This window comes from Botryllus schlosseri, chromosome 4 (assembly GCF_051294905.1).
Source record: "Botryllus schlosseri isolate E-star chromosome 4, Bs_hap1, whole genome shotgun sequence".
Lineage (NCBI taxonomy): Eukaryota > Metazoa > Chordata > Ascidiacea > Stolidobranchia > Styelidae > Botryllus > Botryllus schlosseri.
The window spans coordinates 12,498,074-13,649,196 of NC_137239.1; the positions used below are offsets into that span (position 1 = coordinate 12,498,074).

At 40.1% G+C, this 1,151,123-nt stretch overlaps 21 protein-coding genes, 25 long non-coding RNA genes and 8 other non-coding genes across 77 annotated transcripts; 32 read left to right on the forward strand and 22 right to left on the reverse strand.

The window, feature by feature from the left end:
* Window positions 1-1,404: 1,404 nt before the first annotated feature.
* On the reverse strand, window positions 1,405-11,468 carry LOC145437057 (cystatin-A2-like). Its single transcript, XM_080314232.1, has 3 exons — window positions 11,279-11,468; window positions 1,859-1,960; window positions 1,405-1,798 (listed from the first exon to the last, which is right to left on the reverse strand). Exons 1-3 carry the CDS (start codon window positions 11,411-11,413, stop codon window positions 1,670-1,672), a joined length of 366 nt encoding a protein of 121 aa, XP_080170358.1. The 5' UTR covers window positions 11,414-11,468; the 3' UTR covers window positions 1,405-1,669.
* Window positions 11,469-21,526: 10,058 nt separating this feature from the next.
* LOC145438146 (protein-tyrosine sulfotransferase-like) lies at window positions 21,527-37,946 on the forward strand. Of its 2 annotated transcripts, XM_080315526.1 has the most exons (7): window positions 21,527-21,680; window positions 23,104-23,270; window positions 25,100-25,255; window positions 25,313-25,435; window positions 28,135-28,341; window positions 31,834-31,942; window positions 32,008-32,541. In XM_080315526.1, exons 1-7 carry the CDS (start codon window positions 21,555-21,557, stop codon window positions 32,176-32,178), a joined length of 1,059 nt encoding a protein of 352 aa, XP_080171652.1. In that variant the 5' UTR covers window positions 21,527-21,554; the 3' UTR covers window positions 32,179-32,541. The 2 variants fall into 2 exon arrangements, with proteins under 2 accessions (XP_080171652.1, XP_080171653.1); XM_080315527.1 differs by lacking the exons at window positions 31,834-31,942; window positions 32,008-32,541 and adding an exon at window positions 36,660-37,946.
* Window positions 37,947-54,834: 16,888 nt separating this feature from the next.
* Window positions 54,835-66,914, forward strand: LOC145438149 (protein-tyrosine sulfotransferase 1-like). 2 transcript variants are annotated; one of them, XM_080315531.1, is made up of 6 exons: window positions 54,835-55,498; window positions 55,710-55,876; window positions 57,164-57,319; window positions 57,379-57,501; window positions 60,951-61,157; window positions 64,966-66,911. In XM_080315531.1, exons 1-6 carry the CDS (start codon window positions 55,367-55,369, stop codon window positions 65,165-65,167), a joined length of 987 nt encoding a protein of 328 aa, XP_080171657.1. In that variant the 5' UTR covers window positions 54,835-55,366; the 3' UTR covers window positions 65,168-66,911. The 2 variants fall into 2 exon arrangements, with proteins under 2 accessions (XP_080171657.1, XP_080171658.1); XM_080315532.1 differs by lacking the exon at window positions 57,379-57,501 and having other exon boundaries at window positions 64,966-66,914.
* Window positions 66,915-67,412: 498 nt separating this feature from the next.
* Window positions 67,413-79,638, forward strand: LOC145438148 (protein-tyrosine sulfotransferase 2-like). Of its 2 annotated transcripts, XR_013914850.1 has the most exons (7): window positions 67,413-69,449; window positions 72,070-72,236; window positions 73,907-74,062; window positions 74,123-74,245; window positions 75,576-75,782; window positions 77,285-77,912; window positions 79,352-79,638. XR_013914850.1 is itself a non-coding variant. In XM_080315530.1 (6 exons), the coding sequence occupies exons 1-6, from the start codon at window positions 69,312-69,314 to the stop codon at window positions 77,484-77,486; spliced, it is 993 nt and encodes a 330-aa protein (XP_080171656.1). In that variant the 5' UTR covers window positions 67,413-69,311; the 3' UTR covers window positions 77,487-78,894. The 2 variants fall into 2 exon arrangements, 1 of the variants encoding a protein (XP_080171656.1); XM_080315530.1 differs by lacking the exon at window positions 79,352-79,638 and having other exon boundaries at window positions 77,285-78,894.
* Window positions 79,639-84,776: 5,138 nt separating this feature from the next.
* Window positions 84,777-94,866, forward strand: LOC145437945 (neurotrypsin-like). Its single transcript, XM_080315316.1, is given in 6 exon segments — window positions 84,777-84,829; window positions 86,612-86,853; window positions 92,552-92,594; window positions 92,596-92,721; window positions 93,830-93,899; window positions 94,306-94,866. Coding segments are annotated over 6 exon segments (1,095 nt in total).
* A 23,719-nt stretch (window positions 94,867-118,585) lies between these two features.
* On the forward strand, window positions 118,586-119,852 carry LOC145438165 (uncharacterized). Its single transcript, XR_013914867.1, has 2 exons — window positions 118,586-119,165; window positions 119,636-119,852. It is a non-coding gene; the product is annotated as an uncharacterized LOC145438165 (long non-coding RNA).
* Window positions 119,853-129,943: 10,091 nt separating this feature from the next.
* Window positions 129,944-276,038, reverse strand: LOC145438136 (uncharacterized). The gene is made up of 51 exons (XM_080315509.1): window positions 275,727-276,038; window positions 274,751-274,816; window positions 274,207-274,347; window positions 271,246-271,299; window positions 270,451-270,483; window positions 250,387-250,440; window positions 249,375-249,428; window positions 248,408-248,440; window positions 248,007-248,060; window positions 247,672-247,704; window positions 243,973-244,026; window positions 239,666-239,698; window positions 238,567-238,620; window positions 226,181-226,234; window positions 225,120-225,173; window positions 224,364-224,417; window positions 224,049-224,081; window positions 222,343-222,396; window positions 221,170-221,202; window positions 218,936-218,989; window positions 218,600-218,653; window positions 213,401-213,454; window positions 212,874-212,927; window positions 211,190-211,222; window positions 209,627-209,680; window positions 208,114-208,146; window positions 206,440-206,493; window positions 205,278-205,310; window positions 201,293-201,346; window positions 200,957-201,010; window positions 197,512-197,565; window positions 196,985-197,038; window positions 195,371-195,403; window positions 193,807-193,860; window positions 192,371-192,424; window positions 192,056-192,088; window positions 189,405-189,458; window positions 186,201-186,233; window positions 183,953-184,006; window positions 183,610-183,663; window positions 179,978-180,031; window positions 176,563-176,616; window positions 174,733-174,786; window positions 174,382-174,414; window positions 154,330-154,368; window positions 153,900-153,962; window positions 152,365-152,418; window positions 145,332-145,498; window positions 133,168-133,291; window positions 132,929-133,108; window positions 129,944-130,653 (listed from the first exon to the last, which is right to left on the reverse strand). The coding sequence occupies exons 1-51, from the start codon at window positions 275,770-275,772 to the stop codon at window positions 130,031-130,033; spliced, it is 3,444 nt and encodes a 1,147-aa protein (XP_080171635.1). The 5' UTR covers window positions 275,773-276,038; the 3' UTR covers window positions 129,944-130,030.
* LOC145438174 (uncharacterized) lies at window positions 217,928-221,570 on the forward strand. The gene is made up of 2 exons (XR_013914876.1): window positions 217,928-218,583; window positions 221,387-221,570. It is a non-coding gene; the product is annotated as an uncharacterized LOC145438174 (long non-coding RNA).
* LOC145438167 (uncharacterized) lies at window positions 234,739-237,412 on the reverse strand. Its single transcript, XR_013914869.1, has 4 exons — window positions 236,704-237,412; window positions 236,228-236,381; window positions 236,040-236,165; window positions 234,739-235,623 (listed from the first exon to the last, which is right to left on the reverse strand). It is a non-coding gene; the product is annotated as an uncharacterized LOC145438167 (long non-coding RNA).
* Window positions 276,039-285,045: 9,007 nt separating the features above from the next.
* Window positions 285,046-293,774, reverse strand: LOC145438157 (uncharacterized). Of its 2 annotated transcripts, XR_013914858.1 has the most exons (4): window positions 292,724-293,774; window positions 292,032-292,194; window positions 291,245-291,409; window positions 285,046-290,520 (listed from the first exon to the last, which is right to left on the reverse strand). It is a non-coding gene; the product is annotated as an uncharacterized LOC145438157 (long non-coding RNA). The 2 variants fall into 2 exon arrangements; XR_013914859.1 differs by lacking the exons at window positions 292,032-292,194; window positions 292,724-293,774 and adding an exon at window positions 291,806-291,889.
* A 4,346-nt stretch (window positions 293,775-298,120) lies between these two features.
* Window positions 298,121-473,750, forward strand: LOC145438137 (uncharacterized). 5 transcript variants are annotated; one of them, XM_080315510.1, is made up of 22 exons: window positions 298,121-298,268; window positions 298,431-298,505; window positions 339,429-339,503; window positions 349,744-349,896; window positions 350,587-350,619; window positions 363,669-363,713; window positions 363,773-363,826; window positions 369,346-369,399; window positions 371,432-371,485; window positions 375,129-375,182; window positions 376,638-376,691; window positions 377,022-377,075; window positions 379,917-379,970; window positions 380,555-380,608; window positions 386,123-386,176; window positions 389,050-389,103; window positions 392,688-392,741; window positions 413,896-413,961; window positions 430,667-430,812; window positions 433,908-434,028; window positions 444,240-444,428; window positions 472,566-473,750. In XM_080315510.1, exons 1-22 carry the CDS (start codon window positions 298,223-298,225, stop codon window positions 473,477-473,479), a joined length of 2,457 nt encoding a protein of 818 aa, XP_080171636.1. In that variant the 5' UTR covers window positions 298,121-298,222; the 3' UTR covers window positions 473,480-473,750. The 5 variants fall into 5 exon arrangements, with proteins under 5 accessions (XP_080171636.1, XP_080171637.1, XP_080171640.1 ...); XM_080315511.1 differs by lacking the exon at window positions 376,638-376,691; XM_080315513.1 differs by lacking the exons at window positions 298,121-298,268; window positions 298,431-298,505 and adding an exon at window positions 307,741-308,082.
* Window positions 306,267-663,552, reverse strand: LOC145438166 (uncharacterized). The gene is made up of 4 exons (XR_013914868.1): window positions 663,536-663,552; window positions 309,769-309,894; window positions 307,556-307,741; window positions 306,267-306,441 (listed from the first exon to the last, which is right to left on the reverse strand). It is a non-coding gene; the product is annotated as an uncharacterized LOC145438166 (long non-coding RNA).
* Window positions 358,638-360,739, reverse strand: LOC145438171 (uncharacterized). The gene is made up of 2 exons (XR_013914873.1): window positions 358,882-360,739; window positions 358,638-358,838 (listed from the first exon to the last, which is right to left on the reverse strand). It is a non-coding gene; the product is annotated as an uncharacterized LOC145438171 (long non-coding RNA).
* Window positions 451,089-453,364, reverse strand: LOC145438173 (uncharacterized). The gene is made up of 2 exons (XR_013914875.1): window positions 452,919-453,364; window positions 451,089-452,532 (listed from the first exon to the last, which is right to left on the reverse strand). It is a non-coding gene; the product is annotated as an uncharacterized LOC145438173 (long non-coding RNA).
* Window positions 483,212-487,513, forward strand: LOC145438170 (uncharacterized). The gene is made up of 4 exons (XR_013914872.1): window positions 483,212-483,739; window positions 485,048-485,166; window positions 485,377-485,483; window positions 487,266-487,513. It is a non-coding gene; the product is annotated as an uncharacterized LOC145438170 (long non-coding RNA).
* Window positions 496,306-869,917, forward strand: LOC145438169 (uncharacterized). Its single transcript, XR_013914871.1, has 3 exons — window positions 496,306-496,416; window positions 496,476-496,581; window positions 869,907-869,917. It is a non-coding gene; the product is annotated as an uncharacterized LOC145438169 (long non-coding RNA).
* On the reverse strand, window positions 499,268-514,383 carry LOC145438150 (uncharacterized). The gene is made up of 5 exons (XM_080315533.1): window positions 514,216-514,383; window positions 513,603-513,743; window positions 504,499-504,552; window positions 502,277-502,518; window positions 499,268-499,579 (listed from the first exon to the last, which is right to left on the reverse strand). The coding sequence occupies exons 1-5, from the start codon at window positions 514,322-514,324 to the stop codon at window positions 499,376-499,378; spliced, it is 750 nt and encodes a 249-aa protein (XP_080171659.1). The 5' UTR covers window positions 514,325-514,383; the 3' UTR covers window positions 499,268-499,375.
* On the forward strand, window positions 550,146-670,006 carry LOC145438144 (uncharacterized). Of its 4 annotated transcripts, XM_080315522.1 has the most exons (13): window positions 550,146-550,350; window positions 551,254-551,331; window positions 551,654-551,731; window positions 551,865-551,996; window positions 552,626-552,679; window positions 567,440-567,493; window positions 567,980-568,033; window positions 568,784-568,846; window positions 570,022-570,075; window positions 570,539-570,592; window positions 581,785-581,838; window positions 597,569-597,792; window positions 669,510-670,006. In XM_080315522.1, exons 1-13 carry the CDS (start codon window positions 550,317-550,319, stop codon window positions 669,696-669,698), a joined length of 1,122 nt encoding a protein of 373 aa, XP_080171648.1. In that variant the 5' UTR covers window positions 550,146-550,316; the 3' UTR covers window positions 669,699-670,006. The 4 variants fall into 4 exon arrangements, with proteins under 4 accessions (XP_080171648.1, XP_080171650.1, XP_080171649.1 ...); XM_080315524.1 differs by lacking the exon at window positions 567,440-567,493; XM_080315523.1 differs by lacking the exon at window positions 570,022-570,075 and having other exon boundaries at window positions 550,147-550,350; window positions 669,510-670,005.
* LOC145437060 (induced myeloid leukemia cell differentiation protein Mcl-1 homolog) lies at window positions 621,499-623,240 on the forward strand. The gene is made up of 2 exons (XM_080314233.1): window positions 621,499-622,869; window positions 623,067-623,240. The coding sequence occupies exons 1-2, from the start codon at window positions 622,399-622,401 to the stop codon at window positions 623,178-623,180; spliced, it is 585 nt and encodes a 194-aa protein (XP_080170359.1). The 5' UTR covers window positions 621,499-622,398; the 3' UTR covers window positions 623,181-623,240.
* Window positions 627,403-627,986, reverse strand: LOC145437061 (induced myeloid leukemia cell differentiation protein Mcl-1 homolog). Its single transcript, XM_080314234.1, has 2 exons — window positions 627,774-627,986; window positions 627,403-627,576 (listed from the first exon to the last, which is right to left on the reverse strand). The coding sequence occupies exons 1-2, from the start codon at window positions 627,975-627,977 to the stop codon at window positions 627,463-627,465; spliced, it is 318 nt and encodes a 105-aa protein (XP_080170360.1). The 5' UTR covers window positions 627,978-627,986; the 3' UTR covers window positions 627,403-627,462.
* LOC145437062 (uncharacterized) lies at window positions 643,069-644,049 on the forward strand. The gene is made up of 2 exons (XR_013914560.1): window positions 643,069-643,397; window positions 643,616-644,049. It is a non-coding gene; the product is annotated as an uncharacterized LOC145437062 (long non-coding RNA).
* LOC145437063 (uncharacterized) lies at window positions 672,692-676,461 on the reverse strand. The gene is made up of 3 exons (XR_013914561.1): window positions 675,801-676,461; window positions 675,176-675,346; window positions 672,692-673,100 (listed from the first exon to the last, which is right to left on the reverse strand). It is a non-coding gene; the product is annotated as an uncharacterized LOC145437063 (long non-coding RNA).
* Window positions 697,096-700,989, forward strand: LOC145438151 (general transcription factor II-I repeat domain-containing protein 2-like). Its single transcript, XM_080315534.1, has 2 exons — window positions 697,096-698,281; window positions 699,126-700,989. Exons 1-2 carry the CDS (start codon window positions 697,803-697,805, stop codon window positions 699,433-699,435), a joined length of 789 nt encoding a protein of 262 aa, XP_080171660.1. The 5' UTR covers window positions 697,096-697,802; the 3' UTR covers window positions 699,436-700,989.
* Window positions 713,099-718,288, forward strand: LOC145438172 (uncharacterized). The gene is made up of 3 exons (XR_013914874.1): window positions 713,099-714,673; window positions 715,472-715,560; window positions 716,895-718,288. It is a non-coding gene; the product is annotated as an uncharacterized LOC145438172 (long non-coding RNA).
* LOC145437834 (uncharacterized) lies at window positions 742,859-743,587 on the forward strand. The gene is made up of 2 exons (XM_080315136.1): window positions 742,859-743,161; window positions 743,460-743,587. The coding sequence occupies exons 1-2, from the start codon at window positions 742,880-742,882 to the stop codon at window positions 743,508-743,510; spliced, it is 333 nt and encodes a 110-aa protein (XP_080171262.1). The 5' UTR covers window positions 742,859-742,879; the 3' UTR covers window positions 743,511-743,587.
* Window positions 779,968-803,086, forward strand: LOC145438138 (uncharacterized). Its single transcript, XM_080315515.1, has 15 exons — window positions 779,968-781,433; window positions 782,906-783,031; window positions 783,102-783,179; window positions 784,510-784,566; window positions 786,950-787,088; window positions 788,066-788,160; window positions 790,163-790,308; window positions 790,376-790,496; window positions 793,566-793,700; window positions 794,964-795,139; window positions 798,079-798,183; window positions 799,781-799,949; window positions 800,019-800,169; window positions 800,228-800,341; window positions 801,267-803,086. The coding sequence occupies exons 1-15, from the start codon at window positions 781,401-781,403 to the stop codon at window positions 801,350-801,352; spliced, it is 1,731 nt and encodes a 576-aa protein (XP_080171641.1). The 5' UTR covers window positions 779,968-781,400; the 3' UTR covers window positions 801,353-803,086.
* Window positions 811,015-834,644, forward strand: LOC145437947 (carbohydrate sulfotransferase 14-like; the record flags this gene model as incomplete). Its single annotated transcript, XM_080315317.1, has 6 exons — window positions 811,015-811,225; window positions 813,140-813,229; window positions 814,418-814,521; window positions 814,581-814,690; window positions 829,811-830,005; window positions 833,545-834,644. Coding segments are annotated over 6 exons (1,191 nt in total), but the record flags the coding sequence as incomplete, so codon positions are not given.
* On the reverse strand, window positions 842,567-849,262 carry LOC145438154 (uncharacterized). 2 transcript variants are annotated; one of them, XR_013914853.1, is made up of 4 exons: window positions 849,242-849,262; window positions 846,074-846,155; window positions 843,553-843,693; window positions 842,567-843,495 (listed from the first exon to the last, which is right to left on the reverse strand). It is a non-coding gene; the product is annotated as an uncharacterized LOC145438154 (long non-coding RNA). The 2 variants fall into 2 exon arrangements; XR_013914854.1 differs by lacking the exon at window positions 849,242-849,262 and adding an exon at window positions 847,881-848,397.
* LOC145438147 (protein-tyrosine sulfotransferase 2-like) lies at window positions 861,480-905,009 on the reverse strand. The gene is made up of 6 exons (XM_080315529.1): window positions 904,030-905,009; window positions 902,323-902,489; window positions 868,010-868,156; window positions 867,820-867,942; window positions 863,200-863,409; window positions 861,480-861,895 (listed from the first exon to the last, which is right to left on the reverse strand). Exons 1-6 carry the CDS (start codon window positions 904,159-904,161, stop codon window positions 861,664-861,666), a joined length of 1,011 nt encoding a protein of 336 aa, XP_080171655.1. The 5' UTR covers window positions 904,162-905,009; the 3' UTR covers window positions 861,480-861,663.
* Window positions 905,010-913,542: 8,533 nt separating this feature from the next.
* On the forward strand, window positions 913,543-918,749 carry LOC145438156 (uncharacterized). The gene is made up of 3 exons (XR_013914857.1): window positions 913,543-913,836; window positions 915,094-915,130; window positions 918,600-918,749. It is a non-coding gene; the product is annotated as an uncharacterized LOC145438156 (long non-coding RNA).
* Window positions 918,750-928,325: 9,576 nt separating this feature from the next.
* Window positions 928,326-931,156, reverse strand: LOC145438152 (uncharacterized). Of its 2 annotated transcripts, none has more exons than XR_013914851.1 (4): window positions 931,039-931,156; window positions 930,046-930,245; window positions 929,939-929,975; window positions 928,326-928,469 (listed from the first exon to the last, which is right to left on the reverse strand). It is a non-coding gene; the product is annotated as an uncharacterized LOC145438152 (long non-coding RNA). The 2 variants fall into 2 exon arrangements; XR_013914852.1 differs by lacking the exon at window positions 931,039-931,156 and adding an exon at window positions 930,402-930,483.
* Window positions 931,157-945,813: 14,657 nt separating this feature from the next.
* On the reverse strand, window positions 945,814-948,275 carry LOC145437064 (uncharacterized). Its single transcript, XR_013914562.1, has 3 exons — window positions 947,951-948,275; window positions 947,176-947,212; window positions 945,814-945,978 (listed from the first exon to the last, which is right to left on the reverse strand). It is a non-coding gene; the product is annotated as an uncharacterized LOC145437064 (long non-coding RNA).
* A 7,463-nt stretch (window positions 948,276-955,738) lies between these two features.
* LOC145437065 (uncharacterized) lies at window positions 955,739-958,797 on the forward strand. Its single transcript, XR_013914563.1, has 4 exons — window positions 955,739-955,879; window positions 956,388-956,578; window positions 956,647-956,686; window positions 958,646-958,797. It is a non-coding gene; the product is annotated as an uncharacterized LOC145437065 (long non-coding RNA).
* Window positions 958,798-964,170: 5,373 nt separating this feature from the next.
* Window positions 964,171-978,458, reverse strand: LOC145438143 (protein-tyrosine sulfotransferase 1-like). Its single transcript, XM_080315521.1, has 6 exons — window positions 978,061-978,458; window positions 974,502-974,668; window positions 971,703-971,858; window positions 967,263-967,385; window positions 966,994-967,203; window positions 964,171-966,251 (listed from the first exon to the last, which is right to left on the reverse strand). The coding sequence occupies exons 1-6, from the start codon at window positions 978,346-978,348 to the stop codon at window positions 966,050-966,052; spliced, it is 1,146 nt and encodes a 381-aa protein (XP_080171647.1). The 5' UTR covers window positions 978,349-978,458; the 3' UTR covers window positions 964,171-966,049.
* Window positions 978,459-986,326: 7,868 nt separating this feature from the next.
* Window positions 986,327-990,978, forward strand: LOC145437066 (uncharacterized). Its single transcript, XM_080314236.1, has 2 exons — window positions 986,327-986,550; window positions 986,662-990,978. Exon 2 carries the CDS (start codon window positions 988,888-988,890, stop codon window positions 989,878-989,880), a length of 993 nt encoding a protein of 330 aa, XP_080170362.1. The 5' UTR covers window positions 986,327-986,550; window positions 986,662-988,887; the 3' UTR covers window positions 989,881-990,978.
* Window positions 990,979-992,121: 1,143 nt separating this feature from the next.
* LOC145437067 (uncharacterized) lies at window positions 992,122-1,002,044 on the forward strand. The gene is made up of 4 exons (XM_080314237.1): window positions 992,122-993,665; window positions 993,727-993,828; window positions 994,594-994,692; window positions 1,001,857-1,002,044. The coding sequence occupies exons 1-4, from the start codon at window positions 993,584-993,586 to the stop codon at window positions 1,001,979-1,001,981; spliced, it is 408 nt and encodes a 135-aa protein (XP_080170363.1). The 5' UTR covers window positions 992,122-993,583; the 3' UTR covers window positions 1,001,982-1,002,044.
* A 3,060-nt stretch (window positions 1,002,045-1,005,104) lies between these two features.
* LOC145438155 (uncharacterized) lies at window positions 1,005,105-1,007,565 on the reverse strand. 2 transcript variants are annotated; one of them, XR_013914856.1, is made up of 5 exons: window positions 1,007,468-1,007,565; window positions 1,006,485-1,006,696; window positions 1,006,374-1,006,401; window positions 1,005,283-1,005,376; window positions 1,005,105-1,005,243 (listed from the first exon to the last, which is right to left on the reverse strand). It is a non-coding gene; the product is annotated as an uncharacterized LOC145438155 (long non-coding RNA). The 2 variants fall into 2 exon arrangements; XR_013914855.1 differs by having other exon boundaries at window positions 1,005,105-1,005,376.
* A 12,266-nt stretch (window positions 1,007,566-1,019,831) lies between these two features.
* On the reverse strand, window positions 1,019,832-1,036,188 carry LOC145438158 (uncharacterized). 3 transcript variants are annotated; one of them, XR_013914861.1, is made up of 4 exons: window positions 1,036,140-1,036,188; window positions 1,020,960-1,021,120; window positions 1,020,849-1,020,876; window positions 1,019,832-1,019,916 (listed from the first exon to the last, which is right to left on the reverse strand). It is a non-coding gene; the product is annotated as an uncharacterized LOC145438158 (long non-coding RNA). The 3 variants fall into 3 exon arrangements; XR_013914862.1 differs by having other exon boundaries at window positions 1,020,960-1,021,080; window positions 1,036,143-1,036,168; XR_013914860.1 differs by lacking the exon at window positions 1,036,140-1,036,188 and adding an exon at window positions 1,021,193-1,021,348.
* Window positions 1,024,302-1,024,383, reverse strand: Trnal-uag (transfer RNA leucine (anticodon UAG)). The gene has a single exon. It is a non-coding gene; the product is annotated as a tRNA-Leu (tRNA).
* Trnal-aag (transfer RNA leucine (anticodon AAG)) lies at window positions 1,026,228-1,026,309 on the forward strand. Its single transcript has one exon. It is a non-coding gene; the product is annotated as a tRNA-Leu (tRNA).
* Window positions 1,036,143-1,037,555, forward strand: LOC145438160 (uncharacterized). Its single transcript, XR_013914864.1, has 4 exons — window positions 1,036,143-1,036,183; window positions 1,036,256-1,036,416; window positions 1,036,501-1,036,528; window positions 1,037,474-1,037,555. It is a non-coding gene; the product is annotated as an uncharacterized LOC145438160 (long non-coding RNA).
* Window positions 1,037,556-1,040,413: 2,858 nt separating this feature from the next.
* Window positions 1,040,414-1,040,495, reverse strand: Trnal-uag (transfer RNA leucine (anticodon UAG)). Its single transcript has one exon. It is a non-coding gene; the product is annotated as a tRNA-Leu (tRNA).
* A 1,382-nt stretch (window positions 1,040,496-1,041,877) lies between these two features.
* Trnal-aag (transfer RNA leucine (anticodon AAG)) lies at window positions 1,041,878-1,041,959 on the forward strand. The gene has a single exon. It is a non-coding gene; the product is annotated as a tRNA-Leu (tRNA).
* Window positions 1,041,960-1,052,060: 10,101 nt separating this feature from the next.
* LOC145438164 (uncharacterized) lies at window positions 1,052,061-1,053,595 on the forward strand. The gene is made up of 4 exons (XR_013914866.1): window positions 1,052,061-1,052,217; window positions 1,052,290-1,052,450; window positions 1,052,536-1,052,563; window positions 1,053,512-1,053,595. It is a non-coding gene; the product is annotated as an uncharacterized LOC145438164 (long non-coding RNA).
* A 3,380-nt stretch (window positions 1,053,596-1,056,975) lies between these two features.
* Window positions 1,056,976-1,057,057, forward strand: Trnal-aag (transfer RNA leucine (anticodon AAG)). Its single transcript has one exon. It is a non-coding gene; the product is annotated as a tRNA-Leu (tRNA).
* Window positions 1,057,058-1,058,022: 965 nt separating this feature from the next.
* Window positions 1,058,023-1,058,104, forward strand: Trnal-uag (transfer RNA leucine (anticodon UAG)). The gene has a single exon. It is a non-coding gene; the product is annotated as a tRNA-Leu (tRNA).
* Window positions 1,058,105-1,067,177: 9,073 nt separating this feature from the next.
* On the forward strand, window positions 1,067,178-1,068,718 carry LOC145438159 (uncharacterized). Its single transcript, XR_013914863.1, has 4 exons — window positions 1,067,178-1,067,340; window positions 1,067,413-1,067,573; window positions 1,067,660-1,067,687; window positions 1,068,645-1,068,718. It is a non-coding gene; the product is annotated as an uncharacterized LOC145438159 (long non-coding RNA).
* Window positions 1,068,719-1,081,312: 12,594 nt separating this feature from the next.
* LOC145438163 (uncharacterized) lies at window positions 1,081,313-1,082,832 on the forward strand. The gene is made up of 4 exons (XR_013914865.1): window positions 1,081,313-1,081,438; window positions 1,081,511-1,081,671; window positions 1,081,758-1,081,785; window positions 1,082,751-1,082,832. It is a non-coding gene; the product is annotated as an uncharacterized LOC145438163 (long non-coding RNA).
* A 1,754-nt stretch (window positions 1,082,833-1,084,586) lies between these two features.
* Trnal-aag (transfer RNA leucine (anticodon AAG)) lies at window positions 1,084,587-1,084,668 on the forward strand. Its single transcript has one exon. It is a non-coding gene; the product is annotated as a tRNA-Leu (tRNA).
* A 7,821-nt stretch (window positions 1,084,669-1,092,489) lies between these two features.
* On the reverse strand, window positions 1,092,490-1,092,571 carry Trnal-uag (transfer RNA leucine (anticodon UAG)). The gene has a single exon. It is a non-coding gene; the product is annotated as a tRNA-Leu (tRNA).
* An 11,723-nt stretch (window positions 1,092,572-1,104,294) lies between these two features.
* Window positions 1,104,295-1,128,558, forward strand: LOC145437068 (uncharacterized). Of its 8 annotated transcripts, XM_080314238.1 has the most exons (11): window positions 1,104,370-1,104,851; window positions 1,104,959-1,105,027; window positions 1,105,479-1,105,631; window positions 1,107,952-1,107,984; window positions 1,108,620-1,108,673; window positions 1,108,823-1,108,876; window positions 1,109,018-1,109,071; window positions 1,109,211-1,109,264; window positions 1,109,408-1,109,455; window positions 1,115,586-1,115,827; window positions 1,127,362-1,128,558. In XM_080314238.1, the coding sequence occupies exons 1-11, from the start codon at window positions 1,104,806-1,104,808 to the stop codon at window positions 1,127,557-1,127,559; spliced, it is 1,005 nt and encodes a 334-aa protein (XP_080170364.1). In that variant the 5' UTR covers window positions 1,104,370-1,104,805; the 3' UTR covers window positions 1,127,560-1,128,558. The 8 variants fall into 8 exon arrangements, with proteins under 8 accessions (XP_080170371.1, XP_080170364.1, XP_080170367.1 ...); XM_080314245.1 differs by lacking the exon at window positions 1,127,362-1,128,558 and having other exon boundaries at window positions 1,104,295-1,104,851; window positions 1,109,213-1,109,264; window positions 1,115,586-1,115,813; XM_080314241.1 differs by lacking the exon at window positions 1,108,620-1,108,673 and having other exon boundaries at window positions 1,104,372-1,104,851.
* A 6,183-nt stretch (window positions 1,128,559-1,134,741) lies between these two features.
* On the reverse strand, window positions 1,134,742-1,135,224 carry LOC145437070 (uncharacterized). Its single transcript, XM_080314247.1, has 2 exons — window positions 1,134,968-1,135,224; window positions 1,134,742-1,134,898 (listed from the first exon to the last, which is right to left on the reverse strand). Exons 1-2 carry the CDS (start codon window positions 1,135,199-1,135,201, stop codon window positions 1,134,773-1,134,775), a joined length of 360 nt encoding a protein of 119 aa, XP_080170373.1. The 5' UTR covers window positions 1,135,202-1,135,224; the 3' UTR covers window positions 1,134,742-1,134,772.
* A 1,515-nt stretch (window positions 1,135,225-1,136,739) lies between these two features.
* On the forward strand, window positions 1,136,740-1,138,953 carry LOC145437071 (uncharacterized). Its single transcript, XR_013914564.1, has 2 exons — window positions 1,136,740-1,138,267; window positions 1,138,733-1,138,953. It is a non-coding gene; the product is annotated as an uncharacterized LOC145437071 (long non-coding RNA).
* Window positions 1,138,954-1,142,800: 3,847 nt separating this feature from the next.
* On the reverse strand, window positions 1,142,801-1,144,535 carry LOC145437072 (uncharacterized). The gene is made up of 2 exons (XR_013914565.1): window positions 1,143,527-1,144,535; window positions 1,142,801-1,143,050 (listed from the first exon to the last, which is right to left on the reverse strand). It is a non-coding gene; the product is annotated as an uncharacterized LOC145437072 (long non-coding RNA).
* Window positions 1,144,536-1,151,123: the final 6,588 nt, after the last annotated feature.

Below are 1,151,123 nucleotides of genomic sequence, written 5' to 3' on the forward strand. Positions count from 1 at the left end.
GAATATCGGCTGAATATATCGGGGTTATCGGTGGAGGTACTGGATATCGGTCTTATCGGTATCGGCTCAGAAATCCAATATCGGTCGGGCTCTAGATATGACGATAAGAGAGGCACGAAATATTTAACTGTCATAAAGGGGGCGTGTCTAAAAAAGTTTGAGAACCAGTGGGCTAAACTAAATCTTAATATTTCAAAAATGGATAAACAGCAAATAAACTTTTCTAAAACCTGTGCTGAACCATTTCCTACACCACGGTCAGAGTTTTCTTTTAATATCTCTGACCTGTACTGAGGCTTGCTGCAACAATTGCAAAAAAGAAATTCAAGTTTTCAACCAAGGCTTTATCAAACTTGATCACGCATTTTTAGAGATGCTATCCCAATTTTAGCCAAATTTACCAGGGCCAGAAAGAAATTTGAATATGTGAGCAAAGATCGGCTTATAGATCGGCGTTTCATCAAGCTTCAGGACATACAATGCGGACACCAGCATGTTACCTTTAAATGCGTTTTAGCAAAGGGCTTACTGTATTAAAATTGCCTATAGGCGAAAACATAATTTACTAATGTCTCAAATATTTTAACAATTCGGTTGATTTATTTTGCACCTGGTAATCTGATAAATTGTGCCTATAATTACGATGTTTGTATTTAAATGATGATTTGAATTGCAGCAACAAATTCATTATAGTAATGTCATATTATGACAAGTAGGCCTACTAGCTACTACATATTGCCTTACCATCGACGCCGGAACAGAAGTAGGCCTACCTATCAATTGATTCTTTATTTATTGCAGCGTTGATAGCATTCATCTTAAACTTTCCGCTTTTGTATTACTTCGAACAACCCATTATGAATGAGTTAAGACCGAGGTTATGAATGAGTTGCTACTAACTTTGCATAGCGGACGAATCTACCTATAAATCGGTTTATCCAGGTACAACACTGAAAGTTCTGATCTAAAATCACAACTGTGATCCGAACTAACTCATTTCCGTTTCCATTGTCTTGGATATTTAGCAACCAAAGCGTAGGCCCAAAGTTCGGGCTATTGAGCTAACAATGAAATCAGAAAATGTAGTAATAAGCCTTATGACTTACTCAATATCATGATTAAATATATTAAGAAAAAGGTTAATCAATTCGCTCTAGTAATTTGATTCATGACTGCAAATTTTTATCAATATTTGTATCGCGTTTCTCAATGCCTTCACGGGCCGCACAAAATGTTGCCGCGGGCCGCATTCGGCCCGCTGGTCGTAGTTTGCCCACCCCTATGGGCTACAGTGTGCATCGCGCTGGATATCGCTCGACAATCGATCCGTTTATGCTTTGATTTGGTCAGGCATGATAATGGCCACTGGCACGAATGCAGCAATAGAAATTGCAACAAAAAGAATGACAATACAAATATTTTAATGCAAATTGATACATTGATTTCTTGCTTTCTAAAACATGTTCCTACCTGCTAATAGCGAATAGGTATATTATATCAAATAATTTTGCATATCTACGACATTGCCTACCTGCGTGTAAGAAAGGTATATCTTAGCATTACTAGAACTGGAATCAAAGGAAATCGCCCATTCTGAGAGCACGTATAGGTAGGCCTATATATCATCAATGATACCAAATAATTATTTTCATAAAATGTATGATCATTTTTATATAAAGTATTGTATTTCGTCATGTTTCTTCACTCCGCTTTTGATCGACTCCAGTTCGGGCTTCAGATTTGCATCTAGTGGTTTGTATATCTTCAAATGGATAAATTCCCATTTGCCCGTTTTCACCTAAAAAACGCGTAGTATAAAGCGAGAATATATTTAATCTCTACCAGTTGAAGGAAATACCTTGACGTAATACATCATTCCACCGACGACTTGCTGTTTGTAAGACTTCGCCTTGAACATCGGATATGTTTCCGAGGATTTAAGTTGGGCTTCTGCTTTTAGCTAAATCATCAACATTTAGATGGATTAACGATATGTAGTCAGAGTCAGCTATAGGAAAGGTACAGAAGGTTATTAGTAAGTTTTTAGGCATGCGATCGACAAACTACAATATCAATCACGCAGAATATCACATTATATTAGGACTATAAGAGCTGTAAGTCAGTGTTGGGATGACTCGAGTCACCTCTTTCGTATCACTTGACTTGACTCGAGTCACTTTGCTAAAATGACTTGACTTAACTTGACTCGGCGTATCAGAAATGTGGATTGACTCGTGACTCGGAGCAAAATTCACGAGTCAATTTCGAGACATCAAGCAATCGATGTCGATAAAAAACCTTGTGTCTTGCATATGTTCGGATTGTACGCGAAACAATGGTGTAACCCGTGAGAGCGACCAATCATTCAATGATCGTGCGTTTTACTGAGCCTCCATTGAACTCCAACAAATAAATTGATCGCAAACGGAGTGACCTAAGCTTACAGGTTACGCTGTCGTAAAGTAGTAGCAAAATGTCTATTTCTGTTCTCTGTTCTTAACTTAACCAAACGTCTTGTTTTATTGAAATTGAATTCTGATGTAGCTTATCTAGTCCTCAACCATTAGCGCAGGCTGGAATTGTATGATATCAATTTGTAACTGGATAATTCGTTCTCTCTATTCTCTATTTTGGCTGGTAACTATAATCCGAGGCTATATGCTATTTCTTACGTAGTTTAGCATTTCTTCGTATTCGTGAGCAATAAAGCGCCTTCTTGCGTTTATATTTAACTCTATATTCGTTCATGAGTCCAGAATCAATGACCACTCAATCTGTATTTCTGACAGCTAGCAAAATGCAATGACGTAGCCATGCCTCATACTTCGAAAAGGCAACTTGATTTGAATTGTGACTTGACTCGTGACTTGACTTGACTTGACTCGACTTGACTCGAGTCACCTCCAAAAATCGAGTGACTTGACTTGACTCGAGTCACCTTCAAAAATCGATTGACTTGACTTGACTCGAGTCAAAATGTGCAATGACTCGAAATGACTCGTGACTCGAAGGTAGTGACTTGATCTCAACACTGCCGTAAGTGTCGTAGCAAAAGCGGTTGGACGGCCGATTATTCCGAATTCCGAATAAATGAATTGGGACTATAACGACAACTCACAGAGGAGGGCAGATTAGCGAGAGAAAACTTTTAATTATCTACTCTTGGCTAATTTAGTTTCCCGTATCTGCGGCAAGATGATATAATGGCAACACAAGGTGCGATCGAACTGTTCCTCACGACCTCAACAACACCATGTTTATTTGCAACAGTCCTGTCGACTCCTGGGGCGGGCAACTTTTCCGGCCGTCGGGCCTGATATGGGCAAATGAAGTATTTGGCGGGCCGGATTGAAGAATTGGTACACTCATCGCGTATTTATTTACCTTTACAAGGAATAAATCGTATTTATTGTAAACTTAAGATTAAAGCAAAGAAACTAAATGTAGTATTTAATGAATATATATTTTTACTTCAATAGATGTTGAAGTCATTCAGACTTCTGTAGTGGATCAAAGTTGTCAACAAGTTATTTGAACTCTGGCTGCAGGTCTGGCGTATAGAAACCCTCATAGTATAGACTACAGGAGAACATCAGTTATATTGGAATGCAGCCTGTTCTTGTTAATGTCCATCGGCGAAAATATTTACGATGTTAGACCCGAACAAAACAAGTACTTTCATGACCATCTTTCTCAGGTTGGCAAACTTAGATTCATTCTGTGACGTATAAAATTGTCAATTAAGGATGGTGTTAACGTGAGATTCACGTTCGCGTTCTCTGTGTAAACCTCGAAAATTTAGAGGTTCACGTTCACAAACGAACCTTGATAGGCTCTGCACTGTGAATCTTTTTCAAGTATTACAACTTTCCTGGTCATTATAACATCGTTGGTTGAAATTATTTGCATTTCAACTTCGGGCCAGTCTATGTATGGCGCTGGTAGCATAAAAAGATCAACACTAAACTAGTACGCACTTTGCCAATCTAAAAAAAAATACTTGCTTTGTTACAAAAGTTTGCTCGAAATATCCAGCTTTCTGTTTGTGAATATGAGTGACTCTCTGCTGTGAGCTTTGAACCGCAATCACACAACATCAAGAGTGAAATACGCTACATGTATTGTAGGTAGACAGCGAATGGTGCTTCAACCAATCATGAAATTGATAATAAGAATACGTCCTCGTCTAATGTAAAATATCTAACAGGCGTACGGGATCCGTCTTGATTTGATATGTTTATTGTATCATAACAACCAAATGCGTGCGATTGGGGTGTTGGCTACTGTATAACTTGTTAATGGGGTGAGAAAATATAAAAAGTATGGAAACCCGTTTTACACTGTGCTCAATATCAATGTAGCAATAGTCAGACGCCGAATACGTTGTCCGGTCTGGCCTAGACTGTTAAGGATTGAGGTATAATGGGCTTGAGTAGTCGCTAGCGTGTAAAATGTAAGCTACATTACTATATCACTTTATTGAAATGTAAAGTTGGAATTAGCAATATGACGTCACGTGACGTCATAGGTTCACGTTCGCGTTCACACAGAACGTTCAAAAAGGTTCGCGTTCACACGAATCTGAACCTTTCAGAGGTTCACTCCATATCTATTGTCAATGCTTTCAGATTAGAAACTATCTGCGGGCAGCGAGCCGTATGTTTCCCGTACCTGCCTTACATCAATTCAAGGTCATTGCGGTTGACTTGGCAAAATCAAATAGGCCTACTTGAGTGATTTGAAAATATGGTTGGCGGTACTAAACTTGAGTATTGCTTTCAGAACTACATTCATTGCAGTAAAGAATTTATTAACTCGAAGACTTTTCGTGTGCCCCTTATCGAGAGTTAACGGCACAATAATAAGCATACAGAGAGAGATTCAAACGAAAACCAAATGGGCAAAGTATGACGTAATAATACAATAATAAAAAAATTAACGCTAGGCAAAGTCAGCTGTAACGGTAGTCATAACAAGAAACGAAAGAAAATCAAATTATACAATAATACACGGAAGACAACACACAGGCAAATAGCGGTATATATTAATGGGAAATTTTGAGATTATATAGAAACTCGACATAAATCCGGATAAATCCGGATTGGTCAATTTTATTATAGTTGACTCCAAGACAGACAGATGGAAGACAGATCTGCATTTAGCAATCACAGTGAACATACTGTCATTGTAATCAATGTTCCCTCTAAGCTGCGCACGTGCGCAAATCCGCAGTGCTGAAACGATATCTGCGCACAGAAAATCTAGGCTGCGCACAAAAAATCCGAAGTGATGATTTTTTTCAGTCGTTGCGCACTGTTGTCCAAGGACCGCGCAGGCGCGCAGACTCGTGAAAAATTAGAGGGAACATAGCCAGGGAAAAATAGTGCTATCATTGAAGTCTGAAGCCGAGGTACAAGTGTTGCCCGCAAAGGTAGATATTGCGCTCCGTCAAGAAATGAGAATCTGCAATCAGGTGTGCCTCACGGACGAGATTTTTCTTTTAGTATGGTCTCGTACGCGAGAGCGATACTGATTTCATTTCAATAGCGCAATCTTTTCTGGGAATGGCGAAATAACATGGTTTAACAAAGTTATAAATAACAATGGGCTAGCTCGAAGTTAATCTGCGAGAAACTAACGAATATAGTCTTTTCCGCGTGGCATGAACATTGCCGAAAGATTTACTGTACAAGTACATGCCGTGAATTTTCGAAGTCATCACCTCCATCAGGCGCATCTGATAACGTATGGTGAGATAGGATAATATACAAGCCAAATTAACAAGGAAGTGCGATTCGTTCAACGTGAAATGGTTGTAGGAGCATGTGAAAACGGAAGAAAAAACTCGAAAATTAGGTTACAATTTTTCTTTTTCGAGCGAGAAAGGTCTGCTCTGCAAAATATGTCGAGAAACAAAATATGGAAAAGAATGACATACATTATCTTCGAAAAGCCACCGCACACGAACTGAAGCCAAATCACCCTCAAAATATGCACCACAGCACACGTGCGATATTCATTTTGTCGAGGTTTATCGCCATTGCGCGTGAATGCGTCTTAACCCTTTGCGACACCACAGAGTCGCACGTGTGTTATGGTGCATATCACGAAAATATTTCAGCTGAAGCCGAAACGTGGTGGCTTTCTGAAGAAAAGTGCCCTCAATGGCTTAACTTCAAGTCGAGACCACATCATGTTTAGAGCGTATAGTTCCCCTTCTTCACTCATAATATGTGATTATCTGGTGTCATGCAATAAAACTAAATGTAAATGCTGTACTTTGATCCTATCAATGGATGATGTGGCTGGAATGGATACACGCACCTCTGGGTTACGCACAGGATCATAACTGCCGCACCCCAAAAACCCCAATTGGGGGACCCGATCTCAAAGGGGAACCAAAATATTTCGTGAATAAATATGAATCATGGAGTTTTTTTTTGGAAATTTATGCAGCTTTTTCAAAGAAGAAATGACAATTTGAAACCGTGTACGTCTTAGTTTAGTACGTTTGGGCGATTTCAATATCTTCTGACACAGCAGATAGGAGGACACGAAATAGCATCATGTACCGAAGTCATTATACCCAGGACCGTAACTGCAACACCCCAAAACCTCCAATTGCGGGGTGGGCCCGAGCTCGAAGGGGGCCCAAAATTATTTTGGGAAGTAGCATAAATTATAGAGTATTTATTGAAAATTCATGCAACTATTTCGAAAGTTTTTCGCGCTAGGCGCGATTTCAAGTTGCCAAATGTCTTGAATTTCGAGTACCCTTCCCCCAAGAAAAAATATGCAAGAATTATAGAAATGGGCATGTCGGCATTGGCTATTACCGCGCCACAATTTACCAAGACATATAAAGTTTTAGGCCATGTAACATGTGACTCCAAGAAGTGGGCCAGGACGATCGCCAGCGAGAAAGCCTTGGCCGAAAACGACCGCCCTTATGTTGACCGAAAACTTCGTTATATATACAAAATACAAATAGGTTTAAATTAGAGGTCGACCGATATTGATTTTTACAGGCCGATACCGATACCGATATATCGGCCACTCACAAGGCCGATACCGATATCATAGGCCGATATTAATATGGACTAAGCATAGAACAATTTCACCAAAAATATTATATATTTGGCAAGATGGCACTTGTTCATGCCACAGAAAGCTGAACAACAAACGAGAAAACTGAAATTGAAAAGAATTATTCCTTAATTGTGCACATTCGATGAAATTTGGGATAACCCAAAGAGCAAAATATCATACAGAATTGCAGATCAGTTCAGAAAAGATAGATTGTAATGCAGGAAGCATAGTTTCTCTGCATGCTCACCCAGTTAAACTCGTCCTGCAAGGGAAAATCTGTCATATATCGCCCTTTGTGTCGTCGATTTCTTGAGATTGAAAACACGGAGCATTGGATTTCCGAAATTTTTGACTGTTTTTTAAATATAAAATATCGGCCGCGATATCGGCCTGCATAGGCCGATACCGATAATCGGGAAAGCTCTAAATTTCGGCCTCGATAATCGGCCATGTCGATAATCGGTCGACCTCTAGTTTAAATGTCCATAGGCGCCTAAATGACTGGCGCCGAATATTCCTTTCTTGGCAATCTGAACCTCGCAAGACAAATACCATCCCGCATGGAAAAATGATATGCCGCTGAAGAAATACCAATTTGAAATCGTGTGCGTCATATACTTTAGTAGCCTACGTTTGGGCGATTCTATATATTTTGATATAGCAGACAGTAGGTCAGTAAATAACATACGGAGTCATACCAAAGGGCCCTACATTTTTCAAGACACCTCACTCAACTCTACCGGTAAATCTGATTACGTGAGCAGAGAGGACATGAAATTAATAGCAATAGATATGCAATTCCCTAACTTTTTGACCGATTTTATCATGATTTATCGAAAATTTTGGCGCTTCACGCTGCCTCACTGCACGGTATACGGCTTATTTCGTGGCAAAAGCGAACAACGTGATTGGGTGTAGGTTTATCACCCTATGGTAGCCCAAGACCCACGTTTTTTTGGGGAACCTGACGAAGAGCTGTTTTGTTCCTGTCAACGGGTATACGCCCGAAGGTGTCTAATTATTATTGAGGCGGTTCATCATCATGTGGGGGGCCCAAGAACAACGTTTTTTTGGGGGGAGGGGGCTGACGAAGTGCTGTTACGGCCCTGGTTATACCAACGGGTACGCCCGAATATCTTTGATTACTATTTAGGGGTCCTACCTTTTCGAACACACCTCACTCGATCAGCTCCACCGGTAAATCTGATTACGTGAGCAGAGAGAGGATAAATATTGATAGCAATATATGTGCAATTTCCAATTATATTGACCGACTCAATCATCAATTATATAAATTTTTCGCGCCTCGCGCGTCTAGGCTACACACCCACTAAAGGGGCACCCAATGTAGGTGATAAGTTGCGGCAAAAAACATACGAGCAGAGGGGGGTCAGGGGGCGATGCCCCCCAGAAGTTCTGCTTATCACCATATGAGGGGCCTGGTTACGCACTGTTGTTCATTGGCCTGCGCAGTGAGTTGACGTGTTTGCGCAGAATCGTGAAAAATTAGAGGGAACATTGATTGTAATGACTGGCACACACCGGGTAGTTCATTAAATGTTGACCAATTGCAGAGTTGAACGCTGAGACCTGGTTATAGGAAGTAGAGTCAACCGCTTCTTTACACCGACGAAGAAGTGCAGATCGATCGATAGGTTTGTTTACTGACCTAATCGATTTAGGCACATGTTGGTTCACTTGTTCAGCCAACCTCAAAGATGTGCGACCCACATACCGACTATCACAGTGGCATTGAAATTTATATACAATATTACTTGTTTGTAAAGCAGGAAGCACATCCTTGCGAGTTTGAGGCATGAGCGGTCTAGTCATGAACACCACTCGGGTATTTAGCATAAAATAGCATGATTGCACTGATGACCGGATTTGATTAGAAAAGCCGACTGACACTGACCCAAGCCAAGGGAGATGTATGTATACAGGGCATTTGTCTGGTCCATGAATTCGCGGCTGTTTTAATTGCGACATTTTCTTTGTGATGGCAGATTCAATTACGTAGTCTGGATATCCATTGTCAATCAACATGGATTTGATTTTATCAATTTCCGCCACGAGCCGAACATCTGAGCATATCATTAGCGCACGGTGAACTAATGACGAAATCAAATTTAATTTTCGTTGTTTGGGGCAAAATGAGTCCCAGCGAATATAGTGACCGGTAAACGTTGGTTTCCTATATACTGAAGTAATGAAACCGAGTTTGCTCTTTTCCACCAATACGTCGAGAAAGGCGAGTGAGCCGTCAGACTCTTTTTCGATGGTGAAGTTTAGCGACTCGTGCAAGTTGTTCAGAGAAGCTAAGAAAACATTGCAATCGTCGATGATAGTTCTTGGATTATCCACCGATCTAGGAGAATCCCCGAATTATCGAAGAAAAACTCAAATAGCTCCGCTTCTACTGGTTGGAATTGAGTCAAATTTGTTTTGCATCGTCTTTGAAGGCAGCGCAACAATTTCATGGGGTTAACAGAAAAATCTGACAAAAATTTTTTTTTTGCATCTTTGGGTTAATTCAAAATTTTCAAACTGCACGAAATCAGCGATTATTGGTTGGAATGAATTAAAATTTGGTGTGCGTCGTTTTTTAAGGCAACCTAACGATTTAATCACGTAACCAGCAAGATTCAGGAAAAAAAGTTTTTTTTGAACAGCCCTATTGCTCGGTGTATCGTCTGAATTTCTTATTGGAGAATTCTCTCATCAACATTCATAACCTTCCATACCATCAAACTATATGTAAGGATTGCTAACTTTCTGGTTTCACTGTGTGCTATGACGATAAGGGGGCCCCGAAATATTCACTGTCATAAAGGGGGGCGTGTCTAAAAAGTTAGAGAACCAGTGGGCTAAACTAAATCTTAATATTCCAAAAAATGGATGGACAGCAAATAAACTGTTCTGAAACCTGTGCTGAACCATTTTCTACACCACGGCCAAAGTTCTTTTTTAAATCTCTGACCAGTATCGAGGCTTGTTGCAACAATAGCAAAAAAAATTCAAGTTTCCAACTAAGGCTTAATCAAACTTGATCACGCATTTGTAGATATTATCCCAATCTTACCTCCAATCTTGGCCAAATTTACTGGGGCCACAAACTTCTTGCACCCTAATGTTCATCAAATGCAATCTAACAGTTTCCGAGCAAGTGAAAATGTAAATGCGAATCAAAATATTGTAATTCCTAATTATCAGGAGGTTCTTTTCTTTTGCATTTATTTTAATTTAACGCACCTTATCGGTATCACCCTTATCGCTAACGCCTTACAAATTACATTTCCTTATCTTGACTCAGCTCTGAGTAGCCCAATCGTTTGATTACATTTCACTGACTGTCATGTAGACTATTCGCTGTTAGTCGCTCAAACCTCAAACATTTTTCTGTGCTTGTAGTTTTCAGTACTCCTGATTAGGAATAGTTCGAATACGTTCGATTTTTTTAAATTAAAGGGTACATATCAGGAATGAAACATGAATAGCTAGAGATTGTTGCTAATCTCGTCGCTACGGTTGTCAAAGAACACCTCTTTACTGAATCAATTACCTGTTTAAAAGTAATTGTAATTGTAATTATAATTGTAAATAATTACATATTTCACAGTAATTGTAATTTTAATTGTAATTTGATATTTTTAGCATCGAGTAATTGTAATTGTAATGTAATTGAAACATGCAAGGAAGTAATTGTAATTGTAATTGCAATTGAATTAAAATATTTTTATTGATCCAACTCTGCACTGTACAAGTGTACAGTTGTACAATGTACACTGTATAGTCATCTCAGATTCGCGTGATATGAATCATTCCGGCCCTAATTGCGGTGGTTGAGATTATCTGAGAATTGCAAATGGATACACATTGTTCATTATGACTCTGACGGTTGCCATACACACGCCGCGATAACAAACCACAAATTGTCGACACGAGTATAACGATTATTTATAGTAACGGTCACCAATCTCAGTCAATGAAATGAAGCAACAGTATAGAATTTCGGAAGGAGGAAAAGATACCAGAATTATCCTTTGTAGATGAGATGTATGCATTTCAGTGACACGTACCGAAAAAAAGTCGCACCTGTGGTACCATTAATACGGTATATTTCCAGTGATTTATACCATAAAATATAATTACAAATAAAACTCAATGTTCGCATTCACATTTTACCTACCTTCCTGACCATTTTCTTGAAGCTCCTGTCAGGCTTGTGCGATTCGCCGAGCCCACCGACACTTCCAAAGCCCACAGCATCTACCACCAAAAAACAGAGCAGGGAAAACAAGGAAATTTGCACCAACAACTTCATCTCAATATTACAAAACTATATCTGCTGTCTTTAAGAGAGCATAATATGCCGTTTAAACACATTATAGACGGAGGCTGCTTCTGTGAGTCGGAAGCGGGGCTGTTTGAAACATATGGTTGTGAGTTTTAAATCTATCTTGACTTATGGAACCAATCTAATTAAAGACATATTTCTAAGCTCGTCTAACTTCCCTGCAGCGACGAACATCTTCTACCAATGCATAGCCAGCTAGTCAGTTACATCTCAAACTGATGCATGTACCTAATCGAGATTTCCGTCACCTGCAACTTATATTGGCCGGTCCGTCTCTTGTACCATGGTGACACATTTTATGTCGTGTGAATGCGTGAGCATAAATAGCTTGACCAAGTTGTTATTCAAGGAATCAAATATTGACGACTGGTCATATGTGAACGATGGTCACTGTGCAAATACAGAGGTTTTAATGACCAGGCCAAAGTACAGCGTATTGAAAAACTAGTATTCGGCAACATCAGAGGACATAAAAAGTATATACACACAAGGTACTCAAGGATGCATGAGTCATGTACAGTTATTTATGTAATGTGTATCCAAGGGAATAGTAGTGAGGTGTGCTGTCGATCCGTCACAGATTCACTGCATAATGTCAGATAGTTCAGTTTGATGTAACAATCTGAACGTATCGTTATGCGATGACAGCGATTGCTTGTAATACAATTATTTCTCGTTTCGGCAGCCGGTGGTTCTTAAACATTCTAGAGCGCGATCCAACTATGAGTTTTAAGTTCCTTTCATATTGAATGGAATTCATTTCTCATTTTACTATCCTAGTTTTATGGGCATGCGTGGAATAGAGAAGGTGCAGACAAACAATTGCACGCAACGCAGTTCTATGAAACAGTACATAACAAAAAGTCATTGATTCAGCGAGGTTGATGACACATGAATTTATTCTCTCATAGTATTATTTATGCACGGCTATTTTTTATTGGCCTTTATGCTTATATCAATGATTCTCACCGTTTTCTATTCACGAGTTTCACCCATTTTCAACTCTTTGCAGGGAATTAATTTGTAAGCTCAGGGACCCCTGCATCATTGTAATTGAAATCAAGCACTGAACCCCATTTCCATGTATGATTCAACTTCACACACATTCATACACACACACGAACACACAAACACCCCCCCCCCCCCACACACACACATACACATACATACGCACACACACAAACAAACACGATCTTTCCGTAGGGAACTAAATCCGGTATCACACTATTCAAGAACTAGCCTTCATATAGTTAGGACGAACTGCGAACGTGAAACATATTTAATTCTTGATATTGGGTAGACGCACGGAAATCGTTAAGAGTATTCTTACTAAATATCACTGGGCATTCTTGGTATCGGTTCGGTAGACACATAAAGAGCAAATTCTTGTTTAAATTTAATGAATGAACTTAGTCAATAACATATGGTTTTGGTTAAATTACTATTTATCAATTGTTTACTTATCTCTCACCCTACATGACCAGATATACCGCTGATGATGTTGGTGTCTTCGAGATCTAGGGCACGTAATTATATATCCTAATGAAATTCTGTTCATTTGTACCCACTTTGCAGTGCGTGTCCCTTATTTGTTGCTGTATAGGTATAGTACCCTACACCCGGACACGCATAATTCACTCACAGGAGATCGCTGAAATCTCAACAGACTTCATTATCATATCACTTTTAAAAGCTACCATGCGGTAGAAGATCAGCTATTACGTCACATTTATGATGATATAACATGACCGTTGATGATTCGTGACTGCAAATTGTGATTTGGTGCGACCTTCTCGTAAAATTTCTCTATTTCGGATTGACTGAGTGATTAAATAAAAATGACTCGAGTTGAGTCAGGCCAAGCGTTTAAATCAGAGAAGGACTTGCGACTCAGAACGGTGACTTGGTATTTCTACGGACACAACAATCTATGAAACTGTCATGGGGAATAGTAATATATCAAAAGGTCGTAGCTTGCGTTGCGTAGGATACATAGCTATCTAATCAGGTCAGTTTAGCAACCATTGGTATTCTGTGACCCCGTGACATATAGTTGGTTACACGCTGGGTGTTGTTTTTTCTCTTTATCCATGTTATTATCGGTAGCAAGTAAGGTAGTAGTACGCTCCACAGCTGTAACACCAATGAATACTTCGCCGATTGGAGCTCCAGGGGTTCTTAACCAGGATCCGTAGACCCCATCGGGGTACGAAGCACCACATCAGGGTGTACGAGATGCATTGTGGAATTAGGCCTATATGCTGTGGAATATTTTCTTAGCCAATTTATTCAACTGGAAAATAGTCTTCGCGCTACGCGCGATTTTATGTGTATGGGATTTCTGATTTTAATATAGGTACCATCAGAGATGGTGTTCAAAATGGACAGAAGCTGCGAGAAATCATATTAGAAGCACAAGGTGTATGATCGCTAAAAAGGTTAAGAAGCAATGCTATTAGTATTGCTCATAATGATTATATTTTAGTTGTTATAGATATGTTCCAATAACAATCGAAGGAAAAATCTAACGCTGATTTAATTTGACTTTGGCAATGACAGTAACAATAGCCGATACTTGTCACGACTATATCAAAACCAGGATTGGGCTACACCGCTCAAATGGTCTGATATCAGATCAATCTTCAGTAGATTTTAAAATATACTACATAAAATTGTGGCACGTCAAAGGTCCACTAGCTTCAATGTTATAACCCGACAGTTTTACGATGTCATGATGCATCCTCGAGCATGATGCCTATAACTCATTAATTGAAAAAATTATGCCCGGCACAAAAACAATTTTATCCAAATATTTAGAAGTATGATTTTTCCGTGTCAAGCGTGAATAGTACAATAGTAAACTACATTTCCAGGATGTTTGTGGAATGCCTGTCTGCAAGGTCTCGTCAAATAAGCCATACTTGGACATTATACATTGAATATCCCTATATATTATTGATGCTGTGGCCCGCGACGTCAGCAAAAACTAGGAAATTGGCCCGCGAGTACATTTGAGTTTGGGACCTTTGATCTAGATCAGAGGTCTCAAACACGCGGCCCGCGGCCCGCGTGCGGCCCGCGAGACCATTTTGTGCGGCCCGCAACGGCATTTTGGATTTCGAAGTATTCGACAATATCCTACTACCAATTTTTATTCTAATTTTATATCTTGAAATTCGCTCTAAAACTACTCCAGAAGCCTGAGACAACTCATCAAACTTCACTATTACTTTCATCACTTTCTAAAGTTACCACGCAGTGGAAGATCAACTATTATGTGACATTACTTGTTTATGATGGTAAAACATGATTCGTGACTGAAAATTGTGATTTGGACTTGGGGGCGCGACCTTCTATGGAATTACTCGTACTCGTCGCGTCAAACGTTACAATCAGGGAAGGACTTTTGTGACCCGGAGTCGGAATACCGTGACTTGGTACAACCACGGACGCAATAAACTATCAAACTGGTATGAGAAATAGTAAAATATCAAAAGGTCGTAGCCTGCGTTGCGTAGTTTATTTAGATATCTCAGCAGGTCGGTATGGCAACCGCCATTGGCATTATGTTGCCCCTTTAATATATAGTTGGCTACATCCTGTGTCATCTTGGGTATCTTCATATATGTTATTATGGCCAATTGAATGTGGCGAGTAATAAGTAGTCGTAGCCTAAGCTTCACAGCTGTAACACCAATGGATTCTTCGGCGATTGCACATTTCTATCGCAATGGCACAGGATTCATTATGTACAAGTTGTTATTGATCTGTTCTAATTTTCGAAAGTAAATCTAACGCTGATAGTATTTGACTTCGGTAATGATATGATCAATATAGCCTAGTTATCAGGAGTAGGCATATGCCCGAAACTCGGATTAGGCTGTACTGTACTGCTCCAATGCTCTGGTATCAGATCAATCTTTGTAAAATTCAAATTCTACCTATAATTGTGGCGCGTCAAATGTCTGCTCGCTGCGAAATTACAACGCAACAGCTTTTACGATGTCCTGATGCATTTGTACTCTCGCATGGTGTCTACAACTGATTATTTTGACAAACTATACCAAGTACAGCAACAATTTTACTCAAATATTTAAAAATGTGATTTTTTGCCGTGCCATCGTGAATTCACAATAGTTAATCACATTTTCACGATGCGCGTGAAACGTCAGTCTGCAAGGTCCCGTCAAATAAGGTCTACAATGAATTCCCTAATATTTTTGGTGCTGCGGCCCGCGTCGCCATCAAAAAGTAGGAAATTGGCCCGCGAGCACATTTGAGTTTGAGACCTCTGATCTAGATCATGTGATATATAGACCTATTCGTTTTGGCAAGTATAGAAACAAGTTTTTAAAAGAGAGATGTAAAAATATAAATTTGCCTTTTTGTATCGTCTTTCCATCCGTTAAAGCCAGTTCTTATCAGCGATCAGCGTGGCCTGGCGAAATAAAAGGCAAAATGTAATGGATGTCTAGTGCAGCCCAGCTCGGCGCACAGTGTAGTCGGAACGCAATGTTTGCTACATCAATATTCTGCCAATGAATTGATGGTATGGGATCCAGGACAGGCGTGGCTTATATATAGTCATGTTGACCATGGTTGTAACCAAGTCACAAGTCAATCTTACTTTTCTATCTTTGACTCGAGTCGAGTCGAGTCATTTTCAATTCACCACCGAGTCAAGTCCGAGTCCAAGTCAGCGAACAGAGGGTCGAGTCCGAGTCATGGTAATATGACTCGAGTCCGAGTCCAAGTCATTGTGTTGACTGCTCAGTTTACAGTTAAAGTCTTGTTAAACCCACCTTTTATACCTCTGTTTGGTGATATCAAATGGTTCGCTTTTATGATATACTAATTTTCCTCACTTTTTACAGTTTCTGGCCGCATTTTCAAGTACTAGTACCAATAGACGAAATTACAATAGTGTCGGTACTTTACTATTCTTCGAAATTACAATAAGATGCCGATCTAGGCCGTCTGAGTGTCGAGTCATATGACTTGGTTCGAGTCATGCGCATTCCGTATTTTACGAAAACGACTCGAGTCGAGTCATGACTCGATTCATTACAACCCTGGTGTTGACTTTGTCGTTTCGTCGCTGCTATGATTGTATCGTACTTCAAATCGACTCTCTACCAACGGAGTATTGATTTCAGCGTATGTATTGATATTAGCATCCTCTTTAGGAATATTATAGGATGGTTTTTATTCAGCTATTCATGTTTCACGAACTAACCTGAGATTGGACAAATGAACTTTCATCCGAGCCAACCCGTAAAAACGTACACATTCTCGGAACCAGTGAGAATACGTTGGCACGATTTAACAACAATGACGCCATAATTACATGCTTATAAAATCTGAAGTTCGCTATTGCGAGGATGGGATGCTTCAAATTACAAAAGATTTCACGACCTAGAGACGGGAAACTGCTGTATGTCCAGGAAGCACCTGACCTGTCCTATTTCTGTCAGCAACAGATACCGCTAGCTGATATAAAGAGAACTCTTTCGTGCACATCGACTCTTCGGTATCAGTAAAATTGACATTTGATTTTGCTTCCAATCAATCGCAGTTAGCCAGTTGTTGCTGGACAAGTAGAAGGGAAACCACGAAAATTAGAAATTAAAGATTGGAAAATATTACACTTATCAAATAAACATGACGAAATGCATATCAAGCTCGACGTAGCGGTTGCTGTCAGAAATCGCCCCGTTCATCGGCATCAATCCCCACTTTCACATATCGGCGGGATTGACACATCGCCAGTGACCAAGCGTATTGATATATGGCGATAAAACAGAAGAATACGGTCGCAACTCTATAAAATTTGTTCCCAGATGACACAGCTTCACTTTACTCGTTACAATGTCTTTCGATATGTCAACAATTTCGACGAGGAAATGCAAATGAATTGAAGCATACGCCCTAACGGTGTCGACAAGACCGGACAATATATTCTTAAGGCGTCTGACTATTGCTACGTTGATATTGAGCAGAGTGTAAATCGAGTTTCTATACTTGCTACCGATATTATCCCATAATCAAGTCAATCAGTAGCCATCACCCCAATCGCAAGGATTTGGTTTTTATGATACAATAAACTAGATTTTTTACATTACCCAACGATATATTTTTTGATTGGTTGAATAAACATCATTTGCTGACGACCTACATGTAGTGTATTTCGTTATTGATGTTATGTGATTGCGGGTCAAGCTCACAGCAGAAATTCAGTAAATATTCACAAACGGTAACCTGATTATTTCGAGCAAACTTTTGTAACAAAGCAAGTAAAGTTTTCGAGAATGGGAAGGTTCATGCTCGTTTAGCGTTGATTTTTATGCTGCCAGCGCCATGCATATAGACTGGTCCGAAGTTGAAATGCAAAAAAATCCAATCAAAGATGTTATATTGACGTGAAAAAATGTAATATATGAAAAAGGTTCACAGTGCAGAACCTACCAATGTTCGTTTGTGAAACTCCATATTTCTGAGGTTCACACACAGAACGCGAACGCGAACCTCACGTTCACACCATTCCTACATCATCATTAGCAATCGCCAATTATACTTATACGTGTTATGGTGGGGCAGGGACCGGAACCGGATTGAGTATCCGGTCGGATTTCTTTTTCATATTTGGCCGGAGCCGGATCGGAGCTGTATTCGTACGTTTTTAGACAGTCAGAATCGCTATTGAGGCTACACACGCCAGGGGTTGTCAATACAAACATGTGCTAAGCTATACCTGAATCCGCATCGTATGCTCTACCGCTGTGGTAGTTTACAAGAGAAAAGTACTCGTACTGTTATGTTGGCGCATTTTACGTTGGTATCGTTTGTCTCTTATTTCTCTAGGATTAGTAATTACCGCCAATCATTATTTCCTCGTGTGTCGTGCTTCGTATTTATACCCTGTGTTCTGTTGTCTTCTGGTCTTTCGTTTAAATGCACTGTGGGTCGGGTCGCCTGTACCAGACTTATTCTTCTGATAATATGATGATTTCATATTGCAACGTCGTCGCATGAGTTATTGTTCAAACAAGATATAGAACATGAGTTATTATTGGAGTTTTTAGGATCGGAATCAGGTCATTTCAGGAATCGGCGTAGCAGTCGGATCGGCGTCGACTCAAGAGAATTCGTCGTTCCGCCCCGTACTACTTTATATATATATTCAATCGCTACTTTAGTTCTTACTGAAAGGTTGTGATTGATTCCTTTTTTATAAATCCTACGTCAGTGTTCTTCAACCGGGTGTATCGTACACGCTATGGCGTACAATAATTTTGAAATGGTATACCACGCGGATGGTGTGTTCTGGGGTGTACCAGATCCACATTACAACGGACCGACGACTACAGCTATCACAATAAATAGGCAAGTTTATGCTTCAAACAGCCGGATGTGCGATATCATACTATGTTCATATCGATTGTACGCAGACTTACAATTACATTCTTTTTGTGCGGAAAACCGCTCTTCTGATTTGAGATCTCTTTTCCGTTTATCATTCCAAGTACGCTACTCTTCTTTAAAACCAACATTTCTTTTTTCTATGTTTCTCCTCATCATTTAGTTTACCCTTGGTAATGGACTTATTGGTTCCTTTTGGATTAGACCAGCATGGAGTCAACATGCGTTCGGCTTGCGATATTTGTCTATAATTATTCTGGAGAAAACCCCTCAGGCATTTTGAATTGGTACTTTCTGCGAGCTGCTGATAAATAGCACAGCGTACATAATTGTAGGGGCGTAACCATAGGGGGGTCTTGAGGGTAGAGATTGAGAGCCACTGTGTCAGAAGGTGGTCCGGTAACCTCAAGCCCTGATTAGTATTTAGCATATCCAATAAGTTGCAGTCGCAGCCTTGCTCATCCTCATTTCGATTACGCGAGGGGTGGCCTATCAGCGGATATTTGAGCGCATGAAGCCATAAAACAATACTTATGTGGCCATCTTCAATAATTAAATTAGCATGATAGTGTCCTGGCAACCAGAACTCCACCGTGCAAATACAACCCGCAGAGCAAAACGATAAAGAAATACCAAGTTGGAATCGTGTGCGTCTGACGTACGTTTGGGCCATTCCAATATATATTTTGACTATGCCTACAATCCTGATGCGAGGTCAAGAAATAACAACGCAACACAGTGGAAGATGCATCATCATTAATTTTGTGCCCAAAAGTTTCGAAGACACCCCGTTCATCAGCTCTACCGGTTAATTTGATCATGGGGGAATGAGAATAGCTAAATATTTTACAGTAATATATGAAATTACCATTATTATTAACGAAATTCATTCACCGGGTTGAAATATTAACGGATTCCTATAACTTTTCCCAACATTTATGCGTCTGATTTTGGTGCATATATAGTGAGCCTACGAGGGTAGGCTGCTGGTACAATCAGTAACGTTTGTGCTCAAGTTATATCTCAATAACTGCCAATAACCAATTTAGCAGGAGTATTTGTCGTCAAAATGGGCCATGACGACTATCCGCTGGAATGCAGCCGTATGCTACATCAGTAATCGAATTACGGCCGTGAATAGCAGTAAAGTTGAACACTCCTGGATTAGGCTTACTACGGAATCGGTGAATTATGTAGTCTGGGGTACACAGGCTTAAAGTAAAGTTAAACGTGTGTACGAGGAAGAAAAGGCTGAAGAGCACTGTTCTACGTACATGCCTGTCATTCCAACATGATGTGCCGACGTTTTCCAATTGTAGTTATTCCAGTTTTCCAAGCATCATTTGAATTAAAATGTTTCTGATGTAGCAATAATAAGGAACACAGGAATTCTCGAGATAAAATATCACGTTGAAGTGTGCATTCAAACCAACAAAATTAATAGTTCAATAGTAATTTAAACTTTGACCAATTGACACATAAAAATGTTGGACTAATGTGATGGTCATTTGCATTAGCAGCCTGCAGAAAAATCATGCAAATTATCCTTGAATAAAACTATCGAAATTAATATACTTACATTTGATATAATCACGATATCACATCTCTTATCACACAAGTACTAATTCCAAACGCAATCACTTACCCGGATTCGAGAGCTTGTTCGGTACCCTCTTATGTAATCATACGGACACTCGTTGATTTGATACCACTTTTAAGTCTGTGTTTGTATAATAGGCCACATACAACAACCACTTCGACAATATACATATTGTAATAGGAGTTGAGAATTCAGGAGAATTCAGGAGAATAAGTAAATAATATTGGTCAATCTACATCAATATAGACTTGGTGATTTGTGAAAAATATATATATTATTAGGACTATATGGAGCAGTTTTATATACACTCAGTTCAACGTAACAGCGGAATGACTCCATCCCGTCGCAAATGGAGGCCCGCACTTAAGCAGCACCCATTTCAATAGACAGCACCTGGTTTGTTGCTGACCCAGACACCTATGATAGTTTCGAGATCTTAGGCGACGCATGATCGTAAGTATAGGCTACTTTGTAAAATGTAGAGGGAGTTCTTAATGCCTTTGATCCATGAATACGCGTGTTTCGATATTGTCGATATCTGTTCCATATACCTGCGAATACTTCCAAACATCTAACGATATTTTCTTTTAGCATGGTCTTGGCTTTACAATATCTCTCTACTACACTGTTGTACAAATTTATGTCACACTGTATTGGCATGCGTAACCGGGAACAACCTAATCTCAGAATTTGATAATTTACCTTTTTTAATTTTTAAGATAATGTTTTGTCTCTAAATTGTATTTTCCCATTTCGCTTCCCCCTTGTCGTCATATCACAAAATGCAGCTAGAGTGCTAGAAATCTCAAGGGATAGTTTGACGGCATGGGAGGTTATGACTGGTAATGAGAGAATCCTCAAATATGAAGTTCGGACTATACACAGAGCAAGAACTATGAACTGGCGCGAAAAAATTTCCAGTTAACCGCAGCATCGTGCCCCTCTTTAGGTGTATTTCCGCCCCCGAGCGGGGTGGGGGGATTGGGGCGCTACCCACTTTGAGAACCCCCGCTTTAGATCGATAATGTAATAGTTTTTTTGTATCATTTATTCTCAAGGAGTATCTATATACTTAGTTGATATTCAATAATGCAATGCAAGATAATACACATCGTTGTCTTATCAATTTTCTGCATCATCGGATTACTAATCATTAACAAAATGATATTTCACGAAGATAAGGAACAAATACGAAGCAAGTATATTCATTCATGGGCAAGTAAACTTACGTATATTGACTTAGGTTTATAAATCAAAGACTAGCATTAGGCCACAGCAACTTTCCCGTTGAATTTTATCTGCAATATTTGTTATTACATTTGGAATTAAGCAATTGCTTCCTCGCTCTTAAGTTTCGACCGAACAATAAGATTGCACGGACGTATTGCACTGAAGCTGAAGCCGCGCAGTTCTCAAGTGGAAGGAAATAAAATAAGTCACTCTGATTTGCAATACATATTCTTTATAATGTTTTCGCTTTGTATGAAAATGATATTTTAATGTCTTTGTTCTTTTAACACTCTATTAATGCACTATTCATTTTGTGCACCGATAAAGTATAATAATGTGTTAGATGTGTATTTAGATGTGTAATGAGTCAAAATTTGTTATTGTGACTTATCGAAAATTTCGTGTTCGTCGCAGTCTTGCATATTACAGCAAGGGTTCCAAAGGTTACTAAAGGTTAAGAACCCCTACAATATTCACTGAAATATTACTTGCGTCACAATGGCGGTGATTCTAATTTGTTGGAATCTGTATAGTCGCCGGAACGTATTCACCTGATGTTGGACCGTGAAAAATAAATAGTTATGTCATCAGCAAGCTCGGCGCAATTACAAACAAATTCCATAGGCCTACTTCTATTTATGATTGTATCAGAAGCCTTGAAATAATTGTAACTGAATGAAATTGCATATTTTCAGATACACCCTGTTCCAATGATATTTCTGATGTATAAAGTCTTCTGATACTGTGTTACTGCAATAATAGAACCGAGTATCCCATTGCATTTGGTACTGTGGGACTCAAACATCAGAAATACTCAATGGAAACCAAAATGACACCGAACGACTTAAGATTCGCAAACTAAGAAATCTTGTCTACTTGTAGACTCCAAGGCTCATATCATCCTCGACTCTCGTTTCCATGAATGAACCATTTTGGCTTTTGTTATCCCTGTATTGCATGGATCCTTCGCCTTTATCACATTGGAGGTCCGTGAAGTAGTTCAAAGAGGTCAATGAATGGCCAATGTTTATACAGCAGCTATAATACTACGTTTTCCTCATTTGTAAGAGCTGTCCTTATTTCAAACTAATTTCCGTTATTTGTCTTATTTCAAGTGAGTTTCTGCGCATGCTTTTTCGTGTTTATTACTGGAGGATAGCATACGCGTCAGATCAGTAGCATCTATTAAAAAGTGCCCGAACTAGATATCAATCGGATAGGGAATAATTGAAGTGTTATTTATTTATAAAATGACTGCTAATGTATTCTATTTCAATTCCAATCAAATCGCTTATCACCACTCCTGATAATAGGAACTAAAAAGAATGAATAGGCTATGCGATATTAAGGAAGTATGAAATTACCTCCTTTATTATGATCCAGATATTTTATATCATTCTTTTTGCAGAGTAACCCAGAAAATGACACAGAATTGCCTTTGATATTCGTTGGCGGCGTACCACGAAGTGGAACTACTCTGATGCGATGCATGCTTGAAGCTCACCATGACATACGTTGCGGCCCCGAGACACACGTGCTTCCCTGGCTGTTGGATGGAATAAGTAAATGGAGAAGGTACACCTCTATTCTGTCACTCCCACGATTTACACCTATCAACAATATCCATGCGATCTCAATATATATAGTCCTCGCCATAACTGATAAAGTCTTTTTAATTCACGTTCTTCACAGTTCGTGGAAATATATGATATTACCAGAGGGGACCATTAGCAAATTAATATACTACTTTTGAGCAATATATTTTTATTTATTTATTATTTTGTATATCTAATCTGTTGTTTTTATTAAGGATGATTATTTTGAAGTTTTAAAAAGACTATGACAAACTGATTGTGAAACGTAACATTGCATCAACTTATTGATAGTAGAAATTTCACTGTCCATTATTATTACATCACAAGTTCTATCGATGTTCATCAATTAGGAACTAAAAACGAATCACTCATTCTTATCATTTATTAATAAAAGCATGTTATGGTGCTTATAACATCGTGGTCTTTTGCACCACGTGACAACAAATTCCATCACTAACACCAGCCAACTTACAGATTCAGTACATGATACTCTCACTCATTCGAAATTTGTCCCATCATGAATGTTGAATCTGATTAAATGCAAAATCGCACTTTAGGCATATAGCTGAGTAACCGAATAGATGGATATACTAACCTGCACATTTATATCACAAGTTGAAATATTTATGAAGAACTATATTCCAGGAAAATAATCTCCTAAAACAGCACATGTTGAACATTGCTCATCTGCGACATTATAACCGTCCTACCATTAGTAACAAATATGTGACGTCGACACCAAATTCCGTAAAGACAAAAGAGTTCACACTCAGTTCAGAGTTTTCTCGGGAAAAGGACTAAAACGTGGTTATTTTTAAATGCTGAAACACCGATTGTGAACTGCTGTGTGTAAGTTACATATAGTTCTCAATTATACAATATTGCAATTACATGTAGTGACACAGCTCTATCACTTACTCTAAAGGTCCCCGGCTTCTCACATCCCTTTGGTCAATTCTATTCGTCGAATGCTCACATTCAAAGTATGTTTATCGCGACAAAAATTTTCTCACTCACTTACTTTCTTTAGAGTGGTGCATTGGGTTATTCGGGCGATTCAATAATCATTTTAATGCCATGACCCATGCAAACGAGAATGGTGATATGAATAAGCCAAGTTCGACGATACCGCTTTCCTGCTTACTGCTGTTTGAATCCATCCCTACCAGAATTGAGTATGATCGCCGTGGTATATAGTAATGGATAGTGCGGTATTGCATGAATTTCCTTCATACCCGATCTCGAACATAAATAAGTAATATTTCAATTGACTATTGTCTCGCTGTGCATTTCTGTCAATAAATTATATTCTATTGTGGTAATGCGATTCTTGATTTTAGAAATACTTCTTGTTTTCCATTCGAGTCATGCGAGACATGCTTCGACTTTTCTTATCCCTAGTTGTAACAAATTATTCATACAAAGTTGCGTATAATCCTTAAATAGTCGATGTGAGCTAGTATGCCCGGAGACCTACAGATATGTCATATTTCTGGTCACCAATAGTAACAGATAGCTGATATATGGAGAACTACAAGGACCTCCTTATTGAATCGTGCACATCGACTCTCTCAGTATTAGTCAACTTTACGTTTGATTTTGCTTTCATATTAATCGCATACAGTTATACCGTTGTTGCTGGACAAGTAGAGTGCAAACCGCCAAAAAGTAAAATTAAAGATGAGAAAATCTTATATGCCCACCTATCAAATAAAACAAAGGGACTTGGACATCAAGCCCTACTATTTCTACTCGATTAGCTAACTACTTTGGTGATTATCTAAAATTACCAATTCATACCTTTCAAAGCTCCGAGGACAAGACTTGCCAACTATTAAATGACGGAGTGGAGCCATATCCTTTAGATGCCGCGGTCTCACAATTCGTACTTGAAATCATCAAGCATCATGCCCCTTCTAAGCGTTTCTATTGTAACAAAGACCCACTTTTACTTCTGAATATGATGTAAGAGACTTGGTTTTTTAGACGGTGAAAAATGAATGACGGGTGCATTTTTTGCAGCTATCTAAATAAATTATTTCCAAACGCAAAATTTATCTACATGGCGCGTGATGGAAGAGCATCCGCTCACTCAATCGTCTCGCGGACAGTGACGATTACTGGAGTAAACTCGAGCAGTTACAGGCAAGAAACTTTAGTTTATATCCCGCCAACCATGTTAGATTCAGACATTGATTCATATGATCTATGGTGATGTCAGTGGCGGCTCGTCCTATAGGGCAACTGGGGCATTGCCCCACCTAAAATTCTCTTCAACAACAATTCTTTACCATTTATAGACGCACACCAATCTATATATACCGAAACCACAGCGAAAATCGTATTCTTCTTGTCCTTTCGCTTGTAAATGCCCATATATAGCGAAGTCTCTACGAAAATCGAATTCTCTTCTGTGTTTTTGCTTTGCGAATGCCTAGCCTGGGCATGCCCCGGTAGCGCTCATAACAAGCTTTCACTGTCTATTCTCTCAAAGCCGCGCACAATAAAGAAACGGTAATTTACTCTCTCCTATTCATAAAATGACCGAGCAACCGGGGCAAATTAGCTCTGTGCCCTTAAGGTGTGATGTAACAATCGTATCTATAGCTGAACTCGGTTACCGTCATATGCGTTTAGTCGACCTTTGGTGGTATAGGTCGATTTTGATGGTGATTCACACCATGAAAACTCTTGAAACTTGGTATGTCATGTCGTGATGGTGGTATTTAACACTGCCCCAAGTTTCAGGGTTTTTACTTAAAGTTTAGGGTAGTAATTTCGTTTCCGAAGTTGAGTGTGTGCTGATCCTTCATGTATCGCAAACAGATTTTACTCAAAAGCTGGTATTGGTATCCATTGATTTTGACGATGTTCAATACTGAGATCGGTTATGACATTTGGCACGGTAAGTCTTAACGTTAGTATCGAACGCTGTACCAAGTGTAAAGTTTGTCACTGAACTGTGTTAGTGGTAATTTCGTTTCCTAATTCGAGTGAGAGCTGACTCTCATTTATCGCTAACAGATTATACACAAAGCCGGTATTGGTCTGTATTGATTTTAACGATGCTCCTTACCTAGATCCGTCATAAGCTGTTATACAGTATGTCTTGATTTTTATATCGAACGCTATGCCAAGTCTCAAGGTTGACACTCAATGATTAGGGCAGTAATTTCGTTATCAAGGTCGAGCATGGTAGAGATGCGCTCCGATCTGACACTTTAGCCTTCAACGCATTGCTGATGTCACGCAAAAGCCGTTGTATCTGCGGTAACGTTAACTGAGATGATGATATCATTCTCAGATTCCATTCAAATATTTACTTTGATATTATATCCTCCAATGTCAATTTCACCGTGAAATTGTGGCCGTCAAGCCATTTGCTTACAACCCTCTCAAGCGCGATAGCTATTTAGTTTTCGATGGCGGCTAACAGCTGATCACTTGATCAGCCTATTCCTCAGTAAATTTTACGCAAAATTCGGTGTTGGTCTGTTCGCATTAATTTTGACAGTGTGCCATACCGAAAAGGGCCATGAGGACACTTCTCGATGATATCATGTAACAGTGTACTAAGTTTAAGGCTTTCATCCACGTATTTATTCGGTAATATATATTCCAAAGGCGATTTCGCAGCAGACCTATAGACAGTAATAAAGCCGTATGTGTCGTGTTACAGTCTCCAGTTTCAAGGCCAAATCTTCTATGCTGTACCGAGACCGAATTTCCGAGGCTGCTATTCTTAGTTCTTCAGAATGATGTTTTTGATTCAATATGACAGGCCCAATCTATGAGATAACAATTGCGTGTGTGCGTATGAGTCCGAACTCGTTGACCTTTCCAGTTAGGCTCGAGTTATCGTTATGAGATAACAATTGCGTATCTGTCCGAACTCGTTGACCTTTCCAATTAGGCTTACGCTAACTCTCGAGTTATAGTCATTTCCATTTCTGCAGATAATTAGTCAGGCCTAGTGCGAACATGAACCGTGTTGAATCTTTTTTCCGTACGCCGTTTACGCAGTTACCATACTTCAAGTCACAGCTCACCGGCGGACCTCTGGAGTCTCGTGGCACATACGTTAAAATCACTGTTGCCGGGAAATTCATGTTACCGTACCATCATTAAGTTACTTGTTTACGTTGGAAAACGCGATTGTGACGTCATCTTGATAAAAAGTCGCTTGCAGCCCTTGCCCCACCACCCGATATTGTCACGAGCCGCCACTGGGTGATGTACTATAGGTAATGCATCAAGTTTCCTTTTGGCTTGCATGCTAGCGCCAGTGTTCTCCATGTTAGATAAGGAAAGGAACAACTGCGATATATATTAGGGTTACCATATTTTGGAAATCTGAATAGAGGACACTTTTTCAAAATTGTCAGACTTGCAATAGCGGAGGAAAATCATGTAAAATGGTTAATTTTTCCCACTTCGTGGTCGGTTGACTAAAATATGATGGCCAACTTTCCGGCTCAACTGCGAAATACAGTTTTCCTTTCAAGTTATCCGTTGGTTGACTAAAAAAAGATTAACTTTCCGACTCAGCTCCCGAAATAGCCGCTAGAGCGGTCATTCAGTGCTGATTTACTGTATCTCAGAGGAATTTTGCCCTATATTTAACCAAAATTCTCAAAAAAGAGGGCACTTGGGCGTCCTCCGAGGATACTTTCAAAAAAGTCAAAAAACGAGGACAAATGATCTTAAACGAGGACGCATGGTAGCCCTAATATATATGGAATGACAACTGTCACCTGGCCTCTCCATTCTCTTGTATAGTCTGCATCACAAGTTCAATATATATTGTATATCTATCGCAGTTATGAATATTCCTATTCGTTTAGATCCGTGTTGCAGTATTGGAACCACATAAGCGAGCAGATATACGGCAGTTGTAATATATTGGGAGACACTACTTGTTTGCTTGTGCATTATGAGATGCTCGTCTTACAGCCATTGAAAACGACGAAAAGAATATTTGAATTTCTCGACATTAATTGGTGTCCGGAAGTCCTACATCACGAGAAGCATGTTAAGAACAAACTTTCGAAGTAAGTTTACACGGTCATACCTGAATTTTAGAAGAAAACGTTAGCCCCATCTTTCTTTTCGACGACACATATCGATACAATATATCAGCGAGGAATAAATGTCATTAACTACCTTCTTTTGTTCACAACTGGACTACAAATTGGTTTATCTGTTCATGGCAAATTATTATCGAATGGCCGTACCACATTGAAAATTAAAACTTGATGGGAAAAGTTCTACCGTTTATACCTCACACTTCGTCAAAATAATAAGATAGACGAATCAACCAAACATAATATTCGCAAGTTTTCAAGGTCAGATGTGTATCCCGTCCCTGAGCAGTCGCTTTGGTGGCTGCCACTAGCCCTATAACGTTTTGTTGGCGGTCATGAACACGCACTTTCTCATGTAGGCAGATATATTAAACCAGGATATTATTGCATTCGCTCGGCAACTTAAAGGGGCACTGCGCTCTAAAAATGATGTGGTCTCAAATTGAAGGTTAAAACGAACAAAAATTTTTGGTCGCAGCCATTTCCTTGAGAACGCCACCGTAATGGAGCTGCAATTTATTGAAATTTCTACAAGACCAGCTGCCGCGGCTGCTTAACCCGTTACATGGCACGATGTCTTCATCGTCGCACTTGCTCGACGCGATAAGGCAGTCACGCAGAGAACGAAACTTAGACACATTTCCTTCATAACATCGGCTGACAACTATCTAAAATTCGTTCTCTGCGTGACTGGCTAGTCGCGTCGAGCAAGTGCGACGGTGAAGATATCGTGCCATGTAACGGGTTAAGCAGCCGCGGCAGCTGGTCTTGTAGAAATTTCAATAAATTGCAGCTCCATTACGGTGGCGTTCTGAAGGAAATGGCCGCAACCAAAAATTTTTGTTCGTTTTAACCTTCAATTTGAGACCACATCATTTTTAGAGCGCAATGCCCCTTTAACAATACGTAACATCACAATCAGCGAGGGCAATCGATCAAGTAATCATACGGATCTATACGGGATTCACGTGATGTGTACTGGGGATGGTGTGAACCTCTGAAAGGTTCAGGTTCGTGTGAACGCGAACCTTTTTGAAAGGTTCTGAGCGAACGCGAACGTGAACCTCATGACGTCACGTGACGTGATATTGCTAATTCCAACCCTACTTTTCAGAGAAGTTATAGCCTATATTATTGTACAGTTGTACACGAGACCTAGGGAAGTCTTGTTCATGACCATAATGATATCGATTTCATTCATTGGTTGAATAAGCATCATTCGCTGACATGTAGTGTATTTCGCTCTTGATCTTGTGTGATTGCGGGTCAAGCTCACGATCGGAAAGCTGGATATTTCGAGCAAACTTTTGTAACAAAGCAGGTAGAAATGTTGAGATTGTCGAGGTGCATGCTCGTTTAGTGTTGATTCTTTTATGCTGCCAGCGCCATGCATAGTGCGGCTCGCAGTTCAAATGCAAACAATTACAACCAAAGTTGTTATAATGAAGTGAAAATTGTGATATATGAAAAAGGTTCACAGTGCAGAACCTACCAAGGTTCGTTTGTAAACGTGAACCTCTAAATTTGCTAGGTTCACACACAGAACGCGAACGTGAACCTCACGTTCACACCATCCCTAAATGTACACTACAATAGGAATGAATGTATTCCGCACATTGCTTGACAAATCGATCGGAATGCACTACAACCACCATGCATTTTAACATCAGGTGCTGAGATTGAGGTAGCAATATATACAAATCAATGATGGAACAGCCCGTTAAACTAAGACAGGGGTCGGCAACCTTTTGCTAGTCGCGGGCCAAATTTCGGGTGTACAACATTTTGGCGGGCCGGAATTTTTCTTAGTACTATATTTTACGCTCACTTCGGTATATTATCCTACATTGCTGCAATCTCAATCAGAGTTGGATCAATTACATTATTTCAGTTCAATTACAATTACAATTACAATTACTTTCATGCATGTTTCAATTACATTACAATTACAATTACTCCATGCTAAAAATATCAAATTACAATTACAATTACAATTACTCCTTGCATGCTTCAATTACATTACAATTACAATTACAATTGCTGCTGTTGAACATGTAATTGAATAATCATAAATTCAACCGTGCTCCTTGACAACCGTAGCGTCGTATTTAATTTCAACAATTCAAGTATAGTTCAGATTGTGTAGTAATAAATGCGTTTATGTGCGTAAATAGTATGCTATGTAAGATGTCATTGTGACGTAATATAAGCGTGTTTTGTATGCTCGGTAATTATGGCTCACGTAATTGGAAATGTAAAATGTTATTTACCTAATTTCCTATGGGTTAGGATTAAGGATAGGGTGCAGTATGTCGTTGAAAAAGTATTATAATATATGCACGTGTTGGATTTGCGTATATAGCATATAATTAAAGAAATATTATTATATTTATCCAGGGACGTAGGAATTAGGATGAGGAGTAAAAACAAAACCGTGCTTTGTCAGATAAGACGTTATATAATATCCAGTGGTCTGGTTAGTTGGCCAGACGAAGTAACGATGCAGCATCGTGATCTAAAATCGTATTGTAGATTGCCAACCCACGGATAGATGCGCAAGATGTGAGTCACGGATGAATGCACCGACAAAAGAGCCGGCTAAAAGCAGCAAACTTTGTAGTCCTAGAGCTGGCGATCCATGCGTCCAAATTTGATGCATCTGGTCTTTATCGTAAGCTATTGATGTACTAATTCCGAAAATACAAAATAAAATCTCGTCAGGGCAATGTAACTGCTCCAAAATAGCCGTTTAAGGCCGACTGTTCTGAAAAGTGAGAGCGCTGCAGCAGAATGACCACAACAATTACCAATTACGCCCAGCGATTGTTCAGAACAATGCGGATTCTCAGACTTTAACGACTATTTTGGGATGGTACCATTGCCTGGAAATATACTTTTATTGCGGAATCAGTGCGACACTAGCTTTCGATTAGGACCATACATATCGAATTTCGACGCTTGGATCGCCAGCTATGGGACTATCAATTCTGCTGCTTTTAGCCGGCTCAGCAGTTCGCTTCTCGGCGTATTCAATCGTGAGTCACGTGTTGCGAATCCATCCGTTGGTTAGTATTCTAAAAATTGTATACAATGGCAGCCGAGGCCAGCATAGCAGTAAAAATAAAAAAAACTTCGCCCGCAAGGGCGCAGTCAAGGGCTTCCGCGAATGGATCCGCCAAATTCCTTGTCGACATTTAAAGAGAATGCATTATAAGTCAATTATTTTATGTTGTGCTTGTCAGGTCTCAATAGCAATTTAATGTAATTGAAATTGTAATTGAGCAAAATTTTTGTCAAATTACAATTACAATTACAATTACACAAAATAAAAACGCTTCAATTACAATTACATTACAATTACATTGAAAAATGTAATTAATTACATTCAATTACAATTACAAATTACAATTGACCCAACTCTGATCTCAATCATACTAATCAGAAGACACATGTATTTAGACTTCAACAACACAGAATAATTGTGACAATTGACGCAGCTTGCTTTGTGAAAGGTTTTCAACTTCTGGTAACAAGTCAGATGAAGCAAGAATCAGACGATGTTCTAAATGTGCGTTGGGATACGTGATCTTAGCTTGTTCTTCGCAAATTTCATTGTTGAAAACTATTGTTCAGATGCGTACGCGCTACCAAAAGTCGATGCCATTTCTTTTGCCTTGCTGGTCAAGCTGGGATAAAGACCAATTTCAAGAACGTACTCTTTGTCAAAGTCATGCAGCGATATGCTCTTTGTATGAAATTTGTCATTCAATTCAACTGCATCGCATTTCAGAAAGGCCCATTTGAAATTTTCAGACAATGGTATTGGCGTCCGCATTAAACAGAGTACTGAATAGTCAGAATTCATTTTGTAGAGAAGGAATGTCGGAAAAGCGGGTGAATATTCAGTAGTTAAATTTCGTATCACAGTTACAAATGTAGTGTTGGTACTAGGTTTTCTCTCCTCCAGTATAGGAAAGTGAGCATAATTTTCTTTGTACTGTTGACATTTCCAGAGTCACAGATTTGTTTTGAATGTGCCTCATCAACATCTCATGTATTTAGTTGTTTTCCCCCTGACGTTGCAAATTCAATTTGTTCAGATGTGACGTTAAATGTACCAGTTAAGCAAGATGAGATACCCATTTTCGATTACAAGATTATGAGTCGGCGATATTTGTGTTTTCGAGGAAAGCTGCTATTTCATTTCTCAGTTCATACACTCGTGTAAGCATAGCTGCTCGACTCAATGAGCGAACATGACATATATAGGTCTGCATGAGATCGCCATATTGATTCTCTGCTTCTAGTAATATCTGGCGTACCTGATTCAGTTATTGAGACAAAAATCATATTTACAGTTTTCACCATTGTGGCCAAAACACTATTCAGTTTTTTTTTTGTCTTGGCACACAATGCCTTCTGGAAAATTAAACTATAGATAGGCTAACTAACATACGGAGGCTAGTTATCTATAATTGAACAGTTTGAGATTCCATCATTGCGTCTGAGATGTTCCAAGCGTTTTTGAAGCAAAGGAAGAACACCTTTATTGTCACACCCCGTTAGAGTGGTAAACCCTTTAAAAAAGTATGGAACACCTTCGGTTGCGAGATACACCCGATTGATAAGCACTGATCCAGTCTAATCTATCTCATCTCCTACTTCAACCACCTTCGTTTTATGGCGTAACAATAGACTAATACGATGTAGGCTACTAATATATCGTAGCAATGCCGCATTTTTTCATGCAGTGCTGCACTGCAGATTGGAACTCATTATGAAACGGCGGGCCGTATTCTTGTGATAACTAATTATTATGTCGCGGGCCGGACGATTTCGCATGGCGGGCCGTAGGTTGCCGACCCTTGAACTAAGACATGAGTTCTACATGGTATTGCATCTGCTAGTCCCCAACCTCATAGATGCGTGGAGTAAAACTCATGATAAAGTTGCAGAAGATTTAATACGGCCTGTTCATTAATGTTGCGTAATTGAGATATGCTAGTATTCTCCACCACATTTCTATTGTTATCGAGAAATGCTGGCTGGTATTTACACTGTAAAAAGCAGAAAATACAGCACTTTATTTGTGAAAAAAGATCGCACATAAAATGTCCTAGATGCTGTCGACTGTGCTTTTTATTGAGATGCTTCTGATCACGGTGCTGCCTCACTGAGGCTTGATAACGACTACTAAATAATCTGGTGGACATGTCGACCTCCGTTATGTCCTTGAAATTATACTAAAACTACCTGGTGTATTCGACAACAGTAAACCTGTTTGAATAACGCATAGTATGGAACATTTTATTATGAACGGAAAATTGACGTGCATGCTAAGAAATCAACAAAATGCACTCGAAGACATGCAAGGAAAGAAATATGATTTGCAGCATAGATCGGAGCCGGACATGCGCCCAGATCTTTGAATTTTTCACTGAGAATATGGCAGCCTTATCCTCATGGAAATAAACCACACGCCAAATCCAACTTGGCCAAATTACTTCAACTATATAATTACAGGATTTGTACCATGCAACGTACTTTTACTTGTAAAGTACCACCCAATAAACGAATGTAGTCAGAAACGTATGCATAGACAGGATTTGTACCATGTAACGTACTTGTACTTGTGAAGTAGCCTAGTGTACTACTCAATAAACGAATGCAGTGAGAAACTTATGCTTGTAAAGTCTTCTGTCGGACCAGACTGTTTAAATCTGAGAAAGAAATAAGCCAATTGGTGAACTCATATTGAGCACTCTACTCAAACGAATGTAGTGAGAAACCCGTGCTTAGAAAGTCTTCTGCTCTGTTGAAATATGAGAATGAAATCGGCCAATTTTGTGGATACAAATTAGGCACTTTTGTGTGGCCATCAGCCAGAATCCAGCCCTGGATCTTGCCATTCTCGTGCTTTGCAACAACCAAATGTGGAGGTTGCGAGCTTTTGTTTTGGATTTGAATATCTTGAGGCTGACATAGAAGTAGTTTTTTTAAATTCAAACAGTGCTTATGACTGTCAACAACAGGGGTCCCCAACTGAAAACGGGTAGCGTTCGTGAGGTCGCAGGCCGCAAAATATGACCTCGCGGTAGCATGCGGCTTGCGTGTCGGTAACCCCTGGTCTAAACTGTGCACCAGTGGTTTACAAACTTATTTAGACACGCCCCACAATGTGTGAAAAATTTCACGCCCCCTTATCGTCATATCACAAGGGTTTGATTGTATGGAAGGTTATGATTGTTAATGAGAAAATTCTTAAATATGAAATTCGGACTACACGCAGTACAATAACTAAATTGTATGTAAATCACGAGAAGCGAGAAAACATGACCCCTACTTTCCACCCCCTTCAGATGCTTTCACGCCCCCAGTTTGAGAACCACTGCTACAGTCAGCCGCATGTGTCAGTTGATTCGAAAGTGATTGACATCATTATATGAAGTTAGTTATGAAGCTATCGCATGATTTTTAACATCATGTAATCGAATTAAACTGCAAGTCCGATTAATCAAGTACCTGTTCCACTAACAATGCAGATACTGTGGACTTTTTTTTAGAGTTTATTCTGCCATCTGCAAGTTGCGATTGTACTTCCAGCAGATTTCTCAGTTGATCATTCATACCAGACTGAAAAATCGAAAAATCGAGAAGTTATTATAAATCATTTCTAAATCATAATAGATTCATAAGTACCTATTTACCTTAAATATTTCATCCAATGTATGCATCATTCTTTTGTAATTAGTTCTGATCTCATCAATTGTTGTTGGTGCGATCAAGTTCCAGAAATCTTCCCTGACCTGTAAAAAAGCATTCAGAGAAAATAAATAGACTGCGATGACTTTATAATATAGGCAAGGCTGCATCAAATTGCAGTTTTACATGTAAGTCGATCAATGCATATATTCATTAACTGAAATCTATACAAGTATTTAGCAATTGAAAGTAGAGCAAAAGCCTACGTGGCGTCTCGTTGACATTAAAATCGTTCTCTTAGGACAGAGATTCTCAACTTTCTATACATGACGGATCGCATTTGGACAGCAAAATGTCGTCGTTGCCACAGGATATTATTACCATGCATTTGCATGTTACTAATAAATTCAATGTATTTACCAGTCGTATACAGACGTTTAATAGATGTTTATGCATTCTGAAGCATTAATTGACTGCGTTCGTGAGTTTGCAGTTGCTTTTATTTGTGAATATGCCATCTTCTAGTGGCGTAAGTCACGCCAAATTTTCTCTCAAAAATATGCTTAGTGTTGGTAGCAACCTCTTGTAGGGAACATTGCACCAAATTTTGAGAAGAGCGAAGAGCGAAAGGATGCACACTGCACAGTGCACACGGTCTACAGTGCAGAGATATCGTTACCAAATGGACCGACTGCTAGTTACTCACAGATACGAGTGGACCAATGTCAAACCGTTGTATGAAAGTTTCAGTACACAAACTATTGTAATGCATCTATGGTCACACTGGTATATATCGAGTTCTACGCGATGGGTCTCTGCGCAGCCCGAGCAATCCATTTGATCTGATTCTCACGATGTAAACAGTTTATTCAGATATCCCACTTTTTTAGTGCGGCGACTAGATTCAGTCTGGGGTTTCCAAAACTTCATCATTCATGACTTGAAAATTGTATCGAATTAAACCCGAATAATGACATAATATTATTCAACCAAGTTCGAAGTGTATGCGTCCTGGATTCTGCTTAACGTAAAAGGGCAGGAAACCCCATATCACCAAACATGGCAACCTATATTTTCGTGACCCGCGAACCGCCTTTTCAGTAGTTCATAGCCTTATTCAATCGGCCAGTCATTGCATTTTTACCTACCAATTCCATTATTTACGAATGAAGTCGCTGCTTTAAATTAGAGCAATACTTATTCGTGATATTACAAACTATGTAAAGGTGTGATAATAATGAAGCACCCCATTGCATAACGATGGCATCAACCCGAAACTAGCATTTGGTATCCTTTGCCATGTCCGTTACGCAAACGATCAAAAGTACAAGTCAGGAACCTGCTTAAGTTACCTTTAAAATTACTTGGCAGATTCGGCCTGATGTCTTTCCTGTCGCCAACCAATTCATTGAACAGGTTTGATAGCAGCATTCGGTTTGCTTACCACCGGTTCTTACAGAGCAGTCAATATACGAAGGAGCAGGGAGCTATTGGTGGTCACAGTGTTCTAACCGCAGAGATACGGTGACCTCGGTGCGGCTATAAGTACTGTATGCTAATTACCACCCGTCCGTGCATTACAGTTTCGAACGGTCGACGGATCAAGTACAAAAGCCCCTTTACTTGCAAGCGTTGAGCAGTTGGTTCGGTGAAATTCCACATGACGTCGAGAGGGATATGGAAAAAATTGCTCCCATGCTCAAGATACTCGGATACGATCCGAACGACCCTGCTCCAAAATATGGAGAGCCGGATGACTTCATATTAGGAAGAGTCAAATATTGACCTCCGAACTCCTGGCATATTTCAAGTGGGAAATCAGCCGCCTAATGCCACAGTTATATAGTCCTTCGTAGGCCTACCACAACATGGATTTTTTTTGTCTTTGTCGCTTTGAATATTTTTGCTTTAACTCATATGGATGCCCAACCTTTTTGCTATTCACAGCCGCATATCACTGTTTGCTTGTGAAATACATCGCGCGTGACAGTTTTTATGTCAAGAAGCAGAACGCCGTCTCTTACCAATCGAGCAGCGCCTTTTGCAAAAGCCTCATGCGACAAATTTTGGTGTCACTAAGTGTGAGCATCATCATCCGTCTTCCTAGTTACTAGTACAAAGATTTTCTGAGGTACCGTTTCAGATGATGCCGACTTCAATTGATTCTTTACATTGCCGTGAACGTAAATTTGTGATAGCATTATCGGACCACAAGTTGTTGCATAAAACCATAAGAACTATAAAATCAACAAAGCTCATTGTAGCTTTTCTTTCCACACTGACGACAATGGTAGTGACTTACACCAATCACAATGACAGTTACAGGCTCGAGCTTGATGATAGGTATCTTAGCCTATGGGATGGTAAGTCTGTGAAAACCTGACAGAATCTCGCTCATTCACGATTATGCACAGCTCAAGGAATTGCAGACTTCGTCTGTGATATTGCTATTTATTTCGAATGTCGGCATGTGGGCCAATTCGTAAATTTGAATTGCATGTTGAAGGCTGCTTGAAGACAAGTTTATTGAATTACTTGTTTATTGTCGCGTAATTGATCTCCTTCGGTCGCCGTTGGGCTACGACAAATATGAAAATGTATATCTATACTTTGTTGGTAGGTGAAAACATGTCTTAAAATAAGATAATTCAAATATATATATTTGTATTAACATAATTTAGCGTCATCCCATTCGCAGAAGCCATTTCTATGGCTAGATTAGTGCCTGTGGCTATAATTATGCCTGCAAAAAATCAAAGAAAAAATAGGATGATTGTCGACTACCATACAGCGCAGTCCAGTCAAAACACAATGTTTGCATATATCTATCTGCTACAATATTATTCTGCTAATAAATGGAGAGTACGCGATTCGTGGCTATATACAATCGTGTCCAACTGCGTCGTTTCCTCCCTCGTTAACTCATACCGTATTTACAATCGACTTGCTGGAATGTTGAATGAATCCATTGACGAGCTCAATCCAATTGCATGGTCTTGAAGAGCTTAGAACTGAAAATTGCCGTTGTTAGAAGTAGGCAGCAACAATACGACGGAGGAGCGCACGAATTGAACAGAAAGTGTCCACCGTAAAGAGAGAGAGAGACAGAGAGAGAGAGAGAGAGAGAGAGAGAAGGAAGGAAAAAGATGCATCTTCGTGACCAACGCAAAATTGCTGATGCATTCAGAAATTGGTGCAGTTTTGGGAATTACGCCATGATACTGCGAAAGAGTAAAAAAGTAAAAAAGTAAACAAAGAAGCTTGGGTCATGGGATGAAATTGTTCGACGGAAAGTGAGCCGACGCAGCATACTGACATTCCACGCGCATCGCGAAAATTTACCACCATAGCATTATACGCATGGCTCGACAAAAATCACATTTATAAGTGTTTGCAAAGAATTTGTTTGTCAAAACTATGAGATTTAGAAACCATTCGACAATGACAAATGTATCGTGTCACCATAAAAGCTGTCGCAGTATGATAATATGCAGCTAGCGTTAGCCTAAATTCGATAAACCACAACTATAGCTAGATTATTTTAGAATTTAACAATGATTGATCTGATATCATATCATTTGAGCAGTATAGTCTAATCCAGGGGCGGGCCGGATATAGCTAAGTACTTGGCGGGCCGGATTCCTGAATCGATACATTATTCGACCATTTGTCCACATATACAAGGAATAAATCGAAGTTAATGAAGGTATTTTAACGACAGCAATGTCAGTTCAAAGCCATTTCTTGCCGATAATGAGGAAGACAATATGGATTAGAGAATAGCATTGCCATATAGGCACCGCCATGTCTTCTTCTCTCTGATCAATCAACACGCGGTGCAATCCTTAATGAAGATTTCAAGGCGTTCGATAAGCCCGATACCCCAAATTTACCAAGATATCAATTCATTAGAGTTGAGTAGGTGACGAGATAGCGTCGTTGAGCAACTGTGTGGACTAATTAATATCGATATTGAATTCATGCGCCCCGCGTCCTCTACCGAAATTTGAAAAGTGGCCCGCGACTCGTTTTGAGTTGGCGACCCCTGGCATGAGCAGTGTCTTGCAAAAGTCTAGAAGTGTGCCGTGCTACAATTGTCGGCGGTTGCGAAATCAAAAATGAGAAATATCAGCTTCGTGTAAATGACCATTGTAGTCGACAAACACCTTGATTACCACAAACGACATTAGGGTTGAGTACATCGTAAATGCCGATAAAGCAAGTCTTCTTGCTTGGACGAAGTTACGCATAAGCTCCACTCTCTCACGCTGCGCATACACGTATATAATAACATACAATCATTCAAATTTGACCTAGTCAGCAAGTAGTGGGGAATCTCGGCAGATGGGGCCGCGGGCCACATTACCATGTAAGACGGAAAACTGTCCGCGGGCCGGACAAAATCCCTTCGCGGGCCTATGTTGCCCGCCCCTGGTCTAATCCATGTTCCTAAGTATACTCATGAGAAATATGCCATTGATCATGCCATTGGCTAAGTCGCGATGACGCAGAATTACCCTTCATATGCTATAACAGCTGAGTAACAATATAAATATAATAATCAATGTGTCATTGTAATAGAAATGTCCAATCGACGAACAATTCATTGGTGTTACAGCGGTGGAGCGTGCCACTATACGTTGCTTGCCAGCGATAATAACATGGATAAAGGAGTCCAAGATATAAATACCTATTTTCTGAACTATTACTATATTCGGGAATAGTTACGACCTTGTATTTGCGTTTGATACTCATAGGACTAGCGATTGCTTACGGTATAAATAAGCTACCCACTACAAAACCTACTGTTCATAACTAACTTAACTAACCGGTCCGTGGTTAGTTATCTACACAGAAACGCGCACCCTGGTGATGCCACTAGATCAGGGGTGGGCAAACTTTTGAGCTCGCGGGCCGCATTCAACATCTGAATCCATTCGCGGGCCGCACCAAAACGCAATATTGGTATTTGATCACATAGCGAGGACATGGAGATAATATTTAGGCTTAAAACCAAACATTGCTTTGATGATATCGTACACGCGTCAGAAACAGTGGCGAGATTTCATAGGCTGGTCGAACCCAATAACCAATGTGTCAAAACTGTAGAGATAAAAGTCGATTGTCCCTATTCTTAGAACAGGATTGAAATATGAATATGTGAGCAGCTAACTGCTCACAGATTTACTAATTCCACATGCCAGGACACACAATGCTGACAGCATCATAACCATGTTAGCATCAAACACGCTTCTACTATGTGTATAGATAAAATATAAATACCCTAATTCTACGCATACAGAGAACAAATCGGATAGTTTGATGGCATGAAAGATGACGACTGTGGATGAGAGATTTTTGAATCTGAAATTCATACTAAACACAGAGCCACAACTGGGATTGGAAGTAAATCGCGCCGAGCGCGAAAAAATTTTCATTTGAGATCAGCTTCGCGGCCCCTTTCGGATGCTTTCACGCCCCCAAGGGGGCGAGCTGCTCAGTTTGAGAACCACTGCCTTAAAATTATCATGTTGCAATATACTAAGAAAAAGTTGCATTAATTCGATTTTTAGTAAGCATTTTATCAAGATTTTTAATAAGTTTCTTCAGACTCTCGCGGGCCGCACAGAACGGTGTTGCGGGCCGCATGCGGCCCGCGGGCCGTAGTTTGCCCACCCATGCACTAGATATATCTACAATGCATAGGCTACATTGTCGTGAAAGCCGCGTAGGGTAGGGCAGCCTGATAGAATCGGTATGGGCCAGGAGATATCTCAAATGATATGAAACTTTGCCAATTTGGAATTAGACGTCAATATAATTCCATCATCATTAAGTATCAGCGCTAATATCAATATTTGAGATTCAAATCCATCCTTCGGGATTTTCGAATTTTAATACTGTGATTCATGATGATTGAACACTGAACAGCTTCTCGGAGGTACAGAACCTCAATATACAATAGAATAGTATATTCATACTGAAACGAACCCGAATATTTTCGGCTGACACTGGTCGGCAACTAGTAGAGAATTCAAAAGAACATCGTATATCAACAATCGCATCACAAAATATGACGTCACCAGCATGAAATGTCGAATGCGAGAGCGTTCAATGTACTATTTTTAGATGATACACGAACTCTTTTTGTTGACACAACCTTGGCTGGTGTACTTTGATAAAAGTCGACTCCAAGGCACACAAACAGGCTGGATTATCCCATAAGTGTTTGCCAATTGCAGAATCCATGGCCTTTGATTGTTCCGCATCAATCTTGAGCGGATGAGTTAAGGGTGAGCTCTTCACCGAGGGTGTTCTAATAAATCTAGGGCTATGCTGATTTATGAGTTCCTGCAAGCGCTTTGACGTTCTTCCAGCGCAGCCACAATCACAGTCACACTTAAATTCGTAAACTACATTTCTCTGTTGGAATGCAGGAAGTATGTCTTTGCGCGTTGTCGCGAGAATCACGTTGGTCTTCACTGTGTCGTAACACTTATTGACCGCTGAAATCAATTGGTTTTTAAAGCGGGGGAAATAGGGCCAATCCAAGGTAGATGGATGTAAATATCTTTGGTTATTCGTTAGGTAGGCTCCGTCGACTTTTTTGCGTTAAATCTCGGTACTTTTCCTCTCTATGCCGCGGTTGGTGACATGTTCAAGATAATTGTATGGTTTTACAAAATACAACGTTCAACCCTATCTTCCCATATGTCGACAATACGCCACAATGTATTGATATATATCATAGTTTTGATACCTGGTTCACTATGTTTGACTGAGATTGTTCAAGTACATCGGAATCGCGACATACAAGTTGGTATCAATAACACTGGTCCACAAATTAAAAATGACAGTGGTTCGGATCCCCGTTCTATGCGTCGCAGGCTTCTCTGGGATCCTCATTGCCGATCTCACTGCAGTTGCAGTGCATTGAAACGCTCAGACTGAAAATGAGCCGTGCTACAAGTCGGTGCCAAAGACCACGATGAGCGCGCATGGGTGCGAGAGATACTGACGTCGGAATGAGCGAAATATTTAAGAAGTCGTCCCCAAGATTACCAAAGACGAAGACTTATGAACATTTCAAAAATTTGTGTCGTGGAGCACAAAGCTTGAAAAAGGCGAGAAGCACCACTGAAAAATATCAATCAATAATAATAATAAAATATTGAAAAATAAATTTCGCAAAAATCTGATGATTGAATTAGGCTAATTTTCAGTTCTTGAATCCGATTCTGAGGTCAGAATTGCTCCATGACGACAGATTGTTTAGCTATGAACTTTGCTCAATTTCACGAATACTCTTACCAGTTACTAGGGTGTGACTACATACGAATTACAAGATGTGTGTACTGTACTCGTCAAAGCAAAATGATTATAATGAGATTGCCCATTGGTACAATTTTCGAACATATATTCAGTTACTGTTGTTCAGGGTCCATTGCACGCAGTTGGCATGACAATTTCAGTTGTGAGAGTGGTGCAATTTTATCCCTAAACGGCTTTCTACTTTTCAAAACCTATATCGCAAAAGTAAATAGTTTATACAAGATACTGTTCAGGTATATGAGGAAGTAGTCTGAAAACGTAATCACTTGAATCAGTACTGCAAGTTGGCTAAATATTGCACTCTGAAAAGTAGTAATAATCGATATATATTATCTTAAAAATGTGACGTGACGGAACAAAAATAACGCCCGATTCAGATTCAGCGCCCGCAAATTAGGTCAAAATTACTCTAAGAAATCAGGGCGCAGAAGTCGTGTAGACCAGTGTAATTTTCGCGTCCATCGTATCGATGCTCCAATGTTCAAGAGGCGTTTCGCTTTGACTATGAGAGTCGCATCACATATCTAATATCTTCACTGATGGTGGTAATTGTGCTGTAATTAATCGTGTCAGTATCTGCTACCTAACGACGTTGCGGATTTCTCGTACTAAAATATTCAGGTACCTCTCATTATTGAACTCGGACGAAGGAACTAACATTTGAGTTTCGTACCTATATAAAATAACAAAAAAACTTGTGCCAATAGACTGTTTGACCTGAATTCGGATGTATTGAACTTGAAAAAACGTTAATCGCAGCTGCCCAGTAACGTTGCAGACATCCCGCACTCGATTAGTCAAGTACCCCTCATTATGAACTCAGACGAATGATGAGATACTTGACCTACACTATATCCAGCCGACATAGCAACGGAACCCGTACTAAGGCTGACTAGGCAAAACTATTTGTATTACGAAATTTTGGAAGCCGAATAGCCGTGGTCAGTAATGCACAGAATGTATGGTTCCAGTATAGATCTGTCGGGTTGTACAAATCGAGTTCGCAGATTGCGATAACTGATCGACACTTCGTCGCACACCCTACTTTCAAAGTCATTAAAACAATTGTGATCCGCAATTCTCAATGGGTATCACTAGATACAGCATATCGAGAAGGCAGTTTTTACAAGAATTTTCAACCCATATCGCCCAAAAATCTTCGAAAGTCCGTCTACATGAACCAAATAGTTGGAGGATGACATATTTTCCAAATGTCGACCCCACCATGGTGTACAAGCAATGTCCATGGCCATTAAAACTCATACTAGCATCTGGATCTGGTACATTTATACATCTGCGGTGGTTAGAAATAAAATACCTATACTTTTTGGGAGTACTCAAGTAAGTAAGTTGCCTACATGCACTACTTACTCAAGGGTTTATGTTTTGTTTATGTTCTTAACCGGCGTTCCTGGAAACCTTGGGGGTTCTTTAGGCCAGCATCAGGGGATCAGATGCCGGTCAGGTCAGGACACACAATCAAGCATACATATGATTCGTGGTTAGAAACCGGTCTTTGCAATCATTGATAGCAAACAATCCGGCGCGACCAGTAGTCGAAATTTCACTGTTGTGGTGCTTGGTCGTGTGCAGTGGCCTAACCAGGCGATGTTCGAGTTCAAAATCGAAACCCCGTCCTTCTGAAATGCCGATTTGATCTCCAAAATTTATTTGTTCATTTTCAATTTGGCAATTGGTATCACATTGTTGTGCTTCGAATGAACAATACGATGGCACTGTCTAAATCGGTGGTTCTGAATCCGTGTGTCGCGGCACACTAGTGTGACAATTACGTCTCGCACGAATGCCGCGAGTCGTCCATTACCGCGCCACGACGCGCCAAGACAAAAGGTTTCAACCAAAAACGAGAATCCGTAATGTGCGTTGCCAAAACATCGGTGGCGACAAATGCTTGACAGAAAAGGACCGGCATGTTGGCCGAGACCTTGATAAATATGTATAAATTTGTCCGATAGCCAATTGTTCATAGAAGCACCAAAATGGTACGCTGGGAAAATGATGGTACGAGAAATGCAAACTTATGCGTCTCACGAAATAGGTTTTTCTTTTAGTCATTATTGGGCGTTTCCAATATTTTCTGACTATGTAGCAAGCGGGAGGTCACGAATTAACAACATTCAAAAACGTAATTATTTACAACGGGCCTCGGAGATGTAATGATCGTATATCATTAACGAGCCCTAAGTCTTCGAAGACACCTCCTCCTTAAGCTCTACAGGTTAATCTGATCACGTGGGCTGGCAAAGGAGAAGTCCCCCAAACCCCCATTTCACGGTTACTCGATTTCCACAACGTTTTGTTATCGTAAATGTTATTGGAATTGTTGACACCTCAAAGATGGTACACGGAATTCAGAAACCCCGTTGTTGGAGTATTGATCGATTCGTTTAACGGACTCATAAGCGTGAGAACAACATTTCCTATTTCATGTTTTGACTACTTCGAGAAAGATACGTTTAATTCATGGTTGAAAGCAGGGGTCATCAACACGCGGCCAGCTCTTTCATTTGAGACTTCAGAAGAACGTAAAGTACAAAAGTTTGAGATGCTTAAATTGATTTCAGTTTCAAAATATTGTTGTTGTTTCAAAATAAGGTATTCTCCTTTGCCCAATATCACTATTCCTCACTAGCTAAAACGGCTTCGTCGATGGCAACAGCATTCCATCGAGGGAGAATCAGCGGATATGAATGGGCATTATTATTATTATTACTAATATTATTGGCACATTTACAGTGGCGCTTATCGCCATTTTCAGGCTTTGTGCACCGCGACAAGAATTTTTGTGGTGTTCCTATGTCTTTGCCTTTCGGAATCTTGAGGAGAACTCTCACTCTCTCTCTCTCTCTCTCTCTCTCTCTCTCTCTCTCTCTCTCTCTCTCTCTCTCTCTCTCTCTCTCAGTCATGCAGTCAGTCAGTCAGTCAGTTAAGCTCGCTCGCTCGCCCGCGAATAAACGAAGCATGTTTACGCGAGTGTGTACTGGTTTTCATTTATCATTAGGGTAGTAGTTGTAAGAATAAATTTCGACTACATGAGTATGTAATCAATGCTATTGATATAATTGTCGGGCAATGGTGATTGCACTACATTTTGTATTTTTGTTTCCGGCACTTTATAAAATACAATGACTCGAGAAAGCAGTGGCTCGCGGTAATCATTCTGTTATGTTCGTGCATTTTACGTTGGTATCGTTTGTTTCTTATTTGTCTAGGATTAGTAATTACCGCCAATCATTATTTCCTCGTGTGTCGTTCTTCGTATTTATACCCTGTGTTCTGTTGTCTCGTGGTCTTTCATTTAACTGCACTCTGGATCGTGTCGCCTGTCTTAAGTTATACTGCTGTAAAATATACTGATTTCGTATTGCAACCTCGTCGTATTGAGTTATTGTTCGAACAAGATTAGAACATAACAATTGGTGTCAGAAGTCGGATTCATAGTTATTTCTGCGACGAGTATATATCATGGAAGCAAGTATATTGAAGCTTCTAGAGAAGCAGCAGGAAATGATGGCGGAACAACGCGCACAGCGTAAAGAAGAGATGGCACAGCACAAAGAAGATTTGAAACAACAAGCGAAGCAGCAAGAAATTATGGCGCAACAACAAGCGAAGCAGCAAGAGATGATGGTGCAACAACAAGCAAAGCATGACGAAGCAATGGCAAAAGTCATGACAGAAATGGCGCAATTAACGCAGAGGTTGAATCCCGGTGCGTCAAATCTGAAGCTACCGCTCCCAAGTTTGATTCGTTCATCAAATCAAAGGAGAAATGGGACCAATATCTGCAACGATTCAACCATCACCTAGCAATTTACGGCATTTCCAGCATGGAGAAAAAAAGAGCGCTTCTACTCTCATGGGTCGGACCTGAAACGTACTCGCTCCTACGTAATTTGTTTGGTGCTGCTGATGTCAGTGCACAATCCTTCGACGCGTTGACTGAGAAGTTGTCTACACACTTCAAGGACTCAATTCATGTGCAAGCTGCCAGGTACGAATTTTACAATTGCAAAATGCAGCCGGGACAATCATATGCTGATTGGATCGCTACTCTACGCGGAATCTCCAAAGATTGCAACTTCATATGCTCAAGAGATGGCTGTGATCAGAGCTACGTTGATGAGCTAATGCGCGATCTCATCATTAAAGAAACGCCGCACGCGGATGTGAGACGGCATTGTCTAACACAAACCAATCCATCCCTCGACGACTTTCTCAAAGTAGCTGCAACACACGTGAGAACGCTGGAAACCGATAGGGTTATCCAGGGCCAGAGTAGCGGTAAAGACACTTCCATCGTCAACAAAATGACGGGAAGTTATCAGAAGGGGAGAAAACCTTCCAAATCCATTCAAGGCAACTTCCCGGAAAGACTGAAATCCTGCAGCCGCTGTTTCATCGATCACCAGAGAAAAGACTGTCAATATCGACATTCAGTATGTCAGAAATGTGGTCGTAAAGGTCATATCAAGCCTGTGTGCATGTCTACCAAGCCTAGTATCACGCAGCGGGTCACATCCGTCAATTTCTGCTCAGTACCGCTCCTCTCCTTCGACATCGATCAACTATATCGACGCGTAGGAAACCAGCTCTGGATCAACTCCAGCATCAACGGTATTCCGTTGCCGGCACAGTGGGACACTGGTGCACCCTCCGCCATGGTGGGATTGACTGGGTACAAAACTTGGGCTCTCCGAAACTCTCAGCATACCATTGCTCTTTCGTAGCGTATGGCGACAAGCCACTGAAAGTGAAAGGTATTTGCACTGTAACCGTGCAGGTGGGTTCTGAAGTTCGAGTTGGCTTAAAATTGGTGGTTCTCGACGAACACCGTGGGCAAAACATTTTTGGTCTCGATTGGAGCGATGCTTTCTCCATGACCGCTAAGGGAACGTCTGCTTTGGATGCAATTTCCTCGCAGATGGTCAAATCGCAATCATGTAATACTATTGACATTTCTGATTCGAACGACAAATTGGTATCTTTTCAGTCCAAATTTCCCTCCGTTTTCTCTAATGTATTAGGACGATGCACCAAGACAAAGGTGACAATTCACTTGAAACCTAATGCCAAGCCCGTATTCAAAAAGCCACGCCCTTTGCCTTTCGCAAGGCAAATCGCTGTTCAAACCGAATTGGATAGATTAGTCAATCAAGGTATTCTCGAACCAATCAATTACAGTGATTGGGCAGCACCAATTGTTGCCGTCACTAAATCGAATGGATCAGTACGCATTTGTGGTGACTTCAAAGCATTGAATCAACAAATCCAGATAGATCAACATCCCCTGCCCTCCTTGGATGAAATCCTTAACAAGTTACAGGGTGGTTGTATTTTCACGAAAATTGATCTGGCCGATGCTTATTTTCAGCTAGAATTAGATGATGATGCGAAGAATTTGTGTGTCATCAACACGCAATTCGGTCTATTCCGTTATCGACGCATGTGTTTCGGAGTCGCATCTAGTCCCGCCAATTTTCAACGCTGTATTGATGCCATGATCGCCGGCTTACCCGGTGTTGCTAGTTTTATCGATGACATAATCGTTACTGGCATTGATGAACGCGACCATTTTCGCAACTTATCGCTACTCTTTAAGCGCCTCACCGAATACGGTTTCACCGTCAACTTCGCTAAATGTGAATTTTTCAAAAGTAGTATCGAGTACCTTGGTCACATAATCGACAAGGACGGCAAACGCCCGTCTAACAAATCCGTTGAAGCAATCAAACAGTTGCCTAAACCTCAGGATGTTCGCCAGCTACAGGCATTCCTGGGCAAAGTCAATTATTATCGCGCGTTTATTCCTAATTTTACGAATAAAGCTGCTTCGTTGTATCGCCTTCTTCAAAAAGACGCGAAATTCATTTGGAATACGGACTGTGACGCAGCTTTTCGCATTCTCAAAAACGACGTAATCGACGCTACGCAGTTAGCTCATTATGATGTAAACAAGCAGCTCATTTTGTCAACGGATGCTTCACAATTTGGAATCGGCGCTGTCCTCTCAATCGAGCACAATGGCGAAGAGAGACCGATCGCACACGCATCAAAAACGCTTTCGGATTCGCAAAAATCCTACTCTCAAATCGAGAAGGAAGCTCTGTCAATCATTTACGGAGTCACTAAATTTCGTCAATTCTTGTATGGTAGAAAATTTACGCTCGTGACGGACCACAAACCGCTTTTAGCTATTTTCTCGCCGGACAAGAAAATTCCCGTGATTACAGCGCAACGCTTACAGCGATGGGCACTAACGCTCATGGCTTACCAATACGATATTCGCTATAAACCGACTAATCAGCACGGAAACGCCGACGGTTTATCTCGCCTACCAAAGGGTCCAGACCCTGAGTTTGACGAACTGGAAATTCGTGAAAACGCGGAGATCGTTCACGCTATTAATATGGCATTCGATGGCTTACCGTTAACTCGCAATGAAATTCGCGACGCGACGCTGAAGGACAAAACCATGAAAATAGTAAAATTATCTGTCACTCATGGTAATTGGAATCCAAAGGTGCACATTGATGATTTTTCTTGGTTTTCGACTCGCAAACATTCGCTTTCTCTGCACGAAGACATAGTTATGCTCAATATTGATGGTTTTCAGCGCGTAGTAATTCCGCAGTCACTTCGCTCGCGAGTATTATCATTGTTGCACGAAGGACATTGGGGTATCGCGAAAATGAAGCAGATGGCTCGACGTTACATCGCATGGCCTTCCATTAATCGCGACATTGAAGATCTCGTTAAAAGTTGCGACGCATGCCGTAAGGTAATGAAAGCACCTGATCGTCAGTATCGCGAATGGCCTAAAACTTCTGAAAACTTTGAACGAATTCACTTGGATTTCGCAGGTCCAATAAACAATAAGATGTTTCTTGTCATCGTCGATGCGCATTCGAAATATTCTTTCGTTAAAGTAATGAATGTCGGTTCTACCACAACCTTGTGTGTGGTCAACGCTTTGCGGGAAGTCTTCTCTATTGAAGGCTTGCCCGTAACAATTGTCACGGATGGCGGGCCGCAATTCACATCGAATGAATTCGATACGTTTTGCTCTAATTTGGCAATCAGCCATATCGTATCACCGTCTTTTCACCCTGCCTCGAACGGGGAAGCGGAGCGTTTCGTCCAGACTTTAAAAGCTGGATTAATAAAAAATTGCGACGGGGGAAAAGATCTCAACTTCGCGCTCCGAACACTTCTCGCTACGTACCGATGTGCACCGCACCCGGGCATAGACTGGAAAACGCCTGCCGAGATTTTACATGGTCGACAGCCGCGCAATTTGTTAAGTTTGTGGTCGCCCTTCGACAAATCGAAACCCGTTACGCCTGGACAATCAGTCACTCATTTCGAGATTGGTTCCTCGGTTTACGCTCGCAGTTACCGAAGCGGACCAAAGTGGGTTACTGGCGTGGTGACGGAAATACTGGGACGTGTTGTGTACATCATAAAAACAGATCATGGGTATTGGAGAAGGCATAAAAACCAAATCCAACCACGCTTGATTTCCACAAGTAATGATACAGCCACACAGGAAGTTGCTCAGCCTCAACAGTCCCAAGCTGAGCAACCATGGGTCAGGAATAGGGCACAACGCCCTGCAGCTAGTCCTGCTCGAACGTCGGACAGACGTTATCCGCTTAGACTTAGAAAACAAACTGAGTTCTATCGGCCAACGTAAACTACCTTGTACCCTTAACTTACAGGGGAGGACTGATATGTTCGTGCATTTTACGTTGGTATCGTTTGTTTCTTATTTGTCTAGGATTAGTAATTACCGCCAATCATTATTTCCTCGTGTGTCGTTCTTCGTATTTATACCCTGTGTTCTGTTGTCTCGTGGTCTTTCATTTAACTGCACTCTGGATCGTGTCGCCTGTCTTAAGTTATACTGCTGTAAAATATACTGATTTCGTATTGCAACCTCGTCGTATTGAGTTATTGTTCGAACAAGATTAGAACATAACACATTCGTGGATATTTTTACAGACTAATCCTGAAAATGAAACGGACTTACCTATAATATTCGTTGGCGGAGTACCAAGTAGCGGGACTACCCTGATGCGTAGCATGTTGGACGCTCATCCTGACATCCGATGCAGTCCGGAAATACGCCTGCTGTCTTAGTTGATGTTAGAGTTGAAGGAATGGCACCGGTATACCGAACTGTAATGGTCTGATGCAGTGGTTCTCTAAACCTTCGCTAAACTGGTGAACCCTCAAGCCAGAAATGTGTATTTCATGGCCTTGATCTGTGGATAATCCGCGATTTATCAACGAAAAACTCACATAACTCCGGTTCTACTGGTCGGAATTGGCTCAAATTTGTTTTGCAACGTCTTTGAAGACAGCTCAACAATTTCACGGGGTTGGCAGAAAAATTTTGAATTTTTTTTTTTCAATTTTCCATAATAAATTAAAAATTTTAATTGGATCTGCGGAGTCCTATACTTGTTAGAATCGAACCAAATTTGGTGTGCAGCGTTTTTTAGGGTAACCTGACAATTCAATCAGTGAATGGCTGGAATCCGGGAAAAAAAGTTATTTTTGAACAGCCCTAATGAGCATATGGCCACGATGTGCAATGACCCGCACACTACCAAGACCGGGGCAATTAGAAAACGGCGTAGGACTTCGCAACACGATAGTCTTCCAAATATTACTGTGTACAGGGTGTCCTGCTATCCGCAACATCTCGATATCGATATTGCATTCTTGGTGCCCGCGGCCTCTACCAAATTTCAAAAGCGGCCCGCGACCTGTTTCGAGTTCGCGACCCCTGGTCTAAAGCATTGCTATAAATCCTACATGCATGGCTTCCGACGTCCCTATGTGCCTACGTTCACCATTTGTACTTATTCTAGTTTGTCTTTTCGCTAATAGCATTGGATGGGTGTGGAGTTGAGTGTAGACGCCATTGAATTGATTAACACCTCACACTATGGTGTAACTTTGGAAAAATTCACCTTGTTGTAGTCAATGCTTCCGCGTCTCAGAAAGTGACGTCCAGAAATCCAATAGTCAGCATCGATAAAAATGGTAAATCACGCATTGGTCATCATGCGAAGCGATATGAAATTGAGGCCATGCTAACACTTGGTGGTACCATGTTTAGCATCCGTAGGTCCTTCTAGATTTCAATATCATATTAGGAGCGATTAAATTATAACAGTCGCTTCAAGACGAGACGTCCAGTCACCAACCCGTTATCAAATGCAACCACTAATCCCGACAAGAGATCATTGAATTTCAATTATGTAACTGGTCTAAGGGTACTTGTCGATTTGATATTATTACGCAATCTCAGTTTGATGGCATACTTCTCCTATAATTAGTAACGTCAATCAACTATATAGAGATGGATAAAATACAATTTGATTCAACTTCATATATCCATGAATGAGAAGGACGATAGTTGAATTACAAATTCTATTCTAAGATCATATACGTACGAATATTGGTATGATAAAATATCGATCTCAGTTATGAGTCATCTTTTTACTCGACGGTGATACTATTTTGATGATTTAGATCAGGGGTGGGCTGTTCAGCTCGCGGGCCGCATTCAACATCTGAATCTATTCGCAGGCCCATCCTAGTATAATCGGAATTATAAGCCAAGACGCCAACTTTTATTTTATTATATAGTAAATATGGAAACATGGAAATAATATTTAGATATGGATTAAAACAATTCAAACATTGATTTGTTGATTTAGATTTTATAAGCTGACTATCTTCAATCAATTGGTCAAAATTAGGAATGAAGTAGGTTGTACCGATTCTTAGAGCAGGATGGAAACTTGAATGGGAGCAGCGATCGGCTCACAGATATGCTGATTCTGCGTTTGGTTAAGCTTCAGAACGCGCAATGCCGTCAGCATCATGCCAGCAAGTTACCTTTAGATACGTTTCAGCAAAAGGCTTACTGCGTTAAACTTGCCTTCTTCAGGTTAATTTTGAGGACGACATCAACATAACTTTCTGTTAATTCTTTTGATTTAGCTTGCATCTCATAATTTGATAGATATGGCCTATAATTAAAGTGTTCGGATTCAAGAGATGTCTCATTACTACAAATTCATATTATGACAAGTAATACAAATTGCTTTACCTTCGACGCCAAAACAAAGTAACTATCAGTTGATTCTTTATTGATTGCAAAGCATTCACATTCACAGTTTCGCTTTTTGTTTTGATTTGGACAACTCATTTTGAACAATTTACACCGAACTGCGCATATCGCCGCTGTGGAATCAAATTAACTTATGACCATTTTATACATTTTGAGAGAGTTTTCATACTTTTTCGACTATATCGTTGCCTGATTAACTGTGAAGTAATGTGAAAAACATAAACGGGGCCAAGATATGGCCGCAAAAAGATGAAAGTTTTTAAAATACTTGATTTTTTATAGGTTCGAAAAATGAATCTTAAAATTTGAAAAATGGACGTAAGCTATATTGTATCCACACGATGTAGAGGATACGGTTATACCTGACATATCGACGATATGGTTTATCTAAGTACAGCACTGAAAGTTAGGGTTCTAACCCAAAATAACAATTGTTAACCGAACTAATTCATTTCCGTTTTGATTATCTTCGGTGTTTACCAACCGATACGTTTCAAAATGCATGCGTCACTATCCGACAGTGGCGGCTCGTGACAATATCGGGTGGTGGGGCAAGGGCTGCAAGCGACTTTTCATCAAGATGACGTCACAATGGCGTTTTCCAACGTAAACAAGTAACTTAATGATGGTACGGTAACATGAATTTCCCGGCAACAGTGATTTTAACGTATGTGCCACGAGAGGTCCGCCGGTGAGCTGTGACTTGAAGTGTGGTAACTGCGTAAACGGCGTACGGAACAAAGATTCAACACGGTTCATGTTCGCACTAGACCTGACTAATTATCTGCAGAAATGGAAATGACTATAACTCGAGAGATAGCGTAATCCTAATTGGAAAGGTCAACGAGTTCGGACAGATACGCAATTGTTATCTCATAGATTGGGCCTGTCATATTGAATCCAAAACATCATTCTGAAAAACTAAGAATAGCAGCCTCGGAAATTCGGTCTCGGTACAGCATAGGAGATTTTGGCCTTGAAACTGGAGACTGTAATACGACACATACGGCTTTATTACTGTCTATAGATCTGCTGCGAAATCGCCTTTGGAAAATATATTACCGAATAAATACGTGGATGAAAGCCTTAAACTTAGTACACTGTCAAAATTGATGCGAACAGACCAACACCGAATTTTGCGTAAAATTTACTGAGGAATAGGCTGATCAAGTGATCAGCTGTTAGCCGCCATCGAAAACGAAATAGCTATCGCGCTTGACAGGGGGTTGTAAGCAAATGGCTTGAAGGCCACAATTTCACGGTGAAATTGACATTGGAGAATATAATATCAAAGTAAATATTTGAATGCAAACTGAGAATGATATCATCATCTCAGTTAACGTTACCGCAGATAAACCAGCTTTTGCGTGAAATCGGCAATGCGTTGTAGGCTAAAGTGTCACATCGGAGCACATCTCTACCATACTCGACCTTGATAACGAAATTTCTGCCCTAATCATTGAGTGTCAACCTTGAGACTTGGCACAGCGTTCGATACGAAAATCAAGACATACCGTGCAAAAGCTTATGACGGATCTAGGTAAGGAGCATCGTTAAAATCAATAGAGGCCAATACCGGCTTTGCGTATAATCTGTTAGCGATATGACGAGTCAGCTCTCACTCGAATTAGGAAACGAAATTACCACTAACACAGTTCAGTGACAAACTTAAAACTTGGTACAGCGTTCGATACTAACATTAAGACTTACCGTGCCAAATGTCATCCGATCTCAGTATTGAACATCGTCAAAATCAATGGACACCAATACCGGCTTTTGAGTAAAATCTGTTTGCGATACATGACGGATCAGCACACACTCAACTTCGGAAACGGAATTACTACCCTTAACTTTAAGTAGAAACCCTGAAACTTGAGGCAGTGTTAAATACCACCATCACGACATGACATACCAAGTTTCAAGAGTTTTCATGGTGTGAAACACCATCAAAATCGACCTAACCTATACCAGCAAAGGTCGACTAAACGCATATGACGGTAACCGAGCTCAGCTATAGATACGATTGTTACATCACACCTTAGGGGCACAGAGCTATTGTGCCCCGGTTGCTCGGTAATTTTATGAATAGGAGAGAGTAAATCACCGTTTCTTTATTGTGCGCGGCTTTGAGAGAATAGACAGTGAAAGCTTGTTATGAGCGCTACCGGGGCATGCCCCGGCTAGGCATTCGCAAAGCGAAAACACAGAAGATAATTCGATTTTCGCAGAGACTTCGTTATATATGGGATTGGGCATTTACATGCGAAAGGACAAGAAGAATACGATTTTCGCTGTGATTTCGGTATATATAGATTGGTGTACGTCTATAAATGGTAAAGAATTGTTATTGAACAGAATTTTAGGTGGGGCAATGCCCCAGTTGCCCTATAGGACGAGCCGCCACTGCTATCCGAGGTTGGACTACTGCGCCAACCATAAAATAAAATAGAAATATAATAAGAGGATTTTACCTACTCAATATCATGATGAAATATCTTAGGAAAAGTTTAACTAACTCCCTCTAGTAATTAGATTTGTACCGAGCATTTCGTCAATATTTCAGCATTTTTCGATGCCTTCGTGGACCGCAGAAATAGGTAGACTGCATATCTACGTTAGCCTACTTTGTTGTTATGACCCTATCGGTGGATGGGTGTAATATATTATACTGCGTGTCCCGTGTCGTCTGAAACAAATGAAGTTTACTCAATAAGATCGCAAATGATGATATAAATAGATATTGAAACTTTTTAAATTCAAACACTTTATATATCTAGTATTTGAAGTATGCAAGTGAAAAGAACAGGCATCGTTGCTCTGTCGAGCTTTTATATTATTGCATTGCTAGTTATTGGGGAATTGCTCCTTTATAAAGACAACCGAGAATCCAGCAGGAACAAACGAAGCATATTTACGCGGGTGTGTACTGGTTTTCATTGATCATTAAGGTAGTAGTTGTAAGACTAAATTCCGAGTACTAAGTAATCAATGCCATTGATATAATTGTCAGGCAATGGTGATTGCACTACATTTGGTATTTTTTGTTTCAGACACTTTATAAAATCTAATCCAATGTTTTATGATTCGAGAAAGCAGTGACTCGCGTAATCATTCGTGGATATTTTTACAGACTAATCCTGGAAATGAAACGGACTTACCTCTAATATTCGTTGGCGGAGTACCAAGTAGCGGGACTACCCTGATGCGTAGCATGTTGGACGCTCATCCTGACATCCGATGCAGTCCGGAAACACGCCTGCTGTCTTGGTTGATGTTGGAGTTGAAGGAATGGCACCGGTATACCGAACTGTAATGGTCTGATACAGTGGTTCTCTATACCTTCGCTAAACTGGTGAACCCTTAAGCCAGAAATGTGCATTTCACGGCCCGTGAACTGATTCTGACACACGCACGAAAATTTGCTTGGAATTTACGAAATGAAACTTAATTTTGAATTCTTGCGTGACTACCATATTCCGTATAAACTGAACTGAAAATGAGTTTTTCCTGAAGTCTGTTTAATTATGTAACCTATAGGCCTATGTACGCAGCCCCCATACGTCGTATGCTTAGTCCATGTTCAAAATAAAGCCATTGGGTATGCCGTAACAATTAAAGTAAGGTTACCATACGTCCTCTTTTAGGATGATTTGTCCTCGTTTTTGAGGTTTTCGAAAATGTCCTTCGAGGACGCCCAAATGTCCTCCTTTACAGCTAAGATAATCGGCGAGATGCGAGTAGTGAAAATGGGCATAAATGACGCTAACTAGGAAATTCGTGGTTTGATCGAAAGAGGCAACCTTTTTTTAGTCAACACCACTAATTTTGAATAGAAAGTGTGTAAATCCAAAGTCGAACGAAAGTGATGACCTTTTTTTAGTTTCCCTCTTTCCCGATTCCAAAATATGGTAACCCTAAGTTAAAGTCACAAGTCACCGTTTCCGAGTTGTACAGTTCAAGCCATCTGTATTATCATTGTTACAATACAAATTACAAGATCTTTGCTCCTTATTGTTATGACATACTTTTCTATATTCCAAATTGGCAAAACAAGTCAATTTGTGCAAGTGATTGGCGGTCACAGTCACCCATAAGCGATGTATCGGCATGCCGAAAATGACGCAGTTTCTGTGGAGATTTGAAGCTCCAGATATTTGTTTACTGAACTCAGAGTTAAATCCGTCTGTGGTGAGCAGATCGCAGTGTCCAAGGACTTGTGAAGTAGGCCTATAATTTGAGTCGGCATTGTCAGAAAAACACCCTGAGAACACTTGTCTGAGGCTGAGAGATTCTCGGATTCTCATTTGACCCGTTGAGAAATATAAATACCCATCCCAGATTTACTCCAATCTTTGAGCCTTCGGGGAGCCCTTAATTTTCGCCTGGACCTACATCGCTATAGAATTCTGGTACATAGACTAAACTGAGCGTCAATAAAAGTGTTACAAGAACAAAACCATCACAGTGATTGTTTTCTGCAAATCAGTGTTACTCTCACCGTATGTGGAATGTCTGTCCTGACGTCCAGAGAACCCCATTAAGACAACATTGGTCTAAGGATTTACTTATTTATGTTGATAAAAGCGGAGAGGACGAAACTCATCGGCTAGCAGAAGCAGGAGTGGTGCCATATGTACTGGACACTGCCGTCACGAAATTTATGCTGCAAATAATCAAACATCATTCCACGCCTAAGAGTTTCTTCTGCAATAAAGACCCACTTCTTCTATTGGATATGATGTAAGGATTTTTTGTTGTTCTTTCAAAGTGAATATATAACAAGTAATTTTCGTCTGCAGCTACCTGAAAAAATTATTCCGAAACGCCAAATTTATCTACATGGTACGAGATGGCAGAGCAAATGCCCACTCGCTTGTTTCGCGGAATGTTACCATACTCGGAGTTGAGCCGACCAGTTATAGGTAGGCGACGCTTGGTATGTTGAGCTTATGGTGTTGAGCAACGAGGGAATTGTTCACCGGTATGCCTACTTCGGTTTTAAAGTCCATTTAGTCATTCTATTTTATTAACGTGGACACTCTTCTCAGTGTTGGGATGACTCGAGTCATGACTTGACTTTGGAAAAATGACTTGACTTGACTTGACTCGGAGCTTCAAAAATGTGCATTGACTCGTGACTCGGACCAAAATTTACGAGTCAATTTCAAGTCATCAAGTAAACGGTGTCGAATATATCACTGTATCTTGTGTATGTTCGGACTGTTCGAGGTACGCAGGTGTTACTTGTGAGAGCAACCAGTCATTCATGATTCTACGTTACAGTGATCCTCCATTGTTGGATCACAAATAAATTGACCGCAAACTAAACAAGCACAGCCTACGTAGGTTATTGTACCATATCAATTTGTTTCAACTTCTCGAAGATTCGTATTAGGTCCTACATTTTGGCCGATAATAACTGACTGTAGCATGTAGCTGTACAGATACTCACGTATTTTATTAGCAGTTCTACGTGTGTGTGGGGGATACAAACTCTTTTTGCATGAATATTTAACTAGATATTCGTTATTTGATTCAAGATAAATGATCAATTAATCTGTCTTTCACACATCTAGCAAAATGTAATGACTTTGAATCATCATTCATACATCGAAAATTCAATTGGTCTTGAATTGTGACTTGACTCGTGACTTGACTTGACTTGACTTGACTCGACTTGACTCGAGTCACCTCCAAAAAACGAGTGACTTGACTTGACTCGAGTCACCTTTGCAAATCGACTGACTTGACTTGACTCGAGTCAAAATCTGCAATGACTCGAGATGACTCGTGACTCGAAGGTAGTGACTTGATCCCAACACTGACTCTTTTAAGCATACAAATTCAATCTCTGTTAAGGTGGTACCGTGGTTTTCGACTGGTGTGGCTGTGTCCATTCGCACATATCTGTTCCAGTTGGGTAAATGCAATCAACAGACAGATAGAACTGCTACGCAGTGGGTCTTTGTGGATGTGTACAATACCGGTACAGTTTGTACAAACGACCCTCGACAATTGGGGAGATTATACGTATATGTTGCAAATTCCAACGATATTATGTTCTGTTGCATCAAGTGTACGCGAAGTGGGTGAATCATCACCTTATTCCCGTGGTAATAACTATGGATATCGGCGGAAGACGGAGGTTGCGTTATCGTTGAAAGCGAAGACGCGTGGCCTCGAGTCGAGCCGAGTTTACAAGTAGGCCTACCACTCATTTTGACTTCATAACAATATGAATACTGTCGGGTATAGATAACTAACCTACGGTGACTTGAACGCAATAATAAAAAGTGCAAGGCATGACTTGAACTAGGACTTGGTGTAAAAATGACTCGACTTGACTCGAGTTAAAACTATAAAAGTAGAATTGAGTTGCGACTCGGAACCCTGTCACATGGTTACAACCCTGCCTGGACGGAACCGCATTTGTACTGATCCTATCACGGCATTGATTCACACGCAAAGACTGGATAATAATCTGTTTTCAAATCATCAAATATCTCAGACTCTTGACTATTTATCGCCCTAATTAAAACCGAGCAAGGCCAAGATGACAAAATTACGTGTCGACAAAGTTAGCAATTCCGACCGTAGGTTAGTTATCTATAGTCGAAATTTCCATTACGTAATTTCTGTGTCATCAAAAAGAAGAAAATGCTAGTTCTGTATCACGTAAAGATAACTTGGTATTCCCTCGGCCATAGCTATTTCATTGCACTTTTTCCAATGTGTGGATTGATCGCGACTACACCGATACGTCTTGTTGATCAATTACCTATTATAGTGACTGTAGCAGTAGCTTATACTAGCTTTTAATTTTACTGCCAGAAACATCATCTATAACTACGTTACTCGATGCCACATGAAAGGTACAGCGGTTGGGACCACTCGTTAAAATGTCTTAGTTGCAGATCGAATACGTTGGCGTTCTGAGGAAAATGGCTTCCCCCAATAATGTTTTCACACCTTCAACTTTAATATGAGATCATATCATATTTAAAGCGCAGTGCCCCCTCCAACTAAAGCTCGGAGAAGGTTTCTATTCACCCTCACTATATCATTAGGCCTGACAGGTTGGTTCAACGCCTTAGATACAAACAATTACATTTCATGTGCAATGCACAGTTTTTCACCAACATTTGGAATCGGTTTAAGGGGACTAGCAAGTCAAAAACCTAACTCTCAGATGGCTACCCCCATCACCATGAAATTTTCACAGTGGCTAGATGTCGCTATGATATATACAAAAAACAAAAAAATAGTTCTACCCTGCAGATTGTGGATTTGAAGGAGAAAAATGCCCCGACACGGGGAATGCAAAATCTCAATATTGTGAAGCCCTTTTTTCAGTCTAACGCCTTCTTGAGTAAGTACTAGGACAGGGCTGTGTTATGCTAAAATTTGAAGGAATATGTGCAACCTCTCTAGGGGAAATCCCATTTTGAAATTTTGAAATTTCAAATTTCAGGTAATTTTTTCAAAAAGTTTGCTGTGAAGCTCTGTAATTCAGAGCAAAGTAGACCAAAGTAGGCCAAACGTCTCTTAGCATAACAAAGGTATCTATGTCAGCTTTTCAAGAAAACCTCGGTGAATACTATGCGACATATATGTCATACAAATTTTTGGTTTACCATGAAGCTGTTCAACAAAATTTTACGAAATTTTACGATGGAGAAAAACGTTAATAAACATTTTACCAGTAGAGAGAGAGAGAGATATATATGGTATTCTTTTTCGCCTGCACCATCGAGATGCTTTGACGACGGAGTTGCGATACGGCCTTTATAGTAAGGTCATCTAGTCTGCACCCCCGGTTTTTTTTCTCCTCCATACTATCCGTGATTGCTGAGCGCCTAGCAGGATAGCCGCGGATACGAGTTTTCGAGTCTTTGGTCTGACCCGGCCGGGGATCGAACCCACGACCTACCGATCGAGAAGCCAGACGCGCAACCAATACACTATCTTACCAGTAATAAAAGATACTAATCCGTTGCCGATAAAAATCGAAATTATCAAGTTATTAGTTATGTTTTGGGTAAGATAAGGCCATGGGGTAAGAGTATAGGTACTATGTTGATATTTCAAGCCAAGAAAAAAAAATTGAAAATTTTGATATTTTTTCTACATTTTGGCTTGCTAGTCCCCTTAAGCTTATAAAACGGGTCAAGTCAACTAACGAATCCTGTGAGATGACTCGTTCCATCCCTTAGGAAGTATTATGGCGGTATCCCTCAATACTAGTTAGTATATTGTGTCACACTATAGTATTGTAGTATGATACCATTCCATAAGCTAAACTAATCTTCTCGTAGTAAATATCTGACCCTTTCGACGTACCCCAGTTAAGGATAAATCGTTCTTTTTCTAGGACCATGCTCCAGTTTTGGAATCGCGCGAGCTTACAAATGTACGCCAGTTGTAACGTATTGGGGGAAGCAGTTTGTCTACCCGTGCATTACGAGAAGCTTGTCCTACAGCCAGTGCAAACGACGAAAAAAATCTTCGAATTTCTAGACATCGACTGGAATCCTGAAGTTTTACATCATGAGAGGCATGTTAAAGAGACACTTTCGCAGTAAGTATATATGGGAACGAAACTTTTACCACACATCTCGTTGCTAGCCACATATTTATGCCACTAGTATTACCAATCGCCTTTGTAGCCGTGTCGTATGTGGTCACAATGGCTCGCACAAACTTAAGTCGGGAGTACTAGATTCGAGTACTCAAATTCGAAAAAAAAGAGTATTGATTTAATAGTCCGTGTATAGTAGTGAATATTGAATTGTACTGGTGTAAAAAGTATACATACACACCCCTTTCACTCTTGAACAGTGGTTCTTATTCTTCACTTACCCGCCGAACAGTAACACTAATCTACATTACATATGTAACTACACGTCCAATACATCAATATCGATTTCTGGTGCGTAAAATAAACTGTGCATCAACAGAGTGGTGAAAGAGCAAAACCAATAAAATATGATTTCGACAAAAAAAGAAAACAATATAACGAATATTCGTAGTAAATCTGCTGTCCCTTTCAGATACCCGTTCAGAAATGTGAGGCTTCACCTTGTAAAGTGTTATCGTATTCGTCCGTCGAAACGCAAGCGTGATACGAATTACTTAACTACAGATGAGTTTTTAGAGATTGAATTGGCATTTCAGAAAGACCGGGCTTCGTTTTCGAACCCTTATTTCCTCTGCGCACGTCATCGCTCGACTATACTGATCGGGCCTGAATGTCTGCACCCAATGGTGACTATATAGGGTTGTACTTGAAACCAAAATCAATTTAAAACAAACATGTTTCAAACAAGGCCCTTGTTTGAAACAAGTTTTCATTGTTTTTTATTGTTTTTTTTTCAAAGCCATGACGTCACGAATATTCAATCGTGACGTCATATTGAATGGACATGGACAATTGGAAATACAGGGTAAATGTAGCTCATTTAACGAAATATCTACGTACTATAGCGGTTGAACCGACTATTGTGTGGGCTCCAACCATCCCATGTCGTATGTGTCGGCTATATCGGGTCGTAATTATCCGTACGCTCATACAACAGGTTTTTTGGAAAGTATTTACGCAACTATGGCATAATTATACACCGTAAAAAATAAAAAATAAAATTTCAAAAGGCCTTTGTTTAAAACACTGTTGAAAACCTGTTTTGAACCTCCATTTGCTTTAAATACAACTCTAACTATATAGCCAGGGTTGCCATCGACATGGACCCAAAAATAAGGACGGTCAAAAAATTAGATTAGCATTAAGAAGCGTTTTTGTACATACTTTGTTTGTATTTATACGAGCTTCGGCATATCACATTTAATTCATCTTATTGCTTATAAATTTGTCATTTTAATTCAGTACAAGACTGCGATACAATGAAAGATAGGAAGGTGTCGAAACGACTTGAAGTAGTCTCCGAAATCAGACCCCCACCTAGCCTAGGCCATGTAAAAAGGAGGCATGCACACTGAATGAAAAGTAAAAGAAGATAGTATAAAAGGACAGGAGACAAAAAAGTGGCATGTGTCGGTAGGCGAGATCGATATGTCAGGTCGTGATCCGGTAAAATAGAGGGCTGACTAGGATTTATTCAATATAAATTGTTGGTATTTCGACTTGAATGTGGACTGAACATGCTCGATGACTGTCGGAGAGCCAGCGAGATATTGTTCTACAAATTGTGTCCGGCATATTTGACAGAGCGATCATCTTTTTTTGTGTCTACCATATGGTAGTTGGACGACGTGAACTCGCGTGTGTCGTGCATCTTTGATACCGAGGTAAAGAAGTTATTGAAGTTTTCGGGGCAGTGGCACTGATACATAATCTTCGGTATTTCTAGTTTCCGCATATCTTTTATATTTAGGACACCGAATCTTTTGAACAGTGATTTGCTGGATACACATCCCGGTCCCTTTGGGGCCCTGGCTATGATACGGAGAGCCTGATGCTGTGGTTTTTGCAGTGGCTTCAGTCCGCTAACACTGGCAGCCTCCCCCGACAGATGATGCCATATTGCTACTTTGATTGGAAATCTTTTTGCCAGAAACAATATGCTCCATCTACTACTTATGATTAGAAAGTGCTTCATGGATCTCAAGGCAGCTGAGGTCTAGGTTTACCTTTACTGGTAACTGGGATTTGACTGTCATTTCAATCGTACGTCCATTTTGACAGGCTTGCCGGGCGCTAAATTTAATAAACTGGTTATCAATGGAAAGCTGTACTGATTACGAAATGTAAATTTTATTCTGCTCATGGCCCTGGGACCCCCCACCCCCCAAAAAAAAATCAGCCTCGAATTTAGCATTGGGATAGAGTTTGGCTCTGTGACGTAACCATGCTGCCAGGCTGTTTCTCTTGAGCTGCACTCTCGTTTTGCCAGACATAATTGTTGTGTCACAATGGAAGATTTTAGGAAGATTTTTGGGTTTCCAGGGCTACGAACAGAGTAAAATTTATATTTTCGTAATCAGTAGAGTAGCAGCTTTCCATTATTACCCATTTTATAGAAGTTAGCGCTCGGCAAGCCGGCCAAAAATGGCCGTAAAATTGCCTTGGGCCAATGAAAGGTACGATGTAAACCCAAATGCAGTGAGCCGTTCAATCTCGCTTTGTCCACACCGTTTAGGACACTATGATCTCACCACTTAGAAGTCAAATCCTGTGGTGTGTACACGCCGGGAGTTCTTTTCATTTCCGATGTCATAAAATCTCGGCGCAAAATCATTATTTTAGAATATTATGCAACACCGATACCGGAGGAATACGATCAAAGCAGTGTAGTTGTTGAAAATAAGACAAAATAAGGACGCTAGTCGAAAATAAGGACATTTCTTAGAAATAAGGACAATTGAGTTTCCTAAGACCTGGCCTTTCAAAATAAGGACAAATCTTAGAAATAAGGACGGTATGGCAACCCTGTATATAGCACTGGCGTATCATCACATATCATACGTATGAGATAATTGTGTGTCGTGCTCTCCCGAGAACACCTAGTTTTCCACTACAATAAATATTGGACATACAGAATCAGCATTTCAAAAGGACGGGTCTTCGGTTTTAAACCGAAATCTCCTACGTATGACACTGCACACGACATGAAACCGCGGCATTCATAATTCGAATACTGATCTCGCCTCATTGCCGCGAACCAATAATGACGTGTCATCACAAATCATATGCATGAGTTTCGTGTGCATTGACCTCCTGCGGTACTCTTTAGGCTTTCCCTTTAGACCTCTGATATTACGTGGAATACCGGTTAAGTACCACTGCTGTGGAAGAAGCATTTATCAACTAAAACTACCATGTGGACACTCTCGAACCATTAAATATATAGATCGACACAGTAAAGATATAGTGTAAGGTTACGCAAGCTCAATGGAACCATATCATTTGCAGTATTGTCGCAAAGCGCCATGTAATGATTATGGCTATCAAATGAACGATCAGTTATGCTGGGAATAGTATATTTTTATTCGCACAAAAGGTACAAATCTGAACTTCTTTGAGCATTTCGCACAGTGCGTGACGTCCTCATGAGGGGTTACTGATTCGATTCGAAGCTCAATACTCGATTCACAATCTCATTCTTTTCAGTCGCATTAAAATACTTTTGTTCGTGAATGTGCCATGAGAACCTGGGGAGTAAGATCATATGGCCTGCCTCAATATATCGAACTGATCGACATGTACTGGGCCAAAACTTGTATGATTCTTTCCATTACTAGTCCAGAATTATGAATAGTCTTCCGACTGGATGAAGTATTTGAGTAGTCGTTCCATATGAAATTATTTTCGTTCCCGCTTTACTTTCACATTAGCTAAAATTAACATATGCTCAACTGTTTTATCAATGCAGATTTGAATTTTTGACGGACCAAGTAAAAAAGCCCATTTATCTGGACGCATTGACGAGTTGGTTTGGTAAGATTCCTCTCGACGTCGAGAGAGACATGGCAAAAATTGCTCCTATGCTGAAGATACTTGGGTACGATCCGAATAATCGAGAACCAAATTACGGTGAACCGGACGATTTCGTATCAGGAATAGTGAAATATTAAACTCTTGTTGTAGCTTTGCTATATTTACAGTGTACAATGTTTACGCTATAACGCAGCCTAATGCTGTTATTACACATTCATTTTATGCATGTATATTGCGTATAGATTAGCCACCTCATTTTCTACGATCTAATAATAATGCCGATAATGTTCGCTTTATTTGTATGTCGACTGTCGAAGTGTGAGAGCCCGTCGTACCGACTGCGTTGGTGTTACAACATCTGCACAAAACGCTGCGAAAAAGAGCCGATAAATAACGAATACAAGGAAGGCGAATGAAAATGAGTCTAAAGAAGTCGTTCTTAACCTTTGTTAACCCTCGGAACACTTACGCTAATCTGCAAGAGTCTGCGTTAACACAAATTCTCGTTGAGTCATAAAAAGAAAAATTGACCGTAATACAGAATACACATCTAACGATATATCTAATACGTTACTAATAGAGATGGCTGATGCTGGTGCACCAAGTTAACTGTAAATCGGAGTGGTAAAACAAAATCATGACATAAATATGATTACCACGCATTACCGTTCAGGCCAAATCTGCTGTCCCCTTTCAGATACCAGTTCAGAAATGCGAGTCTTCACCTTGGAAACTGCTGTCATCGTATTGTTCGATTAAAACTAAACAGCGTGACCAATTGCTTGATTTCAAATGGGGTTAAATTATTGGAGATAGAATTTGCATTTCAGAAAGAATAGGTTCGTTTTCAAATCCCAACCAATGATAACCAAGACGTGCATATCATCACAAGTCAGATGTGTGAGTTACTGAGTTATGTGTGTGTGTCGACCTCGGAGAACCCCCGGGACTGTCTCAGGGTACCCCGAGTGCTCCGTGGAACAGCAGCTCAGAACCACTGCAATAAATATTGGAGATAGAATCGGTATTTCAAGAATACGACGTTTCGATTTTAACATCCCCTGCGTACGACACTGCTCACTACCTGAAAACACCGCACACACTTTGGTTACTGATCGCGCCTTATCGCATGTGACCAATAATGGCGTGTCATCGCATATCATCTGTATAAATTTTGTGGGTCTTGATCTCTTGTGGAACCACCGAGACTGACCCACGAAACCCTAGTGTTCTACTGGGCCAAAGTCAGCAGAATAGGCCCAGATTGAACACTGTTACATCGTTCGCTACGGCGCATATGATGGTAAAGTAAGATACCATACTTGGACGTTACATCATCCTCCTGTTTGTTCATTACGTCGCTTAATGCATTTGTCTATCGCGTTGTACGTTGCGCGTCTTGAGCGGATAAAACATAGCAAAAACTAGGATTGATTATATGCATTGTTGGACGTGATCATAAATGATGCGTCATTTACGTGTATACAATATACAACATAGCCCACACTCTTCACTAGATTACGGTGCTTATATATGACTTGACTACACGCCTGCTTATTTCAAATATATATTAAAGCATGGCTGTTTGATACAAAAACCATTCTGCATTTCGCTGTAGACGTGTCTTCCAATATTTATTTAGACATAGATATACTTATTTGTGCTGCGCAGTCGTTCCCAAAATACAAAATTTTACATGGATGGATTTGCCTTGGCCCAACGGCAGTGAATATTTACGGTGATCGTGGAATAAAGAAGGGGTCGAAGAGTTATCAATAGTCTTTGATACTAGGCCTACCTGTAGATGTAGAGGTATAAGTTCTAAATGCCTACTCAGCTACGAGAACAGGCATTCATTTTAAAAATTACCTGTATAAGTTGCAGTGGGGATATGAACCGAAATCTCTGGACATTACTAAAATAATAATTGCTCGACGACCTATAGAATGGGTCGCGGCTTTGTAGACTTGAATTACTGACATCTTACAAAATTTTCAATTCCATATCCGTGACTGGAAACCTAGAATGAATAATTGCGACACGAAAACATCGTATATATAATATATAATTACTAGGGTGGTCCTTGAAAATCTAATTTCATAAAGTTGTTGGTCTGACTCTGACCTTCCTGTTGTTGTAAAAAATTGCGTGGATGTGCAGATGAAGATTTTTCTGGTTTTAATCGTTCGCACCATCCACAATAATTCTGAACTCTTGAGTTAGCAACGCTTGACAACAAAACGCGGATGTATATATTTCACTACCGGTCGAAATATAGAGTCCCCCTGCTATGTAAACACTCCACAGACACTTGGCGGCACCACTTTCCAATCTGTATCGATCGTTCACGCTGTAATTCGCAATATTTGTCGAATTTAATTTTCGAATAGGTAACGCGAATAAAGAGAAAATCTTCATGAGCCTAAGGTCCTAGAGAGAGCGGCTTATCGGTCAGGAATGTGAATCTATCCACCGTTTTTGTCAGTAGTTCCGAGTTTGAGCTCTATGGGAGAGGCAGGCTATAAACAGATAGTCACAATATATCCATATGTTGCACTATTGCATGGTTCTGGGACGATTACAGCCCACAAGTAATAAAAGTTTATGAATACGATTCCTCTTGAGTGCCTCCGCAAACTTTATATATTATATGTTTTGATTTCTGAAGGACCTGTCTAATGGCGGCTTTAGGGTTTACACATACACGTCCATATTGTAATAACTAGAAACAAAACTATGTCATGGGCGGCTCTATTTAACTTTGCAAAATGAACAGCACGAAAATATTTTTATCGTACGGTACTGCATGGATTCCTACTTTTTGCTGCGAATTTCGAAGTGTCGATCAGTATTATATTGCAGTTGTTTCGTCTTATACTGCGTTTAGATTTGCTATGCATATATTGGTACTCCTCCATAACGTATCGGGAATATATACACATCGATTTCGTCAATGTACGACCACTCTCGGCCACCAAGTATCTTCTCACGTGACTAAAGCGTTATGTTTACTGTTTACTTTAACTTTTATTGATTAATAGAGACAAAAGAATATATGTCACAATTTCTATTTGCGGTAGTGTGTAAAATTTATGCTACCATGACTATGCGATTCAAACTTACCAGTACGTCGGCATATGAAACTAAATGAGGTGCAGTCATTGCGGAAGTTCCTCTTTCATTCATTTGAAGAGCCAACTTCTTTTCACTAGATATTGCAATCTGCAGAGGATACGATAAAAAAGTATTGGGAGGAGAGAAATTTATTAAAAAATGACTTGACGAAACTAATATCCATTGCGACCTAGTGAACATGAATGATGTCACAATGCGCAAGTCGCGAATTTCGAGTACACAATGTACCTTTCGCCGCGTTTAAAACCACTGCCTATATATACAGGATACATCTGCAGCTTACTACTGATGGGGTTGCCATACGGCTTCCTTTAGGAGGATTGGTCTTCCCTTTTGAACAAATCTCCTCTCTTCGCCCAAATATCCCCCTTTTCGACAAGTTCCCTCCTTTCTAGCCTAAAATTCTCAAAAAGACGACGAAAGACGTTACATATTGGCCAAGAAGATAGACGACGAGCTACGTGGGAGCCAAATCTTAAAATTACCTGTTTTTTTAGTCAAACCAATGAGATTGGCTGTATAAATATGGTCTTATATTCCGCTTCGGTAACTTTTGGAGCCGGTGAAAAGTGGCCTCTTTGCCCAGTCTCAAAATATGGCAACCCTGATTACTACGCTCAAAAAAGTAATTAGGTATGATACGGTGAGTGAAAATTTCGTGGTACGAATTACCGTAATAATCCTCTGGTTGGGAATAGCAGTTGATACATTCCCTACGTAAAGTAGCTAATTCGATGTGTATGATACTGCAGCAGCAATGTGGTACACCTCTGACTAGTACTTCTATCGCCTCTCGTTGAGTTCGTCCTGGCCAGCGATGTGCTGATAAGCAATTTTTTTAGATAAACGATTTGCGACATGTAGTACGAAATTTTCTGTCGTGTCGCACCAAAACCGATAAGGTGATAAGCGCCACAATGTCCCATTTTCACAATAATTAATAATAATAATAACTGACCAGTATTTGCTCATTTGTTTTTATTCGTAGCAAACAAACAAACAACGGCAGAGCAATGAAAGTCACAGTAAGCAAAACTGGTTCTGTCGCACCTATACTGTCTCGAGTGTTGTTTCATGACGTTGACGTGATCCGTAACGACCGGTTTATTGCTATTGGACCCAACAGTCCTTCTCAGATCCGCTATAATGCAATGCAAAAAAACATGCAGCATTGCTTTATCTTGCTTGTATGTTGTCGGATTTTTAATTTCTTGCAAAGTTCTTTTGTATGAAGAAAAGGGGGAGACGAAAGAAGAGAAGCGAGCTGAAGAAATGTTTTTACGGGTAAGTAGACTTACATAATTTCAGTATTAGCAAGTTTGTAAAGTGGGGTTATAGGAGCTTACTTTGTAGTTTTTACTGCCATAGTTTTCGAGCAACTATAGAATATGGTCCGCGAACAATAACTCCTGTTATAAAATATTAGACTTCACAGTTTCAACACAAGATTATGGCGGTCATTAGAAAATTGTTCAATACAATATGAAATACGTTCTAAATCAGGGGTCGGCAATCCACGACTCGCGAACCGCATTCCGCTGTTTCATGCATCTGCTTCCCCTGTTCGCCGGTTTGTAAAAAAATTAATTGACATTGAAAATTATCCAAAGAGAAATACTATTTCACAACAAATCGCCAACAGAAACATTCGTATTGTTCCCGTAAGATATGGTTGCTACACGCTCTGCACATGTCATGTAATCTCAATTAAATTGGTTAGAGAGGATATACGGTAAGGACAATATAGGACAGACTAGGCGGTCTCAATCGATAGCTGTTGGTCGAACTTCGTTTAGAAAGTAAAAATCGTGCCTGTGAATTTGCAATGGCACGCCGAATAACGCCTCGCAATAATGGCCCTAAAACGGCAGCATCAGTGCTTTGATGTCTTTGTATTTGGAAGTCCTTATTAATTCGAATTGGAATCGCATGCATGGTGGAGGGATAAACGTAACAATCAACCTCACTGCTAGTAGGGTGGAGAAATCGCAGTAATATTTTGCGTGCGCACGTGGTGGTTATGTCTCTCCTAACAGGACCGAAGTTACGTTGAGCTACGGCGAGAAACCACGGAATAATTTTAAAAAATGGCATTTTACTGAATATTTTCAGGTCTGGAATAGTTCGTTCTGAAAAATATTACCTCGATGTGGTTGCAACGTAATATATGTAGCTGAAGCGATGTTACCACAGTCTACCGTAATGATAGGAAAACTAGGACATGCATCGCCGGGAAGGTACCAGACTGAGACACCATATTCATGGTCGAGCGTGTCAGGGGAAATTGTAACACTGTTATTTTTGCACCATTACAGTATCTTTTCAATGTTCATATGTTGGTATAAGCATTTATCTAGATAAATCTTGCAAAAGCCAAAAGTTCAATACCAGAACGGATACTACCTTGCCATACCAATTCTAACGTGATTATCTGTCGGAATGGCCATACAGAAGTGGTAATGTGAATCTTTGGCTACGGTTATTTCCCGTGATTCTACCGCCCTTTCTCACGTTGATCGACGTTTGGGGTGTCGACCTTCAATGGTCACTTAAGAACTTGCTCATGACTGAATCCTCATACTCTGACTTTGAGCCTCTTACATTTTGTCATTTGATGAGAACAACTTGTTTTAATTTTTGTACAGAACAGAAGAATGCCATTAGCTTTGACGCCACACAATGTTGTGTCTTCGTTTCGCTACACTATCATCGGCCCATTCAACCAACACATTTTTGCCAGGTCGGTTGCGCACCTTCGTAGGTGACCGAATCCCAGCCCTCTATGCACGCTGAACAACAGCACCTTGGCAGAATAGGCCAAATATCTGCAGGGAGATGATGAAATGAATGTGTTTCTTGTACACTTTGAGCTCATGAAGAGGGCATGAAGGCTGATACCGTATTCTCTGTCTTTAGTTTAATACAATTAGTTCAATGCAATTTGTGGTCCCGTGTTCGTTGTTGATTTCGTTTGCTTTTAGTTAACACTATTATAATTGCTCCGCTTGGGCGGTAAAATTGCCACTGGGTATAAGGGGCGACTGAAACATTTTTGCGACCCAAAGTTTTCTTGACTGAACGGTGATTGAGCTCCACTGTATTTTTATATCAACTTTCTAGTTGTTGGCTTCTTTATATAAACCTTTAGAAATGAAAATTTCATTGAGAAAATACAAAAAGTATTATAATTGTTCCCGGTCTCCCCTATAGTTGTGACCATTATTAGTTGTGAGTATTTTCTAATTAATAAGAAACCAATGGCAAGATATTGTTCATTATCTACCCCTAACTGTTACCGCCAGGCTACCACAATATACCAGTATGCCACGTTATCATGCGGTAACCCCCACCTCAAACAAAAATAAAACAGTAAATTATTTTAACTTCTTGCTTTATAAAATTATATTTCGAGACAGGTTTGCTGAGCATGAAACTTGTGCGGGATAATTTGGTTATCACCGGCAAGAGAATGAATCGCAATAGGGCTCGCTGGTAATCGCCGAGGAGATTTCAATAAATGTGCGAAACACCAACACGCAATCGTGGGATAAACTAATGTTAAGACTTGCATACCTTCCATTTTTGATTTACTCATACGTTGGGCGTCAAGCATTAGCGTCGACAACATCAGCTCCACTGTAACCTGTGACCAGCCAAGGAAAATATAGACCAAGTGGAATCTCAGCTCCACATCCCAATGGGTTTGCGACTTCGTGTGTATAATAGTTGAATTTCCTCGCTCCCACCTTAAAAGGGCATTGGCCTATTTTCCGTATTTAACGCGCGTCAAAAAGTTATGTCATCCCCGGTATAAAGTATTATAATGGTCTCAAGAAGTTCACGGCTAAAGAACAGTACGCATATGGTTCAACAAATAGAAATCTATTTCACATTACTGTTGCAGACTCACCCAGTAAACGAAACCGACTTGCCACTGATATTTGTTGGCGGAATGCCCCGCAGCGGAACAACCTTGATGCGCACTATGCTGGAAGCTCACCAGGACATTCGCTGCGGTCCAGAAACACACGTGCTGCCCTGGCTGTTGAACCAGGTGCATGAGTGGCGAAGGTAGCCTACTCTAAAACATGTTGTCAGTAGTACTGTGCAATTTCGAGAACCTGATTATACTAATGGAATATTAGCCATCAAGTCGAGTATACCGGTACCGCTAGTGAGCAGTTATGTCAGCATGGATGACTTGAAAAGATCAAATTATGTAGTCGATAGGTTATGCGATCACGAATATTAATGCGAGTAATGTAACCCAATAAAGATAATAATTTAGAATTGGTCAACCATAACTCTTCCGTTGCGCATTAAGAAATGTCAATTCTTCTAACACGGGTAGCTTTGAGCTCCCTGTTTATTAAGCTATGATACGACCAATGGAGGTTGCAAGGCTTCCATGGTAAGATAAAACTGTAGCAAGTATATTCGCAATACTGAGACGAATCATTACAATTAAATCTGGGTTCGGACTTGAGTACTCTTATCATCGTGCCCGGCCCTTATCGTCAGTCGTTTTATGCATAACTTTTATTTGGAGATGCCTAATAGCAGGGCGATTTTTTTGACATGTCAAAATAAGTCAAAATATTTGTCGAAATTGTAGCGTTAGGTCAAAAAATTGTCCAAATTGTTTAAAAAAACTATAAACAAAATTTTCAACCTGCATCTCGTTTGTATCGTAGATGTTTGCACTGTTGATGAACTTATCATTTCACATTTACATCTTGTAGCCTACTTTATAGGCCTACCGTTGTAGACGGCCCATTGTCTGCTCATTGTGAATCATAAACGGACAAATGAAACAAATAGGTTGATATGGTGTTATTCTCAACGTACCGGAATATCCTAACTGAAGCAAGACTTCGCGGGCATCGGTTCTTATATCGAGAAGCGCATGATGAAAACTTGTGATATAGACAGCATTGTCTGAATGAAGCAACACTGCGTGTCACCAGCAGTGTACTTTCGTTGTACTACAACAAATTTTAAATACTTCAGCCATAATGCGTGATGTTAGCTACTGGAATTCTTCATAGTTCCAGATTTCGTTAAAATAATGTTTTTTTTTTTCACGTAAAAATTTGTCAGTTGGTAAGTCCAAAAAGTTTTTTCAGGCCAAACCACTTCGTAAAGACAGACAGTTCTAACGAGAAATGAAGATAAGTAGTAAAATTCTAAAATTATGTGGGAAAACATCTAATTTACATATGTTTACATACATTTACATTTAACATACACATGGTCTCAAGCTACACATTTTTTCCAAATTATATCAGAGTTGAGTGAAGTGCTAAATCAAGTTTAGTTCATATAATGTCAAAGCTCATTCTCCTAAGCATGCGAATGTCAAATCTTGGAACAGCAAGCTTGGCTCGATTAGCAATATAGTGTACTCTAATATATACTCCTGTACTCCTGTAGCATTTTTATGAGGAGCAAAAATTAGATTAGAATCAAAATTAGAGCATACAAATATTTCACAAATGAGTATAGAATTCTATTACCATCATTTTTCTCTGACGATAATGTAGGCTATGTAGACAGGCAACATTATCCAGTCGTCCAAGTTTGAGTATCAACGCCAATTCGTTGGCATCTTGGCAATATCAATTCGACAGTTACTCATTTCAAAGGCTGTCACAAACTTCGCGACTACGTAATAGCTGCGATTATAACAGACACAATAAGAGCAGATAATGGATCTGATAATAGAATTTTATACTTCACAGACACGAAGACAAGACCCACCGACTAGCCGAAGCAGGAGTGGAACCGAATGCCTTAGATATAGCAGTCTCCAAATTTATGCTTGAAATCATCAAATTTCACGCCGCGCCAGCACTCTTTTACTGCAATAAAGACCCTCTTCTCTTATTGGACATGATGTGGGTAGAGGAGTCTATTTTCTGTTTTCAATTATGTAATGAGGCGATTGATTATTACAGATATTTGAAAAAGATATTTCCGAACTCCAAATTCATCTACATGGTACGGGATGGTCGCGCATCTGCTCACTCAATCGTTTCACGGACTGTTACCATAGTCGGTGTTAACGTAAAGAGTTATAGGTAAGAGATGGCTCAAAAATCCTATTCTTCTTAATTTAGTCTTTTCCTTGTAGAGGTTAGCATAGTTGACTTTTTCATATCGTTCACGATGATACTCTAAAATAGGGTTACCATATTTGTGCGACCGAAATTACGGACACTCTCCAGCACCCCCTAGTGGATTTCAAAGTGTTTTATGACGTCGCACTAGCAAAGCTTTGCTCATAGACAAGAGGTGGTCACGATCCGGTTCAGGAGTATGTGGGTGTGTGTTGTGTAACCGGGACCGAAAGCACATGTTTCCAGCCGCTTTCCGCCCAAATAAACAATGATTTTGAGCCCACGTTATACGGGGAAATCGATGCAACTTCTGGGGGGAGGGGTGCTTGCTATATGTACCTGGTCGGTAAATTTTTTAATGAATTCGGGCAAAAATATTGGTTGTTCCATATATTACTATATAGATACTACTCTCCGCCAACATGATCAGAGTTAGCGGTAGAGCTGGTGGAGGATGATGAGTTCGAAAATACAGGGAGCGTAATTGTACATCGTTAAGTTATGTTCATGTCCTACCGATAGGATTGTTTATCAGCCTTATGCCGGTGCGCACCACGGAGCTTTATAAACACCCCAGAACCAGTGGTTTCCAACCTTTTATGGTCACGACTCCATCTCCAATTTGAAAATGTTCCGTGACCCAGATCTAAATTTGACGAGCTGATTACTAAAAGAAGTCAGCATCTTTGCCCATACTTAATCACGGGCTATTTTGCAAGATGATTACGTTCAACATATTCGCAAACCCCAGAATATAGGCAAACGACCCCCACGTTTGGAACCACTTTATTTGAATAAAGCATTTAAACGGCCTTGGTCATCTCTAGGAATATACTGTTCTCCTATAATTGCGATTACAATTAGGCTTATTCCAGTAAACAAAGGTTGTTTTTATATATATTTTATTGCAGTTTTTACGAGGGTGGTATATATTAACATCAATAAACGTGATAGTAAATCGCACGCAGCGCGAAGAAGAATATCATGCATCAGCATAAATAGTCCCAAAATTAATGTTTTTATATTGATTTACGAAAAAAAGTATGAGCCTGGTCAAGCCTTGAAAATTCCGGACATTTGGCATATTTTAGAAATTCCTCCCGGACACTTGCTTGAACAGTGAAATTCCGGACATGTCCGGGAAATTCCGGACGTATGGCAACCCTACTCTAAAATGGTGTTTTCGTGTGGACTGGCCGAATAAAAATTCGCTTTCTGGTACTGCATAACTATGGTGAAGCCCACACGGGGACGAACATCACATCACTTCGGCAGGAATTATCATTTTCAGATCTGTATTGGAGTATTGGAATCGGATAAGCCAGCGAATGCATCGCTGTTGCCACGAATTGGGAGAAGATTCTTGTTTACCGGTGTATTACGAACAGTTGGTGTTACAACCTGTAAAAACTACAAAGAGAATATTCGAATTTCTCGATATTGACTGGTGTACAGATGTCTTGCATCATGAAAAGCATCTCAATAGTACACTTTCAAAGTAAGTCCACTTGAATGTACTGGTTATTTTTCACCACAAAAGCTATCGTAAGAACCGACGTAGCCAAATGAATTTGATGTCAGATTGGAGGCTGCTGAATGCATACTGTATATCAGTGATCGGGAACCTTTTTCGTCTGAAAACCATGTTGGCCCTATATTTTCCATTTTAATTCCTAAAGAGCCATAGATGACCATCTATTGTTATGTCACAATTGAAATTTAGTGACGTCATGATAGCACTAATTCAAACTCACTACACGGGATTCGTCGTGGGCGCCATATTTTCTCTGTAAAAACTGATAGGCTACTAATCATCCTGTGATAGCGCAATTCATCGTAAAGCTTAGAATTTATGATAACTGATATCAATCGACTATAACTATATCACTGATTCCGAAAATCTAAAGATTGATCGAATTTCCATTCTCAAAGTATTCAGCGGTAACATGAACGATGTACTACACGCCCAAGTTTTAACGGCAGTGCCAGAAATCTATAGGCTACTTACCAATCAACTGCGTGGATACCTATGCGTTGTTTGTATTTTAGATTGGTATTTATGAATGTCACTTCAAAGGCAGTTTATTTCTCGTTGTGGATTAGGAAGACAGTGTGTGCTTGAAAACTAGATTACAATTCTCTTCGATCGATCAACGTATGGTGCAATCATAGTGTTCTAAGAACACTATGGCGCAGTCCAAGATTACGCGGCGCGCGATGTCATTTACATCGAATTCGCGAGCGACATTTGTCGCTGGCGCTACAGCACCTTAAATTTAAGGATTTTATGAAGGGGTCCAACCCCGTAACCCTGAAGACGCCACTGTCTTGCCCTCTGAAAGACTTGTTTATGCTACAACGAGAACAACAATTATTCTGGTCGTTATGAAAATTTGCTAAGTTGCTGCAATATCGATGAAAATTAAATAAACGATTAAAAATATGTCAAAGAGCCATATCTTATACCCAATAGAGCCATATTTGGCTCGCGAGCCATAGGTTCCCGACCACTGCTGTATATACTATTAGAATATATAGGCCTACCTACCGGTGGAAAAATGTACTGAAATGGTTCATAACATATCTGACAAATCCGTGCGAAACTGATAGCCTTCGTCGAGCCCTACACTTTCGCTGAGACACAAAATATAATATATAATATAATATATATATAATATAATATAATAATATATAATATAGAATAGCCTAATGGTGCATAAAACGAACTATGTTTTCCAATAAATCATGTTTATCACTCAAAACATAATTAATATTTACTTCAAATCAGTGCGACTTCTGCTTTATGAGAAAGGTGTGTGTCTTGATCTCTATAAAAACCGTAGGACTGTCGTAGCGAACCCCTACGATTCACTTGTACCCTGGCTGGGACTGCTGATCTAATATATTTCATATGCCTTGGCTGGAGACAGTAGTAGACATTGAGGCGAACTATTTTCCAGCTATAGTCTTCTTTCAATAATCAACAGCGTTGTATTTCAGATTTGAACGCTCGACAGATCAAGTCCAAAAGCCTCTTTATTTGGATGCGTTGACTAGTTGGTTTGGAAAGATTCCCCGGGACGTCGAGAAGGATATGCCAAAAATCGCTCCTATGCTCAAGACATTTGGGTATGATCCCAGTAACCCAAGACCTACGTATGGCGAGCCGGACGATTTCGTATTGGGAAAAGTACACTATTGATTTCAAGCCGTTGGGATGATTTTGAGGAAATGTAATCTATTTCTGCGGAATGTCATACCAACCACACTTCACTGTTCTTTAAACTGTGATTTACGGCTGTAGAACCGTTGAAATTTTATATTCCGCGTATTGTTTGTGGCGACCATTCTATTAAGTGAGGTTACAATTTTGAAATTGTTATGTTGTATTGACAGCGCATGTGTCCGATTCGCAAATGCTTGACGTTTTCTGATATATGTATGTTGGACTGAATACACAATTAGAATTTCACAATATATACAAATGTTGCTATCATCAGTACACACCACCGATATCGACCTCTGTTATACTCACGAGATGCCATTTTAATAGAGCGGGTGTTTCCCAACCTATTTTTGCTCAGGGTTCACTTGTCCTTTGACAAACATATTAATTCTTTTCCCGCGGGTGAATCCTATATGATCCATGCACACTGCACAGTTTTTCACAAACACGCTTCAATCGATTAAATACATCTTGCGTTGTAGTGGTCATAAACGGTTACAGTTATCGTCTATAAATAGCTATTGTTAATGTGCATACGAAGAGCTATAAATAAATCATTGCCTTACCGCATAATCTGTTCAAAAAATGCAGGTTGAATACAGAAAAAACGTTTCCCACAAAATACATTGCGTAGCTCAGTTCGCCTGAATGAACGCTAATCTTGGTAATCCCTTATATCTTCCGTTCTACACGTCGTAAGCAGACACAGTTGTCGTTTAGAGTAGTTGTTGATCGCAAGAGTTCATTGAAACCATAATATTGGGAATAAGTTGGATAGAACACGCTTCAAATTGGTGTGAAATAAACAATATTCTGTTGCGAGAAAAGATGCTGCGCACGTGCCAGCATTGCCGCATAAGGCCATATACATTCACTTACGATTGCCTTATACAGTTGAATGTCACACACATAGTTAGATGCAGTCCATAACACTTCAACAAGATCAGCATCACGAAGGTTGGTCTTATATAAGTTACCCGACGCCAGTGATAAACACTACAGACATGGGTGTGTAAGTTACGCGAGTGCGGTACTCGCGCCAGTAATAACAACATCATACAGACAGTTGAATCATCCGTTTTATATGTCACACGAAGTTACTGTAGACTTCAATGAATATAGGTGTTGATCATATGCCCATATACTGACGAACCTGTATCGGACATTCGATGTGTAGAACACTTTTCAAATTGATAGAAAATGAAGCAACAAGAGAAATCGCGCGCCTCTGCGAAGTGTCAAACAAGTCAATATATTTACTTACGATGGCCTTGTGCAGTTGCCAATTGCACATTTTGTTAGTTATGTGCGATCAATAGTATCTATAAAATCAGCAACATGGATTTGGACTTATATAACTGGACCAGGCAAAGCCAAATAAACACGAATTACAAAGTGCGTTGCCTTCATCACGATGACATAATCAGCGGCGGCCGTGAGTAATGCTTATAACGAAGACTTTCCAGTCGCGGCGCGGTCGACTGCGTAAATGTATCAAGCTCAGTAATGTCTTGTTTGAATACCGAAATTGATATGTAAGACAACCACGTGGTCATTCACCATGGAAAGGATCATGTATCACGTCATGTGAAAACGAAAAACAAATTTCTCTTTCACTTTTGAGAAATCGCGTAGACTTGTTTCAATATCTTTGTCACCTATCGCGTTACGTCTGAGTCGTCCGAGTAGCTCAGTTGGCTAGGCTGCTATTTTCTGATCGCGGCGATATATTGGGCGTCGGCTCAAGTCCTGTTGTTCGCATTCTATGAACTTTTTGGTTAATGCATTAAAATTTGGCCTGGAGGCCGACCGCGGGAGTAGGTTTAACTAAATGAAAGGAGCAGTGCCCTCTAAATTTGATGTGGTCTCAAATCAAAGTTAATAGTGTAAAGAGGTTTCGACAACACCCATTTCCTCAGATCTCAACCGTATACGAACTGCAAATAAAATGCTTTCATGGCTGGTCATATTGTATATCATCAAGTTATGTTGTACCGACGCCAAGCGAGCATTCCCTTCGTAGCGCTTCACGAAACTGCTCGCATGCATTTCGTCAGTGAATCAGACGATAAATTTCAAGTAGTGTCAGTAGTTACGATCTAGAATTTTCGTAAATGAATGATGAATAGTAGTTAGTTTCTAAATCATATACAGTCCCCGTAACCACTGGCGTAGCAGCATGTGCTGCCGCCCCTAGCTCTCGCTTAAAATGCCCCCCCCCCCCCCCTAAGTAGACAGCAGCAAATTTCGACATATATTGATTTTCAAGCAATCTTGTCAATACAAATAATTACAAATAATATGCCGCATCTCAGCCTCACCGTCTCAACGTTAATAGGGCCAAAATAAGACAAACAAGAAATAGCGGACGAATGTATTGTGCAAATAGAAATCAATAGCCGCCTCAAAACTTGACTTTCCGGGCTTTCACTGAAGAAAAATCAGCGATAATAACCTCAAATTCAAGTTTTTGAACGTATACTGGTAGTCTCTTTCTATAGACAGAATAGATAGAGCTGATAACCGATCATCATTCATGGTAGCACGTAAATAAGACTTAATCAGTTTGAGCTTTGAGAAACTCCTCTCACAGCTTGTAATTGAAGCACCAATGGTCTGATAAAGTTTCAGACACGAGCATAAATATGGTGTCGAATCAAGTAGCATTGCATTAACTAACCACTGCTCCATACCAGCCTCTTAAATCTGTCAATTTCCACAGCTAACTCCAAAAAGTCTACCTCGTCGTCATAGGTGCTTTTAAAAGCGCTGGTGAATAAATTGTGACTTTCGCTTTGCAGCAGCGCGTGAGGATTAAAAAATCCAAACATTATTAAGTGATGTAGGCTATGCCGGTAAACCTAGTTTGAGCTTCAAGTTTAGTTGTCACACTTGAATACCCAGACAGGCCTACTGCTGAGCCAGCTAAACGCAGCATAATTGGTCATGGTCATCATATAGTTGGTCAGGCCCTCCGAGCGCTCAAATTTAACAATACTGATCCTAATCGAAAGCTATTGTTGACCTGATTCCGGAAATATAATTTAAATACTGGTATGGAAATCGGCATTGTTCCGAATATTCGCTCGATATAATTTCCATTATCATGGTCAATTGGTCAGTGTGTTGCGGCGCTCCGATTGTTCGGAACAATCGGCCTTGACGGCTATTTTGGAGTGGTTCTATTGCCATGTTAAGATATTAATTCGTGTTTTCGGAATCAGCGCGACACTAGCTTTTGATTGAGACCAGTTTGATAAAATTTTAGCTCACGGGATGCCAGCTATAGGACTACCAATTACGCTGCTTTTAGCCGGCTGTGTACACTGTGTAGCCTTATTTTGCCGCCCCCTTGGAGCCTGCCGCCCCTGGCGCAGAGCCAGAACCGCCAAGTGCCTGCTACGACACTGCCCGTAACATGGGAGTATCGTTTTATGATCATTTCATTCATGAAAGTGATGTGAATCTATCGAGATACAACTCCATCATTGACAAAACTTAAATATAAAGAAAAAATAGTTCGTTCTCATAAACTATTGCATGGTAGCAACTATTCAAGACGCACGCCCAATTAAGTAAGGAAGAAGTCCGGACAAACTTGGGTTAAAAACTGATATTTCGAGCTGAAATTCCCGCTATCCAATATTTTACTGGTTTGATTAGCTGGTGCTACGAGTATCCATGCGATGGCCATTCGATATCAGGGTAAGATACGACGTAGTGTCCCACAATGTTGTGGAGCAGTGATGGGACCAAGTCACTACCTTCTCTTCACAATTCATCTAGAGCAGTGGTTTTTAACCTTTTTTCTCCAGCGCCCCCTTTCAAAAATTGTCTGAGTCTGGCACTCCCCTATTTTAAGGACTGTAGTAAAAACAATGGGTACTCGATCGAAGTCCGGTTCTGGGTTGGGACTTCACTATTAGACCACTCGACTAATTCTATAATAATTGTATGTGTTATTTTCGGGATCTAATCCAGGTTGTTATGACAACCATCGGGAAAGGTCTATGGGCTCATAGCATTTTGTTCGAGATCGATGTAGACGTCCCGACTTCTATTAGGCGATTGGCAATACGAGGATTTTTGTTTGTTTTGAGGTATTCATGGTGTTTGTCGACTACTATGGTCATTTACACCTGGCCGATATTCTTGTTATTTTCCGTAACTGCCGACTTATAGCACGGCCCACCTCTAGGCTTTTGTAAGACACCGTTGACGCGGATGAGGTGGCGAGGAGGAACCTAGGTAAACCTGTAACACTTAGGTATCAGAATTCGAAAGTCGACCTCGGCAATACGAGGATGTTAATTGTATTGGATTTTGTTTTATTGCTTTGTGCGACTACTGAATCAACTAAGAATGTGATAGGAACTTCTGCTCACATTACAATAAGTACTGCACCGATCTCTAAACTTTTACATGAATGTGGGTGGTAACAACACTAAGCGGTATAATCCTTTATGATAGGATGAAGAAATATTTCGGCGATTTAATTATGTAGCTCTCAAATACAAATATATTCATTTCGCCAGAAAGCTTTAAAAAATCTTGCACAAAGAGGATCACTCTAACAAGTTGTACAGTACAGTGCCTTTTAGGTTCCGATACGCAGTGCGCTGCAGGATACAATACCTAGTTCAAAATATTTTGCGGAAAATAACGCGAGCTATCAGTATCAGATCGGTTTATTGAAATGTTCATCATTTCAAAACACCACAAAACGGCGATTCAATGAAAAATGGGAAGATGTCGAAACGAATTGGAGTAGCTAGCGTGACAGGAGTGTTTTAACAGGGAATTGTCAATCCAAAAGTCCGCCAAATTCATTTTACATTAATTAAAACAATCCACTGCATTCATGGAAACATCGCTAGTGGATATTTCGCGCTGAGCGCAACGAAAAACGTTGTGATTTGACAGATTTTGTCGAATGTTAGTTTGCTATGAGATCTCAGAGCTATATAAAACTTTTGTTCTACTATATAATTAGGATTACCATATTTTGGAATCGGGGAAGAACGACAATTTTTCAAAATTTCCAGACTTCAAATACTGGAGTAAAATCCGGAAAAATTGTAGATTTTTCCCGACATTGTGGTTGGTTGACTGAAACAAGATCGTCATATTTGCTTGAACCAATAATTTCCTATTTAGCGTCATTTTTGTCCAATTTCACTCGAACCTATCCATTATACTATCTGTAAAAACTGTAAACGAGTACGACTTGCCAAAAAGGAGGACATTTAGGCGTCCTGGGACGATGGAGGATGTATGGTAACCCTATATATTATCATATGTCCTTATTACACCATCTACTGCGAGGCCCATTTCTTCAGCGCCCAATACCGCCCCCTGATCCCAGCTACCCTATAATGCCTTCTGGCGTTTCCACCCCTTTCAAAATCCAAATCACCCTCTGGGGGGCGCTGAGGACAAAGTTAAAAATCACTGATCTGGAGCTATTGTACACTACACTATGTTGTCGTTTTGTGAGCAAATCAAGCTTCGGAATGAAGCTTAGAACGATGTGATCGTCGCAATGGAGAATATGCAATTTTCTCTGGCGTAGCAGACAATGATGAATCGTGCGCACTGATATCCACTTGTATTCTCAAGTATCTACAATTGCTATCATCACGAATTGAGAGCGAGAAACACTCTCTACGGTCTAAATTAAAGTATGCATTTCGACTACGGAAAAGGGGCCAATTGTCATTATTGGTCAACCATGATGCGCCACTATATTCCTTATCATCGAATATACGATTTTCGTTTATAGCAGGGGGGTCAAACGTACGGCAAATTACAGCTAATGCCGAACATACTCGTTGTTTAAATGTCACGTTAGTTAGTTGAAAGTCTGTAACATCAACACCAAATTCCTGAAAGGTAAAAAAACTCACACCAACTCCAGTATAGTTTCACCAAATGGACTAAAATGTAGTTATTCACAGGGATAAAAACGCCAATGCTGAATAATTGTACTTAGGTTAAATCCCACCGAAGAATAAATGCAAATATGCATTGTGATACGACCATAGCTTCCGATTCAAGGTCTCCAGCCTAACAAAGCAATTAAGTCAGTTCCAGGGGTCGGGAACGGTCAGCTTATAAAGAGCCATCTCCACCTTTTCCGGTGACATAAAATCAAACGAGAGCTGCACGGTCTGTTTCATCCCAAAATGAACATGATCATCACACAGTTGCGTTTTACTCATGCGAAAGTACACACATATTCACATACAAGAACAATACTCCTCAACATCCAGTAGCCATCCGAGTTCTGGTCTGTGGACACCGTGGAAAGCTGCATAATAACAAAATAACTTTCAACCGTTCATGATCGCAGCTTACAGTGGGCCTGATATTGTCAATATTTTACCCGCGCTCATTAATAAATATGCAAAGCCCACTCGTATATTAGCAATTGTGCAGTAACGACATCCTAATATCGTATTGCACCGCTGGGGTCAATGTTTCCTCTAATTTTTCACGATTATGCGCGCACTCGCCAACTCACTTCGCGGTACCTTGAACAACAGTGCGTAACGACTAAAAAACAGGTCATCACTTCGGCTTTCTTGTGCGCGGCACATATGTTTCTGTACGCGGCGGCTCTGTCAGCAGTGCGTGGACGCTCACACGAGCAGCTTAGAGGGAACATTGGGTTGAGGGTGCTTTCTAGTCGTTTGGACTGAGCATGATGTGGGTACGAGACGCATGTCACTTACTGGCTACGGTTCTGCACAGTGTAAAGTTGGAAACGATCAAAGAAGCCACATATGATCGACCATAGGCGGAATAAATCTTATTGCATATACTTGAGCAAATGTTATAGCTCTGGTGAAGGTGGGCGAATGGCACAGTGTGCTAAGCGTCACAACACCAATGGCTGCTGGTTCGACTCTTGGTTCTGTCAAATTTCCACGTGCCGGATGTTAATGTGAGCTCCTCATTACCGATCCCGCTGTTAACACAGAGTCTTGAAAAGGCCAAAGGAATAGTGATCCGAGCTCCGAAGTCAGCAGCAGAGAGTCGAAACTCGAAAGTGGACGCAAGAGAATCGAGAGTGAATGAAAGTGCGGGTGGCACCAGCATGAAAAGTCGCGAACGAGACCAAAAGCAAAGATAACGAATTTAATCAAATTAATTATTGTGACGCACCGGTTCTGAACAGGCGATAATCGGCACTTTGGTTGTGTAATAATAATGATAGCTCTCTTGCGGTACCTACCAACATTTATAGCCTTCGCTACTCATACTATGGCAGGGGCGGGCAACTTTTCCAGTCAGCGGCCGGATATAGGGAAAATCAGGTAGGCTACTTAGCGGGCCGGCTTGCTGTGTCGATACATTATTCGCCTATTCATTCACATAGACAAGGAATAAATCGTATTTAAGGCTCCAAGGTGCTGCTACGGAATGCAGAATTTAATATTGCGACATTCCATAAACTATAGTGAGCCTAGATTTTCTCAAAAATTGGTGTGTAAGCTATTCATACGCAACTTGATATACTGCATAATTTTTAGCATTTTCCAATAATTCCTTAGGCCCAAATTGGAGAGGAGGGAATGTGACAAATCGGACTGGGGACTGTTAACACCGGTTATATCCTGGCTCATCGAGGGATGCTGGGAAATTATAAGTGTTGGAGGTTTATCAAGGCTCCTACTCGTCATCTCATCCGCATCAGCGGTGTCTTACAAAAGCCACAAGTCCAAGGTTACGGAATCCAAAATCAGAAATATTGGCCTCGTGTAAATGACCATAGTAGTCGACAAATACCATGATTACCACAAACAACATTAGGGTCGAGTACATCGTAAATGCCGATAATGCAAGTCTTCTCGCTTCGACGAACTTATGCGCAAGCTCCACTCTCGCACGCTGTGCACATTATCATGTGAGACGGAGACTGTCCGCGGGACGGATCCAGTTTGCATAAAGTCAGCAAGCCACTGGAAATCTTTGTGGTTTGCTAATGCATCTTCTTCGCCATGATGATTGCCCCAGAACAGAAGTGGGCAGACTTTCAGCTCACGGGCCGCATTCAACATCTGAATTAATTCGCAGGCCGCACTATGGTAAAATCGTAATTATAAGCCAAAACGCAAGCTTTTATTCGATTATATAAAGCAGTGGTTCGTGAACTATTTTGACTGCGATCCAACTCCGAGTTTTAGTGGCATCTCGCGACCCAAGCCTCACATCAAATCATATGCATTTTTAATATAACTATGCTACATTTTCAGAGGTGGTCAGTAACGAAGTACTTCTACTTTTTTGAAGTACTCAAGTAGTTTCCCTCTACTTCTAGTACTTACTCAAGTACAACTAATTTTTGCTACTTCTACTTCATAATATTTTGTGATTTACTTACTTTTCGCTATTTTCAGTTTGTCAAGTAGAAGTAGTTTAATCCTTCAATCAGAAAGATAGCCTGGGAAATATCGGGGCTGTTTTCACGGAGTATCAACATTCAATATTCAGAAAAGTTGAGTAAAGCCCAGAAATCTCGTCGCGCTCCGCGCACAGTAGATATGGAGTGACCATAATGATTTCACGAAAGTATCGGTGAATATAATTTAGTTAGCAGGTTGCATGGTTCCGTTCACGCCACATTGTCGCCCATATGAAATATTTCATCACAGTATATATGTTCCATCATAACCTTTGAAACTGATGTTTCGCAATCTAGCATTTACTCATCATATCGTAGTTTAGCAGTCCATGGCGTGTCCTAATCTGAAACAGTGGGCTCTGACTTTTTTAGTTACAAGGCTGTTTTAGCATACCCCCTTTGAAACTTTCTGGACTAAAGACATGAAATACATGTTCCGCTTTTAAAAGTAGGCCTGGTATTTATATTTCACTTTCAATTCCCAGTATCATATACTTTGAGTTCTATTTAATATCAGTTCTTTTGTCTGGATAAAATACGTGTTGAAGTATAAAAGCAAGTGTATGCAGCATACCGAGACTCTGCCCCACGTACTGAACCACTGCCTGCCAGTGATGGATATCATCACGAACAGACACAATTCCGTACTTGAGGTGCGCCTGGATAGTATACCAAGCTCTTCTTCTTTTTCCAGATGCGATGTGGAACGCGTTTGCCAGGAGTACGCCAGATTGGCCAACGGGCGACTGAGGCCCGACCTCATCTTAGCGGATGCTCGCCGGGTCATCGATATGGTGTGCCCCTTCGAGAATGGAGTAGCCAGCATAGACGCCGCCGTTGAGTTGAAACACGCAAAGTACGATGACCTCTGTCACTCCTTGCGTCTTGCTACTGCCAAGACCGTGGAGATGCACACGTTCGCGGCCGGGTCCCTGGGTAGTTACTACCCCAGAAACCTGGCTGCCCTACAGGTGATGGGTGTTTCTCTTTTCGAGTCCAGACTGGTCTCCGAGCGAGCCGTAGTCGCTTCTCATTGCGGCTCACATCGCGTTTGGAAGGCTTGGTGTAGTTTTCGGGACAACGAGAGAACTTGACCCTCTTCTTTTACACTAAATGTATAATTTCGAGTCTTCTCCTTCACGTCATGTGTGTGTTTTTTTTCGCGCCGCGCTAGGCGCGCACATGTGCTTTTCGCTCTCCCGTCTTATCACTCACTCTGAGTGGCTCTTTGTTTTTAGCCTGGATTACCACTAGCCATCACGGGGTTCGGCTGCAGGCAGATGGACACCAGATTTGTCACGGGCTCCTCCCCAAATTAACATAACCGGGATTTTTTGTATGGTTTGATTTATTTGATTTAGATAACCATAGCGGTTCCCAAATGCTAGTGGGAGGAGTCCCCACCCGTCATGTGTTAGATTTAACACTACAATGGCTACTTTGTAATGCCTGCAGTCGGACCTCACCAGTTCGCCCCATGTTTTTGTTATTTGTCGGGCCCCACCACCATGTACCGTGTTGTTTTTGGTGGGGGTCTTTTGTCCAATTTTCATGTTCTTCCGGCGAACAGGTCCCGTCCTTCCTTGTCCTTGTTCTATAATCAATATCGCATTTCATGTGTGTGATTTTCGCCTATATATTTATCACTTGATTCAATCTTGCTCCCGCCACCGTAAATGACGGGTATTGATCCGTTTATATTCATTTATATTCGAGGTGACCTAAGTCGTGAATGTATTTATTTTCAATTTCATGTTTCTTTTCCCATGATACATGGATGAATAAAATACTCGAAACCCCATGCCTTTAATTCCCGGAAATAAAGATACACAATATGGCATTTTTACGATCCACCATATTTTTTATAAGCGTTTACTAATCGCGCAAAGTGTTAACACCGTATCCTATACAAGTTCTCCGTATTGCTCTATGACTAAACTACGGGCCTTATGAAACGGGGAAGGGGGGCGTACCATGATATTTTCTAAAACGTGCTGTTTGAGAAGACAGAGGATTAGTATCGCATTTCCATACCAATACTATCATTCATCCCATGATACGGACGAATACTTATGCTGTCGAAAATTAGATGCCTCCTGGTATGCATCAACTTGAATCAAACTCGGCACCTTTCGTATAGCTCAATTAGCACCTTTTGACAATCCATGTGACCGAATTACAATCGTTTTCTTAACTACTTACTTACTTGAGTAGATTTAAAGTCAGTCAATTCTACTTCTTCTTTAGGTAGTTCCAGGTTGCTTATGGTACTTCTACTCGTACTTGACTAGATTTTTTCGTCACTACTTCTACTTCTACTTCAGTAGCTTTCTTGACTACTTTGATCACCTCTGCCAGTTTCATTATATCATCTGTCGTCAGCAATGTATGTTGCCTAATCATCATAGATGGAACGTATAATATTTACACACTGGATTATTTGGAAATCCCAACAGAATCTCATGACCTGTAAATCTAGTGTGGTAACGCAAAGCTCGCAGTATTATCATCTACAAAATTACATGAATCAAAGGTATATTGTGAAATTATTTCCACCCTTTGAAATTGCTCCCGTGATTACAATAAGTTAAGACTTTGTTTTGTAGATACTTGCTATTGGTGAAAGTTAACACACTCAGAATTGAACAGCACGCAATAAAATAAGCGAGCAGTGAACTGGTAACCGTAAACGCAATGTTGCGCCTCCGTAAAATGTATATGTAAACTGACAGAAAAAAGAAATGTTTTGAAATATTTCTAAATGTAGCGAGATAGCATTACTTGACATGTGTAAATGCCAAATATTGCACGGGTCGAATAAACTTCCTGCTGTTGACGAACCTATGCGTCTAGTATATATAAGCCGCCAAAAGCTACTTTTTCGCACGCTTTACTATAATTCGGAAAGTGCAGCTAGGCCAGGGGCGAGCAACATACGACCCGTGACGGGATTTTGTCCGGCCCGCGGACAGTTTCCCGTCCTACATGATAATGTGGCCAGCGGCCACAGTCTGCCGAGATTCCCACTATTTCGTTAAACGTCAAATTTTATTGACTATATGTTGTTACGTGTGTGCGCAGCTTGCGAGAGGGGATCTTACGCACAAGTTCGTCGAAGCGAGAAGACTTGCATTATCGGCATTTACGATGTACACAACCCTAATGAATTGATATATTGCTAAATCTGGGGCACCGGGCTTATCGAACGCCTTGAAATCTTAATAAAGGATTGCACCGTGTTCTTTTTGTTTTTGTTTTTACGGTACTCATGGTGTTTGTCGACTACTATGGTCATTTACACCGGGCTGATTTTATTCTTATTTTCCGTAACTGCCGACTTATAGCACGGCTCACGTCCAGGCTTTTGGTAAGACACCGCTGACGCGGATGAGGTGGCGAGGAGGAGCCTAGGTAAACCTCCGACACTAAGGTATCGGAATTCGGATGTCGACCTCGGTCGGACTCGAACCCGCAGCCATTGGTATTGCAGCCGCGGATTATACCACTGCGCTATCTCGCCACCGGTCGCACCGTGTGTTAATTGATCAGAGATAAGCAGACATGGCGGCGCGCGCATGACAATTCTATTCTCAAATCCACATTGTCTTCGTAATTATCGGCGAGAAATGTCTTTGAAGTGAGATTGCTGCCGGTAAAATACGTTCAATAAATGCGATTTATTACATGTATCTGTGGATACATGGGCGAATAATGTATCGCTACAGCAATCCGGCCCGCCAAGTACGTAATTTTCCTCTATCCGGCCGTCGACTGGGGAAGTTGCCTGCCCCTGGGCTATGCTATCAATTAGCGAGCCCGCGATCTCCCGTGAATATATATATTTATATGACCTCTTATTATAAAGAATGAGGTGATTCCAATCACACCATTTCGCTTACGACTGAATAACAATCCATATGCGGGAGATCGCATGCCGATGTCCTGTCGATTCTCGCTAATTGGAGGCACTGATAATACGATTTGCTGAATTGCAAATGAGCTAACAGGCCTAAATATTAGAGCTACGATTGACATTTCATACGGACGTTTGATAAACGAGATTATTAATGCAAATATATTTATTTAATTTTTACAAGTGAGTTTACTCCAAACCAGAAACCTCTAAATTCGCCACCGGTTAGAAACCACTGCATTAGAATATATCTTAGATTATAAATTTACATCACTGCATCATTTCGGAACAGCAGATAAAATGTCCATTTTCCCCGCCAATGTGTGGGTCACACATTAGCTTCATTAGCTAGCATCAGGGCTTCCATTTCTTTATCAGAGATAACCAGATTTCATGAAGTTCAATGCGTATTGGAGGCTGGCATAGCATAACGTCGCTCTAAGACACTGAGGACAGGCTACCTATTTTGAATTACAATGATGAATATGTCAAATAGATATTGCGTGACGCTGACCCATCAAAACGTAACATTTTTTTCCAAGTTCAACAAATCGGTAAAAATATTCGTGTAACTTATACATTCTCGGAGTCTACGATTTTAAAACTCTCGTGGTAGTTAATAAAGTGGAAGTAACGATAAGCGAGATGCAAGCTGTAACGCGACAGCGGTCGCATGTCATTCATTTCGTGATATTTCGATTGGAGTAATAATTGTTATTAATAATATTTTACATCATATGCACGTTGTGCAACTTTTATGTTTACGAATAGTTGTCGACCGGGGTGGGTGAGTCATGAATGCCAATTCAAGATATGAACTTCGAACATAGATAGTGAGGGTTTTCTGAGGTATGCAATTAATTTGACAAATCGAAAGTAGAATCATTGGCATGATTCTGGCAAAACGGGCAAAGTATGGAAAAAGTATAGAAGTATGGAGACAACATTCCATACCATACTTGGTAAATTTCCATACCGTACCATACCATACTTGCATTTTTCCATATTCCATACCGAAATTTTGTTCCATACCATACCATGTCCTGGGTATTGCCGTCTGAGCCTAGAGTCATATGACTTGGTTCGAGTCATGCACAATAACTCGAGTCCATGTCGAGGCGATACACAGATTGACTCGAGTCGAGTCGAGTCATTTCTGTATTTTGAGAAAATGACTCGAGTCAAGTCAAGCCATCAGAAAATCATGACTCGAGTCGGACCCGAGTCGAGTCATGACTCGAGTCGTTACAACCCTGCACACCCCATCTGAGTTGTACACCCTTTCACAATTTTCGCACAGCGCCTGGTGTACGATACACCCGGTTAAAGAGCACTGTTCTATTCAATTTAACACAACTAAGCTATACAAATTGAACCATAACGTAGATTAAGGCTTTAGTTGAAATACGCTGATGCATAAGCGAGAGATTCGCAATAGTGCTTGCTCATCCGATGCTTCATTGCAGCCACAAGGAAAAGATACAGGCAAATGAAGAGACAATGGTCTGGACAGAATATAAATTTTATTGTGCTGATATTCCTGGAACTCCTCAAAATCAGCCTTTCATTTTGCATCGTAACGAAGTTTGTCATGGTGACGCAACAGTGCCGTCTGGAATAAGGAGCCGCAGCTCGGAGCAATTGCGCATTGAGAGTGAGAGTGTGAAAGCTCAATCCCGTGCGCAACAATGACCATGACGTTCGCGGTTTGCGCTGCTCCTAACTATCTTCCAGCTGCTGCATCACAATACCAACTCAGTTACAATCAAAATTTGAGGATTATTTTCGGCAGTTTTAGGACCGTGAGCCTAATGAAGTTTATATTTTCGTGATCAGTACATCGGTAGCTTTCGATTGATACCAATTTTTTCAAATTTCGTGCTCGGCAAGCCGGTAGAAATTACCGTAAAATTGCCTTCACCCACATAGAAACTGTGACGTAGCCCAATCGCAGTGAGCCGTGAAATTGTCATGGGTCCACACCATTTATGCCGATTTTCAGTTGACTACTACCATTATCATAGCTGTTAAATCTGTGAAGGAGGACGAATTGCCATAAAGGAATACAATTTCAATTTTCTGAAAAAGGAGGACAATTCCTCCTAGAGGAGGACGCATGATAACCGTAGCGTTGACTCAAGTCATTTTATATTCGAATTGAGTCTTAATTCCTACCAAGTCTATAATTTCTGAACTTCGTGTTCTTTTCTTTTGTCACTGTTCAGTGCTCACCGATGTATACTTGATACGAAAATGTTAATAACTGAACATCTTTGTTATTATGATACCAGTCAAATTGCAGGCTTAAGGCAACAGCATTTTCCTGCACATGAAAAAAGCTAATATCAAGGCATTTCAAACCTACTGTGAAGATTTTCAGGTTTCACTACCAATAAATGATTGCAAAATACACTCAACTAAGTAATATTTCCAATTCCGAACTTGATGTATTATCAGGTACACCTTGAAGTTTTATTTATAGCCGACATTGCATGATATTAATAATGTACTTCATATTCGCAGAATATAGAGTGAAAGTTCGCTTATCATCTGGAAATGACAGCAAAGGACGAGTAGAAATTCAACAAGACAATTTATGGGGAACAATATGTGACGACGGATGGGGATGGAATGAATCTAACGTCATTTGCAAAATTCTCGGTTTTCGTTATGCCTATTCTTTTTACACGCATGGTTCGGGAATCGGAAAGATTTGATTAGATGACGTTACCTGTACCGGAAGTGAATCTACCCTCGTTGCTTGTCAAAAAAGCATTTGGCGTACACAATTGCACCCACGGCAACGACATCGGCGTTGTATGCAAGAATGTGGTATCGACACGATTAGCACATGGAAATCATACGTCTGGATTAGTGGAGCTTTACCAGACGTGATCAGTAACGAAGTACTTCTACTTTTTGGAAGTAATCACGTAGTTTTCCTCTACTTCTGGTACTTACTTAAGTAGATCTGATTTTCTCTACTTTTACTTCTACTTCGTAATATTTTGTGATCTACTTACCTACTTTTCGCTATTTTCGGTTTGTCAAGTAGAAGTAGTTCAATCCCCCAATACGAAAGATAGCCTGAGGAATTTCGAGGTTGTCTTCACGGAGTACCAACATTTAATATTTGTAAAAGTCAAGTAAAGCCCAGAAATTTTGTTGCGCTTCGCGCACAGTAGCTATGGGGTGACAAATATGTTTTTCACGAAAGTATCAGGGAATACAACTGAGGTACTGGATTGCTTGGTTCCGCTCACACCGCATTGTCGCACATATCAAATATTTCATCATAGTAAATATGGCCCTCCATAACGTTTGAAAGTGGCGAGATAGCGCAGTGGTATAATCCGCGGCTGCAACACCAATGGGTACGGGTTCGAGTCCGACCGAGGTCGACTTCCGAATTCCGATGCCTAAGTGTTGGAGGTTTACCTAGGCTCCTCCTCGCCACATCATCCGCGTCAGCGGTGTCTTACAAAAGCCTAGAGGTGGGCCGTGCTATAAGTCGGCAGTTACGGAACATAAGAAGAATATCGGCCTCGTGTAAATGACCATAGTAGTCGACAAACACCATGAATACCCCAAAACAAACAAACAAACAAACGTTTGAAACTATACCGTTTCGCAATCTAGCAATTACCTATCATATCGTAATCTAGCAGCCAACGGCGTGTCCTGCTATCTCGAAAATCCGGCTTTTTTAACGTTACACCTGTTTTAGCATTTCCCTATTAAGCTTTATGGACAAAATAGACATGAAATATGTTTTCCGCTTTTTAGAAGTGATATTTGTATTTCACTTTCAATTCCGAGATTCATACTTTGAGTTCTAATTATTTTCAGTTCTTTTGTCAGCAGTACATGGAATGAATCTAACGTCATTTGCAAAATTCACCACAAAAGCAAATTCCTCTATTTTCCGAAAATAGAGCTGCGCTAAAAGAAATTTACGAACCACAATATTTTTTATTAATGGATACTAATCGCGCAAAGTGTTGAAAACGTATCCAATACACCTTCTCTGTATTGCTCTTCGCCTAAACACGGAGCTTTTAAATATGGGGTAGGGCGCCATGCCATGATATTCTCCAAAACGGGGTCTTCTAGTAAACAAAGGGTTAGTATTGAATTTTCGTATCAATGCTATAACTTGCATCCCATGATGCGAAAGAATGCTTATTCTGTAGATAATTGATACCTCCTGGGATGCATCAATACGCATCAAGCTCTCTGCACCTTCCGTATAGCTCAATTTGCAGTTTTTGACAGTTCATGGGAACGAATTAAGACTGTTCTTTAAACTACTTACTTACTCGAGTAGATTTAAATTCAGTCAATTATACTTATACTTCAAGTAGTTTTGAGTGGCTTATGGAAGAAGTACTTCTACTAGTACTTGGGTAAATTTTTACAACGCTACTTCTACTTCTACTTGAGTAACTTTCTTGACTACTTTGACCACCTCCGAGCTTTACCTAAATGGTGAATGGGGAACCGTTTGTAACGACGATTGGGATTTCGCCGAGGCAAATGTTGTGTGTCATATGGTCAGCATGGGCAACGCTCACTCAGCCTATTCAGTTGTGGACAGGTATGGCTCAATTTCGCTGGATGGCGTTAGTTGCGTTGGAGAAGAATTTTCCATATTGGAATGCAATCATAGAGGAATAGGCGGTCGCAATAAGTGCAGTGATGCAAGACGCGCGGGTGTGGTGTGCCTTCCAGTAGTACGACTATCCGCAGGAAACATCAGTTCGGGACGTGTTGAAATTTTCCACGACGGAGAGTGGGGAACAATATGTGACGATTCATGGGGTAGAGGAGACGGCCGCGTCATTTGTCGGGTGTTATGATTCAGTGATGCTCTAAAAGTTGACACATACGAATACCTTGGAACGGGGCGAATTTGGCTCGACGATGTACATTGTACCGACTATGAGATATCCATTTTTGACAGCGAAAAATCCCTATGGGGAGTTCACAATTGCTGGCACGGAGAGGATGCCGGTGTCTATTGCAGGGAGCGTTGATGTGATCCCATTGCGATCGCATTCGGTCCCCCAGAATCGTGATTAAGTTTCTTGAGTTTCATTATTTCGTAAATTGTCACACGGTGCATTTTTCGAAAAGGAACGTTGAAACTTTGTTTAAGTAGCGTTGGAATGACTCAAATAAACTTTTTCGTATGACTTGACCTGATTCGAGTGTCTTTGCAAAAATGATTTGACTTGACATGGCGTTTCAGAAATATGGATTGACTCGGGACGAGGTGCAAAATTTACGAGTAAATTTCAAGTGATCAAATGAAAACTATATTAAAAACTATATTATAACCAGTGTCGACTAAGGTTTAGTTCAGTGGTTCTCAACCGGGGGTCCGCGAAGCATCTTCAGGGGGTCCGCAAAGCCTCTAAATTTACAAAATAGGTGACAACCTCATTTGTATTTTCTGAATTAGGAAAATCAGGTGGCAGTTTCGATTCGTTACTAGTAGAACTCGCATAAACAGAATAGCCGTCTGGGATGAAATGGCTTGCTGTGCAGACTCATTTTAGTTGGTAAATTGCCAATAGCATACTTTTTAAAAGTTTATTGCATACAAATGAAAAGGATTCCACAATGGAATAAAAGGCAAGAGTTATGCAACTTTGATTATGTTATAATTTAAAGCAATATTCGGTTTTCACTGCCCAGGCCAAGTTAAAGTAGTTCCAGAACTTCATTTTTATATAAGTATTACGAGATATGAATCAAGTTATATAGTTCCATAAATTCCAGATCATAGTCCCTTTAGCGAGAACACACATGAGCACTAGTTATCTGTATCAGTATGTATACACAACATTTCAATGATCGCGCGCGCATTTTATATTATCGCGTATCGCCGTAGGTTCGCGTTCTTTTGGTTCTGGGCTTTTTCAGCCACGGCTGGTATGATGATCTCTGTTGATGGGTCTTCTCTTCTTCGGGGCCTTCTTTCCGGTCCCCATTCCAGTCTTCTTTGCTAAATTGGCAATGGCCTACTGAAACAAATATTTTGCTGTATAGAGCTGTTTTGTTGGGGATTTTGTCAAAAATAAACAGTTGGATTAATAAGGTCAATTACGGTGACCTCGAAATGTTTAAAAAAATCTATTTTATTCTGTGAAGGTCATAACCATTTTTCCATAATAGCTTCAAGATGAGCTGCTAGATAGAAATGAACAGGCGTGACGTTACATGCTCGATAAAAAAAAATTGTTTGTCAATTTTGGTGTCATATTTGTTGCGATCATACCCAAATGTGTCGTCGAAAGCGTTGCAAGTTGTTATTACATCCGCCACCACCTCTCTTTGTTCAAATGGATTTTCAACACTCGTTCATTTCATATGGAAGGCACGGATTTTCAAGACACGAACACGTATTTCAAGAAATACCGTTGCTGTGTTCGCTTTGAAATAATGAAAGTCACCCAATTTCTACATAAATAGTGGGATGTTTTTTTAAAAGAAAAGTCATTTTGTTGCTGTTTACTACTAACCGACAGTTAACATTTGCACAAGACAGATGACGATTGTACGATAATTGAGCTAAGCGGAGTCCGTGGCGGCCCGGAAGGGGTCCGTGAAGACAAAAAGGTTGAGAACCACTGATTTAGTTATTAAACTGCTGTATACCTTGTACAATGTACACATTCGAATTGTTTGCTGATTGGGCGGGCGGTCTACTGATCCTGATTATGTCACAAATAAATTCACCCCGGAGGAAGTGAACAGAGCTTACAGGATACGTTGTCGTAAACTAGTGGTAAAGCAGGGGAGGTGGACTTTTCCAGTCGGCAAGACGGATATGAGAAAATGAAGTACCTGGTGGAGGAGATTTCTGAATCCATGCATCAATCGTGTATTTATTCACATATACAATGAATAAACCATACATAATGTAAACCTATGGTGCCAAACATACGATAACGGGCCGTCTCCGGGCAACGAAGCAATTCTGTGTAGATTAAAAAATGTTCAGATTATCCAGCACATTTGTAACAAATGTGGAGATGTTTTAGAGAAAATAATTCCATGAAATAATCTCTAAATACAGCAAATGTCGAGCATATTCACCTGATCGCGGCGTTGTGGTTTTACACTAGCCACTGGAAAAAGGTCAGTGACATTGACACTAAATTTCGATAAGGCAAAAAGAGCACATTGAGTTCAGAGTTATGTGTAAAAATTCACCAAAAAGTAGTTATTCACTGCAGCGAAAACGCCAATGAGGAATTGTTATAAGTAGTTTACATGAAGAATATATTAGTCACCCAAATATATAATTCAAGTATCAATTGTCGCACTTGGGATTGCATTTAAAACAAATGGTTGTTTAAAACACTTTGTTAAAGACATGTCTTGAACAATGTTTTAAACAAATGCCCTTTAAAAAACAATTGTTCTTCAAGTTCTAAAATTATGCCCTAATCGCGTGTAAATACTTTCCAAAAAACATGTTGTATGAGCCTGCGGACAATTACCACCCGACTTAGCCAACGTATATCGATATGGGATTGTTGTAACCCTCAAAAGAGTCGGTTGAACAGGTATAGTCCGAATATTTCGTCTAAGGAGCTATATTTATCCTATTTTCAATTGTCAATGTAAATCCACCATGACGTCAAAATCCAATATTCTTGACATCATGGCTTGGAAAAAACATGTTTTAAACAAGGGCCTTCTTTTAAACATGTTTGTTTTGAATTGATTTTTATTTTAATCGCAACCCTTGTCGCATTGGTGTGTCACTCGACAGGTCCTCAGATTTAGAGAAACCAGACTCGCGATTTAATAATAATAACCCAAATTTCAACGTCCACGTTTACAGTTAAATACCTTGCATTCGTCACAACGCATACGCATGGTTAATCGCAGATTACGACTAAAGCAAGAGGAGCATGGAAATATGCCAACTTATGTCGTTATCAGCCCCACCGCTTTAGCGGTTCGTAACTGTGTTATTTTTGCCAATTGCATTTCTCGCGAATAATAATGCTAGAATAAAACCTGTATTATCCGTGTATTATCCTTATATGTTTTATATAAAAGAGTATCGAAGTGAGAAGCAATGACATAAGGTAATATTTTGGAATTGATCTTAAGGTAATATTTTGGAATTAGTCGACTGGTCCGGCCTGGGAGCGATTTCAAGGCTTGAATCCAGCCCGCCAGGCAATTTGAGTTTGACACCCCTGATGAAAACTATAAGCGTAAAACATAGATACCAAAAACAGTAGTCAATGAATTTATTGACGTAATGTTGGCATACTTCAGTAACTGTTGAAGTCAATGAGACATCTGTGGTTGATCAAAGTTGCTGACAAAATTTCTTTGAATTGTGGCTGCAAGTTGGACGTACGAACCGTATCTTAAAGGCTACGGTGAATATAAGTTAGATTAGAACGAGGCTTTGTCTTGTTAATGTTCATGGTCAAAAAGCGTTTGTTCGCAAATGTATGTAGACCCGGAACGCCGGACATATTGTCTTGTAAGACCGGATGCTGTTGCAGGCGGTTAAATTCCTGTCCCGGGCCGGGTCTGACCCACGGGCCGTATGTTGCCTGCCGCTGTGGTGAAGTAGTCTATAAGCATTGTATCTCCGTTCTATAGACGGCTCACTATGCTCAGTGCTCACTCAAACCAGCCCGCATGCATGATTTGAATCAAATGAATAGAATTTATACGTTGATATTACTCGGCAACAATTGGAAACGGATTGAATGATATCTCACGGTGGATTCGTAATATTGCTCGAGGTCGTTGTGATGCGTTGGTTTAAGTGCGTGCAGCCTGTGGGAACGTGATTATTCGGATCCGGAATCTTAGCGACGGCTAGTACTGCGTCACCAAGACATCTGAAGTTTCGGCCAACATGCGATTCTGCGAAGTGTCTTGTCAAAACAAAACGGCGGCAAGACAACCTTGACTGAAACTGAATGACTTCCGCATTTTGGCCGAAACCTTCGATACATAAGTATGTCGTTGTATATATATGTCGCCAGTAAGTATGCGACCACAGAAAAAGATGCAGCGCGCCAATTCGGAATTCGGATACGTTTGGGCGAGTCAAATATCTTTTGACTATAGCAACTACGTCAGGGATTTTCTGGGAAGGTTGACGAAGTGCTGATTCGGTTCTGCGTGTACTGATATGTGTAACGTATACGTTTCGGATACAGTGCCTCTGTGCATTTATATTCAACTCCGTAGTCGTTCCTGGATTCAGAATGAATGGCGACATCATCTGTATTTCAAACAGCTAGCAAAATGAACTGACTTTAAATCAGGGGCGGGCAACATACGGATCGCGGGCCGGATCCGGCCCGCGGTCAGTTCCCGTCTTACATGATAATGTGGCCCGCGGCCCCTGTCTGCCGGGATTCCCCACTTCTTGCTTAAACGTCAACCCCCGAATTGGGGGGAGCCAAAATTATTTCGCGAATTTAAATGAATTATGAAGTATTTCTTTGGAAATTTATGCAAACTTTAAAAAAATGTGCTGCGCAAGATTTAATGTTGACAATCACCTTCATTATTGGGTACCCTTCCCCCAACAGAAATACGCATGATTTATAGAAATATAGACTTTGGCGTTGGCCATTACCGCGCCACGACGCACGAAGACATATGAAGTTATAGGTTATGCTGCAACATGCGACTCCGAGAAGTGTGCCAGACCGATCAGCAGCCATAAGACCTTGGCCGAAAAGGACTGCCCCTGTGCTGACCGAAAACTTTGATATATATACAGCAATAAAATATATGATTAAATGTCCATAGGCGCCTAAATGGCTGGCGCTGAATGTTCCTGTCCTGGCGCTCTGAACCCCACAAGACAAATGCCATAAAGCAGGGAACAATTATATTAGCCAGTAAGTAAATAAATATAAATTAGAAATCGTGTGCGTCATTTAGTTTAGTAAGTTTGGGCGATTTCAATATCTTTTGAGGTCACGAAATAACATCATTTAACGAAGTCATTATACCAACAGGTCCGCCCGAAGGTGTTTAATTATTATTTAGGGGCCGTACATTTCCCATGACACCTCACTCAGCTCTATTGCCCGTAAATATGATTACGTGAACAGAGAGAGGATAAAAAATGATAGCAATATATGCGATTCCCGATCATATTCACCGATTCAATCACGAATTATAGAAAATTTTGCGCGCTTCGCTCGTTTAGCGTTTAGAGAGGGGGCAATATCAACGTTTTGGGGAGGGGCTGACGAAGTGCTGTTACGTTCCTGACTGTATATTATTATATACGTATGTGCGCAGCGTACGAGAGTTGAGCACACGCGTAAGTGCGTCGAAGCGAGAAGACTTGCATTACCGGCATTTGCGTTGTACTCAACACTCATGGTATCTTGGTAAATTTGGGGTACCGGGTTTATCGAACGCATTGAAATATGAATCAATGATTGCACCGTGTGGTAATTGATCAGAGAGAAGCAGACATGGAGGCGCCTGTGCGAGAATATGCTGTTCTCAAATCCACATTGCCTTCGTCATTATCGACGAGAAATGGCTTTGAAGTGACATTGCTTTCGTTTAAATACATTCATTAAATACGATTTATTCCTTGTATACGTGGATAATGTATCGATTCAGCAATCCGGCCCGCCAAGTACCTAATTTTCCTATATCCGGCCCGTCGACTGGAGAAGTTGCCCACCCCTGCTTTAAATCACGTCTCGTACTTCACAAATTTAATTTGACTTGAATTTATTCTAGTCAGTTCCAAAAATCGAGTGGACTCGTGTCGACTCCAAATAATTTGCAAACCGAAGCTAGAGACGTGTTCAAATCACTGGGTTGAAGCAGCGCTGATAAATGTGCCTATCGCTAAGGTAGAAGTACCAGTATCAGGTCATGGTCGATGACCTGAAATTAATTTGCTTGAACTTTTCGTAATTGCGGTGTATGACCTTTGACATGGGTCATTTTTGAGCTGATGACATTGATCTGACATTATGAGATCTCGAAGACCTTGGTTTGTGTTTTGTACTGTTGAGTTAGTGTCTTGTTTGTCTATTTAATAGTCATTGTGTTTCTATTATATTGGTCATTTTTAACCAGGCCGATTTCTTTTTTTATTGCGTATTTACCGACTTATACCTCGCCTCATTACTGGGCTTGTTATAAAACACCGCTTGCGCGGATGACGTGGCATGGAGGAGGCCTGGATAAACCTCCAACACTTAGGTAGGAAATATGGAGTCTACCTCGGTCGGTCTCGAACCCACAACTAGGGCTGGGCGCAACGATTCGAGTACTCGAATCTGAATCGAGCAATAATTTTAATGAGTCGAGTCGAGAAGTAAAAGTTGATTTTTTCGAGTACTATACTCATACGCTCTTTGCCATTGCAAGTTAGTTTATCAACGAGAATTTTGAATTCGATACCTATATTTCCCAGCGGAAGCCTTGAAACCTTGATTGGCCTAACGCGGCATACGAAACATAGTACAAAGCTACGAACGTTATTGGAAATAACATATTTCTGAAGTCATGATCATCCTACAACATTTTCAATGTAACGGAGAGGAATGAAATCGGTATGGTCGAATATATACCAAAGAAGCTTTAATGTGATGCATAACAGGTATTATATTCTTTGTGGTGGCACAAAAGATACATATGCGAACTAGGAAATATTTCATTCCGATATGACGTCATATTGAGTGATACTCGAATACTCGACTCGACTCGAAGCATGATACGTGATTCTGAATCGAATCCATCAGGTAGTCGATTTTGCCCAGCCCTACCCACAACCCATTAGTGATGCAGATGTGTAGGATACCACTACGCTATCTCGCCACGGTTTCGTGTCTTCTATGTATTTCGGTGCAACATCCAGATCACAATCCTTGGTTTTGACCTTGGACGTTGCAATCCATGACATTGAAAATTGTTGCGGTTGACTGTTGACTGGTTCACTGTTGAGAAATAAATTCGTGAAAATTCAGCAACTGCGAAAGACGTGGGTGGAATCCTCCATGGATACACAAAATTATACCTAACCAACTGACCCCCCAAAATGATCGTCTGCTTTGTTTTACTTGTCACAGATGTAAAACTGTTTTCTGAAGACAATTACACATATAGCGGATAAGCGAGAGATCAATATAGTTTCATATCAGCTAGAATTAATTACCTGTTGGTGTTTCCTTACCTGAAGGACAGATATGGGCCTAAAATTGGACCGAAATATTCATTATTCTGAATTTACAATCTATAACAGGGGCGTGATTTTGAGCGACCGACAAACAGTTTCAGTATTATATGATAATGGGGCCATCTAGAGAAAGATGACCATGAAACTTTTTGTTCGAGTCTCACATTTTTGAACAAACATTTTTTACCATGAACACAAGTCAAAGTGGCGTTCCAAACCGAATGATATCTTAAAAGGGCCTCTCTACGTCCGACTTGCAGCCAGAGTTCAAAAAACTTACATTGATCGACCAAAGATGTGTCATTGAATTCAACTGCTGTTTAAAGTGGGGGAGATGTGGTACCGATTGATCAAAAGTTGCAAAATGATCTCTGGCCCTCAAATCTTCAGCCGTGAATAGCAGATCTTTTGCTAGTTCAACACTTTTATCTAATCTCTACCTATGGCGGACATTCACATGAATATCCGCCTTTTTAAAAAATATTTATGAAACTTCAAAATTTGTTGCTTGGACATATCTCATAACTCAATTTTTCCATCTTGGTTTGTTGTGTACTATAAAATAAGCCAGGGCTTTTCAACCGGGTGTTTCATACACCCTAGAGCAGTGGTCGGGAACCTTTTTCGTGCGAAGAGCCATATTGGCCCTATTTTTTACCATCTCAACTCTCAAAGAGCCATCCATGCCAATCAACTGTTTCGTCACAATTGAAAATTCGTGACGTTATAGTGGCATTAATTCGTCCTCATATTTTCTCTGTAAAAACTGGTATTTATTGTTCGAAAATAATGCTGGAAACGAGAGGTAAGGCACAGACGGGCCAAGCCTCACATTGATAATGCAATTCATCGTAAGTAGCTTAGAATTTATTTAAAATGATATTAATCGAATGTGACTGTCACACTGATTCCGAAAATATAAATACTTATATCTACTTCACAATTCTCAAACTATTCGGTGGTAACATAACGTTGCGCAACACGCCTACGTTTCATCGTCGGTAGGCCTACTACACAGAGCTATACTTACCAATCAAGAACGTGGATAGCTATGACGTTGTTTGTAATTCGAGTTTGTAATTGTCACATCTACAGCAGTTCATTTCGCGCCGTAGATCGACAAGACTACGATTTGAAATGGGCGTCACCGTGTATGCTCTTTGATTAATCAACGTATCGCACAATTAAAGATTTTGAGTCGGGTGCATGGAAGTCGTGAGTGGTATTGGCCGCCGGCGTGACAGCAACTTAAATTTGATGATGTTGAAAAGAGGAGGTCCAAGCCCATAAACCTGATGACGGCATTGTCTTTACCTCTCAAAGACATGTTTATACTGCCACGAGAATACAATTATTGTGGCCGTGGTGACGATTTACCAACAAGTCGCTGCAATATTGATCAATTCAGTACAAAAATAAATATTTGGAAAAGAGGTATATATTATACCCAAAAGAGCCATATATGGCTCGCGAGCCGTAAGTTCCCGAACACTGCCCTGGGGTGTGCAATAATGTTGAAAGGGCGTACCACTCGGATGGGGTTTATTGGGGTGTACCAGATGGCATTACAATCAGGGCTTTGGAACAGTCGTAAATTTTAAACTGCTCCAGTTCCGGCTCCGGAGCTCTCCTCTATGAATAATTAGTTCCGGCTTCAACCTCCGGAGCTCATGGATACCACTGCTCCGACTTCAGCTCCGGCTCCGGAAACTATGGTTCGGTTGTAGCCGTCGCAATGAACCATCATTTGTGGTGGTATGCAAAGTCCTGCGACGTGATAATTACTATGTGTCGTCTGTTGATGATGGCATATCCGCACGAGAACGCAGTTTACTCCATGCCATTGCATGTACATTGTACACACAATACAGCATTAAAACAGTGATGGGATGTTTTAATACCAGTACTGCGCTCGTTAATATCAAGCCATACAGTCCAATATAATCTTGAAATGGTGCGATTTGTTCGGATGTAACTGCAGAAATGAGTGCATGTCGCGACCTTATCAGCAGAACTCCACTTTTTACGAAATACACCCAATGGCTTCAAATTCGATCAACTCGAAATTAGTGCCACTGACAATCTGGAGGTGCATCAATATTTGAGAACTGAATTCAACGTCGTGCACTGTACAAGTCAGTAACCAATTATACTGCAAGCTTGCAAGTGACATAGCGCGACAATTTTAGAATACGAGTGAATCAAGCAGACAAGAATGAATACAGAAAATTGATGATTAGAAATTGAAAAGCGCGCATCCAATCACTAATTGCCCTCATATATTCAACACCAGGGAAGGGTTCGCACACCGCATTGACTAGCTTGCATCGCGGCAATTGTAGGCTATGCGGACTATAATGGCGATCTAAGCTGCTTCGATGCATTTCCCTATTTGCGTTCGCAAATCGTTACTGAAGTAAACGATCGTGCGCTTGAATGAATTTCAAAGGCAGAAACAATAGCGATAACACAGTATCAAATTTGGCGCTACGATTAAAATCTATCAACGAAGAACGTGCATTTGCTCTTCAAATTCAGAAAGGAGACAATGTTTCTCGGCGTGCGGCATGCGCGCCTCTAAATCAACATGTGCAGCAAGTTCATGGTTATATTCTATGGCGTCGCTTATATAGTCGTCTCAGTACTAATTAATAGGTATATTGCTGATAAGCATCAATCCCGTTTTGTGACATTCATGGTTTTCGTAATTTTTCGAACCACACAAATGGCCACCGGTGTTGTGCTGATTAGGAATTTGAGGGTATACCTGTAATACAGTAATTACGGAGTAAGCGCTGCAAATCAATACTACCCAGGTTTGGCGCCTATGTATAAACATGGGTACTGGTTAGTTAGAAAAGGTGGTGCCAACGAGGCAACAATTCCTAATTTTTTGAAGGATTATCGTAAAATTATGTCAATTCAGCGATCAGTAAAAGCATAATATCTTTTGAAATACATTGGAGCCGGAGCTACTGTTCATAGAACCGCCTCCAGCTCCGTCTCGGGCTCCTCTTGAATTTTATGTAGAGCTCCGGCTCCGCTGAAAATGCACGGCTCCGGAGCTCCGGCTCCGGCTCCTAAGCCCTGATTGCAATGTACCTATAACTAGCTATCATAATAAATACGCAATTTCGTGCTTCAGGACTGGTTGACAGGATGTGTAATATCGGACAATGTTCATATCAACTCTACTCAGCTTGTAAATTACATTCCTTTTTTGATGTAATCAGCAAATGTTTCTCGTCTTTTAGCCTTCGGTAATGGACTTATTCGTTCCTTTTGGGGTAGAACAGGATGGACTTGTGTTCAGCTTTCGATATGTGTCTATAATGATTCTCGAGGAAACCGCATCGATAGCTCAGACATTTTGAATTTGAGAACTAGCAATGTGTTAGATGGTGGTCCGGGAACCTCGAGCCCTGATTAGCATTTAGCATTTCCTATACGTTGCAGGCCAGGGGTGGGGGGGGGGGGGTGGCCAACCCGCGGACATACGGCCTCATGCAACCGTGAAACCGTAATTATACGATCGTATATACATGCAGTTATATTAGCGTGTATTGGCGGTTATTAAAAGCAATTTTAAAGGTTTCCAAATCTCTTAGAGATTTGAATTTGACTTAAAATTTTTCTTCTCGCTTAGCGCGATTCAGGTTGACTTGGATTTTTCGTTTGTAATATAATAGTGTCCTTGTCTGAGCCCCATCGTACAAATCCGAAAACGGATATAGGAAAGTGATTCGCTCATTAAACAAATACCAAGTTCGAATCGTGGGTGTCTCACGATTCCAATATATTTTGGTTATACCGACGCAAGGTCATGAAATTGACGAGAGGTCAAGAAATAGCCACATTCTACAAAGTGATCAACCAAACCGGAAGATGCATCATCATTAATTTTGTGACAAAAAGTTTCGAAGACACCCACTCCATGACTCTACCGGTCATTCTGATCACATCGGCTGAGAATGGATAAATATTCGACGGTAATATGTGTTAAACTACCAATATTATCGACGAAATTCTTTCACGAGGTTGAAAAACTTTAGAAAACGGATTCCACTAACTTTTTCTAACAACAATACTCGCGATTTGGGTGCATAGTAATACAATAGGGGTGTTCTACTTCACAATTAGAAAATTTTATACGCATGGTATATCTCAAGAAAACAGTGGCGGTACGGAACACCACAAGGTCTGTCCGCGGTGCGAAGTTCCCGCTACCCAATTCAACACTATTATATTTGTTGTTCAGATGGGTCATGACGACTTCCCTCCGGAATGCGCCGTATGCTATATACCAGGGTTGGCCTACCTTTTTGTTATCCACGGCCGGATTTCGATTACTTATGTAGCCCACGGGCGTATCCCAGTAAATAGTCGCAATGAACTAACTGCGGACGCCGAATACCCATTATCAACTTTCCATGTACATTTCAGGTGAACTTCTAACAATCTATTTTTTCATATCGGCTTACTATGCGCACCGAAATCGCGAGTGGTTTGGTCATGTTATGAATAGTTACTGAGATTGGTTATGGTCACGCGAAGCACCAAAATTGTTTCAGATTTATGAATGAATTTCGTGTATGAATGGTGTATTATGTGGTCAGGGGTGTATCATATTTGTGTAAAGGTTAAAAGAGTGTACGACGACGGAAAAGGTTGAAGAGCACTGATCTAAGCTACAGCAAACCAATGAAGAATGGTTCGTCACCCCCTTCAAAGTATAAAATAGATTATATCAACTCAAATGTTGGCGTAAAATCACATTTCGATTTACGCCCAAACTTACAAAATTAGGCACTTCTTCGATGGCAGTCAGAGATCGAAAAGTGTTCACCATGCTCACCAATGAATGTTTTCCATGAACATTAATAAAAATTTATGAACGTCAAAATATATTGTTTTGCGTTTGGAGAGGGTTAGGGTCAAAGTTGGGTTTTGGGTATCCTAAGATTAGGGTTGGAGTATTAGGGTGGGAGGGGGGACATCAGAGTTGCGGGAGGGGGATATTAGGGTTGTGAGAGGGGGGAATTAGGGTTGGGTTAGGGGGGATATTAGGGTTGGCGGAAGGGAATATTAGGGTTCGGGTTTAGGGGGATATTAGGGTTGGGGTAGGGGATATTAGGGTTATGGAAGGGGGATATTAGGGTTGGGGAGGGGGTCTATTAGGGTTGCGGGGGGAGGATATTAGGGTTAGGGTAGGGGATATTAGGGTTAGAGAAGGGGGATAGTAGGGTTGGGGAGGGGGTATTAGGGTTGGGAGAGACGGAGATGGGGTAGGGTATCCCAAGATTAGGGTTGGAGGATAATAGGGTTAGGGAGGGGGGATATTAGTGTTGTAGGTGGGTTAGGTTCAAAGTTGGGGTTAGATCACCTCTAACCGGGGTTTAACCCACCTCCAATCTCTCTTTCCCCAACCCTAATATCCCCTTTCCCACAGCCCTTATATACCCCTTTCCCCAACCCTAATCTTGGGATACCCTACCCCAACTTTGACCCCAGCCCACCTCCAGTCCCCCTAGCCCAATCCTAATATCCTGCTAACTCCCAACCCTAATACTCTACCTCTCCCAACCCTAATCTTAGGATACCCTTACCCCAACTTTGACCCTAACCCAATTCCAATCTCCCTTTCCCCCACCCTAATATCCGTCTCTCCAAAGGCAGAAAAAAAACACAATTTATTTTGACGTTTATAAATTTTTATTCGAGTTCATGGAAAACATTCATTGGTGATCATGGTGAACACTTTTCGATCTCTGACTGCCATCGAAGAAGTGCCCAAAATTAATGGCACATACATATTAGCCGCAAATCGACATTTTGACTTTCAAGTCCCACGTCATAGCGATAAAACACCACAGGTAACTATGAATTGTAGCCGCGATATCTGTAGGCGTGTTTCTGTTCTTAAGTGATTAATTAGTCCAACTATTTTGCTTGATTTGGCCATGGTACCATAAGCCCCCACGCTATAAATATTGAAATTGAATTGAGAATAGTCCAGTCGAGGATGGTATTGAATTGAAAAATATGTGGCATAAGATACACTGATTTAAGCCCTACACTTCACACTAAAAAACTATGGCTGGTTTGTTAATGTGGAAGGTGATATAGAAAAATATATACGTCGATCCAAATTTATTTTACATCCCTGAAAAAGCATGAATCATCTGTCACAGACCTCATAACTCACGTCGAAGTTTTTTTGCATGTGAGGAAATATTCCGCCAGCACGCAATTGTAGACAAATTCGAATAGTGTAATCAATGGATTATCACAGATCATTTTTCAAGTATTTTTTGTCCCACTGCCTCATGAGTACCACATCTCCCCTACATTACGTTAATGAATTGATCACTGTTTTTGGTCACTATGCTTTAAACTTCAAGTTTACATTAAATACGTCTTGCTTCAGATGTATGTGGCTAGATATGCTATTAATGCATCGATTCAGAAGTCCGGCCATCCAAGTATTTCATTTTCCCATATCAGGCCCGCTGACGGGAGAAGCTGCCCGCCCCTGATTTATAAAGATTGCACTATAAGCATGAATAAAAAAGATTAGAGTTCCAAATACAGTTCACTCCTCTTGATTTCTTCACCGCATAACCCGGAAAACCAATTTAATCGGACAAAATGCTTGGGACTGGGCAAAAAGTAAACTTGCATGCATATTGGGTGGCTACAAATAGAGGAAGCACGCCCATACTATCGACTTATATTGTTTAGACATGATGCATAATGACGTTATTGGAGGCGCGTATACATTTATGAGCTCAATTGCAGTCTACATCAGATATTCTAAAACATAATCGTGAGCGTAACGAGACGAGAGATCGATATCAAACAAACCGTGGTGACATCAAATTCAAATATAACAATATCGGTACCATATTCAACCTATCCACCTTCTTATATTGGAAATTGCTATGGTGGAAACTATATGACGATCGATCTTGGAAAACGTTGTTGGGTTGCTGAATATACTTCTATATATATTCCAAAATGCTCTGGAACGGAACCTAAGTAAAAATTGCTGCACGTCAAAAACACCGGTTTATTTAGACCAGGGGTGTCAAACCCAACTTGCGTCGCGGGCCGGATTCAAGTCTTCAAATTGCCCGCGGGCCGGACGAGTCAAACTGATTGCAACCTCATGGTCGTGTTTTTTTACTTGAATGCCGTGAAACCATATATAAATAATAATACACGGATCATAGTTTCTCTTCAGTAGCTAGTCGCAACACCTTTATTCGTGACAATTGAATTGGCAAACATACGATGATTGTCCGGTTGAATACAGTTAAGAACCGCTCAAACAGTGGCGTTTTTTGGTCATTTTTCCATAAAACTTCTTGCCTTCTTGAACTTGGTTGTCAATTACACCAACTTATTACTAATAGTAACTAGAGTGAAACCACAGCGCCGTGATCGAGTGGTTACAATGGGGCCTATGGACATGGAATTATTTTGTGCAAAATATCCCACCATTTCTTACAAATATACTGAAAAATATACGATTTTTTCAATACACTCCGAGTTGCTTCGCAGGCCGGATGAAATCGTCTGGCGAGCCGGATGCGGATGCAGGCCATATGTTTGACACGCCTGATTTTGACAATCGCCCGCTTTCTTCGGATACAGTGTCGTAATTCTTATCGTTATGTAATGAATCATTCGTTCGCATTAACACAAGATGAGTGATTATTTCTATTAAACATAGTTGGCGCATGCATTAACAATCGACAATAAACTTCGGGCCAACCTTATAGTCGCTTTCACTTCGGTACAATTGCGTCCATTATGTACAACAGAATGATTGAAGAGCTTGTTGGAGGTACATAACTTCAATATACAATTGAATAGTATATTCATATTGAAATGAACCCGAATATTTTCGGCTGACACTATCGTCAGGGGTAATCGTCAGCAACTAGTGAAGAATTGGAAAGAACATTGTATATATATATATATATAGCTGAAAGCTTTTTGCCTTTAATGACCTACTGTTTTGAAGAGTACCTTTATCAGGGGAAAATAGTCTTCTGCTCTTGAAGAGTTACTCTACTATCTTTTAACTTCATATATGTTGTTTGTTTATTGAATAATTTATTGGCGTTTATCGCCCATGCAGGAAGTTTGCGCCAACGAATGTTGTAATGTTCCTTATCTTCACGCTTTTTGGTACGCTTTACGGACGACTTTCAATCATATGTGTGCGTTACACAGTAGCATAGTAATTATACTACATAGTAAATAATACTTCCTGAATCGTTTGGTATCGAAATAGCGAAACTAAGTATGTTAATCACATAATATTACGAAGTAGAAGTAGAAGTAGCGATTAGATATACTTAAGTAAGCACTAGAAGTAGATGAAATCGACTTGAGTACTTCAAAAAAGTATTTCCTTACTGACCACTTCGGACTGATGGTATTTAGTAGGGATGGCGTGAACCTATTAAAGGTTCAGGTTCGTGTGAACGCGAACCTTTTTGAAAGGTTCTGTGTGTGTGAACGCGAACGTGAACCTCATGACGCCACGGGACGTCATATCGCTAATTCCAATCCTATTTTTCAATGAAGTGATAGACTATATCAATGTACGCGATACCTAGCGACGACTCGGGCCACATAATGCCACAATGCTGAAGTACATATTGGCGTTTGAAACGTCAGTAAATGTATCAACTGAGCCAATCAAATTATATCCCATGAATTCGATATCTTCCGTCGCTTTGCCAACAATTTCGACGAGGACTTGCCAGGGAATATAAGCCGGCAATGTATTCGGCGTCTGACTATTGCTACATTGATATTGAGCAGAGTGTAAAACGAGTTTCTGTACTTGCTACCGCATTAACAAGCTACACAGCAGTATAGCCAACACTCCAAACGCACGGATTTAGTTTTAATGATACAGTAAACATATGAAGTCAACATTGACCCCGTACGCCTACTAGATTTTTTACATCAGAAAACGATATTAATCTTATTGATCGGTTAAATAAGCATCATTTGCTGCTACATAGTAGTGTATTTCGCTTGTGATGTTGTGTGATCGCGGGTCAAGCTGACAGCAGAGAGTCACTATATAGTCATAAACGGAAAGCTGGATATTTCGAGCAAACTTTTGTAACAAAGTAAGTAAAATTTTTGAGATTGATTTTTTATGCTGCCAGCGTCATGAATAGAGTGGCCCGCAGTTTAAATGCAATAAATTTGAACCAAATATGTTATAATGAAGTGAAAATTGTAATATATGAAAGAGGTTCACAGTCCAGAACCTACCAAGGTTCTGTTGTGAACGCGAACCTCTAATTTTCCGAGGTTCACACACAGAACGCGAACGTGAAATTCACGCTCACACCATCTCTAGTATTTAGCATCAGTGACGTGCGAAGTGGCGAGATAGAGTGGTATGATCCACAGCTGCAACACCAACAGGTTGCTGGTTCGGGTCAGACCGAAGTCGACTCCAGAATTCATTCCAAAGTGTTGGAGGTTTATTTAGGCTCTTTCTCGCCTTTTCAGCCACGTAAGTGGTGACTTGAGAAAGCCCCGTAGTATGGGTCGTGCTACATGTCGGCAGCTACGGAAAAGAAGTAAAGAATATCGGCCAGGTGTAAATGACCATCGCAGTCGAGAGACATCATGAATACGACAAACAATAAAAGTAAAATTAGGTTTCTGGTCGGTGAGGCGTCCCTTCAGAGTGAGATTTACAAATTTATAAACCCAACGGGGTAGTTATCGAATGCTAACTTGATATTGCATATCTCATCAGTATATCAGTCTTGCCGATTCACACTACACTAGAGACCCGTACCATCGGTTTGCGAAGTCGATGGCTGATAGATCATTGCTCCGCCAGGCTGCGGTATTCGGATTGTGAATCAACAATGTATGAGGAAAATTGATTTGCACCCAGTCTCATATTGTTTCACTGTGCTGTCGTTGCTCGTAAAATGCTGGATTTCACATTCCTTGGTGGTTTCAAGGATTATCTGGTGTTTTTGAATTATTAATATTCGGATTCTTGGAATCAGTGCGACAATACTTTTCAATGAATACAAGTCATTATAAATTTTGAACTATTTATAATGAATTGCGCTGTTACAGGTCAGGTTTGGCCCGTCTGTGCCTCGCCTACCCCTTTTACATTGATGTTAGAACTAGAAACATGTAAATTTTGTTATTTCGGGCATAAAAATGTTACATATTTGTCATTTACAAGCATCAGTTAAAAATACAAATAATATTGGTAACCAAAATGAGCTTTTTTGGCATAACATCTAAGAGCGTTTTCTGGGGGTTTTAGGGTTGAGGATTACGGAAATGACACTAGTTTTGCTACATTGACTATATCTATTTTGAATGTAGCTCAAAGTACTGCATTTAACTCCCTAAATATTTATTCTAGTATGAGTAAACCGTAGTTTTTTTTAACTTTAATACTGCGCATAAACAGATAAACAACTATGTAGAATCGTCATGTGGCCCTCAGTTACAAATCCCAGATCTTTGTTTGTCAAAAGAGTATTCTGTCAAGTCTAGAAATAATAGGCCACTTTTGAACAAAGGAAATGTATTTTCTCCTGTACCAATTGAGCATTCTACCAAGATGAAAGAGGAATATTAATCTATTAAATTTGTCCTTTACCAGCTTAAACTGCAATACTTATATGCGGATAATGGATATATTGTATATAAACTATGGATTAGAGCAGAGGTTCTCAACCTTTTTTGGTCGTGGCCCGTTTTCCGGTTTGAAAATGTTCTGTTGCCCACTTCTTATCCTAGAGCAGGGATGGCTAACCTATCCGGTCAAAGGTCCACATAAAATTTATAAACCATTGCGAGGGCCACTTTTATGGTGATGCAATTTGAGCCATCCGATAGGAGCGAGCCGGATTAGGAAACGGTGAAAACAAGTCTTATTATAGTACGCATTAAAATCGATAACATGTCATGATAACAGTTAATGTATGACCTAGCCGCGCGAAGAGCGAATATTTTTCGAAGTCAATAAGTGAATTCGTTCAACAATATTGCTACCCACCCGCTGTATACCGCTGGGCTCAGTTTGAAAGGACAGGAATATTCGTCGCCTGGACATATCAATGTCGAAAGTTGCGGCCAAGAGGCGCCTATCATTTTGTGCCAAGGTGTCATCGCCGACGATCCTCTTGTGAACTCAAACGGAAATTCACGTGTTGTAAAATTTCTCTAATAGTTGCGAATATAGCTCGACTCAATTCTGCAATTTCTCGTATTTTAAGTGTTTAAAATCTGCGGCAAAATGATTTACTTCACGGTAATATACGAATCTCAACGAAAATGTCGCTGGCCACTGGCTACTCCAATGCTTCGGAACTGATATTTTGGTCATTAACATCCAGAATTTACCGGTCATGCTAATCAAATCTTGTTTTGGCCTTGCAAGTTCACTATTGATTACCTGGGAAATTTATTTTTATATGAGAACTAATTTCGAAAAAAAATATTCTCGAGCCATTCAAAACCTTCTCCGATTGGTCACCGCTGTCCTAGAGTCATAGTACTGTTCAATGCGTGGTAATAGCTGGCGCCGATATGCTTATTTCTCAGAAACATCGGCATTGCTATCTTACTACTAATAATATCTAAGGCTAGACCGCTAGGGTCATGGAATCGCGCGAAGACGACGAGACCTTTCCGTTGAATAGATCTCCTCATAGAAATGACCATCGACCATGTGTGATTGGGGTTTTAGTACCACTATGGTGGGGAATAATATAACCATTCTGGGCCAGCTTTAAACATACTTTGGTGAATGCATTACTACAGAAAAGTGGATGTAGAATTTTTTAATATGTATGCTATATGTTGAAAAGTAAAATTTACATAGTATGTCTTGTACCTACTGAAGTTGCGATGTCAGAAGATTCGATCCAATGATACAGTCAACTCATATGACTGTAACATTATGTAAATGTGCAGTATGATTTCAAAGCTGGATGTTTTAACCCGACTCCATTGATGTGCTGCGCTAAATCCTCAAACCATTATGATTCGTTGCGATGGTGCCTATACTTTCACAGGAAGACGATAATGAACAATAAATTGCAATTAGAGGCATTTCCATATTACAATAATACGACCTGTCGAAGTACAGTAAATCTACATCAGAGGTCTCAAACTCAAATGTGCTCGCGGGCCAGTTTCAGTTTTGACGACGACGCTGGCCGCAGCATTTATAGGGGTATTCTACGTCTTTCCCAGTAGGCCTTATTTGGCGGGAATGAATTGTCCTGTTGAAAGTGAGCCGATCCATCAGACTGACAGTAAACACGTCGTCAAAATGTGATTTACTCTTGTATCAATTTAGGACTGGCACGAAAAGAATAATCACATTTATAACTATTTGAATAGAATTGTTGTTGTACTTGATACATATTACTTATAAGATATAGACACCATATGGACGGACAAATGTATGATGCCATCATAAAAGCTATCGGATTAAAATTTTTCAGCTACTATGATTAATATTTTGAATTTACCAGATTGATAATAGAGACTGATCTGATATCAAAACATATTAAGATGAGCATTGTAATTCCAATCCAGTATTCGAGTATACTTTGATAAGTTATAGCAATGATATATATACAATGATTGGAAACTGCCACGCCCCTTAACGCTACAAGATAGGTTACCGGCGAAATCAGTACGTCGCGGGATATGCTTGAGCAGAGGTACGGGATTGCGTATGTCGACTGTGGTGAATTGCTGCAATCGACCTTGCTGGAGTACTAATTCACTGATTTCCCCCAATCGGTTTAGATTTAGTTGGTTTCTTGAGCATAGTGAGGCAGTGCTGCATACTAGGATGTATATAACTTTTAACAATGCACATTTATTAAAGTACCGACTAGCTGCGAGGCATTTTAGCATCGGTTGCAACGATGCATGTACAACACAGCCTAAAAAATTAATAGATACTGTGGGTGAGCGTCAATAAAGATGTACAGAACCTAGAAGGATTGTTAAAAGAGGATTTGAAAATTTTCTGGCAGCATTTACGTCACCCGATTTTTTTAAAAGAGAAGGATTGATTACGATATTTGTGTGAACAACTAAGTTGTTTTAAATAGTATATATTGTAATCTTGTGGGGCCGAATTCACCAAGGGCCGAGTTCACTGGAAACCATATTATCAATATATATATCAATATATAACTTTTTACCGGGTCAGGCCGTTAAATCCACATCAATGATGAGAATGGGCATTGTACCAAACAATATTCAATCGGCAAAACAATGCACTAGAATGACATTGAGGATAATCACTCATAGTTGGTATTGTTCATATCGACCTGGCGTGATACGTCGTACTCCACTCAACAATTGAATCTTTCACACCGGGTGTGCGAAAACGTCTACCAATGCCCATTTATTCAAAATATGCATGGTAAACGTTTTGGCACTTCTTCGATATAAACTACACGTTGTGAAGTGTTTCCCATGAATTGCCTGTAAACCTTGAAAATTAACAAGGAGTACTCGTTGAGATTGATAACGGGAAGGATTGTACAAAATAGATGATTGACGCATTTGCGAGCAACATTCTATGGCGTATTATTCATTGAAAGGTTGGGAAATGATTTTGTAACCATCATTGTTGTTATGTTCTTGATCTTGTTTGAACAATAACTCATACGACGAGGTTGCAATATGAAATTAATATATTATACAGCAGAATAACGTTAAGACAGGCGACACGATCCAGAGTTCAGTTAAATGAAAGACCACCAGACAACAGAACACAGGGTATAAATACAAGCACGACACACAAGGAAATAATGATTGGAGTTAATTACTAGTCCTATAGAAATTAGAAGACACTTAGGAAACAACACTGACCGTAAATGCACGAACATAACAGTCCTCCCCTGTAAGTTAGAGGGTTGCCCACATTTACGTAGGTCTATAGAAATCGGTGGGTTTCCTATTCCTAAGAGGATAACGTCTACCCGACGTACAGGCAGGACTAGCTGCAGGACCTTGTGCCCTGTTCCTAACCAATGGTTGCTCAGCTTGCGACTGCGGAGACTGAGCAACTTCCTGTGTGGCTGTATTATTATGGTCAGCTGAAATCAAGCGTGGTTGGAGTTGGTTTTTGTGCCTTCTCCAATACCCATGATCTGTTTTTATAACGTACACAACACGCCCCAGTATTTCAGTCACCACGCCAGCAAACCACTTTGGTCCTCTACGGTAACTGCGAGCGTAAACCGAGGAACCAATCTCGAAATGAGTGACTGATTGTCTTGGCGTAACGGGTTTCGATTTATCGAAGGGCGAGCACAAACTTAACAAACTGCGCGGCTGTCGACCATGTAAAATCTCGGCAGGCGTTTTCCAGTCTATGCCCGGGTGCGGTGCACATCGGTACGTATCGAGAAGTGTTTGGAGCGCGAAGTTGAGATCTTTTCCCCCGTCGCAATTTTTAATCAATCCAGCTTTCAGAGTCTGGACGAAACGCTCCGCTTCCCCGATCGAGGCAGGGTGAAAAGACGGCGATACGATATGGCTGATTGCCAAATTAGAGCAAAACGTATCGAATTCATTCGATGTGTATTGCGGCCCGCCATCCGTGAATATTGTTATGGGCAAGCCTTCGATAGAGAAGACTTCCCTCAAAGCGTTAACCACACACAAGGTTGTGGTAGAACCGACATTCATTACTTTAACGAAAGGATATTTCGAATGCGCATCGACGATGACAAGAAACATTTTATTGTTTATTGGACCTGCGAAATCCAAGTGAATTCGTTCAAAGATTTCAGACGTTTTAGGCCATTCGCGATACTGACGATCAGGCGCTTTCATTACCTTACGGCAAGCGTCGCAACTCTTAACGAGATTTTCAATGTCGCGATTAATGGAAGGCCATGCGATGTAACGTCGAGCCATCTGCTTCATTTTCGCGATACCCCAATGTCCTTCGTGCAACAATGATAAGACTCGCGAGCGAAGTGACTGCGGAATGACTACGCGCTGAAAACCATTAATATTGAGCATGACTATGTGTTAGTGCAGAGAAAGCGAATGTTTGCGAGTCGAAAACCAAGAAAAATCATCAATGTGCGTCTTTGGATTCCAATTACCATGAGTGACAGATAATTTTACTAGTTTCAAGGTTTTGTCCTTCAGCGTCGCGTCGCGAATTTCATTGCGAGTTAACGGTAAGCCATCGAATGCCATATTAATAGCGTGAACGATCTCCGCGTTTTCACGAATTTCCAGTTCGTCAAACTCAGGGTCTGGACCCTTTGGTAAGTGAGATAAACCGTCGGCGTTTCCGTGCTGATTAGTCGGTTTATAGCGAATATCGTATTGATAAGCCATGAGCGTTAGTGCCCATCGCTGTATGCGTTGCGCTGCAATCACGGGAATTTTCCTGTCCGGCGAGAAAATAGCTAAAAGCGGTTTGTGGTCCGTCACGAGCGTAAATTTTCTACCATACAAGAATTGACGAAATTTGGTGACTCCGTAAATGATTGACAGAGCTTCCTTCTCGATTTGAGAGTAGGATTTTTGCGAATCGGAAAGCGTTTTCGATGCGTGCGCGATGGGTCTCTCTCGCCATTGTGCTCGATTGAGAGGACAGCGCCGATTCCGAATTGAGAAGCATCCGTTGACAAAATGAGCGGCTTGTTTACATCATAATGAGCTAACTGTGTAGCGTCCATTACGTCGTTTTTGAGAATGCGAAAAGCTGCGTCACAGTCCGTATTCCAAATGAATTCCGCGTGTTTTTGCAGAAGACGGTACAAGGCAGCGGCTTTATTCGTGAAATTAGGAATAAACGCGCGATAATAATTGACTTTGCCCAGGAATGCCTGTAGCTGGCGAACATCCTGAGGTTTAGGCAACTGTTTGATTGCTTCAACGGATTTGTTAGACGGGCGTTTGCCATTCTTGTCAATTATGTGACCAAGATACTCGATACTACTTTTGAAAAATTCACATTTAGCGAAGTTGACGATGAAACCATATTCGGTGAGGCGCTCAAAGAGTACACTGTAAAAAATCTGGTAGATTTACTGGGAAATCTCTGTAGATTTTACAACGAATTACCGGTCGCAGCCAATAACTGTGCGTAGCTTGTAATTTTACATTTTGATATGTGATATTACCTTAGTTTAGCTGTGAAGTCAAGTTGTCAGAATTTCCCCGCAAAATTACTGACAGTTACTCGTAACTGCAGTTTACAAGGCTATTGGGAAGATTGATTAGCTTCATAATCGCTGCAGCCAATATATACGTGGAAATGAATGTTACTGATATATCATTCTCGTGGTGATTTGACTTGATTCAACCTCGTTCGCGAAACTGGGGTCTGTCGTACGGAAATTGTTGGCCCTAGTACCAATTTCAGTATAGTACATAGTAAGTAGGGTACAAGAAACAACTGACAATCGTAGCTAATGTAGTTACACCATTGCCATTATAATATATTATAAGGCTAAATGGCTATACGGCCGTTCTCGCTGGTTACATTCGTTGTTACGGATACGGCTGATAAGTTAGAAAATCAGTTTAGGATGTATAATATTGATCGGGAAACTAGAAATATCAGCACCGCATGCTCAGTTGACCATTTGCTAATGACGGACAAGGCGACCTGTAATAGGTTACAATAGGTTACCGTTACGCGTTACTGGTTTTCTGAGATTTGTAGTAAACAGCCAACGCACAACTGTGACATCACAAGGAGCGTCTCGTTTAGTAAGTACAGAAAGTAGTGAACAACACTTGGGATAAATATCAATTTATACGAAATTAGACGGAAAAGAAAGGAACTATATGTACTGATAAATGTTTCTGTATGAAAGAGAAATAACCTAAGTCAAACATTATAACGTGGCCAGCAAATATTATTGGTGGCATGTCAGCGGATGAATAAGACTTATTTCGAAATCGTTCGAGTGTCGTATCGTTATCTGACCATTATTGAGATTTGAGCAAAGGGTGATGCGAAGCTTGTTGTGCTTGAAGAAAGTGGACACGATCGTGGAAGATTCCTAGGAACGCTGAATGGGATACGCATCGTAAAAGGTACAGTACTACATAGTACTTGTTACCGTGAATATCTGCGACTGTGCAATGTGCACACCACTTTGATTTCATGATTGAAATATTTCATTCTCCGCATTCTCTGTTCTATTTTGGGATACTAGTCGACTTATATAGTGACCTGTGACACCACATACTCCGCCGCGGAGGAGTTGAAACTGTTGGCTTGTTTATGTCATTTTCGGGCCATAGCATAGAGATGTTTTCATCCACTGCTGGATTTGTTTGGCACACATGCCACCTCATATCCAGAGTGGAATTGTTGAGGATGAGGAATCTCTGCTATATCATGTACAAGGCGGAGCCTTCATCACACAATGTACCAGTACCGGTACTTGAAAACATGTTACCGTATATTTTTGTTTGCCTATTTGTCTTGGTAGTCTTTATACTGTCATGTCTAGGTTAGGAACTTTGCTTTATATAGCGACTTACTCATGAATTCTTTTTAGTGGAACTGCAAGATACTAGTTACACAGAAGGAATGAGGAAGATAAAAAGAAACAATTGGAAGTTTCGCCGGTGGTGGAATTAATTCACCTTTTCTTGCGACCGCTCGTGTTACTGCATGTCTCCTAAAGAAGAATTAGACCTCCAGCAGCAATTCTTTTCCATCGATTACCACTTCATCGTGATATCAAGAATGAATATACAGTTTGTTCCAATGTCGTTTTGGGAGTGTGAAGAAAATTTTGCGATATTTTAGCATCGGGTTGCTTTGCGATAGGTATGGGTGTACGTGAATCTACAAGCTGGTATGTATCCTGATTTGCAAGGACAGCATGTAAGTAGGTAGGTAGGCGGTCTCGGTCTCAAATGTACAGGAGAAATGTGTAGATTGGATATACCCGGAGGGGACTGTAACATTACAGTCTGTCGTGTAAAGTGAGATTACCGGACGAGTGTAAGTTGGATTTGCATTGACCAACGGTAATGTTAGATTACCACGAAATGTCTGGCTACCGTGCTTCCAAACATTTCGCGGTAAATCGAGGTTTTTATTTTTTACAGTGTAGCGATAAGTTGCGAAAATGATCGCGTTCATCAGTGCCAGTAACGATTATGTCATCGATAAAACTAGCAACACCGGGTAAGCCAGCGATCATGGCATCAATACAACGTTGAAAATTTGCGGGACTAGATGCGACTCCCAAACACATGCGTCGATAACGGAATAGACCGAATTGCGCGTTGATGATACACAAATTCTTCGCATCATCATCTAATTCTAGCTGAAAATAAGCATCGCCAAGATCAATTTTCGTGAATATACAACCACCCTGTAACTTGAAGAATTTCATCCAAGGAGGGCAGGGGTTGTTGATCTATCTGAATTTGTTGATTCAATGCTTTGAAGTCACCACAAATGCGTACTGATCCATTTGATTTAGTGACGGCAACAATTGGTGCTGCCCAATCACTGTAATTGATTGGTTCGAGGATACCTTGATTGACTAATCTATTCAATTCGGTTTGAACAGCGATTTGCCTTGCGAAAGGCAAAGGGCGTGGCTTGTTGAATACGGGCTTGGCATTAGGTTTCAAGTGAATTGTCACCTTTGTCTTGGTGCATCGTCCTAATACATTAGAGAAAACGGAGGGAAATTTGGACTGAAAAGATACCAATTTGTCGTTCGAATCACAAATGTCAATAGTATTACAAGATGCGATTTGACCATCAGCGAGGAAATTGCATCCAAAGCAGACGTTCCCTTAGCGGTCATGGAGAAAGCATCGCTCCAATCGAGACCAAAAATGTTTTGCCCACGGTGTTCGTCGAGAACCACCAATTTTAAGCCAACTCGAACTTCACAACCCACCTGCACGGTTACAGTGCAAATACCTTTCACTTTCAGTGGCTTGTCGCCGTATGCTACGAAAGAGCAATGGTATGCTGAGAGTTTCGGAGAGCCCAAAGTTTTTTACCCAGTCAATCCCACCATGGCGGAGGGTGCACCAGTGTCCCACTGTGTCGGCAACGGAATGCCGATGATGCTGGAGTTGATCCAGAGCTGGTTTCCTACGCGTCGATATAGTTGATCGATGTCGAAGGAGAGGAGCGGCACTGAGCAGAAATTGACAGATGTGACCTGTTGCGTGATTCTAGGTTTGGTAGACATGCACACAGGTTTGATATGACCTTTACGACCACATTTCTGACATACTGAATGTCGATATTGACAGTCTTTTCTCTGGTGATCGATGAAACAGCGGCTGCAGGATTTCAGTCTTTCCGGGAAGTTGCCTAGGATGGATTTGGAAGGTTTTTTCACCTTCTGATAACTTCACGTCATTTTATTGACGATGGAAGTATCTTTACCGTTACTCTCGCCCTGGATAGCCCTATCAGTTTCCAGCGTTCTCACGTATGTTGCGGCTACTTTGAGAACGTCGTCGAGGGATGGATTGGTTTGTGTTAGACAATGCCGTCTCATATCCGCGTGCGGCGTTTCTTTAATGATGAGATCGCGCATTAGCTCATCAACGTAGCTTTGATCACAACCATCTCTTGAGCATATGAAGTTGCAATCCTTGGAGATTCCGCGTAGAGTAGGGATCCAATCGGCGTACGATTGTCCCGGTTGCATTTTACAGTTGTAAAATTCGTACCTGGCTGCTTGCACATGAATAGAGCCCTTGAAGTGTGTAGACAACTTCTCGGTCAACGCGTCTAAGGTTTGCGCACTGACATCAGCCGCACCAAACAAATTACCTAGGAGCGAGTACGTTTCAGGTCCAACCCATGAGAGTAGACACGGTCTTTTTTTCTCCATGTTGGAAATGCCGTAAATTGCTAGGTGATGGTTGAATCGTTGCAGATATTGGTCCCATTTCTCCTTTGATTTTACAAACGAATCAAACTTGGGAGCGGTAGCTTCCGATGTTGACGTACCGGGACTCAACCTCTGTGCTAATTGCGATATGGCTTCCTCATGCTGCAGCTTTAGCAGCGTCATATCTTCTTTATGCTGTGCGCGTTGTTGGTCTAGATCAGTGGTTCTTAACCTTGCCCCCAGCGCCCCCCAGGGGGCGCTGGCGATTGTGAAGGGGGGCGGAAGCGCTCAGGGGGCGATATGGGGGGCGCTGGGCTCAGGGGGGCGGTATGGGGGGCGCTGGAGAAAAATGGCTTCGCAGTAGATGATGTTGTGATAGGACATATCCTTAATGAGTATTCAGAGCAAATTAACACCGAAAACTTCGTTACATATAGCCTTCAAAATACATATAGGTTTAATTGTCCATGGGCGCCTAAATGACTGACACCGAATGTTCCTGTCTTGGCAATCTGAACCCCAGAAGACGAATTCCATCTGGCAGGGAAAAATTATATGTCAGTGAAGAAATACCAATCTGAAATCGTGTGCGTCTTTTAGCTTAGTACGATTGGGCGACAGGGATATTCCTGTTAGGCGATATCCCCGTTGAGCGATTCTATATTTTTTGATATTGCAGACACGGGTGTCACGAAATAACATCATGCAACGAAGTCATACCAGCGGGTTCGCCCGCCCGAATATGTTTAATTATTAGTAACGGCCCTACAGTTTTCAAGAAACCTCACAATGTTCGCTTTAAGTTTTGATGAGTCTGCACACACTCAACAACTCACTGCGCTGACCCTTGGACAACAGTGCGTAACGACTAAAAAAAGGTAATAACTTTGGATTTGTTGTGCGCAACGTAGATTTTCTGTGCGCAGAGACCGTGTCAGCACTGCGCACGTGCGCAGCTCAGAGGGAACATTGCACCTCACTCAGCTCTACCGGTAAATGTGTTTACGTGAGCAGAGAGAGGATAAAACTTGATCTCAATTTACATGCAATTCCCGATGATATTGACCAATTTAATCATTAATTAGTGAAATGCTTCGCGCGACTAGGCGAGAATAGCTGCCTCAGTAAATGGACACCCAATGTAGATACCTAATAGTCTATCAGCAAATAGCGGACAGCCTAATGGGGGTCTGGGAGTGAAGTCCCCCGGAAGTTTGGTTTATCACCCGATGGGGGCCCTGGACCAACGTTTCTTGTTTGGAGGGGGCTGACGAAGTGCTGTTACGGCCCTGGTAACGAATAATTGTACCTGCGGGCACGCCCGAATATGTTTAATTATTAATTACGTGTCCTTTATTTTCCTATACAACAGCTCACTCAGTGCTACTGGTAAATCTGATTACGTGGGCTGAGAGGATAAAAAGTTTATAGCGACTTATATATGTAGCCTAATTACCAGCTATTCATTCATGCATTGTAGAAAATTTTGGTACCTAGGGCGACCAGGCCACACAAACTTTGCTGACCATCAAAATCACGATATGGGGTTCGTGGTGGCGAAGCCCTCAGAGGTTCAGTTTATCACGCCATTGGTGCGCAAGGCAATCGTTTTAGGGGGGTTGACGAAGTGCTGTTACGGCCATCCATCTTACTCATTGTCTTTATTACATTCCTTACAATATGAAGTTGGGGGGGGGGGGGCGCTGGAGCACGATAATTTTTGAAAGGGGGCGCTGGAAGAAAAAAGGTTAAGAACCACTGGTCTAGATCTTCTCTGTGCCGAGCATTTTGCTGCTCCAGCTGAGCTTTTTGATTTGCCATTGTCTCATGTAGACTCGCCATCATTGCCTGCTGCTTCTCGAGCAGCTTCAATATACCTGAATCCATGCTTTACATTCGTCGCAGAAATAACTTTGAATCCGACTTCTGACACCAATTGTTATGTTCTTGATCTTGTTTGAACAATAACTCATACGACGAGGTTGCAATATGAAATCAATATATTATGCAGCAGAATAACGTTAAGACAGGCGACACGATCCAGAGTTCAGTTAAATGAAAGACCACGAGACAACAGAACACAGGGTATAAATACAAGCACGACACACAAGGAAATAATGATTGGAGTTAATTACTAGTCCTATAGAAATTAGGAGACACTTAGGAAACAACACTTAACGTAAATGCACGAACATAACAATTGTATAGTGTGTACTGTACGTCTATGGTATTTTATGTAAAACCTTCATAACTTTTCGCTATTTGCATCACGCTTTATGACCTGAGCATGAGCATCAACTTGCATTTGTATGTAGCCTACTGCTGCCTGAAATACCCAGGTTATTTTTTCAGCAATGTAACTCCACAATCCTCCAATGCAAAATCTCTCTCTTGAATATGCTCATATATATTGCATATGCGGTAATATGGCTTGAATATTTACCTTGAGTTCAATTGTAGTTGACTGGCAAAACTATGACATAACAAATTCCCATTCTGTAAATGTCTAATGCATAAATTTTTTACAGGGCCGTTATTAACATTTATTATAAATTATAGTCCATTCTAACTTTCAAGAAAAGATTGTTCGTGTATTGAAACAGCCGCAAAGTAACCCACAACCGCGACTAAATTGAAAAGAATTTATGGATCCTAATAAAAGTGCAAATCATTATCATATGGGATTCTGACACGCCGGGCAGTCCGTGAGAAGCAACCATGTCATGTTCCACTCTTCTCCAGACATTGAGATATTTCCAAAGATTGTAGTCAAAATGAATAATACTTTGACGATTGGTGCCGGTTTGGATTGATACTCATTGGATCGATTGATTCAGAGAAAAATAGTCTTGCTGAAAGACTATGCATATTATTTGAGTGCGAGAGGTGAGGAGATGGACACTACAATGCAATCTGTGGATAATTTCGTGTGCCTTGTGAATATGACAACCAAGTTCAACTACAGCTGCCATTTAAAGCCATATTGCATGACAGATAATATTGCTTCACTTGTAATAGCTGGAAAAAGATATGCCGCTACTGCAAAACTGGAGATATTCTTATGCCGCAGAAACAGCAACGAAATTCGTGAGCAGGGAAGCTTATCAAATAGACAAGAAAACAACAACAATGATAAATTTGATACGGACATTTTTGCCAATCCATCGAGCAGACTACCTCATTATCACCAAGAGATTGAGTCTTGATCCGTTATTGTAATCATTTTTTTGCCTGATCAGGAGGAAATCTGGCCGCACCAACGATATGGTAATTTTCAAAGAATAATTGATTTCCAAAGAGGCTTGAAACATCCTAGTGTTCAAATTCCATGGTACTTGATGCTTCAATGCCCTCCGATGCTCAACGGAATGTTAAATCGCTGCTCTACCACCCAACTGCAGTCCTGTTATTGTCATTGAGAGAGAATAAGAAAGCTCGAAAAAATAACATTTGAGAATATATATTTTTGTTACGTGACAAGAAACATTGACGTTATCAACTATTAGGCACAGTTATTCGATTGTTCAAAATAGCACAGCACAGTTTCATAAATTACAACAAAAATAGATGCACACAGTACATTTATCGAATGGCTTGAACATAGGTATATCTGATATTGTAATTTGCATAAACATGAAAATCCCTTTATGCTACATATTGACTTGACTTAAATGCTTTCCCTTGACTAGGATTTTGGTTCTTGTTATTCTGAATTTAGATGACAACAAGTCTGACATAATAACAAAAGTTGTTTATGCAGTTTTCAAGTGTTATAGTAAATGAAATATCTATACCCTGTATAAAATTCTCAATGATAATATGGTGTTGGTATCCTCATTGAAATTTAGTCACGACTAGTATCAGCGCATTTAGGAGTCCATGAAGAGGTGAGGTATTTAAGTTGTTCAAAATCCTGCTTCTGTAATACCCATCCGATGACACATTGTTATGACCCTCGGATTCGATCAACTTCTTCCATGATCACCTCGACTGTTGAGGGAATAGATGGTGATGTGTAAGTTCGGAAATTTGTTGAGTGAAGCGGATTGTTGGATAGTCTCTATTCTGTCCCATTCTTCGAAGTCACCATCTTGCAAGTCAACTATGATTGTAAGAGTTGACAAACTGGACATGGGCAATATTACAATAAATGACTATACAGAGTTTATGCTGTGAACAATCATTTATGTATCATTGGCTGTGCACAAGTCTATCAAACCTGAAATGGACAGTGGCAGGAACTTTCTACCTATTGTGGGTCGCTCTTGCGCACACATACACTTATAAGATATACCATCATATCATGGGAAATTGTACTGATGAAGTAGTTCGAAAAAGTAGGTTAAGACCAGATTTTGCAGACGTTTGTTAGTCAATTGGATATTGAGACCGACTTGTTGAAGCAGAAAATGAACGGTCTGAAAAGTACTCGAGTAGTATGAAGAAATGAGTTACATCCGTTAGTCAATTGTATACTGTATCTACAAGCTGCTGAAGATTACTTGCAAGCATATTTTCTGTACCACCATCACTGCCGTGTGTTATGTATTTTGATTGGATGAAAATAAAGACTATCTACTCCTGATAAGTATCAAACAAAAATATTTCTATTTATTCAATTGTATATAGGAGCATTCGAATCACAAGATGAATCTCCGTAACAAAGGAATAATGACTATTATTACTTCAAAAACGTGATGCTTTTTGCGATATCCTCAAGTAGGTTTTGCCTACTTTCACAACTTCAGAAGGCCTGACTTCAGAGTCAGTTTTAGAACCTGCCTGAATTGACTTGAAAAATTTAGAAATGACTTCGTGACTCGATTAAAAATTTGCAATGACTTGAAGATAGTGACCTGATCTCAACTCTACCTCGTACTATGAAGTATTCACCGTTATTTGATACTGCGAGACCACCTCCGATCACAATGTTCATCACGTAGGCACACTGGTACATCAGTTTCGTCTGAATATTAAGCCATGCTACTGGTATTGGCCAAAACCTGTACAGTATGAACACATTTCACCTGCAACAGAGGTCTCGATATAAAACTTTTCACTACGTTAACGCCAGTTCCCGAAGAAAGATTGCTGGCGAACCGTTTGTTTACATCGATTCCATACCGCTGGTGAAGCATGACTCGCGACGCGCTCAAACGCAGAGCTCACTGGAGTTTCCAATCATTGTATATATATCATTGGTTATAGGCTATTAATCTCATGGCCAAATATGTTCAAATGTAGGAGCAGAAAATAATATGAATATGATATATATACATTAATGAATGTGTCCTAGTGATTGAAATGTCGGAACGCCGAACGGCTCATTGCTGTTACATCGTTCGAGTGTACCACTACGGTACTCGGTACCTCTAAGTGACCTTGATAACAACATGGTTTAGCGACCGAAGATGTAACTAACAGATTGCCAATGGTTGCCATAACTACTTGCTTAGTTAGCGAGATACCAAGCTGCAACCTTCTGATCTATTACTATTCCCCTGACACGCGATTAGTTTTTTGCGTCCAAGGTTCTAACAAATTCACGATATTCCGAGTCACTCCAAGTCCACTCGAGTCATTTTCATTTGGCCATTGAGTTAGCCGAGTCTGAGTAATCCTAAGAAAGGTCGCGTCCAAGTCCAACTCACAAATTTCAGTCACGAATCGTCTAAAGGTCAGGTTTTGTCATCATGAATTGAAAATGTGGCAAAATAGTAAATCTTCCACTGCATGATAGCGTTTGCAATTGATGTGATAGTGAAGTTTAATGAACAGTTTAAGGCTTTCGGAGCAATTTAAGAGGGGATTTTCACTTTATAACCTGAAAAGATATATGTGACACTTTGGCCTATATATTGTCAAATTAATAAAAATCTAAAATGTCGTCGCGGGCCGCACAAAATGCTCTGGCGGGCCACATGCGGCCCGCGTGTTTGAGAACTCTGATCTACCTCAAATACACTTTAGTTCGAGTTTAATGCACACCCTTTTCATCGGCATGCGACATATGACCCGCCAAAATCCTTGGTTACTTCAGCATTAACTCTCAGGTATTCTATAATCGAAATTATTTTCGTTGCTGTTGGCCGTAGGTTGTAATAGCCGGGGCCACGAAAGCCGCCGTTTCCCGTCCCAATTTCTACTTGTTTATTGTGACTCCAAACATGCCACTAAATCTCATCCGAGTGGGATGTAAAGCTTCATATAGTCTACGCATAATTCGACAATATGAATACATTTTTGAGCGAATAACATAACAAATATAACTAACTTTCACTAATTATACAATTTTCTAAATCGCTTGGTTACCCACCTCAAAATGCTCCTGTGGTCCCCTAGTGGACCATGGCTCACAGTTTGAAAACCCCTGGATTAGAACAAGTGACTGCAAGACATCAAAACAGCAAAATAATGATATCAGTGCAGATGGCACTATCACATGATGACATACTGTTGTACAAAATTGTTAACAAGCGCAAATCGCCTCAGAAGCAATTTTAATTTCAATACATAATAATGGTATTCCATACTATTTTGACTTTAAGGTAGGCACTTTATATTACACATGACGGATGGAATATTGCAATGTTATTTTTGTATTTTATGTTGATACCTATCCGTAGAACATTTAAACTAGGATTACAACACCCAAAGAATTTCATGATGATTCTCATTATTTAAAGCAGACTTCATTGTTTACTAATCATGATCAAATTGGAATTGTCGATATTTATAGTACGACTGGGCTGTTTTTTATATAGCGTATAAGTCTCAGAAATCAGATCTCCAAAACTATAGCCAATGTTAAAGAAAATATAGAACTCTGTAGTCGACAGTGCGTTTTGGTATGGCTGACGACTCCAGACACTCACGCTATGAAGATATGTGATATTGCATTTATGGCATTTTCAAGTAGGCTATACTTGATTGTAATAGACTGACTGCTTATAAAGCCTACAGCAGTGGTTCTCAACCGGGGGTCCGCGAAGCCTCCAAATTTGCAAAATGGTTGATAAACTGAATTGATTTTTTTTTAATTAGAGAAATCACGAGACAGTTTTGCCTCATAACTGCTAAAATCTGATAAATCATACAATCAGAATTACCGTCTGAGATGAAATATTTTACTGCGCAAACTCATTTTCTTGTCTAATTGCCAATAGCCTGCTAATACTAACATATTGCTTTTTAGAGATGTTTTGTTGGGGGTTTGGATAAAATTTGTTTGCTAAAATCCATTTTTTCCTGTGGTATGCATAACCGCTATTCCAGAATAGCAACAGGAGGAGCTGCTAGATGGAAAGGACAATGGTAGACGTTAAATGTTCACTAAAAATATGTTTCTCAATTTTGATGCCATATATGTTGCGATCATACCCAAATGTGTCGTCAGAAGCGTTGCCTGTTATTATTACATTCGCCACCACCTATCGTTGTGGAAATGGCTCTCGTTCTTATCTAATAGACGGCGCATATTTCCCAGACACGATCGCGTATTTCGATAAATTTAGCTGTAGAATTTGCTTTGAAATATTAAAAGTCTTCACAATTTCTACATCATAGTAGGCTACGATGTTACTTTCGAAAATGGTAATTTTGTTGCTGTTTCTCTCTAGCCTGCAGCTGATATTTGCACAGGACAGATTATGGTTGCACGATAATAGACCTTACTTTGAACTAATTCTTTGGGGGTCCGTGGGAGTCCATGACGCTCCAAAAGGGGTCCGCGACGACAAAAAGGTTGAGAACCACTGGCCTACAGTATATATTTATCTTTGTATATTATCTTATGTTTAACGACTCCATTGTGGAATGTCGGTAAAATCGATTGAACCGAAAAACTAATCAGGAATTATCAATAACGGTCGGTAATGGGAATATACGGGAGCTTCGTTACAGGATACACTGATAAAGTTTATCTAGATGCTGGTCCTATTCTTCTTCACTTTATCACACCATCTGCTTCAACCGCATACGACGACGTGAATAAAATGTGGCTTATAATCGAAATTTGAGTTCCGTCAGTGAATTTCTCACGCATCATAATCATATTTGCTGATGATAGTGAGACTAACTATCGCAAGCCACGGCCACATCATCGTCGTGATCGCAATCATGTACACCAAAGCCGCTATGCACGCATTCAAGTATGGACGACTCGGTACCAAAGCAATCAACGTCATCGAACCAGATGGAACCAGCACCTCTTCCAAATGATCGAGTGTCAGAAGCGCGTCGAAATCCAAGCATACGACATACTACATGAGCATCGTTTAAATCCCAATCGTCGTCGCAGATGGTTCCCCACACGCCATTGTGAAAGATTTCAACTCGTCCAGAGTGGGAACTGCCACCTTGTAATCGTACAGCTGCGTCGTTAGAGCATCGCACACCAACGTCTTCGCTATGACCGCAGTTATGATGACCCCACGAATTTTTGTTGCAGAAAATAATGCTGGATTCACTCCCAGTGCAGGACACGTCATCTAGCCAGATCCGGCCGCTTCCGGCCCCCGACTCAATATCAAATGAGTTGGCGTGATAGAAACCAAGCATTTTGCAAATGACATTTGCTTCATTCCAACCCCATCCGTCATCGCATACCGTTCCCCATGTGCCACCATGTAGTATTTCAACTCGTCCGTAGTTGCTTCCTCCAGATGACAATCGGACCTTTATGGGGACTGATAGACCTGTCAATACGGAATGACGAAGTTATCTCGCAGTGAGCCACGGGATTTCATCTGTGAGAACACATACGAGAAGAGCAATTTTCGACTTGATGAGTATATGCCCAACTAAGGGGATATATATATATGGGGTCGTATTAACGGTCATTGTCCATTATCGAGCCGATGTTTTTTTTTTACTCCAGTATCCATTACAAAGCTGCAAGCCATTTAAATCTAATACCGTGCGAACCTTGAACGAACGTACACAGGAGGTCACATTGCTAAAATTGTGATGACAACAAAACGACATATTCAGAAATCTCTTATCAGAAGATCATATTACAACTACACGATAAAATTATAATAGATCTCACTTTTTGGTACCATATAAAGGATTTGAATTCGGGCCAAATTTTGAAGAGGTAATCAAAATAATTTTCGAACCCCATTAGAGCAATTTCGCACCACGGGAGCTTAATGCAAATAAAGGTTGGATATGCCAAAACTCTACCACAAGTAAAATATAGGTTCACGAATTCAGTTCAGTCCGCTTCTGGGCCAATTTCATAGCATGAACGCAAGCGAATCATTTGATACTTCGAGCAATATTAATGAAAAATATTATCAGTTTTGATTATTCAGAACGCGAATCTCTGAAACGAAAAGGATTGCACACCCGACACTAACGGGAAGTGAATACTTCGCACCAACTCTATCACGATTAAGGAGGGCATTATGGTCTGTCGCAGTATATTTTTTGAATTCAGTCACGCTGGGTTCCAACCACACAAGTCGCAAAGCAATTGATGCCTTCAATGTTCAGCAGCGGTCAAATGACTTATAAAGCAGTGGATCTTAACCGGTTTTCGTTGGAACATCGGGGGCTCCGTGAGCCACTCTCATGGTTTCCATAGACTCCCAGAGGTCTAGACACACATTCAACCCGTATATATGATTTGTGACGACACTTCAGTAATGGTCATCACTGATTGCAGGCTATTAAGTGCGGACAATAGTCAAATTGGGACTTTTGGGGTGGTACATGGCGTAAGTAGTGTCGGTTAGGGCTCGTTCTTCTGAAATGCCAACGTCATCTTCAATATTCGTGAGTTAATATGTATTTCAGCAGTTGGTATCACGTTTTTGCGTTTTGGCTGAACAATACGATGACACGTTTCGAGGTGATGCCGTTAGCCTTTTTAAACTAGTAGGCCTACATGAAAAGGGACAGTTGAAGTCATATTTATTTGCAATAAATATTCAATATAATGTTTTCGAATTGTGTGAATATCATACTTTACTGTTTTATTATTTTAACGCGATGTTGAAGCACGGTTCATTGGGTGCACCAGTAATCCACGATAATGTCTTAAATGTATAGGTAGATGTACCATGTGGTAGATTTATGTTTTGTGACTCGGCGAATATGTCGGGCTCTGAGGGTTCTCGGTGTCTTCCAGTTTAAAATAAGTTAAGACCCACTGATTTAGACAAAACCGACCTCTTCAAGTAAGCAGTCTATACTGAACTAGTTTGTTCTAAGCGCAATTGCATTTTCGCCAAATGGTTTTGAACAAATTCCTTTATGTAATCAGTGTCTAATTCTTGAACGGGTAGTTCAATAACATAAGTTAGTTACCCAGCTACTTAATAAGGTTTCGCACCATGAAATATTATAGTCGACATAAAATATAAACTATACTACAAGGAAATAATGGATATAAGTGTCATATGAGCATACCAGAAGTACCAACGCATTCTAGCTTGCCTATTGTGGCACCATAATTGACTAACAATTTTTTAATGAACATAAACCGTCAAGCCTAATCATTTTTATCTTGCAGCTCATCTTGAAGTTATTGTGGAAAAATCGGTATATACATCACCAGAAAATTGGAGTTTTGTAAACTTTTCGATGTCACCGTGATTTACCTTACTCATGCAACTTTTTCCCACACAATCCACAACAAAACATCTCCAAACAGGAAAATGTTTTTATCCGTAGAGGCTATTGACAATTTAGCAATTAAAATGAGTCTGCACAGTATGATATTTCATCTCAGACAGTGATTCTTTTGATGTGAGCTATGGAGTTTTACTAGTAAGGAAGCGAAAGTGCTTCTCGATTTTCCGAATTAAAAAAAACAAACATACAATTTAGCTTATCAACAATTTTAAGGCTTTACGGACCCCCTGAAAATGCTTCGCGGGCCCCCGGTTGAGAACCACTGGTTTAAAGGGTGTACCACGACGAGAAAAGTTGCAGAGAACTATCATATGAGATCGCTAAACGTACCAACGCATTCTAGCTTGCCAATAGTGAGCCACGCTCGCTCATCACTAGAACCCATGTCGCCGATTCGTATTTCTCGTAGCGGAAGTTTCGATTTGTCTGTCAGGTATCCTTCATCTGATGTAACCACGGATCCGCTGTTTTGGTCGCAATTGCACTTATAGCTATTGCTTATGCAGGTGTCTTGAAGTAATAACAATATAACGTGACTTGAAATCTTGAAGATCTGTCTTTATAGTCACCGTTAAGTCCGCATTGACAGTAATTGCTTTTAGCAGTGCCCCAGTTATACATTTTTTCTCCCGTTCTTGAGATCCAGTACGTAAAGTGCTCATCCCTATTAATCCTGACCCCTTGACATTTGATCTGAAAAAATACAAATAGAGCTTTAATGCAAATTGTACCAAAATAGTAAGGACAAATCTGATAAATGAGGAGGTCATGGTCATATAGGCCTACCGTTGTAAACGGCCCATTGTCTGCTCGTTGTAAATCCTTAACGGGCAAATGAAACAAATAGGTTGACATGGTGTTATGCTCAAAGTACCGCAATATTTTGACTGTAGAAAGACTAAGTGGTCATTAGTTCTTATAAAAAGAAGCGCATGATGGAAAATTGTGATGTAAGCAATATTGTCAGAATGAAGCGAAACGGTATGTCACCTGCAGTGTCCGTACAACTTCAGTGTTGCCAGCCAACAGCAGCTGCTGTTGAACGTTCTTTCTCCATTATTGAATAGTTATTTAGTAAGGAAAGACACATTCTACCCGCGAATGTCGGAATGTATCTTCCGTTATGCTACAACAAATTTTAATCATTTTTACCATAATGCGTGATGTAACTACTGCAATGCTTGATAGTTCCACGTTTCGTTAAAATAGAGTTTTTCATGTTAAAATCTGTCAGTTTTCCAGTCACAAAGTTTTTCAGGCCAAGCTACCTCTTAAGGACAGACAGTTACAACCGGAAATGAAGATAAGTAGTACACTACTAATACTACGTCCTTTCCTTTATGTTCGAAAACGCCCAATTTACATACATGAGGACAAAATTTAGTCATAATTTTAAGTCTAGGTAAAAATCCTCCATTTTATAGGTAACAAAATCGCCGCAGTTATTTCATGAGCTACGCTACAACGAGAATACAAATATTTACTTTTCGAATTTGTTTTGCAGCGTGCTCCACACCAGCGTCGGGCCGTCGGCTAGTTGCTTATTTGTTGCCCTAGCGCAGTGATTCTTAACCTTTTTTTCTGCGGCGCCCCCTTACGATAATTGCCAAGGTCTGGCGCCAACCACTCCCTATATTTCAAGGACGGCTGTAAAAACGAAGAGTTGTGATTTCGAAGTCCGTCGGGTTTCTCGGGGATTTCACTATTGGAAATAGCTTGAATCGCGACCGACGACCACTCGACTAATTAACGCTATAATAGTTGTATGTGCTATATTCGGGATCAAATCAAATTTGGTATAACAACCATCGTGTGTGGGATCATACCATCTGGTTCGAGCCTGCTGTCATTGGGGTTGTCCAAAATTTGAAAAATCTCCAAAAAGATGGGTATCAATGTCTCAAACTATAGATTATTTTATATTCTCCAATGTCAATTTCACCGTGAAACTGTGGCCTTCAGGCCATTTGCTCACAATTACAACCCCTGTCAAGCGCGATAGCTGTTTCGTTTTCGATGGCGGCTAACAGCAGCTGATCGCTTGATCAGCCTATTCCTCAGTAAATTCTAGGCAAAATTCGGTGTTGGTCTGTTCGTATTAATTTTGACAGTGTACCATACCGAAAACGGTCATGATGAGGCTGTTTCTCGATGATTTCATGTAACAGTGTACCTAGTTTTCGGCTTTCATCCACGCATTTATTCGGTAATATTCGGTAATATATTTTCCGAAGGCGATTTTGCAGCAGACATATAGACACTATAGACCAGGGGTCGCCAACTCAAAATAGGTCGCGGGCCACTTTTCCAAATTCCTGGAGGCCGCGGGCCGCATGACATCAATATCGATATAAAAGTAGGCAACGCAGTTCAACAACCACGTCTGATAACTCTACGTTATTACAACGCTGTGCTTTCTAACATAGGCGACGGTTATAGTCACCACAAAAGAACTAATATTTTATTGAACAAACACAAATACAACAAAAAGTATCATGATCATCAATGTCATTATATTTTGGACTATGAGCTGTACACGATACCTGACAATGACAACACTCTTTAGCCGCTAAAACAGGGGTGGCCAACATTTTTGTAATTCACGGCCGCATTTCGCGTACTCATGTAGCCTGCGGCCGCATACCGGTGGTTAGTCGTGATAAACTAGCTGGGGCCAAATACCCACGTTATCATGTCCATGTCCATTGCCGGTACACTCCGAACTAATCTATATGCACATATCGGCTTACTATGCGCACCAAATCGTTAGTAGTTATGATGTTGTAAAGAGCCACAGAGAACCAATTTGTAGTCGCGCGAAGCGCGAAAAATTTTTCATGTTCATGAGTGAATTTCGTCCATAAATATTAGTATAGTTTCACATATTACTATAAAATATTTATCCTTTCTCGGCCAATGTGATCAGATTCCCAGATACAGCTGATGCATGGGGTATCTGCGAAAACGTAGGGTTGTTATTATAAGTGTCGACAGCCGCATAATTTTCCTTCTACTGCTGCAGATTGGCCACCCATGGATTGAAGAATCAATATTGGGGTTAGCTATACACGGTATAAGCCTACTTGCTAGACAACTATCTCCTCGTAAAGCATGGTCTTTTGGAGCGCCCGAAGTCGTTTTGCAGGCGTCTCGGTCTTGGCAGTGGTGGGCCATTGCACGTCAAGGCAATATGCCCATTCGTACCAGCAAATTCTTCATCCATGGAATGATATTACCATGCCGAAGCCGTATCAACTAGTGAGTAATAGTGATAGTGGGCACATAGAATGGCTCACTTTGAAAAACAACAACATTATGTTTCAACTGAAATCAATTTTAGCGTTTCAACATGATTTACTAAGCGTTTTTCTGAATTTTTTTCAAATCAGGTCGCGGGCCGCAAAATAGGACCTCGCGAGCCGCATGCGGCCCGCGGGCCGCGTGTTGGAGACCCCTGCTATAGACCGTAAGCCGTATGTGTCGTGTGACAGTCTCCAGCTTCAAGGCCAAAATGTCCCAAGCTGTACCGGGACCGAATTTCCGAGGCTGCTATCCGTAGTTCTTCAGAATGATGTATTGGATTCAATATGACATGTCCAATCTATGAGATAACAATTGCGTCTGTGTCCGAACTCGATGACCTTTCCAGTTAGGCTTACGCAATCTCTCGAGTTATAGTCATTTCCATTTCTGCAGATAATTAGTCAGGTATAGTGCGAACATGAACCGTGTCGAATCTTTGTTCCGTACGCCGTTTACGCAGTTACCACACTTCAAGTCACAGCTCACCGGCGGACCTCTCGCGGCACATACGTTAAAATCACTGTTGTCGGGAAGTTCGTGTTACCGACCACCAAGTCACTTGTTCACGTTGGAAAACGCCATTGTGACGTCATGTTGATAAAAAGTCGCTTGCAACCCTTGCCCCACCACACGATATTGTCACGAGCCGCCACCGCCAACGGAGCTCATTTGTGTACGATTACAAGCATCGATCTGCACAAAAACGTCATTATTTGTCACCGCTGAGTCCTCGTCATCTCCCGATGCAATTTTACCTTTGAAAAACTTGAATAAATACGTATATATTGGTGTGAAGTCTGTGTTGTCGCAGTACATGTACTGCCTTTGTGGCTTCAGTAGATCGGTATATTTACTTAACGCGCAATGTGTCGCTAAAGATTGGTGATAATGATGTAAAATGTCTTTAGGTATTGGCATCTGTTGAAAATCGTTACTGTCGTGGAAATATATAACAAATAAAGTTACTATTCTGTACAGGTAATCGAGCGAAATTGCCTCTCGGTAGCAAGTCTTGAATTTTGAATTCATTACCGCACAATGCCCCGACTGGCATGAATGCAAAACGGCATGTCAGATTTTCGAGACAAAAATACGCTCTCTCGATTTAGAGAACACATGGGAATACGCGGCGTTTTGAAGACAATCGGCAGCGAACATATGGGGATACGCGGCGTCGAAAGAGTTAATGCGCGAACATGGCAGATATACATTACATCGCCATATTGATTCTATGCTTATGTTAATATCTGGAACGCAAAACAATGTTGATGATTCAGTTTGTGAGACAAAATCATATTTACAGTTTTAATCATTGTGGTCAAAACTCTTCAGGTTTGTTGTCTTGGCGCACAATGCCTTCTGGTGAATTGAACTATGAATAACTAACCTACGGATGCTATAGTTAGGCTATCTGTAATCAAACAGTGTAAGTTTGAGATTTTGTCATTGCGTCTGAGATATTCCAAGCGTTTTTGAAGCAGAGGAAGGGCACCTTTATTGTCACACCCCATCGGTAAACCCTTTTAAAAGAATGGTACACCTTCGGTTGCGAGATACACCCGATTGATAAGCACCAACAATGTGTTGTTCGTTGCAATCTCCATTTCCTACTCCATCCGTCTTCGTTTTATGGCGTCACAACAGACTAATACGATGTAGGCAACTTATATCGTATAGCGACTATGTATGCCACATTCTTTCCAAGCTGTGCTGCACTGCCAATTGAAACTCATTATGAAACGGCGGGCCGTATTCTTGTGTTAATTGAAACTCATTGTGAAACGGCGGGCCGTATTCTTGTGTTAACTAATTATTATGCCACGGGCCGGACGATTTCGCTTGGCGGGCCGGATGCGGCCCGCGGGCCGTAGGTTGCCGACCCTTGGTTTAAAAGTTTATATGAAGCAGCTGTGGTTTTTTCATCATCATGTATTTCGTAACTCAACAGGTCCTGAATCAATCTTATATCATTACCTGCCAACCAACCTATAAAGCGCTTACAGAATTAGCAAACTCCTTAAACAACTAATCAGCAGGCAACCACCGGAGTGATTATTGAAGCATAGCCGATTAGGCAATCGAGAGCCGTGATTTCGTGACTACAAGTCTTGTCGCCGTTCTATGGTCGCTGGCCCGCCCATTCGTCGGTAGCTACTTTCAAACTCTTTGCGACAAATCTTAACGACTTTCCTGTGAGCTTGCAGCAGGCTCATTGCTGTTTTTTCAATCAATAATCTATAGAATGAGACATCGATAGCCATCATTGTTTAGATTTTCCGAATTTTGGACAACCCTGCGACTAGCAATACAGGGACGTTAATTGTATAGGGTTTCGTTTTATTGTTTTCCGTCACTAGTAAAAGTAGATCAACTCATATAGTGATAGAGATCTTTGCTCACATTGAATTTAGCATTGCACGCAGTTAATAACTTTAACATGAATGTATTCCTAACAACGCAGTCCATCGTTGATGTGAGGTTGCGGGTCACAACAATAATATATATCATCCTCTATGATACGATGAAGATTCTGAAGATTTAATTTTGTAGCTATCGAATACAAATATATTTAAGTAATCAATTTGACCAAAAAGCTTCAAAGCATCTTTAATGTACAAAAGGCTCTCACTCTAATATTCGCCTAACCATGGAAAACTCAATGATTGCAGTTCCCTTCCTCGACACGCTCGTCAACATCGAAGAAGGCCGTGTTTTCACGTCACTCTACCGGAAACCAACTGACTCTGGTAAGAGTTTAAATGTACAGCAGTGGTTCCCAACCTTTTTCGACCCTTCCCCCCCTTTTCAAGGTCAACACCGATCATCGCCCCCCAAATTTTGTGTACCAAAAATTGGGCATACAAGCTGTAATCACCGGCGGGTTCACTAAAAAAAAAAGGTCAAATTTTCGGCTCGATGTCTAATTTGACACACTTTTGTAACTAAATTTCCGTGGGTTGACTAAAAAAAAAAGAAAAAAAGTCAGCCGTTTTGACGCGTCATCGCCCCCCTATCGCGCCCTTCGCTATTTTCGCCACCCGTCGCCCACTTTGTCCATTTTCGGCCCCCTGTCGCCCCCTTCGTCATTTTCGCCCCCTGGGGGGCGATATCGCCCACGTTGGGAACTACTGGTGTACAGCAAAGCCCTTCGAATACACAAAATCTGTTCAAAGGAAGAGGAATAAAACGATCACTTGGAAGTTTTGAGAAATGAACTAACCAAATCTGGTTACGACCCACAGCTAATAAACACTCAAATAAAGAAGGCTCTCAATGTGCCACTTGAAGAACTCCTTGCTTGCAGTCGGAATAACAATGAAGAAGCACGAGATCGCAGAGTGCCTCTGGTCATGACCTATTTTCCGGGAGCAGAAAGGATCCGCAAGATTTTGCGAAAACATCAGCGAATACTTAATAATGATCCAAAATGCAATGAAATATTCCCGAGGTAGCCTATTTTAGCCATACGACAACCACGCAGCTTGCGTAACATTTTAGTCAATAGCAGACTACCCCGGTCAAGACAAAAAAACGGCGTGGAAAATTGCGGAAAATCGTCATGCAAGATGTGTGCTATTCTCGATAACAATAACATGATTACAAGAGGACATGCCAAGCACAACACCAAAGGCCATTTCACTTGCAAATCAAGTCATTTGATATACTTGATTCGTTGCCGAAAAGGATGTACCGATGCATGGTAGGTTGGAGAGACCAGTCAACCTCTCCACAAGAGAGTAAATGGACATAGACATGATATATCAAAAGGCAACAAATCCAAGCCTGTCGGTGAACATTTTTATACGGCTGGACACTCGGAGAACGACATAATAATCAACATATTGGTCGGGAACATTAAAGACTCTACCCTACGCAAGGCTACTGAACAAAAATATATCGACAAATTTGCAGGGTTGTAACCAAGTCACAATGCTCCGAGTCGCAAGTCAATCTCACTTTTATAGTTTTGACTCGAGTCAAGTCGAGTCATTTTCAATTCACCACCGAGTCAAGTCCGAGTCCAAGTCAGCGAGCAGAGGGTGGAGTCCGAGTCATGGTATTATGACTCGAGTTGAGTCCAAGTCATTGTGTTAACGGACCAGTTTCCAGTTAAAATCTTGCTAAATTCACTTTTTATAACTCTGTTTGGTGATATCGTATGGTTCGAATTTATAATATACTAATTTACTCATTTTTAGCAGTTTCTGGTCGCATTTTCAAATACCAGTGCCAATAGACGAAATCCCAATAGTGTGGTTACTTTACAATTCTCCGAAATTACAATGAAATGTCGGTCTTGGCCGTCTGAGTCTCGAGTCATATGACTTGGTTCGAGTCATGCGCAATGACTCGAGTTCAAGTCGAGTCAATACACAGATTGACTCGAGTCGAGTCGAGTCATTTCCGTGTTTTGAGAAAATGACTCGAGTCAAGTCGAGTCATCATAAAATCGTGACTCGAGTCAGACTCGAGTCGAGTCATGACTCGAGTCATTACAACCCTGCAAATTTGATGCATTCCGACAAGGACTGAATATAGATAGAGGGTGCATGTCTCACTACACCATGTAATACTTAAATTGACACTTTTCTGTACGTGTATTATACTACAAACACCTCATATCGTATCCAATTTTTAGGAGCACAGCTTACTTCATGCGTTTCTAATGTATACTACTTCTGTGTTCCTATGACGTCATAAAGTACACAATTCTGGAATCTGGAAAGTTTTCACCCACTATGATGTCATAATATGTATATGTTCAAATTCAAAATCTTTTTTCGTTGCTCTATTTGCGTTACTTTCGCTTTATCACCTGATGAAGGAGCAGAGCTCCGAAAGCTCGTGTAACTATAATAAAGTTATATTCATACAAGTGGACGTTAAACAGGGTGTGGAAGCTATCACGGTCTTATGTTTATATATACCCTCTGGCGTCTGCTATCGGCACAACAACGTATTAAACTCTCAAAATCGAATCAGTACCCCACTGTCTTTGATTTCGACACGCTGAGTGCTGCGGGATAAATACTAGGGATGATGTGAACCTCTGAAAGGTTCAGGTTCGTGTGAACGCGAACGTTTTTGGAAGGTTCTCTATGGATGCGAACGTGAATCTCATGACGTCACATGGCGTCATATTGCTAATTACAACTCTTCATTTCAGTGAAGTGATAGCCTATATTAATGTACACGATACCTAGCGACGACTCGGGTCACATAATGTCACAAGGCTGAAGTGCATATTGACGTTTTGAACGTCGCCAAATTTATGAACTGTGGCAATCAAATTAAAATAATAATCCCATAAAATCAATATCTTCCGTCACTTTGCCCACAATTTCGACGACGACTTGGAATGGGATATAAGCTTACGCCTTAACGGTGTAGACCAGACCGCACAATGTGTTGGGCGCTACGTTGATATTGAGCAGAGTGTAAAACAGGTTTCTATATACTTGCTACCGATATCATCCCATTAACAAGTTATACAGCAGTAGCCAATGCCCCAATCGCACGGATTTGGTTTTTATGATACAATAAACATATGAAGTCAAGATTGACCCCGTACGCCTGCTAGATTATTTTTACATCAGACAACGATATCAAATTCATTGATTGGTTGAATAAGCATCATTCGCTGACTACTTGTAGTGTATTTAGCTCTTGATGTTATGTGATTGCTGGTCAAGCTCACAGCAGAGAGTTAGTAAATATTCTCAAACAGAAAGCTGGATATTTGGAGCAAACTTTTGTAACAAAGCAAGTAAAGTTTTTGAAATTGTCAAGGTGCATGCTCGTTTAGTGTTGATTTTTTTATGCTGCAAGTGCCATGCATAGAATGGCTCGCAGTTGATATGCTATAAATTTCAACCAAAGATGCTATAATGAAGTGAAAATTGTAATATATGAGAAAGATTCACAGTGCAGAACCTACCAAGGTTTCTTTGTGAACGTGAACCTGTAAATTTCAGCGGTTCACACACAGAACGCGAACGTGAACCTCACGTTCACACCATCCCTAATAAATACCTCGCGTGGCGGGTGTATTTCAACTGGGAATTGGCGATCTAAAAATACGCATTGTTATTTTTGCGTGAATTATGATTAACCACTTCATTCATGGAAAGATGTTGCAAACATCATTGGCCTATATTTCGCGACTAGCGCGACGAAATTTTTCGATATTTGCGCGATTTTGTCGAAAGCTAATTTGCAATGGGAACTAGAGATATATAGAACTGTTGTACTACTATATAATCTCGACTGCGACGCTTTTAATCTTCAGCACCCCCGTACCGCCCCTGAGCCAAGCGCCCCCACATCACCCCCTGTGCTTTTCCGCTGCCTGAAAAATCCAAATCGCTCAATGGTGGCGCAGGCGCCCAGATGAAGAAACACTGCCCTAGCAGATCGTGATATGTGACATCCCGTTGTTGTGGACCGTTCTCGGAAAGTCGACTTTGATGTACTGTACGACAAGCATTGTCGTGGTTTTTTGTTGTTTCAATAAAAAAGTACCTTGGGTCCGCGAACTAGTCCGCGGACCCAAAGGAACGCTGCAACGAGCCTCGCGACATATTGGCAGGGTTGTAATGACTCGAGTCACGATTTTTTGTGACTCGACTTGACTCGAGTCATTTTCTTGAAATGGGAAAATGACTCGACTCGACTCGAGTCAATGTTAGGATTGACTCGACTTGTACTCGAGTCATTACGCATGACTCGACTCAAGTCATTGACTCGGCTTATTTTATGTGACTTGAAGGTGAAGAAAGTTGCGAATCACAATGGTTAGATCAACGCATGTGACGAATTCTGTTGACATCGCTATTTGTCACCACTGCTTTCGTTGCACTCGTCTGATATCAGATATGCGCCGCCGTAAAAACAAAAGACAATGGTACATAGTAGCAAAGAGCAATGCATTGTACAAAATCATCCAGTGATGAAGAGGTAATAGATCCTCCGCCATCAAAGTACTCAAGACATTTCAATTATACAAGCAAACAATCGAAGCAAAGTCCAATTAGAGCCAAAGAATTGACTCAGATGGTCAAGTAGCCTACTTGGAAGAGACTGATAAGCTCATGTGTAGATATGAAGGCGATGATTCTTTGCATTTTTGGCCGACTAGAATGGATGAGTATCTAATCTTCAGTGCGGTTCAAAATTGCTTTTCAATTCCTGCATCTAATGCACCAGAGGAACGTGTATCCAGTGGATGTGGATTATTGTAAGGCCATGCTGCCTCAACATATATGAGAATCTCCTTTCCACTTTAGTATTTTTCAAGTGTAACTCATTGATTTGATCTGCTGTCTGTCACAATACCCTCCGACCGTTTGACGTTTTGTTAGGTATGTGCATTGTGCACGTGATAATAATGAATGGCTAATGTTGTGTGATATTTGTACAATAGGGCCAATCAAAAATACCTTCTTTTTTATTCTACTGGGTGGCTACTTGATAAAATTGCTACGTTGCATAAAAAGAACACTGAATCTGGCCTAATTTGAAAAGGTGGAATCAATGAAATGAGAGGAGAACATTTTGGATTTGAAAATACATGGAGTACTTTTAGTGAGAAATGATTTCATATAATATAATTACATACTAGCAGTAAGTCGACTATTTTTTCATATCCAAAATATTCCACTCTAATAACTCCGCTTCTTCTAGTTGGAATTGAGCCAAATTTTCTATGAATCATATTTTTACACAATCTAACAATATCATGAGGTAGCCGGTATATTTCGAAAGTCTCTATTTGTAATTAATCCAAAATATTTTCTCTTAGCATTGCTTTCTACTGGTTGGAATTAAGCCAAATTTAAGGTATTTTAGATAATCTAAGAATTTTAAGAAGTGTCCTCTTTTTTGAGATTCTGTCCTCATTTTTGAGAATTTTTTTGGTAAATGTAGGGCAAATTAGACTAAGACAACAGTAAATCAGCATCAAAGTAACGCTCCGGCGACTATTTCGGCAGCTGAGCAGGAAAGTTGACCTTTTTTTCTGGTCAACCACCTGATATGATGTGAAAGCAAAACTGTACCTCTACATAAGCGTTTATCTGTTGATTCTTTACCACCTTGTATCTAGCTAGACGTGAATTCGTAGGTCCTCTATCAGATAGTATGTAGATGTGAATTCGTTAATTCTCTATAAGCTATTTGTGAGTGGTCGTCGATGTGCTCGTAATAAAAACTGAATGCTTATATTTGTGATATATCAGACTGACAAGACAGATATTTGATTTAAAGTTCTAAGATTAGTAACGTTATCGTATTGGCGGCCTGTCTCGTCTATCTGTAGCATCGGTATATGAGGCCACGAACTGTCTGTTATCTGCCTAACTAAATAAACTTGTGCCAAGACTATGAGCAAGGAATTCGATATCACCCAAGCAGGATTGAAAACATAAGTTGAACATGACTTCAATACTGTGACTTGGACTCGACTCGAGTCATAACACTATGACTCGGACTTGACCCTTAAAACGGTGACTTGGACTCGGACTCGAGTCGTTGATGAATTGAAAATGACTCGACTCGACTCGAGTCAAAACCACAAAAGTCAGATTGACTCGTGACTCGGAACCATGTGACTTGGTTACAACCCTGCATATCGGTATTGATTTATGAATACTACAGTACTACATCTGAAACAATGCCGATGACCAGGTCTGCGAAGTCAAAAACTATTACATTGACAAATCCCCGTATACCGGCTCAAATCAAGTAACAACATGCACAGCATATTATGCAGTCATTGCCGACGCGGCCGCTGTATAGCTACAGGATTATTTAACTTATGTTTATACAGATACTTGACGAAATAATTGAATCAAGAGTCTTGTGCGAAGGACCAAATAAATTGGGACGTTTATAGCGTCAATGGCTCATTCAACATAGTCAGTCCAATCAACCGTAACTACTTCCGTACATAGTAATGTAAAAGAAAAACTGGAAATTTTGTCGTACTCGGTACCGTTCCTATAGTCGATTACTCCATTGTATGAGAACTCACTAGTGAAGGATATGCTTGATTGTTTGCAAATGAATATGAGGTTGGAATATGATCCTGTTACATCCTTTATTAAATTTATTATGATGAATCGATGATAAATAATTTCGCACAAAACTAAGGTCCACATTTGAAGTCAAGATTTGATTATTTTTTGCTGACCGATCATTCTACTGAAACAAGTGTGGCAGCTGGGCTCGGCACTGCACCTGTGACACTTGTAGTGATGTATCGTCTTGTATCTGTCACTTTTCTACCCAACCCAGCCGCTTCGGCGATTGGACGCATAATAAGGTATTTGCAGCAGTTGCTGTATTCTGTGTGATCAACTTCAGACGGAGGTCTTTTACACAATTGCTGGATCGCATAAACGAACTTCCCTTGTCATCAGGAGTGAATTACCTTGATAAACTGTTTGCACGAGGAAGATCTTGCGATAAGTTCATCTATATATCGGTCCGGCATCTCGTAAGTGGGAGTGACAGTATGGCAACCTGCCGACTCACAGCTAGATACAACCGCCCTCTCTGACATCATGTTGTGTCGAACTTCATCCACTTCGATTACCCCTGAACATGTAAGAATATTGTAGCTCCAATGAATAGTAATCAATCTCCCAACAAAAAGCGATGCATATCTTTGTGTTAATTTAGTTCGAAAATCGCAATATAATTCGCGAAAAACAACCGTTATTATTATAATAATAGTGTTCTACAATGGTGTGGAGACAACCAAATCGAACGGCTCAATGCGTTCATTCTTTCCATTCGACCAAAGACAATTTCGGCAATATTTGAACTGAATTGCCGAGCACCAAAACGGGTATTAATTCATTACTGATTACGAAAATATCAATTTTACCCTGCCTCTAGCCCTGGAACCCCTTAAAACCAGCCCCGAATTTTTCATTGTGACCAAATTTGGAATTGGAACGCAATAATGCCGTCTGAAATAACGATGTCGCAGCTTCGGAGCCAGTGAGCATCTATTCCAGTGGTTCCCAACCTTTTTTAACACGCCCCCCCCCCCTTTATGCTAGTGAAAATTTTAGCGCCCCCCTTATCGACATATCACGAAATCCAATGGGGATGCTAGCAACTTCAACAGATTTTATGATGGCATTGAAAGTTGTAACTGTTGATTAGAGAATTAAAAAATATGAAATTAGGTGTATATATAGAGCGTAGGTTGGAGGTAAATCACGCAAAGCACGATTTTTTTTCAATTGACCACTTCTTCGCGCCCTCTTCCGAGCTTTCACGCCCCCCCCCCCAGGTTGGGAACCACTGATCTATGCAAACCACAACTGTGTTTCCCATTGTATTCTCCCTCTTACTCCCGACGCGTCACTGTCACCACTGGGGTTTTCAAACTTTTTAATAATGCATGCCCTTTCGAGTTATCTACTTGTATAGCTGACCTGAGCTAAGTGCAACCCTTGACGCAATTCTGTGCGGCCCGCTAAAGGTTGCTTGGAATTCGTAACATAAAACCTGCTTTTTGAATGTTAACGCGTGGACTAAAACCATAGGCTGTATCAACTAAACAGGAAATTCGTCGACTTTAAAGCCTGTTCATTAATAGGCCAAGATTACGCTGCCAACGTACCTCGCATGCATAATCAAAATTCAGAATAAAGGCAATGTGGCAAAGTATGAGTAGCAATAAAGGACACACTTTCCATATAGTTTATGTCAAACCTTCTTTGTTGCCATTGTCGCATTACGCATTATAGGATATTGTTACGTGAGGCGTTTCCAAATCTCTAATTCGTAAAACAAGGCAATCGGTGCTCGATATTGTTATATGACTCATCATATATATCACTCATAATGACTGAACGGGCATGTTTAGGCTGAACGGGCATGTCAAAAAAGTAAGTCAAAAGCTGAAATTCAAGGAAGGTTAGAGCACTAAATATTTGTATACTGGAGTTAGTGGCAGACCTCTGTTTTCAGTTTTTGCGAAGCATGTCACCGAGATTAAGGATTTTAATTATGACAAAAATACGAAACACTCGGTCAAGGGAGGGCGAATTTCAGAAAAACCGCAAGCTTCGCTCAACATCAAGGCTATTACAGCTGCACACTGCTCGGAAGGCAGCGACCGAGACAATATACATTGTACTATGCCATATACATTTCAGTGCAGTGGTTCTCGAACTGCATCTGAAGAGGGACGCGAAGCCGAAGTTAAAAGAATTTAAAAGAAAGTTAAAAGAATTACCACGATATTATGATATTATACTTATGGCACTGTGTATTGCCCGACTTTGATAGTACAGAATTCTCTCATCATCAGCCATAACCTTCCATGCCAACAAACCATCCGTTGGGATTGCTAGCATTATCGTTGCTCTTTTAAGATTTTGTAATATCATGATAGGGTTGGTGGGTCGAAAGTTTTCACTATCATAAAGGGAAGCGTGCCTAAAATAGTTTGAGAACCACTGTCTTAGGGTATTCAATGAACGTGAAGAGGGGATTAAATAGAGGTAAAAATGTATCATGTTCAACATTGCTTCGACTCATGACGACAAATAGATAATATATTACCTAACCGCCACTTTCTCAGTTTCCAAGATGAACATATTCACTGAGCAGCATTAATAACAATGCAATTTATAAATAAAATTAACATACGCTGGAGAATACAACTAAAAATTTTCACTCAATAACAATATTGTTGCATAACGTGTACGTAATTGGAAGACAATACATTTTTTAAACTTTCAACCATAATTTGGGATGCTGGACAGGATGCTGGATAGGACTATAGTACTTTACCATACTTGACTATTCATAAAAATTGTTCTCTGCTTATCATTGTACAACATAGTCTACATTGCGTTAAGAAAACACTCAAGTTTGCAATAGCGCTAATCACTTACCCTTTATAATAATAAGATAATATAAGATCTACCGTAAGCTACTTGGTAATCTAGTCTTTTCAAGACAACGGTACGCGGATCACGTGGTGGGAAGGACTAGATCAGGGGTAGCCAACCTTATTGCTATTCACGGTCGAATTTCAATTACTTATGTACCCTACTACCGCATTTCTAAGACATAATCGCAATGAGCTGACTCGACACCAAATATCCATGTTAAACTGTCCATGTCCATTTCCGGTGGACTCCGGTTCAATCTACTTTTTCATATCGTCTTACTATACGTATCGAAATGGCTAATGATCATGTAATGAATAGTTACTGGGAGTGGTTATGGTAACGCTGAGAGCGAAAGTTATTTCAGATTGACGAATGAATTTCGTCATTAATATTAGAAGTTTCACATATTACTATCAAAGATTTATTGTTTCTCAGCCCTTGTGGCCAGATTCATCGGTAGAGTTGATGAAGGGAGTGTTTTCGAAAATTTAGGGCAAGTTAAAAATGATGATGTATATTCGGGTGGACCAATTTTTATTAGATTCTTTCATGCATACTGTTATTTCTTGACCTCCTATCAAGATTGTCAGGATAGTGGCAAGCTTTTGGAATCTCCCAAACGTACCAGAAACAAATTTCTTTCGTGAGTAGCACACTATTCCAGATAAGTATTTATATATAGGGTGCATCATTTTCCTGCGCTATTCACAGCTGTACTCTGGGGATCAAATTGCAAAGGGAGTTGATATATTGAAATCGAAAAATGAAGTCGCATTAAAGTGCGCCTTCCGCGAAGAAAATTTCAAGATCAAATAAGTTTAATTAACTTCTCAAAAATCCGGGAGTCAATTCAAAAAGTCAATTTTAATGTCGACGGCCGCCAACACACACTAATTGAATTATAAGTCCACAGCCGCACAAAATTCCTTCTACGGCTGCAGGTTGCCCACCCCTGGACTAGAAAACCTCCAACACTTGGGTAGGAGCTCCGGAGTCGACTTAGATCAGAGGTCTCAAACACGCGGCCCGCGAGACCATTTTGTGCGGCCCGTGACGGCATTTTGGAATTTCAAGTATTCACCAATATATTCAAGTGCCGCATATCTTTTTTAGATATAAGAACTTAAAGTTCACGCTAAAACTACTATAAAATAACCGAAATATCAACAAACTTCACTATCACATCTATTTTAAAAGCTACCATGCTATGAAAGATCGGCTTATCACGTCTCATTATAAGTTTATAATGAAAAGACATGACCCGTTGATGATTCGTGTCTGAAAATTGTGATTTGGTTTGATGCGACCTTTTCGTTACTCGATCTCGGATTGACTGGGTGATTAAATTAAAATGACTGGAGTTGAGTCGGGTCAAACGTCAAAATCAGAGAAGGACTTGCGACTCGGAACGGTGACTTGGTTGGTAATCTTACGGACGCAACAATCTATGATACTGTCATGGGGAATAGTAATATATCAATAGGTTGTAGCTTGCGTTGGGTGGGGTACATAGCTATCTAATCAGGTCAGTATAGCAGCCATTGGTATTCTGTGACCCCCGTGACGTATAGTTGAATATATGCTAGGTGTTGTTTGTGCTCGCTATCCATGTTATTATCGTGGGCGTGTAAGGTAGTAGTACGCTCTACAGCTGTAACACCAATGAATTCTTCGCCGATTGGACATTTCGATTCCAGTGGTTCTTAACCAGGGGCCGTTGACTCCATCGGGTGCACCACATCAGGGTGTACGAGATGCATTGTGGAATTAGACCTATATGCTGAGGAATATTTTCTTGGCCATTTGATACAACTGGAAAATAGTCCCCGCGCTACGCGCGATTTGAAGTGAATGGGATTTCTGATTTTAATATATGGTACCATCAGAAACTGTGATGTAAATGAACAAGGGCTACGAGAAATCTTATTGAAAGCACAAGGGGTACGATCGCTAAAAAGGTTAAGAAGCAATGCTGTTACTATGGCTCAATAATGATTATATTAATGTTGTTATTGGTTATTGATATATTCCAATATAAATCGAAGGCAAAGTCTAACGTTGATTTAGTTTGACTTTGGTAATGACAGTAACAACAGCCGATACTTATCACGACTGCATCAAAACCAGGATTAGGCTACACCGCTCAATGCTCTGATATCAGATCAATCTTCAGTAGATTTTAAAATATTTTACATAGAATTGTGGCACGTTAAATGTGCACTAGCTGCAATATTATAACCCGACAGTTTTACGATGTCATGAGGCATGCTCTCGTATGATGTCAATAACTCATTAATTGAAAAAATTATGCCCGGAACAAAATCAATTTTATTGAAATATTTGAAAATGTGTTTTTTTTTTCGTGTCAAGAGTGAATAATGCAATAGTAAATTACATTGCCACGATGTTTGTAGAATGCCTGTCTGCAAGGTCCCGTCAAATAAGGCCTACTTTGAAATTATACATTGAATATCCCTAAGATTGGTGCTGCGGCCCGCGGCGTCATCAAAAACTGGGAAATGGCCCGCGAGCACATTTGAGTTTGAGACCTCTGACATAGATCGACCTCTGGTGTTGGAGCTGTGAAACGTACCACTATACTCTCGCCACTAGTTTTGCATTTAAAACAAATGTTTGTTTGAAACATTTTGTTTAAAACATGTTTTAAACAGTGTTTCGAACAAATGCCTTTAAAAAATATGTGTTTTTTCAAGTTGCATAATTATGCCATAATTGTGTAAATACTTTCCCAAAACATGCTGTATGAGCCCACGGACAAGTACCAGCCGATATAGCCGACGATATGGAATGGTTGGAACCCTCGAAATAGTCAGTTACACAGCTACTGTACGTAATATTTCGTCAAATGAGCTATCCACTATGACGTCACAATTGACTATCCATGACTGGTCATGGCTTGAGAAAAAAACATGTTTTAAACAGATGTTCAGTTAGATATGTGTGGTGGTAGATTTTATTTTTACGAATCGGCGAAAATTTGGGTTTCCGCACATACTTTAGATTACGATAGGTGTTGCGCAAGCTAGAAAAGAATAACAACCATTGCACTTTTCAACACATTCACGAAACGCTCTATTGGCATCGTTTTAAATGACTCACGGTCCCTTTCAAAATCAACACAAAACAACATGTTTCATTTTACGGCTTTAACGAGACAGGTGTAGCCGATTTCTTTCGACCACTCGGCTATGTTCCGTTGCGTTTGTGAGGACGCAATTGCAATATTGTGAATCACATTCAACCGGTTCAAATTCACATTCAACCCAAGAAAACGGTGGTCTTAGCCCTCACTTGGCGAGTAACCAAATCTCTGGGTGACGGATCCTTCAGACCTCTCTAACGGGTAATTTCATCACTATTCTTCATACATCTGATTCACAAACGATATTGCGAGATTCACGATTCACGAATAAGCGGAAATAGCAGACGGCAAACGCACCACTTCTTTATTTGTATCTATCGTCGTAGTAAGCACAAACCAGTGGTATGAAAATCGGTTTGCAGTTGTTTTCTAGTAACGTGGAGTGCGGAGTTTATTTAGAGTCAAGGAATCAATTTCGTCAATATTAATAAATGCTCCAGTGAAGCATGCTGTTTTTCCGCTACTTCAAAGATATTGGAATCGTTCACGTGTACCAGACTAAGCTAAAGGAAAATCCTTTTCAATTCGCATTTCAACTCGTGGAGCATCATTTTCCTCCTCGGGACGCATTTACACCACGCGGGGCTTACATCAGGACGATTCGGTTACAGCTATTTCCCTGAGTGCATAGTGACACTAAAAAGCGAGAAGACCAGTTAAAATTTCAAATTGAATAATTCTGCTCCAAATTATTCTACGCTATGTGGATCAACGATATAATGTCGGCCACCATCAAGCTTTGTTTAAAAATGAGTTGTCTAATTTTTTTTTTCTGGACCGTTCAAATTTTTGGAAGGTGATTTTCTGTCCAAAATAATTGTCTCGCGAACCCCCAAAAGACCCCACTTTAAGAACCTTTGCATTAGAGATTACTGAAACAACAATTTTCAATGTGACCCTAAAAAAACTATTTTGTCACTCAAACTATGTCTCTCACCTAAACGAACTCTAATGGTGTCACTGATATTTCGATGAGCCGTAACTCAGATGATATACGCCCAAAATACACCATATATTAATACTTGAAACACAAACGTGAAACATTTTACTAAGAAAGGGTAAATCCTTAAACTTTCGTTCATTGTATTTGCCTTGGAGAATCTGATATGTCAGTCATTGACAGCGACGTAACCTTGACCCCTTCTCGACCAGGGCATTCTGACGTCTCATTTGCGCACTACGGGTCATAATAGATATGCAAAGTTACATAATTGCAAATTGTTTGTAATATACATCTCAAAAATCGCGATAGATTGCTTCTAATATTCTCCGAATATTCAGCAGTAACTAATCCAAGAGCGAACTTCAGTTATTTTTCCCATTCTTCAACCCCAATCAACAGAATCATTCACTAATTGAGGCGATGGAATATTATGACATACCTGACTGTGTCGTTGCCTCTATTTCATTCAAGCGCTGTTTGATGTCCCGAAGTTCTGAGAATGAAATAGTTTTGTTAATGCTGTTAATCCGACTTCCTTACGCATGTGCTGAAACATGCGAGATTAGCGTGGGCGGACAGACATTCAATTAACCAACTATCACATCGTGCGAGGGACCGGTATCTTCTGTATTCACTGAGCGCTTATAGTTGCGATGACTGGCTTCATACTTTATTGCATTCCAAATTTGATTTCCGTTTCAAAATATTGCTGTTGTTGTTTCATCATGAGCTATTCCTCCCAACATCACCATTCCTCACTGGCTGAAACGACTTCGGCGTTGCTAGCAGCATAGATTAATAAACAACTGATGTGAATGGGCATATTGCCTTCAGGGAAATGGACCAAACACTGCCAAGACCAAGACGATTAGAAAAAGGCTTGGGACTTCCCCACATGATCCACATTAACAAGGCGATAGCAATTGAGCTAACACCGTGTATCGCTAGCCCCAATATCGATTCATCAGTCGTTGAGAAGTGATGTCAGGTGTCCTGAATAGCTCATGATTCAAATTGAAAAGAAAATAATGATCGTGACATTTTTAGACGTATTTGTATTTCTTTTATAAAATATTACCTCTTTTGTGCCAACTATGCCCGTCGCCAATGATAGAGAGCAGAGCGTTGTACTAACGTAAAAGTATTTAAATAGGTTCCTTGTGGTACAGAATTTGAATATTGCAACGCGAATTCCTATTCGCGAAATTGCGAATATGAATGTGTTGTTCGTTGTAACGTAAATATATATATTCTATTTCGTCTCGATATTGTGATCATGCGACCCGCAGCCTCTACAAATTTGAAAAGTGACCTGCAACCAATTTTGAGTTGGCGACCCCTGACATAGACCAACATGGATTCAGATGTATATGATACATTATACATATATTAAACTTTGCTGAACCTCAGCTAGTCACGTGTGTATATTATATGCATAGTAAGTGTCTCCAGTGGAAGCAAATAATATAACCGCTAAATATGGTTATGAATATGGTCCCGCTGTTGATGGAATTACCCATTTCGAAAAGGTAAATGGAAAAGGAATTCCGTAAGTAAAAACGAATATTAGTGATGACGAGGTAAACTCTCAATGCGGCTGGACATTTTACGGTATGATGACCGGTCTCAAATCAAGTCATTTGAAAAACCTGACTCGAGTGAGCTCAGCATTGCCTAATAAAATATATTGCCTATATAAATTATATTAGTATTTACTATAGAGCCAATCTTGAACAATGTCACAAGAAACATGAAGATCTGTGACCAAACAAGTGCGTATTTCAAATTAAGGTTCAGAATTTCGTTGGATATAAAATCTGCAATCGCCTTGCACTCCGTGTCCATCTGTGGAACAGTCGTCACACCATACACCCATATTAAACGACGGTACCAATAACTGATCGCTATTTACTGAATTGTCTCATTTGAAAATTTGACATATCTTAAAATATGAATTCAGATACTTTGACTTACTTCTTGGCACAATGTTTGCAAATCTTTTCAGCCCCTCGATTTTTTCCGTATTGTTCGCGATATCTAAAATTAAACATAAATAAAATCATAGTTTTCGAGTATTTGTAGGCTTTTCAAATCTATTAATTACAATATTCATGAACGTCAGTTGGAATGCCATCGGTTATCAATATTTTTCCATTTCGATGCATCCATATAAACCAACTAGATCACTAGAACCACTAACGCAGCAATTACTACTCACGGAAGCACATTAGAATCACGGTCAGTCATCCAAATCCAAATATATAAGTCGTAGGGAACCATAAACAAGAATGAACAATTGACATATATTCTCCACACGAAATATCATCACAGAATATTTTTGCGAATTCATATGAAGCTATCTTGAAAATATTTCAGCAAATGATGCGTTAAATATCATACGTACCTTGCTCAATTTGGGAATAGCATAAACTTTTATTCAGGTCTGAAATATCAGAATGAAGAATACATAAACCAATAGGAGGGCTTGTAAGGATTGTTAAGAGATAGTTTAGACCAGAGCGAAAAGAGAACCGGAATAAAGGTATAACGGATGACTCACCACCAATATTTCTAACATTTGTTTGACGTGGCTTCAGGAGCATCATATATTTATTGGACAACATAGAATATAGCTAACGCAGACCATATGTTCACTTTATGCATGTAGCTTTGTGTGTACAGTACAACCACTTGAACCGAATCAGGCAGTGGTGGGTGTACATACAAGAGTACTTAATATGCTATACTTGTACTCCATTTCCTTACTCTGAACTTTAGTTTTTTTTCTACCTTCTACGAATTCGGTTTCGATGTCAAAGACTTGTAATTATTGGTTGGTCAGTTATAGTGTGACACATGCCTAATTAACACTAGAACGATCAAGTGGCTTTTTTGACGCATTTTCATTTTTGAAGAGCTGGCATTCAGTCAAATCTTACACTGTTCGGCTGAAACTTCTTGACTTTTATTTATTTTATCTAGGCCACCTTACCCATGATTTTCATCAATCATCTAGTACAAATAAAAAAAGTTATACACAGAACTACCTAGAACTACCGAGTGGCTTTTTTGACGCATTACACTTTTTCTGCCTTCAGGCATCGCAGTTTCATATTCTTGAAAGTGGTTATGTATCTGATAAACGCAGAAAAGCCGTTTGTAACAACAGAACTTTGTTAATATCGACTCGGTCTAACTGTGTTAGCAACAACATCCCTCGTAATAGAAGGCCCTGGATCTTCCTCGTTCCAAGTCACCAAAGCTCTGCAATATTATATTTCTGAAGCTCAGCGTGTTACAGGACATGAAATTTGAAATGTACCATTAGACCAAGCCGACATCTGTATTGTCCATACTAATATACTAGGGTTGTACAAGGGCAAAGGGTCTTTGCTCCGGTCTACGAGATGGATCTTCAGGGGGAGAGTGAGCTGAATCTAGTGAATTGAATGCATATGAGGACTGAGGGCATGGGTGCATTATTTTTAGTCAGGCCCTCTCGAAGAACAGATTTACGGAAGTCATGATCTTTCCATTGACATAAGGAGTAAAAAAAGGTGTGGATTCGATAAAGATAATATGGTTTTCGTTCATTACATGGTCGAAATGCCAGCAAATAATTGGGGTAAAATCTCAGATGGTGGACGCTGCTGCTACCAAGTATCTGTACAAGGGCGTCTCATATTTCGGCAAGGATAGGACAGGACACCTCTTCCATAACACTGGTCTACAAATTTCAACTTTTTTTCAGGTTTGGGTTTTGACAACTGATCTTGGCTAATTTTGGGGAGCTGATTCCAAAAATGGCCTCAGATTTTCTCCATCACATCACGTTTTTGAGATATGAAATATCCCTAATTTGAAGAAAGAATCAAATTTGACCCCCCCTGTTTTTAAAACATGGAAATCTGATGCAATAAACAATGTTTTATCTGCAATAATCCAGCTTTAGTTAGCAAACAAGCATTCTATATTATATTCAAACAAATTTGCGTTGTATTTATTAAAATTTCATGCCTTGGAATAAAAAATAAGCAGGCAAAAGAGCAACTAACAAAGCTGGTACGAGCGTGACATTTTATCGCAATTAACAATGAAAGAAGATTATCAGAACATCAAAACCGTTCTCGAAAAGTTGTAGTAGCATGACCATGGCTGGCTCATCTGTCTAGATTTGAAAATGGTGAACTTTTTTCTGGAGCTACACCGAATACCCATGTTTCCTATGCTACCGGGACAGCAGGGTCAAGGATCACCACTGGAACAAAGATGAGTGGCCTCCAAGGCTCACCTTGACGCCTGGAGACAACAATATCATACGTGATCAGTTTGTTGATATAAAAAAGATCCTCTTGCCTCCTCTTCACATAAAACTTGGTCTCATGAAAGAATAAGTAAAAGATTGAGATTGTGAAGGGGGGTGTTTTAAAGGATATATGTTATGATTTTTCTGGTCTCAGTGAAGAGACGAAAGAACTGGGATTTTCAATGGACCTCAAATTAGGCAATTGTTAGAGGATTAAAATCTTGTATATAATCAATGTTGCCATTCGAGGCCAGAGCTTGGAATGCTTTCAGTGCTGTTTTTGGGGAAACAAAAAAGCAGAAAATTATAAAGATCTCTCAAGGGAGCTACTGATTTGTTATGAAGATCTGGGATGCAGAATTAGCATCAAAGTTAACGATTTGAAGAGCCATGCGGATGAGTTTAGATAAAACCTTGGACAGCTTCTTTGAGGTACAGAACTTCAATATACAATTGAATAGTATATTCATATTAAAATGAACCCGAATATTTTCGGCTGACACTCGTCAGGGGTAATCGTCAGCAACTAGTAGAGAATTCGAAAGAACAGCGTATATGTGTTACGATTGTTGATATACGCTGTTCTTTCGAATTCTCTACTAGTTGCTGACGATTACCCCTGACGAGTGTCAGCCGAAAATATTCGGGTTCATTTTAATATGAATATACTATTCAATTGTATAAAACCTTGGGAAAGTTAGTGAAGAACACGGTGAACGTTTCAGCCAAGAAATTAAAATTATGGAGGCACGTTTTCAAGGTCGGTGGGATTTATGGATTCATTTATTTCCCACACCAGTAAAAATCCGGTACGAGCAAGGACAAGGACACAGTTGCCACCTGTACCAGGATTTTCGTATGATAGCCGACTATTGATGGAGTTGGAAAAGAAAAATTCCAGATGCTGTTCGTAAAAGAAAGTCCCTCAACAGAGAATTTTTAAGCTTATAAGTGAAGACTTCATATTTTATGAAAGCTCTTTTTTACTGTTTCTGAACTGGTCCTGCCCAAGTCCCTGCCTCCAGAATTTCTGCACTACATTGGAATGTCTATGTGCATATTGTGTGATCTCTAGGCTGTAATTCGGATAATACCTTGCTACTGTCCTATCCACATGTTCGTCAGCATAATGTTGCATTTATTTTTATTATGGTTGCTTTTTTGCACGCCTAGTTTTAATTCCGGGGCATAAAACTTTAATAAAGACAACTCAAATTTGTATGAATCTAACATAGAATGCTTGTTTGCTAATTAAAGCTAGATTATTGCAGGTAAAACAGTGTTTATTGCATCAGAATTCCTTGTTTTGACAACAGAGGGGGGTCAAAAATTGAATTTTTCAAAAAAATTAGGGATATTCATATCTCAAAAACGTGATGTGATGGAGAAAATCTGAGGCCATTTCCGGATTCAGCGCCCCAAAATTAGCCAAAATCAATTGTCAAAACCCAAACCTGAAATTTTGTGTAGACCAGGGTAATCTATACATTTGCCAAGCATATAGTAATGTGAAGAGTCTGATGTAATCCATCTCGAAACAATGTTACGTGAATGTGGCTGTATACGCTTGGAGAAGCAAACGAAGTCCTAGTTGACACTATTGTCAAAAGTTGCTTGAAGCTACCCAGGACCAGAAGGAACACAGGCAGCTTCATGTAGCCACACTTTTCAAAGCTATCATCTTGTTGATAAGCGTAACGGCGAGATGCCAGTGTAGAGATCGAATTTGTACACATATATATTGAGTTCACTGCAACCTGAGGTATAGCCTAACTGTTTCCTTCAGAAACAACACAAACAAGAAACCAGTGACGGTTAAATGTTATAACGAAACAAAACCAGGGGGATATTATTGGTCAGGTTGCAAGGCAGTATTCTATGAGGGTACCAACAAGTCGACGATGGTCCGTGCATGTTTTCTTAGAATGTGAATGATCGTCTACTTGCCAAAATGCCGATACTCTAAAAATATGCAAATCGAGGATTAGTTGCAAAATTGAATTATGCAAATCTTATCTGATAAGCTTTATGATATGTCAGCAATAACCAATAATGATGATGTGGCTAAAGCGGATCTGGAACCTACTCTAAATTTTTAAAGAACGTGCTCAAATACCAAATGCGCACCAGAGCAACACTTGTAGGTTACACCAAAAAACGGCGATTTGTTTTATAAGTGTTGACCTAAGGTGTATGTAAAACATTGCAAGTAGCTGTGAGCGCACTAAACAATGGTTCCTGATGCCGTTTGTTGAGATTTGTGCTGATTTTTAGCTCCGGTAAATGCATTTAATCGAAGAAGATTCAACATGCGTCAAAAAAGTCACATGGTAGTTCTAGGTAGTTCGAAGTTCCGGTAGTTCTAGTGTTAACAGATGTACAGAAATGTGCTGGATTACACAAGAACTTTTTCATTCTCTCTGAATTGTATCCCGGCTGGCTGGCCGTATGTGTAACATCTTTGGCGCAGACGGTGTTATACAAAAGCCGAAAACCATAATGGGCTCGGATAAAAGTCAGCAAATCAGGAATCATGATGGTTAGCAATCGCCTGGTGTAAAATGACCAAAGCAATAACAGCAATCTTAAGACATGCTCAATGTTCATAGTTTGTGTCACACGGTGAACACTATTCATAACATTCTCGTCGGTTAGCGTCTGGTGGAGCCATTGATATTGATTACTTTGTTCAGCCCGTTGTATTTCTCAACTCTCTGTACATATTGTAAATACTTAAATATTAATGGACGTGATCACTCATAACAGGCCAAACTTGAAGAAAACGCCATGGGCCAGACGCACACGACCCTATACTAGGGCTGGGCAAAATCGAGTACCTGACTGATTCGATTCTGAATCACGCATTATCCTTCGAGTGGAGTCGAGTATTCGAGTACCACTCATCATGACGTCATAAAAGAATGTAATATGTCAAAGTTCAAATATGTACCTTTCATGCCACCACAAAGAATATAATGCCTGTTATCCATTACATTAAAGTTACTTTGGTATATTTTTCGACCATACTGATTTCATTGCACTTTGTGACAATGTGGGATGATCAAGACTTCGTAAATATGCTATTTCTAGTAACGCTCTTAGCTTTATACTATGTTTGTATGCTACGATACGGATAATCAAGGTTTCAAGGCTACCACAGTGTAAAATAGTATTGTAAATTTAATTCTTGTTGATAAGTTAACTTTCAGTGGCGAAAAGCGCATAATTTCAATACTCGAAAAACTTATCTTTTACTACTCGACTCGAATCATTAAAATTAATACTCGATTCAGATTCTAGTACTCGAATCATTGCGTCCAGCCCTACTTTATACTGTCATTTATTCATCGGAGGCATTATTTTACTCGGCAGGTCGCATCTGTACGATAGGGCGCAGAATGCGACGTCAGGACAACTATTCGGTTCCGGTCATTTCGACGCCTTGTGTGACAGTCAAAAAGACGTATTAATACATCAGGAGTGCATTGGAAACAGGGAAGTATAATATTGTATACAGTGACCATTACTGAGGATAATGTGTAGACATAAAAACATGACATACGATTAGCAGTTACCAGGAGCAATGGCGTAGCAGCATGTGCTGCCGTCCATGGCTTTCGTTAAAAATGCCGATCCCTTAAGTAGATCGCACCAAATTTCGACAGTTTCATTTTCAATCAATCTTTTCGATAAAAATAACTACCAATAATATGCTGCGTCTCAGAAGTTCTATATTGCTTCAGGCCAAGACGCCACATCATAGGGAAATTGTTGACTACTGCAACTGCTTAGTCGTTATTTTTACGTTCGTCTTCATATGTAAGTGGCAATGCATAACTGATTTCATTGGTCGGTCTATTACTTTTGGTTGGTATAGACCCTGCTTCTCGAGTTTCTACTGATAATATGATCTTTTCTGTATCTTTCAGAGATCAGCGTAATTTTTTGGATTTTCATTTGAATCGTTCTCTGGTAATGTTAAAGAAGCATTTGAACATGAAGAGGCTACAAATTTTAGCATAGCTCCCTATTTCTGCTTGTCTTGCCCTCTTGTTCTTTCTAAAAAAAAGCTCCACTCTCTTTGACACGTTTCATTATCGAGTCTAAATTAACACTTGTATAAATTTCAGCCCAATCTATCTTTTTAACGTTGACAATTATTAACAACTTAAACGTGCGTAGGACTGGACACTTGAATACATATAGCTGAGCGGGCTAAAAGCAGCATAATTCGTAATCCTATGGTTGGCCATCAGTGCGCTCAAATTTAACAGTACTGATAATAATCAAAAGCTATTGTTTCCCTGATCCCGGAAATACAGTTTAAAACAGGGGTCGCCAACTCAAAACGGGTCTCGGGCCACTTTTCAAATTTCGTACAGGCCGCGGGCCGCATGAATTTGATATCGATGTGAAATAGGCAGCCACGGTCTAAAACTCTGCTTCAGTACAACGGTGCGCTACCTAACATAGGCGATGGGCATATTGACCACAAAAGAAATAATATTTTATTAAAGGAATACAAATACAACAAAAAAAACATTATCATCAATTTTATTTTATTTTGAACTGCGAGCTGTGCACGATACCTGGAAACGCTTTTCAGCGACTAAGGAATCGATATTGGGACCAGCGAGATACGTTACTAGCTGAAAGACCATCTCCACGTAAAGCTTGATCTTGTAGAGAAGCCCTAAGCCAGTCGTTCTCGAACTTTTTTAGACACGCCCCTCTTTATGATACTGAAAAATCGTCATATCATTCAATGCAACCAGAATGCTAGCAATCCCAACGGCTAGTTTGATGGCATGGAAGGTTATGACTGTTGATGAGAGAATTCTATAAGATGAATTCCGGACTATACACGGAGCAATGACTATGAATATGAGTTAAATCGCGCGGAGCGCGAACAAATTTGCAGTTGAGCGCATCTCCGCCTCCCCTTCAGATGCTTTCGCGCTTCCCAGTTTGATAACCACTGCCCTAAGCCATTTCTAAACGTCTCGGTTTTGGCAGTGTTTGGGCCATTGCAAGTCAAGGCAATATGCCCATTCATGTCAGCAGATTCTCACGCGATGGAATGCTGTTGCCATCACCACAACCGTTTTAGCTAGTGACGAATAGTGATGTTGGGCACAGGAGAATAGCTTGCTTTGAAACAACAAAAAACAACATGTTGAAACTGTAGTCAATTTCAGCATTTCAAATTGGATTTCTTAGCTTTCTTCCGAAATTTCAAATCAGGTCGCGGGCCGCAGAATATGACTAGGCGGGCCGCATGCGGCCCGCGGGCCGCGTGTTGGTGACCCCTGGTTTAAAAGCTGGTCAGGGCAACGGAACCACCCCGAAATAGCCGTCAAAGTCTGAAAGTCGGCATTGGTCCGAATAATCGCCCGATACAATTTCCAATATAATGGTCAATTGGTCATTGCGTTGCGGCGATACGATTGTTCGGAACAATCTGCATGGGCGGCTATTTCGGAGTGATTCCATTGCCATGCTCACATTTTAATGTGTGTTTTCGGAATCAGTGCGACACTAGCTTTCGATTGAAACCAGTTTGCTCGCCAGCTATAGGACTACCAATTAGACGCTGCTTTTAGCTTGCTGTGTACTGTACAGCCTCATTTCCCGCCCCCTTGGGCGCCTGCCGCCCCTGGCGCAAAGCCATGACAGCCAAGTGGCAGCTACGCCACTGACCAGGAGGTGACTACATGCAAAATCACAAGATGTATCTATACTATACGGTGACAATCATGTATTTGTCTTCACTCATCCTAGCAGAACGCGAATGATTTTTATTACATTTTGACAAGAACAGATTTGAGAAGATTTTAACACTAGAACGAACAAGTGGCTTTTTTGACGCATTTGCATAAGGTAAGGAGAGTAACGCTAACGAAAACATTTAACACCGTTATGGCTATGTAGTCCAGGGATCACCAACGCGATGCCCGTGGGCTCCAGTTCAATCCTTCTAGGACAGTGGTTCTCAACCTTTTTGGCTTCGCGGACCCCTTTTGGCCGTCAAGGACTCTCGCGGACCCCCTTAAGTTTTAGTTCAAATTTAGCTCAATTATGGTGCAACCTTTATATCTGTCTTGTGCAAATATGAACTGTAGGCTTGTGATAAACAGCAAAATACTGATTTTTCATGCAAATAACATCATACTATTTATCTATAAATTGGTAGACTTTTATTATTTCAAAGCTAATTTTGCTGCTGTATTTCTTGAAGTACGTGGCCGGGTCTTGAAAATCCGGGTCTTCGTTTTGATATGAACGAGAAGTGCCGAAAACCATTTCCGCAATAATAGATGGGGGCTAATGCAATATTAACGCATAACGCTTCCGACGATACTTTTGGTGTGATCGCAACATTTATGGCACCAAAATGAAGAAACATATATTTTATGAACATATCATTCCAGCATCTAGCGTAGGGACGGGCAACAGGCCGCGGGCCGGATTCGGACCGCGACGGGATTTTGACCGGCCCGCAGATAGTTTCTGCCGTCAAGGTAAAATCCTAATCTAAAAGTATATAGACAAATTTTATGCGCCAAAGAATGTATCCAAGTTTGCCAACCTGAGAAAGACTGTCATGAAACTACGTGTTCTGTTCGGGTTTACATATATATTTACGAGCAAACATTTTCGACCATGGACAATTGAACATTAACAAGACAAAGCTGCATACCAATATAGCTGGTGATATGAATTTCAGGGTTGGAGCGTAATACTTTGATAGCAACGAAACACTCTTTGTTCATCAAAAAACAGCCTTGTCGATAGGGCATCCGCAATAAGAATGCGCCAAATCTGATAGCCGAGCTTTAGGAGCAGGTATATCATTGTCCGATTTATGACGGGTGTGAGCCAAAAATATTCGGGTTCATTTCAATATGAATATACTATTCAATTGTATATTGAAGTTCTGTACCTCCAAGAAGCTGTTCAAATAGTGGTCATGTATATCACAGGATAAAATGGATTTCGTGGCGAGGTTTCAATCCCTGCATTGGGACAAATTAGGGAAATAATCTGGAAATTTTCATTTCAAACGACTGTTCACTAATTTGATGAGACTGACAACTTCAAATCGAGAAGGTTTCGCAGACATTACGAAGTCACCCTGATTGACGTTACTATCTCCATATTTTTATTTTTTCCACAAACCCCAACAAAACGTCTCTAAACAGCAATATGTTTGTATATCAACAGGTTAATGGAAAATTGGCAATGGAAATGAATTTCCACACTACGATAGTTCATTTCGGACGATTATTACAATGATATGAGTAATGAGGTTTTAGCAGTTGTTGTGCAAAACTGCCTCATGCTTTCCCAAATAAAAAAAAAACAAAAATTAGAATATCAACCATACTAAAAATTTAGAGGTCTCGCGGACCCCCTGAAATTGCTTCGCGGACCCCTAGGGGTCCGCGGACCCCCGGTTGAGAACCGCTGTTCTAGGACAAGATGAGTCGTCCTTGGTGGCAGTAGCAAATATTCAATCAGATTTTAGTTGAAATGAGAATATGAAAAAGAATTCATTTTGGTGCAAGTGGCTCGGTTTGCATGGAAATCGCTTGAATGGAACGTTTGCAATGCGTCAGGGTCAGTTTGACTAATCTCGATGGTGTGGACAGGCATGATTTAAATCGGTATAAATACAGACATAGAGGTCATTTTCCTTCTATGAAATGGTGGCCACTGTTGCTGTCCTGAACTCTTGTAAAGGGTTGATTTCCTCAATCAAATGCTGGTACATCGAGTAACTTACGGGGTATATACCCGAATATTACTATATACGCGTGAGAAATTCCATCTATATTCGGTAAATCTGTATATTCTGTGTATTGAATATTGGTATTGAGTAGTGCGCAATTTTCTTTTAACGTTAGTCCTGTTGTTGTCGTAGCAGCCATCTGCGTTCGTCAAGAACGGACAAGTTGCGAAGATTTGCTACAGATATCGCCAGCACGCTTAAGCGTAAACTCCCTTCGGCCTAATATCGGCCTAACGTTAAAAACTTACGAGCAGCTTTTTAGTCTATATAATAACATGATGATTTTTAATTTTACACGGTTAGTATTATGCTTGATGCACATGTAGATCCTGTCATTACATGAAAATGTGCAGCCTAACTTGTGTTGTCTCTTTGTGAGGCATGACGTCAGGTCAAACGCGTTTAACGCCTGAGAAATCTTATTGAAAGCACAAGGGGTACGATCGCTGAAAAGGTTAAGAAGCAATGCTGTTACTATGGCTCAATAATGATTATATTTAAGTTGTTATTGGTTATTGATATATTCCAATATAAATCGAAGGCAAAATCTAACGTTGATTTAGTTTGACTTTGGTAATGACAGTAACAACAGCCGATACTTATCACGACTGTATCAAAACCAGAATTAGGCTACACCGCTCAAATGCTCTGATATCAGATCAATCTTCAGTAGATTTTAAATAATTTTACATAGAATTGTGGCACGTTAAATGTGCACTAGCTGCAATATTATAACCCCACAGTTTTACGATGTCATGAGGCATGCTCTCGTATGATGTCTATAACTCATTAATTAAAAAAATTATGCCCGGAACAAAATCAATTTTATTGAAATATTTGAAAATGTGTTTTTTTTTTCGTGTCAAGAGTGAATAATGCAATAGTAAATTACATTGCCACGATGTTTGTAGAATGCCTGTCTGCAAGGTCCCGTCAAATAAGGCCTACTTTGACATTATGCACTGAATATCCCTAAGATTGGTGCTGCGGCCCGCGGCGTCATCAGAAACTGGGAAATGACCCGCGAGCACATTTGAGCTTGAGACCTCTGTGCTCTAGCATTCTTGATAAAAAGAGCCCAAGGATTTTCAGCCAAGGAATACTTGAATTATTTTGGTGATGATAAAAAAGGTAATGATACGATTGTGCGTGCTTTTGTGAAGAATTTGATTTCAGCGTAATAAATACAATGAATGTATAAATGTGTATACTTGTGATTCTTGTTGCGACTGTGAACAGCAGACTATTCTGTAGGTGCGAAACAGCGGTATGGAAGGTGTGAATAATCCGAACTGAAATTTGGAATTATTCAGATTACGTAGGAATCAACAGACAGCGCGAAAAGACTTGGAGTTAGAATAGAGAATGCGATCGGTGATTTGTCACGACTGAACTATGACGTCTTCATGTAGAACCGTGTGAGCGATCCCTATACCTGCAACGTTATCATGTCGCGTCTATATCTGATACGTTAACATGTCGCCGCATCCATAAGAATAACGATATATTGAAGTCGCACTCACCGTAAACATTAGGATTAACTCGAACCGGTCATATATAATAATTTGGAATATACGCATAAAGTAAGGATCAATCACGTGATCAATATACTTGATACATATTCAACACAAAGTACGACTAGGCCTGGGCAAAATCGAGTACCTAAGTCATTCGATTCTGAATCACGTAATTTGCTTCGAGTCGAGTAATCGAGTATCACTCATTATGACGTCACAACAAAATGTACTATGTTGAAGTCCAAACATGTACCTTTTATGCCACCACAAAGAACGTAATTCCTGTTATCTGTCGCATTAAAGATACTTTGGTATTTTCTCGACCATATCGATTTCATAGCACTGTTGTGGGATGATCATGACTTCGGAAATGTGTTATTTCCAGTTACGTTCGTAGCTTTGTACTGTGTCTGGTATGCAGAGACACGACCTATCAAGGTTTCAAGGCTTCCTCAGTGGAAAATAGTATCACAACTATAATTCTCGTCAGTAAATTAACTTTCAGTTGCGAGGACCGTATAATTTCAGTACTCGCAAAAATCGTCTTTTACTGCTCGACTCGAATCATTAAAGTTACTACTCGATTCAGATTCGAGTACTCGAATCATTGTGCCCTGCCCTAAGTACGACATGTCAACGCAACCTATACCTGAAAGTACGACTTGGCAACGCAGCCATGAGACACCACACGAGAGATGCCTATACCAGAAAGCACGACATGCCAACACGAGTTTCGAAGCCGCGTGCGAGCGGGTGCTATACCTGAAAGGGTTGCCATGTGACCACAAGACACAATAGCCGCATGCGAGCGAATGGGGTCAAAAAGGGTGGTCGTGCGAACACGGGTTTTCGAAGCCGCGTGCGAGCGATCCCTAAGATGAGAGAGAGGGTCCATAAGACACAATGGCGAATCATGACCGAGAGGGGGGTAAAGAGGGTTACCGTGCGAGCAGGACTTTCGAGGCACAGTGCCAGCGGGCCCATAAGAACCCCACCGGTTGACCGATCATATACACTATTAATATTTACCTTTGATGGCCGCACTTGCACCTCGGTTTCAGACTTCATTGATAACACTATTTGCCCCTGGCAATGTTCCATCAAATTTTTCGCGTGTCTGCGCGCCTGTGTGGTGCATTGGACAACAGTGCGCAACGACTAAAAAAACATCACTTTGGATTTTCTGTGACCGTTTCTGAGACCGTTTCAGCATTGCGCATTTGCGCACGTGCGCAGCTTAGAGGAAACATTGGTTACCATACGTCCAGAATTTCCCGGACACGTGCGGAATCTCACTGAAAAATCTGCGTCCTGGAGGAATTTCTAAATGTCTAAATGCCCAAATGTCCGGAATTTTGAAGGCTTGAAGCAGGCTCAAAAGTTTTTCGTAAATCAACATAAATAAAATTATTTTCCAGCATATTTATGCTATTCAAAATTGTTCTTCGAGCCACGCTCGGGGTAATGCAACGCACATTGATATTAGTATGGGCACCAGGCACCACCCTCGCCAAAAATGCAATCAAAATAAACATAAATAATCATCATTTACTGAGATAAGTCTGATTGTGATCGCAATTATAAGCTAAAGGTATATTCTTGAAGTAGGTCAAGGCCGATTGGATGCATTAGTGACAGACAGTGGTTCCAAATCATGGGGTCGTTCGCCTTTATCTGGGGATAGCGATGATGTTGGAAGTAATCAGCTTCCTAGGCCGTGAGTAAGTTTGGGCAGGCTGAATTTTTTAGTAATCAGCTTATCAAGTCTTGAGCATTGTCACGGAACATTTTCAAGTGGGAAATGAGGTCGCGACCATAAAAGGTTGGACATCACGGGATGTGCAATCTGCTGGTGCGTTTTATAGTAGCCTAATATATGGAAGTACTAATATCATTGACAGAATTCATACCTAAAATTTCACAGTCAAATGCATATAGTAAGTCCCCAACAGGTTACATCGACTACTCTATGGTGGGCCCAAGTTCAGTGCTTTTTTGGACTGAAGGGGGCAGAAAAAAATGTTGTTTCGGACCAGAGTTGGATCAATTGTAATTTGTAATTGAGCTGAATGTATTTAATTACATTTTTCAATGTAATTGTAATGTAATTGTAATTGAAGCATTTTTATTTTGTGTAATTGTAATTGTAATTTGCCAAAAATTTGCTCAATTACAATTTCAATTACATTAAATTGCTATTGAGACCTGACAAGCACGACATAAAATAATTGACTTATAATGCATTCTCTTTAAATGTCGACAAGGAATTTGGTGGATCCATTCGCGGAAGCCCTTGACTGCGCCCTTGCGGGCGAAGTTTTTTTTTAATAATTTTTACCGCTATGCTGGCCTCGGCTGCCATTGTATACAATTTTTAGATTACTAACCAACGGTTGGATTCGCAACACGCGACTCATGATTGAATACGCCGAGAAGCGAACTGGTGAGCCGGCTAAAAGCAGCAGAATTGATAGTCCCATAGCTGGCGATCCAAGCGTCGAAATTTGATATGTATGGTCCTAATCGAAAGCTAGTGTCGCACTGATTCCGCAATAAAAGTATATTTCCAGGCAATGGTACCATCCCAAAATAGTCGTGAAAGTCTGGGAATCGGCATTGTTCTGAACAATCGCTGGGCGTAATTGGTCATTGTTGTGGTCATGCCGCTGCGGCGCTCTCACTTTTCAGAACAGTCGGCCTGAAACGGCTATTTTGGAGCAGTTACATCGCCCTGACGAGATTTTAATTTTGTATTTTCGGATATAGTGCATCAATAGCTTACGATAAAGACCAGATGCATCAAATTTAGACGCTTGGATCGCCAGCCCTAGGACTACAAAGTTTGCTGCTTTTAGCTGGCTCTGCAGTACGTTTGTCGGTGCATTCATCCGTGACTCACATCTTGCGCATCTATCCGTGGGTTGGCAATCTACAATACGATTTCAGATCACGATGCTGCATCGTTACTTCGTCTGGTTAACTAACCAGACCACTGGATATTATATAACGTCTTATCTGACAAAGCACGGTTTTGTTTTTACTCCTCATCCTAATTCCTACGTCCCTCGATAAAAATAATATTATTTCTTCAATTATATACTATATACGCAAATCCAACACGTGCATATATTATAATACTTTTTTCAACGGCATACTGCACCCTATCCCTAATCCTAACCGATAGGAAATTAGGTAAATACCATTTTACATTTCCAATTACGTGAGCCATAATTACCGAACATACAAAACACGCTTATATTACGTCACAATGAAATCTTACATAGCATACTATGTACGCGCATAAACGCATTTATTACTACACAATCTGAACTAGACTTGAATTGTTGTTAAATACGACGCTACGGTTGTCAAGGAGCACGGTTGAATTTATTATTCAATTACATGTTCAATAGCAGCAATTGTAATTGTAATTGTAATGTAATTGAAGCATACAAGGAGGAATTGTAATTGTAATTTTAATTTGATATTTTTAGCATGGAGTAATTGTAATTGTAGCGTAATTGAAACATGCATGAAAGTAATTGTAATTGTAATTGTAATTGAACTGAAATAATGTAATTGATCCAACTCTGTTTCGGACCTGATTAAAACACATAAACAAATAGCCGCACCGACCTAACAGTAAAGCAGGGCTGTCAAACATAATCCTGACAGGCCAGACACGGCCCGCCAGATGATTTCATCCGGCCCGTGAAGGAATCTATTGCAGACCCTAGCAAGTAGCAATCACCAGAGCCCACATTACAGATGGCCCAAGTCATGACCTATGTTTCTTGTCCATTCCTGTATAGTGTATACCAGCGCGGCCAACCCGTGCCGCGAGAAGGATTTGAGTGGCCCGCGAAGTAATTCTTGAAATTAGTTGTAACACAAAAAATTAATAATCCAGGTAATTTATTGTGAAGTGGCAAGGCCGACTAAAATTTGATCAGCCTGACCACGGAATGTATGATGTAGATTACTAACATATCAGTTCCGACGCATTGGCGTAGCTAGGGGCCAGCCACATTTCCGTAGATCTTCGTATATGACCAAACAGGATGATATTTCGTGGCCGATTTATTAGACCTGGATATTTTTCTTAAACTCGCGATTTATTGTCTTTGTTTTAGTATTGGTACCCCCCTGAAGATTAAAATCCTAAAATACGTACAATTTACAGAATTGAGCCTGACTATATTCGAAATCATGAGAGAACGTGTCGTCGAACATGTTCTAGTCTGCAATGGCAGAAAGATGGTTGGCGATAAAACCTTTGCGCAAAATGTTAGACGCATATTTGCTGAAGCCCGAAATATTCGATATTAAATATGCGCAAGAACCAATTAGCCAAATGAACCTAGCGGTATATAGATTCGACCCACAATATTTGCAAGTGACATTATTATTGACCGAATACGTTCATAAACTTTTAGACATTTTTTGCAGCGGTTGGGACGTGAGTCCGTTGCCTAACAAATGGTTACTAACATCAAATGACCCGCGCATATGACAGTAGCCGAGTTCAGATACAGATACGATTGTTACATCACACCTTAAGGGCACAGACCTATTTTGCCCCACTTGCTCTGTAATATTATGAATAGGAGAGATTAAATCACCGTTTCTTTATAGTGCGCGGCTTTGAGAGAATAGACAGTGAAAGCTTGTTATGAGCGCTACCGGGGCATGCCCCGGTTAGGCATTCGCAAAGCGAAAACACAGAAGAGAATTCGATTTTCGCAGAGACTTCGCTATATAACGGCATTTATAAGCGAAAGGACAAGAAGAATACCATTTTCGCTGTGATTTCGCTATATATAGATTGCTGTGCGTCTATTAATGGTAAACAATTGTTATTGAACAGAATTTTAGGTGGGGCAATGCCCAAGTTGCCCTATAGGACGAGCCGCCACTGGTAATGTCTGAATGGTAGTTGAATGACAGATATGCAACTATAGAATAAATAAATATCGATTAGATATATCCTTGTAGTTGAAGAGGCTAGGAAACCAATAAAGCACAAACCCGTGGTACCATTGATGCGCATATTTAATAACGCAGGTCCTAATATACTCATGATGGGAATAATAGTCTGATTTTATGGATGCAATGAACACAGACACACCTATATCGAGGATTTCGTATGTTTTAGGCTTATTCTATAAGGGGCTAAGCTTCCACAGAAATGGAAAAAAATAATTTTTGTTGATATTCGTTTTATTAGATGTCATCTTTCATATAGTCAAGTCTTATAACGATTGTCACAAATTGGAATTTTAATGAGCCTATGTAGTCACCCCCCCCTCAAAAAAAAATACACACTTGTCACAAATCGGAATTTTAATGAGCCTATGTAGTCACCCCCCCCTCAAAAAAAAAAATAATAATTATTATTATTATGAACTCAGCTTCAACCAACGCCGACATCCGATTCGTTGGTCCCTACGCACGTCGCTGCCGATCGGCATGCCTTTGAGGATATGTATTGCGTGATCACTTATTCTTTCGTACCTTGAAAGTTATCAATCATTTTGAGGCGGGAAAAATTCGTATAATCAACATGAAAATTTGAAGGTTGAAATATTGTGGGATGCTCCATTGACTGAAAAGGTTTATTGTTGTTTATAAGTGGAGGGTTCCCCCATTATGTTCATCCAAGTCAAAAATTTGCAATTTCTTAGCAGTTTTTTTGAAGAAAAACTTTTTTACTTCAAATAACTCTTATTATAACAAAAAAACCTTTTAGGTTTGTATTTTGGAGTAATTGGAATCTAAAAAAGCACCCTTGAAAAATTTCACTGAAACATTTTGCCACAAGAATTTTTGCCAATATTTCTTTCAAAAATCACGGAAACGCGGTAAACGTCAAAACATATTCGGCCATTTCACACCAAATTTTAATCAAAGTTAGAATATCTACTGAATCACATTGTATGCAAATTTCAGAAAGATTGCTTTCCTAGTTTCAAAGTTATAGGTATGTGACTGATTTACCAATTCGAGGGGTAGCTTAGCCCTCAACGATGACTACTTTACCTATCTCCACTAAATAGTGTTCTGTAATTTCAAAGACAAAAATTCAGAAAACGTCAATCATGATTACCATACAAACAGACCAGTTTCGATGCCACTAAGTGATTTTATCACGCCAAAATATTTCAGGAATACATGTAGTGTACAAAAGAAATTGTGTCCATAATGCTCGTGATGTATTCACTACATTCTACCTGTATTTCGTGCACTCTACTGAACCAAACTGTTGTAATTTAAAGACGTTTATTTCATCTGCAGTTCGACTAAAATCGTGACATGAAAATTTTAGGCGGTACGGCCAGCTGAAAATTTTCGCATGTAAGTATGTTGATTTTTCGACTTTACTTACGGTATCTATGGTCGACGTATTTGACTTGTGGTTTTTAACTGCGGTGGTATCAAGTGAGTGCTACCATATTTGAAGACGTCGCTTACACAAGACATGCATATTAATAGCTACAACGTAGTGTCTATCATGAGCCATGGGGTAGGTATTACATTTAAATTGTTAAGCACCATTAGTAGAGGTCCTTGTGAAGTTGCTCAAGTTTTCTTTGGTCTGTAATCTCTGAATGGTAATTGCATCACAGGTCCGCGATTACAGAATACATGAAAATTAAAAAATAATGTATCTTTTTGATGGCGGTCTTGGAAACCAGCAGAGGCGGTTAGTCACGGAGTAATTCTATTTTTCGAAGCACTCAAGTAGTTTTTATATACTTGCAGTACTTACTATGGTAAATATAGTTTCCTACTACTTCTACTTTGTCATATTTTGTGACTTACTTACTTTTCGCTATTTACAGTTTGTCGAGTAAAAATAATATGAACTTCCAATAAGAGAGATGGAAAAATAGAAACCAAGACGGTGAAATTCAGGCTCACTGTTTGCGGAGAGTTCAGAATTCTCGTCATACTTCGCTCAAAATAAATATGGAGTAACGAATATCTTGCCACGGAAGCTTCGGTCAACATAATTTATTTAGCGGTTGTGTGGTTCATGTCCGCGACTTCAGGCCGTAACAGTTTCATCACAATAAAAAAGAGATCAGCCAAACATTCATAATAATACGATTTGCCATATTTCAGTTGAATTCTTTATCGTGCCAAGCGTTAATGTAGCATCCACTTAAACTTTTCCGTAACGGGCAGCAACTTATGAACGGGCGTTGTAATAAGGGAGGCCGCAATACCTGCCCGATTTCTGAAAGGGGTTCTTGTTGAAACAAAGGTAGAGAACTACTCTTCTATGGAAAAGGTCTCGTATGCATAACATGATGCAGTCAAATCCTTATTCAATTTAAAATATATATGATTGGGATGGGATGTATAGCAACACAAACCCCGATCTCTGCAGTCGCCGCAAAGATAAAGTTCCAGGTTTTGGCAGTTCCCGAGAGCATATTTATTGCTACTTTTCGAAACCTACTTACTGCATTAAGTAGCTTGCTAAAATAGCAAATTTCACTTCTACTTGACCTAGATTTGAGCTGATTAGAAAAGCACTACTTCCACGCGTACTTGAGCAGAATTCGGCATCGCTACTTTTCATTCTACTTGAGTGACCTTCTTCACTACTTTGGCCACCTCTTGAAATCAGTTACCCGTATGCACGTGATACCATCGATGTGGACATGCATTGATGCCATTTGTACTATCACGATCTGAGAAATGATTCGATTTTATTGATGTAACGAACTTTCACATAGCTATAAAAGAGAATTCGCCATGTTTGAGTTTGTTTGTTGTAGAAGGTAGGTCATGCATTTCGGCATGAAACGCCCAAGTTTGATCAATTTTACGCAAAAGTTCGGAAATCCAATCAAACATGATCACTGTGGTCCTGTTCAGGGAGCGCAAGATTTCGTTCAAATGTGGAACTCCTGAATCATATTCAAAACATTTTTACAGGGTAAAGAGAGCAACGTACAAGAACATATCGATGCGAGTAATAGGTATGCATACTTTCTGGTATAGAGTCATATGTACTGTCCTATGTGACTTAACGGCCCCATGAGAGCTTATTGAAATAATTAAACCGGTAAGTATCTGTCAATTACCGTACGTTGGTCACTATTTATATTGATGTATTCGTTAGCTTGGTACTTTCTAAGAAGAAACGTTCACACTTCGTTGAGCTGCTAGGCATACATAACCAAACATAAATTCGAATATTGATGTACTATTGATGAGCATGATTCAAAACAGTTTTAATACAAGCATACTGTTGAGACTCATTCTTTCTCTTCGCACTGGCTAAACTATTTCTGACCAGAAAAGCCGTAGAGCAGTGGTTTACTCAATCAGTCCAGTACATAACAAGGAAACAAAAAATTCCGAACTTTTGCCAGGTCTTTGTGTCCCTCATTGTCTCACAGATCACCCGTAGATGGGAACAATATCTGCAAAGACTTCACGTATAGCATGTAATTAACCATGCGCCTTATATTTCAGGACGGAAATAGTGATAAAAAAATCAAACTGAATCAATCCGTGGGCTTTGTTGATATATCATTAAACAAAATCATATTACACTCTAGAATATGCGCCTCATTTCGTTTTGACCGCTGTACAAGACATATTCTAAATATAGTGATGATGTCATGATCAATGACGTAATGTTCGGAATAAATATATGTCGTTGATTTAACTCTTTTGCATAAGATTGTTCATTAAGATAGTCGGAATAAACAGGCATAGCTTAAAGAATATTTTAGTTTAATTTAAATTTTATTTTACTACGCAATTCCAGTAATCCGTCGATGCTCTGAAATATATATTATTCCGAATTGAACATGCTCTTACCATTGGCAGCTGTCACGTTGATGACCTGGAGATCTGGAAGTTGATCAAAAAGTTCAAACATAGCCTCTGCCAAATTTTACGCCAAAAATGAAAGGTTAAAATAATATTTTTTTCTTCACTGCTCGAAGACATGACATCGCACTGATCGAGAAATCGCAAATTAATGATTATTCAGAAGTAAATTTGTGGCAAAATCGATCTTCGGGTTTCATTTTAAGTTGCCGCAAGAGAGAAGTTACATTCGTGGCAGTGACGGCGAAGATCATTCAATACGTAATAGACAGTCCGGATGAAATTTTGACGCAGCAGTAAGGATCATATGGCCCCCATGAAATAGAAATAAATACGTACCATTCGCTATAGTCCAAGAAATGTTGCTCAGGTTTGTCTTGAGAATTGAAATCTCTGAACATTGAAGTGTGGTCACATCATTCAAAGGAATGAATATTTGACATGCGATGGACGATGTGCCTATGCGATCACATTTAAACGATTATGTATTTACAGAGCAGTTCAAGTCATGATAAGGAAGATGAAAGAAGTTCTATTAATGTAATTACCTCGTACGTCGCACTGCATCGCAATTCGACAGCACGCCTTCTTTCTACTATATTCCAGTAGTTATCTGGCTTTGCCACAGACAAGTAGGTTTAAGAATATGTGGAGAATAAGTCAAAAATCTACGATTAATAGCTAAAGTACCATCTGCCGTGGTCTTCCTGTAAAATTGTAGGTTGTTTTCGATTTTTAATAACACAGTTTAAAATTTGGCTCTGTGATGATCGAAATCATCAAGTCCGATTTCGACTATACGTATGCTAGCCATGAAAAATATCTGACATATAACTCACAACTCATGGCTCAGTACAGCCACGTTATCGTAGCGGAGTTACAGTCGGAATATGGAGTGATTTAACCGTGTCAAAGTAAATAAAGCTCACAGCAACATATCGGTGATGAGTAGTGCGCAAATTATCTAACGTCACGATAAAATGAATTATTTGTCGTATTTGACGTACTTCAGGCTATGGGTTATAAAAACGTTTATCCTATTTCAAATCACTCGATCGAAATGCATTTTTCATTATATTCTCAGCTTCAGCAAACAGTCATTACTATCAGAGGGTTACCAGACGTCCTCCTTTAGGAGGACTCGTCCTCCTTTTTCAAGTTTTTCAAAATGTCCTCCAAGGAGGCATAAATGTCCTCCTTTTCTAGAGTTCGTCCTCCTTCACAGCTTTTAGAACTAAGATAATGGATAGATTCGAGTGAAAATGGGCATAAATGACGCTAAATAGAAAATTTGTGGTTCGGACGAAAGTGACGACCCTCTTTTTTAGTCAACCAACCACAAATTCGGGAAAAATTTATCAGTTTTTCCGGATTTGAATTTTGAAAAAAGTGTCCTCCTTTCCCGATTCGAAAACATGGTAACCCTATACTATCAACGATACATTTTCCGATTGGACAAGTTCCTACCGTTGGCAGCTGTCACGTCACGTCTGGAAATTGGATAAAAAATTCGAACTCAGCCTCCGATCAATTATGCGCTTACTTAAGAATATTCCGTTGTCAACTTTACTCCAAGACAGCTCATTACACAGATCGGGAGTTCTGACATTATTAAATATTTAGCAGTATTTCTCAACTCAATCAACTGGGGATTGCGGTGGTCTCTATTAAGAATTAAATATATTTACGCGTCATTCAATAAGTAATGAACAGTTTGGACGAAATGTCTATCCAGCAGTATGACTCATGAACTGTGAGAATATAAACTAGTACCCACCATTTGCTGTAGTCCGTTGAATATTGCTAGGGTTTTTCTTGAGACTCACTAATTCGGAACATTAATTTTAGTATGGTCACATGCCATTGAAATGAAGTGGGCCGATTTTAAAATTTGCACATGTGACTTGATATTCGATGAGTGGCACAAGCTTACGATCATATTCTTGCGATCACGGAATTGTCGGACTTTTGATTTAATGATAAAGTATATGAAAAGACATTTGTTAACTTAATGAACGTGCACGCGTCCCCACATCGTAATAAGATAGTCTAGTGCGTTATTTTCCGTCTTCCCTAGCAATTATCCGAAGTAGTCACTGACACATATACGTGTGAGAGATTCCGAACCGAGTAATTGAGAATTCTGATCTGCATTGATAGTTCTCTTACCATTTCCTGCGGCCCTTTTGTAGAAGTGAAGGTCTTTTTCGACTCTCAGGACCGCTGGATAAAAATTGGAACACCGTTGAATAGGGGTGTCAAACTCAAATGTGCTGGAGGGCCAATGCACTAGATTTTGATGGCGCTGAGAGCCACAGCATCAATAATATTGGTATTCAAAGTCATTCCAAGTAGACAAGATTACCTTATTTGACGGGCTTTGCAGACTGAGATTCAACACCCATCGCGTGTTTGAGGCAATCGAAGTGAAGCTTAGGAAGTCAATTAGAATCATTTCGGTTGCGTATCGTTTCCGGTGTAGTTTTATTTAAGACATTTAAGTCACCGGTGGAAAACGTCTGGCATAACTGGAATGACGTGACTTTACGCGGGCACAAGTTTGCGCGGCCACTAGTTCGCTAGTTTAAATTTCAATTCTAATTCGGAGCCCATTTCCAATAAAATATCATTGCTTCGACGATAAAATCCTGATGTTAACATGTTCTCACCGTTGGTGGTTGAAACATTGAGGATCTGGATAGCTGAACATTGATTAAATGTACAAGATTAGACTCTACTAAATTTGAAGTAGAAATTCAAAATAGAAATTATTACGATCTCAACAACGAGAAAACCACTTATCATACTGCTCTGAAAATCTGATATTAATGATGTTTTAACCAGAGGTGGTCAACGTAGTCAAGAAGCTACTCAAGTAGAAGTAGAAGTAGCGACGAAAATTTTTTACTCAAGTACGAGTAGAAGTATTTCCTACGCAAGCAACTTGAAACTACTTGAAGTAGAAGTAGAATTGACTGACTTCAAATCTACTCAAGTAAGTAAGTAGTTGTGCAAACGATCGTAATTCGCTCGCGGGGATTGTCAAAAGGTGCAAATTAGCTCTGCGAAAATTATAGCGAGCTTGATTCATATCGATGAATACCAGCAGGTATTCGATTTTCGAGAGCATAAGCATTCGTCCGCATCATGGGATGAAAATGATAGTATTGATATGGAAATGCGATACTTATATCCTCTGTTTAATCAAATAGCACGTTTTAGAAAATATCATGGTGTGGCGCACTCCCCCATAATATAGGGCCCCGTAGTTTAGTCGAAGAGCAATACGGAGAGGTTGTATAGGATACGGTGTAAACAGTCTAAACACTTTGCGTGATTAGTAAACGTGAATATATAAAAAAAAAATGGTAAGAAACGTGAAAAATATGGTGGATCGTAAAAATGCCATATTGTGTAGCTTTATTTCCGGAAATTAAAGGCATTACTACACTTGCTTTTATACTTCAACATGTATGTTATCAAGACAAAAGAAGTGATATTACTTACGACTCAAACTATATGATACCGGGAATTGAAAGTGAAATATAAATACTACTTCTAAAAGCGGAAAATGTATTTCATGTCTTTAGTTCAGAATGTTTCAATGGTGGCATGCTAAAACAGCTCTTATTACTCAATGCTAAAAATATCAAATTACAATTACAATTACAATTACTCCTTGCATGCTTCAATTACATTACAATTACAATTACAATTACTCCTTGCATGCTTCAATTACATTACAATTACAATTACAATTGCTGCTGTTGAACATGAAATTGAATAATCATAAATTCAACCGTGCTCCTTGACAACCGTATCGTCGTATTTAACAACAATTCAAGTCTAGTTCAGATTGTGTAGTAATAAATGCGTTTATGTGCGTACACCGTACATAGTATGCTACGTAAGATGTCATTGTGACGTAATATAAACGTGTTTTGTATGTTCGGTAATTATGGCTCACGTAATTGGAAATGTAAAATGTTATTTACGTAATTTCCTATGGGTTAGGATTAAGGATAGGGCGCAGTATGTCGTTGAAAAAGTATTATAATATATGCACGTGTTGGATTTGCGTATATAGTATATAATTGAAGAAAAATTATTATTTTTATCGAGGGACGTAGGAATTAGGATGAGGAGTAAAAACAAAAACGTGCTTTGTCAGATAAGACGTTATATAATATCCAGTGGTCTGGTTAGTTAGCCAGACGAAGTAACGATTCAGCATCGTGATCTGAAATCGTATTGTAGATTGCCAACCCACGGATAGATGCGCAAGATGTGAGTCACGGATGAATGCACCGACAAACGTACTGCCCTGCAGAGCCGGCTAAAAGCAGCAAACTTTGCAGTCCTAGAGCTGGCGATCCATGCGTCCAAATTTGATGCAACTGGTCTTTATCGTAAGCTATTGATGTACTAATTCCGAAAATACAAAATAAAATCTCGTCAGGGCAATGTAACTGGTCCAAAATAGCTGTTTAAGGCCGACTGTTCTGAAAAGTGAGAGCGCTGCAGCAGCATGACCACAACAATTAGCAATTACGCCCAGCGATTGTTCAGAACAATGCCGATTCCCAGACTTTCACGACTATTTTGGGATGGTACCATTGCCTGGAAATATACTTTTATTGCGGAATCAGTGCGACACTAGCTTTCGATTAGGACCATACATATCAAATTTCGGCGCTTGGATCGCCAGCTATAGGATTATCAATTCTGCTGCTTTTAGCCGGCTCAGCAGTTCGCTTCTCGGCGTATTCAATCGTGAGTCACGTGTTGCGAATCCATCCGTTGATTAGTAATCTAAAAATTGTATACAATGGCAGCCGAGGCCATCATAGCGGTAAAAATGAGAAAAAAAACTTCGCCCGCAAGGGCGCAGTCAAGGGCTTCCGCGAATGGATCCACCAAATTCCTTGTCGACATTTAAAGATAATGCATTATAAGTCAATTATTTTATGTTGTGCTTGTCAGGTCTCAATAGCAATTTAATGTAATTGAAATTGTAATTGAGCAAAATTTTTGTCAAATTACAATTACAATTACAATTACACAAAATAAAAATGCTTCAATTACAATTACATTACAATTACATTGAAAAATGTAATTAATTACATTCAATTACAATTACAAATTACAATTGATCCAACTCTGGTGGTAACACTATTCAAAATAATGAATACTACGACCATTATACATGATTCGTTCATGGGATATAATTATCGATGGATACCGCCTCACTGAGCTCTTACAGTCATGATACAGAAATAAAATTGAATTTTGTAGACGGTTAAGACCCGCACGCGACACTAGGCGTCGTAATTCATTGATACGTTATTTTCTTTCTTTTCTGTCCCTGCAACAATCTGCCTTTGCCACTGACACAAATGTTTGATGGATTTTGACCTAAATTTTAAATACATGATGGGAATTAATTGATCATAGGATTATGTCCGAGCTTGAGCTTAGACCAGTGGTTTTCACTGTGGGCGATATCGAGTGACTGTGATCATAATATCACACCAACATCCCTTGCGATATGTTGGATCGATGTTACATTCAAATTGATGCTCACCATCCGCTGACGTCCGTGTGAAGTTGCTCAGACTTTCCTTGAGGTGTGTATTATCTGAAGGGTAATTGCATCACAAATATCCAATATCAAAATTAATAGATATCGATGCAGAATACATTTTCATCGAAGAGCCTTAAAAATCAGTAAAGCTCAAGTTCTTGATACCACAGATAGAATCAATTAATTATGCTACTCTTCATGGGGAAAATAGTTTGATCGTATCGATCTGTTTAGGTCGCTATCGTGCAAGCTCTATCGAGTGTGTCAGTGTGCCAATTTTCCATAGGAGAAAACCACAATGCTCTATGAGCAAGGGTGGCAATCGAATTTGATTTACGTTTCGTCGGACAGAAGCGGTTTCACTTGACATAATGACTGGTGAACGTTGTTTTTGGTAAACCTACGTAACGAATAGATGGTTCACTTTCTCTACTAATGCGTCAGGAAATTGTAGAATATCCTTTTGTTCTTCTTCGTCGTTGATTTAAAAGAATGGTGTCAAGTATCATCTACCTATCGGTAATACAAGGAGGTTTATCAGCGCCGGTAAATACCTCATTTTTTTAAAACCGCGTGAAAAATGATGGCAAATTGACTTAAAGCTTTCTTCCTCTGAACAATCATCATATTTCCTAATAGACGTTCCATTCGCACGAGTCGCAAAGATAGTAGTATATACCATCATTATAGACTCACATTGGCAAGCTATACTATAACTTAAATTTTCCTCTATAAAGGTTCTTAAAATATGGGTCGCAATTGGTATAATGTTTGGTCGCTACGGTACCGGAGCGATCTGGAACTGGAACTGGAACTAATATTTGTGACATTAACTGGAAAAAAGCTTCATCGCGCTTCGCGCGATTTCCAGGTGATGCATTTGGCGTATCCGAATTGACAGTGTTGGTATAGCCAAAAAGCAGGACAAGCAGAAAATATGGCTTGATCAGGATGATGTTCCGATTTTGGTACTACACATATTAGTTTGAATTCATTATAAGATTTGTCCGAATGGTTTCTCTGAAAAAAAACCGTTCGGATGCATCAGTGTATGGGGTGTGCAGCGTGCGTTTCCGGGCCTATGAAAAATTCATTTTGATGCCAACACATAACGACGTGAAGGCATGGTCAACATGCCGCTGGCAAATTGCGGTGACAAAAAGATCGGCGGCGACAAAACTTTGGTAAAAATAACCGTCAGTAGTTGATCAAAACGTTCGATATTGATATGCTTGATCGTCGAAATGTTAGGCAGTCGGCACCTAATAGTCCCGTACTTGCAATCTGACTAGACAGAGCCCCAGTAGCCTACAAATGTTACGCGCAAAGGAAAATAATTCTTCCTATTTGAAATCGATTACGTCAGACATGTTTCGTAGACCTGTGTTGCGTAAGATTGTTGTCTGTCCGTACCCTTGAATATATACATGCCCGTAAAATCGTAGCATACTCATATTAAAAATGCGTTCTTTTTGATGTGTGAGACTTGGTCGCGGACTGCCAATAAAACTCGAATTTGGGTCGCTGTCTAAATATATTAGGAACTACTGCTTTGAGGTTATTGAACTGCTATGAACTTTCAAGTTAGATTGAGCCAAAAAGCCGTTCACACGGTATCGTGAGTACTTTTTTAGATCTTCTCATTTACTCACGAGACGTAAAATGGGAAATTGATAAAAACAAAACAATTGGAGCAGCGTATCATCAGGTTGGCGAGCTCTACTGTGCCCACTGTCGTTGATGGTTCTGGAGCTTATTTTCAACCATCAGGAATAGGCATGAACGCAAATATGTGAGTTTTTCACTCTTCGACGAACTGGAGCTTCCGGGACCTCTGTGTCATACTCTTAAAAACGATTTCTGCAAGCAAGCATTTTTCACTCGTGGAAAATACGCTATATCTTGGATAGCAGTGTTCGATGGTTCTCATAAATACCTGGCTATCCAAGCACTACAAGTTCTTGTAAAAATTCTAACAATTGATACGGCCGAAATGGATTTTCGAGCAAAATAGTTGAATTAAAACGTGGAAAAGGAATTGTATTTTTATTGAGACACTTTATGGCCTGAATCGGTAACCTATTTATCGAAAATATGAACAAAATATTGATAAGTATCTTCATTTCCTTTATGTATAACAATTTTCGGTTGATTTGTGCGGATGATATTTTTTTGCAAAAAAATGCGAATGATTCTCAAAGGTTCAAAAGCACAGTCTTAGATTGTAGGTGCTGAAGGTGGGCCCAATACAATTCCGTCAATTTTCCGGTATATTGTGTCGTTTAAACTGAATTTAACTGGTGTTGTTGCGATAGCAATTCCATAAACACTTCACATTGAAGTGGAGAAGGTTCAAGCTACCCGTAGCAAAGTGCGTCTGCGGGAATTTTGAAGGCTTCGGTGCCTTTCACCTCACAGGCCTCACAAGTTGTAACGACGAGCCTCGAGGAGTTGCCCCCGAGTCGGCTGAATAACATAGTTCTTACTAACGTAGTGCCTTTACTTTTTCGTAACACTCGAGTAGTTGTTATGCCTACTTCCTTCACTTATTCAAGGAGTTAGGATTTTAGGCTACTACCTCTACTTGACGGTTTTCAATTTCGTAGGTGAAACCAGGTTAAGAATAGGGTACCTATACACTTGTATCAGAGTACTAACGACGGAACCTCTAACTCTACTTCTACAACATCGACCATCTCTATTAAATATACCGCTCTATGATATTAAATATTAAATGAGTAACGGGTAGGCATTGTTACTATAGGCACAGCGCAGTATAGACGCGGTATGTGATTTTATCGAGTCAAAATATTTATGGAATAGAGGTAGTATAGAAAAAAATAGTTTCTTCAATGCACGTTACATATATTCACATCGTTCTATATATATTTCATGCACACTAATGAACCCAGGTATTTTAAATAGAAATGCTATTTTCATCTGTAGCCTAATTGATCATGTCTGAAACATTAAAAAACATGAAATCAATATTTGATGCAGCATGGAAAGCTGTCAGAGCACGCATGTAAGTAAGTTGAGATCTTGTAATATTTCTTCTTAATATAGCAAATGGTCAAATTATTTGACCATTGGTTCATAAAGCGGGCGATATCGAGTGACTGCAACCATGCTTCTTTACCTATCCCACACAACACATACATAATAGTTGGCCTACACTTCATCAGTATCCAGTAGGAACCATTGGATCGGTATTACAGTTAAATTGTTTGAAGAGCTTCTTGGAGGTACAGAAATTCAATATACAATTAAATAGTATATTCATATTGAAATGAACCCGAATATTTTCGGCTGACACTCGTCAGGGGTAATCGTCAGCAACTAGTAGAGAATTGGAAAGAACATTGTATATCAACAATCGTATCACAAAATATGACGTCACCAGCATGAAATTTCGAATGAGAGAGCGTTCAATGTATCACCTAAAAATAGTACATTGAACGCTCTCTCATTCGAAATTTCATGCTGGTGACGTCATATTTTGTGATACGATTGTTGAGATACAATGTTCTTTCCAATTCTCTACTAGTTGCTGACGATTACCCCTGACGAGTGTCAGCCGAAAATATTCGGGTTCATTTCAATATGAATATACTAGTTAAATTGTTACTCACCTTCCGCCGAGATCCTTGAGAAGTTGCTCAATGTTTGCTTGATGTCTGTAATCTCTGAATGATAGTTGTGATCACAGATGTGAAAGTAGGGAAAACATAAATATTAATGCATATTATATATTTTTGTCAAAAGACTATGGTAATCAGTGATGCTTATGTGAAAATGCAAAAGGATTTGATATCATCGATGTAATGAAATTTGAATAACCACATAAATGGTTCTCTCTGTTCATGTTTGTTTATTGCAGCAGGCAGCATATCGTATCGTCAGCATTTCGCCAAAGTTCGAATAGTTTTGCGCATGATAATGAACGATTCTGATCGTTCAAGGTACCATACGTACCATTCACTGTGGTCCTGTTGAGGTTACGTAAAATTTCGTTCAAATGTGCAATCCCTGAAAATAAGATTTGCAACATTGTTAAAGGATAAGGAAAGTGACGCTCAGGAAATCATTGATCCCAGTAATGCATATGTATACTTTTGGTTACAGAGTCATTTGTACCGACTTCTTACGTCAAAAGTCCCGTGACAATTTATTGACATAATTATAACCACACTTTAGTTGAATTCGATAGGTATACGTAATCAATCGTCACGGTAGTCACTATTTGTATTGGTTCATTCGCTAGCATGGTACTGTCTAGGAAGCAGCGTTCACACTGCGTTTAACTGCCAGGCATAGACAAACGTCAATTCGAATACCTGATATGGAAGCGTTGGGCATGGTTCAAATCAGTTTGATTACAAGCGTACTGTTGATGTGTTGATGTTCGTTCAAGTTCTACGAGTTAGTTCTACCTATTTATAACCAGAAATGGGGTAGACCGATGGTTTTCTCAATCTGCTAGTGCAGGAGCGGGCAGTTTTTCCAGTCGGCGGATATGGGAAAATGAGGTAGCCTACATGGCGGGCCGTATTCCTGAATCGATACATTAATCGCATATTTATCCACCTATACAAGGAGTAACTCGTATTGAATGTACATTTTAAGCGTAAAGAATTTATTAGCGTAATGTACTTCAATAGCTGTTGGCGATCAAAGTTGTCAACAAGTTCTTTGAACTCTGGCTACCTCGTGAAGGTACAAACCAGGGTTGTAACCAAGTCACAAGATTCCGAGTCACGAGTCAATCTAAATTTGATATTAATCACCGAGTCAAGTCCGATCCAAGTCACGGAGTAGAGTGTCGAGTCCGAGTCATAGAGTATTGACTCGAGTCCCAGTCCAACTCATTGTGTTGCATGTTCACTTGTTCAGTTCCGAGTTGAAAGTCATGGGAAACCCACTTTTTACAACTCTGGTAGATGATATCAAAAGCTTCGCATTCATAATATACTAAATTTATTCGCTTGTAACAGTTTCTGGTAGCATTTTCAAGTACCAGTACCGATAGACGAAATAATTACAGTGTGGTAACTTTACTATTCTTCAAAATTACAATGAAATGCCTGTCTTGGTAGACCCAGTCTCGAGTCATATGACTTTGTCTAAGTCATGAGCAATGGCTCGAGTACAAGTCGAGTCAATGCACAAATTGACTCGAGTGGAGTCGAGTCATTTTTCATTTTCCGGGAAATGACTCGAGTCAAATACAGTCACCAAAAAATCGCGACTCGAGTCTAACTCGAGTCATTACAACCCTGGTACAAACCCGTATGAAGGACTGCAAGTGAACATATGATACAGGGGAATGTCGGTTGGATTTGTGTATGTTTATGGTCGAAAAGGTTTGCCAGCAAGTGTATGTGGACCCGGGCCAAGGGCCACATTATTATGTAGGACGGGAAGCTGTCCGCGGGCCGCTCAAAATCCCGACGCGGGCCGAATCCGAATATTTCTATTCTAAGTCCCGAAGCTTATGTAATATCATTCAACTTGTGTTAGTGGACACTGGACAACTCTACGTCTAAATCTTCTTCGATTTCAAAATCTTCTTCATTAGGCCTGCTATACCTAAGATCTTGATCCAACTTATTGAGCGTAGAGGAGTTTCAAGTTACACTGGATAATGTAATTCGACTATTGGAACTATAGCTGATAGTAAATGTAATGTTTGATTTTCTTGCCATATCCTGCAGTTAGCATCAATATTGTGTCTGAAATATCCTCGGATGTTTGCATCCTCTAACCAAAAACTGATGAAACCATCGGTATTGATCGATACCAGTACCTTTTTTGCTAGTAATTCAATTCATCCCTTGGCCATATAACTTATTCTATGATAAAAGTGTGGATTTCTTATGCTATGGAAAATTAAAATGGCTAAATTCGTGAAAAAATGCATATTTTGGGCATATGTCATAGCGCAAAAACTTGTCCTGAATATGAAAACCAGCGTCATTTTAGGAATCAGAACGCATAAATTAGCCTAAATCAAGTGCAAAATCAAAGTAAACAAATTTTTCGTTCAAAATTGTTTCCCAGTGTTATCTGTTTTTGCAAAAACTCTTCAGTAATATTATGCATATACATTGTTTGAATAACAGACATAGCAATTAGTTGGAATTCATTTCTTTTCCAATACCAGTTTTATAGTAAACCGTCTATCATTCAACTATATATTATTCCGAATTTGACAAGCTCTTACCGTTAGCGGTTGTCTCGTTGATGGTCGTGAGACCTACAAATAGATCGAAAAGTTCAAGGTTAGGCTCTTCATAATTCTGCACTAGCAATGAAAGGTTATATTCATTTTTTCGTTACAGCTAGAAAACATGACATCGTATTGATCGTGAAATCAAAAATTATGATTTTTTTTCAAGTCAATTTTTGCAGAGGAAACAATATTTGGCGTTATATTTCAGTTGCTGCAAGAGAGGAGTTGCATTCGTGACAGTGACGGCGAAAATCATTCAATACGTGATAAACAGTTCGGATGAAATTTTGACACAGAAAAGAGGATCTTATCATCATCATCATTGGTTTATTAGCAATTTTATCAGTTCCATACACCACAAAAATGCGATACAATGAAAAGATAGGAAGGTGTTGAAGCAACTTGGAGTAGTCTATTGAATCAGACACCGACCTTGGGCTAGGCCAGTGATTCCCAACCGCGGCCCCGAGGGCCGCATGCGGCCCCCAGCTAGCCTTCTTGCGGCCCCCACAAAAATATTGAGAAATCGATTTATGAAAAAAATTATATTTATAAAATACTCTTGCTTGGCTTGGAGTCTGGAGTTTTCAATTAGGATTGCAGGGAAGTTGTGAGTAGACTGGTAAGATTGCATCACTGCTGTTTCAATACAATGTGCCCTAACTTTCCAGTGGAACGAGCAGTACCCATAGATATAGGTATAGATATAAGTATTGATAGGACCGTAACTGCCGTACCCCAAGCCCCCCAATTAGGGGGAGCGAGCTCGAAGGGGCCCAGAATTCTCTATCTAAATGATAGAGTATTTTATGAAATTTTATGCAACTTTTTCAAATTTTTCAAGATTTCAAGTTTCCAAGTACCTTAATTATTGGGTAGGCTACTCTCCCACCAAGATAAAATACGCAAGATTTATAGAAGTGGCCATATCGGCGTTGGCCATTACCGCGCCACGACGCACGAAGACATATAAAGTTTTAGGCCATGCAACATGCGACTCTAAGAAGTGTGCCAGAACGATCGGCAGCAAGACAACCTTGGCCGAAAAGGACTGCCCTTACGCTGACCGAAAACTACGTTATGTATATACAAAATACATATAGGTATAATTGACCATAGGCGCCTAAATGACTGGCGCCAAATGTTCCAGTCTTGGCAATCTGAACCTCACGAGACAAATAGGCTATTACCATCCCGCAGGGACTAATTATATGCCAGTGAAGAACTATCAATTTGAAATCGTGTGCATCTTTTAGTTTAGTACGTTTGGGCGATTCTATATATTTTGATATAGCAGACTGGAGGTCACGAAATAACATGATGTAACGAAGTAGTACCAACGGGTCCGCCCGTCCGAATATGTTTAATTATTATTTACGGGCCCTACAGTTTCCAAGACACCTCACTCAGATTTACCGGTAAATCTGATTACGTGAGCAGAGAGGACAAGTAATTGATAACAACAAATATGCAATTCGCGATCTTATTGACCTATTTTATTTTGAATAATCGAAAATTTTCGCGCTCCACGCGGGCTTACTATACGATGATCCTGATTTCGTGGCAGAAGCGAACAACGGGTCGGTGGATCGGTTTAGCAACCTATGGGAGCTCAAAACCTAAGTGTTTGGGGGTAGGGCCTGACGAAGTGCTGTTTCGTTCCTGCCAACGGGTATACGCCCGAAGATGTTTAATTATTATTGAGTGGTCCTTCCTTTTCAAACAACTCATTCGGCTCAACCGGTCTATCTGATTACGTGAGCAGAGAGAGGATAAAAATTGATACCAATATATATGCAGTTCCCGATTATATTGACCGATTCAATACTTAATGAGAGAAATTTTTCATGCCTCGTGCGACTAGTCGAGAGAAGCTACCTGAAACGGGCACCCGATTTAGATGATAAATAGCGGTAAACAGCCATCTAGCCCGAGGGGGGTCTGGGTGGCTTCGAAGTTCGGTTTATCACCCTATGGGGACCCAAGAACACCGTTCTTTTGGGGGGGCTGACGAAGTGCTGTTACGGCCCTGTGTATTAATAACTAATTTACGGATAGATGTGCAACAAGTGACTCACGATTGAATACACCGTGATGTGTACTGCTTAGCCTACAAGAAGCAGCATAATTGGTAGTCCTATAGCTCGCGGCCCAAGCATCGGAATGATTTGATATGTCGGTGTTTGTTTATAGAAAGCAAGTGTCGCACTGATTCCAAAAATACGAATTGAAATCTCGCCAGGGCAATTAAACTACTCCGAAATAGCCAGCAGAGGTTGATTCTTCTGAACAACGGAGAGCGCGGCAACACAATGACCAATGGCGTCAACCGAATTATCACACAATGCCAATTTTCATATTTTGGTGACTATTTTGGGTTCCTTTCATTGCCCTTGTATTTGTGCGGCCCCGACCGTACTCTAAAGTTCTAAATTTGGCCCTGCCAACGAAAAAGGTTGGGAACCACTGCGCTAGGCGATGTAAAGATGAGGCATGTACACGAAATGAAAAGTAAAAGAGGGTGGTATTGAAAAAAAGCAAGCGACAAAATTGCGGTGGCATGTCATGGAAGGCGAGATCGATAGGTCAGTACCGTAAGTAACCGGTAATCTAGATGTTGGACTGGTATTTATTTAGTATTTATAGCTTGTATTTCGACATGAATGTCGACATGCTCGTCGACCGTCGGATGGCCGGCGGGATAATGTTCCACACGTCCGGCCCGGCATATTTGATAGAGCGATTATCTTTTCGGTCGATTATATGATATTTGGACGACGTGGACCAGCCTGTGTTGAACTGGTGCGCTTTTGATTACGAGGTAAAGAAGTCATTGAAATATTCGGGGCAATGACCGCAGTGGAACTGATACATCAACTTGGCGACTTCTAGTTTCCGAATATCTTCTATATTTAGGACACCGAATCTCTTCAGCAGCGACTCGTTGGAAAGGCAACCACGTCCCTTTGGGGCCCTAGATATTATAATTATACGGAATATTTTATGTTGTAGTTTTTGCAGTGACTCGAGTGCAGTTTTACTAGCAGCCCCTAACAGAGGATGCCATATTGTAACTTAGACTGGATTATTGATTTAAAAAGTATCAGAAGAACTAAGGCTGGCATGAAGCGGCTAAGGCTGTAGATCAGGCCGCACTTCTGTGATAATTCCAATTAAACATAAATTAGTACATACCATTCGCTGTAGTCCAAGAAATGTTGCTCAGGCTTGTCTTGAGACTTGAAATCTCTGAACATTGGAGTGGGGTCACACCATTCAAAGGAATGAATATTTCAACCAATTACACGCTTTACATATGACATGCTATGGACGATGTGCCTATGCGATCCCATTTAACGACTGTGAATTTACAGAGCAGTTTAAGCCCATTAAAATGAAGATGAGAGAGGTTCTGTTGATGCAATGACCTCGTTAGTCGCACTGCATCGAATTGCGACATCACTCCTTTTTACAACTTTAATCCAGCAGTTAGCAGTTACCTGCAGACATTGCCACAGACAAGAAGATTTGAAAGATTATGTGCTGAAAAGTCAGACATCTGCGATTCATAGCTCAAGTACCATCTGCATTGTTCTTCTTGCAGAAGTGTAGGCTGTTTTCGATTTTTAATAACCCTATGTAAAATTTGGGTGACTATTGAAAATGATGAAGCGATGCTGCGATGATTGAAATCGACTAGTCCTATTTCGACCAGTGTTGAGATGACTCGAGTCATGACTTGACTCGAGTCAGACTCGAGTCAACTTTTTCGAATGACTTGACTTGACTCGAGTCACTTTACTAAAATGACTTGACTTGACTTGACTCGGCGTGTCAGAAATATGGATTGACTCGTGACTCGGAGCAAAATTCACGAGTCAATTTCAAGTCATCAAGTTAATCGGTGTCGATAAAAGTAAGTGAATCTTGCATATGTTCGGATTGTTCGCGAAACGCTGGTGTATAACCGTGAGAGCGACCAATCATTTAATGATCGTGCGTTTTACTGAGCCTTCATTGTTCCCTCACAAATATATTCACCGCAAACGAAGTGATCGAAGCTTACAGCTTACGTTGTCGTAAACTAGTATAGTAAAGTATTTAATATCTGTTTTTACCTTAACCAAACTTCCTGTTTTATTGAAATTGAATTCGGATATAGTTTATGTAGTCCTCAACCATTGGCGCAGGCTCGAATTGTATCATATCGATTTGCAAATGGGCAATGCATTGCATCCTATCAATTCGTATCTATTCTCTATTTTAGCTGGTAAATATAAGCTATGGTTTAGCAGTTCACGTATATGTGAGTGATACAGCGCCTTTTTACGTGAATATTTAACTCTCTATTCGTTCATCGGTTCAAAATCAATGACCATTGAATCTGTATTTCAGACAGCTAGCAAAATGCAATGACGTTATCATTCCCCATACTTCGAAAAGGCAACTTGACTTGAATTGTGACTTGACTCGTGACTTGACTTGACTAGACTTGACTTGACTCGAGTCACCTCCAAAAATCGAGTGACTTGACTTGACTCGAGTCACCTTTGAAAATCGATTGACTTGACTTGACTCGAGTCAAAATGTGTAATGACTCGAAATGACTCGTGACTCGAAGGTAGTGACTTGATCCCAACACTGATTTCGACTACGTAGGTTAACTAGCGTTGGGACCCCGGAGAATCCAGAACCCGGTATCCCGGGATGTGAAGTAATCCCGATCCCGGGATTAATCCCAATAAAATCCCGGGATTTGGTAACAGCATCTACCAAGGCTTACGTAGCGCCATATCTCTTATTTTGGCAATAAAGGAGTGTCACAAAACTTGGCTGATTGTCTAAAACAGTGGTCTCAAACACGCGGCTAGCGAGAACATTTATTGCAGCCCGTGTCGGCATTTTGAACTTTCATGTATTCGACAAAATTTCTAATTTCGGATTTGACAACTTAAAATTCACTTTAAAACCAATGCAAAAACCTGAATTGCTATGACATGTCAAATGTCCGCTAGCTGCGAAATTATAACGCGACTGCTTTTACGATGAAATGATGCCTTTGTCGTCTCGTATGGCGTCTAACTGTCTATAACTCATCATTTTGCCAAATTATGCAAAGCAAAACAATATTTTTAATAAATTATTTAAAAATATGGCTTTTTCGTGGCAAACGTGAATATTACAATAGTGAATCAAATTATCACAATATGTATGGAATGCCAGTCTGCAAGGTCCGTCAAATAAGGCCTACTTGAAAATACATATACACCTATTTGATTCTGCGGCCGGCCGCGTCATCAGAAACTACGAAATTGGCCAGCTAGCCCTGGTCAAAATTATGATACTCTTGCTGCTCTTATGTTTTTGCGTCAATATAACAAGGAAAAAAAATTGTTTGTGCAGCTTGTATGTGCATTTTACTACTTTTCTAATCCCGTGAAATGCCGGGATTGATAAGCAAAAATCCCGGGATTTCAAATTTGATCCAGGAGTCCCAACCCTAATGCTAACCGGCATCGTCTGGCCATGGATACCATCTATCATAGCTCACAACACATGGCTCAGTACAGCCTCGTTACCATAGACTTATAGTCAGAATATATGGAGTGATTGAACCATGTCAACGTAATTAAAGCTCACAGCAATATATCGGTGATCAGTAGTGAACAAATTTTCTAACGTCACGATAAAATGAATGATTTGTCGTACTTGAGGCGACAGGTTATGAAAACATATTGCATCCTATTTCAAATCAGTCGATCGACATACATTTGTCATTATATTCTCAGCTTCAGTAAACAGTCATTACTATCAGCGATACATTTTCTAATTGGACAAGTTCCTACCGTTGGCAGTTGTCACGTTGATGATCCGGAGGTCTGGAAATTCAACAAAAAGTTCGAAGTTATCCCCAGGTCAATTAGACGGTTACAATGAAATGTTAAAATTATCCCGTTGTCAACTAGGCTATACTCGAAAATATCTCATTACACAGATCGCTAGTTCTGATATTATTGAATAGTTACCAGTAAGTCTCCCTAAAAATAAACTTTGGATTGCTCTATTAAGAATTAAATATCTTTACGCGTTATTCATTAAGTAGTGAGTAGTTTGGACGACAGCATGAATCATGAGCTGTAAGAATATGAACTAGTACCCACCAATAGCTGTAGTCTGATGAATGTTGCTGAGGTTTTTCTTGAGACTCATGAATTCTGAACGATAATTTCAATATAGTCAGATACCCTTGTAATGAACTAGACCGATAAAAACAGGAGTGTCAAACTCAATGACGTGACGGGCCGGATTCATCCCTTCAGATCGCTCACGGGCCGGACCAGTCAAAAGATTGCCAAATTTTACCTCAATAGCACTGCTCTTGTTTTTTACTCGAATACTTCATAACGGATCACACGGGTCCTATTCTAGCAACACCTTTATTCGCAAGCAATAGAATTGGCGACTGACGATAATTGGCCGGTACAATACAGTTATAGACCGCTGTGAATCGTCTGACGACGATATAAGCTGGCGTATTTCTATGCTCTCTTTGTTTTAGTAGTAATCTGGCGTTAGTCCTGCTCCGTATTTGTTGTGAGGAATACACGAGAATTATCTGTACACGCGGACGATTTAATTTGGATCATTATTATTTAATCGTGATTCACGTTTCTCTGGCGTCCGGGAACCTTTTGAGTCGGAAGTGATACGACATTATTATTATATTCTCCTTGTGACCTACATATAACAGTTTCATATTGGCGTTTTCTCTTCATTTTTTAGTCCATTTTCCATAAAACTCCGAACTCATCGTGCACCATTAGCCTCCTCTAAATTGGGTGTCAATGTCCAATTCGTAAGTAAAGTGATGCCTGAACACTGCTACGTACACGTAGGTGAGCGTACTCGACATGTGCTTTCTTGAGGGATTATTTATTAGAAGAGCTTCTTGGAGGTACAGAACTTCAATATACAATTAAAAAGTATATTCATATCGAAATGAACCCGAATATTTTCGGCTGACACTCGTCAGGGGCAATCGTCATTGTTGATATACAATGTTCTTTCCAATTCTCTACTAGTTGCTGACGATTACCCCTGACGAGTGTCAGCCGAAAATATTCGGGTTCATTTCAATATGAATATACTATTTAATTGATTATTTATTAGAACTATGTCATAGTAAAAATCTCAACAATTGCTAGAAATGTGATCGGTAATACAGCCATTCATATATCTACTCATAATGGCTTCGCGGGCCTGATGAAATCGTCTGGTGGGCCGGATGCGGCGCGCGGGCCGTATGTTGGACACCCCCTGGATTAAAGAATTTGCTCATGTGACGTAATATTCGATAAGTGACACACGCTTTCGGTCGTATTCCCGCGATCATGGTATTGTCGGGCTTTTGCTATAATTACAAAGTATATGAAAGGACCTTTGAACGCGCACACGGATACACACCATAATATGTTAGTCTAAAGCGTTATTTGCCTTTTACACCAGCACTTTTCCGCAGTAGACACTGTCACATAAACGAGTGAGAGATTCCAAACCGAGTAATTGAGAAATCTGCCTGCACTGAAAGTTCACTTACCATTTTCTGTAGCCCTGTTGTTGAAGTGAAGGTCTTCTTTGACTTTCAGGAGCGCTGAAAAAATTGGAACACTGTTGCACAGGGGTCCTAAACTGAAATGTGCTGGCGGGTCAATTTACTAGATTTTGATAACGCCGCGAGTCGCAAAATCAATATTAGTGGTATTCAATGTCATTCCGAATAAATAAGATGACTTTTTTGACGGGCCTTGCAGACTGAGTTTCAAAATCCATCGCGTGAGTGAGGCAGTCGAAGTGGAGCATAGGAAGTCAATTACGCTCATTTAGGTTTATTATCATTTCCAGTGTAGTTTATTTAAGACATCAAAGACACCCGTGAAAAACGTCTGGCATAACTGGAATGACGTAAATCTGCGTGCCCAGATGGCACCAAGTCGGAAAAATTTAACACGGCCACTCGAACTATTCCAGATGAAACTATTGTTACTTGAAACTGATACGAAATTGCGATATTAGAGATTAGATTCGACTCGAGTCCATTTAAAAATTTGCGCAGCGCTGTTCCCGACATGAATTCAGGCTTTTTTTTATATACAATGGACATAACTCGAGTGAAACTTTGCAGTGACTAAAAAGGAATTGCGTCTTTTTTGTAGATATGTGATTCCGACACTGGTGATAGCAGTTGATTTTTAGGAGAAATAGCACTATATGGGAGCGTCTTCGCCGTAATTTATGAAAGTATCGCAGACTTCGTGACTAAGAGCGCTTGTTACATTTTCCCTTCCACATTAACCATTATCACGGCCTTCATCAATTTGTAAAAGAAAATCCGATTCACATTGATCATCGGCAGTCCCTCAAAAACTACAGACCCCTTATCATTATATGCAAGCGAAGCACTGAAGATTGCAGTGTTTGCCTGGTTAGTAAAGATAATAAAAAACACTGTCTGAACGCTGCATTTAGTCACTTTAAACTTCTATCTCGCTTCACACCTAAACGATTAAATGAATATGCGCCAGTATACCCTCTATTGTCTCTCGTCTACGGCAATTTTAGAATCCATGATTTAGTGCATGTCAGATTACGTTTCTTGCATTGTAAGAAGGGATACGCTTAATATGATGCGAGTTCCCTCCTACTGTACGAAAAAATAAAGGAGGAAAATCTAATCAATGTATTTTTGTTTTCCAAAAACCTATTTTTTCTTTCGTCTCGAAAATTATTTTGATGGAATTTTATGTTCTTCAAAAACTATTTCGGGACAGATTATAAAAATCGTACGCCTTGTTTGAAATCCCCAGTTTGAAGTTCATTTCTCCTTCGGATTCCATTTCCAATAAAATATCGTTACTTTCCACGCTTAGGAGGTCAATTAGAATCATTTCGGTTGCGTATCATTTCCGGTGCAGTTTTTATTTAAGACATTAAAGTCACCGGTGAAAAACGTCTGGCATAACTGGAATGACGTGACTTTACGCGGGCACAAGTTTGCTCGGCCACTAGTTCGCTGGTTTGAATTTCAATTCTAATTTGGATCCCAATTTCTAATAAAATATCGTTGCTTCAACGATAAAATCCTGATGTTGACATGTTCTTACCGTTGGTGGTTGAAACGTTGAGGATCTGGATATCTGAAAATTGATTAAATGTACAAGATTAGACTCTACTAAATTTGAAGTAGAAATTCAAAATATAAATTATTACGATCTCAACAACGAGAAAACCACTCATCATACTGCTCTGAAAATCTGATATTAATGATGTTTTAACCAGAGGTGGTCAAAGTAGTCAAGAAAGCTACTCAAGGAGAAGTAGAAGTAGCGCCGAAAAAATCTACTCAATTACGAGTAGAAGTATTTCCTACGCAAGCAACTAAAAACTACTTGAAGTAGAAGTAGAATTGTCTGACTTTAAATCTACTCAAGTAAGTAAGTAGTTGTGAAAACGATCGTAATTCGTTCGCAGGGATTGTCAAAAGGTGCAAATTAGCTATGCGAAAGGTATCGAGCAATTTTCGACAGCATGAGCATTCGTCCGCATCATGGGATGAAAATGATAGTATTGATATGGAAACGCGATACTTATATCCTCCGTTTAATCAAACCGCACGTTTTAGAAAATATCATGGTATGCGCCCCCCATATTATAGGGCCCCGTAGTTTAGTCGAAGAGCGAAACGGAGAAGTTGTATAGGATACGGTGTAAACAGTCTAAACAGTTTGCGTGATTAGTAAACGTGAATATATAATGAAAGAAATGGTGAAAAACGTGTAAAATATGGTGGATCCTATAAATGCCATATTGTGTAGCTTTATTTCCGGAAATTAAAGGCATTACTACACTTGCTTTTATACTTCAACATGTAAGTTATCAAGACATAAGAAGTGATATTAATTAGAACTCAAAGTATATGATACCCGGAATTGAAAGTGAAATATAAATACTACTTCTAAAAGCGGAAAATGTATTTCATGTCTTTAGTTCAGAAAGTTTCAATGGTGGCATGCTAAAACAGCTCTAAAACTAAAAAAGTCAGAGTCCACTTTTCTAGATTAGAACAGGTCATGGACTGCTGGATTACGATATGATAAGTAAATGCTAGATGCTAGAATGCTAGAAATATTTTATATGTGCGAAGGGAGACAATGCGGTATCATCGGAACAACACCGACCCGCTACCTAAATTATATTCAACGATACTTCCGTGAAATGATACTGGTTACTTTGTATCTACTGAGCGCGCGAAGCGCAAAGGAAATTCTGGGCTTTACTCAACTTTTATGAAAATTGAATGTTGATACTCCTTGAAAACGGCCACGAAATTTCTCAGGCTGTCTTCCTGATTGGAGGATTAAACTACTTCTACTTGACGAACTGAAAACAACGAAACGTAGGAAGACGAGCATAGAATATTACAAAGAAGTAGAAGTAACGAAAATCAGATCTACTTGAGAAGTACCAGAATTAGAGGAAAACTACTTGAGTACTTCGAAAAAGTGGAAGTACTTCGTTATTGACCACCTCTGGTTTTAACCGATCATTTTGAGATAAAAAAAATACTTTAAGTTTCTGTTCGTGCCTGTAAGAAATGAAATACACGAGAGTAACGAGACAATTATTCAATAAGTAATTTAGTAATGCACAGCTCGGACGCAATAGTGATAGAGCAGCACGAATCATATCATCGGTTTGAAATATAAATTAGTACACACCGTTCGCTGCAGTCCGTTGCATGTTGCGTAGGTTTTTCTTGACACTTTGTATCTCTGAAGAATAATTTGAATGGTCACACTATTCAAAATATTGAATAATACGACCATTATACATAATTCGTTTACTGGATATAATTATCGATGGATGGGATTGGGACATTATTACGATCATATTTTGCTTCCGATACTTCACTGATCTCTTACAGTCATGATGATGAAATAAAATAGAATTTTGTAGACGGTTAAGACCCGCACGCGACACTATGCGTCGCAATGCATTGATACGTTATTTTCTTTCTTTTCTGTCCCTGCAACAATCTGCCATTGTCGCTGACAAAAATGATTGAAGGATTCTGTCCTAAATTTTAAATACATGATGGGAATTAATTGATCGCAGCCTTATGTACGAGCTTGAGCTTAGACTAGTGGTTTCCACTGTGGGCGATATCGAGTGACTGTGATCATAATATCACACCAACATCCCTTACGAGATATTGGATCGATATTACATTGAAATTGATGCTCACCATCCGCTGACGTCCGTGTGAAGTTGCTCAGACTTTCCTTGAGGTGTGTATTATCTGAACGGTAATTGCATCAAAAATATGCAATCACAAAATTAATAGATATCGATGCAGAATTCATTTTCATCGAAGAGCCTTAAAAATCAGTAAAGTTCAAGTTCTTGATACCACAGATAGAATCAATGAATTATGCTACTCTTCATGGGGAAAATAGTTTGATCGTATCGATCTGTTTAGGTCGCTATCGTGCAAGCTGTATCGAGTGTGTCAGTGTGCCAATTTTCAATAGGAGAAAATCACCATGCTCTATGAGCAAGGGTGGCAATCGAATTTGATTTACGTTTCGTCGGTCAGAAGCGGTTTCACTTGACATAATGACGGTTGAACGCTGGTTTTTGGTAAACCGACGTAACGAATAGATGGTTCACTTTCTCTACTAATGCGTCACGATATTGCAGAATATTCTTTTGTTCTTCTTCGCCGTTAATTTAAAAGAATGGTACATGAATTGAGTTTGAGTAAAAAGACATCGCACCACCGCTCATTTTCAAAAACCACGCAAGTATCATCAACCTATCGGTAATACAACGAGGTTTATCAGCGCCGGTAAATACCTCCTTTTTCTAGAACCTGACAAGTACATTGTCGACACTGTAGTAGGGACACCATATTCTGACATCCGAAAAAGAAGACACTTTCTACAACCACAAAAGACCAAGTAGCATTCAGCAATACGGGCAATTTGCAAATTTTACTACTAATTTTGATGAGTTGTCATTTATTCGGTTATAGTCCCGAATGACCAGTCCCCACGTATAATAATAGGTTGGAGTTGACCTTTCACTTCAGTTAACCTTGCCGTCGAAATCCAGATAGCACTTTAAATTGTCTCGCTGGCTCTCAAATCTCCAAAGGGGGACGAATTGCGGAAAAGAAGGGCATTTGCGCGTCATCGGAGGACGCTTTTGATTTCTTGAAAAAGGACGGGAAATCCTCCTGAAGGAGGACATATGGTAACCCTGGACCAGTGCTTCTGAACCCGTGGAATGGTACGCACTTTGCGCGGATGAAAATAATGCAGTTCGGATGGCACACGTGGAGTGGATGAAAATCCTGATAAATGCGGATGAAAATCTTGAAGAATTGTTACGTTTTCTGACTTGGAATAATTCAAATAAACCTGGGGTGACCAACCTTTGGCCGTAGAGGGAAATTTGAGCATCCGTGAACACGCAATTCAATTAGTATGTGTTGGCGGCCACCGACATGCATTATGAATTTTCGAATTGACTCCCGATTTCCCAAGACATTCTAATTAATCTGCGAATTTTCTTAGCGCTCCGCGCGATTTGTGTGACTTCATGAAATAATATAGTAGCGCCCTCTGCAATCAGAGCCCCACAGTATACAGATGCGAACATCATAGGAAAATGATGTGACCCATATAAAAATACTAACTCGGAATCTTGTGCTCCTCACTATACCGGCTATACTGATAGACGGTCAAGAAAGAACAGCATGCAACAAATGACTAATAACAATTGGCTCACTCAAAGTTCAACAACACGCGGGTGTAATGTCACACATACAGTGCATCAGCGCGCCTGAGCCTGCGGCACGCGGGAAAAATGATGACAATTTGACTTTAAGCTTTCTTCCTCTGAACAATCATCATATTTCCTAATAAATGTTTCATTCGCACGAGACCCAAAGATAGCAGTAAATACCATCATTATAGACTCAAATTGGCAAGCTATACTGTCAAATTTTCCTCAATAATGGTTCTTATAATATGGGTCGCAATAGGTATAATGTTGGGTCGCTACGGTACCGGAGCGATCTGGAACTGGAACTGGAACTAATATTTGTGTATGGCAGTGGTCGGGAACCTTTTTCGTCTGAAGAGCCATGTTGGCCATTTATTTTCCATTTTAACTCCCAAAGAGCCATACATGTCAATAATTGTTACGTCACAATTGAAACATGGTGATGTCATGGTAGTACTAATTCGAACTCACTACATGGGATTCGTCGAGGTCGCCTTGTTTTCTCGGTAAAAATTCGTAGGCTACTAATCATCCTGTGATATCGCAATTCATCGTAAACAGCTCAGAATCTATAATAACTGATATTAATCTAATATAACTATAGCACTGATTCCGAAACTATAAATATTGATCGACTTCTCAATTCTCAAAGTATACGGCGGTGACATAGATGTTGCACTATACGCCTACATTTAACGGCGGTACCAGAAAGCTACTCAACAATCAACAACGTAGATAGCTAAGCGTTGTTTGTAATTTGAATTTGTAATAGGAATGTCACTTCCAAGACAGTTCATTTCTCGGCATAGACCAGGAAGACAATGTGTATTTGAAAACTTGATTGTCATTTGGCCGTCTGCTGTCTCTTTCATCAATCAACGTATGGTGCAATCCAAGATTACGCGGTGCGCGATGTCGGGTTCATCGAATTCGCGAGAGATATTGGTCGCTGGCGCTGCAGCAACTAAATTTGGGGATTTTGTAAAGGGGTCCGAACCCTTAACCCAGGATACGTCACTGCCTTGACTTCTCGAATACATGTTTATGCTGCCACCAGAATAATTATTCTCACCGTTATGAAAATTTACTAATAAGTTCTTGCAATATTGATATAATTAAGTAAAAACCTAAAAATATGTCAAAGAGCCATATGTTATACCCAAAAGAGCCATATATAGCTCGCGAGCCATAGGTTCCCGACCACTGGTGTATGGGGTGTGCAACGTGCGTTTCCGGGCCTATGAAAAATTCATTTCGATGCCAACACATAACGACGTAAAGACATACCGCTGGAAAATTGCGGTGACAAAAAGATCGGCGGCGACAAAACCTTGGCTAAAAATGACCGTCAGTGGTTGATCAAAACTTTCTATTAAATATACCGCTCTGATATTAAATATTAAATGGGTATAGGGGAGGCATTGTTACTATATGCACAGCGCAGTGTAGACACGGTATGTGATTTTATCGAGTCAAAATATTTATGGAATAGAGGTAGTACAGAAAAACATAGTTTCTATGATGCACGTTATATATATTCACATCGTTCTATATATATCTCATGCACTCTAATGAACCCAGATATTTTAATTAGAAATGCTATTTTCATCTGTAGCGTAATTGATCGTGTCTGAAACATTAGAATACATGAAATCAATATTTGATGCAGCGTGGAAAGCTGTCACTGCACGCATGTAAGTAAGTTGAGATCTTGTAATATTTCTTCTTAATACAGCAAATGGCCAAATTATTTGACCAGTGGTTCATAAAGCGGGCGATATCGAGTGACTGCAACCATGCTTCTTTACCTATCTCACACAACACATACAATAGTTGGCCTACACTTCATCAGTATCCAGTAGGAACCATTTGATCGGTATTACGGTTAAATTATTACTCACCTTCCGCCGAGATCCTTGAGAAGTTGCTCAATGTTTGCTTGATGTCTGTAATCTCTGAATGGTAGTTGTGATCACAGATGTGAAAGTAGGTAAAGCATAAATATTAATGCATATTATATATTTTTTTCAAAAGACTATGGTAATCAGTGATGCTTATGTGAAAATGCAAAAGGATTTGATATCATAGATGTAATGAATAACCATATAAATGGTTCTCTCTGTTCATGTTTGTTTATTGCAGCAGGCTGCATATCTATTCGTCAGCATATCGCCAAAGTTCGAATAGTTTTGCGCAGGATAATGAACGATTCTGATCGTTCAAGGTACCATACGTACCATTCACTGTGGTCCTGTTGAGGTTACGTAAAATTTCGTTCAAATGTGCAATCCCTAAAAATAAGATTTGCAACATTGTTAACACTAGAACGATCAAGTGGCTTTTTTGACGCATTTTCATTTTTGAAGAGCTGGCATTCAGTCAAATCCTACGCTGTTCGTCTGAAACTTCTTGACTTTTATTTATTTTATGTAGGCCACTTTACCTATGATTTTCATCACTCATCTAGTGCAAATAAAAAAGTTATACACAGAACTACCTAGAACTCCCGAGTGGCTTTTTTGACGCATCGCAGTTTTCTACCTTAAGGCATCGCAGTTTCATATTCTTGAAAGAGGTTATCTATCTGCTAAACGCAGAGAAGTAGTTTGTAACAACAGAACTGTGTTAATATCAAATTGGTCTAACTGTGTTAGCAACAACATCCCTTGTAATTGAAGGCCGTAGATCTTCCTCGCTCTGAGTCACCAAAGCTCTGTAATATTATATTTATGAAGCTCAGCGTGTTACAGGACATGAAATTTGAAATGTACCATTGTACCGTTTGAAATGTACCGACATCTGTATTGTCCATACTAATATACTAGGGTTGTACAAGGGCAAAGGGCCTTTGCTCTGGTCTACGAGATGGATCTTCGGGGGGAGAGAGAGATGGATCTAGTAAATTGAATGCAATTGAGGACTGAGGGCACGAGTGCATTATGTTTAGTCAAACCCTCCAGGGAACAGGTGCATGGAAGTCATGGGCTTTCTATTGACATAAGGAGTAAAAAAAGGTGTAGACTCGATAAAGATAATATTGTTTTCGTTTATTACATGATCGAAATGCCAGCAAATAATTGGGGTAAAATGTCAAATGGCGGACGCTGCTGCTACCAAGTATTTGTACAAGAGCGTTTCATATTTAGGCAAGGATAGGACAGGACACCTCTTCTGTAATCCATACATTTGCCAAGCATAGTAATGGGAAGAGTCTGATGTAATCCACCTTGAAATAATGTTACGTGAATGTGGCTGTATAAGCTTGGAGAAGCGAACGAAGTCCCAGTTGACACTATTGTCAAAATTTGCCTGAAGCTACCAAGGACCAGAAGGAACACAGGCAGCTTCATGTAGCCACACTTTTCAAAGCTATGATCTTGTTGATAAGCATAACGGCGAGATGCCAGTGTAGAGATCGAAGTTGTACACATATGTATTGAGTTCACTCCAACCGGAGGTAACTGTTTCCTTCAGAAACAACAGAAACAAGAAACCAGTGACGGTTAAATGTTATAACGAAACAAAACCAGGGGGATATTATTTGCCAGGTTGCAAGGCAGTATTCTATGTGGGTACCAACAAGTCGACGATGGTCCGTGAATGGTTTCTTAAAATGTGAATGATCTTCTACTTGCCAAAATGCCAATACTATAAAAATATGCAAATCGAGGATTGTAGTTGCGAGATTGCATAATGCAAATCTTATGTGATAAGCTTTGTGATATGTCAGCAATAACCAAGTATGGTGATGTGGCTAAAGCGGATCTGGAACCTACTCCAAATTTTTAAAGAACGTGCTCAAATACCAAATGCGCACCAGAACAACCCTTATATGTTTCAAAAGAAAACGGCGATTTGTTATATAAGTGTTGCACTAAGGTGTGTCTAAAATATTGCAAGTAGCTGTGAGCGCAATAAACAATAGTGTCTGATGGCGTTTGTTGAGATTTGTGCTGATTTTTAGCTCCGTTGAATGCATTTAATCGAATAAAATTCAACATGCGTCAAAAAAGCCACAAGGTAGTTCTAGGTAGTTCGAAGTTCCGGTAGTTCTAGTGTTAAAGGATAAGGAAAGTGACGGTCAGGAAATCTTTGATCCCAGTAATGCATATGTATACTTTAGATTACAGAGTCATTTGTACCGACATGTTACGTCAAAAGTCCCCGTGACAATTCATTGACATAATTAAAACCACACTTCAGTTGAATTCGATAGGTATACGTAATCAACCGTCTCTAGCCTGGTACTGTCTAGGAAGCAGCATTTAAACTGCGTTTAACTGCCAGGCATAGACAAACGTCAAGTCGATTAGCTGATATGGAAGCGATGGGCATGGTTCAAAACAGTTTGAATACAAGCGTACTGTTGAGGTGTTGATGTTCGTTCAAGTTCTACGAGTTAGTTCTACGTATTAATAACCAGAAATAGGGTAGACCGATTGTTTTCTCAATCTGCTAGTGCAGGAGCGGGCAGCTTCTGCAGTCGGCGGGCCGGATATGGGAAATGAGGTATTCTACTTGGCAGGCCGTATTCCTGAATCGATACATTAATCGCTTATTTATCCACCTATACAAGGAGTAAATCGTATTTGATTTAAATTTTAAGCGTAAAGAATTTATTAACGTAATGTACTTCAGTAGCTGGGGGCGATCAAACTTGTCAACAAGATCTTTGAAGGTACAAACCATGGTTGTAACCAAGTCACAAGGTTTTGATTCACAAGTCAATGTCAATTTTATGGTTTTGCCTCAAGTCATGTCGAGTTATTTGCAATTAATCCCCGAGTCAAGTCCGATCCAACTCACGGAGTAGAGTGTCGAGTTCGAGTCATAAAATTTTGACTCGAGTCCCAGTCCAAGTCATTGTGTTGACTGTTCACTTGCTCAGTTCCGAGTTAAAAGTCATGGGAAACCCAATTATTACAACTTTGGTCGGTGATATCAAAAGCTTCGCATTCATAATGTACTAATTTTCTTCACTTGTAACAGTTTCTGGTAGCATTTTTAAGTATCAGTACCGATGGGCGAAATAGTTATGGTGTGGTAACTTTACTATTCTTCGAAATTACAATGAAAGGCCTGACTTGGTAGACCCAGTCTCGAGTCATATGACTTTATCCGAGTCATGCGCAATGACTCGAGTGCAAGTCGAGTCAATGCACAAATTGAATCAAGTCGAGTCGAGTCGAGTCATTTTTTTCATTTTTAGGGAAATGACTCGAGTCAAGTCGAGTCACCAAAAATTCGCGACTCGAGTCCGACTGGAGTCATTACAACCCTGGTACAAACCCTTATGAAGGACTGCAAGTGAACATATGATACATTTGAATGTCGCTTTGATTTGTATATGTTTATGGTCGAAAAGGTTTGCTAGCAAATGTACTTAGACCCGGGTCAAGGGCCACATTATTATGTAGGACCGGAAGCTGTCCACGGGCCGCTCAAAATCCCGACGCGGGCCGAATCCGAATATTTCTATTCCAAGTCCAGAAGCTTATGTAATATCATTTAACTTGTGTTAATGTACAACTGTACGTTCTGAATCATCTTCGATTTCAAAATCTTCTTCATTAGGCCTGCTATCCCTAAGATCTTGATCCAAATTATCGAGCGCAGAGGAGTTTCAAGTTACATTGGATAAGCTAATTCGACTATTGGAGCTATGTCTGATAGTATATGTAATGTTTGATTTTCTTGTCATATCCTGCAGTTTGCATCAAATATGTGTCTGAAATATCCTCGGATGTTTGCATCCTCTAACCAAACACTGATGAAACCATCGGTATTGATCGATACCAGTACCTTTTTCCTAGTCATTAAATTCAGCCCTTGGCCATATAACTTATTCTATGATAAAAGTGTGGATTTCTTATGGTATGGAAAATTAATATGGCTAAATTCGTGAAAAGTTGCATATTTTGGGCATATGTCATAGCGCAAAAACTTGACGTGATAGAAGAAAACCAGCGTCATTTTTGGAATCAGAACGCAAAAATTAGCATAAATCATCTGCAAAATCAAAGTCAACAATTTTTTTGTTCAAAATTGTTTCCCATTGGTATTTGTTTTAGTAAAAACTTTTAAGTAATATTATGCATATACATTGTTTGAATAACAGACATAGCAATTGGTTGGAATTCATTTCTTTTCCAGTAGCCTACCAGTTTTAGTAAACCGTCTATCATTCAACTATATATTATTCCGAATTTGACAAGCTCTTACCGTTAGAGGTTGTCTCGTTGAAGGTCGAGAGACCTAGAAATAGATCGAAAAGTACAAGGTTAGGCTCTTTATAATTTTGTATTAGCAATGAAAGGTTATAATCATTTTTTCATTACAGCTAGAAGACATGACATCGTACTGATCGTGAAATCAAAAATTATGATTTTTATTAAGTCAATTTATGCAGAGGAAACGATATTTGGAGTTATGTTTTAGTTGCCGCAAGAGAGGAGTTTCGTTCGTGGCACTGACGGCGAAGATCATTCAATACGTGATAAACAGTTCGGATGAAATTTTGACACAGCAGAAAGGATCTTATCATCATCATCATCATCATCATCATCATCATCATTGGTTTATTAGCAATTTTATCAGTTCCATACACCACAAAAATGCGATACAATGAAAAGATAGGAAGGTGTTGTAGCCACTTGGAGTAGTCTATGGAATCAGACACCCACCTTGGCCTAGGTGATGTAAAGATGAGGCATGTACACGGATTGAAAAGTAAAAGAGGGTAGTATTGAAAAAAAGCAAGCGACAAAACTGCGGTGGCATGTCATGGAAGGCGACATCGATAGGTCAGGTTTATGTCCGGTAATCTTGAGGTTGGACTAGTATTTATTTAGTATTAATAGCTTGTATTTCGACATGAATGTGGTTATGCTCGTTGACGGTCGGATGGCCGGCGGGATACTGTTCCACACATCCGGTCCGGCATATTTGATAGAGCGATGATCCTTTCTGTCGATCATATGATATTTGGACGACGTGGACCCGCCTGTGTTGTATTTGTACGCTTTTGATTCCGAGGTAAAGAAGTCATTGAAATATTCGGGGCAATGAACGCAGTGAAACTGAGACATCAACTTGGCGACTTCTAGTTTCCGAATATCTTCTATATTTAGGACACCGAATCTCTTCAGCAGCGACTCGTTGGAAGGACAACCAGGCCCCTTTTGGGCCCTAACTTTTATACGGAGTATTTTATGTTGTAGTTTTTGCAGTGACTCGAGTGCAGTGTTACTGGCAACCCCCAATAGAGGATTCCATATTGTAACTTGGACTGGATTAATGATTTAAGGCTGGCATGAAGCGACAAAGGCTGTAGAACAAGCCGCACTTCTCTGATAATTCCCATTAAACATAAATTAGTACATACCATTCGCTGTAGTCCAAGAAATGTTGCTCAGGCTTGTCTTGAGACTTGAAATCTCTAAACATTGGAGTGGGTTCACACTATTCAAAGCAATGAATATTTCAACCAATTACACGCTTTGCGTATGACATGCGAAGGACGATGTGCCAATGCGATCCCATTTAACGACTGTGAATTTACAGAGCAGTTTAAGCCCATGATAAGGAAGATGAAAGAGGTTCTGTTGATGTAATGACCTTGTACGTCGCACTGCATCGAATTGCGACATCACTCCTTTTTGACAACTTCACTCCAGCAGTTAACTGTAGACTTTGCCACAGACAAGTAGGTTTGAAAGATTATGTGCTGAAAAGTCAGACATCTGCAATTCATAGCTCAAGTACAATCTGCCTTGGTCTTCTTGCAGAAGTGTAGGTTGTTTTCGATTTTTAATAACCCATATGTAAAATTTGGGTCACTATTGCAAATGATGAAGCGATGCTGCGATGATTGAAATCAACTAGTCCGATTTGTACTACGTATGCTAACTAGCGTTGGGACCCGGGAAATCCCGAACCCGGGATCCCGGGTTGTGAAGCAATCCGGATCCCGGATTTAATCTCAATAAAATCCCGGGACTAGGTAACAGCATCTACCAAGGCTTACGTAGCGCCATATCTCCTATTTTGGTAATAAAGGAGTGTCACAAATCTTGGCTGATTGTCTAAAACAGAGGTCTCAAACACTCGGCTAGCGAGAACAATTTTTGCAGCCCGTGTCGGTATTTTGAACTTTCAAGTATTCGACAAAATTTCTTATTTCGGATTTGACAACTTAAAATTCGCTCTAAAACCACTCCAAAAACTTGAATTGCTATCACATGTCAAATGTCCGCTAGCTGCAAAATTATAACGCGGCTGCTTTTACGATGATATGATGCCTTTGTCGTTTCGCTTGGCGTCTAACTTTCAATAACTCATTATTTTGCCAAATTATGCAAAGGACAACAATATTTTCAATAAACTATTCAGAAATATGACTTTTTCGTGGCAATCACAATGTGTATGGAATGCCAGTCGGCAAGGTCCGTCAAATAAGGCCTGCTTGAAAATACATATACCTCTATTTGATTCTAAGGCCGGCCGTGTCATCAGAAACTACGAAATTGGCCCGCTAGCCCTGGTCAAAATTATGATACTCTTGCTGCTCTTATGTTTTGCGTCAATATTACAAGGAAAAAATTTTGTTTGTGTAGCTTGTATGTGCATTTCACTACTTTTCTAATCCCGTGAAATGCCGGGATTGAGAAGCAAAAATCCCGGGATTTCAAATTTGATCCAGGAGTCCCAACCCTAATGCTAACCGGCATCTTCTGGCCATGAATATCATCTATCATAGCTCACAACACATGGCTCAGTACAGCCTCGTTACCATAGACTTATAGTCAGAATATATGGAGTGATTTAATCATGTCAACGTAATTTAAGCTCACAGCAATATATCGGTGATCAGTAGTGAACAAATTTTCTAACGTCACGATAAAATGAATGATTTGTCGTACTCGAGGCGACAGGTTATGAGACCATAATACATCCTATTTCAAATCAGTCGATCGAAATACATTTGTCATTATATTCTCAGCTTCAGTAAACAGTCATTACTATCAGCGATACATTTTCTAATTCGACAAGTTCCTACCGTTGGCAGTTGTCACGTTGATGATCTGGAGGTCTGAAAATTCAATAAAAAGTTCGAAGTTAGCCCCCGGTTAATTAGACGGTTACAATGAAATGTTAAAATTATCCCGTTGTCAACTAGGCTATACTCGAAAATATCTCATTACACAGATCGCTAGTTCTGATATTATTGAATAGTTACCAGTAAGTCTCCCTAAAAATCAACTTCGGATTGCTCTATTAAGAATTAAATATCTTTACGCGTTATTCATTAAGTAGTGAGTAGTTTGAACGACAGTTTGAACGACAGCTGTAAGAATATGAACTATCCTTCGCTGTAGTCTGTTGAATGTTGCTGAGGTTTTTCTTGAGACTCATGAATTCTGAACGATAATTTCAATATAGTCAGATACCCTTGTAATGAACTAGTCCGATAAAAGCAGGAGTGTCAAACTCAATGGCGTGACGGGCCGGATTCATCCCTTCAGATCGCTCACGGGCCGGACCAGTCAAAAGATTGCCAAATTTTACCTCAATAGCAATGCTGTTGTTTTTTACTCGAATACTTCATAACGGATCACACGGGTCCTATTCTAGCAACACCTTTATTCGCAAGCAATAGAATTGGCGACTGACGATAATTGGCCGGTACAATACAGTTATAGACCGCTGTGAATCGTCTAACGACGATATAAGCTGGCGTATTTTTATGCTCTCTTTGTTTTAGTAGTAATCTGACGTTAGTCCTGCTCCGTATTTGTTGTGAGGAATAAACGAGATTTATCTGTACACGCGGACGATTTAATTTGGATCATTATTATTTAATCGTGATTCTCGTTTCTCTGGCGGCCGGGAACCTTTTGAGTCGGAAGTGATACGACATTATTATTATATTCTCCTTGTGACCTACATATAACAGTTTCATATTGGCGTTTTCTCTTCATTTTTTGGTCCATTTTCCATTAAACTCCGAACTCATCGTGCACCTTTTGCCTTCTCTGAATTGGGTGTCAATGTCCAAATCTTAAGTAACGTGATGCCTGAACACTGCTACGTACACGTAGGTGAGCGTACTCGACATATCCATTCTTGGGGGATTATTTATTGGAACTATGTCATGGTAAAAATCTCAACAATTGTTAGAAATGTGATCGATAATACAACCATTCATATATCTACTCATAATGGCTTCGCGGGCCTGATGAAATCGTCTGGTGGGCCGGATGCGGCGCGCGTGCCGTATGTTTGACACCCCCTGGATTAAAGAATTTGCCCATATAACTTAATATTCGATAAGTGACACACGCTTTCGGTCGTATTCCCGCGATCATGGTATTGTCGGGCTTTTGCTATAATTACAAAGTATATGAAAGGACCTTTCAACGCGCACACGGATACACATCATAATATGTTAGTCTAATGCGTTATTTGCCTTTTACACTAGCACTTTTCCGCAGTCGACACTGTCACATAAACGAGTGAGAGATTCCGAACCGAGTAATTGAGAAATCTGCCTGCACTGAAAGTTCCCTTACCATTTTCTGTAGCCCTGTTGTAGAAGTGGAGGTCTTCTTTGACTTTCAGGAGCGCTGAAAAAATTGGAGCACTGTTGCACAGGGGTCCTAAACTGAAATGTGCTGGCGGGTCAATTTACTAGATTTTGATGACGCCACGAGTCGCAGAATCAATATTAGTGGTATTTAATGTAATTCCTAATAGACAAGTTGAGTTTTTTTGACGGGCCTTGCAGACTGATATTCCAAATCCATCTCGTGTGTGAGGCAGTCGAAGTGGAGCTTAGAAAGTCAATTACGCTCATTTCGGATTTGTATCATTTCCGGTGTAGTTTATTTAAGACATCAAAGACATCTGTGAAAAACTTCTGGCATAACTGGAATGACGTAAATTTGCGTGGCAAGATGGCACCAAGTCGGAAAAATTTAACACGGCCCCTCGAATTATTCCAGATGAAACTATTGTTACTTGAAACTGATTCGAAATCGCGATATTAGAGATCAGATTCGACTCGAGTCCGTTTAAAAATTTGCGCAACGCTGCTCCCGACATGAATTCAGACTTTTTTTTTTATATGCAATAGACATAACTCGAGTGAAACTTTGCAGTGACTAAAAACAAATTTCGTCTTGTTTGTTGATATGTGATTCCGACACTGGTGATAGCAGTTGATTTTTAGGAGAAATAGCACTATATGGGAAGGTCTTCGCCGTAATTTATGAAAGTGTCGCAGACTTCGTGACTAAGAGCGCTTGTTACATTTTCCCTTCCACATTAACCATTATCACGGCCTTCATTAATTTGTAAAAGAAAATCCGATTCACATTGATCATCGGCAGTCCCTCAAAAACTACAGACCCCTTATCATTATACGCAAGCGAAACACTGAAGATTGCAGTGTTTGCCTGGTTAGTAAAGATAATAAAAATCATTGCCTGAACGCTGCATTTAGTCACTTTAAACTTCTATCTCCCTTCAAACTTAAATGTTCAAATGAATATGCGCCAGTACCCACTATTGTCTCTCGTCTACGGCAATTTTAGAATCCATGATTTAGTGCATGTCAGATTTGGTTTCTTGCATTGTAAGAAGGCATACGCTTAATATGATGCGAGTTCCCTCCTATTGTACGAAAAAATAAAGGAGAAAAATCTAATCAATGTATTTTTGTTTTCTAAAAACCTATTTTTTTTTCGTCTAGAAAATAATTTTGATCTAATTGTATGTTCTTCAAAAACTATTTCGGGACAGATTATGAAAATCGTACGGCTTGTTTGAAATCCCTAGTTTGAAGTTCATTTCTCCTTCGGATTCCATTTCCAATAAAATATCGTTACTTTCCACGCGTAGGAGGTCAATTAGAATCATTTCGGTTGCGTATTATTTCCGATATAGTTTTTATTTAAGACATTTAAGTCACCGGTGGAAAACGTCTGGCATAACTGGAATGACGTGACTTTACGCGGGCACAAGCTTGGGCGGCCACTAGTTCGCTAGTTTGAATTTCAATTCTAATTCGGATCCCATTTCTAATAAAATATCGTTGCTTCAACGATAAAATCCTGATGTTGACATGTTCTTACCGTTGGTGGTTGAAACGGTGAAGATCTTGATATCTGAAAATTGATTAAATGTACAAGATTAGACTCTACTAAATTTGGAGTAGAAATTCAAAATAGAAATTATTACGATCTCAACAACTAGAAAACCACTCATCATACTGCTCTGAAAATCTGATATTAATGATGTTTTAACCAGAGGTGGTCAAAGTAGTCAAGAAAGCTACTCAAGTATAAGTAGAAGTAGCGACGAAAAAAATCCACTCTAGTACGAGTAGAAGTATTTTCTACGCAAGCAACTAAAAACTACTTGAAGTCGAAGTAGAATTGTCTGACTTTAAATCTACTCAAGTAAGTAAGTAAGTAGTTGTGAAAACGATCGTAATTCGTTCGCAGGGATTGTTAAAAGGTGCGAAAGGTATTGAGCTTGATTCATATTGATGAATGCCAGGAGGTATTCAATTTTCGACAGCATAAGCATTCGTCCGCATCATGGGATGAAAATGATAGTATTGATATGGAAAGGCGATACTTTTATCCTCTATTTAATCAAACAGCACGTTTTAGAAAATCTCATGGTATCACGCATTCCCCCATATTATAGGGCCCCGTAGTTTAGTCGAATAGCAATACGGAGAAGTTGTATAGGATACGGTGTAAACAGTCTAAACACTGTGCGTGATTAGTAAACGTGAATATATAATGTAAGAAATGGTGAAAAACGTGAAAAATATGGTGGACCGTAAAAATGGCATATTATGTAGCTTTATTTCCGGAAATTAAAGGCATTACTACACTTGCTTTTATACTTCAACATGTATGTTATCAAGACATAGGAATTGATATTAATTAGAACTCAAAGTATATGAGACCGGGAATTGAAAGTGAAATATAAATACTACTTCTAAAAGCGGAAAATGTATTTCATGTCTTTAGTTCAGAAATTTTCAGTGGTGGCATGCTAAAACAGCTCTAAAACTAAAAAAGTCAGAGTCCGCCATCCCTGATTAGGACACACGCTGTGGACTGCTGGATTTCGGTAAGATAAGTAAATACTAGATTGCGAAACATCAGTTTCAAACGTTATGATGAGCCACATATACTGTGATGAAATATTTCATATGTGCGAAGGAAGACAATGCGGTGTGATAGGAACCACAACGACCCGCTACCTAAATTATATTCAACGATGCTTTCGTGAAATGATACTGGTTACTTTGTATCCACAGAGCGCGCGAAGCGCAAATAAAATTCTGGGCTTTACACAACTTTTATGAAAATTGAATGTTGATACTCCTTGAAAACGGCCACGAAATTTCTCAGGCTGTCCTCCTGATTGGAGGATTAAACCACTTCTACTTGACAAACTGAAAACAGCGAAAAGTAGGAAGGAGAGCATAAAATATTACGAAGTAGAAGTAGAAGTAACGAAAATCAGATCGACATGAGAAGTACCAAAAATAGAGGAAAACTATTTGAATACTTCGAAAAAGTAGAAGTACTTCGTTATTGACCACCTCTGGTTCAAACCAATCATTTTCAGGTAACAAAATTACTTGATGTTTCTGTTCGCGCCCGTAAGAAATGAAATCCACGAGAGTAGCGAGACAATTATTCAATAAGTAATTCAGTAATGCACAGTTCGGACGCAATTGTGATACGGCAGTACGAGTCATACGATCGGTTTGAAATATAAATTAGTACACACCGTTTGCTGCAGTCCGTTGCATGTTTCGTAGGTTTTTCTTCACAGTTTGTATCTCTGAAGATTAATTTGAGTGGTCACACTATTCAAAATAATGAATACTACGACCGTTATAGATGCTTCGTTCACGGGATATAATTATCGATGGATGGGATTGGGACATTATTACGATCATATTTTGCTTCCAATACCTCACTGAGCTCTTACAGTCATGATGAAGAAATAAAATTGAATTTTGTAGACGGTTGAGACCCGCACGCGACACTATGCGCCGTAATTCATTGATACGTTATTTTATTTCTTTTCTGTCCCTGCAACAATCTGCCTTTGCCGCTGACACAAATGTTTGAAGGATTCTGTCCTAAATTTTAAATACATGATGGGAATTAATTGATCGCAGGCTTATGTACGAGCTTGAGCTTAGACCAGTGGTTTTCACTTTGGGCGATATCGAGTGACTGTGATCATAATATCACACCAACATCCCTTACGAGATATTGGATCGATATTACATTGAAATTGATGCTCACCATCCGCTGACGTCCGTGTGAAGTTGCTCAGACTTTCCTTGAGGTGTGTATTATCTGAACGGTAATTGCATCACAAATATGCAATCACAAAATTAATAGATATCGATGCAGAATTCATTTTCATCGAAGAGCCTTAAAAATCAGTAAAGCTCAAGTTCTTGATACCACAGATAGAATCAATTAATTATGCTACTCTTCATGGGGAAAATAGTTTGATCGTATCGATCTGTTTAGGTCGTTATCGTGCAAGCTCTATCGAGTGTGTCAGTGTGCCAATTTTCCATAGGAGAAAATCACAATGCTATATGAGGAAGGGTGGCAATCGAATTTGATTTACGTTTCGTCGGACAGAAGCGGTTTCACCTGACATAATGACGGGTGAACGTTGGTTTTTGGTAAACCGACGTAACGAATAGATGGTTCACTTTCTCTACTAATGCGTCAGGATATTGTAGAATATTCTTTTGTTCTTCTTCGCCGATAATTTAAAAGAATGGTGTCATGAATTAAGTTTGAGTAGAAAGGCTTCGCACTGCCGCTCATTTTGAAAAACCACGCAAGTATCATCTACCTATCGGTAATACAAGGAGGTTTATCAGCGCCGGTAAATAGTGGAGATGTGGTACCGATGCATCAAAAATTGCAAAACGATCTCTGGCCCTCAAATCTTCAGCCGAGAATGGCAGATCTTTTGCTGTCTCAACACTTCGATACAAGCTCTACCTATTGCTGACATTTACATAAATATCCGCTTTTTCCAAAAATATTTATAAACGTCTAGAATTTGTTTCTCGAACGTGTCACCGGTCCCCACCCGGTGGGTCCAACGGCACACGACCATGGGACCTATGAGACATACGATCAAAAACTCAAATTTGTTAACTTGTTTTGTTGTGTACTATAAGCTAAGCTACAGCAAGCCACTGAAAAATGTTTCGTCGCGACCTTCAAGAATAAAATAGAATATATCAACTGAAAAATTGGCATAAAATCATGTTTTGATATGCGCCCAAACTTACAAAATTAATGCCACATACATATTACCCGCATATCGACACTTTGACCTTCAAATAACTCGTAATAGCGATAAAACACCACAGGTACCTATGATTTACAGCCTATATATATGTAGGCGAGTTTCTGTTTTTAAGTGATTAGTTGGCCCATCTATTTTGCTTGATTTGGCTATTGTACCATAGGTCCCCCACCCCATGAGTATTGTAATTGACTTGAAAATAGTCCACTCGAGAATGGTATTGATTTAAAAAAATATGTGCCATTATATACTCTGATATAAGCCATATACTTCATATCAAAAATTATTCCGGGTTTGTTAGTCTTGAAGGTGATATAGAAAAATACAAGTGTCGATCCAAATTTACTTTATACCCCCTAAAACGTAAATCATTCGTCACAGACCCCATAACTAACGCAGGTCGAATTTTTTTGCATCTGAGGAAAGATTTTGTCAGCGTGTAACTGTAGGCAAATTCACGGAGTGTAATCATGGAATTATCATGGAGAATTTTTCAAGTATTTTCGGTCCCAGTGATCCATCGGTACCACATCTCCCCTACCTCATTTTTCTAGAACCTGACATGTATATTGCCGACACTGTAGTAGGGATACCATATTCTGAGATCCGAAAAAGAAGACACTTTATACATCCACAAAAGACCAAGCAGCATTCAGCAATACGGGCAATTTGCAACTTTTATTACTAATTTTGATGGGTTGTCATTTATTCGATTCGACTCCCGAAAGACCAGTCCCCACGTATAATAATAGGTTGAAGTTGACCTTTCTCTTGAGTCAATCTTGCCGTCGAAATCCAGATAGCACTTTAAATTGTCTCGCTGACTGTCAAATCTCTAAAGGAGGACGAATTGCGAAAAAGAAGGGCATTTGCGCGTCATTGGAGGACGCTTTTGATTTCTTGAAAAAGGGCGGGAAATCCTCCTGAAGGAGGACATATGGTAACCCTGGACCAGTGCTTCTGAACCCGTGGAATGGTACGCACTTGCGCGGATGAAAATAATGCAGTGCGGATGGCATACGTGGTGTGGATGAAAATCCTGATAAATGCGGATGAAAATCCTGAAGAATTGTTACGTTTTCTGACTTGGCATAATTCAAATAAACCTGGGGTGACCAACCTTTGGCCGTAGAAGGAAATTTGAGCCTCCGTGAACACGCAATTCAATTAGTATGTGTTGGCGGCCACCGACATGCATTATGAATTTTCGAATTGACTCCCGATTTCCCGAGAAATTCTAATTAATCTGCGAATTTTCTTAGCGCTCCTAGTGTGACTTCATGAAATAATATAGTAGCGCCCTTTGCAATCAGAGCCCCACAGTATACAGATGCGAACAGCATAGGAAAATGATGTGACCCATATAAAAATACTAACTCGGAATCTTGTGCTCCTCACTATCCCGACAATACCGATAGGCGGTCAAGAAAGAACAGCATGCAACAAATGACTAATAACAATTGGCTCACTCAAAGTTCAACAACACGCGGGTGTTCAATCTTGTTCCCGCCACCGTAAATGGCGGGTATTGATCCGTTTATATTCATTTATATTCGAGGTGACCTAAGTCGCGAATGTATTTATTTTCAATTTCATGTTTCCTTTCCCATGATACATGGATGAATAAAATACTTGAAACCCAAAGTCAGACAAACAGTGCATCAGCACGCCTGAGCCTGCGGCACGCGGGAAAAATGATGGCAATTTGACTTTAAGCTTTTTTTCTCTGAACAATGATAATATTTCCTAATAGATGTTCCATTCGCAAGAGACCCAAAGATAGCAGTAAATACCATCATTATAGACTCACATTGGCGAGCTATACTGTCAAATTTTCCTCAATAATGGTTCTTAAAATATGAGTCGCAAAGGGTATAATGTTGGGTCGCTACGGTACCGGAGCGATCTGGAACTGAAACTGGAACTAAAATTTGTGACATTAACTGGAAAAAAGCTTCATCGCGCCTAGCGCGATTTCCAGGGGATACATTTTGCGTATCCGAAGTCACAGTGTTGGTATAGCCAAAAAGCAAGATAAACAGAAAATATGGCTTGATCAGGATGATGTTCCGATTTTGGGACTACACATATTAGTTTGAATTCATTATAAGATCTGTCCGAATGGTTTCTCTGAAAAACACTGTTCGGATGCTTTAGTGCAGTGGTTCTTAACCTTGCCCACAGCGCCCCCTAAAGGGGCGCTGGCGATTTTGAAGGGGGCGGAAACACTCAGGGGGTGATATGGGGGGCGCTGGGCTTAGGGGGCGGTATGGGGGGCGCTGGAGAAAAATGGCTTCGCAGTAGAATGAGTAGATGATGTGCAACGTAGATTTTCTGTGCGCAGAGACCGTGTCAGCACTGCGCACGTGCGCAGCTTAGAGGGAACATTGCACCTCACTCAGCTCTACCGGTAAATCTGGTAACGTGAGCAGAGAGGACAAGAAATTGATAGCAATATATAGGCAATTCCTGATCTTACTGACCAATTTTATCATGAATTATCGAAAGTTTTCGCGCTTCGCACTGGCTCCCAAAAAGTACAGCTGATCCGTGCAAAAGCGAACAACGTGATGGGGGGCGGTCGGTTTATCACCCTATGGGAGTCCAAGACCCAAGTTTTTTACGGGGCCTGACGAGGTTCCGTTTCGTTCCTGCCAACGGGTATACGCCAAGATTAAAAATTATTATTGAGGGGTCCTACATTTTCAATCACACATCGCACAGCTTTACCGGTAAATCTGTTTACGTGAGCAGAGAGAGGATAAAAATTGATCTCAATATATATGCAATTCCCGATCATATTGACCAATTCAATGATTACTTACTGAAATTTTTCGCGCTTCGCGCGAATAGGCGAGAGTAGCTGCCTCAGTAAATGGACACCTAATGTAGATGACTAGTATCAGCAAATAGCGGATAGCCGAATGGGGTCTGGGGGCGAAGCCCCACGGAAGTTTGGTTTATCACAACGATGTGGGCCCAAGATCAACGTTTTTTTTGGGGGGGGGCTGACGAACTGCTGTTACGGCCCTGGTAACGAATTAATTGTACCTACGGGCACGCCCGAATATGTTTAAATAATAATTACGTGCTCTTTATTTTCGCATACAACAGCTCACTAAGCGCTACTGGTAAATCTGATTACGTGGGCTGAGAAGATAACGAGTTTATAGCGACTTATATATGTAAATACCACCTATTCATTCATGCATTACAGAAAATTTTGGTACCTAGGGCGACCAGGCCACACAAACTTTGCTGGCCTTCGAAATCACGCTATGGGGTTCTTGGGGGCGCAAGGCAATCGTTTTAGGGGGTTGACGAAGTGTTGTTACGGCCCTCGCTCTTACTCATTGTATTTATTACATTCCTTACAATATGAGGTTGGGGGGCGCTGGAGCGCGATAATTTTTGAAAGGGGGCGCTGGAGGAAAAAAGGTAAAGAACCACTGCTTTAGTGTTTGGGGTTTGCAACGTGCGTTTCCGGGCCTATGAAAAATTCATTTCGATGCCAACACATAACGACGTGAAGGTTTGGTCAACATACCGCTAGAAAATTGCGGTGACAGAAAGATCGGCGGCGACAAAACTTTGGCTAAAAATGACCGTCAGTGGTTAATCGAAACTTTCTATTAAATATACCGCTCTATGATATTAAATATTAAATGGGTATAGGGGAGGCATTATTACTATATGCACAGCGCAGTGTAGACGCGGTATGTGATTTTATCGAGTCAAAATATTTATGGAATAGAGGTAGTATAGAAAAAAATAGTTTCTACGATGCACGTGATATATATTCACATCGTTCTATATATATCTCATGCACTCTAATGAACCCAGAAATTTTAAATTAAAATGCTATTTTCATCTGTAGCCTAATTGATCATGTCTGAAACATTAGAAAACATGAAATCAATATTTGATGCAGCGTGGAAAGCTGTCAGTGCACGCATGTAAGTAAGTTGAGATCTTGTAATATTTCTTCTTAATACAGCAAATGGCCAAATTATTTGACCAGTGGTTCATAAAGAGGGCGAAATCGAGTGACTGCAACCATGCTTCTTTACCTATCTCACACAACACATACAACAGTTGGCCTACACTTCATCAGTATCCAGTAAGAAGCATTGGATCGGTATTACAGGTAAATTGTTACGCACCTTCCGCCGAGATCTTTGAGAAGTTGCTCAATGTTTGTTTGATGTCTGTAATCTCTGAATGGTAGTTGTGATCACAGATGTGAAAGTAGGTAAAACATAAATATTAATGCATATTATATTTTTTTGTCAAAAGACTATGGTAATCAGTGATGCTTATGTGAAAATGCAAAAGGATTTGATATCATAGATGTAATGAATAACCATATAAATGGTTCTCTCTGTTCATGTTTGTTTATTGCAGTAGGCTGCATATCTATTCGTCAGCATGTCGCCAAAGTTCGAATAGTTTTGCACAGGATAATGAACGATTCTGATCGTTCAAGCTACCATACGTACCATTCACTGTGGTCCTGTTGATGTTACGTAAAATTTCGTTCAAATGTGCAATCCCTAAAAATAAGATTTGCAACATTGTTAAAGGATAAGGAAAGTGACGCTCAGGAAATCATTGATCCCAGTAATGCATATGTCTACTTTTGGTTACAGAGTCATTTGTACCGACATGTTACGTCAAAAGCCCCCGTGACAATTTATTGACATAATTAAAACCACACTTTAGTTGAATTCGATAGGTATACGTAATCAACCGTCACTAGCATAGCACTGTCTAGGAAGCAGCGTTTAAACTGCGTTTAACTGCCAGGCATAGACAAACGTCAAGTCGATTAGCTGATATGGAAGCGATGGGCATGGTTCAAAACAGTTTGAATACAAGCGTACTGCTGAGGTGTTGATGTTCGTTCAAGTTCTACGAGTTAGTTCTACCTATTTATAACCAGAAATAAGGTAGACCGATGGTTTTCTCAATCTGCTAGTGCAGGAGCGGGCAGCTTCTCCAGTCAGCGGACCGGATATGGGAAAATGAGGTAGCCTACTTGGCGGGTCGTATTCCTGAATCGATACATTGATCACATATTTATCTACCTATACAAGGAGTAAATCGTATTTAATGAAAATTTTAAGCGTGAAGAATTTATTAGCGTAATGTACTTCAGTAGCTGTGGGCGATCAAAGTTGTCAACAAGTTCTTTGAAGGTACAAACCAGGGTTGTAACCAAGTCACGAGGTTCTGCGAGTCACAAGTCAATCGCAATTTTGTAGTTTTGACTCCAGTCAAGTCGAATTATTTGTAATTAATCCCCGAGTCAAGTCCGATCCGAGTCACGGAGTAGAGTGTCGAGTTCGAGTCATAGAATTTTAACTCGAGTCCCAGTCCGAATCATTGTGTTGACTGTTCACTTGTTCAGTTACGAGTTGAAAGTCATGGGAAACCCACTTTTCACAGCTCTGGTCAGTGATATCAAAAGCTTTGCATTCATAATATACTAATTTTCTTCACTTGTAACAGTTTCCGGCAGCATTTTCAAGTACCAGTACCGATAGACGAAATAGTTATAGTGTGGTAACTTTACTATTCTTCGAAATTACAATAAAAGGCCTGACTTGGTAGACCCAGTCTCGAGTCATATGACTTTATCCGAGTCATGCGCAATGACTCGAGTACAAGTCGACTCAATGCACAAATTGACTCGAGTCGAGTCGAGTCATTTTTCATTTTTAGGGAAATGACTCGAGTCAAGTCGAGTCACCAAAAAGTCGCGACTCGAGTCTGACTCGAGTCATTACAACCCTGGTACAAACCCTTATGAAAGACTGCAAGTGAACATATGCTACATTGGAATGTCGCTTTTATTTGTATATGTTTATGGTCAAAAAGGTTTGCTAGCAAATGTATTTAGACCCGGGTCAAGGGCCACATTATTATGTAGGACCGGAAGCTGTCCGCGGGCCGCTGAAAATCCCGATGCGGGCCGAATCCGAATATTTCTATTCCATGTACAGAAGCTTATGTAATATCATTTAACTTGTTTTAATGGACAACTGTACGTTCTGAATCATCTTCGATTTCAACATCTTCTTCATTAGGCCTGCTATCCCTAAGATCTTGATCCAAATTATCGAGCGCAGAGGAGTTTCAAGGTACACTGGATAAGCTAATTCGACTATTGGAACTATAGCTGATAGTATATGTAATGTTTGATTTTCTTGTCATATCCTGCAGTTTGCATCAAATTTGTGTCTGAAATATCCTCGGATGTTTGCATCCTCTAACCAAACACTGATGAAACCATCGGTATTGATCGATACCAGTACCTTTTTTCCAAGTCAATAAATTCAGCCCTTGGCCATATAACTTATTCTATGATAAAAGTGTGGATTTCTTATGGTATGGAAAATTAATATGGCTAAATTGGTGAAAAGTTGCATATTTTATGCATATGTCGTAGCGCAAAAACTTGACGTGATAGAAGAAAACCAGCGTCATTTTTGGAATCAGAACGTAAAATTTAGCACAAACCATGTGCAAAATCAAAGTCAACAAATTATTTGTTCAAAGTTGTTTCCCAGTGTCATTTGTATTTGCAAAAACTTTTGAGTAATATTATGCATATACATTGTTTGAATAACAGACATAGCAATTGGTTGGATTTCATTTCTTTTCCAATACCAGTTTTAGTAAACCGTCTATCATTCAACTATATATTATTCCGAATTTGACAAGCTCTTACCGTTAGCGGTTGTCTCGTTGAAGGTCGTGAGACCTAGAAATAGATCGAAAAGTACAAGGTTAGGCTCTTTATAATTTTTTAGTAGCAATGAAAGGTTATAATCATTTTTTCGTTACAGCTAGAAGACATGACATCGTACTGATCGTGAAATCAAAAATTATGATTTTTTTTTAAGTCAATTTATGCAGAGGAAACGATATTTTGAGTTATGTTTCAGTTGCCGCAAGAGAGGAGTTTCATTCGTGGCACTGACGGCGAAGATCATTCAATACGTGATAAACAGTTCGGATGAAATTTCGACACAGCAGAAAGGATCTTATCATCATCATCATCATCATCGTCATTGGTTTATTGGCAATTTTATCGGTTCAATACACCACAAAAATGCGATACAATGAAAAGATAGGAAGGTGTTGAAGCCACTTGTAGTAGTCGATTGAATCAGACACCCACCTTGGCCTAGGCGATGTAAAGATGAGGCATCTACACGGAATGAAAAGTAAAAGAGGGTAGTATTGAAAAAAAGCAAGCGACAAAATTGCGGTGGCATGTCATGGAGGGCGAGATCGATAGGTCAGGTTGTGGTCCGGTAATCTTGAGGTTGGACTAGTATTTATTCAGTATTAATAGCTTATATTTCGACATGAATGTGGTTATGTTCGTCGACTGTCGGATTGCCGGCGGGATACTGTTCCACACGTCCGGTCCGGCATATTTGATAGAGCGATGATCATTTCTGTCGATCATAAGATATTTGGACGACGTGGACCCGCCTGTGTTGTACTTGTGCGCTTTTGATTCCGAGGTAAAGAAGTCATTGAAATATTCGGGGCAATGAACGCAGTGAAACTGATACATCAACTTGGCGACTTCTAGTTTCCGAATATCTTCTATATTTGGGACACCGAATCTCTTCAGCAGCGACTCGTTAGAAGGACAACCAGGCCCCTTTGGTGCCCTAACTATTATACGGAGTATTTTATGTTGTAGTTTTTGCAGTGACTCGAGTGCAGATTTACTGGCAGCCCCCAACAGAGGATGCCATATTGTAACTTCGACTGGATTAATGACTTAAAAAGTGTCAGAAGAACTAAGGCTGGCATGGAGCGGCTGAGGCTGTAGAACAAGCCGCACATCTGTGATAATTCCCATTAAATATAAATTAGTACATACCATTCGCTGTAGTCCAAGAGATGTTGCTCAGGCTTGTCTTGAGACTTGAAATCTCTAAACATTGGAGTGGGGTCACACCATTAAAGGAATGAATATTTCAACCAATTACACGCTTTGCGTATGACATGCGAAGGACGATGTGCCTATGCAATCCCATTTAACGACTGTGAATTTACAGAGCAGTTTAAGCCCATGATAAGGAAGATGAAAGAGGTTCTCTTGATGTAATAACCTCGTACGTCGCACTGCATCGAATTGCGACATCACTCCTTTTTGACAACTTCATTCCAGTAGTTAACTGCAGACTTTGCCACAGACAAGTAGGTTTGGAAGATTATGTGCTGAAAAGTCAGACATCTGCAATACATAGCTCAAGTACAATCTGCCTTGGTATTCTTGCAGAAGTTTAGGTTGTTTTCGATTTTTAATAACCCTATGTAAAATTTGGGTGACTATTGCAAATGATGAAGCAATGCTGCGATGATTGAAATCAACTAGTCCTATTTCGACTACGTATGCTAACTAGCGTTGGGACCCCGGGAAATCCCGAACCCGGGATCCCGGGTTGTGAAGCAATCCGGATCCCGGGATTTATCCCAATAAAATCCCAGGATTTGGTAACAGCATCTACCAAGGCTTACGTAGCGCCATATCTCTTATTTTGGTAATAAAGGAGTGTCACAAATCTTGGCTGATTGTCTAAAACAGTGGTCTCAGACACGCGGCTAGCGAGAACATTTTCTGCAGCCCGTGTCGGCATTTTGAACTTTCAAGTATTCGACAAATTTTCTTATTTCGGATTTGACAACTTAAAATTCATACTAAAACCATTCCAAAAACCTGAATTGCTATCACATGTCAAATGTCCGCTAGCTGCGAAATTACAACGCGGCTGCTTTTACGATGAAATGATGCCTTTGTCGTCTCGCATGGCGTCCAACTTTCTATAACTCATTATTTTGCCAAATTATGCAAAGCACAACAATATTTTTAATAAACTATTCAGAAATATGACTTTTCCGTGGCAAACGTGAATATTACAATTGTGAATCACATTATCACATTGTGTATGGAATGCCAGTCGGCAAGGTCCGTCAAATAAGGCCTACATGAAAATACATATACCCCTATTTGATTCTGCGGCCGGCTGCGTCATCATAGAAACTACGAATTTGGCCCGCTAGCCCTGGTCAAAACTATGATACTCTTGCTGCTCTCGTGTTTTTGCGTCAATATTTCAAGGAATAAATTTTGTTTGTGTAGCTTGTATGTGCATTTTAGTACTTTTCTAATCCCGGGAAATCCCGGGATTGAGAAGCAAAAATCTCGGCATTTCAAATTTGATCCAGGAGTCCCAACCCTAATGCTAACCGGCATCGCCTGGCCATGAATATCATCTATAATAGCTCACAACACATGGTTCAGTAAAGCCTCGTTATCATAGACTTATAGTCAGAATATATGGAGTGATTTAACCGTGTAAACGTAATTAAAGCTCACAGCAATATATCGGTGATCAGTAGTGAACAAATTTTCTAACGTCACGATAAAATGAATGATTTGTCGTACTAGAGGCTACAGGTTATGAGACCATAATACATCCTATTTCAAATCAGTCGATCGAAATACATTTGTCATTATATTCTCAGCTTCAGTAAACAGTCATTACAATCAGCGATACATTTTCTTATTGGACAAGTTCCTACCGTTGGCAGTTGTCACGTTGATGATCTGGAGGTCTGAAAATTCAATAGAAAGTTTGAAGTTAGCCCCCGGTCAATTAGACGGTTACAATGAAATGTTAAAATTATTCCGTTGTCAACTAGGCTATACTCGAAAGCATCTCATTACACAGATCGCTAGTTCTAATATTATTGAATAGTCACCAGTAAATCTCCCTAAAAATCAATTTTGGATTGCTCTATTAAGAATTTACTATCTTTACGCGTTATTCATTAAGTAGTGAGTAGTTTGGACGACAGCATGAATCATGAGCTGTAAGAATATGAACTAGTACCCACCCTTCGCTGTAGTCTGTTGAATGTTGCTGAGGTTTTTCTTGAGACTCATGAATTCTAAACGATAATTTTCATATTGTCAGATACCCTTGTACTGATCGAACTAGACCGATAAAAGCAGGGGTGTCAAACAAAACTGGCGTGACTGACCGGATGCATCCCTTCAGATCGCTCACGGGCCGGACCAGTGAAAATATTGCCAAATTTTACCTCAATAGCAATGCTCTTGTTTTTTACTCGAATACTTCATAACGGATCACAGGGGTTCTATTCCAGCAACACCTTTATTCGCAAGCAATAGAATTGGCGACTGACGATAATTGGCCGGTACAATACAGTTATAGACCGCTGTGACTCGTCTAACGACGATATAAGCTGGCATATTTCCATGCTCTCTTTGTTTTAGTAGTAATCTGGCGTTAGTCCTGCTCCGTAGCCTATTTGTTGTGAGGAATACACGAGATTTATCTGTAAACGCGGACGATTTAATTTGGATCAATAATATTTAATCGTGATTCACGGTAATATTTTTTTCGGTAATATTCCCGCGATCATGGTATTGTCGGTCTTTTGCTATAATGACAAAGTATGTGAAAGGACCTTTGAACGCGCACACGGATACACATCATAATATGTTAGTCTAATGCGTTATTTGCCTTTTACACTAGCACTTTTCAGCAGTCGACACTGTCACATAAATGTGTGAGAGATTCCGAACCGTATAATTGAGAAATCTGCCCGCACTGAAAGTTCACTTACCATTTTCTGTAGCCCTGTTGTAGAAGTGAAGGTCTTCTTTGACTTTCAGGAGCGCTGAAAAAAATTGGAACTCTGTTGCACAGGGGTCCTAAACTGAAATGTGCTGGCGGGTCAATTTACTAGATTTTGATGACGCCGCGAGTCGCAGAATCAATATTAGTGGTATTCAATGTCATTCCGAATAGACAAGTGGACTTTTTTGACGGGCTTGCAGACTGAGATTCCAAATCCATCGCGTGTGTGAGGCAGTCGAAGTGGAGCTTAGGAAGTCAATTACGCTCATTTCGGTTTTGTATCATTTCCGGTGTAGTTTATTTAAGACATCAAAGACATCCGTGAAAAACGTCTGGTATAACTGGAATGACGTGAATTTGCGTGCCAAATTATTTTTGAGTGTTTGCCTGCACGATATCGAGCCTAAAGTACAAACGCATGCTGCAATATCTGGGTATATCGTACCGCGTAATTTATTTTAAAATGATTTCGTCAAATATAGCAGTTCTACCTGTACTAGTTCCAAGGATTGCGCACTCAGACATTATTACTGTTCCCTCACACCCGATTATCAGCATTTGAGTTATCAAACCGCACTTGCGTGGAGTCATCATTACGTTATGATGTATATAATTAACTTGAATATAGCTTTCAATACAATATCCATTGTAAAATAATATTTATTGAACTCGAAGACTTTTCGGGTGCCTCTTTTCAAGAGTTAACGGCACAATAACGGGATTTAAACAGATTTAAAAGCAAAACCAAAAAGGCAAAGTATAACGCAACAATCAAAACCACAGACCATGAAATTCGCATTGTACCAATGGCAACAATAACAAACTATGAAGTATACGGACATACGGTATGTCCGTTCGTTCGTTCGTTCGTCAAAATAGTCCTGAATTTTGAATATATATAATGTGAATTCATTGATCAAGGGGCTTTATTACGAGCCTGAGTGGTTTTCACTGTGGGCGATATCGAGTGACTGTGATCGTGGTATATATCATAGCAACATCCGGTACGAACCATTGGATCGGCAATACATTCAAATTGATGCTCACCATCCACTGAAGTCCTTGTGAAGTTGCTCAGACATTCCTTGAGATGTGTATTATCTGAACAGTAATTGCATCACAGCTTGGGTTGCATTTAAAACAAATGCTCATTTAAAACACTTTGTTTAAAAATGTTTTAAACTGTGTTTTAAACAAAGGCCTTTAAAAAATGTGTTTTTTTAGTTGTAAAATTATATACCATAGTTATGTAAGTACTTTACAAGACATATTTTGTAGGAACCAACGGACAATTACCACCTGATGTAGCCGACGTATACGATATGGAATGGTTGGAACCCTCAAAATAGTCGGTTCACCTATTGTTCATCTATTGTAGGTAGATGTTTCGTCAAAGGAAGGAGCTACATTCACCCTGTATTTTCAATCGTCAATGCCAATCCATTATGACGTCACGATTGAATATTCGTGACGTCATGGCCTAAAAAATATTAATAAAAATGTTTCAAAGAAGGGCCGTGTTTCAAACATGTTTCTTTTAAATTGATTTTTGTTCTAAATGCAATCCTAATCACAGATACGCAATCACAAAATAAATAAATATCGATGCAGATAATTGACTTTCGACGGAGATCATTAAAAATCAGTGAAGCTCAAGCTCTTGATTCCACTTACAAAATATTTTAATAATACAGCTCTTCATGGGGAAAATAGTTTGATCGTGGCAACCGTGGTGCGGATGGCAACCGTGGTGCGGATGAGAGCGGACGAAAATACGGATAAATACGGATGGAAATCTTGAAGAATTGTTACCTTTTCTATCTTGGAATAATTCAAATAAACCAATAGGAAATTCAAGTCCAGTGAGTGTCTAATGTTAGTCGTTGCGATGCAATTGTGAAAACGTGGTAATCTAACGACGGCTATAACTAATCGTATACATTTTACAGTAACTTTGTCTCGAACCAGCGCTAGTGAATTACTATTTGCGCACTTTTATTATATACGGGGTAAGCGAGTGGCGCATGGTGTGCTAAACGATACCGTCACGGCACCGATGGTTGCTGGTTCGAGTCTCGGCTCTGCCATGTTTCTATGTGTCGGAGGTTTATCTGGGCTCATCATCGCCAATCCTGCAGATAACTCCTGGCGTATTGAAAAAACGCCCAGAGAAAGAGTAAGCCGAGATTCAAAGTCAGCAGCTGAGACCCGAAATTTGACACGAGAAAATCGAGAGTAAGTGAAAGTGTGGCAGTGCGCGAGAATGAAAAGTCGTCCTCAAAAACCAACGAAACGGAACTGCACCAAATGCGCTGCCGTGACGCACAAGGCCTGAACAGGCGATAAGCGCCACTGTTGTTGAGTGTTTATTATTATTAACATCAACAGTGACGACTGATCTCGAGAAGGTTTACCTGAGTCTGCTACATAACATGTTGCTCAGTAACGTAGTGACTTTACTTTTTATGCGTACTTCCACTACTTACTCAAGTGGTTAGGATTTTAGGCTACTACCTCTACTGGACGGTTTTCAATTTCGTAGGCAAACCAAGTTAAGAATACCTACACTTGTATTGGAGTGCTTGCGACGTAGCCTGTAACTCAGTGGTACCCAACGTGAGCGATATTGCCCCCCATGCAGTGACCGATTTTCAGAAAAAAGGGGGCGAAAACACCAAAGGGGGCGCTGGGGGGCGCTGGGGGCGAAAATGTTAAAACGTCCTGTGAGATATAGGATAGGGTTACCATAATTCTGTGACCCCAATTCCGGACACTCTTTAGCGCCCACTAGTAGATTTCAAAATGAGTTATAAGCACATTGTCTGTCAATATGACGTCACACTAGCAAAGCTTTGCTCATAGAACAGAGGTGGTCACGATCCGGTTAAGGAGTATGTGGATATGTGTTGTGTAACCGGGACCGAAACCACATACTTCAAGCCCCATTCCGCCCAAATAAACAATGATTTTGAGCCAACCATAGGGTAATCGATGCAACTTCTGGGGGAGGGGCTTGCTATATCAATCTAGTTTCTATATGCATCTGATCGTTAAATTTTTTGAATGCATTCTGTCTATAATACTGGTTGTTCCATGTATTACTATATAGTTACTACTCTCCGCCTACATAATCGCCCCTTACTACTCTCCGCCCACATGATCAGAGTTAGCGGTAGAGCTAGTGGAGGATGATGAGTTCGAAAATACACAGAGCGTAGGCTACTTGTATATCGTCAAGTCAGCTTCATGTCCCACCGATAAGATTGTGTGCAACATGGAGCTTTATAAACACCCCACATCCAGTGGTTCCCAGCCTTTTATGGTCGCGACTCGATCTCCAATTTGAAAATGTTCCGTGGCCAAGATCAAAATTTGACGAGCTGATTACGAAAATAACTCAGCACCTTTGCGCAGACTTAATCACGAGCTATTTCGGAAGCTAATTACGTTCAGCATCTTCGCGAACCGCGGAATAAAGGGCAAAGGACCCCACGTTTGGAACCAGCATCTTCGAATAAAGCATTTAAACGACCTTTACGATCTCTAGGAATATACTGTTCTGCTATAATTGCGATTACAATTAGGCTTATTTCAGTAAATGAAAGGTGCTTTATATACATATTTTATAGCAGTTTTTGCGAGGGTGGCATAGTCCCCATATTAAAACCAAAAAATGTGATGGTAAATCGCGCGCAGCGCGAAGAAAATATCATGTATCATATTTATTCTCAAAAAAATTATGAGTCTACTTCAAGCCTCCCAAATTCCGGACATTTGGCATATTTTATAAATTCCTCCCAGACGCATGTTGGAACAGTGAAATTCCGGACATGTCCGGGAAAGGCCGGACGTATGGCAACCCTAATATAGGAGAGATGCGGAACCGATGGATCAATAATTGCAAAATGATATCTGGCCCCCTAATCTTCAGCCGATTCGAGCAGATCTTTTGCTGGCTTATGACTTTGATAGAAGCTCAACTTACGGATGTATATAAATGAAAATCCACCAATTAAAAATATATCTATGAACGTTCAAAATTTGTAGCTCCAACGTATCATCGGTCTCAACACGGTGGGTCGGAAGGAACACGACCTGGGAACCTATGAGGCATACACTAAAAAACGTGAATATTTCAAGTTTTCTTGCGGTGTAGAATAATCTAAGCTACAGCAAGCTGAAAAATAATGTTTCGTAGCAACTTTCGAGAAATTAGAAAAAATATTACCTCAAATGTTGCCATGAAATCACGTTTCGATTTAAGCACAAACTTACAAATTCGAGGGTATATACACATTGCCCGTAAATAGAGATTATAGCGATAAAACATTATAGGTAATTGTTAAATAATGTGTCTATGTGTGCAGGCGTGTTCCTCTTGTTGCATGACTAGTTAGTTCAACTATTGTGCTTAATTTAGCTATGGAATCATTCGCCTCGACTGAATAGATTATGCATTTGAATTAAAAGAAATTCCACCCAAGGATGGTATTGAATAAAAAATATGTGCCGTTATATAGCCTGGAAGAAGCCCTACACTTAACAATAAAAATTATTGTAGGTTCGTTCGTGTTGAATGTTACGAAGGAAAACGATTGCGTCTATCGAAATATATTTTATAACCCCAAAACAGAAAACATCTGTCGGAGACCCCATAACTCATGGATGTCTAAGTTTTTTGCATGTGAGGAAAGATTCTGCCAGCATCCAATTGTCGACAAATTTACGGAGTGTAATCATGGGGTTATCATATCGAATTATACAATTATTTTCGATCCCAGTGTCTCACTGGTACCACATCTTCCACTATTTAATTACTACGGGCAAAAATGCATGTGAAGACTGCTTATTTTGCAAATGACGCGAAAGTTGAGTAAAAAAGTTCAACTCAACGGTAAGCAGACGCGGAAACCGGTTTTCCGAGCACCTACTCCAATAAATGACCTTTTCCAGTCAATTTACCAGCGATCAGAGTTAATTGAATAAATTTCCCATATATATATATATATATATTAGGGTTGTCCAAAATTTGGAAAATCTCAAAAAGTCTCCGTGATTGTGTCTCATTCTATAGATTATTGATAAAAAACAACAATTAGCTTGAAAGAAGCTTACAGGAAAGCCGTTAAGATTTCGGTCAAAGCGTTTGAAAGTAGCTGCTTAAGAATGGGCGTGCCACTGACCATAGAACGGCGAGAAGACTAGTAATCAAATAACCACGGCTCTTGATTGGCTAATCGACTATGCTTCAATGACCACGGCAGCAGCAGCTTGCTGATCAGGTGTTCAAGAAGTCTGCTACCGGCGGGGATTCTGAGTGCGCATTGTTAGTAGTTTGGCAGGTGATGATTTAAGATTAATTCAGGACATGTTGAGGTACGAAATACATGATGAACAAACAACACCTGTTTCACAGAAGCTTTTACAGCATGACTGCTTCATTGTGAAGGAAACGGCTGAAGCCTGCATGTCGTGTTTTCATCGAGAGAAAACAAAGGCGCTTATGCAAGTGTTGAGCGAATTCACCGTTTCAGTACGGATCCACCATCAGTAAATACAAATATATAAAGCTTAACAATGACACTATACTTTGTGTGATCTTATTGGATCCAAGTCGTAGTATATAAAGAAGTATTGAAGGTTCTAGGGATCGACTGAATCGGCCGGTTATGCTTGGCAGTTATACTTACAGCAAATTGAATTCACTTATAAGACTTGTCAAAGTCCTTAATGATGCTGCAGAAAAGAGGTTTAAGGTAAGCAAGGCTATGCTGGATATGATATCCAAACTATGCTGGATACTATATGCAGCATATTCTGTGCTTTTCTTTACACCTCTTTTCTGCGGGATCAATAAGGACTTTGACATACCATATCCAGCCCAGCCTGTGCGAGTGTGCGTACATTACCACCTCTTTTCTGCGTTATCATTGAGGACTTTAACAACGCCTACAAGTGCATTCAATTTGTTGTAAGCATCTGATAAGGACCAACCATAACCGGCTGATTCCGCCGATCCCTAGAGCATTCAAAACGTCACCTATATACTACAGCTTCAGCCCAATCACACAAAGTATAGTGTCATTGTCAAGCTTTATATATTTGTATTCACTGATGGTCAGGCCTGTTTATTTTTGGATATTGGGTTTTATTTTTGGAGATTCTCCAAAAATAAGATTTGAAAACATCCAAAAATAAGATTTTTTTGAATGATGTTTTTTCAAGTTTTTCAGTGAAATAAACAAGTCAGAGCGATGTAAACGACCAGGAAACTCATAAAAACACACGAAAACTGCATCTATGTGAGGGAGGGGTCACCGAAACGCTAAAACTACTTCCACACAATCCACTCCACGTTTCTGCTGACCTTGCCCTCCCCCCTCCGTCTTTGTACTCCTATAAGTTTCACAGTGCGACACGCAGAGAAGACGGGAAGGCAGCTTGAGGGAGGCAAAGGGAATGGCGAAATCATATACCGCCACCTCTGTCACAATCACTTTGTCAACACGATCACGGGACAGATCTGCTGATGCTTCAGACGGCAACATCACTTGATCCAGTAGATGGAAAGTGCGCGCCCCAAGTTTGTTGACGCTCGTTTATTGTCAATGTAGAGGGTGGCCTCTTGGTTGACTGGAAATCGTACCAAACTCCTTGATGTTATGGACGAGAACAGTCCGGCGTGTGCACCTTCGCTGCAGTGGTGGATCCAGCTGATCGTTCTCGATCGCATAGTCACGGTCTCACAGAGCTGAGGACGACCTTTACGAAGCTTCATGGTCTTAACGTTCTGATCATGGAGCAGCAGGAGCTCATGCGCCTGGTCGAATGCCTTCGAGCTCTGTGTCCAGGCGAGGACTGGGACAACGAGGACCGCCACAAGGAAGGTTTTCTGGTCAGAGGGTGTTGGGCTGTCAAGTTCAATGACGCACGCAACTTCGTGGAGGATCAGAGGTTTCAAGCGCATTACTGACGAGCGCTTGTCAGGAGCAAAGGCTTGGAAGATTGGAGAGTTTTAACAGTTAGACATTCCTCCAGTTTTGGACCCTTAACCTCGATGTTTCCCACAATTGCGACGTTCGAGGCCGACATCTCGAAGATCCAGTGGGAGAAGCCGAGTAGGGTCTCGGCGGGGCGTCTCGCACTGATTAATATTCTTTAGAAGGCATTCTTCAGGCCAAAGACTAAATTTGTGAAGAATGTATTGGAAAGTTAGATCAAGATCACTGATTATATCTATGTGTTGGAGGACTTGAATAAATGATAATAACATACTTTTGGTGGAGTTTTTCAGTAGTAATAGGGCTCAAAACACCTTTATTTCTTATTTTTGGAGATTCTCCAAAAATTAAATTTGAAAACATCCAAAACTAAGCTATTTTTGTTATTTTTGGAGAACTCCAAAAATAAACAGGCCTGCTGATGGTGGATCCGTACTGAAACGGTGAATTCGCTCAACACTTGCATAAGCGCCTTTGCTTTCTCTCGACGAAAACACGACATGTAGGCTTCAGCCGTTTCCTTCACAATGAAGCAGTCATGCTGTAAAAGCTTCTGTGAAGCCAAAGTCACTCAACTATGACAAGTCGCCCGACTAATAAGCGCAATGTTATGAGAGTACTGGAGCGCAAAATGTTGCACAAAAGTCCGTCGGCGCTAACCTGCGGTAATGGAAATCCGTGCTTGGCGACCTTATATTTCGACTTTTAACGGTTATTTCTCGAGAATTATTTGGCTGTGTGGGATTTCAAGGATTGCAGTATGTATTTCAGCGATATTAAAACGAAATATTTATATATGGTTGACCTTCAAACGAAATATACGTTATATATGCCGCACTATCAATCTTGGCGTGGACAGAGGTGGTCAAAGTAGTCAAGAAAGCTACTCAAGTAGAAGTAGAAGTAGTGACGAAAAAATCTACTCAAGTACGACTAGAAGTACTTCTTTCATAAGCAACCTAAAACTACTTGAAGTAGAAGTAGAATTGGCTGACTTTAAATCTACTCAAGTAAGTAAGTAGTTGTGAAAACGATCGCAATTCGTTCGCATGGGCTGTCAAAAGTTGTAAATGGAGCTAAGCGGAAGGTGTAGAGAGCTTGATTCATATTGATGCATCTCAGGAGGTGTCAATTTGTGACAGAATAAGCAGTCGTCCACATCATGGGATGTAAATGATAGTATTGATATGGAAATGCGATACGAATCCTTTGTTTACTCGAACACCCCGTTTTCGAGAATATCATGGCATGGTGCCCTCCCCCATATTATAAGGCCCCTAGTTTAGTCGAAGAGCAATACGGAGAAGTTGTGTCGGATACGACTTTAGCAATCTGCGCAATTAGTATACGTTAATTAAAAATATGGCAGATCGTAAAAATGCCCTATAGTGTATAGCTTTATTTTCGGAAAATATATGGCATCACTACACTTTCTTCCATACTTCAACATGTATGTTCTCCAGACAAAAGAAATGAAACTATAATTAGAGCTCAACGTATAATAATCGTAATTGAAAGAAAAATACAAATGCCATTTTTAAAAAGGGGAAAATATATTTCATGTCTTTTGTCTAGAATGTTTCACTGGTGGTCTGCTAAAACAGGTCTAACGTCAAAAAAAGTCAAAGCCCACTTTTCCAGATTAGGACACGTCATGGGCTGCTAGGTATAATAGGTAATTGCTAGATTGCGAAACGGTAGTTTCAAACGTTATGTGGGGCCATACTTACTGTGATGAAATATTAGATATAGGCGACAATGCGGTGTGAACGGAACCGCGCAACCCGGTGTCTAAATTATATTCAGCGATTTTCGTTAAAACATATTTGTCACTCCATATCTACTGCGCGCGAAGCGCGACGAAAATTCCGGGTATTACAAGACTTTTATGAAAATTAAAAGTTGGTACTACGTGAAAACGGCCCGGAAATTCCTTAGGCTATCTTTTTTAATGTGGGATTAAACTACTTATACTTGACAAACTGAAAATAGCGAAAAGTAAGTAAGTAGTTCACAAAATATTACGAAGTAGAAGTAGAAGTAGCGAAAAAAGGATCTACTTGAGTAAGTACCAGAAGTAGAGGAAAACTACTTGAGTACTTCGAAAAAGTAGAAGTACTTCGTTACTGACCATCTCTGGGCGTGGACCGAAAATATTACTAGTCGGGGTGCAGGATTATTGCTGGTTATGACCGTCCAGTTTTACAGTCCACCATAGCCGCACGAATTCCATGACCTTGTATCATTGCCGAATGGAACTGGAGTTCTCACTGACTGGACAACCAACCTGCAAGCAGACTACTACCACCCTTCGCACTGGGTTTTCTGACTAGCCTCAGCGTCTAAACAAATGTCTGCAGCAATTTTTATGCAATAGATGAAAACTCAACATGTAGAAACCTTATCTTCAAATTCCTCTGATGTAAAAATAAGTATTTTATGATGTTTCGTCTTATACCTGACCTTGCAGCACATTTCCAAGGATACGGTACGGTATTGCTTTCTCTCGTACGATTCTTCGTTTCTCTGTACCAATTCTAAATCTGACAACAAATTTATGGGTGCTTTCTGTGATGGATCCATGTATTTGGATTACACGAAATATAGGTAGTCCAAGCCATTTTATTGAAATTTCCATCAGATCAAAACACCACAAGATTGCAATATAAGGAAAAGAATTGAACAGTGTCTAAATGATTTAGATCGGTCATTTTGATCAGTCCCCACCTTGACCAAGAGCATGTAAATAAGAGGCATATACACTCCAGGAAAAGATAACATAAAAAATATTAGCAATAAAAATGTCAACATATCATATCGCAGTCCTGCAGGCTGAATTGTATTCATTCAGTAGAAACAGGTTGCATGTAGACCTAGACATGCTTGACGACTGCCGGTAATGTCCATTCTCGGTATGTTCATTCTCGTAATGGTTTTCTCGGTATTGGTATAGGACCGGTTCGCAGTGGGCTGGCTTGTCAAGAGGTTTCTCTGGGCTCCTCATGGCCGACCTCACTGAAGTTGAAGTTGCAGTGCATTGAAAAGCCTAGACTGAAAAGTGAGCCGTGCTAGAAGTCGGCAGCAAAGACCTTGACGGGGACGCATGGGTGCGAGAGAGGCTGACGTATGGATGTGCGAAAGATTAATGCCGTCCCCAAGATTACCACAAAGACCAGGACTTATGAACATTACAAATATTAGTGTCGTGGTGCGCATAGCCTGAAAAAGGCGAGAAGTACCACTGTAAAATGTGAAATAATAATAATAGTGGGCTGGCTGCACGAACATCGACCAGTGCACCACAAAAAAGGAACGATTGATGAATTGTCCAACCCGCCAGGGCCAGATAGTATAAGACACTTCCATGCATTCATATTCCGAGTCATCAATTTAGGGTTCGCATGGAATATGGAATTGAGCTACAGTCATCAGTTTCACAAGAAGCGATGAATTCTGTTGATGTTGCAAGATAATTCCCCGCATGCAGACCTAAATAAAAATATAACATACTAAATGAATAAATACACTAAAATTAATCTCGTACCAAACTAAATAAATTTGTGAGTGCACCCTTTGTGGACTGCCCAAACAAGAGAAAATCAATGACACGTTTTGCAGACAACAGCAACTGCTTATGGCTAAAATACAAAGTATGCTAGATAGTCTAATGCCGGCTTAACTAGTTTCCATGTAGGCTATGATTGGAAATTTCATTTATTGACAGATGTAATCATTTGAAAAATGCTTAAGGTCACTGATAATGACAAAGCACAACAATACAATGAAAATGATATTGCCACTTCAGGCTTTGTGAGAACCCCCCGACACTGTACCATGAACGAGGAGAAAGGACTAATAAGGTTTCAAATGAGTAAAAGGTGGTGCAGCATCAAACAATGTCTTACCTGTTCAGTGTACAGCTGTCCTCGCAACATCATATGGTATCGTGATTAGTGACGGATGGTTGAATATGCTTGGCGGGTAACTCAAGGCTGATCTTAGATTATCAGCAGATGGTATTTCATTCCTATCTGCAAACGGAATTATACAATGCTAAGCAATGGTACTCTTCAGCAGTACAATTGAATCTTACCAGCCAGCCGCTTTCCACATCCGCATGAAGACTCATCCGAAACAACAGCAACCACCTTGACCGGTTTGTTAGCAAGCGAATATTAATTTCAAGAGTGATATTCCAAAGTCTTCTCTCCATTGGTGGAATTCTCCCAGGGAAATCATACGGTATGCTGCATAAAATATAACCTATGATTAGGATAATATAAAGACACAAAGGATTTACCATCATATCACTAGACAATGATGAAAGCTGATGGTCACTTGAGACACTTCATATTTGTATTTCAGTATTTGTAATACTCAATTGGTATACTCATAACAATATTGGACTGTATCAAGTTAACTTCACACCATATTATTTTCGAGAAATTAACAGTCCACATTTCATTGTGCACGGTACCGTACGTGAAAGCTTCAAGGTCTCTATAGTTGACGTTTTACGAACGCCACATGTACTGCAATAGACTCACTACTAATACTACGGTACTGTACCTTTGATCCCACTTCTTCTGAAGTGACGACGTTGAGGATTGGATTTCTTGGGAAGCGAAATAGAACAGGACAGTCTCTACCAGACACTATTTTGCTTCTTTCTTGAGCTATCCTTCATTCATGCTTCATTTTCTTGACCTTTCACAGCACATTCAGTCATATTTGCGCCGCCTACTCCAAATAATCCAACCTACAACGGCGTTCGTCGCAACGCGCCCTACTACATAACATCAAGTTGTGCAACATTTCTCTCTCCATGAAAATCTGTTCGGACTACTTGTCATAGTTGAGTGACTTTGTGTGAAGCAGGGGTTGTTTGTTCATCATGTATTTCGTACCTCAACATGTCCTGAATTAATCTTAAATCATCACCTGCCAAACTACTAACAATTCGCAGTTGCGCACTCAGAATCCCTGCCGGTAGCAGACTTCTTGAACACCTAATCAGCAAGGTGCTGATGCCTTGGTCATTGAAGCATAGCCGATTAGCCAATCAAAAGCCGTGGTTATTTGATTACTAGTCTTCTCGCCGTTCTATGGTCAGTGGCACGCCCACTCCTGAGCAGCTACTTTCAAACGCTTTGACCGAAATCTTAACGGCTTTCCTGTAAGCTTCTTTCAGGCTAATTGTTGTTTTTTATCAATAATCTATAGAATGAGACACAATCACGGAGACTTTTTGAGATTTTCCAAATTTTGGACAACCCTAATATATATACATCTTTGTCCTCTTTTTAGAATCCACAAATATTGGGGGGTGAAAATTATGACGAGCTTGATAAGGGGACGATGAATCGAAAATGGTTGGGAATCACAGCTTCAATTCTACTTCTATAACGATAACCACAACGAAGAGATCTACTAAGTATACCGCTCTATAATGTTAAATATAAAATTAGTAAAAGGGAGGAATGGTTAATTTATACGCAAGCCAGTGAAGACGCGGTATGTGATTATCAAGTCAAAATATTTATGGAATATAGCCTAAGTTGTGATCTTGAAATTTTTCTTACGGGGTTGTAATGACTCGAGTCATGACTCGACTCGAGTCCGACTCTAGTCACAATTTTCTGATGACTCGACTTGACTCGAGTCAATTTTTAAAAATACGGAAATGAGTCGACTCGACTCGAGTCAATCTGTGTATTGACTCGACTTGGACTCGAGTCATTGCGCATGACTCGAATCAAGTCATTTACTCGAGACTCAGACTGCCAAGACCGACATTTCATTGTAATTCCCACAGAAATTTAGTTACAAAAGTGTGTCAAATTAGACCTCGAGCTGAAAATTTGACCTTTTTTTAGTCAACCCGCCGGTGATTTACAGTTTGTATGCCCAATTTTCGGTACTAAAAATTTGGGGGGCGATGATCGATGTTGACCTTGAAAAGGGGGCGATGGGTCGAGAAAGGTTGGGAACCACTGGACTCTGATTGGTGCTGGTACTTGAAAATGCGACCAGAAACTGCTAAAAGTGAGGGAAATTAGTATATTATTTGCGAAACATTCGATAGCACCAAACATAGTTATATAAAGTGAGTTTACCAAGACTTTAACTGGAAACTGAGCAGTCAACATAATGACTTGGACTCGGACTCTCTGCTCGATGACTTGGACTCGGACTTGACTCAGTGGCGAATTGAAAATGACTCGAATTGACTTGTGACTCGGAGCCTTGTGACTTGGATACAACCCTGATTTATTATTAATTTATCCAATGGTTCTTAAAGTAGGTGATGCCTTGTGACTGCGGACATAATTTTTTACCTATAACTCACACAACACATACATAATAGTTACACTTCATCAATATCATTAGTAGGAACCATTGGATAAGTATTACAATGAAATTGTTACGTACCCTCCGTCGATGTCCTTGAGAAGTTGCTCAACATTTGCTTGATGTCTTTAATCTCTGAATGGTAATTGTGATCATAGATGTGCAAATAGGGAAAACATGAATATCAATGCATATTACACATTTTTGTCAAAAGACCCTGGAAATCAGTGACGCTTACACCAAAATGAAAAATGATTTGATTTTTTGATGTAATGAACATTTGAAAAACTATACAAATATATTCTCTCTGTTCATGTTTGTTCATGTTTGACATATTAAAACCACACTTCAGCTGAATTTTGTAAGTATACGCAAACAAACATCACGGTGGTCACTATTTATATTGGTGTATTCGCTGGCCCGGTACTTACTAGGACGCAACGTTCACACTGTGTTTAACGGCCAGGCATAGACATACGGCAATTCGATAAGTTGATATGGAAGAGATGGGCATGGATCAAAATAGTTTAAATACAAGCATACTGTTGAGGTATTGATATTCGTTCATGTTCTAGGAGTTATTTCTACCTATTTCTAACCAGAAATAGGGTAGACTGATGGTTTTCTCAATCATACTAGTGCATCACACGGAAAGACAAAATTTGAAACTTTTGCTGCTTACTGTTACTCATCATTGTCTCACAGATCATCCGGCAACAATATTTGTAATGATATCTCAATTAGCGTATGATTGACAAGCCGCCTTATATTTCGTGACGATTATATTGATATAAAATCAATCCATGTTCTTTGTTGATGTATCAATAAACAAAACGATCTCACACTCTGGAACCACGCATTATTCCATCATGCTGTGCAAAAGATATTCTAAGTGAGATGCAAGTACTTTCCTATTATAAGATGGGTAAAAATCATTTGAAAAAAAACATTTTGTAATTTTGAACAACTCCTTCATTCTTTCGCCCCCTAAATTATCATAATCGAATTATTTATTTGTTTTTGCAAAATTCTTCAGTAAGATTATCCCTATACATAGTTTCAATAATAGACATAGCATGAATTCGATTGGTTGACATTCATTTCTTTTTCTATACCAGTACCAGTAAACCGTCGGTGCTTTGAACTATATATAGTTATTCCGAATTCGATAAGATCTTACCGTCAGCAGTTGTCGCGTTGAGTATACGGAGATCTAGCAATAGATCGAAAAGTTCAATGTTATCCTCTTTCAAATTCCGAACAAAGAATGAAAGGTTGAAATCATTTTCGTTGCTGCTAGAATTCATGACATCGTACTAATTGTGAAATCCAGAATTTATGATTATGTCCAAGTTAGTTTTTGCAGAAGAAACAATTTTTTGGTTAATGTTTCAGTTGTCGCAAGAGAGGAGTTAAGTTCATAATAGTCACAGCGAATATCATTCAATACAAAATACAATGTCGGGGAGATTTTATAACACGGCATTAGATCCATGTGACATATATATTAAAAACACCGTTTGTAGTAGTCAAATAAAGGCTGCGCAGGTTTTTGTGCTTCTTTCAATCTCTGAACTATAATTGGAGTAGGGTCATCAGGGCTGCGGAGTCTGCAAATTCTATCACCGACTCCAACTCTTACACCAGACATTTTAAATGGACCGACTCTAACTCTGACTCCCACAGTACTGCGAATTTACCTCAGAAATTATAAGTTCAAGTGACGGCTAAATAAATTCCTTAAATCCATTAAATATATGCAAACAATTCACGATGGCATGCAAAATTGATTCATTGCAGCACGGCTCGAAATATTCACAGTGCAATATCATGGAAGTATTCATTTCAAAATATCCTTCCTTTCTCCATTTGTTATAGGTTTTATAACATGAATCAATCAATGATAGTGTAACATGCTATGTATGAATCATTCAAACAGAATGTATATCCCATCCTGTATAATCAAAATGTGAATAACAGCAATAGAAGTGTAGCTCTAGCGTATGAATCTACAACTATTACAGAGATGTACAAATTCTTTCACTACACACTATAACACTGTGTAACATGATTTTTTTCCCAGGTGCTAATTGATATTTCCAGATCACTCTCACCTAGAAACTTCCAAAAATCAATATAGTTCCTTCCAAACTTTGATTTTTTGGTTGGGAGAGTAATTTTTTGAATTTGCCAATATGTGCAATATTGTACATGGTTATACTGATTTACCCATAGGAAATTGATATTCATCAAACAGTCTTTGATTGCTGGTACATGGTCCATGGGAATTTGCACATAAATGTATTACCTGTATCCGAATCAATGTTAATTGCGAAACTAAATAAATATTTCGGGCTGAAACAGTTCGAGCATAAAATCAGTTAAAATGGGCTGGGGCGCCCACCTCGCCCACCCCAAAAGCCGCGGGCGACTCATTTGTTCCGCGTTGGTGACCCCTGTTCTAGAGATATTTGAATCGCAAAGCTCGAAAAACATTTACAAGAATTAATTAAATTCTCAAAAATGCTCTATAATATATGTTTGTTTACGAAATACTTTTGAGTCCCCTTCGAGCACGCTCCCCACTCTATTAAGGAATTTGGGGCGCGGCAGGTAAAGACCTGGCAATAATGCAAATCGTTGGATGCGATAAATCATCCACTGTAAAGTTGGTCAATCGATATATTATGACGTAATAAGCAAATGACGCATGATGAAGAAAGTTGATATCTCATTAAGCCTTTTCATCGCAATCCTTGTATTTTCTTCCCATATATCATTTAAGATTATAGTCCTGAGCAAAACAAATGTAATCGTGAGTAATCGTGATTACTTTTTAAATGTAATCGTAATCGTAATCGACTACTTCCTGATTTTGCTGTAATCGTAATCGTAATCGCGTGATTCCGAAGTAATCGTAATCGCAATCGATTACATTCATAAAGTAATCACCCCATGTCTGATACTGATTAACCCCATTGGAAATGGATATTTACCCAACTGTCTTTGATCGCTGTAAGTCCATTTTTAACCGCTTGGCATCAACTAAGATGTAATATTCTATAAATGTATTTACTAAATATTTTGACGCGTTAATCGATTGCTTTTTTCGCAAAGCAAATTACAGCCGACTTTTGACTATGTTAAGGTCTGGCATAGGGTTAATTCTGAGTTTGCATAATAATAGGTAACAAATTAGAATTTTTGTTATTAAAATCAAATCACACAGCACAGGCATTTGGTACAGAGAGATTTGCACATAAATTTCTTAACTCTATCCGAATCAATACCATCGTTAAATGTTCAATGCAAAACTAAATAAATATTTCAGTCTAAAACAGTTCGAGCATAAAATCATTAAAAATGGGATGGTATGCTGGATTTTCTTTTGTAATCTACGTCACTTTGCCGCGTTAGTGCCTAGACATAATCTCTCATCATGCTTTCATTAGATTGCCCTTTGGTATCTCATTTCAAAATATTTTATGTCTTGATGCAATCGCTCCCTTTGGTCTTCTGAATAAGCTCCCATATGATCTTTAAACACGTCCAAGTTACAGTCAAGCATACGTAGTTTCATGGACATTCTGCGCCCCATGTTTCCATACGACTTTAACAAATTGGCAACGATTTTGGCATAGTTATCTTCCTTGTTATTGCCCAAGAACCCATTCACCACATCTGCAAATCTATCCCAAGCCTTCTTTTCAACATCATTAAACATTTGGATAAAATCATTCGACTTGAGAATAGTTTTAATTTGTTGGCCAATAAATACACCAGTTTTACTTTAGCTTCTGATAGTTCAGGAAACAAGTTCTGAAGAAACTGGAAAGCGTCACCAACCTTTATCCAATGCTTTCAGAAATTGCTTTAAAGGCCATGTTTTATGCGACTAGTAGGCATAAGCACTTTGTTTGGGTTAAACAACCGAGTTTGCTTTACGTTATTCTCTCAAACAACAAATTAGTTTCGTTTTGGCCATACTTGCTTTTTGTAGTGTTCTGTGGTAGCCTGACTATCCCATAGGCAAAGGTGCCAAGGATACTTGGTGAACCCCACCTTGCATACCCATCAAAAACGCTACCATACCAATTACTTCCCAGTTCTATTAAAAAATATTAAAAAATTAATAGTTGCAAATCATAAAATATCAAAACCTCAAATATCAACCATGCAAACAGGACTATCTATAAGATGGCAAATATTGCACAGTATATTAACATTTAAAAGTGATTAACATCCATCTTGGATGCTCTTTAGCCATATTTCTTCTGATTTCCTTTCTCAAAAATATTGCGATTTTAGAAGAATTTCATTCTCTAAACCACAAAAGCAAAGTTTATATGGAATAAAGTTGACTTTTGACACTTACTGGTCCTAAGCAATTGGATAAAATTGATTAGAACCTGAAAACAAAAAAAATTTTGTTACATTGTGTAATGATTACAAGCAGACGCTCTCTCAATACCATAAACGGTGGCCAGAAATGAAATTTAGGGGTATAGTCGATTTGCATATGTAGCATACTTGCACTCTTTTTAAAACATTTGTTCGGCCCAAGCGGCTAAGCTACTTGCAAGAAATATTTTTGATTTTTGTCAAGTGAGAAACACCGTTCGGTTATATTTCCATCAACTTTATAAGTGATGCTGTCAGTTGTCAGTGATTGTTGGTACTTGTTTTACGATTAAAGGGGTAGGAGTCGAAGTAGGAGTCAGGGACATGTTCGCAAACTCCGACTCCGACTCTAGCCAGTATTTTTTCACGACTCCGACTCCAAAGCGTGCTACACCATTTTTTGACTCCGACATGGAAAATGGGCGAAACTCCGACTCTGGCTCCACAGCCTTGGTGGTCCCATAATTCGAATGAAAGAATATTTCAGTCAATTCACGAACGGGATATAATGTACGATGTGTAGCCTTGGATATCTATGAATGCTAACCTGTAAGTTTCCATCGAAAAATATATTTGGATTGCAGTGCTCGCTAGTAAAAAGTAAAGATCCTTACGCCTCATTCAATAATTATTGCGCTATTCCGACAAAATTTCTTTTCAGTTGTGTGAATCCTATGAGCTGCATAAAATATAAACCAGCTGTGATCCGTTGAATATGGCCAAGGTTTTTCTTGATATTCGTTATTTCTTTACATTAATTTGAGTAAGGTCACATACCGTTCAAAAGAATTAGACTAATTATTAGCTTTGCTCCTGAGACGTAATGTACGATGATTGGTACATGCGTACGATCACATTCTCGCGATTACGCAATTGTTGGGATCTTGTTACAATTAAAAAGTTTAATAAAGTACTTTATTAACGCAATTAATGCGCACGAGGCTCTGCATTATAATATGCTTGTACATTATTTTCCATCTACTCAAGAATTATGCACCGTCGCAACTGACACACACGTTGGCGAGATTCCGCTAGTATAGCAATAGGCTAATTCAGAAATCCTATCCAAATTTATAGTTCACTTACCATTTGCTGTAGCCCTGTTGTAGACGTGTATGTCTTCTTTGACTTTAAGGAGCCCTGAATAAAAATTGAAACACCGTTTCACTAGACAATGTGTAGCTTAGGAAATCAATTACGCCTATTTCGGTTTTCTATCATTTCCTGTATCGGTTATTAATGGTCACGTAATCCGTGACAAACGTCTGGCAAAACTGGAAACACATGTAAATTTGGGTGGTCATGTTATTTTGCAATTTGTTTGTTGCATGCTGTAGTGAGCAATTAACTGGGAAGTTAACTGAGATCGCCAGCAACGCACTGGGATTGGTAACAAATTGCTCTTGCGCGCTTAGAAAGTATTTTTCTTCTACACACGTCTGCGAACGACCCTGCCTTAAAAGCCTTTTATCTGCATTTGAGTTAATAACCGGCAACTGCAATGGCATTGAATCATAATTCTACTATCAAAAATTTATTTACCTACGCTTTGTATTTTGCATGATGTGTGGACCACGTGTGCAGGATCAGAAAACCATCGCCACAAAAATGTTATATGGGACTTGTACATGAAGGATCGTAGCAGCACTTCGTCAGCCCCCCCCCCCCCCAAAAAAAAAAAAAAACGTTGGTCTTGACCTCCGCAATAAGGTGTTAAACCGAATCCATAACCCCTTCAGACTATGCGCTTTTTGCCGTTTTTTGCCGCTACTTGTCATCGTGATTTGCTGTCCATTTAGTGAGTCAGCCTGTATCGCACGAAGCGCGAAAAACTGCGCTAATTCATGACTGAATCGAACAATATGATCGGAAATTGCGCATATATTGCTATCATATTGCTAGTGATTAGTGAGATGTGTTGAAAAAGGTAGGACCCCTAAATAATAATTAAAGACCTTCGAGCGGATCCATTGGTATATTGACTCCGTTACATGATGCTATTTCGTGATTTCCTATCTGCTATGTCAAAATATATTGAAATCGCCCAAACATACTAAACTAAAATACGCACAAGATTTCAGATCGGTGTTTCTTTACTGGCAAATAATGTTCGCTGCCGGATTGCATTTGTTTTGTGAGGCACAGATTGCCATGACAGGAGCTTCGGCGCCAGCCATTAGGCGCCTATGGACAAATAAAGATATATTGTATCTATATCGAAGTTTTCGGTCAACACAATGGCCCTTTTGGGCTAAGATCTTTTCGCTGCTGATCGTTCTGGCACAGTTCTCGGAGTCGCATGGTACTTTGCCTATAAATTTATATGTCTTGGTACATCTTGGCAGGAATTTTCAGAAAAAATACTCAATGATTTATGCTGATTTACGAAATGATTTTGGGCTCCCTTTAAGCTCGCCCCCTCCCCCTAAAAATGGGGGGTTGGGGTGCGACAGTTACGGTCTTGCGTACATGCCTACAGATAGCTGAGCAACAAACGACAAACTGAAATTAAAAATAATTATTAGTGAATTGTACACATTCATTCAATTTAGGCTAACCCAAAAAGCAAAACATTATACAGAATTGCAGATCAGTCCAGTAGAGGTAAATTGCAATTCCGGAAGCACAGTTTCTCTGCATGCTCACTAGTAAACCTTTGTCTTGGTAGTGTAAATTAATCACGTATCACTCTTTTCGTCCTCGATTTCTTGATATTGAGAACACGGAGCATTGAATTTCCAAATTTTTTATATATAAAATATCGGCCTTCATAGGCCACTATCGATAACAATGGTCAACACATATTTTTAGGCAGACAAAGTAAGAGTGATTTTGGGGGTTCTGAAGGGCACTGATTCCGAATATGACCTTAGGTTTTTCAATTGGCTCTTGTTGTGGAGATAACCCATGGGGCTGTTTTGACCAAAATCTCCCATTTTCGCGGTAATGACTAGATATAAAATCGGCTTAGTGGTACTATAAAGTTTAGAAATTCAATCTACCTGTTAGTTTTACACACAGAAGACTATTAAATCAAGATACAGCAACAGCACTATATTTTGGCGTATTAGATTTATCATAGTTACAGACTTTCACGGATATCATGTACATAAATAAACTCCAGTCACGTATAGAAGTATTTACCTAGATACTCAAATAACGTGGCTTTAATTCAATCAGGTTTACGTCAACCACCCATTGTAAATTTGAAATAATCAGTTGAAATACAATATTATTGATATATTTTTAATCGAAATTGTTTTTTTCTGTACGATTTTCGCCTGTAAGCTATTTAGTGCAGTTTCTCGAAAGGTTCCGGCAACGGTCTGACATAATATGATCAATGATTTATCTCATCTGCCCTGGTATCTTTCTATTGTTGTTCTGATGTTGTTCTATTGTTGTTCTGATGTCTTGTTAGAACCTCTCCCCTTGCTAATCAACATGATGATCAGGAAATATATCAAGATGACTGTTGACTGAACAGGAAGTGAACTTTTATGCTCATGTTTGTTCCTAGTTTTAGATATGCAGATACGAATTTTCGGACCAACTGTTTGTAGTTGGGTGCTTTGTGATCAGCTAAAAAGTTTTATTTACTACATCTTAGGAGACATTACATGCAGTGAACTCCTCCTAATGTGAAATTAGAATCTTTCATCGGTATTCGAATATACCAGATACCAGATTTAACCTTTTCGTTTGATGGGGTTACTAGGCTGGTATACCCACTTCGTTGACTCAGTGGAAAATTATCCATTTACCAGTCAAAAGAAATGAGACACATATAAGTATTGTAGTTAAGCCTTTCAAGGACAAATTTTATCGTTTAATACTCCTCTTTAATCTTGGTAGAATGACCAATTGATACACGAGAAGATGAATTTCCGTTTTGGAAAAGTACAATTTTTAGGCTTGACAAACTTCTTTTTTGGCAAAAAAATATTTCGCATTATGCCATGGTAATATTGATAGAATGACTGAGAATGACACGAGGGTTATTTATAGTCAATTAGCCATTTATTGCAGTATAAAATTAGAAAAAAATACGATTTTCTTCCCACCATGTGAAATATTTAAGGGTAAATACAGTAATTTTGGGCTTTTTTAGGGGTATGAATATCTTTTGACAGAAAGCCAATCAGACAAAACTAATCTGATATTCGTAATCAGCAACCTCAAAAACCCCAGAAACGACTCTCAGATGTTCTGCCCAAAAACATTTTTTTTCATTTTGTTGACCAGTGTAATCGGCCGGGTCGATAATCGGTCGACCTCGAGTAGAAATATTATGGCGCCCAATTAAACAAGTTCAAAGTGGCAGGTCAACATCCATATGGTTGGAACTCCTCACTTAAACGATTCTCGCTGAAACTACTTAGTTGCTTGAAATCGACTCGAAATAATTGAGACTAGAGTCATTTTAAAAATTGCCTGACACGAATTACGCGTTAAATAGAATAGAGTCAATTCGAGTCAAAGGTTGCAGTTACTGAAAAAGATTAGCGACTCGCCTGTAGATTTTTGGTACCGACACTGATGATAACGGCCGCTTTGTAGTGTTTTTTCGCAAAAAATAGTGCTATATGAAGGGCTTCAAGGTATGTTATTGAAATAACGAAGGTTCGTGATTAAACGCGATTGTGATATTTTCCCTATACAATAAACCAATGTCACTCCGACCTTCATCAATTTGTCAGAAAATCCGATTCAAAGCTGTTGTCAGCTGTCTATTCGATCCTAATTCCAGTACAATATTATTATTTTCAACAATAAAATTCTTACCGTTGGCAGTTGAAGCGTTGAGGATCTGGAGATCTGAAAATTGTTTGAAAAGTTCAAGATCAGACTTTGGAAATTCAAAATGGAAATTATTTCGCTCTCAAAAGTTGACAACAACTGATCACACTTATCTGGAAATCTGATTTTAATGATTATCCACCAATCAGATATTTCAGTAAAAAACTTACTTTCGGGTTTCATTTTTCACACACAAAAAAAGGAAAGTCTCGAAAGCAACTGAAACAATCATTCTATAAGTAATGCACATTTCATACAAAATTGGGACGCAGTATGGATAATAAGATCTTTTTGAATTATCAATTGGTAGGCCTGCATACCGTTCGCTGCGGTCCGTTGAATGTTGCGTAGGTTTTTCTCGAGACTTGCTATATCTGAACATTAATTTCGGTTTTGTCACACTGTCCAAATAATGAATATTAAGACATTTACATGCTTCGCACACGGGGTGTTGGCTACTGATCGACGGATGACGCATGAATACGATCATATATTACCGATTGTTGGCTCAACTATAGCACTAACGGCAAAAACATTATCATGATCGAATGAACTATATGTCTTTGAAAAAACGGATAAGCCCATGCATAAATTGTTTGAATAACCAGGCATACGTTAAAATCGATTGGTTGAAATTCATTTCTATTTCAATACCAGTTCTAGTAAACCGTCGCTGCTCTCAACCATGATGTATATTATTCGGAATTGGATGAGCTCTTACCGTTGGAAATTGTAATGTTGATAATCTGAAGACCTGTGAACATATGGAAAAGCTCAAGTTTAGCTCTGCTTCATGTTGCGCTCAGAATGACTGGTCCAAATCATTTTTTCCTACAGTTCGAAGCCATGACATCGCACTGATCGAGAAGTTCATAATTAAATATTGCAATTAGATATTAGTAAATTTGCGAAAGAAACAATCTTTGGTTCTCTTTTCCAGCTGCCGCGAGAGAGGAGTAAATTAAATTCATGTCAACGACAGCTGAGTTCATTCAATACTTTATCTATATATAGATAGGGTTACCATATTTTGGAAACGGGAAAGGAGGACAATTTTTCAAAATTTTTAAACTTAAAATACCGATGAAAAATACTGAAAAATGGTTAATTTTTTACACTTCGTGGTCGGTTGACCAAAAAATAAATAAAAAAAGGGTCAACTTTCTCGCTCGGTGCCCAAAACACAGTTTTTCTCTTCACCTTGTCGGGTGGCTGACTAAAAAAAAGGTCAACTTGTCACTCAGCTCCCGAAATACCCGCCAGAGCGTCACTTCGGTGCTGATTTACGGCATCTCAGTCGGATTTTGCTGTAAATTTGGCCAAAATTCCTAAAAACGAGGCAAAATCTCAAAAAGGTCCAGTAATGGTTGCTCAGGTTTTTCTTGAGACTTGCAATCTCTGAACATTATATGGAGTCGAGTCACACCATTGAGAGCAATGAATATTTGCATACATGCCTTTGTAGGCGAATATGTATATTGCATATTTACAGAGCGAATATGTATATTGCATATTTACAGAGCGGTAAGTCGTGATATAGAAAGTAAGTGTGGTTCCACCTCATCGCAATTCGGTATCATGTCTTTTTTGTTCTTATTGTAGAAGTTATCTGGTTACGCCAAAACACTCAAGTTTACGCGAATATGTGCATAAGTCAGAAACCTGAGATGCATTTATAGCTCACGTACCATCCTCCGTGGTCTTCTTGAGGAAGTGTAATTTTTTTTCGATTTGTAGGATCCCTGTTCAATATTTAGACCACAAATAAAAATAATGCTGCGATGCTGTTATGATTGAAATCACATAAGCCTATTTCGGATATGCATGCCTATCAGGGCTGTTCAAAAATAACTTTTTTCCCGGATTCCATCCATTCACAGATTAAATTGTCAGGTTGACCTAAAAAACGCTGCACACCAAATTTGGTTCAATTCAAACAAGTATAAGACCCCGCAGATCTAATTAAAAAAATTAATTTATTAGGAAACATTGAAAAAAATTAAAATTTTTTTTTGTCAACCTCATAAAATTGTTAAGCTGTCTCCAAAGACGATGCAAAACAAATTTGAGTGAATTCCAACTAGTAGAAATGGAGGTATTTGAGTTTTTCGTTGATAATTCTCGGATTATCCTCGATTAGTGAGATAATCCGAGGATTATCAACGTAAAACTCCAATAACTCCGCTTCTACTAGTTGCAATTGAGTCAAATTTGTTTTGAACGTCTCTGAAGACAGCTCAACAATTTTATGGGGTTGACAGGAAAATTTGAAATTTTTTCATTTTTTTATTTTCCTGTATAAATTAAAAATTTTAATTGGATCCGCGAAGCCCTATACTTGTTAGAATTGAACCAAATTTGGTGTGCAGCGTTTTTTAGGGTAATCTGACAATTTAATCACTGAATGGCTGGAATCCAGAAAAAAAGTTATTTTTGAACAGCCCTAATGCCTATTCTATCCGTATGTCGTGAAAAACGTCAGATAATAGTGGAGACTTATGACTCGGTACAGCGACGTTGTCATGGCGCAATTATGGTCAGTACATAGACAGCAAGATATCGGTGATCAGTAGTGCACAATTTTATTGATGTCATTCCAGCAGGTATAGCAATTATCGGTATTCGCGAAGCATTCGCTAGCTCTAAGAATGTTGGGATACACAGTACATAATAGTGATCTGTGCAAATTTCCATGCATACCATTCATTCCGGTCCCATCCAGGTACTGTAGATTTTCGTAGGCATCTAGGATCCCTAAAATAATATTTCAAACACCCCTTCATATAATCATATCATCATTTTATAGAGCTAATGGTCGTGATTGGTATGTATTTGTACGAGTCATCTTGCCCAATGGATGTCTTATTGATTATGCTATTTTAGAAGACACAAAGTTAGCAGTGTTGGGATGACTCGAGTCATGACTTGACTCGAGTCAGACTCGAGTCACCTTTTTCGTATGACTTGACTTGACTCGAGTCACTTAGCTAAAATGACTTGAGTTGACTTGACTCGGCGTATCAGAAATGTAAATTGACTCGTGACTCGGAGCAAAATGAACGAGTCAATTTCAAGCCATCAACTAATCGGTGTCGATAAAAATCTCTCTCTTTTGCATATGGTCAGATTGTTCGCAAAACGCTGGTGTAGCCCGTGAGAGCGACCAATCATTCAATGATCGTGCGTTTTACTGAGCCTCCATTGTTCTCTCACAAATAAATTTACCGCTAACGAAGTTATTTAAGCTTACAGCTTATGTTGTCGTAAACTAGTATGGTGAAGTAATTTAATAGCAAAATGTCTGTTTCTGTTCTCTGTGATTACCTTAGCCAAACCTCTTGTCTTATTGAAATTGAATTCGAATTTAGTTTATGTAGTCCTCAACCATTGGCGTAGGCTCGAATTGTATCATATCAATTCCTAAATGGGTAGTGTATTGCATTTTATCAATTCGTTCTCAACTCTCTATTTTGGCTGGTAACTATAAACTGAGGCTATGCAATTAGTTACGTAGTTTTACAGTTCTACGCATTTGTGAGCAATACAGCGCCTTCTTGTGTGCATATTTACCTCTATATCCGTTCATCGGTTCAGAATCAATGACCACTCAATCTGTATTTCAGACAGCTAGTAAAATGCAATGACGTAATCATGCCTCATACATTGAAAGGGCAACTTGACTTGAATTGTGACTTGACTCGTGACTTGACTTGACTTGACTCGACTTGACTCGAGTCACCTCCAAAAATCGAGTGACTTGACTTGACTCGAGTCACCTTCGAAAATCGATTGACTTGACTTGACTCGAGTCAAAATGTGCAATGACTCGAAATGACTCGTGACTCGAAGGTAGTGACTTGATCCCAACACTGAAAGTTAGTTACTTGATGGAGCGTTCCAGAAAATCAGGTGATCACACAAATTTGGGGCGCGAAGGACTGGGCTGAAGCCAGTAGCGTACCTGAGTTATTCTAAATCTAATGCAAATCGAGTATTAGGCTTCGCTTCGAGTCTAGTATTCGGGTACAGTCATTGTGTCGTCATCGGGATGGGTATCGATGACGCGGAAAGTCGATTTATGCAACCTCAAAGAACATAATGATAATAACACACTGTAAAAAAAAAACTCGATTTACCGCGAAATGTTTGGAACCACGGTAGCCAGACATTTCGCGGTAATGTAACATTACCGTTAGTCAATGTAAATTTAACTTACACTCGTCCGGCAATCTCCCGTTACACGCCAGACTGTAATGTTACAGTCACTGTCGGTATATCCAATCTACATTTTCTCCTGTATATTTGCCGCTGAGACTGTAATTTTACCGCCTACTTACATACATGCTGTCTGTGTAAATCAAGATTACATACCAGCTTGTAAATTCACGTACATCCCATACCTATCGCAAATCAACCCGATGCTAAAATATCACAATAGCTTCTTCACACCAGAGTTGGGTCAATTACAATATTTTAATTCAATTATAATTACAATTACAATTATTTCCTTGCATGTTTCAATTACATTACAATTACAATTACTCAATGCTAAAAATATCAAATTCCAATTCCAATTACAATTACTGTTAAACATGTAATAAATTACATTTATAATTACAATTACAATTACTTTTAAACAAGTGATTGATTCTGTAAAGAGGTGTTCTTTGACAACCGTAGCGACGAAATTAGCAGCAATCTCAAGCTATCCATGTTTCATTCCTGATATGTAGAATACCCTTTAATTTAAAAAAAACTCGTTCGCATTCGAACTATTCCTAATCCTAAGTACTGAAAACTACAAGCACAGAAAAATGTTTCAAGCGACTGTTAAGAACCAAAGGCTTGAGCGACTAACAGCGAATAGGCTACAGGATGATTAGGCTACTCAGAGCTGAGTCGGGATTATGAAATGTAATTAGTAAGGCGTCAGAGATAAGGATGATACCGATAAGGTGCGTAAAATTAAAATGAATGCAAAAGGAAAGAACCCCCTGATAACTAAGAATTAAAATATTTTGGTTCGCATTTACATTTTTACTTGCTGGGAAACTGTTAGATTGCATTTGATAAACATTAGGGTGCGGAAAGTTTCCGGCCCCAGTAAATTTGGCCAAGATTGGAGGTAAGATTGGGATGACATCTCTACAAATGCGTGATCAAGTTTGATGAAGCCTTGGTTGGAAACTTGATTTTTTTTTCTTATTGTTGCAATAAGCCTCGGTACTGGTTAGAGATTAAAAAAAAAACTTTGACAGTGGTGTAGGAAATGGTTCAGCACAGGTTTCAGAAGAGTTTATTTGCTGTTCATCCATTTTTGAAATATTAATATTTAATTTGGCCCGCTGGTTCTCTAACTTTTTTAGACACGCACTGTTGATGAGAGAATTTTCCAATACGAAATTCAGACTATACACCGAGCAACAACCATAAAACGGAGGTGAATCGGGCCAAGTGCAGAAAAGATTTCAGTTCACTGGAGCGCCGCGCCCCGTTCAGATGCTTTCAAGCCGTCCAAGGGGGCACGACCCCAGTTTGAGAACCACTGGTTTAGCCTATATTGTAATTCCCAAAGTTTTCTGTTGCTACTGAAATATGGAAAAAAGTTTAGCGTGACTGAATTATCTAGTTATAACGCAGCACGCATAGAACACCGATGTAAATAGGCTAATTAATACATGTTGGGACTGTTTACCAAGGCCTGAAGGCCCATCATCGTCATCCTGGTTCGTACCGGATTTTCACTGGTGCGACGAATAAATGATTGATTAAATGATTATTTTATGTTGTGATTGTCAGGTTTCCATGAAAATGTAATTGAGTTTGTATTTGACTAAAATTTTGCTGAAATTATAATTACAATTACAATTACACAAAATAGAATTGCTTAAATTACAATTACGATTACAATTACATGAAAAAATGTATTTAATTACAATCAGCTCAATTACAAATTACAATTGATCCAACTCTGAAGCGTATACGGGCACTTGGCAGTGTCGAATAAGGCAATATGTGTATACTTACGGATCCCTGATGCAGTTGCAAGTTACATAAGACAAGCAACTGGGGTTGATACCACTTCAATAGCATGGAGATATATACGATAGTTACTGTGTTATGTAGAACTGGAAGCGCGTTGCCTTCCGCGAGAATACGCGATTACGTAATCGATTTGTCATCGGCGGCGGCTGCGTGATTCGTGCTTATCATGTCTACCTTTCCAAGATCGTAGTGCTGGGCTATGAAGAGCTATAGTAGCGTGTAATGTCTCTTTGGAACGTAGAGATTCATGCGGAAGGCAATCAGGCGGTCATATACCAAGAGAGGGCTTAGGTATGACGTCAGGAGATATGAAAGAACAAAATTGTATTTTATTTTCAAGAAATCGATAACATTTCCTCGCACAACGCCATTCCCTCTGACGTCTGAGCCGTGAAAATAACTCAGACCGCTAGGCGGCTACTTCAGGTTTATGACGATATATTGGGTGTCGATTTAAGTCATATGGAAGACATTTTACTTTCTTTTTGTGGACGCAGTAAAATTTTGGTCAGTAGACCGGCCGATTACAAAGGGTTAAACCAACTTTTATAACTGTGTTTGGTGATACCAAGTGGATCGCATTGTAAGATACTAAATCTCCTCCCTTTTAGCAGTTTCAATTACTAGTACCAATAGACGAAATACCCATAGGGTGGTTACGTTACTATTCTTTGAAATTACAATGAAATGTCGGTCTTGGCCGTCTGAGTCTCGAGTCACATGACTAGGTTCGAGTCATGCTTAATGACTCGAGTCCAAGTCGAGTCAATGCACAGATTGACTCGAGTCGAGTCATTCCGTATTTTAAGAAAATGACTCGAGTCAAGTCGAGTCATCAGAAAATCGTGACTCTAGTCGAGTCATGACTCGAGTCGTTACAACCCCGCAAGCCACGTCCTTTGCCCTTCGTAAGGCAAATTGCTGTTCAAACCTAATGGAATAGATAAGTCAATCAAGGTATCCTCGAGCCAATCAATTACAGTGATTGGGCAGCACCAATTGTTGCCGTCACTAAGACTAATGAATCAGTACGCATTTGTGGTGACTTCAAAGCATTGAATCAACAAATTCAGATAGATCAACATCCCCTGCCCTACTTAGATGAAATTCTTCACAAGTTATAGGGCGGTTGTATTTTCACGAAAATTGATCTTGCCGTTGCTTATTTTCAGCTAGAATTAGATGATGATGCGAAGAATTTGTGTGTCATCAACATGCAATTCGGTCTATTCCGTTATCGACGCGACGCATGTGTTTCGGAGTCGCATATAGTCCCGCAAATTTTCAACGCTGTATGATTGCCGGCTTACCCGGTGTTGCTAGTTTTATCGATGACATAATCGCAACTGGCACTGATGAACGCAATCATTTTCGTAACCTATCGCCACTCTTTGAGCGCCTCACCGAATATGGTTTCACCGTCAACTTCGCTAAATGTGAATTTTTCAAAAGTAGTATCGAGTATCTTGGTCACATAATTGACAAGGACGGCAAACGACCGTCTAACAAATCCGTTTAAGCAATCAAACAGTTGCCTGAACGTCACGATGTTCGCCAGCTACAGGTATTCCTGGGCAAAGTCAAATATTATCGCGCGTTTATTTCTTATTTTACGAATAAAGCCGCTTCGTTATATCGCCTTCTTCAAAAAGACGTGAAATTCATTTGGATTACGGACTGTGACGCAACTTTTCGCATTCTCAAAAACGACGTAATCGACGCTACGCAGTTAGCTCATAATAATGTAACAAGCAGCTCATTTTGTCAACGGATGCTTCTCAATTCGGAATCGGCCCTGTCCTCTCAATCGAGCACAATGGCGAAGAGACACCGATCGTGCACGCATCGAAAAAGGTTTCCGATTCGCAAATATCCTGCTCTCAATTAGAGAAGGAAGCTCTGTCAATCATTTACGGAGTCACTAAATTTCGTCAATTCTTGTATGGTAGAAAATTTACGCTCGTAACGGACCACAAACCGCTTTTAGCTATTTTTTCGCCAGACACGAAAATTCTCGTGATTACGTCGCTACGCTTACAGCGATGGGCATTAACGCTCATGGCTTATCAATATGACATTCGCTATAAACCGACTAATCTGCACGGAAACGCCGATGGTTTATCTCGCCTACCAATGGATGCTGACCCGGAGTTTGACGAACTAGAAACTCGTGAAAACGCGGAGAGCTTTCACGCTATTAATATGGCATTCGATGGCTTACCGTTAACTCGCAATGAAATTCGCGACGCGACGCTGAAGGACAAAACCATGAAACTAGTAAAATTATCTGTCACTCATTGCAATAGGAATCCAAAGACGCACATCGACGATTTTTCTTGATTTTCGACTCGCAAAAATTCGTTCTCTCTGCACGAAGACATAGTCATGCTAAATATTGATGGTTTTCAGCGCGTAGTAATTCCGCAGTCACTTTGCTCGCGAGCTTTATCATTGTTGCACGAAGGACATTGGGGTATCGCGAAAATGAAACAGATGGCTCGACGTTACACCATGATACAAAGTAACTAATAACAATCAGGGCCGTAACAGCACTTCGTCAGCCCCCCCCAGAAACGTTGGTCTTGGGCCCCCCATAGGGTGGTAAACTGAACTTCTGTGGGGCTTCGCCCAGATCCCCCTCCGACTATACGCTGTTTATATTGGTTATACCTTGTTTCTTCATTGGGGGGGGGGGCGTTTTGTAAGCAGCTTTTATTGCCTAATCGCACGAAGCCCGAGTTTTTTCATGACTGAACCGGTCAATATGACGCTGTTTATACATTGGGAGTCCGTTTAGTGAGTCAGCTTTGCTTGCTTAATCGCGCGAAGCGCGAGAAAATTATCTAATTCATGACTGAATCGGTTAATATGATCGGTATTACTTGAATATTGCTATCAATGTTTATCCTCTCTCTGCTCCCGTAATCTGATTTACAGATAGAGCTGATTAAGGTTTACTTGAAAAGGTAGGACCCCTCAATAATAATTGAACATCTCCGGGTGTATACCCGTTGGCAGGAACGAAACAGCACTTCGTCAGGCTCGCCAAAAAACTTGAGTCTTGGGCTCCCATAGGGTGATAAACCGACTCCCCAACCCAATCACGTTGTTCGCTTTTGTCACGAAATTACAGTTGTACTGTTCAGTTGGCCAGCGCAAAGCGCGAAAATTTTTGATAATTCATGATAAAATCGGTTAATAATATCAGGAATTACATATATATTGCTATCAATTTCTTGTCCTCTCTACTCAGCGGTAGAGCTGAGTGAGGTGTCTCTGAAACTGTAGAGCCCATAAATAATAATTAAACATCTTCCGACGGACGGACTCGTTGGTATGACTTCGTTACATGATGTTATTTCGTGACCTCCTGTCTGTTATATCAAAAAATATAGAATCGCCCAAACGTACTAAACTAAAAGATCACACGATTTCAAATTGGTATTTCTTCACCGGCATCTAATTTCTCCCTGCGAGATGGTATTTGTCTTGTGAGGTTCAGATTACCAAGACAGGAACATTCGGCGCCAGTCATTTAGGCACCTACGGACAAATAAACCTATATGTATTTCGTATATAAGTTTTCGGTCACCATAAGGGCGGTCCTTTTCGGCAAAGGTTTCTCCCTGCCGATCGTTCTGGCACCCTTCTTGGAGTCGCGTGTTACATGGCCTAAAACTGTATTTGTCTTGGTGCGTCGTGGCGCGGTAATGGCCAACGCCGATATGCCCATTTCTATAAATCTTGCCTTTTTTTCCTTGGGGGAACAGTAGACTACGCAACAATCATAACATTTGGCAAGTTTAAATTTTTTTGAAAAAGTTGCATAAAGTTTCAAAAAATTCTCTATAATTTATGCTAATTCACCAAAAAATTTGGGGCCCCCTTCGAGCTCGCCCCCCCCCCCCCCGATTGGGGGGTTTGGGGTGCGGCAGTTACGGCCCTGATAACAATTGATCCACCCGAAGATGCATCACCATGTGTAACTTGACCTAAATTTCCGAAGACAATACCTCCATCAATTCCACCAGTGAATCTGATCACATGGACTGATAAAAGATAAACATTTGTTGGTAATATGTGAACCGACTAATAATAGTGACGAAATTCGTTTGTGCATCTGAAAAAAATTCCGCGCCTGGCCTCACAATAACGTATCCAAGTAATGATTCAAAATATGGCCACTCGTGATCTCGGTGCGTATAGTAAGCCGATTACCGAAAATTGACAAGGACAGTTTAACATGGATATTTGGTGCCCAATAAGTTTATTACGGCGTATGCACTGGAATGAGACCGTAGGCTACATAAGTAATCGAAATGCGGCTGTGAAGAGCAAAAAGGTTGCCCACCCATGGTCTGGAGGGACCACATCCAACCACTACCCTGTAAGTGGAAAAGTCAAAGACTGTGGCATTTCACACAGGTTCGCCAGGCCATTCGCATCAAGCCAGGATTTTCGGGAAACACCGGGAAGACCCGGCGAAACCCTGCTTGTAAAAAGGCCAGCTGACATAGGCATTCTTTGGAAAGGCGTCTGCGGCCGCTGTTTCCCCTCGCTACCTTCACTATGTTGGGATGAACCGATCCTTTTTGCGAAATCCCGGTGATTCGAGTAATGGTAGTACAATGTAGAAAGGCAGAAATCCCTTGTTCGGACAATCTTTCGAAAGTAAAGGAACAAGAGATACTCACCTTAATACAGCGATATACTCGAAATAGTTTTTAATTTTCCATGAATAGCATAATCAAGACATTGCAATGATGATTATTTCTAACTTCTAAATGTACTGCCGGCATACAAATCTTAACATTCAGTCAGCAAAAAAAATATTGACAAAACCTCCGTATGTTCATAGCTTGTTGTTACCGGCAAAAGCATCGCGTCACCATAACGCTTATAGTAGGCTATAAGCTATTGTCTGGTATACAGTTTACTGCAAGGCCATTGCTCTGCGTGCCTTCTGCTAAACTACTAAATAAATATTTCGGGCTGAAACAGTTCGAGTATAAAATTAGTTAAAATGGGATTTTTTTGCTGGATTTCACTGTGTAATACGATTTTTGTTACCAGGTTGTAATTGATATTTCCTTGATCTCTCTCACCTAGAAACTTCCAAAAATCGAAATAGTTCATTCTAAGCATTCATTTTGTGGTTGTGAGAGTAATTTTTTTCAATTTGCTAGTATGCGCAATATTGTGCATGGTTATACTGATTAAACCCAAAGGAATTGGATATTTACCAAACTGTCTTTGATCGCTGTAAGTCCATTTTTAATCGCTTGGCATCAACTAAGATGTTATTTTCTATAAATGCATTTACTAAATATTTTGACGCGTTAATCGATTGCTTTTTTCGCAAAGCAAATTACAGCCAACTTTTGACTATTTTAAGATCTGGCAAAGGGTTAATTCTGAGTTTGCATAATAATAGGCAACAAATTAGAATTTTTGTTATAAAAATCAAATCACAAAGCACAGGCATTTGATACATGGAAATTTGCACATAAATGTCTTAACTCTATCCCAGTGGTTCTTAACCTTGCCTCCAGCGCCCCCCAAGGGGCGCTGGCGATTTTGAAGGGGGCGGAAACGCTCAGGGGCAAAATGGGGGGCGCTGGGCTCAGGGGGCGGTATGGGGGCGCTGGAGAAAAATGGCTTCGCAGTAGATGATGTGGTGGTAGGACATATCGTTGATGAGTATTCAGAGCAAATTAACACCGAAAACTTCGTTATATATAGCCTACAAAAGACATATAGGTTTAATTGTCCATGGGCGCCTAAATGACTGGCATCGAATGTTCCTGTCTCGGCAATCTGAACTCCAGAAGCGGAATTCCATCTGGCGGGAAAAAATTATATGCCAGTGAAGAAATACCAATTAGAAATCGTGTGCGTCTTTTAGTTTAGTACGATTGGGCGGCAGGGATATCTAAAACGAGATATTCCTGTTGGGCGATATCCCTGTTGGGCGATTCTATATTTTTGATATAGCAGACAGGAGGTCACGAAATAACATCATGCAACGGAGTCATACCAACGGGTTCGCCCGCCGGAATATGTTTAATTATTAGTTACAGCTTCCAAGACACCTCACAATGTTCGCTCTGCGTTTTGATGAGTCTGTGCACACTCAACAACTCACTGCGCAGACCCTTGGACAACAGTGCGTAACAGTTAAAAAAGGTCATAACTTCGGATTTGTTGTGCGCAACGTAGATTTTCTGTGCGCAAAGACCATGTCAGCACTGCGCACGAGCGCAGCTTAGAGGAAACATTGCACCTCACTCAGCTCTACCGGTAAATCTGGTAACGTGAGCAGAGAGGACAAGGAATTGATAGCAATATATATGCAATTTCCGATCTTACTGACCGATTTTATCATGAATTATCGAAAGTTTTCGCGCTTCGCACTGGCTCGCTAACACGACAGCTGGTTTCGTGGCAAAAGCGAACAACGTGATTGGGGTGGTCGGTTTATCACCCTATGGGAGCCCAAGACCCAAGTTTTTTCGGCGGGCCTGACGAAGTGCCGTTCCGTTCCTGCCAACGCGTATACGCCCGAAGATGTATAATTATTATTGAGGGGTTCTACCTTTTCAATCACACCTCATTCAGCTCTACCGGTAAATCTGTTTACGTGAGAAGAGAGAGCATGAAAATTGATATATACATGCAATTCCCGATTACATTGACCAATTCAATCATTAATTATTGAAACTTTTCGCGCTTCGCGCGTCTAGATGAGAATAGCTGGCTCAGTAAATGGACAGTGGACACCCAATGTAGATGACTAGTATCAGCGAATAGCGGATAGCAGAAGGGGGGTCTGGGGGCGAAGACCCCGGAAGTTTGGTGTATCACCCGATGGGGCCCAAGACCAACGTTTTGGGGGGGGGCTGACGAAGTGCTGTTACGTCCCTGGTAACGAATTAATTGTACCTACGGCACGCCCAAAAATGTTCAATTATTAATTACGTGCCCTTTATATTCCCATACAACAGCTCACTCAGCGCTACTGGTAAATCTGATTTCGTGGGCTGAGAGGATAAAAGGTTTATAGCGGCTTATAAATGTAACTATCACCTATTCATTCATGCATTATGGAAAATTTTGGTACCTAGGGCGACCAGGCCACACAAACTTTGCTGACCATCGAAATCACGTTACGGGGTTCTTGGGGGCGAAGCCCTCAGAAGTTTGGTTTATCACGCTATGGGTGCGCAAGGCAATCGTTTTTTGGGGGTTGACGAAGTGCTGTTACGGCCCTCCCTCTTACTCATTTTCTTTATTACATTCCTTACAATATGAGGTTGGGGGGCGCTGGAGCACGATAATTTTTAAAAGGGGGCGCTGGAGGAAAAAAAATTAAGAACCACTGCTCTATCCGAATCAATACCATCGTTAAATGTTCAATGCAAAACTAAATGAATATTTCAGGTTAAAACAGTTCGAGCATAAAAACAGTAAAAATGGGACGTTACGCTGGATTTTTTTTGTAATCTACGTGACTTTGCCGCGTTAAGGCCTAGACATAATCTCTCATCATGCTTTCATTATATTGCCCTTGGTATCTCCTTTCAAAATATTTCAAGTCTTGATGCAATCGCTCCCTTTGGTCTTCTGAATAAGCTCCCATATGATCTTTAAACACGTCCAAGTTAGAGTCAAGCACATGTAGTTTCATGAACATTCTGCGCCCCATGTTTCCATACGACTTTAACAAATTGGCAACGAGTTCAGCATAGTTATCTTCCTTGTTATTGCCCACGAACCCATTCACCATCTGCAAATCTATCCCAGGCGTTCTTTTCAACATCAATAGACATTTGGATAAAATCAGTTGACTTGAGAATCGTTTTAATTTGTTGGCCAATAAATACACCAGTTTTACATTAGCTTCTGATAGTTCAGGAAACAAGTTCTGGAGAAACTGGAACGCGTCACCAACCTTTATCCAATGCTTTCACAAATTGCTTTATAAGGCCAAGTTTTATGCGAATGGGAGGTATAAGCACTTTGTTTGGGTTAAACAACCGAGTTTTCTTTCCGTTATCCTCTCCAAAATCAAATTCGTTTCGTTTTGGCCATATTTGCTTTTCATAGTGTTCTGTGGTAGCCTGACTATCCCAAAGGCAAAGATGCCAAGGATACTTGGTGAACCCCCCTTGCATACCCATCGAAACGCTACCATTTTCAAGTCCCCAATTACTTCCCAGTTCTACTAAAAAATATTAAAAAATTATCAATTGTAAATCATAAAATATCAAAACCTCAGAAATCAACCCTGCAAACAGGACTATCTATAAAATGGCAAATATTGCAGAGTATTTAACATTTAAAAGTGATTAACATCCATCTTGGATGCTCTTTAGTAGGGAAGGCGCGAACCTCTGAAAGGCTCAGGTTCGTGTGAACGCGAACCTTTTTGAAAGGTTTTGTGTGAGCGCGAACGCGAACTTCATGACGTCATATTGCTAATTCCAACCCTATCTGTCAATGAAGTAATTGCCTATGTAAATGTACATGAAACCTAGCCACGACTCAGGCCTCATAATGCCACAATGCTGAAGTACATATTGGCGTTTTGGACGTCGCCAAATGTATTAAATGAGGAAATCAAATTATATAATAACCCAGCAAACACCCGCAAACCCATGGAGTTACTGGTATGTCCACAATTGTTCCCACTCGTCCCACCTCCCACACTTAGTTACGGAGGACTTGCTCAGTATGCCCAACATTGGACGTCAATTTATGTAGCTCCAGGTGACTACCTGAGGAAATGAAATTTAGAATTCTCCGATGCTAGTCACCAATGACCATTCCAGTGGATGTCATAATGGTGAGATGCCTGGATGCCACCTACAAAGGAGTTCGTCAGGATGTCCCTACTTGAAATCGTTTCTATGAATTCAAGTGTGCATTGTGCATTTGTGCAATCAATGCAAAATAAGTTTTCTGAATACACTCATGATACATTTCACCATTTGTAATCCATCGGAGTGAATACGAGAATGTTGATTAATGATATGGCGATGACTTTCTATCGCGCGGAACTTTAGAAGCCCGGCTATCGATGATCGCGATATGTACGATATAGAGACATAACAGCTATTTTATTGTGACATTACTGGATCGAAATGTCCACATCAAGGCAAAATATGTTATTTCAAATATACCGTATACCCAATGCATGTGAAATCTTCCGACATGAAAACTTGACAACCGTAATAATGTAACGGCCCGGTCTCGGATTGGAAATGCTTTATTACGGAGCTTCACATGCAAACTGCAACGTATCGACACCACAACATAATACGGTCTTACGCCGTCGGTCACACGACCGGCCAGCCCGACGTCCAAACCAGAAAGAGATAGTATCATGATTACAAGAAACCACGTGCACAGTTCATGACCACAGATACAATAACAACAAGGTTAACAGCAGCACTTGGGCTGCTACATCACCTTCCCCTAATTCAGTGAGACGCTACCAAAAGCGCTCTCAAAACATGTCAAATTATAATGAATATGCAGCACATTAATCATAAACAAAAACAAAGCGCACGGATGAAAGCACGAGATGTCAATGATAAGATGTACTCATGGAACCTGGATTCTGCCAGAAACAACAAGACACATCACAATAATCGGCGAAAAGTTACATAACCCAATCTAGGACTTCTTCCACTACCAACAGCTAACTCAATACACACACTAGGCCGCCACCAATCCCATCCACAGGGACAACTAAAATCCAATACACGGCCCATCAATCCTATCCTTACAGGGATACCCCACCATAAGCACAATTCAGTCAATCCCATCCTTACAGGGATAACCGCAACACACTCAACACATGAAGCGTTGACGAAGGACAAAGCCATCCCAAACGTCAAGAGTCCAACGCTATGATTCTGATCGACCGAGATCGTCCTCACCCGGGAGCGCCCTTTTAATGTCTTCCTTCAACGAATGCCACACACACAAAACGCTGCTGATATCCGTCCCAAGTGTCATGTGTCTTTCACTGGTCACGTGTCCTATGTCTTTCACTGGTCACTGCAAGCATCACGTCCACCGACATAGCCCATATCATCTGCATCAGCGTCACCAACTTCATCACGTACGTTTGAAACTTGTGTCCGCACACTACCGGTATTCTTCAAACGATCGCCAAGTCTTCCTACCAACTGCAGCTCCATAACGTCGGCAGCATTCCAATCCAAGTCCTGGCGTGCTCGCCACTGTAACGGCCCGGTCTCGGATTGGAAATGCTTTATTACGGAGCTTCACATGCAAACTGCAACGTATCGACACCACAACATAATACGGTCTTACGCCGTCGGTCACACGACCGGCCAGCCCGACGTCCAAACCAGAAAGAGATAGTATCATGATTACAAGAAACCACGTGCACAGTTCATGACCACAGATACAATAACAACAAGGTTAACAGCAGCACTTGGGCTGCTACAATAATGGTATGGTGACGACTAATCCAATCACGGGACTATACTCAGTCTATTATCGATAATTAAGGCCGCACTGCGCAAGACGTCAGCGATAATGCATATGGTGCCTTCCTTCCGATACCTGTCGAGTCTCAAGTGCCGACTGTCGAGCCGAGCACGCCTGTTGCTTTGAATTCATTCAACCATAAAACCAAAAGACTGCGTTCTTCTGTCTGGCGAGTATGCGCGCGTGTTTCAATTTTAATTTGAAAGAACAGGTTTTGTAGTGATGACGGAGTGACGGATTTATCACAGGAACGGTTTAGTTTGGAATAGGATACTTAACGGCGTGGATTGATTGTGCGTGCTATTGATTATTATTGATATTGTCGCTGTCATGCCTACTGGAAAGGCAGAGAGCACGGAAGCTTGGTATTTGAGTGCTATTAAACAGCAACAGCCTTGATCATCATTAACTGCGATTTAACGTAATGAATTTCACTATGATTCTAGTGGCACGTCTGCGCCGCAGTTTATCATGTACGAACGAAACTAATCGACCCGCTGCTAATCGTAAACTTATGCAGTACTGTAATACTATAGTACAGCGATGCAATCATTGAAGTTCGATTTGCTGCACAGTTGGTTTCATGTTGTTGTAATATCCAACATACTGTTTGATGTGTAGCCTATATACTATGAAAAGTTTGACAAGAATTTCCAAAGACTGCAAGGTCCATGCAGCAAACCAGGTGCAGCATCTATGAATGTATTATAGCCTAGATATATTTATAGCTACATAATTTGAAAGTGTATTATAGGATGTTCCTTTACGGCAGCGGTTCCCAACCTGTGGTACGCGTACCACTGGTGGTACGCGAAGGTCTTCCAGGTGGTACGCGAGTAGATTCTGTTTTTTTTTCGACCGAAGGAAGTTATTAGTTCAGTTGGGTTGATTTTGAATTTTTAGAAGTTTTTTGACTAGTGGTGAATAAACAATTCCATGCATTTCATCAACCCAGGCTGATAATGCCTAGTTTAATGGAATTTGTTATTACTAGGGCGATTTTGCTTTACAAATTTGAGCGTTAAGTCAAAAAATTGTCAAAATTGTTTACAAAGTCAAAATATTTTGGACCCCTCCATTTCGTTTGTATCGAAGATTTTGATATTTTACAGCTTGTAGCCCACTTTATAGGCCCACCGTTGTAGGCGGCCCATTGTCTGCTCATCGTGGATCATAAACTGTTGAACGAAACAAATACGTTGACAATTGATATAGTATTATGCTCAACGTACCGCAATATCCTAACTGAAGCAAGACTGCTTGACATTGCATGGTTATTTTATCAAAAAGCGCATGATGAAAATTCTGATGCATGACAACATTGTCTGTGTGAAGCAAAATGTTGTGTCACCAGCAGTGTACGCACAGCTTCAGTGTTGTCAGCCAACAACTACTGCTGTTAAACGGCATTTCTCCATTCTTGGCCAGCTACTTAGTAAGGACAGACACTTTCTACCAGAGAATGTAAGAAAGTATATTTCGTTGTACTACAACAAATTCTAATTAACTCCACCATAATACGTTGTGTAACTACTGGGCCAGTTTTTTCATGTCAAAATTTGTCAGTTTGTAGGTCAAAAACGCTTTTTCGTAAGGACAGACAGTCCCCACCAGAAATGAATATAAGTAGTACAATTTTAACATTATGTGCGAAAACACCTAATTTGCGTACGTGAGGTCAAAATTTGGTCAAAACCAAGTTTTTTTAGGTCAAACTTCTCCGATTTTTAGGTAAAAATCGCCCTAGTTATTACACCTCACATACCTGAAAGACGTGAGTATGACGTCATAAATGGTGAACACATTTTAAAGGCCTACGGCAGGGGTGGGCAAACTCTTGAGCTCGCGGGCCGCATTCAACATCTGAATCCATTCGCGGACCGCACTATATAAAATTAGGATTATAAAGCAAAACGCAATATTTATATTTGATTATACAGTGAGAATATGGAGATAATATATGTGCTTATTTTAAAGAAGCAAATTGGTCAAAACTATAGAGATGAAAGTAAGTTCAAATTTAAATCTGTGAGCAGCGATCTCTTCATAGATTTACTAATTCCACTTTTGATTCAGTTCCAGGGCACACAATGCTGACAGCATCATAACCATGTTACCTTCAAACACGCTTCTACTATGTGCAGATAGAATATAAATACCCCAATTATACTGTACGCATACAGACAATGAAACTATCTAAGACACGCTCGAATCGTTTTTATAAGCACATCACAGGAATAATTAAAATTGGAGTGGCCACCAATTTGATATCATACTCGTGATCCCAATCATGTCGTTTAGGATTTCTGTGATGTTTAGCAATTGAAACCTTCCAAACTGCGTGGGCCTTGAGATCGGGCTGTCGCGCCAGAAAGTAAAACATAGAAAAAGTAAGATAGGAAGTATTTATCTCAGTGGTTCTCAAACTTTTAAGACACGCCCCGCCTCCTTATGATGGTGAAAGATTTAGCGCCCCCTTATCGTCATATCACAAAACGCAACCAGGATGTTAGCAAACCTATCGGATAGTTTTTTGGCATGGAAGGTTATGACTGTGGAGTGTAATTGAGATATTTTTGAATATGAAATTCACACTAAATACAGAGCAAAAATCATGGATTAGATGTAATTCGCGCGGAGCGCGAAAAAAATTCAATTGAGCTCAGCTTCACGCCCTCCTTCAGAGGGACGCGACCCCAGTTTGAGAGCCACTGCCTTAGAATTATGATGGTGACATATAGGGCCTACTAAGAAACAGTTTAATCAAGTCCCTGCAATAATTCGATTTTTTAATAACTGTCTTTAGACTCTCGCGGGCCGCACAGAATGGTGTTGCGGGCCGTAGTTTCCCCACCCCTGACCTAAGTATTCGTAAGCACTCATGATGTCATTAAGCACTCATTATGATGTCATTATAATTTTATTGATATCTGTACTCTTGGTGGCAAAGAGCGTATAATTTCAGAAAGCCTACTTGAAAAAGTCATCTACTTGGCTCGAATCAATAGAATTGATGGTGACCAGTGAACTCAGTCCATGACGAATTCAGCCCATTGAACTCGGCCTTCGGTGAACTTGGCCCATGGTGACTTTGTCAATAAAAATTATAAATGTCGTGAATTGTATTATTTATTGGAGACAATGGCGGATTGGTGGTGGTGGATATGTCTTGTGAATGTTACTCCCATTGGGGGCGGTATCGTATGTCGGATGTAGAAAATGTTATATTAGACATACGAAGCTGTATACTGTTGACGATGAGTGCAGAACGTCAAGGATCAGATCGCACATGGTGAATTTGGTGTTTCCCAAGATTAGGGTTGGAGGGGTTTGGGTTTAGGTTTAAGCCAAATTCACTGAAGGCCGAGTTCAATAGGTCGAATTCGCCATGGGCCGAGTTCACTGGTAACCGAATTGATATTCGATTTAGATTCGAGTACTCATGTTCCCAGCCCTACTAATTAGTGTAGAATGTGCGAAGAGACCACTTTGTACAGACCATTGTTTTTGTTCTTCAACAGAATGCTATAGACACCCGGCTTGAGTTCTTCTTGAATGCCTTCACTACACCTATTCTAATTATTTAAATTTTCCAGTTCGACAATGTCTTCAATTGATGGCAACAACATCAAGCAGACTGTACGAAGAATGCCTTCTAGAGTGGGGCCGACATCGTTTGGAAGTACTGCCACCTAGAACAAGCGTTGCTTTTACTCTACAAAATCGGTGCTGCGCCATGCTCGGGAAAAAGTCAGAAAGCAATGGAAGGTAAAAAACGTTGAACACACTCTATGGAAACCAGAGGTGGTCGAAGTAATCATCTTTTGTACTGAAGTTGAAGTAATGTCATGAATTTATACACACGCAGATGTAACAAGTTACAAGGTGTGTCAAATCTATTTGAAATGGAAGTCGAAAATGAAGTTCTGAAATATGCTCTAGAAATTACTTTTAAAAAGTAGATTTGGTCAATGTGTCGCATACGATTGCCCGACATATGAGCATGCAACACAATGGAAAACAACATTTGAGCATGGAACACTTTAGTATGCGACACCTCAGTATGTGACTTCATAACCTCAAAACTAACCCTAACCCCAAACATAACACTGAAATTAACTGCTATATATCCTGACGCCAAGCCCTACCCTAATCCAAGCTTAAATTCAAGCCTAACCCATAATTTAACTCGCATGCTCATGCGTCGCATGCCTGTATGTCCACAGACCGTTGCATACTCAATAGTTGGTGGGGTGATCAAAGTAATCATTGTTTGCACTTGACTATAAGTAGTAGCAACGCTGTTAACTTCTACTCCAGTATAATTAGCGATTCACAAGGCTTGTAAAAATCACTTCAAAAAGAAACGGGAAAGCTCTGAAAAGTAGGCCTACACAAGTATGTACGTAAATCGAGTACCCGGGTGATTCGATGCTGAATCGAGTATTTAGCTTGGAATCGATTATCTCATTATGACGTCACAACATTATGAATGATGACAAGTTGTACGCAACTTCAAAGACAAAATTACCAGTTCTACATCACATCGAAGATTGTTTGGTAAATTTTCGACCATACCTAGCTCATTGCACTTTGTGACAACACATGTGTCATTTACACGAATGTGCGTAGCTAGGTCCTACATGTTTCGTATTCTGAGATTCGACCAATCACTGTTTCAAGGCCTCACATTGGTATATCGAATCGAAATTCCAATTCTCGGTAAAGTATTATATAGTTTCGAATACTGAAAATATGAAATAATTTACTGAGAATTAGAAATTCGATTCTATATTCGTAGTCGAAACTTACTCTCACTTACTCGACTCGAATCATTGGAATTAACACTCAATTCAGATTCAAGTACTCAAATCCTTGTGGCCAGCCCTAGTTATTGTAGGTGGTCAGGTCACTTCCAAACAAAGATGGTCAGAGTAGTCGTAGTTAGTACTCAAGTATCAATAGCGATTTACAAGACATCAAACTTACTGCCTTTCAAGTGTAAGTAGAAAGTGAACTTCGAAAAAGTAGGCTACTGGGGTGAGTAATTTCTAAAAGTGGACACAGTCGAAATGTCGAGACTTATTGCATGTTGTAATTGCAGGGTTGTAATGACTCGAGTCATGACTCGACTCGTGTCACGATTTTCTGATGACTTGACTTGACTTGAGTCATTTCCGCAAAATTCGGAAATGACTCGACTCGAGTCAATCTGTGTATTGACTCGACTTGGACTCAAGTCATTGCGCACGACTCGAACCAAGTCATATGACTCGAGACTTAGACGGCCGAGACCAACATTTCATTGCAATTTCGAAGTATAGTAAAGTGACCGCACTATTGGGAATTCGTCTATTGGTACTTCTATTCGAAAATGCGACGAGAAACTGCTAAAAGTTAGGGAAATTAGTATATTATGAATGAGAACCATTCAATATCACCACACAGAGTTATAAAAAGTGGGTTAACAAGGCTTTAACTGGAAACTGAGCGGCCAACACAATGACTTTGACTCGGATACGAGTCGTAACACCATGTCTCGGACTCGACCCTCTGATCGCTAACTGACTTTTACATTTCAAAAAAAAATCGCCCTCATCATCACCAATCGGTTACAATTAGCTACGAACTTATAAATATTTTATATGTAGTCTAAATATTTTTTTGCCGACTGAATTTTTAGACATCAGTGTAATATTGCACTGATGAAAAAGTTCGGTGTTCATATTTACAAACCAGTGTTTTCATTTTAAAGTTCATAGAAACACCGTTTTCAGTTCGACGTTTCGATTACTTCTTCTCAAGCGGAGGCATGTCACTAGCGAAACGGATTAAATCGGTAAGTGTACATTATATCCGAAGGTCAATTGCAGCATCAATTTAGTGCGATTCAACCCCGAAGATTGGTACGGATTAAATATCGTTAATTGCCCTAGTGGTTGTGCGACCCGTTCTGAGTGCAGTATTGTTTAATTCGAATCCGAGTATCAAGCTACGACCTCCAACTACGATCTGTCGAGTTATTTTGAAAATAATCGCATGTGGCGGTATTTGCTTTCAATGAGAATGTTTCACGGCTTTATAGACTATGTTGCGTGATTTTAGGAAATCGCGTTGCGGGTTACTTGAAAAAAACAGGCGGTGACTTGACCCGCCAGGTCGACGGCTGTGGAACTATTCCTAATATCGTCTTACCAGCAGTTGTTGTCTTGTTGATCATCTGTAGATCTGGATAATGGTCGAAAAGATGCGGGTTACCATTCGATTGCTCAGGTGCGCGGAATAAAGATTGCGATCAGTGTCATAAAACTTTGACAACAACCAGCGAAGCAGACATAAGACAAACCGCAGAAACATTCAGTAGTGTTTTTGTAGTTGGAATTATTGATTGGTTTTGAATGACAGGGATTACACTTGTTGTCAGTTTAAAAATATCACAAAATGAAAACATGTCGTGTGAAGTTCACTAAGCTGTTTCTTTGGAATTGAAGAAAATAACATTTTATTCGAATGAATATGTATCAGAAAATTACTATTTATAGACTCATTATGCATAACGAATAAAGTCAATTCTATTTTCACTTTGAAAGAGATTCACCAAACCGACTGTATCAGGCAACCCAGGTTGTTTTGTTGTTGTTGTGTTGAAATTCATGGTGTTTCGACTGCAATGGTCATTTTACACCAGGCTGACAGCCTGTATTTTCGTATCTTGATTCCCTATTTTAGCGACGTGGAGCATGGCCCACTTCTAGGATCTCGTAAGACGGAGGAGCCTAGATAAGCCTCCAATACTTGGGTAGGCTGGAGCCGACCTCAATCGGACTCGAACTCGCAACCCACTGGTGTTGCAACTGTGGAGCTTAGCCCACTATCTCGCTATCTCGCTTCAAGGCAGTACATGCGTAACGCACTGGTTCAAGTACATTTTCAAACGTCGGTACGAATTAGGAGCTATTTGTTGCGAACAAAATACAAAATATTACGTACCATTCGATGTGATCCCTTTGAAGTCGCTCAAGTCTTTCCTGAGACTGTCAATCTCTGAATATGATTTTGGCAGTGTTACGCATTTCATAGAATACATTTTGTATCGGGGTTATCGAGATCAATGGTGCCTCTGGATGTGATACTATACATGCGATCATGTGTCACTGCAGAGCTCCAAATTTAGGAACTTGTTGATGAAACCATGTAGTAATTCAGTGTTGTGCTATCTGCGATATTGCATATTTAGGCAGTTATACTCCAAATTGAGGAATCCGTATGACTCAAATTACGCCATCGCCACTCTACCTCGGGTTCGACGGAATGCGTAGAAAATAATTCAGAAATCCGGGATCCAGAAATCTGTATTGTTTAATACAGTGGGCATTTGCTATCATTTGCTATATGAATGAATAGATTAGTCTGGAGCTCACCAGAAATGGACATGGACAGTTTAAAATGGGTATTTGACGTCCAGTTTTTTCATACGAACTAGGTCCTGTAATGCGGCCGTGAATAGCAAAAAGGTTGGCCACCCCTGCTCTATAGGCTAGGTAGTAATATCCTCAAACTCAAACATAACAATTCTACTTTCGTTTTATTTAGGATTACCATATTTTGGAAATCTGAAATAAGGGCACTTTTTCAAAATTTTCCGACATGCAAAACCGGAGGAAAATCCAGAAAAAAATTGTTATTATCACTGTTGTCTAAAAAAATGTCAACTTTCCGGCCCAACTCCCGAACTACCCGCTGGAGAGTTACGTCGGTGCTGATTTACTGTATGTAAGTCTATTTGGCCACATATTTAACCAAATTTCTCAAAAAATAGGACATTTGGTCGTCCTCCGAGGACATTTTCAGAAAAGTCAAAAAACAAATCCTCTTAAAAGAGGACTTATGGTAACCCTGGTTTTACTTCGCAAGCAATTAAAATATCCTGTTTTGGAGTGCCTAAACTATAGCAAGTTTACTATACACTCGACAGTGCCTTGTGGCTTTAATAATATTATGTATAAATATAGTTTTAGCGGCGGTTTCTCATCAAAGGCTTTTCACACCAGGGAAATTGACATGTTATGACCCATATGATTAAAGAAATTTTCGGCTCATGTGGTTTTGGAGCATGCGGATTTGTAGGCGAGTCTACTAGCAAAGTCGCATGGAGTGTTGCAATTTTAGAATACATTTTCATACAATGTTCCAAGGATTGTTACTTCCATCAATATTATTCTTCGTCAGATTTCTGTAACGCCTAAATTTCTTGGCAATAAATGATTACACTGTGTAACACGATGTTTGTTCTCAAGTGCTAATTGATATTTCCTGATCACTCTCCCCTAAAAACTTCCAAAAATCAATATAGTTCATTCCCAAAATTCATTTTGTGGTTAGCAGAGTAATTATTGTAATTTTTAGTATGCGCAATATTGTGCATGGTTATACTGATTAACCCCATAGGAAATGGATATTTACCTTTGATCGCTGTAAGTCCATTTTTAATCGCTTGGTATCAACTAAGATGTTATATTCTATAAATGTACTTACTAAATATTTTGACGCGTTAAAATCGATTGTTTTTTTCGCAAAGCAAATCACAGCCAACTTTTGACTATTTTAAGGTCTGGCATAGGGTTAATTCTGAGTTTGCATATTAATAGGCAACAAATTAGAATTTTGTTATTAAAAACAAATCACAAAGCACAGGCATTTGGTACATAGAGATTTGCACATAAATGTCTTAACTCCATCCGAATCAATACCATCGTTAAATGTTCAATGCAAAACTAAATAAATATTTCAGGCTAAAACAGTTCGAGCATAAAATCATTAAAAATGGAATGTTATGCTGGATTTTCTTTTGTAATCTACGTCACTTTGCCGCGTTAAGGCCTATACATAATCTCTCATCATGCTTTCATTATATTGCCCTTGGTATCTCCTTTCAAAATATTTTATATCTTGGTGCAATCTCTCCCTTTGGTCTTCTGAATAAGCTCCCATATGATGTTTAAACACGTCCAAGTTAGAGTCAAGCATATGTAGTTTCATGGAAATTCTGCACCCCATGTTTCCATACGACTTTAACCAATTTTCAACGAGTTCGGCATAGGTATTTTCCTTGTTATTGCCCAAGAACCCATTCACCACATCTGCAAATCTATCCCAAGCCTTCTTTTCAACATCATTAGACATTTGGATAAAGTCATTGGACTTGAGAATCCTTTCAATTTGTTGGCCAATAAATACACCAGTTTTACTTTAGCTTCTGATAATTCAGGAAATAAGTTCTGGAGAAACTGGAAAACGTCATCAACCTTTACCCAATGCTTTCACAAATTGCTTAATAAGGCCATGTTTTATGCGAATGGGAGGCATAAGCACTTTGTTTGGGTTAAACAACCGAGTTTGCTTTACGTTATTCCGTCCAACAACAAATTCGTTACGTTTTCGTCATATTTGCTTTTTGTAGTGTTCTGTGGTAGCCTGACTAGCCCAGAGGCAAAGGCTTCAAGGATACTTGGTGAACTCCCCCCCCCCCCCCTTGTATACCTATCAAAAACTTTTCCATTTTCTAGTCCACAATTACTTCCCAGTTTTATTTAAAAAATATTAAAAATTATCAATTGCAAATCATAAAATATCAATACCTCACAAATCAACCCTGCAAACAGGACTATCAATAAAATGGCAAATATTGCACTGTATAGTAACATTTAAAAGTGATTAACATCCATCTTGGATGCTCTTTAGCCATATTTTTGATTTCTTTTCTCAAAAATAGTGCGATTTTACAATTTCGTTTTTTAAACCACAAAAGCAAAGTTTATATGGAATAAAGTTGATTTTTGACACTTATTGGTCCTAAGCAATGGGGAAAAATTGATTAGCACCTGAGAACAAAAAAAAAAGTTTTTTTTTGTTACGTTGTATTATAGGCTGATTCGTACATTCTGCACTAACCTGATTGTAATTTCAGTTGTGATAAAACGCAAAGCACCAAAGTGCCAACTACGAGTAAGTACGAGCCAAAAATGAATAGTCCATGTTTCGATGGTGGGCGGTTGCGTCGAGGTTCTCGATTAATTCCCTCACGAGGCGATTCTGTGATTAAATCACAGTGACGTTTGTTAAGTTGTATATTAGCACAAGAAAATACATGCTTTTTGTTCAGTCAATGAGTGAATGGAGAGGTACATACAGGGGAAGTTGGCGTCATATGATTGTACTTAGACGTTACGTTATATCTCGAAGTTACATGATACCAAAAGCTTTGAAATAGAGCGATCTAGTTGTTGATACGAATTCCTGTTTGAACTCTCAGACTCTCTCTGAATTTGAATTGACTCGAAGTCGCGAGTCTTATTTCTCACAAATATGTTGCACGTCATTGTTGGTCGCGACTCGATTTGGTGAAAAGTGACTACTGCCAGAATTGGGATGAGTATTTGTGATCCAACCAAACAAATATAATTCGTGATGACAACGATATCGCATGACATCATACCTGTTTCCTCGGAAGATGAACACATATTCGCTGGGGGGATTTCTTGCATTTCACATCTCTCGCAAGCTGTTGTTCAGAATAAGAATTCTTAAAACATGGGTAGCGATCCAAACGTGGATCACGACGGGCATAAATTCGGGACATTTTCATCCGGCCTGTGACGAAATGTGTTGCAGAACAAATGCCAATTCAATACAGCAACAACCAGAGCTCACACTAACGATGTCCCAATTCATGATCCATGTTCCACTCTTGTATACACACAGTCGATTGGCAAAATTTGATGCTGTGACGTCATATTGTCAGACAATGTCTTCATATCTCATTTTAAAACCCGCTAGTAGGCACTAAAGAGTGTCCGGAATTTAAGCCGCAAAATATGTTAATCCTATCCCAGTATCGCTTAACGCTGTCAGATATCGGTATAATATTCTAGTGAAAGGATGTGCAACATGCGTGTACGGCCTAAAAGACACTTGTATTTCGAGGCCTACCCTCATATTAACCGGCACACATGAAGAGATGAAGTTTTGAAAAATATGTGGCTGGGCAAAGAATGGTGCAAAATATAGAGCCTCGGCCAGAACAGGACCGTCGCAGGTTGACCAAATCCTTCGATATTGATATCCCCGGTCGTCGAAATGGTCGGCACCGAATAATGCCGATTAGTCGCCAATTTGTAATCGCGCGAGTCATAAATGTTCCTTAAAACTGCATTGCGTACAACTGGTTGTCTTCGCATTTCCTATTATATGTATCACCGTAAAACGTAGAATAATGATATCATTATTACATTTTCGATGTGCGGGTCTTGGGTCGCGAGATGTCAGTAAAACTCAGATTTGAGTCGTGGTATATAAAAAGTTTATGAACCACTGGTATATACTGTCATGTTTAGGGACTTGGAAACTTTAACAAATTGAATTTCAAGGGTCGTGCAGTAAAATGGGAGCAATTTTCTTTCTGATCATCATACCTGGATCCTTGCTGGAAGAATTAGTAGTATTGTCGCGATCAGCCATATTGTCGCTTTCCGCGAGAGAAACAAGTCGTCTGCTATCAGTATAAACTATGAAAACGATAATAAAATATTACGCACACACTGACCAAAACTGTCAAGGTGTTTTAAAGCTGACACACAAAAGACAGATAATGATTCAGAATGCGAATAAAACCCTGTGTTTCGACGAGATATTTATTGTATATTATTTTACACGTTAGGAATCATCCTCTTCCTTCGAAGGAAAATGAAAGCTACGAATGAGAAATTGAATGAAGTGAGCGGAGAATAATTCTCAAAGCTTTGTCGCCAACTAAGTAACAAAAATGTCCATATTTTCATGACGTATCATCAGAATGATTGCTGAAACGCAGTTTGGGTAAACTATCGTCTTTGCAATCAATCTGGCTAGCAAAGTCCTATTTTCCAAGTAAGTTTCGATCACTATACACTGTACAGTGTATAGTATACACATATAACCTCTACCGCTACAAAAGATTGAGCATGACTATATCTGTCAACTCTCAAAATCTTATCCTAATTGATTGCGCATCCACAACGCGATGGTTGGAAGAAGATCGAATATAACAAATAACAAATAAATATATATGAAAACATGACAAACTTATTTCACCACCATCTGTAACTGTGGTATATGAGTTCAAACCACCTAAATGAACGGTTGAATACCCACGAATTTCGACCATATTTGCCAATTCGACGACAACCACATTATGCTCAATATGCAGTGGTCGCAGTGATAGCACTGGTACCACCACGATTCCGCACAGCAATGATAAAGTTGTCGATTTTTTTTATCGCGTGAAAGAGGTAAATGTGGCAATACATCAATCGAATTGCACTCTTCTCGCGCATACTACACACTGCAGCTGCTGGTATTCCCCATTCTCCGGTTTGTTCTTTAAGAATCTAATGCTTCCTGATTTCGCACAAAATTCACCGACCATTTTACGACAAGGGTTTTCCTTGCGAACTTGCGAACTAGTAGTCGGGCATGAATTGAAATTGAGGGGAAATTATACCTACCAAGTAGGCGATTGCTCTAAAGATAATATAGAAAAAATTTCCGGAAACTGACAGAAGATGTCGCTGATGACGCATGGCGTAAACAAATTCAATATCAATGCCATATTCAGCATACGATGCGTCTGTGCACCCAGCACGATTATATGAGTTCACACAAACGTCGCTCCAGCTCTTTGTAAATAACATCCAGTGCACAATCATGGTTCACTAGGAATAGCGCGTGTGGCATTACTGTTATCTTTATGTTACTCAAATTTTACCATGTTCCATAGGGTTGGCGATGTGTAGACTATTGTTCTGACCTAGAGATAGGCTTTATTAAACTTATTCTGCAACAGATGACAAATGAGATACACAGTATAGGAACAGTTCAAATATGATAACACAAGACCAACACCTAGAACAACTGACAACGGATTACCTACTCACAGCAGTAGGTAAAGAGAGTGAGCGTAATCAACGGGAATCGATCAACTAATGATGGAAAGTACAGATAAGGAATAGTAAAACTATTTTGCAGCTTATCCAGGAATAAATCGTGTCAATGCTGGTGGTGATCCTCCTTCACTATACCATTTCACTAGGGTTGAATTTAAAACAAACGATGTTTTAAAACACTTTGTTTAAAATATGTTTTAACCAGGGTTTTAAACAAAGGCCCTTTTAAAAAACAAAATTGTCTTTTTTAAGTTAAAATTATGCCATAATTGTGTAAATACTTTCCCAAAATCATGTTGTATGAGCCTATACGGATAATTACCAGCCGATATAGCGGTGGCATTTAGATATGGGATGGTTGGAACAATCAAAGTAGTCGGTTCAACCGCAATAGTACATATATTTCGTTAAAGGACGTATATTGACCTTAGATATTTTCAATTGTCAATGTCAATCCACTATGACGTCACAATTGTATAATGGTGACGTCATTTTTCAAACAAGGGCCTTGTTTTAAACATGTTGGTCTTAAATTGATTTTTGTTTTAAATGCAACCCCAATTTCACTCATACGATTGTACGTTTTGTTGTTGTAACGGTAATTCAATCCCTACATAGCATGCGTATACGACAGTGTCGTACCAGTCCAGTTGAAGACGCAAGGTTTACATGGAGATTGGAGATGTTAAAGTTACCGGATAGGTGCCGCTGTCTACGCATCGCTCCCGAGACAAAACATTTTACTCCACACCTCAAAATCATCTCCGCACACTCGTGAATATAAAATAGCTAATCGGTAACCCCAAATACCCCGGCACATACCCATCCCAACCATAATGCCACTTTAGCAATTCAGACAACAGACCCTATGCCGACATCCTGTATTCACCAATCACCCGTAAACTTCAGTCCTTTGACAACGATGTACTAAATTTTCGTATTTAATATCCCATTCACCAAAAATATTTTCATATAAAAAACTGGGTCAGACTATATTTTGCTGCGCCAACTCAACAAGAGGAGTACTGTGCTAAGATGAATTAAGCATTTGAGTATTGTCAAATCCAAAATCCAGATTCCAGAATATATTCCGTATCCGTGAAGCCCATAGTAAAAATATAGATCAGGTGTTGACAGATATTTATTAATTAGGAAGCTTAAGATGGATATGATTATGGAGCGATTTCGTGGAATAGATTTATACTATACGTATGGTGAATTAGAGATGGTGTAAACCTCTGAATGGTTCAGGACCGCGTGAACGCGAACCTTTATGAAAGGTTCTGTGTGAACGCGAACGTGAACCTCATGACTTCACGTGACATCATGATGCTAATTTCAACCCTACATTGCAATGAATAAAATATATTAATGTAAACGATACCTAGCGACGACTCGTGTCACATGATGCCACAATGCTGAAGAACACACTGACTTTTGAACGTCGCCAAATGTATCAACTGGAGCAATGAAATGGTATAGTAATCACATAAAATCAATATCTTCCGTCGCTTTGCCAACAATTTCGACGAGGACTTGCAAGGGAATACAAGCTTACGCCTTAACGGTCGAGGCCAGGGGTCGCCAACTCAAAACGGGTCGCGGGCCACTTTTCAAAATTCATAGAGGCCGCGGGCCGCATGAGCTCAGTATCGAGATAAAAACAGGCAACGTAGTTTAATAGACACGTTTTAATAATTCTAGTCAGTTCAATGCTATTCTCTCTAACATGGGCTACGGGCATAGTTACTACAAAAAAAAAAGTTTTATTGAAGAAATACAAATACAACAAAAAATATAATCGTCACTTTCATTCTATTTTGAGCCATGAGTTGCGCACGATACCTGACAACTCTCCTCAGCGACTAAAGCAGACGTGGCCAACATTTTTGCGATACTCGGCCGGTTAAGTTGTCTGTGGCCACATTCCAGTGCATAGTCGTGCCGAATACCCTAGTTAAACTGTCCATGTCCATTACCGGTGGACTACAGACTGATATATTTACTTGTATATCCGCTTACTGTGCGCATCAAAATCGTGAGTAGTCATGTTACGAACGACCACAGGAACAAGTATTCTAGTAGCGCGAAGCGCAAAAATATTTTCATATCGTTGAGTGAATCTCATCATTAATATTAGTGAAGTTTCACATATTATTATCAAATATTTATCCATTCTCGGTCCATTTGATCAAATTTGCCGGTAGAGTTGATGCAGGGGGTGCGTCTTCAAAAATTTAGGGAAGTTATATGCAACGTCTTTGGGTGGGCCAATTGTTATTAGTCCACTTCGTTGCATGCTGTTATATCTTGACATCCCATCAGGATTGTCGCTATAGTGGAAAGATATTGGATTCGCACGAACGTAGGCTTACACGAAACAAATTTCCTTCGTGATGAGGAGAACACGATTACAAATTTGTATTTCTTTATGGGGCGCATCATTTCATGTGTAGTTTGCATCTGTCCTGTGGCCCACAGGCTGTGGGGCTCAGATTACAAAAGACAATAGTATATTAAAATCGAAAATCAAACCACATTGAACCTCGCACAGCGCGAAGAAAATTTCAATAATAATTCAAACCTCTCATTAATTAGGGAGTCAATTCGTTAATTCAATTCGCATATTCACAGCCGCCAACACATCCTAATCGAAAGTATTATTTCGAGCAAACTTTTGTAACAAAGCAGTTAAAATTTCTGACATTGTCAAGGCGCATGATCGTTTAGTGTTTTTTTTATGCTGTCAGCGCCATGCATAGAGTGGCCCGCAGTTAAAATGCAATTAATGTCAACCAAAGATATTATAATGAAGTGAAAATTGTAATATATAAAAAGGTTCACAGTGTAGTTCAAGTTTCGTTTGTGAATGTGAACCTCTAAATATCCGAGGTTCACACACACAGAACGCGAACGTGAACCTCGCGTTCACACCATTCCTAGTAATCATTTCATTATGACTGAGATCCGCCATAGCGACAGATACCAGTGGCAAAACACCAGCTTCTCAGAGACACATATCGCGAATTTATGTAGTGATAATGATTACTTTCGATAACATTATTTACCTAATTGGTTATTATTATTATAAGTAAGGGTTTCAGAGGCAGTTATCACCTGTTAAGGTCTTGTGTGCCACGGACGCAAACAAGTTCAAGAAAATTCAAGAAGAGACTCTCAGCATGACAACGGCACTCAGATGTATCTACCACTTGATAGAACAAATTCAGCAACAGTGGGCGACAGGGCTGGGTTAGAAAAAACTTCAAACAGAGTAAAATGAAGATTGAGCCTAGTACACTCTTCGCGCAGAAATCTGCGATAAAATTGATATTCCGGACATACAATAACGAAATGGTACACCGTTTCGGGTACATCACAACGTTCGTAAAGGGGGGAGGGAACACAACCGATTTTGAACAGATGACTTCAGCTTGCAGTGTCCAGTGCGAAGCAGGAACATGATGGCGTCGAAAAGACGATTGGAGAGCATCGGCGCGGACGCGAGGATTGATTCTCGGAGTTGGCGGTAGTGCGACCCAGTGTCCGAAGAATGGTATTAGTCTTGCCAGAGGTCACGACACAGTGATCTGATTGCGGCCGTGGCTTCTGGTAGTAACACTGTCGCTGCATCGGTTGGAGAAGGGCATAACGATGCCGTCCTAGCTAGTTCATCGGCTCGGCTTTTTCCAGGGATCCCACTGTGTCCGGGGATCCAAGCCAGAGTTACATGGAAGCACTGATTTGTGACCTGAAGTAAGGATTCGAAAATATTTAGTAAAATAGCGTTGGTACTGCACGGTAGCTGTGTTCGCGATACAGTTGAAATGGATTTGAGAGCACCGAGACAATCTGACAGAATGATATACCAGGAGTACGATGAGCCATGTTCTGTAATCCACTTCAAGGCATGAAGATTGGCGCTCAATTCGGCGGAATAAGTGGAATATGCATTCGGTAACGCTTTGGATAATTGAACGGAGTGGGCGGGAATAAACAGGCCGTAGCCAACACCGTTCCCAGTCTTGGACCCCTCAATGTACATCGTTAGGAAACCTGCGTATTTTTCAAAAATGAAATCTAGGCTATTAGATAAGATAACTGATGGGGGCATGGTGCACTTCGATATAGTCTCGCAAAGTTCGAGATCGACGTTTGGACACGGCTCGGTCCACGGACCTGGAAAAATGGTTGGCTTGGTCTGCAGTTTCAATTTTCGCAGTGAAGGTATCTGTAATGTACTAAATTAAGACTTTATTCATGCGAACAGGACAGAAGGTCCTGACGTGCAGGGCAACAGAAAACGAATGACTATCGTTGTTTACTCGACGCAGTACAACACAATTCAGTAATTGTAATCAAGTAATAATAATGTCCAATCACGATACACATCAGTTACTGTGTGATTACATTAAATGTTCGAAAGTTGGGGTTTGTTAGATGATCAATCTCGTGCCAAGTTCCTTCTATGAGCTGTAATTGGTCAAAGTGCGAATTACTAACGAAATCACAGATATGAGAGCGAAAGACTGTGATTCAGGGGTGGGCAAACTTTTGAGCTTGCGGGCCGCATTCAACATCTGACTCCATTTGCAGGCCGCACTATATAAAATTGGGATTATAAACCAAAACACAATATCGGAATTTCATTATATAGTGAGGACATGGAGATAATATATATGCCTATTTAAAACGAGCCAGACATTGCTGTGATGATATGGTACACGCGTCAGAAACTGTGGCGAGATTTCATAGACTGGTCGACCTCCATAACCAATTTGTGAAAACTATAGAGATGAACGTCGGACTGTCGGTTGTCCCGATTTTTAGAACAGGATTGAAATTTATTTCTGTGAGCAGCGCTCTGTTCATAGATTACTAATTCCACTTTTAAATATAAATACCCTAATTTTACTCATATAGAGAACGAATCTACCTAAGACACGCACGAATCGTTTTTATAAGCACATCACTGAAATAATTAAAATTGGAGTGGCCAATCTGAAATCATACTCGTGATCCGAATTATGTCGTTTAGGATATCTGTGATGTTTAGCAATTGAAACCTTTCAAACTGCGTGGGCCTTGAGATCGGGATGTCGGGCCAGAAAGTAAAATATTTAAAAAAAGTAATATAGGAAGTATTTACCTCAGAACAGTGGTTCTCAAAATTTTTAAGACACGCCCCGCTTCCTTATGAGGGTGAAAGATTTCGCACCCCCTTATCGTCATATCACAAAACGCAACCAGGATGCTAGCAAACCTATCTGATAGTTTGTTGGCATGGAAGGTTACGAGTGTGGAGTGTGGATGAGAGATTTTTATATATGAAATTCGGACTAAATACAGAGCAATAGTTATGGATTGGATGTAAATCGCCCGAAGCGCGAAAACATTTTTAGTTGAGCTCAGCTTCTCGCCCCCCTTCAGATGCTTTCACAACCCCAAGGGGGCACGTCCCCAATTCGAGAGCCACGGCCTTAGAATTATCTTGGTGGCATATACTAAGAAAAAGTTTATTCAAGTCCCTGCAATAATTCGATTTTTAGAACGCATTTTATCAATATTTTTAAGAAGTGTCTTAGACTCTCGAGGGCCGCGCAGAACGGTGTTGCGGGCCGCATGCGGCCCGCGGGCCGTAGTTTGCCCACCCCTGCTCTAATTTCAAACTGTTGGAAGCTAAGGGGACAGCGGATTTTTACCAGTCTGGTTGCGGGATGGACTAATCGCACTGTGACTCGACGAATTCCGACTAACTGGTTCGCTGGCCTACTGAAAGTGTTATAGCATCGCACTGAAATGTAAAATGTCTTCCGAGGACGCTTTTTATGGTCTGCTGTTGTAACTTTTGTGACTTCTAAAAAGTGTCCACTTTTTCGGATCTCAAAATATGGTAACCCTACTACCGTTCTACAAAATATGCATTGCATCAATCAGCTGTTGGCTGACGCCTTAGGAATTCATTTTTCGGTCTAGCCTAGCCAGTCATTTTAGACGTAAGCTTATCTTTCCTTGCAGTCACCCATCGATATCTTCGTCAAAGCGACAGAAGATACTGATTGTACAGAATTATCATAGCATTTCATCGTTGCAGTTGATACATTTGGTGACGCTTAAAAAGTAAACATGTAGTTCAAAATTTGGCATAATGTGGCTTGAGTTGTCGCTAGGTCTCGTATACATTAAAAGGTGACTTTACCGAAATGCAGGGTCGGAATTAGCAATACGTAGTCACATGACGTCATAAGTTCTTGTTCACGTGTCTGTGTGAACCCGAACGTAAAAAGTAAAATAAGAGGACTTTCCTTGATGTATTGAACTACTTGGGTTCCCATACATTTGACCTCCTATTTCACGAAATCCTCCTTGTTAGCAATCCGCTTCCTGTATAGCTTTTAACAGTCTGGAGATTGCAACAAAAACTGCGGATTTCGCCGGCAGCGACGGCAAGTATGACAAAAAACAGACGTTAGAGTGCGTCTACCGAGAATCGATTTTGAAAAATAACCGTTTTCTATTTATTTATTTAATTTAAGCCAACAAAAGATATATCGCAACAAACAATACGAATAAAAATTTTCAGATTTTACTTTACCCTGTCCGATTTCATCAGTTTTTCGATTTGGTAAAAGTTTCCTCTTTCCGGTTCAAAATATGGTAACTCCGTTGAACGGGCACGGTGCACCACATCGTAATACTGTAGCACGGTAATTTCCGTCTATCCTCTACTTATCTGTCACCAGCACCAACACAAACGTTTGCGAGACTCCACGCGGAATAATTCAAAAATATGATTTTCATTGAAAGTTCATGTACCATTTCCTGTTGTAGAAGAGCAAGTTGTCTTCGGCTTCTAGGAGCCCTGAATAACAAATGAGACACCGTTGCACTCGACATCTTTCAGCATACAAACAGTCATTTGAAACTATTTCCAATCACATAAAACCAAGCGACAGGCACACACTTTGTTTCCTGCCGAAATGACGATCGACACACAGTTTTTCTTTATATGCTTAAGTATATTCGAAATCACAGACCAGAAAAGTGATCCTTAACATCTCGAAAATCCCAGTTCGGACTAACTTCTATGTGTCGGAGGTTATATGGGCTCCTCATCCCCGACCTCACTGCAGTTGCAGTGGCTTAAAAAGCCCAGATATCACAGTGAGCCGAGCTACAAGTCGGCAGCAAAAGACCCGATGAATCGCGAGCGACTGCCTGAGATAGTGGAAAGAATGTTAAAGACAATGAAGAATGCATTGATCTGTTGAAATAATGTCGTGGATCACAAAGCCTTAAAACGGGCTAAAAGCACCACTGTTGTTTACAATAATAATACCAATATTATTAAATAAAAAATCGCAAAAAAATGAAACAGGATACGTGATGAGAAAAGCAGCAAACTCTGAAGGTCAATAGATTCATCAACTTTTGTTCATGGATGATCTGAGACTGTATGCGAAATCCGATGCGGACCTGAATAACCAAATGAAAATTGGTATGACTATTCCGAAATAAGATTTGGCTTGGATAAATGTTCAAAATTACCATACGACGTGGAAGAGCCACAAGCACTGGAGACAGAGCCACAAGCACTGGAGACATTAACTTCAAAATGTATCAAACCATAACAGAAGTGAATGCTGAAGATCACTATAAATATCTAGGGATCTGTGAAAGCAACAACATTAAACATGCTGCAATGAAATCAAGTCTAAAAAAAAGAATACATTAGCAGACTCAAGTTTATACTCAAAACTGAACTCAATTCCAAAAACCAATCAATGCCATAAACAATCTTGCAGTACCTGTATTGAGATATAGCTTTGGTGTGGTGAACTGGCGCAAAGATGAAATCAAAAAATCGGACACAAAGACGAGAAAACTGATGACAATGCACCACATGCATCACCCAAAATCTGATACACAAAGACTGTACATCCCCAGATAAAGGTGGTCGAGGACTACAAAAAATTGAACAAACTTTCAAAACAGAAATCATCGGAATGTCACAGTACATCAACAACAGCAATAACATCTACTGCAAACTCATTGCACAGGAAGACAGACAGCGCAAAACAAAATCTCTGAGCTATCGACACGACAAATATGCCGGAGAAGTCAACATGGAAACAGCTAACCGGTACACTGCTGAAAACACTGTTGCCAGACCCACAACAATGGCAAAAGCAGCACGAGTTCAATACTAAAACGCAACACTCAAAATGAGAGAAAAGGTGTGGGAGTCGATGCCTTTTCATGGACTGCATGCAAAAAAAGTTAACTTCACTGCTCCATGTAGATGAGCTCTCATGAATCTGGCTATCAAGCTCTGGCCCGAAACCGGCAAGCGAAGGATTCATTTTCGCAGCACAAGACCAACGTTTCCTACAAAATACTACCTCCAAAGAATTCTGAAGCAAAACACGGACGGAAAATGCAGAATGTTGAACAACCAAAATGAAACTGTAGCACATCTCATGTCCGGCTGGGGTGCACTTGCAGCTAGCAAATACACATGCAGACACAATAGGATTGGTCACTACATTCATCTTGAATTATGCAAACATTTTAACATCACGATTACGATTATAGCTCAGCGCCAGTGACAGAAAACGACCAAGTAAAAATTCTGTGGGATGTAGGCTACCAGTTATAACTGACCGCGAAATCAGAAGCAACCGCCCGGAATTGATCATCAAACTAAAAAAGAAAAGAGAATGCTTATTCATTGAACTGACTGTCCCAGCTGATCTCAACATACAACAAAAAGAACCAGAAAAGCGCAATCCAAATACGCAGATCTCAAAATGGAGTGTGCGAAAATGTGGTGATGCAAAATAAACATTGTACCGATAGTCATTGGCGCTACGGGGGTCGTAAGCAAAAAACTCATGAGACATATCCAACAGATTCCGGGTAACGTTCGATTCGACACGATCCAAAAGATCACGTTATTGGGCACTGTGCATATTCTTCGGAAGGCCTTGAATGCATCACTGGACTAAAATTATACGAGTGAATCACAGCATAATTTCTGTAATTTCGATTCTTCATTTTCAATCATCTCTACCTCTGCTCTGTAGCCCTTTCTAATTCTTCATCTACTGCAATTCTGTAATCTGACTTCACCATGTATTGCATAGGCATAACAATTTGACTGCATTATGGAAATTTCAATAATTTACTCCAATCTCGCCATTTTCCTTTGGGTGCAGGTTGTGTGCGGTGAGGATTATGTGTGTATTGACCAGTTTCTTACTGTGAATAAAGAATATAATAATAACACTTGCAAAAAGGCGTTGTATCGCTCGCACATACGTAGCATTGCCAAACTACGTTAGTTTCTCTATAGCCCCAATCAATAGTTAGAAATAGAGAATCGAATACGAAACCTCAGAAAGTAGAAACTAATTGAAATGATGCAATGTAATAGCCGTTACACATCCACGAGATACAATTCAAGCCTATACGCCAATGGTTGACGAGTAATATAATCTTTTATAAGCGATATTCGATTTCTATTGAAATCAAACAAGAAGTTTAGCTTAGGTGGGAACAGAGCAAAATGAGCACTGAGCAGTCTATAGAACAGAGATAGCCTGGATATTGTTATACTAAACCCTTCACTACTAGTTTACGACAACGTAAGCTATAAGCTCCGATCACTTCGTTTATGGTCAATTTATTTGTGATAGAACGATGGATGTTTGGAAAAACGCACGATCATTGAATTATTATTATTATTATTATAGGTAAAAACATTGGCATGAGTGGAGCTTATCACAACTGAATGCTTTTTGCGCCACGGACAGAAACAAGTTAAACGCTACAGAAAGTTCATGATATATAACTGAGATAGGTACACATGTGCACATAAAAGGTTTTACAATATTCCTCGAGTCGATCTAACATATTCAACAACATATCGCAGTACTTGTGGATCAGTCAGTAGGGTTTGCATGTCGAAATTTACATTCTTCGACTCTGCATGGCGTCGTAAGCATTCTCTTTGATAGCGGTATTTTCTGCAATTCATGAGATAATGCTCTACGGTTTCCTCAATACCACATGCTTCGCACAGTTGCGAGTCGATGCATCCAATCTTGTTGAGATGGTGGTTTAGTCTGCAATGCGTCGTTCTTAACCGCAGCATAATCGAGTTTCCCAGCCTTGTATCCACTTCAGATAGTCTGTCATGTACCGAGGGTCGCAGATCTTTGTACGCTCTCCCAGTATCTGTGGATTGATAGATGCGGTCCCATTCATCTTTGCAGCTCTTTAGCAAGTACGACCGTACGTCGGCGAGTGGGATGGCATGATTCCGGCGTATGTGTGTATTAGCAGCTCCCGCTCTTGCTAATTGATCTGCAGATTCATTACCGCGTATTCCGGAGTGTCCAGGCACCCATACAAACGATATGGCACGATCATTGAATGATTGATTGGTCGTTCTCACAGGTAACACCAGCGTTTTGCGAACGATCCGAACATGTGCAAGATACTGCGATTTTTATCGACACCGATGACATTGATGACTTGAAAATGACTCGAAAAATTTTGCTCCGAGTCACGAGTCACTCCACATTTTTGATACGCCGAGCCGAGTCAAGTCAAGACATTTTTGCAAACTGACTCGAGTCAAGTCAAGTCATACGAGAAAGGTGGATAGGCGGACACTGGTGGATAGGCTTGGTTATACTGAAGATTCCGTCATAATCACAGCACTGATGGCCAATTGTGCGGCTAGAAAAATATTGATTACTATGTATTTCACAAAATGGGACTGATGCATTTATGTGCGGAGCAAATTGAATATAATGAGTAGGACAAGTTTTTCATGCAGTCAAATCCGAGGAAAGTTGCATTTATTTTTCACCAAAGTTGCACAAAATGGTTGCATTTATGGACAAGATCCATGAGATTATTAGGATATGAGATACTAGAATCGATCTCTATCCAAGGCACTGTAGCAAAACTGAGTATTAGCGACTTCAACAAAATCTATAGCCTGCAATAATTGACCCAGTGAAAATTTATTTTCGGCGGTCTAGTCTGAATGTACGTCCAATCAGAATGGACCTCAAATTTAAACGACAGTGAAATAATCAAGCGATCTATTTACATATAGTGCGAAATATTTCCAGTAAGCAGTTAGTTGCATGTAAAATCGTAAAAACTTGCAAAGATTTGCATGTAAAATCGTAAAAACTTGCAAAGATTTGCATGAAAAATCGGACAAAGTTGCAAAAAATACATAAAAGATCGAAATAGTTGGAGAAAAGTGGAGAAAAGTTGCAAAAACTGGCAATATAAGAATTTTCTTAACAGCCTAAAACACCATACTGCATAAGTTATGAGTATTTGGGAAGCTTCCGGAAGCTGTAAAAAAGAGTTGCAAAAGTTGCAAAAACTTGCCCTAATAATGAGTAATTAGACGAAGTGACGCCACGCCAGAGGATAGAATAGAACCTTGCTGCACTTGCACATGTCAATTTGTAGGCGCGCACACAGAGATACGCCATGCACTCTCTTAATCAGACGAGCAAATGACTGTTCTTCAGTGAAAGTTTTCTAATCTTACCGCGAAATTTAACCGTGTGTTATTGTGTATGCCTGTGACCTTGAATTCAATCCAGCGCATGATCGCGTAATGCTGTAAGGATATGCGAACGTAAATAGAGTAACCCATAAACCCCCTATATTGTCGTTTTAGTCCGCGAACAATTTTCGCGATGCGAGCTAGTCAATTGCTTCAGTGTTTTGATGCCGTAGACATCAATGTCGTGGAGTAAAGTGAGTTCTCATGCAAGTATGACGTTCTCGGCCGTCAACACGGAGTAATTGTGATGTAAAAGAGCTGTGCATACCCACACAAAATTACGTTCAATACCTGTGTATTCATCACTGAAACGATCGTAACTACTGACTGAACGATTCCATAGCTTACGGAGCCGAAGCTGGAGCCGGTGCTACGGTATCAATGTGCTCGAGCAAGAGACGGAGCTAATTCATGATAGAAGAGAGCGCCCGAGCTGGGGCAGTCTAAAATTGAAGCCATCTCCAAAGTCCTAGTTATAGAGACGTGAAAAATCGTAATGAAAAAGGTTCACAGTGGTGCAGAACCTTGTCAAGCTTCGTTTGTGAAAGCGAACCTCCTAATTTCTGAGGTTCACACACCCAATGCGGACGTGAACCTCACATTCACACTATTCCTTTAGTATGATATAATGTGTAGAGAGGTGTGGCCTATTATACGTTTCTCTAGCCCTTCACAAGCAAAAACATCATAGTATACTGTAGGTTTACCAAGAAGTGGTTCCCAAACTTCCTCGGCCTGTAGCACACTAGAAAAAATTTAAAACACTCGCGGCACACTTACAAGAAAGTCGTTTTAAATACGGACATATATTATGATACATACCGGTGACTCTCAACCTTTTTCCACTCTCTGACCGGTAAAATTTCAAAAAATATTTGGCGGACCGGTGAAACATCATAAATTGAAATCAACCCAAAATGTCAAGTTAAAACCGTTTTTGCGCGTTATGGTACTAGAAAGTGACGTTTTGAGAGTTTTGTTCGTAATTAAATATGTCCATGATGGTATCCAGGTGATTTTACGGTAGTTAGTCTGCTGAGTCGAGGTAATATACTTTTGCCCAGATGAACGTGCTACAGGGCCGAGAGTCGATTACAGTATTTCGCGCCACACGGCCGTAGGTTAACCGACTGCGGCACTGCGCCAACTCGAATAATTTTCTTCTTTTGAACGATATCTACAGAAGAAGCGTTTGGAGTCGGACCAAGCACCTTGTCGTGCTACCTCGCTTTTTCCCCACGCAGCCATGAATGCAATACGCTGTACGAACATTCCTGACAACAGCGATACGGGGTCATCCACAAAATGAATGAATCGAAAACGAATGAACGTGCAAACAGCGTGGTTTAGCGAGTCAGCTCGTTAGTAGTCCCTCGCATGTCGTCACCGGAGACGGCTTGAACTTTAGGTTGATCAGGGGTGGACAATTAATTATTTTCTAGGAGTGCGAAATGAGAAGCAAAATTATTGGTTTGCGGGCCGGACCAAAAGTTCAAACTATATTCCGTGGCGGATGCCAAATGCCAATCACAAATGGCTACTGCTCAATGCCAATCGCATATGAAGGTCATCATCATCATCCAGAAAACAGTCTCACTAGACCAAGCACCATTTGAATGGATTGCTGCTCTTTTTCGTGACACGCTTGATCTTGTTCCCTCCGGATTTATGTCAGAAAAGTACCTAGACAGAAAAAAAATCAATCAGTGAAATGCACGTACAAACAGATGACCCATTTCAGTGACAATGGTGTAATATCAGTCACGGATACAGGTTGGCTCGAGCAGGAACATGTCCTACCAAATTTATTCGGAGACATACCAGACAAAAATTAATGAAATAATATGATACATTAAAAGTCAGTCAATAACGACGGCGGGGACTTCAGTTTAAACTTTCAAATTCCGTTGTTGATTATCATTAGAACTAAACAGAATGCCATATTATATGATCAATTGATAAGCCGTATTAGGCTACTGAACTAGTGCAGGTATCTTCATTGTGTAACCAGACTCATGTCTCTGTAACAGATTTGGACAACTAGATAACTCTAGTTGCCTAATTAGACAAATTAGAGCGAAATGCCAGGAATCTAATTCTGATCTAATTTATGAAATGTTTCTATGGTCTAATTTTAATTCTAATATAGTTTCTGATCTTCCAGAAAAAAGCTACAGGTTAGCTGTATAGTGCGAAATGAGCCAACCTTTTGCCGTACATACATTTACCATTCTGCTGCTTACGGGAATAGACTCAGATTTGGTACGAACCGAACTTGAAAAGTTTTCACTAATTCTAATCTAATTTGAGGAAGCTGGAATTTTTCGAATTGTCAAACTTTTCTCTGCAAACACTCCTGACATATTAAGTCTCATGACAATGTTATTAATGGGTAGGAAAAACTCACCTTTGAATGAATTCATACGTGGCCATACATTTCAAGGATACATAATGCTCAGTATGTAGAATGAACAAAATTGATAAGTCAGTGCTTCAGCAAGAGTAGTTGTTGAGTAATGCAGTTAACTCTCAATGTAGACATTAAATTTCGAAGCATTGGAAATGGATGTACCTGAGAATAACAAAAGTCAAAAATTAATCGAGGTTAAGATTAGATGGGCTGCTCTACCATTGCGAGTCAAAAATCTTAGGAGGTGTGCAATGTGCATTTACTGACGCCAAAACAACGTCATCAATTAGTTCATCAGACATGGCTGATAGAATTTCTACCAATTGATAAATGTTTGTTGTGTAAGAGTCAAATAAACTTTGGAAGTAGCACAACGATGTAGTAAAAGTCAATCGTTTTAGAAAAATCTCTTTTGGAAGCAATAATTTCAATGGCCCATGAATAATGATTGTGCCGTAGTCACTGATTCTACCTAACATGGGCCTATATAATATTTTGTAGTGAAAGATAATTGATTCAGAGAGCGATCTTTCTAAAATAACACTTGGTGAAGATTACCGATGGCAACAATCAATGGCTGAGCATCTTTACATAGAGATCTGAGACGAGGCAGTCCTGAAATGAATACCTCCAGTTAGGCAACGACTGTTAAAATGAGGTAGCCTACTGGTAGGAATTCGATGACCAAATAAAATGTTGCGAGTAAAAATAATCCAGGAATATTTTATTAAATTGAAAAGTCTATTACAAAAACAGAACACAGCAATTGTATCGATGGCATTACCTGTGGCTGACAAAGGTTCTTTTAAGTAGCAAGATATCATATCCACGAGTGCATTAGCCTTGATATTTTCTCTGTCATTCACACATTTGACGTTAATTTGAAGCAGCTTATGAATGACAGCTATACTTTGAGGCTTCGCTGCTTGACGGGATCTTCTAGAGTTCTGAACAAAGATTAGGCAGTTAGCTTTTGGACTTTTAGGCCCGCCAATGTGATAAGATCTAGGACAACTTGGTAATTCAATTCTAATCTAATTTTTGATATGTTTCTTTGCTCAAATTCTAATATAATTTGAGAAATGTTTCTATGCTCAATCTTCATTCTAATTCCTGGTTTACCCGATAATGCTACGGGAGAACTGCATAATGAAAAACGAGCCAAGCTGTCTGTGCAGACATTTGCCATGCTCCTGCTTATGAATTCTGATTGGATAAGAGCTGAGCTTGATTAAATTTCCAAGTTTTCACGAACCCAGTAAATCTAATTCTAATCTAATTTGGAAACAATTAGGTAACTACAATTCGAACCTAATTTGGAAAATGCTCTTTAGCGATAATTCTAATCCGAGCTGTAATTCTAATCTAGTTTAGATAATCTGAAAATCTTCTAATTGTCTAACTCTGAGTGTGATATATTGCAATTAAAAGTTTTAGTCACATGATATGATATCCCAAGAGATCGTCTATAAATACCTTCATGCCGAACTTCCAAATTTTCTAGTAGATATCCGATTTAATACTGAGGCAAGATCATCTTCTGTGACTAACTTGAGATCCTCCTCTCTGTCAACGCCCATATCTTTCACCATGTTTTCCGCTTCAGTTACAGTTTCAGCTGATGGATGCAGCAAAACGTCATTAATATAAAGATCCATTATAGTTTCACTAAAAAATAAATTTGATGGTGGATTATTGTATCGCGTGCGGCATAGTGTACTTGGAAGCAAGATAATTCCGACTGTCCTGTCCTGTTCGTAGATGGGGTTTCCAATGCTTCAACAATGCCACATCATTATGAAATTTACGCCCCGTACAAACAGAAATATGACAGATCATATCTAACTACATGGACACCAAAGGAAACTAAAATTTATTGAGTATTTCGGACTGGTATGAAGCAATAGATTAACAACCGGTATTATCACCCAAAAACATAATACACGGTACATGCCCTTTGCAACAAGTCCGAAAAGGAATATACAAACAAGACTCAACATGAGAAGTCTGTACCTTACCTTCAGCAACCTAAGGGGATCGCAGCCTCGGAAAATGACAAGGTATTCCAGCCTTTCATCCGATTCTAGGCTGCATTACCTCTTCATTTTCCGAGGCTGCGATCCACTTTGGTCTCGCAGCAACTCCACCTGTGAATATTCTGCTATTAACACTTGCAATAATCTAAAGCTACGCCGTGGCTTCGATTCGAAACTCCCAAGACCTTACTGAAACGCATGCTGTTACTATCCAATACGACATCACCGCTTCGCCATAATATCCATCTCGCGATATTCGGTAATTCCACCGCACGTGCTCAGTAGGGTTGTTCAAAAAAAACTTTTTTTTCCAAATCTCACTCGCCTACTGATTAAATCGTCAGGTTGTCCAAGAAAACGATGCACACCAAATTTGACTCAATTCCAACCAGTCAAGGCCGTGCAATCTTGAATTGAAATTTTTAATTTATTAAAAAAAATTAAAAAAAAAAATTTCTCAAATTTTTCTGTCAACCCCATGAAATTGTTGAGCTGTCTTCAAAGACGATGCAAAACGAATTTGAGTCAATTCCGACTAGTAGAAGCGGAACTATTTGAGTTTTTTGTTGATAATCCCCGGATCAAGAATAATCCGACAAATATCAACGAAAAACGCGAATAACTCCGCTTCTGCAAGTCGGAATTGACTCAAATTTGTTTTGCATCGTCTTTGAAGACAGCTCAACAATTTCATGGGGTTGACAGAAAAATTTGAGAAATTTTTTTTTTAATTTTTTTTAATAAATTAAAAATTTCAATTCAAGATTGCACGGCCTTGACTGGTTGGAATTGAGTCAAATTTGGTGTGCATCGTTTTCTTGGACAACCTGACGATTTAGTCATTAGGCGAGTGAGATTTGGAAAAAAAAGTTTTTTTTGAACAACCCTAGAGCTCAGGCTCGGTCTGACGTCTGACGCCCGTATGACTGGAGCTCCTATGATGTCACAATGTAATGTCCGCTCGAGCAACTAGGAAATGATGATCAAGCAATTCAAAAGCCCTTTCGCGAGAAAAAGGAAAACTACGGAGAACGGTCGTCGTAATGGTCAAACAACATGGCTACGCCAGCACCGATGGTTCGATATATGGTTATTGGTTAGTGACACATCTGGCATGCGTTAAAATTGTATGCAATGGGGACAGAACTGGCGTAGCAGATCATTACATAAAGTTCATACCTGCGCTGCTGTAGAACTACGTATATACGAAATACGCTTGGCATGCTTCCTTGATGTCTCAAAGGCTACTATTTATAAAGTGATATAAACGATGATATCTGCAATGCCGAAATGTTCAGATATCAGCAGTGCTGTTCACTGATTAGCATTCATAGCATTAATAACATGCACAGATATGTCCATAATAAGACCGTAAGCGCATAAAATTGTCGAATTGTAAATGCTATAGCAATGCTGTAAAAACTGATGATAATATCTAATTATCCAGTAAATCACTTTTACGAATGCCGATGTAAATCTTAAATACTGATCATCCAGTATATTTCCTTTACGAATGCAAATGTGAATCTGAAATACTGGTTATCCCGTAAATTGGTTGTACGATTTGAATCTGTAATTTTTTTACCCTCCAAAAACAAGTAAAATTCATTTTGACCTGCCCGTATACTAATTCAACGGGCATTTACCGTTAATATAACTGACGGACGAAATTTACATGTATAATTTGGGTAAATCTACGAATATTTCTAAGAGTGTACACTGCACAGCTTTTACTTTCATCCCGGAACAAAAACCTGTTCGCATAGTCATAAAAATGCACATTGCAATAAAATTCTTATGGCTTTTGTACCTATCAAGGTGTAGGATTCGGAATGAGATAGTCATAACTGATCCGTTTGTGTGGAAACAGATTTTTTAAAGAATGGAGCGGGTAAAAAATCAAGATTGCTTGATTCCTTGTTTGCAAATGGAACAACTACCCATCTAAAGTTGTGAACAATAAATCCTGAAAATAAATACTGCAGTACAAGTTGATGTCCGTTCAGATAGTGTTCTCACGGCCAGCGGAGTAATTCTTTATGAGATAATTCATTTTTGCAGCGAACAATACGTTCATAATGTTAAATTTATTCCACTGGAAGCTGTTCGACTGGCTCTCTTCAGTGGTGAACGCCAGTAAATGAGGTTAACCAAGTTCGAAATATAGAAAACATTTCAAATTCAAGACTTTCTTCGACAGATATTACCCCCATTATGACGAGACAATCACCCGACTGATAGGAAATGCCAGGAATGGCTTCATTGTACTGGGCCGGGGGTGGCCAACCTTTTTGACTTTCACGGCCGCATTTCGACTACTTATGTAGCCTAAGGCCGCAGTCCAGGTCATAGTCGTAATGAACGAGCGGAAGCCAAATACCCATGTTAAAGTGACTATATATGTCAATTTCCGGTGAACTTCGGACTAATCCATTCAATGACATAGGCTTACTACGCACTTCAACCGCGAGTGGTCAGTGGTAATGTTAAGGGATTTCTTTCGCGAAGAGCGCATGATTCAAGCTCGTATTTCCATACGTGGCGAATTATTTTCTCTGCTGTTTGCAATCCGAACCCAAAAGTTCAGACGGGAAGAATGCAGCTACATTAAAATCGAACATGAGGTCATTTGAATCGGGCACCGCGCGAAGAAAATTTCAACATTATTCAAAATCGTTTAAGAAATCCAGAGTCAATTCGTAAATTCAAATTGCATGTCGACGGCCGCCAACACATGCTAATTGAATTACTTGTCAACGGCCGCGCAAATTTCCTTTTACGGCCGCAGGTTGGCCACTCCTGTGCTAGATACATTGCTTATACTCATCAGCTGTGATGCCGCTCGAGCGTATTCCAGTCTCATATGCCAGCACGTATGCAACATTCTGAAAATTTTAGAAAATACTTAAAAAAATTCCAAAAAGATTCGCTGCACACCTGATGTTCTGTTGTGGAACAGAGTTTGAGAATAACTTGTATAATCATTGAATATTACGACCGTAACAACTTGATTGGACTGTTTCACATACCATTGGCGCGGATTGCGGATTTCGAGATAAAAGGTTGTGGATGCCTACGGGAAACACTCTATCCCTGATAACGAAACTGGAGCCTATATGTATTGGATTCGAAATAATGACAAAAACCTTCACAATTTGAATAAACGGAAGGCTCATGTAGGCTATTAGGAGAATGGGAAATCAGGAATTAATAAACTTTTATGGAATCAGATGTTGAAAAATATTCCATTGATCATGAAGCAGGTAGTATGTGTAATATCACAGCATACAGATGGGCGATATAGCTTAGTCATACGATTCACAGCAGCAACATCGGTATGCGGGCGGCGGCTGCGAGTCTGCTTGATGCCAACTCGGGAATTCTTTCCAAGTTTTGGAGGTTTATCGAAGCTTCTAGCATCTGATCTCCGTCAGCGGTGTCTTAAAAAGCCTAGAAATTAACCGTCCTGCTATAGTCAGAAGATACGGAGTCATAATAATAAAGTATATCGGCCTGTCATAGTCGACCGTTGTAGCCGAAAAAACACCATTGAATACCACAAACAAACAGAACGTCGAAATTGGGGACTTTAAATTCAAGCTGTACAATGTTACCCGTTTGCTTCAAGAATTTCCTATACAAGGAAGTCAACATCTGAGTTGCCTGACTCAAACTACAAACTATTGTATGTTCCAAATTTGAATGTATCCGACTATGTATCAATTCAATGAAACCATTGGTAAAACTCAAACACAGGATGTACTCGGACTCGTGATGGTGTCAGTCAGCGAGCTTATCGCTACTGAGCTAACCAAGTAACAATGAAGCTGTAGTTCTTAACAAATATATAGTCCATAGAAGTGGTTCTAAACCACCTATTACTGACAAGTTTCGTGCCGGTGCGCCAAATAGTTTAGGATGACATCTCAATCACAAAATGCAAGAAGTCGGACGGTTGTCCACGAATTTGAGCATTAAACATCACATTTATTTGTCTGCATGGTGTACGAATGGAGGATTCGTGGTATTCTTCGCGCGTACGTCACTATTGATGCAAGTTGTGTACTTGACTGTTTTGAAAGTAGCGTACAACTCGTTTCGGACTAGTTATATATGAAAGCTATGGAGACTATTGAACGAACCTTGCTAAATTCAGACAATCCAATTAAGTGATACTTAGTAGTATAATTGAGGGTATATAGCAAACCATAAAATTGCGTTTCTTCCATAGGATACCAAACAATCACAATCAAGCTTATGCCCTGGATTTCACGAGCTTCGCCTTTCAGAAACTAACTTCAATAGAACCATATATATATATATATATATATAATTATAAAATATCGTAGTTTCCAATATTGCATTGAGATGTATACATATAATCTAATTATATTTAGGGTTGTTGTTTGTGGTATTCGTGTTTTTTCGACTGCAATAGTCTTTTACACCACTGCGATATATTTATCATAAAAAAATTATGAATCGGGAGCTGCCGATTTGACCCACTTCTGTGCTTTTTTAAGCCACTCGTATCCCGATCAGATGGCGATGAGGAGCCTAGATAAACCTCAAACACTTGGGAAGGGATTCTGGAATCGACCTCGGACCGATTTGAACCCGTAACCTATTGTTGATGCAGCTGTGGGTCATGCCACTACGCTACCTCGCCACAAATTTAGGGTTTAGTTGGATTTTTGAAGTCCGTTCCAGACCATTTGTTTCGAAGTATTACCGGTTTGTGAGGCCAATATGTTCGAGAACCACTTCTCTATAACATAAATTCAGATCAGTTGATTAACAGCAGCTCAGAAGCTTTGAGTGTAATAACACAGTGTCGATTTTATTCTGATGCTGAACGATTTTTAAGTTGCTGTTTTATATAATTCAGACGTAAAACGTGTTTCAATTATTTTAATTGTGCCGCGCCGTATAAGCAATCATGGCTGATAGCATGTCTGTTGATCCTTCACCCGCCAAAGCAGAAGGTATGATTATTAAAAAATAAAAATTGACATATCGTTCGAGAACCATAGAAATACTTGCAATCGCGTTTCTTAATTTATTATATTGCCATTTTGTGCTTAAGTACAAAAAAGCTGCTAGCATCGTACCTTAAAATGAAAGAATAAAATTCATACTTTTCTAAGGAGATGCGGTTCATGAAAGCTGGGAACTGCAAGAAATGCCATCGACATGTGTCGGACCGACCTCTGTGGATGCTGGTACCGTAAAATATTATAATCGGGGTGGGAATAAGATGATAAAATATGATTGTGATGGATCTAGCTAGACCAGAAATCTCGAACTCGAATGTGCTCGCGGGCCAATTTCCTACTTTTTGATGGTGCAGCCGGCCGCAGCACCAATAATAGTGGAATTCAATGTATTTCCAAGTAGGCCTTATTTGACGGGACCTTGCAGACTGACATACCACACGCATCGTGAAAAAGGGATTGACTATTGTGAATTCACGCCTTGCACGAAAAAAATTACATTTTCAAATATTTGAATAAAATTGTTACTGTATACTTGGCATTTGTGAAAATAATTACTTGTAGACACCATGTGAGAGTACAAATGCACCAGGACTTCGTAAAACCTGTCGTGTTATAGTTTTGCAGCTAGCGGACATTTGACGTGCCACAATTATACGTATAATTTAAAATTTCACAAAGATTGATCTGATATCAGAGCTTTAGAGCAGTACAGCATAATCCGGGTTTCGGGCATAGGCCTACTCATGATAACTAGGCTATATTGATCATGTTATTTCCAAAGTCAAATAGAATCAGCGTTAGATTTAGCATAGTGTCCTATATGGTGTGAAAACAAGCAAATCTCACGAGTCGGTGGAATTGGTAGGCCTATACGTCACACTTTCCATTTGATCAAAGGCAATTTGACGGTAAGTTTTGACCGGCTTCCGAGCATTAAATTTAATAAAACGGGTATCAATCGAAAACTACCGCGGTACTGATTGCGAAAACACAAATTTTATTCTGCTCGTCGTCATGGAGCTCCCGAAAATCAGCCTAGAATGTTGCATTGTAACGGAGTTTGGTATTGTCACGTAACCATGCCGCCTGGGAGCAGGTGAGCAGCACAGCAACCCGTAAGCGCATTGGCCTTTGTTGCGCAACCGATTGAGCATTCACACTCTCACTCTCGTGGGCGCTTGATCCTGAGCCACTCATGGTTGCGTCACAATACCAAACTCCGTTTTAATGCAACATTCGAGGCTGATTTTTGGGGTTCTAGGATTACGAGGTTAACAAAATCTCTATTTTCGCAATCAGTACCGCGGTGGCTTTCGATTGATACCAGTTTTATCAAATTTAATGCTCGGCAAGCCGGTCAAACATTACCGTCAAATTGCAGACTAGTAAGAGTACGAATAATTCTACAAAAGGTCGCGCTCAAGTCCGAATCACAATTTTCAGTCACGAATCATCAACGGGTCATGTTTTACCATAACAAACAAGTAATATCACGTAATAGTCGATCTTTCACTGCGTGGTAACTTTTGAAAGTGATGTCATAGCGAAGTTTTATGAGTAGTTTTAGGCTTCAGGAGCAGTTCTAGAGAGAATTTCAAGTTCTCAAATTGAAAAAATGGAAGTTAAATATTGTCGAATACCGCGTGTTTCAGACCTCTGAGCTAGACAGTTGTGCCAAATATTCATATTTATTCTGGTCACGATCAAAGGTTACATACCATTACAGTGAATATACATTACCGACAATGGACAATACCGATCGTGTATGTCACCAAGAATGGACATTTCCGAGAACAGACGTAATTTAGAACAGTGGTTGTTGAATTTTTTAGGCCTCGAAACAAATCTGAGTTTAGCGGCATCTAGCGACCCAAAACATCTATAACAGTGGTTCTCAACCGGGGGTCGGCGAATTATTTTCAGGGGGACCGCGAAGCCTCAAAATAGTTGATTTGTATTTTTTTTAAATATCACGAGGGAGTTTAGCTAAATTACCATCTCACATCAACAGAATGGCAGTCTGAGATGAAATATCCTACTGTGCAGACTTATTTTAATTGCTAAATTGCCAATAGCCTTGTGATAGAAAGATGTTGCTTTTTAGATATGTTTTGTTGGGGATTGTGGCCAAAATATGTTTGATGAGAAAAGTCAATCATGGTGATTTCGAAATGTTTAAAAAAATTCATTCTGTTCTACAATATAAACAACTATTTTTCCCTAATAACTTCAAGATAATCTGCTAGATGGAAATGGCCAGGCTTGACGTTAAAAAAATTGTTTGTCAATTTCGGCGCCATATGTATTGCGATCATACCCAAAATGTGTCGTCGGAAGCGTTGCGCGTTATTATTTCATAGTTTTGTGAATCCCCGAGATGCCGTTGAAAATTTACTTTCGGCACAATTCGTCAATTATGCAAATACTTCATCGTCGGGCTGCGCGTGAATTAGCCTATATCTATACGATGCATGTAATATATCGACAACTGTTGTGGTTTTATGAAGTCGTGTATTTGTACGCTACGTTTACTATGCGCGTAATTTTAAATTGCAAAATCTACCTTAACACTGTTCCCCTACATCGAGTGGGGGTGTGTTTCACTACATCGGATGGGGTTTCTGCTAAAAAACTGTCTCGACTTAAACTTGTACGATAGTACGTGTTGAAATCCGAGATCATGGTTCTATACCACTGTTGAGAGTGAGCGCCATTTGTACAATAGACATGCTTTGAAGGTTTTCGGCCAATGCTTTGTGAAGCTTTCTGGCCAAATATTCAACAAAACAGCCGCTTGTATTCGTCGAGAGCAACAAATTGAAATTGTCGGTGTTTTCCTCTCGTACCTAAATAGTGATTGTTCGCTGTTCTCAACCTCAACCTCACATGTAGGGGAGATGTGGTACCGATGGATCAAAAATTGCAAAATGATCTCTGGCCCTCAAATCTTCAGCCGAGAATGGCAGATCTTTTGCTCTCTCAACACTTCGATACAAGCTCTACCTATCGCGGACATTTACATGAATATCCGCCTTTTCAAAAAATATTTATAAACGATTAAAATTTGTTGCTCGAACGTGTCATCGGTCCCCACCCGGTGGGTCCAACGGCACACGACCATGGGACCTATGAGGCATACGCTAAAAAACTCAAATTTCGTAACTTGTTTTGTTGTGTACTATAAGCTAAGCTACAGCAAGCCAATGAAGAATGTTTCGTCGCGACCTTCAAGAATAAAATAGATTATATCAACTGAAATAATGGCATAAAATCATGTTTTGATATACGCCTAAATTTAGAAAATTAATGCGACATACATATTACCAGCAAATCGACATTTTGACTTTCAAATAACTCGTAATAGCGATAAAACACCACAGGTACCTATGATTTACAGCATATGTATATGTAGGTGAGTTTATGTTGTTAAGTGATTAGTTGGCCCATCTATTTTGCTTGATTTGGCTATGGTACCATAGGTCCCCCACCCCCTAAATATTGTAATTGACTTGAAAATAGTCCACTCGAGGATGGTATTGATCAAAAAAACATGTGCCATTATATACCCTGATATAAGCCCTATACTTCGCATCAAAAATTATGGCGGGTTTGTTAGTCTGGAAGGTGATATAGAAAAATGCAAATGTCGATCCAAATTTACTTTATACCCCCTAAAACTCACGCATAACTCACGCAGGTCGAATTTTTTTGCATGTGAGGAAAGATTCTGTCAGCATGTAACTGTAGACAAATTCACGGAATGTAATCATGGAATTATCATGGATAATTTTTCAAGTATTTTCGGTCCCAGTGATCCATCGGTACCACATCTCCCCTACGTTATATCATTCTCTCGGTGAACGTCGCAACGATATGACCTACCTTCACCGCGATCATTACGTTTGCGAATTACTCTGGAGAAAGTCTTTGTGATTAGTTCCATGGGCATTTGTCTCGCGTTTCAGCGATACTGTTAGTTGATTGCTATATAGTTGTGGCCAGACGTTCTGAGATGAATGGATCTGGCGGGCATAAACGCCCAGCTGATGAGGAAGCCGTAGGTCCTGCATCATACAGTAGGAGTAGCGGATGTGTTAGCCACTACCCGGAAGACACGTCGGTAGTCGGAAGACACGTCGGTAGTCCTTTCGGAAATCGATGAACCTCTGCGACGGTACAATCCGATTAATACCAATCAGAGTTTGGTGTTAGTCATTAGCGGTTCGTACTAAGAAGTTAAGGTCTTTCCTTCGGGAAACCTGTGTGTAGTTTGTTCCAACTCAAATCAGGTAACGAAACTCCAAGCGTGCACAGATCTTAGAGATGGGAAAATTAATATTGAAATCAAGGCAGAGCTGTATCGTAGCAAGCCTGTGGAAAGTCCAGATGTCATATGGAATGCGTCTATCGATCTATCCCAGTGGTTCCCAACCTGTGGGACGCGTACCACTAGTGGTACGCGAAGGTCTTCCAGGTGGTACACGAGTAGATTCTGTTTTTTTTTTCGACCGAAGGGAGTAATTAGTTCAGGTGAGGTTGGTTTTGAGTTTTTTGAAGCCGTCGTCTCACGCTATTCCCCTGCTGCTAATTTTCCCTTGTACGTGGGAATGCGAGCAAGGATTTTCATTCCTGATGACTATCAAGTCGAAGAAACGAAACCGACTTGTTGCGCCCATACATGACTTTCGATGCGCTTTAAGCAAACGTATGCCACGCATCGACCAGCTAGTGAAAAATAAACAAATGCAGCAATCGCATTTTAAATAAATTAACTTTTGTTGTGTGTTTTTATTTCAATATGTTGTTCTTCTTGTGACTTGATACAAAAACCAATTCAATACGTCCCATCAACCCTTGTTAATAATGCCTAGTTCAGGGGTGTCAAACTCAAATTGCATCGCGGGCCGTACCAGTCAACGGAATCTAAAATGTTGCCTCGTGCCATTGCTTCTGGGTGGAATACTTTATTATCATGCATATATAGATAATACACGGACCGTAGGGGTTTCATTCTAGCGAGTCGCATCACCATTATTTGCGAGCAATGAAATTGGCGAAAATACGATGTTTGTCCGGTTGAATACAGTTAAAAACCGCTAAAACAATTGCATTACCGGCGATACAAGTATTATCATATTTCAGTGTTCCCTTTGCTTTAGTCCAGGGGTGGCCAACCTGTGGCCGTAAGAGGGAGTTTGTGCGGCCGTAGACACGCAATTCAATTAGTATGTGTTGGCGGCCGTCGACATGCAATTCGAATTACGATTTCCGATTTCTTGAAACATTTTAATTAAACTTGAAATTTTCTTCGCGCTGCGCGCGATTCAATGCAACTACATTTTTCGATTTTAATATAGTAGCACCCTTTGCAATCAGAGCCCCACAATACAGATGCGAACATCAGTGAAAATGATGCGCCTCACATGGAAATATCAGCTCGGAATCGTGTGCTCCTCACTATACTAACAATCCTGATGGGAGGTCAAGAAATAAAAGCATGCTACAAAGTGACTAATACCAATTGGCCCACTGAAGATGCATCACAATTTATAACTTGCTGTAAATTTTCGAAAACGCCCCTACATCAACTCTATACCAGTGAATCTGATCACACGGGATGAGAAAGGATAAATGTTTGATGTTAATATGTAAAACTACTAATATCAATGACGAAATTCATTGGTGAATCTGAATTTTTTTCGCGTTTCGCGCGACTATGAGCACTTCCTTCCTTAACATGACTAGTGACCACTCGCGATTTTGGTGCGCATATTAAGCCTATCATTAAATATATTAGTCCGGAGTTCACCAGAAATGGACAATGGACATATAGACACTTTAATCTGGGTATTTGGCGTCCAGATCGTTCATTACGACTATGCCCTGGAATGCGGCCGTAGGCTACACGAGTGGCCGAAATGCGGCCGTGAATGGCTAAAAGGTTGGCCACCCCTGCGTTAGTCATAATCTGGCGTTAGCCCTGCGTATGCATTGTGATGAATACAAGATATTTAACTGTCAACGCGGACGTTGTAATTTGGTTTATTAATGTGGATGTGATGGATAAATAATCTTTTTTCAATGTACTCAGAATTGCTATGCGGGCCCGATAAAATCGTCTGGCGGGTCGGATCCTGCCCACGGGCCGTATGTTTGACATCCCTGGCCTAGTTTAATAGAATTTGTTAATACACCTCGCATAGGCCAAATACGTGAGTATGACGTCATAAATGGCGGAAACGCGCGTAACTTATATAGGTGGTACGCGAGCACTGCATAAAACCTCAAAATGGTACGTGGCTGGAAAAAGGTTGGGAACCACTGATCTATCCGATCAGGAAATCCTTGAAACTCTCGAATAATCTAGTGCCACGTTCGTACGTCACTCTTCGTATCGCGGTGTAAAAGGTCTATCGCAGTGGTTCTTAACCTTTTTTCCATACCAGCGCCCCCTTTCAAAAATTATCGTGCCCCAGCGGGCCCCACCTCATATTGTAAGGACTATAATAAAGACAATGGGTAAGAGGGAGGGCCGTAACAGCACTTCATCAGCCCCCTAAAAGCGATTGTCTTGCGCACCCATAGCGTGATAAACCAAACCTCGTGAGGGCTTCAACCTCAAGAACGCCATCGCGTGATTTCGATGGTCAACAAGGTTTGTATGGCTGAGTGAGCTGTTGCACAGGAAAATGAAAGTCACGTAATTAATAATTGAACATAGTCGGGCGTGGCTGTTGGCACACTTAATTCGTTACATGTTGTTGTTTTGTTACCCCTTGTCCGCTATATAGTCAAAAGATATTGAAACGCGTAAACGTATTAAACTTAAGTAAGCACACGATTCAAAATTGCTATTTCTTCACTGGGAAATAATTTCCTCTGATGGATGTTATTTGTCCTGTGGGGTGCAGATTGCGACGACGTGATAATACGGCATGAGCGATTTAAGCACCTGTGGACAATTAGACTTATATAAATCGTAGTTTACGGTCAACATGACGGCAATCCTCTTCTGCTGAGGTTTTCTCGCTGACGATCTTTTTGACACACTTCCCGGAGTCCCATGTCGACCGGAACTTCATATGTCTTCGTGCATCGTGGCGTGGTAATGGCCGACGCCGGAATGCTTATTTCTATGTTTTATAATTATGCGTGTTCGTCCGTGGGGGAGTCGTCAAAACATTTGTAATTTATGTTCATTCACCGAAATAATTTAGGGCACCCTTCGAGCTCACCGATTGTGGGTTTGGGTTGCAGAAGTTTCGGTCCTGGTATGAGGTCAAAGTCCTGTCGGTCTTCTCGGGACTTTGGTATTGGAAATATTTCGCGCTTTAATCGCGCTCCTAGGACCATTCGACTATAATAACCAATATAATAATTGTGTGTGGTATATTCAGGGTCAAATCAAGGGTTTTATAACTGCAATCGGGTACGGTCTCATACCCTGTGGTTCGAACCATCCTGAAGTCACATCTGATATTGGCAATACGGGGAAATTAATGGTATTGGATTTTGTCTTAGTGCTTTGTGTAACTATAAGTAAGTCAACTGAGAATGGGATTCATGTATCTGCTCACATTGAATTTAGTACCGTACCTAGTTATTAATTTTAACATGATTGTATTCCAAACAAAGCAACACATGTTATATAACGTTCATGTGAGGTTATTAACATGAATGTATTCCAAACAAACCCAGCAAACACAGTACAGACCAAAGATGTAGAAAAGCCGAGCCGATATAGTAGATATTAGATCTCGGCAGGTCGTAGAAAGGGGGATTTTGTGTCGACTCAATTCAACGTCTTTTCCATGTCCTTCAATAATGTAAATATTATGCAGATGCTACAGCCTTTAAACATGGTGAGTAGAATGTAGATCCTACGTTAGAAGAAGAAGATCCTGATATAATAACCTGTTTTCTACCACTATGGGCTTAACCTGATCACGGCTGCGTACACACACCACATTATTTACTACATATTAATCACATTTGTGATAATTTAATTTCAAACGAATTGGCAATAATGCCGTTATAAAAAATAAAACGAACAAACGAACGAATGTCTTTAGAAAGAAAGTGAAAACAGTCCTTATAATCAGGTTTCATCTTCTGATGAGCCAGTTAAATAACCAGCATGCGGCCTTTTCTTTTCAACACCCTGCAGAAATAAAATGAAAATGATGATTAATAGCTAAGACATTCCTATTGCGAAAATGGCAGAGGTAGCGACTAACGAATGACTCCTACATTTTTTTCGCCCATACCTACTAAAATGGATTCGATTCTGAACTATTTCCACTCAAGTTTTCAAGTTTTATTATTATATTTTTTAATATTATATGACTAGAGAACTGACTTCAATCGTCACTTCTACTTGATTATCAAGATCAACGATGACTACTTCAGCACTCTTTGAAAACAGCCACTAACACAAAAAGAATTCTTGACTAGAGAACTGACTTCAATCGCCACTTCTACTTGTGTATCAAGATCAACGATGACTACTTCAGGAATCTTTGAAAACAGCTACTAACACAAAAAGAATTCTTGACTAGAGAACTGACTTCAATCGCCACTTCTACTTGATTATCAAGATCAACGATGACTACTTCAGCAATCTTTGAAAACAGCCACTAACACAAAAAGAATTATTGACTAAAATTTCTTCACATTCTGTCCAAAATGATCAATTCAACAATCCAAATGAATCAGTTATTTGGCAGCTAGTTGGAGAGATATATACTCAAGTCTAGAAAGTGGAATGATACTCTGTCTGGAAAGCTGAAGACCTAACAATATTGTGTACAGAGAACAAAACATTTGAGTGGCTGGCTGGCTGCACTGGTATAGACATTAACAAATTATTAGAATTGACAGCAAGATAACCAGCAAGACATTAAAATGAGAATTAGTGCAGTTTCTTAGGCTGTAGTGATACACAGCCAGGAAAGTAATTGACCTAGCAGAGAGCAAAACGTTGTAAATAAAGCGAGCGAAACCTCCGACAAATGATACGATAAAACATTAGAATCGACAGTCTTACTAGAAGCAGAATAACAATCATGAGGGGTTAGAGAACAGAAGCCCGGGAAGTGACCATCAGAAATTACTGCATACTGGCCGAACAAATCCATGACCACTAACAAATGGTCTTTCAATAGTCAATATTGATACCAAATGACACCACCCCTATTTCACAGCAACATTTAGCAAATACAGCGCGGGAGTCAACCTTATATAAGCGCTAACCAAACGCCCATTAGTTTTCCCACCTACTACTTCGCGGATGGAAATACGCATTAAAGCGAACGGACGCGACTTGTCACACTCTTGCTATTTCTGCTCGTTTTTTCTCTTCGTTCCTCTTCTCTGTCGCTTCCGCTTGAGGAGAGAAACAGTCGGCCGCGTTTACGGATCGTGAATTCCCGGTGGGTGATTCTTCCTTGAATGGTCAGCACCTTGAAAATTGAGAACAATGTTGTTGCAAAATGCATGACAATTTGAAAGTTACATCATTCTAATTATTCCAGTTATGGCCGTGAATCGTTACAAGTGCGGTAACCATAAGAATTATTACTATACTTCAACTACAAATACAATATATTGTATAAAATGATTACCAATTCTTTTACGTTGATCGAGTCCCAAATAGATGAAATATGTCAAAGAGTTTGCTAAATTTTTGTATAATTTGACAGATTCCGAAATCTTCTCAAAGTGCACCTTTCAAAAATTTGATATCAAGACTCCAAACATTTTACAATTCGAAGTTGGATGGCTTCACCAATACAAGCAAACAGTTTGTATCGCAATTGACAATTATGTAGAGAACGCTGCAAGACATTTGAGTAGGCCTACCCTAAAACGTTTCTCTGACATGGACATTAGGACTCTTAAAATATGACTTTTTTTCTCAAATCGTTCTGGCTACTTGATAAAATTGTTAGGTTACCTAATTTAAGCCTAAACACAAAATTTGGTTCAATTCCAGCCAGTAACCGCTTTGCTACAGGAGAAGAAAGTTTCTATTTATTATATAAAAATAAATAGGTAATAAAAATTTGAAAATTTTCTGTTCACCCCATGAAAGTGTTAGGCTGTCTATAGAAACGATGCTCACCAAATTTGGTTCAATTCCAACCAGTGGAAGCGGAGATATTGCCGTCGAAAAATTTGGATTTGAATAAAATAGTATTTACGGCAGGGCTGGCCAACCTTTTCAGCCAACGGGCCACATTCGATTGACGAATTATTGCGCGGGCCACAAGCCGCGCAAGGCGCGAAAATTTCTTGAAATTCATAGGTCAATAATATTGTCACTTGACTATATTGCGGGCTTGTTGTATTTCGCTGGGCTAAGTTTGCGAGGACTGGGCTATTCGGCACATGGACATATCGATATCGAAAGATGCGAGCAGCATGCATCAATCATTTCGTGCCTAGGTTTCATAGTCGACGGTCTTACTGCGAGCGCAAACTCAATGTCGCATATGTTGAACGACAATTTGTCTCGTAATCGTGAATATAGTTTGACTTAATCTGATACAGTAGGAGTTCTTCCATTTTCACAAAAGGGCAACAATATTAAAAACAAGAAATCGAGTGACAACATGTTGCGCCAAGCTTGTAGAAAATTTTTACCTTTGATAAATCTATCGCTAATTATTCTGCTTTATTGTAGTGTACGAAGATATACCAATATGTGAATGGCTGATCGATCTGTCAATGTGCCGGAACTGATATTTTAGTCATCACATCTCAAATGTTGCGGCCAGACCAATCAAATTTTTGGTTGGCCTTGCATGTTCAATTGCAATCAATTTTTGATGATATTAGAAATTTCGGAAATTGCCTCGCGGGCCACTCAAAACCTTCTCCCGGGCCACATGTGGCCCGCGGGCCACGGGTTGGCCGGCCCTGATTTACGGTGACCGATTCTTTGTTTACTTATTAAAGTTGTGCTCACCGTAAGTACTATTTTATTAAAATCCAAATTTTTCGACAGCAATAACTCCGCTTCCACTGGTTGGAATTGAACCAAATTTGGTGAGCATCGTTTCTATAGACAGCTTAACACTTTCATGGGGTTAACAGAAAATCTTCAAATTTTTTATTATTCATTTTTATATAATAAATAGGAACTTTCTTCTCTTGTAGCAAAGCGGATACTGGCTGGAATTGAACCAAATTTTGTTTGTAGGCTTAAATTAGGTAACCTAACAATTTTATCAAGTAGCCAGTACGATTTGAGAAAAAAAGTCATTTTTGAAGAGCCCTACTGTTCATGACCGTCCACGTTTAGAGTTGCATCTCAAAGATGCTAAAATAAGCCTAAATATAATCCAAGAAATACGATCGTCCACTTTGACTGACTGAATTTCTAAAAACACCTTGATAGCTTCCACATCTTACGTTTATATATACCGTCTGCTATCGGCACAACAAAGTAGGCCTATTTAAAAATAACAAAACAGATTCAACATACCACATCTCTTGCAAAGGCTTTTGCTTTCATTCAATTTGCCATCAAATCTCTTTAAATGCTCCTTTGTGGTGAGTTGCTTTGGAATTCTTCTAGGATCAATTCCGATATCGTTTTATCATGTACAATCTATGGCGGAATAAAAGTTTCTGATAAGTTCTAAAACGAACACAATTTTCCACACAAAAGTCAATTGCCACACGAAATGCCAAATGCTACGGTCTCATTTTACAAGGTATGGCGAGGAAACGTAGTGGTACGTTCCATTATAGCTAAACACCAATGAATTGCGGGTTCGAGCGTGACACGTCGACTCCATAATTCCTACCGAAGTGTTGGCCGTTTATCTAGGCTCCTCCTCGCCATCTGATTCGCATAGCCATGTCTTAAAAAGCCTAGGAGTGGGCCGTCCTATAAGTGGGCAGATGGTTGCCGATGCACTCGGCACTTGGTGAATTCGGCCGCACAAACTCGCCACTTGGTGAATTCGGCCCTCGGGAAATTTTGAAATGAAGTGTATTAACAGCTATTAATATGAATTATCAAACTAATAATAGTATTATCAAGTGATTCGTCAATCTTGTAAGGAGGTCAGGGCATCCGTAGATCGCGCAGTCACGGCGTGATTAGACCACGGATTGCGTAGCCACGGGAAATAACACAGCGCTCATATACCGACCACGCGCGGTCTGCTTGGAATCGATGGCGTGAGTCACGGGCCTGTGTCGTGTAAGTTTTGAGAAGATGGATCTTGGCGTTGTATGTGAGATCAAAACTGTGGAACATCAAGCGGCGCTTCTTCGTTTATCGATCACGACAAGCCAGTGTTCCTCATCAACAAATGTTTCGCATGATCACGTCAAAATAAATTATTTTTGCCTTTGGAGAGACGATTCCACTCTGGGATTAGGGTGTCTCGATAACACGGTTGAAGGATCCCAAGATTACGAGATCTACCTTGAGCCACGTCATGTTTAAATTTCCTTTTTGATACTGTTCATTCATATTAAATGCATTTCTAATGCGAAGGTGTTCTAGTGCCAATTCCTCCAAGGGCCGAGTTCACCAAGTGAAGAGCGTCGCGTTATTTCCCGCAATTACGCAATCTGTGATCTAATCACGCCGTGACTGTGTGATCTACGCATGCCCTGACCACCGTACAACATTGACAACCACTCAAAGTGCCAAGTTCACCGGCAAACATTCCAGTAACCAATAATGGTGACCGGTACCGCTACGAGATCTACCACGGCCGAATTCACCAAGTGCCGAGTTTGTGCGGCCGAATTCACTAAGTGCCGAGTTCACTGGTAATCGGGCAGATACGGAATAATAATAATAAGAACCGGCCTGGTGTAAAATGACCAGTGTAGTCGAACCACCACCATGAACACCACAAACAAACAAATAAACATCTAACATGGAAAAGAAATTACCTTTGCAGCCTTTGACAAACATGCAGTTACCATTGAAACCAGCAATTTAGGTCTTATTCGAAAGCAGAATAACAACTGTTTTAGTGGACATATCAAATCAAATGTTGGAAAGTTCATGTAAAATAGCCCAAAATATTATCTTACTGTGACCATATTCCATCAATATGGTCTGGCTAGCCAAATTCTCTGGGCCAACATAAACAAGCTGCGTTTGGTTTCAACGATTAATAATCTTGTCACTGGATTCGAGGTATAATTGCACTCAAATATCAAATTTTGCTCCATTAATCAACATCAAGTTGAAAATGTCCATTCTTGCACCAACTTTTATAAAATCATGAATCAGTGTTCTACAGGAATGTATCTATATGACTTATATACCTAGAAAATTCAAGCATAAATATTATGATATACCGTAGGTATAGGTACCGGTAATTCAGATGCTTAAAGCGAATTATAGTGGTCTAATTTCACTAAATTAGAGCGAAATGCCAGCAATATAATTGTAATCTAATTCGGAAAAAACGGTTTAGCTCTAATTCTAACCTGGAAAAGCTGAAACTTTTCTATAGTTGTCTACACCTGTTTTGTAGAAAGTCAAACAGCTCTAGGCGTCATATACTACAGGCAATTCGAAATACCCCATAAGCTATATGCTACTGCATATATACCTTTAACCCGCTACCTCAGTCAGTCACAATTCCTATATATTTACGGCATTTACCATACAGAAAGAGCGAACTGTGCCTGGCTGCGACCTGTTGCGCGTCAAATCTTTGTATGGCGCGATGACGTAAAATTTGAATCGCCGAAATATTCTAGAAGTCACGCATCGATAATCATATTCCTAAACGTACAACATCTGACTTATTTAGTTATTCTCTGAATAAAACTATTAGCCATACTCGTTGAACATGCGAGATTACCGAAAGAGCGAATATATATATAATGAAGATCATATATATCAGAAGAAAACAGAACTATTCGACCTTAGAGCAACAACACGAATATACAACACCGGTGACATCCTCACGCAATAAAACGAAGGGAGAACATTGTTTTCTAATAGATAGAACGAAGCTACCGCATGAGATCGAACAAAACCGGATAGAATTCATCGTGATTGAATGTACCGACAAAGTCATCCTTTCTACGTATTTTAGTCGTACCCTCGAGAGATAGAAAATTTGCATTATTAGGTTAACTACCGGATATAACGAAGCCTAATGCATGAGATGGAACAACACCGAGTATGAATTTATTCTGATTGAATATAACCACAAGACCATCCTACTACGTATTTTAGACATTCCCTCGACACTTAGAAAATCAGAACCTAATCGAGATGATCCCGGATGATCCTTTTACGGTTTTGTGTTTGCTGGGAAGCAACACATATTATGTAACGTTCATGTGAGGTTATGAACCACAACACTAGATAGTATCATCCTTTATGACACGATGAAAAAGTATTCTGACGATTTAATTTTGTAGCTCTCAAATACAAGAATATTTAGTTACTCATTTCGTGCACAAAGCTTCAAAACTGATTTATGTACAAAGGGCTCTCACTCTCAAAAGTGATGTAAAGTGCCTCCTTCGATTTTCACACGCTGTGCGCTGCGGGATATAATATCTAATTCTAAACATTTTGTTTAGAATGACCCTAGCAATCGTGTCGGCATTGTTTTACGGGAAATCGGCGATTTAAAAGTATGCCCAATTAGTTTTACATGAATTATCATAACGCGCTACATTTCTGAAATCATATGTAGCAAGCATCGTCGCGTAGCGCGAACATAAAATTCGGGATTTGACATGTTTTGTGGAATGTTAATTTGCTTTGAATACTTATACAGGATATGTCCTACTACCACATCTACTGCAAAGCCATGTTTCTTCAGCGCCACCCACATCGCCCCATGAGTCCAGCGCCCCACAACGCCCCCTGAGCGTTATCGCCCCCTTCCAAATCGCCAGCGCCCTAGGGGGAGCTGGAGGCTAGGTTAAGAACCACTGGTCTATCGAGTAGTATCTCTGTTCTTTTATGTTTTGCGTCTCCCACTCAACCAACTGCAGACCAGGTCTATAATTCGCCACTCACTCGGTGTTTCAATTGTAACCGAATCGGGCTGGCTATGCAGGATGCTCCCGGTTCAAGAAAGAGGCGCGAATTCAATCTATTATGGCATGAGTTAAACTATTGGGACTCGCTTGAATTGGAAGAACAGGAAACCGCCCCGAAAGAGGCCGTGTTAGTTGAGACACGATCGGAAAGCTGTATAAAGCTGAACAGACGGGCTGACATTTATAGAACGAGCATCGAAACCCGTTTCGCAGTCGAACGCCGTCTCCATGTCGAGCAAATATTCGAGATGTACATGAATTACTCAAACGAATAGCAACATAACAATCGTAACCGAATCCTTTTTCACCTTTATTACTACAAGCCATCTGCCAACGGAGCAAGTACTCTAGAAGCCACCGATTCCAATGTTGAACCTGTCGGATCTGCCAACAGAGAGCAACGACTCCAAATATCATAGATTCCAACGAAGAACCGGTCATTTCTTTACCTGATGTGCAACGGCTTGAGCCACATGACATTGGCAACACCAATTAGTTCCGCTATTGCCAACTCAAGCGACGCGAACAACAGTTTATCTATTCCCGACTCTATTGTATCGAGTTACGAAACACAATGCCGATAAGGATCATTCAATGGATCTGTAAAGGGATTCATCGAAAAATTCACGAATTGAAATATTTTTTGGAAAAACTCGACGCAATGCCCGACATAGTCGCCCTTCAGGAGTCAACAAGTTAATCGATAAGTACACGCCCAAATTGGAAGCAGTGTATTACACGAATTGGTGCTCAGTGGATGTGTTGATACTGAGGAATGACAAAGTGACGGTTAATTACCCAAGAAAATATCTATTAGCCGTCATATTTTGAAAAATGTTAGACATGATGCATTTTGAACTCTCTTCAAAACTCTATCCGCGTTTTTTATATCAATACCATCCCCCGTCGAGATGCACGATGCACGAGATGTCTTGTATACACTAATTAGCCACCTCTACACCCTAATCACGCAAAGCGCGGAATTTTTTCATGATTCATGATTCAATCGGCCAATAATATAGGTAATCGCATATATATTGCTATACATTTTTACCTCTCTCAGCCCATGTAGTGGCCTACTCAGTTTTACCGCTAGAGCTGAGTGAGGTATTGTCTTGGAAATATTCGGGAGGGCCCGTTGGTATAATTACTTCGTTACATGTTGTTATTTCGTGACCTCCCGTCTGCTATGTGCAAAGATATTGAAATGGCCGCACTGTGCCAAACTGAGAAGACGACCCCGATTCCCGATTGGCATTTCTCTACTGGCATATATTGTCTATGGAGAATTGGACTTTGAGGTTTTCGGTCAACTTAAGGACAATCCTTTTCGGCCAAGGTTTTCTCGCTGTCGAGTTTTATTCCCTTCAATTAGTTAATTTGATCAGCAGTTGCAATTGCAGCGCCTTCTCGGAATCCCTTGTTGGCTAAAAGTTCATTTATCTTTGTGCGTCGTGGCGCGGTAATGGCTAACGCCGAATGCCCATTCTAAAAACCATTGAATGAAGTTGCATAAATTGAAAAAAACTTATAATTTATGTTCACTCATAAAAAAATTTTGGGTGCCCGTCGAGCTCGACACGCAATTTGGGGGTTTGAGGTGCGGGAGTTACGGTCGTGTAAGCTGGAATCTGAGAAGTGTGCAGCTTGCCGAAATGGCGTTGTTGATTAGCGAAGGTTGTAGGTATTACCCATCTTTGAATTTCAACTTTCGGCTTTCTTATTTTTTGACATCCTTTACGGGTGGTGATATATTCAAAGAAATCATGGGCAATGATTCACTTGTTTCGTGAATTATGGATTTGGAAACACATCACGTAACAATTTGAAACACAGACCGTGTAATGGATAATGTGACAATGGCACCAAAGAAGGTTTGATGACTTCTTGTGACTTTAATTCTAACGGCATAACTTGCCACATTGACTTTAGTTTAATCTGGATTAGGCTTGTGAGCTACGTATAGGCTGCGTAATCACGGTATGTTAATGAACAGGCTTGATTGTAAACGAATTTCCGGTCCAGTTTATACATCGTATGGTTTTAGTCCACGCAGCCATATTAAATAAAAAGTAGGTTTGATATTTCAAATTTCAAACAGCCTTTCGCGGGCCGCACAGAATCAATCGGCGAGCCCCATTTGGTCCGCGGGCCGCACTTTGCCCAGGCCTGCTACAAACGCCCAGATTATCATATTGCACGATTTGAAAATAGCAAACGTGTACGTTCACCGAATCGAGCAATTTCACGCACCGTCTTTGAGCGAATCTTTGCGCAGTGCAACACGAGAACGATCCTTTGGGTGATTTTAATTCTCACCATCCAATCTGGAGTAGTGGCGCAAGCAACAGGAATGCCATCACCACCTTCACCAAATAACACTGATCCGCAAATTTCAAGAAAAAAGAATGCGCCAAACATTTTAATGATTGACGCAGGCTAATTTTAGGTGGTTGCTGAATTGGAATCTGTGCCCAGAATCTTTCTATCACGTCAGATATTATCGGTATGAATTTTTCTCATTTCATCAAATTAATCAAATTTCGGCTTTCGTTAGTGACATTACGGTTAGCGTACAGCAGCAACAGTCCAAAACCGTCTTTGAAATTGTCTATCATGAAACCTGTAGTCCAGAATGGAAGAGTTTTCGACCCATAAACTTAGACATGTCAACAAATTTCAAAAATAATTTGCCCAAAAAACTTTGATGATTGATTAAGGCTAATTTTGGGTTGCTGAATCTGATTATGTGCTCAGAATTTTTCTATCACGTCAAATGTTGTCGGTGTTTATTTTTCTCATTTCCATAAATAATCAAATTTCAGCTTTCGTTAGTGACATTACGGTGAGCGTACAACAGCATTATATCTAATATTGTAATTGAAATCATCTATAATGATGAAACCTGTCTTGTTAAGGAACAGAATAAGTGAGTTTTCGGTGAACTTGAATCCAGTGGTCCTCTTCTTCTATCAATCAGGACCTCTTTTCGGCCCATAATATTATATGTGGACGCAACCATTCTCAGTAAGTAGCAGTTATCCCCTTTATAGACCACTTTTCGTACAGATTGTGATTATAGTTGCTCCACACTTAATTTAGTTCCCCACCTCATCTTTACTGTCCTGCTGACTTATCGATCAATGCATTTTGTGACAGTGCACTGCTCTTTCGTAAAACGTTAAAATTTGCAAACAATAAACATTTGTTAGTATATTTTGTAGAATATCATTGTTCACTCATGCACATGACTGAAATATGTGGCTTATTTTGAAACATTAGGACACTGGATGTCTGCTCATCCAGAGAAAAAAGTGCTTATCCTGATAACTTGAAATAATCTATCATCATTAATCTCCGCCTGTACTTATCATTCTAGTTTTTCACCAGTTTCCATATACTAAGACATTTTATCGGGATCGAGGAAAGCTGTTTACGAACTGCTTTTCTTTTGGTTTATTGCCATACTATAAAGAGCTTCTTTTGCATTTGCATTGTCAATTATAGACAACCAGATGAATGGAGACTGCTAGCTAACAGCTCAACATGGAACCGGAAGTGCGTGTGCATATTCACAATACAAATGTACATACATCGGTTCTAGGAAGGTCGATCCGTCTCGACATAGAACGTACTGTTGCGGTGGCCTACACCAAATAGAATGTTTTACATGCTGGAACAGAGCCGAGATGAGCATTGATTAATTTCTCGTGATGTTTTTGAATGCTTCCGGAGCTTTGTACTTCTGTTTCACATGAATAAACGCCAGTTCTCAATACAAAACAGCTTTCGCATTTTTGGCGGTTCCTGATTATCCGTAATACGTTTCTATGAACCAGAGTAGTTGATCACAGTTGTTACTAAAGTGGAACAAGTAACGCGTTACATTTCTACTCAATTACAAGTAGAAGTACTAATTTCTAATACCCGTCAAAACTACTTCAAGTGGAAGGACTAAACGAAAGGTCTCCTAAGTACTAAAAGTCAGTAAGTCTAACTATATTTGGTCAGGGAAGGTGGGTCGCATATTTTCCGTAGTTATTCGGAGGGGGCTAGATGTAGCCTATCTTCTCGGCTAACGCAGAGTGTCCATAATGACACTACACATTGGTGGAGTATTCGGAAATATATTCAGTTACCATGCTTGATACGGCTATTTCACGCAGCTCTAATGACAATGAAACTCATGAGAGTGGTGCATTCTTTTCCTTAAACTACTTTCTACTTTATCTAAAATACTGTTCAGGTGAGGGGATGTAGTCTCAAAACATTAACTTCAGTAAGTACTACTTGAGTATTCCGAAAAAGTAGTAAAAATAGACATATATAGTATCTTCAAAACGTGACGGGATAGAACTAAAATACGTCATATTCGGATTCAGCGCCCCAAAATTAAGTAAAAATGACCCAAAGGAATCCTGGCGCAAAAATCATGTAGACCAGTGTAATAGATGACAATGCCTTGGTAGTTATCAATACAAGTGCTTTTGTATTGATATTTCCGTATCGAGTACCACCAGGACTTCACTTGTACAGACCTATGCATTACATCCAGAGAAATTGAGCCGAATGTTGTTATGACTTCGGTTACAGGCGAACTATTAGGGAGCGACCATTTTGTTTTAATGAACGACCTGCAGTTACCAAGGCACGGGGACGATTTCCATTACCGGTCCTGGTCCTTTAACAGAGCTAACAGGAACCTATTCCAGAAGCTTAACAAAGCAAGCTGGAACGTATTCCAGAAGCTATCTTGCAATTCTAGATGAGATAACCATAGAGGCAGCCCGCATTTCCATAATTGAAGCCGCGACAGAAAGCATATCCCTCACGGAATATATCGCAGGAAGCAGTTCAGTCCCATGGTGGAACGAAAGTTTCTCCCGAGCTTTTCGCCGGAAAGTGGTGGCCCTCTGCAAATTGAATCGATCATTCACAATGGAAGACATCACAGTCTTCAAACAATGTAAGCAGATGCTAGAAGGATCGTACTTCCGGCCAGAAAATCCTATTATGGTGACTTCTGTAGTAGGCCTACTCTTGCTCACAATTCTAAGTTGAGCCGAGCGTGTCGTCGTGCGATTGATTAATGGTTGCGGCATATTCTGGAACCAGATCCATGTACTCAAAATCATTTTGACAATCATTTGACTGACAAGAACAATGTCAATATGCTCTCGCAAACAGTTTCGCTGATTTTAGCAGTAACAACAATAACTTGGACTGTTCTTTTCTCATAGACGGCATGCTTTGGTTGAAACCAATCTATCCTTGCCCCCTATTGAAAATAGCACCCAAACATTTGTAGTAAAAGCGTCATTCAATATCGTAGAAACGAAATGTGTAATATATAATCGTAAAAGCACTTCTCCGGGGGCGGACAGAATCTGCTACCAGATGCTACAGCACCAGGACGTGGAAAGTCAGTTTACCGTGGTGTAGGCCATGAATAACATTTGGGCAAGGGGTTCTTGTCATGAATCGTGGCAGCATTCAATTATCATGCCCATACTTAAGCAAGATAAAGATGAAAGCAATACACTCTCTTATCGTCCTATCTCATTCACCGTAGCAACATGTGTAAAACAATGGAGCGGATAATTGCATATCATTTGGAATGGGGGCTCACTGAAAATCATATATGTTAAACCACAATCAAAATGGGTTTCGTCGACATATGTCCACGTGGGACTGCATTGTCGCGTTACATGACCATGTACATAAAACCATCTGGAACAAGCGGTATGTCATAGCAGTTTTCTCAGATATAGAAAAAGCGTACGACATGGTATCGGGAAACGGAGTTATTCTAAAGAAGGGGTGTCAAACTCAACTTGTGTCGCGGGCCGGATTCGAACCTTCAGATCGCTCGTGGGCCGGACTTGTCAAATGATTCTAAAATATTACCCTAAAATCCACGTTCTTGTTTTTCACTTGAATACCTTATTACCAAGCCTATACATATGATATTACATTACATTATGTAATTATATCAAGAGGCTCCTTTCCAGCAACACCTTTATTCGCAAACAATGGAATTGACAAAAAGTAAGATGATTGACCGGTTGAATACAGTTATAAACTCCTGAAACAGAGACTCAAGCGACGATATATGTTTGCATACTTCTGTGATCCTTATTCGTAATCTGGCGTTAGCCCTGCGTATTCGCTGTGAGGAATACAAGAGGTTCAAATGTAAACGTGGGCGTTGGAATTTGGTTCATCTTCATCATCAAATCGCGATTCGGGTTTCTGTTGCGGCCTGAAGCCTTTTGAGCCAAAACGGATGTAGCAGGGTGACATCAAGTATTTGAATTATATTTTGTGACTATTTAATTTTCCATATAACCTGCCTATAACGGTTTCGCAATGACGTTTTCGCTTCTATGAAGAAATACTTATTGGACCATATTTTCTAAATCTTCTGACCTAAGTGGTTACATTTTTCCTTTCTGGAATTGGGTGTCAATGCCAGCGACTAGGTTCCTAATGACGATTAGAGTGAAACCATAACATCGCTGTTGGTGGTTATAACGTGTCCAATGAACATACTGAACATTCGTGCTCTATTGAGGGATTACTTGATGGAAATATTTATTCTTGAAAATCTAAGCATTTACTAGATATATGCTGGAAAATAGGTCTACAAGAATTTTTTCATTTCCTCGAAATTGCTTCGTAGGCCGGATGAAATCGTCTGGCAGGCCTATGTTTGACGCCCCTGTTCTAAAGCTTCAAAGTCTCGGTCTTGCAGGTAGTATTCTCCAATAGTTGCACTCCTTGCAACAAGGTACGTTTCTCAATTTTGATAAACATTTCTCGATAATGATGAACGACCTGTTCGAAGAAATAGCAACCAACATCAATTTGTTCGCCGAAGATGACCGCATATGAGACTCTGGTTCAGTGGTTCCCAACCTTTTTATCCCATTTTCCCACTTCCGATTTATGACGAGCCTTCATTCCCCACCTAAAACTCTATCCATATCTATCCTTTAAAGTGCTACCTTCAATAAAATTTTGCAAGACTTTGCTTAGTATATATTACGTGCTATTGGTGATTGTTAAGATCCCCGGAATTGATCAGCACACAATAAAATTACGGCAACGGTGAACTGGTAACCGTAAACGCACCTCCGTAAATATATGCTTCCACCCCGGCGCGCAGCTAACTGAAAAATAGGCGGGATTTGAAAATTTTCCAAATGTTGCGGGGTAGCATCAATTTACATACGTAAATACCGAATAATACATGGGTCAAATAACCTTCCTGATGTTGACGAACTCATGCGTGCGATATATATATATATATACACAAATATAACGAAACACTGCTTGCCACATGACGAAATCAAAAATATTTTCAGTACGTAGCTCAGCAACTTGGGTCGAGCAAAAGTTTAAGAAAGAGTATAATAGGCCTAGTCCAGGGGTGGTCAACCTTTTTGCCATTCACGGCCGCATATCGACTAACTCATGTAGCATACGTCCGCATTACAGGTCATAGTCGTAATGAACGAGCTAGACGTCAAATTCCAATGTTAAAGTGGCTATTTCTATTTCCGGACTAATCTATTTATTGATATAAGCTAGTAGGCACCCCAATAGCGAGTGATAAGTGGTAATGTCAAGAGACTGTTAATAGTCGCGCCAAGCGCGAAATTTTTTTCGGGATTCAAGAATGAATAAAGGCATTACTACACTTGCTTACTTCAACATGTATGTTATTAAGACAAATCAAGTAATATTTATTATAACTCAAAGTATATGATACTGGGAATTGCAAATGAAACATAAAGACTAGTTCTAAAAGTGGAACACGTTTTTCATGCCTTTAGTTCGGAAAGTTTCAAAGGTGGTATGCTGAAACAGCTCTAAAACTAACAAGAAATGTCAAAGTCCACTTTTCCAGGTTTGGACGCGCCATGGACATGCTAGATTACGATATGACAAGTAGATTGCTGGATTGCGAAACATCAGTCTTAGTCATTATGATGAGCCATATTTCTTTTCATATGGGCGAAGGGCGACAATGTGGTGTCAGCTCGAGGATATCTAGATATCTGGTTCTAGATATCCCTGTGTGAACGGAATCACGCCAACCCGCTACCTAAATTATATTCATCGATACTTTCCTGAAATCATACTGGTAACGCCGTATCCACTGCGCGCGAAGCGCTACGAAAATTCTGAGCTTTACTCAACTTTATGGAAATTACATGTTGATACTCCATGAAAACAGCCCCGAAATTCCTCTGGCTATCTTCCTGATTGGAAGATTGAACTACTTCTACTTGACAAACTGTAAATAGCGAAAAGTAAGTAAGTATATCACAAAATATTTATGAAGTAGAAGTAGAAGTAGCAAAAATCAGATCTACTTGAGTAAGTACCATAAGTAGAGGAAAACTACTTGAGCACTTCGAAAAAGTAGAAGTACTTCGTTACTGACCACCTCTGCTCGAAGCGGTGCAGGAACGTAAGGACGTTCCCTACCAGGTAACGACTTGTCGAAGACGAAATATCGTTCAACTCTTCGAAATGCACTTCCGCGAGACGCAACGAATGGTCACCGGCGCTAGCGAGGAGTTCTTTGAGCTCATCATCATCTTTCTGGGCTTCTAGTAATGCTTCCGCTGTGATGGGAACAGTGTTCGGGAAAATCGCGTTCACATTCAGTCTGGAGAGAGTATCCGCAGCCGTGTTCAGATTCCCTTTGATGTGTCTGACGTCGTCGGTATATTCCTTGATGAATTCCAATTGTCTTGCTTGACGCTCCAGTAGCCTGTCGGTTGGATTCCTTAACGATTTCACAAGCCCGTCATTATCGGTAATCAATTGAAACTTCCTACCCTTTAGCTGGACATGAAAATGCTTGATTGCTGAATAAGCCGCTAAAAGCTCGCGATCAAATGCGGAGCACTTGCGCTGTGTCGGATTCAAGGTTTTCGAGAAGAATGCTAAGGGGGACCACGAATCATCACATTTCTGATGCAAAACAGCTCCAATTTCGACTTGACTAGCGTCTACCACAAGTGACAGTTCAGCATCGTGAATCGGGGTGGGATAATATGACATTATCGGACAGTTCGGTCTTGATGCGTTCGAAAGCTGTGTTAGCACTATCTGTCCATTTCACATGATCACGCTTATTCAATGCTGCATTGGCCACGTCATACAGTGGCTTCAAAATCTCGGCATATTTTTTGACAAAGCGGTGGTAATAGTAGACTAGTCCAAGGAATGAACGTAGTTGTTTTACATTTTCGGGACGAGGATAGTTAGAGATTTTTTCAACCTTTGATGGCAAGGGACTAATTCCCCTTGCATTGACAAGGTGACCTAAAAATTAGATTCCTTCCTAACCGAAACTGCACTTATCGACATTTATGACCAGTCCGAACTTACGAAACCTTGAGAACAATTCCTTTAATGTTGCCATGTGCTCATCCTCAGTCCGAGTCGCAATTAAAATGTCGTCTAAAAACAAAAATATTGTCCAGTCCTTCGGTTACTTCGGATATCAAACGGCTAAAAGTACTACAAGCGTTGGTCAAGCCGAACATCGTCGTTGGTTGAAATAGTCCTCTGGGGCAAATAAAAGCAGCCTGTTCTTGATCGTCCGGTTGAAGAGGACTTTGATCATACGCCTTCGCTAAGTCAACTTTGGTAAAAAACATTATACTGTTCTACAGTTCATTCGTAAAATCACGCAGAAGTGGGACAGGCCATTGATCCTTGACCGTTTGATTATTCAATCTCCTATATAGTCGACACATATTCTAATATCATCCAACCCCTTCGGCACGACAGTGATGGGAGAGGCGAAAGGCGATTTTCAGCGGAAGATTACACCGGACTTCATCATCTCATGCAATCGATTCTTCACCTTCTGTTTCAAATAGGGTGGCAATGGGCGACAGCGAGAACGAGTGGGACATCCATTAGTAATAATACGATGTACAATACCGTGATTAGCTCGTATTTCTGCCTTCCGTGGAACAGTGTCGTTGAAGCTGGACAAAAGATCTACATATGGCCTATTGTGATCAGGCGCTATAAAGTTCAACCCGCGAACTACTGGATTACACTTCCAGCCAGGAATGAAACCTCCTGAAACAGTATCATCAGACCATTGTTCCTCAAATCAACGAGGGGAAATTGCTTAATAAAATCAGCCCCCAATATGGAAATGTGTGTATCGGCAATAAAGAATCGAAATCCATACTTGTGTCTGTCTGAGAACTCTATCCTCAAATATCTCGTTCCAAACGTCGCAATTTTTGATCCATTTGTAGCGTACAGATTTGGTCCTGGTTTACTCTTGAAAACGTTACTCGAAGTCGGCAAAACAGAAACGGATGCTCCTGTATCGACGAGGAAAATCTGCCCTGAAATCGAATCTCCCACATGCAACAAAGGGTTTTGGCAGTCAAGAGTTAGCATTCACTGTTGAAAATTGTTGCGATCCCTCACGAGGCCTCCGTCTAAAAAAGGGCGATCTGAAGGAGCATGAACAGGGTGGACGGCAATTTCGATCTGGTTCACCGAATTTATCATGATAAAAGCACAACTGATTCGTACCACGCAGATGAGCAAATCGAGTTACCTCACCACGTGTCTCAGAACGGTTTGACTGCGTTCGAAAAGCTGTTCGATCATCTCTGAATGGTTCAGGACGGGGAGCGGAACTACGATTGAAATCAGGTGATCGTTGTCCGTCAGATAGTTACTTGTCGTGCAGAAGGTATCGCTTTCAGTTCCCTGACCTCACGAGCTAGCGATTGAACAGTTCGTTGTAATTCATCTATAATTGATTAGTCTGAGAATAACTGTAATGATTGGAAACCCCACGAGGAGAAGCGCGAGTGTATATACTATCAGCTCGTAGAGCAAGCTGTTCCACGGTATAGTCTACATGTGTTTCTGCGCGGCAGTTTGAATCTTGCGATGCCGATTATAGGCGCAGAAGCCTGTCTATGGGGTTATGTACGGATGCTAATCGTTGTAATTCATACGCGTGTTCCATAATTTTAATAACATAATAGCACGCTCCAGTCGAAGCCGAATGAAGATAGCTGACGAATAGTGTAGCAACAGCAACATCCAATTGATGAAGATAGCATATACACGTAGTACAGCAACAGCAACATACGAATTCATGAAGATAGCAAGCAGGCACGTAGTACAGCAACAGCAACATACAACTTGATGAAGATAGCTGACACTTAGCACAGCAACAGCTACATACGACCGACGAACGTAACGGATTAAGATTAACGTAAGCAAGGAACTAAAGTAAGTTAAGTAAGATTTACAATTAATTTTGCGTCAACGTAAATATCCAAAAAATGGTGGTTCGCAGACGCTTTATATAGCGGTAAGAACAGCCTATCCGAGAAGGCTTGATTACAAATGATCACTAAAATCAAGATTAACAAATGAAATGCGTAAGCGCAAACACTCCCCCATTTGACTAATCCCATTCAACAGAATTATTAATGTAATACACATTCAAAATAAATCGACTACTCGAATCACCATTCACATAAGCAAAGTGAAACTGTACAAGACCAACATACAAGGAGCTACTGAACCTCCGATCCAAAAGACGTTCTATATCACCCTAACTAGTAGAAAGGCGTTCACCAGCTCTACAAGCGACGAGAATGAATCACTTTTAAAATGGTAGGGTGGCGTTCGGCAGCTCTGCAGGTGAGGAGAACTAATCATTTGGAATAAATAAGGAAGCGTTCAGCAACTCTACACAAGCGATGAGAATATATCACCTTGAATTGGTACAGAGGCGTTCAGCATCTCCGCAAGCGACGAGAATAAATCGCTATGAATGGGCGCAGATAATCGAACGCGACTCTTAACTTGGACAGTTTCACCCCAGCGCGTGATGATGACTCTCGATGTCGGATGAATCGTATCACAAACTCGAAAATTCGTCACTATCGGGGAAGTCAAAATAATCTTAGAGGCGTCCCCGCAATGTGCAACAGCGCGAAGTGAATATTTCGGAATCATAAATTTCAGGCTTTGTTCGGTAGAAATTCTTCAAATAGCCAAATTCCCCTTTCGATGAGAGGTGCCTGACACAAATCTAACAGACGATGAGCGTTAATACCTGGAGAGAACGGTAGCGAGGGCGAAACTGAAGGGACTGCGCAGAGGAATGAATGTCTGTGCAGATCAATTGTTCCATCTCGACCCTATGCTGCCTTGAATGCCAATCAGCTTCATCGTCAGGTGGAGTTCTCATTCATCTCCAAGAGGTCGTTCCTGTTGAAATGGAATCACTCAACACAGAACCTACGTCTTCGTCGGTTTCACGCAACGGACCAATCTGTGCATCTATGTCGGCAACTGTGACTCAAGCACCCGAGTGAATATGGTCCCGGGTGATATCATCTGGAGAGAAAAGAATATACTCCCCATGCAGTTGCGCTGCCATATTTGCAATGATCCTGAATGTGGCAGCCATGCAATCGATGCGACTTTCAGACAAACGGAGAATCAATTAACGCGTTGTCGGAATACGGACTGAACTGACGAAATGAAACCGAGCTTTTGATTCTCGAAACTGTGAACATAGACTGTAGAGACATCGCAATCGTCCGCTCCGTCCAAGAGAAAACGCCCTCTTCAATGTGGAGAACATTCGAAGGAAATCTTCCACCAGTGAATTGATTGCAAGTTGCAAATTAATTGTAAATTGTTTCTGCGCGGCAGTTTGAATCTTGCGATGCCGAGTATAGGCGCAGAAGCCTGTCTATGGGGTTATGTACGGATGCTAATCGTTGTAATTCATACGCGTGTTCCATAACTTTAATAACATAATAGCACGCTCCAGTCGAAGCCGAATGAAGATAGCTGACGAATAGTGTAGCAACAGCAACATCCAATTGATGAAGATAGCATATACACGTAGTGCAGCAACAGCAACATACGAATTCATGAAGATAGCAGGCACGTAGTACAGCAACAGCAACATACAACTTGATGAAGATAGCTGACACTTAGCACAGCAACAGCTACATACGACCGACGAACGTAGCACAGCAACAGCTACATACGACCGACGAACGTAACGGATTAAGATTAACGTAAGCAAGGAACTAAAGTAAGTTAAGTAAGATTTACAATTAATTTTGCGTCAACGTAAATAACCAACAAATGGTGGTTCGCAGACGCTTTATATAGCGGCAAGAACAGCCTATCCGAGAAGGCTTGATTACAAATGATCACTGAAATCAAGATTAACAAATGAAATGCGTAAGCGCAAACAACATGTGACGACAATATCCCAGCAATATGATCTGGCAAATGATGAAGGAACGTTTCCTTTAAATAACAGTCGGAACCAGGTGTGTTTGATAGAGCCCCCATTGCATTTCGCAATTTTTTCAAAACGTTCAGAGGGTTTTAAATCCCTACAGCGATCACTATAAAGCTCCTTAACACGGTCTCGTAAGGGAATAGCGTACTCACGCATCAGAAGATCACGCAATAATTCGTAGCAGTCGTCGTCTTCTGGGCCAGGTAACTTTAAACGGATCGATTCGAGCTTGTTGCCGTCCAATCATCTCAAAGCATGAAAATACTTCGACGCAGAGTCCGTAACTCCATAACTGGAAAATCCTGCTTCGACCGAAACAAACCACGACTCTGGCGAATGGGACCAGAAATGTACCACCGGTGGCGACATCCTCGGGGCACCAGTGAAATTCGTGAGCTGACAATATCGTCCAGCGATTGTTGTCGTCGCCTTCGTCTAGTAGACATTTCAAGTACAGATGATCAAGGGATGCGAGTCGGCTGGCACATGTCGGGTTTGAGTCGGCTGGCGATATCACGTCGGATTCACCAAAATATAGCGTGCTCTGTCGTGCGCGCGCGTTCTTCTAGGTCCGCGGCTCGGTGAGACAAAGTAAACACGTCAGCATTACCTTTTTATTAAAACAACTAAAACACGACGATGCTCGTCCGACGGAGACTAAAAGACGACTGCCACACATAGGTGTGCAAACGGCAACAAATAGCAGCATGATTGATGATTAGTGCGGGTATTCATGGTAATAAGGGAGTGGTTGCTACAGAGGCATCCAATCCTGTTGATATGCTACTTTAGTCTGCAATGCGTCAGTGTTAACCGCAGATTAATCGAGTTTCCGCACCATGTGTCCAATTCAGATAGTCTGTCATGTACTAAGGAGTGCAGATATTTGTACGATCTCCCTATATCTGTTGCTTGATAAATGCGGCACACTCACTCTGCAACGCTTAATTAGTAAGTACGACCGTACTTCGGCGAGTGGGATGGCATGATCTCGTGGGCTGTGGAGTCGGTAAATTTTACCACCGACTCCGGCTCCGACTCCGACTCCACACATTTTCAATATACCGACTCCGACTCCGACTCCTGAGTCTTTAAACGTACCGACTCCGACTCCGACTCCTGGGTCTTTAAACGTACCGACTCCGACTCCCGACTCCGACTACGACTCCAGCATTATTACCAATTTACCTCGAAAATTATATGCCACATTGTCGGTTGAATGACTATCATACAACCAGTAAACATATGCAAACATATGATTAACTGTGGCATGCTGAATTGTATCATTGTGGCACAGCTCGAATTATCCACTATGCAATTAACATGAAATAAAGATTTGCTAAATATCCTTCCTTATTCAAGTTTTTATAACATGGACTCTTTAATATCCTGAAATGTATGAATCATTCAAATATGGCAGATATCCAATCCTGTATAATAAAGATGTAGATAAAGAATCCAAGTGTAACTCTTTTGTATGACTCTGCAACTAATAAAGAAATTGAACTTACTAATTTTGTCATTACACACTATCCTGATTACAAGCACAAACACTCTTACTACTAGTAATAGACATTGGTCATAAATGGAATTTAGTTAAGTAGTCAAAGACCATAGCCTATGTCTAGTCTACATGTACTTAATCAAGTATTCAAGGATTGGGACTTGCAGTCTTTCTTAATCATTTGTTCGACCCAAACAGCTAAGCTACACTACAAATATTTTTAATTTTGTCAAATGGGAAGCATCGTTTGGTCATATTTACATATTGTTACAATTTTACAAAACCAGCCAATGCATTTTCTCTGTCACAGTATCATGGTATAATTCCAAAAATTGCATCAATTTTGACTGCATCGCGAAAACGCATCTTGCAATTTTCTTCCCCTCTGCAACTGAGTTGTAATTTGCAAGTAATGTCTTTTATCTATATCAGGGGTGGGCAACTTTTTCGGCGAAAGGGACACCTGAGATTTACGAACCATTGCGCGGGCAACGGGAATGTTGATAACCTTTTTTTAGTCGTCGATAGGAGCGAACCGAATTATGAAGCATTGCAAACAAGACTTATATTACTACGCTCTAAAATTGATAACATTATGTCATCCAACTGTGCAGTGCGCAATCAGGCCCTGGTCGCGCGAAGCGCGAAATTTTTTTGCAAGATAACGACTGAATTAGGCTATAGCTATATCAATAAATATGTCGCTAACATACATTGGGGGTCGCATCTGTATACCACAGGGCTCATTTGGCAAGGACAGGATTATTCGACGTTTAGACATAGCAAAATCGACGGTATCAGTGAACATGCCTCTATCATTTTGTGCAAATGTTTTGTCGACGATCTCGCTGCGAGTGCACAAGCGAAGCCGTATCTCCTAATTGCGAATATAGTTAGACTCAATTCTGTGAAGAATATGTATTTATAATTTTCAAAAGGGGGCTCAAATACTGAATGCAAGAAATCTAGTGACAATGAATCATGCGAAGTACCGAGAAAAATTTCAAGTTAAATAAATCTGCTGTGAAATATTCTACTTCATGGTCATATACGAAGATCTGGAATAAATGTGGCTGACCCCTGGATACGTCAATGCGTCAGAACTGTTGTTTTAGTCATCATCAAATTTCTCGGTCATGCTAATCAAATTTTGGTTGGCCTTGCAATTGTACCTGATGTCATAAATAATTTCGAGAATTACCTCGCAGGCCACACCTAACCTTCTCGTGTGCCAAATTTGGCCTGCGTGCCACGGGCTGGCCGCAGCTGATCTGTATGGTTAATAATAACAGTGATTGGTGGTAGGCCTACATAAAATTATATAGAAAATTCTTTGAAAGCAAATGTTTTCATGATAGAGAAGTTGGAGTCGGAGTTGGAGTCGAAATCATAGTCATTCTCACAAACTCCGACTCCGACTCCAATCAGTATTTTCCCACCGACTCCGACTCCGACTCCGACTCCAGCTATTACAGTTTTCACGACTCCGACTCCGACTCCGACTCCATCAAGCGAAAATTACCCCGACTCCGACTCCGACTCCACAACCCTGGTCTGTATGCATTAGAGGCTTCCGCCCTTGCTAATTGCTCCGCAGATTCATCACCGGGTAGTTGGAGTGTCCAGCAGGTACCTATACAAACGATATGGTGATTTGTTCTGTCCGATTATTCAGTTTAATAATTTAATTCACTAGTGCTGTGTGATATAGTCCAGAATGTTCGATCTCGTCCCATTCACTCGAGGAATCGGTGAATATTGCAACTTTTGTAACTTGACTCTGCCGTACCCATAGTAGGGCATGTTTGACTGCAATGAGCTCCACTGAGAAGATCGAGAAAATTCTTGGGAACGAGTTCGCAGTAATCATATTTTGTGCAGAAACGTGAACCGAATATTCGCGTCCCATTTCCGTTTTAGACACGTCTGTATAGCTCTCTGTGTGTTCCTCATAGTTGACAGATGACTGATCCTTGAAGAGTATTGCAACAGTTTCTGGAGATGTTTCTATACTGTACTGTTCTCAGCATGAGTGTGATCAGCAGCAATTTAAGTTGAATCAAGCTAAACTAAATAATTTTGTCATAAATTTGAATTTGCCAAATGAATCTGCTCTTATTGTAGGTCCCAAACATATATACGTGGCACTGACACCACTTTTGGTTGGTATATGCATCGTGATAGTGAATCCACACGCTTCGTTGCCTCCGAACCTTTTCCAGTCTATTGTGTCGATGATCAACGTCTCATAGAGACATTGCGAACTGAAAATTGGGCCTCTTCATTTCTGGATCAAGCCTAAAAGCTGTTTTGTCACACAATACAAATCAATGTGCTTCTATCCCTGTAGCTGATGCAACTGGCATCAATTTGTCTCGCGAGAATATGAAACTTTTCATTTCAAATTTGGAATATAGTACTCAAACTATTCAAATGGGGTGAAGTTACTATTGATGTTGAACTCATAAATATGCTACTGGGTCAACGGTCTACTCTAGAGAATCTAGAGACCCTAAATCTACAAGGTATCCTTGTTTTGTGTGTGAATCGGGCAGTAGAAATCATTGAATTAAACGTAAGTGGCCGATGAGGGAGTATCTTATACCAGGCCTTAAAATGCCTCGAGCCTGCTCTTATCGACTTTTCCATTGTCGTATTCCCACCATTATATATTAAATTGTATCTTCTAAATACATTCACGAAAAGTTTCCTTACTTGAGTGCCGTTAAAATTAAATATGGTGTATTTGTTGGACCTCAAATCAGAACACTCACCTACCCACCCCTATTTCTTATTAGTAAGGAGGAGTTGGAAAATATATATGACACTCCTTCATTGAAGTTGCATCTAAATTTCTGGGAAATACTAAGGGTCCTGATCAGAGTTGGATCAATTGTAATTTGTAATTGTAATTGAATGTAATGAATTACATTTTTCAATGTAATTGTAATGTAATTGTAATTGAAGCATTTTTATTTTGTGTAATTGTAATTGTAATTTGACAAAAATTTTGCTCAATTACAATTTCAATTACATTAAATTGCTATTGAGACCTGACAAGCACAACATAAAATAATTGACTTATAATGCATTCTCTTTAAATGTCGACAACGAATTTGATGGATCCATTCGCGGAAGCCCTTGACTGCGCCCTTGCAGGCGAAGTTTTTTTTTATTTTTACCGCTATGCTGGCCTCGGCTGCCATTGTGTACAATTATTAGATTACTAACCAACGGATGGATTCGCAACACGTGACTCACGATTGAATACGCCGAGAAGCGAACTGCTGAGCCGGCTAAAAGCAGCAGAATTGATAGTCCAATTGCTGGCGATCCAAGCGTCTAAATTTGATATGTATGGTCCTAATCGCACTGATTCCGCAATAAAAGTATAATTCCAGGCAATGGTACCATCCCAAAATAGTCGTGAAAGTCTGGGAATCGGCATTGTTCTGAACAATCGCTGGGCGTAATTGGTCATTATTGTGGTCATGCTGCTGCGGCGCTCTCACTTTTCAGAACGGCTAACGGTTAAACGGCTATTTTGGAGCAGTTACATTACCCTGACGAGATTTTAATTTGTATTTTCGGAATTAGTGCATCAATAGCTTACGATAAAGACCAGATGCATCAAATTTGGATGCTTGGATCGCCAGCTCTAGGACTACAAAGTTTGATGCTTTTAGCCGGCTCTGCAGTACGTTTGTCGGCGCATTCATCCCTGACTCACATCTTGCGCATCTATCCGTGGGCTGGCAATCTACAATACGATGTCAGATCACGATGCTGCATCGTTAGTTCGTCTGGCTAACTAACCAGACCACTGGATGTTATATAACGTCTTATCTGACAAAGCACGGTTTTGTTTTTACTCCTCATCCTAATTCCTACGTCCCTCGATAAAAATATTAATATTTCTTTAATTATATACTATATACGCAAATCCAACACGTGCATATATTATAATACTTTTTTCAACGATATACTGCATACTGGAATAGTTCGAAAACGTTTTTTCTTTTTAATAATCAACTGGTATTTGCGCATCATGAATGAAACATGAATACTTGAATTGTTGTTAATTACGACGCTACCAGACTTGTACAAACTAAACATTTAGTTAGTTGACGGTCAACTAACTAACAGTTTTTCGAGTAGTTCTAGTTCTAGTTGTAGTTGCGGATTTTGAAAATTGCGTAGTTCTAGTTCTAGTTGTAGTTGCGGATTTCGAAAATTGCGTAGTTCTAGTTCTAGTTGTAGTTGCAGATTTTGAAAATTCAGTAGTTCTAGTTCTAGTTCTAGTTCTAGTTGCGCATTTCAAAAAAATATTAGTTGCCGAACAACTAGAAAACACTCATGTGTCCTGCGTGATGAGAACTCTCCTCGCGTGACAAGTGAGGTTACTGATGTGATCATGACAAAGAATCAAATGCTCATTGTTGGATCATAGTTAATAGGGGAGATGTGGTACCGATGGATCACTGGGACCGAAAATACTTTGCAAATTCTCTATGATAATTCCATGATTACACTCCGTGAACTTGTCTACAATTGCATGCTGGCAAAATCTTTCCTCACATACAAAAAAATTGGACGTGCGCGAGCTATGGGGTCTCTCACAGATGTTTATTGTTTTGGGGGCTGTAAACTAAATTTAGATCGACATATACATTTTTCTTCGTAACCTTCAACACGAACAAACCAGCAATCATTTTTATTGTGAAGTGTAGGGCTTGTATCAGGCTATATAATGGCACCTATTATTTTTTTCAGTACTTTCATTGAGTGGAATTTTTTTCGATTTATGTATAAAATTCGTAGGGTGGGGACCGATGATGCAATAGCCAAATCAAGTAAAATAATCAAGCATGCTAATCATGAAACAAATGAAACATGCCTACGTACAGAAAACATTTATATAATAATTGCATATGATGTTTTATCGCCATAACGAGGTATTTGGAGGTCACACTGTCGAATTTCGGGCATTATGTATGTACCCTCAAATTTATAAGTCCGAGACTAAATCGAAACGTGATTTTATGACAACATTTGAGTTAATATTTATTCTATTTTTCGACGGTTGCGACCAAACATTCTTCTTTGGCTTGGTGTAGCTTAGATTATAATACTGAGCAAGAAAAGTTGTCACATCTGAGTTTTTTAGGTATATGTGTCATAGGTCCCCGGGTCGTGTGCCATTGGACCCACCGGGTGGGGACCGATGACACGTTCGAGCAACAAATTTCGAACATCCATAAATATTTTTTGAAATGACGGATATTCATGTATATGTGCGCGATAGGTAGAGCTTGTATCAAAGTGCTGAGCCAGCAAAAGATCTGCTGTTTTCGGTTGAACATTTCGGAACCACCGATCATTTTCCAATTTTTGATCCATCGGTACCACATCTCCCCTACATTGATTATGCCGAGTTCACTGAGAACTCGGCAAATTTACAACAATCGACAGTCCGCAGCGACACGCGATCTCCCGCTGAGGTTGTTTACTAATTGGAATGTGATCTACTGCTTTGCGCTGACGAGTATTATCTCGGAACTAAGCTGTCGCGTCTGTTAAACTAACGAGATTTGATTCGTGATGATGATGCCGACCACGCCTGCCCAGGCACAAAGAGAAGACGATCTGGATTCGCCGAAGGTATCTTTACAAAGGAAATTGCATAAATTGCCTGGGTCGTCTTCTACTGGCTCTCCAATGCACAAGAAACCGAGACTCTCACTCTTCAACTTTCTACCTCAAAGTCAGTGTCGTCCGCTTGAAGTTAAATCAGGCCCGTCTAAGGTGAAAAAGTATGCCAGGGAACAGCGACTACCCCTGGGTCAGAATGTGCTAAACTGTTAGCGGAATATGACCGACTTGCCAGAATTACGAAACTTGGCGAAAGATTTTCTTGGATGACTGCGACATCTGCGCCCAGTGAAAGGGCTTTATCGCATGCTGGGATTTTGTATTCCCCAAAGAGAGCAAAACTCAACGAAAAAACGTTTTCGCGACTCATGTTGATTCGCTGCAATCATGCAGCAACAGCTGCAGAAAATGGTTTAGTTTATCCTGCACTGAATACAGAATAGGTCTGTCTGTCTGATTTTTCAGTAATTTCGCTGTACCGACGCTCATGTGGAAGGCTGGAACGCCGAATTCGATTAAAATAAAAATGAATGAGTTGATTGAGAATTAAATTTAGTTAGTTGTGTTTTAGTTAGTTAGTTGCCGATATTTAGATTTCGTTAGTTCTAGTTATAGTTCTAGTTGCGAGTTTTGAAAATTGAGTAGTTCTAGTTCTAGTTCTAGTTGCAGGATTTGAAAATTGGGTAGTTCTAGTTCTAGTTATAGTTGCGAGTCTTAAAAATTGAGTAGTTTTAGTTCTAGTTCTAGTTGCGCTTTTTGAAAATTCAGTAGTTTGTACAAGTCTGGACGCTACAGTTGTCAAGGAGCACGGTTGAATTTATGATTATTCAATGACATGTTCAACAGCAGCAATTGTAATTGTAATTGTAATGTAATTGAAGCACGCAAGGAGTAATTGTAATTGTAATTGTAATTTGATATTTTTAGCATGGAGTAATTGTAATTGTAATGTAATTGAAACATGCATGAAAGTAATTGTAATTGTAATTGTAATTGAACTGAAATAATGTAATTGATCCAACTCTGGTCCTGATTCTTTGGAGAGTTTAGTTTAAGCTAGTAAAACCTCAAATCCAATGAAGTAAGTTGAGAGCTTTGTAGGATGTGTTTCGTATCGCATACGGACCTAAACAGGCATAAGCACCCTGGACACAGCCGTTTTTGAGTAAATATTTTATTCGATTTTTGCGAAAGATTGAGACGTGATGAGTGAATTCTGATGGAAAATTAGGAAGCAGCATAGTCAAATTAGGTAAACTCAATTATTCGTCTAAAAAACAATAAAATAGTTGAAAATGTCGCCTAGTGTATTCCATCACTCATCAAGCAGTTATCATGTGTAATAGGCTATCCCAGTATATAGATGGGCGAGATAGCGTATAGTGGTATACGATCCACAGCTGCAACATTGATATGTGGCGGATTCGAGTCTGCCCGATATCGTTTCGATGGTTTATCTAGGCTTCTCTTGCATCTGATCTGCGTCAACGGTGTCCTAAAATGCCTAGAAATGAATCATCCTACTGGTCAATAGATACGGAATCCTAATAAAGAATATCGGCCTGCTAAGACAACCGTTGTAGCCGAAAACACCATGAATATCAGAAATAGACAGAACGTCGAAATTGGAGACTTTAAATTCAAGCAGTACAATGTTACCAGTCTGCTTCCGGAATTTCTTATACAAGGAAGTCAGCAATTTTGTTGTATGACTCAAACTACAAACTTTTGTATGTCCTTAATTTCAATATATCCGAATATCCATCGATCCAATGAAGCGATTGGTAAAACTCAAACACAGGATGTACTCAACAAAATCTTTGCTGAATATATTCATTGATGGGCGACCATCGAACTTGTTATGGTGCCAGTCAGAGAGGAGATCGCTATACTGAGCCTTCTAAGTAGCAATACAGCAGTAAAATGCAGCAATACTACTTAACAAACATATAGTCTATGGCAGTGGTTCTCAATCGCCTGTTCGTGACATGCGTCCTGCAGGGGCGCCAAATAGTTTAGGATTTTACATATCAATTTCAAAATGCACGAAGTTGGACTCTTGTCCATGAATTAGAGAAATAAAACATCAAATTTAAAATTCATTTGTCTACACCAGATGTGTTAAACTCAAATTTCGTCACAGGCCGGATTCAAGCCTTTAGGTCGCTCGCGGCCTGCATATGCGTTTTGAGGAATACAAGATATTTAATTGGAAACGCGGACGTAGGAATTTTGTTTATTAATATTATACCGCGAGTCCGGTTTCTGTCATGTCTGGGGATCTATTGGGTCGAAGTGACACAGTAGCGCCACCATTGATATATCATTTATGTATTTGTGCAACAAGGATTTATTTTCCGTATAAACGGCCAATAACGGTTCCGCATTGGCCTCTTCACTTCTGTGAATAACTACTTTTTGGTCCATATTTGTATAAATTTTAGAAGTTAGGGTGCACTTTTTTCCGTATTGAAATTGGATGTCGATTTTGACTGCTTATTGGTAACTAGAGTGAAACCGCAGAGCCGTAGTCGGGTGGTTATAACGGGGCTCATGAAGATGGAAGTATTTCCAGCAAAATATTTCAACATTTGTGACAAATGTGCTAGAAAATATAGGGATTTTTCAATACACTCAGAATTGTTCGAGGGTCGGATGAAATCGTCTGGCGGGCCGGATGCGTCCCGTGGGCCGTAAGTTTGACACCCTTGGTCTACATCGTGTACGAATGGAGTGTTCATGATCTGCTTTTGGCGTGAGCCACAATTGGTGCCAGTGGTGTACGAAACTATTTAAAAGCAGCATACAACTCAATTCGGAGAAGTTATATGTGAAAGCTATGGAGACTGTTAAAAGAACCATGTCTAATTCCGACAGTGCAACTAAGCGATACTTGGCAGTATAATTGAGGCTATAGCAAACAACAAAATCGCATTTCTTTCAAACGATACCGAACAATCACACTCAAGTTAGTGCTGAGGACTTCGCGAGCTCGGCTTGCAGAAGCTTCAACGTAACCGCATAGAAATATATAATATCAAAATGGTAGCATTAAATGAAGTTTCCAGAATTGCATTGAGTTGCTTACATATACTGTAATTAAATTTAGAGTTGGTAATTGTTTGTGGTATTCATGGGTTTTTTCGACTGCAATTGTCATTTAAACCACGCCAATATCTTTATTATGAATCAGTAACTGCCACCTTGCAGCACGGTCCACTTCTGGGCTTCCTTTAGACACGGCTGAGGCCGATCAGATGACGAGAAGAAGCCAAGATATACCTCCAAAACTTGGGAAGGGATTCTGGAATCGATCTCGGACGGATATGTACTTGTACCTATTGGTGTTGCAGCTGTGGGTCATGCCACTACGCTACCACCGCACAAATTCAAGGACATTTTTGATTTAAGAAGTCCGGTCCGGACCAGTTGCTTTGACGTTTTAACGGTTTGCGAGATCGATGAGTCTGAGAACCACTGGTCTATAGCATAAGTTCAGATCAGTTTATTCATAACAGCTTAGAAGTTAAGGGTAAAATAACACAATCCCGATTTTATTCGGATGTTGAACCATTTTCAACATTGCTGTGTTATATAATTTAGACGTGAAGCGTTTTTATATTATATTAATTGTGCCGGGCCGTCCAAGCAATCATGGCTGATAACATCTATGTTAATTCTCAAACCCCCGAAGCAGAAGGTATGATTATTAAAATGAAAAGTTTGTGTTTTATGCGGGGATCATATAGATATATTTCTAATCGCTTGTCTCAATCTATTATATTGTCTTTCTGTGTTAAAGAACAAGTAAACTTCTACAACAGGGGTGGGAAAAATTCGGCTCATTCGGCCTTTGATTGCGGCTCTTTAATTACTGCACAAAGTGCACACTGCACAAGTGCACATGTGTTTCGCCATTTTGCTCGAGAGCTTGAACCTGATTATAAATTGATACATTCTATCTCGTATTAACAATATGTGTATTGTTTTCGTGCTGTTTCATTCCTTACGGTTCAGGCACAACTCGTAAAATTTAGGGGACGGTGGCACTACAAGGTTAGAAATTTGCATTTGAACTCTCGAATCGAGTTCAAACAAACGTTACACCGGCAACAATCGATGCCTGGTCATCAATCAATGGTAAATCATCGTGTTCAACAAAGAACTTGATAATTAATTACGCCAGCGCAGGTGACTATCATTTCCGGACTAGCAATGGTGCATACGGCTCTTCCATTTGAATTGTGAAGGCAAGCAATACCTGGAGAGTTTGTCAAATAATATGTCGTCGAGATTACCGAACGGATATCTTCCTTAAATTCTCATCGGCATTTGATTGAACTACTCCGCACTGCTTAGGCGTCATATCAGCCCGATTTTCAGACACCTTGCAACCCAGGTGGAGACGCGCAGTATCACCACACATCACAGTAATATACTTCATTCGATAGCCTTCATTTCATGGTGACTACATAAATTCGTATTTTTGAATTTCGTGTTGTGGCTCTTTTAAACCTGATATTTTTGATATGCGGTAAGTGCATGAAGTGAGTCTGTCCATCCCTGTTCTATAGCATCGTACTATAGGGATCGTGTGAACCTCTGAAAGGTTCAGGTTCGTGTCAACGCGAACCTTTTTGAAAGGTTCTGTGTGAACGCGAACTGAACCTCATGACGTCATATTCCGAATTCCAACCCTATATTTCGATTAAGTGATGGCCTATATTAATGTAAACGATACTTAGCGACGTCTCGGGCCACATAATGTCACATTGCTGAAATACATATTGACGTTTTAAACGTTGCTAAATGTATCAACTGAGGCAATCAAATGATATAATAATCCCATAAAATCAATATCTTCCGTCGTTTTGCCAACAATTTCGACGAGGACTTGCCAGGGAGTAAGCTTACTCCCTAGCGGTCTACGCCTGACCCGACAATATATTAGGAGTCTGAGTATTGCAGCATTGATATTGAGCAGAATGTAAAACGGTTTTCGATACGTGCTATCGATATTACCCCATTACTAAGCTATACAGCAGTAGCCAACACCCAAATCGAACGGATTTAGGTTTTATGATACAGTAAACATATGAAATCAAGATTGACCCCGCACGCCTGCTTGATTTTTTTTACATGAGAAAACGATATCAATCTCTTTGATTGATTGAATAAGCATCATTCGCTGATTAAATGTAGTGTATTTCGCTCTTGATGTTGTGCGATTGCGGGTCAATCTCACAGCAGAGAGTCACTAAATATTCATAAACGGAAAGCTGGATATTTCGAGCAAACTTTTGCAACAAAGCAAGTGAAATTTTTGTTTGTCAAGGTGCATACTGCCAGCGCCATGCATATAGTGGCCAGCAGTTGAAATCCAATAAATTCGGACCAATGATGTTATAGTGAAGTGAAAATTATAATATATAAAAAAGCTTCACAGTGCAGAACCTACGAAGGCTCGTTTGTGAACGTAAACCTCTAAGTTGTTTAGGTTCACACACAGATCGCGAGCGTGAACCTCACGTTCTCACCATCCCTACATCGAAGGCCTACCTTTAAAATAAAATAAAAATAACCTTTCTACTCTCTTCAGGAGATGCAGTTTACGAAAGCTGCGCACTGCCAGAAATGCCATCGACATCTGTTGGCCCGACCTCTGACAAAACTGGTATGGTAAAAAAATATTTATTTTTATTATTATTATATTTTTTTTGGGGGGGGGGGACAATTAGATGAAAACTCATGCTCGATTTGGTGAGGTATGCCAAATATACATATTTTTGTGATCCCGATCAGGTTACATAACATTACAGAGAATGTATGCATATTACCGAGAATGAAATTACCAATGGACATTACCCATCATGTATTTGACCGAGAATGGACATTATCTTAGAACAGTGGTTCCCAAACTTTTCTATGGTCGCGACCCTAACTTCAGATATAAAAGTGTTTCGCGACCCCACCTCTCAATTTTGCGTGCTAGTTGCTAAAAATATGGTCAGCACTATTGCCCTAACCTACTCAGGAAATATGCGTGAAGCTGACGACTATGTGAGCAATCATATCAATTAGCAACTCGTAAAACCCTTCGATCGACAAACTCGCCATTTATTGATGAGCCCTAGAAGCCGCGTATTTGCTCCAAGCATGGGTGGACACTGGACAGGACAGCCATCCTTTGCTACTTCAACCAACTTTGATGAATCCAAATGTGCTTCTTCAACGGCAGCATGAGATTTACGAAACATATCTGTTACTTTAGTTGAGCCATGGATAGAACGCAAAGTGAGACATTCTTCCCAAATCGTAAAATCCGGCATGTCTCCCCAAACAAACACGGCTGTCGGTCAATGGCTATGTGTCGGTGAGATCTTTTGAGCTGTCAAGCGCGACAGGGTAACGCACAAATGTTTTCGATTTCTCGGGAAGATGATCATGTTGGTCGTTTGCTAAATACATTCGATGCGTCGTGTTACTGTAGTATTGCTCAGCTGCACCTTTCTTGGATTTTGTTTTATATGGCACTTGAACAGCATTCTGTAGCAAACGTAACTATAGCATGTTTCATTATTTCCCCATCCGAGTATGGCTTCTAATTGCGAGCAATTAGATAGCTCACTTGTAGAATGTTTAGGTCAGGGGTGGGCAAGCTTTTGGGCTCGCGGGCCGCATTCAACATCGGAATCCATTCGCGGGCCGCACAATAAAAAATTAGGAAAACCAAAACGCAAAATTGGTATTTGATTATATAGTGAGGACATGGAAATAATATATATGCCTATTTAAAAGAAACCAAGCATTGCCTTGATGATATCGCACACGCGTCAGAAACAGTGACGGAATTTCTAGGCTTGTCGACCTCAATAGCTAATTTGTTAAAATTATAGAGATGAAAGTCGGTTTTCCCGATTCTTACAAAAGGATTAAAATTTAAATCCGTGAAAAACGATCTGTTCATAGATTTACCAATTCAACGTTTGGTTCAGTTCTAGGACACACAATGCTGACAGCATCATAACCATGCTAATTTCAAACACGCTTCTACTATGTGTAGATATGATATAGATACCTTCATTCCACGCATACACAAAACGAATCAACTTAAGACACGCGTGAATTGTTTTTAATAAGCACATCACGGAAATAATTAAAACTGGAGTGGCAAATCTGAAATCACACTCGTGATCCGAATTATGTCAATCTCGTTTAGGATTTCTGTGATGCATAGCAGTTGAAACCTTTCAAACTGCGTGGGCCTTGAGACCGGGTTGTCGCGCCAGAAATTAAACTTAAAAATAATATAGAAAGTATTTACCTTAGAACAGTGATTTTAAAACTTTTCAAGACACGCCCCTTTATGATGGTGAAAGACCCCCTCTTATCCTCACATCACAAAACACAACCAGGATGCTATCAAACCTAGGGTTACCATATTTTTGTGACACAAATTCCGGACGCTCTTTAGCGCCCACTAGCGGAATTCAAAGTGAGGTATGAGAGCATTGTCGATCAATATGACGTCACACCAGCAAATCTTCGTCTATCGACTAGAAGTGGTGACGATTTGGTTGTAAGTTGTAAACAGGGTCGAAGCCACGTTTTTCAGCCCCCTTCCGCCCAAATCTTCGTTAAATGATTTGAATGAATTATGTCAATCATATTGGTTCTTCCATATATTCCTACATAATTTTTGTTCCTCTCTCCGCCCACATGATCAGAGTTAGCGGTAGAGCTTGTGGAGAATGATGACTTCGAAAATGCAAGGAGCGTAATTGTACATCGTTCAGTCATGTTCATGTCACATAGAAAATAATATTTATCAGCCTAATGCCAGTGTGCACTGCACCACTGAGCTATACAAACACCGCACATCCGGTGGTTTTCAACCTTTTATGGTCGCGACTCCAATTCCAATTTGAACATGTTCCGTGACCCAGCTTAAAATTTGATGAGCTGATTACTAATTAAAGTTGGCACATTTGCTCGGACTTACTCACGACCTATTTTGGAAACTGATTACGTTCAACATCTTCGCGAACCCAAGAATAATGGCAAACTACCCCCAGGGTTTAGAACAGTTGTTCCCAACGTGGGTGATATCAATCCCCAGGGGGCGAAAACGGATGAAGGAGGCGAAAATAACGAAGGGGACAATAGGGGCGATGGCGCGTTAAAACGGGTATATTGGAGTCAAGTCGGAGAAATGACCTTTTTTTAGTCGACTCACGAAAATTTAGCTGTAAAAGTGTAATTTCGAGGTCGAGCCGAAAAGTTGACCTTTTTTTTCTTTAGTCAACTCGCCGGTGATTACAGTTTATATGCCCAATTTTAGGTTCCCAATACTTGAGGGCGATGATTGGTGTCGAGCTTGAAAAGGGCGCGATGAGTCAAAAAGGGTTGGAAACTACTGGTTTAGAGCCACTATATTTGAATAGAGCATCCAAACGGCCAAAACCGACTCTATGAATATACGGTGTCTTGTAATTGCGATTACAATTAGACTTATTTTTGTAAATGAATGTTATTTTCATTTATTCATGATCGCAGTTTTTGCGAGGGTAGTAGTCTCATAATAAAAACAATATATGTGATACTAAATCGCGGGCAGCTCGAAGAAAAATGTCATGTAGCAGATATCTGCCCAAATTTAATATTTTTTCTGTTGATTTACGAAAACATTATGAGCTTACTTCAGGCCTTCAAAATTCCGGACATTTAGGCATATTTTAGAAATTCCTCCCGGACACAATTTTAACAGTGAAATTCCGGACATGTCCGGGAAATTCCGGACGTATGGCAACCCCAATCAAACCTAACGGATAGTTAATGACATGAAAGGTTACGACTGTGGATGAGAGATTTTTAAATATGAAATTTAGACTAAGTGCAGGGCAATAATCAAGAATGGGGTGGAAATCGCCCGAAGCGCGAAATAAATTTCTGTTAAGTTCAGCTTCGCGTTCCCCTTCAGATGCTTTCACGCTCCCAAAGGGGCGCGCAGCCCAAGTTTAAGGACCACTGCCTCAGAATTATCATGGTGAAATGTACTAAGAAAATGTTTCACAAGTCCCTCCCTAAAATCGGCTTTTAGTACGCATTTTATCAATAATTTTACCATGTTTCTGTAGACTTTCACGGGCCGCACAGAACGGTGTTGTGGGCCGTAGTTTGCCCACCCCTGGTTTAGGTAATATCTTCAGATTCATTTCTAATCTTGAACATATTTTTTGCATATTCCGTGCCGACCTGAGGGATTCCAATTTCGTCTTCTTGATTCTCCTTGGTAGCAATCATGTTTTGAGGAATGAGTTCAGTAGTGCCTCTCAATGTTATAAGATTTTGCACTACTTATCGCCACAGGACAAAGAAGGCAATGGGCTTTGTTGTCTACCTCAATACGAAAATACTTTTCTTCCAAATCACTTTGAAAAACACGATTTTCTTGCTGTCCGGACATCTTTCAAACCTTTATTATACCCAAAACTTGACCAAATGACTGATCAACCTATTAAAGCTTTATAGAATTTGTGATTGCTTTTTAGATCAATAAAAAGTTCGTAAAATAGAGTAAAATCGAGGAGATCTGGACAGATGCTTCGGAGTTTTGCCTTAACCATAGATCTCTAAAATACGGATTAATGCGCAGCACATGACGCACGGTTTAAACGCCTACTGTTGAGCCCGGCAAAAGCAGCATAATTGATTGTCCTATAACTGGCGATCCAAGCGCCCAAATTTAATATGTCTCATATGTCTGGTCTTAATTGAAAGCAAGTCTCGCACTGATTCAGAAAATACAAATTTAAATATGGCCAACGCAATGATACGAACCCACAATAGACATCAAAATATGAAAATTGGCATTGTTCCGAAAAATCGATAGACGCCATTGACCATTGTTACGGTCATTGTGCTGCCGCGCCCCATTGTTCAGAACGATCGACCTTTGGCGGCTATTTCGAAGTAGTTGTATTGCCCTGGCGATATTTCAATTCGTATTTTTGGAATCAGTGAGGCGCTAGCTTTCCATACAGACCAGACATACCAAATTATTCGGACGCTTGAGTCGCAAGCTATAGGACTGCGAATTAAACTTCTTTTATCCAGCTCAGCGGTGCGCCTCTCAGCGTATTCTACCGTGAGTCACATGTTGTGGATATAACGCAGAGCGAATGTTTGTAGTTGTATAATTGTATAATTGACTCCAGAAGGCTGCGTTTACAATTCGCTGCGTGTTTCTTCCTTTGACGGACCGGCGTAACCGCGCCGTACGGCCTTGTTGGCTGACGTACCACGACCTGTCTATTACACACGTATTCGATGGATCACACTGACGAATATATTTTGTTTCTGTCTCCACGACTTGTAACTTTATTGAATTACGTACGACAATGCTACGGACTTCCGAATCAGCGAAATATCATGAATTGAATGACCGTCTCTCATAGCCACGAGAGAGTACATGCACCAATTGTTATCTACGTTCACACGACAAAATATATGACTCACAAAGGTCTTATCGGGTTTCAGTTCAGATAATTACGTAAGGTTTACCAACTCCTTATTGAATATTATTTAAAATGGCGTTATACCAATATACTCCGTTAAAGTGGATCTATCCGTAGATTAGTTATCGATACCTATATCCATAGCGACTGGTCGTTCAACTGGAAAGTTAGGGCACATTGCATTGAAACAGCAGTGACGTAACCTTAGCACTCTACTCACAACTTTCCTGCAATCCTTATTTAAAACTCCACACCCCAAGCCAAGCAAGAGTATTTTATACATATAAAGTTAATTTTATGTTATAAATCGATTTCTCAATATTCTTGTAGGGGCTGCAAAAAAGTTAGCTGGGGGCCGCGGTTGGGAATCACTGGTCAAGACTATAGAAACGTATAGGAATCTTTTCGAACGATTTATATCGATATCCAATCCAGACTTGGACAACTAGAAAATTTTCAGCTTTTCCAAATTAGATTAGAATTAGATTACCGGAAGTTTGCTCTAATTTAGTCAAATTAGACAACTAGAATTATCTAGTTGTCCAAGCATATACTTGGACAACCAGAAAATTTTCAGCTATTCCAAATTAGATTAGAATTAGATTACTGGCATTTTGCTCTAATTTAGTGAAAGTAGACTACTAGAACTATCTAGTTGTCCAAGTCTGATCCAATCGAAGTATAGTCAAATACTGCACCGTGAAATACTGCGTCACGCGAACTACAGATTATTATTATTATTATTATTAATGGCACATTTACAGTGGCGCTTATCGCCTTTTTCAGGCTTTGTGCGCCACGACACGAATATTTGTAAAGTTCATAATTCTTTGCCTTTTGTATTGTTGAGGACGACGACTTCCACTCTTTCTCTCACTCAGACGGTCTCTCTCGCTCCCACGCGTCCCCATCGTTGTCGTTGCTTTGAAATTTCAATAATAATCTGGGCTTTTTCAATAGACTGCAACTGCAGTGAGGTCGGCGATGAGGGGCCCAGAGAAACCTCCGACACATAGATCCACACATAGAACAACTGCCATTGGTGTCGTGACGCTGGTGCTTAACCAACTTCGCCACTCGGTTCCCCGAACTACAGATAACGACCCATAAGTAATATGCTCGCGCCAAACGTGTGTGCATGTATCATACTGTTTACACCAGTGGTTCTTAACCTTCCCTCCAGCGCCCCCCTCCCCCCCCAGGGGGCGCTGGCGATTTTGAAGGGGGCGGAAACGCTCAGGGGGCGATATGGGGGGCGCTGGGCTCAGGGGGGCGATATGGGGGGCGCTGGAGAGAAATGGCTTCGCAGTAGATGATGTGGTAGTAGGATATATCCTTAATCAGTATTCAGAGCGAATTAACAACGAAAACTTCGTTATATATAGCATACAAAAGACATATAGGTTTAATTGTCCAATGACTGTCACGGAATGTTTCTGTCTTGGCAATCTGAACCTCAGAAGACGAATTCCATCTGACTGGGAAAAATTATATGCCAGTAAAAAAATACCAATTTGAAATCGTGTGCGTCTTTTAGTTTAGTACGATTGGGCGAAAGGGATACACAGAACTAGATATCCCTGTTGGGCGATTCTATATTTTTTGATATAGCAGACAGGAGGTCACGAAATAACATCATGCAACGCAGTCATGCCAACGGGTCCGCCCGCCCGCATATCTTTAATTATTAGTTACGGGCCCTGCAATTTCCAAGACACCTCACAATCATCTGTGGCGAGATAGCGCGGTGGTATAAACCGCGGCTGCAACACCAATGGATGCGGGTTCGAGTCCGACCGAGGTCGACTTCCGAATTCCGATATCGAAGTGTTGAAGGTATACCTAGGCTCCTCCTCGCCGCCTCATCCGCGTCAGCGGTGTCTTGCAAAAGCCTAGACGTGGATCGTGCTATAGGTCGGCAGCTACAGAAAATAAGAAGAATATCGGCCTGGTGTAAATGACCATAGTAGTCGACAAACACCATGAATATCCCAAAACAAACAAACATACACCTCACAATGTTCCCTCTACGTTTTGACGAGTCTGCGCACACTCACCAACTCACTGCGCAGACCCTTGGGCAACAGTGCGTAACGACTAAAAAAAGGTCGTAACTTCGGATTTGTTGTGCGCAACGTAGACTTTCTGTGTCAGCACTGCGCACGCGCGCAGGTTGGATGGAACATTGCACCTCGCTCAGCTCTACCGGTAAATCTGGTAACGTGAGCAGAAAGGACAAGAAATGGATAGCAATATATATGCAATTGCAATCTTATTGACCGATTTTATCGGGAATTATCGAAATTTTCGCGTTTCGTACTGGCTCGCTAAACAGTACAGCTGATTTCGGGGCAAAAGCGAACAACGTGATGGGGGGGCGGTCGGTTTATCACCCTATGGGAGCCCAAGACCCAAGTTTTTTCGGGGGGCCTAACGAAGTGACGTTTCGTTCCTGCCAACGGGTATACGCCCGAAGATGCATAATCATTATTGAGGGGTCCTACCTTTTCAATCACACATCACTCAGCTCTACCGGTACATGTTTTTTACGTGAGCAGAGAGAGGATAGAAATTGATATCAATATATATTCAATTCCCGATCATATTGACCAATTCAATCAATAATTAGAGAAATTTTTCTAGGCGTGAATAGCTGGCTCAGTAAATGGACACCCAATGTAGAATACCAGTATCAGCAAATAGCGGATAGCCCCCATATTCAACAACTTTTCTAATATCCCTGCCTGACCATACGGACATTATTGATTCAGTGCTGTTATAAAGGGTATGATTCATATGCTTTTTTTGCCTACTCCCGAGTTTTACTGTGATAAGTGGGCGATTTCTTTTTAGGTAAAAAACGAAAGATTTTGACCTAAAAAATAAAAATGTTTACAATTTTTCACCTTCGAAATCCTAATTTTGACCAAGTGTGACCTAACGTATGCAAATTAGGTGTTTCGCACATAATGTTGGAATTGCACTGTACTTTCTTCATTTTTGGTTGGAACTGTCTGTTCTTACGAGGTAGTTTGGCCTGAAAAAAAAACTTTTTTGTCACAAAAACTGACAAATTTTCACATGAAAAAACTTTATTTCAACGAAATCTGGCCATATAAAGAATTCCAGTAATTACCTTACGTTAAAAATTACTAAAAAAATTGTAGTACGACGAAAGAGACTTTCCTACATTCTCGGGTAGAAAGTGTCTGTCCTTACTAAGTAGCTGGCCAAGAACGGAGAAGGAACGTTCAACAGCAGAAGTTCTGGCGATAGTGTCTACATCACAATTTTTCATCTTGCGCTTCTTCATATAAGAACCATGCAAAGCACAGTGCAAACGCAGTCTTGCTTCAGTTGAGATATTGCGGCACGTTGAGCATAACGCCATGTCATCCTATTTGTTTCATTTTAATGTTTATGATTGATAATGAGCAGACAATGGGTCGTCTACACGGCAGGCCTACAAAGTAGGCTACAAGCTGTCATATGTCAAATGATAAGTTCACCAACAGTGCAAAATCTATGATACAAACGAAATGCAGGTCACAAAAAAGTTATAACTTTGTAAAGAATTTTGACGTTTTTTGACCTAACGCTACAATTTTGACCTAATTCTGACTGTTTTTGACACGTTTTAAACATCGCCTTATTGATAACTAATAGGTAGGGTAATGGGCACAATGATTCGAGTACTCGAATCTGAATCGAGCAATTATTTTAATGATTCGAGTCGATTAGAAAAAAACGATTTTTTCGGGTACTTAAATTATACGCTCCTCGCCACTGAAAGGTATTTTATCGATGGGAATTATGGTTTTGCTACTATTTTCCACTGTGGAGGCCCTGAAGCCAGGATCGGCCGTATCGCAACATATGAACATAGTAAAAAGCTACGAACGATCTTTCCACAACATTGTCACAAAGTGAAATGTACTCGGTAGGGTAGAAATAATACCAAAGTATCTTTAATGTGATGGATAACAGGCCTTATATTCTTTGTGATGGCATAAAGGTACATATTTGAACCTTGACATCTTATATACTGTTATTACGTCATAATGAGAGATACTCGAATACTCGACTCGAAGAATAATACGTGATTCGGAATCGAATCACTCAGGCACTCGATTTTGCACAGCGCTAGTAATAGGCACTTCCTACAGAACAATGAAGAGTGAGCATTCCGCTGACGCCAGCGCTGTATATCATCATTTGAAGTTGTAATTCGAACAATATGTAAGCAACTCAGCAACTGTAGTGACTAAATCAACGTTTTCATATCTCGCAATGTCAAATATTCAATCGAATAAAAACAAAGCCAAATCAATATTTACACTCTATATCTAAATCAAAAATGGTTGCGATCCACATTTCAAATTTCGCAGAGGCTACAGGCCACATGAATTAAATATCGATATAAAATAAACCACACAGTTTAGCCACCACGTTTAAAAAAAAATTACATCAGAACAAGGTTGTGCTCTCTGACTCTATCATAGGCAATGGGCATAGTTACTACAAAAGCAGTATTATTTTAGTAAATAAATAGATATACGGCAAAAAATCATGAACGTTACTCTCATTTTTTTCTCGATATTAAAGTTGTGTACGATACCTTGCATTACTGGTAACGTCTTTCAGCAACTACGGAATCGATATTGGGGCTAGCAAGACACGGTCCTAGATGAACGACTATCACCTCGTAAAGAAAGCCCAATGTCGTTTACTAAGCGTATCCGTCTTGGCAGTCTTTGGACCATTACAAGGCAAGGCAGTAGGCCTATGCCCATTGCCCAATGACAATTCATGTCAGCTGATTCTTCCTCGATCAAATGCTGTTGCCATCCCCAAAGCCGCTTCAGCTATTGAAGAGTTGCCTATTGATGTTGGGCACAAGAGAACAGTTTATTTTGAAACAAAAATAACAACAAATTTCTAAAACTGAATTAAATTTCAGCATTCGAAAATGCTTTACTTAGCGTTCTTCCGAAATCTCAAATCAGGTCGCGGGCCGCAAAATATGACCTCGCGGGTCACATGTTGGTGGCCATAATATACAGCCAATGTCAGAGTCCTCTTGTCTGGAATAGCAAATATCCGAAATATGTCATCCGTTGCATGCAATATTATAGTTAAATGGATTACGAAATAGATTCAACAGAAATGTTACCGATAACAAACCAATTATAACTGGGACGAGATGCAAGAGTATACCGTCATACGGGCACAAATGCTTAACTTCTGCAATCTAAAATACCACTTTCTCAATTTTGATAGGGAACAAATTTGATATAATGACAGTATAGCCCACGTCCACCGTGTTGAGAAAACGATGACATTACCAAAGCTAAAATACAACTTCGTATACTTCATTTGATTACAATTTCTCGATAGACTCACCGCCCAAGAAAATTAGAGAAGACCCAGTGCCGACCGTTCTGTCATCGAAACACGTAGTGTTGATGTGTTGCGCAATCGTATTCACGATGCTGGGTGTTATCGCCACTTTGGTATTTTGCGTCGTTTCACAAGCACGGTTACAAGCAGGTCAGTGCATACTCGCTAATCAAACAATTACCTACAGTAGACTCATTCTGAAAATGAAAGGTATTGTTTATTTTCGACGCTATACTCGAAGTAGCTGTTGCTGAATATATCGTAGCTAGCATCCATTGTACATATTTTGAGAAAACCACAAAAATGTAAAGTTGTCATTGTTTTTCCGTCTTTATCTTGACCATGCTTAAATTTGAAAATACGTGATAAACAAAAACACGGCCAGGATATATACAAATGAAAAAACTACTAAAGTTTGATATTTTACAAATTTTCAAATTGGATCCCTAAATGTGAAAAAGGGGCATAAGCTACTTAGTTTCACCACCACGATACACAGACGTGTTACTAGAATCAATGGCAATCAGAACACTTTAATAAGTTAGTTCGTCTGAAAGTAGTTTCAACCATAGCCACTTCCAGTGTATGAAGATGGATGAGTTCAATATTGTCTATACGGTTTTATTTTATTTTGATGTAATGGTTCGTTTGAAATCGATCGCTCCTCCCATCACGGTCACGATTATCCGACCCGAAACACATCTGATTGGGCCCACCGATATAAATGCATGCTTCTGGAAAAACGGTATCGACCTGTGTCTTAAGAACTTAAGTCAATAGATAGGGGCATGTTTGCTCCAGTGACATAATAACATCAAATTTCGTTCAACTCTCATTCAGATCTACGAATGATCAATATAACAGTTTCTGAAGGTAAGTAATATACGTCACAGTCTTCGCGCGGTTATTAATGAACTATTGAAAATATTATTTTTCCATCGAGCGATTGATAATGACCTCAAGTCGATATGCCATCATTTTCGCTGTTATATGTGAGGTGCTGGAGAACTTATGTTCGATGAAAACATTGATTGTCTAACTCTTAGTTTAAAAACAACTTACCAATAAACTGTACCGGCTGGCGCTGCTGTCTTAAGCGGCGTAAAGCGATTGTCAAATGCTAGTGTTTCGTTGTCTACTAGACCAAGGTATAGATAGGATAGTTGTAACATTTCCTGTACTTCGCAAGCCCGTCTTGTACTAATATGCTGTATGGAGACATACTGTTCAAAATTTCACTCGAGACCTGGAATACTGCAATACAGTTGACCCCGCTCAATTCCGACAAGTCAGACAACATATTAATAATAATGGACTGTTGCGTGATAAATTATTGCAGCTGTACTATTGGCCCCGCTGCAGTAATTGGCACTGATCGCATAAAACGCATATTAATTGTAATTTCAGGTTTCTTTTATTTCGATACCAAAAGGATTGAACAAATACTGTCTACTGTATTACTGTGCAACACACCCATATGATCGAAATAGTGCAGTAATTCTTCGAATACAGTACTAAGTCGGGTAGCAAGATCTGAAATGGTGTGTTTTGTCTTCAGTGCCGCTTCGTTATAAGATGAACGCAATTATACCGAAGTAAAAGCGACTATACTAAGTTGGCTCGACCCTATGTGATTTCATTGTAGTTTGACGTTATTGCATAGATCGTCATTGTTTACCTATAATATCATTCATCTTTTGAATATTATATTCATATTGAAATGAACCCGAATATTTTCGGCTGATACTTGTCAGGGATAATCGTCAGCAACTAGTAGCGAATTCAAAAGAACAGCGTATATCAACAATCGTGACACAAAATATGACGTCAGCAGCACGAAATGTCGAATACGAGAGCGTTCAATGTACTATTTTTAGATGATACACGAACTCTTTTTGTTGACACATCCTTGGTGTATTTTGATAAAAGTTGACTCCAAGGCACACAAATGAAAGTGTGAGCGACCCTTTCCGAGCATGCGAGATCTGTCGTCTCGATAATTTTTCGCACAGGCGGGATTATCAAACAAGTGTTTGCCAATTGCAGAATTTATAGCCTTTGATTGTTCTGCATCAATATTGAGCGGATGAGTTAAGGGTGAGCTTTTCACCGAGCGAGTCCTAATTAATCTAGGTACATGCTGATTTATGCGTTCCTGAAAGCGCTTTGACGTTCTTCCCACATAGCCCCAATCACAGTGACACTTAAATTCGTGAACTAAATTACTTTCTTGAAGTGCGGGAAGCAATACTTTACCTGTTGCAGGGAGCAGATGCGTTGTCGTGAAAATCACGTTTGGTCTTCACTGTGTCGTAACACTTATTGACCGCTGAAATCAATAAGCCATTTGCAGGACTTCGATCACGTGACTAGATACGCATAGCAACCACAAATTGGTTAGCAAGCTACTTTCTCGCGCACCTGCTTCAGGGCTAAATATCGCATAGTGTACTGTTGATTTCTGGTTGTAAACGTTTCGGAAATTTGTTGTAGAAGTCATCAGAGATTTACCTATGCTAGATGTCAATCCTGTACAAAGCACATAGAATGATATCGTCAGAATTACGCAGAAATCCCTCGTTAACGTAGCCGTATTTCGGATACATCGTTTTCGGGCTGTAAACGTTTTATATAACACGCAAGTGTCATGGAAATGCGCAAGGATTCAAATATGTTGGATGTCTTTGATTCATGAACTATGTAAACTCCTTGCGTCAAAATGATCGACATTTTAGCCGTTATTTGGTAGTCAACTATGATTTTATGACACAAAATTCGACATTGCAGGACATTGACTGCGTGATATTTATTGCAGCATTAAGTTAGGTGTGGATAGTATACTATACTATAGTTGTATTGTAGTGGTAGTTGGTAATCATTGCAGCATTTTGATGATTGATATCGATTGCAATATATATAGGATATACTGCTATTTTTAAGCCTATAGACAATGACTACCAGTGCCAGTACGTTGATGTGTTATGAATTCATGCAATGTGCTGCATACCATATATATATTAAACACCATATGCTATTGTATGGCTTCTCAGTTAATAAACAATTCAAAATATTGAGAGCTCTACACCTATATTACAAGTTATTGATCATTCTGTCATGCTGCTAAGTGCCACCACCCAAAGAAAAATGATCATCAGCTCCAATTGAGGGTGCAACAAACTGTCCCGAGGCCTGGATTACTTGACTATGATTGCCTGGATTGGATTACTTCACTCTATGGCACAGTGCAAATATCTTGAGTTTCAAGACATGGCTATACCACATGTATACGAATTAATGATCTGATGGATTATCCCAAGAGAGCCGAACACAGGCAACTAAGAAATTGATGATGCCCTCGTCAAGAATTCAGCCTGGAGCCAATTATTATCACCACATAAAATTCGGTCATGCGGTAGGAGGCGGCGTCGTTTCATGCCAACAGAAAATGTCAGCAGATGATCTTACCACTGACTAACTGTCCTGAACTTCTTTCCCGATGTTGATGTCTGCTTTCAAAATGATATTTCATTTGTGTACAGCAAGACAAGCGCTCTTCCGTGGATGCTATGAGTATGTCTAGACAAGTGGCTATGGAGGTAGAGGAAAATACATAGGCATAAGAGTCTCGGCAGTTATTGAACTTGATAATGTTAACATGCATTTTTCTTCAACTATTTCTTATGCTCTGGGTATGGAATGCACAAAAATTAATAATAAAGTGCACTTCTTTGCAAGTTTATTTGTAAATTCAATGAATCAAACAATATCATAAGTTCAGAATATTACGGAGTCAATGCAAAAGAAACAATGTTCGTCGTCTTTAGAGGATGTTTCTGAGTTGGTTGAACCAATACACAGAGGGGGTCAGCAACGAAGTACTATTTTACCTGAGTGATAGCGTCATTATGAGTTTAGGCTACTTCCACTTCTACTTGACAATTTTTAGGTAGTATTTTTTTGTCAGGTTTGGGATTTTGGCAACTAGAAAGTATAGCTTTGGCGCATGATTGCATCCCCTTCAAGCGTGAGGTTGTCATAACAACTGGGCAAAATAGCCCCAGTACCACGGTAACTAAATTAATTTTTGAAAATTGCACCTATTTGTGGTGTCATCACCTTTTTGCGTGGATCAAGAAGATGCAACATGCAATGTTTACCGTTGTCACATGGCATCAATTTCTAAAACTAAGTGACCCTCAACCAAATCTACTTCATGTAACGAATTTCTTGACTACTTTTCAGAAATTCATTTCTACTTCCACTTGAAGTACTTTGGACATGTCCTGGAAGTAATTAGTGCTACTTGTACTTGAGTATAAATTAAGGCATTACTTCTACTCGGTTCCCAACAATGACCACGTTGACCACCTCTGGGTATAGGATGACCGATCTTGTCACTGCGTTTGAACTGCTCTAAGAGTTATTTGATAGTTACTTACCTTAGTTCGCTAAATAGCGCACATATGTGACATCAACTATTTATCAAAATCGCGCGTGATTTGCCAAATCCACTTCAATCGCAGTTGCGAAGTAGTGCTAATAAATTCGGCATTGTATAAGGCAACAATAAAGTGCACTGCTTTACTGAAATACAGTGCATCCTCAAGATTACCGGACCGCGATTGACCTATCGATCTCGCGTCCCATGACATGCCGCCCTATTCTGGTCGCTTACTTTTTCTATACTATATTCTTTACTTTCATTCAGTGTACATGCCTCCTCTTTACTACTCCTAGGCCAAGGTGGGTGTCTGATCCCATTGACAAATCCAAGTCGCTTCGACATCTTCCTGTCTATTCATTGTATCGCATTTTTTGTGGTGTATTGAACTGATAAAATTGCTAATAAACCAATGATGATGATGATGATGCTTAGGCCTGATGGCAGGTTCTCCCAAAAGATACTTCCGATGTGTTCAGCGACATTTGTTTTATAGCAGCACGCCAGCAGACAGTATATCCTGATCCTTGCGGGTCCCGGCTGCTGCAGTCATATCCCCCATCCAAAATCAGGCTCCACAACAGACAAATAGTACTGTTTGAACTAACAAATACTCTTACCAGAATATAAGCCAATCGCTTCACTTCAAATGCATAAATTTAAGTACATATGATCAGAGTTTAGTACCGTAATACGACTACGTTACCGACGGATTTCTGCGTAATTCTGACGATATCATTCTAAATGCTTTGTACAGGATTGACATCTAGCATAGGTGAATCTCTGATGACTTCTACAACAAATTTCCGAAACGTTTACAACCAGAAATCAACAGTACACTATGCGATATTTGGCACTGAAACAGGTGCGCGAGAAAGTAGCTTGCTAACCAATTTGTGGTTGCTATGCATATCTAGTCACGTGATCGAAGTCCTGAAAACGCCTATTGAATGAGAAATTGATCACAGTCCAACTCATTCCTAAATATGACAAAAATATCGTCTATCGTCGGTACAATAACGGTTTGAGGGACACACGCTGGGAGAGAAGCTCGCCCTCATAATATCCTACGAAACTGTTAGCCAAAATAGGCCCCAAGGGAGATCCCATCGATTACCCCTGACGAGTGTCAGCCGAAAATATTCGGGTTCATTTCAATATGAATATACTATTCAATTGTATATTAAAGTTCTGTACCTCTAAGAGGCTTTTCATTCATCTTTTGTTACAGTGAGCATCATAACTTGACCCCATGAATTTTGAACCGGTGTCCGGATTAAGCAGATAATTGCTAAAATCAACGGGATTATTTTTACATGCAAATTCAATTTATGTTCAGTTCCCGAGCCCTTTATCCGAAGAAAGCGGTTTTTCGGTTGTCCGGGTATGGTGTAAGAATTGAGCGGATACGACTGTATATAATATTTTATTGGTCGGCATGATTAACTGGTTATCAGAAATCAAACAACATACTTATTGAGATTGCATATTTTCGTTGCCTAAAGTCCAGACACTTCTCAGCGCCCACTTACGGGCCACAACAGACTAAAAATGCTTTGTCGATACATTGTAGACTACAAGTTCAGAACCAATACCTTGGATCAAAGGATCCAAACGGTCTTTACTGACACTAGTTCAAATCCCGTTTCATTATAATTGCGATATCAATTGGACTTATTTAAAAAAATCGCGGGTGTTTTTTAAATCAGAATAATTATCAATAATACTTTTGCGAAAGATGGTATATATAGTGATAGTAAATCGCACGTATCACAAACAAAAATTTCAATTAGCCTACATCTACCAAAAATTATGGTCTTTATGTTGATTTAGGACATCATTTTGCGCCACTTCAAGCTTTACCCTGTTGGGGCTTTGAGGCGGTAGCTACGTTCCTGGCTTTAAGGGCTTGTCTACTATTAGTTTTAGTCCTAAATCGACACTCCGGAGTTTAGTAACACCTGAATTTTCAAATAAACAAACTCTATTGCTTAGGTTTACCATATTTTGGAATGGGGAGATGAGGACACTTTTTCAAAATTTTCAAGGTTAGAATACTGAAAATGGTAATTTTTTTCCGACTTTGTGGTCGGTTGACCAAAAAAATGACTTCTCTCCAGAAAGAAAGTTATTCTTTCAGACTTTACGTTGGTTGACTAAAAAAATGTCACCACTTTTGTTCGAAAGACGAATTTCCCATTTACCGTCATTTATGGCCATTTTAACTCGAATCTATCCACTATCTTAGCTCTTGAAGCTGTAAAGGAGGACGAATTCCCCAAAAGAAGGATATTTAGGTGTCCTCGGAGGATGCAGATATAACACTAAAATTCCGGACACGTATGGCAACAACCCTATAGTAAATATGTCATACAGGTAGCATCCGTAGCAAACACGGAAGAACACGAATTTGAGCAATGAAAGAAGGCAGAGAATTCTGTTTGAGAATATACTGTGGAGTTCTTAGCATTAAATGGTATACCGTGGTTCCAAATCGCAATCCAAATCTGAGCGTCAACGAAGTATGAGTTCTAAAAGGTTCTCACAGCTTGAGCGCAATACATCGAAAAGAAATCCATGCGAAATGTTAGAGCATTGGCGTGGCGAGCGTGAAGGGACTCTGGCGAGGAAATGGGCGATTAGGGGGGCGCTGGCTACAAATTTGACGGTAAGGGGGTGCTGAGAGCAAATTGGGGCGTTGGAGGTTTAGAGGGCAACTGCGGCGTAGTGTTGAAACGATTGACGAGTAAAACAGCAAAATATGCAGTAAAAACGGTTATGCCATGGTGATTTATGGTCGATCCAGGAGTCGGTCTGTTCAAGCGGCAGTACCGGTATATTCGATTTTTACTTAGCAATATATATATCCTGCCCATCATGGACTGATTCAGCAGTCGGCAGAATCACGAGAAGCGTGGTATATAATGTGGCGAGAACTAAGACATATTTGAACACTTATATTGATACACCGTTAGGTGTAATGGCTTCAAAGAAAACTGCTTTCTGGGATTTGACTCTCTGTTTAAACCGATCGTGAAATATTCACACAGATGCGACGCTGTCCCCCTATAGTTACGGTTGCCAGAAAAGATATTGCTTATAACTGCCGGCATAAGCTATTCATCAATTTTTATAATTCAGATTTATCCTTTTTGATAATGATGAAATCTGATCATTGGGTGAAAATGGTGCTGTCTGGATTCAGTAACACGTCCGTGATAGATTGGAGGGATTTATTCAAACGGGAACTTTTCCAATTCTCAAGCTTGCGTGGGCTTGATAACGGTCCTCTCGCATAAGGCCAATCTAATTTTTACGTAGAAGCATACAGCAATCATCTCGTAAAACCGCACACGGATTTATGGTAATTTGATTGCAGGATATATTTCAATCGGTGTCCGGTAAATACCGAGAATGCTATTAACGAGAATGCTATTACCGAACAGGACAGTATCGAGAATGGACATTACCGAGAATGGACAATACCGAAAATGGTCATTACCGAGAATGGACACCACCGAGAATGGGCATTACCAAGAATGCAATAAATGCAATGCAGGCATGTTATGCATATGAACAGATCGTGTGTGTGCATCACGGCGTTGCCACATCGGCATCGATACTCAGGTGTAAATTTCTCGACAACGTCCGTTACATTAAGCTAGATTACTTGACATTGGCCAATCTCGGTAATGTCCATTCTCGGTAATGTCTGTTATCGGTAATGTCCATTCTCGGTAATGTCCATTCTCGGTAATGTCCATTCTCGGTAATAGCATTCTCGGTAATGTCCATCTCGGTAATAGCATTCTCGGTGATAGTATGGGACCATTTCAATCAGAAATTAGTGTCTAGTACATTCCATGAAATTTCCGAGCATCAATTGATTAAGAGGCGTCTACATTGTACATTTTTGGACTCGCATCAAAGTGCAATAACTCTTAGGGTGGAGACCAAAAGTTTTACCTTAAAACAGACGCTGAGCGCCGAAAACCCGCTCACGTAAATCAATCTGAAATTCTTAGCTAAACGGTGACCAATGTTGATGACTGTGACTGGTTTAGCGGAACCTGAAAATTGGACAAATGTGCTGACTCATGAATCCACGCGCTTGCGCACTGCTTGAAATACGTCATCTTGCAACGCCGTTGCCATGACGGCCGCCTTGATGTTAACCGGAGTGGCGGAGTGAACAGTAGAAACGGCGTTTTACCAGAACATCTCAACTATACCACTGTTTGTTTTTGTATGAAAAAATACGATCGATATCACCTGCATGAACATGGACTGGATGGAACATGTCCTTTAACTTGGATTGATTTGCTTCATCGCTGTTTGATAACCAAGTAGTTGCCACCAGCAGTGTTGCCACTCCATCTACCTTTACGTTATATCATATTCTTGCAGTGTTTTGAACCAATAATATATGAATAAGTGCAGCCTAGTCTCATCACCATTTCTTCAGGATAGAGGGGGTATTTGCCTCATATTCATGCTGATACAGAATTGAGCTAACAGGTCTATGGTATTTCCGACTGGCTGATGCGACGTGATATTTCCCTCTTACCTGATATTCGTGTTGACGACCAAAAAGAGAAAGCGATACTCTGTCATTGGTCAATAGATGTAATTTAATCAAATTCAAGAAAAACTCAAAATTAACAACAGTAAAATAATATGATCAACAGCTAGACAAACTATTTAGCTAGAGAATTCATTTCTCCAACTGCAACTTCATTAGATCAATTTTAAACCTATAATACTCCATCTGTATTCGATGGAGTTCAACTTGACGCAATCTTTCTTCTTCCCTCAGTTTATTTTCTTGCTGGAGGTTTGCAAACTGGCTCTGTAATATTTTTTGTTTTATCGTTGTTCCCCTCCGCGAGTGTGTGGGACGATCATCTGTCACATAAGTATTTCTTCAATAAGCTATTATTGATGATAAAGAAGCTTCCCACCAGTTATTGCAGCTTCTGAACCAATCCAATCTGCTGTCTGACACATATAGCCTGCGGCAGTGTGGCCTGAAGTACGAGGCTCACTGGTCTGGCTCACACCAAGAAAACTATCAGAAATTTGCCCACTTTGATTCAATGGGCCATCGGAAAGCAATTGAACTGTAAACGAATGGAATAATGAGTTAAGGACAAGGCCTTTACTTAACATTTCCAATATAGCTATGAAACTATACTCACATGAAACATCGACGAATGTATCATTATCGTCGTCATATTCATTCGTAGGACATGATATCTGTTGCGGTATTAATGCTGAAATAAAACCTTTTTATTTTAAACACGGAAGTTTCAGGATATCCCTGACATTGTTTGACATATATCTTCAACTTCACTGCTTAATGGATCTGGTTCAAAATCCATAAGACCTCCCCCTGTTTTTCTAAGCTCGCGTTTCCTTGATGCATTATCTTGTTTCGCTTTAGTTTTCATGTTTTTCCACAAGGATTGCAAGTTCTTTGTGGTACGAGGACACTCTCGGCCCATCGCATTAAAGTCTACAGTTAATTCTGCCCATGCTTTGCATTTTTTTTGTTGACTTTCTCTGTCAGTCTTCTTGCATTCCAGCTCCCTATATTTTTTCATTAACTCGATCAACAATTGTCTCTCGCTCCGGGTGTAATTAATAGATCTGTTCCTATTCATTTCTCCTGTTGTTTCTAAGATAACTGCTGAAAATGGCAAAATAAACATTGATACCTCCAGAATAAACCAGAACTGAACTGCTATTGAAAGCTATAGCCTAGTACAAATAAAGAATATGTACATGTAATTCAAACGTACTCTTGCAGAATTTGATTTCGAACAGTTCTGCCTAACGTTGTAGCGGTTGAAGGGGGCAGAGCTGTTGCTTCGACCAAATCCTCCAAGTACTCATCATCATCATCATCCAGACGTTGACGTGTTGCGATGGCAAAGTTGTGTAGGCAGAAGATTGCAACAATAGCTGCGTGTGAATTCTCTAGTGCCATGCGTGAAGGTGTACGGAGGGAGCGAAATCTCTGCTTCAAAATTCCAAAGCTTTGCTCGATCCTCGATCTGGTCTTTGCATGAGCATAATTGTAATGCCGCTCTTTTTCTGTGGCTGGTGCACACACTGGAGTCATCAGATACGGTCGCAATGCATACCCTCCATCTCCCAAAAGCAACCCATCATGTAACCCTTCTTCAAATTCGTCCCGAATTATTGAATTTTCAAATATCCGACTATCGTGACAACTTCCAGGCCACCGACAAACAACATTCGTAAATGACCTACTCGCATCACAGACTGCCTGAACATTAATCGAAAACCAACCTTTGCGATTACGATAAACCTCGGCTGATTCTCCTCCTGGGGAAACTATGGGTATATGAGTACAATCTATGCAACCAATTACCGATGGAAAGTGACTGATTTTATAGAAATCTGCCTTTGTTCTATCTAAATTGACAGGGAATTTGCTGAATTGATATTTCTGTCTCGCAATACACCTCGAAATCCTGTGTACTACCCGTCCTGCGGTTTGGCGGCTTACACCCATCAAGTCGCCATCTGTACGTTGGAAGTAACCTGTTGCATAGAATCGCAACGTCAGTAGTAGCTGCTGTAATTTTGGCACAGCATGCTTGTGCTGGTTCAGTTCTAAATCGCCTTCAATTACTGCTAAAATATCCAAGGTTGATTTCTTGCAAAATCTAAATCGATCTTGGAACTCCGAATCTGAATATCTTTTGAGTGGATTCTTCAAATCTACCAGGTAACAGCGTTGCGGTCTACTCTCCTCGCATAATTCATCCAAAAGCTCAAGTACGTCCATGTCTGCCAACTACCTATAATATACTTCCTGAGTTGAGAAATTATCAAATCCAACTGTTATACATGATAGGCTACTACTACGTAGGATGATGGTGCGATAACCTACGGTATCAGAATGATAACTAAATAATAACAAAGTCGACTTGAAGAAAATGAAAGTACTGCGGGACTCCTGAAGTCTGAAGTGTAGATCACCTGCGGCCCAGCGGCCGTACCAGAAACGGTTGCCAGTAAACTCGGCCCAAGGTAAATTCGGCCCGTCGAATTCGGCCGTCGGTGAATTCGGCCCTCGGTAAATTCGGCCAGGGCCAGAGTAACAACAACAGTTACAATACCATTATCTAACCTGAACCCTAATCCTAACCTAACCCTAATCTAACCTAACCCTAATCCTAACCTAACCCTAATCCTAACCTAACCCTAATCCTACTAAATAAATACAGTCCATCCTCAAGATTACCGGACCACGACTGACCTATCGATCTCGCTTCCCATGACATGCCGCCCTATTTCTTGTCGCATTCTTTTTCTATACTATCTTCTTTACTTTCATTCAGTGTGCATGCCTCCTCTTTACATCGCCTAGGCCAAGGTGGGTGTCAGATTCCATTGACTACTCCTTGTCGCTTCGACATCTTCCTGTCTTTTCATTGTATCGCATTTTTGTGGTGTATTGAACTGATAAAATTGCTAATAAACCAATGATGATGATGATGATCCTAACTTAACCCTAATCCTAACCTAACCTAACCCTAACCCTAACCCTAATCCTAACCCTAACGCTAATCCTAACCCTAAACCTGACCATTAAACCTCCAAATCACTTGATAATATTATAATTATGTAATATAGTACACATTATTAATTCGTAATACAATTTCACACAATGTTCTCCGAGGGCCGAATATACCGATTGAATTCGGCTGTCGGTAAATTCGGCCCCGTAAACATCGGCATATATATATATACATATATATATTTATACGCATACCCTGTTCTCCAAATCACTTGATAATAATATAATTATGAAATTAATTCACATTAATAGTTGGTAATACATTTTTATAAAAAATTCTCCGAAAGCAGAATTGACCGAGTAACCAGTGAATTGACCGGTGAATTCGGCCGTCGGTAAATTCGGTCCCCGTGAATATCCGCGCTATCTCCCGTGATTACGCGATCTACGCATACCCTGACATCCAAATCACTTAATAATAGTATAATTATGTAATTAATTCATGTTAACGGTTGGTAATACATTTTAATACAATATTCTCGGTGGGCCGAATTTACTGATGTAATGGCCGAATTTGCCTGGGCCGAATTTACTTTGGGGCGAGTTTACTGGCAACCCCAGAAACAACAACAATAACAACGTAATGAGATCTCGTCTCTGTCACGTCACACACGTTCAGTTAAAATTACAAAATGATCAGGTGAGCTTGTGCCGCATTCCGCGATACATGAGCGACTTAACAGTTAAACCAGCGAGGGTTGGTGGTTTAAGGATCTGAGGTTTAGCGGTCGCAGATTTAACAAAATCACACTTTTGGTCACCGGTAAGTCTAAAATACCGTGCTAAGCGCCCAACAGCCGCTTAACGGGACTTTTGGTCTCCACCCTTACTGTTCATCGTTTTGGATAAATAATTGAGTCATATAGAAATAATCTCGCTGGAATCGGAGCAAATTTTTCCTTATTGTCCCTCCCGGCTTATATATATATATTAGAACAGTGGTTCTCAACCTTTTTGGACATGCCCCCCATTTCATAGGTATGGCTCTGTGTATAGTGCGAATTAAAAATTTGAAAATTCTCTCATCAACATCCATAACCTTCCATGTTCCATGCCACTAATCTATCCGTTAGCAGTGCTAGTATTCTGGTTGCAGTACGTGATATGACGATAAGTGGGGCGCGAAAATTTTCACTATCATAAAGTGGGGCCTGTCTGAAAATGTTTTGAGAACCACTGACCTAGCCGGTCGTGGAGATTTCAGATTGGTATTGTAAAATATCGAATCAGTATTGAATATGTGAAGATACAAAAAAATAATATAAATTTTTGCGTGGCGAAGTCAAATCATTTGATTCAGTATGGTTGAAGTCGAAATTATTAATTCAGTGTGGTCCGAGTCACTGAAAATTCTACCTCGTGATATTATTACACTTATCAAAACGTATTTTTAGCCACGCAAAGTGCAAGTGGTTTTCGAGGTTTTGAAAGGCCGGATCGCCTTATTTCTTTCACACAGGATATAATTTGAAAGATAATCCATGACGCTATTTTGACTAAAATATAATATTCTCACCGTATGAAATAAATATAAAAAAATGCGCAGTCGCCACATAAAGTTCCGAAATTCAGTCTAATTTGGTATTTGTACACACGAAACACTGTTTTTAAACATAATATAGCAGCGTTGATAAATTTTTGAGGTGTTAGATTTATTTTAATTGATGACTACATTTCTACATTCGTGATTCATGATTGAGTCAAAACCACTACTTTTGCCGACACTGATGTAGTAGTTCAGTAACATGATTCCAATTCATTTCTCATTTTCTATTTTTCTAATACGGTTTGCGGACCAATACGAACTTCACGTTGTTAAAACATGTCGAAAAAATATCTTTTGAATACCATTGCTTTTCTCAAATCCAGCGCGACAAACCACTCATGAAGACATGCTTGAAAGGTCATCTAGATGTAAGTAGAAAGTCATTATCAGAAAACATACTTCACGTGTCGTATTTTGTTTGCAACAGACATAGCAGACTTGAAGAAAAATCAGCGGGATGTACGTGCTGGCATAATGCAAGGTGGGTAACGTCAAAAGCAAATTATTGAAAACAACAACAAAAAATATAAATTTACGACTATTATTTATTACCGTTGCATAATGTACCATACGTAAAACATTGCAAAAGCGCATGCGCAGGGCAGCGATCGGCAGCACGCAATATGTTCTACCTATGTATCATATATCAGAGTCATATATCAGTAAATTAGTGAAATAATGTTAGGTAAAAGTGTTTCATAAATCTTCAAGTTGATATTGAAGTGACACAAAATTCCCCTCTGATATGTCTCAGATGCATCCGCAAAGCAGATTGACGCCACATTAAGGACAATAGTTAATACAGATGAGACGGGGAGGGGGTCCCAGCAATGAGACGAAAATCCGATACGAACATTGAGGTGTAATGTCACAGAAGAAGGATCATTAGGTCATTCTCACTAACGATGGTAATTGGTAGGGTATGCATCAACACGGACTATATTGCAGGGGACTGATTTTAATATGCTGGACCATGCATTTATTACTTTCATGTTGTCGCTGTGGATGTGTCTGGTGACGATATTTTGAAATCTGGTCAGTTTTCGCGAAACTGACCGTCACTTTTCAAATTCATACCGTGACCTCAGCAAGACTTCAATCTGGGCTGGTTCAGTTTAGAAGTGGGCGGACTATATTCCTCTACCGTTTCCGTCTTCGATCGACACCCCAAGACATGTCTAGGTTTATTTATAAGACTAAATAAACCTTTTTCTCTAAAAAATCTCTTTCTTTCTCTCATTTTTCAAGACTGACCCCCGGGATAGCGTCAGAGAGTCAGAAATGATGCATCAGTGCGTAGCCACCGTTGCCTGGTTTCGAACAAACCGTCAACCATGACCGTAAACCGCGCGACTCGCCACAGAGATGAGCATGGATTAGGATTAAGTTTTGAAAAAACAGGAGTTGTGAAATTTTGTCGGATTTGGATTGAATTTGCATTAGACATTTTTTTCAGAATGGATTAGGATTTGGATTGGGTTTACCTATTTTCTGCGAGATTGAAATGTCGTGTGGCGAATGGCGACAAACTTTATTCAGATCAGTGATTAATGTACTTATGGTTACTAAGTTATCTTGAATCAAGTCAATCGTTGGTTGTGAAAGAAAATTTTCGAATCCCTCCATTGCATAACTTAGCTCTTTTTCTGAATTTCCAGTTGGAATCGGATTAGGACTGGACATGGACTTGAATATGAAAAAGTTATGGATTAGGATTAGGATTAGGATTTCAAGGTTCGGATTTGGATTGCATTAGAACATGAAAATTTCAAATCAGCTCATCTCTGGCTCGCAAGATATCGAAAAATCAAAAATACAATAAAATTTAGATATGGGCATGGTGAGTGAGTGGTCATAATGGTCAACTTCAATATCAATACCAAATCGGAACCCTACCTATCATGTAATGGCATGAAATAACGTGGTATACTTTCTCTTGTCGTATCCAACCATTTAAAGCAGTGATTCCCAAGTGCGGCCCCCAGATAGCCTTCTTGCGGCCCCAAAAATATATTAGGAAATCGATTTATGACAAAAAATAAAATTTATATTTATAATATACTCTTGCTTGGCTTGACCTCTGTAGTTTTTAATTATGGAATTGCAGGAAAGTTGTGAGTATAGACTGCTAACGTTACGTCACTGCTGTTTCAATGCAATGTGCCCTAACTTTCCAGTTGGATGAGCAGTAGCTATAGATATAAATAGGTATTGATAACTTTCAAAACCGGATGAAAATCCTGAAAAAATGGTAAATCTTTCCCACTTCGTGGTCGCTTGACTAAATAAGAAAACGAGGCTCAACTTCCGGAAAATACAGTTTTTCTTTCACATTAACAGGTGGTTGACTGAAAAAAAGGTCAACTTCCCGGTCCAGCTCCCAAAATAGCCGCCGGTAGCGTTCCTACAATGCTGACTTAATGTATATCATATTTTGTGATACGATTGTTGATATACAATGTTCTTTCCAATTCTCTACTAGTTGCTGACGATTACCCCTGACGAGTGTCAGCCGAAAATATTCGGGTTCATTTCAATATGAATATACTATTTAATTGTATATTGAAGTTCTGTACCTCCAAGAAGCTCTTCTAATGTATATCAGTCGAATTCGGCCCTATATGTAACCAAAATCCTCAAAATAGAAGACAAAATCACAAAAAAGAAGACATTTGGGCGTCCTCCGAGGACACTTAAAATAAAATCAAAAAATTGGACAAATCATCTTAAAAGAGGACGTATGGTAACCCTATGATAACTAGATGTACAACACGTGACTCACGGTTGAATACGCCGAGATGCACACTGCTTAGCCGGCTAAAAGCAACATAATTGGTAGTCCTATAGTTAGGGCCGTAACTGCCGCACCCCAAACGGCCTAATTGAGGGGGCCGAGCTCGAAGGGGGCCCAAAATTATTTCGTGAATTAGCATAAATTATAGAGTATTTTTAGAAAATTTATGCAACTTTTTCAAAAATTTTTAGCGCTCCGTGCGATTTCCATTCGCCACATATCTTGATTATTGGGTACTCTTCCCCAAGAAAATATACGCAAGATTTATAGAAATTGGCATATAAGCGTTGGCCTTGACCGCACCACAACTCCCCAAGACATATAAAGTTTTAGGCCATGTAACATGTGACTCCAAGAAGTGTGTCAGAACGATCGGCAGCGAGAAAGCCTTGGCCGTAAAGGACTGCTTTTATTCTGACCAAAAACTTCGAAATATCAAAAAATTAGTTATACATACAAAATAAAGATAGGTTTAATTGTCCATATAGGCGCCTAAATGACTTACGCCGAATGTTCTTGTCTTGGCAATCTAAACCTCACAAGACAAACACCATCCCGCAGGAAAGAAAATTATATGCCAGTGAAGAAATACAAATCTGGAATCGTGTGATCTTTCAGTTTAGTAGGTTTGGGCAATTGTACATTTTTTGATATAGCAGACAGGAGGTCACAAAATAACATCATGTAAGGAAGTCATACCTAAGGGTCCGTTTGCCCGAAGATGTTTAGTTTTACGAGGTCTGCAGTATCAAAGATACCTATCATTCAGCTCTACCGGTAAGTCTGATTACGTGGGCAAAGAAGACAACCATGCAACTCCCAATCTTATTCACCGATTTTATCATGAATTATCGCAATATTCGGGCGTCGCGCTGTCTCACTAAATAGTACAACTTCAATTTCGTGGCAAAAGCGAACAACGTGATGCGGGGTCAGTTTATCACCCTACGGGAGCCCGGGGTCCTGACGAAATGCTGTTACGTTCCTGCCAACGAGTATACCCCCGGAGATGTTTAATTACTATTGAGGGGGCCTATACCTTTTCAAACACACCTCACTCAGCTCTACCAGTAAATCAGATTCCGCTAACAGAGACAGGATGAAAATTGATAGCAATACATGCAATTACCGATCATATTGACCGATTAAGTCATGAAACTGAAGAAATTTCTCGCGCTTCGCGCGTTTAGGCGCGAAAAACTGATTCACTCAACGGACACCCAATGCAGCAGATAAGTAGCGGTAAACAGTGTACAGTTTTGAAATCACGCCAGGGCAATAAAACTACTCTGAAATAGCCATGATGACTGTTTGGGTCCGTTTCATAACCATAGTATTCGTGCGGCCCCGACCGTACTCTGAAATTCTAAATTTGGCCCTCACGCCGAAAAAGTTTGGGAACCACTGATTTAAAGGCATAGTAAACCACTTTATGACTCATCATATTCGGTCACAAACTTGAATTTTACCTTGACTATGTTCTTAAAATCACCGAAGCGTGAGCACAATTAACAAAGCCCCTCAGAATACATCGCTCAACAAGGTTTGATGTTTGAAACGGTGAAATTACACAAAATACCGTACAAGTATACGTCTGATGTTCTGGCAGAATTTCCGACTATATTTCCCATTCGGAAAATATCTGGAAATATGGGGTGATCACCACTTTTTTAGGTATGCGTATTTTCGGCCGAACTACTCATGTAAGATCGACGGTACTCGAAAATTATCATGTCTTATACCTTCAAATTAGGTATCGTATAAATCAGAGGTCACCAACACGCGGCCCGCGAGATCATTTTTTGCGGCCCGCGACTTGATTTGAGATTTCGTTAGAAAGCTAAGAAAACATTTCGAAATGCTGAAATTGACGTTCAATGGCCCAAACACTCCCAAGAGCAAGACACTTAGAAAACGGCTTAGGACAGTGGCTCTGAAACCCCCTTCTGGGGGCGCGAAAGTATCTCAAGGGGACGTGAAGCTGCGGTAAACTGAAAAAATTTTCGCGCTTCGCGCGATTTACCTCGGATTTGTGGTTACAGTGATTGCTCTGCTGTATATAATCCGGTATTCATATTATTGAATTCTCTCATTAACATTCATAACCTTTCATGCCACCAACCATCTGTTGGGATTGTTAGTATTATGGATGCATTTTTTGATATGATAAGGGGCGTGAAATTTTTCATTATCATATAGGGGGCATGTCTAAACAGGTTTAAGAACCACTGGCTCAGGGCTTCCCCACACGATCAAGCTTTACGTGGAGATGGTCTTTCAGCTAGCAACGAATCTAACTAGCCCCCAAAAGCCTTTCCAGGTATCTTGCACAGCTCAGAGTTTAAAATAAAATGAAATTGATGACAGTGATCCTTTGTTGTATTTTTATTCCTTTGATAACATATTACTTCTTCTGTGGTTACTATACCCTTCGCCTATGTTCGGTAGCACAGCGTTGTACTGACATAGAGTTTTAAAACGTGGTTGCCTTATTTATATCGATATTAAATTCATGCGGCCCGCGGCCGCTTGGAAATTTGAAAAGTGGCCCGCAACCCGTTTTGAGTTGGCGACCCCTGGTATAAATCAAAAGATTGCCAGCTTTTCGTACAGACCAATATGAGGCCTCTAAGACGTACACGAGCCAAGATATGACCAGATGAGGTTTGCCGAAGCCATCAGAGGCTTTAGATTTCAAAAGGGTTAAGTAGTTCTTCATTATTAAGTTAGTCTGTGGGTTAGCTATCGGACAACTAACGAGGCACTGTTAAGACAACGAAACCAGACCGTTATATTATCAAAAATTATAATCTACATATCAAAGCGTACAGTTGAGGCGAAATAATTTATGATAGATTGACATCAATATATATAGAGGTCGTGATCGGCTTCTTAACGCCTATATAATCCTGTTATAGCTGCGAACAATTAACACAAACGCTTGTGAATCATTGCAGTCAGCAGCGAAATGACTTGATGATGTCGCTCACACTGCTCTTTACGGAACTTTCCGTTACTCAGAATATTTCATAAATATCATGAGGAGGCTCGATCATTGATATTTATTTATCTTCTTAACGCAGTTTAACTGCATGCATGTAGCGGTCGTTTCATTACTAGGACCCCCACAAACCATGAATTATAAAAAGGTAGCGGGTGACACAACTTCTATTATAACTCACAAACGTGATCCAATTGATATTCAGAGATTGCAGATGTGAATGAAAATCTCCGTGACTTTGAAAGCATGACAGGAAATGGTAAGTTGTCGAAGATTGATATATTTTCAAACTAAATCTCAGACACAGCGAAACCAGAGGTTTTGCTATCTAAGTTTGAAATCTAATAATTGCGGCAGTCGTTTTACGCTACGTCGATAACACTGGTCGACAAAATGTAACAATCATTTTTGGAAGAACATATGAGAGCCGTTTCTGGGGTTTTCAAGTTTGCTGATTACGAATATCACATTAGTTTTTCCAGTTTGGCTCTTGTTCAGGAGATATTTATACCCCTAAAAAAGCCCAAAATTACTGTATTTACCCTTGAATATTTCACTTGATAGGAAGAAAATCGCATTTTTTTTTCTAATTTTATACGGCGCATCAATAGATAATTGACTACGAAGAACCCTCATATCGTTCTCAGTCATTATATCAATATTAACATGACCTTGTGCGAAATATTTTTTTTGTCAAAAAAGCAGTTTGTCAAGCCTAAAAAGTGTACTTTTGCACAACGGAAATACATATTATCCTGTATCAATTGGTCATTTCACAATGAATAAAGAGGAGTATAAAGCTATGCAATTTGTCCTTGAACAGCTTAACTACCATATTCATATGAGTCTCATTTCTTTTGACTCGTAAGTGTATAATTTTCCGCTGAATCGAAAAAGTGGTTACACCTATAGATCCCTATCAAACGAGAAGCTTAAGTCTGGTATCTTTGATCGATTTCAGATTCGAATACGGATAAAAAGATTCCAATTTCATATTAAGAACAAGTTCACCGCACGGCATTTATCCTAAGATGTCGTAAATATAACTTTTTAGAGGATCACTGATCACAAAGCACCCAACTACAAACAGTTGGTCCATAAATTCGTATCTGCATATGAAAAACTTGAAACGAACATAAAAGTCCACTTCTTGTTCAGTCATCTTGATGATAATCTTGTTGATTAGCAAGTGGAGAGGATCCAACAAGACATCGAAACAACAACAGAAAGATATTAGGACAGATGAGCTGAATATATAATGGCAGACCATTGCTGTAACCTTTCGAGAAACTGCACTAAATTGCTTATAGGCAAAAATAGGTGGTCGACATAAAACTGATTGAATTAATGCAACGTTATTTTAGTATCCATGTGAATATTCATATACAATATTATTATTTATGTACATGATATCCATGAAAGTGTATAACTATGATAATTATAATAATCCTAAATATAGTGCTGATGCTGTATTTTGATTTAAAAAGTCTTTTGTGTGTGAAAATAACAAGTAGATTGTATTTCTATCCGATTTTATATCCAGCCATTACAGCGACAATGGGAGATTTTGGTCAAAATAGCCCCATGGGTTATCTCCAAACAATAGCCAATTTGAAAAAACTAAGGTCATATTCGGAATAAGTCCCCTTCAGAACCACCAAAACCACTTTTATGTGTTGACCAGTGTAATGTATTATACTGGTCAACACATAAATCTATCGTGAGCGCCTATTATCATAACCACGTGCATCATGATGCCAGCAAAAATGAAAAACACAACAGAAGGCTTTGGTCGAATTTCTATTCACGTTAGTTCTATAATCACAAATAAATACCCACAAGACTGAAATGGCTTAACTTCTCTGTACCACTCAATCATATCAATATTTCATTTTGAATATTTGCCGAACCTTAGAGGCGCTCAAAATTTATTCCGAATCCTGTACTAGCGGATGACGATTACAGCTGACGAAAATTATTCAGAAATAATCGGGTGCATTTCAATATGAATACAGTATTCGATAATACCAATTTACATATATATAATTCGCTTTGCATTGTTAGTTTCGAATATTACCAATCACAGGTACGGTGTAATAATTATATATGCATCAGCATCACGATAAAGTCTTGCGTACGCTACTTTAATATGAGAATCTCTTACATATTCCATAATCACACACGATCGATCAGCTCTACTAGATGTGTACGCTTTACAATTATTGTCTTCCAATGAGGAAGCATAATCACAATGGGCGTTTTGGATTTCTTGAGTTCCTCTTATTGTTCAGGTTTCTTACGAATCAACGAAAGCCTAAACCACATCAACATGCGCACAGACAGTAGTAAGTAAACCATTCAAACTATTGCTTTATAAGTGCACTACACTGCACATGTTAGTACTACATAGAAGATGATATAAACTAATCTAAGCACTTATTCACCTCTTCAAGCGTGAGTAAACCAAAATTACCCAGAAACATACTACTTTTCATGGCATATATAGGAAGAATCGGTATCTCAAAAACAGAACCAATTTGGGGAAAGTAATGCCATTTACGGACTCATCGCCCCTGACATACCCCTAAATCGATCTCATATATCATGATTTTTGAAGAAAAAAAATTTTTGTTCCTTCGTGTTATAGCTCATAAACGTGATCCAATTGACATTCAGAGATTGCAAATGTGAATGAACATGTCCGTGACTTTAAAAGCATGACAGGAAATGATAAGTTGTTGAAGATGGATCTATTTTTCAAACTAAATCTATTGTACAACGAAACCCAACGTTCACTATCTAAGCTATGAAATCATTGCGCAAGATGTTTTTTTACCGTCGGCTCTCAGAGAAAAATCTGGCAATGGGCCAAGAAGGGCCATTTTTTAATCGAATAAGGCGCATGAATTGAGTGCCTAACTGGGCCAAAGCGCGTTTGAGCCAAATTCAAGTCGACTGAAAGAGAAGGGCCAAACGATACTTTAAACTTACCAAAACGCTGGCTTTGCACGTAAACATATTTGAGAAAATTCATCCATTAACCTTATTTGATGAATATCTTTTATGTCCAGTAACGGTTGATTATTCAATTTCATCAATAAGTCTCATCATCACCGGTATCGATGATTAATGAGATGGTGAAGCTTGCAACTATTTCTTTGGTCGGTATATTGAATAAATGAATAACGTTGTAAGTTGCAATAACAGTCTGTGCTGTTGCATCATGTGGAAGCCAATTTAGTGACGCATCACATATTCCCTTCCTTATTGCTGAAGAACCATGACTAGAACGTTCGCTGTGTAGAAAACTGCAACAGTGGGGAAATGCGTTACAGAAATTTCGCAAGGCTATATGAAGCGAAACGAGAGATCCCGAAAGTACATAGATACATGGCTGCTGCCAGTAAAAGTCATTGTAATCGTTTAGCCTCATTCCGTCTATGGTGGCTTTTCCGAAGAAAGTCACAACTTCCAAAATTATATCATACGTTTATCTTTGATTTGACAGCACATTACATTTAGAGCGCAGTGGCAATTTATCAGAGTTTATAGGCCCGTGCACAATGCGCCAATCTGTCGTGAGCGTCTATGCTCTATATCAGAGGTTTGAAACACGCGACCCGCCAAAGCATTTTGTGCGGCCCGCGACGTCATTTTAGATTTTTTTTGATTTGACAATATATGAGTGTCACATATATCTTTTCAGGTTATAAAGTGAAAATTCCCTCTTAAATTGCTCCGAAAGCCTGAAACTATTCATCAAAGTTCACAATCACATCAATTGCAAACGTGACCATGCAGTGGTTGATTCACTATTTCGCCACATTTCCAATTCATGATGACAAAACCTAACACTTAGACGATTCGTGACCAAAATTTGTGAGTTGAAATTGGACGCTACCTTTTTTGGAATTACTCAGACTCGGGCTATCTCGATGTCAAAATGAAAATGACTCGAGAGGACTCGGAGTGACTCAGAATGCCGTGAATTTGTTAGAACCATGAACGCAACAAACTAATCGCGTATCAGGGTAATAGTAATAGATCAGAAGTTCGCAGCTTGGTATTTAGTTAACTAAGCAAGTAGTTATGGCAACCATTGGCAATCTGTTAGTTACATCTTTGGTCGCTAAACCATGTTATTAATACCGTAGTGGCACGCTCCAACGATGCAACAACAATGGGCCGTTCGGCGTTACGACATTTCAATCATCAGAACACATTCATTAATATATTTATATTTTTTCTTCTTCTATATTTGAAGATATTTGGCCATGAGATTAATAGCCTACTTTTCAGAAATATACCCGAATCCTGAATTGGAGTTACAATGCTCAAAGTAAAAATGTTTTGATATCAGATTAGTCTCTATTATCAATCTGTTAAATTCAAAATGGCCTTAGTAGTAGCTTTAACATTACAACTCGATAGCCGATAGCTTTTATGATGGCATCATACATTTGTCCGCCCATATGGTGTCTATATCTTATAATTATCATATATCAAGTACAACAACAATTCTATTCAAATGGGTATAAATTGATAATTCTTTTCGTGCCAGGGATAAATTGATACAAGAGTAAATCACATTTTGACGATGTGTGTTTACTGTCAGTCTGCTGGAACGGCTCACTTTCAATAGGGCAATTCATTCCCGCAAAATAAGGACTACTTGGAAAGACATAGAATACCCCTATATTGCTGCGGCCCGCGGCGTCGTCTAAACTGGAAAACTGGCCCGCGAGCACATTTGAGTTTGAGACCTCTGCTCTATATCATGCCTCCAAAAATGAATAACACAACATAAAGCTTTGGTGAAATTTCTATTCACGTTAGTTCTATACTCAAAAATAAATAACGCCAAGACATGTAACTGGAATGGCGTAACTGCCGTGTACCACGCAATCATATCAATATTTCACCTTGAATATTTGCCGAAACATTAAAGATGCTTCTTGGAATTACCGAATTTTAAAATACAATTGAATAGTGTATTCAAATAGAAATAGACCCTAAATTTATCTCGGATTCTCTACTACTAGTTGCTGACGATTAAGGCTGACGAGAGTCAGCCGGAACTAATCGGCTGTATTTCAATACGAATATATTATTCGATAATAACAATTTACATATATTTAATTTACTTTGCATTATTAGTTTCGAATATTAGCAATCACGTGTACGGTGAAATAAATATATATGCATCAGCATCACTATAAAGTCTTGCGTACGTTAATTTAATATGAAAATCTCTTACATAATCCATATTCAAACTCGATCGATCAGCAATACTAGATATGTACGCCATACGCAATTATTGTATTCTCATGAGGAAGCATAATCACAATGGGTAAATTCGATATCTTGAGTTCCTCTGATTGTTCGGGGTTTTTACGAATTAACGAAAGCCTAAACCTCATCAACATGAGCACAGAAAATAGTAAGTAAACCAATCAATACAAATGGAATTGCTAAATCGGTATTTTGAAATTGTGTCGCATAGGAATAATTAAACATTTCTTTCAGAAGTACATTTATTTCAGGTGAATTTATTACATCGAATACTTTCATGTGTACCTTATCAAGTTGTAACGGCAAAATAAGAAGCATTTAGAACAGCGGTACTCAAACTTTTTTCGACACGCTCCCCCTGTTGATAGTTAAAAATTTCACGTCCTAATGCCCATATAATCCTGCTATACCTGTGAACAATGAAGACAAACGCTTGTGAATCCTTGCAGTCACCAGAAAAATGCCTTGATGATGCCTTGACGGCGATAGTAACAACGAATTTCATAAATATCACGGATAGTCTCGAACATTAATATTGGTGTAGGCCTATCTATTGATATTCATAACGCGGTTTAACTGCATGCATGTATCGGTCGTTTCATCACTAGGATCCCCATTGGTTTAGGAAAACCATGAAATTCGGCGAGGTAAACAACTTTCATTATAGCTCATAAACGTGATCCAATTGACATTTAGAGATTGCAGATATGAATGAACATCTCCGTCACTTTGAAAACATGACAGCAAATGGTAAGTTGTTGAAGATGGATCTATTTTTCAAACCAAATCTAAGATACAGCGAACCCCGACGTTCAAGATCTAAGTTATAAATGAAATCATTGCGGTCGATGTTTAACGCTACGTTGATCATCTATTTAGGGACGTGCAACCTTCGTCCCTCCGAGACAAATTTGGCATCTTGCAAAGACGTTGCATTTTAGAATCGCATAATACCCATTAATTGAGTGTGCCATTGGGTACGTCAGCGTGTTTGAGCCAAGCTGAAGTCAGCTATAAGTGAAGGGGCAAGCGACATTGAAACTTACCAAAATGCTGACTTTGCACATGAATAAATTTGATAAAATTCATTCCATAACCTTAGTTGATGAACATCTTTAATATGCATTGACGGTTGAATATTCGATTTTATCGATAAGTTTCATCGTCACCGGTATCGACCATTATTAAGATGGTGAGGCTTGCAACTATTCCTTTGGTGACTATTTCTATTTATTATATATACGTTGTAAGCTGCAGCAAGAGTACGTGCTGTTACATCAAGTGGAAGCGAATACAGTGACGCATCACATATTCAGCCCCCAATTACTAGAAAAACAGGACTAGAACACAGGTTGTGTAGAAAACTGTAACAGTGAAGAAAAGCCTAAACGAAATTTCGCAAAGGTATATGAAGCCAAACGAGTGATCTCGAAAGCACATCGATATATAGCTGGTGCTATAAAGTCATTCAAATCGTTTAGCTTCATTCCGTCTAAGGTGGCTTTTCTGGAGAAAGTCACAGCTTTCAAAATTATATCACACGTTTATCTCTGATTTGAAAGCACATTATACATTTGAAGCGCATTGCAAATTTAACAGAGTTTATTGGCTCGCGCACATTCCACCAATCTATCATGAGCGCTTATTATCATAACCACGTACAACATGATGCCAGCAAAAATGAAAAACACAACAGAAGGCTTTGGTCGAATTTCTATTCACGTTAGTTTCATAATCACATATAAATAACGTCAAGACTGAAATGGCATAACTTCCCTGTACCACTCAATCATATCAATATTTCATTTTGAATATTTGCCGAACCTTGGAGGCGCTCAAAATTTATTCCGAATCCTGTACTAGCGGATGACGATTACAGCTGACGAAAATTATTCAGAAATAATCGGGTGTATTTCAATATGAATATAGTATTCGATAATACCAATTTACATATATATAATTCGCTTTGCATTGTTAGTTTCGAATATTACCAATCACAGGTACGGTGTAATAATTATATATGCATCAGCATCACGATAAAGTCTTGCGTACGCTAATTTACTATGAGAATCTCTTACATATTCAATAATCACACTCGATCGATCAGCTCTACTAGATGTGTACGCTTTACAATTATTGTCTTCCAATGAGGAAGCATAATCACAATGGGCGTTTTGGATTTCTCGAGTTCCTCTTATTGTTCAGGTTTCTTACGAATCAACGAAAGCCTAAACCACATCAACATGCGCACAGACAGTAGTAAGTAAACCATTCAAACTATTGCTTTATAAGTGCACTACACCGCACATGTTAGTACTACATAGGAGATGATAAAAACTAATCTAAGCACGTATTCACCTCTTCAAGCGTGAGTAAACCAAAATTACCCAGAAACATACTACTTTTCATGGCATATAGAAGAAGAATCAGTATCTCAAAAAGAGAACCAATTTGGGGAAAGTAATGCCATTTACGGACTCATCGCCCCTGACATACCCCTAAATCGATCTCACATACCATGATTTTTCAAGAAAAAATTTTTTGTTCCTTTGTGTTATAGCTCATAAACGTGATCCAATTGACATTCAGAGATTGCAAATGTGAATGAACATCTCCGTGACTTTAAAAGCATGACAGGAAATGGTAAGTTGTTGAAGATGGATCTATGTTTAAAACTAAATCTATTATACAACGAAACCCAACGTTCACTATCTAAGTTATAAATGAAATCATTGCGCAAGATGTTTTTTTCACCGTCGGCTCTCAGAGAAAAATCTGGCATCGGGCCAAGAAGTGCCATTTTTGAATCGAATAAGGCGCATGAATTGAGTGCCTAACTGGGCCAAAGTGCGTTTGAGCCAAACTCAAGTCGACCGAAAGAGAAGGGGTAAACGATACTTTAAACTTATCAAAACGCAGGCTTTGCACGTAAATATATTTGAGAAAATTCATTCACTTATTTGATGAATATCTTTTATGTCGAGTGACGGTTGATTATTCAATTTCATCAATAAGTCTCATCATCACCGGTATCGACAATTAATGAGATGGTGAAGCTTGCAACTATTTCTTTGTTCGGTATATTGAATAAATGAATAACGTTGTAAGTTGCAATAACAGTCTGTGCTGTTGCATCATGTGGAAGCCAATTTAGTGACGCATCACATATTCCCCTCCTTATTACTGAAGAACCATGACTAGAACGTTGGCTGTGTAGAAAACTGCAATAGTGGGGAAATGCGTTACAGAAATTTCGCAAGGCTATATGAAGTGAAACGAGAGATCCCGAAAGTACATAGATACATAGCTGCTGCCAGTAAAAGTCATTGTAATCGTTTAGCCTCATTCCGTCTATGGTGGCTTTTCTGAAGAAAGTCACAACTTCCAAAATTATATCATACGTTTATATCTGATTTGACAGCACATTACATTTAGAGCGCAGTGGCAATTTATCAGAGTTTATAGGCCCGTGCACAATGCGCCAATCTGTCGTGAGCGTGTATGCTCTATATCAGTGGTTCTCAACCTTTTTCACCTCGCGGACCGGTGAAATTTTAAAAAATGTCCTGGCGGACCGGTTAACTTTCAAAATTGAAATGAAGCTGAAATTTAGAGTATGCAACAGATTTTTGCTATTATATGGTGCTAGCTAGTGACATTTAGCTGGTTTTGATTGTAATTAATTATCTTCATGATGGCATTTATATGATGTTATGGTAGTCAGTCTGCTGAGTCGAGGTGACATTGCCTTGTCCAGATAAACGTGCTACCGCCGAGAGTCGTTGCGCCGAATGCCGTGTGTTTAACCGACCACGCCAACTCGAATATATTTTTCTCTTTGACAATATCGAGAGAAGAAGCGTTTCGGAGTCGAACCTAGCACCTTGTCGTGCTACCTTGCTTATGGCTCACTGCCACCGGAGGCATAGGCTATTCTGGCAACTACGAATACAATGCGTGCCGCGAGAAAACACCATACAGCAACTACCGACCATCCGCCAATCCGTGCCGTAAAAGCACTTCGTCAGCCCACCCCCAAAACGTTGGTCTTGGGCCCCAACAGGACGACAAGACTAACTTCAGGGCGCTTCGACCCCAGACCCTACAGCGTAGTGGATGTTTCACCTGTGCTTGTCAGCACATTCATTCTGCTCAGTGTAAGCAGAGAGTTTCTGTAGCTTCATCGCGTCAATAGCGAAAATTTTTGATCATTCACGAACGAATCGGTTTTCTCGCTGCCGAAATTTTAGCACACCTTACAGAGTCCCATGATAGCCTGAACTTCATTATGTGTTGGTACGTCGTGGCGCGGTAATGGCTGACGCCGAAATGCCTATTTCTATAGATCATGCGTATTTCTGGGAGTAGGACACCTAATAAACAAGACATTTAGTGTTACTAAATCGCGCAAAGCGCGAAAAGAAATTGACAGATGTCGGGAAAGTTTCATATGAATACGCTATGAAATATGTTAATTTGCAAAATGATTTTGCGCTCTTTTCAAGTTCAGTCTCTCTTCAATTGGGCGGTTTGGGGTGCCTCAGTTACGGTCCTGCACAAAATGAATGAATCGAAAACGAATGATCGCGCAAACTGCGCCGTTCAGCGATGAGTCAGCTCGTACCTGTTCTGTATTTGTCGTTTTCATGTTGTCAAATGACCTGTCCTGAACTTTAAATGAAGACGAACATGTTACCAGCCTTAATTTTACCTTACAAAGTTCTGCATCAGTTTAAAATTTGATGTTTCATTTATTTTATCAATGGACAAGAATTTAAGGTACAGAATTGTAATATACCTGGCGGACCGGCAGGAATGTCGTCACGGACCGGCACCGGTCCGCGGACCGGCGGTTGAGAACCACTGTTCTATATCATGCCTCCAAAAATGAATAACATAACATAAAGCTTTGGTGAAATTTCTATTCACGTTAGTTCTATACTCAAAAATAAATAACGCCAAGACATGTAACTGGAATGGCGTAACTGCCGTGTACCACGCAATCATATCAATATTTTACCTTGAATATTTGCCGAAACTTTAAAGATGCTTCTTGGAATTACCGAATTTTAAAATACAATTGAATAGTGTATTCAAATAGAAATAGACCCTAAATTTATCTCGGATTCTCTACTACTAGTTGCTGACGATTAAGGCTTGCGAGAGTCATCCAGAACTAATCGACTGTATTTCAATACGAATATATTATTCGATAATAACAATTTACATATATTTAATTTACTTTGCATTATTAGTTTCGAATATTAGCAATCACATGTACGGTGAAATAAATATATATGCATCAGCATCACTATAAAGTCTTGCGTACGTTAATTTAATACGAAAATCTCTTACATAATCCATATTCAAACTCGATCGATCAGCAATACTAGATATGTACGCCATACGCAATTATTGTATTCTCATGAGGAAGCATAATCACAATGGGCAAATTCGATATCTTGAGTTCCTCTTATTGTTCAGGGTTTTTACGAATCAACGAAAGCCTAAACCTCATCAACATGAGCACGGAGAATAGTAAGTAAACCAATCAATACAAATGGAATTGCTAAATCGGTATTTTGAAATTGTGTCGCATAGGAATAATTAAACATTTCTTTCAGAAGTACATTTATTTCAGGTGAATTTATTACATCGAATACTTTCGTGTGTACCTTATCAAGTTGTAACGGCAAAATAAGAAGCATTTAGAACAGCGGTTTCGACACGCTCCCCCTGTTGATAGTTAAAAATTTCACGTCCTAATGCCCATATAATCCTGCTATACCTGTGAACAATGAAGACAAACGCTTGGGAATCCTTGCAGTCAGCACCAAAATGACTTGATGGTGTTGCTCAGACTGTTCTTTACGTAACTCAGAACATTACTACAAATGACTTCGGCGATGGTAACAATAAATATGATAAATATCACTAGGGGTCTCGATCATTTATATCAGTGTATCTATTAATATTCGTAACGAAGTTCAACTGCATGCATGAGGCGATCGTTTCATCAATATGATCTCAATCGGTTTCGAATAACAATGAATTAGGATAGGAATTCAGCGCGGTAAACAACGTCTAATATAACTCATAAATGTGATCCAATTGACATTCAGAGATTGCAGATATGAATGAACATCATCGTGACTTTGAAAACATCACAGGGAATGGTAAGTTGCTGAAGATGGATGTTTTTTCAAACTAAATCTAAGATACATCGAAACCCGACGTTCTCTATACTATCTAAAATCTAAATGAAATCACTGCGGTAGTCGTTTTGCGCTACGTCAATCAACTCTCAGAGACAAATTTGCCATCTGGCAAAGAAGTGCCTATTTTGAATCGTATAAGGCCCATGAATTGAGTGTCCCATTGTGCTCCATTGCGTTTGAGCCAAGCTCAGGTCGACTATCAGAGAAGGGTTACTTGAGGATACTTGAAACGTACCAAAACTTTGACATTTCACGTGAATATATTTGGGGAAATTCATTCAATAACCTGAGTTGATGGCCGTCTTTTATCATCTGTGCAGTGACGGTTGAATATTCAATTTTATCGCTAAGGGTCGATTGCACATATGCCGAACAATCCTTGATCTCAGATTAAACGTAACTTATCGACATGCTTCCGTTGCACAGATGGCGATTAACCAAGTATTGGAGAATTTTAATCGGCAAAATTTGAACCGCCGAGCGGGGTATCTAAGAAAGTTAAATGGCTCTCCGAAGCATCAACATGCCTTACAGATCAGTCCGAACACATCACAAACATGGTGTCAAATGGGCAAGACAGTCCGAACATGTACCCGACATGATGTCCGACTGGCACGACAGTCTGAACATACTCGATACATGATGTCCGAGTGGCAACATAGTTTGATCACAGTGGTAACGTAGTCCGAACACAACCCAGACATGATGCCCATTGTCATAATATCCGAACATACCCCAGACATGATGTCCGAGTGAGAACATAGTCCGAACACACTCCAAACATGATATCCGACTGGTACCACAAACCAATCATATCTCAGACATGATGTTCGAGTGGCAACACACTCCGAACATAGCCCAGACATGATGTCCTAGGGGTAACGCGGTCCTTATATACTTCATATCCCCAAAACCCGATGTCCTAGTGGCGACATAGTATGATCCTACACCGAGCGTGATGCCAACGTTAGTAATCCGCGATAAGGTAACTCACTGAGGAAACAGCATCTGTACAACACACCCACCATGTGATCTAGCTCGCTGATTAAATTATCGGCTATTTAAACTATCGGCATGCGTGCAAGCCACCCCAAGTCTCATCATCAATGGCATCGACTATTAATGGGATGGTACGGCTTGCGACTACTTCTGCGGCCGGTATATTGATTTAATTATAATATATAAGTTGTAAGTCTCAATAAGAGTCCGTGTTGTTGCATCAAATGAAACCGAATTTAGTGACGCATCACATATCCCCCCTCCTATTTGCCAAAGAAAAGGGACTAGAACGTAGGTTGTGTCGAAAACTGCAACATTGGAGAATTGCGCGACAGAAATTTCGCAAAGGTATATAAAGCCAAACGAGTGATCACGAAAGCACATATCTATATATTAGGGGTCTTCAAAAATGATTTATTTTTCAAATTGTACAGGCTATTTGGCAAAATTGTTGGGTTACATAATTTAAGTCTACACACCAAATTTGGTTCAATTCCAGCCAGTAGCCGCATTGCTACAGGAGAACAAAGTTTGTATTTATTATATAAAAATAAATTACCAAAAATTTCAAAATTTTCTGTTCACTCCGTGAAAGTGTAAGGTTGTTCATAGAAACGATGTTCACCAAATTTGGTCCAATTCCAACCAGTGAAAGCGGAATCATTGCCGTCGAAAAATTTGGATTATCAATGTAATAGTATTTACGGTGACCAATTCCCTAATTATTTAATATAGGTGTGTCCACCGTAAATGCTCTTTTATTCAAATCCAAATTTTTCGATGGCAGTAGTTCGCTTCCACTGGTTGGAATTGAGCCAAATTTTGTGAAAATCGTTTCCATAGGCTACCTAACACTTTAATGGGGTGAAATGAAAATTTTGAAATCTTTGGTAATTTATTTTTATATAATAAATGCAAACTTTGTTCTCCTGTAGCAATGCGGCTACTGGCTGGAATTGAACCAAATGTGATGTGTAAGCTTAAATTAGGTAACCTAACAATTTTATCAAGTAGTCAGTACAATTTGAGAAAAAAAGTTATTTTCGAAGACCCCTAATATATATATATATATATATATAGCTGCTGCTAGTACAAATCATTAAAATCGTTCAGCGTCATTGCGTCTACGGTGACTTTTCAGAAGAAAGTCACAGCTGCCAAAATTGTACCACACGTTAATCTTTGATTTGAGAGCACACTAGATTGAGAGCGTTCAATGTACTATTTTTAGAAGGCACACAAATTCTTTTTCTTGACACAGCCTTGGCTGGTGTATTTTAATAAACGTCGACTCCATGGTATACAAATGAAAGTATGAATGGCCCCTTCCAACGATATGAAATCTGTCGTCTCGATAATTTTATTTTCTCACAAGCCGGATTATCTAACAGATGTTTGCCAATGCCAGAATTTATGGTCATTGATTGCTGAGCACCAAGCTTGAGCGGGTGAGTCGAGCGTGAGCCGTTCACCCACCCGCTCCAGCTTGATGCAAAGTAATGAAAAGTCACAAATTCTGCCGTTTACAATTTCATTTGCGTGCCTTTGAGTAGACCTTTATCAAAATACACCAGCCAATGGTGCCAAGGTTTTGTGTCCACAAAAAAAGTTTGTGTACTATCTAAAAATAGAACATTGAACGCTATCGTATTCGAAATTTTATGCTGGTGACGTCATATCTTGTGATACGATTGTTGATATACGATGTTCTTTTCTAGTCATTACTATAGGCTAGTTGCTGACGATTACCCTTGATAAGTGTCAGTCAAAAAATATTTGGGTTCATTTTAATGTGAATATACTATTCAATTGCACATTCAAGTTCTGTACCTCAAAGAAGCTGTTCAATAACCTTAGTTGATGAACATCTTTTATGTACAGTGATAGTTAAATATTCAATTTAATTGCTAAGTCTCATCATCACCGGTACCGACTATTAAGGAGACGGTGGGACTTGCCACTACTTCTTCGGCCGGTATATCGAATAAATTAATATATTTACGTTGTAAATTGCAATAACAGCCCGTGCTGTTGCGTCGATTGGAAGCGAATTCAGTAACGCATCACATATCCCCTCCGTAATTACTAAAGAAACGGGACTGGAACGGAGGTTGTGTCGAAAATAGTGATGAAATGCGTGACAAAAGGTATATGAAACGAAAGGAGTGTTCCCAAAAGCGGATAGATAGGCTACATAGCAGCTGCTAGTGCAAGTCATTAAAATCGCTTACCTTCATTCCGTCTACAGTGGCTTTTCTGAAGAAAGTCACAGCTGTCAAAATTATATTATACGTTTATCTTTGATTTGAGAGCACATTACATTTAGAGCGTAGTGCCAATTTAACAGAGTTCATTGGCTCATGCACAATGCACCAATCTATCATGAGCGTCTATAATTATCGTACCCACGTACGTTATGATTCCACCAATAAATGCATAACACATCATAAGGCTTTGGTGAAATTTCTATTTACGTTAGTTCTATATTCAACAATAAATAACGCAAAGATAAGGTAACTAGAACGGTGTAACTGCCCTGTACCACGCAATCATATCAATATTCACCTTGAATATCTGCCGAACATTTCAATATGCTTCGTGAAGGTACAGAAATTCAACATACAATTGAGTAGTATATTCAAATAGAAATAAATAACATTTCTTTCGAATTCTCTACTAGTTAATGACGATTACACCTGACGAGTGTCAGCCAGAAATATTGGGATTTATCTCAATACGAATATAATATTCTACACTACCAATTTACATATTTATCATCCACTTTGGAATAATTAGTTTCGAATATTACCAATCACAGGCAAGGAGGAATAATTATATATACATCAGTATCACGATAATGTCTTGTGTACATTAATTGATTATGAAAATCTCTTACATATTCCATAATCACAATCGATCGATCAGCATCTAGATATGTCGGCCAATGGTATCATGTAGCGCATGGATATTTTGGAAATTTTGGTACTTAATGCTTTCTATTACTCCACTTGAGCTTAGCTCAAACTACCTAACCATAAGCTAAATCAAAAACCAATGACACAGTTACACGCATTCACCAGTTACATTGCATTCATGGTCCTCTTCTGATTAGAGCAATGTTTCATATCAGTCAAATGTAGCATCAGTGTGTGGGTGGTACGACACAATTATGACATTTTAAATCGAAATATAATTAGGATTAATTCAATTTTTAAATAGTCGATCTTCGAAGTCAGATCTTCGGTGCGCGGTTGCGATATTACCCTTCAGAGTCAATCACAGTAGGCGAAGAAATAATTATGGAAACGAGAGTATTCCGAGATATTATTGCTCGCGGTAATTTGCAACAGATTAGTTACCAAAGTTCGTGCACAAATCTCGCAAATTAGTATGAGCATCCAATATTTTCATGACCTTATAGCCGGGTTCGGGTTGTAATTCATAGATATTGTAAGCCTGGATGTACATCATCGCCACTTTAAAAGCATCACCACGAATAGGATGTATGTTTGTTTGTTTTGTTTTTATTCACAACATTGGCACTTATCGCCTATATGGTTATTTGCGCCCACCACATGAATTGCATTAACACAAGGTCTTTTGCGTTCTTGCTTCGTTTTTCTGGTCTTTAGCTGCCATCTTTCCAGAGTTCGGCTCTCTCTTTTTCTGGGCTTTTCGAGCCGCTGTATTTACAGCGGGATCGGCGATGAGGAGCCCAGATAAACCTCCGACACATAGAAACATGGCAGAGCCGAGACTCGAACCAGCAACCATTGGTGTCGTGACTGCAGTGTTTAACGAACTGTTCCACTCGCTTCCCATATGGATGTATGCATTACCATACGTACCAAATTCTGGCACAAAGAGCTTTCAAAGAAGTGCGTGGATTTGTGGCCCTTGTTTTTTCAATTATGCCACTATACATTTCGATGTTATTTATGATTCGAGCATCATATGATTTACAAATTGTAAAGCTTTGATCGGTCTTAGAATATATAAATCATCTAATAATGTAACTATAGACTAGGGTCATACGTCCGGAATTGGAGTGCTATGCTAAAATGTCCGGAATTTTTACGGCCTGACGACGGCTCAAAATTATTTCACGAATAAAAATCAACCATAAAATTTTGGCTCACAATTAGGATACTTGAAAATCCGAAAATAATGAGGTTTATTTCAATATCAATATATTATGCCCTTTTACCCATTTACTTATATTTCACCAAGTATGAAGTTGTTAGTTTCGAATATTACCAATCAAAGAGTAAGAGGAATAATGATGTAGGTACCAGCATCACGATAAAGTATTGCTGATGTTAAAATATAATGAAAATCTGTTATATATTCCATGATCACACTCGATCGATCAGCTACTCCTACTACATGTAGGCTATACAACTACTGTATTCCAAAGAGGAAGCATAATCACAATGGGTGTATTCGATTTCTTGATATCCTCTCTTTGTTCAGGGTTCTCACGAATAAACGAAAGCCTAAACTACATCACCATTAGAACAGCAAATAGTAAGTACGCCATTCATAGCTAATTATTCAGTCTTAAAAATGCGTCATATCTTCTGATGTTGCTATATATTTTATTCACCTTTGGGTTGTTCATTTGCGATATTATCCACCAGGGTCGATCACAGTCGGCGACGAAATAATTATGGAAACGATCGTATTCCGACATATTATTATCCATGGTAATTTGTAATTGGTCATTAACCAAAGGCTCTGCACGAATCTCGCAGTTTACTATGAGCTTGAGCATTTATCATTTGCATGGCCTTGTAACCGTGTTCGGAGTATAATTCAAGGATATTGCAAGCCTGAATGCACATCTGCGCCACTTTCAAAGCATCACTACGAATAATATGTACGGTATAGCATAGCCTACGTATGAAATTCTGGCACAACGAGATTTCGAAGAAGTGCATGGATTTATAGCCCTAGTTTATTCAATTATGCCACGACATTTCGATGTTATTTATGATTCTAATATAAGATGAATGACATAATGTAAAGCTTTCATCTGATTTCGCTTACCCCTCGCACTGTCATCGAATATATACAATCCCTAATAATGTAAGTAGACAAACTTCCGTCAGCTGCGAAAACATGTGAAAACTGTGAACCTCTGAAAGGTTCAGGTTCGTGCGAAAGCGAACGCTTTCGAAAGGTTCTGTGTGAACGCGAACGTGAACCTCATGACGTCACGTGACGTCATATTGCTAATTCTAACCCTATATTTCTAGGGCCATTTGAAGTCATTAAAGTCATATTTTTTTCTGTGCATTAGTAAGTCGTGAAATCAATTTGAACGCAAACACCGCATCCCTATGAGGTATGTTAAGAAAGTTGTAAAGTCATATAAAGTTATTTTTCTAGGTTAGGTCATACAACAGCTTTTTAAGTTATGCCATATTTTTGTGTTATAAAATCATATCGTTGTATACTTTGAATAAAAATACCAATTTAGGCTGTGAAGCAATTATGCACTAAGAAAGTAAGGCAGTTACTCGTTAAATGCTGCTCAATATGATGCCGTCGAGAGACCTCCACATGTTAGTTGAAGTCAATGCATAGGAAGGTGAAGGCGTTGTTGTAAAGAACGTCAAAAATTCAGTCAACGATCCGAAGTTGACTAGTCAGATAACAGGAATAGGCCTCCACTATAAGAATATTTCAATACTCAAAATGTGAAAGTGTACGCACACCATCAAAGAGGCCCATGCTGATCTAAATGCCCTTGATTTCGGAAAATATTTACTGGAGCTCAGAAATTACATTAGGAAGCGATTGGACAAAAGCGATGTGACACAAATTATGAAGCTACAAAGACAAGACATTTCACCAGCGCTTTATGCAAAACTGCAGAAGTGTCAACCCACATAGGCGTATGTGGAGCGCTCATTTTCCTTATACTAAATTCATTTTACGTCTAAATCGTAACTTCAAAGACTCCAACATTCCACACTACATGATGCTGTAGGCTACTACAACAGTGGTTTAAAATGAAAATGGATGAGTATTTTGATATGTTGCGTATATGTTTTACACTTTGGTTCCGTTAGTGACGTTTTTCGCAGGTAAAATACATGATTTCACAGGGTTATATAAAGTCATATTCTCCAAGAAATAAAGTCATATTATTCATTTTTTAAGGTAATATAAAAATGGCCCCAGTGATAACCTATATATTAATGTACCCGATCCTTAGCGACGACTCGGGTCACACAATACCAATATGCTGAAGTACATATTGACGTTTTAAACATTGCTAAATGTATCAACTATCCAATCAAAAAATATATTAACCCCATAAATTCAATATCTTCCATCGCTTGGCCAACAATTTCGACGAGGACTTGCGAGGGAATATAAGCTTACGCATTTACGGTCTAAACTAGTGGTTCTCAACGTGGGCGATTTGGCAGCCTAGGGGGTGGGCGATAGAGGGGCGATTTGGCAGCCTAGGGGGGCGAAAACGACGAAGGGGGCGATAGGGGGGCGAAAATAGCGAAGGGGCGATAGAGGGGCGATGACTCGTTAAAACGGCTATTTTGGAGGCAAGTCGGTTAACCCACGGAAATTTAGTTGCAAAAGTGTAAGTAAAATTCGACAACTAGCCGAAAAGTTGAGCTTTTTTGTCAACTTGCCGAAGATTACAGATTGTATGCCGACTTTTCGGTTCACAAAATCTGGGCGGCGATGATCGGCGTTGAGCTTTAAAAGGGGGCGATGAGTCTAAAAAGGTTGGGAACCACTAGTCTAGACCATGTATTCGGCGTCTGAGTATTGCTACGTTGATATTGAGCAGCGCGTGAAACGGGCTTCTATACTTGCTACCGATATGACCCCATTAACAAGTTATACAACAGTAGCCAACACCCGCATCGCAAGGGTTTAATTTTTGTGATACAGTAAACACATGGAGTTAAAATTGACCCCGTACGCCTGCTAGATTCCTTACATCAGACAACGATATCAATCTCACTGATGGTTGACTACATGTCGTGTATTTCGCTCTTGATGTTGTGTGATTACGACAGGGATATCTAAAGATATCCCTGGATTGCGGGCAAGCTCACATCATAGAGTCACTAAATATTCACAAACGGAAAGCTGGATATTCGGAGCAAACTTGCCTTACCAATTTACATATATCTCATTTACTTTGTAGTTTTGGGTGTAGAATATTATTCATCAGGGTATACCACAGGAGCGTGAGAATAATTATTATGTAGGCAGCAGTATCCCAATAAATCCAGGCCTGGGTGAATTTATTATGAAACGCTGTTAACCGTTTCTATGACAACTCTTGATCGAGCATCTAACTATGGGGTTGCATAATCATAATGCGTGTCTTGACATCTCGATTTCGACTCATTGTTTAGAGCTCATACGAATTACCGAAAGCCTTAACGACATCAACATGACGACAGCGAATGGTGAGTAAGCTATTCACTGCTTATCTGTTTCCTAAATCGTCCTTTCGAAAATATAACGTAAAGGAATAGCTAAGTATTCAGTCTTAGAAATTAGTCATATATTGGGTGGACGCGATGTTTCATTGACTTTCGGGTTGTTCAGTTTCGATATTACCCAACAGAGTCGATGACAGTCGACAAAGATTTAATTATGTAGATGAGAATATACCGACATAGTATTACTTACGGTATTATATTATAATTAGAGTAATTATTTATTGACCTAAAACCGTCCTATTGTCTTTTATGCACCCGACAATGTAATCTCTTATGTATGACCAGACACTAATCTTATAGTAAAAATCGCTTTGAAATCACGCTTCGACTGATCTCAGACATTTTAGTTGGCTGAATCGCATCAGTCAGAGGTTGACTTGTTTCTATATTTTGAATAAAATAGTAGAAGTTTCAGAAATGTACCGCCGATAGCGCCCGCTCAATTGTCATTTGTGTGAGAGCAATTGGTATTTCATTTTCGTCTCCGCGAACGAGATCATTGGGGCCACGACCCCCTCGGTTGGGAACCATTGGTCTAGGAAGCAGTATGCAGGATTTGACCAGATGCGATGTGGATATAATTGCTTTAATGACTTTTTTTTATATTTTACCGTATCCGCAATGAGCATGATTATATTTTTTCCGAAATGGCCGTAGTATAGGATCGGAGCTGGATGCTATTTGAAAGAAACAGAAGCGCAGTCGGACTAGGGAATTTGTCGATCTGCCACGAAATAATATTTATACGGCAATTTGTTACTGATTCTTCAGGATTTGGTCAGTTTAAAAATAACGCCACCATTAGGATCCTTTCAGATTGGAGATATCAGTTTATTATTACAAGTCGCAGATGCACAATACCTTACCCAAAATAATAAGAATGCATACGGGAAGGTGTCGAATAGTAGACACGGCTGCCAGTAAATTCGTCCCTCGGTAAATTCGGCCGCGTAAATTCGGCCCTCGGTAAATTCGCCCTCAATAAATTCGGCCCTTGGTCAATTCGGCCCACGGAAAATTTTGTGTTAAAATGTATTTACCAACGCGCATGGTCTGCTCGTTATTGTAACTATAGGTGGGGGTATTAGGCGGGGGGGGGGTAAGGGGGCATTAGGGTTGGAGGTGGGTTACGGTCAAAGTTGGGGTTAAGGTATCCCAAGATTAGGGTTGGGGGTGATGGATATTAGGGTTGAGAGTGGGGATATTATGGTTGGGGAGGAGAGATATTAGGGTTGGAGGAGGGGAATGTTAGGGTTAGGGATGGAGGTGGGTTAGGGTTCAAGTTGGGGTTAAGGTATACGAAGATTAGGGTGGGGGTGATGAATTTTGGGGTTGGAAGGGGATATTAGAGTTGGGGGAGGGGAGATATTAGGGTTGGGGGAGGGGGATATTAAGGTTGGATGTGAGGGATGTTAGGGTTGCGGGAGGGATATATTAGAGCTAGGGTTAGGGTTGGAGGTGGGTTAGGGTTACCCTACTCAATATGGGTGATATTAGCATTGGTTAGGGTTAGGGTTAAGGCTCCCCCTCCAACCGAACCCTAATACCGCTTCCCCCAACCTACAGGTATAGTAACGAGCAGACCACGCGTGATCGATGTGTGAGCGTCGCGTTATCACCCTCGCTTACGCAACCCGTGATCACGTGATCTAATTACGCCGGGACTGCGTAAGTGACATGCCCTGACATCCGTACAATATTGACAAATCTTTTGCTAATAATGTTTTTGGTTTAATAAATCGTATTATTAGTTGGCAATACATTTTAATACAATATTATGAAATGTTGCATTAGCCCCGTCGAAACGATAGCGCATGCTTCTCTGCTACTGTGACTGGACCCGTAACTCGCAACAAAGATGAGCTATATCAACTTCGTTGGCGGGTTGATCAATTCAGTCGCCGACGCTGCGTTGCGAGGTCTGGCGATGCGTTTTGTAGTCCCGTCAGTGTCCGTCGGGCTTGATGTGGACGGCGCAGATCCGCTTTACTAAATTGTCTGTAATAATAGAAGTTTGATGACAAATCAGGATTAGGCCGTCATTGTACAGTGTACACTCAGTTCACTGCAGGTTCCTTAAATGTACTCACGGGCTAAAGTTCTGGTTTTGGATGACGCCGCGGGCCGCAGGACTCCATAGGAGTAGTCAATGTCGTTTCAAGTAGGTCATGTTGTCGATGCGAAATTGTCCGATTGACAGTATGCCGACCTCGTAGATTGACATCCCGCACACATCGTGAAAATGTGATTTACCATTGTTGCTGGTCACGCCTGGCACGAATATATTCACATTATAAATATTTGAATAAAATTTCTGTTGTACTTGGCGATGAGTAAGCATAATTTGTCATAATTATGAGTTATAGACACAATGCAAGATGGCAAAAGCACCATGTCATGATTTAAGTTGTACTTTTGCATATATAGCGAATAACTGACGTGCCACGTAGAAAATTTAGGATTTGAGAAATATTTATCTGAAATCACAACATTTGAGCAGTATAGCCTATTGTAGGTTTCGCGTATACTCCTGATGAGTCCGGTCGTGATTTACACATATTTCATTCACTTGCAAGCCTCTGGCTACCCAGCTGCCAATTGCCATATTTTGGAATCGGAAAATGAGGACACATTTGTCAAATCTTAATAGTTGGTTTACCGAAATTGAAAACAGCTGATTTTGAAGTATTTACTGAAAATCTTGTGGTGTTGACTAATGAAAGGTCATCACTTCCATTCGACTCCCGAACTACCCAATTTTTACACTTTTTACCGATACTTCTGTGGTGTTAACTAAAAAGGTCATCACTCGGGCTCGATTCCCGAATGACTCGCAAAAACGTCCGCATTACGTATTTCGAGTCCTTTATGCCGATATTCAGTTCCCCATGTCCATTAACATATAGCTGCCAAAGCTGTAAAGAAGGGAGAATGGAGGATATTTAAGTGTCCTCAGAGGACATTTTTGATTTCATGAAAAAGAAGGTCACATGGTAATCCGACTGTTTACTGACTGCAGATACGATTTTTCGAGTTTGTCACTTTAGATTAGAATAACCATATTGCAAAGTTATATTGGAATGAAAAAGGATTATGAAATTAATACTTTCAACCGAGTTCTCCGAACATATTTTTTACTTCATTCACAAGCATTTCTGTTAGTATCTAACGGTAAAGTGAAAAGGTCAACGTATAAGATATCTTAGGCCAGCGGCTCCCATTAACACACGGATCGCGACACAAACTTGGGTCGCCTAATTATTTTATTGGGTCCCTCGTTTTCAGGAATAGTGTAAGCATATTATTTCTCGCGGAGGCGCCGACATTTTATTCGGTAAGTAACGATGCGCGGGGTTGGTGACCTTTTTCTAATTCTTGTTTCACTGCACCACACTAAGGACTACAAAGAGATTTGTTTAGTGGGCAACAATTGATGTATATTCTAGCGGCAATTGCAGTTACATATCGTCATGCGGAGATACAGCAATTTAACGTGAGCATCTATCATTTGCATGACATTGTAACAGTGTCTCAATTGCTATTTATAGATATTGCATGTCTGAATGCAACTCAGCGCCTGTTTGGAAACACCACCGCAAATGGTACGTCAATCATAATTACGTTGACCCATCCAGAATTTTAGTGGAATTTGTGGTAGCGATGCATTCAAGTTTACGACCACCTTTCTCTGTAATTCATGATCCCATAATAAATGAATTTCACAAAATTAAGCTTTGGCGGGATTCAATTTAAGTTAGTTTTATAATAAAATATTATTAACCCTTACAATGACAAAAAAGACACTGACAATTACTGAAATTACTGTGTGTGGGGCCCAATGACCTTATAAAGGCGATACGCCCCAATGTTGTGTGTGTTTAACCAAAACAATAAATACCCCTTAAAACCCAACAAGAATGATTGTCGTGTGCGGCGTAATCATGTATATTTCACTTTGAATATTGGTCGCACTACTTGTGATAATTCCATAAAAAGATAAGTTTTTCATTCTTCAGACCACAGTTGCGAGTAAACGCCGTAGCGAACGGACGTGCTTCTTCGAGCGGGTAATTAGTTGAGTAGGAGCTTTCGATCGGCGACTTCTGTCAGCTGAACGAGCATCGTACGGACTCTGCTTCAATTAGTAAGCAAGGAGGATTTACCATTCGGAAACCCTTACAAAATCAAATACAAGCACCTAACTTGACGTCAGAAACTGATTTTCCTACGCTGACTCCACCTGCACGAAACTACACCAACGCTAGAGACATAGCACCTACATTTCCGTCACCATTTCCAGGTACATGTGCCACCACTCCGTCCGCGCCATCCCTCACAACGGATAGAAATATCACAATACCTTTGAACAATTTCTTCACCTTCATAGCCGATGTCATCACGAATACTCTTGCTTCAATCTCTGATGGCGGAAATCCGCAAATTCATTCGATCATAGCCAAATCTGCTGAAAGCACACTCGGAATAAATATAAACACTCCTTCCGTCAATGAGCACCGCGATGAGGTCTTGGATCTCTCGCCGAATCGCCCAAGCAACGAAATGGGCGCCAATTCCTTCCAGGAAGACGAGATTAGTTCCAACCAACACCCGAGTACATTGAGCTCAGCAGGCGATGAACGACCTGCTGATTCTCGCCGATAACATTGTCAACCTCGCCAGGATCCACTCCTGCAATGCCAAAGACAAACGCCACAAAGCAACTCCCAACCCAAATCCTTTTCACTCTGATTCAATGGAACTGCAGAGGGATATATAGAAAAATAGATGACTTTGAACACTATAATGAAAATTTACCAACGAAACCTGATATAATAGCCTTACAAGAGACTCATCTGATTCCTAAGTATTCCCCGAGAATTCCCAATTACTCTTTGCTGAGGAAAGATCGCAACATCCATGGTGGTGGTGTTTGTATTTTCGTGAAGAACTGGCGACGATATTTAGAAATTGACATCGAAAATATTCACCCAATTGAGGCTCAAGCAAGAATCATCGACGACATTAAGATATGCAATTTATATATCCCCCCCCCCCCCCCCCCCCCCCCAACAAGAAAATCACTCGCTCTCTCATGCAGCGCTGCTTTTCTGCCGAGTGATGTGGCTCGCGGAGTATCTTCTTGGGGGACTTCAATGCACACCACCCCCTTTGGGGGAGCTCATCCATGAATGAATGCGGTGGGCATCTCCATTACTTGATTGAGGAATCCGAGCTTGTTGTTGCTAACACGACATCCCCGACGCGCCTAAATACGTCTCGTCCTAACCCAGGTTCAACATCTCTGCTTGACCTGACAATAACTTCTAAGGAACTGGCACACAAAATAACAACATCAGTGACAGATAGACTCCATGGTAGTGACCACTTCGTTGTTATAAGCGTCCTCGATGTCATATTAACTGCCCCGCAAAGACACCACACTTCATTGGCTTTGCGAAGAGCAAACTGGAATAAATTCAAACAGTTATCTCAGATTCATTTCGAAAATTCTCCCCAGACGAATGGACGAATTACCATCTACTCAGCCACAGAAGCTATTATAAAAACAGCAGAGGAGATCATTCCAATGACGGAACCGTTTACGAAGAACAGCGTGCCATGGTGGACTGAAGAGTGCTCCAGGGCAATCCGTCTCAAACGAGCTGCATTCCTTAAAATGAAAGGCTCTTTCTGCGAACGGGACATTATCCAGTTCAGACGCAGTCGCGCCTTTGCACGAAAGACTGTATTATTGGCAAAGCGGTCGCATTGGCAAACATTCTGTAGTGGACTTTGGAACACCTAAAAATTATCAAATGTGTGGAGAGTTATTCGGTCAATGTCTGGTTCCAAAACTTGGAGTGAGATCCAATCTGTGACATCGCCCCGCGGACCGCTAACAGACGACTTCGAAATAGCCAACGAGCTGCCAACATGCTTTGCGAAGGTCAGCAGTAATACCAATCTCGACACCAATCACTTGCTAAAGAGAGCAACTCTCGATTCTGAATTATCTAGAGCGAATGCAACATCGAGCTCACCAAATCACGGTATCAATGCTCCATTCAGCATGAATGAACTACGGGCAGTACTGAAACCCAGAAAAAATACTGCACCTGGGCTCGATAAGATTTGCCTGGCAATGGTGTCAAACCTAAACACAAACTGCAAGGCGATGCTACTGGACGCATTCAACGACTCCTGGACCAGTGGTTGCTGCCCAGAGCAATGGAAGCATTCAATTGTTGTCCCAATCCTAAAGAACGGAAAACCCCGTGACATCGCATCCTCTTACCGACCAATTTCTCTCACCAGCAATTTGTGTAAAATCATGGAAGGGATGATTCTGAATAGGTTGAACTGGTGGCTAAATAACAACAATATCCTACATCCAAACCAAAGTGGTTTCCGACCTGGCAGATCAACAACAGACTGCATTGCGCTTCTGCACGATGACATATATAAATCGCTCTGGACCAAAAGATCTGTTGTGGCAATATTTATAGACTTTGAAAAGGCCTACGATTTGGTCTGGCGCGACGCCTTAATTTATAAGCTCCGAAACATCGGGCTCGAGGGTAACGTCGTCAATTGGATTCGGTCTTTCCTCACTGACCGCAAATTTCAAGTCAGAATCGGTACAACGCTGTCGGACACATTCGAACTCGAAAACGGTATAGGCCTACCTCAGGGAAGTGTATTGAGTCCGGTTTTGTTTTCGCTCATGATAAATGATCTCCCGCAAAACGTCATAACTAGTATGAACTTGTACGCTGACGACGTGTGTATCTGGGAATCAGGCCTAATCATTGCTGAAACCCTTCAGAAAATTCAATCTTCGCTGGACCAGATCTCCTCGTGGTGTGAACAATGGGGGTTCAAAATGAATTCCAATAAATCGGCAGCTGTATTATTCACGCGACGCAGAAAAATCCCAAGTATCAATCTTGTATTCAACGGCTCAGCCATACCTGTACAGAAGGAATACAGGTATCTCGGCATTATATTCGATTCTAAACTAAATTACAGGTCACATACGAAGATGGTGGTGGGAAAATGCTCTAAGAGACTGAATCTACTCTGCGCCTTGGCAGGTACCTCGTAGGGAGCATCGAAAGATTGCCTCCTGGCCCTTTATAGATCTCTCATACGATCTATAATCGAATATGGGTACGAATCATACCTTTTTTCACCCAGATATAACCTCAACGCTATTCAAGGAGTTCAGAATGCTGCGTTACGAATTTGCTGTGGTGCGATGCGTAGTACTCCAACGTATGCTCTACAGCACTTCTGCGGAGAACCACCTGTAGAGCTCAGACATCTCCAGTCGTGCCTGAAATTGAGATGCACTATTTTGTCCAATGATGCTCATCCTTGTCAGCAAATCATCAGCCATAGCTGGCATGAAATTTTTCCCGACTCGAATCGTTTCAATACCTTCAACATGCTGACAAGTGGGATACTGCCGGCTGAACCGTCAATTCAGCGATCGAAACAACTCCCCATCCCCCCATGGTGTGAAACACACCCCTTTGATATTGACCTCGCCCTAACCGCGGTTGTACCTTCAATAGGTCATCCTGCGGCTGTTTCGCAGGTGTGCAATCGTCACATATCGGACAACTACCAGGGGTTCATCAAAATATTCACTGATGGCTCAAAAAATAATCGCCGCTGTGGTGCTGGGTTTCATGTTCACGACTACAATTTCTCATTTAGTATGGGCCTTGATTGCTTACTGTCCGTTTTTTCCGTTTTTTCTGCAGAGCTAATCGCGATCTACAAAAGCCTCACTTGGGCGTACCAAACCTGCTATCCTCCATGCAAAATAGCAATCTTCACCGATAGTCTGAGTGCATTGCAGGCCATCGGAAATAAAAGTCTCGGCAACAATATGGTCGCTAATATCATCACTATCTGCAGAGATTTGTCACACATAGTGTGGATACCAGGACATCAAGACGTCGGATACAACGAACGGCCGGACAAACTGGCCAAGCATGCTGCAAGTTCCCCCGACGTCGAGATCCTAGCCACCCCTTTGTCGCTGAAGGAAGCCAAAGTTCGAGTCTCCAAACACTGTCGTGAGAAATGGTTTGAAAAGTTCAGGGAGCATACGGACGATTCCCAATTCAAGGGGATTTTCTCACAGCACAACGAAATCCCAGTTTTCCCACTATCGTCACGAATCCAGTCGTCAATCCTCGTACGTCTACAAACAGGGCATTGCCGACTTGCCAACCATGCACCTACTTCGAATTGGAAGCCACGAAGATGGGCTTTGTCGTACTTGTCAACGACAAGAAACGGTTGAACATTTCCTCATTCATTGCCCAAAATATTCACGCGAACGGGAATACCTGGAAGGCATTGCCCGGGAACACGGCGTGCCTTTCTTGCTAGGTAACATACTGACCCATCCCGCCACGATCTCCTCGGTAATAGAATTCGTTTTGTTGTCCGGAAGAGAGATATAATGGAATAATGAATACATAATAACTAATAGACCTGGTGCACAAGGCCATAGCTGCCGAGCACCACAAACTCAATACCAACAACAACAACCATTCGGAAACACGCGACTACGGTATAAGGTGACTTGTGAAAGCGTGTTATAAATGTCACAAGGAAGAGGGGCGGTAAAACGCCCCGCCGAAAATTCTACTGATGAACCTGCGCCAAAGGAGTCAGCTTCTCATGGATTAAGTCGATTCAATGAGCATTCTGTAGTTATAACGGGTATCAAAAAGCCAATCCGTCGTCAAAATCCTTTAGTCATCAACAGGAATCTGATCAAGATATTAGGAGGTTCCTACACCGAGATACGTGTTCTTCCATCAGGAGATCTCTGCGTAAAATGTGCAAACAGCGGACAGGTGGCCAAACTATTATCATGTAATGATCTGGGGACAAAAGAAAATAAGATTGAGGTAAAAGTGGAGCTTTACAAAACCAAACCACCGGAAACGCGCGGAGTCATCTCCGACGTTCCAATGGATCTTAGTGAAGAAGAAATACGACATGCACTATCGAATGACAACGTTACATATGTCAAAAGGTTGCCATACCGGTCAAAGGAAGGAGTCATTCCAAGCAGGTCGGTTCTTCTATGTTTCTCAGCGAACATGCTTCCCACTGTCGTACATATAGGCTTTTTGCGGTTCAAGACCAGGATATACAACCCACCACCCTTGCGTTGTTACAATTGCAGTCGATTCGGCCATAAGGCAAAGCATTGCCGTAGCTCAGCACGGTGCACTAAATGCGGTAATAATCATGAATACAAGAACTGCACGAACCAAGCCAATTGTGTTAACTGTGGCCAACCTCATTCAGCCGGCTACGCGGGTTGTGATAGGTATCGACAGGAAACTCGAATCCACGCTATTATGGCGAACTCCGATGTCAACTACTGGAAGGCCAGAGGAATCGAACAAGAACAGAGACAAATCCCAAATGTTTTATCTCAGAACGAATTCCCACCATTGCAAAAAGACAGCAGTGACCAAACCTCAAACCAGGTACTTCACCAGCAGCATCGTAACGTCGCTGTAAGATCAGCTCCAATCAGTCGACAAGTCATCTCCACAAACCATCCATTATTGCCATCGAATGATAGCATAACCTTATCAACATCGGCGCTGTTCAGCTTTATCGCAGGCGTATTGAAAAGTACAATAAAATCGATCACCGAAGGACAGGAAATTGACGTTGAAAGGGTCATATCGGAGACCGCACAGAAGGAACTTGGAATAGGATTTCCCGGATGGCAACTAAATACCGCCAATCGACAAGAAGCCAGCTCAAGCGCCGGCCGACACAGGACGTACGCCGGATAAAATTCACCACAAACTACCGACGCGTCTTCTATTGCAATGGACCTCACACAAGCTTCGCCTTCAAAGGCAAATTAAAAATACTACAATGGAATTGTAGGAGCATTTATAGAAAAATCTCGGAATTGAAATATTTCATAGAAAGACTTGATACAAAACCTGATCTACTCGCACTGCAGGAAACTTATTTGGTTAAAAAGTACATTCCAAAATCAAAGACTATACCCTCGTTAGGAGAGACCGTGACATCCATGGCGGTGGCATCTGCTTCTTTGTCAAATCGAATCTATCATTCGTTCAATTAGATATAGAAAGTGTACACCCAATAGAGATGCAAGCCATCAAACTTGACCAGATTACTGTTTTGAATGTTTAGATCCCTCCAAATCGCAATCTATCGCGCACGCTCCTCGAACGATGTTTTCGCCCCTAGTAGTGTAGTAGATCGCTCGTGATGTGGCAGGGGCTCTTATGGGCGGGGTGGCATGGTGCCGAGAAACCGGGGGTGGCATGGTGACCCTTATGTCTTATGGCGGGGGTGGTGAGTCGCCATTGCGTCTTATGGCGGGGGTCGCATGGTTACCTTTTCGGGTATACGTGCGGCGGCACGGCGTCGTGAAAACTCGTGGTGGCATGGTTACCTTTTCGGGTATACGTGCGGCGGTACGGTGCCGTGAAAACTCGTGGTGGCATGGTTACCTTTTCAGGTATAGGTGCGGTGACATGGTGACCTTTCAGGTAGAGATGATTTGACTAACGTTGTGGGTATAGGCTGCGGCGATGACCTGCCATGGATTGTTTGGTAGTGAACTAACGTTGTGGATATAGACCGCGGCGATGATGTGCCTGTCTTGTATTCTTACGCGATCTCTGGTGATTCGCCATGTGTTCTTATGTGTGCGTCGGCATATCGCCCTTTCGGGTATAGACATCTCTCGCACGTCGTACTTTCGCATGTCGTGCTTTCGCGTATAGGTTGTGTTGGCGATTCACCATGTGTTCTTATGGGTGCGGTCGTGATTCGTACTTTTAGGTATAGACATCTCTCGCATATCATACTTTTGGGTATAGGCATCACTAAACAGGAAATTCACTAATCCGCAGTGCATTGCGCGATTTTGAAAACCAGATGTTGGCGGTTTTGTGTGACCCACTAAATACGTCCGTTCTGGAAATTCGGAGCGCACACTATCGTATCGATTATTCCACTAATTCGGTAAGTACTATTACATACAGGAGTATTCAGTATTCAGCAACGACACGAAAAGCGACAAACAAATAACCGCACTCGTAAATTAACACCTAAAAAAGTGTAAAATAGATTGCAAATCCCGCGATCGCTAACAAGATAATGTCTCGGGTATAACCATTTAGTGACTTGGTGTTAAAGACATACCGATCGCTCACAAGGTAATATTTCGGTAATTAGTTTGTCACAGAGCCGTCGCAGACGGTGATTCGAAAACCAACAATTTGACACTTTCTGGTGGTCGCTATATGTTTTGACATTTCGAACAGTGGCTGACTTTAGTTGCACGCTAAGAATTATGAGAATATTCAATCAATGTGTCAATTTGTCAACTTGAAATGAAACTTACTACACAACTCAAGTTGATTCGTATCTGAATGTGTTAATTCGGTACAATTCTAATTATTTTGAGAAATCTTTTGATTCGACCGTAACCCGAATATTACTGACGCCGACTTTCAGCCGCATCGAATTATTCGCACATTCCGCGCCACTGTTTTCACACTTATAGAATCAATACCAACTATAACTCTACAAGAATCAAGAATCACAAGTATGTGCATTACACAGTTATTGTCTTTATTAACTTGAAATCAAACGCTTAACAAAAACGCGCAACTAATCATTTGGCAACTCTAGCATTACCAAAAAATTCCAGTACTGTTGATTAAAAATCCTTGAGTCATTATTATCAAAAATGTTATAGTACCACATCGGGATCCATTCGCGGGATGTACTAAAGGTAAATCCAAATAATCCACATTCGCGGGATGTACTAAAGGTAAATCCAAATAATCCACATTCGCGGGATGTACTAAAGGTAAATCCAAATAATCCAGAATGAAATATTTGGACTTTGACATAGTGTGAATTGAAATAGGATTGACAAACACGACTACCAACTTTGATCCAGCCACATTTCAAGATCATACTTTGAAACAAGTAATGTAACATTACAACTCTATTCACGATCCCGCTTTCCATTTGTCAAAGAGATATTTTAACATCTTACCATACTCAAAAGAATTATTCACAACATTAACAATTGTTAAAAATCTAGTTTTCACTTACTTGATTATATCACTGCAACTCATAAATTTGAATTAATTCATCCTGGCTGTATTCGTATGCTCGGTCTTTTTTATTCAATTGTAAAGGTTGTTACTATTCTGAAGACAAAGTATTTACTAATCGGTGCATATACGATTTGACTTGGACATATTATATTTTGAGTATACGAGATTTGAATGTCTGACCAATAACTGAGAAATAATTTATCACAATTAAATCCGTAATATTACAGCGTAAAAGATATTGGAATGTCAGCAACTCTGTAAGGTCATAGTTACTACCACTAATTTACCCGACCAACTCGTCATGATCATTCCTGAAATCAACACAAACGTGACCACTGACTTGAGTTAACCACAAAACAGCATCAAGTTTTAAATCCACTTGTAGCTTACGGCTTATTTGAATGCGGGTTATGTTTTGTTGTAATTGAGTGTACGGAAATAGTATTACGTCTCGACATATCACCATGTCGGAATTTGTGACAGAGAATTGAAACATATGCACTTTACAGAGTGTGAAAATATCACTTTGAGTATCGAGTACCGTTCGAAGCTAGCGATCAATTCTTAATCATTTCAGTAACTCCCCATTGTGTGTGCTAAATGTAAAATATCGCGAGGTTATACACTCTAAGACTTTGATCATTACAAAAGTAAATTGTGATATGTTTGTTGGATGCATCCAATTCAACTAGAAGTGTCTAGTGCCCAACACTCGTAATATCAAAAAAGTACTTGCTACACTGTTATTTGCTACGTGTTATGCATTGTTGTTCATTTGTAGTATTGAATGAAATTGTTCTCGAACCCTCAAATAATAATTCCCGACATGAAACCAACCCGCTGAAAGTCGTTACCATCACGAAGATACAATGTGTACGATGTTTGTCAAATGTGTCCTACCTGGCCAACAGAAAACAATTTTCACTAGCTTGGTAATGAAACCGAAGTCTCCATTCGATATATTGTTTGCGTCAAATACTTTACAACGAACACATTTGCGTGGTTGAGCTTTACATCATCAGACTGTCATCTGTACATCAAGAATACATCCGACTTGTAACTGGATCGTTTACCTAACCGAGTTGTATGCACAGTTTGATATTTTTGTCATTTAGTGATTGCTGAACATACCACTTCGACATACCGCGTTGATCTTAATTTCCACCATCGTGATAAGTGAAGTACATTTGTTTTGAATTCATAACAATAGGCTTTTCTACGACATGATAAATTATTGACAAGTTCCGCTTAGAAGATTGGTTGCATATCACGAAAAATAATATACCACACATATTATTACTGTTACTCCATTCATCGGTATTTTTTCCGTTGTCGATTTTCAAACGAGTAAAATTTTTTACTTGAGTTGCTCTGCTTACTATATTTAAATGTAAACTCGCCCGTCTTTCAACAACAAACAAAGTTAAAAAAGTATGCAATCAAACACAACAAGTTTTACGATACTAATTATTATCCCACATAACCCATTTCTTACCGAAGACATATGAAATATATTCATGTTACACGAAAATATTCGCTCATGCTACAAACCTGTACAATGATTGGTGGTGCTTTCACACTGTTTCGATGCCTTAAGAACTTTATTGTCTGAACGGTTGTTCATGTATCGTAATAATCAAGTAGTTCAACATAGAACTAGTATTAACAGAAACACCAGAGTTGTTTACACAAAAGTTTCTATGTGTACAGTATACGAATACCATTTGTAAGTCCAGCACAATTGTGGTATCCATACGAGTTTAGTTAACACAATTTACGACACCGAGGTCGCGTCATCTTTCGTAAGACAACAAACCAAGGCTTCAGGATATGTCCATGTCATAGCAATAAATCAGCTACTCCAACAACAGAGTGCATATGTTTCTAGTTACGGCGCTTACATCTTACACACAAATCAATCTACTTTGCTAACGAAAAGTGGTGAGTCATCATATGGTTGTCCTCACAACTAAAACATACTATCATACAAAATGGTCGTTATAGTTTGCACACCAACGGTACATCATACAAGTAACAAGTCTCGAGAATCCAGTTATTCAAAAAACGTGAAAGTATTTCTACACCAAGTCGTTATGTTGACGAAAGCGTATATTGTAATATCATGATCGATTTGCATTCGTTGGTCACAAACTGTCACTACTCTAAATAATTCTTTTTCACTCAAACGCATACTTGTCACCATTCGTTTTCATCAAGCACGAGTTCAAGAAACTTACTTACTACGATATGAATTTTTATTTTTATGTTGTGTAAATAGGTAATAATTAATTCAAGTAACACTATATCAACATCATCGAGTTGTGCTAATAGATTTACATGTAGTCTTGTGGTTTTCGTCGGGACATACAGCACGAACTAACTGTAGACTCCTCTCTGTTGTACAGCTACTCGGTAATCGAAATGCATTAACATGTAAACAACCATCTTGTTTCGTCACACCAAAAATATGTTCACTGTCGCGATACTCCGCACAAGACGTGCATAGCCTTTTCACACTCGTAATAGTATACCAACGTCAAGCGATAACGTTTAACAACACCAACGACACTAAACCCACGACGTTTACCTATGTAAAATTACCACTTTCACTTGTCAGTCCATCGTTTACCTGACTAAACATATTATTTTACTTTGGGGATTTGACGTTTACCCAGAGTAAGAAACCATTTTCACTTGTAAATATTTTTTTTTCCTCGGCTAATAAACCTTTTTTCACTTGGAAATATATTTTTTCTCTGGGTAACAACCCTTTTTCACTTGGAAATATATTTTTTCTCTGGGTAACAACCCTTTTTCACTTGGAAATATATTTTTTCTCTGGTTAACAAACCTTTTTCACTTGGAAATATATTTTTTCTCTGGGCAACAAACCTTTTTCACTTGGAAATATATTTTTTCCCCGGGTAACAAACCTTTTTCCCTGAGCAACAAACCATTTTCACTTGGTGGTCCGTCGTTTACCCGAGTAAAAATATCATTTTCTTTTGGAGATCGGGCGTTTACCCCGTGTAACAATACATTTTCACTTGGAAAAATACTTTTACCTAGAGTAACTAATCATGTTCTCCTGGGTAACAAACCCTTTTCCCTTGGAAATATATTTTTTCCCTGGGTACTAAACCATTTTCGTTTGGAAATATAAACCATTTTCGTTTGGAAATATATTTTTTTCTCTGAGTAACAACGTCATTTTCTCTTGGAGATGTGATGTTTACCTAAGTAAAAATATCATTTTCGTTTTGAAATCTGACAACCACACGCATCAATTTGGTATTTATTGTATTGGCGACAGTTTGAAATTGATTACAACGAACAGTGACGAAAATATAAACCGACAACCGGTTTCAGAGTATACCCGCATCGATCGCATCGCATCTATATCAGCGGTTAACCACATGAAATAACAGCATACCATTGTATATCGAAATGTATGTTTTGGAAATCGACGGATATTGTATGTCCTGGTGTGTGTGTGTCTGTGTGTGTGTGTGTCCCGGTTCGTGCTTTAGCCTCCCACAGAGTCAATATGTTGAAATTAGCAACCTCCACGACTTTGGTAACTGCTTGGTACACGGATAATGGTTGAATTTAGGTTCTCGTCGTGCTAACAGTTCCGGACTACTTGTGAGTTTTCTCACACATGTTTACTATATTGTGTCACTCTTTATTGGTCAATACATATCCCACCGTTCAGTTTGAAATCGGAAACCCGAGAAAGTATTAACCGGATCCGGATATCAACTCTGAATCGACACACCAATGAACAATATTCAAACATGTTACACCCCGTGTTTCCATGAAAATAACAAGACATTACACATCCAGTATACTTCACGATTGTTCATAGATACCAAGTATTCGCGTAAACGAGGTGTGTGACATTACATACATCATGGATAACATCATGGCCGGCATTACAAGCATCATGGATGACAAATTCATGTTATCAAATCTCATACATGCACCGACTCTGTACATTCAATGTGGGGGTAGATGACTTGGAGACAGAAAAACACACATATTTGACCGTAACACGGTCTTAGTATGAACCGACATGCATCCAACTTGTGTCTTCGGTAAGAAATGGGTTATGTGGGATAATAATTAGTATCGTAAAACTTGTTGTGTTTGATTGCATACTTTTTTAACTTTGTTTGTTGTTGAAAGACGGGCGAGTTTACATTTAAATATAGTAAGCAGAGCAACTCAAGTAAAAAATTTTACTCGTTTGAAAATCGACAACGGAAAAAATACCGATGAATGGAGTAACAGTAATAATATGTGTGGTATATTATTTTTCGTGATATGCAACCAATCTTCTAAGCGGAACTTATCAATAATTTATCATGTCGTAGAAAAGCCTATTGTTATGAATTCAAAACAAATGTACTTCACTTATCACGATGGTGGAAATTAAGATCAACGCGGTATGTCGAAGTGGTATGTTCAGCAATCACTAAATGACAAAAATATCAAACTGTGCATACAACTCGGTTAGGTAAACGATCCAGTTACAAGTCGGATGTATTCTTGATGTACAGATGACAGTCTGATGATGTAAAGCTCAACCACGCAAATGTGTTCGTTGTAAAGTATTTGACGCAAACAATATATCGAATGGAGACTTCGGTTTCATTACCAAGCTAGTGAAAATTGTTTTCTGTTGGCCAGGTAGGACACATTTGACAAACATCGTACACATTGTATCTTCGTGATGGTAACGACTTTCAGCGGGTTGGTTTCATGTCGGGAATTATTATTTGAGGATTCGAGAACAATTTCATTCAATACTACAAATGAACAACAATGCATAACACGTAGCAAATAACAGTGTAGCAAGTACTTTTTTGATATTACGAGTGTTGGGCACTAGACACTTCTAGTTGAATTGGATGCATCCAACAAACATATCACAATTTACTTTTGTAATGATCAAAGTCTTAGAGTGTATAACCTCGCGATATTTTACATTTAGCACACACAATGGGGAGTTACTGAAATGATTAAGAATTGATCGCTAGCTTCGAACGGTACTCGATACTCAAAGTGATATTTTCACACTCTGTAAAGTGCATATGTTTCAATTCTCTGTCACAAATTCCGACATGGTGATATGTCGAGACGTAATACTATTTCCGTACACTCAATTACAACAAAACATAACCCGCATTCAAATAAGCCGTAAGCTACAAGTGGATTTAAAACTTGATGCTGTTTTGTGGTTAACTCAAGTCAGTGGTCACGTTTGTGTTGATTTCAGGAATGATCATGACGAGTTGGTCGGGTAAATTAGTGGTAGTAACTATGACCTTACAGAGTTGCTGACATTCCAATATCTTTTACGCTGTAATATTACGGATTTAATTGTGATAAATTATTTCTCAGTTATTGGTCAGACATTCAAATCTCGTATACTCAAAATATAATATGTCCAAGTCAAATCGTATATGCACCGATTAGTAAATACTTTGTCTTCAGAATAGTAACAACCTTTACAATTGAATAAAAAAGACCGAGCATACGAATACAGCCAGGATGAATTAATTCAAATTTATGAGTTGCAGTGATATAATCAAGTAAGTGAAAACTAGATTTTTAACAATTGTTAATGTTGTGAATAATTCTTTTGAGTATGGTAAGATGTTAAAATATCTCTTTGACAAATGGAAAGCGGGATCGTGAATAGAGTTGTAATGTTACATTACTTGTTTCAAAGTATGATCTTGAAATGTGGCTGGATCAAAGTTGGTAGTCGTGTTTGTCAATCCTATTTCAATTCACACTATGTCAAAGTCCAAATATTTCATTCTGGATTATTTGGATTTACCTTTAGTACATCCCGCGAATGTGGATTATTTGGATTTACCTTTAGTACATCCCGCGAATGGATCCCGATGTGGTACTATAACATTTTTGATAATAATGACTCAGGGATTTTCAATCAACAGTACTGGAATTTTTTGGTAATGCTAGAGTTGCCAAATGATTAGTTGCGCGTTTTTGTTAAGCGTTTGATTTCAAGTTAATAAAGACAATAACTGTGTAATGCACATACTTGTGATTCTTGATTCTTGTAGAGTTATAGTTGGTATTGATTCTATAAGTGCGAAAACAGTGGCGCGGAATGTGCGAATAATTCGATGCGGCTGAAAGTCGGCGTCAGTAATATTCGGGTTACGGTCGAATCAAAAGATTTCTCAAAATAATTAGAATTGTACCGAATTAACACATTCAGATACGAATCAACTTGAGTTGTGTAGTAAGTTTCATTTCAAGTTGACAAATTGACACATTGATTGAATATTCTCATAATTCTTAGCGTGCAACTAAAGTCAGCCACTGTTCGAAATGTCAAAACATATAGCGACCACCAGAAAGTGTCAAATTGTTGGTTTTCGAATCACCATCTGCGACGGCTCTGTGACAAACTAATTACCGAAATATTACCTTGTGAGCGATCGGTATGTCTTTAACACCAAGTCACTAAATGGTTATACCCGAGACATTATCTTGTTAGCGATCGCGGGATTTGCAATCTATTTTACACTTTTTTAGGTGTTAATTTACGAGTGCGGTTATTTGTTGGTCGCTTTTCGTGTCGTTGCTGAATACTGAATACTCCTGTATGTAATAGTACTTACCGAATTAGTGGAATAATCGATACGATAGTGTGCGCTCCGAATTTCCAGAACGGACGTATTTAGTGGGTCACACAAAACCGCCAACATCTGGTTTTCAAAATCGCGCAATGCACTGCGGATTAGTGAATTTCCTGTTTAGTGATGCCTATACCCAAAAGTATGATATGCGAGAGATGTCTATACCTAAAAGTACGAATCACGACCGCACCCATAAGAACACATGGTGAATCGCCAACACAACCTATACGCGAAAGCACGACATGCGAAAGTACGACGTGCGAGAGATGTCTATACCCGAAAGGGCGATATGCCGACGCACACATAAGAACACATGGCGAATCACCAGAGATCGCGTAAGAATACAAGACAGGCACATCATCGCCGCGGTCTATATCCACAACGTTAGTTCACTACCAAACAATCCATGGCAGGTCATCGCCGCAGCCTATACCCACAACGTTAGTCAAATCATCTCTACCTGAAAGGTCACCATGTCACCGCACCTATACCTGAAAAGGTAACCATGCCACCACGAGTTTTCACGGCACCGTACCGCCGCACGTATACCCGAAAAGGTAACCATGCCACCACGAGTTTTCACGACGCCGTGCCGCCGCACGTATACCCGAAAAGGTAACCATGCGACCCCCGCCATAAGACGCAATGGTGACTCACCACCCCCGCCATAAGACATAAGGGTCACCATGCCACCCCCGGTTTCTCGGCACCATGCCACCCCGCCCATAAGAGCCCCTGCCACATCACGAGCGATCTACTACACTACTGCCCCTTCACCACAAAGTGCATTATAGTCGGAGACTTTAACGCCCATCATCCCTTGTGGAAGAGCGACCGAATAAACAGTTGCGGTAGACATCATTACCATGTTATTGATACCAAGGATTTTGTGGTAATAAACACCACTATCCCGACCAGGATTGACATTTCATCCCAATCTCCCGACAATAGTTCATTATTAGACCTGACAATATGCACCAAAGACCTGGCCCATAACGTCTCAACAGATGTTACTGATTATCTGTTAGGAAGCGATCATTACGTCGTACTCACAGAACTCAGCGTAACGGTTGATACTTCGCAGACATACACGAAGAGTTGGTCATTTCATCGCGCGGATTGGGATAAATTCAAAAGCCTCTGTAGTGAGCGATTCTCCGTCGCCTGCGATACACCTCTAAAAATGGAGGACATATCAACTATCATTATAGACGCCGCAGTGAAAAGCATTCCTGAACTAGACCGGTCTCCAAAAGCTCCGTTCCATGGTGGAATAAAGAGTGTTCGAAATCCCTTCGCCTCAAACGTGCGGCCTTCAAAAAGATGAAGCTGACCTTCATCACGGAGGACGTTATCAACTTCAAGCGTCGACGCGCACAAGCAAAGAAAACTATTCTCGCCGCCAAAAAACAATACTGGGAAACCTTTTGCAGTTCCTTCACTGAAAATTCAAACTTGGCGCGTGTTTGGCACGTAGTCAAATCCATGAGCGGAAGTCGCACCTGGAGTCGTATCACCTCCCTTAAAGTCGGCGATCAAGTGTACACAACAGAGCAGGATAAAGCAAATGCACTGGCATCCTACTTTGCGAGTGTCAGTAGTGATGATAGCCTTCAACCAGAATTCCGACATAGACGCGATGCTATGAAGCAAGCAATGCACCAACGCTTATGCGAAATGCAAGATGACACCACGGGAATAAACATCGAATTCAGTGTTTCGGAACTTATACAAACATTAAAGCCTCGGAAGAATACAGCTCCAGGCCACGACCGAATATGCTATCAAATGATAATGAATTTACCACCCTCCTGTCTAAACCTTCTATTACGATCCATTAACGAGGTGTGGAAGACATCCCAGTGCCCATCAGCATGGCGTCACTCCATCATCGTACCTATCCCGAAAAACGGTCAAATTCAAAATTCAATAAAGAGTTACAGACCGATCGCTCTCACCAGCAATATGTGCAAAATAATGGAACGGCTAATCTGCAAAAGGCTATATTGGTGGCTTGAAAACCGAAAAATCCTCCACCCATCTCAAAGCGCATTTCGCAATGGCAGGTCAACTAAAGATAGTGTGATGGCGTTACATGATGATCTCTACAAGGCCTTGGGAAATCAAAGATCCGCAATCTGTATATTTCTGGACATCGAAAAGGCCTATGATCGTGTTTGGAGGGACGGAATAATAATCAAACTGCAAAAAATGGGCTTATCGGGAAAACTTATGCGATGGCTTCACAGCTTCTTACATAACCGCACATTTCAGGTCAGAGTAGGAAATAAGGTGTCGGACAGTCATAAAGTTGAAAAAGGCATCCCTCAAGGAAGCGTTTTAAGTCCATTACTGTATACCGTAATGATGAACGATCTCCCCGAAATGATTAAAACTATTATAAACGTATTTGCAGATGATGTCTGCATCTGGGAATCTGGCCTCAGTTTTGATAAAATAAGAACCGCGATCCAAGAGTCATTAACCGTAATAGAATCATGGTGCAAGAAATGGGGACTCAGTCTAAATACTAAAAAGAAAAATTCCTGCCGTCAAACTAACGCTCAACCATTCCTATATTAGATTTGTCAAGCAGTACAAATACCTAGGAGTCACTTTTGACTCTCGGCTGAACTACGCACATCATTCCAAAGCTGTGGTCAAGAAATGCACAATGCGATTGAATGTGCTGCGCTGCCTGCCAGGAACTAATTGGGGTGCTTCCAAATCTTGTCTCCTGATTCTGTATAGGGTGTTGATAAGGTCGGTCATCGAATACTGCATGGAAGCGTACGTGTTCTCCCCGAAGTATGTCAGAAGACCAATCGCCACTATCCAGAATACCGCGCTCCGAATATGTTGCGGAGCAATGAAAAGTACCCCAATATACCCACTGCAACATTCGTGCAGAGAAATGCCCATGCACCTTAGACAGGTCCAGGCATGCCTAACATATAGGTCGGTCATTATGGCTCACGATTCCCATCCATGTCAATCAATTACACAGGAATCATGGCATGAAATCTTTCCTGACTCGGAACATTTTATTACATTTAACATGCTGACGAAACGTGCTCCTATATTTCAGAATTTCGGTATAGCGAAACGAAATCTCCTGCCAACGCCACCATGGAAAGCAATGAAGTACTCGATTGACTTGAAAATCGAATCATCGATTAGAAACATAGTACATCCCGAAATCGTCAAACGGGAGTGCGAACAGTATATTGACTATCACTACGCTGACTCTATAAAAATCTATACAGACGGGTCAAAGAACGATAACCAATGTGGAGCAGCCTTCTACGTGGACGAGGAAAATCACTCCTGGAACCAGAAACTAATGGGCGTATTGTCGATATTTTCAGCAGAGCTTATTGCAATAAGAGCAGCGTTGGACTGGGTTACGGTAAATTGCTTGCCAAATTCTAACATCAAGATTTTTTCAGACAGCAAAAGCGCTCTGACAGCAATTAACACGACCACTACAACGGATAACATCGTCATCGACATACAAGAACGCAACAACGTCTTGGCCTTCAATAAGAAATCAGTTTCGATGGTATGGATACCTGGACACAAGAATGTTGGTTTCAACGAGAGAGCTGATCAACTGGCGCGAGACGCAGCAAACGATCTACCAAACAACATAGAAAAACATGACATATCTACGAACGAAGCAAGAACTCTGATCCACGAATTCTACAAAACCAAATGGGATTATCACTGGACTCAAATCGACATTGAGTCGCAATATCGACGAATTTTTTCAAGCATCGATGATCATACGAACATGCCGCGGCTCTCCCGTAGAGAATCGTCCATTCTCATTAGGATGCAAACGGGGCATTGTCGACTAAACGCTCATCTGGATAAACTTGGACTTCATGAAACGAGACTTTGCGACACGTGTAATCAACTAGAGACGCTTGACCATTTTGTTACTACATGCAATCGCTACGACCGAGCCAGGGTCCATCTAATTCAATCCGCACATAGACACAATATTCCACTTTCGCTTAGTTCGCTTTTGAAAAGTCCTCACACGCTACAATCACTGTTAGACTTTGTTATATTGTCCACTAGAGACTTATAGTTGTATTAATGAACAAAATAGGCATGGTGCAAAAGGCCTCAGTTAGCCGAGAAGCACCCCCTCCCCCCTATACATACATACATTCTTCAGACCTGCTGACCAACGAGGCAGAGTTCTGTGTTGGGCGATGTTAACCAACTAACATCGACACTAGTATTTGAAATGAAGCAAATTTGTAAAAACAATAGTTGATTTGAAATGTTTGCACTTATACCCCATTCAATTGATGGGCAAATGAGCAGTGTCGTGATCAAGTCACTACCTTCGAGTCACGAATCATCTCGAGTCATTGCACATCTTGACTCGAGTCAATTCAAGTCAAGTCAAGTCACGAGTCAAGTCACAATTCAAGTCAAATTTAATTTTCGAAGAATGAGTGATCATCCAAAGTCACTGCATTTCGCTAGCTGTGTTATAGACAGATTGATTGGCCACTTAACGTGAATCGAATACCGAATATAAAGTTAAATATGCATGAAAAATGCGCTATGTCGCTCACGCGGACGTAGTACTGCTAATAAAATACGTGATTAACTGTATAGCTATATGCTATATTCCATCTGGAATATAGTATGATCGAACACGAAGCCTCGAGAAGTTGAAACAAATTGATATGGCACAATACTCTAACCATCTACATATCGGTCAGAATATAAATGCATGAACTATATTCTTTCCATTTAAATCATGCAATAGGGTGGGTTAACGTGAGCGCTACTAGAATACTTTACTCTCGGCATACTACAACAACGTACGCTGTGATCATGTCGTTTGCGATCAATTTATTTGTGATGTAACAATGGAGGATCAGTGAAACGCACATTCGGTAAATGACTGGTTGCTGGCACAAGTGACACCGGAGTATTACGAACTAGCTGAACATGCACAAGATACAGTGATTTAATCGACACTATGTTACCTTGATGACTTGAAATTGACTCGTAAATATTGCTCCGACTCAATCCACATTTCTGAAGTGCCGAGTCAAGTCCAGCAATTTTTGCAAAATGACTCGAGTCAAGTCAAGTCATACGAAAAAGTTGACACGACTCATCCAAACATAACAAATGAGAAACCAAAGTATGCAGACACCTATATGTTGAAAAACTAAACGTTTGGATCACATCCCAGTAGACTAAAAGATTCACTGCTCGACATATTCATAGTGACATATTTCGCGCAGATTTTTTACTGTATATTATGTAGTCCGTATGTACTTTAATCGTCAGCTGCGTTCAATACCAGACATGTCTCACCTTACAATAGGTCTACATATATATATATATTCCATAGAAGTCTACACGCGTGGTGCAAGTAGTTCACGCTCCCGAATCATTGTAACGACCATGCCAATTCTTTGCCTCAAGATTTCATCCAGCGAGCCTACCCACTGAATATGTTTACAACGTCTGTCGTAAAACCACCTCAAACCAATGCTTCGAAATATCTATAGCACGTAAAATGGTATCTTCGAAATTACATCTTAGAATTTGACATGTTCTTGCTGGTAATTTACAGACACTAGTCTATTTTGATTGTAATTTTTCAATTCGATCCTTTGGACTAGATAATTTTTTCTACATTCGTAGCTTCTACTTGAGATTTTCCAGAATTTTATAGCTATATTGTTACTATAGTACAACACCTTCTATACACAAATAATAATTGATATTTAATAAATCCAATAAAGCGATATAGTCCAGAAGGACATAGCTTTCTCTTCTCGCAGGTATAAACAATTTCAGTTTGACTGTTGGAGTCGACTGCATTCTATGAACGGTTTCTACGCATAAACGTTTCAAATTAATTTTTTTAGAGATAAAAGACTTGAAGCATAGAGTGCGAGACACGGAATCTTCAATTTCTCTTGTAAAACGACGTGGTAAGTAAACACGGAATAATTAACCAATGTTCTATATTGAGCTACATTTCGCTATCATCCTTTTCTCCACAATCGTAACATTTGCCTAAACTTGAGACCGGCACTGAAATGGATTATACTCACCAGTGATTTGGTTCTAAAGCAGTGGTTCTCAACCTTTTTTGACAAGCGCCCCCCTTGGAGTAGGTCAAAAAAATCGCGCCCCCTGACCCCCCTTGCAATTATCGTCATGTCAAAAAGAGCACATCATCTAATACAGAGGTGGGCAACGTTTTTGATAATCATGGCGGCATTTCGATTGCTTATGTAGCGTAAGGCCGCATTCCAGGGCATAGCCGCAATGAACGATCTGGACGCAAAATTCCTATTGTACGCACCGAAATCGCGAGTAGCAATGTTATGAATAGTTGCCGGGAGGTGCATATTGTCGCGCGGGGCGCGAAACTTTTTCAGGGTCGCGAACGAATTGTTATTTCTTGCCAATTCCCATTCCGGCTCAGATTAGGAAGGGCGCTACTGCATTAAAATCGAAAAATGAAGTCTTGTTGAATTGCGCGGAGGGCGAAGAAAATTTCAAGATTAACTAAAATCTCTCGAAAATGCGGGAGTGAATTCGTAATTGCAATTTGCATGTCTACGACCGCCAACACATACTAATTGAATTAGGCGTCGACGGACGCTCAAATTCAATCTAATAGAATACATAAGGTATATCTTACGCCAATTTTGAATTTGCATTCCAGTTGTTGAGTCTTTTACATTGCTGACAAATTTCTCCAAACTTGTTTGAAAATAACAAAAAAACATTGAACATCCATTAATTAATTTCCAGGTAGGTCACCCTGAGACTAATCCTGATGCTGGTAGTGAGTACAGAGAGCAAGGCGTCGTTAGTAGTGAGGGGGTCTACTTTTGTTGCAGGCCAATCAGAGAGCGCCACGTCATCCTAATTGCCACGCCCCTTTTCATGCCCAACCCTAATCACCACGCCTATATGACGCCCATTGCCACGCCTAGATATTCTAATGTTTTGTGAATTTCAATACCGATTTTCCATGTGTATTTAGCAATATGTATTGAATAACTTGCTTCCGAGAAATAAATATCATTCATTATACGTTAGAATTCAGCGCTTTTCATATCTTCTAACACTTTACTCAGTCTCCTTGAAATAGCATTGTATAGTGTACGAGTTCATTTTATTTCGTAAAAAGAGCATATCAATGATATCGTTGATCGTTATTGCGTCGATTCACTAGCTGAAATCCTCCAGATCGGTTGATGTTTCGAGGTACACCGCTTTGCTGCCGTCCGACACTGCGATCCGAGTTCCTGCGTTCGATCTGACCGTTTTGTTTGATGTAGCGATCACTGGCTTGTAGTATATACGATACGAGCGGAAGGTCGGGATTAGGAACAACTACGCTGGGCGAATAGATGACGAATTCATCAGCTCGCAGTATAACCGCTACCTGTATAATGTTTGCATGTCGAGTATAAGGGTATTTAACTCAGCACTAAAATGCCAACGGCTAGCCGCAGGGGTCCGGTTCTCGTTGCTATAATTAAACGAACACCTTCGCCGCAGGTACGCGATCACCGACGTTATAATGATAAGGACAAATTAGCCGCATGAAAGCGAGTCTAATGAATATAACGACAGACAACAAGTTAGTTGAAAAGTAAAACTAATCGTGACCGATGCAAGACGACGTGAAACAGCGCTTTCGCTCGATTCTTGTAGTGACCACATTTCATACGATTCAGTCCTTTTCATGTCACTAGAATAAGGGTGATTAAACCGACAGTGAAACGCCGCCGGCGTCTTACAACGTAATAATGTAAGCTGCGTCGGGTGCTGCTATAATGTTCGGAGCGAATATAGTAGAAAGTCCACGTCTGGACACCTGTATGCAGATGCGCATACTACCGTAGTAAAACACATAACAGAATGCAGGCAAAATTCGATATTGCTTTGTGATGATTTTGATGTTGTTCCATACCGATTGGGAAGATAGGACTCCTAATTTCCTAACTAACTACAAAATCCCTAGTAACATAGTCGGACGCATAACGGAATTTACGCAAAATCGGTATTGCTCTGCGATAATTTTGACCACTATGTTTTGATAATAACTTGCTTCCGAGAAATAAATAACATTCATTATACGTTAGATGATACCTTTCCTTGATATTCTATTATGTGTATTTAGGGCTTATGCGACATCACTATGTTGGCGACAGGCCTGATTTGAACACACTAATTTTGCGAATTAAACTTATCGCTCAACACGGACACTCAATGAAGAGCACCCTGGAGACCCACATAAATGCTCCACAATTCTTGACATATAATATACTGAGCATATAATAAGATGACAAAACCTATACTTGAGTACTCCGAAATGTACAAGTACTTTACCTTTTCACGACGTTTTTGTAAGATGAATACTAATTTTATTGAAAAAATGAAATTTATGTTCTCAAGTAGGTTTTTTGTCTACACGCACCAACAACTCAAGTATTTATGACACAGGAGTGATTCATTAAGTATAGCGCAAGCAGGCCAAACCTATAATTGAGTGCTCCAAAATGTACAAGTACTTCGCTATGTAGTCCCTCCACGTAAAAAGTGACAGATTTAGGCAAAAGTTGCTATAGAACTGCGTTAGTTTTAAAGTTGTTCCATCATGCAATGTGTGATGAAATTTGGTATGCTGCATAATCACAATGCCCTGGAGCTCATTTAGATACGTTTTTTTAATGTAGTTACACATTCTAGTTGTTTTGATGTAAGGAAAAAATCATTCGATAACTCGATAGTTAACACGCGTTGATGTAACTTTCCTCATTTGTATGCATAGCCTACGCGAAATTATTATTAGCATCTTCGAAACTTTTGGTCTAGTTCATCCGCTTGCATTTCGAAACGGACCATCACGACAAGACTCTAACCCACCACATCCGAGGTTTCAGTTGATCATATCGAAGAATATCATGTCCATTCGTGTTACCACCCACAGATTTCGCCATCCTCACACGGTAGTGCTAAGACACAGACAAGATGCGGTGGTGGAAATATTGAAAATGAGAAAGCAGACCTTGGTGTCATTTGATTTGGATTTTACACCCGATGAACCCACCATTCGTACTGCGCATTGGGATGAGGATTCTATCATTGATGTCGAGGGAAAGGAGATGTACAGATTTGTTGGTGTCGTGAATATTCAACGAAAGTCGGGGTATATGCTTGTGCATGGTTCGCGTATTTGACTGTGAAGATATCGCTATACATAACGTGCTGTTCACCGTATCGATAGCACCAACGAATATCCGTGAAAGGGTTGTAATCTCGGTGAAATAGTGTGCGACACATTTTTCCACAATTCGAATGCATGTCGGTTCATACTAAGACCATGTTACGGTCAAATATGTGTGTTTTTCTGTCTCCAAGTCAGCTACCCCCACATTGAATGTACAGAGTCGGTGCATGTATGAGACTTCAGAACATGAATTTGTAATCCATGATGCTTATAATGCCGGCCATGATGTTATCCATGTTGTATGTAATGTCACACACCTCGTTTACGCGAATACTTGGTATCTATGAACAATCGTGAAGTATACTGGATGTGTAATGTCTTGTTATTTTCATGGAAACACGAGGGGGGTGTAACATGTTTGAATATTGTTCATTGGTTTGTCGATTCAGAGTTGATATCCGGATCCGGTTATTTGTAAAGTGGATAGAAAACTACACTATTCCGATGCAGTAAAGACTCTTACACTCTGGATTTTGTGCAGTATATACTAATTTTACATTGCGGAGTATTCCATAAACGTTAATCCAGTGATCCTCCTTCTATTTTCAATCACGATCCGCTTATTATTCTAGGCTTCGAACCCCACACCCAGTACGTTTTATGGGGATTAATATTTTTAGATTAAATATAGCGTATCGAGACTTCGTGAAACTTACTTGGAAATAGTTATTTCTACCCCAATTTAATAGATTTCTCAGATATCGTAGCAACGGAACTGGCTTGAGCGAACGGTTAAGGCGTTGGACTTAAGTTTCAATGAACAAGTGTTCTAAGTTACTCATGTTTTCAACACAACCTAAACGCAAAGTGCACTAATTTCCATATTGATCAAATACCACAAATTTTGCTGGCTTTCAGAGTTAGTAACTAAGCGCGTAACAGAATTTACCTAAAAAAGTCAGTACTCCAAAAATTTTGTAAAGTATAGCTTTTTGGCGTTGGACTTAAGTTCCAATGAACAAGTGTTCACATAGGTTCGAATCCCACACCCACTACGTTTTACGAGAATTAATATTTTTAGATTCAAATTTAGCGTATTGAGTACTTTTTCTGCCTTTTTCAGCGCATTAGAGACGTTTACACTATGGATTTCGTGAGCTTTACTTGAGTTTTATAAATTAACGTAAAAGTAGTCATTTCCGAGTAAGTAAAACGTTCGTATTGTAGGTTCATTTCTGCTTAATACTATAATTATCATGGAGTTGGAGCAGTCCAATATCAAAAACACCCGAAAGTATTTGTTGCATATAGCTAAAAACCTAATTGAGTACTCTGAAGAAGTGCAAGTAGCACACTTTGTGGTATTTCTATGACATCGAAATTTAGCTAACCAGAACTTATACTTGAGTACTCCGAAATGTACAAGTACTTTACCTTTACACGACGTTTCTGTAAAATGAATACTGATTTTATTAAAAAATAAAAAAGCACGAAAAATTACATTTTATCCCAAGCCATCAGAATACTAAAGTAGCTTATTGCGTATATGGACCTAATACTAAAGTGTTTATGATTTCAGTTCGCTTCAACTTCATGGCATTTTCAGTATTAAACAGAAGTATAGGCCTAGAATGCTAACTTTCTTCGTAAATTGCTACTTCTGCCTTAATTTAACGGATTTATCTGAGATCATTGCTTTACTTAATCTCTCCGAAATGTGCATTATACTAGTACATCACCATTGATACGCAGATGTAGGGCATTATGGCAATGCACCATGCTAAATTTCATCACACATCTAATGATGGAACACCTTTAAAACTAACGCAGTCGAATACCGACTTTTACGCATATCTGTTTTGCGTGAACATAGCATATACCTATACATAGTCAATTTTAATAGCAGAATTACCGTGTTAAACATTGAATTCCCACCTTGAAAGTTGGTACGCGGTTATAGGACATTACAAAAATGCACGATACCAAATCCCATCACACATTTCATGATGAAACAACTTTAAAACTAACGCGGCTCTACATCGACTTTTTGCGTACATCTGTTTTGCGGGAGCGTATAGCACGTACCCATACATAGCCAACTTTAATAACGGAATTACCATGCTTAACATTGAATCCCAACTCTAAACTTGATACGTAGTTGTAGGGCATTATGGCAATGCACCATGCTAAATTTCATCACACATCTAATGATGGAACACCTTTGAAACTATCGCAGTCGAATACCGACTTTTACGCATATCTGCTTTTCGTGAACATAGCATATAGGCCTACCCATACATAGTCAATTTTAATAACAGAAGTAGCATGCTAAACATTAAATTCTCACCTTGAACGTTGGTACGCAGTTGTAGGACATAATAGCAATGCACCATACCAAATTTCGTCAGACATTTCCTGATGTAACACCTTTAAAACCAATACAGTTCTATACAGACTTTTGGCTAAATCTGTTTTTCCGTAGCGTAGCACGTACCTATACATAGTAAACTTTAATAACGGAATTACCATGCTAATATTCGACTCGCCACCTTGAAACTCGGTACGCAGTTGTAAGACATTATGACAATGCACCATGTCAAATTTTGTTACGCATTTCATGATTGAATAAATTATAAACTAACGCAGTTCTATACCGACTTTTGCGGGAGCGTAGCACGTACCTATGCATACTCAACTTTAATAACGGAATTAGCAAGCTAAACATTGAATGCGCAACTTGAAGATTGGTTCACAGGTGTAGGACATTATGACAATGGAACATATCAAATTTCATCACACATTTCATGATGGAACACCTTTAAAACTAACGCAGTTCTATACCAACTTAGCGTGAATCTGTTCGCAGGAGCGTAGCACGTAGGCTACCTATGCCTGATCAACTTTAGTGATGGAATTACATATGTAGGCCTAATTAAGTTGCAACACTTTTACAATGATTCGTCTTGCTTCCTATAACATCCCACTCGATTTCCGCGCGTTATTAGGCTGTAATCTCTGCCTGAGCTATGTCTTGACGCCTACGGGACTCTGCAAATTGTTTCGATTTATTCTGTCCGTTTCAATTTAAGATAAGGAAGCCCATTTCACTTAATGAATCGATGCCTACGGTACTCTACAAAATTTTCTGATTAATTCTCCCTAAGCTTATCAATCATAAGAAAGATGATTTGACACCTAAAGTACGAAATACTTGTTCGCCTGAGCTAAGCCACAGCGCTTGGAGCGGAATTTTACGGGGTATGTGGACTCATTTCGTAGGGCTCTATGACACAGGAGCATACTTTACGCTCCAATTCGATTCCCACACATTCCATATAATTACTAACAGAACCATTGAGTACCAGCCTTGACCCTACAGTACGACGGAGACTATCAAAATATCGAGAGAAGTCCTCTATTCTTTTCTGAAATAATCAAGGTTTTATCAGGACTTCCCTTCATATAAACTCCAGCAGAATCACTAATAACCTCTCAAGTTTACTCAATTTACTTTAATCTGATACTCGTGTACCAAATCTTTATTTTCCGCAAGTATGATAGAGGCTATCGCTCGACACTCAACGATTCGTAATTTTGCTGGAATACAAGTACAATTAGGGATTGAAAAGTAACTCATATAGGTGGTTATGTTCGTAGGTTATTTACACTTCTACTTACCGGTTTTTCAGGAGAAACTACCTACTTTTAGGACTTTATATTTCAAAGTAGTTTGAGGTTACGTTTGTATCACCTTGATAAGTGCTATTATCAAAAAACTGCTTTTGCTAAACTCTTACACTTTCACTGAACTTCTACACTGAATCTTGTCAAGTAGATAGAAAAGGAAAACTATTAACATAAGGTAAGTGAGAAGCACGCAAATTTCGATTGCATACAAATGCCACAAACCGCGCTAACTTTCAGAGTTGTTGAGTATAGAAGTACTCGTACTTCTCGAGAATACCCAAGTAGGTTTTTTGCCTACATGCACCACATACTCTCAAGTCCTTATGATATTGGAGTACATCAACTTCATGATAGCTAGAGTATTAAACAGTAATAGAGCTAGAGTACTAACGTTTTACTTACTCGGAAATGACTACTTCTACCTTATTTTAAAGGATACCTCGTTCGAAGCGAAATTGTATGTGGTTTTGGATAACATCCAAGATGTAGGCTCACTTTGAAGGTTACTTCGTAAAACTCAAATATTGCGCAGTGAGAGTTCGCAAATTCTCGAAGTATTTTTGTTATTTTTATTGCGATGAGTCATTCTGCAGCGCGAAAATGCGTCGTAGGATATAGATGAAACTAGCACCCCTCATCAAGACCGCTGAAAACAGTACAATTCAACATTTAGTAGCAGTAAATTTCTAGTAAAGTACAAGACGTGATGATTTCCGAGTGAGTTAAAAAGTAAGTATTGCAGGTATAGTTGACCTGAAAACCGAATACTCTGAAATAGAAGTAGATGCAGTGTAAATAGTTAATCACTTGATTAAGTTTAGTGCAAGCAGATAAAACCTATACTTGAGTAGTACAAAATGCACGAGTACTTCGCTATCGCCTCCCTCCACGTAATAAGTGACTACGGTTTAAGACTGCTTTTACCGATACTCGTCGGTTTCAGTTTTAGATAGAATTCGGAAACCAATTTTAAAGTAGTTTGAGCTTACGTTTGTATCACCTTGACAAGTAACATTCCCGCGCGCGTCTTAGTATTAGGTGGTAGGGTTAGGAAGTGTTTTGTTTAAGAGCGCGCGGGAATGTTACTTGTCAATGTGATACAAACGTAAGCTCAAACTACTTTAAAAATTAAAGTCTTACCAAATTTTATCTAAAACTGAAACTGTCGAGTACCGATAAAGTAGTCTAAAACCTAGTCACTTTTTACGTGGAGGGAGAACATAGCGAAGTACTTGTACATTTGCAGTACTCAAGTATAGGTTTGGCCTGCTTGCGCTACACTTAATGAAGTGATTACCTATTTACACTGCATCTACTTCTATTTCAGAGTTTTTCGCTTTTTCGACCAAACTATACCTTCAATACTTACTTTTTAACTAACTGGGAAATCATTACTTCTTGTACTTTAGTAGGACTTTACTGCTGCAATGTACTTTTTTCGGTGGACCTGTGGTCTTGGTGAGTGTTGTCAGTTTCATCTATATCCTACGAAAAGCTACTTGAGTACTTCAAGGGTTCGTATCATCGCAAATAATATATTCTAAACATGTTTAGATAGCGAGGAGTTGTAATTAGAGGTGAAAGGGACAAATTTTATCTAAAACTGAAACTGTAAAGTACCGATAAAGTAGTATAGAGTATTTTTTATGTTTATTCAGCTCAACGAATATCTTCATTTGGCCTGTTTACTACATGTTAAAGATTTTCTACGCTAGAAAAATCGCTGTAACATGATAAGTATATTATAATTAATCTAATCAGCGTGGCATAGTACATTCGAGTAAATTCATTAAATTAGCTTATGTTTATGAAATTATTTGGTTTCCGAATTCTATCTAAAACTGAAACCGACGAGTATCGGTAAAAGCAGTCTTAAACCGTAGTCACTTTTACGTGGAGGGAGGCGATAGCGAAGTACTCGTGCATTTTGTACTACTCAAGTATAGGTTTTATCTGCTTGCACTAAACTTAATCAAGTGATTAACTATTTACACTGCATCTACTTCTATTTCAGAGTATTCGGTTTTCAGGTCAACTATACCTGCAATACTTACTTTTTAACTCACTCGGAAATCATCACGTCTTGTACTTTACTAGAAATTTACTGCTACTAAATGTTGAATTGTACTGTTTTCAGCGGTCTTGATGAGTGGTGCTAGTTTCATCTATATCCTACGACGCATTTTCGCGCTGCAGAATGACTCATCGCAATAAAAATAACAAAAATACTTCGAGAATTTGCGAACTCTCACTGCGCAATATTTGAGTTTTACGAAGTAACCTTCAAAGTGAGCCTACATCTTGGATGTTATCCAAAACCACATACAATTTCGCTTCGAACGAGGTATCCTTTAAAATAAGGTAGAAGTAGTCATTTCCGAGTAAGTAAAACGTTAGTACTCTAGCTCTATTACTGTTTAATACTCTAGCTATCATGAAGTTGATGTACTCCAATATCATAAGGACTTGAGAGTATGTGGTGCATGTAGGCAAAAAACCTACTTGGGTATTCTCGAGAAGTACGAGTACTTCTATACTCAACAACTCTGAAAGTTAGCGCGGTTTGTGGCATTTGTATGCAATCGAAATTTGCGTGCTTCTCACTTACCTTATGTTAATAGTTTTCCTTTTCTATCTACTTGACAAGATTCAGTGTAGAAGTTCAGTGAAAGTGTAAGAGTTTAGCAAAAGCAGTTTTTTGATAATAGCACTTATCAAGGTGATACAAACGTAACCTCAAACTACTTTGAAATATAAAGTCCTAAAAGTAGGTAGTTTCTCCTGAAAAACCGGTAAGTAGAAGTGTAAATAACCTACGAACATAACCACCTATATGAGTTACTTTTCAATCCCTAATTGTACTTGTATTCCAGCAAAATTACGAATCGTTGAGTGTCGAGCGATAGCCTCTATCATACTTGCGGAAAATAAAGATTTGGTACACGAGTATCAGATTAAAGTAAATTGAGTAAACTTGAGAGGTTATTAGTGATTCTGCTGGAGTTTATATGAAGGGAAGTCCTGATAAAACCTTGATTATTTCAGAAAAGAATAGAGGACTTCTCTCGATATTTTGATAGTCTCCGTCGTACTGTAGGGTCAAGGCTGGTACTCAATGGTTCTGTTAGTAATTATATGGAATGTGTGGGAATCGAATTGGAGCGTAAAGTATGCTCCTGTGTCATAGAGCCCTACGAAATGAGTCCACATACCCCGTAAAATTCCGCTCCAAGCGCTGTGGCTTAGCTCAGGCGAACAAGTATTTCGTACTTTAGGTGTCAAATCATCTTTCTTATGATTGATAAGCTTAGGGAGAATTAATCAGAAAATTTTGTAGAGTACCGTAGGCATCGATTCATTAAGTGAAATGGGCTTCCTTATCTTAAATTGAAACGGACAGAATAAATCGAAACAATTTGCAGAGTCCCGTAGGCGTCAAGACATAGCTCAGGCAGAGATTACAGCCTAATAACGCGCGGAAATCGAGTGGGATGTTATAGGAAGCAAGACGAATCATTGTAAAAGTGTTGCAACTTAATTAGGCCTACATATGTAATTCCATCACTAAAGTTGATCAGGCATAGGTAGCCTACGTGCTACGCTCCTGCGAACAGATTCACGCTAAGTTGGTATAGAACTGCGTTAGTTTTAAAGGTGTTCCATCATGAAATGTGTGATGAAATTTGATATGTTCCATTGTCATAATGTCCTACACCTGTGAACCAATCTTCAAGTTGCGCATTCAATGTTTAGCTTGCTAATTCCGTTATTAAAGTTGAGTATGCATAGGTACGTGCTACGCTCCCGCAAAAGTCGGTATAGAACTGCGTTAGTTTATAATTTATTCAATCATGAAATGCGTAACAAAATTTGACATGGTGCATTGTCATAATGTCTTACAACTGCGTACCGAGTTTCAAGGTGGCGAGTCGAATATTAGCATGGTAATTCCGTTATTAAAGTTTACTATGTATAGGTACGTGCTACGCTACGGAAAAACAGATTTAGCCAAAAGTCTGTATAGAACTGTATTGGTTTTAAAGGTGTTACATCAGGAAATGTCTGACGAAATTTGGTATGGTGCATTGTTATTATGTCCTACAACTGCGTACCAACGTTCAAGGTGAGAATTTAATGTTTAGCATGCTACTTCTGTTATTAAAATTGACTATGTATGGGTAGGCCTATATGCTATGTTCACGAAAAGCAGATATGCGTAAAAGTCGGTATTCGACTGCGATAGTTTCAAAGGTGTTCCATCATTAGATGTGTGATGAAATTTAGCATGGTGCATTGCCATAATGCCCTACAACTACGTATCAAGTTTAGAGTTGGGATTCAATGTTAAGCATGGTAATTCCGTTATTAAAGTTGGCTATGTATGGGTACGTGCTATACGCTCCCGCAAAACAGATGTACGCAAAAAGTCGATGTAGAGCCGCGTTAGTTTTAAAGTTGTTTCATCATGAAATGTGTGATGGGATTTGGTATCGTGCATTTTTGTAATGTCCTATAACCGCGTACCAACTTTCAAGGTGGGAATTCAATGTTTAACACGGTAATTCTGCTATTAAAATTGACTATGTATAGGTATATGCTATGTTCACGCAAAACAGATATGCGTAAAAGTCGGTATTCGACTGCGTTAGTTTTAAAGGTGTTCCATCATTAGATGTGTGATGAAATTTAGCATGGTGCATTGCCATAATGCCCTACATCTGCGTATCAATGGTGATGTACTAGTATAATGCACATTTCGGAGAGATTAAGTAAAGCAATGATCTCAGATAAATCCGTTAAATTAAGGCAGAAGTAGCAATTTACGAAGAAAGTTAGCATTCTAGGCCTATACTTCTGTTTAATACTGAAAATGCCATGAAGTTGAAGCGAACTGAAATCATAAACACTTTAGTATTAGGTCCATATACGCAATAAGCTACTTTAGTATTCTGATGGCTTGGGATAAAATGTAATTTTTCGTGCTTTTTTATTTTTTAATAAAATCAGTATTCATTTTACAGAAACGTCGTGTAAAGGTAAAGTACTTGTACATTTCGGAGTACTCAAGTATAAGTTCTGGTTAGCTAAATTTCGATGTCATAGAAATACCACAAAGTGTGCTACTTGCACTTCTTCAGAGTACTCAATTAGGTTTTTAGCTATATGCAACAAATACTTTCGGGTGTTTTTGATATTGGACTGCTCCAACTCCATGATAATTATAGTATTAAGCAGAAATGAACCTACAATACGAACGTTTTACTTACTCGGAAATGACTACTTTTACGTTAATTTATAAAACTCAAGTAAAGCTCACGAAATCCATAGTGTAAACGTCTCTAATGCGCTGAAAAAGGCAGAAAAAGTACTCAATACGCTAAATTTGAATCTAAAAATATTAATTCTCGTAAAACGTAGTGGGTGTGGGATTCGAACCTATGTGAACACTTGTTCATTGGAACTTAAGTCCAACGCCAAAAAGCTATACTTTACAAAATTTTTGGAGTACTGACTTTTTTAGGTAAATTCTGTTACGCGCTTAGTTACTAACTCTGAAAGCCAGCAAAATTTGTGGTATTTGATCAATATGGAAATTAGTGCACTTTGCGTTTAGGTTGTGTTGAAAACATGAGTAACTTAGAACACTTGTTCATTGAAACTTAAGTCCAACGCCTTAACCGTTCGCTCAAGCCAGTTCCGTTGCTACGATATCTGAGAAATCTATTAAATTGGGGTAGAAATAACTATTTCCAAGTAAGTTTCACGAAGTCTCGATACGCTATATTTAATCTAAAAATATTAATCCCCATAAAACGTACTGGGTGTGGGGTTCGAAGCCTAGAATAATAAGCGGATCGTGATTGAAAATAGAAGGAGGATCACTGGATTAACGTTTATGGAATACTCCGCAATGTAAAATTAGTATATACTGCACAAAATCCAGAGTGTAAGAGTCTTTACTGCATCGGAATAGTGTAGTTTTCTATCCACTTTACAAATAACCGGATCCGGATATCAACTCTGAATCGACAAACCAATGAACAATATTCAAACATGTTACACCCCCCTCGTGTTTCCATGAAAATAACAAGACATTACACATCCAGTATACTTCACGATTGTTCATAGATACCAAGTATTCGCGTAAACGAGGTGTGTGACATTACATACAACATGGATAACATCATGGCCGGCATTATAAGCATCATGGATTACAAATTCATGTTCTGAAGTCTCATACATGCACCGACTCTGTACATTCAATGTGGGGGTAGCTGACTTGGAGACAGAAAAACACACATATTTGACCGTAACATGGTCTTAGTATGAACCGACATGCATTCGAATTGTGGAAAAATGTGTCGCACACTATTTCACCGAGATTACAACCCTTTCACGGATATTCGTTGGTGCTATCGATACGGTGAACAGCACGTTATGTATAGCGATATCTTCACAGTCAAATACGCGAACCATGCACAAGCATATACCCCGACTTTCGTTGAATATTCACGACACCAACAAATCTGTACATCTCCTTTCCCTCGACATCAATGATAGAATCCTCATCCCAATGCGCAGTACGAATGGTGGGTTCATCGGGTGTAAAATCCAAATCAAATGACACCAAGGTCTGCTTTCTCATTTTCAATATTTCCACCACCGCATCTTGTCTGTGTCTTAGCACTACCGTGTGAGGATGGCGAAATCTGTGGGTGGTAACACGAATGGACATGATATTCTTCGATATGATCAACTGAAACCTCGGATGTGGTGGGTTAGAGTCTTGTCGTGATGGTCCGTTTCGAAATGCAAGCGGATGAACTAGACCAAAAGTTTCGAAGATGCTAATAATAATTTCGCGTAGGCTATGCATACAAATGAGGAAAGTTACATCAACGCGTGTTAACTATCGAGTTGTCGAATGATTTTTTCCTTACATCAAAACAACTAGAATGTGTAACTACATTAAAAAAACGTATCTAAATGAGCTCCAGGGCATTGTGATTATGCAGCATACCAAATTTCATCACACATTGCATGATGGAACAACTTTAAAACTAACGCAGTTCTATAGCAACTTTTGCCTAAATCTGTCACTTTTTACGTGGAGGGAGTACATAGCGAAGTACTTGTACATTTTGGAGCACTCAATTATAGGTTTGGCCTGCTTGCGCTATACTTAATGAATCACTCCTGTGTCATAAATACTTGAGTTGTTGGTGCGTGTAGACAAAAAACCTACTTGAGAACATAAATTTCATTTTTTCAATAAAATTAGTATTCATCTTACAAAAACGTCGTGAAAAGGTAAAGTACTTGTACATTTCGGAGTACTCAAGTATAGGTTTTGTCATCTTATTATATGCTCAGTATATTATATGTCAAGAATTGTGGAGCATTTATGTGGGTCTCCAGGGTGCTCTTCATTGAGTGTCCGTGTTGAGCGATAAGTTTAATTCGCAAAATTAGTGTGTTCAAATCAGGCCTGTCGCCAACATAGTGATGTCGCATAAGCCCTAAATACACATAATAGAATATCAAGGAAAGGTATCATCTAACGTATAATGAATGTTATTTATTTCTCGGAAGCAAGTTATTATCAAAACATAGTGGTCAAAATTATCGCAGAGCAATACCGATTTTGCGTAAATTCCGTTATGCGTCCGACTATGTTACTAGGGATTTTGTAGTTAGTTAGGAAATTAGGAGTCCTATCTTCCCAATCGGTATGGAACAACATCAAAATCATCACAAAGCAATATCGAATTTTGCCTGCATTCTGTTATGTGTTTTACTACGGTAGTATGCGCATCTGCATACAGGTGTCCTGACGTGGACTTTCTACTATATTCGCTCCGAACATTATAGCAGCACCCGACGCAGCTTACATTATTACGTTGTAAGACGCCGGCGGCGTTTCACTGTCGGTTTAATCACCCTTATTCTAGTGACATGAAAAGGACTGAATCGTATGAAATGTGGTCACTACAAGAATCGAGCGAAAGCGCTGTTTCACGTCGTCTTGCATCGGTCACGATTAGTTTTACTTTTCAACTAACTTGTTGTCTGTCGTTATATTCATTAGACTCGCTTTCATGCGGCTAATTTGTCCTTATCATTATAACGTCGGTGATCGCGTACCTGCGGCGAAGGTGTTCGTTTAATTATAGCAACGAGAACCGGACCCCTGCGGCTAGCCGTTGGCATTTTAGTGCTGAGTTAAATACCCTTATACTCGACATGCAAACATTATACAGGTAGCGGTTATACTGCGAGCTGATGAATTCGTCATCTATTCGCCCAGCGTAGTTGTTCCTAATCCCGACCTTCCGCTCGTATCGTATATACTACAAGCCAGTGATCGCTACATCAAACAAAACGGTCAGATCGAACGCAGGAACTCGGATCGCAGTGTCGGACGGCAGCAAAGCGGTGTACCTCGAAACATCAACCGATCTGGAGGATTTCAGCTAGTGAATCGACGCAATAACGATCAACGATATCATTGATATGCTCTTTTTACGAAATAAAATGAACTCGTACACTATACAATGCTATTTCAAGGAGACTGAGTAAAGTGTTAGAAGATATGAAAAGCGCTGAATTCTAACGTATAATGAATGATATTTATTTCTCGGAAGCAAGTTATTCAATACATATTGCTAAATACACATGGAAAATCGGTATTGAAATTCACAAAACATTAGAATATCTAGGCGTGGCAATGGGCGTCATATAGGCGTGGTGATTAGGGTTGGGCATGAAAAGGGGCGTGGCAATTAGGATGACGTGGCGCTCTCTGATTGGCCTGCAACAAAAGTTGATCCCCTCACTACTTTCGTTCTGTCCTGCCAGGCTAAATTTGATCAGTTTTGGAAATTAATTAAATTGTGTTGATTTATAGCCTAATTGAGGGCGAAACCGGGCAACCTATGTTGCATCTAAGTCTGTCTTAGGCAGTGCAGTTCGCAAGCTGCTAAACAAGAGCTGCCCAGCGCGACAAGCGTTAGGCTACTGTCAAAGCTATGAAGCAATGAATGACTTACACGTGGGAATTGCTCTCTATATCTCCAAATAATTTCAAAAATTTGCTCAAATCAAGTTGAAATCAGACTATACTCCGCTGAGCGCGGTTGCTAGAGTTTGTATTTTGCAAGCTTTCTTGAATATGGAATAAATTTCATCTTCATTAATCGTGTTCTCATAATGGGTGTGAAACACATGTTCAGACACATACAATTTATTCCGACTTTGTCAATTTCTCGCGCCCCCCCTGAGAGCCTCCCGCGCCCCCCAAGGGAAGCGCGCCCCCCATGTTGAGGACCCCTGTTCTAAAGCGCCAGTAGTCGACGCGATTTGAGCATGAGATTGAAGTTTGCGAGCTCGGGGGACAGTCCGAATGTCTCAGGATGTACTGAAAACTGATCTAAAATAGCATTGCTAATAATTTTACTGGTACTGGTTTACTGGTGGTGGTTACTCTGGTTACTGTCTCGCTTCCAGGTTCCGACACCCGCTCCACTATCGGTAGCATATATAACGACATTGCTCTGAAAAGTGCAGAAGTAATGACTTTCCAACTTAGAGGGCTCGCTAAGAATCTACTAATCATCGAATTCAATGATTCTTCGTTTCTCTATCATTAGATCAAACTTGATATTTGCTGATACAAAATCATTTTAGCAGTGATGAGTGAAAATTCTACAGCGTATTTTTGGTTCTGGTATTAATTCAACCAATTTTTTATTCAGGGGTCATCGAAGTTCACCATGACATCCCGTACGAAGTAGAAATTCACTCTGCTAACACCTACTCTGTCACTCCGACTTATCAAATTACGAACGAATCCTTGACAGAACTGCTACAGAAATCATCATCCTGCCGACAATATATTAGGGTAATATGAGCCTACGTTTAACTACACAACGGATACATTACTTTATATTAGGCTTACCATACGTCCTCTTTTAAGAGGATTTGTCCTCTTTTTTGACTTTTTTGAAAGTGTCCTCGGAGGACGCCCTTTTGTCCTCTTTTTTGAGATTTTGTCGTCTTATTTGAAAATTTAGGCAGATTTAGAGCAAATTGCGAGTGATATGCCGCATATTAGCACAGAAGTGATGCTCCGGCGGGTATTTCGGAGTGAAAAACGGTGATTTCAGCTCTGAGCAGAAGTGAAGACCTTTTTTTTTTTTTTTTTTTTTTTTAGTCATCAACCTGGCAATGTGGAGTAAAAAACGTTATTTTGAGCTCTGAGCAGAAGTGATGACCTTTTTTTTTTTTAGTCAACCGATCACAAAGTGGGAAAAATTAACCGCTTTTTGAGAATTTCACTCCGGTTTTGCATGTTGCAAATTTCTGAAAAAGTGTCCTCTTTTTTGATTTCCAAAATATGGTAAGCCTACTTTATATAGGGTTACCATACGTCCTCTTTTAAGAGGATTTGTCCTCTTTTCTGACTTTTTCGAATGGGTCCTAGGAAGACGCCCTTTTTTCCTATTTATTGAGATTTTGTCCCCTTTTTGAGAATATTGGTCAAATTTATGGCCATAATGGACTGATATGACGTTAATCAGCACTGAAGTAACGCTCAGACGGGTACTTCGGGAGCCGAGCCGGAGATCACCTTTTTTTTAGTCAACCGACCACAAAGTGGGAAAAATTCACCATTTTTAAAGTATTCTCCTCCGGTTTTACAAGTCTGAAATTTCTGAAAAGTGTCCTCTTTTCAGATTTCCAAAATATGGCAACCCTACTTTAAATTACTATGCACAAAATGATCTGATAAAAGAACAGATGCAATGAATTATAATTTTCGCACAAAACGAAAACATCATAATGAATATTTATCAGCAATGATTCCTTTAAGCCGCGCTTATGTGCGGCCAAGCGCACTGCTGACAAAGTCGCCACGCACAGAAAAATGTCTGCCACGCACAAAAGAATTGTCACTGTATCTTCCGCAAAAGGCACTGATGAACATCAGACTAAACCGTCGATCATTTTAGATTAAACAGCTCTGATTCACCAATTAGACCCGCATTGTCTTCGGGTCATACATGAACGATGTAGGTTGCCTGATTATCGAAGACGGAACGTAAAATATATACGGGATTATTTGGAAGTCACAACAAAATATCATGACATGTAAAACTAGTGTGGTAACGTACTTTAGCTGCAATGTGAGGATATCTTCTACAAAATTTCATATAACAAAGGTATTCCCCATTCGAATATATCTTGTATTACAATTCCACATCGGTAAAATCACTATGGATTTTGAGACAGCGGATCAAATGCCCGATTTCCCCGCAAATGTGAGGGTCATAGTTATCTGCTTGAATCAGGGTTTCCATTCTTTTATCCTAGGTAACCAGATTTAAACATGTTACAATGCTTATTGGGGGCCGACATGGCGCTCGAAGACAAACTACATATTTTATAATTAGGCTTCAATAATGCTTATGTCAAACAGATATTGCGCGATGATCATCCGAGAAAAGCGCTGGAAGTGACTTCCAAGTTTAACAAATTCATACAAATATTCCTGTAACTACATTTACAGAGTCTACTATCTTAAAACATATCTTGCTAGTTTACGGAGTGCAAGTTACAAGAAGCGATATATAAGCTGTAAGATATAACGTGACAGCGGTCGAATATCATTCGTTTTATGATGTTCAGATTGGATTAATTTTATCATTTATAACATTTCACTTTATATGCGAGTTGAATGACTTTTTTGTCATCAAATAGATGTCGTCCGGCATGGATGAGTCTGGCTCGCAATTTGAAATGTGACGTAAGACCTGCCACTGTCAATCAACGATTTTCTGAGGTATGCAGTCGTTTTGGGGAATCGAAAGTTGGATCACTGTCATGGTTCCGGCAAAACGGCCAAAGTATGGAATTAATTATTCCATACCAAACTGGGAAATGTTCATACCTTACCATACCTGAACATAAGTATATTCCAGGCCGAAATTTCGTTCCATGCCATGCTTTCGTACCATACCATGCCCTGTTTTGAGACACCACTTACGCTGATCATATGGCAAGAATCAGCCTAGAAAAGATTCCAACACTTCGAAATGAATTCGTATATATAACTTGAGTGTGTGCATTGACCTCCAAGGAACCGTTGAGACTGCTGGAACAGGGAACCCCTTCTATTCTACGGACCATCGTTTAAGAGCCACTGGTATATGTGAAGCTGCTGTGATATTATACACTATTTCAAATTAAGTAATTCAATCCATAGCATGGGTCACCAACCTTTTTGAAACCAAGCCCGCTGTCTATCCGCGTTCAGTTGGATTTCTTCTCCTGGACATTCAGAACACTGCGGGTAGGGTTTCCACTCCTTACCAAGAACAGAAAACTCTCATTCACCGGGATTAACACCTGCGATTTTAACATTGACGTTACATCCGAAGGTTACGATAAGAAGGAGTTGCCGCTTCAAACCGATGGATAAAAAAACATAAACCGGAATGATATGTGTTGCTAACGACTACACCCGTTTTATTTATGTTATTGATTCCATTTGTTCCCCGGGTTCTGACGCGATATAATCAACACATAACATACATGTACAGAATAATGATAATCCTACTTCAATTTACTTTTGGCCACTGCAATACTGGAAGGTGACGACACAACGACGATTGCCCCCTATACGAATATAAGGCCTTAGCATATGTTGAGGGTTCGAATGCAAGCCAAACCTTGTCAGAGCTCGCCCAGAAAGCTCACCTGTACATGCAAACCTTCTCAAATACTCTATATAGTCGTATATTACAAAATTTGGGGTAAGGATGGTGTGTGCGCAAGCGCAAACACACGCAGCTTAGAGGGAACGGTGTCCAGGGCATTTCCCTTTAGAGTCCAAACATCGGTCAGTATGTCTTTTAAGGGCATGGCCTTGGTATGTTCAGTTAATAAGATACTATATTCCCGGTTACGATTTGTGAGAATATTTTTCAATTTCAGATCAAGTGCCGCGGAGTCACGATCAATCACGCATCCCGGACATATTGGGTCTCCAGAGAAGGGGAAAAAATGTACAATTGGGGTACTGATAGAGACGGATACTGTCCATGCGGAATTAATGGCAAGTTGATACTTTCTTTATCAGAGAACCTATTGGTCACATGTTTAAAAATAGACCAAAATATCAACTTTATAATATGAATTTGTCGCCTTGCATAACAAATAAAATTATCAAGGACTTTTGATTTTTGTAAAAATGGTAATCAGATTATATTCTCCAACATTGTGAATGTACAGAAAGGGTGGGTAATTATTTTTCTCCGCTGGCCAAATGCGTAACAGAAAATACGTTGGCGGGTCGAGTAAAAACGTTTAGATATATTCTCTAGCACAGTGGTTCCCAAAGTGGGCGTGAAGATGGCGTTGATCAGAAATGGGTGATTGGGGGAGGGGCGCTGGCTATAAAAATGGGCGGTAGGGGCGCTAATATGCGAGTGGTTGAGGTTTAAAAGGCAACTGCTGCGTAATGTCGAAGCGATTGATAAATCTAGCAGCTCGATTCGCAGTAAAAACGCAGAATCGATTCAGTCAGGACAATTCAGGGTCGTCCTTCTATTTATCCAGCCGAACCGGAAAAGTCCATCTTTACTGGACAAAGATGATCCGGCCCATCAATCGAGATTGTGTGCTGTGTAAACCACGAGGTATTTGAGCAGTTAATGCTCACTGCAAGGTGTTATGGGGGTATGGTGACTGTCCTGCGTAATTTAACTTTCCGTTTCAAACGATCTTTGATTTTCTACAGTGCTGCGACCGTGGCGTTTGACACGGCGTTTCTGCACTGTAAACTTCAAGGCGAGCATTTATGCAAAAAAAAACACACAATAATCGGATTTTTTAGGTGCCGCGTTGCATGACAGCGATGTATGTCAGAATTTTGTGTGGTCTGAGGCGATATGTCCGTACCTATCGCTGCATAGCTCGAAACTACATACCTGAAATCTAAAATACCTCCACAGGCTCTTCTCGAAGCAATATTTCATATTAAAAGAATCGGTTGTAAGGAATGTACGTTAAACAAAACAGTGTATGCAAATTATCGTTTTAAAAATAACAATACAAATTAAAACCATAAAACTTATAACCCACAAAATGATACACAGTAGTCTACGACAAGGATTTCATAAAACAATAATAACAGTAAAAGAACTGGATGCAAAATAAAAGCGAGGTATGTACCGTTCAATACATATTGACTGGTTACATGATCAAATGGTTGAATTGCACACTAATTTTGTCTCAATTCTAACCGGTATTCAATTTTTGATCAGCCCTATGCACAGTGCCACTAAAAAACGAAAAGTAAACAAATTGAAGGCATAACAAAGTCTAGCTACATAGAAACGAATTATTGTGCAATTCACACAATCCAATATGTACATTGTGCACTTCATAGAAAGCAGCACTCACAGTACAAGTACTTGGAGCTGGGGCAATACAATAGCCTGCATTGTTTCAATGATTGCTGGATATTTAGATATTTTTTCCTAAAACTAACAAGAGCTTCTTGGAGGTACAGAACTTCAATATACAATTAAATAGTATATTCATATTGAAATGAACCCGAATATTTTCGGCTAACAAACTTATTTGACTGAAATCCCGAATATCCACCACCAACAAGGACATGTGAATTACGGCATTATTTGCAAGACCTTGGGATAACTAAGATCCATGCGCAATAGCATATTAGATAAATTATCATCTTTAACGGTCTTCTCTCGTTCTTGGATGTGCGGATAATGGCGATGCCGTGGGCCGCGATACACGATTGTACATCTCCATTCTCGTGATGTGCAATCAAAAGATGAGGAGGAGTCAACTTTGAAGTCGGTAAATCGGCCATTATGTGCCTGGAATTAAAACGATATGTTATCTTCAAAATATATTGTTAAATATTTATGTGCAAGTTCAGGACACATGACCAACTTCAACTGGAAATGCTTCTATGGAAGTGGCCATATTAAAGATATAAATGCAGTTGTATTGGCGAATAGTTGAGCAAGCTTAGCTATAAAGGGTAAATTTATTATAATTTAATATAATAATCGAATATTAATCAAAGCGTTCAAGGGGCACTGCGCTCTAAAATGATGTCATCTCAAATTGAAGAACGAAACGAAACAGTTTTTTTGGCTGCAGCCGTTTTCATCAGAGCCAAACCTAAATATTGCGGCAATCAAATGAATTTTTCACAGCACCCATTACGCTCCAGTTACCGCATTTCTTAACCCGTTGCGAAATTTATGGCGCTATGTCTTCACAGACGCACTTACTCGAGGCGACCTCCATATCGTAGCTTCATTTGTTCATGTAGTACGCGGACAACATATGTGTCACGCACTTTGCTTCCACAATCCATCTGATACCATATAGCACGGCAAATATTTAATGCGACACTGCGTTTGCTTCCAAATGATACATCAGCACGGACTCTCAATACCACTGCCAACATATATGTATGTATTTGTATAATTACCATACTCGCTTGGTTGTATACTATAGGTACTGTGCTGTGCTATGCCAGTGTCTTATGATCTGATCTGACACTGACACAATGAACATTCTCAAGGACATATTCAAACTCACTATAAAATTAGAACCAGCTGGCCTCTTACAGGGAATTATCCAAATGTAGTCAAGCCACTGATTACGTTCTTGGCCACTGGATATTGTCGCAATACTTCACAGTATACACTACAAATATGCTATCATTTTACATCAATAATAATGAAGCATAATCGGCATCACTTTCGTTATATCATTTTTGTAAATTGTGCATTCGTTAATATACAAATTATACATCTATAATAATTCCCTATTCAATCAGACGGCATTGTCACAGCAAGATACCGGTCTCAGAGTCTCCACAGTATGGTGAATATGGATATGTTGCAAGTGGGATTGAAAGCCCGTGCTGATGTATCATTTGGAATCAAACACAGTGTCGTAGCAGATATTTGCCATATACTACATCAAAAATTGAGGTAGGCCTACGATATGGAGGTCGCGTCAAGTAAGTGCAACGGTGAAGATATCGCGCCAGAAATTACGCAACGGCTCAAGTATCAATGACGCACAGCCACGTTAGTCGGTCTTATACAAAATTCATTTATTTGAAGCTCCAATACATCAAGTTTCCGAAGAAAATGGCTGCGGCCAGAAATTAATCTTCGATATGCGCTTCAATTAGAGGCAACATCATTTTTAGAGCGCAGTACCCTTTTAAATGATGTTGTCACTCACCATATTTGCTTAGTATAGCATCATATACCTTCGTTTTCGGACGCCTCAAGTATTTTGATCATGGGCCTATTGAATGACTCTATTACATAGAATTTATCCATATATTTATACTGAAGCAGATCCATGCAAGGCATCAGCGTACTGTAGCGCTGTCAAAGGGGCACTGCGCTGTAAAAATTATGTGATCTCAAATTGAAGGGAAAAACGAACAATTTTTATTTTGGCCGCAGCCGTTTCCTTCAGAACGCCACCGTGATGGAGCTGCAATTTATTGAAATTTCCCCAGGACCTTCACGCTCCAGTTGCCGCAGCTGCTTAACCCGTTACGAGGCACGATGTCTTCATCGTCGCACTTGCTTGACGCAATAAGGCAGTCACGCAAAGAACGAAACTTGGACATATTTCCTACATAACATTGGCAGACAACCATCTAAAACTCGTTCTCTGCGTGACTGCCTTATCACGTCGAGCAAGTGCGACGTTGAAGACATCGTGCCATGTAACGGGTTAAGCAGCCGCGGCAGCCGGAGCGTGAAGGTCCTGTGGAAATTTCAATAAATTGCAGCTCCATTACGGTGGCATTCTGAAGGAAATGGATGCCGCCTAATTTTTTTAGTTTTTCCCTTCAATTTGAAACCACATAAATTTTAGATCGGAGAGCCTCTTTAATTAGAAATCATAGTACAAACCTCTTGATTTGTCTGCACTCCTAGACCTTTATCAATAGTGAGAAGCATTTCCGCGTACTTCTCATGCATCTCTTCAACACTTCTTATCAACACACAGTTGAAACTCTTCTTTATCTGATCTATTGAGAATAACAACGTGTTAATCAAAGCGGTTGGTCATGAACATGAACATCACTTATACAGGTTAGCCAGAGTAAGTAGATTCCACCATATTTTTCATATTAAAATGCATAGTTATTCACCAACTTATCTTGATATAAGCAATGAGCACATCTAAATTTCCTTCATTTGATTAGTAAATGACTATTAATAGCATATGGTATCACTATACAGCGCAGGCTTACACAACTAAATAATTTTAGTTGTCTAATTTCACTCAAGTAATGCAAAATCTCGATAATCCAATTCTATTATAATTTGGTGAATGTTTCGATACTTATCATTTCAATTTTAATCTTATTCGTTATTCTTCTGAAAATGCCTCATTGTCCGCGGCATTTTGCAGTGAGAACAAGAATATCGCTCTCGCGCGACATCAGCAGGTCCAGCGGAAAGACATTTCAGCCGTGGTGTAGGCTACAATTCATGGTTATCGCTCTATGTATATTCCAAATTTCATGTTTATGGTTGCATTTCAAAGTCATCCGTGAGGAATCAAAGAACTAACCAGTCCAATGTAGTGCAGTTCCTAATTTCAGAAACGCCACCGAATTCCAGTAACTTTGACTGATTACGTCCGTAGTGATGAGTGTAGTCCTAATTCATGAGAGTGGTGATATTCGGCCATTTGGCGCCACATCTATTGGATTCTTCTCGAAACTGCAACTTAGCGTCTTCAATTGTTCTATTAGGGTGACCTTTTGATTAACATGAAACTTACCAACGTTGAAAAAAATTAGTAATAATCATCCAAATCACCTGAAGAGCCTTAACACGAAGTTGGTGTTCTCCTGAACAAACCAGATGCCTTTAACGTTTGACAATACACAACTATATATGCAAGTGAGGTTTCATCACTAGATCTACAAATACATGATATTTTCTGATGAAACTACCATAAAGAATTAGATCACATCCTCATGGTCTGATCCTACGGCACATCTAGTTGCTAGATCGACAATAGGTAATCTATATCTACTTACACCGCTATGGTACTGTGGGAAACTGAACAACATGAACATGACACAATTCACAGATATTTTGAAAATATACATAAACGAATTACCTTGCCGTAAATCAATGTGCTCCCTCTTAATTCCATTTTGCACCAAAAACATTTCCATGTCTCTCGCTATGGCTATGTTACACAGACCGGCAGATTCCGTAAACCGTAAATCCCACCCTTCCTCAGACTGCGACGCTTCGATCATAGTCAGTTTTGCCACTCTAGGTTCCTGGAAAAACACAAGATTGTGTCCTGAAAAAACACTAGATTGGCGAAAAAACACTAGATTAGTAAATTACAGGAAGAATTTGCCGTTTCCAAGTAATCATGAATACCAAAGGTACAAATCCATGGATAAGAAGTTCCACACACGAATTCGACACATATGTATGATCAACCGCATGATTATTCAATGAAAATTATTGAAACGAATTGATATATTGCATAAATATGCAACGAAAATTAACGAAGCGAATTCAACAGAGTAAGAAAATATCAAATATTGTCGCTTTCGAATTGTACGGCATCATAAAAATCATATTCCGATTGTACACCATCGATCATCATCAGTATCTTTTGTGTGGCTTCTTGCTCACTACCGTACATCTTCAACCAAACAATGGGGAGGAATCCATGTGCAGCACACTTCATTTCCATGCATGTAGCAGAATGTGGCAATGCCAAGAGATTTGTCATGAGCTTCCCCAGTAAAGGGAATTTTGTGCACATATTTCAATTTTTGCCAAAATTCTGTTGGACGGCATTGACTGATAACCTGCAGCTTATTTTATGAATTTTCCAAAGCAGGCCATTCTTCCAAACAATCATTAAGTTCATCAAATAATATCACAGCAGTGTTGAGATCAAGTCACTACTTTCGAGTCACGAGCCATTTCGAGTCATTACACATTTTGACTCGAGTCAAGTCAAGTCAATCGATTTTCAAAGGTGACTCGAGTCAAGTCAAGTCACTCTATTCTCGGAGGTGACTCTGGTCAATTCGAGTCAAGTCAAGTCAAGTCACGAGTCAAGTCACATTTCAAGTCAAGTTGGCTTTTCGAAGTATGAGGCATGATAACGTCATTGCAATTTGCTATCTGTCTGAAATACAGATTGAGTGGTCATTGATTCCGCACCGATGAACGAATATAGACACGCAAGAAGGCGCTGAATCGCTCACATAATAAACGTAGAACTGTTAAACTGCTTAATTGCATAACCTCGGTTAATAGTTACCAGCCAAAATAGAGAATAGAGAAACGAATTGATATGATGCGATACAGTACCCATTTACAAATAGATGATACAATTCGACCCTGTGGCAATGGTTGAGAACTATATAAACTATATTCTAATTCAATTTCAATAAAAGTTTCGTTACGGTAAGAATAGACAACAGAAACGGACATTTTGCTATTTTATTACTTTACTATACTAGAGTTACAACGTAAGTTGTAAGCTTCGATCACTTCGTTTGCGGTCAATGTGAGAGACCAATCGACGCTCAGTGAAACGCACGATCATTGAATGATTGGCCGCTCTCACGGGTTACACCCGCATTTCGTGAACAATCCGAACATACGCAAGATAAAGTGATTTTTATCGGCACCGATTAACTGATGACTTGAAATGGACTCGTGAATTAAGCTCCAAGTCATGACTCGAGTCATCCCAACACTGTATCACAGAGGAAAATTGCACAGCTAGGAAAACAATTGATTTTATTTTTCTTTGTGTTCACAAGGCTGTTAACGGATTCAATACACCAGTACGAAAGTATGATGTCGTCGGCACATGAAAATCGTTCCCGAATCTGCAGAGTGAGTTCAACAAGAAACGACAGCGCATTAGAGCGAAATTGCGCTTCATTTTCCGCTCATAAATACGTATTCACAGCGCACCCTGTTACGTAATAATTGATTGTTACTGCACCACCACATAAAATTGTTGAAAACAAACACAGCCAGAGACACCAAATCGCCTTATTAGCAATACATTTAGGGTATAATTTAGTAGTCTAATGTTAGGATATTCCTTGTTCGCACAATTGCAGAAAAACACTAGATTAGCGAAATTGTGCGAAAAATAAAACACTAGAACACTAGTACACTAGTACGACCGAAAAAACACTAGATCTAGTGTTAAAACACTAGGAGTGGCACCGCTGATCATAGTGTCCTGTGTGGTGTCGACACAGGTAAATCTCACGCCTCAGTGAAATTGTATCACGTCACAATTTCCATTTGGCTACAGACAATTTGACAGTCATTTTTGACCAGCTTGCCGAGCATTAAATTTGGTAAAATGGTATCAATCGAAAGCTGACTCTGCACTGATTACGAAAATATATTTTTTCATTGTTATGGAGATTGGCATTGGGACGCAACAATGCTGTCTGCCTCTTTTTCTCTTGAGCTACTCTCTCGTTTCGCCAGACAACATTGTTGCGTCCCAATGCCAATCTCTATAAATGAAAAATTCGAGTCTGATTGTGGGAGTTCCAGGGCCACGAGCGGAATAAAATTTATATTTTCGTAATCAGTGCAGAGTCAGCTTTCGATAGATACCCGTTTTACCAAATTTAATGCTCGGCAAGCCGGTCAAAAATGACCGTCAAATTGCCTGTAGCCAAATGTAAATTGTGACGTGATACAAATTCACTGAGGCTTGAGATTTGCTTGTGTCGACACCATATAGGACACTATGCCTCGATCGATTGCGTCATGCAGTCACGTGACCAAGTTGACCGTAAGTCATGCGTAAATACATAAATGGAATAAAATACAAATGGCACTGGTAATAAATGAATGATTGCTCGTAATTACTGAGCTAATTTCTAAATCAACAGTAACTTTCGAATAATATCGAATTTATATACTTTCCTGATCATCATCAAACTGTTCAGGGACATGTAAGCATACGGCGACTAGAGTTGTAGATTACGTTGTAGCGGGACTTCTGGTCCTCCTAATGCCCCAGGGAACGTCAAGTATCTGTTAGGAAGGAAATATACTGTGCCCGTAGAAATAAGATTACCACGTGACCCGCATATAATTGTATCATATCATCGCAACAATACTCAACGTCGCAATCTCTTATCGCATATTGCGCAAGCTTCGCAATCTTTTGTCGTGTATGCACGATTACTATTGTAACGCTTTTACGCATTGCGCAAGATTAATTACCCATTGCACATTGCTCAACCTTTGCAATCCAAACCTTTGTTTAGCGTATTGGTCAAGCCTTTCCTTTTTCTCGTATCCAATAGCGCTGCAATCCTTTTCGTCTGACGCAAACCAGACATATTTAGGCGGCCGATCGGCTGTATCGCTCGTGTAAAAAATACAGATCTCTTTCGCTTGAGTAGACAAATTTTCATCACACAACCTGGCGCACTTTCTGGAATACATCCGAACTGTGGATTCACCAACATCAAAACAGCGAGTCGCCAGTTATAAGTGTTGCTACTGCACAATAACCATAATATCTGGTCAGTGGTCAGCTACCTATTTGCTTCAAGCCCGACACCACCGTCAGCTACAACGTAGGTTAGTTCTCTCAAATAAGGATCATTATTCTAACACTGCCGCCCGACGAAAAATCCATACCCCGTATCGATGAAGTCACAATTTGCGAGGCCTTTCGCCGTGTATCAATATTATTGCTCTTTAAGCTGCCATAAGGTTTCAAAGGGAAGCTTGACCGGCGACGTCTCAACCTCCCTATCACCTGTTAGCCGGTATGAATGTTTGACTCTGCATAAAATTCGTCTGAAATGATTATATTGAGCTACTGATATGAATTTGAGCGAATAAACACTTATATATTGACTGAAACAGGTCGCTGATGATTTCAGAGGAGCTCGAATCGTATCTTATTACATTATCTGATGATGTGTGGATTTGCATGCAATATGGCGGCTTCTCGATATTAGATTTCAGCCAATTATATGTGTCAGTCAAATATTGTATATACCTATGCACAAAATTGTGTCTTGAATTTAGAGTGTAGGCTGGCTCAATATCCTTTGAATATATAGCGCACGGGAATTTAGGAAATAACAACATGTAGCTAAGTCTTTGCACCAACGAGCCCGCCCCAATATGTTTAATTTTTACTTACGTGCCCTAACTATTCCTAGACAATACCTCACTAAGTTCTACAGGTAAATCTGATCACGCGGACTGAGAGGATGTAAAATTTATAGCAATGGTATTGCTATAAATGGCTTGCCATGGTATTTTGTATTGATGACGCGACAACTCAAACCTCGAGGCCCATGCATTTTGAGCAGCTTCAGTTGCTGAACATCGCAGAAAGTGAAACGTAAATGACTAATTCGGACTTCGAGTGGGTTTAATGTAGTGCAGTACCTGGAAACCTGATTAGCGAGTGTGTTGGATAGATTCGTTAATTTTATATGTTGAAGTATTTGTATTTATAATATTTATATATTGTAGGAGCATTTTTAAAGGTACCATGCTTATGCTGCTGTCGGCACGGGTATTCTGGATTTAAATCAAAAGTAGGCAACAATCAGCAAATATATGAACAGATCGCTGCTCACAGACTGAAATTTAAATCCAGCTCTAAGAATCGGGAAAACCGACTTTCATCCCGAATTTTGACAATGAGGACGACAGCTTAAAAATTCTCGTCAATGTTTCTGGCGTGTGAACGTTATCATCAAATCAACGTTTCGATTGTTTTAACTATACAAATACATATACGTTATTTCCATGTATTCGGTCACTATATAATCACATAACAATATTGAATCTTTGATTAGTATCCCAATTTTATATAGTGCGGCCCACGAATGCATTCAAATGTTGAATACGGCCCGCGAGCTCAAATGTTTGCCCAGCCCTGGCCTAGTGCATCATCAAAACGTGATAATAAAGTCACATGTTTGATATAAGGAATATAAGAATTGAATTGAAATATATATAATAATGGATTCTCATACTCATTTTGAAGGAACCGTGGGTCAGTTTTAAAATGAGTTCCACATTCAATAAATCATGTGCTTGAAATTCTCCGCAATTCATTCATGTGACTAAAATAGATATAAGCGTTTAAGATAACGTATAGTAAAGTATGGTCGATAGGCTGATTCTTCGTATCATTATGCTCTATCAATACGTTCAATTTCAACTCTATTCATTTTAGATACCTGCATTGATAACAGATATCAATGCAACTGCGATCGATACGACTTCAGAACCATTACATCGGACGGCGGATATCTTACAGATAAATCGAAACTTCCACTGCACCAAATTAGGTTTGAAAGAATGTACAGTAGTAGTGCAGCATGGCTGACAGTCGGGAATCTTGAATGCTTCGCTCAGGACCTCGGTTAGTGTATGAATTTGCGGCACTGTTATACCATAATGACGTAAACTGACCATTGCCTTGTCGTAACTAACTAAAGATTAATGTAGTATAGGTATAGTAAGTATAGGTAACCAATGTCTCAACCAATGTACCAACTGATAGCAGAACAGAATATAATGACACGGTAACGATAACGACAATGAAGGCGTACTGCGCAGCGAAACAAATCAGATGAAAGTAATTATTGCATAAATGCGGATCCCAGACGTGGTCAAAGTAGTCAACAGAGCTACTCAAGTAGAATTAGAAGTCGTGACGAAAAAATCTACTCAAGTAAGAAAAGAAGTACTTTATTCATAAGCAACTTAAAACTACCACGCAAGCCGGTTTCGAAATTATATTCAGCGATACTTTCGTTAAAACATACTTGTCGTTCCATATCTACTGTGCGCGAAGCGCAACGATAATTCTGGTTATTAAATGACTTTTATGAAAATTAAATGTCGGTACTACGTGAAAACAGCCTCGAAATTCCTTAGGCTATATTTCCTATATTGGGGGATTACACTACCTCTACTAGAAAAACTGAAAATAGCTAAAAGTAAGTGAGTAGTCCACAAAATATTACGAAGTAGAAGTAGAAATAGCAGTGAAAAAATATCTACTTGAGTAAGTATCAGAAGTATAAGAAAACTACTTGGGTACTTCGAAAAAGTAGAAGTGCTTCGTTACCAGAGATGAGCATGGATTAGGATTAGGTTTTGAAATAACAGGATTTGTGAAATTTTCTCGGATTTGGATTGGATTAGGATTAGAGATTTTTTCTGAACGGATTAGGATTTGGATTGGATTTACCGATTTTCTGGGAGATTAATATGTCGTGCGGCGAATGGCGACAAACTTTATTCAGATCAGTTATTGATGTACTTATAGTACACTACACTATGGTTCACTCGGTGCAAATGAACATGAGAGGTGCAGCCCTATGCTAAGTTACCTTAATTCAAGAGAATCGTTGGTTGTGAAAGTAAATTTTCCAATCCCTCCCTTGCATAAATTAGCATTTTTTCTGAATTTCAAGTTGGAATCGGATTAGGATTGGACATGAACTTTAATATGAAAAAACTATGGATTAGGTTTTGGATTTGGATTTGAAGTTTCGGATTTGGATTGGATTGGGACATGGAAATTCCAAATCCGCTCATCTCTGTTCGTTACTAACCACCTCTGCGGATCACCACACATAATTCCCCCTTCACAATTATTATCCAAGTAAATAACAGCCCCTCGATTGCTACTGATTCATTTGAACAAACTCGTTCACTGCAATTGAGTTTGTATCTTGTCGACACATGTGCAGGCACGTTTTCCAATAATGGCTTGAAAAATTAATTTCGCACGTCCGTGGATTGGTACTATTTTTGCATGATATGCTTTAGTTAAGGGCATTCTTTCTTGCATTATGATGATGAAGGTGGAATACGATTACAACCTTCCTATAGTAGACCAGTGGTTCCCAATCGGTTGGGAATTCCCAATATGTGGGAAACAGACGCACTTGCAAAATAAATTCATATGCAGTTTATACATAGGCTATGTGTACGGAGGTATATGCCTCTAACACCATAACTATACGTTACCAGTTCACTGCTCAGGACTTTATGCGTCGCTAATTTGATGGCGTGCTGTTCACAAAAATCTCTTTCTGAATACTGCAATCTAAATTCGAATACGTGCTGAGCACCACAATAAAACACACAAAATCCGCTATTTAACTACCACATAATATGTTAGCGCCGATATGTGCATCGTTGTCCTGTGTTTCGCATCGGGGTGTTTCTACCGATTCATCAGATCTCGAAATTATAGACATGCAACCTATGAATAGCTACACAGGTGTAGTTTCAAACAATATTTTATTACAAATGAATCGGTTTGAAAAAAATGCGATGCATCGCACAGTTGGACAAAAAAACGAAACATGTAAAATGCAACCATATTTGAAATAATCTAATTTCAACGGAAAGCAAGGAGTTACTACACAGGTGAATTAATGGTATAGAATAATAATTAGGGTTACCATACGCCCTCTTTCGAGAGGATTTTTCCTCCTTTTTGACTTTTTTGAAAGTGTCTTCGGAGGACGTCCAAATGTCCTCTTTTTTGGGAGTTTGCTTAAATATACGGCAAAATTCGTCTGAGATACAGTAAATCAGCACTGAAGGAACGCTCCGACGATTATCTCGGGAGCTGAGCGGGAATGTCGACCTATTTTTTTAGTTAACCGACCACGAAGTGCAAAAAATGTTCCATTTTCAGGATTTTCCTCCGGTATTGCAAGTCTGGAAATTTTGAAAAGTGTCCTCTCTTCAGATTTCCTAAATATCGTAACCCCATTAATAACAAAACAACATTTTACACCGATACATACATGAGAAAAATGACAACTATCGAACAGTTCAATAGAATCACAGTATGAACAGTACAAGTCCTGGGAACCAGACTTGGAGACATTTTTCAAATTAGAATAGAATTAGAGCAGTGGTTCCCAACCTTTTTGTCTTCATTCCCCACTTCAGATTTATTCCGAGCCTTCATTCCCCACCAAGACCACAACAGCACCTAGTCACCCCCCCCCCCCCCCAAAAAAAAAGATGGTCTTGGGCCTCCCACAGGCTTATAAACCAAACAAAGTCCCCCCCCAAGAACCCCTCATCCCCGTGAGTCTGTACGCTTCCCACCGTTACTTATCAGCTACGTTGGGTCTACCGTTTAGTGTGTCGCCACATTTCGACTAAACACGCCAAGCGCTAAAAATTTATAGGATATAAGTTTTCGGTCAGCACAAGGGAATTCCTTCACAGCCAAGCTCTTCTCGTTGCTGATGGTCCTGGCACACTTCTCGGAGTCCCATGTTACATATGGCCTATATCTTCATATCGAGGCGCAGTAATGGCCGACGCCGAAGTCTCTATTTCTATAAAATCTACTTATTTTCGTGGGGAAAGGATACTCAATAATCATTATATTCGGCAATATTAAATCGTGCCCCCAGCGAAAACTGTTTGGAATTAGTGGCATAAATTTACCAAAAATACTCTATAATTTATGTTAATTCATGAAATAACTTAGGGCCCCTACGATCTCCCTTCGAGCTCGCTTCGGCAGTAACGGTCCTGTTTCAACTATCCAGCACTTTTTTTCATCACAGAGCAGTTATTTGCTGGTTTGACTACACAATACACCCAACCACACCAGTACGCAAGACAATCGCCAATAATTGTAACATCAAATGTATTGTGAACCGATAGGCCTACCAGTAATGGACAAAATTTCGCGAAAGCGTTATTTCACGTCAAACTAGTCGTGTTGGATGCGTTTGTGACGCCATGGTTGGCCATCCAGAGTTAAAAATGAGGTTTTGTGAACAACACGCAATATAATTTTCGATACATACATTCCAGAGCAGTTAACTGGTAACGGTAATTGCGCATGTGTCTCCGTGAATATGTAGACTGTCCTGTATATAATTTTGAGCAAATGCGTCTATTCCTCACCAGAAACCAGTGAATTCCCCACCGTTTGGGAACCACTGAATTAGAGTATAATCAGCATTATAGCTACACAGTTATATACAAATTAAAGATTAAAATTAGAGTTATATCTGCATAGTTTTTCTACATTCAATTAGAATTACTGAATTTGCGAAAACTTTGTACATTGAGGTTACCTTTATATCAAAACATAGTTCATTCTTATCAGTAAGAGAATTGCAAATAAAAGTGTTTTTTTTATTTGAAGTAAGATCCCTGAAAGATCCCTTGCGTAAAACCATGCTAGAAGATCATCCCAAAGAGTCTTCGCTTGTCATCAGATTCTTGGTGATGCCATTTCCTACGTTCCAGGATTTTAAATTACCATTACCATGGTGTGTGATCATAAAATGAGTTGACTTCACTTTATAGTCATCCAGTTGACATTATGTGCCTGGAATTATAATAACATGTTAGATAAATTATCTTGTAACTGTAAAGTATCCTTGCGCGAATTGAGGGAACAGGATTTATTTTGACCAGAAAAGCTTTGACGGTATTTTTCATAATATTGATGCACGGATCTGGATTGATGGAGAGTTTGCCAAGTTTGGCTGTGATAAAAAAGAGGCACTTGACTAGGGTTAGTTCGGATATCAATAATTTTCACTAACCGGATAACGGATATATCCGGATATTTTGGAATTTATCTAACCGGTTAACCGGATAATAACTGCCAAGTGAGACAATCGATTTCATTAGGTCTTCATGTAAAACGGATCGCAAAATCATTACACAGTGTTATTGTAGAGTACCTACCTACGCGCGCAGTATGAGCGAATACGAGAAAAACCACGCAAATTTAATGTTCACTGCTTCTGCAATGCCCTCTTTATAAAGCACAGATGCATCAATTGTGGGATCCTGTAGCCGGGACCGGAATTTTGTAACAAAGAGTCCACGTTCATTGAATGCTTTTTCAGCTTCCACAGAAGTGGGCTGAATAGAAAGCAGCGCTTCGTAGAGAGTCAAAAGGTTGGCAGGTCGTACGCCGAAAACTTCAACGGCTTTACATCCTTTTGACCATCCTTATGTTTAGGTTTGGAGTACTAGAAAGACGACTAGCTGATACTGGAATTGATGCCGACATGATACCTCGCTCTAATTCACGTGATCAGGCACGCAGCCAGCCGAAAATGTAGGGTATTGAAATAAAATCAGGGGGTTTCGATCTTTTTTTCGAATTAATCATCAGCGGAAATCAATTACGCTTGCACGCACGCACATTTTTGCGAACATTCGATGTCATTCAGTTTCGCGGTGTCACTCTCAGAATCACTAATTAGAATACACTTAACGGCATATCGTCAACAAGCCATGGAGAGATAGGAGCCAATGCATGCTGGGTCCGAGATGGTTAGTCCAGCGATTATATCGTTCGTAGGCCTATTGCAGATGCGATTGTGTAGGTCAACGATAATATCGTGAGCACCAAGCCAATGAAGATGCGATTGTACAGGCCAGCGATGGAATAGTGTGTACACTGCACATGGCCTATTGCAGATGCGATTCTTCAATCCAGTGGGACTATCGGCTTGTTGAAGACGCGATAAATCAGGCCAGAGACGATAGCCGAGCGCGCGGCAATCAATGACCTAATTTAACGATCTTCTCAGCAGGAGATCGCGTCACATTACATTGTGCAATGTGTACAGACGCATTTCGCTAATTGGCAACACGCTTCTCGTTAATCGGCCGCGCCAACACTGAATACGACTTATTGAAGCTTACTAAAACGTGTAAAATGCATTAGCAACGATTCTTTTTTATCCGGTTAACCGGCAGAAAAATATCCGGATATCAGATAGTGAAAATACCTGCGGTTAACCGGTTAACCGGTTAACCGTTATCCGGATAATCCAACCCTACACTTGACTACAAATAAGCAGCAAATATGTTGACATGAATAAATTTATCTGCATAATAATAATCTTATCGAAAACTGTACTTGACCCTATAAAGAAGTTATAACTGTTTAATGTCAACTATAAATTACTAAGTTATATAATTTTTAATGTTATTTACAGATTTATTGAATATGAAATAATATTGATTCATTGAAAAACAGCTCAGCTCAGGTAGTTTTGGAGAAGGTTCACATCACTTATGATGAAATTGTTATGAGAACCATGTGAAATAGCCTATCTGTCAAAGTAATATTGCTAAAAGAATATACTTTCGAACATTTAGATATGTTTTGTCATTAGTCAATCTGCGTTAGTCTCCAAAATAGATCTCGCGATTTTGAAACTTTCGATTGAGTGCTTAAAGCAGTGGTTCCCAAACTCTTTCGGGAAAGTTATAAAATTCTCGTGGCACACTTGGGCTACGGACCGGCGATTGAGAACCACTGCTCTAGAGCCCGATCGATATTGGATTTATGAGTCGATACCGATAACACCGTTCTCACACCTTGACCGAGAACCTCAATATATTCAGCGGATATTCAAAAGAAGTTGGATAATACATAGGCACATTTTCAAAGCTTCAGAGCATTTATTTGAACATCTTTACAGCCAATGTTATACTTGAACCTGAAATAAACTAGAAAGGCTACATTTGGACACTTGGGGTGTAAGCTATGTGACATATATCAATATTCTCAGTCTGGTCACGAAAATTGCCGATAATTTTTCAGCTTCAATGGCCGACACCGATAATTCTTTGAATGTGTGATATCGTCCCGATATTATCGGCGTATCGATAATCGCTCGGGCTCCAGTATATCCCATCTACACTGTAAAAAAAAAACCTCGATTTACCGCGAAATGTTTGGAAGCACGGTAGCCAGACATTTCGTGGTAATGTAACATTACCGTTAGTCAATGTAAATTCAACTTACACTCGTCCGGTAATCTCAATTTACACGGCAGACTGTAATGTTACAGTCACCTCCGGTATATCCAATCTACATTTCATCCTGTATATTTGCCACTCAGACTGTAATTTTACCGCCTACCTACATACATGCTGTCTGTGTAAATCAGGATTACATACCGGCTTGTAAATTCACGTACATCCCATACCTATCGCAAAGCATCCCGGTGCTAAAATATCGCAAAAGCTTCTTCACACCCCCAAAACGACATTGGAACAAACTGTATATTCATTCATGATTCACGATAAGAAGATTATCGATGGAAAAGCATTGCTGCTGGAGGTCTAATTCTTCTTTAGGAGACATGCAGTAGCACGAGTGGTCTCCCACCATCGGCCAAACTTCCAATTGTTTCTTTTTCTCATCCTTATTCATTCTGTATATCTAGTATCTTGCAGTTCCACTAAAAAGAATTCATGCATAAGTCGCTATATTAAGCAAAGTTCCTAACCCAGACATGACATTATAAAGACTACTAAGACAAATAGGGTAACAAAAATATGACAATTTTTGAAGTAGCGATACTGGTACATTGTGTGGTGACGGCTCCGCCTTTTACATGATATCGCAGAGATTCATGACTTACTTCATCTAATGCAGCGGTTATCAACCTTTTTGTACATGCGCCTTCCTTGGCGATGGCCAAAAAAAATTGCGCCCCCTGCACTTATCGTCATGTCAAAAAGAGCACATCATCTAATATAAAGATAGGCTATGTTAATCTGTCCATATCCATTGCCGTGAACTCCGGAGTCCGGACTATTATACTTTTCATGAAGACCTATTGTATGCACCGAAATCGGGGGTGGCAATGTTATGAGTAGTTTCTGGAATTACATATTTTCGCGCAGAGTGGAACGCGAAATTTTTTTAGATTCACAAATGAATACCTGCTCAGATTTAGAAGAACGCTACTATATTAGAATCGAAAAATTAGGTTATGTTGAATTGCGTGAAGCGCGAAGAAAATTTCAATAATAATTAAAATCTCTAAAAAAATTGGGAGTGAATTAGTAATTTCAATTTGCATGTCGACGGATGCTAACAATTACTAATTGAATTAGGTGTCGACGGCCGCACAAATTCCCATCTACGGCAGCAGGTTGCCCATCCATGATCTAATAGTATACATATGGTATGTCTTACGCCAAGTTTGAATCCATATTCCAGTCTTTAACATTTTTGACAAATTTCCTTCAACTTGTTTGAAAATAGCAAAAAAACATTGGACAGGACATCAATTTGTTTCAAGGTAGGTTGCACTGAGACTAATAATCCTAATGCCGGTACAGAGAACAAGGCGTCGTTTTGTACTGCCACGCACAATTTGATCAGTTTTGGAATATAATTAAATTGTGTTGATATAGGGTAGCTTAATTTAGGGCGAAACCAAGCAACCTATACTGCATCCAAGTCTGTCTTACGCAGTACAGTTCGCCAGCTATTAACAACAGCTACGGTACCCAGCGCACCCAGCTTTAGGCTAGGCTACTGCCAAAGCTATGAAGTAATAAATGACTTTCACTTGGGAATTCCTCTAAATCTTCAAAGAATATCAAAAATTTGCTCAAATGAAGTTGAGCGCGACTGCTGGAGTTTGAATTTGGCGAGCTTTCTTGAATACGAAATAAGTTTCATCTTCAACAATCGTCTTCTGAAAATGGTTGCGAAACACATGTTTAGTCAGAATTCATACAGACTCTGTCCATTTCTCGCGTTCCCCAGATTGAGAAACACTGATCTCAGATATTGAAGCAAAAGGTTCCTAATTTGAGGTGGCATGTGTGTGTGCCAAACAAATCCAGCAGTGGATGAAAACATCTCTATGCTATGGCCCAAAAATGACATAAACATGCTAACAGTTTCAACTACTCCGCGGCAGAGTATGCGGTGTCCCAGGCCAGTATATAGGTCGACTAATATCCCAAAATAGAACAGAGAATGCGGCGAATGAAATATTTCAATCATGAAATCGAAGTTATCCCGGTGGTGTGCACAGTCGTAGATATTCACGGTAACGAATACTATGTAATACTGTACCTTTTACGTTGCGTATCCCAATCAGCATTCCTAGGAATCTTCAACGATCGTGTCCACTTTCTTCAAGCACAAGCTTCGCTCCACCCTTCGCTCAAATCTCAATAATGGCCAGACGACGATACGACACTCTAACGATTTTGAAATAAGTGGTATTCATCTGCTGACATGCCACCAATAATATTTACCGGCCACTGCGTTATAATGTTTGATTTAGGTCGTTCTTTTCATACAGAAACATTTATCATTACATATAGTCCCTTTCCTTTCCATCTAATTGCGTAAAATTGATATTTATTCCATGTATTGTTCACTACTTACCGTACTTACTTAACCAGACGCTGCTTGTGATGTCACAGTTGTGCGTTGGTTGTTTACTACGAATCTCAGAAAAAGCAGTAACGCGTAACGGTAACCTAATGTAAAATATTACAGGTCGCCTTCTTCGCCATTAACAAATGGTCACCTTAGCATGCGGTGCTGATATTTCTAGTTTCCCGAACTGATATTCTAACTCATCAGTCGTATCCGTGACAACGAATGTAACCAGCGAGACAGGCCGTATAGCCATAGCCTTATAATATAATAAGTGGCTCTGGTGTAACCACATTAGCTACGATTATCAGTTGTTTCTTTTACCCTACTACGTACTATACTGAAATTGGTACTAGGGCCAACAATTTCCGTATGACAAACCCCAGTCTCGCGAACGAGGTTGAATCAGGTCAAATCACCACGAGAATGATATCAGTAACATTCAGTTCCACGTATACATTGGTTGCAGAGATTTTCAAGCTAATCAATTTTGCCAATAGCCTGGTAAACTTCAGTAACGAGTAACTGTCAGTAATTTTGCAAAGAAATTCTGGTAACTTGACTTTAGAGCTATATTGAGGTAATATTACATATCACAATGTACAATTACAAGCTACGCACAGTTATTGGCAGCTACCGGTAATTCGTTGAAAAATTTACAGAGATTTCCCAGTAAATCTACCAGATTTTTTACAGTGTATAGACATCTGGTTAGAATACCAGGCTTCCTTACACGCATTTGCGATGAATAAGCATGATTGTTGTTGATTATTTTCGTAGTGTTTTACCATATCATATCCAAATTTATAGCGAGGATGTTGGATTGAAGAACTCTGATATATGCTTTAAGAGTCGATAATATTATGTTTGCAATCAATGAATTGTGGTTTATTAAAACCCTTGCTCATCATTGCGATTTGCAGTTTCACAACAACGCCGTTCCGTCGCCCAGTATAACAGATGCTGAGTCACATATGATATGCCATTTTCAAATTCAACATGTACAATCGAAATTAATAAATATTTAGCTATTATTTAATGTTGACTGTAAGCAAGAAAACGATCGGATTAATCACAATTTACCAAAATACTGTATTAAATCTTCGCAATTGGAATTGTGTCAGGTAAATTCAAATCATTCGGTATATATATTATGCAGTCTGTATCTACAAAAAACGCCTATCCTTCATACAGTGAAAATTGAAAAAATTTTGTGCGGGAGATTTTTGCTTAAACAGTGTGAACTTTTGATAATTTTAAAATCAGGACACAAATGTTAATCGTTTGTGACTACAGGACACACAAAATTTTGAATTTTCTTTTTCTAGTCATAACCCGAGTGTACACTGTACAGCTGTACACATAGGCTAGCGGTGCTTGTCAAGTTATAGTAGGGTTGTCATACGTCCGGAATTTCATTGTAAAAACTTCGTCCGGGAGGAAATTCTAAAATATACATAAATGTCCGGTATTTTGAAATCCTGAAGTAGGCTAAAAGTTTTTACCGAAATCTACAATAAAAATATTATTTCAAAGAGGAATAACACTACTTGAGATTTCTCGTCGCACTGCGCGCGATTTAGTACTGTATCATATATTATTTTAAGTTACTGTCAACCACCACCTTCGCAAAAAATTCTATTAAAAATAAATAAGAATAACCATCATTTATTGAAAAAGTGTAATTATAATCGCAATTAAAAGATGACTGTATATTCCTAGAGTTGGTTAACGCCGTTCTGAAACTTCAGTCAAAGATAGGGTTTCTAAATATGGGGGCCGTTTTCCTTTATTATGGGGATCGCGAAGATATTGAACGTAATCAGCTTCCAAAACAAGCCGTGAGTAAGTCCGGGCTAGCCGACCTCTTCTAATAACCAGCTCATCAATTTTTAAGCTGGGCCCCGGAACATTTTCAAATTGAAAATGACATCGCGACCATATGAGATTGGAAACCACCGGATGTGCATTTTATATATATAAGAACCAATATTATTGACAGAATTAATTTTCAAAATTTACCAACCATATTGATGCATATACCAAGCCTTCAAAGTTACATCGATCACCCAGGCCCATGGTGTGTCCGAAATCAGTGTTTTTGTGAACGGAAGGATGCTGAAAAAATGTTTTTCGTACCTTATTACAACACACAATCAGATGACCGCACCGACACAGAACCGGACGATTTCATCCAGCCCGTGAATAAATCTGTTGCCGACCCTAGCAAACACCAGAGGTCACATTAAAGATGGCCCAATTCTACATCTACACACATGGTCCACTTCAATCCTGCATACAGTCGATAGGCAGAGTTTTGATGGTGTGACGTCATATTGCCCGGTAATGTGTTTATAACTAATTGTAAACCCCGCTAGTAGGCGCTAAAGAGTGTGGCGACTCGCCGACCTCTTCTAATAATCAGCTGTTCAATCTTTGAGCTGCGCCACCGAATATTTTCAAATTGGAAATTAGGTCGCGACCATAATAGATTGGATACCACGAGGTGTGGAACCTGTTGATGCATTTTTATAGTAATGTATGGAAGAACCAAGATTATTGACAAAATTAATTCACCAAAGTTACCACCATATAAGATGCATATAATAAGCCCCCAAGAAGTTGCATCGATTTCGTTGGCCGATTGTGTGCCCAAGATCAGTGTCTTTTTGAACGGAAGGGTGCTGGAAAAATGTTTTTTTTCCGACCTGATTATAGCACACAACCAGATAACCGCACCGACTGTAGACTGCATGGCTGTGAAACACAGAGAGAGAGAGAGAGAGAGATATGATATTCTTTCTCGCCTGCACCATCGAGATGCTTTGGCGACGGAGTTGCGATACGGCCCCATGAGGTCATCTAGTCTGCGCCCCCGTTTTTTCTCATCCATGCTATCCGTGATTGCTGAGCGCCTAGCAGGATAGCTGCGGATACCATTTTTCGAGTCTTTGGTATGATCCGGCCGGGGTTCGAACCTACGACCTACCGCTCGAGAAGCCGGACGCATAACCATTACGCTATCTCGCTCTCTCTCCGGCCCATGAAGAAATCTGTTGCAGACTCTGGCAATCACTAGGAGTCACATAAGAGATGGCCCCATTCTACATCTACACCTATTCTACATTTCAATCCTTTAAACAGTCGATAATAGGCAAGGTTTTGCTGGTGTTACGTCATATTGCCCGGCAATGTATTCATAGCTTATTGTAAACCCCGATAGTAGGCGTTGCACAACAATATGGTAACCCTAATTCAGTGTTACTTAATCTTGTCGCCAGCGCCACTCAAGGGGCGATTTGTAGTTTGAAGGGGGCAAAAAAGCTCGGGGCGATATGGGGGGCGCTGTGTCCAAGGCGAGGCGGTATGGAGGCTCTGAAAGAAATGTCCTCGCATAGAGGGTGTAGTAGGGACATATGATTATATAGCAGTTTGCGTTTTCATTGCAAATTAACACTCGGCAAAATATGTAAAATCTCGTAATTTTTAGACGCGCGGAGCGCGAAATATAAGCAACGATATTTGTAGCATGTTTCCATCCATGCCAGGGGTGTCAACCAGGGCTGTGGAGTCGGTAAATTTTACCACCGACTCCGGCTCCGACTCCGACTCCACACATTTTCAATATACCGACTCCGACTCCGACTCCGACTCCTGGGTCTTTAAACGTACCGACTCCGACTCCCGACTCCGACTCCGACTCCAGCATTATTACCAATTCACCTCGAAAATTATATGCCACATTGTCGGTTGAATGACTATCATACAACCATTAAACATATGCAAACATATGATTAACTGTGGCATGCTAAATTGTTTCAATGTGGCACAGCTCGAATTATCCATTATGCAATTGACATGAAATAAAGATTTGCTAAATATCCTTCCTTATTCAAGTTTTTATAACATGGACTCTCTAATATCCTGAAATGTATGAATCATTCAAATATGGAAGATATCCAATCCTGTATAATAAAAATGTAGATAAAAAATCCAAGTGTAGCTCTTGTGTATGACTCAGCAACTAATAAAGAAATCGAACTTACTAATTTTGTCATTACACACTATCCTGATTACAAGCACAAACACTCTTACTACTAGTAATAGACATTGGTCATCAATGGAATTTAGTTAAGTAGTCAAAGACCATAGCCTATGTCTATGTCTACATGTACTTAATCAAGTATTCAAGGATTGGGACTTGCAGTCTTTTTTAATCATTTGTTCGACCCAAACAGCTAAGCTACACTACAAATATTTTTAATTTTGTCAAATGGGAAGCATCGTTTGGTCATATTTACATCATTTTTACAATTTTACAAAACCAGCCGATGCATTTTCTCTGTCAGAGTATCATGGTATAATTCCAAAAATTGCATAAATTTTGACTGCATCGCGAAAACGCATCTTGCGATTTTCTTCCCCTCTGCAACTGAGCTGTAATTTGCAAGAAATGTCTTTTATCTATATCAGGGGTGGGCAACTTTTTCGGCGAAAGGGACACCTGAGATTTACGAACCAATGCACGGGCAACGGGAATGTTGATAACCTTTTTTTAGTCGTCGATAGGAGAGAACCGAATTATGAAACAATACTTATATTACTACGCTCTAAAATTGATAGCATTATGTCATGCAACTGTGCAGTGCGCAATCAGGCCCTGGTCGCGCGAAGCGCGAATTTTTTTTACAAGATAACGACTGAATTAGGCTATAGCTATATCAATAAATATGTCGCTAACATACATTGGGGGTCGCATCTGTATACCACTGGGCTCATTTGGCAAGGACAGGATTATTCGACGTTTAGACATAGCAAAATCGACGGTATCAGTGAACATGCGAATTGCGATTATAGTTAGACTCAATTCTGTGAAGAATATGTATTTATAATTTTCAAAAGGGGGCTCAAATACTGAATGCAAGAAATCTAGTGACAATGAATCATGCGAAGTACCGAGAAAATTTCAAGTCAAATAAATCTGCTATGAAATATTCTACTTCATGGTCATATACGAAGATCTGGGATAAATGTGGCTGACCCCTGGATACGTCAATGCCTCAGAACTGTTGTATTAGTCATCATCAAATTTCGCGGTCATGCTAACCAAATTTTGGTTGGCCTTGCAATTGTACCTGATGTCATAAATAATTTCGAGAATTACCTCGCAGGCCACACCTAACGTTCTCGTGTGCCAAATTTGGCCTGCGTGCCACGGGCTGGCCGCACCTGATCTGTATGGTTAATATTAACAGTGATTGGTGGTACATAAAAATTATATTGAAAATTCTTTGAAAGCAAATGTTTTCATGATAGAGAAGTTGGAGTCGGAGTCGGAGTCGAAGTCAAAGTCATTCTCACAAACTCCGACTCCGACTCCAGTCAGTATTTTGCCACCGACTCCGACTCCGACTCCAGCTATTATAGTTTTCACGACTCCGACTCCGACTCCGACTCCATCAAGCGAAAATTACCCCGACTCCGACTCCGACTCCACCGACTCCGACTCCGACTCCACAGCCCTGGTGTCAACCTCAAATTGATTCGCGGGCCGGACTCCAAAATGTCACCTCGTATTCATGTACTTGATTTCACATGAATACTTATCGCTCATATATATAAACGTAGTAGTATTTTGGATCATAAGGGTGTAGTAGGTGGGTAGTAGTAGGGTGTAGTAGGGACATATGATTATATAGCAGTTTGCGTTTTCATTGCAAATTAACACTCGGCAAAATATGTAAAATCTCGTAATTTTCAGACGCGCTGAGCGCGAAATATAAGCAGACTATATTTGTAACATGTTTCCATTCATGCCAGGGGTGTCAACCTCAAATTGTTTCGCGGGTCGGATTCCAAAATGTCACCTCGTCCGCATGTACTTGATTTTCCCATGAATACTTATCACTCATATATATATAAACGTAGTAGTATTTTGGATCATAGGGGTTATATTCTAGCATACCTGTATTCGTGAACAATTGAATTGACAAAATGTGCTATGATAGGCTGGCCGAAAAGAGTTATAAACCGCTAAAACAGAGGCACTATAAGGACGATATAAGCTGGCATATTTCGATGCTTCCCTTTTAGTCGTAATCTGGCGTTGAACCCACATATGCATTGTGAGATACAAAAGATTTAACTGTAAATGCGGACGTTGAAATTTGAATTGAACAGTGATTCTGTTGATCAGCGCAACACCGCAGTCGGGTGGTTCTGGCGTGGCATATGAAGATGATCAACGTTTGCTGCCCTGAAGGATTATTTAATGGAAGCATGTATCCTACAAGAAATCTCAACATTTTAGTTACAAATATGCGGATAATACCAACATTGTACTATTTACTCTAAATTGCTTCTCGGACCGGATTAAATCGTCTGGCGGGCCGAATGTTTAACACCCCTGATCTATGCAATTGTTCATTATAAGTCATATAAAATTAATTGCGCGTACTTTTAGATCGCCAATTCCGCGTTAAATGCTCGGGTTATTTCCTACAAAATGTTTCGAACTGGGTGCTTTAGCCCGCAGTGAGCAGCGTACTTCATTTAGATATCTAAGCAGGTCGGTATGGCTATTAGTGGCATTGTGTTGCCCTCTTGATGTGTAGTTAGTTACATCCTGTGTCATCTTGGGAATAGGCACGGACTTTTATTTTTGCATGGGGTGGAGGAAGGCGCGTAGCCGAGGGGTGTCGGAACCCCTCCTTTTGAAATTACCATGCTGACGCAAATATTCAGTTACAATTCAGCAAGCCGTATTATCCTTGTTACGCGGGGCCGCAACGAATTAGCGAGATTCGTCTGTGCACGCATATCGCATCGCACAATGCAAAGCGACGCGAGCTCCCGCTGAGATGATTGCCGCGCTCTCGGCATTCGTCACTGGACTGAGCAGTCAGTAACACGGCGCGACAATTCTAGAACACGAAAGACATACAAGAATGATGATTACAAAGGCGCGCGGCCAATCAGTAATCATCCCTTACCGCCAACACGATGGGTTTTTACTTTTACTTTGTACTAAGTAGCGTGTATCGCGACAATTGCGGTTGCTGATGAAAACATCGATTTTGACTGAATTGCCGCATTTCCCGATATACGTTCGCAGAGCATAATTGGATTACTATTGTGGGCACTGGAATAAATTCTCACTATAGCAGGCACACACAATAAAACACTGTTCCACTTCATGCTCCGAGAATATTGATCACAAGAATGGTTCACAGAATATTTTAAACGAGGCTTGCGGTCCTCATCGATGCAAATAACGCACTTCAATTTGTAGAAGGTGGACGTATATTTTGTCGTCAAATCGCGATAGGAGATTGTGATTTTCAGAGCTGGCGATAAAATCTACGTTTCTCACGACGAGGTCGAATTTGTACATCTAATAAGGATCGTTCGTTAGTTTGCTGAAATCAGCATCAGTACGCTGTGCGAAATACATAGTAGTGATCAATTTTATCGTACTGTACAATCGGTCAGCAAAGTTGCGCTGATAACGAAATTGCAGACATGCCGCAAACCAGCAATAATTGCAATTACAGGGAGCGGTAGTCATACCCAAATATCCAGATTCGGCAATGGCAACTAGCACGATTTTTCAGACGCGGGCATAAGTTTTAATCAAAAAGATACATAAACAGAAACGATATTACACTCAGAGATTGTTACTGTTTGGCGAAAGTGTTTCTGCGGACCGTAGCAGGCCTGTATGCGGACGCGCTAATTGAAACCACCGACGATAGTGCACATGAGATATCGATGAGCCATTTCGCATACAAATGATTCTCGCTAATTTGCAGTACGCAGCATAGATAATACGAATTAGTGAATTAGCATTTCAAAAGGACGGGATTTCTAGTTATAAATGAGAAACTCCCTGGCTATGCACCTGGGGCTTTTATGTCAACAACGCTCTGGTTGATATCAACCCGGGGCCTACGGCCTATACGTAGGCCCCTATCAGCCAGTCGAATTTGATCGTAAAATGGTGCGCTTTTAATGATCCACATGCTATTGGAGCAAGAGGAATATGGGCGCATGTCGCGACCTTTATTAAAAGAAATACATATCCCAAAGGTTCGAAATTCGATCCGCGACATGGTTGCGCTCGATAGAGTCCGTCCAGCAATGAAGATTATCGGAACATAGAAGGTTCCCGTTCAAACTAATCGAATAAATTCAGAATTTGCGCCACAGAGAATCTCATGCTGCATAAATTTTGACAACGTAATTCAACGCCGTGCACTACACAATGCGCAGTATTAATAACAAATCGAACACTGACAAGTGACACCGAGGGAATACGAGTGTAGGCCTACAAAGCAGACAAGAATTATTAGCCTACAGATGATAGCAAACGAGAAAGCGCTCAACTAATCAGTAATTCCTCATTGCAGGAATCCTCAACTTGCGTACAGCACAATGGGGTTCCAAGTCTGACATCGCGACAATTGTTTGCACATTAACACGACGTTTGTTCTGTATTTTTTGCATTTCCCGATAAAAGTTGGCAAAGCCTTGTTAGAATAATAAATATTGAATATGCGCAGTTTGCGCAGGAATGACTTTCAATTCTAAGACATACACAAACACACTGTCCTATTTTGCGCTCCAAGCCTCCACATAACGAGACTATCACGGAACTAACTCAAGATTATTTTGTAAACGAATATGGGCGTAAATACAACTAAATTAGGAGGAGAACGTGAATTCGCTTGTCTGGTCGAGAGAAGGTGCTATTTCTCAGCGCAAGCGTGTCAAAATCGACGTCGTAAACGAGGTTACTCGATTGTCTGATTACTAGTCACGGATGACAATTTATTGGGGCGTTTTACGCACGCACTAGTTCGTCGTCGCCAACGAAGTTGCGTATTCAATTATTCGCGCGTGTATCGGTTAATGGTAAATAGTTGGCATTTACGCGCTATCATGGAGTCGCTAACTGACAGCACTGATGATTTGAAATCACCGACGGTGGGCGTTCATTCTTATTGTATGGGGTGGCCGCCACCCCACAAATATGTCATGCCACCTCGTAACTCGGCGCCTATGATCTTGGGTATCTTTAACCTTGTTATTATCGACTACTAAATTTGACGGGTAGCCTATAAAGTAGTCGTAGCTTACGGTTCACAGCTGTAACACCAATGTATTCTTCGGCGAATGGACATTTCTATTGCCACGGCACAGTAATCATTATATTCAAGTGGTGATAGATCTGTTTCAATATTCGAAGGTAAATCGAACGCCGATTTAATTTGACTTTGATGATGACAAGATCAATAGCTTAGTAATCAGGACTATGCCCGAAACCCGTATCAGGCTATACTGCTCCAATGACCTAATATCAGATTGATATTTTTAAAATTCTAAAATATTCTATCTATAATTGTGACACTACGTCAAGTGTCCGCTAACTGCAAAAATTTAACACGACAGCTTTTGCGGAGTCCTGATGCATTTATACTCTCGCATGGTGTGTGCAACTAAATATACAACTACTATGCCAAGTACAGGAACAGTTTTATTCAAATATTTTATAATGTGATTTTTTTCGTGCCAGGCGAGAATTCATAATAGCGAATTACATTTCAACGATACGTGCGAAACGTCAGTCTGCAAGGTCCCGTCAAATTAGGCCTACTTGGAAATATATCGAACCCCCTATTATTGGTGCTGGGGCCCTTAGCGCTATCAAACAGTAGGAAATTGGCCCGCGAGAGCACATTTGAGTTTGAGACCACTGTTCTAAACAATCGCAACGACGCAGCACAATTACCGTAACAATAGTCCTTGCGTAGTTGCGATTGTTCAGAACAATGCCGATTTTCAGACTTTGACGGGCATTTCGAAGGTTTCCATTTTTGTGATCAGATTTTAGTGTAAATTATCAGAATTAGCGCGAATGTGGCTTTAAAATAAGATCAACGTTATTCAATTTGAGCGCTCGGGTCGTCATCTATGAGATTAGCAATTACGTTGCTATGTCGATTCATGCTATGAAGCGACAACAAATCTGCTTACTGTCGCATCGCTCGACCGTGAATTACGTGTTGTGCATATATCCGTAGGCTCGTTATCCATAGTTATACAGAGTCGTAACATTTTAACAATTTCAAAAATCCAGTTCCATTCCTAAACTTAATTTGTAAACACAACGAATAGACATGCCACATTTAGGCCTATATCAGCAAGTGATTATGTTCAGTAGATAGTATCAGCCACTCTTCGTATCATGGCAACTGAAACAAAAAAAAAACATATTCATGACATACAACATTTCCCAGCAATAGTGGTTCAGAGCGATAACCTCACATTTCTCACAGTGACTGTCGCAGAATAACCGATTTCGATGACATGGCTGTAAGAATATAGGCCAGTGGCGGCTCGACCTATAATGCAACTGCGGCATTGCCCCACCTAAAATTCAGTTCAATAACAATTCTTTACCATGTATAGACGCACACCAACCTATATATACCGAAATCACAGCGAAAATCGTATTCTTCTTGTCCTTTCGCTTGTAAATGCCCACATATAGCGAAGTCTCTGCGAAAATCGAATTCTCTTCTGTGTTACGGCTTTGCGAATGCCTAGCCGGCGCATGCCCAGGTAGCGCTCAAAACAAGCGTTCACTGTCTATTCTCTCAAAGCCGCGCACAATAAAGAAACGGTGATTTACTCTCTCCTATTCATAAAATTACCGAGCAACCGGGGACAATAGCTCTATGCCCCTAAGGTGTGATGTAACAATCGTATCTATAGCTGAACTCGGTTACCGTCATATGCGTTTAGTCGACCTTTGCTGGTATAGATCGATTTTGATGGTGTTTCACACCATGAAAACTCTTGAAATTTGGTATGTCATGTCGTGATGGTGGTATTTAATAGGGATGGTGTGAACCTCTGAAAGGTTCAGGTTCGTGTGAACGCGAACCTTTTTGAAAGGTTCTGTGTGAACGCGAACGTGAACCTCATGACGTCACGTGACGTCATATTGCTAATTCCAGCCCTATATTTGAATGTAGTGATAGCCTATATCAATGTACTGTACACGATACATAGCGACGACTCGGGCCACATAATGGCACAATGCTGAAGTCCATATTAACGTTTTAATCGTCTCTAAATGTATAAACTGAGGCAATCAAATGATATAATATTCCTATAAATCAATATCTTCCGTCGCTTTGCCGACAATTTCGACGAGGACTTGCCAGGGAATATAAGCTTACGGCTTAACGGTCCAGGCCAGACCGGAAAATGTATTCGCTGTCTGAGTATTGCTACACGGATATTGAGCAGAGTGTAAAACGGGTTTCTATACTTGCTACCGCTATTACCCCACTAACAAGTTATACAACAATAGCCAACATCCCAATCGCACGGACTTCGTTTTTATGATACAGTAAACATATGAAGACAAGATTGACCACGTAAGCTTGCTAGATTTTTATATCAGAAAACGATATCAATTGAATCAGCATCATTCGCTATCTACATGTAGTGTATTTCGCTCTTGATGTTGTGTGATTGCCGGTCAAGCTCACAGCAGAGAGTCACTAAATATTCACAAACGGAAAGCAGGATATTTCGAGCAAACTTTTGTTAGAAAGTAAGTAAAATTTTCGAAATTGTCAAGGTGTTGATTGTTTATGCTGCCAGTGCCATGCATAGAGTGGTCCGAAGTTGACATGCAATAAATTTGAACCAAATAAGTTATAATGAAGTGAAAATTGTAATATATATGAAAAAGGTTCACAGTGCAGAACCTACCAAGGTTCTGTTGTGAACGCGAACCTCAGAATTTCCGAGGTTCACACATAGAACGCGAACGTGAACCTCAAGTTCACACCATCCCTAGTATTTAACACTGCCCCAAGTTTCAGGGTTTCTACTCGAAGTTTAGGGTAGTAATTCCGTTTCCGAAGTTGAGTGTGTGCTGATCCGTCATGTATCGCAAACATATTTTACTCAAAAGCCGGTATTGGTATCCATTGATTTTGACGATGCTCAATACTGAGATAGGTTATGACATTTGGTACGGTAAGTCTTAATGTTAGTATCGAACGCTGTGCCAAATTGTAAGTTTGTCACTGAACTGTGTTAGTGGTGATTTCGTTTCCAAATTCGAGTGAGAGCTGACTCGTCATTTATCGCTAACGGATTATACGCAAAGCCGGTCTTGTTCTCTATTAATTTTAACGATGCTCCTTACCTAGATCCGTCATAAGCTTTTGCACGGTATGTCTTGATTTTAGTATCGAACGCTGTGCCAAGTCTCAAGGTTGACACTCAATGATTAGGGCAGTAATTTCGTTATCATGGTCGAGTATGGAGGAAATGTGCTCCGATCTGACACTTTAGCCTACAACGCATTGCGGATTTCACGCAAAAGTCGGTGTATCTGTGGTAACGTTAACTGAGATGATGTTATCATTCTTAGTTTGCATTCAAATATTTACTTCGATATTATATTCTCCAATGTCAATTTCACCGTGAAATTGTGGCCTTCAAGCCATTTGCTTACAACCCCCTGTCAAGCGCGATAGCTATTTCGTTTTCGATGGCGGTTAGCAGCTGATCACTTGATCAGCCTATTCCTCAGTAAATTTTACGCGAAATTCGGTACTGGTCTGTTCGCATTAATTTTGACAGTGCACCATGCCGAAAAGGGCCATGAGGCCACTTCTCGATGATGTAATGTAACAGTGTACTAAGTTAAAGGCTTTCATCAACGTATTTATTCGGTGAACTATTTTTCAAAGTCGATTTCGCAGCAGACCTATAGACAGAAAAAAAGTCGTATGTGTCGTGTTACAGTCTCCAGTTCCAATGCCAAAATCTCCTATGCTGTACCGAGACCGAATTTCCGAGGCTGCTATTCTTAGTTCTTCAGAATGATGTTTTGATTTCATTATGACAGGTCCAATCTATGAGATAATAATTGCGGATCTGTCCGAACTCGTTGGCCTTTCCAATTTGGCTTACGCCAGTGGTTCCCAACCTTTTTCGGTGTCGGGGCCAAATTTAGAATTTCAGAGTACGGTCGGGGCCGCACGAATACCAGGGCAATGAAACGGACCCAAAATAGTCATCAAAATATAAAAATTGGCATTGTTCCGATCAATCGCTTGAAGCCATTGGCCATTGTTATGGTCATTGTGTTGCTGCGCTCCATTGGTCAGAGCAATCGACCTTTGGTGGCTATTTCGGAGCAGTTTTATTGCGCTGGCAAGATTTAAATTCTAAATTTTGGAATCAGTACGACAGTAGCTTTCAAATTATTTGGGCGCTTGGGTCGTGAGCTGTAAGACTACCAATTATGTTGCTTTCGGGGACATTTAGTAAGTCAGCTTTCATTGCCTAAACGCGCGAAGCACGAAAATTTTCTGTAATTCATAATTGAATTGGTCAATATGATCGGGAATCGCAAATATAATGGTATCAATTTTTATCCTCCCTCTGCTCATGTAATCAGTCTTACAGGTAGAGCCGAGGGAGTTGTGCTTGAAAAGGTAGGACCGCTCAATAATAATTAAACATCTCGGGGCGTATATCCATTGGCAGGAACGAACGAGCACTTCGTGAGCCCCCTCCCACCCAAAAAAATATAGTGAAAAACCTACTCCTATCACCTTGTTCGCTTTTACCACGAAATTAGCTGTACCGTTAAGTGAGCCAGAACCAGGCGCGAAATTTTCGATAATTTATGATAAAATCGGTCAATATTATTGGAAATTGCATATATATTGCTTTCAATTTCTTTTCCTCGTTGCTCACGTAATCATATTTACCGGTAGAGCTAAGTGAGGTGTCTTGGACACTGTAGAACCCGTTGATATGACCCCGTAACATGATGTTATTTCGTGACCTCCTGTCTGCTATATCAAAAAAATATAGAATAGCCTAACCGTAGGCTACTAAACTAAAAGACGCACACTATTTCAAATTGGTATTTCTTCACTGGAATATAATTTGTTCCTGCGGGATGATATGTGTCTTGTGAGGTTCAGATTGCCGAGAGAGTATTTTGTATATATAATGAAGCTTCGGTCAGCGTAAGGTCAGTCCTTTACGGCCAATGTTTCTCGCTGCCAATCGATCTGACACACTTCTTGGAGTCGCATGTTACATGGCGTAAAACTTAATATGTCTTGGTGCGTCGTGGCGCGGTAATGGCAAACGCCGATATGCCCATTTCGATAAATATATTTTTTTGGGGGGGGGGGGGGATGAGTACCTAAAAGTCAAGATATTTGGCCGCATGAAATCACGCCTAGAGTAAAAAGATGCACAAATTTTGAAAAAATACTCTATAATTTATGCTTATTCAAGAAATAATTTTGAGCCCCCTTCGAACTACCCCCCCCCCCAATTGGAGGGTGTGGCGTGCCGCAGTTATGGTCCTGTCTCTATCTATATCTATAGCGTTCAACTGGAAAGTTAGGGCACATTGCATTGAAACAGCAGCGACGTGACGTTAGCAGTCTACTCACGACTTTCCTGCAATCCTAATTAGAAACTCCAGACTCCAAGCCAAGTACGTGCATTTTATAAATATAAAATTTTATTGTTTGTCAATATGCGATTTCTTAATATTTTGTGGGGGCTGCAAGAAGGCTATCTGCGGGCCGCATGCGGCCCTCGGGTCCGCGGTTAGGAATCACTGGCTTACGCTATCTCTCGAGTTATAGTCATTTCCATTTCTGAAGATAATTAGTCAGGTCTAGTGCGAACATGAACCGTGTTGAATCTGCGTTCCGTACGCCGTTTACGCAGTTACCACACTTCAAGTCACAGCTCACCGGCGGAGCTCTCGTGACACATACGTTAAAATCACTGTTGCCGGGAAATTCATGTTACCGTACCATCATTGAGTTACTTGTTTACGTTGGAAAACGCCATCGTGACGTCATCTTGATAAAAAGTCGCTTGCAGCCCTTGCCCCACCACCCGATATCAGAGATGCCACTCCTGGGTTTTCCCACCCATAGATCTGGGATTTTTGAGCATCACCTGGGTTTCTGGGATTTTATCCTTGAAATCTGTTTTTTTTTCAACATCCAGTTCGCCAGGTCAGTTTTACGCTCAAAAATTAATTATTAGATTAGTATGGTCGCAATATCGTAAAATGCACGCACTTCAGTTCGCCATTGTCAATGGATTTTGCTGTCATTGTAACGACAGAGTGTTGAGAATATATTTCACTACTTAAATTAGTCTTCGGCTTGATGCGATGGAGCCTCATTGAATGGTAACTTCCAGATCGCAGAAAGTCATGTTCATATAGATTATAGAACGATTGCCAGTAGGGCAGTAGCGAACTCGGCACTTCGCACTTGGTGAACAATTTGGCATGCATCGATAATTATCATGTAACTGTAGGGTTTATTGCACATTGCACAAGCACATGAACAGACCAGGTGATGATCCGACTAATATAATCCCATTGTTATCTGAGTATAGGCCTATTTATAGTTCCGACAGGGACTCTCAGAGAGAGAGAGAGAGAGAGAGAGAGAGAGAGTTAGTTAGTTGGACACCCCCAGCAAGTTAATTAGAGCCATTGGTTATCAGCACATTCGAACCATAACCCGAAGTCCCTAATACTTAGGCTTACCATATTTTGGAAATCTAAAAGGGGGACACTTTTTCAGAAATTTACGACTTGCAAAACCGGAGAAGAATTCTCAAAAACCGGTGAATTTTCCCCACTTTGTGATTGGTTGACTAAAAAAAAGGTCATCTTTCCGCTCAGATCTCAAAATACCGTTTTTCTCTCCACATTGCCAGTTGGATGACTGAAAAAAAAGGTCATCTTTTCGCTCAGAGCTAAAATCACCGTTTTTCGCTCCGAAATACCCGCCGGAGCGTCACTTCGGTGCTAATTTGCGGCATATCACTCGCAATTTGCTCTAAATCTGACGTAAATTTTCAAAAAAGAGGACGTATGATAAGCCTATACCTTACGGCCTTAAAAAGCGAGGCGTTTGGCTGACTGGTCGGGACGCCTGGACAAGACGTTAAAAAGCGGGACTGTCCCGCCTAAAACGGGACGTATGGTAAGCCTACTAATACTTACCCTTAATTTCATGATTTGGCAGTTATTTATTTCCACTATACATTGGTCTGTGATTATTCCAAATAAAAGTGATTGTCGTAGGATTAATCAATCAAAAGCTACTTTCAATCTGTTCAGGTCGCTGAAAATACAAGAAATCATCCTTAGAAATAGGGAATGGATGGCATTGCATTGAACTTTCGCAGCGCGATGATATAATTAGTACCGGTACACTATTATTAAGCATTCACGCTGCACCCCAATTGTTTCATTGCGATGTGTCGAGAGGAAAACAACATGTTTTTGTGTGATTCGCAGTGTTAACCAAGCAAAATGTGTATAATGAACTGTTGTAAATTCAATATCAAAGTCTTCAATGACTGTATGAGTGTATACGACGACTATCAGGCTCCATTTCACAGCTATCTCGTGTCTTTTGAGTGAAATATAGATCTGGGTTTTTCTGGGTTTATTTCGCCTCCACATCTGGGTTTTTCCGAAATATCCCAGTGGCATCTCTGGCCGATATTGTCACGAGCCGCCACTGATATAGGCCACACCACCACAGCCATTAAAAGGTTGTGAATCATTAGCGTGTAGCCATGGAGACATGGCCGGTTTGTGCTGACGCTCACGGGGAACACGGGCTGATATCAGGGTTGCCAGACATCTTCTGCGAAAAAGGGCCAAACAGCGCCGGAAAAGGGGCCAAATTGGCCAATAAAAGGGCCAAATTGTTCAATAACGTCAATAACGCTGCAACATTACCCATAGACACCTGGAATTCCAGTTTTATATTGTTGATACTGTTGTAGGACACCAAATCCACTACCGGCAACTACACTGGATCCAACTACAATAACTTCTTCATTATTTCAAGCCTTTTCCGACTGAATATAAAATCGTAAAATAAAACTTTTTGTGCTATAATATGAGAGTGATTAAATTTGATGAGTTTTAATTAAACATCGAGAGAATAGTTTCTTTACATTTGAAACTTATCCAACTTATCTACCGAATTTTTAGGTTTTACACCAAAAAACTCCAAGGTTATGTTGATTTTTTTTCTTTGAAATTTTTATCAATCATTAAGTACTATAAGGGTGCTCTTCTTCAGACTTTTTCTGCTACATAGCTTCCAGCCATGTTCGCTGCTTTTTCGTCCACCTGTTCACAAATCTGTATTTACAATTCCAACACAGTCTACATTCTACAAAAACAAATCCAAATCTTCTACAGTGTTTCCACTCGAATCTTTGACATTGGCATAAACATTGTTAGCCCAATTTGCGAGACAGATTTATTTTAATAGTTAGTTTGACGGTATGTCCCAACTGTTTCCAAAAAGGGCCAAAAATTGAAAATAAAGGGCCAAGGGGCCAAATTATTATTTGGGGGCCAACTGTCTCTAAAAAGGGCCAAATTTCACGAATTTGGCCCCGAAAGGGCCAATCTGGCAACCCTGGCTGATATGCAGCTTGAGTAAGCCTACTGCTGAGTACTGTTATCGCAGTGTATTGGAAATGCGAAATGGTGTTGAAGCGTGAAGCCTATACTGCATCACTTATGCGTTGTAAATGTAAACATGACGTATCCTTTGACATTAGTCAAGACTTAGTACAAAATTGTCTGGACTGAATAGATCACACTTTCATATGGCATTACAGTAAAGCGGTATCTGCAATTTTGTTCCGTCTGTTTACAGTACCCTACCGCAGGTTCGTGAATCTCGTTACTAAAACAACTTTAGGGAGTCTTAACAATATAAACACAAGATAATTCAGACATCTTCATAATATTATATCAACAAGCCATTTGGGGTACAGAACTTCAGAATAATGCGAGACAATAACTTCATATTGTTAATTCATATGCTAAAAGCTGTTCGACTGTATCTCATCAGTAGCGGACGTCAGTAAAGGCTGCTGCACACTGGCTTTGCGACACGACTAAAACAGGTAATTCCCCGATCGTGTCGCGCTCACGATCGCGGTAGTTGCGTTCTGCTGCACACTGGGACACCGAGTCGTACACTCGTAACGTAGGCCTATCTGTTCTGAACCAGCTTAATGATTTCGTAACAGTATAGGTTCTTGGTTATTACTTTTGAAGAACACATCAAGATACTTCCTACACATATGTGTTTTCTATGTGTACTGACAGCATTTTGCTGATGCTCCGAATTTTGATAAGGAATACACCATAATGCCACTAAGATATTCTCAAATTCGAAAACTCAGTTTATCATTTCAACTCAAGACGCAGATGCCCAATATACAGTACCCAAGATACAAAGAATATAAGCAAGAAGGTGTCTAATCATGGATACGCCCTAACATACTCCATCAATCAGATATCTTTATAATACACAGGCCTACTCTTCTTGGCCTACCGGTACTTTCGTAATGTCAAGCATGTCAGCGGTATTGGCGGGCTAGCGGTCATGTTCTCTGTTATTCATCTTGTATTGTGAACATATCGTAATTTAATAATCAAATATATCTTCATTTCGTTCATCCACCTTCAAGTTATCAACTTGAGGTTGAATCATTCTTTTTCTGGGCTTGTTGGATATCATACAGCGCCCTGAGTCAATCCCAAGATAAATTACGCATCTGGTACACGAGTATGTTAAATTAGGAAGTTGAACGATTAGAAAAGATTGCAACAGCACCGTCGCAATAAGAGCGCGTGCTTATTTTCTACGGCGGCTGAGCCCGCAACTCGCGACAAAGTTGGATTTTTTCAACTTTGTCGGCGAGTTGCGTAGCCCGCTCGCCGACGCTTTGTTGCGTAGTCTGGCGACGCGGTGTGCATGGTTTTGTCACAGACAGGCGCGATTCTCTCGTTTTGTCGTGTCGCGAGAGCCAGTGTGCAGCAGCCTTAATAGGGTCAATCAAATTAAAAATGCAGGAAACAATTTGTCTGTATGACGTAATAATAACTAAACATACAACTAGTAGACAGGCGAGATACGGTAGTAACGATACGAAGCAAACGTTAACGAGTACATATTCGGTTATAAATAACCGAAAACAACACCAGTCTCAAGGCTACAGCTTTTTCGTGCATATGAAAAAATAGTTAATAGCAAGGCATTTCTAACCTATACTTTGAAGGTTTTTGGGTTTTACTACCAACCAATGACTAAAACATACACTAAACTAAGGAAGATTTCCCATTCCGAACTTGATTTATTGCTAGACACATCTCGAATAATAACAAGCTTCATAAACGTTTCATGATATTCATATTCACAGAATACAGAGCAAAGGTTCGCTTATCATCTGGAAATGACAGCAGCGGACGGGTCGAGATCCAGCATGACAATCTATGGGGAACAATATGTGGTGACGGATGGGGATGGAATGAATCTAATGTCATTTGTAGAATGCTCGGTTTTCGCTATGCCCATTCTTTTTACACACATGGTTCGGGAAGGGGAAAGATTTGGTTGGATGACGTTTCCTGTACCGGAAGTGAGTCTACCATTGTTGCTTGCCAAAAGAGCGGATTGGGCGTACACAATTGCACCCACGATAACGACATCGGTGTTATATGCAGAAACGTGGTATCGGCGCGATTAGTAGATGGGAATGACACGTCAGGGCGAGTGGAGCTTTTCCTAAATGGTGAATGGGGTAGCGTTTGTAATGACGATTGGGATTTGACCGAGGCAAATATTGTGTGTCATATGCTCAGCCTGGGCAACGCTTCAGCAGCTGATTCAGCTGTAGAAAATAATGGCTCCATTTCACTGGATAGCGTTAGTTGCACTGGAGAAGAAATTAATATTATGGAATGTACTCATGGAGGAATAGGCGGCCATAATTGCAGCGACGAAAGACGCGCGGGAGTGGTGTGTAGATCAGTACGGCTATCCTCTGGAACCGTCTCTTCGGGACGTGTGGAGATTTCCCACGGCGGAGAGTGGGGAACAATATGTGACGATAGCTGGGATAGAAAGGACGGCCACGTCATTTGCCGGATGTTAGGATTTAGTGAAGCTCTAAGTGTTGACACATACCGTTACCATGGAAGGGGGCGAATTTGGCTCGATCAGGTTGATTGCACCGGCAGTGAGACATCTATTTTTGAATGTCAAAAAAACAATTGGGGAGATCACGATTGCGGCCACGGCGAGGATGCCGGTGTCTATTGCAGGGAATATTGATGTGATGCCATGACGATCGTATTAGGTCCACAAAAATCCTGATTAAGTTTGGATTTTCATTATTTCGTATTGTCACACGGGCATTTCTCGAAAAGAAATGTTGACACTTTGTAGCGGAGTTGGAAGACTCGAATAAACTTTTTCGTATGACTTGACCTATTATTATATTCATTAATCACAGTGTTACTGGTAAATGCACACATAATCCGGGGAGCAACCTGCTCCCGAAGGAATATGGCGAGATTGAATAAAAATGCAAAAAGTTCAATAATAGAGTCAAATTGCCATTTCTATGCATTACATGAAGAGGTAAGAGTACAGAATTGCAGTATATGAAGAATTTACAAGGTTGCAGAGGAAAAGATGATAGAAAATGAAGAATTGAAATTACAGAAATTATGCTGTGATTTTCGAGTACAAGGGAAATTTTGTCTAGTGGTGCATTCAAGGTCTCGCTAGAAATATGCACAGTGCCCAATAAAGTGATCTTCTGGATCATGTCGAATCGAACGCTTCCCGGAATTTTTTTGATACGTACCATGAGGTTTTAGCTTACAACTAGGGCTGGGCAAAATCGAGTACCTGAGTGATTCGATTCTGAATCACGTAATATGCTTCGAGTCGAGTCGAGTAATCGAGTATCAATCATTATGACGTCATAACATAATGTAATATGTCAAAGTTCAAATTTGTACCTTTTATGCGACCAAAAAGAATATAATGCCTGTTATCCATCTCATTGAAGATACTTTCGGCCATGTACCGATTTCATTGCACTTAGTAACAATGTTGTGGGATGATAATGACTTCAGAAATGTGCTATTTCTAGTACGGCTCGTAGCGTGTATTAAGTGCCTCGTATGCTACGATATGGCCAATCAAAGTTGGAAAGTTTCAACAGTGAAAATTAGTATCGAAACCATAATACTGGTTGATACATTAACTTTTAGTGGCGAGGAGCGTATAATTTCAGTACTCGAAAAAATCGTATTTTACTACTCGACTCGAATCATTAAAATTAATACTCGATTCAGATTCGAGTACTCGAATCATTGTGCCCAGCCCTACTCATGACTCGAGTCATCCTAACACTGGTGTCCAACTGTCTATAACTCATTATTTCGACAACTTATGCCAAGCACAAAAAATATTTTTTAAATAAATATTTAAAAATATGACTTTTTCGTGGCAAACGGGAATGGGAAACGGGAACATTATAGTGTATGGACTGCCAGTCTGTGCAAGGTCCGTCAAATAAGGCCTATACTTGGAAATACATATTGTACCTCTATTTTATGCTGCTGCCCGCCGCGTCATCAGAAACTACGGAATTGGCCCGCGAGCAAGTTTTAGTTTGAGACCCGTGATCGAGACGATGATACTATTGCTGCTCTTATGTTTTGGGTCAATAATACAAAGAATAAATGTTGCTTGTGTAGCTTGTATGTGTATTTTAATACTTTTCCAATCCCGGGAAATCCCGGAAAAATCTCGATCCCGGGATTTCAAATTTGATCCCCAAGTCCCAACCCTAGCTCAATCCGCAGCTTTTGACAGTCCATGCGAACGAATTAAGACTGTATTAAAAACTACTTACTTACTTGAGTAGATTTAAAGTCAGACAATTCTACTTCTAATTCAAGTAGTTTTAGGTGGATTATTGAAGAAGTACTTCTACTCGTACTTGAGTTAGATCTTTGTCGTCGCTACTTCTACTTCTACTTGAGTAGCTTTCTTCACTACTTTGACCACCTCTGGACTGTGTGTTGAGGAAAAACAGTGGTTGCTTTTTTCCTTGATACCATATTAAACTCTCTTGGATAGAAAAAAAAACAAGTTTCGTTAATATATAGCTCGAGTCCGCGGAAATATCGGCAAGCTCGAGAGTAGTCCACAGGTCAGAAAGATTGGGAATCACTGGTTCACTCCGATGTTATGTATGAATTTAGACTCAGCTGGCTTCAGAAACACACCACTATTTCGAAAAATCCCAAACAGCGGATCACAAATACAGAACTTCAATGCATTGCCAAGGTATAATGAAAATAATATCGACGACAGGGGCAAATGGTTGCTCAACCTTGTGCAGGATATTTTCGGGATCCGCGTTTTAACATTTGAGTAGGACACAGGATCCGGATTGCATCAGGATTCCATTTTATCGTACAGGATTGGATCCGGATCCCGAAAAACCATGATCCTTACATCTCTAATCTCCCCTACAAAAAGTTAGCACACGAAAATTACGAAGTAGCGAAGTCACAAGATATGACGAACTAGCAGTAGCGGAAAATTTGAATAACATTAGTAAGGGTTGCAAGTAGAGGAAATTACTTGAGTACTTTTAAAAGGTAGAAGTAATTCGTTGCTGATCTTCTCTGCAAACTACATGACAGTGAAGCAGAAGACTCTCCTATTGGCTATGGAGTTGTTCAGAATCGACCGACTTTCAAAAAGTCGTGGTTTTCAGTCCGTATCTCATGCCTTATGCTTTGAAAACGTATTCTAGCTACTTTGTTCTATAACTCATCCTATACACCTGTGTGAATGTTGAGCTTGCAGAATATCGGCTACAAATGGAGGATTCTTCTAAAATGTGAGTGTGCGAGTATACTTAGCCAACTAAAATGGCATGTATGTCAAGGTTTAAACAGTTGTTGTGGTTTGGAGTGATGCAAAACCTCAATGTAGATATTATTCCGAGTTCAGGACACAATATTCATATTGCACACTGCCTTGGAAATTCTTAACTTACCTAAAACTGAAAATCATTTTTCACGATTCACCATGTTAAAGAATACAACTGTAATTACATTACCAATCACACAGCGATATTGTAAATATTTTAATATAAGGGCACTACACACACTACACACTACCACCATACCTTAAATGTGAACCAAGATTTCGTCTCAAGCAAATTAATGATTAAAAACCTGGCATAGATCTCTGTCGTTTATTTGGTTTACAGTGGCGTTATAAGTAGTATATGTAGATGTATGATCGGAGAAATATTGTGCAACTTCGAAATCACTGCTATGGGGAGAATCAGCTGCTTGTGCAGATATAGATGAGTTCGTTGTATGTTTACTTGGATACTTGCTGCTGCGGTGCACCTCTAGCAGTTCACTCTTTTTCTTGTTGCCCGAGTTCAACTAAAAATTCTTCATCTTTGACACCGATCGTTTTTAATCTGGGACCCCCTATCATAGTAAAATGCTAAGCCTTCAAAATTCATTATCATGTGCAAAAAGTCTGTTTGGTTCAGCTGTCCCAGACCAAGGATATGTGGCAACATCACAAAGTGACTCTGTAGCTGTGCTCTGTAATCTATGGGATATCGGAAAGGAACCCTCGAAGCTACTTCGAAAATTGAAGCAAAAATGCTCTTTTGAAACGATTAAAGAACTGTAAGACATAAACCCTCTACCATGAATAGAGAGGTCCCGCTTTAGGAACCATTTTCGGCAAAGATAAAGTGTGGAAAGTTAAAATCAGACAATAAAAAGACTGAAAATAACTGGTACACTGTAAACGATAATGGTGTATTTTCACAATTCACACCCTAGAGTAGGGTGTGTTGTGGGTCATCACATCTATTGGGTACTAAATTTGTCATTTACACCTAAGCTATTGGTGGAAATAAGCCGAATACACCCCTACACACACATACCATAAGATATACACCCCAAGCATTGGCATTTGGGGTGAATTGTTAAAGATTACACCATTTGTCAGACAAATATGAAGTTTGGGATTCAATCTGCGCTAGCCGCTTCCACAAAACTTGATGTTGAAGTTTTAAGTCTGTGTCGGTCAGAAGCCTGGTTAAGCAGGCAGGGGTGCGGCAAGTCTGCATTCTTGTTAAAAATTCAGTCGAATCACTGTACTGATCATTGTATGGGCACTTGAGAACTTCTCTGCTGTGTCTAACTGTAGGTCGTGTAGGACATATTCTCTTTGGGGTTGAATTATCCACCGAAAATGCGTGTTTTCGCCCACTTCATTGTTGTCCGTGTCTTTAAGGCTTCTTGGGTAGGCTTAGGCAATGTTCCATTGTTCAGTTTTTATGGATTTAACCCGGTTCGATCAAGTAAATTCGCCTACGCATATAATTTCAGCTTCAGTGACAAATAAGCATTCGTTGTATAAGTTCGTGTGCTACATTGACATGAATGAATATAAGCTAAGTCCGCAATATCATATTGTAATTCACATTTATCGTGCACTGCGGTACTCGTACTTTGGCTGAAATTTCACCCTGTCTACTATAGTGTGACCGATGTATCTCAAGTGTGTGGCAAAAATACGACACATTATGAAGTTGTCACGATACTGGTTTATAATTTCTTTCATGTCACGTCAAATGCACAATTGTACATTGTACGTAGGCTATATGTACAAAATATATCGGGCCTATTCCGCACAGCATTACGGTATAACCACAATATAATGCAGGTTAAGGGTATTTAGAGCTGGGAATACTAGAAGGAGTTAAATTTCAGCCACAAACTTATATGAGCAGCACGCAATATGGGCGTAGCAAGAATTCAAATTAGAATTGAACACCAGGTTACGTCACGGAACAATCATTGAATTGGGCGAAAGAGGGACTAAATTGGGCAAAGTTTCCTGGTTATTTTCATATCTATATTGATGTGTTATTCACTATTCGGTAGCTTTATGAATTGCACACTAAGCCTAACCGACAATTCGCATACAGCTTTCGGATCGTATCAATGGTTCGATCTATGAAGATAAATCTAGTACTGCAACACTTTTTGAAGCTTATTATGATGCAATCTGCAGCTTCACAGCTATGAAATCCATATTTCCGATAAATCAATTATTGTATACATACAAATATTCCGGAGATCCTAAACTTCAATATAGTTATTACATTAGTGAGTCAATTGTCACATCATAATGGAATATACAAACCGTCGTCACCAGAACAGCTGCTGCTATGTTTCGCTACAGCTATGTAAAATGTTTCGTTATATGCCGAATTTCCGCGCTTAAGAGACCAGACTGGCTATCGACTGACCGTATTAGTTGTCGTGAATCTGTGAAGAAAGCCTCTTTCGAGATTGAAAATATCTGGATGGTGAGTTACATTTCGTATTGGTACTATTGTAGTAAAGAACATTTGTTCCGTTGCGTTTCCAGTACAGATCCGATTCCTGTTACTCAGTGTCGCAGCTGTACTGAACAGAAATATATGTAGCAAGTTCGAATTTTAAACGTACCGGTAGTGACGATACATTGAATTCACATAAATGGTTGTATCACCAGTACCGATACCAATCTCCAAGACACAGTAGCTCAATGGCTCTAATGGAGATACTGTTGACAGGTCCAGCATTAGCTATGATTATAAACTACGGTAATTTGGGTTTGAGCGACATCGTTTGTAAGTGCATTGAAAAAAATTTACTCGATTGTCGTTATATTGATTACCAAAGCACATCACGACCTGTTTAAGTACCGTATAAAGGCTAGCCTACCACTGACTATGCCAGTGGTTCTCAACCTTTTTGGCCTCGCGGACCCCTTTTGACCGTCACGGACCCTCGCGGACCCCTTCAAGTTTTAGTACAATTTTAGCTCTATTATGGTGCAACCTTCATCTGTCTTGTGCAAATATGAACTGTAGGCTTGTGATAAACAGCAAAATAATGATTTTTCTTGAAGAGAACATCATACTATTCATGTAGAAATTGGTGGACTTTTATTATTTCAAAGCTAATTTTGCAGCGGTATTTCTTGAAGTACGTGGTCGTGTCTTGAAAATCCGCGGCTTCGTTTTGATATGAACGAGGAGTGCCGAAAGCCATTTCCGCAAAGATAGATGGAAGCTAATGCAATATTAACGCATAACGCTTCCGACGATACTTTTGTTGTGATCGCAACATTTATGGCACCAAAATGAAGAAACACATATTTTATGAACACATCACGTCCAGCATCTAGCCTTGGCCATCGCAGGGACGGGCAACATACGGACCGCTGGCCGGATTCGGCCTACAACGGCATTTTCATCGGCCGGCAGATAGTTTCTACCGTCTAAGTGAAATCCTAATCTAAAAGCATAGACAAATTTTATGCTCCAAAGAGTAGATCCAAGTTTTCCAACCAGAGAAAGACTGTCATGAAACGATTTGTTCTGTTCGGGTATACATATATATTTACGAGCAAACATTTTCGACCATGAACAATTGAACATTAACAATACAAGGCTGCATACCAATATAACTTGTGATATGAATTTGAGGGTTGGAGCGTAATGCTTTGATAGCAACGAAACACTCCTTGTTCATCAAAAAATCAGCCTTGTCGATAGGGAATCCGCAATAAGAATGCTCAAAATCTGATAACCGAGCTTTAAGAGCAGGTATATCATTGTCCGATTTATGACGAGTGTCAGCCGAAAATATTCGGATTCATATCAATATGAATATGCTATTCAATTGTATAATAACGTTCTATACCTCCAAGAAGCTGTTCCCTGCATTGGAACAAATTATGGAAATACTTCGGAAATTTTTATTTCAAACGACTGTTCAAACGACTGCTAACTTCAAATCGAAAAGGTTTCGCAGACATTACGAAGTCACCCTGATTGACGTTACTATCTCCACATTTTCATTTTTTCCACAAACCCCAACAAAACAATATTTTGATGATATGAGTCATCAGGTTTTAGCAGTTGTGGTGCGAAACTGCATCATGCTTTCTCAAATTAAAAAATAGAATAAAAATTAGGTTATCTCGCGGACCCCCTGAAATTGCTTCGCGGACCCCCGGTTGAGAACCGCTGGACTATGCAGAGCTATGTTTATAGGCAGGGTTGCCATCGACATGGACCAAAAAATAAGGACAGTAGAAAAATTAGATGAGCACGAAAAAGCGTTTTTGTACATACTCTGTATTTATACGAGCCGTGACATATCACATTCCATAATTTTCGCCAGAAATAATCTGCTCCAAAAACTCCTCGTAATTAGAAAGTGCTTCATGGATCTGACGACAGCTCAGGTCTAGGTGTACCTTTACTCAGGCCTGAAACAGCCCGTCGTCACCTCCCCCCCCCCCGAAAAAAACGTTGCTCTTGCCCCCCTCATAGGGGGATAAACCAAACTTCTTCGCCTCATTGTGATTAGAGGCGTCAACCATGATGGAAAAAGGCCGTACATCAAGTTTAGACAAAATCATTTTTTGAACGTATGGAGCTAGAACTCCAGTAACAACGCTTGTAGTCCTGGTCCTGGCCGAAGAAAACTTATTTGCAATATTGGAATCAGGGAATATTTTCTTGAACAATTGCGATGTGCAATCGTTGGTGAGGAAGGATTGATAGTGTTTGACAGTAAGGAACGCCCAGGTACCCTATTCAGCAGCTTTCTTGTAGTCTGTGGTCGTTGGTGCTGATCGACTGGTGGAAAAATTATTCATCGACTGGCTCAAATTAATCATTGTGGCACACTTCTTGTGTTTTGGAGTATCAATGTGAGTTGAAATATCGGTTTTTCCTGTGGCCTCCATGTTAATGCTATAATTGCAGATAGTGCAATGTGCGAAACACTCACCCTTCAAGCTTCGTTAGATACCTTTGAATTCTCTCTCATAATTGCCACAAAACAGTTTTCACGCCTGCGATTTAGCCGTATTAGTATAGCTAAAACTATATGCGCAAGTGCAATATAATTTAGATAACTTTATCAATGATTTATAGCGTTACTACTTTTTAACCAATGTGTCGACGGCACTGCGCCTTTTTCACTACGCAGTAAATGCTGCCTTCCCCTCAGCTTATTCTGCTGTAGACTAACCATCAGGAACCTGGTACTGCTGTTTACTGCTAAAATGACGTCCGCTGCGGTAGCTTGGTACAGCCGAAACTGATATACCACCACTCACTGCCCTAGCTATATCACCACTTTGAAGTCAAATCCCGTAGAGCAGGGGCGGGCAACATACGGCCCGCGAAGGAATTTTGTCTGGCCCGCGGACAGTTTGGCTTTAAAGTTACATTGCTGTCGCTTAAATACATTCATTAAATACGATTTATTCCTTGTATACATGAATAAATGGACGAATAATGTATCAAGTCAAGTCAGCAATCCGGCCCGCCCACTGGAGAATTTGTCCGCCCCTGCTGTAGAATATACGTCACGAGAGCTCCTTTCATTTATGATGTCATAAAATCTCGACGCAAAAGCATAATTGGAGAATATTATGTAACAGAGATACCAGGCGAAAACGATCGAAGTTCTGTAGTGGTTGAAAATAAGACGAAATAAGGACGCAAGTCGAAAATAAGGACATTTCTTAGAAATAAGGACAGCTGAGTTTTCTAAGACATGACCCTCAAAAATAAGTACAAATCTTAGAAATAAGGACGGTATGGCAACCCTGTTTATAGGCCTATCACCCTGTCATTATCACTGAGCTATATACACATTATATATTATGTTAAGTTATGGTAGGAAGGTAAACATATTATCTATTCTACTTCAGACTTGCATGGGCAAAGATCGCAAATTTGGGGCTCTGAAGAATGAAATTATCGATTTCTCCTCATGAGAAAACAAGTGTAACATACAAACAGCAAAGGGCTGAAGCATATGGAGCAATGGTATCTGAGGTGAGCAATGGACATTTGATGAAAGCTTTCGATCCCCGTAAATTGGGGCCAGTAAATGTTAATGATATTATGACATGGGTGAAAATATGACGATGCTATATTGCTATCACTATGAATATGAGAGACTTGACTAGGAACAGGCTTACCTCATTGAACATATTTTGCAGTGGCCCCCTCAGACTAGCTGCTAAGAGTATGTGACCCATCCACTAGACTACTTCTTTTGAAACTACTTCTCTGAGTTTTGTTCATATATTTATTTTAATTTGAAGCAGCTTGACATGGATTTGACATAGCCACTTCTATATGCTTGTCATTGAGTAGAAATTGACATCTATAGCTTGAGTAGCAATGCGCACTACTGCGGTCAACTCGGTGTGCAGCAATGCACGGATTAGCTGGGTCTTCAATGTTTTGACCAATATGAAGAGGCAAACATAGCCTTGCCAAAGTTTATCAAACTGTCCTTTCGATCAATATAAACAAATCATAATATATGCACTTCTTGACTCATGATATGACATACACACGATCTGTGCATATGCAAAAATCTGCTTTTTGTTAGATTCAAGGACTGATTGCTATTAGTAGCAGACTCTTACTCTGTGAATATGAAATCAAATATGTTGTTGGTGAGTAATATACTATGCGTTGGAGAGTTACAAAATTGTACTTTAACTCGCTTATTTACAAGCATAAAGCAAGTCAAGGCTACAACATTAGTACACATTTCGGATGTCTTGGGCATTTCGAATCCAATCCAAATTGTCAACTAAACGTTTACCGTATGCCTCATGGTTATTTTTCCAATTTTAGGATGCTGCTATACAAGCTAATATCAGGGAATTTCAACCAAATGGACGTCGCATTTAACGGTAGAAGCGTATGCTGCGAAACAGTAAAGGATCGTTATCAAACAGCTTATATTTCAAAGTAATCATTATCATTCAGCTAATTTGCAAATTTCCATGTATAGGCTAAGGCAGTGGTTCCCAACGTGGGCGATATCGTCCCCCAGTGGGCGATTTGGCGGTGTAGGGGAGCGAAAATGACGAAGGGGGCGACAGAGGGGCGAAAATGGACAAAGGGGGCGACGGGGGGCGAAAATAGGAAGGGGGCGATAGGGGGGCGATGACGCGTCAAAACGGCTGACCTTTTTTTTTTAGTCAACCCACGGGAATTTAGTTACAAAAGTGTGTCAAATTAGACACCGAGCCGAAAATTTGACCTTTTTTTTTTAGTCAACCCGCCGGTGATTACAGTTTGTATGCCCAATTTTCGGTGTTGACCTTGAAAACGGGGCGATGGGTCGAAAAAGGTTGGGAACCACTGGGCTAAGGCAAGTCAAGGTTTCCTAATCAGACCTGTATCTGCGGTCGCTATGAATCCATTCTGAAAGTCAATATTGCCCAACTAGAAAACGTTTCGTGTCTTGGATTAATACCAAGTAGTCAAATTTAAATCAAGTCCATGCATCTCTTTCTCTGATTATTTTTCAAATTTTAGGATGCTGCTTAAAGACTGCATGCTGCAAGAGCAATATTATATCACAGGAACTAACCGAGTTTAGGAGTATGCTGCGACAACTGAAAGACTCGTTATCAAGCCAGCAGGTATTACAACTTTGTTAACGACACCTGATGTCAACTTTCGTAGTCGCATATATGAAGTAAACCAAAGCAGAGATGGTCAAAGTTACCAGCGTTGCTACTCAAGTCTATGTAGAAATACCCTGACAATTTAATCTCGATTACAAGTAGATGCAACAGTTCCCAATACAAGTCAAAACTACGTCAAGTGGGAGTAGAATACGAAATGTCGGAAAAATAGTCAAGTATGGTAAGTAGTTTTTCGGAAGTTTGTACTTTGAAGATTGCAATATGAATCTTCGCGACTAATATAAAATTACTAATGGCATATGACAGGAACAATCTTCAAAAATATATTCAGTTATTCCTGGTACAGGTGGTGTTGCTAGACTTGGACAACTAGATATTCTAGTTGTCTAATTATACTAATTGAAGCTATTCTAATTTGTGAAATGTTTCTATGCTCTAATTCTAATCGAATTTATGAAATCTTTCTATGGTCTACGGTAATTTTAATTCTAATCGAATGTCTGGGTTTCCTGAAAAGGCTACAGGAGAACTGTATAATGCGAAACGAGCCAAGCTTGCGGTGCAGTAGGGGTGTTCAAAAATGACTTTTTATTCTCAAATTCTACTCGCTACTTGATAAAATTGTTAGGTTACCTAATTGAAGCTTGCACACTAAATTTGGTTTGATTCCAACCAGCAGCCGCATTGCTACTGGAGAAGAAAGTTTTTTTAATTTATTATATTAAAATGAGTCAAAATTTTATGTGCACCCTTGAAATTGTTAGGTTGTCTATAAACGATGCCCACCAAATTTGCCTCAATTCAAACCAGCCGGAGCGGAGTTACTGATGTCGAAAAATTTGGATTTGAATAAAATAGTATTTACGGTAGGCACAACAGTAATAAATGATTAAAGAATTGGTCACCGTAAAAATACTATTATATTAAAATCCAATATTTTTCAACGGCAATAACTCCGCTTCCACTAGTTGGAATTGAGCCAAATCGGTTGAGCATTGTTTCTATAGACAACCTAACAATTTAATGGGGTGAACAGAAAATTTCAAATCTTTTTTTATTCATTTTCATATAATAAATAAAAAACTTTCTTCTCCTGTAGCAATGCGGCTACTGGTTGGAATCGAACCAAATTTGGTGTGCAGGCTTAAATTAGGTAACCTTACAATTTTATCAAGTAGCCAGTACGATTTGAGAAAAAAATCCATTTTTGAAGACCCCTAGTGCACATATCAGATGAGTTTAGAATCCAATCCAAATTGTCAACTAAACGTTTATACCTCATGGTTATTATTTCAATTTTAGGATGCTACTATACAAGATCATGTCAGGGCATTTCAACCAAGTCGACGTCGCATTGAACCATAAAACCGTATATGCTGCGAAACAGTGATGGATCGTTATCAAACAGCACATATTGCAAGGTAATCATTAGCATCCAGCTAATTTGCTAATTTCCATGTATAAGGCAAGTCAAGGTTTTCTAATCAGACCTGTATCTGCGGTCGCTTTGAATCCATTCTGAAAGTCAATATTGCTCAACTAGAAAACGTTTCGTGTTTTGCATTAATACCAAGTAGTCAAATTTAAATCAAGTCCATGCATCTCTTTCTCTGATTTTCTTTTAATTTTAGGATGCTGCTTAAAGACTGCATGCTGCAAGAGCAAGATTATATCATAGGAACTAACCGAGTTTAGAAGTATGCTGCAAAAACTGAAAGACTCGTTATCAAGCCAGCAGGTATGACAACTTTGGTAATGACACCTGATGTCAACTTTCGTAGTCGCATCTATGAGGTAAACCAAAGCAGAGATGGTCAAAGTTACCAGCGTTGCTACTCAAGTCGATGTAGAAATACCAACTTAAATTTATACTCGGTTACAAGTAGATGCAACAGTTCCCAATACAAGTCAAAACTACGCCAAGTGGAAGTAGAATACGAAATGTTGGAAAAATAGTCAAGTATGGTACGCAGATTCTCAGAAGTTTCTACCTTGAAAATTGCGATATGAATCTTCGCGACTAATATAAAATTACTAATGGCATATGACACTACTAACAGAAAGAATCTTCAAAAATATATTCAGTTATTTCTGATATAGGCGGTGTTGCCAGTATTCTAGTTGTCTAATTATCCTAATTGAAGCTATTCTAATTTGTGAAATGTTTCTATGCTCTAATTCCAATTCTAATCGAATTTATGAAATCTGTCTATGGTCTAATTTTAAGTCTAATCCAATGTCTGGTTTTCCTGGAACTGCTACAGGAGAACTGTATAGTGCGAAACAAGCCAAGCTTGCTGTACAGTAGGGGTGTTAAAAATGAATCTTTATTCTCAAATTCTTCTGGCTACTTTGTAAAATTGTTAGATTACGGAATTGAAGCCTAAACACCAAATTTGGTTCGATTCCAACCAGTAGCCGCATTGCTACTGGAGAAGAAAGTTATTTTATTTATTTAGTAAAAAAATTCAAAATTTTCTGTTCACCCATGAAATTGTAAGGTTGTCTATAGAAACGATGCTCACCAAATTTGGCTCAAATCAAACCAGCCGAAGCGGAGTTATTGATTTCTAAAAATTTGGATTTGAATAAAATAGTATTTGCGGTGGGCGCAACAGTCATAAATGATTAAAGAATCGTTCACCGTAAATACTATTTTATTCAAATCCAAAATTTGACGACGGCAATAACTCCGCTTCCACTAGTTGGAATTGAGCCAAATTGGTTGAGCATTGTTGCTATAGACAACCTAACAATTTAATGGGATGAACAGAAAATTTTAAATCTTTTTTCATTCATTTTTATATAATAAATAAAAAACTTTCTTCTCCTGTAGCAATGCGGCTACTGGTTGGAATCAAACCAAATTGGGTGTGCAGGCTTCAATTAGGTAACCTAACAATTTTATCAAGTAGCCAGTAGATTTGAAAGAAAAAGTCATTTTTGAACACCCCTACTGTACAGTAGACATTTGCTATTCTCATGCTCATAAGATGAACTATGATTTGATGATAACGGAGTTTGATTCAACTTTTGGCGATTTCAGTAATTCTAATTCTAATCTAATTTGAAAAAAACTGTTAGCTAGAATTATAATTTTAATCTAATTTCCAACTGTGTAGCTCAAATTTTAATTCTACTCTAATTCGAAAAAAAACCTTGTAGTTGTAATATAATTCCAATCCAATTTGGAAAAAGGGAACGTTTTCTAGTTGTCCAAGTCTGCCTGTTACATGCGGTTTGCATGAAAACTATCCATAAATTTCCATCTTGTCGATGCCTTATTGCCCACACATACAGTGATCGTGTGTGAACATGTTTCCTATAGCGGTAAGTTCACCCTATCGGACCACAGTCTGTGCTGCAATTCCTTAGCAAGTGTAACATCTGATTTTTTGTAAGTACTTTGTGAAAATATATATACTTTGTAATGGCTTCTATTTTTGTGGTCTTTCATTAAGTTATGCATGTTAGCATATGTGCCTGTTATTTGGGTTGTGAATATGCATTTTGATTTCAGGATGATGCTACAAGTTCTTGCTGAAGATAGTGACTCAGCCTTCGCCGTACAAGAGTGTTTTGCGGAAACCTGGAGGAGGCGACTTCCCAATACTACATGGGCAATGTTCTTCGAGCAGTATTTTCAGTGATTTTTTTTCTCCGTCGCTGGGATCTCTGTTTTTGTTATTTCACGAAATATGTTTCCATTTTATGTTATTATGGTTCAATTGATATCGAATATATGCAAACAAGAAAGTTTATTTGCAATAGCGTGCCATTTGGAAGAAGATGCAGGATTTCAAGTGGGGTGTATATATTGAAATTCCGCCCCAATCAATTCTACTGGCTAGGGTGAAATATCCGATATACACCGCAAGGAATGGGATGGACTCTGGTCATTCACACCGGCAGGGTTACGTAAGTTCTGTTTTCGTGTACCACCTTTTGGGGTATGTATAACCACTCTTTTCGCTAAGAGTGTGTAGACAGCCTGCATCACCATGTAGTAACGAAGGCAAACTTACAGTTAGAGCACATCTATATCTTATTCACAGGCAGCTGACCCTGACACTCCCATAGCAGTGATTTCGAATTTGAACAAAATCTAAAGTAATCATCTGATCATTCATCTAAATTTGTGACTGAACGCTCCTGCAAACCTTTCCAACGTCAGAGACCTATGTCACGTTTTTTATTGTGCATTTGATTGGGACAGAACCGGAGTTCATATCGCTGCTGTAGCTTTGGAATACCATCAAAATGAGTCTTCCGGTGTCAGGATGGCATAGTGATCCGCGCTTCATGAGTGCTCGGAAATTCGTTAATAGTGGTCAAGAACTTAACTATGCAGCATCGGTTTGATAAAATTAAATCCCGACCACACTATGTACAATGGTACATACCGAACGACAGACAATGCAAGCCTGTCTCTTACAAGCCTCACAAGATCTCCAACAAAGATTTCAAAGTTGCGAAAAATCTACCCATTCATCCACCTGATTGGTGTTGCATTTTTGTCATGATAAATCATTTCTTTATTATGTTGATTCGTTTTGTTATCCCTTTTCACATTATGTTCTCAAGTTTCACTGAATAATAAGATATTTACAATGTCGCTGTGCGATTGTATGGTGCATTTACAGATATCCTCTTTTACACGGCAAATCCGTCAAAATGATGCTCAGTTTTAGGTACGTTTGAGGATTTCCAAATGAGTGTGCAATATGAAAATGGTGTCATGAGCTCGGAAAAATATTTACACTGAGGTTTTGCATCAATCCAAACCACAGCAGCTGCTAAAACCCTGTCATTTATGGTATTTTAGTAGGCTAGGTAAAATCGAGGCACTCTAGATTTAGGGCAGGGGTGTCAAACATACGGCCCGCGGGCCGCATCCGGCCCGCCAGACGATTTCATCCGGCCCGCGAAGCAATTCCGAGTAAATTGAAAAATGCTTATAATATCCAGCACATGTGTATAAAACGTTCAAGTTTTTTTTTTATACTAGATACTTCCCTTACACAATCCTTCAAGACAGCAAATGACGATCATCTTCAATTTCCATGGCCGCATTATAACCGATTCGGCGACATTGATACCCAATTTCGAGAAGGAAAAAAATTGCACACTGAGTTTAGGGTTTTATGAGAAAATGAAAGAAAAAGTAGTTATTCACAGAAGCGAAAACGCCAATGCGGGACCGTTATAGGCAGTTTATATGGACATTATATTTGGTACACATTCAAATTTCTGTGGTTGCACTGCTGTGTCACTTCCGACTCGACAGGTCCACGGACTCCACAGAAACCAGAAGCGAGATATATAACCATAATAATAAAATGCATTCCAACGTATGTGGCTACAGTTGAATATGTTTTCCTCACAACGCATGCGCCGGGCAAATGCCAGATCACGGCTGAAGCACGGTGAGCAGCATAGAAATATGCCAAGTGCCAACTTATATCATCGTAAGCGCCACTGTTTTAGAGGTTCATAAACTGTTTTCAACCAGCCAAGCATCGTATTTGCCTTTTCGATTGTTCGCGAATAAAGGTGTTGCTGATTGATAGAATGAAATCCACTATGATCCGGGGTGCAATGTATGCCTAATTAGACTATTATAATGATTTATGGTGCAATGTATGCCTAATATATACTGTTATAATTATCTCTATAAGCTTAGTAATAAAGTATTCATGTGAAAGCAAGGGCATGAGATAGGCTATAATGGAAACATCGACTGATCCGGCCCGCGAGCGATTTGAAGGTTTGAATCCGGCCCGCGATGCAATTTGAGTTTGACCATAGTGTCCTATATGGTGTCGACACAAGCAAATCGCACGGTTCAATGAAATTGTATCACGTCACAGTTTCCATTTGGCTACAGGCAATTTGACGGTGATTTTTGACCGGCTTGCCGAGCATTAAATTTGATGAATTGGGTATCAATCGAAAGCTAACGCTGTACTGCTTGCGAAAATATAAATTTTATTTCACTCATGGCCCTGGAACCCCCACAATCAGCCCCAAATTATTCATTGTCGAGTAGATTGGCAGTGTGACGCAACAATGCCGTCTGGCGAAACGAGAGACTATAGCTCAAGAGCAAGGATGCGGCCGAGCGGCGAGAGTGGGATCAGCTGACGTCGCGGCAATAGCAATGTGCAACCGCGCCACAGAGAAACGCTGCGCTGTTAGATACTTTTTCTATGCGCTTCGGTATAAGCGAGCACACACCAGCCTTTCCTTGACTTGTAAGGGTAGAACTGGGTCCACAGAATGTATTAGGGCCCTACCAATTTTCGCGCAATATCCCTCAGCTGATAGAGATATGTAGGCTACGTCTTAGTAGTCTACATTGGATATGTCAGATTATTATGATATCGATTGCCTTAGCCCGCTTGTTGCGTAGGGCTCCAGAGACACGTCGCGCTGTTGATGGCGGGTGTCGATACTTTCTATAGTCGCTTTTATGGTTAAGTGTGAGCATTGAGCATGAGCATACATTACAAGCTTTTATTTGATCCGTATGGGTAGGACTTGGTCCGCGAATGCAGCAGGTAAAATGTTGATTGTTGAATAAAGTTTAACAGCAGGAGTGTCGAATTAAACTGGTATCGCTGTCCGTATTCAATCCGTTACTAGAAAGCTTGCGGGCCATACCTGCCAAATGATTCCAAAATGTTACCACCAAATTCATACCTTTGTTTTTCACTGGAATATATCTGATATCAATATAAACGTTGACGTTGGAATTTGGTTTAGCATTTTTCAATCACCAAACAGTTTTTTTTAATGCCGGGGACCTTTTGTCAAAAGTAATACAGTGGTATCACAGATATTTGAATTATATTCATTCTGTAGCCTGTATTTATATTCCTAATGTAACTTACGTAAAACGGATTTGCATTATTTTTTTCGCATCTGTGAATAACTGAATGTCCATTGTCCATTTGGCCCAACAGAGTTTGCACTTTTTCGCCTTCTCGGAATTTAGTGTCAAGGTCACCGACGTGGTGCTTATGGGGACTAGAGTGAAAACTCAACACTGTAGTTGTATTGCTACAATATGATATATTTACATTATCTAAATTTGCTGTCTTGAGTGAATCTTATTACTTGAAAGTATATTTTTCTTACTATAAATATCTCTATCAGCTGAAGGATATTGCGCGAAAATTGGTAGGGACCAAATACATTCTGTGGACCCAGTTCTACCCTTACAAGTCAAGGAAAGGCTGGTGTGTGCTCGCTCTTAGCGAAGCGCCTATAGAAAGTATCAACAGCGCCACGCTTCTCTGGAGCCCTACGCAACAACCGGGCTAAGGCAATCGATATCATAATAATCTGACATATCTAATGTAGACTACTTAGACCAGGGGTTCTCAACCCGCGGGCCGCAAAAGAATCGTCTGACATCTTTCAATATGAACGCAATTACTACTGGCACAGTATTGTTATGGAAGACAGATATGTCACATTTGTCGAAGAACGGTTGTTGCAACAAAGTCTAGAAGCTTGAAATGATAGCACGATAGTTACATCTGGAGTCATACATATCGCTTGATCTTAGAGAAAACGTTGCTAGCTTGGTCTCAAGCCCAGCAATCCATATTTCGATGCATTTCTTAAATTGCCGACGACGTGACAGACGCATTGCTCAAAATTGCTTGGAATATCGCTAAGCCCAAGAATCTGCTAGAAGGGTGTGACTTCGATAGAACTTTAACGTACTCTGCGAATATTTGCTGTTTCCGGAACTTAGCAGCAAGTTCAACATCACCTGACAAACTTCGAAGCCACAGTTGTCTGATTCAACAGTCACCAGAAGACCAGCGATCTTTTATCGCATGTTCTGAAACACGTTCCCACGTATAGACTACTTTAGCCTAGCATTAGACGAATCCATCGACTGCTGCACAGTACATACAGTGCACACACATTGCATAGCTAATTATCTAGGTGCATTTTATCAGAGTGGGCATATTTCCAGAGGAAATGCTGACGGGGCAAACGTGGGAAGGGTACGAGTGAAAAACATTATTTTGACAAAGCTGACTTGTGTAACTATTGGTGTAGGGCTCCATGGAAGGAAAGGAGAAGAGTTGATTGGTTTGCTCAGAAATGACCCCCGGACGTCAGACTTCTCATATCACTGAGAACTCAAAGTGATAATGATCTCTATAACGAAAAAGTGACCGTAATTTTATACTTGCTCGCTCACGCAGTGAAACAGAGAGTTCGGTTCTCTGGTGGTGGGTGGGTTTGACGGGTGCATACTGCATATACCGACAACCGACATGGCAACGAATGTAATGTACGCTCCATGAAGGGATTTACTTGCGAAACTTTAAGATGGATATTCTCACAAAAAACAGTAACTGCAAACTTACGAACGCTCTCCGTTACGGCTTTAGAATACATAACGATGTACTAAATGCCCGTATAAGACCGGTAAATAGGCTACAGTAGCCTAAGTTTAATAGTAGTCCACAAATAGCCTACATGATGATAATGTTCTGTGGCCCGCAGCGTCTTTTAGTGTGAACATGCGGCCCGTTATACGAGTGAAGTTGAGAACCCCTGACTTAGACGTAGCCTACATATCTCTATCAGCTGAGGGATATTGCGCGAAAATTGATAGGGCCCGAATACATTCTGTGGACCCAGCTCTACCCTTACAAGTTCAGGAAAGGCTGGTGTGTGCTCGCTTGTACCGAAGCGCATAGAAAAAGTATCAACAGCGCAGCGTTTCTCTGTGGCGCGGTTGCACATTGCTATTGCCGCGACGGTCCGTGGACATATGAGCATGCGACATTACAGCATGCGAGACTTCGGCATGCGACAATTTGGCATGCGACACATGAGCATGTGGGCTAAATTACGGGTTAGGGGTAGGATTAGGATTAGGGGTAGGTTAGGGTTGGATTTATGGTTGGGTTAGGGTTAGGCTTTAGGTTAGGTTAGGCTAGGTTAGGTTAGGTTAGGTTAGGCTATGTTTCGGGTTAGGGTAAGTTTTTGGGTTATACAGTCACATGCTGAAGTGACGCATGCTGATGTGTTCAATGCTGAACTGTCGTTTTCCATTGTGTCGCATGCTCATTGCTCATGTGTCGGGCAACCGCCGCGACGTCAGCTGATCCCACTCTCGCCGCTCGGTCGCATCCTTGCTCTTGAGCTAGTCTCTCGTTTCGCCAGACGGCATTGTTGTGCACTGCCAATCTACTCGACAATGAATAATTTGGGGCTGATTGTGGGGGTTCCAGGGCCATGAGTGGAATAAAATTTATATTTTCGCAAGCAGTACAGCGTCAGCTTTCGATTGATACCCAATTCATCAAATTTAATGCTCGGCAAGCCGGTCAAAAATCACCGTCAAATTGCCTGTAGCCAAATGGAAACTGTGACGTGATACAATTTCATTGAACCGTGCGATTTGCTTGTGTCGACACCATATAGGACACTATGGTTTGACTATAGATAACTAACCTACGGATAGATGGGCAACACGTGATTCACGGTCGAGAGCCCAGATGCCGTCAGATTTGTTGTCGCTTCATAGCATGAGGCGGCAGGTTGTTGGCCAGATTGATGTTTGGTGCAGATAGGATATAGGGCAATCACAACAGGTTATTTAGTGATAGAGTACACAGGCACTGGCGCGGCTATCATTGCATTAATATCAGGAGGATATTTCATGAGCAAAATACGGTAAGTCATGATATTCACTCCATTATTAATTGGTTTCAATATTGACTTCGGCTGAGATTTCCTTGAACTATTTTGGTTTGTATAATCATTAGAGCGGCCATGTTTTGACATGTCAAAATTTGTCAAAATCGTAGTGGTAAAAAGTTGCCTATTTCTGAGCCAAAAACGTTTTTCGATGCTAAACTACTTCGTTAGGACAGCTATAGTTCCTGCCAGAAATGAAGATAAGAAGTTGACTACAATTTTAACATTATGTGGTCAAAAAAACGCCCTAATAATCAGAGATAGGTTTTAGTATGTATTGCTAAATAAAGAGAATATGTTTTCATAATCCAGGCATAATTAATATGGAATAATTATATTTCGAATTACTGACTGAGGATATCATGTGTGCGTAGGGCTTGGCACAATGATTCTCGAATCTTAACATAATATGATTGCGGTGGAGGATGCATCAACGAGTACCAACTGGAGTTATTTCACTTCGAAGTCAGCTGTCATAAAATAATCCAGTTTTTGGGCAACATAGTCTTCTTGCTTTGCATGTTGATACTGCCTAGCCATGCAAAGATTCCTCCTATGTAAAAAAGAGGTAAACCAACACTATGGCAAAAACCTTGACGTTGGTGTGTTGGCTTTTGTCCAATATCAGCTGGCAGTCCACTTCGCAATGGTGACATATCAAATTGACACATATATCCTCAGTATTTATTATTTTCAATATTTAATATTATCTTATATATATTATTCAATCGACTTTCGCTTGGGTATTGGGGATGCATCGTAGGGCTTTGCCGATCTTTTCATTGCCTTCGATTGGGTGACATGATGGATGTCGTACGCTAGCTGTGGAATATCCGGATTTGTCCGTCTTCTCCCCATTTGTCTCTGCAATCACAATCCCAGTCAATAATCTAACGCCTTATTACGTTTAAGTATCCCACTAAATTTCCAAAAAATGCCTCTAGCACATCTTGCGTGAACGTTCCAAGGGCCAACTTGGGCATTTCTTCGATGAGACGATCGCATAGACCCACCATATTCCGTGACATGAAAATTAGGCCTAGGTTATTGCTGGGACAAAGAAGATTCCATTAGATGGACCCTTTACTGATCCAAATCCGTACGCTCCTGAAAGGTCAATTTTTCTATGCTCCGATCCTCAGCATCTCCTCAAGGTAGCTTTACCTGATAATTTTAGATCATATTATTGTAGTACGGTGAGCACTACCAGAGGTGGTCAAAGTAGTCAAGAAAGCTACTCAAGTAGAAGTAGCGATGAAAAAATCTACTCAAGTATGAGTAGAAGTACTTCTTCCATAAGCAACCTAAAACTACTTGGAGTAGAAGTAGAATTGACTGACTTTAAAGCTACTCAAGTAAGTAGTTTTGAAAACTATCGTAATTCGTTCGCATGGACTGCCAAAAGCTATGAGGAAGGAGTAAAGAGCTTGATTCATATTGATGCATCCCAGGCGGGGTCAATTTTTGACAGAAGAGGCAGTCGTCCATATCATGGGATGTAAATGATAGTATTAATATGGAATGTGCTACTAATTCTTTGTTTACTTGAACACCCCGTTTTAGAGAATATCATGGCATGGCGCCCTACCCCATATTATAAGGCGCCTAGTTTAGTCGATGAGCATTGGTGGCAAGTTGTGTTGGATACGGCTTCAACACTTTGCGCGATTAGTAAACGTCAATTAAAAATATGGCAGTTCGTATGTTTTCAAAATGTTTACACAATAACTGAAAAAATGACAATAATGCCCGTAATTAGAAGAAAAATACAAAAAAAGCGGTAATATATAATGTGTCGTTTGTCCAGAAAGTTTCAACGGTGGTCTGCTAGAACAGGTCTACGTCTAACTTAAAAAAAAAGTCAAGGTTCACTTTTCCGGATTTGGACACGTCATGTTACTGCTAGATTGCGAAACGATAGTATCAAATGTTATGGTGGGGGGGGGGGGGGCATACTTACTGTGATGCTGTGTGAACGTAACCCGATATCTTAAATTATATTCAGTGATACTTTCGTTTAAACATATTTGTCACGCCGTATCTAGTGCGCGATAAGCGCAACGAAAATTCTGGGTATTACTTGACTTATGAAAATTAAATGTTAGTAGGCCTACCATGTGATAACAGTCCCGAAATTCCATACCCGATATATTCTTATATCCTAACAGACCACACGGAACTTTCTATTCATCGAAAGCAGAGGGATCTCGATACATGAACATGAATGGGAGAGGGCAAGATATATTATGGACAGATATCCAAAAACTGTTTGACGTGGAGTCGCGCAGCCTGGCACTTTACCAGTCCGGATTTACATTGGCTCATGTTAATTTAAATCCACGATCTAAAGTAGGCAAAAAATATGTTTGACACCTCTGGTCTAGATCAGTGCTTTTCAACCGGTTGGCTGCGGCCCACTTGGGCCGCGAAGACATTTTAAGAAACGATGATAGATCCCAATTTGTAGATCTGTTCTCTACCACGAAGACCAAGTCGAAAAATGTCAAAATTTTCAACGTTTTCTTCCACTTTTCGATGATGATTCTGGAACATGTAATTGACGGACCTGCGGGGCTCGTGCACTTTCGGACTAAACTCACTACAGCCTTACGGAGAAAATGTGTTTTGGTCCCAAAGTGCACGAGTCCCGCAGCTATTCGCTCTATTGTCTGTAATGGTTTGAACGTTTGTCGCGAAAGGGTGTGTGGTGGGCCACGCAATGAAATTTGGATGGAAAGTGGGAAGCGAACTGAAATAGGTTGAGAAGCACTGGTATAGATGATGCGCTTGCAATCATTCACTGGGCTGAAATGTGACCGTTTTTCATGTCATATGAATGTCAGTTTGGCTACGGGTGTATTGAATCACAAAGTTGGAAATTGTTTGAAAGGCATGGGAGCAACCGGTACATCTGATTTTGTTCTGATGATGGAAAGGTATGAGTAACGAATTTTCACTTATATAACAAGGGGCTTGATTTTATGACCCAAAACAGATGGTTCAATATCGTCACATGCCGCATTAGTTATCCGATATGCAGCCTGGACGATGAAAGAATTGCATGGCTGAGTGAATTTGCGGATCGATTATTGAGTTGGAAGGTCAATTCCTCATAGTTATTATTCGAGGTATGCTGCAAGTCGAGGTGAGCCAAAACGAATGATGGCAAAACCCACAATGGAAGGCCTAATTTTCACGTCACGGAATATGGTGGGTCTATGCGATCGTCTCATCGAAGAAATGCCCAAGTTGGCCCTTGGAACGTTCACGCAAGATGTGCTAGAGGCATTTTTCAGTCGAGCTCAGCTGCGCGCGCTTCTTCAAATGCACTGTCTAAGAATTATCAAGGTGAAATACACTAAGAAAAAGTTGATCAATTCCCTGCATTAATTCGATTTTTAGTACGCATTGTATCAATATTTTTAAAAAGTCTATTTAGAATCTCGCGGGCCGCATTTGCCCACCCCTGCGTTAGATTATTGACTGGGATTGTGATTGCAGAGACAAATGGGGGTAAGACGGACAAATCCGGATATTTCACAGCTAGCGTACGACATCCATCATGTCACCCAATCAAAGGCAATGAAAAGATCGGCAAAGCCCTACGATGCATCCCCAATACCCAAGCGAAAGTCGATTGAATAATATATATAAGATAATATTAAATATTGAAAATAATAAATACTGAGGATATATGTGTCACCATTGCGAAGTGGACTGCCAGCTGATATTGGACAAACGCCAACACACCAACGTCAAGGTTTCAGCCATAGTGTTGGTTTACCTCTTTTTTACATAGGAGGAATCTTTGCATGGCTAGGCAGTATCAACATGCAAAGCAAGAAGACTATGTTGCCAAAAACTGGATTATTTTATGACAGCTGACTTTGAAGTGAAATAGCTCCAGTTGTGACTCGTTGATGCATCCTCCACCGCAATCATATTATGTTCAGATTCGAGAATCATTGTGCCAAGCCCTACGCACACATGATATCCTCAGTCAGTAATTCGAAATATAATTATTCCATATTAATTATGCCTGGATTATGAAACATATTCTCTTTATTTAGCAATACATACTAAAACCTATCTCTGATTATTAGGGCGTTTTTTTGACCACATATTGGTAAAATTGTAGCCAACTTCTTAGATCTTCATTTCTGGTAGGAACTATAGCTGTTCTAACAAAGTAGTTTAGCATCGAAAAACGTTTTTGGCTCAGAAATAGGCAACTTTTTACCACTACGATTTTGACAAATTTTGACATGTCAAAACATGGCCGCTCTAATGATTATACAAACCAAAATAGTTCAAGGAAATCTCAGCCGAAGTCAATATTGAAACCAATTAATAATGGAGTGAATATCATGACTTATTTTGCTCATGAAATATCCTCCTAATATTAATGCAATGATAGCCGCGCCAGTGCCTGTGTACTGTATTACTAAATAACCTGTTGTGATTGCCCTATATCCTATCTGCACCAAACATCAATCTGGCCAACAACCTGCCGCTTCATGCTATGAAGCGACAACAAATCTGACGGCATCTGGGCTCTCGACCGTGAATCACGTGTTGCCCATCTATCCGTAGGTTAGTTATCTATAGTTTGACACCCCTGATTTAGGGGGATCCCCATTTTTAGCCGATATCCTTCCAGTTCAATATGCACACAGATACAAGGTATGAGTAACAGAAAAAAGTAGCTGGAATACGTTTTTAAGGCATAAGGCATGGGAAACAGACTGAAAACTACGACTTTTTGAAAGTCGCCAAATTCTGGACAAACTTACTGTCCAACCTGCGGCCGTAGAAGATTATTTGCGCAGCCGTCGGGACGTAATTTAATAAGGCGACTGTATATGCATATTAAATTCACGAATTGACTCCAATATTTTCTAGATATGGTAATCAACCTTAAAATTTTCTTCGAAGATTCAAACCGCAGGCCCACAGGCCACATTACATATGCGAAGAGCAGATGCAAATATCATAAGACCAACATGGAATCGTGTGCTCCTCACAAAACTAATTTGTTTCTGATACGTTTGGTGAATTCACTATATATCTTTCCATTATACTGACAATCCTGATTGGTGGTCGAGAAATAACAGATGCATGAATATTGCCATGACAAATGACAATTGTGCCACCTGAAGATGCATCATCTTTTATTTATCACTTGCCCTAGATTTTCGTAAACACTCTCTCCATCCAATCTACCGGTGAATCTGATCCCGTGGGCTGAGAAACGATAAATGTTTTATACTAATTTGAGAAACTAATAATATTGTTGACGAAAGTCATTCGCGAAGATTTAAAATATTTGGAGCTTCGCGCGACCATGCCCGTTTTCAGTTATAACATGAACAGTTGGTTCATCACAGCTAAATAAGTAATCAAAATGCGGCAGTGAATAGCAAAAGGTTTGGCCACGCTCCTATAAGTGGTCATGATCGAAAGCGAAAATTAGTTTCTTCGGCGCAGCGGAGTATATGCTTTGAGACATAAGAATATTATATATTCGAAATCCGTGAGAATGATGAAGACATCACAATCACTGTCCAAAGCAGTAGTCCTATAAATTTCAATGATACACATTACGTGACTGGAATATTTTGAAATTTCAAGTTATTTGATTGTCATTGAGACGCCGGCTTTCTAAACTTCCTGGAACATAGTTTGACTAAATTCTTAAAAGATTCAATCCGCGTATCATGGTACTGGGTGAATCCTGGGACAGACGATTGTTCGTTTCATGTACTAGCCATCGAAATATTTACAACATTTGTGTGACATGGTTTTATTTTCTGCATCGACACTATCGATAATATACCAATATGTACATATTTTTAGATGAACTTTTTCCGTGCAGCGCTTCGCCGGTGGCATTTCTTACCATATTTCTTTCTCGCACATCAGTCCATGCCATTTGGTTGATTTATCGATATTATGCATTCCGATGCCTGTAAAATCAGCATCTTTTCTTACTGCCATGGCCACGTACTTGTCTGAAGACGAAGAATTGGGATATCCTGGATACCATTGAAATTGATTCGAAGGTTTTTCCATTCCTGATCGGTACAGCAGAGTTGAATTCTGTAAAAAACAGATGTAGCCTACGTGTTAGCCAAGACTAGAAGAATACGGATTGACGTGGGAATACAAGAGAAATTCATTTCGGGCTTTGGGCCATATAGGCATATGCCATATACATAGGTATATAGGCATATAAAACAGTGTTTCCCGTTACAATATTGACTTACGTTCCCACTGAATATGTCAAAATTAGCTGTGCTTCACCTGATCGTTACACGTGCACGTCAGGCAGTCGTGGGCATCGAACTAACTCGCATAGCATTCGGATCCGCCATTGGACAATTTTGTGGTAGTCGGATAGGACTCTCATATTATCACGGAGTTTTTTAGGATATTTCGGATAGTTCTAAACAGAAGTGAGTTTTGATTGCAAGCCCACAACAAGAAGTCCTCAATTCGATAACCATACACAGACAGTTGACACATTACGATATCACTGGTAGCACTTTGAAGTGTTAGTCATTGGTTTAAGCAAATATATATCAACTAACACCACTACCATTGGATACTAGACTATACTATAAGGTCAATCATATTATCACATTTATTTAGTGAAACAGATTACCAAGTGTACCACATTTTTCAATCTAATGATATATAGCACGTGAACTGATAAAATGGTATGATTGGACATAAGTCTTCTTGAAATTTATATCAGCACCGAGGTATTCTTGCAGAGCACTGTCTTGTGTCGTTCACAAAATTGACGGCACCCAAGACAGAAAGTATTCTGTCAATATTAGTCGCATAACAGCATTTCCTCCCTCAGTTGACATGCAGTTTTGAACCTATAGCGGAATGTCACCATAGGATCTAAGATCTCAGGAATCATGACAGTTATTGTTGTTGAAGTCTCTTCTAGATCAAGATAGGTCACATTGCTGCCTGCGTATTTATTGAGTGACTGATTGTCATGCTACGACAGTAAATGTATGATACTCATTCAAACAACATTATACAGCACTGCTTTTGTAATAAAACACCCTTTATCTACTGTGATGATTCCAGCAAGTTCATGATCATAAGGGATATATTCTACTGACGCTTAACAATATAATACCGATCATGATCAAAATAAAATGAATGTTTTCGTAATCAGTACAGCAGCAGATTTCCAACGATACTCGTTTTATTAAATTTCACGTTCGGCAAGCCGGTGAAAGATGGCCATAACATTGCCTTCGGCAAAAAGGGAAGCACGACGTAACCCAAATGCTGTGAGCTGTTCAATATCGCGTTGTACACACCATTTAGAACACTTTTGAAATACTCTTATAGTCGGAGTTGGAGTTCTCTCAAAATATAGTTGGAGTCGAGTCGGAGTCGGAATTAGTACGCCAAAAGCCTCAGGAGTAGGAGTCGCAGTCGGAGTTGGAGTCGGTATATTGAAAATGTGAGGAGGCGGAGTTAGAGTCGGTGGTAAAACTTACCGACTCCACAGCTCTGGTAATAGAGAAAAAAAAAGCCTTAACCGGCTTAGCGTCTTTCGCTCTCCAAGCAAGTCTTTACTGTAAAGTTTGGCATTCGATTGCCCCCGTGATGTATAGTTAGTTACGTCTTGGGTGCTCTTGGATCTCTGTACCGATGTTGTTATCGCCAATTAAAGGTGGCAAGTAGTGTAGTGGTAGGCCACACCCCGGCAACACCATTGCGTTGTTGTGGCGAGGGACATTTGAATTACTATGCCACATTATCTGATACATCTAAGATGTACTTTATCTGTTCGATTATACGAAAGGTAATCTAACCCTGTTTCAATTCGACTTCGACAATGACAAGATGAATACTCTACTTATCAGGAACATACCCGAAATCTGGATTAGGCTACATTGCTCAAATGCTGTGATATCAGGTCAATCAATTTTTTTCAATATTCCATCTACACTTTTGGCTAGTCAAATGTCTGATATAGCTGCAAATTGAAACGCAACAGCATTTATGATAACACGATGCGTTCGTCCCCTCTCATAGTATCTATACCTTAAATTATTTGGATAAACGTTGAACACCCCTATTATTGATTTTGCGGTCCGTGGCGTCATCTCCAACTAGGAAATTGGGCCGCGAACACATTTGAGTTTTGAGACCCCTGCGCTAAGCCTTTTCGTTTTCCGGTATTCATCATGTTAAGTGCAATCGTAGCTTTCCCAAAAAGTCTATAGGCAGAAATATAAAATTTGAAAAGGTGAAGACTGCATGTGAACACTCAACAGGGATCAGCTGATAGGGATCAGCGTAATCAGCGTTGCTATTGCATTGAATTACGTCTTACGTTGACAACTTAGTCCAACACACAATGTCTGCATTATGCGTATTTTGTTGTCTACAATCTACATAAAAGCTTAACAGTACCTTGTCCTAAGTTACTTCTGTATTACCAAACAATGTCCGAATCCTGAAACCAAGTTTGAGCTATAAACATCCCAACTACTTACGGAGAGTTCGCTACTACGATAGCGTTGAATTCACTTGAGATGAATGGAGTGGCGTTTGCGTGGACGGATCAGTACAAAGAAAGATTACGATCGCAGTGAAAATTTCTGCTGACTTGAAATAGACTCGAAATAAGACAATTCGAGATAACTGGATTATATTCGACCTAATATATGAAGTGATCTGATATAAATTGCGAATCGAAATTTTGATGTGTAGTAGACCGAACACTACATGACTGTAGTTATAAATTTATGCAACTACCGAGCGTTTGTATTCCATTCCCAGCCATATGCTGGCGGCCGATGTATCAGCTGGCATCTTCGTGAGAGCGAAATCGTACAAATCGGTTTGTTGAGTTAGATCATGAATCTCAGCCAATAGAGCTCCACGTTTTGCGCATTCCGTCACTGCTTGATCATATGTCATACCATATGATGACAGATGAGGTACAGTGATACATTTTCTTGAATAAAGCAGCCCTCCTCGACTTCTGCAGTAGTATTCTGCAATAAATAGAGTAGGTAATCTATTGATTGGAAATATAGTCAGAAAAGGCAATCAACGGGAAATTAATGCAGTATCACAGGAAACATCATGCAACATGTCACACCGGATCCATCTCATTATAACACAGAGGCTCCTGTCTATCCTTCATTTGCACTATAGAATCGATTCAGAATCGGAATACGGAAGCATGTGACATTTGTATTTCCCTTTCATATTAATAGTTGGGATGGTGTGAACGCGAGGTTCACGTTCGCGTTCTGTGTGTGAACCTCGGAAATTTAGAGGTTCGCGTTCACAACAGAACCTTTGTAGGTTCTACACTGTGAACCTTTTTCATATATTACAATTTTCACTTCAATATGACATTTTTGGCTCGAATTTATTGCATTTCAACTGCGGGCCACTCTATGCATGACGATGGCAGCATAAAAAATCAACACAAAACGAGCATGCACCTTGACGATCTCAAAGATTTTACTTGCTTTGTTACAAAGGTTTGCTCGAAATATCCAGATTTCCGTTTGTGAATATACAGCGACTCTCTGTTGTGAGCTTGACCTGCAATCACACAACATCACGAGCGACATGCACTACATGTAGTCAGCGAATGAAGCTTATTCAACCAATCAATGAGATTGATATCGTTTTTTGATGTAACAAATCTAGCAGGCGTACGGGGTCAATTTTGACTTCATATGTTTACCGTATCAATAAAACCAAATCGCAATGAGGTGTTGACTACAGCTGTATAACTTGTGGGGTAGCGTAATATCGGTAGCAAGTATGGAAACCTGTTTTGCACTCTGCCCAATATCGATGTAGCAATACTCTAACGCCGAATGCATTGTCCGGTCTTGTCAAGCCCGTTAAGGCTTAAGCTTATATTCCCTGGCAACTCCACGTCGAAATTGTAGGAAAAGCGACGGATGATATTGATTTGATTGGAGTAGTATATCATTTGATTGCTTCAATTGATACATTTAGCGACGTTTAAAATGCCAATATGTACTTCAGCATTGTGTCATTATGTGGCCCGAGTCGTCGCTAGGTATCGTGCACATAAATATAGGCTATCACTTCATTGAAATATAGGGTTTGAATCAGCAATATGACGTCACGTGACGTCATGAGGTTCGCGTTCACACAGAACCTTTCAAAAAGGTTCGTGTGCTGAACCTTTCAGAGGTTCACACCATCCCTAATTAATAGTTGCAGAGCAGATTACATCAGATTTTGTCATTGCACTCAATAACAAAATAGATTTACCATTACCCTGGGATAGCTATTTCTCTTCTAAGCGCTATACAGTATGTTCGTAAACTGTAGACATTATATCATTAAACGAAGATTAATAACAATAAGAGAATGCTGTATAGCAGGAATTGGCTATCTTTTTAGGTCGCGGGCCGCAATCAACATTTGAATTCAATCGTGAGTCATTTTATTACGTAGTGACAGAAAAAATGGATATAATATATATGTATTTGTATATTTAAATAAAAAACGTATCAGAGATATTGACAAGAATTTATAAGCTGGTCGTGTAATAGGCTTTGGAGGCAAATGAATACGATCATATTTTTACTACCAAGACCTCACTGAGCTCATGCAGTCATGATGAATTAATGAAGTCGAGTTTTGTTAACCCTTTACACCTGGACGCCAAACTGCCCGTCGTGATTCATTGCCACGTAATTTTCTTTCTAGTGTATTCCACCAGTAGTCGGCATTTGCCGATGACACCCATATTTGAAAGATTCTGTCCTTAAGAATTAGAAAATATGATACGACATAATCGATCAATGACTTACTGACAAGACCAAGCTCGAGGCCTTAGACCAGTGGTTCTCAAAGTAGGCGATGTAGAGTGACTGCGACCATAACTCTACACCTATATTACACATCATATATAATAGTTACATCGCATTATCAAGTATGAACCATTGTATTGGTATTACATTCAAATTGATACGCACCATCTCCGGACGTCCTTGTCAAGTTGCTCAGGTCATCCTGGAGCTTTGTAATATCTGAACGGTAGTTTCATCATAAATCTTCGTCATAATTGGAATATTTTTTGAATTTTTCATCAAAACTTCATTGCGAAATTCAATTTATGACGTCACAAAGCTTAATCACAAAACGCTGAAATCTGCAGTTTTCGAAAATTCATATGCAATTTACCAAAAAACTATAGACCTGATTTGAGAAAACGGAGAACATATTGGATTCAGAATCAAAAAGTACACCATAAGATCCGTCAATACTTCTGTAACCTCAAAATTAACGCAGCACTTGCCAGCACACCACGACATTTATCGTTGTCTGATGTAAAAAATCTTGGCAGAATTACGGCATCTATCTTGATTTAAAATGTTTAATCAATCATAAAAACCAAATCCGTGCAATTGGGTTGTCGGCTACTGTACAACTAATTTTAAGTAATATCTGTCACAATTATAGAAATCGGTAATCCACTCTCATCAATATAAATGTGACAATGCTCTGACCACGCATGAAGTATATATTGTGCAGTCATAATTTCTTTCAATAAGGTTCGCGTTCAATTAGGCTAACCAGAACCTTTCATGGTTTACACAATCCCTAGCTATTATATATTTTATTTTAACCGGATGCGAGCAAACATTCGTCTCTGGCATGCTGTAGCTTAGATTATATTACACAGCAAAAACAAGTTGGAGCATTCGAGTTTTTGAGCGCCTGTCGCATAGTTCCGCAGGTCGTGCGTGTTTGGACCGATGATAAGTTCCAGCAACGAATTTTGAACTTTCATAAATAATTTTTAAGTGCGGTTATTAATGTATATATCCACCATAGGTACACTCTGAGTTTCAAAAGCGTTTCTAAGACGTAAAATTAAACGCCAAAAGTGAGCCCCTTTTTACCGTCCGATTTTACCGTCTATAGAGCTTGTATAAAAATGTTAAGCCAGCAAAACATCCGCTGCTATCATATTAAGATTTGTGGTCCATATATCATTTCGCAATTTTAAATTCATCGATACCACTTCGCCCCTACCACTCAGTGTCGTCCTGTCGAGATGGAGTAGGTTTTCCTTCAAGAGTAGAAGCCCCGTACGATATTTGAAACACCGCTACAAGTTAATGAGAGTACCGCTCAGGAAATCATTAACAGTGCGCACAATATTATTTACCGTCACAATGTCAATAAACATATGAATAGAATTCATGTTGGTGTAATCATCCACTTGACGTGATAATTGATATGGGCGAGCTATGTTTAGTTGTCAAGCAGCCAGACATGAATTTGATTATTTGCGGCGGTGGCAACGAGTATGAAGAAAGGAATTTACTTGCAATCTTTTATATGTGGATTGAAATAAAACGCGACATTTTCGTAAGTACGTGAAATTTATAGCGTTCGAACTATCGACTAATATTGGCAATCCTCAATCCTATTCGAAATGCCACGTGTAGCCAGGAACATCCAGATGTATAATTGTATACTAGGCAGTAACTGCTGCGCTCAAAACCCAGGATGATGGGTGGGCCAAGGTAGAAGGGGTTCCAACACTCCGTAAATGGGTATCAAGCTCCAGTTAAGAAGTTTCCGTGCAGGTAATGTATAATCCAATCTTCATTGATTGCCATCGTATCATTTGATATCGTCCTATTTCAGTGACGGGCAACTTCTCCAAGTGGCGGGTCGGATATGGAAAAATGAAGTAGTTGGCGGGACGAAGTCCTTAATCGATAGATTAATCGCGTATTTATCATGATCAAAGTCGTCAAGGAGTTCTTTGTACTCTGGGTCCATGTAAGACGTAGAAGCCTTAAGTAAAACTGCACATAAACATATGTTAGATAGGGACGCAGCCGTGTTTTCTTAACTGTTCAAGATAGAAAATATATAATCCCGAATGCATGTAGAGCCGAACAGAACAATTGGTTTAGGGTAAACATACGCCCGGAACTTCCCGGAAATGCTGAAATAGCCTATGTCTAATATTCCGGAATTTTGAAGGCTCGAAGAGAGCAGAAAATCTTTACGTGAGTCAACAATATCTTATTTCGGAGAAGATCTATGCTATTTGAAATTTTTCTTCGCGCTGCGCTTGATTTAGTTTCATTATAAATTATAGTATGGGTGCCCTGTCCTCGAGAAAACTGCAACAAAAATATATTAAAATAACTATAAATTACTGTAATAAGACTAATTGTGTCGGTAAGGTCGTTTGGATGCCTAATCAAATATAGTGGTTCTCAAGCTTGGGGTTGTTTTCCCTTTTCTGGGATCGCAAATATGTTGAACCTAATTAACTTATACCATAGGCCGTGGGTGAGTGTGGGCAAAAATGCTGACCGTTTTTGTTAGTAATCAGCTTTCCAAATTTTGAAGGGGGTCCAGGAACATTTTCAAATAGGAAATTGAGTCGCTACTATAAAAGTTTGGAAATCACCAGATGTGCAACCTGCTGGTGCGGACCGGCATTTCGACCCATTAATAGTTTTATCCGTGTGACATGAAAATGCCTTAGCGATGCCCCATTACATTCCCTGTAATGTCATAGTCATCATTTCCACCAGCTCTACCGCTAACTTTGATTACGTGGGCTTAGAGCAGGGATGGGCAACATACGACCTGCGGGCCGGATCCGGCGCGCGACGTGATTTTCAGTGGCCCGCACTGAGTTTCCCGCCGCATATGATAATATGACCCGCGGCCAAAGTGTGACGCAATCCCCCACTACTTGATTATTACGTCAAATGATTATGACTGCAGGTTTATTCTTTAGCGCAGTGGTTCTCCACCGTTTTCTCTTCTCGCACACCCCTTTTGAACCGTCACGTACCCCCCGGACCCCCTCAAATTTTCGTTCAACATTAGCCTAATTATTCCGCAGCCGTTATCTGTCTTGTGCAATTATCAATGGTAGCCTAGTGATAAACAGCCTCAAAATGAATTTTCTTGAAAATAACACCACACCATATGACGAAGTTGGGTACACTTTTATTATTTCCAAGCGAATTTTGCAGCTGTATTTATTGTCTTGGAAATACGCATCTTCGATTTGATATGAATGGGTGCAGAAAATCCATTTCACAAAGATAGGTGGTGGCGAATGTAATATTGACGCGTAACGCTTTCGACGACAAATTTTGCTGTGAGTTATTAATTACCATATCACGTCCAGCCTAGTCATTTCTATTTAGCATCTCATCTTAAAGTTATTTACTGGTCATACCACAGGAGAAAATAGAGTTCGTAGTGAGTTTTCAATTCCTTCGTTGGCAAAGATTAGGGAAAATATTCAGAAATTTCTATTTCAAACGAGTGTTTACTAATTTGGTGAGAGTAACAACTCCAAATCCAAAATGTTTTGCAAGCATTTCGGAGTCACCCTGTTTGACCTTGCATTCTATCCAACATTTCATTTTTCCACAAACCCCTGTATACAAAACAGCTCTAAGTAGCAATATGTTTTCATTGGCATCAGGCAATTGGAAATTCGACACATAAAATGGGTTTGCACAGTCGGATATTTCATCTGAGACGACCATTTTAATGATGTCAGTCCTTAAATTTTAGTAATTATAATACGAAACTGTCTCATATGCTTTCCCAGGTTAAAAAAAAATACAAATAAGGTTATCAATCATTTTACAAGGAGGTTTCACGGACCCTCTGAAAATGCTTCGCGGACCCCGGTTGAGAACCACTCTGCTTTAGCGTGTGTGTGTGTGATTGAAGTGCAAGAGTGGAGCTTACGCGTAAGTTCGTCCGAACGAAAAGGATTGCATTACCGGCATTTACGTATGTACCCATTTATGCATGTACCCGCACTGAGTTGATATCTGGGTAAATTTGGAAAAATCCCTAGCTCTCATTCGTATATACAGTATAGGGGCGCGCAACATACGGCCTTGCGGTCACAGTATGCCGCAATTTTCCCCTACTTGCTCACTACTACAGATTATAGCGACTGTTGGTTATTTATTCTTCATTCTTCCGACACTAACAATAGTGATTTTTAGTTATTCTTTAGTTCTTTGTTTTCTTTGTGTGCGACATGCAGCCATAGTTCAAAGAACCTGTTCACAACTGTGATCGACCACAAATGTCTGATTGATTTCAATAGCTATTGAAATACGGTACATCAATAAATTCGTTGTTGTTCTGGTTTCTCTGCGTCAATCGTAATATAAACGTAAATACTATCATTCCTGGTATATGTGGATAAATACGCGTTTAATGTATCGATTCAGGAATCCGGCCCGCCAAGTACTTCCATTCCCCATATCCGGCCCGCCGACTGGAGACGTTGCCACTCCTGGCTTACAGAGAATTCAATTTTACAGTGATATATGAAAGAATCAATATTATTGAATTAATTCTGTCACAAAATTTAACAACCAGATGAACATATAAACCAGATAGGCCTGCATAGAGAACGCCCACCACAAGTTGTATCGATCAGCATGAGTTGGGACACAGACCAGCGTTTTTTTTTCGGGCAGGAGTCGACTTTTAAAGTGTTGTTTCGGTCCTGGCTACAACACACAGTCACATATCTGCACAGACCCAACAGTGTAGCAGGGCTGTCAAACACACGGCCGGTGGGACAGGCAATTCCATCCGTCCCGTAAAGAAGTCTGTTTCTTACTACATGAAAATACGGACCCAATCACCAGAGCCAAAGGGCCAAGTTAATTCACAGTCTTTGTAGAAGAATCTACTCCTGTATACGATGGATGCGGGCGAAGCATTACCAGTGTGACGTCATATATGTTTATACCTCATTTTACGGTCCTCTAGGGGGGCTAAAACGTTTCCGGGAATTGGGATACGAAAATATGGTAACCCTACTGGTTTCAAAGCCCTTTTTCTCAGGTTGGAAAATTTGGTTTCATTCAGTGACGCTTAAAAGTTATCGATGCTTTGAGGTTGGAACCTCTCTTTCAGGGCAGAAACTGTCTGCGGCCCGCTCAAAACCCCGTTGATGGCCGGATACGGTCCGTTGGCCGTAAGTTACCCGCCCCTGTCTTACTTTGAATAAGGTGGTTTGATGTTATACTTATGAGCCTATAATAATATTTAGAACCCCGCTAAACGTGACGAAATGTAGGGAAGATGTGGTACCGATTGATCATAAATTACAAAATTATCTCTGTCCCCCAAATGTTAGGCCAATAACAGCAAATATTTTGCTGTCTCAACACTTTGATCTATGCTCTACCTACCGGCTACATATGCATGGACACCCACAATTTGAAGAAAATATGAATGTTCAAAAGTTGTTCCTGGTACGTATCATCGGTCCCCACCGTGTGGGTCCAAATGTACATGACCTGGGACCTGTGAAACAAACGATCAAAAACTCATAGATGTTTCAACTTTTCTTGCTGTGTTCTATATTCTATCCTGCAGCAAGCCAAAGAAGAATGTTTGGTCGCCATCTTGGATAATAAGAAGAAATATGAAATCATATCTTGGACAACTAGATGATTCTAGCGACATGCTAGTAATCTAAATCTAATCTAATTTATGAAATGGTCCTAGGTTCTAATATTAATCTAATTTATTGTTTTTCGGAAATACCGCGTTGTCCGCGGCATTATGCAGCGAGTTAACAAGAATAACCCTCTCGTGCAGGGAAACCCAGTGCGAAGCCCCGCCCCTGGTCTATAGTTATTACGTTGACCCAGTAACATATTTTTGAGTGCAAAATCATCGAAAACTTCACACGTATGAGTATTTTGATTACTATATTAAAAATTTGAAATCAAAAGTTTCATATTCTAGTACAGAGGTCTCAAACTCAAATGTGCTCGCGGGCCAGATTTCCAGTTTTAACGACGCCGCGGGCCGCAGCATTTATAGGGGTATTCTATGTCTTTCGAAGTAGGCCTTCTTTGGCGGGAATGAATTGTCCTATTGAAAGTGAGCCGATCCAGCAGACTGACAGTAAACACACATCGTTAAAATGTGATTTACTTTTTTATCAATTTAGGTCTGGCACGAAAAGAATAATCACATTTATAACTATTTGAATAGAATGGTTGTGTTACTTGATATACATTAATTATAAGATATAGACACCGTATGGGCGGACAAATGTATGATGCCATCATAAAAGCTATCGGGTTATAATTTTTCAGCTACTATGAATATTTTTAACTTATCAGATTGATAATAGAGACTGATCTGATATCAAAACATTTTTAAGTCGAACATTGTAATTCCAATCCAGGATTCGGGTATACTTCTGATATAGGCTAATAGTCTCATGGCCAAATATCTTCAAATATAGGAGCAGAAAAATATAAATAAAATAAAAATAAAAATATAAATATATTAATGAATGTGTTCTAGTGATTGAAATATCGGAACGCCGAACGGCCCATTGCTGTAACATCGTTGGAGCGTACCACTACGGTACTCCGTACCTTTTATGTGGCCTTAATAACATGGTTTAGCGACCAAAGATGTAACCAACAGATTGCTAACGGTTGCCCTAACTACTTGCTTAGTTAGCAAAATACCAAGTTGCGACCTTCTGATCTATTATTATTCCCCCGATATACGAGATTAGTTTGTTGCGTCCATGGTTCTAACAAATTCACGGCAAGTCACTCCAAGTCCACTCGAGTCATTTTCCTTTTGCCATCGAGTTAGCCCGAGTCTGAGTAATTCTAAGAAAGGTCGTGTCCAAGTCCAACTCACAAATTTCAGTCACGAATCGTCCAAGGGTCAGGTTTTGTCATCATGAATTGGAAATGTGGCGAAATTGTGAATCTTTCACTGCATGGTAGCGTTTGCAATTGATGTGGTAGTGAAGTTTGATGAATAGTTTAAGGCTTTCGGAGCAATTTAAGAGGGAATTTTCACTTTATAACCCGAAAATAGATATGTTACAATTATATATTGTCAAATTAATAAAAATCTAAAATGTCATCGCGGGCCGCGCAAAATGATCTGGTGGGCCGCATGCGGCCCGCGGGCCGCGTGTTTGAGACCTCTGTTCTAGTAAGACCCTAGACGCCAACCGCACGTGCTACATGGATAGCAACACATTAATTTGTATTGTGCGATAAAATAGCTTTCAGACGTAATGCATAAATAAGGTGGCGCAATTCCCAATGTCTATATTAGACCTTGAACATCGAATCAATAGACCAGTGGTTCTCAACCGGGGGTCCGCAAAGCATTTTTATGGGATCTGCGAAACCGTCAGACATGAAACATCCGAATGTCCAAACTCATTTTAATTGTCAAATTGCCAGTAGCCTGCCAATGCAAACAGTTCCAGTTTAGATGCGTTTTGTTGGGATTTGTGGAAAAAATGAAATGTTGGAGATAGCGAGGTCAAACAGGGTAACGTCGAATTGTTTACAAAACATTTTGGATTTGGAGCTTTCAGTCTCAGAAAATTACTAAACAGTCGTTTGAAATTCCTGAATTTATATCGTGATCTGTCCCAATGAAGGATTTGAAAACTCGCCATGAATTCCATTTTCTACTGTGATGTAGCCACTAAATTACTTCAAGATGAGATGCTACTTAGAAATGACAAGGCTGCACGTGATATGGTCATTAAAAACTCACACCAAAAGCTGTCGTCGGAAGCGATACGTGTTATTATTACATTCGCCACTACCTATCTTTGTGGAAATGGATTTTCGGCACTCGTTCATATCAAATCGAAGACGCGGACTGACAAGGCAATAAATAAAGCTCCAAAATCGCTTCGAAATCATGAAAGTCCCTCCAATTTCTACAGATCGTGTGGTGTTATTTTCAAAAGTTAGTTAGTGGCTCTTTATCACTAGCCTACAATTAATATTTGCACAAGACAGATGCCGGTTGCACGATAATTGAGGTTATTTTGAACGAAAACATGAGGGGGTCCGCGGGGGTCCGTGACTTTCCAAAATGGGTCCACGTAGGCAAAAAGGTTGAGAACCACTGCGGTTTATTTTCAATCCACCATGAATGACAGAGTCGCGTCATTCTTATGCTGATTGTTTCCAACTTCTAAATAATATCGCACTATATTAAAGCTCGCTATATATGTAAATGAACGAGTGCTACGATCTTAAAGTCCTTAGCATCGTAATTTGCAGTTCGACGTATCAATTATTACTTGTTATCAAGCGGCCAATCGCAACATAATTTGGTTTCGATTTGATACTCGACAAGCGGTACGAATTACACATCGTAAATAGCCCTATTTGAGTGCGGTATTGTCCATTTGGAACCAGAACCCGGAAATACCCGCTCGACTTTCAACTGCGAACTGCCGAATTATTTCGGAAATAATTATATGCGGCAGTTTCTGATACCTATGTGAATATGTCACGGGTTTATAGGTTATTTTGACGAAAAGTTGGTAGTACAGATATTCTATCTCGTTACCTTTATTTCTTAATATCCACGGTGCCTTTACAGGCGGATTATAGATGGTAGAAAACGATTTACGAACTTGTTACAACAACGCTTATCACAATATGTGACTCGAATCAAGTCAAGTCATATAGATGGCCTCAAGTCCACACGTCGAATCTACACACAAAGGGACTCGGGTAAAGTCGAGTCCCATAAAATCTACATAATACGATATATGTTAGGATAATATTTATTTTTTGCCTTCCGATAAACTCTTGTCGATCCTCTGCATGTCTGAATTTCAGTAGAACATGATTAAATGATAAGCCGACATTTGACGAACTATACGCCATGTCCTTTTTTTAATTTCGTTGCTTCCTTGTACTTTGGGCGCGCAGGTTAAAGTGAATATTGATTGTGGTTCTATTATTATCATGCATAGAATCATATAATGGCGCTTTCTCCTCAAAGGCTTCAAACACCATTGCTATCGAGATATCATGGTCCACCTGATTCAAGAAATATGTCGAATATGTGGTGTTGGACCATGCGAATTTACATCCGAGTGTAATAGCAAGGCGCAATGGACTATTGCAATTTAATAATAAATTTTCATGCGGTGTTCCAAGGACTGTTACTTCGTTCAGATTTCAGTACAGCCTGAATGTACTGGCAATAAATCCTTATAATCCGTACATTCTGTAGCACTAACCTGCGTGTAAGTTCAGCTGTGATATAACGCAAAACACCAAAGAGCCAATTACGAGTAAGTACGAGCCAAATATGAACAGTCCGTATTTTGACGATAGGTGGATGCGTCCTAGTTCCCCATCGATTCCATCACGAGGAGGCTCTGTGATGAAATCACAATGACGTTTGCGCAATTGTACATTAGCATAAAAAATACACGATTTTTGTGCAGTCTATGGGCGAATGGAAAGATACATGCAGGGGAGATTGGAATATTGTGATTGTAATCAGTCATTGTGTTAAATCTCAGAGTCACAAGAGAGAAATAGTTTGGGAATAAAGGTGTTTACATGAAATCCTGTTTTGACTCTAGGACATGGATGAAGTTGAATTGACTCAATGTCACGAGTCACAAATCTCACAAATATGTATCAGGTCAGATTTGTTCGCGACTCGATTTGGTAGAAAGTGTCTACTGCCAGTGAGAAGAAAGAAAGCTACTCAAGTAGAAGTAGTTGCAGTGGTTGGCCAAAGTTGGTATAGAATGCCATGCTTAGGGACTTGGAAACTCAAACAAGTTGAATTTCAAGGGTCGCACAATGAAATATGAATCATTTTCTATTAGTTCATCGTACCTGGATCCTTGCCTGCAGAATTGGTATTGACCTGAGCAGCCGTATCGTCGCATTCGATGAGAGAAGAAAATCTTCTGGTCTGACAAAGCGATGAAAACGATAGTGACATTATACAGATACCTATCAAGACTATCAGGGTGTTATGAAGCTGACGCACAACAAAAGACATGGATAATGGTACAAAACACGAATAATATATTGACTATACAATATTTCTTCTATACTATATAACACATAAAAATTAATGCTCCTCTTTCCAAGGAAAATCTACGAATAAAAAATTAAATTAAGTCAACTAAGTAACAGAAATGTCTGAAGCGTCATGACGAAACGTAACGTTGTTTCATCCGAATAAATCCCGACAGCCTGTTTAGGTACACTATGGCCTTTGCAATCCATTTGGTTCGCTCATTCATATTTTCTAACTAATTTTGAAACACTATCAAAAGGTCGGAAATAACAAACTCCGTCAACTTTCTTAATGGTATGCTGAACACCCACGAATTTCGTTCATATTTTCCTATTCGGCGCTAACCGCATTACGTTCATAATGCAGTGGTGGCAGTGATAGCACTGGTACTGGTAGCACCAAGATTTTGCATCACAATTATATAGTAAAAAAAATTCTCGCGAGGCAATTGGAAAGGTTATATGTGGCAATACATCAAACGAATTGCACTCTTCTCGCGCGTAATACATTCACTACAGCTGCTGGTATTGCCAATTCTCAAGTTTGTTTTTAAGATGTCAATGCTTCCTGATTTCGTACAAAATTCCGTGACTATTTTAGAACAACAGTTTTTCCGTATAGGTGACTTGCGAACTAATAGTATAGCGTGAATTGGAATTGAGGGGAAATTATGCCTACCAAGTAAGCGTTCTCACTGAAAGGAATACAACTAAAATATCGTGAAACTGACAGAAGTGATTCCTGATGACGCTTGGCAAAACAAGTTCAATATCCACCCGGCAGATTAGGCATTTGTGCAACACACGATGGCGTCAGTTCACACAAAAAGATTGCTCTTTTCAAAACCCCGGGTTTACAATCATGGTTCACTTAGAATAGCGTGTATGTCATTACTGTTATATCGCCATTACTCCTCAAAAATTTTACCCGGCTCCATAGGGTTAGAGATTTGTACTTTGCAACTTATCCAGAGATACATTGTGTCGATACTGGTGTTGACCCTCCTCCACTACGTCCTTTCACCCATACGACCATACGTTTTGTTGTCGGGGTAATTCAGTCAGCACTTAGCATCGGAATGCAACGGCGTCGTACCAGTCCCTATGACGACCGCATGGTTTGTGACAGTGGTCGGGAACCTTTTTTGTCCGAAGAGCCATATTGGCCCTATTTTTCCATCTCAACTCCCAAAGAGCCATACATGCCAATCAACCGTTACGTCACAATTAAAAATTCGTGAGGTCATGGTAGCACTTATTCGAACTCACTACATGGGATTCCTCGTGTGCGCCATATTTTCTCAGTAAAATCTGGTATTTATTGTTCGGAAATAAAGGTCGAAACGAGAGGTATAGAACGGACGGGCCAAGCCTCACCCTTGATAACGCAATTCATATGTAGCTTAGAATTTATTAAAACTGATATTATTCGAATGTGACTGCCACACTGATTACGAAAATCTAAATACTTAATCAACTTCTCAAAGTATTCGGCGGTAACATACAATACAATACAATACATTGGGTTATAATTTTCATCTGAACAAGCTACACATACAATGTACAATGCGATAAGACACAAATCAATGTAACGAACAGATAGGAGGATGTCGAACGACACGCATCAGTAGCGATCCTTTACTCAAACATCCACCTCAGCCTGGAGCAGGGGTGGGCAACCTGCGGCCGTACGGCCGCATGCGGCCGTGGAGGCATAATTGTGCGGCCGTGAGCGCGTGATGTGAAATGCATGTGCTGGCGGCCGTGTGTTGATGGATCATATGTTACATGTATGATAAAACTTATTGCGACGATGCAGGGTATTGTTAAATCACTGTGGTAAACTCTTTCACTGCATACTCTGTGACTGCGTTTCCAGCTGCTTCAATCGACATAATATAATACTGCAACCTACCCACTAAAAGACGGACCTGCGGGGCTCGTTCACTTTTGGCCCAAACTCACTACATCCTTACGGGGAAAATGTGTTTTTGGTCCGAAAGTGAACGAGCCCCGTCCTCGTCCGGGTTCTTCAATTTCAGATTTGCTTATTAGGCTTCCTGCGATACGAATATGCGACTATCGTGCACTTTATCGAGAGTTGAGGGCACAATAATGATTGCTAAATATAGATCTGCTTCTTATCTGTATGTATTGGAGTCAACCATTATGAAATTGACCAATCCTCATGTATGTGGACTGAAGGAGTTTCTATACAATCTTGAAAGTTTCCATTAACATGAACCCGTAATTGTCTGTGTAACGCCTTCAGTGAATTGGATAATTTTATTTCCAGTCGTCACTTGTCATGACTAGGGCTGGGCACAATGATTCGAGTACTCGAATCTGAATCGAGTATTAATTTTAATGATTCGAGTCGAGTAGTAAAAGACGATATTTTTGAGTACTGAAATGACAAGCTCCTAGCCGCTGAAAGTTAATTTATCAACAAGAATTATAGTTTTGATGCTAGTTTCCAATGTGGAAGGCTTAAAACACTGATTGGCTGCATTGAAGCATACGAAACATAGTACAAAGCTAGCAAGCTTACGAGAAATAACACATTTTCGATGTCATAATCATCCCATAACCTTGTCACGAAGTGCAATGAAATCGGTATGGTCGAAAAAATATCAAAGCATCTTTAATGTGGTGGATAACAGGGATTATATTCTTTGCTGTGGCATAAAAGGTACATATTTTAACTCTGACATATTGCATTCTGTTATGACGTCATAATGTGCGATACTCGAATACTCGACTCGACTCGAAGCATAATACGTGATTCAGAATCGAATCACTCAGGTACTCGATTTTGCCCAGCCCTAGTCATGACTACCGGTTGCCGGTAAAGCTGACTTCGCCTAGCGTTTTATTATTGCATTGTTACGTCACACTTCGCCAATGTCGGTTAAGTATGAGGACCAAGGACTAAGCTTAGTCAGTCTTGTCGCGAAGTCCAAATGTGAGTGGCCTATTGGCGATACTGCGATAGGTTGAACCGTAGTTATAAAAGCCTTGGTAAGCGGATAACACTGAGTGGGTGTGGGTGTATTGAGCAAACGGAAAGAGAATAATACATTGAGACAAAACTTTTTCCTTATAGCCCAATTACATTATAAAGTTAGTCTACATCGCAATATGTCAGTAAAACGAAAAAGAACAGTAACAGAGGAGAAGAGGGCATTTAATATCAAATGGGAGTTGGATTATTTTATGGTAGAAACGGCAGCCCATACTATGATGTGTCTGATATGCAATCAAGTGGTCAAAACTGTTAAAGGAGATAATGCAAGGCAGCATTTTCGTCGTCATGTGTCACACAAGTACGGAAAAATGGTGGGTGAGTCGAGGAAAAGTTGTCTCGAAAGTTTGAAGAAAAGTGTGCAAATGCAGACATCTTGCATATCAGTCGAAAAATAAGTTGTGCCAAGCGTCTTATATAGTCGCATATCATCTTGGTGCAGCGGGAAAGCCTTATTCAGATGGCGAACTACATAAAGCGATGTCTCGTGGACGTTGTTAGGTGCATTCATCCTGGTAAGGATACTGATTATTCTCCAATTGCTCTCTCGCGTCGTACAATTCAGCGTCGGCAAGATGATATCGCCAAATAGTTGACGATCTCCATACAGACAAAGGTTAATGAGGAAGCAACTTTATTTTCACTGGCTATCGACGAATCGACTGACATTAAGGACTCTGCACAACTATTGATCTTCATTCGCTCTCTGTCTCCAAATTTTGAGTTCTGCGAAGATCTGCTCTCAATGGAAACACTCTCCACCCACACTCGTGGTGAAGACATATTTGGGGCTGTTAAGAATGCTTGCATTCGCAATGGATTAGACTTGAAAAATCTTCGCGGTATTTGTACAGATGGAGCACCTGCAATGCTAGGTAACACATATGGCTTTGTGACAAGATTTTCAGAATTCGTGTCGAAAGAGTACGATAATAACCAGCTCACAAACCTTCATTGTATTATCCACCAAGAAGACCTGAGTGTCAAATCTGTTGCCTTAAATGACACTCTGAAAGACGTCAATCGCATCATCTTGTACATTCGTGCAAATGGTCTTCATCATAGGCAATTTCAAGAACTTCTGCAAGAGCGCGAAACGTCGGCAGAAGACATTCTCTACCACGCCGCAGTTCGTTGGTTGTCCCAAGGAGACACATCTCGTCGTGTTCTACAGTTGCGAGAAGAAATACTGAAATTTTATTCCTCAAAAAATAAAGACTGCCCCTTACAAAATGAGAGCTTTGTCATATATTTGGCGTTTCTTGTGGATTTTCTGTCCCATGTTAACATTTTAAACCGAAGCCTACAAGGAAAAGAAGCAACGATATGCACCATGTACAAAAAAGTATCGGATTTTCGTGACAAATGTCGTCTCCTTAAACTTCATATTCAGCAGCGTGATTTTTTCCATTTTACACAACTTAAGTCTCTCATCGACAGCTGCGAAATAAAAGTAGAAAAGATTCCGATCACTTTATTTTCGGGGATTTTTGATACTGTGTTGCAGGATTTCGCAGATCGTTTCAAAGATTTCCAAAAAATATCACATACATTACGACTTGTTGCCTTTCCACACCTGGTGGAAACGGAAAGTGCACCGCCACACCTTCAGATGGAGCTGTTGGAATTGAAGAATGATGAGCAGCTTGTGACAAAGTTCAAGTGCGAGGAAAATTTGATTGACACGTGGAAAATGGCCCATGAATATCCACTTTTGCGAGAATTGGCTAGAGAAACTCTTGTTATTTTCGGAAGCACTTACGTGTGCGAGTCTGCCTTTTCGCAAATGAAATACCGGAAAAACGAGTACCGAACTCGCTTGCTGAACGGAAACCTAGAGTCGCAACTAAGACTTATGGTGTCGTGTGAGGTTCCCAATTTTGCAAGTTTGTCATCTCGTATGCAAAATCAAGGAAGTCACTGATTTCAATGTTAGAGACTTTCCTTAAATATATTCGTTTCAAAATATGTTTGGTATTTATTAGATATGATAAGATTAGTAGAAATTAAGTTTTTAAACAAAGCTAAAATGTTCTCCGAGGGCGGCCAAATGTCTTCGTAGGCAATTATACCGCGTCTTTATGCTTGTGGATTGCACTAAAGTGGCGTGAAATGTGGATTTCGGAATTCGCGACGGCAATGGGTATGGTTGACTTTATCAACCCAAATAACGTTAACGGGTATTTCTGGATTCAAAACGGAAGATTGAGATTTTTTTAGTCAACTCACATATGGCTGGCGGCCGTATGGCGTCGAAGTATTCGAAAGGCGGCCGTGGACGCCAAAAAGGTTGCCCACCTCTGCTTTATAGCTTTGGCAGTAGCCTAAATCTCTGTGCGCTTGGTAGCTGTTGTTGATAGCTTGCGAACTGCACTGCCTAAAACAGACTTAGATTCAATATAGGTTGCCCGGTTTCGCCCTCAATTTGGCTTTAAATTAACACAATTTAATTCATTTCCAAAACTGATCAAATTTAGCATGGCAGGACAGAACGACGCCGTGCTCTCTGTAGTCAGAATTAGTCTCAGTGCCACCTACCTTGAAATTAATTGATGTCCTTTTCAATGTTTTTTTTTTGTTATTTTCAAACAAGTTTGGGGAAGTTTGTCAGCAAGGTAAAAGACTTAACAACTGGAATGCGGATTCAAAATTGGCGTAAGATATACCTTATGTATACTATTAGATCAGGGGCGGGCAGCCCGTACGGCCGCATGCGGCCGTAGAAGGGAATTTGTGCGGTCGTCGACGCCTAAATCAATTAGTATGTGTTGGCAGCCGCAGACATGCAAATTGCAATTACGAATTCACTCCCGAATTTTCGAGAGATTTTATTTAATCTTGAAATTTTCTTCGCGCTCCGCGCAATTCAACAAGACTTCATTTTTCGATTTTAATGCAGTAGCGCTCTTCTTAATTTGAGCAGGAATGGGAATCCTCAAGAATTAACAATTCATTGGCGGCTCTGAAAAATTTTCGCGCTCCGCGCGACTATATGCACTCCCAACAACTATTCATAACATTGCCACTCGCGATTTCGATGCGTACAATAGGCCGTTGTGAAAAGTAGAATAGTCCGAAGTTCACCGGTAATGGATATGAACAGTTTACCATAGGTATTTTGCGTCCAGATCGTTCATTGCGGCTATGCCCTGAAATGCGGCCTTAGGCTATATAAGTAATCGAAATGCGGCCACGATAAGCAGGAAGGTTGCCACCTCTGTATTAGATGATGTGCCTTTTTTGACATGTCGATAAATGTCAGGGGGGGCGCGATTTTTTTAACCATCACCAAAGGGGGGGCGTGTCAAAAAAGGTTGAGAACCGCTGCTGTAAGCCATGGGATATAGGAAAGGAACCCTTGAAGCTATTTCGAAAATTGGAGCTAAAATGCTCTTTTGAAACGAATAAAGAACTGTAAGACATAACCCCCTATCATGATTAGAGAGGTCCCACATTAGGAGTGATTGGCGGCAAAGATACAGTGTGGAAAGTTAAAATCAGACGAGAAAAAGACTGAACATAACTAGAAGACAGCCTGCACCAGCAAGAAGTAACGAAGGCGAACTCACAGCTAGAGCACATCTATCTTATTTACAGGCAGCTGACACTCCCCCTAGCAGTGATTTCGAATTTGAACAAAATTCACTGTAGTCATCTGATCATTCATCTAAATTTGTGACTCTGAACGCTCCCGCAAACCTATGCAACGTCAGAGACCTATGTCATGTCTTTTATTGTGTATTTGATTGGGACATAATCGGGGTTCATATCGATGCTGTAGCTGTGGAATACCATCAAAATGAGTCTTCCGGTGTCAGGATGGCATAGTGATCCGCGCTTCATGAGTGCTCGGAAATTCGTGAATAGTGGTCAAGAACTTAACTATGCAGCATCGCGTTTGATAAAATTAAATACCGACCACACTATGTACAATTGTACATACCTGACGACAGAAAACGCAAGCCAGTCTCTTACAAGCCTTACAAGATCTCCAACAAAGATTTCAAAATTGCGAAAAATCAACATATTCATCCACCTGATTGGTGTTGCATTTTTGTCAAATGAAATCATTTCTTTATTCTGTTGATTCGTTTTGTAATCCCTTTTCCCATTATGTTCTTAAGTTTTATCGAATAAAAAGATATTCACAATGTCGTTGAGCGAATCGTGCAAAATGATGCTAAGTTGTAGGTAATTTTGAGGTTTTCCAAGGCAGTGTGCAATATGAAAATGGTTTCATGAACTCACAAAAATATCTACACTGAGGTTTTGCATAACTCCAAACCGCAACAGCTGCTAAGACATATATGGTATTTTAGTAGGCTGGGTAAAATCGAGGCATTCGAATTGTAGGAAATCCCCATTTTTAGCCGATATTCTTCCAGCTCAACATGCACACATATGCAAGAAATGAGTTACAGAAAAAAGTAGCTAGAATACGCTTTTAAGGCATAAAGCACGGGAAACGGACTGGAAACCACGACTTTTTGCAACTCGCCCAATTCTGAGCAATCCTAGTGGCCAACCTGCGGCCGTAGAAGAATATTTGCGCGGCCGTCGAGACGTAATTCAATAAGTATCTGTTGGCGACTGTATATGCATATTAAATTTACGAATTGACTCCAAGATTTTCGAGTAATGGTAATCAACCTTGAAATTTTTTTCGCGCTTGGCGCGTTTCAAACCGACCTATTTTCTCAATTTTCGCCACAATGACGCGCTTTGCGATCAGAGCCCCACATGCCACATTACAGATGCGAACAGAAGATATCATAATACCAACTTGGGATCGTGTGCTCCTCACAAAACAAATTTGTTTCGGGTACGTTTGGTGAATCCACTATATTTCCATTATACCGACAATTCTGATTGGAGGTCAAGAAATAACAGCCTGCATGCATAATGACATGACTAATAACAATTTGACCACCCGAAGATGCATCATCATTTATTTATAACTTGGATTTTCGTGAACACTCCCTCCGTCAAATCTACCGGTGAATCTGATCACGTGGGCTGAAAGAAAAAATGTTTGACAGTAATATTATTAACTATTAATATTAATGACTAAATTCATTCGCGAAGATTAAGAATTTTTGGCGCTTGGCGCGACCTTGCCCGTTCTCAGTTATAACATGACCAGTTGGTTCATTAAAGCTAAATAAGTAATCGAAATGCGGCCGTGAATAGCAAAAGAGTTGACCACACCTCTATATATGGTCATGCTCGGAAACGAAAATTCGGCGCAGCGGAGTATATGCTTTGAGACATAAGAACATTATATATTCGAAATCCGTGAAAATGATGAAGGCATCACAATCACTGTCCGAAGCAGTAGTACTATAAATTTCAACGATACACATTGCATACCTAGAATATTTTGAAATTTCAAGTTATTTATTCGTCATTGAGACGCCGGCTTTCTAAATATATCATCCTTGCAACATAGTTTGACTAAATTCTTATAAGATTCAATCCGCGTATCATGGTACTGGGTGAATACTGGGACAGAAGATAGTTCGTTTCATGTAATAGCCATCGAAATATTTACAATACTTCTGTAACATGGTTTTCTTTTCTGCATCGCCACTATCAATAATATACCAATATGTACATATTTTTAGATGAGCTTTCTCCGTGCAGCGCTTCGCCGGTTGCATTTCTTATCATGTTTCTTTCTCGCACATCAGTCCATGCCGTGTGGTTGATTTATCGACATTATACATTCCGATGTTTGTAAAATCACCAACTTTTACTTGCATGGCCACATACTTGTCTGAAGACGAAGAATTGGGATATAGTGGAAACCATTGAAATTGATTCGAAGGTTTTTTCATTCCTGATCGGTACAATAGAGTTGAATTCTGTAAAAAAACAGATGTACTAATTAGCCAAGATTGGAAGAGTAAGGATTGACGTGGCAATACAAGAGGAATTCATTTTGGGCGCTTTGGGCCATACCCCCTCAATAAAACAGTGTTTCCCGTGACCATATTGACTTATGCTCTCACTGAATATGTCAAAATTCGCCGTGCTTCACCTGATCGTTACATGTGCACGTCGGGCAGTCGCGGGCATCGGACTAACTCGGATAGCATTCAGACCCGGTATTGGACAATTTTGTGGTAGTCGGATAGGATTCTCATATTATCACGGATTTTTTTCCTAGTATATTGTCGGATAGTTGTAAACAGAAGTGAGTTTTGATTGTAAGCCTACAGAAAGAAATTCTCAATTACTTCGTTTCCATGCTCGGCCGATGGGCCCATTTTCGAGAGACTCGGCCGACGAACGAGAGAATTTTGTTGCGCATTTACAGTGATGCACACCCACGTCGGCCGACTCGTCGGCCATCTAGTAAATCCTTCGGCTTAGCCCTTCGGCCATGCTTGCGCTGTGTCTTTGATTAGCTAATTGGTATTCGCTACTTACAATACACTTTTCGTATCAAATTAACCATGGCTGCACTCCGGACGGATCTTGGACGCCTTGAGAAACCAAGAATTATGATCGCAACGGAATTTAGTAGTACCGGTACTGCTACGAATTACCCGTAGGCTACCGAAATCTTCGCGATCTGATCACATACGCTGCTGCCACAATTCGAAGGTTTGCGTTCTAAGGTGCATGGATACAATACAAACTATACCGCTTGACCGCAAACTAGGTGAACTTATTCACATTCCCCTGGTAAGCAAATCATCGACAGGACACTGGACGTTCATGTCTGACTCATGACGACGAAACAGTAGTACCGGTAGACTACTGGAGAAGTTACTATTCTGTGCTCGAAATTATTGGACCACGATATCCCATATCTATATCCCCCACATACTAAGATATGCCACCAATTTTCATCTTTTATCCATCTTATTTTATCTTCTGTTAGTTTTAAGCAATTGGTTCATCGTGACCATTTTACATGTTGGATGCATTTCGTGTTCAAGGTCAAAGCGTGTTATTTGATTGAATGACCGCTACAAGTCTTTTCGGCTCATTCCTACCGAGTCATTTATCGCAATCTTCTGATTATTATGAAATTGTTACTGAGTAAGTCAGCCAAAAACGTCATCGCGATCGCTTCGCCCACCTAGTTCGGCCAAGTCACGGTTGGGTTACGTCTGCTCATGGAAACACGGCCGACATGTACAACGCATGCGTCATGGCCTTTCGGCCGACCGTCGGCCGAGCATGGAAACGAAGTAAATTTGATACCAAACACAGACAGCTGACACCTTGCGATATGACTGGTAGCACTCTGAAATGTTTGTCAATGGTTTAAGCCAGGGCTGGCCAACCTTTTCGGTCAAAGGGCCACATTCGATTGACGAACTTTTGCGCGGGCCACTATCCGCGCGAAGCGCGAAATTTGTTTGGAAGTTCATAGGTCAATAATATTGTCACTCGACTATATTGCGGGCCTGCTGTATATCGCTGGGCTAAGTTTGCGAGGACTGGGCTATTCGGCGCATGGACAGATCGATATCGAAAGCTGTGACCAACATGCGTCAATCATTTCGTGCCTAGGTTTCATGGTCGACGGTCTTACTGCGAGCGCAAACGCAAGGTCGCATATGTTGAACGACACTTTGTCTCGTAATCGCGAATATAGTTAGACTCAATCTGATACATTAGGTGTTCTTCCATTTTCACAAAAGGGCAACAATATTAAAAACAAGAAATCGAGTGACAACATATTGCGCTAAGCTTGTAGAAAATTTTTACCTTTGATAAATCTATCGCAAATTATTCTGCTCTATTGTAGTGTACGAAGATATACCAATATGTGAATGGCTGATGGATCTGTCAATATGTTGGAACTGATATTTTAGTCATCACATCTCAAGTATTGCGGCTAGACTAATCAAATTTTTGGTTGGCCTTGCAAGCTCAAAATCTGTGCAATCCATTTTTGATGATATTAGAAATTTCGCAAATTACCTCGCGGGCCACGGGTTGGCCGGCCCTGGTTTAAGCAAATATAAATCAACTAACACCACTGCCATTTGATACTAGAAAATACTGTAAGGTCAATCATATTATCGCATTTATTTAGTAAACAGATTACGAAGTGTACCATATTTTCCAATCTAATGATATATATCACATGAACTGTAAAAAAATGGTATGATTGGACATTAGGGTTGTTCAGAATTGACCGACTTTCAAAAAGTCCAGGTTTTCAGTCCGATTCCCATGCCTTATACCTTAAAAACATATTCTGGCTACTTTTTTTGTAACTCGTCCCCTGCATCCGTGTGCACATTGAGCTGGAAGAATAGCAGCTGAAAATAGGGGATTCCCCTAAAATCTGAGTGTCACGATTTTACCTAGCCTAGTTAAAGTGACATATAACAGGGATTTATGCAGCTGTTGCGGTTTGGAGTGCTACAGAACCTCACTATATAAGTCATTCCTAGTTCAGGATATCATTTCCATGTCCCACACTGCCTTAGAACTGCTCAAAACTACCTAAAACTGATAGTCATTTTGTTGGATCACATATCCTACACCCCTCAAACCTATCCGGCACTGCTCATCAATTTCCTGGATCCCCATGTGCAAGAATACAACTGTAAATGTAACATCTACTCACAGCCACATAATAAACATCACAGGAAACGAAAAAATAAGGCAAAGAAAGAGATCAACTTGGCAAAATATTACATAAATCAGATGGAAGAAATGGTTGCTTTCGAGAAATCTGCATATCTGTTCCGGTGATCTTCCACAGCTTGTAGGAGGCTCGCTCGCTGTTTTTTGTCATCCGTTATGAACGCAGCATATAGTCGGTATTCAATTTTACCATACGCTCTGCTGCATCATTAACTACTTCAACAGTATTCACAAATTCTTGAGCAGTCACGAAATCCGCATCATTATGCCATTCCGAAACTGGAAGACTCAACCAATCATGTTTCACATGTATAGCATCAAATAGAAACCACGACTCTGGCCCAATCAAATCGACCATACTCATTGACTCAGAGACAGAGTCAGAGATCAGACTGAGAGGCATACCTCTGCGAAATTTTTCAGGGATTGGCATTTTCAGCAATTTAGCAGCCATCGCTTCCTTCAGTTTGTCAGGAATCTTTGGATTAGCCGAGAACATGGTAAATACCACCATTTCCTCAGTTAGATACCAATGATGTTTTCGCAATTTCTTGAATGCCACATCAGCAACAGTGAGATCGCATAATGAAAAGTTTTTCATGTCATGAAGGAATTTGAGATCATTCCAAGGTGCGTCACATGCAATACCAGTTTTCAACCAAGCTGGAACATAAAACAAAGCAATGAATGTATTGATTCGTTCCAACTTTTCAATGAACTCTTCAGAATAGTCCATTTGCTCACTCCACATGAACATTTTTTGACAGTACAGGACTTGACTCATCCATCTAGCGCTATGAGTAGCACCAGGCTTGCGAAAACGATGTTCAACATATTTGTCATCCAAAATCGCCAAGGTGCCTGTTGCACATTCTCTGTAGTCATCTCTTATCAAGACTTCTTTCTGCTTTCCATCATTGGGTTTCATCAGTGGAATTATTTCTTGCTTTGCTTCATCAGCTTTCATCGCCAACCAGCTGCCTTCAATAAACTTCAGCGTTTTATAGCTTCTTGATTTATCAATATGTTTCCACTTCTTCTTGAAGGTATTAAAATCCGTGTTTTCAGGGCCTGTGGTTGTCGATCCAAACAAACACTTCCAAACCTCTCGAATGACCAGTTCATAAATATGATGGCGACAGGCATTGTAGAAAACTTTCCTGGTAATCAATTCTTCAAGTAACGGAACCGCACCTTTGTTTTTACCAGTGTTTGAGGATGTTGTGTCAAACACAAGAGCTCTAACAGATTTTGTTAAATTCCAAAGTTCCAGCAGTTCAAATGATGCATCAGCCTGTGCTTTTCCTGTAGCACTTTCCAGAGTTTGAATGCCAAGAAGTTTCCCTTTCTTAAATGCGCCGGAATACGCAGACGATGCGAGCACTGCCAAGGCCTCAGATTGATATCCTAGACGACTCTTAGTGAGCTTTCCATCCCAGTGCAATGCAATGTGCTCTGGCGGATTGGTGGATATTTTTTCAAAGATAGATTCGGAAATTTTCAAACGATTTGCAATGCGTCGTCGATAGGTCCCAGATCTTGAAAGATGGAAGTCATTAGGGTTGCCATCGCAAGCTTTAATCAGTGCTGCAGTTATCATGGTAGCGGCATTATCACTGACTTTCAAGCGATCGAAAACCTGGCATAGGTCTTCGTCGCTGAATAGGTTTACAGGAGCTTTTAGAGTCACAAATTTAGCGGAATGACCAGATGTCGACTGTGCAAGTTCAAAATCAGTGCTGTGAGAAGTGTCAGCTACCTGTGAAGATATAGATGAGCTCTCTGTAAATTCACCTTCGCTACTTGATGCTGGTGCAGATTCTCTTGCACTCATGGTCCGTCTCTTTTGTTGCACGATTTTCGCTTTCAACACTTTATCTTTGCCACCGATCGTTGCTAATCTCGGACCCCTTTGATCCTAATAAAATGCTATGTCTTCACGTTTTTTATCGTCAGAAAGAAGTCTACTTGCTTCAATTGTCGCTATCGCGTCAGGGGCTCCAATATCCCATAGCTTACTCAGTTTGACTTCAAAGTCGCTTTGTTTTTTTGATACATGTTGCCGGCCTGCAGTTTTCTTTAGTGACAGCCATTGTTTCCATACTGTTTCCAATCTTTTAGTGGCATTGACTTTTGTGATAGTCTTTATGCCAGCAAGTAACCAAAAACCGATCACTTCATCTACTGCGATCTGGATGTGTGACTTGACTGGTTCATTTTTTAAAAATGAATGCTCTCTCAGGTGCAGCACATATTGCATAACTTGCCTTAGAGTGGGCAACTTCGATCCCGCAATGGCTTCCTCAGATGGCCCAACTAAGAAATGCTGTGTCTGCGATCGTGTTCTTCTAGTTTTCTTCGGTACTGCTGCACTATATGACGATTTTCTTTTTTCTTTTTTTTTTTCAGACATTTCGCACTACACTAATCCTAGAAAAACATATATACATAAACTCAGTCAAGCAACAAAGAATAGTGGAAAACATTTCAGTTCTTTTAGAGTTTTAGGTCGAACACATACTGCATAACTTGCACAGGAGTAGCCAGATTAGATCCAGTTATAGATTATCGAAGATAGTTATTCCTAAATTGGAAAAACTCATACCAGTATATTGATATCTTGGGATATAACAAAAAATTTAGAGCAACCAACTGGCGGTTTTCCCCAGTCACTGGTATAGACATTTGCAAGCTTTGTTTCTATCCCAGTAAAAAGGAAAAGAGTATCAGGTCTATTATATCAAATAGTTGTATACTGCTATAATACTATGTTCACTAATCACACGCTAAACTCGCTAATAGCATGAGTCAAAACGCCGCCTGATAAGTCCTGCACCTCAATCGTAAACACAGTCCATCAACAACAAAGCAGCAAGGCACCTGACTAATCAATGATCCCAGTTTCACAGCCGTGCTCAGCGCTTCATCGGCGCTATAACATACGCGTCACGTCAATGAGAACACACGCCACTCCTGACTAGTCACTGACAACGCGGGAATCCCCTAATTCCGAATAAATTTTTAGGTGCATGAGAAAACGGCAATGTGCACACGGATGCAGGGGATGAATTACAAAAAAAAGTAGCCAGAATATGTTTTTAAGGTATAAGGCATGGGAATCGGACTGAAAACCTGGACTTTTTGAAAGTCGGTCAATTCTGAACAACCCTAACGCACGTGCACCTGACGAAGATTCGGAATTTTGTACTCGTCGAATAAGACATTGCAGTTTCCACAACGAAGCATTACAAATAAACAGCTGCTGATATATATCATAACCGAGCCGTGCTTAGCCGTTTCTCGTAACAGCAGCTCGCTGTATATGTATTAAGTTGAAGGCAGAATTTTTATGTTAACCATATCTTATTCTCATATAACTACTTGAAACGGGCGTCAATCGTTATTTCACAGTTCGTTACTTAGCATTTGGACCTGCCGCCATAACCATCCGCTTATATAGCCTGACATGTTAGCGTGGGTTGTAGCTAGAATCAGCAAGTCAGCCAAAACAGCAATTCCCTGTCCAACCGTTGGTCAATTTTCAAAAGTGAATTTCGTCAATAATATTGGTAATTGCATTATATTACTATTCATTTATAACCTCTCTGAGCCCCGAGTGTCAGATTTACCTGTAAAGTAGGGGCACGTAATTCATATTCATAGCATCTGGTATGTTGTTATAATTACTGTATGTTGTTAATTCGCGACCTCCAGTCCGTTGTATAATCACAAGATATTGTACTCGCCCAAACGTAGCAGACTAAAATAATATCTTTTGTGAGACGCACACACAAATTGTCATGGCTTTATTCTTTTGTGGATGCGCCGGGTGACATTTGCATTGTGGGCCCAGATTGGAAGGACAGGAGTTATTAGTCCCGCCCACTCAGCGCGGCTATTGACAATGGACGAATACCCTAAGTTTCGGCCACGGTATTTCTTTGGTATCACATCCCGTGGAGTTGCGTGTTGGCCGAAACTGCATATGTGTTTTGGTGTGTTGTGGGATCGTGGCGCGGTAATGACCGGCTACGAAATGCCTGTTCCCATAAAATATAGCCTATGTATGTTTTTTCTTGAGGGTAAGAGGTATGCATTTCAAACCCAGCTATCTACTGGAGCAGGGGTCACCAACTGTTTTGAAACAAAAAGCTACTTCTTGTGTAGTGTGTACTGATTATTGCGACGACCGACGGGTCACCTCGTACTCCCGTCGTTTATCCATGTTCAAATGGATTTCTTCACTTAGAGCAGTGGTTCCCAACGTGGGCGATATCGCCCCCCAGGGGGCGATTTGACGGTTTAGGGGGGCGAAAACGGGCGAAGCGGGCGATAGGGGGCGAAAACAACGAGGGGAGCGATAGGGGTGATGGTGCTTTAAAACGGCTATATTGGAGTCGGGACCGTAACTATTGCATCCCAAACCCCCAATTAGGGGTGGGGAGTCCGAGATCGAAGGAAGCCCAAAATTATTTGGTGAATTAACATGAATGATAGAGTAATTTTTTAGAAATTCATGCGACTTTCTCAAAAAATTTTTAGCGCTGCGCGCGATTTAATATTTTCATTTATTTTGATGACCCAACAAAAATACGTATGATTCAAAATGGGGGACTTCGGTGTCGGTCATTACTGCGCTGCGACGCACCAAGACGTATGAAGTTAGAGGCCATGTAACATGCGACTCCGAGAAGTGTGCCAGAACGATCTGAAGCGAGAAGACCTTGGCCGAAAAGGAATGCCCTTGTGCTGACCGAAAACTTCGATATATATACAATACATATATGTTTAATTGTCCATAGGGGCCTCAATGGCTGGCGTCGAATGTCCCTGTCCTGGCGACCTTAACGCTACAGGACAAATGCCATCCCGCAAGGAAAAAATTACTTGCCAGTAAAGAAATACCAATATGAAATCCTATGCGTCGTTTAGTTTGGTACGTTTTGACGATTTGCATATCTTCTGACATAGCAGATATAGGAGGTCATGAAATAGCATTCTGTAAAGAAGTCAATATAACAACGATTCCGCCCGAAGATGTTTAATTATTATTTAGGGGCCCTACCTTTTCCAACATACCACATCCACCATATTTACCGATTCAAACATGAATTATATAAATTTGTCGCGCTTCACGCGTTTTGGCGAAATACGGTGACTCACCAAACAGTACAGGGAATAGGGTATAGCCGATATGTAGCGACAAAAAGCCCACTGGCTGAGGGGGGTCAGGGGTCTGGGGCCAAATACCAACGTTTCTTTTTTTGGGGGGCTGACGAAGTGCTGTTTTTCGGTTCCCAATATTTGGGGGGCGATGATCGGTGCGGAGCTTCAAAAGGGGGCGAGGAGTCGAAAAAGGTTGGGAACCATTGACTGAGAGTAAGACAATCAGGTCACTGGGCCGGGTTTCCGCCCCTTACCAAGAAAAAAAACGCTCACTCGCAGGGACTCACACCAGCTCCTCCAAGCTCAGTTGCGTTGCTGCAGTGCGCGCAGAAGCGCCGATCTCCGCGTCTAGACTCGGGAATATTAACTATATAGATTCCCGTTGAGCCGCCGCGTGGGCGAAGACAAGCAATGCCCCGAGCGACGGCGTTCGTATGTTCCTTGGCGTCGGCCGACCCATGTTCAACTGCTGCTCATATGAAACGAGCTTCAACTATCAAATCTCTCATTTGGATATTTGCTACAGCGCAGTGGTGGCCATACGAACGGGGGGGGGGGGGGGGTGGACGAGACTTACCGGGGCCCCCCTATAAGTAGCCTATCTATCCGTAACTTATGGGGGACCCCTCTTTCGCATCTGTTATTATTATTATCTATCTATCAAGGTTCGGCCAGGTGCTGGATTCGGCCATGTCTGTTTTTTCATGTGTGCCCAGATACACGACATTAAAACTAAGTAATTCTACCGCATGCAGAGACGTGATGATTATCGGGATATGGTACTTTTCTAACAAATGCAGAGATTTCATGATGATTGACACATCTGTACGGAATCCTATTCTTGCCTTACACGGATTTCCATGTTTATTCGTTATTATTATACTTGAAAAAAGCGCATAATCCAAATAGGGAAGCCCTTCGGCCAGCCCCCCTGGCGACCGCCCACGTCGCCCACCCCAAAAGCCGCGGGCGACTCATTTGGTCCGCGTTGGCGACCCCTGTTCTAGAGATATTTGAATCGCAAAGCTCGAAAAACATTTACAAGAATTAATTAAATTCTCGAAAATGCTTTATAATATATGTTTGTTTACGAAATACTTTTGAGTCCCCTTCGAGCACGCTCCCCACTCTATTAAGGAATTTGGGGCGCGGCAGGTAAAGACCTGGCAATAATGCAAATCGTTGGATGCGATAAATCATATACTATAAAGTTGGGCAATCGATATATTATGACGTATTAAGCAAATGACGCATGATGAAGAAAGTTGATATCTCATTAAGCCTTTTCATCGCAATCCTTGTATTTTCTTCCCATATATCATTTAAGATTATAGTCCTATGCAAAACAAATGTAATCGTGAGTAATCGTGATTACTTTTTCAATGTAATCGTAATCGTAATCGACTACTTCCTGATTTTGTTGTAATCGTAATCGTAATCGTAATCGCGTGATTCCGAAGTAATCGTAATCGCAATCGATTACATTCATAAAGTAATCACCCTATGTCTGGTCGTGACGCGCGTATTTATTTTCTTCAGATTTTAGAATGAATTTCCTTCTATACTAATACTAGTTTAAAATGTTACCATCAAATATTTATTCTGTTTAAGCCCATGATTCAGATTCAGCAGTAGAAGTTAAGGAAGGGATGTTTTTGAAAATTCATTTTGCATGTCGACATCCGCCAAGGCATAGTAATTGAATTACGTGTCGACGACGGCACAAATTTCCTGCTGCGGCCGCAGGTTGGCTAAAGCTGGTATAGAATGTCATGCTTAGGGACTTGGAAACTAAAACAAAATGCATTTCGAGGGTCTCACAATGAAATAGGAATCATTTTATGTTAGTTCATCGTACCTGGATCCTTGCCTGAAAAATTAGTATTGACCTGAGCAGCCGTGTCGTCGCTTTCGATGAGAGAAGCAAATCTTCTGGTCTGACAAAACGATGAAAACGATAGTGACATTATACAGATACCTATGCTATAAAGACTATCAGGGTGGTATGAAGCTGATGCACAAAAGACATAGATAGTGTTACAAAACGCGAATAAGATATTGACTATAATATTCCTTCTATACTATATAACACAGAAGAAATCATGCTCCTCTTTCGATGGAAAATCTACGAATGATAAATTAAATGAAGCCATCTAAGTAACAGAAATTTCCGACTCTTCCTGACGACACGTCACGTTGTGTCATCAGAATGATTGTCGAGAGCCTGTTTGGCTAAAGTATGGCCATTGCAATCCATCTGGTTGGCTCAATAATATTTTCCAACTAAATTTGGATCACTATCACAGGGTTGGAGATAACTAACTCCGTCAACTTTCTGGTATGCTAAACACCAACTAATTTCGTTCATATTTTCTTATTCGACGCCAGCCACATTATGCTCATTATGCAGCGGTAGCAGTGATAGCACTGGTAGCACTATGATTCCGCATCGCAATGAAAAAGTTTTAAAAAATTTATCGGGTGGCAATTGGAAAGGTTATATGTGGCAATACATCAAACGAATTGCACTCTTCTCTACTACATTCACTACAGCTGCTGGTATTGCCAATTCTCAAGTTTGTTTTTAAGATGTCAATGCTTCCTGATTTCCTACAAAATTCCCTGACCAATTTTAGAACAACAGTTTTTCTGTACAGGTGACTTGCGAACTAATAGTATAGCGTGAATTGGAATTGAGGGGAAATTATGCCTACCAAGTAAGCGTTCTCACTGAAAGGAATACAACTAAAATATCGTGAAACTGACAGAAGTGATTCCTGATGACGCTTGGCAAAACAAGTTCAATATCCACCCGGCAGATTAGGCATTTGTGCAACACACGATGGCGTCAGTTCACACAAAAAGATTGCTCTTTTCAAAACCCCGGGTTTACAATCATGGTTTCACTAAGAATAGCGTGTATGTCATTACTGTTATATCGCCATTACTCCTCGAAAATTTTACCCGGCTCCATAGGGTTAGAGATGTGTACTTTGCAACTTATCAAGAGATACATTGTGTCGATACTGGTGTTGACCCTCCTCCACTACGTTCTTTCACCCATACGACCATACGCTTTGTTTTTGTCGCGGTAATTCAGTCAGCACTTAGCATCCGAATGCAACGGTGTCGTACCAGTCCCTATGACGACCGCATGGTTTATGACAGTGGTCGGGAACCTTTTTTGTCCGATGAGCCATATTGGCTCTATTTTTTCCATCTCAACTCCCAAAGAGCCATACATGCCAATCAACCGTTACGTCACAATTGAAAATTCATGACGTCATGGTAGCACTAATTCGAACTCACTACATGGGACTCCTCGTGTGCGCCATATTTTCTCAGTAAAATCTGGTATTTATTGTTCGGAAATAAAGGTCGAAACGAGAGGTATAGAACGGACGGGCCAAGCCTCGCCCTTGATAACGCAATTCATATGTAATCAGTGTGACTGTCACACTGATTACGAAAATCTAAATACTTAATCGACTTCTCAAAATATTCGGCGGTGACAAAACGTTGTGCTACACAACTACATTTTATCGCCGGTACTACACAGAGCTACACTTACCGATCAAGAATGTGGATAGCTACGACGTTGTTTGTAATTGTCACATTCACAACAGTTCATTTCGCGACGTAGATCAGGAAGACAATGCGTATTTGAAACTTGCGTTTTGAAATGGGCGCCGCTCTTTGATTAATCAACGTATCGCACAATTCAAGATTTCGAGTCGGGTATATAGAATTCGCGAGTGATATTGGCTGCCAACGTGACAGTAACTTAAATTTGACGATTTTGAAAAGAGGGGGTCCGAGCCAGGGCTTTGGAGCCGGAGCAGGAGCCCTGGAGCCGTGCATTTTTATCGGAGCTGGAGCCGGAGCCGGAGTTCTATATAAAATTCAGCCGGAGCCGGTGCTGGAACTAGTTATTTGAGGAGTAGCTCCGGTTCCGACGCATTTCATATGATGCTATTATATATGCAACAACCATATCTGCTGAGTCCACATAATTCAACAGTAGGCCTTCGCGAAATTAAGAATCTTTTCTAGGGATGGTGTGAACGCGAGGTTCACGTTCGCGTTCTGTGTGTGAACCTCGGAAAATTTGAGGTTCGGGTTCACAACAGAACCTTGGTAGGTTCTGCACTGTGAACCTTTTTCATATATTGCAATTTTCACTTCGTTATAACATCTTTGGTTCAAATTTATTGACTTTCAACTGCGGGCCACTCTATGCATGGCGCTAGCAGCATAAACATTCAACACTAAACGAGCATGCCCTTGACAATCTCAAAAAATTTACTTGTATTGTTACAAAAGTTTGCTCGAAATATCCAGCTTTCCGTTTGTGCATATTTAGTGTCTCTGTGCTGTGAGCTTGACCCGCAATCACATGACATTAAGAGCGAAATACACTGTATTTTGTCAGCGAATGATCCTTATTCAACCAATCAATGAGATTGATATCGTCTTCTGATGTAAAAATCTAGCAGGCGTACGGGGTCAATCTTGACTACATACGTATACTGTATCATAAAAACCGAATCCGTGCGACTGGGGTATTGGCTATACTGCTGTATAACTTGTTAATGGGGTAATATCGGTAACAAGTATAGAAACCCATTTTACACTCTTCTCAATATCCATGTGGCAATACCCAGACGCCGAATACATTGTCCGATCAGGTCGAAATTGTTGGCAAAGCGACGCAAGATACTGATTTTATGGGATTATTATATCATTTGATTGCCTCAGTTGATACATTTGGCGACGTTTAAAACGTCAATATGTACTCAAGTACTGAGCTATTATGTGGCCCCGAGTCGTCGCTCGGTATCGTGTACAGTAGATTAATATAGGCAATCACGTAATTGAAATATGGGGTTGAAATTAGCAATATGACGTCACGTGACGTCATGAGGTTCACGTTCGTGTTCACACAGAACCTTTCAAAAAGGTTCACGTTCACACGAACCTGAACCTTTCAGAGGTTCACACCATCCCTAATCTTTTCCTCTTTGACGCTACCTTATCCGACTAACCATGTTCCTTGGAATTTAACAGCAGAGCAGTCATATGTTCAATTTTCATACATGAATGCCGAACCTCGGTATGCTAGATATGCCTGTGAATATTATGAGTATCAGGCATACCCTCAATTTCATCATCAGGACAACCTTGTTGGCCAATAATGATCGATCACTATGTATTACGCGAAATGGGAGAGAGGATAAAAACGTGATTTCGTTGCACAATGCACATGTCGATATGACGAGCACGAGCCGAGAAATTCCATCTCATTGTTGCTATGAATCAGATGAACAAATACACGTTCTTTCGTGATAGTTCGTTAATCGGGCCTCGAAATTGGACAGTGTTAGTGAGTATGCAATTATGCATGCGAATTGGAATTCCTTACTGCGCATGATCATCATTCACTCTAGTCAGGATGTTCGAGCGTGATGGCAGAAGAGTTACACAAAACGCCGTTACACTCAGCGAACAATTGTCGCGGTGCGAGCGACTCAATGCGATGTCAGGACCCCAGGGTATTTATGTTGAAGACAAATTACTGTGTTGTTACGCGATTTCCAATTTGTGATCATCTGTTTCGTAAATTCATTCTTGATGTCTGCTTGATACTCTAGTTATCCCGGATTATCGCTCACTGTGACTGGTAAATGTGCAATGTGCATACTGCATAGTTTAATTCGTTATGGGCATGGCGCAATGTGCATGGCACAGTGTTTAATTCGATTATTCGATTCGTTTCAATGGGAAAATATTATATCCCGATAAACTTGATCGACATCGGATGGACTGGTAACGAGGGCGAGGTCGTGATGAGGTCGTGATCTCCGCCCATATTGGTCTTACTGCAGTTACAGTCGAATAACAATCGCACATTTAAAGATTGGATTGGGCTGTATGGCTTAATGTTAAGGAGTACAGTGCCATTGTTAAAACGTCGCATCAGAATTTTCATACCGTACTTTCTGGTGCAACTATGAAGTTATCGCCAATCGACGGCTATTCGTTATGACGTCACAAGCCGACACGGCGGCACTTATGTCTTTGTTGCTGCATCCAATGTTAATGACGGCTGACGGATGATTACTATAGATAACTAACGTACGGGTAAATTAGAAATCTATATAGACCAGAGGTGGCCAACCATTGCGGCTAAAGGGCCACATGAAATTGACGACCGAGTGCGCTGCCCACTAGGCGCGCCAGGCGCGTAAAATTTTTAAAGGTAATATTAATATTGCTTGGGTACATTGCGGGTCAACTGTATACCGCCCGCTGGACTCAGTTTGTAAGGACAGGACTATTCGGCATCTGGACATATCGATATCGAATATTTCCGCTAATATAAGACAATCATGTTGTGCCTACATTTCATTGTCGACGATCTTTCTGCGAGCGCAAACGCGGAAAGACTCTCTCTTGTAATTGCGAATATAGTTAGACTTAATCGGCTAAATCAGGCGTTTTTTCATTTTCAGGAGGGGGTAGGCTACAGAGCAAGAAATCGTGTAACAATTAAAGACGCGAAGCGTGATGGATAATTTTACTTCTCTTCTAGTTTATTGTAATGTACGACCATTTACTTGAAATGTGACTGGGCCAGGGTTGTAACCAAGTCACAAGGCCCCGAGTCACAAGTCAATCTCACTTTTATAGTTTTGACTCGAGTCAAGTCGAGTCATTTTCCATTCACCACCGAGTCAAGTCCGACTCCAAGTCATCCAGCAGAGGGTCGAGTCCGAGTGATGGCATTATGACTCGAGTCCGAGTCCAAGTCATTGTTTTGACTGCTAAGTTTCCAATTAAAGTCTTGTTTAACACACTTTTTATAACTCGATGGTGATATCGAATGGTTCGCATTTATAATATACTAATTTTCCTCACTTTTAGCAGTTTCTGGTCGCATTTTTAAGTGCCAGTACTAATATACGAAATCCCAATAGTGTAGTTACTTTACTATTCTTCGAAATTACAATGAAATGTCGGCCTTGGCCGTCTGAGTCTCGAGTCATATGACTTGGTTCGAGTCATGCGCAATGACTCGAGTCCAAGTCGAGTCAATACACAGATTGACTTGAGTCGAGTGGAGTCATTTTCGTATTTTGAAAAAATGACTCGAGTCAAGTCGAGTGATCAGAAAATCGTGACTCGAGTCGGACTCGAGTCGAGTCATGACTCGAGTCATTACAACCCTGGACTGGACCGTGGATCTGCCAATGCGTCAGAACTGATATTTTAGTCATCAACATCCCAAGGGTTGCGGCCAGACTAATCATATTTTTGATTGGAGTTGCAAGTTCACAATCTGAGCTATTCAATTTCGATAATATAATGGGAAATTAGCTCGAGGGCTACTCAAAACCTTCTCGCGGATATGACTGCTATGCTGTTAAATCCCCAGGAACATGTTTAGTCGGAAAAGGTAGCACCAAAGGGAAAAATATTCTTAATTTCGCGAAGGCTCGCTGCTGAATTATGTGAAATCAGCAGATATGGTTGTTGCATACATAATACCCTCTTATGAAATACGTCGGAGCCGGAGCTACCCCTCAAGTAACTGGCTCCAGCTCCGGTTCCGGCTCCGGCTGAATTTCATGTAGAGCTCCGACTCCAGTTACAGTAGAAATGCACGGCTCCGGGGCTCCAGCTCCGGGCTCCATCTCCGGCCCAACGACCTGGTGAAAACAAGTAGCCTACTTTAGACAATATACGATTTAAATCAGGGGTTCCCAAACTGGGCGCCAGCGCCCGTGGGAGTTTGCGAGCGTGAAGATGACGCTGGCCATGAAATGGTTGGTTGGGAGGCGCTAGCTATAATTGTTGGCGGTAGGGAAGCGGTGAAAGCAAATGAGGAGGGGTTAAGTTTAGAAGGCAACTCGTGCGTAGAGTTGAAACGAAAAATGCAAAATCAATCCAGTCAGGGCAATTTAGGGTCGTCCGTTTATTTAATCAGCTGTACCAAGTCAATTGTTACTTGCCGATGTTGATCCTACAAAGTATTTGAGCAGTTATTGCTCACTGCAAGGTGTGATGGCTTTTTACGAGAAACTGTCCTGCGTGATTTTCATCTCTGCTTCAAACGATCGCGAAATATCCTCAGTGCTTCTACCGAGGCCTTCGACACGACGTTCTGATTGCGAGAAACGATATCCCTTCTATACCTACTTGACGGGAATATTCTCGAAAATGTAGGAGTAGAATATTTCCGTTATTATTAATAATGAAACCTGATAAAGATGAAAACGGCACTGTCCAGAATCAGTGAAAATCCCGTAATATTTCATCGAAAATTTGCTAGCCGTGAAGTGTTCCAATTCTCAAGCTCGCTTGCGCGAGCTACCCGTCTAGTTCGAATACCCGATTTTGATGGAGCATAAATCGATCAACTTCACCAGGATAAGGTGATTCGATTCCAGGATATATTCCAATTAGAAATTCCTTACCGGGTTATCAATCCTTTCTGTGACCTCTGGACAAAGAATAAAGTATAAAGTTACTTGTTTTTTTCAAGCAATGGTCTGTTCAAGTAAATTTGATTGCAGTTGAAAAATTGTGAAAATAAACTTTGGCGTGATTATGGTGCTTTTCAACATGATTTAAATGAGAGACCATGTAAACAGTTTTAAAGTCAGCGCCAAGGAGTGGTGATCAGTGCGTTAGGGATGCGTCATGTTTCTTGAGTGGAGTTCCATCAACTGTTCGAGGTGTACACTGTACACTGCTGTACATGTGCACTGGCACAGTGTCCATTGCATTATTTGAAGACCTCGAATATATTGACCATCTAATGATTTTAAAATTCAATTGTTACAACTAGCTTGATTGTTATATATGGCTATGGCCTAATAATGTCTCTCATTTTTCATTGACTTTTTATCTAAGATGGCAATTTCATTCGCACGCTTACTTCAAATTAGTAGCGTTGTTTCTTCGCGTTGACCTTCCTAGTTAAAATTTCAATTTTTGTTTTATTTGTTTTTGTTCATTCCATAGATACAATTCGTGATCTTCTAGTGCAGAACTGTATCTAAGCTCAGCAGTACAATTGATATTCTGCGATATCAGTTTTCGATGAGGATTTTCCGGATTCTTGTACGAGATTTTCGGATAAAGTCAGAAAGTTGGTTGAGATTCTTCGGAGTCGGACGGATAGTTCCGCAGACATCAAAACTGTCAGGCGGACTCGGACTCTCAAATATCAACATCCCCTCATCACTGCCCTGTGGTCAAAAACGTTGGCAACCCCTGCTCAAGTGGTAGTGCTTAGCCTACATTTAACAGCGGTGCGAGCAAGCTACCAAGAAATCGGGATTTTGGATGACTGCATTTGTAAGTTGAATTTGTAACTAGGAATGTCACTTCTAAATGGGTCCATTTCTCGCGAATTACCAAGAACATAGTTTGGGTTTGAAAACTGCACGGTCATAGAGGCGTCGCAAAGTTAGCTTTACTCTATAATTAATCAACACATCACGTAATCCAAGATTTCAAGTCGCGCGATGTTGGGTACAGCAAATCGTGATATTGCATGGTAACATGCGCGATGACATGCCCTAATTTTACATCCAGTTCGACGCGTTAGATTTGTTTGATGCATATCCCGAAAAACGTGAAGGTTCGAAATCCGAAATAAAATTTTCGGCGTTCAAAGAAGGGTTCCGAGCCCGTAAAATACCCACTTTTTGAATCTAAAAAGATAGCGGTTCTCAACCGGGGGTCAGCGAAGTATTTTCAGGTGATCCGCGAGACCTCAAAATTTACAAAATGGTTGATAACCTAATTTGTATTCATTTACATTATGCTGGGAAGAGGCATACGGCAAGGATGTCCATTAAGCATGACCCTCTATGCCAGTGGTTCCCAAACGGTGGGGAATTCCCCACTGGTGGGGAATTCAATGGTTTCTGGTGGGGAATAGACGCATTTGTTCAAAATTATCTACAGGACAGTCGACATATTCACGGAGACACATGCGCAATTACCGCTACCAGTTCACTGCTCTGGAATATATGTATCGAAAATTATATTCCGTGTTGTTCACAAAACCTCGTTTTTGACTCTGGATGGCCTATGATGGCGTCACAAACGCATCCAGCACGAATAATTTGACGTGAAATAACGCTTTCGCGAAATTATGAGCGTTACTGGTATCGGTTCACAATTCGTTTTATGTTGCATTTATAGGCGATTTTTTTGCGTACTGGCGTGGTTGTGTGTCTTGTGTAGTCAAACCAGCAAATAGCTGCTCTGTGACGACAATATTGCTGGGTAGTGGGGAACAGGACCGTAACTTCCGCACCCCCAATCCCCCAATTGGGGAGGGGGCGAGCTCGAAGGGGCCCGAAATTCCTACGTGAATTAACATAAATTTGAGTTTTTTTTTTAAAAGTTATGTCTCTTTTTCAAAAGATTATCGCGCTGGGTGCGCGATTTAATATTGGCAAATATCTGATTATTGGTTACCCTTCCCCCACGAAACTACGTAGAATTGATAAAAATGGAGACTTCGGCGTCGGCCATTACTGCGCCACGACGCACCAAGGCATATGAAGTTATAGGCCATGTAACATGCATCTCCGAGAAGTGTGCCAGAACGATCAGCAGCGAGAAGACCTTGGCCGAGAAGGAATGCCTTTGTGGTGACCCAAAACTTCGATATATATACAATATATATATATTTAATTGGCTGGCTTCAAATGGCTGGCGCCGAATGATCCTGTCCTAGCGATATGAACCCCACAGGACAAATGCCATCCCGCAGGAAAAAATAATTTGCCAGTAAAGCAATACCAATTTGAAATCGTGTGTGCCTTTTAGTTTTGGCGATTCCATATCTTTTGACATAACAGATATAGGATGTCACGAAATAGCATAATATGTAACGAAGTCTATATATCAACGGGTCCGCCCGAAGATGTTCAACTCTTATTTAGCTTTAGCTTTTAGCTTATTTACCTTTTCCAACACACCTCCCTCAGCTCTACCGGTAAATCTGATTACGTGAGCTGAGGGGGGATAAAAAATTGATAGCTAAATATATGAAATTCCGATCATATTGTCCGATTCAAACACGAATTAGATAAATTTTTCGCGCCTCGAGCGTTTAGTCGTAGTAAGGCGACGCACTGAACAGTAGACCCAATGCAGCTGATAAGTTGCAGGGAAAAGCGTACAGGCTCAGCGGGACTGAGGGGGTCCTGGGGACCCAAGACCAACGTTTTCTTGGCGGGGCTGACAAAGAGCTGTTACGGTCCTGGTGGGGAATGAAGGCTCGGAATAAAACTGAAGTGGGGAATGAAGACAAAACGGTTGGGAACCACTGCTCTATGCGATATGTGCAAACCCCATAGCGAAATGCATAAAAGCAAACCCGCGGATCAACGGCATAAAAATCGGGAGCTTTGAGCAAAAGATAGATCAATTCGCCGACGACACCACGTATTACGTAACCAACCTAGAATCTATTAACAATATTCTCATCGAGCACAACAGATTACAAGAGGCACGGGGCAAGAAATCAACCCGATGAAAACGGCAGTTCTCCCACTGAATCCGAAATCAAAGAGGATAATAGAGAAAACAAGACACAACGTCATAGCTCGTACTAACATAACGATACTAGGAATAAGGTATGGAGAGAATGCACAAAACCTAAACTACGAAAATTTATTCAACAGAATCCAAAGAAATGTAAACCAAATTAAAGGGCAACGATTAAGCTGGATCGGGAAAGTAAAAGCAACGAAAGCGATAATTGCACCAAAGATAACATACACAGCTTATGCATCGGCGTTAACTGCCGAACAAGTACGAGAGATACAAGGAGCACTATTTCGAATGCTCTGGGCGCCGGAAAAGATCGAAGCAAAAATCCGCAGTACTCTTATAAAATAAATAAAACACGCAGGTATAGGAATGATTGATATAGTGACCCTTATCAAGGCAAAAAGATTCAAACGAGCCCAAATTCTATGTATAATAACCGAACCGGATCAAATATGTCATCAAGAAGCAATATATAACATGGGCACTAGTATAAAAATAATAACGCAGCGTTATATCATAATAATATGCCACACAGGTACAAGCCGACGAAGAGTTATACGGAAGAAATCACAACATACAGCAACACAATAGCCGAGTGCGAGGATCCTAAAAGAATCACGCAAAGAGAAGTATATGAAATATTGCTAAATACCGTAACCGAGACCAACCAAGAAATGCAACACCGGAAGGAAATATGGCTAACATCCTCGGCCATAACTAAATATATTAATAACCAAGAAAGAGAAATATCATACCGAATAGTAACCGAAGCTATATTTACAAGATCAAGAATGAAAAAGGCAAAATGGACCCACAGGAAAAATAAGCCAAATAAAAGTCAATGCAAACTATTCGGGATAGAGAATGACACGATGAAACACATGTATGTAGAATGCCAAACATACAAAGAAATCTTATATTTTATTAGGAAAGAGCTCGAAGAAAGAGTCAGAGCAGACATCGATGGAACCGAAGAACAAGCATACAAAAACACATGCTCCGGTCCACATTGGAAATCCACCACAGTGGTATATACGAGCGCAAAATTCGAAATATGGAAATTCAAAAGACATATGGACATTATCAATCAATACGCAACGGCCGAAGAAATAAACGATCTCAAAGAAACAATAAAAAAAAAGGTAAATAAAAGATCCAAGGACTGTGATGAAAAAACGCCATACCGAACCGACGCGCGCGAATATAGTGATACCAGAATCGCAATAATAATATATATACCTACAATAGCCTACCGCTTAAGATAAGATATATACATATCTTACAAGCACTTAAGTATTTTTCTTTTCATGTTATGTTACTTTTCGGTAATACTGCACTTTGAAATAAAAGCACCAAAGAATTTAAATTAGGAAAGGCACAAGGCAGTTTCACTTTATTACTGGTAAAACTCCGGGACTCACATCAACAGACCGGTCGTCTGATATGAAATATGTTACTGTGCAAACTCAATTTAATTGGTAAATTTCCTATAGCCTACTGATACAAACACATTGCTGTTTAGAGATGTTTTGTTGAGGATTGTGGAAAAATGAGAAGTAGAAAGGTCAATCACGATGACTTCGAAATGTCTGCAGCGATCCATTTTCTCCTGTGATATACACAACCACTATTCCGTAATAAATTCAAGATGAGCTGCTAAATAAAAATGACCAGGCTGGACGTTATATGTTCAATAAAAAGTCTGTTTCTCAATTTTGGTGCCATATATGTTACGATCATACTCAAAGATCTCGTCAGAAGCGCCACGCGTTATTATCACATTCACCACCACCTGTCTTTGGGAAAATGGATTTACGGAACTCGATCATATCAGATCGAGGGCACGGATGTTCAAGACACGACCACGCAGTGGCAAGATAGCGTAGTGGTATAATCCACAGATACAACACCAATGCGGGTAGTGGGTTGGAGTCCGGCCGAGGTCGCCTCCAGAACTCCAGCTAAATTTGAACTAGAAGATCAGGGGGTCCGCGACCTTTCAAAAGGGGTCCGCGAAGACAAAAAAGGTTGAGAACCACGGTACTAAGACATTGTCACAGCTATCACGAACATAATGATACCAGTCTCCATGAAAGTTTACAAAAAGATCCAACAAAATTGATAAATATAAGATAAGAATTAGGTAACAAATTAGGAACTGACCAAAGAGCCAAACTATATCATCAAAAGAGCCATATTTGGTTCACGAGTCATAGGTTCCCGACCTTTTGCCTAAGGGTATGGAAACTTTCCTTGGATATTAGTTCCCGAAGATGCAAACATGCGGGTAACAATCTGTCCTAATTCAGTCACATATCAATTTCAGGTGATTGCCAAATTACGATTATTGAATGGCTCTTGTCGAAGTGATTATTGCGAGTCGTCATCACTCCTCATAACGACAGAGCTGCAGAGTGACATTCACGTTTGAGTCACAGGTTGAACTGAAGTGCATGACGGAAGATTCATTGAACCGCCGTCCATGCCATCTTGATGTCTCAATTGTTCGCAGTTGCCGAAAAACAAAGGCGGTTTGTGACATATTGTCTTCTACATGCACAGGATATGCACTGCCCCAAGTCAATCTCAAAACTTCCTTTTAAACGTACACGTAAGTGATTGTTGCATTGTGTTAAAAACGTTGTCACAGTCCACGGACATAATTGTTTGGGATGATCTTACAAAGGCAGATGGTCTTTGACATACCGCCACTCGACTTCTAAATATGGCATGTGTTCATAGGTGTAAAATCCGGATTTTATTCCGTCTCAGGACGGGTCATTGTCTCTCGAACTCGCATTTATACCGTATCATATGCTCAGAAACCCCAATTGTGGAACACGCGGCACATTTTATATTATATTGTTCTCGATTTGATTTTTCACCGTCGATTTCTAGTAGCTTCGTGCAAATATTACGGCATCGTATTTTCACTTGAAAACGTTCTCACGTCACCCAACTGGTACTCCCGGTGGCAGAATTTGTTTTTTCGTGTGCAAAATGCCTGTAAAATCTTGTGTACGCTAGTCATCATGTACGTGATGTAAAAGACCAAATCGGTCATACGCGCAACTATCCAAACAATAATAATAATAATAATGATAAATCCGGATTTTTCTTAGGTTATGGTGCCTTAAAATTGATGGTATTTGAGTTTGTGGAATCAGTGTGATAATAGCATTCGAGTAATACCAATTAAATTATCAAGCTGTTTATGACGAATTGCGCTATCATGGGTGAAGCTTGAGTCGTCTGTATTTTCACCTCTCCTTTAAACCTATTTATACACCTGAAATATAAATAATTATGCGAATTACGTAATTTCGAGTGTTAAAGCATTCAAATTATTCAATATTTAATAAAAGTTGATAATAAACACATGAGGGTTTACACAATCTTCCTTTATTAACCCCGGCGACAGATTGTGCCTCCCTGAACCGACCGTGTCTGGTTTGTATGAACATGTTTGAGCTACTCGTATTTAATGATTATTGTCGGAGTGGAATCGTTAAAACTTGTTTGAAATAGGCACGGTTTCACAAGCTTTTTGTATAACATACCACCACAAGCGGCAGTAGATTATCATTACCCTCATTAAACTCATATACGACTGAATTGTAATAGTATAAGCAATGTTCTCCAGTCTCGCATAAAAAGTAAGAATGGGTATCTCAGCTATCCTACTCATGGATCTGTGGACTTGACGAAACCGCTGTTGCTGTAACAGTTCTATACCCGGAGGATTTCGAAGGCAATATTGCTACAAGTAAATTATACAGTGGTTCTCGTTATGTTCAATTGGTTGACGTGGTTGCTGATAGAAAGTAGACATTTGACATAGTCATAACCTATGTAATTCAAAGATGAATTATGAGACATAGTTGAGCTAATCTTGCGCAATGTTCTGTTAATGTATTCAAAGTGAATGTCAGCCCTGGCGGTGCTGTTTCAGAGTTGGTAACATATTCGTGTGGTTGTGGCTTGCAGACGCGATGATGACAGAGGCGTTATTTCTGGATGTACAGATTTCGGCAATAGCCATATCGGTGCAATAGCAACTTCGGTCGGTTAGATGCGCGGAGTGGAAATTTTACTCGCACTATACGTCGTCTTTAATTCAGAAATGCGTCAGTTCAAGTCCAGTGATATACTTTATAATAAGGGACTTGTTTTATTTTATATGCATGTTTCCACAATTTGGTCGTATTGAATCGCGAAAATCTTACTGCTCCTTACTAAGAGCACGAGCGCTGGCCGTGAATCTGGTTAGACGAGCAAGCTACTGAAATGTTTTCAAAATTTTTTCTTGGTGATTTCGCGTTTTCATATTGCCTTACTCTTTCAATTATATTTATTAAGTAAGGGAGTTTGAGTATGGAGAGAACGGCAAACATCAATGTTTCACCCTGAGCCGGCGGCTAAATCGATGACAATAGCAGAAAACCTGAACAATATATAGGAATTCTATGAATACTAATATCGAATCTAAGCTTATATAATTTGTTTTGATCACATAACACAACACAAGTCCGCTTATTCACAGAATACTATTTACTTCCTTTCCGGCCACAATTCATAACGCCAATGAATTGTCTCTGGTTACTGTAATCACGGGATCGTGATACATCAATAATCGGTCAATATGACCTAGTTACATATATGGATAAACATCAACTGCGCAATACTGTAGTGTGTAGTTGATTTAGTTAGAAAACTGGCAAATATTGATAGGTCAATAGTGTAGTTATTGATATGGAATGTTAGTGGATCAAGTCACATAGACTTGATATGAGTCTGTAACCAAAATATCACTTATTGGTGAAAGTTAACTACGCAACTATATGGCTATAGATCAGTGGCGGCTCGTGACAATATCAGGTAGTGGGGCAACGGCGGCAAGCGACATCAATATCACGTCACAATGGCGTTTTCCAACGTAAACAAGTAACTTGGTGGTACGGTAACACGAACGACAACAGTGATTTTAACGTATGTGCCGCGAGAGGTCTGCTGGTGAGCTGTGACTTGAAGTGTGGTAACTGCGTAAACGGCAAGCGGAACAAAGATTCGACACGGTTCATGTTCGCACTACACCTGACTAATTATCTGCAGAAATGGAAATGACTATAACTCGAGAGATTGCGTAAGCCAAACTGGAAAGGTCAACGAGTTCGGACACATACGCAATTGTTATCTCATAGATTGGACATGTCATATTGAATCCAAAACATCATTCTGAAGAACTACGGATAGCGGCCTCGGAAATTCGGTCCCGGTACAGCATAGGAGATTTTGGCCTTGGAAAATATATTACCGAATAAATACGTGATTGAAAGCCGAAAACTTGGACACTGTTACATGAAATCATCGAAAAGTAGCCTCATGACCGTTTTCGGTATGGTACACTGTCAAAATTAATACGAACAGACCAACTTCGAATTTTGCGTAAAATTTACTGAGGAATAGGCTGATCAAGCGATCAGCTGTTAGCCGCCATCGAAAACGAAACAGCTATCGCGCTTGACAGGGGTTGTAATTGTAAGCACATGGCCTGAAGGCCACAATTGTACGGTGAAATTGACATTGAAGAATACAAAATAAAACTAAATATTTGAATGCAAACCGAGGATGTTAGTAAACCGTTTCATGATATCATCATCTCATCAACTATCTCAGTATGGAACAAAGTTAGCGTTAACACAGATACACCGGCTTTTGCGTGAAATCCGCAATGCGTTAGGTAGGCTAAGTGTCAGATCAGCGCACATCTCTACCATACTCGACCTTGATAACGAAATTGCTACCCGAATCTTGGAGTACCAACCTTGAGACTTGGCACAGCGTTCGATACTAAAACCAAGACATACCATGCAAAAGCTCATGACGGATCTAGCTAAGGAGCATCGTTAAAATCAATGGAGACCAATACCGGCTTTGCGTAAAATATGTTTGCGATAAATGACGAGTCAGCTCTCACTCGACTTGGGAAACGAAATTACCACTAACATAGTTCAGTGACAAACTTAAAACTTGGTACAGCGTTCGATACTAACATTAAGACTTACCGTACCAAATGTCATGACCGATCTCGGTATGTAACATCGTCAAAATCAATGGACACTAATACCGGCTTTTGAGTAAAATCTGTTTGCGATACATGACGGATCAGCACACACTCAACTTCGGAAACGGAATTACTACCCTAAACTTTGAGTAGAAACCCTGAAACTTGGGACAGTGTTAAATACCACCATCACGACATGACATACCAAGTTTCAAGAATTATCATGGAGTGAAACACCATCAAAATCGACCTATACCAGCAAAGATCGACTCAACGCATATGACGGTAACCGAGTTCAGATATAGATACGATTGTTACATCACACCTTAAGGGCAACTACGCTATGTTGCCCCGGTTGCTCGGTAATTTTATGAATAGGAGAGAGTAAATCACCGTTTCTTTATTGTGCGCGGCTTTGAGAGAATAGACAATGAAAGCTTGTTATGAGCGCTACCGGGGCATGCCCCGGCGAGGCATTCGCAAAGCGAAAACACGAAGAGAATTCGATTTTCGCAGAGACTTCGCTATACATGGCCATTTACAAGCGAAAGGACAAGAAGAATACGATTTTCGCTGTGATCTCGGTGCGTCTATAAATGGTAAAGAATTGTTATTGAACAGAATTTTAGGTGGGGCAATGCCCCAGTTGCCCTATAGGACGAGCCGCCACTGCTATAGATAACTAACCTACATATAGATGTAGGCTAACACGTGTGATTGGACGGTTGCGCACGCGTAATAGAGCTAGCAATTTCTGGTTGCTATATTAATAAAATATGTTCATGTCATATCTTGCGAGCCGAGCGTAGAATTTATCAAACGCCGTATTTAACGAAAGCTACGAAATTTGGTACCATTTTCCAAACTGGCAGTTCCGTACCGCAAGTAAGTCGTGAAGGACCATATCCCAATTACATATTTGGAAAAATAATGGCAACATCATTTTAAAAAGCAAGGTGAATGTGCTCGAGTCTCGGAAAGTGAAATAACTCTCCTATATTTCAAATTTATTGTACGTTGCAGTTCCAAGCGCAAGTCGCTCCTATACGAGGTTGAAGGGCAAATGGAAGAGGCATGAATATCAGATATCACTAAATATAGCATGCTCAGTATATTCAACATTACGATTTTCAAAGTGCATATATCTCCACATCATTCACAAAAAAACGAAATTGAATACAAGTCAGACTATCTAACAGAAATAAATGCTACAATTGCTTTGTATATCTTGTCGCCTTGAATAAATTTCGGCGGATGTGGAATTGAGGAGCACTCCATTCTAAAGAATGGTCCTATATTAAGATAGATGCATGGAACGACGGACGAAGAATCTTTACGCTTGTAGAGCTATAATATAGGATTATTATGGATTGTTTGGCATCGAGCATCTATTGCCATTTCAGACGAACATAACTATACCATATGTACACCTATATATAACGCCAATTACCGAAAGTAACTATGACTGATAACGTCTATGCTATTCCGGATACAGGTGGGCAAGTTTGTATATATCACTTCAGTGATATATCACATCAGTACAAATCGATTATAACCGCTTCGATTGAAACTGATATGCAACAACCATTTTTATGTTTTCTTACTAGAGGTGGTCAGTAAATAAATAGTTCTACTTTCTTAAAGTATTCATGTGGTTTCCCGCTATTTCTACTTCGTCAATTTCTGTGACTGACTTATCGCTATTTTACAGTTTGTCAAGTAGACGTATTTTGTTTCCCCAATGAAAGAGAGAAATACGGAGAAATTCAGCTGCTGTTGTCACGTAGAGTATAGACATTTAGTCATGCTTCGCGCGAACTATATATGTAGTGAACAATCTGTTTCCATGCAATTCTCGGTCAACAGGATTTATGTAGCGGTTGCGCAGTTAATGCGCGCTATTTCTGACCGCATAGTCGCCTAAAGACAGTTTCATCACAATAGATAGAGTTAAGCAATACGATTGGAATCATATGATCTATCGTATTTTCAGTTACCGTCCAATCACGTATCGTCTTATCAACTATGAGTCTAGTAAAAACAAATCGCATTTGCTGGAAGGCAGCTCTGGGATGAAAAAAGGTCTACAAACACTGTCCCATGCCAAAGCTATCATTTTTAAAACATGATTTGGGCGAATCTTTATGCTATTGAAAATATATATCTCATAGCAACACAAACCCATATCTCTTTGCACCGTCCACATACGTCAATTTGCAGATATTGACAGTCCACGAGAGCGTATTGATTACTGCTTTTCAAAACCACCTAATTATTTGAGTAGTTTTTAACTTTTTCTACTTGAAGTAGTTTTGGGATGATTCGAAACGCACTACTTCTACTTCTACTTTAGTACCCTTCTTGACTTCATTGACCACCACTGTTTATTCCGTCCTAGCGCGAAGAGAGGATTATGAGAACTGTGAAATGGAGAGATACATGCCAGATTATCGGGAGCATCCTCGGGAAAGGGCGGGTATGATTTTATGTAATGCATGAATTAGGAGATCGTAATTGACGAGTTAGTCTATTTTCACTATTTCGGAGTACTCAAAGTTTTTACGTTACACCTGCCAATGCACAATGTGATGTCCAACTCGACACTTTCAATTTAAAGTGATTATTATTCATTTTCATGTCAATTAAAAATCTTTCACAAATATCATATTCCTTTGTACCCATGCCTGGGTGCTTTACGGCTTAAAATTCAGCAGCAGTCAATAAGTTAATTGTAATTGATATAGCATTGTCTTAGTTAGTCATATTTGATTGATAGTTACTAAATGTTTTCGCTTTAGCTCGGGCAGATGCCTACGAGGACTGTGACATCCAAAGGCCCTCGCTAAATTCTGGGCGTCCTGTTCATCAAGGATCTGGTATGATTTCATTTCATTCATTGCTCATTCGTACAATAACGCTCGATTATAGTAATATATGATGATGATTATAGTAATATAGAATGATGGACTGAAGCGATTGTTTCTACCATTTTCACTTACTTGAACACAGAACTGGGAGATCACAAGGAACGTGCTTCCAGCAAAATGCTAATATTGGTTATCACCTGCTTTTCACTCACAATGATGGGAATTATCGCCTTGGCCGTATTGTACGTCTTATCACAGGCACGGTGGCAAGAAGGTTTGTGTTATAATTACACTGGACAATAAATTTATTAAAAAAAAAAGAAATTGCGCCAAATATTTTAGTGATTGATTTATGCCCGGCGTTCTGAAACAGTGAGCCATGGCCACCGGCAACAAATTTGATTCAATTCCAACCCGTAGAGGATAATTTATTTGAGTGTTTCGAGGATTATTCTGGGATTTACCACCGTCAATGCAATTTTTTTCAAATTCATAATTTCCAACTGCACTAACTTTGTTTCTACAGGTTGAAATTGAGTCAAATTTGCTTAGCATCGTTTGTATGGACACCGTATAAATTTCAGGGGGTAGTCAGTAAAATTTCACACATTTATTTTAAAATACTTTATAATAAAGTCAAAATTCTGAAACTGTAAGAACATCCATCTATCCGGTTGGAAAGGATTGAAATTTGTTGTGGATAAATTTTTAAGCAACCTGACGATTTAATTGGCTTACATGCAAGATTTGGATAAAAAAAAATTTTTTAACAATCCTAACGTCAATTGAATTTTCTATGAAGAAACACGATTGTAACATGTGCCGTAACCAGGATTAAATGTGACAGGGTTATTAGAACATTAAGATTGGACGTAAAATCCATATGATTGTGTTCTAATTTAGAGATTTCCAGCTTGCAGGGAAGCCTACTCATCTACCAAAATGTTACAGACGAAGGTAAGACATTGAAAGCAGGTAATCAAATTAGTGTCGACACGTTCGAGCAAAACTGAAAGCAATGACTTAATTTCCTACCCGATATGATCAGTGACATAACCGATTGATGTAGAATTTGATTCATCGGGATTGCTCCTGTTTGTACTTATTTAGTGTCACAAATAACTGTGATGGAAGTCTATCCAAAAGCTACATTCTATACTTCATGAAAATCGGTACAATGCAGGGTTGGGAACAAGTCACTACGTTGGGATCACAAATCATATCAAGTCATTGCACATTTTGACTCGATTCATATCAAGTCACTCGATGTCTGAAGATGACATAAGTTGAATCAAGTCACTCGATTTTGGAAGTGACTCGAGTCAAGTAAAGTCAGGTCGAATTTTCAAAAAATGAGGTAGAAACGAAATTGAAACAAATTGATGTGATTCAATATACAATCCAGCTACGCGTGTTGGGACGACTCGAGTCAGAATAAAGTGAACTTTTGCAGATTACTTTACTTTACTTGGCTCGGTGTCTCAAAAATGATTTGATTCGAGTGAATTACAAGTCATCAAGCGTAGTGAATAGAGCTTACGTTGTCTACTACAATGCCAAACTCGATCACAGTACATAATCAGTGGCTGATTTTGGGGGATTCCAGGGCCATGAGCGGAATAATATTTATGTTTTCATATTCAATACAGCAGCACCTTTCCATTGATAACCGTTTTATCGAATTTAGCGCTCGGCAAGCCGGTTAAAAATGGCCGTTAAGTTGCCTTCGGTCCAATGGAAAGTATGACGTAGGACGTAGCCAACTCAAATGCAGTGAGTCGTTCAGTTTAGCTGTGTACGCACCATATAGGATACTACGATGACACAGACCAGGTAGTTCATTAGATGCTGACCAATTGCTGTAAACCTGGGGCGGACAACTTCTCCGGTCGGCGGGCGGGATATGGGAAAATTAATTACTCGGCAGGCCGGATTACAGAATATATAGGCTACATTAGTCGCGTATTTATCCGCCTATACAAGAAATAAATCGTATTTAATGTAAACTTCAAGTTTATTACAGCATAAAGACGAAAACAGTAGCCTATTTAATGAAATAATCAACAACAGCTGTTGAAGTGAATCAGACATCTGTAGTCGGCCAAAGTTGTCAATGAGTATTTTTAACTCTGGCTGCATGTCGTATATGCAGAGACCCTCAGTGACGACTGCACGTGAACATCAGTTATATTGGAACGCAGCCTTGTCTGGTTAATGTTCATAGTCGAAAACGTACGTATACCCTAATAAAGCAAGTAGTTTCATGACCAGACCATCTTCCTCAGGCTGGCACACTTAATTCATTCTGTGACGCATAAAATTGTCAATACTTTCAAATTAGATTTTCACTTTCAGGGTAGAAACTCTCTGCGGGCCGCTCAAAATCCCATCGCGGGCCGTATGTTGCCCGCCCCTGCTGTAACCGAACAAGCGCATGTAGAACATTGGACGGGTTGTTTGCCTAAACTAATCTATTTGGGCACATGCTGTTTCAATGGTTCACGCAACCGCGAAGATGTACGTTCCACATACCGAATGTTTCGACGCGACACTACGTTGTAATTGAGTGCCGCTATACTAGGCGTCGAATCCTGTCTGCTGCACTAAAATCTGCTCTCGGACTCGCTAACCTAGCGTATCAATCTTCTCTTCAAAACGAATCAAGCAACCCAAATCGAATAATACACAATGAGAACTTCAGATTTGCTTTGAGAATACAAAGATGCCAATACAAGAGAGTGATTTGCAATAGTGCTCGCTCGTCCGTTGCTCGATGGAATGGAGTGGTGCAACGGCAACAAGGAAAATGTAAAGGCGAGCGAATAGCAAAGTAGAACAGTAATATTCAAATAATCAGGATTAAAATCAGACAATTAGAATGATTAGAAAAGCGAGATATAAATAAAGAACAGTTGAATTGGAAACTGATTCCTCTAAAAACATCAAATAGTGAACAAATAGAACATGCGCAATAGCAAACACCGACTATCATAGTGGCATTGGTATTTAAATACAATATTACTCTTTTGAAAAGCCGGAAGGACATCCTTGCGGGTCTGAGGTAGGAGCGGTCTAGTCATAAATACCAATCGAGTGTTGAGCATAAAATAACATGATTGCACCGTTGATCGAATCTGATTTGCAAAGCGGTCTGACACTAACCCAAGCAATGGGAGGTGTGTGTACAGAACACAGGGCATTCGCTTGGTTCGGGAATCAGCGGCTGTATGAATTGGATGGATTTGATATTATCAATTTCCGCCATGAGACGAATATCTGAACAGATCATTAGCGCACGGTGAGCTAGTGTCGAACACTATACTTTAATTACCATTGTTTGGCGAAATGATTCCCAGCGCCGCGATGAAACCGAGGTTAGACTTATCCACCACTATCTCGAGAAAGGCTAATGATCCGTCAGACCCTTTTTCCATGATGAAATTTAGAGACTGGTGCAAGTTGTTCATATGGAATCTAAAAACATTACACTCTTCTTCACTGTCAGAAATTGCAAACGTGTCATCAACATATCTAACACACACACACACACACACACACACGATTTGCTTATATTTGAAAGCAATTTGTTTTCCTGGAAGCCAAAGAATATATTTGGCAAGCTTGGTCCTGTAATGGAAGATGTATAAATTCATAAAGAAGAAATAAATAACGCCGACAGAAACAGCAACACACAGACACGACTGTAGCCCTCTCGCTTCTCATCGTCACAGCCAAAAGCGGCCGCAATGTACTTCATTTTGCGACGGTTCTCAGGAAGCACATCATAGGTACAAGAGGTGAACCCATGGCAACGCTATCAATTTGGCTATAAATATAGTTGTTGAAGCTGAATTCAACCGATCGGATGGCATTTTCAAGTAGCTCAATGCAGATTTTGCGCGTAAACGTTGGTGTCTGCAATCAGCTATTTTATTGCCCACCAGCATAGATATTGAACGTTTTACTCGAGGGGATATTAGTATAAAGACTAGTGATATCAATGGAGCTAAGAAACGAGTTCAAGGTATTTATGTCTCATTTTCTGATGTTATCAACAAAGGTGAATGATCAACACTGAAATTTGACGAAAATAGCATACGGAAGACGATAGTTTACGTACATGTTCTATTAGCGTATTAGGCCAATTGGCCTAACAATGTTGCGCAGAAACAGTGGCGGCTCGTGACAATATCGGGTGGTGGGGCAAGGGCTGCGAGCGACTTTTATCAACATGACGCCACAATGGCGTTTTCCAACGTAAAACAGTAACTTTATGATGGTCACATGAATTTCCCGACAACAGTGATTTTAACGTAGGTGCCGCGAGAGGTTTGCCGGTGAGCCGTGACTTCAAGTGTGGTAACAAATGTTTTATTCATTTTTTTTAATCAAAGGATTATTTTACAAAATGTACGTGAACTAAGAATCGTCCCTATGCCACGAATTAATTATCAGGTCATCCTTAGTAGCATGCGTTATGATTTCATCGTAGAGTTAGAGATTACTCAAATTGATAGGCCCTAATTTTTCGAAGCCCGTCCGAAAGTGTTTCGTGCACGATCCTGGTGTGTTACGACCACTGAGCTGGTGGTTACGACTAGGGCTGGGCACAATGATTCGAGAACTCGAATCTGAATCGAGTATTAATTTTAATGATTCGAGTCGAGTAGTAAAAGACGATTTTTTCGAGTAATGAAATTATACGCTTCTCGCCACTGAAAGTCAATTTATCAACGAGAATTCTAGTTTCGATAATAATTTTCACTGTTGAAGCCTTGAAACCTTGATTGGCGGTATTGTAGCATACGAAACATAGTACAAAAACCTACGAAGGTTACTGGACGTAGCGCATTTACGAAGTCATGATAATCCCACAACATTTTCAAGAAGTGGAATCAAATCGGTATGGTCGATTAAATACCAAAGTATCTTTTACGAGATGGATAAACGGCATTATATTCTTTGTGGTGGCCAAAACGGTGCATATTTGAACTTTGACGTAATACATTCTGTTATGACGTCATAATTGGTGATACTCGATTACTCGACTCGACTCGAAGCATATTACGTGATTCAGATTCGAATCACTCAGGTACTCGATTTTGCCCAGCCCTAGTTACGACTAGGGCTGGGCACAATGATTCGAGTACTCGAATCTCAATCGAGTACTCGAATCTCAATCGAGTATTAATTTTAATGATTCGAGTCGAGTAGTAAAAGACGATTTTTTTCGAGTACTGAAATTATACGCTCCTCACCACTGAAAGTTGATTTATCAACGAGGAGTTTATCAACGATCAACGAGTTTATGCTAATTTCACTGTTGAAGCCTTGAAACCTTGATTGGCCGTATCGTAGCATGCGAAACATGAAGTAGAAAGCTACGAACGTTACTGGAAATAGCACATTTCCGTAGTCATGATCATCCCACAATATTGTCACCAAGTGCAATGAAATCGGTATGGCCGAAAAAAATAACAAAGTATCCTTAATATGATGGATAACAGGCATTATATTCTTTGTATGGTCGCTTAAAAGGTACATATTTGAACTTTGACAAATAATATTCGGCTATGACGTCATAATGAGTGATACTCGATTACTCGACTCGACTCGAAGCATTTTACGTGATTCAGAATCGAATTACTCAGGCACTGGCGTAGCAGCATGTGCTGCCGCCCCTGGCTCTCGCTTAAAATGCCGCCCCCCTAAGTAAACCGCAGCATATTTCGACATAGATTCGTGTTCAAGCAATCTTGTCAATAAAAATAATTACAAATAATATGCCCGGTCTCAGCCTCACCGTCTCAACGTTATAAGGCCAAAAATAATAAAGACAAGAAATAGTGAACGAATGTATTGTGCAAATAGAAAATCAATAGCCGCCTCAAAGCAAAATCAGCGATAATATCCTCAAATTCATGTTTTGGAACGTAGTCTCTTTCTATACACAGAATGGATAGAGCTGATAGCCGATCATCATTCAAGGTAGAACGTAAATAAGTCGAATCAAGTAGCTTTGCATTGACTAACCACTGTAAAACATCAAACACTGTTGCACTACGATCAAACGTGGTTTCACTGCTCCGCACCGGCCTCTTAACCCTTTTAAAATCTTAAGTTGAACAACTTCATATGATCATATCTTAATTTGTGTTCGCCCTAGAGGCCGCATATTGGTTTGTACGAAAAGGTAGCAATCTTCTGATTTATATTGTCCCTAATTCAAAGGTATAAGGCATGACAATTTTCGCAGCTAACTCCAAAAAGTCCACCTCGTCGTCATAAGTGCTTCTAAAAGCGCTGGTGAATAAATTGTGACTTTCGCTTTGCAGTAGCGCGTGGGAATTCAAAAATCCAAACATATCATTTTAGTGGTGTATGCCGGTAAACCTAGTTTCAGCTTCAAGTTTAAATCTGTCCAAAGCTTGAAACATGCATCGTCTAACTTCTTCAACAACACTCAGGCCAGCATCTTCTGATTGTTCGCCAGGCATTCTCCTTTTTCTGCGAACTCTCCGAACAATAGGCCTTGACGGCTATTTCAGAGTGGTTCCATCGCCATGTTAACATATTAATCCGTGTTCTCGGAATCAGCCCGACACTATAGCTTTCGATTGAGACCTGTTTGATTAAATTATACCTCACGGGACGCCAGCTATAGGAATACCAATTACGCTTCTTTTAGCCGGCTGTGTATGCAGTGCCGAGCGAGATAGTGTAATGGTGATGCGTCCGGCTTCTTGATCGGTAGGTCGTGGGTTCGATTCCCGGCCGGGTCAGACGAAAGACTCGAAAACTAGTTTCCGCAATTATCCCGCTAGGCGATCAGCAATCACGGGGGAGAAAGAAAACGGGGGTGCAGACTAGGTGACCTTGCTATAAAGTCCGTATCACATCTCCGTCGTCAAAGCATATCCATGGTGCAGACGAAAAAGAATACCATCTCTCTCTCTCACTGTGCAGCCTCATTTTGCCGCCCCCTTGGAGCCTGCCGCCCTGGCGCAGAGCCAGAACCGCCAAGTGGCTGCTACGCCACTGTACTCAGGTACTCGATTTTGCCCAGACGACCAGGTCATGGGCAACCAATGCGGAGGTACCCGGCGTACGATTGGATCAATGAACTGGACAATTTCTAGACCTCTAAATTTCGCTCTATAGGCAACTGCGTAAACTACGTACGGAGCAAAGATTCAATACGATTCATGTTCGCACTTGACTTGACCAGACTAATTCCAATGACGAGAACTCGAGAGATTGCGTAAGCCTAACTGCAAAGGTCAACGAGTTCGGACACACGCAATTGTTATCTCATAGATTGGGCCTGTCATATTGAATCCCGAACATCAATTTGAATGGTCTTTGAAGAACTAAGGACAGCAGCCTCGGAACTTCGGTCTCGGAACAACATAGTACATTTTGGCCTTGAAACTGGAGACTGTGACACAACACATACGGCAGGGGCGGGCAACTTCTCCAGTCGGCGGGCCGGATATAGGAAAATTAAGTACTTGGCGGGACGGATTGCGGAATCGACACATTATTCGCCCATTTATCCAAATACACAAGGAATAAATCGTATTTAATGAATGCATTTTAACGACAGTAATGTCACTTCAAAGCCATTTCTCGCCGATAATGACGAGAATATAATGTGGATTTGAGAACAGCATTGTCATACAGGCGCCGCCATGTCTGCTTCTCTCTGATCATAGTGTCCCATATGGTATGGACACAAGCAAATCTCACGGCTCAGTGAAATTGGTCTACGTCACACTTTCCATTTAATCAAAGGCAATTTGACGGTAGTTTTTGACCGACTTGCCGAGCATTAAATTTGATAAAACGGGTATCAATCTAAAGCTACCGCGGTGCTGGTTGCGAAAATATAAATTCTATTCTGCTCGAGGTTCTGGAACCCCCAAAATCAGCCTGAATGTTGCATTGTAACGGAGTTTGGTATTGTGACGCAGCCATGCCGTCTGAGCAGCTCAGGAGCAAGCGCGCACGAGAGTAAGAGTGTGAATGCTCAATCGGTTGCGCAACAATGGCCAATACGATTGCGGTTTACTCTGCCCTTCACCTGCTCCCAGACGGCATGGTTGCGTCACAATACCAAACTCCGTTACAATGCAACATTCGAAGCTGATTTTGGGGGTTCCAGGACCACGAGCAGAATAGAATATATATTTTCGCAATTAGTACCGCGGTAGCTTTCGATTAATACCCGTTTTATCAATTTTAATGCTTGGCAAGCCGGTCAAAAATTACCACCAAATTGCCTTTGACCAAAGGGAAAGTGTGACGTAGACCTATTTCACTGAGCCGTGAGATTTGCTTGTGTACACAACTTACAGGACACTATGCTGTGCTCAATCAACTCACGGCGCAATCCCAAATTAATATTTCAAGGTGTTCGATAAGCCCGGTACCCCAAATTTACCAATATAACAATTCATTAGGGCTGAGTAGGGGATGAGATAGCGTCGTTGTTCATCTGTGTGGACTATTTTATCTCGATATTAAATTCATGCGGACCACGGCATCTAAGAAATTTGAAAAGTGGCCCGCGACCCGTTTTGAGTTGGCGTCCCTGGCATAAGTGGTGTCTTACAAAAGCCTACAAGTGTGCCGTGCTACAAGTCGGCGGTTACGGAATCAAAAATTATAAATTATAAATGACCATTGTAGTCTACCAACACCATGATTACCACAAAAGATATTAGGGTTGAGTACATCGTAAATGCCGATAATGCAAGTCTTCTCGCTTCGACGAACTTACGTGCAAGCTCCACTCGCACGCTACGCATACAAATAACATACAGTCACTAAAATTTGAGGAAGTAAGCAAGTACCGGGGTATCTCGGCAGACTGTAGCCGCGGGCCACATTATCATATAAGACGGAAAACGGTCCGCGGGCCGGACAAAATCCCTTCGCGGGCCGTATGTTGCCCACCCCTGACATACGGCTTACTGTCAGTGGCGGCTCGTGACAATATCAGGTAGTGGGGCAACGGCGGCAAGCGACATCAATATGACGTCACAATGGCGTTTTCCAACGTAAACAAGTAACTTGGTGGTACGGTAACACTATAGAAATTTAACATGGAACGGCAACGACCGATTTTGCAGCTTCGTTCCGCTTCGCAGAGGCTGGAGAGGAGAGTGGTTTTGCGTAAGCGACTGTAGGATTTCTGGCAATCCAAAAGCTATCTTCCCGAGCCCAGAAATTATTGAATCTGGTCTTGATCGAAAGCTATTGTTGCACCGATTCCGAAAATATAAATTTAAATAATGATCAGGCACTGATCCACCTAGAATCTGTCCTCCAAGTCTGAAATATCGGCATTGTTTAGAACAATCGGATAACCGCAACACAATGACCGTAACAATGACCCGTTGCGACTCTCCGATTGTTCGAACAATGCCGATATTTCGACTTTGAGGACGGATTCTAGGTGGATCAGTGCCTGATCATTATTGTAATTTATATTTTCGGAATCGGTGCAACAGTAGCTTTCGATCAAGACCAGATTCAATAATTTCTGGGCTCGGGAAGATAGCTTTTGGATTGCCAGAAATCCTACAGTCGCTTACGCAAAACCACTCTCCTCTCCAGCCTCTGCGAAGCGGAACGAAGCTGCAAAATCGGTCGTTGCCGTTCCATGTTTAATTTCTATAGTAACACGAACGACAACAGTGATTTTAACGTATGTGCCGCGAGAGGTCTGCTGGTGAGCTGTGACTTGAAGTGTGGTAACTGCGTAAACGGCAAGCGGAACAAAGATTCGACACGGTTCATGTTCGCACTACACCTGACTAATTATCTGCAGAAATGGAAATGACTATAACTCGAGAGATTGCGTAAGCCAAACTGGAAAGGTCAACGAGTTCGGACACATACGCAATTGTTATCTCATAGATTGGACATGTCATATTGAATCCAAAACATCATTCTGAAGAACTACGGATAGCGGCCTCGGAAATTCGGTCCCGGTACAGCATAGGAGATTTTGGCCTTGGAAAATATATTACCGAATAAATACGTGATTGAAAGCCGAAAACTTGGACACTGTTACATGAAATCATCGAAAAGTAGCCTCATGACCGTTTTCGGTATGGTACACTGTCAAAATTAATACGAACAGACCAACTTCGAATTTTGCGTAAAATTTACTGAGGAATAGGCTGATCAAGCGATCAGCTGTTAGCCGCCATCGAAAACGAAACAGCTATCGCGCTTGACAGGGGTTGTAATTGTAAGCACATGGCCTGAAGGCCACAATTGTACGGTGAAATTGACATTGAAGAATACAAAATAAAACTAAATATTTGAATGCAAACCGAGGATGTTAGTAAACCGTTTCATGATATCATCATCTCATCAACTATCTCAGTATGGAACAAAGTTAGCGTTAACACAGATACACCGGCTTTTGCGTGAAATCCGCAATGCGTTAGGTAGGCTAAGTGTCAGATCAGCGCACATCTCTACCATACTCGACCTTGATAACGAAATTGCTGCCCGAATCTTGGAGTACCAACCTTGAGACTTGGCACAGCGTTCGATACTAAAACCAAGACATACCATGCAAAAGCTCATGACGGATCTAGCTAAGGAGCATCGTTAAAATCAATGGAGACCAATACCGGCTTTGCGTAAAATATGTTTGCGATAAATGACGAGTCAGCTCTCACTCGACTTGGGAAACGAAATTACCACTAACATAGTTCAGTGACAAACTTAAAACTTGGTACAGCGTTCGATACTAACATTAAGACTCACCGTACCAAATGTCATGACCGATCTCGGTATGTAACATCGTCAAAATCAATGGACACTAATACCCAGTGGCGGCTCGTGACAATATCGGGTGGTTGGGCAAGGGCTGCAAGCGACTTTTTATTAGGATGACGTCACAATGGCGTTTTCCAACGTTTTGGGGGGGGGCTGACGAAGTGCTGTTACGGCCCTGCCAAATACATATAGGTTTGATTGTCCATGGGTGCCTAAATGACTGACACCGAATGTTCCTGTCTTGGCAATCTGAACCCCAGAAGACGAATTCCATCTGACAGGGAAAAATTTATATCAGTGAGGAAATACCAATCTGAAATTGGTGCGTCTTTTAGTTTAGTACGATTGGGCGACAGGGATATTCCTGTTGGGCGATATCCCCGTTGAGCGATTCTATATTTTTTGATATTGCAGACAGGGGGGCACGAAATAACATCATGCAACGAAGTCATACCAACGGGCTCGCCCGCCCGAACATGTTTAATTATTAGTAACGGGCCCTACAGTTTTCAAGAAACCTCACAATGTTCGCTTCAAGTTTTGATGAGTCTGCGCACACTCAACAACTCACTGCGCTGATCCTTGGATAACAGTGCGTAACGACTAAAAAAAAGGTAATACCTTCGGATTTGTTGTGCGCAACGTAGGCTAGATTTACTGTGCGCAGAGACCGTGTCAGCACTGCGCACGTGTGCAGCTTATAGGGAACATTGCACCTCACTCAGCTCTACCGGTAAATGTGTTTACATGAGCAGAGAGAGGATAAATATTATTCTCAATTTACATGCGATTCCCGATGATATTAGCCAATTAATTCATTAATTAGTGAAATTTTTCGCGCTTCGCGCGACTAGGCGTGCATAGCTGCCTCAGTAAATAGACACCCAATGTAGATCCTTAATAGGCTATCAGCCAATAGCGGACAGCCTAATGGAGGTCTAGGAGTGAAGTCTCACGGAAGTTTGGTTTATCACCCGATGGGGGCCCTGGACCAACGTTTTTTGTTTGGAGGGGGGCTGACGAAGTGCTGTTACGGCCCTGGTAACGAATAATTGTACCTGCGGGCACGCCCGAATATGTTTAATTATTAATTACGTGCCCTTCATTTTCCTATACAACTGCTCACTCAGTGCTACTGGTAAATCTGATTACGTAGGCTGAGAGGATAAAAAGTTTATAGCGAGTTGTATATGTAAATCCACCTTTCCATTCATGCATTATAGAAAATTTTGGTACCTAGGGCGACAAGGCCACACAAACTTTGCTGACCATCAAAATCACGATATGGGGCTCGTGGGGGCGAAGCCATCAGAGGTTCAGTTTATCACGCTATGGGTGCGCAATGCAATCGTTTTTAGGGGGGTTGACGAAGTGCTATTACGGCCCTCCCTCTTACTCATTGTCTTTATTACATTCCTTACAATATGAAGTTGGGGGGCGCTGGAGCACGATAATTTTTGAAAGGAGGCGCTGGAAGAAAAAAGGTTAAGAACCACTGCGTTACAGCATAGGAGATTTTGGCCTTGAAACTGGAGACTGTAACACGACACATACGGCTTTATTACTGTATATGGGTCTGCTGCGAAATCGCCTTTGGAAAATATATTTCCGAATAAATACGTGGATGAAAGCTTTAAACTTAGTACACTGTTACATGACATCATCGAGAAGTGGTCTCATGGCCCTTTTCGGTATGGTACACTGTCAAAATTATTGCGAACAGACCAACACCGAATTTCGCGCAAAATTTACTGAGGAATAGGCTGATCAAGTGATCAGCTGTTAGCCGCCATCGAAAACGAAATAGCTATCGCGCTTGACAGCGGGGGGTTGTGAGCAAATGGCTTGAAGGCCACAATTTCACGGTGAAATTGACATTGGAGAATATAATATCAAAGGAAATATTTGAATGCAAACTGAGAATGATATCATCATCTCAGTTAACGTTACCGCAGATACACCGGCTTTTGCGTGAAATCCGCAATGCGTCGTATGCTAAAGTGTCAGATCGGAGCACATCTCTACCATACTCGACCTTGATAACGAAATTACTGCCCTAATCACTGAGTGTCAACCTTGACACTTGGCACAGCGTTCGATACTAAAACCAAGACATACCGTGCAAAAGCTTAAGACGGATCTAGGTAAGGAGCATCGTTAAAATCAATAGATACCAATACCGGCTTTGCGTATAATCTGTTAGCGATAAATGACGAGTCAGCTCTCACTCGAATTAGGAAACGAAATTACCACTAACACAGTTCAGTGACAAACTTAAAACTTGGTACAGCATTCGATACTAACATTAAGACTTACCGTGCCAAATTTCATAACCGATCTCAGTATTGAACATCGTCAAAATCAATGGATACCAATACCGGCTTTTGAGTAAAATCTGTTTGCGATACATGACGGATCAGCACACACTCAACTTCGGAAACGGAATTACTACCCTAAACTTTAAGTAAAAACCCTGAAACTTGGGGCAGTGTTAAATACCACCATCACGACATGACATACCAAGTTTCAAGAGTTTTCATGGAGTGAAACACCATCAAAATCGACCTATACCAGCAACGGTCGACTAAACGCATATTACGGTAATCGAGTTCAGATATAGATACGATTGTTACATCACACCTCAGGGGCGACTAGGCATATTTGCCCCGCTTGCTCGGCCATTTTACGAATAGGAGAGAGTAAATCACCGTTTCTTTATTGTGCGCGGCTTTGAGAGAATAGACAGTGAAAGCTTGTTATGAGCGCTACCGGGGCATGCCCCGGCTAGGCATTCGCAAAGCGAAAACACGAAGAGAATTCGATTTTCGCAGAGACTTCGCTATATATGGACAATTGGGCATTTACAAGCGAAAGGACAAGAAGAATACGATTTTCGCTGTGATTTCGGTATATATAGATTGGTGTGCGTCTATAAATGGTAAAGAATTGTTATTGAACAGAATATTAGGTGGGGCAATGCCCCAGTTCCCCTATAGGACGAGCCGCCACTGCTAATACCGGCTTTTGAGTAAAATCTGTTTGCGATACATGACGGATCAGCACACACTCAACTTCGGAAACGGAATTACTACCCTAAACTTTGAGTAGAAACCCTGAAACTTGGGACAGTGTTAAATACCACCATCACGACATGACATACCAAGTTTCAAGAATTATCATGGAGTGAAACACCATCAAAATCGACCTACACCAGCAAAGATCGACTCAACGCATATGACGGAAACCGAGTTCAGATATAGATACGATTGTTACATCACACCTTAAGGGCAACTACGCTATGTTGCTCCGGTTGCTCGGTAATTTTATGAATAGGAGAGAGTAAATCACCGTTTCTTTATTGTGCGCGGCTTTGAGAGAATAGACAATGAAAGCTTGTTATGAGCGCTACCGGGGCATGCCCCGGCGAGGCATTCGCAAAGCGAAAACACGAAGAGAATTCGATTTTCGCAGAGACTTCGCTATACATGGCCATTTACAAGCGAAAGGACAAGAAGAATACGATTTTCGCTGTGATTTCGGTGCGTCTATAAATGGTAAAGAATTGTTATTGAACAGAATTTTAGGTGGGGCAATGCCCCAGTTGCCCTATAGGACGAGCCGCCACTGCGCAGAATGCACCATCGATATCATCGGAATCCCTAAAAAAGATGGTTGGTATGGATGCAGAGTTTGTATACTTCGAAGACATAAAACTCGCGCGGTATCACATAAAGATATAGCCTGTACCAATAGGTCGGTGTTGGGACGACTCGAGGCAACATTTTCATATGGCTTGACTTGACTCGAGACACTTTGCGAAAATGAATTGACCTGACTTGAGTCGCCATCTGGGCTGTGGAGTCGGTAGATTTTCCCACCGACTGCACCAATATGTGAATGCATCGGCAATTATGCGTCATTGACGAAGATACATCTTGCAATGCATCTTGCAACTAAATTGCAATTTGCAAATAATGTCCAATTTTATCAATATCGGTACTAATAACAGTGACTGCTGGTACAGACAAATCCTATTTTATTCATTAGGAATAGTTTTAAGGGACCTTTAAAAGCAATCGCTTTCATGTTAAACAAGTTGGAGTTGGAGTCAGGTGCATTTTCACAAACTCCGACCCCGACTCCAGCAAGTATTTCTTCACGACTCCCACTCCGACTCCAAGGACAGCTGAAAAAATAATTTGGACCTCGATTCCGACTCCATTAGGGAAAATATAGCGAAAATCCGACTTCAACTCCACAGCCCTGCTCGGCACATCAGAAATGTGAATTGACTCATGACCCGGAGCAAAATTTACGAGTAAATTTGAAGTCATCAAGTAAACTGTGTCGATTAAATCACTGTATCTTGTGTATGTTCGGATTTTTCGCGATACGTCAGTGACACTTGTGAAAGCAACCAGTCACTCACTGACTGACGGTACGTTTTACTGAACCTCCAATAATCACAAATAAATTGACCACAAACGAACTGATCACAGCTTACGTTGTCGTAGTAGATTAATCCAATAGCTACGTATATCTATGTTTCTTAGATGGCTCAGTGCTTACAGTCCGCAATACCTCACCTTTACCAATCCTCTTGTATCATTTTAATCGAGCGAATATAGTTTATGCGTTTATATTCTCACGGATGTGTGGATGGTAAAGACTCGTGACTTGACTTGACTCGAGTCACTTCCAATAAACGAACGAGTTTACTTGAGTCCGGTCACCTACAAAAATTGATTGTCTTGACTTGACTTGACTCGAGTCAAAATATGCAATAACCCGAGATTTCTCCTGACTCGAAGGTAGTGACTTGATTCCAACACTGCACTAGGCCTTCTTAGTTCTTGGAACGGAAAAAATGTGGTAATGCCAGCCACAGAAATGTGTTTATGTGTTTTCTTCATTCAGATATTTCAAAACTGAATAAAAATCTACGCTATTCCCAGAACATAATGGAGGAAGGTACGTAACATAGCCAAGAACACATTTGCTGATGTCCTATCATGATGGTTCCGTATAAATTCGAAATTATCTGCTTAGCCAGTGATCCCCATAGTATAAGAGCGATCGCGCCTGGGGCTAGCTGTTGAGAGGAAAGGAGACACTGGCCATGACATGGGCGATTGGGGGGCGTTGGCTATAATTTGGGTACTAGAGTGGCGCGGAAGGGTAAGGCGCTTATATTTAATTTCTTGTCCATGTCACGCCAGCTAAAAAAGTTTGGGAAACACTGGCATAGACGAAAGTTCATATCGAGAGTCCATTGAACTGATTGAAGGGCGTGTGCAAACTCGCAATGATTTCCCAGTACTGAAGTTTATGTATATTTCGACTTCATGAAGACTCACGCAGTAATATAAATAGACATACCCAATATCCCTTCTTAGCTCGTGGAACGAGGAAAATAAGTGGTAATGCAAGCACCAGGAATGTGTTTTCTTTATTCAGATATTTCAGAACTGAATAAAAGTCTACGCTATTCCCAGAACAAAATTGAGGAAGGTACGTAACTTACGAATTCGGAATTATCTGCTTAAACGTATGTTCGTATCGAGTGTTAAATGGGCGGATTCCAGTTAATATTTGCGAAAACCTTTCGAAGTTTCCGTTCCAAATGTCACGATGAGAGTTGGGCACTATATTCGTGTACCCTAGTCTGCATGTAGTATTAATTGTAATGATTCGAATCGAGTAGTGAGAGGTGATATTTTCGAATGCTAAAATTTATAGAATTAAAAGAATAAGATTCGTTACACTAGTTTCCTCCGTGTAAGGTTGTAAAACTCGGTTGCTGGGTACAAAGCTACGCGTGTTAGTGGAAATAACATATCTGTGGAGTCGTGATCAGCCTACAGCATCGTCAAAAAGTGAAATGAAATAGGTCTGATCGAAAAAAATACCAAATAATGTTTAATATGATGTCAAGCTGGCATTATATTCTTTGCGGTCGCGTAGAAGTTACGTATTTGAACTTTCCGAATCATTCATAATCTTGTGACGTCATAGGGAGAGATACTAGAATAGCCTACTCAAAGCCTAATACTTGTTTCAGCATCGAATCTCTCAGGTACAAAATTTGTCCAGCTCTAGTAACGATTGCAGACGTTATGCAGATCTTGGTTTGTTGAAATGTATCGAAATAAATAAAAAAATAACCAATGATTTACCCGTTGACTTCCGTACATTGTGCTACAAATATTAAAAAAGTCTACTGTTATCCAAATAATCTAATGCGTTTTAATCACATTTCAGATATCACGGACAATAAGAAGCATATCGCAGGACTCCAACGGTTTTCAAATACTATACCGAAAAGTAAAATATCTAAACATCAAATTTCCAAATTGAATTACATAGCCTTGCCTACTAGACTTTTGGTTAAAATTATAGTCAAGTAATATAGAATAATATTTCTCTTATGAAGCAGAGAGTTCTACGTCAGGTCAATATATTTCAATTAATTATTAATTTACGGAAAATCACGTGTAATTCTGAATTCGGTAATAAATTCTCATATTTATAGGATCTAACCTGAATCGGCCGGACAGTACACACACCCAAATCCATTCCAAAATGTCCGTCATTCGCGACAGCAGTGTGCGGCTGGTGTTGGGGAGGACCCCTGGATATCCCGTTCCCTGTATCCCGGATATTAGGTCATTATCGTATCACAATGCCGTGATTATTCTTATTAAAATCTTAAAGTGACTACAAAGCGTTACCAAAAGCTGATGTAGCGCAGTACCGTCGTTTTTAATTTTAAAGCAACTTCACAATATTAGCTGATTGTTTGAAATACTACACATTAGTGTGGTAATGCTGCAAACTATGGCACACTAATAATGTAGTCCAGGGGTTGCCAATGCAAAACGGGTCGCCGGCGACTTCTCAAGTTTCGTAGAGGCCGAGGGCCGCAATAATGCAATATCGAGAACAAAATATGCCACACTTTCAGCAACCACGTTTTCAAAACTTTACGTCAGTACAACGCTGTGTTCTCTAACATGGGAGCCGAGCATGGCTACAACAAAAAACAATCATATTTTATTAAAGAAATATAAATACCGGTAAGTTATCTGTGGAACACTTACGCTAATCTGCAAGCCTTCAAGGAACCCCAAATTTTCCCTGCGTCAAAACAACAACAATCTGTCACATACACAACCAACTAGATGGATATCTGTTAGATTACTGGTGCATAAAAATGAGCAGTGCATAATTAGAGTATTAAAAGAACGAAACCATTTGAATGTATGGTGCTGATATCTTGCAAATCTCCAACTGCTTGGTTATACAGCGGAACTCTTCGAGTAACCTATCTCATACCCTAATGATTCTAAAAAATTATAAATGCAAATTTTCACAGCAACTGTTGTTAAAATTAAGTGCGACTTTCTCGTGATTTTAATGTAACAGAAACTTGCCCTAATAGTTAGAAGATTAAAGATGTAAGAAAATTCGAGGAAATTTATATCTGTTTTTTCATTCAGATATTTCTGACATGAATAAAAGTCTCCGACATTCGCAGAACATAATTGAGGAAGGTACGGTATCATAGTCACGTAGTTCATAGTAACATAGTATCCAACAAGATAGGCAAGTGATGCCGTGCCTCACCTGCCGTCAGGATGAGTAAAGGAAACTGTGAAATACTTGATTCAGATATTGGTATTTTCAATTATATGCATAAATGACTTTTGAGACCGTTGCAGAAAAAGTGAACTATGCGTAACAGTGTGTTAAAGGAACGAAACCATTTGAATGAATGTTCAATATGTTGCTGATATCCTGCAAATCTTAAAATGTTGGGTTTTACAGCGGAACTCGCCGAGTATCTCATACCCTGATAATTCTAAAAAATTATAAATGCAACTTTTTACTGCAACTGTTGGTAAAATTAAGTGCATCTTTCTGACGATTTTAATCTAACAAGAACTTGACGTAATAATTAGAAGATTAAAGATGGAAGAAAATCCCATGAAATTTTTATATGTTTTTTTCATTCAGATATTTCAGACCTGAATAAAAGTCTTCGACATTCGCTAAACGCAATTGAGGAAGGTACGTTATCATAGTCACGTATTTCAAAGTAAAATGGTATCCAACAAGATATGCAAGTGATGCCTCTCCTGGCGTCACGATGAGTAAAGGAAACTGTGAAATAATTTATCGATTGATTGGTATTTTCAATGATATTCATGAATGCTGAGACCGTTGCTGCATGTATATTCACTTATTCATTGGTGAAACTATGTATAATGTATATGTATTGGACAACTTAACTAAGTCGATCAGAGATGGAACCATGTTGGCATTTTCAATAGCAAGGTAAAGCTGCATTGGATGTAGTATATATATACACTATGGATGGTGTGAACGTGAAGTTCAAGTTCGCGTTTTGTGTTGTTGTTGTTGATTATTATTTGATTGGCGATTATAACGCAAGTGTTTTTGTTCGCAATATCCTAAAAAAAAACATTACATATCTAGGGGTGGGCATTACATTACAAAATTTAAACTCAAATGTATGGCTTCGTAGCGAGAACAAAATCCACAACTTATGGAAAAATATGCGCGTCAGTCAACAAGTTCGTTACGGTGGGATCGATATTCTTTCTCCGACACGTGTCCTCGATAAATCTTCTCTGGTGTCTGCAATTTCGACATGTCAATAAATGATGGCCAACACTCTCTTTTTGACGGCATGTTGAGCAATTGACTGAATCTGCTATTCCCAATTTGAACAGGTGCGCTTGCGATCCGCAATGTCCGGTTTGTAGTCGGTACAAAATCGCTTTATACATTTTCGGTAGTCCATTCACGTCTGCTCTATGGTAAACGGCTCGAAAACATTCCTTATATTGCTGTGACTTGTCCGATTTTGAATATCGATTTTTCAATAGTTCGACGCACGCCTTCCGACGCGAAGTAGCGATGTCTCGTACGGAAGGTTTGGATTCATTCGTTTGGAAATTGGTTTGACTCGCTCTTTGTCTGGCCAATTCATCTGCCTTTTCATTCCCGAGAATTTGATAATGACCAGGTATCCAAGCAATAGCGATCTCGTATCCTGCCTCCGATATCCGATGGATCGTCTGTAAAATTGATGCGACGAGGTGATGTGATCGCCCATAAATATTGTCAATCTCGTGAATTGTGCTCAAACAGTCCACGAGTATTAGTATGCGGAATTGCTGTTTTCAAAAGCCCACTGTAGGGCTTATATTATTCCCACCAATTCTGCAGTGAAGGAACTCGATTCTTTTATGATAGTGGTTGAGCCGTTGATAGTTTGCGATACATAAAACGCTGCCGCAGTGCCTATCGTAATTTAGCCGCGTTAAGTATGTGAACCTTGGATATTTAGAGGTTCACATTTACAAACGAGCCTTGATAGGTTCTGCACTGCGAACCTTTTCATATATTACAATTTTTAAATGTCATTATAACATTTTTCGTGGAAATTATCAGCATTTCCACTTCGGGCCACTCTATGCATGGCACTGGCAGTATAAAAATAATCAACATTACACGAGCATGCAGCTTGGTATGGCAATATCGAAAATTTCATTTGCTTTGATGAAAAAAGTTTGCTCGAAATATCCAGCTTTCCGTTTATGAATATTTAGTGTGCTGACCCGCAATCACACAACATCAAGAGCGTAATACACTACATGTATTAATATTAGTACTAAAATCGTTAAAGTCGCGCTTATCATAGCAGAGGTTTTGCGCGACACACATATAACAGGCATTTGCATACAAATTCATACAAAAATGTACAACATCGCTCAGTCTTAGCGGCACGTTAATGTGCACGTTCAATATACGGAACTAAACAATTATATACTAGATGCATATATGCATAGGCGCCGAGTTACGGGGTGGCAGGGTGGCGCAGCCACCCCATGATGGAATTATGGGGTGGCGGCCACCCCATACTGAATGCTTAAACACCCGCCGTCTGCGCTGTCAATTAGCTAATCCGTGATATCGCATAAAAGACAACTATACGCACGCGTATAATTGAATAAGCAGCTTCTTCGGCGACAACGAATATAGTGCTGAAAACGCCCCAATAAATTGTAATCCGTGATTAGTAATCATTAGGGCAAGTTTTTGTTGCACTAAAAACCTGAGAAAGTTGCATTTATTTTTTTAATTTTAACAAAAGTTGCAGAAGTTGCATTTATACAATTTTTTGAAATCATAAGGGTATGAGATACTCGAATGGTTCCAGCAGTTTAAAATTTGCATGGTGTCTGCTTGCTGCGTTTCTTCCTTCGCTATTCAATCGATCATGGTTACATTTTTATTTAACATAGGGGTTCGCACAATTTACCAGTTAGTTCAGGGAGTTTCATGACTAACGGAATAGTGGGTATGCCGCATACCCGAAAAAATTGCAAGAGTTGCAAAAGTTGCAAAAACTTGCCCTAGTAATCATACAATCGAAGCGATCTCGTTTACGACGTCGATTTCGACAGCGCGCGCTGAGAAACACTGTCTCCTCTCTCGACCAAATTCACGTTCTACTTCCCTCAATTAAATTGTATTTGCGCGCATGTTCGTTTACAACATAATTCTTGAGTTAGTTTCGTGAGTCTTTTTAATTGGAGCACGAAATACGACAGTGCGCTTGTGTATGTCTGTGAATTGAAGTCATTCCTGCGCAAAGTGCGCATATTCATTACTCTAACAAAGCCTTGCTAAGTCTTATCGGGAAATGCAGCAATGCAGCTCAAACGTCGTTATAACGAGCGAACAATTGTCGCGATGTCAGACTCGGATCCCATCGTGCTGTACGCAAGTCGAGGAATTACTGATTAGATGTGCGCTTTCTCGTTTGCTATCATCTGTAGGCTACTAATTCTTGTCTGATTTATACACTCGCATTCCCTCGCTGTCACTTGTCAGTGTTTGATTTGTTATTAATACTGCTCATTGTGCAGTGCACGGCGTTGAATTACGTTGTCAAGTATTGATGCAACAAGAGATTCTCGTGGCGCAAATTCTGAATTTATTTGGTTAGTATGAGCGGGAACAAATAAACTTCATTGCTGGGCGGACTCTATTGGGAGCAACCATATCGCGGATCGAATTTCAAACCACCGGGATTTGTATTTCTATTGAAAAGGTTGCGAAGTGCGCCCACATTGCTCTTGCTACAGTAACACCTGGATAATTAAAATCGCACCATTTCGCGATCACATTCGACTGGCTGATCGGGACCTACGTAGGCCGTAGGCCCCGGGCTGAAAGTAACCTGCGCGTTGTCGGTATTAAAACCCTAGGTGTGTAGCCAGTGAGTTTCTCATTTACAACTAGAAACCCCGTCCTTTTGAAATGCCAATTCATTAATTCGTATTATCGATGCTGCGTACTCCAAATTAGCGAGAATCATTTGTATGAGAAATGGGTCATTGACATCTGATGTACGCATGCAGGCCTGCACGCTATCATCGCTGGCATTAACTATCAGGTGCACCAGGCTAGGCCTGATGTCGTCACCAGCCTGAACTATCGAGTCTACAGCAGGACTGGCGCATGTCATAACTTCGCTGGCCTAAACTATAGCGACTGCTTCAGGCCTCGCATGATTTGCCTGCTATCTCTACTTATGCAATTGTTACGTCATACTGGCTTAAGATTGACTGCGAGAAATTGAATAACTTTGAATCTGCGCAATTTGCCACAAACAGACTAGAACGGACGTAATTGATTAGCGCTAATACTAAAACATCAGAAGGTGTGTGTTAAGGCCGAGTTATCAAAAGATACGACAGGCCTGAATCACCTGGAATCGGTGCCATTACAGCACTGATTCCACGGCAGACTTCAGTCGTAGCAATTTGTGAAATTGTTCGTCGTCACCGAGTTGCGGATTCAATTGTTCGCGCGTGCGTATTGGTGAATAGTTAATTGTTGATACTGGAGCGAGATCGAGGAATCGCTAAGTAACCGCTGGACTCGCTGCAAGCTTACGCGGACTTACACGCGTAAATACGTCAACACGATGAAGCTTGTCCCATCCATGTATTATAGGCATTCACGCATGTGCTTAAAAGTAATAAATTGATGCTAACTTGGTAAATTTAAAACAATTTCAAACCCCTCCCCATTTTCATCTCGCCACCCCATGTAAAAAAATAAGGCCCTATGCATATATGTCATTAACACAGGCGTACACACTTAGTTGCATGTATTAGCTATACAATATAAATCGCCCGGAAGATATTACGAGCTTTAAAACATCCAATATCCTTGGATTTGTTAGAACATTGGTTCTTAAACGTTTTAGACCGCGACCTAAATATGTGTTCTAATGGCATCTCTCGACCCAAGCCCCACAAATCACTGAGAATACATTTTAATATTAGTATGCTACGTTTTACGGGCATGGCATAGATAACGCACAGGCAGCAGTTTTACGCAACGCTTCTCTATGAAACACGTCTGAAGCACTTCATTACACATTGGGGCGCATCATTTTTCTCTGGGGGTCGCATTTGTACTACTGTGTAGTCAAATTGCAAGGATGTGACTATTCAGTGCCTACCCTCTCGACGACCGGACATATCAATACCGAAGGTATTGGCCAACCAGCGAAGACCAATTCCGGCCTAGGCTGACACTCGTCAGGGGTAATCATCAGCAATTAGTAGAGAATTGGAAAGAACGTTATATATCAACAGTCGTATCACAAAATATGACGTCACCAGCATGAAATTCTGAATGAGAGAGCGTTCAATGTACTATTTTCAGGAGGTACACGAACTCCCGTTGTTGACAGAGTTTGGGTCGGTGTATTTTGATAGAATGTATTTCGAAGAATAGTAAAGTAATCACACTCTTGGGATTTCGTCTGTTGGTATTGTTACTTGAAATCACAACCAGAAACTGCTAAAAGTGAGGAAAATTAATATATTATAAATGCGAATCATTCGATATCACCAAACGGAGTTATAAAAAAGTGGTTTTAAAAGACTTTAACTGGAAACTAAGCAGTCAACACAATGTCTTGGACTCGTACTCGAGTCATAATCAATGTTCCCTCTAATTTTTCACGAGTCTGCGCGCACTCACCAACTCACTGCACGGTCTCTTGGACAACAGCGCGTAACGACTAAAAATGGTCACTACTTCAGATTTTTTGTGCGCAGCGTAAAATTTATGTGCGCAGAGACCTTGTCAGCACTGCACAATTGCGTACGTGCGCAGCTTAGAGGGAACATTGGTCATAATACCGTGACTCGGACTCGACACTCCGCAATTGGTAAATAAGTCCTGCACATTTATTTTTTCAGTATACACATTAGAACAGCCCTTCCTAATAACAACCGTGTATGATTATACATCATCATAATATTATAATTATAATTCAATGCAAACACCGATTTCACCGGTCAACAAAATGAAATTCATTTTTTTTTTGAAGAACATGTAGGATTCGTTTCTGGGGTTTCCAAGGTCGCTGATTACGAATATCACATTAGTTTTGCCAGATTGACTCTAGTTTAGAATATACTTAAACCTCTAAAAAGTCCAGAATTACTGTACCCTTGAATATTTCACTTGGTAGGAAGTAAATCGTAGTTTTACTGCATTTACACTGCGCATAAATACATAATCGACAAAATGAAGAAATCTAATGTCGTTCTCGGTTATGATGCGCGATCTTCATGTTTGTCAAAAAAGAAGTTCTCAAGCCTAAAAATTGTACTTATGCACAACGTAAACATTTATAAATATTCATATGCGTCTCATCGCTATTGACTTGTGACGCGAATGAAGCAAATAACTCAAAATTTACATGAAATATAATGCCCTATTACTAGCGGTAGAGTAGCGGTCAAGATAAATTGCATAAAGCGTATATATGAAATTTCCAATTTCAAATACACATAAAATATTATCTAATGAGCAAGAGGTGGTAAATTCAATATTATGTATTTAGGGAAGTGGTTCTCAATCTTTTTGACTTGTGGCACACTAAAAGATATATAGAACACTAGCTGCACACTTACCAGAATGTTGCTTTTTGACGAAATAAATCATTCATAATGCGGTAGCCATATTTATTTATACGAAGGACATACCCGCACTTCGTCGTCAATTCCAGGCTGTCTCTCTCGTGTACTGTACAGCTTTTAATTTCAATCTAAACATGAAAGCTATGTTCACATAATCACATAGTTATGGAGATGCAAATAGCAATGGAATAGGTTGTGGAAGGAGAAAGCCATAACTGATCCATTATTGCGGAGAAAGCGTTTTAAAAAAAACGGAACGTTTTGTAAATAAATGAGCTTATCTTCTCCAGAAAGATTGCTTGGTTCACCGCTTCCAAAATCTAAAATCTAAATTGATTAATTACCCATGTTGTGAACAACAAATCCTGAGAACTAATATTACCTTGCATGATGAAGTTCAGGCAGTGTGCTCACGCTTTGCGGAGTGAATTTCCGCTCATGAATTGGCTCATCAGGAGTGTGAAACGAATTACAGATATAATACATAGCAGTCCAATTATGACGTGGCCAATACCGAACTCATCGGCAATGCCATGATTGGTTCCATCGTAATGGTCGCTCGAATATGCTAATATATTCGCCATAAAGCAGTTAGCGCGCCTTCATCAAGTTTTTTTCCAAAATGACGAAAATATTCGCGGCATATCTGAAAATCTGTAGTGGAACACTAGTGTGCCGCGGGACACAGTTTGGGAATCTGTGATTTAGGATTTGGCCAATTCCGACCTGTGACGGTCATTTATTTCGTTATGGCTCACCCTTCGCCACCTCGAGCACTTTGCGGTGCACGTGCAGTTATATGTGGAGTGACGCGATGGAGGTCGTCTGTTTTGATGTTGTTGTTGTACTGGTTTGCTGATATTTGTTATTCTATTATGTTGTCAGGGTTTCGAGAGATTTTTTAACGTCATCAAATAATAGATTCGTCCATTTGGTGTTCTTGTTTGGTGTCAGTTGGGAAACAGAAGAAAGCCAGCTTAATACAATCGTCGACATTTTTGAAGACGACAAAGGTTAAAAAATCGAGTGTTGCCTACTTTACAAATGCTCCAATCAAGAGTCAAAGACTTCGATGCGCAAGTCAATGACATTACTATTGGTCCAAGAAAAGACCTTGATGCCGATCAGGCGATTTCACTCAGTGGCTTCGATATGCAAGCCACTGACAATATTTTGGCCGGTTTAGCAAGAGACTTCCACGCTGCCGATGCCTATTTTACTGAATGTTTGAGCGGAGCTACTCCCCGAACTGTTCTGTCTGCAAAAGACAGTCTCGACGAGACATTCTATCGAGTAAATACCAGTGTTGGGATGACTCGAGTCAACATTTCCGTATGACTTGACTTGACTCAAGTCACTTTGCAAAAATGACTTGACTTGACTTGACTTGACTCGGGGCTTCAGAAATGTGGATTGACTCGTGACTCGGAGCAAAATTTACGAGTCAATTTCAAGTCATCAACTAAACGGTGACGATTAAATCTCTGTATCTTGTTTATGTCCGGATTGTTCGCGATACGCTGGTGTTGTTTAATTGTGAGAGCGACCAGTCATTCATTATGATTGTACCTTTCACTGATCCTCCTTGTTACATCACAAAGAAATTGACCGAAAACGAAATGATGACAGCTTACGTTTAGGTACTAGCAGTAGAATAATCTAATAGCAACGTATCTCTGTTTCTGAGACGGCCCAGTGCTTACATCGCGCTGTCCAGTATCCACCTTAACCAGCCCTCTTGTATGATTTGAATCGAACGAATATAGTTTATGCGTTTCTATTCTCACGGACGTGTAGATGGGTAGTGAATTGTACCAAATCAATGTGTTTCAACTTCTCGGCGCTTCGTATTCGATCATCTATTTTTGCACACGTATTTTATTAGCAGCTCTACGCGTGGATGAGCGATACAACGCCTTTTGCATGTATATTTAACTACACACTTGTTATTTGATTCAAGATATATGGACAATCAATCTGTCTTTCACACATCTAGCCAAATGTAATGACTTTAAATCATCACTCATACTTCGAAAATTCAATTTGACTTGAATTGTGACTTGACTCGTGACTTGACTTGACTTGACTCGACTTGACTCGAGTCACCTCCAAAAAACGAGTGACTTGACTTGACTCGAGTCGCCTTCGAAAATCGATTGACTTGACTTGACTCGAGTCAAAATGTGCAATGACTCGAGATGACTCGTGACTCGAAGGTAGTGACTTGATCCCAACACTGGTAAATACCCAGTTGAACAATCTTACTACCGGTATCAAAGGAAAGATAACCGATGGCAGTGTCCATGCCGAATTGATATTAGAAAGAATTTTGTCATTTCATGACCTATGTCAATATACAAAGAATATTGCTGATGACACATTCCGTAAACTTATTACTGCTGAAAGTGTAAGTACGTCACTTGACAACTTACAGACATTGTGGACGCAAGGGGAAGACAATTTGAAAAGGTTGGAACGGGAGCTTTTCAGTGCTCAGTCAAAACTGGAACGGTATAAATCAACAGTATCGTCACAATTTGGATCATTAGCTTTTGTGACCAGTCATAAAGGTTTCTGCGGCTTGGATAGTAATGACGCCCATAACAAAGAACTGCCAGTTGGCGATGCTATTAATTATAAACCACTCACAGAAGACTTTCTCAATACTCTGGCCATTCCCACGCAATGTCAAATTTTTGCAACTTGCCCTACTACGTGTGTTATAGGATGTTCGTTATCAGAAAAGACATCCTATTACCGGTACTCAGCCCCCTGTAATGGGCCGGCTGTGCGACCAGATTTGCCATTCAGTTGCCAGTACTCAGAAGCCTATAATAGGCCGGCTGTGCAACCAAAATGGTCCTCTACTTCTCAATACTCGACCACCAGTAATGGGCTGGCTTCGCAGTCACTTATATCACATACTTGGTTCGGTCAGCCTCCAAGGATTCCCCGTAATGGGGCGGCTGATGCGACCAACTTTAATCGAGGCTTTCACACTTGTGAAATGTCCATTGATAGTACTCCGCACCCTGCCACAGTTAGCGCTCACAATTGTGAACTGCTGCAGCCTGCTCAGTGTCCCGTTATTCCACCTTCATCTCTTGTAATTCACCAGGAAGAAGCCAGTGTTAATCCAAATTCCAACGATTTCGTTGAATTTGTCAAGAAGAAGACAACATTGACTCGGTCACCATTTGGTCCGGTCAACAATGAATCTGATTCTTCACTTGAACCCGAAGATGTTGATCTAAACGTACTGCACAAGATGTACTCGAAGAATCCGCGCAAAACTGCAATAGAGGTGAATTCTACATCTATGGATTCAAGCTCGGTGCATCGATATGTTGCTGAAATGAAGCTACGTTCATCATGTATCCTGTTTCAAGACCTTCATCCTCTCTTCAAATTTGAAGATTTCCAAAAGATGCAAGCTCAGCAACTTCATGTGCTCGTAGAAGAGAGTCTGTTACGTCGTAATTGTTTATTCTGTGAACATGATCACAATTATTACCCATCTACATGCCATTGCAAAATTCATGGATGTGGCTGTGCTCAAGGCACTTTATTACATGACGCATACAAATGTTTGGTATATTCTAAATCGATTGTTGTTGCCAGTAGCAACACAATTACAACTCTATCTTCTGCAATTGCCGAGATGAGTTGTCCGGCACATCGGTCCACACCTTTGATGATAATCACCTGTCTGGTAGCTTCTACCAGTTTTATCACATGTGCATTCCTTATTTATGGGGCTGCCAACTTCATGTGTACTTTGTTTTTCCTAAACCAATTGGTTATCAGTGGTGAACCTCTGACTTGTTTGATGAATATCGCTGCCATCCTTCCCCGCCAGCATAAATTTGTGCCCATATCCGTTGAAGGAATCGGCTAAAGCACTGGCATCAATTTGAATGATGTACTTGTCACTTTCCTGATATTGTAAATCTTACCCCAAGTGCAGATATTGTTGCACAATGACACCTGAAGGCCGTGTCCCATTTCCACCCATTTATTGATGTAAATGATTTTCACCTTATTATTAGTAACAAGTTCTTATTCGTTAATTTATGATAACTTGGCTGTTTTAAGGGTTGCGACAAAACCCTTCGAACAAATTGTGTGTATTCTACTGACGTTAATTTTCCTTGGTTGCAATAACAAGACTTCTGTTATTGCGGAAAATTTCATGAGACGATATTTTTCTGCATTTAATGCCAATTTTGCTAATCCTAATTGATAATCATATTCATACCCAATTCGTCGCTCGTTACGGAATTATGTCAATTTTGAATGTTTAAATGTCAATGGGCAGCAGATTTGACTTCAGATGACTTCTCACATCTTTGGAGACGCCTGTGCTCCTGATATTGCAAAATTTTGTGTTCATAAAATAATTGGCCGCTACGGTAGCCTACTCATGTCAATAAGGTAATCTCTTGATTATTTCCTAATCATGTCCTCTGACTGTATTGGCTTAGTCAGGAGAGTTAGGGCTCGTTCTGCATGTGGAACCTACGAACGTAACATTCGTAAGTTGTGTCGCTTATAACTGTCCTGATTTATTTTTCGCAATATGATTTATTCCTTTATGCAACCACCTCTCATCAATTTGTTGTGACCTTCTGTGGTTGACCATGACGGTTTCCAGTTGGTCTAAGGGCCGGCAATGTGACGGTGGTTTATTTCGTTATGGCTCACCCTTCGCGACCTCGAGCACTTTGCGGTGCACGTGCAGTTATATGTGGAGTGACGCGATGGAGGTCGTCTGTTTTGATGTTGTTGTTGTACTGGTTTGCTGATATTTATTATTCTATTATGTTGTCAGGGTTTCGAGAGATTTTTTAACGTCATCAAATAATAGATTCGTCCATTTGGTGTTCTTGTTTGGTGTCAGTTGGGAAACGGAAGAAAGCCAGCTTAATACAATCGTCGACATTTTTGGAGACGACAGACCGCTTTTAGAATCTCATCACTTATTTTGCTTTTATTGTGTCACCCGAATCATGTCACATGAATAATCTACGATGCTGATTAAATCGCTGAAACACAAATAAAAATGCTTTGCCTGACTCAACATGTCCCATAATAATTGTTATAATAAGTCGACATTTTTATGGAAACCATTATTTCATATGGCTGACACAGAAAACGGTTTTTGAGTAACCATGCGCTGAATTCTTTTTCATTTTATAGCGTTCTTTGTTATGTTTACAGAGATTCGGGAAATTCATGAAAGATTGACAGAGCTGCAATTAAATGTTTCTCTAAGTGAGTGCTCACGTTTCTGTATTAATACTTGGATCTACATTTATTACTGAATGGATCACCGATTATCATGAGTCCACAGTCGGGCAAAATTATTCCAAAATACTCAAAACGGAATAAGTGTGGACTATACGTTGCATTTGGCAAGGGGAGCCGTGTCAAAAAGCATCTATAACCACTACATCAGACTGGGGTCCGTGACATCAACTCATTATTTAAAAATTATCCACCAACATGTCTCACCACGCTGCCCAGATTTTCAACCTAGCGGTAGTTATGAGGCAGGGCTGTGGAGTCGGAGTCAGAGTTTCGCTAATTTTCCTCTCAATGGAGTCGGAGTCACCACTTCTTTTCGGCACGCTTTGGAGTCGGAGTTGTGAGGAAATAACTTGCCGGAGTCCAAGTCGGAGTTTGTGAACATGGTCCTGACTCCGACTCCAACTCCATCTTCTTCAATATGAAAACAAGTGATTACAAAAGTCTCCTAAACTTACCAATATGAAATAAAATAGGATTTGAATGTACAAAAAATTACTGTTATTGGTAACGATATTGATCAAATTGGACAATATTTGCAAATCGCAATTCAGTTGCATATAGGAAAAATACTGCTAACTACGTGACCAATACAAAATTAGTCTCACATTGATGCAATTTTTTCAATTGTACCGTAACACCAGTATATATCGTACGGTTTTGTAAGTGACAACATCACTTGTAAAATTGATGCAAATATATCCAAACGCTCCTTCCCACTTGTCAAAATATAAAAAATGTTTATACGTAAGGCTTTTGGGTCGAACAAATGTTTAGGAAAGAGTGCACGTATAGTCCTAGCCCAGGGTTGGGCAATTAGTTTTCTCCGCGGGGCAAATGAGAAATAGAAAATACGTTGGCGGGCCGAGTGAAAATTTTTAGTTGTATTTGAAGCGTAATTTTATTTTATTTCTAAATTACATTCCTAATAAATGCTGCTCAGTGAATGTGTTGAAGTTAGGTAATGAGAAACTGACGGTTAATTGAAAATATCCATTTACCGTCATGATTCGAAACAATGTTAAACATGATACATTTTCAACACTCGTTTAACCCGTATCCACGTTCTACTAGTAAGACACTAAGATAGAGGTTCTCAAACTGTTTTAAGCACGCCCTCCCTGAATGACAGTGAAAGATTTCGCACCCCTCTTATCATGTATCGCAAAATAATAAAAATAGCAACCAGAATGTTAGCAATCCCGACGGATAGGATGGCATGGTGGGTGATGTCTGTTGAAGGAAAAAATCTGAAATATCAAAGTCGGACAACACATAGAGCAATAACTAAGAGAAGGGGAGGTAATCATGCGTAGCGCGAAAAAATATTTTCATTGAACCTCGGTTTTCTCGAGCCTTCAGATGCTTTTACACCTCCCCGCTTGGTTCGAGAACCACTGCACTGAAGTGTATTTGCGATAGTAGGCTAACAAAGCTTATTGTCTTGGTCGCCTTTCGAGCAGTGTGAAGCTTAAATAGCCATCAGGTTGAGCGAAGCTTGCAGTTTTTTGAAATCCGCTATTCCTTGGCCAAGTGTCTGTCTCCGTGTTTTTGTCATAAGACTTATACTTTGATTAAAATGCTAAATCTCCGCGACATGCCCGGCACAAACTAAAACGTTAACCTCTGACTCTAGTATACAAATATTTAGTGCTCTAAACCTTCTTTGAATTTCAGCTTTCGGCTTCCTTTTTTGCCATGCCCATTCATCCTTTATGGGTAGGGTTACCATACTTCCTCTTTTAAGAGGATTTGTCCTCCTCTAAGGGCGCCCAAACGTCCTCCTTTGTGAGATTTTGTCCTTTTTCTTTAGCCAACCAATGGATTATGTGAACGAAAAACTGTATTTCGGGAGTTGAGCCGGAGAGTTGACTAGTATTTTAACGAAATCTGGCCCAGCAAAGAATTCCAGCAGTAGTTACATCTCGTATTATGGTAGAAATAATTAAAATTTGTTGTAGTACAACGAAAGATACTTTCCTACTTTATCGTGTAGAAAGTGTCTGTTCTTACTAGGTAGCTTGCCAAGAATGGAGAAAGAACGTTCAAGAGCAACAGTTGTTGGCTGACAACACTGAAGTTGTGCGTACACTGCTGGTGACACACCGTGTTGCTTCAATCTGACAATGTTGTCTACATCACAATTTTTCAGCTTGCGCTTCTTGATATCAGAACCATGCAATGCCCAAGCAGTCTTGCTTCAGTTAGGATATTGCGGTGCGTTGACCATAAAACCATGTTAACCTATTTGTTTCATTTGACCGTTTATGATTCACAATGAGCGGACGATGGACCTTTTACAACGGCAGGCCTATAAAGTAGGCTACAGCTTGTTAAATATCAAATGATAAGTTCACCGACACTGCAAAATCTACGATACAAATGAAATGCAGAGGTCAAAAAAATTTTGACTTTGTAAACAATTTTGACAAATTTTGACAAACGCTACAATTTTGACATGTCAAAAAAAACGCCCTACTGATGAGTCATATAGTAATCCCGAACACTTATTGACTCATTTTACGAACTAGGGATTTGGAAATGTATCACGTAACAAGTGAAACACAGACAGTATAATGCGTAATGTGACAATGGCAACAAAGAAGGTTTGAACTAAACTATATGGAAAGATTGATTTCTTGTGACATTAATTGCTACTCATACTTTGCTAAATTGACTTTATTTTGAATCTGGATTACGCATGTGAGGTAGCCTATGTAGGCAGCGTAATTGTGGCGTAATAATTAAGAGGCTTCAAAGTAAGCGAAATTCCTGTCCAGTTAATACAGCCCATGGTTTTAGTCCACGCATCAACATTCAAAAAGCAGATTTTATGTTTTGAATTCCAAGCATCCACTCGCGGGCCGCACAGAATAGCTCCGCGGGTCGCATTTGGCCCGCAGGCTGCACTTTGCCCAGGTCTGTCCTAGCCAATGAATTCTTCACTAAGTGCATGCGCAGTTGCACACATATGCTATTTGACTACTCTATTTCGTTTCGGATAGCCGTTTATTAGTAGTGAGATAGTGTTTGCTTGTAATCAGAATAGCGTCTAGTGAGAAAGTTAGTACATCTCGGTATTAGTTGCTGCACAAGAGATATACTTCTAGTGTTTTTATTCACATATTATTTATACAGGATGGGATTCATATAATGTTTGAACGATTCATGCATGTTAGAGTATCCGTGGTTCGTCTGCATCGGTGGTTCTCAACTGGGGTCTGCGGACCCCTTGCGATCCGCGAAGCCTCGGAATTATTTGTTAACCTAATTTGTATTTAATTTAGATTCGGAAAGTCACGAGTCAGTTTCGCTTCATTATTAGTAAAACTCTAGAGCAGGGGTTCTCAACCCGCGGCCCGCGGGCTGCATATGGCCCGCAGACCCTTATTTTGCGGCCCGCATCATCTTTCATTATGGAAGCAGTTTCTACCGGCACGGTATTCAATTCAATTTATTGCTAATAATTTCGTCATTTCAATACACCACATGCTGCGATACAATGAAAGATAGGAAGGTGTCGAAACGACTTGGCGAGTAGTCTTCGATATCTGACATCCACCTGGCATAGGCGATGTAAAAAGGAGGCATGCACATTGAATGAAATGTAAAGAAAGATAACATAGAAGGACAGGTTATAAAAAAAGGTAGCATGTGTCGGAACTAGGAAGGCCAGATCGATATGTCAGGTCGTGGTCTGGTAAATAAAGGGCTATTGTTACATATAATTTAGCTACTTAGCTCTCTTATCGCACCGTCTCTGTCTCGTTTGATTACTTGTTCTTTGATTTGTTCTGGTTTCTTGATATATGCTCGACTTTAGATTGTTATTGTTTTGAATCGATAGTCGGCTGGACTCTGGTTCAAAAGAATCTCACTGCGTAGTACGCCTACACTTTTAAAGAGTGTTTCACTCACCGCGAATGGTCTGAACAGAAGCAAGAATAAGGAACGGGAAATTAAACGGCGGGAACTTGGTTTCTAACTCTGCGTGGAACAATGAATTTGCTTTCTCGGATATCAATGAGAAACCGATATGTCATATTTGTCGAAGAACAGTTGTCGGAACGAAGCGTAGAAGCTTATGATATCACGACAGTTTCTTCTTGAGTTATACACATCGCCTGATCTTTAAAAAAACGTTGCGAGCTAAGTGTCAAGCCCAGCAATCCATATTTCGAGGCATTGTTAAAATTACCGACGACGTTACAGACGCGTCGTTCAACATTGCTTGGAATATCGCTAAACCCAAGAAATATGCTAGAGGAGGTGTGCTTTCAATAAAACTTTAACATAAGTGCGAATATTTACTGTTTCCGGAACTTAGCAACAACGACAACATCATCACGTGACAAATTTTGAAGCTACAGTCGTCTGCTTCAACTGTGACCAGAAGAGTAACAGCAATGTCAGTCGATCTTTTATCGCATGTTCTGAAACACGTTGCCGCGCAGACTACTTTTGCCTGGCATTGGACGAATCCGCCGACTCCACAGACATTGCATAGCTAATTATCTGGGTGCGTAATTATCAGAGTGGGCATATTTGCAGAGTAAATGCTGGCAGGGCAAACGTGGGGAGAGGACCAGCGAAAAACATCAACTTGGCAAAGCTGACTTCTGTATCTATTAGTGCAGGGCTCTATCCATGGAAGGAAAGTAGAAGGGTTGATTGGTTTGTCCAGAAATGACCCCGAACGCCATACTTTTTCTCATATCACTGAGAGTTCAAAGTGACATTGGCCTTGGCAACGAAAAAGTTAACGCAATTTTATACTAGCTCGCTCACTCATTGAAGCAGAGACTTCGGTTCTCTGGTGGAAGGGTTTGAAGGTGTATATAGTATATACCCACTTTCACTTGACTCAATGAAGGGATGATTTACTTGCGCCGCTGGAAGATACATATTCTCACAAAAACAGCAACGGCAAACTTACGAACGCTGTTCATTAATGCTTTAGAATGCATAAGAATGTACTAAATGCCCAATACGACGGGTAAATAGGCTACAGTAGCCTACATTTAATAGTAGCCTATAAATACATGTTCTACGGCCCGCAGCGTCTTATACTGTTGAAATGCGGCCCGTTATACAAAGGAAGTTGAGAACGCCTGCTCTCGACCTTACATCAACAGAATGGCAGCATGAGATAACATATCCTACTGTGCACACTCATTTTGATTTCTAAATTGCCAGTAGCCTACTGATACAAATATTTTGCTGTTTAGAGATGTTGCGGAAAAAAAGTTGGATGAGTAAGGTCAATCACGGTGAATTCTAAATGTTTACAAAAATCCATTTTTCCTATAAACCATTTTCCATAACAATTTCAAGATAAGCTGCAAGATAGAATGACCAGACTTGACGTTGTATGTTCTTAAAAAAAAGTTATTCGTCAATTTTGGTGCCATATTTGTTGAGATCATACCCAAATTAGTCGTCGGAAGCGTTACGCTTTATTATTACATTCGCCACCACCTATATTTGTGGAAATGGATTTTCGGCAGTCGTCTATATCACATCTAAGGTGCGGATTTTCAAAACACGACCACGTATTTCAAGAACTGCAGTTGCAGAATTCACATTGAAATAATAGTCAACCAAATTTCTACATGAATAGTATATGATCTTATTTTCAAGAAAAGTCATTTTGTTGCTGTTCATCACTAAGGCTACAGTTTTCATTTGCACAAGACAGATGACGATTGTGCGATAATTGAGCTAAATTTGAACTAAAGCTTCTTGGGGGTCCGCGGGGGTCCGTGACGGTCCGAAAGGGGTCCGCGAAAACAAAAAGGTCGAGAACTACTGCTATAAAAGAAATATTATATAGTCCATATCTTATTCGCATATTGTACCATTATCTATGTCTTTTGTGCGTCAGCTTCATAACACCCTGATAGTCTGATAGTCAGTATAAGGTCACTATCGTTTTAATCGTATTGTCAGACACGAAGATTTGCTTCACTCATCGAAAGCGACGACATGGCTGCTCAGGCCAATACTAATTAAACGGCCCCTAATGTAGATGATAAGTAGCAGTAAACAGCGTAAAGCCTAAGTGGGGGGGTCTGGGGTTCGGTTTAACATCATATGGGGGCCCAAGACCAACGCTTTGGGGGGGGGCTGACGAAGTGCTGTTACGGCCCTGACTTTCTGTGATGCTTAGCAAGTGAAACCTCTAAATATGCGTAGGCTATTGCGTTAGCAACATATATGAGAACTAAACGTCATAGACATCATAAGACTTTAGCAGCAGTGGCTGACCTGCTTCATGCACGAGCAGCATATCAAAAATGTTAGCTTTAAAAGATCCACAACACAAAAATACAAATATATTTCGCCAAAATGAAATGTAGGCTATCGAAAGGAGTTTATTATTGTGTGTTTGGAATCAGGCTGGTATGACGTCAGCGCAGTGTGGGGCAGTTCCTTCAACTGCCGATGAGAATTTACCGAAGATTTCAGCACGGTAATTTTATTACTGGGTAAATCTGTCTTCGTTGCGTATTTCGTCGCAGAGATTTGGTGTCTCGTATCGTTATAGCTAGGCGATTTTTTACCTAAAAATGGAATATTTTGACCTTTAAAAACGTAATTTCGACAAAATTATGACCTAACATATGTAAATATGGTGTTTTTGCATGTAATGTTAGCACTGTAATGCAATTCTTGATTTCTAGTTATAGCTGCCTGTCTTTACGACGTAGTTTGGCCTGAAAAAACTTTTTTGACTTGAAAACTGACAAATGTTTACGTTACAAGATCTTTATTTTAACGAAATCTGGACCTATGAAGGAGTCCAGAAGTTACACCACGCATTATGACAGAAATAGTTAAAATTTGTTGTAGTACAACGATAGATACTTTCCCACATTCTCGGGTAGAAAGCGTCTGTCGTTACTAAGTAGCTTGCCACGAATGGAGAAAGAACAGCAGCAATGGTTGGCTGACAACACTGAAGTTGTGCGTACACTGCTGGTGACTAGGGTTGGGCACAATGATTCGAGTACTCGAATCTGAATCGAGCATTAAATTTCATGTTTCGGGTCAAGAAGTAAAAGACGATTGTTTCGAGTACTGAAATTATACTCTCCTCGCAACTGAAAGTTGATATACTAACGTGAATGATAGTTTTGATACTATTTTCCACTGAGGAAGCCTTGAAACCTTGACTGGCCGTGTCGCAGCATACGAGACATAGTACCAAGCTACGAACGTTACCGGAAATAACACATTTCCGATGTCATGATCATCCCACAACATTGTCAAGAAGTACAATGAAATTACTATGATCGACGAAATAGCAAAGTATCTTTAATGTGACGGATAACAGGCATTATATTCATTGTTGTGGCATATAAGGTACATATTGGAACAGGGGTCGCCAACTCAAAATAGGTCGCGGGCCACTTTTCCAAATTCCTGGAGGCCGCGGGCCGCATGACATCAATATCGATATAAAAGTAGGCAACGCAGTTCAACAACCACGTCTGATAACTCTACGTTATTACAACGCTGTGCTTTCTAACATAGGCGACGGTTATAGTCACCACAAAAGAACTAATATTTTATTGAACAAACACAAATACAACAAAAAGTATCATGATAATCAATGTCATTATATTTTGGACTATGAGCTGTACACGATACCTGACAATGACAACACTCTTTAGCCGCTAAAACAGGGGTGGCCAACATTTTTGTAATTCACGGCCGCATTTCGCGTACTCATGTAGCCTGCGGCCGCATACCGGTGGTTAGTCGTGATAAACTAGCTGGGGCCAAATACCCACGTTATCATGTCCATGTCCATTGCCGGTACACTCCGAACTAATCTATATGCACATATCGGCTTACTATGCGCACCAAATCGTTAGTAGTTATGTTGTAAAGAGCCACAGAGAACCAATCTGTAGTCGCGCGAAGCGCGAAAAATTTTTCATGTTCATGAGTGAATTTCGTCAATAAATATTAGTATAGTTTCACATATTACTATAAAATATTTATCCTTTCTCGGCCAATGTGATCAGATTCCCAGATACAGCTGATGCAGGGGGTATCTGTGAAAACTTAGGGTTGTTATTACAAGTGTCGACAGCCGCATAATTTTCCTTCTACTGCTGCAGATTGGCCACCCATGGATTGAAGAATCAATATTGGGGTTAGCTATACACGGTAGGCCTACTTGCTAGACAACTATCTCCTCGTAAAGCATGGTCTTTTGGAGCGCCCGAAGTCGTTTTGCAGGCGTCTCGGTCTTGGCAGTGGTGGGCCATTGCACGTCAAGGCAATATGCCCATTCGTACCAGCAAATTCTTCATCCATGGAATGATATTACCATGCCGAAGCCGTATCAACTAGTGAGTAATAGTGATAGTGGGCACATAGAATGGCTCACTTTGAAAAACAACAACATTATGTTTCAACTGAAATCAATTTTAGCGTTTCAACATGATTTACTAAGCGTTTTTCTGAATTTTTTTCAAATCAGGTCGCGGGCCGCAAAATAGGACCTCGCGGGCCGCATGCGGCCCGCGGGCCGCGTGTTGGAGACCCCTGTATTGGAACTTTGACGTAGTACATTCTTACGTGACGTCATAATGAGTGATAATCGAATACTTGACTCGACTCGAAGCGTAATACGTGATTCAGAATCGAATCACTCAGGTACTCGATTTTGCCCAGCCTTACTGGTGACTCACCATGTGCTTCATTCTGACAATGTTTTCTTCAGTTAGCTAGACTACCAAATCACTGAAGCATAGAAGCACGAGAGACAACCTGAGTAGGCCTAAGAGTTTGCTCTCTTATGAAAATACTTATCCAACTATCGTTAAAGGGAAGGTGTGGCATCATTATTACAATCCTAAATTGACTGACCCTAATTACTACAGTTTGTTGCTATGTCGACAAAATTGCGTAGTGTTGTGTTGTCATTCGGCTATTTTACAGACGAATTTGTGTCTGTTATACCGTAACTGCGCGTTCTTACCTGCCGTTCGCCACTCTGTGCAATTGTCATTGTTACGTCAGAACGATAAAACTATTTTCATTTCAAATTTGGTGTACGTCATTTACTAACGATCGCTCCTTATGAAAGTCAGTTGAAAAGCTTTGAGTGGAATAAATTTGGCAATATGAACGTGAACGTATTATTTGCTGCGTTATTGTCGACAAAACGCGAATGCCAAGGTCCCCGCTAATTACCATGTTACGGTGTTCCGTTTTCGCCGCCATTCAAATTTGAATCAGCGCTTATCTAGTCGCGATATGATTAGTTCATATTTGAATAACAGACGACAGTTATGCTACGGTGTTCTGCGAAATTCGAGTATTATTGATTCATATAACTTTTATTTGTTTTCGTGTTTGATAAACCCCCTTTTTAGCTCTGTTCAAACAATCGTGCACTGTTAGGGGTAATCACACAATATATACTTTCTGGATACCGACAATACTACGATCTGTCAGCAATTCTGCGCTATATGTGCAGATCTGAGAGTTGTTTTACCGTTGTGAGCCTGATAGCTAAAAAGTTTAACACTTTTCCAGTCATCTTTGATTCGTTGCTCTCAAATTGAAGTCTTTTTCGCACCGAACACAATAAGGGGATTTTTTGGTATTGACCATATTACCTTTTCGTAAATCCGCATGTAGTTGAATTTGTTTTATCGTGTAACCCAGACCAGGGCAAGTGCGACCTGCGGGCCAAATGCGGCCCGCGAAGCTATTGTGAGCGGCCCGCGAAACGTTGCTTGGAATTCAAAACATAAAACTTGCTTTTTGAATAACTAAAACAATAGGCTGTTTCAACTCAACTGGAAATTCGTTTACTTTGAAGCCTGTTCATTAATATGCCATGATTATGCTGCCTATACGTACCTCGCATGCGTAATCCAGATTCAAAATAAAGGCAATGTGGCAAAGTATGAGTAGCAATTTAAGTCACAAGAAATCACTTTTTCCGTATATAGTTTAGTTCAAAACTTCGTTGTTGTCATTGTCAATTACTCATTATACAGTATGTGTTTGAAATTGTTACGTGATACGTTTTCAAATCCCTAATTTGTAACTCAAGTCGATCAATGCTCGCGATTACTATATGACTCATCATATCTGTCACCCATAAAGGATTAACGGGCATGCCAATAAGAAAGCCGAAACTGAAATTCTCAAAGGTTTAGACTTTAGACTTTTCAGCAATAAATATTTGTATTGGACTCAGGAGTAAACCAGTCCTTTTAGTTTTAGCCGAACATGTCGCCGAGATTATTGATTTTGATTAATGTCTGTCTTATGACAAAAAATACGAAACACTCAGTCAAGGTAGGGCGCAGTTCAGAAAAATGCAAGCTTCGCCCAACATCAAGACTAATAAAGCTGCGCACTGCGCGGAAGGCAGTGATCTAGAAAATAAGCTCTGTACTATTGCATATACATTTCAGTGCAGTGGCTCTCGAACTGGTGGGCGAAAACGCATCAAAAAAGGGGCGCGAAGCTGAAGTTTATTGAATTTTTTTAGCGCTTCGCGCGATTTGCCCGCCACTTACAGTTATCGCTCTCTTAATTGTCCGATTGCGATATTTCAGAATTCACTCATCAACAGCCATAACCATCCATGCCATCAAACTATCCGTTGGGATTGCTAGCATTTTGGTTGCTCTTTTCAATATTTTGCGATATCATGAAAAGGAGGCGCGAAATTATTCAACATCACAAAGGGAGGTGTGCCTAAAAAAGTTTGAGACCCACAGTTTTAGAGTATTAATAGAAGAATTGGGATAGGGGTTTAAAGAGAGTTAAAATGTATCATGTTTAGCATTTTTTCGAATCATGACGGCAAATGATATTTTTTCAATTAACCGTTAATTTCTCATTACTTGACAAGAACAGTGAACACATTTACTGGGCACCATGTATTAACAATGTAATTTTAGAAATAAAATTAAAATAACTTGAAGAATATAACTGAAATGTTTCACTCGGCCCGCCAACGTATTTTCGACTTCTCATTTGACCCGTTGAGGAAAACAATTGCCCACGCCTGGACTGTAACCGCTATTTGTTTTAGGCTTGTGATGAACAAGACCAATGAACGTATGGTAGGCTTTTATTAACAATATCCCGACTAGCGCCGACACCATTAACTAGCGATCCTCACCAGGTAAAGTCAGATGCAGAAATTAATGATTACTGCGCTGGCAGCACCATGATCGCTCATGGGGAATGACAGCGCTTACGTGATACGCTATAGCGAATCCGGCATAACACGTCAATATCCCCCTCTGAAAGTTAGGTGGCATATCACAATGAAATGCAACGTGAAATACTAAATTTAGCACTACAAAATTGTTCAACTCAGTAATGAAATCTGTCCGGCGCCTTCCTGATACGAGTTAAGCGTCTCAACGGCACCTCAGGGGGTTCAGATGCCGGCAGTTTTTCAGCAGTTTCGACGTTCGTCCCGCTGCTCGTCTCCATCTCGGGAGTCGACTCCTCGACGTTGATGTCATCAGTAGCGTCATCATCAGCGCCATCACTCGTGGTTTCAATAGGAGTTGTATCGACGGTCTCCGAATCTGACGGGTATCGAGCCAAATCTTTATTTGATACGGTTGTTTGTCGCCCATCTGGATATTGGATCAACGAGTATTGAGGGTTGGCTTCGAGGAGTTCAACCGGCTCGCAGATAGGTTCATCTTTTCGTCGGACATGTCGTCGCAATAGCACAGTTCCACCGTCCAAGAGCCAATCAGGCATTGACGTGCCCATGCTTGATTTACGAGGAAACTTGAATAACCTGGAATGCGGAGTTTCGTTAGTAGCGGTACATAACAACGAACGAATTGAGTGTAATGCATCGGGAAGTACTTTCTCCCAACTACTTTCGGGCAGCCCGCGAGAAGCAAGCATGAGCTTGATTGTACGCCAGGTTGTCTGGTTTACGCGCTCGCATTGGGAGTTACCAGTCGGATGGTATGGCGTGGTTCGACTCGTCGCGATTCCTTTCTCCTTCAGAAACTGTGACACTGCGTTTCCAATGAAAGACTGAGATCGGTCACTGTGGACGTAGTCGGGAAGTCCCATTATGCTGAGCAGCGACACAAATTGTGAAATCACGGTTGACGCTCGCATATCAAAACAAGGAAATACAAAAGGAAAACGACTATACTCATCAATCATGGTGAGAAGGTACATCCTTTCCCCGTCCACAGGTCCCTTGAAATCCACGCTCAATCTTTCCCAAGGTCTGGTCGCTTTGATCAACGGCGTGACCGGAGGTTAATAGAATTTCGGCTTTATATGAGCGCACTCTTTACAGCGGTTGCATTGTCTCTTCACTTCTTCGACTGAAAAAGGAAGATTTTCGAACGTACAAAATGCATTAGTCTGCGAATCCCAGGGTGACCCAAAGAGACATGAAGTTCTTCCAAACTCAGGCCATAATCACTAGTGGCCAAACATAGTCTGGTGAAGGCATCGGCTGCTGCATTTTCCAAACCTGGTCAATGTTCGATATCGTGGGTATATTCACTCAACTCCAATCGACACAGAGCCAACTTGGTGTTTTTGATCTTACTTTTGTGCTGCTTGTCAAATATAAATGAAAGAGCTTGTTGGTCGGTTATTATTTTGAATTGTCTACCGTGTAGTAAATAACCCCATTTTCTCACCGCCCCGATAATAGCACACGCTTCTTTTTCCACGGCCGGATACTTCGCCTCGGACTTGGTGAGAGTTCGTGAAAGGAAGGCTACCGGTCTTCCACGCTGGCTCAGGATAGCAGCTATGGTGGTATCAGAAGCATCGGTCTCGACTGAGAATGGTTCCTCTTCCAAAATGCAACCTAAACAAGCGCGATGGAGACAGCTCTTCAACTTATCGAAGGCTTCGACAGCCAATCCTTCAAGAGGAAAATTTTCGTTATGGAACAAAGGTTTCGCAAGCTCGGAAAATCTCGGAATCCATTTAGAATAGTAAGCAAAGAGACCTAGGCAGCTCTTTAAAGCTTTGGCACTCTTCGGAGGAGACAGTTCCATTAGCGGCTTCAAACGCTCAGGGTCAGGCATGATCTCACCTCTTCTTATTCGATGTCCAAAGAGCTTTAACTCTTCTACAGATAATGTCGATTTCTCGGAGTTGATCGTCAGATTGGCGGACTTAGCTGCTGACATGAAGGACTGCAAACGTTCGTCGTGTTCCTTCTGATCCTTGCCGTAGATAGTAATGTCGTCCAAATATGCGACTGCTCCTTCAAGCGCATTCATTTCGATGAACGAATCGATAAATCTCTGAAAAGCACTAACCCCATTAGTGACGCCAAACGGCAACCTACGAAACTGATAAAGTGACCCGCATGCCTCGAATGCAGTGAATGGCCTGTCAGCTCGTTCCAACGGAACCTGATCGTACGCCGACTTCAAGTCGATAGAGCTGAACACTTTCCCTTTAGCGACCTCGTTTACGACATCTGCAATCTTCGGCAATGGGTACGCATCTAGAAAGGTGAATAGATTAATCGTTTGAGAATAATCAATGACAAGGCGTTGCTTTTGACGTCGTCCACCAGCGACTAGCACCTGTGCTCTCCACGGGGAGTTCGAATCCTCGATTATCCTTTCATTTTTCAATCGAGATATCTCCTCCTTGATGAACTCCCGATCCGAAGCACTACGATCTAAATGGAGTTGCGATAGGTTTACACGACCAATCGAGAAATTGAAATATTCTAGGCGGGGTGACCACTTTTGCTGCAGTCAAGTTGCAAGTGTGTTCCTCGTCTCGTCCAGGAATAACAAGGGGATTCAAGGGCCCCCTCAATTCAAATGTAACCTTACGGTGCTTTTTCATAAATGATTGGCCCAAGACCACATCAGCGCATAAGGACTCGATAACACCGAACACCACATCGGAATACTTCCGCCCGTTCAGCTCAAACGACAGATATAGCATTCCGTGAACAGTTGATCGCTTTCCTTTATCTGCTAACTTGATGCTCTTCTTTTTACCAAACCATTCGAGTTTCAGCTCCCGCGCTATCTCAAAACTCAAATAATTGTCTGATGATCCGCTATCCAACAATCCATCAAACTTCTTTCGCTTAATAGCAATGATCACAGCCGCTTTCGAAAGCAAGACAGGAATTGAAGCAATCATGGCTGCTAACTCATCGGACTTTCGTCGGATTGAACAGAACTCAAGCACGTCTTGTCAAAGTGCCCTTTTACGCCACAGTTGAAACAGACAGCATTCCTTGCTTGACATTTCCAGACCCGCCCGTGTCGGTTTCCACAACTAGAACATTTCTTTGCCTTCGACACGGGGATGCGGTTCCCACTTCTCCGCGAGACGGCTAAAGAATGTCCATCAGAGTCCTCTTCGTATCGTGACTGCGACTTGGAGGGTGTGGCCTGACTAACCTTCTGGCCTTCATCGGCTTCGATGGAAGCTGCCGCTTGAGGATTCATGTATATCGCCGAACACTTCTGCACTCTCTCCAGTGAATCTGCAACCTGAACAGCTTTATCAAGAGCCAGCTGATCAAATTCCAGCAAACGCAATCGTATCGCATTGGACGACAAGCCAGCAATTAAGGCATCTCTGATAGATTGCTTACGGTGATCCTCAGCTGACACGGCCTCGAACCTGCAATTCTTCGCAAGTGACAACAGTCTTTGTGAAAACTCCTTGACGTTTTCTCCTGGCTGCTGAGTGCTCGTGGAGAGCGTATGTCGAGCATATATGATATTTCTCTTCACCAAATACAGTCCCTCTAGGACTTCGATCGCTTTTTCAAAATTTTCGGAGTCGCACACATACGAGTAAACTTCGGGAGATAGGTAACCATTCAATATTTCTCGCTTGTCCAACTGTGGTGGCGGACCTTGCTCAGAGTCGGGCGTAGACGAGGTTGACGCAGAAGACTGACGGCGGCGATCGTCCGCGGCTTTGATAAAACTAGCAAGCATATCTTTCCAATGCTTGAACACCAGCTCAGCTCCCGGAGCACTCGGCAAAACTTTGAGAGTAGGAACATGATACAATCTCTCTTCTGCAGACGCCATCCGTTTCTTACGTCTATACGCTCAGTCGCGACTTGTTAATAAAATTGTGATGAACCAGACCAATGAACGTATGATAGGCTTTTATTAACAATATCCCGACTAGCGCCGACACCATAAACTAGCAATCCTCACCAGGTAAAGTCAGATGCAGAAATTAATGATTACTGCGCTGGCAGCACCATGATCGCTCATAGCCATAGGGAATGACAGCGCTCACGTGATACGCTATAACGAATCTGGCAAAGCACGTCAAGGCTCTCCTGTCATTTGATAGTTTCACTCCATTTAGATATCCGTCATTATTTGATACGGCCTCCTCGTTTCGTTAACAATGTCTTTGACCGTGGTGCAAAATGCCCTCAGGCGATAACAACAACAACCCATTCGTATTTTAACAACGGTACCTGCATTCACTCTGCTCCCTGCATTTACTCTCAGCAATATGCTGGGATGGATCACCACTGATTATGACCATTATCAACCTCACTCCTACGAGATATAAATATTTACAGGGGAGAATGAATACATACCAATTGCTGCTCTCATTTGCTATATTCACTCGATGCTATGACTAAATGTAGGCGTCATTCGGAATCACATACTAATTGAAGGCATCGATTTTTTTTCAGCAAAATGCCTGAGATACGATGGAATGTATGCGGACGATCGATGCTACAAATTTTACTTAGGAAATATGAATTTTACGCAAGCAGAGGCAGAATGCCAAAAACATGGAAAGACACTTGCCCAATTTTATACCCGGCAACAGCAAATTGCGTTGCAGGATTGGATTCGGCAATTACTGACGTCTGGTAATCCTGAATTATGGATCGGAATGATTCACCATCCTACGGTTAGTACCACAGAGACACATAGCGGATGTATTTAGTAAGCATGGTGCGAATACCTGGAAGGTTCTGGTTTGTGTCAACTGTGAACGCAAACCTTTTTTCAAATTTTCTGTGTCAGTGGCTCGTAACGCTGTCGCCAGGGATACCCTGGGAGCGATTTGGTGTCCAAGGAAGCGAAAACATTTAGGGGCGATATGGGGGCGCTGGGATGAGTATTGGCAAGGGAATACAAGCTGACGCCCCAACGGTCTATAGCAGTGCAGTGGTTCCCAAAGGTTTTTGGCTTGCGGCTCACTTAAAAAAATTTAAAATATTCCCAAAACACTATCAGAAAGTGTGCTTTTTGAAAATACTTTACATTGTAATGCGATTACTATGCTTATTTCCACGAACATATATAGCTTACGATTGAATGGATGGTTGACAGACATACCCGCATTTCGTCATCAATTCGAAGCACTCTCTTTGTTTACTTTTTTTAAATTTCAATCAGAGCAAAGATTCCGTTTACACAGTCATGAAGATGCACAATGTAAATTGCATTGTACATGGAAATAAAATTATGATTGCTTTTACACCAATAGCATATTATAGGATTTGACAGAAGATCGCCATAACTCATCCGTTGTCATGGAAACAGCGTTCCAAAAAACGGGGTGCTTCGTAAATCGATGAGCTAGTCTTCTGCAACTTTCTTCGACACATAGTAGTCCAATTGTCCATTGTACTGTTCCCGTATGCTTATTTATCAGCTATGAATAATTTTGACAGTTTGCAAGTCACATATGCTTGCCTGCATTCCTCATTTGAAAATATTACAATTTTTTTTTTCCAAAATTACAAGATTCGCGGCACATCTGAGTGTGGTGGCGCACACTTTGGGAATCACTGGTCTATAGGCTAGACCGGACAATGTAATCGGCGTCTGACTATTGCTACATTGATATTGATCAGAGTGTAAAGCAGGTTTCCATACTTGCTACAAACAAGTTATACGAATCTGTGTTTTTTATGATCAAATAAACATATCACATCAAGATGGATCCCGCAAGCAAGCTAGTTTTTTTTTTTATTAGACAACGATGTATTCCATATATCAATTTCATTAATTAGTTGAATAAGCAAAATTCGCGGACTGCCTACATCTATGTACTCTAATTCGTCTCGATGTAGTGTGCTTACGGGTCAAGCTCGCTCCAGAGAGTCACTAAATATCCATAAATGGAAAGGGACACATTTCGAGCAAACATCTATAATCAATCCAGTATAATTTTTCAAATTGGCAAGGAGCATGCTCGTTTAGTGTTGGATTTTTTATGCTGCTAGCGTCATGTAGAGAGTGGTCCGAAATATAAGTTGGAACTTGGCATACTTCTATGCTCATTGCTCACCTTGCTTTAGTCGTGATCTGGCGTTAGCCCGGCGCAGGCGTTGTGAGGAATACACGGTATTTACCTGCAACCATACAGACGTTGAAATGTAACTTTTTATCAAGAACTCGTGCTTCGTGTTTCTGTCGATTATATGGACATTTTATGTCGGAAGTGACACAGCAGTGCAACCACAGAAATTTGAAGTAAATTTTCATGGACCTGTATAACATCCAGGGCTGTGGAGCAGAGATGAGCGGATTTGGAATTTCTATGTCCTAATCCAATCCAAATCCGAAGCTTCAAATCCAAATCCGAATCCATAACTTTTGTATATTCAAATCCGCATCCAATCCTAATCCGATTCTAACTTGAAATTCAGAAAAAATGCTAAATTATGCAAGGGAGGAATGGGAAATTTTTCTTTCACGACCAACAATTCTCTTGATTTAAGGTAACTTAGCATAGGACTGCACCTCTCATGCTCATTGGCACCAAGTGTACCATAGTGTAGCGTACCATAAGTACATTAAAAACTGATCTGAATACAGTTTGTCGCCATTCGCAACACGACATGTCAATATCCCATAAAATCGGTAAATCCAATCCAAATCCTAATCCGTTCAGAAAAAAATCTTCTATCCTAATCCACTCCATATCCGAAAAAATCTCACAAATCCGGTTTTTTCAAATCCTAATCCCAATCCATGCTCATCTCTGCTGTGGAATCGGAGTCAGAGTCTGGGTAATTTTCGCTTGATGGAGTCGGAGTCAGAGTCGGAGTCGTGGGGAAAATACTGACTGGAGTCGTAGTCGGAGTTTGTGAGAATGACCCTGACTTCGACTCCGACTCCGACTCCAACTTCTTTATCATGAAAAGATTTGCTTTCAAAGAATTTTCATTAGAATTTTTATGTACCACCAATCACTGTTATTAGTAACCATACAGATCAGGTGCGGCCAGCCCGTGCCACGCACGCCAAATTTGGCACACGAGAAGGTTAGGTGTGGCCTGCGAGGTAATTCTCGAAATTATTTATGACATCAGGTACAATTGCAAGGCCAACCGAAATTTGATTAGCATGACCGCGAAATTTGATGATGACTAAAACAACAGTTCTGACGCATTGACGTATCCAGGGGCCAGACACATTTATCCCAGATCTTCGTATATGACCATAAAGTAGGATATTTCATAGCAGATTTATTTGACTTGAACTTTTTCTCGGTACTTCGCATGATTCATTGTCACTAGATTTCTTGCATTCAGTATTTGAGCCCCCTTCTGAAAATTATAAATACATATTATTCACAGAATTGAGTCTAACTATATTCGCAATTAGAAGATAACGTGTCGTCCAACATGCGGCTTCGCTTGTGCACTCGCAGCGAGATCGTCGACAAAACATTTGCACAAAATGATAGAGGCATGTTCACTGATACCGTCGATTTTGCTATACCTAAACGTCGAATAATCCTGTCCTTTCCAAATGAGCCCAGTGGTATACAGTTGCGACCCCCAATGTATGTTAGCAACATATTTATTGATATAATTCAGTCATTATCTTGCAAAAAAATTTCGCGCTTCACGCGACCAGGGTCTGATTGCGCACTGCACAGTAGGGTTGTCCAAAATTTGAAAAATATTACAAATCCTCCGTTGTAATGTCTTATTCTATAGATTATTGATAAAAAACGACACTGGGCCTAAAAGAAGCTCACATGGAGGCCGTTAAGATTTCGTGCAAAGCGTTTGAAAGTAGCTGCCGAGGAATGGGCGTGCCACCGACCATAGAACGGTCAGAAAACTAGTAATCACGAAACCACGGCTCTTGATTGGCTAGTCGGCTATGACCACGGCAGCAGCAGCTTGCTGATTGCTGATCAAGGAGTCTGCTACCGGCGGCGATTGTGAAAGTGCATTGTATGTAGGTTGACAGATAATGATTTAGGATAGGATTGACTCAGGGTATGTTGAGGTACGAAATACATGATGAACAAACAACAGCTGCTTCACAAAAACGACTAAAGATTGACCGCTTTATTGTGAAGGAAACCTCCATAGCCTATATGCATTGTTTTCAACGAGGGAAAGCATATGCGCTTATGCAAGTGGCGACGTATTCCTAGTTTTAGAAAGGATATATCATTATTGAATACAAATATAAAGCGTAACAACGACACTATAATTTGTGTGATCTTGTTGGGCTTAGGTTGTAGTACATAGTTGAAGCTTTGAATGGTCTAAGTATCGGCTGAATCAGCGGGTTATGCTTGGCACTTATCAGATGCTCACATCAAATTGTATTCAGTTGCAAGTGTTGTCAAAATCCCTAATTATGACGCAGAAAAGAGGAGTAAAAGTAAGCACATACAATGCTGGACCGAGCGAGATAGTGTAATGTCCGGCTTCTCGAGCGGTAGGTCGTGGGTTCGATCCCCGGCCGGGTCATACCAAAGACTCGAAAATTGGTATCCACAGCTATCCTGCTAGGCGCTCAGCAATCACGGATAGCATGGAGGAAAAAAAAAACGGGGGCGCAGACTAGATGACCTCATGGGGCCGTATCGCAACTCCGTCGTCAAAGCATCTCGATGGTGCAATGCGAAAAAGAATATCATATCTTTCTCTCGCTCTCTCTCTCTCTCTCTCTGGATATGATATGTCAATGATATGGCAAAGTCCTTAATAATCGTGCTGAAAAGGGGTGTAAAGGTAAGCACAGACAATGCTGCATAGAGCATAGTATCCTGCACAGTTTGTTTATCATATCAAGCACAGTCTGTGCTTACATTTACACCTCGTTTCTGCGGCATCATTAGGGACTTGAAAACACTTACAAGTGAATTCAATTTGCTGTAAACATCTGATAAGTGCCAAGTCTAAACGTCTGATTCAACCGATCCCTGGAGCATTCAAAACTTCTACTATGTACTACAACCTGAGCCCAATAAGATCAAACAAATTACAGTGTCGTTGCTAAGCTTTATATTTGTATTCAATAAGGATATATCCTTTCTGGAACTATAGGAATCCTTCACCATTTGCATAAGCGCCTATGCTTTCCCTCGTTGAAAACAAGGCATATAGGCTACGGCGGTTTCCTTCACAATAAATCGGTCATGCTTTAAACGTTTTTGTGAAGCAGCTGTTGTTTGTTCATCATGTATTTCATACCTCAGCCTACCCTGAGTCAATCCTAAATCATTATCTGTCAACCTACATACAATGCGCTTTCGAAATCGCCGCCGGTAGCAAACTCCTTGATCACCTAATCGGCAAGCTGCTGCTGCCATGGTCATTGAAGCATAACCGATTAGTCAATCAAGAGTCGTGGTTTCGTTATTACTAGTCTTCTCGCCGTTCCATGGTCGGTGGCTCGCCCATTATTCGGCAGCTACTTTCAAACGCTTTGCACGAAATCTTAACGGCCTTCCTGTGAGCTTCTTTTAGGCCTAGTGTCGTTCTTTATCAATAATCTATAGAATAAGACATTATAACGGAGTATTTGTAAGATTTTCCCAATTTTGGACAACCCTACTGCACAGTTGCATGACATGTTGTTATCAATTTTAGAGCGTATTGATATAAGTCTTGTTTGCAATGTTACCTAATTCGGTTCGCTCCTATCGGACGACTAAAAAAAGGTTATCAACATTCCAGGTGCCCGCGCAATGGTACGTAAATCTCATGTGTCCCTTTGGCCGAAAAAGTTGCCCACCCCTGATATAGATAAAATTAGACATCACTTGCAAATTACAACTCAGTTGCACAGGGGAAGAAAATCGCAATATGCGTTTTCGCGATGCAGTCAAAATTGATGCAATTTTTGGAATTATACCGTGATACTGTGACAGAGCAAACGCATCGGCTGGTTTTGTAAAATTGTAAAAATGATGTAAATATGACCAAACGATGCTTCCCACTTGACAGAATTAAAAATATTTGTAGTGTAGCTTAGCTGTTTGGGTCGAAAAACTGATTAAAAAAGACTGCAATTTCCAATCCTTGAATAATTGATTAAGTAGGCCTACATGTAGACTAGACATTTGACTACTTAACTAAATTCCATTTATGACCAATGTCTATTAGCAGTAAGAGAGTGTGTGCTTGTAATCAGGATAGTGTGCAATGACAAAATTAGTAAGTTCAATCTCTTTATCAGTTGCTGACTCATACACAAGAGCTACACTTGGATTTGTTATCTACATTTTTATTATACAGGATTGGATAACTTCCATATTTGAATGATTCATACATTGCAGGATATTAGAGAGTCCATCTTATAAAAACCTGAAAAGGGGAGGATTTTAGCCAATCTTTCTTTCATAGTGGATAATTCGAGCTGTGCCACAATGAAACAATTTAGCATGCCACCATTAATCGTTTGCATATGTTTAATGGTGGTATGTTAGTCATTCAACCGACAATGTGGCATATAATTTTCGAAGAAAATTGGTGATAATGCTGGAGTCGGAGTCGGGAGTCGGAGTCGGAGTCGGTACGTTTAAAGACCCAGGAGTCGGAGTCGGAGTCGGTACGTTTAAAGACTCAGGAGTCGGAGTCGGAGTCGGTATATCGAAAATGTGTGAAGTCGGAGTCGGAGCCGGAGTCGGTGGTAAAATCTACCGACTCCACAGCCCGATAACATCTTATGCTCCATGTAAAATGCCTATAACGGTTTCACACTGACGTTTTCGCTTCTGTGAATAGCTACTTGTAGCTCCATTTTTCCATATAACCCCGAACTCAGTGTGCCCTATTTCTTTCTCGAATTTGTGTGTTAATGTCGTCGAGTTGTTCCTGATCGCAACAAGGGTGAAATCATAACACCTCACTCGTGTGGCTGTAATGTGACCAAGGACATGGTCATTGAAGATGCTGGACATTAGCTGTCTTTAGGAATTATTTAATGAAAGTAGCCTACCTACTATAAAAAGAAAATTTGTACCGTTAGTACAGATGTGCTGGTGAATATAATCCTTTATTAATTTACTCAGAATTGCTTCGCGGGCCGTATGTTAGACACCCCTGTTCTAAATCCTGTGATGCCGATTTTCTTGACGCAGAAACCGCTCTTCTGGATTATCTGTTGACTATAGATATATTGTAATTCAAATACTCCCTCCTCCCGTTTGGATGTTTTACCACTACTTCTGAGCGCAATTTCCAATACTCGGTAGTCAGAGAGATTATGTAGCCTAATCGCCCGAAGCGCGAAGACTATATATGATCCATATCGGTCAATAATATTGGTAAATGCATATATATCGCTATACACATTTTCATCCTCTCTCAGCCGACGTAATCCGATTTACAGGTAGTAGTGAGTGACGTGCTTTCTTGGAAAATTTAGGGCACGTAATTAACACCACTCTAGGTTATTTTTGCGCCTGTATTTCTTTGGGTAAACTTTACATAATTTTGGTGCATTGACTGCGAATATTTCTCTATTTTTGTTCTATCACATCGCAATATTGGGATTACGTATATTTCAATTATCATTACTACTTTTTCGAGATAGCCAGCTAGATTTTACCTACTTGCAGTAATTACTAAAATGTTTTCCGACTGCTTCCACTTCTACCCGAACAGTAATTTTGATAAACAAATTACTTCTGCAATTGGATTTTGAAAAGTAGAAAGACGAACCGCGTGACATATCCTCTGACTCACGGCAATTGAATATATTTTTGAAGATTTTACCAATGGACAGTGTCATTGTCGTCATTTATCATTAGTCGAGAAGACACATCTTGCGATAGAAGATTGCTCTGTCCACCTGCTATTTTGTTAAACAAAATACAGCAGGAATGAGCATTTTCTCATTACAATAATATGTGAGATGACATGCCAATAAAGTTGGTCATGGATAGGTTTTGTTGGGCAGTCCAGAGAATGTGGAGGGTATATGAACTGCAAAAGTTTAAATTTTCTCGAATTGAAAACCTGATGTTCGTTTGCAATTATAGTTACAGCGCAGCTTCTTGGAGGTACAGAACTTCAATATACAATTGAATAGTATATTCATATTGAAATGAACCCGAATATTTTCGGCTGACACTCGTCAGGGGTAATCGTCAGTACTAGTAGAGAATTCAAAAGAGCATCGTATATCAACAATCGTATCACAAAATATGACGTCACCTGCATGAAATGTCGAATATGAGAACGTTTGGTGTACTGTTTTCAGATGATACACGAACTCTTTTTGTTGACACAGCCATGGCTGGTGTATTTTGATAAAAGTCGACTCACACAAATGAAAGAGTAACGACCCTTTCCGAGTATGCGAAATCTGTCGTCTCGATAATTTTTCGAACAAGTGGGATTATCCAACAAGTGTTTGCCAATTACAGAATTTATGGCCTTTGATTGTTCCGCATCAATCTTGAGCGGATGAGTTGAGGGTGAGCTTTACACCGAGCGCGTTCTAATGAATCTAGGGACATGCTGATTTATGCGTTCATGTAAGCGCTTTACTGATCATTACTGCAATTAGGCCGGGGGTGGCCAACCGTTTCGGCCACAGGGCCACATGAAATTTACGAACCATTACGCGTGCCACTTGAATGTTGAAGCCATTTTTATCGTCTGATAGAGCGAGCCGGATTAGGTAACGGTAAAAATAGGACTTATATTACTACGCACCAAAATTGATACAATTATGCAATGAAAACTCTGCATAGGTACATGTCCTAGCCGCGCGAATCGTGGAATTTCTCGTGGTTAATGGATGAATTCGGTCAATCATAATGTTAGTTGCATATATTGTGGGTTGCTGCTGAATACGGCTGGGATCATTTGACCAGGACATGATTTATCCTTGGTTGGCCATATCAATCAGTGTTGGGATCAAGTCACTACCTTCGAGTCACGAGTCATCTCGAGTCATTACACATTTTGACTCGAGTCAAGTCAAGTCAATCGATTTTCGTAGGTGACTCGAGTCAAGTCAAGTCACTCGTTTTTTGGAGGTGACTCGAGTCAAGTCGAGTCAAGTCAAGTCAAGTCACGAGTCAAGTCACAATTCAAGTCAAATTGAATTTTCGAAGTATGAGGATGATTCAAAGTCATTACATTTTGCTAGCTGTGTGAATGACAGATTGATTGGTGATATATCTTGAATCAATTACCGAGTATTAGGTTAATTATATGTGCAAAAAGGCGTTGTATCGCTCACGCACGCTTAGAGCTGCTAATAAAATACGTGAGCCAAAATAGAGAATCGAATACGAAGCGCCGACAAGATGGAACAAATTGATACGGTACAACACACTACCCATCCAGGGCCATCCACACATCCGTGAGATTATAAACGCATAAACTATATTCTTTCGATTCAAATCATACAAGAGGGTCGGCTAAAGTGGGCACTTCGCGATGTCAGCACTGAGCCGTTTAACAAACAGAGATACGTTGCTATTAGATTATTCTACAGCTAGTACATAAACGTAAGCTGTGATCATTTCGTTTTCGGTCAATTTATTTGTGATGTAACAATGGAGGATCAGTGAAAAGTACAATCAGTGAATAACTGATTGCTCTCACAAGTCACACCGGCGTATCGCGAACAATCTGAATATAAAAAAAGATGCAGCGATTTAATCGACATCGTTTACTAGATGACTTGAAATTGACTCGTAAATTTTGCTCCGAGTCACGAGTCAATCCACATTTCTGAAGCGACGAGTCAAGTCAAGTCAAGTCATTTTTGCAAAGTGACTCGAGTCAAGTCAAGTCATGCGAAAAAGGTGACTCGAGTCTGACTCGAGTCAAGTCATGACTCGAGTCATCCCAACACTGATATCAATATCGAGGATTTCAGTGAACATACGTCAGTAGTTAGTATGATCGCTCGTGACCTGCCATTGTGGCTTATGGTGCGGTCGCACATCGTATGGAAAACTCGTGGTGGCACATCGTACTTTTTGACCCCCCCTCTCGGTCGCACATCGTAATGTGTTCTTAAGGGTGCGCTCGCATGTCGTACTTTCAGGTATATGCATCTCTGGCATGTCGTATTGAAAACTCGTGTTGGCACATCGTACTTTTAGGTGTAGGCATCTCTCGCACGTCGTACTTTCGCATGTCGTACTTTCGCGTATAGGCTGTGGTGGTGATTCGCCATGTGTTCTTATGGGTGCGTCGGCATATCGTACTTTCGGGTATAGGCATCTCTCGACCGGTGTTGAATATGTATCAAGTAAATAGTCATGTGATTGGTCCTTTCTTAATGCATATTTCCCAAATTATTATATATGACCGAATCGAGTGAATCCTAACGTTTACGGTGAGTGCGACTGCAATATATCGTTATTCCTATGGCAGCGGCGGTGATTCGTACTTTCGGGTATAGACTGCGGGCGGCATGTCGTACTTTCAGCAAAAAGGGTGTAAAATAGTTTGCTAAATCTAGTAATCACTTGCAAGGTAATATTTTGGTAATTAGTTTGCCACAGAGCTGGCGTAGACAGTGATTCGAATACCAACAATAGCTGCGTTCACATACTAACACTTCAAAAAGGTGTGAAATATTTGTAAAATCCCACGAGTGCTCACATGATAACACATCAGACATAGCCATCTCTCGTGGTTTGGTGTTACAGAGGTAGGAATCACGCACAAGTAATATTTTGGTAATTAATCGGTCACAGAGCCGGCGTAGACGGCGATTCGAATACCAACAATAACCACGCTCACAAACTAACACTTCAAATAGGTGTGAAATATATTACAAGCCCCACGATCACTCACAAGATAACACCTAAGACATAGCCATTTCTCGCGTCTTGCCATTACATACATCCCAATCGCTACAGTGTAATGTGTCGATGGTTTTTACTATCAAGTAATAAGTAATGAATAACAGAACCGACGCAGACGGTGATTCGAAAACCAACAATTTGGCACTTGCACGCGATCGCTATATGTTTTGACACTTCGGAACAGTGGTTGACTTTAGTTGCGTGATACAAATCATGAGAATATCCAATCAATGTGTCAATTTGTCAAATTGAAATGAAACTCACTACACAAATCAAGTTGATTCGTATTTGAATGTGTTGATTCGACACAACTCAAATCCCTCGAGAAAAGCTTTTAACGCGATCTGTCGAATCGAACGTAACCTGAATATTACTGACGCTAACATTCGACCGCATCGGATTATACACACATTCCGCGCCGCTGTTTTCACACATATAGAATCAATACCAACTAGCTCAATGAGAATCAAGAATCACGAGTATGCACATACAATCATTGTATTTATTACTGAGAAATCAAACGCTTAATAAAAACACGCAACTAATCATTTGCCAACTCTAGCATTATCAAAAAATTCAGGAATTGTTGATTGAAAATCCTTGAGTCCTTATTATCAAAAATGTTATAGTGCGGTGTCGGGATCCATTCGCAGGATGTACTAAAGGTAAATTCAGAAAATACAGAATGAAATATTTGGACTTTGACATAGTCTGAATTGAAATAGATTGACAATCATGACTACCGACTTTCAACCCAGTCATATTTAGAGATTATACGCGTATTGATTTGAAACAAGTAATGAAACCTTACAACTCTATTCACGACTGGGTTTTCCGTTTGTCAAATTGAGTTTCAGTAACTAATATCAATATGGCATCGCTATATTTTAATGTGTTACTACACACAATCAAGTCAATCAATGAAATAGCACCTACTGTTGTAAACATTTTTAACTTGACAACCACTTGTGCATACCGCGATCGAGTTGCGACGTGATGAGTTGAATCGGAATATTTCAATCTACTTTGTCGAAACCTTGAACAAGCTATCTGGTTATGTTTTGTTGCAATTGAGTTAACGGAAATAGTATTACGTCTCGACATTTTAACATCTTACCATACTCCAAAGAGTCAACAAGGAAAACCTTGTCAAGTAAATCCGTTTTTAACTCACCCAGCCAACTCGACAGTATCCGTATGGAAAGTAGACAAGATTACGCGAGCACATACAATCGCTACAATGTAAAATCCATAGCAAGTTCGGTTGTAGTCGTATACCACCAACTCGTCTTTTTTGTTCAACTGTAAAAGTCGTTACTATTCTGCAAGACAAAGTAATTACTACTCGATATATTTTGTAAGACAAAAGTAATTACTACTCGGTGCAGGTGACTTGAGATTAACATAATATGTTTGAGTATACGAGATTTGAAAGTCTGACCAACGTAGTTAAGAATTCATTTCTTACGATGAAACGCAGGCGGTATATTGAAAATTATCATGATGTAAACATAAGGATTGACACAGTGATTTGACATATGTAATAGTTGATCAAGACTTGATTATTAAATTATTCACGGTAATTAGACCCGATGTTGTGGTAAAGGTTATTATGACAGCAACAAACTTTTCAGTACCATTGTTATTAACATATTGAGTTGTAAAACTATGCGTGTCTGAAATGTTCTTGATTGGAAAATTATTCCACCTTGATACAAATCACTCTGCGTATCGCGAATATCAGAAAATATTTTACAAATGCAATTGTTTCCAGTAACCAAGACTAACGATGAAACAACAATTTCGTTTGCTGATTAACAACCGGCGCAATACTTCATTGTCGGAATCTGCGATGAAGAACTGAAACACATACCCGCATTACCCCGGTGTCAAGATGTGTGAATTGGCATACCGCCGCTTGATTAATGCTTAATCCATTCGCACCATTTCTCACACACTTTGATCATTACAAAAACAAATTGGAATATGTTTGCTAGACACCTCCTATTCAACTAGGCTTGAGTAATACAGAAAACTCCTAACAGTAATAAAATCGCAACATATGCTTCACCGAATACTACAAAATGTGGTTGCATTGATGTTCAATGTTTATAGTAGTGATCATAAATTATCATTTGAATCTTCTAAAATTGTAATCGTAAAACCAAACCACAGGAAGTCATCAAAAACATATTGCAGGATGTTTGCTCAATGCATCCTAGTTTGGTTAACTGGAATTATTTGTAGAACGCACACCATCAAAGAAAAACACGCAACCACTAACACGATTCCTAGTTGAGATTGAACTCCTAGTCATTTTCTACGCGTGCACAACTATAGGGTCGTTTTTCTCGACACAAGACCTAAAATCTTTGAGTTGTCAAAACGACACACATATTTGTAAATATCACTTACTTGGTTAAAGCTAATGCATCGACGATAACAACCGACACGGATCATTACTATTTATTTTATAATCATTTCAACAAAATTACACACACTGTACATTGTTGCTTTTTGCGTTACACGAGAATAAATCAGATCACAACGAACTTAAGGTGTATTTTACTAACTCGTCGCATTATGGATATTTACCATCATCGTTTCAACGGCGTGCATCGTTTTGCCGAATACGAAACATGTTAGTGTAGCAAACGTTTTAGCGTAACAGAAAACTATTTTCACTTTCTTGACTTTTGAAAACGATACACGCGCATTTTGTTTGTGTCAACTATAGTTACTTGTATGATACGACTGATAATCCCCGTGACTCATACAAAAGTATGAAAGATATTTACATCACACAAAGTACTCGACCTTACTCGATATATTTGGTGTTACGGAACTGAAGAATGATTGCCTACGCTTTCAAAGTAAAGAATGCTTAGTTAGACTCTACAAAATGTTTTGACGTCGCAAGTGTTTTTGACATGAATGATCCAACATAGCTAATTATTCACATAGTTCGATACAGTACTAGTACTTACAGAAATATCAGAGTTGTTTACACAAAAGTTTGTATATGTACTATAGGGTTGTTCAAAATTTGGAAAATGTTTGGAATTCTGCGTGTCCATCGCTTATTCTGTAGATTATTGTTAAAAAACAATAATGGACTTGAAAGAAGCTCGCTGGAAAGCCGGTAATATTTGTCTAAATGCGTTTGAAAGTAGCCGTCGGCGAGTGGGCGGGGAATCGATGAAGTGGGCGGGCAAAGAGAAGCCATTAATCCTGATTGGTTGAAGCCGGTAATAATAAGCTAATGATTGGCTGAAAGACCGACTTTGTGAACACTGCTGGTAACGATTTTTGCGTTCTGTTGTGCAGTCGTTTCTGTTGGTGGCATTACAGACATGATATATTGCCTTTGTTAATGTTGTCATCAAGAGTCCATAGTACAACATCGCAACCGCCTAAGTTAATATCTACCTGCAGAAAGTGCTATGTATTGCACAGGTGCTCTCGCTAGTTGAGATACGAATAAACTAGATGCATGCATATTGCTACCTTCAACCTTTCCAAAAGTTACTGACAGTGAGTGAAACTCAAAAAATTACCACCAGGAGTCAACATCTCAGTAGTACTTGTTATGACTGGTCGACGTCTCACCCATAAACAAACGCATATTACACTTTTTATTCACAATTGAATGAAGGCGAAAAGCACTATTTACAAAAGACATTAAAAAAGTACGTTGCAGATCAGTGTTGCATTGTCAGGCACAAGTTGCAGATTACAGGCTTTTGATTAGAGTTGACTTCCTGCTGTCTCCAACTGTCTTCCTATGCTGTTCGACAGCTTGAAGCAGACTGTCTCTTTGTTGTTCATTGTCAGTCAAGATTGCAGCATAGTCTGTGCTTAGCTTTACACCAGTAGTATAGAAAAGAGCGCGATGGCCGCATACAAGCTTTTAACTTAAAGAAACTAACTTCTCTAATATAATAAAGAAACAAAGGATAACCGACTTACGCATTTTGCAGAATTGTAGTGGGTAGTTCCCCCCGTGACTGATTGCTGCAGAGGTTTGATCAATAATTTCTGTGGCTGAAGGTGTGATGTCGCTACGGCTAGTGATTTTCGGTTCAAATGAGGGTGATATATGTGTATTCTTGGTATCATTTTCAAGGCTGCTTGCAAAATTACGTAACTCACTATCGGGCGATGAGTGGATTCCTAAACTAGAAGTGGTCCTGTCTGGCGATTTAAAACTCGACTGACCTATCATGTCGATCAATGATTTCCGGTTCAATTGAGTACGGGTGCCATCTGCGTATAATGAAAAGTCGTTTGTGTTGAATAAAGTTTCATTATTAAGCGAGTTTTCTCAAGGTTATTGTAATCTTTGCTGTAATTTTCCGTGTATGACGATCGAAACTTTCTTGATCTCTATGGTGTGTAACCCGACGAAACGGAAAAGTTCGCCTGGCGTGACTCGGCGTGTAATGGCGGGTTTGATTGACTGATGGGTATATGATGACAACTTATGCCATGTTTCAAGCGTATGGTCAAGGTCACACGAATCGATGTAAAGTCCCGCTTGGTTGAATTGTCCTTCTTCGATTGGGGTGGGGGACAGTTGGCTGTTTTTAAGGGCTACATTCAAAACTACTATCGTGGCCCGCTGTCAGTCAGGCGCAGAGACGCATGGATGTAAAGATTTGGTATTATGAAACCATCCTGCTCCTGTTTATATTTTAAAACTCAACTGGCGTATGATTTCTCTTGGATCTCTCGATCAATGATTTCCGGTTCAATCGAGTGTGACTGCAAGCAGCAAGCTATCTGTGTGGTGCACGTGTTATCAAATCAAACTCGTTTGTGTCATTGAGTCCATGGTATATCACATTGTTATGATTGTAAGCAGACAGTTTTGAATAACCATATGGGTTCTATTGCTGCTACTTGCTAGCCGCCATAATCAAGCGGTTGTTGACGACGTCCAAAGCTACTTGCCGCAGCTCAGGACAGTAGATAGCGTACGTGCCAGCAGAGAGCCTCGTATACGATACAAACGAACGTCAATTTGGATGGAAAAGCAACGCATTGGAGGATCTTTACTGGATTATTTTTGGATTTACGTTTATGCGGACCCGGATTTGTGGATTTTACATGCTACTCGCCAATAATTTCGCTGGCAAATGATGTCCATTGTCCGTGAATCAGCCGTGGTCGATCAAGCGTGATGCGATGATGTCAGTCGGAGTTCAAAATACTCGTTTATATCAATCACATCAGAGTAGTCATTTTTCTTCTGACTCGTGACTCTTGCACCGATGTGGTTCCTGTATCGAGAACTACGATACTCGATTCCATTGTACGCCGACGAATCGGGGCTCGTATACTATACATATAAGCGGGAATTCGGATGGGAGTACAGCGTATTGGATGATTTTTACTGGATTGCATTTGGATTTACGCTTATCCGGACCCGGATTTTTTAAATTTTACATGCTACTGGCGGTATAATTGCGCTAGCAAGTGATGGCCATAAATCAGCCGTGATCGATCGAGCGTGATACGGTGATGTCAGTCGGGGTTTAAAATACTCGTTTGGATTAATTACATCAACGTAGTCATTTCCTTCTGACTCGTGACTCTTCCATCGATGTGGTTCCTGTATCGAGAACTATACGATACTCGATTCCATTGTACGCTGACGTATCGGAAAAGTTCGCCTCGTTTCGTAGGATACTGGTGGTATGGCTTAATTTCGCCGAATACGAGTTTGGGAATATTTGGCGTTATATTCGAGTGATTAAAAACTTATCTCTAGGCAAGTAGACGTACTTGCTGAGTGATTATAGCCTGCGACCCACATTCCCACTGTCTCTGTCCACAATCGCTTGTGAAGTATGGTGCAATGAATCGGTGATCCGGCTCCTATTTTTCATATAATCCGTGTAAGCGACGTTTTCTAGAAGCTCAGAAGTGGGCAGTGCTACAAGTCGGTAGCTACGGGACACAAATGACGAAAATCATCCTGGTGTAAATGACCGTATTAGTAGTCTACAAGCCCCATGAATATCACAAACAACGAATCAAACTCTACCCGCCATGATATCAACTCCAGCAGGACATGTTTTCAATATATTGAGATATGTAAATTTCATTCTTAATATTTTCAATTTTGCAAGCGAACCATCTTTTAAGGCAGCAATAATACAAGATTTGTCGTTATCGGCTAACGCTCTAAAAGGCGATTTGGTGTATGTGATTTGGTTTGGATTTGGTGGAAATGTGAATATTGATTACGACGGTGCGATCTTTGGACGGTTCGCCGCGGTAAACAATCCTTCATACCAGGAAACAATCATGCGCAGTCTGAAAATATAGTCGAACATTCGTACCATGCTACAATACCAAGCACAAAGCGTTATTGGAAAAAACATCGCGATGAAGCGGCGATCGACATGCATTGTACATTCTACTTAACCTATGCCAAGGTGGGTGTCTGATTTCAAAGGCTACTCCAAGCTCCAACTCGTTTCGACACCATATGTCTTTCATTGTATCGCAGTTTTGTATAGTGTTTTGAAACGATGAAAATATTAATAAACTGACAATGATACACTAAATTCTCCCAAGAACAGCTACAATAGGCTACAGTAACGGTCAGAGGTGGTCAGTAACGAAGTACTTCTACTTTTTGCACTAGAATACTAGTCCGATTATCGGACCACGACCTAACATATCGATCTAGCTTTCCATCCCATGCCACCTCATTTTGTCGATTACCTTTCCTATTCTTTGCTTTAGTTTTCATTCGGTGTGCGTTCCTCTTTTCTACTTTACCTATACCAAGGTGGGTGTCTGATTTCAAAGACTACTCCAAGCTCCAACTCGTTTCGACACCTTATGTCTTTCATTGTATCGCAGTTCTGTATAGTGTTTTGAAACGATGAAAATATTAATAAACTGACAATGATACACTAAATTCTCCCAAGAACAGCTACAATACAGTAACGGTCAGAGGTGGTCAGTAACGAAGTACTTCTACTTTTTGGAAGTACTCAAGTAGTTTTGCTGTACTTCTGGTACTTACTCAAGTAGATCTGATTTTGTCTACTTCTATTTCTACTTCGTAATATTTTGTGATCTACTTACTTACTGTTCGCTATTTTCAGTTTGTCAAGTAGAAGTAGTTTTATCCCCCAATACGAAAGCTAGGCTGAGGAATTTCGGGACTGTTTTCATGGAGGAACAAGATTTAATATTTATAAAAGTCATGTAAAGCCCAGATATTTTGTTGCGCTTCGCACATAGTAGTGATGAAGTGACAAATATGTTTTGATGAAAGTATCAGTGAATCTAATTTAGGTACCGGATTGTTTGGTTCCTATCACACCGCATTGTCGCCCATATCAAATATTTCATCACAGTAAATATGGCCCACCATAACGTTTAAAACTACCGATTCGTAATCTAGCAATTACCTATGCTAATCTGGAAAATTCAGCTTTTTTTAACGTTACACCTGATTTAGCAGATCACCTTTGAAGTTTTATGGACAAAAGACATGCAATATATTTTCCGATTTTAAGAAGTGGTATTTGTATTTCACTGCAAGTATCATACTTTGAGTTCGAATTAATTTTAGTTCTTTTGTCTGCAGAAGATACATGTTAAAGCATATAAGCAAGTGTAGTAATGCCTCTATTTTCCGAAAATAAAGCTACACTAAATATAACTTTAACGATTCATAATATTTGTTATTAACGCCATGCCATGATATTCTCTAAAAACGGGGTCTTCTAGTAAACAAAGTGTTAGTGTCGCATTTTCATATCAATACTATAATTTGCATGCCCATGATGCGAAACAATGCTTATTCTGTCGGGAATTGATACCTCCCATGATGCATCAATACGAATCAAGCTCTCCGCCCGTCCCGCATAGCTCGATTCGCAGATTTTGACAGTCCATGCGAACAGATTAAGACTGTTTTCAAAACTACTTACTTACTTGAGTACATTTAAAGGCAGTCAATTCTACTTCCACTTCAAGTAGTTTTAAGGGATCATTTTCGTTGAGCATTAAAATATGGTCTCTTGCAGAGCGTGACGGTAAAAAAAATGTGTGTCTCAAATATTCAGCGGAAACCGCCGTACATTATGATACGAGACTCCTATATATGGCTTGGAATACAGCACCGATGCCTTATAATTCAGAGGCTGCTGTATCGAGAGCGTCCATGGCAGTTGATCGAATAACCATATGAGAAGATGGTCAATGATCGTTTACCTCTCTATTATAAATATTCTATTTCGGAGTGTTTCCTTGTATATCCCCGAAAGCGACGACATAGAGCCGATTATTACTGATCTCCCGGTGTGAGAATGAAACTCGTGAAAAGAAGCTTGTGATCTATAATGGATTACAGAATATTCCGATGTCAACGCTGACGTTCGCGAAAATGGTGCGATTCGTTATAGTTCTGATCTTGTGTGACTACCCCAAACAGTAGATTATCGACTATAAAACGTTTGTGTAGCTATAATTCGTATCCAAGTTGTTGAACTAAGACATATGACGCTAGAATCGAATGTAATACATAAAAACTTATTCAAATACCTAGTAAGAGTGAACATTACAACGTTGAGTCACTTGAAAAGTTGTAGTGGTAGCAGAATATTGTTTGTGAATCGATATGGTTAGTACCAGTTGCCTTGTTCGCACATTTAATGCTATTTATCGATATCGGATCGCCTTATGAAAAATCAGTGTGAGAACCAAGTGCGTGCCAACTGCCCTTTGTCGATGGAAAGAAACACCTGTCTCCAACATTGCTGCCAGAAAACAATATGTTTTCATGCAATACGCATATTTGCACGCCAAGTCCTGCTAATTTTGTTGTCCGTTCGTTTTTGTATCGACATTAAGTGTCTTGTATCGCTCCTTTGGCGATGGTATAATTTGCCGGAAAAAGTCAGCTCCTCAGATTAAGAATTAACCAGAGAACGGGCGCTTTCTTCGTGACCTTTCAATATTCACCTATGGTTTTGAATTCACAGCAAATGACATTATTGTTGCCGATATGTGAATTGCTATCGAAGATTCGTAGTAATGCTTTCGTCTGTTTTTAGGATGATATATTTCTCAAATAGTTTCCCAAAATGAGAGACTGTTATGGAAAGACACTTCGATCCGGATCCGCCAGTACAGGGATGTGTATACATCGCGTCGGGCTCTCACCGCTCCGAATTATATAGACTCGCAACGTTCGCCAGGTTTTCGAGATTATCATACCCAAAACGTGCAGATTTAGCATCTGACGGATATTACTGGCTAAGGTTCGAAGACAAAATTAGATGTTTCGGATGCAGTATTTCACTCGAAAAATGGGTTGAAAAGGATTCGAATGTAAGTTGTCATGAAGCGAGTTGTGTTCGAGACGTATTCAATATTCCCGTTGAAAGATCGAATTTCAGGAGTCTATTACGGGAGTTTAAGCTCCAAATCGAGACACCGCAAGTCAATAACAGCGACATAAAACTTGCGAATATCATTGACCGAGAACACGCGTGTTTGATTAAGAACCTCGACTTGAAAAGGGAATCGAAGTGACGCGAAAGTACTATAGTTGGTATCGTTATACGCCGTCCAATCACAGAAGGCCACGTCGCCCTAATTGCCACGCCTACATTGCTACATCATCCGCCCATTGCCGCACTTATGGGACGCCCCTTGCCGCATCATCCGCCCATTGCCGCACCTATATGACGCCCATTGCCACATCATCAGCCGCGCTCATGGCCACATTATCTGCCACGTCATCTGCGCCACATCATCAAGCGATACGCCTATAGTGCCACATCATCCATCCATTGCCACATCATCACCGCATTGATTGCCGCATCTATATGACGCGCAGCAGCCCGTCAACCAGCGCGATGTCGATTGCTGCACCTATGTCACTCATTGCCACGTCAAAACTTACCTTAGCTAGAATCGAACCTGGCTTGTTTGGGTATAATTTCACGTCGCTTACCACCAGGCTATTGAGCAAACTAGCCAGCAAAAGTCGATATTGCTTTGTGATGATGTTGATGTTGTTAGAGTATGTATGTTCACGAAGACTGCGATATCGCACGGATAAATGCATCATCACTAATTAATTACTGAAATGCGACTTGATATTAATAATCCCTAGAATAATATAAAATGCGATTTTGAGTGCAGACAGATCGCGGTTTCGATTTCCGAGGTCTCCACATTTAAGCCTTATTATCAGCTCGCAGTACAGCCGCTACCTGTATAATGTTTGCATGTCCGGTATAAGGGTATTTAACTCAGCACTATAATGCCAACGATCTAGCCGCAGGGGGCCCGGTTCGCGTCGCTATAACTAAACGAACACCTTTGCCGCAGGTACGCGATCCCCGACGTTATAATGATAGGGACAAATTAGCCGCATGAAAGCGAGTCTAATGAAAATAACGACAGACAACAAGTTAGTTGAAAAGTAAAACTAATCATGACCGATGCAAGACGGCGTGAAACAGCGCTTTCGCTCGATTCTTGTAGTGACCACATTTCCTACGATTCATTCCTTTTCATGTCACTAGAATTAGGGTGATGAAACCGACAGTGAAACGCCGCCGGCGTCTTATAACGTAATAGTGTAAGCTGCGTCGGGTGCTGCTATAATGTTAGGAGCGAATATAGTAGAAAGTCCACGTCTGGACACCTGTAAGCAGGTGCGCATACTACCGTAGTAAAACGCATAACAGAATTCAGGCAAAAGTCGATATTGCTTTGTGATGATTTTGATGTTGTTCCGTATCGATTGGGAAGATAGGACTCCTAATTTCTTAACTAACTACATAATCCCTAGTAACCTAGTCAGACGCATAACGGAATTTACGCAAAATCGGTATTGCTCTGCGATAATTTTGACCACTATGTTTTGATAATAACTTGCTTCCGAGAAATAAATAACATTCATTATACGTTAGATGATACTTTTCCTTGATATTCTATTATGTCTATCTAGGGCTAATGCGACATCACTATGTTGGCGACAGGCCTGATTTGAACACACTAATTTTGCGAATTAAACTTATCGCCCAACACGGACACTCAATGAAGAGCACCCTGGAGACCCACATAAATGCTCCACAATTCTTGACATATAATATACTGAGCATATAATAAGCTGACAAAACCTATACTTGAGTACTCCGAAATGTACAAGTACTTCACCTTTACACGACGTTTTTGTAAACTGAATACTAATTTTAATGAAAAATAAAAATTATGTACTCAAGTAGGTTTTTGTCTACACGCACCAACTACTCAAGTGTTTATGACACAGGAATGATTCATTAAGTATAGCGCAAGCAGGCCAAACCTATACTTGAGTACTCCAAAATGTACAAGTACTTCGCTATGTACTCCCACCACGTAAAAAGTGACTAGGTTTTAGACTACTTTATCGATTTTCGATGTTGCGCAAATACCACAAACTTGACTTGCTTTCAGAGCTGGCAACTAAATGCAAGACAGACTTTACGCAAAAGTCTCTATTCTGAAAATTTTAAGTTAATACTTATATATACTTATTTATACTGAGCATATAATAAGCTGACAAAACCTATACTTGAGTACTCCGAAATCTACAAGTACTTTACCTTTACACGACGTTTTTTTGTAAAATGAATACTAATTTTATTGAAAATTTAAAAAATAAAAAAGAGCGAAAAATTATGGCAAGTTGAGATCAAGTTACGGTACATTTTCGTATAGATTTGCACTAAATTTGGTTATAATTACACCACGCAGATGTTTTCGACATAAGATAAGCGTGAAGTGTACAAATTTCGAAGTTGCGCAAATACCACAAACTTTGCTTGCTTTCAGAGCCGGCAACTAAATGCAAGACAGACTTTATGCAAAAGTTGCTATTCTGAAAATTTTGCCAAGGTAATGGTTTAAAAACTTATACTTGAGCACTACGAAATGTACAAGTACTTTATCTTTACACGACGTTTTTTGTAAAATGAATACTAATTTTATTGAAAAAATAAAAAATAAAAAAGAGCGAAAAGTTACATTTTATCCCGGAACGCAACAAGAAAAATCGTATGAATTTGTAAACTACTTATTCATGACATAATAATAATTCTACTTGTACACTTTTTCATATTTTATAACACTTTAAGTAGTACCTAACAGTTTTAGTTTTAAATAAAATACGGAATATAAACTAATCGAAAAATTCGGTAACCAATTTCGCGTAGGCTATGCATACAAATGAGGAAAGTTACATCAACGCGTGTTAAACTAGTTGTATCGAGTTATCGAATGATTTTTTCCTTACATCAAAACAAGTAGTATGTGTACCTACATTAAAAAACGTATCTAAATGAGCTCCAGGGCATTGTGATTATGCAGCATACCAAATTTCATCACACATTTCATGATGGAACAAATTTAAAACTAACGAAGCTCTATAGCAACTTTTGCCTAAATCTGTTTTCGGTAGCGTGTACATATACATAGTCAGCTTTAATAACAGAATTACCGTGCTAATATGTGACTCCTCACCTTGAAACTTGGTACGTAGTTGTAGGACATTGTGATTACGCAGCATACCAAATTTCCTCACGCATTTCATAATGGAACAACTTTAAAACTAACGCGGCTCTACATCGACTTTTTGCGTACATCTGTTTTGCGAGGACGTATAGCACGTACCTATACATAGTCAACTTCAATAACGGAATTACCATGCTTAACATTGAATCCCAACTCTAAACTTGATACGTAGTTGTAGGACATTATGGCAATGCACCATGCTAAATTTCATCACACATCTAATGATGGAACACATTTAAAACTAACGCAGTCGAATACCGACTTTTACGCATATCTGTTTGCGTGAACATAGCATATACCTATACATAGTCAATTTTAATAGCAGAATTACCGTGTTAAACATTAAATTCCCACCTTGAAAGTTGGTACGCGGTTATAGGAGATTATAACAATGCACCATACCAAATCCCATCACACATTTCATGATGGAACAACTTTAAAACTAACGCGACTCTACATCGACTTTTTGCGTACATCTGTTTTGTGGGAGCGTATAGCACGTATCCATACATAGCCAACTTTAATAACGGAATTACCATGCTTAACATTGAATCCCAACTCTAAACTTGATACGTAGTTGTAGGACATTATGGCAATGCACCATGCTAAATTTCATCACATATCTAATGATGGAACACCTTTGAATCTATCGCAGTGAACACCGACTTTTACGCATATCTGTTTTTCGTGAACATAGCATATACCCATACATAGTCAATTTTAATAACATAATTAGCATGCTAAACAGCAAATTCTCACCTTGAACGTTGGTACGCAGTTGTAGGACATAATAACAATGCACCATACCAAATTTCGTCAGACATTTCATGATGTAACACCTTTAAAACCAACGCAGTTCTATACAGACTTTTGGCTGAATCTGTTTTTCCGTAGCGTAGCGTAGCGTAGCGTACCTATACATAGTCAACTTTAATAACGGAATTAGCATGTTAATAATCGACTCCCCACCTTGAAACTCGGTACACAGTTGTAAGACATTATGACAATGCACCATGTCAAATTTTGTTACGCATTTCATGATTGAACAACTTTAAAACTACGCATTTCATGATTGAACAACTTTAAAACTACGCATTTCATGATTGAACAACTTTAAAACTAACGCAGTTCCATACCGACTTTTGCGGGAGCGTAGCACGTACCTATGCATACTCAACTTTAATAACGGAATTACCGAGCTAAACATTGAATGTGCAACTTGAAGATTGGTTCCCAGATGTAGGACAGTATGACAATGGAACATATCAAATTTCATCACTCATTTCATGATGGAACACCTTTAAAACCAACGCAGTTCTATACCAACTTCGCGTTAATCTGTTTGCGGGAGCGTAGCACGTACCTATGCGTGATCAACTTGATAGATGAAATTACAGATGTAATTAAGTTTCAACACTTTTACAATTATTTGTCTTGCTTCCTATAACATCCCACTCGATGCCCTCGTTATTAGGCTGTAACCTCAGCCTGAGCTATGTCTTGAAGCCTACGGGACTCTGCAAATTGTTTCGATTTATTCTGTCCGTTTCAATTTAAGATAAGGAAAGCCATTTTATCAATGTATCGATGCCTACGGTACTCTACAAAATTTTCTGATTAATTCTTCCTATGCTTATTTATCATAAGAAAGATGATTTGACACCTAAAGTAAGGAAATGACTCGAGTCCAAGTCGAGTCAATATGATCGATGCTTGAGAGATCATTTTTGCTATTTTTCATTGACATAAGTCATTCTGGAGTGCGAAAACGCATTGTACGATATAGATGAAACTTGAGCAAATCCTAGGATCCTCATTTTCAAAGTAGCTTAGATCTCGAAATAAGCTCTGACTCGCTATTCTCCTCAAACCATGGAATTATCACGAGTATCACCTTCGATCGCTAAAGAAAAGTATGAAATTATATCCGAAGCATATTCCTTGACCAGGAATTTTATCATGTACGAACTCGACGGCTCATGCGTTAAGGTAAATACGAAAGCAGAGAGAACCTTACGTCGAGTTGGGGATGAAATGTTCGAGCGACATCGAACAGTCCTAAACGCAGTCTCCAAACGTCTCCGCTATAGTGATGTTGAAGTTAATTTAAAATATAAAGAATATTTACCCGATGAGCGAATGTTCCTGATGATAGCTGAGGAAATTTTCAAAGATACCAAAGAAAATTGGGGGAGGATTGTGTCCCTTTTTGTGCTCGGTAGCATTCTTGCTCGCAAGAACGAGGATGAACATCACGGGGAGCATATAGAAGCTATCATACAGACAGTTGGGAATTACATTGCTAGCAAAAGACGAAAGTGGATAGTGCGAAATGGAGGATGGGTGGGTGATTTACATGCCTTGCTTAGGATTTACAAATTATCTTTAGCATGAGATATATAGTGTATCTGCTCTCCAGAGCCCATGTCACCTCTCGATGATGAAATTCAGCTTTACCTTCTAATTCGGTTCCCAATTTATATTCTACGACACGATAACTTTCCTCCGTATGATCATTAAGGCTTCTATTTTTATTGCAGGACGGCTTTGTAGAATTCTTTGATAATACCGCTTTCGACTACAATAAAGTTTGGAAGGGACTCGTGTTTGTCGGAATCGGACTGACATCTATTGCAATAGCATTATCAAGATAATGGATGTTCGCATGTTTTATCTCATGTAATATTTTAAGAATATAATTCTTCATCGTTTAATCGCGGTCATTTTTCTGTAGGATGTATACAGTTTTTCTGAGAATACTCGAAAGATTGCCCCATAAGAAAACCTTCATTATACTTTTAATTTTTCAAATTTCTACAGCTACGTAAGGGAATTGTTAGGGTTACCCAGAATACGCTGCAGGTCAAATTTGATTCGAATACGAGCAGTATTGTGACAGAGATTTACGATAATGTAAAATAACCTACCTTATACGACATCAAATTTCGTCTTCTCTCCAAGTGGAAATATCATGTTCTATAATATTGTTTATACCGAACAAATATAAAATTGCCTATGCTGTTGCTTTGCAAGAATACTTCGCTCAGTAACCAATTTCTGGTGGATTCCAAATCGATATAGATAGAAATGCGGCATACTTTACGCTCCAATTCGATTCCCACACATTCCATATAATTACTAACAGAACCATTGAGTACCAGCCTTGAAATTTTGCGTAGTACTAGATGGCATGTATACAATTTCATGACATCCAACAGTACGACGGAGACTATCAAAATATCGAAAGGACCTAGAGTACTAACGTTTTACTTACTCGAAAATGACTACTTCTACCTTATTTTAAAGGATTCCTCGCTCAGAGCGAAATTTTATGTGGTTTTGGATACTATCCAAGATGTAGGCTCACTTTAATGGGTACTTCGTAAAATTCAAATATTGCGCAGTGAGAGTTCTCAAATTCTCGAAGTATTTTTGTTATTTTTATTGCGATAAGTCATTCTGCAGCGCGAAAATGCGTCGTATGATATAGATGAAACTAGCACCACTCATCAAGACCACTGAAAACAGTACATTTCAACATTTAGTAGCAGTAAATTACTAGTAAAGTACAAGAAGGTATGATTTCCGAGTGAGTTAAAAAGTAAGTATTGAAGGAATAGTTTACCTGAAAACCGAAAACTCTGAAATAGAAGTAGATGCAATGTTAATAGTTAATCACTTGATTAAGTATAGTGCAAGCAGATAAAACCTATACTTGAGTATTACAAAATGCACGAGTAAATCGCTATCAACTCCCTCCACGTAAAAAGTGACTACGGTTTAAGACTACTTTTACCGATACTCGACAGTTTCAGTTTTAGATAAAATTCGGAAACCAAGTAATTTCATAAACATAAGCTAATTAAATGAATTTACCCGAATGTACTATGCCGCGCTGATAAGATTAATTATAATCTACTTATCATGTTACAGCGATTTTTCTAGCGTAGAAAATCTTTAAAATGTAGTAAGCAGGCCAACTGAAGATATTCGTTGAGCTGAATAAACATAAAAAATACTCTAGACCACTTTATCGGTACTTTACAGTTTCAGTTTTAGATAAAAAAATTCTCTTTCGCCTATAATTACAACTCCCCGCTATCTAAACATGTTTAGAATATATTATTTGCGATGATACGAGCCCGTAAAGTACTCATGTAGCTTTTCGTAGGATATAGATGAAACTGACACCACTCACCAAGACCACTGGTCCACTGAAAAAAGTACATTGTAGCAGTAAAGTCCTACTCAAGTACAAGAAGTAATGATTTCCCAGTTAGTTGAAAAGTAAGTATTGAAGGTATAGTTTGCTGGAAAAAGCGAAAAACTCTGAAATAGAAGTAGATGCAGTGTAAATAGTTAATCACTTCATTAACTATAGTGCAAGCAGGCCAGACCTATACTTGAGTACTCCAAAATGTACAAGTACTTCGCTATGTACTCCCTCCACGTAAAAAGTGACTAGGTTTTAGAGTACTTTATCGGTACTCGACAGTTTCAGTTTTAGATAAAATTTGGTAAGACTTTAAATTTTAAAGTAGTTTGAGCTTACGTTTGTATCACCTTGACAAGTAACATTATCAGACATGAAAATGATACTATCACCTAATATAGAAGTTAACACGCGTCAATGTGCTTCGGAATTCACGAGAAATTGCTTACTAAGAGAAGTATATTCCTGTATACACAATAGTGGAGAGAATCTTTAAAATGTAGTAAGCAGGCCGATGGGTATTCGTTGAGTTGTATAGGCATAAAAAACATTCCCGCGCGCCTTAGTATTAGGTGGTAGGGTTAGGAAGTGTTTTGTTTAAGAGCGCGCGGGAATGTTTTTTATGCCTATACAACTCAACGAATACCCATCGGCCTGCTTACTACATTTTAAAGATTCTCTCCACTATTGTGTATACAGGAATATACTTCTCTTAGTAAGCAATTTCTCGTGAATTCCGAAGCACATTGACGCGTGTTAACTTCTATATTAGGTGATAGTATCATTTTCATGTCTGATAATGTTACTTGTCAAGGTGATACAAACGTAAGCTCAAACTACTTTAAAATTTAAAGTCTTACCAAATTTTATCTAAAACTGAAACTGTCGAGTACCGATAAAGTACTCTAAAACCTAGTCACTTTTTACGTGGAGGGAGTACATAGCGAAGTACTTGTACATTTTGGAGTACTCAAGTATAGGTCTGGCCTGCTTGCACTATAGTTAATGAAGTGATTAACTATTTACACTGCATCTACTTCTATTTCAGAGTTTTTCGCTTTTTCCAGCAAACTATACCTTCAATACTTACTTTTCAACTAACTGGGAAATCATTACTTCTTGTACTTGAGTAGGACTTTACTGCTACAATGTACTTTTTTCAGTGGACCAGTGGTCTTGGTGAGTGGTGTCAGTTTCATCTATATCCTACGAAAAGCTACATGAGTACTTTACGGGCTCGTATCATCGCAAATAATATATTCTAAACATGTTTAGATAGCGGGGAGTTGTAATTATAGGCGAAAGAGAATTTTTTTATCTAAAACTGAAACTGTAAAGTACCGATAAAGTGGTCTAGAGTATTTTTTATGTTTATTCAGCTCAACGAATATCTTCAGTTGGCCTGCTTACTACATTTTAAAGATTTTCTACGCTAGAAAAATCGCTGTAACATGATAAGTAGATTATAATTAATCTTATCAGCGCGGCATAGTACATTCGGGTAAATTCATTTAATTAGCTTATGTTTATGAAATTACTTGGTTTCCGAATTTTATCTAAAACTGAAACTGTCGAGTATCGGTAAAAGTAGTCTTAAACCGTAGTCACTTTTTACGTGGAGGGAGTTGATAGCGATTTACTCGTGCATTTTGTAATACTCAAGTATAGGTTTTATCTGCTTGCACTATACTTAATCAAGTGATTAACTATTAACATTGCATCTACTTCTATTTCAGAGTTTTCGGTTTTCAGGTAAACTATTCCTTCAATACTTACTTTTTAACTCACTCGGAAATCATACCTTCTTGTACTTTACTAGTAATTTACTGCTACTAAATGTTGAAATGTACTGTTTTCAGTGGTCTTGATGAGTGGTGCTAGTTTCATCTATATCATACGACGCATTTTCGCGCTGCAGAATGACTTATCGCAATAAAAATAACAAAAATACTTCGAGAATTTGAGAACTCTCACTGCGCAATATTTGAATTTTACGAAGTACCCATTAAAGTGAGCCTACATCTTGGATAGTATCCAAAACCACATAAAATTTCGCTCTGAGCGAGGAATCCTTTAAAATAAGGTAGAAGTAGTCATTTTCGAGTAAGTAAAACGTTAGTACTCTAGGTCCTTTCGATATTTTGATAGTCTCCGTCGTACTGTTGGATGTCATGAAATTGTATACATGCCATCTAGTACTACGCAAAATTTCAAGGCTGGTACTCAATGGTTCTGTTAGTAATTATATGGAATGTGTGGGAATCGAATTGGAGCGTAAAGTATGCCGCATTTCTATCTATATCGATTTGGAATCCACCAGAAATTGGTTACTGAGCGAAGTATTCTTGCAAAGCAACAGCATAGGCAATTTTATATTTGTTCGGTATAAACAATATTATAGAACATGATATTTCCACTTGGAGAGAAGACGAAATTTGATGTCGTATAAGGTAGGTTATTTTACATTATCGTAAATCTCTGTCACAATACTGCTCGTATTCGAATCAAATTTGACCTGCAGCGTATTCTGGGTAACCCTAACAATTCCCTTACGTAGCTGTAGAAATTTGAAAAATTAAAAGTATAATGAAGGTTTTCTTATGGGGCAATCTTTCGAGTATTCTCAGAAAAACTGTATACATCCTACAGAAAAATGACCGCGATTAAACGATGAAGAATTATATTCTTAAAATATTACATGAGATAAAACATGCGAACATCCATTATCTTGATAATGCTATTGCAATAGATGTCAGTCCGATTCCGACAAACACGAGTCCCTTCCAAACTTTATTGTAGTCGAAAGCGGTATTATCAAAGAATTCTACAAAGCCGTCCTGCAATAAAAATAGAAGCCTTAATGATCATACGGAGGAAAGTTATCGTGTCGTAGAATATAAATTGGGAACCGAATTAGAAGGTAAAGCTGAATTTCATCATCGAGAGGTGACATGGGCTCTGGAGAGCAGATACACTATATATCTCATGCTAAAGATAATTTGTAAATCCTAAGCAAGGCATGTAAATCACCCACCCATCCTCCATTTCGCACTATCCACTTTCGTCTTTTGCTAGCAATGTAATTCCCAACTGTCTGTATGATAGCTTCTATATGCTCCCCGTGATGTTCATCCTCGTTCTTGCGAGCAAGAATGCTACCGAGCACAAAAAGGGACACAATCCTCCCCCAATTTTCTTTGGTATCTTTGAAAATTTCCTCAGCTATCATCAGGAACATTCGCTCATCGGGTAAATATTCTTTATATTATAAATTAACTTCAACATCACTATAGCGGAGACGTTTGGAGACTGCGTTTAGGACTGTTCGATGTCGCTCGAACATTTCATCCCCAACTCGACGTAAGGTTCTCTCTGCTTTCGTATTTACCTTAACGCATGAGCCGTCGAGTTCGTACATGATAAAATTCCTGGTCAAGGAATATGCTTCGGATATAATTTCATACTTTTCTTTAGCGATCGAAGGTGATACTCGTGATAATTCCATGGTTTGAGGAGAATAGCGAGTCAGAGCTTATTTCGAGATCTAAGCTACTTTGAAAATGAGGATCCTAGGATTTGCTCAAGTTTCATCTATATCGTACAATGCGTTTTCGCACTCCAGAATGACTTATGTCAATGAAAAATAGCAAAAATGATCTCTCAAGCATCGATCATATTGACTCGACTTGGACTCGAGTCATTTCCTTACTTTAGGTGTCAAATCATCTTTCTTATGATAAATAAGCATAGGAAGAATTAATCAGAAAATTTTGTAGAGTACCGTAGGCATCGATACATTGATAAAATGGCTTTCCTTATCTAAATTGAAACGGACAGAATAAATCGAAACAATTTGCAGAGTCCCGTAGGCTTCAAGACATAGCTCAGGCTGAGGTTACAGCCTAATAACGAGGGCATCGAGTGGGATGTTATAGGAAGCAAGACAAATAATTGTAAAAGTGTTGAAACTTAATTACATCTGTAATTTCATCACTCAAGTTGATCACGCATAGGTACGTGCTACGCTCCCGCAAACAGATTAACGCGAAGTTGGTATAGAACTGCGTTGGTTTTAAAGGTGTTCCATCATGAAATGAGTGATGAAATTTGATATGTTCCATTGTCATACTGTCCTACATCTGGGAACCAATCTTCAAGTTGCACATTCAATGTTTAGCTCGGTAATTCCGTTATTAAAGTTGAGTATGCATAGGTACGTGCTACGCTCCCGCAAAAGTCGGTATGGAACTGCGTTAGTTTCAAAGTTGTTCAATCATGAAATGCGTAGTTTTAAAGTTGTTCAATCATGAAATGCGTAGTTTTAAAGTTGTTCAATCATGAAATGCGTAACAAAATTTGACATGGTGCATTGTCATAATGTCTTACAACTGTGTACCGAGTTTCAAGGTGGGGAGTCGATTATTAACATGCTAATTCCGTTATTAAAGTTGACTATGTATAGGTACGTGCTACGCTACGGAAAAACAGATTCAGCCAAAAGTCTGTATAGAACTGCGTTGGTTTTAAAGGTGTTACATCATGAAATGTCTGACGAAATTTGGTATGGTGCATTGTTATTATGTCCTACAACTGCGTACCAACGTTCAAGGTGAGAATTTGCTGTTTAGCATGCTAATTATGTTATTAAAATTGACTATGTATGGGTATATGCTATGTTCACGAAAAACAGATATGCGTAAAAGTCGGTGTTCACTGCGATAGATTCAAAGGTGTTCCATCATTAGATATGTGATGAAATTTAGCATGGTGCATTGCCATAATGTCCTACAACTACGTATCAAGTTTAGAGTTGGGATTCAATGTTAAGCATGGTAATTCCGTTATTAAAGTTGGCTATGTATGGATACGTGCTATACGCTCCCACAAAACAGATGTACGCAAAAAGTCGATGTAGAGTCGCGTTAGTTTTAAAGTTGTTCCATCATGAAATGTGTGATGGGATTTGGTATGGTGCATTGTTATAATCTCCTATAACCGCGTACCAACTTTCAAGGTGGGAATTTAATGTTTAACACGGTAATTCTGCTATTAAAATTGACTATGTATAGGTATATGCTATGTTCACGCAAACAGATATGCGTAAAAGTCGGTATTCGACTGCGTTAGTTTTAAATGTGTTCCATCATTAGATGTGTGATGAAATTTAGCATGGTGCATTGCCATAATGTCCTACAACTACGTATCAAGTTTAGAGTTGGGATTCAATGTTAAGCATGGTAATTCCGTTATTGAAGTTGACTATGTATAGGTACGTGCTATACGTCCTCGCAAAACAGATGTACGCAAAAAGTCGATGTAGAGCCGCGTTAGTTTTAAAGTTGTTCCATTATGAAATGCGTGAGGAAATTTGGTATGCTGCGTAATCACAATGTCCTACAACTACGTACCAAGTTTCAAGGTGAGGAGTCACATATTAGCACGGTAATTCTGTTATTAAAGCTGACTATGTATATGTACACGCTACCGAAAACAGATTTAGGCAAAAGTTGCTATAGAGCTTCGTTAGTTTTAAATTTGTTCCATCATGAAATGTGTGATGAAATTTGGTATGCTGCATAATCACAATGCCCTGGAGCTCATTTAGATACGTTTTTTAATGTAGGTACACATACTACTTGTTTTGATGTAAGGAAAAAATCATTCGATAACTCGATACAACTAGTTTAACACGCGTTGATGTAACTTTCCTCATTTGTATGCATAGCCTACGCGAAATTGGTTACCGAATTTTTCGATTAGTTTATATTCCGTATTTTATTTAAAACTAAAACTGTTAGGTACTACTTAAAGTGTTATAAAATGTGAAAAAGTGTACAAGTAGAATTATTATTATGTCATGAATAAGTAGTTTACAAATTCATACGATTTTTCTTGTTGCGTTCCGGGATAAAATGTAACTTTTCGCTCTTTTTTATTTTTTATTTTTTCAATAAAATTAGTATTCATTTTACAAAAAACGTCGTGTAAAGATAAAGTACTTGTACATTTCGTAGTGCTCAAGTATAAGTTTTTAAACCATTACCTTGGCAAAATTTTCAGAATAGCAACTTTTGCATAAAGTCTGTCTTGCATTTAGTTGCCGGCTCTGAAAGCAAGCACAGTTTGTGGTATTTGCGCAACTTCGAAATTTGTACACTTCACGCTTATCTTATGTCGAAAACATCTGCGTGGTGTAATTATAACCAAATTTAGTGCAAATCTATACGAAAATGTACCGTAACTTGATCTCAACTTGCCATAATTTTTCGCTCTTTTTTATTTTTTAAATTTTCAATAAAATTAGTATTCATTTTACAAAAAACGTCGTGTAAAGGTAAAGTACTTGTAGATTTCGGAGTACTCAAGTATAGGTTTTGTCAGCTTATTATATGCTCAGTATAAATAAGTATATATAAGTATTAACTTAAAATTTTCAGAATAGAGACTTTTGCGTAAAGTCTGTCTTGCATTTAGTTGCCAGCTCTGACAGCAAGTCAAGTTTGTGGTATTTGCGCAACATCGAAAATCGATAAAGTAGTCTAAAACCTAGTCACTTTTTACGTGGTGGGAGTACATAGCGAAGTACTTGTACATTTTGGAGTACTCAAGTATAGGTTTGGCCTGCTTGCGCTATACTTAATGAATCATTCCTGTGTCATAAACACTTGAGTAGTTGGTGCGTGTAGACAAAAACCTACTTGAGTATATAATTTTTATTTTTCATTAAAATTAGTATTCAGTTTACAAAAACGTCGTGTAAAGGTGAAGTACTTGTACATTTCGGAGTACTCAAGTATAGGTTTTGTCAGCTTATTATATGCTCAGTATATTATATGTCAAGAATTGTGGAGCATTTATGTGGGTCTCCAGGGTGCTCTTCATTGAGTGTCCGTGTTGGGCGATAAGTTTAATTCGCAAAATTAGTGTGTTCAAATCAGGCCTGTCGCCAACATAGTGATGTCGCATTAGCCCTGAATAGACATAATAGAATATCAAGGAAAAGTATCATCTAACGTATAATGAATGTTATTTATTTCTCGGAAGCAAGTTATTATCAAAACATAGTGGTCAAAATTATCGCAGAGCAATACCGATTTTGCGTAAATTCCGTTATGCGTCTGACTAGGTTACTAGGGATTATGTAGTTAGTTAAGAAATTAGGAGTCCTATCTTCCCAATCGATACGGAACAACATCAAAATCATCACAAAGCAATATCGACTTTTGCCTGAATTCTGTTATGCGTTTTACTACGGTAGTATGCGCACCTGCTTACAGGTGTCCAGACGTGGACTTTCTACTATATTCGCTCCTAACATTATAGCAGCACCCGACGCAGCTTACACTATTACGTTATAAGACGCCGGCGGCGTTTCACTGTCGGTTTCATCACCCTAATTCTAGTGACATGAAAAGGAATGAATCGTATGAAATGTGGTCACTACAAGAATCGAGCGAAAGCGCTGTTTCACGCCGTCTTGCATCGGTCATGATTAGTTTTACTTTTCAACTAACTTGTTGTCTGTCGTTATATTCATTAGACTCGCTTTCATGCGGCTAATTTGTCCCTATCATTATAACGTCGGGGATCGCGTACCTGCGGCGAAGGTGTTCGTTTAATTATAGCGACGCGTACCGGGCCCCCTGCGGCTAGATCGTTGGCATTATAGTGCTGAGTTAAATACCCTTATACCGGACATGCAAACATTATACAGGTAGCGGCTGTACTGCGAGCTGATAATAAGGCTTAAAATGTGGAGACCTCGGAAATCGAAACCGCGATATGTCTGCACTCAAAATCGCATTTTATATTATTCTAGGGATTATTAATATCAAGTCGCATTTCAGTAATTAATTAGTGATGATGCATTTATCCGTGCGATATCGCAGTCTTCGTGAACATACATACTCTAACAACATCAACATCATCACAAAGCAATATTGACTTTTGCTGGCTAGTTTGCTCAATAGCCTGGTGGTAAGCGACGTGAAATTATACCCAAACAAGCCAGGTTCGATTCTAGCTAAGGTAAGTTTTGACGTGGCAATGAGTGACATAGGTGCAGCAATCGACATCGCGCTGGTTGACGGGCTGCTGCGCGTCATATAGATGCGGCAATCAATGCGGTGATGATGTGGCAATGGATGGATGATGTGGCACTATAGGCGTGGCGCTTGATGATGTGGCGCAGATGACGTGGCAGATGATGTGGCAATGAGTGCGGCTGATGATGTGGCAATGGGCGTCATATAGGTGCGGCAATGGGCGGATGATGCGGCAAGGGGCGTCCCATAAGTGCGGCAATGGGCGGATGATGTAGCAATGTATGCGTGGCAATTAGGGCGACGTGGCCTTCTGTGATTGGACGGCGTATAACGATACCAACTATACTACTCGCGAAACATTCAAGAAATGGCCTAGCTATCCAATACCCCAGACAGTAGGCGAGTTGGCGAAACAAGGGTTTTTCTATCTCGGTAACTTAGACAGAACGCAGTGCTTTAGCTGCTTCGATGTTCTTCGCAATTGGAAACCCATAGACGACGTATCGGAAATACACATTACACATTTTCCAAAATGTACTTCCGCACGTGGTAGCTTTTCAGGAAATATCGCACTAGCAGAGCAAGACCGCCTTAATTTGGATGACTTACTTCACGAGAAAATACGACGGCTCACTATCAATGTGAAAGAACCAGATGAGCCCTCCGAGGATGAAAAACACTACCTTGCTGAGCTATTCCCTTGCCTTAACCCCGCGAATCCTGTAATGCCGTCCTTGTCACGAAGAATAGCAACCTTCGACGAAGGTTGGGATCCCGCTAAAATCAATGCTAGCGTTGAGCAATTAGCAAATGCGCGGTTTTATTACATCGATTCGGACAAGACGAAATGTTTTTACTACAATGGTGGACTTCGGTGGGACCGGACAGACGAGGTTTGGACGGAACATGCTAAATGGTTTCCGCAATGCGAGTACGTACTTCGTATGAAAGGTATCGAATTCGGGCGACGCATCGAAAACACATATCCAAATCTCAACCGTCCGATTATTAGAAACCCCATCACGAAGTTGGAGTTGACTAAACGACAAAATGTTCTGCGAAATCGTCAATCAAACGATGGATCACCGTTGAATTGCATCGAAAATGGGAGAGGCCGTGACGTGTAAACGATGTGAAATAAACATAAATGAATATGACTATAGCATGTGGACATCTTTGCATTGTTTCTAGACTTGTGGGACTGACGTAGAGCGCAGTGGTGGCAGTCATGAAGTACTTCTATTTTTTTCTCAGAATTGTGGTAGGTTTTACCTAATTACACTACATACTCAAGTGCCTTGTGTTGCACTACTTCTATTTCTATCAGTTTTACAACCAGTTAGAATGTCCCGTCTAATCCAACTCATAGAAATAGAAGTAGTTCAACACAGAGCACTTGAGTATGTAGTGTAATTAGGTAAAACCTACCACAATTCTGAGAAAAAAATAGAAGTACTTCATGACTGCCACCACTGCGTTCTACGTCAGTCCCACAAGTCTAGAAACAATGCAAAGATGTCCACATGCTATAGTCATATTCATTTATGTTTATTTCACATCGTTTACACGTCACGGCCTCTCCCATTTTCGATTCAATTCAACGGTGATCCATCGTTTGATTGACGATTTCGCAGAACATTTTGTCGTTTAGTCAACTCCAACTTCATGATGGGGTTTCTAATAATCGGACGGTTGAGATTTGGATATGTGTTTTCGATGCGTCGCCCGAATTCGATACCTTTCATACGAAGTACGTACTCGCATTGCGGAAACCATTTAGCATGTTCCGTCCAAACCTCGTCTGTCCGGTCCCACCGAAGTCCACCATTGCAGTAAAAACATTTCGTCTTGTCCGAATCGATGTAATAAAACCGCGCATTTGCTAATTGCTCAACGCTAGCATTGATTTTAGCGGGATCCCAACCTTCGTCGAAGGTTGCTATTCTTCGTGACAAGGACGACATTACAGGATTCGCGGGGTTAAGGCAAGGGAATAGCTCAGCAAGGTAGTGTTTTTCATCCTCGGAGGGCTCATCTGGTTCTTTCACATTGATAGTGAGCCGTCGTATTTTCTCGTGAAGTAAGTCATCCAAATTACCGCGGTCTTGCTCTGCTAGTGCGATATTTCCTGAAAAGCTACCACGTGCGGAAGTACATTTTGGAAAATGTGTAATGTGTATTTCCGATACGTCGTCTATGGGTTTCCAATTGCGAAGAACATCGAAGCAGCTAAAGCACTGCGTTCTGTCTAAGTTACCGAGATAGAAAAACCCTTGTTTCGCCAACTCGCCTACTGTCTTGGGTATTGGATAGCTAGGCCATTTCTTGAATTTTCGCGTCACTTCGATTCCCTTTTCAAGTCGAGGTTCTTAATCAAACACGCGTGTTCTCGGTCAATGATATTCGCAAGTTTTATGTCGCTGTTATTGACTTGCGGTGTCTCGATTTGGAGCTTAAACTCCCGTAATAGACTCCTGAAATTCGATCTTTCAACGGGAATATTGAATACGTCTCGAACACAACTCGCTTCATGACAACTTACATTCGAATCCTTTTCAACCCATTTTTCGAGTGAAATACTGCATCCGAAACATTTAATTTTGTCTTCGAACCTTAGCCAGTAATATCCGTCAGATGCTAAATCTGCACGTTTTGGGTATGATAATCTCGAAAACCTGGCGAACTTTGCGAGTCTATATAATTCGGAGCGGTGAGAACCCGACGCGATGTATACACATCCCTGTACTGGCGGATCCGGATCGAAGTGTCTTTCCATAACAGTCTCTCATTTTGGGAAACTATTTGAGAAATATATCATCCTAAAAACAGACGAAAGCATTACTACGAATCTTCGATAGCAATTCACATATCGGCAACAATAATGTCATTTGCTGTGAATTCAAAACCATAGGTGAATATTGAAAGGTCACGAAGAAAGCGCCCGTTCTCTGGTTAATTCTTAATCTGAGGAGCTGACTTTTTCCGGCAAATTATACCATCGCCAAAGGAGCGATACAAGACACTTAATGTCGATACAAAAACGAACGGACAACAAAATTAGCAGGAATTGGCGTGCAAATATGCGTATTGCATGAAAACATATTGTTTTCTGGCAGCAATGTTGGAGACAGGTGTTTCTTTCCATCGACAAAGGGCAGTTGGCACGCACTTGGTTCTCACACTGATTTTTCATAAGGCGATCCGATATCGATAAATAGCATTAAATGTGCGAACAAGGCAACTGGTACTAACCATATCGATTCACAAACAATATTCTGCTACCACTACAACTTTTCAAGTGACTCAACGTTGTAATGTTCACTCTTACTAGGTATTTGAATAAGTTTTTATGTATTACATTCGATTCTAGCGTCATATGTCTTAGTTCAACAACTTGGATACGAATTATAGCTACACAAACGTTTTATAGTCGATAATCTACTGTTTGGGGTAGTCACACAAGATCAGAACTATAACGAATCGCACCATTTTCGCGAACGTCAGCGTTGACATCGGAATATTCTGTAATCCATTATAGATCACAAGCTTCTTTTCACGAGTTTCATTCTCACACCGGGAGATCAGTAATAATCGGCTCTATGTCGTCGCTTTCGGGGATATACAAGGAAACACTCCGAAATAGAATATTTATAATAGAGAGGTAAACGATCATTGACCATCTTCTCATATGGTTATTCGATCAACTGCCATGGACGCTCTCGATACAGCAGCCTCTGAATTATAAGGCATCGGTGCTGTATTCCAAGCCATATATAGGAGTCTCGTATCATAATGTACGGCGGTTTCCGCTGAATATTTGAGACACACATTTTTTTTACCGTCACGCTCTGCAAGAGACCATATTTTAATGCTCAACGAAAATGATCCCTTAAAACTACTTGAAGTGGAAGTAGAATTGACTGCCTTTAAATGTACTCAAGTAAGTAAGTAGTTTTGAAAACAGTCTTAATCTGTTCGCATGGACTGTCAAAATCTGCGAATCGAGCTATGCGGGACGGGCGGAGAGCTTGATTCGTATTGATGCATCATGGGAGGTATCAATTCCCGACAGAATAAGCATTGTTTCGCATCATGGGCATGCAAATTATAGTATTGATATGAAAATGCGACACTAACACTTTGTTTACTAGAAGACCCCGTTTTTAGAGAATATCATGGCATGGCGTTAATAACAAATATTATGAATCGTTAAAGTTATATTTAGTGTAGCTTTATTTTCGGAAAATAGAGCGGCATTACTACACTTGCTTATATGCTTTAACATGCATCTTCTGCAGACAAAAGAACTAAAATTAATTCGAACTCAAAGTATGATACTTGCAGTGAAATACAAATACCACTTCTTAAAATCGGAAAATATATTGCATGTCTTTTGTCCATAAAACTTCAAAGGTGATCTGCTAAATCAGGTGTAACGTTAAAAAAAGCTGAATTTTCCAGATTAGCATAGGTAATTGCTAGATTACGAATCGGTAGTTTTAAACGTTATGGTGGGCCATATTTACTGTGATGAAATATTTGATATGGGCGACAATGCGGTGTGATAGGAACCAAACAATCCGGTACCTAAATTATATTCACTGATACTTTCATCAAAACATATTTGTCACTTCATCACTACTATGCGCGAAGCGCAACAAAATATCTGGGCTTTACATGACTTTTATAAATATTAAATCTTGTTCCTCCATGAAAACAGTCCCGAAATTCCTCAGCCTAGCTTTCGTATTGGGGGATAAAACTACTTCTACTTGACAAACTGAAAATAGCGAACAGTAAGTAAGTAGATCACAAAATATTACGAAGTAGAAATAGAAGTAGACAAAATCAGATCTACTTGAGTAAGTACCAGAAGTACAGCAAAACTACTTGAGTACTTCCAAAAAGTAGAAGTACTTCGTTACTGACCACCTCTGACCGTTACTGTATTGTAGCTGTTCTTGGGAGAATTTAGTGTGTCATTGTCAGTTTATTAATATTTTCATCGTTTCAAAACACTATACAGAACTGCGATACAATGAAAGACATAAGGTGTCGAAACGAGTTGGAGCTTGGAGTAGTGTTTGAAATCAGACACCCACCTTGGTATAGGTAAAGTAGAAAAGAGGAACGCACACCGAATGAAAACTAAAGCAAACAATAGGAAAGGTAATCGACAAAATGAGGTGGCATGGGATGGAAAGCTAGATCGATATGTTAGGTCGTGGTCCGATAATCGGACTAGTATTCTAGTGCAAAAAGTAGAAGTACTTCGTTACTGACCACCTCTGACCGTTACTGTAGCCTATTGTAGCTGTTCTTGGGAGAATTTAGTGTATCATTGTCAGTTTATTAATATTTTCATCGTTTCAAAACACTATACAAAACTGCGATACAATGAAAGACATAAGGTGTCGAAACGAGTTGGAGCTTGGAGTAGCCTTTGAAATCAGACACCCACCTTGGCATAGGTAAAGTAGAATGTACAATGCATGTCGATCGCCGCTTCATCGCAATGTTTTTTCCAATAACGCTTTGTGCTTGGTATTGTAGCATGGTACGAATGTTCGACTATATTTTCAGACTGCGCATGATTGTTTCCTGGTATGAAGGATTGTTTACCGCGGCGAACCGTCCAAAGATCGCACCGTCGTAATCAATATTCACATTTCCACCAAATCCAAACCAAATCACATACACCAAATCGCCTTTTAGAGCGTTAGCCGATAACGACAAATCTTGTATTATTGCTGCCTTAAAAGATGGTTCGCTTGCAAAATTGAAAATATTAAGAATGAAATTTACATATCTCAATATATTGAAAATATGTCCTGCTGGAGTTGATATCATGGCGGGTAGAGTTTGATTCGTTGTTTGTGATATTCATGGGGCTTGTAGACTACTAATACGGTCATTTACACCAGGATGATTTTCGTCATTTGTGTCCCGTAGCTACCGACTTGTAGCACTGCCCACTTCTGAGCTTCTAGAAGGCGTCGCTTACACGGATTATATGAAAAATAGGAGCCGGATCACCGATTCATTGCACCATACTTCACAAGCGATTGTGGACAGAGACAGTGGGAATGTGGGTCGCAGGCTATAATCACTCAGCAAGTACGTCTACTTGCCTAGAGATAAGTTTTTAATCACTCGAATATGACGCCAAATATTCCCAAACTCGTATTCGGCGAAATTTAGCCATACCACCAGTATCCTACGAAACGAGGCGAACTTTTCCGATACGTCAGCGTACAATGGAATCGAGTATCGTATAGTTCTCGACACAGGAACCACATCGATGGAAGAGTCACGAGTCAGAAGGAAATGACTACGTTGATGTAATTAATCTAAACGAGTATTTTAAACCCCGACTGACATCACCGTATCACGCTCGATCGATCACGGCTGATTTATGGCCATCACTTGCTAGCGCAATTATACCGCCAGTACCATGTAAAATTTGAAAAATCCGGGTCCAGATAAGCGTAAATCCAAATGCAATCCAGTAAAAATTATCCAATACGCTGTACTCCCATCCGAATTCACGCTTATATGTATAGTATACGAGCCCCGATTCGTCGGCGTACAATGGAATCGAGTATCGTAGTACTCGATACAGGAACCACATCGGTGCAAGAGTCACGAGTCAGAAGAAAAATGACTACTCTGATGTGATTGATATAAACGAGTATTTTGAACTCCGACTGACATCATCGCATCACGCTTGATCGACCACGGCTGATTCACGGACAATGGACATCATTTGCCAGCGAAATTATTGGCGAGTAGCATGTAAAATCCACAAATCCGGGTCCGCATAAACGTAAATCCAAAAATAATCCAGTAAAGATCCTCCAATGCGTTGCTTTTCCATCCAAATTGACGTTCGTTTGTATCGTATACGAGGCTCTCTGCTGGCACGTACGCTATCTACTGTCCTGAGCTGCGGCAAGTAGCTTTGGACGTCGTCAACAACCGCTTGATTATGGCGGCTAGCAAGTAGCAGCAATAGAACCCATATGGTTATTCAAAACTGTCTGCTTACAATCATAACAATGTGATATACCATGGACTCAATGACACAAACGAGTTTGATTTGATAACACGTGCACCACACAGATAGCTTGCTGCTTGCAGTCACACTCGATTGAACCGGAAATCATTGATCGAGAGATCCAAGAGAAATCATACGCCAGTTGAGTTTTAAAATATAAACAGGAGCAGGATGGTTTCATAATACCAAATCTTTACATCCCTGCGTCTCTGCGCCTGACTGACAGCGGGCTACGATAGTAGTTTTGAATGTAGCCCTTAAAAACAGCCAACTGTCCCCCACCCCAATCGAAGAAGGACAATTCAACCAAGCGGGACTTTACATCGATTCGTGTGACCTTGACCATACGCTTGAAACATGGCATAAGTTGTCATCATAGACCCATCAGTCAATCAAACCCGCCATTACACGCCGAGTCACGCCAGGCGAACTTTTCCGTTTCGTCGGGTTACACACCATAGAGATCAAGAAAGTTTCGATCGTCATACACGGAAAATTACAGCAAAGATTACAATAACCTTGAGAAAGCTCGCTTAATAATGAAACTTTATTCAACACAAACGACTTTTCATTATACGCAGATGGCACCCGTACTCAATTGAACCGGAAATCATTGATCGACATGATAGGTCAGTCGAGTTTTAAATCGCCAGACAGGACCACTTCTAGTTTAGGAATCCACTCATCGCCCGATAGTGAGTTACGTAATTTTGCAAGCAGCCTTGAAAATGATACCAAGAATACACATATATCACCCTCATTTGAACCGAAAATCACTAGCCGTAGCGACATCACACCTTCAGCCACAGAAATTATTGATCAAACCTCTGCAGCAATCCGTCACGGTGGGAACTACCCACTACAATTCTGCATAATGCGTAAGTCGGTTATCCTTTGTTTCTTTATTATATTAGAGAAGTTAGTTTCTTTAAGTTAAAAGCTTGTATGCGGCCATCGCGCTCTTTTCTATACTACTTACACCTCGTTCTGCGGCATCATTAACGACTTTGACAGAACTGATGTAGGAGCTCATTCTGGTGTAGGAATCTGATAAGTGCCAAACCTCAACCGGTTGAGCTAGCCACGCCCCAGAGCATTCAAAAACATCAAATATGTATTACGACTGTGGCCCAATAAAATCAGACAAAGTAGTGTCCTTGTTGATGTGTACAGTTGCATTCAACGAGGGCGGGCCTCTCCTGAAACTTGAAGTTCGCTCTACCTGTAGGAGCGTCTTTGCCATATTTTCTCGGGTTTTATTGCTTTCACTCGGCAAAAACAAGGCATATACAGCGGTTTCCTCCACGATATACCAGTCATGCTTTAAAATCTTTTGTGAAGCAGCTTTGGAAACTTGTTCATCATGTTCCTTGTAACTCAACATGTCCTGGTTGAATCTCAAGTCATTACCGGCTACATCACGACCGATGCTGGAAGCAACCCAGGCAGGGATATAAAAGAGAACTAAAAATAAATTGAAGCGATGCAGCAGTTCCACTTCTTCAGATTTGTAATGTAACTGATCAGCCCACATGAACATCTTCTGAGCATACAGAATTGTGCCCATCACCAGCGTATGGGAGGAGTATGCGACGGATGCGGCCGCATCCCCAAATGTTTGGAATTTTTTGCAAATTGATTATTTTAGTTTCACTATAACTTCGAAAGAATACTCTAATCTGCTTCCTTACTATATTACATTAGTATTGACAGAAAATTGTAGTAGTAACAGTAACAGGTATATTTTTTCAAGGCAATACATTCATTGCAGTATATGTTATTAATTCGCGGACCCTTCGTATGCCCTTTATGGAGATAACGGCACCATGACAAGCGTATGAACCGAGCATCAAAATTTCCATTATCCACATATTTTGATTGAGGTTTCAGCATAATATGACCGTATCCGCATATCCGCTATGTAATTGATGGAAATTGGGCAATCTTTCCCCAGATTAGCTTGGAACTCGCATAGTTGGCTTTCCCAGATCTTCAGAAATGGTTTCCACATATTCATGATCTTGGTTTCTGCATATTATGACCGTATCACTGTCCGCTATGTCATCGATATAGATTGGCCAATATTCTGTTAAATCAGCCTGGAACGCGCATGGTTGGCCTTTCCTCTCTTTAGAAATGTTTTCCACATATTCATGATCCTGGTTTCTGCATACCGGATATTATGACCGTATCACTGTCCGCTTGGTCATCGATGGAGATTGGCCAATCTTCTGTCAAATTAGCCTGGAACATGCATGGTTGGCCTTTTCTCTCCTTAGAAACGTTTTCTACATATTTATGATCCTGGTTTCAGCATATTATGACCGTATCACTGTCCACTATGTCACCGATGGACATTCGGCAATCCTCCATCAGGTTAGCCCGGAACGCGAATGGATGGCGTTCCCCTCTTCAGACATCTTTTCCACTTACTTAGATCTTAGTTTCAGTATATTATGGCCGTCGATGGAGCATCTGCATCAAATTCTCCATCTTCTTATGGCCGTAAAGTCGATATTATACGCTTTTTCTTCTTCTATATGGCATAAGATATTCATATTTCTAAATCATACAAACTGTTATGAGATAATAATTATTGACACCAGACTTGCAATCTAATTCTTTAATAGAATAACTTCTAGATTTGGTCAGCCCAGCGTACTAGAAAACGTTACCGGTACGGTACGTAACCTGCATTTTTCTTTGAAAAAATAACTGTACCTACATTTTCCTGCAAAGCAAGAAGTTTAAAAATGTAGAGGAAGTTAAATTTATGGATTTACTAAGTATGCAGCTTTCAGGATGCTAAATTTGTTATTGCTCATCAACGATTTTTGGTCATCGCCAAAAATAACACAAGCTGGACGTAGTAGACTCGTCAGTAGTCACCAGAGATGGGCGAATTCCCAAATTTCGGTATCCGAATCTATCCGGATCCGGCTGGCAATGTGAGATTCGGAGTCCGGCTGTTGAAGGTCCAGCTTGGAATCCGAAAAAATCCTGCCATAACAATGCTAAATAATCATATTGCAGCAAAAAATCCGGCTAAAATCCGACCATCACCGCAAATTCAAAATCCGGATCCAGTCCGGCCAGGTAAAAATTCAATGAAATCCTGCTCCGGCTCCTGAACCGGACTGTGGCCATCTCTAGTAGTCACTGGGTTGGAACAAAACATTTGAGGTCATAGGTGAACGAACAGTCTATCAATCCGGATATGAGATGAACACGACTGACAGAGATTATAGTCGCATAAACCAAGGGACAATTTCTGCATATAGTAAAAATGATATCATATCGTTAAATCATATCTTGGAAAAGGAAATCTAATATCACAGGCATTATTGCAGCTATGGTTCATCGCACACTAATCCAACAGAATATATGTTTGGTTTGTTGGCTCATGTCATACCTAGCTCCGCCACTTTATTTATGCCGAATTGCAATGAAAAATGTCATTGTCTTTTGTGTTAGCTGAGGGTGTGTTGGTTGAAGGAGAATAAGAAGTGTCGCGCTGTCGCGAATTTGTTGGATTCAAAATGTATACAGAAAGCAGGTGAGCTGTATATTTCTTTCAATTGGGATTTTGCATGTCAATTATGTAAGGTTAAATGATAAGCAGTATTCAAACTAATTTCTTGTAGTTTTCGCCTATCAGGTATACATACGGTATTCTCCACCATGCAAGTGGAGATCAGTTGCTCGTTAACTTGAGAAATAGTAAATAATCGTGTAACTACTAAAAAGTCAGTAAAGGTTTTGAATTTTACCCAGGTAATCCAATGGATAAGCATCAAAAGAGAAAGTTTTCGGACATCAACCGACATGCAAAAACTGCCGCCAATCCCTATATGCATGCTGCATCCTACAAAGAACAGCATATAAAGTCTGCCAATTGTTCCATTGAATTTAGCGCTGAAGATAAACTTGAACAAGGAAAGTTAACATTTACACCAATTTCTCGGCCAATTGGAATGGAACATTCATAGCCGTCAGTACTGATACTCATTGACAGTGCACAAGCCCATGGAAACTCCTGCTCACGATATAACTACTGTTGCAGCGATTGTTTTGCAAGTGTCTCTTTTTTCAGTCAGTGCCAGAAACGAGTGTGATAGCAAATCTTGAAACAATTACAATGTCAAATATTGATCCGGCCATGAGCAATGATTTCAAAACATCTGCTGGCGACAACATTGAGCCTAATCGACAAATTTTACAATGCTACAATCCAAAGAAATAGCCTATGGCGATGAGAAACAGGAGATTTCTATCCAACTCTTCAAAACGAAATCTCAAGTCTTCAAAACTCATCCCTGGTTAACTTGTAACAAAAATGACAAGACTATGAAACGCTGGCCATGCCTGAAATTCAACAAATCAAACGATGGATAGAAGTATTCGCAATGGAGGATGCCTCATAAATTGGTTAATCATGCAAAGTGCAAGACTCATCTTACAGCGATGGAAAAATTCTGACTTCGGTTCTGAAAGTGCACTTTCGAAGTTGAAAAGACTAAAAAACATCTAAGATAGACTATGGGTCAAGCACGACTTACCAATATGGCGGTATTTTACCTATCGTCAATATTGAACGCATCATTGATGTGGGCCTATTTGGTATGCATCATGGCAGTGGCAGAGACAAATTTTTTTTTTTGAATAGGTGATACTGACTGCTCATAAACATCCGAGCCTTGAAATAATTTTGGATTTCGCGCTTTGCTTTGACTGTATTGCAGTTTGTCCTAAATATGGGTAAAGTTCTTCCCAGCGCGTCATTTACACTATTATGTGCTTTATAACTACTTTTGTCGCTCACCATCTATTTGGGCAAAAAAGAATTCGCATCCCCAAAAGTTTTTTCTCCCCTACGCCTATGGTGCCCATCCACCTTGCATGGTGTGTTGCACCAGGTTTGTGATGATGTATATCTCCATCTGCACCGAAAAGAGCAAGAGCATTAGTCACACATTGTTTGTAGTCATCCCGTGTGAAGAAATCTTTTCTGGCGAGTAGTAGCTTGAAGTTCTCAACTGTCATTGCTGCTCGTTCTTTAAAGCATATAGGAATAGTCAGAGTCTTGAATTGCTGTTTTCTGTCAAGACTGCTCCAGCTCTTCTTAAGGTGGGCAAGCCATGTGTTCTCTGGTCCGGTTGTTGCTTTTCCAAATAAACATTTCCAGACGTCTTTGACTACTACCTCATATACATGGTGCCGACACGCATGGTAAAAAACCTTCTTTCCTAGAAGGTCCTCAAGGATCTTCGCTGCACCCTTCTTCCAGCCGCTGTTGCTTGCTGTGGTGTCAAAAACCAAAGCTGTTACAGCATCTTGTATATCCCACTTTTTAACACTAGAACGATCAGGTGGCTTTTTTGACGCATTTTCATTTTTAAAGAGCTGGCATTCAGTCAAATCTTACGCTGTTCGGTTGAAACTTCTTGACTTTTATTTATTTTATGTAGGCCACCTTACCTATGATTTTCATCACTCATCTAGTACAAATAAAAAAGTTATACACAGAACTACCTAGAACTACCGAGTGGCTTTTTTGACGCATTACAGTTTTTCTACCTTCAGGCATCACAGTTTCATATTCTTGACGTGGTTATATATCTGATAAACGCAGAAAAGCCGTTTGTAACAACAGAACTTTGTTAATATCTACTTGGTCTAACTGTGTTAGCAACAACATCCCCTGTAACAGAAGGCCCTGGATCTTCCTCGTTCCGAGTCACCAAAGCTCTGTAATGTTATATTTCTGAAGCTCAGCGTGTTACAGGACATCACATTTGAAATGTACCATTAGACCAAGCCTACATCTGTATTGTCCATACTAATATACAAGGGTTGTACAAAGGCAAAGGGCCTTTGCTCCGGTCTACGAGATGGATCTTCGGGGGGGAGAGTGAGCTGAATCTAGTAAATTGAATGCATATGACGATTGAGGGCTTGGGTGCATTATGTTTAGTCAGGCCCTCCCGAGGAACAGGTTTATGGAAGTCATGAGCTTTCTATTGACATCAGGAGTACAAAAAGGTGCGGACTCGATAAAGATAATATTGTTTTCGTTCATTACATGGTCGAAATGCCAGCAAATAATTGGGGTAAAATGTCAGATGGTGTACGCTGCTGCTACCAAGTATCTGTACACGGGCGTCTCATATTTAGGCAAGGATAGGACAGGACACCTCTTCCATAATCTATACATTTGCCAAGCATAGTAATGTGAAGAGTCTGATGTAATCCATCTTGAAACAATGTTACGTGAATATGGCCGTATACGCTTGGAGAAGCAAACGAAGTCCCAGTGGACACTATTGTCAAAAGCTGCTTGAAGCTACCCAGGATCAGAAGGAACACAGGCAGCATCATGTAGCCACACTTTTCAAAGCTATCATCTTGTTTATAAGCGTAACGGCGAGATGCCGGTATAGAGATCGAAGTTGTACACATATCGAGTTCACTCCAACCGGAGGTAACTGTTTCCTTCAGAAACAACACAGACAAGAAACCAGTGACGGTTAAATGTTATAACGAAACAAAACCCGGGGGATATTATTGGCCAGGTTGCAATGCAGTATTCTATGAGGGTACCAACAAGTCGACGATGGTCCGTGCATGTTTTCTTAGAATGTGAATGATCGTCTATTACTTGCCAAAATGCCGATGCTACAAAAATATGCAAATCGAGGATTAGTTGCGAGATTGCATTATGCAAATCTCATCTGATAAGCTTTATGATATGTCAGCAATAACCAAGAATGATGATGTGGCTAAAGCGGATCTGGAACCTACTCCAAATTTTTAAACAACGTGCTCAAATACCAAATGCGCACCAGAACAACACTTATATGTTACACCCAAAAACGGCGATTTGTTATATAAGTCTTGCATCAAGGTGTATGTAAAATATTGCAAGTAGCTGTGAGCGCAATAAACAATGGTTTCTAATGCCGTTTGTTGAGATTTGTGCTGATTTTTAGCGCCGGTGAATGCATTTTATCGAAGAAAATAAAATTTAATATGCGTCAAAAAAGCCACACGGTAGTTCTAGGTAGTTTGAAGTTCCGGTAGTTCTAGTGTTAATTATGTCGAAAGTAGTTTCAGCTTGTGTCTGACCTGCCGCATTTTGTATCTTCTGAATTCCAAGTAGTTTTCCTTCCGAGTATTGAGGTTGACAAGATAGAACAATTGACAAAGCTTCATATCGATTTCCTAATCTATCCTCTGTGAGCTTTCCATCCCAATGAATGGCAACATGCTGTGGTCTATTTTCGGCAAATTTTTCCAAAATGTCCTGAGATATTTCCAGGCGATTTGTTTCCCTGGCTCTCTTCGTTGAAGATCTTGACAGGGAGAACATGGCTATATCTCCTCCACAAGCCTTAATAAATGCTCCCATCAGCATCGTTGCCAGTTACTTGCAATCGATCCAGAGCTTGGGAAACATGCGTATTTTTCATAATATTTTTAGGTGCTATCAGTTTAACGGATTGGGTCGAGGTGCCAAGTCCAACATCAGCATCATAGTCAGAACTTGAACTCAAACTGTCACCCTCTTTTGAAGATGACGATGATGCAAAAACAACATAGTCACAACTTGAGTCGTGTGAAACGTTTTCAACAGTTTGATCTGCAATGGCTGCTGTTTTCGTTTTGAGGTCTTTAGTCAGAATTTTGTCTCTTCCCAACATTATTGACTGGCGAGATTGCCGTTGATCTTCATAAAATGCAATGTCTTCAAGCTTTCTTTCATGTGATAGATAAATGTCATTTTTTATTGTTGTTATGGCATCTCTACTTCCAATATCCCACAGCTTGTCCAAATTATCAGTGAATTTTCTCCTCTTACCCTTGGGATCACTTTCCTGTTTCGGATTCTTCTTCAGATCACGCCATCTTTCGTGCAAGTTTTGAAGTGATCGCACCACATGTGATTTCTGCATTGTCGCAATTCTCGCCATTTTCCACACTGTCACTACATCATCCACCACCACAGTACATAGTTCATGAGTAGGGGTTGACTGAGGACAATGCTCTTTCAGATGCAGCAAGTAACTCATTACTTCTCGTATAGTAGGTAATCTCGAGCCACAGATTTAATCGCAAGTATATCCGACCAAGTACTGCTCAGATTTGGATCTTGTTCTTCGCTGCGGCATGTGTGCAATCTTTCGTCGTTTTGCCTCTGCCATGACTGCACTATTGTTGCTCCAAAGCATAAACTACTGCTATCGACTCTGAAGCATTCAAAGAACACGTGTTACAGTACTACTAATGACTCATCAACACACAACGCGCTTGTACAGAACCACAACCGCTACTAACAGACTCTACCTCAGCAAAACAGACTTCAATTTAGTAAAGCGAAGCTCCCGAATCCGAGTCAGCTGTTGCAGTAATCAGTGAAGCTTAGCCGATTACCCAATCAAGAACCGTGGTTTCGTGATTGCCCGCCTCTGCTGTCGGTTGCCCGCCCACTCTTCAACAACGACTTTCAAACGCATTTAGACAAATGTTAGCGGCTTTCCTGGGAGCTTCTTTCAAGCACATTATTGTTTTTTAACAATAATCTACAGAATAAGCGATGGACACGTAGAATTCCAAACATTTTCCAAATTTTGAACAACCCGAATGTACAATATGTGAATACCATGCGTAAGTCCTGCACAACCGCGGTATCTATCCTAGTTTAGTCAACACAAATTTATTACACCGGGTCACGTAAACTTTCGTACAAGATAAGCATAGTCACTACTCGAGGGTTCTGGCAATGTCATAGCAATAAACCAGTTACTCCAACAACAGAGTAGAGTACCTATGTTTTCTAGTCACCGTCCTTAAATCTTACACACAAAACAAACAACTTTGCAAACGAAAAGTGCTGAGTCATCACATGATTGCCGTCACAACAAAACGACTAGTAGATGGAGCCGTAATAAAAATGTTCCTAACCCTTGGCACACCAGTGAGAAATCGTGCAATGGATATGTTTTGTCGAGTTGTTGTTGAGCGTCAAGTCTTCGTGTTGAACCGTACATTTGAACAGCACAACCACGATCCAATTATAACCACGAATCTATTTTCATTTTGACACAAACTGTCGCGTACAGAAAAATAAATTTTCTTTCCTCAACACATACTTCTAACCAATCACTTTCATCAAACACACAACTCAATAAAATTGTTTACTTTCTACAACATCAAAACCCCGATTTAGTTGTACATGTAATTGAGAAATATTTTTAAGAATCCATATCACAATCATCGACTTCCGTTTACGGTGTTAGTGTGTGAGTCATACCGGGAGACTTGTATCAAAATTGGTTCGAATTGACTAAATACAACGAGGGTTGAAATACTTCGAGTCGATTCATAAGTGGTCTCCGTTGCGGTTTTAATCGAAGCATACAGAACGGTCTTACTGTAGGCTCTTTTCTCGTGTTCAGCAACTGAGTGGTCGAAATGCACCCATTCAAATTTGAACAACGACCTTGTTTCGTCACGCGAAAACTATCTTCACTGTCGCGATACTCTGATACTCTGCACAAGATGTGTAAATCCTTTTCACACTCATAATACTACACTAACGCGGTACCGACGTCAAGCGACAACGTTTAACAATACCAATGACGCTGAACATACGACGCTTACCTTGGTAAAAATACCATTTTCATTTGGAAATATATTTTTTTCCCTGAGTAACAAACCCTTTTCGTCTAGAAATATATTTTTCGTAGAGTAACAATACCATTTTGGTTTGAAAAACTATCATTTATCTGAGTAACAATTCCATTTCGCTAGGAATACTACCATTTACCTGAGTAAAAATACATTTTCACTTGGAAGTCCGCTGTTTACCTGAGTAAAAATACCACTGTCCTTTGGAGATCTATCGTTTGCCCAGATCATCAATACATTTTCACTTGGAAATCTGACATTTACCTGAGTAACAACACCATTTTCGTTTGGACAACTGACAATTACCTGCGTAAAATTACCATTTTCACTTGGAGGTCCACATTTACCTGAGTAAAAACACCATTGTCCTTTGGAGATCTATCGTTTACCCAGAGTAACAATACATTTTCACCTGGGGTCTATCGTTTCCTAGAGTAACAAAACCATTTACGTTTGGAAATATATTTTTTCCCTGAGTAACAAACCATTTTCACTAGGAAATATATTTTTCCCCAAGTAAACAAACCATTTTCACTTGGAAATATATTTTTTCCCCGAGTAACAAACCATTTTCACTAGGAAATATGTTTTTTTTCCTCGAGTAACAATACCATTTTCGTTTTGAAAACTGACAAGCACACCCGACAATTTTATATTTTTGTATATTGTAACAACGGGCAGCGACAAAATATACACCAACAACGACTCCGATACATTTGTGTAATCACATATTCACTTGTTCTGGTACATCCCATCAAAGTCATCGATTAGCCACACACACACAATTACAATGCACTGCTTCGATATGTCCGCGATGTCCGGGTTCGTGTTTTGGATTTTCCAGAATCAGTCTGTCTAAAGTTGTAATCCTCTCGACTTTGGTAACTGTATGGTACATGGATGACAATCTTCGGGAAACGACTGAATGCGTGCTCCCTATCGTGCTAACGATTTCAGGTTACTTGTAAATAATTTTCTTGCTCACACTATACATATTATAGGTACAGGGATATGTAGTGCTAATCGTTTTTTGGTCAATGCATATCGCTCCAGTCAGTATGAAATTACAAATCCAATACAGGCCAGTTCATTACCGATCCCGGTTATTCAACAAAAAGCGATAACACAAAACCAATGACCAAATGCAATTAAAGATGTAGATTCACAACCCGTGTTTTGTTTCCGTGAAAAATGACAATACATATCGAATATACTTTACGATTGTTCACCCCGACCAAGTATTCGCATAAATGGGATGTATGACATTACATACAATGTGTCGATGTACAAATGTTGGGAGTTTGTGTGCAACTCGGTATGACCCATAGACAACATCATTATACCCTCCAGGACTTCATTATTGTATCGCGAGGCCAATAAAATCGATTTTGTATATTCAATCGGTGTCATAGACCAGTGGTTCTCAACCGCCGGTCCGCGGACCGGTGCCGGTCCGCGACGACATTCCTGCCGGTCCGCCAGGTTTATTACAATTTTATACCTTATATTCAAGATGCAATGTTCAAGGCTTGTCCATTGATAAAATAAGTAAATCATCAAATTTTAAACCGATTCAGAACTTCGTGAGGTAACAGATTAGAGCTGTAAACATGTTCGATTTGACTTAAAGTTCAAGACGTGTCATTTGACGACATGCGAGCGACAAGTACAAAACAGGTACGAGCTGACTCATCGGTTAACATCGTAGTTTGCGCGATCATTCGTTTTCCATTGATTTATTCAGTGCAGGACCTTAACTGGGGAACCCCAAAGCACCCAATTGGTGAGGGGCCGAGCTTGAAAAGAGCCCAAAATTATTTAGCAAATGAACATAAATCATACCGTATTATTTTTTTTTTAACTTTTCCCAACTATTTGCCAAGTTCATTTTGCGCTTTGCGACATTTAGTGTCGCTAAATGTCTTGTGCTTATTAGGTGCCCTTCTCCGAGAAACACGCATGATTTATAGAAATAGGCATGTCAGCGTCAGCCGTTACCGTGCCACGACGTACCAACACATAATCAAGTTTAGGCTAACATGGGATTCCGAAAGGTGTGCCAAAATTCGGCAGCGAGAAAACCGATTCAGTCATGAATTATCGAAAATTTTGGCTATTGGCGCCTTTTGGGCAAAAGACCAACGTTTTGGGGGGGTGGGCTGACGAAGTGCTTTTTCGGCACGGATCGTATTTTCGATATAGTTGCTGTGAGGTTTTCTCTTCCGGCGCGCATTGTATTCGTATAGTTGCCAGAGTAGCCCATACATCTGGTGACAGTGGATAATGAGCAAGGTAACACGAAAAGGTGCTTGGTTCGACTCCGAAACGCATCTTCTCTCGATATTGTCAAAGAGAAGAATATTATTCGAGTTGGTGTGATCGGTTAAACTCACGGCCTTCGGCGCGAGAGTCTGTAAACGACTCTCGGCGGTAGCACCTTTATCTGGACAAGGCAATATTACCTCGACTGGCTACCATAAAATTTCATGGATGCCATCATGAAGATAATTAATTACGATCAAACCCGTCTAAATGTGACTCTTTACCACCATATAATTGCAAAAAAACGGCTGCATGCTTTACATTTCGGCTTCATTTCAATTTTGAAAATTCACCGGTCCGCCAGACATTTTTTGAAATTTTACCGGTCCGCGAGATGAAAAAGGTTGAGAACCACTGTCATAGACGACGGAAGACTTGGAGATCCACTGCAAATACAGACAAACAAACGGTCATATTTGTCCATCTTGGTTAATCACTCAACTACCATTGGTGCTAACGATACAGTGAACGGTACAGTATGCAACGCATATCAATAGAGTGATATATCCACAGGTAAATATGGGGACCGGCCACAATAATTGTATGACGCCGACAAATCGATGCACGCAAGGTGTGGTTGATAATATTTGTTTCATGTGTCAAAGAGACAGCACTTTCTTGAGAAGGTTAACAGATCCCGCAAAAACACATCATTTCGGATTACATTACCAAATCGATTTCAAACTTAAACCGAATCACTGGTGTTGAGAGTAGCGATATCCGATTTTTCGAATATTCATATAGACTTAGTGAACGATCAGTAAGGACACTTATCATAAAAATTGTGAATATTAGTAATTCGAGTCGTGTCTATCTTGTGATGTTACAAGTTGCTAAAACGATCGAGTGAACCAGTGAACGGATAGTAATCTCGGTTAAATATCGGTACAATTATTGTGGTCGGTCCCCATATTTACCTGTGGATATATCACTCTATTGATATGCGTTGCATACTGTACCGTTCACTGTATCGTTAGCACCAATGGTAGTTGAGTGATTAACCAAGATGGACAAATATGACCGTTTGTTTGTCTGTATTTTGCATTGGATCTCCAAGTCTTCCGTCGTCTATGACACCGATTGAATATACAAAATCGATTTTATTGGCCTCGCGATACAATAACGAAGTCCTGGAGGGTATAATGATGTTGTCTATGGGTCATACCGAGGTGCACATAAACTCCCAACATTTGTACATCTACACATTGTATGTAATGTCATACATCCCATTTATGCGAATACTTGGTCGGGGTGAACAATCGTAAAGTATATTCGATATGTATTGTCATTTTTCACGGAAACAAAACACGGGTTGTGAATCTACATGTTTAATTGCATTTGGTCATTGGTTTTGTGTTATCGCTTTGTGTTGAATAACCGGGATCGGTAATGAACTGGCCTGTATTGGATTTGTAATTTCATACTGACTGGAGCGATATGCATTGACCAAAAAACGATTAGCACTACATATCCATGTACCTATAATATGTATAGTGTGAGCAAGAAAATTATTTACAAGTAACCTGAAATCGTTAGCACGATGGGGAGCACGCATTCAGTCGTTTCCCGAAGATTGTCATCCATGTATCATCCAGTTACCAAAGTCGAGAGGATTACAACCTTAGACAGATTGATTCTGGAAAATTCAAAACACGAACCCAGACATCGCGGACATATCGAAGCAGTGCATTGTAATTGTGTGTGTGTGGCTAATCGATGACTTTGATGGGATGTACCAGAACAAGTGAATATGTGATTACACAAATGTATCGGAGTCGTTGTTGGTGTATATCAGAGGTCTCAAACACGCGGCCCGCGAGAGCATTTTGTGCGGCCCGCGGAGGCATTTTGTAATTTCAAGTATTCAACAATATATTCAAGTGCCATATATCTTTTTTAGATATAAGAACTTAAAGTTCACGCTAAAACGACTATAAAATCACAGAAATCTCAACAAACTTGTTGTTTGTTCTCTTTATCCATGTTATTATCGGTGGCGAGTAAGGTTGTTGTACGCTCTACAGCTGTAACATCCACGAATCCTTCTCCGATTGGGCATTTCTATTCCAGAGGTTCTTAACCAGGGTCCGTAGACCCCATCAGGGTACGAAGCACCACATTAGGGTGTACGAGATGCATTGTGGAATTAGGCCTATATGCTGTGGAATATTTTCTTGGCCAATTTATTCAACTGGAATATAGTCTTCGCGCTACGCGCGATTTAATGTGAATGGACTTTCTGATTTTTATTATACGTACCATCAGAAATTGTGTTGAAAAAGGCCAGGGGCTACGAGAAATCTTATTGGAAACACAATGGGTATACGATCGCTAAAAGGTTAAGAGGCAATGCTATCACTATGACGCAATAATGATTATATTTAAGTTGTTATTGATATGTTCCAATAATATTCGAAGGCAAAATCTAACGCTGATTTAATTTGACTTTGGCAATGACAGTAACAATCAGTGGCGGCTCGTGAAAATATCGGGTGGTGGGGCAAGGGCTGCGAGCGACTTTTATCAACATGACGTCACAATGGCGTTTTCCAACGTAAAAATGCTGTAACTTTATGATGGTCACATGAATTTCCCGACAACAGTGATTTTAACGAACGTAGGTGCCGCGAGAGGTTTGCCGGTGAGCCGTGACTTGAAGTGTGGTAACAAATGTTTTATTCATTTTTTTAATCAAAGGAATATTTTATATATACAAAATGTGCGTGAACTAAGAATCTTCACTATGCCACGAATCAATTATCAGGTCATCCTTAGTAGCATGCGTTATGATTTCATGGTAGAGTTAGAGATTACGCAAATCAATAGGCCCTAATTTTTCTAAGCACGTCCGAAAGTGTTTCGTACACGATTCTGGTGTGTTACGACCACTGAGCTGGTGGTTACGACTAGGGATGGGCAGTGGGCACAATGATTCGAGTACTCGAATCTGAACCGAGTATTAATTTTAATGATTCGAGCCGAGTAGTAAAAGTCGATTTTTTTTAGTACTGAAATTATACGCTCCTCACCACTGAAAGTTGGTTTATCAACGAGGAGTTTATCAACGATCAACGAGTTTATGCTAATTTCACTGTTGAAGCCTTGAAACCTTGATTGGCCGTATCGTAGCATACGAATCATGAATTACAAAGCTACGAACGTTACTGGAAATAGCACATTTCGGAAGTCATGATCATCCCACAATATTGTCACCAAGTGCATATGAAATCGGTATGGTGGATGTGTGGAACAGTATCCAGCCGGCCATCCGACAGTCGACGAGCATGTCCACATTCAAGTCGAAATACAAGCAATTACTACTAAATAAATACAGTCCATCCTCAAGATTACCGGACCACGACTGACCTATCGATCTCGCTTCCCATGACATACCGCCCTATTTCTTGTCGCATTCTTCTTCTATACTATCTTCTCTACTTTCATTCAGTGTGCATGCCTCCTCTCTACATCGCCTAGGCCAAGGTGGGTGTCAGATTCCATAGACTACTCCTTGTCGCTTCGACATCTTCCTGTCTTTTCATTGTATCGCATTTTTGTGGTGTATTGAACTGATAAAATTGCTAATAAACAAATGATGATGATGATGATGATGGTCGAAAAAAATAACAAAGTATCCTGAATATGATGGATAACAGGCATTATATTCTTTGTGGTCGCTTAAAAGGTACATATTTGAACTTTGACAAATAGTATTCTGCTATGACGTCATAATGAGTGATACTCGATTACTCGACTCGACTCGAAGCATTTTACGTGATTCAGAATCGAATCACTCAGGTACTCGATTTTGCCCAGCCCTAGTTACGACCAGGTGATAGGCAACCAACGCGGAGGTACCCGGCGTACGATTGGATCAATGGACTGGACATGGACAATTTCTAGACCTCTAATTTTCGCTCTAAAGGCAACTGCATAAACTACGTACGAAGCAAAGATTCAATACGATTCGTGTTCGCACTTGACTTGACCAGACTACTTGCAATGACTAGAACTCGAGAGATTGCGTAAGCCTATAACTGCAAAGGTCAACGAGTTCGGACACATACGCAATTGTTATCTCATAGATTGGGGCTGTCATATAGAATCCAGAACATCAATTTGAATGGTCTTTGAAGAACTAAGGACAGCAGCCTCGGAACTTCGGTCTCGGAACAACATATCACATTTTGGCCTTGAAACTGGAGACTGTGACACAACACATACGGCTTACACTCTATAAGTCTGCTGCGAAATCGCCGTTGGAAAATACATTACTCAATAAATACATGAATGAAAGCCGTAAACTTAGTATACTGTTACATGAAATCATCGAGAAGTAGCATTCGCAATCTCATAACCCATTCCGGCATGGTACACTGTCAAAATCAATACAAACAGACGAACACCGAAGTTTGAGTAAAATTTGAAGGCCACAATTTCACAGTGAAATGGACATTGGCGAACATAAAATTATGTGAATATTTGAATGCAAACCGAGAGTCTTAGTTAGCTGTTTCATGCGATCATCGAGATATACCATTGGAAATATCATCACCGATCTCGTTATGAAACGCAGACTAGATTAGCACAGACAGACACCGGCTTTTGCGTGAGATCCGCAATGATGTAGGTAGGCTGAGTATCAGATCAGCGCGCATCTCTACCATACTCGACCTCGAAAACGGAATAACTGCCTCAATCCTTGAGTGTCAACTTTAAGACTTGGCACCGCGCTCGATACTAAAATCAAGACATAACATGCAAAAGCTCATGACAGATCTAGGTATGGAACATCGTTAAAATCAATAGAGACCAATAACGGCTTTTGCGTAAATCTGTTAGCGATAAATGAAGAGTCAGCTCTTACTCGACTTTGGAAACGAAATTACCACCCATATAGTTCAGTGACAAACTTAAAACTTATTACAGCGGTCGATACTAACATTAAGACTTACCGTGCCAAATGTCATGACCGATCTCGGTATGCAACATCGTCAAAATCAATGGAGACCAATACCGGCTTTTGAGTAAAATCTGTTTGCTGTACAATGTACATGATAGATTAGCACACACTGAACTTCGGAAACGAAATAACTACCCTTATCTTTAAGTAGCAAGCCTGAAACTTGGAGCAGTGCTAAATACTACATTCACGACATATCATACCAAGTTTCAAGAATTATCATGGTGCGAAACACCGTCAAAATCGACCTATACCAGCAAAGGTCGACTCAACGCATATTACGGTAACCGAGTTCAGATATAGATACGATTGTTACATCACACCGTAGCGGCGACCAGGCATAGTTGCCCCACTTGCTCGGCCATTTTACGAATAGGAGAGAGTAAATCACTGTTTCTTTATTGTGCGCGGCTTTGAGAGAATAGATAGTGAAAGCTTGCTATGAGCGCTACCGGGGCAAGCCCCGGCTAGGCATTGACAAAGCGAAAACACAGAAGAGAATTCGATTTTCGCAGAGACTTCGCTATGTATGGGCATTTGCAAGCGCAAGCACAAGAAGAACGCGGGTTTCGCTGTGATCTCGGTATATATTGATCGCTGTGCGTCTCTAAATGGTTAAATTGTTATTGAACAGAATTTTAGGTGGGGCAATGCCCCAGTTGCCCTATAGGACGAGCCGCCACTGGTAACAATAGCCTATACTTATCACGACTATATCAAAACCAGGAATAGGCTGCACCGTTGAAATTATCTGATATCAGATCAATCTTCAGTCGATTTTATAATATTCCACATAAAATTGTAGCACGTCAATGGTCCACTAGCTGCAATATTATAGCCCGACAGTTTTACGATGTCATGATGCATCCTCTCGCATGATGTCTATAACTCATTAATTAAAAAAATTATGCCCGGCACAAAAACAATTTTAATCAAATATTTGAAAATGTGATTTTTATTCCGTGTCAAGCGTGAATAGTACAATAGGAAATTACATTTCCACGATGTTTGAGGAATGCCTGTCTGCTTGGTCCCGTGAAATAAGGCTTACTTCGAAAATATGCATTGAATATCCGTATTATTGATGCTGCGGCCCGTGGCGTCATCAAAACTATGAAATTGGCCCGCGAGCACATTTGAGTTTGAGACCTCTGGTGTATATTTTGTCGCTGTCCGTTGTTACAATATACAAAAATATCAAATTGTCGGGTGTGGTTGTCAGTTTTCAAAACGAAAATGGTATTGTTACTCGAGGAAAAAAAACATATTTCCAAGTGAAAATGGTTTGTTACTCAGGGAAAAAATATATTTCCAAACGTAAATGGTTTTGTTGCTCTAGGAAACGATAGACCCCAGGTGAAAATGTATTGTTACTCTGGGTAAACGATAGATCTCCAAAGGACAATGGTATTTTTACTCAGGTAACTGTGGACTTCCAAGTGAAAATGGTAATTTTACGCAGGTAATTGCCAGTTGTCCAAACGAAAATGGTGTTGTTACTCAGGTAAATGTCAGATTTCCAAGTGAAAATGTATTGATAATCTGGGCAAACGATAGATCTCCAAAGGACAATGGTATTTTTAATCAGGTAAACAGCGGACTTCCAAGTGAAATGTATTGTTACTCTGGTAAATGGTAGTATTCCAAGCGAAATGGTATTGTTACTCAGATAAATGATAGTTTTTCAAACCAAAATGGTATTGTTACTCTACGAAAAATATATTTCTAGACGAAAAGGGTTTGTTACTCAGGGAAAAAATATATTTCCAAATGAAAATGGTATTTTTACTGGGGTAAGCGTCGTATGTTCAGCGTCATTGGTATTGTTAAACGTTGTCGCTTGACGTCGGTATCGCGTTAGTGTAGTATTATGAGTGTGAAAAGGATTTACACATCTTGTGCAGAGTATCAGAGTATCGAGACAGTGAAGATATTTTTCGCGTGACGAAACAAGGTCGTTGTTCAAATTTGAATGCATGCGTTTCGACCACTCAGTTGCTGAACACGAGAGAAGAGCCTACAGTAAGACCGTTCTGTATGCTTCGATTAAAACCGCAACGGAGACCACTTATGAATCGACTCGAAGTATTTCAACCCTCGTTGTATTTAGTCAATTCGAACCAATTTTGATACAAGTCTCCCGGTATGACTCACACACTAACACCGTAAACGGAAGTCGATGATTGTGATATGGATTATTAAAAATATTTCTCAACTACATGTACAACTAAATCGGGGTTTTGATGTTGTACAAAGTAAACAATTTTATTGAGTTGTGTGTTTGATGAAAGTGATTGGTTAGAGAAGAAAGAAAAAGAGAATTTTTTTATTCATCATCGCAAAATAACAAAACAGGCAACAAAATAGCATAAACTTCAGAATCACGGTCACATACAAAAGAAATGGTTACAGTGTCAATTTCAAAGCAAATGAGATGTGTACGAATACGATTTACAGTTCATAGGATTGGCCAATATGTTTTACGATTGCAAGATGAAGCTGCAGCGAAGTGATCTGTTGATCATCGAATCTACTGCAGCTGATCGAAGTAGATTGGCTATAAATTGCATACATCGTACTGCAACAGTGAATTGTAAGATTGACAGGATAAACGTAAGAGCACATGTTAGGATAAACGGAGGAAAAGAATATAAAGTGTACAGGTCTGAAACAAACAAGATATGTTGACCGGTACTAGTTCACACTAAAAATACATTTTAGCTTTTGTATGATTCAATAAGGAAGGCACGATACATGGTTTTAAATACATATAAAGTATTGCTCCTAATATGCGAAGGAATGGAGTTCCATATTAGAGGACCTTGATAGGCAATCGTTTTGTGATGGGCCTTAAGTAATTACAGATTCAAAACAGAACCTCTTGTAAAATGAGAATGATGTTCACTGATAGGTGTAAAGTAGTCCGAGAAAATGTCAGGTAGGGTGTTATTGTAGAATTTATGCATCAGAATGCCGACTTACAATCTGTAAATATCATCAATTTTCAGGATTTTTAAATTATAATATAAAGGGTCAACGTGATCTCTACGATTGGCAAGGCATATTAGTTTGATGGCTTTATTTTGCAGGCTCCTAACTCGATCCAAATGTTTCTCCCATGTGGATCCCCAGAGAATGATACCATAAGTTAGATGAGAGTGAAATAGGGTATGATAAATCATTATTCGTGTGGATTGTGGTAAAATAAAACGTGACTTTCGAATGATACCTATGGTTTTAGATAGCTTGTTGCAAATAGAGGTTATATGTTCACCCCATGTCAGATTGTTATCAATAACTATACCTAAATAATGTATGCTTTTCTGTAGAATCAGGCTTTCCCTATTCAGCCTTATATCAAAATTACTATTCGAATTCCTTCCAAAGAACATACAGTGAGTTTTTGAGGTATTTATGGTTAAACTATTATTATTCATTCAATCCAATATTTTTGCAGGTGTGAGTTGCAAGAGGACTCTAAGTCAGTTATATTGTTCGACGACAGCATCAGACATGTGTCATCTGCAAATAATTGGATAGTAAAGTCAAAGGCATTATTTAAGTCATTTATGTAGATCAAAAACAAGAAGGGACCTAAAACGGATCCTTGTGGTACACCCATTTCAACTATTGATTTATCAGATGAAAATTCGTTACTTTTGACAAATTGACTTCTATTGTTCAAGTAAGACTCCAATAGTTTATACATCACGCCTCTAAATCCATAGTGATGTAATTTGCCTAGTAGTATAGTTCTATCGACAGTGTCAAATGCTTTTTGCAGATCTAGATAAACACAAATGGTTGATAGCTTCTCAAACAAGCTCTGATATATGTTATCAACACTGTCAATTACTGCATGCAAGGTTGAGTGGTTTTATCTAAATCCAAACTGTTTTTTAGATAATATATTAAATTCATCTGTGAAGTTGGTTAATCTAATTAGCATTAATTTTTCTAAAATTTTAGAAAAGACTGGTAATATTGATATTGGCCTATAGTTGGATAACTTGAGTGGATCTCCTTCTTTGAAAATTGGAGTCACACGTGCTACTTTGAGACAATCAGGAAAGATCCCAAGTTCGAAACATTTGTTAATCAATACAGTGAGGGTTGGCGCTGTTATGGATATGGTTTCCTTCAAAATATTAACAGGAACACCATCAGGCCCTGTTGCCGAGTTTTTTTTAGATTGTGCACAATTGTGATGATCTCATTCTCTGTTGTTGGTTCAATGAAAATTGAGTTAGGTTGTGGCCTACCTAGGTATTTCTTGTAGGTTCTAGATAACACATGTTTATCTGCAAGATTTTTTCCAATGTTCGCAAAGTATTGAATAAACTCATTGCATATGTCTTTCTCAGCAGTAATAATGACATTGTCATTACTGATTTCCGATAGAAATTTTTTTGGTTTGGAGGTTTTGAATAATCGATTAAAGAGATTCTAGATTTCTTGTTGATTTCCTTGAATCTTCTGGAATTATTCCCGATAATAATTGATTTTAGATTTTTTCTTCACTTTGGTAAGAATATTAGTGTACTTTTTGTATAAAATTATTTTATCAGCATTGTCTGATAAAAAATGACTTTTATATAGTTTACGTCGAGTTGCTATAGATTTACGGATTGCATGAGTGAACCAAGGTTTGGTCGAGAACCGGCGTTCTTTGCGCGTTAGTTTGCGAAGCGGTGCGTATTTGTCCAAAAGTGAATTAATACAACTAATGAATGAGGTAAAGAATTGGTTACTGTTATTGGGTTCGGAACTGCAGACGGGTTGTAGGTCAGTTAATGCTTCAGTAAGTTCGGATGAAAACAAATCAAGTGAGAGTCTTCTATAGTCGCGAATAAAAGATATTTTTGGTTTAACTCCTGGAGAGGTATTAGCAATCTTACGGAATATTGGCAGGTGATCAGATATGTCACCGATTAATATACCAGAGTCGTGCTGAGAATAGTTGTTCGTAAAGATATGATCAATCAGCGATTGAGTTTTTTGAGTTATTCTAGTAGGGTCATTTATCAGTGATTGACAAGAATAGTTAGTTATAAGATCGGCTAATTCCCTAGAGTATTTATTTGATGTTTTAAGAAGGTCTATGTTGAAATCTTTTAGCAGGTAGAATGTCTTATGCTGTGCAGTAAGCTTTTCTAGGCAATTCTCAAGAACTTCAATAAACTGAGCCAGTGGTTGGTGGGGGTGTCTATAGATAGCTCCTATGATAATATTAGATCTTTTTTTGTTGCAGATCAAGGGGGTCTCTATCCAAAGTTCTTCACAACTTTTTAGTTTTAGATCAAATTCAGTGATAGTTTGAAATTGGATACTACTTCTAATGTAGAACCCCACTCCCCCAACTATGTTTGGAGAGTTAGCATTTATGAATGAGTATTCATCTAAGTCAATTTCATATGGTAGGACAGAGGCTAGTCGAGTTTCACTGATTGCAATTATGTCAGGTTTATGACTAAGATCTGAAATTATTGAGGAAAGAATCCCTATGTTCCTAAGTAGAGATCTCACATTTGCATGTAATAACAACATAGAAGGACTATCATCAAACAAGCAATTGAGGTTTTCAATGTTATGATAACTAGTACTAATAGGTAGGTTCATTCTCGGTGACCAAAGGTATTCTTGTGAAAGTTGCACATTGTCAAGCAAAGAAAAAGGTAATATGGAGTTAACGCATTGAAAACAATAATAGTTCTCTTCGGATGATCCAAGATGATTAAATTGAAGAATAGTCAAATTACTACACTTAAGATGGAGCCAAGAATCACATAAATCACAGTAAATAGCTCTCTGATTTGATTTACAGGGTTGTCGGCAGAAGCCGCAAGGAAACCTAATAGGCATGGCTATCAAACAATCTCATCATCATAGATCCACTTTTTCGTATTATAGGAAAATGTTGTACCTTGATAAGTCCTCATCATTTTTGATTGTCATAGCTCGTTCATCGTCGTTCTTTTTCAGGTAGGTAACTCCATGTCTTGTCCAAATGTATTTAAATGCATTGGCTTTTTTGTACTTGAGACAGGCATTGAATCTTGTGTGGTTTGACTTTGTGAGGCTTTCATTAATCTAAATTTCTCGTTCTTTATGTAATATTGATCTGTTGCTGAAGATTGCGTCTCTGACTCTCCTCGAGCAGAATTCGGCTAGTATGACCGGGTCTGGATAGTCTTCGGTGGGTTGCCCAAGTCCGTGGCATACACTTATGTCATGTTTGCTGATGTTCACTTCCAATTTTTTTGCCATAGTGATTACTAGATCGTCAGTACATTCATTCTTGTTGTAGGGAATTCCTTTTATTTCTATACATTCTCTTCTCCCATACTGGTCAAGGTCACTGATTGCTCTACATGCTTCGTTATTGGAAGACTGAAGGTCGTAAACCATTTTCCTTAGTTCACAATTTTGAGATTTGACTTCGGATAGTTCCCGGTCTGAGATGTCGAGTTTGTTTTTGATTTCTTCATACTGGGCGCTTAGGAACTCAGCACTCTTTTTAAGTTCTTGTACTTCATTCATCAGATCAGCAAATTTCTGTCCAGTTTGATCTTTTTGTTCGTCAATTTTCTCTGTTAGTAAATCCAGCTTTGACAGGATGGTCTCATAATCCACATTTTTCTTGTTGGTCCTTTGTGTCATCTTCGAGCATCACAGTTCAGTACAATGCACATATATTATTGGTATATATGTAGGTATATTACCTTAATACAACCAAATACTCAAAGGCCCTTAATTCAACCAATATGTAGAAGTGTGTGTTGAGGAAAGAAAATTTATTTTTCTGTACGGGACAGTTTGTGTCAAAATGAAAATAGATTCGTGGGTATAATTGGATCGTGGTTGTGCTGTTCAAATGTACGGTTCAACACGAAGACTTGACGCTCAACAACAACTCGACAAAACATATCCATTGCACGATTTCTCACTGGTGTGCCGAGGGTTAGGAACATTTTTATTACGGCTCCATCTACTAGTCGTTTTGTTGTGACGGCAATCATGTGATGACTCAGCACTTTTCGTTTGTAAAGTTGTTTGTTTTGTGTGTAAGATTTAAGGACGGTGACTAGAAAACATAGGTACTCTACTCTGTTGTTGGAGTAACTGGTTTATTGCTATGACATTGCCAGAACCCTCGAGTAGTGACTATGCTTATCTTCTACGAAAGTTTACGTGACCCGGTGTAATAAATTTGTGTTGACTAAACTAGGATAGATACCGCGGTTGTGCAGGACTTACGCATGGTATTCACATATTGTACATATACAAACTTTTGTGTAAACAACTCTGATATTTCTGTAAGTACTAGTACTGTATCGAACTATGTGAATAATAAGCTATGTTGGATCATTCATGTCAAAAACACTTGCGACGTCAAAACAGTTTGTAGAGTCTAACTAAGCATTCTTTACTTTGAAAGCGTAGGCAATCATTCTTCAGTTTCGTAACACCAAATATATCGAGTAAGGTCGAGTACTTTGTGTGATGTAAATATCTTTCATACTTTTGTATGAGTCGCGGGGATTATCAGTCGTATCATACAAGTAACTATAGTTGACACAAACAAAATGCGCGTGTATCGTTTTCAAAAGTCAAGAAAGTGAAAATAGTTTTCTGTTACGCTAAAACGTTTGCTACACTAACATATTTCGTATTCGGCAAAACGATGCACGCCGTTGAAACGATGATGGTAAATATCCATAATGCGACGAGTGAGTAAAATACACCTTAAGTTCGTTGTGATCTGATTTATTCTCGTGTAACGCAAAAAGCAACAATGTACAGTGTGTGTAATTTTGTTGAAATGATTATAAAATAAATAGTAATGATCCGTGTCGGTTGTTATCGTCGATGCATTAGCTTTAACCAAGTAAGTGATATTTACAAATATGTGTGTCGTTTTGACAACTCAAAGATTTTAGGTCTTGTGTCCAGAAAAACGACCCTATAGTTGTGCACGCGTAGAAAATGACGAGGAGTTCAATCTCAACTAGGAATCGTGTTAGTGGTTGCGTGTTTTTCTTTGTTGGTGTGCGTTCTACAAATAATTCCAGTTTACCAAACTAGGATGCATTGAGCAAACATCCTGCAATATGTTTTTGATGACTTCCTCTGGTTTGGTTTTACGATTACAATTTTAGAAGATTCAAATGATAATTTATGATCACTACTATAAACATTGAACATCAATGCAACCACATTTTGTAGTATTCGGTGAAGCATATGTTGCGATTTTATTACTGTGAGGAGTTTTCTGTATTACTCAAGCCTAGTTGAATAGGAGGTGTCTAGCAAACATATTCCAATTTGTTTTTGTAATGATCAAAGTGTGTGAGAAATGGTGCGAATGGATTAAGCATTAATCAAGCGGCGGTATGCCAATTCACACATCTTGACACCGGGGTAATGCGGGTATGTGTTTCAGTTCTTCATCGCAGATTCCGACAATGAAGTATTGCGCCGGTTGTTAATCAGCAAACGAAATTGTTGTTTCATCCTTAGTCTTGGTTACTGGAAACAATTGCATTTGTAAAATATTTTCTGATATTCGCGATACGCAGAGTGATTTGTATCAAGGTGGAATAATTTTCCAATCAAGAACATTTCAGACACGCATAGTTTTACAACTCGATATGTTAATAACAATGGTACTGAAAAGTTTGTTGCTGTCATAATAACCTTTACCACAACATCGGGTCTAATTACCGTGAATAATTTAATGAATGTCATGAATGTCATTCGTTCACATGTCATGAATGTATGTCAAAGTCCAAATATTTCATTCTGTATTTTCTGAATTTACCTTTAGTACATCCTGCGAATGGATCCCGACACCGCACTATAACATTTTTTTTAATAAGGACTCAAGGATTTTCAATCAACAATTCCTGAATTTTTTGATAATGCTAGAGTTGGCAAATGATTAGTTGCGTGTTTTTATTAAGCGTTTGATTTCTCAGTAATAAATACAATGATTGTATGTGCATACTTGTGATTCTTGATTCTCATTGAGCTAGTTGGTATTGATTCTATATGTGTGAAAACAGCGGCGCGGAATGTGTGAATAATCCGATGCGGTCGAATGTTAGCGTCAGTAATATTCAGGTTACGTTCGATTCGACATATCGCGTTAAAAGGATTTCTCAAAGGATTTGAGTTGTGTCGAATCAACACATTCAAATACGAATCAACTTGATTTGTGTAGTGAGTTTCATTTCAATTTGACAAATTGACACATTGATTGAATATTCTCATGATTTGTATCACGCAACTAAAGTCAACCACTGTTCCGAAGTGTCAAAACATATAGCGATCGCGTGCAAGTGCCGAATTGTTGGTTTTCGAATCACCGTCTGCGCCGGTTCTGTTATTCATTACTTATTACTTGATAGTAAAAACCATCGACACATTACACTGCAGCGATTGGGATGTATGTAATGGCAAGACGCGAGAAATGGCTCTGTCTTAGGTGTTATCTTGTGAGTGATCGTGGGGTTTGTAATATATTTCACACCTATTTGAAGTGTTAGTTTGTGAGCGTGGTTATTGTTGGTATTCGAATCGCCGTCTACGCCGGCTCTGTGACCGATTAATTACCAAAATATTACTTGTGCGTGATTCCTACCTCTGTAACACCAAACCACGAGAGATGACTATGTCTGATGTGTTATCATGTGAGCACTCGTAGGATTTTACAAATATTTCACACCTCTTTGAAGTGTTGGTATGTGAACGCGGCTATTGTTGGTATTCGAATCACTGTCTACGCCAGCTCTGTGGCAAACTAATTATCAAAATATTACCTTGCAAGTGATTACTAGATTTAGCAAACTATTTCACACCCTTTTTGCTGAAAGTACGACATGCCGCCCGCAGTCTATACCCGAAAGTACGTATCACCGCCGCTGCCATAAGAATAACGATATATTGCAGTCGCACTCACCGTAAACGTTAGGATTCACTCGAATCGGTCATATATAATAATTTGGGGTATATGCATTAAGAAAGGACCAATCACGTGGCTATTTACTTGATGCATATTCAACACCGGTCGAGAGATGCCTATACCCGAAAGTACGATATGCCGACGCACCCATAAGAACACAAGGCGAATCACCACCACAGCCTATACGCGAAAGTACGACATGCGAAAGTACGACGTGCGAGAGATGCCTATACCTAAAAGTACGATGTGCCAACACGAGTTTTCAATAGGTTTTGCCAGAGATGCATATACCTGAAAGTACGACATGCCAGCGCACCCATAGGAATACATTACGATGTGCGACCGAGAGGGGGGGGTCAAAAAGTACGATGTGCCACCACGAGTTTTCCATACGATGTGCGACCGCACCATAAGCGACAATGGCAGGTCACGAGCGATCATACTAACTACTTACGTCTATCATTCTGTGCAAAAGTTTCATAGCTTACGATGTTTCTGCCAGTGTTGGGATGACTCGAGTCACCTTTTTCGCATGACTTGACTTGACTCGAGTCACTTTGCTAAAATGACTTGACTGGAATTGACTCGGCGTATCAAAAATGTGGATTGACTCATGACTCGGAGCAAAATTCACGAGTCAATTTCAAGTCATAAATTAATCGGTGTCCATAAAAATCACTGTATCTTGAAATGTTTGGATTGTTCGCGAAACGCTGGTGTAACCCGTGAGAGCGACCAATCATTCAATGATCGTGCGTTTTACTGAGCCTCCATTGTTCTCTCACAAATAAATTGACCACAAACAAAGTGATCGAAGCTTACAGCTTACGTTCTCGTAAACCAGTAGTACAGAAATTTAATAGAAAATTATCTACCTTATCTACCTTTATTGATTTTGAATTCGAATATGGTTTATATACACCTCAACCATTGGCGCAGGCTCGAATTGTATCATATCAATGTGTACAAATGGGTAAAGGGTAATGTATTGCATCTTATCAATTCGTTTCTCTATTCCCCATTTTGGTTGGTAACTATAAACTGAGGCTACGTATATGTGAGCGATACAGCGCCTTCTTGGGTGTATATTTAACTCTATATTCGTTCATCGGTTCAAAATCAATGACCACTTAATCTGTATTTCAGAAAGCTAGCAAAATGTAATGACGTAATCATGCCTCATACTACGAAAAGGCAACTTGACTTGAATTTTGACTTGACTCGTGACTTGACTTGACTTGACTCGACTTGACTCGAGTCACCTCCAAAATTCGAGTGACTTGACTTGACTCGAGTCATCTTCGAAAAGCAATTGACTTGACTTGACTCGAGTCAAAATGTGCAATGACTCGAAATGACTCGTGACTCGAAGGTAGTGACTTGATCCCAACACTGGTTTCTGCTAGTGCAGACACAAAGTCTCAGGTTGGACGACACATTCATTCATCATTGCGAATACAGTTAGCTAGGAGGCGGTAAAATGTGAGGTGATGACCTTCTTTTAGTCAACGCCACAATACTTCCAGTAAATATAATTAAAAACATTGAAAGTATTTCGAAGTTTGGATGGCATTTTCAACGAATACCATATGCGATAGCATATGCTTCCACGCCACTGCTCCAGTCTTGTGGTAATGGTGTAAACTACGGTGCAAATGTCAAATTGATCATGCAATGATGTTCAGAGCAAACGGATTATCGCTAGGACAAGTTTTTGTTGCACTAAAATCGCGAGAAAGTTGCACTTAATTTTACCAAAGGTTGCATTTCTATTTTTTATTGAATTATTAGGGTATGAGATACTCGAAAGGTTTCGTTATATAACCTAGTTCCTGCAAATCTGTCAAATTTGTTACATTGCCATTTCCCGCAAAAAATTACATTTTCCCGGTATACAACAAGAACATTCCGAAGGGCGGGTATAATATTCCCTCAGAAAGGCAAACAGCATAACAATCCCCCCTGAAACAAGTCGAATAACACACCCCAAACACCCTAGGTCTACAAACTTGACCCAAAGCATTGCAGAAAAGCTCACTCTCGGCGACTTGATAACGAAATCAATTGCCTGAAAAGGTGACCCAGTCTATATGTAATTTTAGGTGATCTCGCTTAGGCGTTCATGAAATGGGAAATTATCTCAAATTTAAACGACAGAATTAATAAAGTGATCTATTTACATATTGTTCGGGCACTGTCGTGCTTGTCAGGGGTAGTTGAACCGCTTGCGTGCAAGCCATTGTGGCATAGATAACGGTGACGTGCAGCTAACCCATTTATCGCTCTTTGTTATGAAAATTAAAAAAAATAGTTTAAAATAGTTTATAGCATGTTTTTAAATAACTCCTTTACGCAATATATGATAAAAGTTGCAGTAAAATTTGGCATGAAAAATTGAGAAAAGTTGCAAAAAGTTGCACTATAAAATCCCGCCAAACAGCTTAAAACATCATGGTACACAAATTTTGAGTATCTAGGAAGCTGTCGGAAGCTGTAAGAAAGTTGCAAAAACTTGCCCTAATTATCACCACCCCTAATGAAATCAATTTTCAGACGTTGAATCTCCAATTCAGTAAACACCCCACTTTACCGATAATGTGTTAAATAACATTGAAGCTAGTTCGTCGTATGTCCTGGCAATGCAGAGAACGTAATATGGGCTGATGTAGCCTATTATGAGAAATATGAAGCATAATTGCAGCTGGGTAGACACTTCCTATACATTTTTTCAGGAAAGTACGCTGGAGTATCGTAGTGGAATGAAAATCCAAAGCTCTATATTTGAATGGCATGGCGGAGGTCCTCAAATGGCCACAAATCTGGTTATTGAGGTTGATAAAAACAGCCCGAGTCATGGCGGATTGTGGGGTGTTCCACCAACCAAACTGGAAGAGGGAGCATTGTGTGAAGTTGTATTCTGATTTCACCTTTCTGTACTCCTTTGCAAACATTACGACATATACAATGTGAATAAGAATTGTACTCAACACGCCTCATTCAGTAATTAAAAATCACTTTGTTTCATAGCGCCTTCGAACTTTCCTCGCAGTTTTGCGTTATGTTATCGTTGATGCAGAAATAGCACGATGCTTTCGTTTGAAGTGGGGGATGTGAATATAACAAAAGGAGCACTTATTTTGTCAACAGATTACGAGATAGTTGCTGGCTCAATACCTCGGAGCCAACATATTGTGATATATTTCGGTAGCAAAACATCCCAGAAAGTCAAAACAGTAATGGCGTTATTGGAATGACGTGTGTGTTTTAGTTTGTCAACTCAAGCAAGTTTCAATGCTGTCCTTGAAAACAACAACGTGTTATGCAGATTCGTCCTACGTGCAGCTAGGTGCAATTCATTCATAACTTGGGTGGCAGGCAACTCATTCATAACGAGTTGTTCAAAACAATCTAAAAAGCGAAAAGTTGAAGATCCATCTTTTGCTTTTATCAAAGATTCGACTTACAAGTAATTCTGTTTCGGCGTCTGAGGTAATACAATATGTTTGACTGATGTATAACGAAACCATTGCTGCATTTTGTAACATCATTTTAATGCGAACATCCTAATCTTAACGCAAAAAGCAATCGAATTCATACGATGTTCGAGACGACAGTAAATTATGTTGATGTCATCTCCAAAAAGAACGCAAAGAAGGCAAGCATAACACGGTGGTATAGTAATCCATTTATTGACGCATACGACTTATTCATATCGCTTACATTATGTCTTTGACCGTGGTGCAAAAGGTCGTTAGGTTTTGGGGTTGAGGGATGATGACAGATATTGGGGTTCGCCGGTTCGGAATGACAGATATTGTTGATTGTGTTAAGATTAACACTAGCAGTAGTATAAACTACAGCTGCGATAGTCTGGAAGAGAGAAGATTTACGCGCGCGAGAAAGCGCTAGAAAGGCGATCTTGGGCATCGCCCAAAATACGGACTCTTGTGTATACATATATATCGGACAGGACTATATTTTAGATATATACGCTGAACTAAAGGGATATGCATACAAACATGGAAGAGCAAAGTTACGCAACTGCAGCTAGGAAACCAAGAACGCAGCCGATCTATGACCACAGCCGGCCAAGATCATTCTTTTTGAAATGTCCCGACGATATTACCTTCGAACGGATATGGGAACAAATCACGGAAAACCCGATAACAAAAGCATATAAAGAAAAACTCGAAGCACTGTATGAGATCCGAAAAGGAACTTGGGTTATGACGTTCAAAATCCAAAAGCAGGGCCAAAACAATAGAGATGTCGTATATAACAAGCTGCATCAAAACCAAAGAAAACAACAATTCGAAGACATCAAGCTGGAACTATCTAGACTACCAGCAACCCACCTGATAGTAAGGGGCATACCAACCGAATCAACCACAAAGTCATTAATGGAGGAAATACGACATGGGCACTTTTGTGAACGCGACTCGGGTACTCAAAAAAAATACTAATCTGTATAATGGTTGCACAAACGTATGGATCGAAGACTTTAACAGGGAAAACCTGCCAAGATCGCTCATAGTAGACGGATATACGTGTTCAATAAAAACAGCTGAGAACATCTACAGCCTAAAAGGTTATATATGCAGCGCAGAAGATCACTACATGAGAGACTGCCCGACAAAAAACAGTAGGCCTACTCTCAAACAAGTCCATCAGGATATTATAATAAGAAACAGAAAAGACGCTACATCTACATAAAATAAAAAAAAGTGCGGGAAGTAAAAAAGGAACAAGAAGCGTTCATAGTGGAAATAACCAACTGTAAACAATAATGCAAAACATTGTACCAAGTAACCAATTTGATGCAATAAGTGAACTGCCTGAACATGGCGAGAGCGATGCACATGACTCTGAGGAAGAGAATGACAACTACAACTAGTACAAACGCACTGGAACTCCAACAAAATCACCAAAAGCCCAAAAATCATCAAACAAGTCAAAATCCAAAAACAGAAACAAACCCAAAACTCAAAGCCCAGGAAAGCCAAACAGAATGGCCGTCAAAATAAAAAATGTGGTATCCAACAAGACCCTCTTTGCCACAAACATACCAGCCTCAACTGACAAAAGTCCTGAAGAAAACGAAGTAATAAGGGACACACCGATCTCACCGCATATCGTTGAAAAAACAGGTGTAGGTATAGAATATGACTCGGATGAATACAAGTCACTGGATCCGTTTAATGAAACTGCAATTGAAAAGGACTCTCTCATGTCGGAACCCAACAAACGATAGAGAGACCCGAATAGTAGTGAAGAAACAATAACATACAAGATGAGTAAGAAAGAGTGTGAAGAAACAGAGCTGTCAGATCATTTGTCAAACTGCTCCAGCACACCGTCCTAAATGAAGATTTCAACCCTAAACGCAAACGGAATACAAAACAGACTTGAGGAAATAAAGAACTACATTCAACGATCAAATATGGACATACTCCTCTTACAAGAGACGCACAGAACAAATAAACCGGAATAATGGATTGGGCTGAAAGACTGGGATTCAAGATATTCCCCAGCAAACACTCGATTTCCAGTTGACTTCCTGCGGAATAGCCGCAGGGCGCCCAGCGTTACTTCCCTGGAGTGGATTTGTCGACAACTAGAAGCGTCCTTAACACTTCCTGAGTTGGTCTACTGTGGACGTGAAGGACTCCATATGGACTCATCGGATCTGCTGTGAACGTGACGTGACTCCCTATGGATGCGTCAGACCTACTGTGGACGTGTCGTGACTCCCTATGGATATGTCATTCACTACCTGTTCTATTCCTCAGAATTACCCTATCAGGACTCCCTGTGGAGACCACTTTATCATCTCCATGATGACTGCCTCCACCACACCTGGTGCAATTACATGGAATTCAACATTCATATAAACTAACAAACTGTTTATGTTGGGTTACTGGAAAACGACAATTGCAAAATACAAGTACAACATTAACTAATGAACTATTACTCGTTAACAAAGCTCAGGCTTACGTGAAAAATCGATCAGGGAATCACTATGAATAAATGTGTCAGTGGGATTTTGTATATAACAGCAAGTTCTAAGTCAATTTTAAATTACCATTACAAACATTTCAATTGAACTGCATCATGAAATTAGAAATAAACGTGTCACATGAATTTGAAAAGTACAACTGCTAATACAACTAAAACAGGGAAAAGCATGGAACAATCATAAGTAATAATTTACATGGTATATTATAAAACGATGCATCATTTGCATCTATCATGTTGAGAGCGCGATCGCGTATTCGCAATAAACTTGGTTACAACAACAGTTTTCTTCTTTGTCTTTGTTTTGCCTGAAACATATACAACAATGTCACCAAATCATTTGTAGAGCCACTCTGCTGACATAGCACAAGCACATGAAATTTGCATCAGAGCTTCAATTTCTATTTCCTCATGCATAAATTGTGATATGTCTTGTGAACCGCTACTTCTACTTGTGCTGAGTGATACGGAGTATGCAACCCGTCAATCAAATTAAATTGTGGAAACACTTTAAGTACATACTTCAGCACTTTCCAGAACTTCTACTTTCACCTAAATTAGTTTTGATAAGCCGTGTATATCGCTGCTTGAGTGCTTGAACCCGAGTAGAAATACATTGCGTTACTCATACTTCTACTAGACTACTGACGCTACAAATATTTCTAATCGAGTGCTGAAAATGATTACTTCCCCTATCTGTTTAAAAGCATACAACTATGACATTCCACAAGTCTCCATATTTTGACCATGTCGACACTTGGAAGTAGTTTGATGTCTTGCAAATCGCTATTTATACTATTTAGTACGGTACTAACGATGAATACTTTGACCACCTTAATTTGGAAGTTACCACCTACTACAACTAGGGCTTGTCACGAATCTGAATAGAGTAACGATAAGTCTAAAAAACAGATGATCTTTTCGGGTACATAAATTGTACTAACAAGAATTAGAATTCCGATTCTATGTACCAATGTGAGGCCTAAAACATCGATTGGTCATATCGCCGAACAAGGCACATGTAGGACGTAGCTACGCACGATCGTGTGAATGACAAATGTATTGTCTCAAAGTACAATAAAATAGGAATTATCTTAAATCTAAAAAATATTCTTCGATGTGATGTAGAGCTGGTATTCATTTTCTTTGAAGTCGCATACGAGATAGATATTTCAACTTTTCCTTGTTCATAATGTTTGCAGAGGTTTCAAATTCAAATGTGGTCGCGGATCAATTTCCGGATTTTTGACGACGTAGCAAAATAGGGATATTCAATGAATAATTTCCAAGTAGGCCTTATTTGACGGGAGCTTGCAGACAGGCATTCCACAAACATCTCGAGAATGTAATTTACTATTGTATTATTCACGTTTGACATGAAAAAAATCACATTTTTGAATATTTCAATAAATTTATTTTTGTGCTGGGCATAATTTGTTAAAATAATGAGTTACAGAGATAATGCAATAGGATGCATCATGACATCGTCAAACTCTGGGTTAAAATATTGCAGTTGGTGGACCTTTGACGTGTCACAGTTTCATCTAGAGTATTTTAAAATATACTGAAAATTGATCTGGTATCAGAGCATTTGAGCGGTCTAGCCTAATCCGGGTTTTGATATAGTCGTGATAAGTAGGCTGTTGCTACTGTCATTACCGAAGTCAAATTAATTCAGAATTAGATGTTGCCTTCGATTATTATTGGAACATATCAATAACAACTTTAGCCATAGTAATAGCATTGTTTCTTAGCCTTAGCGATCGCACCCTTCATGCTACCTGTAAGATTTCTAGTAGCCCACAATTTATTTTTAACCCAATTTCTGATGGTACGTCTATATTGTTATCAGATAGTCAATTTACATAAAATTGCGCATAGCACGAGGAGCACAGCATATAGGTCTAATTCCACGATGCGGATTGTACCCTCTAATGTGGTGCTTCGTACCACGAACGGGTCTACGGGCCCTGGTTATGAACCCCTGGGATAGAATAGAGCACAAAATCTTCTTTTAGAACTTTATACTTCATTTTGAAGTGATTTTTACAAGTCTGGTAAATGGCTAATTGTACAGCAGTAGAAATTCAAGGCGTTGCAACTATTTCAACTCCAGTGCAAACAATAATTACTTTGACCACCAACTATGATTAAACGCTAAGAAGGCCTACGCAGCACCTCAACCAAATCTACATTTTAAAACTTATTATGTGTGCACTTTTTAGAACTGCATTATCTACTTCCATTTCGAGTAGATTTGACGCAACTTTAAAGTTGTTACCTCTAGGTGTGTATAAATCCATAACATTACATCTACTTCAATTCAAAAGATGATTACTTTCACAGCCTCTGGTTTCCATGAAGTGTATTCAATGTTTTATACCTTCGATAGTTTTTTGACTTTTTCCTGAGGATGACGCAGCACCGATTTTGCAGCAATGGTTGTTCCATGTGGCAATAGTTCTTCCGAACGTTTTCGGTTCCAGTCAACAAGACATTCTTTGTACAGTGTTCTTGACGTTGTTGAACACTATCAATTGAAGACATTGCCGATCTAAATAATCAAAATTATTATAATGATTGTAGTGAAGCCATTTGTCAAGAAGCCAAGCCTTAGGAATCTAGAATATTCTGTAAAAAAAAACAAAGACAATGAAGTTCAAGCTGGACTATTCCCACATTCTACTCACTATAATGACTACCTTAATCAGTAGGGCTGAGCACATTGGTATGGTTACTCAAATCTCGAACGAATATCAATTCTTATGATTCGAGCCAAGTATGTGACTATTTTCAAGACAGCCGACTGGAATTACACGCTCTTTGCCACTATAAGAATGCAGTTGATAATAAAATTATAGTTTCACCCAGCACATTTGAGCAGCCCGATTTCGAACCATCGTCAATAGTATATTCCCGCATCATCGATGGCACTTTTTTCAGGGTAATAAATTGCTTATTAATGAATAATCATAAACCATCATATATAGTTCGTAACTTCAACTTACATAATTCAACATGTTGATCCATGAACAATGCACCACTGCGGCACCTTCCTCTGAAGTTTAGAACTACATAACATTGCCTGTTCAATATCTAGTCTCCTGGTAGAAATGAAGTAACTTTGTATACACAAACACAGATATGTCCCATCTATATAGTAAGAATCCATTGATAATAAGGTTGCGTTTTCTTATCGATGGCAAGATGACCATGAGCAATCAGCCTTCCTTAGGGCCCATCCATAGCCTACTTTTATACTGTTGTGGACACAAAAATACGAAAATGGATGTTAATGTGATGCTACAATCTCCATGCATCCACAAATTCAGCAATCTCACATTCCATAAAGGAACATTCCACATTTCTATTAGCCGACATAACATTTCAAAATTCAGTATATACCAATATGTTATAAAATACCTGTACATTACTTTATGCGGCATCTGGTTTGCTGATTGGATCCTGCAGCCCTAGGAAATCCTTGTAAAACTTTTCACAGGATGCACATAAAATGTCAAGCTATTGCTTGTGAGACATTATGCAACAGAGCACAATAAATCAGACTTCTATGATCAATACATTATCGTATAGTATCAAATGTACTACAAGAATTATCGGCTTGCATGAGTTACCGATTAGCAGCAGGTCGATCAATTTCGTCTGTAGGTGATATTGGTTGCCGGAGAACCCGGACCTTGGAGAACCCGGCCTTACAAACTCGGCCCTCGGAGAACCCGGCCCTCGGTGAATTCCGCTCTAGGGAAATTTTGAAATTAAGTGTATTCACAAGTATTAATATGAATTAATAAACTAATAATGTTATTATCAACTGATTTGTCGGTCTTGTAAGGAGGTCAGGATATTAGGGTTGGTGGAGGTGGGATATTAGGGTTGCCGGAGGTGGGATATTAGGGTTGGTAGAGGGGGGATATTAGGGTTGGGGGATATTAAGGTTGGGGTAGGATATTAGGGTTAGGGTTAGGATATTAGGGTTGCCAGAGGTGGGATATTAGGGTTGGGGCAGGGGGGATATTAGGGTTGGGGGAGGGGGATATTAGGGTTGCCGGAGGTGGGATATTAGGGTTGGTGGAGGGGGGGGGGTATTAGGGTTGGGGGTCATTGAGGTTGGGGTAGGATATTAGGGTTAGGATATTAGGGTTGCCGGAGGTGGGATATTAGGGTTGCCAGAGGTGGGATATTAGGGTTGGGGCCGGGGGGATATTAGGGTTGGGGGAGGGGGGATATTAGGGTTGCCGGAGGTGGGATATTAGGGTTGCCGGAGGTGGAATATTAGGGTTGGTGGAGGTGGGATATTAGGGTTGCCGGAGGTGGGATATTAGGGTTGGGGGAGGGAGGATATTAGGGTTGAGGGAGGGGGGATATTAAGGTTGGGGTAGGATATTAGGGTTGCCGGAGGTGGGATATTAGGGTTGCCGGAGGTCGGATATTAGGGTTGGGGTGGGGGACATTAGGGTTGGTGTAGGATATTAGGATTGCCGGAGGTGGGATATTAGGGTTGCCGGTGAATACAAAATTTCCCGAGGGCCAGGTTCACCGAGAGCCGGGTTCTCCGAGGGCCGAGTTTGTAAGGCCAGGTTCTCCAAGGTCCGGGTTCTCTGGTGATATTACTAGGCTTACCATATTTTAGAAATCTAAAAAGAGGACACTTTTTCAGAAATTTGCAACTTGCAAAACCGTAGTAGAATTCTCAAAAACCGGTGAATTTTTCCCACTTTGTGATCGGTTGACTAAAAAAAAAAGGTCATCTTTTCCGCGCAGAGCTCAAAATACCATTTTTCTCTCTACATTGCCAGGTGGATGACTAAAAAAAAAGGTCATCATTTCGCTCAGAGCTAAAATCACCGTTTTTCACTCCGAAATACCCGCCGGAGCTTCACTTCTGTGCTAATTTGCGGCATATCACTCGCAATTTGCTCTAAATCTGACCTAAATTTCCAAAAAAGAGGACAAAATCTCAAAAAAGAGGACAAAAGGGCGTCCTCCGAGGACACTTTCAAAAAAGTCAAAAAAGAGGACAAATCCTCTTAAAAGAGGACGTATGGTAAGCCTAATATTACAGCCGTGTCACAATAATCATATACGGTAGTCGAATTCATAATATCGCATCAGCAGTTCATGAAGATCGAGACTGTTGCTGTTTAATAAATATAGCACTCAAATACGAAGCTTCCTGCCCTTCCGGTACTCATGATAGAGACATCTCACAATCCACGCTGTTAACGTTTCCAATTATGAACTAAACTATTACTGTGATAAATTCGTCCCTCCGCCATTGCCAATGATATATACAATGATTGGAAACTACCGTGAGCTCTGCGTTTCAGCGTGTACCAGGTCACGCTTCATCGCATACACAGTTGTGCTGTAAACAAAAGCTTCCTCAGCAATACTTCTTTATGGAATTAGCAATGATATATGATACATTGGGTATATTTATCAGTGAAATACAACGTTAACGTGTTGAATAGTTTTAGAAACGCATTTCTTACTCGCGGCTGGGATTTTTTTCTGATTACTGCCATACAAACGCGGTCAAGTTAGGTTGAATTTCGCGCGTCATGCACGTATTGCAAATCCAATTCACACATTGACGTCTCACGGTTATACGCAATCACAACGCAGTAGCCTTGTGACGGCCAACGCGGCGTACATTCCCATAGCCGCGGACGTTCAACCACTGCTGCAAGTGACACAACCCTCATTCCGAATTGAGGTGTCGCTTTTCCATCATATTAGTACATCAATAACATCATATATAAATAAATATCAAGTGGAGGTAGTTTTTAGAGAAGTAATTCTAGTTTTTCTGAGTACTCGGGTAGGTTTGCCTACTTCCTCGGATATTTGCTGTGCTTCCATACCGCTCACCAAACAACAGCATCAGAACTTGGTCTTTGCCAGGGTTATCTAGATATCCCTGGGTTTTGAATGTATTTGAAAATAGCACCCACATATTTATTGGACGGTCATTTTGTGGTAGTCATAAAAGCTTCACCCTCCAATTTTAAAAGTGACTATTTCCAACTAACTGCGTACGTCACAGATTTCTATTTTCGCTACTTCTATTTGAACCTGAGTAAATCATTGTAGCAATACTTCAGTAGCAACGCGGTATACATCAATCTTCTCTGACAAAACGTCGCCTATCCATGATCATTCCACAAAATCCAGGTCGACTTTTCAGGATCCCATCATGTTATGCAAAGAAATGAGGAATGATAAAACAAGACACATATACTTTACAGATGTAACATTTACGAATGCAGTATTGAATTTTCAAATCCCTAATTCATGCGTATATAAACGAAATGATGCATGCATTTGAAAAAAAACATTAATATGCAACGGTACAGAAATAGATCGATGCAAAAGGAACAATGTGGACAACAAAAACAGTTTTTGTGTGATCTTTTAAGCAATAACAGTGCTAGATATCAATTTTTGTCATCTGCAACTTTGAAAAATTTCCTTCAAAAATGCAATAGTACACTCGCTTTCGTTAGCTCAAAAGTGGCCAATTAGGCTACGACCTGAATGATGCCTCATCTACTCGTGATGAAATATCCTGCCTTGTTTAGATGTTAGCTTGCTCTTGCCCGAATCATTGGTAGGAAGGGGAACATTTTCTGTAACTGTGTATGATATCAAGGATAAAAGAGCCAGGAGGAGATAACGATGAATTGAATACTAAACCTTCAATAAATGTCAGTATGTCCACACACGTTGGGGGAGGAACTGTAAGCATATCCCCTGAGCCTACATATGACATTCCTTTAATGCGTGATAATACCAGCATATTTTGAACTATAATTGTCACAGATGTGATTCCCTGGCAAACACAGATTATTCCAGCAATCAATCGATCCGATGGCAGTTCCAGACTGGGAACAAATTGCACATTTTTCAATATCCTTCAACTTCTTGTAGTATGCAGCCTGTTCTTACTTGCTCCCAGTTGGAGGTGGTGTCTGCGTGTTTCATACGAGCACTCTTTTCTGGTAAATTCAAGGTTGGAATTGTTCAATATACGCCCTGTCAACAAATACATTAGATACGAAACTCGTTTTGTCAGTTTTGCCAGTCAACCATACCATTGGATCAAAATAAATATTCATTATGGTAACAAGTAACTACTCAACTAACACGTGTGTTTTAAATGTACGGCATGTACGCATTTAGACAAATCTTGCCGGCTTTCCTGCGAGCTTCTTTCAGGCCCAATATCGTTTTTTAACAATAATCTACACACAAGAAGTCATGGATACGCAGTATTCCAAACATTTTCCGAATTTTGAACAACCCTAGTGTAGATGTAAAATCTGTACAAATATATTCCAGTGTAAGATTGTTACAGAGGGGTGTTATATTGCTTGAAAAATACCTCAAATCAAACGGAACATCATGCTGACTACCGGACACCAGTATTATTGCTGCATTATTTCACTCATGCACTTTGTTCTTCGAAATGCTAATTTTCCTTTTCAATGATAATTTAAGACAGGGGTGGGCAACATACGGCCCGCGGGCCGGATCCGGCCCGCGAAGGGATTTTGTCCGGCCCGCGGACAGTTTTCCGTTTTATATGATAATGTGGCCCGCGGCTACAGCCTGCCGAAATACCCCGCTACTTGCTTACTACGTCAAATTTTAGTGAATATATGCTATTTGTAAGCGCAGCGTGCGAGTGGAGCTTGCGCGTAAGTTCGTCGAAGCGAGAAGACTTGCATTATCGGCATTTACGATGTACTCAACCCTAATATCGTTTGTGGTAATCATGGTGTTTGTAGACTACAATGGTCATTTACACCAGACCGATATTTCTAATTTTTGATTCCGTAACCGCCAACTTGTAGGCCTTTGTAATACAACGCTTATGCCAGGGGTCGCCAACTCAAAACGAGTCGCGGGCCACTTTTCAAATTTCGTAGATGCCGCGGTCCGCATGAATTTAATATCGAGATAAATAAGGCCACACAGATAAACAACGACGCTATCTCATCACCTACTCAGCCCTAATGAATTGATATCTTGGTAAATTTGGGGTGCCGGGCTTATCGAACGCCTTGAAATATTAATTAGAGATTGCACCGTAAGTTGATTGATCACAGCATAGTGTCCTATATGGTGTGTACACAAGCAAATCTCACGGCTCAGTGAAATTGGTCTACGTCACACTTTCCCTTTGGTCAAAGGCAATTTGACGGTCATTTTTGACCGGCTTGCCAAGCATTGAAATTGATAAAACTGGTATCAATCGAAAGCTACCGCGGTACGGATTGCGAAAATATAAATTGTATTCTGCTCGTGGTCATGGAACCCCCAAAATCAGTTTCGAATCTTGCATTGTAACGGAGTTTGGTATTGTGACGCAACCATGCCGTCTGGGAGCAGGTGAGGGGCAGAGTAAACCGCAAGCGTATTGGCCATTGTTGCGCAACCGATTGAGCATTCACATTCTTACTCTCGTGCGCGCTTGCTCCTGAGCTGCTCAGATGGCATGGCTGCGTCACAATACCAAACTCCGTTACAATGCAACATTGCAGGCTGTTTTTTTTGGGGGGGAGGGGTGGGGTCCAGAACCTCGAGCAGAATAGAATTTATATTTTTTGGCAGCCAGCGCCGCGGTAGCTTTCGATCGATAGCCGTTTTATCAAATTTAATGCTCGGCAAGTCGGTCAAAAACTATCGTCAAATTGCCTTTGACCAAATGGAAAGTGTGACGTAGACCGATTTCGCTGAGCCGTCAGATTTGATTGTGTTCACACCATATAGGACACTATGATCAAAGAGAAGCAGACATGGCAGCGTCTGTATGACAATGCAGTTCCCGAATCCACATTATATCCTCGTCGTTATTGGCGAGAAATGGCTTTGAAGGGACATTGCTGTCGTTAAAATACTATCGTTAAATACGATTTATTCCTTGTATATGTGGATAAATGGGCGAATAATGTATCGATTCAGCAATCCGGCCCGCCAAGTACTTGATTTTCCTCTATCCGGCCCGCCGACTGGAGAAGTTGCCCGCCCCTGATTTAAGAGAAGCGAAGAGGTTCCATTCCCCTGACCCGGGAAAGAGTTATAAAGTAGCCTGGTTGCTTTCTATTAGAATGGGTCTCATCGACTTCTAAGGTTGGTTGGCCACGCACCAGCAATAAGATCACTCATATAAGTATCTGAATCAGTCATAATTTTTCAAGCTTTTCCCGCTCATATACAAATGCAAAAACATAAGAAGCTAGTCAGTACCTGAACATAGCGCATTGGCGGAAGTTTGATTAGACCTTAGTATGTAGTACTGTCTCACTATCCTCGCAAAACTTGTTTACAATCAACCAGCAAACGAGAAAACAGTGAAATATCGGCCAGCAAAGGTGATGGCAGCACTCCACCGCAGTCAACATTACTCAATGAAGTGTATGCAGTCAACCTTATCCGCGCACACGCTGATTTCGGCGGGAGTAAACCTTACAGCGTTAGGGGGCGTGGCAGTTTCCAATCATTGTATATATATCATTGGCCATTGCTACATACGCTGATCAACTTGAATTAGACGCGCATGCGCGATGCTCGCCAAATAGAAGAAGGCAGACTTCTGGTTTTATGGTCGAATGAATTAGAAACAACAGGCGTGTTCGACTCCATTATCGAAATAGCCGAGAGGATTGCATACTGCGTTGTTCCGTGATTGGAATAGTCATCACAATCCCATCATGACGATTATCAAGTTCTGATGTGGGCATTTCCGTCCCAGTAATGTCACGATAAAATGAGCTGCTGTGTCTCTGTATCGCACATTATATCGAGCCTCTTTAGCACTGTGCGACCGCAATGATCGATAGTCGGGCTTGTGAAGTTCCACGCGATGGGAAAATCATCACCATATCAACATTCACGGCTTCACTCCACTAGATTTCACATGTATCATGAGTGTATTCACACAACTTATTTAGCATTGACTGCAGAATAATGCACATTTGAGTTAGAAACGATTTCCCAGTAGGGACATCCAAATCAACTCCTGTGTAGGTGGCATCCAGGCATCACACTATTATGACATCCACTGGAATGGTCATTGGTGACTGGCATAGGAGCACTCTAAAAGTTACTTCCTCTGGGGGTCACTTTGAGTTACATAATTGGACGTCAATTTGTGACTTACTGAGCAAGTCCTCAGTCACTAAACGTGGGACGTGGGACGATTGGGCACAATTGTGGACGTACCCGTAAGTCCGTGGGAGATCGGGTGTTTGCTGGCTCTTCAACAACACAAATTACACAAGACAATTCGATGGAACCGCAATAATGGTAAATAAGAACCACAAAAGTAAAATCCTAAAACATTCCACTCCCGTCGAGAATAGGCTGCAAAGTATAATAATATAAATGGACCAATGCCCTGTTGAAGTAATCAATGTCTACGCCCCTTCCGGGAATACGCCAGCTGCAATAAAAAATAGAATCAAATTGTTGAACGCGCTGGACATAGAGCTCGATAGAATCGATACCCCCATTATAATTGGAGGCGACTTCAATTTTGTGACTGATCATAAAGATGTTAAAGCCAAACGAAATTTTACTAGTACAAGCGAAGCTAAACAGTTAGAAAGGTCTATAGAAGATGCAGGCATGGTTGACATCTTCAGGCATGAGCGCCCCGGAGCAGAAGAATATACAAAATATGGCGTAAGCAGAATCGATAGAATTTATATGACATATGAACTCATTGATCAGGTCGTGCATGTGGGACATGAGAACAATTACGTGGCCGACCATCCAAGCCCTACAGCAGTGGTTCTTATCCTTGCCACCAGCGCCCCCCAAGGGGCGCTGGCGAATTTGAAGGGGGCGGAAACGCTCAGGGGGCAATATGGGGGGCGCTGGGCTCAGGGGGGCGATATGGGGTGCGCTGAAGAAAAATGGCTTCGCAGTAGATGATGTGGTAGTAGGACATATCCTTAATAAGTATTGAGAGCAGATTAGCATTACACAAAACATGTTAAATCCCGGAATGTTTGGTCGCGTTTCGCGACGTTGTTTGCTACATATGTTTTCATAAATGTAGTGGGTTATTATAATTCATGTAAAACGAATTGCGCGTACTTTTAGATCGGCAATTTCCCGTTAATACAATGCCGTCACGCTTGCTAGGGTTACTTTCAACAAAATGTTTCGAATTAGGTATTATATCCCGCAGCGCACAGCATGTGAAAATCGAAGAACGAAGCACTGTAAATCACTTTTGAGAGTGAGGGTCCCTTGTACATAAAATAAGTTTTGACGCTTTGTGCACGAAATGAATAACTTAATATACTTGTATTTGAGCGCTACAAAATTAAGTCTTCGGAATATTTCTTCATCGTATCATAAAGGATGATACTATCTAGTGCTGTGGTTCACAACCTCACATGAACGTTATATAATATGAGTTGCTTTGATTGGAATACATTCATGGTAAAATTAATAACTGGGTACAGTACTAAATTCAATGTGAGCAGATATATGCATCCCATTCTCAGCTGACTTACTTATAGCTTCACAAAGCACTAAGACAAAATTCAATACCATGAATTTCCCCGTATTGCCAATCGCAGATGTGAATTCGGGATAGTTCGAACCACAGAGTATGAGACCATACCAGATTGTTGTAATAACAACCTCGATTTGACCCTAAATACCACACACAATTATTATACACTGTAAACGAAAATGGTGTGTTTTCGCAATTCACACCCTAGCGTAGGTTGGGTTTTGAGTCATCACACCTATTGAGTACTAAATTTGTCATTTACACCTAAGCCAGTGGTGGGAATAAAGCCGAATACACCCCTATACGCACATATCAAAAAATACACCCCCCAAGCATTGGCATTTGGGGTGAATTGTTAGATATTACACCTTTTGTCAGACAGATATGAAGTTAGGGATTCAATCTGCGCTAACCGCTTCCCCAAAACTTGACTGTTGAAGTTTTAAGTCTGTGTCGGTCAGAAGCCTGGTTAAACATGCAGGCCATGCAGGGGTGCGGCAAGTCTGCATTCTTGGTAAAAATTCAGTCGAATCACTGTACTGATCACTGTATGGGCACTTGAGAACTTCTCTGCTGTGTCTAACTGTAGGTCGTGTAGGACATATTCTCTTTGGGGTTGAATTATCCACCGAAATGCGTGTTTTGCCCACTTTACGGTTTTCCTTGTCTTTAAGGCTTCTTGGCTATAGGCTTAGGCATTGTTCAGTTTTTATGGATTAAACCAGGTCCGATCAAGTAAATTCGCCTAGGCTCTAGGCATATAGCTTCAGTAACGAATAGCATTCGTTTTATTAGTTAGTGTGCTACATCGACATGAATGGATAATAGCTCAGACCGCAATATCATATTGTAATTCACATTTATCGCACACTGCGGTACTCGTGCTTTGGCTGAAATTTCACTCTGGCTACTATAGTGTGACCGATGTATCTCAAGTGTGTGGCAAAAATACGACACATTATGAACTTGCCACGATATTGGTTTATAATTTCTTTCATGCCACGTCAAATGCACAATTGTACGTATATGTACAAAATATTTCGGGCCTATTCCGCACGGCATTAGTGTATAACCACAGTATAATGCAGGTTAAGGGTATTTAGAGCTGGGAATACTAGAAGGAGTTAAATTTCAGCCACAAACTTACGTGAGCAGTACGCAATATGGGCGTAGCAAGAATTCAAATTAGAATGGGACACGAGGCTACATCACGGAACAATCATTGAATTGGGCGAACGGGGGACTAAATTGGGGCAAAGTTTCCTGGTTATTTTCATATCTATATTGTTTTGTTATTCACTATTTGGTAGCTTTATGAATTGCACACTAAGCCTAACCGACAATTCGCATACAGCTTTCGGATCGTATCAATGGTTCGATCTATGAAGATAAATCTAGTACTGCAAGACTTTTTTAAGCTTATTATGATGTAATCTGCAGTTTCACAGCTATCAAATCCATATTTCCGATACATACAAATATTCCGGAGATCCTTAACTTCGATATAGTTATTGCATCAGTTAGTCCAGGGGCGGGCAACTTCTCGAGTCGGCGGGCCGGATATAGGAAAATTAAGTACTTGGCGGGCCGGATTGCTGAATCGATACAATATTCGCCCATTTATCCACATTCCACATATACAAGGAATAAATCGCATTTAAAGAATACATTTTAACGACAGTAATGTCACTTCAAAGCCATTTCTCGCCGATAATGACGAAGACAATGTGGATTTGAGAATAGCATTGTCATACAGGCGCCGCCATGTCTGCTTCTATCTGATCAATCAACACACGGTGAAATCTTCAATTAAGACTTCAAGGAGTTCGATAACCCCAGTACCCCTAATTTACCAACACATATATTCGTTAGGGTTGAGTAGGTGACGAGATAGCATTGTTGTTCAACTGTGTGGCCTGAGAAATCTCGATAATGAATTCATGCGGTCCGCGACCTCTACGAAATTTGAAAAGTGGCCCGCGACCCGTTTTGAGTTGGCGACCCCTGGTATAAGCAGTGTTTTCGCCTTACAAAAGCCTAGAAGTGTGCCGTGCTACAAGTCGGCGGTTACAGAATGAAAAATAAGATATATCAGCCTGGTGTAATTGACCATTGTAGTCGACAAAGACCATGATTACCACAAACGACATTAGGGTGGAGTACATCGCAAATGCCGATAATGCAAGTCTTCTCGCTTCGACGAAATTACGCGTAAGCTCCACTCTAGCACGCTGCGCATATACGTATATAATAACATGCACTATGCAGTCACTAAAATTTGACGTTGTAACCAAGTAGTGGGGAATCTCGGCAGACTAGGGCCGCGGGCCACATTATCATGTAAAACGAAAAACTGTCCGTGGGCCGGACAAAATCCCTTCGCGGGCCGGATCCGGCCCGCCGGCCGTATGTTGCCCACCCCTGAGTTAGTCAATAGGCAGGTAGTGTTATTTTTGGCATATGCCAAAACTGCCAAAAATAACTTATTTTTGGCATTTTTCGATTTTCATTTTTGGCAGTTTTGGCATCGTCCTCTAAATAGATAGTTTCAGCCGCGAATTAGTCACAAAAACGCTTTATTTGGGCTAGTTTGTCAAAACACACCACAAAATGTGCAGCATCCACGTATAATCAGTGCCAACAAACAATAATAAGAAGAAAAAACCTAACGATTTCATAGGTTAATAATATCAAACGAAACCACAAAATGTGTAGTATCCATCGGAATCGGTGCCAATAAGCAAAAAAAAAGAAAGAAATGCCTAACAAACACGCTCAACAGCTGATTGTTACAGCTGTTGAATGGACTTAACTCGTTTGCACTGTAACAATGCTTCCAAACTCAGGTCAGGTAAATTTCTCCTCAATTCATTTCTCGCCCAGCGAATCTGGGTAATATCGGCTTCAACAGTAGCCGTTGAGGGAAAGAATGTTGCCAGTCATCCACAAAAGGTTTTCAGAGCGTCAAAATCTTTGGAGGGCCAAACCGGCTTCCATGCATCATGAAAAGAGATCACTTCGCCAGTGCGATCGATCTCATCGCGGAAAGAATTTTCTTCCCGATCCTTTTCCAGGAGTTTTCTGTGTTGTCTCTCAACACATTCTATTTAGTAGCCCGACTATCATTTCTCCTTCAGTCTACCGATATATTTTCGGAGGACTTTTGTCACTTCAGGTGGCTTTAATATTACCAACTCGCATGGAAGAGTCTTGGGAAGGTTAGCTTGTTTAAGAACATTGACGCAACAAGACTGTCTGGCAAAACGAGACTATGCAGCTCAGAAATAGCCAGATAGTTTGTTGCGTCACAATGTTCAACTCGATCACAATGCAAAAATCGTGGTTGATTTTGGGGGTTCCAGTTCCATGAGCAGAATATAATTTATATTTTAATAATCAGTACTGCGACAGCTTCTCATTGATACCCGTTTTATCAAATTTAGCGCTCGACAAGCCGGTCGAAAATGGTCGTAAAATTGCGTTTGGACAAATGGAAAGTATGACGTAAACCAAATGCAGTCAGCCGTTCAATCTCGCTGTGCCCACACCATTTAGGACACCATGCTTTCACCCCTAATGGGTGGGCTGGACCCAGATTAAGAAACCTGCCTTTCACAAACGCTCTTCTCGCTTTTAACGCGGCCCTGTTAACACAACACCATGAAAGAAACACACTATTTGGCAGGCCGTGTTATTTTTGGCATATGCCAAAAATTGCTTATTTTTGGCATTTTCAAATTTTTATTTTTGGCAGTTTTGGCATCTGGCTCCTGAAATGCAAAAAATAACACGGCCTGTCAATAGGCCATTTGCAGGACTTCGATCACGTGACTAGATACGCATAGCAACCACAAATTGGTTAGCAAGCTACTTTCTCGCGCACCTGTTTCAGTGCTAAATATCGCATAGTGTACTGTTGATTTCTGGTTGTAAACGTTTCGGAAATTTGTTGTAGAAGTCATCAGAGATTTACATATGCTAGATGTCAATCCTGTACAAAGCATTTAGAATGATATCGTCAGAATTACGCAGAAATCCATCGGTAACGTAGTCGTATTACGGTACTCAACTCTGATCATATGTACTTAAATTTATGCATTTGAAGTAAAGCGATTGGTTTATATTCTGGTAAGAGTACTTGTTAGTTCAAGCAGTACTATTTGTCTGTTGTGGAGCCTGATTTTGGATGGAAGATATGACTGAAGCAGCCGGGACCCGCAAGGATCAGGATATACTGTCTGCTGGTTTGGGTGCTGTCGTGCTGCTATAAAACAATGTCGCTGAACACATCGGAAGTATCTTTTGGGAGAACCTGCCATGAAGACTAAGCAAAGCAGTGCACTTTATTGTTGCCTTATACAATGCCGATTTTATTAGCACTACTTCGCAACTGCGATTGAAGTGGATTTGGCAAATCACACGCGATTTTGATAAATAGTTGATGTCACATGTGCGCTATTTAGCGAACTAAGGGAAGTAACTATCAAATAACTCCGTAACTATCAAATAACTCATTACCGTGGTACTGGGGCTATTTTGCCCAGTTGTTATGACAACCTCACGCTTGAAGGGGATGCAATCATGCGCCAAAGCTACTTTCTAGTTGACAAAATCCCAAATCTGACAAAAAAGTACTACCTAAAAAGTGTCAAGTAGAAGTAGAAGTAGCCTAAACTCAAATGACGCTAGTACTCAGGTAAAATAGTACTTCGTTGCTGACCCCCTCTGTGAATTGGTTCAACCAACTCAGAAACATCCTCTAAAGACGACGAACATTGTTTCTTTTGCATTGACTCCGTAATATTCTGAACTTATGATATTCTTTGATTCATTGAATTTACAAATAAACTTGGAAAGAAGTGCAATTTATTAATTTTTGTTTTGCATTCGATACCCAGAGCATAAGAAGTAGTTTAAGAAAAATGCATGTCAACCTTATCAAGTTCAATAACTGCCGAGACTCTTAGGCCTATGTATTTTCCTCTACCTCCATAGCCACTTGTCTAGACAGATTCATAGCATCTATACGGAAGAGCGCTTGTCTTGCTGTACACAAATGAGATATCATTTTCAAAGCAGACATCAGCATCGGGAAAGAAGTTCAGGACAGTTAGTCAGTGGTCAGATCATCTGCTGACATTTTCTGTTGGCATGAAACCAAGCTGCCTGCTACCGCATGACCAAATTTTACGTGGTGATCATAATTGGTCCAGGCTGAATTCTTGACGAGGGCATCATCAATTTCTTAGTTGCCTATGTTCGGCTCTCTTGGGATAATCCATCAGATCATTAATTCGTATACATGTGGTATAGCCATGTCTTGAAACTCAAGATATTTGCGCTGTGCCAAACAGTGAAGTAATCCAATCCAGGCAATCAATCAAGTAATCCAGGCCTCGAGACAGTTTGTTGCACTCTCAATTGGAGCTGATGATCATTTTTCTTTGGGTAGTGGCTCTTGGCAGCATGACAGAATGATCAATAGCTTGTAATATAGGTGCAGAGGTCTAAATATTTTGAATTGTTTAACTGAGAAGCCATACAATAGCATAGGATGTTTAATATATATATGGTATGTAGCACATTGCATGAATTCCTAACACATCAACGTAGGCTACTGGTACTGGCAGTCATTGTCTCTAGGCTTAAAAATAGCAGTATCGTATATATTGCAATCGATATCAATCATCAAAATGCTGCAATGATTACCAACTACCACTACAATACAACTATAGTATAGTATACTATCCACACCTAACTTGATGCTGCAATAAATATCACGCAGTCAATGCCCTGCAATTTCGAATTTTGTGTCATAAAATCATAGTTGACTACCAAATAACGGCTACAATGTCGATCATTTTGACGCAAGGAGTTTACATAGTTCATGAATCAAAGACATCCAACATATTTGAATCCTTGCGCATTTCCATGACACTTGCGTTTTATATAAAACGTTTACAGCCCGAAAACGATAATATACTGTATCCGAAATACGGCTACGTTAACGAGGGATTTCTGCGTAATTCTGACGATATCATTCTATATGCTTTGTACAGGATTGACATCTAGCATAGGTAAATCTCTGATGAATTCTACAACAAATTTCCGAAACGTTTACAACCAGAGATCAACAGTACACTATGCGGTATTTAGCACTGAAGCAGGTACGCGAGAAAGTAGCTTGCTAACCAATAGACACTTACGTGACCTTTGACACGAACCAATCAGGTTGCAGCAGAATGTAAACAAAGAACAAGGCCGGGCAAGCTTACTATGAGCTCTTATGGAAAAAGGTTGAAAAATGAAGGTTTTAAGCAAATTTACGTTGCATTGGGGATGACTGGCCTTAATAAATAGTAATAGCGTAGAGCTAGTATGTAGTTGCAGCTTTTAGTCTAGGATGAACATGAATGGTGGTAAGTACGCATCAGCGTGCTGTGTCCAAATGCATGGTTTTTTGAAAACTTTTCTGATTAAGCGAGGGTTGTTGTAATGCATATTTTGACGATTTCATAGGCTGCCGGTCTCGAGCGAAATTTTCAAGCATATATCTCATGTTCAGAAAAATATGCTATAAAATACAGCTGCTGCCACACATCACAATTTTGGTGTATTGATTATGAAACTTGAAAGCTATGGAGATTCTATCGAATTTCTGGATTTGAGTGAAACAGCATCTTCTTCTAACACCGCGGAGAAAGCTACGAAATATTTCATGGAGCGCTACGTACACGACTTAGGGACAAAGATTCAGGAGACAATCCACTCTTTGTGGAAGCAATATTCTAGTGAACAGCCAATGTTATCGCAACTTGCGGAAAAGTGAGATATCATACTCAATGGAAATACACGTTCTCATAAAATCCATTATTGATTCGTCTTGCACTTGTAAGACAGGGTAAGTAAGGAATAAGACATTTTTTCAGATACTTCTGCAATAGATATTGTAAGTGTAACCATGATTTATTTTCACATTAGGTTCTGATATATGCTCTCATGCATATATGCATTGATTAAGACAATCCAGCACCTGAAGCTACAAGGATTACATTGTGATTTGCATCAGCATCAGTGAGCTCGATTGTGATTGACAATCAATCTCTCGACCGTACTCGCAACTGATCAACTCCTGCCTCAAGGTAGATTTTGGTGTATCTGGTGTCTTCAGTTTTATAACATTCCACCAAACACAAATAATCCTAGAACATTTTCACCTGGAGAATTGTTCATTCAACAAATTGGGCCTCTAAATGAGCTTCAATGCACACCACTGGAGTATAGTATGAATAGACATGCACTGTTGGTACACATTGACCATGGCACCGCGCAACTACGATCCGTAGCATGCTATTAGGCATTACGATATTCACAATGGAACTGAATTTGCACAATTGCCGAATATGTTGCGTCGGTCATTTTTAATTTTCAATCTTGAATTAGAGTAAGCAATTAGTCCATATTTGGTTAGTTGATACACAATGCTGCATAGTATGACACAAGACAAAATTTTGTACTCCTTGATTCTTCCGATCAGCTGTTCAATATGAATACGTTGTCTCGCCATCTTTCTTGTTGTGGAACAGTCTGGCTCAGCCATTTGACGGTGTGCCAAATCATGTGCAGGAATATTTAAATCTAGATTCAATTTCTTGATTTCAGACTCAATGGTGAATCCCTTTACTGCCATGATAGCATATCCTGGTTCACCATAGCTCAGTGTTTGGATGACTCGAGTCGCCTTTTTCGCATGACTTGACTTGACTCGAGTCACTTTGCTAAAATGACTTGACTTGACTTGACTCGGCGTATCAGAAATGCGGATTGACTCGTGACTCGGAGCAAAATTCACGAGTCAATTTCAAGTCATCAAGCAGTCGATGTCGATAAAAACCATTGTGTCTTGCATATGTTCGGATTGTACGCGAAACGCGGATGTAACCCGTGAGAGCGACCAATCATTCAATGATCGTGCGTTTTACTGAGTTTCCATTGTTCTCACACAAATAAATTGATCGCAAACGAAGTGATCGAAGCTTACAACTTACGCTGTCGTAAACTAGTATAGTAGAGTAATTAAATAGCAAAATGTATATTTCTGTTCTCTGTTCTTAACTTAACCAAACCGCTTGTTTTATTGATATTGAATTCCAATATAGTTTATATAGTCCTCAATCATTAGCGCAGGCTGGAATTGTATCATATCAATTTCCCAGCTAGCACGCCCACTTGGTATCCAGGTGGAATTTAAGTGGTTAGGTGGGATGGATGATCGGAATGGGTTAGTAACATGTAACCCACATCGAAACCAAGCGGGATTTCCATCCATAAAGATGCGTGGTTATACCATACCAATCCCAGGTAGATTGCAATAAGTCTCTTCTAATTGTACCTATCAATTTGAACTCGGGGAAGGTTTACTTGTTGAGTTTTTGATATCAAATCATCTTGAAACATGAGAAACCCACTTATAGAGGAGCTCAGATTTCCCATATATCACCCACACAGGAACCAACCTTGTTTTTTTTTTTGTTTTTGGGGTATTCATGGTGTTTATCGACTACTATGGTCATTTACACCAGGCCGATATTCTTCTTGTTTTTCCGTAACTGCCGACTTATAGCACGGCCCACCTCTAGGCTTTTTGTAAGACACCGCTGACGCGGATGAGGTGGCGAGGAGGAACCAACCTTATTTTCCATCAATGTTATTTGGTTTATTTCATCGAATAATAAAGGTGGTTCCGTATGTAGTAAAGTTTTCTAGCTATTATGCTATCCCTGTTGGTTGCTCGAACCTCGAACATTAAAACCCCTACCATGCTTTACCTCGTCAATGTGATTTGAACTATTTAAAATTGACCGTTGTCACACTGAAGTGAACTTAAATTTCCGTTGCTAGAGTACTCAATTCCTCACAGCGTGCGTTATAATTTTCTTGCGTAGATCCCATTACCTTTATCCCTTATCTGTATCTATTATTTTTAACTCAGGATTAATTTTACTCGTAAAATATCTGTGATCAAATAATTGGAACTTGTTATTTTCGTCAATGAAGAATGATCGACTTTTCATAGGGCTCCCATATGTGACCGAGTAGTTTTCCGAAAGAGATCCTTCTTTTATATTTTCCTACAGCAAGGTTTGTTCATCTATAGAGTAAAGTCATATTATAATCGGCTTCCGATTTATTCATTTGCGATGCTGGTCGCTGGGACATTTCCAAATTGAATTCCACCTCCATATGAATTGAATTCGGGTACTGGTGACGATAAGCGCCTATAAGAATCGGGCGGTCTCGGTTCGACTCCCGTCGGAGGTTTGTCCGGGCTCCTCTTCTTGCGACATGAGACCCGAGAATGACTCGACGAAAGAATGCACTCACACACAAGTTATGGAAATCGCTAGCTGGCCTCGAAAATGATCAACATCGAGCACCAGCGTATGGGAGTATGATGCGGCGTATGCGCGTGCATACAATATACACGGAGCACCGGTTATTTATAGTAATGGGTATATTTCTTTGAAGACTACATTCATTGCAGTATAAGTTATCAACTCGATGACATGAGATTCTTATGGAGTTAGCGACACCATGACAAGCTTACGAATAGAGAATCTCAGAACAGAGTCTCCATTATCGGCTTATTTAGATTCCGGTTCCAGCATATTATGACTGTATGACGTCCGTCCGCTATGTCTATGTCATCGATCGTCATTAGGCAATCTTCCTCCAGATTAGCCTGGAACACGCATGGTTGGCTTTTCTGCTCTTTAGAAATCTTTCCACATATTCAGATGCTGGTTTCAGCATATTACGACCGCATCACTGTCGGTTGTGTCATGGATGGACATTGGGTATCTTCCTCCAGATTAGCCTGGAACATGCATGGTTGGCTTTTCTGCTCTTTAGAAATCTTTCCACATATTCAGATGCTGGTTTCAGCATATTATGACCGCTTCACTGTCGGTTGTGTCATGGATGGACATTGGGCATCTTCCTCCAGATTAGCCTGGAACACGCATGGTTGGCTTTTCTGCTCTTTAGAAATCTTTCCACATATTCAGATGCTGGTTTCAGCATATTACGACCGCAGCACTGTCGGTTGTGTCATGGATGGACATTGGGTATCTTCCTCCAGATTAGCCTGGAACACGCATGGTTGGCTTTTCTGCTCTTTAGAAATCTTTCCACATATTCAGATGCTGGTTTCAGCATATTACGACCGCTTCACTGTCGGTTGTGCCATAGATGGACATTGGGCAATCTTCCTCCAGATTAGCCCGGAACACGCATGGTTGGCTTTTCTGCTCTTTAGAAATCTTTCCACATATTCAGATGCTGGTTTCAGCATATTACGACCGCATCACTGTCGGTTGTGTCATGGATGGACATTGGGTATCTTCCTCCAGATTAGCCTGGAACATGCATGGTTGGCTTTTCTGCTCTTTAGAAATCTTTCCACATATTCAGATGCTGGTTTCAGCATATTATGACTGTATCGCTGTACGATATATCATCGATGGGCGTTGGCAATCTTCCGCCAAATCAGCCTGGAACTTGCATGGTTGGCTTTTCCACTCTTAGAAATATTTTCCACTTATTTAGATCCCGGTTTCGGCATATTTTGACCGGATCAAAGTCCGCTAGGTCATCGATGGGTTATCTGTACCAAATTCACCATCATCTCTAAAGGCCGTAAAGTCTACATTTTCCGCTTCTTCCACGTTTTAAAGTTGCCATCCGTTCGAATTCGAAATAGGATAACGACAAAAATTTCCGCCTCTTCTTTTTCTATGGCATAAAATATTCATATTTGAACTGTTATGAAATTCTAATGATTTATACTCGGCTTGAAACCGAAAACTCATCGGGAATCGAATCACTCGGATTTTTGCCCAGTCCATACCTATAGTTATTTTATTACGGTACTTAGTCTACATTTTCCCGCGAAACAATGACGGTACCCACATTTTCTTGCTAAGCAATAAGTTTAAAAATCTAAAGTAATTCAACTCATTGATTAGCTAAATTTGTAACTTGCTAAATTTCTTATTGTTTATCAACTATCACTGACCATCGCCAACAAAACAACCAAACGATGAACGACAAGCTAGACGCTGAACATGAACGTTGTCATGGTCACTGGGTTGAAACAAAACGTTGAGGTCATAGGTTAACATATTCAGAGTATCCGGATATCAATAGGACTAACAGAGACAGACAGACGTATACAAGAAATAATTCCTGCATAGAATAAAAATGAAATCATATTTTAAAGTCATATCTTAAACATGGCTTTGGTTCATTGCACACTGTGTGTTTGTTTTTTAAGGTGTCGTGAACCAGCGTGCACTCGCCGCTCGCGACATAGCTCTGTGATAGATTTTCAATTTGCTGACTTTATTCGCATCGGATTGCGGTGCAAAATATCGTGGTCATCTTAAACAAAACAAGCTAACATTTAAACCGATTGCTCGGCAATTTGGAATTGAACATTCACAGCAGTCGGTGCTGGTGCCAATTGACAGTGCAGCAGATGTAAACTCCTGCTCTCCTGAACCTGATATACCTACTGTGGCAGTGAATGTTTTGCAAGTGTCTTGTCCTTCAATGCCAGAAGCACCTTTGATAGCGTCCAGTGATGATGTTTCATCATCTGTTCTGAATATTGAAACCCTTGTAATGTCAAATATCGATTTGGCCTTCCATGTAATGCCACCCCATTTTTTGTCGCTTGCTTTTTCTATACTATGTTTTACTTTTCATTCAGTGTGCATGCCTCCTCTTTACTTCGCCTGGGCCAGTTGTTCGCAAACTGGGAGCGTGAAAGCATCTGAAGGGGGCGCGGTCAACTGGAATTTTTTCCGCGCTACGCGCGATTGACCTCCAATTATTAGTTTTGCTCTTTATATAGTCTGAATTTCATATTTGAGAATTCTCTCATTAACAGTTATAGCCTTCCATGTCATCAAACTATCCGTTGAGACTGCTAGCATTTTGGCTGCATTGTCGCGAAATCTTTCAGTATAATAAATTGGGGCGTGTGTAAAATAATTGAGAACCACTGGCCTAGGCCAAGATGTGTATCTGATTTCAAAGACTACTCCAAGTAGTTTCGACACGTTCCTATCTTTTCATCTTATCGCAATTTTTGTGGTGTATTGAACTGATAAAAATTGCTAATAAACCTAACAACAGCCTAGATTAATTTTGGACTTGGTTTCAGTGTTGGCATATTTGCTTTCAGTGTATTTCAGTATATCCTGAATATATGAAAAGTTTTTCGCAGTGCGACATCCGCACGTATAAGTGCATTATAACTTCTTTTGTGATTCATTGTCTATAGGGGCGAAATTTTTTTTTTTTTGCATACTCAAAAGTTTTTGCTCCCATACACCTATGACATCGAGAGTAACTGTGACGGCGGGCACTCTAAGCCGAGGTAGATGTCAGTCTAAAAGACGGCAACTGCGCGTCGGTCGGCATCCTCCTATCTGTTCATTACATCGCTTTCTATCTTATCGTATTGTACATTGTGTGTGTCTTGTTCAGTTTAAAATATAACTCAACGATTACACTTAAACAGTGATGACGGCCTCACTCACCAACCGTAAAGGTTAATATATACTCAGATTACCGTATATATTGGTTTGCGTGATCGGAAGTAGCGGGTTCCAGGTATGTACTGTACAGTATACAATGTTAAGTTAACTAACGTGTAGGGCAGGGGTTCTCAACCCGCGGCCCGCGGAAGCATTTTCTGTGGCCCGCGGCTTATTGATTAAATCCGAAACTCTCATATTGATTAAAACCGCAATTATTATTTCGGTGCTACTACGTGTTAATATGCGACTTTCGTAGTCGTACTCGTCCATCTCTATTCGATATACACACTAATCGAGGTATGAGGCATGAATTAAAGTGTCCAGATTTTGAAAATTGTGAAATAGGTGATTAATTACCGGTACTGAGTGAATTCTGAAAAGTTTTCCTGTATCGGGATCATCTACTGAAGAGAAATTTATACTATCATTGAAATAATGGGATGTCCACCAACGCTACCGGACTCGAAATTTTGGAAAGATTTGCTTCCTCAGTTTCAAAGTTATGGGTGTATGAATGACTTTCTATTTCGAGGGCAGCCTAGCGGCTTAATTCAGTTACTTAGCTCGCTCATCGCTCCCCCATCCCTTGACAGAAAGCTATCGTCGCACTGATCACAAAAATAAAAAATTAAATCAGCTCAGGGCACTGGATCCTATCGCAAAATCGTCGTCAACGTCTTAAATATGCGTTGTTCAGAACAATCAGAGCGTCGTAACACAACGATCCTAACAATGACCTATTGCGATGTTCCGATTATTATCGGACAATGCCGTATTTCCGACTTTGTACGCTAATTCCGGGCTGATTCACATTCGACTGATGTACTCGCCGCGACCGACTGGAACATATGGCGACAAAGAAAAGGAAGGTGAACGACGAAAACAGAGTTTTCAACTCTGCGTGGAAAAATGAATTTGCTTTTACCGAGATAAATGGCAAACCTATGTGCCTGATTTGTCAGAGAACAGTGGGCGTGGTGAAGCGAGATAATTTAAGACGGCACCACGAAAGGCTTCACCCGGAGTTTAAAACTACTTATCCACCTGGTAGTGATCTTAGGAAAAACAAAATCCAGGCGTGGCTAGCTTGTCTTCAAGCCCAGCAGTCCGTATTTCGCGGCATTCTCAATAGTGCAGACAACGTTACAGAGTCATCGTTCACAATTGCTTGGAACATCGCCAAAGCTAAGAAGCCTGCTACAGAAGGTGAGTTCTTCAAGAAAACACTGGCAGACTGTGCGAATTCCCTGTTTTCGGAATTTAAAAACAAGGACAGCATAACCAGGCAAATCTCGAAGTTGCAGTTGTCTGATTCAACCGTGACTATGTGGCAGCCATGCTCTATACTGCCCCTTACGTCAGTGGTAGTATTATCGCATCGTGCTTTGACTTCCTCTTTGGCTTCTGGCCGCTTCGGCGGACGGACGTATAATAAAGTCTCTGCAGCATTGTTGAATCGTGTGTGATCAACTACAGACGGGGGTCTGTTACAATGGCGAGCACGCTAAAAACGTTACTTCATTAATTTGGCTGCAAATCTGAAGATTCCTGGACAGTACCGGTATCCTGAAAGATGGGCGGAAATTCGATTACGGCATTGGCTATTTGAACTCATTGAAGAAGCAGTTTTGCATCGAGGTGAGAAGTTTAAAGACTTGACTGATGGCTTCACTTCGTAATGACTGTTTCACTGGCGGAACTGATGTGAGCGCGCGTGGAGGGGATGGAGCTTGTGACTCTCCCGGTCCGATGTTATGAAGAGGGGATGGAGCATGTGACTCTCCCGTTGATGTGGCGCGGCGTTGTTAGGGTTTTAGTTTAGGGAATTGTTCATTATTGTTAGTTTAGGGTTAGTGTTCTGCTGATGTGATGCGGTCATGCGGGTGTTTGCGATTTTGTTGATGATTTTGGACTATTATCGGTTTTGATGTTGTTGTTTTTTTTAATTGTATTTTGTGAGAGTGCTTATATAGGCACTTCTCAAGTTTGTTGGGGAATAGTGTGGCAGCCATGCTCTATACTGCCCCTTACGTCAGTGGTAGTATTATCGCATCGTGCTTTGACTTCCTCTTTGGCTTCTGGCCGCTTCGGCGGACGGACGTATAATAAAGTCTCTGCAGCATTGTTGAATCGTGTGTGATCAACTACAGACGGGGGTATGTTACAACTAGACGAGTAGAAGCAATCTCAGACGATCTTTTATCGCAGTTGCTGAATCACGTTGAGAGAGCTGAGTACTTTAGTCTAGCATTGGATGAATCGACCGACTCCACAGACATTGCGCAGCTAATTATCTGGGTGCGTTTTCTCAAAGTGGACACGTTTGCAGAAGAAATGCTGGCTTTGATACCGATGAGAGGGCAAACGCGGGGCGAGGACATTTGTGCCGCAATGATGAGCTTTTTTCGAGGACCAGGAAAAAACATCAACTTGAAAAAGCTGGTTTCTGTAACTATACTGACGTGGCTCCGTCCATGGTAGGCAAGGGAAAAGGGTTGATTGGTCTACTCAGAAAAATTAACGAAATGCCAGACTTCTTCTCATATCACTGCATTTTGCACCAAGAGCAATTGTGCAGCAAGCTGAGAGGTGGAGAGCTGAAAGTAACAATGGATTCCGTGACGAAAACAGTCAATTTTATACTTGCTCACGCATTGAAACACAGAGAGTTCCGTTCTCTTGTGGAAGGATATAAAAGTGCATATACCGACTTGACAATGCATGCGGAAGTGAGGTGGCTTAGTCGAGGAAATGTTCTCGCTCGATTCATGGAGCTGCTTCCGGCAGTCCGCATATTTTTGAAAGAGAAAAATCGACATGATTTACTTGCGTCACTGGAAGATGAAATATTCATACAGAACGCAGCTTTTCTTACTGATATAACGAGCCAATTGAATTCACTAAATCTTACCCTTCAAGGAGAAAAAAAGATTTTGCCAACGATGATGAATGACGTGGCTGCATTTGAGACAAAACTGAACCTGTTTGCGCAGCAACTTGAGGTCGGTGATTTCACGCATTTTCCTGTTCTAGAGACCCAAGTGTCGCAATAACCAGGATTTTACTCACCAACCCTTTATTGCACCTACGTCAGGGAATTGAAGGCGGAGTTTTCATCTCGATTCGCGGACATTAAGTACTTGGGAGCCGTGCTGGCATTCACAGAAAATCCGTTTTCTTGCAACGTTCAGACTACTTCACTGTCAGTTGAGGCAGCAAAATTTGGAGTAAAAAGGGCTGAATTTGAGGAACAACTGATCGAACTGCAGCACAACAATATCCTCAAAGAAAGGCAAAAGGAGGAGAGCATTCAAACATTCTGGATATCCTACGTACCGAAGAATTCATACCCAGCATTGATTTTGTGTGCTCATAAGATTCTCTGTTGTTTCGGATCCACTTATTTATGTGAAGCCTCTTTCTCTGCCATGGGAATGATAAAATCAAAAGAGCGCACCCGTATAACTGACATACATTTGGAAGATTACATGAGAGCTGCTACAACGGAGCTGCAACCGGATTTTAAAGTGCTTGTGAACAAAATGCAGACTCAGAACTCTCACTAAGTCAACAATTGTACTCTGTTTTATAGATTGCATGTAAAGGAACATACACTTGTTGTTTGGTATAATTCGCTCTAGAACGTGATTACAACTGCAGAATTACGAACACTGTCCAAGTATGTCCACCTATGTTTTAGAATGCATAAGAATGAATTAGACATCAGGATAGGACAGGTGAAACAAGCCGACGGGAACCAAATAATACAAATGCGTGGTAAAAATTTTCTGCGGCCCGTTGCATCTGTTATTGCTCAAATGCGGCCCGCGGTGCATGGGAAGTTGAGAACCCCTGGTGTAGGGTTTACCTAACATCTCCTAGCACACCTCTACGTCGACTTCTCGGCCCACTTACACTGCTACTGCCACTGCTACAAGGACCGGGGTCGTAATATTGTCTTCGCTGCCAGCTAAGTGGGTTACCCACATGGTCTCCCAGAAAATACCTCTGTAATATGGGGCCAAAAATGTACGGTTCCCGCTTGGTTTCCGCAGCTGGATACCACAATTCATCTCACCTTGATATACCTTGTGGTACCCAAGTAGGCGTGCTACCTGGGTTGTAACTGAGTAATATTGCATCTTATCAATTCGTTTCTCTATTCTCTATTTTGGCTGGTAACTATAATCCGAGGCTATGCTATTACTCACGTAGTTTAGCATTTCCACGTATATGTGAGCAATAAAGCGCCTTCTTGCGTTTATATTCAACTGTTTATTCGTTCATGAGTCCAGAATCGAAGACCACTCAATCTGTATTTCTGACAGCTAGCAAAATGCAATGACGTAAGCATGCCTCATACTTCGAAAAGGCAACTTGACTTGAATCGTGACTTGACTCGTGACTTGACTCGAGTCACCTCCAAAAATCGAGTGACTTGACTTGACTCGAGTCACCTTCAAAAATCAATTGACTTGACTTGACTCGAGTCAAAATGTGCAATGACTCGAAATGACTCGTGACTCGAAGGTAGTGACTTGATCCCAACACTGCATAGCTGAATTCCATCATTGTCTCACATTTCTTGTCGAATCCACATATTTCACTAATATTTCGATCTGAAATTGTCCTTGTGAACAGTTCCTGCACAAAAGTAAGTGCACCACAATCCATCAATCCTTTCAAAGTTGTATGTGATTTATTGACAGTCAATAATCATTCTAGTTTTGAGAAATCATGAATGAATGCAAATGGTGCCTTTTTAAGAACCACATATCTACATGGCCAAATCGAAATCTAATGAAGCAGTTATATACGGTTGACCCAATGGTTTAATACTATGCTTACAGCAATACTATAAATTTGACGTCAGTAGGATATATCGGGCAATTCAGAAATAATTTAATGTAGTCTAGCATAAAATTTCAGCTTCTCCGCATCTTTTGACATTATGATGCTCTTCTGAGAACTGAACTTCACTAGCAATAATTGTCCGTCAATTTGTAATTTTCCTGGACGGGTTTCCTGTTTTGTGCTTCTACTTCTTCCAGAAATTTGATTTTCTTGCGTTTTATCCATCGACTTCCTCTTTCTGCAGCTTCATATAAGATATCCATCAAGCCTGCACAATATATATAATAGGTTTATTTTACAGAGCAACACTGCTGTGCAGGCACCTATCAAGGCGTACTCGTCCGACTCATGCAACGTATCACCGCTACCAATTTCAACTATTCATCTCATTATTGAATATATTGCTCTCAACAATTTCAATCCATTACACACCATCAAGCAACAAAACTGGAGTGGAATAAAACGAGACACATACCAAGTCGATTGTGGCATCAAGTGTGACTGCATTTCAGATTGAACTCATTTTGAAACACAGAATTGTTTCATCTAAATTATGTCACGATTCCATATTGTGGTACAATAATAGATATTTCATTTTATTAATAAAATGAGAATTCAGATGACTACAAGGAAGTCCACATGCCTTTATCCAGATTTTATATTCTTCCATGCATGTTATTGGCTCTGGGAAAGGTACAAGCGCACACCAGGAACGGTCTGGGTAGCCATCTCCAAGTTACACAGGCTATTAGCGCAGTGGTTATCCGGCATTTGTCCTGATTGATTCAATACATGAGCTAGAACAAAAAAATGACGATTTCAGCTGGGAACGGATCATGTTGCCTAACATATATCATATAAATATGATCATTGAATATGCAGACAAGTGTCCAGTGTAACAGTAATTTGCTAGATAATGATGCAGACTGTAGACTGTACTATATACGATTTCATAAATAGAACGCTTATAACGCCAAGCCCACATAATGGATACCCCACATATCCTGACTCAAGATTAATCTAATACATGCTTTCGGTACGACAATCCTATTGTGTACGACTAAAGACTAAGGATAATACAGCAATAGTTGCTTCATCCGAAAAGTTGCCAGAAATCCATTCATTTGGACATACCATGCTGATGAGTGCATGCCACCATTCATGTTTATTGTAGGTTAGAACACTGCCAATACATACTAGCTCTACGTTATTACCATTCACCAAAGCCAGCTATTCCAAATTCAATGTAAGTTTGCGAAAAACCTTCATTTTTCAACCCTTTTCCATAAGCGCTCATAGTAAGCTTGCCAGGCCTTGTACTTTGTTTACATCCTGCTGCAACCTGATTGGTTCGTGTCAAAGGTCACGTAAGTATCTATTTGTGGTTGCTATGCGTATCTAGTCACGTGATCGAAGTCCTGCAAATGGCCTATTGTCACATCATAATGGAACATACAAACCGTCTTCACCAGAACAGCTGCTGCTATGTTTTGCTACAGCTATGTAAAATGTTTCGTTATATTATAGATAACTAACCTACGGAGGTTAGTTATCTAAAGTTATATGCCGTATTTCCGCGCTTACGAGACCAGACTGGCTATCGAGTGACCGTATTAGTTGTCGTGAATCGGTGAAAAAAGCCTCTTTCGAGATTGAAAATATCTGGATGGTGAGTTACATTTCGTATCGGTACTATAGTCGCAAAGAACATTTGTTCCGTTGCGTTTCCGGTACAGATCCGACTCCTGGTACTCATTGTCGCAGCTCTACTGAACAGAATTAAATGTAGCAAGTTGGAATTTTAAACGTAGCCTACCGGTAGTGACGATACATTAAATTCACATACATTGTTGTATCACCGGTACCGATACCAATATCCAAGACACAGTACCGTAGCTCAATGGCTTCAATGGAGATACTGTTGACAGGTCCAGCATCAGCTATGATCAGTGGCGGCTCGTCCTATAGGGCAACTGGGGCATTGCCCCACCTAAAATTCTGTTCAATAACAGTTCTTTACCATTTATAGACGCACAGCAATCTATATATACCGAAATCACAGCAAAAATCGTATTCTTCTTGTCCTTTCGCTTGTAAATGCCCAATGCCCATATATATAGCGAAGTCTCTGCGAAAATCGAATTCTCTTCTGTGTTTTCGCTTTGCAAATGCCTAGCCGGGGCATGCCCCGGTAGCGCTCATAACAAGCTTTCACTGTCTATTCTCTCAAAGCTGCGCACAATAAAGAAACAGTGATTTACTCTCTCCTATTCATAAAATGACCGAGCAACCGGGGCAGCATAGCCTGCTCGCCCTTAAGGTGTGATGTAACAATCGTATCTACATCTGAACTCGGTTACCGTCATATGCGTTTAGTCGACCTTTGCTGGTATAGGTCGATTTTGATGGTGTTTCACACCATGATAATTCTTGAAACTTGGTATGTCATGTTGTGATGGTGGTATTTAACATTGTCCCAAGTTTCAGGGTTTCTACTTAAAGTTTAGGGTAGTAATTCCGTTTCCGAAGTTGAGTGTGTGCTGATTCGTCATGTATCGCAAACAAATTTTACTCAAAAGCCGGTATTGGTATCCATTGATTTTGACGATGTTCCATACCGAGATCGGTCATGACATTTGGTACGGTAAGTCTTAATGTTAGTATTCAACGCGGTACCAAGTTTCAAGTTTGTCACTGTACTGTGTTAGTGGTAATTTCGTTTCCTAAGTCGAGTGAGAGCTGACTCGTCATTTATCGCAAACATATTTTACGCAAAGCCGGTATTGGTCTCCATTGATTTTAACGATGCTCCTTACCTAGATCCGTCATGAGCTTTTCCATGGTATGTCTTGATTTTAGTATCGAACGCTGTGCCAAGTCTCAAGGTTGGCACTCAATGATTAGGGCAGCAATTTCGTTATCAAGGTCGAGTATGTTAAAGATGTGCGCTGATCTGACACTTAGCCTACCTAACGCATTGCGGATTTCACGCAAAAGTCGGCGTATCTGTGTTCCATACTGAGATAAGTGATGAGATGATGATATCATGAAACAGTTTACTAACATCCTCGGTTTGCATTCAAATATTTACTTTTATTTTATATTCTCCAATGTCAATTTTGACCGTGAAATTGTGGCCTTCAGGCCATTTGCTTACAATTACAACCCCTGTCAAGCGCGATAGCTGTTTCGTTTTCGATGGCGGCTAACAGCTGATCGCTTGATCAATGATAAGCCTATTCCTCAGTAAATTTTACGCAAAATTCGGTGTTGGTCTGTTTGTATTAATTTTGACAGTGTACCATACCGAAAACGGTCATGAGGCTACTTCTCGTTGATTTCATGTAACAGTGTACCAAGTTTTCGGCTTTCATCCACGTATTTATTCGGTAATATATTTTCCAAAGGCGATTTTGCAGCAGACATATAGACCGTAAGCCGTATGTGTCGTGTGACAGTCTCCAGCATCAAGGCCAAAATATCTCCTATGCTTTATCGGGACCGAATTTCCGAGGCTGCTATCCGTAGTTCTTCAGAATTATGTTTTGGATTCAATATGACATTGTCCAATCTATGAGATAACAATTGCGTATGTGTCCGAACTCGTTGGCCTTTCCAGCTAGGCTTACGCAATCTCTCGAGTTATAGTCATTTCCATTTCTGCAGATAATTAGTCAAGTCAGGTATAGTGCGAACATGAGCCGTGTGAAATCTTTGTTCCGTACGCCGTTTACGCAGTTACCACACTTCAAGTCACAGCTCACCGGCAGACCTCTCGCGGCACATACGTTACATCACTGTTGTCGGGAAGTTCGTGTTACCGTAGTTTAGGGTTGCCATACGTCCGGAATTTCCCGGGCGTGTCCGGAATTTCACTGTTCAAACTTGCGTCCGGGAGGAATTTCTAAAATATGCCTAAATGTCCGGAATTTTGAAGGCTTGACGTAGGCTCATAGTTTTTTCTTAAATCAACGTAATAACATTATTTTTGGGAATATATCTGCTACATGATATTTTTCTTCGCGCTGCGCGCGATTTACCATCGCATTTATTGTTTTTAATATGCATAGGCGCTGAACTCAGGTATGCTAGGTATGCCGGGCATACCTAGGAATTTTTTTGGGTATGCGGCATACCCATAATTCGGTTTGGTCTGTTACTGTCTGGCTGGTGAATTGATCGATTTAGAAATAAGCGTTTCGTAGTGCTGCTGAACACGTAAGTAAACCGGCAGCAATACGTTCAGGCGCTTAACAAAACTCCGTCCTTCAGTTACAATTCAGTTGTCCGTATTTTATCAGTGTTGCGCGCGGCCACGGCCAATTAGCCGGAAGCGCGTTTCCAATTTGCGAGAATCGTTTGTGCACAATGTAACGCAACGCGATCTCGACGCTGAGATGATTGCGAAATTAGGTCATTGATTACCGCGCGCAATGGTCGCAGGCCTGATTTATCGCGTCTCCGTAAGGTCCAGTTCCGCTGGCTTGATGAATCGCATCTGCAATAGGCCCGGTGCGCACTATACCATCACTGGCCTGCACACGATAACATCGTTGGCCTACACAATTGCGTCTGCGTGGTTCGAAGTATATCATTGCCGGCCTAACTATCGCGTCTCCGGCCTAGCATGCTTTGGCTTCTATCTATCGGTTGTGATTAAAGATTGATATTACGAAACTTCCTGACATCGAATGTCCGTGTGACTTGTGCGTACATGCGTACTTGATTTCCGCTAATACTTGAACATAACCAATAACCATCAGAAGATGCGAGTCAAGGCTTGTGTTTTGAGAAAGGTTTGAACCACCTGAAATCGATGCGGATTCCATTATAGAACACACTCCATAACTGATGAACGATCTATCTTGACCTGATCCGTCGAGGCTTGAGATATATCTTCAATCGAATTAAATATATTTCACAGAAGCAGAAAATCTGTTCTTACAGCAGCAAGTAGCATCCAGCGTAGACAACACAGGTAAATTAACAGCAAGCACTAGCTAACACACAAACGCATTTATACACTACGTCTTAACCCAACAATCAAATAATCATTGACCCAATCACCAAATGAGAGGAACAGAAATACGAAATGAGAGTTCACAGGTCATAAGCAATTAAAGCTTCGCAACACTCCTTCTCTTATGACATGCAGCATCTCTCATTCAGGAATACGAGAAATTCCAATTTGCTCCCTCAAATTGCAGAAAGACTGTCGACGTAGCGGCTTTGTAAATATGTCGGCAAGCTGCTTCTCAGTCGAGACGTACTCGATGTCAATCCTGTTCGCATCGAGCTCGTCTCGGATATATCCAAATTTCACGGCTATATGTTTCGTTGCTTGGTGATTAACCGGGTTTCGGCACATCGCGATCGCGCTTTGGTTGTCTTCAAAGATGGTGATCGGCACTTTGACGCTTTTTCCCATCTCCTCAAATAACTGACGAAGCCATGCGGTCTCACGAGCGGCGAGATTCAGTGCGATAAATTCTGCTTCAGCTATGGACTGCGCCGTTACTGATTGTTTCTTTGATCTCCAACAAATTGGAGCACTTCCCATCAAGATAATGTACCCCGAGGTTGATTTCCTGTCATCACGGTCACCACCGAAATCGGCATCTGCAAAAGCTGTAATAGTGTTAAAACCACTCTTATAAGTTATACCGTAATCTACAGTTCCTCGAATGTAACGCAATAAATGTTTAATCATTTGCTAATGATATACGGTCGGATCACTGTTGTATTGTGATAGTTCAGCCACTGCGAAGGCAATGTCGGGTCGAGTATACATCGCCAGATAAAGTAGACTCCCAACTGCAGCTTGATATGTCGACGAATCGAACCTTTTGTCTGTCGGTTTTGCTTTCTCCAGCACTGCTCCCGAATCCATTGGAGTAGACACAGGCTTACACTCGGACATTCCGAATCGTTCTAGCACACTTCTTGCATAACAATCTTGTCCGATCCAAATACTATCATCTGTCTGCTTGACACGCATACCAAGAAAATGGTGTAACATACCCATATCTTTGACATTGAACATCTTTTGCAAAGTAGACTTCGTCTTCAATATTACTTTCTTTGTTTTCCCCGCTTAGAGTATATCGTCAACGTAGACTGCCAATTGTACGACTCCTTCGTCGTAAACGCCACTGTAAATACAAGGATCAGATTTCGTTTGTTCAAAGCCCACCTTAATCAATTCCTCGTGTAGAGCTTGATTCCAGCATCGCGGTGATTGCTTCAAACCATATATGGACTTTCTCAGGAGACACACCTTATCCGCTTGTCCTTTCTGTATAAAGCCTTCGGGCTGTTTCATATAGATGATCTCGTCCAATCTACCATGTAGAAAAGCGGTTTTGACGTCCATCTCATGAATTTCCATATTTTCTTCGACTGCCAATGCAACATACGCTCGAACTGAACTTGCATGAACGACAGGCGAAAACGTTTGTTCGTAGTCTTTTCCATATCTCTGGATATTTCCAAGTGCTACAAGTCTTGTTTTGGCGCGCGTGACGTTTCCATTTTCGTCATATTTATACTTGAGAACCCATTTATTCCCCAAAATCTTCGCATCGGGTGGAGGATTAACGAGATCCCATACTTTTAAATATTTCATCGATGTGATTTCTTCATTTGCAGCTTCTTTCCACATATCAGAGTGCTCTGACTGGAAGGCTTCTTTCAAGTTTTTCGGTTCATTCAACTGATGAACTGCTGCGGGTATCGCATAAGTCAGCACTTCTGTGTCTTCGGTTTGCTCGAAATTCTCATTGTAAGCAAGTCTTGGTGGAGGATTTCCTGCATTCCGTCGCGATGATCGACGCACTCCTTCCACTTGTTCATTCGTCGGCGTTTCTACCAATCGGTTATCCGCTGATTGCTGTTCGTCACTGTTTAATGAAGGATAGATGAATGACGATGTAGGACACTCAGGCTGAACCTCAGTCGATTCTCCTTCCTGGCCAAATCGGTATTCATCAAATTTAACGTGTCGCCGAATCAGAACTGCTTTCCTGTCTTCGGACCACAGACGGTAACCTTTGGATAATAAATCATACCCGATTAAATTGCACACATCAGCTTTCGGATCAAGCTTTTTCTTCCTTTCACTTTTCTCTATGAAGGCATAGGCTTTACACCCAAATATTCTCAAGTGTCTTACATTCGGCTTAGTCCCATGATAAGCTTCAAATGGAGTTTTGCTGTTGAGAGCAACGGTTGGACTTCTGTTCTTCAGATAAGCGGCTGTCATTATTGCTTCCGCCCACAAGAAACCAGGTAATTTTGCTCCATGAAGCATCGCAGAAGCTCTCTCACAGAGAACTCGGTTCAAGCGTTCTGCAACTCCATTTTGCGAAGGACATGACCGTACAGACTTCTCATGTCGGATGCCTTTTTCTTTCAACCACGATTCGCATTCGTTGCTCACGTATTCTCCGCCATTGTCCGTGCGTATACATCCAACTGACTGACGGCGAAATTTTTCTTGGTTTGAAACGAAGAATTTCAGTTCAGCGAACACATCGGACTTCCGTTTCAGAGGTATCACCCACGACATTCGACTGTAATCGTCAGTAAACGTTAGAAAGTATCTTGAACCACCTTGTGACTCTGGTGAAATGGGTCCACAAACATCCGAGTGAATCAATTCCAACGTCCTCGTTGCACGGCGTTCAGATCGTTTCGGGAATGCTAACTTCGTGGATTTCCCCAAAGCACACGGTTCACAAAACTTCATGTTCTTCGACTCGCTCAACTTCAAGTCGTTAACCATATTCTTCGCAACCATTTTACGAAGATTTTCCTCGCCAATGTGTCCAAAACGTTGATGCCATACATCAGCTGATGCGGTACCACCAAAGCACTTTTCGTTTTGTTCATCACCATTAACAGGATGTCCGGATGAGGCTCCTTCTGCACAGCGCATGATTTGAGAGTCTTTTCGATCTAGCTCTGCATCATCGGTGTCAGATTCTTCAGTGTCTGTACCAGTTGCACCAGTACGAAAACAATTGCTATCACGATTCAATTCGTCATGATCATCATCAGAAAGATCCTGAATTCCGCTGTTCTCATTGGTTTTCAACGGTATCTTCATTTCTTCTTTGTTACAAGGTCGATAATCTAACATGTAGAGACCATTTTTCAGTGACCCAGTTGCAACAATATGACCCTCGTATCGATCCAGAATTCGAAGCTTCTTCGACTTGAAAGTAACTTCATACTGATGCCTGGCAACAGCAGCTCGAATCGAGAATAACGTTGTCGATAGGTCTGGCACATAAAGCGCATTCTGCAAATCTGCAATGCCATATTCTTCGCCATCACGGAAGATAATTATTCGAAGAGTTCCGATCCCTTCAGTGTAAATCAGGTTTCCATCGCCTAATTCAATTTCTTCGTGGCAATCTTTCAGGTCGATAAATAATTCTTTCCTGCAACTCATGTGACTAGTTGCACCACTATCACATATTACAAATTGTCGATTTCGAGACAAAAATGCTGACGTGTGAAGCAAGTAATGTCTTTTGACTCCAGAGATTGATTCAACACCTGGCATGTAATTCTTCGATCCAAGATTCTTAGAACGCACGACGTCAGATGAATAAAACATCGCATGCTTCGGTGATTTCTTAGAACGAGATGCTTGTGCACAACTATTGCCGTTTTGATCGCCGGCAAAGTTAGCACTTTGACGTTGTCTACTTTCTCGGTGTTTCCTGAATTCACTTCCTTTTCCACGTTCACAAGACACGCGTTTTTCATTATTTTCAGGACGGTTCCAACAATCCGACATTTTATGACCATACTTTCCGCAATGATCACAATTTCCATTAAATTTCGGTTTTCCACTCTTTCGTCTTGCATTGTTTCTTGCGTGGTACGCCTGTACAGATTCTTTCGGTCGAATCGATAGATCAGTTTGTACGCGCAGTAACAAATCATTTAACGAGAATCTCGGCTTGTTCTGTATCTCATTCAGAATATAGCTTCGAGTTACATCAAGACTAGGAGGCAAGTGCTTGATCACTTCGAATACTTGGTCGGTCTCGGAAACGGCACGACCCAAGCTTGCCATCCTTTGGAATAGCATTTGACATTCCTCAATTTTCTCAAGGACGTTCTTTTCCGTGAATGTCGGCAACATATCGATCTCCATTTTCAATGTAAGATAAAGCGTAGCATTCTGTGGTTCAAACTTTGCCTTCAAGTCATTCCAAATTTCCTTGGGATCATCGTGGTGATCTTCAGGTATAGTTGGTAACACCGATCCACTCAAGTTACAGAGCAGAATTCCTGCGGCTTTCATTTTTCTAGAGGCAGCTCCTTCTGCGGTGTCAGTGCCCATAACACTATTCCACAATTCATTCGCCATGAGGAGGTCTTTCACTTGGACTTTCCACGACGTCCAATTACTGTTTTTACCGCATTTCAGTTTATCTAGGCTTGAAACTGCTGACATTGTGGCTGTAGACACGAGATTAACAAGGGCGCATAACCTTTGATGAACGATCTATCTTGACCTGATCCGTCGAGGCTTGAGATATATCTTCAATCGAATTAAATATATTTCACAGAAGCAGAAAATCTGTTCTTACAGCAGCAAGTAGCATCCAGCGTAGACAACACAGGTAAATTAACAGCAAGCACTAGCTAACACACAAACGCATTTATACACTACGTCTTAACCCAACAATCAAATAATCATTGACCCAATCACCAAATGAGAGGAACAGAAATACGAAATGAGAGTTCACAGGTCATAAGCAATTAAAGCTTCGCTATGCGCTATGCGCCTGAATATTTGATCAAACGCGAGTGGTCAGAAGACGCAACGCGAGGCAACAAGACCGAGAACTCGATACTAAAGATGTCAATTTCTATATGCGCGAAATGTTGCGATTGTCATCTCCTACTGTGAAGAAACATGATATCTTATGCGCCGGCCGGAACTGTCGCTTCTTCTGTGATTGTGATGTCAGACTGGCTCAGACATTGAACGATGAACATGGACGGAATTGATTGAAATACATACTGACCGTGAACAGACAGCGCCGTAATTGATTTTGACTAACGCTAATACTAAAACAGAACGATCCGAAAATGTCTTGCAGGCTCTTGATATTGAAACTTTCAACTCCTATGAAATCAAAGTCACTAATGAATAGAGTCCAGAACAGACTTTCTATTTGGGAAAATAATTCCTGCAACCTTATTAGCCGTCGCCGAAGATGCGTATTCGTTTGTTCTCGAGGCGGAGTGATTGAAATCTCCCGATTGTCGGCGCGTGTGTTGGCGAATATGTTGCGGAGATTGCGAGCTCGCTAATTGACTACACAGTCGCACGCGTTGGTAATCTTATGGTAGCGTGATGTGTCGAGTATATTACACAAGGATGCTGATCCGATCGCTGTATTATCGGCATTGGTGCATGTACTTAACCATAATAAACTGATGCTACCTTGGTAAATTTGAAATGGATTCAATCAATTCAGCAAGCGGCCGGCTGGCTACGCGGCCTGCTTAATCATATCGTAATTTTGTCACCATGTACAAGTGCCAGGTGATATTGAACGCTTGCGAGTCGGCTAATTTGCCAATTCTGGCGCATTATGACGTCATCCCTTTGTGACGTCATCGATCTCGCATACCTAGGGAAAATTAGAGTTCAGCGCCTATGTTAATGTGGGAATATTACCACCCTCGCTAAAATTGCAATAAAATATAAATAAAAATAACCCTGATTCACCGAAATAAGCCTAATTGTAATTGCAATTATAGGAGAACGGCATATTCCTAGGGATGGTTAAGGTCTTTTAAATTCTTTATTCAAAGATAGTGGTTCCAAACGTGGGGGTCGCTTGCCTTTATTTTGGGGTTCGCGATGATGTTGAACATGATCAGCTCCCAAAATAGCCTGTGAGTAAGTCTGGGCAAAGGTGCTGACTTCTTTTAGTAATCAGATCGCCAAATTTTGATCTGCGCCACGAAACATTTTTAAATTGGAGATGGAGTCGCGACCATAAAAGGTTGAAAACCACTGTTATTATTAATTAATGTTATTATTGACAAAAGTCATTCAAAAATTTAACGACCAGATCCATATTGAAACCAGATGCATATAGCAAGCCCCCCTCCCAAGAAGTGACATCGGTTACCCTATGGTGGGCCCCAAATCATTTTCTATTTGGTCGGGAGTGGGCTGACCAATGTGGTTTCTGTCCTGGTTACAAGACGCACAGCCACATACCCCTGTACCTGGTTCGTGACCAACTGACCATCTCTGGTCAATAAGCAAAGCTTTGCTAGTGTGACGTCATATTGACAGACAATGTGCTCATAACTCATTTTGAAATCCACTGGTGGGCGCTAAAAAGTGTCCGGAATTTGGGTAACAGAAATATGGTAACCCTACCGTAGTTCGTACCAATAAGTTACTTGTTTACGTTGGAAAACTCCATTGTGACGTCATCTTGATAAAAAGTCGCTTGTAGCCCTTGCCCCACCACCCGATATTGTCACGAGCCGCCACTGGCTATGATTATAAACTACGGTAATTTGGGTTTGAGCAACATCGTTTGTAAGCGCATTGAAAAAAAAATCGATTCGATTGTCGTTATATACCGTAAGTATAATGATTACCAAAGCACATCGCGACCTTTTTAAGTGTAAAGGGTAGCCTACCACTGACTATGCAGAGTTATGTTATAAGCCTATCACCTTGTCATTATCACTGAGCTATATAAACATTATATGTTATGTTATGTTATGGTAGGAAGGTAAACATATTCTCTATTCTACTTCAGACTTGATCAAATATCACAAATTTGTGGCTCTTGAAGAATGAAATTATCGATTCTCCTCATGAGAAAACAAGTGTAACATACAAACATCAAAGGGTTGAAGCATATGAAGCAATGGTATCTGAGGTGAGCAATCGACATTTGATGAAAGCTTTCGATTCCCATAAATTGGGGCCAGTAAATATTAATGATATTATGACACGGGTGAAAATATGAGGATGCTATATTGCTATCACTATGAATATGATAGACTTGAGTAGGAACAGGCTTGCCTTATTGAACATATTTTGCAGTGGCCCCCTCAGACTGTCTGCTAAGAGTATTTGACCCATCAGCCAGACTACTTCTTTTGAAACTACTTCTCTGAGTTCTGTTCATATAGTTATTTTCATTTGAAGCAGTTTGACATGGATTTGACATAGTCACTTCTATATACTTGTCATTGAGTAGAAATTTACATCTATTGCTTGAGTAGCAATGCGCACTACTGCGGTCAACTCGGTGTGCAACAGTGCACGATTAGCTTGGTCTTCAATGTTTTACCAATATGAAGAGGCAAACATAGCCTTGCCAAAGTTTATTAAACTGTCTTTTTGATCAATATAAACAAATCCTAATATATGCACTTCTTGACTCATGATATGACATACACAAGATCTGTGCATATGCACAAATCTGCTTCTTGTTAGATTCAAGGACTTATTGCTATTAGTGGTAGACTCTTACTCTGTGAATGTGAGATCAAATATGTTGTTGGTGAGTAATATACTATGCGTAGGAGAGTTGCAAAATTGTATTTTAACTCGCTTATTTACAAGCATAAAGCAAGTCAAGGCTGCAACATCAGTACACATTTAGGATGCCTTGGGCGTTTCGAATCCAATCCAAATGGTCAACTAAACGTTTATGCCTCATAGTTATTTTTTCAATTTTAGGATGCTGCTATACAGGCTAATATCAGGGAATTTCAACCAAATCGACATCGCATTTACCGGTAAAAGCGTATGATGCGAAACAGTAAAGGATCGTTATCAAACAGCTCATATTCCAAGGTAATCATTATCATCCAGCTAATTTGCTAATTTCGATGTATAAGACAAGTCAACGTGTTCTAATCAAGACACACTCAGACATGTATCTGTGGCGGGGTTGTAACCAAGTCACGAGGCTCCGAGTCAGAAGTCAATCTCACTTATATAGTTTTGACTCGAGTCAGGTCGAGTCATTTTCCTTCGACCACCGAGTCCAGGTCAGCAAACAGAGGGTCGAGCCCGAGTCATGGTATTATGACTCGAGTCCGAGTCCAAGTCATTGTGTTGACTGATCAGTTTCCAGTTGAAATCTTGGTAAATCCCCTTTTTATAACTCTGTTTGGTGATATTGAATGGTTCGCATTTATCAATATACTAATTTTCCTCACTGGTCGAATTTTTAAGTACCAGTACCAATAGGCGTAATCCAAATAGTGTGGTTACTTTACTATTCTCCGAAATTTCAATGAAATGTAGGTCTTGGCCGTCTGAATCGTGAGTCAAATATGACTTGGTTCGAGTCATCCGCAATGAGTCGAGTCCAAGTCGAGTCAATACACTGATTGACTCGAGTCGAGTCATCTCCATATTTTTGAGAAAATGACTCGAGTCAAGTCGAGTCATCAGAAAATCGTGACTCGAGTCGGACTCGAGTCGAGTCATGACTTGAGTCAGTACAACCCTGATCTGTGGTCCCTTTGAATCCATTCTGAAAGTCAATATTGCCTAAAGAGGAAACGTTTCAAACGTGTTTTGAATCAATATTAAATTCATATCAAAGTCCATGCATCTCTTTCTCTGATTTTCTATAAATTTTAGAGACCGCATGCAGCAAGAGCAAGATTATATAATCAACCAAGTTTAGGAGTATGCTGCGAAAACTGAAAGACTTGTTATCAAGCCAGCAGGTATTACAACTTTATTAACGACACCTGATGTCAACTTTCGTAGTCGCATATATGAGGTAAACCAAAGCAGAGATGGTGAAAGTTACTAGCGTTGCTACTCAAGTCGATGTAGAAATACCGCCGTCAATTTATGCTCGATTACAAGTAATGCAACAGTTCCCAATACAAGTCAAAACTACGTCAAGTGGAAGTAGAATACAAAATGTCGGAAGAATAGTCAAGTATGGTAAGCAGTTTTTCGGAAGTTTCTACTTTGAAAATTGCGATATGAATCTTCACGACTAATATAAAATCACTAATGGCATATGACACTACTAACAGGAAGAATCTTCAAAAATATATTCAGTTATTCCTGATACAGGTGGTGTTGCCAGACTTGGACAACTAGATATTCTAGTTGTCTAATTATACTAATTGAAGCTATTCTAATTTGTGAAATGTTTCTATGCTCTAATTCTAATTCTAATCGAATTTATGAAATCTTTCTATGGTCTACGGCAATTTTAATTCTAATCTAATGTCTGGTTTACCTGAAAAGGCTACAGGAGAACTGTATAGTGCGAAACGAGTCAAGCTTGCTGTGCAGCAGCGGTGTTCAAAAATGTCTTTTTATTCTAAAATTCTACTAGCTACTTGATAAAATTTTTAGGCTACCTAATTGAAGCTTGCACACTAAATTTGGTTTGATTCCAACCAGCACCCGCATTGCTACAGGAGAAGAAAGTTTTTTTATTTTTTATATAAAAATGAGTCCAAAAATTCAAAATTTTCTGTTCACCCATGAAATTGTTAGGTTGTCTATAAACGATACCCGCCAAATTTGCCATAATTAAAACCAGCGGAAGCGGAGTTATTGATGTCGAAAAATTTGGATTTTAATAAAATAGTATTTACGGTGGGCACAACTGTAATAAATGGTTAAAGAATTGGTCACCGTAAATACTATTTTATTAAAATCCAAAATTTTTCGACGGCAATAACTCCGCTTTCACTACCGTAGTTGGAATTGAGCCAAATCGGTTGAGCCTTGTTTCCATAGACAACCTAACAATTTAATGGAGTGAACAGAAAATTTTAAATTTTTTTTTATTCATTTTCATATAATAAATAAAAAACTTTCTTCTCCTGTAGCAATGCGGCTACTGGTTGGAATCGAACCAAATTTGGTGTGCAGGCTTCAATTAGGTAACCTAACAATTTTATCAAGTAGCCAGTACGATTTGAGAAAAAAAATTCATTTTGAAGACCCCTAGCGCACATATTAGATGAGTTTAGAATCCAATCCAAATTGTCAACTAAACGTTTCTACCTCATGGTTATTTTTTCAATTTTAGGATGCTACTATACAAGATCATGTCAGGCCATTTCAACCAAGTCGACGTCGCATATTGAACCGTAAAACCGTATGCTGCGAAACAGTGATGGATCGTTATCAAACAGCACATATTGCAAGGTAATCATTAGCATCCAGCTAATTTGCTAATTTCCATGTATAAGGCAAGTCAAGGTTTTCTAATCAGACCTGTATCTGCGGTCGCTTTGAATCTATTCTGAAAGTCAACATTGCCCAATAAGGAAATGTTTCGTGTTTTGGATTAATACCAAGTAGTCTAATTTAGATCAAGTCCATGCATCTCTTTCTCTGATTTTCCTCAAATTTTAGGATGTTGCCTAAAGACTGCAAGCTGCAAGGGCAAGATTATATCACTGGAACTAACCGAGTTTAGGAGTATGCTGCGAAAACTGAAAGACTCGTTATCAAGCCAGCAGGTATGACAACTTTGTTAACGGCACCTGATGTGAACTTTCGTAGTCGCATATATGAGGTAAACCAAAGCTGAGATGGTCAAAGTTACCAGCGTTGCTACTCAAGTCGATGTAGAAATACCGCCGTCTATTTATACTTGATTACAAGTAGATGCAACAGTTCCCAATACAAGTCAAAACTATGTCGAGTGGAAGTAGAATACGAAATGTCGGAAAAATAGACAAGTATGGACAGCAGTTTTTCGGAGGTTTCTACTTTGAAAATTTTGATATGAATCTTCGCGACTAATATAAAATTACTAATGGCATATGACACAACGAACAGAAAGAATCTTCAAAAATATATTCAATTATTCCTGACACAGGCGGTGTTGCCAGACTTGGACAACTATAGATATTCTAGTTGTCTAATTATCCTAATTGAAGCTATTCTAATTTGTGAAATGTTTCTATGCTCTAATTCCAATTCTAATCGAATGTATGAAATCTTTCTATGGTCTAATTTTAATTCTAATCTAATGTCTGGTTTTCCTGGAAATGCTACAGGAGAACTGTATAGTGCGAAACAAGCCAAGCTTGCTGTACATTAGGGGTGTTAAAAATGACTTTTTATTCTTAAATTCTACGGGCTACTTGATAAAATTGTTAGATTACCGAATTGAAGCCTGCACACCAAATTGGGTTCAATTCCAACCAGTAGCCACATTGCTACAGGAGAAGAAAGTTTTTTATTTATTATTTAAAAATTGATTAAAAAAATTCAAAATTTTCTGTTCACCCATGAAATTGTAAGGTTGTCTATAGAAACGATGCCCACCAAATTTGGCTCAATTCAAACCAGCCGAAGCGCAGTTATTGATGTCGAAAAATTTGGATTTGAATAAAATAGTATTTACGGTGGGCACAATTGTAATAAATAATTAAAGAACCGGTCACCGTAAATACTATTCTATTCAAATCCAAAATTTTGCGACGGCAATACCTCCGCTTCGACTGGTTAGAATTGAGCCAAATCGGTTGAGCATTGTTTCTATAGACAAACTAACAATTTAATGGGGTGAGCAGAAAATTTTAAATCTTTCTTAATTCATTTTCATATAATAAATAAAAAACTTTCTTCTCCTGTAGCAATGCGGTTACTGGTTGGAATCGAACCAAATTTGGTGTGCAGGCTTCAATTAGGTAACCTAACAATTTTATCAAGTAGCCAATAGAATTTGAACGAAAAAGTCATTTTTGAACACCCCTTCTGTACAGACATTTGCTATTCTCATGCTCATAGGATGAACTATGATTTGATATTAACGGAGTTTGATTCAACTTTTCGCGATTTCAGTAATTCTAATTCTAATCTAATTTGAAAAAAAACTGTTCGCCAGAATTATAATTTTAATCTAATTTCGAACCTGTGTAGCTATAATTTTAATTCTACTCTAATTCGAAAAAAAAACTTGTAGTTGTAATTTAATTCCAATCTAATTTGGAAAAAGGGAACTTTTTCTAGTTGTCCAAGTCTGCCTGTTACATGCGGTTTTCATGAAAACTATCCATGAATTTACATCTTGTCGATGACTAATTGCCCACACACATACAGTGATTCTGTGTGAATATGTTTCCTATAGCGGTAAGTTCACCCTATCGGGCCACAGTCTGTGCTGCAATGCCTTAGTACCAACAGGCGTAATCCAAATAGTGTGGATACTTTACTATTCTCCGAAATTTCAATGAAATGTAGATCTTGGCCGTCTGAATCTTGAGTCATATGACTAGGTTCGAGTCATGCGCAATGACTCAAGTTCAAGTCGAGTCAATAAACTGATTGACTCGAGTCGAGTCATTTCCATATTTTGAGAAAATGACTCGAGTCAAGTCGAGTCATCAGAAAATCGTGACTCGAGTCGAGTCATGACTCGGGTCAGTACAACCCTGATCTGTGGTCCCTTTGAATCCATTCTGAAAGTCAATATTGCCCAATCAGGAAATGTTTCGTGTTTTGGATTAATACCAAGTAGTCAAATTTAAATCAAGTCCATGCATCTCTTTCTCTGATTTTCTTCAAATTTTAGGATGCTGCTTGAAGACTGCATGTTGCAAGAGCAAGATTATATCACAGGAACTAACCGAGGTTAGGAATATGCTGCGAAAACTGAAAGACTCGTTATCAAGCCAGCAGGTATGACAACTTTGTTAACGACACCTGATGTCAACTTTCGTAGTCGCATATATGAGGTAAACCAAAGCAAAGATGGTCAAAGTTATCAGCGTTGCTACTCAAGTCGATGTAGAAATATCGCCGTCAATCTATACTCGATTACAAGTAGATGCAACAGTTCCCATTACAAGTCAAAACAACGTCAAGCGGAAGTAGAATACGAAATGTCGGAAAAATAGACAAGTATGGTAAGCAGTTTTTTTGAGGTTTCTACTTTGAAAATTGCGATATGAATCTTCGCGACTAATATAAAATTACTAATGGCATATGACACTACCAACAGAAAGAATTTTCAAAAATATATTCAGTTATTCCTGATACAGGCGATGTTGCCAGACTTGGACAACTATAGATATTCTAGTCTGTCTAATTATATTATTCTATTTTGTGAAATGTTTCTATGCTCAAATTCCAATTCTAATCGAATGTATGAAAGCTTTCTATGGTCTAATTTTAATTCTAATCAAATGTCTGGTTTTCCTGGAAATGCTACAGGAGAACTGTATAGTGCGAAACAAGCCAAGCTTGCTGTACAGTAGGCGTGTTAAAAATGACTTTTTATTCTCAAATTCTACTGGCTACTTGATAAAATTGTTAGATTACCGAATTGAAGCCTACACACCAAATTTGGTTCAATTCCAACCAGTAGCCGCATTGCTACAGGAGAAAAAAGTTTTTTTTAACAAATTCAAAGTTTTCTCTTCACCCATGAAATTGTAAGGTTGTCTAGTCCAGTGGTTCTCAACCGCCGGTCCGCGGACCGGTGCCGGTCCGCGACGACTTTCCTGCCGGTCCGCCAGGCATTTTGCAATTTTATACCTTAATTCCAAGAAGCAATATGCTGACGGCTTTGTCCATTGATAAAATAAATAAAACATCAAAATTTAAACTGATTGAGAACTTCATGAGGTGACATTAGGTCTGGAAACATTTGACTTCAAGTTCAGGCCGTGTCATTTGACGACATGCAAGCGACAAGTACGAGCTGACTCGCTAAAATGCTCAGTTTGCACGATGATTCGTTTTCCATTCATTCATTTTGTGCAGTAGCCTAGGCCCTATCGTAACTGCCGCACCACAAAAACCCAATTGATGGGGGCCAAGCTTGAAGGGGGCCTAAAGTTATTTCGTGAATGAACATAAATTATGGACTATTTTAGTTGAAACTTCATCCAACTTTTTTCAATTTTTTTCACGCTCTGTTCGATTTTGTGTCACTAAATACCTTGATTATTAAGTGCCCTTCCGCCAAGAAATGCGCATGATTTATAAGATTAGGCATTTTCGGCGTCAGCCATTGCCGCGCCACGACGTACCAACAATTGATGAAGTTTAGGTTAACATAGGACTGCATAAAGTGTGCCAAAATTTGGCAGCGGAAGCACCTTGACCGAAAACGTATGCTCTTTGTAGAACGAAAACCTTGATATGCATATGTCAAATTGTCCATAGGCCCCTAAATGGCTGGAGCTAAATTTCGCTATCCTGGCAATCTCTACCCCACAGGTAAAACGCCATCCCACAGTGAAAAGGTATTTTCCAGTTAAGAAATAGCAATTTGGAATCCTGTGCGTCTTTTTAGCTTAGTACGCTTGGGCGATTTTAATCTCGATTCACTATATAACAAAATTAATGACATGCCACGAAGTAATTATTTGCAACATTCCAGTACGAATATGTTTAATTTGATTACATGCCCTAAATTTTCCAAGACGACACCTCACTCAGATCTACCGGATAATCTGATAATTTATAGTAATATGTAATCTAATAACTTATAGTAATATGTACGCAATTAACAATATTATTGACTGATTCGGCCATGAATTATAGAAAATTTCCGCGCATGGCGCGATTAGGCTACGTCAGTGGTTCACAACCGGAAGGTATTTTGAAATTTTTAGGGGGGAAAGTGGCTTTGGCGTTGCATCGGAAGATTCACAGGGTTCACAATGGGTGGCGAAATAGTGCAGTGATAAACTCCACAGCTGCAACACCAATGGGTTCTGGGTTAGAGTCCGACCGAGGTCGACTCAAGAATTCCTACCAAAGTGCTGGGAGTTTATCTAGGCACCTCATTGCCATCTCATCCGTGTTAGCGGTGTCTTATAAAAGCCTAAAAGTGGGCCGTGCTTAATAAGTCGGCCGCTATGGAATATAAAAAATGCAGGAAATTGGCCTGGCCCTACACAGCCTCCCGATGAAATTGCTACTAAGCAGGAAAAAGTCAAGCCGAATTCAGCACAAGGCCGCTGGTGAAATTGTTTTCCTTACCTTTCCAAGTCAACATATGAGCTAATGTGAAAAACATATCAAATTCATCGATTCCACTCAACGCCATAGCAAGCGGGCTCATAGTGATTTATGTTTCGTCAGCGGCTACCCAACCGGTAAAAAAAAACAAGTCAAGTTTAGCTGTACTTTACCACAGTGTAGGTAGTGCGGTCAGCATTCGACATAGTTCGGACATATCTCAATATAATTGTCCAGTAATTGCTCAGTCAACAATGGCTGTGCGTTAAAAAGCAACTTTTTTAGCCACGGGCAAATTTTTCATAGGGGGGAAATTCAGCTCAAATATTGGTCAAGGAGGCCACGAGACAAAAAAGGTTGGGAACCACTGGGCTACGTAACCTCTCTGCCTGCACTGAGTAGAATTGATGTGCTCAAAAGTACTGATGAAAGCATCCTTTTAACCGTGGGGGGCCCAAGGCCAACGTTTTTCGAGGGATTGACTGACGATGTGCCTTTTTCGGCACTGGTTTTGTGTATGGCCATGGGCCAGGTATGGCTGTTGCCAGGTGTTTTCGTGAGGCGCATTGCATCCGTAATAGCCAGAGGCCTACGCCTGGTGGTAGGCTAGTGTGCAATGACAAGGTGCTTGGTTAGACTCCGAAACGATTCTTCTCTCGGTATTGTCGAAGAAAAGAATATTATTCGAGTTGGCGTGGTCGGTTAAATCAACGGCAAACGGCGCGAAAGACAGTTGGCGGTAGCACGTTTATTGGGGAAAGGCTATTTTACCTCGACTGAGCAGAATCACTACCGTAAAATCACGTGGATGCCATCATGAACATAATTAATTACGATCAAAACCCTAAAAAATGTCACTCGCTATCATCCTATACTTGCAAAAAACGGCTTCATACTTAAATTTTGGGTAGATTTCAATTTCCGAAAGTCCACCGGTCCGTCAGATATTTTTTGAAATTTTACCGGTCCGCGAGGTGAAAAAGGTTGAGAACCACTGGTCTAGTCTATAGAAATTATGCCCGCCAAATTAGGCTCAATTCAAACCAGCCGAAGCGGAGTTATTGATGTCCAAAAATTTGGATTTGAATAAAATAGTATTTACGGTGGGCACAATTGTAATAAATGATTATAGAATCGGTCACCGTAAATACTATTTTATTCTAATCCAAAATTTTGCGACGGCAATAACTCCGCTTCCACTGGTTGGAATTGAGCCAAATCGGTTGAGCATTGTTTCTATAGACAACCTAACAATTTAATGGGGTGAACAGAAAATTTTAAATCTTTTTTTATTCATTTTCATAATTATAATATATAAAAAACTTTCTTCTCCTGTAGCAATGCGGCTACTGGTTGGAATCAAACCAAATTTGGTGTGCAGGCTTCAATTAGGTAACCTAACAATTTTATCAAGTAGCCAGTAGAATTTGAAATTAAAAGTCATTTTTGAACACCCCTACTGTACAGTGTACAGACATTTGCTATTCTCATGCTCATAAGATGAACTATGATTTGATATTAACGGAGTTTGATTCAACTTTTCGCGATTTTAGTAATTCTAATTATAATCTAATTTGAAAAAAAACTGTTGGCTAGAATTATAATTTTAATCTAATTTCTAACTGTGTAGCTATAATTTTAATTCTACTCTAATTCGAAAAAAAACTTGTAGTTGTAATTTAATTCCAATCTAATTTGGAAAAACGGAACGTTTTCTAGTTGTCCAAGTCTGCCTGTTATATGCGCTTTCATGAAAACTATCCATAAATTTCCATCTTGTCGATGCCTAATTGTCCGCACATACAGTGATCATGTGGAAATATGTTTCCTATAGCGGTAAGTTCACCCGATCGGGCCACAGTCTGTGCTGCAATGCCTTAGCAAGTGAAACATCTGATTTTTTGTAAGTATTTTGTGAAAATATATACGTATACTTCGTAACGGCTTCTATTTTTGTGGTCTTTCGTTAAGTTATCAATCTTCTAGTTTATGCATGTTAGCATATGTGCCTGTTAATTGGGTTGTGAATATGCTTTTTGATTTCAGGATGATGTCACAAGTTCTTGCTGAAGATAGGGACTCGACCTTCGCCGTACAAGAGTGTTTTGCGGAAACCTGGAGGAGGCGACTTCCCAATATTACATGGGCAATGTTCTTCGAGCAGTATTTTAGTGAATTTTTTTCTCCATCGCTGGCATCTCTGTTTTTGTTATTTCACGAAATATGTTTCCATTTTATGTTATTATTGTTCAATTGATATCAAATATATGCAATCAAGGCTGTTTATTTGCAATAGTGTGCCATTTGGAAGAAGATACAGGATTTCAAGTAGGGTGTATATATTGAAATTACGCCCCCATCAATTCTAATGGGTAGGGTGAAATATCCGATGTACACCGCAAGGAATGGGGTCGATTCTGGTCATATACACTCGCAGGGTTCCGTAAGTTCTGTTTTCGTGTACCACCTTTTGGGGTGTGTATACCCACTCTTTTCGCTAAGAGTGTATGGTTTAATATAGCAGTATAGTAGAATGGTCGTCGAGCGCGAAATATTTCCAATACCAAAGTCCCGAAAAGTCCGACTGGACTTTGACCTCTTACCAGGACCGAAACTGCCGCAACCAAAACCCCTAATCGGGGAGCTCGAAGGGTGCCCTAAATTATTTCGGTGAATGAACATAAATTACACATAATGTTTTGACGACTCCCCCACGGAAGAATACGCATAATTATAGAAAAGAGAAATAGGCATTTCGGCGTGATGCACGAAGACATATAAAGTTTCGGTCAATATGGGACTCCGAGAAGAGTGTCATAAAGATAGTCAGGTGAGAAAACCTTAGCCGAAGAGGATTGCCCTTATGTTGACCATAAACTTCGATGTATATCAGTCTAATTGTCCATATGTGCTTAAATCGCTCGTGCCGAATTTTCATGTCGTCGCAATCTGCACCCTACAGGACAAATAACATTCATCAGAGAAAATTATTTGCCAGTGATGAAATACCAATTTTGAATCGCGTGCTTACTTTAGTTTAATACGATTATGCGTTTCAATATCTTTTGACTATATAGCGACAAGAGGTAACAAAATAACAACATGTAACGAATTAATTGTACCAACGGGCACGCCCGAATATGTTAAATTATTAATTACGTTGCCTTCATTTTCCAATACAACAGCTCACTCGGCGCCACTGGTAAATCTGATTACATGGGCTGAGAGGATAAAAAGTTTATAGCGACATATACCACCTATTCATTCATGCATTATAGAGAATTTTGGCGCTTCGGGCGACCAGGCCACACAAACTTTGCTGACCATCGAAATTACGCGACGGGGTTCTTGGGGGGTGAAGCCCTCAGATGTTTGGTTTATCACGCTATGGGTGCGCAAGACAATCGTTTTTTAGGGGGCTGACGAATTGCTGTTACGGTAGGGTTGCCATACGTCCGGAATTTCCCGGACATGTCCGGAATTTCACTGAAAAATCTGCGTCCGGGAGGAATTTCTAAAATATGCCTAAATGTCCGGAATTTTGAAGGCTTGAAGCAGGCTCAAAAGTTTTTCGTAAATCAACATAAACAATATTATTTTCAAGCAGATATATGCTATTCAAAATTGTTCTTCGCGCCGCGCGCGAGTTCTTGCGACGTATAATGATATTAGTATATGCACCAGGCACCACCCTAGCCAAAAATGTAATCAAAATAAATATAAATAACCATCACTTACTGAAATAAGTCTGATTGTAATCGCAATTTTAAGTTAACGGTATATTCCTAGAGTTGGTTAAGACCGATTGGATGCTTCAGTCACAGACAGTAGTTCCAAATCTTGAGGTCGTTCGCCTTTATCTGGGGATTGCGATGATGTTGGACGTAATTAGCTTCCTAGGCCGTGAGTAAGTTTGGGCAAGCTGAATTTTTTTTTATTAATCATGCAGCTGATCATGTTTTGAGCTTTGCGACGGAACATTTTCAAGTCGGAAATGAGGTCGCTACCATAAAATGTTGGAAATCACCAGATGTGCAACCTGTTGGTGCATTTTATAGAAGCCTAATATATATGGAAGAATCAATATTATTGACAGAATTCATAAATAAAATTTAAGAGCCAAATGCATACAGTAAGTGCCCAACAAGCTACATCGACTACCCTATGGTGGGCCCAAGAGCAGTGCTTTTTTGGCCGGCAGGGAGGAGAAAAAAATGTAGTTTCGGACCTCATTAAAACACATAAACAGATAACCGCACCGACCTAACAGTAGAGCAGAACTGTCAAACACAATCCTGACAGGCCAGACACGGCCCTTCAGATGATTTCATCCGGCCCGTGGAGAAATCTATTCCAGACCCTAGCAAGTAGCAATCACCAGAGCTCACATTGCAGATAGCCCAATTCATGACCTATGTTCCACTCCATTCCTGTATAGTGTATACCAGTGGTTCTCAACCTTTTTGTCTTCGCGAACCCATTTTGGACTGTCATGGACCCCCGCGAACTCCCGGAAGTTTTAGCCGGGGTCGACACTAGAATTCCAACCTAAGTGTTGAAGGTTTATCTCGGCTGCTCCTCGCCATCTCATTCCCGTAAGCCGTGTCTTATAAAAAGTCTATAGAAGTGGGTCGTGCTACAAGTTGGCAGATACGGAATCAAAAATGCAGGGAAACGGCCTGGTGAAAATGACCAATTGACCATTGTAGTCGACAAACGCCATGAATACCCCACACAAACAATACACAGTAACGAAGTGACCACTGATCATTCTTGAGAATAGCATAAAAGCCTATTATTTAAGTAGTAATCGGGAAGACTTTTATTTATTCAAAGCGAATTCTGAAGCTAAATATTTTGAAATACTTGACGGTGTCTTAAAAATCTGCGCCTTCGATTTGATTCAAACGAGTGTTGAAAATCTGTCTCCACAAACAGAGGTGGTGGCAAATGTAATAATAACGCGTAACGCTTGCGACGACAGATTTGGGTACGATCGCAACAAATAGGGCATCAAAATTGAAAAACTAATTTATTTCATTGAACATATAACGCCAGGCCTGGACATTTCTATCAAGCAGCTCATATTGAAACTATTATGGAAAACAGTTATGGATATCACAGTAGAAAATGGATTTTTATAAACATTACGAAGTCACCGTGATTGTTGAATCCAACTTTTTAATTTTACACAATCCCTAACAAATCACCTCTATACAGCAAAATATTTGTATCAGTAGGATATTGACAATTTAGCAACTAAAATGAGTCAGCACAGCAGGATATGTCATCTCAGACGGCCATTCTGTTCATGTGAGTTCTACTAGTAATGAAGCAAAACTGCCTCGTGATTTTCCTAATTAAAAAATAAAAATGAGGTTATCAACTATTTTGCAAATTTAGAGGCTTCGCGGACCCCCGGTTGAGAACTTGTGAGAGCTTGTGTATGTGACGTCATATTGACGGACAATGTGTCAACCCTCATTTTAAAATCCGCTAGTGGGCGCTAAAGAGTGTCCGGAATTTGATTCACAAAAATATGGTAACCCTAAGTTAGACTCAATCCCGTAAATTGGGCGTATATGTAATTTTTAATTTTCAGGGGAGGAGGCACCAATACTGAAAGCAAGATATGGAGTCACAATAACAATTAAACTAAATCTGCCACGAAATATTCTATTTTATGTTCGTATAGGTCCAGTGGTTTTTCAACTTTTTTCCTGCAGTGCCCCCTTTCGAAAATTGCCTTGGTCTGGCGCCCCTCACGTCACATTTTAAGAACGGTAGTAAAACATGGGGGAAGAGTTTGAAGTCTGTTCGGTCTTTACCGGATGGGACTTCACTTTTGGAAATAGCTTGAATCGCGCCATAGGACCCCTTGACTCATTAATGCTATGACAATTGTACGTGCTATATTCGGGGTCAAATCAAGGTTTTTATAACAACCATCGGGTACGGGCTCATACCATCTGGTCGATTAACTTTAAAATGAATGTATTCCAAACAAAGCAATCCATATCATATAACTGGGGGCTGGCAACTTCTCCAGTCGGCGGGCCGGATGTAGAAAAATCAAGTACTTGATGGCCAGATTGCTGAATCGATACATTATTCGCTCATTTATCCAAAAGGAATATATCGTATTTAATGAATGTATTTTAACGACAGCAATGTCACTTCAAAGCCACTTCTCGCCGATAATGACAAAGCCTGTGGATTTGAGAACAGGGTTGTCATACAGGCACCGCCATGTCTGCTTCTCTCTGATCAATTAACACACGGTGCAATCCTTAATTAAGATTTCCGGGCGTGCGATAAGACCGTTACCCCAAATTTTTCAACATATCAATTCATTAGGGTTGAGTGCATAGTAAATGCCGATAATGCAAGTCTTCTCGCTTCGACGAACTTACGCGTAAGCTCCACTCTCGCACGCTGCGCACATACGCATATAAAACATACAGCCACTAAAATTTGACGTAGTAAGCAAGCAGTGGGGAATCTCGGCAGACTGGGGCCGCGGGCCACATTATCATGTAAGACGGGAAACTGTACGCCGGCAGAATGTTGCCCGTCCCTGTTATATAACGTTCATGTGATGTGGCGAGCCACAACACTAAACATACGCTACGATAAAGGAATATTCCGAAGATTTAATTTTATAGCTCTCAAATACAAATAAATTGAGAGAGAGAGAGAGAGAGAGAGGATGTTACTTTTCGCCTGCATCATCGAGATGCTCTGACAACGGAGATTCGATACGACCGTAGGTCACCTAGTCTGAACCCGTACTTTTTTCTCCTCCATACTATCCGTAAATGCTCAACGCCTAGCAGGATAGCTGCAATACCAGGTTTCTAGTCTATGATCTGACCCGGCCGGCGATCGAAGCCACAGCCTATACCGATCAAGAAGCCGGACGCATCACCGTTACACTATCTCGCTCGGCGAGTTAATCGCTTTGACCAAAAAGCTTCAAAGCATCTTTAATATACAAAGGGCTCTCACTGTCACTCTCACTCTTAAAGTGGCACAGTGGTTCTTTCTTCAATTTTGACACGCTGTTCGCTGAAGGATAAAATACCTAGTTTGACACATTTTGTGGAAAATATCTCGATTTAGCGTGATGATAGTTTTTCAGCGGAGAATTGGCGATCTAAAAGTACGCACAATCAATTTTATATGAAATATAATATACCACTGCATGCATGGAAAGATGTTGCAAACATTGCCGGCGGATATTTCGCGCCAAGCGCGACGAAAATATTCGAGATGTGACAGATTTTGTCGAATAATCATTTCCAACGAGAACTCAGGGATATAAAAAACTTTTTTTCTACTGTATAATCATATGTCCCTAATGCACCCCCTTCTGCAGTGGTCGGGAACCTTTTTCTACCGAAGAGCCATATTGTCCCAATATTTTCAATTGTAACCCCCATAGAGCCATACATATCAACCAACTGTTATGTCACAATTGAAAATCCGTGACGAATTGGTAGCGCTAATACATGGGATTCGTAGTGTGCGCAACAGCGCATACCCACTGCAGGGTTTGATACGTCAGTGACGTTGGGTTAGGGGAGGCAAGTGAGGCAGTGCCTTAGATGTCGTCAGAGATGAGTGAAGAATTTTGTGAAACCTGCATTGATTATCATTGGTCTACACAATTTTTGCGCCAGGACTTCTTTGGGTCAACTATTACTAATTTGGGGGCGCTGAATACGAATAGGACGTTACTTTTGCTCTATCACATCACGTTTTTGAGATATTGTATATATTGAATATTTCTACTTTTTCGGGGTACTCAAGTAGATTTTAGATACTTGCAGTACTTACTGAAGTGGTAATGTTTTACAACTTCTTCTTAATCTACGTGAACAGTATTCTGGATAAACTAATTTGGTTTTTGTAAAGTAGAAAGTAGTTCAGGGATGATATTGCACCACTATCATGAGTTAAATTGTCATAAGAAATGCGTGAAATAGCCTCCGAATAACATTAAATGAATATATTTTTTCGAAGATTCTAACCATGGGTAGTGTCATTATAGTCATTTTCCGTTAGCAGCGGCGAGACATCTTGCGATTTCGTTTGTAGCCACCCCCGACTAACTGTTGAAAGTATGCGACCGCTCTCCCCGACCAAATATACTTTGATATTTACTGACTTTTAGTATTTCTCGGACCTGTCATTTCGTCGTCCACTTGAAATAGTTTTCACATGTCTTAGAAATTACTACTTCTACTTGTAATTGAGTAGAAATGTAGGGCGTTACTTGTGCTACTTGAGTAGCAACGCCGATCACTTCGACCAACTCTAGTACATAGTAAAATATTACGGCAAATCTGAAACTGCCAAAAATTTCAAGCTTTTTGTATTTAGAACTGACAAAAAACTTTCAAACCATTTAAAAATATCACTAGAAGGTAACCAATGCTCATCTCTAGCTCTGTTCCATCATAGATTACATGTTATTTGGTGTAGGCCACAGAATGTCCTATGTTGAGACTGATCGACTCTCCTAGGACCGATGCATATTTATTTGCGCTTGCAGGAACGCATAAATCAGCATGTCCCTAGATTCATTAGAACACGCTCGGTGAAAAGCTCACCCTTAATTCATCCGCGCAAGATTGATGCGGAACAGTCAAAGGCCATAAATTCTGCAATTGGCAAACACTTGTTGGATAATCCCGATTGTGCGAAAAATTATCGAGACGACAGATTTCGCATACTCGGAAAGGGTCGCTCACACTTTCATTTGTGTGCCTTGGAGTCGACTTTTATCATAATACACCAGGCAAGGCTGTGTCAACAAGAAAAGTTTGTGTATCATCTGGAAATAGTACATTGAACGCTCTCGTATTCGACATTTCGTGCGGATGACGTCATATTTTGTATTGCGATTGTTGATATACGCTGTTCTTTTGAATTCTCTACTAGCTGTTGACGATTACCCCTGACGAGTGTCAGCCGAAAATATTCGGGTTCATTTCAATATGAATATACTATTCAATTGTACATTGAAGTTCTGTACCTCCAAGAAGCTGTTCGCATATTTATTTATATTGTGAAGTAACACACACTTCAGGTTTCGTGTTGAGCTGTTATTAAGTAGTCTCCATTCACCTGGTTGACTATAATAGACGATTCAAGAGAAGTCCTTTATATCATGGCAATAAACCAAAAGAAAAACAGATCAGAAGCAGCTTTCCTCGATTTCGATAAAATGTGACAGTGTATGGAAACTGGAGAAGAATTAGCATGGCGGAGATTAATGATGATAAATTCTTTCAAGTTATCATGATAAGCACTTTTTTCTTTTGAAAAGTAGATATCCTGTTTCTTTTACTGTTTCAAAACAAGCTTAAAGGGACACATATTTGCAGTCATGTACCGGAGTGAACAATTCTCTTCTACATAATATACCAACTATACAATGTTTATTGTTTGCAAAATTTTACGTTTTACGAAAGAGCAGTATGCTATCATAAAATTCATTGACCGATTAAGTCTGTAGGACAGATGTATAAAGATAGATAACGTAGGGAACTAAATTAGCTACGGAGATACTAATCATAAACGAAGAGTGGCATATAAAGATGATAACTGCTACCAACTAAAAATAGTTGCATCCACAAATAAATTAATGGGTCGAAAAGAGGTCCTGATTGAAAGAAGATAGAGAACCACTGGATTCAAGTTCACCGAAAACTCAGAGGTAATATGCTGTTCTACGACAACCCAGGTTTCATCATTATGGATGATTTCAATGACAATATTTGATCTGATGCTGTGTACGCTCACCGTAATGTCAATAACGAAAGCCGAAATTTGATTAATTTATAAAAATGAGAAAATTACTTACCGAAATTTTTTTGACGTCATAAGGAAATTCTGAGCACGGAATCGGATTTATCAACCTAATATTAGCCTAAATCAACGGTTCTCAACCCTTTTGGACATGCGCCCCCCTTGGATATGGTCGAAAATATTGCGCACCCCCTTGATCCCCCCCTACACTTTTCGTCATGTCTAAAAGAGCACATCATCTAATTCAGAGGTAGGCAACCTTTTTGCTAATCACGGCCCATTTCGATTACTTATGTAGCCCAAGGCCGCATTCCAGGGCATAGCCGTAATGAACTAACTCAGGGGTTCTCAACCAGGGGGGCGCGGGAGGCTCTTAGGGGGGGGCGAGAAAATTTTGTCAATGTCTGTATAAATTGTGACTAAACATGTGTTTCACAACCATTCTGAAGATACGACCTTTGAAGATTAAACTTAATTCGTATTCTAGAAAGCTTGACAAACTCAAACTCCAGCAGTCGTGCTCAACGGAGTATAGGCTGACTTCAACTTCATTTGAGCAAATTTTTGATATTCTTTGAAGATTTAGAGAAATTCCTACATGCAAGTCATTCATTACTTTATAGCTTTGGCACTAGCCTAAATCTCTGTGCGCTAGGTAGCTGCTGTTGATAGCTGGCGAACTGCACTGCCTAAGACAGACTTAGATGGAATATAGGTTGCCCGGTTTTGCCCTCAATTTTGCTATAAATCAACACAATTTAATTCATTTCCAAAACTGATCAAATTTAGCATGGCAGGACTGAACGACGCCGTGCTCTCTGTAGTCACTACCAGCATCAGGATTAGTATCAGTGCAACCTACCTTGAAATTAATTGATGTCCTTTTCAATGTTTCTTTTGTTATTTTCAAACAAGTTTGGGGAAGTTTGTCAGCAATGTAAAAGACTAAACAACTGTAATGCAGATTCAAAATTGGCGTAAGATATACCTTATGTATACTATTATATCAGGGGTGGGTAGCCCTCCAAATTTTCAAGGAATATCAAAAATTTGCTCAAATGAAGTTGAAATTAGCCTATACTCCGTTGAGCGCGACTGCTGGAGTTAGAATTTAGCGTGATTTCTTGAATACGAAATAACTTTCATCTTTAACAATCGTCTTATCAGAATGATTGTGAAGCATATTCTTAGTCAGAATTCATACAGACGAGGTCAATTTCCCGCGCCCCCCAGGTTGAGAACCCCTGATCTTAAGGATAGCTGGCCAAATAATGAAATTTTGAAATCGAAGTTGATTCAGAAAGTAAAGTAGTCCATCAACACGAGTTATTGATCTGATATAAGCTTTGGGACTTGGAATAGACATCTTCGGAGCTTCTGACATCCGTATGAAGTGAGAAAAGATTGGGATGCAAGGTAGAGAAGATATCTCACTTTCGATCAGGAGAAACAGGCTTTTCTTCGTAGGCCTACTGTATTGCCGTGACACTGACATTGGCATGATACCGTTACCATGGATTACCGAAGGAGTTGGGAATCCCGATTTTCAAGTCCTGTGAATGGCAAATGTCTATAGGTAGCTCAAAAAGGATACTAAAGTGTGCCATTCTCCAAAATGGCAAAGTCTTAGGTGCAATAACAATTGCACACTCAGTTAGTCTTCGTGAATATTACAGAAACATTAAGAGTAATAGAGTAGGCTTACCATACGTCCTCTTTTAAGAGGATTTGTCCTCTTTTTTGACTTTTTTGAAAGTGTCCTCGGAGGACGCCCTTTTGTCCTCTTTTTTGAGATTTTGTCCTCTTTTTTAGGATTTAGAGCAGATTTAGAGCAAATTGCGAGTGATATGCCACATAATAGCACAGAAATGAAGCTCCGACGGGTGAAAAACGGTGATTTTAGCTCTGAGCGAAAAGATGACCTTTTTTTTTTTTTTTTTTTTTTTTTTAGACAACCGATCACAAAGTGGGTAAAATTAACCGATTTTTGAGAATTTCACTCCGGTTTTACAAGTTGCAAATTTCTGAAAAAGTGTCCTCTTTTTTGATTTCCAAAATATGGTAAGCCTATAATAGAGAAACATTGAATTGTTGCAATATCACGAGCACGATTGAATCATATGTGTCAGCTTTGAAATATTGTGTTTTCTAGTGGTTAGACAATAAGGATGCACATGTAACCCTGATACACAGGTGTCACTGCCATATCTTTATGTCGGACAGCAGATATTCGAAAAAGCTAAAATATCCGAATAATTTCCCTAAAAACCCTGAGATATTCAGAGATGGACAAGGAGAAAATGTCCCCCAACACCTGAAGATGATGTGGGTATGATACCAGCGTAGAATGGAGCTTACATATGATAGCTGACTGTTGCTCGAGTATCAAACTAGACAACCTACAGAATTATAGGTTATTAGCGTAAATTTGGACCCTGAAACTCGCACTTTATTTGTCATGTACAAGCAATATCAGTTTAAATCAACCAAATAAAGCAGTGCAAATGTTTATTTGAAGTCTATTGATTTACTTTCGACTGCTTGTGGTTTTTGAAACGTTTTATACAATACACAAAAAATAGTAAAAATAGTGTTAATATGTGGATCATGAGACAATGTGGTGGGTGCCTAACCCAACAAATTGACGTGATAGAGAAAGACGGAAGTCATTTTTGAATTCAGCGCCCAAAAGTTAGTCAAAAACAATTGTCTGATCAAAGTCAACAAAAATACTGTTGACCAGTGTAATCACAAATATTAATCAAATTAAAGTGTCGCTCTGATTCCGATAATCTAAATACTGATAGACTTCTGAAGTATTAGGCGTACGTATCACTGTGCTACACCCCTACATATTACGGCGGTGCTAGAAAGCAACTTACCAATAAAGAACATGGATACCGATTACGTTGCTTTCAATACGAATTGGTAATTGTGAATGTCCCTTCCACGGCGGTTCATTTCTCGGCGTAGATCAGGAAGACAATGTGTATTAGAAAACTGCATTGTCCTACAAGCGTGGCCAGGCCATGTCTGCCATTCTCTTTGACCAATCGTGCAATCCAGGATTTCGAGGCGCGCGATGGTGGCAGCTCGAATTCGCGGGTAGAGTTAGTCACCGGTGCGGCAGCAACTTAATTTGTGGATTTTGAAAGGAGGGCGGCTTATGCTGCCACGGGAATAATTATTCTGGCCGTCACGAAAATTTATAGCAAGTTGCTACAATTTTGATAAGTTAAGCAAAAAAATTATAATAGAAATTTCTCAAAGAGCCATATCTTACACCCGAAAGAGTCATATATGGCTCGCGAGCCATAGGTTCCCGACCACTACTCTACTGCGACGCCTTTTGTCTCCAGCGCCCCCCCATACCGCCAACCTGAGCCCAGCGCCCCCCATATCGCCCCCTGAGCCTTACCGCCCCCTTTTAAAATCTAAATCGTCCCTTGGGGGGCGCTGGCGACAAGTTTGAGAAACACTGGTATGGGAAGATCTACAATAGCCTAATTGTGGATAGCTCCTGGCTACGCCCATGCGTTCGGACGGATATTATTGTCATCAACATCCAAAACGTTGTCAGGCGAATTAAATTCCAAGTTGGCCTTTCCAGTTTACAATAAGTTACCTGGTTAATTTGTTTTTAGATATGAATACTAATTTCAACAATTATCGTAAGGGACACTCAAAATCTTCTAGCCGGTCATATTTGTCCCGCGGGCCACGGGTTGGCCGCCCCTGAATTAGGATATATGTAGGAGTAGGAGCCATTTGGATGGCTGTGTCTTTTTCATTATCTGACGGATACTGGGATTTTGAACATTTAATTCGATTTTACATCTCTCGCACAGTGGATTATGTTGACAATCAACAGTTTCGGCATGTCAAAGAGCTACAAAAATTGTTCTAATTTCAGAAGCCCGCCTAAACTCAATCTGCTAAATAAGGTACACTCCTTGCAGTGAGAGCGAGTAGAGAGTCAATTAATTTTTTTTTATTGTCTTTCAACTATTTTGGACACTTTACATCAAGCCGATACTCATCATTGTGACGGCTGAGATGTCGAGTTGCAGCGCCGTTCCGTCATGTTCAGGCCAAGGCTTTTTATAGGAACCCACGTTTCGCTTTCGCGGGCCGGATGCTGTGAAGTATAGTCTAGTAGCGTTTCATGAGACTGAATCTGATTCCAAATTTGGGCCTCCAGTCCGGTTGCGTATAGCAGCCACTTGGCGTTTATGGCTCTGTGACATAGGCGGCGGGCTGCTAGGATAGGGTTGCCATACGTCCGGAATTTCCCGGACATGTCCGGAATTTCACTGTTCAAACTAGCGTCCGGGAGGAATTTCTAAAATATGCCAAATGTCCGGAATTTCGAAGACTTGACGAAGGCTCATAACTTTTTCGTAAATCAGCATAAAAACAATATTTTTTGGGAACATTCATGCTGATGCGTGATACTTTTCTTCGCGCTGCGCGCGATTTACTATCGCATTTATTCATTTTAATATGGAGACTACCACCCTCGCAAAAACTGCAATAGAATATAAATAAAAACAACCTGCATTTACTGGAATAAGCCCAATTTTAATCGCAATTACAGGAGAACGGTATATTCTTAGAGATCGTTAAGGCCAACTAAATGCTTTATTCAAAGATAGTGGTTCCAAACGAAGGGTCAGTTACCTTTGTTCAGGGGTTTGCGAATATGTTGAACGTGATCAGCTTCCAAAATACCCCGTGAGTAAGTTTGGACAAAGGTGCTGACTTCTTTTAGTAATCAGCTCGTCTAATTTCGATCTGGGTCACGGAACATTTTCAAATTGGATATTGAGTCGCGACCATAAAAAGTTGAAAACCACTGGATGTGGGTTATTTATAAAGCTTCGTCGTGCGCACCGGCAAGTGACATAGATTACCCTATAGCAGTGGTCGGGAACCTTTTTTGTCCGAAGAGCCATATTGGCCCTTTTTTCCCATCTCAACTCCCAAAGAGCCATACATGCCAATCAACTGTTACGTCACAATTGAAAATTCGTGAAGTCCTGGAATTCAATTGTGACGTCATGGTAGCACAAATTCGAACTCAATACATGGGATTCCTCGTGTGCGCCGCATTTTTTCTGTAAATACTGATATTTATCGTTCGAAAATAAAGCTCGAAACGAGAGGTAAGACACAGACGGACCAAGCCTCACCATTGATAACGCAATTCATCGCAAGTTGCTTAGATATCCCTTGAATTTATTATAACTGATATTAATCGAATGTGACTGTCAGACTGATTCAGAAAATCTAAATACTTATCGACTCCTCAATTCTCAAAGCATTCGGCGGTAACTAACGTTGGGCTACACGCATACATTTTATCGCCGGTACATAGAACTATATTATATACTTACCAATCAAGAAGGTGGATAGCTAAGGCGTTGTTTGTAATTCGAGTTTGTAATTGTGAATGTCACATCCACAACAGCTCATTTCGCGCCGGAGCTCAGGACGACAATATGTATTTGAAAACTGCGTTTTTAAATGGGCGTCGCCATGTCTGCTATGCTCTTTGACTAATCAACGTATCACACAAATCAAGATTTCGAGTCGGGTACATTAATTCGCGAGTGATATTGGCCGCCGGCGTGACAGTCACTTAAATTCGATGATTTTGAAAAGAGGGGGTCCGATCCCCTATACCTGAAGACCGCATTGTCTTTACCTGTAAAAGACACGTTTATACTGCCACGAGAATAATTATTCTGGCCGTGATGAAAATTTACCAACAAGTCGCTGCAATATTGATCAATTCAGGACAAAAATAAATATTTGGAAAAGAGCCATATCTTATACCCAAAAGAGCCATATCTGGCTCGCGAGCCATAGGTTCCCGACCACTGCCCTATAGGGTGGGCTCGAAATCATTCTTTATTTGGGCGGGAGGGGGCTGAAAACATGTGCTTTCGGTCCCGGTTACATAACACACAGCCACATACTCCTGAACCGGATCGCGTCCACCTCTGGTCTACAAGCAAAACTTTGTTAGTGAGACGTCATAACTCATTTTGAAATCCACTAGTGGGCGCTAAAGAGTGTCCGGAATTTGGGTTGCTGAAATATGGTAACCCTATGTTACGGCCCTCCCTCTTACCCACTGTCTTTGTTACAGTCCTTACAATATGAGGTGGGGGGGGGGGGCGCTGTAGCACGATAATTTTTGAAAGGGGGAGCTGGAAGAAAAAAGGTTAAGAACCACTGCCCTACAGCAACTCTAGTCTTTGAAAAACAAACCAGGTGGCATAGGCCGAATAGGAAGTGTAACAACGACCTCCTGAAAGATGAAACTTACCGTGACATTATGAAAAACCGGATTGAAACAGAAAACTCTAAGACTGAATCATACCAATCAATTACAACCTGGTGGGCAGACATGGGGTGATTACTTCATGTATGTAATCGATTGCGATTACGATTACTTCTGAATGACGCGATTACGATTACGATTACAGCAAAATCGGGAAGTAGTCGATTACGATTACGATTACATTGGAAAAGTAATCACGATTACTCACGATTACATTTATTTTGCATCTTAGAAGTTGTATTCAAAGACAATATATGGATTACAATGAAAAGGCCTAATGCGATAACAAACTTCCTTTAAAAAAGATGTGTCATTTGCTTGTTACGTCATAATATACCTATTGCCCATTTTTATAGAGGACGATTTATTGCGCCCAACGATTTGCATTCTTGCGAGGTCCATGACTATCTCACCTCAAATTTCCCAACAGGGTGAGGAGCGAGCTCGAATTGGACTCAAAAGTGTTTCGTAAGCCAATATAAATTATGGAGTATTTTCGAGAGATTTAATTAACTTGAAAATTCTCTCTAGATGAGCTTGATTTTGAAATGCATACGTCCCCCCTCAACAAAAAAAACATACATAATTTATAGAAGGGTTGCATTTAAAGTAAATGATTGTTTGAAACACTGGCTTTTAAAAAAAATATGTTTTTTCAAATTGTAAAATTATGCCATGATTGTGTAAATAATTTCCAAAAAGCATGTTGTATGAGCCTACGGACAATTACCAACAACCCGATTTAGCCGTCGTACATCGATATGGGATGGTTGGAACCCTGCAAATAGTCGGTTCAACAATTATAATACGGGTATTTGGTCAAAGGAGCTATAATTACCCCAGATCTTCAATTGTCAATATCAATCTACATTTGTGACGTCCCGGCTTAAAAATAAACAAAAAAAATGAAAATAAAAAACATGTTTTAAACACGAGGGCCTTAAACATGTTTGCTTTAAATTGATTTTTGTTTTTAATGCAACCCTAATTTATAGTAATAGGCATTTAGGTTCCAGTCAGTACCGTGCCACGACACGCCAAAAGACATATGCAGTTTCGACCAACACGCCACTTCACGAAGTGTGCTACTGAAGAAAGACCTTGGCCGAAACTTGGGGTATGTGTCCATTGTCAATAACCGCGCTGGGTTGGCGTGACTAAGAGTCCGGTTCTTCCAATCTCGGCCCACAATGAAAATGCCACCCGGGTACCCACAGAGCATTAAAGACATGACAATTTGTGAGTGCGTCTCACGAAAGTTTTTCTTTTAGTCTGCTACGTTTGGGATACAACAATATCTTTTGAATATAATAACAGATCGGAGGTCACGAATTAACAACATATTCTAATGTAATTATAACAAGGTACCAGACGTTATAATTATTAATTATGTGCCCCCGCTCTACAGGTAAATCTGAACATCGAGGGCAGTGAGAGGATTAAAAATTAATAATAAGATAATGCGATTACCAATATTATTGACGAAATTCAGTCTTCAACTTGAAAATATCACCCTATGGCGGCCAAAGACCAATGTTTAGACTGGGGGACGAATTGCTGTTTTGGTCCTGATTCTAGCTACAACCCATAGCTATGGTGGCAGGTCCCAATGTTGAGTAAAGAATTGTGAAATAACGATTGGCGCCCATTTCAAGTAGAGTCATTTGAGAATGAGATGAAGAGAACATAAAATGCTGCCTTCAACTTAATACAGATGATGTACTACAAGCTGCCGTTACGAGAAACGGCAAAAACGGCTCGGTTATGATATATATATATATAAGCAGCTGTTGACTTTCAATGCTTCGTTGTGGAAGCCGTAATGTTTTATTTGACGAGTACAAAATTTCAAATCTTTGTCCGTTGTACGTACGTACTACATAGGCCAGGGGTGGGCAAACTACGGCCCTCGGGCCGCGTGCGGCCCGCAACACCGTTCTGTGCGGCCCGCGAAAGTCTAAATAAACTTTTTAAAAATATTGATAAAATGCATACTAAAATCGACTTAATGCAGGGATTTGATCAACTTTTTCTTAGTGTATTTCACCATGATAATTCTGAGACAGTGCTTCTGAAGAGGCGCACGAGGCTGAGCTTGACTGAAAAATTTTTCGCGCTCCACGCGATTGGCGTTATATTTATAGTTGTTGCTTTTTATTTACTCTGAATGACATATTTTAAAATATCTCATCTACAGTCGTAACCTTCCATGCCATCAAACTACCAGTTAGGTTTGCTGCCATCCCGGTTCCGTTTTGTGATATGACGATAAGGGAGCGCGAAATCTTTCACCATCATAAGGTGGGGGGGGCGTGTCTTAAAAAGTATGAGAACCACTAATCTGAGGCACATACTTAATATCACAGCGGCATAGCTGCAGCAAGATTTACATAATTTGGATCACCTGTGGGATTTCAGAATGGCCACTCCATTTTTAATTATTTCAGTGATGTGCTTATAAAAAAAGATTAGGGCGTGCCTTAGGTAGATTCGTTGTATGCACAGAATAGGGTATTTGCATTTTATCTACCCATAGTAGAAGCGTGTTTGAAGCTAACATGGCTATGATACTGTCAGAATTGTGTGTCCCGGAACTGAATTAAAAGTGGAATTAGTAAATCTCTGAACAGATCACTGCTCACACATTTAAACTTAAATCCTGTTCTAAGAATCGGGCCAACCGACTTTCATCTCTACAGTTTTGACAAATTGGTTAATGAGGTCCGCCAACCTATGAAATCTCGCCACTATATGTTTCTGACGCATGTATATACGATATCATCAAAACAATGTTTGGCATTTTTAAATAAACACATATATTATATTATCTCCATGTCGTCACTTTATAATCAAATATCAATATTGCGTTTTGGTTTATAATCCTAATTTTATATAGTGCGGCCCGCGAAAGGATTCAGATGTTGAATGCGGCCCGCGAGCTCAAAAGTTTGCCCACCCCTGACATAGGCCTACTGCTCGCCAAGCAGCAACGGTCAAACTGCGTTTAACTAAGCATAACCAAACATCGATACAGAACTTACTATTTTAAACTAGGCAGAGTGGTGATTAATTATCCCGCTGCGAGGTACTGGCGTGTGGAACGTGTTGATAACCTGATATACAGCACGGCGGGTGTTCTGACAATCACACTTATGTACGTACATTGGATGTCTATTTTCTGTGGATACTTCTTACGTAATGACTACCAAAGCTAATAGGCTACTTCTGACGTAATAATGAGCACTGGCATTTGAAAATAAGACGTTTGTGCTATCATCAACCTGGTATAATGTCTCTTTCTCGTTCACGAAGGTTCAGTTTATGTCATAGTCCTTGTATAAATAAAAAGTAATCGTTCTTTCACGAAAAAAACGATTAGATATGGGAAGTAGTCGATTACGATTACGATTACTTCGGAATTTTCTCGAATGTAATCGATTACGATTACTAATCGCGATTATCCCATGTCTGCTGGTGGGATGCGCTAAAAACTAAAATTGGAAACGTTAGTAAAAGATACAAAATCCCAAGGGACAAACAACCAGACCCAACCATACGATATGAACGTGCAAAGTGAAAGCTAAAAATGCTAACCAGAACTGACACCTTTGAAGGGGAAAAATGCTCCACAATGCAGTTCTGGGAACAATTTAAAGGAAGAAAACGAAGGACTGACATAAAAGAACTGCGCTCAAACGATGGCGATTAATAATCCTAATGACATTGCTACCCGGATCGAGCAATTTCATCTAGATCTGTGGACACAACCCCAATCAAGTATACAACGCTCTCAGGAGGACTATCTCGCACCATGCACCTGGTCAACAGCACAGCAGACCAACTCAGAGGAACCGAAAGCGGAACCCATATATCAACAAGAGGTCTGGAACGTGCTGAGCACCATGAAAAATGAATAAAGTCCGGGAAGAGACGGCATTACCAGTGAATTCTACACCACGATCTGAAAAATCATTGGTAGGAGGCTTACTCAATTGATAAATAATGCGATTCTATTTAACAACATGCCGGAAAGCTGGGAGTCGGCAAAAATAATACTAATCCACAAGTTAAGGAATTAAAAAGCAACTAGAAAATTGGCGACCAATCTCGATTCTTAACAGTGACTATAAAATAATGGCTAAAATCCTCAATAATCGACTAACTAAAGAAATTGAATCATCTATAAGCAAATCGCAAAAAGCCGGAGTCCCTGGACGCTACATGAATACAATTCATGACAATGTGAGCGCAATTAGGAACTACTATAAATCAAATTGCAAAGAGGCTTACATAATGACAGTTGATGCAAGGAAAGCGTTCGACAAAGTAAATCAACAAATGTTGATGAAAATCCTGGCCAAACTACCGCTAACAAGAGAGACTTTTAACTCAATCGCAGCTATATATGCAAACCCAACTGCCGTGATTGAAATCAACGAGCCAAAAATAGCAAAAACACGATGCACAAGTGGAATCAAACAAGGATGCCGCCTAAGCATGACACTATATACAATAAGTGCCTACCCATTAGCTCACAGGCTAATTGGAAACCCAGATATTGACGGACTAAGAATTGGGGGAATCACCAAGAAAATAGACCAATTTGCAGACGATGTCACTCGGTATATAGGGTCTATAGCAGCGCTCGACGAATATGACACATACCTCAAAACAACTGGTCAAGATATCAACCTTGAAAAAACAGAAATTCTCCCCCTCAAGAACAAGTCGAGAGTAATCCTCCAAAATTCCCGACATGCTGTACTAATGAAACCAACAATCAAGATTCTGGGAATCTACCATGGCGACTATGACGTTGAAAAGAACCATGATGCATTGATAAAAAAGCTGGAAGCAAGTGCAAGGAACATCAAAGCAAAAATCTGACATGGATTGGAAAAATTCAGGCAATAAAAGCATACATGCTATCCAAGATAACTCACGTCTATTACAATCTACAGATAACTGAAAAACAATCAAAGCAGATGGAAAGGATCCTATACAACATCTTATGGAGTCCTGAATACCTGGAACAAAAAGCAAGGAACACACTGATCAGGCCAAAAGAATATGGAGGAATAGGAATGCCTCACATAACGACCGCGATCAACACCAGAAATGCAAAGCGCCTACAGGAACTGGCAAAACTCGAAACTCCCGAGGACATATGGCATGCCGAGGCCATTCACAACCTGGGGACCAAGGTGATGTCAATAAATAAATCACTCTACAACAACCTCTTTCCTGACAGACAAATGCCAACGCACAAATGGACCGAGCAGAAACGCATATACGACTCACTCGAAAACGAAGAGACGCCAACGTACGATCTGACTCAAAGAGAGCTATATGCTTCACTAATACGAAGAAAAACGAGACACGGTGATCAAGAAGACACTTACTGGAAAGAAATATGGCTCTACAACGACACCATAAAGCACAACATAACCAATCACCAAAGAGTAATATCATATCGTATTAACAATGAAGCATATTTTACAGGCACAAGGAAGAACGAAGCGAAATGGACGAGGAGGAAAGATGCAGAACTAAAAAACAACTGCAAATTCTGCAAAAGCAGCCTTGAAACCCTATATCATATCTTCACGACATGCCCATTCTACAAAAAATTATTCTACCTTGTCAGATCCGATCTCGAAGACTCCCTGCAAACCGACATCAACGCTTCCACAGAAGAAATCCTCAGAAACACCTACGAGGGGCCGCACAAACTCATCGCGATTGCAACCTTCATGAAAATGAAATGCGAAATATGGGAGTGGAAAAAAACGCTCGATATTAAAAATGAATACGCCGAAGATATCAATTCAAAAACCGACGAGATCAGAAGAAAACTACACAAACCAGTAATAAGACTATGGGATTGGGGGTGAAACGCGAAGCAGACCTAATGAACAATTGAAATCGACCACGCGCGCGCAAACGCTAATACCGAAATACATAGGAAGTATGCATGACGCGATTTTAAGCGACATTAAGCACTTGACTAGTTCCTATAAAACAGAAGTGGACAATTATTTTACTCCGCGGGCCAAATGTGAAGCCGAAATATGTTGGCGGGCCAAATCAGAAACTTTTGCTGTATTCTCCAATGTATTGTTTTTTTTTTTCAAATTGAAAGCAGTAAATTACACTAAATGGTACTCAGTGGATGTGTTGATATTTAGGAATGGGGAAGTGACGGTTAATTACCAATAGAATATTTATTCGCCGTCATATTTCGAAACAATGTTAATCATGCTACATTTTGAACTCTCTTTAAACCCCTATCCACGTTTTTCTACCAATACATTAAAATGTATTTAGGGTGGTCAGAACAGCACTTCGTCAGCCCCACTTAAATAAACGTTGGTCTTGGGCCCCCTATAGAGTTATAAACCAAAGTTGCCCCCAGATCAAACCTCCATCGGGATGCACATTTCTAACACTACTTCTGAGCGTATTTTTTGTATCGTCAAAGCGTACTAAATTAAGAGACCGGCACGATTCCAAATTGGCATTTCTTTACTGCAAAATATTGCCTATGGACAATTGGACATCGTGGTTTTCGGTCAACATAAGGGTAGTTTTTTTCTGCAAAACTTCCTACGTCTAGGTGCGTCGTGGCGCGGTAATGAGTGACGCCGAAATGCCCAATTCTATAATCCATTGGTCGCTAAATCGCGCGTAGGGCGAGAAAAATTTGAAGGAAGTTGCATAAATTTTCAATAAATACTTTATAATTTATATTCATTCACGAAATAATTTTGAGCCCCCTTCGAGCTCGTCCGAGCCCATTTGGGAGGTTTGGGGTGTGGCATTACGGTCCTTGAGATACTATAAAGATTATTGTCTTAGTCGCTGGATTCCGAGCAGTGTGCAGCTGGGTGAATTGACTTTGTTGTTGAGCCAAGCTTACAATTCTTCCGAAATTCGCCGTCCCTTGGCCGAGTGCATGTCTTCGTGTTTTTATCATAGAACCCACTTTTATTATACTCCTTAAACACGGCGACCTGCTCGGCACTAACTACTAAAAGGACTGGTTTACCCCTGACGCCAGTAAACAAATATTTACTCCTCTAATTTTTCTTTGAATTTCAAATTTCCGCTTTCTTTATTTGACGTCCTTTATGAGTGATGATGACTCATAGAAATCACGGGCACTGATTAAATTGTGTTACGAATTAGGGATTGGAAAACGCATCGCGTAACAATTGGAAACTTAGACCGTGCAATGCGTAATGGGGCAATGGCAATAGAGAAGGTTTGGTGACTTGTTGTGACTATAATTGTAACGGCACAATTTGCTGCATTATGACTTTATTTCGAATCCGGATTACGCTTGTGAGGTACGTATAGGCTGCGTAATCACTCCATGTTAATGAACTGGCTTGCTAGTAAACGAATTTCGGGTTCAGTATCTACATCCTATGTTTTTGGTCCACGCAGCAACATTAAAAAGTAAGTTTTATATTTTGAATTTCCAGCAACCTTTCGCGGGCCGCACAGAATAGCTTCGCGGACCGCATTTGGCCCGCGAGCCGCACTTTGCCCAGGCCTGCTATAGAACCTATAACACTTAACGTACTGTTATTTTGACATTTATCCTGAAATCAACCGTAAAAAAATGAAATATTCAGCCAATATACTTACTGACCACGCCCACCGCTAACCGAAAGATGAATGATATATTATACAATATCAACACCCCACGCATACCTGTATTGCCCTATTACTATGCATTTCTTTTATGTTTATGTGTGTACTACATTTTGAAACATAGGCGCTGAAATCAGGTATGCTAGGTATGCCGGGCATACCTAGGAATTTTTTTGGGTATGCGGCATACCCAGAATTCGGTTTGGTCTGGTGTTGGTCTGTTTGTATTAATTTTGACAGTGTACCATACCGAAAACGGTCATGAGGCTACTTCTCGTTGATTTCATGTAACAGTGTACCAAGTTTTCGGCTTTCATCCACGTATTTATTCGGTAATATATTTTCCAAAGGCGATTTTGCAGCAGACATATAGACCGTAAGCCGTATGTGTCGTGTGACAGTCTCCAGCATCAAGGCCAAAATATCTCCTATGCTGTATCGGGACCGAATTTCCGAGGCTGCTATCCGTAGTTCTTCAGAATTATGTTTTGGATTCAATATGACATTGTCCAATCTATGAGATAACAATTGCGTATGTGTCCGAACTCGTTGGCCTTTCCAGCTAGGCTTACGCAATCTCTCGAGTTATAGTCATTTCCATTTCTGCAGATAATTAGTCAAGTCAGGTATAGTGCGAACATGAGCCGTGTGAAATCTTTGTTCCGTACGCCGTTTACGCAGTTACCACACTTCAAGTCACAGCTCACCGGCAGACCTCTCGCGGCACATACGTTACATCACTGTTGTCGGGAAGTTCGTGTTACCGTAGTTTAGGGTTGCCATACGTCCGGAATTTCCCGGGCGTGTCCGGAATTTCACTGTTCAAACTTGCGTCCGGGAGGAATTTCTAAAATATGCCTAAATGTCCGGAATTTTGAAGGCTTGACGTAGGCTCATAGTTTTTTCTTAAATCAACGTAATAACATTATTTTTGGGAATATATCTGCTACATGATATTTTTCTTCGCGCTGCGCGCGATTTACCATCGCATTTATTGTTTTTAATATGCATAGGCGCTGAACTCAGGTATGCTAGGTATGCCGGGCATACCTAGGAATTTTTTTGGGTATGCGGCATACCCATAATTCGGTTTGGTCTGTTACTGTCTGGCTGGTGAATTGATCGATTTAGAAATAAGCGTTTCGTAGTGCTGCTGAACACGTAAGTAAACCGGCAGCAATACGTTCAGGCGCTTAACAAAACTCCGTCCTTCAGTTACAATTCAGTTGTCCGTATTTTATCAGTGTTGCGCGCGGCCACGGCCAATTAGCCGGAAGCGCGTTTCCAATTTGCGAGAATCGTTTGTGCACAATGTAACGCAACGCGATCTCGACGCTGAGATGATTGCGAAATTAGGTCATTGATTACCGCGCGCAATGGTCGCAGGCCTGATTTATCGCGTCTCCGTAAGGTCCAGTTCCGCTGGCTTGATGAATCGCATCTGCAATAGGCCCGGTGCGCACTATACCATCACTGGCCTGCACACGATAACATCGTTGGCCTACACAATTGCGTCTGCGTGGTTCGAAGTATATCATTGCCGGCCTAACTATCGCGTCTCCGGCCTAGCATGCTTTGGCTTCTATCTATCGGTTGTGATTAAAGATTGATATTACGAAACTTACTGACATCGAATGTCCGTGTGACTTGTGCGTACATGCGTACTTGATTTCCGCTAATACTTGAACATAACCAATAACCATCAGAAGATGCGAGTCAAGGCTTGAGTTTTGAGAAAGGTTTGAACCACCTGAAATCGATGCGGATTCCATTATAGAACACACTCCATAACAACTCGGCTATGCGCCTGAATATTTGATCAAACGCGAGTGGTCAGAAGACGCAACGCGAGGCAACAAGACCGAGAACTCGATACTAAAGATGTCAATTTCTATATGCGCGAAATGTTGCGATTGTCATCTCCTACTGTGAAGAAACATGATATCTTATGCGCCGGCCGGAACTGTCGCTTCTTCTGTGATTGTGATGTCAGACTGGCTCAGACATTGAACAATGAACATGGACGGAATTGATTGAAATACATACTGACCGTGAACAGACAGCGCCGTAATTGATTTTGACTAACGCCAGTGGCGGCTCGTGACAATATCGGGTGGTGGGGCAAGGGCTGCAAGCGACCTTTTTATCAAGATGACGTCACAATGGCGTTTTCTAACGTAAACAAGTAAGTTAATGATGGTAGGTAACATGAATTTCCCGGCAACAGTGATTTTAACGTATGTGCCACGAGAGGTCCGCTGGTGAGCTGTGACTTGAAGTGTGGTAACTGCGTAAACGGCGTACGGAACAAAGATTCAACACGGTTCATGTTCGCATTAGACCTGACTAATTATCTGCAGAAATGGAAATGACTATAACTCGAGAGATAGCGTAAGCCTAATTGGAAAGGTCAACGAATTCGGACAGATACGCAATTGTTATCTCATAGATTGTGCCTGTCCTATTGAATCCAAAACATCATTGTAAAGGACTAAGAATAGCAGCCTCGGAAATTTGGTCTCGGTACAGCATAAGAGATTTTGGCCTTGAAACTGGAGACTGTAACACGACACATACGTTTTTATTACTGTCTTATAGGTCTGCTGCGAAATCGCCTTTGAAAAATATATTACCGAATAAATACGTGGATGAAAGCCTTAAACTTGGTACACTGTTACATGACATTATCGAGAAGTGGCCTCATGGCCCTTTTCGGTATGGTACACTGTCAAAATTAATGCGAACAGACCAACACCGGAATTTTGCGTAAAATTTACTGAGGAATAGGCTGATCAAGTGACGAGGGGTTGTACGCAAATGGCTTGAAGGCCACAATTTCACGGTGAAATTGACATTGGAGAATATACGATCAAAGTAAATATTTGAATGCAAACTGAGAATGATATCATCATCTCACTTAACGTTACCGCAGATACACCGGCTTTTGCGTGAAATCCGCAATGTGTTGTAGGCTAAAGTGTCAGATCGGAGCACATCTTTACCATACTCGACCTTGATAACGAAATTACTGCCCTAATCATTGAGTGTCAACCTTGAGACTTGGCACAGCGTTCGATACTAAAATCAAGACATACCGTGCAAAAGCTTATGACGGATCTAGGCAAGGAGCATCGTTAAAATCAATAGAGACCAATACCGGCTTTGCGTATAATCTGTTAGCGATAAATGACGAGTCAGCTCTCACTCGAATTAGGAAACGAAATTACCACTAACACAGTTCAGTGACAAACTTAAAACTTGGTACAGCGTTCGATACTAACATTAAGACTTTCCGTGCCAAATGTCATAACCGATCTCAGTATTGAACACCGTCAAAACCAATGGATACCAATACCGGCTTTTGAGTAAAATCTGTTTGCGATAGATGACGGATCAGCACACACTCAACTTCGGAAACGGAATTACTACCCTAAACTTTAAGTAGAAACCCTGAAACTTGGGGCAGTGTTAAATACCACCATCACGACATGACATAACAAGTTTCAAGAGTTTTCATGGTGTGAAACACCATTAAAATCGACCTATACCAACAAAGGTCGACTAAACGCATATGACGGTAACAGAGTTCAGCTATAGATACGATTGTTACATCACACCTTAAGGGCACAGAGCTATCGTGCCCCGGTTGCTCGGTAATTTTATGAATAGGAGAGAGTAAATCACCGTTTCTTTATTATGCGCGGTTTTGAGAGAATAGATAGAGAAAGCTTGTTATGAGCGCTACCGGGGCAAGCCCCGGCTAGGCATTCGCAAAGCGAAAACACAGAAGAGAATTCGATTTTCGCATAGACTTCGCTATATATGGGCATTTACAAGCGAAAGGACAAGAAGTATACGATTTTCGCTGTGATTTCGGTTTATATAGATAGGTGTGCGTCTATAAATGGTAAAGAATTGTTATTGAACAGAATTTTAGGTGGGGCAATGCCCCAGTTTCCCTATAGGACGAGCCGCCACTGACTAACGCTAATACTAAAACAGAACGATCCGAAAATGTCTTGCAGGCTCTTGATATTGAAACTTTCAACTCCTATGAAATCAAAGTCACTAATGAATAGAGTCCAGAACAGACTTTCTATTCGGGAAAATAATTCCTGCAACCTTATTAGCCGTCGCCGAAGATGCGTATTCGTTTGTTCTCGAGGCGGAGTGATTGAAATCTCCCGATTGTCGGCGCGTGTGTTGGCGAATATGTTGCGGAGATTGCGAGCTCGCTAATTGACTACACAGTCGCACGCGTTGGTAATCTTATGGTAGCGTGATGTGTCGAGTATATTACACAAGGATGCTGATCCGATCGCTGTATTATCGGCATTGCTGCATGTTCTTAACCATAATAAACTGATGCTACCTTGGTAAATTTGAAATGGATTCAATCAATTCAGCAAGCGGCCGGCTGGCTACGCGGCCTGCTTAATCATATCGTAATTTTGTCACCATGTACAAGTGCCAGGTGATATTGAACGCTTGCGAGTCGGCTAATTTGCCAATTCTGGCGCATTATGACGTCATCCCTTTGTGACGTCATCGATCTCGCATACCTAGGGAAAATTAGAGTTCAGCGCCTATGTTTTGAAATATAATCACTGAAAAGGTCGTTAGGCGATAAGCGCCACATCTTTTTTTTTCATAAACAACCACAACATTTGTTGACGCGTATTTAAATGTACCATAATAGTCACGATCCTGTCAGCATACTGCCTCTGTGTCCGGAATATGCAAATTTACTGTTCACGAATTCAAATTTCGGATGGGTTCTAAGAATCGACGCAACCGGGTTAAGGATGTATAATTTGTGTGTGATCGTTATTTTGAATATTTGCCATTTTATCAAGCATTGAATTATATGTTTGAAATATGCGATTACGGTTACAATGACATCGGAAATATTTAAATTTAATCTATTACGATTACTTGAAACCCCTTGAACTGTTTCCCTTCATTAAAGTAATAGTATTACGGTAGCCAAAACATTACTTCACAAAGAGCAGACATGCCTGAATGGGAGAGTGATACGTTTTGGACGCCCATCTTGTCATGGGCATATTAGAGCGCTTGGATACAGACATATCCGCTTGATTAAAAAAATATGATTATCTGGGAATTATCCAACTTAATCCTTTTGCGACAAAAAAGACGTCCGCATATCGAATATCGCTTGGAAAATATACTTCCTGTATTTGATATATTCTGTCTTGGTAATCGCCGACTTTAGTCTGAAAAAACTTTCATTTGCATCAATATATCATCTTTTTTATGATTCGATCTCAATGAAGTTGACTATAATTTCCAGTTAATATGCTTCATATAATTTGTCCTCAAATAAAATAGATTTATCCAGGCTCGGGCCAAACACAACATAAAAACGCGGCAAAAAAACATTACATTCCCACGAAGTAAGCCTATGCCTGCAACACGATGGCTGTCGATGGCGAAGTAACGATTTCGCTACGTAAATACTATGATATTCTAAAAAATGAAAAACATTTGGAATTGAATTTACTGCACTTTTACTCGTTGGATTTGCATGAGCCAACCTTTGTTTAATGTACGAAGTACCGTCGAGTGGCCATCGAGTTTGCAGGGGCCATTGAAATTGCGCATAAACAAATTACTTTTTACATCCCCATAGTCAGGGTCACCATACCGTCCTTATTTCCAAGATTTGTCTTCATTTTGAAGGGCGAGGTCTTAAAAAATTCGACAGTCTTCATTTTGTCCTGTTTTCAACAGCTATACAGAACTTCGATCGTTTTCTTCGTGTATCTGTGTTCGTGTTTCATATTATTCTAAAATTATGCTTTTGCTTCAAGATTTTATGATATCATAAATCAAAAGAACTCCCGTGGCGTCTAGTGGTGTGATAGCTAGGGCAGTGGGTGTTATAGCAGTTTCGGCTGTACCAAGCTGTCGCAGCGGACGTCATTTTAGCAGTAAACAGCAGTACCAGGTTTCTGCTGTATAGTCTACAACAGAATAGGCTGTGGGGAAGGCAGACGACACTTGGGTTAAAAGTAGTAAAGCTATAAATCATTGATCAATTTATCTAAATTATATTGCACATATGGTCTCAGCTACTATTAACGCTAAATCTGATCATTGAAAACGAGTAAGCGTAAAAAGGTTTTTCGTGACGATGAGAGAGAATTGAAAGGTATCGAACTGAGCTTGAAGGGCGCAACGCGCGAATATTTCGCACATTGCAGTATCTGTAATTGTGACATTAACCTGGAGGCCATATAGGAAAGACCGGTATTCCAACTCACATTGATACCGAAAAACACAAGAAGTGTGTCATATTGAATAATTCGAGCCAGTCGATGAATAATTTTTTCAGAAGTTGATCAGCACCAACGACCACAGACTACAAGGTAGCTGCTGCTGAGGGTATCTGGGCATTCTGTACTGTCAAACACCAACAATTATTCCTCACCAACGACTACATCATCGCAATTGCTCAAAGCAATATTCGCGGACTCCAACATCGGAAAGAAGTTTGCTTCGGTCAGGACCAAGACTACAAGCATTGTTACCGGAGTTCTCGCTCCATATGCTCGAAAATGATTTTGTCTAAACTTGGTGTACAGCCTTATTCCATTTTGGTTGATGCCTTCAATCACAACGAGATGAAGAAGCTTGGTTTATCACCCTATGAAGGCCCTAGACCAACGTTTTTATTGGAGGGGGGCTGACGAAGTGCTGTTTTGGTCCTGAGTAAAGGTAAAGCTAGACCTGAGCTGTCGTGAGATCCATGAAGCACTTTCTAATAAAAAGGAGTTGCTGGAGCAGATTGTTTCTGGCGAAAAGTATGGGATGTGATAGGCCACGGCTCGTATAAGTATGTGGAAAAATGCTTTTTGATGCTTATCTGATTTTTTGACTGTTCTTATTTTTGGGTCCATGTCGATGGCAACCCTGCCTATAGCGTATCACGTCGAAATTTTCATTCCCGCACAAATCAGTTTTTTTTCCTGTCCATGAGTTTTCTAATGTATAATAATGAATACCTGTATTAGGATTTTTAATATTATATTCAGAGTAAAATTGATGTTATTCGAAAGATGTCTTTGGGGCCAATTTTCGTAACGTTATATTATCAGTATTTGAATAAATCCGAGGTTGGTCTCCGACAGGGACATAGAAAAACATACATCATCTGTAAACAGCCCACGCAGACCCTTATCGTCAGAATAGAGTCAGATTTACGAATATATAAACCTGAAAGGTTCACTGATTTAATTGACCTCTTACTTCTTAGCACACTGGCACTCTTCACGCCATAGACAACCTATACAAAATTGAAGGTAGGTAAATGAAGTTGGTTTTGAAAATACAGAATAGATACACATGTAAGATATTGTTTTTGCTCTTCGCTACACGTCGCAACTTCACAAATGATTCACGCGACGTCGATATCCTGTATTACAGTGGTTCTTAACTTGGTCAAATTCATCAAATCTCCGAATATTTCGTCGCGCAAGGCTCAAAATATAATGACGATCTATGCAATATATTTCCACAAATAATAATGCATGCAAAATGTGGGTTTTATGCTTATGCGCGTTTACGTTTAGATTGCAAATTCCTTCCTAACATAGTTCCATCATGCTAGATAAGGGTGTTCTGAATCGGGTGCAGTACTGCATCAATTTTACAAAATTAATTGGGAACTGCACGCAAAAAGAGTACATACAGTTATTGGATGTTTTGTTTGTCGTTTTTTTTTTAATCGCGAAATACTTTCATTAGTTCAGGGGTGGCCAACCTTTTCGGCCAAAGGGCTACATGAGATTTACGAACCATTGCGCGGGCCACTTGAATGTTGATGACCTTTTTCAAGTCGTCCGATAGGAGCGAACCGAATTAGGTGACGTTGAAAACAAGAATTATATTCCTACGCATCAAAATTGATAACAATTATGTCATGAAAACTCTGTGTAGTTATGCCCTAATTGCGAATATAGTTAAACTCGATTCTGTAGATTACGCGTATTTATAAGTTTCAGGAGAGGGCTCCAATACTAAATGCAAAAAAATCGAGTGACAAGAAATCATGCAAAGTGCTAACAAAAATTTCAAGTCAAACAAATCTGCCACGAAATATTCTACTGGTCATATGTACGAAGATGAGCGATAAATTTGACTGGCATCTGGTTGCGCAATGCGTCGGAACTGATGTCTTAGTCATCATCGAATTTCGCGGTCAGGCTAAACAAATTTTAGTTGGCCTGGCAATTCGAGTCATCTCACATTTTGACCCGAGTCAATTCAAGTCAGTCTATTTTCGGAGGTGACTCAAGTCGAGTCAAGTCGAGTCAAGTCAAGCCAAGTCAAGTCAAGTCAAGTCAAGTCAAGTCAAGTCAAGTCAAGTCAAGTCAAGTCAAGTCACGAGCCAAGTTGCCATTTCGAAGTATGAAGCATGGTTACGTCATTGCATTTTGCTAGCTGTCTAAATTACAGCCCCATATTTACCTGAGGATATATCACTCTAATGATATGCGTTGCATACTGTACCGTTCGCTGTATCGAGAGCACCAATGGTAGTTGAGTGAATAACCAAGATGGACAAATATATCCGTTTGTTTGTCTGAATTTTACATTGGATCTCCAAGCCTTCTGTCGTCTATGCCACCGATTGATTTTATTGACCTCACGATGCAATAACGAAGTCCTGGAGGGTATGATGATGTTGTCTATGGGTCATACCGATGTGTGCATAAACACCCAACATTGATACACTGATACATTGTATGTAATGTCATAAACCACATTTACGTGAATACTTGGTAGGGTTGAACCATCGTAAAATATATATTCGATATGTATTGTCATTTTTCACGAAAAAAAAAAATCAAGGGTTGTGAATCTACATGTTTAATTACATTTGGTCATTGGTTCTGCTTTATCGCTTTGCATTGAATATCCGGATCCGGTTATGAACTGACCTGTATTGGGTTTGTAATTCCATACTGAATGGGGCGATATGTATTGACCAAACCGATTACCGCTACATATCGCTGTACGTATAATCTGTATAGGGTGAGCAAGAAAATTAATCACAAGTAACCTGGAATCGTTAGCACGATGGGTAGTATGCGTTCCTACATTTTAAGAAGATTGTTATCCGTGTATCAACCAGTTAACAAAGGCGGGGGAATAACAACTTTAGACGGATTGGTTCTGGAAAATCTAAAGCACGAACCCGGACATCGCAGTCATATCGAAATAGCGCATTGTTATTGTGTGTGTGTGTGTGTGTGTGTGTGTGGCTAACCGTCGATTTTGATGGGATGCACCAGAACAAGTGAGTATGCGATTACACAAATGTATCGGAGTCGTTGTTGGTGTACATTTTGTCAGTGTCCGTTGTAACAATATACAAAAATATCAAATTGGCCGGAGTGGTTGTCAGTTTTCAAAACGAAAATGGTATTGTTACCCAGGGAAAAAATGTATTTCCAAGTGAAAAAGGTTTGTTATCCAGAGAAAAAATATATTTCCAAGTGAAAAAGGGTTGTTACCCAGAAGAACAAATATATTTCCAAGTGAAAAAGGTTTGTTACCCAGAGAAAAAATATATTTCCAAGTGAAAAAGGTTTGTTACCCGGAGAAAAAATATATTTCCAAGTGAAAAAGGATTGTTACCAAGAAGAAAAAAATATTTCCAAGTGAAAAAGGTTTGTTACCCAGATAAAAAATATATTTCCAAGTGAAAAAGGTTTGTTACCCAGAGAAAAAATATATTTCCAAGTGAAAAAGGTTTGTTACCCAGGGAAAAAATATATTTGCAAGCGAAAAAGGTTTGTTACCCAGGGAAAAAATATATTTCTAAGCGAAAAAGGTTTGTTACCCAGGAAAAAAATATATTTGCAAGTGAAAATGGTTTGTTACTCTAGGAAACGATAGACCTCCAAGAGAAAATGTATTGTTACACAGGGTAAACGATAAATCTCCAAAGGATAATGGTATTTTTACTCAGGTAACGGCTGACCTCTAGGTGAAAATGGTAATTTTACTTGGGTAGGTATCGTATGTTTAGTGTCGTTGGTATTGTTAAACGTTGTGACTGGTAGCTGTTGGTATACTATTACGAGTGTGAAAAGGATTTGCACGCCCTGTGCAGAGTATCGCGATAGTGAACATATTTTTCGCGTGACGAAACAAGATCGCTGTTTAAATTTTAATGCATTTCGATTACCGAGTTGCTGTACAATAGAGATGACTCTACATTAGACCGTGCTGTGTACTTCGATTAAAACCACAAGACCACATGTAAATCTTTTCGCACAACTCGATGATGTTGATATAGTGTTACTAAAAATAATTATTACCTATTTACACAACATAAAAACAGCAATTCATGTCGCAGTAAGTAAGTTTCTTGAACTCGTGCTTGATAAAAACGAATGGTGACAAGTATGCTTTTGAGTGAAAAATAATTATTTAGAGTAGTGACATTTTGTAACCAACGAATGCAAATCAATCATGATATTACAATATACACTTTCGTCAACATAACGACTTGGCGTAGAAATACTTTCACGTTTTTTGAATAACTGGATTCTCGAGACTTGTTACTTGTACGATGTACCATTGGCGTGCAAACTATAACAACCATTTTGTATGATAGTATGTTTCGTTGTATTGTTGTGAGGACAACCATGTGATGACTCACCACTTTTCGTTAGCAAAGTAGATTGATTTGTGTGTAAGATGTAAGCACCGTAACTAGAAAACATATGCACTCTGATGTTGGAGTAGCTGATTTATTGTTATGACTTGGACATATCCTGAAGCCTTGGTTGGTTTGTTGTCTTACGAAAGATGAGGCGACCTCGGTGTCGTAAATTGTGTTAACTAAACTCGGATGGATACCACAATTGGGTTGGACTTACACGTGGTATTCGCATACTGTACACATACAAACTTTTGTGTAAGCAACTCTGGTGTTTCTGTTAATACTAGTTGTGTGTTGAACTACTTGATTATCAAGATACATGACCAACCATTCAGACAATAAAGTTCTTGAGGTATCGAAACAGTTTGTGGAGTCAAACCAACCATTCTTTAGTTTCGTAATGTGAGAATATCGAGTAAAGTTGATTACTTTGTGTCGTACTTTTGTAAGAGTTGTGGGGGTCTCATGAAAAAGTAACTAGTTGACAAAAACAAAATATTGAATGAAGGTTCGTCTCTTGTTTTCATGAGTCAAGAGTAGTGTAGTCGATCGCTCTGGGGGTGGTAGGGGTTCTTATGGGCCCGCTCGCACGGTGCCTCGAAACTCGTGTTGGCACGGTGACCCTTTTGACCCCCCCTATCTCTCGCACGGTGCCATTGTGTCTTATGGAGCCTCTCGCACGATAACCCTTTTCGGTATAGGCATCTCTCACACGGTGCCTCGAAAACTCGTGTTGGTGAGTCGTACTTTCAAGTATAGGCATCTCTCGCACGGTGCCATTGTGTCTTATGGAACCTCTCACACGGTAACCCTTTTCGGTATAGGCATCTCTCACACGGTGCCTCGAAAACTCGTGTTGGTGAGTCGTACTTTCAAGTATAGGCATCTCTCGCACGGTGCCATTGTGTCTTATGGAACCTCTCACACGGTAACCCTTTTCGGTATAGGCATCTCTCACACGGTGCCGCGAAACTCGTGTTGGTGATTCGCCCTTTCGAGTATAGGCATCTCTCACGCGGTGTTGAATATGTACGAGTCACCAACAATAACCGCACAAACGGAAACGTGGCTTGTTGTGAGGATTAAGCAGTGCGTGCGACCTATATTTCGAATGTCCTGCGCGCTGAATTGTTTCCGTGCAGTTGTGTGCTACTATCGATTATTACACTAGACCGGTCAGTGTGAAATAGTTTGATCGTAAATTATGATATATGATGTCGTAGTTTAGTCGTGTCAAATGACCGATCGTGTTCTCTTTCCTCGCTATTGATTGCTACCTGAATAATACTTTGGGCTTATTCACACCGCTGTTTCGCACCTACAGAATAGTCCACTGTTCACAGTTACAACAAGAATCACAAGTATACACATTTACACATTCGTTTATTACTCTGAAATCAAACTCTTCACAAAAGCACGTACAATCGTATCATTCACTTTTTTATCATCGCCAAAATTATCCAAGTATTCCTCGGTTGAAAACCCTTGAGCTCTTTTTATCAAGAATGCGATAGCATGATCTCCACACACATCCGAAGTTTTACTCTGTAACTGTTTGCCCTTATTCAAAAAAGGTGTGAAATAATTGTAAAATCCTACGTCGGTGACGCGATAATGCATCAGACATAGCGATCTAGTTATAGTACGGTGTCGGAATCCATTCGCGAGATGTTCTATAGGTAAATTGAGATAATCCGAAACGAAATATTTTGACTTTGGCGTAGTGTGAATTGAAATAGGATTGACAAACATGACCATCAACTTTCCCACAGTCCCATATTGATATTATACGCACATTGATTTGAAACAAGTAATGGAACATTGCAACTCTATTCGCGATCCGACTTTTCGTTTGTCAAAGCGACATTTTAACATCTTACCATACTCAAAAGAATTATTTACAACATTAACAAGTGTTCAAAATCTAGTTTTCACTTACTTGATTATATCACTGCAACTCACAAATTTGAATTAATTCATCCTGGTTGTATTCGTATGATCGGTCTTTTTTATTCAATTGTAAAGATCGTTACTCTTCTGAAGACAAAGTAAGCTATTTACTAATCGACACATAAATGACTTGACATAAACATATTATATTTTGAGTATACGAGATTTGGATGTCTGAACAATAACTGAGAAATAATTTATCACAATAAAATCCGCATATTACAGCGTAAAAGATGTTTGAATGTCAGCAACTCTGTACGGCCATAGTTACTATCACTAATTTACCCGACCAACTCGTCATGATCATTCCTGAAATCAACACAAATATGACCACTGACTTGAGTTAACCACAAAACAGCGTCAAGTTTTAAATCCACTTGTAGCGTACGGCTTATTTGAATGCGGGTTATGTTTTGTTGTAATTGAGTGTACGGAAATAGTATTACATCTCGACATCTTACCATCTTACCATATTCAAAGAGTCAACCACGAAAACATTGTCAAGTCAATCCGTTTGTAACTTACCCAACCAACTCAAGCAGTATCAGTATGAAAACACCCAAGCATACACGAGTCCATACAATCGCTACAATCTAAAATCCATAGCAAGTTCGGTTTTAGGCATATACCACCAACTCGTCTTTTTTGTTCAACTGTAAAAGTCGTTACTATACCACAAGACAAAGAGATTACTATGCGATATATTTTGTAAGATAAAAGTAATTTCTACTCGGTGCAGGTGACTTGAGATTAACACATTACATTTGAGTATACGAGATTTGAATGTCTGACCAACGTAGTTGAGAATTCATTTCTTACAATCGAACGCTGGTGTTATATTCGAAGTTATCATGCTGTAAACATAAGGATTGACACATTGATTTGACATATGTTATAGTTGATCATGACTTGAATATTAAATTATTTGCGTTAATTAGACACGGCGTTGTGGTAAATGTTATGACAGCAACAAACTTTTCAGTGGCATTGTTCTTAACATATCAAGTTGTAAAACTATACGTGTCTGAAATGTTCTTGATTGGAGAATTACTCCACCTCGATAAAAATCACTCTGCGTATCGCGATATCAGGAAATATTTTACAAATGTAATTGTTTCCAGTAACCAAGACTAAAGATGAAACAACAATTTCCTTTGTTAAACAATAACCGGTACAATACTTTATCATCGTAATCTGCGGTGAGAATTGAAACACTTTCGCACATTACCCGGTGTCAAGATATCACACTAGGTGAATTGACATACCACCGCTTGATTAATACCTAATCCGTTCACACCATTTCACATACTTTGATCATTACAAAAGTAAATTGCAATATGTTTGCTAGATGCATTCAATTCAGTTAGAAATGTCTGGTGCACAACAAACATAATATCAAGGAAGTACTTACTACACTGTAATTCACTAAACGTGTTTTGTATTGTTGTTCATTTGTAGTATTGATTGTTTTTGAACCCCCAAATAATAATTCCGACATGAAACTAAACCGCTGAAAGTCGTTACCATCACAACGAAACAATTTGTACGATGTTCGCCAAATGTATCCTATAGTTAGGTGTACTAGAATTATTTGTGTAACACATACGCCGACAATGCAATCGAAAATTTTTCCGTTGTCATTCGCTAAAGTAAATGTCATCACAATACTCATCAAGCTGTCATCTGTAAATCAAGATTACATCCAACTTGTAACTGTATCGTTTAACTACCGGGTTGTATCAGTTTGCTATTTTTGTCATTTAGTGACTGCTGAACATACCAAACGATACACATTCACTTACGAAATACTGTGTTGGTCGTAATTTCCATCATCGTGATAATCGAAGTACATTTGTTTCGAGTTCATAACAACCGACTACTTTTCTATGACCCGATATATTTTTGACAAGTTATGCTTAGAAGATTGGTGCATCTCGCGAAAAATAATATACCACTCATATTGATACTGCTACTCCATCGACCGGTATTCTCAAACGAGTCGATTTTCAACCGAGCAAAATTTATTACTCGGGTTGTCCTGCTTACTATATTTAAATGTAAACTCACCCGTCTTTCAACAACAAACAATGATAAAAAGTACAAAAGCAAACACAACAAGTTTTACTTTTGTAGGACACTAATTATTATTCCACGCATCTCATTTCATACTAAGTGTATATGAAAGATGTTCATGGTACACGAATATATTCGCTCATGCTACGAACATACGCAATGATTGGTGACGCTTTCACACTATTTCGATTTAGTGTAACAAAAACAACAACAACAATTTTCACTCTCTTGACTTATGAAAACAACAGACGAACCTTCATTCAATATTTTGTTTTTTGTCAACTAGTTACTTTTTCATGAGACCCCCACTACTCTTACAAAAGTACGAAAGATATTTACATCACACAAAGTAATCAACTTTACTCGCTATTCCCATGCTACGAACCTGTACAATGATTGGTGACGCTTTCAAACTGTTTCGTTACCTCAAGACCTTTATTGTCTGAATGGTTGTTCATGTATCTTATTATTCAAATAGTTCAACACACAACAATAGTACGAACAGAAACATCAGAGTTGTTTACACAAAAGTTTGTATGCGTACAGTATGCGAATACCATGTGTAAGTCGAGCGCAATTGCGGTATCCATCCAAGTTTAGTTAACACAAATTCATTACAACGGAGCCGCGTAAACTTTCGTGAAAGAAAAGCATACCCACTTCCCGAGGGTTCTGTCAATGTCATAACAATAAACCAGATACTCCAACAACAGAGTACATATGTTTTCTAGTCACGATCCTTACATCTTTCACATAGATCAATCTACTTTGCTACCGAAAAGTGCTGAGTCATCATATGGTTGTCCTCACAACTAAAACATACTATCATACAAAATGGTCGTTATAGTTTGCACACCAACGGTACATCGTACAAGTAACAAGTCTCGAGAATCCAGTTATTCAAAAAAACGTGAAAGTATTTCTACACCAAGTCGTTATGTTCACGAAAGCGTATATTGTAATATCATGATCGATTTGCATTCGTTGGCCACAAACTGTCACTACTCTAAATAATTCTTTTTCACTCAAACACAAACGCATACTTGTCACCATTCGTTTTCATCAAGCACGAGTTCAAGAAACTTACTTACTACGACATGAATTTTTATTTTTATGTTGTGTAAATAGGTAATAATTAATTCAAGTAACACTATATCAACATCATCGACTTGTGCTAATAGATTTACATGCGGTCTTGTGGTTTTCGTCGGGACATACAGCACGAACTAACTGTAGACTCCTCTCTGTTGTACAACTACTCGGTAATCGAAATGCATTAACATGTAAACAACGATCTTGTTTCGTCACACCAAAAATATGTTCACTGTCGCGATACTCCGCACAAGACGTGCATAGCCTTTTCACACTCGTAATAGTATACCAACGTCAAGCGATAACGTTTAACAAGACCAACGACACTGAACCCACGACGTTTACCTATGTAAAATTACCACTTTCACTTGCCAGTCCATCGTTTACCTGACTAAACATATTATTTTCCTTTGGAGATCTGACGTTTACCCAGAGTAAGAAACCATTTTCACTTGTAAATATATTTTTTCCTTGGCTAACAAACCTTTTTTCACTTGGAAATATATTTTTTCTCTGGTTAACAAACCTTTTTCACTTGGAAATATATTTTTTCTCTGGTTAACAAACCTTTTTCACTTGGAAATATATTTTTCCCTGGGTAACAAACCTTTTTTCCCTGAGCAACAAACCATTCTCACTTGGTGGTCCGTCGTTTAGCCGAGTAAAAATATCATTTTCCTTTGGAGATCCGGCGTTTACCCAGTGTAACAATACATTTTCACCTGGAAAAATACTTTTACCTAGAGTAACTAATCATTTTCTCCTGGATAACAATCCCTTTTCGTCTGGAAACTATCATTTAACTGAGTACCAATACCGTTTTCACTTGGAAATACATTTTTTCCCTGGGTAACAATACCATTTTCGTTTTGAAAACTGACAACCACACCGGTCAATTTGATATTTTTGTATATTGTTACAACAAACAGTGACGGAAATATACACAGACAACCGGTTTCAGAGTATACCCCATCGGTCGTATCACATCAATATCATCGGTTAACCACATACAATATGCTCTTGTACACCGAAATGCATGTTTTGGAAACTTGGACAATAGGCCTCGATAGTTTTGTGATGTCCGGGTTCGTGCTTTGGATTTTCCAGAGTCAAAATGTCTGAATAAAACACCTCCTCGACGACGGTTGGTATGTGGATAACGGTGTTCGGAAAACGGTTGGATTTATGTCACCCATCGCGATAACAATTCCTGGTCGAGTTTTCCTCCGGCATGTTTGCTATATTGTGTCTTTATTGGTCAATGTATGTCTCGACATTCAGTTTGAAATCGGAAATGATAAAGTATGTAACCGGATCCGGATATCAACTCTGAATCGATAAACCAATGAACAATATTCAAAGTAAACATGTCACACCCTGTGTTTCCACGAAAAAATACCATCCAGACATACGTCGCGCTTGTTTGCCCACACCAGTATACGCGCAAATGGAGGTGTGTGACATTGCATGCAATGCGTTGGTATACAAACATCGATCCACAGACATTATCATAGTCGGTAGTTTTGATGTAGATCGAATGTCACCCGATAACAATACCAATAAGCCACATTGCAATGACTCTGAGTCCGCGCTATTACATCGATATTTCGGCACCGTTCACTGATTTACTCGATGGTGTTATCGTGTTGTAACATTACAAGATAGTCATGGCCCTATCTCCGGACAGACCACCCAGAACAATTGGATACATCGGTCAATATCCATCGTGTTGTCGACACCGAAGTTTTCTGCTGAGACTGCAGCGTTTGACCAAGGTGAACTATCGAATCACGGGTGCTCGAAATGCTTGCGATCAGTCTTTCACTAAATCACGATGCATGGATGTCACTACTCCCACATAACGACTCCAGAGAAATATCGTGAACAGTGATTCTGCAAATCTCAGACTGATACTGTGATCCAATGAGGTGTGTTTCTGTGGAATGAAGACTGCAATCGTACACCACAATAGAACACTACCTCGCGATTTCACACGCAGTCATAAAACACATCATCGTAAGGGTCCAGTTCGTCCGGTTTCGAAACGGTCGTCGCCACAAGAGATCGGTAACATTTTGAAACGACATCGTCACAAGGCTATTGAGGACGATTCTGTTGGTCATGTCAATCCGTTTTAGAATGTACCGTTTTTCAACTCCCCACACTATAGTGTTACGACACAGACAAGAAGCGTCGGTGGAAATGATAAAACACGGAAGGCATACTTTGGTGTTATTTGATATGGATTTTACACCCGACGAACCTTGCATTCGAGCGATGTATTGGAATGACGCTTGTATTATTGATGTCCAGGGAAAAGAAATGTATCGATTTATTGGTTTCGTACATATCCAACAAAAACCAGGGTATGTGATTGTGCGTGGTACGCATATTCGACTGTGAATGCTCTATTGGTATATGCTGTATAGTTCACTTTCACCGTCGTGCGAATAACCCATGTTACGGTTCCGTGTTTGTGTGTCTGTATGTCATGCTTCAGATTGACTCAGGGTCATTGCAATGTGGCTTATTGGTATTGTTATCGGGTGACATTCGATCTACATCAAAACTACCGACTATGATAATGTCTGTGGATCGATGTTTGTATACCAACGCATTGCATGCAATGTCACACACCTCCATTTGCGCGTATACTGGTGTGGGCAAACAAGCGCGACGTATGTCTGGATGGTATTTTTTCGTGGAAACACAGGGTGTGACATGTTTACTTTGAATATTGTTCATTGGTTTATCGATTCAGAGTTGATATCCGGATCCGGTTACATACTTTATCATTTCCGATTTCAAACTGAATGTCGAGACATACATTGACCAATAAAGACACAATATAGCAAACATGCCGGAGGAAAACTCGACCAGGAATTGTTATCGCGATGGGTGACATAAATCCAACCGTTTTCCGAACACCGTTATCCACATACCAACCGTCGTCGAGGAGGTGTTTTATTCAGACATTTTGACTCTGGAAAATCCAAAGCACGAACCCGGACATCACAAAACTATCGAGGCCTATTGTCCAAGTTTCCAAAACATGCATTTCGGTGTACAAGAGCATATTGTATGTGGTTAACCGATGATATTGATGTGATACGACCGATGGGGTATACTCTGAAACCGGTTGTCTGTGTATATTTCCGTCACTGTTTGTTGTAACAATATACAAAAATATCAAATTGACCGGTGTGGTTGTCAGTTTTCAAAACGAAAATGGTATTGTTACCCAGGGAAAAAATGTATTTCCAAGTGAAAACGGTATTGGTACTCAGTTAAATGATAGTTTCCAGACGAAAAGGGATTGTTATCCAGGAGAAAATGATTAGTTACTCTAGGTAAAAGTATTTTTCCAGGTGAAAATGTATTGTTACACTGGGTAAACGCCGGATCTCCAAAGGAAAATGATATTTTTACTCGGCTAAACGACGGACCACCAAGTGAGAATGGTTTGTTGCTCAGGGAAAAAAGGTTTGTTACCCAGGGAAAAATATATTTCCAAGTGAAAAAGGTTTGTTAACCAGAGAAAAAATATATTTCCAAGTGAAAAAGGTTTGTTAACCAGAGAAAAAATATATTTCCAAGTGAAAAAGGTTTGTTAACCAGAGAAAAAATATATTTACAAGTGAAAAAAGGTTTGTTAGCCAAGGAAAAAATATATTTACAAGTGAAAAAGGTTTGTTAGCCAAGGAAAAAATATATTTACAAGTGAAAATGGTTTCTTACTCTGGGTAAACGTCAGATCTCCAAAGGAAAATAATATGTTTAGTCAGGTAAACGATGGACTGGCAAGTGAAAGTGGTAATTTTACATAGGTAAACGTCGTGGGTTCAGTGTCGTTGGTCTTGTTAAACGTTATCGCTTGACGTTGGTATACTATTACGAGTGTGAAAAGGCTATGCACGTCTTGTGCGGAGTATCGCGACAGTGAACATATTTTTGGTGTGACGAAACAAGATCGTTGTTTACATGTTAATGCATTTCGATTACCGAGTAGTTGTACAACAGAGAGGAGTCTACAGTTAGTTCGTGCTGTATGTCCCGACGAAAACCACAAGACCGCATGTAAATCTATTAGCACAAGTCGATGATGTTGATATAGTGTTACTTGAATTAATTATTACCTATTTACACAACATAAAAATAAAAATTCATGTCGTAGTAAGTAAGTTTCTTGAACTCGTGCTTGATGAAAACGAATGGTGACAAGTATGCGTTTGTGTTTGAGTGAAAAAGAATTATTTAGAGTAGTGACAGTTTGTGGCCAACGAATGCAAATCGATCATGATATTACAATATACGCTTTCGTGAACATAACGACTTGGTGTAGAAATACTTTCACGTTTTTTTGAATAACTGGATTCTCGAGACTTGTTACTTGTACGATGTACCGTTGGTGTGCAAACTATAACGACCATTTTGTATGATAGTATGTTTTAGTTGTGAGGACAACCATATGATGACTCAGCACTTTTCGGTAGCAAAGTAGATTGATCTATGTGAAAGATGTAAGGATCGTGACTAGAAAACATATGTACTCTGTTGTTGGAGTATCTGGTTTATTGTTATGACATTGACAGAACCCTCGGGAAGTGGGTATGCTTTTCTTTCACGAAAGTTTACGCGGCTCCGTTGTAATGAATTTGTGTTAACTAAACTTGGATGGATACCGCAATTGCGCTCGACTTACACATGGTATTCGCATACTGTACGCATACAAACTTTTGTGTAAACAACTCTGATGTTTCTGTTCGTACTATTGTTGTGTGTTGAACTATTTGAATAATAAGATACATGAACAACCATTCAGACAATAAAGGTCTTGAGGTAACGAAACAGTTTGAAAGCGTCACCAATCATTGTACAGGTTCGTAGCATGGGAATAGCGAGTAAAGTTGATTACTTTGTGTGATGTAAATATCTTTCGTACTTTTGTAAGAGTAGTGGGGGTCTCATGAAAAAGTAACTAGTTGACAAAAAACAAAATATTGAATGAAGGTTCGTCTGTTGTTTTCATAAGTCAAGAGAGTGAAAATTGTTGTTGTTGTTTTTGTTACACTAAATCGAAATAGTGTGAAAGCGTCACCAATCATTGCGTATGTTCGTAGCATGAGCGAATATATTCGTGTACCATGAACATCTTTCATATACACTTAGTATGAAATGAGATGCGTGGAATAATAATTAGTGTCCTACAAAAGTAAAACTTGTTGTGTTTGCTTTTGTACTTTTTATCATTGTTTGTTGTTGAAAGACGGGTGAGTTTACATTTAAATATAGTAAGCAGGACAACCCGAGTAATAAATTTTGCTCGGTTGAAAATCGACTCGTTTGAGAATACCGGTCGATGGAGTAGCAGTATCAATATGAGTGGTATATTATTTTTCGCGAGATGCACCAATCTTCTAAGCATAACTTGTCAAAAATATATCGGGTCATAGAAAAGTAGTCGGTTGTTATGAACTCGAAACAAATGTACTTCGATTATCACGATGATGGAAATTACGACCAACACAGTATTTCGTAAGTGAATGTGTATCGTTTGGTATGTTCAGCAGTCACTAAATGACAAAAATAGCAAACTGATACAACCCGGTAGTTAAACGATACAGTTACAAGTTGGATGTAATCTTGATTTACAGATGACAGCTTGATGAGTATTGTGATGACATTTACTTTAGCGAATGACAACGGAAAAATTTTCGATTGCATTGTCGGCGTATGTGTTACACAAATAATTCTAGTACACCTAACTATAGGATACATTTGGCGAACATCGTACAAATTGTTTCGTTGTGATGGTAACGACTTTCAGCGGTTTAGTTTCATGTCGGAATTATTATTTGGGGGTTCAAAAACAATCAATACTACAAATGAACAACAATACAAAACACGTTTAGTGAATTACAGTGTAGTAAGTACTTCCTTGATATTATGTTTGTTGTGCACCAGACATTTCTAACTGAATTGAATGCATCTAGCAAACATATTGCAATTTACTTTTGTAATGATCAAAGTATGTGAAATGGTGTGAACGGATTAGGTATTAATCAAGCGGTGGTATGTCAATTCACCTAGTGTGATATCTTGACACCGGGTAATGTGCGAAAGTGTTTCAATTCTCACCGCAGATTACGATGATAAAGTATTGTACCGGTTATTGTTTAACAAAGGAAATTGTTGTTTCATCTTTAGTCTTGGTTACTGGAAACAATTACATTTGTAAAATATTTCCTGATATCGCGATACGCAGAGTGATTTTTATCGAGGTGGAGTAATTCTCCAATCAAGAACATTTCAGACACGTATAGTTTTACAACTTGATATGTTAAGAACAATGCCACTGAAAAGTTTGTTGCTGTCATAACATTTACCACAACGCCGTGTCTAATTAACGCAAATAATTTAATATTCAAGTCATGATCAACTATAACATATGTCAAATCAATGTGTCAATCCTTATGTTTACAGCATGATAACTTCGAATATAACACCAGCGTTCGATTGTAAGAAATGAATTCTCAACTACGTTGGTCAGACATTCAAATCTCGTATACTCAAATGTAATGTGTTAATCTCAAGTCACCTGCACCGAGTAGAAATTACTTTTATCTTACAAAATATATCGCATAGTAATCTCTTTGTCTTGTGGTATAGTAACGACTTTTACAGTTGAACAAAAAAGACGAGTTGGTGGTATATGCCTAAAACCGAACTTGCTATGGATTTTAGATTGTAGCGATTGTATGGACTCGTGTATGCTTGGGTGTTTTCATACTGATACTGCTTGAGTTGGTTGGGTAAGTTACAAACGGATTGACTTGACAATGTTTTCGTGGTTGACTCTTTGAATATGGTAAGATGGTAAGATGTCGAGATGTAATACTATTTCCGTACACTCAATTACAACAAAACATAACCCGCATTCAAATAAGCCGTACGCTACAAGTGGATTTAAAACTTGACGCTGTTTTGTGGTTAACTCAAGTCAGTGGTCATATTTGTGTTGATTTCAGGAATGATCATGACGAGTTGGTCGGGTAAATTAGTGATAGTAACTATGGCCGTACAGAGTTGCTGACATTCAAACATCTTTTACGCTGTAATATGCGGATTTTATTGTGATAAATTATTTCTCAGTTATTGTTCAGACATCCAAATCTCGTATACTCAAAATATAATATGTTTATGTCAAGTCATTTATGTGTCGATTAGTAAATAGCTTACTTTGTCTTCAGAAGAGTAACGATCTTTACAATTGAATAAAAAAGACCGATCATACGAATACAACCAGGATGAATTAATTCAAATTTGTGAGTTGCAGTGATATAATCAAGTAAGTGAAAACTAGATTTTGAACACTTGTTAATGTTGTAAATAATTCTTTTGAGTATGGTAAGATGTTAAAATGTCGCTTTGACAAACGAAAAGTCGGATCGCGAATAGAGTTGCAATGTTCCATTACTTGTTTCAAATCAATGTGCGTATAATATCAATATGGGACTGTGGGAAAGTTGATGGTCATGTTTGTCAATCCTATTTCAATTCACACTACGCCAAAGTCAAAATATTTCGTTTCGGATTATCTCAATTTACCTATAGAACATCTCGCGAATGGATTCCGACACCGTACTATAACTAGATCGCTATGTCTGATGCATTATCGCGTCACCGACGTAGGATTTTACAATTATTTCACACCTTTTTTGAATAAGGGCAAACAGTTACAGAGTAAAACTTCGGATGTGTGTGGAGATCATGCTATCGCATTCTTGATAAAAAGAGCTCAAGGGTTTTCAACCGAGGAATACTTGGATAATTTTGGCGATGATAAAAAAGTGAATGATACGATTGTACGTGCTTTTGTGAAGAGTTTGATTTCAGAGTAATAAACGAATGTGTAAATGTGTATACTTGTGATTCTTGTTGTAACTGTGAACAGTGGACTATTCTGTAGGTGCGAAACAGCGGTGTGAATAAGCCCAAAGTATTATTCAGGTAGCAATCAATAGCGAGGAAAGAGAACACGATCGGTCATTTGACACGACTAAACTACGACATCATATATCATAATTTACGATCAAACTATTTCACACTGACCGGTCTAGTGTAATAATCGATAGTAGCACACAACTGCACGGAAACAATTCAGCGCGCAGGACATTCGAAATATAGGTCGCACGCACTGCTTAATCCTCACAACAAGCCACGTTTCCGTTTGTGCGGTTATTGTTGGTGACTCGTACATATTCAACACCGCGTGAGAGATGCCTATACTCGAAAGGGCGAATCACCAACACGAGTTTCGCGGCACCGTGTGAGAGATGCCTATACCGAAAAGGGTTACCGTGTGAGAGGTTCCATAAGACACAATGGCACCGTGCGAGAGATGCCTATACTTGAAAGTACGACTCACCAACACGAGTTTTCGAGGCACCGTGTGAGAGATGCCTATACCGAAAAGGGTTACCGTGTGAGAGGTTCCATAAGACACAATGGCACCGTGCGAGAGATGCCTATACTTGAAAGTACGACTCACCAACACGATTTTTCGAGGCACCGTGTGAGAGATGCCTATACCGAAAAGGGTTACCGTGCGAGAGGCTCCATAAGACACAATGGCACCGTGCGAGAGATAGGGGGGGTCAAAAGGGTCACCGTGCCAACACGAGTTTCGAGGCACCGTGCGAGCGGGCCCATAAGAACCCCTACCACCCCCAGAGCGATCGACTACACTACTGTCAAGAGAGTGGAAATTGTTGTTGTTTTTGTTACACTAAATCGAAATAGTGTGAAAGCGTCACCAATCATTGCGTATGTTCGTAGCATGGGTATATCGAGTATTTTCGTGTAACATGAATATATTTCATATGTCTTCGGTAAGAAATGAGTTATGTGGGGTAATAATTAGTGTCCTACAGTAAAACTTGTTGTGTTTGATTGCATACTTTTTTATCATTGTTTTTTGTTGAAAGACGGGCGAGTTGACATTTAAATATAGTAAGCAGAACAACTCAAGTAATAAATTTTACTCGTTTGAAAATCGACAACGGAAAATATACCGATGAATGGAGTAACACTATCAATATGAGTGGTATATTATTTTTCGCGGTATGCACCAATATTCTAAGCATAACTTGTCAAAAATTTATCATGTCATAGAAAAGTAGTCGGTTGTTATGAACTCGAAACAAATGTACTTTGATTATCACGATGATGGAAATTACGATCAACACAGTATTTCGTAAGTGAATATGTATCGTTTGGTATGTTCAGCAGTCACTAAATGACAAAAATAGCAAACTGATGCAACCCGGTAGTTAAACGATACAGTTACAAGTTGGATGTAATCTTGATTTACAGATGACAGCTTGATGAGTATTGTGATGACATTTACTTTAACGAATGATAACGGAAAAATTTTCGGTTGCATTGTCGGTGTATGTGTTAGACAAATAATTCTAGTACACCTAACTATAGGATACATTTGGCAAACATCGTACAAATTGTTTCGTTGTGATGGTAACGACTTTCGGCGGTTTGGTTTCATGTCGGGAATTATTATTTGGGGGTTCAAAAACAATCAATACTACAAATGAACAACAATACAAAACACGTTAAGTGAATTACAGCGTAGCAAGTACTTCCTTGATATTACGATTGTTGTGTACCAGACATTTGTAACTGAATTGAATGCATCTAGCAAACATATTCCAATTTACTTTTGTAATGATCAAAGTATGTGAAATGCTGCGAATGGATTAGGTATTAATCAAGCGGCGGTATGTCAATTCACCTAGTGTGATATCTTGACGCCGGATAATGTGCGAAAGTGTTTCAATTCTCACTGCTGATTACGATGGTAAAGTATTGTACCGGTTATTGTTTAACAAAGGAAATTGTTGTTTCATCTTTAGTCTTGGTTAGTGGAGACAATTACATTTGTAAAATATTTTCTGATATCCGCGATACGCAGGGTGATATGTACCAAGGTGGAATAATTTTCCATTCAAGAACATTTCAGACACGCATATAGTTTTTCAACTCAATATGTTAATAATAACGGTACTGAAAAGTTTGTTGCTGTCCTAATAACCTTTACCACAACGCCGGGTCTAATTAACGCGAATAATTTAATAATCAAGTCATGATAGACCATTACAAATCTCCTATGTTAAATCGATGTGTCAATCCTTATGTTCACATCACGATAATTTTCGATACAACACCTGCGTTCGATTGTAAGAAACTACGATGGTCATACTTTCAAATGTCGAATACTCGAATATATTATGTTAATCTCAAGTCGCCGACACCGAGAAGTAATTACTTTTGTCTTACAAAATACACTGCATAGTAATTTCTTGGTCTTGCGGCATAGTAACGACTTTTACAGTTGAACAAAAAAGACGAGTTGGTGGTATATGTCTAAAACCGAACTTGATTTGTTTGTGGGTTGTAGTGATTACTTGCGTAGTCTTGTCTACTTTTCGTATGGACACTTTTTGCTTTGGTTCGGTTAGTTACAAACGGATTGACTTGACAAGGTTTTTGTATTTTACTCTTTTGTTGGTGGCAAGATGTTAAAATGTTGAGATGTCATAGTGATAATATTTCTGAAACTCTCTTTGACAAACGTAAAGACAGGTCGCGAATAGAGTTGTAATGTTTCATTACTTGTTTCGAATCAATATGCGTATAATCTCTAACTATGACTGGGTTGAAAGTTGTTAGTCATGTTTGTCAATCTATTTCAATTCAGACTATGTCAAAGTCCAATTATTTCATTTTGGATTATCTGGATTTACCTTTAGTACATCCCACGAATGGATTCCGACGCCGCGCTATAACATTTTTGATAATACGGGTTCGAGGATTTTCATGATAGAGTTGACAAGTGATAAGATGTGTGTTTTTGTTAAGGGATTGATTCCAAGTTGATAAAGACAATAACTGTATAATGCACATACTTGTGATTCTTGATTCTTGTAGAGTTATAGTTGGTATTGATTCTATAGACGTGAAAACAGCAGCGCGGAATGTGCGAATAATCCGACGCGGCCGAATGTTAGCGTCAGTAATATTCAGGTTACGTTTGATTCGATAGATCGTGTTAAAAGGATTTCTCAAAGGATTTGAGTTGTGTCGAATCAACACATTCAAATACGAATCAACTTGATTTGTATATAGTGAGTTTCATTTCAAGTTGACAAATTGACACATTGATTGAATATTCTCATGATTTGTATCACGCAACTAAAGTCAACCACTCTTCCGAAGTGTCAAAACATATAGCGATCGCGTGCAAGTGCCAAATTGTTGGTTTTCGAATCACAGTCTGCGCCGGTTCTGTTATTCATTACTTATTACTTGATAGTAAAAACCATCGACATATTAAACTGTAGCGATTGCGATGTAAGTAATGACAAGACACAAAAATGGTTATGTCTTAGGTGTTATCTTGTGGGCGATCGTAGGATTTTACAAATATTTCACACCTTTTTTCGAAGTGATAGTATGTGAACGCGGCTATTGTTGGTATTCGAATCACCGACTACGCCGGCTCTGTGGTAAACTAATTACTAAAGTAACACCATGCGACTGATTACTAGATTTAGCAAACTATTTCACACTGACTGGTCTAGTGTAATAATCGATAGTAGCACACGACTGCACGGAAACAATTCAGCGCGCAGGTCATTCGAAATATAGGTCGCACGCACTGCTTAATCCTCTTGCAAGCCACGTTTCCGTTTGTGCGGTTATTGTTGGTGACTCGTACATATTCAACACCGCGCGAGAGATGCCTATACTCGAAAGTACGAATCACCACCACGCTCATAATAACACATGACGAATCACCAACACAACCTATACGCGAAAGCACGACATGCGAAAGTACGACGTGCGAGAGATGCCTATACCGAAAGGGCGATTCACGGCCGCACCCATAAGACACAATAGCCGCATGCGACCGCACCCATAAGAACACATGGCGAATCACCACCACAGCCTATACGCGAAAGTACGACATGCGAAAGTACGACGTGCGAGAGATGCCTATACCGAAAGGGCGATTCACGGCCGCACCCATAAGACACAATAACCGCATGCGACCGCACCCGTAAGAATACATGACACATCACCAGAGATACCATAAGAAACAATGGCACATCACCAGAGATCCCATAAGAACCAATGGCACATCACCAGAGATCCCATAAGAACCAATGACACATCACCAGAGATCCCATAAGAACCATTGGCACATCACGAGCGATAGGGGGTCTGAAAGGGTACCATCACCAACACGAGTTTTCATGGCACATCACCGACGCAGCCTATACCCGAAAGGGTACCATCACCAGAGATCCCATAAGAACACATGGCACATCACGAGCGGAAGGGGGGGTCAAAAGGGTGCCATCACCAACACGAGTTTCCAGGCACATCACCAGCGCACCCATAAGAAACCCATTACGAATCGCGACCGATCATACTAACTACTCAAAGGTGGAGTAAAGCCAATAACAGATCCGAACCTTTTTGATTCCATGATGACATTGGCCAATTCTGACAAGAGAGCGTAAAATATTGATCAATTGATTGTTGAAATGCTGGTAATGGTCAAGGCCCAAGGGGGATGGGTGGAGCAGTTGCAGACATGGACAATTTGAGTTGTTTTCAACTTTCTCTTCAGCTATTTGTTGATGATATGCTGAAGGCTCCAGGTGCTCTGCCAGAAGAATATCAATATTTGGTGAAACCATTGAAGGAAAGATCCCCTGCAAGGGAGCGTTGGAACCGAAATGAAGAAAGATTTCCAATCCTTGCTGTGCCACTAGGTACCAAGTGAAAGACTGCTCACTGTGTTTAGTACTATATACATCATTTATGAAAGACCACAGAAGTTCACTCCTTGGAGAAAGCGCCGAGAAATTGTGCTTCGTGAACTGTGATCTGCAACTGCTGGATTGGTGCTTTTGATATATTTTTATAGCCCCTAGATCATTTATTTCATGTTCAAGCATATCAATGGCTGTAAAGTTGTTGAAATAAATGCTCTGAGGTGTTAAATATGGGCCTTGAGCTAGATTCCATACATTTTGAATATCGGCTGAATATATCGAGGTTATCGGTGGAGGTACTGGATATCGGTGTTATCGGTATCGGCTCAGAAATCCAATATCGGTCGGGCTCTATTAGTGACTCCTGATGTAAGGTCATTTACGGAAGATTAAATTGCCATGTGATGCGTTATGAGACCTTGGTATAGATTACATTCTTGTTTACACTGAATATAACTGTATAGAACTCTAAAACCGACAGCATGGCTTGTCACTGGTACATATGTGGAGCCGTACTGACAACAGGTTTTTGGTGATCGCACGGCAGACGCAATTTCGTCACGTAGCCGGAGGCTGTAGTTACAATCCAATACTTCTTATGTGACATGCCGGCTTGGAGTTACGTTCATACGTTTGCGTGAGAAATGTAAGTAGATAGGAAAGCAGTGAGACCAATACTAAGATGTACCATCTGTAGTCGAACAGTTATTATAACTTGACAGGATTTATAAGAAAATTCTTATATACATTTCTGTTATCATATGGAGTAAAAATATGAACGTAGTGGCAAATTATCTCAGAATAGTCATAACAACAGGCTTACATACACCTCGCGGCCTTATAGGTATATACCATAGACACAGAGAATGTGTATTGAAGGTTATGCCTATCACAGGACTGTGCATTACACTAATTGGCTGATAAGATGTGTAAATTTGCATGTTGTTACAGATACATCTTATCACTTGCGCCGGTTACATATCGAGGATATTTGACATCGGTGAAAGGCTTCTCATGGAATTTGCAACCATAGTATTACTGTACTGCCTCTGGCATTATATTTGTTGCTGGTAACGACACCTTGTTCAGTGTATATAGATGTAAAGGGGATAATAATGCAAAGCATAGTCCAATAGCGTTATTAGTGTATATATGCTAACGATACTATTGTTTGAATTTGGTTGAATGTGATCTCTGTCGGCGATTCTTGTCAGCTTGAATGAACCGAATATCATAAACACAAGCTAATTTTCGAACAGCGCCATTATGTCGAGAAAAACTATGATCCATTAGTTTTTGTAAACCATAGGTGTCAAACATACGGCCCGCCAGACGACTTCATCCCGCCCGCGAAGCAATTCGTAGTAGGTTGAAAATGTTTGTATATTATCCAGCAGGAGCACAGCAGTAACAAAAATTGAGATTTTTTGTAGGAAAGTCTTCCGCTAAATCGCCCCTTAAGACAGAAAATGTCGAGCATGTTCATAGGCCGCATTATAGCCTCCCGACTGCATGCGGCGTCGTGGTTACTCTAGTTGTCATTAGTAACAACTAGGTGACATTGATACCCAATTTCGATAAAGCCAAAAAGTGCACACTCACTTCAGAGTTATATGGAAAAATGAACCCAAAACTAGTCATTCACAGAAGCGAAAACGCCAATGTGGAACCGTCACATGCAGGTTAAATGGAAATATATCAGTTACACAAATATATTACTCAAATATCTGTGGTCGCACTGCTGTTCAACTTCTGACTCAAAAGGTACCCGGACTCCAGTGTAACGCGAATTAGCGATTGAAAATAATATTAATAACAATAAACAAATCGCAACGTCCGCTTTCACAGTTGAATCCCTTGATTTCCTCACAACGCATTCGCGGGGCCAACGCCAGATTACGACTGAAAGGGAGCATAGAAATAAGCCAACTTATGTTGTCATTAGTGCCACTATTTTAGCAGTTCAAAATTGTACTCGACTGGTCTATCATCGCATTTTGTCAGTTCCACCCTTGTGCATAAAGTTACTGCTAGAATATAATCCTTTGGATCATCGATGTAAAAAATTATAATGTGTACGTATGCTTGATGATAAAGTATTCATGTGAAAATCAAGGTCAGAGGTAACATTTTGTAATCAGTTGTGGGTCCGGCCCGGGAATGATTTGAAGGTTTGAATACGGCCTGCGACGCAATTTGAGTTTGGCACCCCAGTATAAACAATATAGAATAACTAACGCATTCTGCTACTGAAATAGAACCCTATAGGTAAACTTGTACTACGGTAGGCCTACAATGTGCCAGTATTGGTAAATTTTCATCAGTCACCTTTATTAAATGTAATGAATGCAAAGCAGTCGTATTAAGCCAAAGCAAGAACTTAGCTCCAGTATAGTATTGGTACAGCTAACCCAATTTTTGGTAACTCTGCAGATACTGGCTTCACAAGATCGGCAATATTAATTCGCCTTTGTTACTGGGAACATTGATGAAAATCATAAGTCTAACCGCCAGATCGATATAATTATCAAAAGGAGAATGAATGGGTTATATAATGCTAACTTTCCTACTACATTTTACTAAATCAGGATTGAATGCAATTATATGCATCGCTGAGATATAGCTTATTGGTGAGATAGACACACGAGAAGCGGAAATATGTGAGTTTTTCGATGATAATTATCGGATTATCATCGATCAAGGATAATCCGAGGATTATCATCGAAATCTCACATAACTCCACTTCTACTGGTCGGAATTGAGTCAAATTTGTTTGGCATCGTCTTTGAAGACAGCTCAACAATTTGATGGGGTTGGCAAAACAAATTGAAAATTTTGTTTCCTAATTTTCCCTAATAAATTAAAAATTTTAATTGGATCTGCGGAGTCCTATACTTCTCAGAATTGAACCAAATTTGGTGTGCAGCGTTTTTTAGGGTAACCTGACAATTTAATCAGTGAATGGCTGGAATCCGGGAAAAAAAGTTATTTTTGAACAGCCCTAATGTACATGTAACTTTTACATTCATATCCAATATCAGAATAGTTCGCGATTTTTACTCAACATGACACCAACTGGTTGATCAACAGAAGTTGCTAAATATTTCTCGAAACATCTGCCAGCGAAAAACTCCAGTAATCAAGAATGTGCCTCGTTGGATTTGACCTTTAACAAACACCGGATTAGCGACATCGTGTTGCAGTGTCGTGTTAGCCAGATAGCCTATACATGACTCGAATAACGATGATAAGCATTATCCGTATAACGACGGGTTAATATATGCAGTATATTAGGCATGGTATACAATATGGTTCCCTTATCGGATTTCTTCTAATAATGCTATGGAATGTTTTTCTTACAAATCTCTTGATATTCAACGTAAATATTATGACTTGATGGAAACATCCCGAAACCAAATAGCAATATCAAATGGAATTCCGTTATTTGACTACTGTTCTCTTCTCGCACTTTTGGATATCAGCAAACTGATGTGGAGTATAGCAGTGAAACTTTCGGAAATAAAAATTTCGATGGCAGATCTGGTGACATGCTTCCCTGTTGTACAAGCAGCGGATCAAGCTGTTATGTGGACTATTCATTAAAAATAAAATAGTTTCTAATAGATTATAGACACTAATTATGTCAATAAAATTTAGTGTGACGATCATCTGTGGCACTCACATACCGACACCCTGATTGTGTAATCATACGGTGCTTCTATGCATAGCGAATCACTCATTTCTCTGATTTTAATCCACCGACTTGCAATCTGGTAAATATATATAACACTAGATATAATATAGTATAGACCAGTGCTTTTCAACCTTTTTGAGCTTCATTCGCACTTTTTTTGTAAAATAAATTTCATTCGCACATGCTAACCGAAAATTGTTGTACAAAAAGAAGATGTAAATACAACATTTATTTGCTTAGATGCGCAACAAATTGGCTACTATCTATCTTAAGCTATCAAGTGTCTCATTAAAATGGCTGCTATTTTCGCGCGTTTTGATTTCAACTATTTCACTGGATCCCTTCTCGGCCAAACAAGTAGTTGGGTTTTGTACAAGAACGTGTATTAGTGCTTGGACGGTCATGTCTTAAAATCTGTTCTGCACTCCTACCCAAAATACAACGTATTTTTCACTGGGTTGTAACCAAAGTAACAAGGCTCCGAGTCACAAGTCAATCACACTTTCATAGTTTTGACTCGATTCAAGTCGAGTCATTTTCGATTCAGCACCTAGTCAAGTCCGAGTCCAAGTCATCGAGCAGAGGGTCGAGTCCGAGCCATGGTATATTGACTCGAGTCCGAGTCCAAGTCAGCCTGTTGATTGCTCAGTTTCCATTCAAAGTCTTGTTAAGCTCACTTTTTAACACTGTGTCTCACATTTAAAGTATTCTAATTCCCTCACTTTAGATAGTTTCTGGTCCAATTTTCAACTACCAGTACCAATAGACGAAATCTCAAGGGTAGTTACTTTACAATTCATCGAAATTACAATTAAATGTCGATCTTGGTCTCGAGTCGAGGCTAGAGCCACATGACTTATGGTTCGAGTCATGCGCAATGACTCGAGTCCAACTCCAGTCAATACACGGATTGACTCGAGTCGAGTCGAGTCATTCCATATTTTGAGAAAGTGACTCGAGTCATTACAACCCTGAGTTTTCAGGAGTGAAAAATGCTTGCTGGAAGAAATCGATTTTGAGAGCTGATCAAAAGGGTCTGGGAGGCTCCAGTATGTCGAAAGGGTGGAAAATGATTTCATTTTTAAAATACCACAATTCTATCCAACACAGCTCTACAAAATATATCTGACGCATGCGATTTCAAATTAGGGTGAATTAAATTCATCTGCGTGTCGCATTTGTACTACTGTCTACTCAGATTACATAACAGGGGTGTCAAACTCAAATTACGTCACGGACCGGATTCAAACCTTCCAAATGGTCGCGGGCCGCAAGCTTTGCTTTTCACGTGAATACTTTATTATCAAGCATATATAGTATATTACAATTGTATCACGGATCATAGGGTTTTTATTCTAGCAAGTAGCAACACCTTTATTCGCGAACAATATAATTGACGATGATGATTGGCTGGTTGAATACACGTATGAACACTGAACCGCTGCTAAAGCGGTCGCGGAAACGACGATACAAGTCCACTTATTTTTATGTTCCCTTTGCTTTAGTCGTAATCTGTAAACTGTAAACGCGGACTTTGGAATGATACAGCAGCGGGACCATGCACTGATATTGGAACAATATCTTTGTGTTAATATAATATTATCCTTGTAAACTTCCTATAACGGTCAAGCAATGTCCTTTTCGCTTCTGTGAATAACTACTTTTTGGCATATTATTCCATAAAACTCAACTCAGTGCGCACTTTTTTTCTTTTTCGAAATTGGGTGTCAATGTCGCCGATTTGCTCCTATCGTGGTAACGAGTGTGAAACCAAAACACTATAGTGGGGTGATTATGATGTGGCCTGCGAACATACCCGACATTTGCTGTCTTTAGAGAATACTAAACGGAAGTATTTTATTTAAAAAATCAACATTTGTGATAAATGTGCTGGATTATACCAGCATTATTCAATCTACTCGGAATGGTTTCGCGGGCCGGATAAAATCGTTTGGCGGGCCGTATGCGGCCCACGGACCGTATGTTTGACACCCCTGGTTTACAAGAACGGGACTATTCCGTGGCGACAGCAGAGCATATCCATATCGAACGGCTTGGCCATCCGGCATCGGTCATTATTTGGCCAAGGTTATGTCGACGCTTATGTTTTGACACCGCATTTTATCAGCCGTTTGTTGGCCAAAACGTCCTCATGTGACCCGACGCAGAAGGGGTTGGCCTCGAAATGAATCAGTCTCATAGACCTGAACTCGCTCGTTGCACATCCCTAGTCACTACAGTAGTTCATCCCAACGGTCTTCGACCATGATTCCAGAAGAAAAAAGAACAGTCGGACAAATCTTATGATGAATTCTCATGATAAATCCATATTTTCTGCGTGTGTCGCTTACCCAACATCTTGATCTTGGATTTGTAAAAGCTATCGCAGGAATTTTTCAATGAATTCAACAAATATTACATACATATTAAGAGATAGCTCTGACACCGTGTCGACCACTGGTCCCTACTTTAATAACCCTTTAGGGATAAAATTTGCGTTACAGTAACTTGCAAATGGGTGTCCGTAATGATGGTATTTACTACTATCTTCGTGCCTCGCACTAATCGAACAGTTAATACGAAAGTATGATGATTGTGTAGCGAAAGTAAGCAGCAAATCAATTTAACACAATTTTCCAGTGCATCGCAGGCTCGGACATGCTGGTATACTGTATGTCTGCCACAGCACAAGCTTCCAAACCAGGCTTTTGGTTCGTAATAATTATAGTGCGAAAATATTAATTCACTATGGCTTGTCAGAGCTACGATTAGTGGTGGGTCGTAAGTTAAACAAGTTTTTACTATTGCGTCGCAGCAACAAAAGTTACACCGCCTCTGAATTTCCTATTAGGTTTATTTGAATTATTCCAGGTCAGGAAAATTAACAATTATTATTCACAATTTTCATTCGCACTCATCCGGGATTTTCATTCGCACCATTCGCACCACCTTCGTCATTCGCACTCATCCGGGATTTTCATTCGCACCGTTCGCACCATGTTCGTCATTCGAACTGCAATTTTTTTTCATTCGCACAAGTGCGAACCGTCACACAGGTTGAAAAGCACTGGTATAGACTATAGAGCTTTCGATTTTGAAATGGCATGGTGCAAAAGACCATTTGCAGTTATACGCACCATTTCCAATTATGCATACATACATACATAAATGCAGTTACCACGTAGAATATTCGCATTAACAACTAATATTTAAAATGTTTTCATCACAGTCCCTTTTCTGATTTAAACCGGAATCTCTCTTTCGCAAGTATCCTTTTATCTATTCCTACCAATATAAACAGATTTCGATGATCTATGATATTATTGTGTCACCAATAACTGAAGTGATATTGAGATTGATGATGATCTAAAGAAGCAGAATTCTTAATGCAACGGCTCCATCACTGAACGACTGAGATGGCCCGATCTGGAAGAAAATGCAGAATATCAGTAAGATATTGCTTACTTCATTGCTCTACGTTGCACTCTTGGTCGCCTCAGAAAACATCAAATCGCTTAGCTTCAACAACTCAAGATATGAATATTATATTTACTATCATAGCTCCAGGGCCGTAACAGTACTTCGTCAGCCCTCCCCCAAAACGTTTGTCATGGCCCCCCCTATAAGGTGATAAACATAACTTCTGGAGGGCTTCGCCCCCCAGACGCCCCTCAGGCTTTACGCTGTTTATCGCTACATATCATCTACATGGGGCGTCCCTTTACTGATTCAGCTTCAATTTTGCCTTAACGCGCGAAGCGCAAGAAATTTCTATAATTCATGATTGAATCGGTCTATATGATCGGGAATTACATATGTATTGCTATCAATTTTTATCCTTTCTGCACAAGTAATCTGATTTACCGGGAGAGCTGAGTGAGGTGTGTTTGAAAAAGTAGGACCCCTCAATAATAATTGAACATCTTCCGGTGTATATCCGTTGGCAGGAACGAAACAGCACTTCGTCAGCCCCCCCAAAAAACTTGAGTGTTTGGCTCCCATAGGGTGATAAACCGACCCCCATCTGGCTGTTTGCTTGTGCCACGAAATTATAGCAGTGCTGTTTAGAAAGCCAGCGCGAAGCGCGAAAATTTTCGATAATTCATTATCAAAACTGTCAATAAGATCGGGAATCGCATATATATTGCTATTAATTTCTTGTCCTCTCTGCTCACGTAATCAGATTTACTGGTAGAGCTGAGTGAGGTGTCCTGGAAACGGTAGGGCCCGTAAATATTAGTTAAACATCTTCAGGCGGGCGGACCCGTTGGTATGACTTCGTTACATAATGCTATTTTGAGACCTCCTGTATGCTATATCAAAAAATATAGAGTCGCCAAAACGTACTAAACTAAAAGATCACATGATGTCAAATTGGTATTTCTTCACTGGCATATAATGTTTCCCTGTTGGATGGTATTTGTTTTGTGAGGTTCAGATTGCCAACACAGGAACATTCGGCGCCAGTCATTTAAGCGCCTATGGACAATTAAAGCTATATGTATTTCGTATATATAACGAAGTTTTCGGTCAACGTAAGGTCAGTCCTTTTCGGCCAAGGTTTTCTCGCTGCTGATCGTTCTGGAACACTTGTTGGAGTCGCATGAAACATGACCGAAAAATTTCTATTTCTTGGTGCTTCGTGGCGCGGTAATGGCCAACGCCGATATGCCCATTTATATAAATCTTGCGTTAATTTTCTTGGGGGAAGAGTATCCCATCACCAAGATATTTGGCAACTTGATATCGCACCAAGAGCGAAATTTTTTTTTGAAAAAGTTGCATAAATTTCAAAAATTACTCTATAATTTACGCTAATTCACAACATAATTTTGGACCCCTTCGAGCTCGGGCCCCCCCAATTGGGGGGTTTGGGGTGCGACAGTTACGGTCATGCATAGCTCAAGAAAATTATCTTCAGATCGCAAGAGTCTTCCGCAAGAAGCTATTGAAGAGGACCCTCGAACTCATTGGCGCTGTGGCGATGGTCTATCTTATGTTAGAAATATTAGAAGCACAAACTATGCAAACGCCAAACTCCGGAAGAGTAAGTATGGGAAGTTGATGAAGACCAGATTATGATGAGTCTTTGCACCAATGTGCCTCTCATATTCCAGAATGTTCATGAGCGAGAAGGCGAAAATGATGATGTACCAGTGTCACGACTCGTTAGTCCACCAATAGATGTCAGAAAGGTAATGACAATATCATATTTGACCCGGCTTCCACACCGACTTAAGTTGTAACTCGGCTCATTTTCCTTTGAATATGGGAAATTACTAGATGATGGGCTCCTATAGGTTTTAACCTATATGCAGCATCCTGCCCTCCTTATTAGTTCGATTTACTGAAATTCAAACGCTGTGACAGAGCATAATTCACCATCATTTAAGGCAGTAGTTCTCATTTTTTAGGCAGCCCCCCTTCATGATAGTGCCCTCTCAAATATGAAATTCGGAATGTAGGCTACACAGAGCAATAACTATGAATTGGAAGTGAGTCATTCAGAGCGCGACAAAAATCATTTGACCGCAGTCTCGAGCCCCCCTCATATGCTTTCACGACCCCACTTTGAGAACCACTGATTTAAAGCACTTGTTTCAAAGCGTTTGTATCTCGCAGACCCTATCCACCGATATTTAACTAGAATACAAAAGACATGTGAAATTACTAAACACGATCATCTTTCCCACGTCAGGACCTGACTAAAAATAGGGATTTCTGCGAATCCAAAGCGTACCGTTCCATCTCATTTATTGAACACTCGGTATGATGTTGTCCATGAAATAAATAAATCAAAATACAATAATGTCGTCACTTTCGTTGTGGCAACATTGTGGGAAGTTTAACATATTTTGCACGATCGGCCCGATGTTCAGTCAAAATAAATCATCGCTCTCATTTGTGAGGACATTGCGGTAATTGCATGAATTGGGTATCGTTTTTCGCGATAGATTCGAAATCATCACTAGTGGCCTGATTTTCATGTATTTGCCTTGACTTTGTACCAACTTATAGCAGTACTTTGGTCGACAGAACGTCCCGGGCCGCACGAAAGCCTATCGAGCGCCCCACTTTTAGCTCACCTGATATGGTTTTAGAAATTAAATGGGGTAATTCATTCTAAATAGTAACATTTCAAATAGTATTTTGCATATAATTTTATCCATAAATCACGAAAAAGTAATGGCCTACACATTTGGAAATAGTTTAATACTTAGCAGCTCTACCATTAAAATATGAAAATGTGTCGAGTCCGGTTTTACCGTACCCTGTAAAGAGATTTCCAATCCCGCACTCAGATTCCCCCTAAAAAATATAGATCACCCCCTAGTGTGCAATTCTCCATCTCGACAAAACAATTCATATTCCTCGACATAATATGCCTATTCTAGAAGTCGCTATAAATTTTAGAGTCTTGCCACTACCGACACCCATCTTGTAGCCTACTGTTCGGCGATTCATGTTCGCGCCGCGAGCCAGGAGTTGTGAAACACTGTGTTAGCGGATTGTATATACTTTCAGGCAGAACAAGACGCAAAGGAGGATTCGCATCCCATGCAGCAACATGTGATGGAGATGGTACGTATTTCGACATTTACTTTTGAAAACAGTATTACAAGCGAATAGCCTTTATAATTTATATAATATACAGCGGGGGTCACCAACTCAAAGTGGGTAACGGGCTACTTTGCAACTGACGAGGCGCAGCGGGCCGCAATATTGCAATATCGTAACATAACTTAATTTATCACTTTAACAATGTTGTACGATATTGTATCACTGATTTTGAGCTCGAAGTCGGGCGATAGACCTATTTAGTTATCAAGTTGAATAAACGGGAAAACTAATCGGATATTGTGATGACCACTCGATTTCATTCTGCCATGTGACTCAGACCTGATGCCCTGACCTAAAGCGGGTCGCAGTATGTGACCTGCCGGGCCACATGCGACTCGACCGGCAGGTTGGTGTACCCTGATCTACAGACTGAGAGTTCTGATATACCTAAAAGTTATTGAGCACACCCGCAAATCTTTTTGTTGCGCCTGACTCGATTTCGTGTAATAACACAAATTGGGATCTAGAGTGTAAGGATAAGGAGACGCGAGCTTATCGCCGCTCTTCGGATTATATGGTATTGGTGTTTGCAAAATCAACCTAAAAGACTAAATTTTTACAATATATCTATGAAAAGAAAATGATATATAATACATCAATAACCTTCATGCTATTGCTTGGATCGCATTGGTTTCACCCTCTATATCTTTATATATGTACAATAAAATCCCTGTAGGATGGAACACTGTTTGTGCAATTCGTTCATATGTGTCGTTTTTATTGTGTTTGTGTGGCGATTACATCACAAGTGATTTCATTTGACATCCAATTATTCGATTGCATCCAAGACTTATGTTTATACAGATAACGGCTGGCCGACAATACAAACATACTAACTCTTTCACGGTTTCGTCGCGAATACATATTCCACAGCGCGTCGGTCATGAAGTTCGCATAGGAGAGATATTCTCGCTGCGACTGATGTAGGCCACTTGGACATTCTGCTGTGGTGATGGTAATCGTCCCAAGACAATAAGTAACACAACGTTCAGCAATCTGGTACATTTGTTATTCCCAATTTGAATCAGTGATATTTCGGGGATGCACGACTTTGAGGCGAAATACATCATATTGATATCTCTTCGGCAACACATTGACGTCTGTTTCATCGTGGTTGGGAAACAATCCCCATATTGCATTGATCGGCCTGATTCCAAGCAGCGAGTACCCCGTAATACCTATACTTGTCGGATATGTTTATCTTATATAGCCTATTAGTGGAACGGCCACATGTGTGCTGCGCCTGCTGGGTATAGAGATGATCAAAGCCCTCGCAAAATATCTACTTTACGGTTATCGCACATACTTTGTGACATTAGCCACTACAAATAACGTCATTTTATACGGTATTCGTTACATTTAAGATGTTAAACTGTGTTTAAGAATTGTATAATTCAGTGGCGTAATCAAATACTCATGTTTCCAAGTCTTGTATAGCATGGCATGGGCAATTAATTAGAGAGATATGTAACAAATCATACGTTTTCCAAACTAGAATGGACATCGAAGTCGATAAGAAGCGCCGCATGTATTCTGGATCCGCCCAATAGACGGCATTCTAGCTAGATTAATATTTCTGTTGTTGGTAAATACCTCTTATGTATACACACATGCTTGAATTTACAATTTAAAGAACCTGAAATTAAATGATAATCCTATCGATGCGTATTATTGTTAATTGTTTGTTAACGATGAGGAATGAAATGATCAATGAGAGCTCTATCTTATAAATTAGTGGCGAGATAGCGTAGGAGTATGATACACAGCTGCAACTCGATAACGAACGAGGTATACTCAATAATGCCTACCGAGGTGTTCGAGGTTTATCTAGTCAGGCTCTTCCTCGCCATCTGCTCCGCGTCTTAAAATAAGGTAGAAGTGAGCCGTGCTACATGTTGACAGAAACGAAATCAAAATGAAGAAAATCGGCTTGGTGTAAATGACCGTTGCAGTCGAGAACACCATGAATACCACAAACAACAAAAACTTACAGAGTACACGTGCTTGATAAATACCGGCATATAACGTTTACCGACATGAAGATATGCATACCCTTCGTGATCGTAATTTAAATATTCTATTTAAACTATTTCCATATCAGATTCGAGTCCATGTATATATATTATTTGCAACTCGTCGTTTGTTGCAATCCAGCAACAGGTTATGTGAAATTGTTTGTAGTTCACATGTTGTGGATATTGGCCTAATCGTATATAACTATGGATACTCAACAATTCAACCGTATCGTCAGATACGTTGTACAGTTTTTTTACTTTCCTCTGTCATCCGGTCCTCACTCCGTTGCTATCGAAAAGTAATTATTGTATTTCTCGTGGGGTAACAGAAATCAGAGATTCATGATAAGGCACCACCGGCTGAAATACTGAAAGTCCAGGCAGAGGAACTAAAAGAAAAACCGATGGATGGAAACAAACCTCAGGCAGCTGCGAAGAAGCCTAAGAAACTCACGAAACCGCGAAAAGGTGCGTTCTTCAGTGTAGACCACGGGTTATCGAGAGCGTCTATCAATATAGTTTCATCCTGCTCGCAACAATGCTGATAAATTATTGGGGCTTTATGACATGGTTCCATGGTTCCATGGCATGGTTCCACATCAAGCGCGTTCAGTGCGTATAGTATATTCTAATGGCAGTTATAAGCTACAATGATTATTATGGAAGTACATTGTTCACACTTGGAGAAAAGAGTGTGTATTTCGACCGGTACCACCCTTATACGGTTGTGAGTATACAATTATACACCTATGGCTCACGAAACTCGAACCTACCTTACACTTTTACCGCGGTATAAGTAGAGTACAACATCTTAATCCAAATTATGCATGCAAGTTAGCGCTGAACTTTTTATTCCAAATCTTGCTCGCTTGGCGATTAAATCTTCAGGCTCCCTAACAATCGATGTCAAATTTCATGTCCCTAGAGGTCTAGATTTAAATACGATTAGAAAGAGAAAAGTGCGCATATTTTAGAGAAATAGGCATATCGGCACCGGCGATTACCACGTATTGAACGGGACTATGACTCTAGGAGTCTAGGATAAGAGGTGGGCCTGAAGACATTTTTAAACCGGAAACTGGGCCACAGCTATAAAAAAAAAGTTGGGACAGCTTGACGGCAGGGTGTTTGTATCGGTACGGAGAGCCTTTACCTGAAGCATATCAAGATAACATAGCTTCTGGTGTTCGAATATGTGTCTGTATTTAAAAGACGATGTTCTATATAAACCGTGCAAAATAATTTTTGGATGTGGTGAGCAAGACCACTTGCGTTATAATATCCAACAACCACAATTGCTATAGTCGCGCGTTTACGACCCATAGAGAGATTTTAGTATCAGTGACCGTGTAACTTTTCAACAAGTTAAATATGATCCTGAGCGGGTTGAGAAGACATAATATTCTACAAACCGCATCATATACTTCGTTCACTTTTATTTTTAGAAGCAGTGGGGCCGGCGTTTGATGAGTCGCAATTTAAGGGTAAAGGTAAAATCCCCGATCTCGGAGTAAGGACTGACTTTGCCAACCAAAACATTGTAAGTATCAGATTCGTCAGATTTATCCTGGTATAGGCAGCTTGACGGCAGGGTGTTTGTATCGGTACCGAGAGCCTTTACCTAAAGCATATCAAGATAACATAGCTTCTGGTGTTCGAATATGTGTCTGTATTTAAAAGACGATGTTCGTCGATGTATACTCCCTTCCTCATCAATACAGGAATAATCACAAAATCATGACTCGAACTAATTCTGACCAAAACTGACATATTGTTATTCATGAGAGCGTGTCTTAAGAAAGGATATGTCGAACTGAAAAATGTATCCGCACGAACTTTCCCGTAAAGTTGAAAATGAAAATTACCTTTGGAGAAATTTTATTACTCTTGTGTGCATTAAAACAACTATCCCTTTCCTAGCCTTATCATACGGGCTATCATACACCAGGAGCGCTCAGGCAAGGAGGAATGCTAAGAACATTTACTACTGGAGAATAAACTTACATAGTGGTTAAAAAAGATACCGTATCTACCAGAGATGAGCATGGATTAGGATTGGGATTTTGAAAAACAGGATTTGTCAAATTTTGTCGGATTTATATTGGATTAGGATTAGGATTTGATTTGCTGATTTTCGGATAGATAGATGTACCGTAGCAAATAACGACCAAGTTTTTCTTCCCACCACGACTTTACGTAGTTTGCAAAGTTATTAATTCACCCATTCAGCGCTTTATTTCATTTTTACAGAATTACATAGGCATATAAGATGTAGGCTTTAGTTTTTAAGTGGAATTCCAAGTTTGAAACGGATTAGGATCAGGATTAGGATTTGAATAAACAAAAGTTATGAATTAGGATTTGGATTTGAAGCTTCGGATTTAGATTGAATTAGGACATAGCAATTTCAAATCCGCTCATCTCTGATATCTACCATACAGTAGATTGGAGACATATTAGATTACATATCTGCCATTATGAGGGGTCTGCAACTCAAATATGGTCGTGGGCCACTTCTCCAATTTCGTGAAGGTCCAGGGACGCATAACTTCAATGTCGAGATAACGCACAGTTTAACAACCACGTTTATAAAACTTTACGTCGCTACAACGTTGTGCTCTTTAAACATGGACGATGTGCATAGTTACCACCGTAGAAATATTATTTTATCAGAAAAAGATACAAATGGCACAGAAATATCCGATCATCATTTCCATTATGTTTTGAACTCTTAGCTGCGCACGATAGTCAACCTGACAACAATTTTCAGCGAATAAAGAATCGATATTAAGGTTAGCTGGACACAGTACTTGCTGGAAAACTACCTCATCGTGAATCTTGATCTTATGGGGAAGCCAAAAGTCGTGTTCTAAGCGTCTCGGTCTTGGCAGTGTCTGGGCCATTGCACGCATAGGCAATATATGCCCATTCATAATATCTAATTCGACCTCAATAGAATGCTATTACCATCGCCGAAGCCGTATCAGTTAGTGCAGAATAGTGATGTTTGGCACATGAGAATAGATTGTTTTGAGCAACACCAAAAACATTTTGAAACTGACATCAATTTTCAGAATATCAAAGTTCTTAACTTATCCTTCTTCCGAAATCTCGAATATTGTCGCTGTCCGCAAAATGTGACCTCTCGGGCTGCGTGTTTGTGACCCCTGGCGTATCTGTATACGTGACATGAAAATAATTTGAAGGCACGAATATTTTGAGATGCCAGCATATCTCATATCATTACCTTATCTTATAGTAAACTTGATCCGATCAAGACGATCTATAATATTCAACAAGATTATCTACAGATTTGCGGGGGTATAATTCATTGTAAGAAGTCTGACCGTGTCATATGTAGCATGATTGAGTGGATTATAACACGAGACAGACGACATTCTACCGTAGTTATCTTCACATATGTGATCTCTGGCAAATCCTGTGTTCGATCATCAGCAATGATGGTATATACAATAACTGACATATCTTACCAGACTATAACCACGGCTAGGAAGAGTTACCGACGATTGTTATAATTTCAGCCTGATCCAAAGCTCAAATCTAGCGGGTATATATTACCGATGCTGTACTTCGACATGGGGCCAAACAACCTTTTCCGATTATTCCGTCAAGGCGTGGTTACAGCGTATGAAATGGGACGAACAGCAGTGGTACCTGTGTTTCATAGGTTGAGTCAAGCATATGTCCACTGCTTTCCTCGTTGTAATACATCCATGGGGACTTTTTTATGGCAGGCATCCGAGAATGGGGGACAAAGCCAAAAATCCGTTTGTGCTGCCGATTTTCGACACCAATTACACTGTGGATTTAGTATGGCCTGCGATGGATACGATAGACGTCGGAGCTTTGCGAAAGGTACGTCCTCGGACCATTTTATAACCGACATACATTCAATAGTATTAATTTTCGTGAATGCATTTAAGTTAATGTCAAACCAGGCAAATAAAAGCATACATTTAGTAGCGGATTTGATTAGCATCCCATTGTACCTATCAAAGAGTGTCAACGACTTATGCTATCACGTTATTTTATGTTGCTGTGTGTTGTACGATTCGTAATCAGTAACATATATCATTTATTGCTACCTTGGTTACCAGTAACGAAGTAGGCCTATATCTACTACGTAAAATAACCCCTGTAAAATGGGAACTATATATATAGGCCTACATCCGACGATTACACCTATTCATGTCGCCATTGGTCATTTTGCGTTAGCCGTGAAGACGCGTCCTGAGCTTCCGTAAAGTGACACCTCCGTAAATTTTTAGACTACTCCCAGTACTACTCAACAGTTTATTAGGAAAAACTGGTTACGTTTCACACTTTATGAAGTAGAATCTAGTTTCGCGATATTTTTGCGTCGCTTTTCTGACTGAAATTCTCATAAAAACCGCTTGAAACTGAATATATTCCAAAAATGTCATTTATTAGTAGTGTCTGAATAGTAATTGTTGCGTTAGTCACAAAGATGCACCCTACCGTTATGAAAATATCCAACTCGGATTTACTGCTAAAAGTATGCGAACCATCGACTAAATCTTATTTTCGGAACTTCATACTTGAGCACATTATGGAACTTCACTTTTCTTCTTCTACTTCAAGCCTTTGGTTCATCTGCTTCTATTAAAGTAGAAATTCATAACTTCTATTTCTACTTACTGACGCTTACACACCGACTACTTGTTGAATACTACAATTGATACCTGTGATAAAAATTACCACTGGAGGAAACACACATGTGTACCAAGAGTAGGCTACACAAAACAGTGCCGTGTATACGCTACGAGGAAGTAAAATCATTTGTTTTACTTCATCTGTATGAATGTTGTTTTATCGGAATCATAACTAGTTGGGTCAAGGAAAATATAGTGTTACCATATGTCCTCCTTTTTCAAGAAATCGAAAATGTCCTCCGAGGACGTTTGAATGTCCACATTTTTGGCAATTCGTTGGTGATTGTACAGGTACAGCTAAAAAACGTAAATAATGACGCGAAATCTGGATTTCGACGACAGTGACGGCAAGATGGACTAGAAGAAGGTCTACAATAAACGACTTCACGGTAGAGCTAATTTTTCGGGTCGAGTTGGGATAATGACATTTTTTTAGTCAACCTAATAGAATTTCCTGTAACAATTTACAAATTAGTCGCATTCTCGTCTGCTAACATAACCCCTAACCTGTATAATGTGTCATTTTTTACTGAGCTCATAATATGCTAACCCTATATAAAGACAATACTCTGGTTACACAAAACGGATTAAAAAATGTCTCACCGTATACACCAGGCCTGGGCAATTATTTTTCTCTGCGGGCGAAATGAAAACAGAAAATACGTTGGCGGGCCGAGTCGAAAATTTCAGCTGTGTTCTCCAGCATATTCATGTTATTTCTAAATTGAACGAATTGAAATACACTCTTGATAAATGCTGCTAAGTGGATGTGTTGATATTAGGGAATCAGAAACTGACAGTTTATTAGCAAAAAATAATATTTATTTGCCGTCATATTTCGAAACAATGTTAAAATTGATACATTTTGAACTCTCTTTAAACTCCTATCCGCGTGCTTCTGCCAATACATTGAAATATATTTGGAATACTACAAAGCTTACTGTCTTGATCGCTGCCTTCCGGAAAATGTGCAGAATGGCGAAACAGTCTCGTTGTTGAGCGAAGCTTGCAGTTCTTCTGAAATTCACTCTCGCTTGACCGAGTGTATGTCTTCGTGTGTTTTGTCATAAGGCCGACTTAAATTATACTCCTTAAACACTGTGACCTGTTCGGTACTAACTACTTAAAAGACCGGTTTCCCCCAGACTCCAGTAAACAAATATTTGGTGCTCCAAATTTCTTTGAATTTCCGCTTTCGATTTTCTTTTTATGACATGCCCATTCACCCTTTATGTGTGATGATGACTTACAGTAGTCGCGAGCACTTATTATAGATAAATAACCTACGGATGGATGCGCAACACCCGTCGTCACGCTTGCTTGCTCAGAGTCGATTACTGCTAAGCAATCTGAAAGCAACATTATTGCTACTCCCGTAGCGGACGATACGAGCGGTCAAATTAAATATATTTGATCTTATTTGAAAGCTATTGTTGCACTGATTCCGACAATATACAATAAAATCTGATCACGACAATTGAACCCCCTCGAAATACACCTCAAAGTCTGAAAATCGGCATTGTCCTGAACAATCGCAACCACGCAAGGGTCATTGTTGTGGTCATTGTGCTGCGTCGCTGCGATTGTTTAGAACGATGCCGATTTTAAGACTTTGTAGGCTATTTCGGGAAGGTTTCGTTGCCTTAATGAAATTTTAATGTATATTTTCAGAATCAGCGCGACAGTAGCTTTCAAATAAGATTACCTATATTTCATTTGAGCGCTCGGGTCGTCAGCTATGAGATTAGCAATTATGTTGCTTTCAGATTGCTGAGAAGCAATTCTCACTGAGCAAGCAAGAGTGACGACGGGTGTTGCGTATCTATCCGTAGGTTAATTATCTCTACACTGATTGACTTATTTTACGTATCACGTGACAATTTGAAGCACCGACCGATTGATGCCTAATGTGACAAAGGCAACAAAGAAGGTTTGCTGACTTTTTTGTTACGTCATAATTGGCTAGATTGACATTATTTTTAATCTGGATTACGCATGCGAGGAACGTAGTCTGCGTAATTGCGGCATATTAATGAACAGGATTGAAAGTAAACGCATTTTCGGTTCAGTTTATACAGCCTAAGGTTATAGTCCACGCAGCAGCATTAAAAAGTAGGTTTTATGTTTTGAGTTCCAAGTAACTTATCGTGGGCCGCTCAGAATAGCTACGCGGGCCGCACTTTGCCCAGGTCTGGCACACACGGAGTTCAATGAATATCTGAGGAATCGCATCTGTACGATAAATTTCCAGGTTATCCCTACGTTGGGCATGAGGGATTTTCAAAAGAATTGCAAAAACAATCTTGACGCAATCGTGAAGTGCGGAATATTTGACAAGAAGAGGGACGACGGAATACGCCACTTTCAGAGAGCGGCCGGTCTACGGGTAAATAGCGTATTAACGATGCAATTCATCTCTAGGATCAAGCTAGAATTGCAATCCAAACCATTGCAGTGTCTGAAGTGGAGTGTTAGTGACTCGCAGTTCCAGCTAATTACTCGATGGGTCTACAATAGTGTTGTTTTGATTTATCGAACCCGGTAATTACAATCCGTAAAAATATTTGTTCAGCAATGCGAATATCGTCATGTGACATTTGCATGTTTACGGGTGGCTGTAAACAACGCAAGCGATTACGTGAATCAGTGCATCCTATTGTGGTGACGGATTTGACGTTATTGATTCAATTGATTCCTGGCGAAAGTTGTGCAACTTCTAGCGAAGTGTATTATCGTCTGAAAATCGCAAAACAGTTACGGAAGCGAAATCATAATGCCCAATCATAATCTTAACACTGTGCACTGATGTGGGCTTTCAAACAAGATGACGTCCTATAATTGCAATTCAAAATCATTCGAATCCGTGTTCAAATGCTCATATCGGGTGCTAGCGATCCGTAGAGTCCACCCTAAATTAACTTCCAAAGTTTTTTTTGTAACAGAAGGTAATTACAGACGATGGCGCACCAGTCCTTTATATAGGTCAGTGACAGCAACATAAGGCCGGCGGTCACAGTCATCCACAATTATCCAGTACTTGCTTACTACGTCAAGTTATGGGGACTGTAGGTTATTCTTTAGTTTCTTTTTTCAGACACAAATAATGGTGATTGCTAGTTATTCTTTGGTTATTAGTTTTCTTTGAATCCGACATGCAGCCAGAGTTAAAAGAACCTGTACACAACTTTGATAGACCACAGATGTCTCATTGACTTCAACAGCGTTAATAAATTCATTGAATACTTCTTTCATCTCGATGTTTCAAGCATAAAGTTTACATTGAATACGACCAATCCTTGTAGAGGTGGATAAATATGCCTTTAGCGTATCGATTCAGGAATCCGGCCCGCCAAGTAGGCTACTTCGTTTTCCCATATCCGGCCCGCCGACTGGAGAAGTTGCACGCCCCTGATATAAGTGATAAGCGCCACTAGACTTTTATAATATAATATTATATAATATATATATTAATAATAATGGTAGTAGCAACAAGAGCCATCGCCGTATTGTTGCTTTTCGCGACTATTCAACTGCCCATATGCAAAACATATAGGCCCACCATACCAACATACTGTTCCGTCGTAGAGTGGGTGCGTGAATTAGATGTTTATCAGAGGATTATTCCGACCCTAACACACTTATATTCCAGTTTACGAAAGTCATTGAAATCAAGACGTATGAAGAGTTAGTGCCAAATGACCTCAGTGAAGGAATCATCAAGGTGGACGACTACAAATGCCTCGGAATGGTATATGGAAAAAAATGTTTGCCAAGCCAGGATCGGTGGCTGGCAACCTTTGCCAAGATTGCGAAGGCTTTCAAAAGGTATACTTTCCCTAACTCATTGCTGGCGATTTACTGTTCTCGAGATTAATCGAACTCCGAGTTGGTTCAGATGATCCACTACCAGACGCTTGCTGGTCGTATTGTCCATATATGCGGTTCAATGTATGGTCTCGGAACCGATATTAATGCGCTAGTGTTAACTTCAGCCTAAACTATATATGGACATAACCATCGTTGTCCGAACGAGCTCGACATCCGAATCTCCTCCTAAGTCAGTGGTTCTCAACCTTCTTGTCTTCGCGGATCCCTTTTCGACCGTCACCGACCCCGTGGACCCCCGCAAGTTTTCGTTCAAAATTAGCTCGATTATCGTTCAATCGTGACTAGTCTCGTGCAAATATTAATTGATAAACAGCCACAAACTGTCGTTTCTTGATAATCAAAGCACGCTATACGTAGAAATTGGGCAGACTTTTATAATTTTGAAGGGATTTTTCTAGCTATATTTATTGTCTTGAAAATCCGCGTCTTCGATTTGATATGAAGGAGTGCCGAAAATCCATTTCCACTAAGATATAACGTGGCGATTGTAATATTAACGCGTAATGCTTCCGACGACAGATTCTGGTGTGGGTCTTTTATGAACATATGACGTCCAGCCTATAGTCATTTCTATCTAGCACCTCATATTGCAGTTTTTTATTGGTTGAATATATCACAGAGAAAATGGATTTCGTGGAGAGTTTCAATTCCTTTATTGGGACAGATTCGAAAAAATTACGGGATTTCTGTTTCAAACGACTGTTTACTAATTTGCTGACACTGAGATCACCAAAATGTTTCGCAAGCATTTACAAGTCACCATGTTTGATTTTGCTATCTCCAACATGTCATTTCTCCGAAAACACTAACAAAGCATCTCTAATCAGCAATATGTTTGCGCCAGCAGGCAGTTGAGACAATTAAAATGAGTTTGCACAGTCGGATATTTCATTTCAGGCGACCATTTGAATGATTTGAGTTCTAAAGTTTTATCAATTGCGAAGCGAAATGGCTCATGCTTTTCCTAATTGAAAAATAAATAAAAATAGGTCGTCAATCATTTTACAAATTTAGAGGCTTCGCGGACTGCCTGAAAATGCTTCACGGACCCCCAGGGGTCCTCGGACCCCCGGTTGAGAACCACTGTCCTAAGTGTTAGAGATTTATCGATGCTCATCATTGTTATCCCATAAACGTAAGTGATGTCTCATACAAGTGTGGTGTAAAATTACCACTGATGTCGAAACATCACGAATACCAAAAAACAGCAGCCCGTCGTTGTCATGATAGAAGGAAGCAGCTGTAAACATATTGTTGGTGATATTCAATCTTGCCAATAATAACCTAAATACTTCCACTATAAAATTAAACTATAGCTTCCTTCAATGTATAATGTAGTTCATCATGATATCGGGGAAGGTGTTGATTGCAATGCTTCTATACTTCTATACCGTTGCTTTTTAACCGGATTTCCACGGAGCACTACGGTCCACGAGCCAGTCTCGGAAGCTCCATGGAAGTCGGGACACACACTCAACCCAACCACATCATTTGTGATGATAAGCCCATCTTTGCCCTAATTGGTCGCATGCAATTAGACCCGATCGGTAGTAAAATTGTGACAGTGTTGGCGGCACGTCATATGCAGTGGCGTACGGATGGTAGATTGCCCTTCGTAATTGGAACCGAAACATTCTGAAATGCCGATTCTAACTTTAATAGTTTAAAGCTCATTTGGTATTAGGACGTGGCTCTGACGCTGTTGCGTTTGCACCGAACAATACGATGGAACTTTCCAAGCTGACGCCTCGCCTTTCTGAACGAGTATCTGCATGAAACAGCAGATGTCACAATGATCTTCACTGAATATTCAATGAAATGGCTTTGTTTTGTGCGAAAACTATACGTTAATGGTATGGTTCTTTCGACACTATGTGGATGCATAGTTTATGTTGTGCACCAGTAACCTACAGTAATGTGTCATCAATAAAAATAATCTGCCCAAGACATACGCACAATGTACATTGCGATATACAAGATGTAATGCGATGTAATAAGCAATCGGGAAAGGAGGACACTTCTTCAAAATTGAGGAAAATCATGAAAAATTGGTAATTTTTCCCACTTCGTGGTCGGTTGACTAAATTTTTTTTTTAAAGGTAAACTTTCTTGCTCAGCTCCCAAAATAGTTTTTCTTTCACATTATCAGTTGGTTGACTAAAAAAGGTCAGCTATCCGACTCAACTCCCGAAATACCCGCCGGAGCGTTACTTCAGTGCTTATGTACTGTATATCAGTCGAATTTGCCCTATATTTAAGCAAAATTCTCAAAAAAGAGGACAAAATCTCAAAAGGGGGGACATTTTCCAAAACCCGATAAAGGAGGACGCATGATAACCCTAGATGTAATGAGCAGATAGGGGTAGTCGAACGACCAACCAGTTTGGGTATCCAAAACTGGGATCCACCTCGACCTAGTGCCCGATGTCACAGTCTTCCTCGAGATCTTTCTCCTTATTTAGCAGCTATGTTCTTGCTCTTTACCTTCTTTATCGGGTATTTTTTCACTGGGCTTTTTGTCTCCGTAAGAACGGAGAACAAGGAGCCCAGAATAACCTCAGACCTTGAATCCGGGCCGCCTGCGTAGATGACGCCGACGCTCATCACTAGATGTGTATTGTGCTAGATCTTGCTTTTATGAATTTGGGGATACGCAAAGGCTTGTAGATAAGCGTAAGTGTTCTACGGGTTAGTAGGCCTATACAATAAATGAACCGCCCTATGTCTGAGATAGAAATATCATGTTTGCGAACTGATGACACTTAAATGCAATGCAATTAGATACCTACGGACTAAAAGACATATAATTTCCTACAATAAAGTCAGTAAAAGTGGAGTTACATTGTCCGATACACTGAAACAACAAATTGTTTTAGACCGCAACAGATACGACTATTCGCTCAAGAATTTATGGAGAAAGTAATGGGGAATCGTCCGTTCATGGCGGTTCACTGGCGGTACGAAAGCGATTGGTTGGACATGTGAGTATACATCTCTATGTACCTTATCCACAAGTAGCCTACATTGTCGATAGCGTTAGGCAGCCAGATTCCTTCCATTTATGAACAACAGCAACTTTTAAACATATTGAAAGGAGACGGCTTCATGAGCTGCAGTTTCATCGGAATGAGCGATGAACGAGGTGGGCCTGTAAAATTGACAAGATAATCATAAGAATATGATTATTTTTAATCGCAATGCATACCAAAACAGCAATAATCTTAAACGGAGACTCGAACACTTCCGTTATCTCATTGAGTAAGGATGAATCCAGCGAGCGAGTCCTTATGAATTTCAGCGATGATTTTAAAGTTCATTCTGTGGTTTGGATTAGTTATCCGCAATTACATCTACCGATCCTATATCATCACAGCCTTTAATTATAACCTCGAGGCATAAACCGTGTCGGTTCAGTAGGCGAATAGCACGTGTAACGCAAAAGGTGGACATTAGCCATACGTATCGCATGTGTCGCCATTCTTTATACTGAGATCATGACCTCTGATTGACAGGGAGTAAATATCGCCGGCGATCAAACATCGGTAAAAATCTCGATTTACAGCTAAAACTCATTATACTGAAAACTGAACTCACTGACGGAAATTACATCATTGTAATTGCCTTCTTGTTAAATCAACTGCCGTTTCAGTGGAAGCCCTAGTCTACGTCGTTTGTTAGAGAGTGTATTCAGATGTAGTGCTGGAATTTAAAGGAACTTTAGGTTGAATCCAATCGTATATCGCAGGAACTTTACGAAATTTGTGTAGTTGCTCCACTTCTATTCGGTACCTTATCGTTAGGAAGTTGGGAATTTTGTTACTGATTGCGAATATTTCGTTGTTCGCCGTCTTTGTATAGTAACATGCTAACCTACATGCAATACTTTTCGATGGCTTTGTACTGGACGACGAAGTATACATATTGATAAGTAGACATTTTCGTGATTTGTCCGTTCCAAGTCACACATCATTACTATTATTATTACCTACCTACAACTACATCATCTTCCGAACGCACACTCCCTCTACTGTCACGAGAACCTAATCAAAATCAGTCATTCTTAATAACTCTATCACATGTTCATGATATATGAAGATAACAATAACAACCGTAAAATTAATAAATTGTCCAATTCATTGCTAAGAATCGTTCAATAATTTCAATATCTCTATGCGATGTTGTTGCTGTTTTCCTTACATGGTTGATATTGGTGTTTTGCGGTATTCCTGATGTTATCGACTGTAACGGTCATTTACCCAGGCCGATATTTTATATTCTATTTCCTTATCTGATTACTTGGTAGCACGGTCCACTTATACGCGTTTTAAGACACCGTTTACGCGGATGCTTCCATGGTGCTCGACATGTATATGTCATAAAAGTCATTTACAAGATAACCTTATAGGCCTATGTTGATAAATTTCGTTCCACAGTGTCCAACAACCAAGCATGGCACCATTAGTGAAGGATTACAGAGCCATAAATCTCAACTGTATGGTTACTTGAATAGTCTGGGAACTCGGCCGCTACATCGCATCATTCGACTTCATTATGGAATCATGATCATGCTATTATCAGGTGTAAACCCTCAAGGCCAAAAGGAGCCCGGGAGCGGAACAAAGCAATCTGTAAAATCGTAATGGGGTTAGACTTTGACGAAGACCTCAGATCCAATTTCGTCCAAAGCCTAAAAAACAAGATGGCGGACTACAACCTACAAGTGATCTATTTGGCTAGTCCACCCAACGTACGTACCATCGTGCAACGAGTTAAGCATCGTCCGCCGATGAATAACAATTTCCCAAAATGCGTTCAGAACATCGAGCTGGTGCGGCTCTTGAACGCGAGCTTCCCGGGAAATTTCTTCTACGCTGATGACGTCATGAAATACTCGCAGAAGAAGAACGGCCCGAAATTTCTGGACAACAATTACAAGGCTTCGTTTGTGGAGCAAGAAATATGCTTCAGTAAGTTCATCAATATTTTAATCCCGCCGGGTGTATAAGGTTATTATCAATACTTCAGAATCGACTCTCTATCTCGGAGCTGCGCTTTCCTCGTGGACGCAAACGATTCTTACGGATCGGTTATCTCGCGGAATTAAACGACACGATAGCGTTCTTTCTGTCGTTGGGAATGGTGAGTGATTAGTGCTTCTGATAGTTTGTAGATCCATATATATATATATTTATTTGCACACTATTGTGGAAAAGTGCAATTGTCAAAGATGTTAACTTAGCAGGATTGATAATTTAGAATTGAGTCATTTCATTCGATTAAATGCAAAGAGGAATGAGAGGATAGTGGAATTTATGTGTTAAATGTCTTTATAAGTGGCGACTGAGGATGGGTATATTTATTAGATATTAAATTAAGTATTACTCGTAATAAGAGATGGTCAATATTGAAGTACTTCTAATTCTACCTCCCCTTGAGAAACTATTTTTCGCGCACCGAGATGATATACCTCTGCCACAAAGAGATATTTTTCCAACGATAGTTTATTTCCTCCGAGGAAGCCTTGAATCGCCGTTTGGTGTTATCGGAGCACACTGGACATGTGGCACAAAGTTATACGCGTTAGTGGAATACACATTAATGTGATGTAGACATCGACCCGCATCATTTACACAAAGAGGAATGAAATCGTATTGCGAATGAAATAACAAATTATCTGTCCTAACTGTCGTCGTATTCTTTTTGTTTGCATGCAACAATAATCTTTGAAATTGCGAAACTATCGATACCATGCAGTATGACGTCATGATAAGTGATACTCGAATATACCGAAGCCTAATACTATATTGAGGACCGAATCACTTCATTTTGCCCATCCATCGTTACCATCACCCATGGTGGCCAAGGCTACGCTTGGAGCGCTTTTATATCTGATACAGAGATTTGAAATGATGGATGCGAGCCGAGTCCAGTATGTGGGACAAAAGATTATTGTCTCATACATGGATTCCATTGCTGTCACTAGAATCAGCGGATCAGTATATTATTTACTTATAAGCCAATCATAATTTACACTTCGGTAAACTCGTCATCCCGCCTATTGTAGGTGCACCAGGATTTCCGGAGCTAATATTCCAATTTCCGGAGGGGAACTTCAACTTTGGCGGAATGATCCCCGGGAAGAAAGTGTGAAGTGACAATTGTACGCAGTCGTCGACATTGCACTAAGCTTGAAGGAGGCGGGTTGCGCGGTCTTGGATTTAATTGTAGTAGAATTATTTCAAAACACCATGACAAAGTTGAACAGCGTGTCGTTGCAAATTGCATGTGCCAAAATGTTTTTGTTCATTTATTTATTTATCAAATAGTCGAATTCTATATTAAAATTTTTTTGAAAGAGAACATGCCTGTTTCGAATGTTATCGAACCCGTTGTAATTGTTTAATATTCATGTTGTGTCGATATTTTACTAGGCCAATAATCCTTTTATGATTTGGAGCTCCTAACTGGTAGCAAGATCCACATATACGCTGTAAGAATTTTGTACGACGCTGCCTCAGCGAATCAGATGGCCGCAGGGAGCCTTCATATATACATCAAGTGCTAGGAAGGGGATTCTCGAGACGAACTCGGTCACATTCGAACTCGCGGGCCATTAGCGTTGCAGGACTATACTCTGCACACCACTCGTCATGTGATGGTTGTGAATATTGGGCAAGGTGGGCTGATAATGTGTCTCCGTGTCTCATTTTCCACATGTGCGATTGCTGCTTAAATTTGACCACATAATTCCTATGGTTGACTATGGAGGGATTACCATATTTTCCGATTCGCTTTATTAGTCTTTGATAACAGTAGCACTGTCACAGGAGAAGTCATACGAAGCATATGTTCGTTGGTTTAATCCACACATAACTTCAGCAATCGTAAGTGTCAGGTATTTATAATGTTTTGGACGACTTTCATGCTCTCGCTTTTCCTCCAAAGGTCGCTCTCGTTTTTATGCTCCCGTAACTTGATCTTTACTGCTGACTTTTGGCACGGCTCACCTTCAGTCTGGGCTTTGAAACACTGCTATGGCAGTGATGTCAGCGATGAGGCCACAGATAAATCTCGACACATAGAATATAGGCCGCACCGGAGTTCAAGCCCACTTTCATTGGTGTTAACCAACTGCGCCACTATAGCTTGCCGAGCGTTACATGTGATGCATGAGCAATGTGCATGTGCATGTGCAATTGTGCATGTGATACGGCGGTTTATTAATTTGTAAACGTTAACCAGTGCCGAATAAATACCCCGACATTAGATTTACAGCGTAATCGAGGTATTTCATAACTGTAACAAAGTAACGTTACTACGATGTCTCGATAAGCATGAATTGAAACGGGTCATGTCATTTTATTTATCGCAATCTTTACTTGCGTGTATTGGGCAGCAAATCTCCTCGTTTTTCGTGACATAGACGCAGTTTTTATGATGCGAGCTGTATTGTGCACATATTCAAACAATAAGCTTGGATTATAGTATCCACTTCCTTTTAGCTTCCTGTGAAACATGACTGTTCCTGAAAAAAATTACAGTCAAACTGTGTCGCATATATGTTCAGCTCCTGCTGAAAAGGATATCTGGGAAACCGAACATGATGGGATTGGCGGAATGACCACATTCAAAAAAGCAGTACCCTTCACTTCGACTGCCTTTTATCATAACTAACATAACATAACATATAACATAAGCAAAAAATTCAAAAGAAAATATTCGCTGATGTAACTGCGTCACGGCACTCGTAATTGCGCTTTCGTCAGTGAATTGGTCAATTTCACTTCGCATCCTGGCGCCACATTACCATAAACACTAATCGAGACTGATTAGCAAATTGGTTGTCAATATTGACTGGAATTTGAAATAAATCTCCGTACATGATTTCGCGCGATCATTGATAGGAATTTATGCGAAGGAAGGAGGATTATTTAGTCGCAGTGTTCGGTGATGGACAAGAGGAAGGAGCGTAGGCAGTCGCTGCACTATGGCATACGCATGAAGAGGTTTGAGTCCACTATTATCTACTCATATATATTTATATATATAACCTAATCAGTAACCTATATCCGAAATCAGGAAATATGTGTAATCTGGGCACCAATCATAATGGTATATAACGTTTCCGAATGTATGTATGTATAGGGGGGGGGGGTGCTTCTCGGCTAACTGAGGCCTTTTGCACCATGTCTATTTTGTTCAATAATACAACTATAAGTCTCTAGTGGACAATATAACAAAGTCTAACAGTGATTGTAGCGCGTGAGGACTTTTCAAAAGCGAACTAAGCGAAAGTGGAATATTGTGTCTATGTGCGGATTGAATTAGATGGACCCTGGCTCGGTGGTAGCGATTGCATGTAGTAACAAAATGGTCAAGCGTCTCTAGTTGATTACACGTGTCGCAAAGTCCCGTTTCATGAAGTCCAAGTTTATACAGATGAGCGTTTAGTCGACAATGCCCCGTTTGCATCCTAATGAGAATGGACGATTCTCTACGGGAGAGCCGCGGCATGTTCGTATGATCATCGATGCTTGAAAAAATTCGTCGATATTGCGACTCAATGTCGATTTGAGTCCAGTGATAATCCCATTTGGTTTTGCAGAATTCGTGGATCAGAGTTCTTGCTTCGTTCGTAGATATGTCATGTTTTTCTATGTTGTTTGGTAGATCGTTTGCTGCGTCTCGCGCCAGTTGATCAGCTCTCTCGTTGAAACCAACATTCTTGTGTCCAGGTATCCATACCATCGAAACTGATTTCTTATTGAAGGCCAAGACGTTGTTGCGTTCTTGTATGTCGATGACGATGTTATCTGTTGTAGTGGTCGTGTTAATTGCTGTCAGAGCGCTTTTGCTGTCTGAAAAAATCGTGATGTTAGAATTTGGCAAGCAATTTATCGTAACCCATTCCAACGCCGCTCTTATTGCAATAAGCTCTGCTGAAAATATCGACAATACGCCCATTAGTTTCTGGTTCCAGGAGTGATTTTCTTCGTCCACGTAGAAGGCTGCTCCACATTGGTTATCGTTCTTTGACCCGTCTGTATAGATTTTTATAGATGTGATCGTCTATATACTGTTCGCACTCCCGTTTGACGATTTCGGGATGTACTATGTTTCTAATCAATGATTCGATTTTCAAGTCAATCGAGTACTTCATTGCTTTCCATGGTGGCGTTGGCAGGAGATTTCGTTTCGCTATACCGAAATTCTGAAATATAGGAGCACGTTTCGTCAGCATGTTAAATGTAATAAAATGTTCCGAGTCAGGAAAGATTTCATGCCATGATCCCTGTGTAATTGATTGACATGGATGGGAATCGTGAGCTAGAATGACCGACCTGTATGTTAGGCATGCCTGGAGATGTCTAAGGTGCATGGGCATTTCTCTGCACGAATGTTGCAGTGCGTATATCGGGGTACTTTTCATTGCTCCGCAACATATTCGGAGCGCGGTATTCTGGATAGTGGCGATTGGTCTTCTGACATACTTCGGGGAGAACATGTACGCTTCCATGCAGTATTCGATGACCGACCTTATCAACACCCTATACAGAATCAGGAGACAAGATTTGGAAGCACCCCAATTAGTTCCTGACAGGCAGCGCAGCACATTCAATCGCATTGTGCATTTCTTGACCACAGCTTTGGAATGATGTGCGAAGTTCAGCCGAGAGTCAAAAGTGACTCCTAGGTATTTGTACTGCTTGACAAATCTAATATAGGAATGGTTGAGCGTTAGTTTGACGGCGGGAATTTTCCTTTTCCTCGTAAAAATTATTGCCTCCGTCTTATTAGTATTTAGACTGAGTCCCCATTTCTCGCACCATGATTCTATTACGGTTAATGACTCTTGGATCGCGGTTCTTATTTTATCAAAACTGAGGCCAGATTCCCAGATGCAGACATCATCTGCAAATACGTTTATATTAGTTTTAATCATTTCGGGGAGATCGTTCATCATTACGGTATACAGTAATGGACTTAAAACGCTTCCTTGAGGGATGCCGTTTTCAACTTTATGACTGTCCGACACCTTATTTCCTACTCTGACCTGAAATGTGCGGTTATGTAAGAAGCTGTGAAGCCATCGCATAAGTTTTCCGGATAAGCCCATTTTTTGCAGTTTGATTATTATTCCGTCCCTCCAAACACGATCATAGGCCTTTTCGATGTCCAGAAATATACAGATTGCGGATCTTTGATTTCCCAAGGCCTTGTAGAGATCATCATGTAACGCCATCATACTATCTTTAGTTGACCTGACATTGCGAAATGCGCTTTGAGATGGGTGGAGGATTTTTCGGTTTTCAAGCCACCAATATAGCCTTTTGCAGATTGGCCGTTCCATTATTTTGCACATATTGCTGGTGAGAGCGATCGGTCTGTAACTCTTTATTGAATTTTGAATTTGACCGTTTTTCGGGATAGGTACGATGATGGAGTGACGCCATGCAGATGGGCACTGGGCTGTCTTCCACACCTCGTTAATGGATCGTAATAGAAGGTTTAGACAGGAGGGTGGTAAATTCATTATCATTTGATAGCATATTCGGTCGTGGCCTGGGGCTGTATTCTTCCGAGGCTTTAATGTTTGAATAAGTTCCGAAACACTGAATTCGATGTTTATTCCCGTGGTGTCTTCATGCATTTCGCATAAGCGTTGGTGCATTGCTTGCTTCATAGCATCGCGTCTATGTCGGAATTCTGGTTGAAGGCTATCATCACTACTGACACTCGCAAAGTAGGATGCCAGTGCATTTGCTTTATCCTGCTCTGTTGTGTACACTTGATCGCCGACTTTAAGGGAGGTGATACGACTCCAGGTGCGGCTTCCGCTCATGGTTTTGACTACGTGCCAAACACGCGCCAAGTTTGAATTTTCAGTGAGGGAACTGCAAAAGGTTTCCCAGTATTGTTTTTTGGCGGCGAGAATAGTTTTCTTTGCTTGTGCGCGTCGACGCTTGAAGTTGATAACGTCCTCCGTGTTGAAGGTCAGCTTCATCTTTTTGAAGGCCGCACGTTTGAGGCGAAGGGATTTCGAACACTCTTTATTCCACCATGGAACGGAGCTTTTGGAGACCGGTCTAGATTCAGGAATGCTTTTCACTGCGGCGTCTATAATGATAGTTGATATGTCCTCCATTTTTAGAGGTGTATCGCAGGCGACGGAGAATCGCTCACTACAGAGGCTTTTGAATTTATCCCAATCCGCGCGATGAAATGACCAACTCTTCGTGTATGTCTGCGAAGTATCAACCGTTACGCTGAGTTCCGTGAGCACGACGTAATGATCGCTTCCTAACAGATAATCAGTAACATCTGTTGAGACGTTATGGGCCAGGTCTTTGGTGCATATGGTCAGGTCTAATAATGAACTATTGTCGGGAGATTGGGATGAAATGTCAATCCTGGTCGGGATAGTGGTGTTTATTACCACAAAATCCTTGGTATCAATAACATGGTAAAGATGTCTACCGCAACTGTTTATTCGGTCGCTCTTCCACAAGGGATGATGGGCGTTAAAGTCTCCGACTATAATGCACTTTGTGGTGAAGGGGCGAAAACATCGTTCGAGGAGCGTGCGCGATAGATTGCGATTTGGAGGGATATAAACATTCAAAACAGTAATCTGGTCAAGTTTGATGGCTTGCATCTCTATTGGGTGTACAATTTCTATATCTAATTGAACGAATGATAGATTCGATTTGACAAAGAAGCAGATGCCACCGCCATGGATGTCACGGTCTCTCCTAACGAGGGTATAGTCTTTGATTTTAGGAGTGTACTTTTTAACCAAATGAGTTTCCTGCAGTGCGAGTAGATCAGGTTTTGTATCAAGTCTTTCTATGAAATATTTCAATTCCGAGATTTTTCTATAAATGCTCCTACAATTCCATTGAAGTATTTTTAATTTACCTTTGAAGGCGAAGCTTGTGTGAGGTCCATTGCAATAGAAGACGCGTCGGTAGTTTGTGGTGAATTTTGTCCGCCGTACGTCCTGTGTCGGCCGACGCTTGAGCTGGCTTCTTGTCGATTGGCGGTATTTAGTTGCAATCCGGGAAATCCTATTCCAAGTTCCTTCTGTGCGGTCTCCGATATGACCTTTTCAACGTCAATTTCCTGTCCTTCGGTGATCGATTTTATTGTACTTTTCAATACGCCTGCGATAAAGCTGAACAGCGCCGATGTTGATAAGGTTATGCTATCATTCGATGGCAATAATGGATGGTTTGTGGAGATGACTTGTCGACTGATTGGAGCTGATCTTACAGCGACGTTACGATGCTGCTGGTGAAGTACCTGGTTTGAGGTTTGGTCACTGCTGTCTTTTTGCAATGGTGGGAATTCGTTCTGAGATAAAACATTTGGGATTTGTCTCTGTTCTTGTTCGATTCCTCTGGCAGTCCAGTAGTTGACATCGGAGTTCGCCATAATAGCGTGGATTCGAGTTTCCTGTCGATACCTATCACAACCCGCGTAGCTGGCTGAATGAGATTGGCCACAGTTAACACAATTGGCTTGGTTCGTGCAGTTCTTGTATTCATGATTATTACCGCATTTAGTGCACCGTGCTGAGCTACGGCAATGCTTTGCCTTATGGCCGAATCGATTGCAATTGTAACAACGCAAGGGTGGTGGGTTGTATATCCTGGTCTTGAACCGCAAAAAGCCTATATGTACCACAGTGGGAAGCATGTTCGCTGAGAAACATAGAATAACCGACCTGCTTGGAATGACTCCTTCCTTTGACCGGTATGGCAACCTTTTGACATATATAACGTTGTCATTCGATAGTGCTTGTCGTATTTCTTCTTCACTAAGATCCATTGGAACGTCGGAGATGACTCCGCGCGTTTCCGGTGGTTTGGTTTTGTAAAGCTCCACTTTTACCTCAATCTTATTTTCATTTGTCCCCAGATCATTACATGATAATAGTTTGGCCACCTGTCCGCTGTTTGCACATTTTACGCAGAGATCTCCTGATGGAAGAACACGTATCTCGGTGTAGGAACCTCCTAATATCTTGATCAGATTCCTGTTGATGACTAAAGGATTTTGACGACGGATTGGCTTTTTGATACCCGTTATAACTACAGAATGCTCATTGAATCGACTTATTCCATGAGAAGCTGACTCCTTTGGCGCAGGTTCATCAGTAGAATTTTCGGCGGGGCGTTTTACCGCCCCTCTGCCTTGTGACATTTATAACACGCTTTCACAAGTCACCTTATACCGTAGTCACGTGTTTCCGAATGGTAAATCCTCCTTGCTTACTAATTGAAGCAGAGTCCGTACGATGCTCGTTCAGCTGACAGAAGTCGCCGATCGAAAGCTCCTACTCAACTAATTACCCGCTCGAAGAAGCACGTCCGTTCGCTACGGCGTTTACTCGCAACTGCGGACGCTTCCGAATGATATAGCCGATATGGTGGGTTACTGAACTTCCGGACGTGCTGGACTCTGAACTTCAGAAGATGTGTGTTTCCACAATTTTCGCATCCACGGTGCTTTTCATTTAACACTATATCTCTGCTAACTTGCAAAATATAAACGCGGAAGGACTAGGATTGGGATTATATACAGCCCGTAAAATTCTCACCTCCAATTCTGATTCCAACTGCACAATTGACACATGGTTTAGCGGGAATGCCAGGATTACCATCTGAGGTAAATTTTTGTTCGACAGCAGGGCTACTCAACTACTTTTTAGACCAGGGTGGGGGGCCAACCTTTTCGACCAACGGACCACATGAGATTTACGGACCATTGCGCGGAACACTCGAATGTTAAGGACCTTTTATCAGTTGTCCGATTAAAGCGAACTGTACTAGGCAACGGTGAAAACAAGTCTTATATTACTACCCATCAAAATCAATAAAAAATTATGTAATGAAAACGGAGTGTGAATCGATGCCATATAGCCGCGCCAAAACGCGAAATTTTTCGAACAATAATAATGTTACTTGCATATATTCTGGGTGGCCTCCGTATACCGCTGGGCTCAGGAAAGGATTATTCAGCGCTTGGCCATATCAAGATAGAAGATTTCCGTGAACATGCGTCTATCATTTTGTGCAAAGATTTTTCTGCGAGTGCAGTCGCGAAGTCGCATGTTGGACGACACGTACTCTCATATTTGCGAATATATTTAGACTCAGTTCTGTAAATTGAGTGTACTATATTTTTTAAATTTCTACGAAGGTTATCCATAGTAAAAGCAAGAAATCGAGTGCCAATAAATCGCGTAAAGTGCTAAGAAAAATATCAAGTCAAATGAATCTGCTAGGAAATATTTTACTTCATGGCCATATACAAAGACCTACGAAAATTATTGCTGGCATCTGGCTACGCCATAATATTTTTGTCATTGACATCGCAAATTCCACGGTGGGGCTATCAACATTTTGGTTTGCCCTGCAAATTATCTGGAAAATTTATTTTGTTGATATTGTAACTAATATCGGGAATTACCTCGCGGGTAATACGTTATTACTACAAAATCCAGTAAATTCGTATTACCAAAGGCAATATCAAATTAATTTATTGTTTGGTTAATCACAGCTAGCCGGGGAATTGGCATACTTTTGCTTCTTGCTAGTTCTGGTCATTCGGATGCTATTACGTGTTGTTACTCTGGAGCAGTGGTTCTCAAACCTTTTTAGACACGCCCCCTTATGATGCTGGGAAATTTAGCAACAAATAGTTTGATGAGAAGGTTATGAATAGGGCAATTTTCTTGACATGTCAAAAATAGTCAAAATTAGGTCAAAATTGTAGCGTTAGGTCAAGGAATGGCAAGATTGTAATGGTTTACAATGTCAAAAAATTAAACCTTCATTTCGTTTGTATCGTAGATTTTGCACTGTTGGGAAACTCGTCATTTGACATTTTACAGCTTGCAGCCTACTTTGTAGGCCTACGGTTGTAGACGGCCCATTGTCTGCTCATTTTGAATCATAAACATTCAAATAAAATATGGTGTTATAGTCAACGCACCGCAAAATTCTAACTGAAGCAAGACTGCGTTGGCATTGCATGGTTCTAATATCAAGAAGCGCATTATGAAAAATTGTGATGTAGACACCATTGTTAGAATGTAGCAACACGGTGTCTCCCCAGCAGTGTACGAACGCACAACTTCAGTGTTGTCAACCAACAACTGCTACTGTTGAACGTTCTTTCTCCATTTTTGGCAAGCTACTCAGTAACGACAGACACTTTCTACCCAAAAATGTAGGAAAGTATCTTTCGTTGTACTACAACATATTTTAATTATTTTCACCATAATGCGCGATGTAAGTATTGGAATTCTTCATAAGGCCAGATTTCGTTAAAATCAAGTTACTTCATTAATTTTTTTTCAGTTTTGATGCCGAACTACTTCATAAGGACAGACAGTTCGAACCAGGAATGAAGCTAACTAAGTAGTACATTTCTAACATTTTGTGGGAAAACACAAAATTCCCATAGGTTAGGTCTAAATTTAGTCAAAAGATTTTTTAGGTAAAAATCTTCCGTTTTTTAGGTCAAAAAATTTTCCCAGTTATGACTGTTTATGAGAGAATTCTCAAATATTAAATTTGGACGGTGCTCCCCCAGTTTGAGAACCGCTGATCTGGAGCTCGGCAGAAAGAAATATTGCACAGCTAAGATCGGGATGCAACACTGGAAAGGTTCACGTTAGGAACGCGTTTCGCTAGTTGAGTAGCACTGTTATGCAGCAGTATATGCTGGTTGCAATTTCACAGAATAAATGATTCATTCTTGACTACGCTGATACGCAGAATCCATGTATAGAAGACTAAATTATTTACTTCAGAACAAAACCTTCGAAGAGAAAAGTTAGCAAAAAGTTGAAGAAGAAACGCCGCCACGATTTTCAAAACGTGTTTGCTCCGATATGCGGGTTATTTGTGTTTGTCGGGCTCGTCGCTTACAGAAACTATCTGCTATCGGCGCATGACTCGGAGGTGGTGATGCTTCATCACTACAAGAGATACGCAAGGAATAGACTTATCGGTGAGTAATCATTAGGGCAAGATTTTGTTGCAGTCAAATCCGTGAAAAGTTGCATGTATTTTTCACAAAACTTGCAGTGGAAGTTGCATTCATTTTTCACAAAATTGCACTAAAAAGTTGCATTTATGGACAGGACAAGTTCTTTGAAAATATTAGGGTATGAGATACTCGAATCGATCCGTATCGATGCACTGTAGCAAAGAAAAACTCAACGTTGGCGATTTCAACAAAAGCAATAGCCTGAAAAAATTGACTTAGTGAAAATAGAATTTTAGGCGGTCTACCATGAATGTAACGTCAAATCAGAAACGACCTCAAATTTAAACGATACTGAAATAATCAAGCGATCTATTTACATGTTGAGCCAAATATTTCTAGTAAAACGTTGACTGCATGAAAAATCGAAAAAAACGTGCGAAAATTTGCCTGAAAATAGAAAAAACTTGCAAAAAGTTTCATGAAAAAATCGAAAAAGTTACAAAAAGCTGCATTGAAAAAATAGAGAAAAGTAGCAGAAAGGTGCAATATAAGAATCCTCCCAACAGCCTAAAACAACATACTACATAACTTTTTAGTATTTATCAGGGTTGTAACCAAGTCACAAGATTTCGAGTCACAAGTCAACCTCACTTTTACAGTTTTGACTCTCGAGTCAAGTCGAGTCATTTTCAATTCCCCATGTAGTCAGGTCCGAGTCGAAGTCATTGTGTGGAATGTTCAGTACCGAGTTAATGTCAAGTGAAACCCACTTTTCACAACTCTGTTTGGTGATATTGAATGCTTTGCATTCATAACATAATAATTTTCCTCACTTTTAATAGTTTCTGGTAGCATTTTCAAGTGCCACTACTGATAGACGAAATAATAATAGTGTGATAACTTTACTATTCTTCGAAATTACAATGAAATGTCTGTCTTGGTTGGCCCAGTCTCGAGTCATATGACTTGGTCCGAGTGATGCACAATGACTCGAGTACAAGTCGAGTCAATGCACAACTTGACTCGAGTCGAGTCGGGTCATTTTTCATTTTTAAGAAAATGACTCGAGTCAAGTCGAGTTACAAGAAAATCGCGAGTCGAGTCGGGTCATTACAATCCTGGTATTTATGAAGCTGCCGAAAGCGGTAAAAAAATGCAAAAGTTGCAGAAACTTGCCCTAGTAATCATATACCTTCCAGAGGTGACAGATTGCAACGCCGCCGGGAGATTGTGGTTTATGGATTAATGATTGACTGATGATGCCTATGCACAACTCAGCATATTCTTGGGCAATATACACTTACCCTTTTTAAATGTACGAGTTGCATCAAAGCCATATGCCTATCTGTGTCACAGCCTTACTTCATACTATATTCTTCGACAGAAATAGCAGCGAGGATATTTCCGGCTTCGAAGTCATGATGAGGCGGATGAGTCATCCCTAAACACTTTTCCGTATGAATTTCCTGCCCCATGCAGTCAAATACAACTAAGCGGAGTAGTCTGTGAATATACGAATGTAGAAAGATATGGGAATGAAAACGCTTGCAAGTACCAATCCAATCTTTGTTGTCGAAAATATATCGATGACACTATATGTTGTATAGAAACACAAGTTATCAAAATATTCCCGCATTTTTTAATTAGAAAATATATGAATGATGTGAGATCTATATTTGTCGGCCTATCTGAATTGCTATGCATGTTGACGACATGACGCATTGCGCAATGTCTATGTTAAATACAATTATCTTTGCGCCATTTCCGAATTACTACGATTCGCATACCAAACATGAACGTGAACTTAATATTCGCTGAGTGTCATATATATCAATTGTGTTGATTGGTATCGCAATCCTATTTGGAGATTTAAGAATGCAGCTTACTTTTAAGGGCAGCCACATTTTAAAACAGTACTTCTCTCACTTTCAACAGCAAATGCAGTCAATGAAACCCTGAATGAGCGCATACATATTACGGAGGCCCAACAAAAGCATAACAGAAAGGGCCCGGGAAAACAAGGAAGTAAGATTTGATGCATAGTAAGCCTGAATATTTGCTGCTATCTTCCGTATCATCATTATAAGTCATCTGAATTTCGATGGGATCATATCCATATCATACAGAATTAAGTATTTATTTTAAGAGTATTATTCCTATACTAAGAGAAAGTTTATTTAATATCGACATCGTGATTTCGGCAAATTTGCACAGAATCAACATATCCAGCAGTCTATAAGTCCGGTGCACTTGCAAGGCAACCCTCTCGGAGGTTTGGATGAGCACACCTCGTGTGCGGAGTGTGCTATGTGGCGCCACAGTTCATATATTTCATTTTCATCTCGTGGTATATTTCATTTATTGGCTGCTGTAAATTATCGGGCCCGATTATACATTGCGTTGTATGTTTTCGTCGTAAGCTGGCGCTATTACGCTGTCCTGTATTTTCGACATATGAAGAGAAGTATTTGACTTAGATTTACCTGTAAACAAACCTTTCACACATCTTTTGTAATATCGAAGGTCATCAACTAATAAGACTTAAGATATAAGTCCGAGTGCCTGTTCATGTCTGCAGTTGTTTTGCAACCATCTACCGACGAATGCCACTGGTTTAATTGAGATGTTGCAGATTTTTGTGATGTAGGTCACGTGTTCAATCATCCCTTTTAAGATGAAAATGGATTTCAAAAATTCTTACTAGTGTGCATCCAACGTCAGTCAATGGAGACCTGGTTGATGTGGAAAGGAATGGAAAAGGAAAATATCATGTATCTGTCGGATAAAAATGTCCGAGTAGCCTATTTATGTTAGCTACTAGGGATGGTGTGAACGTGAGGTTCCCGTTCGCGTTCTGTTGGCATTCACAATTGAAAATATAGGGTAAATATAGCTCCTTTGACGAAATACCTACGTACTATAGCTGTTGAACAGACTATTTCCAGGGTTCCAACCCTCCCATGTCGTATATGTCGGCTATATCGGTTGGTAATTGTACGTAGGCTCATAAACATGTTTTTGGAGAGTATTGACACAATTGTGGCATAATTTAACAACTTGAGAAAACACGATTTTTTTTAAGGCCATTGTTTAAAACACTGTTTAAAACATGCTTTAGTCAAAGTGTTTTAAACGACCATTTGTTTTAAATGCAACCCAAAGTATAGTAGTCATATAGACACGGGTGATCATTTGAAATCGCGGGTATTTCAGTCCTTTCGAAAGTTCTCATCCCCACACCATCTGCGAAAAACAAGAAATTGGCGTTGATACAGATGAGTAGAAGATATGACGACAGAAAAAAGTTACTGATTGAGGTAAGCAACACATTTCTAATGAATCGCAATTACAAATAAATGACAATTATTCATTGTAGACGTGTGGCGGAGCTTTGGGCCGCAAATGGGATGATACTCTCCAACTGATAGCTGCTCCGGATCAAAACGTAACGGTCTGCATTGTACAGAAAGCAGGCAGCACAAGTTGGTGAGTGTAGACTGCGATCATTGATTGGAATTAATTTTCAAATCGGCATCATCGCAGGGTGGGCTGGTGTTTCAAGAGTAGGCCTACCTACCACATATGTTTTAACAGTGTTGCTAGTTATGCATATCAACAAGTAGACCAATTCAAACGGTAGCAACCACTGCGAGGCATAAAGAATAATTATATACGAGCGTTGGATCGAGACTCGTGACGCAGTGGCGGCTCGTGACAATATCGGGTGGTGGGGCAAGGGCTGCGAGCGACCTTTATCAACATGACGTCACAATGGCGTTTTCCAACGTAAAAAAAGTAACTTTATGATGGTCACATGAATTTCCCGACAACAGTGATTTTAACGTAGGTGCCGCGAGAGGTTTGCCGGTGAGCCGTGACTTGAAGTGTGGTAACAAATGTTTTATTCATTTATTTTTAATCACAGGATTATTTTACAAAATGTACGTGAACTAAGAATCGACCCTATACCATGAATCAAGTATCAGGTCATCCTTAGTAGCATGCGTTTTGATTTCATGGTAGAGTTATAGATTACGCAAATCGATAGACCCTAAAATCCGACCGTCACCCCAAATTCGAAATCCGGATCCAGTCCGGCCAGGTAAAAAAACATTGAAATCCTGCTCCTGCTCCTGAACCGGACTGTGGCCATCTCTGGTTACGACCAGGTGATAATAGGCAACCAAAGCGGAGGCACCCGGCGTACGATTGGATCAATAGACTGGACAACTTCTAGACCTCTCATTTTCGCTCTGAAGGCAACTGCGTAAACTACGTACGGAATAAAGATTCAATACGATTCATGTTCTCACTTGACTTGGCCTGACTAATTCCAATGACTAGAACTCGAGAGATTGCGTAAGCCTAACTGGAAAGGTCAACGAGTTCGGACACATACGCAATTGTTATCTCATAGATTGGGCCTGTCATATTGAATCCAGAACATCAATTTGAATGGTCTTTGAAGAACTAAGGACAGCAGCCTCGGAACTTCGGTCTCGGAACAACGTAGGACATTTTGGCCTTGAAACTGGAGACTGTGACACAACACATACGGCTCACTGTCTATAAGTCTGCTGCGAAATCGCCGTTGGAAAATATATTAATATATAAATACATGAATAAAAGCCGTAACTTAGTATACTGTTACAAGAAATCATCGAGAAGTAGCATACGTAATCTCATAACCCATTCCGGTATGGTACACTGTCAAAATCAATGCAAACAGACGAACACCGAACTTTGAGTAAAATAGATCGAGGAATAGGCTGATCGAATGATCAGCTGTTAGCCGACATCGAAAATGAAATAGCTATCGCAATTGACAGGGGATTGTAAGCAAATGGTTTGAAGGCCACAATTTCACAGTGAAATGGACATTGGCGAACCTAAAATTATGCGAATACTTGAATGCAAACCGAGAATCTTGGTTAGCTGTTTCATGCGATCATCGAGATATACCATTGGAAATATCATCACCGATCTCGTTATGGAACGCAGACTATAGATTAGCACAGACCGACACCGGCTTTTGCGTGAGATCCGCAATGACGTAGGTAGGCTAAGTATCAGATCAGCGCGCATCTCTACCATACTCGACCTCGAAAACGAAATAACTGCCTCAATCATTGAGTGTCAACTTTAAGACTTGGCACCGCGTTCGATACTAAAATCAAGACATACCGTGTGAAAGCTCATGACAGATCTAGGTATGGAACATCGTTAAAATCAATAGAGACCAATAACGGCTTTTGCGTAAATTTGTTGGCGATAAATGAAGAGTCAGCTCTTACTCGACTTTGGAAACGAAATTACCACCCACATAGTTCAGTGACAAACTTAAAACTTGTTACATCGGTCGATACTAACACTTACCGTGCCAAATGTCATGACTAGGGCGTTTTTTTTTTGACATGTCAAAATTTGTCAAAATTTTGTCAAAATTGTAGCGTTAGGTCAAAATTTGTCAAAATTTTTCATAAAGTCAAAAGTTTTTTGACGTCTGCATTTCGTTCGTATCGTAGATTTTGCACTGTCGGTGAACTTATCATTTGATATTTTACAGCTTGTAGCCTATTTTATAGGCCTACGGATGTAAACGGCGAATTGTCTGCTCATTGTGAATCATAAATGGTCAAATAAAACAAGTAGGTAAACATGGTGTTGGTCAACGTACCGCAATATCCTAACTGAAGAAAGACTTCTTGCGCATCGCATCATTTTTATATTAAGAAGCGCTTGATGAAAAATTGTGATGTAGACAACATTGTCAGAATGAAGCAACACGGTGTGTCACCAGCAGTGTACGCACAACTTGAGTGTTGTCAGCCAACAACTGCTGCCGTTGAACGTCCATGGCAAGCTTCTTAGTAAGGACATGCACTTTCTACCCAAGAATGTAGGAAAGTATCTCTCGTTGTACTACGAATTTTTTAAATTTTTTTCACCATAATACATATTGTAACCACTAGAATTCTTCATAGGGCCAGATTTCGGTAAAATATTGGTTTTTCCGTGTAAAATGTTGCATGTTTCTAAGCCAAAAACGTTTTTTCATGCCAAACTACTTCGTTAGGACAGTCAGTTCCAACCAGAAATGAAGATAAGTGGTATAATTTTAACATTATGTGGGAAAACACCTAATTTGCATACGTTAAGTCAAAATTTGGTCAAAATTCATTTTGTTTAGGTCAAAAAAAGTCAAAATTTAAATTTTTTAGGTCAAATTTTTGCTTTTTTTAGGTCAAAAAAAAACCGCCCTAGTCATGACCGATCTCGGTATAGAACATCGTCAAAATCAATGGAGACCAATACCGGCTTTTGAGTGAAATCCGTTTGCTGTACTATGTACATGATAGATCAGCACACACTGAACTTCGGAGACGGAATTACTACCATTATCTTTAAGTAGCAAGCCTAAAACTTGGAACAGTGTTAAATACTACCTTCACGACATATCATACCAAGTTTCAAGAATTATCATGGTGCGAAACACCGTCAAAATCGACCTATACCAGCAAAGGTCGACTCAACGCATATTACGGTAACCGAGTTCAGATATAGATACGATTGTTACATCACACCTTAGGGGCGACCAGGCATATTTGCCCCGCTTGCTCGGCCATTTTACGAATAGGAGAGAGTAAATCACCGTTTCTTTATTGTGCGCGGCTTTGAGAGAATAGACAGTGAAAGCTTATTATGAGCGCTACCGGGGCATGCCCCGGCTAGGCATTCACAAAGCGAAAACACAGAAGAGAATTCGATTTTCGCAGAGACTTCGCTATGTATGGGCGTTTGCAAGCGAAAGCACAAGAAGAACGCGGGTTTCGCTGTGATCTCGGTATTTATTGATTGCTGTGCGTCTATAAATGGTTAAATTGTTATTGAACAGAATTTTAGGTGGGGCAATGCCCCAGTTGCCCTATAGGACGAGCCGCCACTGTCGTGACGGTAGAACACCATCAGAAACAGTGGCGGCTCGTCCTATAGGGCAACTGGGGCATTGCCCCACCTAAAATTCTGTTCAATAACAATTTAACCATTTATAGACGCACAGCGCTCAATATATATCGAGATCACAGCGAAACCCGCGTTCTTCTTGTGCTTTCGCTTGCAAATGCCCATACATAGCGAAGTCTCCGCGAAAATCGAATTCTCTTCTGTGTTTTCGCTTTGTGAATGCCTAGCCGGGGCTTGCCCCGGTAGCGCTCATAACAAGCTTTCACTATCTATTCTCTCAAAGCTGCGCACAATTAAGAAACGTTGCTTTACTCTCTCCTGTTCGTAAAATGGCCGAGCAACCGGGGCAAATATGCTTGCTCGCCCCTAAGGTGTGATGTAACAATCGTATCTATATCTGAACTCGGATACCGTGATATGCGTTGAGTCGACCGTTGCTGGTACAGGTCGATTTTGATGGTGTTTCACACCATGATAATTCTTGAAACTTGGTATGTCATGCCGTGATGGTGGTATTTAACACTGTCCTAAGTTTCAGGGTTTCTACTCAAAGTTTAGGGTAGTAATTCCGTTTCCAAAGTCGAGTGTGTGCTGATCGGTCATGTATCGCAAACATATTTCACGCAAAGCCGGTATTGGTCTCCATTGATTTTAACGATGCTCCTTAGCTAGATCCGTCATGAACTTTTACATGGTATGTCTTGATTTTAGTATCGAACGCTGTGCCAAGTCTCAAGGTTGACACTCAATGATTAGGGCAGCAATTTCGTTATTAAGTTCGAGTATGGTAGAGATGTGCGCTGATCTGACACTTAGCCTACCTAACGCATTGCGGATTTCACGCAAAAGCCGGTGTATCTGTGTTCCATACTGAGATAGGTGATGAGATGATGATATCATGAAACAGTTTACTAACATCCTCGGTTTGCATTCAAATATTTAGTTTTATTTTATATTCTCCAATGTCAATTTCACCGTGGAATGGTGGCCTTCGGGCAATTTGCTCACAATTACAACCCCTGTCAAGCGCGATAGCTGTTTCGTTTTCGATGGCGGCTAACAGCTGATCGCTTGATCAGCCGATTCCTCAGTAAATATTACGCAAAATTCGGCGTTGATCTGTTCGTATTAATTTTGACAGTGTACCATACCGAAAACGGTCATGAGGCTATACTTCTCGATGATTTCATGTAACAGTGTACCAAGTTTTCGGCTTTCATCCACGTATTTATTCGGTAATATATTTTCCGAAGGCGATTTTGCAGCAGACATATAGACCGTAAGCCGTATGTGTCTGTGACAGTCTCCAGCCTCAAGGCCAGAATCTCACAAGCTGTACCGGGACCGAATTTCCGAGGCTGCTATCCGTAGTTCTTCAGAATGATGTTTTGGATTCAATATTACATTTCCTTGTCCAATCTATGAGATAACAATTGCGTATGTGTCCGAACTCGTTGACCTTTCCAGTTAGGCATACGCAATCTCTCGATTTATAGTCATTTCCATTTCTGCAGATAAGTAGTCAGGTCAAGTGCGAACATGAATCGTGTTGAATCTTTGCTCCGTACGCCGTTTAGCCAGCTGCCTTTAGAGCAAAAATTAGAGGTAAAGCGACTAGGTCCGTATCAGCCTAGAAATTGCCCATTGATCCAATCGTACGCCGGAGGAAAGCGCACTCGTGTGTGGGCGGACGACTGTACACTAGGGCTCTTCAAAAATGACTTTTTTTCTCAAGTCGTACTGGCTACTTGATAAAATTGTTAGGTTACCTAATTTAAGCCTACACACAAAATTTGGTTCAATTCCAGCCAGTAACCGCTTTGCTACAGGAGAAGTAAGTTTCTATTTATTCTATAAAAATAAATAATAAAAAAATTGAAAATTTTCTGTTCACCCCATGAAAGTGTTAGTATAGAATGTAAACGTGGAATGGCAGCGACCGATTTTGCAGCTTCGTTCCGCTTCGCTGAAGCTTTACTCGGACTTATTTTACGGCAGCTACTGTAGAATTTCTGGCAATCCAAAAGTTGTCTTCCAGAACTCAGAATTTACTGAATCCGGTCTTGATCGAAAGCTACTGCCGCACTGATTTCGAAAATATCAATCAAAATATGGTGAAGCACCGTACTGAGATTAAAAACCCCCCTCAACATCTAAAATCTGCATTGTTCAGAACAATCGGATGATCGCAAAACAATGACCATAACAATGACCCATTGCGGCTCTTCGATTGTTCGGACAATGCCGATAATCCAGACTTGGAGGGTGAATTCTAAGCGGTTCAGTGCCTGATCATATTTTTATTTACATTTTCGGAATCAGTGCGACAGTAGCTTTCGATCAAGACCGGATTCAGTAAATTCTGAGCTCTGGAAGACAACTTTTGGATTGCCAGAAATCCTACAGTAGCTGCCGTAAAATAAGTCTGAGTAAAGCTTCAGCGAAGCGGAACGAAGCTGCAAAATCGGTCGCTGCCATTCCACGTATACATTCTATAGCAGAGGTCTCAAACACGCGGCCCGCGGGCCGCATGCGGCCCGCGACACCATTTTGTGCGGCCCGCGACGGCATTTTGGAATTTCATGTATTCACCAATATATTCAAGTGCCGTATATCTTTTTTAGATATATAAACTTAAAGTTCACGTGCAACTACTATATAATAACCGAAATCTCAACAAACTTCACTATCACATCACTTTTAAAAGCTACCATGCTGTGGAAGATCGACTACTACGTCTCATTTCTAGTTTATAATGATACGACATGACCCGTCGATGATTCGTGACTGAAAATTGTGATTTGGTTTGATGCGACCTTTTCGTTACTCGATTTCGGATTGACTGGGTGATTAAATTAAAATGACTTGAGTTGAGTCGGGTTAAACGCCAAAATCAAAGAAGGACTTGCGACTCAGATCGGTGACTTGGTTGGTAATCCTATGGACGCAACAATCTATGATACTGTCATGGGGAATGTTAATATATATAAAAAGGATGTAGCATAAGTTGCGTGGGGTATATAGCTATCTAATCAGGTCAGTATGACAGCCATTGGTATTCTGTGACCCCCGTGACGTATAGTTGAATATATGCTAGGTGTTGTTTGTTCTCTTTATCCATGTTATTATCGTTGGCGAGTAAGATAGTAGTACGCTCTACAGCTGTAACACCAATGAATTCTTCGCCGATTGGACATTCCAATTCCATGGGTTCTTAACCAGGGTCCGTAGACTCCATCGGGGTACGAAGCACCACATCAGGGTGTACGAGATGCATTGTGGAATTAGGCCTATATGCTGTGGAATATTTTCTGGGCCAATTGATTCAACTGGAAAATAGTCCCCGCGCTGCGCGCGATTTCATGTGAATGGGCTTTCTGATTTTAATGTAGGTACCATCAGAAACTGTGGTGTAAATGGACAGGGGCTACGAGAAATCTTATCGGAAGCACCAGGGGTACGATCGCTAAAAAGGTTAAGAAGCAATGCTATTACTATGGCTCAATAATGATTATATTTAGGTTGTTATTGGTTATTGATATATTCCAATATTAATCGAAGGCAAAATCGAACGCTGATTTAGTTTGACTTTGGCAATGACAGTAACAACAGCCGATACTTATCACGACTGTATCAAAACCAGGATTAGGCTACACCGCTAAAATGCTCTGATATCAGATCAATCTTCAGTAGATTTTAAAATATTTTACATAGAATTGTGGCACGTTAAATGTCCACTAGCTGCAATATTATAGCCCGTCAGTTTTACAATGTCATGAGGCATGATCTGTGCTCTTGTATGATGTCTATAACTCATTAATTAGAAAAATTATGCCCGACACAAAATCAATTTTATTGAAATATTTGAAAATGTTTTTTTTTTCGTGTCACGAGTGAATAATGCAATAGCAAATTACATTGCCACGATGTTTGTGGAATGCCTACTTTGAAATTATACATTGAATATCCCTAAGATTGGTGCTGCGGCCCGCGGCGTCATCAAAAACTGGGAAATGGCCCGCGAGCACATCTGAGTTTGAGACCTCTGTTCTATAGTGTTAGGCTGCCTATAGAAACGATGCTCACCAAATTTGGTTCAATTCCAACCAGTGGAAGCGGAGTTATTGCCGTCGAAAAATTTGGATTTGAATAAAATAGTATGTACGGTGACCGATTCTTTGTTTATTTATTATAGTTATGCTCACCGTAAATACTATTTTATTCAAATCCAAATTTTTCGACGGCAATAACTCCGCTTCCACTGATTGGAATTGAACCAAATTTGGTGAGCATCGTTTCTATAGACAGCCTAACACTTTCATGGGGTGAACAGAAAATTTTCAAATTTTTTATTATTTATTTTTATAGAATAAATACAAACTTACTTCTCCTGTAGCAAAGCGGTTACTGGCTGGAATTGAATCAAATTTTGTGTGTAGGCTTAAATTAGGTAACCTAACAATTTTATCAAGTAGCCAGTAGGATTTGAGAAAAAAAGTCATTTTTGAAGAGCCCTACTGTACACATCATGTTCTTTCCGAATAATTTCAATCAAGTGAGCCCAGGTAACTCAACCATGTCTATGGCTAAGGAAAAGTGAGTGGTTTTCATCCTTATTACTCGAGGCACACTGACAGTTAATTTACCGATATATTTTGTTATGGCTATGGAAAAAAAAGTGAAAAATTCATCAAGATGAAATAATTTATTCATGAAATTGTTTAATGCGATATGTGCTCGCATTTCAATTTAACACAATGCTTTGATTCCTGCTTGAATGATGGCAGGCAGACTCGTAATTAATCTTCCATGGATAACAGCTGGCTTTTTATAATGTTTTACGTTTATGGGTGCCACCGCTTTGATTGCCTATCCCCTGGTCGTAACGCATCAGGATCGTGTACCAAACACTTTCGGACGAGGGCAAATCGATTTGACTCGCTTTCGGGACGAGAATCCATATACAAATCGGGTCGGAGGCGCTGCAGCACTTTACAGAATTGCTGAGCATGGAACGATTAAAACACCACAAGGTGTCATGCGAATGCTCTTTGTAGGTAGTTGGTCTGTGTATTTTTGGTATAGTCTTACTCGGCGCTTGCGTAATCTCTACCACGAAATCATAACGCATGCTACTAAGGATAACCTGATGATTGATTCGTGGCATGGGAACGATTCTTAGTTCGCGTACATTTTGTAAAATAATCATTTGAATAAAAAACAATGAATAAAACATTTGTTACCGCGCTTCAAGTCACGCCACCGGCAAACCTCTCGCGGCACCTACGTTAAAAATCATTGTTTACGGGAAATTCATGTGGCCATCATGAACGTTGAAAAACGCTACTGTGACGTCATATTGATAACAAGTCGCTTGCGGCCCTTGCCCCACCACCCGATATTGTCACGAGCCGCCACTGATCAGAAACATTAACACGAATTCAGATATATTAATCATTTGGGAACTTAAATAGCACCGCATTTGATAATTCTATTCTGCTTACACTTGCCTGACTGCATTTTGTTTGAAGTGGACACGGGGTCATTATAACATCGTGTGCGACTGCTGTGGATATTATGATAGCCAGTCATGTGTGTTGTATGGAATACTGAGTCATTGCAAAATCGCGTGTGAGGGGTGTGCGACTGTGCGTATTGTCCTGGAGGGCCATGAATAGAGTAGTTTCCAAATCGATATCATATTCCTTGAATATTTCGCAGTGATCACTCTGCTTATTGGAGATTTTCGAGGATTATATATTGTTCGATACTAGAAGGGGTTTACTGATCATCGAGAAGGCCGGTCTCATAACTTCGATACACGGTGGAATATCATATATACTTATAATATGTACATATTATGTGCAATTGTGCCATGGGTAACCTCCTGTGTCTAATGGCCATTGGCCATGTGTACCAAAGTGTGAGCTTATTATAAACTTAAAAACATGTCTACTAGGGCATCATCAATTTAAATAGGTATGACATACCATGGTAATAAAACAGTGGTACGCGTAGGCCTATGCAAGTGGTAATCGAAGAGTTCGGCGGTTTTCAGTTTAATTTAGTCCGAAATTGGTTCTTGCTAAAACCACTGAAATTACGCGATGCAAGAATTAATTCAGTTTTGCAGCAATTTCACATCAGTATCATTGCGTCTAATGAAATTCACAACTGAGAAAGCCAATCAACTGCTATGATTGGCAAACTTGACTATTGCGACTAATAGACTAATTGATCAGTGATCAGTGATCATATTTGTATGCAGGATAAATTTAAAGTCGAAGCGAAGGTATAATCCAGAATTGATTCAGCACAATAAAATACGAAATATTATATTTGTTAAAGTCTGTGGTTGTATGAAAAGACCTTTTTAATTCCGCCATCATGTGCCTTGATCCATTCATTGCCTTGATTCGAACCATGCAGAAAAAGATCGAGATCACTGATCTGCTGTAAGTAATACTTTAGGCCTACACACTGATAGACAAGCTTTTGCAAAAAAAGAACAGTTGCCACATCGCATTTAAAGGGTGTAACATTGGTGTTATTGCAGAGTAATAGCATACCGGTACATTTCATTACAATAAGTCAGTCAAGGAGCCAGATGTTACACAGTGCATTAAAAACACAAATCGATGATACCCTACTTAAACGATCGGATTAACATTGGGAATCACTGCATTGATGCAATAGGACCGCTAGAAGTCGTTACCTTGTCGGCTCAGTTTTGCAATGTTTTGTTTGCACAATTAACAGGTGCGGAATATCCTCCACACCGAGTGGGGTAATGTGATCATCATCACGGGTGACCCTGGACCTTGAAATAACTCCATCGCAAATACCGGATTAGGTGTTGTGCGCTTGAGTGATACCGTATAATCGGTAAATAATGACCCTATAGGGCAGATGGGGATTCCAGGTTTTCTTCGGAATGAACAAGAGATTTCGAGTGGGCAGTTGCCATAACAGAGATATTGTTTATTCAACAGCGATTGAAACGAACGTAACATTCATCAGAGTTACGGAACGTGGGTATTGTCACTATGTTTAGACTAGCAATTCGAATCTCCATTTCAAAACATAGGTGAGATACACTGCGCTTCATGTCAGCTGAATTCCCAGAGCTTTGAACATCATTTATAACATGGGTCCCCAACACGCCGCCCGTGAGATCATTTTTTGCGGCCCGCGACTTGAATTGAGATTTCGTAAGAAAGCTAAGAAAACATTTTGAAATGCTGAAATTGACGTTCAATGTCCCAAACACTCCCAAGAACAATACGCTTAGAAAACGGCTTAGGACAGTGGCTCTGAAACCCCCTTCAGGAGGCGCGAAAGTATCTGAAGGAGTCGTGAAGCTGCGGTAGGCTGAAAAATTTTTCGCGCTTCGCGTGATTTACCTCGGATTTGTGGTTACAGTTATTGCCCTGCTGTATATAATCCGGAATTCATATTAGAGAATTCGCTCATTAACATTCATAACCTTTCATGCCACCAAACCATCTGTTGGGATTGTTAGTATTATGGATGCATTTTTTGATATGATAACGGGCGTGAAATTTTTCAGTATCATAAAGGGGGCATGTCTAAACAGGTTTAAGAACCACTGGCTCAGGGCTTCCCCACACGATCAATCTTTACGTGGAGATGGTCTTTCAGCTGGTACCGTACCTCGCTAGCCCCCACAAGTGTTTCCAGGTATCTTGCACAGCTCGGAGTCTAAAATGAAATGAAATTGATGACAGTGATCTTTTGTTGTATTTTTATTCCTTTGATAACATATTACTGCTTTTGTGGTCACTATACCCATCGCCTATGTTCGGTAGCACAGCGTTGTACTGACATAGAGTTTTAAAACGTGGTTGCCTACTTTATATCGATATTAAATTGATGCGGCCCGCGACCGCTTGGAAATTTGAAAAGTGGCCCGCGACCCGTTTTGAGTTGGCGACCCCTGATTTATAATGATGAAACATCGCGCCCATAATAGAAATAAGCTTATTTCAAACTTCTTGTCTTGGTGATTGCACTCAGGGCTTTGGAGCCGTAATGGTAATTCGTAATCAGCATAACACCGATGGAAAACTATGCATTGTGAAACATCGTGCCCATAATAGAAATAAGCTTATTTCAAACTTGTTGTCTTGGTGATTGCACTCAGGGCTTTGGAGCCGTAATGGTAATTCGTAATCAGCATAACACCGATGGAAAACTATGCATTGCGAGATTGATGCTTATATGAGATAAAGCAATAGACCTAACTTGTATTGAGACGAATATATAAGCGACGGATATAACCATGACATTGTTGCACATGTAGATTTAGAGGTGCGCATGCCGCACACCAAGAAACATTGTCTACTTTCTGAACTGCACGTACTTCGGTGATAGCTTTTTAATCGTCGCGCCAAATTGAATAGTGTGTTATCGTTTTGGCCTATGAATTGAAATTCATTCAAGCGCACGATCGTTTACTCCAGTAACGATTTGCGAACGTAAATAGGGAAATGCATCGAAGCAGCCGAGATCGCTATTACAGTCCGCATACCCTCCGATTGCCGCGAGGCGACCTATGCAATGCGGTGTCCTAACTCTGCTCTGGTGTTGAGTATAATAGAGCAATTAGTGATTGGATGCGCGCTTTCCTATTTCTAATCATCACTTTTGTGTATTCATTCTTGTCTGCTTGAGACACTCGTATTCCTGAATTGCCGCGCAATGTCACTTGCGAGCTTGCAGTATAATTGGTTACTGACTTGTACACTATACACTGTGACAATACACGACGTTGAATTAGGTTTTCAATATTGAGGCAATGGCAATGGCTATGTCATGTCAATAGCACTAGTTTCGAGTGTATTCGATTCGTCTGAAAGGGAACCTTCTATATACTCCACTAAACTTGATCGACGACGGATGGTTTGGTAAGGAGCGCACCAATATCGAATTTGAAGCCATTGGGTATGTTGGGTAAAAAGTGGATTTCTGCTGACAAGGTCGCGACATGCGCTCATTTCTGCAGTTACATCTGAACAAATCGCACCATTTCAAGATTACATTGGACTGTATGGCTCGATATTAACGAGCGCATTAGCGGTATTAAAATATCACGTCACTGTTTCAATGCTGTATCATGTATACAATGTAGGGGAGACCGGGGACAAATGTAGCTAGGGGCAAATGTAACAATCGACCTCACCGCTAGTGGGGTGGAGATATCGCCTTGATATTTTGAGTGCGCATGCGGTAGTTATCTCCCCTAACATACATGGAGCAACGTTGAGCTACGACGCGAAACCCCGGATTAATTTGAAAAAAACGAAATTTTGGACCCCTGAGTAAATATTTTCTGGTCAGGAATAATTTGTTCAGACGGATAGTACCTCAAGTAGTTGCAACGTAATATATGTAGCTGGAACAATGTTACAATAGTCTACCGTGATGATAGGAAAACTAGGACTTGCATCGCCGGGAAGGTACTATACTAAGACGCTAATCATGGTGGAGCGTGTCAGGGGCAATCGTAACACTCTGTTACTTTTTCCCCTTAAAAATATATTTTTAATGCTGAATATCTTTGTTTCCTATTTTGGTATCACCATTTATCTACTGAAGACCAATCTTGCAACAGCAATAAGTTCAATACCAGAACAGATACTACCTTGCCCTATAAATTCCAACATGATCATTTGTCGGAAAGGCCATACAAAAGTAGCGATGTCAAACTTAGAATTCGTTTATTTCCGTGATTCTACCATCCTTTCTCATGTTGATCGGCTTCTGGTGTGTCGACCTTCAATGGACACTTAAGAACTTGCCCATGACTGAATCCTCACCTTCTGAATTTGCACATGGCCCACTTACATTTTGTCATTTGGTGGGAACAATTTATTTTAATTTTGTACAGAACCGAAGAATGCCATTAGCTTTGAAGCCACATAATGTTGTGTCCTCCTTTTTCTACACCATCATCGGCCCATTCAACCAAGATATTTTAGCCAGGTCAGTTTCGCACCTTTGCAAGTGACCGAATGACCAATCCATAATGCACGCTGAACAACAGCACCTTGGTGGAAGAGGCCGAATATGTGTAGGGAGATGAAATTAATGTGCTTCTCGTACACTTTGAGCTCATGAAGAAGGCACGAATGGTGATACTGTATTCAGATGCCAATAATGCGATGGGGCGTACTATGGAAACGTTCAAACTTCTCTTTCTTTAGTTTAATGCAATAATACAATTAGTGCTCCCATTTACGTGGTTCATTTCATTTGATTTTAATTATAAATAGCACTTTTATAATTGCCCCGCATGGGTGGTACAATTGCCCCTGGGTACGGGGCGATTGTAACATTTGAGCGGCGATTTTCGCGACCAAAAATTTCCATGATTGATTGTTGATTGAGTTACATTTTAGTTTTTATACTAACTATCGAGTTGCTGGCTTCTTTATATAAAACTTTGGAAACGTAATTTCCATGAGAAAAACACGTAATGTTAGAAAATCCAAAAATTGTTACAATTGTCCCCAGTCTCCCCTACATGTACAATGTGCATGCAATGGCATGGAGTAAATTGCGCTCTCGTGCGGATATGACGTCATCAACAGACGAAGTATTTATTATGTCACAGGACTTTGCATATGCCCACAAAATGGTGGTTCCTTGCGACGGCTACAACCCAACCATAGTTGCCGGAGCCTTAGCTTGAGCTGAAGCAGGTATCAATGCTCTCCGGAGCTGGGAGCCGGAGCTAATTCATCATAGAAAAGACCTCTGCAGCCTGAGCTGAAGCCGTTTTAAATTTACGACTGCTCCAAAGCCCTGATTGCACTGCGCACGAGGAACAAGCATCGACAACATCTTCCCTGTCGATCTGGTGCAATTCACTGCACTTCGCCTTGCTTCTAGCTACAATACTCCGCTTTCACGCTTATGTCAATTCGTGTATAATTGAGCCGAACACACCATGGTATAGCTGAACGGCGTAAGCCGTATTTTACTCTGTGTGCCACCTAACAAACGCGTTATTCAGTGGCGCAAGAAAATGACCTAATATATTATATCTCGGTATTATATGTACAAGTACATTGGACATTTCACTCAACTTGTGTAAAGGTGACAAATACTTCTCTTTTGTTACCAAAAAGAGTCGATAACCGTGATTCACACAGCGCCCTTCGGTAATAATATGGACATCGAGATTATTGTGCTGTTTGTTCGCTCGTGGTATTCATGGTGCTTTTTTATTACAATGGTCATTTACACCAGGACTATATTATTCACTAGGATTACGTGTCTTTCGACTTGTAGCGCGGACATCTTCTTGATTTTTGAAGAGATCGCTCACGCGATCATGGCGGGGAAGAGCCTAGATGAACCTCCAAAACTGGGGATGGGATTCTGCTGACCTCGATCGGACTCGAATCCACAAACTATTATGTTGCGGACGTGGATCATATCGCTATATGTCATTAGTGTATTGCAATGTAACTGTTACAGCAGTGAACATATGATGTAATACTCCAACACATCGTAATAATGTTACAGGCTAATCTACATCATTCAAGTCATTCATTAAATGTTTGGTCATACACGACATGAAAAATAAAAATTCTCAAATTGCATTGTTGAATATAGGCACAAGATGATATACAAAATGCGAACCGGTCAAGCATGGGTGAAATCGGGACACCAGTCCAACCGACAAGCAACGATCGACCTCTCTGAGGAGACCAAAGAGCTACTTACGCTGTCGAGTCAAGCTAAGCGGATAATAACGGTCAGACACCCCTTTTCGAGGCTGATATCAGGATGGCACAACAAATTTTACAAGTGAGCAAATAATACACCTACATGCACATTCCGAAAATAATAATGGCACAATAATTGAGCACATCGCCGTGAAAACCATTTTGAGGCATCTTGCAATGCAGCCTAGACTGTATAGTGTAGCCTACATGCACTGTACACTAGAGGTCTTCAAAAATGACTTTTTTTCTCAAATCGTACTGGCTACTTAATAAAATTGTTAGGTTACCTAATTTAAGCCTACACATAAAATTTGGTTCAATTCCAGCCAGTAACCGCTTTGCTACAGGAGAAGTAAGTTTCCATTTATTATATAGAAATGAATGATAAAAAATTTGAAAATTTTCTGTTCACCCCATGAAAGTGTTATGCTGTCTATAGAAACGATGCTCACTTAATTTGGTTCAATTCCAACCAGTGGAAGCGGAGTTATTGTCGTCGAAAAATTATGATTTGAATAAAATAGTATTTACGGTGAGCACAATTATAATAAATAAACAAAGAATCGGTCACCGTAAATACTATTTTATGTAAATCCAAATTTTTCGACGGCAATAACTCTGCATCCACTGGTTGGAATTGAACCAAATTTGGTGAGCATCGTTTCTATAGACAGCCTAACACTTTCATGGGGTGAACAGAAAATTCTCAAATTTTTTAGTATTTATTTTTATATAATTATTAGAAACTTTCTTCTCCTGTAGCAAAGCGGTTACTGGCTGGAATTGCACCAAATTTTGTGTGTAGGCTTAAATTAGGTAACCTAACAATTTTATCAAGTAGCCAGTACGATTTGAGAAAAAAAGTCATTTTTGAAGAGCCCTACTGTACACATGTGCGACTACACTTCCTTAGCCCTGTTCTCGAAGTGTGAATACATACGCTCAGAGGATTTGATTATGACAAAATAATAACAATTACCTCTGGCCACTTAATTGTGGCGTGTCGTTTATGCCATCGGAGACTTTGCTTATACACCGCAGATATTGTAGGGTTGCCCTTCGTCCGGATTTTCCGGAAATGTCGGGAATTTCACTGTTCAAAGTGCGTCCGAGAGGAAATTGTAGATTATTCCTTAATGTCAGGAATCTTGAAGGCTTGAAATAGGCTGAAAATAAATCAAGCTCACCAATATTATTTTGGGACAATTTATGAGACTTTAAATTTTTCTTGGCGCCGTACGCGATTTAGTGTCATATACATTGATTTTAATATGAAGACCACCGCCCTCGCAAAAAAAAGACCATCATTTACTGAAATAAGTCTAATTGTGATCGCGAATATAGGAGAATGGTATATTACTGTAGAGTCGGTTAAGGCCGTTTAGATGCTCTAGTCAAAGTAGTGGATCTAAACCAGGGAGTCAGTTGTCTTTATGCTGGGATTCGCGAAGATGTTGAACGTAATCAGTATCCGAAATAGGCCGTGACAGAGAAGGTGTCATACCTCATTTTAAAATCAGCTAGTGGGCGCTAAAAAGTGTCCGGAATTTCAGCTACGAAGATATGGTAACCCTAAGTTAGTGGAAACATTCACATAACACGGTGGATCTCAAACCTTTTATGATCGCGACCAAGAGTTTCGATTTGAAAATGATGCGTGACCCGAACTCTCAATTGGCGGGCTGGTTACGAACATAATGGTTAGTAATTTCGCCCAAATCCACTCACTGCTTGTATGTTTGAAGCTGGCAACTATATGCGTCCGCAGTAACAGTAGGGTTATCATACGTTCTCCTTTAGCTGGATTTGTCCTCTTTCTTCAGGAATTTTAAAACCCTAAAAAGTGGATAATGCGGGAGTACCTTCTCTTTTTAGTCAGCACAAGATTTCCAGTAAATATTTCAAAATGAGCTGTTTTCAATTTCATAACTTACTTTTATGATTTGTAAAAAGTGGCCTCTCCGAATTCCAAGATATGATATATAAGTAATAGCAAATACTCGTCAATCGTCAATCTCCATCCTCAGAATAACAAAACTCAATCAATGATATAGCAACTATAAGGTCTGTTGGAACCATTTCTATCCATATCCAATCGAAGTGTAGCCAAATACTGCTACGTGACATCCTGCGTCACACGGAAAATAGAAAACCATCTATAGGTTATTCGGCCGTGCCGAGCGTGCGTGTGTGTATGTATTATATGGTGTACGTGGTGCACATGGTACATATGGTGCACTACCGGTCACTCGTAGTTTTTCTGAAATGAAAAATTACTGTCTCAGTCATTTTAATCATGCTCCCGACTCTTTAATCTTCATATTGATGGTCAGACACAAGCCATAAGTGGAGCTTTGAAATGACGCTTCGACCGATCTGATTCCCTACTTACCTGGTTCGCATTCCTCAACGATCGTCTCATCTTCTATTTACAAAAGTTAACTGAAATTTTCAGAAACGAGCCACCGATAGCATCCGCTTAGTTGGCATTCTTTTAATATACCTTGGTATTTAATTTTCGTCCCCGCCGACCCAGAGAATAGCCAAACTACCTCTAGTTTAGGACAGTCTTGGGATGAATCGAGTCATGACTTGACTCGAGTCAGACTCGAGTCACCTTTTTCATATGACTTGACTTGACTTGACTCGGCGAACCAGAAATATGGATTGACTTGTGACTCGGAGCAAAATTATCGAGTCAATTTCAAGTCATCGAGTAATCAGTATTGATAAAAGTCACTGCATCTTGCATATGTTCGGATTGTTCGTGAAACACTGGTGTAACTTGTGAGAGTGACCAATCATTCAATCACCGTACGTTTTACTGAGGCTCCATTGTTTTCTTACAAATAAATTGACCACAAACGAAGTGATGGAAGCTTACAGCTTACGCTGTATAATAAAGTATTTTGATAGCAAAATGTATATTTCTGTTCTCTGTTCTTAACTTAACCAAACCTGTTGTTTTACTGAAATTGAATTCCAATATAGGTTATATAGTCCTCAACCAATAGCGCAGGCTGGAATAGTATCATATCAATTTGTAACTGGGTAATGTATTGCATCTTATCAATTAGTTTCTCCATCCTCTATTTTGGCTGGTAGTGGTAACTATAATCCGCGGCTATTCTATTACTTACGTAGTTTAGCATTTCTACGTATATGTGAGCAAAAAAGCGCCTTCTTGCGTTTATCTTTACCTCTATATTCGTTCATGAGTCCAGAATCAATGACCACTCAATCTGTATTTTTGACAGCTAGCAAAATGTAATGACGTAAGCATGCCCCATACTTCGAAAAGGCAACTTGACTTGAATTGTGACTTGACTCGTGACTTGACTTGACTTGACTCGACTTGACTCGAGTCACCTCCAAAAATCGAGTGACTTGACTTGACTCGAGTCACCTTCGAATATCGATTGACTTGACTTGACTCGAGTCAAAATGTGCAATGACTCGAAATGACTCGTGACTCGAAGGTAGTGACTTGATCCCAACACTGGTTTAGGAACCGCTGGCATAACACGTAAAGTGATACTGTGCAATATATCATGTGAAAATGGTTGTCGAACCTTGGGGACGTTTGTTTCGCCTATAACTATTCAATATTTTCTCGTCAAGGGACTTTGAAAAGAATGGCTTATTCATGAACAAACTAGGATCCTACGCCGGCCGCCACCAACCCGAAGAAAATCACGTGATCGCCTTTAGGGATCTCGTGGAGTACATCGCCGATACAGGACTAGACAATGTCGACGTACATTTCAAGTCAATCGCGCAGTTATGCAAACCATGCCAATACCCATACGATTATATTGTACGGGCGGAAACTGTTTTAGACGACCTATGGTACGTGCTGGAGAAGATCAACTCTACAATGGATACATTTAATAAGCATGTGGTGAAAGCGGTGAGTGCTGACGCGTCAGCAACATCTGTGCAAACTCCATGGGAGAAAGACAGAGACACGATTAAATTCTTTTTCAAATCAGTTCCGCGAAATATCGTGGAGAAGTTGATGGTTCTTTACTCCGATGACTTTGAAAATTTCGGATATACGTTTGACTACGAAACGGATACTATTGGAGATATTATTGATTGACACTGGCGATATTGCAGTATGTCAGTTGCAGTGTATCAGTTAAATTCTCAATCGGAGCCAGATAACCGTGCGGATCCCATTTCCTTGGAATGTGGATTGCATTCCATTGGAAATATTTGGAAGTCAGATGAAACCAGTATACTTGGAGCAGACTATCACTGCAAAAATTCTGAATCCTGTCACGATACGGATACGCCTCCTCAGAAAATGCGACCTATAACGTCCAATCCTGCTATGAAAAACTCATGTCAGTTAAAATTCATATTACTGGTCCTTGTGAGCTTTCATCTCTGACCGCCTTCTTCAACCTATTGCGAGGATATTCGATAACAACTTCTCCAATCCAGTGTCAGATGACAAAGCATATTAATACATATGATAATAGCACGAATGTTCAACCAGTTTCCTGCAGATTGGCTTACCATACGTCCTCTTTTAAGAGGATTTGTCGTCTTTTTTGATTTTTTTGAAAGTGTACTCGGAGGACGCCCTTTTGTCCTCTTGTTTGAGATTTTGTCCTCTTTTTTGAAAATTGAGGTCAGATTTAGAGCAAATTGCGAGCGATATGCCGCAAATTAGCACAGAAGTGACGCTCCGGCGGGTATTTCGGAGTGAAAAACGGTGATTTTAGCTTTGAGCGAGAAGAAGACGTTTTTGTTTTTAGTCTTCCACCCGCCGGTTTTCGGGATTCTTCTCCGTTTTGCAAGTCTGTAGTTTCTGAAAAAGTGTCCTCTTTTTAGATTTCCAAAATTTGGTAAACCTACCTATAGAGGAAGACCTAATGCATGCGATAATCCTATGGGACGACAAATTCCAAACGAAATTCAAGTCCTGATGATATAAAATATAAAACGCTGATATTATAAGTCCCCGTCCCGTTTTTGTCGATAGTCGATGAGTGCGAATTGGAGATTTATACGCGTTAAATAATAGAAAACCATCCAACGGGTAGGTAGGTAGGTAGATAGGTAGGTAAGCTTTCTACAGTTAAACCCCAAGTAACATACTCGCGAGTGGCTTATATAGCGTTAATTGCGACTGTGCCAATATTGTGCAACGTGCATGAATGTATGATGTACTCGTATATTATACAACATCATGCGCTCGTCCAAGATGCTAGCAGATTTGAACACAGAATTCACGATCGGGGTATATCAAACCTACCAAATCGCGGTGAACAACATATTCAAGATTAGTATTAGGAATATCGGCAGTAGCCTACACGTCCCCGCATGATAATTTATCGTGACGACTCTGCGTATCACAGGTGCTGGCGTATGACGGCGGGTTTTGCAGTCGTTAAACGAATTTAGCTATACTGGTGTAAGTTCAAATTTAATTATTTTCCTCTAACAATATACTGTTTTTTTTAATGCATGCCAGTCACACTTTGTCGGCACACGGTTGCCGTGAACGATTCAAAATTGATTATCTCGAGGACTTGTCGGCGCGGCGTTATGAAAACAAATGCACAGACTTGGAACGACATGTATCAATAAACGGGTGACAGTAACGGGCACACATCCTGGTACAAAATAGCCGAATATCTACAATACCACTTATAAACTATTCCTGCAGGTCATACATCTCATGGCTGCATGAGAGTTTGTTAGTATATAAATATTGTTTTATTACTTTTTGTATTTCGGGCTTAGCTTTTATGGAAGTGAGCAATATGTAGTAGCGTATATATTTCGAAAACAGAGGTAGATGACGACCTGTCAAATTCTACTTACCACCTGGTTTATACTCAAGATCAATGGGGTCTCCGCTAAATCAGGATTAATTGCACCAAGCAGCAGTGTGCTGCAGTGAAATGGACAAATCGACAAAATATCCCAGCCCACCAGGGGCAAAAGGGCTCCCTGGTGTGGCGCCGGCTGTCTTTCCCGCTGCCAAGTTGGGCGTTTTCCGTGCGATAGTATTCACATTCGATACATATTTTTGGACAGGGTGGTCGTCTCAATATTTTCACTGTTGTCACGAGATTTACTATATCATCTGACCTGGTTTACCAAGATCAAACGACGACCATCGTTTGTGTCACCGCCTGTCATCAAGCGTTATTTACTGCTTGGTCACATGTTGTTGAACCCATAAAGGGTGAAGACGTCTAGCCGCGGTTAATCTAGATGCGGTCGTGCGAGTGTCAACGGATTTCGAAGGCAGCGCGGCCATCGTCCTATGATCATAACTTGAGGTGCAACTGAGCGCACACCCGGGATAAAAGCGTGATTGATGATACTCTTATATTGGTATCGTCGTTCATTCCCTGTCATATCATGATATGCATAGGTTTTAGTAATGTCGGAATTACAGTAGAAATATGGAGGATCGGAAAGGCATCACTGCATGCGCCAAGCTAGTTGTTGAGTAGCAGCATACGTTCCATGTGACCATAACATCGAATTAGAATCAGCATAGAATCAATTATATAAGAATCTAATTTTTCACATGGTGATTCCAGTACCGTCTTTCCAAATTCCAAAAGTCAATATATGATATGATGAAAGATCAAAATCATACCGAAGTCACGGGCCATCGGACCATTAAAGTTGAAAAATCCGTTAACTTATGTGAAATGGACGGGTGTTAAAATGAAATAATACAATTTCGCGAAAATTACTGTCCGACATCGCTAGAACAGCAATTTGGGGGACCTTTAACCTGTATTCACAAGGCGACTTTCAGGTACGAAAGCGACTGGGCGTGCAAAGTGGTATTAATGCGAAATTCCCGCTGCTCAATCGCAGAAAATTAAAGGATTAACCCCGCTTACAACAAGAAATCTCGTTTGTTGATGCTTGATACATCAGCTTGAGTTAACCAGTTAACTCTCCACCCTTAAAAAGGTACTGAAACCTTTAACCCTCTCTGTGCCTTTCATTTAATTGTGACTAAATGCCAGAGCGAATCGAATCCGGTCTATTTTGCCGCGAAAAGAAACGACTCGCGTAAACTGTATCGTCACTAGAAAAGAAAATCTGCAAATAGGGTCTTAGATTGACAATTATTCAGTCGATTTAAGGAGCCGCCATCTTAGCATCTTCATGCGCTTACCTGCATTAAGGTAAATCGTTTGGAACTCACTCGAATACAATTCAATTATTCACCCTGCGGCTATATCTAGTTCGGGGTCGGCAAACTGCGGGTCCTTCATGCATCGGCAGCAGCTCATTATAGTTTTAGAATAGAAAAAATGTTCATCGCATGAAATGACTTTTAATTTTGATATTATCTTTTCTCGGGACAGATTATTTAGTGTTGTTGAAAAACAGGCTAACCAGCAGAGAATTAAGAGCAAATTCTGTAGCAGCACAAACACAAATTCAAATATGTTGTCTAATTGTATTATTCTGTAGTGTACGGCTTCGTTGCTACACGCCGCACCTGTCATGTGATCGAACCACCACGTGAGCTCTACCCTTTTCTTTCGTGAATACCGTTTCCGTAAAACCCGCGCAATGTAGCAGTATGCCGGGTTATCGTGTGGCAGAACTCACCCGCCCCCATCTTTTACATTATGTTGACTTTCATGCAGTACACAAATAATTTTCGAGACAGGTATTTCCGTCACGCTGGGCGGGTTAATTTAGGTATTACCAGAAAACGAATCGCATGAGCACTGGCAACCGGCGAAACGGTTTAAATATATGTGCGAAACAGCAGCACGCGTCCATGTGATCAATTACGTTTCAGTATATATCTTCCATTTTTTGTTTTACTCATGATACGTCATGTATCCAGCGTTAGCTTTTAGACAATATCAGCCATATTGTAAGCTGTGATCCTTGAAGTTTGAAGATTGTGTTGTCACTGGACCAGGGTTACCACGGTTTCCGCAGACAAGATTTCGGATTGTTAAGAGATGTCGAGGATAGCTGCTATAGTATGTCACGTATCGCATGTACTTTGGCAAGAGTAAAGTTGAACCGTGTGGCAGAGATGAGCGGCTTTGAAATTTCAATGTCCTAATCCAATCCAAATCCGAACCTTCAAATCCAAATCCTAATCCATAACTTTTTCATATTCAAGTCCATGTCCAATCCTAATCCGATTCCAACTGGAAATTCAGAAAAAATACTAATTAATGCAATGGAGGGATTCGAAAATTCAAGATAACTTAGTAATTATAGGTACATCAATAACTGATCTGAATAAAGTTTGTCGCCATTCGCCACACGACATTTCAATCTCCCAAAAAATAGGGAAATCCAATCCAAATCCTAATCCGTTCTGAAAAAAATGTCTAATCCAAATCCAATCCAAATCCGACAAAATTTCACAAATCCTATTTTTTCAAAACCTAATCCTCATCCATGCTCATCTCTGCCGTGTGGTGATCGTCATTTTGGGTTTGAACGGAGTGTTAGGCTCTCGGTTGGTTTTATGTAATCTGAAATAGATTGAAATAGCTCTTTGTAGGTTCAAGGTTGCCGGCCTTAGGCCTAGTCAATTGTTGCCTGCACTCGGACTAAATTTTGTTTAATTTAGGACTTTGTAATATTTCTAATACTTACTTGCCCTACTTACGTAATTTCCTTTTTCGTGTTTGCGTGACGTTAAACCTGAAGGCCTAACCGTGTTTACCTTTGGTGGCGTCGCGATTATCATTGAATGCTCGCAATACTTGGGACTAAATCGCCATATTTACCCCTGAACTCATTTAAAGCGGGAATTTCCTGCTACATTTAACGTGGTCAATGCCATGAAGCTATAACGTGATGTGTGGTCGAGGGCATATACCCATAAATGAAAGGTTTTCTGGCGTGATAATCCTCCTAGGTTGTGTTTTATCGAATCAGTGAATCGGCACGATAAAGGAATTACAACAAAGCTGAATTCAATATCAATTGAATAATTATGACGCAATAATCTCGAATATATAAAGAACATCAATGAAGCCAGAACATTGCAACAATGCAGCGTATAGCAACGGTAGCTTAAAACACTAATGCGAGCGTGAGACACAAATGATACAATTAACGTAGCAAATGTAATATTACACAGGAACAGGAAACGGTGTTTGATAGCAAGACACACAGCAACTATAGCGGGAAATCTTAAGGTTATGCAAATATTCTTTCTGTACCAGTATGTCCAGAAATGGTAGAGAATTACTATGTTTTCTCTCCACCGTGAATTTCAGAGAATGGTGAAATGAATTCTGTTCGTGGATTCAGTTTGTGAATCCAGTTTGTCAATTGGTTTTGAATTCCACTCTGTTGCAATTCCTTTATCGTGTCGGTAGTTCATGATAAGTAGCACGGCAAAAGTCCTTCGAGTTTCAATAAACGTTTATCATGAACGTACTTCTGAAAGCAGTATTATAAATATCCTCTAATTACGGAATGTTACTTTAGTGAAAAATCTCTCACTTATATGGTGCTTGGTGTTGTATACTCGTTGACTCGTTGTCCTTTCTATATGGCAGAATCTCGCAGTTATACCGTTATACTAGTGCGTAATCGGACTGCTCAGAGGTGCAACGAGAGAAGTGGTAAACAAGGTCGTCCTATAACAAAATTGGAGAATCCTAATTATGGCATTTTTATCACTTCAAGACACACAGTAGGGATTCGCGTTCGGTGTGTGTACCCTTGCAAGTTTGGATATTAGCATTCCCAGACGAACCGAGGTAGGTTCTGCACTGTGAAACTTTTTCATATAATAAATTTCTTCATGTCATTACAACATCTGTGGTTGGCATTCGTTTCATTTCAAATTCGGACCACTCACCGCATGGCGCATTAGCATGAAAAGAAAATCCGCACTAAACGAGCATGTACCTTGCCAATTTCAAAATTTGTTAGGAAGTTTGCTCGAAATATTCAACTTTCTCTTTGTGAACATTTACTGACTCTCTGCTGCGAGCTTTGCCCGCAATCATACTACAGCAAGAACCAAATACACTATAGGTAGTCAGCGAATTTCGCTTGGTCAATCAATCAATTATGACACCACCGAAATTGATATAAAGAATGCATCGTTATCTAATTTAAATCTAGCTGGCGTGCGGAATCTATCTTGACTTGATATGTTTATTATCATTGTTTTCATTCTCTTCCTGGAATTCATCCTTGCTATGGTCTTTCTCCCGTCTTTTTTTGCGGGGATGATATTTGCACACCGCACAGCGACGTGAGGAGGATTTCAAATAAGCCTTCGTGCCTTCGTAACATCCTACAAGCAAGAATCAAACCGGGAAGTGGAATTAGGGTCTTAGATACTCGAAAGATTTTGTTGTATAACTAACAGTGTAATATTTACATTATGTCTGCTGGTCTGACTAGCGGTCCGCACAAAGATAGCAAGCGGGCCGCAGGTTGGACCTTCCTGCCTTCGAATGTCATTTTAACATATATCAAGGTTATTCTTGATTCTCTTACTTGCAAAATAACGAATATACTTTCATAAGCACGCGATATAACTAACTAAGCTGTCTCAATGAAACTTGACCTCGAAAGACTGGACACAACCTGTTTCCGTTTATGCAGGCCTGGCGAAGAGCCGAGTCACACTTCCACTTTAAGCTTCGTTGGATCACTGTCGGGCACTGTTACAGCTGGCAAGCCAAGTGCTGCGTCACAATATTGAGATAAAGTCAGATAATCCAGCCAGTCAGCCAGCCAGAAATAGAATTAGTTACATAGCATGATTTTTAAATCACTCATTTACATTTTGCGTTATACTAGATCAATGTTGCAGTAAAACGTTGCGTGGAAGATAAAAAAAAAGTTGCAAAAAATTACTAAATAAAATTCCTACAAACAACTAACAAAATCATAATACAAAAATTATGGGTAATTAGGAAGTTGCCTGAAGCTGTAAAATAGTTTCAGTAGTTGAAAAAACTATCTCCCTGACAACTTAACAAAAGCTCATCAGCACCTGGGCAATTTGGCCGTGATATTGAGGTATGGCCGAAGGTGTTGACCTCTATTCTAGTCACCAATAACAGAACTTCAACGTGTACAACGACATGACGTAGGTTAATTACCCTTGTTATTTGTTTATTCACGATCTTGCCATATCTGCACTTCTGCACTGAGGTACTCGTTTTTGTAGATTTCGTATAATTACCACCTCTATTGTCATTGGTCATTTTAGACCAGGTCGATTCCTGAAATACCAATTTATAGCACGGCACACCTTCGTTCCACACTTTTTGTAGAACACAGATTACGCAGATACGATAGCGAGGAGGAGCCTAGATAAACAACCAACACTTATGTAGATATATGGTGCAGTCGACATTTATCGGACTCAGACCCGCAACCCTTTGGTATTGCAGCGATGAGACGTACCACTAAGATACTCGCCACTCAAGATACTCAAACTGCAAGTGTGCCGCGATGTCAAAAAGGATGTTAACCAATGCCAAAACATAATCCGTAAAGGCCCGTACACATTGCAGAGCCATGCCATGAAGAGCCATAAAGTGAAAAAAATTCACGCCACCCACCCGCGATTTACCTCAATTCATAGTTATTGCTCTGTGTATTATCTGTATTTCGTATTTCAGAATTCTCTCATCAATAGACATACCCTTTCATGCCATAAAACTATCCGTTATGATAGCCGGCATTCTGATCGCATTTTGTGATATGTCGATAACAAGACGGACGCGGAATTGTGGGGGGGGGGGGGGGGGCGTGGAACCATGAGGGGCGTGTCTGAAAAAGTTTGAGAACTACTTGGTCACAGGGTATGTGATTGAAATTGTGACGTGATACGTTTCCAAATCCCTCATTCGTAAAATAAATCATTCGGAGCCAGTGATTACTATGAGTCATCAGCACCGGTAAAGGGTGAACGGGCATGTCAAAAGATCAAGCCGAAACCTGAAATTAAAAGAAGGTTTCGAGCTAGAAATATTCGAATAATAAAGTTAGGGGTAAATCGGTATTTATAGTAGTTCGTGCCGATGAGGTCACCTTGTTTAAGGAGTATAATTTAAGTCGGCCTCACGACAAAAACACGAATATATACATTTGGCCAAGGGAGCGCGAATTTTAGAAAAACTTCAAGCTTCGCTTCACATCAGGTCCGTTTCGCCAGGCTACACAACTCTCGGAAGGCAGCGACCAAAACAATAAGCTTTGTAGTATCGAAAAACATTTAATTTCTCGATAGAAAACGCGTATAGGGATTTAAAGATAGTTCAAAAGGTGTCATGTTTAACATTGTTTCGAAATATGACTGCAAATAAAATTATTTTTAGTCACTTTCTCATTCCCTAATATCAACACATCCGCTGAGCAGCATTTAATAACATTGTAACTCACTGATTTCAATCCGGAAATATAATCAATGCAACGGAAAGCACATCAGCTAAAGTTTTGGACGCAGCCCACCAACGTATTTTCTGCTTCTCAAATCTCAATAGACCCGCGGAGAAAAATTATTGTCCACCCCTGCTCCAAACCATGAAAACATGGGCGAATTGCTGATGAAAGACTGAAATGGTTGCGGTAGCAGCCATGACACCAATAGGCCACTCATGGCTGATTCCGTATACCCACTTGAATATTGATACAATGCGTTGCTAGAATACATTTATTGTTACTCCAAGACATTTGAGCGTTTTCTGCATATTGAAGTGATTCAGACATATTCAAAAGATAAACCCATAGTATGATGCGGCAATCAAAATTACGAAACATGAAATCGCATTGAATGGCAACAACACGAGTTGGAGTTTATGGTAATTGCGGCATAATAATCGTAACGCGAAAGCTAAAATCGACAGAAATACGCAAATCAAAGTAGTCTAATGGGAGATTCGCTAGTAGGTTTAATGCAGAAAATCCTTTGGTTCACACACTTAGCTTGGTGAACTGAAAAATTATTGATTCAAACGTTTTTAAATCAAACAATAAGTGTCGCCCCCGCGCAATAACCGTGAACATGTCATCATCATAGTATACCGCAGAAAAAAAGATTCTCGTTTAAATGCTGATAAATTGACGAAGCTATGCTGTGAAATTGCCAAATGAACGTGATTTTGTATCAGGCTTAGGACCGAACTAAAAGACTCAAAAAAATAAAAAGACGATGAATAATTAGTGGCTGGAGAATTGGTGTTTTTCTATGCATCCTTTTCAACTCGTACGATGATGACAAAGTCGACGATCAACATGTATTTGTCACTTCTATTAGCATTAAAAAAACTCCGGTAATAACACGATAAAAACAAACAGCTATAAAACCAACACAATATTAAAACAGCAACTGTTGCCGAGCCCACCGAACAATGCTACTAATTCCATGCCTCGGTCTTCACGTGTAGCAAGTGGTGTCTGGTGAGTCATAAGTATTATTATAATAATGAAAAACCACTGTGACACCGATTGTTATTGTCGAAATCACGAGGCTGACTTAATCCTCACGCTATATGAATGTGTGGTAGCGCGTTTTCGCCTGACAGAATCTCAAGCATGCATCGCAAAATCTCTTCGCCTGTACGCCTAAAATTTTACAGTCATTGAGACTATACCACAGTTGAGTTATCTACAGGGACTTACTAGACATTTTTTTCAACAGACCAGGTGCTCTTTTGACGTAGCGTGCCATGAATTGGTAGCAGTCTCGGTGTCCGCAGTACATCCCTGAGAAAGTTCGATGAAAAGACTTCAGGCAGCGTTGGGGTCGTCTTCGATCACATTCTAACGAAACAAAATGAGGCGAGTAAAATGAAACTGCGGAAGTACATCAATGGCGTGACACGCGCTCCCGCAAATTTGAAGCAGTAATATTCCAGTTTTGAAGCACAACAAAGTTAACGCGATATCCCTGCTATAAGGTAATGTTATTAGGTCTGGGATATGTATCTACATCATCTATCTACTACATCTATCTACATCATGAGTCACCAACTGTCGGCCCGCAGCTTGTTTGGCATTTTGTAACAAAACACAAAATAACATATATTTCAATGAAGGGATTAATTTGAGTTTGCAACTATGGACAAGCTCGCGATAATATCATCTTACACTCTCATCCCCTTGTTATCACTCTATAACAGTTGTTTTAACTTCGTTTTCGTCATTCCCATATCGTCGCGCGCAACCCTATACACCCTCTAAGCATGCCCCCTCCAATAACATTTAGTAAGCACTCGTTGTCAGTACAAGTTTAGACCCACCAGAATTGACGATAACGACCCGTGAAGAGAAAACTAATTGTTCGGACAGTTGCTCATAAATATCTCCACAAACGCAAATCCTATTAAGTCACGAAAACGATGGTCGTGCTTTCATTTAACTTTAGGCATTATATACACTTTATCAAACTTGAAGGTTTACCATAGTGCTATGCGGGATATCACGGAATAACTATTTGCTTATTGGAGTTTAGAGTGCACCCAATATCTCTGATTCGTGTGATAGTAGACAATTTTATTGTACCATACAACTCCTTGTATGCCGGTAACATGCAATATTCGTTGAAAGCTGTATTGCACGTCATGCTACTTGTATTAGATGGGTTTGCGACGCCGTGATTGGCAATCTTGAGTTGGAAAGTCTTTTGTGAACGACACGCGATGATATTGTAGGTGCATACAGTCCAGAACAGTATTGCACCTCCGTACATATTTATTGTATGCATGTAATATCCGTGCAAGCATAGGCGCTGAACTCAGGTATGCCGCGCATACCTAGGATGTTTTGGGTATGCGGTATACCCATGATTCCATTAGGCATGTAACTGCCTGACTGGCTGGTGAATTGTGCGATTTAGAAATAAGCAATGTGTTTCGTAATGCTGCTACTTACTTGAGAAAATCAGCAGCAATACATTGATCGAATGCGAGTAATGAGACGACGCGAGCGACAAAGCCGTCGATACTAAAGATGTCAATTTCTATATGCCCGAAATGCAGAGATTGTCATCTCATACCATGTAGAAATACGATATCTGGCGCGCCGGCCGGAACTATCGCGTCGGCTGTGATTGTGTTAAAATACTGGCTCAAGACATTCAACACGGACGGATTTCATCCAAATAATGTGAACAGAATCAAGCGCCGTAATTGATTTTGATTGGCTAATACTGATACACAACGATCGGAATATGTTTTGCAGGCTCTTGATATCAAAAGTTCTGGCTCCTTTAGAATCATTGTCACAGAGTCCAGAACAGAGTTGGAATCTTTAGATTATTAGCCATCACCGAAATGCGTATTCGTTTGTTCTCGAAACGAAGTTGTTGAAATCTCCCGATTGTCGGCGCTTATGTTGGAAGATATGTTGCGTATTGACGGGGCGTTGCGAGCTCGCTAATTGACTGCACAGTAGGGTTGTTCAAAAATAACTGTTTTCCGGATTCCAGCCATTCGCTGATTAAATTGTCAGGTTACCTTGGAAAACGCTTCAAACCTAATTCGCTTCAGTTCTAACAAGTACAAGTCGCCGCAGAGCCAATTAAAATTTTTACCTTATTAGGACAAATTAAATGAAAAAAAATTTTTTTTTTGGAGACAACGCAACAATTTCATGGAATTGACAAAAAATTGAAATAAAGTATCAGGCTGGCTCCGCGCCTGCTTAATAGTATCGTAATCTTGTCCCCGTAAACAAGCGACTATTGAACAATTGCGAGTCGACTAAACTGTTAATTCTTATGCATTACGTCGTGCACTCTTTGTGGGCTCAGCACCTGGGGCAAGTGCATCTTTTCCCCGCCAAAAATCCATGAATGAAAGTAATGTCACATGATGTGCTAGATTAGTCAATGATACTTGTTCTTGAATCGCAAGTTAGTCACAAAATCATTGTAACTACATCCGCTTTCATTTCCAAACGATCGTACAGAATAACGCACGGCAAATTGGAATCAAGGTATCCTCCTTATAGTTACAGCTATAAGCGTGTCCAAACACCGGAGGCGGCTCTCAGTATAAACTTAAAATCGAATACACATCAAAATACTGAATAATCCGTCGTTGATAGACATATCAGCTCACGTGACCTAAATTCTGTAAACTCTTGTACAATAGTACTACCGGACACGGCATAGAAAATGGAAGCACCAAAAACTACTTACTTGAACTAACACAAAGCATTGAGACAATCGCCACCATTATAATCAGCTTCATTTCTTTCCAAGTCGTTGGTAACTAGAAAATCTGCAAAGTGTAATTACAACAGAAGAAATATTATGTCTATCTATATATTTTAATAAATATTTTTATTAATATATTCAAATTCCCTATTAATAAATAAATTATTTTTCAATGTAATTTTCACCTTGACGTAATATAGGCCATTAATTTCAAAGTTAGGTGACAATAATTTTTGTGATATCAGGATATACTTTCAGGAATGGGGAGACAGCAATAATGTGATTATTGCCGCCTATATATTTCAAATAATTGAAAGGATATTTTGTGATGAATAAGCCGTTACTGGCAATACAATATCACCAATTGAAAATTAACTCCTATCAATTTCGATTCGCACGCTGCATCCATGGATAACATGAATTCGCTGCTTTTTACAGGAGGCTGAGTGGAGCTCTCCGAATCCCTAAAGTGTCTATATCTGATTTCGTAGTCTATATCGAATCCGTTATAATAATTTCACTGCCCATGAAATCCATGTCATAACTCCACATAGTATTATTGGCACGACTGACATGGTAAGTTATACAATGAATCACTGGAGCCAATCCATTAAATCATGATAAAATGAAAGGGAACAAGACTGTTTGAACGACACAGTCACGTACCTCTTGCGGACATATACGTGCACTGAAGAACCGTAGCAGAATAGGTGAAAAAATACTTCACTTCACTTTAAAACTCCACTTTAGTCGGACGACTAAAATACCACGGACATGGAAGTGAAAAGTGAAGTGTGCATTAAGCTTCTGGAGTGGCAAGTAATGATTGTCAAGTTTTCGAGTAGATATTCAGTTTCATGTAAGGCCTGGGTATGCCTATTTCGTGGGGAATTTGTCGGATTGCGGTTAATGGCGCGAGTAATTCACGTAATGCCACGTAGGTCACGCATCAATTCCCACCACGAAGCCTATCTACTCAATCTTAGATATACAGCATGCCACGTGCGTTTTAGAAACCGATGTTCCTCAAAGGATTGTTAGTGTTTCGCGAGTGATCTGCTACTATACAAATTAATCTTAAATGTGTGGCTCAACACAGTAAATGCAAATAGCCTTTTTTTATGGAAGTACTTATTCACTATCATCAACTCGAATATGCCACCATTATTCGCTTATCGCTGCGTGTAACGATATTAATCAGTGGTTCCCAAACCTTTTAAGCTTTCGGCACACTAGACAATACATAAAATGGTCGCGGTACACTTACAAGAGAATGAAAGTTGCTTTACACTATTTTACGTGCTGATGTGATGGATGTGCTTGTTTATACGAACATTTATGACTGAAACGTGGTTGCACTTTGACGAACATGACCGAATTCCGTCGTTAAAACCAAAAAGTCTCGTTAAGACCTGTTAATCTCACTAGAAGACAATACAGTTTTATTTGCGATAATCATAGAATAACATTTTTAAGCACACAGCAAAAACTGCAATTATTGTTAAAGAAACAGCTTGATTCATTGCTGACAAAGAGATTAACAAAGTTCATTCACAAACGTGATGCAAACATATCCCGAAACTACATTCCACTTTACAAATTCCAAAGCTTTAAAAGTACTTCGCTGTCATCACAAGACTGACAAGTAGGCCTCGTCCAAAATATAACCACGTGATTAAGTAGTGGTAGCAGTAGGCAAACACTCAAATACTCTGACAAAGTAGAAATACATCGGTACGGAACAACTTTGAATATAGTAGGATCTGAAGTAACTTGAAAATTATTTTACCTGCTGTCTTCGAAAAATTATCCTGCGTCGGCAAACAAGTACATTATCACTTTTCTTTGCGAGATTAATTTTGCAACTGGCCGATTTAAAAGTGTACGGTATTTGACAGAGCCCACAGCGAAACGGACGCAAGTACCAAATAGATCGAAGCCTAAAGTATATGTGTTGATGTCTTATCCAATTTATTTTATCGTAAACAGAACCAGTTTTCAAGTTCAGAGAGAATTCGATAATGCCCCAAGTCATCCGCGGCGCAGAAAGCTTGCCAAACTATTCCTTAAAAGTACGTTCAAGTTCATTTCAAGGTGGATTGTTGGTTTACAATTTCGAAAGTCCGCCCATGTAGCTGCATACCATTTATTTCTTATTTAAATCCACACGTGCCATCTCTATCCTCTTTCTTATGAAATTGGAAACGTATCAGTAACATGAATTTAAATGCCTGCACAAATCTTGTAATTATGAGTAACATTTACATGGTATCTAGACTATATAATCTTTATCGGTTAATATTAGGAACACTACCGAATCTGATATCATTTTTATAATCATCGAAAATCATTTCAGGTCCATATAAGCTGTTTTTCTTAAAATATTCACTATAAATATTTGGCGAATAATAATAAAATCATCCATTTTTCTCAAGATTATAATGACAGGCCTTCCTCCATATTGTAAGGATAACTAACATATTTTGATTAGGATAGGGTTGAGATTTACGATTTTCGTCAAACTAGATTACGATATGAGTTGAAATAACTTCATATTTCTAACCCAATAAATCCGGGCGAAATTGAGTCGGTGCCGGATAATAACGTGGACGTGGACAGGATATATTGGATCTAAAGTTTGGATGATAGCTATAGGGAAATTTCCAATTGTAATTGCAACGAAGAGACTCCGAACCATGCTGATAAAATCAGAACAGCACAATGATGAATGTGCGACCGAGATCGACTTGCAAAAAAATTAATTAAATCTCGGAATATCAAACACCAAAGTAAGTAATTTGCACAAAGAAAGCACCAGTCGGACATGTAGCTTGACTTCGTTCATTTCTACTCGTGCAGATGACCTCGATCCTACGCGCTCCAGATATAAATATAGCTTGCATCATCTTCGCAATTTGTATAATTTACAATACCACGAATTTGTGATTCAACTTCTAAAATATTGTTTATGCTTTTGCGATATAAAGACATCTAGCCTACACTGAATAGTGAACACAATAATTACTGAGATTGCTGGTTATTACGACTGTACTAAAATTACAACTTCAGTTTGTTGTCATTGGTAAACTGTTGGTGTACAACACTGGTACGGCTATACGCTAAGCTGAGATACGCACGTTTAAGACCTACCCTAAGATTGCTCTGATGCGTCTTATACAGCGTGTATTGGAAGCAAAATACTATTGTTACCTTGAATATTAGGCCATTCATCGTGCTTTTACTCATTTCATGAGCGAGAGAGCAGTCGAATACTGTTAAAAAACTTTTTTTAATAAAAAAAATATAAAGTAAGTTCGGAATCAACATCAGAATGTTTACGTTCACCCTAGAGAGATGGTAAATTGCGAGCGTGTACGCATCAACGATAAGATAATATTGCTTCATGGCATGAGTATGCTCTGACGCATATCTCAATCCACCGCTCAAACGTTCGACCTTGTTCATTCGAATGTAAACTTGTATTCATTGGACCATACTTGTGCGCAATAGGCATTCATTAAATTTGATCTCATATTGTGTATGGAAGGATATATTTGATTTCATCTTGTGTATGGAAGGGGTGTTAAACTCGTGACCCTTGGGACAAGTATGTGTCACCAGACTATCGTATGTCACTCGGAAAAACCTCGAGTGCCTGGTGGTTTGGAAATGAATATGTCAAACTGTTCTGATATATCAAACTGTTTTGTGGCCAGCAAATTTGCATTTGTCGCTAGTATAAAACGTCGGATATTCGCAACTTCAGCACATAACCGGATCAGTCACTACAATCAACAATATGCCATGTCGATCACGATCGAACGTTTCTAGTCAAAACTTGAAAGTGCTGCAACACCAATTACACTGAACTAATGTTCAGGAAACCACCTTTAGTCCCTATACTTTTCACACACAGCATTGGTGCAAGATAATATGTCAATACAAAATGCTTTGTACGAAAAGTGGCCCATGCTACAGTTCAACATCTCAGGCATCATAGTAAATAACATCGGTCTGGACCAATGTAATCCAAACCCTACAAATACTAAAACAACAACATCCGTCTGATGACAGATTTAGTCGATGCACCATGGAATCGTTTATTAACTCGGTATTGATATTTTACCAGTCAAAAACATTGAAAATATCAGTTTAAATTGTGTCCTTGCTGTATTGCTCACTATTCGATGCACAATGGCTCAATATTTGTACGGGATTATTGAATCTGTATAGCATATGTTTTGCCTACCTTCTCTATTTGTTTGGAGCAACTTTGCGAGCCGCGGTGTTGCGTGGACAGAGTGGAGTTTTATTTTCGCATAAATGAAATTTTTCATGGCATCGCCTTGAAGGGAATTTTCCCTTGGCATAGGGACGGATGGTGTGAATGCGTAAGCTAACAATTTGGTATATCGAAATAACGTCAATTTCTGTATTTCGCGCCCCCATCCTTGTCGTAATGTCACAAAATGAAACCAGAATCCTAGCAATCCCAACGGATAGTTTGATGAGAGAATTTTCAAATATGAAATTGGGACTAAACACGGAGCATTAACCATGAATTGGAGGTAAATCGCGACTAGCGCGAAAACTAATCGGTTGACTGCAGCTTCGCGCTCCCTTCAGATGCTTTCACGTACCCTCGCCAAGAGAGGCGCGCCCCCAGTTTGAGAACCACTGGTCTAAGGAATGGTTGCTGCATCTTAGTTAAAGTGGTGACCGAACACTTGATGGTTTCTAAAAGTTTGGGCGAAGAATGCATTTCTCTGGCGAGTTAGGGAGTGATCAATAGCAAATCTATATCATCGCGATCCCGTATATGGTGTGGAAAGGAATCGTATAGCATAACTGAAATAGCATAGCAAAAAGCGTATATCGTCCAGTATGAGTGGTCTATATAAAATGTTATTAACAAAAACATCCATATAATACAATGCGGTAAGTGAGTAATGCGTAGATTTTGCACTTTATTTCACGTCACGGAACATATTACATCCTTTCTGCTATCAGTTCTTCATGCATGTCAACAACAGTAGTAGAGCATATACCATATAAAACACTACGGAGCGCGGTAGTCTTTGCGCATCAAAATACTGAAAATGAACTTCATGATTTACTTTGAAAGCCGTCGGTCAGATCCAACTCATTTTTGGCATTACACAAATTCACAATTGTTGTTTGCAGAATAGAATTCACCTATTGTGTTGAAATTTAGTTGCGGATAGCCAGCATCGACACGTACGTATCACCATATTGGTTGAGTAAAGACCTAGTGTAAATTATTGTACAGATCCAGTTTTCACAAGAAGCGAACTATATCTCGAAATGCATATTCCCACCAACAGAAGAACGAAACGCAATGAGAATTGACTTTGTCAGCGCCCCGTAAATTCCGGTGATATCATAACATCAGAAATCTCGCTGAATTTAAATGATCGAAATTTTATGTTAAAATGATTATTATTTAGCACAAGCGTGTTTTCTAAACTTCAGGGCAGTGTTTACCAACCGCCGGCATTCTGACAAAAATCAATTGCACCACTTTTCTTCTGCATTGTCCATATTGATATCATGCGAGGAGGGCGAGGACTCTTGGGGCCAATTTCCACCAACCACTTCTTATATTGCTGCCGAGAATAAAGTGTTCATCCGATATAAATCACATTGGGTCGAAAAAAGTCGTATTCAACGAAGCGCAACACAGATCCAGTTTACGAGCTATAACGAGGACGGATAATGGTCTTTTTGATGTCATTTTTCGTTGATATTTTTAATAAAGCTCAGTCGAACGAACTGAATCGCGTCGACTTATGCGTTCAATTCTCTACGACCGCCGGTTCAATTCGGTTGTGATGAGAGTATTAGAGGGAAGTAGGCCCAGTCTTAATGACGTCTGAGTCATAGCCGGTAGGTCTTATAGGTTCACGTAGGCTCAACTGAGCGTGATAGCGGGAGCAGGTTTGTTCGCCATTCGAGATTCATTTTAGCAATCCCTGAATGCTTATTTTAGAATACATAATCGAGTTCGCCATGTGACGTGATTCACGTGGCGCCTGCGTGACCTTCCGGGTAAACCAAATGTATAAGTGTCATGTGAGGTTGTAATGTACGGTATGCGTGATCTATGTTAATACCATACCTAACCATCAAATGTACAAATGAAGCGGATTGAAGTAGCCAACTATAGTGACAATTTACGATGAAATTGACCCTTTTCGCGGCCCTTATGAGCCATTCCGCATGCGATGCCCGATTGATTACCCGTATAATGCAGAGCTTCTCCATTATTGAAGCCACTTTCAGAAAGCTACATAGGCCACGCAGCCCAAGATTTTCGGATTGACCGTGACTTGGCATATCAATAAATACCACTCAAATGCATGTCAAATAGGCTATATAGCAATTTATAAAGCTATAATATTGCTTTGCCTATAAACTGACACGCAGCACAACAGCGTCTGTTCCTAAACCGGTGCTTGTGAAACTATGTGGTATCGCTAACATACCTGAAATTTTGAAAAAAAAAGAACTGTATAACTATTGACATAGGCAACAGCCATGCAGACAAGCATTTGCGGTTCTAAAGTGCTCTAACTTATCATCAAGGCTGGCAGATTTCATCGTCACATGTGCTGAATTGTATATTAATTCGCATTAAAGCAGTTGTCTAACTGCTTTAATGCGAATTAATATACAATTCAGCACATGTGACGATGAAACCTGCCAGCCTTGATGATAAGTGAACCCTTCATTATTAGTATTACTATTCATATACCTTTTTAATATGGTTATAATACCGTCAGCAGCAACGTCACAGACATAAAAACTTCCCCATAACCTAAGTAACGTCCTAATGGCCTTGGTATTATAATGACTAATAACTAGGGTAAGTTTTTGTTGCAGTCAAATCCGTGAAAAGTTGCACTTATTTTTCCCAAAAGTTGCAGAAAAAAGTTGCATTTATTTTCCACAAATGTGGTACTAATAAGTTGCATTTATGGACAAGTTCCTTGAAATTATGAGGGTATGAGATACTCGAATCTATCCGTATCCAAGACACTGTAGCAAAACTCAGTGTTGACGACTTCAACAAAATGAATAGCCTGAAAATCCTTGCCCAGTGAAAACAAAATTTTCGGCGGTCTAGCCTGAATGCACGTCAAATCAGAAAGGACCTCAAATTTAAACGACAGTGAAATGATCAAGCGATCAATTTACATATAGTGCCAAATATTTCCGGTGAAAAGTTAGATGCATGAGAAATCGAAAAAAACTTGCAAAAGTCTACATGAAAAATCGAAAAAAGTTGCAAATAGTTGCATGAAAAATCAAAAAAAAAATGCATAAAAAATGGGGAAAATTGCAACAAAGTTGCACCATAGGATTTTTCAAAACAGCTTGAAACACCATACTACATAACTTCTGAGTATTTAGTAAGCTGTCAGAAGCTGTAAACAAAAGTTACAAAACCTTGCCATACTAATAACCATATGCATACATGAATAAATTTATTAAATATAATATTCCTTTGCTTGAAACTAGAGGGTACTCATCGCAGATGAATTGCGTCATCGTAGAGATGTCCGAGTCCATCTCGGTCAGTTAAATTACATGCACTTAGCGCCAATTCAAAACCACGATTTATTGGGCGCGTTGTTTCGGACGTTGGTCGTTTAAATAAAATTTCTACAGAAGACCTCGATGAATAGAGTCAAATACACACAAGAATAGTTAGGAATCCATGCTTCGATAGAGTATCACTCTGCTGATTACGCATCCGTATGGTTATCGATTCTTAAATTCTTTCCTGACTTTCCACGGCCGATCATTGAAATTTTCAATAAGCCCTGAAGGTAGTGGCGAGAGAGCGTTGTGGTACGTTCCACAGCTGCGATACCAATTGCTTGCGGGTTCGAGTCCGATCGAGGTCGACTCCAAAATTCCTGCCTTAGTGTTGGAGGTTTATCTAGGCTTCTCGCTCTTGCAATGGACGGCGTGGCATCTATACGCGAATCACTTCAAGGTTGCCGTAAGACAGTACACGGTACAGTACAAAAGTCAAATCTCCAAGCTCCGCACATGTGATACTGCAGTTGCTTGCTCTTAAGTTCATTAGAATGGGTCAAATGCGGGTTTCAGTTTGAGCACCGTAACTTCTTGAAGGAGAACTAAGTGTTAGTTTATCAATATCTTTGCATTGGATTATTTTATATTATTGTTACCGTATTATTAGCCGTAATTAAACTTTATTCTTCTATTATTCTTTTCCAAAGAGTTACTGTCGACAAATGAAATTCAGAAATTACCAATAGTGGAATACTTATTTCGTCGCTGATTCCTGTAAGTAAGACAAGTGTATTAGGATTAAACTTAATTTAACCCTAATTGTTTTATGCGTTTTCCATCTCCGCTGTAGATGAATATGTTATATCTAGTAGTCGGTTTGTCTGAATACAATTTTTTCTGAATGTGTTTGCGTTGTAGTCCGTGGCGCACAAGACCTTAACAATTGAGTTACCATACGTCCTTTAGGAGGATTTGTCCTCCGTTTTGAGGTTTTTGAAAATGCCCTCCGATGACGCCTAGATGTCCTCCTTTTTGGCAATTCGTCCTCCTGTACAGCTTTTAGAGCTAATAAGAGGGATAAATTCGAGTTGAAATGGGCATAATTGACGCTAAACAGGAAATTCGCGTTTTTTGTTACTGAACCAACGCCAAATGTGGAAGAAAAACTGCATTTTGGGAGTCGAGCCGGAAGATTGACCTTTTTTTTAGTCAACCAACCGCAATTTCGTGGTAAATTTGCCATTTTTTTCGGATTTTGCTCCAGTTACATAAGTCTGAAAATTTTAGATAAGTGTCCTACTTTCTCGATTCCAAAATATGGAAACCTTACTTAACGTGTGATAAGTGCCACTTTAAACTTTTACCAATACTATTATTATTATTTATTATTAAAACCATGTTATAGTGCATATAACAGCGTGGTCTTTTGCACCACACGACAATGAATTCCATCAATACCACAAGCTACATAACAACTTCAGTACACGATATTCTCATTGGGAATTCAAATGACAGTAATGATATACGTCGTGCCGATGATACTACAAAGTCGTTTACCAATACTAATAACTGCGAATCTCACAAATCACGTAAAATAATTTGGAATTTTCATTCTGAAATACTTTATTTTGTAATGATTTATTGGTTGCCTGATTTTGTGCTCACCTTTTTGCTTACCACCCCTTTTAACAGTTGTCAGCTGTTGGAGTGCAGCAGTCACGTTCCCGCCTACGCTTGTTTTACATCGAGTGCAGAGGAATTGAATATTCCAACTTATTTAGTCTATTTCGAGTTACCCCCGGTTCTCAGCCATGGTGTGTGTATTCTCACTAGTGAAGCACCGTCTGCAGTAAATCTTTGAGTCTCATCAGCCTCTGTCACCATTCCTTCGCAATATGTTCGTTTGCAAGGAGTTTTTGATCACCTGACTATTGTTTCAGACTGTAGCTGTTACTTACTCACCTCGGCATTCTGATATCAACAACGTGGTAGATCATTCGATTCCCCACTGGGGCGTAGGAGAGAGACCCAAGCATAGTTTCTGGTTATTTCATTGCTTTTAATGTATCCTCATGTGATTTTTCGTTCATGTCATCCTAGATGGCAACATATTGTGCAATATGAATCTGAAATATCAAGTCGCTAGTGGGCAATCATGAGCCATCGACAGTGGCGGAAGAAGAGTTCCTCTGCTGACTCTGACAACTAGGTTATTATTTTCCCGCCCGAGGTAAGGACGGAAATTTCTCAGTGCACAACTACACTTACAGATACAAGTTGTGCCTACCTAAAAAGACACAGTATCATGCGATGAGAGCAAAGGGGAATAGAGGCTTGAACCGTGGAATTGAAATGCATTCCATTTTATTTACGCTTGAAAAGAGATATTTCACCGAGTTATCTCTTGGCGGTCGCTACGGATCAAATATAGGGTAGTGGTTCTCAACCGTCGGTCCGTAGGAAGTTTCTTGCCGGCCCGCCAAGTATATTAACATTTTCTATATCAATTCAAAAATGCAAGAAGTTCAACTCTTGGCCATTGATCGGAGAAGTAAAACATCAAATTTAAAATTGATTTGGAAGTTTGGACCGCATCTGCTGCACGTTGTTGTTGTTGTTGTCTGTGATAATCATGGTATTTGTCGACTACCATGGTCATTTACACAAGGCCGATATTCTTTATATGGATTCCGTATCTGCCGACTTTTAGCACGGCCCACTTCCAGTGTTCTATAAGACACAGCTTACACGGACGAGGAAGCGAGAAGGAGCCTAGATAAACCAAACATTTAGGTAGGAGTTCTGGAGTCATCTTCAATCCTGTTATTGTTTGAGATTTAAAATTTACAATGTAGTAATAGTTCAAAGTATATTTTAAATTTTAAATCTCAAATAATTACAAGATTGAAGACGACATCATCAGCTGAAATCACAAAATCAAATTGCAAAATAAATTAGCCTTACTCTTCCTTTTTTCATTTATGGTGGTTATTGCTACTGGTACTACCAAAGGTGTCAATTGTTTCTATACACCCGACTTCAGTGGAGTTGCGCGGAATGGTTTGGAAGTATAAAAAAAACTACCCGGTTTAATCCCGCCAAGAAAAAGCCCCCAGAAGAAAAATCATGTCTCTTGAAAGGAAGCGTGGTGGGCATACTGATGTTGTGACATTGGCATACATGAGCGCTTGTCATGAGCTTATCTAATTACTCATTCAAGTGTCTGTTTTGGGGAATGTAAATATTGATACCGCACGAAGGTACCACAGCGGAGTATTTTCCTATCAGACAAAGCGCGATTACACCGTCTGCTTCATTTTGACTTATGGCATAAACTGAACGCAGTTGAGGAATAGAAATGTCGGGGACAGGTGGTATTACGGAGCAGGTCTTCGGGCTGGATTTGCTAACAGAGCATAACATGAAGCCATGGTGGGAAACGATTCACGGATACCTCTTAGCGATTACCATAACTGCTTCCGGTTTAATAGTCTATTTCACGGCATCCGGACAGCAGGTGGACTGTTTGCCCATCAGCGAAAACGCAAGTATGCTTTCGGAATCGCAAGTTAACTTGATGAATGGTTACTGTACCGGAGAAATACCATGGTACGTGGTTTACGCTGGTATTTTAAACTTTATAACATCATCTCTGATTCTGTTAGCTTCCAACGTGTGGCTCAAGCATCCTGATGTCATAGACGGATTCCGTACTTTTATCAAGGCCGCTAACATCATCAGCGGCTTGCACTCACGGTCGAAGCAACTGAATCAGCTTGCGGTGACTCCGGTGTTTCACGAGGAGGGTGAAGCGTTTGAACTGCGCAAGGCTTGTTTGCTGTTATGGTCCCATCCAAACAAAATACAATGGCAGTACCGATTCCGGAATGCTCTAGTGATAACTTTGACTCTGTTCGCCCTCGGAGCGACGCTAATTGTGTCAGCTTTGATGACAAGTCTGGTTGTGTATCCGCATTTTAATTGCAGTCTGTCGGAGGAATTACAAGACGAATTACACGTGGCGCTGAACGGACTGAAAACGTACTTTTGCTCGTACAATTACGCGGCTGTTACGTTTCCATTTATGCTCCTGTCTGGGGCTGCGTTTGTGGGGCAGCTTTTAGCTTTAGCCATTGCCTCTTTCAAACTTCGGCCGCCCAAAATCAGTGCCCTTGAGAGAAATACGTTTTCGGATGCCTTCATTCAAGCGAAGGCGTACGCTCATTTTATGGAGGTATTCTGGATGAATGCAAGCCCGGTAGACTCCCAGCGGTTTGGCGGCCTGTTGGACTATATCTTCTCGAGAGAAGCGGTGTCGTCGATGGTTCGATTTTTACCGAAGGCTGTGACAAATGTGGAATCGACAAAAGACGACAACCAATATCCACCACCAAAACGGGCGTCGAAACACAGATACATACTGACGCCGAATCCTGATTTGACTTACGTCGAAATGTACGTGCACATGCACCGTTATGGCGGCAACAACGCTCTTTTTAAACTCTACAAGATATTCGAAGGTAGAAAATTCGCAGACAATTACCAAGACATAAACGAAGCGCTCTCGAAAGTTAAATTTTCGATGTGGGATATCGACGCTAAACACTTTGTCGAAGCAGCCGGTGACAGAAAATACTATGGGACTTGCTCGTTAACATACTCAACAGTTATAACGTCTCAAATTCAAGACGTCCGCACGCACGCAAGCTAAATTGCGACTATTACAATTTCGACTTTGAAGATCGACAGGGTACAGGCGAAAGCGCACGTAACGTCTTATATTACGCATTGCGCAAAGACGAAGGCGAACTTGATTTTAGCTTGGTCGCGATTAAGCATATTCTTGCGTGCACAAAAGGCAGGGATATATTTACAGTGTACGATGGCGCTATTACGATGTCCGCTGAAGAATACGTGCTGACCCAATTCGAGCAGGACCCGACATTCACAGAAGATCTCAAGTTGGAACTGGTGACTATGATTCAGGAAGCTCAGAATCCTAGTCGTAAATTCTCTACCGTGAAACTGTGAGTGCCGAGGGCAACATTACATGCCGAGCCATCGCAAGACAGACTACCTCGCATAGCCTTTTTGTGACTGTTTCGACTTGTATCAATTCGTCACCGGTGTTCCAGTACTTCAATGTAATATCGAGCATCATGAAAAATATATTGAAGCTTAATTGACACCTTCTTATGTCAAGAAGCACTAAGCATAAGGGGTATGACAATGAAAGCGTATTTCGCCCTATAAAATTCCCAAGAAAATATATGCATACTACGTTTACTCTTCGAATATTCGTACTACTACACCTTGGGGTGCATTGTGCAATGGATCAATATCATTTATTTGACTACAGAATTTCCTTAATCGCCATGTTCATTGTTCAGCCATACTATACCTGCTGCGAATTTTTACTTATCTATTCGTTTTTATATACTGTAACTATACAATACATATTCCCCATGCTACATTGACTGGCGAAATGCCTAGGAATTATTTTGATATTGTTTGTTTTGGCAGTATGTCGGTGTTATTGATTGTTCTTTACTCGGGAGGATACTGTCAGTTTCCAAATGCCAGGTTTGTTAACTCTAGACTAGATGATATATTGATAAATGTCATTATTTCATATACAATTTTGTTAGCAGACACACCAATCCATTTCCTAATTGATTCTAAGTCGTATAGGAGTAGGCCTACACCCGCTTGAGCAACGTGGCTTGGAGCTGCAATTCAGTTTGTAATCCTGTCCATAATACCAGAACTATAAACTTATTGATCATCGATTTGTTCGCTATGATTTCCGAGGGTGGCGTTTCGTGTTTATTGTTACTTTCCATAATCTACAATTTGAAACCTTTGGTAATACTTCATGTCTCGTTTATCTTTACTGTCACGGCCTTATTAAATATTACCACGTATAAAAAAATAGCACGATCTCAATGGCTTGCGGGATGTAGCTCGCTAACGCAGATGAAACATTTTGTAACATTTATGAATATGATTGGTATAAAATTTTTAATTTCTATTCCTTAACGAGCTCTGGTACAGCCAGGCCTGCAACTACTGTTGTGTTGCGGTGATTAAGAGTCATTTCTCGGCCACCATTCATGCTCGTTATATAGGCTTTACGTCAATTTACCTTTGGTAAAGTAAACGCCCAAAGATACATATACGTCTAGATAGTGCAGAGTGCATCCACGACAAAGCTTATAATATTAGACTTTCATAATGTCATACCGGTTAACGGCAAATTTGTTTTGCAGATCTAAGCAGCCGGACATAATCCACACATTAATATATATGTGAATTCATATTTATTCTTCGAAGGTTGCAGTTTGTCTCAGCATTGTAAAACATCGTATTCGTTGTCTAGTGGCACTATACATTTATCATTAGTCAACTATATGCCAAAAGTATTTTGTTCCAATCAGTTCAAATATATGCACCCGCAGTGTAGTAATGTGAATTCATTCATTTTTAGCTCACAATAATTACCAATTATTTTTGTCAGTCGCAGACAGAAGTATGTACCTGATCCGTCATATCATAAAGAGGAACATGATACATGTGTTGGGTCTAATTTACAAGGAATACCGTATACTAGGGATGGTGTGAACCTCTGAAAGGTTCAGGTTCGTGTGAACGCGAACCTTTTTGAAAGGTTCTGTGTGAACACGAACGTGAACCTCATGACGTCACGTGACGTCATATTGCCAATTCCAACCTTATCTTTCAATGAACTGGCGACTCGAGCCTCATAAGGCCACAATGCTGAAGTGCATATTGGCGTTTTAAACGTCGCTAAATGTATCAACTGAGGCAATCAAATCATATAATACTCCCATAAAGTCAATATCTTCCGTCGCTTTGCCAACAATTTCGACGAGGACTTACCAAGGAATATAAGCTTACGCCTTAACGGTCTAGGCCAGACCGGACAATGTATTCGGCATCTGAGTATTACTAAATTGATATTGAGCAGAGTGTAAAACGGGTTTCTATATTTGCTACAGATATTTCCCCATTCACAAGTTATACAGCAGTAGCCAATACCTCAATCGCATGGATCTGGTTTTAATGATGCAGAAAAGGTATGAAGTCAAGATTGACCCCGTACGCCTGCTACATTTTTTGCATCCGAAAACATTATCAATCAATCAGATTGGTTGAATAAGCATCATTCGCTGACTACGTATTTCGCTTGTGATGTTGTGTGATTGCGGCTCAAGCTCACAGCAGAGAGTCACTAAATATCCACAAGCGGAAAGCTGGATATTTCGAGCAAACTTTTGTAACAAAGCAGGTGAAACTTTTGAGATTGTCAAGATGCATGCTCGTTTAGAGTTGATTTTTAAAGCTGCCAGCGCCATGCATAGAGCGGCCCGCAGTTGAAATGTAATAAATTTGAACCAAAGATGTTATTATGAAGTGAAAATTGTAATATATGAAAAAGGTTCACAGTGCAGAACCTACCAAGGTTCTGTTGTGAACGTGAACCTCTAAATTTCCTAGGTTCACACACAGAACGCGAACGTGAACCTCACGTTCACACCATCCCTACCGTATACCAAACACTATGTTGCTCCTTACTCATGCTGCAGCTATTCGTGTACCCGGCTGTGTTAACACCGAGCAACGAAACCCTTCACCCCAAGGTATTTTGCTGGATTAGAATGTAATACTTACATCGGTATTTCATTTCGAATATCGCCATGACATTCACTAGAGGACTTTACCAACGGTTGAAACAATTTAACCCCATGGTGTTTTAGAGCTAATCGAATGTCTACGACAGTTATAGTACCAATGAGCTATGTTGATCTGTGCAATTTGTATTTAACCAAGTAGTTTCGACCCGAGATTACCAGTGGGTATTTGTAGAATAAATCGTCGTGCGTGTGGATCGGTTGTGTGCAAAGAACATTGATAGTTGAATGAAACAGGATCTATATCACGCATTGGATGCGGTACGCTCACAGTGATGCCACGGCAGTTCCAGGTCAATTAGGATTGTTCTCCGCCACTATTGGAGGGGCATCTTTTTTCGCTATATCCCTATCTTCGGGATATCCGTAAAACGGTCTCTTATACATCGGATTGTATCCCAACTCGGCAAGCATGGGAGCGATAGAATGCAAGTCATTTTCCACTTCGGCTGGTATGTGGCCGAACCAAGAATATAACGAATCGTGGTACAGTGGCTTCACGACTTGGTCCGTGGATCGTTCAAATCTGTCAAAAGAATTGCCAGCTGATTATGAACTTACACTGCGTGTTCAATGCAAATAGCTTGATAATGATCTACCTATGCAGAGAGATGGGGATATGCACTATGCAGCAATATGAGTAGCCACATTAATATCCAAAGCATTGATAGATAAACCATAAGAGCTTTCACCATGAGAAATAGTGTATAACGATGTTGATGTTGACATATACAAGACTTGGTGTTGCGGTCGTTGAACTGCCAATACGATTCTACGTAAGCGGTCTTCCATTCAACTGACAGCGCCGCAAAGTTCCATAAGTTTTCCGATGTAAATATACGCGATATTGAAGTAAGGTAGTAACAGTACATTGCGTGAAGTCCCAATTGATCTAAATTTCTTTACATTCAAATTATAATGCGACACAGCAGTAGCACGAATAAGATATGGATCCAACAAGATCGTTAGGTAGCCTACAGTCGTAAACGTCTGGTGGGCCGATTACTATTGATAAACAACACCCTATGGCAGTTATATCCAGAAAGTTCCCTTTTAGACCAGACCAAGAAGTGTCGTCAAGCATACGCCATCTAGCGAATAAAAGTATGGCTCCTAAATTATTGAACACCCTAAAATTAACGTGAAACGCCCACGGTAACACTTGGCGCTTGATGGTATTGAATTAAATCCAAATATATATAAATATATTGTATATGATGGTGGCTTCGTCAATAGAGCATTTGTGCCATTTCCAGTAACCGAAGCACTACAAGTTATTTTGGTGACGAATTCTGGCTAATATTCTTTCGGTACCTCGTAGAAACTATTTTGTCACGTGAATAGCTTACTTTTTAACCGGTTTACGGCGAATGGAAAGTTAGTTACGTGCAAAGTGCATAATAAGTCAATCATACAGTAGAGTTAAAATAGAAAAGTGACGGAAATCCATCGTAAGTAATCAATGCTCTCGAAGTCATTGGACATAAATTCATTGAGATTAGTACAACCGAATGTGATTCCCGAATGAATATCCGCTAGTTGGCAGTTTCGCGACAGCCCGTAAAGTTATATCAGAGTGTGATCACATCGCTGTAGGGTGCGGTGGCGACTTGCCGTGTAGAGTATCCTTGATATAGGCTTTATTTCGCAAATGACTTTTTCATATGGTTCATGTGATATATCAGTGTCTAAACAACAGCGCAAAGAAAATGGTCTATTTATATGTTTAAGTGGACCGGTTCATTACCTAACGTGATCATCCCACAGTGAATTTTATTCCGAAGATTAAACTCTGACTATATATCAAGTTGCACTTTTTTTAAATCTTACTTCGAAAGCATAGTCCGGTTGATATGCCGATCGTGGTGAATAACCTCCTGTTGCCACGGAATAGACAAGAAATCGAATATTCGTTTTGTTGTCGTCATTGGATGGAGAACCAAATCTTCGTATCTAACCGGCAGACATATCTCATCCCCAAGATCATTGCATTGTTTGTTGATAGTCTGTGAAATGCCATTCCACATCTTGAAGACTGATCTGCGAAAGAGATAATGGGTTTGGCCTATAAAGGGCCTAGGAAACTATGTTACATAACACGTTAATTTCATCCGGCATTGACTATAGTAGATTAGCAGACCGCCGGCTGGTGCGGTGCGCCTTCCTGTTTAGCTTCCGATCGGAATGAGGAAGGAGCCTTAGAACCCATTGGTATATACAGCCCTAGCGTAGTGGTTTCTACTACTGCCTTGGGGAATTATATAATTAAACGCTGGGCCTTTCTGTTTGTATTATTATGGTGAAGAATGAAGAGTTCCTAAATATACGCGAAGAGAGTAACGAAACAAACCACTGGCATAGACGTTAACGTGGGTGGCCAGCTGGATATACGCCTTCATCCCAACATCTGAAATAAGCGGATCTATCATATATATTGGAGAATACGAGCTGGGTGTTTAATGTAGTTGGTAGACCGAAGGCCCCTTGATCATGTTCACGCGGATAGCAATCACGGTCATTTCGAGCGGGTTTATATCATAAGTGGGCCTCAGGGGAATTGGTTGCTATGTGTTTGACACAGTCTGCTGCTTACCTATCTACCTACATACCTTATACGAACCTTGTACGAGCTGCCCTTGTATCAGCATTCATTGTATATCTCATCAACCATAACCCATGGTACTACGCAGGGGACCATATTTCTACGCCTCAATACTCTAGTACAGTGGTTCCCAACCAGGGAGGAATTCCCCCCTTAGGGGGAATTTTGCAATTTTTAGGGGGAAATTCGACTTTAGAACTGTAACGGATTTCCCAAATTGTTCATATTCGAACAGTCATTTAGTCAACCAGTTATATCCGAACGTATACTCCTTATGGCTGTTTTTTGTTTGCTGAAAGTATGTTCAAATGCCATTTGAAATTTCTTTTTCACATACAAATCCCCCCACCCCTTTTTCAATTAGTTCAGATGTGCTGCAGTTTGCAAGACAATTTCGTAGGCCAGCGACGGCCTCTCAATCAAATATATCCTACGCGTGCCGAATCTATCACAACAAGGCCTCTAGTGAAAGTATTTATCTTATATTTTCAAGTCAACATTTTCAGACTGTGACTAAATATTCCAACGTCATCGATTCAAGTCAGAGAGATCGCTAGCCTTGCTTTATTTTTAGTGAACAGCTACCCGATCGAAAAAAGACATGGTAAACTTGGTGCAATGTTGCCGAAACGTAATGGGTGTCCTAAATTTCAATGAGCTCCAGCAGGGAATCTGATCACGTGTATGTTATATATCAGGGCTGTATCCCAGTCAAGAGGCTCCGAGTCACAAGCCAATCTCACTTTCATAGTTTTGACTCGAGTCAAGTCGAGTCATTTTCAATTCACAATTGAGTCAAGTCCAAGTCACCGAGCAGACGGTCGAATCCGAGTCATGGTATTATGACTCGAGTACGAGTCCAAGTCACACTCAAGTCAACACTGTTTGGTGATATTTAATGATTTGGATTTATGATATACTAATTTTCCTCACTTTGAGCAGTTTCTTGTCGCAGTGTCAAGTACCAGGATCAATAGACGAAATTCCAACAGGATGGTCACTTTACTGTTCTTCGAAATTACAATGACCAGTCGGTCTTGGCCGTTTTATAGTTTTGTAGTCATATGACTTGGTTCGAGTCATGCACAATGACTAGATCCAAATCGTGTCAATACCCAGATTGTCTCGAGTCGAGTCGAGTCGTTTCGTTTCCGTATTTTGAGAAAATGACTCGAGTCAAGTCGAGTTATCAGAAAATGGTGACCCGAGTCAAACTCGAGTCTGGTCAACCCTGCTATATATCAACGTACCACTATTGTTGGCCAAATGCATGCGCAAACTTGAGAAAAAAAAATCGCGAGTCCAGTCAATTTACGGATACTGATTTTTCACAGCAGTTATATTAGCGATTGGTGCATGGTAAGCTGAAAACATAAATGGAAGTATGGGGGTCTGTTGAGTCAAGCCTTCCAGAATTTGTGTGATTGGGACCAAGACCATGGTTTTTGGAGGTATACAAAGTGTTATTACAGCACTGCTAGAAACAAACACTCGGTACCGCCCGTCTTATTCTCTCTGTCAACAGATGTTTGCGCGGTAAAAATGACCATTTTTAATCATCGGGCAGATTTATCCTAAGGGGGGAATTTTTGCTAAAATTTCGGCCAAGGGAGGCACGAGATGAAAAAGGTTGGGAACCACTGCAGTCTAGTAGTTCAGTAAATGTATAATGTGTTCGATCTGACAAGGAGAGGCTATGTTGTTGTTCGCATATGCAGCCTATATATGCGATTGCGCTGCCGAATACACACTCTGTGTTCTTCAACATATGCCATAGCACTCTTGACCATACGTCAGTGTCAATATAGAGCAGTGGTCGGGAACCTTTGTTGTCCGAAGAGCCACATAGGCCCTATTTTTTCAATCTCAACTCCTAAAGAGCCATACATGTCAATCAATTGTTACGTCATAACTGAAAATCCGTGACGTCATGGTAGGACTAATTCGAACTCAATACATGGGATTCTGCGCCCTACTTTCTCAGTAAAAACTGGTATTTATTGTTCGATAATGAAGCTCGAAACGAGAGGTACGGCACATACGGGCTAATAAGCATCACCATTGATAACGCAATTCATCGGAAGTAGCTGAGAAATTATTATAACTGATGTTAATCGAATGTGACTGTCACACTGATTCCGAAAACCTAAATGCTTATTATTTAAATACTTATCGACTTCTCAATACTCAAAATATTCGGCGGTAACATAACGTTGCGCCACACGCCTGCATTTTATCGCCGGTACTATAGACAGAGCTAAACTTTCCAATCAAGAACGTGGATAGCTATGACGTTGTTTGTAATTCGAGGTTGTAATTGTCAAATCCACATCGCTTCATTTCGCGCCGTAGATCAGAAAGACAATGCGTATTGAAAAACTGCGTTTTGAAATGGGCCACGCCATGTATGCTATGCTCTTTGATTAATCAACGTATCGCACAATTCAAGTTTCAATTCGGGTACATAGAATTCGCGAGTGATATCGGCCACCGGCGTGACAATAACTTAAATTTGATGATTTTGAAAAGAGGGGATCCGAGTCGCTAAACATGAAGACGACATCGTCTTTACTTCTCAAAGACATGTTTATACTGCCACGAGAATCATTATCCTGGCCGTGATGAAATTTACTAACAAGTCGCTGCAATATTGATCAATTCAGTACAAAAATATATATTTTGCAAAGAGCCACATCTTATACCTAAAAGAGCCATATATGGCTCGCAAGCCATAGGTTCCCGACCACTGATATAGAGCAACGAAAAGATGATTCGCAAATGTCTCACGGTTCTTGCCAGACACATCTAGTACGATATTAGACCAGGAATTCTACATATCCATGGTTCTAACCCAGGGGTTTCAAACTCAAATTGCGTCGCGGGCCGGATGCAAGGCTTCAAGTCGCCCGCGGGTCGGACCAGTCAACTGATTCCGAAGTATTACCTCGTGCCCTTGCTTTTCACTTCAATACTTTACTATCAGGCATATAGGGATGGATAATAATACACGGCTCATATGCGTTTTATTCTAGCAAGTCGCAAGACCTTTATTCGCGAGCAATGGAATATGCAAAATATGATGATTGTCCGGTTCAACCGATAAAACACCGAAGCTGGCATATTTATATGCTCCTGCTTCCCTTGTTGTAGTCGTCATCTGACGTTAGCCCAGCGTATGCGCTTTGAGGACTACAAGATATTCAACTGTAAACGTGGACATTGAAATTTGGAATATTATTATTAAATCGCGAATCGAGTTTCTCTTAAGCCGGGGACATACCGCGGGTAGAAAGTGACACAGCAGTGCGATCATAGATATTTGAATTATATATTTGTGTAACTAATACATCTTCTATGTAAACTGCATATAACGGTTCCGTATTGGCGTTTTCTCTTCTGTGAAAAACTACCTTTTGGTCCATTTTTCCATAAACCTCTGAGCTCAGAGTGCCTTCGCGAATTGGAGAGAGAGAAACCAAAACGCAGTAGTCTGGTCGGTATAATGTGGCCTATGAACAATGAACATATACTCGACATTTGCTGTCTCAAAATTTGTTACAAATATGATGGATAATATAATCATTTTTCAATGTACTGAGAATTGCTTCGCGGGTCGAATGAAATTGTCTGGCTGGCCGGATGCGGCCAGCGGGCCGTATGTTTGACACCCCTGTACTTACTGATTCCAAACAGTTTAATCGGTCATCGTTGTTCATAGTTGAGGGACGTAACACGCAACGATAACTCGTGAACATAGATCATTTTGAAACCAAATCTAAATTGGTTTCTGTTCTATGATTCGTTAACTGTATAAGTCGATCGTCGCCTAGTATTTTTATTATTATTACCTGTAACTGGTATGGTCAACTTTACCGATAATTATCTTTCTCGAAACGATGGAGTGAGCCGTGGCGCGTCCGTCACGTATCATGTAAATGAATTTTGCTTTCGGAAAAATGTTCTTCACGTACCTGTGAACAACACAGCATCGGATGTTGGTCAGCCGTAAATCTGGAGGTACATACCTACAATACCTACTTCATATCTGCAAGTACGAATGGGTCTTTGTTGCAGTAATATTTAGACGCGGGGGCGTGGTATTTGATGATATCCAACACGAAACCTGCCATAGCCAGATTAACAGCATCCTCCGTTTTCTCATTCAATGCTACTTCATCCTCAGATCTGAGTGAAACATAGTATTCTGTGAGTTTTGACGGGAAGCCATATTTCCGACACATCGATTTCTCTGTTATGATTTGCGACGTATCATTTCATATTTTAATATCTTATTCAGTACGATCTGCAACTACATTTCTCACGATTTGAAATAAATTATATGACAAAAATCATGGAGTATGGTATACCTTGTTTCAATCGAAAGGATGTAGGCCTACTTTCAAGTGCAACGTTGATCGATAGCAAATTATGTCAACTTTTGTGGAGTAGGCTACTCAGGAATGTTTTTGACTACTTGCGCTATTGAACCTGGTGGCTATGGTTTTAGACCAGGGGTCACCAACTCAAAACAGATCGCGGGCCACTTTTCGAATTTCGAAGCGGCCGCGGGCCGCATGAATTCAATATCGGTATTAACTAAGCAACCATCGTTTTGAGACTCTACGTCAGTACGACTCCGTGCTACTTAACTTAGGCAGTGAGCGAAGTGACCACGAAAAAAGTAATATTTTATCAAAGGAATACAAATACAACAAAAAATCATTATCATTAATTTCATTTTATTTTGAAGTCTGAGCTGTGCACGATACTGGACACGCTTTTCAGCGAATAAGGACTCGATATTGGGGCTAGAGAGATACGTTACTAGCTGAACGACCATCTCCACGTAAAGCTTGATCTTGTGGGGAAGCCCTAAGCCAGTGGTTCTCAAACATTGTAGACACCCCCACTTGATGATACTGAAAATTTTCGCTCCCCCCTTATCGTCATATCACAAAATGCAACCAGAATGCTAGCAATCCAGACAGATAGTTTGATGGCATTGAAGGTTATGACTGTTGTTTTGATATAGATAAAATACACGGCCCGTACACAAAATTAAAATTTGATGTAAATGGCGCGGAGCGCGAAAAATTTTTCAGTTGACCGCAGCTCCGCGCCTTCTTCAGATGCTTTCACGCCCCCACAAGAGGGGCGTGCCCCCAGTGAACCACTGCAGTATGCCGTTTTATAGGCGTCTCGATCTTGGCAGTGTTTTGGCCATTGCACGTCAAGGCAATATGCCCAGCCCATTCATTTCAGCAGATTATTCTTCCTCGATGGAATGCTGTTGCCATCCCCAAAGCTGTTTTAGCTAGTGACGAATAGTGATGTTGGGCACAGGAGAATAGCTTATTTCGAAACAACAACAATACTGCATTTCAAAATGGTTTTCTCAGCTTTCTTCTGAAATCTCAAATCACGTCGCGGGCCGCAAAATATGACCTCGCGGGCCGCATGCGGCCCGCGGGCCGCGTGTTGGTGACCCCTGTTTTAGACTTTATCTCCACCTCTATGTGGACAGCGTTTGGGCTCAAAGTGTTTGCGTTGAAGCTTAAATATTTTATCGAAGAGAAAAGTGGTATAAGGTAGGGCTACCATAGATCCTCTTTTAACAGGATTTGTCCTCTTTTTGGAGATTTTGTCCCCATTTATGAAAATTTTGGTCATATTTATAGCAAAATTCGACGGAGATGCCGTAAATCAGCACCGAAGTGACGCTCCGGCGGGCATTTCGGGAGCTGAGTGGATAGTTTACCTTTTTTTAGTCAACCGACCACACAGTTGGAAAAATCTACCATTTTTTGATAATTCTCCTCCGGTTTTGCAGGGCTGAAAATTCTGAAAAAGTGTCCTCTTTTCAGATTTCCAAAATATGGTAACCCTAAAGCAGGGGTGGCCAATTATTTTTCTCCGTGGGGCAAATGAGAAGCAGAAATATGTTGCCGGGCCGAGTCAGAAATTTTAGAATATCCAGCGTATTGATTTTATTTCTAAATTGGAAGCAGTGTATCAAACGAATTGGTGCTCAGTGGATGTGATGATATTGAGAAATGACGAAGTGACGGTTCATTACCCAAAAAAATATCTATCTGCCGTCACATTTTGAAACAATTTTAAACATGATACATTTTAACTCTCTTTAAACCCCTATCCGCGTTTTTCTATCAATACCAGTCCCCATCGAGATGCACGATGCACGGGATGTCTTGTATGCCCTAATCGCGCGAAGCGTGGAATGTTTTCATGATTCATGTTTCAATCGGTCAATAACATTGGTATTTGCAAATATATTGCTGTATTTTTAACCTCTCTCAGCCCCCGTAGTTGCCTACTCAGTTGTACCGTTAGAGCTGAGTGATGTACTGTCTTGGAAATATTCGGGAGGGCCCGTTGGTACAATTAAATCGTTACATGTTATTTTGTTACCTCTTTTCCGCTATAGTCAAAAGATATTGAAACGCATAAGCGTATTAAGCTAAAGTAAGCACACTATTCAAAATTCGTATTTTGCCACTGGCAAACAATTTTCTCTGATGGATGTTATTTGTCCTGTGCTGGGGTGCAGATTGCGACGACATGATCATTCGGTACGAGCGATTTAAGCACCTGTGGACAATTAGACTTATATACATCGAAGTTTACGCTCAACATAAGGGCAATCCTCTTCAGCTAAGGTTTTCTCGCTGACGATCTTTTTGACACACTTCTCGGAGTCCCATATTCACCGCAACTTCATATGTCTTCGTGAATCGTGGCGTGGTAATGGCCGACGCCGAAATGCCTATTTCTATTATCTCTAATTATGCGTATTCTTCCGTGGGGAAGTCGTCAAAACATAATGTTTAATTTATGTTCATTCACCGAAATAATTTAGGGCACCCTTCGAGCTATCCGATTGGGGGTTTGGGTTGCAGCAGTTTCGGTCTTGGTAAGAGGTCAAAGTTAAGTCGGTCTTTTTGGGACTTTGATACTGGAAATATTTCGCGCTTTAATTGCGCTCGAAGACCATTCGACTATAATAAACCATATAATAATTGTGTGTGATATAGTCAGCGGCAAATCAAGGTTGTTATAACAACAATCGGGCACGGTATCTAAGCCTGTGATTCGAACCCTCCCAAATTCCCGGTGATTGACAATACGGGGAAATTAATGGTATTGGATTTTGTCTTAGTGCATTGTGTAACTATAAGTAAGTCAACTGAGAATGGGATGCATATATGTCTGCTCACAGTGAATTTAGTACAGTACCCAGTTATTAATTTTGACATGAATTTATTCCAAACAAAGCAACTCATATTATATTACGTTTAGATATGAGGTTGTGAACCACAGCACGAGATAGTATCATCCTTCATGATACGATGAAGAAATATTCTGACAAGTATATTTAGTTATTCATTTCGTAAACAAAGCTTCAAAACTTATTTTATGTACAAGAGGCTCTCACTCTCAATCAAAAGTGATATTCAGTGCCTCCTTCTTCGATTTTCATACGCTGTGTGCTGCGGGATGTGATCCCTAATTCGATAAATTTGTTGAAAATAATCCTAGCAAGCGTGAAGGCAGTGTTTTAAATAACGGGAAATTGGCGATCTAAAAGTATGCGCTTTTCGTTTTATATGAAATATAATAAGCCACTACATTTATGAGAGCATATGTAGCAAACATCGTCGTGTAGCGTGGCCACAAATTCCGGGATTTGACATGTTTTGTAGAATGTTAATTCGTTCTGAATACTCATTAAGGATATGTCCTACTACCACATCGTCTACGGTGAAGCCATTTTTCTTCAGCGCCCTCTTATCGCCCCCCTGAGCCCAGCGCCCCTCCATATCGCCCCCTGGCCGTTTCCGCCCCCTTCAAAATCGCCCGCGCCCCTTGGGGGCGCTGGAGGCAAGGTTAAGAACCACTGTTTTAAACTTATTCGGTACATTGCATGTGGGTCATTCCTTGTATAGGTGGATAAATACGCGATTAATGTATCGATTCTGTAATCCAAGTATAGGCCTACTCTTTATTTTCCCATATCAGGCCCGCCGTCCGGAGATCTCATCCGCGCAAGCGATGTCTTGCAAAAGCCTAGAAGTGCATGGGCCGTGCTACAAGTCGGCAGTTACGGAATAAGAAATATGTAATATCGGCCTGGTGTAAATGACTATTGTAGTCGACAAACACAATGAATAGTAAAAACAACAACAGTTCTGGTTGCGGATTTCGAAATGTGAGTAGTTCTGGTTCTAGTTCTAGTTTCACATTTGAAAAATGATAAGGCGTAGTTGAGGAACATCCAGAACGCACGTGTCGTCGTTCTGCGTGAACCGAGATACCGGTGTTCTGTTGAATGATGTTTGTACAGTCATTGATAGCTCAGAGCATAGGCGCAGACTTTTATTTTTGCATGGGGTGGCGGCAGGCGCGTAGCCAGGGGGGTGTCTAAACCCCCTTCTTCTGAAACGCAAAACCCCGTCCTTTTGAAACGACCATTCTGACGCTAATATTCAGTTGCAATTCAACAAGTCGTACTATCAGTGCTACGCGGGGCCGCGACCAATTAGCGAGACTCGCACAATGCAACGCGATCTCCCGCTGAGATGATTGCGAAGTTAGGTCACTTATTGCCGCGCATTAGGCATTCGTTGCTGAACTGAGCAGTAACACAGCGCGGCAATTCTGGAAAACGAAAGACAGACAAGAATTATGATTACGAACGCGCGCGGCCAATCAATGATATCCGTTACCGTCAACACAATGGGTTTTTACTTAGTATTGAGTAGCTCGCATCGCGACAATTGGTTGCTGATTAAAACATCGATTTTGACAGCATTGCTGCATTTCCCGATTTACGTTCGCAAAGCATAATTGGATTAATATTATGGGCACTGGAATAAATTTCAACTAGCAGCAGACATGGGGTAATCGTGATTAGTAATCGTAATCGATTACGACGATTACAGCATTTTCAAGTAATCGTAATCGCAATCGATTACATTCGAAAAAATTCCGAAGTAATCGTAATCGTAATCGACTAGTTCCCATATCTAATCGATTTCTCTGTGAAAGAACGATTACTTTTTATTTGTACAAGGACTATGACATAAATTGAACATTCGTGAACAAGGAAAAGATGTAATACCAGGTTCGTGACAGCAAAAACGTCTGATTTTCAAACGCCACTGCTTATTATTACGTCAGAAGCAGCCTATTAGCTTTGCGCGTCATTGTGTAAGAAGTATCCACAGTAAATAGATATTCGATGTACCTAGTACCTACGTCGTCCATTAGTCTGATTGTAAGAACACCCGCTGTGCTGTATATCAGGTTATCAACGCGTTCCACACGCCACTACCTCGCAGCAGTATAATTTATCTCCAATCTGCCTATAGTTTAATATAGTAACTTATGTGTTGATCTTTGGTTATGCTTATGCTTAGTTAAACGCAGTTTGACCGTTGCTGCTTGTCGAGCAGTAGGCCTATCCAGTACGTACGTACACCAGACAAAGATTTGAAATTTTGTACTCGTCAAATAAAACATTGCGGTTTCCACAACGAAGCAGTATAAATCAACTGCTGGCGATATATATATATATCATAAGCGAGCCGTTTTGCCATTTCTCGTAACGCCAGCTTGCAGTACAATATCCGTTTTAAGTTGAAGGCAGAATTTTATGTTCGCTTCGTCTTATTCTCATATGACTCTTTGAAACGGGCGCTTATCGTTATTTCATAATTCTTTATTCAACATTGGGACCTGCCACCATGGCCATGGGCTTATATATCATGTTAGCGTAGGTTGTAGCTGGAACCAGGACCAAAACAGCAATTCGTCCCCCAGTCCAAACGTTGGTCTTTGGCCCCCGTAGAGTGGTAATCTGAAGTTGAAGACTGAATTTCGTCAAGAAATTTAGTAATTGCAATATATTACTATTAATTTTTAATCCTCTCTCAGCCCGCGATTGTCAGATATACCTGTAGTTGTAGAGTTTATTTGTTTGAGGTAATCATGGTGTTTGTCGACTAGTACCACAGACATTTACACCAGACCGATTTTATGCATTTTCGATTCCGTATCTGCCGACTTGTAGCACGGCCCACTTCTAAGCTTTTTGTAAGACACCGCTTACGTGGATGAGGCGGCGAGGAGGAGTCTAGATAAACCTCCAACACTTACGTAGGAATTCCGAAGTCGACCTCGTTCAGACTCGAGCCCGCAACCCATTGGTGTTGTAGCCGTGGATTATACCACTGCGCTATCTCGCCACACAATTACCTACCTGTAGAGCTGGGGCAACGTAATTCATAATTATGACCTCTGGTTTCTTGTTATAATTACGTTAGTGTATGTTCTTAATTCGTGACGTCCGGTTTGTTATATAATCAAAAGATTAGGGCTCTTCAAAAATGACTTTTTTTCTCAAATCGTACTGGCTACTTGATAAAATTCGGTTCAATACCAGCCAGTAACCGCTTTGCTACAGGAGAAGAAAGTTTCTATTTATTATATAAAAATAAATGATAAAAAATTTGAAATTTTTCTGTTCACCACATGAAAGTGTTAGGCTGTCTATAGAAACGATGCCCATTTTTTTTTGTACGTGCCCGACGTGGGCGTTTATTTCTAAAAAGACTTATTGCAATACAAGATATTTCAAATATACATGGTCATAAGAACAGTTGTGAAATGACAATAAAATATCATCGGCACAATATAAATTCATTCCTTCGCAGGTTCACTTCTGCTTCATCGTCTTCTTCGTCATCATCATCACTCGGGTCGTCGTCATCAGATTCATCATCGGCCGAGTCCTCTCCTTCAGATTCGTCGTCGTCGGGATCATCTCCAGCCGGGTCGTCGTCGTCAGGATCATTTCCAGCTCGCGTCTCGTTTTCTCGATCGGACTCGGGTCCGTCTTCGCTTCCATCAAGGTAAGTTTGGATGCGCGTTATCCATTCGTCGGCCTTTTCCTTCAAGGAGATCATCTCTCTCGATTGAATTCTTCTTCTGATTTTCTTCAATATTTTCTTCGTCATGTTTAGTGTCCAGCTTTCTGTTTCATTCTGCCATTTGTTTTCGATGTCCAGTTTTTGTTTTGTTTTTAAAATTTTCCTTTTGAATATTGTGATCGTCAGCAGTTTTAGGCTGCTACCGTTGTCTTTATTTTGAAGGATCTGTTCTTCTTTCAGTTTCCCTATTTTCAGGATTCTTGCAACCTTGCTTAAAACCCGAGTCGACACCTGGCATTTTGCAAAAACATGCTTCACATTATCTGTCGCATGTCTGCAAAATTTGCATTCGTACTTCTCTCTTTTCGCCTGACCTGGCGACAAGAGGTTTCTTTTCTCCTTTCTTTCTCCAAAGTTATATGCGTTCATCGCAATTCTGTAGTTGTTAACTTTTTCTTTGTTCGTTAGTTTTGGTTCCGCATTTCTGTAAGCGTTGTTGACTTCGTACCATTTATTCTTGTTTTCCACTTCTAATGCGTTCTCGAATTGTTTGTTTACTTCTTTGTATATCAATTTGAAGTTTGCTTCTTCCCACTTTTCTTGATTCCAGTTTATTTTTTGCTGTGATTCTATCAGCTTTTCCCACTCTTTCGCTGGCTTGTCTGCATGTGGGATACTGTTTGAATAGATTCCTTCATTGAATCTTTTTATTTTTGTGCTGATTTGATATATTGCTTCATTCTCCCAAAGTTCGCTCGGTCTTTTTATTTTTGCCAGCCTGCTGATTTTCATTAAATCAGAGGTGGTTATTTTGGAACTTGGGTAGGAGACATCTAGTCCTCCTTCATACTTGGATTTTATCAGTGTTTTGCGACTGATCGTTTCCATTTTCTCAGGTACTATCAAGAATCTGAAAAACATCCTTTCTATTTCCCTGATTATTGTTTTCTGCCGTTGAAAGATCCTGGCAGTGTACAAGAGTTGTGTTACTGCAAGACTGTTAAGTATAAGGATCTTCCCTACCCACGTCAGGCTTCTTCCTTCGTAGTTTTTAAGGATTCTTCTTATTTTATCTTTTTTCTCGTTCCACATCTCATTTACGTTATTTACTCCATATTTGTAGCCTAATATTTTAACTCGTGTTTTAATGATATTTTTGTATTTACTTTTCTCTAATTCTTCCTTCGCTTCAGCCGTTACAGGGAGAATTTGCGTCTTTTCTTCGTTGATCTTTTGCCCTGTGGCATTAGAGAATCTCCCAAATTCTCTCATCAGTTCATCTATAGAATCTGATGATTTAACTATCGCAGTTACATCATCTGCATAGTTCTGTATTTTGGTTTCGTTTTGACCCCATTTTAACCCTTTTATTATTGGGTTTTTATTTATCTTCCTGGTCAGTGGCTCTCCACACAACGTGTACAAGCTCATACTGAGCGAACAGCCCTGCCTTATCCTTCTCTTAATCACAATCTCCTCCGACGCTTTACCGTTAATTTCTTATCTCGTTATTGCTCCTTCGTATAGTTTTTTGATGAGTGTGCTGATGTTATCTCCCAACTCTAGTTTGTCTATTACGCTGAACATGAAGCTGTGATCCACCATGTCGAATGCTTTACGCTGATCTATGCTCACTATGTGTATCTTTTCTTTCTTTCTTTTCGCTATGTCAATGCTAGTTTTTATATTTAGGGCTGCGTCAAATATCGATCTATTTTTTTCGGCACATTTTTGCTCTTGTGATATGACCTCTGGCAATATGTTGTTTAGTCTTTGCGTAATAATTTTTGTCAAAATCTTGTCGTCCGAATTCAATAGGGTTACCGGGCTGTAATTCTTGATTTGTTTTGGGTTCCCTTTTTATAAAGTAATTTAGCTATGCCTACGTGCCACGATTCGCATGTTTGACCATCCCTCAGGGCTCCATTAAGAGTTGCTAGCAATTCATTTTTTATTACATTCCAGAACGACTTATAAAATTCGTAGGGAAGCCCATCTGAGCCTGGCGTGCTTCCGTTACTCATATTTCTAATCGTTTGGTGCAACTCTTCTAGCGTAATTTCCGTGTTACGTTCTTCTCTATCTCGACTATTTATCTCGCTCTCATTCATAGTTTCTATGAATTTCGCTCTATCGTCCTCTCTATCCTCCCCTATTACTTCGTGCTTTTTGCTCCATAGTTCTCTATAGAACAACGTCGCTTCTTCAATTATGTCTTCTTTTCCTATTAGCGACTTTCCTTCCTCATTAATTAGTTCCTCTATTCTTGTTGATTTCTGTCTTAGCTTGATCTTATCGAAGAAGTACCTCGTGGGTTTTTCTCCTTGTTCAAGGTCTAGGATTTCGGCTTTTCTACATTCTTGCAGAATTCTATTTTCCTCTCTTTCCCTAATCTTTTTTTGCACTGATGCATATTCCTGTTCAGTTTTTGTTTCCCTCAGTTGTTTTTCTAGGTCTCTGTTTATACGTTTTTCAATATAAGCTTGTTTTGTAGCGTGTTTATTACATATTTTTTTGTATTCTATCTTCATTGCGTCCCACCCTCCGCAACATTGTCAAATGTGTCTATTTGCTCTACGTAGATCTCCTGGGCTTGTTTGATGCTCTCCCTTAGCACTTTGTGCTGTAGGTGTTCGGCGTTTAGTTTCCAAAAACCTTTGCCCCATTTCTGTCTTTGGAGGTCTCGGATTTCAATGGCGCACATATGATTATGGTCTGAGATTGCGTTCGTTACATATTTGAAGCTTCTTATATTCTGCTGAATGGTACTTGAGATGTATATGGCGTCTATGCGCCTTGCTTGATTGTGTTTAGTCATCGTGTAGATTTCTTTGTCCGGATTCCTGGTTCTATATACGTCGATTATTTTGTTAATTTCAGTGTATCTTTTCCAAATTTTCTCTGCTGGTTTTAATTTGAAGTTCGTTTTGTTTTTCACGTCTTTGATCGATGTTACGATATTCAAGTCTCCACAGAGTGTTGAGTTATCATTCCATTTCTCATCTAGCTTTGCGGTTAATTCTTTAAAGAAGTCGGTTTGTAACTTTCCTATATTAGCTGGCGCATATACGTTCCATATAGTTATGTTCTCAAGATTTTCTTCTGATGCTATTTCGAGTTTTTGTACTCTGTGTGGCATCAGTATTTCATGCTTCAGTGTATATGTATTCTCGTTCGCTATCTCATTTTTAACCAGTATCATGGTTCCTAAGAAATATAGTGCTGGGGAGTCATCTTGGTTCGTCCACTTTTCTTCTTTATCTAGTGAATTATTATAGGCTCTAGTGTTTGTTCATCAAGTTCTCTATTTTCTTTGTATCGACTCTATGAACTTCTTGTAGAGCTATTACGTCGAAACTTCTCTTGCTTAATATCTGTTTTAGCTCTGATTTCTTCCTAGTTATGCCATTTATGTTGAAGTATAACAATTTTATATTTAGTATCTTGTTGAATGTATTTGTTGGAGGGAGTTTACTCTTATGGAGTCATTTTGGATTGTAGAAGTTTCCTGGCTTTCCGTTGTTTTTTCTGCCTTTTGCTCATTCTTCTCTTCTTTTTCTTCGCTGGGGTTCCTTTCTGATTATATTCAGTAGGATTTTCATCTTCTGACAGCGTCTGCTGTTCATTAGCACTTTCATCTGTGTGCTCCTCTGAGTTCTCTATTTGGCTGTCGACCATGATTATCTCAGTCTGTACGTTTGCTAGGTCAATGTCATATTCTTGTTCTTGATCTGAATCTGGGCCGTCACTCGATAGTACCAGACCCAGTTCCATTTGTTTTGCATTTTCCCAGCTTGTTCTGACTTCTGTGTTTAGGTCTACGTCATTTGTCTGAGTTGCTCCCCCATCCTTTCTCAGACCCTTGATCTCTCTTTGGGTTTCTCCTTCGTTGTTTTTAGGACCTTCATTGTCCTTTAGGATTTCTCCCTTTCTATTTTCCGGACCTTCATTGTCCTTCTGAAATTCTTCGTTTTGACTCATTAGACCTTCCTTGTCCTCTTGGATTTCTCCAATAATGTCTGTCAGACCTTCGTTGTCTGTAACATTGTTAAGTCTTGAGGCTTTTTGGCTTGTGTCAGCCTCCTTTTCACCTTCTTTTATTGGACCTTCTTTGTCCGAGTGTGTATTATTGTTTGCGGCGTTTATGCTTCCTCTGTTCTGCTCGCCACCTGCTACCTCTTCCTCATTTATTTTTGGTTCGGCCCTTTTGTTGCTTACTCCTAGCTTAGGGAAGTCAGTATTGAGCGTTGGGCAGTTTTGCCTTTCATGCCCGCTTTCATTGCATTGTTTGCATTTTTTCGGGTTTTTACACCATTTCTGTATGTGGCCTACTTGCAGACATCTGTTGCAGATGGGTTTTTCATTTCTCCTCTTTAGCGGGGGAAAGACTTTGCACCATATTTCTCCGAATTTTAGAAATTTCGGAAGGAGCTCTGGATTATATTTTTCAATTTCAATTTTCCTGAATCCATTCTGTATATTACTATCTTTGTGGTATGACCTTGTGACTTGAGTCACCGATCCCACCCCTGTTTTTTCTATTTCTTGGGCCACAATTTCATCGTCAATTTCTGTAGGCACTGCTCTGAGGCACACAACTTCGGTTGTGTTTCTCGGTAATTTACATATGGCTTGCAATCCGCTTGCCTGTATTTTGCCTTTTGATTTGTTCAAGAACAGTCTTCTTGTGTTTTCATCCCATTCATTTTTGAATGTGATGTTGTAGGACCTCGGTCCGTTTTGGAAAATCGACTGTACGTCTTCCTTCATTTCTTTCAATTGCTCATCCTGAAGGATTTTTTTCAGGAATTCATCCTTGGTTATGTCTTCACGTATTAATACATCTATTGATCTGTCCCTTTCGACAGCTTTCTCAAACTCATTCATCTTTCTTGTTCTGAGTGTATAGGATTGATTTACTCTAATTGGTGACGTCTGAGTACCCGTATTTTATTATAAACACGGCTTTCAATACTTATTTATCCGATACACTTTTTAGTAGTCGTCTTATTGCATTCGTCTGGAATCTAGCCTGTAGCGCTCTATTCTAGGCTCTGACCGACAATCCTGCCAATTGTTAACCTTCGCGAGCGAACAATCTGGAGTCCGACTCGCGCTCGTCTCGTCAAGTCTTAACAATGCCGTCAGTCAGGCCAAGCACTATTTGTTGGTTTCTCACGTTTTTTGTGTCGTAGGGGTTCTATTCTTGATCTTTTTGTTATTTAGATACCTGGGATGTGTTATTTACGCAAAATTCTGTTCAATGATACCCTTTTTTTCAACAATGTTCCAAATTTTAATTATTGGTACCGGTGTCGCCAACCTCTCCTAAATGTGTACGGCGGCAGCTGTTTTGTCGCCGCCTCGTTTGTTCGATATATAGCAGCTAGCAGTACTGTATCCTTTTAGTTTGATAGATAACTGTTTGTATATTCAATTGCAGGTCAATTTTCCAATCGAGTACGGAAGCCACGCGTCTGTGAAGAAATTTGTTGTTGCACCGACGGCAGGTAAGTTTTAGAATAATGCAACAGTTTGTACGCCAAAACTGCAAGCAATCTCTGCAAGCCAGGCACAACTAATGCGCGTGTGTGAAGAATCTTTTACTGTGCCCGGATAAGGTGAGTCTCCCAGTTCAAGGTAAGGGAACCTTGTGTATTTTGAAGCTGCAGTTTGAATAGAGGCAAACGCGCGTTTGCTGAATTGTGGGAAAGGCAGATCTGATCTACAGGTAAGGCCGTAAAGGGACCGTGTTTGTGTTGAGTCTGCAGGTAAGGCAGCTCCGATCGACAGGCAATACTGCAAATAGATCGCTCCGGTAAATTAATGAAATAGCTGCGTGTGTGCCGAATTGCAGTTAACACAGTTTTGAACTGCACGAAAGGCGGTTGAAGATTGAAGCGGTCTCGTGTTATTCGAACTGCAAGCAAGAAAGACGGTCTTGGACTGCAGGTAAGTCTGTTTTGAAATGCAGGTAAGGCAGCTTGAAATAAGGCAACCGCGTGTGTGCTTTTAGAACGACAACCACGTTTGTGAAGAAAATCTGTTTACGGCAACCACGTGTAAAGCACTAGGATCTAGTCAAGGCGGTACGGCAACCACGTGTACGGCAATAAAGTCCAAGCACGACGGTACGGCTGTTAATCTAGCTGTACAGCGCAGATGTAGATTAAGTATTTATGATAAGTCAATGTATCACAGCGATACCAGTCTAAGATAAATCTGTAAAAAGTTCTAGAAGACACCTGCCTCACCAAGAGATGCGATACCTTAATACAGCCAAAACGATGCTCACCAAATTTGGTTCAATTCCAACCAGTGGAAGCGGAGTTATTGCCGTCGAAAAATTCAGATTTGAATAAAATAGTATTTACGGTGACCGATTATTTGTTTATTTATTATAGTTATGCTCACCGTAAATACTATTTTATTCAAATCCAAATTTTTCGACGGTAATAACTCCGCTTCTACTGGTCGGAATTGAACTAAATTTGGTGAGCATCGTTTCTATAGACAGCCTAACACTTTCATGGGGTGAACAGAAAATTTTCAATTTTTTTATGATTTATTTTTATATAATATATAGCAGAGGTCTCAAACTCAAATATGCTCGCGGGCCATTTTTCCAGTTTTGACGACGCCGCGGGCCGCAGCATTTATAGGGGTATTCTATGTCTTTCCAAGTAGGCCTTATTTGGCGGGAGTGAATTGTCCTATTGAAAGTGGGCCGATCCAGCAGACTGACAGTAAACACACATCGTCAAAATTTGATTTACTCTTGTATCAATTTAGGCCTGGCACGAAAAGAGTCATCGCATTTATAACTATTTGAATAGAATTGATTTTGTACTTGATATATATTAATTATAAGACATGGACACCATATGGGCGGACAAATGTATGATGCCATCATAAAAGCTATCGGGTTATAATTTTTCAGCTACTATGAATATTTTGAATTTAACAGACTGATTCTAGAGACTGATCTGATATCAAAACATTTTTAGGTTGAGCATTGTAATTCCAATCCAGGATTCGGGTATGCTTCTGATAAGTAGGCTATTAATCTCATGGCCAAATATCTTCAAATAGGAGCAGAAAAAAATATAAATATAATATGAATATATTAATGAATGTGTCCTAGGGATTGAAATGTCGGAAAGCCGAACGGCCCATTGTTATTACATCGCTGGAGCGTACCACTACGGTACTCGGTACCTTTAAGTGGTTTTAATAACATGGTTTAGCGACCAAAGATGTAACTAACAGATTTCCAATGGTTGTCATAACTACTTGCTTAGTTAGCGAAATACCAAGCTGCGACTTTCTGATCTATTACCATTCCCCTGATACGCGCTTAGTTTGTTGCGTTCATGGTTCTAACAAATTCACGGTATTCCGAGTCACTACGAGTCCACTCGAGTCATTTTCATTTTGCCATCGAGTTAGCCCGAGTCTGAGTAATTCTAAGAAAGGTCGCGTCCAAGTCCAACTCACAAATATCAGACACGAATCTTCCAAGGGTCAGGTTTTGTCATCATGATGTGGAAATGTGGCGAAATAGTGAATCGTCCACTGCATGGTAGCGTTTGCAATTGATGTGATAGTGAAGTTTGATGAATAGTTTCAGGCTTTCGGAGCAATTTAAGAGGGAATCTTCACTTTATAACCTGAAAAGATATATGTGACACTTATATATTGTCAAATTATTAAAAATCTAAAATGTCGTCGCGGGCCGCACAAAATGCCCTGGCGGGCCGCATGCGGCCCGCGGGCCGCGTGTTTGAGACCTCTGATATATAGAAATTTTCTTCTCCTGTAGCAAAGCGGTTACTGGCTGGTATTGAACCAAATTTTGTGTGTAGGCTTAAATTAGGTAACCTAACGATTTTATCAAGTAGCCAGTACGATTTGAGAAAAAAAGTCATTTTTGAAGAGCCCTACAAAAGATATTGTAGTGGCTCAAACGTAGCAGACTAAAAGAAAAACTTTCGTGAGACGCATAAACAAATTGTCATGTCTTTATATCTGACTGCATGTGTAGCAACCCAAGTTGTAAATTACTATAGGGTCAGTGGCCACATTAACTACAATATGACTTGAAAACATTTCATCATGGTTAGAAAGCATTCATTCAATGCGGCCGTTGAACTTAACATTCGAGTCAAATAATCCATCGGTTTGCTGGTCAGATAGCGTTGTAAAACGTGTTGTAACACCACCTGCACTTAATTAAGTCTGGTGATGAGCAGACTTAAATTTGAGTGCCGATCCAGACGCATTTGGGTGTGAGCATACTTTTTGACGTGAGTTGAGTAACGAAATCGTTGTTGAGTAGAGAATCGCTACTCGACAACGTAGGAATTGGTCTTCACCCTAAATTTTAAACTCCAGATTCCGAGCAAAGCAAGTGAAATATCATTTTTTTTTGTTACAGATTGATTTTTTATTACTTTTGTTGGATTTTCAAACGTCAAGGGGAGCCGCAAGTTGGCTAGCTGAGAGCCACATGCGGCTCTCGGACCCGCGGTTGGCAATCATTGATCTAGAGAGGATTTTCAAGTTAATTAGATCTCTCGAAAATACTCTATAACTTATGTTGGTTTACGAAATACTTTTTGAGTCCCCTTCGATCTCGCTCTCCACCCTATTGGGAAATTTGGTGTGCGGCAGTTATGGCTCTGGCAAGAATGCAAATCGTTGGGCGCGATAAATTGACCTCTATGAAAATAGGCAATGGATACATTATGACGTAACAAACAAGGACGCATCTTTTCAAAAAGGAGTTTGTTATCTCATTAGGCCTTTTCAGCGCAATCCATTTATTGTCTTCCAACATAGCTTCTAAGATGCAAAATAAATGTAATCGTGAGTAATCGTGATTACTTTTCCAATGTAATCGTAATCGACTACTTCCTGATTTTGCTGTAATCGTAATCGTAATCGTAATTGCGTCATTCAGAAGTAATCGTAATCGCAATCGATTAGATTCATGAAGTAATCACCCCATGTCTGACTAGCAGGCACACACAATAAAACACTGTTCCACTCCGAGAATATTTATCACAAAAATGGTTCACAAAATAAAATATTTTAAACCCGGCTTGCGGCCCTCATCGATGCAAATAATGCACTTTAATTTGTAGAAGGTGGACGTATATTTGGTCGTCAAATCGCGATAGGAGATGGTGTTTCTCAGAGCGCGCGATGAAATCTACGTTTCTAATGATGAGGTCGAATTTGTACATCTAATAAGGATCGTTAGTTTGCTGAAATCAGCATCAGTACGCTGTGCGAAATACATAGTTGTGGACAATTTTATCGGACTGTACAATCGGCCGGCAAAGTTGCGCTGATAACGAAATGGCAGATATGCCGCAAACCAGCAATAATTACAATTACAGGGTGCGCTAGTCATGCATAAATACCCAGATTCGGCAAATGGCAACGAGCACAATTTGTTCAGAAGCGAGCAAAAGTTTTCATCAAAAAAGATACATAAACACAAACAATATTACACTCAGAGATTGTTACTGTTAGGGGAATGTGTTTCTGCGGACGGTAGCAGGCCTGCATGCGGACGCGCTAAATCAAACCACTGACGACAGTGCACATGAGATATCGATGACCCATTTGGCCATTTCGCATACAAATGATCCTCGCCAATTTGCAGTACGCAGCATCGACAATACGAATTAGTGAATTGGCATTTCAAAAGGACCGGATTTCTAGATATAAATGAGAAACTCCTTGGCTGAGCACCTGAGGTTTTTATGCCGACAACGCACTGGTTAATATCAGCCTACGGCCTACGTACGTCCCGATCAGCAAGTTGAATTTGATCGTAAAATGGTGCACTTTTCATTATCCAAGTGTTATTGCAGTGCGCATGCCGCGACCTTATCAATAGAAATACATATTCCAAAGATTTGAAATTCGATCCGCGATATGGTTGCGCTCGATAGAGTTCGTCCTGCAATGAAGTTTATTGGAACATAAAAGGTTCCCGTTCAACCTAATCGAATAAATTCAGAATTTGCGCCACCGAGAATCTCGTGTTGCATCAATTTTTGACAACGTAATTCAACGCCGTGCACTGCACAATGCGCAGTATTAATAATAAATCAACCACTGACAAGTGACATCGAGGGAATATGAGTGTATAAAGCAAACAAGAATTACCGTAGTGGCCTACTGATGATAGCGAACGAGAAAGCGCGCATCTAATCAGTAATTCCTCAACTTGTGTACAGCACAATGGGGTTCCAAGTCTGACATCGCGACAATTGTTTGCTCATTATAACGACGTTTGAGCTGCGTTGTTGCATTTCCCGATAAAAGTTGGCAAAGACTTGTTACAGTACAGTAATGAATGTGCGCACTTTGCGCAGGAATGACTTTCAATTCGCAGGCATACACAAACACACTGTCCTATTTCGCGCTCCAAGCCTCCAATTGAACAGACTATCACGGAACTAACTCAAGAATTATTTTGTAAACGAATATGAGCGCAAATACAATTTAATTAAGAGAAGGAGAACGTGAATTCGCTCGTCTGGTCGAGAGAGAAGATGGTGTTTCTCAGCGCAAGCGTGTCGAAATTGACGTCGTAAAAGAGGTTGTTTCGATTGTCTGATTACTAGGGCGTTTTTTTTTTTGACATGTCAAAATTTGTCAAAATTTTGTCAAAATTGTAGCGTTAGGTCAAAATTTGTCAAAATTTTTCATAAAGTCAAAAAAATTTTGACGTCTGCATTTTGTTTGTATTGTAGATTTTGCACTGTCGGTGAACTTATAATTTGATATTTTACCGCTTTCAACCTATTTTATAGGCCTACCGTTGTAAACGGCTAATCGTCTGCCCATTGTGAATCATAAACGATCAAATAAAATAAATAATAGGTAGACATGGTGTTATGGTCAACGTACCGCAATATCCTAAATGAAGAAAGACTTCTTGTGCATTGCATCATTCTTACATTAAGAAGCGCATGATGAAAAATTGTGATGTAGACAACATTGTCAGAATGAAGCAACACGGCGTGTCACCAGCACCAGCAGTGTACGCACAACTTGAGTGTTGTCAGCCAACAACTCCTGCTGTTGAACGTCCTTGGCAAGCTTCTTAGTAAGGACGTGCACTTTCTACCCAAGAATGTAGGAAAGTGTCTCTCGTTGTACTACAAAACATTTTAATTATTTCTACCATAATACATATTGTAACCACTGGAGTTCTTCATAGGGCCAGATTTCGGTAAAATGTTGTTTTTTTCATGTAAAAAGTTGCCTGTTTCTAAGCCAAAAACGTTTTTTCAGGCCAAACTACTTCGTTAGGACAGTCAGTTCCAACCAGAAATGAAGATAAGTGGTACATTTCTAACATTATGTGGGAAAACACCTAATTTGCATACGTCACGTCAAAATTTGGTCAAAATTCATTTTTTTAGGTCAAAAAAAGTCAAAATTTTGATTTTTTAGGTCAAAATTTTATTTTTTTAGGTAAAAAAAAACCGCCCTACTGATTACTAATCACGGATTCCAATTTATTGGGGCGTTTTAAGCACTCGTACGTCGTCGCCAACAAAGCTGCGTATTCAAGTATTCGCGCGCGTAAATAGTTAATGGTCAATAGTTGCATTTACGCGCTATCACGGACTCGCTAATTGACAGCGTTGATGATTCGAAATCGGCGACGGCGGGTGTTTAATTTTATTGTATGGGGTGGCTGCGCCACCCTGCCACCCCGTAACTCGGCGCCTATGGCTCAGAGCCATCACTACTAGAAACTAGAAACCCCGTCCTATTGAAATGTCGATTCTATGTGTCATACGTCCGATAAAATTTAAATGAATGTGTGGCCTAGGAAAATGAAATTTCCAGTACGTACGAAGTTCAGTGCGGCTCTTAACAGTTACTGATTTGGGAACCCCTATTGCCAGGGGTGGGCAATTATGTTTTTGAGCATGAGAAGCAGGAAATACGTAGGCGGGATAACTCAAAAGTTTGCACTATATTCTCTGGTGTAATAATTTTAACGTTCGTTAGTTCTAGTTCTAGTTCTTAGTTGTGGGTTAGAAAAGTGAGCAGATCTAGTTAAAGTTATAGTTACGAGTTTTAAAAATTGTGTAGTTCTAGTTCTAGTTCGGCTTTTTGAAAATCCAGTAGGCTAGTTGGTACAAGCCTATATATCCACGCTAGTCGCGAAGTTACATCTTATCGGTGCTTGACTCGGATATAGTCATTTCAACTATTTAATTATTGATTTTCAGGTAATTTTCCGTTTGCCTCTACTTCAAGTAGTTTCATCAAGTCTTGAACATCGCCAATGCTACTTGTGGTTGAGTCAAAATGTACTGGAATAGTCCTATAGTATTTTGATCTCCTCCGAATAAACCCACCAAGTGTGCCTAAAACAGTGGTTCCCAACCTTTTTGCCTTCATTCCCCACTTGAGATTTATTCCGAGCCTTCATTCCCCACTACCCAAAACTTTCGTCATTACGCAGCAGCTCTTAGCTTTTTTAAGTAGGCTACACAAGACACACAACCACACCAATGCGCAAGACAATCGCCATAAATTCAACATAAAACGTATTGTGAACCGATACCGATTACCATGGTGTCCCATATGGTGTGGACACAAGCAAATCTCACGGCTAAATGAAATTGGTCTACGTCACATTTTTCTTTTGACTGAAGGCAATTTGACAGTAAATTTTGAGCATCAAATTTGATAAAACGGGTAGCAATCGAAAGTTGCCGCTATATTGATTTCGAAAATATAAACTTCATTTCGCCCGTGGCCCTGGAACCCCCACAATCATCCTCGAATTTCTCATCGTTATGGAGAGTGACATAGTGACGCAACAAGGCTGTCTGACGAAACGAGAGCGCAGGTCGGGAGCAAATGCACGGCTGCGCGGCGAGAGTGAGTGCTCACTGCTCACTGTCAGCAGAGGTGATCAGTAACGAAGTACCTCTACTTTTTTGAAGTACTCAAGTAATTTTCCTCTACTTCTGGTACTTACTCAAGAAGAACTAATTTTTGCTACTTCTACTTCTACTTCATAATATTTTGTGATCTACATACTTGCATTTTGCTATTTTCAGTTTGTCAAGTAGAAGTAGTTTAATCCTCCAATCAGGAAGATAGCCTGAGGAATTTCGAGGCTGTTTTCACGGAGTTTCAACATTTAATTTTCAGAACAGTTGAGTAAAGCCCAAAATTTTCGTCGCGCTTCGCGCACAGTGGATATGGAGTGACCAATACGATTTCACGAAAGTATCGGTGAATATAATTTAGGTTTAGCAGGTTACGTGGTTCCGTTCACACCGCATTGTCGCACATATGAAATATATTATATATGGTCCATCAAAACGTTTGAAACTGATGTTTCGCAATCTAGCACTTACTTATCATATCGTAGTTTAGCAGTCCATGGCGTGTCCTAATCTGGAAAAGTGGGCTCTGACTTTTTTTTAGCTTTAGACCTGTTTTGGCATATAGCCTTTGAAACTTTCTGGACTAAAGACACGAAACACATTTTCCACTTTTAGAAGTAGTATTTATATTTCACTTTCAATTCCCAGTATCATACTTTGAGTTCTAATTAGTATCAGTTTTGTTTTTGTCTGGAGAACAAACATGTTTAAATATAAAAGCAAGTGCCTTTATGCCAAAATGCCTTTAATTTCCGGAAATAAAGCTACACAATATGACATTTGTCTAATCCACCATATTTTTCATAAGCGTTTACGAATCGCGCAAAGTGTTTACACCGTATCTCAGGGACGGGCAATTATTTTCCTCCGCGGGCCAAATGAGAGTAGAAAATACGTTGGTGGGCCGAGTGAAACATTTTAGCTATATTCTCCAGTGTATTTTAATTTTATTTCTAAATAACATTGGTAATAAATGCTGATCAGTGAATGTGTTCATTTCAGGTAATGAGAAATTGACGATTAATTAAAAAATATCTATTTGCTGTGTTAAACATGATACATTTTAACTCTCTTTAAACCACTATCCACGTTCTTATATTAAGACTCTAGAACAGTGGGTCTTAAACTTTTTTAGGCACGCCTCTCTTTATGATAATGAAAGATCTCTACCCCCTCCCCCCCCCCCCTTATAATGATATCACAAAATAGTAAAAAGTGCAGCCAGAATGCTAGCAATTCCAACGGATAGTTTGATGGCGTGGAAGTTTATGGCTGTCGATGAGTGAATTCTTAAATATCAAAGTCGAACAATACACAGAGCAATAACTGTAAGCGTAAATCGCGTGGAGCGCGAAAAAACTTTTCATTAAATTTCGGCTTCGCGTCCCTCTTCTGATGCTTTCACGCCCCGCACTTCGAGAACCACTGCACTGTAATGTATATGCAATCGTACAAAGCTTATTTTCTTGGTCACTTTAATTATTTAATAGCCTGATGTTGAGCGAAAAAGCTGGTATTTTTCTGAAATTCGCCCTTCCTTTACCGAGTGTTCCGTATTTTTGTCATACGACCGACATTAATTAAAATCCCTAATCTCGTCGACATGCTCGGCAAAAACTAAAAGGGCGGGTTTACCCCTCACTCCAATATACAAATACTTAGTGCTAGAAAGTGTGAAGTCTAAACCTTCTTTGAATTTCAGTTTTTAGCTTTCTTTTTTGGCATGTCCTGTAATCCTTTATGGGTGATAGATATGATGACTTGATGAGTCATATAGTAATCGCGAGCACTGATTGACTTGTTTTACGAATTAGGGATTCGGAAACGTAGTGTGATGACCTTTATTTCACAGAGGAACCAAGGCTTTTATTAACTGAAAACGAGCACTATACGCAACACAGCTAGGCCAGCAACTATAAGGTACTAAGAAACGACAAATTAGGAGCGAGACAATATATAGCAGAGAAGACAGGTAATCAAGTAATAATTGGTTTAACTAAATGTAAAGGACGAGACAATCGCACACAAGAATTCACCACAATCTCCCCGCCCGAAAGGAAATCGTACAATACGTACAAGGAATTGGCAATTGGCTCAATATCGAAAACGATCGGGAGCTTTGCGGATTCTGGTAGCCCGGCGTAAAGGCGGACTATCATTATCTTCAGCCGTCTGCGGGCTGCCTTGGTCCAACACGACTTCTGGAACAGTAGGCGAGTTACGCTGATCACAGGGATCGGTGTAGTCAAGTTCAACATGTTCCGAAGCGGCTCGCGACTCGATGCCATCTCGGTTCTTCGGATAGGGCGCTAAATCTTTCACCGAAACTCTCGATTCCGTACCATTGCGATAACGGACAGAGGCATACTTCGAATTTGCATCCAGCAAATCCACGGGCTCACACAAGGCTTCATCCTTGCTTCTGACGTGCTTGCGTAGCAGAACAGTATCACTTTGAAGCAACCAATCTGGTAAAGATTGCCCGAACGTAGACTTACGAGGGAATGCGAAAAACCTTTCGTGTGGAGTAACATTAGTTGCAGTGCACAGTAATGAACGCACAGAATGAAGAGCATCAGGAAGTACCATTTCCCAGTCATCTTCGCGCAGATTCTGCGATGCCAGCTGAAGCTTGACAGTTCTCCATATTGTTTGGTTCTCTCTTTCGCACTGAGAGTTTCCCGTCGGGTGATAAGGCGTTGAATGACTGCTCGCAATCCCCCTTTTCGCAAGGAAGGTCTTCACTTCTCTGGAAAGAAACGACATCCCACGGTCACTATGGATATAGTTAGGAGCGCCGACAAGTGAGAACAACTGGGACAGTCGATTGATTACCGTTTTCGAAGACATATCCCTACACGGGTAGGCAAACGGAAAACGACTGAACTCGTCAATGATTATCAAAAGATACTTATTTCTGCCAGCAACGGGGCCTTTGAAATCCACACTTAGTCGCTCCATTGGTTTCGTAGCTTTAATCAACGAGCACTCTTCCGCCGGCCGAAAATAACGAGGCTTGATTCTGGCACACTCCATGCACGATCGGCATTCGGCTTTAACGTCATCAATCGAAAAGGGCAGATTTTTAGCCCTGACGAAATGCATCAGCCTCCGAACTCCCGGGTGTCCTAAATTAACATGCGCCTCCCGCAATGCTGAAATAGAATGCACAGAAAATATCCTTGATATAGCATCAGCAGCAAAATTCTGTATACCAGGACGATGTTCAATTTCATAATCGAATGCACTCAGTTCAAGTTTCGACAGTAGAAGCTTTGTGTTTTTAATTTTACTCTTATGACATTTCTTGAAAATGAAGGACAGAGCCTTTTGGTCAGTAACCAACTTGAACTTTTTACCGTGAAGCAGATATCCCCATCTGCGTAAACCTTCTATGATAGCTGCAGCTTCCTTCTCAACGGCTGGATAGTTCTGTTCCGTCTTATTGAGCGTTCTCGACGCGAACGCGACCGGCCTACCTTTCTGGCTCAAAACAGCAGCGACAGCAGAGTTTGATGCGTCGCACTCCACAACAAACGGAGAATCATCACATATGTATCCAATACTGGCTTCCAGCAAACCATCTTTGAGCTTCCGAAAAGCGTTCGACACTCCCTGCCCGAGTGGATACCCTCTATTTTCTGTTAGAGGTTTCAGCTTTTCTGAAAAATTGACAATCCATTTAGAGTAATACGCAAACATACCAATGCATCGCTTCATTTCTGCAGCATTTCCAGGTGGTTTCATTTCCATGAGCGGTCGCAGATTTTCAGGATCGGGTCTGATATCACCGTGGGATACGCAGTGGCCGAGAAGTTTGAGCTTTTTCACTGAAAAAACGGATTTTTCTAGGTTCAGTGTTAAATTACTCAATTTTGCAGCTTCCATGAAGGCCTTCAGACGTCTGTCGTGTTCCTCCTGTGATCGCCCAATGATTGTTATGTCATCAAGATATGCCACCGTACCTTCCAGCTTATTGCGATCGATAAAGGTGTCAATGAAACGCTGGAAAGCTGAAACACCATTAGTCACACCAAATGGAACTCTACGAAACTGATACAGCCGCCCATTCGCCTCAAACGCTGTTGGCGGCTTGTCGTCATCCGACAAGGGAATCTGATGGTAGGCAGACTTTAAATCAACAGAGCTGTAAACGCTACCTTTCGCTATCTCGTTGACGACCTCGTCAATTTTCGGCAGAGGATAAGCGTCCAGATATGTATAACGGTTTATCGTTTGTGAATAGTCAATAACCATCCGTCTTTTATGTCTGTCGCCTTTGGTTACGACAACTTGCGCCCTCCAGGGCGAGGAAGACCTTTCTATTATTCCGGCCCCCAACATTCTCTCAATCTCGGAATTGATGAAAGATTTATCCTGACGGGAATAATACCTCGATTTTGTTGCTATGGGTTTGCTATCAGGATCAAGAAATCGAAACAGTCTCGGAATCTCGTAGGTTTTTGCAGCGGCGAGGTTGCACTGTCCGACATACAGTGTATCACGAGGTCCATTAAATTTAAATATCACCTCTTTATGCTGTTCTAGAAACTCGTGTCCCAAAATAACATCGGCGCATAGATTAGAAACGACACCAAAATGAATGTTACGGTAGTCGCTTCCGGAAATGTTTATAGATACCGCTACGGAGCCACGCATTTTGGTTACTGCATCTTTTGATGCCAGCCCAACGGTAACATCACATGGTGTAATCGACAACTTCAGCCGCGACGCCACCTGATAATCTATGTAGTTCTCGGCGGCCCCCGAATCCAATAGCGCATCCAAGCCATTGCCTTCCAAACCAATCGTAATAATTGCACCTTTTAACGAGCTCGAAATCCCAGCAAGAAGCGACGCCACACGTCGGCGATCCGAATCCTTACTAGGTTCGTCGGAATAAGGCGAATCGCAGTATTTCTTGTAATGCCCGATCTTCCCACATCCAAAGCATTCAGCATCCTTCGCGGGACAGAGACTCTTGCGAAAAACATGACGAGTGCCGCAATAACAGCATTTCTTCTGGTATTTACGAGTCTTCGAGGTTGAAGCAGCAATGGCAGACGGATCGGGTTTGGTATCGAGTGCGTAGTCATTAGCGCTATCCGCACAGGCAGATAACTTAGCGACCGATGCCAACGGCTGCTGATAGTTTTCAGAGAACTTCTGTGCTTTTTCAAGAGTATCAGCAACTTGGATAGCCTTCTGCAGTGTGAGGTCCTCATACTCTAGCAACCTTTGTCGTATACTTGAAGAGCGCAATCCGGTGATCATTGCATTCATCACGGACTCTTCCTTGTATTGTGCTGCCGAAATGTCCTTGAATTCGCACTGCTTAGACAGAGCATGGAGACTCTGAACGTACTCAGATATGGTCTCCGATGCCTGCTGATTCCTAGTGGCTAACTCATGGCGCGCATAGACAATATTCTTCTTTTTCACGTACAAGCCCTCAAGAAGTTTCATCGCATCCGTAAAGGTCGATTCTTCCTCAACCAGCGAAAAAGATTCAGCCGACAAGTACCCTGCCATTATACTGAACCTATCGATCTCAGGGTCACCATCCCTTCTAGCAGCATCGACGGACGTGAGATACGCCTTTATCATGCGCATCCAGTGCTTGAACTCCTGACCAGCATCATCATCCCTCGGCATAGCCTTTAACACGGGAACGCGAATGAGCGTCTGGTTCGACGCCATAGTAGATCTTTTCAGTTAATAAAATTGTGATGACCTTTATTTCACAGAGGAACCAAGGCTTTTATTAACTGAAAACGAGCACTATACGCAACACAGCTAGGCCAGCAACTATAAGGTACTAAGAAACGACAAATTAGGAGCGAGACAATATATAGCAGAGAAGACAGGTAATCAAGTAATAATTGGTTTAACTAAATGTAAAGGACGAGACAATCGCACACAAGAATTCACCACACGTAGCACGCGTGACAATTTGAAACAAATGCCGTATAATGCGTAATGCGACAATGGCAACAAAGAAGGTTTGAACTAAACTATATAGAAAGAGTGATTTCTTGTTATTTTAATTGCTACTCATACTTTGCCCCATTGCCTATATTTTGAATCTGGATTACGCATGCGAGGTACGTAGGCAGCGTAGTCGTGGCATATTAATGAACATGAACATTGAACAGGCTTCAAAGGAAACTAATATTCCCGTTGAGTTGATACGCAAGAACGCAACCTATCGTTTTAGTCATTCAACAAGCAAGTTTTATGTTTTGAATTCCAAGTAACCTTTCGCGGGCCGCACAGAATAGCTTCGCGGGCCGCACTTTGCCCAGGCCTGCCGTATCCAATACAACTTATCCGTATTGCTCTTCGAATAAACTACGGGCCTTATAATATGGGGCAGGGTGGCATACCATGATATTTTCTACAACTTGCTGTTCGAGCGAACAGAGGATAAGTATCGCATTCTCATGTCAACACTATAATTTTCATCCCATCATGCGGACAAACGCTTGTGCTGTCAAAAATTGGATACTTCCTGGTATGCATCAATATGAATCAAGCTCTGCACCTTTCGCATAGCTCAATTTGCAGCTTTTGACAATCAATGCGAACGAATTACGATCGTTTTCACAACTATTTACTTGCTTGAGTAGATTTAAAGTCAGTCTATTCTACTTCTACTTCAAGTAGTTTCAGGTTGCTTATGGAAGAAGTACTTCTACCTGTACTTGAGTACATTTTTCCATCGCTACTTCTACTTCTACTTGAGTAGCTTTTTTGACTACTTTGACCACCTCTGCTGCTCAGCTGGTGTCGCGGCAATGATACCGTTGTATTACTTATCTGACGCGAAAGGTCTCCGGCATTCAGAGAAATCGGAATGGTGATTGATAAATGATAAACCAAATTCCAACGTCCCCGTTTAGTTAAATCTCCTATATTCCTGACAAGGGCTGTATAGGCCTAGGCTTAGTAATAGAGTATCACAGCGAAAAGCAAAGGTAAGGATTTGGTGTTAACATTTTAGAATCATTTGACTGGTCCTGCCCGCAAGCTATCTAATAAAGGATTGAATCCGGACCGCGACCCCAGTTTAGTTCGACACCCCTGCTGTAAACCTTTAATCAACATTTTACCTGCTGCATTCGCGGACCAAGCCCTACCCTTACAGGTCAAGAAAAGGCTGCTAAAGTGTACTCACACTTAATTACAGCTACTTTATCGACACCCTCCATCAACAGCACAACGTGTCTCTGGAGCCCTATACTGCAGGCGGGCTAAGCCAATCGATATCATAATAATCTGACATATCCAATGTATACAGCTACCCAGACGGAAACATCTCCATAAGTTGAATGACAATGCGCGAAAAGTCGTAGGGACCTTATGCATCCTGTGGATCCAGTTCTACCCTTACAAGTATAGGAAAGGCTGTTAATTTGTGTGCTTGCTTCTACCGAAGCGTCTATAGAAAGTGTTAACAGCGCAGCGTTCCTCAGCGACGCGATTGCGCTTCGAAACACAAGCTCATGGGTCATGGCCCATTATCGCGACGCCAGCTGAGCACTCACTCTCGCCGCGCAACCACGCATTTGCTCCTGACCTACGGCTCTCGTTTCGCCAGGCAGCATTGTTGTGTCAATATTCCACTCTCCATAACAATGAACAATTCGACGCTGATTGTGGGGGTTCCAGTGCCACAAGAGAAATGAAATTTATATTCTCGTAACGGCAGCGGCAGCTTTCGATTGATACCCGTTTTTATCAAATTTGATGCTCGGCAAGCCGGTCAAAATTTACCGTCAAATTGCCTTCAGCTAAATGGAAAATGTGACGTATACCAATTTCACTGAGCCTTGAGATTTGCTTGTGTCCCCATCATATATGACACTATGCTGATACTATTAACTAACATATGGATAAATACGCATCACATGATTAACGGTCGAGTGATGCTTAGGTTTATGACTAGAAAAAAAATTTGCCTGTAGCAGGAATTAATGAACATTTTGGTATAAATTAATAAAATTATAATCATTTTGTTCAAATCGAAAAAAATGTCACGAACAAATTAACTTCAATTTTCGACACTGGTCCAAATATAGAAAAAAATTACAATTCAAAGGTATTCTTTGCTACAAATTTAATCTTCATATATATGTCCCTTTGCACTTCTGGTAAAGTTCATCCATCAATTTGACTTCCCTCTCTGTTATTATGTTAGTTCCAGGGACATCTACAACGGACATATCCGACTTCCAATGGGATTTTAAGGTACTTTATCGCTGCAGGACATTCGAGCACAAAGATGGCAGCAAATAATCTTTGGTATACTCTAGAGCCCGACCGATATCGAATTTCTTGGTCGATACCGATATCTCACACCTTGACCGAGAACCGCAATACATTCAGCCGATATTCAAAAGAAGCATATATATATAATAGCACATTTTCAAAGCTTCAGAACATTTATTTGAACATCTTTGCAGCCATTGTTATACTTGAACATGAAATAAACTAGAAAGGCTACATCTGGAATACTGTTAAGTGTAAGCTATGTGACATATATCAATATTCTCAGTCTATCGGTCAAAGATGATAGTTTTGTGACTTCCTGAGACGTAACGAAAATTGCCGATACTTTTTCAGCTTCAATAGCCGATACCGATGATTCTTTCAAAGTGTGATATCGTCCCGATATTATCGGCGAACCGATAATAGGTCGGGCTACAGTATATTCCATCTATAGACATCTGGTTAGAATACCAAGCTTCCTGACACGCATTTGCGATGAATAAGCATGATATCTCAAGAGTTATTCTTCATCTGGGGACTTGGCAGTACGGAATTATACCCTTGAGCACCATCTCGCATTGCGTAGAAGATGGAAGTTGATGCTATTAGTGGTAATATACTATTTTCTCTGAAAGAGCGGCACGCTCTGCACAGCACATAGATAAACTTAAAATCATGACTCCATCCTCGGTTTTCTAATATTTTCATTTGAAATTATGGCTTGGTGGATTGTACCAAGTTTTCGTAGTGTCTTACCATATCATCTCCAAATTTGTAGCTGAGAGTTGGATTTGTGGAGGATGTTGGATTGAAGAACTCTGACATATGCTTTAAGAATCGATAATATTATGTTGGCAACCAATGCATTGTGCTTTATGAAAACCCTTGCTCATCATTGCAATTTGCAGTTTCACAACGACATGCCGCCGCCCGGTATCACCAGATACTGAGTCACATAATATATTGCATTTTCAAATTTTCATCACATTCCTCGAATCGGTTTTCTAGACCGCTGAAAATATGTTGAATTGTTCTACTTTCGCCTTTTCGAACAGCCAGTTGGATTTGTGTCAGACAAATTGAAATTATACGATATATACCAGTGGTTCTTAACCTGGCCTCCAGCGCCCCCCAAGGGACACTCAAGAACTCACTGTGCAGACCCTTGGACAACAGTACGTAACGACTAAAAAAAAGGTGATAACTTCGGATTTGTTGTGCGCAACGTAGATATTCTGTGCGCAGAGACCGTGTCAGCACTGCGCACGTGCGCAGCTTAGAGGGAACATTGCACCTCACTCAGCTCTACCGGTAAATCTGGTAACGTGAGCAGAGAGGACAAGAAATTGATAGCAATATATATGCAATTCACGATCTTATTGACCGATTTTATCGTGAATTATCGAAAATTTTCGCGCTTCGCACAGGCTCGCTAAACAGTACAGCTGATTTCGCGGCAAAAGAAAACAACTTGATGGGGGCGGTCGGTTTATCACCCTATGGGAGCCCAAGACCCAAGTTTTTTCGGGGGGCCTGACGAAGTTCAGTTTCGTTTCTGCCAATGAGTATACGCCCGGAGATGTATAATTATTATTGAGGGGTCCTACCTTTTCAATCACACATCACTCAGCTCTACCGGTAAATCTGTTTACGTGAGCAGAGAGAGAGGATAAAAATTGATATCAATATACATGCAATTCCAGATCATATTGACCAATTCAATCAATAAATATTGAAATTTTTCGCGCTTCGTGCGTCTAGGCGAGAATAGCTTGTTCAGAAAATGGACATCCCATGTAGATGTCTAGTATCAGCAAATAGCGGATAGCCGAAGGGGGATCTAGGGGCGAAGCCCCCGGAAATTTGGTTTATCACCCGATGACCCGTTTTTTTGGGGGGGGGCTGACGAAGTGCTGTTACGGCCCTGGTAACGAATTAATTGTACCTACGGGCACGCCCGAATATGTTTATTTATTCATTACGTGCCCTTTATTTTCCAATACAACAGCTTACTCAGCGCTACTGGTAAATCTGATTACGTTGGGGAGAGGATAAAAAGTTTATAGCTACTTATATAATTACCATCTATTCATTCATGCATTATAGAAAATTTTGGTACCTAGGACGAACAGGCCACACAAACTTTGCTGACCATCGAAATCATGCTACGGGGTTTTTGGGGGCGAAGCCCTCAGAAGTTTGGTTTATCACGCTATGGGTGCGCAAGGCAATCGTTTTTAGGAGGGTTGACGAAGTGCCGTTACGGCCCTCCCTCTTACTCATTGTCTTTATTACATTCCTTACAATATGAGGTTGGGGGGCGCTGGAGCATGAAAATTTTTGAAAGGGGGCGTTGGAGGAAAAAAGGTTAAGAACCACTGATATATACAGTCTACATCTAAAATCAAAATTTTTAATTATTTAATAATTATTTAATATTGTATCTAAGCAAGAAAACGATCGGATTAATTCAATCTGGGCAATCACAATTTACCAAAATACTATTTTAAATTTCGCAATTGGAATTGTGTCAGTTAAATTGAAATAAGTCGGTATATATATTGTATAGTCTGTATCTACAAAAAAAGCCTACAGTGAAAACTGGAAAATTTTTGTGAGTGAGGTTTTTGTTTAACCAGTCTTAATTTTTGTTAATTTTGAAATCAGGACACAAAAGTTCATCGTTTGTGACTACAGGACACACAAAATTTTGAATTTTTTTTTGTAGTGATAACCCTAGTGATGCTACAGTCGCAGATTTGTCGTCGCTTCATAGCATGAAACGGCAACGTAATTGCTAATCCCATAGATGACGACCCGAGCGCTCAAATTTATTGAAGTTGATCTTATTTGAAAGCTACAGTCACGCTGATTCTGATAATGCGCATCAAAATTTGATCAGGGAAATGGAACCCCCGCAAAATACTCCTCAAAGTATGAAAATCGGCATTGTTCTGAACAATCGAAACCCCGGAAGGACCATTACTATGGTCATCGTGCTGCGTCGTTGCGATTGTTTAGAACAGTGGTTCTTAACCTTGCCCCCAGCAACCCCAAGGGACGCTGGCAATTTTGAAGGGGGCGGAAACGCTCAGGCGGCGATATGGGGGGCGCTGGGCTCAGGGGGTGGTATGGGGAGCGCTGGAGAAAAATGGCTTCGCAGTAGATGATGTGGTGGTAGGACATATACTTAATGAGTATTCAGAGCAAATTAACACCGAAAACTTCGTTATATATAGCCTACAAGATACATATAGGTTTAATTGTCCATGGGCGCCTAAATGACTGGCACCGAATGTTCCTGTCCTGGCAATCTGAACCCCAGAACACGAATTCCATCTGGCAGGGAAAAATTATATGCCAGTGAAGAAATACCAATTTGAAATCGTGTGCGTCTTCTAGTTTAGTACGATTGGGCGACAGGGATATCTAAAACTAGATATTCCTACTGGGCGATATCCCTGTTGGGCGATTCTATATTTTTTGATATAGCAGACAGGAAGTCACGAAATAACATCATGCAACGAAGTCATACCAACGGGTTCGCCCGCCCGAATATGTTTAATTATTAGTTACGGGCCCTACAGTTTCCAAGACACCTCACAATGTTCGCTTTAAGTTTTGATGAGTCTGCGCACACTCAACAACTCACTGCGCTGACTCTTGGACAACAGTGCGTAACGACTAAAAAAGGTCATAACATCGGATTTGTTGTGCGCAGCGTGGATTTTCTGTGCGCAGAGACCGTGTCAGCACTGCGCACGCGCGCAGCTTAAAGGGAACATTGCACCTCACTCATCTCTACCGGTAAATCTGGTAACGTGAGCAGAGAGGACAAGAAATTGATAGCAATATATATGCAATTCCCGATCTTACTGACCGATTTTATCGTGAATTATCGAAAGTTTTCGCGCTTCGCACTGGCTCGCTAAACAGTACAGCTGATTCCGTGGCAAAAGCGAACAACGTGATGGGGGCCGTCGGTTTATCACCCTATGGGAGCCCAAGACCCAAGTTTTTTCGGGGGCCTGACGAGGTGCCGTTTCGTTCCTGCCAACGCCCGAAGATGTATAATTATTATTGAGGGGTCCTACCTTTTCAATCACACATCACTCAGCTTTACCAGTAAATCTGTTTACGTGAGCAGAGAGAGTATAAAAATTGATCTCAATATACATGCAATTCCCGATCATATTGACCACTTCAATCATTAATTAGTTAAATTTTTCGCGCCTCGCGCGTCTAGGCGAGAATAGCTGCCTCAGTAAATGGACACCCAATGTAGATGACCAGTATCAGCAAATATAGCGGATAGCCGAATGGGGGGCTGGGGGCGAAGCCCCCGAAGTTTGGTTTAACACCCGATGGGGGGCCCAAGACCAACGTTTTTTTTTGGGGGGGGGGGGGCTGACGAAGTGCTGTTACGGCCCTGGTAACGAATAATTGTACCTACGGGAACGCCCGAATATGTTTAATTATTAATTACGTGCCCTTTATTTTCCCATACAACAGCTCACTCAGCGCTACTGGTAAATCTGATTACGTGGGCTGAGAGGATAAAAAGTTTATAGCGATCTGTATATGTAATTACCACCTATTCATTCAGGCATTATAGAAAATGTTGGTACCTAGGGCGACCAGGCCACACAAACTTTGCTGACCATCGAAATCACGCTATGGAGTTCTTGGGGGCGAAGCCCTCAGAAGTTTGGTTTATCACGCTATGGGTGCGCCAGGCAATCGTTTTAGGGGGTTTCACGAAGTGCTGTTACAGCCTTCCCTCTTACTCATTGTCTTTATTACATTCCTTACAATATGAGGTTTGGGGGGCGCTGGAGCACGATAATTTTTGAAAGGGGGCGCTGGAGGAAAAAAGGTTAAGAACCGTTGGTTTAGAACAATGCCGATTTTCATACTTTGAATGCTATTTCGGGGTGGTTCCATTGCCTTGATGAAAATTTAATGTATATTATCAGAATCAGTGCGACTGTAGCTTTCGAATAATATTAACGTTAATAAATTTGAGCGCTCGGGTCGTCATCTATGGGATTAGCAATTACGTTGCCGTTTCATGCTTTGAAGCGACAACAAATCTGCGACTATAGCATCACTCGACCGTGAATCACGTGATGCGCATCTATCTGTAGGTTAGTTATCTATACACTGATACCGATAACTAGGGCTGGGCAAAATCGAGCACCTGGGTGATTCGATTCTGAATCACGTTTTACGCTTCGAGTCGAGTCGGGAAATCGAGTATCACTCATTATGACGTCACAACTAATGTATCATGCCAAAGTTCAAATATGTACGTTTTATGCCACCACAAAGAATATAATGCCTGTTATCTGTCACGCTAAAGATAATTTGATATTTTTTCAACCATACCGATTTCATTGCACTTGTTTGACAATGTTTTGGGATGATCATGACTTCGGAAATGTGTTATTTCCAGAAACTATCGTAACTTCGTAAAGTGTCTCTTATGCTGCAACACGGCACATCAAGGTTTCAAGGCTTCCTCAGTGGAACATAGTATAAAAACTATAATATTCGTTAGTAAATTAACTTTCAGTTGCGAGGAGCGTATAATTTCAGTACTCGAAAAAATCGTCTTTTACTACTCGACTCGAATCATTAAAATTGTTACCCGATTCAGATTCGAGTACTCGAATCATTGTGTCCAGTTCTACCGATAACCCTAAAAATTCAGCGAAAGCGTTATATCACGTCATATTGGTCATACTCAATGTGTCTGTAACGCCATCATTGATTATCCGGAGTTAAAAATGAGTTTTTGTGAACAAAACGCAATATTGCTTTCGATACATACATTCCAGAGCAGTTAACTGGTAACTGTAATTGCGCATGTGTCTCCGCAAATATGTAGACTGTCCTGTATAGTGTTTAACAAATGGGCCCATTCCCCACCAGAAACCATTGAATTCCCCACCAGTGGGAAATTCCCCACCGGTTGGGAACCACTGCCCTAGAATGATTGCCAACACAGCCTAATATCATGTACATAGAAAAAGGCATTTTGACGCATCTCCAGTTCGACATTGTCATTAAGATCATATAAAACTGCTATGGGTATGTACTGTGTATGCATCCTGCTGTAGCAAGTAGCATTTGATTTACCTCTAGTTACTATAAAAGCCTACGTTTCTTTTTATTGCAGGAGACTTACTGCATTGATTCCCTCCTCATAATCAATAACTGCGGAATGACATGTGTTTCTGGGCCGCATCTTATGTCCGGGTGCGCGTCAAGCATGGTCCTCATGAGGGTAGTCCCGCTTCGTGGTACACCTCCAATGAATATAATTGGGAGTTGGAAATCTTTTCTGCTGTAGATCTGCATTTGATGAAATATAATGATATTGAGGCGTGTACGCCGACTGGCCATTTACTGCATTTTTTTAAATGTTTGGCGTCTCGTTACTCATTAATCCAGCTGCTTTTTAATACAGTTTCATCCCAACTTTAGACTTATATCAGCTGTTGAACATGAAGATTATAGGAATAGGAATAGGAATACGACGTAGTATACTTTTGTCATGATGTAGCCTATTTGCTGCATATACACCGAATTATGAGATACGTACACACGATATGTACATTGTACATACATATGCATACCATGAGTGCATGATGTACATATACCGCCGAGAAAGGATTTTACAGTCTTGCACCACCCCACCTACCATGCCATACGGATAATGATGAGCTCCAAGATAGAAAGCCACGCATTACAATTCTACTGACCGGGATTGAGCCCACGACCTACCGATCAACAAGCCGGACGCTCCACCATTACGCTCGTTCAAGAAGAATTAAATGGTTAATCTCATCTGCGAATCGAATAAACATTAATTTGTCTGCGACGTCTTAGCTTACATTGTATATATATTACAAAACCTCCAAAAATCCCTCGATAAAAGCAAATATTCAAAAGCTAGCAAAACAAGATCATGTCAAACACGGAACGCATGACGATCAGATTCAAGCCAGATCACGTGACATTTCAATAGCGTTATTCGTGATCAGATTAGCAAGATTGCATAACTTTTACACTTTACGGGTGCACAATTTGTAGCGCAATGTGATATGGAATTAGGATTTTCGATTAAATATCACAGCCGCAAAAGCAACATCGGGTTTTACGCGAATAGATAGATGAATATCTCACTCTCTAAAATTGGATCGATATGGACATTCGAGAATAAGGTCACTTTGTGTATATATGCTTGGTATGACAAGACCGACTTACGTAGATGACAATTTTCTTATACTCCACAAATCCGCAAATGGAAATTCATCCAGCAATTTGTCAAACACAGTTTCGATTGGTACGTATACAAATTATCAGGATAAGTGATAGCTACTATAAGGTGTTTTCTGCGCAAAAATCCCCACAGGTAACCACGTCTACTATTTTAGTATTGCTGTTTTCTCGCATAGATTAGGGCCCGACACTATCATGACTTCAAGTTTCGAGTTAATACGAAACTAGGCGGCGCGGGATTCTTCAACATTACGTACGAATGAAACCACGTTATCGACTATTTTATAGTAGATTATCGCGGGTCCTATGCTCGTGCTTGGCCTGATTCCGAATCGACCTACATGTGATACAAATGTGTATTTATTAGGTCACGTTTACGCCATTAAATTTCATCAGCTAGCTAATACATGTCCGGGCAAATATGTATGTTACAACGTATAATGTGCAATAGTGTAATCACGAATAGTTGCATAGAGTATATTTGACAGGTGACAATGTGACGAATACGGGATTTATACGTTAGCATACGTGAGACCATTTCGCAGTGTCTGATTTGCCTTTGCATTTCGCAAGATAAAGTAAAAAACCTCAGCATGCCTACGATACCTACGTGATTATCTTCTTTCGGCAGCCCACACTTCATGCATCCGATATTCTTTTTATCCATGGCTAATTTGTTCAGTAGACATACAGTAAAACACACTGCCACCAGCATTCCGAGCAATATTGCACGCGATTGCATTTCGGCCGTGCCTTATTTGACAGCGATATGTTTTGTTTCAATTTACATTGTTATTGTTATGCGAGTAATCCTGAATAACAACATTTGTAGAAGTATTTTACTTGTAGCGGACCACGGCCCAAGAAGCGATAATCCCGGAAAGTCTATTTCGTGAGTTTTCGAACGTCTCGTCTTGAGTCAGTACCTATAGCTTAGGCCAGTGGTTCCCAACCTTTTTCATCTCGTGCCTCCCTTGGCCGAAATTTAAGCCAAAATTCCCCCCTTAGGATGAATCTGCCCGATGATTAAAAAAGATCATTTTTACCGCGCAAACACCTGTTGACTGAGAGAATAAGACGGGCTGTACCGAGTGTTTTTTCTAGCAGTGCTGTAATAACAGTTTGAAGACCTCCAAAAACAATGGTCTTGGTCCGAATCAAACAAATTCTGTAAGGCTCGACTTGACAGACCCCCACACTTCCAGTTGTGTTTTCGGCTTACCATGCACCAATCGCTAATATAACTGCCGCGAAAAAATCAGTATGCATAAGTTTACTGGTCTCACGATTTGTTTCTCAAGCTTGCGTATGCATTTGGCCAATAATATTGGTACTTTCACATATGGTAGGGTTGACCAGACTCGAGACTGACTCGAGTCACCATTTTCTGATGACTCGACTTGACTCGAGTCATTTTTTCAAAATGCGGAAACGACTCGATTCGAGACAATCTGGGTATTGACTCGACTTGAACTCCAGTCATTGAGCATGACTCGAACCAAGCCATATGACTCGAGACTATAAGACGGCCAAGACCGATATTTCATTGTAATTTCGAAGAACAGTAAAGTGACCACCCTATCGGAATTTCGTCTAGTGGTACTTGACAATGCTACAAGAAACTGCTCAAAGTGAGGAAAATTAGTATATAACAAATGCATATTATTCAATATCACCAAACAGTGTTGACTTGAGTGTGACATGGACTCGGACTCGAGTCATAATACCATGATTCAGACTCTACCCTGTGCTCGGTGACTTGGACTCGGACTTGACTCAATGGTGAATTGAAAGTGATTCGAATTGACTCTAGTCAAAATTATGAAGGCGAGATTGATTTGTGACTTGGAGCCTCGGGACTTGGTTAAAGCATTGATACATGACGTACACGTGATCAGACTCCCTGTTAGAGCTCATTGAAATTTAGGAAATCGATTACGCTTCGGCGACATTGCACCGAGTTTAACATGTCTTTTTTCGATCAGGTTGCTGTTCACTAAAAATAAAGCAAGGCTAGCGATCTCTTTGACTTGAATCGATGAGGTTGGAATATTTTGTCACTGTCTGAAAATGTTGACTTGAAAATATAAGATATATATTTTCACTAGAGGCCTTGTTGTGATAGATTCGGCACGACATGTGCTCGCTTAGGATACATTTGATTGAGGCCGTCGCTGGCCTACAAAATTGCAGAAAATCTGAACTAGTTTAAAAAAGGGGGGATTTGTATGTGAAAAGGAGATTTCAAATAGCATTCGAACATACTTTCAGCAAACAAAAAACAGGCATAAGGAGCATACGTTCGAATGTAACTAGTTGACTACATGACAGTTCGGACATGAACAATTTGAGAAATCCGTTACAATTCTAAAGTGGAATTCCTCCCTGAAAATTGCAAAATTCCCCCCAAGGGGAGAATTCCTCCCCCGTTGGGAACCACTGGCTTAGGCTTACCATATTTTGGAAATCTAAAAAGAGGACACTTTTTCAGAAATTTGAGACTTGCAAAACCGGAAAAGAATTCTCAAACACCGGTGACTTTTTCCCACTTTGTGATCGGTTGACTAAAAAAAAAAAGGTCATCTTTCCGCTCAGAGCTCAAAATACAGTTTTTCTCTCCGCATTGCTAAGTGGATGACTAAAAAAAATAGGTCAACTTTTCGCTCAGAGCTAAAATCACCGTTTTTCACTCCGAAATACCCGCCGGAGCGTCACTTCTGTGCTAATTTACGGCATATCACTCGCAATTTGCTCTAAATCTGACCTAAATTTTCAAAAAAGAGGACAAAAGGGCGTCCTCCGAGGACACTTTCAAAGAAGTCAAAAAAGAGGACAAATCCTCTTAAAAGAGGACGTATGGTAACCCTACTATAGCTTCTGGCGTCTATTGACATATCTACCTCGGGCCGCCGACAAGGCGCAGTAAATCACCACCAGTCATATTGATCAGCTGTAAACAACAGCACTATAATTGGTTTAAAAGTTACATTGAACAGTCAGCTTAGATACCAGTTAAATTTCTCGCCACATCAACCTTCGCTTTCAAACGGAATGCAATAGGTTGAAATCCTGCTACTGACTTACACGGCGATAACAATTGCAAGGGTTGTTGACCAGTGCTCACATCAAATCACTCGTGCATTGGAAGTACTATTATTTCAAAGGTTACTTGTCCTCTGAACTAGTGAATGGGGCAAAAATGATTGATTAAGGCCCATGAAAAGTATATATGGACAGGACAACGAAGAGGGGCCGTATCCTGTCTGCTTTACCAATCTGCTCCACGCGGCAAGCTGGAATGGAAGATAGAAAAGCTAACAAATTGCAAATAATTCAGGAAGTGAAAAAGAATATAAACCCATTTAGCAGTAGGTAACAAATACTATTGCCCTAGCTTAACTTCAATATTGGTCAATTAGATATCTGTATTTGTATTTTAATTGAGGAGGATGTATTTCGGGGAACTCATTGGGCAAATCATTCCATATTTTAGCAACACTGGAACTAAATAACTCATTTTCAGAAGATCATTTAGAAAACGCAGGAGGCAATATACTATTACAACGACGGGATTAAGATCGCATACCAGGCGAGTGATCGGTCGGATGGAATTCAAAATGAGTCAAATTACTATTTATTAAACGACGAAATTTATGTACCAGCTGATGAATCACAAACGTGAAGAATCTTTAGACATTTCAAAACAGATACCAGCTCATCCCTGCATCCTAACTTCGTAAGTGCTCTTATTGCTTTGTTTTACGGAAGATGTGAGGGTTTTATGTACAACCTGATGTCGAGTCCCCAGACACGAATGGCATATTAAGTGAGGTTGAAAAATCGCAACTTATATGGAGCGGAGTAAATGCCATGGCATCAAATCACTAAGTCAGGGGTTTCCCAGAGCACTTGTTACTTTGATAGTTGGAGAGTTAATGTGTGGTTTCCATGACAATCTTCGATCAAACGTGAATCTAAGGTTGGCTACTTCTGCGACTCTGTACATGCGATGGCTGGTCCGTATAAACTAATTGAGAACTGACCAGAGGAAGGTTTTGGATTGGATTGGATCGTTAAAGCTGAGTGATATTCGTATAGTTCGTAGCCGTTGGTTTATCTGCTAATAGCCAGTCGTGGGCCTCAACAGTTAAATCACAAAAACTGCATATCAATAAGGCCATATTAATCGGAATCAGCAAAATCAAGTACCGGAATGATTTCCGTTGTCGAAAAAAAATCGTCTTTCACGATGCTACTCGAATCAACATAATTAGGCTAATACTCCGCTCGGATCCCGGTATATATTCGAACCATTATTCCCAGCCTTTTGATGGCCCTATGAAAAGGCGTGATACAAAAGTCATTAATGTGGTTGATATGGATGGGATTCTTGTTACAACGTTGTATCTAATTGATACGGCTTCATGATAACTAAAAAATCCAAGTGATATAACAAATCTATATCCGCTGTCTCCCTCACGTAACAGCGCGACATTGATATCGAGTTTTTACGATTCAAATATCTATATTGCTCTATAAAATCACCGCGAGCTGGCAGCTCATTTTTCGATTATCCTGCGGTGAGTTAGCAACAACGTCCTTTCCCATGGGAAATCTTCTGGCCACCATAGGTGCAAAATTCTTACAGTACAAAACGAATCGGTATAACTAATTTGCCACAAAAGTTATAGCTGAAATACACTCGAATGTTCTTAACATTATGACGTCACAGTGAAACACGGCACGTCACCCATAGGTACATATACGAATCACTAACTCACGTTCGAATCATTCAAACTATGTTGACATGTATGTAGCGAATGATTTATGACAATGCGACTACAAGAATCCTGTGTTGTGGAATCTCTCTGACCGTAATTCTATGACTGCAAGCTAATAACTGAAGCGCGAATGATCTGTTCACAAGGACATTCTATATTGCTTCCCATCGTCATAGAATTTATTCAAACCCAAATGAATTCCTCTCACGTACATTGTCTCATTTACTTTGAATTATTAAAATGCCCAAGCCAAATCATGAATTCTAGTACATTTTTCACGCTACTGTATGTCTCAAGATTCGATTTGTCGCGCCCGCGCGCTTCGACGAGGAATAAATAATAAATGCTAGCACGAGGTCCACGGTAATACAATCGCCGTTTTCAAATACAGTTTGGCGTCTTTATCCTAAAACCCGTGCGGCGAAACTATAATAGGTTTTAACGTTGCGGCGAGCTCTGCCAAATTTCGACTGATGAATTCGTATCGCGGGGATCGATACTATCTATCGATGTAAAGCGCACAACTTGATTGAGTTCAATTAGCGCTGAGTTGATGCGATTTCTCTGGATAAGTCACGACTCTATCGATTTCATCAGTCAACTATTATTAATTTGCCCGTCTTTCATCTCGTGAATGGCGTTCAAACTCGTCTGACATACACACGGCACATCTGACTTGGGAAAATGAAGTAATAGGTTACTATTTGCGATATGTAAAATTATCATATCTGTAGATTTACATAACTTCTATATTCCCCATAATTTTTAAAAACATAAGTTACGTGAGTTAACATGTAGTCTTGAGGTTCATCTAGGCTCCTCCTCGCCATCTCATGCATGTAAGGGGTGTCTTATAAAAAACCTAGAAGTGGGCCGTGCTACCAGTCGGCAGTTACGGAAAAAAATAAAGAATATCGGCATGGTGTAAATGACCACAGTAGTCGATAAACACCATGAATACCACAAACAAACTATGTAGCAAATATTATAATGCAGGATTCACGGAGCACTTTCGTGTCTGCCAGTCGGTTATACATACTCCAGCGTTATGGTCAGTATACCAAAGTCGCAGAGATACGGTGAGATCAATCATATTGAGACTACCACAATTCCACCTCATCCACTTTATATGGCCCGTGCATGGCGTCACCTAATTCTCTTACAATTCCTTGTCGGTTTCATGCTGAAGGCCGCTGGGATATCGATACGTTCAAACTGAGTTAATATCGATCTCACTTGCTATAGATCACTGTTATACGAATCACCCTTTATTCAAATGACGGTAAACACCCGTTGGCTGTCTTAAATGCTCTTAACTCTCTTAGCGAAAAGCGTGTGTATTTCCACCCGTCTACCCCCTAGACATACGGTCGTGAATATACTCCCATGAAACACGAAGCCAGAACCTTCGTACTTATACCGGGGTATAAATCGAGTACATTCAGTACAGCAATTTAATCCAAATTATGCATGCACGTAGACACGCAGGATTTATGACCGCGATCTCATTCTGAGTTTTTCGAATCTGTAGCCCATTATATGGAGGCCCTTTTGGTGTGAATACACATTCTTTTCTTTAAAAGTGTGGAGTTCAATTAGGATAGACACTTTAAGATTATACTCACTTGAAATGGTGTCAACGTGAGGTTCACGTTTGCGCTCTTTGTGTGAACCTCCGTTATTTAGAGGTTCACGATCACAAACGAACCTTGGTAGGTTCTGCACTGTGAACCTATTTCATATATAACAATTTTCACTTCATTATAACATCTATGGTTGAAATTCTATGCATTTCAACATCGGATCACTCTATGTGTGGCGCTTGCAGTCTAAAACATCAACACTAAACGAAACGAAATATTCAGCATTCCGTTTTTGAATATTAATGACTCTCTGGTGTGAGCTTCACACAATCACGCAATCAGATAACATCAATAACAAAATACAATGCATGTAGGTGGTCAGAGAATCCTGACTGTTCAACCAATCAATGAAATTGATATTACGAAGTGGCCTACATCCGTGTGTAATGTGAAAAATCTAGCAGGCGTACGAGCTCCATCTTGATTTGATATGTTTGTCGTATCATAAAAACCAAATAATCCGTTTCATTTGGGTGTTGGTTACTGTATAACATGTCTATGTGGTAATATAGGTAGAAACCCGTTTAACTATTTGCTCAATATCAATGTAGCAACAGTCAGATGCCTAATACAATGTCCGGCCTGGCCTAGACCGTTAAGGCGTGAGCTTGTATTCTCTTGCAAGTTCTCGTCGAAATTGTCGGCAAAGCGACGTAGGGTATTAGATTTATGGGATTAATAAAGCATTTGATTGCTCCAGCTGATACATTTGGTGACGTTAAAAAGACAGCATTTACTTCAGCATTGTGGCATAATGTGGCCTGAGTCGTCGCTAAAGGTATCGTGAACATTCATATATCACTTTTCTGAAATGTAGGGTTAGAATTAGCAATATGGTCATTGGGTTCACGCTCGCGTTCACACAGAACGTTTTAAAAAGGTTCGCGTTCGCGCGTACCTGAACCTTTCATGGGTTCGCACCATTCCTACTATACTCACCAGCACCACATCACCTAGCACGTTACTAACCACTTGCCGCCCCATCGTGTACCAACCCATCAGTAATGTCATCGTGTTACTGGGAATGATAGTTCTCTATTCTGCTGCTCGAGCTTCAGTTCCTTCTAAATATATATCGCAACGCGCCCTAAGGACGAAGTGTTAGTTTTTCAGACAAACTCTTCCATTTAAGAGCAACGTTTATACGTTTGATAATATTAGCTGTCACATTACAATTGCCTTACCTGTGTAGGCCTACCATAAGGACATTTAGTGGTACTCGAACAACTTGTTGAACCACTATCGTAAGGGTTCATGACTCTGACGGCTTTCCTCATCAACAATCAACAACTCGATTAGCACGAGAAAGTCACGTGGCGAGATAGCGCAGTGGTACACCAATGGGTTGTCGGTTCGAGTCCGGCTGAGGTCGACTTCAGAATTCCTATAACTAAGTGTTGGAGGTTTTTCTAGGCTCCTTCTCGCCTCCTCGTCCACGTAAGCGGTGTCTTACAAAAAGTTTAGAAGTGGGTCGTGCTATAAGTCGGCAGTTACGGAATAAAAATGAAGAATATCGGCATGGTGTAAATGACCATAGTAGTCAACAAACACCATGATTCCATGAATACCACAAAAACGCTCGAGAAAGTTGTTGGGCCAAGGGAGTTACGTAAGGACGAACCTAATATGTTTTCAAGTAAAATATAATATGTATATAATTAGTATACGATGAAAGACGTACATGTTTGTCCGTAGGTTGAAGGATGAATAATCTTGAACAATTCCACATTCAAAATTGAACGTGAATAAGTTTGAATTGCCTTGAAATGCGTTAATACGAGGTGTGACAGCAACGAGTAAAGCCCGGCCTCTGAATCCTTCAATTATCATAATAGACATGATACGTCAATTGCAGCGTATCTGTTAAAATATCTTCGCATATCGCCGGCAATGCAGGTGGTATGTTTATACCTTGATTTTTCGCAGTCTGACCAATGTCTTCAACCATTAATGTCGTGTTTGTAATGAGCAAATAATTTCGCTTATGGAGCAGGAAACGCCCTGATTCTCCATAGCTTGAGACATAAGGCAACTCCTCGCGTCAAGTAATTACGAGGACAAATTCAAAAAGGTTGTCGCAGCAAGCTGGTGACTCGATCTGAAAGCATATTCAAACGCATATTATTATAAAGCTACAGTCTCTTTTCTTACGCGAATGTCGGTGTTAACAGGTCACCAGTATCCCGTCTGGGTCGCGATTATTACGAAGATTGTCACGACTCCTGACCACTTCAGCACATCAGGGAAATAATGCGATGTCTATTTGTGTACAGAAATGTATCCAATTCGTTGTTCGTAATTCGCTACGACGAATATTTCGTCGTCATTACGAACTGAAGCGTGACGAGGAATTTGAATACATAATATTCGCACCTAACAAGTTCAAGCTAAAGAAAGTAATAAGCGTTAGTATGGCAGGGCCACATTATCTCGCGGGACCCACGAGCGTTCCAAATAGAACCGCAGAGTGCCATACTAATAGAAGCATGGAAACTGACTGCAAACAATGACAACAAACAGTTGAGGTGTATTGGGTAAATTTTCACCATATTGTAAGGCGCCAATCAGGCTCCCGGCACTTCCTAGTAACAAATATAACTTTTACACCATCCCATGGATGGGGTTTCTGTTCATTATACCCTCATTTTGCGCCTTCTTGTAGTGGTAAAAACACTTGAATCCTTTGTCATAGCTCCATGAAAATTGATGTATATGACTCGTTTTTACCATCGTGGTTGGTGTAAAAGCAAGATTATTCACCGAAAAGAGGGGTTAACCCAATTTGCATCATACGCTAGGGTGCAAATTACGCCCTTTTCGTTTACAGTGATATAACATTTGAATGGTATATTTGTATTGAAATGAACCCGAATATTTTCGGCTGACGCTCCGGCTGACACTCCTTGATCGGTAAAACATGTTTCGCTTGACACCAAACTCGTCACCAAAAACATTACACAATATTTTAGGTGCGTGTAAGCAGTTGAACATTGATAGTGTTATAAAATTAGCGTATTTCTCAGAACCCTAATCTTTTCAGGATAGTGAATTTATGGCTACCAGAAGATAATCCTCCATTTGTCTCTTCCCCAACCCTAACTTGAACAGAGTACGATAAATGGATTTTCTTACTGTTGCGAAGTTATCGGTGTATAGTCGCTCACAGTTATACCTGAGATATATAACTATCCATTAGATCAGGGTGGGCAACCTATCGCATGTGCAGCGTGTCAAATTTCAAAAACTACTCCGGTTACTATGTTTTTTTCGTTTGTAGTTTTGGTTTTGCTCGAGTGTCAGCTAACAATATTCGGGTTTATTAGAATATGAATGATTGAATATACTATTCAATTGTATATTGAAGTTCTGTACCTCCAAGAAGCTCTTCAGTGATATAGCTGTAGAAAACGTCTGCACTGTATAACAGAATTCTAAAAGCTACGTGACCTCACTAAGATATATATTATCACGCCCGTCGCAAATGTGCTGCCTACGTTTATGGCGGATATTAGCAGCCTACATACCGCGCCCCGGAGATAATGAACGGATATAATGATTTCAACCAAATTGCCTTGGACAAACATCCTTATATCCTTTTCCCCCGCGTATTTTGATCTCGAAACGGAATAGACATTTCGGTTTATCGACCTCGTCTGGGATAAAATTGGAAATGGCTCAGTTCCGATTCGGTGGGACAGTGACACTTGACAAAAGAGGATATAAGACAGCGATAATAGCAGACCATATTTATTTAATTTCACTGTTCAGCGTTCATTCTTGCGAGTGATTTTGTGGGATACGTTGCGAAACATGCATAGCAAAGTTGTTCTGAGTTTGTTCCTAATCGTCGTACTTGTCTTGGAAGCGAATGCATATCACTGGCATCGACATCCTTATAGCGCTAACAGACGCCGGAGTCATATCCATTTCCCGCCTCGCCGCTATGGAGACGAACGAGTGGACGAGGGTGAAACCATCGACGACACGTTTCCGGTAGGTTGTCTGTTCGAACCCGTTTCAAAGCACCTACGTTAACAATGCTAGCGTGAAGCTAATTTTACAGACGGTTTATATTCGCCATTGTTTATTACTCATGTTTTATCGACAGTATTTTCATTTAACACTAGGGCTTATATTGCCTCATTCTCATCTAAGCAACCCTATAGTGTGGCCGGCTTTCGTCTGGGCTTTTGTAAGAACTGCTTACGAGGATGGGACGACGAGGAGGTGCCGAGATCAGGGGTCGGAAACTCTAGGCACTTGTTCCACAAGTGGCACGCAAACTGAATTTTCATGGCAGGCCAAATGATTTAACGCACACGACTTAATAACTTAAATATGCTGAAAAAATGAAACAGAAGTTTTGAAAATGGAAAATCATGTTGCGCCCGGGATGGTAACCCACCAACAATGATTTTGTTTGCAACACGATATCCGAAACTGCACCATGGACGGTCGAATGCGTTCAGTGGTCTTTTTTAAACCAATATGTTTTTCCTTTATCGAATAAAATATCCCAAGTTTTCTTGAAAGTTAGTTCGAATGAAGTTAAAACCTATTTGGTCTTACAAGCCTAGTTGGTTCTAAAACTTTTTATATCACTACCCAAATCTGAACTTTATCGGCTTTTCACGACCGAAGCCTTACACATCCGAAAAAAAAACGCATTTGAACGGTTAGTATGCCATACGTTTTTGGTGCATGTATGAAATGAAAAAGGTGACTAAAGCCATTGAAACATGGCTTCAGTCCAGGCATGTGCAATTTGTTGGAGCGTGACTATTAGAAATCGGCCATCTTTGCAAGAAATTAGGCACACATTATGTACACGATAGCTCTGGTGTAGTTACGATTCACATTTATACCCTTCGGCACCGATACGTTAGGAATCACCGACGTGAGCGATGCCGTTGCCAGCTTCGGATAGTCGGTTGGTGAAATTTTTTGCCTGAGACGATAATTGCGAAAATACCTTAAATATGTGGCACGCCAGTCGGTGTTATTTTAGCATTGCATACGAAAGGTTGCCGACCGATGGCCTAGATCAATCTTCAATATGTATAGCGGATATGGTAGTAGTACAAAAGACCATTTTTTGTAAACAGTACAAATGAGCGAAACCTACCTGGCTACATCGAAGAGGTAGACTTACTTTACTTCACTACTGACGGCCTCTGGTAATAGTGCACAATTAAAGTTGTAATTTGCGCTACCTCTATCAATGTCGTAACTTCGATTTTGATATTTCAGGACATGACCGAAAATGAATTTGAAAAGGCTTACGATGGTGAGTATCGATTTTTAATAGACAGAATTCCGTTGAGGTTTATGAAGGACTAGTTAAAACTAAACTGAAATCAATGATATGAATGTCCCAAACACCCAGCAATTATGTAGATAGAGCATATGGTGTGTCTAAACTGGTTCTATACCAATACCGAGAAAACCATTACCGAGAATGGACATTACAGAGAATATCATTACCGAGAATGGACATTACCGAGAATGGACATTACCGAGAATGGTCATTACCGAGAATAGACACCACCGAGAATGGACATTACCGATAATGACCAATGTCAAGAATATAGCTTACTGAGACTGACGTTGTCGCGAAATTTATACCTGAGCATCGATACCGAATGTGGCGACGCCGTGATGCACAGACACGACCTGTGCATATGCATAACATGCCTGCATTGCATATATTACATTCTCGGTAATGTCCATTCTCGGCGGTGTCCATTCTCGGTAATGTCCATTCTCGGTGGTGTCCATTCTCGGTAATGGCATTCTCGGTAATGGTTTTCTCGGTATTGACCGGACACCGTCTAAACTACTGGTCCCTTACATTTTCATGGTCTCGGCGATATATCTGATTTACAAATGTACCGTGACGTGACCCACCTCTACGTATAATTTGGTATGCTTATTACTGAAGGAAAGTTCAGCTCCTTCGTCAATACCGATTCACAGCTTATTTGGGAATTTGATTACCAAGCAAAGGCGAGACCGAAAACCCCTGGTATAAAAATGCAATTTATGTGCTATAGCTCTACATATCATCATCGGGGGTGCTAATTTTAACGGAAAGACGTAAGTCCAAATCAAAGTCTAATACCAGAGACGGCCAGATCCGGCATGCTGACTTCTCTGTTTACACGACTAGCACAGGGTCGCCAGCTCAAAGCGGATTGGCCTACTTTCACGTCAATCTTTATGTTGTTGTTGTTGCTCTCGTCTATATCTTGCCCATGAGATATTGTTGCTGAATCAGCCCATTGTTACTCTAGAGCTGTGGTTCTTTACCGGTGCTCCACGGAACACTAGTGAAGCTCAAGACGCACACTCATTGTTCGCAATTAGGCCTGATAAGTAGTGGAGTTGTGATAGTTGTGGTGATGGTTGAATTTAAAACAAACGTTGTTTTGAAGCACTTTGTTTAAACCAGCGTTTTAAGCAAATGTCATCTTAAAAAAACAGAATTGTGTTATTTTTTCAAACGTTGTTTAATTCTGCAATGATTGTGGAAATACGTCTGAAAACTAATGCAGTATGAGCTTACGGACGATTTGCACTCAAAATAGTCGACGTATGCGATGTGGGGTGGCTGGAACCCTCGAAATCGTCGTCTGTTCAACAGTTGGTACGGATTGGGTGTTCTGATTATGATGACAGCGGACCGTAAAAATGCTTCATAGCGATGTAGTCCTGGTTAAAGATACTTTTGGTCAGTTTATGACAGTGATCGGTAGCCCTTTTCGCCGAAAGAGACATATGTACCCTACATTTTCAATTGTCAATGACAATTCATGATTAAATATTCGTGACATCATGGATAAAAAAAACACAATAAAAACATGTTTTAAACAAGAGCCTTGTTTAAAACACGTTTGTTTTAAATTGATTTTTGTTTTAAATGCAACCCTAGTTGTGGTTGCACGTCATGTGCAGTGGAAGGTCTGCGTTCGATACCGTAAACCACGACCTTCTGAAATGCCAACTCAATCTTCACTACTTGTAAGCTCAGTTGTTAGTAATTAATTGGTATCAATCGCGTTTCGACCGAACAATACGATGACACTTTCTAGGGTGAAGCCTCGCATTTCTGAACCGGTAATTGAATGGAAGTCAAACTGATTTTCGTTTTGTGTGAAAATTAAATTCTAATGGTTTCGTTCTTTTACCACTCTGTTGACTTACAGTTCGTTTGAGCATTAATAATCTATAGTAAGGTATCGGATGTGTAATGTGTGAGACTTTCTCTTTTATGACTCATCAGAAATTACAGGTTCCGTGAAGGCTTGCAGATTAACGTAGGTGTTCGGCGGAGTAGCAAAGGTTGAGAACCTCCGATCTATAGTCTAGACCAGTGGTTATCAGATTGCGGGGCGTGCCTCCTTTGGGGCGTGAAAGCATCTGAATCTGGGCGCGAAGTCGCCTGAGAGAAAAAAAGTTTAGGAATTCGGAATGAGTCTATATTGTTCTATAACCTCCGAGTTTCAGACAATAATCCTAATTATAGAGCGATTTGAAATGTCCTAGGAGCGTCATACTATCCATTCGCCGATGCTTTATTGCAACTCATACCAGACCTTACACCGATCACAAGATGTCTGTGAATTAGGATTGGCTTGTGAATGCGCGTAGCGGTAGGTGTAAGCTGATGCTTTTATGGTCTGCCCGTCAATCATCTGTGCAGAGTGCGTAGAAAGACACACAGTTATGGAGAAATGAGACATTTGCTTGTAAGGTCGTCTCATATGCCATGTACAATATGCCTTTTGAATCTAAGGTGCAAGGATTTAAACCTAAGTGTCTTAGAACGTCAAGGTAACCACCAAGAGTGTTCTCAATTGAGAAACATTTTGTAGATTGCCAATTCATGGCATTCCAAAAGTAATCAATAGAATTATTAACCTGCAGAGCATCTGCGACCCGAAAAGAAGAATTGTTTGTCCCGCGAAAAAATGCCAAGTTTTAATGGCGTGTTGCCCCGGCCATTGGTTTTTGATTTAGTTCGTAGTCAGGTATGATTGAGCCTATAACCAAGCCAGGAAATAGACGGGACTTGACATCAAAATCACCACAAATACGTATATGTTACGTGCTACCATTGCACATGATTAGTTTTGACAATATCATGAACTGAAAGTTTTTTTCGCGCTTGGCGTGATCTACTTCCAGCTCGTAATTATTACTCTGTTTATAGTCCAGATTTCTTATTTGAGCGGTCACTCTGCAAAGATGACCTTCCATGCCATTAAACTATGCGTTGAGATTGCAAACATAATGTATTATTTTTTGATATGACGATACGAAATGCGCGGATCAAGAGGTATGTCTAAAATAGTTTAAGAACCACCGGTCTTGACGTTTGTAGGAAACTGCCCAATGGCCAGGCATCTCAGGTAACAGTAGAACCAATAGGTAAACGTCCAGAGCTTGATTCGGAATCCCTTGGTAGGACTCGAACCGATATAAGGCTATTACTATTGTAACGAATGTATGAAGACATATATATACTCTGCGACATAGAATGAATATTATCATTCACAAATATGCCTGTGACTAGGTTGATAATTTATGTGTAGGATAAATAATAAATTTTTTCAACTTTGCATTCTTGACTAGATGTCGCAGCCGTAAGAAATCGAATTTGGCCCCTGTGCCATTATTTCACCTGACTGAAGCGGCTGCGCAAACCATCCGCAAAGACAATAAAACATATAAATAATTTGCTTGTCCTGTTTCAGATTCTCGTGAATGAAGACAATGAAGCATTTCAAAAATTTTCTCGTGGGCGAACCGAATATTTTAAATCAGTTCAGATTTTTACTATGCCTGTTTGACGGATCCAAATCTTTGAATGACTCCTGCGAAAATATAAAATTCTCAGTATATAATCGCATCATCATCTGAACTCTCAAGCAAGGCAGGAATATTCTCCTGGCTGATGTCATTAGCAGTTCAGCGGTGTACGTGTGCTGTGTCACAGGACGGCGTCGCATTCTGTACGCTATTCAGCGTTACGTTACAATAAAGAGTTGGTCTGACCGAGATAATTGGTCACGGTCTAGTATCATGGCGGATTGAAATTCAAAATGGATATTTACGTTCCCAATGCATCAAACAAAAAGCCTCTGCTCGTTTCACAGCATAGTACCATGACCCCGAACTATGTCGGTTAATTCTGATTTATATCAGTGACTTGAGGTGAGGGTTCATGGTTGGTAAAATGATAAGGCACCGATCCATTTTTATAGTGTCAGAATTACAAATATATGAAACCAAACGGTTAGCTGATTCAGTTCGCCACTCGTATTTTATTACATTAGAACCCACCACACGCCCGCTACGCATGAAACTACTACATATCTACAATCGAAGGTAGGTAACCATGGGTATGGATGGAACATACATAACAGCTACATCCGTAAAGTAATGTATTTCTCCAGTATAGGGATGTCTCGAGTCACCTTCTTCGTATAACTTGACTTGGCTGGAGTCACTTTGCAAAAACGACTTGACTTGACTCGGCGTATCAGAAATGTGAATTGACTCGTGACTCGAAACAAAATTTACGGGTCAAATTCAAGTCATCAAGTAATCGGTATCGATAAAAATCACAGTATCTTGCACATGTTCGGATTGCCCTCGAAACGACGGTGTACCCTGTTACCAGGGCTTTGGAGCGGCTATAAATTTAAACTGCTCCAGCTCCAGCTCCGGAGCTTTCTCCTATCATACATTAGCTCCGGCTCCAGCTCCGGAGCCGCATTATTTCCACTGCTCCGGCTCCAGCTCCGGCTCAGGCTCTGAAATTATCGAATGGGCCTGTTTATATCAGGGGTGGCCAACCCGCGGGGCAAATGTGGCCCGCGAGAGGGTTTTGCGTGGCCCGTGAGGTAATTTCCTATTATATTATCGAAAATGAATTGCTCAGAATGTGAACTTGCAATGCCAACCAAAAATTACAATTCTGGCTCCGACACCTGGGATGTTGATGACTAAAATATCAGTTCCGACGCATTGGGAGATCCAGGGTCCAGTCACATTTTCAGTAAATCGTCGTACATTACAATACACTGAAATAGTAGCGAATATATTCTTCACGCTTCGCGTGTTTAATTGTCACACGATTTCTTGCTTGGTGGCCTAGCCCCTACCAAAATGAAAAAAACGCCTAATTTACCCGATTGAGTCTAACTGTATTCGCAATTACGGGAGAACGTATTTTCGAGTTTGCGCTCGCATAAAGATCGTCGACGGTGAAATGTAGGCACAAAATGATCGTCGCATATTATCGGAGACCTTCGATATCGATGTGACCAGACGCCGAATAGTAGTGTCCTTGCAAACTGAGCCTATCGGGTGATATACAATAGACCCTCAATATACTCAAGTATTAATATTGTTGACCTAGTTTATTTATTAAATTTGAAAATTTTACCCGCTTGGCGCGGTTAGTGGACCGTGCACTCGTTCGTCGATTGCATGTGCCCCTTTAGCTGAAAAGTTTGGCAATTCCTGGTCTATATAGATTAGTAATCTACCCATACGTTAGTCATCTATAGTAATCTAGTTTCTGTCAGCCGTCATTAACATCCGATGTAGCAACGAAGACATATAGGCTTGTGAAGTCATAATGAATACTTGTCAATTGTCGACAACATCATAGTTGCATGAGAACGCACTTTACTCTATGCCATTGCTGTGCAGTGTGCTCAGTAGGGTTGTCCTTAATTTGGAAAATCTCAAAAAATATGCGTATCCATGTCTCATTCTGTAGATTATTGATAAAAAAACGTCAATGAACCTGCAATGAGCTCATAGTAAAGTCGTTAACATTTGTTTAAATTCGTTTGAAAGTAGCTGCCGTAGAGTGGGCGTGTTAGCGACCATAGAACGGCGAGAAGACTAGTAATAACGAAATCATGACCATGTCTCTTGATTGGTTATTCAGCTATGCTTGAATGATCACGACCACAGCGACTTGCTGATTATATGCTTCTCTTAGTCCAAGGAGATCGCTAACGGCAATGATTATGTAAGCGCATTGTACATTGGTGATTTAATAATAAAATGAGACATCTGGTCATTCAATGTTTTAGTGTTAAAACTAGGTAACGATAGGTTTAGAGCACCAATAGCCTCTTACAGGCATGACAGAAGTGAAACAGCGAATGATTGTGAACTTATAGAACTGAGTATAGATCCAAGAAATACCTATATGATATGCTTGAGATTACGCCAAGTGGTCCTGCTTTTCTGGGTGCAGGTAAGGCATATTAGACATCACTAAACTGGTGCAGCATAACATGTGAGATGGATGCTGGACACAATCCTGTATGCTCAGAAGATATGTGGGCCGACCAGGTAGCTTACATTGGATTTCTGAAGAAGAGTGTAACTACCAGTCTGCCACACCGCTTCAATCCATCCTTTTTATGTCCATGTCTGATTTGATTCAAGCATTAGTCGTTATGCAGCCGGTAATGATCTAACATTCATTAAGGACATGCTAAGCAATACAAGCAAACTGTCTTTTTGCTGGTCCTACCAGCACAGTCTGTGCTTATCTTTGGACCTCTTTGCCCGGCATCATTGAGGACTTTGACAGCACTTGCGGGTATGATTCATTATGCTGCAAGAATCTGACAAGTGTCGAGCATAAATGACTGATTCATCTAGCCCTTACAGCATTCAAGACTTCAATTATATACCACGACAACAGCCTAATAAGATCAGACAAAGTAGTGTCAATGTCAAGCTTCATATTTGTATTCGATGATGGTATATCCCCTCTGAAACTAGAAATTCATTTGCCACTTGCATAAGCGCCTTTGCAGTATTTTTCCGTGTGTTTTTGTGCTTTCCATCTATGAAATCAAGGCATGCAGGCTACAACGGTTACCTTCACAATAAGCCATCCAGTCATGTATTTAAAGATATTGTGAAGCATCTGTTCTTATAGTTCATCATGTATTTCGTAACTCAACATGTTCAGAATTAATCCTAAATAATTAGTTACGGACCAACCTACAATGCACTTACAGAATCACCGCCGTCAGCCGACTCCCTTACCAGCTGATCAACAGGCCGCCAACGTCGTGATCATTGAAGCATAGCAGATTAGCTAATCAAACGCCATGATTTCGTGATTACTAGTCTGCTTGCCGTTCTATGGTCGCTGACACGCCCAATCAATGGCAGCTACTTTCAAACGCATTTAGACAAATGTTAACGACTTTCCTGTGAGCTTATTGCAGGTTCATTGACGTTTTTCAACTATAATCTATAGAATGAGACATGGATCCGCATAAATTTTTGAGATTTTCCAAATTATGGACAACCCTAGTGCACAGCATTAAAATTCAGGCCTGCTGTATAATTATGATAAATCAGCAGATGTGGTTGTTGTATATATAATAGCATGTTATGAAATAGGTCGAAGCCGGAGCTACTCCTCAAATAACAGGCTCCAGCTCCGGCTCCGGCTGAATGTTATGTAGAGCTCCGGCTCCAGCTCCGGTGAAAATGCACGGCTCCGGGGCTCCGGCTCCAGAGCCCTGCCTGTGACAGCGAGCAATCATTCATTCAATGATCGTGCGTTATACTGAGCCTTCCCTGTTCTATCACAAATAAATTGACCAACGGAGTCATCGGAGCTTACAGCCCAAGTTGTCGTAAAGTAGTAGTAAAGTAATCTAGTAGCAAAATCTCCATTTCTGTTCCATAGACTACTCATCGTGCTCTGTTCTCACCTTAACCAAACCAATTGTTTGAATTAAATATAATTCGAATATAGATGGTAAAAAGGTAAAAATACTCGTCAATCATAGCCGTAGCTTATAGACTAAGGCAATGCAGTTACTTACGTAGTAATGCAGTTCTACACGTATGTGTGAGCGATACAATGTCTTTTTGCATATAAGTCTATATATTCTTTTCTCTATTCAAAATAGATGATTATCCAATCTGCAGTTCATACAGGTACAAAATGCAATACGAAATCATGCCTCGTACTTCGAAAAGGCAACTTGACTTGAATTGTGACTTGACTCGTGACTTGACTCCACTGGACTCCACTTGACTCGACTTGACTGGAGACATTTTCGAAAATCGAGTGACTTGACGTGACTCGAGTCAAAATGTGCAATGTTTGTTTTGTGGTATTCATGGTGTTTGTCGACTAGTAGTCTTTTACACCAGGCCGATATTCGTTATTTTTTTTATTCCGAAACTGCCGACTTATAGCACGGCTTTCTTCTAGGCTTTTTGTAAGAAACCGCTTACGCGGATGAGGTGGCGAGGAGGTGCCTAGGTCAGTGTTCTTCAACCTGGTGTTTCGTAGACCCTAGGGTGTACCAAAATTTTGAAAGGGTGTACCTCTCAGATGTGGTGTACCAGATCCGCATTGAAATGGCATGGTGACTGGGTATCACAATAAACTGTAGGGTTGTCCATAATTTGGAAAATCTCAAAAAATATGCGTATCCATGTCTCATTCTGTAGATTATTGATAAAAAACGTCAATGGACCTGCAATAAGCTCATAGTAAAGTCGGTAACATTGGTCTAAATGCGTTTGAAAGTAGCTGCCGTAGAGTGCGCGTGTTAGCAACCGTAGAACGGCGAGAAGACCAGTAATCGCGAAATCACGTCTCTCGATTGGTTATTCAGCTATGCTTGAATGATCACGACCACAGCGGCTTGCTGATTATGTGCTTCTATTAGTCCAAGGAGATCGCTAACGGCAATGATTATGTAAGCGCATTGTACATTGGTGATTTAATAATAAAATGAGACATCTGGTCATTGAACGTTTTAGTGTTAAAACTAGGTAACGATAGGTTTAGAGCAACAATAGCCTCTTACAGGCATGACAGAGGTGAAGCAGCGAATAATTGTGAACTTATAGAACTAAGTAAAGATCCAAGAAATACATATATTATATGCTTGAGATTACGCCAAGTGGTCCTGCTTCTCTGGGTGCAGGTAAGGCATATTAGACATCACCAAACTGGTGCAGCATAACATGTGAGATGGATGCTGGACACAATCCTGTATGCTCAGAAGATATGTGGGCCGACCAGGTAGCTTTTACACTGGATTTCTGAAGAAGAGTGTAACTACCACACCGCTTCAATCCATCCTTTTTTGTCCATGTCTGGTTTGATTCAAGCATTAGCCGTAATGCAGCCGGTAATGATCTAACATTCATTTAGGACATGCAAAGCAATGCAAGCAAACTGTATTTTTGCTGGTCCTACCAGCACAGTTTGTGATTATCTTTAGACCTCTTTGCCCGGCATCATTGAGGACTTTGATAGCACTTGCGGGTATGATTCATTATGCTGAAAGAATCTGACAAGTGCCAAGCATAAATGACTGATTCATCCAGCCCTTACAGCATTCAAGACTTCAATTATGTACAACGACAACAGCCTAATAAGATCAGACAAAGTAGTGTCAATGTCAAGCTTTATAGTTGTATTCAATGATGGTACATCCCCTCTGAAACTAGAAACTCGTTTGCCACTTGCATAAGATCCTTTGCAGTATTTTTCCGTGTGTTTTTGTGCTTTCCATCAATGAAATCAAGGCATACCCATATAGGCTACGGCGGTTACCTTCACAATAAGCCATCCAGTCATGTATTTAAAGATATTGTGAAGCAGCTGTTCTTATAGTTCATCATGTATTTCGTAACTCGACATGTTCTGAATTAATCCTAAATCATTAGTTGCGGACCAACCTACAAATCACCGTCGACAGCCGACTCCTTGACCAGCTGATCAACAAGCCGCCAACGTCGTGATCATTGAAGCATAGCAGATTAGTCAATCAAACGCCGTGATTTCGTGATTACTAGTCTGCTTGCCGCTCTATGGTCGCTGACACGCCCAATCTACGGTAGCTACTTTCAAACGCATTTAGACAAATGTTAACGAATTTCCTGTGAGCTTATTGCAGGTTCATTGACGTTTTTTAACCATAATCTATAGAATGAGACATGGATATGCATAAATTTTGAGATTTTCCAAATTATGGACAACCCTAATAAACAGGCAAGTTTGTGCTTCAATACGTGTTGACCGAGTGTGCAATAATATCGTACAATGTTCATATCAGCTGTACTTAGCTTGTAAGTTACATTCTTTTTGTATTCTGTATTTCTTCTGATATCGTAAGAAAGAACAGGGTGGAGTTGGCATCTGTTTATAACAGGGTCTATCAACCTTTTTTAAACCGTGGCCCATTTCCTGATTGAGAATGTTCTGTGGCCCACCTCTTATCTAAAAGTCATAGACCATGTCAATATATAGTAGTCGCCTGAGGAAAATATGCGCATCTTTCTCTCTCATATTTTATTCAAATCTAAACCTGTAGGAAAAATAAATCTTGTGAATAACGACGAACATTTTCAAGTTGGATAAATCTCCTTCAACAATCATACCAGCGAAATAACCGAGATCCCCCGCTATGGATGGGTTTAGGGTGCGACAGTTACGGCCATGGAAAATCGTCTAAATATTTTGTAGGCCTACATCTGTAGTTCAACTCGCGTCTCGACATATGGTTACCATACGTTCTTCTTTAAGAGGATTTGTCCTCCTTTTTCAGCAAATTGAAAATGTCCTCACCTGCGCCTCACTTCCCATTTCACGATATATTTTTGAACCTTGAATATAAAATTTGTGTCTATTTTTCAAGTAAAATATTGCAATGCTAGTCATTCATGAACATGGATACAAACACCAATTATTACACTATGGTCAACAAAATGATTTTTTGGCAGAATATCTGAGAGTCGTTTCGGGGGTTTTCGAGGTTGCTGATTACAAATATCACATTAGTTGTCCCAGATTGACTCTTCTTTAGAATATACTTATACCCCTAAAAATCCAAAATTACTGTATTTACCCTTGAATAGCCTATTTAACTTGGTAGGAAGTAAATCGTTTTTTTTTTCAATTTTACAGTGCACATTTAAAGATAATTGACTATGAAGAACGCTCATTTCGTTCTCAGTCATTTTATAAACATTAAGATGACCTGATGCGAAATCTTTGTTGGTCAAAAATGTAGTTTATCAAGCCCACAAATTGTACTTTTGCACAACGGAAATACAATTTCTTCTGTACCAATTGGTTATTGGTAATTGAAAGAGGAGTACAAAGCTATCAAATTTGTCATTGAAGAGCTTAACTGCAATACTCATATGCTTCTCATCTTTTTTGACTTGCAATGGATATTTTTCCGCTGAGTCAACAAAGTGGGTATACCTAGTATTCCTATCAAACTAGAAGCGTACATCTGGTAGCTTTAATAGATATCAGATTTGAATACGGATGAAAGACTACAATTTCATATCAGGTAGGACTCCAGAGCATGGCATTTCTCTTAAGTTGTAGTAAATAAAACTTTTCAGAAGATCACAAAGCATCCAACTACAAACAGGTGATCCGAAAATTCGTATTTTCCATGGGAAACTTGGAACAAACATGAGCATAAAAGTTCACTACCTGTTCAATCATCATGATATATTTCCTGATCATCACCTTTCGAGAAACTGCACTAAATTTCTTACAAGCGAAGGTCGTACAAAAAAACAATTTTGCTTTAATATAAATTAATAATATTATATTCCAACTGATTATTTTAAATTTACAATAGGTGGTGGTGAATATAAAACTGATTGAAATAAGGCCACGCTATTTGAGTATTTAGGTAATATTCATATACATCAGTGGTCGGGAACCTTTTTCATCCGAAGAGCCATATTGACCCTATATTTTCCATTTGAACTCTCAAAGAGTCATACATGCCAATCAACTATTACGTCACAATTGAAAAATTGTGACGTCATGGTAGCGCAAATTCGAAAGCACTACATGGGATTCGTGGTTTGAACCGTACTTTCTTTGTAAAAAATCGTACTAATCATGTAGGTTGCCTTTATTTGAGTAATGAGTATGCAACAATTGAGTTCCATATAGTTTGCAAGTTATATATTTTAATTGTATTGCATTGACAGGCATATCATATTTTTCGAAGCTTAAGACAATTCCCATTTAGATTTCCAACAGACGTAAACAACAGTAAAAGTATGAATCTACTTTTTGCACAGTTTTACTGACCTGTCTACTAGATTTTGAACATTTTTACTACTAAAATCACGCAACTTGCCTATTTATTGTTTGAAAATGGAGTGTGAATGAAGAGGTAAGGCATAGGTGAGGCACGGCCGGGCGATGCCTTACCTGTGATAGCGCAATTCATCGCAAAAATCATATAATTTATAATAACTGATATTAATCCAATATAATTGTCGCACTGATTCCGATTCGACTTCTCAATTCTCAATGTACGCCTACAAAGCTACGTTATCAATCAAGAACGTGGATCGCTATGACGTTGTTTGTAATTTGAATTTGTAATTGTGAATGCCACTTTCACGGTATTTCATTTTTAACCGTAGTTCAGGAAAACAATGTGTATTTGAAAACTGCACTGTGATATAGGCGCCGCCACGTATCCCACTCTCAATCAACGTATCGTGCAATCCAAGATTTCGTGGCGGGTACATCGAATTTGGAAGTGATATATTTCGCTGGCGCGACGGCAACTGAAATTTGAGGATTTTGAAAAGGCGGTCCAAGCCCCTAAATCCGAATATGCCACTGTATTAACCTTTCGATGACATGTTTATACTGCCACAAGAAAAATTATATTGGTCGTGCTGAAGATTTAGTAACAAGTTGCCGCAATATAAATAAATTGAGCACAAAAATAAGAATTTCGCGAAGAGCCGTATCTTATGCTCAAAAGAACCATATATGGCTCGCGAGCAATAGGTTCCCGACCACTGATATACATGAATGGAGTATATTTATGTACATGATATGAAAGTCTCCCACTATGATAAATCTAATACCCGTAAATATAGTGCTGTTGCTGTATTTTGATTTAAAAGAGTCTTCGGTGTGTAAAAATAACAGGTAGATTGAATTTCTCAACTTTATATTGCGACTGAGCCGATTTTCTATCCATCCTTTACAGAGAAAATGGGAGATTTTGGTCAAAATAGTCTTATGGGTTATCTCCAAAACAAAAACTAAGGTCATATTCGGAATAGTGCCGTTCAGAATCCCCAAACCCACGCTTACTTTGCCTGCCTAACCGTATGTGTCGACCAATCATTGAATGTTTTAAAAATTTCATTGCCGATTCTGGCTTATCATGAGACACGGTCTAAATTGCCTCCATGCCTGCACATCACCGGCGACGCTTGTATGACTAAATACCAATGTAGATTTCAAATCCAAATTGTTTCCTGAACGTCGCCGTTCTAACCGTAACACCTACCAATTAGGATAATCCCCGCAGCTACAATGACTAGTGGGTGAACACAAATGATCTGTCCAACACCAGAGTAAGCACCACATTCACGTGATAACTCAAATGCCCACTGCATTCTCGATATATCAACGATTTATTGGCCGATTTACAACCAAAAGGTCCACAAATAGGCTTAACAATGAATCATAGTAAGTGACGACATTTCCGTGCACTCAAGTTAATCTTGATCAAAGTCTTCACCCCTTGCATTCACGCGATCTGAATAAATGCAACATGGGAATCAGTGTTTCACCTACTATTATACGCTATTATGCAGATTGATGGCGTTAGGTAGGGTTGCATTTAAAACAAACAGTGTTTTGAAACACTATGTTTCAATCATGTTTTTAACAGTGTTTTAAACAACGGCCTTAAAAAAATTTCTGTAAGTTGTAAAATTATGCCATAATTGTGTAAATACTTTCCAAAAAACATGTTGTATGAGCTCACGGATAATTACAACCAGATAGAGCGAACGTATATCGATATGGGATGGGTAAAACCCTTAAAATAGTCGGTTCAACATTGTCAGTACAGATATTTCGTCAAAGGAGCTATATTTACCCTATATTTTCAATTCTTAATGTCAATCCACTATGACGTCATAATTGAATATTCGTGGCGTCATGGCTTAAAAACAAACAAAAAACAATAGAAAACATGTTTCAAATTAGGGCCTTGTTTTAAACAGGTTTGTTTTAAATAGATTTTTGTTTTAAATGCAACTCTAGCGATGGGCATACCGGGTTCGACGGCAAGATTATAATTTAGTCCTTGTAAATTTTCCGCAAGATTATCATTGCTTGCGATTAGAAACCGCAAAATTGAGGGATAGATGGTCCAAGACCAATCGAGACGAATTATATTTCAATCATTTCAATTTTTCAATAGCTTATAGAAAAGAAGGCTATTTCCAAGAGAGCTGGGTCGCGACCCACTGATGGTTTGCGAAGCTATTTCAGGTGGGTCGCGAAGGATTTCTAGATGTAATAGTTTCCCATTCAATATTCTGAGTACCGTATCTTCTCACGATTATAGACGAGCAAATACATGTTCTCATCTTCTGAAATAAAATGTTTTCGCACCCCTAAGCGCCACGTTCTCGTGCTCAGAATAATTCGTGAGCGAGTTTTTCGTGACCGGTCATTTTGATTGGAGCCCCACATTAGACAGTGTGTTATTGTGTGGGCCTATGGCTGAGAATTGGAATTAATTCCTTCGTTCACGTTGATCGAGAAGTGCAGCAATCCAACTCGATTTTGTGTCATAATGAGCAAATTGCCGCGACCTATACTACTCAGAACCCCATTGTTTTCAACGTAAAAGATACGCGTTTTCTCGTCTCTGATCATGTGTTACGTTTATTGATTCTTGTCTGCTTCATACACCTGAAGTATGGCGCAACTTGTGGGCATCCAGTTTAACTCGCGACGAATGTCGCACGTTGACTAGCCCAAAGTACCATATAATGAGAAATACAGCGGAATATAGGCATATATATGCGTCATATGTTGCCAGGTGGAAAGTGAAATAGAATACTTTATAATACGCCTTGTAGCGCGTCCTGGGTATAGGAATCGCATTGATATATCGGAAATACCATGAGTTATCAGCATTTTAAATTCACTGAATTCACAGCTGTAAGAGTTTTCCCGAATAGCGTGCAGTCTACACAATACGATACTCACCAGCCAAGGCGTCTTCGAAGTCATTTTCATTCATATCCTGTTCGGAAACAATTCACACTTTCATCTGTACCGTTTCTAGATTTAGAAGTCTAAACTTGATAACATACAGGAAACGAGTCATCGATGCTCTCGGGCACGTCTGCTCGTTGGTCTCCGAAAAAACGTCGACGTCGAAAGAAAACAACGCGAGGAGGAGAAAGTGAAATGTAAAAGCGTCGTCTATGATACCATTTCCTCCACGCATTCGCTTCCACGGCAAGGCCGACGACAACGAGCAAGCATAAAACGACTTTGATGCGCATATTTCCTGTAAAGGAATGAAGTCACGATTATTGCGTGATGCATTTTATACTCAATAGCATATCCGGACGTGTTAGTGTAACAGCAACATCGAATTATCAAGTTATGAGAGATGAGAGCAAAAAATACCTTAATGCTACTCACCACGATTGATAACGCGTACCTTATTTAGGCGTCTTTATCCAATAAAATATAGTCGTTCTTGCCGTACCCTAATTGTGCGTGTGATAGAAATAAAATTAGACTTTACCCAGACGTGGTAAGTAACGAATTACATGTACTTATACCAAGTACGTAAGTTTTATCAACTTGCACTACTTTTCCAAGTGGCTGAGATTTTAGACGACTTCCAGTCTCTTTAAGAAAAAATTAGTTACTTCTTACTCCTTTAATTTTGTCGAGTTCGCAGTAGTTTTGGGTCACATTCATCTTCATGCGTGACATTGTCCTAAACACTGGGACAAATAGCCCGTGTATCACGGAGTCTGCAATCATTTTCTATTTATACTGTCATTATTCACTTTGCGTTTGTCTTTAAGTTGTACGCGGCAATTTCGGAAGGTAAGCCCACGATTTATCGCTGAAAATATTTGATCTTTAGACCAATTGTATTTTTTCAAAATACTTACTACTGCTTTTACTTCAAGTAGTTCTGAAATATCGTGTTAATCGCTACTTCTACTTGTCCGTGAGCATAAAGTTATGACGTAACTTGCACTTTACTTTATACAACGCTGATTACCTTGACCACATCTTAGCAAAATGTTAAATCTTCATCATCTCCAACGTAGATAACTTACCAGCCACCGATGAAGCTTCGAGACAAACGTTAATGTTCGATAAAGAGGCTCGTGACGATCACCGTCTTATATCGTATCTCTTATATCTCCATCACACTGTTCAGGATTTCCGAAAACCGCCTCTACTGATGATATTGCATCACATTACATACAACTTGTAGCTAATCATACACGGGAAGCGAGGGTCTGAGGAAGTGTGTCCAAAACAGTTTTGTCGATATAATATTGTTTGTTATTGTTTCCTATACTCTATAGTCATCACAGTCAATATGACTTCTCGGTAGGTGATATCCATCTGAACTGCGGATCATGCCTATGCGGAAGGTCATGATATTGTGTATATGTCTAAGTAAATGTCGTGGGTAACACCTATATGGTGGACTCCTTTTGAATAACAAGTATTAACTGATCCGTGCGTTTTAATTTTGTGCAATTCTCCCACATGATGTGAATCCATAATATAGGGTTACGATATTTTGAAATCGGGAAAGGAGGACAAATCTGAAAAGTTAGTTGACCAATACTGAAAACAGCTGATTTCGTATCTTTTTGCTGTAAAATTTGGTGAGCTGCTGCAATATTTGGTGAGGACGTATGGTAACCCTACACAATACCACGTTCTATATTCACTGTGGAAACATGCAACGAAAGAGCGGCCAAGATGTATTAAGAGGGGGCACTTACATTTAGCTAGTTTGTTAGGTAAGATATACCTAGTTTCGGCTAGATTTCCTGTTTTAAGTAACGCAAGTCAAAGTAAGAGACCGACTCTTATTAACGATATTGAAAGTGTAAACGACGTTTTGTTGGTAGTATCTTTAATGAATAAAGAAGAGTGAAATATATACGAGATATACAATATGATAGATAAAAGTATCATTAAATGATTTCCTTCTGCTCATCTCGTATATTTTGATATCCCAAAAAACAGCGAGTTCAAAGAATAATGCGATGTCATGATCGCAGAGAAAAGACAGCTAATATCTCTATAGCCTAGTATGAAATTTGAGGTCACGAAGTGAACTCCATTGGCATCCCGACTGGGATTGAACTTATGACTGTTCGTTCTGCGGAAATGTCGAAACAGCTGAACTCATATTTTGATATAAAATACGCAGATAGATTGACTCAAGAAATAGTGATTCACAATAATTACGCAGTAGAGGCATAGTATGACATTTTTTATATCATGCTAAGTATTATTGTATGCCCGCGAAATATATTATTTGGAAAATATTGCATGGTGAAATCAAGTTTATATGACTTGATCAGGCCATAGTCGGCACACCATTCAACATGTTTTTGTTTCGTTCGTAATAGCTACCCCATCAAAGCTAATTTGCTTTATGCGTTACGGATTATCAACCCACTGCCAGATCATTTTGAATTACCTGCGCGGTATATGTTATTGTAGGCGATCTGTTTGGATTTGGCGGATTATGATTCAAAACACAACACAACCAAGTGTATAGTCGGCATCGTGAATACTGCATTAAGATAACACATTCTCATAAGATTCAAAGTAATTATTTAATTCATCTGGACAAAATTATGGAAATATTATGGACTCAGTAGGCCTACCTTAAAAGTTGGTGATACTGTATTCCAAGTACGAGTCGTCAAAAGCTCAATTCACCATACGCAAGATTTCAAGTGCAGCGATGAGATCAGAACCGAAACAACACCATGCCGGATCACACGAGTATAAGTCAGCGGTAGTCAGAGCAGTTAGCTTTCTCACTATACTAGGTGGAAATTTAACGCCTGCTTATTCAAGTAGAAGTACAAATTTCAAAGGTACGCGTTGAATCTTTTTAGAAAAATGTAGAAAATGAAGATATGAAAGATCTATAATGTCAGTCGGTGGTTTCCAAAGTGTGCGCCAGCGCCCCCTGGTGGCGTCAGCGAGCGTGAAGGGGACGGTGGCCATGAAATGGGGGATTGGGGTTCAGGCGATAAAATCGGGCGGTAGGGGGCGCCGAGAGAAAATGGGACTGTGTAGGTTTATAAGGCAACTTCTACGTGGTGTTGAAACGATTGATAAATACAGCAGCCTATTACGTAGTAAAAATGCAAAATAGATTCAGTCCAGTCCATTGTTACTTGACAATGCTGATTCTGTCCGTCAATGGACTATTTTAGCAGTCGTCAGAATCCCTAGAAAGCAACGGTTCTCAACCTTTTTCATCGCGCGAACCGGTAACATTTCAAAAAATATTTTGCGGACCGGTGGACCTTGACAATTGAAATCAACCCAGAATGCGACCATTATTTGCAACTATGGTATTAGAGAGTGACATATTGAGGGTTTTATTCGTAATTAAATATGTTAATGATGATATTCACGTAATTTTACGGTGGTAGGTCTGCTGAGTCGAGATAAAATCCTCTTGCCCAGATAACCTGCTAGCGAAGCGAGTCGATTCATAGATGCGTAACACGTGATAAACGGTTGAGTATCCTGATACAGCAAGCGATTGCTGGTCGCTTCGTGAGCAGATATTGTATGCCATTCGTATATCATATCTGGGGTGCGTTTGCAGTGTGTTCCACCACTAGGATATCATATCAGGAGTAGATTCGGACTGTGCTGTTACCATTCGGATATCATTTCTTTGGTATGTTCGTTATGTGTTGCGTCACTGGGACATCATGTCCTGAGTGTGTCCGGACTACGTATCCACTGGGACGGTATATCTAGAGTAGATTCAGACTGTGTTCCGCCACACGGACACCACGTATGGGGATATTTGGAGTTTGTTACAACTCCAATATCATATCTGGGATGTCTTCGCACTCTGTCTTCCGCCACTAGGACATTATGTCCGGTGTAGATTAGGACTATGATCCGCCACAAGGACAGCATGACTGGGGTATATTCTGCCTGTAATGGCAACCCAGACATCATGACTGATTATGTTTGGACGGTCTTGGCACTGGGACACCTTATCTGGGGTTGTTGTTGTTTATTAAACATAAATAATGGCGCTTATCGCCTCACGGCCTTTTGCGCCACAGCCAATAACATTGTACATGAATAATGGCGGAAACGGAATAAATTGGATGCACTCAGATCATAACAGGCGGTATCACAAGAACACGAGGGTAGAGTAAGATCACGAGGGTGAGGCGGTTGCACAAGAAAACAAATCAAATATCAGAATAGTATGATAAACTCAAGTTACAAATTGTGGTTGCACGATAACACAAATTTAACAACATAAGGTGTTATTTGAGGATTAAGCAGTAAATCGGTAATACAAAAATTCACTTTCAATTGCGCACATTTATCTCTAAGAAATTCACGGTGAAAAGTATATTTTGGACAACATATTAAAAAGTGTTCGACGGTTTCGGGTATCGGCAGTAACTACAACATGGTGATTCAACTATTCCAATTTTAAACAAATGAGCGTTCAATCGGCAATGTCCAGATTTCAAACGAAACATGATGCCATCTATGAGGCGGTTTCCACAAGTAGGGGGAGAATCACAAATCGAGGATTTGAAGGATTTATATTGACATCCTTTTTCGGATAAACGGTATTCCTGATCCCACAACGTCATGCAGTGACGACGTACGCTACGGCGAGCTTCTTGTTCCGAGAGCATCGGCAAATCCCGATAATTCGGCGGGGAGTCGGAGACGATTTTCGCCAATCTGTCCGCTTTTTCATTGCCGTGAATGCCTACGTGACCAGGGATCCAGAGGAATGACACGCTGACTTCACGTTGTCTGAGTTGCTCAATAGAGGACAATATCTCATATATGAGCCTATGGACAGGATACAAGTTGGAATTGCTAATGCAAGCTAGGGCACTTGAACAGTCTGACAAAATGAGAAATTTGTTTGACGAGGATCGGTTTCTGGAGATTCAGCTCAGTGCTTGGTCGATCGCTAGGAGCTCCGTCGACAGGACCGAATGATCCATTGAACAGGCCTCAGATACTGCCACGTCAAGTGACGGGACGCAAAAAGCCACTCCGCCTCCAACTATAGAGATTTAGACCAGCCCGTATATATAAGCACGTGTTCATCGAAATCGTCGGCAACATGACTCAAACAAATCTGGTTGTAAGCTCCGAAAACGTCCCGTGAAGACCTCTCTGTGAGGAGAGACAAATCCACGCATGGTTGAGGCAACAACCAAGGTGGAGACAAGGGTAGCCGGTACCTGTCCAATCTGAAACCATTGAATAGCGATGATTTAGTATAAGTGTTGAACGTTTGAAAGTTTGGATTCTCGAAACTGTCAATATCGTGCCAGGTTTCTTCAATAATTTTGCAAGTGAAAGAGTTGTTCGGATCCTGGTTCAAGAGGTGACAGGGGTAAGTCCATATCTGGGGTATTTCGCACTGTGTTCCGCCACTCGGGCATCATACCTTGGATATGTTTGGACTATGTTGTCACTAGGAAATCGTGTCTGTGGTATGTTCGCACATTGTTGCGTCACTAGGACATCATGTCTGAGATAGATTCGGACGGTAATTTCAATTTGGACGTCATTTCAGTCCGAATCCACCCCAGATATACTAATGACATGATGTCCGATTGGCAGCATAGTTCAAACATACCCCGGATATAATGGTGGAGTGGCAGAACACGATGTGAACATACCCCAAACATGATGTCCCAGTGGCAAGATAGCTCAGGCATAACCTCTCATGACGTCCGGGTTGCAAAAGAGGCGGAATATAACCCAGATATGATGTCCGAGTGGTGCAACACATTACGATCACACCAAAGACATGATATCCGACTGGCAACAAAAGTCCGAGTCTACCCCAGATATGATGCCCGAGTGGCAACAACGATCGAACACGCCCCAGACGTGGTGTCCAAGTGGCGATACAGTCCGAATCTACCCGAGACATTGTGCTGTCCGGCCGCTGACATACAATATAGCTGTTTACGAAGCGACCAGCAATCGTTAGCGACATCTGGGTTCTCAACCGTTTGTCACGTGTTGCGCATCTATCCGTGGGTTAGTTATCTGTAATCGATTACAATATTTCGTGCCGAGGGACGTTGATTAACCGACAACGCCAACTCGAATGATATTCTTCTCTTCGACAATATCTATATAAGAAGCGTTTCGGAGTCGAACCAAACACCTTGCTCATTTCACACTTTACCACCAGACATGCAATACGCCGCACGAAAACACATGACAACAGCGATACGGGTCATCCACAAAGGAATGAATAGAAAACGAATGATCATGCAAACTGCGCGCTTTAGCGAGTCATCTCGTACTTGTCGTTCGCATGTCGTCACCGGAGACGGCTTGAACTTCAATAAGTTAAATCGAACATGTATCAAGGCCCAATATTACCACATGAAGTTCTGAACATGTTTAAAATTTGATCTCTTATTTATTTCATCAATTGACAAGCCTTCAACATTTTGCCTCTTGAAATTAAGATATAAAATTTTAAAATTGACCTACCTGGTGGACCGGCAGAAAAGTCGTCGCTGACCGGCACCGGTACGCGGACCGGCGGTTGAGAACCACTTCTATAGAAAGCGCGGTTGATTGTGTGCTGTGAGAAATACGGAGTATCTGAGCAGTTATTGCCCACTGCAACGTGTGATGGCTTTTCAGGAGAAACTGTCTTGGGCGATATCAATCTCTGTTTCAAATGATCGTGCAGTTTCCACAGTGCTGCGACCGCGACCTTCGGCACGGCGTTCTGGTTGCGAGAAGCGATATCGCTTCTATACTTGACGGGCATATTTTGAAAAATTTATGAGTAGTATAATTTTGTTCTTAGTAATGCTGATACCAGATAAACGATACTGTCCGAATTAAGTCATAACTAGAGCCTGACCGATTATCGGCTCGCCGATAATATCGAGTCGGTATCACGCTTGGAGAGAAATATCGATATCGGCCATTGAAGGTAAAAAATATCGGGCATATTCGTGACGTCACAACATGGTGGCAGGGAGTCAGAGAAATCGATAGAAGACGTGAGGACGGTAAATTATAAAAATAAATGGCCAAGCTGCATATAGTGCATAGGCAGTAGGCGTGCCTATCTGAAAAATATTATAGATAACTAACCACCGTTATGCCCCACTGACTTCGTGGAAATCCGCCTGCAGTAATCGATCACCAAAGACAGAGAGCAGCTTGATGGATACTTTGGATAGTTGTCTGCAGAAGATTTCAATCAGTAAGAGAAATGAGAACTTCAATCATGCTGGACTGACCCTCGTAATGACAGAGAAAATCGTCGCGTCGAAACATTTCTCGGTTCGGTACCAACAGAGCTAATTATACCAATAATGTATGAAGTCGTCTGACTGAAGCCTGCGGCTGTGGGGCCACCATGATAGGAAATATGCGAGCATAGAGGGCAAGAAAATCAAGCAAACGTGGAGTAAAGCCAATAATTGATACGAACATTTTTGACTCCATGATGACATGGCAAATTCTGACAAAAGAGCGTGAAATAGTGATCGATTGCTTGTTGAAATGCTGGCCATGGTCAAGGCCCAAGGGGTATGGGTGGAGCAGTTGCAGACGTGGACAATTTGAGTTGTTTTGCACGTTCTCTTCAGCTATTTGTTAATGATGTGCTGAAGGCTCCAGGTGCATTGCCAGAAGAATATCAATAATAATATCAATATTTGGTGAAACCATTGAAGGAAATATCCCCTGCAAGGGAGCGGTGGAACCGAAATGAAGAAAGATTTCCAATTCTTGCTGTGCCACTAACTATGGTACCAAGTGAAAGACTGCTCACTGTGTTTAGTACTATATACATCATCTATGGAAGACCACAGAAGTTCCTGGAGAAAGGGCCGAGAAATTGTGCTTCGTGAACTGCAACTGCTGGATTGGTGCTTTTGATATATTTTAATAGTTCCTTGATCATTTATTTCATGTTCAAGCATATCAATGGCTGTAAAGTTGTTGAAAGAAATGCTCTCAGGTGTTAGATATGGGCCTTGAGCTAGATTCCATATCTTTTGAATATCGGCTGAATATATCGGGGTTATCGGTGGAGGTACTGGATATCGGTCTTATCGGTATCGGCTCAGAAATCCAATATCGGTCGGGCTCTAGTCATAACCCCGCGATATTCACAGAAATTTTGCGACTCGTGGAGTGTTCCGATTGTCAAGCTTGCATGAGCTACCGGCCAGCTTGAATACCCGATTTTGATAGAGAAACATGAATCCATCATCTCAATCATCAACTGCACGAGGATTTGGTGATTTGATTCTAGGATAGATTCCAATCATACATTCTATACCGGATAATCAATCCATTCATTAAAGTTTCCGAGCATGCAATGATTTCAGAGCTGATTATATTGTAGAGTGGAACAATTTTGAGTTCAACCCAAAGTTCAATATATCAAATCAATCATCCTAGATACACAGTCAAATCATAAAGTAATACTCTCACTGGAAGCGGGTCAATTTTTCGTCGTGACCCATCCCCGCTCATATTCGATCGAACGTGTTTTCAGTGCCATGACCAAGTGACCAAGAACCGACTTGACAGCAAGGGACGTGGAGACTGGTGATTTTAGAATGAGATTGATCTTATCAAAACTCAAAACCAATATGACGAGGATGGTGATAATAAAACACCAGCTTCATCCGTCCCATTATTAGCTGTAATAAATGCAGAACAACTTTCGTTTGATGACTTAGGCGTGGCGAGGAGCGTTGGTCTGATCGGGGTGAGGGCAGTAGCTCAAAATAAATGGGGAAACCCTGACGTTTCAAAAGCTAGATTTGATCGCATGCGTTTAGCAGTTACTTAGAGGCGATGACTTTCAAAATTTCGAGGTGTATCTTCGCGAATAACGCCAAATGACCAATTACACTATACTAACATTGCGTTTTTCAAAAATATGTTTATTTACCATCATATAATAAACTTTTAGTCCAGTCGTCATGACAATATCATACAAAAAAGGGAGGCAACCTCATCCAAAATCTAATTGCTACTTTACAAAATACAAAGTGTAAATTTGCCGAAAAAAACTGTTAAGTAGAAGTTGAAGTAGGCTAAAAGTATCGAGACCACAGCAAGTGATACAAGAAGGCAAAATTACTTGACTATACTCTGAAGAAGTAGAATTACTTCGTTGCTGCCTCAACTGGTTACAGTCTAGGCGTGTATAGGCATACGGTACGTGATATGAAACTATCGTATATATGACTATAGGTTTGATTGGATGAGTAATCATTCGTGGTTGTGGCTATAACCTTCTCCAAGTAGTGAGGTAGGTTTTAGCTACTGTCACAACTCGCTAATGTGATATTGCTGTCACGCCAATTCCGGCTATACATCAAACGTGTCCAGGTCCTAATTACTAAATTTCCTCAAGATTGTACACTGTACAGTCTCTCTAGAACAGGGGTGTCAAACTCAACTGAGGTCGAGGGTCGATTCAAAACTTCTATCGCTCGCGGGTCAAACCAGTCTAATGATTCCAATATGTTACCTCAAAATACATGGTCTTGTTTTACATTTTGAATATTTTTTTTATCAAGTCTATAAACTCAGTATACTATATTACATTATATTACGGAAAATAGCTTCACCTGTATTTGCAAGCCATGGAATTGCCGATAATACGATTGGGCTGGTGAACACTGTTATAAACCAAGATACCATTTGGTCTAACGACGTTCTAAGTTGGCAATCTTGGCATGTTTCTATTCTTCCTTTGTTTAAGTGGTATAATGGCGACGACCATGCGTATGTGTAGTGAGAAATATAAAATGTTTTATTATAAACAAGGACATTGGAATCGACTTCATATTTTTATATTACGATTCGGGTTTGACTCGAGGCAGTACAACCACAGATATTTGAACTATATTTCTGTAATTATCCATGTTAACTGCAGATCAGGTTTCGCATTGACGTTTCCGCTTCAGTGAATATCTTGTTTTTAGTCAATTTTAGCCAATAACACTCTCAGCTCGATATGCAATTTCTGCCTTCTTGGAATTGGGTGTCAATGCCAGTTACTAGCTCAATGGGTATATATAATGCGGCTTTCAAATACACTCGACTGTCGGGGGGGTTATTTAATGAACATATTTCTCATTTCTCAACATAAATCTACTAGTCACAAAAAGCAATAAAAACTAATACAACTAACGTCCCCGTATTGCCGATCGCAGAGATGAATTCGGGATGTATACACCGGGCTCGAACCAGGTGGTATGAGCCCATTCCCGATGGCTGTTACAACAATCTTGACTTGATCTCGAATATAGCACATACAACTATTATAGCGTTAATTAGTCGTGCGGTCCCAAGCGGAAAAGACCGACCGGACTTCGAACTCTTGACCGTCGTTTTACTACAGTCCTTAAAATATGTGGGAAGGGGGGAGGGGGCACCAGACTTAGGCAACACTCGAAAAGGGGCGCTGAAGGGGAAAAGGTTAAGAACCATATGTCGAAAGAATGGGTTCCTAAAGTATCGACCGCGAAGGATATAAATCTGGATTGCGACCAAACCAGGGCGTTTCTTAATGTGTTTGTAATATTTCTCAATTTATTGCAACAAAGCTTTAACGTGATGTGCAGGGTAAAGCGAAGGAAAGAGACCTTTAGGGTGCTTTACTTTAGGGCGTTGGTTTTTAAACTATTTTGAACACGCCCCCTTGATGATAGTTAGCAATTACGCGCCCCCTTATTGTCATATTATAAAATAATAAAAGGAGCAACCAGAATGTTTGCAATGAGAACGCATAGTGTGATGCCATGGAAGGTTATCAGTAGGGTTGGGCACAATGATTCGAGTACTCGAATCTGAATCGAGTATTAATTTTAATTATTCGAGTCGAGTAGCAAAATACGATTTTTTCGAGTACTGAAATTATACTCTCCTCGTCACTGAAAGCTAATTTATCAACGATAATTATAGTTTCGATACTAATTTTCACTGTTGAAGCCTCGGAGCCTTGATTGGCCGTATCGTAGCATACGAAACATATAGTACAAAGCTACGAACGTTACTAGAAATAACCCATTTCCGAAGTCATGATCATCCTATAACTTTGTCACCAAGTGCAATGAAATCGGCATGGTCGAAAAAATACCCAAATCCCTTAAATATGATGGATAACAGGAATTATAGTCTTTGTGGTCGCATAAAGGGTACATATTTGAAATTCGACATATTACATTATGTTGTGACGTCATAATGGGTGATACTCGATTACTCGACTCGACTCGAAGCATTTTACGGGATTCAGAATCGAATCACTCAGGTACTCGATTTTGCCCAGCCCTAGTTATCAGTGTTGAGAGAATTCTCAAATATAAAATCTGGACTATACACATAGCATTAATTATGAGATGGAAGCAATTCGCGCATAGCGCGAAAAAACTTTCATTCGAATATTTTGTCGTATGTTTTTGGTGCGATTTTGGTGTCTAATCCCAAGTATTTCTTGACTTGGGCTTGGTTTAAATGTACCTGACCATAAGAGAAATCAAAAACCAATGGCGCGGACTGCGCGTCATTTAAACCTGGCACTTCAACCCTTACGAGGTGGGGCCATATTTTGCAGAATTGACCTTCACTTTTCAAATTCTCACCGTGACCCCACCAGGTCTTGAATCTGGGCCGTTCCAGTTTAAAAGTGGGCGGAGTATAACCCTCTACCGATTCCACCCTTGATCGACACCCCATGACATGTCTTAGATTTTTTAATAAGTTTAAATAAACAAGCTTTCCCCCCAAATAAATCTCTCTCTCTCTCAATTTTCAAGGCTGACCCCCAGGATGGCGTCAGAGAGAGGAATGTGATGCTTCAGTGCGTAGCCACTGTTGCCTGGTTTCAAACAAGCCGTCAACCATGGTTGTAAACCGCGCGGTTCGTCAGATATCGAAAAATAGAAAATACATAAAATTTACAAATGGGCGTGGTCAGTGAGTGGTCATCAAGGTCAAGTTCATGATCAAGACTCAATCGGCCCCTACAGTCCGGTTTATGGCATAAAACAACGCGATATGCTTTCTTTTGTCATATCCAACCATTTGCAGGCATAGTAAACCTGTTTATGACTCATATGCCGACTGAATTTGCATTTGAACTTGACCTAGAACTTGAAAATCACTGAAGCGTGACCAAAATTCACAAATCCCCCTCAGACAACTCTCCAGAAAACGTTTTGATGTTTGAAACGGTGAAAATTTACACAGAAAACCGTACGTGTCGACTTCTGATGTTCTGGCAGATTTTCCGACAATATTTCCCACTCGGAAAATATCCGGAAGTTTTAGGTGATAACCATATTTTATTTTATTTTTAATTTTTTGTTTATTTTTATAAACTAAAATTTTTGAGTAAGGTACCAAATACATCGGAAAAGTCTCAGCTTTTCAAAAAACGTAGTACCCGATGTCTAGGGCGTGTCGACATGGAGAAATCGGTGTCGGAGACATGCTATATCAAATATGATACGCCCACCTCCTAAGGGTTAACGGGACAAGCAGACTTCTTTTCTGGTCGCAGGTGTTTGGCAAGAAACTCCTTCAGTTGATCACTTTAGGGCTGCCATAAAATGTGTTTCTTTAGAGTGACATTTCACAAAATGTGTTCTGATTGAGTATACACGGAGGGGCTACTTCTACGTGTTAAGCCACTTCGATTTAAATCATTCTTTCTTAGATTCCATAGGCATATTACACATGACTCATGACATGAACTTATAAGCAAATATCCAAAATATCTTAAGCACCAGATAACACTTATACACACATTCATCAGCTAATCCTAATTCAGATACATCTTCTGATAGGCGCAAGGTCCGGTATCAGTCACAATCGAGCATCGGTGTATGGATACTGCACAGTACGACGTTACGATTACATTCAAAATCGCAAGATAGTGAGGATTATTGCCGTTATTGAAACTTGTAATTTTCAACGTAGATTAAACTTTCATTACAAGTTTTATGATATTTATTTCTCTCAGGCGACTTCGCGCCCTCCTACAGATGCTTTCACGCCCCCAGCTTGAGAACCACTAGATTAGACATTCAGAGCACTGGGTAGGGTTTCCCCTCCTTACCAAGAATAGAAAACACTCAATCAATAGAAGTCCGCCAGTCTCTGCGCTGAGACTCGGAAATATTAACTAGCTAGATCAGTGGTTCTTAACCTTGCCTCCAGCGCCCCCCAAGGGGCGCTGGCGATTTTTAAGGGGCGGGAACGCTCAGGCGGCGATATGGGTGGCGCTGGGCTCAGGGGGGCGGTATGGGGGGGGGGGCGCTGGTAAAATATGGCTTCGCAGTAGATGATGTGGTGGTAGGACATATCCCTAATGAGTATTCAGAGTAAATTAACACCGAAAACTTCGTTATATGTAGCCTACAAAAGACATATAGGTTCAATTGTCCATGGTCGCCTAAATGACTGGCACCGAATGTTCCTGCTTTGGCAATCTGAACCTCAGAAGATGAATACGATCTGGCAGGGAAAAATTATATGCAAGTGGAGAAATACCACTCTGAAATCGGGTACGTCTTTTAGTTTAGTACGAATGGGCGACAGGGATATCTAAAACTAGATATTCCTGTTGGGCGATATCCCTGTTGGGCGATTCTATATTTTTTGATATAGCAGACAGGAGGTCACGAAATAACATCATGCAACGAAGTCATACTAACGGGTTCGCCCGCCCGAATATGTTTCATTATCAGTTACGGGCCCTACAGTTTCCGAGACACCTCACAATGTTCGCTCTAAGTTTTGATGAGTCTGCGCACTGCGCTGACCCTTGGACAACAGTGCGTAACGACTAAAAAAAGGTCATAACTTCGGATTTGTTGTGCGCAACGTAGATTTTCTGTGCGCAGAGACCGTGTAAGCACTGCGCACGGGCGCAGCTTAGAGGGAACATTGCACCTCACTCAGTTCTACCGGTAAATCTGGTAACGTGAGCAGAGAGGACAAGAAATTGATGGCAATATATATGCAATTCCCGATCTTACTGACCGATTTTATTATGAAATATCGAAAGTTTCCGCGCTTCGCACTGGCTCGCTAAACAGTACAGCTGATTCCTGGCAAAAGCAAACGACGTGATGGAGGGCGGTCGGTTCATCACCCTATGGGTTACCAAGACCCAATTTTTTTCGGGGAGCCTGACGAAGTGCCGTTTCGTTTCTGCCAACGGGTATACGCCCGAAGATGTGTAATTATCATTGAGGGGTCCTACCTTTTCAATCACACACCCCTCAGCTTTACCGGTAAATCTGTTTACGCGAGCAGAGAGAGGATAAAAATTGACCTCAATATACATGCAATTCCCGATCATATCGACCAATTCAATCATTAATTAGTGATTTTTTTCGCGCCTCGCGCGTCTAGGTGAGAATAGCTGCCTCATTAAATGGACACCCGATGTAGATGGCTAGTTTCAGCAAATAGCGGATGGCCGAAGGGGGGTCTTGGGGCGAAGCCCCCCGGAAGTTTGGTTTATCACCCGATTGGGGGCCCAAGACCAACGGTTTTTTTAGGGGGCTGGGGGCTGACGAAGTGCTGTTACGGCCCTGGTAACGAATTAATTGTACCTACGGCACGCCCAAATATGTTTAATTATTAATTACGTGCCCTTTATTTTCCGATACAACAGCTCACTTAGCGCTACTGGTAAATGTGATTATGTGGGCTGAGAGGATAAAAAGTTTATAGCGACTTATATATGTAATTACCACTTATTCATTCATGCATCATAGAAAATTTTGGTACCTAGGGCGACCAGGCCACACAAACTTTGCTGACCATCGAAATCACGCTACGGGGTTCTTGGGGGAAAAGCCTTCAGAAGTTTGGTTTATCACGCTATGGGTGGGCAAGGCAATCCTTTTTAGGGGGGTTGACGAAGTGCTGTTACGGCCCTCCCTCTAACTCATTGTCTTTATTACATTCCTTACAACATGAGGTTGGGGGGCGCTGGAGCACGATAATTTTGGAAAGGGTGCGCTGGAGGAAAAAAAGATTAAGAACCACTGAGCTAGATCATCGAGAAGCCTTCGCGTGGGCGAAAGCGACCAGGGCTTCGATCAAAAACTGGATTCGCATGTTTCTTAGGCTCGACTGAGCCATGTTCAACTGCTGCTCTGCGACCGCGGACTCATTTGGTTCTCGCGCGCTGCCGGTAGCCCATGGGCACCGCGCTGGTCACCCCCATTCTAAAGCTTTTTCCCATGACATATCATTGATTTGTCCTGCTTCGGGCTTTTGGCTTCAGAATGATTTATTTGTATTTAATATACAGGTATATATATTTGTGATTAACCTACCACACTATACCACCAATGAATAGAAAGAAAACAGTATTAAATCCAACAGATTGCAACTGTTACAGTTCAACAAGCTTGTCTATCAGGGCCATAACATTACTCAAATCACATCAATTGAATTTTGGGAAAGTGTGAGATATTATTTTAACAATAAGTAGGTGACCATAGAAATATCCATCGCGATACAGGGAAACAGATTGACGGCACATCACACAAGTCGGAAGCTTGGAGTGAGCCCTTTCACACTATTGATACGCCACTGCATGAGATACGTTCATATTTTGTGCCGCCTTGGTAACTGCGCTCGTTCACTCAAAATGTATCTTGCATGGTAAGGCGAAGGTACGAAATTACGGTACGATATTTGGTAAAACTGATCTAGTACGGTTTCAAAAGTTCCCTGGTACGAATTACGATGCATTTCATCGACCGGCTGATCGCATCAATCCGGATGGATAGTTTACAAGATCATCCGGTTGCAGTCAGTATTATCTATTTTCGCACAGACGATTGAATGAATAATTTACTTCACATGTGCATCGAACACGCAAAGTCAAAAATTAACAAATGATTTAGAATGCGCGGTCCCGCATGAGAACATTCATCGAACACTTCATCGTCTTCACTTGCGTGTATCTGAGAAGGAAGCAAAATTATAATTAGCGTAATCATCTTTGCGACTGCTGACACTGCCGTATCGGGCCGGGTGGAGTATGAGACATCGTTTCAGGCCAGGGATGATACTCGGATCACCAATATATAGATGTTCGGTCACAGCCCCAATAACGAAATATAGAGATTTACGTAGCATCTAAGCTGCATTGTTTAGGCCAGTGGCTCTTAAAGTTTGCTAACCTGGGGACACTCACGCCAATCCGCATGACCTTCGGGAATTCCAGATCAACGCTCAATTTGTCTCTTTCCCACATAGAAGTCATGTTCCTCACACTATATGGAGGCCCAAGATTAGCGATTTGGGGATCCTGGCCGGTTCAGTCGTGAGTGTCATCGAATTGTTCGGGTTAAAACTCAGGATCGTGACACCAGTTGCTTGGTTGCAGATATAATTATTATGTTTCAGAGGTAGTATTTCCCATGTCAAAAGGAAGGGGTAGCGATTTGACCAATGATGGCAGAGGCGCGCGTGTCATCGCAAATTATTTGCATGAGTTGAGTATGTATTGTCCAGCGGTGGTCAGTAACGAATAACTTCTACTTTTTCGAAGTTATCACATGGATTTTCCCTTCTTGCAGCATATATACAACTTCTCCCTATCGCCCTTCGCCTTAATAACACGCCTTATAGGATGACATTTCCTAAAACATTGCACAGGGGTGAAAAAAAGAACCGCTCTTCCATACCAAAATTATCATTTCATCCTATGATTTGGTCGAACTCTCATGTTGTCAGGGATGTAGCAGCACGAGCCCATTACTCGGCGCCCGACCTTAGCTTCGTTTCCAGCTTTTGACAGGCCATGAGAGCGTATTTATGACTGCTTGTCACAACTAATTCTTTACTCGAGTATATTCAAAGCCAGTCAATTCTACTTCTACTTAAAATAGTTTTAGGGCGATTTCAAAAGAACTACTTCTACAGTCGAATTTGATTAGATTTTTTCTAATTATACCTAAAAAGCTATCCTCTACTACTTTGACCACCTCTATGGTCTTGACCTGGAGGTAAACTGTGAGACCTGCTATGGGAACCCTTGTTGTTCCTGGGAATACTGGTCAAGAGCCACTGGTTTTGACACATCATATTATCTTTTGTCGGGACAACGGGTGGTGGAGCTCACTAGCTAGACAATGTGTTAAAAATTCGATACTCACCATCGTAAGCAGATTCGAAATCATTTTCTTTCATGTCCTGTGAATGCAATACCAAGGTTATTGAAAATCAAATGACGCCGGCCCTAAAATGCTCTAATGCAGTGGCCACCATAGAGCTCCCTGGGGACGTTCGCGAGCGTGAAGGGGGCTCTGGCCACCAAACATACTATTGGGAGCTGGCTATGAAATTGGGCGGTAGGGGGATCTGAGGGCAAATGGGGGCGGTGTAGGTTTAGAAGACAGCTGCTGCGTAGTGTTGAAAATATGGATGAATAAAACAACTCCATATGCAGTAGAATGGAACCTTGATTCACTCAATATGGTGGTCCGTCCATTCAATCAGCTGTACCAGAAAAATTAATTGTTATTTGACAATGTTGATTGTGTCCATCAATGGACTAATTTAGCAGTCGGCAGAATCCCTAGAAAGCGTGGTTCATCGTGTGCTGTTAGAACCAATGTTCCCTCTAATTTTGAACGAGTCCGCGCACACTGACAAACTCACTGCGCAGACCCTTGGACAACAGTGCGTAACGACTAAAAAAAAAGGTCATCACATCGGATTTTTTGTGCGCCACTTAAATTTTCTGTACGCAGAGACCGTGTCAGCACTGCGCATTTGCGCACGTGCGCAGCTTATTGGGAACATTGCTGGTACCATATTTGTTGTCCGGGGGCGGTAGCTCAAAAAAGTTAGGGAAACACTGCTCCTAATACCAGCCACACGCCTGTACCAACCTACTTGCTTCGAAACTTGATGCAATAGTCTACTTACCGGAGACCTGTCCTCGATTGGTTCACCCTCGTGTTCATCTCCGTGGTGGCGGCGCCGTGTCGCAAAAACAGAGCGCCGGCGACGTATAACAAACTCTTGGCGGCGGCGTCTATGAATGTCGTGAATGCTACGACGACGATTATGATGATGATGATGATGATGATGAAAGTTATAATATGCATTCGCTTGCAATACAAGTCCGACTACGACAAGCAAGCCCAGCACAATTTTGACATCCATGATTTGGAAATTAGAATACGGACGCAGTAATCTATCCTAACCCTTCGACCGTTGATCGGTGACGTTGAATGAATATTCTCAGCGAATATCGCTGCCTTATATACTTGTCCGGTATCACAATACCTTACCGAATACGTCCTGTGTAATTTAAGAATAACAACACACGAATGACGCCGATACAACGCAAGGTGTACATTGCATCCGGATCAATATAGGAGGGGGACTGAGATTTCTGATAGAGTTTATCTTAAGCAATTTTTTGATATTGTTGATAGTGAATAATTTCCAAGTAAAGTGTGGGTAGGTAAATCCGATGTAACTGCAGTTATCGGATTAGCGAAGGGCGTGATAATATAGATCTAAGCCGGGGCCACCAACTCGAAACGGCCGCTTTTCAAATTTTGTAGAGGCCGCGGGCCGCATGAACTCAATATCGAAATAAAGGAGGCCACACAGTTTAGCAATCAAAGGTTCAAAACATCATAAGTAAAGCGCTGTTGTTTCTAACATGGGCGACGGGCACAGCCATGGTTACCACAATAAATAATATTTTAATAACCATAATAAATACCATTTCAATAAAGAAATACAAAGATGGCAAAAAAATCACTTTCACGATCGTGACTTTCATTCCATTTTGAACTCTGAGCCGCGCACGATACCCGACAACACATTTTAACGGCTAAAGAGTCGATATTGGGGTTAGCTATATAGACAGGGTACTCGCTGGAAAGCTATTTCTCATCGTAAAGGTTGATCTTGCGGGGTAACCCCAAGTCGTTATCTAAGCGCCTCGGTCTTGGCCGTGTCTGGACCATTGCCATCATATCAGTTAATTCTAATCCTGGAATGCTATTACCATCGCCGAAGCCGTATCAGCGAGTGAGGAATAGCGATGTTGGGCACAGGCAACAACAACATTATTTAAAAACTGAAATCAATTTCAGAATTAGAACATTCTTTACCAAGCGTTTTTTCTAAATCAAAAATCACGCCGCGGGTCGCAATATATGACTTCGTGGGCCACATGTGGCCCGCGGCCAGCATGTTGGTAACCTCTGATGATCCAAGCGTACAAGAGTCATCTAGATTTCAGAAACACATTATAGTCGTGAATAGGGCTGGGCAAAATCGAGTACCTGAGTGATACGATTCTGAATCACGTAGTATGCTTTGAGTCTATTCGAGTTATCGAGTATCACCGATTATGACGTCATAACAGAATGTAATATGTCGAAGTTCGAATATGTACCTTTTATGCGATCGCAAGGAATATAATGCCTGTTTTCCAACACATTAAAGATACTTTGGTATTTTTCGACCATACCGATTTCATTGCACTGGTAATGTTGTGAGATGAGCATGATTTCGGAAATGTGCTGTTTCCAATAACGTTCGTAGCTTTGTACTTTATGTTACTTTATGCCAATCAAAGTTTCGAGGCTTCAACAGTGAAAAATTAGTATCGAAACTGTAATTCTTGTTATAAATTAACTTTTAGTGACGAGAAGCGTATAATTTCAGTACTTGAAAAAAATCGTATTTTACTACTCGACTCGAATCATTAAAATTAATACTCGATTCAGATTCGAGTACTCGAATCATTGTGCCCAGCCCTAGTCGTGAACCTCACATCGTACCACTGTCGGGAACAAATCACTACCGTCCAGTCGCAAGTCACATTGAATCATCGCTTATTTTGACTCGGTTCAAGTCGAGCCACTCGGCTTTTGCAGATAAGTCGAGTCAAATCAAGTCACTTGATATATGGAAGAGACAAAGACAAGCCAAGTCCTATTGAATTTTCGAAGTACGATCATGATACAAGTAATATATTCGTCTATTATAACTGTTAATAACCTCAAGACTAGATGGACTTGGAACAAATAGAAATTCTCGAGCAGACCTCGGTCCAATTCGTACTCACAGCTGAACCCGGTGTTGCAGCGGTGACCCGTTCCACTACACGCTATATCTCGTCACATTGCGTGACTTGTGTCAATAAATGCAATATCCACGAATATCGATTATAAGCTTGCTTGCGTGGTGCAGCGAATCATAACCTACCAAATGCAAACAAGTCGCTTAAAATAACAAATAATACTCGGTATCTTTAAAAAAGAGGAAGTGGGATGATGCTTGCCTAATGCATACATCATATGAGTTTCAAAGAGGTAGTACTAACCAGTGATGAGCGGATAGTGCTTTTCGACACTCCCAATCCCTCCGACAACTTTAGTGTCTGAGGAAAACTCCCTCCGACTCCGAAGAGCTCAATCCCAGACTCCGAGATACTCCGATGAATCTCGTCAAGTATCCGAAACAGTGGAAAGCATGGTACATGGTACAACATGGTACATGTGATAATATGGTTGGCCTCATAGTATTGTTCACTCTCCAGTCCCCAATTGCAGTGCAGATGGCTGAATTTTATGCACTTGGCTATCATTTTTGCATGTTGCCCGTCATATTACAACTTTACAAGGTGTCAACTGTCTGTGTTTTGATTTGTAATCATAATCAATAGTGTATTCTGGTCAGAGCTATCCAAATATATCGGATACAAAAGTTACAATACTCCGAAATTATCCAAAAAAATATCTGTAGTAAACTCCGACTCCGCTCCGAGTGTCACAAAATCGACAAAACTCCGCTCCGAATCCACTCCGACTCCGCTCCGATGCTCATCACTGGTACTAACTTGATAGCATGTTGAATGGTGTGCCGACAGAAGCTTAATCTGGTCATACGACTTGATTTCGCCTCTGTCCTTAGTTTTTTTTTTGAAGAAGTGATATCCTGTCTCCTTAGCATATAGGAGTGGGAAAGACGATATGACTGGAGGTATCCTAACTGCGTGTATAGTGTCAAAATGCTAATCCACGCACTAGATCAATTATTATTGATCACTATGTATTACGCGAAATGGGACAGAGGATCAAATACGTGATTTCGTTGCACATGTCGATATGACGAGCACGCGCCAAGAAATTCCATCTCATCGTTGCTATGAATCGGATGAGAAAGTACTCGTTCTTTCGTGATAGTTTTTTAATCGGGCTGCGAAATGGGACAGTGTATGCAACTATGCACGCGAATTGGAATTCATTACTGCGCATGATCGCCATTCACTCCGGTAAGGATTTGCGAGCGTAAATAGTGGATGGCAGAAGACTAGCACAAAACGCCGTAACACACAGCAAACAATTGCCGCGGTGCGAGCTACTCAATGTGATGTCAGAACCACATCGTATTTTACGTTGGAGGCAAATTACTGATTTGATACGCGATTTCCAATTTAACGCGAAACAGTAACTTTATATTGTTAATTTGTTCACTGAAAGCTTTTCGACTGACCCTCATCAGTAGCGAACGTCAGTGAATTTTTCGTCAATCATCTGTTTCGTGTATTCATTCTTGATGTCTGCTTGATACTCTAGTATTCCTAGATTATCGCACACTGTGACTTGTAAATTTGCGTAGTTCAATATCCGTTACGGGCACGGCGCTATGTGCATGGCATAGTGTTTAATTGGGTAACTCGATTCGATTCAGCGGGAAAATATGTGGCGAGATAGCGAGTGGTATAATCCATAGCTATACAACACCAACGGGTTGTCGGTTAGAGTCCAGCCAAGGTCGACTCCAGAATTCCTACCCACGTGTTGGGGTTTATCTATGCTCCTCCTCGCCATCTCATCCGCATAAGACAGGGGCGGGCAACTTCTCCAGTCGGCGGGCCGGATATAGGAAAATTAAGTACTCGGCGGGCCGGATTGCTGAATCAATAAATTATTGACCCATTTTATCCACATATACAAGGAATAAATCGTATTTAATGAATGTATTTTAACGACAGCATTGTCACTTCAAAGCCATTTCTAGCCGATAATGACGAAGACAATGTGGATTTGAGAATAGCATGGTCATACAGGCGCCGCCATGTGTGCTCGTCTCTGATCGATCAACGCACGGCGCAATCGTGGCGAGATGGCGTAGTTGTATAATCCATAGCTACAACACCAATGGGTGTGGGTTCGAGTCCGGCCGAGGTCGACTCCGGAAATACTACCTAAGTGTTGGAGGTTTATCTAGGCGTCACAATACCAAGCTCCAGTAAAATTTAACATTCCAAGCTGATTTTGGGGGGTTCCAGGACCACGATCAGATTACAATTTACATTTTCGCAATCAGTACCGTGGTAGCTTTCGATTTATACCCGTTTTATCAAATTTCGCGCTCGGTAAGCCGGTCAAAAGTTACCCTGAAATTGCCTTTGGCCAAATTAAAAGTGTGACGTAGACCAATAAACATTGGGATTTGCTTGGGTCCACAGTCCACACCATATAGGACACTACGGTGCACTCCCTAATAAAGATTTCAAGGCATTCGATAAGCCCGGTAGCCAAAATTTACCAACATATCAATTCATTATGGTTGAGTAGGTGACGAGATAGCGTCGTTGTTGAACTGTGTGGCCTAATTAATCTCGATATTGAATTTATGTGGCTCGCGTCCTCTATACGAAATTTGAAAAGTGACCCGCGATCAATTTTGAGTTGGCGACCCCTGGCATAAGCGGTGCCTTACAAAAGCCTAGAAGTGTGCCGTGCTACAAGTCGGCGGTTACGGAATCAAAAATAAGAAATAGCAGTCTGGTGTAAACGACCATTGCAGTCGACAAACACCATGATTACCACTGACAACATTAGGGCTGAGTACATCGTAAATGCCGATAATGCAAGTCTTCTCGCTTCGACGAACTTACGCGTTAGCTCCACTCTCGCACGCTGCGCATACACGTATATGAAAACGTACAGTCACTGAAATTTGACATAGCAAGCAAGTATAGTGGGGAATCTCGGCTGACTGGGGGCGCGGACCACATTATCATGTAAGACGGAAAACTGTCCGCGGGCCGTATGTTGCCCGCCCCTGGCATAAGAGGAGTGGGAGTGGGCCGTGTTACAAGTCGGCAGCTACGGAAGCAGAAATATAAGAAATATCGGTCTGGTGTCAATAACCATTTTAGTCGACAAACACCATGAATACCACAAACAAAAAAGACGGAAGAATATTATATTCCGGAAAACTTGATCGACACCGGATGGACTGGCAACGAGCGCACCAATATCGAACGTCAAGCCATTGGCTATTTGGTACAAATCAGAATTCTATTGATCAGGTCATGATATGCGCCCATCTTGCTCTTACTGCATGCAGTTACAGTTGAATAATAACCGCACATTTAAAGATTGAATTCAGCTGTATGGCTCAATGTTAACGATGTTAACGAGTACCCGCACAGTGCCTAGATGTTAAAACGCCGCATCAGAATTTTAACGCTGTACATAGCAATGGCATGGAGTAAAGTGCGTTTTCGTACAACTATCATGTTATCGACAATTGACAGGTATTCATTATGACGACACAAGGCGGCACATACGTCTTCGTTGCTGCATCCGATCTTACTGACGGCTGACTGACTCTGGATTACTAACTAATCTACGGGTAGATTAGTAATCTATATGGACCAGGGGTGGCCAACCTTTTCGGCTAAGCGGCCATATGCTATTGACGAACGTGTGCGCTGTGCCGCGCCAAGCGCGTAAAATTTTCAAGCTTTATAAATGAAGTAGGTCAATGATATTACTATACTTGAGTATATTGCGGGTCTACAGTATTACGCCCACTGGGCTCAGTTTGCAAGGACAGGACCATTCGGCATCTGGACATATCGACATCGAAGTTTTCCGCTAATATGCGGCAATCATTTTGTGACTACATTCCATCGCCGACGCTCTTTCTGCGAGCGCAAACGCGAAAAGACTTTCTCTCGTAATTGCGAATATAGTTAAACTCAATCTGGTCAATTAGACGTTTTTTCTTTCATTTTTAGGAGTTGGTGGGCGGGCTACCAAGCAAGAAGTCGTGTGACAATTAAACACGTGAAACGTGGAAAAAAAATTAATACTATTTTAGTTTCTTGTAATGTACGACGTTTTACTAAAAATGTGACTGGACCCTGGATCTACGAATGCGTCCGAACTGATACTTTAGTCGTCAACATCTGAAGTGTCGCGGTCAGACTAATCGTATTTTTGGTGGGCTCGCAAGTTCCCCGCCTGAACAATTCATTTGCAATAATATAACAGGATTTAGATAATATAGTAGGAAATTACCTCGTGGGCCACTCGAAACTTTCTCACTGGCCCCATATGGCCCCCGGCCCGCGGGTTTGGCGACCCCCTCATATAGACACTCAATCGATAGTTTTCAGAGCCAGAGCCGGAGCTGGAACCGAAGCAGAAGTGCTAATAATGCGGATCCGGAGCTGGAGCCGGAGCTAATGTATGGTAGAAGAAAGCTCTGGAGCCGGAGCTGGACGAATTCAACATTTATGGCTGCCCCAAAGCCCTGATCGTGGGTTCGATCCCCGGCCAGGTTAGACCGAACACCTGATTGGTAACAGTAGTATCCATGTCTTCTCCGCTTGACGCCAATGCATTACTGGAATAGCATGGATGAGTGGTACAAGACTTAAAAATCCTCGCAAGGCTATATCTGCACCTTCCTTGTCCAGCGGCACATGCACATCATGCACACGTGGTATGCATATGCATGATGATGTGTATGGATATGCAGCATCGTCTTTATGTATATCACGAGTCGGTGTAAATGCCGCAAAAATGTCAGGGACAAAAATACATCACGTCATTTCCTCCTCTCGCAGTTTTAGTTCATATTTAGTTCAATTTTCGTACAACCGTTACCGGTATTGTGCAAAAATTTACTCTAAGCTGATAATAAACAGAACAAATATGACTTTTCTAGAAAATAACATCATACTATTTAAGTACAAATTGGCAAGACTAAGTATTCTCCAGCTAATTATGTAGCTATATTTCTTGATATGTGCGGTCGTGTCTTGAAAACCAACGCCGTCAATTCAATATGAATTAGCTGCGATAATCCCTTTTCACAGATAGGGATAATCACGAATGTAATAATAACGCGTAACGCTTCTGACGACATCTTTGTGTATGATCGCAAGTCGCAACCAATGTTCCCACTAAGCCGCGCACGTGCGCAATCGCACAGAAAAGCTAAGTTGCGCACAAAAAATCCGAAGTGAGGACTTTTTTTAGTCGGTACGCACTGCTGTCCAAGAGGCCGCCTAGCCTAGCCGTCGTCGTGGACTGATTACCATAGTACGAGTCCTCGGTTTGACTATTACGAGTTCAGACCTGTGGTTGACACTAAAAGCATGACAAAGTAAGAATATAAGTAAAAAAATAAGAAGAGGTCCTATAAGTATAAGGACAATGCAGTATTACAGTTGTTGTTTCAACATTGGAATCTTATGAAACCCTTAAAAGTAGTCCTTGGAACCTAGTGACTTGACGAACTTCGGGTTAAGAACCTCTGATACAAATCACATAGAATATTTCACATAGATAAATTTGTTTTGGTTATATACTTTCTTAGAAACTTAGTTCCAATGAATTACGAGATGTTATACACTTTGCTGCAATATACCATCCGACGAGGTGTTATTCGGAAATTGCTTGAGAAGTGACGAGTGGGATGGGTAATAGATCTATTTGACGAGGGACTATATAAGGTGGCGATCATCACGATCTTTTTCATTGAGCGTCAAAGATTGCCGCGGCTATTCATCGGTGAATGGTAAATAAATGGTATGCTCAGAGGTGGCCAAAGTGTGAAAATATACGCATTGATGGTATTCAAGGAGAAGTATAAGTAACGCCTTACGTTTCTATTTAAGGCAAGTAGGTATATAGATTACCAAGACATGTCGCACTCAATTCAAGTGGAAGATATAGTTGACGTTCGTAAAAGTACTTGACTAGGTATATTTAAAATTTTGCTAATTGGTGGCATAGTTTTAAAGAATAATCGAAGGTTTCTATAACCAAAATTGAAGCGAGCATCTTCGCGATTAGTACAGAATAGTACTGCGTATGGAGCATTTTTCTTGAATAAATTAAGCTACCGTGATAAAAAGACCCGCAGTTGGTATTAGAATTTCGCACGTACACGTGATGCAAGCTTACAACGCAACAACTTCGTGTTGCTGACCATAATTAATGACCATCTCTTATATATGATCCACAATGTACTATTATGCATAGGGCCTCACACACGCAATAATCCTGACTCGATTCTTGTTCAGAAAATATGCGCATTCAAGTGGTTTTAACCTTGCTGGTTGTCGTCGGCCTCGTTTTGCAATCGAATGCTTGGTTCTCAGTTTATCATAGACGTCGATACAGTTACGTTCGGCGTCGCCGCTCCTTCTGGCGTCGACGCATTTTTGGTGACCAACGAGCAAACGATCCTGAAACCATCGATGATTCCTTTCCTGTACGTAATCGAGTTTAAGTCATCTTCAAAATTGCGCAAAAACAGGCTGAAATTCTGTGTTCTTTCAGGACATGAATGAAAAAGACTTCGACGACGCCTTAGTGCATGGTGAGTTTTGGGTGATAGAGGCTTATCAGGGTGAAATATTATTTGAAGGATTTTCCGTGAATTTAAAACGCTTGGTACTTTCACTAAACACAATAATAGGGTGTTACACAGCAATTCAAATATACTCAAATTCATATCGAGTGTCAACTGCACTGATAGTGATAAGCCGATAGATGTTCAATCAACGGCAAACACCGTTGCAATATACCTTGATACTCCTTGAAGTATGGATTAACCTGTATCACTGTCACCGTGCACTACGAAATAGTTCAAGTAGCGGAAAACAAAGTTATTACTGTTGTGGCGTACGTGTCAATATTTTCTTTGTGCGGTAAAGCATATGCATATTTCACTTTCACAGTCATTCATAGTGTTGTGACTTCATAATGATTAATGCACTAATATTTGAATCCACTCCAACTCGGATAAGTTTGATGGTCGATTTTGCCAACCGTTACGAATGCCTTTGAGGGTCTAGAATTTTAAAAACATACTAAAATAAGATTTGTCGGTATACAATGACCTTTATATGATGCATATATAGAAGCATATGCATTAGTCGATATATCAGGTTTCGTGCCACCCGGTCTGCAACAATAATTACCAGTTCGCATCCGTGGTAAACCCGCTAATAACGGAACCACGCCTCTGGGATTCTCGTATGGTTATATTATAGGATAGAATAATTTCATGGCAGGCTTTGCTGTCGCTCTAGGTATGACACAATGCTAGGATGTCTTTTGCCAGCATATCGATTATGGCATTTCAGTTCTATATAAAGTATAGACATATTTCGTAACTATAGTGCTTGAAAAGTGGACGATTTGTCATCATTACTGATCCGTCGTCGGGCATTCATAACTTTTGAACAGAATCAGGTTTTTAGAATAAGATATCGATGAGATATCCACCCGGGTGGCCGACACGTGTAATTACGTTTTTAGAAATGTAGGTAGGCAAGAGGTGGCCAAAGTCATCATCGTTGGTACTCACATGTAGAAGTAGAAGTAATGTCGTATTCCTACTCAAATACAAGTAGAAGTGACAATTTTGTAGACATACTAAAATTATAGGCACCGTTAAAAAGTTGAAAAACTATAGCTAATAACTTGTAAATGCCTGAGAACAATGTTCCCTCTAAGCTGCGCACGTCTGCAATTGCGCAGTGCTGAGACGGTCTCTGCGCACAGAAAATTTAGGCGGCGCACAAAAAATTCGATGCGATGACCTTTTTTTAGTCGTCACGCACTTTTGTCCAAGGGACCACGCGGTGAGTTGTTGAGTGCGCGCAGACTCGTCAAAAATTAGAGGGAAAATTGCATGAAAAGTACCGAATTAAGAAGTATAAAGTAGTAGATTAGGGGTGGTTTTGCCGACTTTCGTCATTCAATCGTCGGTGCCAGTTTACAAATTTATTAGACACCATATCGTGACTAAAGCAGAATCAGCTGCGTGAACGCACTTTTAAAATCATATTCCTTTACGGTTCTTTAGTGGCAATTTCGTTCGTGGAGTAGTTTGACGTCAAACTGATGAAGTAGTCGTGGAATTAGGCTCCTTGCTAGTGAAAATCTCTGCTATAGCAATATTCAATGTGGTAACGCGTAGGTCAGATATATAGTTGGTGTCCCTTGTTGCGCTATTGAAGATGTTTCTCGGTGAGCAGGCACGCAATTTCTTTACAGCATTAGGCACGACTTGCCTGCTCCACGACGTTACTGACAAATTGCGCATAATATTACGATTAAAATATATTGGACTTCTATTAAACAATTCGAAAATACCAGAGTCAATTTGTCTCAGACAAACTCACTCTCAACTTTTCCGTTCCAACCGCAAACCATGATATCCTCAAATAAATATTTTCATCTTTCTAGCAACATTGTTAGGGCCATCGTCACCAGTTTGCATAATATAGCTGAAACGCCAATGCTCATTGCTAATACCTCATTTTTCCAGATCGAGCGAATGCAGCTGATGACGACTTCGATCAAGAATAAGATGAGTGCATCGAAAACTCCCCATAGAGCCTACTATGATTTAATATTTGGTCTAATTTGAGCACTTATGTGGTAACTCAACGAATAAAACGGTCAGATATCGCAAATGAAGGCTATGTCTGTCTGAGTTATCACGTGAAAGTAGGGCTTGAGTTGGGATTGGAAGGATCATTAGTGAAAATCAGCTAGTCATATTCAATGTGACGGTGACGAGCATGAGGGGTGGGCTTTACGGTTGCAACATCGGCAGGCTAGATTACGATCGCGTTTGGCAATAATTATAGTTCATCTTGTAGAGCTGGGCTTCTCGTTGCCACAAAATGTATAATTGTTACAAAAACTTACTGCGGAAGTAAACCATCATAAAATCCGGTGGTTATAAATTAGGCCAAGTAAGTATGGGATAAGGGGCGACGCGAACGTTTTGGTGACATTCGGGAGCGGTATTTGAAAAAATACTAGCAGTCCACTAACCCAGGAACGTTGTAACTGGGGTAAGGAAATCTACTGGCGTAAGTATGTCGTGCCTTGCGGTATCTATCTATATAAAGTGGGGTGAAGTAGCCTACCTCGTACCTCGCCATCTAAAAGCGCGAGATGAGGTTGTATGAGTGCAGCATATGATAATACTTGTAATGGGCAATCCACGCATTCATGTTTTGTCATCAATATGTCAACAACAGCCTAACTGTATTCCAAATTCATCCGACCAACTATTTATCAAAGTCTGCGTCAAAAGTCATGACATTGATCTCATGCAAGCCATGGTGACAATCGTGTCTAACGGAGCGCTGTGGAAAAGCTTGGGAAATATCAAGGCGGAAAGCCACCAGGTTATAAACGTAGCTGCGAACGGTGCAGGTGTGAATGCGCCTTAGATTCGTGTTACTGTAATCTGTAATATTCCTTAATCAGACTTGATCGACTGACAATCTACTTATTTAATCCCCGCGATCGGAATGGATCTATTTCGGTGGTTCTCAACTGGGGGTCCGCGAAGCCTTTAACGTTACGAAATGGTTGATAACCTAAATGGAATTATTATAAATTAGGATAATCACAAGATAGTTTCGCTTTTTCGCTGGTAAAACTCTATCAATATAATCGTCATCTGAGATAAAATATTCAACTGTAAAGTAATCCTAATTGATAAATTGCCAATAGCCTACTGACCCAAACAAATGTTTTGTTGGGTATAGTGGATAACAAAAAAATTGGAGCAGTAAGTTCAATCATGGTGACTGCGACAGTCAAAAATCCATTTTCTCCTGTGATCTCTATAACCACTATTCCAGAAAAACTTGAAGATGAGCTGCTATAGATAGAAATGAGCAGGCTGGACGCTATATGTTCATTAAAAATATGTTTCTCAATTTTAGTGCCAGATATTTCTTGCGATCATACCCAAAGGGGTCGTCGGAGGAGCAACGCGTTTTTATTGCATTCGCTACCACCTACATTTGTAGAAATGGATTTTCAAGAAACGACTATGTATTCAAGAACGGCGGTTGCAGAATTCGCCTTGAAATGATAACAGTCTATAAAATTTCTGCATACATATTATGATGTTATTTCAAGAAGCCATTTTGTTGCTATTTATCACTTGTCTATAGTTAATATTTGCACGTGACAGATGACGGTTGCACGATATTTGAGCTAAAACCGCGGGTGTCTGTGGGGGTCCGTGACGGCCTAAAATTGGTCCGCGAACACGGAAAGGTTGAGAACCACTTGTCTAATGCATCCCTATCGGCCCATTTTGATATTACTCTCAGTATATATATGCAGCCAATCATTCTATTACAAGGGTTCTCCATCTATTTTTGGCCGTGGCCCATTTTCTGGTTTTACAATATTCTATGGCCCACCTCTTAGCGCAGAGTCATAGTCCTGCTCAATGGTAATCGTCAGCACCAATATGCATATTCCTCTAAAATACGCGAATTTGTTATGGTGTTTCATAATAAAAGGAAAAGACATGAAATCGCGCCAAGCGCGAAGAAAATTTCCCCGTTGAGTAAATATCATGCAAATCCCATTGGGCTTTTAGGGTGCGGCAGTTACGGTTCTGGAGACCCGGATAAGTATTTTGTACATTATGGCCACCCGCGGTACCATGCAGTTCGGTTTATTACAAAATTTTATCAATTCAATACACCACAAAAAGATAGGATGTAAAGGCGATGTAAAGAGGAGGCATGCAAATTGCACACTGCATGACAAGTAAAATAAGATAGTATAGTAAAGTAAAGGAAGTGAAAAAAATTGTGTGGGATGTCAAGGAAGGCGAGATCGATAGTTCACGTCGTGGTCCGCTAATCTTGAGGGCGGACTAGTATTCACTTATAGCAGGGGTCGGCAACCTTTTGCTAGTCACGGGCCAAATTTCGAGTGCACAACATTTTGGCGGGCCGGAATTTTTCTTAATACTATATTTATCGCTCACGTCGGTATATTACTCTACAATGCTACAATCTCAATCATACAAATCACAAAAAGAGCAAAACACATGTAGGCTAATTACACTTCAACAACGCAGGATCAATGTGACACTTGGCGCAGCTTGCTTTGTGAAAGGTTTTCAACTTCTGGTAACAAGTCAGATGAAGCAAGAATCAGACCATATTCTAAATGGGCGTTGGAATACGTGATCTTAGCTTGCTCTTCGTGAATTTTACTGTTGACCACAAAAGTCGATGCCATTTCTTTTGCATTGTTGGTCAAGCTGGGATGAAGACCCATTTCAAGAACGTACTCCTTGTCAAAGTCATTCAGCGATATGCTCTTTGTATGAAATTTGTCATTCAATTCAACTGCATCACATTTCAAATGGGCCCATTTGAAATTTCTGGCAATGGTATTGGCGTGCACATTAAATGGAGTACTGAGTAGGCTAGTCAGAATTTATTTTGTACAGAACGAATGTCGGAAAAGCGGGTGGAAATTCGGTAATTAAATTTCGTATATCACAGTAACAAATGTATAGTGCTGGTACTAGGCTTACTCTCCTGCAGTATAGGAAAGTGAGCACAATTTTCTTTGTACTGTTGGCATTCCCAGAGTCACAGTTTTGTTTCGAATGTGTCTCAACATCTCATGTATTTAGTTATTTCCCCCTGAAGTTGCAAATTCAATTTGTTTAGATGTGACGTTTGATGTACTACGAAAGCAAGATTAGATACCCATTTTCGATGACAAGATTATGAGTAGGCGATGTGTGTATTTTCGAGGAAAGTTGCTATTTCGTTTCTCAGTTTGTACACTCGTGCAAGCATAGCTTCTCGGCTTAATGCGCGAACATGGCAGATATACAAGACATCGCTATATTGATGCTCTGCTTCTAGTAATAACTGAGGTAGGCTAACTGTCAGTGATTCAGTTTGTGAGACAAAATCAGCTTTCACCATTGTGTCCAAAACACTATTCAGGTTTGTTTTCTTGGCGTAAAATGTCTTCCGGTGAATTAATCTACAGATGACTAACCTACCGATGCTAGTTATCTATAATGAAACAGGGAAAGTTTGAGATTTTGTCATTGCGTCTGAGCAGAGGAACACCTTTGTCGCACCCTATCTGAGTGGCAAACCCTTAAAAAAGTATGGTATACTTTCGGTTGCGCGATACACCCGCTTGATAAGCACTGGTCTAGTCTACTCCACAGACATTCTCCATCTCCTACTTTTAGTACGGGATAGGCTACTAGTCGACCGCCTTCGCACCAGTTTTATGGCGTAGCAATAGACTTATACGACGTAGGATACTTTATATCGGAGCAATGCCGCATTCTTTCCAAGCAGTGCTGCACTGCAGATTGGAACTCATTACGAAACGGCGGCCGTATTCTCGAGGTAACTAATTATTTCGTCGCGGGCCGGACAATTTCGCTTGGCGGGCCGGATCCGGCCCGCGGGCCGTAGGTTGCCGACCCTTGACTTATAGTATAAATTGCTTGTATTTCGACTTGAATGTAGACATGCTCGTTGACTGTCATACAGCCGGCGCGGATTGTTCCATAGGTCACGTCTAGTACCCCATAATTATGTGTCTGTATTCAGTCTTCAGTATGTATAAATAAAAAGTAGATTGAATTTATAAACTTTACAATATGACTGGGACAACTTCTTTATTTATCCCTCCTAGCGAAAATATGAGATTTTAGTCAAAATACCCCCATGGACTATCTCCAACACCTGAGCCAAAAAATGAGGGCATATTCGGAATCATTGCCCCTCAGAACCCAATAAACCTTCATCACCATGTCCGCCTAAAAACATGTGTTGACCAGTGTAATTGATAATCGCAATGATAGCTATTTTAATTTTACAATAATACGACCCCCCGAAGTACCGTAAATCTACATTTAATCCACTTCGGCCAGAGTTTAATCCACGCCCTATTGCGCGCAATACGGCATATGACCATTTTGAAATACTTTTTGGCATCAGCATCAACTTTCAGTTATTACTAGGGCAATTTTTTACCTAAACAAGGGAAGATTTTCACCTGAATATTTTGATATTGTGTAACTTAAAAAAACCAATTTTCACCAAATTTGACCTCATGTATGTAAATTAGAATGTTAGAATCGTACTACTAATCGTCATTTCTGGTTGCAACTGTCTATCCTTACAAAGTAGTCTGACCTGAAAAAACTTTTTCGCCTTAAAAATTTAGAAAGAATAACGTTCAACATCACAATTGTTCATCATGCGCTTCTTGATATAAGAACCAGTACTTCAGTTAGGATATTGCGGTAAGTTGGGCATAGCACCATGTAAACCTACTTATTTCATTGACCGTTTACGACTAACAATGCGCAGATAAGTGGCCGTCTACAACGGTAGGCCTATAAAGTAGGCTACAAGCTATAAAATGTCAAATGATAAGTTCACCGACAGTGCAAACATCTTCGATACAAACGAAATGCAGGTGTCGAAAGCATTTTGACTTTTTATACAATTTGACAATTTCTTGACCTAACGCTACGATTTTGAAAAAATTCTAACTTATTTTGATATGTCAAAAATATCGCGCTGGTTATAACATAATCGAAATGCTTTCGTAGAAGCCGTAGGTTATCATCATAGGCGTAACCAGTGGATGAAAGACGCTGTCTCCCCTCCCCCATATTTTCGCCTTGTACTGTGTGACTCCATACGTGTCACTGCGCCTCACTAGTGTCGGCTGAAAAGCTTGATAGAGCGTGCATATAATTCGATACTATGAATATTTCTTTTGCGAGAATAACACAACAAATATATCTGAACTTTCACTGAATCTACAGTTTTTCAAATAGCTCTTTGGTCCACCTTAACATGCTCCTGTTGCCCATCAGTGAGCCATGACCCAGTGACTGAGAACTCCCATTTTCCAATATCATAACATATGGTATGTAGCAAAGTTCCATTGTTCGCAAATCTCGCAGGTCCCTATAGTTACCAACGAATATTGCTTGCTAAATCTGTCAAGGAATATTCTCGCAAATGCAGTTTTCGGAGGAGTATTTATTAAAAGCTTTGCTTCATTTCTCAAGCAAACACAGGTGTATTTTTCTCGGAAACTTGTCTCAATCACTCGGTGTGTACGCATTATGGTCGCAGTTACAGTGATATAATAAGACAATCTGCATCAGGGGTTCTCAACCCGCGGCCCGCAGACGTATAATTTGTGGATCGCGACATCTTTCATTATAAACGCAATTACTAATGACACGGTATTGTTACAAATTAATTTAGATATTTAGCTCTTTTATCGCACCGTTTCTGTTTCGTTTGATTACTCATTCTTGAAGACAGTGGTTCTCAAACTGGGGGCACGCGCCCTCTTTGGTGCGTGAAGCATCTGAAGGGGGCGCGAAGGTGCGTTCAACTGAAAAAAATTTCGCGCTGCGCGCAATTTCTCCCTAATTCACTGTTATTTCTCTGTGTATAGTCCGAATTTCATATTTGAGAATTCTCTGATCAACGGCTATAATCTTCCATGCCATCAAACTAGCCGTTTGCATTGCTAGCATTCTGGTTGCATTTTGTTATATGACGATAAGGGGGCACGACATTTTTCCCTATCAAAAAGGGGGGGGGGCGTGACTAAAAAATGTTTGAGAACCACTGCTTCAATGTGCACTCGTTTCTTGATATATGCTCGACTTCAGATTGTTATTGTTTTGAATCATTATTCGGCTGGACTCTGGTTCAAGAGAATCCCGCTTCTTAGTAGGCCTACACTTTTAAAGAGTGTTTGACTCACTGCGAACGGTTGTTGAGATTGCCGACGACGTTACAGACGCATCGTTTAAAATTGCTTCGAATATCGCTAAACCCAAGAAATCTGATATAGAAGGTGTGATTTCAATAAAATCGTAACATACTTTGCGAATATTTGCTGTTTCCGGAACTTAGCAGCAAGGACAACATCACCAGACAAATTTCGAAGATACAATCGTCTGATTCAATCCTGACCAGACGAGTAACATCAATATCAGTCAATCTTTTATCGCCTGTTCTGAAACACGTTGCCGCGTAGACTACTTTTACGCAGCCTTGGATGAATCCACCGACATTGTATAACTAATTATCTGGTTGAATTTCATCAGATTGGACATATATGCAGAGAAATACTGGCTGGGCAAACGTGGGGAGGGGACCAGCGAAAAATATCAACTTGACAAAGCTGACTTCTGTACTATTGGTACAGTGCCCTAGGCATGAACGGAAAGGAGAAATGTTGATTGTTTTGCTCAGAAATGCCCCCAAACACCAGATTTCTTCTCATATCACTCAGAGCTCAATGGTCTCTGTAACGCAAAAGTTATAGTAATTTTATACTTGCTCGCCATCGCATTGGAACAAAGAGTTCGGCTCTCTGGTGGAAGGATTTGAAGTTGCATATACCGACTTGACAACGAATGTAATGCACGCTCCATGAAGGGATTTACATGCGCCGCTAGAAGATACACATTCTCACAAGCAGCAGCTGCAAACTTACGAACGCTGTTCATTATTACTTTATAATGCATAGAAACGTAACAAATGCCGGTATACGACTGCTGGTAAATCGGCTACAATAGCCTAAATTTAATAGTAGCCCATGTATGCAAGGTGACATAGTTCTGCGGCCCGCAGCGTCTTTTGCTGTTAAAATGCGGCCCGTTATACAGGGAAAGTTGAGAACCCCTGATCTGCATGATCGCTATCTTTCGAATGTGAGCTATTTTGGATGTGGAAATTTAGTAATAGGTCAGGAACTCATTTCATCGCGATACCGTTATCAGGAATAACTAAATAAAGTTTGTTTCACCTGTTGCACATTTCGATACGAAATAGGAATTGCCAAATACAGGCAGGCTACTAGGCACAACCAAACGTTACAACTTTAATTTCCCCAACACGAAGTCATCTGGTTCGCCGTAGGAAGGATGGTTATCAGTAGGATCGTATCCTAGCAGGCGCATCATCGGAGCCAGATAGGGTACATCTCGCAGCACGTCTTTGGGGATCTCATCGCACCATTTCGTCAATGCGTCAAGATAGAGAGGTCGCTGTACTTGATCCGTCGACATTTCACATCTAAATGTTGATGATATAGCCTATTCATGTGCTAGCGAACAGCGCATCACTTTCGATAACTATATAAACGCAGCATGGATAAGTGCCGATAGCACCAATTTTGATATCTCAATTGTAGCTTATATATCTAAAATGCTATGACGTCAGGCGTATGCGGATGCTTGAAAATGAAATATCTCTTCAAATTACACTATACACCAAAAAGCACAGTCATTTGTAAATTTTAATTGCTGGTTCATCGGCAATTTTCAGGAACATTATTTATGAGGTGTTGTATGTCACTCAGATTTCCTATCGTAGAATGTAACGCTCGTGTTAAAGAGCAAATGCAGCCAATGAACTCTTCACATTAACCTACATTTACACGTGTAACCAGTTACCATTGGATAAACTCGTGCGCTTTGCGACAAAGAACCAAGATACGTTGCAAGTAATCAGACGTCAGTCAGATCAATAGTTAGCAGACAATTATACTCAGAATTATCGATCTTACAGACGAAGTGAAGCAACAATTAAATATAACGTCACAATTTCAAAACCATAGATACCGAGAATCTTTGGCTGAAAAGCTCATTTCTCGCGTAACTCACAAACTGAGCATAGAGCCTGGTTCAATGATTTTCCCAAATTCAGGATTGGTCAACAATCCGTAACAGCAAAAATGTTATTATGCCAATGCTTCCAAAGCTAAATTGCCTAGAAACCAGGAATTCGCCACCCAATTATTTAATAATGCACTTACGACGATAGATGAGTTTCGTTGACATGTTTCTCGTGATGCAGCACTTCTGGGGTCCACGGTATTTCCAAAAATTCGAATAGTCGTTTCGTGTTTTCGACGGGTCTCAACACGAGCTGTTCATAATGCACGATAAGGCATACGTCAGATCCGACGCTTAGACATCCCTGATACATTGGTCTTATGTCCTCACTCCATTTGAACAGAACATCCCTTCGATAAATGCAAAGATTTTAAAATCATTCAGGCAGCAAATCGTTATAAGAATGTACCTGTAATCTGAAATATTGTAACCGGCAATACTGACTTTACGCGTGACGATTGAATGTGCGATAGCTCGTGCATCTCGTATCATCAAAACTATCTTTATATTTGGAAACAACTTGTGTAAGTACCTGTTAATTACAAAATTGTTTCATTTTTTTTCAGGATGCATAAATAAGCGACCTTCTATCTGTAATCTGACATTTGGCTGGTTTCACCGATCAGTGTTGTCCCCCTCCCCCGCACGTTAGAGCACCTGATCTAGATATTAGTATCCGTCTTCAAGCACCCGATTGTTATATTTTTGTCAATTCCATTTTTTGCGAGAAGGTTTTGCTAGAGAAGTGCCTCGTAATAATATATATCATGTATAAGGTCTATACTTAATAGTGGGGCGGTTTAGCCCAAGTATTCAAAAGGATTGTGCATTTTGTGATACAAGCACCAAATTTGGCACACATGTATATTAACATGTTGCGAACATTTTCAGATATTGAACCACTCGGAATTCTCTCTTTATGTCCGCCATATTGGATTTCAAAATGGCCGCCATTTGAAATCTACATTTGCGATTATCTCTGGGCCTAATGCTGCTATTGACTTTATTTTGGTATCTAAATGTATGTTTTTGGGGCAAGGAATCCAATGGTAACAATCGGCAATGCGTATTTTTACCAATGTGCCGCCATATTGGATTTGAAAATGGCGGCTTCACATTACATGGCCACTTATCGATCTACATTTGTCGTTATTATAGTCTAATGACTCGATTCTGGTGGGGGTGGTGGTAGAGTAGTTGTTGTAGTGGTAGCTGTAGTGCAGTGACGATAACAGAAATGTAACTTTGTGTCATTCCAGGTTCATAGTGATGCATGCATGTCTGTAAACTGACGGTGGTAGCTGATATTAATCTGAAGACAGTTCTACAATGCCCAAGAGGTTCAGACTACCTCCTTCCGAGGGAACTTCACCATCAACATCACCGCACCTCACCACAACTGACTTATGCCTCATATGTCAGAAGGACAAGGCAGAGACGCGGTCCTGCTGCCGTGGAGACCGTGATGAATGCCAAGAGGATTGGCCAAGAGCAGTTCGAGGCTTTCACCAGAGAGTGTCTGTTGGACAGAACAAAGGCAGTGGACGACCCCATTCCTCGTAACAAGCTGAAGGTGTTCAACACTTCAACTCCAAGAAACCAGAGCAAAGGTCAGCAACAGCTCACCTCTTTCTAGAATGACCGTGAACTCTTCGCACGCCTGTACATTAGCTGCCAGACGAGGGATGGAAACCTTGACGAGTTCTTTCGTCACGAGAACCAGACATGTCCTCCTGCACTGTCTGCTGGTGGAAACCTCTTCACTGGTACCAAGAATGATCTCATCACATGCTTGGAAGAAGTCTCCGACCCCAAGACAGAGACTCCTGTCACTACCTGTATAGTGCTTGATGGAGCGGCCATAGTCCAGATGCTGAAGCCGGCTGCATTAAAGACCTTTGAAGAGTATGCACATCAGATCTTCATCCCATATATGTCTACGAAGCTGCAAACAGTGTCACGCCTGGATCTGGTCTGGGATACTTACCTTGCTGATTCACTGAAAGGTAGTACACGTGCAAAGCGGGGACAAGGCGTGCGGAGACGTGTGGTGGCCGCCGCATCCATACCAGGAAACTGGCCAATTTCCTACGAGTGGACAGCAACAAGACCGAGCTGTTCAAGTTCCTGTCAGCAGCTCTCATGGAATGGTTTGAACAGGAGGACAAGCAACTGGTCATTAATGATGGAGAGTCAGTACTCAGCAAGCCACTACTACCAGAACTGACCTCACTCGCCCCATGCAACCATGAAGAGGCTGACAGTCGGATGTTGCTGCATGCATCTCATGCAGCCAAGCATGGAGACCACTCTATAGTCATCCGGACTGTAGACACCGATGCTGTGGTACTGGTAGTGTCCGTGGTACAGGAGTTGCAACCAGAAGAAGAACTGTGGCTGGCATTCGGAACAGGCCAAAGATTCCGATACCTAGCAGCACACGAAATTGCAGCTGGACTGGGACCAGAAAAGGCTCGTGCACTGCCAATGTTCCACGCTCTAACTGGATGCGACACTGTGTCTAGTTTTGCCAGACATGGCAAGAAGACTGCGTGGGCAGTCTGGACGGTACTGCCAGAACTCACTGAGGCGCTGCTGCTCCTGTCCTCCGCACCACGTGACATACCAAATGATGCAATGTGCATCATCGAGAGGTTTGTGATCTTGTTGCATGATCGAACCAGCAAATGCACGGACATTGACACGGCCAGGAGGAAACTCTTTGCAAGGAAGAACGATGTGCAGCTGATCCCTCCAACGAAGGCAGCTTTAGAGGAGCATGTCAAGAGGGCAGTGTATCAAGGTGGATATGTGTGGGGTCAGATATTGCTGCCAGCACCTGAGCTCCTTCCACCAACCAACTGGGTTTGGTCAATGACTGGAGGACAGTATACACACCATACTGGACCAGGCTACCTGAGGCAGCTCACAGCTGCATTGAGCTGATTTCTTGCAAGTGCCAGAAAGGGTGTGTGAAGCGCTGCAAACGCAAGAAGGCTGGCCTTCAGTGCACAGCCCTCTGTGTGTGTGACGGGGACTGCACAAGACGATGAGTCCACAACATAGATGTACTTGTGGCAGTGGCATATTAGAATTTTAGATTTGTGCATTTGCTTTAGATTTGTGCATTAGAATCTTAGATTTGTGCATTTGATTTAGATTTGTGCATTTGATGTAGATTAGTGCAGTGGTTCTCAACCGCCGGTCCGCGGACCGGTGCCGGTCCGCGACGACTTTTCTGCCGGTCCGCGAGGTATATTGGGATTTTATAACTTAATTTCAAGATGCAAGTTGTTGAAGGCTTGTCCATTGGTAAAATAAATAAAACCTCAAATTTTTGACTGATGCAGAACTTCGTTGAGTAAGATTAGGCCCGGTTAGGGTTAGGTTCGGTTTGACTTAAAGTTCGATCTGTCTCCTGTGACAACATGTGAGCGACTTGCTAAGTACGAGCTGACTCGCTAAACCGCGCAATCCGTACGATCATTCGTTCTCAATTCATTAATTTTGTGGATGGCCAGGTATCCTGCGGTGGATTGTACTCGTAGTAGGCTACGTCTGGTAATAGTGGGAAATGAGCAAGGTAGCTCGACAAGGTGCTTAGTCCTACTCTAAAACGCTTCATCTCTGGACAATGTCGAAGAGAATAATATTATTACAGTTTGTGCGGTTGATTAATCCACGGCCTTTGGCGCGAAATTATATGGGCAAGTCCATTTTACCTCGACTCAGCACTCAGCAGACTCTACCGTGAAACCAAATGAATACCATCATAAAAATATTTAATTACGAACAGAACCCTCGAAATTTCACTCTCTAGTAAAGTGGTGGCCACGAAATAACAACAAGCCCCAAAGTGAGTATATACCAACAAATGGCCCATCCCAATTTTTTGAAAACACTCCTTCCATCAACTCTACCGAAGAATCTGATCTCTTTGGCTGAGAAATCATAAACATTTGATAGTAATACGTGGAACTACGAACTTTAATGACGAAATTCATATTTTTCGCACTCCGCGCGACCGTAACCAGTTCTAGTCATTATTCGTAACATGACCACTATGTAGCGATTTCGTTGCGTATAGTAAAAAGATATGTAAAAGATTAGTCCGGCGTTCACCAGAAATGGACATGGACAGTTAGCATGGGTATTTGGTGACAAGTTAGTTCAGTGCGACTATGTCCTGGAATGCGGCCGTAGGCCGTATATGTAATCGAAATGCGGCTGTGAATAGCAAAAAAGGTTGGCCACCCCAGCTCTAGTACCATACGTGCAGAAAACGGCTGCATACATTACATTTAGGGTTGATTTCAATTTTTCAAGGTCCACCGGTCCGCCAAATATGTTTTGTCATTTTACCGGTCCGCGAGGGGAAAAAGGTTGAGAATCACTGGATTAGTGCATTAGAACTGTGCATTGGTTTGAGCATTGGATTGTGAAATTGGTACCATTGGATGCCTTGACCCAAACAACATACATTTTTTCACCAAAATGAAGTCAATAGTAGCATTTGACCCAGACATAATCGCAAATGTAGATTTCAAATGGCGGCCATTTTTAAATCCAATATTGCGGACTTAAAGAGAGGGTTCCGAGTGGCTCAATATCTGAAAATGTTCGCAACATGTTAATATACATGTGTGCCAAATTTGGTGCTTGTATCACAAAATGCACAATAGGTTTGCTATGCTGCCCCACTATAAGCATTCCACTGAAACAAACTAATGGATTTTAAAATGAAATTTTGGTATGATTAGACTGGTCCGGCTCCGAAACGATCAAAAGGTTGTAATCCGAGGAACGACTCAAATCGAGATTGAGTTGACTGCATTGGTCTATAACTCACTCAATTCTTCCGAGCGCGTACGGATCTTTGTTGCAGTAGTATTTGGCTTCCGGAGCGTGATGCACGATTATACTTAGGATGAATTTGGCCAGCGCTCGATCCAGAGGTCTTGGTGCCACCCCGGCTTCAACAAGTTTGCTCATCAAGTGCGTTGGCCTGCAATAAACGTCGGCTAGTATTGTCCCCTTCGGGTAGAGTTACAACGAGCTGAATGTCTTTGGCACTGCAGGGGATTAGGTATGAATCGCATATACTCTGTTGGTGCATTATGGCTAATCATGGTGCGAAAAATGTTCTGATTCGAACGAACGCGAACTTTTATAAAAAGGTATAAAGTGTTCTATGTCAACACGAACATATGACGTCATGCAATGTAGCAGTAATATTTGCAACACAAATCAATTTAATGCAGTAATGTCTACGCCCCTGTCTGTAAAAGATATTGCCTGAGTATAAGTCATTATTCAGAGAACGCTTGATGTCATTGAAAATATTTAATTCATGACGATGTAACTGGAGCGAAATTTCATATCATTGTCTGATACTATCTCTATTGTAAAATTTTATGAAGATCCAGGCTTAGTTTTTAGTCCACTTCTTTCCGAATCCTCCATTTGAAATTGGTATTGAAGTAGTTTTCACATGTCATGGAAAGCGATATAGTTCTACTTGTATACTTGAGTAGAAGTTTATGGCATTACGTAGCCACGTACCTACTTACTCACCTTATATTAGGTAGAACAACGAATGACGGAGGTCATAACTATTTCCGAAGAGAGAATCTTCGATCAAATATTTCTGATTTGTATCGGTTACAATATTTTTTGAAAATATATTGGATTTCAACTATCCACTTGTAATTTCAACTCCTTTTTCAATTTTAACGCGACTTCCCGATGTTCCAGCAATTTGTACCGCATTTGGATTTGTATAGGCCTACTTCGGCTATGTGGATTGGAAGATCAAATACGATGCAGAGTTTGAATTTGAAAATATTGAATTCGCTTTTCTTTCCACCGAAAAGAGCAAAACCAAAGTTCAGTTACTCCTGCATATTAGAGTGAAGAGAGACACATTTATTGATCCCTCTATATGACCATGGTTACAGGACACGGTAAACTGGTTTGATCGCACCCAGAATTCAATGATCGCAGACGATATTTGAAAATTTGGTAACGGTTGGATGAGGTAACTACATATCGTAATTTGACTCAGTGTAATACAGTGGTCCTCAACCTTTTTGTCTTCGCGGACCCCTTTCGATCCGTCATGGACCCCGCAGATCCCCATAAAGTTTTAGTTCAAATTTAGCTCAATAATCGTGCAAACGTCATCTGTCTTGTGCAAATGATAACTAAAGTCAACTAAATTTCTACATGGATAGTATGATCTTATTATCAAGAATAGTCATTTTGTTGCTGTTTATCACTAAGATAATACTTTCTATGTAGAAATTGAGTTGACTTCTACTATTTCAAAGCAAATTCTGCAATTGCATTTCTTGAACAACGTGGTCGTGTCTTGAAAATCCGCGCCTTCGATAGGATTCCGTTTCACCAAGTACAGGTGTTAGCGAATGTAATAATAAAGCGTAACGCTTCCGACGACACATTTAGGTATGATCGCAACAAATATGGCACCAAAATTGACGATTTTTTTAATGATCATATTACTCAGAACCGGGCTACATACGGCTCGCGACGGGATTTCGAGCGGCCCACAGACAGTCTCCGGTCGTCCATGATAATGTGACCTGCGGGTTTACATAAATTTGCGAGCAAACATTTTTCACCATAAACATTAACAATCTAGCTGTGACGTTTACTGGTATTCTTTCTCAAGGATTTCTACGGCGAACATGCAGCCAGAGTTTGAGGAACTTGTTGACAACTTTGATTGCCACATATGTCTCATTGACTTCAATCCAATAGTCTAAATACTGTTTTTGTCCTATACATTAAACTTAAAGGTTACAATAGATACTTTTATTCGTTGTATAGGTGGATAAATACGCGATTTACGTATCAATTCAGGAATCTGGCCCGTCAAGTAGGCCAACCTAATTTTTCCATATCCGGCCAGCCAACTGGAGAAGTTGCCCGCACTTGATATTACTTCAATCCTCGTCATTTCTATCTAGCAGCTTATCTTGAAGTTATATTAGAAAATGGTTGTATGAATCACAGGTGAAACTGGATTTTTGTAAACATTTCGGAGTCACGATGCTTGAACTTACTCATCCAACTTTTTTACCCGCAGTCCCTAACAGGACATCTCCCAACAGGAAAATGTTTGTATCCGTAATCTATCGACGATTTAGCAATCAAATGAGTCTGCTCAGAAAGATGTTTCACCTCAGACTGCAATTCTGTTGTTCTGAGCTCTGGAGTTTTACTAGTAATGAAGCGAAACTGCCTCGTGATTTTCCGAATTAAAAAAATAAAAACTAGCTTATCAAATACTTTGAGGCCTCGCGGACCCCCGGTTGAGAACCACTGGTGTAATACATACATTGAAAATTGGATTGAGATCATGCGGCTAGTAAAAGGAGAGGATGTGACGACGAAAAATTTCTTTTATAAGATTGATTGGGAAGATCGCGTTTATGTATGTTGGTATGAAGTTCCAAATAACAGTATCCAACTGTAGATTATAAGATATCTATTTTATTTACTTTCAAATGTTCTCAGAATGAAATATACCAAGACGTTGTATACTTACGTTTTCCAAGTATATTTACCCGGAGACATCTGTGGAAATGAACTCACTGAAAATAGTAGCCTATTCTCGCCGACTTACCCCGTCCATTCAGACTCAAGTCGCAACATGTCGGGTATCACGTGCGTTTCAGGTCCGCAACGTATGTCCATGTGAGACTCTAGCATCTTTCTCATCAACGTCGTGCCACTTCTTGGCATGCCGCCGACGAATATGAGCTTTTGGTCAACGTCATCGTCAGCACTTTTCTACACAAACACGGAATTAATTTAAACACATGAATGAATCGGTTTTCTGCAACATTTAGTGTAGGCTATTACCGAAGTAAAAGCAAATGTCATCATATTTACTTAGGCCCATTCTGATTTCAACAAATTATTGTGCAAAATATCAATTGCAAGAATAGTAGCCTAAGAGCATTCCTACTCAAAATATGTTACATCAGTCGCGCTACTCGCAACTTAAATGTAGCAAAATAGACAACCCATGGCACAGCTTTCGCAATCCGTTGTTAGGCACAGTTAAATAATTGTGGATAATAGACTTCGCATTGGTCCACATTTTATCCAAGGCATATTTATAATTATGTAGATTATGGTATAGACTATTAGTCTCATACTATGGAGACAAGAGCAGCATGCACATTTTGTGGTAAACAGAGAGAAGTATTGTTATTTAGACCAGGGGCTCTCAACCCTTTTCACCTCGCGGACCGGTAAAATTTCAAAAAATCTCTGGCGGACCGTTGAACTATCAAAATTGAAATGAAACCAAAATGTAAAGTATGCAACCGTTTTTCGTAATTATATGGTGGTGGAGAGTGATATTTAGAGGGTTTTGATCGTATTTAATTATATTCATGATGGCATCCGTGTGATTTTAAGGTAGTGAGTTTGCCGCTTCGAGGTAAAAATGCCTTGTCCAGATAAACGTGCTACCGCCGAGAGCCCTTTACAGTCTTTCGCGCCGCAGGCCGTCGGTTTAACCGACCACGCCAACTCTAATAATATTCTTCTCATTGACAATATCGAGAGATGAAGCGTATCGAAGTCGAACCAAGCACCTTGTCGTGATACATTGCTCATTGCCCACTGCCACCAGACGCAGGCTGCTCTGGCAACTACCTATACGAATACAATGCGTGCTGTAGGAAAACACATTACAGCAGCTATACAGGCCATCCGCAAATCCGAGCCGAAAAAGAACTTCGTCAGCCCATCCCCAAATACGCTGGTCTTGGGGTCCCCACAGGGCGATAAGTCAAACTTCCGGGGGCTTCACCCCCAGACCTTACCGTTGGGTGGATGTTTTCTCCTGTACTTGTGAGCACATCCATTCTACTCAGCGTAAGCACAGAGTTTACGTAGCTTAATCGCGCCAATAGCGGAAATTTTCGATCATTCACGAGTGAAGCAGTTTTCTCGGGGCCAAATTTTTGGCCCACCTTTAGGAGTCCCATGTTAACCTAAGCTTCATTATGTGTTGGTGCGCCGTCGCGTGGTAATGGCTGATGCCAAATTACCTATAAATCATTCCGTATTTCCCAGAAAAGGGCACCTAATAAGCAAGACATTTAGGGATACTAAATCGTGCAAAGCGCGAGAAGAAATTGAAAAATGATAGAAAAAGTTTCAAATAAATACGCTATGATTTATGCTCATTTGCGAAATAATTTTGAGCCCTATTCAAGCTCGGCCCCTCTCCAATTGGGCGGTTTGTGGTACCCCAGCTACGGTCCTGCACAAAATGAATGAATCGAAAACCAATGATCAAACTGCGCTGTTTAGCGATGAGTCGGCTCGTATCTGTTCTGTGTACTTGTCGCTCGCATGACGTCAAATGACACCTTTGAACTTTAAGTCAAATCGAACATGTTTTCAGCCCTAATCTTACCTCAGGATGTTATGAATCAGTTTAAAATTTGATGTTTTATTTATTTTATCAATGAACAAGCCTTCAACATTGCATCTTGAAATTAAAGTATAAAATTCTAATATGCCAGGCGGACCGGCAGGAATGTCGTCGCGCACCGGCGGTTGAGAACCACTGATTTAGACACTAGAAAATCTCGGAAGTATCGAGATGGACCCTTTATCTGCCAACTCGTCACTATACAGCAGTGGCGGGCAACATACATGATAATGTGACCCGCGGCACCAGTCTGCCGAGATTCCCCACTACTTGCTTACTACGTCAAAATTCAGTGACTGTATGTTATACGTTTGTGCGCACTACGCAGCGTGCGAGAGTGGAGCTTACGCGTAGGTTCGTCGAAACTACAGCTGGGCAAATTCGAGTACCTGAGTAATTCGATTCTGAATCATGTATCACGCTTCGATTCGCGTCGAGTATTCTATTATCACTCATTATGACCTCATAATGTAATATGTCAAAGTTCAAATATAAACCTTTTATGCCACCACAAAAAATATATTGCCTGTTGTCCATCACATTAACCATAATTGGTGTTTTTCGACCATACCGATTTCATTGCACTTTGTCGCAATGCTGTGGGACGACCATGACTTCGAAAATGTGTTATTGCCAGTATCATCCGTAACTTTGTACTATTACTCAATACCCCGTTTTGCATGCTGCGGTGCGGCCAATCAAGGTTTCATGGCTTCCACAGTGGAAAATAGAATCGAAGCCATAATTTTCGTTGATAAATTAACTTTCAGTGCCGAGGAGCGTTTAATATCAATACTCGGAAAAAAGAGTCTTTTACTACTCGACTCGAATCATTATAATTAACACTCGATTCGGATTCGAGTAGTCGAATCACTTCGCCTAGCCCGATCGAAGCGAGAAGACTTACATTATCGACATTTAAGATTTACTCAACCTCAATGTTGTTTGTGGTAATCATGGTGTTTGTCGACTACAATGTTCATTCGCACCAGACCGATAATTCTTATTTTTGATTCCGTAACCGCCGACTTCTTGCAGGGCACAGGTTTAGGCTTTTGAAAGACACCGCTTATGCGGATGAGATGGCGAGGCAGAGCCTAGATAAACCTCCAACAGCACCCACAATACAGTGGTGTTGTAACTGTGGATTATACCACTACGCTATCTCGCCACCTACTTAATCCAATTGAATCGATACCTTGGTAAATTTTGGGTACTGGGCCTATCGAACGCCTTGAAATCTTAATGAAGCATTGCACCGTGTGTTGATTGATCAGAGAGAAACAGACATACCGGTGCCTGTATGACAATGCTCTTCTTAATTCCACATTGTGTTCGTCATTATCGGCGCGAAATGGCTATGAAATGACATAGCTATCGATAAAATACATTAATTAAATACGATTCATTCCTTGTATATGTGGATTGTGGATAAATGGGCGAATAATGTATCGATTCAGCACTCCGACCCGCCAAGTAGCCTACTTCATTTTCCTATAGCCGGCCCGCCGATTGCAGAAATTGCCCGCCCCTGCTATACTGTGTAGGTATTGCCAGCAGGTTGCAAGATATAGGCGTGTCCTGTGACAAACGACGAAGTAAGCTACAGCTCTTTATGTACAACGCAACCATTGTTTTCGGTAACACTAACTAACTAACCGTTACTAACACTGTCAACATGATTTCTTGTACCTCCCCTGTACCCGGCTGGCAGTTACTTTCGACTCACCTGCATGATATCATCGTCTTTACGATATCGCAGATACCGTTTGACCCCTTTTATGTCTTCCAAGTGCCTGGAAAAGGCTATAAAAACGACGGAGACTGAGAAGATACCGACAATCACCAACGAAATTCGAACAGCATAGGCTGTATACATTTCGAAACTATGTAATGTTGAATGGATACAGTTTGTGGAATAAGTACGTGGTATACGCAGATGAAAGTGTCTATGAGTGGACACTCGAATATCACGAGTATTTTGGCAATCCATCACTTTCGCCGTTGCGGAAATCATCGAATTGACTGGTCATAGTTTCATGATTCATCTGCCGATTATCCCATTTCGTTACGTATCATAAAGTCAGTTTTTTCCTTCTCCGCATTGTAACCGCATCGATGATTAAACAGATGTCATCAGTGCCTAAATTGGAATGAAATGTAAGTCACCCACTGCTACCTACATTCATTTATCCCTTTTAAGTAGGTTTGCAGTTGAAACAAAAAACAATTTATATCAAACATGTTTGAAACGTGGACTTCGCTTATGCTTCTTCATTTGTTTGAGCATTGATCTGCTATCTGCGAGAATAACATCGGTAATAACAATTCATTGGTTCACGCGAGTGCATAACATAGAGTGCTCTCTGAGGCAATGCTTTTCCCTCACTGGAATAGTGGCGAGATAGCACAGTGGTGTAATCCACAGCTGAGAGATCAATGGATTGCGGGTTCGCGTCCGACCGAGGGCGACTCCTAGAATTCCTACGTAAGTGTATTAGGTTTATCTTGGCTCTTACTCACCGTGTCATACATGTGAGCGGGTTCGTATAAATAGCTTAGTAATGAGCTGTGCTGCAAAGTCGGAATCTACCGAAGGTAATGAAGAAAACTCGGGTTGTTGTAAATGACCATAGCAGTCGACAAACATCATGAATACCTCAAACAAACCTGTGGAATGGTACGCGCTTGCGCGGCGGAAAAAAATTGCAGTGCGGATGATAATCAGAATGAGGGCGGATGAAAATCGTAAAAAATTGTTACTTTTTCTGACATGGAATATTTTAAATAGACCTAATAGAAAATTCAAGTCCGGTGGCTCCCTTATCGTCGCTGCGACGCAATTGTAAAAACTAGTTTGCCTTACGACGAAACAGTAATCGCAGATTTTACAATAACTTTGTCTCGCATCGGCAATAGTGAATTACACCATGTAATAAAATTTCGCAAAGTTTTTAGTTCGGTAAAATTTTTCCTTGTGGTGTTTTGCTATTCTGAACTTATCGCTAAAATGCAAAAATTTTTCTGAAGTATCCGAGGTGTTCGAGAAATGTAATTTTTTTTTACTTTTCGTTTACCCAAAATGTCCCAGTGATAATCTGCATAATTTCTTGTTCGACGTACAAACACTCGGACAGAAAGTAATAATATGTACAAACATCGGCTGAAGCATGCAAACACTTCAAATAACTTATGTTTTTTTTTGCAGGATATGCGTCCATGAACAGAGAAATCTTCTTATAAAAAGCCCCTATCATGATGCAACACCACCTCCCTTATATATTCTTTAATTTTCAGAAAGATCCCGCTGAAACACGTCACCATGTTCCTCGCTTACACCACCTATATTTGGATTATAAAAATGAATGTGAAAGTGCAGGTTTTCAAGGACATGCTCGCTCCATTTTTTCGTGTACTTTCCCATCCATTTTTATATATTATTTCGAAAAAGGCGTTCAGTGTCAGCTCGGGAGTCCCGTAAGCAAAGAAGACAATAATGTTTTGTATAACCTCCTTGGAAACCTTTCCAGAAGCCAATCATTTTCAAATCCCGGCAGAGTTACCAGTTGAATGTATATCTAGCATAGTTAATACTTCCCAGGAGAAACTTCAAATTTTTGTCATATTCTGCTATATGGACCGAATGGCCAATAGGTATAGAAGGGCAACCTCATTTTGAACTTTAGGAATATCTGCCACTGGCTTCGGTCATGAGCAATTATTATTTCTTTAAAAAGGTTGTCAATATTACTACATAAACAAAGAAGCAGTGTGTAGCCTACCTGCCACAAAAAACGCCCTGAAAATATTTCATGCCGTTTTCTCGATGAAGAACATAGACACGTGAAGCCAGCAAGTTTCCAAGTTTCAACCTAGAAGTCAAATGTTCCGCATTTGATTTAGTAGGTTCCGCGTCTTAAACTAATTCATTGAGTTCATGTTGGTTCGGAAAGTGTGGTTCTGGATTTACATCTATGAGCAATGTTGAAGTCGTCATCGGGGTAATTTTTTGTATCTTCGAACCATGTCGAGTCTTCTGGATTATAGATTGGGTAAGTGACAACTTACTGTTGTACAGAACAGGTGTTTAAGATGATGGCATAGAACAGTGGTTCCCAACCGGGGGGGGGTTGTAATTTTTAGGGGGGAATTTTGCTTTATAATGTAACAGATTAACTAAATTTCCCATGTCCGAAATGACGTCGAATTTTTATTTTCAAACTCATGTTCCTCTTGGCTGTTTTGTTTGCTGGAAGTATGTTCAAATGCTATTTTAAATCTATCCTTTACGTATAAATTTCCCCTTTAAAAAAAACTTATTCAGCTGTGCTAAAAGTGCTGTTGGCGAGACAATTTTGTTGGTTCCACGTCAGCCTTTAAACCAGATTTCTCCTAAGCGGGCAAACTTCATGCCGAATCTATCATGACGAGGCCTCTAGTGAAAGTATTTATTTTATTATCAAGTCAACGGTTTGCAAAAATATATTTAAACTGAAATACTTTTTTAAGCGCTCCGCACAATATAGTGTCACTAGAAAACTAAAAATGAAAAAATAACGCCTTAAATACGCTGGATTTATAAAATTGAGTCAGACTCTATTTACAATTACGAAAAGTACGGTATTTTCTTAGCATCGCTCGAGGCCGTAGAGATGCATTAGTCTATAGTTGCGCAGTAGGTTAGTGCGGAATATCAGGCAAATGCATATCAGCGCTGGGATAAATTACAACATATAAATGTTACGCGAAACCTGCGACTCCGGGAGGTGTGCTCCCAGAAAAATCGACGGTGATAACACCTAGAATCAAATATGACCGAAACATCTTTACCGAAACCGTCGATATTTATATGACTGCGCGGCTCCGAAATGACGGCACCTAATAGTCCTGCTCTTGAAGTCCGAGACCGCGTTACAAATGCGACCCGAAAGGAAAACAAATCACGCGGTCAAGAAATACGAATAAATATTCTTTCGAGTAGCCAAGCGACAATCTTCACCAGAGGCCATGAAATAACAACATGCCTCCACAAAATTGTGCGGATCGACCCGAAACTTTGTTATTATTTCTGATGTGTGGCATGGGTGTCCTAAATTTTCGATGACAGCAATTACATCAGTTCCATCATTAAATCTTATCAATATTGTAGTATTCCAATATTATTTACTAAATTCAGACATAAAATTAAAAAAATTCCCCGCCAGGCAATTTGTGTACACTGGTTTTTCACGGCAGTTGTGTTAGAGATTGGTACATGGTAAGCCGGTAAACATAAATGGATAAGCTTACAAGGACGTTTAGTCGTATCTAAATTTGTATTCAGTCAACATGCACATCAAAACTGTCTTCAACCTTCTCGTTGTCGTCAGACTTGCAAAGGAGACAAACGCCTTTTGGGGTCGACACAGGCGCTATTATGCTCGTATATACGCTATTGAGACTGTGATGTAGCGAACCGGTACATGCACGAAGATATGGCCTAGGTAAGAGTTAAGACAATAAAAGGTTCCCGACACCTGCTATAGTGTCTGCTATTGACTACACAGGGTTCGGCTTGGTATGCTAGCGTAGCGGATTTGGCACATCTATTCTGTTCTCATTCACGACTTACTTATTCTCATCGATCAGCACACGTCACAGTCGAAAGTAATGAACGTTATTAGTCATCAGGCAGCTTCTTAGACAACAACTAGATCCGTTGGCAATATACGAGGCCATGATTAGGATCTGAACTGAAGTGATCACCTTTTTTTGTCACCGCCTTCCCCAAACTCGTGGTTAGGGTGTCTACGTTACCGCCTAGAAACTTCAGGGTCCGAGCCCTGAAATGGTTTGAAAAATACTGGCTGATGGTACTAATAAAAGAGCTCCACGGCTCCATTTTCAGTTCTTCCATCAAGTGTAAACAGCGTAGCGACACATGAATACTGCATGGAATCATACATAAATAATACAGTTACACGCAACGCCGACCATTCTCAAATGATCTAATCTGCAAATGGTCGGCATCGCGTGTAACTGTATTATTTCTCATAATAGGGCACAGAATGAATGTAGAAGTTCATATAGTAGAGTACAGTTGAAATTAGGGGCGGGCAAGTGGGCAGGTGGGCCGGATCCCCGAATCGATACATTAAACGTCTACTTATCTACCTATATCATGCTTAATCGTATTTATATAAATTTTAAGTTTGAAACATAGAAACCAAAACAGTATTCAATGAATTTGATACTGTGAAGAAGTGGTTCTTAACGTTGTCCCCAGCTCCCCCCAGTGGGTGATTTGCATTTTGAAGGCAGCATAAACGCTCAGCGGGCGAAATGGGGGGCAATGGGCTCAGGGGGGCGCTGAAGAAAAACGGACTCGCAGTAAATCAGAGGTCTCAAACTCAATTGTGCTCGCGGGCCAATTTCCTACTTTTTGATGGCGCCGCGGGCCGCATCACCAAAAATAGCATAATTCAATGTAGGCCTTATTTGACGGGACCTTGCAAACTGAGATTTCACACGCATCGTAAAAATGTGATCAAGTATTGTATATTCACGCCTGCCGGCACGAAAAAACACAAAATTTTTGCATATTTGAGTAAAATTGTTGCTGTACTTGGCATATAGTTTGTCAAAATATATAGTTGTATGTAGACATCACGTGAGTGCAGAAATGCACCAGGACATCGCAAAAGCTGTCGTGTTATAATTAAGCAGCTAGCGTATATTTGACGTGCCGCAATTATAGGTAGATTTATAGAATTTTACAAAGATTGATCTGATATCAGAGCATTGCAGCAGTACAGCCTAGTCCGGGTCTCGGGTCTACTCCCGATAAATAGGCTATTATTCATGTTATTACGAAAGTCAAATTAAATCAGCGTCTGATTTACCTTCGAATATTCGAACAGATCAATAGCAACTTGAATATAATGATTATTCGCCACATTAATTGGCGACAATAACATGGATAAAGATAGGCTACTCAGGAAGAAACAGGATGTAACCGACTATACATCAAGAGGGCAACATCATGAGAGATGTAATAGTGAAATTTGATGAGTAGTTTGTGGTTTGTGGAGTATAGTTTTAGAGCGAATTTCAAGTTCTCAAATAAAAAAAAATGGTGGCTGAATATTGTCGAACACTTCGAAATCCAAAATGCCACCACGGGCCGCACAAAATGGTCTCGCGGGCCGCGTGTTTGAGACCTCTGCAGTAGATAGTGTACTGAGGAGATATGATTATATAGTAGAACAATAGTTTTATATATCCCTGAGTTCTCATTGCCAACTATATACCCCTATTCATGTTAAAGTTAATAGCTTGGTGCTGGACTAAATATATTGTGAGCAAATCTCTACCACACTCTCAGTTGACTTAGTAGTCACATAAAGACTAAAGAAATAAAACAACACAAAACGTAATATAATCAACTTCCCCGTATTGCCCATCGCAAAGGAGAATTCGAGATGTCTACATCGATTTCGAACCAAATGCCATGAGCCCGTAGGCCTTACGCGATGGTGGTTATAACAACCTGGATTTGATCCAAAAATAGCACAATGGCATAGCCTACATATCGTTAATTAGTCGAGTGGTCTTATAGTGAAGTCACAGGTATGTTGCGCGACCCTGGTATAATGTATATACGAACGCGGGCATGAGATGTTTCCAAATTTACCACAATATCAATTCATTACCGTTGAGTATATGCATATATGCCAGCGTGGGCCCACGCTGGAGGCGCTTGATAAGGGCCCAAAACTGATATCTTGATGCTCCTTTGTTTCCTGTTTTCTTTTGCCCTTTTATTTAATTGAAAGCCGATATATATGTATATATATGGCGGTAATGCAATCATTTTAGTGTTGACCAACTTACGCGAAAGCTCCACTCTCACACTCTACTCACACACACACGCTAACAAATAACCTGCAGACGCTATCATTTTGGCAAGTAATGGAGGATTGCGGCAGACTTAGGTCGCGGTTCACATTATCACTACCGGAAATCTGCGGGCCGCTTAAAATCACGTCGCGGGCCATATCCGGTCCGCGGGTCGTATGATGCCCTTTCCCAGTTTAAATTGTTTACAATTGCTTTTTGAAAGCAAAACAAATCCAATCTAATCTCATTCAAAATGCGTTCTGGCATGTTATTGAAAAACCAAAGGCATTAAACTTTAATGAGATGGAAATGCGCTCAACTCCTCTCGCCGTTATGCTATAATATATTGACAAACAACGAGTTGTTCCAATAATGACACAAAACACTATCAATCCTCGTCCATAGTCCTGCTGTAATTAAACCAATTCAAATTGATTTCGCAACAACATCAATATAATGGGCAGTAAATGATTTAACGTTGGCGTGATTGGCAGAGGTATAGTTCGTGAAGCGGCAGACTAGATTTTCAATCTCCATTTACGAACTATTTAAATGGATCGCATCATGTGCTTGCACCAATCTTAATTTAATGATGGTAATTTCGCTTTCTCTTTCCGTTCTCCTATTCAGACTAGTCAGATTTAATCACATAACTTATTGACGTTTTCACCAGTCACCGGGATAGCTTAGTGATGCCGATCAAGTAGATATATAGACCAATTTTCATGTGCAATTTAGTTAACGGGTGTTGAATGTCGGCCACGTGCTAGCTGCGTTAATTCAGCAAAAATCGTTTTCTAGATGAATCACTTCCCGCAACTCATCATACAGTACCAATATCTATTCTTCGACGACGTCAGAGGGGAGTTACAATATACGATGTAAAAGCAGTCAGGGACCGTGATTGACACTATTTCGCGGGCAACATTCTACATTCATGCGATATACGTCGATGTGCCGGTACCTGCATGATGACCGTGGCAGGTATACGTTGGTGGGGGAACGTGTTTTGACTGAGTTCTCCACAGAGGAAACACTTCGCATATTTTGAGATACCGATGTTTGTGACTGTATAGGAAGTCATGAAGTCTAGAAGTGTATGGATCCAAGCGAAGAATGTGACAGAATTGTAACGTTCAACCTGTAGGGGAGATGTGGTACCGATGGATCAAAAATTGCAAAATGATCTCTGGCTCTCAAATCTTCAGCCGAGAATAGCAGATCGTTTGCTGTCTCAACACTTCGATACAAGCTCTACCCATCGCGGACATTTACATGAATATCCGACTTTTCAAAAAATATTGATAAACGTTTAAAATTTGTTGCTCGAACGTGTCATCGGTCCCCACCCGGTGGGTCCAAAGGTTCACGACCATGGGACCTATGAGACATAAGCTCAAAAACTCAAATTTGTGAACTTGTTTTGTTGTGTACTACAAGCTAAGCTACAGCAAGCCAATGAAGAATGTTTCGTCGCGGCCTTCAAGAATAAAATTGATTATATCGACTCAAATGTTATTGGCATAGAATCATGTTTTGATTTACGCCTAAACTTACAAAATTAATGCCACATACATATTACCCGCAAATCGACATTTTGACTTTCAAATACCTCGTAATAGCGATAAAACACCACAGGTAACTATGATTTACAGCCTATATATATGTAGGCGAGTTTCTGTTGTTAAGTGATTAGTTGGTCCATCTATTTTGCTTGATTTGGCTATGGTACCATAGGTCCCCCACCCCATAAATATTGTAATTGACTTGAAAACAGTCCACTCGAGGGTGGTATTGATTCAAAAAATATGTGCAATTATATACCCTGATACAAGCTCTATACTTCACATTAAAAATTATGGCGGGTTTGTTAGTCTGAAAGGTGATATAGAAAAATGCAAACGTCGATCCAAATTTACTTTACACCCCCTAAAACGTAAATCATTCGTCACAGACCCCATAACTCACCCAGGTCGAATTTTTTTGCATGTGAGGAAAGATTCTGTCAGCATGTAATTGTAGACAAATTCACGGAGTGTAATCATAGAATTATCATGGAGAATTTTTCAAGTATTTTCGGTCCCGGTGATCCATCGATACCACATCTCCCCTATAACATGATCTCGTTTCTGCGAGCTGGGTCGTGAAGCTTAATTCTGGACGTTCTGATCTTGCTATATGTATTGCTAGAAATCTGTTGTACATTGAATGAAGAGAATAACAGACGATGACATGAAAGGGCAAATTAAAATGAAATGGAATGCGTTGGTGGGCCAAGTCCAAAAGTCGGATCGTGGTCTGGCAATGTCGACTAGAAAAATATTGTGCCGCTTCAAGACAGGTAATCAAGCCTCCGTGAATAAAAGAACTATCATATGAATGTTGATCCTAAAGATTTCAAATTAAAATTGTTAGGGCGGTATCTTAATATATTCACAGATTCTAATTTTAGATTTAGATGACACATTGGAATTATTCTGCAGCGAAACGTCATCTATTATTCAATCTGGATATTGGTGCTCTCCACGAACAGGGTTGACTGCGTGATCGTGGGATGAGGAATCAGTAGCAGCAGTGTCGTTTAGCCGCCTCCTATAGCGTTCGGAGATATGCAGTTCGATCTGAACGCATCAAACCCTTTGAATTCGTCTGGCACTGGAATATGGAGGCGCACTATAACTACGGTTGATGTCCTGTTAGCGATATTTGGTGTCTTTGCATTTTGATTGCTGCTTTCCTTCATGGTTTATGGAACTTAGACTTAAGAAGATGGAAGAGCAATCCCGGTGCCTCAAGCCTAAACAGCGCCAAAAGCTACGTAATAAGCATAATAGCTATCGTGTCGACGCTTCCAGCGCTTATTTGGACCAAGATTGTTTATCGCTTTCCGCGAATTTTAGGCGAAGAGGTCAAGTGCAAAGTTATTTCGGAAATCGGAGCTTTGCTGTTATTCTTATCTTTATACGCCGCCTACTTTTTCCTGGTATCTACAATACATGCTCTATCACCACCTTTGCGCCAAAGACAGAGTAAGCAGGGCGATAAAAGTGTTTAATCTGACTTTCGTCAGTGTGATGACTGTAGCCTTTGCAACCGTGATTGTGGTGTTCAATATGTACGAAAGATATACAAGTTTGAAGACGAGACTTATAAATATAACGCTAGGCTCACTCGGAAAGTCACATCACTTTTGCGAACGTGTGTGATGCAGTCACAACACAAGTCGCTTTGATTCGGTCCTCCATATGTCTAGCGGTTCGATGACGATGACGATCAGATACACTCGCCACCGAAGAATGACGGGAAAGTTTTTCAAAAAGGGTTCTTTCCAGCGGACAGAAAGACTAATTTCCGTCCTATCGATAAGAATGTAAGGCGCATGGTCGCCAGTCCGTTCGTAATCGTCGCAGCCGACGTAGTAACATGCTGTGTTGACGTAATAATCGTTCCGAGTGCGTACCCTGTCTCCGCGCATACGATAGCGTACAGGGTCGGCAACATGGTGAACGCAATTTGCATCGTTTTGATATTTAGATTTTCGCAAAAAGTGATGCTGCTCTGCTGTCCGAAGCGATTGGAAATCCGAGATATAAGAATGCGCTCTATACCGGTACTGACGTACAACACCTGATAAGAAATTGATGGGACTTCTCGAGATAACGAATCTATTGCAACTTTTCTGTGTGAAAGACGAGACACTAGCTGTGCTGTTTTGTTGCGTATCGAACATCGATTTGGGTCAAATTTATTTACATTCAAACCAACTCAGAAGCAGAAGTGGTCAGCGACAAATTGCTTACACTTTTCGGAATTTTAAGGTATAGCTTTCGTCTATTAAGTAATTACTTCGCCTTCTTAAATGACCATGTTTTATGACCGCTTCCACTTCTACTTGAACAGTTCGTTAAGCTAAACTACTTCAACTTCACACTTAAGGATTTTGACAAGTAAAACGCAGTATGATATTTGTAAGTGATATAGTCATGTAGCAGCTGGTCAAAAGAGCCCTTCCGTCACGGTGACTAGACATATTTTCGCAAAATAGCGCCTATTTGCGTTCTCATTAGTCATTTTCGGTCAGTCGCAAAGATAGATGTTACATTGACAATACACACCTGTCCGCTTTTTGACCTTTTATTCTCGGCTTCCACTTGACTAACAACACTTCGACCACCTGTGCGCGGAAGTGTATATTTACCCACCGCTGCGTTCCTGTCCTTTGATCGCTAGTGCTACCTTGCTTATTGCTGACATGTAAGGATTTACTGAAACTGGAAACTCTACTTTCTTCTGCATTAAACCTTCAGTTTAATATTTCTTTTGCCCTTTGTGAGTTGAATAGCACCACCGTTACCCACGGAAGTCGCTATGCGTCTGCTGTGCTGTATAAGCGATAGAGTATATGAGCGCCGTTTAGAAAATTGCATATTTGCATAAATGTGCTTCACACAGCCGTGACCGTCTCATGCCTTGTCGAATTTACATATCGGTGTCCAATTATCACACTCAATTTTAGTGACTCATTTTACCTGCTATGCGCATTCATTTTATATTTGCGGATATGACATCTGCATAATATTTGCATTTCGCGTCTGTGGTACTCGCTTCATTATTGTCTCAATGTTTTTCCATTCTTTACGTGCTAGAGAATCTACATAGAGTAGCATATTATATAGTTATGCTGCCTATTTCTAACGGTACCAACATTGCGGAGGGTGCCGAAGAATGGAAAATAGCAGGGATGGTAGTCGACGCCATAGTTTTCACATCAATCGGCGTTACTGCGTGGGTAGTGCTATCATTCGTGGTTTACGGTTCGAAGACGCGCAGATGGCGCATGAAACCCGGCTCGTCTAGTTTGAGCAGCGGAATGAGCTACGTGCTCTGCACTATTGCAATGTTTTCGACAATACCAGCTTTGGTGGGGATAGAGATAGTGAATCAGCACCCACGCATCTCCGCCGGTCGCGAATTGTGCAAAGAGCTCGTGGACGGGCAAGCAGCTGCCTACTTCGCATCGATTTACGTCACGTACCTGTTTATGTGGTTTCTACAAAGGCGAATTTATCAGCACCCCTGCGTCAAGGACAGAATCGGTAAATGGATGAAGTATCTGAGTATAGCAGTCGGTATTCTTCTGACTGCTTCCTTCACAGCAATATGCGCTGTCTACAACACGTTCGGCAAATACAGGTCGGAACATAGTGTGTGCTTTTTCAATTCCAGCGACTCAGAAAAGTTGGCGATTAATTTAATAAGCGCGGCTTTTGTGGTCACGCTGCAGTGCTTGTTACTGTGGTCGGCAATCTACGCCGCGATACGCGCTAGATTCCCGTCCTCAAAGGAAGATCACGATAACGGCGAGATCGCACCGGATTCAGGCGGATACAATTGGAAAATCCTTTACCGGTGGTTTCATCCGAACGATTCCAAAGCGCATTTCGGGCCGGTAGAAAAAACAGTTCGTAGAATAATCGCATATTCTCTGATTATCATCGGAACTGACGTTGTAGCTGTTTTTGTTGATGTTGTTGTTTTACCGATCAGACAACCGGTATCAGTGCACATTCTCGGGTATGGCCTTAGCGGCGTGATCAACGTGTTTTGCGCGGGCTCTATTTTCGGGTATTCGGAAAAGGTTTTGTGTATGTGCTGTCCGAAGAGGCAGTAACAAAAAAGTTACGGATTTCGCTCTGATCAAAGTTGAAATTCCGTCGATATGTCAAACGAAACGTAGGCTAATAATCGTGACTAATCAAGAACAAGATGGCTGCCTATTTGTGATAATCAAATAGCAGAATCTATTAGTTATCGTACACATACCTCCCCGATTCATTGCTGATTAAAGCAAAATAAACTATTTCTTATAATTTTTTTCACGTATTTCACCACCCGAAATCACTTTGCGCAGCACTGTATGTATGCATGGTGCCTCTCTTCTATAGACGTATAGTTCCATTCTCCGATTTCTTTCCTATCAATTTCTATATGCCTCTTCGCCAACTTCTGGTTGTGGTTGTGATTATGTTAAAAGCCATGTCTCAGCGACATAACAAGGTTCGTGTATTTTCTAGACATGACAAAACGAAATTATCCGCCGATAATTACCTATATATGTAATATATTTGGCAGTAACTCATGAATCGTTTTTTCTGCGTGTAAACAGCTAAACAGTCGCCGTTTTCAAACGTGTATTAGGGATCAATGAATACTTTAAACCTGAAAGTGTTTTATTCAATTGTGCCTCGTTGCCGCATGCACTGTGTCTAATAAACTTATCGATTACTTTTGTCAAAGTCGATTTGTTCGCGCTGAGTATATACTTTGGCAGTGGTAAGCAGTTTAGAGTATGGGAGCACGGCGCGCTTGCGCTGCAACAGATTACCGACAATCACTCCCCACAATTCATCATGTATCACGGCGTTCTGTATTTCAAACATTACGTTACGGTGATATAATATGCACTGCGTGTAGGCATTCATGTGTTCAATGGATTATTGTTTGTTTGTATATGCATGTCACGAATTTTCAACAACATGACGAAGGTTTACCAATGAATATCACATGCATATACATCAGGGGTCGGTAACCTATGGGTTGCGAGCCATGTATGGCTCTTTTGGGTATATAGGATATGGCTCTTTGTCATATTTTAGTTTCTAATTTATCAATATCGTAGTATTACTTATCAGTACATTTTCCTCGTGGCCAGAATTCTTGTTGCAGTATAAAAATGTATTTGTGAGGTCAAGACATTGGCGTAGTCAGGGTTAGAGGTTGATACCCCCTTTTCAAAATACTCCTATTTCAGTTGTTGTTGTTGCGCCGACGACCAAATATCAACGGCAAATTCGAGATAAACGCCCCTAAATCTTAGATTGCAAGATAGAGTGATTGATCAAAGAGAATGGCAGACCTGGCGACGCCATTATGACAATGCAGTTTTCAACTACACATTTTCTTCCCGATTTACGGCGAGATGTGAACTGCTGTGGAAGTGACATTCGTAATTACAAATTCAAATCACAAACAACACCATAGATCTCCACGTTCTGGATTGGTAAGTAGCTGCCGTTAAAATCTAGAGGCCTATAGCGCAAGGCTGTGTTACCGCCGAATATTTGATAGATTTACACTCTTACCCTTGACTACATTTGTCGGAAATCGAAATATAAGTTGTCTTAAGCTTCGAAAAATATCATATGCCTCTCACTGTAATACAATTAAAAAGATGTAAGGTGCAAAGATCTATGTAATTCAAGTTTCGTACGCTCAAATAAGGCAACCAGTATATTACTACGAGTTTTACAGAGTGAATATGGCTCACGATGAATCCAATATGGTGAATTAAAATGAGTGCTACCATTACGTCATGAATTTTCAATTGTGACGTAACCAGTCATCAAAATGAATGGCTCTTTGGGAGTTGAAATGGAAAATATAGGTCCAATATGGTTCTTTGGGCGAAAAAGGTTCCCGACCCCTGCCCTATGGTATAACCTTAATCCACTTCGTTAATGAGCACTGAAATCCACAGCATCGACCACATCAAATTTAAGCTATGGGCTCTTTAGTCGTCATTCGCGTTGATGGCATTTTGTCTGACCGTTTCAGCGATTCGGGTCACCTGTTAATGGATATGAATGTCAAAGTAGACCGGAATTATTCGTATCCACTCCACCGTAATGTGACTGTTAAGGTTGCAGAATTCTACGTTACAAACGTCTCGGTATCTCGTAATGTCGTTTTCACATCCTGGATACACCTATAATGATGATTTATCATATCGGGATATATCTATGATGATGCTGAACAAGACAACTAATTTTGATTCATCGAAGTTAGTGGTGTAAGAGGTGTGTAATGCAATATATATTGCAAAAGGATCGCGCCTCTATGATCACTCGTTTACAGGAGCCATCGTATACTAACGTGTAGGCCTATGTCTGTCGGTTATGAAGATTAACAGATCAGGCAGTATACATTATGTTATTTATCATTTAAAACACAGATTCGTTACTCCTGAGTGGGGGATATGAATATATCATTTTGTCGCATTTTCGGACTGAATCGGAAAGCGTATAGAACTATAGACCATGCCTTGCGGCGCCTTGTTTCTAGGTTACTAGAAATTGAAAGTGGGCAGCCATATGAAATTGTTTAAACGTGAAAAAAAGGATTTTACCGAATTATTTACACTTAGATGCAGTTTGGCGCATAAAAAACTTTGATTTGGTGCACAATTTCAGTAAAAAGTAAGATTCCGTGGAGTTCACATCGTAACACGAAACCACGAAGATATATTCACGTTGGAATGCTCTCATGATATGCGTATGCAGCCATGAAATCAATAACTGGATTATGATCTACCAAGCCAAATCTTTTATTATTACTGCGCGACAATTTAACATAAATACATGCAGCGTTGCATTTAAAACAAATGATGTAGCCTATACGTTCCGTTTAGAAACTAATTTGCGGCCGCAACTCCAGTGCGGCAGCGCAGGACTACCATGAAAGAAAGGGACAAAGATAAGAATGAGTTGCCACCTCAGTTTTATACCCTGAGAGAATTGTTAGCAGCTCAATATAATGACTCACATAATAGGCTTTGATGTTTTTGAGGCATCGAAAGTCGTGAATTTGCCACATAGAAGACATATGTGCCTTCAAATGTCGCAATTCTAACAAACAATTTTCGATATATTTAGGAATTGAACGCGGATCAGATTTAAGCTGGTTCAGTTTTGTCCCAAGACTTGAGTGATATTGACAATATACCTGTTTTAGGCACCAGCACCAGCATCTATGGTCCTCTGAATCGGTAAAATATATCGATGATTCAGGTGCCGGAAGACTAATGACGAATTTGAAAGGATTGGCAAATAAAGCATCCTGTAGGTTTGTGACGCAAGATTTCAAAATTACTTTGAGTCAGCTGCGTGTGTGACCTCTGTTGCCCGAGCAAATTATGACGTGCCCATTCAGAATCGAAAACAGGTATAATTGATAGGTAACGTAGCGCACGGCATCGCAATGCGTTCCAAGTCTTACTTCTCACCTGATTTTCAATGAACTTATCCGTCAAAATGTACGCCCTTTGCCCGTTGTCCGATATTTTCCACAGTTCATGATGGTAAAATAGTACTACTGATTTACATGTCCTATACTTGTAGGCCTAAGCTTAAGCTTTCCAAGTGCTGCAGAATTGATAAGCTTTAAAGCGGTGCCGCCAATTTGCATCAATATACGGCCGCAGAGTGAGATATATTACAATCGCACGAAATTATTTTACCCACTCAAGCTATATATCTGTCACTCGAAACTGACTTGTAAGCATTTCAAAAATATAACTAGACTATTTGCAATATCGCATGAGAATGGTTAAATTCGTTGATGATAAGTCGTTCATTTTTATCGCCACACGACTTGCTATTCTACTGCTGATTACACCGGGTAAGCAAATAATAATTGATATCGTGATTTCGATCCCACATTCAACAAAACCGCATTTCAGCTGCAAGCATTCGCTGCATGGTGTGTGTGAATTGCGACGAGGTAGGACTGCCCCAGGAATGCGGGGAGAATGTGACGCAATGTGTGACTATTACAGTTGAGGGTATGGGAGTAAAGCTTGCAATTAGTACATCATCTTTCATGTTTGTAATCTTACACCTCTTATAGGCTTATATATGTTGTAATTTAGTTGATTTTATTCACACGACGTGTCAAGCACCAGTGCTAAACGTATATAGAAGTAGGCTATAAATCAAAGAAACAAAAGTACTCCCTGCAATCTAGTGTAGGCATATACATTTTGTTTCCCTATATGTCGTGGAATTATAAATGTACTTCCAAATTCTTACATCACGGCAAACTCCTTGACACATTGGAGACCATTTAAGCATGGCATATGAGCAGATATCCATCCACCTCATCCGTCATAACATCTCTTGGTCTAACACAGTGGTTCCCAACCTTTTTCGACTCGTCACCCCCATATCAAGCTCAGCGCAAATTCCGACCTCCCCCATATTTTCGAAGCCGAAAAAGAAGACATATTACCGGAAAATTTTATACAATCAAACTCTGATCGCTGGCGCTGAATTTACTAAAATATGTCATTATTTCGGCATGACTCGCGAAAGATCCGTCTCCACGTATATTCGCTGGGAATTAACCTTTTTTAGTCAACTTTCGAGGTTGATCCAGAACAACCCGTTTTTACGTGCATTTCGTACCAATTATTTGAACATAGCTGTTCTAACACACCCGCCCCGCCCCCCCCCCCTATGCCTGCAGCCTTCTTTAGTCCCCCTCCTGTTTCTCAAAATCCCACTGGTCGAACATCACATAGTGAAGTTTCTTTTTTCTTCACTATTAGATTTTATCACCAAGGACTGTGGTAAAGGGAGCGTGGACCCGGTTTGCACGGAGGAGGAAATGTTTGGTTTCGTAACAGCGACCTGCTTTTGTGATGGAGGTATGGGCAGCCCTTTTACCGAAATGTTACAGAATGCTTGCACTGTGATAAATCACTAGTATAACCGCCAAATATATCTATGTGAATCCATGCACCAGATCTGAGCGGAATTGAAATTTCTATGTCATCATCCAATCCAAATCCGAAGCTTCAAATTCTAATTCTAGTCCTAATTCAGAAATTTTCAATATTACAATCCTAATCCTTCGTCTAATCCAGTGGTTCTCAACCTTTTTGTCTTCGCGGACCCCTTTTGGATCGTCACGGACTCTCGCGGACCCCCTAAAGTTTTCGTTCAAAATTAGCTCAATTATCGTGCAACCGTCAACTGTCTTGTGCAAATAGTAAATGGAGACTATATAGTGATAAACAGCCACAAAATGACTTTTCTTGAAAATAACAGTACACAATATGTAGAAATTTGGTAGACTTATATTATTTCGAAGGGAATTTTTCAGCTGCATTTTCTTGAAAATCCGCATCTTCGATTTGATATGAATGAGTGCCTAAAATCCATTTCCACAAAGATATATTGATGGCGAATGTAATATTAACGCGTTACGCTTCCGACGATAGCTTTTGGTGTGAGTATTGTGAAGATATCACGTCCATCCTAGAGTCATTTCTATCTAGCATCTCATATTGAAGGTATTTAGTGGTTAGATCACAGGAGAAAATGGATTTCGTGGCGAGGTCTCAATTCCTTCATTGGGACTGATTGGGAAAAAAATTCAGGAATATCTACCTCAAACGACTGTTTACAAATTTGCTGAGACTGACAACTCCAAATCCGAAATGTTTGCCTGTTCGACCTTGCTATCTCCAACATTTCATTTTTCCACAAACCCTAACAAAACATCTATAAACAGTTTGCATCAGAACATCAGCAGACTATTGGCAATTTGACAATTAAATGAGTTTGCACAGTCGAATATTTCATATCGGACGACCATTTAAACCAGAGGTCTCAAACTCAAATGTGCTCGCGGGCCAATTTCCTACTTTTGATGGCGCCGCGGGCTGCAGCACCAATAATAGGGGAATTCAGTGTATTTCAAGTAGGCTTTATTTGACGGGACCTTGCAGACTGACATTCCACACGCATCGTGAAAATGTGATATACTATTGTGAATTCACGCCTGGCAAGAAAAAAATCACATTATAAAATATTTGAATAATATTGTTGCTGTAATTAGTTGCGTAGACACCACGCGAGAAAGCAAATGCATCAGGACATCGTAAAAGCTGTTGCGTTTTAATTTTATAGCTAGCGGTCATTTGACGTGCAACAATTATAGGGTTAATTTAAGAATTTTACAAAGATTAAACTGATATCAGAGCATTGGATCAGTACAGCCTAATCCGGGTTTCGGGCATTGCCCTACTCCTGATAACTATAGGCTATATTGATCATGTCATTACCAAAGTCAAATAGAATCAGCGTTTACCTTCGAATATTGGAACAGATCAATAACAACTTGGACGTAATGAATACTGTGCCATAGGAATAGAAATGTGCAATCGTCGAAGAATCCATTCGTGTTACTTTTACAGCTGTGAAGCGTAGGCTACGACTACTTAATACTCGCCACATTTAATTGGCGATCATAACACATATAAAGGTACCAAATATGACATAGGATGTAACCAACAATATACATCAAAGGGGCAACACAATGCCAATGGCGGTTGCCATACCGACCGGCTTAGATATCTAAATAAGCTATACGCAACGCAAGCTACGACCTTTTGATCTCATACCAGTTTAATACTTTGTTGCGTCCGTGGTTGTACCAAATCACGGCATTCCGAGTCACGAAGTCCTCTGATTGTAACGTCTGACGCGACGAGTACGAGTACGAGTAATTCTACAGAAGGTCGCGCCCAAATCACAATTTTCATTCACGAATCATCAACGGGTCATGTTTTACCATCATAAACTAGTAATGTCACGTAATAGTTGATCTTCCACTGCGCGATAAATTTTGGAAGTGATGTAACAGTGAAGTTTGATGAGTAGTTTCAGGCTTCTGGAGTAGTTTTAGAGCGAATTTTAAGTTCTCAAATTAAAAAAAAATTGGTAATTAAATATTGCCGAATACTTCGAAATCCAAAATGCCGTCGCGGGCCGCACAAAATGGTCTCTCGGGCCGCGTGTTTGAGACCTCTGATTTAAACGATGTGAGTTCAAACGTCTTAGCTATTAGGAAGCGAAACAGGCCCATGCTTTTCCTAATTAAAGAATAAAATAAAAATAGGTTCTCAATCATTTTACAAATTTAGAGGCTTCGCGGACCCCCTGAAAATGCTTCACGGACCCCCAGGGGTCCGCGGACCCCCGGTTGAGAACCACTGGTCTAATCAGATATAAACTTAAAATTCCAATATAAACTTAGAATTCCTCTTAGGAAGCCTACATTTTATGCCTGTAATTTTGTGAAAGAAATAAAACGCATAATGAGTGCCTAAGTACGTGAAGTAACTTTGGTATGAAGATAAACTTTGTCGCCATTTACCACAAAACATCAATCTCCCAGAAACTCCGTAAATCCAATCCCAATCCATTATAAAAGGAATCTGAAGACCTAATCCATTCTCAATCCGACAAAATTTCCCAAATGGTTTTCCCAAATCCTAATCCTAATCCATGCTCATCTCCGCCATGCACGCAGCAGCGAGGGACTTATATTGTCTATATATTATGATATAATATACCACAAGCCTGAACTTCAGAAGATGGGATTTAAATGGGATTCTGATCGGATTCGAAAATGAAGTCTGTATTGGTTCGATCAAATATTTATGCCGTATTTATTATCATATTTATAGCATTGTTTCTTAACCGCGGTTCAAAGAACCTCAGGGGTTCGCTGAGCCAGTCTCATTGGTTCGAGGGAGATCGAGACACACACAAACCCGTCTCATGTGGTTCGTGAGGACAAGCCCGCTGGGTTTCAGAATTAACCGACATTTATAAAGTAATTATTGTCAGTCCGCCTCGCAAGCCGTATACCTTGAAAATGCAGTCAAGCTACATTTTTTTCTGTAACAATCACTTGTATCAGTTTGCATGTTGAGCTGGCGAAAAGCGCTTAAAATAGGATTACCTCATAACTTGAGTGCTGCGAAGTTGAGTGCTTAGGAAATGTATATAATACCAAGAATTTTGCAGCTGTTATGGTATGGCTTACTACAAAACCATACTACAGAAAATATTTAGAGTTCAGGATATCATTTTAATTTTGAACACCCCTTCAGAAATCCTCAAACTTGCCTAGGATTTATCATCATTTGGCGGGATTCACCATGTAACGCAAATTGTCAATGCACCCTCCACTCACTTGAAAATTATTCAATGACACGAAACATGGTAACAAGGAAATTGAATACAACGAAACAACATAATAAATAAATACAATGACATGGCAAAAAATACGAAATCACGCCTATGAAAGGGTTGATATATTTTGAAATCTGGTAATCGTTCATGGCATGTACGATACTTGCGAGCTGTTTGCTATCATCAGTAATTTTCCGGCGGTAGATCTTAATGGGTAAGATATTTTTGCTGTCATCTTGAAAGGTACGGGTCTGCCTCACTAGTTCTCGTTTCTTTTGTTGTCTTCGGGATAATATACCTGGTATCCATGCGCAGTTGGTTAAGCGCCAGCGTCGCGACACGAATGGCAGTGGTTCTAATCCCGGTTCGGACCTACTACTACTATGTGTCGGAGGTTTCTCTGGGCGCCTCATCGCTGACCTCATGGCAGTAGCAGTGTTTCCAAAGCCCAGAGTGAAGGTGAGCCGAGCCGAAAGTTGGCAGCAAAGTGTAACATATGTGCGCATGAGAAACGAGCGAGCATGAAAGTCGTCGAAACATTACAAAGACAAAGGACTAGAAATACTGAAATTAATGTCGTGGCGCAAATGACCGTATAGGCGTTAAGCGCCACTGTGTATGTGTGAATAAAACAAACAAAACCTGGTATCCGGATGCGGTCAAAGCAATCATAGTGAGTAGGGGAGATGTGGTACCGATGGATCACTGGGACCGAAAATACTTGAAAAATTCACCATGATAACTCCACGATTACACTCCATGAATTTGTCTACAATTGCATGCTGGCAGAATCTTTCCTCACATGCAAAAAAATTCGACCGGCGTGTGTGATGGGGTCTGTGGCGAATGATTTACGTTTTAGGGGGTGTAAAGTAAATTTGAATCGACATTTGCATTTTTCTATATCACCTTTCAGACTAACAAACCCGCCATAATTTTTGATGTGAAGTATAGGGCTTGTATCAGGCTATATAATGTCACATATTTTTTTAATCAATACCATCCTCGAGTGGACTATATTCCAGTCAATTACAATATTTATGGGGTGGGGGACCTATGGTACCATGGCCAAATCAAGCAAAATAGATGGACCAACTAATCACTTAACAACAGAAACTCGCCTACATATATATAGGCTGTAAATCATAGTTACCTGTGGTGTTTTATCGCTATTACGAGGTATCTGAAAGTCAAAATGTCGATTTGCGGGTAATATTTATGTGGCATTAATTTTGTAAATTTTAGCGTAAATCAAAACAAGATTTTATGCCAGCATTTGAGTTGATATAATCTAATTTATTCTTGAAGGTAGCGACGAAACATTCTTCATTGACTTACTGAAGCTTAGCTTATAGTACACAACAAAACAAGTGAACTAATTTGAGTTTTTGAGCGTATGTCTCATAGGTCCCATGGTCGTGTGCCTTTGGACCCACCGGGTGGGGACCGATGACACGTTCGAGCAACAAATTTTAAACGTTTATGAATGTTTTTTAAAAAGGCGGATATTCATGTAAATGTCTGCGATAGGTAGAGCTTGTATCGAAGTGTTGAGACAGCAAAAGATCTGCTATTCTCGGCTGGAGATTTGAGGGCCAGAGATCATTTTGCAATTTTTGATCCATCGGTACCACATCTCCCCTACGCAAGTAGAAGTATAAGCAACGCTGTTAATTTCTAAGCCATGTGAAAGCTGCTTCAAGGTGAAGTACAAAACAAAAGTCTGAAATTTACTGAAATAAGTATCGTTACAAAAAGTTAGATGTATAGTATAATTTTAGCAGTTATCCGATGTGATTGCTTTCGAAATTTTTATCTTCATCTTCTCGCCTAACCCAGAACTCACTAATCACACTACAAATAGGTGCAATTTCAGAATGTGTATTCATTTACCATGATACAGCGGCTATTTTGATACATTGTCAACAATTTCACTGGCGAAAGTCACGCAAATATATACCTAAACAATTTTGTAATTTACAAAATCCAAAGTGGTAAAACTAAGTATGACCAAGAGGAGAGAACTAGGACTGTAAGTAGGCCTACTTTAAAACCACAACGACTTAAGTAGGTACTGCAAGTAGCCAAACCTATTCGAGTACATGCTGAAAAGTAGAAGTACGACTGCATGTGACCAATTTGTCGGTTACACTCTAATTTAAGATATACCGTGTGGCTGTATTGATACTGAAGTCAGGGTTGTAATGACACGAGTCATGACTCGACTCAAGTCCGACTCGAGTCACGATTTTCTGATGACTCGACTTGACTCGAGTCATTTTTCAAAATACGGAAATGACTCGACTCGACTCGAGTCAATCTGTGTATTGGCTCGACTTGGACTCGAGTCATTGCGCATGACTCGGACCAAGTCATTAACTCGAGACTCAGACGGCCAAGACCGACATTTCATTGCAATTTCGAAGAATTGTGAAGTAACCATTCTACTGGGATTTCGTCTGATTGCTACTGGTACTTGAAAATGCGACCAGAAACTGCTGAAAATGAGGAAAATTAGTATATTATAAATGCGAAACATTCGATATCACCAAACATAGTTATATAAAGTGAGTTTAACAAGACTTTAACTGGAAACCGAGCAGTCAAAATAATGACTTGGACTCGGACTCGAGTCATGATACCATGACTCGGATTTGACCCTCTGCTCGATGACTTGGACTCGGACTTGACTCGGTGGTGAATTGAAAATGACTCGACTTGACTCGAGTCAAAACAATAAAAGTGATATTGACTTGTGACTCGGAGCCTTGTGACTTGGTTACAACCCTGACTGAAGTCATTAATATGCACTCGTTAAACCATGTCTGTGCTTAGACAAGTACACAATGACTCGGTTACTTTAACTATAGATTTCTAACCGATGGATAGATGACCAACTCAAAACTGTTTCTGTATGTTTTCTATAATAAATGAAAATGTTTCAACTCTAGCAGCTTCGTTGCTTTTGGTTTGAATTCGGGGTAAATGTGTGCGCAGTGTTTTTTATGCACGCTAACAACGGTCATGAATTGACAGCGCATTTTGAAGACAAAATTTCTGAATGATACTATAAAATTGTCAAGTGCGAGAAAGTGGGTTCGTCGCTAATAAACAACGTGATAGTGACGACTGAGACAAAGAAAGATTCAAACATTTTTTTTCGTGGTCCGCACACTTCGATCCCTAGCTTTACGTCTTGTCTGCATAGGCGTCATGTCACGATCCGATACCCAGAGGTCTACTGTTGAGCAAGCTGGAAGCAGACGAGGTATTAGCAGTATAGCTGGCGGCCCGAATGCTCAACTTGAATATTACTAGTTTTAATCGAAAGTTAGTGTAACATTGACTCCAAAAATACAAATTAAAACTAGGCCAGGGCAATGGAAATACCCCGAAATTGCCATCAAAGTCTAAAAATTGGCATTTTTCCGAGCAATCGCTAGACGCAATTGACGATTTTGTTTGGTCATTGTGTTGCTCCCCGCCGATTGTTTAGAACAATCGACTTTTTGACCGTTATTTCGGAGTGGTTCCATTGTCTTGCTAAGACCTTAATTCATATTTTCGGAATCAACGCCACACTAGCTTTCGATTAGGACCAGTTTTAATAAATTTGAGCGATCGAGTCACCAGCTGGAGAACTAGCAAATATGAAGCTTTCACCGGTTCAGTAGTAGACGACTCTGGGTATTAAAGTGTGACGACTTCAGTTGCGCAACAACCCGTAGGTTAGCAATCTGTTGTTAGGCCATCTCAACGGTTTCTCCAGCTTTTTACAACACGACTCCGATGCCACTGATACATCTCTATATTTTGCCATACAGATTTATGCAACGGATTGCAGTCGAAGACAAAATTGCAGGACAATAGCTCCCGTGGATTAAGTAGCAAACGCGTGGTGACTTGGGCTTTGTTACTACTATTCGTGAAAGATGTTTGGTGTCAGTAGGAAGCGGCGTTGATTTTCTTTTCTGTGCGCTCATTATTACATGATTTTTGAGTTTTGGCTTCATCGATGTTGTTGTTGTTGTGATATTCACGGTGTTTCGACTACATTGCTCATTTCACACCAGACCCACATTTGTTATATGTTTCCGTATCTACCGACTTGTCGCAAGGCACACTTCTAGACTTTCTTAAAGACACAGCTTACGCGGATCACGTGGCAAGGAGAAGCCTAAAGAAACCTTCATCACTTTGGTAGGAATTCTGGAGTCGACCTCTGTCGGACTCGAACCCGCAACTCATTCGTGTTGCGGCTATGGATTTACCTACACGCTATCACCGTTGTGAGAAATGGGATAGCACCATTTATTGAAAATGAATAAACTTAAGTTATTTCATTGTTTTCTGAACTACATCAGAGTTACTCTTATAAACATCCTCAGTATCAGTATTACACAGACTCGCACTGGAACCATGATTTCACAATACTGATTGGGATAAGCTGTTTGACTGGCCTAATGACTTGCACTGGGAACATATTCAACTTATACATAGGTCTGGGCATGCTCAAGTATTGTGACGGGTGCCACCTATGGCACCTGATGACGTCGCGCCTGTGACAATTCGTTTGCGGGAGATAACTCGGGCTTTTGGAATACTCTATCTTCGTATGGTGCACGCGTTCTGTTGCTGCGGTCAATATAACTATTTTCTGTCTGTGCTGCGAACTGATTGACACTTGAATAATAAAGAACTTGTATAGAGACACCGTTACAGCATTTGAGAGATTCGATTCTCAATCACGTATTAGGCTTCGAATCGATTCGAGTGTTCAGGTATCACTCATTTTGACGTCGTAACAGAATGAGATTTGCGGAAAATTAAAATATACGCTTTATGATACCACAAACAATATAACACCAGTTTGACATCACAATAAATATAATTTGGTCTTTTTTCAATCATGTCTATTTCATTGCACATTGCGACAATGCTATGCGTAGCTCAGTGATACATGCTCGCTCTGCTACGATACTACAAATCGAGGTTTCAGGCTGACTTAGATAGGAAAATATAGTCGAGGATGAAGTGAAAAGTATCCCTGGTCAACACAGTTTTTGTTGACTTTGATCAGACAACTGAATACGACTAACTTTTGGGCGCTGAATTAATAAATAACTTCCGTTTTTCTCTGTCACGTCAAGTTTTTGGGGTAAGCACCTACCTATATTGTCTCATAACCCACATAAAAGTACTACTTTTAATATTTTGCGTTTATAGTATTACAAGTTTCGAAAACCACAAGCTGTCGAAAGTAAATCAATAGATTCCAAATAAACATCTGCACTGCTTTATTTGGTTGATTCACACTGATATTGCTTCTGCAGGACAAATACAGTGCGAGTTTCAGGGTCCAAATTTACGGTAATATTTCATTATTCTGTGGGTTGCCTCGTCTGATACTCGAGCAATAGTCAGCAAACATATGTAAGCTCTAATCTACTCTGGTATCTGACCCCATCATTTTTATATATTGGCGGATGCTTTCTCCTTGTCCATCGCTCACTACGCCAAGGTTTTCCGGGAAATTATTTAGATATTTTAGCTTTCTTGAATGTCTGCTATCCGACATAAACATACGGCAGTGGCACATATGTATCAGGGGTACATGGGCATTCTTCTTGTCTGACCACTAAGAAACACAATATTTCAAAGCTGGCACATATGATCCAATTCCAACCGTGCTTGTGATATTGCAACGATTCAATGTTTCTGTATATTATTCACGAATATTATCTGAGTGTGCAATTGTTACTGTACCTAAGACGTTGCCATTTAGGAAAGTGTCACACTCTAGGATCCTTTTTGAGCGACTATAATAGACATTTTCCATACACGCTAGTTGTAAATCGGGATTCCTTGTCATCCAGCAATACATGATAACAGCATCATGCCAATGCCAGTATCACGGCAATACACAAATCTACCGAAAGTAGCCCAACGATAAAAACGCCCCTTGTCATGATCGAAAATGCGATATCTTCGCCGTCTGGCCAAGTAATCTTTTCTCAGTTCGCAAGGATGCTAAAAGTTCCAAATATTTCACTTCGAAGTACCAGATCATCTAACTTGTGTTGATGAAGTACTCTTCGTTCTGAATCATCTTCGATTCCAAAATCTTCATCATTAGGCCTGCCATCCCTAAGATTTTCCTCTTGATCCAAATTATCGATCTTGTAGGAGTGTCAAGTTACGTCACTGGGCAAGTTTACAGGGGCATTGGACCTATGGCTGAGAGTAAATGTAATGTATATTTTTCTTGCCATATCCTGCGGTTTGCATCCAATATGTGTCTGAAATATCCTCGGATGATTGCATCCCATAACAAAAAATGGGTGAAAGCATCGGCCTATATCGATACCATGCAGTACCTTTTTTTCCTAATGACACAATTGATCCATTGGCAATATAACTTATTATATGATAAAAGTGTGGATTTCTACATTGTATGGAAAAGTAATATGACTAAATTTGTGAAAATTTGCCTATTTTGAGCATATGTCGTAGAGCGAAAACATGACGTGATGGAAGAAAACCAGTGGCTTTTTTGGGAATCAGTGCCCCAAAATTAGCCTAAATCAAATGCAAAATCATAGTCAACAAATTTTCGTTCAAAATTGTTGCCCGGTGTATTTCGCAGCAGTGCGTGCTGAAAGCATGGACCGTGACGTTTTGACGTACTGGAAACGATAAAATCGTTTCCCTCCTCTCAAGGGCTGCTGACCAAAATCCTCTAGGCTTGACTGCAACATCAGCTCCATAGCAAAGAGGTTTTGGCGCCGCAGGAGAACTGTATCGTGCGAAACCAGCCAAGTTTGGTGTGCAGACGTTATCCAGTATCGTGAATTTATATTAACTGGATTTGAATTTTGCTGTACTTCTTTGTCATTGGGAATTTCATTCGATTTCCAAGTTTTTGCTAATTTTGCTAACTTCAAATTTTAACCTGATTTGGAAAAAAACTGTGTAATTCGAATTTTAATTCTAAACTAGTTTCGAAAATCCGTAAATTTTTTTGTTGTTCAAGTCTGATTTCAGGTCTCCTCTGAGGAAACACTATCGAAGATATAATTTCGTTGATACATTAACTCATAGTGGCAAGTAGCGTGTGATTGCAGTAGTCGAAAATATTCATCTTTCATTACTCGAATTATTAGACTTGTTACTCGATTAATATACGAGTGCTCGAATCATTGTGCCCAGCCCTACTTATAACCCACACTATAGTACTACGACGATTGAACAAACAAGTCTTGATGCAGCGAATGATAATAATTTATTCACAAATTTCCGTCAAAGTGCCGTGTCTAAAACTTTGATGCGTTTAATCCCCACGATCTGAAAATGAGGTGCAAAATGCATCAGGAGAATTCAGAAATACAAAAGGCATGAAAGATTATATAATTTATTGTTCACACTTTTCTGAATATTCTTTTGAATGTGTTAGAGGTTGATTTGGTTATAGATTTATCTGGGAACAAAACCGGGAGATCTATAAAAGGGAAATATATTGTGATTATATCAAAAGATCACGGATAACGTGATTTAGGCATTGTTATCTCGAAAACCAGATTATACCGCTGAAAAACGAAATGCAATGAATTCGTTAATGAAAAATGAGGTTATCATGGAATCGATTATAGAATCAATGAATTTGTTCTACTCATCGCATAATTTCGACTATACTTGGGATTCTCCAGGTATTCAATTGTACGCTATGACCACAGCGATGTGCTTGAGCCAGTAAATATCAGAACTGGTCAAAGTAGTCCTCAGTTTTACTCAAGTAAACGCAGAAGTAGAAGTAGAAGTATTGCCACAAATTTCCTCTTAGTTACAGGTAAAAGTAGCGATCAAGTAATGTCTGGACTTCAACAAGGTGATGAAGTGGATGAAGGGAATGAACACTATGAACAGTCTGTCAACTGTCAGCTTTATGTCAATTGTCAACGGTAGGTATGTTTTTTTAACCTAAGATTTGGCCGGCTGGTTGCATACTGCTCGCAAATAACAGGGGATGGCTAGTTTCGAACTTCCAAAATGTATCTTATCGACAAACGCAAATTCACTAATGCCACAGCTGTTCAAGTAGAAGTTGAGGTAGCCTACACTAAAAGCATAATGGATCGAGCAAATTCTGCATTGCGGCAAAACCTATATGAGAACTTTCAAATATTAGAAATATAGTTCGTTACTGACCACCTCTGGTAGCAATGCTCAGGTGGGTACGGAGCACCCATTAGAAGGCCTACTGTGGCTGATTAATAGCTGCTGCCTTTGCGAAAATTTCTAGTAATACTTTTATTGAAATTCCCATGCCAAACCATTTACTCACCGGCGGAAGCTTCTTCGAAGTCCATGTCCTGAAAAAAGGAAACAAGTTTTGAATCGTCCTTTAAAATATGGTGCTTTTAGTAGATTGCTACTGAATTTAATTTTACATTACCTGGGCCATATCTTCGTTTATTTCCCGTTTCCCTACACGACGGCCGACGTAGCGTCTGCGAACAGAGTACCGTCTGCGAACAGAGTACCGTCTGCGAGCAGAGTAGCGCCTGCGAGCAGAGTAGCTCCTGCGTCGATCCCAAGAGGCGTTTGTCTCCATTACAAGTCCGACGATAACGAGAAGGATGAGAACAGTTTTGATTTGCATGTTGCCTGGAAACAAATCGATGTCATTGACCACCACGATGTGCCTTTATAATAGGGTTACCATATTTTAGAAATCTGAAAAGAGGACATTTTTTCAAAATTTTGAGCATTACAATACTGGAGAAAAATACTGAAATACGCGTCTTCCAAGGACACTTTCAAAAAGTACAAAAATAGGACAAATCCTCTTAAAGAGGTACTGCGCTCTAAAAATGATGTGGTCTCAAATTGAAGGGCAAAACGAAAAAAAAATTTTGGCCGCAGCCATTTCCTTCAGAACGCCACTGTAATGGAGCTGCAATTTATTGAAATTTCCATAGGACATTCACGCTCCAGCTGTCGCGGCTGCGCGTCATTCCTTAAACCGTTACATGGCACGATGTCTTTACCGTGGCCCTTGCTCGAAGCGAATGGGCAGTCACAAACTTTAGATAGTTGTCAGCCGATGCTATGAAGGAAATATGTCAACAACTATCTAAAGTTCGTTCTCCGCGTGACTGCCTAATCGCGTCGAGCAAGTGCGACGGTGAAGACATGGTGCCATGTAACGGGCTAAGGAATGACGCGCAGCCGCGAAAGCTGGAGCGTGAAGGTCCTGTGGAAATTTCAATAAATTGCTGCTCCATTACGGTGGCGTTCTGAAGGAAATGGCTGCGGTCAATTTTTTTCGTTTTGCCTTTCAATTTGAGACCACATCATTTTTAGAGCGCAGTGCCCCTCTAAGAAGGACGTATGGTAACCCTGAAACTTTATAAAGTCAAGGACTGTTCTGCTTACCTTGTATCGTTCAATATGCGACGAATGCTAATGATCGATGTGATGGTCTGGTGTCGTCCGCGCCTTATATAGTTCACCGTACCGATACCACGATCACATTCTAATTTTAGAAACAATTTCCAGTCGTTGTTAGCTTCCTTTCCATCCCATCTCAATATCAGTCATTCCAATGATACCTAAAGAATAATTAATATGCAGAAACAGGCCGATATATATGTTGGTTTGCTCACCAGGTGCAATCAGCAGTAGAATATGGAATCATGTGGCGGTGGAATTGAACGATTCATCTTGAACTCATTTAGGTTATCACCACGCGCTCATACGAAGAACTTTGTCCTGCTTTTGATAATCGTACAGGATATACTTCTGATTTGCCAGTACGTACGTCTATTTTAAAAATTAATATCGTGCGCTTAAATTACAATTCACACTGCGGATTCATACGAATTGGTGGTTCTCCGGAATCTTCATTAAAACCTTACAGTTCCACTGAATTTATAAAGTTTAAGCGTAGGCGTACAGGTAAATACTGGTTTCTATGACGTAAATTTCCATCGTAAACAGTCAACGCAGACATCTTGTGAATTTAGGTCATCAACAGACACGTTCTAAACAAGGATATAGTCATGCATACGTATAACTAAACACGGCGCTGCGTGAAGTCTTGTGTATATGTGTTATCTGGTTTGAAACGTCATTACGAAGCCTATATCTTCGAAGATGAAGAGAGTCACAAAGATTGCCAGCACAGTATATTGTATTCTAAAAGGAACTTTATGGTCTTTGTTTGTGGTTTACACTGACTACATAAGGGTCATCAACTCGGTACCCGTTGGGGACCGGTCACACGCAAGTGCCATCAGATAAGTCGTCTGCGGTCGCAGTATCAAATATTCAAATGAGAGGTTTGAAAATCGAAGCGGAGGAGAGCGTCATATGAACAGCAGTTGAACATGGGTCAGTCTACCCAAAGGAACATGCGAACGACGTTTCCGATCGGGACGTTTCTCGTCTTCGCCCACGCGGAGGCTTATCGCTAATATAGCTAATATGCCCTAGTCTCGACGCGCGCAGTGCGGAGACGCAACTGAGACCGGAGACGCTGGTGTGAGTCCGGGTGAGTGAGAATTGTCTGTTCTTAGTAAGGTCGGAATCCCTGCCCAGTGTTCTGAATGTCCAAATGAAGAAATCGAACTAAGCACGGATAAACGGCGGGAATGCTGGTAGGTGGTAGCCCGTCGCATTAACCACTACCCATGAAGTAGGCCTAGCTCTTGGTTACAAAAAGGTCGGTGACTACGGTTGGGCAAAATCGAGTACCGGGGTGATTCGATTCTGAATCACGTATTTTGCTTCGAGTCGAATCGAGCATTCGAGTATCACTCATTATAACGTCATAACAGAATGTAATATGTCAAAGTTCAATGATGTTTATTTCATGCCATCACGAGAATATAATGTCTGTCATACATCCCTTTAAAGATACTTTGGTAATTTTTCGACCATACCGATTTTATTGAACTTTGTGACAATATTGTGGGATGATCAGTATTCCGGAAATGTGTTATTTCCAGCAACCTTCGTAGCTTTGTACTATATGTTTCGCATGCTGTGACATGACTAATCAAGGATTCAAGGCTTCTACGGTGGAAAATGCTATCGAACCTATAATCCTCGTCGATAAATTAACTTTCAGTAACGATGAGCTTATAATTTCAGTACTCGAAAAAAATCGTCTTTTACTACTCGACTCGAATCATTAAAATTCATACTCGATTCAGATTCGAGTACTTCAATCATTGTGCCCAGCTCCTTTCGGTGACCCCTGCACTATATTCGTCAGTCGACATAACCTTTGCCAATATGCCATATGAATTATGCCTAATGTTCTAGTCTTCCATTTCGTAACGCTGTAAATACAAATACTTTATTTTCCTCTTTGTCTGAGGATCCATATCAATTTATTACTTTCTCAGCCAACTGTTGTCTGGTCACATTCTCCTCAAGTTTAGTATTTTGGCCAGAGTCGGCTTCGGAGCCGGATCAGTACTTTTTGTGATACGGCCCGAGTTGGATCGGATCAGTACTTCATACTAAGAATGTGACAGTCTTCCACCCTCTTCCACTGTCGAATCAATAGGTAAACTGAACCGTTAATGGAAATTAACCACATGCCAACTTCAAGGTGGCGTAATTGCTTCAGATAAGGGTTAGGGTTTGATCTTTGAGTTTTTATTGTCCTGTTTGTATTGTTTCGTGCAATATTCAAAACCATCCTGCGGGTAGATTAATCAATATTGGACTCTTTCGGTTCGGATCACAGTCATTTCTAGAATCCGGCAACATTGATTGCAATTTCAGTGAAGTGTAGTTCGAGTTGGTAGTTCGATTTATCACATTTGTAATGCTTAATTTGTTGTACCGGATTTGCAACACTTTTTTACCAATAGAGCCTATATTTTTGTTACATTCTTTGATAAATTTTGATTCACGCATACAGCTCTTACTTTAACGATGAATATTCAAGCGAATGTTGTTACGTGAACGGTGCATGGTGCTCTCCAACCAATGGGCATGTGCGCGGTGCACCAAATATGCATGGGTAGCCTACACATTAGTACCAAACGGCATAAAAGGGTTATTTTTCGTATGACAATTATGCACTGCTGTATTTTGGGTCTCCATATAAACTGCATGGACATAGATAAAGGGACATCATAAAACACGGTAGAGGTACCAAAACACAACAAACTGTACATTATCTTTCCCACGAAATTCTCCTCTATTTGCATTTGATGTTTATTTGATATGACCGCTACTAGGCCTGGTTTAATAGCATATTAGCAAAGTAGTAAAGTCTAATGTGACAGTTAGCATTTATATAACATCGCAAGCATGCCATATATACGACGCGCGGACATGATACAGGCATCCAGCCCAAATCCATCTGGCTCACAATCATTTTTGCGAAAATGAAAAAAAATGCTGGTATGCGGCTTATTTTTATGAAACATTACTTTCCGCCAAATAAGCCTACAACCTTACTAAAAGTCAACAAATTTCGAGCACACTTACATGTCAGATTTTAACCGTGCAGTTTTTGACACTTAAGAGCACTCATCATTACCGAAAAGGACAAAATCGTTGTGTCTGGTTGGAAAGCAACCGACGGTAAACGGATAGCTATAGCTTTACCGTCGAGTAGTGAGTGCGATAAGGCTTTGTTATCTTTTTAAGTGATCAGCACGTTTCAATTCTCAGGACCATCATGTTAATTTGTTTGGTCGCCTTTCCAGTTCCACCCAACACGCACCGGCCATCCATGCATGCATGGTGATATGATCTACTTTATCAATATATCTGCTTTTTCAGGTATATATATATATTGGAGTAATATATTTTAATTACAGCACTCGCTTTCTTCATTGATGTGATTGCAGTGGTTCTTAACTATTTTGTGGTCGCGAGTGAACATCTAAAACTACCCATGTTCGTAACCTGATTGTTGAAAAGAAAATCGTGAATAGCCTAAAGTGAAGTGTTTCGAAAATTTCGGTGCATTCAAACGCTTCGAGAATTTCGATGCAATCAAGAGGAAGCTAACCATGACTATAGCTTTCCACACAAAGGAACGAGCCCTCTGAATGTATTCATCTCTAATGGCAACTGAAAATGATCGAAAATCAGCAGAAACCGTTGGCCACGGACTTCTTGTCGAATACAGGCACTTATACACATCATTGATACTTTGCTTGGCTTATCCAAATGCAAATAAAGAAATCGCGACTAGTGGTAACCAGGGCAAGCATACGAAATAGATCACAATACGAAAATTGCACATGGCAATATTTGAACTTTCAAAAGATATTACTGTTGCGTAACCAGCATTATATTATTAACATCTTTCAATCTAATCCACTTCGTAAATGAGGTCTTAAATAGGTAGCATTGACCCCATCAAATATAGGCTATCGGCAATTTATTCGTGGTTTTCGTTCATGGCGTCATAGTTTGATCGTTCCGGCATAAATTCAGCAGTCGGTGTCAATGTAATATCGTTTTCAGATGCGATGTGACCCCATAATAATGATTTATCATGTCGGAATATATATATGATGATGCACAGCAAGACAACTAATTTGAGTCATCGAAGGTACTAGTGTAAGAGGTGTGTAACACAACTTATAATTCGAAAGCATTGTGCCTCTATGATCTCTAGTTACCAGGTGTCATCGTATAGGTTGCCTATATGGTGACCTATATTTCTCGATTATGAAGTTTAACAGATCAGGTAGTGCAAATTATGCATTATTTAAAATCACAGATTCGTCATTCCTGGGTGGTAGGTAGTTATAAATATTAAAAAGATCATTTTGTCCTATTTTTGCACAGAATCGGGAAGTGTATATAGACCATGTATAGACCATGCACTATAGACCATGCATACGGTCACCATTTCTGAACTACTTGAAATTGAGTTTGTCCAGCCATCTGAAATTGTCTAAATATGTAAAAACAAGAGGATTTTAACGAAATATCAAGATCGACACAGTGTGACACATATTAAACCTCAAGATTTATTGTGAAATTTCAGTAAAAAGAGAGATTACATGGAGTTCACATCGTTTCATGAGACCACGAAGATATATTCACGTTGAGATGTTCTCATGGTATGCGTTGATGCAGCCATGAAATCAATAAATGGATTAGAATCTACCTAGCGATGGCAAAGGCCAATCTTTCATTATCACTGAGCGACAATTTAACGTCAATGTAAGCAAAGCACGAATCCATCGTATACTAGTTATCCGATTCCGGAATAGGAACCTACCTATAAACATCTGAAACTTATATTGTCCATTGAAGATAACATATCATGAATGATCCCGGACTGATTCTTACTTAGCTCTAATTCCGTTGACGTATAGCCTATAGTGCGGGGCATGGGCCGGAGCCGGATCGGATATCCGGCCGGATTTTTTTCAATTTTGGTCGGGCCGGATCGGAGCCGGATCAGTATTTTTTCTGCTACGGCCGGAACCGGATCGGAGCCGGATCAGTATATTTTTGATCCGGCCACAGCATGACTATAGTAACTTCCGACCACAGTGAGAAAATAACCGAGCCATATCTGTAAAATCACTGAGCCAGGACCCAAATTTATGCTAACTCATTCAATCGCATCATTTATTATATGACTAAGCATTTATTACCTCCAACATCCTTGTTTCCTCTGTATGTAGTCGATGCGGTCTCCTTAGCGTGCAGTGAGATGGCTGGTAATCCTAGTATTATAAGATCATCGAAAAGAGCAAAAGCCTTGTATGAAGAAGGGAAACCAAACGCGGTTGATGTGAAGGGAAATAAAAGTGAGGTGTGGAAGAGTTTTGCCTTGCCAACTGGCCCAGGCACCAGTGAAGTGAGGAGGGCGGTGACTACTCAGGATTTGTTCTCTGTCGGCATGGTGGTTTGACATTCAAGCATGAGAGAAAGAACAGTGGCACAACACATTAAGCCACTCATATCAAAACAAGATGCAGTGTATCGAAAGTCATACCTCCAGCGGGCCAACGTTCAATGTCATCCTTTCTGACAAAAACAATCTGCTCCGCTTCCGACTAAGGCCAAGGTACAATTGCTCAAAGCAGCCACATCATTCATTGTAAAGGATTTGAGACCATTCCGATCTTTAGAGGGTAATGGTTTTGTCGAACTTGCTCAAACATTTATGGATTTATAGGGTCGGTGTATGGTTAAATGAATGCAGAAGAAATAATCCCATCCAGACATACCGTTAAAAGGAAAGTTCTAAGCCGTGCTGCACTGGAGAAGGAACAAATTTCTATCATTGTGAAAGCGACTATTGGCGAATATGGGATGATTGAGCTCACCACGGATATGTGGGCTGATGTCAAAAGCAGACATTACATGTCACTGACAGCCCATTACATTCGCGAGGAAAAGTTGCACTCTGTAGCAATATCTGCAACAAAGTTTGAGGAGCAGAAATCAGGTGTAAATCTGCTAAATAAAATCCAGGAATGTTGCACTGAGATTGGACTATCTAGCTCTATGCTAGACTTCTGTTATTTTGTAACAGATGACGCAAGCAATATAAGATCTGCACTGACAACACATCAGAGACTGACATGTGCTTGCCACATGTTGTCGACTGTCCTGCAGCACACGTTACAGCCCTGGATGTCCGTGCATAGTCACTGCCCTATAGTTCTGTCTGATAGTGACATGATAGAAAAAGTTTCTGATACTATATCTCGTTGCAAGTCGTTGACCGCATATAGTCTACCTTGTCATTTTTAATTCGATACCAGCCTGTGAGTGTAGTTTTCATATCCCATACAAACCTGTGAGTTTTTGTTACCATGTAGCCTACCTTGTCTTTTTATATTCGATACCAGCCTGAGAGTGTTTATGTAGTGTTTGTGTAGTTTTCATATTCCATACAAAGCTGTGAGTTTCAATGCCATGTTTCTTTTTTTTCAATATAACCTGAACCCATTGCCTACTACTGCATTTGTTGTTAACTGGAAATAGCTAGTCGTACATGAATATTATCGGAGTTTTTTGGATCGGATATCGCTCATTTCAAGTATCCGGCCTCGGAGTCGGAGTGGAGTCGGACCAGAGGATTGTGGAACAGGATCGGAGTCGGACCAAATAATTTGTCGATCCGCCCCGCACTAATAGCCTAACGGTTAGAAACTAATTTTAGGGCCGCAACTCCAGCGTGGCAATGCCGGACTGCCATGGAAGAAAGGGGCAATGATACCAATAGAATGAGTCGCTACATAAGTTTCATACCGTGTGGTAGTTGTTGATATCGTAATATAATTACTCACATAATAGGCCTTGATGTGTTTTGGGGTATTGAAAGTCGCGAATTTGTTACATAAAAGATATATGTGCCTTCAAATGTCGCAATTCTAAAAACAATTAGCGATCTCTTTGGGAATTGAACGCCAAACAGATTTAAGCTGGTTTAGTTTTGTCCAAAGACAATATACTATTGACAATATACCTGTTTTAGGCACCAGCATCGTTGGTTGTCGGAATCGGTAAAATATATCGATGATTCAGGTGTCGGAAGACTGTAATGACGAATTGAAATGTCTTGGCAAATAAATGAAGCTGCAGGTCTGTGACGCAAGATTTCCAAACTACTTTGAGCCAGCTGCGTGTGTTACCTGCATTGCCCGAGGAAATTATGACGTGACGATTAGAGTCTTTAACCGGTATATATCAAAGGTAACGTAGCGCATGGCCTCGCGATGCGTTTCTACTGGTATTTCCCACCTGATTGTCAATCAACTTATCTCACAACATGTATGCCCATTAGGGCTGTTCAAAAAAACCTTTTTCTTCGGATTTCACTGGCTACTTGATAAAATTGTTAGTTTGGTTAAAAAAAACGCTGCACACCAAATTTGGATCCATTCCAACCAGTAGAAGCGAGATTCATGCAGTAGAAAATTTTGAATTTATTATTAAAAAACAAACAAAACAAAAAAATTTCAAAATTTTTCTGCCCACTCCACAAAATTGTTAGGCTGTCAGTAGAGATGATGCCTACAAAACTTGGCTCAATTCCAACCACTAGAAGCAAAGACATTGCAGTAGAAAAATTTGGATTTGAATAAAATAGTACTTACGGTGACTAAATATTTAATTATTTATTATAAAATCGTGGAATTCGAAATTTTTCTACTGCAATAACTTCGCTTCTAGTGGTCGAAATTGAGCCAGTAGTATATAAACCAGAGGTCTCAAACTCAAATGTGCTCGCGGGCCAGTTTTCCCGTTTTGACGACGCCGCGGGCCGCAGCACTTATAGGGGTGTTCTATGTCTTTCCAAGTAGGCCTTATTTGGCGGGGATGAATTGTCCTATTGAAAGTGAGTTGATCCAGCAGACTGACAGTAAACACACATCGTCAAAATGTGATTTACTCTTGTATCAATTTAGGCCTGGCACGAAAGGAATCATGACATTTATAACTATTTGAATAGAATTGTTGTTGTACTTGATATATATTAATTATAAGATATAGACACCATATGGGCGGACAAATGTATGATGCCATCATAAAAGCTATTGGGTTATAATTTTGCAGCTACTATGAATATTTTGAATTTAACAGATTGATGATAGAGACTGATCTGATATCAAAACATTTTTAGGTTGAGCATTGTAATTCCAATCCAGGATTCGGGTGTACGTCTGATATGTAGGCTATTAATCTCATGGCCAAATATCTTCAAATACAGGAGCAGAAAAAATATAAATATAATATAAATATATTAATTAATGTGTCTTAGTGATTGAAATGTTGGAAGGCCGAACGGCCCATTGTTGTTACATCGTTGGAGCGTACCACTACGGTACTCGGTACCTTGAATTGGCCCTAATAACATGGTTTAGCGACCAAAGATGTAACTAACAGATTGCCCATGGTTGCCATAACTACTTGCTTAGTTAGCGAAATACCAAGCTGCGACCTTCTGATCTATTACTATTCCCCTGATACTTGATTAGTTTGTTGCGTCCATGGTTCTAACAAATTCACGGCATTCCAAGTCACTCCGAGTCAACTCGGGTCATTTTCATTTTTCCATCGAGTTAGCCCGAGTCTGAGTAATTCGGAGAAAAGTCGCGTCCAATTCCAACTCACAAATTTCAGTCACGAATCGTCTAAGGGTCAGGTTTTGTCATCATGAATTGGAAATGTGGTGAAATAGTGAATCTTCCCCTGCATGGTAGCGTTTGCAATAAATGTGATAGTGAAGTTTGATGAATAGTTTCTGGCTTTCGGAGCAATTCAAGAGGGAATTTTGACTTTATAACCTGAAAAGATATATGTGACACTTAGATATTGTCATTATTAAAAATCTAAAATGTTGTCGCGGGCCGCACAAAATGCTCTGGCGGGCCGCATGCGGCCCGTGGGCCGCGTGTTTGAGACCTCTGATATAAACAGTATACATAAAATATACATCAATGGAACAACAGTTCTCTTCCTGCAAATCGTAGGCCGATACAATGTGTTTGCATGTATGTCAGTGGTTCTTAACCTTTTTTCCTCCAGCACCCCCTTTCAAAAATTGCCTGGGTCTGGCGCCCCCTATTTTTAAAGATTGTAGTAAACAACAGTGGGTAAGTGCTCAAAGTTCGGTTTCGGGTTGGGACTTTACTATTAAAAACATATCGCGCTTGAATTGTGTCCTAGAACCACTCGACAAATTACCGATGTAATAATTGTATGTGCTATATTCGAGATCAAATCAAGCTCGTTATAACGACCATCGGGTAGGCCTACGGGCTTGTACGATTTGGTTCGAGCTTGATGTACACATCCAGAATTCACCTGTGCGATTGGCAATACAGGGAAGCTAATTATATTGGGCTTTGTGTTATTGCTTTGTGTGACTGCTAAATTAACTGAGAATGTGGTAGAGATCTTTGCTCACATTAAATTTAGTACAGCCCCAAGCTCTAAACTTTAACATGAATGTATTCCAAACAAAGCAATCCAAATTATATGACAGGGGTTCTTGAAGTATGGGTCGCGACCCAAACATGTTTCACACAGCTGATGTCTGCGCGTTCTCTATGCCCGTAAAAATGTAGCATACCGGTAGTAATATTAGAAATGTGGGGCTTGGGTCACGAGATACCAATAAAACTCACAGTTAGGTCGCGGTCAAAAATTTAAGTAACCACTGTTATATAACGTTTCTGTGACTTGTGTGGGTCACAACACAAAGCAGTATTATCTTTCATGATACGATGAAGGAATATTCTGACGATTCAAGTTTGTAGCTTTCAAATACAAGTATATTAGGTTGATCATTTTGGCCAAAAAGCTTTATAGCATTTTTAATGTACGAAGGATACAATACCTAGTTCGAAACATTTTATGGAAAATACCCCGAGATAGCATGACGGAAGTGTTTTAGCGGGGAATTGGTGAGCGAAAAGTACGCGCAATTCATTTTACATGAATTAAAATAAACAGCCGCATTCGTGGAAACATAGTTGATGTATGCTTCGCGCCGAGCGCGACGAAAAAACTCGAGATTTGACAGATTTTGTCGAATGCGAGGCCGTTTTTCTTCAGCGCCCCCATACCGCCCCCCTGAGCCCAGCGCCCCCCGTATCGCCCCCTGAGCGTTTCCGCCCCCTTCGAAATCCAAATCGCCTCCTGGGGGGCGCTGGAGACAAGGTTAAGAACCACTGATGTATGTAGTTCTGGGCACAATGATTCGAGTACTCGAATCTGAGTCGAGTAATTATTTTAATGATTCGAGTCGAGTGAGAAAAGACGAATTTTTCGAATATTGAATTTTTACGCTCCTCGCCACTTATAGTTATTTTGTCGACGAGAATTATGGTTTCGATACTATTTTGCACTGTGGGAGCCTCGAAACCATGATTGGCCGTATCGGAGCATACCAAACATAGTACAAACTACGAACCTTACTGGAAATAACACATTCCCGAAGTCATGAATCTCACACAACATTTTCACAAAGTGAAATAAAATCGGTAGAGTCGAAAAAATACCACCAGAGTATAAGTAATGTGATGAATAAAGGCATTATATTCTTTGTGGTGGCCTAAAAGGTACATATTTCAACCTTGGCAACTTACATACTGTTATTACGTCATAATCAGTGATACTCGAATAATCAACTCGACTCGAAGCATAATACGTGATTCAGAATCGAATCACTCAGGTACTCGATTTTGCCCAGCCCTACATATATGTCGTGTGAAATTATAAATTTAATTTCCAGTTCCTACATCACGGCATAGCCCTTAACAAATTGAAGCATAGCGTAGAAACAGATATTCATCCACCTCATTCGTCTCATCCGTCTCCGTTTCATCAAACTCATATTGTTTAACATAGTGTTTCTAAACCTTTTTCGACTCCTCGCTTCGGTATCAATCTCAACGCAAGTCTTTTCCCTCATTGGGGAAACGGGAAACTTTTATCGCTGGTGAACTAAAATGAGATCATTTTTGGCATGACTCCCAAAAGATCAGCTTCTACGTATATAATCGGTGAGAATTCACCTTTATTTTAGTCAACTTTCGAGGCAGATTCCGAACAACGGGTTTTTCACGTGTATTTCGTGTCGATTATTTAAATATGCCCATTCTAACATTTTCGCCCCTCAATCGTACCATTCGTACACTTTCGCTATTGTCCCCACCCTGTTTCTCAAATTCATCCACGTTGGTAACCACTGGTCTAATATCACATAATGAATTTTAGCCTTGTCTTCACTATTAGATTTTATCACCAAGGACTGTGGTGAAGGGAACGTTGATCCGGTTTGCACGGAGGAGGAACTTTTTGGTTTGGTACAGAATAGCTTCGCGGGACGCAATTGGCCCGCGGGCCGCACTTTGCCCAGGTCTGCCCTGACCAAAAATGGGTGAAAGCATCGGCATACATCGATACCACTACCCTTTTGCCTGATAATACAATCGATCCAATGGCAATAAAACTTATTATATGATAAAAGTGTGGTATGGAAAAGTAATAAGGCTAAATTCGTGAAAATCTGCATATTTTGAGCATATGTCGTAGAGGAAAAACTTGACGTGATGGAAGAAAAACCATGGCATTTTTAGAATCAGTGCACCAAAATTACCCTGAGTCAAGTGCAAAATCAAAGTCAACAAATTTTTCGTTCACAATTGTTGCCCAAATGCCCAGTGTATTTCGCAGCAGTGCGTGCTGAAAGCATGGACCGTGATATTTTGACGTACTGGAAAAGAGAAAATCGTTTCCCTTCTCTCAAGGCTGCTGCCCCAAATCCCCTAGGCTTGACTGCAACATCAGATCCATAGCAAAGAGGTTTTTGGCCTCGCAGGAGAACTGTAACTTGCGATACCAGCCGAATTTGGTGTGCAGACGTTAACCAGTCTCGTGAATTTATATTAACTGGATTTGAATTTTGCTGCACTTCTTTGTCATTGGGAATTTCATTCGAATTCCAAGTTTTTGAGAATTCTGTATTTCAAATTTTAACCTGATTTGGAAAAAACTGTGTTATTCGAATTTCAAATCTAAACTAGTTTCGAAAATCCGCAAATTTTCTAGTTGTTCAAGTCTGGTTTCAGGTCTCCTCTGAGGAAACACTATCGGAGATATAATTTCGTTGATAAATTAACTCATAGTGGCAAGTAGCGTATGATTACAGTACTTGAAAATACTCATCTTTCTTTACTCGAATTATCAGACTTGTTACTCGATTATCATACGAGTGCTCGAACCATTGTGCTCAGCCCTACTTATATCCCACACTATAGTACTACGACGATTGAACAAACAATTCTTGATGCGGCGAATGATAATTTATTCACAAATTTCCGTCAAAGTGCCGTGTCTAAAACTTTGATGCTTTTAATCCCCACGATCTGAAAATGAGGTGCAAAATGCATGAGGAGAATTCAGAAATAGAAAAGGCATGAAACATTATATAATTTATTGTTCACACTTTACTGAATATTCTTTTGAATGTGTTAGAGATTGCATGGTCTGGTTATAGATTAATCTGAGAACAAAACCTGGGGATCAATAAAATGGAATTATAATGTGATGATATAAAAAGATCACGGATTACGTGATTTAAGCGTTTTTATCTCAAAAACCAAATTATAACGCTGAAAAACGAAATGCAATGAATTCGTTATGAAAAATGAGGTTATCGTGGAATCTAATATAGAATCAGTGACCTTGTTCTACTCATCGCATAATTTTGACCATCTTTGGGATTCACCGGGTATTCAATTCTACGCTATGGCCACAGCAATGTGCCTGAGTTCATACTCAAGTAGAAGCAAAGTAGAAGTAGAAGTAATGTCACTAATTTCTACTTAGTTAAAAGCAGCGATCAAGATAGGTCAGGACTACTACAAGGTGATGAAGGTGATGTAGGGAATGAACAGTTTGTCAGGTACTTTAGAATGTATGGTTTTTAAACTCAGATGTGTAGATGTGGCCGGTGGGTTGCATACGGCTCGCAGATAATAGGAGGTGGCTAATTTCAAACTTCCAAAATGTATCTTCTCCACAAACGCAAATTGACTAATGCCAAAGCTGTTCATTAAGAAGTTGAGCTAGACTAAAGCATAATGGATTGAGCAAATGGTGCATTAGAGCGAACACTACATGAGAACTTCCAGATAATAGAAATAATACTTCGTTACTGACCCCATCTGGTAGAATGCTCAGATGGGTATGAAGAACCCATTTACCGGCCTACTGTGGCTGATAAATAGCTGCTGCCATTAAGAACATTTCAAGGAATGCTTTTATTGACATTTCAATCCTAAACCATTTCACTTACCGGCGAAAGCTTCATCGAAGTCCATGTCCTGAAAAAGGAAACAAGTTTTGAATCGTCCTTTAAAATAAGGTACTTTGTAGCAGATTGCTACAGAATTTAATTTTACAATACCTGATCCATATCTTCGTGCATTTCCCGGTCCGCTAAATCACGGTCGCCGTAGCGTCTGCGAGAATAGTAGCGCCGCCTGCGTCGACCCCAAAGGGCGTTGGTCTCCATTGCAAGTCCGACGACAACGAGAAGGATGAGAACAGTCTTGATTTGCATGTTGGCTGAATAGAAATCCATGTAATTGACTACCACGATGCGCCTTTATAAAACCAAGGACTGTTTAGCCTACTTACCTTGTATCGTTCAATATGCGACGAATGCTAATGATCGACGTGATAGTATGAGGACGTCCGCGCCTTATATAGTTTGCCGAAGCGATCCCACGATCACATTATAATTTCCGAAACAATTTCCTGTCGTTGCTAGCTTCCTTTCCATTCCAATCACAGTCATCAGAATGATACTCCACGAACAAAGAACGATATGTTACACATGTCGGATACCCGTTAATGTTCTCCATAAGGCGTTTACCGGGATTGCTAACACGGTTATTTCAATCCTGTCAACCACCATTGTATTATTGAATAATAATAATTATAATACCAAGTTGAACATCTGCTTGCAATGATCCCTGGTAAGTAGGTTGCCGTTGCAATGCGATAAAACTTAAGAATAGAAGTCATGTTCAAGAACTTTTGTTCACGCCAACAATTAGATCCAAACGTCGGTAGCAAAGCTAGTTACATAACTTTCAAGAACTTGAAAAAGGTTGGCATAGGCGAGTTGTTTAAATTTTAACATCTTACTCGCAGCAGCAGAAAGGTTGCCGAGCCCTGGTAGTAACCGGCACAGCACGGGGAACGCTTGACCAACTGGTAATACTGTAAAATGATGCTTAAATTAAAGCAATTATTTTTGTTGTTGTTAGTCGTCGTTAAATCATATTATCGAAACCGTTTTGTTAAGTCTTAGTGATATGGATAGTGATACATTTAAGACAAAAATCAATATAAAACAAACACGTTTAAAACATGACGCTTGTTTGAAACATGTTTTCATTGTTCCTCGTTTTGCGTTTATTAGCTATGACGCCACTAATCTTCAATTGTGACATCACACTGGAATGGCATTGACAATTTAACATCATGATAAATATGGCTCCTTTGTCGAAAAAAGCTTCCGATCGCTGTCTTAAACGGACCAAAAACATGCTTGACCCGGTCTAACTGATAATGCGACATTTTACGATCGGCAGTCGTAATCATCATCAGATCATCCATTATGTACCAATGATCTAAAATAAGGACGGCCAACCCGTGGCCCGCGAGAAGGTTTTGGGTAGTCCGGGAGGAAATTTTCGAAATTAGTTATAATATCAAAAATGGATTGCCCAGATGGTAAACTTGCAAGGCCAACCAAAAAATTAGAATAGTCGGGCCGCAACATTTGGGATGTTATATGACTAAAATATCAGTTCCGGCGCATTGGCAGATTCACGGGCTAGTTACATTTTGGTATATTTTACGGTTGATTTATTTGGAGTAAGAATTTTCTTCACGCTTCGCGCAATATGTTGTCACTCGATTTCTTGATTTTGATATTGTTAACCCCTCCTGAAAATGAAAAATACGTCTAATTTACCACATTGAGTCCAACCACCTTCACAATAACGAGAGAAAGTGTCTTCCAGCATGCGAACTTGCGTTTGCGCTCACAGAAAGTCTGTTGACGGTAAAACCTAGGCACAAAATAAGTGACGCGTGTTGCCGAAGCTTTCGATATTGATATGTCCAAGCGCCGAATAGTCATGTCCTTGCAAACTGATCCCAGCGATATACAGCAGACTCGCAATATACTCAAGTAATAACATTATTGACCAATAAATAATATTTTCGCGCCTGGCGCGGCTAGTGGCCCGCGCAATCCTTCATCGATTGTTTGTGGCCCTTAAACCGGAATGCTTGGTCACCCCAGATCTAAAACTACCTGCCATTACTGTTAAACCGTCGACGGTCTCGAATGCTCCAGGCATTCCATATCGTGTACGTTGACTATATTGGGTGAAAATCACCCGTAGACCCATATTTCATGTTTTTTCGAAAGTAATCACACGAGTATGACATAGGCCTAATTATATAACTTTTATAAAAAACTTTGTTCATTTTAAAATGGTAATGTTCTAAAACACCGTATGAAAATGTTTTAAACAAAGTCTTCTAATAAACACCATTATAGTTTTAAATGCAACCCTCGATATGGTCGGGTATAGTAAATAAGTGGGTTAGCCTACAATGATTGATGCAGTTGGCAATCCAAGTTTGGTCCACATTATGTCACGCACCGGACGAAATATCACTTAGCACAGCCTGGCTGCTGATCTGTCGATCTGCTGAACGGTCGCGGTTTTCCAATCACTTTTGTTAAGAATATCGATTAGCTATTCCCCGGTGTCATGAAGTGATTGGGATGCTTATTAACATATAGACGCCTTCCTGTTGAGTCAACTCGGCTCTTTGGCATGAATTCCGTGAAAAACAATAAAATAGTAATAGTTGACATGCACAAGCAAATTATCACGGTATCACTCCCGCATATCAAGTAGCTATTGTTTAGGATTGCTTTTGATGGCAGCTACGTGACTGTGTTGGTAATAACTCCAGCGATCATTATCCTAATCGATTAAGTTATAGCCTACACTCCGCCATTGGAGGATGTACGGAGCGAGAAATGAGTATTAGGCCTACTATACAGATTCCATTGTATCCTGTGATATACATAACCACTATTCCGTATTAACTTTAAGATGAGCTGCTAGATAAACATGACCATGCTGGACGGTATGTTCACTAAAATCTATTTCTCATTTTTGGTACTCACATTTTTTGCGATCATACCCACAGGTCTCGCCGGAAGCTTTACGCATTACTATTACACTCACCGCGACTTATATTTGTGGAAATGGATTTTCGGCACTAGTTAATATCAAATCGAAGATGCGGATTTGCAAGACATGCCCAAGTATTTCAATAAATGCAATTGCAGAATTCGTTATGAAACAATGAAGGTCTAGCTAATTTCCATATAAATGGTATGAAGCTATTGTCAAGAAAAGTCATTTTGTTTCTGTTTGTCACTCGCCTAGAGTTAATATTTGTACAAGACAGATGACGGTTGCACGATAAATGAGATAAATTTGAACTAAAACCTCGGGGGTTCACGGGGTACGTGATGGTCCAGAAGCTGTTCGCGAGACAAAAGGGTTGAGAACTACTGCATTAGGGCATACGGATATATGTACCGGTATGGTCATAGCCTCTTACAGATTTCTGCCTTCACCTATATTCTTACGATTGTTATATATTCTTCTGTGGAAAAACACAGTGCAGAAAAAAATGAAAAGTCTGGCAGCGGTGGGATTCGAACCCACGCCATCGTAATGACTGGTGCCTAAAACCAGCGCCTTAGACCACTCGGCCACGCTACCATGCTCTGCCGCTTCAGTGTGATAAGGATTGTTCCCAGGCAAGGAGCGAAAGGAACTAGTAGAGCGAAATGCCGATAATCTGATTCGAGTCTAACGTGTGATATAATTATATGCTCTAATTGTTTTTCTAACTATACAATTAATGTGAAACGCGTCATGGTTGGTGCACTGATATTTTTCCTTTTCATTTTTATGGGAATGAGCTCTGATTTATTTTGATTTGAGCTTGAATACTTTTTTATTTCCTTCCAGTAAGAAATATATTCAATTAAGATTTTTGCGAATTCAGCAATCCTAATACTAATACAATTCGAAAAAACAAATGTATAGCTTAGGCTATATATTTTTATTAGTGCAACTCTGGTGAATAGTGTGGAATTAATGTGAGCTGAAATATTATTTATGATATTTTATAATTATTCTTTCAATAACTAGAATACCTAAGGATAATTTAACAGTTGTGGGGTTAGAAACCGAGCTGATTGGCTGACATAACTGAAGAAAAGTTTTGGGCGAATAAATTAACAATATGAAGTGATTGTTTCGCGTTATTCTGAAGTTATGTAGGCTACCCCAAATGGCTTGTTCTTGTAACTGAAGTTGTTCATGATATATCGGGCTCATGCCTATACGCACACTGTTCATTATTAAGCAAACTTAGCAATCAGCACATTCCGGGACCAACTTTGGTTTGGCATCTATTCCGATGGGTGCAAACCACTCAAACGTCAACTCTCGTGGATCCCAAGGACGCAGTGCGCTCGTTTTATTCACGAGTAACTCCTTTTTGCGGCTTCTGGGGGGTGATGTATGAAAAAAGAATCCTACCTAACTATGAAGAATATCTCCCTTAGAGTTTTTATATACTCGCTTTCACTTATTCAAATGGGTGGTAAAGCAAGCATTTTTGGCACAATTTCCGTTTACCAGATTTGCACCCTGCGCTATGGTGTATAACTGTATATTGTCGAAATTAACCATTGATGTAACAGTGTAGTAGGTCGTGGGGTGTTAGATTGATATAACGTCCATGTCATTATCGGAAATAAAGTCAAATTCCAATGGAATATTTATAGAGACATGAAAGGAATCGAGCGACACTCATATGTATATCTTCCAGTTACGGGAGGTCAGGGGAGTCAAGTGAGTCAGTGAGTAAAAAAATATTGTGAAACCTTCATTGATTATAACACCATAAATTAGGGGTATTTTCAACAGATATTCTTGAATGACTGATATTGAAAATTATAACATCCGAAATCATGTAGTAATGCGTATTTATTGTTGCAAAATATAGCGAAAAAAGGGAGATGAGGCACAAACGGACGAAACATGACGTCTGATAGCGTAAATCGTCATAAACAGCTCGGAATTAATAATATCTGGTACTCATCGAATGCCAATGTCGCACAGATTCCGAAAATCTAAACATTAATAACGCCAATGCACCAAAACTCCTCAAAATCGCCATGGAAGGTGAAATTAATTCGGCTTTGTTACTTACAATGGTTCGCACATAGTGTCTTGAGCGAATGAATCTACTATTTGCGGAAAACACTAGCATATTCAATCACTCAGACACGCTGTCATAACATTGATGTACATCATGTACTTCCGAGTTGGAGTATTCGCATGCCAAAGTATGTTATCAATGCCCTGTACAAACGTTATGATCCGCAATCCCATTCTCCTGCATCGATAGATCTCGGTTTCAATCAACACCGTGGACGCGTAGACAGAGAATGATTGAAAGCGAATTCCAAACAAATCATGGAGCAGTGTGGTATCTTGATATTGATCTGACTCAAAACACAGCCTTTAATATTGGCAAACGACGGCGGCGTGGTAGCGTGGCCGAGCGGTCTAAGGCGCTGGTTTAAGGCACCAGTCATTTCGATGGCGTGGGTTCGAATCCCACCGCTGCCAGTCGTTCATAGTCGTTTGTTTGACCGACAAATTAAACAAACGGGTTCTTAATAGTATCCGATGACTTTCGGGTGCAATATAATTGTATCGATTTCCTCCACTACATTCAGGTCTCAGCATTGTGAAAACTTTACTATGGCGCTATATGGCGCTGCAGCGTATAACCGAGTTGCCTTAGGCGGGTATTTTTATACAAGTCTTTCACACGGTAGCGGAAGACTTCCAACTCTGCCGCACTCATTAGTGTATCAAAATGCAGGTCTGCGGAATTAACTAATTTTTGATTTGAAAATGTACCACAACCCCTCCTCTCAATTTGACGTTCTGATCATTAAAAACTGGTCACCACCTTCGCCCAAACCCATTCACAGCCTATATGCAAGAAATCCGGCGGCCATATGCGTAGTGCTAGCAATCATGAACTCGTTCACCTCCGTCATTGGATTGATGACGAAACTGAATCAGGACTATGACAACGTATTCAATACCAATATTAATAACAATGGGTAACACATATTTTTAGGCAGACAAAGTGAGAGTGGTCTTTAGGGTTCTGAAGGTCACTGATTCCGAATATGACCTTGGTGTTTTCAAATTGGTTTTATTTTTGGAGATAATCCTTGTGGCTATTTTGACTATAATAATCCCATATTTTAGCTGTATGGGATGGTTAAAAAATCTGCTCAGTTGTACTATAAAGTTCAGAAATTCAATCTACTTGTTATTTTAACATGCTGAAAACTCCTGTTTTAAATCAAAATACAACAACAGAATTATATTTAGTGGCAATGAATGATCTAATTGGAGACTTTCACGAATATCATGTACATAAATAAATTTCAGTCATGTATTTACCTAAATACTAGAATATCGTTACAATATTTGAATAAGTTTTATGTCAACCGCCTTTTTGAAATACAAAATAATTAGTTGGAATATAATATTAATAACTTGTCTCAAAGCAAAATTGGTTCTTGTACTATTTTCGGTTATAAGCAATTGAGTGCAGTTTTTCGAAAGGTTCCAGGAATAGTCTGCCATAATATGCCTGTCGCATCTGCACTAGTATCTTCCTTTTGTGTTTTGATGTATCGGTGGAACCGTTCCCCTTTCTATTCCCTCTAATCAACAATATAATCAGAAAATATATCATGATGACTGAACAGGAAGTGAGATTTATTCCTCATGTTTGCCCAAGGTTTCCATATGCAGATGCCAATTCGTGGACCAACTATTTGTAGTTGGGTGCTTTGTGATCGTCAGATAAGTTTTATTTGCTAGTAGTATGAATTCCAGGCGGTGATCACCTTTTTTAATATGAAATTTTATTCCTTAATCGGTATTCGAATCTGAGATCCATCAAAGATTCCAGATTTATGCATCCCAGAAGCTGCAAAAAGGAGTTAGTCGAAAATAGAACGCACTGCGCCATAAGGATTCACGAGACTTGGCGTTTGACTGGTTTGCACCTATTGGAATAGATGTCAAGCAAAAGTTGGTTCCGGGATGTGCTGATTGCTAAATTTGCATACCGCATAATGCACGGTGTGAGTATAGGTATGAGCCTGATTGTATTTTACATCATGAACATCTTCAGGTAAATCCGACAGTCAGCTCGGGTTCTATACTCCCACAGCTGTTACCGCCAGTGCTATATATGTTATTGAAAGAATAATTATAAAATATCATGAATATTATTTCAGTTCACCTGAATTCCACACTATTCGCCAGAGTGGCACTAATGAAAATTTTCACCTATACAGTTTTTTCCAATTCAGATTAGAATGAGAATTACCGAATTCGCAAGACCCTGAATTCAATTATATTCCTGACACGGATGTACAACAAAATTCAAGTTCATTCATAACAAGTCAGAGTTCATTCCCTTGAAAATGGGAAAGGTAAATGTCTCTTCACTAACCTTGATGCGTATCAGATAAATTGTAAACTGTACAGGTAGGAAAAAAAATTAGAACATATATGTACTTCTCACATTTGAAATCTTTGATGCTATCTCCTTTATCGATGGACACTTCCATCACCTCGGTGATGGTGCTCGTAGTCTGAACGCAGACGAAGCTAGACCTATATACATATATAAACATGATAATAGAGTTGGATTATCAGCATTTCGCCCAAATTAATTCGTTTCGCTTCTTGTCTGGGAATAATAGTTGATACACCAACTTACTAAGGCATGGTAGCGTGGCCGAGTGGTCTAAGGCGCTGGTTTTAGGCACTAGTCATTTCGATGGCGTGGGTTCGAATCCAACCGCTGCCAGACTATCATTTTTCTGCACTGTGTTATACGATAGCAGTGGTTACCAACCCGAATAACCTCCAATTCACGAGTGTTTCTCTATGTATACACGGAATTTTATGTTTTTTATTTCTCTCATCAACAGTCATTACCTTCCATGCCATCAAACAATCTGTTGAGGTTGCTATCATCCCAGTTGGATTTTGTGATATGATGATAAGGGGTGCGCGAAATTTGTCACTATCATAGAGGGGGGAAATTGGATGGAATTTTATTATTTTGAAGTGAATTCTGCAACTGCATTTCTTGAAATCCGTGGTCGTTTCTTGAAAATCCATGCCTTCGATTTCATATGAACTAGTACCGAAAATCCATTTTCACAAAGACCAAGTGGGGTTGAATGTAATAATAACACGTAACGCTTCCGGCGACACCTTTGGATATGATCGCAACAAATATGAGCAACAAAATTGAAAATTATAGTTTGAATGAAAATAAACCGTCCAGCATGGTCATTTCTATCTAGCAGCTCCTTCTAAAGTTGTTATCGAATAATGGGTATGCATTAGGGTTATGACTAAAAAAAATAATTCACAATTTTGTGTGTCCTGTAGTCACAAACGATGAACTTTTGTGTCCTGATTGCAAAATTACCAAAAGTTAAGACTGGTTAAACAAAAACCTCCCGCACAAAAATGTTTTGTAGATACAGACTATATAATACATATATCGACTGATTTGAATTTGACTGACACAATTCCAATTGCGAAGATTTAAAATAGTATTTCGGTAAATTCTGATTGCTGATATTGAATTATTTCTATCGTTTTCTTGCTTACAGTCAAAATTAAATGAATATTAAATAATTATTAATTTCGATTTTAGATGTAGACTGTATAGATCGTATAATTTCAACTTGTCTGACACAAATCGAACTGGGTGTTCGAAAAGGAGAAAGTAAAACAACTCAACATATCTTCAGCGGTCTAGAAAACCGATGAGAGGAATATCATGAAAATTTGAAAATGTCATATCATAACTGACTCAGCATCTGTTGATACTGGGCGGCGGAATGGCGTTGTTGTGAAACTGCAAATTGCAGTGATGAGCAAGGGTTTTCATAAACCACAATACATTGGTTGCCAACATAATATTATCCATTCTTAAAGCATATATCAGAGTTCTTCAATCCCACATCCTCAACAAGTCCAACTCTCAGCTACAAATTTGGAGATGATATGGTAAAATACTACGAAAACTTGGTAAAATCCATCAAGCCAGGATTTCAAATGAAAATATTAGAAAACCGAGGATTAAGTGATGATTTTAAGTTCATCTATGTGTTGTGCAGAGCATGCCGCTCTTTCAGATAAAATAGTAGATTACCACTAAGCAAATGGCATAAACTTCCATCTCCACGCAATGCGAGATGGAGCTCAAGGGCTGTAATTCCGTACTTCCAAGTCCCCAGATGGAGAGTATCTCTTGAGATATCATGCTTATGTGTCAGCAAGCCTGGTATTCTAACCAGATGTCTATAGATGGAATATACTGGAGCCCGACCGTTTATCGGTTCCCCGATAATATCGGGACGATATCACACTTCGACAGAATTATCGGTATCAGCGATTGAAGCTGAAAAATTATAGGCAATTCTCGTGACGTCACAATACGGCGTTAGGAAACTATAATCTTTGACCGCTAGATTGAGAATATTGATATATGTCACAAGCTTACACTTAACAGGTGTCCAGATGTAGCCTTTCTAGTTGATTTCATGTTCAAATATAACAATGGCTGTAAAGATTTTCAAATAAATGCTCTGAAGCTTTGAAAATGTGCTTATGTCTATCCAACTTCTTTTGTTGAATATCGGCTGAATGTATTGTAGTTCTCGGTCATGATGTGAGATATCGGTTTTATCGGTATCGACCCAAAAATCCAATATCGATCGGGCTCTAAAGTATACCAAAGATTATTTGCTGCTATTTTTGCGCTCGAATGCCCCGGAGCGATAAAGTGCCTTAAAATCCCATTGGAAGTCAAGAAAACTCGTCAAATTCAAACTCCTGCAGTAGCGCTCAACGGCTGACTTCAACTTCATTTGAGCATATTTTTGATAATCTTTGAAGATTTGGAGCAATTCCCACGTGGAAGTCATTCATTACTTCAAGGCTTTGGCAGTAGCCTAAAGCACGGTGCTCTGGTTAGCTGTTGTTATTAGCTGGCGAACTGCACTGCCTGAGTCAGACTTAGATGCAATATAGGTTGACCGTTATCGTTCTCAATTAGGCTACCCTAAATTGACACATTTTAATTCTATTCCAGAACTGATCAAATTTAGCATGGTGGTACAGTAAGACGCCCTGTTCTCTGTAGTCACTACCAGCATTAGGATTAGTCTCATTTCAACCTACCTTGAAATAAATTGTTGTCCTGTTCAATGTTTTTTGCTATTTTCAAACAAGTTCGGGGAAGAAATGTCAGAAATGTTAAAGACTCAACAACTGGAATGCGTATTCAAACTTGGCGTAAGACATATACCACATGTATACTATTAGATCAGGGATGGGAAACCTGCGCCGTAGAAGTGAATTTGTGTGGCCGTCGACACCCAATTCAATTAGTATGTGCGTGCAATTCAACATAGCTTCATTTTTCAATTTTAATATATTAGCGCCTTTCTCAATCTGATCCGGGATCGGAATCGTGTGCTCCTCAAGAAAGAAATTTGTTTATGGTATATTTGGGCGATTTCAATATACTTCCACTATTTCCACTGCCGATAAAATCGACATTCCTGATGGGGCGTCAAGAAATAACAGCATGCAACAAAGTGACTAATAACAATTAGCCCACCCGAAGATGCATTATCATTAATAACTTGCCCTAAATTTTTGAAAGCACTCCCTCCATGAACCCTACAGGTGAATCTGATCACATGGGCTGAGAATGGATGAAAAAAATTGAAAGTAATATGTAATACTGCTACTATTAATTACGGAATTCATTCTTGAATCTGAAAAATTTTCGTGCTCGGCGCGACAATACGCAATCCCAGCAACTATTCATAACATTGACACTCGCGATTTCGGTGCGTGCAATAGGCCGCTGTGAAAAGTACAATAGTCTGGAGTTCACCGGAAATGGATATGGAATGGATAGATTAACATAAGTATTTTGCATCCAGTTAGTTCATTACGGCTATGCCGTGGAACGCGGCCTTAGGCTACATAAATAAGCGAAATACGGCTGTGATCTGCAAAAAGGTTGCCTACCTCTGTATTAGATGATGTGCTTTTTTTGACATGACGATAAGTGCATGGCGAGTGCAGGGCGGGGTCAGGGGGCGCGATTTTTTTACCATCGCCAAGGGGGACGCATGTCCAAAAAAGTTGAGAACCGCTGGCTCAGAGAATTCGTGGACCCTCTGAAAATGCTTCGTGGACCCCGATTGAGAACCACTGCAGTATTTCCCGCGTGGTAATACAACGTGTAGCTTGATACTGCAGATATATTTTCAACGTTTCGGACCGAATCGCCATTGTTATTGCTTGGTGGACGAATGGAACTGTGCTTACATAGATTGTAATACTTTGATACCAATTCCCACGTTCATATCAGGTAGTCGGAAAACACGCATGGACCATTTTCGTAGCTTTCCCGTGCGCGCCTGTAATCTGCATTGATGATGTACACGATATCTTCCATTTAGTTCGTATATTTCCCGGGTACATCATGTTCACCGTTGTTCCACGCAAGTCGCAAAGCGACACAATTTAACCCCGCGTCCACGAACTCCGTCCGAGTGAGTAAGTTTCAGCTTCACCATAATAATAATAAACATAAATGTGATAATGAAACGATTCTAGAGGCCAACTTCAAACAATGTGTAGCGTGATTTCGGTGTATGGCTTACGGAAGAGAAATGGAGAACGGTATTCAATTACATATGATGTGCGTGTGGCTTGCACGTACTGGCTTTACTACACCAGAACAATCAATCAAGTGATACAATCAATCCACGCGACTCGGGCATATACGGCACAATTATTTAAAATCCATGATGGATTTCAAGAGGGGAAATTTTCAGACGGTCTTCACAAACTAACGCGCTGCACTAAATCCTTGATCAGTTACGATTCGTTGCGGTGGTGCCGTATATTTCTATCGGATGTTGATAATAATCGATCATAAATTGGGATTTGGCCTATTTCTATTTTACAATAATGTGACTGATATCAATATGTATTTTGCAGAAATAATATGAGAAATAATACTAAACTCGGCCCCACCTCAAAATGCTCCTGTGGCCCGCTAGGTTGAAGCCCCTGATGATATTAAAAGCAATGTTCCCTCTAATATTTCACGATTCTGCGGGCACTCGCCAACTCATTGCGCGGTCCCGTGGACAGCAGTGCGTAACGACTAAATAAAGGTCGTCACTTCGGTTTTCTTGCGCGCAGCTCAGATTTTATGTGCGCAGAGACCGTGTCAGCACTGCGCAATTGCGCACGCGCGCAGCTTGGAGGGCACAGTGATTAGAAGGTGAGTGATTAGTGTAAATATTTCACCTTATGTGTATTGTACAGTAGGCCTAATACTCATTTCTTGCTCCGTATACCCTACCATAGCGGAGTGTATAACTTCATCGATTCAGATATATGCACTGATCGCTGGTGTTTTTGTGAGCACAGTCACGTAGCAACCATCAAAACCAATTCTAAACAACAGCTACTTGATATGCGGGAGCGATACCGTGATAATATGGGTGTGCGTGTCAATTATTTTATTGATTTTTATAGACTTCATGTCGAAGACCCGCGTTGACTCAAAAGGAAAGCGACTTTATGTGATTAACCAGCCCAAACACTTCCGGACTCCGGGAAATAGCTAATCGATATTTATATCAAAATAGATTCGAAAACCGTAACCGTTCAGCAGATCAACACATCAGCAGCCAGGCCATGTTCCGCAATATGGCATCTGGTGCTTGACATAATACGGACGAAACTTGGATTGCCGGCAGTATGAATCATTGCATTCTAACCCGCTTATTTAATGTACACGTCCAGATCTATGTTTGCATTTAAGACATTGCTATTTTAAAAAGAACATATATGCGTTTTTTGTCAAAAGTTTTATAATATTGCCATATTCGAGCGAATACTTTCTGAAATACATGTAGTGTGACCCTATATCAGACGATTTTCACCAGAAGGCCGATAAAGTCAACGCAGACGATATGGAATGGCTGGAACCCTCGAGATTTGAGTAGGTTCAACGTTTATAGCATGACAATGTTCAAGATTATTGGTAAGTAATGATGTTCCGATGATGATGACCGCGACCGCAGACCGTAAAAATGCTGCATCACGATGCAGACCGGGTAAAACAAATTTTTTGTCCGTTTAAGACAGAGGTCAGAAGCATTTTTCGACAAAGGAGCCATATTTACCCTATTGACCAATTGTCCATTTCATTTCACTGTGACATCATAATTAAATATTCGTCACCTCATGTCTAATAAACAAAACGTACATAACGTACATACAAAATTTGTTTTAAACAAGGGCCGTATCTCGAACATGTTTGTGTTAAATTGATTTTTGTTTTAAATGCAACCCTATCCATATTACTAAAACCAAACAATACGATTCCGCTATCACGATTTTACGACGACTGACAATAACAAGAATACTTGATATAATTGTAGCAATATTTTACTGAAATACCATTTCGGTAATATTCTACATGCTGTACCGCCCCTACCAGGGTCGGCCCCCTTTCTCATGTTGCGTGTAAGATGTCAAAATCTCAAAAAATCACCAGTAACAACCTTATTAAGTTCTCGAAGGAGATGCAATACCTTTGCTATCTATATTTGGATCCAATTATAGGTGTGGACAAAATATTTTGCAGATGACTTCTATTAATGGGCATCATCGCATTGCATTACAACCTTCTAACCAAGGTTCACTGTAAGCACGTATTCAACTTATGATTATTACTATTCAATTATACCAGGAGCGGGCAACTTCTCCGGTCGGCGGGCCGGATATGGGAAAATTAAGCACTTGGCGGGCCGGATTACAGAATATAAACATTATACCTTAATCGTGTTTTCATCCACCTATACAAGGAATCAATTGTATTTAATGTAAACTTAACGTTTAAAACCTAGAGACCAAAAACAGTATTTATTGAATTTATTTACAACAACTATCGAAGTCAATCAGACATCTATGTGGTCGTTCAATATTGTTAACTAGTTTTTTGAACTCTGGTTGAATGTCGTATGCGGAAACCCTTAGTGAAGACTGCACGCGAACATCAGTTATATTGGAAAGCAGCCTTTTTCGGTAACGTTCGTGGCAGTGTTGGGATCAAGTCACTACCCTCGAGTCACAAGTCATCTCGAGTCATTCCACATTTTGACTCGAGTCAAGTCAAGTCACGAGTCAAGTCAAGTTGAAATTTCAAAGTACTAAGAATGATTCGAAGTCATTACATTTTGCTAACTGTTTAAAATACAGATGAAGCACCCATTTATTCTGAGTCGAGAAACGAATAAAGAGTTGATTATGCGCGCGAAAGGCGCTGTATAGCTCACGCATACGTAGGTCTGCTCAACTACGCCAGTATAGCGATATAGCATCAGTCTTTAAATATCAGCCAAAATACAGGATAACATACGAAACCTCAGAAAGTTTAAAAATGATATAGTTCAATACCCTTCCAACCGACATATCCATGATATACAATTATAAACGTATGCGCGATATTCGTTTGATTTAAATTATATACAAGAGGGTTGGTTGAGGTGAGCAAGTTTACGAGAACGTAAGCTGTTGTATAAGTTCCGATCACTGCGTTTGCGATCAATTTATTTGTGATATAGCAATGGAGGTTCTGTAAAACGTACAATCACTGATTCATTAGTTGGCAATCCGACCTTATACAAGATACAGCGATTTAGTCGACATCGATCACTTGATGACTTGAAATTGACTCGTAAATTTTACTTCGAGTCACGCGTCAATCTGTATTTCTCAAGCGACGAGCCAAGTCAAGTCAAGTCATTATCCCAAGGTGGCTCGAGTCATCCCAACACTGCTTCGTGGTCGAAAATGTATGTAGACCCGAACAGAGCGAGTAGTCTATTGTCCATCTTTCTCAGGTTGGCAAACTTGGATTCATTATGTGGCGCATAAAATTTGTCAATACTTTCAGAATAAAATTTCGCTTTCAGAGTAAAAACTCTCGGCGGGCCAGTCAAAATCCTTTGGCGGGCCGGATCCGGCCCGCGGGCCGTATGTTGCCCGCCCCTGAATTATACAATGATAGTTGATAGGATCAAAATATCCGTTTTAGCAATCACCGGGAGATGCCTTATGGAGAACATTGAAGGGCATCCGGCTTGAGTAGCACATCATTCGTGAAGTATCATTCGAATTACTGTGATTGGAATGGAAAGGAAGCTAACAACGACAGGAAATTGTTTCAGAAATTATAACGTGATCGTGGGATCGCTTTGGCAAACTATATAAGACGCCGACGACCCAAGAACTTCACATCGATCATTAGCATTCGTCGCATATTGAACGATACAAGGTAAGTAAGCAGAACAGTCGCCGGTTTTATAAAGGCACATCGCGGTAGTCAATTACATGGATTTCTATTCAGCCAACATGCAGATCAAAACTGTTCTCATCCTTCTCGTTGTCGTCGGACTTGCAATGGAGACCAACGCTCTTTGGGGTCGACGCAGGCGGCGCTACTATTCTCGCAGACGCTACGGCGACCGTGATGTAGCGGACCGGGAAATGCACGAAGACATGGATCAGGTAATTTAAAATTTAATTTAGGCAATCTCCTAAAAATTACCATATTTTAAATGGCGATTAATAACTTGTTTTTCATTTTTTCAGGACATGGACTTCGATGAAGCTTTCGCCGGTAAGTAAAATGGTTTGAGATGGGAATGTCAATGGAACTGTTCTTCGAAATGTTCCTAAAGGCAGCAGCTATTTATCAGCCACAGTATGCATCCTAATAGATACTCCGTACCCACCTAAGCATTGCTACCAGGGATGGTCGGTGACGAAATATATTTCCAACATTTGGAATTTTGCATTTAGGTTTTGCCCAAATGCACCATTTGCTCAATCCATTATGCTTTTAGTTTACATCAACTTATACTTGAACAGCTTTGGCATTAGTGAATTTGCGTTTGTCGAGAAGATACAATTTGTAAGTTCGAAAATAGCCACACCATATCTATGAGCCCTGCGCAACAAGTCGGCCACATCTAAGTTAAAACACCATACATACTGAAGCACTTGTCATTCCCTAAATCCACTTCATCCACTTGTAGCAGTCCTGACATATTTTGATGGCTACTTTTACCTGTAACTAAGTAGGAATTTTGGGCATTACTTCCACATCTACTTCTGCCTCTACTTGAGTATCAAGGCGGAATAGCCTACTTGTACCAGTTATGATAATACTGACCCAAGCACATTGCTGTGGTCAGCGTACAATTGAATACCTGGTGAATTCCTAAGTTAATCAAAATCATGCGATTAGTAGACTAAAATCCTTGATTCTATAATCGAATCCGTGATAACCTTATTTTTCACTAACGAATTAATTGCATTTCGTTTTTCAGTGTTATATTCTGGTTTTCAATGCCCAAATCACGTGTATTCCGTGACCTTTTAGTATCATTACACAATCTCCATTTTATTGATCAACGGTTTCGTTTTAAAAGAAATCTATAACCAAACTAATATCTAACACATTCAAAACAATAATCAGTAAAGCGTGAACAATAAATTATATAATGGTTGCTGCCTTATCAATTTATGAATTCTCCTCATGCAGTTCGCACCTCATTTTCAGATCGTGGAGATTAAAGTCATCGGCGTTTTGGACACGGGACTTTGACGGAAATTCGTGAATAAATTATCATTCGTCGCTTTAAGACTTGTTTGTTCAATCGTTGTAGTACTGCGGTGTGGGATATAAGTAGGAATGGGACAATGATTTGAGAACTGATATCTGAATCTAGTTATAATTTTAATGATTCAAATCTAGTAATGGAAGATGAATTTTTTCAGTACTTAATTTTACGATACTTGTCGCTTTAAAATTAATTTATCAACGGAAATTATATCTTCGGCAATATTTTCCACGTAAGAAGTCTAGAAATTTCGATTAGTCGTATCGCAGCATAGGAAGCATGTAATACAAAGCTACGCGTAGATTATCAGAGAGTACAATGAATTAAGCATTGTCAAAAAAATTCTAAATTATCTCCAATGTTTTGTAGAACTGGTAGTATATCCTTTGTGGTAGCACGAAACCTTTGATACTGTCGCGACGTCATAATGAGTGATACTCAAATATGTGACTCGTCTCTAAGCCTAATGCGTGTTACAGAATCGAATCATTCGGACACTCGATTTTGTCTAGCACTAGATATGAGTTAATATATCACCTGAGCAAGTCATTAGTTAAGAAGAGCAGTTTGATCCTGTAAGTATTGAGAAATCATGGTTGCGGTTCGAGTCTTTGTGGTAATGATATTGAGGATGTATTGGAGAGTAGCTTTGATGAAGTTCAGAAAACAATGAAACTACTACTTTAATTCCTTATTTTTAATAAAATAGTAATTTCGAACAATCGCAACCAATCAAACCTGAAAATGGTGCAATCCCAAGAACTCAAAAGTCATATTGTAATATTGAGCGCACAGAAAAGGAAATATAAACGCCACATTCATCTGACAACAAGCTACTTTCACGAGTAGAAAGGCCCGAGCACAAGTCACCAAGCTCGTACTACTTGATCCACGGGAGCTATTTTCCTGTACTTTCGTCTTCGACCTTAATCCGCTGCATAACTATGAATTGAAAAACATAGAGTAATATTGCTAAAATATTAGGGAAAACGTTGAGATGGTATAACGTTTATATCGTTTCCATGACGAAGGACAAATATGGTTTCACGAGCGCATAATATTAATGACTTCAGTAGCAATACAGACACGGCATATTGTAAGTTCGAGTCTAACCGATCAATTGGACATCAGTTGTGTCTCTTCTACTTTTTCGCCTGTACTCGAATAGGTTTCTCTACTTGCTAGGGTTACCATACGTCCTCTTTTACGAAGATTTGTCCCCTTTTTGAAGAAATTTCGTCCCTTCGTCCAAATGTGCTCATTGCCTTTCGTTTTGGCCTAAAATGCCCAAAAGACCACGATAGACGTAAAATTTCACCGTAAAAGATAAACGAGGGGTTACGTGGAAGTAAAATCTGAAAAATAACTTTTTTTTTTATTTAACGTCTCAGAAGTAACGTAAAAAGTTGGTAATTCTGGAGTCGAGCCAAACTAATGTGATAACCATTTTTTTTTAGTCAGCCCCTCAGAAGTACCGTCAAAATCGGGTAAATGCCGGAGTCGAGCCAGAATGATGAGTTTTTTTTTCAACACTGCAAGATTTTCAGTAAATATAACAAAATCAGCAGTTTTCAATTTCGGGACACTATAGATTTATGATTTGATAAAAGTGTCCCCCTTTTCCGATTCCAAAATATGGTACGCCTACCATACTACGTGCAGTAATTACTGAAGTCGTTATGGGTTCTAGAGCAGGCCTACTTCCACTCCTACTTCATCGTTGTTAGTAAAAATATTTAGTTGTCACACTTCGAATAATTTACAATACAAAATGGTTTAGGGATATAATTGCTTCACTTTCACCAATGAAATTGCCGGCGATGTATCAAAATAGCCGCTGCATCACGGTAATATTTTTGAAATTGCACCTATTTGTAGTGTGATTAGTCAGTTTTGCGTTGGGCGAGAAGATGAAGACAGAAAATTCGAAAGCAATCATATCGGATAACTGCTAAAATTATCCTTTTTGTGACTGCGTACCCAGGAGCAATATGCTGCGATAAGCCCCAAAATTAATCTACCACTTGCATCTTGATGGCTGTGAGATCGAAACTTCTTGGTTTGGACTGAAATTAAAAGATGTAAATGAGAGAGACTGCATGGAATTGACGAATAATTGCGGGCATGTTTGTCAGCAATGGAACCTAGTTTCGTTGGTATATGGTCTTATAAAAAAGGGCATCATTCGAAATGACATTTACGTTTCTTCTCGTGTAACTGTAACGGCGAGTACACCAATCGCTCGTACGAAAGCGCTAGCGAATTTGAAGGTTAGAGTTGGAGATTGTGGTTGGGCTAATATATATAGTCACATGATCAAGTGTGGCATGCTGAATTATTACACGCTCCACATGCCGATGTTCATTTTGTCACACATTTTCTACGTTTATCTCCACGATCCCATTGTCATAAAAAATGATTTGGCTCCGACGACATAACTTTTCTATAAGGAAACTACTGACAATACATAATTCTCGCACTAAGCATTAGGGCATGTGTTATTAACCAGAGTCCGTGCACCCTGTGGGGGTACGAGGCACCAAATCATGGGGAACTATATACATTTCTATAGCCAAAAATTAATTTTCAAACCAGCTAATAGGGAAATATGTCATGGGCAGATTTATTCAACTCAACATATTTCTTCGTCATGTCAATGGTGTTTTGATGTTATTATCTGTTCCATCAAAAATGTGTTGACAACGGACAGGGGGTACTAGAAATTTAAATGAAATCTGAGGGGCAATGGGAGCTCATAAAAGGTCAAGAAATACGTCTTTGAGGTATAACGTCTATTCTAAATTTCTGCCTTAGCCTACGTTGTCTTATATTCCTATAACGTGGTGCAGACGATGAAACGATAGCTTCAAACAATAGGTTGGCAGCGGTGGGATTCGAACCCACGCCATCGAAATGACTGGTGCCTAAAACCAGCGCCTTAGACCACTCGGCCACGCTACCATGCTTTCGCCTTTAAGGCGTGACAAAACGTATTCTCAGGCAATGAATAAATAGAAGACTTGGACAACTAGATAATTCTCGTTATCTTATTGCACTAATTATAGCGAAATGCGTATAATGCATTTCTAATCTCGTTTTTGAAATATTGATATTTTCTAAGTATTTTTAACTGTATAATGTGAAACGAGCCAATGTTACTGCACGGACATTTTCCATTCTCAAGGTTATGTGAATGATCTGTACTTGACTGCTGTTGTATTTCTTTTTAATTAAGAATATATTATAGTTCGAGTGTTTGCAAATTCAGTAATTATAATTGAATGCTTTTTTGAGAGAATATTGTTCCCATATTTCTAATTCTACTCTTATTTCGCAAAGCTGAACATTTTATGTATGTGCCAATTCTGGTGAATTGTGACGAATAAATGTAGAACTGATAACATATTTACGATACTTTCCAATTATATTTCCAATAATAAGTAGACCAGTGGATGTTACCGCTGTGGGATTTGAACGCATGTACTCGATCGACATAACCTGAGATGTTCCTGATATACAGTTGAGTACGTACATATACCCTGTGATATATCTCCTTGAGAATTGTTGTATTTGACTCGTTCTCATCCATACAGATGGTTGTGAAAGCAAGAGTTTTTAGGACAATTGCCGTTTACTAGATTTGCACCTGCGCCATGGTGTATATCGACGAAATACAAGATATCGTTCACATGGTAGTAGGCCGAGGTGAATGTTGGATTGATATTCCGTACATGTCATTATCTGAAGTGAGGTCTCGCACAACTGGGATAGGTATAGATCAGTGGTTCTCAATCTTTATGTGTTCGCGGACCCCTTTAGACCGTCACGGACTCTCGCGGACCCCCAAGTTTCAGGTCGAATTTAGTTCTATTATCGTGCAACCGTCATCTATCTCACCCAAATATTACCTGTAGGCAAGTGATAAACACCAGCAAAATGACCTTTCCTGAAAATAGCATCATACTATTTATGTCGAAATTTGGCTTTGTTACCTACAATGGTTGGCACATTAGTGTCTTGAGCGGATGAATCTTTGCGGACAACACTCGCATATTCAATCACTCAGATACGCTGCCATAACACTGATACACATCATGTACCTTTGAGTTGGAGTATTCGCATGCCACAATATGTTATCAATGCCCTGTTCAAACGTTAGTATCCTCAATCCTGTTCTCCTGCATCGGTAGATCTCGGTTTCAATCAACACCGTGGACGCGTAAACATTGTATGATTGAAAGCGAATTTCAAACGAATCATGGAGTAGTATAGTATCGTGATATTGTTCAAACTCAAAACACATGCTTGAAATTGAAAATGGGCAAATGACGCGTCGTTTGCGTGGTAGCGTGGCCGAGCGGTCTAAGGCGCTGGTTTAAGGCACCAGTCATTTCGATGGCGTGGGTTCGAATCCCACCGCTACCAGTCGTATATGGTCATTTGAATAGTTAAGCAGGTTTTTGGTAGAATCGATGAATTTTGGGGCGCAATATCATTGAATCGATTTCCTCAACTACATTCAGATCTCAGCAACGTGAAACCTTACTAAGGTGCTATATGGCGCTTCAGAGTGACCGAGCTGCCTTCAGGAGCGTATTTTTATACAAGTCTTTCACACGGTAACGGGAGCGTGCCGACAGAGGGTGCCGCACTCATTAGTGTATCAAAAAGCAGTTCTACGTAATTGACTGATTTTATATTTGAAAATGTTACGCAACCTCACCTCTCAATTAGACGGGCTGATCACCAAAAACGGGTCAGCACCTTCGCCCAAACCCACTCACGGCCTATATGCGAGAAATTTGGCGGCTATATGTGATGCGTAGCCATTGCAATTACGAACTCGTTGATCTCCGTCCATAGATTAAGGAAACTGAATCAAGACTATAGCAACGTATTCCATATCAATATCAATAACGCTGGTCAACACATATTTTTAGGCACACAAAGTAAGAGTGGTTTTCAGAATTCTGAAGGTCACTGAATCCGAATATGACCTTAGTTTTTCAAATAGCTATATTTTTTTGAAATAATCCATGGGGCTTTATCGACTAAAATCCCATATTTTCGCTGTATGGAATGGATAAAAATCGGCACAGTTGTACTATAAATTTCATAAATTCAATCTACCTGTTCTTTTAACACGCTGAAAACCGTTTTAAATCAAAATAAATAAACATGATTATATTTAGGAGCATTAGATTTATATAGTTGAAGACTTTCACGAATATCATATGCATAAATAAACATTAATCATGTATATAAGTATTTTCCTAAAGCCTGAAATAACGTTGTATTGATTGAACCAGTTTTATGTTAACCACCTATTTTAAATTCAAAACAATTATTTGGAATATAATATTAATAACTTATCTTAAAGCAAAATTGGTTCGTGTACTATTTTTGGTCGTAAGCAATTTAGTGCAGTCTTTCGAAAGGTTCCAGCAATAGTCTGCCATAATATGCTCGTCGCATTTGCACTGATGTCTTCCTATTGTTGTTACCCTTTCTATTCCCTCTAATCAACAATATCATCAGAAAATGTATTATGATGACAGGACAGAAAGTGAGATTCAATGCTCATGATTACCCAAGCTTTCCATATGCAGATACCAATTCTTGGACCAACTGTTTGTAGTTGGGTGCTTTGTGATTTAAAAAAAGTTTTATTTACTACATCCTAGAAAGAATTCCATTCAATGAGCACCTTTCTACGAAATTTTAATCCGTAGTCCGTATTCGAATATGAGATTTATCAAACATTCCAGATTTCAGCTTCACGTTTGAAATAGATACTAGGTATTCCCTAGGGCCTAGGGTTAACATACGTCCTTCTTTTTCGGGCTTTTGAAAATGTCCTCCGAGGACGTCTTTACCGCTTTTTGAGCTAAGGTGATGAAGCTTAGAATGAAAATGGTCATAAATGACGCTAAACAGGAAATTGGTGGTTGGAACGGAGGTGAAGACCTTTTTTTATATTTTTAGTCAACCAACCACAAAGTCGGGAAAATTTACCATTTTTTACGAATTTCGCTCCACAATTGTAAATCTGAAAATTTTGAAAAGGTTTCCCCCTTCTCCGATTCCAAAACGTGGTAACCTTAGTACACCCACTTTGTTGGCTTTACGGAAAATTGCTCATTTACAAGTGGACAGAGACGAGACGCATATGAGAATTTTAGTTAAACTTTCCAGGAACAAACTTGAAAGCTTTATACTCCTCTTTCATCTCGGTAGAATGACCAATAGGTACAGGAGAATATATATTTCCATTGTGCAAAAGTACAATTATTAGGCTTGACAAAAAAAAAAAAAAGTTCTCGCATCAGGCCCTGTTAGTATTGATGGAATAACTGAGAACGACATGAGTGTTCACTGTTCATCATATAGTCAATTATCTATTTATGCGCAGCTTAAAAGTTGAAAAATCCAAGATTTACTTTTAACCAAGTGAAATATTCAAGGGTGATTTTAAGCTTTTTTAGTGGTGTTGAATAAATATGTTCTTTTCGAGACCCAATCTGGCTTAACTAATGTGATATTCGTAATAAGCAACTTTGGAAACCCCAGAAACGGCTCCTAGATATTCTGCCAAAAATAATTCATTTTATTTACCAGTGTAATCGACAGATTATATTTTCATCTGTCTAAGTCACACACAATGTACAATGCGATATATACGACACAATGCGATGCAATGAACAGATAGGGCGATGCCAAACGACCAACCAGTTAGGGTCTTTTGACATGGCTTCCACCTCTACCTAGTGCCCGACGTCACAGTCATCTTTGATGTCTTTCTTTCTTCGTCGGTCCTTTTTAGAAGCTATTTCTTGCCCTTTCACTTTTATTTTCGGGTCTTTTTTTGTCGCCGTAAGAACAGCGACATGGGGGACGAGAAGCTCTGAACACTCGACGACGGTAATCACCACCTGCGTAGATGGCGCCGAAGGTCACCACTACGCTATCTCCCGTATTAAGGTCTTTTGGAACGATTTATATCTATATTCTATATCCAATCGAAGTATTCATGTATTGCAACGTGAAATTCTGCGTCACGTGTGTCCTGTTTATGTTATACAGGCCTACTGCTAATACATAGCACTACCATCCATGGATTTTTACAAATTATAGAAATCCCTGTACGGGTGACTTGTAATTTTAGCGGGAGGAAAAATTACAGTCTTGATGGTTTCCATGCTCGCTTCCGACACTATTATCTTCATAATTATGTACCAGACCGTACTTTATATTAATCTAACACCCCAGGCCTGTCACTATGTTAACTAAATGGTGAATTTCGTCGATATATATCATAGCGCAGGGTGTAAATCTGGTAAACGGAAATTGTATCAAAAACGCTTGCTTTTGCACCCATTTGAATGGATGAAAACGAGTACATAACAATTCTTAAGGTGATATTATCCATGGTTTGGGTGTCTTCATTTTCCATACATCACCTCCCCCTCCAGAAGCTGCAAAAAGGAGTTAGTCGGAAATGAAGCGCACTGCGCCATAAGGATCCACGAGACTTGGCGTTTGACTGGTTTGCACCTATTGGAATAGATGCCAAGCAAAAGTTGGTTCCGGGACGCGGTGATTGCTAAATTTGCATACCGCATAATGCACGAGTGTGAGTATAGGTATGTAGTATGAGCCTGATTGTATTTTACATCATGAACATCTTCAGGTATGTCCGCCAGTCAGCTCGGGTTTTATACTCCCTCAGCTGTTAACGCCACTGGTATTTTTGTTATTGAAAGAATAATTATAAAATATCCTGAATATTACTTCAGTTCACATGAATTAGGCCTACTCACTATTCACCAGAGTTGCACTGATGAAGATTTTCACCGATACAGTTTTTTCCAATTCAGATTAGAATGAGAATTACTGAATTTGCGAGACCATGAATTCAATTATATTCCTGACAAGAAGCGTATACAACCAAATTCAAGTTAATTTCCTCGAAAATGGGTAAATGTCTCTGCACCAACCTTGACGCGTATCAGATTAATTTTACAGGTAAAAAAATAATCAGGACATGTATTTATTTCACACATTTGAAATCTCTGATGCTATGCCTTTTTCGATGGATACTTCCATCACCTCAGCAGTCATTTCGATGGCGTGGGTTCGAATCCCACCGCTGCCAGACTATTTTTTTTCACTGTGTTCTCCAATAGAAGAATATATAACAACAGTTCGAATATAGGCGAAGCAAAAATATAAAATAGGCTATGATCATATCGGGATATAAATATCCGTATACCATATTTTAACGCAGTGGTTTCAAACCTTTTGGTCATGTGGACAACTTTTGGACCGTCACAGACCCCACGGACCCCCAGGTTTTAGTTCAATTTTATCTAATTCTCATTTAACCGTCATCTTTCTTGTTCAAATATTACCTGTAGACCTGCGGTAAACATCAACAAAATGACTTTTCTTGATAGTAACATCATACCATTTATGTGGCAATTGGATCGATTTTTATTATTTCGAACCGAATTCTGCAACTGCATTTCTTAAAATCTGTAGTCGTGTCTTGAAAATCATGACGCGTAACGCTTCGGGCGACACCTCTTGGTATGATCGCAACAAATATGAGCACCAAAATTGAAAAATAGACTTTTAATGAAAATATACGGTCCAGCATGGTCACTTCTATCTAACAGCTCAATTTAAAGTTAATATTGAATAGTGGGTATGTATATCACAAATGATAATGGGTTTTTGCTATCATTTCGAAGACGCCGTTACTGACCCTATACTTCTCCATTTTTTAATTTTATTCACCATTCCCAACAAAACATCTGTTTGTATCTGTAGGCTATTGGAAATTTAGCAATGAGTTAGCACAGTAGAATATTTCATCTCAGACGTCCATTCTCTTGCTGTGGGTCCTGGAGTTTTCCAGAAATGAAGCAAAACTGCCTCCTGATTCCCTAATTTTGAAAAAATACCAATTTGGTTATGAGCCATTTTGTCACTTTCGAGCAGTGGTTCTACACTTTTACCAAGCCGAGGAACATCTACGATAATCTGAAGGCTGTCGTGAAACCCCGAATTCTTGTGTTGTAAAAAAAAAATTATCACAATACCCATATAACAACGTATTGAATACTTTACTAGAGATTGCTCGTGAGCAAAATGAACAAGACCATAAAAATATGATTTCCACACAAAATGAATATAACAAACATTAATTGCTATCTGCTGTTGCCTTTCAAATACCAGCTCGGAAATTCGAGACTTCGCCTTGTAAATTGCAGTCGTATTAATCTTTCGAAACGCAAGCATGAAACAAATTACTTAGTACAAATAAGCTGACAAATATTGTGGATAAAATTGGCAATTCTGAAAGTCTGGGTTTCGATTTCGAACCTGAAACCTCAAAATGCCCAGCGTACGTCATTGTACAGTACACGCCATAACCACCACCACATAATTCACAATTCGACTGCTGATCGGGCCTAAACGTCTGCAACCAATGATGGCCAAGACGAGCTTATTATCAAAAAAAATATCAGTATGAAGTGAGTGTGTGTCTTTAACTCCTGTGAGACTGGGTCTGGGAAATGCTAATTAATCGCGAGGCACGGGACTTTCACAATTCGGCTATTGATCGCGCTTAATTGCCCGCAATCAATATTGGCGTGTCACATCAAATCGTATGTATGAGTTTTGTGTTTCTTGACCTTCTGCGGAATCCCTGAGATGACTCGCGGAATCCTTGGTGTTCCGTGGAACATCAGCTCAGAACCAATTTGCTTTGTTTAGAGAATTCACGGACCCCCTGAAAATGCTTCGTGGACCCCGATTGAGCACCACTGCAGTATTTCCCGCGTGGTATTGCAACGTGTAGCTTGATACTATAGATATATTTTCAATCCGAACGTTTCGGAACCGAATCGCCATTGTTATTGCTTGGTAGACGAATGGAACTGTGCATTCATAAATTGTAATACTTTGATACCAATTCCTATTCATATCAGGTAGTCGTAAAACACGCATGGACCATTTTCGTTGCTTTCCCGTGCGTGCCTGTAATCTGCATTGATGATGTCCAAGATATCATCCATTTAGTTCGTATATCTCCAGGGTACATCACGTTCACCGTTGTTCCACGCAAGTCGAAAAGCAACGCAATCTAATCCCCGCATTCACGAACTCCGTCCGAGTGAGTAAGTTTTAGTTCCACCACAGCGGGTAATAGACATAAATGCGATAATGAAACGATTCTAGGTCAATTTCAAACTATGTGTAGCGTGATTGCATGATGTGCGTGTGACTTGCACGTATTGGCGTTACTATACCAGAGCAATCAATCAAGTGATACAATCAATCCACGCGACTCTTACATTTACGATATGTACAATTATTTAAAATCCATGATGGATTTCAAGATGGGAAATTTTCAGACGGACTTCACAGATTAACGCGCTGCACTAAATCCTTGATGAGTTACGATTCGGTGCGGTGGTGCCGTATATTTCTACCGGATGTTGATAATAATAGATCATAAATTGGGATTTGGCCTATTTCCATCTTACAATAATATGACCAATATCAATATGTGTTTTGCGGAAATAATATGAGAAATAATACTAAACTCGGCCCCACCTCAAAATGCTCCTGTGACCCGCCAGGTTGAAGCCCTTGATGATATTAGAAGCAATGTTCCCTCTAATATTTCCCGATTCTGCGTGCACTCGGCAACTCATTGCGCGGTCCCTTGGACAACAGTGCGTAACGACTAAATAAAGGTCGTCACTTGGGTTTTCTTGTGCGCAGCTCAGATTTTCTGTGCGCAGCTCAGATTTTCTGTGCTCACTGCTCAGCTCAGATTTTCAGTGCTCAGCTCAGATTTTCCGTGCGCAGAGACCGTGTCAGCACTGCTCAATTGCGCACGCGCGCAGCTTAAGGGAACAGTGATTAGAAGGTGAGTGATTAGTGTAAATGTTTCACCTTATGTGTATTGTACAGTAGGCCTAATACTCATTTCTTGCTCCGTATACCCTCCCATAGCGGAGTGTATAACTTCATCGATTCAGATATATGCATTGATCGCTGGTGTTTTTGTGAGCACAGTCACGTAGCTGCCATCAAAACCAATTCTAAACAATAGCTACTTGATATGCGGGAGTGATACCGAGATAATTTGCGTGTGCGTGTTAATTATTTTATTGTTTTTTATAGACTTCACGTCGAAGACCGGCGTTGACTCAACACTGTCAACAGGAAAGCGGCTTTATGTGAATATCCAACCCTAACACTTCATTACACCGGGAAATAGCTAATCGATATTCACATAGGCGCCGAGTTACGGGGTGGCCGGGTGGCGCAGCCACCCCATGACACAATTATGGGGTGGCGGCCACCCCATGCAGAATGCTTGAACACCCGCCGTCTGCGCTGTCAATTAGCTAGTCCGTGATATCGCGTAAATGACAACTATAAGCGCGTGAATAATTAAATACGCAGCTTCGTCGGCGACGACGAACTAGTGCTGAAAACGCCCCAATAAATTGTAATCCGTGATTAGTAATCAATCATACAATCGAAGCGACCTCGTTTACGACGTCGATTTCGACAGCGCGCGCGCTGAGAAACACTGTCTCCTCTCTCGACCAAATTCACGTTCTTCTTCCCTCAATCAAAATGTATTTACGCGCATGTTCGTTAAAAAAATAATTTTTGAGTTAGTTTCGTGAGTCTTTTTAATTGGAGCGCGAAATACGACAGTGTGTTCGTGTAATGTGTATGCCTGCAAATTGAAAGCCATTGCTGCGCCAAGTGCGCACATTCATTACTCTAACAAGGTTTTGCTAAGTTTTATCGGGAAATGCAGCAATGCAGCGCAAATGTCGTTATAATGAGCAAACAGTTGTCGCTATGTCTGACTCGGACGGAATTACTGATTAGATGCGCGCTTTCTCGTTTGCTATCATCTGTAGGCTGCTAATTATTGTCTGTTTTATGCACTCGCATTCCCTCGATGTCACTAGTCTTGTCAGTGTTTGATTTGTTATTGATACTGCGCATTGTTCAGTGCGCGGCGTTGAATTACGTTGTCAAGTATTGACGCAACAAAAGATTCTCGTGGTGCAAATTCGGAATTTATTCGATTAGTTGGAGCGGGAACCAATAAACTTCATTGCTGGGCGGACTCTATTGGGCGCAACCAGATCGCGGATCGACTTTCAAACCATCAGGATTTGTATTTCTATTGATAAGGTTGCGGCATGCGCCCATATTGCTCTTGCTGCAATAACACCTGGATAATTGAAATCGCTCTGTTTCACGATCAAATTCGACTGGCTGATCTGGACCTACGTAGGCCCCGGGCTGAAAGTAAGCAGCGCGTTGTCGGTATTAAAACCCTAGGTTCGTAGCCAGTGAGTTTCTCATTTAAAACTAGAAATCCCGTCCTTTTGAAATGCTAATTCACTAATTCGTATTATCTATGCTGCCTACTGCAAATTAGCGAGAATAATTTGTATGCAAAATGGGTCATTGACATCTGACGTGCGCTATCGTCTCTTGTCTGATTTAGCGCATCCGCTTGCAGGCCTGCACGCTATAATCACTGGCATGAACTATCAGGTGTACCAGGCTAGGCCTGATATCGTTACCAGCCTGAACTATCGAGTCTACAGCAGGACTGGCGCATGTCATTACTAGTAACTACGCTGGCCTAAATTATAGGGACTGCTTCAGGCCTCGCATGATTTGCCTGCTATCTCTACTTATGCGATTGTTATGTCATACTGGCTTAAGAGTGACTGCGTGGAATAAAATAACTTTGAATCTGCGCAATTGGCCACGAACAGACTAGAACGGACGTAATTGATTAGCGCTAATACTAAAACATCAGAAGGTGTGTGTCAAGGCCGAGTTATCAAAAGATACGACAGGCCTGAATCACCTGAAATCGGTGCCGTTACAGAACCGATTCCACATCAGACTTCAGTCGTATTAATTTGTGAAATTGTTCGTCATCAGCGAGGTTGCGTATTCAATTGTTCGCGCGCGTATTGGTGAATTGTTGATACTGGAGCGAGATCGAGGAATCGCTAATTAACCGCTGGACTCGCTGGCAAGCTTACGCGCACTTATGCGCGTTAATTCGTCAACACGACGAAGCTTGTCCTATCCATGTATTATGAGCATTTACGCATGTGCTTAACCGTTATAAATTGATGCTAGCTTGGTAAATTTGAAACAATTTTAGACCCCTCCCTTTTTTCATCTCGCCACCCCATGTAAAAATAAAAGTCGGCGCCTATGGATATTCATATCAAAATAGATTCGAGAACCGTGACCATTCAGCAGATCAACACATCAGCAGCCAGCAATATGTCATCCGGTGCTTGACATAATATGGACGAAACTTGGATTGCCGGCAGTAGGAATCATTGTAGGCTAACGCGCTTATTTAATGCACACATCCATATCTATGGTTGCATTTAAGACATTGCTACTTTAAAAAGTATAGAAATGCGGTTTTATTTTCAAAAGTTTTATAATTATACCACATTCGAGCAAATACTTTCGGAAATGCATGTAGTGTGAGCCTATAACAGACGATTTTCACCAGAGGGCCGATCCGATAGACTAAGCGCACACGAAATGGAATGGCTAGAACCCTCAAGCTTTACTTCGGTACAACGGTTATAGCATGACAATGTTTTAGATTATTGGTAAGTAATGCGTGCACTGATGATGATGATGACCGCAGACCGTAAAAATACTGCATCACGATATACACCGGGTAAAACAAATTTTTGGTCCGTTTAAGACAGAGGTCGGAAGCTTTTTTCGACAAAGGAGCCATATTAACCCTTATGATCATTCGTCAATTTGATTTCTCTGTGACGTCACCATTAAAGATTCGTCACGCCATGTCTAATAGAAAAAACGTACAGGACGTACATACAAAATTTGTTTTAAACAAGAGCCATGTCTCGAACATGTTTGTGTTAAATTGATTTTTGTTTTAGATGTAACCCTATCCAAATTACTAAGACTAAACAATACGATTCCGCTATCACGATTTTACGACGACTAACAATAAAAAATATTTGATATAATTGTAGCATTATTTTACAGAAATACCATTTGGATAAATATTCTACATGTTGTACCGTCCCTACCTGGATCGGCCCCCTTTCTCATGTTGCGTGTAAGATATCAAAATCTTAAAATATCATCAGTACCAACCTCATTAGGTTCTCGAAAGAGATGCAATACTTTTACTATCTACATTTGGATCCAATTGCAGGTATCGAAAAAATATTTTGGACATGACTTCTATTATTAGGTATCATTGCATTGCAACCTTCTTACCGAGGTTCACTACGAGCACGTCTTCAACTTATAATTATTACTATTCAATTATACAATGATAGTTGATCAAAATATCCGTTTTACCAATCACCGGCAAATGCCTTATGGAGAACATTGAAGGGCATCCGGCTTGTGTAACACATCGTTTTTCGTTCGTTAAGTATCATCCGAATGACTTCTATTGGAATGGAAAGGAAGCTAACAACGACAGGAAATTGTTTCGGAAATTATAACGTGATCGGGGGATCGCTTCGGCAAACTACATAAGGCGCCTACGACCCCAGAACATCACATCGATCATTAGCATTCGTCGCATATTGAACGATACAATGTAAGTAATGAGAACAGTCGTCGGTTTTATAAAGGCACATCATAATAGTCAATAACATGGATTTCTATTCAGCTAACATGCAAATCAAAACTGTTCTCATCCTTCTCGTTGTCGTCGGACTTGCAATGGAGACCAACGCCCTTTGGGGTCGACGCAGGCGGCGCTACTATTCTCGCAGACGCTACGGCGACCGTGACGTAGAGAACCGGGAAATGCACGAAGATATGGCTCAGGTAATTCAACATTAAATTCAGTAGCAATCTGCTAAAAATTATCATGTATTAAAGGACGATTAAAATCTTGTTTTTCATTTTTCAGGACATGGACTTCAATGAAGCTTTCGCCGGTATGTAAAATGTTTTGGGATGGGAATGTCAATGAAAATGTTTTTCGAAATGTTCTTAAAGGCAGCCGCTATTTATCTGCCACAGTAGGCCTACTAATGGATACTCTGTAGTCTGTACCCACCTGAGCATTGCTAACAGGGATGATCGGTGACGAAATATATTTCTAACATTTCGAAGTTCTCAATTAGGTTTTGCCCATTTTGTCCATTATGCTTTTAGTCTACCTCAACTTCTACTTGAACAGCGTTGGCATAAGTGAATTTGCGTTTGTCGAGAAGATACAATTTGCAAGTTCGACAATAGCCACCCCTACTATCTGCGAGCCGTGCGCAACAATTCGGCCACTTCTAAGTCTAAAGACCATACATACTGAAGCACTTGTCAGACCGTTCATTCCCTAAATCCACTTCATCCACTTGTAGCAGTCCTGACATATTTTGATGGCTACTTTTACCTGTAACCAAGTAGAAATTTGGGGCATTACTTCTACATCTACTTCTGCCTCTACTTGAGTATCAACACGGAATGCTTTGACCAGCTTTAATAATTACTGACTCAAGCACGTCGCTGTGGCCAGCGTACAATTGAATACCTAGTGAATTTCTAATCAAAATTATGCGATTAGTATACTGAAATCCTTGATTCTATAATTGATTCCGTGATCACCTCATTTTCCATTAACGAATTCATTGCATTTCGTTTTTGAGCGTTATAGTCTGGTTCTCGAGATAGCAATGACCAAATCACCTATAGTCTGCGACCTTTTAATATCATCACAAAATTTCCATTCATTGATCACTGGTTTCGTTTTCAAACAAATCCATAACCAGACAAATCTCTAACACACACAAAACAACATTCAGTAAAGCGTGAACAATATGTTATATAATGTTTTCTGCCTTGTGAATCTCTGAATTCTACTGATGCAGTTCGCACCTCTTTTCCAGATCGTGGAGATTAAAGTCATCAACGTTTTGGACACAGCACTTTGACGGAAATTCGTGAATAAATTATCAGTCGTCGCATCAAAACTTGTTTGTTCAATCGTTGTAGTACTGCAGTTAGGTATATCAGTAGGAATGGGCACAATGATTCGAGAACTGATGTCTGAATTAGGGTTGGATTATCCGGATAACGGTTAACCGGTTAACCGGTTAACCGCAGGTATTTTCACTATCTGATATCCGGATATTTTTCTGCCGGTTAACCGGATAAAAAAGAATCGTTGCTAATGCATTTTACACGTTTTAGTAAGCTTCAATAAGTCGTATTCAGTGTTGGCGCGGCCGATTAACGATAAGCGTGTTGCCAATTAGCGAGATGCGTCTGTACACATTGCACAATGTAATGTGACGCGATCTCCTGCTGAGAAGATCGTTAAATTAGGTCATTGATTGCCGCGCGCTCGGCTATCGTCTCTTGCCTGATTTATCGCGTCTTCAACAAGCCGATAGTTCCACTGGATTGAAGAATCGCATCTGCAATAGGCCATGTGCAGTGTACACACTATTCCATCGCTGGCCTGCACAATCGCATCTTCATTGGCTTGGTGCTCACGATATTATCGTTGACCTACACAATCGCATCTGCAATAGGCCCTACGAACGATATAATCGCTGGCCTAACCATCTCGGACCCAGCATGCATTGGCTCTTATCTCTCGATGGCTTGTTGACGATATGCCGTTAAGTGTATTCTAATTAGTGATTCTGAGAGTGACACCGCGAAACTGAATGACATCGAATGTTCGCAAAAATGTGCGTGCGTGCAAGACTAATTGATTTCCGCTGATGATTAATTCGAAAAAAAAATCGAAACCCCCTGATATTATTTCAATCCCCCTACATTTTCGGCTGGCTGCGTGCCTTATCACGTGAATTAGAGCGAGGTATCATGTCGGCATCAATTCCAGTATCAGCTAGTCGTCCTTCTAGTACTCCAAACCTAAACATAAGGTTGGTCAAAAGGATGTAAAGCCGTTGAAGTTTCCGGCGTACGACCTGCCAACCTTTTGACTCTCTACGAAGCGCTGCTTTCTATTCAGCCCACTTCTGTGGAAGCTGAATAAGCATTCAATGAACGTGGACTCTTTGTTACAAAATTCCGGTCCCGACTACAGGATCCCACAATTGATGCATCTGTGCTTTATAAAGAGGGCATTGCAGAAGCAGTGAACATTAAATTTGCGTGGTTTTCCTCGTATTCGCTCATACTGCGCGCGTAGGTAGGTACTCTACAATAACACTGTGTAATGATTTTGCGATCCGTTTTACATGCAGACCTAATGAAATCGATTGTCTCACTTAGCAGTTATTATCCGGTTAACCGGTTAGATAAATTCCAAAATATCCGGATATATCCGTTATCCGGACAGTGAAAATTATTGATATCCGAACTAACCCTAGTCTGAATCTAGTAACAATTCTAATGATTCAAATCGCGTAATGAATGATAAATTTTTGGTTTACTAAATTGTACGATACCTGTAACTTAGAGTTACTTTATCAACGGACATTATATCCTCGATAGTATTTTCCACGTAGGAAGCCTTGATACCTCGATTAGTAGTATCGCAGCATAGGAAGCATGTAATACAAAACTACGCATAGGATTATCAGAAAGTGCAATGAAATAAGCATTATTAAGAAAAACTAATTATTAGGGAAAGTTTTTGTTGCACTAAAATCGCGAGGAAGTTTCACTTAATGCTGACAAAAGTTGCAGTAAAAAGTTGCATTTATAATTTTTGTTGAATTAGTAGGGTATGAAATACTCAAAAGGTTACGTTGTGTAACCTAGTTCCTGCAGAGCTGTCTAATTTCTCAATTTGACATTTCACGGACATTCTAGCGAGATCGCAAATTTTTTTTTCGCGGCACACAGTAAGAAGATTACACAATGCGGGAATAATCTACCCCTAAAAAGTCAAACAGCATAGCGATAACCCCATCCCCCTAAAACAAGTCAAATAACACACCCCAAACCCCCAGGTTTACAAACGTGAGCCAAGGCGATGCAGAAGACTCACTCTTGGCTGCTTTAACAAAATCAATAGCGCGAGTAAGGTGACCCAGTGCATGAAAAATGTAATTTACCATGTTATCGCCTGGGCGTGCGCGATATGGGAAACGATCTCAAATTTGAACGAAAGAAATAGTAAAATGATCTATTTAGGCTATGTATTGTTCGGACACGGTCGTGCTTGGTTGGGATAGGTGAACTTATTGGTTACAAGCCATTGTGTCACAGATAACACAGTGGGATGCAGCTACACATCATATAGCTCTTTGTTATGCAAATCAAAGAGAATTGAGCCACACTAGAAATAGTTTATGGCATGTTTTTTAAATCACTCCTCCACCTCGTACGTAGCCTATATCTTCTAGTTATGTGCAATCAGGGGAGTCAAGTGAGTCAGTGAGTAAAAGAATATTGTGAAACCTTCAATCATTATAACACCTATAATTAGGGTTATTCTCAACCGATATTCTTGAATGGCTGATATTTAACATTATAACATCCGAAATCATGTAGTAATGCATATTTATCGTTACAAAATATAGCGAAAAAAGAGAGATGAGGCACAAACGTACGAGACCTCACTTCTGATATAGCAAATCGTCATAAACAGCTCGGAATTCATAATAACTGGTACTCATCAAATGTCAATGTCGCAAAGATTCTGAAAATCTAATAATTAATGACGCCAATGAACCAGAACTCCTCAAAATTGCCATGGAAGGTGAAATTCGGCTTTGTTACCGGCTACAATGGCTCGCACATTAGTGTCTTGAGCGGATGAATCTACTATTTGCGGACATCACTCGCATATTCAATCACTCAGATACGCTGCTGCCATAACACTGATACACATCATGTACCTTCGAGTGGGAGTATTCGCATGCCAAAATATGTTATCAATGACTTGTCCAAACGTTATGAACCTCAATCATGTTCTCCTGCATTGATAGATCTCGGTTTCAATAAACACCGTGGACGGGTGAACAGTGAACAATTGAAAGCGAATTCCAGACGAGTCATCGAGTAGTATGGCATCGTGATATTGGTCAAATTCAAAACCAGAAGTATGGTCAGTAACGAAGTATTTCTACTTTTTCGAATTACTCAAGTAGTTTTCCTCTACATCTGGTACTTCCTCAATTTTGCACCTTTTGACAATCCATAGAAACGAATTACGATCGTTTACAAAACTACTTACTTTCTTGAGTTTAAAGTCAGTCAATTCTACTTATACGTCAAGTAGTTTTAGGTTGTCTATGAAAGAAGTACTTCTACTCCTACTCGAGTAGAATTTTTTCTCCGCTACTTTTAATTCTACTTGAGTCTCTTTTTTGACTACTTTGACCACCTCTGTTCAAAAAACATGCTTGAATATGGGCAAAAGACGCGTGGTAGCGTGGCCGAGCGGTCTAAGGCGCTGGTTTAAGGCACCAGTCATTTCGATGGCGTGGGTTCGAATCCCACCGCTGCCAGTCTTTTACATTCATTTGATTATCCTACAAATTAAATAATCAGGTTGTTGGTAGTATCGATGACCTTTTGGGTGCAATATAATTGAATCGATTTCCTCAACTACATTCAGGTCTCAGCAATGTGAAAACTTTACTGAGACGCTATATGGCGCTGTAGCGTAACCGAGCTGTCTTGCAAATTCCGTGCTGGGCGCAAATGGACCAAGTTGTTAATAGCGCCGATTATGTGAATAAAACACTTGAAGTAGATAACTCCCATTGGAGTCTTCTTTTTTCATGCATCATCCCCAGAAGCTGCAAAAATGAGTTACCCGAAAATACAACGCACTGGGCCCTATGGTTCCACGAGACTTAGCTTAGCGTTTGACTGGTTGGCATCTATTCCAAGCAAAATTTGGTTCCAGGATGTGCTGATTGCTAAATTTGCGTACCGCACATTGCACGGTGTGAATATAGGTATGAGCCTGATTGTATTTTATATCATGGACATCATCATGTATGTCCGCCAGTCAGCTCGGGTTCTACTCCCACAGCTGTTAAACCACTGCTATTTTTGTTATTGAAACAATAATTATAAAATATCATGAATATTATTTGAGTACACATGAATTCAGCACTATTCACCAGAGTTGTGTTGATGAAGATTTTCAGCTATAAATTTTTTCCCATTCAGATTAAAGTGAGTATGAATTAGAATTCGCAAGACCATGAATTCAATGATATACAACAAAATTCAAGTTCATCCATACCAAATCAGAGTTCATTCCCTTGAAAATGAGAAGGTTAAATGTCTCTGCACCAACCCTGATACGTATCAAAATAATTGTACTCAGGTAGAGAAACAAATAGAACATATAATTATTTCACACATGATAATAGAATTAGATTATCAGCATTTCGGCCTAATTAGTCCGTTTCGCTCCTTGCCTTGGAATGAAAGTTGACACAGCAACCCATCAGAGCGTGGTAGCGTGGCCGAGTGGTCTAAGGCGCTGGTTTTAGGCACCAGTCATTTCGATGGCGTGGGTTCGAATCCCACCGCTGCCAGCCTGTCTTTTTTCTGCACTGTGTTAAACGATAGAAGAATATATAACAGCAGTACGAATATAGGCAAAGCAGAAATTTGGACCAGGCTATGACCTCCAAGCAGCCTATGTAAATTGTACAAGGGGCATTAGACAAGGACGTCCTTTGAGTATGACACTATACGCGATTAGCGCGGACCCGCTAGCCCACAAGTTAATGCACTAATGACAACATCAAAGGTATCCGAATCGGCGGAGTAGAGCATAAATTATACCAATTTGCTGATGACGTCACACTGTATCTAAGAACGACTGACTCTATTACCACAGTCCTTAACGAATATCAAAGTTTGCATAGAGTGACAGGTCAAGATATCAACACAGACAAGACGGAAATCCTACCGCTGAACGAAAAATCAAGTATCAGACTAAAGCCAGTAATTAGGATATTGGGCTTATACCACGGAGAAAGCGAACTGTAAATGAACTTCGACAGGCTCTGGCAAGGAGTCGAGAGAAGCGTAAGGCATATTAAACCAAAACGGCTTTCTTGGATTGGTAGAATAACGGCCGTTAAGGCGTACATAATTAGCAAAATAACTTATACATATGCCAACAAGCAGATTCCAAACGACAAGCTCAAGCAACTTGAATGCCTCGTCTTCGGCCTATTTTGGAGTCCTGAGAAACTCGAGCAAAAAAGCAGAATGCAACTGATCAGACCTAAGCCAGAAGGAGGGATCGATATGCCAGATATCGAATCTGCAACACAAGCAAAGAGAGCAAAAAGATTACAACAACTGTGTCGACTTGAGAGCCCGATTGATATCTGGCATGCAGAAGCAATATACAATCTGACAACGAAGAGCGAAATAAATTGCAATTTATACAACAACCTCTACCCTCACAGAAATACTTTGACGGAGAAATGGAAGAAGGAAAAGAAAATCTTCGATGTAATTAAAAGCCAATCACATGATATACAAGAACTAAGCCAGAAAGAAATGTACCAGATCCTTGTTAAAACGAAAACGCAACAAGGAGGAAGCCGCATGGCCGACTGGAAAGAGATATGGCTATACCAACCCAATATCAAAGATCACATTGACAACAAGAAACATGAGATTTCGTATCGCATTAACACTGAGAGTTACTTTACAGGCTCCAGAAAAACCACCGCAGGCTGGGTACGAAGACAAGACGCCTACTTGAAAAACAAATGCAAATTCTGCCAACATGCCGATGATACTCTGCGTCACACCTTCGCCGAATGTGCAACTTACAAAAAACTGTCCTCTCTTGTAATACAGGATCTCGAGAACGACCTACAAACGACTATTGACGCTACATCCGACGAGATCATACGCAACGTCTACGACGGACCGCAAGCTCCAACCATAATAAAAGCCCTTATGAACGTGAAAGCTCTTGTGTGGGAATGGAAAAATGCACTCGACATCCAAAATCAATACGCCCAAAATATTGACCAGCCCAACACGATATAAGAAGTAAAATATACCGAATAATTTAAGCGAGCCCATTAAACGCTCGCGCGATAAATCGTATTGTATTTATCGACCCAAAAAAACCAACCAATCCAACTACAACCTATCCCAACCACCAAACCTCCCATCCCATCCCACTCCACCCCACCTCTAAACCACCAAACCCTCCCCCAACCTACCCTATCCACCCCCTACCCTATTCCTACCCCACCCCACCGCCACTCATCCAAATTTGTATGAAAAACACACGCAAACGAGAGCCAAGAACTGGCGGCTCCTACTACGACCGTGACTACGAATCGACATCGACTGTTGCGATGAGATGAACCGAGCGACTACGAGCGCCAACTTACGACGGCGTCTACTACGACCGCGAATACGAATCCGACTTCGGCAACGGCTGAGACGAGATGACCCGATGATGGGGAAAGTTTTTCTTTATGAAATTTTTGATATTTTATGTACATATTTGAATAATCATCACTCAAACGGCTATGACCATATCGGCATATAAATATCCGTATACCCTAACGCAGTGTTTCCAATTCTTTTTGTCTTGTGGACCGCTTTTGAATCGTCACTGACCCCCGCAGAGCCCAAGTTTTAGTTCAAAACTAATTCTCGATCAACCGTCATCTTTCTTGTTCGAATATTAACTCTAGGCTAGTGATAAACGGCAACAAAATGACTTTTCTTGAAAGTAACATCATACCATTTACATAGCTGGTTCGTGGTACAGAACTTGAATATAGCTTTCAATGCAAGATCCATTGTAACAGAATATTTATTAAACTCGAAGACTTTTTGGGTGCCTCTTTTCAAGAGTTAACGGCACACAAAGATTGTTTGAGCGTATTAAGCAGCATATCCCCAAATTGATTCGGTCAAAAACATGCGCAAATGATCGCACGGAGCTCGCACGTCAGTGCAGATTGGCTGCCAAAACAGACTGCTTTGACGATTACCAAGCATATGCTTCGTCAATTGGTCAACATCTGAGTGAAAACCTCGCCTGTGCACAGCACTATAATGACAATATGTCCATTGTCCACTGTCATTGCGCGTGGCAGATCTTTGTTTCATTTAAAAGTGTTGGAGTCTACTTTTATTCAGTCGAACAAACCTATTTTATGCAGACAAAAGGATTTCCTCTATAACCTACAAATTTCTCACTAATGCGTGTTGTTTCGTGCGTGTAACTGTTCCTTTACAAATTGCGTTGCTACTATAGTACCGTATGTCCGTATACTGCTGTTTGTTATTGTTGCCATTGGTACAATCCGAATTTCATGCTCTGTGATTTTGACTGTTGCGTCATACTCCGCCTTTTTGGTTTTTGCTTTTAGATCTGTTTAAATCCCTTTAGTGTGCCGTTAACTCTTGAAAAGAGGCACCCGAAAAGTCTTCGAGTTTAATAAATATTCTGACGTCTTGACGTCTGCAGGACCGCATAAACCAACATGTCCCCAGATTTATCAGAACACGTGCGTCACGCGATGTGAAAAGCTCACCCTTAACTCATCCACTTAAGATTGATGCTGATCGATCAAAGGCCATTAATTCTGCCATCGGCAAACATCTGTTGGATAATCCGATTTGTGCGAATAATTATCGAGACGACCGGTTTCGAATCGTAGGTCGAGGCCGTTCACAATTCCATTTGTGTGCCTTGGAATCAACTTTTATCAAAATACACCAACCAAAACTCTGTCAACAAAAGGAGTTCGTGTATCACCTAATAATAGTACATTGAACGCTCTCTCATTCGAAATTTCATGCTGGTGACGTCATATTTTGTGATACGATTGTTGATATACAATGTTCTTTCCAATTCTCTACTAGTTGCTGACGATTACCCCTGACGAGTGTCAGCCGAAAATATTCGGGTTCATTTCAATATGAATATACTATTTAATTGTATATTGAAGTTCTGTACCTCCAAGAAGCTCTTCAAGTAGAATATTTCATCTCATACGGTCATTCTCTTGCTGTGGGTCCTGGAGTTTTACCAGAATTGAAGCAAAACTGCCTCCTGATTCCCAAATTCCAAAAAAAATACAAATTTGGTTATCAACCAATCAACCATTTTATCACTTTAGAGCAGTGGTTCTTCACCTTTACCAAGCCGAGGAGCACCCACGATAATCTGAAGGCTTTCGCGAAACCCCAAATTTCTGCGTAGTAAAAAAAAACATCACAATACCCATATAACTATACACATCGAATACTTTACTAGTGATTGCTGGTGAACAAAATGAACAAGACCATAACAATATGATTTCCACACAAAACGAATATAGCCTAATGAATATTCATGGCATATCAGCTGTCGCCTTTTAGATACCAGTTCAGAAATTCTAGGCTGCACCTTGTAAATTACCATCGCATTGGTCGATCGAAACGCAAGCATGAAACAAATTGCGTAATTACAATTAGGCTATAATATAAATATTGTGGATAAAATTGGCAGTTCCGAAAGACTGGGGTTCGAATTCGAACCTCAAACCTCAAAATGCCCTGCGTACGTCATTGTACACGCCGTACCACCACAACATTCACAATTCGACTACTGATCGGGCCTATAAACGTCTGCAACAAATCATGGTCAAGACGAGCGGGCTGTCAACAAAATAATCGGTATGAAGTGAGTGTGTGTATTTACCTCCAGTGAGACTGGCTCAGGGAATGCTAATGTATCATGGGGCACGGGACATTCACAATTCGGCTACTGATCACGCCTAATTGTCTGCAATCAATAATGGCGTTTCACCTCAAATCATATGAGTTTCGTGTTTCTTGATCCCTGCGAAATCCCTGAGATGACTCACGGAACCCTTGGTGTTCCGTGGAACACCAGCATCGAACCAGTTTGCTATGTTTACAGAATTCGCGGATCACCTGAAAATGCTTCGTGGACCCCGATTGCGAACCACACTGCAGTATTTCCAGCGTGGTATTACAACGTGTAGCTTGATACTATATATATATTTCAAATCCGAACGTTTCGGAATCGAATCGCCATTGTTATTGATTGGTGATCGAATGAAACTGTGCATATATACATTGTAATACTTTGATACCAATTCCTACGTTCATATCAGGGAGTCGGAAAACTCGCATGCACCATTTTCGTAGCTTTGCCATGCGTGCCTGCAATCTACATTGAGGATTTCTAAGATATCATCCATTTAGCTCTCATATCTCCAGGGTGCATTATGGTCACCGCTGTTCCACAGAAGTCGCAAAGCGACACAATCTGATCCCCGCGTCCGCGAACTCCTTCCGAGTGATTAATTTTTATTTCCATCATGGCGGGTAATAAACATAAATGCGATAATGAAACGATTCTAGGCCAGACCTGGGCAAAGTACGGCCCAGGGGGCCAAATGCGGCCAACGAAGCTATTCTGTGCGGCCCGCGAAAGGTTGCTTGGAATTTCAATCATAAAACTTGAATGACTTAAACCATAGGCTGTATCAAATGAGCGGGAAATTCGTTTACTTTAAAGCCTGTTCATTAATATGCCACGATTACGCTGCCTATAGGCAGTATACCTGGCATGCGTGATCCGGATTCAAAATAAAGGCAATGTGGCACAGTATGAGTAGCAATTGAAGTCACAAGAAATCACTCTTTCCATATAGTTAAGTTCAAACCTTCTTTGTTGGCATTGTCACATTACGCATTATACGGTATGTGTTTAAATTTACTACGTGATGTGTTTCCAAATCCCTAATTCGTAAAACAAGTCAAGTCCATAACGGATCAACGGGCATGCCAAAAAAAGAAAGCCGAAAACTGAAATTCGAAGAAGGTTTGGGTTTGAAATGTACAGCACTAAATATTTGTATATTGGAGTCAGGGATAAACCCGTCCTTCAGTTTTTGCCGAGCATGTCGCCGAGATTAGAGATTTTAGTTAAAGTCGGACTTATGACAAAAACACGAAACACGAGGCCAAGGGAGGGCGAAGTTCAGAAAACTGCAAGCTTCGCTTAACATAAAGGCTATTTAGGCTACACACTGCTCGGAAGGCAGCGACCAAGAAAATAAGCTTTGTACACATATACATTTCAGTGCAGTACTGGTACGTGGTTCTCGACAGGGAGACGTGAAAGCATCGGAAGGGTGGCGTGAAGCCAAAATTTATTGAAAAAAACTCGCTCTCGGCGCGATATACCCGCAGGCTATGATTGCTGCTCTGTGTATTGTCCTACTTTGATATTTCAGAATTCTCTCATCTACAACCATAATCTTCCATGCGATCAAACTATCCGTTGGGATTGCTAGCATTTTGGTCACGCTTTTTAATATTTTGTGATATCGTGATAAGGCGGCGAGAAATTGTTTACTATCATAAAGATATGCGTGCCTAAAAAAATTTGAGATCCACTGTTTTAGAGTATTAATAGAAGAACGTGGATAGGGGTTTAAAGAGAGTTACAATGTATCATGTTTTACATTGTTTCGAATCATGACAGCAAATAGATATTTTTAATTAACCGTCACTTTCTCATTGCCTAATATCAACACATTCACTAAGCCTCATTTAATAACAATGTAATTTAGAAACCTATAATAAGATACGCTGGAGAATATAGCTAAAAAATTTCACTCGGCCCGCCATCGTATTTATAACTTCTCATTTGGCCCACGGTATTCAATTACATATGATATGCGTGTGGCTTGCACGTACTGGCTTTACTCTAACACAGTGGTTGTCACTTCAGGTTTCTTGTGCGCAGCTTAGATTTTCTGTGCGCGGAGACCGTGTCAGCACTGCGCAATTGTGCACGAGCGCAGCATCGAGGGAACAGTGATTAGAAGGTGAGTGATTAGCGTAAATATATCATCTTATGTGTGTTGTATAGTAGGCATTTCTCGCTCCGCATACCCTCCCATAGCGGAATGCATAACTTCATCGATTTCGATATATGAACTGATCGCTGGTGTTTTTGTGAGTACGGTCACGTAGATGCCATCAAAGCCAATTCTAAACAATAGATACTTGATATGCGGGAGCGATTCCGTGGTAATTTGCGTGTGCGTGTCAATTATTTTATTGCTTTTTATATACTTCATGTCAAAGACCCTCGTTGACTCAACAGGATAGCGGTTTATATTGATAAAGATCCCAAACACTTTATGACACCGGGAAATAGCTAATCGATACTCATATCAAAATAGATTGGAAAACCGTGACCGTTCAGCAGATCAACACATCAGCAGCCAGGCTATGTTCCGCAATATGTCATCTGGTGCTTGACATAACACGGACGAAACTTGGATTGCCGGCAGTATGAATCATTGTAGGCTAACCCGATAATTTAATGTAAAGATCCATATCTATGGTTGCATTTAAGACATTGCTATTATAAAAAGAAAATAAATGCGTTTTTTTCAAAAGTTTTATAATTAGGTCATATTCGTGCAAATACTTTCGGAGATGCATGTAGTGTGAGCCTATAACAGACGATTTTTACCAGACAGAGTCAACGCACACGATATGAAGTGGCTGGAACCCTCGAGATTTACGTCGGTTCAACGGTTAACAGCATGACAATGTTTTAGATCAGTGATTCTTAAGTTTTTTTTTCTCCAGCGCCCCCTTTTAAAATGTTGCCTTGGCCTAGCGCCCCCTATTTTTAAGGACTGGAGTAAAATCAATGAGTAAGTGGTCGAAATCGGGTTTGGGGTTGGGATTTCGCTATTAGATTACTCGACTAATTGACGGTACAATAGTATGTGCTAATTTCGGGATCACATCCAAGTTGTTATACCAACCATAGGGTGAGGCCTATACCGGCTCATAGCATTTGGTTCGAGATAGATGTTCACATCCCGAATTCTCTTCTGTAATTGGGCGTACGGGGAAGCTGATTGTGTTGGGTTTTGTTTTATTGCTTTGTGTGAGTACCAAATCAACTGAGAATGTGGTAGAGATGTGCTCACATTAAATTTAGTACTGCACCAAGCTCTTAACTTTAACATGAATGGGGATAACAACACTAAGCAGTATCATCCTTTATGATACGATGAAGAAATATTCTGACGATTTAATTTTGTAGTAATTTTGTAAAAGTATATTTATAGTTGATCATATTTGCCAAAAAGCTTCAAAACATCTTCAATGCACGAAGCGCATCACTCTCAATAGTTGTACAGTACAGTGCCTTTTCGATTTCGACACGCAGTGCAGTCCAGGATACGATACCTATTTCAAAACACTTTATAGAAAGTAACCCGAGCTATAAGTATAAGTATCAGTTTAATAATATTTTCATCATTTCAAAACACCACAACACTGCGATACAATGAAAATGGAGGAAGGTGTCGAAACGACTTGAAGTATCGTGACGGGAGTGTTTTAACGGGGAATTGGCAATTCAAAAGTACGCCAAGCTCATTTTACATGAATTAAAATAAACCAGTGCTTTCATTGAAACATCGTCGGTGGATATTTCGCGATGAGCGCAACGAAAAATGTTGTGATTTGACAGATTTTGACGAGTTAGTTTTCGGTGAAAACTCAGATATGTAGGCCCATAGAACTATTGTTCTACTATATAATCATATGCCCTTACTACACCATTTCCTGTGAGGCCATTGTTCTTCAGCGCCCCCCATACCGCCCCCTGAGCCCAGCGCCCGCCATTTCGCCCCCTGAGCGTTTCCGCCCCATTCAAATCCGAATCGCTGCCTGGGGGGCGCTGAAGACAAGGTTAAGAACCACTGTTTCAGATTATTGGTTAAGTAATGCGTGTTCCGATGATGATGACCGCAGACCGTTAAAATGCTACATCACCATGTAGACCGGGTCAAACAAATTCGTGGTCCGTTTACGACAGAGGTCGTAAGCCTTTTTCGACAAAGGAGCCATATTTACCCTATTGATCAATGGTCAATTTCATTCCACTGTGACGTCACAATTGAAGATTCGTCACGGCATGTCTAATAAAAAAAACGTACAAAACTTACATACAAAATTTGTTTTAATCAAGGGCCATGTCTCGAACCTGTTTGTGTTAAATTGATTTTTGTTTTAAATACAACCCTATCCATATTACTAACACCAAACAATACGATTCCGCTATCACAAAGTTACGACGACTAACAATAACAAAAATACTATATACTATAATACTATATAATTGTACCATTATTTTACAGAAATACCAATTGGGGAAATATTCTACATGCTGTAGCGTCCCTACCAGGGCTCGGCCCCCTTTCTCATAATGCGTGTAACATGTCAAAATCTCAAAAAATCACCAGTACCAACCTTAATAAGTTCTCGAAAGAGATGCAATACTTTTGCTATCTACATTTGGATCCAATTGTAGGTGTGGACAAAATATTTTTCACATGACTTCTATTATTAGGCATCACCGCATTGCATTGCATTGCAACCTTTTTATACAGGTTCACTGTAAGCACGTCTTCAACTTATGATTATTACTATTCGATTATACAATGATAGTTGATAGGATCAAAACAACCGTTTTACCAATCACCGGCAGATGCCTTATGGAGAACAATAAAGGACATCCAGCTTGTGTAACACATCGTTTTTCGTTCGTTAAGTATCATCCAAATGACTGCTATTATAATGGAAAGGAAGCTAACAACGACAGGAAATTGTTTCGGAAATTATAACGTGATCGGGGGATCACTTCGGCAAACTATATAAGGCGCCGACGATCCCAGAACATCACATCGATCATTAGCATTCGTCGCATATTGAACGATACAAGGTAAGTAAGCGGAACAGACGTCGGTTTTATAAAGGTTCATCGTGGTAGTCAATTACATGGATTTCTATTCAGCCAACATGCAAATCAAAACTGTTCTCATCCTTCTCGTTGTCGTCGGACTTGCAATGGAGACCAACGCCCTTTGGGGTCGACGCAGGCGGCGCTACTATTCTCGCAGACGCTACGGTGACCGTGACGTAGAGAACCGGGAAATGCACGAAGATATGGATCAGGTATTGTAGAATTAAATTCCGTAGCAATCTGCTAAAAATTACCATATTTTAAATGACGATTAAAAACTTGTTTTTCATTTGTTCAGGACATGGACTTCGATGAAGCTTTCGCCGGTAAGTAAAAAGGTTTGAGATGGGAATGTCAATGAAAGAGTTCTTCGAAATGTTCTTAAAGGCGGCAGCTATTTATCAGTCACAGTAGGCCTCCTAATCGATACCACCTGAGCATTGCTACCAGGTATGATCGGTGACGAAATATATTTCTAACATTTCGAACTTCTCAAATAGGTTTTGCCCAAATGCACCATTTGCTCAATCCCTTATGCTTTTAGTCTACCTCAACTTCTGTTAGAGCAGCTTTGGCATTCGTGAATTTGCGTTTATCGATATGATAAAATTAGGTAATCCGAAAATAGCCACCTCCTATTATCTGCGAGCCGTACGCAACAAGTCGGCCACATCTAAGTTAAAAGACAACACATATTGAAGCACTTGTCAGACCGTTCATTCCCTAAGTCCACTTCATTCACTTGTAGCAGTCCTGACATATTTTTATGGCTACTTTTACCTGTAACTAAGTAGAAATTTGGGGCATTACTTCTACATTTACTTCTGCCTCTACTTGAGTATCAACGCATAATACCTTGACCAGCTCTGATAATTACTAACTCAAGCACATCGCTGTGGCCAGCGTACAATTGAATACCTGGTGAATTCATAAGTTAATCAAAATTATGCGATTAGTAGACTAAAATCCTTGATTTTATAATCGATTCCGTGATGACCTTATTTTTCATTACCGAATTCATTGCATTTCGTTTTTCAGCGTCATAGTCTGGTTTTCGAGATAGCAATGCCGAAATGGTGTAGGCTATATTCCGTGACCTTTTAGTATCATCACAAAATTACCATTTTTTGATCACCGGTTTCGTTTTCAAATAAATCTATAACCAGACAAATCTTTACCACATTCAAAACATTATTCAGTAAAGCGTCAAAAATAAATTATATAATGTTTGCTGCCTTGTGAATTTCTGAATTCTCCTCATACAATTTGCAACTCATTTTCAGATCGTGGAGATTAAAGTCATCGGCGTTTTGGACACGGCACTTTGACGGAAATTCGCGAATAAATTATCAGTCGCGCATTAAGATATGTTTGTTCAGTCGTTGTAGTACTGCAGTGTGGGAACTATGTATAGGATGTTCAGATACTCCACTATGTCTCCATTGCAATATCGCCGAAACCGTCGACCATTTTCTACTGAACTGTGCAAGATATGATTTTCAACGGTCCTTTCTCATTGAGTCATGCCGTAATCATGACATCCCATTCACGACTTATAACCTCTTGGTCCAGCCCGAGCTATTAACCCCGGTGGCTGAATTCGTGCTATCATGTCGTAGAATCCTTTAAGTTTTTGAGTCGTATATAGCCGAGGTTGAATTACATTGCAAGGGTACTTATACCAATTACCAGGAGGTAATTTCAGACCGTGGTGCACCAGACCCTTAAGGGAGATAAGCGCCACTACAACTATTAACCATATTAATAATAATAATTTAGGAATGGGCACAATGATTCGAGAACTGGTATTTGAATCTAGTGACAATTCTAATGATTCAAATCGAGTAATGAAAGATAAATATTTGGAGTACTGGATTGTACGATATCTGTCTCTTAGAGTTAATTTATCAACGAAAATTATATCTTCGATTTTCCACGTAGGAAGCCTTGATACCTCGATTGGTAGATTCGCAGCATAGGAAGCATGTAATATAAAACTACGCATAAAATTATCAGGAAGTGCAATGAAAAAAGCATTATAAAGAAAAACTAATTATTAGGGTAAGTTTTCGTTGCACTAAAATCGCGAGGAAGTTTCCCTTAATGTTGACAAAAGTTGCAGTACAAAGTTGTATTTATAATTTTTGTTGAATTAGTAGGGTATGAGATACTCAAAAGGTTACGTTGTGTAACCTAGTTTCTGCAGAGCTGTCAAATTTCTTATTTGCCATTTCACGGACATTCTAGCGAGACCGCTAAAAATATATTTTTTTCGCGGTACACAGCAAGAAGATTACACAATGCGGAAATAATTTTCCCCAATAAAGTCAAACAGCATAGTGATAACCCCCTCCCCCTAAAACAAGTCAAATAACACACCCCAAAACCCCTATAGATCTGCAAACTTGAGCCAAGGCGCTGCTGAAAACTCACTCTTGGCTACTTTAACAAAATCATAAATAAAGTGACCCAGTGCTTGGAAATGTAATTTACGGTGATATCGCCTGGGCGTTCGCGAAATGGGAAACTATCTCAAATGTAAACGAAAGAAATAATAAAGTGATCTATTCAGGCTACATATTGTTCGGACACGGTCGTGCTTGGCAGGGGTAGTTGAACTTCTTGGTTACAAGCCATTGCGTCATTGATAACACAGTGGGATGCAGCAAACCCATCATATAGCTCTTTGCTATGCAAATCAAAGAGAATAGAACCATACTAGAACTAGTTCATGGCATGTTTTTTAAATCACTCCTCCACCTCGTACGTATATATTGTATAGTTACGTGCAGTCAGGGGAGTCAATTGAGTCAGTGAGTAAAAGAATTTTGTGAAACCTTCTATCATTATAACATATATAATTAGGGGTATTTTCAACCGATATTCTTGAATGAATGATATTTAACATTATAACATCGGAAATCATCTGGTAATGCATATTTATTGTTACAAAATATAGCAAAAAAATAGAGATGAGGCACTAACGGACGAGACCTCACTTCTAAAAACGCAAATCGTCATAAACAGCTCGGAATTCATAATAATTGGTACTCATCGAATGTCAATGTCGCACAGATTCCGACAATCGAAATATTAATAACGTCAATGCACCAGAACTCCTCAAAATCGCCATGGAAGGTGAAATTCGGCTTTTTTTACTTAAAATGGTTCGCACATTGGGGTCGTGAGCGGACGAATCTACTATTTGTGGACAACACTCGCGTATCCAATCATTCAGACACGCTATACCATAACATTAATGCACATCATGTACCTTCGAGTTGGAGTATTCGCAAGCCAAGATATGTTATCAATGCCCTGTCCAAACGTTGGGATCCGCAATCCCGTTGTCCTGCATCGATAGATCTTGGTTTCAATCAACACCGTGGACGCGTAAACAGTGAATGATTGAAAGCGAATTCCAAACAAATCATGGAGTAGTATGGTATCGTGATATTGGTCAGACTCAAAACACATGGTTGAATATGGGCAAATGACGCGGCGGTTGCGTGGTAGCGTGACCGAGCGGTCTAAGGCGCTGGTTTAAGGCACCAGTCATTTCGATGGCGTGGGGTCGAATCCCACCGCTGCCAGCCGTTCGAAGTCATTTTAACAACAACAACGACAGGGGGGCGAGGAGCTCAGAATAACCTCCGACGACGGGAATCGCCGCTTGCGGAGATAACGTCGGAGGCCTAGGGTTGCATTTAAAACAACCGGTTGTTTAAAACACTTAATTTAAAACATGTTTTAAACATTGTTTTAAACAAATGCTATTTAGAAAAAAACAAAATTGTGTTTTTTTCAAAAGATATATAATTATATCGTAACGTGTCTTGATATTTTCGAAAATCATATAGCATGAACCCTCGGACGATTTGCTCACGAAATAGTCGACGCATACAATATGGAAGGAATGGAACCCTCAACATCGTCACCGCTTCAGCAATTAGGCCTCTAACATGCAGGCTAGATATCACTTGGGCCGATTGGATGTTTTGATGATGATGGCCCTACTCCATAAAAATTCTGCATGATGAGGTAGACCAATAGATATAGGCCGAATATATACTTCGGTCGGTGTAAACACGATCGTCGCCGACTTCCATTGTTTCATAATAGTAAAATTAAAAGCGATGTTGTCACGCTCTTGAGCAGTGGTTCCCAACGTGGGCGATATCGCCCCCCAGGGAGCGATCTGGCAGTCTAGGGGGGCGAAAATGGCGAAGGGGGCGATAGGGGGGCGAAAACGGAAGAAGGGGGCGATAGGGGAGCGATGGCGCGTTAAAACGGCTATATTGGAGTCGGGACCGTAACTACCGCTCCCCAACCCCCCAATTGGGAGTTGAGGGCCCGAAATTGAAGGAAGCCCAATTTATTTCGTGAATTAACATGAATGATAAAGTATTTTTTTAGAAATTCATGAGACATTTTCAAAAGTTTGCGCGCTGCGCGCGATTTGATATTGTCATGTATCTTGATGTTGGAGCCCCCGTCAACCAACAAAAATACGCATGATTTATGGAAATGGGAGACTTCGGCGTCGGCCATCGCCACGACGCACCAAGACATATGAAGTTAGAGGCCATGTAACAAGCGACTCCGAGAAGTGTGCCAGAAGGATCGGCAGTGAGAAGACCTAGTCCAAAAGGAATGCCCTTGTGCTGACCGAAAACTTCGATATATATAGCCTACAATATATGTTTAATTGTCCATTGGCGCCTCAATGGCTGGCGTCGAATGTTCCTGTCCTGGCGACCTTAACCCTACAGGACAAATGCCATCCCGCAAGGAAAAAATTATTTGACAGTAAAGAAATACCAATATGAAATCATGTGCATCTTCTAGTTTGGTACGTCACGAAATATTATCATGTAAAGAAGTCAATATAACAACGATTCCGCCGAAGATGTTTAAATATTATTTAGGGGTCGTACCTTTTCCAACATACCACATCGACCATATATTGACCGATTCAAACTTGAATTATATAAATTTGTCGCGCTTCGCGCGTTTAGGCAAAATACGGTGACTCAACAAACAGTACATGAAACAGGGTAGGCTTGTAGCTGATATGTAGCGACAAAAAGCCCACTGGCTAAGGGGGGTCTGGGGTTTGGTTTATCACGATATGGGGCCAAAGACCAACGTTTTTTTTTCGGGGGGGGGTGACGAAGTGCTGTTTGTCGGTTCCCGATATTCGGGGGGCGATGATCGGTGTGGACTGTGGAGCTTCAAAAGTGGGCGATGGCTCGAAAAAGGTTCGGAACCACTGCTCTTGAGTCTTGACAATGGTTCGACGGCCAACATTTAACGAACACAAATGAACAGGTCTAGCTGTGTTTCTCTGCTGTATGAATATACTGGATATTGTTTCGCTGCAACCAGTACATGCTATGCGGACCGGACGGAGAAAGCATGCTCTCTGGAGTTTATATCAAGAAGTTTGTACAAGCTCTTCGAGTGTACACTGTACAGGTACGAAAGAAGGCCAAGTGTAATTATTGTGCCAAGGAAGTTCAAGGACTAATTTCGCGGATGATGAAGCATACTCAGGAGTGTAACAGGACCCCTATTAGCAGCAAGTGCAAATTCGCTCGTCCAGTGCAATTGGTTGAAGAGCTGTATATCATCCAGTGCGTTTTTGCAGTCCAATGAAAAGGATTCATTGCTTGATAAAATGAAACGAAGGACAGCCAATTACATTGAGCCACACCAATTCGTGTGGATTTTGGATCCAAGAGCGCGGGGATGCGGCTTAAATCAGTCAGGGAGGCGAAAGATAAGAGACCTTGCGCTTCAATTATTCAAGGATTTGTATCCTTTGCGTTCGACTTCTCACGAACTTGTCAAGCAATGGTTGGCCTATGATATGAAAACAGGTGTCTTTCATGGAGACAGCTCAGTTTGGGCACCCTGCATTACAGCAAATCCCATGATCTTTTGGAGTGACGTACATGAAGATGCAGTGGACATTTCTATGTTAGCCAATACCTTACTTCTCACCGCATGTGGCCTCGTGTGAACGACTATGGTCAGCAGCAGCTGCCACCGTTACCAAGTCTAGAAATAGGCTAAGTTGCGGAAGTCAAGAAATGATTCTGAAGATTAATAGTCACCATTCGCTTGGAAAGTCTGACTGTCAGAAATCGAAAGACTTATTAAGGAAGTTTGTAGAATACTTGCGGCGGAAGAAGAATCTGAGAAGGTTATCGATGAAATCAGCGAAGCCGAGGAAGTAACCAGCGAAACTGACGATGATAATACATACCCTACGACTCTTTTGAGTAGTGTAAATGGTATATTCAGTCGACTTGACGGGCGGGACGATTTCATAACTCCGCTCATGATGCAGGATGACTTATTTATGGACAATATTGACGATGATGTCGTAAAAGTAAAGCAGTTGTTGCTCTATGCTGCTCAGTGTGCCGTGGAAGCCACTCAGTGATTTTTTTTTTCAATAAAATATTCGTTGAATACAAGAATTTTCTTCGAGCATTCCATGCCGTGCAGTCGCAGTAATCACTGTACCGTCATTTTAGAAGGTATTCGACATCATTAGGATATCATGGGTAGAAAAAAAAAACAATAAAAAACATGTTTTAAACAAGGGCCATGTTTTAAACATGTGTGTTTTAAATTGATTTTTGTTTTAAACACAACCCTCGGAGCTCACCACTATGCTATCTCCTGTATTAAGGTCTTTTGGAACAATTTATATCTATATTCTATATCCAATCGAAGTATTCATGTATTGCGACGCGAAATTCTGCGTCACGTGTGTCCTGTATATGTTATATACTGTTAATACATAGCACTATCGATCCATGGATTTCTAGAAGTTGTAGAAATCTTTCTACGGATGACTTGTGATTTTCCCGGGAGGAAAAATCCCAGTCTTGTTGGTTTCTATGCTCGCTCCCGACACTATTATTTTCATAAGAATGTACCAGACCGTACTTTATATTAATCGAAGTTCATTCCCTTGAACATTTGAAGGGTAAATGTCTCTGCACCAACCTTGATGTGTATCAGATTAATTGTACAGGTAGAAAAACAATTAGAACATATTATAATTCTTTCACACGTGAGAATAGTACTATAGATTATCAGAATTTCGCTCTAATTAGTTCTTTCCGCTCCTTGCCTGGGAATGAAACTGGACACTGGATTTCAAGAGTGGTAATCAACAGATGGACTTCACAGAATAAAGCGCTGCACTAAATCCTCGATCCGTTCCGAATCGTTGCGGTGGAGCCGTATATTTTTACCGGGAGTTGATATTAATAAATCATAAATTGGGATTCGGGCTATTTCTATTTTACAATAGTATGACCAATATCAATATATGTTTTGCGGTGATATTATAACAAATAATACTAAACTCGGACCAAATCAGATTTTCTAAATAGCTTTGTGGCCCACCTCCAAATGCTCCTGTGGCACGCCAGGTTGAGGCCCCTGATGTTTCCTCTAATTTTTCATGAGTCTGCGCGAACTCACCAACTCATTGCGCGGTCCCTTGGACAACAGCGCGTAACAACTAAAAAAGGTCTTCACTTGCGCCTTTTTGTGCGCAGCTTATTGTGCGCAGAGACCGTGTCAGCACTGCGCAATTGCGCACGCGCGCATAGCTTAGAGGGAACAATGATTAGAAGGTCAGTGATTAGTTTAAATATATCACCTTATGTGTATTGTATAGTAGGCCTAATGAGCATTTCTCGCTCCGCCTACCCTTTCGTAGCGGAGTACATAACTTCATCGATTTACATATATGCACTGATTGCAGGTGTTTTTGTGAGCACAGTCACGTAGATGCCATCAAAACCAATTCTAAACAATAGCTACCTCATATGCGGGAGCGATACCGTGATAATTTGCGAGTGCGTGTCAATAATTTGATTGTTTTTTTTTTATAGACTTCATGTTGAAGACCCGCGTTGACTCAACAAGAAAGCGGCTTGACGTGAATAACCAAGCCAAACACTCCTGACACCGAGAAATAGCTAATCGATATTCATATCAAAATAGATTCGGAAACCGTGACCGTTCAGCAGATCAACACATCAGCAGCCAGGCTATGTTCCGCAATATGTCAACCGGTGCTTGACAATATACGGACGAAACTTGGATTGCAGGCAGTATGAATCATTGTAGGCTAACCCGCTTATTTAATGTACACGTCCATATCTATGGTTGCATTTAAGGCATTGCTATTTTAAAAAGAACATAAATGCGTTTTTTTCAAAATATTGATAATTAGGCCATATTTGTGCAAATACTTTCGGGGATGAATGTAGTGTGAGCCTATAACAGACGATATTCGACAGATGGCCGATAGAGTCAACGCACACGATTTGGAGTGGCTGGAACCCGCGAGATTTGAGTCGGTTCAACGCTTATAGCATGACAATGTTTTAGATCAGGGGTGGGCAAACTTTTGAGCTCGCGGGCCGCATTCAACATCTGAATCCATTCGCGGGCCGCACTATATAAAATTGGTATTATAAACCAAAACGCAATATTGGTATTTGATTATATAGTGAGTACATAGAGATAATATATGTGCTTATTTAAAACAACCCAAACATTTCTTTGATGATGTCGTACACGAGTCAGAAACATAGTGGCGAGATTTCACAGGCTGATTGACCTCAATAACCAATCTGTCATAACTATGGAGATGAAAGTGGGTTGTCCCGATTCATAGAACAGGATTGAAATTTAAATCTGTGAGCAGCGATCTGTTCATAGATTTACTAATTCCAATTTTGGTTCAGTTCACATGACACACAATGCTGACAGCATCATAACTATGTTAGCTTCACACACGCTTCTACTATGTGTAGGTAAAATATAAACACGCCAATTCTACGCATACAGAGAGAACGAATTTACCTAAGACACGCGCGCATCGTTTTCATAAGTACATCACTGAAATAATTAAAACTGGACTGGCCAATCTGAAATCACACTCGTGATCCGAATTATGTCAATCTCGTTTTGGATTTCTATGTTTATCTGTTGAAACCTTTCAAACTGCGTGGGCATTGAGATCGGGCTGTTGCGCCTGAAATTAAACATAAAAAAGAATATAGGAAGTATTAGAACAGTGGTTCTGATTTTTTTAAGATACGCACCCCCCCTCCCCTTATGATAGTGAAAGATTTCGCGCCTCCATATCGTCATATCACAAAACGCAACCAGGATGCTAGCAAACCTAACGGATAGTTTGATGGCATTGAAGTTTACGACTGTGGATGATAGATTTTTAAATATGAAATTCAGACTAAATGCATAGCAACAATTATGAATCGGATGTAAATCGCGCAGAGCACGAATTTTTTTTTCAGTTTAGCTCAGCTTCGCGCCCCCTTCAGATGCTTTCACGCCCCAAGGGGAGCATGTCACCCGGTTTGAGAACCACTGTCTTAGAATTATCATGATGAAATATACTAAGTAAAAGTTTAATCAAGTCCCTGCATTGATTCGATTTTTAGTACGGATTTTATCAATATTTAAAAAAAAGTTTCTTTAGACTCTCGCGGGCCGTACAGAAAAGCGTTGCGGGCCGCTTGCGGCCCGCGGGCCGTAGTTTGCCCAACCCTGTTTTAGATTATTGATAAGTAATGCGTGCTCCGATGATGATGACCGCAGACCGTAAAAATGCTGCATCACGATGTAGACTGGGCCAATTAAATTCGAGGTCCTTATAAGACAGAGATCGTAAGCATTTCTCGACAAAGGAGTCATATTTACTAGGGATGGTGTGAACGCGAGGTTCACGTTCGCGTTCTGTGTGTGAACCTCAGAAATTGAGAGGTTCACGTTCACAAACGAACCTTGGTAGGTTCTGCACTGTGAACCTTTTTCATATATTGCAATTTTCCACGTTATTGGTTAAAATTCATTACATTTCAACTGAGGGCCACTCTATGCATGGCACTGACAGCATAAAAAATCAACACTAAACGAGCATGCAACATTTACAATCTCAAAAATTTTAGTTGATTTTTTACAAAAGTTTGCTCGAAACATCCAGTCTTCCGTTTTTAAATATTTAGTGACTCTCTACTGTGAGGTTGACCCGCAATCACACAATATCAAGAGCGAAATACGCTACAGGCTACATGTAGGTAGGCCTATAGTCAGCGAATGATGCTTATATACTCCTGTATAACTTGTTATTGGGATGAAATAGGTAACAAGTATAGAAACCCTTTTTACATTCTATTCAATATCAATGTAGCAATACTAAGACGCTGAATACATATTCCGGTCTGGCCTATAGACCGTTTAAGGCATAAGCTTATATTCCCTTGCAAGTCTTCGTCGAAATTGTTGGCAAAGCGACGGAAGAAATTGATTTTATGGGATAATTATATCATTTAATTGCTCCAGTTGATATATTTGATACTTCTGCATCGTGGCATAATGTGGCCCGAGTCGTCACTAGATATCGTATTGTACATTAATATCACTTTACTGAAATGCAGGGTTCGAATTACCAATATGACGTCACGTGACGTCATGAGGTTCACGTTCGTGTTCACACAGAACCTTTCAAAAAGGTTCGCGTTCACACGAACCTGAACCTTTCAGAGGTTCACACCATCCCTAATATTTACCCTATTGATCAATTGTCAATTTCATTTCACTGTGACGTCACAATTGAAGATTCGTCACGTCATGTCTAATAGAAAAAAGTACAAAACGTACATACAAAATTTGTTTTAAACAAGGGCCATGTCTCGAACATGTTTGTGTGAAAATGATTTTTGTTTTAAATGCAACCCTGTCCATATTACTAAGACTAAACAATACGATTCCGCTATCACGATTTTACGACGACTAACAATAACAAAAATACTTAAAGGTCAACTGCATCTTCATGACAACTTTGCGGAATCATGTTCAGAATTTTTTTTCATAACGAAATTACCGACTTTCCGTGTTTCAACTCAATCGGAAATTGCCGTAATTTTGACTGAAAGTTCCAATATTGGCATGTTTACGGAAAAAGCAGAATGTGCATCGTGACGTCAAGTGAGTGACACATATTATCAACACCGGTCACAGCGGCTGTTTGTGTTCTCGCAGTTTTTATTCTATTCAGTTATGCCCGAGGTTTCCATTGTAACGGATTTGCCAAGTGATATTGAGACTGAGTCCGAGTACTCGGATGTCGAATGTAAGTATCATTTTTGCACGTACTTACAAAATTACCGTTTAAATGCCGGATTGGTTCAGGTGTTGATGCGCTCGATCCCACGTCAGTGGAACCCCTTGCAGCTTCATATGATGGGTCATGATCAGTCTAGCTTGCTCAGCGCAAGCCACTCGTCGAGACTACATGAAATACAGTTGTATAATATAGTCTGTAGTGTAATAGCTCGTTTCAGTCATGTATCTTGTCTATCTTGATAAGTTTTTGCTGTAAGGAGGTTCCGAGAGTTACTGACAGAATTAAAGTGTATCACAGAATTGCCAGGATGCAATTCAGTGTGTCTGGACGTTGACGTATTGCAGATGTCCTACTATGGATATCAACAGGAATATGGCCGCAGAATAATAACATCGAGTTCAATGCATGAATAGGATGAGTCTCTGATTCGGTCGCCAAATACTTGTCTCGCACTAATACACTTGTTTTCACTTTTCAGGAAGTTGAAACATACTGCCTACAGAAATTGTGTTCGCTGGGTATGGGGATTCTGTGGCAAAAAGCAGCTGAAAATCCTGCCTGCATGCGTTGTTACTGCTGTCCGAACAAAATTTACGTCAAATCCTTATAAAGGATTCCAGTTCAGTAACGCCACATTGTGAATGTACAGTTGTATTCCAAATAATAAACGCATATATCTCATCGACCAAAATAACTACTGTGTCAGGCAGAAAAGCATATCGAGTTTTATGTCGGTCGGGCAATAGCTTCCTCTCTGCTAATTTTGATTATGCTGCTAGTCAGAGGAGGTGGAACGGTCTCAGCACAATCACTCAACTCAACATCAGTTTCTGGTCCAGTTCTGATGAGTGCTTGAACTTCTTCGACAAGCTCGTTGCAGTAATCTAAACAGGCATAACAATATGACGAAATCTTATGATGCAGTCAGATCGACGGCAGTTACCAAATGTTGAATTTTCAAGTATCTTGTGGACCGTACATTCCCCATTTTTGTACTTCGGGTATTTGACCGCGGTGCTCTTTCTTTCGGCATTTTCTGAGTTTTTGAGCAATTTTCATTGAAATGCAGGATTGTCAACTGCATCCTACAAAAAATGCATAATTGATGAGGCTAGTAATCATACCAAAATCTGATATAGGTTGTTTTGAATAGCCGAGACACTGCAAGGTACCTACCTGGCTTTTTGACTGAAATATGGTTGTAGTGATATAACTTTGGCAGAAATGATTGAGGAGGGCATTCATTGAATGATTCACTTCCAGCAGTGCTTCCATTCGGCGATAGATGGCGTATGTCATTTTTCATTCGCGTGGAGTAGAGAACATCGCAAATCCTTTCATATGCCAATGAATCTGAAAATGGATTGTCATAATGGTAAACAACAGAATCAAAGATGCTATTCATTGTAACTTAAATTTAGGCCTATATGTATCATGTATATATGCTGAATGCTGGAGCAGTTTGTTTCTTTTTGATACAGTCAAGTCTAGGCTATTTCATCTTTAAAGGATGTGTAACGGCATCTACACTGCCCGTAATGGCCGTAAATCAAAATCTGGAGTATGAGCAGTTTGTGCAGTCTTGCTTGATTCTCAGTGTGCTACCTAAACCAGACTCTTGCACGTCCGACTCTGATTGACACATTGGACAATGTTGAAAAATGCTCACCAGCTTATTTCTGTCAACAATCACAAACTGGGTCTTCTTGCTAATCTCCAGACATTCCTCTGAATCTGAATGCCTGCAAATCAATATCTTGGTGAAGACTTGGTACAAATATGATTACACTGTTCAAGTACTCACTCTGACTCGCCATCTAACTCTGTTGGGTGGAAGCTATCATCAGTTGACAGGGATTGGAAAGCACTTTCACAGTCTTCATAATCCTCTCCAGCAATAGGGTTTGGACAGCGATGAAAAGACACTTTGGGTACCGAATATCGCGTAATCGAGCAACCATACGCGACACCAGATGTACCTCCGTGCCTCATCTTCTTCATACCTTCCATATTCACAATCAAATCCTGTATCAAAATCAATCCCAACACTAATAACTATCTGTTTACCATACTGAGCTATACCAGGACTTTAGCCGTGTCACTCACATGACGTCATTTCATAGCTGAATGATTTCATATCCGTTTTTCAGCTTTTCGATTTATAATTTAAATTACTTGAAAACTATCATGTAATTTCAATTTTTATCATTTTATTCATATTCCTAACCACATAACGTACGATATAAGGCAAAGTCATTTTTAAGATGCAGTTGACCTTTAATGTAATTGTAGCATTATTTTACAGAAATACCATTTGGGTAAACGTTCTACATGCGGTACCGTCCCTACCAGGGCTCGGTACCCTTTCTCATGTTGCGTGTAAGATGGCAAATTCTCAAAAAATCACCAGTAGCCTACCAACCTTTTTAAGTTCTCGAAAGAGATGCAATACTTTTGCTATCCACATTCAGTTCCAACTGTAGGCGTGGACAAGAGATTTTGCACATGACTTCTATTATTGGGTATCATCGCATTGCATCGCAACCTTCTTACCAAGGTTCACTGTAAGAGCGTCATCAACTTATGATTCTTAATATTCGATGATACAATGATAGTTGATAGGATGAAAATAACCGTTTTAACAATCACCGACAGATGCCTTATGGAGAACACTAAAGGGCATCCGGCTTGTGTAACACATCGTTTTTCGTTCGTTAAGTATCATCTGAATGACTGCTATTGTAATGGAAAGGAAGCTAACAACGACAGGAAATTGTTTCGGAAATTCTAACGTGATCGTGGGATCGCTTCGGCAGACTATATAAGGCGCCGACGATCCCTGAACATCACATCGATCATTAGCATTCGTCGCACATTGAACGATACAAGGTAAGTAATGAGAACAGTCGTCGGTTCTATAAAGGCACATCGTGGTAGTCAATTACATGGTTTTCTATTCAGCTAACATGCAAATCAAAACTGTTCTCATCCTTCTCGTTGTCGTCGGACTTGCAATGGAGACCAACGCCCTTTGGGGTCGACGCAGGCGGCGCTACTATTCTCGCAGACGCTACGGCGACCGTGACGTTGAGAACCGGGAAATGCGCGAAGATATGGATCAGGTAATTCAAAATTAAATTCGGAAGCAATCTGTTAAAAATTATCATATTTTAAATGACGATTAAGAACTTGTTTTTCCTTTTTATAGGACATGGACTTCGATGAAGCTTTCGCCGGTAAGTAAAATGGTTTGAGATGGGAGTGCCAATGAAAGTGTTCTTCGAAATGCTTTTAAAGGCAGAAGCTATTTATCAGCCACAGTAGGCCTCCTAATAGATACTCTGTACCCACCTACGCATTGCTACCGGAGATGATCGGCGACGAAATATATTTTTAACATTTGGAATTTCTCATTTAGTTTTTGCCCAAATGCACAATTTGTTTAATCGATTATGCTTTTATTCTACTTCAACTTCTACTTTGGCTTTGGCTTTGTCATTAGTGAATTTAAGTTTGCCGAGAAGATACAATTTGTAAGTTCGAAAATAGCCACCCCCTATTATCTGCGAGCCGTGCGCCACAAGTCGGCCACTTCTAAGTTAAGAGACCATACATACTGAAGCACTTGTCAGGCCGTTCATTCCTTAAATCCACTTCATCAACTTGTAGCAGTCCTGACATATTTTGATGGCTACTTTTACCTGTAATTAAGTAGAAATTTGAGGAATTACTTCTTTATCTACTTCTGCCTCTACTTGAGTATCAACGCGGAATTTTTTTGACCAGCTCTAATAAGTACTGATTCAAGCACATCACTGTGGTCAGCGTACAATTGAATACCTGGTGAATTACCAAGTTAATCAAAATTATGCGATTAGTAGACTAAAATCCTTGATTCTATAATCTATTCCGTGATAACCTTATTTTTCATTACCGAATTCATTGAATTACGTTTTTCAGCGTTATAGTCTCGTTTTCGAGATAACAATTCCCAAATCAAGAATATTCCATGACCTTTTAGTATCATCACAAACTTTCCATTTTATTGATCACCGGTTTCGTTTTCAAATAAATCTATGACCAAACCAATCTTTACAACATTCAAAACAATATTCAGTAAAGCGTGAAAAATAAATTATATAATGTTTGCGACCTTGTGAATTTCTGAATTATCCTCATGCATTTTCCACCTCATTTTCAGATCGTGGAGATTAAAGTCATCGGCGTTTTGGACACGGCACTTTGACGGAAATTCGTGAATAAATTATCATTTGCCGCATTAAGACTTGTTTTATCAATCGCTGTAGTACTGCAGGGAGGAATATCAGTAGGAATGGGCACAATGATTCGAGAACTGATATCTGAATTATATAGTTACAATTTTAATGATTTAAATTGAGTAATGAAAGATGAATTTTTTGATTACTGAAATTTACGATACTTGTCACTTTAGAATTAATTTATCAACGAATGTTATATCTTCGGTAATATTTTCCACGTCGGAAGTCTTGAAATATCGACCGAAATATATTTGTATCAAAAGGCTACTGGCAATTTTGCGATCGAAACGAGTTTGCAAAGTAGAATAATTCATATCAGGTGGTTATTCTGTTTACGCGAGTCCTGAAGTTTTACCAGAAATGAAGCGAAACTGCTTCGTGATTTCTCTAAAAAAAAAATGAGTTTTTCGGACATTTTGCAATTTGGAGGATTCGCGGACCTCTAGGGGTCCGTGGACACCCGGTGGAGAACCACTGGTATAGACTGTAGAGACACGGAATGAGTCGAGCGAAACTCAAACGTACCTCCGTATGCACGGTCCATTTTCAGATATTCTCCATCCAACGAATTAGTCTCGAATTATATTGCCTCTCCAAACTAGAAACTGCAAATTGCACTTATTCTTTAACGTATGGATTGTCATGACAGTGGCCTTTGCGAAATATGTAGGCCTATTGTGACAGCAAATGTCAAACATTTTTACTAACACGTCCTGTATATAATCACCAGCGACAATATTTATGAAGCATAGCCGAATGGAACTTATCCTACTCTAATTTGGAATGTCCATTTACGGATCTACGCATGGTTATTCCTGTCGTACGATATGTTTTATTGACCAGATGTATCCGAGGTAATTATAGCTCGCTTAGGCCAGGTACACCATAAAAGCGTCTTATAAATGCATACACCGTATTTGGTCGTATCGACATCCTACTATATCTGTTCTTTACGTCAGACATAAGTGTCTTGAGCAGATGACAATGATTAACAACATAATATTTGCGGATAACGCTCGAATCTTAAATCACTCAGATACGCAGCCATAAAATTGATGAACGCCTTACACCTTTGAATGCGTGAATTCACCTGCCTAATTGTGTGCCATATTCAAACGTTATAATCCGTGATCCACGAAGTATATTTTGAGAGAATATCAAAGAGACGTTATCAGGGTAGCGGTTATAGAACAGTCTTCCGATAATAACTTTAAGTTCAATTCAAGGTGACAGAGTCAACTACATTATCCATCCAACGGAATAGGAATTTCATTTACAGTTTTACAAATAACAAATAACAATGTAAATTTCACCCGTGCTGTGGCGCGAAAGAGTGAGTCCATGATAGACGTCGGGCGCAGCGTGGGGCTAAAAAACTTCAGAGTCAAGTTCACCATATACATACATTTATACAAGCATGACCGGTTGCAGATTTGACCTCGATCAGTGATTGCAACGCAAACGCGTCGAAGTACTCGTTCTCATTAGGGGGTAGTTATCACCCGAAGTGTTGCCCAACTATCGAATTATAACTGCAACGCTTACCAGCATTTCTCTGAGGCTAGAGTGTCTGGCGAAATATTGAAAATTTTGTGTCATTGCATTACCTTGGACGAGGAATGGACGCAATCATCACTTTGGTCACTCACGAATCGTGAGATTTGTGATCCTGCAAACGTGCATGGATATCTTTCGGATTCAATCAACAACCTGGACACGTAAATTTTGATAGAAAGCAAACGAAGTTATCGCGCTGTGGTAGCGTGGCCGAGCGGTCTAAGGCGCTGGTTTAAGGCACCAGTCATTTCGATGGCGTGGGTTCGAATCCCACCGCTGCCAGTCGGTCATCGTTATTTGCTTATCAGATAATCAAATTTTCAACTTTAATGGTGGTACCGATGAATTTTGGGGTGAATTAACATTTATTCGATTTTCGCAATTATCATAGAACGAATACTGAATATTGAATTCATAGCTGCCTATGGTGGTAGCTTTATCACCAGTACTTCACACGGTAGTGGGAGAATTCCTACCCAGACTGACGCACTCCTAGGTATAATAAAAATCATCTTCAAACACCACTCAACCAAGCTATAACGTAATAAACAGTGTTGTACGAGCGAACTGTTTTCAGCTGTTCTATGTACTATTTATATTATGTTATATTTATATTTAAATTAGTAGCGGAATGTGTGGAGATGTGTGACAGGTGTATAGCTTGGGTTGCATCCAAAACAAATGGTGTTTCAAAACACTTCGGTTAAAACATGTTTTTTTTTTAATTGTAAAATGATGCCATAATTGTGTAAATACTTTTCAAAAAACATTTTGCATCAACCTACGGACAATTACCACCCGATATAGCCAACGTATATTGATATTGGATGGTTGGAATCTTCAAAATAGTCGGTTCAACAGCGATAGTGCACATATTTCTTCAAAGGAGCTATATTTACCCTATATTTGCAATCGTCAATCTCAATCCCCTATGACGTCACATTTGACTATTCGTGACGTCATGGCTTGAATAAAAACAATAAAAAACATTTTTAAACAAGGGCCTTGTTTTAAACATGTTTGTTTCAAATTGATTTTTGTTTTAAATGCAACCCTATAGGTATATCAGAATCGTTATTGTAACGGTCGCTGCAACGGCTTGTTGCAAGACACGCTGGTATAGTGCTTGATTGGAGTCGACGCTACAGCTTACAGTTCCTGTTGTACGCACTAGTCACTGACTAATGACCGCTCTGAGTACACTCTTGCAATCCTGATCACACACGCAGATCCAAGGAGGTTTCTTTATAGCACAGAACAGCCAAATAGTAGTAATAGTGGTCAGAAACTTGTAGATTTACCAGGTTCGAATGATACTGCGGTTCAATAAGAAATAGAAAGAATAAATGAAGCGAAATGGAGCCAATTGTCTATCTTACGACTGAAGCGCGAGCGCGCCGACCTCAATATGCGGGTTCTGAGAACACGTGCCTCGCAGATTGCCTGTGCCCGTGTGTGCCGTCACGGTTTTGGTTTGCGTGCGGCCTACTTATGCTTTCGCGCATGACAGTCGTTTACACTCCCCCCTTAAGGACATTTTTGTGCAACACAAAATGTCTTTACAACTATTTTCGTAAACAATGTGGCTCCACTTTTACAAGCATTGCATCGAACACAAAAGGAGAAATAGACCCTAACAGGCAACAAAGACGGGCAAATGCTAATAACATACATCATACAGCGATAATACAAAACAGACAAGGATAATCTGAGACCAAATCACAAATTGTACTATCATTAATCACCTACAGTGTTATGCTCGGACACTTCAATACAATTCGAAACAACAGGAGCAGAGCACGGATGCAAGCTAGTTAAATGTAACTTTCCACATTTCCTACAAACTACGCGGTTTGGACAATCTTTACCGTGGTGCATTCTAGTACATCTGTCCCCACATCCATAACATAAAAACTTGTCACGCATAAACGATATTCGTTCAGAAAACGGTAAATTTTCAAAATCCACACAATCTGGGATATGGTGATCATTCTTTCCACAAAACATGCAATTATATTCGCCTGACATAACATTAGTTCCAAATGAAACACATGGCCTGTCACAGCCAAACTTTTGACCAGATTGCGTGACATTACTATTTCGGTTTTCATCCAACATTCTGAATTCTGGCATATTTCGACGTTCAGATTGATCCCTCACAAATGACACAAAATACTTAAATGGAGGGTAGCAATTTACATCATTCATCTGTGCCTTGTACTTCGACACTTTACAACACCACTTATCAATAAGTGACGGAGGTAACTTTTTCACCACGTACACATGATTTGACGAGTAATCAAGAGTGCCCAACTCTGGCACAAACTGTTTGTTCACAAAAACTTGCTCCAAGAAATCAGAGAATTCTTGCAGCCCAAGTCTATCATTTTCCTTTATATGACGCCAAGCTTTCAATTTATCAAGAAAGGCCTGCCCAACAACGACAGGGCTTCCATACCTACTTCGCAAGTCACTTATTGCTTTTCGATAAGATTCCTCGGTACCACGCAAAAAATAACATTTCACAACTTTCAACGGGCCCGGACCAAGATGTTGTTTCAACAAATTCATCTTTTCATGAACACAATACACTCTATCTTCAACTAACGCTTTAAACGAATTTTCCCATTCCATATAATTAGTTTCATCGCCATCAAAAACCCAAACTTTTATATCGGGTATTCGTGTCAACGGTTTCATGTTATACTGACTGTCAATTGGTATATCAATTGAATGATTAACGGGCATCTTTACAAATGTGTTTCGGCTGGTTTCTTCCGGTTCAATATGTGGGACATTGTTCATTTGCACAGGGGTTTTATCAACAACTGAGCCGTAGGATACGGGTTCACTAGATTTGACATTACATTGCCTTACTTCAGGGCAAACGCGTGCGTTACTACTAATAAACTCTTGTACCTTGTCTTCCGAATTCAACACGGGAACCTTACTCCGTATATCTCTATAACTTGGCTCTTCACGTACGACATCTTCATCGTCATCAAAACCAAAGAGGTTTTCGTTTTCCTCCCTTTCAATTTGCTCACAAGCCTTGATCACGGCTCGTTTTTCAGCAAGTTGACTCTCCAGAGCCAATTGCGACAACTTTGCTTCATCTTCAACTAGCTTCTTTTTCCTTTCAGCTTCAAGTCTTTCCATCTCTGCTTCATCTTCAACTAACTTCTTTTTCATTTCAACTTCTTGTCTTTTCATCTCTGCTTCATCTTCAACTAACTTTTTTTTCACTTCAGCTTTTTGCCCTGAAAATTCCAGTTTTACTTCCAAAGCGGCTGCTTCCCTTATGCTTGCATGACGTAGCTCTTTGTTACTGGCGAGGCTGGTGCGACTGTTTTGTGAATGTCGACTCGATCTCGAGCCGGCTCCAGATCTTGCTCGGCTACGGACGGATCCATTTTCGGATGGAAGCATCATGAAGTCCGCAACGGCTTGCCGAATTCTTTTGAAATCTATTTCAACCAACCTCAGACTGTCGGTGAAATCTTTTGTTTCCGTATTCTTGGCGAACTTCGAAACAATCTCTCCAGTAATTTTCTTCAATTCATCTCGATGACACATAACTCTTTTCATTGCTTCGCGCACTTCCTCTTTATTTGCGCATATCGCCATAACATTCTCAGTTGCATCAAAACATCTTTCAACTTCTCCTTTCGTTTCACGGAACTGACGTTCAAGTTCAACCAATCTCTGATCGAATCCATGGAAAGTGCCGTCACTACTGGTTGGAACATCAGAACCCACTGACTTGCTCTTCGCGGGGCTCTGGTCCACATTTTCTTCCTTGACACTTCCACGTACGTCTTCAACATTTTCCGAACTGGGTGGAGCTTGGCAGTCAGCACTTGTCTCTGACGTTGCCACGGTTTTACTTTGTACGGCTGAGCAGTCAGCTTTCTCTGGCGTTGCTGCAGCTTCCATGACTTTCAACTTTGTAACTGGTAAAGTTTCTGACTGTAACGGTCGCTGCAACGGCTTGTTGCAAGACACGCTGGTATAGTGCTTGATTGGAGTCGACGCTACAGCTTACAGTTCCTGTTGTACGCACTAGTCACTGACTAATGACCGCTCTGAGTACACTCTTGCAATCCTGATCACACACGCAGATCCAAGGAGTTTTCTTTATAGCACAGAACAGCCAAATAGTAGTAATAGTGGTCAGAAACTTGTAGATTTACCAGGTTCAAATGATACTGCGGTTCAATAAGAAATAGAAAGAATAAATGAAGCGAAATGGAGCCAATTGTCTATCTTACGACTGAAGCGCGAGCGCGCCGACCTCAATATGCGGGTTCTGAGAACACGTGCCTCGCAGATTGCCTGTGCCCGTGTGTGCCGTCACGGTTTTGGTTTGCGTGCGGCCTACTTATGCTTTCGCGCATGACAGTCGTTTACAGTTATAATATATGGGACTTAGAGATGTATTGGTTCGGTAGTTGCGATATCATCAACGGAAACGGTAGCCCTGAGTAGGGACTAACGGCAATTACATTGCTGCTGCCGAAAGTCAGTTTAGTCGAAATAACCTGCTTCTTTGTTACTTTGTTATCTGTGGTCAATCGCACTGTTGCGCCGATAGTGGTTTGATTCGTGTAAACCCAGTCTCGTATCTTACAAATATTAAGGAATGATTCCTATGTATAAGTAAATGATTTCAAAATGTTAAACGAGGCAAATGAAATCAGTTTTACCGTAGATCCGCACGGTTTACCTGAACATAATGATATACTCTGATATTACGGATTTCATATAATCCCGAACTTCTTCTCAAAATAACATAGATTCCTGTAGAAATGCGCCACCGCCTGCGATATGCAGCCCCGAATGGAAATATCGAAATCAGCCCACGCCATCGACATGACCGTTGCCTAAAACCAGCGCCTCAGACCACTTGGTCACGCCACCACTCGTCTCTGCCGTTACTATATGCCCATTATTCTCTCAATATTCCAAAGCAAGGAGTGAACAGTGGTCAGAACCCTTTGCGACCGGCGGTCTAGTATACTAGACCGCGACTGTTTAACACACAGGAGTCTATATTTAATCCAAGATAGCTAGACCTGTATTGGTCATAAACGATTGCAATCGGTTGGTATGTATAGCTCTTATAAATACGCATACATCAGACCATGTATAACCTAATGTTGCAATGTATATCCTGCTTGAAATGCAGATTGAACACGCAAAAAGGTTTCCCGCAAAATTGAATTTGTAATGATGTTCGCGTGAGTGACCGCCTGAAATATAAACCATTGTATCTTCCGTTCTAGACTTCATATAACCGATTACAGTTATCTTCTATGACTTGTTGTTGGTCATACTATTCTATGAAAGTCCTTATATCGAAGATTAGCACGTAGAAGATGTTTCAAATTGACGTGAAAGAAGCATACCTTATTACGTGAAAATCATGGCTGCGTAAGATGACCTGACTCGTTGCGGTTTCAAACAGATGTACAATTGCTTCAGGCAGTAGCAAATTATACATATAGTTAGCCATTATCCTGGCATATCCATCAATATCCATATCATGGAGCTTAGTTTTGTATAAGAAAGCCGACACCAGCCCTAACACCGCACAAATAAGCGTGCGAGTTAGGCTATTTTTGTACCCGAGCCTGTGATAACAACATCATATAGAGGCAGTTATATATCTGTTTTAGATGGCACACGAAGTTACTGTTGGCTTGTATGACTACTGTTGATCATACATGGAGCATTAGCCGTGTAGAATACAGTTCAAATTGATGCGAAATAAAGCAATGTATCACGTGAAATGACTTCCCGAGCGTATATGGGCACTGGGCAGTATCGAATAAGGCAATATGTGTATACTTACGGATTCCTTGCAGCTGCAAGTTACATATAACAAGCAACTGGGGTTGATAACACTTCAATAGCATGGAGATGTAGGCCTAGACTAACGGCAGCATTGCCAAGGCAGTTCCTATGTTCTGCACAACTGGACGCGCGTTGCCTTCAACGAGAATACGAGATTACGTAATCGATTACTCATCGGCGGCGGCCGCGTGATTGTGCTCATCATCACTACCTTTCCAAGATCGTAGCGCTGGGCTATGAAGCGCTATGGTAGCATGTAATGTCTCGTTGGAACGTAGAGATTCATGCGGAAGGCAATCAGGTGGTCATATACTAAGAGGGGGCCTAGGTATGACGTCAGGAGATATAGAAGAACAAAATTGTAATTTATTTTCAAGAAATCGCAAACATTTTCTCGCATAACGCTATTCCCTCTGGCGTCTGAGCCGTGAGAGTATCTCAGACCGCTAGGCGGCTACTTCAGGTTGACGACAACATATTGGGCGTCGATTTGAGCCATATGGATGACATTTTATCGTTTTCTATGTGTATGCAGTAAAATTTTGGTCAGTAGGCCGGCCGGTTACAAAGGGTTAATAAAATAATGTTCAATATATACCGACTTATTAATACAGCAACCACGAAGCCAGTGGATATGACGACTGTGGGATTTAATTCGATGTAGCCGAACTGACTGGTAACGAAATTCCATGTAGACCAAGAGGCATGCGATGGTGTGACCCCGAACCATATGACGTAGCCCAATATATACACAATACGATGGAGGGTGCGAAGTGCGAATCTCTGAATGGTTCAAGTTCGTGTGAACGCGAAACTTTTTGAAAGATTTTGTGTGAACGTGAACATGACCTTATGACGTTACGTGACGTCATATTGTCAATTCCAACCCTATACATTTTAATGAAGTGATATATTAATGTACACGGCAACTAGCGGCGACTCAGGTCACATTATGCCACAATGCTGGAGTACATGATGACTTTGTAAATGTCCCCTAATGTATCAATAGGAGCACGCAAATGCTATAATAATCCCATAAAATCAATATCTTCCGTCGCTTTGCTAACAATCTCGACGAGGACTTGCAAGGGAATATGAGCTTAGCCTACGCCTAAACGGTCTAGGCCAGTCCACAGTCGGGATAAGTAGGTCACGCTACGATAAGGAATAGAATGAGAATTTTCCATACTCCATACCCGCCCCAATCGTTTTATACTATATTTACCAATTTTCCATACTACAGCAACATTCCTCCATACCATATTTGATACTTTTTCCATACTTTCCCAAATTGCCCAACCTCTCAAGTGTTAGTTTTTGATGCGTGGAAATACTCCGGCGTTAATATTCTAATTACGTTTGATGAATTATCCTTTTAAACAGCTTTGATGTACCAATGATATGCCCAGTTTCTTTATATCGATTGTCGTCTGAGAGGCTGGTTGCCTATAATCATTGATGACTGAACGACATACACACGAGATTATCTGGGAATCACAACAGAAACTCATGACATGTAAATCTAGTGTGGTACACTGATAGCAGTAACATCACTTACAAAAATTGTTGACGAACTTATGCGTATGGTAGATGTAAGCGGCCATAAGCTACACTTTCGCACGCCGGTATAACTCGAAAAGACAGAAATATGTCGTTTCCTCTGTAACGAGTCCGGCTATGCTATCCATTTGCGAGTCTGCTATCGCCCATGAATACATATTCATATGCAAATGAACTCTTACTACTATAACGAATCAGGTGATTGCAATCACACCATTTGGCATACGAATGAATAACAACTGATATGCGAGAGATCGCTTGCCGCTTTTCAAGCGATTCTCGCTAATTGGAAGCACTGTGATAATACGAATTGATGAATTGCAAATGCGCAAGAAATATTAGAGATCCGATCGGCATTTCATACAGACGTTGCAACAATCGATATGTTGCGTCGATATTGGTTTGATTTGTTTAAACCCAATCTAATGTATTACGAAAAATAAGGTATGGGGTGAATGACTTCAAAATGATAGATGTTGGACTCGGAATCCGTCCCCCGAAACGACTATACCAAATGAAACAAGATATACCGTAGATTCGGACAGTTACCTAAGAATAATGATATTCACGGATATACTGCGTTCCGATAATCACGAACATGGACTCAAAATAATGAAGTCGAATGCTGTATAAAATCCGCCGCTGTCTGAAACTGCTAGCACTAATGGAAGGAAATCTTAAAAAGACTGGCAGCGGTGGGATTCGAACCCACGCCATCGAAATGACTGGTGCCTAAAACCAGCGCCTTAGACCACTCGGCCACGCTACCACGCCCCTACAAATGAGTATTACCTTATTTTTAGCAATATTCCCATAAGCAAGGAGTGAATACTGGCGTATGATTTGTAATTAAAATAGTATCCAATATATCTCTGACTAATTCATACAGGACCTAAGAGGCCTGTGGATATGACGACTGCGGGATTTGATCCGAAGTCGCCGAACTGACTAGGGATAAAATTCCACGTAGACTAAGCGGCGTCATCTCCCAATACGTCACCCTGACCATCTGACGTAACCAAAGATATATGCAATCAACCGGGCCTATACGCATAGTTAGGACATAAAAACGCCTGCCCCATTCATGAAGCGGTGGGATTCAAACCTATCTCTCTACATTTGATATCGATTTCACTTCAAGTTATGATTTATGGGTCTGAGGATCTGAAAATAATACACGACATTTTCCAAAAAGGAAATACGATTAATGCGAATCCTATCTCGATCCTTTCAGCAATTTAATTTTGGAGATGAAAGTCTAATTATTGCGCTTATTGAGATCTGAGTATTCAGTTCATAGCATCGTATCCTTTTGGTTTGAAATTTGTATTTCACTCGGAGTGGCGTCATAATCGGCAATATCGACTGTTGCTAAATAGGGCTGGGCACAATGATTCGATTACTCGAATCTGAATCGAGTATTAACTTTAATGATTCGAGTCGAGTAGTAAAAAATGATTTTTTTTCGAGTACTGACATTATACCCTTCTCGTAACTGAAAGTTAATTTACTAACGAGAACTTTAGTTTTGATGCTATTTTCCATTGAGGAAGCCTCGAAACCTTGATTGGCTATGTCGCAGCACACGAGACATAGTACAAAGCCACGAACGCGACTGTAAATAACACACTTCCGAAGTCTTGATCATCACACAACATTGTGAACAAGTGCAATGAAATCGATAGGGTCGAAAACATGCCAAAGTATCTTTAATGTGACGGATAACCGTCATACTCACCAACATAAAAACTATTTCCTGTTGAGTCAATACCGATCTTTGCCATCAAATCTACGAGGAAAAGGAAATAGTTATCACGCACCCGAAGATTTCAACGTTTTTATTTTTGCTGATTAAGGAGCTATTGTTTCGAATTGCTTTTGATGAGAACGACATGACTGTACTTGCATTAGCTCTACCGATCATTGTATATGTTTCAATCCATTAGGTTTTACGTGTCGCCATTTGAGAGTGTACGGAGCGGGAAATGTGTCATAGGCCTACCATACAATATGTATATGGTGATGATTTGACGGTAATCACACGTATTCGGGTTGGTGCAACTGCATGCAGGAACAGCACTGATACACGATATACGATTTATACTGAGCTACCGCATAACCTAACATAAAAATAAACTCACATCTGCCATTCTATTTGCGAGAATATGCAACCAGACTCACTTTACCAGAAGTGCTAAAGGACAAATATTTAAACACGAAATTTGTACCAAAGAAGGACTTTTGAAGACACTCCGTTTCTCGCCCAGCGTGAGTCTGTCAAACCATTGTTGTATCGCCGATATGTAGATGATACTTTAGTTATATTCAGGAATGAGTCGGAGAGTAATCAATTTCTCATTCGCTTAAACTCGCTTCAACCGTCTCTGCGATTCACAATCGAAAAATAACGCAATAACTCACTATCATTTTTGGACGCTTTAGTATAAAACAGGGGTGTCAAACATTCGACATCCGCATCCAGCCCGCCCGACGATTCAACCGGCCCGCGAAGGGATTCTGAAAAATGGCTGTATTATCCCTCACATGTTTTGAATTTTGACATATGTAGAGATTTTTAGTACTTAAGACTTTCATCCCCCCCCCCCAGTATCTTCATGGGCCACATTATAAGCATCCGCCAATGGTGCTACGGTTTCACTGAAATGAGCATCAGCTATACAAGCTTCTGCCGTTGACATGTGATTCCGATGAGGGAAAAAGTGCACACGGAGCTCAGAGTTTTGTGGGAAATTCATCCTAATCGAAGTTGTTCACAGAGATCAAAGCCCCAGTTAGAAACCGGTATATGTATGTATGCTACAGGCAGAACATAATTGTTACACATATATATGTCTAAGATATCTGTGGTCACACTTCATTTTTGCTTATGACTTAACTGCTCCTCGACTTCCACAAAAAAATCGCGATATAATGATGATAAACCAAATTTCAACGTCTTCTGTGTCTACAGTTAAATCTCGTGTAGGCCTATTCCTCACAACGCATACACGGGATTGTTGCCAGACTACGACCAAAACAAAGCCAGCATAGCATTATGTCATGCCAACGTATATATCGTTGCTGAAGTCACTGTTTTAGCAATTTATATAATTGTATATTGAACCGACCATTCATCGTCGTTTGCTAATTCCATCGTTTGAAAATAAAAATGTTGATAGAATATAATACTTTGAACCATAGGCTGTAGCCTATAATAGAGTATTCAAGTGGACAAAACGGGCATGGATTTTGAGTGAACATTTTGGAATAATGTGACTGTTCCGGCCCGCGAGAGATTTGAAGGTCTGAATCTGGTCCGTGACCCAGGTTGAGTGACACCCCTGGTCTAAAAGCACAATACCAAGTTACCAACCAATTTGAAATGTCTTAAGGCAACCGACATTCACTGGAAAATACCTTCGTGGGACTTCATTTAGTCCTCGACGCAGAAAAATCAGCCTCATAGGCACCCTCGTGCCTAGAGCGTTGATGATATGTTCGGGTAACAAACCGAGTTTAGTACTTGACAATATCCGCAAAATATTGCTTGATAACGGTTATCCTGAACACGTCAGCAACCGCGGCATAGAGGGGGAATTACCGCAATTCAACGCAAAAAAAGTCAACAGAGCACACCGAGGAACAACCAAATATGTATATATCCATCGACCTTGGATTGGTTCTATTTCCACCCGCTTTGAAAAAAAATTGATTTCCGCTGTCTGTGAGTATTACGACACAGTGAAAACTAACGTGATTTTTACGACAACGCAACTGCTCCTTTCAACACGTAAACGTGCTTACTGCAATTCAACATAGTAATGTGGTTTACGAATATAAGTACCACTGTGGTTGTGGCTACGTAGGAAGAACATCGGAGCGTTTACGGAATGGATAAACCAGCATGTCCCTAGATTTATCAGAACACGTGCACGCTTGGTCTACAGAAATAGTTCATGTAACCGACCATCTTTAAATAATACGTTGAACGCTCTCTTTTTGAGATTTCATTCCATACTGGTGATGTTATATTTTATGATACGATTGCCTATATATAATGTCCTTTCCGATTCTCTACTAGTTACTGATGATTACCCCTGACGAGTGTCAGCCGGAAATATTCAGGTTCGTTTCAATATGAATATACTATTCAATTGTATATTGAAGTTCTGTACCTCCAAGAAGCTCTTTAAATGATCCCCTATATTCCTCAACACAGATGTACGCAGGGCCAAAGACGCATCACGGTTGAAGCAAGGAGAACATTGAAATATCCCAACTTTTATCATCGTTAAAGACTGTCATATTTTCTTACAGCTGCATTCAATCGGCCGATCATCGCATTTTGTCGATTCCATTATTTGCGAATAACGGTGGTGTTGGGCTAGAGCCCATATGATCCGTGATGTAATATATAATACGATATTTTGCACGGCGGTTGCTAATAAAGCATTCCAATGAAAACAAAGGTATGAATTTGAAGGTAACATTTTGGATCATTTGATTGGTCCGGCCCGCGAGCGGTGAAAACTTTTGAATCCGGCACTAGGGTTGGGACTTCGGGATCAAATTTGAAATCCCGGGATCGGGATTTTCCCGGGATTCTTGCTTCTCAATCCCGGGATCTCCCGGGATTGGAAAAGTATTAAAATACACATACAAGCTATACATACAACATTTATTCCTTGTATTATTGACCCAAAACATAAGAGCCGCAAGAGTATCATCGTCTCGGCCACGGGTCTCAAACTCAAACTTGCTCGCGGGCCAATTCCGTAGTTTCTGATGACGCGGCGGGCCGAGCATAAAATAGAGGTACAATATGTATTTCCAAGTATAGGCCTTATTTGACAAACCTTGCACAGACTGGCAGTCCATACACATTGTGAAAATGTGATTCACTATTGTAATATTCTCGTTTGCCACGAAAAAGTCATATTTTTGAATATTTTATTAAAAAATATTTTTGTGCTTGGCATAAGTTGTCGAAATAATGAGTTATAGACAGTTAGACACCAGTGTTGGGATAACTCGAGTCATGACTTGACTCGAGTCCGATTCGAATCACCTTTTTTGTATGACTTGACTTGACTCGAGTCACTTTGCTTAAATGACTTGACTTGACCTTACTCGGCCTATCACAAATGTGGATTGAATCGCAAAATGCACGAGTCAATTTCAAGTCATCAAGTAATCGCTGTCGATCATAATCACTGTATCTTACATATATTCGGATTGTTCGCCAAACGATGGTGTAACCCGTGAGAGCGACCAATCATTTAATGATCGTGCGTTATACTGAGACTCCATTGTTCTCTCACAAATAAATTGACCGTAAACGAAGTGATCGAAGCTTACATCAGCTTACGTTGTCATAAACTAATATAGTAAAGTAAACTCTGTTCTCTGTTTTTACCTTAACCAAACCTATTGTTTTATTGAAACTGAATTCGAATATAGTTTATATAGTCCTCAACCATTGGCGCAGGCTCGAATTGTATCATATCGATTTGTAAATGCGTAATGTATTGCATCTTATCAATTGGTATCTATTCACTATCTTGGCTGGTAACTATAAACTGAGGTTTATAGTTAGCGATACAGCGCCTTCTTGCGTGTATGTATAGCTCTATATTCGTTCATCGGTTCAATATCAATGACCACGCCATCTGTATTTCAGACAGATAGCAAAATGCAATGACGTTATGCTTCACACTTCGAAAAGGCAACTTAACTTGAATTGTGACTTGACTCGTGACTTGACTTGGCTTAACTTGACTCGACTTGACTCGAGTCACCTCCAAAAATCGAGTGAGTTGACTTGACTCGAGTCACCTTTGAAAATCGATTGACTTGACTTGACTCGAGTCAAAATGTGCTATGACTCGAAATGACTCGTGACTCGAAGGTAGTGACTTGATCCCAACACTGTTAGACACCATACGAGACGACAATTGCAACATATCAACGTAAAAACTGTTGCGCCAAAAGTTCCCAGCTATCGGACGTATGACACGTGAGAGCGATTCGGGTGTTTGGAGTGGCTTTAGAGTGAATTTTAAGTTGTCAAATCCGAAATAAAAATTTGCAGTCAAATATTGGCGAATACTTGAAATTTCAAAATGCTGACGTTGTGACGCAGGCTGCAGAAAATGTTCTCGCGGGTCGCATGTTTGAGACCACTGTTTTAGACAATCAGCCGAGTTTGTGACACTGCTTTATTACCACAATAAGAGATATGGCGCTACGTAAGCCTTGGTAGATGCTGTTTACAAATCCCGGATTTCATTGGGATTAATCCCGGGATCGGGATTGCTTCAAATCCCGGGATCCCGGGATCGGGATTTCCCGGGGTCTTAACGCTATCCGGCACGCGACCCGAGTTGCGTTTGACATCCCTTGTATATACAAAACTAGGAATTTGTCAACTTCGATGAATGCAACTATTCAAATATAAGAATCAGTCATCCATCAAGCACCTGTCTTGTGTGATACTTAAGCGAACGAAGAAGTGTAACAAGATTTTTCATTTGAGGACTGCATTGTTTCGTATTTCCTTCAGGAATGTTCTACACAAGGAAGTCGGAGTATAGAATCTTTTAGCTGACGTCATCATTGTAGCGGATATATTGGAATGTATACGTGACTCATAACGTCTGATTGAATACCGCATACATTTCTCGTAAATACAAAAACCATAAAAGGACTGGACACCACAAATAGCGAAGTGCTAAAAGGCTTTATTGCGGAAAGCACCACAGATTGAGTTCATGCATATTTTGTGCTTTGATTGAACATGACATGAATGCTCACTGTGCTTAACACAGTAACACAGAGTAGCAGCTAAAATATAATGACGGTTTTGTTCGAAGTAAAGTTCGTGAAAGTTCCCTAAGGTTGTTATGGCAATCTGCGTAGCATCCGAACATGGTAAATGCAGGTTTTATATTGTTAATTAGTCGAGTGGACATTCGAAGCTAAGCGATCAAAGCTGAAATATTTACCATAGTTAAGTCCTAATACGAAAACACTGACTTTGCTTTACCACCCACCCCATCAGTGTGTAGTACAGGTAGAGGAGGTCAGTAGCCTACTCATTTACATAAATCGTATTGACCGATACTTTCGCGAAACTAATTTTTTCCTCCATATATATTTCACGCAAAGTACGACGTCATTTGTTTAGTTTACTCCTATTTGTGAAAATTGAAGTGTTGTTTCCGTCAAAACAGTCCCTTTATCTAACCTTACCACTATTCGAGTAATTCGTTACTGACCACATCAGAGTCAGTGTTGGGATTAAGTCACTGCCTTCGAGTCACAAGTAATGTCGAAACATTGCACATTCTGACTCGAGTCAAGCCAAGTCAAGTCATATTTTGCTAGTTGTTTTAAACACAGATTGAGCCGCCGATCATTCTGAATCAAGGAACAAATATATAGAGGTAAATATCTAATAATAATATAAACACAGAAACTATATTCATTCCATCTAAATTTTAAACCACTCACGAGAGTTCGTTAAGGTGGAAACTGTAAGCAGTGACTGTTCAGCACTCAGCAGTCTAGAACAGAGATATACATTGCGACAAAATTACTAACAGTTTACGTTAGAGCACAGGTCTCAAACACGCGTCCCGCGGGCCGCATACGGCCGCGATTGCATTTTGGATTTCGAAAATTCAACAATATTTAACTGCCAAGTATCTTTTTGTTGAATTTGAGAACTGGAAATTCGCTGTAAAACTACTCCAGAAGCCTGAAATTTCTCATCAAACTTCACACTATTACATCATTTTCAAAAGTTACCGCGCGGTGGAAGATCAACTATTGCGTCACATTACTTGTTTATGATGGCAAAACATGACCCGTTGATGATTCGTGACTGAAAATTGTGGTTTGGACTTGAACGCGGCCTTTTGTAGAATTAATGGAACTCGGACTCAATGCGTGATAAAATAAAAATGACTTTAGTTGAGTCGCGTCAAGTGTTACAAATCAGAGAAGGACCTGATGTGACTCGCAACGCCGTGACGTGGTACAACCACCGATGCAAACAACTATCAAACTGATATGGGGAATGGTAATATATTAAAATGTCCTAGCTTGTGTTGCGTAGCTTATTTAGATGTCTAAACAGCTCGGTAAGGCAACCATTGACATTGTGTTGCCCTCTTGATATATAGTTGGTTACATCATGTGTCAGAATGAGTATATCTTTATCCTTGTTATTATCGCCAATTAAATGTGGCGAGTATAAAGTAGTCGTAGCATACGCTTCACAGCTGTAACACCAATGGATGTTTCGGCGATTGGGCATTTCCATTGCTATATCACAGTAATCATTATATTCAAGTTGTTATAGATCTGTTCCATAATTTAAGGTAAATCTAACGCCGATTCAATTTGACTTTGGTAATGACATGATCAATATCCTATAGTTATCCGGAGTATGCCTGAAACCCGGATTAGGCTGTACCGATGATCTGATATCAGATCAATTTATTTAAAATTCTAAAATATTCTACCTGTAAATGTGACACGTCAAATGTCCGCTAACCGCTAAATATTAACGCATTAGCTTTTGTGATGTCCTGATACATTTGTACTCTTGCATTGGGTCTATAACTGAATATGGTCTACAACTACTATGCCAAGTATAGCTACAATCTTATTCAAATATTCCAACATGTGATTTTCTTTCGTGTAAGCGTGAATTCACAATAGTGAATCACATTTTCACGATGCCTGTGGAATGTCAGTCTGCAAGGTCCCGCCATATAAGGCCTACTTGAAAATACACTGAATCCTCCTATGATTGGTGCTGCGGCCCGTGGTGCAATCAAAAAGTATGAAATTGGCCCGCGAGCACATTTGAGTTTGAGACCTCTGCGTTAGAATAAGCTGTAAGCTCTGACCAATTCGTTTGCGATCAATTTCTTTGTGATGGAACAAAAGAGGCTGGTAAAACGCACAGTATTGAATCCAGCAATACAAACATCAAACTAGATTTATTCCACACCGATTACTTCTTGACTTGACATTGATTCGTAAATTGACTTCCGAGTCATGAGTCAATCTATATTTTTGAATCGCCGAGTCAAGTCAATTTAGCAAAAGGACTCGAGTCAGGTCATGTCATGCGAAAAATTGACTTTAGTCAGCCGAACACTGATCAGAGGACAGCCCTTGAGTATGAGGGTAACAGTAAATGAAAAATTTCTGAAAAGGGACATTGGATAAAGCAAGGTTCAACACTAATTGCGTATTGCAGGGGCTCTCAACCAGAGGTCGTTCAACCCTTTGGGAGTAAAAGCACTATACCTTGGGGTACGGGATGCATTGTGTAATTAGGACTATAAAGGCTATCTAGAGCGGGGGTTCTCAACTTCCCTTGTACAACGGGCCGCATTTTTACAAATAAAGACGTTGCGGGCCGCAGAATATTATTATCATGTATTTGCGGGCTACTATTAAATTTAGGCTACTATAGCCTATTTACCAGTCGTATACTGGCATTTAGTACATTGTCATTCATTCAGGGGCATTAATGGACAGCGTTCGTAAGTTTACAGTGGCTGTTTTTTGTGAGAATATGTATCTTCCTGCGGCGCAAGTAAATCCCCGTTTTGAGCCTGCATTGCATTCGTTTCCAAGTAGGTAGGCCTATATGCACCCCAAACCCTTCCAACAGAGAACTGAACTCCCTGTTTCAATGCGTGAGTGAGCAAGTATGAAATTACGGTCACTCTTTCGTTACAGAGGCCATTATCATGACTTTCAGCTCTCAGTGATGTGAGAAGAAGTCTGGTGTTCGGGGTCATTTCTGAGCAAACCAATCAACCCTTCTCCTTTCCTTCCATGGCTGATGGAGCCCTGCACCAATAGTTACAGGAGCCAGCTTTGTAAATTTGTTGTTAAATTTGTTGTTTTTCGCATTTCCTCTGGAAATATGTCTACTCTGATAAAATACGCCCAGATAATTAGCTATATGCCATGTCCGTGGATTCGTCCAATGCTAGGCTAAAGTAGTCTACGCGGCAACGCAGTTCAGAAAATGCGATAAAAGATCGACTGGCATTGCTGTTACTCTTCTGGTCACGGTTGAATCAGACAACTGTAGCTTCGAAATTCGTCAGTTCATGTTGTCCTCACTGTTAAGTTCTGGAAACAGCGAATATTCGCACAGTATGTTGAAGTCTTATTGAAATCACCCCTTCTCTAGCAGATTTCTGGGGTTTAGCGATATTCTGAGCAATTTTGAACGAGGCGTCTGCAACGTCGCTGCCAATTTTAACAATGCCCGAATTATGGATTGCTGGATTTGCCACCAAGCTAGCATCGTTTTTTCTAAGATCAGGCGATATGTGAAACTCCAGAAGAAACAGGCGCTTCAACGCTTCGCTACGACAACGGTTCTTTGACAAATATGACACATCGGTTTTCCATTTATATCTGGGAAAGCAAATTCATTGCTCCACGCAGAGTTACAAACCCAGCTTTCGACGTTTTTGTTCCTAGTACTTGTTTCTGCTCAAGCCATTCACGGTGTGTAAAACACTTTTTAAAAGTGTTCTACACAGAGGGATTCTCTTGAAGCAGAGTGCAGCCGAATACCGATTCAAAACAATAACAATCTAAACTTCAGCATAGGCCTATATCAAGAAACAAGAACACATCAAAGAATGAGTAATCAAACGAAACAGAGACAGTGCGATAGTAGCTAAATTAATATGTAACAATTCTGTGCCAGTAGTAATTGCTTCCGTAATGAAAGATGTCGCGGGCCGTAAAATAAACGTCTGCGGGCCGCGGGTTGAGAACCCCTGATCTAGAGTATAAAATCATTTGCAAACCTAAAAATAGCGGAATACTTTCTGGGCAGATTTATCCAACTCAAAATTTTTTTTCGCAATGTGCGCGACTTCATGTCAATGGTCTGTTTGCTTTTAATATAAGTACCATCAAAAGCTGCATTAAAAATGAACAGTGGGTTACCAGAAATTTTATTAGTAGCTCAAAGGGTACGAGAGGTAAAAAGGTTAAGAAACACTGCATGGGAGCTTTTTCACCAACACGCACAGGTCGCGCGTTGTACTTTTGAAATTTCACACGTTCTGCCGAGCAGATGTTCTCGGCTTCAGTGACGATAAATTGGATAATCTTCAGATTCAGCCATTGCCTATTTTTACCAATTGTCTAGATATATGGGTAATACCGAAATCGAGCAGTGTAGGCTATATGTACATTGTACAATATACACAGTGTTTAGTTAGTCTTAGTTACTTTCTCTGATTTATAACGTGGCGATAAAGTATCTGAGCAGATTTGTAACATTATATTTACACGGACACGGCCAGAGACTTCTGTGTTGTCCTGCATAGACCAAAAAAAAAATAGCGAATGAGAAACATTTTATAGGCTCTAACGGGTGTTGACAGTTGAGCCGTCAACATAAGAGATTTTAATGATGTGGATTGGATGGTGATAGTGATTGAAGAGGGCAGCCATTCTCCCGCCTGGTCATGTCTTCGTCAATCTGCTTGGGAAGCTGGGAACCCCTGAAAGGTTGTGGCTCGTGCGAACGCGAACACGAATCTGTAGAGTCACGAGACGTCGTAATGCTAATCCCAACCCTATATTTCTGTATAGTAATATATAATGTCCACGGCACCTAGCCACAACTCAGGCCATATTATGCCACAATACTGAGGTACATGCTGACATTTTAAATATCACCCTATTATCCGCTAGAACAATCAAATGTTGTAATATCACCATAAAATCAATATTTTCCGTCGTGTTGCCAATAATTCCAACGAGGACTTGCAAGGGAATAGAATCTTACGCCTCCAATGGTCTGGAGCGGACCGGACAATGTATTTTCACAGCTTGGTCAGACATATTGCAACATTGATATTGATCAGAGTAAAAAAAACCGTTTCTATAGATATGACATATATTTCCTCAAAAACAAGTTACAGTAGCCAACACCTAGTCAGACGTATTTGTTTTTCGAATATATTAGATCGAAAAATATCCCGAACGATGCATTCTTTACATCGATTACGTTGATGTCAATATAGTTGATTAGTTGGTTAAGCACAATCCGCAGACCACCTAGATCTAGTGTATTTAGTCCTTGCTATAGTGTGATTGCGGGCTAAGGTCACAACAGAACTAAATATTCACAAGCATAAAGCTGAATATTTCGAGCATATTCTTTAACAAAGCAAATAATTTTCGAAATCGGCAGGGTAGGCCTACATGTTCGTTTCGTACTGAGATACTTTTCATGCTGCCAGCGTCATGCGGAGAGTAGTCAGAATAAGTTAATAGACTTTAGGACTTTATAATGACGTGAAAAATATCAATATATGATAAATGTTTACAGAACCTATACCAAGGTTCGTTTGTGAACGCGAACCTTACAATTTCCGCGGTTCACACACAGAGCGCGTTCACACCATCCGTATATAGTTGCTAGTAGCTCAGCGGAACTGACAAGCTCCTATAACACTCTTAACGAAAAGAGTGAGTATTCCCACTCTTGCACCACCCCTAATACACGGGTATGAATATACACATTACACACATGGCACACGAAACCAGAAACTACCGCCGACTTATACTGCGGTGTAAATCGTGTACATTTTAATCCAAATTATGCATGCTTGTAGAAACGTATGGAGGTATGCACGTAGGCAGGTAAGATTTATGACCGCGATATAATTCTGAGTTAGGTTCTGTATCGTGTAGCTCCATCGACAAACCTTATTCTGCATCACAACCGTATTCTTGAAGAGGTTTTAGGACCTGAAACTCGGTTCGAAAATTTGAGGTGGAATTGACAACAGGCATGTTATTTCCTCTTACACAGCAGAGGAAATAATACAGTCCAGATTTCATTCGAATTATGAACCATTCTTTACGTTGAGTCTCATCTTTCAGACATCAAACGTCTTCGCATTATTTGTAATTTCACTGCACCTTGTGCATCGTCATGGATCATAGTTTCTACATAAATTCTCCAACCGTCCAATCAGCAGGTAGGAATTATCAAAAAATTTACGACCGTGTCTTTAATCTTACTTCATTGAAATTTTCTGTCAAAGTAGAATTACAATTCTATCATATAAATAACTACTGTTCCCAGGTTATTCGACTTACGAAAACTGCTCACTGGGAAGAATACAATCGACGGCTGTTGGTCAAGGATTGGGAGGTATACGGTGAAGCTGTTTTTCTTAGGCAGTTCGATGATGAATAAAACACAATTTGGAGAGTTATAATATAATAGATACACCATATATATCAATCCACCTTGCTCAGGCATTCATATCTATATCATTCAAGATAAAAAAAAAAAGTCACAAGAAGACGGTTGATAAATAAAACTCGCTGATATCAGTTTCACATCACAGTTACGCCTCCTTGAAAATTCTTCACCCGGAAAGAGATGCGTAACGATATCACAGGAGCGTATAACTGTGCGAGCTGGAATACAAGTCTCTCAATTCCACTATGGAAGATATTCCTCAGAACGGCAGTAGCCTAAAAATGTCACTATCTGCTATACGTGATATGTAAATTTATATATTAAAGATATGTGAAGTATGAAACTACTACGTACAATACAACATGGTAAACTTCTTTTTATTATAATTTCACCACAGAACCACCGCCGAGGAAACCAGGCAAGGAGCCGGAGTTGACCGGCATGTCGTCAAAACGGGTAATTCTGATCTTCGGCGCAATTATGCTCACAGTGCTGGGTATTATCGCCACCTTGGTATTTTGCGTCTTCTCAGAAGAACGTCTCCAAAAAAGTAAGCGAAAATCGTGAATGAAACTATTTTATGACAGGCTACGTCCGTTTGGCTTCAGTGATTCTATTCATACTAGAGCCGTGCTCTTCAACCTTTTTTAACACCATCCGCACTTTATTCAAAAATATTCATTCGCACAAACGAGTCGAGAAATGTTATACAATAAAAAAATGAAGATACCAAAAAATATTTTCTTCAGATGTGCAACAAGTAAGCAACAAGTAGGGTACCGATCTAGGCCATCAAGAGCCTCAATAAAAAAAAAACTCGTTTTGATTTCAACCATAGCTCACTAATACACTTCTAGGTCAAATGAGTGTTATGTTTTGTGCAAGAACTTGTAGTGCTTGGATGACCGGGTCTTCATACAAACCATCCAGAACACCTATCCAAAATACAGCGTATTTTCCGCGAGATGAAAAATGTTTGCTGGCACAAATCTTTTAGGAGTAGGCCTATGACACAAAGATCTCCGAGAGTCCGGTTCGTCGAAGGAGTGCAAAAGCCACATGTTTGTTCTAATGGTTTTGTCTGATGGCCTGGAAAATAAGTTCAAAACTATCAGGGAGAGTAGGCACATTAGAGCTCACTACGATACATTGCTCCGACTTGTGTTATTTTTTTTCAATTTCCTCGTTTCTGTGTCGCTAGTAAATGAGTTTTGCCACATCAAGTGGAGCGTGCTTTACAATTTGATCATTGATTTTGTCAAAATAGGTACTCAATAAGTTCCACCGGCTAGGTTACACTGATTCTCACGCGGAGACACAAAACTACAAATACTGCTCCCTCAATTGCAAGAGTAGGGATTATTTTCCATGATCTTCTCGCACTCCTGATACCACTGAGTAGGATGCTGATGACCAGCACAATGAGAGAGAGAGTCTTCATTTTCATCCAACTAAAATACATAACACACGGCAGTGGTGGTGGTGCAGAAAATATGCATGCACAGTATTCGGTATTAGATAGGAATGATCGATAAGACCGTGAAGGTCATCTAGTCTGATCACACCATAGCATCAAACAGGTTCACTCGACTCTAAACAGTCTGGCATCTTTTACAGCCAATAAAATAAAATAAAAATCAAACGATGGCAGCAAATGATCAATGAAGCAATGTCTGGGCGAGGTAGGGCAACAGTATTAGTGTAGCGACAAGAGGTGATCAAGTATAGGTTTTTTTTAAATCTATTATAAGGCAATTCGCGGATATCTGGCGGTAATGCATTCCAGATGATAGGTCCGGAGTAATCAATAGATCTCTTGGTTATGTTGCTATTGGGTGGGGGTAAGTAGATATTTCCTTTAGGACGAAGATCTCGTGTAGTGGGAGTGGAAATTTTAGCAGGCATGAAAAAGTCATCAAACACAGGAGGCAAACTATTGGAAAAATATTTGTGAATGACTTTTGATACTTCGAAGCGATACAGTTTGTCAACTTGCAAAATTCGGTGCTTACGGTAATGATGAGATTTCTCGGATTATCATTGATTGGTGGATAATCCGAGGATTATCAACGAAAAACTCCAATAACTTCGCTTCTACTAGTTGGAATTGAGTCAAATTTGTTTTGCATCGTCTCTGAAGACAGCTCAACAATTTCATGGGGTTGACAGAAAAATCTGAATTTTTTTTTCAATTTTCCCGTTTGAATTAATTTTTGTAATTGGATCCGTGGAGCCCTATACTTGTTAGAATTGGAACAAAGTTGGTGTGCAGCGTTTTTTATGGTAACCTGACAATTTAATGACTGAATGGCTGGAATCCAGAAAAAAAGTTATTTTTGAACAGACCTATTGCCCATAGAGAGGAAAATTGCCACGTCATCATTAGGTCTATGTTAGAAATAAATATCTAACTTTCATTCTTCTAGTTCTGCCCACCGCGGTTTGGTTTTTCGCAGTGCCAACCTGCAGAATTCGTTCGCTATAATGTGACCGTTCGTCGAACCACAAATTTTCACTAAGTGACAAAAACATGAATTTCGTTGTTAGTAAATTGACTAATCCCAAATTATAATTTGTTTGTTTGAATTTGTTTGTGATTCGTGTGTATTACGGGTGGTAAGAATTGGCCCGTTGAAGATATAGGGTCGCGCCTCTATAGTCTCGCAAAACCGGCGTTTGTGACGGCATGGCCGAGGAAACGGCAAATGTAATGACAGCTTAAGGGGTAAGAGCACTAAAAAGCCATATAGTGTGTTGCATATTTCCAAATTACATTGTTTGCAAATTTAGATCTTACTAGAATTGAGCCCTGTGATCAATCATACAGTGAATGTCATGCTATACCATGATTATTTCCGATTTATATACAGATATACAGATGAATAAAGAAACAAGTGCTAACGGTAAGACTTTAGTAAACTTCAATTATATCCTTGAGACAGGTAGGTATTGTGTGTATAACACTATAGTTAATATTTTTTATGAAAGATTTATTTGATTCATGTAACTCTGAGACCTCCATACTGAGGTATATGGAGGGTAACCAAAGATGTTTGCAGGGCTTTGTATTCTATATTGCAGCGCGGCATTTGGTCGACTCGCTATAGTAACTGCGCGAAATTAGTTATCACTGTTACGACTGACTTGGCTCAGGTGACGACAGGTGTTGGGTGTAGGCCTATACCTATTTCCCACCCCAACCCCGTCCCTCGTAACATCAACTTACAATTTTGAAGTCATCTGCCCCCACTTCGTCGATATGAATCCAGGACTTCGAGACATTGATACAAAAACTTGCCTGCAGCAATCCATCCATTCAAATAGGTAAATCATCCCTATTAATCTGGAGAAGTTGTACGGATCTGGGAGAATAATTGTAATTTCCCAGCACATCGCCGCAAATAAAAATGATCGTATGCGATGCCTATCGGCATGTGGTAGCCTACTCATCGACGACTAAAGCTCGTATGCTAATCGTATGATTGGTCCTAATATTCAATATTTTGAATGGTGTGACCATACTGTAAATCATGTTCAGAGATAGCAGATCTCAAGAAAAACCTAAGCTACATTGAACGAACCACAGCGACCGGTGCGTATCTGTCTATATTTTATACTTATATTGGTCGTCTGTTGCATTCATCGAACATTACAGCTCGTGTGCCAATCTTATGATTGATCCACATATCCTCATATTCATTATTTTAAATATAGTCCGACCATACTGTAATTCATGTTCAGAGATAGCAGATCTCAAGAAAAACCTAATCCACATTGAACGAACCACAGCGAACGGTGCGTATCTGTCTATATTTTATACTTATAATGATCGTCGGTGACATTCATCGAACATTACAGCTCGTGTGCGAATCATATGATTGATCCTCATATATTCATTATTTTAAACAGTTCGTCCATAATCTTATTTATGTTCAGAGATAGCAGATCTCAAGAACAACCTAAGCCACATTGAACGAACCACAGCTAACGGTGCGTGTTTATCTATATGTTATACTTATAATGATCGTCGGTGACATTCATCGAACATTACAGCTCGTGTGCGAATCGTATGATTGATCCTCATATTCGTTATTTTAAACAGTTCGACCATGGTCTTATTTATGTTCAGAGATATCAGATCTCAAGAAAAACCTAAGCGACATTCAACGGACCACAGCGAACGGTGCGCATTAATTCATATTATATAGTGATACTGGTCGTAGGCACGCGACACTCATCAACCATTACAATTCGTCCGCGAAGCTTATATTTGTTCCTAATGTTCAATATTTTTAATGGTCTGGCCATGCTTTAACTAATTTTCAGAAATAGCGGATCTCAAGAAAAATCCAAGCTACATTCAATGGACCAGGGGTACGTACTAATCTATACTTTAAACTGATCAACTGACCATACGATTTTTTTGGTGTCGAAACGCTGTAAGTTGTCGTAAAAGAATTGAACCCGATCTCCGAAATTCCCCCGAAATTTACAGAACAAGTGACAAGAGTGTTGCACCAATGAGTGTATACAATCTATACATATGCTATTCAAGGAAGTTAGTGAGAAGTAACCATTACACAATAATTTAGATCAGTGGTTCCCAACGTAGCGATATCGCCCCCAGTGTGCGATTTTGAGCAACAATAGGGCGAAAACAGCAGAGGGGGCCATTGCGGGGGGGGGGTGATAGGCGGCTAAAGTGTTATAACGTCCAACGATTTATATTTAATTACCACGTTCAATAAATGCACGTGAGGACGGCTTATTGCGCATATGACGTGACGAAAAGGTCGATGTAATGGAAAGTAGCCACGGAAACTTGTTTTTCGAGCACCTACCACCTCTGGATAATGGCTTTTATCTAGTAACTATGTCGGAGGTTTCTCTGGGCTCCTCATCGCCAACCTCACTACTACGGTAGTGCATTGAAAAAACCAGACTAAAAGCGAGCCTTGCTTTAAGTCGTCAGCATAGACTACGATGGGGACGCACGGGAGTGAGAGACAATGAAGATGACTGCGAGAGAGAATGAACAAGACGTTCCCAACAAGACATAAACCAAAGACCAATGAGCTTTATGAAATTCATGTCGTGGGGCACAAGGGCTAGAAAGGCGATAAGCTCCACTGTGTTGTGCCTAGAGCCCGACCGATTATCGGCTCGCCGATAATATCGAGTCGATATCACGCTTGGAGAGAAATATCGGTATCGGCCATTGAAGGTAAAAAAATATCGGCCATTTTCGTGACGTCACAACATGGTGGCAGGGAGTCAGAGAAGTCGATAGAAGACGTGAGGACGGTAAATTATAAAACTAAATGGCCCAGCTGCATATAATGCATACTGCATACAGGCAGTAGGCGTGCCTAACTGCCTATCTGAAAAATGTTGTAGATAACTAACCACCGTTATGCCCCACTGACTTCGTGGGAGTCCCCCTGCAGGAATCGATCACCATGAAGACACAAGACAGAGTGCAGCTGGATGGATAGTTGTCTGCAGAAGATTTCAATCAGTAAGACAAATGAGAACTTCAATCATGCTGGACCGACCCTCGTGATGATAGAGAAAAGCGTCGCGTCGAAACATTTCTCTGAAGATAGTGCTATTGGTTCGGTACCAAGACCAACAGAGCTAATTATACCAGTAATGTATGAAGCCGTCTGACTGAGGCCTGCGGGGCCACCATGATAGGAAATATATGCGAGCATAGAGGGCAAGAAAATCAAGCAAACGTGGAGTAAAGCCAATAATTGATACGGAAATTTTTGATTCCATGATGATCTTGGCCAATTATTATTGATCAATTGATTGTTGAAATGCTGGTCATGGTCTAGGCCTAAGGGGATTGGTGGAGCAGTTGCAGACGTGGACAATTTGAGTTGTTTTGCTCATTCTCTTCAGCTATTTGTTAATGATGTGCTGAAGGCTCCAGGTGTACTGCCAGAAGAATATCAATATTTCGTGAAACCATGAAGGAAAGATCCCCTGCAAGGGAGCGGTGGAACCGAAATGAAGAAAGATTTCCAATTCTTGCTGTGCCACTAACTATGGTACCAAGTGAAAGACTGCTTACTGTGTTTAGTACTATATACATCATTTATGGAAGACCACAGAAGTTCACTCCTTGGAGAAAGGGCCGAGAAATTGTGCTTCGTGAACTGTAATCTGCTACTGCTGGATTGGTGCTTTTTTGATATATTTTTATAGCCCTTATATCATATATTTCATGTTCAAGCATATCAATGGCTGTAAAGTTGTTGAAATGAATGCTCTGAGGTGTTAAATATGGGCCTTGAGCTAGATTCCACATCTTTTGAATATCGGCTGAATATATCGGGGTTATCGGTGGAGGTACTGGATATCGGTCTTATCGGTATCGGCTCTGATATCCAATATCGGTCGGGCTCTAGTTGTGCCTATCAATACAATACAATACAATTTAGTAACTTCACCAGCTATCAGAGTTTGGTGAATAAATTTACTGATTATACGTCCTCTTTTTCGGATCCGTGAAAATGGGTGGCAAAAATTTGTGTCTAGATTGATAAAAAGGTGATGAGTCGAAAAAGGTTGATAACCATTGATCGATATCGATGGTTCCCAACCATTTGCTTGGTGTCGGGGCCGCATTTCAAATTTCAGAGTACGGAGTCGCACGAATACATTCATTTAGTATAACAAAAATTATAAATCATGAAACCACACCAACGAATAGCAAGACTATCAAGAAAAAAGATAAACAAATCAATTTAATGCCCGATTTGCATGGCCTTTGAGCTTTTAGAAGTGTGTCAAATGGAGGCGTAATTGCAGAGAATGCAGTGCGCAGTATAGCTGTTCGAGGTAGTCATCGGTCAATCGATTGAGATATTGATTTTTGATTCTGATTATTCTGCTAAAAAGTGCTTCACATACATAAGTTGATCACGAAAGAGAATCGTTTTTCTGGGGATTGATTATCTAGTTGGGATACTTACCCTGTGGAACTTGACTCCAAAATTCCAGTAAGTCTTCACTTTGAAATAATTGCTTGAGCTCGATATCTTACTACATGCCCAGCAACTCAAGTTGAAAATTACTAGGGGCAGTGGCCACATTAACTGCAATAGGATTTGAAACTATTTTCATCATGGGCAAAAAAGAATTCATTCCGTCAATGCGGCGGTTGAAATCATCAATAAAGTTGCTGATAAGCCTCTTGTATGCATCAAATGATCCATTTGTTTTATGGTCAGAGCCCGTTGGAAAATGTGTTGTAACACTAACGGAACTTATGTCTGGTGGCAAGCTGACTTAAATTTGAGTTCCGATCCGAACGTATTTGAGTGTGAGCGTACTTTTTGGCTGGAGTTGAGGAACGAAATCGTTACCGACTAGAGAATCGCTACTCGACAGCAGAGGAATTGGGCTCCACCCTTAATTATAAACTGCACACTCAAAGCCAAGCAAGGGTAATTTATGAATATGAATTTTATTTATTTTTGTTATAATGATTTTATTTTTTATTTTTGTGGGATTTTCAAACGTCAAGGGGAGCCGTAAGAAGGCTAGCTGGGAGCCGCGGTTGGGAATCACTGATGTAAATTCTAGATAGTTATCGTTTCCTAGGAATATACCTCGCCGATTGGACCAATAGTGTTGTGGTTCCTGTCGGTATGCCTGTTCCTGGTATCAGACATGGGGTAATCGCATTAGTAATCGTAATCGACTACGACGATTACAGCATTTTCAAGTAATCGTTATCGCAATCGATTACATTCGAAAAAATTCCGAAGTTATCGTAATCGCAATTGACTACTTCCCATATCTAATCGATTTCTTTGTGAAAGAACGATTACTTTTTATTTGTACAAGGACTATAACATAAACTGAGCATTCGTGAACATTGAAAAAGGAAGATATATTATAACAAGGCTCGTGATAGCACAAACGTCTGATTTTCAAATGCCATTGCTCATTATTACGTCAGAAGTATAGCCTATTAGCTTCGCTAGTCATTGCGTAAGAAGTAGGCTATCCAACGCAAATAGATATTCGATGTACGTTAGTCTGATTGTAAGAACACCCGCCGTGCTGTATATCAGGTTATCAAAACGTTCCACACGCCAGTACCTCGCAGCAGGATAATTAATCACCACTCTGCCTAATTTAAAATAGTAACTTGTGTATTGATGTTTGGTTAGGTTATGCTTAGTTAAACGCAGTTTGACCGTTGCTGCTTGGCGAGCAGTAGGCCTATGTGGTACGTACGTACACCGGACAAAGATTTGAAATTTCGTACTCGTCAAATAAAACATTACGGTTTCCACAACGAAGCATTGAAAATCAACAGCTGCTGATATATATCATAACCGAGCCGTGTTTGCCGTTTCTCGTAACGGCAGCTTGCAGTACATTATCCGTATTAAGTTGAAGAATGGCCATGGTTGAAGGCAGAATTTTATGTTGTCTTCATCTTATTCCCATATGACTCTACTTGAAACGGGTGCCAATCGTCATTTCACAATTCTTTACTCAATATTGGGACCTGCCGCCATTATATATCATGTTAGCGTGGGTTGTAGCTAGAATCCGGACCAAAACAGCAATTCGTCCCCCAGTCCAAACGTTGGTCTTTGGCCCCCATAGGGTGATATTTTCAAGTTGAAGACTGAATTTTGTCAATAATATTAGTAATCGCATTTTATTATTATAAATTTCCAATCCTCTCTCTGCCCCCGATATTCAGATTTTCCAATAGAGCTGGGGGCACGTAATTCATTATTATAACGTCTGGTATCCTGTTGTATTCACTTTAGTGTATGTTTTTAATTCGTGACCTCCGGTCTGTTATATAATCAAAAGATATTGTTGTATCCCAAACGTAGCAGACTAACAGAAAAACTTTCGTGGGACGCACACACAAATTGTCTTGTCTTTAATGCTCCGTGGGTGGCATTTTCATTGTGGGCTCAGATTGGAAGGACCGGACTATTAGTCATGCCCAGTGCCCACCCAGCGCGGCTATTGACAAAGGACACATACCCTAAGTTTCGGCCAAGGTCTTTCTTTAGTAGCACACTTCGTGAAGTCGCGTGTTGGTCGAAACTGCATATGTCTTTTGGTGTGTCGTGGCACGGTATTGACTGGACCATTTAAAACAAAATCAATTTAAAGCAAACATGTTTAAAACAAGGCCCTTGTTTAAAACATGTTTTTTTTGTAAGCCATGACGTCACGAATGTGGATCGACATTGACAATTGAAAATATAGGGTAAATATAGCTCGTTTGACGAAATATCTGTACTATAATTGTTGAACCGACTACTTTGAGGGTTACAACCATCCCATATCGATGTACGTCGGCTAAATCGGGTGGTTATTGTCCCTACGCTCATACAACTTGTTTTTTGGAAAGTATTTACTCAATTATGGCATAATTTTACAACTTGAAAAAACACATTTCAAAATCAAGCTTATCTAGAGAGAATTTTCAAGTCAATTTAATCTCTCAAAAATACTCTATAATTTATGTTGGTCCACGAAATACTATTGAGTCCCCTTCGAGCTCGGTCCTCACCATATTGGGAAATTTGGGTTGCGGCAGTCATGGACCTGGCAAGAATGCAAATCGTTGGGTGCGATAAATCGTCCTCTATAAAAATGGGCAAGGTACATTATGACGTAACAAAGCAAATGACGCATCTTCTTAAAAGAAGTTTGTTATCTCATTAGGCCTTTTCAGCGCAATCCATATATTGTCTTGCAATATAACTTCTAAGATGCAAAATAAATGTAATCGTGAGTAATCGTGATTACTCTTCCAATGTAATCGTAATCGACTACTTCCTGATTTTGCTGTAATCGTAATCGTAATCGCAATCGCGTCATTCAGAAGTAATCGTAATCGCAATCGATTACATTCATGAAGTAATCACCCCATGTCTGCCTGGTATAGATTACTGCGCAGTGGTGCGGATTATGCTTTCTTTCGGTGAACAGAAAATTATTTGTTTTCTGACCTGAGCATTTCCGCTGCGTTTTCGTGGCGTAAGCCTGCACCGGTCTTCATATTCACATACTCAAATGCATTACTACCCAGTTTCCAACAGGCCGTATCTTGAGCGTCAGCAAGTAACATAATTGTGGTATGATTAGGGTCACATTACAAGCAAGAGATGTTTAAAAACACTTTGTGTAAATCATGTTTTATATAGTGTTTTAAACGGATGCTATTTCAGAAAAATGTTTTTTTGCGGAAGTTGTATAATTATGTCATAATTGTGAGCTTTGGGACGACTTGAGCTAGATATAGTAGACATATACGACCTAGAATGATAAACCTCTCGAAATCCACGTCGGTCAAGCAGTTATAATACTTATTTATAGAAAACTGGAATGAAATGGATTTTCTTTCGATGATGAGACTTGTGCTACTGAATTCTATCCCTCTCGATTGTTCGAATGATCTTCATGACAATATTGTCAATCAAGACCTTGACTTTTCTATTCATTGTAGAAGATGCATGCAAAAGACGAGGAGGACTGCTTCATTCTGGAAAATGTTTCACCGCCCACCTTTCATCATCACGGAATATGACTTATGATGAAGCAGTCGCAGAATGCGTAAAACACGGAGCTCAATTGGCCGAAATTCATGATCGAGTTCAACAAACACTTTTGTACGACTTCGCTCTCACGAAGATGCCAGCTGGTACACCATACGTCTACGTATGGTTGGGAATGGAATATAAACACTCGGTAGTTGCATAAACTTCTTACTAAGTCATGCAGTTTTCAGTGCCTAAGGTACAGCCCAGAGTCATTTCAATTTTTAATTCTCCAATTTTTCGATTTCTGGTCAATTTCAAGTCAGCAAAAATTTTCACTACTATCTTAATTGTCGATTGTGTCAATCCACCCATGCATAAGTCCCTCCTCATATTTGAAGTGGAGTCAACGCGGGTAACAACGAACTCTGCGTAAGCAGTTGGGATGTTTATATCTTGGGCTTGGAGTCTGAGGTGTGCGTCTTTTAGTAATCTTGGCTCCCCGTTTACAAAAGTAACTCATCAGAAAGCATTATGAAGCTTTTAAATAGAGAACAAATTTTATATGAAGATGATGCACTTTGTTGAATTATATTGGTATCATGAAAAGTAATATACTGCAATAGTCATCCCAATTCAACCGTGTTCACAGTGTTTAAATTTCCAATTACAAATTTTCCGCATATAGAATTTTTGAGAAAGTTATAATTTTGCATAGCATGATGAATACCGGTAAACACAAACGCATAAAGCCATATATGAGGCAAAGTATTTCTCTTTCAACTCTTTATCGCATATAGTTAACGGTTACCGTTGACATCCATAGCATATGTTGGACTCTTTTAGCATTTTATCCTTCATTTGCATAATCATTTGCTAAACTGCAAGGAACAATTCTCTATTGGATTGATTCAATGTCATGCATCTGCATGAGCGTGGCTTTGCCGAGAGATCAAAATCCACGTTTGCGATTTGACCTTCGAATATCACCATGAAACACATACGCGCATGAATTGTGATGGGCTCGTCGCTCGCGAAATAATCAATATCAGTGCTTTTCAACCTGTGTGACGGTTCGCACTTGTGCGAATGAAAAAAATTGCAGTGCGAATGACAAAGGTGGTGGGAATGAAAAATCCGGATGAGTGCGAATGAAAATCGTGAATAATTGTTAATTTTTCTGACGTGGAACAATTCAAATAAATCTAATAGGAAATTCAAGGACAGTGTAGCTGTTGCAGTTGAGACGCAATTGTAAAAACTTCTTCAACTTACGACGTACCACTAATCGTGGCTCTCACAAGCCGTAGTGAATTAATATTTTCACACTATAAATATTACGTAACCAAAAGCCTGGTTTTGAAGCTGGTGTAGTGGCAGACATATAAGTATATCTGTTTTGAGATCAAGTCACTACCTTCGAGTCTCGAGTCATTTCGAGTCATGGCACATTTTGGCTCGAGTCAAGTCAAGTCAATCGATTGTCGAAGATGATCAAGTCAAGTCATATCACTCGAATTTTGGAGGTGACTCGAGTCAAGTCACAATTCAAGTCAAGTTGCCTTTTCAAAGTATGAGGCATGATTACGTCATTGCATTTTCCTAGCTGTCTGAAATACAGATTGAGTAGTCCTTGATTCTGAACGTATATGAACGAATATAGAGTTAGATATACACGCGGGAAGGCGCTGTGTCGCTCACATATACGTATAACTGTTGAATTACGGAAATAATTGCATAGCCTCAGTTGATAGTTACCAGCCAAAATAGAGAAACGAATTTATAAGATGCAATACACTACCCCTTTACATATTGATATAATACAATTCGAGCCTGCGACAATGGTTGAATAATATATAAACTACATTCGAATTCAATTTCGATAAAACAAGAGGTTTGGCTACCCAAGGTAAGAACAGAAAACCGAAATGAATATTTTGCTAACTAGATATTTTGTTATGGAATTTGCTATTTTAACTAGATATTTTGCTATTGAATTACTTTACTACTGGTTTACAACAACGTAAGCTGTGAGCTTCGATCAGGTTGTTTCTGGTCAATTTATTTGAGAGAGAACAATTGTGGCTCGGTAAAACACACGATCATTGAATGATTGGTCGCTCTCACGGGTTACACAAGCGTTTCGCGAACAATCCGAACAAGTGGAAGATACAGTAATATTCATCGACACGGATTATTTGATAACTTGAAATTGATTCGTGAATTTAGCTCCGAGTCACGAGTCAATCCACATTTCTGATACACCGAGTCAAGTCAAGCCAAATCATTTCAGCAAAGTGACTCGAGTCAAGTCAAGTCATACGAAAAAGGTGACTCAAGTCTGTCTCGAGTCAAGTCATGACTCGAGTCATTCCAACACTGGTATATCAGCTGTTTGAGCCTTCGACAGGCGGGAAAATGACGTCAAAACAACCATCATATTTCCGTAATATATGTTCGATTAGCACGAGGCACGAGGACAGTAGTGAATACCATCATTACAGACTCACATTTGCAGGTTACTGCAACGCGAATTTTACCCTTCCAAGGTTTATTAAAGTATGGATTGCAAAGGGTATGATTTTGGGCCGACACGGTGCCAGAGCTATCTAATAATATGTATGTATGCAATATTTGTTGAATTTAATGCAAAAAATCCTGCGATAGTTTTTACATACCCAAGGTGACTGTGTTGGGTACTGTAGGGTGATCAACGGGCAAGTTCAGGCCTATGAGGCTCATTCATTTTGAGGCCAACCACTTCGGCGTCGGGGCACATGAAGACGTTAAGTTTTGGCTAACAAACCGCGGATAGAATGCGGTCCCAAACATATAAGCGGCGACAAAACCTCGGCCAAAAAATGACCGATGCTGGATAGCCAAACCTTTCGATATGGATATGCTCCGTTGTCGCCACAGAATCGTCCTGTTCTTGCAATCTGCGTAGACCAGGGGTGGACAATTATTTTTCTCCGCTGGCCAAATGAGAAGCAGAACTATCTTGGCGGGCCAAGTCAGAAATTTTAGAATGTCCAGCGTATTGATTTTATTTCTAAATTGGGAGCGGGGAATTACACGAATTGGTGCTCAGTGGATGATTTGATATTGGGGAATGACAAAGTGACAGTTAACTACCCCAAAAATATTTATTTGCCGACATATTTTGAAGCAATGTTAAACATGATACATTTTAAAGTCTCTTTAAACCCCTATCCGCGTTTTTCTATCAATACATTAAAATATATTTGGAATGACCGAAACAACCCGTCGTCATCCTTCCAAACGTTGGTCTTGGGCCCTCCATAGAGTTCTAAACCAAGCTCCTGGGGATTCGCCCCATAATCAGCCCCCATCGAGATGCTCGATGCATGAGATGTCTTGTATACACTAATGGGCAACGTATATGCCCCAATCGTGCGAAGCGCAGAATTTTTTCATGATTCATGAATCAATCGGTCAATAATATTGGTAATTGCATATATATTGCTGTATTTTTTTTTAAACATCTCTCAGCCCACGTAGTGGTCTACTCAGTTTTACCGCTAAGAGCTGAGTGAGGTACTGTCTTGGAAATATTCGGGAGGGACCGTTGGTATAATTTCTTCGTTACATGTTGCTATTTCGTGACCTCCCGTCTGCTATGTGAAAAGATATTGAAATCATCAAAGCGTACCAAACTAAAAAGACGCACCCGATTCCAGATTGGTATTTCTTCACTGGCAAATATTGCCTATGGACAATTCGACTTCGTGGTTTTCGGTCAACATAAGGGCAGTCCTTTTCGGCCAAGGTTTTCTCGCTGTCGAGCTTTTTTCCCTTTACTTGGTTAATTTGATCAGCAGTTGCAATTGCAGTGCCTTCTCGGAATCCCGTGTTGGCCTAAAGTTCATTTATCTTGGTGTGTCGTGGCGCGGTAATGGCTAACGCCGAAATGCCTAATTGTAAAAACCATTGATCTGTAAATCACGCAGAGCGCCAGAAAAATTTGAATGAAGTTGCATAAATTTTCAAAAAATTACCCTATAATTTAAGTTCATTCACGAAATAATTTTGGGCGCCCGTCGAGCTCGCCACGCAATTGGGGGGTTTGAGGTGCGGTATAGTTATGGTCCTGAGGATAATATATAGCTTATGGTCTTGGTAGCTGGTTTCCGAGACGTGTGCACTGTGCAGCTTGCCGAAATGGCCTCGTTGTTTCGCCAAGGTTGCAGTTATTAACCATCTTTGAATTTCAACTTTCGGCTTTCTTTTTTTGGCATCCTTTATGGGTGGTGATATATTCATAGAAATGATGAGCACTGATTCACTTGTTTTACGAATTACGGATTTGGAAACACATCACGTAACAAATGGAAACACAGACCTTGTAATGCGTAATGTGACAATGACAACAAAGAAGGTTTGGTGACTTCTTGTGACTTTAATTCTAACGGCATAATTTGCTACATTGACTTTACTTTGAATCAGGATTAGGCATGTGAGGTACGTATAGGCTGCGTAATCACGGTATGTTAATGAACAGGCTTGATAGCGAACGAATTTCCGGTTCAGTTTATACTTTCTATGGTTTTAGTCCATGCAGCAACATTGAAAAGTAGGTTTTATATATTAAATTCCAAGCAACCTTTGACGGGCCACACAAAATCGCTCCGCGGGCCGCACTTTGCCCAGGCCTGGCGTAGACAGTAGTACAACTGCGACACGCAGATGAATTTATTTCACCATAATTTGAAATCGCCGGCGTCACACACGTTTTGTAGAGCTGCGTTGGGTATAGAATTGTGGTGTACGCGTTCTGTATGTCATACATGTCCGTAAAATCGTAGCATACTACTGCAATACTACTGCCCAAAAATGCCTATTTTGGTGGTAGTCTAAAAAGCTGCTTTACCGTTATTGAACTATTACAGCGGTTCTCAACCGGGGGTCCGCGGACCCCCGGGGGTCCGCGAAGCATTTTCAGGGGGTCCGCGAAGCCTTAAAATATTTAATAACCTAATTTGTATTTTATTAATTAGGAAAATCGCGAGGAAGTTTCGCTTCATTACTACTAAAACTCCAGAGCTCAAATCAACAGAATGGCCTTCTGAGATGAAATAGGCCTATCCTACTGTGCAGATCATTTTACCGACAAGATAGCGTAATGGTGAAGCGTCCGGCTTCTTGATCGGTAGGTCGTGGGTGCGATCCCCGGCCGGGTCAGACCAAAGACCTGATTAGTAACACTGGTATCCATGACTTCCCCGCATGGCGCTCATGCATTGGGATAACATGGAGGGGTGATGCAAGACTTTGGAAGACGTACAAGGCTAAATCTGCACCTTCCTTGTCCAACGGCATATGCACATCATACACTCATGGTATGCATATGCACAGATCGTATGTATGTATATCATGAGTCGGTGTATATGCTGCAAAAACATCAAGGACAAAAATAAACTACGTCCTTCCGTCCTTCCTTCCTTCCATTTTAATTACTAAATTGCCCACATTTTGCTGTTTAGAGATTTTGGTTGGGGATTGAGTGAAAGAAAAGTTAGGTGAGTAAGGTCGATAACGGTGACTTCGAAATGCTTACAACAATCCATTTTTCCTGTTTGTTTGTTTGTTTTGAGGTATTCATGGTGTTTGTCGACTACTATGGTCATTTACACCAGGGTGATATTCTTCATATTTATTCCGTAACAGCCGACTTATAGCACGGCCCACTTCTAGGCTTTTGTAAGACACCGCTTACGCGGATTAGGAATCGAGGAGGAGCCTAGGTAAACCTCCAACACTGTGATAGATAACGATTTTTCCCATAAGAATTTCAAGATAAGCTGCCAGATAAAAAAAATCGTTTGTCCATTTTGATTTGTTGCGATCATACCGAAATGTGTCGTCGGATGCGTTCCGCGTTATTGTTACATTCGCCACCATCTCTATTTGTGGAAATGGACTTTCGGCACTCGTTCATGTCAATTCGAAGGCGCGGATTTTCAAGACACAACCACTTATTTCAAGAAATACAGTTGTAGAATTCGCTTTAAAATAAAATAAGTCAACCCAATTTCCACATGAATAGTATGATCTTATTTTCAAGAAGAGACTTTTTGTTGATATTTATCACTAAGGCGATTATAGTTATCATTTTGACACAACAGATGACAATTGCACGATAATTGAGCTAAATTTGAACTAAAACTTCGTGGGGGTCCGCGGGGTCCGTGACGGTCTGAAAGGGGTCCGCGAGGACAAAAAGGTTGAGAACCACTGAACTATTATGAATTCTCAAATTAGATTTAGCTACAGAGCAGAACACACGATATGGTGAGATTATTTGCTCTTCTCATTTACTCGCGCAACCGAAAATCGGAAATAGAAAAATAAAACAGAACACACGTTGGAGCAAGGTATCGTAAGGTAGCGAGCTCTAATGTGCCAATTCTCCTTGATCGTTTTGGACCTTATTTTGCAAGACATAAGGCAAAGCCTCAACACAAACACGTGAGTTTTTCACTCTTTCGACAAACTGGAGCCTCCGGGACCTTTGTGTTAGTTCTCAAAAACGATTTCTGCCAGCAAGCATTATTCGCTCGCGAAAAATACGCTGTATTTTGAATAGCAGTGCAGAACAGATTTTAAGATCTTGCCATCCAAAAACTAGTAGAAGTTCTTGTACAAAACCCAACAACTTGTTTGGCCGAAAGAGGTTGTAGTGAAATAGTTGAAATCAAAACGAGAGAAAGATATTGCCTTTTTAATGAGATACTTGATAGCCTAAGCTACGTAGTAGCCAATTTGTTGCACATCTGAACAAAATGTTGTTAAGTATCGTCATCTTCTTTTTGTATAATAATTTTCGGATAGTTTGTGCGAATGTAATTTATTTTACTAAAAAATGCGAATGGAGTTCCAAAACGTTGAAAAGCACTGATCAAGATCATAGATAATATATGATTTATGAATAACAGTATTAGAATGGCTCAATTGTCCTCAAATTACGATATTGCGACCTATAGTCGATAATAGGGTACGTATTACGAGGCCTTTAGTCACGTGATTGGTTACGCGTAGCAACGATCGACTGGTTCGCAAACTTCTCCTTTCTGCGTAGGTACTTATGGTAAAACTATCATTTTATTCATTCCTTTGGAAATTTTTATCGCATCAAACTGTTGCGGCTCAAGTAATTCAAGACTTGGTCATGTTGCAGGCGTCTGCTTCGTAGGGTGCATTGTTTGGTATTATTCACCATCAAAACACGCAGGAATAATTGGTATTGTAGAACGGTATTGTAGCACTTATCACCGTTACCACGGTACGGAATTCGTCAAGTTTGGGCAGGTGTGAAGTGATGGGTCGTGTATTTGTTACCGTAATCGATTACGGCGAAAACAGGGTTTTCAAACGATTGTAATCGCAATGGGTTGGATGTGAAAATGCTCAACAAAAACTTAATAGTAATCCGTTTATGCGTATAACCTATATCACACTGGTCTACAAATTAAAATTGAAATTGCGATTAAAATATTGATGATTGATATAGGCTGGTTTTCGGTTGCTGAATCCAAGTCTGAGCACGGAATTGCTCTCTCACGTTAAGATTCTTCGCAGTAAATTTGGCTAAATTCCGTAAATTAAGCAAATTTTGACTGTCGTTAGTGAGCCTATAACAGCAACAGATCAATATTCTCATAAAAAATAAGTTTTGGTGAAACCTGGGCTAATGTAGCACTGCTGAATAACCGAGTTTTCGGTAAACTTTAATTTTGTGATTTCCATTGTTCTTGCAATGAGAATCGTATATTCGTCTTTCGTAAATATATGTGGACGCATTCACTAATTAGTTTGCAGTAATAATCTTCATTCACCGGACTTGGTTTATACGTTACGTTTTTGTAGCTTCGTGCTTAGTTACCAGCGTTATCCTTACGCATTTTCCCTACTTATTCGGACAATTATTTTTGTAATAGCATCTTGCGTCTTAGTAAAACATAAACTTTGTGGGCAATAATATCATAATGTATCCATATATTATAGGGTTACCATACGTCCTCTTTTAAGAGGATTTGTCCTCTTTTTTGACTTTTTTGAAAGTGTCCTCGGAGGACGCCCTTTTGTCCTCTTTTTTAAGAGTTTGTCCTCTTTTTTGAAAATTTAGGTCACATTTAGAGCAAAATGCGAGGGATATGCCGTAAATTAGCACAGAAGTGATGCTCCGGCGGTTATTTCGGAGTGAAGAACGGTGATTTGAGGTCTGAGCGAAAAGTTGACCTTTTTTTTGAGGAAAACAGTATTTTGATCTCTGAGCGGAAAGTTGGCCTTTTTTTCAGTCAACCGATCACGAAGTGGGAAAAATTCACCGATTTTTGAGAATTCTTCTCCGGTTTTGCAAGCCTCAAATTTCTGAAAAAGTGTCCTCTTTTTAGATTTCCAAAATATGGTTAGCCTAATATATTACGTAATAGAAAATTGTACGCTCTTGCAAATGATCCCAACGTTTGGTCGTATAAGCTTGCTTTGAAACATTAAACGCCACAGGATGCATGCTTTTCCAAAGAACCAAACGGCTTATCATGCTAACTTAAACGTGGTGATGATACTGTGCATGCTTATCGTGCTAACTTCAACGTATTTTAACGCGTGTAGGTTCTTCTGCAATTTGAATATGTCACATTAATTCAGAATCGAGAAATGCTCCACCTGAACTAGTCTTCTTCTAACTAACAGATCATGGGTGTTTTGCCATGATATTGAAGGTCTTGTAGTGTCATTATCAATGCAATCCATATGATTGGAGACTGCTCATTGATACCTCAAAACGAACACTGAAGTGCTTGATAAGTCATAATTGAAATAAATATGCATCGATTATTGAGGCTACTTGACGTGGTTCTTTGGATAATTCAACTTATAAAACTGATACTGTTTACTTTTCAAAATCCAAATTGGAAGGATCAAGTTTTGTCAAAATATTGTTCAAGTAGAAGCGGACGTAGTCCGAAAACCTAACCACTTGAGTAAGTAGCGCAAGTGGCAAAATGTACTTGAGCACCTCGAAAAGTAGAAGTAATCCATAAATAAATCATTTCCGAACTGTGATGTGATAGAGAATATTAACCGCTAGATTCGCATTCAGCGTCCCCAAAGTAAGTAGGAATGACCTGAATAGAACCTGGGGCAAAATGATGGCAGACTAACATAATCGATTGCTCTGTAAATGAACGATTTATTCAAACTTTTCACTTTATAAGGAATATTGACTATGGCATTAGTTAATCTTGGGATTGCGTGATGTAAAATATTCATATGGGCAATCGAAATGTCGGATTTGTGAATATCACTAGTAATCATTACCTCACGAGCAGTGGTTGCCCGTAGGCGCGTAGCCGGTAAATATTCGACAACGGATTCGAATTCCGGTCACGAAAGAGTACCGCAAGCTCGTGTAAAAGGGATGACAATCGCTACCCGGCTTGTATTCCAACATTCTCGTAACGTTCATGTCGATAATATCGGGATTAGTGAAACTGATGATGTTTGGTTGTGCGTTCACAAGGTAACCTCAGATTGCAAATTTGTTCTAGGCGGCGAGTATGCGTAAATGCCTAGTTTAACCAATTACCGCATTGAAAATGTTATTGTTTTGGAAAAAAATGTAAATAATCGGTACAGTACAGCGCATTGATAGCTGATGCATGATACAAATGTAACGTTTGCGTTACTCTTGACGGAAACTTGTAATATCCGTATTACGTGTATTACAGATATACATGTGTTGAGCATATACTTACTATGGCAGAATTTGTCTTCCTCTCTGATAGTGTAGTTATTTGAATCTGCACCATCAATCCGCAGCTTATACATCGTGTTAGCATGTAGCGCAGCTAGAACGATAAGCGAAAGCGCGAAAAATTGTCAGCGATTAACTTGGGCAATATATATATATATATTGTAACGGAGCAGGCAAATGGCGTCACAATTTTCGAAACTTTGCAACCCATATCAATCGTAATGTTGTCCTCGGATCTGCGCTAGGCTCGGGTTTAAGGAGATGAAATAAATGGGATCGTGAAAACCGTGAGTGGATTTCCATCTACTAGTAATCATATCACTGGTCAACACAATTTTTGTAGACTCTGCTCAGACAATTGATTTTGGCCAACTTTTGGGCGCTGAATTAAAAAATGACTTCCGTTTTTCTCTATCACGTCAAGTTTCGGGGTTAGGTACCCACCACATTGTCTCATAACCCACATAAAAGTACTACTTTTAATATTTTCTGTTTATTGTATAAAACGTTTCAAAAACCACAAGCAGCCGAAAGTATATCACTATATTTCAAATAAACATTCGCACTGCTTTATTTGTCTGATTTAAACTGATATTCTTTCTGCAGGACAAATAAAGTGCGAGTTTCAGGGTCTAAATTCTGTGGGTCGTCTCGTTTGATACTGAAGCAATAGTCAGCTAACATATGTAAGCTCCCATTTGCTCTGGTATCTTACCTCAAACATCTTCAGATATTGTGGGACACCTTCTCTTTACACATCGCTGACTATGCCAAGGTTTTCCAGGAGATTATTTCGATATTTTAGCTTTTTTCACTGTCTTCTGTCCGACAAAAACATATGAAAGTGACACATATAGCCTACGTGTATCAGGGTTATATGCGCATTGTGCATCCTTATTGTCACACAATATTTCAAAGCTGACACATATGATCCAATCGTGCTTGTGATATTGCCACCATTCAACGTTTCTGCATTATTCAAGGAGACTAACTGCACCTAAGACGTTGCCATTTTGCAGATTGCCACACTTCATGATCCTTTTTGAGCTGCCAATAGATATTTGCCATTCACTTGAGTTTTACATCAGGACTCCTTACTCCTCCAGCAACCCGTGGTAACAGTATCATGACAATGCCAGTATCACGGCAATACACACAGCTACCGAAAGTATCCTTATGACGAAAACGCCGTTTCTCATGATCGAAAGTGAGATATCTTCTCTCTCTCTTGCCAAGTAATCTTTTCTCAATTCGCAAGGATGCTAAAAATTCCGAATATTTCTATTCCAAGTCCCGAAGCCTAGGTCAGATCATTAAACTTGTGTTGATGGACTAATCCAAGTTCTGAATCATTGTCGATTTCAAAATTTTCATCATTAGGCTCGCTATCCCTAAGATCTTCATCTTGATCCAAATTATCGAGCGTATAGGAGTTTCAAGTTACACTGGATAAGCTGAATGGGGCGTTGGACCTATAGCTGATAGTAAATGTAATGTTTACTTTTCTTGCCATATCGTGCAGTTTGCATTTAACATGTGTCTGAAATATCCTCAGATGATTGCATCCAAAAATGGAAGAAAGCATTGGCCTAGATCGATACCAGTAGGCTACCTTTTATTTTAATATTTCAATTGAGCCCTTGACTATATAGCTTATTATATGATTAAAGTGTGGACATCTACATGGTATGAAAAAGTAATATGGCTTAAGTCTTGAAAATTTGCATATTTTGGGCATATGTCGTAGTGCGAAAACTTTACGTGATGGAAGAAAACCAGCGGAATTATCGGAATCAATGCGCCAAACTTAGCCTAAATAAAGTGCAAAATCAAAGTCAACAAATTTTTCGCTCAAAATTATTGCCCAGTGTGATTGACTATTGTTCATTGACATTTTGTTCAACCACGATCGTTATTTTAGAAATGTTCGTACCAAGTATAGGCCTAGTTCTTCCTTTTTTTGACAGACTTCAACTCTGCTGTACCGATCAGGGATGGAAAAACATTCGAATCAATTTCAATGGGATAATAATCATCCACAACCTGATTCTTCACGCAAGTACATTGCCATTGAAGTAGGAGATGACGGTGATTCAAAGATAGGAATATGGAATCTCGGTAAATCAGGTCATGAGCATGGGGTTATGTGCGAGAAAGAAACCTGATCATTCGTCACAACTACAAAAGAAATGGCAACGACGAAGCGTTGAACGGACAAAATTGAACAACATACTTATGTAGGCTACATATTGTTATATTATTAATATTGCCGTCTCGATAGACAAACTTACATAAATCGTCGCATAAATATTGTAAATATTTTGATGGTTATTATAACAGGTGAACTATCACGTTTCACTCAGTACCACGAGACGTGGATTACATTTAATGACAATTTTGTGAAATTATATTACGATGATAATAGTAACCACCCGTCTATGAGTCAAGTCAGGTCTAATAACTAGAAACTTCAAAATACTATTTTCCGATCCTATCGTGACTGTTCAAGAGTCTTCTTGCTTCACTGTAGTGTAGTTTACAGCGGCGGTCTGTAATAAAGTACTTCTACTTTTCGAAATACTCAAGTACTTACTCATGTAATTGTAATTTTCGTTGCTTTTACTTCACCATATTTTGTGACTTGCCACTTCATTTCCGATATTTACGGTTAAGTAGAAGTATCATGTACATCTAGCGTTGCCTTTAAAACAAATGGAAATGAAGAAAAGAGACGGAAAATGTTACAGGCTTCCTATTTTCACTGATTACCAACGAGAATGTCATTTTCCCCTAGGGATGTGAGGCATAGAATGAACCACCAATTCAAATGGCAAACTGATATCGAACGCGCTTTACCGTAACGAAAGTGGTGACCTCTCTGCGTCACAGGGAAAGATGTCTATTTTACTAAAATATTAATCTTTAACTTGGTGGTTTGGTCGGTTGAAGAGTGTAATTTTACATAGGCCATGATTGTGTAATTCCCAAACGTACTGATTGTTCATGTTAAATGCAAGGTTGATGACTAATTACCAAGTATAAATTTTCTTGAAAGTAAGCCGCTATTGCGAGGTGTTACATATAAACTGCTAAATACGCAGAAGTGTTACGAAATGTCCTAATGTGTTTATATGCCCAAAAAAGTGTGTCTGTATGCGGAATAATGTGTTATGAAGTGTTCAATACAACCTTGCGGATTCAGAGTGAATAGCTGATAGACAAGCACAGTAAAATGACAACAATTATGGCATCACCAATATCACAGGGACTTCGTCGGTTAAATCGAAACGTGCTTTCAATAGCCCGTAATATTGCAATGTTCTCTTTGAGACTGCGTGTTGAGGCGACAAGATGCTGCAGTGAGCACAAATGCTAATTGGGAATCGAGCGCTTGAGCAATCTTTTGAGAGGGTATAACTCGTTCCCGAGGTCAAGAAGTAACAGCAAGCTTCAACTACGTAATATATTAATTATTAGTCTTACCGAGGGATATGAACATAGAGCTGAAGATCTGTAATTACTTGCCTTCTAAATCTGTGAAGACACCGTTTCTATCAGCTCTCGCGGTAAATCTGGTGATGATAACGTATATGCAGGGTCGATACAGCCGCAACCCAAAACGCCCCAATATTAGGGGCGAGCTCGAAGGCGGGCCCAATTGTTACATCAATAAACATAGGTTAATGGAGTATGTTTTTGTAGAATCATTACAAGGGCTAGTTTTTGCAACTTTTGAAACTTTTCTTTACAGCTTCCGGCAGCTTCCTAAATACTCGTAAGATATGTAGAATGCTGTTTTAGGCTGTTTGAAGAAATCTTATGGTACAATTCTTTCCAACTTTTGTCCATTTTTTTTATGCAACTTTTTGCAACATTTTGCAAGTTTTTCGGTTTTTCACGAACGTATTTTTGATTTTAGTGAAATACACGGCCGAATTCGACTGAAATGCCGTAAATCAACACTGAAGTAAAGTAACGCTATTACGGGTATTTCAGAAGCTGAGTCGGAAAGTTGATCTATTTTTTTTTAGTCAACAATAGAGAATGCGGATGGAAAACTGTATTTCGGGAGTGGAACTGGGAAGTTGACCTTTTTTTTCAGTCAACCGAGAAAATGTGGTGTTTTAGTGCAACTTTTGTGAAAAAATAAATGCAACTTTTTACTGAAACTTTTGTCAAAAATAAATGCAACTTTCCACGGATTTGACTGCAACAAAAACTTGCCCTAATCATTAACCTTAAAAATTTATTTGCGCGATTTAATGTACATGTCTTGATTTTAATAAGAGTAACCCAACCCCCGGAAAAAATAGTTTAATTTATAAAAATATAGGCATTTTGGCGCCTGAAAATGACAAAAGCATGTTAGCCGAGACCTTTGATATATAAATATGTCCAATTGTCAATTGTTCATATACGCGCCTAAATGGTCGGCCTGTATGGCTATGAAGTCGGGCTTTCAAGTAGCCGTGAAATGGCGGTCTGAGGGTGGAGCAGCTCCAGACGTTCGGTTGTATGGTATTATTGGCCACAACACTGTGGATCTTATCGCCGACACAAATTTCATAATGTTCATCGGTCTTTGATATCTTGTAATTTTGGGTAGCCTATACGTGAGGTTGGCGACGATAGGAGCGCAGTTAAACCTTCGGAACGTAGAATTAGGATAGAACCGGGATTCGAAACCAAGATTCACTTAACAATGTAGTCGGCGAAGGTGAGCGTTAGATTGATATAACGTACTTGTCATTATCTATAACCAAGTCGCGTATCAATGCAATATGCAGAAAAAATGGAATGGATCGCACGAGACTCCTACTTATCGTCGTATGCAGCACGCTTTATTTTCAGTTATATTCCGTCCAACAAATTTGTCTCGGAGGTAATCCCTAATTATATTGAGACATGCTACCATAAGATCGATGAACACCATCTACCTTCGACTGGGTGGATTCGCATGCCAGAATATTTTATCAATGTCATGTATGAACGTTAGTATCCCCGATCCCATTCTCTTGCGGATGGATCTCGATGAAAGGATTTGTTCACCAAAAAGGGTTTTGAATCCATGTCATCGAAATGCCTGAAACCAGCGCCTGAGACCGCGATACCACTCCCTGGCCGCTTTGGCGTGACAACAAATATTCTCAGTCAAAGAGTGGATAGAAAACATGGGCGAGTTTATAATTCTCCGTCCTACAAATTGAACTCCTCAATTATATTGCGACTCCAATCTGGGCACTGCTAATTGAACTCATTCTCTATTGCATGGGTTGTTATGACAATGGCCTTTGCGAAACGCGTAGCGTGCCAGAAAATGACAAACATTTTTATTGACATGTTCTCTATACAATCATCAGCGGCACTATTTATGAAGCATAGCCGAATGTAAAAGTTCCGACTTTAACTTGCAATGTCTATAAACGGATCCACGTGTAGTTATTCGGTTCGTACAGTTTGTTTTATTGAGTATTTGTAGATATTTCTGATGTAATTATAGCTCGCTCAGGCCTGGTACACAGGACCTTAGTAATCAAACGCCGTAAAAATCTTTAATACATTGATGATGTGTAATTGCGGGTCAAGAGCTCAGAGCAGAGAGTCACTAAACATTCACAAAGGGAAAGCTGGATATTTCAAGATAACTTTTGTAACAGTGCAGGTAACATTTTTGAGCTTGTCAGGGTGCATGCTCGTTTAGTGCTGATTTTTTTATGCTCTCAGCGCCATGCATAGAGTGGCCCGAAGTTGAAATGCAATAAATTTCAACCAAAGATGATATAATAACGCAAAACTTGTAATAGATGTAAAAGGTTCTCAGTGCAGAACCAACCAAGGTTCGTTTGTGAACGTTAACCTCTAAATTTCCGTGGTTCACACACAGAACGCGAACGTGTCTCACGTTCACACCATCCCTAGTTTCTTTATTACCGTGTTATCTGTGGACAGTCGATCTGATGCGTCGATAAGGGTTTGATTTCTTTAAACCAAGTCTAATGTATTACGAAAAATGAATTATGATTCCCATGGGTGAATGACCTCAAAATATTAAACATGGGACTCGGAATCCGTCCATCGAAACGACTATCACATGTAATCAGTTATGCCGAAGATCCGGACGGCTCAACTGGCCATAATGATATTCACTGATATACCGATTATTGATAACGCTGGTCAACACATAATTTTGGCCAGACAAGGTAAGAGTGGTTTTGGGGGCTCTGAAGGGCACTGATTCCGAATATGACGTTTTTGTTTTTCAACTTGGCTCTTGTTGTAGAGAGCCCATGGGCTATTTTGACCAAAATCTCCCATTTTCGCGGTAATGAATAAATATAAAATCGGCTCAGTCGTACTATAAAGTTTAGAAATTCAATCTACTTGTTATTTTTACACACAGAGGACTCTTTTAAATCAAAATACAGCAACAGCACTATATTTAGTTAGGGGGTAATAGATTTATCATAGTTGCAGACTTTCACGGATATCATGTACATAAATAAACTCCAGTCAAGTATATCAGTATATTTACCTAGATACTAAAATAACGTGACTTTTATTCAATCGGTTTTACGTCAACCACCTATTGTAAATTTGAAATATTCAGTTGGAATATAATATTAATAATTTATTTTAAAGCACAATAGTTTTTTGTACGATTTTCGCCTGTAAGCTATGTAGGGCAGTTTCTCGAAAGGCTCCGGCAATGGTTCGCCTTAATATGTTCAATTTTTCATCTCATTTGCCCTGATACCTTTCTTTTGATGTTCTGGTTTCTTGGTAGAGCCCCTCCCCTTGCTAATCAACAAGATGATCAGGAAATATATCAATATGACTGAACAGGAAGTAAACCTTCACGCTCATGTTTGTGCTCAAGATTTCGATATGCAGATACCGAATTTTCGGACCAACTGTTTGTAGTTTGGTGCTTTGTGATCACCCAAAAAGTTTTATATACTACATCTTAGGAGCAATTACATGCAGTGAACTCCTTCCTAATGTGACATTGGAATCTTTCATCGGTATTCGAATATACCAGATACCAGATTGGTTCTCGTTTGAAAGGGTTACTAGTTATACCCACTTGGTTGACTCAGCGGAAAATTATCCATTTACCAGTCAAAAGAATTGAGGCGCATATGACTATTGCAGTAAAGCTTTTCAAGGACAAATTTCTAGTTTTATACTCCTCTTTATTCATGGTAAAATGACCAATTGATACGTGAGAATATGTACTTCGGTTGTGCATCAGTACAATTTTTAGACTTCGCAAATTGCTTTTTTGACAAACAAATATTTCGCATCATGTAATGTTGATATTGATAGAATGACTGAGAACGACACGAGGGTTCTTCATAGTGAATTCATGCGCAGTATGAAATTAGAAAAAACTACGATTTTTTTCATACCAAGTGAAATATTTAAGGATGAATACGGTAATTTTGGGCTTTTTTAGGGCTATAAATATCGCCTGACAGAGAGCCGATCTGACAAAACCAGTGTGATATTCGTAATCAGCAACCTCAAAATCCCCAGAAACGGCTCTCAGATGTTCCGCCTAAATTTAATTTTTCATTTTGTTGACCAGTGTAATCACTAACATGGTCTTAAATTAATGAAATCGAATGCTATATAAAATCTGCCAGGGTTTGAGACTACTACCACTAATGGAAATTAAAAGATTCGAACCCACGCCACATGGATTCAAACCCACGCCATCGAAATGACTGGTGCCTAAAACCAGCGCCTTAGACTACTCGGCCACGCTACCACACGCCACCACTTGAGTATTACAATATTTTGTCCAATATTCCCAAGCAAGGAGTGAATGTTGGCGTATGGTTTGTTATTAAAATACTATCCAATATATCTACGACTAATTCATACAGGAACCAAGAGGCCTGTGGATATGACGACTGCAGGATTTGATCCGTAGTCGCCGAACTGACTGGGGATAACATTACACGTATAGCCTATAAGCGGCGTCATAACCCAATGCGTGATCCTTGACCATCTGGCGTAACCAAAGTTATATACAATCAACCGAGCCTAAACGCATAGTTAGGACATCAAAAGCTTGCTCCATTCATGAAGCGGTGGGATTCAAACCTATGTCTCTCTAGTCTTCACTTCAAGTTATGATTTATGAGTCTAAGGAGCTGAAAATAATAGACGACATTTTCCAAAATGGAAATACCATTTTTTCGAATCCTATCTCGACTCTTTCAGGTATTTAATTTTGAAGATGAAAAGTATAATAATTGCGAACATTTAGATCTGAGTATTCCGTTCATAGCATTGCATACTTTGGTTTTGAAATTTGTATTTTATGCTGTGTGACGTCATAATTCGATTAAACCGATTGTTGATAAAAAAAATTTTGAATGCTCGCATTATAGCTGACGGCAACCTAAGATGAGTTTCAGCACTAAATGCTTCGGGAAGCCAATCAGTTACCCGAATCGCAATAGGCCTTTCGCGTGCTCTCCTCTGCTAATGACTTTGCTTGCATAATAATACTTTACTAACATTGTACACTGCGGAAAATCAATTGCTAAACAAATCTTTATGCTGAGAATAATATTTTATTCACGAATTTATGTATTCAAAGCGTGTCTGGAATTTCGATGCCTTCAGTCGCCGCGATCTGAATAAAAGCGAAGAAAATAGAGCGATAGGGCAATCCAATGATGATACAACGGAGATAGTGATTCAAACATATAGTCCACGTCTTATATGATATAATATTGTTTTCGCACACAGAATAGTGAAAAGAAGTAAAAAGTAAAAAGCTAAACTAGTCAAAATTTAAGTTGGTCGAGAAAAAGATAGCTTCGGTAAAATGAACAGATATTTGTGTGTGTTGAATGTTCCCGGATCACAGCGCACATCGTCAACGCTATTGGCGAGATCGCGAATTACTCCTTTAGCGTGTTGTAGGCCTAATCAGGAGAACAAAGATATCCTATGCAGAGCAGCAAAACAGAATGTTGTGGATTCGTTGATGGAAGGAATTGGGGTGTCTCGCATTCATTCATTTATCAGTTTCAATTACCGATTGCATAATCTAAATTAACTCATACATTCACGACGCATCTGGTAGTATGCACTGAACTGACAGCAGTATCGAATTTCGGCTAGTAATTATGTTCCTGAGGAATAGCTCTCATTATGAAGATTTTTAATGAAAATAAGTGTTACCAAACTAAATTATTAACCAGCGAAAGCTTGTTCGAATTCCTTATCCTGTGACAAGAAACATTTTTGTTTTATATCATGAAAATACGTCATGAGAAGTTTCGTATCGTCCTAGTACTGTGTAGTGCTGAAATTAATTTGATATTACCTGATCCATATCTTCGTGCATTTCTCAGTTCGCTACATCACGGCCTCCGTAGCGCCTGCGAGCATAATAACGTCTGCGTCGACCCCAAAAGGCGTTTGTCTCCATGGCAAGTCCGACGACAACGAGAAGGATGAGAACAGTTTTGATTTGCATGTTGGCTGAGAAAAAATCGGTGTACTTCAGTACAGCGCAGTGTGCGGATGAATCAAGACATTTTGTTTACTTACCTTGTATCGTTCGATACCCGACGAATGCTTATGATCGCTGTGATGGCCCGGTGTCGTCCGCGCGTTATATAGTTTCCGAGCCGATGTCATGATCGCATTATAATATCCAAAACAATTTCCTGGCGGTATTAATTTCCTTTCTATCACAGCACTAGAATGTTCGAATGAAACTTGAACGAAAAACAATTGCTGCTCAAGCCGGATGACTTCTAATGTTCTCCATAAGACGTCCATGCTCGTAATTTCTAAAATATTTATTTTATTACTATCAACAATCAGTGGCGCAGTTGGGAAAATGAGGGTTAAATATGTGATGAGTTCAAACCCCCTCCCAAACGAAATACATTAATATAATAAAGCTAATCAAGCACAAACAATTGTCTTTGGCCCCCATTAGGTGTTCAGCACAATATATTTAAGCCTCATCCTTCTATATCAGGCCTATAATACATTTTCACACTTCATACCCTTTCATAGGAATGAATTCTACTATAGATAGCATGTAATTGTGACAGACCTTTTAAATGACCCTTTTAGTCTATTCAGGCACATAACTAAAGCAGTCATGTTGATACTAATATATGTTATTATGTTCCAAATTTACTAGACGACTGCACATTGTAAAAAATCTGGTAGATTTACTAGGAAATCTCTGTAAATATTACAACGAATTACCGGTAGGGTTGGGACTTCGGGATCAAATTTGAAATCCCGGGATCGGGATTTTCCCGGGATTTTAGCTTCTCAATCCCGGGATTTCCCGGGATTGGCAAAGCAGTAAAATACACATACAATCTACACAAACTACATTTATTTCTTGTAATATTGCCGCAGACACATTAGAGCATCAAGAGTATCATCATTAAGACGGTTTCGGATTTTATTGGCGAAATATCCAAGAGCTGAAAACGCACGTTCAGCGTCAACGGATGTTTTGTTTTCAGTGATTCATATAACTTGTTCAAGTTTTCTGGCCGTTTTTTGCTGGCTTCATATAGCAGCATTTCTTTTTGTAGTACTCGTGCGCCAACATCTTCGTTTTGTTCTTGAAGACTTTCATCATCTGTCACGAAAGCATGCTGCTCTTGTGCCAATGTCATTTGCGGAATCTGGCTAATAACGGGATCTTCGTGCTGTTCCGTAGACCGTCGATCCATTTCTATAGTTTGGCTTGGAAACAATCTTGGAAGAGCATCAGTGGCCAAGGCAACGATTTTTTGACGTTTTATTTCATGACCAAGCTGATCCTTCTGTTCATCAATGTAAGCAGGATTCTTGAGGTACTCAAAAAGGTGAACCAGTTCAATATTCCGATGCTGGTCGATTCGAGACCTAAAGCTTTTATTCAAATCCTTGCTAATTTCCGAATTTAGTTGTTTCAACTTCTTTAAAATAAATGCGATTATCTTTTCTGATAACAGCTAGGGTTGGGACTTCGGGATCAAATTTGAAATCCCGGGATCGGGATTTCCGGGATTTTCGCTCCTCAATTCCCCGGATTCCCCGGGATTAGAAAAGTAGTAAAATAGACATACAAGTTGCACAAGTAACATTTAGTCCTTGTGTTATTGAATTGACGCAAAACATAAAAGCATCAAAAATATCATCGTTTAGATCAGGGGTCCCAAACTCCAATTTTATCGCGGGTCAATTTCGTAGTTTTTGATGACGCGGCGGGCAGCAGCATCAAATAGGGGTATAATGTGTATTTTCCAGTACGCCTTTTTTGTCGGACCTTGCAGATTGGCATTCCATACACATTGTGAAAATGTAATACAATTGTAATATTCACGGGTGCCACGAAAAAGTCATATTTTTCAATATTTTTTAAAAATTTTGTTGTGCTTGGCATAATTTGACGACATAAGGAGTTATATAGACAGTTAGAAACCATGCGAGACGACAAATGCATCGTGGCATCGTAAAAGCTGTCGCGTTATAATTTAGCAGCTAGTGGACGTTTGATGTGTGATAGCGATTCAGATTTTTGGAGTGGTTCCAGAATGAAATATCAAGTTCTCAAATCCGAAATCTGAAATTCTCGAGTTTAATATTGTCGATTTCTTGAAAAGTCAAAACGCCGAAGTGGGCCGCCAAAACAGTTCTGGCGGGCCGCGTGTTTGAGGCCACTGTTCTAGACAATCAGCCGAGTTTGTGACACTGCTTTATTACCAAAATAAGAGATATGGCGCTACATAAGCCTTGGTAGATGCTATTCACAAATCCCGGGATTTCATCGGGACCAATCCCGGGATCGGGATTGCTTCAAATCCCGGGATCCCGGGATCGGGATTTCCCGGAGTCCCAACGCTAATTACCGGTCGCAGCCAATAACTGTGCGTAGCTTGTAATTTTACATTTTGATATGTAAAACTACCTTAATTTAGCGGTGCAGTCAAGTTACCAGAATTTCTTCGCAAAATTACTGACAGTTACTCGTTACTGCAGTTTACCAGGCTATTGGCAAGATTGATTAGCTTGAAAATCGCTGCAGCCAATGTATACGTGAAACTGAATGTTACTGATATATCATTCTCGTGGTGATTTGCCCTGATTCGACCTCGTTCGCGAAACTGGGGCCTGTTATACGGAAATTGTTGGCCCTAGTACCAATTTCAGTATAATACATAGTAGGGTACAAGAAACAACTGACAATCGTAGCTAATATGGTTACACCATTGCCATTATATTATATTAAAAGGCTATGGCTATACGTCCGGTCTCGCTGGTTACATTCGTTATCACGGATAGGGCTGATAAGTTAGAAAATCAGTTTAGGATGTATAATATTGTTCGGGAAACTAGATATGTCAACACCGCATGCTCAGCTGACCATTTGTCAATGGCGCACAAGGCGACCTGTTACATTAGGCTACCGTTACGCGTTACTGGTTTTCTGAGATTAGTAGTAAACAACCAACGCACCACTGTGACATCACAAGTAGCGTCTGGTTAAGTAAGTACAGTAAGTAGTGATCAACGCTTGGAATAAATATCAATTCAAATGAAATTAGATGGAAAAGTAAGGGACTTTTATGTGATGATGAATGTTTCTGTATGGAAAAAAACGACCTGGATCAAACATTATATCGTGGCCAGTAAATATTATTGCTGGCACATGTGAGCGGATGAATATATCACTTATTTCGAAATCGTCCGAGTGTCGTCTGACGTCTGGCCAGTGGACATTATTGAGATTTGAGCAAAGGCTGTAACAAAGGAAGCTTGTTGTGCTTGAAGAAAGTGGACGCGATCGTTGAAGATTCCTAGGAATGCTGAATGGGATACGCATCGTAAAAGGTACAGTACTATATAGTATTTGTTACCGTGAATATCTACGACTGTGCACACCACCTGGATGATTTTGATTTCATGATTGAAATATTTCATTCGCCGCATTCTCTGTTCTATTTTGGGATATTAGTCGACTTATATAGTGACCTGTGACACCACATACTCCGCCGCGGAGGAGTTAAAACTGTTGGCTTCTTGATGTCATTTTCGGGCCATAGCATAGAGATGTTTTCACCCACTGCTGGATTTGGCACACATGCCGCCTCAAATGAAGAACCTTTAGCTTCAATACATTAGATAAAGTATGAATCTCTGCTATATCAGTAAAATGCGGAGTCGTCATCACACAATGTACCAGTACCGTACTTCGAAACATGTTATATTTTTGTTAGTCCATTTGTCTTAGTCTTTATGTCATGTCTAGGTTGGCAACTTTGCTAATATAGCGACTTACGCATGAATTCTTTTTAGTGGAACTGCAAGATGCTAGTTACACAGAAGGAATGAGGACGAGAAAAAGAAACAGAAACAATTGGAAGTTTGGCCGGTGGTGGAATTAATTCACCTTTTATTGAGCCCACTCGTGTTACTGCATGTCTCCTAAAGAAGAATTATACCTCCAGCATCAGTACTTTTCATCGATAACCATTTCATCGTGAATCATGAATGAATATACAGTTTGTTCCAATGTCGTTTTGGGAGTGTGAAGAACTTTTTGCAATAGGTATGGATATACGTGAATTTACAAGCTGGTATGTAATCCTGATTTACACGGACAGCATGTATGTAGGTAGGCGGTAAAATTACAGACTCGGTCATGAATGTACAGGAGAACATGTAGATTAGGCTTACCATATTTCGGAAATGAAAAAAGAGGACACTTTTTCAGAAATTTCAGACATGCAAAACTGGAGAAGAATTCTCAAAAAACCGGTAAATTTTTCCCACTTCATGATCGGTTGACTAAAAAAAAAAAAAAAAAAAAAAAAAGGTCATCACTTCCGCTCAGAGCTCAAAAACACGTTTTTCACTCCGCATTGCTAGGTGGATGACTAAAAAAGAAAAAAAAAAAAGGTCTTCATTTCGCTCAGACCTGAAATCACCGCTTTTCCCTCCGAAATACCCGCCGGAGCTTCACTTCTGCGCTGATTTGCGGCATATCACTCGCAATTTCCTCTATATCTGACCTAAATTTTCAAAAAAGAGGACAAAATCTCAAAAAAGAGGACAAAAGGGCGTCCTCCGAGGACACTTTCAAAAAAGTCAAAAAAGAGGACAAATCCTCTTAAAAGAGGACGTATGGTAAGCCTAATGTAGATTGGATATACCTTGGGAGACTGTAACATTACAGTCTGGCGTGTAAAGTGAGATTACCGGACGAGTGTAAGTTAGATTTACATTGACTAACGGTAATGTTACATTACCACGAAATGTCTGGCTACCGCGCTTCCAAACATTTCGCGGTAAATCGAGGTTTTTATTTTTTACAGTGCAGGATGTGACAATGTGAGATGATAGTTCGAACACACAAGGCACAAAATCAAAAGAGCATTCTTAAACATATATCAATTGCCATTTGTTATTGCAACCTGTGCTGATTATTGTTTCTTCGTGATATCATCATTTGTGTTGATTACCCGCATCTTACCCTACCTATATATTGCGTGTTTATGTATATCGCGTTTAGTTGCTTGAGTCTTCATTTAGTTAATAAAAACCAAACTTGCGTTGAGGTCGTAGTACGTTTTCAGTACGACTGGTCGCAACACCTAGTCGTACCACTCCTTATCATCCTACGTGTAACAGTCAGTGTGAGCGGGCTAATCAGACAATATGGAGGTCAATTAAACTCTTACTAGCATCTCACAAATTGCCAGAGAGCGCTTGGGAACTGGTGTTAACAGACGCCTTGCACTCTATAAGGTCATTATTATGTACTGCCACCGGAGTCATTCCGCATGAACGTTTCTTTTCATTTTGTCGTCGATCGATGCGCGGTCAATCTATTCCAGATTGGATGATATCCAGCAAAGATGCGCTCCTTAGGAAATTTGTCCGAAATAAAAGCGATCCTCTCTGCGCATATGTCGAACTCATTGAAGTTAATCCAAAGTATGCTCTTGTAAACAGGGCTTCGGAGCCGGAGCCCGGAGCCGGAGCCCCGGAGCCGTGCATTTTTACCGGAGCTGGAGCCGGAGCTCTATATAAAATTCAGCCGGAGTCGGAGCCGGAGCTGGAGCCAGTTATTTGAGGGGTAGCTCCGGCTCCGACGTATTTCATAAGATGCTATTATATATGCACAACCATTTACGCCGAGTTCACCGAATTCAACAGCAGGCTTTCGCGATATTAAGAATCTTTTCCTCTTTGGCGCTACATTTTCCGACTAACCATGTTCCTGGGGGTTCAACAGCAGACCAGTCGTATGTTCAATGTTCAATTTTCATACATGAGTGCCGAACCTCCGTATGCGACCTATGCCTGTTAATATTGTGGGTATTCGGCATACCCGCAATTTCATCATCAGCACAACCGTGCTGGCCAATTGTATACGGCTCGAAAATAATGATCACTATGTATTACGTGAAATGTGAGAGATGTTAAAAACGTGATTTCGTTGCACATGCCGATATGACGAGCACGGGCCGAGAAATTCCGTCTCATCATTGCTATGAATCGGATAAGCAAATACTCGTTTTTTCGTGATAGTTCTTTAGTCGGGCCGCGAAAGTGGACAGTGTTATTGCGAGTATGCAATTATGCATGCTAATTGCAATTCATTACTGCGCATCATTGTCATCTCCAGTAAGGATTTTCGAGCTTAATAGGGGATGGCAGAAGAGTAGGCCAAAACCCCATGGTATTCTATGTTGGAGACAAACTACTGATTTGATACGCGATTTCCAATTTGTAATCATCTGTTTCGTAAACTTGTGAATGTGCATTGTGCATACTGCATAGTTTAATTCGTTATGGGCATGGCGCAATGTGCACGGCACAGTGTTTATTTCGATTATTCGATTCATTTCAACGGGAAAATATTATTCCGATAAACTTGATCGACACCGGATGGACTGGTAACGAGTGCACCAATATCGAACGTCAAACCATTGGCAATTTGGTACAAATCGAATTTCTATTGATCACGTCGTTATATCCGCCCATTTTGTCCTTACTACAGTTAAAGTTGAATAATAATCGCACATTTAAAGATTGAATAAGGCTGTATGGCAATGGTAATGGCCTAATGGTAATGAGTACAGTGCCAGTGTTAAAACACCGCATCAGAATTTTAATGCCGTGACACGGAGTAAAGTACTTTTTTAGTTTATTGTAATATACGACGATTTACTAAGATGTGACTGGACCCTGGATCTGCCAATGCGTCGAAACTGATATTTTAGTCCAGTCATCAATAACATCCCAAGTGCCGCGGTCAGACTAATCATATTTTTGGTTGGCCTAGCGAGTTCACAATCTGAGCAATTCAATTTCGATAATATAACAGAATTTCGATAATATAATGTGAAATTAGCTCGCGGGCTACTCAAAGCCTTCTCCCGGGCCACATATGGCCCGCAGGCCGCGGGTTGCTCACCCCTGATACAGACAGACACCTTCGATGGTTTTCAGTGCCGGAGCCGGAGCTGGAGCCGGAGCAGTGGTAATAATGCTGCTCCGGAGCTGGAGCCGGAGCTGATGTATGATAGAAGAAAGCTCCGGAGCCGGAGCTGGAGCAATGCAAATTTATGGCTGCTCCGAAGCCCTGCTTGTAAAGTGCCGAGACGGTCGTGAAACTACGGTATCTGTGAAAGACCTTGCTCCATGTCCTCCTCGTGAACGAACAGAATCCATGCGCTAAAAGTCCGAAACTGAGGAAGATATAGAGATTCCGGAGCGTGAGCTTGAACAAGTGGTTGAAGAATCGATGCAGTCAGTTGCGAAAGAACGCACGAACACCGATTCTCAACTAGATCGCTCAGATGACGTCGGTGTCAGTCCGATGCCTGAAGTATCTCTCCGTCGATCTACTCGCATCCGTCGGCCTCCTGATAGATACGGAGATTGGGCCTAAATTGTTCCGTTGTTAGTAGCTTTAAAATTTGTCATTTGTAACGATTTATTTAAAGTGTAGTCTTATTTTTAAAGAGGGGTGATTGTGGTGATTATTTTTTCTTCGTGATGTCATCATTTGTGTTGATTACCCTCATCTTACCCTACACTGTAAAAAATAAAAACCTCGATTTACCGCGAAATGTTTGGAAGCACGGTAGCCAGACATTTCGTGGTAATCTAACATTACCGTTAGTCAATGTAAATTTAACTTACACTCGTCCGGTAATCTCACTTTACACGCCAGACTGTTATGTTACAGTCACCTCCGGTATATCTAATTTACATGTTCTCCTGTACATTTGCGATCGAGACTGTCATTTTACCGCCTACCTACCTACATGCTGTCCCTGTAAATCAGGATTCCATACCAGCTTGTAAATTCACGTACATCCATACCTATCGCAAAGCAACCCGATGCAAAAATATCGCAACATTTTCTTCACATCCCCAAAACGACATTGGAACAAACTGTATATTCATTCATGATATCACGATGAAGTGGTTATCGATGGAAAAATATTGATGCTGGAGGTCTAATTCTTCTTTAGGAGACATGCAGTAACACGAGTGGTCTCGAGAAAACGTACGAATTAATTCCACCACCGGCCAAACTTCCAATTGTTTCTTTTTCTCGTTCTCATTCCTTCTGTGTAAGTAGTATCTTGCAGTTCCACTAAAAAGAATTCATGCGTAAGTCGCTATATAAAGCAAAGTTCCTAACCTGGACAGTGGACATGACATTATAAAGACTAAGACAAATAGGCTAACAAAAATATAACATGTTTTGAAGTACCGGTACTGGCACATTGTGTGATGACGGCTCCGCCTTTTACATGACATAGCAAAGATTCATGACTTTATCTCTGTATTGAAGCAAAAGGTTCCTAATTTAAGGTGGCATGTGTGGCAAACAAATCCAGCAGTGGATGAAAACATATCTATGCTATGGCCCGAAAATGACATTACCAAGCCAACAGTTTCAACTCCTCCGCAGCGGAGTATGTGGTCACTATAGAAGTCGACAAATAGCCCAAAATAGAACAGAGAATGCGGCGAATGAAATATATCAATCATGAAATCTAAGTCATCGAGGGCTGGTGTGCAGAGTCAGATATTCACGGTAACAAATAATATGTAGTACTGTATTACCTTTTAAGATGCGTATTCCATTCAGCATTCCTAGGAATCTTCAACGATCGTGTCCACTTTCTTCAAGCACAACAAGCTTCGCTCCACCCTTTGCCCAAATCTCACTAATGGCCACTGGCCAGACGACACTCGAACGATTTCGAAATAAATGGTATTCATCCGCTAACACATGACACCAATAATATTTACTGGCCACGTTATAATGATTGATCTGGGTCTTTTTTTTTCATACAGAAACATTTATCATTGCATATAGTCCCTTTTTTCATCTAATTTCGTATAAATTGATATATATTCCATGTGTTGTTCACTACTTACTGTACTTACCTAACCAGACGCTGCTTGTGATGTCACAGTTGTGCGTTGGTTGTTTACTACGAATCTCAGAAAAAGCAGTCACCTAATGTAACCTATTACAGGTCGCCTTGTCCGCCATTAACAAATGGTCAGCTGAGCATGCGGTGCTGATATTTCTAGTTTCCCCGAGCAATATTATACATCCTGAACTAATTTTCTAACTTATCAGCCTTATCCGTGACAACGAATGTAACCAGCGAGACTGGCCGTACAGCCATTGCCTTGTAATATAATATGGCTACGGTGTACCACATTAGCTACGATTGTCAGTTATTTCTTGTACCCTACTAAGCTTAAATTGATACCAGGGCCAACAATTTCGGTATGACAGACCCCAGTCTCGCAAACGAGGTTCAATCAGGTCAAATCACCTCTAGAATGATATATCAGTAACATTCAGTTCTACGTATACATTGGCTGCAGCGATTTTGAAGCTAATCAATTTTGCTAATAGCCCGGTAAACTGCAGTAACGATTAACTGTCAGTAATTTTGCAAAGAAATTCTGGTAACTTACATTACAGCTATATTAAGGTAATATTACATATCAAAATGTAAAACGACAAGCTACGCACAGTAATTTGCTGCGACCGGTAATTCGTGGTAAAATTTACAGAGATTTCCCAGTAAATGTACCAGATTTTTTACAGTGTACCTATATATCAGTGGTCGGGAACCTTTTTCGTCCGAAGAGCCATATTGGCCCGATATTTTCCATGTTAACTCATAAAGAGCCATACAAGATAATCAGCTGCTACGTCACAATTGAAAACTCATGACGTCATGGTAGTACTATTTCGAACTCACTATGACATGGGATTCGTCGTGCGCGCCATATTTTCTCTGTAAAAACTTGTACTAATTATGCTGGTTACCTTCTTTGATCATGCAACCCTTGTGGTGTTCTGTGTCATCACAGTTTTCTTGTGAAATACCTTGCGCAAGGAAGATTTAAATTGTAGAACCAGAACACCCCAGCAGGCTTTATATGAGCAGCGAAATCGCAAATATCAGGGATATGAAAAGTTACCAGAAATGAATGAATTTCGTCGGTAATATTATTAGTTGCACAATGCACATATTTCTATCAAACATTTATCCTCTCTGAGTAGATTTGGAACATTTTTACTCCCAAAATCACGCAATTTGCATATTTAGTACCAATCAAAAAGGTGGATAGCTATGGCGTTGTTTGTAATTTGAATTTGTAATTGTGAATGTCACTTCCACGGTTGCATTGCTATACAGGCGTCACAATGTGTTGTATACTCTTTGATCAATCAAGGTATCGTGCAATCCAAGATTTCGAAGCGGGTATACATCGAATCAGGGAGTGATTTTGAAGAGGGACTTGGAGCCCCTATCCATGAGTACGTCAGTTTTGGCCTTTCAAAGACATGTTTGTACTGCCACGAGAATAATTATTTGGCTGTGATGATGATTTACTAACAAGTCACTGCAATATGGTTAAATTGAGTACAGAAATCGAAATTCGGCAAAGAGCCATATCTTATACCCAAAAGAGCCATATATGGCTCGCGAGCCATAGGTTCCCGACCACTGCTATAGATTGAGTGTTTTTTGTGTATCGCGTTTAGTTGCTTGAGTCTTCATTTAGTTAATAAAAACCAAACTTGCGTTGAGGTCATAGTGCGTTTTCAGTACACAACCTACGTCGTTACGTCGCTGGTTGTGCGACATTTGAGCTGACAAGATACGTAAATCTCCAACCGCTACCTCTCACCCTACTAGCCCTATATCACGTAATATTTTTGCTTCCACCGTTCGGTGTTGTAGAATAATTTGTCATTTTGTCACAATGCTATTGATATGTGTCAATGGAAACGTTTTGTTTCATGGAGCAGTTACACTCAAGTGTCTGCGCAGGACGTTAATGATAACGACATATTCTCGCCTATATAATCCCACAAATGAAATTATAATATGTTCAGTAACACAAGCGCAGTATATAAATTCCAGATCACGTCTAAATGCTTAAACTAGAGTTGCGGTAAACAGAATGCTAGTGATGATCGATTGTTAAACTATGTATGCTTGCGTCGGAATGATTCGCGTAAGTCCTGAGTCAACTTTTTTGTTAAACTTGAGGTAGTGTATTGGCCACGTATGTAACATAATTGCCCCAGCCATATGCCATGACCGCTGGAATGTGTACTGACACAGTGCCATCTAAAACATGTCAAACAATGGACACAATTTTTCGGTAAGCGTAATAATGTGGTCGATTTCGCGTGCGTGTTAACTATTTCTATTTTCAACATTTCGTGTAAAATATCAGTGCTGGCGCAACAGGAAAACGCCGGTATGTTAATAATCATTTCCAGCACTTCATAACACCGGGGAATAGATCATTGATATTCGTGTTAAGAGTGATTGGAAAATCGTGACTTTCCGCATACTAAATTCCCTAGAATCACATACCACACCAGTATCAGTAATATTTTACTAGGCGTTTGACTGAACAGCATCACCCTGCTTGCACGCCTGTACAGCAACGCCACTTGATAAAAAGTTACACAGGATATGTCGGTCTACACTAGAGGTCAGCAAACTTTCTTAGCATGCCTAATGACGAAACATCAACAACGCGAGTTCTAGCCATTTTAGAGTGGTCTGGACTTGAGCTGTGTTTCGAGCTATTACCTCGAACTCGTGCTGATAGAGGGAATGATGTCCCTCAAGCCAGCTACGGTGAAGACCGTTAATAAAACGTATGTACAATTTGTACATATGAATGCAATTGTCAAAATAGTTTGAAGATAATTGAAAGATCAAATTTATTCGACAAACAGCACGTCAGACGGTTATCCATCCTTGTATAGTTCTCAATTTCTAAATACCGAAGATTATACGACGGGCGGCCGAGAAAGTTACACCTTTGTAAAGGCTTTGTCCAAAAGTGCATTGCCAGTTTGTTGAAACATATCTAAGTCTGAGTATATATGTCACAGAGTGTCGTGCTGACTTTCTATCGCAATTTATTAAATATATCGGTACTTTCAATTCAACTCCACTGATTTTATCCACCTACTGGTCTTGGAGCGTATGGTTTTCATTGAAGAAGTCGGCCTTATCGCTGCCACCGTACAGTGTGATTTTGTTAGGTGAAGTACTCCTGTGTTTATCACGATGTTGAGGTCCAATTATAGACCTCAATTTATTGTACCTTAGTGCACCCATCAAATAGGGGTAGCGACTTCGCTATTTTGTTAGATCCCCAATTGCGATATAGCATGGGTCACGCACGTGGTGCCCGCGGCACCAGGTAGCCCGCGGCACCAGGTAGCCCGCGACGACCAGATGAGTAGCCCACGGGCCACGAGTCTGTTCTAAAAATAGATCGCGGACTTCTTGATATGGCGTGGGGATTCATTGTGGTAGCTCGACGTCCAGGACAATGCCAAAGAAGTAAACAGCATTACTGGTCCGTAGCAGCCATGAAGTACTAACAGATTTTCAATATCTTGATGCCCATTACGGATAGCATCTTTTGACACAGCTTGTTTCTCTTGCAGTCAACGCAGTTTAATACCATGTTTCTAACTTTCTGTAACGGTTACTGCTGTCCGGTATAATGAAATCCTTCATGTCTGGATGCTGAACAATTGGAGATTGAAATTGTAACACTGCAAAATGACTTCCACCTCAAAGCCCACCAGGCTGCAACAAACTTTTGAAGCCTTGTTGACACGGAAAAGTACATTGAAGTAAGCGCATCGGCAATGAAGTTTGCAAGCATGTTTAGTTCAACTTATCGTTGTGAATCAGCCTTTTCGGACATGCAATTCATCAAAAACAAAGACATAACACGCCTCACTGATGCACATCTGGAACACCTACCCAGAGTTGCAGTGTCAAGTTACATACCAAAGTATAGCGCACTAGTTGATAGCATGCAATGTCAGGCTTCCCACCGACTGATACAGACAACATGACGTCCTGATGTCCAGTCTAAAGTGTGACATGATTGATCTAAAAATTTGAGTTACTGTTGTCGTATAATTTATACAAATATGGTGCGAAGTAATTTCTGAGTTCTTAGAAAAACTTAGTGGCTATAGCTAGTTGAAATCAGATGTTTTGATTTTACAAGACCCTCTTATACAGTGGTTCCCAAACTTTTTCGGTGTCAGGACCAAATTTAGAATTTCAGAGCACGGTCGGGGCCGCACGAATACTAGGGCAATCAAACGGACCCAAAATGTCATCAAAATATGAAAATTGGAATTGTTCCGATCAATCACTTGACGCCATTGGCCATTGTTATGGTCATTGTGTTGCTGCGCTCCCATTGTTCAGAACAATCGACCTTTGGAGGCTATTTCGGAGTAGTTTTATTGCCCTGGCGAGATTTGACTTTGCATTTGTGGAATCAGTGCGAAACTAGCTTTCGATAAAGACCGGACCTCTCAAATTATGCGGACGCTTCGGTCGTGAGCTATAGGACTACCAATTATGCTGCTTTCGGGGCGATTTAGTGAGTCAGGTTTTATCGCATGGACGCGCCAAGCGCGAAAAGTTTCTGTAATTCAATATGATTGGGAAATGCGTATATATTGCCATCAATTTATATCTTCTCTCTTCTCACGTAATCAGTTCTACAGGTAGAGCCGAGGGAAGTGTGTTTGAAAAGGTAGGGCCCCTCAATAATAATGAAACATCTTCGGGCGTATATTCCCGTTGGCAGGAACGAAACAGCACTTCGTCAGCCCCCCCCCCAAAAAAAATAGTAAACTTAGGTCTTGAGCTCCCATAGGGTGTTAAACCTATCCCTATCACCTTGTTCGCTTTAGCCACGAAACTAGTTGTACAGTTAAGTGAGCCAGCGCGAGTCGCCAAAATCTTCGATAATTCATGATAAAATCGGTCAATTGCATATATATTGCTATCAATTTCTTGTCCTCGCTGCTCACGTAATCAGATTTACCAATAGAGATGAGTGAGGTGTCTTGGAAACTGTAGGGCCCATTATTAGTATGATTCCGTAACATGTTATTTCGTGATCTCCTGTCTGCGATATCAAAAAATATAGAATCGCCCAAACGTAGGTTTTCTACACTAAGTGACGCACACGATTTTAAATTGGTATTTCTTCTTTGGATTATAATTTTTTCCTGCCGGATGGTATTTGTCTCGTGAGGTTAAGATTGCCAAGACAGTATTTTGTATATATAACGACGTTTTCGGTCAGCATAAGGGCAGTCCTGTTCGGCCAAGGTTTTCTCGCTTGGTGCGTCGTGGCGCGGTAAAGGCTAACGCCGATATGCCTACTGCTCATTTCTATAAATCTTGCGCATTTTTTCTTGGAGATGAGTACCCAAAAATCAAGATATTTGGCAGCATGAAATCACGCCTACAGCCAAAAAACTTGAAAAAGATGCGTAAATTTTCCAACAAAAAACTTCAATAATTTATGCTAATTCACGAAATAATTTTGAGCCCCGTTCGAGCTCGCCACCCTTCATTGGGGGTTAGGCATGCGGCATTTATGGTCCTGTCTTTATCTATATCTATAGCTACTGATCGTTCTACTGGACGTAACGATAGCAGTCTACTCACGACTTTCCTGGAATCTTAATTAAAAACTCCAGACTCTAAGCCAAGCTAGTGTATTTTATGAATATAAATTTAATTTTTTGTCATAACTCGATTTGCTAATATTTTTTTGGGGCCGCAAGAAGACTAGCTGGGGGCCACACTTGGGAATCACTGCTCTTATAAGTCTTACCGCAATGTGATTCCTGCCCAGTGCTATGAATATCAAAGAGGGAATTCAGTCCGGTACAGGTACACGGAGGGAGTGAATGGTAGCCCGTCGCTTCAACCAGTACCCAATAAGTGTCTCTTGGCAGCAAAAAGGTTGGTGACCCCTGCGATACAGTATATGATGAGCTGGTGAAAGTATTCAGTAGAAGTAACACCGTAAATTTCTAGTCAATTACAAGTGGAAGTGATTTCCGGACATGTCAAATCTACTTCAAGTGGAATCAGAAACTGGGGGTATGAAAAGTGCTCATGTAAATAAAACTTGGACGATGGGCCGCGTACTTTGGCAGGTAATGAGAATTAGTAACTTGCTAAATTGTAGTGTAGGTACATCCGGGCAAATATAGTGCACAATGCACAATTGCACATGACCCTATTAGCTACATAGCGCAACCTAACGGGTCGGTTTCAAATGCGTTTTATAAAACGATTTGATTTTCTCATCTAGACTACATCCAAAATATATATCGAGCAGTGTTTTACTTCTATCAGACAGCGTTTCATCAAAGATCAAATTACGCAAAACCCACTATCTGGAATTTACCTGTTCACGCCAAAGCACGTGGGTTCTTGTGAATAAAAGCTTTGATCAATTGATGCCGATTCATACGATAAAACGGGCAAGCAATTCGACAATATTCATGAATGCTACACGCCATGGAATTCATATATTCTCCTGGCGTTTGATAGAAAAACTGTGCGGTTGAAGGGGTAGCAGCAAAATTTAGTGAGAATGACGTCCTGCGATAATTTTACCTTGTGCCCACTGAACCATGTCAATCACCATGTGATAACATGCGACTGCGCAGACAGGTGATTTGTGAAATTGTGCCCACTATCAGTTCTAGTCAATTCGCAACGAATTCTGCGAGTTGATGAACTGTATCGCTTCGAAGTATCAAAAGTTGTTCACAAATATTTTTCCAATAGTCTCCCTCCTGTGTTTGATGACTTTTTCATACCTGCTAAACATGTCCATTCCCATTACACGAGATCTTCGTCTAAAGGAAACGTCTACTTACCCCAACCCAATAGCAACCTAACTAAGAGATCTATCGACTACTCGGGACCTATCATCTGGAATGCATTACCATCACATATCCGTGAATTGCCTTATAATAGATTCAAAAAAGCCCTACTTGATCACCTCTTGTCGTTACACTAACACTGTTGCCCTACCTCGCCCAGACATTGCTTCATTGATCATTTGCTACCATTGTTTAATTTTTTTCTATTTTCCTTTCGTAACTAAACATTTTTTTACAGCCAGACTGTTCTGAGTCAAGTGTACCTGTTTGATGCTGGTGTGATCAGACTAGATGACCTTCACGGTCTTATCGATCATTCCTATCTAATACCGAATACTGTGCACGCATATTTTCTGTACCACCATCACTGCCATTTGTTATGTATTTTGGTTCGATGAAAATAAAGACTCTCTCTCTCTCTTTTGG

What these genes read in the sequence shown, in the direction of transcription:
- LOC145437068 (XM_080314238.1), top strand. Translation starts at nt 1,104,806, where the DNA reads ATGGATCATAGTTTCTACATAAATTCTCCAACCGTCCAATCAGCAG. An exon ending in TGTTGGTCAAGGATTGGGAG is followed by an intron (nt 1,105,028 to 1,105,478) that starts GTATACGGTGAA and finishes ATTTCACCACAG; the next exon opens with AACCACCGCCGAGGAAACCA. An exon ending in GAATGGAATATAAACACTCG is followed by an intron (nt 1,115,828 to 1,127,361) that starts GTAGTTGCATAA and finishes TTTTTTTGACAG; the next exon opens with ACTTCAACTCTGCTGTACCG.
- LOC145437070 (XM_080314247.1), bottom strand. Translation starts at nt 1,135,201, where the DNA reads ATGGACGTCTTATGGAGAACATTAGAAGTCATCCGGCTTGAGCAGCAA. An exon ending in CGGGTATCGAACGATACAAG is followed by an intron (nt 1,134,899 to 1,134,967) that starts GTAAGTAAACAA and finishes ATTTTTTCTCAG; the next exon opens with CCAACATGCAAATCAAAACT.
- LOC145438148 (XM_080315530.1), top strand. Translation starts at nt 69,312, where the DNA reads ATGCAATGCAAAAAAACATGCAGCATTGCTTTATCTTGCTTGTATGTT. An exon ending in CTTCTCTTATTGGACATGAT is followed by an intron (nt 74,063 to 74,122) that starts GTGGGTAGAGGA and finishes TGATTATTACAG; the next exon opens with ATATTTGAAAAAGATATTTC. An exon ending in CTCAATAGTACACTTTCAAA is followed by an intron (nt 75,783 to 77,284) that starts GTAAGTCCACTT and finishes GTTGTATTTCAG; the next exon opens with ATTTGAACGCTCGACAGATC.
- LOC145437066 (XM_080314236.1), top strand. Translation starts at nt 988,888, where the DNA reads ATGCTGCCTATTTCTAACGGTACCAACATTGCGGAGGGTGCCGAAGAA.
- LOC145438147 (XM_080315529.1), bottom strand. Translation starts at nt 904,161, where the DNA reads ATGCAATCGCGTGCAATATTGCTCGGAATGCTGGTGGCAGTGTGTTTT. An exon ending in ATGAGGAGGGAATCAATGCA is followed by an intron (nt 868,157 to 902,322) that starts GTAAGTCTCCTG and finishes TGTTTCACTCAG; the next exon opens with ATCTGAGGATGAAGTAGCAT. An exon ending in GTTGACCATACCAGTTACAG is followed by an intron (nt 863,410 to 867,819) that starts GTAATAATAATA and finishes TCTCTTTCGCAG; the next exon opens with ATCAGTCTTCAAGATGTGGA.
- LOC145438150 (XM_080315533.1), bottom strand. Translation starts at nt 514,324, where the DNA reads ATGTCACTATCGTTTTCATCGCTTTGTCAGACCAGAAGATTTTCTTCT. An exon ending in TTCTGCAGGCAAGGATCCAG is followed by an intron (nt 513,744 to 514,215) that starts GTACGATGAACT and finishes ATTTCATCACAG; the next exon opens with AGCCTCCTCGTGATGGAATC. An exon ending in GACAAGGACGTCCGGAGATG is followed by an intron (nt 502,519 to 504,498) that starts GTGCGTATCAAT and finishes TATTTATTGCAG; the next exon opens with AATACTACTGCAGAAGTCGA.
- LOC145438144 (XM_080315522.1), top strand. Translation starts at nt 550,317, where the DNA reads ATGACTGATAACGTCTATGCTATTCCGGATACAG. An exon ending in CTATGCTATTCCGGATACAG is followed by an intron (nt 550,351 to 551,253) that starts GTGGGCAAGTTT and finishes ATTCCGTCCTAG; the next exon opens with CGCGAAGAGAGGATTATGAG. An exon ending in CCAGAACAAAATTGAGGAAG is followed by an intron (nt 568,034 to 568,783) that starts GTACGTAACTTA and finishes ATCACATTTCAG; the next exon opens with ATATCACGGACAATAAGAAG.
- LOC145438143 (XM_080315521.1), bottom strand. Translation starts at nt 978,348, where the DNA reads ATGATTTCCGCAACGGCGAAAGTGATGGATTGCCAAAATACTCGTGAT. An exon ending in CTTGAGTCTGAATGGACGGG is followed by an intron (nt 971,859 to 974,501) that starts GTAAGTCGGCGA and finishes CGTTTATTGCAG; the next exon opens with GCCAACGCACTTGATGAGCA. An exon ending in TACAATATTTCAGATTACAG is followed by an intron (nt 967,204 to 967,262) that starts GTACATTCTTAT and finishes CATTTATCGAAG; the next exon opens with GGATGTTCTGTTCAAATGGA.
- LOC145437834 (XM_080315136.1), top strand. Translation starts at nt 742,880, where the DNA reads ATGCTATCCAAGATAACTCACGTCTATTACAATCTACAGATAACTGAA. An exon ending in TTCACAACCTGGGGACCAAG is followed by an intron (nt 743,162 to 743,459) that starts GTGATGTCAATA and finishes CATATTTTACAG; the next exon opens with GCACAAGGAAGAACGAAGCG.
- LOC145438151 (XM_080315534.1), top strand. Translation starts at nt 697,803, where the DNA reads ATGGCGACAAAGAAAAGGAAGGTGAACGACGAAAACAGAGTTTTCAAC. An exon ending in TCTGATTCAACCGTGACTAT is followed by an intron (nt 698,282 to 699,125) that starts GTGGCAGCCATG and finishes TGTTACAACTAG; the next exon opens with ACGAGTAGAAGCAATCTCAG.
- LOC145437060 (XM_080314233.1), top strand. Translation starts at nt 622,399, where the DNA reads ATGGAATTATCACGAGTATCACCTTCGATCGCTAAAGAAAAGTATGAA. An exon ending in TAGTGCGAAATGGAGGATGG is followed by an intron (nt 622,870 to 623,066) that starts GTGGGTGATTTA and finishes TTTTTATTGCAG; the next exon opens with GACGGCTTTGTAGAATTCTT.
- LOC145437061 (XM_080314234.1), bottom strand. Translation starts at nt 627,977, where the DNA reads ATGTTCCTGATGATAGCTGAGGAAATTTTCAAAGATACCAAAGAAAAT. An exon ending in TAGTGCGAAATGGAGGATGG is followed by an intron (nt 627,577 to 627,773) that starts GTGGGTGATTTA and finishes TTTTTATTGCAG; the next exon opens with GACGGCTTTGTAGAATTCTT.
- LOC145438138 (XM_080315515.1), top strand. Translation starts at nt 781,401, where the DNA reads ATGGCCCGATCTGGAAGAAAATGCAGAATATCA. An exon ending in ACTCACGAAACCGCGAAAAG is followed by an intron (nt 787,089 to 788,065) that starts GTGCGTTCTTCA and finishes TTTTATTTTTAG; the next exon opens with AAGCAGTGGGGCCGGCGTTT. An exon ending in ACGTCGGAGCTTTGCGAAAG is followed by an intron (nt 790,497 to 793,565) that starts GTACGTCCTCGG and finishes ATAAATTTCCAG; the next exon opens with GTTATCCCTACGTTGGGCAT.
- LOC145438137 (XM_080315510.1), top strand. Translation starts at nt 298,223, where the DNA reads ATGGCTGATAGCATGTCTGTTGATCCTTCACCCGCCAAAGCAGAAG. An exon ending in ACGTGCTGGCATAATGCAAG is followed by an intron (nt 363,827 to 369,345) that starts GTGGGTAACGTC and finishes ATTGATATTCAG; the next exon opens with AGATTGCAGATGTGAATGAA. An exon ending in CCTGCCGACAATATATTAGG is followed by an intron (nt 430,813 to 433,907) that starts GTAATATGAGCC and finishes TTTCAATTTCAG; the next exon opens with ATCAAGTGCCGCGGAGTCAC.
- LOC145438146 (XM_080315526.1), top strand. Translation starts at nt 21,555, where the DNA reads ATGCAATGCAAGATAATACACATCGTTGTCTTATCAATTTTCTGCATC. An exon ending in GGAATAAGTAAATGGAGAAG is followed by an intron (nt 23,271 to 25,099) that starts GTACACCTCTAT and finishes TACCTTTCAAAG; the next exon opens with CTCCGAGGACAAGACTTGCC. An exon ending in CTTTTACTTCTGAATATGAT is followed by an intron (nt 25,256 to 25,312) that starts GTAAGAGACTTG and finishes CATTTTTTGCAG; the next exon opens with CTATCTAAATAAATTATTTC.
- LOC145438136 (XM_080315509.1), bottom strand. Translation starts at nt 275,772, where the DNA reads ATGGCTGATCGCGACAATACTACTAATTCTTCCAGCAAGGATCCAG. An exon ending in CACAAGGACTTCAGTGGATG is followed by an intron (nt 225,174 to 226,180) that starts GTGAGCATCAAT and finishes AATTTTTTTCAG; the next exon opens with CGCTCCTGAAAGTCAAAGAA. An exon ending in CACACGGACGTCAGCGGATG is followed by an intron (nt 212,928 to 213,400) that starts GTGAGCATCAAT and finishes ATTAATCTTCAG; the next exon opens with AGATACAAACTGTGAAGAAA.
- LOC145437057 (XM_080314232.1), bottom strand. Translation starts at nt 11,413, where the DNA reads ATGAAGTTGTTGGTGCAAATTTCCTTGTTTTCCCTGCTCTGTTTTTTG. An exon ending in TCAAGAAAATGGTCAGGAAG is followed by an intron (nt 1,961 to 11,278) that starts GTAGGTAAAATG and finishes TTGATGATTTAG; the next exon opens with CTAAAAGCAGAAGCCCAACT. An exon ending in GAATGATGTATTACGTCAAG is followed by an intron (nt 1,799 to 1,858) that starts GTATTTCCTTCA and finishes CGCGTTTTTTAG; the next exon opens with GTGAAAACGGGCAAATGGGA.
- LOC145437067 (XM_080314237.1), top strand. Translation starts at nt 993,584, where the DNA reads ATGAGAATGGTTAAATTCGTTGATGATAAGTCGTTCATTTTTATCGCC. An exon ending in TCTACTGCTGATTACACCGG is followed by an intron (nt 993,666 to 993,726) that starts GTAAGCAAATAA and finishes ACCGCATTTCAG; the next exon opens with CTGCAAGCATTCGCTGCATG. An exon ending in GACCTGCTTTTGTGATGGAG is followed by an intron (nt 994,693 to 1,001,856) that starts GTATGGGCAGCC and finishes TTTGCCATACAG; the next exon opens with ATTTATGCAACGGATTGCAG.
- LOC145438149 (XM_080315531.1), top strand. Translation starts at nt 55,367, where the DNA reads ATGCAAGTGAAAAGAACAGGCATCGTTGCTCTGTCGAGCTTTTATATT. An exon ending in GTTGAGCCGACCAGTTATAG is followed by an intron (nt 57,502 to 60,950) that starts GTAGGCGACGCT and finishes TTCTTTTTCTAG; the next exon opens with GACCATGCTCCAGTTTTGGA. An exon ending in GTTAAAGAGACACTTTCGCA is followed by an intron (nt 61,158 to 64,965) that starts GTAAGTATATAT and finishes TTATCAATGCAG; the next exon opens with ATTTGAATTTTTGACGGACC.